Below are 1153433 nucleotides of genomic sequence, written 5' to 3'. Positions count from 1 at the left end.
CACACCAGGATTCATAATTTGTGCCTTAAAAATGATTGTAATCATACAAAAATTCCAATTTTCAAAAATTCATAAAAAATCGATGTCCCACAAAGTTTGTCAAAAAAAGTTTTACCATATCATATTTGTTGTTAAAATTTTCTACATGACTTTTGTTTTATATGAAAAAATTTCAAAAAAAAAAATTAAAAATACATATATAAATAAAAAAAAATTGAAATTGAAAAAGACAATAACTAAAAAATATTTTTTTTTTCCAAATATCTCGAGAATAACTGCATGATAAACAGCTTTTTTATTTCAAATCACATCAGGATTCATAAATTGTGACTAAAAATTATGGTTGACATACAAGTTTTGAAAATTCATAAAAAATCGATGTTCCACAAAGTTCGTCAAACATAGTTTTACCATCTTGTATTTTCTAGGTGACTTCTATATTATATGAAAAAATAAAAAAAAATTTAAAAAAAAGTATTTTAGATATTGCAAATTAAAGGTTTTTTAGTAAACAAAAAAGTACTGATTTTTTTTCTCAGTGTATATCTTTTCCAGGTTTGGAAATTTACAGCCTGTAACTCTTTCTAAGACACTATTTCGGTAGGACTCATAGTTTTTTGAAATATAAATTATCAAAGGTTTCTCTTACTAAAATCAATACGCCCTTTTCAAAAGTTACACTTGCGTAAAAAAATTCATGAATTCTGTGGAAAACTAATATTTCCTCCAACTCAAACGGAATACAAACATTCATTCGAATCAAAAATACTCATGTTTTATCATTTGTCGCTGTTGTTTCATTCGGAATTGGTATATTGGCAGTTTCCATATTTGGGTCATCTGATGCCTTCGTTATCATGGATTGATTCGATATAATTCGCTACATATTTCTGTAATTCACATTATTTTTCCAGGTGTCCGTGGTTGAGACAACTGCGGCATCTCGTTGCTCTCTAATAGTATGAGCGTGCTTTATTAATCGCGTTAATTTCACTACTGAGCCTAAAAATAACAGAAAATGTCATGACTCTCAAACACTGGTAAGCATTTGTTTAATATATATGGTATAGTAATATAAGATCAATATGAACGAGCGAAATAAGAGACAAATAAGTACGCAATAAAGAAACATACACGGTCCAAATCAAGATGGATATAGATCTCCTTTATGCACTCCTTTCGACGTGAGACTACGTCTAACCGGAGTATATGGGGTTGAAACGGAAACCTAAGCACAGAACATGCAGGAAAACTGAAAGATATCGAATGCTTATAACTCGAACATTTCTCAATAGATCGGAAAGATGTTTGCATGAATTGATAGGAAATATATCTACGCGTCTATCACAATTAATAAAATGTTATTTTTCATGAGATAAACAATTGAATAACTGTAAAATGTCAAGCGTTATAAACGCCCCAACTGCCAAGTTTTGATTGGCCCGATTTACAGTTTCCCCAACACAGACTTCAAAATCGATGTACCTGTGGGAATCCTCTTTGCAAATATACATGCAAGTCGGGGATATTTTTGTCCCCACCGAGCTGTGTTTTCCTAACACGGACTTCTAAATCAATGTGCTCGAGGAAATCCGCTTTGCAAATACATGGAGCATTTTTGTACTCGCTTGGCTTTGTGCAATCCGGAATGTGTTTCCCTAAAACCTTCTTTTAAACTGAGAAGCCTGGGAAAATCATCATTTCAGATACTAGAGGTGAACGAACTTTCGTGGTTCGAGAACTACTTAAACATGAGATGTGCAATAATTTCAGAGTAAAGTTAAAATACAATGATCGATTGACAATTCTTACGTTCACATATTTTGGTAGTCCTAGGCGTCATATCAAACGTAAAAGGACGGTCATCAAATTTACTTGTAACGTAGAACATAATCTATTACAATGCATGAATTGATCTTACATAGCAACTATTCAAACTTTTTACTTACAAAGCAAATAAAGGGTGTGTCACATCAAATTGCATCACGGAAAAAACGCTGTAGAAATTCGCCCAGTAGACCGATCCTTTTGAAAATTTTAGACAGTAAAATAAAAACTATTAAACAACTTTTGGCATTTTCTTTTTATTCATACTTCGAGCCCAAGCCCGTATGCTCGCACCTTCCTCTTTACCCCGTCCATAAGGTTCTGTACAACGTCAGGTTGTAGTTTTTTTGAACAGAAATCCATTTTCTCTTGAACTCCGCCTCCGATTTGACAACTTTTGGGTTCTTCCGGAGGGCCTGCTTCATAATCGCCCAATATTTCTCTATTGGTCGAAGCTCCGGCGCGTTGGGCGGGTTCATTTCCTCTGGCACGAAGGTGACCCCGTTGGCTTCGTACCACTCCAACACGTCCTTTGAATAATGGCACGAAGCGAGATCCGGCCAGAAGATGGTCGGGACCTCGTGCTGCTTCAATAGTGGTAGTAAGCGCTTCTGTAGGCACTCATTAAGGTAAACCTGCCCGTTTACCGTGCCGGACATCACGAAGGGGGCGCTCCGCTTTCCGCAAGAGCAGATCGCTTGCCACACCATGTACTTTTTGGCACACTTGGATAGTTTCTGCTTGCGAATCTCCTCCGGAACGCTGAATTTGTCCTCTGCGGAGAAGAACAACAGGCCCGGCAGCTGACGAAAGTCCGCTTTGACGTAGGTTTCGTCGTCCATTACCAGGCAATGCGGCTTCGTCAGCATTTCGGTGTACAGCTTCCGGGCTCGCGTCTTCCTCACCATGATTTGCCTTTCGTCGCGGTTAGGAGCCTTCTGAACCTTGTATGTACGCAGGCCCTCCCGCTGCTTGGTCCGCTGGACGAATGAACTTGACAAATTCAGCTTATTGGCGACATCCCGGACCGAACTTCTCGGATCACGTCTAAACTGCTTAACTACGCGCTTGTGATCTTTTTCACTGACGGAGCATCCATTTTTGCCGTTCTTCACCTTCCGGTCGATGGTTAGGTTCTCGAAGTATCGTTTTATTACTCTGCTGACCGTGGATTGGACGATTCCCAGCATATTACCGATGTCCCGATGTGACAACTCCGGATTCTCGAAATGAGTGCACAGGATTAATTCACGACGCTCTTTTTCGTTCGACGACATTTTTCCAAATTTACGAAAAATTGACAGTGAAGCATGGCCAACGTGATCTATACACTCTTATCTGATTATAAGCGAAAGCTGAAGATATAATTCCTAAAAATTAAATTTCTACAGCGTTTTTTCCGTGATGCAATTTGATGTGACACACCCTTTATGTTGAATTCTATTAAATTCGAATCTTGTTTAATCCAATCGATAATTTATTCAATACAATACAAATGCTTACTAAGACAACGGTAGTCCTACGTCAACCTTGCGGTTATATCATACATATAACCCACCAATTTTTACTTTTTGAAACACTTTCCAATCACGCATTTACCCAACAGTACAGTAGCTATGTGGATAGCGTGGTCATGCAAAACAGCCTTGCATTTCAGCCGGCCTTGGTTCGATCCCCGTTGACATTGTTTAATCTTTTTTTTTTGTACAATCTCAAGCTGACGTTCAGTCTGAGAGAAAGAGATGTCTGCATTCAAACATTTTGAAGCTTTTCAGACCGATGATTTCATTTGCTCATTTGACGCTTCAGAACACGAAATAGCATTGTTTCATCCGAGCAGGGCTCTGCATAGTCATAGTCAACTGAGGATAGTCAGCTGACTATCTGACTGACTATATTCGTATTCAGTTAGTAATGACTTTTGGCTTCTTCACGCAGTTTCTCCGCTAAAACGACTAAACAGTCAGCCGGGCGTTTAGTCGTTATCTCCCTCTACCGATTCGACTATATCATTTCATTCTTCCCAGTCTAATTGTCCTCGTTGCATTTTGAAATGACTTCCTCCAAAACGAATTCATTCCTCTCATTCTCTCTTCCATGTACGTGTGCATGCATCGATGTTCGAGTTCAACGTGGTTTGACATATGCTACAGGTGAGCTAGATTCTTTTATATCGTACACGAAAATTACTCACACGTATAAAGTAGCGCGCGATGTGTGTGCGCTATTTTGCTAGCTATTTACTAATACTAACAAGAGGACCTTTATAGCATACTTGATAAATGTCTAAGTTCGTTAGTTTGAGTTCACGATGGGTAGACAATAAACCGTCCATTTATGGGGTAACTTCTTTTTTGCATAAGAAATCATGTTTTCGTTCCTCTTTATATGGACGAAAAATAAGATTGCGTACGCGGGTTTAAAGTTAGTGTCAGGGGGAAATGGAAGTGTGGATTGAAGTCAGTTCAATGAAGAGGCAGATTTGTATTCATTAGTCGAGTCAGTTAAAATAACCACTGACTGGAATAGTTCACCAGTCATCCTCGCTAGTCAACGCTAGTCAATTCATTTTCTAGTCAAGTCACTTTTTGTTGGCGGCGACTGCCGAAGCAGTTCTAGTCGATGTGAAGCTACGGAGAGTAGAGTCGGTCATCATTTTTCACCTTCGAAGATTTCGGGCCCTGCTTCCGAAGATGAAATGTTCTCTAGCAACGCTATGTTTTCTAGCAACGTTAGTTTGGGTGTAATTATCATTAAAATTTTCGGTTTTAGTTCTCACTAAAAATCACCCAACTCGATTTACTTTCACATACAGCAAGTTCTAATTGGTTGTTTATCAGAATTGGTGAGGTTTCCTTCAACGTTTCTTCACTATCCTTGCGTTCGATGGCGAAGAGGCATTCGTCAATGCGTTGATAATCCCTGTTCCTAACGTAATGAAACTCGTTCCATCCTGCATCAAAAATTTAATAGCTTCGTCACCGTGGGGAGAGCTTTCAGATGTCCTTTTTATGTTTTTGATCACTGCTGTCACTTTGCGACACTACGATATGGTTTTCTTGTTTATATTTTTTCGAAAACTTCCAAATTTCGATTATCAGGGATCGATATGTCGTCTGTAGAATTCTTACTAAATACCTATATGTTCACAGTAAACACAGTTGACAGTAAACAGCACGAAAAAGAAATACAATCGGAAGATCAAATAACAAATTCACCGGAAGAGCAAATGACAAACAACAAGGGACAATATTTGACGAGAGTTTTCCACTGAGAGTAACACTAAGGTAAACCGTATATCCTAAACATAAACGACTAACATTTCGACATAATGAATTCCAGATCAGAAACGGAACAATTGAAACATTACCAACGCCACGGTCGATTGAGCCGAGATTGATTCAATTGTGCGAAGTAGTCACAGACTGCCAAAGTTAGAGCGGAACCACAAATCCGCAGAAGCCTCCGGGTCTAATCCGGACCATAAATTATTCAGCACGTAACTCTCCTCAAGCAGCAAAACAATCGATCCGAGAATCACTGTCTCTCTCTCTCCCTCTCTTTCTCTCGACCGAAAAGTGCTTCACTTCACGGAAAACGCAAGGCTCCTTTTACGTCGAGATTTACAGCTTCCTTTTCCAGTCGATATCGAACCGAAATCAGATTAGCAAACCTCACTCTGTTCCGCTGCTGGCGACTTGCAATCAGCGCGCCTTCCCACACATTTCCATTGCCCTCATACTATTTGGCCGATATCGAGATTGCGGTGATGAAAAGGTGAGCAGCAGCGGTGGAAATTTATCGGCATTTAACCTATTGGAAAATGGGATTGTTCAAGGGTTTTTCTTTACGATACTTCGAACGCAAAGCCACCAATCAGCTTGCAGATAATTTAACCCACTGCCAGCAAACCCCGATCTCGTCGGGAGGCCTTTGTTCCAAACTTTTCCGGCAGGTCATATTGCCGCCCCGGTTTTACGACTATTCCGCAAGGATTCGAACCAATTCAGGATAAATGAGGAGGAAAGAAAGCCCGTAAAAGTTGAGATAAAACACTGCGGCCCACCGTATGGGGTCTCTCTCTCTCTCTCTCTCTCTCTCGATCCTGTCCCGTTACTGTGCCACTTTCCACTTTGGGCGGTTGTGACGCATGATGTTTCAATCGATACCCTCCGGAGATAAATCATTGCACAATCCAGCAGCAAGAGCAGCAGGCCTAATCGAAGCTTGGAGGCTCCTTTTAAGTCCGCCCCATTAATCTCAATTTGGCTTTGCCGTGTCGGTGGTACAAAGCTCGCCGTTTTATCTTCACGGCGGATGAGCTTTTCCCTGTGTTAGGTAGTGGCAGCAGTGGCATTAGTCGGTGTTGGGTTTTTATGTGATTTTTCCTCCCGTTTTTCGAATCAACACTGTTTGGCATTGTGTCAGGCCAATGAGATGAAGAGGGGAAGAAGAAGAAAAAAAAACGACGAAGCAGCCCAACAGAGGAAAAGGCTCTTTTTAAATCAATCAATCAAAATAATGAATGTTCATTGCTCGATTGAGATTTACGGGGAAAAAATTGGAGCAAGCCAGAAGTGAAACGCTGGCAAAATTGGAGATAACAAATGTTGCGGAGCTGGTTTATGACCTTCTCGAATATAGGTTTTGTCGAGTGCACGTTTTTACACCTCATTCACCGATTATTAATGAAGCTGGCACATACCTTGATCTCGGGATGGAATTTGAAAATCCGAGAAAAAATATAGGTACCCAATCCATCAACCATCACAGATCATAGGCCGACATCCTTATTCGTGTTTTGCTTTTAAACTCCTAGCAGACGTCTGTTTGGAAGCGGGCGTTCGTTTTCCGGCTATCCTTGTGTCATTTCATTATGGAACATCATTTTGATTGATGATGTCGTGTATGTGATTCATTGTCCCTCATAACATGTCAATCCGTACCGGGGACGTAACGAATTATTTTTCTGCTTATCCAAACAAAAAAAAGAGAAGAATAAAAAAGACTACTTGGTAAGATGGGCAAATATTTGCTATTTACAATCCCCCGCCTCCTCCTGCGTGACAGACAGACACGGGCAGAAAGGGATTGCATCGCGCGGGTGGGAGGGGTCCTCGATGATTGGTTCCGAATCGTTCTAGAGTGCTGAGAATGATACTTTGTCACGGCAGATGGCACTGTGTGTGTGTTTGTGTGGTGATGGTGGAAACTCGAGTGGCTCCCTCCAGTGTCGTGACTGACTGGCGCTGCAACTGCTGTCAAATGCACACGTCCATCCGGTGCCGCTCGTCGTCATCGCCGTCAGCACAGTTAATGATACAGGCAATCAACAATGTGTACACATCCCTTCGATCCACGTCGAGGGTAACGGTGACGAATAATAAGGGTGTAACTTTGTAAAACTTTTCAGGTTCCTAAAATTTGGTCGCAACTACGCTACGCACAGACTAAAGGGTGTGTCACATCAAATTGCATCATGGAAAAAACGCTGTAGAAATTAAATTTTTAGGAATTATATCTTCAGCTTTCGCTTATAATCAGATGTGAGTGTATAGATCACGTTGGCCATGCTTCACTGTCAATTTTTCGTAAATTTGGAAAAATGTCGTCGAACGAAAAAGAGCGTCGTGGATTAATCCTGTGCACTCATTTCGAGAATCCGGAGTTGTCACATCGGGACATCGGTAAGATGCTGGGAATCGTCCAATCCACGGTCAGCAGAGTACTAAAACGATACTTCGAGAACCTAACCATCGACCGGAAGGTGAAGAACGGCAAAAATGGATGCTCCGTCAGTGAAAAAGATCACAAGCGCGTAGTTAAGCAGTTTAGACGTGATCCGAGAAGTCCGGTCCGGGATGTCGCCAATAAGCTGAATTTGTCAAGTTCATTCGTCCAGCGGACCAAGCAGCGGGAGGGCCTGCGTACATACAAGGTTCAGAAGGCTCCTAACCCCGACGGAAGGCAAAACATGGTGGGGAAGACGCGAGCCCGGAAGCTGTACACCGAAATGCTGACGAAGCCGCATTGCCTGGTAATGGACGACGAAACCTACGTCAAAGCGGACTTTCGTCAGCTGCCGGGCCTGTTGTTCTTCTCCGCAGAGGACAAATTCAGCGTTCCGGAGGAGATTCGCAAGCAGAAACTATCCAAGTTTGCCAAAAAGTACATGGTGTGGCAAGCGATCTGCTCTTTCGGAAAGCGGGCAGGTTTACCTTAAGGAGTGCCTACAGAAGCGCTTACTACCACTATTGAAGCAGCACGAGGTCCCGACCATCTTCTGGCCGGATCTCGCTTCGTGCCACTATTCAAAGGACGTGTTGGAGTGGTACGAAGCCAACGGGGTCACCTTCGTGCCAAAGGAAATGAACCCGCCCAAAGCGCCGGAGCTTCGCCCAATAGAGAAATATTGGGCGATTATGAAGCAGGCCCTCCGGAAGAACCCAAAAGTTGTCAAATCGGAGGCGGACTTCAAGAGAAAATGGATTTCTGTTCAAAAAAAAAAATACTACCTGACGTTGTACAGAACCTTATGGACGGGGTAAAGAGGAAGGTGCGAGCATACGGGCTTGGGCTCGAAGTATGAATAAAAAGAAAATGCCAAAAGTTGTTTAATAGTTTTTATTTTATTGTCTAAAATTTTCAAAAGGATCGGTCTACTGAGCGAATTTCTACAGCGTTTTTTCCGTGATGCAATTTGATGTGACACACCCTTTATTTTACCTTTCTCACAGATTTCAATGCGGTTTTCGTATTTTTTACTTACACCATTGCACAATGGTGCAGAAGGTGCCTTTAAGTGGAAATTAGCATTTCGAGCTCGACAGTTATTCTCTAGACAAAAACTGTCTTCGACAAAGTTGTTACGTGTGATACAGCGCTCATTTTTATGTTATCAAAAATAGGATGACCAAAATTGTCGATGAAATAAAAAATAAAACTTTCTTATCTTTATAGATAGAGATAAATATAGTTCGACAATGTTGTAGTCCCAGTTATTTGAGGCATCTTTGTAAATCTAAGTTTTTTTTCTATCTCTTGGAATAACCGATATAGCACCTTTTTTCTATGTTACGTTAGGGTCACCATGAAAATAAATGTTTTTTTGCTCCACCTTTCATATTTCAAATTCTACATACAAACTGTCTTCGGAAGACTTCTTGAGCTTACTAATACAAACATTGTGCGATGCAGAACTTGTCAATATATCAACTTCACTTAAAGTTATTGATATTTCTTCCCAAAAAATACACTCTCTTCAATTATTTGCCATTCTTTCTGGGACAAACATAAGCAATGTCTATTGGCGGCATTTGAAGGAGCATATTTCACTCTACATGATGTGTGCTTTTCAACACTATGTTATTTTTTGTGTTTGAGTAAATTAAAATTGAAATCATGAGTTTTGGGTGAAAAAACATCAATAAGTTTAAGTAGAATTAAGATATTGACAAGTTCTGTATCGCAAAATGTTGGAATTGATAAGATCTAAAAGTTGTACGAAGACAGTTTTGATGTAAAATTTAAAATATAAAAGTTAACACGTTCGTCGCCCAACGCGACGTTTTTGGGATTCTCGCAGAGCCCAACTTGCGATTAAATTATTAAATGAAAATCAAGCTTAGTTTGTAGATAACTATTACATTATCTAGCAATTGAAGACGAATTGATGACAATAACACATGCCAAAGTCATATTACAGGGGTTTTGCAAAAAACTGCAGTACAAACCATCCGTACTATAAATTAATAAAAAGTATAGTATAAGCAGTATAATATTATGGTTATGATTTTATTATTTTTCTTCAGATCCTATAGTTACATTTAGGTGCCTATTCTATCAAATACCTCTTAAAAATCCTACTCAATTCGAGCGAGGAAAGTGTCACCCATATCTGACGGGGCGTCGAAAGTGTTAAAGCAAAAAAAAACTCGTTTTTGCATGGCCACCCTAATGCAACTTAGAGAAAAAGCGCTATATCGATTATATAAAAAAATAGAAAAAATCTTCGTTCTACAAAGTTGTTTAAAAGAACATTGTCGAACTATATTTATCTCAATCTATAAAGATAAGAAAGTTAGATTTTTTTATTTCATCGACAATTTTGGTCACCCTATTTATGATAACATAAAAGTGAACGCTCTATTGTATGTAACAACTTTGTTGAAGACAGTTTTTGTCTGAAGAACAAATATCTCCCACAAAGTTGTTTTTGACGCTTTCTATCTAAGTTGCAATAGGGTCACCATGAAAAAACGGGTTTTTTTACTTTAACTTTTATATTTCAAATTCTATACCAAAACTGTCTTCGTACGACTTTTAAAGCTAATATTTTGCGATGCAGAACTTGTCAATATCTTAATCCTACTCGAAGTTGTTGATGTTTGTTTTACCCAAAAACTGATTTCAATTTTAATTTACTCAAACACAAAAAATAACATAGTTTTGAAAATCACACATTATATAAAGTGGAATTTGTTCATTCAAATTCCGTCAACAAACATTTTTTATATTTTCCCCAGAAAGAATGACAAACAAATGAAAAGTATTTTTGGGAATTTTTTAGGAAGAAATATCAATAAGTTTGAGCGAAGTTGAGATATTGACAAGTTCTGCATCGCAAAATGTGTGTATTAGTATGTTCTAAAAAGCTTTCGAAGACAGTTAGATGTAGAATTTGAAAGATGAAAGTTAGAGTATAAGAATCGTTTTTTTTCATGGTGACCCTAGCGCAACTTAGAAAAAAAGATGTTTTATCGGTTATTTCAAGAGATAGAAAAAAACTTTGTTCTACAAAGACATCTCAAATAACTGGGACTTCAACATTGTCGAACTATGTTTACCCCTATCTATAAAGATAAGAAAGTTTTATTTTTTATTTCATCGACAATTCTGGTCACCCTATTTTTGATAACATGATGCATGAGCACTCTATCATATGTAACAACTTTGTCGAAGACAGTTTTTGTCTAGAGAATAACCATCGAGCTCGAAATGCTAATTTCCACTTAAATGCCTCTCCTGGACCATTGTGCATTGGAATCTATCGACAATAAATTAACCATATCATTCGGACAGTTGATAACGGCTCCAAAACGAAAATTCTGTGTAGCAGGTTGCAAAAAAAAAAACGAAATTGCATTCAACCAGAGCGAACCATAGACCAACAACATGTCTTCGGAGGATAGTGATCGTTTTCTTCAAAAAAGGCAGTTTTCACCATTTATCCGAATCTTTATCAGTATTTTTATTTTCGGACTGCTCTTGGGAGCAGTTGTCGTCGGGATCTAATAAGTAAGATAGTCAGATGGCTGCCCTGAAGTGTGAAATCGTGTTAAGAGGGCTGATCTGCATTTTTCAAATTGCGTTCAACCATAACGAACCAAGTATAATATATTCTTAATTCAATTTATTTTCATTTATTAAGACATTATTTTGTTAATAACAGCAAAAGTGAGTCAATATATATGCTACTAATCAAATTACTGAAGTGCCGTTACAAAATACTAATGTGTTGTGTGATAATATTATATGAATAGTTAGCATGTACCTGGTTCGCTCTGGCTGCAAAGATAATGAAGTTTTGCGTATCCAGCAGCTACATAATTTTGTTTTTCACTTCATTAAAGATTCTGAATCCGAAATTAACAAAGCTGTGGGCTCAAAGCACGAAAGGGAGGATGATTGAGAAAGACTTTACCGAAATTTGAGAGGCAATAATACTCTAGGTGACATTTTTTGACTTGGTTCACTCTGGCTGAACTTTTTTTTTTAATTATCTTTGATCTTAACATTTTAGAACAAGAAAGAAATGAAACAAATGAACAATCTCGGATTTTTATCGGGAGAACGTAGATTCGTCGCCGTGTTTCAAAAAACGCAAGCATGCTGATTCTCAATTTTGGAAGAAAACACCACGTAAGCGTAACAGAAATGCAGGCAAACCATACATCAACATACGAGGGGCGGTAGTTGTGACCAAGAAGACTCGAGCCGATTACGTCTGTGGTTGTCCAAAACATTGTTATAACAAAAGCAACACAAAACAAATAAACACAAATAGCATTTATTGTCAAATCAACTGGTGTTTCAATAGTTCAACGGAGGAGGGTTTCCGATCCAGAACAGTAAAAGAAGTTGTCTCATATTGTAAGCAAAACAAGAAAAAGTTTGCTGTCACTAAAATAACAAGCGACGATTTTCACTCCACTGGAGCGTTGCAAAAGCTTGTTATCAATGGAAAAACGGATTAGAACAAATATAATGTGAACCAGAGATGGGCAAAACAGTTCGCTTTAATGAACGGTTCAGTCACTAACTGTTCATCTAAGTGAATCAGTTCTTTTGAACCGTTCTTTCGCTCTTTCGTTCAGCTATATTAAGAACAACATAGAATGTCAGCTGGAACCCAACATCAATAGACAGCTTTAATTGAAATCGTTGGAATCATATTTTTGAAATTTAGTGGGGAAAGATTAGTTGCTTCTTCTTTAAAAGTCGCAAACTGTATGTGAAAACATGTTTATCGACTGACAAAAGTATATGTAATAATTTGATGCGCACAAAATATGTGCAATTTTTCATATTTTCTGTTTGGACAACAAATAGGTTCAATGTAAGAACATTTTTCATAATGTTCATTCAGAGAAACAATTAGCAGCGATCTTCACTAACTATCAATCGTACAAACAATTATGATAACACGTACACGCAATAGGCCAAACAATGGATTGAAAGCAACGAAAATCCTTATTCCTCAATTTTCCCTCACTAGAAGATTTTATGTTTACCTAATTCATGCATCGCCCAGTTTCCCCAGATTTTTTTTCCTGATAATCAGGAAGTATATGAATGTTTCGCGGAATTGAAAAAAATACATGAAACTGAAAATATATAGCTTTTAAAACTACGAAAATCTAATTTAATGTTTAACCCAAAATTGAGTATTCATCAACAATATAAACCCTGCGCTACATGCATTTTGGTCGTAAATAACAATATAGTTTTATTTTTCTTACAAGCATTCTCGTTCTATCTATTTCGTCCAGCGCAAATCAGTTCAGCTGCACTCGTTCGTTCGCAAACAATTTGCCCGCAAACACATCGTTCTCAAACAGTTCACTCGCAAACAGTTCGTTCACAAACAGTTCACTCTCAATCAGTTCTTTCCCATACAGTTCACTCGCAAACAGTTCGTTCACAAACAGTTCACTCTCAATCAGTTCACTCTCAAACAGTTCACTCACAAACCGTTCTTTCGGAATCAGTTCGTTCACAAACCGTTCGCTCGCAATCAGTTCGTGGGGAGAACTACCGTTCTTTGAAAAAGAACAAACGTTCGTTCACTTTTTTCGGCGAACTAGTTCTTTCGTACCGTTCTAAACGGTTTGCCCATCTCTAATCTGAACTGGCTGAGTATGAAAGTCATTTTTGTGGTGAAATCGAAACTCGGAAAACTTTTGTTTAAGTATAGCCACGGCACAGATGATCCATTCTTTGAGTTATACTTGAAGAAGGAGGACCTTCACCTTTTGTAGTCAAACCAAAATGGAACTTTTACATCTAATTGGGTATAGCATTTTTTGTACAACGTGCATTTAACATCTGATGAAATATGTACCTACTGTAAACCATGAATTCTTCATGAAGCTAATTTTAGGGTGTGCCATACAAACGAAACACAAATTTCTGCATTAATCGAGAATTAATCAAATAAATTGAACCATATTGGACATGTGGAGGTTCTAGGGGGCACGAAACGTTTCTATAGTGGTTCGACACATCTACCCCCTCTCTTAGGGTATGGGGGCTGCCGTATAAATGAAACACAAACTTCTGTATGACTCCAGAACCTATGAAGCAAATGGAGTCAAATTTTGGATCTGAGGGTTTTTGGGTACGAGAAATGTTTTTATGATGGTATGACACACCTTTCTCCTCTGGAAAAGAGAGGGGGTCCCATAAAAATACTGCACATATTTTAACCAAACATATTCCAACCAAACATGACAATTAAAAATTTTCGGAAAACTCTGACGGAAAATTGGAAAATTCGAAAAAAATGAATTCGCATGTGTTCTACAATTACATATCCCATGAACGTGCGCTTAGTAAGAAAACTTCAATGTGATAACGAAAAATAAATTTTGGGCGGGACGAAGTTAGCCGGGTCAGCTAGTAGTCATATAAAAATCCAATTTCAAATAATTTTTTTCAAAACAATGTGGATTTGTTTTTGAATGTGTATTAAAGTCTGCTTCATTTAATATTGGAACACAAACAATTGCGTGTAGTTCAGTCATTTATTAACGAATTCATAATTTGTTTTTCATACAAATGTAGCATTTTCTTTACTCTTTCATAAAAATTAAAAAAATTATTCATTGTTGTTTCGAAGAAATTCTCGTCCTTTCCCGTAATACGGCACATTAGGCGGCGCACACCCTTTTCGTCCACCGTTTTGGCGATTTGATTCCACCAGTTCTTCATTTGAGTCATGTTCCTAACAAGTTTTCCCTTTGCCTTAGGCCGCTTCGTGATTGCCCAGTATTTCTCTATCGGCCGGAACTGGGGGCAGTTTGGGGGGTTGAGGTCCTTCGGTATTACGCTGACCCCGTTCGTTGCGTACCATTCCATAACCGTTTTGCTGTAATGGCAGCTTGCGAGGTCCGGCCAAAACATTACTGGACGGTCGTGGGCACGAATAAACGGCAGAATCCGTTTCTGTAGGCACTCTTTTTTTTGTAGACTTCTGATGTCATTGTCTTGTCAGTGAGAAAGACTTTGGTTTTCTGTCCACAACTGCATATCCCCTGCCAAATCATGTACTTGCGGGCGAATTTATCCGCAAACACGAACTTAAATTTTGCAGGTACATCCCCCCGAGCCGTCGCCAAATAAAATTTTTGACCTGGGATTTGCCCAAAGTCCGCCTTCACGTAGGTCTCATCGTCCATCAGAATCCGTCGAACTTGGTCAGCACTTGGTCGTACAGCTTTCGAGCACGGATTCTGGCCACATTGTTCTGCTTCAGCGTCCGATTTGGCTGTTTGCTGGCTCGGAATGACCTTATTCCTTCCCGGAGACGAATTCGTCGCACCGTACTGTGAGCGGCCTGGAACTTTTTGGCCAAATCGCGGTCTGAAAGATTGGGATTCCTCTTGACGGCCTTGATGACTTTCCCACGCAGTTTCCGGTCGACAGTTCCACTCCGACGCTTCGAATGCGGCTTCCGAGCCGTCGTCAATGTTTCCTTGTACTGCTTGATAACACGCCATACGGTATTTCTGGGCATTTTAAGCTGTTTAGCTAGCTTAGATGCCGACAACAATGGATTTTCAAGAAAACTGTGCATAATTTTATCTCTCCGTTCGGCTTCCATGGCGGTTGTTTACAAAATGCTATCGTTTGGTGTTATGACATAAATACATGGTGAAAGGTAATGAATTTCCCGACACGTGGGTGAAAAAAGTTTCCAAATCCGTCCACTAGGAGCGCCACAATGAGCAAAAGAATTTGTTCCAATATTAAATGAAGCAGACTTTATAAAGATAATAAATTTTCAAATTATTATAATCAAAATTTCAATAATTTTAAGGTGAAAAACTCAGCGTTATAGCTATTCAAATCATATACGTGAAAAATATGTTGCCAGATTTGTTCTCAGATCAGATATTGTTGAAGACAGAACGAGTATTCAAAACATCATTCTTTCCTAGTTCCCAACTTTTTGTTCCAAACACTCAATAATCCACTCTCCGATCCGAAATGGTGTCCCGTATCATTATTTGCCCCCGCTTGCGTGTCATCCAGCTGGTTGTTGTTTAATCAAAAAAGTTTATTAAATACAATCGAAACAACCATGACGGCGGCGCCGTCCCGTGGAACTAGGGTGGACGACACTCACATCACTCATATCTGGAGGATTTGAAGCAGCAGCAGCAGTGGCATATGTGTGTGCGGGTGGTGTCTGTATGGCTTTGTTGATTCAAATTTCAATGAAAATGGGAATCATCATCAATCATTTACTGCGCACCGATGGGGTTCAGTGATATCCCTTTTTTCCCGAGTGTCGCAACCGCATTCGATCCGAGGCGAGGTTCTGACGACCGCTTTTTGTTGACACCTGTCTGTCTGACGGGATGATATCAATCAAAATGTTGCTCTGGAAAGGGTTTGGGCTGGTTATTTGGAGATGGAATTGGTGTAAATACGTTGCTAAAAATCACGGATTATCACATTTTTGATGTGTGATTCGGTTGTTACCTAATTGAACAGGGCTGATCTGTGGTTCACAGAAGATTTATCACCCATTTTAAATGAAAATCATCTCTTTAAAACAATTAAACGCGACCTGCATAACTGAGGATGGGTTCATCCACCAGACACAACTGCAGAAGGCGCTGAAAGGCCCTATCGCTTACTTCTGATATGGAATTATGCAACATTTTCAAGTATTCAACACATACGGTAATTAATTATAGCTCTTGGGGTTCTGACTGGATTTCCAGTGGTCCGGTTCCGGTGGAGACGCATTTGCATAAGTGCTCTTCGGATGGTGTCCAGTTGCTGACATTCACAAAGCCAACGCTCTGAGCCGTTGGAATGCGTTGCGTAACTTCGTGATTGTGTATGCAACAAGGCACATTTTCACCCTGCAACACATGAACGAATATGACATTATCCCAGCCCGACAAACTTGACATTAAGCAAATTAGATCAAGTGCATCCCCTCTCGTTAGAACGGCATCAGATTGGAGAAGTGCAACAAGCGCTCGCAAACTCACGTGACTCCAACGGCCGGAACTGTCCGGGACTGCTTCCGCTTTAATGGCCAGGATGCCGGTCGAAACTGGGACAAGCAATGTGACTATTCTACACATTGTTGGCTCCGAGAGTAATGGGCCGCAAGGAAGAGTACAACATCAGCGGACAGGCCGAACCGGAAAGAATGTGTTATGTCATGATTATTACATTACAAATTAATTCGTATGCTGTCGCCATTGCAGGCAAATTGCAAATCAGTCGGCAGGATAAATGTGGACGCGGTAAACTGTGGGTTACTGATGGATCGATAGTGGTCAAATAGATTTTATAATCGTCATTGGAAATATTTAGCCTTTGTTCGTGGCGTGGCGGTACATTTTTTTCTGAACAATCAGAAAAACGGAATTTTAATTCTTATTTTATGTTAAAATTATGATAGCTTATCTCCATCGAACAAACCCTCTTTCGGGCTGAACTATAATTTCCGAAAACAAAAAAAAAACATTTCAAATGATTATAAGGTGAAATAATTATGAAAAATAATGACTACATTCTTATTCGCTTGAAAAATAATTAAAGCGGAGAATTTTGTGACCTTGGATACGATCTCATGTGCTTTTTAAAAAAGTCATAGAAAATATATCCCTGGATCTATTTTTTTTCCAATTTTTCTGGTGGCATTTCTCCCATGCTGGAAAAAATTACATTGTTGGTCCATAGGAGATTCGATTCGGTCTGAGTGATGAACGAAATGATAATATCTGGTAAATGAGTGAGAACCAGGGTTGCCATAATAAAATCTGTGCTTTTGGGCTAAAAAAATCTTTTCATCTTAGTTTTGACGTAGGATTACGTCTTTCGGGAACACATTGGGGTACGAATTGAAAATCGAAAATCGAGTACATCGTGAAAATTGTCCAATTTCAAACGCTTATTGCTCAGTTATTTCATGATGGATTGATGAGATTTTTGCGTCAATCGATTTCGGCACTCCATATCATTTTTTTATATTGAAGAAAATAATATATGTCATGAAACTAACTATCGTACAATTGAAAAATCAACCCCTATCCTAACGGAAATACCCACTTCTGATTGGTCGAAATTGACGACACATGCGGCGGGTCCCTAACAGAGACTTCAAAACCAAGCTGCCTGGGGGAAATCGGCATTACAAATACATAAAAGCAGGGGGAGCTTTTGTTCCCACCTAAATGTGTTCCCTAACAGAGGCATCAAAACCAAGCTGCCTGTGGGAAATCGGCATTGCAAATACAAGAAAATAGGGGGAACTTTTGTTCCTACCGATAGGTATTCCCTAACAGAGACATCAAAACAAAGCTGCATGGGGGAAATCGACATTGCAAATATATGCAAGTCGGGGGCATTTTGGTATTGCAAGTAAGGTATTGCAAGATCACGAACGCCACTTCACGGTGAAAACGAAATTAAGTGCATACAAATTGCATACAATCAATTCCGTTTTCACCGTGAAGTGACGTTCGTGATCAGGCCCAAAATTTAAATTTGGAATTTCAATGTTGGTTGCCTTCTGAAATTTCATGTCAATGACCGTTCGTGTATTGTGAAAAATTTAGCACAAGTGTAAGTGTAAAATTGTATATGGTAGCACATGTGTTAAAAATGACTTAATGTATGAAACGATTTGTTTCAATTTCCATAAATAAAAACCAAGGTGTGTTCCCGCTCGGAAATGGGTCGTTATGTTTAAGCTGTCTGTGTTGTTGTGTTCATTTTCATCCAGAGAAAGTTTATATGACGAGAAAAATTGGAAAAGTGAAAAAAAAAATATTAAAAAAAGGGATTTCTCATATGCTTTAAATATAGTATTAGGTGTTGTTAGTCCAATTAAAATTCGCATTGGGTTGAATAAACACTCAGAAAGTAAAAATTATAAAAGAAAATCACCTTTTCCATTTCAAATATGTTTTCTCTATATTAAAGTAACATGTTTTTACTGATGAGAAAAATCGATAACTGTGTTCGGTATTGGTAATTATCTTATATTACGTTGGTGAGTTTTTATTCTTCATTCATATACATAATACAGGAGGCATCTCGTCTAGGGTCACAGAGGATGGTTTTCATCATATCTCATTCCACTTCGACATCTTTTATCTGATACGCACCATCCAACGACTGTTTAGCATCCTTCTGTCATCATCACTAGGTAAACACTGATGAAGTGAACAAACAATTCCTAACAACCAAACAAAACGGCCCTTTTCAGGGTCATTAAATCATTATCATAGAGTTTGACGATATAATTCTTCAAACATATCCAAAATCAATAGATTGCCTAACGGAATCCTACGTCAACTATGCGGTCGTGTCTCGGACACAACCCTCCTGTGACGACTTTTTTTCTCGAATAATCTGTATTGAAATCTAGTCATAATAATAACTTTAGTATCATTGAATGGCAGAGTTATTATGAATTTGAAGATGTTGATGGATTCCGTACTGTTACCTTACAGCTTTTGAATCCGGACAGTTTATCATTACTTTCAATATCATACCGAAACCATAGCATCTCTTGCATGTTGAATTTATGTGACCAATAGTTACCATTGTATCAATTTTGTGTACTCTCAAGCATTGTACCAAACTGTTGAGCTGATGGCAAAAATCAAAACAAATATTTGGTTTCACGAAACCATGTCCGGAAGGAACATTTAGAAGATGATGTTTAATCCGGATGGATCAACGTAAGCGATGAAATTCCTGATTGAAGGAGTTGTATAAGAGTGTCGGGAATTAAAATCAAGAATAAAAAAGTGTCCGGATTTAAAATCACGGCACAATGACGATGTTTTTTTAAATAAATATAACATGATTCACATGAATGCCTTCGAGTTCTATAGGAACCGTAATTTTTCATGCTATGATATGTCAATATTTTTTAGTTGTTGAAGTTATTATCGTAAGCGCTTAAGTGTCCGGATTTCGATGCATTACGGTACCAGTGCCTGCTTGTTTACATTGCGCTACGTTAGCTTTGTTATAACAATTTTAATAACATAATACGGTAAAAATTCAAAACCGTACCCTCGGTCCCCTCAACGAATGAAAAATGGTCATAAAGTTGCTTTGAAGCCATAAGCTTAGAATTCGGGTAGGTTCTGATTTTATTTGGATTTACACTAAAGTCGCTTTTTACGCGGTTTTAATTTACGCGGCTTTTTTTACGCGGTTTTTGGAATTTACGCGGTTTATTTTTACGCGGATTTCGGAATTTACGCGGTTTTTTTTACGCGGATTTCGAAATTTACGCGGCACGCATTACCGCGTAAAAATTCAATATGCTAATTGATGTGACATTTCACGAAATAAGTTTGTATTGTATCACTGATTAGTAGCTGAGAAATAAAAGAAGACATAGATAGCATGATTGTAGCATGCAAAGAAATTGAGGTAATCAATTGTTAGAGTATGGGTTGCATTTTAAACTACTAATTCACTGTTTGTTAGATTTTTACACGGATTTTGAAAATTACCCAGTTTATTTTCACGCGGATTTTGGAATTTACTCGGTTTTCTTTTACGCGGTTTTTGTTTACGCGGCACGTATCCCCCACGTAAAAAGCGACTCCAGTGTATATTCCTTCTGCTTTCGCCCACTTCAATAGCTTCTTCCGATCATAGTTAAATCTCTCTAGGTTGTGTATAAAAACGGATTCCGGTAAGAGCCATCTTGAGTACCATTTTCGTAAGGCGATATCATTTTTTTTAAATTAGTACTCGCTATATGTCTGAAAACGTAATCCTTCGTCAAAACCTAACGATTATTATTTTAGTTATGATCAATCCTTGAAACAATAACTTTCAAAGCAAAATGGATTTTTACAACAGTATGAGCGCATTTTTGAAATTCACATTCACTGTCCTTCAGTAAAAAGAAGATAAACAGTGTTATTTATTTATTGTACAGCTAGCCGATTACACATACTTTTGCATTTTTTGCCTCAGATCAAACATAAGAAAGCAGGACTTCACGCTACTTATGAATGTCAAAATGACACTCTTATTACAATGAATCGGATGCTGTACGAATGAAATTGGTCAGATAGGAAAAAATATTGTTGACATTAGGCTACTAATATTGACTAATATTGAAATGTTATTTTTTTAAATCTGTAAATCTGCATGAAACCTCAAAAATCTGTAATCTGTAACTACAGATTCTTGGTTTCAAAAAATCTGAAAAATCTGTATAAATACAGATTATTCTGTAGATATGGTAACCCTGGTGAGAAACTCTCTCATAGGCATTCTCAAGAAGGTTCTTACCGGCTAACACGCATTCATAGCTCGAATATTATCGACTCGTAAAATAGCTTCTCATAACTTTTGAACTACTGGACCGATTCAGTTGATCGACATGTCAAATTAAGCTAGTCTTCCTTGAAAAACTATAACACTCACAAAAAAAATTGTTTTCGTAATTATTGATTGTATTGGTTTTTATAGTTAACATTCTGCATTCATTGTTATATTCATTTATATATTTCTTGAAAGCTCAGACCTTTTTACATGACATATTCAAAAATGGGAGATGCATGTTTTTTTCGTTTTGAGTTATAATTCACAATTTACAACAATTTTTTTTACAAATTTTCATTTCGACAGGTTCATTAGTTCTCAAATCCATACAGAACATACAGACAAACAGACAAACATTAGAAATGAAAACCACCTGAAGATACTGCAGACTACAAAAATTTTTAGAGGAAACTTTAAATATACAACGAAACATAGATAAATGGTGCTAATCACCGTGAATTTGCCGTTAATTCGAATGATAATTCTTTTCCATTATAGTTTATGTTTTTAATATCAAGCCGTAAAGGGTAAGAGACGGTATATCAGTGATAACGTGTCGACTGTTGTATTTCAAGGCGTCAATCGTCTGCGGCCTCTCGGTGTAGACCAGAGACTTCACATAGTCCCACAAAAAATAGCCCAACAGAGTTCAATCGCATGATTTTAGAGGTCAATGTACGAATCCATTACACGATCCGCACAGTGTTGCAAAGTTTTATTGAAACTACAGCCTCCACACATAAAGAGCATTCAATTATAATGCAAAAAACATCAGTGATCATTGCCCTCTAACGGTTAATATTAACAGTTAAGTACTGATCGGAATCATTTTTTTTAAGAAAAAGACGCCAATCGACGCCACCTGTTCATAGAACGCAATCAGCGTCGTCTCGTATTGTACTCTAACGATTCGTTTTATCCGACCAAACACACAGAAAAACCTACCTAACGCTGGCTTGACAGTGACTTGCGCAACTCTCCCAGTACGATGAAGACTATGCATTCCGGTCCCGTGAATGCTTCTCTCATACTCACCTTAAGATTCTCTAGGTAAGTATTGGTCATTTCGACTAGTCCGAAACTGAAGCTCAACATGGGAACCCCGAATATGTTGTTCGCGCGTACCTTGTTCCCGCGTTCAGGAAAGTCTCCAGGACACAGCGCATCTTAAGTGGCGAAGATATTCTTGAAATTCGACACGAACCTTGTCCCCTGTAAATTTGCCGTCGTAGACGAAGTCTCCGGATTCGGTAGGCTGTCCTTTCAGCGTTCAAGACGAACCCAAAGCGGGCTGAAAAAGTAAACTCTTTATTTGCAGTGTTCTAGATTACAACACAATTTTCTCACCAGTGAGGTACAGAGACATACCCAACTGCCTCATCGCATATTGTAGGAACCTCGCGATGGCGGATTCTATATTGTAGGTATCAATACGCGGACGAGAAACGAACGCGGTATAGATTTATAAGCGTCCCGTTTGATCGACTCATCGAAATTAAAGACCATATCGCGTAGTAGCTGTGGATCTTCTAGCCCGGAGGGTTCTTGTACAGTGCCCTTTACTGGTTCTAACGATTTGGAAAAAAAACAAAAAAAAAATCGGAAAAATGGATTTTCTTTCTGCATAGAGTAAAGTGGCTCTATGCAGAAAAAAAATCCATTTTTGTTATTAAATATACAGTAATCGGTATCCTAGCGGAATGTTACATACTTTACGACCTATTCTCATACCTACCATTTTTTCGTGTATAATTTCATTAAAATCGGTCGAGCCGCTTCGAAGGAGTTCGACTACAAACACCGTGCCACGAAATTTACATACACTCTGTCCAACTTCTACAGTGATAGACATTCGCCGCACTTGAAAAAAAAAACTTGAAACACTTACAAAACAACTAGGAATGTTCTTTTTATCGGGATACTTATTTGCTGTAGTGATAGTATATTTAAGTCACTTTTATTGAAAGGACGTGCGTCACAATCACACACACACAATGCGGCATCGGTGGATATAAACATTCAAACGTCGTAAAAGTTAATTCAACTTGTTGAAGAATCTTCCCGACTTGGCAAGACAGCGTTTGCTGAACTTGTTCAACAAGTTTCTGGAGCTGAATATTGTCCCGCATGACTGGAAACAAGTGAGAGTGATGGCCATACGAAAACCCAACAAGCCGGCTTGCGATCACAATTCGTATAGGCCGATTGCAATGTTATCCTGTATTCGTAAATTGTTAGAGAAAATGATTCTACTTCGTTTGGACAAGTGGGTCGAAACGAACAATCTGCTGTCAAATACGCAGTTTGGCTTCCGCCGAGGTAAAGGGACAAATGATTATCTCGCGCTGCCGTCTTCTGTTATCAAAATCGCATTTGCTCGCAAACAACAAATGGCTTCCGTTTTTTCTCGATATCAAAGGGGCATTTGATTCGGTTTCCATGGAAATTCTCTCAGAGAAGCTTCATAAAGGGTATGTCACATCAAATTGCATCACGGAAAAAACGCTGTAGAAATTTAATTGTTAGGAATTATATCTTCAGCTTTCGTTTATAATCAGATAAGAGTGTATAGATCACGTTGGCCATGCTTCACTGTCAATTTTTCGTAAATTTGGAAAAATGTCGTCGAACGAAAAAGAGCGTCGTGAATTAATCCTGTGCACTCATTTCGAGAATCCGGAGTTGTCACATCGGGACATCGGTAAGATGCTGGGAATCGTCCAATCCACGGTCAGCAGAGTACTAAAACGATTCTTCGAGAACCTAATCATCGACCGGAAGGTGAAGAACGGCAAAAATGGATGCTCCGTCAGTGAAAAAGATCACAAGCGCGTAGTTAAGCAGTTTAGACGTGATCCGAGAAGTTCGGTCCGGGATGTCGCCAATAAGCTGAATTTGTCAAGTTCATTCGTCCAGCGGACCAAGCAGCGGGAGGGCCTGCGTACATACAAGGTTCAGAAGGCTCCTAACCGCGAGGAAAGGCAAAACATGGTGGGGAAGACGCGAGCCCGGAAGCTGTACACCGAAATGCTGATGAAGCCGCATTGCCTGATAATAGACGACGAACACCTACGTCAAAGCGGACTTTCGTCAGCTGCCGGGCCTGTGGTTCTTCTCCGCAGAGGACAAATTCAGCGTTCCGGAGGAGATTCGCAATCAGAAACTACCCAAGTTTGCCAAAAAGTACATGGTGTGGCAAGCGATCTGTTCTTGCGGAAAGCTGAGCGCCCCCTTCGTCGTGACCGGCACGGTAAACTGGCATGTTTACCTTAAGGAGTGCCTACAGAAGCGCTTACTACCACTATTGAAGCAGCACGAGGGCCCGACCATCTTCTGGCCGGATCTCGCTTCGTGCCACTATTCAAAGGACGTGTTGGAGTGGTACGAAGCCAACGGGGTCACCTTCGTGCCAGAGGAAATGAACCCGCCCAACGCGCCGGAGCTTCGCCCAATAGAGAAATATTGGGCGATTATGAAGCAGGCCCTCCGGAAGAACCCAAAAGTTGTCAAATCGGAGGCGGACTTCAAGAGAAAATGGATTTCTGTTCAAAAAGAACTGCAACCTGACGTTGTACAGAACCTTATGGACGGGGTAAAGAGGAAGGTGCGAGCATACGGGCTTGGGCTCGAAGTATGAATAAAAAGAAAATGCCAAAAGTTGTTTAATAGTTTTTATTTTACTGTCTAAAATTTTCAAAAGGATCGGTCTACTGGGCGAATTTCTACAGCGTTTTTTCCGTGATGCAATTTGATGTGACACACCCTTTAATCGTGGACTTTCACCAATTCTCAATAATTTCCTGTACAATTTACTGTCAGAAAAGCACATGATTTTCTCTCATGGCAGCTCGAAATCTTCTCGTTACAGTTTTATGGGCCTACCGCAAGGCTCCTGCCTAAGCCCCCTCTTGTACAGTTTTTACGTCAATGATATGGATGATTGTCTAACTAGAGACTGCACGCTGAGACAACTTGCAGACGATGGAGTCATTTCCATCACGGGTACTAATCCCGTCGTTCTGCAAAAGTCGTTGCAAGATACCCTGAACAATCTGTTCACGTGGGCCCTTAAGCTGGGTATCGAATTCTCTACGGAGAAAACTGAAATGGTCGTTTTTTCTAGGAAGCACGAACCCGCCCAATTCAAGCTTCACCTATCCGGCAAAACGATCATGCACTCTAAGTTTTTCAAATATCTGGGTATATATTTCGATTCTAAATGTACCTGGGGAAGACACATTGCGTATCTGAAACAGAAATGCCAGCAATGAATCAATTTTCTCCAAACAATTACCGGAACATGGTGGGGCGCCCATCCATGAGACCTCATTCAGTTGTACAAAACAACGATATTATCAGTGTTGGAATATGGCAGTTTTTGCTTCCGATCAGCTGTCAGGATTCATATTCTCAAGCTGGAGAGGATTCAATATCGTTGCTTGCGTATAGCAATGGGGTGTTTGCATTCGACACATACGATGAGTCTCGAAGTCTTGGCAGGAGTACCCCCGCTTACTCTTCGGTTCACAGAATTATCCTACAAATTTCTCATCCGTTGCAAGATCATGAATCCAATGGTGATTGATAACTTCGAAAATCTACTCCAACTGACTCCTCAGTCAAGTTTTATGTCTTTATACCATAGTACCTTACCCACGACGTGCACCCTTCACCAGGCATCTCCAACCAAGTTTGCTACCCATACTTCTGCAATTCCTCTGTCACTTTTGATCTGTCCATGCGACAAAAAATCCATGGAATCCCAGATCACCTAGGCTCCGATTCTATTCCGCCGATATTTTCGGCAGAATATGGGAAAGTTAGATCTGATAAAATGTTCTTTACTGACGGTTCATTCATAAACGGGTCCACTGGCTTCGGCATCTTCAATGAAAATTCCAGTGCCTCTTTCAAACTCAAAGATCCTTGTTCCGTGTATGTCGCTGAACTGGGTGCGATATACTACGCACTGGGGATCATTGAAACATTGCCCATCGACCACTATTTTATTTTTTCAGACAGTCTCAGCTCAATAGAGGCAATCCGCTCAATGAAAGTTGATAAACGCTCATCTTATTTCCTAACAAGAATAAAACATCTATTGAGTGTTTTGGTCGAAAAATTATTCAAGATTACCTTAGCATGGGTTCCCTCTCATTGCTCGATTCCGGGGAATGAGAAAGCGGACTCGCTAGCTAAGGTGGGCGCTTTAGAAGGCACACTTTTTGAAAGGCAAATTACTTATAATGAATTTTTCCACATTCCTCGTCAGCACACGCTCGTAAGTTGGCAGCGCATGTGGAGTGAAGATGAGTTCGGTCGTTGGTTACACACTCATTTGTTCCATTTCACCCGTATGAGCTTGAGATTGGGTAGACTGTACAATTCGTAGTTGCTCTCCGTGATTGACCTGAACCAACCAAATTGCACAAAGAACACACAGAATGACGCTTGGGACTAGCAAATAATTCTCGTTGTGTAATTTTCGGTGGTTCGAGCTTTAAATGGTCAATAACGACGCCGGCCACGTCCTTACAATCACCAGGGGAAGGAAAGGAATATTAGTATGATATTCGCCGCCCGAAGGCCAGAAGGGTCGCCTCTATAGCGTGGTTCCCTAGCGTTTATCATGGAAGGGATAGTTGTTAGTGGGAATGGTTAAGAAAAATCCGGATTCACTGCGGTAAGTGATGTGATTATGTAAATTCGAACAATTGACCTCCGACAAAACAAAAATCGGAAAATCTCATGTGTTACAACACGCGGCAGAGATTATCATTAGGTATCCTGAGAAGGAAAACCTGTAAAATTAATACATTTTATATAATATATTATATTAATATATTCTAGTATTCATCGTATGTACTTTTCATCGCGTTGGCGGAGATTCAATAGTGGGAAACCTGAGAAGGTAACCGAGAAAACTCCTCCAAGGCCAACCGATCCGACGATATGTTCCGTTATTCATCACACCTACTCTGAGCCTGATCACGAGCATCACCTCACGGTGAAAACGAGATGAAGTGTACATAACCTTGCATACAAATCATCTCGCCCTCACAGCGAAGCGACGCTCGTAATGAGGCACTTTCCAATAAAAACGATAATATTCATATTAATCACTTACAAAAACATATACACACACGCACTACCAACATTCTATAAAAACGTCTATCTAAAAACAAATCAATCGCGCACCTCCCTCTCTAACTCACTACAATCCAGCCGGGTGACGTCTTTAGAGAACCCCCATTGAACTGACAGGAGCCAACATATCGGGTATCCCACTGACATTTTCCCTTTGTTTTCTTATGAATTGGGTATCCCACTGACAGTTCTGCTTGAGATTTTGCTAACGATCCTAGCAGAGAAGAGAAGTGGAACATGAGAGAAAAAAGTGGCAACGATTTGTGGCAAGAAAATGTAAACAGTGAAAAAATTGACAGATGGTTTACGCTCTAAAAATTGAACATAATGTTAAGATGTCTCTAAAACGGTGGGAGACGTCATATATAAGGTGGGAGGTTCGTATATAATGTTATTAATGTTGGCATCATCATGATAAACACGGCGAATGGGATAGAATTACGAACTGAAAATTGAATAAAAAAAATTGAATTGAATAAAAAAAGCACGCCGAAAGTGCTGTGGACAAATATTATAATGCATTTTTATCGGTTTATGTATAATGTCGTTAATATTTGCATTATCAAATAAAAAACCCATATGTATTGTAATCATAACTTGCTGTGCTATTCATAACAACATTTATGGTCTTATTCCACACTTTGATGACAAATGTGCAATTTACGAATGAAGCTTCGCCATAGAAACTGGACATTGAATAAAAAAAATTAAAATGTGGAAAGATCATCAGTTGAAATGTTTTAGAGCATTCTCATCGAAATAAATTGAATGATACAATAATTATACGACTAGGTAATGTAAGTACGCTTAAAAAACAACATAAAAATAGATTTCTGAATAAATTACATTTTTTTCAAACCCCGTAAAAAGCCATTTTAATTTTTTTAAATACCCTCTGTTGGTATTGTATCTAGAATTCACAAGGTAATGAAACGTTAACATCAATTAGTTTCTAATAATCAGCTTTTTAGCCGGGGAAATTAACACATATATTTATATAAAGAACACACCTCTGATTTTTTTTATGTGTTCCGAAACCATATAAACTATAAAAAAACGGTTACTATTGTTAATCATGAAAACAAAATTCATTTTTTTCGCAATGGAAAAATATTGCCAAAAAATTCTAGCTCATTGGCTTTAATTTGATATATCGATCATCTCGGTTAAAATTATAACTCAAAAAAGAAAAAAAGAACACATCTCATTTTGAGTAAAAAATGGAAATGTGTGAAAAATCCTCAGTTTTCAAAAATTTATAGAAAATTATAGCGCCGTTGGTCCCGAGACCATGTAAACTATGAAAAATAGATACAATTAATAATTACGAAAACAAAATTCAAATTTCAAGTTTGATATTTTCCCAAAAAAGACTAGCTAATTAACTTCAATTTGATGTGTCGATCATCTGAATCGGCTTAGTGGTTCAAAAGTGATGAGTTTTTGATGAAAGTCATTTTTGGGAAAAGTGCAAAAAAATCGAATCACCCAAAAAAAATTACAGGTTCAATGTTTTACCATATCGAAAACACGCTACCAATTTTCACGAAAATCTGAAAACCACTGTATCAGTTTGGCATGGAATGGCTGAAATAATACTGCAATAGTTCACAAATTTCAAAGTAAGCGTTTTTATTGTTGTTTTTCATGTCTTTTAGTGCGCCCATAATAATAATTAGGATTACTGCATTTGGATTGATGCTAGAAAATATAAGTATCATCAACTTCCTTTAATAGTGGATGTGATGTAATTCACTTTATATTTGTATATATATATTTCTATATATTTTTAAACGAACACATTTGTCAAACAAACTGCAAAACTAAAAACTTTTATACTGTGCCTTCATTTTTTGAGTTTAACATTCAAAGACTAGCAAAGACCAACTAGCGAACAACCAATTAAAAAACACTCCAACTAAAAAAGCGCCAATAAGCGAATGTGTACTGTAAAACTGTAAAAAAAATATGAAAAATACACAATCGAAGACTCTTTTTGTCGTTTATGAGTTTGGTTTTTTTAAGTTACTACTAGACATGTTTGCGGATCAATAGAAAGATACGATATGTTGATCCTTGAAATAAGTTTGAAAGTTGAGAATTGGAAAAAAAAATATAAAATTCATGTGAATGGAGACGACTTTTGTGTACAGCACATGCCACTGGGGCCTATTGCTGATAAAGTAAGTAAGATTCATTCCAAAACGTCATAACTTTTTAACCATTGAGTCGATTTCAAAAATCGACATATGAAATGAAATCTTATTCTTCTATGAATCAACTTCAGTCGGTCTTTCAAACAAACTCAGAAATTAAATACTACAGAAAAACTTTAATTATAAAGCTTAGAAAATTTGCCACTTAATTTTCCACAATTCGTTCTTTCAAACGTCACGTGAATTGTCAAAATGATAGGTCAAATCACGAAAAGCAGGAAAAATTAACAAATAATGGGGGGTAAATAATAATGCAAAGATAATCATGGATTTTTAATAACCATCTCAGAAAAATATTGAAAAAAAAAACATTTCATTTTAAATTTCTCTTTCAAATTTCGATAAAATTGCACTGAATAGTTGAAGAACGGCAACATTAATATTTGAATAAACTTATTGAATTATACACATGTTTATATAAACCTTCCCATCTTAGCATTCTTCATTAAAGACCTTGCGTCAAGACAGCTAGAAATCCATACACTCTCAAATCAAGTGTGCCTGAAAAAATTATATTCTTCACGTAAACAAGCGATGAAAATGTGGACACTTTTTAGTTAGTGAATTGTATGGAGTTCCACTGCTGTGGATCCTAGCATCAATCATAGCACCCGGCTGCTACAATCACCTAGCACAAGATTAACGGAGCGATCGAAACAAACGTCTATACGTGACGTGTGTTTTGCCCGAGTCGCACCCTCCTGGTGTAATCACTCGTAAGAACAGATGGAATGAAAAACAAAAACTACCTCGAGAGAGTATATGTGCATTTACGTCATCTGCAGCGAAAAATCTTAGTACATATATACAAACGCGTATTAAAGGAAAGATGACGTTCTTTATTCACACCTCGCTCTGGGGGATCACCATAAGCGTTGAATTTTTTCGCACCAACACTATCCTACCACGAACTCGAAAAATTTATACTTTCGCGAGAGCTGTTTCCTCTCCACACCACTATAGATATAGCCTTCTTTTTGGCACCAACAATACAACACAAAAAACATGTCCGTTCATTTTACACCTTTTGCACATTGGTAGGTACCATGAGAGCAAATCTCTCTCTCTCTCTCACCACTTTTCAGAATTGTCACTTTTTATTGATATAATTGCAATATGACAAATCAAGCTAAAATAGATAGATTAAGGATATATAATAAGATAAACTTAGCTTCGTTGATCCTTCCGTGAAATGGAGAAAATGCAGGGTCTCACTCTCCCGATTCCTGCTCAGAGAATTACTCTGTTATACACATACAGCCGCGCATCGATGGACAAAAAAAATAAACGCTTCTGAACATTCGGCACATCGAAACAAAAACCATAAACTCGTTTGAAAGTTAATTCCAAATTCACATAGCGTAACGAAATATGAATAATGACTAGATTCACGAATCTTTTCGACCGAATGTTTCGGACTGTTTTCGAAACAGTATTTTTCCATAACTTCACTGCACACGAGAGCCAACAAAGCAACGGAGCGACCGAAAAACACATCTGCACTCGCCAACTGCTCTCACCATCTTGTTCCATTTCACCCGAATGAACTTCGAAAAGTATCTTCAATTACTGGAGGACATTTTGATTGGCCATATTGAGAATAACGCTACCGAAGATGTCGTTTTTTCAGCAGGATTATACATAGATCAATGTTTCCAAGCAATCAAAGGCATGGTTTGCCGAGAAGGACATTCCGCTTCTTGAATGACCTGCTGGCAGTCGATTGCAATCCCATACAGAACCTATGGAGAATCTTGGCCCAGATGGTCTATGCAAACGGATGACAATTTGACAACATTCCCAGTCTCAAGGCAGTAATTCAGGAATGTTGGGCTATGAGCAATATGGCAACACTTGAAAAGCTGTCTGACCAAATCGAGTTTTCAAAGTGATCTGAAATGGAGGAGGACATACTAAATCTCCGATTGGACTCGAAATTTGCCGCACAAATTTTCTTTTATTGAAATTTGAGGATGCGGCTAAACGAATGTCCACCCTGATTCCACATATTTGAATTACTTAGAAAACAAAAAGTGAGTTTATACTTTTTTTTTTTAGAATGAATTCGATGAAAATAAACAATCATTGTCTATTATGAGCAAAACTGTACAAAGAATTGACTTATTTTTAAAAATATTGAGGAAACTAAACGCTATTGAGGCTAAACGAATGTCTACCACTGTATGAATATTTTTAAGCTGTATATAATTGACTCCGCATTGTGCTTCGCTGCTACTTCAGTTGTTCGTTTTTGGTCGATACAGTTTGAGGACCATGTATTTGACCAATGGTGGGATTTTCGTTTAGGTTTCCATATTTTTTCAATTGTTCGATAGTTTCAGTTCTTTTTTTCTAATCGATTATTGCAAATATTTTCGCGATCTATCGAGAATTGGTCGCGTTGAGGAGTTCGATATATTTCATTATTTTGTTGCATATTCACATTTCAAATTCCCATTTTACACCTTATACCATCCAGTTAAAATCTCAGAAACGCGGCCTTAGGACGACGCTCCCCTATCACCCTTTTTATCGAGTCAATATCTCAAACATGACTGTATGCAATCTATCAATGATAAACTATCAGAAATTTGAACATTTGACCACCCCATGTGCGAATAATCCCACTTTCCATGCTGAAAACCGAAACAGTACTCACCAAGTAGATGCACAAAGCTAGTCCAAAACAAAGTGTACCCTTCATGCGTCGTTCGTCACTGCAAAACACAGGGGACCATTCAGAATGTCCTGTAGGATGATTCCAGTGGCATTTGAAACTGGCTTATATGCGAATTAGTCAGGATATATCCCGTTTAATACCCTGGATACCCGTGAGTGTGTGTGTGGGATATCGGATGGTGGCTATTTGACTCTTAGAGTAGTTCTAAATGGTGCGATATGGTGCCATTCGCTGGTGCTGTTATTATCCTTACTGCTTGTGTCCACTCACTATCATTCACAGGGCTCACACGCACAGGAACTCACTTGAGACCACTTGAAAGCCGTTCGCTAGATTCCGGAACGGAATGTTTGAAGCGGTTGCTGCTGCTGTTGACCGTGGCTCGCACTCGATTAGTATGCACCATAAATTTACCCTACACATACACACACACGCATCCATTTGTCAAGAGGCGATCGGATTCCGTTTGTTCCATTAGAACACGCTGCCTCAAGTCCCGCCTGTTTTGGTCACTCTTCTGGTTGGCCACTTGAGCGCTGGGTTAATGGTACCAGCCCATGACGACCCGGCTCGATGTGATTCCAAGCACTCACAGCTTCTCGAGTGGGTTTCTTGGTCAGTCGGCTCATCGGGGCGTCGATCCGAATTAGATGAAATCAATTACTAAGTTGGGCAATCGAGTGCCGGTAAGCATTCTTGGGTAGCTCTCAATTGGCCCCGGTCGGTCTGGCGTGAGAGGAAGTATTGATTGAACTGCACGGGGAACAATTTTGCACGTAAAGCATTAATCTATCTTAATTGAATGCCCACCCCCTCCCGGTTTCAGGTGGCGTGCCGAACGACGAGGGGGTAATGTTCCATTCCAGTCTCATTTCAGCCTGCTGCCGGACTGCGGTGGAAATTATTTTCAATTCGAGGTCATTAAAATTGTGGGTTTCTACGTGAAAAAATTACGGCCAGATTAATGTTGCGATAAAAAGGGATTTGCGAAGTGCACGATTGAATTTAGCAATCAGTAAGCCGCAACCACTCGGGAATTAATTATGTCCACAATCCTCGATAGAGCCCCGAGCATTCGTTGGCGAACAAAAATTTTCATTTGCTTTCACCCCGAAGAAAACACGTCCCGCAGTTATGACAGATGACTTGATATATTTATATTTTTTTCTCCCCTCTGCGAGAATAAGATTTATCCTCATAGATACAATTGCTCATTTGATAATTCAAGCACGGCCAAGAGATGGTGTCACTCGAGCATAAATCTCGGAATGTAAGCTTTTCTTAACAAGATGTATTAATCTTCATTCCGTTCGTTCCGCGAACCACAACCGAATATATGACCCAGATTTAGCTGCTCTCTGTATGGCGAATTTATGTCAGATTACTGTTGAGGGTAAAAATTACGCATTCACTGGAATGCAGTCTTCCCACATTTACCCAAAAGTAACTTCGGAAGCCCCTAAGAGTTCAGTCACCGCAAGATCGAAATTGATTAAATCCCATCACTAATTCAATCTGCTTGTTTTCACGCCGAATTTGCTTAGACGGGTGAGAGAGCGAAACTTTCTCGTTTGCTGGTACCACCCACCCCTCCCCGCAACTATCGCTGTTTGAGGGCTTGGAATCGAATTAAAACTAGGCGAAAACTCAATAGAACTGTTTGGCCACAAGTAATTTCAACTTAGACTATATCTCGGCACTATCAACTCCAGTCGATGCAAATAAGCGAAAATACCCGTTACCCGGTGATGAGCTCCGGAGTTCTAAATGTGCTAAATCAGGTGTCGGATCTTGCCGCTTGCGACAAATAGTGGGAGGAGGAAACCAACCGAATTTGTGAGGTCGTATTCTCATTTCGCTGATAACTCCGTCTGTTGCGGAACACATCGTAATCTAATTCGTGGGTGACATGCTTTATCGACTTTGTTGGCGGGGTATTAAATCAGCCCTTTTGTGGAGCGGAAAGATCTTCCGGACCGGACAAAAAAGACATGCGTCCATTCACCACAGCCTGGCAGTAAAATAGATCCGCTTTTTGGGTTGTATGGTGGGGGGCCAAGGATCGGTCGGATCTTTTCCTCGCTGCCAAAAATGGCACTCCGCTCAAGGAAGCAATCACAAAATAATCCCGTGAAAAAATAAGATTGAGTCTCTTGTGTGTCGTGACGAAGCAGCGATTCGCTCGGTAAGACGAGGGGCGTCAATCGGATCATTGCCGGAATGGGGTGTTTAATGGCAAATTGAATGAGTAGGTTGATTACAATAGCATGGTGGTAGAGAGGGGAGGGTGGGGCAATGGTTTTGTGTATTTTTACCACAGAGAGCGGAAATTGAATGAAACTCTCAACCGGGAGTGGGATGGTAAGAGTCCTTTGGTCTCGGTACAATTTGAAAAGGACTTTATGACGAGGGTTTGATGTTGCAGAGATTAGATGAAAATAACACACGTTCGCATGAACTCATTGTCATGATTTGATAACAGACGTGACTTTTGATGCCGCTAGACGAGATTTAGGGTGTCTGGTGAGATTGAAAATATACATTATATACTTGATGCTACGGATTGCATGAACTTGAATGTGAGTAACTGTACATTTGGTAGTTGCGTTTCGTGACAGACACAACAGGATACAATTCAATCAAATAGTCGTCGTTGTATTTGTTATTGTATGTATTAAGTTATCCTCTTAGAGAGAGGGTCCTTTTTTGTTCACACCACATTCATTTGAAAACAGTCCAGATCTGAACAAAAATATGAACACAACATTACGAGGGTCGTTCAAAAAATAAGTTTCAGTGCCTCAGAAATCGCGGAAAAATAAAGTTGGGACAAAAAACAAGGTGATTTTCGTAATCTACGTAGAAAAAAAAAACAGAAAAAATAGAAAAAAAATAGAAATTTTCCTACATAATCGCCGTAACGTTCAAAGAATTTTTCATAGCGTGGCACGAATTTTTCTATTCCGAGCGCGAAGTGCGTAGCATCCAACTTCGCCTTCGTCTGGCACTGCTTCGGTAGGTCGCACTGTGCGTGCTTCATCAAACACCTCTTCTCGACCTTGTTGGGACTCTTTCCGCCATCGGTTCACCATTTGAAGACTCATACACCCTACACTGAGCACAATTCTCGATGAATTGCCGCACGACTATTGTTTTTCGCAGTCAGAAAACGAATGGTAGAACGTAACTCATATTTGGACGATTCTTTAAGCGGCACTTCCATGTTAAATTTAAATTAAACTTGTTCAATCATTCAATTTTCATTAAATTTCATTCATTCATCCTTCCGATACACTCCCAATGGAATCTTGTTGTTGGATTGATAGACTTTACTCCAGTTGGAAGCGGATCCCATCAACTAATTGTGCGTCCAAAGAAAGTATTGTTATGATATGATGCATGCGAGTATAGTGAGCAATTCTGGAGCTCCTAATGGATAGTACTCCATGGATTCATTGAAGTGATAGTAAAGATCGTGAAATGAAGTGTCACAGTGACACAGCGTCGTGTTTCTAAAGGTGGGACCAGAATGCCGCGCTATGCGTCGCGTTGCGACAATTGTGCTTTGACACTTCATTTTAAATATGTGTGTTTCCATTTAGTCGAACGCAATAATGCGTTGCGTCATTAGCATCGTTGTACTAAACGCTAACATTTGTTCTCAACTGCTTGCGCCGAATTCGCGATGACAGTGACATGTTGTCGACGTCTGGTGGCAACTTAAAATTAGGGCCATAATTTTTATCTCAAACTCGTTAGTGTAATCTCTATCAGATTAGAAGACCGGAAGCCGGTTTTTAAATTCTAAAATTTGAATGAAAGTTTTCACATCATGTTATTTGACAAGTGTTTCTGACTTTCATTCAACCATATGGCTAAACAATTCCAACATTGTTGCTGAATTTTTCCATCATAATATAGAGTTGTCTTCATAAACAATTTTCGTATGAGACTTTATCACCACTTGTAAACAAAAATGGTTTTCATTTAAATAGAATACTAGTTTGATATGGAAAAGCTAATTTTCATTCATAATTTTAATTTTGAAAACGTGTTCATTCCCACTGAAAATCAGCTATTCTTTCACGCTCCCTAAACTAGTAAACGAAGCTCAATGCAGCGCGGATACGTCAATGTGTCGTTCTTAAAAACATCCAACTGATCCGTGGACACAACAAGAACAAGATTTTCATACGAATTTTATTTTGTATTTATTTACATGAAAAGTGTTGACGCGAATGCTAGTGACTGCAAATCAACAGACTGCGTCGGATGAATTATTTATTACAAAACGCAAGCAATGACAGCTGATGAGAAGCAACGCACAACGCGGCATTCTGTTTCCACCTCAACAAACAATAAAACGAGCGTCCTAATTGTTGCCGCTATAAATGTGGTAGTCCAGCCATTCCATGCCAAACCGATATAGGGGAAGACGGGGTAAGACCGTCCCCCTAAGAAAACCAATTTTCATTTAAACGTCCTTCAGGATTTTCCCTAATTGTTGTACTACATATCATTGAGTATCTCATATTCTACTACTAAAAAATGTGTAATTGTTGATTGTATAACATTTTTTGCGTTTTTTCATTATTTTTTGAAATGAAAAAAATTGCTTTTTATTTCGCTGGCGGGGTAAGAAGGACCATGACGGAGTAAGACGGAGCGATGCTATTTTTAAACAGTTTTTTCTAGTAAAATAACAGGAACAGTGTTGTCTAAGGTACTTAATGTTTATGGTTGTTCATAAACTACACACAAACTTCTGAAAAAGCCATCAATAAGGATAATTCAAATAAAAAAGGAAAATTCGAAAATAAGAGGTACGCATAAGTATGTTTCGCTGTGAAAATAATCATTTAGATCAATTTTACAGATCTGAACGATAACATACAAACTCTCTTCAAGTATATTCGTTTTTTTCCCAACTAAAATAGTCTCTAGTCTAGGAGGAGGAGTGTCCATTCACCATAGAAACGTTTCATGACCCCTACAATCTTCACATGCCAAATTTGCCTCCATTTGCTTGATTAGTTTTCGAGTTATGCAGAAATTTGTTTTTCATTTGTATGACAGCCCACCCTAAGAGAAGGGGCAGGAGTGTCGAACCACCTTAGAAATGTTTCTTCCCCATAAAATCTCCACATGCCAAATTCAGTTCCGTTTGCTTGATTAGTTCTTGAATTATGCGGAAATGTATGCTTCATTTGTATGGCAGCCCCCCTCCCCCCTCAGAATGTCGTGAGGAGTGTCGCCATAGAAACGATTTGTGACCCCTAAAACCTTCGCATGCCAAATTTGGTATTTTCTTGATTAGTTTTCGAGTCATGCAGAAATTATATATACATATATGTATATATATATATATATATATATATATATATATATATATATATATATATATATATATATATATATATATATATATATATATATATATATATTCTTAAAAACCTCATCAATATGAGTATCAAATGAAAGTGCTATTAGAACGTAGTAGATCATCAAAAATCCAAATCCAAGATGGAAGCAGTCCCCAAATTACCAATTACTTTTTTAAATGGTTGTAGCGCTGCACTGATTTTAGTATTGTTGAGCCCCTCGTTTCTATGAGTATGAACGTCAGTTTCAACACAACTCCCGTGTGTAGAATCTGAGTGTCTTTTCATATGTGTATGTTTCGGATGAACTGCAAAGCGAATGCTTTTTTTTATATCATTTATCTTGCTTATTACCGGTGATGCTGGTGGACCAACCTTGTACTTTCTCATCAGATCTCCAGGAACGATAATTCCGCCCTGCTTTCGCATCTGCTTTGAATAAATTCCTCAAATACCGTTGCTTTCCAGAAAGACCCAAACCTACTGTCTCTTCATCGAGTTTACCCCGAATACTCAGTTCATAATCTACCTCGTCTAAACTGAGGTGCTCAGCAAATGGGAATTTTTCCATTTTAAATAAATGATTTAGACAATACCACCAATAACATGTATTTTATATTTTCAGGTTAGATGAGCCGTAACTGCCAATCAATACGAACATTTATAAGAATTTTGAAATATATAATTATAAAAAAAAATACAGAGATCAGAAAAAAAATTATAATAAAACAAGCTTTATCTGAACGTGAATAGCAAATTACAATACTTAAGAGAAAATTATGTACGAAGAAAACAATAATTGCCCAATTTCGTTTTATCAATTTTTTATTTTTTTGCGGGTGATTAATATACTTAGAAAATAGGTTATATAAAACATGCGAAATAATATTCAAATTTTATGATGAAAATATTGTATTAAGTACTAAAGAACTAAATTAAAAAAAAAACTACCCTATAATTTACTAAATAAATAACAAAATTCGAAACTACAAATTTATTCCACTTCAAGCATTGTATCTTTTTTGAAGAGACAAAAAAAATAACAAAAAATACCTACGGGGAAATTAACATTGAATCCCAACGATTGAGGAATCGTCAATTTTTTGGACGATTGCCTGAAATGCTAGGTTGAGAGCTCGCGATGACTTCAAATTAAGTAGCGGAGCTCATGAAGAAAATGAATGAATCGGAGCTATGACCTGTACAAAGTAGTGGTCAAGTCACCGCGAAGCCTAAAGCGAGCCCCGATGATGACTTCTTGAACATCAGTAGTGAGCACCGTGAAGAAAAGAGGAAGGGAGCGCCTTAGCACTTAGAGCAGTCTGAAGGAGAAGTGACTAGAGTCCCGTTCGGTTGGTTGATTCCAGAAAACAAGCTATGAAACCGAAGTGACGAAGAAATCCCAACGAGAAACGAGAAAAGAACGAGTCGAGTTTGACCTTCGGAACCGAGAATGGGAAAAATCAACTCGGATTGTAGATAAAATTGTAAATATTAGTATTAGATTAGTAGTTTAGTAAATCCTAGTTCCCTATCACTTAGTTTCTAGTATTCGTCTTAAATATAGTTAGGTTAGTTTGTTAATTAAATAATTTTAATCACTCACGATTTTTCCTTTGTTCGTCTTTTAATTTATACTCGATTCCGATCTTTATAATTGTTGTTTTTGTAGTGTTGTTTTCGAAGAAATTCGTAGTTTAATTATTGTTCAACTATTTTGGTAGTCGTCTTAGTTCCTAAAATAAGAGTAGAAATTAGTATTTAGTTATAAATTTTATACTTAATGTTTCATAGTTATCGTTGTGATTCCTCCGTCCGGTTTTGTCAGTAGTCCTCCAGCTCGTATCCTATCCAGTTCCTTCCCTTGTGATTATCCCGTTTTCTTACTTGTGTCCTTCCAGCCATCCTGTCCAATCCGCACAATTCTCGTATTTAGTCAAATATTGTATCCGCTTCCTGTATTTTTTTTCTTTCCTGTATTGTTTTTCCAGTGTGTCATCAGCAATCATCATGTCCGATTTATTTGTAGTTTCCTTGTTTTTGCTGCGATTACTGTTCCATCGGTTGTCCTTCATTCCTGATTCTAGTATTCGTGTTCGTCTAGTGGTTGTCCTCCCGATCCTGCTCCATCTTTGTCAGATTCGAATGAGTTTTATCCTTTCGTCTGCTTGTTAATTATCATTGTTGATCGCGTTCAGTCGGTGATGCTGCTTGTTGTCGAACCTAACCTGGGGAAGAAACAAAGAGAAAAACTTCACATCCAATAATTGGAACGATATGTAATTTATACTTTCCTTGTTTTGGTGATGCGTCCTGTCCTCGCCGCATTGAAAATATCCGTTTTACGGAATCATCCGTGGGTAAAATGAAAATAAAAACTCACTACACTGGAAAACAAACGTATCGGTTTGTTTACTTTTCAAATACTGATTAGTTGGCAATGGAGTGAGTGAATTGTGTGTGTGTATTGAATGAGAGAATGAATATTTGTCGCTTTTATGCAAGGGGTGAGTGAATGTTTGATTGATTGATTGATATATTAGGTGATTTTTTTTAAGGCAGACTTATCTCACTTCTTAACTAGGCGAACCTAGCCAGAATTTTCACCTGCCCCCGGGCTTCTGAATGCCAAAGGGGGACTAGGCTCTGCGGAATGCACGTATCTGCATGCTCGTGCTGTTTCAGTCCTGACCGAGAAATTGTCGGACAATCGCGCAGGTGCTAAGGATGACCGACTTTTGGATGCCGGCCAATTCCTTCTCCATGTTCAACACCTTTAGCGCTTCCAGAAGTGTCTTCGGGACAATTCCAGTTCCAGAGAGAACGACTGGAACAATTCTTGGGACCTCCCTTAGCCCCCACAGTTCCTTGAGCTCCACGGCCAATGGTCGGTACTTGCAGATTTTGCGACCGTGGGTCTCCTCCAGATTCTGGTTCAGTGGAATAGCGACATCGATGATGGTGACTTTGCGGTCGCTCTTGTCGTAAACCATTATATCTGGGCGGTTGTGGTGGATCGAGAGGTCGGTCAGAACAGTGCGATCCCAGTACAGCTTGAAACGGTCATTTTCCAGGACAGGTGCAGGCAGGTACCGGTAGTTTGGTACGTTGTCTTCCAGTAGAGCACATTGGAGCGCCAGTTGTCGATGAACAATACGGGCCACGTTATTGTGGCGCTCGGTGTAGGCTGCGTTGGCCAAAACGGGACAGCCTCCCATAATGTGCTCTATGTTTTCACCTGGTTGATGGCACATCCGGCAAATGTCATCAACGTCTTGATGCCAGACGTACCGCCTGCAGTTTCTCGTCGGCATTATCCTGTCCTGGATGGCTATCATGTCGGCTTCTACTACTGAAGAGAGTTCACCACGCGTTAGCCACAGATTAGATGCGGCCTTGTCGACGTGTGGCCGGTCCAGTTGATGGGGGTGGGCACCATGCACTGCCTTCTGCTTCCAAGCTGCAATCTTCTCCTCCACTGTCTGCAGATTGCAGTTGAGTTGGTACTCCGCTTGCGCCAAGTGCAGAGCGCTGTATCCTCTGTCGGCGGCGCAGACAGCCCGGTATAGCGCGTTTTGGTTGGCGCGTTCTGCGAAGTACTCGCGCAGTTGTCGTACCTGGGCAACACACAGTGCAGATATGTCGACTATTCCAAGTCCCCCTTCTTTGCGTGGCAGTGAAACTCTCTCCAGTGCCGATTGAGGATGGTGCATTCCGGCCTCTTTTAAATTTTTATTTATTTTTTAAATTTTTATTTATTTTTTTTGTGTCATTTTAGCGTTGGCATGAGCCATCGGTAGAAAATGACCTGGAAAATAATTTAAGATTTTCCTTCTACCTTGCCATATGCTTGCAATCTTTGGTTATGTCCGAGGTAGCGTCCGTGTGCGAAGAAAAATCGGGTTAATTTAAGGTGATTATTGTTTCATTCCTTATTTTCTCGGATATAGTTCTGGGGTCGGAATGACGATACTCACCAGGTTACTTTTTCGACGGAGGTCGATAGTCAAGTTATTTGTACATCTTCAGTGTAACTTCTACCAATGAGAAGTGGAAGATGTATAGTTTAGTTATAGTTTGGTTAAATCTAAGTATGTTTTTCTTCATTCAGATGTGAATAAGTTTGCCAACTAATAGTAGTTCTTGAAAGATTAAACGAATTGTATTATTCAGTTGTTCAGTTCAGTAAATCTCCATAATAACACTTTTTTTTCGGTGGGCGTTAGGAGTCTACTTTTGCTGAATATTCACACAACATTTCGCTGGAGACCGGAGCGGTGAAGCGTTGATGGTCAGTTACAGACAGATCCACAGATCTGATACTGGAAATAGAGGAAGAGTCAGATTCTGACGATGACAACATATGACCCCGATAATGTTCGTGAACAATTTAGTAGAAGGAAGACTTCAGTTTCGCCTTCGAAAATTTAGCAGGGAATGATGTAGCGCTGCACTGATTTTAGTATTGTTGAGCCCCTCGTTTCTATGAGTATGAACGTCAGTTTCAACACAACTCCCGTGTGTAGAATCTGAGTGTCTTTTCATATGTGTATGTTTCGGATGAACTGCAAAGCGAATGCTTTTCCCCTTTCCGATTTCACTGCTAGTTATAATTGAGTGCCAGATGTAACTCGACGACTCAATTTAGCCAAGACACGTCTCAGAAAAATGTCTTAGACACTCGTGTGAGTTTTTTCTAAGAAATTCACGTTTCCTTAACCGGGAGAGTTTTTGGCGGGTTTTCTTGGTATTTGAATTCGGAATCCGGCGAGCGACTCGATTTAAGCTGCGCTCGGGAGATTAAAGATAATCGCCCGAAAATGTTTGAAAAGTGGACAGATGTAGGCAAGGGGGTTGAGGGTAAGACTACGTATTATTAATATCGTTAATAATTGCGTAGTTCCGGTCCTTTTGATCATTGCGCTGATCTGAGAACTTCGAAGAAATATTCTTCGATTTCAACTTGGCCCGTGGAAGAGGCAGCAGTGTGTAGTTCCGTTTGTGAAATCGCGAGTAGTTCAAAAGTGAGCGCAGTTAGCTCAATTTTAAATTTAAAATTTACTCCTCCAGTGTGTAAAAGTTCAAATTCAATTGGAGGTGGCACCACTTCTGACCCCCCGGCTACGTTGGAATTGGCCCTCTCCGTCAACACGAGGGCCCCAGCAAAATTCTCGCGCTCCCGGCGGCTCGTCATCAGCGGAAGTTCATCGCTCTTCGCCGCCGTACCACGTAAATCCATGGTAGTGAGTACCCATTTTTATTTTCCTTTTAACATGCGCATGTAGGGAAAAAATACTCAACACGCTAATAATGAGAGGTGCGCTATAGAGCGCAAGAACAGAAGCAACACCACACAAAAGTACACACACAATAGCCATTGAATGTGAGTGAATGGAGAAGCCATAGCAGTATGACTAGAAAGTCAACCGCCATTACCAAATCTATTTAAATGTGTCTTTAGTGTAGCGAGCTAATTGCTATGTCTGCAAATCCAATGATTTGATGTTCGAGTCTGGAGTTAGATTAAATTTTTCTGTTATGTTATAAATGAGTTCAATTAGTTTTTTTGTCGTCACGCTTGTTAGTTCCTGTAATAAATGTTCAGTTGAATATTTTATAGTCTGAGTTATTTACTGGCTAGCGGTGTGGCCTAAGTACCGGCAACTGTTTTTTTTTTTCGTTGTAAAGGTTTTGAGTCTGCAAAGAGACTCCTTTTTGTTGCAGTTAGTTGAACATCCACTCCTACGCTCCGAAGCGAGCTTCGTTGTGGACAATATTTTCGCTAATTGGTCCAGTGAGGAAAATTTGCCGAAATTTGTGGTCTGGGGATCGGCCCACGCACTCTCGGGCTTTAATCTTGTCCTCTGGACAAGCGGTGTTCGGGTTCACTTTACAGCGCAGATCAAATTGAGAAACAAACCGGGTTTTGGGGGAAGAAAGAAAAACCCGCCCTGGGAATTCGATTGTCATTGACCGGGCAACCAAAAACACGGCGGTTGGCCTCCCTTACGGGAGTGGCGCTTAAGCCAACTGCTTGACTGCGCAGAGTCCCGGTTAGGAAGGACTCACACGCCTAGAAGGCGTGTCGGGTTACATGCTTCCATTCAGCTTGACCTGTTTGTATGTATATTTGAATGTCTGTGGGGTAGGTACCATGTATGCAACCCCCTCATTGTCGGTATTAAATGAAATGATTTGACTAATAGAATGCAGTACATCATGAAAATATTCCGAGGAATTTTGAGCAAGAATCAACAATTTAAAAAAAAAAATGTTTTTATTATAGAGAAATATCCTAATGATACAAATAATGAACTAAAAACTAGAACATAAAATAAGTAAAAAACTTTTTAAGGTAAACGGTTTCTTTGTGATTAAACATAATAATAATACAGATAATGTACTAAAAGCTAGAAAATAATTAGGCAAGTAGCAGTTAGCAGTTATCATACCCCTTCTTCCATTAATCAAGGACATTAATGAGACTAAAATAAAATCGTGGGGAACGTTGGATTTCCATTATCCGCATTTAATGGTTTCATCATATGCCCCGCGATTTTATTTTATTTTATTATACATTTCATTATTAACTTACAAATAATTGAATTTTGTTGTCAAAATCAATGCTCTGTTAAGAATGCTTCAGCGATGAATCACATTTTTGGTTGAAAGGATACTTTGATATTTGTTTGTCGTGTTTGGTCATATGAGCAGACACAAATAATACGAAAGCTGCCAATATATCCCGAAAAATGTATTGTTTGGTGCGGTTTGTGGTCCGGAGGAATCATTGGCCCGTACTTCTTTAAAGATGAAGAAGAGAACTATGCTGACAATGGTGATCGCTACTGTGCGGTAATTTTCAATTTCTGTTAATCAAAAACCAAACGCTTAAAATATCATCCGTTTTATTCATTGAAATTAACCTCAAATTCAGGTCTTTGGATCAGTGAATTTAATGAGAGAATCAAAACAAAGGGATGACACCCAAGATACCTACCCCGGGTGTCACCCGGTCTCGCTTACTTACAGTTACAGTCCTTCTGAAACAAATCTACACCGATCTTGATAAAACAACCAGTGTGAAGCTTGAAATTACGCATTATTTCCCCAGTGCAACGCGACGTACACGCGGCATTAGTTCCATTCCAATCATCAAACGCATATGCACTCGCTTTGAACATTATCGTTGTCGTCACCCGCGCGCTGTTCCCAACCAAAGGGTGTAAAAACCCGTTTACTTCTACTCGATTTCCGCCCAATGTTCCTTTCAAACTTCGAATCATGCTACGGGAAAGCTCTCGTACCCAGCTGATGTCAATGACAACGCTGTCAAAACCAGCAGCATGCATACACACACACACTCACATACACTCAAAAAACGAGAACAAATCGAAGGAGATCTGGGCGTGGATGCAGGTTCCCATGGAAATTGTTTTAAAAGCAGCTTGGATTTTACTGAGCTGGCAGATTTCATCCTCACTGCCCACACTTTGTTCCCAGCGTTTTAGTGCGATTGTGATTTTCCCTCCCCCGCGCTTCACGAAGTGAGAGCTTCAAAGCGTATAAATGGACATAAAAGAGTGTGATATTGCTGTAACAACAGGTAACACGTCCCTGAATGGCACCGACAAGGAATCGCAGAGCGAGGTGAAAAGGTATCCTTTATATCCATCCGCTCGATATTCTCGGAAAGCAAACTGTTTGAACATGGTTCATTTTTTACCCTCCCACTCCCACTCCCACTCCGCCCCGATTGAGTGTTTCTTTTTTCCAATCAGTTCGAGTGGGTCTCTGCGTGTTTCGAAATTGAAGTACCGTCGGTGGGCATCGGACGAATGACGACGAGGTTCCATTCTTTCCCCTGGTCCTAATACACCACCGAGGCCACGGGTTGTCAAGCAGGCAAAATAAGATTTCACTTTTGCTACTTCGAAGTGCCATTGTTTTGACCGTCCCATCATCCGTCAGCGGGGCTTTATTGATGTTTGGTAGTTTCAATATTTTCGAACGGGATGCAGCATCCCGCTGCGCGCGATACGAGTACGAGGGAAGCAGGTGAAAAAAATCTCCTGTCAAGGATGAAATCAGTTGAGAGTGATCGACAGAAGTGCGCTCAAATGCCCTTTGTTCGGTCCGTTCGCTTCCCACCGATGCATCACGGTGATGAAGTGTGTGCATTTTTCTCTCTCCATGTATTCGAGGCTGCTCTTGCTTTTGGGAGTTTTCCAATTTCACGAAGAAAAATTCAAGTTTTCCCTTTAATATGACCTGGAGAAAATTTCTTGACAGATGAAGTAATGCTCACTTGGGGACATCTCGCGGGAGCGAAATTTTGCCAAACCATTGACGACGCGGCGAAGAAAAGTTTAATTTCATCAAAAGTCAAAAGTAATTTTAGTTCACTTCTCACCCCCATCGCAATTTTGTCGCTTCCGCTGCTGCTGCTGCTGTACAAATGTTATAAAGAACACAACATTTCCCTGCACATTTACCGAATTTTTTCATTAAACTTTTTTCCCGCTTGAATTAACTTTTGCCCGGTTGCCTCAGCTCCGACATCCCTCGGCTGCTCACTGGTGGAAAGCATTTGGTAACGTTTCGATTTTGACTTGTAAACTATTCCTCCACCAACCATGCCACTCCAATGTTTTCGAGACCCCGTGACCATGGCGGATGGCAAACGAGAACGAGAACAAGAAGCTCTCTTACACTGACAAACACCGGGAAAAACGAGGAATTGCATGTGAAGCCAACATTCAAGTTCCATCCAATCATTTCTTTATTTGAGAGTTTCGGGGAAGAAAAGTTTTCCAGTATGACTTTTGCGAGCCGGAAGACCTTTTCCCACAGACTAACTTTTTACTCCGGCAGTACCGATATTGCCTACCACGTCATCGTTATTTATTGTGGAATTCGGGAATTTAATTTTTGACGTAGGATTAGGTCTTTCGGGAACATCTTGGGGTACAATTTTAAAATCGAAAATCGAGCACATCGTGAAAATTGTCCAATTTCAAACGCTTATTGCTCAGTCATTTCATGATGAATTGATGAAATTTTTGCGTCAATCGATTTCGGCATTCCATAACAATTTTTTATATTGAAGAAAATAATATATGTCATGACTAACTATCAAACAATTGAAAAATCTCAACCCCTATCCTAACGGACACATGCGGCGGGTCCCTAACAGAGACATCAAAACCGAGCTGCCTGGGGGAAATCGGCATTGCAAATACATGAAAGTAGGGGGGATTTTTGTTCCTACCGAAATGTGTTCCCTAACAGAGACATCAAAACCGAGCTGCCTGGGGGAAATCGGCATTGCAAATACATGAAAGTAGGGGGGACTTTTGCTCACACCGAAATATGTTCCCTAACAGAGACATCAAAACCAAGCTGCCTGGGGGAATCGGCACAACTAATATATGCAAGTCGGGGGCATTTTTATATTGCAAGTAATGTGATATGATTTCTTCTAGCAAATAAAATTTAAATTTGGAACTTTAATGTTGGTTGCCTCGTGAAACTTCATATTAATGACCGATCGTGTATTGTGAAAAATTTAGCACAAGTGTAAGTGTAAAATTGTATATGATAGCAGTTGTGTTAAAAATGACTTCATATATGAAACGATCTATTTCAATTTTCATAAATAAAAATCAAGGTGTGTTCCTGCTCGAGAACGGGTCGTTTGGTTTAAGCTGTCTGTTTTGTTGTGTTCATTTTCACCCAAAGAAAAATTTGTACGGCGAGAAAAATTGGAAAAGTGAAGAAACATTAGAAAAAGCGATTTCCCATATGCTCTACATATAGTATTAGTTGTTGTTAGTCCAATTAAAATTCGCATTGGGTTGAATAAACAGTCATATCTCGTTCCACTTCGGTATCTTTTATCTGATACGTCCCATCCAATGACTGTTTTCCATCCTTCTGTCATCATCACTCGATAAACACTGGTGGAGTGAACAAACAATACCCAACAACCAAACAAAACGGACCTTTTCAAAGCTACCAAATCATTATCAATGAGTTTAACGATGTAATTCTTCAAACATATCCAAAATCAACAGATAGCCTAACGGAATCCTACGTCAACTATGCGGTCATGTCTTGTACACAACCCTCCTGTGACTTTTTTTCGGAACACTTTAGTCGTGTGCGTTTACTTCGCGAAGGTTTTTTGAAACTTTTTCTGTTAATTTGTATTGTTAAGTATAGCATCATACAGATCATTCAGAGGGCATCTGGTTATGTACGATTCCTATTCTTTCCAAATATGCATGGTTGACGTAACAACCAACACCACTTATTAATGAGAAACGCTTTTGACGTAGGACTACGTCTTACATTAAGGGTGCCAAATCAGAAAATAGGTCAAGTTTTTATGAAATAAAGTTTATGTTAATAATTATTTTTGCTGCGAACGGACTTGAACGATTTGGATACCAATCGAATCGGAAATTTTCTAAGATTTGTTTGATATGCTATACATTACAACCCCATAGTCTGTACAGCGCGGACTCGATTATATACAGTTTTTGATTTCTTTTCACTGTATATAATCGAGTCAAAAAAAATTGTTTTTATTTGTTTATTTTTGCATGTATTTTTCGTTTTTTGAAAATAAAAGAGGAATTTGATTTTTGATTAAAAAAAAATAAATTTATTCATATTCTCTCAGGAGGTGATAGACGATCATATTTGATGAAAAAAATCCTCCTACGCATATGTTCGAATTTCAACAATGACAGATCTATATTTTTTTTGTCTCTGACTCTGTTGCCTCAAATTGGCTCTACATTAAAAAGTACGCTACGGAAGACGATTCTGATGCTTTCATTTGAAAGATGAGAAAATTTAATACAGGATATAGTAGTAGAACAACTAAATTAGTGGATTTAATCAACATTTTGGAAGTGAAAAACTTCAAAGTTAATAATTTTTAATGTGTTATTATTAATTATTAATTATTTCTGTCAATTGAATTGAAGTTCTTCAATCGCTCTACAATTTGTTCTTTGACACCCAACTTCTATCTTTCTTAATGTGGGTGCAATATCGATATAAACAATTCCTGGTTAAAATTCAAGCAAAATCTTCAAAAATCACGATTTTATCCCACTGTACATGTAATAGCCACTAAAACTTCACCTTAACGTTGAAAGGTTACATTTCTTCTTAAAATAAGCCATATTTGAAATAAAAAAAAAATCCAAACTGTATATAATCCAGTCCAAAATTGTATATAATCGAATCACATATAATCGAGTCTGTATATAATCCAGTCCGACCTGTATATGGTTTAAATTGATGAAAATTGGAAGCATTCCCATTTCCCCATGCATTTGTTCTGTCCAATTGTGTGCTTTCCCGAACAGAGCTGTCAATAACGGGCAACTTATGTAGCCGCTAGAATAGAAACAACGGAGGGGGATAGGGAAAAGAGAATATTTGCGAAGTAAACTCCACCCTTGCATAGTAAGTAAACTGTCGCTAGCGTATAAGTATAGCATCTTCTATGAGGAAAATTCTCAGAATCTTTCTGTGCCAAACCAACAAAGGTCGCTTATTCTGCTCTTTTTGTGTTTTATGTTTTTCCTCGAGCTGTGAGCTGTGCAACTGTGTGCATCTGTTAGACACGTGTTTGATGCTTGTTGAATGGCGATGCACGGAAGATGCCTCTCGTTAAATACTCAGTGCATTGATATAACGACGTATCCGCAAATAATAACCGAAATAACAAACTAACAAATTCAAAAAAAAAAAAAAAAGATTGCGTAGTCCTACGTCCTAAGCGGTCGTGTCTCGGATACAACCTCTCGGTATTTTCTCATTTTTGGGTCAATAATCATGATTGTGAGCAATTTATATCGAACAACCTGTATATATTTAATGAATATTAACGTATAAAAGTTAGCTGAAGGTATTTTATGATTTTTTAAAAATTTTGTATTTTGTTGTGTTTTGTAATTTTGTTCAGGAAAGCTCGAATTCGCTTTCCAGAACTTTCCAGAACTTGTGGACGTATTGTGGACGAAACTTATTTATAACTCGTTTGCTTTCCAACAGATATTGATTTCATGGGGTGAACTCGTAACTAATTCTAGTTTCTGAAAGCAAAAAGAACATGAACAGAATCTCACACTAGGGAAAAACAAGCGATGGGAAAAATGTAGCTTCTGTCATACCCCCTGAGAAACCCGGAGTCCGCTGGAATCCAAACCGATAAAGCTATGTAATTGCTTCTTTCAAATGCTGAGTATATTTTCCGAAGAGTTATGAATACTTGAACATTGACAGCATTTTGCTAGCCTCTTTTTCGCCTCCCGTACGAGGGATGTTTGTAAAGTCCGCGTAAAAATAGAAACTACCTAATTGTTTGGGGTAAAGGTTTGTTTTTGTTTTTCAAAATAGTCTCCTTTAAGGCTTATACACTTCGTTCCCCGCTGCTATGGTGTGTTTATCCCTTTCAAATAACAAAATTTGTTCGAGTCTGGAAAATAGCCATTCCTTCCTAATGAAAAAAAAACAACTCGACTTATTCGATTCAAATTTGGACGAATCGACTTATTCGATTCAAACGAAGAAACAAACAAAAAAGTCCGCCTGCGAATGACGGATTTCTGTAGTAGCATGTTCGAAAAGAATCTGAACCCATTGAAAAGCAGAGAAGATGGTCCAAATACCCTGAGGAGGATGGTTGTAATAGCTGATATCCACGGTTATTAAAGCCTGTCCACGTTAAATTTCGGACACCAAGATGATGCCAGTAAAACAAAAATTCACATAATACAACAAAACCGATTGTTTATTTCAGTAAAATAGACTTACACCCATACCTCGCTTTACAGCCTAGATACGTTCCACGAAATTCGGCCGCAAAGCGGAAGGCCAAATAAGGAATCAATTATTCTAATACAAACTCATACAAATTCAATCAGATCGGTTCGAAATTTGTTAAATATGTAACATGGTTTATCATTCAAAATGCATTTTATCTTTTTATTTTTATTTCATTTTAATCAAAAATTAAATTCATTCAAATCGAAAATACATACATAACATGAACAAAAAACATACAATACATACAACTCTACCTCCAAGCAAAAAAAAAAGTTCGTTTTTTCACCGTTTTTTTTTCTAATGATGAAAAGTGTACTATTTTGAATTTTTATAGTAAAAGCCGTTTGCTATTTTGAAGTACAATGAGTTGAACTATAATATTCTTCGAGAAACGGCAATTGAATCGGTATGTGGACGCAGAAAATGGGCATATTTCTTAGGGTAACCACTATGCCCTCACTTCCCCTACATAAAAACCAACAATAATCTTTAAACAAAAATGAAACAACTTCATGTTACATGGAATATGTGTATGTATACATACCTAATTTGTATATTACATAAGTTATTGTCTCGTAAATATTTTTTCACTTCTGTACGAAAGTGATGTTTGAACAAATCCTCGATTTTTTTTTTGCCGTTATAACGAAACATTTTAGGCCGTAAATGGAAAATGTGTCGAATTGAAGAGGGCCGTTATAGCGAAATGCCGTATAAAAAGCGGCCGTATAGCGAGGTATGGGTGTATATCTAAAACAAGGGAAGCTTACTTCGATGTTAATTACGTTGTCTGTAAAATTCACAAACTTTCTTGGGCACATCTGCTATTAGGTTCCGTACAGTAACCTCAGATATGCTGGCGGCGGCGCTTTTCCATCTCCTCTTGAAATCATTAATGCCATTCGCTTTCTCCTTAGTTGCGAATAGTTTTCGCTTATTCAGAGCTCAGTACTTTTCCACTGGGCGAAGTTCTGGACAGTTCGGGGGATTCGCTGTTTTTGGCACATATTGGGTTGGGGAAAAAGAAATGTCGTATATTGTCAATATATGGCAACACTTAAACATATCTTGTGTTGTACTTATCGCATCGGGCCATACTATACGGTTATTTAAAGACCACAATCTGTGCTACGAGTGTCTTTTTGACAGTGTTGTGTTTGTCCTTTTCAGTCTCAAGTTATAACGCGTCAAAGATGGAGTCCCCCAAGCAAGAAATTCGAAATTTTTCGTTTTTACTACCTGCGAGGTAAAACTGCAACGAAGGCGGCCGAACAAATTCGTCTATTTTATGACCCGATACTGTAATGGGCACCTTACACGATCAAAATGATTGACAATAAGTGTCTTCAATATCGTGACAGCTAGGCTTTCGACATCCGATCTAACCTTAATCAATATTTTGCCACCTTACATATCGCCCTAACCCGAGACAACGAAAGTATCCGCGATGGCTAGTGATGACATTCGAGTTTGGGATCCAAACTATTCTCCATCAGATTAGAAGGCTAAATGGCAATTTTCAGTTGGTGAAATTTGAATGAAAATATCTACTTGGTATTATTTAATTAGTTGAAGCGCGTAGTCCTAACCCTAACTTAACCTATTTCCTCTGAATTTTCAGATATTCCTACTAAAATTAATTATTATAATATAATGTCAATTTCAGACACAATTTTTGTATGGGATTTTCTCACCACTTGCAGAAAAAAATTGATTTACATTCACATAGAATACTAATTTCATTCGGAAAAGTTAATTTCATTCATAATTTATACTTTAAAACTCGTTTTCCCTTCTCAAAAACACATCATAATACTCCCTCCACAAATACAGACTGTTCCTTTCAGTTTCAGAGATGCCAGATTATTTTAGTTTGCGAAAATATATGCAAGTTATATTATCTGCAAGCAAATGTTTTTATTCCATAAATAAGACTATGACAGTAAACCCCGATTATCTGCGAGCGGGAGATCCGCCGTGCGCGAGTTTCATAGTAAATCAATAGGCCTTTCCGGAATTTTTTAGTGGGTGGTAGGCCCATGATTTTTTATTGTGGTCATGGCTTTTACATTATTAAGCCTGGTATACATGACCTTATAGATGGATAGTTTGATGACTTCTGTATTGATAAAACATAGGTTTTATGTTGAAACATCTTTTCTCGTGTTTGCTATTCTTTTTTGCTTCTTTAATGGGTCATCCACGATTTCCGTTGTGCGCGGTGAGTTTACCCGACTATTCCGCGGATAATCGGGATTATACTGTAACTTGAATTAACACGTGATGTTTTTTCACCTGTGATTTTCCCAGATCTTCTCATTCTCCAAATTTTATAGCGGAGTGTGAAGAAACACACAACTCAGACTAAAGAGGCTGCCCTGCTCGCTAGCGCAAGAGTGACCAAGTTCAACGTTAAAAAATTCCTAAGACGTTGTTAATTTTCATCCACTCTTTCACCATCACATTGTCAGTTTATTTGAGGTTTCGATTTGTATCGTGAAAAGTACCGTATTTTGCTGTTTAAAGTACCGTAATTTACATTTAATGCGACATTTATCTAATTGGACAGACCTGTAATACGACACATTTAATTGACGTCGACACTTTACCACTCTCATCGACAATGTCCAATTACAGGTCAAAATCGCATTAAATGTAAATTACTGTATCAGTTTTCCAAACAAAAGCTTTCATTTATGATTCCTACAATTTCAGAAGTTTATAAATTTTAATTGCAATCGCAAAAAAGACTAACAAAAATTAAATGTCCGCTTGCAAATCTGGCAACTCAGTCTGGAAGTCCGTGAGGTAAAACGTCAACATCATGCATCACGATATTGATGCTCGAAAATCAGAAAATCCGGATTTCTGCGTTGTCGGCCATGTTCAGCTGTCATTATGCTCTCAAATGTCATCATATTGTCAATAAAGTTGACCGTTTAAGGTCCGCACAGCACAGCGTTGGTTTGATCGATTTCGTTCTGGTGCAGTGGCTATCGAAGATACACCCCATACTAGTAGGCCAATCGTCGTGGAAACCGATAAAATCGTTGAAATCATCCAAGTAGACCGGCATGTGAGCACTCGCTCGATTGGCCAGGAACTGGGTATGGACCATAAAACCGTTTGGAACCATTTGCAGAAGATTGGATTCCAAAAAAAAAGCTGGATGTATGGGTGCCACACAAGTTGACGCAAAAAAATCTTTTATACCGAATCAACGCCTGCGATGCACTGCTGAAACGGAACGAACTCGATCCATTTTTGAGGAAGATGGTGACTGGTGATGAAAAGTGGATCACGTTCGACAACCTGAAGCGAAACAAGTCGTGGTCGAAGCGCGGTGAGCCGGCCCAAACCATCGCCAAGCCCGGATTGACGGCCAGGACGGTGTGTTTGGTGGGATTGAAAGGGAATCATCCACTATGAGCTGCTCAACTATAACCAGACCCTCAACTCGGTTCTCTACTGTGAGCTGCTTGACCGTTTGAAGCAGGCGATTGACCAGAAGCGGCCAGGAATGATCAATAGGAACGGTGTTGTTTTCCACCAGGACAACGCTCGGCCTTACACATTTTTGATGACCCGCCAGAAGCTACGGGAGCTCGGATGGAATGTCCATCTTTTTCGGTCCATGCAAAACGCTCTTGGTGATACTAAGCTGACCTCAAAAGAGGCTTGCGAAAGCTGGCTGTCTGTTTTTTTGCAAATAAAGAGGGTGGTTCCATAAGGGGGGGGGGGGGGTTGGGTCGGTTGGTTGTTTAATAAAGTTGCCTCCTAAATGGCAACAAGTTTGCGAACAAAAAAAAACGGTGCATATTTGACTTAAGTTGGATAATTTTAAGTATGTTAAATAAAGCGTCAAAATTCAATACGACATTTCTTTTTCCCTAACCCTATATTACTTTCGTTTTCTATAGTGAATTCAATTACATAAATGCTTTTTACAATCTTTTTTAATGTAGCTAGTAAAGGTATTGCTTTAATCGCACGTGGTAGGCTGTTTCATAACGTTATTGCTCGGTATTCGAAGCAAACTCTTAAAATATTTGTTTCGCATCTTTTTTTTTTTATTAAATCGTTTATTTGTACAGGCTCAGTTACATAAGTTTAAAGGAGCCAAACTCCTGACTGTATTGTTACAAGTAACATTTTTCCTTAATTCTAATGTTAATGGTGTAAAAAACCGATTACTCGCGGTCCACTCGAGTTTAGAAGGGTGACATATTTTCTTCAGGAAAAGGAAGGGATAAAAGGATATGTTAACAATGTTCACTCTCACATTCACACTCACATTCATTACACTCAATTCTTAAGCCTATCTTATATCTAATATGTATTTACATTCACCTTATTCTATTGTTAATGAGAAGGGATTTGATTTCTCGCGAAGGAAAAGGAAAAGGAGAATATAAGGATATAAGGACAATCAGATACGAAGATCGATAACTTTTAGGAAGACATATATTTGGGATATGTAATCAAGGTCTAAACCAGCCAACACATCTCTCACCGGCACATTGGGCTGCCTTCCTCTAGCCCGAAGAGAGTTTTCTAAATCCGATCTGACAACAAGATACTCCTCGCACGACCAAACAACGTGTTCGATGTCGTGGTAACCTTGGCCACAGGCACAGATATTGCTGTCGGCGAGATCAAAACGAAAGAGTAGCGCGTTTAACGAACAGTGATTGGACATGAGTCGGGAGAAGGTGCGAATAAAGTCCTGACTCAAGTCCAGACTTTTGAACCATGGTTTGAGGCTAACCTTAGGGATAATTGAGTGGAGCCACCGGCCCAATTCATCTTCGTTCCATTTGCGTTGCCAGTTAACAATGGTATTTTTACGAACTAAAGAATAAAATTCATTGAAGGCGATTTGACGCTGATAAATTTCGCCTTCAATTGCACCTACCTTTGCTAATGAGTCAGCCCTCTCATTACCCGGAATGGAGCAATGTGAAGGGACCCAGATAAAGGTAATGACATAACAGCGTCTGGTTAAAGCACTCAAAATTTCTCGTATTCTCTCAAGGAAGTACGGCGAGTGCTTTTCCGGCCTCACTGAAAGGATAGCTTCGACAGAGCTAAGACTATCCGTTACAATGTAATAGTGTTCAACAGGTCGTGGGGCGACGCTGTCCAGCGCCCAGTGTATTGCTGCCAATTCAGCAATATACACTGAGCAAGGATTCTGAAGACTGTGGGAGGTGCTAAAAAATTCGTTGAACACTCCAAATCCTGTGGACTCATTCATAGAGGACCCATCAGTAAAGTACATATTATCACAATTGATACGCCCATACTTTGCATTGCAGATCGTAGGAACGATCCCCGATCGATGATAATCTGGAATCCCATGGATTTTCTCCTTCATGAACAGATCAACATATACAGAGGAATTGATGTAGTCAGGAAAACAAACACGGTTGGGAATATACGAAGAAGGATCAACCTGCATGGAGATGAATTCATGATATGAACTCATGAATCCAGAATGAAAATTTAGCCCGATCAGCTGCTCAAAATTTCCGATCACCAATGGGTTCATAACCTTACACCGGATGAGGAACCGAAGAGATAATAAATTGAAGCGATCTTTTAGTGGGAGTAGGCCTGCCAAAACCTCGAGACTCATGGTATGCGTTGAGGGCATACATCCCAACGCAATACGGAGACAAAGATACTGAATTCGCTCGAGTTTAATGAGATGTGTTTTGGCAGCTGATTGAAAACAGAAACTGCCATACTCCATCACTGAGAGAATAGTTGTTCGATACAACATTATAAGATCTTCGGGATGGGCTCCCCACCAGGTGCCGGTAATTGTACGGAGAAAGTTTATTCTTTGTTGACATTTTTTACTATATATGGGCCCCCCAAGTACATTTGGAGTCGAACCAGACCCCGAGATACTTGAATGACATAGCATGAGTGATCGGTTTACCCAAAAGTTGAAGCTTTGGTTTTGCTGGTCTATGCTTCCTAGAAAAAACCACCATCTCTGTTTTCTCCGTGGAGAATTCGATCCCTAGCCCAATGGCCCAGGTTGAAAAATTGTTCAAAGTATCTTGTAAGGGTTCTTGCAGGTCGGATTCGTTTGATCCTACGACAGACACCACTCCGTCATCTGCAAGTTGTCTTAGGTTGCAATTTTGTGTTTCGCATCTTGAAAGTAACTAATTATGAGTTCGTGGGAGTGATGACGTAACGAAAAAGTTTTCCAAATATTTTGAGGCGTTTTTTAGAATTTTAAATGTCATAGTGCACGTTCGAAAATCCAAATATAACTAAAACTACAGTTGAATATTGATTGAGAAAATTCTGAGATATGGTCAAATCTATGAAGTCCATACACGCCAATTGTAATTTTCGTAAATGTTCATTCATTGATTTAGCGTAATCATAGATCGAACATGTTTTCATTTGATATCTTGAGGTGCCACTAATGTCTGCATTGCATAGTACACTTTCTGACAAACTGTATTAGTCTGAGCTTTCCAGTTTAACTGATCATGGTTTGTCCAAAAAATGATCAAAAAAATTCTCTTTGAGGAAAATCGTTAAAAAACATAAAAATTTTAATAATTTCAACGCCTTATGGTAGTATTAGCAACTAGAGACTTGGGGCTTTTCAACAAACCCAAACTCGCATCGATTATATGAGATTTTCATGAAGAAAAATCGGTTTGCATTTACTAGTTGCATAAAAACACCCCAAATCGGACAAACCAAGATCATTTACCCTAATTCTTTTTTTTTTGTTAATGCAATCATTGTAAAAAAAAATTGGATTCTCATACCGAGCATCTGTTATCAAAAGGTACTAAATAACCTTTGGTTCTCCAAAGTGACACATTGCCATATGCAAGCAAAGGGTAGTTAATTAAAGTGTAACCCTTAAATTTCTCATTGCGGCATCAGAGTGAAATTAGTATGCAACATGAAGCCCTCGCACTAACTATGCACCGGCGAAAGTGGCAAACCAGAAGCATCAGGTGCTCCAAACGACCCAAAATGATGATAGTATGGGTGTGAGAGAGTGATCTAAGTAGAAGGAAGAAGCACTTTTCCTTTTTTGGCGTAGGATTACGTCTTTCGGGAACATATTGGGGTACAAATTGAAAATCGAAAATCGAGCGCACCGTGAAAATTGTCCAATTTCAAATGCTTATTGCTCAGTCATTTTATGATGGATTGATGAGATTTTTGCGTCATTCAATTTCGGCACTCCATAACAATTTTTTACATTGACTAAAATAATATATGTCATGGAATTTACTATCGAACAATTGAAAAATCTCAACCCCTATCCTAACGGAAATAGCCACTTCTGATAGGTCCAAATTGATGACACATGCGGCGGGTCCCTAACAGAGACATCAAAACCAAGCTGCCTGGGGGAAATCGGCATCGCAGATACATGAAAGTAGGGGGAGAAATCAGCATGTATATACCCGCGTGGTCGGTAGTTTAACTAACGACGCGCACAAATGGGTAGTGCTCATTGTAACTAGCGTGGGCATTGCTGATTGCATACGTGCTGGCGGATAAGTTGGGAGCGATCTAAGACAAGACCAGACAACTGGCTTCTTACTCTTCTTCGTCGTCCAAAAACGAAGCCATGACATGAAGATGCCAGAGCTGCCAAATATTATAAAATATCGGATTTTTCAAATTTCTATTTTAATGAATCGTAACATTTGGTTGGTGCGAATTCAATGATTATTGCATATTTTCAAATAGACAATCTCAAAAATATGCTTTAAAAGGATAAAATAAGTCTTTTAAATACCCATATCTATAATATAATCGTTTCCAAAACAAATTTGGGATTTTTTTTTAGCAAATAAATCTAATCTGACAACCGTTACAGCGTTATGCAGATTCTCATTGTCTGAACCAAAACATTCTATCTTATAATATGAGCAGGAATACAACCAAAACAACGTTAGGAAGCCATTTTATTCATACAAAACGTAATTCAAAAATAAAAATGAAGTGTAAAGCCTTAAATTGTGAGCGAAGGACGGATACTCATCCTGAGTATAAATTTTATCGGTTCCCTCAAGACAAAAATATTCGGAAAGAATGGATTCGATTTTGCGTGAACAGTGAATTAGAAGTTCCATTCTTTGAAATCAAATCAAGCACAAGAATATGTAGCGTAAGTATTAAAAACTAATTCTAAAACATATCCTAATACTAGTATATATACAGGCTCATTTTGTTGATGGGAAATACAATGAAAATGGAGTTACGAAAATTCCGACCTTAGCTGCATCCGCGAATGAGGAATGGGAAGAGATACAAAGTATTGAGAACAATTATGATTTGGTTGACGTATATGAAGGAGATAAACAACTACAGGAAGAAATATTTCGTTTGAAACATCAAATTTCCAAGCTGAAAAGGTAGTGTGTCAAAAAATATGTTATTTTCTAATATTTTATATTGATGTAACCGTTAATAGAATTGTAAAACAATGGAAGAAAAAATGCGGATATCTGACCTTGAGAATTCGTGGAAAACAACCCTTGAAGAAGCTTTTCAGAGAAGATCAAATTAAGCTATTAACAGGAGAGGTTAAAAAAGTGAAACGTTGGTCCAATGAAACGATTACGGAAAATTTACAAATTCGGTTTGCATGTCAAGGTGGATACGACAAGCTTATTCAAAAAGGCTTCCCGTTCCCATCCACGAGGACTCTACTACGCCAAATTGAAGGAGTTCGTTTCAGTCCTGGTATGTAATTATAATCATATGTCTCATCGCATGTTAATATATGAAATGATATTTTGTAGGTATTCTTGAAGATATATTCGAGCTGCTACAACATAAAGTCTCCACAATGTCGGTTGAAGAAAAGGACTGCGGATTGGTTCTAGACGAAATGAGCATAGACGAGGCAAATGAGTTTTGCCAAAATACGAAGCAGTTTGTTGGAACAACAACGCTTCCTATGTCCCAAACTTTAGCCTGTAAAGATTTGGTATTCATGCTAGTTTGAATCGCAGCGCGCTGGAAACAGGTGGTTGCTTTCGAGTACACCGGCAACTCTATACAAAAAGAGTTTTTGAAGAATGCTGTATTGTCTGCAGTTTCAAGAGCAGAGGGAATCAGTTTACGTGTCCATTTTATAACAACAGATTCCGGGTCCGAAAACCAGCGCATGTGGAAGGATTTGGGGATCGATATTCGTCGCAAAAATGAGACATTAAATGCTGCGATACCTCATCCAAACGCTGAGAACAGAATGCTAGAGATCATACCCGATCCCGTACACGTATTTAAAAATACAGTACATGGCTGGTTGAACAATGTCTACCTGAAAGTTCCGGATTGGTATGTTCGTGAAAAAAAGCTAACATCCAATATTGTTCATCGAGACCATTTAACCACAATCGTGAACTCCAAAATAAACAACACGTTGCGGCTTTGTCACAGACTAACGGCCTCGGATGTGTGCTTTGACAACAGAACATCTTCAATAGATAAAATGAAAGTATGCAACGCAACAAAATATTGCAACAGTACGGTGGCTGCAGCATTGAAGTTTCATGCGGAAATACGAGAATTACCGGAGCTTCTTACTACCGCATGCTTCATAGAAGACTTTGCTCGATGGTTCGAGCTTATCAATAATAGGGCAGAAGAAAAAGTATTTTGTTTGAATGATCCTATGAAATATGACGAGGATATCGCTCATCTGAAGACCATGGTGCGGTTAATGTATGATCTCCAAGTAGGACACGGACATTGGAAACCATGGCAAACAAGTGTAATCGTTTGCACGAATGCAATTGTGAGGTTGACAGATCGGCTTTTGCATGAAGGACACCCACAAATATTTACATCGCGGTTCGTCCAAGATTGTCTGGAGAGTCTTTTCTCATTGATTCGTGCAAAGCAACGACGCCCAACTCCATTGCAATTCAGCAATAACTTGAAAATTGTGACTCTTTCGCAATACATGACCGTAGTACCGAATGCTTCGTATACAGCCGATACACAACAACATCTTATTGGATTGATAGATTTGCTATCAAAGCGGCGTGAAGAATGTTCAGCCCAGAAATTGATGGACAATGAAGCAGCATCGACATCATATCGAATTTCAGCTTCATCTAATTCTAGTGATAATGTGGATGATTTGAATATTGAATTCGACTATGAGTACACCGTCGATGAAGCGAAAACTTTTCTCGACAGAACAGAACAAAATTCGTTGTTCTATATAGCTGGTTTCATCATCAAAAAAATTATTCAGCGGGAAAGAACATGTCAGCAGTGTAACAAGAGATTGGTAGTCAGCAAAACACAACCTAGATTGTATCAACCGTCTCTTTTTTCATATTTGCGAGCTACAGCTTCTAACTCTCCCATCTGCATAGTGAATGATGAGACTTTTAATTTCTTCTTAGCAATGGAAATTCTATTCCGAAATATGAAATCGCATTTGGAACCTAACGAAGCTGATTTGCCGAAGAAAATGGCAGGAGAAATGTATGTTTTGCCATCCACTTTATTCCATTGTGAAAAAACAAGGAATGACATTATAAAAAAAATTATATCTTTTCGTTTAAAAAGCGGAGAAAACAAAAAAACAAGGAAACGAAAATTTGATAGCAAGAGCATGGCATGGTAGAAATAAAATATATTAGTATCAGAAACCAAATAGATTATTATTAAACTAAACTTATGTCCATTTCCATTTTAGTGTTGTCCGAAAACTCATTTTTTCCACTTTTTCCCAAAAATGACTTTTTCAAAAAATCATAACTTTTGAACCTCTGAACCGATTCAGATGATCAATAAATCTAATTGAAGCCAATGAGGTAGATTTTTAATAGAAAAAATATTGAAAAAAGTATTGAACTTGGAAAGAGGGTTCTAGAGAGGTGTTTTTTTCGTTTTAGAGTCATTATTTTGTAAATTTAACATGTTTTAAGTCTTCGTTCAATATTCTTATGTGACTAGACTAGACCTATGCGACTAGAATCCTATCTTTCCGGTAAGTGTGATATTTTTTCAAAAAAGATTGGCTTATTGGCTTCAATTTAATATGTCGATCATCTCAATCAGTTCAGTAGTTCAAATGTAATAAATTTTTGCAAAAAATTATTTTTGAATAAGAGTGGAAAAATGATTTTACGGACGACCGGTTAACTTTGAAAAGTCACTCAAAAACACAAAAAAGCCTATCTGATATCGAGATATGTTATGTAATAAATCCTCAGCTTTCAAGAAAAAACATAAAATATAAAAACATAAAAACAAAAAACATAAAAATAACAAAAAACAACTACAATCAATAGTTACGAAAACAAAATTCGATTTCTTGGCAAGCCTAATATTTTTCCAAAATATTTTTTTATTTTCGTTCCAATAAGAATCTTTCGATGAGTAGATTGAAGAATGATGTTTCAATGAGCTGAATAGAACTTATGCTAGATGGAATATAAATAAAATTAAAATTTGGAACTTTTATGTTGGTTGCTTCGTGAAATTTCATATCAATGACCGATCATGTATTTTGAAACTTTTAGCAGAACTGTAAGCGTAAAATTGTATATGATACTATTGTGTTAAAATGACTTGAAATATGAAACGATTTTCTTTTCTCCCAAGGAAAGTTCATGCGACGAGCAAAATTGGAAAAATGAAGGAGTATTCGAAAAAGTGATTTCACATATGCTCTATATATCTTATGGGGTGCTGTTAGCTCTATTGAAATTCGCCTTGAGGAATGTAGCATCGTGTTCCGTTGGGTTTATAGCGTAAAGGAAATGGGTTGAATAAACACTCAGAAAAAATTATATTATATATATAAAAATTATAAATGAAATTACCTTTTCCATTTCAAATATATTTTCTCTATACTAAAGTAATTTTTTTTTCTGGTGAGAAAACTTGTGTTCGATGATGATTGATGAGCTTTTTTTCTTTATTTCATCCATACATTACACAGGAGCCATCTCGTCCAGGAATACAGAGGGCGGCTTTGGTAGTGATACGCACTATCTAATGACTAATCACCATCCTTCTATCATTATCACTCGGTTATGGACACTGGTGGAGTGAACAAACAGTACCTAACAACCAGACAAAACGGACCCAAATCATTATCGAAGAGTTTTACAATTTATCCAAAATCAGCATGCACCAGATAGCCTAACGGAATCCTACGTCAACTATGCGGTCGTGTCTTGGATACAACCCTCCTGTGACTTTTTTCACCTCCTCGCGAACAGCATACCCCACACAGCTCTTTAGCACTCGAAATGAGGTGTGAGAACGGCACTAAATCATACTTGATTAACGGTGTCGTGAGTGAGCGAAGCATAGTCGAGCTGGCGTTTGATACATTAAGCGGAAAAGTTGTTGCATACGATGATAGTTTCATGGCGGTAGATGGCGAGTCTTATTATGCATACCGTTCGAAAAGGTGGAAGCGACTCGACTCGAGTGGATTGGATGGCGAATGGAACATATGTTGCACCGTGTTCAAGCTAATTGGCTGAGACCCTGAGAAAGATGGATGTAATAATTGAGTGTGTGTGTGTGTGTGTATTTTTGCGGACGGCTGCAAGTGGCGAAATAATATTGTTCCTCCAGCAAGGATGAACGCGGCCTGGAACCGTTCCCACGGAAAGAAAAACAAAAATCCCGAAACGATCCCAATTAATTGCCGCTACATCATCTTCATCAATCAGATTTTAATAAATAATGAAGTTGGTAACCAGAAACGGGTCATTTCCCGGCAGCACATCGGAACTTTTTTGCTCTCGTTTTCTCTCCGCCTCCGAGTAAGGAAACTTTCTTCGAAACAAAACTGCCATCGATCAAGGGCAATTTTAATTATTTCGCTAAGAAACGAAGTTGAGCCATCCAATTCCCGGAAAGTATTGAGAGAAACATGGTTTTGGAAAAAAGAAACAACTATTAATCAAACGAATTTTCGGCTCGCTGAAGGATAAGGATTCGAATGATCTTTTTGTTTTTCGTGCGAGGGCTAGAGTTGTGCTGTTCCGCATTTTGAAATTGTCTGACACACTCTGTTCCGGATGATTTGCGGCCTTCTACGTTGGCAACCGCAGAGCCACGTTTGCTTATTCGCTGAGCGATCGGATTGAAGTTTTTTTTTCAACTGTGAAATATTCATAACCAATCGGTCATTTGAGTTATCTAACCATGCCATCGGGTTCCGGAAATAATAATGCTTCGTTCTGTAATTACATAATGAAATAATGGGTCCATGTATCCAGTGTAGCCTAACGAGGACATATCGTGACTATGCCCACCCACTCCCGACTGACAGGAGCTATTGTTCCGTCCAAGCCGATATTATTGATCTGCTTCTCTAATGATATATTACGAACACGCACTCCGATGTAATAATATCTCGGCGTAAATAATTTTTGTTCAGACAAACGTGAGAGAATGCCTGACGCTGACATGCATTGTATTTGTATTCCACATCACCATGAGGGTTATTGTTTATTTCATTCTAAATTGAAGCATTTGATTTCTAAATTCTATAACCGGGAAACCTGAACAATATTCAATAGCCGTTTCTAAATACCAACAAACCAATCAAACCCAACGGAATGTTTAATTACATTCATTTTGTTCTGGAAGCCCCCTGATATCGCATCGCTCAAATGGAACTAGTAATAATTTCCAAAAACCTGTAATAAATTTTCCCATTCGGGCGAAAGAATGTCTATTGTCGGTCTCGTCCCCATTGTGGCCCATCCTGTGAGCCCTCCAATTAATGGACAGATAATAACCCAAATGCAGACAGTGAAAAAGTTCCAACCGGAATTGTTGATGAATTCCACTGCGCTGCGGTAGCGAGTGTATTTTTGTATCCCAGCGAAATACATGCATTGCCACCCCCTCGCGAGAAGGGTTCCCGTCTGATCCCGACAGCGCAGCGTCAGAAATTTCGTTCCAATAATCAACTCCATAAATTACGGATTAAATGACTGATATTAAATTCTCCATTACTGCTGTCCGCTGGTCTCGTGACCGCACTATCCGTAGCGGGGTCACCCACGTTTGGGTGCACTTTTGCATGCATATTGAAAAATGTGTGTATATGTGTGTGTATGTGTGTGTATTTTTTCCTCCTGCAAGCAAACACACGCTTGTTCTATTTTTTTTCTCAATTTTTGAAACATTCCTCAATGGACGAGGAAAACTAGACAACACCAACCCGCTTCACTGAGGGCTGTTGAAAATTGAATTTGCCTAGTTTCGCCATCCATTAGTGAGCGTAAACTATTCCGCGGCATTCTGCAGAGGGATTCCGTTGCAACACTCAAAACCTGCAGCCGAGATGAACGTCAGCGTGCGTTAGATTGCGTCACCACTCGAATGCATTTCGTACTTTTAGTTACAAAAAATAATAACAGAAAAAAAAATCTATTTCGAATCGCTTCGAGCTGGAAGCGTTTAGAGGAGGATGGTTTTGTGCGATAAGCAACAACGAAAAAAATCTAGATGGAAAAAAGTGTCCCTCTGACGAGCCAAGTCTGAAGCTGGCTGGAAAAAAAATCCTGGTATTTATTTTGTATTTACTTTCACCCCCATTGCGTGTTCCAGTGGAACGAATTTTTGGTGGTGCCCCCGAGGGGTGGTCATTTGTGGAGATTGTCCGTTGAACGGGCGCCGAGCTGGGGTTTTTATTTATGACGCTATCACTTTCAGCAAGGACACGACAGGACCTTCGAATGATTTAGTTTCATTTTTATTTGACGAGGGTCGAATTTGTTGAGCTGTTAGTTCCGAAGAGCGATTGCGATTCAACGAGTGGATGATTTGAAATAGTCAGGCGCATTGATGATAACTAATTTGACCTAGGCTGAGTTTTTTTGACGTGGGACTACGTCTAACCGGAATATATGGAGGGTAAAATGAAAACCTAAACACAGAACATGCAGGAAAAAATGAAAGATTTCGAATGCTTATAGCTCGAACATTTCGAACTGGATAGGAGAGATGTTTGCATCACTTGATAGGGAATATTTCTACGCATCTATCGCAACTAACAAAATGTTGTTTTTCATTAGATAAACAATTGAATAACTGTAAAATATTAGGCGTTATCTAAACGCCCTAACTGCATCGTTTTGATTGGCCCGATTTACGGTTTCCCTAACACAGCCATCAAAACCAAGCAGCCTTGGGGAAATCGGCATTGCAAATACATGAAAGTAGGGGGACTTTTGTTCTCATCGAAAAATGTTCCCTAACACAGACTTTAAAACCAAGCAGCGAAATCGGCATTGCAAACACACGAAACGCTTAGAGGCGAATGAACTGAAAAGTTTAAACCCTCTTAAAACCAAAAAGAAGAAGAAGAAACACACGAAACGGAGACGAATGAATTGTTAGATTTAAAGTCGCCGTAAACAAAGAAAAAGAAAAAAAACACACACGAAAGAGCCTAGAGGCGAATGAACTGAAAAGTTTAAACCCTCTTAAAGCCAAAAAGAAGAAGAAGAACACACGAAAGTATGGGAAGCTTTTGTTGCCACCGAAATGTGTTCCCTAATAGAGATTTCTAAACCAAGGTGCCTGGAGAAATCGGTATTTCAAATTCATGCAAGTCGGGGGTATTTTTGTTCCGACTGGAATGTGTTTCCCTAACACAGACTTCAAAACCGAGGTTTCTGGGGAAATCGGCTCTGCAAATAAATGCAAAGTGCGAGTACTTTTGTCCTCGCTTGCCTTTGTGCAGAGTGAAATATGTCTGTCCTAACATGATCTTCTAAACTTAGGAACCTGGGAAAATCGTGCAGACACTAGAAGCGAATGAACTTCCCAGTTTCAAGCAAATTCGAGATTCGAGAAGTATGTACACTTTTGGGATGTAAACTTCAGAGGGAAATGTAAAATAAAATAATCGTTTGATAATTTTTTTTTGTCTTTATTGAAAAGATTTTCAGCCTTAGGCTGGTTCATCAAACGTTTGATAATTCTTCCGTACATATACAGGGAAACTTCGATATAACGTACCCTCGTTATAACGTACCCTCGATATAACGTACATTTTACCATTTTACATTTTACGTACACATTTCCAAGGTGTAAAGGAAAAATTTTTGACGTAGGACTACGTCTTTCATTTCTATACCGGGGTGTAAAACCAAAGTTTCGAAAACGAAAGCGTTACGCCGGAGACCGAGATTTTGAGCGTTAATAGCTCCTAAACAACTGAACGAAATGGTATGATAAACACTTCATTCGAAAGATAAAATGTCTACGCGTTCTATACTTGTTACTTTTTGATCCAAAAACTTGTTTCAATAGTCTTAAAATTGCTTTCAAAACAGGTTATTGAAATCACCAATCGGTATATAAGCGAGCGCCGCTCGGAAATCCACTCAGTTCTAATTCAACAGCGATTGGAGCATGTTGTCGCTGTTGTGGTGAAGCTCTTCGTTTATCATGAAAGCGCGGATGAACGGTGTCACCAAGAGCCTGTTTGTGCACCCTAGGCCAGGAGGGAATCCATCAGGAGGAGAGTGATGCCACAAACGGTTCCCCGGGAACACATTGCTACACACACACACGCGCGGAATTCTTTACGTTTGGATGCCATTCAGTATCGAGAAAGTTCCGGAAAGATCTAATCATTGCTGGAAAATAATCTGCCAGTTCCTCTGGGAATTTAAAAATACATTCATGTGAAAGAGTTTATTTGAATGTTTTCTATCCATGTAACACTGTGACCAAATATGTTTCAATCAAGTGCTATTAACAGATGATTATCGAGTTAGCATAAACCACTGGTGGGCTTCCAGTATCGAGGAAAATGTGGAAATATCTAATCGTTACTGAAAATAATCTGCCAGTTCCTCTGGGAATTTAAGAATACATTCATGTGAAAGAGTTTAATTGAATGTTTTCTATCCATGTAACACTGTGACCAAATACATTTGGTTTTGTGATTTTTCAATCAATCGCAATTAACAGGATAGCCTCTGAAGATTATTCTTTCTCATCAATAGGATATTTTCGTATCCAATATTGTATGCGCCCGCAATCGATTATTGCTCAGTCGCCGAAAGTTCCGAGCTCAGAGAGTTCATTCCCCTCTAATTTGCCTTCCAAATTGCCATCGTAAACCACACCTTCTCTCGATTCAATCACACACAAAAAGCATACTTAAAAGATTTTCTGGTGGTGAGATGCATTCATTTTTCGTGAGGACATCGACAAGACAACATCGTTGCTGAGGGTGCTGGACGGCGAAGGATCGAGATCTGCCCTGAAACGCAAGCAGTTTGTTTGAAACTGTGAGGAAGCACAGAGAAGCCGTCCTTCAGGAGAAGAGAAGGTGACCATCGAAGCAGCCGCTACACACACACATACACGCACGGAATTCTTTCCGTTTGGATGCAATTCAGCATCGAGAAAGATCCGGAAAATAATCTGCCAGTTCCTCTGGGAATTTAAAAATACATTCATGTGAAAGAGTTTATTTGAATGTTTTCTATCCATAAAATATCCATATAATACATTTGGGTTTGTGATTTGTTAATCAAGTACAATTAGCAGGAAAGCTTCTGACGATTATTCTTCAGAACAAGGTTTTTCGTATCCTATATTGGATGCATAAAACCCTGTGCCTCCAACGTAACGCTTTCGTTTTCGAAGTCCCCCAAATATTCATTTATTCATTCATTCAGAATGGATTTAGATTCAACTTCAAACAAATGATCTCTAAATCAACGATAGTCCTACGTCACCCTTGCGGTCATACCATAGATATAACCCACTTCCTGTTTTTCAATATTTTTTTCTTATATAACAATGAATTATCTGTATTGTGATGCTAAAACAAGTTTTGTACCTTCAATCAATCCCGAAATACAGCTGGTTTTGTGATTCCGGATTCTAAATGAATCAAACTTTAATCAACAGTACGAAGGGAAACATCATGAGAAAGGCTGGCTTCGTCTTCTGATTGAAGTTATTCATTATCTTTACAAAAACAGCAACACAATAATGTATTATAAACTACGTTTGTGAGTACTCTATCATGCTTCGATATAACGTACAGTTCGATACAACGTACAATTTTGAAAGTGAAATGTACGTTATATCGAAGTTTACCTGTATTTTGTTCTAGTCATCATACCAAACGTAAAAGGTCCGTTTATTTAAATTTACATTAAATTTACTTGTAACGAAGAACAATCAATCGCAATAAATGAATTGACTTTACATGGCATTTGTTCATTTTTTTCACTCACAGAGCAAATATATTGAACTCAATTGAATTTGGAAACTGTTTCATTCAATCAAGAATTTAATCAAAACAAACGAATGATTGCTAAGCTAAGGTAGTTCCACGTCAACGTTGCGGTTATATCATAGATATAACCCACTCATTTTTTTTTCAACCGTTATTTCAAATGTCGAAACGTGTATTTAAAGAATACAATACTTAAACAGTTTTAATTATGGGCATAATAGATAATGATATATAAGACATTATACCTCAAAAAACCTTCTTGATTCCATAGTATGTCGTTGGGGTCTTTATTCTAATATAAAAAAAAAATAAAAAAAAAAAAATTGAATGATAGAATATACACTCGACAAAAAATAGAAAAACTGAGTGCGAAGGCAATTTTTTTAGGGTGATTTTTGAAATGCTATAACCTCGTGAAAATCAACGCATGATAATGGGATGGGCATAATTTTAAAACATAAGCTTTCAGGTTCTGGAATACTTTCCGAGCCAATTTTTATTTGTTTGTAGATGTGGTGCACAAAAATATCAGGAAGAAATAAAAAACCGATTTCTTTCTATTTTTTCAATAAAATATCCTATCAATCTCATCAACCAGCTTTCATTTGATTCCTATGACGTTCCTGCAGTATCTTTCAATACAGGTTGATAATGTTGAATGGATTTGCTATTGTCTTAGTTGGCAAAAAATTGTGCTGGTCCACAAATTGAAAAAAAAACAGAAAGAAATCAATTATTTTATTTCCTCCCGATATTTTTGTCCAAAAAATAGAAGGAATTGCAAATGAATTGTTGGATTTCCATGCATCAGATGATTCCTTTGTGCTTCAATGAACATGGAAAAGTAGCTCATATTGAAACACAATGCTTTTTATACAATTCATAGTTATCAAAAAGAGCGTGCTCCCGTGGCCGAGTGGTTAGCGTCAAACCTAACATGCCGGAGGTTCGGGCTCGATTCTCGTTCTGATCGGAGGAATTTTTCGTCTAAGTTATTACCTCCGTCTTGAGACGAGGACCATAGTAAACGCGGTGCGGTGCGATGCGATGCGATGCGGAGCGATGAATTGGAGCTCATCGCGTGCTATGACATACTGATCGCTTCAGATCGCGCGTTTTTAAACGGTTTTATTTAGCTTCACCCGTTCGTATGTTTGTATGTTTGTAACATGTTTGTCTGTAGCACTGTATCACATTAATAGAAATTTGTTCCCCTTCTTTGATCTTAAATTTGGAACAAACCTTTATCTCTGCAGTCATTATGAAACTGCGTTATTCATGATTTTAAAAATCCAAGATGACGGCCGCTACAAAATGACGAATAACATATTTTCTCAAAACCCCATCAATATGGGTTTTTCCAAAACCCTATCAATATGGGTATCAAATGAAAGGGCTTGACTAGTAGAACACAGCTATTTATGAAAAATGCAAATCCAAAATGGCCGCCACCACAAAATGGCCGGTTAAATATTTTATCAAAACCCCATCAATATAGGTAACAAATGAAAGGACTTGACTAGTAGAACACAGCTATTTCTGGAAAATTCAAATCCAAGATGGCCGCAGTAACAAAATAGCCAATTACTTTTTTTAAAGTGTTTCATTCAACTTGACGTGTTTGTATGTTTGTAGGGTTGTCGCACATTAATAAAAATTTGACTCCGTTCCTTTTGACTAATTGATCTCAAATTTGGAACACACATTTATCTCTGCTGTTATAATGATTTTCATCATCTTGAAAAATCCAATTTGGCCACCACTAGAAAATGACTGAATTCACATTAGTTTAAAAAATGTTAATTGCGATATTTGTATCAAATAGATGGACTTGACATGGAGAACAAACTGTATAAAATCAAACAAACAAAACAAAACAACATAAAATAAGTAAACAAAAAGTGGATGGGTCTGAACCCAGGGGCACGGACCTGATCTTGACATAGGACTGTGAATGTGTGTAATAATTGCGTTTGAATTGAGCTTTTTCATTGTTTTCATAAGTATTTCTTTCTCTATTGGTACATAAAACGAAAGCCCTGAAACAAACCGTTTCTTGTATGAACACGTATGCTTTAAACGGGTTAGATGAGATAACGTGGTAGAATCCAGAACCACATTTTGTTCAAAAATGCACACTAAAATACCATTGAATGCAGGAGAAGACAAGGCGTCAACATTTATCATTTTTAATCAAAAGTATAAATAGTTAAGATTTTCATAAATATAAGCCTAAGTCAAATAAATCCATGCCTACAGAAATATATTATAGATAAAAATAACATTCCCCCCCTTCGACGCCACGTTGTCCGCAACATTGTTTGTAGGTGTTTGTAATAACTCTATAGCCAGGTGATGTATATTAGGCATCCTATGACCATGAGTGCTCTCCTGGGAAGTTCGTGTAACTGCTGTAGTGAACTGATATCATTGGGTGCTATGTTTTGCTTGTGTATAGGAAAGCGATAGGAGAATGGGGAATATAATATTGATTTGCGTGAATGCACCCTTTCGATCTTCTAAATCAGTAGCCAGTTAAATTCATCAATTGCATTTGCAACATAACCAAACAACATGCTTATTATGACATCCTGGACCGTAAGTACATGAATGAATTTAATTAAATTGAGTTGAACCCGAATTGATTGAACTTTGGGTATAATAGAGTAAAACCATCTTCCAAGATCATCCATTGATCTTGCCAACACAGATTGAGATCGAAAATCGCAATCGAAAAAACACCCATTTCAATCGTCAAATTGTTTAACTTTTTATTACATTTAGAGCCCCCGCAGACTGCAGACTGATTTGTCGGGCCATAGTTTGGTCGGCTTCTTAATCAGTACGGAGAAGTATGCATGTGCGCACATTACGCCGATTCAGCTGGGTCGGTTCTTGCACCAGAAGGCCGACCCGACCAAACTGTTGGTTGACGGAATGTCTGTAGTATGCGGAGACTCTTACTGTTCGTGTGTTAAGCCAAGAAATGCTGGATGAATTTCCTGTCTAATGGTATATAACACAGCATATGTCGCAATAACGATTTTATGTAATATGCGCTTGAAAACTCTTAATGAATCGTTACATTCTGCATAGAGTGACCCCCCTATATAGAAATCAAACACATAGTCCTATGTCTAAATAAACTTTTGTACCTACTGAAAGCTAGAAAATAATTAGGCAAGTAGCAGTTAGCAGTGATCATACCCATTCCTTCATTATTCAAGGATATTGATGAGACTAAAATAAAATCGCGAGGCACATGATGAAACCATTAAATGCGGATAATGGAAATCCAACGTGCCCCACGATTTTCTCCATGATTGATGAAATTCGATTTCGGCACTCCATAACAATTTTTTCAATTGAATCTACCTATATATATAAAAATCTCGTGTCACGGTGTTTGTTACCGAACTCCTCCGAAACGGCTCGACCGATACTCAACTCAACTCAACTTATACTCAAAATACTTGGTAGGTATGAGGATAGGTTGTAAACTATATATGATACCGGTAGGATACCGATAACCATACATTTAATACCGAATAGGGTGGCTCTATGCAGAAAAAAAGATCTGAATATTTTTTTTTTTAAATTTGACTTCATACCATGCATATAACCTTAAATGTTGACCCCAATTCCCTATTTTTAATTGCGATTTTATTATTTTTGTGTCAAAAATATTCTAATAATTTAACCGTTGTTCGTTTTTTCAAACAGAACGAATTTATTTAAGTTCTTCAATGACTGATGGCGTAACGCCCGCTTCATTGAACATCAATCTACAAATACACAAGTAACATCAATTCATCTAAAGCAGGGAGCATCTCCGACGAGCTGGAAGCCTTTTTGAATGAGCACAATGAGTTATCGAAATTCTTCAAATCACATTTGCTCGGATTACAAAATGACAATCACGCTATTGCCATCAACCCTGATAAAACATCAGCTGGAGAGCACGTGTTTAGATCCAAAGCACAAGCGTTGCTGGAATCATGATAGCACGGTTACACGAGAAATTTAATGCGATGAAAAAACAATAATCTGGAATTCATCGTTGACACACACCGTTCATACGACCCTCGCTATGTTCTTCTTCAATGGCACTAACGTTCCCAAGGTTTGCCTTCTCAACGTAGTACTACTTGCGTCATTTTTATTAGTAAATAGTTGAGATTTCTATGACGAACAATACGCCTTGAATGTATTCTGGAGTGGCAAGCTCAAGAATACGCGTGACTACAGTGCAAGTCAGAAGGGTTTCTTTAACGAAAAATCTCTTGCATAAACATTACACCAACGAGACCCCGTCACAGATACTTAATACACGTCACAGGGCTCGCTCGCAGGAATTTTAAGTTTATCATATATTGATTTGACATGGTCAAGAAACGCCAAATCAAGATATCGTAAGCTATGTCAATAATTTATGGTCGACATATACGCGAAGGTAGAGAGTAAACGACTGCAATTCTTACTACACAATCAACAAAAGCGGTGCGAGGAATAATACATTCACTTGCGAGACACTATCATGAGCAACGCCGACACAGCTTTAGTTATAGCCAAGCCAAAGCGCAATGCATTGTCATGACATTGCGCGTGTGTTCAAACACAAAATGAAGTTCGATCGTATTCGTCCCTACATATTGTTGGTTGTATTCTGTTGAATACAACTTATTTTGACCATTGTTTGGCGACAAGGCGAACGAATTTAAGAGTGTAAAAGTCGATTTCGATCGAATTGTAAAATCCGATCACTCATATGCCTATATGAATATTGAGTTCTACAAATCGGTGAAGAGTAATAAAAACATCCATGAATAAAGGAAGCAATATGGCTGTGTTTCAAACTTAGATTACCGATGTGAATACTCCTCGATTGAATGACAACGATAAAATAACGCGATTCCAAACAGTCCGATTAATTTGAACGTTTTCCAATTTATGAACGAGACCAAGCTGTTATAAACTAAGCCATGTTGAAAATCACATGCACGTATTTTCTAACAAGGAGACAGCAATGAATATTGATTTTCTATATTTAATTTTTTCTACTTTACGACAAACTTTTATAACTTTTTTCAGTTGACGTTTAACTTTTAAGAGATCAAACATGTCAGTTACGTTAATGAAATACACCAAGAAACATCATATAACCTTTCGTTCAAATCATTTAATTCGTTTTTTTATCGCTCACATTCGATTTATTTTAAAGATCGTTAAAATATTCAAACACACTTACAAAAATTCACCCAAAATATTCACTAAAAATAATTTATTTGGCAGAACAACGTTTGCCTGGTCAGCTAGTAAATAATTACATATTTTATGAAAGTACAGACTTTAAAACCAAGGTGCCTGGAGAAATCGTCATTGCAAGTACATGAAAGTAGCCATGAGCCTTTGTTTCTACTGAAATGTGTTTCCTGAATGTGAGATTTCAAAATGGATACTGACTTGTGAATATCGTTTGCTTGGCGAGCTGGACGGCGGGGGATCGAATGACTTTCTCAAGGCATGAGAGTGGAGGAGTAGCGAAGAAGTAAAATTTTCCAAGGGCCTCTCTCAATTCTCTGTAATACATTACCTTACCTTACCTTTTATATTGCAAGTAAGGTGAGTAACATTTGGAACTTTCATGCAGGTTGCTTCTTGAAATTTCATATTAATGGCCGATCATGCATTGTAAAACAACCAGCACAAGTGTAAGTGTAAAATTCATTTCATTAAAAACCAATGCGTGTTCCCTTTCGAGAACGACTCGTCCGGTTTAAGGTGTTTTATTGTGTTCATTTTCACCCAAGGAAAGTTCATGCGACGAGAAAAACGGAAAATTGAAGGAATATTCGATTTCCCATATGCTCTATATCTCGCATTAGGTGATGTTAGTCCAAATTAAATTCACATTAAATTCAAGGCATATAGCATAGTGTTCTGTTGGGTTTGAAGCGAAAATGGAAATCGGATCAATAAACACTCAGAAAGTAGAAATAATAAAAGAAAATCGTCATCTTTTTGTCATCATTACTGGTGAAGTGAACAAACAATACCCAATAACCAAACAAAACGGCCCTTTTCAAGGCCACCAAATCGTTATCAAACAGTTTAACGATGTAATTCTTCAAACATATCCAAAAACATCATGCAACAGATAGCCTAACGGAATTGTATGTCAACTATGCGGTCGTATCTCGGACACAACTCTTCTGTGACTTTTTTGATATTTTGAAAAATAAAATTTTGGTGAATATTTTTGGTAAGGTATTGTTATTCGCGGTGACCTAGCCAGACTATTTCGCGGATACCCGGGGTTCTGCTGTACTTGTCAATGATGGTTTTTTTTGCAATATGCTATTGTTATATGTGATCTTCCGGAAAGTAAGGGGGCTTATGGTGAAAAAGTTTCCAAGAAAAACGCGTTTAAAGTTTACACTACGAAAACATCTGTTTCAGGGTATTGTGTTGGATGAAATCTAATCTGTGGTATGTTGTCACGGTTCCCGGAATAAATCGCCACAGAAAACGACTGCAACAGAAACCACCGCTTATAAAATGTGTAGTAGGCTATAAATATTGTGGCGCGGTATTGTATTTCAAAACAAGAATTAACCGGGCAAACGTATCGCCCCAGGCAAACGTAACGCCCCGGGCAGACGTATACCGTCCGACGCTCGCTAGAGCTCGGTCGGACATTGCTAAAGGATCGTATCCTATGTTTCAAACTAACCGGGCAATCAGTGGATCCCAGGTTTGCGTGCGAGACACCGCCGCTTCCGACGGCGGGTCGGCGGTGGACTCGGATTGCGTCATCTTGGCGGCATGGGCCGCCTCGATTCCTTATCCTCGCCAAATGGGGACTTCGTCCCCATTACATTGTCCTCAGAATAAATTTCGAAAAACGAGAACAAGAGAATAAATTTATAATAGAAATGTGAGGCACATGATGTTTTTCCCGCGCCAAATATTTCTAGCCTACTACACTTTTTCTAAGCGGTTGTTTCTGTTGCAGTTGTTTACTGTGGCGATTTATTCCGGTCACCGTTGTCACACTAGTGAACTAATTTAAGCGCAAAATACGTTCCAGTCTTGCTTGTTTTTTTTTACTTTGGGTGAATGTATAGACATTTCCATGGTGTATTAATCGGTTCGAAGACGAAACATTTCTTATCGCTTTGCGGTTTTCGTGTTACCCTTGTTTTTGATTGTGACATGGCAAAGACGTGTGTTCGCGACAAACTCAGCGATAAACCGCTGGTCTTAACTGGTTTAGGAATATTACGGAATTCCTATTGCACCTCACGAAACTAGGTTAAGATAGCGTGGCGGAAAACTTAGAGTCAACTTCGGATGTGTTTTAAAATAACTGTGATCGCTTGTATGGTTCGAGATCTACTGACTTTTATTCATGAGTGTAACAAATATATTGCCTTCATGGCGTATGTATGTGTGGTTTATGAAAGCGGATATACTAATCGTTAACCTCAGTGTGCTATAATATTGAGCGTAAAAATCACCTACTTTTTATGGTGTCCATAGTGTACTACGCCCTTGAAATAACTTAGCACAATGATCCAGGGAACAAGTTTAAAGTGGAATTGGCATCTAGAGCTCGACAGTTATTCACTAGACAAAAACATAACGTGTGAAATACAGATTATCTTACACATTACGAACCGCTCACGAGTTTTCTCGTATTTCGCGTTCCGTCTGTTAACGAAATAACCTATGTTTTGGTTAAATCTCTGGTATGCCAAGGATGCATGGAAGGCTGAATTAAGCGTTGGCACATGTATATTGCTTCAGATGGATCATATTTTGAAGAAGATACAATAAATTTGCTTGAAATTTAACTCTCTTTCGTTTTATTTAAAAAATCCCGGTACCTTCTGACTATAGGGTATTTTTTAGTGGGTGGCAATATAGTTGATAACTTCGTTAGTTTTTTACTGGGATTATTGCGGGGAGATTGTGGAGGAATATCAATAACTTTTGAGCAATTGTATTGTAGCCAAGTGCGAACTTTATTGTGTTCTGGGTCATTGTCTTGGTAAAACTTGAATCCTCGAGACGAGCCTATTCTACGAGAAATAGCTGTACATTAAAGTTAAGGTGCAGACCCACTACATACAACAAGCAAAACAACACCCTTCCCCAGATGAAAAGGTTCGAAAACACGCATCCACACTGTTGATTAAGGAGCGAAAGCAACGAGTTGATGGGCAATAAATTTTAATCGCGGTCTAAATCAAATGATCAGCGTGGCGTAAAATTTTAAGCGCGGATGTTTCGCAGCAGTGTCGGAGATGCGTCCCAGTTCCAAGGAAAAAGTGCCTGCAAGGATACAGATGGGATAGGAAATTGGAATCCAAAGAGTCTGCGAGAGGGAAGATTAATGTTTGCAACCGGGTGGAATGGCTGTCAATATTTTCCCCTCCCCGAGGATGGTGAGTATGAACTTCTACCCGCACCCTTGCATCCGCTCGGCGATCCCTGGTTGAATGTATGTATCCATATATCCGGGTTTGCCTTTACGACCAAACGACGGAAAAGCTTTCGAGGATGCGGAATATTGCTTGTTTCAAAGTTGATATCGAGAGCCACGCGAGCTCCGAGCGGCGGTCGACGTGTATTTATGAGGAAAGCAAATTTGTTTTCCGAAATGAAAGGTTTCTAATTTGAAAAGTTATGATTTGTTTGCGCTGAGGAAATTCGATTTGCCATCCGGTTCGTTTACCTTTAAGATTTGCTTCTCACATTCCTCACATCCTTTCTCGTTCATCATCATAATCGAGTGCTGGCGAAACTTTTTCCTCTGCCTCGTTTGAACAGAGTGAAATTTAATTTCAATAATCAAGACTCGCAAAACTTTCGTACTGTCAGTGGTAGAAAAAAAGTTCTGCGGAAAACAAGGATAACACCCCGCGAAGAAAGGGAAGAAAGTGTTAAATCAAAATTAAAAATTTATATACATTGCCCCAGTTACCACGGCGTCGAGACGCCCGAGATTAACGGTCCAGGAGAGATGCTCCACGCTCTATCCACGTGCAGTTGGAGCAATTTTTCCGGCGTTTCGTTGATTAAGAATTCATCCCGGAATTATATATCTCCGGCTGCCTTCGCTTGGTTGAGTGGGACTTTTTTTCTCTTCTCAACCCTCAATGCGTTCCACTCGACAACGAAACTCAAGCGGAGAGAAGGTTTATTCAGCGAAAAGAAATTTCTGTGGCGTTTGATGTGCAAAAGGGAAGCGCTAGAATGGCACCAATGCCGAGAAATGTTGAGGAGAAACTTTTTCTGTCCATCATCTTGGAACTGTGAAGTACAGTGAATGACCAATGTTCACCCAATTACAGTCGTCGTTGCCAAGAGTGGACTCTGTAGATGCAACTCCAAACAGCTTACGGGTTCTGTTTCTTTCTGAAGACTGTTCGTGGCGATTAAAATTTGAATGAAAGTTGCTGGAGTTGAATGAAAGAATATTAATATTAAAGCAGCGATGAACCTTGTCGACGCGCAACGGTAAACTTTTATCGTTTTTGGTGGAATAACAATTCAAAAGGGCGTAATTGTACACGTAACACTATACATTTCAAATGAAAATCACTTTGGAAGGTTCAAATCGTTCAAACAAGCATTGTTTTTCTGTGGTAGCAAACTGGTTCAATTAAGTTTTTTGGAAATTGTTTGTTTTCATAACTTTATCGTGTTCTTTCTTATAATTCTCACTGGTCAAAAAAAGAAAACTAAAGTTCTTCAGTAACACAATCTATCTTTTTGGAACTCAATTGATCGTATACACTACGCCAGGTTTTTGTTAAACTTCCTTTCGACTATTAGTTATACTGCCGTTCTACTCATAGTTGTCTCATGTTCCTAATTCAGCAACTGAGAAAACGCATTCAAAGTTTTCTAGCATATTTGTCTACCAGAAGCTTTAAGCATTTCTATTTAGCAATACACTTTTTATTTATTTATTTTTTTATTTAAATCGTTTATTTTTACAGGCTCAGTTACATAGGTTTAAAGGAGCCGAACTCCTTACTGTATTGTTACTAGTATATAAACATTTTTCCTTAATTCTAATGTTAATAATATAGGAAACCGATTACTCGCGGTCGACTCGAGTTTAGAAGGGTGACATATTTTCTTCAGGAAAAGGAGGGGATATGAGGATATATTGACAATGATCACACTCACACTCTCAATCACACTTTCAATCACACTCATCACACTCAATTCTTAAACCTATCTTATATCTAATATGTATTTACATTTCATCTTATTCTTAAGAAGGGATCCGATCTCTCACAAAGGAAAAGGAAAAGGAAAAACTAAGGGTGTAAGGACAATCACACACGAAGATCGATAGCTTTAAGGAATACATATGTAATCAAGGTCTAACCGAGCCAACACGTCTCTCACCGGCATCATGGGCTGCCTTCCTCGGGCCCGAAGGGTGACTACTAAATTCGATCTGGCGACAAGATACAGCTCGCACGACCAAACAACGTGCTCGATGTCGTGGTAACCTTGGCCACAAACACAAAGATTGTTGTCGGCAAGATTAATACGAAAGAGTAGCGCATCTAACGAACAGTGATTGGACATGAGTCGGGAGAAGGTGCGAATAAAGTCCCGACTCAAGTCCAGACTTTTGAACCATGGTTTGAGGCTAACCTTAGGGATAATCGAGTGGAGCCACCGGCCCAATTCATCTTCGCTCCACTTACGTTGCCAGTTAGCGATGGTATTTTTGCGGACTAAAGAATAAAATTCATTGAAGGCGATTTGACGCTGATAAATATCGCCTTCAATCGCACCTACCTTTGCTAATGAGTCAGCCCTCTCATTACCCGGAATGGAGCAATGTGAAGGGACCCAGATAAAGGTAATGACATAACAGCGTCTGGATAAAGCACTCAAAGTTTCTCGCATTCTCTCAAGGAAGTACGGCGAGTGCTTTTCCGGCCTCACTGAACGGATAGCTTCGACAGAGCTAAGACTATCCGTTACAATGTAATAGTGTTCAACAGGTCGTGAGGCGACGTTGTCCAGCGCCCAGTGTATCGCTGCCAATTCAGCAATATATACTGAGCAAGGATTCTGAAGACTGTGTGAGGTGCTAAAAAATTCGTTGAACACTCCAAATCCTGTGGACTCATTCATAGAGGACCCATCAGTAAAGTACATATTATCACAATTGATATCCCCATACTTTGCATCGAAGATCGTTGGAACGATCCTCGATCGAAGATAGTCTGATGTTCCATGGATATCCTGCTTCATGGACAGATCAAAATGCACAGAGGAATTGATGTAGTCAGGAAAACAAACACGGTTGGGAATATACGAAGAAGGATTAACCTGCATGGAGACGAATTCATGATATGAGCTCATGAATCCAGAATGAAAATTTAGCTCGATCAGCTGCTCAAAATTTCCGATCACCAATGGGTTCATAACCTTACACCGGATGAGGAACCGAAGAGATAATAAATTGAAGCGATCTTTTAGTGGGAGTAGGCCTACCAAAACCTCGAGACTCATGGTATGCGTTGAGGGCATACATCCCAACGCGATACGGAGACAAAGATACTGAATTCGCTCGAGTTTAATGAGGTGTGTTTTGGCAGCTGATTGACAACAGAAACTGCCATACTCCATCACTGAGAGAATAGTTGTTCGATACAACATTATAAGATCTTCGGGATGGGCTCCCCACCAGGTGCCGGTAATTGTACGGAGAAAGTTTATTCTTTGTTGGCATTTTTTACTCAGATACCTAATATGGGCCCCCCAAGTACATTTGGAGTCGAACCAGACCCCAAGATACTTGAATGACATAGCATGAGTGATCGGTTTACCCAAAAGTTGAAGCTTTGGTTTTGCTGGTTTATGCTTCCTAGAAAAAACCACCATCTCTGTTTTCTCCGTGGAGAATTCGATCCCTAGCCCAATGGCCCAGGTTGAAAAATTGTTCAAAGTATCTTGTAAGGATTCTTGCAGGTCGGATTCGTTTGATCCTACGACAGACACCACTCCATCATCTGCAAGTTGTCTTAGGCTGCAATTTTGTGTAAGGCAATTGTCAATGTCGCTTACGTAGAACTTGTACAAAAGGGGGCTTAAACATGAGCCCTGGGGGAGTCCCATGTAAGAGACCCGACTTACTGCCGAATCTCCGTGAGAAAAATTCAAATGTTTCTCACAAAGCAAGTTATATAACATATTATTCAATAGAGGCGGCAGACCCCGAGAGTGTAATTTGTCTGACAAAACCTCTATTGAAACTGAATCAAAGGCCCCCTTTATGTCCAAGAATACTGAAGCCATTTGTTTTTTTCCGGCGTAAGCCATTTGAATTTCTGAAGAAAGCAACGCAAGACAATCATTCGTTCCCTTGCCCCTGCGGAACCCATATTGTGTATCTGAGAGTAAGCCATTCGTTTCAACCCAACGATGAAGGCGAAACAAGATCATTTTCTCCAACAATTTCCGTATACAAGACAGCATTGCTATTGGGCGGTACGAATTGAAGTCGGACGCGGGTTTTCCGGGTTTTTGAATAGCTATAACTCGTACTTGTCTCCAATCATCTGGAACAATATTATGCTCCAGAAACCGATTGAATAAGTTCAACAAGCGATGTTTCGCCACATCAGGGAGGTTTTTCAGCAAGTTGAACTTAATTCTATCCGATCCCGGAGCAGAATTGTTACATGAAAGGAGAGCAAGAGAGAATTCTACCATCGAAAACTCGGAATCCAGATCGCACCTATCTTGTGGTATATCTCGAATAATTCTTTGCACTGGAGCGGAATCGGGACAAACCTTTCGTGCAAAATTAAAAATCCATCGATGTGAATATTCCTCGCTTTCATTGGATGAAGAGCGATTTCTCATGTTTCGAGCCACTTTCCATAATTTTTTCATTGACGTTTCTCGTGATAAACCTCCCACGAAATTTCGCCAATAAGCACGTTTTTTCCCTTTGATCAAGTTTTTAAATTGATTTTCAAGGTCCAAATACGTTTGAAAATTCTCAATGGTTCCACGTTTCCGAAAAGCTTTAAATGCATTCGATTTATCTTCATAAAGCTTGGAACACTGGCCATCCCACCATGGATTGGGAGGCCTTCGACGAATAGTGGAACCTGGGATGGGTTTCGTTTGAGCGCGAACAGCGCTGTCATAGATCAAACGAGAAATGAAGTTATACTCCTCCAATGGAGGCAAACCATCTCTGGAATTGATGGCTAGAGCAATCGCGTCCACATATTTTTTCCAGTCAATGTGTCTTGTGAGGTCGTATGCCATGTTTATTGATTCAGAAAAATTCAACCCATTGTTGATAGAAATTTTGATTGGCAAGTGATCACTACCGTTGGGATCCTGGATTACATTCCACTTGCAATCTAACGATAGTGAATTCGAGCAAAGCGAGAGGTCAAGAGCACTTGGTTTAGCAGGAGGTTTAGGTACACGTGTTGTTTCCCCAGTGTTCAAAACGGTCATATTGAAGCTGTTACAAAGGTCATATATCAACGATGAACGATTATCGTCGTACGGTTCCCCCCAGGCAGTTCCGTGAGAGTTGAAGTCTCCCAAGATCAATCGTGGCTCAGGAAGGAGTGAGCACATGTCAACAAGTTGTTTGCGGCTAACCGCAGCTCTCGGAGGCCAATACAAGCTGACAATACAGAGGTCTTTGCCTCTGATGTTTGCATGACAAGCAACAGCTTCGATCCCTCCAATAGGTGGAAGGTCAATTCGAAAAAATGAGTGGCACTTATTGATACCCAATAGTACCCCTCCGTATCTGTCATCACGGTCCAAGCGTATTATATTAAAATCGTGGAAAGAGAGATCATTTTGAGAAGAGAGCCAGGTTTCGGATAGAGCAAAAACATCACAATTGAGTTTATGAATTAGAAATTTGAATGTATCCAATTTAGGGATAAGACTACGACAATTCCACTGTAAAACAGTGATATCTCCGACCTCTCTATTTAAATTAGACATCAAGAGAGATAATCATTTCAAGGAGGGGCCATGTTTGCATCAATTGCTGCAAAATTGTCTTTAGTACTGGAAGCATTGCGGTGACAATGGTTCTGATGGAGTCGGAAACATTAAAACACGTGAAGATTTGATCCACAAGGTCAGACAACTTTATAAATCCCGATTGGGAAGTTGAACTGGACGGAAAAACAGGGACAGTTGGGGTTTTTGATGTCCCCTCGAGTGCTGGGTCGTTCTAAGATGAAATATTTCCACGGAAGCCAGGAGGAACCTGATTTTGCTTATCCGCTGCACTCGATTTTTTGGGCAAGCTAACAGGGGGTATCACCGGAGGGACTTGTCCTTGAACTTTGGGAGTGGTCACATTTTTGCGCCGGGGATTCCCTTGAGAAATAAACGGCGTGCCCCCTTTAGCTGTATCCGCTTCCATTTCGTCAACTGGCAACGTAGCGAAGACATTGTGTGTATTGATTGGTTGTTGTTCTTGAGCCAGTGGAGAAGCGCCCTTCAAAATTTCTGCGAAAGTGCGTTTAGAGCGTTCCCTCAAAGAACGCTTCTGTTTCTCCCAGCGAGTCTTGTATGTTTCACAAGCTGAGAGCACGTGTGGGGATCCCCCGCAATATGGACACTTATGCTCAGTCGCACTGCAGGATTTCCCCTCATGTTGTTCTCCGCAAGTGGCACATCGTTCTTTATTGGCACAATAAGCAGCCGTGTGACCAACTGACTTGCACTTTAGACAAGTCATTGGCTTTGGAATAAAAAGTCGCACGGCTAACCTCAATTTATCTACCATCACGTAGTCAGGGAGAGCTGAACCAGCGAAGGTGACTCGAAACGAGTTGGACGGCGTAAATTTCTTTTCTTCTCCTTCATGGGAGACTGTTCCGAGCTGGCGGCAACCCAAGATCTTAACAGTCGTCGAGGGCAGTTTTTTAAAACGGCCGGTACCTTCACTCGTAATGTATTCGCACGTCAAGCCCGTTTCGGTTATCACACCCTCAATTTCGACTATGTGAGAGGGAATGTAGACCCGATACTCAATTGTAAAATGCTGATCGACAACAATCTTGTTTGCGTCTTTTCGATCATTCACGACAACTCGCAATTTGTTTGGTCTAACCTTCGAAATTTCCGAAACGGAGGTATACCTTGCCAGATCTTTCGCGATCTGCATGACTCTCAACGCCTTTCCATTTGGCTTAGGCCTGAAGAAAACAACCCAGGGACCAGTTCCGGGCGCATCTTCTGGATAGACCTTTACACGGGGAGTGGGAATAACAGGGGGGGAAGGCGAGGACGGGGATTGAGAGTGGGAAGACGAAGGTTGAGAAGGAGCGGGAAGAACAGAGGGAGTAGACGAGGTTGAAGGTAGAGTGGGATCGTTAAGGGCAGATGGGAGATTTGCTAGTTTTTTGGAGGGAGGCTTGGTAGGGTTAGCTGACTCGTCCCCAGAAGAAGTATCTTCCGTATTTGGAACACGTTTGAGTGACTTTTTTTATCCGTTAGGAGGGAACTAGAGTCAGAGACCTCCATATCCGAAGGTCCCCCACTCTCTGCCATTTTAAATTTTCACTTATATTCTAAGTATTTTTTTAAACAATATTTCACAATAAAATAATTCATAAAAACAAAAAAAAAACTTATAATTATTAAATATTTTCTCTCAGTATATTTAATGTTATTCACCTATGAACGCACTCCAGTGCAGATGAACGGGAGCGTGTTGAAAGCTCGTTGGTGGTGGGAATGTGCCTACGACACCACTACACACAGACGTCGGTGAAAGCTTACCCGCACTGTCACTGTTGGCACGATGACTCGGCGAAATCTCCAATGTCGGCGAAGCAGCGACAAAACAAAAACCAATGCTTGGCTTTCCGAGGATGAAAGCCTCTATCCACTTGCAGGCAGGGCACTTCACTCACTATCCAGATAGCGAAATGAACTCTTCAGCGGCAAAAAAAACAACAATCACGCGGTAACCGATAACGGAACTTGGACGCGACTTTCCTTCGTCTGGTTACTTCGGGCAATCGGCGAAGAATGAAATACACTTTTTCATAAGCACAAAACTATTGTTTGATGAAATATGAAAAGATCCCCTCATTTGAATCAACCAATCTTAGTTGCGGGCTTAAAAATTCATGGTGAGACAGTTTTGCCTAGAATATCGACATGGGACAATTGAACTTGATGCTGGTTTTTTGAAACACTGATATTTTGCATATGGTAGTTTTTTCGTGGGAATCAACATTTTTAGGACAGTTCCGTCTTATAATTCGAGATGGCCATTATTATTGGCACTTTAATATAAACCTACCTAGAGTATAGGTAAACATTTTAGGCCGTAAATCGAAAATGTTCCCTTAATTGGAGAGGGCCGTTGTAGCGAAATGCCGTATAAAGAGCGGCCGTATAGCGAGGTATGGGTGTATACCGATTGTTCCGTGTTAAAGAAACACCTTGCAATCTGAACAAATGTTTGGAAAATTAGAAGTTTTCACTGCAACGCCATTTTAAAACATTTGGCAATTTTATAATTATCTATACATTATTAGATCATTAGGAAGTGTTCAATTCGATTGCAATATACATCGACATCTCGTGAATTCGTCAAGAAATGACGAAGAAATATGCTCTCGAAATGGCGAATTTTCGTGAAGTGATCGGAAAAAATTATTGAAATTCATTGAATAAAAATAATTGTTGTATAAAATTGGAACCTTATCGTTAAAAATCTAAAGGTAAATTCTGTATGAAATCCTGAAAATCTGTAATCTGTATCTACAGATTCTTGGTTTTAAAAAGTCTAAAAAATCTGTATAAATACAGATTATTCTGTAGATTTGGTAACCCTGGCAAGGAGCCGCAATCGGGAAATACACGTTCCGTAGCGAACGACCAGATTCTCTAATATTTTCACCTCGTTGAATTCGTCGATGAGGCCTTATAAGATCGAAGACGGAGCCCTTTTTCCTCGAGGAAGTGCAACAAGCGAAGCGAAATTATGCCTCCGTATAATCCGTGTTTCAAGCTGTACCCGTCTAAACATGACTTCAGAAAGGCCGCTCATGTGTCATACAAACATTTGTTTGTGTCAATCATCTTTTAGCGGTTTTGTCAGATGATGTGGTAACCAACGAGAACAAACCTTTTTCGCGGATGAATGGTTAAACATGAAATACACACTGAAAAAAGGTACTCTTTTTTTATTTACAAAAAAAAAGCTTTAATTTGCTCTATTTAAAATATGCATTTTTAATTTTTTTATGTTTTCATGTAAAAAAGAAGTCATGTAGGAAATTCAAAAAATGAGTCCAAGGTGGTAAAACTGTTTTCGACGAAACATCGAATTTTTATGAATTTTCTAATTTTTGTTTGTTAATTTTATTATCTTAAGGTGAAGGTGGAAGCTAGCCATTGTAGTAGTATAGGTAAACCCTCGTGTAAAAATGGGGTAATAGTGTTTGTGAGAGAAGAGCAAAGCACACGTAAATAGATCAATTCACTTAGCAGACTGTGTGGCGCTTCATTGACACGAGTCTTTGAATACATTTGAAAAAAACAAACAAATAACAATTCAATACTAAAGTAAAATGTATGTATGTTCCGATGAACAATTGCAAATATAAATATATATAGAAGGTGCATTTGCATATGATTCTGATTATACGCGAGCGTAACATGAGCAAATTTATAACACATGCGAATTGGGGCACTTTTGGTATTAAGAAGTTCTTCCGCATAGTAACTCGATGTTGATAATTCCTTAATATTTTCCTTCGTTGATCGTATTGTTTTCACATATTCACGTTGGAAAGCCTTAACCCTTCTCTTAGATTGAATTTAATACTTTTCCGTTTACTGTTTTTGAAAGCATAGGCAGCCGTGGCAGTGTTCCGAGCTCTGCAATACAATTTTCTTACCCAATGTTAAAGTTGCTAAAACTTACATTATAGACCCATTAAACGTAAAAATTATAATTGTATTGATATCAACACAATTTTATTCTATTGATTTTCATGACATGGGACGCTATGACTCCGGAATAACATTTTATTGAGTGGTTTTTATAGCTGTTTTGATGATGTTGTTTGGCATCAGTGTCGAAAAAATAACGATGCTTCCACCAATACAAACAAAACCATTGCAGAAGATTGAAAAACGAAAATTTAACTTTCAGAGCACTTGCTCGAGTTTTCCGACGTTCTTCACTATACGGTGCGAAAGCAGATGAAAATTTAATATCTTGTGAGTAATCGATTAGAGTTTGGTTGATATTACTTGATGGGAAGTGTGCGAAAACGATCATTTTCTTCACACTGTTTCGCAAAATTATTGATTTTCGGGCGAGAGGTGAGGGAGGGAGATGAAAGAAATGAGCGCCATTGTGGCAGCCATTTGTGGCTAGCTTCCACCTTCACCTTAACAATTATTTTTAGCCACAAATTGTGAATCCTAATTTAATTTAAAATAAAAAAGCTCTTTATCAATCCCCTCTAAAAGCAGCCATTCTCGAGATATTGGGGAAAAAAACATTTCTAATTCATATTTTTATTATTTTTTATTTTGGCAGACTTATCTCACTTCTTAACTAGGCGAACCTAGCCAGAATTTTCACCTGCCCCCGGGCTTCTGAATGCCAAAGGGGGACTAGGCTCTGCGGAATGCACGTATCTGCATGCTCGTGCTGTTTCAGTCCTGACCGAGAAATTGTCGGACAATCGCGCAGGTGCTAAGGATGACCGACTTTTGGATGCCGGCCAATTCCTTCTCGATGTTCAACACCTTTAGCGCTTCCAGAAGTGTCTTCGGGATAATTCCAGTTCCAGAGAGAACGACTGGAACAATTCTTGGGACCTCCCTTAGCCCCCACAGTTCCTTGAGCTCCACGGCCAATGGTCGGTACTTGCAGATTTTGCGACCGTGGGTCTCCTCCAGATTCTGGTTCAGTGGAATAGCGACATCGATGATGGTGACTTTGCGGTCGCTCTTGTCGTAAACCATTATATCTGGCCGGTTGTGGTGGATCGAGAGGTCGGTCAGAACAGTGCGATCCCAGTACAGCTTGAAACGGTAATTTTCCAGGACAGGTGCAGGCAGGTACCGGTAGTTTGGTACGTTGTCTTCCAGTAGAGCACATTGGAGCGCCAGTTGTCGATGAACAATACGGGCCACGTTGTTGTGGCGCTCGGTGTAGGCTGCGTTGGCCAAAACGGGACAGCCTCCCATAATGTGCTCTATGTTTTCACCTGGTTGATGGCACATCCGGCAAATGTCATCAACGTCTTGATGCCAGACGTACCGCCTGCAGTTTCTCGTCGGCATTATCCTGTCCTGGATGGCTATCATGTCGGCTTTTTATTTTTTAATTATGTATTTGTATTTTATATATTTTTTTAAATTTTTTCACATAAAATATAAGTCATGTAGAAAGTTTAAAAAATGAGTCCAAGATGGTAAAACTATTTGTTCCGGCCAGAGCCAAGGAGGAAATCTAAAAAGAAAAAAAGATGAGTGGGTTATATCTATGATATAACCGCAAGGTTGACGTGGAACTACCTTAGCTTAGCAATCATTCGTTTGTATTGATTAAATTCTTGATTGAATGAAACAGTTTCCAAATTCAATTGAGTTCAATATATTTGCTCTGTGAGTGAAAAAAATGAACAAATGCCATGTAAAGTCAATTCATTTATTGTGATTGATTGTTCTTCGTTACAAGTAAATTTAATGACGGACCTTTTACGTTTGGTATGATGACTAGAACAAAATACAGGTAAACTTCGATATAACGTACATTTCACTTTCAAAATTGTACGTTGTATCGAACTGTACGTTATATCGAAGCATGATAGAGTACTCACAAACGTAGTTTATAATACATTATTGTGTTGCTGTTTTTGTAAAGATAATGAATAACTTCAATCAGAAGACGAAGCCAGCCTTTCTCATGATGTTTCCCTTCGTACTGTTGATTAAAGTTTGATTCATTTAGAATCCGGAATCACAAAACCAGCTGTATTTCGGGATTGATTGAAGGTACAAAACTTGTTTTAGCATCACAATACAGGTAATTCATTGTTATATCAGAAAAAAAATATTGAAAAACATTTTCCTTTACACCTTGGAAATGTGTACGTAAAATGTAAAATGGTAAAATGTACGTTATATCGAGGGTACGTTATAACGAGGGTACGTTATATCGAAGTTTCCCTGTATATGTACGGAAGAATTATCAAACGTTTGATGAACCAGCCTAAGGCTGAAAATCTTTTCAATAAAGACAAAAAAAAATATCAAACGATTATTTTATTTTACATTTCCCTCTGAAGTTTACATCCCAAAAGTGTACATACTTCTCGAATCTCGAATTTGCTTGAAACTGGGAAGTTCATTCGCTTCTAGTGTCTGCACGATTTTCCCAGGTTCTTAAGTTTAGAAGATTATGTTAGGACAGACATATTTCACTCTGCACAAAGGCAAGCGAGGACAAAAGTACTCGCAGTTTGCATTTATTTGCAGAGCCGATTTCCCCAGAAACCTCGGTTTTGAAGTCTGTGTTAGGGAAACACATTTCAATCGGAACAAAAATACCCCCTATTTGTATGAATTCGCAATGCCGATTTCCCCACGCTCCATGGATTTGAAGTCTGTGTTAGGGAAACACATTCCAGTAGGAAACAAAAATACCCCCGACTTGCATGAATTTGAAATACCGATTTCTCCAGGCACCTTGGTTTAGAAATCTCTATTAGGGAACACATTTCGGTGGCAACAAAAGCTCCCCATACTTTCGTGTGTTCTTCTTCTTCCTTTTGGCTTTAAGGGGGTTTAAACTTTTCAGTTCATTCGCCTCTAGGCTCTTTCGTGTGTTTTTTTTTCTTTTTCTTTGTTTACGGAGACTTTAAATCTAACAATTCATTCGTCTCCGTTTCGTGTGTTTGCAATGCCGATTTCGCTGCTTGGTTTTAAAGTCTGTGTTAGGGAACATTTTTCGATGAGAACAAAAGTCCCCCTACTTTCATGTATTTGCAATGCCGATTTCCCCGTAAATCGGTTTCCCTAACACAGTCAAAACGATGCAGTTAGGGCGTTTAATCAACGATGCAGTTAGGGCGTTTAGACAACGCCTAATATTTTACAGTTATTCAATTGTTTATCTAATGAAAAACAACATTTTGTTAGTTGCGATAGATGCGTAGAAATATTCCCTATCAAGTGATGCAAACATCTCTCCTATCCAGTACGAAATGTTCGAGCTATAAGCATTCGAAATCTTTCATTTTTTCCTGCATGTTCTGTGTTTAGGTTTTCATTTTACCCTCCATATATTCCGGTTAGACGTAGTCCCACGTCAACACAATTTATTCATTCACCCTTTATACACTTTAGTTATTTAATGAAGGATTAGTTATTCAAATAAAGGCGGCCGAGCATTGTCGTGCTGCAAAACAACTTTACCGTGTCGTATTGTGGCCGTTTCAGTGCACGACTCAAACGCATCAATTGTCGTCGATAGAGGTCCCCCGTAATGGTTTCATTAGGTTTTAGCAGCTCATAGTACACCACACCCAGGTGGTCTCACCAAATAGACAGCATAACCTTCTGGCCGTGAATATTCCGCGCGGCCGTCGATGTTGATTCATGCCCACATATCTTCAAATGTTTTTCAACGTAAAAAAAAATATTTTTGCCATAATGATGTATATGGAAAAGTTGTTGAAAATTATAAGCAAATTCATAAAATTTCATGAACATGACGGTATAACACGACGAACATATTAAAAGAGCCTATTTACTATACAATAACAATAAATTAGAAATATAATATTTTTTTACATATCTCAAGAATGGCTGCATTTAGAAGAAGATTGATGAAGCGTTTTTTTTTTTAAATCATATCAGGTTTCATAATTTGTGGCTAAAAATGATTGTTAACATACAAAAATTCGATGTTTTGAAAATTCAAAAAATTCGATGTTCCACAAAGTTCGTCAAAAACAGTTTTACCATCTTGGACTTATTTTTTTTTAATTTTCTACATGACTTCTATTTTATATGAAAAAATAATAAAAAAATAAAAAGTACATATTTTAGATATTGCAAATTGAAGTTTTTTTGTAAATAATAAAAGAGTGCCATTTTTTTCTCAGTGTATATTTTTTCCACGTTTTATCATCAATATACTATAACTCTTTCTAAGACACTATTTCGATACGACTCATAGTTATTGAGATATAAATTATCAGAGATTTCTCTTACTAAAATCGATACGCCCTTTTCAAAAGTTACACTTGAGTCAAAAAATTCCCAATTGCTGTGGATAACTGATATTTCCTCCAACCCAAATGGAATACAAACTTTCATTCGAATCAAAAATACATGTTTTTAAAATCTGCATTTTTATGACGATTTCATTTGGAATTGTTCTATAGAGAAACTGATTGTTAAACAATCTGATGAATTTGACGAAATTTGATTTCTTTTTTTGTTTCGATCTGCATCGATATTACGCAAGATCGTGAACAAAATACATAATTTTGTTTTGAAAACACAACTCCTTCGCAATGGTTTAATCTCATCCGAATTCAGCAGTAATATTAGAATCCAATTGCACCGCTAAAATCATTGAACGTGGTGGTTTTGCATGTTCGATTGGATTTCCCCCGCGATGAAACAGCGATGAACGAAAATGTGCTCCGAGCAAGGGGGGGGGGGGGGGGGGTGGCAGCACCATTGAAACTGTGATCCACCTAAAAGATCCATCGTATCGCGTTTCGCTTGGGACGATGACGATGATCACGCGCGGTGATTTATTGATCCGGTAGTAATTCCAATCAAATCCGCATCCATTCCGCCGAGGGACGTTTGTGGTTATATTTGTGTGGTTTGCGTGGAAAACAAAATGCCAATTCTACACGGACGAGTAATTGAAATCGAAGTGTTAGTGCAGCGGTAATTCTAGATGACCCCTTGCTGTGATTTTCTGCTAGAATCAGTGACTAGATGGTGTTCATTTTGACGGCAACATAAGCAGAGTATCCCATAACAGGGGGCATCCTTTGAACGAAACGTAATTAATCGGGCGTTCGTACAGTACGATTGATGTCCTGCGGGGCGAATGTTATTCTCTGCACTCTGCAGTAGAGGTGTGCAAATCAGCTCATCATGATGAACAGCTCTGATCATATCAGCTCATCTAAATGAGCTGTTCTTTATGAACAGCTCTTCAGCTCAGTTGTCAGTGCCGACTTTCAATTTGGGTCCCAAACTCGATAGCCACGAAGCCAGTTCGAAAATGTTAAAATTCAAATGAAATTTTTCACACCATATTATTAATTACTTGAAACACGTATTCCAGACTATTATTTACAACAGACTCGGCGAGTACAACATTTCCGACATTTTTACTGAGGCTTTACATTACAATAGAAAGTTTTCTTCAAAAAAAAAAAAAATCTTATGAGATTTTTGCACCGCCTGCAAACAAAGTGTTTTTCATTGAAATAGAATACTCATTTGATACACAGAAATTAATTTTCATTAATAATTTGAAATTTAAAAACGTGTTCATTCTGCCTGAGAGCCAATTATTATTTTTGGCGCCCCCTAAACTGGTAAACAAAGCTCAATGCCGTCAACGCGAATATAACAGTTGAAAAGACGAGGGACAAATGAAACTAAACTGATGTCTTAACACGAAGAGCGAGAGACGGTCAGTTCATTTGAATCTTGCAGCTCACACACTCTCTTCAATTCTACAGCTCTTTTCTCTCCTTCATCATCAAAGTGAGCTGAAGAGCTGTTTGATTTTTTTGCGAGCTGTTCCGCGTCAACTCACTTCAAAGAGTCGATTCTTCGGAACAGCTCATGAGCGGATGGCACATCTCTACTCTGCAGTTGCTAACAACAGGAAATCGTTCTTGCAGCATGTAATGAATATCTCGGAAGAAATGGCAAATCATTTACCCGGATGTCTTCACCGGGACACGAATGGAATATATGTACTCTAGTTGGTTTCAATTTACACTGTCAGCAACTTAACGAACAGACGTTTCCGTCTGATCACAGCTCACTAAATATACGAGACACTTCTCAGGAAAACGGAGAGGAAAGCAACTTTCCAATCTGCAGTAAATGGCCCCAAGTCGTAAAAGATTAGTTCCTATGGGGACATGACTGTTCGGGGCACTGGCTGAAGTTTCGATTCTCGGAGATGCTCGAGTGCTGTCGAAAAGTTGGGAAAGGATTTCCTCTGCTTGCCTTCGGCTTCGCTTTGACGAAGGATGAACTTCGGTCCCGCCAGGGGTGTGGAATCTATCGTATCGATTGTCGTAACTTTCCTGGGAGAAGCATTCAAATGGTGCCGATTGATCACGTCGAAGGCTCCGTCGTTTACTCGGATATCCTTGCCATGTGTCCGTCAATCACGTTTCCATCAACAAATGGCACCGAAACAATCAGTTCCCGTGAGGCTTAACAATCTTGACATCCAATTGGACGCTCCATTTGGCATAGCAGACGTCCGGACGAATGTCACGCGCTCTGCTTCAGAACCAACAATACCCCACCAAGTGCGTAATTTTCGATTTGTGGTGCCAGGTCCAAGAAAAACACATTTCCTTCCCCAAAAGCAATGAACTTTCTCATTCTCCTCGCAAAGTCTTTCCCGGGAAGGACGTGTACAATTGGAAGTAACAGCTTTCGGCATTAGACAAACAGAGCGAACACACATCGAAATGAACCCATTCGTTTCGGTTGCGATTATGGTGTGGGGACGAGGGGGTGATTTGGCGAAGGCTGACGGCGTTGGGATCAAGTTTGCGGTAATCGAATGCTCCACGCAGCTTTGTGCGATCTAACAAGTGGGTGGTGTCATAGGTGCAGCAGTCGGAGAATGGGATGCGTCGGCAGCAGCAGCTCGGAATACGAATGCTAATCCCAAATACAGCGTTTCTTGCCATGTTCAGGGTAACGCAGAAGGTGATTGATTGCGTGTCTAACGAGGCGGAAGGGTTCGTAACATAGGAAAGTTTTAATTAGAACAAAACATGATACTTGTTTCGGGGGGAGATGTTGCGATGTGTGATATAACTGGGAATGGGAACGATATGTTGCGGTGGAAGGATACAAATTATATATCATGGTGTAATATATCAGGTGCAGAGTACTAACTTGGTGTATTAAACTTTCACTATTCGCACATCATTGGATTTCGCCTGGATATTAATTTGGGCTTGAGCAATAAAAAAGAAGATTACCTTTAATGTTTTGACGTAGGATTACGTTTTTCGGAAACACATCGTGAAAAATGTCCAGTTTCAAACGCTTATTGCTCAGTCATTTCATGATGGATTGATGGAATTTTAGCGTCAATCGATTTCGGCACTCCATAACAATTTTTCATATTGAAGAAAATAAAATTGGTCATGAAACTAACAATCAAACAATTGAAAAATCTCAACCCCTAACGGAAATACCCACTTCTGATTGGTCGAAATTGACGACACATGCGGCGGCTCCCGAACAGAGATATAAAAACCTGGCAGCCTGGGGGAAATCGGCATTGCAAATACATGAAAGAAGGGGGAGCTGGTGTTCCCACCGAAAAGTGTTCCCTAACAGAGGCATCAAAACCAAGGTGCCCGGAGGAAATCGGCTTCGTAAATACAGTAGAACCTCGATTATCCGCGCATGTGAGATCCCTAGTAATTCTATGAACCTTCTCGAAATTTGTGAGTGAGTGGTAGAGTCTTGCTGTTTTGACTTGGTCATGGCTTTCACATTATATGATCACTGATGTACTCGACCATACAGATGAATATTTCAACAATCTCTGTATTGATAAAACACAGTTTCCATGCTAAAATACATTTTTTTTCATGTTTTCACCTCATGTCAACCCCTTCATTGCGTTATCCGCGATTTTCGTTATACGCGGTGATCAAGCCCGATTATTTCGCGGATAATCGGGGTTCTACTGTATATGCAAGTCGGAGCCATTTCTATATTGCAAGTAAGGTGAGTGATACGATTAATTCTAGCAAATAAAATTTGAATTTGGAACTTTAATGTTGGTTGTTTCGTGAAATTTCATATCAATCATCGATCGTGTATTGTGAAAAATTTAGCACAAGTGTAAGTGTATAATTGTATATGGTAGCAGTTGTGTGTGAAACTATTTATTTCAATTTTCATAAAAATTGTCGTTCGGTTTAAGCTGTCTGTTTTGTTGTGTTCATTTTCATCCAAGGAGAGTTTATACGGCGAGAAAAATTGTAGAAGTGAAGGAATATTAGAAAAAGTGATTTCCCATATGCTCTACATATAGTATTAGGTGTTGTTAGTCCAACTAATATTCGCATTGGGTTGAATAAACACTCAGAAAGTAAAAAATATAAAAGAAAATCATTTTTTCCATTTCAAATATTGTTTCTCTATTTTAAAGTAACATGTTTTCACAGATGAGAAAAATTGATAATTGTGTTCGGTATTTGTAATTATCTTATATTACATTGGTGAGTTTTTCTTCTTCTTCATTTCATCCATACATAACACAGTAGGCATCTCGTCTAGGATAACAGAGGGCGGGTTTCATCATATCTCGTTCCACTTCGGTATCTTTTATCTGATACGCACCATCCAACATCTTAACGGAATCCTACGTCATCTATGCCCTCCTATGACTTTTTTTAGTATAGTTTAATACTTATTATAATTGTTGTTTTAGGTAATTCTTGTAGATGCGTGAATTTTATTTAGTTTTTCGCCATTTGTTCAAATAACTTTTTCAATATTTTTTAAATTTCGTATATGATTTTTTATATTTTGAACAATTACAAAACATATTTAGGGTGCCATCTCAGATTGCAGTGAAACGTTGTGGGGTGTAAATATACTGGTCACTAGCTAGCCCGGCGATCTTTGTCCCACCCAAAATTAATTTTTGATATATATTCTTTCGAACATTCACATTCACGCTAAACGCAATAACAATAGCAATAACACACCTGAGACTCCATTTCCCCCTGTATTAGTCCAACTGAATTTCCGCACACGCAAAATCCAGTTGGACTAACTGGTTTTGTGATTCCGTATTCTAAATGAATTAAGCTTAAATCAACAGTACGAAGGGAAACATCATGAGAAAGGCTGGTTTCGTCATCTTGTTGAATTTTATCATTAACCTTACCTAAACAGCAACACAATAAAGTAATATAAACAACGTTTATGAGTTCTTAATTATGCTTCGATACAACGCACAATTTTGAAAGTGAAATGTACGTTATATCGAAGTTAACCTGTAACGATTATTGTAGCACATAGGGGCTGTCCACATACCACGTGGACACAAAAAGCAAGATTTTAGAGTCCCCCTCCCCCTCCGTGGACAAGTGTGGACATTGACCAGACCCCATCGACTCCCCCTGTTGCCCAGGTGGACATACCTGAATATTTTTTTTATTACAAATTACCAAGTAAACACCTCGGTTGCACCCTTATTCCACTTCAAATTTATTTAATGTTAGATTTTATTTCTCAGACGGGACTGTTTTAAATGATTTTTCCACTCACGCATATAAGAAATTAGGAGTTCAAGGATTTAGAGGCGAATGAACTGAAAAGTTTAAAGCCTCTTTAAAACAAAGAATGTCAATAATAGTCGAAGGAAGTATTCTTGAATCATTTTTGCACCGAAACCACCCTGTTATTCCAACAGAATAAAGCATCATTTCATTAAAGCCGGAAATCCTTTACATGGGGCCTGATCACGAACATCACTGTCACAAATGCTTTCACGTCACTTACACTAGAATAACACACAAAGATGGTCAATTGAGGGCCCTGAGTTAAAAGCTCATGATTGTTCGCTTAGTAGCGGACACGCAACCAATTAGGCTACGAAGATCCCCTAACTTAGATCAAATATTGTGTAAGTTAGTTGCGCTAAGTGAATTATAGTGCTTTACAAAATCCTCTGTAATTCTGCAAATATCGTAGTGAATTCTAGTGTTTGCAGGCAATTTTTTAGCCTAGTGTATTTCCTAAACATCTGTCAACGTTTCATATTGATACGTTCAGCCGTTTTTTTCTAGCCTATTCTTCAAAATTTGGAGCAACTTAGAGGAGTATTTAATTGCAAATCGTATCTGAAGTACAAAACGCGATTTGGTTTAAAGCTTTAAAGGTAATTTGGTTTAAAGGTTTAAAGGTTTAAAGCTGAAGGTTTAATTACTGCTTGAAAAAGTCAGCTACCGTTGAGACTTTTTCATTTTTTTTTATTGTTCCACTAGCTGACCCGGCAAACTTCGTCCCGCCAAAAATTTGTTTTTTGTTTTTGTTCAAACATTCACGTTTTCTTACTATGAGCATGTCCATGGGTCCAATCGCAGAACTGTTCATTGATTGATCTTCTATTTGACCCCGCTGAATTGAGCTTTCACCCTAAAATTCCTAGTATTTCTAACAAAACTCATCATTATAATATCAGACTGTTTTCAGACTCAAGATTTTTCAACCAGAAAGAAAATTTTTCAACCAGAAAGAAAACAGAAAATATGATAGAATAAAGACAGCCCGAAATCGGACAATTCCTTCCTCCAGTTCTGCTCTTATCAACACATCCGGCGATCCTTTTTTTTATATATATAGAAGAAGATATAGGAGTGCGTTTCATCACATTAAAATCCATTCCCAGTTTCGAAAAAAGATCAACTTCGCTAGTGCAAACATCAAATGGACTAACAGCACTTGTCACTATGCAATTGTAGAAGGTATGGGAATTTCATTTTCCGAATTTTCCCTTTTTCCTTCAGAGTTTTCCGAAGATTTTCAATTGTCATGTTTGGTTGGAATATTTTTGGTTGAAATATGTGTAATATTTTTATGGGAGCACCTCTTCATTCCAGAGGAGGGAGGGGTACAGAAATTATAGAAACATTTCTTATACTCAAAAACCCTCACATCCCACATTGTGCTTGATTAGTTCTCGAGTTATGCAGGAGTTTGTGTTTCGTTTGTATGGCAACCCCCCTTAGAGAACATTACACCCTAAAACCTCCACATGCCAAATTTGGTTTCGTTTGCTTGTTTAACTCTCGAGTAATGAAGAAATTTGTGTTTCATTTGTATGACAGCCCCCTCCTTAGAGAGGGGGAGGGGTCTGGAATTATCATAAGAACCTTCCCCGACTCCAAAAACCCCTACATACCAATTTTCTTGTCGATCGGTTCAGTAGTTTCCGAGTCCATAAGAATCAGACAGACAGACAGACAGACATAAATCCATTTTTATATTTATAGATATGCTTCCGTATCGGTATAGTATCGGTATCTTATCCTCCTTATTCATTTCCATTATCTTGAGTTCACGGAACGTCTTAAAAAAGAACAAATAAATTGCATTATTTCTAACACTTTAGGATAAATGTCTTCTCACTTTAGCAGCGCTTTCAAGTTCACTTTGACAGCGGGATTTTTTTCTTTTGACAGCGGGAAAATAATAAGATAGTGGAGAATAGACCGAACAAGAATTTTGTTATGATTTTTTGAAAACGTCAAACGTCTGAAGTATCTGAGCAATGATTGAAATAGGACTATTTCCAGCTCGATTGAATCGTTGGCTTCTTGTCAAAAAACAGAAGAAAAACAATTTTATATTTCTATGGTACCCTATATGAGCACTAATGATGCTTATTGAAGGATACCATCATAACAGTTCGTCTGAAAAGTTTGTAAGGTAACACAGTAAAACTATGTTTTTGCAAAATTCGGTTCTATTATTCAACATAATTGCCTTCGAGGGCGATACAGCGATTATAGCGGTCTTGCAACTTGATATCATTTTTAATGTACTCTTTCGGTTTTTCCTCAAAATAGGCCTCAGTTTCGGTAATCACTTCATCGGTCTTAAATGTATTGCCAGCGAGCATTCTCTTCAGGTCTGCGATTTGTAATTTGTGATTTTTCCATTTTTTTCACAATAACAAAAGTTGCTCCACTCTCAATGCTGTAACTCACGAACGAATCGACAGATTGCTGTCAAATTTTGATACGCATCAATTGAAAGATGGTGCTTTGTGATAGTCAAGTAGATTTTTGCCAGAGGCGCCATCTAGACGTCAACCTTATGAACTTTTCAGCCGAACTGTTAAGTGACGTTTCCGGTTAGCCCTAAGTGAGCCTTAGTAATGCTTATTTAAAGCAGTAACTGAAGCTTTTGAACAGCCCTATGTTTCGCCTTTTTAGCATTGTATCCGCCCTATATATACATAGAGCATAGCAAGCATTTATTCAACGTTACTTACTTACTTACTTAATACTTACTGGTTAACTGAGTTTTGTATGCAGACTCCTTAAATAATGATGTTTCACTCGTAACATTACTCGAAAGACTTTTTCCCTGCAAAAGTGCCCATCTGCAGTGCCCGATGTATGGGTGACTTGTTGGAAATTATAAAAGCTATTCATATACTTTTCTGGGAATAAAAAAAAATTAAGAAAAATGAATGTTAATTTTAACAATAATTTTTTTTTTACAAAAAAAAATGTTTTTGGTTTTTTTTTATGATAATTCAAACAATTTCCATCATTTCATTCTGGGACCAATTTTTTTTAGGTATTATAGTTTATGAGTTAAAAATGGTTGTAAAAAATAAGATACATTTTTTAGCTCTTCCCAAAAAGTAATCTAATTCTTATTTGAATTATTCAAATATGCAAAGTTGCTTAAATGACCAGTTTCTTTACACCCACAACGTTTCACTACAATCTGAGATGTTGCGGCCAGTCGAGATGGCGTGAAATTCGTCTATCTATTTGTACCGTCTATGCTGTCTGACTCTGTACGAAAAATTGCTAAAAAATCTTAAGGTTAGCGTCGGATATGAAAGCACGTAAAAGTTTTTCGTATAGTTTGCCAAATACACGGCCCAGACAGAGAAAGATATATTCTCGTTCAGGTTCTTCTTTATCCTCTTAGAAAACACTTTCCAACTTCATGTTATGATGAGGTGTAATATTGTCACGCTCCTTTATAACAGCACTGGCAGCTATATGGATAGCGTGGTCGTGTGAAATAGCTCTGCATTCCAGCCGGCCTTGGTTCGATCCTCATTGCCGTCGTATGGACTTTTTTTGGCACAATCCCAAATGAAATGATAAAATGAAACAGAAAGAGATGTCTGCTCGCATACATACAAACCATGTTTAAGCTTTTAAAACAGTTCATTATTTGCGCATTTGACCCTCCAGCACACGAAATGGCACAATTTCTGCCAAAGATGAAATGTTTTCAGTCAACGCTAGTTTGGGTGTAAGGAAGCACAGTGAGTTCAAGAAAATGTGGTCATTTGCAAGCCGGAAAGATGACCCGGAAACTATGGAGAAACTTATGAAAGGAGTTCGAGGAAAAGTTCATCAGCTTTATCATTAGATGAACTTAGTCAGGTTTTCCAATTCTTTTTTTTAGCCTTCATTTTGCTAAAAAAAACATGTCCGAATTGATTGAAAAATAATGAAGATATCATCAAAACAAAGTGTCCGTTTGATAAAACGAACAGTCCTTATCAAATATCCGGGATATTTTCCATTGGTACCTTGTCCAGGCAAACCCTATTCGGGTTTTTGCTTTCAACGGATCTACAAAGAAGCATGCTTTCAAAATTGGATCGAAATCTCTTTTTATGTGTTATGTTATTTATTAAATAAGGTAAGGTAAAACAGGAGATGTTTTTACAACTAGACCACTATACACACACACTCTGGTATGCGATAACGATGACCGCCGCCAGCGCAACAAATTTCGAAAGAACGATTGACACACCAGAATTGGTCTCCAAAATCCATTTGGAAATGACGGGTAGATTCGTTTTAGTCCACTGAACATTTGTTCGCACTTCTTCGTGCACCTCATGCAGGATAGCGTTGATATCGCTGTCGGTGTTATTCTGCAAGAAGTTTTGGTACTGCTGCAGCTGCTCTTGTGTGCTGATTGCATTGCGCAAATTCGAAACGATTTCGTTCATTGATCCGTATCTGAAAGGAAAACAAATTTGAAGAAACAGTTCGAACAGTAAAAAGTCGTTTCAAGTTACTTCGCTCTAAGAGTTTGATAATCGTTACTGAGTCGATTCAGTGCCTCTTCTGTGCCGTTAACCCCACTGTTTGCTACATAATTAAACATTTTGATTCGATCCGACTGCTCCAGCGTCTCGCTGTCCGATAACGATAATGATAAGTAGTTATCCACGCGATCTCGACTGGCAACGCATCCAAATCCGTACAGAATATCTTCGAATTCTTCCACATTAATCCGTTTCTGCTCGAAATTTCGTGAAATGTGCGCCAATCTTCGGACCACCAAAAGCCAAACATTTGGGTGCTCACTCGCCTTAATAGAACCACAAATTACCGGCGCTCGTAGATCCGGCTCGATCAGCTCGAACTCCTCGAACAAACCGATCGCATCTCCCAGACATTTGGGAAGACTAAGCTCGCAGGCAACCCGTCTCACCTCCACTCGGTAGAGCTTCGACAGATGATCGTCCGCTTTGTTGAGCAACATTCGGTCGTAAATGGTCTCCAGCAACTTGTGTTGGAAATCAAGATAGCTGGGGTAGAGATCGTTTCCGCGAAACAATTGGTTCAGATGAGTCAATGCTTTGAAGCCGGATTTCAGCGGAATCAGATCTGATTCTTTGGAAATATAACTGAGAAGCCTCAGAAGAGTTTCAACACCCAGGTGGTTGTTCCGAGCTAGGAACAGCGCATCGTCGATCAACTGTGCGCGGCTGAGGACGGGAATCTTGGTGTAGTCTTTGTTCAGGGTGTTGATCAACCTTTGCCAATTTCTAGAGTCATAGTTCACGCGATAGTATCCATACTGGTGCGGGTTGACCAGAATCCACTCGTCGGAGCCAAGATTTTCCAGAAGAATTGTTTTGTGACTATCAGAGGTTAAGAGCCAATCTCTTCCCGATTTTCCACTCTCTGATATCCAATCCAAGGGGATGTGAAACATTTTAACGGGTACTGAGCTGATCGTGACCGAACCTGCCAGATTCCAATTGACTGTAACCAACGGATAGGAGGGGTTTTGCGTCCAGCTCTTCACGATTGCATCGAGGGGCGGAAGAGTCATGTTACGCCTATCGACAGTATCTTGCAACACACGGATCATGTCATCCTCCGTTGACGACTTAAAACTTCGGTCCTTCAGATAATCCACCAGAAACTCATCGAACACTGCCTTTCCGACCACGGAATGCAGCATACGAATAACGGAAGCCGCCTTCGGGTAAGCGACGAAATCATAAATCCCCGCAATCTCCTCGGGAGTGTTGATCGGTTTGGTCATGGCTCGGGTTCTCGGCAGACTGTCCTTCAGCATCACCGGATGCATTTCGTCCACCAGGAACTGATCCATCAGTCTCCACTCGGGACGCATTTCGTTGAGAATGTAGCTCTCCAAGAATACGGCGAAACCTTCGTTAAGCCACACGTAGGACCACCAAGCGCAGGTCACCTCATTACCGAACCATTGGTGTAAGAGTTCGTGGAACACAATTTTCGTGACCGACTGCAGCTTCTCGGTTTTGTCCTGCCCGGATCGGTACACGATCCGCGAGGTTCTAAAAAGAGGGAGATAATGTCAACAGTGCCAAGAGTGGGGACTCCTGAATCAGAACTCACTTGTACGTTATGAGTCCCCAATTTTCCATGGCCCCCATCAGAAAATCATCAACGGCTACAATATCAAGTTTGGGCAGCTGATAAGGTCGCCGGAAGAAAGTGCCCAGATAAGAGATAGCACTTTGGGTAAAATCTAGTGCATATTGGGTCGAATTGATGACGCTGGGCTGCGCGTGTGCTGCGTAAGTGTCACCCAAAGTAAGTGCACTAAAATCCGATACGACGAACGCAAACAAATAGCTTGACATTGGCTCAGATTCGGCGAAAGTTGTTAGACTCATGCCGTTGTTATCGGGAGTGGTACTGAAAGTACGAAAGCAAAATACCTGGAATTAGTTATCGTTTCGTCGCTGGTTTTGTCATACCCACGGTTCGGTTCGATTTTCCACTGGCATATTCGACAGCACGTGAAACTGGGGTTCGTGATAAACTCGCAGTTTGAACTTCGCCTTGAGATGTGGCTCGTCATAACAGGGGAAAATTTTTCTCGCATATGCCGCAGCATTGAACGTAGTTCCAATGAACCTCTCCTCGGTTTCACGATAGTAGGAACTCTTGTAGAGCCCTTTAAGATCATCACTGATATTCCCAGCGAATTCGATCATCATCTGGTATGAGTACTCCGTACTCAAATCGGAATCGAAAGTGAATTTCGCCATCTCAGAATCGTTTTGTAGAACCGATCCCACCATCGTCAAAATTTTTCCGGTCTGTTCGGTCAGTGTGACCTTGGAAATATCCAGTTCATTCACGTTCACCGTCACATTGTTGGATCTCGCAGTTGCAACCAGAGAAATGCGAACCGATCCAAAGAATTGGAACTTCTCCAAATCCACGGTCAGCGTAACATCGTACCCAGTGGGACGCGTATTGGTCGGTAATCGGAAATGTTGATCATCTTGGCTGAGCACACCAAAAATTAACAACACCGCACAGAGCCACAGCACCGTAAGTCGAACTCGCGTATTCATTTCAACTACTCATTAGTACACGATATGCCAAACACTTCTAACGCAGGTGGACATCAGACAGCGCTTATTTGTGCCATTCTCCAGCAATTATCTGCTCGATCCAGTCCGCGCTGATAAACACACAGTCTCGAGCGCGCGTTGTCACCGACTTAATATTGGTGACGATAAATACACAAACGTCGCAGAGAGTGGTTCCTCTCCTCGCAAAAGGGGAATCACAGGCCGCGTGGAAGCGTCGGGGTATCGCGAGATCTCGTATATTTCCACAATCCCGCGCTGCTCATCGCGAGTGGAATGCCAATGACTATCTTTGGAATGGAAGTGAGTGCGCGGGTACTTGACCGAGAGGTGGTTTATTTTCTTTTTTTTTTGCACAACTTGGCCTTACAATGGGTATAATACTCTGATGAAGAAAGTGGGTTTGGGACGCTTTTGCGAACGAGCGCAGTCAACGAACAGATACTTCAAACGGACTGCGTACGTTTGGTGTGCGCGCTGTCTAATTGAATCCATAAAGAAAGAAGCATAAATTTGTCTGATTTGTGGCGTGTGCCCATTTGTAATTTCCCGAATTCTTTGAATGTTCTTAAAAGAAACATACCTTCTTCCCAAAGAACATTCCCATTTTCGCTAAAACGCAATGGTGTTAAACCTCACTTGGTCAAAATAAGTGCAAACAAGTTCGTGATACAAATAGCGTTAAAAAGCATCTTTTGAATTGGCATTTTCATGTAAACAAAAGCCCATTGTCAATCAACTATCAAATGAAAAAAGATATTCTCACATCAAGAGACAAACCAGCCGACGACTACGACTGCATTTCTATATGATTGAGTAACCATCTACTCTAGGGTATTTTTTTTATCGTCAGACTAAGTTCAACACGAAGGTATATGATGTGAAATGGAAATCTGAAAATTGAACATTTAACAAAAAAAGAAAGATTTAGAATGCTTTTAATTTGACTATTTCCTGATAGGACGGAAAAAATAAAATAAGTAAAACAAACTTTTTAAGTTGAAGGTTTAATTGTGATTAAACATAATAATGTTCTAAAAGCTAGAAAATAATCAGGCAAGTAGCAGTTAGCAGTTATCACACTTTCCTTCATTAGTCTAGGGCATTGATAAGACTAAAATAAAATCGTGGGACATATGATGAAGTATACCCTCCTTTCCTTCCTTTGCGGGTAATTCGTCCCCTTGCTATAAATAGTAGAATAAGTTGAAATGTAAATACACTATAGATATACGAATATATTTAAGAAATGAGTGTTCATCAACATTGTTACAATTTCCTTATATCCCATCCTTCTCCTAAAAATATGTCACCCTTCTAAACTCGAGTACACCGCGAGTAATCGGTTTTCCACCTTACTAACCATAGATCTAAGAAAATTGTTTATATATATAGTTTTGAAATTATATTTAAGAATTCGGCTCCTTTAAACTTAAGTAACTGAGCCTGTAAAAATAAACGAATTAATAAAAAAAAAAAAGATGAAGTCGCTAATTGTGGATAATGGAAATCCAACGATTTTATTTTAGTCTTATCAATGCCCTAGCCTAATGAAGAAGAGGTGTGATAACTGCTAACTGCTACTTGCCTAATTATTTTCTAGCTTTTAGTACATTATTATGTTTAATCACAATTGAACCGTTCAACCACAGCAGTGGAACTCCATACAATTCACTAACTAAAAAGTGTCCACATTTTCATCGCTTGTTTACGTGAAGAATATAATTTTTTCAGGCACACTTGATTTGAGAGTGTATGGATTTCTAGCTGTCTTGACGCAAGGTCTTTAATGAAGAATGCTAAGATGGGAAGGTTTATATACACATGTGTATAATTAAATAAGTTTATTCAAATATTAATATTGCCGTTCTTTAACTATTCAGTGCAATTTTATCGAAATTTGAAAGAGAAATTAAAAAATAAATGTTTTTTTTCAATATTTTTCTGAGATGGTTATTAAAAATCCATGATTATCTTTGCATTATTATTTACCCCCCATTATTTGTTAATTTTTCTTGCTTTTCGTGCTTTGACCTATCATTTTGACAACTCACGTGACGTGTGAAAGAAGGAATTGTGAAAAATGAAGTGGCAAATTTTCTAAGCTTTATAATTAAAGTTTTTCTGTAGTATTTAATTTAATTGAAAGACCGACTGAAGTTGATTCATAGAAGAATAAGATTTCATTTTATATGTCGATTTTTGGAATCGACTCAATGGTTAAAAAGTTATGACGTTTTGGAATAAATTTTACTTACTTAATCAGCAATAGGCCCCAGTGGCATGTGCTGTACACAAAAGTCGTCTCCATTCACATGATTTTTTTTTTCCAATTCTCAACTTTCAAACTTATTTCAAGGATCAACATATCGTATCTTTCTATTGATCCGCAAACATGTCTAGTAGTAACTTAAAAAAAACCAAACTCATAAACGACAAAAAGAGTCTTCGATTGTGTATTTTTCATATTTTTTTTACAGTTTTACAGTACGCATTCGCTTATTGGCGCTTTTTTAGTTGGAGTGTTTTTTAATTGGTGGTTCGCTAGTTGGTCTTTGCTAGTCTTTGAATGTTAAACTCAAAAAAATGAAGGCACAGTATAAAAGTTTTTAGTTCTGCAGTTTGTTTGACAAATGTGTTCGTTTAAAAATATATAGAAATATATATATACAAATATAAAGTGAATTACATCACATCCACTATTAAAGGAAGTTGATGATACTTATATTTTCTAGCATCAATCCAAATGCAGTAATCCTAATTATTATTATGGGCGCACTAAAAGACATGAAAAACAACAACAAAAACGCTTACTTTGAAATTTGTGAACTATTGCAGTATTATTTCAGCCATTCCATGCCAAACTGATACAGTGGTTTTCAGATTTTCGTGAAAATTGGTAGCGTGTTTTCGATATGGTAAAAGATTGAACCTGTAATTTTTTTTGGGTGATTCGATTTTTTTGCACTTTTACCAAAAATGACTTTCATCAAAAACTCATCACTTTTGAACCATTAAGCCGATTCAGATGATCGACACATCAAATTGAAGTTAATTAGCTAGTCTTTTTTGGGAAAATATCAAACTTGCAAGAAATTTGAATTTTGTTTTCGTAATTATTAATTGTATCCATTTTTTATAGTTAACATGGTCTCGGGACCAACGGCGCTATAATTTTCTATATATATTTTTGAAAACTGAGGATGTTTTACACATTTACATTTTTTACTCAAAATGAGATGAGTTCTTTTTTTCTTTTTTGAGTTATAATTTTAACCGAGATGATCGATATATCTCAAATTAAAGCCAATGAGCTAGAATTTTTTGGCAATATTTTTCCATTGTGAAAAAAATGAATTTTGTTTTCATGATTAACAATAGTAACCGTTTTTTTATAGTTTATATGGTTTCGGAACACGTTAAAAAATCAGAGGTGTGTTCTTTATATAAATACATATATATATATATATATATATATATATATATATATATATATATATATATATATATATATATATATATATATATATATATATATATATATATATATATATATATATATATATATATATATATATATATATATATATATATATATATATAAGTTAAACCCGAAACATCAGGAAGCGTACGAGAATAAACTCATAAATTATCCCGTCGCCCGATCGTCCGATCGGTCCTGAACAAACAACCATTGTTCTCCATCTAGCAACGCAGTTTAAGTCAGCATAATTCTAAGTGAGGAATAGGTTTCCCTCGAACATAGGAATGAGAATAAAGTCAGTTCTAGTTTAGCTCTTCCAGCAATAAGTTGTATTTTTTAAAAAGATGAAAGAAATCCCGTAAAGTTTATCTTATATATATATATATATATATATATATATATATATATATATATATATATATATATATATATATATATATATATATATATATATATATATATATATATATATATATATATATATATATATATATATATATACATATATATATATACATATATATATATATAAATTAAGTTACATGAGGATATCGAAGAGTTTTTAAAAAGAAAGGAAAGACCGGTTTCACAGAGAGCACAAGTTAGACTGATTTTATTATTGTCAATTTTAAATCATGAAGCCTAGCCATTTACCTAAAGCCCTTACGCTGCACATTCTATCCAGTCCGTTGTCGCGTCAGGTACAGAGTCCGAATCGGTGTTTTACGTTGGTGTCCTAAATTGTTGTTTCGCTTGCGTTTGCGAATTGATGCTACCGATAAACTGTTCCACAGTGATCGGTTCTGTTGCTGTGGGGAAAATGATGTTGCTTGCGTTAACTACTCCCTCATCAAGTTTGGATCGTCCCGATACAATTGTGTTGGGATGATGGATGTCTGCTGAACTGATGTTTGGTTTTTCTTCATTGGGTGTCCTTTTCTTCTGGTACCAATGGTAAACTATGACGATCAAGCCTATAATGAAGCATATAGATGAGAGGCCCAAACTTGTTGATGTTTGGATGAAATATCGGGTTTTAATTATCTCCAGTTGTTCTCGGTTTTGGAAATGTAATTTCTTTAATGTGTGAAAGTCCAGGTTCTGCTCGAATTCGTTTTGTTCAATTTTCACGCCATCCAGAGGCACTATTGTTGGGATAATTCTCGATGGAAACGTAATGGAGCTAAAAGTTTTGTTGTTCAGTGAGATTGTACAGTTCTCGAAAAACAACAGCATCGTTCCTGTTAAAACTCTGTTGTTATGTAGACAGTCGCTTGATAGTGTGACTGTTGTGATTATGATGATGATATGGTTGTCTGTCAATCGTTTTATGTTGGTTGTATTCCGATAGTTCGTAAAGGTGCATTTTCCTGGGGAGCCTCGTATGATTTTGGAGAAGCATCTGTCGTCTGAGGTATCGTCTAATTTATCTTCTTCGCAAATGGAATTTTCGCCGATACTTTGGCAACTGCCTTTGATGAAATAGGTGGAGTTTCCGTAGATTGCTGCTTTATGCCAAGGGAGTTTGATGATTTGACCGTTGATTGGAAGTGGTTCTAGGAGAAGACTGGTGAATGGATGTGGTAAAATCTGCGGGACGCCGATGATGAAGTAGAGGATGGATTCCTTGAAGAGGGCTCTGATGTCTAGGTAATCGTATGCTTGGTCTGGATGTAGAATGGTAATATTTTGTTCTTCTAACTTATCTGAGATAAACTTTAGTTCTTCTGCTTCTAGAAAATTCTTAGAAATGATATTTATTTTTGCAAGTTGTATAACTTCGAAAATTGAGTCTAGGTGTTCTTGTATTAGGTCGACATGATAAGAAATTTTAAATGCCTGTCGGATTGCTGTGAAATTTTGATTGACAAGTTTGTTGGTGATTAGAGATTGTCTGGCTGATATAATTTGTTGCTTGATTATTCTTTGTTGTTCATTAACGGAATCTATTAATTTGTTTATACGTTTTCCTAGATGTTTGTTGATAGTTACTTGAATATTATTTTGTCTTATAAGTTCTTGGTTGCCTCGTTTTAAGTCATTTATATCGTTATCTATTTGGATTCGATCTTCTTCATCTAAATTGCCTGTAATCGCCTTTATGGCTGAGCCTAGAAAATTGAATGCTCCTCTCTTGTTTCTTCTATTTGGTAACAATTTCATATACGTGTTTTGGGCTTTCTTAAATTTGGACTGTAATGTGATATAAACGTCGCTGAAGTCTGTGAATATTTTAAGTCCGTCGATAGTGATAGCGATGTTGTTTAGTAATGGTCTATAGTCTTCCAAGTCTATTGTGTGATATATCCTGTGACGTCCAGTCTTAATTAGTACGTTTCCGGTCTGTAACGTCACTAGTCCTGGGTTTCTGGTCAGGTCATGTATTTGTATCGTTCTCGATGATGAGGTCGTGATGAACGTCAGCGTAATTAGTTTTAGAAGTTGGCTCCGCAACATCTATAATTTAGAAAAATAATTTGTATGGTTTCATTTTCGCCGAATATTTTCTTTGTGTATTTCTCTGCCAGAGTGGTCCAGAAACGTTCTACCTTTATCTTGGACAACTTTGACTGGGAAATACATTTCTTTTCCTTTGTTCCTTATTCCTTGTCTTCTATTATATACGGTTTCTTCCTCTCGAAGGACCGGTGGGTGTTCTCTCTTCTTATTATGGTAATCCAAATTTTTATTTTTAGTTTTATCTGATTGTACAATAATTTCATTGTAGAATTTGTTTCTGTTTTCTAAAATCTTTTCCATATCAAGAGGCCTTTCCTCTCCATCCCTTATTCCGTAGAATATTTCCCGGGGTTTGGTTTTTGTGGTAGAGTGGACTGTGTTGTTGTATATGGTGCAAGCTATTCTAAAAACTTCTTTTTCGTTTATGTCGGGATAATTAGGCTTAGTACAACGATAGATTTCGCCCAAAGTTGAGTGAAACCTCTCCACTGTACCATTACTTGAACTATGGTTTGGAGGAGTGAAATGGATGTCTATTTTTAAGTTTTCCAGAAGAGTTTTAATTTCGATGGATTTCATTGAAGGTTCGTTGTCAGTAACGATCAAATTTGGGGTACCATAAATGGAAAAGTATTTAGTTAATCCTTTACGTACATCTTGAATGTTCCTAGATTTGATGGGAATCAATGTAGCGTATCTCGAGAATTTATCTAAAAAGGAAAGGAATATATTAGGTTGTTTTAAGAATATATCTAGATGTATTAAATCTAAAGGCTTTTTTGGGTCCGGAGTGGGTCCGAGCATGATTTTGTATGGATGCCTCTCGTATTTATTTTTATTACAAATGCGACAGAGCCTTACAAACTGTCGTATTTTTCTTTTCATTGCTGGGAAATAGTACCTGTTTGCTATTTGTCCAAATTGACATGTTTCGGACTAATGTAGTTTTTGTTCGCTCCCGTATCGATCAAAAACTTCAGTGGTCCTTTAGTGGTATTGATTTGTATGTACGGTATAAAATTGTTTACGGAGGAGTTTCTTGGGCCGTAATTATCTGAAAATTCAGTTCATCAGTGGAAGTGGTATTTTCTTCGACACTCTCTTCCTGATTGTTTACCACAGGTTGAAAAGATGTACTAGCCATCGATTCATTGTGATAATTATCCTGCTCATAATTTTCTTCATCATAGGTTTCGTATTCACAATTTGGTCCTTTGTACGGGCCGTAAGGATCAGACATATTTGTGCCTTCGTGGTAATTGATTGCTCTCCGAGGTCTATTCATATAGTTTATTTTATTAGATCTTATTGAAGGGTCTACATCCATGGGAGTAGGCTTCGGCATCTGAACTGGTCTTGGGGCGAATACGTTTCGCGGAGGAACTTGCGGTTGGTTTAGAAAGCTTTGGTTCTGATGTTGTTGGTAAGGTGTGTGGAATTGATTCATTTGAGGTCTTTGAAAATTTTGCCGTTGATTAAAAGGATTCATTTGTAATCTCGAAAAATTTTGCTGTGGATTAAAATGATTCGTTTGAGGCTGATACTGGGCTCTTTGGTAATGATTAAAATTATTCCAGTTCTTTTGCCTTGGTGGGGGAGGTGGTGCTACAACAATCGGTTTTTGGAATCGATTTGTAGTTTCCATCTTATTAAGACCGCATTTATTTTGATAGTTTCTCTCTTCAATAGAAGCATCGAAAGCTTCTTTTAATTTTTTTGGTTGGCGGGCTCTTACGTTCCCGCCGATGGGCTCTTTTAGTCCTGCTAAAAACACTTGAAGAGCATTCTCCTGGTGTGTCGAGATTCTGTCCGTTCTCAAGTTGAGATCGAATGTTGAAATATTTGTATGGTTTATCAAAAGCGAAAGCAATTGATGAACCGAACTATAAAAATCTTCTATTGTTCCAGCTTGTTGCAGTTGGAACAATTCGCGGGTAAGCGTGACAGAATCACGCTTGTCGTTATAGTAAGCTATCAGGTTAGCTTTAATTTCTTCCCAGATTAGCGGTGTCCCGTATGTTTCTAAAACTCGGTCCGCATCTCCGGTTACTTTCGAGCGTATGGATTGAAGCCATACTTGCTCGAAGGGTGTCCCTTTAAGAGTTTCTAAAAAGGGCAACAGATTTTCCACTGCTCTAATGAAGCAGTGTAATTTGACGGGGTTACCGTCGAATTGCGGCAATTCGCGGATTGCCTGGGGCGTTTGCATCGCCTTTAGGATTTTCTCCGCCTTGTCGAACATTACCGCTGTTTGAGCAATTCTGGCGGCTTCTTCGTGTTCATTTAAATTTTCCTCCTGTGCTGAGGTATTGCTCCTCGGTAATTCAGGGGATATGTTAAAACTGTTTGGGTTCATTGTTTTCGCGATTATTCACAAAGCACTCCAAGGTAAAACTTAAATCACTCTTGTTAGATTAGCTAGTTATTTTTTCTGATTTAACGTTTGTTTTTGTTTTAGATTAGTAGTTCACTTTTGTGATATAAAAAGAGTCGCTTACGGTGTTACCCGGGCTCGTCTCTCTGAATTAGTAGTTTTTTGTTATATTTTATGGATGTGGATACAGCTTTTTTTGTTTCAGGTAAGCTTTGTACCACTCCGATTAAATGATTGTTAATTTGACTAAGATCTAATTACTTACTTGATAAAAAGGTATCACTCGTGCGTCCGTTGTAGTTCTCCAATCGTCAGCCACTCGATATTTGTTCGCGCGGGAAATCACTTTCGCGAATTGGATCTACGCGTGAACACTTGAACGAGCGATCCTACCGACTGCGCCAATTAAGTTACATGAGGATATCGAAGAGTTTTTAAAAAGAAAGGAAAGACCGGTTTCACAGAGAGCACAAGTTAGACTGATTTTATTATTGTCAATTTTACATCATGAAGCCTAGCCATTTACCTAAAGCCCTTACGCTGCACATTCTATCCAGTCCGTTGTCGCGTCAGGTACAGAGTCCGAATCGGTGTTTTACGTTGGTGTCCTAAATTGTTGTTTCGCTTGCGTTTGCGAATTGATGCTACCGATAAACTGTTCCACAGTGATCGGTTCTGTTGCTGTGGGGAAAATGATGTTGCTTGCGTTAACTTATATATATATATATATATATATATATATATATATATATATATATATATATAAATATATATATATTGATGTTAACGTTTCATTACCTTGTGAATTCTAGATACAATACCAACAGAGGGTATTTAAAAAAAATAAAATGGCTTTTTACGGGGTTTGATAAAAATGTTATTTATTCAGAAATCTATTTTTATGTTGTTACATTACATTACATTACCTAGTCGTATAATTATTGTATCATTCAATTTATTTCGATGAGAATGCTTGATGATCTTACCACATTTTTTTTTTAATTCTATGTCCAATTTCTATGGCGAAGCTTCATTCGTAAATTACACATTCGTCATCATTGGTGGAATAAGACCATAAATGATGTTATGAATAGCACAGCAAGTTATGATTACAATGCATATGGGTTTATTTTGATAATGCAAATATTTACGACTTTATACATAAACCGATAAAAATGCATTATAATATTTGTCCACAGCACTTTCGGCGTCTATATATATATATATATATATATATATATATATATATATATATATATATATATATATATATATATATATATATATATATATATATATATATAAGTTACCGTCAATTCCAAACGGCAACACCAGCCATGCACCAGCTCGAACAACCTAAACAGCGGCATCATCACTTTTGGCCAAACGTCCCATCTTCACTGAAATAACATATTCAACGTAGACACCACAACACGAATCAGCATAACAGGCAACGGTACGCAACTCGAGAATGTAGGTATCAAATTCCCTTCGGCTCATTGAGTAGGCATAAATCATAAGTCATGTAAACTGGAAGCGATAATAAAGTTAGTCTTAATCTTACAGTGAACAAGTGTAGTTCTTTTTTAAAAACGCTCTCCTTTAATTTAAAAACGTAAGTGGCGCAGTCGTGCGGATTGCGGTTTTAGTTAGAAGTTCGCGTGTGTGACCGAATCGACGGCTTATCGATTGTAGTGGCACCCCAAGGACAACTAACAAAACCAAGCGATCAGAACCAGCGAAGGAATATCGCAAAAATTAAGGTAAGCAAAAAGAGACTAGGTATAGTGATTTAATATTTAGTGATTTAATAACGAATAAAAAGGTGATTTTTTTATAACCGGTACCAAGTGAAAAACTTTATAAAAAGATATTTTAATTTCCTAGAGACTAGGTGTAGTGATTTAATATTTAGTGATTTAATAACGAATAAAAAGGTGATTTTTTTTATAACCGGTACCAAGTGAAAAACTTTATAAAAAGATATTTTAATTTCCTAGAGACTAGGTGTAGTGATTTAATATTTAGTGATTTAATAACGAATAAAAAGGTGAATTTTTATAACCGGTACCAAGCAAAATACTTTTTTAAACAAGGAAATTTTAATTTCCAAAATTAAGCGATTTAGGAATTTCAATCGAGGCCGAGACATGGCAGAGAACCAGCTCGAACTTCTCCAAGCGAGTTTGGAACAACTGGCCAGCCGTCTGGCCGAGAAGGATGAGCAGATCGCTCAATTACAAATCCAAGCAGCGCAAGGTGAGCGAAATGCTCAATCACTTGCCGCCCAACTGGCTGCCAACAGGCAAGCGAACCCAGTGCAGGATAAAACAAACCCTAATCACACATTACAGCGACAGGCGTGACGAGGTCTCCCTCACCAGAGACCTCTTCAAATTGAACCAAATCGGAAACGTGGAAGAATTTTACTCCAAGGTATCGCACATCGTTTCACTGCTCACAAATAATCTGAGCATAACAGAACAAAATGCAGCCGTGAAACAAGCAAAGAAAGAATTTTTCCAGGACATAGGGCTAAAAGTTTTCCTCGCTGGCTTAAGAGAGCCGCTAGGACCAATCATTAGAGCCCAATGCCCCACTACAATGAAAGACGCTCTCCGACTTTGTATGGAGGAGCAAAACTATAATTATGTAAAATCATATAAACCAATGCTACCACCGAAACCATTTAATCATCCAAGAGCTCCTATTCCTCCAAACATACCTACCCGGCCAGTGAATCCTTTTAAATTTTCAGCACCATACAATGGTCCTGTGAACGTACCCCGTTTTCCACCGAACCCCAAACCAATCAATTGGCAACCTAATTTCTCTCCAAACCCAATTCAGAGACCCCCAATTTTCAGAAATAATTTCACCCAGCAACCAAATCCTAATTTTCCCCGCAATCAGTTTGGACAAAACCATCAAAATAATTTTCCCAAACCAGTCCCTATGGAGGTGGATCACTCGATCCGAAGTAGGAACGTAAATTACATGAATAGAAACAATAATAACCATTTTAAACCACGCCAGAATTTAAATCCTTTTCACCCAAGTCCCAACTATCATTTCGAACATTGTGAAGAAACATATTTGCCCGATTATGGACATGCTGAAAATGACAATTATGCCTTAGCGAAGGTTGAGGGAAATTACCCAGACTATGACCCCCATAACAACATCTATTCAGAAAATGATCCAAACATTTTCGGAGGAAACATCGAAACCAATGAGACATCTGAGAACACAGAAGGAAATGTAGATGATTTAAATTTTCAACCGGATTCAGACAGTTCAAACGGGAGATAACAAATTTTATCCCATATGTAAAATTAAACACGAAAATAGGAGAGATGAAATTTTTGATAGACAGTGGCGCTAACAAAAATTACATCAATCCTGCGAAAATTGCAAATCTAAAAATTTCCAAACTAAATCATTCTTTCGTCAGAAATATCAACGGCACCCATTCCATTAGCGAATCCGTTGAATTTTCTCCCTTCGATGGAAAACCTCCCATCACATTCTTTTTGTTCAAATTTCATCCCTACTTTGACGGACTTATTGGCTATCAAACATTGACTGAACTTGAAGCCGACATAATCACTTCTTCTAACACACTTAAATTTCCAGACTATACCATCCAGATGAGTAGGAAATATCCTAATTCCTACGACATCAACTTGAATGCAAATGAAGAGGTTCCTATAAAACTTCCAATAGACATACAGAACGGTGACTTCTATATTCCAGAACTTTACTCCTTAACAAACGACGTGAATATCCTTCCAGGACTCTATCGATCAACCGATAATAAAGCTACTGTCATGATTAGAAATACTAGCCATTGTCCGGTGAAAGTTAATTCAAACAGACCTATTTTTTCCGAATTAAACAATTTTGACGAAGTCTCACCTCCTGATTCAATGAATAATAACCCTCAAGAACTGCTGAAACAAATCCGCTCAGACCACCTAAACTCAGAAGAACGCCAAAATCTGTTCAAAATAATAAAGAAATACAGCGATATATTTCATCAAGAAGGACTAAACTTGACCTTCACAAGTGCTATTAAACACGAAATTAACACCAAAGATGAAATACCGGTACACTCGAAATCCTATAGATACCCTTATTGCCATAAAGCTGAAGTGCAACAGCAAATAAGCAAAATGCTCGATCAGGGTATTATTCGTCACTCGAGCAGCCCTTGGTCTTCCCCGGTGTGGATTGTCCCCAAGAAAGAGGACGCATCAGGGAAGCGAAAATGGCGTCTAGTGATAGACTATAGAAAATTGAACCAAAAGACTATCGAAGACAAGTACCCTATACCCAATATAAATGAAATATTGGACAAACTGGGACGTTGTCACTATTTCTCTACATTGGACTTAGCTAGTGGGTTTCACCAAATTGAAATTCAAGATCGGGACATACCAAAAACCGCCTTCAGCGTGGAGCATGGGCACTATGAATTCCTTAGGATGCCATTTGGTCTTCGGAATGCTCCATCCACGTTTCAACGCGTGATGGATAATGTCCTTAGAGATTATATTGGCACCATATGCCTTGTGTATATGGATGACATTATAATTTTCTCCACCAGTCTTCAAGAACACATTGAAAGCCTTTGTAAAATTTTCGATAGACTTAAAAGATTTAACATGAAACTTCAGTTGGACAAAAGCGAATTCTTGAAAAAAGAAGTTGCTTTCCTGGGTCATATTGTGACTCCAGAGGGCGTTAAGCCTAATCCCAATAAAATACAAACAATAAAAGAGTGGCCTTTACCTAAGAATGAGAAACAACTCCGTGGGTTCCTCGGCGTGTTAGGATATTATAGGAAGTTCATTAGAGACTTTGCGAAAATCGCAAAGCCCCTAACAAACTGTTTGAGGAAAGGTGAGGAAGTCCATCATTCAGAGGAATTTATTGAAGCTTTTCACAAATGTAAAAATATATTAACAAGTAGCGACATACTGCAATACCCCGACTTTACACGAGACTTCATCTTAACCACAGACGCCTCTAACCACGCGATTGGAGCCGTATTATCCCAAGGCATAATAGGTCGAGACAAACCAGTAGCGTTCGCCTCGAGAACTCTAACCAAATCCGAAGAAAATCTCTCAACGATCGAAAAGGAATTACTAGCCATTTGGTGGGGCTGTAAATACTTTCGACCATATTTATTTGGCCGCAAATTCACACTATACACTGACCACCAGCCCTTGACTTACGGTTTAAATTTGAAAACCCCCAACAGTAAATTGATCCGCTGGAGATTAGATCTTGAAGAATACGACTATGACATTAAATACCGACCAGGCAAACAAAACACTGTTGCCGACTCCCTATCTCGGATTCCCCTAGAGATCAATCTCAACGAAGACACAGATAATAACGAAGACGAAAACGATACCGACGACGCAACCGTTCATTCGGCAGACACGGATGACTCGGAATTCATACCTATGACACTAAAACCACTGAATGCATTTTCAAATCAAATAGTTTTAAAAATTGGACAGACAGACAGTGAAGAAGTCGAAGAGATTTTTCCACGCGTGTTCAGAAAAACGATAACAAAATTACATTTCGGAGTTCCGACCCTTCTAAGAATACTACGTGATTACACAAATCCAAAAAAATTAAATTGCATCAATTGTCCAGAGACCGTCCTACCTTCTCTTCAAATAGTCTACAAAAACTATTTTAGCCGAAATAAAACTTTTAGAATGAGAATATCCCAAATCACCTTAGAAGACGTCACTACCGAAGAACGCCAGAACGAAATCATACGAGGACAACACGATTTCGCCCACAGAGGTATTCAGGAAAATCTTCAGCAAATCTCTCGAACATACTATTTCCCTAGCATGAAAAGAAAAATCAGAACGTACATAAGATTATGCGATCAATGCAATAAAGCCAAATATGATAGAGCACCTTACAAAATCAAACTAGGACAGACCCCCATCCCAAAACGGCCACTAGAGATTATCCATGTGGACATATTCATATCTCAACCGGATATGTTCTTATCCATTGTAGATAAATTCTCTAGGTTCGGAGTTTTAGTAAGTATCAAGTCCAGAACAATACAAGATATAAGAAGAGCCCTTCTGAAGTTCTTTAGCACTCATGGGAAACCTCAACTTATTGTATGCGATAACGAGCCATCCATGAGATCTATTGAGGTTCGAGGACTCCTCGATGACCTAGGCATACAAATATATTTTACACCGACAAATCATAGCGAGACCAACGGAATAGTGGAAAGATTCCACAGTACACTCGCCGAGATTTATCGTTGTAATAGGCATAAGTATGAATCACTATCCAACAAAGAATTATACAGAATTTCTTGCACTTTATATAATGAAACCATACATTCTGCAACTAACATGAAACCCCGAGAAATCTTTTTAGGTATCAAGGACCAAGATGAAAGACCTCTGGACGCCGAAGAAATATTGGCAAAAAGAGATAAATTATATGACGAAGTCGTATTAACACTGACCAAAACACAAAGGAACACACATAAACAACACAACCGGCATCTGGAAGACGAACCAAAATTGGTCCCAGATCAGCAAGTGTTACATAAAGTGCAGGGAATTCGGAATAAAACGAGAAAACGATATTCAACGGTTCAAGTTGTCGAAGACAGATTGAAAAGCTTTATTGACGACTCGAATCGTAGATTACACAAAAATAATATAAAAAGAATAAATAATAACTAATAATATTTTTTCTTTCAGATGGCACTTTGTCTGTTGATCCTTCTTGTTCTGCAAATGCAACTTTATTTTGGACAAATCATTCAAATTCAAGACATTTCAACAAACCCCGGACTATTGACCATACGAATGGAATCAACATTCATCAAAAACGGACATATTCACGTTTATCACGAAGTAGACCTCGACCTATACCAACCTATACTTAACCAACTCAACACCATAATCACCGGATTAGAAACCTTTCCTAACATCAGAGAAATCACAAGAATGTTGCGTAGTAAAATGCATGAAATTACAAACTTATACAGAATCCTTTCCCCTAAGGAGAGACACAGAAGAGGAGCCTTCAATTTTTTAGGGTCTACAATAAAATTAATTACAGGAAACCTAGACCAAGAAGATTTAGACAGAATTAACACGGAGATTGAACATCTCAAGGCAGGAAATCGACAGTTAATTAATGAAAACAATTTACAAGCAACAATCAATGAAAAACTACAAAATAGAATAAATAAAATAATCCAATCCATTAATGACCAACAAAGTAAGTTGGTAAAACAAATTATTTCAAATAGACAAGCTATATTAGATCCCAACAATGTAAACCAAAATTTCACGGCCCTCAGCAAAGTAATCAGAGTTTCATTTCACCTAGACCAAATACGAAACCACCTAGACACCGTATTCGAAACCATTCAATTAGCTCGCGTAAATGTGATTTCGAGGAACTTCCTAGAACCGGAGGAATTAAAAGTCATAGTGCATCAGTTAGAAAAACAGAACATTACATTGCTTAATTCAGAACAGGCTTATGAATTTATAAGTATAAAAATAGTCTTTAAGAACAGCAAATTATATTTTGTTATCTCAGTGCCATTTGTTAAAACGGAAATATTTAACGAGTTGCTGCTGGAACCATTACCAATCAACGGAACATCTCTAAAACTACCATCAAGGACAGCAATAGTAGGAAGCCAATCAACTTATCTTCTCAACGGGCGATGCCAACCTGTGGGACAAAATACCATGTGCGATCAGAACAATCTGATAGACGTTTCCAACGACGCATGTTATTCCAAAATCCTACGAGGATTTTCCGGAAAGTGCAGCTTCGTGGATCACGATGCCAATTCAGGCGTCAAGCGGCTAACTGATTTCCATATCGTGCTGAAGGACGTTCAAAAAGTATTCATACAAACGGATTGCAAACTGACAAACAGAACACTATCAGGTAGTTTTCTAATATACTTCTCAAACTGTGCAGTAATCATCAATGGCACAAAGTTTGACAATCGAGAAAGACACAACAAACAAACACCACTGGCAATATCGCTAGATGGTCTACAAATAGAAAAAGGCGCTCTCGAGGAGAATATAACTATAGAAAAACTACAAGAATTAAACATCCGCAACCGTGAACGAATGGATTCAATAGAAGAATCATTTGCAATCCATATCTCAACAAATATCGGAATATTTTCGATAATTATAATTTCTGGAATAGTAATAGCCATAACGAAAATCAACAAACGCACTAGTAACGTATTTAAAATTGGCCAGCATCCATTCCCAGAACCCCGCAGAACATTACCAGAGAAGAAGGAAAATTCAGAGAAACCAACATCCGCTAAAATCGAACCGGGACGGTTCGAACTTCATGAGGGAGCAGTTACCGTCAATTCCAAACGGCAACACCAGCCATGCACCAGCTCGAACAACCTAAACAGCGGCATCATCACTTTTGGCCAAACGTCCCATCTTCACTGAAATAACATATTCAACGTAGACACCACAACACGAATCAGCATAACAGGCAACGGTACGCAACTCGAGAATGTAGGTATCAAATTCCCTTCGGCTCATTGAGTAGGCATAAATCATAAGTCATGTAAACTGGAAGCGATAATAAAGTTAGTCTTAATCTTACAGTGAACAAGTGTAGTTCTTTTTTAAAAACGCTCTCCTTTAATTTAAAAACGTAAGTTATATATATATATATATATATATATATATATATATATATATATATATATATATATATATATATATATATATATATATATATTTAATTCAATTTTCAGTTCGTAATTTCTATCCCATTCGCCGTGTTTATCATGATGATGCTAACATTAATAACATTATATACGAACCTCCCACCGTTTTAGAGACATCTTAACATTATGTTCAATGTTTAGAGCGTAAACCATCTGTCAATTTTTTCACTGTTTACATTTTCTTGCCACAAATCGTTGCCACTTTTTTCTCTCATGTTCCACTTCTCTTCTCTGGTTTAACTTACAAGTTTTTTTTTACTTATTTTATTTTCTAGTTTTTAGTACATTATCTGTTTCATTAGAATATTTCTCTACAATAAAACCATTGTATTGTATTATATTAGTCAAAAAAATTTAATTTGATACCGATATTGAGAGGACTGCAGAAAATACATAGTGTGTTCTCCAAGTCAAGTTCGTTCGTTCGATACACATATTTCTTTTTTTTTTGTGATTACGGCCATCTTGGATTTGGATTTTTCATGATCTAATGTGATCTACTATTCAAGCCCTTTCATTTGATACCCATATTAACGGGGTTTTGACATAATATGTAGTCCGCCATTTGATAGTGTCAGCCATTTGGATTTGCTTTTTTCATAAATAACCGTGTTCTACTTGTCAAGCCCTTTCATTAGATACCCATATTAATCGGGTTTTGAGAAAATATGCAGCCCGCCATTTGATAGTGGCAGCCATCATAGATTTGCATTTTTCGTAAATAACTGTGTTCTACTAGTCAAGCCCTCTCATTTGATACCCATATTGATGGGGTTTTGGAAAACCGATATCGATGAGGTTATGAGAAAATATGTGATCCGCCATTTTGTAGCGGCCTCCATATTGGATTTTCAAGATCATGAAATACGCAGTTTTATAATGTCTACAGAGATGAAGGTGTATTCCAAAATTTCAGATCAATTGGTCAACAGGAAAGGGGCAAATTTCTATTCTAATTTCTAATTTTCAATTGGTAAAATTTGAATGAAAATATCTACTTGGTATCAATGTTGGTGATTGACGAGGGAATCGACGAAAGAATCCAACTTTTTTCAGCAAGTGAAAACAGCTTCTTCAATCAACGTGTTGGTCTCGCATCATACGATACCACTCAGTGAGTGAGCGAATCCAAACATGTGGTAGACAAGTTCATTCTGTCTCGTAAGTAGAAAGAACAGCAGCTCTGTCGACCAATGATTCACTCTCCATCGATCGAATTTGTGTGTGGATGAGACAGAGAAGGATCGCCAAGCGATAATTTTCCCGTGATTGCACTCATTTGAACAATTATCATTCCGACAGCAGGCGTTTTAGGGGTCAATGCAGCAAATGTCTGTATATTGTGATGCATACCGTACAAAAATCTATAAGCAGGGAACAAAGCGGCGATTTTTATTCGATCAGTTGTTTTTGAATGTCCCCTACTTATTCTTAAAATTTATCAGGTGTAATACATATTTTAGATTAATGTGGGCTAATTGTATATGCGATAAAATATGTTATGTTTTGTAAATGCTTGTGGTACAGTAGTTTGTTTTCGAAGAATAGCAGCATTAAAGGAAATTGGAAAACCGCCAGCAGGTAACTTTCAACGACAGAAAAAACAGGACCACACGGCTAACGTAAAGAAGAAAATATCGAATAAAAAAGTCTGATGCATGCGAATATACACACAGATGTGATATGAAATTAATAGCAAGAATTTTTCTGTTATCCGGATGGTCAATATTTACCAGTTTTCGCATGGAGTATAGCGTTTCACCAATCGATGGAAAATAAATACGATACAGTAATCTTCCGAATATACATATTTCAGTTTTTGCGGAATGTTTCTTCAGAAAAGAAATGATGTTCTAATGTAAATCCGAAATAACTTTTCACACAATCAAATAACGTTACGTGCTAGATTGTATTCATTACTTGTCCCAACAAAACGTTTTAAACCTGTTCTTAACCCTAATATACTGGCGCAAATGGTCTCCCAGACCGACAATCAATAATTTTGTTTTATAGAGGATAAATGACTTTAAAAACTGAGTGAAGACGAAGAACACATATTAATAGAGTATCACGTTTTCTGCAAGGAATATTGAACAGAAAAAATATTGAAAGGTTACAATTATGATTTTTTGGGAATATATTGAAATAATTTTAATATTAGTTAAGAAAGAGTAAGTACAGGACTCAATTATCCAGAGGCTCCATTATCCGTAATTTTAGACTCGATCATCCGGAGTATTTTGGTTTTGGTTTTTTTTTATCGAAAATTTTGAATAATTTGTTAATATACTTTATAAATATGATTATTTGAACAAATTTGTACGAAGCTAGATAGAGGAGAGGGTTGGAAAAGGGGTTGGTCAATACAACTAGTTTCGATTATCTGCAGTAGATTTATATACGTTGGAAATTCCAAATTTAAATGAATACATCGATTTAATATTTAAACATACCTAATATGATAATTCAATGAAACATGGATGTAGTCAGGATGAGCATGGTCTGTTTAGTATGTTTTAATCCAGTTATCCACAGTGCATCATATATAATATGATCTTTCGAACAATGACGGATGTAGTAAGGAAAAGGAAAAGTTGGGGTAGGAGTGTTGAGATTGTTGCAAAGAATACAAAATAAGTGATAAATCATTGAATCCGCTTGGATAGTCCTTCGATTTATTGGATTCTCGAAAGATGTCTATTGAGCATCTTCATATGTTACGATATTATCGCAGAATAGATTTAATCAAATTTTTTTTCTTGCAAATTATTATTTATTTCGGTTTAAAAATAAATTCATGAGTAACGATGTGCATTAGAGTGCCAGCGAGAATGGTCATCTCAAATTTACGAATGGGACTTCCTGAAAAATATTGATTACCTCGAAAAGATATACTATACAACATTTTAGCTCATTCAGACTTTACTTACTATTGTCGTAAAGACGCCAATGTTTGAGTCTTCCGAAAACCATAAAATCACCGTTCATGCGTTCTTTTACAGCCAACAACAGGATATCAACATTTTCCTTGACTTCACAATTGAATCAGTCGGTACCTCATCCCAAGCCTCGGCCACCCAAAACATAGCATCCCTAATGTTGATTCGCTTAACCATCTCATCGAACTCTCCTTGGCACCTGGATGCCAAGCTTTTGCTTGTATTTGGACTTGATCATTTGAATAATATTTTGGTTCATGAGCTGTAACAAGGCAATGATTTTTTTTCTCGAATTTCAAAACTTTACTCCTCCCCCATGGGGCGCTAGTCAATTTGTGGGTAAGATACTGCATTATACGAATAAGTCAGTGCAAATCATTGTTATTTTACGTTTACCGAGAGATTTCCTTTTATTTTTATTTTTGATTCGATTATCCGGAAAATTCGATCATCCGGAGTGAAAATAAAATCAACATTCCTTTTCATCTCTAGTCGAGAGTGAGCTGTCTGAGAAACTGATCATCCATTGCAGACCATTGGACAAAACGATTTCTTCAAAGATTTGGTGTTTTTGTGAAAGCCATTAAAGTCCAGCGTGGATACAAGCAGGTTACAAAACTAGAGGGACGAGATCTAGCTTAATGAGGATGCATCGTATGCCTTTTCGAAATTTACAACAAATCAGTCTAGCCAGCAAGTAATCAACTACCCATTTCCTTTTAGATGATGCCTACACGCGCTACTAATGATTTTTTCACTACTAATGATAAATCATTGATTTTTGATACAAGTTAACTCAAAAGTTTATTTCAATAATTGCGATCGTTTGTCTCATAGGCTGCAAACTTGTGCCTCCACAATTGGACAAAAGTCCGCATTTGAGAATTTCTATTGTAATAAATATTGGACAAGCAAAACCAATTTATAAATAGCGTATCGAAGGTTATATATTGTAACTATCTGGTAAGCAAACTTAACCCTATTGGCTTTCCTTTTAAAAGTTATTGGACGACAACTGTTAGGTGCGCACCTGCGACCATTAGCACATCGAAATATTATATTTTTATCGCATCGCATTTTTGCCTTGCGATTCGATTCTTTTCTGAGAGCGACACCACTCTATCACAAAGCGATTCGATCCAAAGCTCCGAGGCTAAGCACCCAATCGGATCAGGAAACGAAAGTAAAGCGCCGGCAGAAATTAACGAACGAATCATAAAATGATACAAGCGAGCATCGATGAACACGCGCTCAGATACCAAACGATGACTCTCACGCTGTGTTCATTCAGTGTTTTCGTTGACACGTCAGTTTTCTGTTTCATGAGTGATTTGAAACATTCTATTGTGTGCGTTGAATGAATCAAATAAGAAAATGTAACGAGCGCTCGTTGATACGATTGGAACCATCCTTGCTTGGTATTATTTAATTAGTTGAAGCGCGTAGTCCTAACCCTAACTTAAACTTTTTCCTCTGAATTTTCAGATATTCCTACTAAAATTTATTATTATAATATAACGTCAATTTCAGACACAATTTTTGCATGAGATTTTCTCACCACTTGCAGAAAAAAAGTGATTCGCATTCACATAGAATACTAATTCGATTCGGAAAAGTTAATTTTCATTCATAATTTACACTTTAAAACTTGTTTTTCCTTCTCAATAACACATCATAATACTCACTTCACAAATACAGACTGTTCCTTTCAGTTTCAGAGATGCTAGATTATTTTAGTTTGCGAAAATATATGCAAGTTATATTATCTGCAAGCAAATGTTTTTATTCCGTAAATAAGACTATGACAGTAGAACCCCGATTATCCGCGAGCGGGTGATCCGCCGTGCGGATTATTCGCGACTGCGAGTTCCATAGTAAATCAATAGGCCTTTCCGGAATTTGTTGATGAGTGGTAGGCTCATGATCTTTTGTTGTGGTCATGGCTTTTACATTATTTAACCACTTGTATACACGACTAATAGATGGATAGTTTAATGATTTCTGTATTGATAAAACATAGTTTTTATGTTGAAAAATTTTTTTTTTCATGTTTGCATTTCTTTTTTGGTCCTTTAATGGGTCATCCTCGATTTTCGTTATTCGCGATGAGTTTACTCGACTATTCCGCGGATAATCGGGATTTTGCTGTAACTTGAATTAACACGTCATTCTCCAAATTTTATAACGGAGTGTGAAGAAACACACAACTTAGACTAAAGTGGCTGCCCCGCTCGCTAGCGCAAAGAATGACCGAGTTCAACGTTAAAAAATTCCTAAGACGTTGTAAATTTTCATTCACTTTCTCACCATCACATTGTCAGTTTACTTTAAGGTTTTGATTTGTTTCGTGAAAAGTACCGTATTTTGCTATTTAAAGTACAGTAATTTACATTTAATGCGACATTTTTCTAATTGGACAGACATGTAATGCGACACGTTTAATTGGACATGTTTACCTCTACTTGGACATTTTTGTGAACATCGAGTTCGGGGCCTAAATTATGCCCCCACATTGAAATTCGCAACCAGACGTCGAATCTGTACCTATCTCATCGTTAATGTCCAATTACAGATCAAATTTGCCTCCAATACGACACTGAGTGGTTCCACGGCATGTCGCATTAAATGTAAATTACTGTATCAGTTTTCCAAACCAAAAGCTTTCATTTATGATTCCTACAATTTCAGAAGTTTATAAATTTTAGTTGCAATCGCAAAAAGACTAACCAAAATTGAATGTCCGCTTGCAAATCTAGCAACTCAGTCTGGAAGTCCGTGAGGTAAAACGTCAACATCATGCATCACGATATTGATGCCCGAAAATCAGAAAATCCGGATTTCTGAGTTGTCGGCCATTTTCAGCTGTCATTATGCTCTCAAATGTCATCATATTGGCAATAAAGTTGACCGTGTAAGGTCCGCTTATGATCTGTCAACAAAAGATGAACGTGAATTCCTGTATATTCAGTTTTTCAAAAAAACTCACAAGAACTTTGCAAAAATCGGCATGCATTTTGTGACGTGACAATGCGGTCTGTGCTAAAAAAAAACAGTCTATGTTATTTCTTACTCTGAATACTTCTCACCTATAGGATGGAACTCTCACATAAGTTCATCCTATAGGGGAAGGTGGTCATAACGCGGCCGGTGGTCCCCTTTGTATCTCACGATAGGTGCTTCCTACCGAATTTTCAGTAGTGTCAAATGAAAGGTGTCATATCGATAACAATTTGATAATATGGTAACTTTTGTCTGGTTCTCTTCATTGTAGCGTTTTAGCGGCAATTTGCGTTTTTTTTTGCTTCAAAAACAGAGAAGGAATATTTTTGACCTGAATGCAAAATATGTCGGGACCCCCAATTTTTTATATCGTGATTGTTAAACACGTTCACTCTGACGCTTGCCATCAATGGCTCGCACAAGTCTGGTTCATCGAGTGGCGCTCACTACCGGGAGGACGCATTTGATTTTGCTATCACAAACTTTTGATAAACTATTTGTATGCACCCGAGTGCATGTGCGCGTTCCTGTGCAAGGGTGTTTATGTTTGCGTGTTGAAGATGAATTTGACTTTGACGTTGACTTTGACATTGACTTTGATCATTGACCGCTGACTTCTGCGTGTGCATTTTTATGTGCCCTTTCTTTGTCTAACTCCACACGCGTCGCTCTAAGGCTAACTTCTTACCGCTCAAATAGTATCTCCTTCTCGCCTCAATCCTATCTGCTCACTCTTTTTTCATTCTTATTCGTGTACCCATCAATATATGCCAACACTACCATTCACTACCATTGGTCCAATCAACTAGTATTTATTGAAAATAATTAAACTCGCAAAGAATTGGTTTTTTTTTTGATGATTATTGATTGTATTTGTTTTTAACAGTTTACATGATTTCGGGACGCTATATTTTTTATATTGTTTCTAGAAAACTGGGTTTTGGTTTTCTTCTTCCCATTGAGTTATGATTTTTTAAAGCTGAGATGTTTTGGTTGCGGTAGCTTATTGGACAGAAAATAGGAACATAGGAAATCCAATTTTTTGCAAGTATCGGTCCAGTAGTTCAAAAGTTATGAATTATTGAAAAAAGGAATTTTTGTAAAAAAGTGGAAAAATCCTAATGAAAAAATAAAAAAGTTGTAGCATGGTACACAAATTCAGATATGCCGGCCCCTTGATTCTGCAAAGCTTTGGAACTGCTTCTTTTGGGCAACTATCCATTTTTAGGGTTCCAATGAGTGCTCAGACGTCGATAGAACTGGGATGACAAAAATCATTCCATTCTAGCGACGCGGCACTCAGTATTTTCTTCTTTGTTTTGGAACATGTCTTTTGTGGGAACGTTGAGCTGCATCCTCACCCAAAGGGGGAGTGAAAGAGCTGTTCCTGTTTCTGGTTTGAAACTCTGCAAAAGAGCAGGTGCTTTGTGCCCAAATATGGGTTGGACGGAAGGTCCGGCAAAATCAGGCACTTGGGATTAAAGGTGGATGGCCTTAATGATTGAGGCAATTGTTGCGCGCGATAATTGGCTTTAGAACGTTATGTACTTGAGCACTTTTGTGGCAATTACATAACTACGACAAAATTGATCTAGCGCCTGACTAATCTGAGGATTTTGAAACTCTAAGCGGTCACTTTATCCTGGATCGTGGAAGAGGCTGGACCCGGCGGACATCGCCAAGAGCCTCGGTGTGTTAGCGTAGGTCAGTGAGTCGTGGCTTATTCTGAACAAGCCAGTCCTAGTATTTTTTGTTAATTTAAAGTTTTTTTTCCCACGTAGAAACTTTGAAGTAGTGGCTAAGCTAGTGGCTCTATAAGGATAAATAGGGAGTGAAATCGTGCTCATCGTGGTGAAACTCTCAGGTAACATGTGCTTGCTTTTGTTCTGATATGATTTGTGTGCTGACTTTCCACGTGGGTGGAAACACATATCTATTCTGTCCAACAGCTGCAAATTCCCGACGCTGCGATAAGGTGCCAGGAAACCATAGCCTGAAGAGCGCGAAGCGCTGGCAGGGAACAGTAACAGCAACGACGACGACCGGCTTAAGCGGGAGGAAACCCCGCTGATCCAAGCATCAGCAACGTCCACGGCAGCGGAAGAAACTCCGCTAAGTAGAGCGACAGCGATATCGACGACAGCGGAAGAAGCTCCGCTAATCCAAACAGCAGAGAAAGTATATTGGACAGCGCACTCAAAAGGTCGTAAGTAACAAAACCAAAAACTATCCCATGCGCATGACGATATTGGTGCCGGTACGGTCGTGAAAACATAAGAGTAGCGATCGTAGCCGAGCGATTGATCGACCGGGATCATTGGCCCCATGATGATAAGGTTACCCGGTTCGAACCCCAAATTTGACGAAATTATATATGATCATATACAACGAGTGAATTTACCTACCACGTACGTGTTGAATTGAATTGAAGTGAGATACCGAAATCCTAGGTCGCAGCGATGTATGTTTCCGCTGCATGAATATTAAATGGTTTATGAGATACGCAAACACTATTACATTGTAACGGATAGTCTTAGCTCTGTCGAAGCTATCCGTTCAGTGAGGCCGGAAAAGCACTCGCCGTACTTCCTTGAGAGATTACGAGAAATTTTGAGTGCTTTATCCAGACGCTGTTATGTCATTACCTTTGTCTGGGTTCCTTCACATTGCTCAATTCCGGGTAATGAGAGGGCTGACTCATTAGCAAAGGTTGGTGCAATTGAAGGCGACATTTATCAGCGTCAAATCGCCTTCAATGAATTTTATTCTTTAGTCCGTAAAAATACCATCGCAAACTGGCAACGTAAATGGAACGAAGATGAATTGGGCCGGTGGTTTCACTCGATTATCCCTAAGGTTAGCCTCAAACCATGGTTCAAAAGTCTGGACTTGAGTCGGGACTTTATTCGCACCTTCTCCCGACTCATGTCCAATCACTTGTTCATTAGACGCGTTACTCTTTCGTTTCAATCTGGCCGGTAGCAATCTCTGCATTTGTGGCCGAGGTTACCACGACATCGAACACGTTGTTTGGTCGTGTGAGGTGTATCTTGTTGCCAGATCGAATTTAGAAAACTCCCTTCGAGCTAGAGGAAGGCAACCCAATGTGCCGGTGAGAGATGTGTTGGCTCGGTTAGACCTTGATTACATGTCCCATATATATGTTTTCCTTAAAGCTATAGATCTTCGTGTGTGATTGTCCCTACATCCTTATACCTTCCTTTCCTTCCTTTGCGGGTAATTCGTCCCCTTGCTTTAAATATTAGAATAAGTTGAAATGTAAATACACTATAGATATACGAATAGATTTAAGAAATGAGTGTTCATCAACATTGTTACAATTTCCTTATATCCCATCCTTCTCCTAAAAATATGTCACCCTCCTAAACTCGAGTACACCGCGAGTAATCGGTTTTCCACCTTACTAACCATAGATCTAAGAAAATTGTTTATATATATAGTTTTAAAATTATATTTAAGAATTCGGCTCCTTTAAACTTAAGTAACTGAGCCTGTAAAAATAAACGAATTAATAAAAAAAAAAAAAAGGGATACGCACACAGATAACAACCACCCACCCCAATAATACAAATGAATGAAGTGTGTGGAGTGAGACGACGAATACTGTTGGGTGAAAGGAGAAAATAGATGGAAATGAGCACGGGACAAAAGCACGATTGATTAGGTGAAATTACTTGAGAGATGATGAATTAATAGAGAAGTTTAGAAAGGATTAAGAGCCAATCGAAGGATAGTGTAGTTAAGTTTAGGGAAAGAGGGGATAAATGGAGAAAAAGGGAAATGAAGAAGTTGATTGATAAAATAGGAAATAAAGAATTGTAAATATGAAATGTTGAAAATTACTACGAAATATATGCATTTTTGTTTTAGAAGCTGGAAATTTAGTTAAAGCTCTTTGTTGTTTTGTGGGAAATTTATAGTTCCTGGAACTGGTTTGTGAAGGCATCACGATTTTCGAGCCTTGTTTTCCCCATTGGTCTTTTTTGGAGATTTTTGTTGGTTCTGGTTACCCAAGCGAGAAGGGAATACGGAGACCGTTGATATTATTACCTGTGATGATAACGCCGGCAAAAGTGGGATCTATTTTGTCGATCTGAGGTCGATTGTTGCTAGCAACAATTGCCACAGCAATCAGTTCGTTTCCCAAAGTGCTTGGGACGGTCGAACCTAAAACCTTTCTGTGTTTGGGGGTTCAAAGGAAAAAACCTGCCCTTTGGCAGAGTCTCAGCTGGGCACCGAAACAGTGGTGAACGGCTTCCTTCGGGAGTGGCGCTTAAGCCGTTCACTAGCAACTCCCCCATTCATTCATACCCGACCGTCTCGGGTTACAAAGTGCGAGTCTAATGTTTTGCGATAATAAACAAAACTATCACTTTCCACGAAAATCAGAGAACCCCTATATCGGTTTGGCATGGAATGGCTGTATTTCTGAAGTTCAGACATCCAGGAATATACATTAGTAAGGACTTTTCGAAAATTCCATTGTTTACCGAGTTATAGCCATTTTAGTGATACGGTATCTAATCTAGTTCATCCATAATAATTAACTTCAAACGCGTTTTTCTAGTTTTTTCTAGCTGGCGTACACGATATCTCAAGTTCCACTGAACCGATTTTGTTCAAATTTGACATGAAAAAATCTTTATACACTGCGTTTCATAGCTATGGAACCACTCCATTTTTCTGAGTTCCCAGAGATATATAGGAAGTCGGTTGAATTGAAGTATATAGTGTAGAATACAATAACTGCCTTCATTTATAAAACTGCCCATTTGAACTTTATTGTTGTGTTCAGATGCGAAACATTCAAAAAACTAAAATTCCAGTGTCTCATAACTACACTCTGTCCAACTTCTTTAAGAATATATTTCGTTGGAACACAAACAGAATTTCAACAAGGTATTTTCATACATTGTTGAATGCTTAGAATAAAGTATATTTAGCGTCAATTTCGTTCAAGAGAGTCGTTTGTTTATTTATTGGATTTAAAAAAAACATTATTCCAGCTGTCCAGTCTCTATAAGACCATTTCAAAATTCATGAGTATTATGAATGAAAAATTCAGAATAATCGGCAGATTTACATGACAATAATTGGTAACATTGCCCGCCCAAACCATGAACGAGCCTCCTCCAAGTTCCTGGTTGAAATATACTGTGCCTCATGCCTTAATAACGCCAGTACTCGTTGAAACCATCAGGACCACCCAAATAGAACTTTTTTCGTCACTAAAGGTAACCCAGCAAAGTTAATCCTCTGCGGTCGTATTTAATTTGGACACGGGTGTCTAACTGGTCGGGATTATTTTATTTTACAGGCAAGATTATGATTTTTTATAAATTTTTTTTGTGAGCTATATATATATATATATATATATATGTATTTAATTAACCCACCTGTACTCGCGTGCAAAATCATGACACGTATACTCGCGCACGGTGTCACAGACCGTAAAATTGAACTTATCTGTAATGTTGCCATTGTGTATTTTTCAGGCTTTTATTGGCATCTATTTGAAGAAGAGGGTACTATTAAATGAAAAAACTCCAAAAAATATATTTTCTTCGTCTTTATTATGTTTTAATAGTAATATAATTCAGTCTCCGCAAAACTGAGTAATTTTTTATGCTCCAACACAAATAACGATATTCGAATTTTTCACTGTTATTATTTAAAAGTAAGCAACTGAATATAATTCATGGAAGTATAAAGAGCTATCAAATAACATAAAAACGTATTAATCGATTGTGGTTTCATTGGAGTAAGAATCAGAACATAGTATAACTGCATGCTCGAAACACACATTTTTTTTTACATTTAATGCAGTTGTTGCGTGTTTTTCGGGTCTTTTATCGAAGAGAAGAATGTATAACGACCTTCTAGATAATAACCACATAATAAAGGTTCTAGAATATAAAGTTTGCATATTTCTAAGATTCGTTGTCTCTGTATTGTTGGTAAACTAAGAATCAATGCCTTTTTATAGATGGGGCATAAAAAGATGATATAAAAGGATTTCTAGGAACTTCCTTTTCTAATTCTTGTGTTCTGGTCGATATTGTTCATTATAAAAAAATATCCCTGAAACTGTAACTGTTAAAAATTACCATAAGCCACCGATTAGTTTATAGTTTTCTGTATACAATCCTTCACAAGTGAAATTCTTTCACAAGTGTGTATATATATATATATATATGTATGACCATTATGTTTAGCGAATAACTATACGAAGACAAACATTTATATTTTGCTTTTGAACGCATGAATCTAACGACGAATATATCGATGAATATATATATATATATATGGAAATATATGGATCCGTTCAATCCAGTGACAAAAGGGACTGAAATCAATTAATAATAGTCCGGTAATGATTTTATGAATTATATTCAATAAATATTCCACGCCACTAACATTAATTTATACATTTCATTCAACAATATACTAGAATATGAAAAAAGGCACTTGCCCAAAAAAGTTACTCCTATACTCGCGTCGGTGTGTCAGACCGAAAGTGTTCAAAAAGTGGCCCTTTGTACCAACACTTGCGGTACGCTAAACGATGACGAACGACGAATAACGAAGCTAGAGAGAATCGCAAAGTCGTAGTATTGATATTTTCTAAGAAATTAACGAACTATTGATTTCTCGGTCTGACAGACCAATGCGCGAGTATAGGAGTGTTAACAATGTATTTCAATGTGATTATTCAAATAACATGAGACATTTATGCAAACAGTAGTACTGATACTTATGAACAATCTTTTCCATCACACCAAAGTGTTACAATGGCCACATTCTGCTGTTATGATTTTTGTCCCATATTCCTATGCAATCAACGCACTGTGCGTTGTCTTGTGTGGGTGACTACTTTGTTTGATACTGAGTACGGTTATCTGTTACTAATAGAAGCACCGTATTGATTCGTGAACAGGTTTACTAGAAATCAAGCTTCGTTTAGGAAAAGCATAAAATGATAACATGATATTAGCATGGTTTCTTGCTGTGGTGGCTGAGAGCAGACAAACAACTACAACACAAAGAGTTTAAAGTAAAAAATACTGTCTTACAAAATTATTCTTTTGAAAACATTCTTTGTCATAACATACCATGTCCCACTGTCGGTTCATGAGAGATATGGCAAAAATCAGACATCTTCCAATGTGAGATGATGTTAGATTGAGAGCTTAAACCTTTTTAGCCCTCCTTATGTAAAGAATTTTTACCAAAATTTGACGAATTGTCTCCAGTGAACCATTTAAATTCAAAGATTGCTTGATTTGCATTAGCGATTTTGAAGTATTCGAAGCTGTTCTAACTATGTCCCGCCTATCCCGGTCAGAAGGCTTCGATCTAGGTCCTTGTTACCGTATGCTTCAGGATTCGCCAAATAATTGAGCGCTGTATGATGGGATCGTTCTATCCGACCCGCCCAGAAAGAATGACAAACAAATGAACAGAGCGTGTTTTTTGGGGGAAAAATATCAATAACTTTGAGTGAAGTTGAGATATTGACAAGTTCTGCATCGCAAAATGGTTGTATTAGTATGTTCTAAAAGTCTTCCGAAAACAGTTTGTATGTAGAATTTGAAATACAGAAGTTAGAGTAAAAAATAGCTTTTTTCATGGTGACCCTAACGTAACATAGAAAAAAAGCGCTATATCGGTTATTTCAAGAGATAGGAAAAAAAACTTTGTTCTACAAAGATGTCTCAAATAACTGGAACTTCAACATTGTTGAACTATGTTTACCTCTATCTATAAAGATAAGAAAGTTAGATTTTTTATTTCATCGACAATTTTGGTCACCCTATTTTTGATAACATGAAAATGAGCGCTCTATCATATGTAACAACTTTGTCGAAGACAGTTTTCATCTAGAGAATAACTGTCGAGCCATAAATGCTAATTTCCACTTAAATACATCTCCTGGACCATTGTGCAATGTTATGGGAAGAAAAATCTGGAAATTTTCGGAAAATTGATCCCATATGTTTGACATTTACATCATGATAAGCGTTGTCGGTTCATTCGATGTCTGCGCTATTGAAATTGATTTTTGTTTGAAAGTGGAAATGGATTTTCAGGAGAAAGAACGTACGTATATCTTCTATTTTCTATATCTATATAAATAAAAATGGAAGGCAAAATGTGTTGCTTAGCACAAAACCCAAAGAAGGAATGATCCGATTTGAGTCGTCTTTATTTTGTTATATTTGTTGTATTTTGTCCGTAGAACAATGTTATGATGAGAAAAAGTTTAGAAATTTGATCTAAAGAATTCATATTAAACCAATAATTTTGGGCGGGACGAAGTTCGACGGGTCAGCTAGTATATTATAAGATATATAGATGGCTTATGCCTCTGGGAGAAAAGATTAAAATAAAATTAGTAATTTTACTAAGCAATTTCTCCATCAGATACCATTTTAACTAAGTAATAGTAATAGTAATAGTAATAGTAATAATAAAGTAATATTTTCTAAGTACTACACCCAAAGTTAATTTTTAGCACAAGTTATGGCATCCCGATGTATTACATTAAATGAGCTGAAAAATAACAGAAAATGTTCTACTCCTCAATATATGTATATCATTAGTATAATATATATGCTAGAGCCAATATGAGCGAGCGAAACAGGAGACACATTTAAATGAAGGCATATTAAAGCTTTTCGTATAGTTTGCCAAATACACGGCCCAGACAGAGAAAGATATATTCTCGTTCATGTTCTTCTTTATCGTCTTAGAAAACACCTTCCAACTTCATTTTATCATGAGGTGTTATATTATCACGCTCCTTTATAATAGCTATATGGATAGCGTGGTCGTGTAAAGTAACTTTGCATTCCAGCCGGCCTTGATTCGATCCCCATTGACATCGTATGGACTTTTGACATAGGATTACGTCTTTCGGGAACATATTGGGGTACAAATTGAAAATAGAAAATCGAGCACATCATAAAAACTGTCCAATTTCAAACGCTTATTGCTCAGTCATTTCATAATGGATTGGTAAAATATTTGCGTCAATCGATTTCGACACTCCACAACAATATTTTATATTGAAGAAAATAATATATTTCATGAACTAACTACCGAACAATTGAACAATCTCAACCCCTATTCTAACGGTGATACCCACTTCTGATTGGTCGGAATTGACGACATATGCGGCGGGTCCCTAACAGAGACATCAAAACCAAGCTTCCTAGGGAAAATCGGCATTGAAAATACTTAAAATTAGGGGGAACTTTTGTTCCTAGCGAAATGTGTTCCCTTACAGAAACATCAAAACCTGGGGGAAATCGGCATTGGAAATACATAAAAGAAGGGGGAAATTTTTTTCCACCGAAAAGTGCTCCCTAACAGAGACATCAAAATCAAGCTTCCGGGGAGAAATCGGCATTGCAAATATATGCAAATCGGGGGCATTTTGTATTGCAAGTAAGGTGAGTGATACGATTAATTCTTGCAAATAAAATTTAAATTTGGAACTTTAATGTTGGCTGCTTCGTGAAATTTCATATCAATGACCGATCGTGTATTGTGGAAAATTTGGCACAAGTGTAAGTGTAAAAATGTATATGGTAGCAGTTGTGTTAAAACGGACTTGATATATGAAACGATTTATTTCAATTTTCATTAATGAAAACCAACGTGTTGTCCCGCTCGAGAACGGGTCGTTTGGTTTAAGCTGTCTGTTTTGTTGTGTTCATTTTACCCAAGGAAAGTTTATACGGCACGAAAAATTGGAAAAGTGAAGAAATATTAGAAAAAGTGATTTCTCATATGCTCTACATATAGTATTAGGTGTTGTTAGTCCAATTAGAATTTTCATCGGGTTGAATAAACACTCAAAAAGTAAAAAATATAAAAGAAAATCATCTGTTCCATTTCAAATATGTTTTCTCTATTTTAAAGTAACATGTTTTTACCGATGAGAAAAATTGATAAATGTGTTCGGTATTGGAAATTGTCTTATACTTCATTCGTGAGTTTTTTTTTCTTTATTTCATCCATACATAATACAGGAGGCATCTCGTCTAGGATCACAGAGGTTTTCATCATATCTCGTTCCATTTCGGTATGTTTTATCTGATACGCACCACCCAACGACTCTTTACCATCCTTCTGTCATCATCACTCGGTAAACACTGGTGGGGTGAACAAACAATACCCAACAACAAAACAAAACGGCCTTTTTTCAGGGCCACCAATATCATTATTAAAGAGTTTAACGATGTAATTCATCAAACATATCAAAATCAACAGATATCCTAACGGAATCCTACGTCAACTATGCGGTCGTGTCTCGGACACAACCCTCCTGTGTCTTTTTTCTTGCACAATCCAAAATGAAAAGAGAAAAGAAAACAAAAAGAGATGTCTGCTCGCATACATACAAACCATTTTTAAGCTTTTAAAACATTTCATTATTTGCGCATTTGACTCTCATGCACAGGAAATGGCATCTTTTCTGCCAAAGATGAAATGTTTTCTTCCAACGCTAGTTTGGGTGTACCAAGTTATTAGTAATAACAAACTACTAGGAGATATTACGTATGGTCAGTAACGGATGAAGGCGAGCTTTCGACGTAACAGTTCTGAATTAGTACCCTACGAGGTTGTGCAACTTGCTCGATGCTTTTTCTAATGATGCTAAAATAGTACTAATTTCAATGCCATTTCTGTCTCGTCGAAGGACTGATGCATATTTCATCCTAAAAAATATCATTGCAATGAATCTGTGAAGGCACATTACTATAAAAATTATACTGCGTTCTGTAATTTGTTGGAGCTTGAATGATAATACACTCACCTACCAATTTAATTCGAGCGATAATATCTTCATTATATTGAATAAGTCATCGTCATTGTATGAATAAGAAAATAAACTAGAGATTTTTTAAAGGAATTTGTCTAGGTGTCACTTCGTTCCGGAAAAGAGTCTCTTGCCTAAAAGAGCTTGAGCATTTCTGTATAAGACTGTGGTGAGGTATGCATTAAAAATGGACTAAGTTCGGTAGGCGATAAAAAAACAAAATTCAGTGGACCAAATTTTACTGAAATCCTATATTTATAGGGCCTTCTACAAAAAAAAATCATCGGCACTCTTATCATTTGATTTTCAGCGGACTTGGCAAAAACTGTAAAACCGCATCGGAGGTACTACTCCAATAATTTTGTGAGCAAACAGAGAAGCAGCTGATCGCCAAGGCCACGAAAGATTCGAAGAACATGCTGACATTTATTTTTTCATTCAAATTGAATCTCAAAAAAAAAATTGCTTGGATTTAGCTGAATCTATGATGGAACATAACACCGAATTATACAGAAAGTGTATAAATAGCACTTCTGGAATGCATCTGGTTCTCGATATTCCTCAAGATTGTAAAAGGTTGTATCTAGGACACGACCGCATATTTTAGACGTAGAATATTATTTTAGAATGCATCGACATTTTTGTAATAGATGATGTTCTTCGTTACACATAAATTAGATGAACGTCCTTTTACGTTTGATATGATGCCTCGGACTACCGAAATATGTGAACGGAAGAATTGTCAAACGATTATTGTATTTTACATTTCCCTCTGAAATTATTGCACATCTCATGTTTATGTAGTTCTCGAACCGCGAAAGCTCATTCACCTCTAGTATCTGAAATGACGACTTTAGGCAAATACAGCACAGTGGGAAAAACTACCCCCAAAATGCATGTTTTGACAAAGCGGATTCTCCCACGCACATTGATTTTAAAGTCCGTGTTAGGGAAACACAGATCGGTGGGAACGAAAATACCCCCGACTTGCATGTATATTTGCAGAGCGGATTTCCACAGGTACATCGATTTTGAAATCTGTGTTGGGGAAACCCGATTTACGGCCAATCCAAACTTAGGGCATTTAGACAACGCTTGACTTTTTATAGTTTTTTCAATTGTTCATCTCATGAAAAATAATATTTTATTAATTGTGATAGACACGTAGAAATATTTCCTATCAATTGATGCAAACATCTTTCCCATCTGTTAAGAAATGTTCGATTTATAAGCATTCGAAATACGGGTAGGATTAGCACACAAATCGGCAGAACAAATGTATGGGAAAGAAGGAAGTTCTCCCAGTTTTCATGAATCTTTAAACGCATTTAGAACAAATCTTAGAGAATTTCCGATTCGATTGGTATGCAAATCATGAGAATTCGTTCATAGTGAAAATAGTTTTCAACGTTAACTTTATTTCATAAAAAAGTGACCTGTTTTCTGATTTGGCACCCTTTCTGAAAGACGTAGTTCTACGTCAAAACTCAATTTTCTGTGCAGCATCATTATCGCAAAAAAAACTGTTCCATTTGAACATTGGGAAATCAAAACTCGGCCTGCGTAACGGTGTCATTCTTCCAATATGTTACACATTTCCGCTTAGTCGCATTTTAATGCCGGTATCGACTGCAAAAGTGTGAATAGCGCAGGAAATTAAAATTTCATCATTGTCAAATGCGATAACTTGCCACCCTTCGGCCGGTTATTTTTCTCCCCTACCTCCCAACACTTGTCGCGCAAGTTGAAGGTCGTTGAAAAAGCTTCACATTCCCCAGGGAAATGACTCGCCAAGATGCGAGATGCCGATATAAAAATTGAACAAAAAATGCTCCCCCGTCATAATTTCCGCTCCGATGGTTCCGTTGACTGGCTTTGTGGTGTGATGCGTCGGCGAGCTTAAATCTTCACTTCGTTGCCATTTCTTTCCATCGTTAATAGCCTCGGCGTTTCTCGGTGTCCTCGCGGGGAGGGGGGGAAGGTCGCTGCTCATCATCCGTCGTGTTTTTTTTCTTTCATTCGTGTCGCCTTGGCCCATCCTGTGGAACATCTTGTAGGAACACAATTTTTCCTTGCAATCCCGTCGTCTCCTTCTCCGCCGCATTTGAAGTAAGGAAGACAGAGGATGAGGGCGAAAAAGATTGCTGTTACTTCCTTGCAGAATTACAGCTTTTTTCCCTGCAGCGCCTCCTAACTTCCCACGTTCGAGCGCGCTCACTTTGAACAGGAAGCACTTGCAAGTCATTTTCTTCCATCTTGCTCACCTCGTTTCCCGGCAGTAACGAAAAAAAACGACCCGTAAAAACTCCCTCACGTTTATCGGTGAGAGAAGCTTTCGGTTGGTAAAATGCAACTGCAATCGTTTGCCGAGAGAGCGTGATGCAATTGGCACAGTGAGCTTTCGTCAGTTGATTTTTGACATACAAAATGGACCAAAATGGGTCTGCTGGGGTGCGATTCGCTCGCTGTGTGCTAATACCCCATTATGAGCCACGTCGAAAGATGCCTCTCGCCGCCAATGGATTCGGAATGTGGGGGGGGGACCAGCGGGACGGAAGCTTGATTGAGAACCCTCTATAGATCAAGGCTTCTCGTCCAGAGTACCGTGTACCGTGATTCCGCTCTGCCGTTTGCGCTAACTATGGCCCCAAATGAACGAACGAACGAACGAACGAAATGCTTTGGATGAAAATTGATGCTCAACCCCCAGTCGCTGCTACTGCTCACGGGAAGTGTCGGCGGGAAATACATCACGAGAAGGACATGATTATGCCGGTAGGGAAAAAAAGCGCAGCATCGGTGTTCCATTCGAACAAGAAGCAACATTTGATTGAAGAGGATGATGCAAGTTTTGCTCTGAACGAAAAAAAAAATATCACAAATCCCGGCATGAATCAGCCTGTTTTTTTTCAGCATATTTGAAGCGGGTCATTTTTTTCATCTATCGCTCTAAACAATATCGAATTCTGGAGTGGCAAGTGGCGGATGCTTTCAAGGTTCGAGCCTTCGCTCATTCGAACCGAGCGCAGAGAAGATTAATGCACACTGATTTATTTGCTTGATTACTTTGCGAGTTCCCACCTCCTTCTTTTGCCAGTTCGGTAGTTGTTTTGCCCTTACCCTCTTCTGACCCTAAACCCACAATACTTTGTTCGTGGGTTGGAAATGAAGTTGTTCGGCCGAAAGGATCGGAGCGCAACACCAAACTTGCTAGTCATTTCGTAGCTTTTTAATGGGATTTGTTTGCTTTTGAGTTGATTGAGCTGCTGGGGCTCTCCGGTGGAAACTTATGGATTTCACGGAAACCGATTGAGCTAAATGGGAAATGGGATTTCCGGGACGGTCTTAATTAGGCTAACTTTCTATTGACCGTTCGACGGGTGCCGAATGGTTGGTTATGAGTGCTGAGATCTTTATTATGACGCGGGAAATTGCTTTTCAAGAATTTTTAAGGGACTTACCTATAAGCTACTTTGTCAGCTTCCAAAAATAGTCAGAACTCTCGTACATCCGAATGACTTTCCATGCAGGTTCCGGCGAAACTAATTCCGCTAATGGAATCCGTTCATTGATTCCACGACAACCCGTTGCAACGGTCAAATATTAATGCATTCTCCAATCGCGGAAAACTCTTCGACCAGCGCCGGTTTGGCGGGAAAATACTTCGCATCCTCCAGACCAGTAGTGGCTATGATTCGGTGATTGCACACTTCGGACTCGCCGGATGCACATAGGAGAGAGAGGAAGGGTATGGAAAAATGATGCATATTCATTCACCGCCGCATCTCCCCGCCGTTTTCTAATTTATATTTATACGAAAACGTGGTGCAGCGGCGAAACGCCAATGGTGTAGCTGGATGTGCGACGTCTGGCGCCGAAAGCTGCATCAGAGCATTACCAAAAGGTCATTATCATAATCATCATTATTTGCATCTATGGGAAAATTTTGGCCAGCTTATGCCGTTGCTGCCATTCGAAATTGTAGATCGGAAGTAACCATAGGTTCGAACGGGTAATCCAATAGTGATGGACATGCAACACGGATCTGTTGGACTTGAATAGCTGGGAAGGACCATTGAAATGAAGTACAGAATCAATCTCGTTGACTATCCGTACTGCGTATTGCGGTACTGCTCTACTAACTATTCGTTATATAATGTGTTTGCTCGTCAAATCGATTCGTTCAATATATATTTGTAATCTTGAAAATAGGAAAACACAAAATTAAAAAAAATATATGCAATGCCGATGAATTAGCGTTTCAACTACGAAAGCAAGCAGACTGGTTAACCATCACTTAACTGTAGCTATTCTGAACGTTAGAGCTATCTATCTATATATAAAATGGATTTCTGTCTGTCTGTTTGTCTGATTCTTATAGACTCGGACACTACTGAACCGGTCGACATGAAAATTGGTATGTAGGGGTTTTTGGGGTCGGGGAAGGTTCTTATGATAGTTCGAGACCCCTCCCCTCTCTCTTAGGGGGAGCTGCCATACAAATGAAACATAAATTTCTGCATTACTCGAGAATTAATCAAGCAAACGGAACGAAAGACCTGGTAAGGGAGTAAAAAGTGCCCCCAAACCAAATCACCAGCTGTATGGCAAATATTGTATAGGATATTAAATAAGAAATTTTGATGGTTTATTTGAACCCCTATGTGGTTTAACATAGGATCTAAAGGGTGTGTCACATCAAATTGCATCACGGAAAAAACGCTGTAGAAATTTAATTTTTAGGAATTATATCTTCAACTTACGCTTTAAAATCAGATAAGAGTGTATAGATCACGTTGGCCATGCTTCACTGTCAATTTTTCGTAAATTTGGAAAAATGTCGTCGAACGAAAAAGAGCGTCGTGAATTAATCCTGTGCACTCATTTCGAGAATCCAGAGTTGTCACATCGGGACATCGGTAAGATGCTGGGAATCGTCCAATCCACGGTCAGCAGAGTACTAAAACGATACTTCGAGAACCTAACCATCGACCGGAAGGTGAAGAACGGCAAAAATGGATGCTCCGTCAGTGAAAAAGATCACAAGCGCAGTTTAGACGTGATCCGAGAAGTTCGGTCCGGGACGTCGCCAATAAGCTGAATTTGTCAAGTTCATTCGTCCAGCGGACCAAGCAGCGGGAGGGCCTGCGTACATACAAGGTTCAGAAGGCTCCTAACCGCGACGAAAGGCAAAACATGGTGGGGAAGACGCGAGCCCGGAAGCTGTACACCGAAATGTTGACGAAGCCGCATTGCCTGGTAATGGACGACGAAACCTACGTCAAAGCGGACTTTCGTCAGCTGCCGGGCCTGTGGTTCTTCTCCGCAGAGGACAAATTCAGCGTTCCGAAGGAGATTCGCAATCAGAAACTATCCAAGTTTGCCAAAAAGTACATGGTGTGGCAAGCGATCTGTTCTTGCGGAAAGCTGAGCGCCCCCTTCGTCGTGACCGGCACGGTAAACTGGCATGTTTACCTTAAGGAGTGCCTACAGAAGCGCTTACTACCACTATTGAAGCAGCACGAGGGCCCGACCATCTTCTGGCCGGATCTCGCTTCGTGCCACTATTCAAAGGACGTGTTGGAGTGGTACGAAGCCAACGGGGTCACCTTCGTGCCAAAGGAAATGAACCCGCCCAACGCGCCGGAGCTTCGCCCAATAGAGAAATATTGGGCGATTATGAAGCAGGCCCTCCGGAAGAACCCAAAAGTTGTCAAATCGGAGGCGGACTTCAAGAGAAAATGGATTTCTGTTCAAAAAGAACTGCAACCTGACGTTGTACAGAACCTTATGGACGGGGTAAAGAGGAAGGTGCGAGCATACGGGCTTGGGCTCGAAGTATGAATAAAAAGAAAATGCCAAAAGTTGTTTAATAGTTTTTATTTTACTGCCTAAAATTTTCAAAAGGATCGGTCTACTGGGCGAATTTCTACAGCGTTTTTTCCGTGATGCAATTTGATGTGACACACCCTTTATAGTGATAAACGTACTTTTTCGTTTATGTCACGCCATCCTCAAAAGCTTCGAGATAAAAATTTGAAAAAAATACTGTATGTGCATCTTACTACGTTGTACCAAGAAAAATTATCAAAAAAAAATTTCATCAAAAATTTTAGTACTAAAAAAAAATATTGAAATTTTGAAAAAAAGTCACAGGAGGGTTGTGTCCAAGACACGACCGCATAGTTGACGTAGGATTCCATTAGGCTATCTGCTGCACGCTGATTTTGGATATGTTTGAAGAATTACATTGTTAAACTCTTCGATAATGATTTGGCTCCGTTTTGTCTGGTTGTTAGGTATTGTTTGTTCACTCCACCAGTGTCCATAACCGAGTGATAATGATAGAAGGATGGTGATTAGTCATTAGATGGTGCGTATCACGTACCAAAGCCGCCCTCTGTGGTCCTGGACCAGATGGCGCCTGTGTTATGTATGGATGAAATAAAGAAAAAAAAACTCATCAAAGCAATATAAGATAATTATCATTATCGAACCCAATTTTTCTCACCAGGAAAAAGTGTTACTTTAGTATAGAGAAAATATATTTGAATTGGAAAAGTAATGTCATTCTTAACTTTTTATTTTCTGAGTATTTATTCAACCCATTTCCTTTTCACTTTAAACCCAACGGAACACGATGCTACATGCCTCAATGCGAATTTCAATTGGGCTAACAGCACCCAATACGTATGTAGAGCATATGTGAAATCACTTTTTCGAATATTCCTTCATTTTTCCAATTTTGCTCGTCGCATGAACATTCCATGGGAGAAAAAAAATCGTTTCATATTTCAAGTCATTTTAACACAATAGCTACCATACACAACTTTACACTTACAGTTGTGCTAAAAGTTTTACGAAGCAACCAACATAAAAGTTCCAAATTTAAATTTTATTTATATTCTATCAAGCATAAGTTCTATTCAGTTCATTGAAACATCATTCTTCAATCGAAAGATTCTTCATCGCTCCCAACTTATTCGCCAGCACGTATGCAATCAGCAATGCCCACGCTAGTTACAATGAGCACTATCCATTTGTGCGCGTCGTTAGTTAAACTATCGAGGGTATTTACATGCTGATTTCTCCCAGACACCATGGATTTGAAATCTCTGTTAGGGAATACATGTCAGTGGGAAAAAAATCTCTCCCTACTTTCATGTATCTGCAATGCCAATTTCCCCTAGGCAGCTTGGTTTTGATGTCTCTGTTTGGGACCCGCCGCATATGTAGTCAATTTCTACCTATCAGAAGTGGGTATTTCTGTTAGGATAGGGGTTGAGATTTATCAATTGTTCGATAGTTAGTTTCATGACATATATTATTTCATTCAATGTAAAAAATTGTTATGGAGTGCCGAAAATGATTGACGCAAAAATCTCATCAATCCATCATGAAATGACTGAGCAATAAGCATTTGAAATTGGAGAATTTTCACGGTGCGCTCGATTTTCGATTTTCAATTTGTACCCCTATATGTTCCCGAAAGACGTAATCCTACGTCAAAAAAAAATTGGGATTTAGAGATTCAGTACTACTTTAATTCATACTAGCTGACCCGGCAAACGTTGTTCTACCATATAATGTATTTCTAGAGAATATTTTGGTTGGTAAAAAACGAATATACTTCAAGAGAGTTTGTATGTTATCGTTCAGATCTGTCAAATTGATCTAAATGATGATTTTCCCAGTGAAACATACATATGCGTACCTCTTATTTTAGAATTTTCCCTTTTTATTTTAAATATCCTTCTTATATATAAAGATATGCATAGTTAATTTTTTTGAATTTTTCCAATCATCTCAAATATTTTCCAAAGTACTCTATCATTATAATTTGGGTCAAGACAAACTCACAAAACATATGGACGACGTACATCTGATCAGCCGTTCTCCCGTGATGGATTTTTCCCCGTACGTGGGAAAATCCTTATTTTATATACATATAAAGATTTAAATGTGTTTCTACGGCTTTTCTAGATATTTGTGATTTTTTTCAAATTTTTTTCAGTGTTGCGCGGTACAAAAAAAAATTACTTTTTTTAATATTTCCAAAGAGTTTGGCTGGGTAAGGGAGTAAAAAGTCCCCCAAACCAAATCACCAACTGTATGGAAAATATCGTATAGGGTACTAAATAAATCATTTTGACAGTAGTATCATATATTTGAGTCCTTATATGGTACACCATAGGATCTATGGTGAAAAATGCACCTTTTCGTTTTTTTCACGCTATTCTCAATAGCATTGAGACAAAAATAAGAAAAAAAAATACTGAAATTAAATCTTACTTAGGTGTATCGATCAATATTTTCAAACTGTTTTTTCGTCAGAAAATCAAACACTGAAAAAAAAATTATAATAATTTTTATTTTTCGATTGAATTTTAATATTTTTTATATTTTGAGATACAGTACTACTCCAGTTTGTATTCAAATTTCTTTCTACGTCTATTTTAGGTATATGTGATTTTTTTCAGAATTTTCAGAGTGTTTTTCGCGGTACAAAAAAAATATATATATATTTTCAGGCATTTCGAAATTTTGAAAAAAATATTACTCTGAGACCCAATTTTACTCTAATTTTTATTTTTATGCGTTCGTATGTGTTGTTTTTTTTCCACGTGTAGCGTAGTTTTTTCTTGCATTTTTAAGAGGATTGCGCGAAAAAATAAATTTTTTTTTTGGCCTTTAGGCATTTTTAATTTATTTTAAATTTTGAGACCCATTACTGCTCTAACATTTTCTTAATTTTGTTTTTCATGTGTCTAAATTTTGCCGGTGTATTTAGAACATTGTGTTGTTCAATTTTTTTTTCTCGTAACTCAAAATATATGAGTTTATCTTTACATTGGATTCAGATAGTTTACCAAATTCATAGGAGTCAGCAGTACGATGGAGTCCTTGTAGAAAGATCATTCGGATTAATGAGAAGAACACTTAAAAAATTCCGAATTGTTTTTATTTTTTGATTTTAATCTTACAATTGAAAACCACGAATACAATCAAATAATCAATTTCAAGAAAATAAAATAAAATAATGCAGACGATGAAGAAAATTATGTTTGTGTCTTGCAATGCTCTTAAAAATTCAGGAAAAATTGCACCACATGTAGAAAAAAGACACATACGAACGCATTTAAAAAAAATTTAGAGCAGAAGTGAGTTCCAAAGTTTTGTTTTTTTTTCAAAATTTCGAAATGCCAGAAAATATATCACTTTTTTTTGTACTGCGTCTTTAATTTTTTTTTATTATTAGATTTTTTGATGAAAAAATTGTTTGAAGATATTTATCGATACACCTTAGTAAGATGTACTTCCAGTATTTTTTCATATTTTTGGCTCAGAGCTATTCAGAATGGTGTGAAATAAACGAAAAAGTACGTTTTTCACTATAGATCCTATGTTAAACCACATAGGGGCTCAAATATACCCGCCAACATTTCTTATTTAATATCCTATACAATATTTGCCATACAGAAAAGAACAGAAATGAACACCATTATTTTGAATAATTGTTACATTTTCCGCTAGCATAAATGTTGCATTGAAAGAATATCTAGTCTTATGCAAGTGGTGAACTGGTTTCCGCATTCAAATTTTAATGTTCATTGTTTTCCAAATTTCAAGAGCAAGTTCAACAACGTACTATCTTAATGTTTAATGTTCAGGTTTTAAATTTTGTTGTTTGTTTCCTTTTCTGTTATTTAACCGATCGCACGCTGAATCACCATCGGGAAGCGCACGCTAACGTTTCCAGAATGACTCGACCGCGAGTTGTTTTGTTATAGTTCATGAGTTCTTAAATGAAAAAATTATAGGAGGTTGTGTCCAAGACACATCCGCATTGTTGACGTTGAACTACGCTGTTATTTTATTCAAGTCGTATTCAAATTTTAGAAATAACTGTTTAGAAGAATGGTTTGGTCGCTCTGAAATGGTTTTCATTTTTGTAGGATCAGTTGATTGATGAATCATTTTCGCCCTCGTAGAACAACACACTAGCTGATCAAATGTCGCAATTTGTGTCATGTCAATGCATTGAAAATTTACCTCGAACGCTATTCCGGTGGCCTCTTTAGCAATTGACATGCACTCGATTATATACTTGTTGTACCAGAACCATTATTCCACATCTCATAACTACATCAATCTATTTTTGGCACCGCATGGTGACACCAACAATGGCAATACATATTTGCAAGTATCATATTTCATGCTACATGTTATTTAGTATTGCCTCAGTGGAATCGCACCTCTAGACATCGTTCGTGCAACATAAACCAACCAGCATCAAACAAGCGTTCAACATAGCAATGCATACAGAGCCATAGATTGGAGACTCGAAGCGACTAGGAACATAAACACTTCTCATCATTTTGCGAAAATTCTCATAAGAAACGTTTCTGTTAATATTACTGGCCTCGAGAAAAGTTGCATTAGTTGCATTTACTTTCTCATTCTCGAGATAAGCGCAACTGTCATCCTTAGTGGAGAAAGTTTTGCGACTGGCACGCGAACCCAAATAACTCATAACATTCCAGCACAACATTCACGATGGCTTACAATCTAAACGTCTGATTCGCCATAGCGTCAGTTCAATGCATTGATGCAATGGTAAAGGCACCAACAAAGCCCTTTTGACCAGTGTTACCACACGTTCAGATTTGTCTAGAAAAGTACATATTTTTTCGTTATTTTTGGTACAGATTCTGTACGGTACAGTGTACCGATTTTCTTCAAAAGGTACAGATTAGTATAGATTTTTTTCCGCGGATGAATTTTTCACATTTGAACAAAGCTACATTAAGGTATATGGTTACTTTTACGCCGCAGTATCGCTTAGTGCGGCAGCTCGCAACATTTAATAAATGATAGTATGCAATCTAGACTCTAAAAACTATGTATAATCATATAATGTAGTATTTGTAGTAAATAAATGAGTATTTTTATGCTATAAAATGGTTTTTTCTCTACAACGAATATTTTTGATGGTACAGATTTTTGGAAGAAAAAGTACAGATGAGTAAGATTTTTAACCCCTCTGGTACAGATTAAAATATAGCAACACTGCTTCCGACGACGGAAAACAAGCAATGTTAACTGCTTGGAGTATTGAATAAGACAGAATATTTTCCTCAACGAGATCCAATATTTATGCTCTGGGCGAATATTTCCCTTCGTTCTTCTTCTTTTCTTTGTTCACGGAGACTTCAAATCAGGGGTTCTCAAACTGTTTTGGACAACAGACCCCTTTTCCAGAATTAAGTCATACCTTAGACCCCCATAGCCATTTTTTTTAAAAATCCTATATTTAGTTTTTTTTTCTTACTGAAAAATTATCAATTTGAAAACATTGAAGTTGGCTAAATGAATAAACTTGACATTGGGCCCTATTATAGAAATCGAATCGATACAATCACTATCACTATCACACCGAGTAAAATCTGGAATTATAGAAATCGAGGAAAACTGCTCGATTCGTTAGCAAGCTCGAATGTCAGCGGTTGTGATGAAATATTTTGAAACAAGCTTGAAATGTTTCACGAAGCACTATAGAAAGGATGCCAAATCGTTTTTTGAGGCATCTGCTATGAAAATGTATTTCCAAAAGTGTTAATATAGTTATGTTTTGGAGAAAACTGATATTCCCTCAACGAATGAAGCTTAATAGCTGTAATGCATGCATGGATGTGTAATAAAAACGATATCATGGAACAATTTGCTTTACAAAAATATAATTATTAGAAAATGAATCTTTTCATTTATTTTCACAACTGCAATCTATGGAATTCCGTAAGGAGTCACACATAAATTCCACTTTTTTAAGGAAAACATTTTTTTTTTTATGTAATTCTTTTTTAGTGTCGATTTCTTGTTGTAGCGGCGCCAATAGCATTATTGTATTGAGCCACCACCTTTGGCCCTGAATTCTCGCTGTGTGCTAGTGTTTATTTACTTTTCACCTCATGTCAATCCAAATCTGTAGTTTAAAAAAATCATTATTGTTTTGCAAGACATATCTGCTTTAGCATATGGTATAGAAAGTTCGGTATAGTATAACAATAAAAAAGAAAATTGCTGACAAAAGTAACACGTACTAACATACGCTAGCAGGAATAAGACATTTTTAGGTAGGAAATTCGTTTGATAGTAATTCAAATAATATGATAAAATTTACTTGTGAAGTTGTATGTATCGTAGTAGAAACACTTACTTTCTGTCATTCTGAACCAAAACGCATTGATGGTCTCAGCGCATTAAGCTCCTCACTGAATTCCTCCCACGTTTCCTTAACCGGGATTTTATTTGAACTTCACAAAATACCTCGAGCAATGTTTACATTCGCTTCCATTGGTTCAACGAGTCGTTTAAACAGGTGGTGATTTGTCTGTCCACTCGTTTTCAGCCACTGAAATATGTGCTGGAAGTAAGTTCTGCATTGTAAATTATAACATGATTAATATAAATAATGCTGGATTGTACACTTACCTTGTAAATACTATTCTGGCAGCACCGTAAAACAAATACTGATCAAAACAAACGAACATGTGTTGAAAATTGCATATATCTAAGGGTTTCTGAAATGTTTCCCAAAGGGATATCAAAGACGCAAACCAAAACAAAATAATTCTCCGAAGATATGCAACAAGTGAACCAACCAACTCGAAAATTTCTGGCACTTGCATCGATAGCTATCACTCGCTCGGTGCTATCGAATTGCTCGATTTCTATAATAGTAAAATAGAGCTAACGAGCAAAATTTCTATCGCCTCGATTTCTATAATAGGGCCCATTATTTTTTCACGGAGGCGATCTAACGTAGTGATAACATCCGCACCTCTCACGCAAAAGGTCACGAGTTCAATTCACACTCCCAACATTCTTCCAAAAAATGAAAGTAATGTGACAAACCAGCCAAAAGTGTTGATAGTCACTATAACGCAGAGAAAAATATTTTCTCATCATATTCAACTAAATCAATAGAGATCAAATTTAGTAAATATCAAGTGGAATAAATAATTATTAATAAAAATTACTCACAAACTATAAAAACATTGAAATCGCAAACCAATTTATCCACAACTACCAAAATATCGAAATACGGATCTATATTGGTTAGTTAAAACGTTAAATCACCGCGTTCGTTAATTTTCAAATGGTTCCCTCTAATTCGTGCTGTTTGTAACCATAAAGTTCAACTCCACCCAAACTTCTTTTGCACAGACTGTATTCCAATGAGTGGTGGGTGGACGAACACTCGTGTGATTGTTAGGTACGCGGGTATAACGCACAAATTGAAAGATGAACAATTTTCTATACTGCGGCTCAAGCTACTTTTATTTTCCAACAAATATTTACTTTTTTTTAATATAACAAAAACTCTACAATAACATGGATGACAGTTCAACTGGACTGACTGGGCAATCTTTTCCTTCTCATCTGCCTCTCTGTTGCTTCTTCCATTTTTCCACAACAAAACAAACAGAACAAAACAAAACTACTCACATACATACCGTTCTGAATCATATTTCGGACAGCATCATGTTTCAGACACTTTGATCCAATATCTTAAAATGCTTAATGCGCTGATGATATAACTATAAAATTACTATCACAATTGCTTCTTTAGAGTAATCCCTTGGTTTGACTATCATTTCACATGAGAACTACACTTGAATTATAACATAATATAACATAATTATAACACTACTCATTATCGTTTGTGTTTGACGTTTGTTTAGCGTGAGCACGTAAAATTTATCCGTTCATAAATATTTAAATTTCTCCCGTGTTTCATCAGTTCTCATCATCGTTAACAGTTTACTGTGATTGTGTGTCGCAGTTGACTATAAAATATAATCAAGTGTAATGTAATTTTCGTCCGAAAAATTACAAAATAAAGCGTCCGAAATTTGAATTCAATCTGTTCGAAATTTGATTTAATGTCCGAAGTTTGACTCTTATTCGCTTCATTTGAGAAGCATTTTATTCGATGTTTTTTTTTTATGTTTTCAATCAAACAAATACCAAAGTAGAAAGCTTAGAAACATATTAAACTAACTTATTAAAAATATCAACCAAATAATACCTGTGCATAAAGCATAGATCTGTTTTCTGCATCATATACCTTAAGCGTTCGAAATATGATTCAGAACGGTACAAGGTGCTCACAGTCGCTACCAATTGTGAAGACTCTTCGTTTTCGGGATACCTCAATTGCGTTGTGACTCTTTAGCATAGTACGACAGTTAAGTACTCAGACTGGTTATAATACCAGTGACGTAGTGCTGGGTGGATGATAGCTTTCCAACACATAATGAAGCCTTTTTCGTCAAAGTACCGTTCTGAATCATATTTCAGACACTTTGTTCTAATATCTTGAAATGTTTCATGCACTGATGATACAACTATAACATTAATATCACAAATGCTTCTTTAGAGTAATCCCTTGATTTCACTATCATTTCACATGAGAATTACATTTGAATTATTACATAGTAGGAATAAATCCAACAGCACTACTCATTATCATTTGTGTTAAACGTTTGTTTAGCGTGAGCACGTAGAATTTACACGTTCATCAATATTTAATTTTTTCTCGTGTTTCATCAGTTCTCATCATCGTTATCAGGGTAATGTGATTGCTTGGTAAGTGTTTCGCAGTTGACTATAAAATATAATCAAGTGTAATGTTATTTTCGTTCAAAAAATTACAAAATAAAGAGTCCGAAATTTGAATTCAATCTGTCCGAATTTGATTTTTTTTATAAATAGTGTCCGAAGTTTGATTCTTATTTGCTTCATGTGAAAATTATTTTATTCGATTTTTTTATGTCTTCAATCAAATAGGTACCAAAGTAGAAAGCTTAAAAGCATATTGAACTATTTTATTTGAAATATCAACCAAATAATACCTGTGCATAAAGTTTAGATCTGTTTTCTGCATCATATGCCTTAAGCGCCCAAATTTGATTCAGAACGGTATGATGATGGTAAAACGAGAGGATATGTTTCAGCAAAGTCGTACATTGCAGGATACTGTTTTTCAATCTTTCGTTATAACTAGAACATATGACAACCATGGTTCTACTCCAGCTTCATCTGTGCTGATGATAATTAACCTTTTCTTGCATTATCACCTTGTCTCATTCCATGGATGTGATAAGTACTGATTAATTATCCATTGAGGAATTTGAAAATTTTGAAGATCTTAAAACATTTTAGTAAAATCCTTGTGTGATGCGTCCAAGTGAGTGACATATGAGAATATAACATGGTCTTTTTTTTAATCTGTATTATAGTGACTTTCAACGTTTTCTAACGGCGAACATGGTGGTTTGTATATCTCCATAGTGCTGATTATAAGGTGTTTTTTTGTGGGAAATATACGGCTGAACTTTGAACAAACTTGTTCTGCCGACGGCCGATTGGAAATATTATCAGGATAAGTACCCATTGCGTGCATGCTGATATTCATTGTGTGTTTTTATTGAATAATTAGCACGGCTCTACGGCTCGCTATCGCTCAGGATAGTCACCGTAGTTGCTTGTGTTGTGCATTGTTCTGTTTTATTTTGTATCTGCTTTTGCCATTGCTGCCGCGCGGGGCACTCACGAAATGAGCGTGTGCAAGGCGTGCGACGCATTCAGCTCGCGCAGTCCGAAGACATCGGTCGCAAATTTGTTCGCGTCTATTGTAGAGTGGAGATTATACCGTTATCAGTTCGTGGCTGGTGAAGTTATTTCGCCCTAACGGGGTTCTCTTTATTGCGCGAGTGAGGAGAGCAGCAATCACTACCAGCGTGAGGAAGAAGTCCTCCACGGCGGACGCGGTGCGTGTGCCGTATCATCGCTGTGTGTGCTTTAGCATCGTCATCGATTCCATCATCGTGTTGTGGTGCGATATACCGTTGCATCTGTGCCGAGCGATTGCCACGCGGTTCGATTGGGACACCGTTTAATTTCATTCGCATTGGTGTGCGATTTAGGTATAATATATATTAGGTTTAGAAATACAGAAAAAAAATAAAAATTATATTATTTTATATCTGCCGTAATGGCAGAAGGTCATGTTGACATGGAGATTGAAACTACTGTTTCCTCCTCACTAGCTACAACGGGGGCTGGGAAGTCGCTTAAACGCGTTCCCCCCTCAGAAGATGTCTCTTCAGAGAAAGAGGTAATCTACCTTAACAAGCCCCCCTCAAGAAAATCCAACTTTTCCTCTTCGCCCCCTCAATCTCCCGCTCCAGCTTCCGCTCTACTACCGAACTTGCCTCCCAGCCCTACTGATCCCGCTCCCGTTCAACAATCGACCTCGTCCTCCCCCTCAGTTGTTTCCTCTCCTCGTGTCAAGGTCTATCCAGACGATGCACTTGGAGCTGGTCCATGGGTTGTTTTTTTTCCGGCCTAAACCAAAAGGAAAGTCAATTAATGTCATTCAGGTTTCAAAAGATCTGGCAAGATTATATTCCTCCGTGGTCGAAATCTCTAAGGTTAGACCGAACAACTGCGTGTTGTCGTGAGTGATCGGAAACACGCGAATGCAATTGTGATCGACGAGAGATTCTCCCTAGAGTATCGCGTCTACGTGCCCTTCCATGACGTAGAAATCTCGGGGGTGGTAACTGAAACTGGTCTGACGTGCGAAATGATAAAAGAAGGAGTTGGTAAATTTAAAAGACTCCCGTTGGTGGGTGTTGAAATTTTGGACAGCCGCCAACTAGGAAAAGTATCCCAAGAAGAGGGAAAAACTAAATTCACGCCGTCATTTCGTCGTTTCGTGTAACTTTTGCTGGTTCCGCTCTACCTGACTACGTCATGGTGGGCAAATTGAGATTGCCTGTGCGACTCTTCGTGCCATAGCCCATGACTTGCCAAAAATGCAAGTCAGTTGGTCACACTTCAGATTATTGTGCCAACAAGGAGCGCTGTGCCACTTGCGGAGAGCAACATGAGGGGAAATCCTGCAGTGCGACTGAGCATAAATGTCCATATTGCGGGGGATCCCCACACGAGCTCTCAGTTTGTGAAACTTACAAGAGTCGCTGTGAGAAACAGAAGCGCTCTTTGAAGGAACGCTCGAAACGCACTTTTGCGGATATTTTGAAGGGCGCTTCTCCAATGGCCCAACAACAACAACTAATCAACACACAAAATGTCTTCGCCACGTTGCCCGTTGAAGAAATAGAAGCGGACACAGCTAGCGGGGGCACACCGTTTATTTTCAAAGGGAATCCCCGGCGCAAAAATGTGACCACTCCCAAAGTTCAAGGACAAGCCCCTCCGGTGATACCCCCTGTTAGCATGCCTAAAAAATCGAGTGCAGCGGACAAGCAAAATCAGGTTCCTCCTGGTTTCCGTGGGAATAATTCACCTTCGAATGGCCCAGCACTCGAGGGGACATCAAAATCCCCAACTGTCCCTGTTTTTCCGTCCAGTTCAACTTCCCAATCGGGATTTATAAAGTTGTCTGACCTTTTGGACCAAATCTTCAAGTGTTTTAATGTTTCCGACTCCATCAGAACCATTGTCATTTCAATGCTTCCAGTATTAAAGACAATTTTGCAACAATTGATGCAAACATGGCCCCTCCTTGCAATGATTATCTCTCTTGATGTCTAATTTAGATAGAGAGGTCAGAGATATCACTGTTTTACAGTGGAATTGTCGTAGTCTTATCCCTAAATTGGATACATTCAAATTTTTAATTCATAAGTTCAATTGTGACGTTTTTGCTCTGTCCGAAACTTGGCTTTCTTCGCGAGATGATCTCTCTTTCCGCGATTTTAATAGCATACGCTTGGACCGTGATGACAGATACGGAGGGGTGCTATTGGGTATCAATAAGTGCCACTCATTTTTTCGAATTGACCTTCCACCTATTGGAGGGATCGAAGCTGTTGCTTGTCATGCAAACATCAGAGGCAAAGACCTCTGTATTGTCAGCTTGTATTGGCCTCCGAGAGCTGCGGTTAGCCGCAAACAACTTGATGACATGTGCTCACTCCTTCCTGAGCCACGATTGATCTTGGGAGACTTCAACTCTCACGGAACTGCCTGGGGGGAACAGTACAACGACAATCGTTCATTGTTGATATATGACCTTTGTAACAACTTCAATATGACCCTTTTGAACACTGGGGAAACAACACGTGTGCCTAAACCTCCTGCTAACCCAAGTGCTCTTGACCTCTCGCTTTGCTCGAATTCACTATCGTTAGATTGCAAGTGGAATGTAATCCAGGACCCCAACGGTAGTGATCACTTGCCAATCAAAATTTCCATCACCATTGGGTCGAATTCTTCTGAATCTATAAACATGGCATATGACCTCACAAGACATATTGACTGGAAAAAATATGCGGACGCGATTGCTCTAGCCATCAATTCCAGAGATGGTTTACCTCCATTGGAGGAGTATAACTTCCTTTCTCGTTTGATCTATGACAGCGCGGTTCGCGCTCAAACGAAACCCACCCCAGGTTCCACTATTCGTCGAAGGCCTCCCAATCTATGGTGGGATAGCCAGTGTTCCAAGCTTTATGTAGAAAAATCGAATGCATTTAAAGCTTTTCGGGAACGTGGAACCATTGAGAATTTTCAAACGTATTTGTAACGTAAACGTATTTAAAAACTTGATCAAAGGGAAAAAACGTGCTTATTGGTGAAATTTCGTGGGAGGTTTGTCACGAGAAACGTCAATGAGAAAATTATGGAAAGTGGCTCGAAACATGAGAAATCGCTCTTCAACGAATGAAAGCGAAGAATATTCACATCGATGGATTTTTAATTTTGCACGGAAGGTTTGTCCTGATTCCGCTCCTGTGCAAAAAATTGTTCGAGATATACCACAAGATAGGTGCGATCTTGATTCTGAGTTTTCGATGGTAGAATTCTCTCTTGCTCTCCTTTCTTGTAACAATTCTGCTCCGGGATCGGATAGAATTAAGTTCAACTTGCTGAAAAACCTCCCTGATGTGGCGAAACATCGCTTGTTGAATTTATTCAATCAGTTTCTGGAGCATAATATTGTTCCAGATGATTGGAGACAAGTGCGAGTTATAGCTATTCAAAAACCCGGAAAACCCGCGTCCGACTTCAATTCGTACCGCCCAATAGCAATGCTGTCTTGTATACGGAAATTGTTGGAGAAAATGATCTTGTTTCGCCTTGATCGTTGGGTTGAAACGAATGGCCTACTCTCAGATACACAATATGGGTTCCGCAGGGGCAAGGGGACGAATGATTGTCTTGCGTTGCTTTCTTCAGAAATTCAAATGGCTTACGCCGAAAAAAAACAAATGGCTTCAGTATTCTTGGACATAAAGGGGGCCTTTGATTCTGTTTCAATAGAGGTTTTGTCAGACAAATTACACTCTCGGGGTCTGCCGCCTCTATTGAATAATATGTTATATAACTTGCTTTGTGAGAAACATTTGAACTTTTCTCACGGAGATTCGGCAGTAAGTCGGTTCTCTTACATGGGCCTCCCCCAGGGCTCATGTTTAAGCCCCCTTTTGTACAACTTCTATGTAAGCGACATCGACAATTGCCTTACACAAAATTGCAGCCTAAGACAACTTGCAGATGATGGAGTGGTGTCTGTCGTAGGATCAAACGAATCCGACCTGCAAGGACCCTTACAAGATACTTTAAAGAATTTTTCAACCTGGGCCATTGGGCTAGGGATCGAATTCTCCACGGAGAAAACAGAGATGGTGGTTTTTTCTAGGAAGCATAGACCAGCAAAACCAAAGCTTCAACTTTTGGGTAAACCGATCACTCATGCTATGTCATTCAAGTATCTTGGGGTCTGGTTCGACTCCAAATGTACTTGGGGGGCCCATATTAGGTATCTGAGTAAAAAATGCCAACAAAGAATAAACTTTCTCCGTACAATTACCGGCACCTGGTGGGGAGCCCATCCCGAAGATCTTATAATGTTGTATCGAACAACTATTCTCTCAGTGATGGAGTATGGCAGTTTCTGTTTTCAATCAGCTGCCAAAACACACCTCATTAAACTCGAGCGAATTCAGTATCTTTGTCTCCGTATCGCGTTGGGATGTATGCCCTCAACGCATACCATGAGTCTCGAGGTTTTGGCAGGCCTACTCCCACTAAAAGATCGCTTCAAATTATTATCTCTTCGGTTCTTCATCCGGTGTAAGGTCATGAACCCATTGGTGATCGGAAATTTTGAGCAGCTGATCGAGCTAAATTTTCACTCCGGATTCATGAGTTCATATCATGAATTCATCTCCATGCAGGTTGATCCTTCTTCGTATATTCCCAACCGTGTTTGTTTCCCTGACTACATCAATTCCTCTGTGAATTTTGATCTGTCCATGAAGCAAGATATCCATGGATATTCAGATTACCAACGATCGAGGATCGCTCCAACGATCTTCGATGAAAAATATAGGGGTATCAATTGTGATAATATGTACTTTACTGATGGGTCCACTATAAATGAGTCCACAGGATTTGGAGTGTTCAACGAATTTTTTAGCACCTCACACAGTCTTCAGAATCCTTGCTCAGTGTATATTGCTGAATTGACAGCAATTCATTGGGCGCTGGACAGCGTCGCCTCACGACCTGTTGAACACTATTACATTGTAACGGATAGTCTTAGTTCTGTCGAAGGTATCCGTTCAGTGAGGCCGGAAAAGCACTCGCCGTACTTCCTTGAGAGAATACGAGAAAATTTGAGTGCTTTAACCAGACGCTGTTATGCCATTACCTTTGTCTGGGTCCCTTCACATTGCTCAATTCCGGGTAATGAGAGGGCTGACTCATTAGCAAAGGTAGGTGCAATTGAAGGCGATATTTATCAGCGTCAAATCGCTTTCAATGAATTTTATTCTTTAGTCCGTAAAAATACCATCGCTAACTGGCAACGTAAGTGGAACGAAGATGAATTGGGCCGGTGGTTTCACTCGATTATCCCTAAGGTTAGCCTCAAACCATGGTTCAAAAGTCTGGACTTGAGTCGGGACTTTATCGGACCGACTCATGTCCAATCACTGTTCGTTAGACGCGTTACTCTTTCGTTTCAATCTGGCCGGTTGCAATCTCTGCATTTGTGGCCGAGGTTACCACGACATCGAACACGTTGTTTGGTCGTGCGAGGAGTATCTTGTTGCCAGATCGAATTTAGAAAACTCTCTTCGGGCTAGAGGAAGGCAGCCCAATGTGCCGGTGAGAGATGTGTTGGCTCGGTTAGATCTTGATTACATGTCCCAAATATATGTCTTCCTAAAAGCTATCGATCTTCGTGTGTGATTGTCCTTATATCCTTATATTCTCCTTTTCCTTTTCCTTCGCGAGAAATCAAATCCCTTCTTACTAACAATAGAATAAGGTGAAATGTAAATACATGTTAGATATAAGATAGGCTTAAGAATTGAGTATGATGAATGTGAGTGCGAATGTGAGTGTGAACATTGTCAACATATCCTTATATCCCATCCTTTTCCTGAAACAAAATGTCACCCTTCTAAACTCGAGCAAGCCGCGAGTAATCGGTTCTCTACTTCATTATCATTAGAATTAATAAAAAAATGTTTATGTATACTTGTAACTATACAGATAGGAGTTTGGCTCCTTTAAACTTAAGTAACTGAGCCTGTAAAAATAAACGATTTAATAAAAAAAAAGGCGTGCGACGGAAAAGTAATGATCAGTGATGATTCTGTTGTTTGTGTAGGTAAGTGCGGTGTTCGACTTCATCGGCGCTGTACTTCGCTTACAAAAGCAACAGCAAAACTGATTACAGAGAATCCGAACATTCAGTTTATTTGTGACGAATGTTTATCGGACCAAAAAAGTGGTGTGCGAGGTGATGCTTTAGACGTTGGTGGTTTGCAAAGGGAGATGGAAAAGATCTCACTTTCACTCTCTGATGTCCGAGAAAGCTTCACCGAGCAAATAAACATCGCGTTTGAGAATGAGCGAGATAAGCTTATCAGATCTTTCGACGAGCTTTTCAAAGAGAAGTTGGCATGCTTCGAAAGCAGTGTTGCCAAAAAGTTGGAAAATATGAAAAACTTTTTCTCTGAAAAAGTAAATGTTGACAAAAACTTAGCTGTTATGAACAGAAAGCGACAGGTTAGTCCAAGCTCAATTAGTGCTAATTTGGACACTCCGAGCAAGAAAATAATGTTAACGAATAAAAATAATGATTTAAAAGAAAAAATGCTTCGAAATAATAATAGTAAAATTGAAACTTTCGCGAATGTCGTGGCTCGTAAGGCTCGTCCAGTCATTGTGGTAAAGCCAATAGAGTCTGGCAAGAAAAATGATGAAACAAGAAAAGTCTTGAAGACTAAATTAGATCCTAAAATACACAAAATAGAGAATTTCAGAAACGGGAAAGATGGCTCGATTATTGTTGAGTGTGCAGCAGGGGATAATATTGAACAAGTGAAAAATGGAATTGAGACCAATCTTGGAGAAGGGTTTAGTACTTTTATTCCAAAGCCAATAAAACCGAAATTGAAAATTATTGGGATGAGTGATCGATATTCCTCTGATGTTTTCATTGACAACTTGAAGAGTCAAAATGAAAACATTTCGGTTAATGATGTCAAGGTTGTTGCTGAATATCAAAATCCACGCTTGAAATATAACAAATACAACACGATAATAGAAGTTGACCATGATACTTACAGAAACCTGATGACTGCTAGTAAAGTAAGCATTGGGTGCGATAAATGTACCGTGGTTGAGGCCTTTAATGTGTTGCGCTGTTTCAAATGTGGAGAATTCGGGCATAAGAGTACAGATTGCGACAAAGAACAATGTTCAAGATGTAATGAAAAACATAAAACATCTGAGTGCTCATCAAATGAATTGAAATGCATAAATTGTATCAAGTTTAATAAGGAACGGAAGCTGAATTTGGACATAAATCATCCAGCTTATAGCACACAGTGTCCTGTCTATCGGAGACTGTTGGACAAGAAAAAAAGTAACTTTTTCCAAACCAAATAGCAATTTAGAAAAAATATATGTGAGAAGAAGTTAGCAATAATTTATCTGAATATTGCTGGGCTTCCTACAAACTACGCAGAAATGCGATATCTTGTAGAAAACATGCGTCCTCAGATGGTTTTTCTTTCTGAAACTCACATGATTGATGAAGAATCATATGATCAGTACAAAATTCCGGGCTATAAAGTTGCTTTTTGCTTGTCGCACTCCAAACACACTGGAGGTGTTGCAATTTATGCAAAAGAAATAACTGGTTCTTGACAATTTCAGTTGAAAGAGGCATGCAGATGGGGAATTATGGAATTATATATCAGTCCCCCAGTTCTAGTGACCAGCGTTTTCTAGATATTTTGGAAAACTTGTGGGAAAGCATTGTTGATTGCAGTAAGTTAAATATAATTGCTGGTGAGTTTAACATTGACTGGCTTAATGTCCGAAGTTCGAATCAATTGAAACAATTATCACATTACTTTACCTTAAAACAATCTGTTAACGAAGCTACGAGAATATCTAAATATAGTAGAACTCTAATAGATCACGTGTATTCAAATTTTGCTACTGTCCACTCTTTTTCAGAGGCCAAATTTAAAATAACTGATCATGAGACAATTTTTGTTTACATTGAGAATGGACAGGATGACCGTGATGGAAATAGAATAAAAATTAAAAACTGGAATAGATATTCCAAAGAAGCCATGTCTCAGCTTGTTTCGACAAGCCTGGATTTTGAAGCAATGGCGGGACATCTGAATAATAAGGCAGCTGTTCTGACCGATATTCTGAGAGAGTGTACCAATAAATTATTGGTTGAAAAATATATTGAATTAAACAATTCGAACAGCTGGTACTCTTTTGATCTGCTGCGTCTCAAACGCAAAAGAGATAAAAAGTACAGAAAGTTTATAAGGACTAATTTAGAAAATGATTGGAATAGGTACACCTTCGCGCGGAATATATATTCACAGGTCTTGAAAAGGACTAGAAGTGAATATATACAAAGGAAAATCGATGAACATCAAAATAATAGCAAAGAACTATGGAAGTTATTGAAAAAGTTATTAAATTCTAAAAATAGTGTACCGCGATCCATAGTTTTCGTAGGGTCAGAAGAGCAGTCAGACCAAACTATTGCCGATAATTTCAACAGTTATTTCGTCAATAGTGTTCTGCTGATCAACCAAAGTATTGGCTTGGTCAGTGAACCTGACTGTTACGGACAGCTGAGGCTTATCGCGGATCGAGTTACAGATCCATAAGATAAGCAATATTTGAGATTATATTTAGAAAAGACCTCCAAGCGAGGTATAGAAACGTTTAGAAAGGACCAATGTAAGGCAATTAAAAGATGTAAGAGCTCAAGTGTTTTGTTAGGCTAGAAAACGCTTGTAGTTCGAAATTATTGCCGGTCATAAATTCAGAATGGACGAATATTTAAATAGCGTCCGGTAAACAATTTAATGCATGCATCATTTAGGATGCATTTTTATTACCCTTTTCCATCCCTAGCTGCGCTCAGCCAGATACACCAGCAGGGTGTAATAAAATAAAAGGATGTTATTTAGAGCGAAGGATGGAAAGGGGAAATCCAAGAATAAGATAGGCGCACCGACGAGGTGCTATAAACTTAAGGTATTTTCTTAGGGTAGTGCAGCCGTCTCAGACTGCACGTTACCATACGCTAGAAGAAGGGACAAGGAAGGTAGATGATCTAAACGAAACCGATATGTTATCGGTTTTCAAGAGAGAGAGAGGAGATGTTCCTCGTCAATCTTAGTTTAAGGAACCATGTATATATTGTGAAACTTTTGAATAAATTTTTTAGTATTGTAACAGAACTCACGCGAAAGCGTTAAAATTTTTCTTTCAATAGAGAAATTTTTCATGGTGGCTCCAGAGAGGAGCAGTGAAGATTTCCAAAGTGGAAAAAAGTGAAACTCGCGAACTCTTCTCGACAGTGGATGCGAGAAGTGATAATTCGCGAAAATTTATCGGCAGTGGATGCCAACAGTGTTAATCGCGAATAAAAAGTCTTTTTCAAAGTTAATTCGCGAACTATTCATCGGCAGTGGATGCCAACAGTGTTAATCGCGAATAAAAAGTCTTTTTCAAAGATAATTTGCGAACTCTTCAATCGGCAGTGGATGCCAAAAGTGTTTCTTTCAACCGAAATAAACATTGTGAATTGATTAAGAAACCGGCAGTGGATGCCAAAAGTGTTCCTTTCAAACGGAGACAAATATAAGTGAATTAACCAGCAAAAACCTTAAGCAGCAGTAGACGCAGCAGCACCAGCAGTAGCACCACCAGAGGTGACAACAACATCCGAGCCAGAAGGCCTCCCAGGACAAGGAGAGAATCGCCCAAGCACCAACACGGAAAGACGGAGATAGGACCGGATCAACAAAAAAGGTGTGATTTTTCCATTTTAGTTTAGTCATGTCTTATCAATTCATTAGGAATAAGAATGGCAATTGCCGCTTGTGCAATGAGCCTGATTCTAGGGACGATTTAGTCGCGTGCGATGAATGTGACCGATGGTTCCATTTGACATGCGCAGGCCTAAATAAAAAACCTAAACAAACAGAAAGATGGATATGCCCCAAATGCAAGACCATAGAGAACGAATTGTTAAGACTTCAAAAAACACAACCAACACCAATAGAAGAGATGATGAATATCCATAGAGAATCTATGCGGGCTCTAGTAGAAACTCTTAAAATTAAGAACGAGGGTAGAGAAGAAACCCCTGATTCAAATAGACTGTTACACCGGCAATCTCTCTTAGACCTCCCCTATTTTGATGGGTCATATAAGATATGGCCTAGATTTAAAATAACGTTCGAAGAAACTACCCTTCAAGGAAACTTTTCCGATTTAGAAAATATAAATCGTTTACAGAAATATCTCAAAGGAGACGCGCTGAAATTAGTGAGCGCTCTTTTAATCGATAAAGCTAATGTTCCAAAAATAATGGAAAAACTAAATCTACGGTTCGGAAATCCCGAAACCATTTATTCGAATTTATTGAAGGAAATGCTAAATGCGAGGAATCCACATTTTGGATCACCCCAAACAATGATTGATTTTGTAACATCGCTTGATTGTTTCGTGACAAATATAAAAATACTAAAACACGATGAATATCTCAATGATCCTAGATTGATTCGTGATTTAGTTTTAAAACTTCCAAACGACTTGCATCATCAATGGATCAAGTTTGTAGCTGATACAAAGAAAACAAGAGATATAATTGATCCATTTATACCGACGCTAGAGGACCTTTATAATTGGTTAAAACCTCAAGAAGAGTTGGCCACGATGCTACAGTCGGAGAGGAAAGAAAAACCTCATAAGAGCGGATATTTGAATACACATGCTGTAAAGGAACAAAAATATAGGCCGAAGCGCCTACCAAAGTGTTTCGCATGCCGAAACGAGCATAAGACATCAGAATGTTCAATTTTTAAAAATATGAACGTTCAACAAAGGAGTGATTTTATTTTTAAACACAGGCTATGTTTAGCATGTTGTAATTATACAAACCACATGGCAAAAGATTGCAGGATCGCAAAGCCTTGTGGAATCGATGGATGCAAACTTAGACACCACGCATTACTGCATAGAGCAACTCAGAGAGATGCTAACCTTAATAATACAGAAAGCGTTAATTGTCATGTAAATAAAGAGAACAAAATACTGTATCAAATCCTTCCAGTTACATTGGGCTGCGGAAAAAAGGAAATTAAAACTTTCGCATTTTTAGACCCTGGGTCATCAGTAAGTTTGATTCACGCTGATATTAAAAATAAACTTGGAACACAAGGGCGTAACAACCCCTTAACGCTGGTTTGGACTAATGGCGAAACTCAGCAAGAACTAGATAGTGAAGAAATTTCCCTAAGTATACAAGGATGCAATAATCAACGTTATAACATACATAATTTGAGGACTGTGTCGGAATTATCTCTTCCCTCACAGTCAATGAATATTCATGAATTACGACGAGAATACAATCACTTAGAAGATATAACTCTCGAAGGATATGAAAATGCTATGCCAAAAATACTGTTAGGTTTACCGCATTCGTTTTTGATAAGCGGTAGGGAGACGCGATCAGGTAAATTTAATGAACCAGTCGCACAGAACACTAAACTCGGATGGGTTTTGTTCGGGCAAACTAACGAACATAAAAAATTGAAAGGACACGTGCTGATGAACGACGAAATTGATTCATCAGATTATTTCAATAAAATGATGGAAAATTATTTTAGCCTAGAAGATTTCGGGATAAAAGTACCTGTAAAAACCTTGATGTCTAACGATGAAAAAAGATCGATTGATATCATGAATTCCACTTTGAAATATGAAGAAGGAAGTTATGAAATTGGGCTGCTTTGGAAACAGGAGGATGTACAATTTCCGCATAGCTATCAATCAGCCATGAACAGACTACGTGGTCAAGAATCAAAAATGCGTAAAAATCAATGTCTACGTAAATGGTATGTTGAGAAAATAAAGGAATATGAAACCAAGGGATACGCTAGAAAACTCATTCCCACAGAACAGCAGCAACGTGATCCAAAAATATTTTACTTACCGCACTTTACAGTTGTGAACCTAAATAAACAGCCCATAAAGCCACGGCTTGTTTTTGATGCCGCTGCTAAGGTTAAGGGAGAGTCCCTAAACACGAATTTATTACAAGGCCCGGATGCAACGACGTCGCTATTTGGAGTGTTAATACGATTTAGAGAAGGAAAATTTGCGATAACTGGAGACATCAAAGAAATGTTTCATCAAGTTAAAATAAGAAAGGAAGATCAAAATGCCCAAAGGTTTTTATTTAGGGAAAACTTTGACGAAGATCCCGACGTGTATGTGATGCAAGTGATGACCTTTGGAGCTACCTGCTCGCCCGCATGCGCACAGTTTGTTAAAAACACAAATGCTGAGAAATTCAGAGAAAGTCATCTTCAGGCAGTAGAGGCCATTCAAAACAACCATTACGTGGATGACTACCTAGATAGTTTCGACGATTTAGAAAATGCCTCAAAAATTGTGAACGAAGTTATTACCATTCACAAATATGGGCACTTCAATATCAGAAATTTTATATCCAACAGTAATGAGCTATTGGGACAAATCCCGGAAGAAAATAGAACGGAAGTTAAAGAAGACTTATTAGGAAAATTAGAGGAATCATATGAAAAAGTACTCGGAGTGTATTGGGATACAAAAAAGGATTTTATTCGCTACAAGGTGGATATTCCTGTTACACAGGAGTTTACGAAACGAAAACTGCTTTCACAAAGCATGAGTGTTTACGATCCACTTGGTTTATTATCACATATAACAATTCAATCTCGAATTCTAATGCAGGAGCTCTGGAAAAGTGGAATAACATGGGATGAACAATTAAACCCAGCACTAAAGAAAAAATGGGAGAACTGGCACACAAAACTGGAAGAAGCAAGAGCAATAAGAATACCACGTTCATATGCCAATTCTTCTCACCCAAAAGAACGAGAACTACATGTCTTCGTTGATGCATCTGAGAATGCTTATGCAGCAGCAGTATACTTAAGGAGTGTATATGAGTCACACATTGATGTCAATATCGTGGCTGCCAAGGCAAGAGTCGCACCAACTAAAATGCTTTCCATACCACGACTCGAATTACAAGCCGCTGTATTAGGAAGCAGATTGGCTAAGACAGTAAAAAACGAGCTACGTCTATCAATAGATAGAGTAGTATTTTGGTCAGATTCCAAAACTGTATTAGCATGGATTCGTTCAGAACCACGCAAGTACAAACAGTTTGTTGCCTTACGGATAGGAGAAATATTAGAAACCACATACGTAAACCAGTGGAAATGGGTGAATAGTAGGAATAATCCAGCGGATGAAGCTACGAAATTATCAAATAGTAATTCAATCTGGTTTACAGGCCCACAGTTCTTATATGATAATGAAGAAAACTGGCCAAATGAAGTTCAGAGAAGCGACACTGACGAAGAATTAAGACCACTGCACACTATTCAATCGAAAGAGTTTAGTGGTCTGAAAAGCATTCACATAAATTGGTGTTCGGATTTTGTGAGATTGAAGCGTTCTGTTGCAATTGCATTCAAATATATCGATTGGCTGAAATCAAAATGCAGGAACCAAAGCTTCAATAAAAATATTGACAAGGAGGACCTGGATTATGCTGAGCTCGTTTTAATATATAAGGCTCAATGGGAGTCATATCCCAAAGAAATGGAACTCTTACAAAATAAAATGAAAATTCATAAGGGAAGTGAAATTCGAGCACTTAGCCCGGAAATTTGCACGGATGGAATAATGAGATCAAAGGGACGTATTGAGAACGCTAACTGTTTACCAACTTCAGCCAGAACACCTATCATTCTGTCCTACAAGCATTATGTGAGCACTTTGATATTACGTCATTATCACGAAAAATATCGACATAAAAACCTGGAGACTGCCATAGCGGCAGTGCGACAAAAATTCTGGATAACAAACATCAGAGTTGCTATTAAGACAGTTAGAAGGAAGTGCCAATTTTGTAAAAATATGTCTGCGGAGCCAATTCCTCCAATGATGGCAGCCCTACCACGTTCTAGAACTACACCATATTGTAAGCCATTCACGTATACAGGCACAGATTATTTCGGCCCTTATGGCGTGTCTATTGGAAGACGCACTGAAAAACGTTGGGGATGTTTGTTTACTTGTATGACAACAAGAGCAGTACATCTCGAATTAGCACAAGATATGAGCTCAGACTCTTTTATTATATGTTTCCGAAATTTACAATATCGTAGAGGTAAAGTGCAAGAGTTGTTCAGCGACAATGGAACTAATTTCATTGGAGCAAGAAACGAATTTGAGAAAATTCTTAGAAGGCTATCAGACGACGGAGTCAAATGGCATTTTAATCCTCCCGCTTCACCGCATTTCGGTGGAGTATGGGAAAGAATGGTGAGAGAAGTTAAAAGCCTTTTACCTCAAAAACAAGAAACCATACCAGAGTATGAACTTAGAACCATACTAACCGAAGTTGAATTCCTCATTAACAATCGCCCGTTAACGCATATTCCTTTAGATACAGAAGACGATGAGGTTTTAACTCCTAATCACTTTCTGTTAGGTTGCGCTGGTGAAGCTGTCATTACGATCGACGACGTTTCCAAAGCAGAAGCAACTCGTCAGCACTGGAAAAGAGCGCAATCAATTGTTAAGGGATATTGGAATCGGTGGATAAAAGAATACCTCCCAACCCTAACTAAAAGAAATAAATGGTTGGAGAAGACTAAACCTATAAAGGTAGGGGATATCGTGGTTTTTGCCGATGAAGAAAAGAAAGGTAAATGGCATAAGGGCAAGGTGATAAGAACAACAACTAATATGGATGGGCAAGTTAGATCCGCTACCGTGGAAACAATTAAAGGTGAAATTACTAGACCAGCTGTAAAATTAGCAGTATTAGATGTAAGTAAGAACAATGAAATCGAGGGCTCAAAAGATACCACTATTTCCTCACCACCTCTTAACTTTGTTGGAGTAATTAAAAGTGCTCCAGGGAGTAAAGAGGAAATTAAGGGACCGCGAAATCCTCAAGAATGGGGAGTAAGAAAAACGGTTAACATCGAGCATGTAAAAGAGCTGGCGTCAAAATTGAAACCGAAGCCACAAACAAAAAAGAAAGTCATAGGTAAAATAAGACCATATACCGGCACGATACAAAAGGCTATCGTAACCGCAATGGCAATTCTAGTACTGGTAAATTTGACAAATGCCGTCAACATCCAGCCTATTGAGGAAGGGGGTTTAATGTTTGATCATGTTGGGTCATGTATAGTAAAGCGAGGAATTTGGAGGACAAATATTGTATCCAACTTAATTCCTAACGACGATATTTCTATGCTAGACTCTATTCATTCGAACTTAGAAAGAACCTTGAAGTTCATGGGGAATGTAACTCAAGACAGCGCTTTGACAGAACTTGTAATGTCGATAGAACGACAATGTAACAATGCAAAACAAGAAATAAATTTTTTATCACGATCAAAAAGGAGTCGTGGAATACTTGGGTTTTTGAAAGACCTGTTATTTGGGAGTAATGATGTGGAAGACGAAGTACAGTCTTTGCGTATTCACGAAGAGCAAAAACTTCATGATATCTCACAAACCATGAGACTATTGAATCAAAGAAGCAAAAATATGGGAGATGAATTAAGCGTAAGAATTCGTAGACTAAATGAAGGAATGTTATCTTTGAAGGGAAAGTATTCCGAAGAAAGAACTAATATATTCGCAAGAAAATGTTTTGAGACCACAACGTTAGCTTTGCAATTGATTGATGGCATAACTCGAAAATACAGGATAATTAAGACTCACCCTTTAGCCGAAAATGAAATGCAAAAGGCAATTCAAAATATAAAGAAGCAATTACCAGAAGGATACTCAATCCTTAGAGACCCACTTGCAGTTAAATACAACATTAAAATTGAAAATGGAACAGTAAATATAATAATGGAAAATGTAATTATTAATAAGGAAAACTTCGAAGTATTCAATGTAATCCCTATTCCTGAAAATGGAAGTGTTATAAAAATAGATCACCATGTAATAGCAATTAATAATAAACATGAATTTTTTTACCCAGATGGAAATTTAATAAAGCTTAATGAAAGTCATTATGTGGTAAATCAGCCAGAATTAACCAGAGTTCCAGATTGCATAGCTGGAGCATTACTTCATGAAACGATAAAACAAAAATGCTCAACAAAGATGATGGAAGAACCATACACCATGTTAACAAAATTGAATAAGATCAACTCTATATTGTACACAACGAGCGACCCTAGCAAGATAATAATCCATTGTAATAATGTAGCCATGTCACCGCCTTATAAGAACGCGATCATAGAACTGTTCCCAGATTGTAAGATCCTAACAGAAAAAACTATTCGTTATGCCCAAATATCTGGACATAACGGGGAAGCTAGAATATTTTTTAAACCTATTCAGAAACTACCATATGTACTAGAAAAACCAAACATAAATGAAAATTTGAATACAACTATCTCGAGTAGAAATCCATATGAAAAGGTAGATATAAAGGATACAGTAATACCTGAAGACGATTTTATAAAAAAGAAACACGTATATACATTTGGAGGTACCATAACTGTTATTTCAATGATTATAATAGTAGGAATTTACGTATACATAAAATTAAAGAGAAGAAGTAATAGACAAAATAATAGAAGAAATGATGATCCGCCTTCGTTATTAGACATGATACGGCTAAATAGAGTTCAGGAAGAATCAAGAAATATTCCTATTATTTTAAACCGTGATAGTTGTCTATAATTGAGTAAATCTATGTAGTAGATTTACGGAGTCCGGAATGTTACGGACAGCTGAGGCTTATCGCGGATCGAGTTACAGATCCATAAGATAAGCAATATTTGAGATTATATTTAGAAAAGACCTCCAAGCGAGGTATAGAAACGTTTAGAAAGGACCAATGTAAGGCAATTAAAAGATGTAAGAGCTCAAGTGTTTTGTTAGGCTAGAAAACGCTTGTAGTTCGAAATTATTGCCGGTCATAAATTCAGAATGGACGAATATTTAAATAGCGTCCGGTAAACAATTTAATGCATGCATCATTTAGGATGCATTTTTATTACCCTTTTCCATCCCTAGCTGCGCTCAGCCAGATACACCAGCAGGGTGTAATAAAATAAAAGGATGTTATTTAGAGCGAAGGATGGAAAGGGGAAATCCAAGAATAAGATAGGCGCACCGACGAGGTGCTATAAACTTAAGGTATTTTCTTAGGGTAGTGCAGCCGTCTCAGACTGCACGTTACCATACGCTAGAAGAAGGGACAAGGAAGGTAGATGATCTAAACGAAACCGATATGTTATCGGTTTTCAAGAGAGAGAGAGGAGATGTTCCTCGTCAATCTTAGTTTAAGGAACCATGTATATATTGTGAAACTTTTGAATAAATTTTTTAGTATTGTAACAGAACTCACGCGAAAGCGTTAAAATTTTTCTTTCAATAGAGAAATTTTTCACTGACGAAATAATACAGCCGATTAATATCAATTGTAGACTAGATTGTTTTTCACCCATCACTTTTGCTTAGTTAAGAGATATTTGTTTTTCATTGCAAAAATCGGCTGGTATCGATAATGTCAACGCAAAAGTGATACAAGATTGCTTTCATGTCATTGGACACGATCTACTGGACCTAATAAATGAATCTCTACGAACTGGGCACGTGCCAACGGTTTGGAAGGAATCCCTTGTGATTCCGATCCCCAAAGTTAATGGGACGGATAAAGCCGAAGAGTACCGCCCTATTAACATGTTGCACATATTAGAAAAAATGTTAGAACTTGTTGTGAAAGTCCAGCTGATGCATTTTGTAAATAACAACAATTTGCTAATACCGGAACAGTCGGGATATCGAGAGGGACACTCTTGTGAAACCGCGCTGAATATGGTATTAGCAAAATGGAAAGAGAATATCGAGGCGAAAGAGACTATATTTGCGGTATTTCTGGATTTTAAACGCGCTTTTGAAACAATTTCTAGGCCCTTATTGTTACAAACATTAGAGCGCAATGGAATTGTAGGAATGTCGTACAAATGGTTCGAAAGCTATTCGTGCGACAGGACTCAAAAGACTCGTTTTAATGATTCTTTTTCCGATCCTCGGGGTGCCACAGGGAAGTGTCTTAGGGCCCATTTTGTTTATTTTATATATAAATGATCTACGACGGGTTTTACGATATTGTGACATTAATTTGTTCGCGGATGATACTGTCCTGTTCATCGCAGCTAAGAATATAAAAGAAACCGAGGAACACATAAACGAAGATTTGCATTCTCTGGCTCAGTGGCTTAAATTCAAACAATTGAAATTGAATGTTGGCAAAACAAAATACATGCTAATTTCTTCAGCAAACTCCAGTATTGACGTAAATTTTGAAATAGATGGTGAGACATTAGAACGCGTGAATGAAATCAAATACCTAGGAGTTATCATTGATGACAATTTAACATTCAAGTCTCACATTAATAATGTCATCAAGAAGATTGCCAAGAAGTACGGCGTTTTGTGTCGTTTGAAAAAAGAACTGATGGTGAACAGTAAAATTAAATTGTATAAATCATTGATCTCACCGCACATAGACTTTTGCTCGTCGATCCTATTCTTTGCAAACAATACACAATTAACGAGATTGCAGCGTTTACAAAATAAAATTATGCGTTTGATTTTAAGATGTAGTAGATACACTTCCTCTAATTTGATGTTGGACGCGCTACAGTGGCTATCTGTGAAGCAAAGAATTTACTATTTGACAATGGTGTTCATCTTTAAAATTTTAAACAGTATGCTGCCTCGATATTTGTGTGATCGAATTGAAAGAGGAAGTGATGTTCATAGATACAATACTAGAAACGTGGATGATGCAAGAACACCTAACTATATATTCAGTAGGTCACAGAACTCGTTGCTATACAAAGGAATACATTTTTTCAATTCGATGCCCAGGGAAATAAAACGAGCGGCAACAATGGCAGAGTTTAAGCGAACGTGTATTTCCCACGTTAAATCTGTTTTGTAAACAGGGTTTCGAAAAATTTTTGTAAATTAATTTATTTATGTTTACTAATTATTGAAATTTAAAAAAAAATTACAGGTATCTCAAACTGCCATGTTGGTACTGATGATTTTTTTTTATCCCTTTTGTTTATTTTAGGCTCATTAGCATTTTAGCTGTAACAGAGCCGAATTTGAATCGTGTACATGTCACATATTTATCATATCTATAATTAGCACATTACACAGATGCCATTTTTCGGCGTTAGAGTATTCCCTTCTATACCATTGAAAATGGGACACATTTACACAGTAGCCATTTAGGCGAAAGAGTTTTCTATCTGTTCTTCCATTATCCACAGTTAAGACTGGACAGCGGAGACAGTCGTTGATCCATTGTTGAGTTATTTATAGAACAGCAGCCCGATGTGTCTTGCAGAGCAGAGCAGTTGTATGGATGAATCGATCTTATTTCGACCGTGGATCGATCTTCATCGCTGATGATTGTTGCGTGGACGTAGTTATTCTGTAAAAACACAAAGATAGTCAATGAGGGCCCTGAGTTTTGAACTCACGATCGATCGCTTACTAAGCGAACGCGCAACCAATGTGGCTACGGAGACCCCCCTCGTACTGATGATGATGATGTTTTTTTATTGTATTGTAGATTATTAAAAAAAAAAGAAAAGAAAAGAAAAACGAGCGTTGTCTACGAAAGTTTGAGCCTCGCGCGCGTTTGGTGGGCCTGGACTAATGTTAATAATGAACACTGGCAGAAAACTGACACACAGTGAAATTTTATGTAGGATCTGAAGTGGAAACTGGAATTGGGATAGCTCATTCAGAATTGTTGTAAACTATCTTTCATCAGATGGTGGTATCGATTATTTCTGATTGTAGCAGATCTCTTTTATGTTCTAAGTTGAAACTTTTGGATATTGGGTTCAATTCCCAATCAGTCAAGGATCTTCCCGGGTTGGAAATTTTCTTGACATGCCTTGGAAAAAACATTGGGCCTGAAGTTGAGACTATGACTATGTCAATGTCAATATGGATAGGAACATTGTTTGTTTTTTCGCAGTTTATGCCTATTTTTTTAATGTTCTATTGATAGATATTTATCGCCTCCACATAACATGGTCTTGAAGCTTTTGTGATAATTTTGACAATTGCGGAAACTGTGAATATTCTCTTCTGCTTAAATTTTGTTATGAAAGTTTTGTCAGATGGGGCGGATATTATTGATATTGTTTCAATCAAGTTGAAATCGTCACCCTGCAGCTGAAATACAATTTCAAAAAAGCTGAAAATCTTGCTATGCAAGGGATTCTTGGTGGTCAGCGAGCTCCAGCGAAGTAGTCGAGTAAAGATTTCGTCGTTTTTCTCATATACCTGAGCAAATAATCGAGCTTCAAAGAATAGTTTATGACACAGAGAAATGTTAAACATGCCTGAAGGACTCATACACTCAAACACATTATCTTGCGCGAACCTTTTCACGTTTTTTTACTTGCCGAATTTTTCTCATCGTCTTGTTGAGCTTTTCAAATGTACCGCAATAATATTTTCTACTTTCTTTAGTATTTAGTCATTCTCAGGATTGCCACATATACAGAATATTCTGTATTCTACAGATATTACGCCAAATTTCAGATACAGAATCTGTATATACAGAATTACAGATTTTCAGCAAAGATACAGAATTTAAAGATATTTCTTCAAATTCAAATTTAACTAACGAGAACAATCGTCAGAAGGTTTAGATAGCACGGAAAAAAACGGAAAAGAAAACAGAAAATGATCAGCTTGGATACACACGATTAACAAGAATTACTCACAAAGTTATTCGATTGTATGGATAAATTTTCAAATATATTCTTAATTTCGCTCACATGATTTTTTTTTTCAAATCAGGCTGCGGGCCACATGAACAACGTCGGAGGGCCGCATGCGGTTCGCGGGCGGTGAATGGCCACCACTGATCTAAATAGACAATGATTCTGTGAGTGAAATATGTGCCCTCAGATCTCACAAAGCAATACTTTCCCTTATGGGGCCGGACTCACCCCCAATTCCCCTACTGCTTATTAGGCGTAAATCTGTCATGAGATTCGTTCACAAGTTCATACCTTAGCCTACCCTTAGCCTTAGCCTACAATGTCGGAGTCAAGTCAAGTCAAAAATTCATCTTTATTTACATAAATTTTCAGTTTGTGTGAACAAGTTTTTCTCGCAAGTCATACATTTATAATAAATTTTCATCTTTGCTTCTCTTGTTTTGAATAAAGTTGTGTGTGATTCCTAGGACTATGTGAATTTGAACCCTGTGAATAGGGATTTGGTGATTCTTGTTGTTTTTAATAAGACTAAAACTAAACTAATCTACCCTAACCTAACCTAACCTAAGAATATTTACATAATAATACATAAAGATCCCTTATAAGGGGGTAATCAGATGCAAAACATTTTTGAACGAATTTGTCTTTATTATTTATGATAGTTACATTGAATGATTGTTGATTCAGCATTTCGTGGATTTGGTTGTTTCTCGCGTAAAAAGGAGCATTAGTGATCATTCTAAGCACTTTATTCTGAACTACTCTAAGCTTGTTTTTATGCATCATTGCACATGATTCCCAAACTGGTGATGCATATGTAATTACCGGTTCAATTATTTGTTTAAACACTGCCAACTTATTTGGTCTGGACAGTTTTGATCTTCGATTGATTAATGGGTATAAGCATTTGATCAGAGTTCCACATTTTGATTTCATTTGATCAACATGTGAACGGAATAGAAGCTTCGAATCAAGTACAACTCCTAAGTACTTTACATCGCGATACCAACCAATTTGGGTGCCCAGAACCGTTAATGTACAGTCTTCAGGAGGAATCAGTTTGGCGGACTGTCTATGCAGAAACATCACCGCTTGAGTCTTTGCTGAGTTTATTTTCAACTTCCACTCCTCAATGTATTTTATAAGACTATCAAGACATCGCTGGAGTTTGTTTTTAAGTTCTCTTGGCATCCTTCCCTTCACAATGATTGCCGTATCATCTGCAAAAAGTGACAGATTACATCCTTCAGGTAAGGGAGGAATGTCAGATGTGTAGATATTGTACAATATTGGACCAAGCAGACTACCTTGCGGAACACCTGCAGGAATCCGAAAGATGTTTGATTTCACATACCCCAGGGACACCTTGAAGGTCCTGTTTTGTAAATAAGATTTAATTGTTTGGATATATTGTGCTGAAACAGATGAGTAACGAAGTATACTCGCTCCTGTCTGCCATATTTAATCGTTGTTTGGAGCTACATTACTTCCCTTCGATTTGGAAAACAGCGAAAATAATCCCAATTCTCAAACCCGGGAAAGATCCAAAAACAACATCAAGCTACAGACCTATTAGTCTATGAGTCTTCTTCCCTCCTTACAGGAGGGATGTTGAATTGGCAAAGTTTATATATCAGTCCATCATGCCACACGTTATCGAACGCTTTTTCGACATCAAGTATTGCCATTGCAGTTGACTCTGATACATATTTGTTCCTTTTTATGATGTTCAACACCCTCACCAGCTGATGTGTAGTAGAGTGTCCCTTTCCAAAGCCAAACTGCTCAGGCAATAAGGTATTGTTTCTGTCCAGACAGTCCGTCAATCTATCCAACAAAAGACGCTCGAAGGTTTTGCTCAAAGCTGGAAGAAGACTAATAGTGTTGTTTTTGGATCTTTCCCGGGTTTGAGAATTGGGATTATTTTCGCTGTTTTCCAAATCGAAGGGAAGTAATGTAGCTCCAAACAACGATTAAATATGGCAGACAGGAGCGAGTATACTTCGTTACTCATCTGTTTCAGCACAATATATATTTCATAATATTTCATGAAACCCGGGGGCCTTCATATTCCTAGTCGATTTCACAGCTGAAATAATTTGTTCAGAGGTTATTTTCTTATCTTGGGGTACTGTAAAGAATTTTCCCTCGAGATTTTGCACACAACTCGCAACCATTTGTAACTTTGAACTCTGTATATTATTTCCTAAGTTATGTGAGCAGACGAAATGCTCTCCAATGGCGTTTGCTTTTTCAAAATGTGTTATGACCAATTGATTATTATCAGCTTTGAGAGGTGATATTTGCTTTGGCTTGTATTTTAAAACTTTAGCCATTTTCCAAAAGGGTTTTGAATGGCTGCCAAGTCTTTCAACGGTTCTGGAAAAATGTTGGTTTTTCAAAGCTTCTATTCGTTTGGCAATTTTCCTGGGCAAATATTTGATTTGCTGTTTTTTCCCTAACTCTCCAGACCTTTGGAACTGGCGTCTAATCAAATTTTTTAATCGTATTAAATATTTAGTTTCGGAATCAATAGCAATGTGCTTACCTTTTATCAACGTTCTCCTAACACATGTTGCATCTGCCTCCATGATCGCAAATTGAAGGTGGTTTAGTTCCCGGTCGATATCTTCAGCAGATACTATTAACGGATTTTCTCCGATGGCAGCATCCACAAGTCTTCGAAAGCGATACCAATCAACATGAGGGTAATCCTTACGTGTTTCTTTCGGGGCAGGAACGATTTTGCAAACCATAGTGCAGATGACAGGATAGTGGTCCGAGCTTAAATCGCTGTACACCACCGGTTGGGAAAGAACAACATTTGCCAGAAAAACGTCAAGTGTAGAAGTAGTTCCTCTGGATGATAGGTATGTGGGTTAATCTGGATAGTTGACCGTGTAGTATCCCAGCAATGCATCATCCGCCAGAAGAACACCATTTTTGTTTCTGCGAGAGTTTCCCCATAATTCATGTCGAGCATTCAAATCTCCTCCGATGATGTATTTCTCATGGCCTCTGGTGAGTTTTGCCAAGTCATTTCTGAAAACTCTAGAAAACTCTGAAACTCCGCTGATGTCTGTGCACTGACGAGGCGTATACACGGCTACGATCCTAATGTTTCCACTGGTTAGATGTAATTCGATTGCTAGTGCTTCAATGATTTTCGTGTTTTGATGTTCGAGTGTGCTAAATTTCAATCCCTTTTTCACAATCAAAGCCACTTCTTCTCCATCAGAATGGGATTGATCTAAACGAATTGTGGTGTAGTCTCCAATAGAAAAAGATTTCTCTGCAGATAGGCACGTTTCTGTGATGATGCCTATGTCGATGTTGTGAGACCGAAGGAATTCAGCATTCCAAAGTAAAAATTTTAAATTGTTAAACGCCATACTGGATAATGAAGGTTCCGAGTACTTGCACTTGCTCAGCTTTGTTGCGGCATTGACGAAGCGCACCAGTCATATCCACAAAGACTTTCATCAACTCAGTTGCATTAAAAAGATCCGCGTTGTTGTTAGTTGGAGGACTTAATGTAGGTGTTGTTTGATGTCTCAGACCAGGAGAAGGGCTGCTCCACTAATTTTGAACGGGTGCACGGGCCATATTAGGTCGGGTTGAAACACGCTCATTCAGTGCCGGAAAGTCATTTGAATTAAAGACGGGCTCGACCGGTTTTATCCCTTTGGATGTGTTGTTGGAAGATGCTTGTTTTCGGATAAGTTTGAAATGTTCACGTTTGGGACACTCTTTGTCCGAACCCTGGTGTCCTCCACCACAGTTAGCACATTTCATGGCAACTACTTCTACAATCGGACACTCCTCCGAAAAGTGGTTTTGGGCGCAGCTGTTGCAACGAGGAGCCATGTTGCAATTTCGGGTTCCATGGCCAAAATTTAAACACCGCTGACACTGGGTGACATCCCTGTTTCCGCCACGATAGGGTTCCCATTTTACAATGATAGAAAACAGGGAACGGATTGCCTGCAAGCTGTTCATGGTCACTGTTCCTCGCTTAAAATGCAGAAGGTATAGACGATCTTTAAATCGTTTCACCTTTTCGTCACGTCTTATGATACGATGAATTGCTATTGGGGCCATTTTGTAGTGCTCACGAAGAATTTCATCAAGGTCATCGGTGTCAATTTCTGGCAGTCCTCTTAAAGCGGCTTTAAAGGGTTTTTCCCCGGGAATATCATGGGAATAAAACTCCGCTTTGATTTCCTTCAGGTATGCCAAAGTTTGATTATAATGGTCTTTGGTTTTGACCACCACCTTGATGCCGATTCTGCACAATTTGAGTTCAGCTTCAATTTTTTGTGCTGACAATTTTTCCATTAGTTCACTAAGAGGAATTGATTTTACCATGAATGGCGGAAGCTTAACAATTTTCGGAATGTTAGGTGGCTTCCCAGATTCACTTAATTTCACTGTTTCACTGATCATCGATGTGTTACTTGCGACATCAGGTGTTTTAGTGCTCTGCATCGAATGGACAGAATTCTTCCTAGGGCGCTTTTCATGAGCAGTGCTGCATCCATTTTTGTTGCTGGGGCTCTGCCCCTGCTTCTTGCGTCGTTCAGACATCACTTTTTTTAACGCACGTGAATTACTTTCGTTTTATAATATCAGATCTCCGACTGTTCGTTGCAACAGCACAACGCTTGCAAGAACGTGTTCATTTTCATTTTATTCATTGCTATACTTGTAGAGTAAGATTTTTTTATCTTGTAAATTTCTACAATCGGTGTCTATGTTGTTCTAACCACATTATTTCAAATAAAAAAAAAACCCTTAACTGATTACAATTAAATATAAACATATAAACAATAAAACAACTAAATATATCATATATGCCCGTTCCATTCTGCCTAATTCCTTCTGCCTATCCATTCCATACATTCACGATAGAATTTTGCAGCTGATTGTATAGTTTTAATGTAGGTTGAAAGCTGATTCCACAAAGTAATTGCACGAACGAAGGAGGTACTACTGTAGTGAGAGGAGTTATGTTGCGGTACGATGTAGTGTCTTACTCGAAAGCTTCTGAATGGTTGCAACTTTTCAGAGAGGTAGTTTGGACCTTGATGGATAATTTTGAATAAGGTAACACAACTTCTAACTTTAATGAAATCAAAAAATGAACAGCCCAGAAGCTGCTGTTGTAGGTGGCTTACACTGTCATATATTGATAAGTTAAAAACCCAACGCACGAAATGATTCAAGGCAACTCTTATACGATTTATAGCACTAGCAGAGGCATTCAAAATCAACTCTAATCCGTAAAAAAAGTGTGGCCGCAAAAGTGAACTGAAAAGCTTCACGTTTGTTGAAATGGATAACATACGAGCCGTAAGCCTAAAATGTCTCAATCCGGCATAGATTTTCGCGCATTGGGAGTTAACTTGGGAATCCCATTCTAAATCACGCTGAAAAATTATACCGAGATTAGAAACTTTATTAACATATTCAATAATATCATTATTAATTACTAGGCTTGGTAATTCAATACGTAGATGCCGTCTGGAAATGAACATGGCTTTCGTTTTGGATGAATTTATTGGAAGAAGATTCCTTAATGACCATAGCGAAACATTTCTCAAATCATTGTTGATTGAACAGATCATTTCGTCGACAGATGCATCAATTGAGCAATGATATAATTGAACATCATCTGCAAACATGTGAATCCTGCAGGTTTGTAGCACTGAGGGAAGGTCATTGATGAATAGAGAAAATAAAATTGGACCCAACACTGATCCTTGAGGAACACCTGATAGTATACTGATGGGTGCAGAGAGTTTACCATCTATATCAACCACCTGAGAACGAGCACTTAAATAAGATTTAACCAAATATACAGCCTTACGAGAGAATCCGAACTGGTGGGATAATTTTTCCAGTAGTTTGACGTGAGAAACCCTGTCAAATGCTTTGGCAAAGTCAATAATTATTAAGAAGGCAACTCCCCTTCTATCAATAAATTTGTGTATATCATCGTGAACTTTGAGCAATGAAGAAGTTGTACTGTGCCCTGATCGGAAACCTGATTGGTAGGGACTGAGCAGGTCAAATCGATGTATATACTCTTGAACCTGGTTTTTAAGGATCTTTTCGAAAGCCTTAGACAAAGAGCAAAGGATGCTAATGGGACGAAGATTATTCAAATTTGTGCCTGTTGCTTTTTTCTTAATTGGAATTACTTTCGCGATCTTCCACGCCCGAGGAAATTTACCACTTGATATAATCAAATTAAACAGATAGGAAATTGGAGCTATAACGAAGGGCAGGATTAGCTTAATAAATTTTAAGGGAATTCCATCTAAGCCAATTGCATTGGAAGTTATAGATGAGATAGCCGCCACAATTTCCGAGTTACTAAAAGGAGAAAAATTGAAACCATCAGCGTTCTCATATGGTATCGCTGGTAATTCGCAGTCTATAGTGAAGTTTTCCCCAAAAAAATGCATTTACTTCATCGGGAGAATTGTTAAACTTTATGCTGTAATTAGAGCTACTAACAACATTCAAATGCTTTACTTTTTTCCACATCTTTTTGCTAGAGTTAGCAGATTCCATGAAAGTACTTAATTAGTTACGTTTAGCCTTGTTTATCAAATGAGTTACACGATTACGTAACCTTCTAAACTGCATGTGATCTTGTTCATTTTTTGAAGTGACCCAAAGTCTGTACGCAACATCTCTCTCAATCATTGCGTTCAATATGTCATTATTAAACCACTTTGCTCTTGAGTTGATCCTCACTGGTCGTAGAGGGACAAAAAATTCAAAGAAACTTACCATATTCGTATTAAAAAAGTCAAGAGCTAAGTCGGAATCAGTAATACTATATAGTCGGGACCAATCAAAATTTACCAGCGTGGTTTGTAACAAAGAATAATCAATGCGATTATAATCTCTAAAAAACTTCTGATGACGCTCATCACTACGAATTATGTTGAGGGATGAGAAAATAATATCGTGTTGAGAAACCAGGAGCAGCAACTTGATTGAAATTTAGTACGAAATCAGTGTCATTTGTTATCAATAAATCAATTAATGAACTTCCACTCGAATAAAAGTGTGTTGGCTCATTGTTGACGACGGTAAATCCATAATTTTCTAAAACGCTACAAAAACTTGAAGTTCTACCGCCAGGATCTCGTAAATTAGTATTGAAATCTCCCGTCAAGATTACATTAGAGTAATTAAGAGACAATTCTGAAAGCTTTTGATCCAAGAAGATAGAACAGTCTATCCGAGGGGGAGAATAAATAACACCGAGAAGAAATGTGTTATTGTTCACCCGAACTTCAATGAACATATATTCAGTTCGATTACGGTCTTCCATCTCCGCTACCACCTCAGAAACATCGATTACCTTACAATTGAGATCTAGTTTATGGTAAATACAAACGCCTCCACCTCGACTGTACCGTCGATCATTTCTTAAAAGTTGATAACCATCCATAGCAATTATGCTATCGCAGATACTCTCATTTAACCAGGTTTCAGACAAGCAAATTATATCAATTTTACTGTCGGTAAAGCATTGCTTAAATTCATTGAACTTGGTTAATTGACGAGCACATAAGCTTTGTACGTTCATATGACACACATTTATACAATCGTCAAGTAATGCCACATTCATAACAGCTCGTGGAATATCAGCAACACCTTGTCCCGCTCGTACAACGTTCATCTGATTAACCGACATCGAAAAGCATAAACATGATCAATAGTATGGACTGAAGAGGCAAAATAGGCGGCAGGAACGGAATAAGCAGTGAAGTAAAGTTCAAAACAATATACATTTCAAAAGAATTCATCAATATTCTACTCATTCAATAATGTGGTTTTCAATCGCTAATATCATTGAAGTCGATACAATGCAACAAGAGGAACAACAAAAACAGCAAGAACAACAGCAATGGCAGCAACAGCAGCAACAGCAGCAACATATTCGATGTCTATTGATGTTTGACTTTCAGGAGGGAAGATAACAAGGATAACTAAAGGAGTGGAATGACGGGAAGAAAAAAGAAATGAAGGAATAAACAATAACTTGTAAGGAAGGGGTTTAATGTCAACAGTTGTTGGTGTTCTCCGGTTGAAACTTCGCTAACTGATCCACATTATATATCGGCAGCGCTGGTGTATCCTCAGTCTGCTTCACGAAAATAGTTCCATCCTTGGAGTAAACAAGTTGAATTATCCCACGTTCCTTCAGCTTAAGAGCAATCCCTTTGATACGACGAGCCGATTCGGTGAGATTTTCATTTATGTAAATGCGCCTGTTGACATCATATCCAAGCTGGGCCAAACTCAGATTCCTTTTGGCGAGGTAACGATGAAAGAATTCATCCCGGGATGCCCTGAAGGCAAATTGGATTAGAATGGGTGGAGTTGCGCCTGCAACGATAGGTGCTCTGGCCAAACGTTTGGTGTACATCAGTGGAACTTTTGTATCGCAATATCCAAGTGCAAGGGAAACTTTCTGCACCACAATATCAGTGTTTTCCGTAGAACTGTATGGAACACCGGTAAGGATAAGATCGTTCGATTTTGATAGCTTGTTAACAGCATTCCTATTCTTGTGAACATCCGATTCCAGTTGTGCGTGAGAATCATTCAACTTGTTTAGATCACGTGCATAATCGGTTTTTAACTGATTCACCTCGTCACGTAGAGTCGCAATCTCACAAACCACTGCATTATTACTAGATTCGATCTTCTGCTCGATCTTCGCGTTCCCCTCATCGATTTGTTTTATTTGCAGCAGTAAGCTGTCGAAGGTTTCAAATTGTTCCTCGGTCTTATCCAGGTCTTCCCTTGATCGTTTTTTGTTTTGGTTCTCACTGTTGGTAACAGTAGACAAAGCAATAGCAGTTTTACCCATCTTCGCAGCCACAGCACGAGTCAATGCTTTGTTGGTGTTCATCCAGTGAATGGTTAATACGGTGTTTGTGTATAACAATGCGGATGAACACTTTTTATTAGAGAGTCGCACTTTAAAATTGTTTTTATTTTTACTTGCGTCAATAATATTCGTAAACTCCACACTGCTCAGGTGAGTCCTAACGGAACGAGTCAAACAATCGAACGAAGGTGTTGCTTGAGTATGTAGAACAAGTCAAAAAACTTCATCGAATCGCGACTTTATCGAACAACTTACATCCTGCTGGTATCAGTGATGCCAGTGTTCCTTTTTTTTCTTCACCACACACGACGATTTAAGAAAACGAATAATAGCTGCTAACGCGACGGCGGTTAGAACGAGAATGGCAATGCCGGAGCATGTTTTGATTCGATTTATATGATCCGCATTATCTTCTCTGTCTAAAGTACCCCTGAAATTTTCATCCCAATCTGCAGCCAATGGTGGAGCCGGTGAATTAGACCAGTAAACCCAATAAAAGCATAAACCCAATAAAAATCAGAAACAATTTCGTTAAAAGTCGACATCTTTCCTCGGTAACAAAACTACTCAGCAGTCGCCACCATCTTCACAACCACAACCGGGGTTCCGTTTCTCAAGATGAACCCAGCAATCCCAACCTCCTCGAACCCGGTGCTGTGGGATATTACTTTGCAACCAGCCAAGTTGGACAGCAATAAAAAGAAAACGATCGCCGCCAACGGCAAACCTCCTTTTTCCTTTTTCCCGATGCCAAGTCCAACTTTACGCCCAAGTACTCTTCGTTTTTGCTATGTTTTGTTTTGTTTTGTTTTGTTTTGTTTTGCGAAAGGAAGCAGACAGAGTGCCAGGAGCCAGGAGCCAAGTGCAATTTGTGACTAATGAATTGGTCTTGCAACTTTTGCTCCGCCTCGGAGTTGTTTTGCGAGTGTTTTCAAGCTGTGCGACAAGTCGCTGCTTTTTATTATCGGAATGTAAATTAATTGTCCAATGGAGCATAATGCAGCTGTTTTACAGAGGAAGGGATTGCATGGTTTTTGCACTTTCCATCTTTTTTTTTTTTGTTTGTTTTGTTGCTGCGGTGGAATGGGGGCTCCTTGTTGTTGTTGTGCGCTTGTCTGCTCGTAAATACCGTAATCCTCTTTTCGAATCAATTACGCCCTATTGGGATTACATTCAAAATCTCGATTTCCGTCGGTCGGTTCATTGTTCCGCAATGCAGCGAACGAACCGGATCGCTTGGGTCTTGTCCATTAGCATCCACCGAAAATCCATCACGTTGCGCCATGGTCTCTCTCTCTCTCGTAGGCAGGAATATAATTCCTGCTGAACTTTCAAATCACTTTCCCAACTTCGGAGCGCTCTTTTCCCTGCCCCATCATGTAAAGTACTATTTTTGGCCTATCTTTGTCGGAGCGAGGATTATTTATGCTCTGTTAATTTTCACCCTCATTGGGCAGAGAACCATTCGCATAATGGCAAATCGTGGCATGCGAAAATGTGCGTATCAAAACCGCCCCCACTTTCTCTCTGTGGCCCATCGAAGCACATATGTTCGAATGTTATCGATTTAATTATATCGAAGGAAGGCAGCCACTTGTGTGCATCGCAAGTCATGGATCCAAACCGAATTTCATAATCGCATATACACACACACGTTTCGCCTTTTATCTTCACTTGGATGGGTTTTACGGTTCTCTGATGGACCCCTTGTGGAAACATTGCCGAATGCAAGCTTCCGACTTTGGGAAATGAACAGCCGCCCCATTCCTCTGCAGGCAATTGATGTTGTACCATAGGCTCATCGTAACTCGTGTAACTCGAGCTCCAGCTGAACAATGCGAGTCTTTTCTCCGGATGCAATCGTTCGTGTGTGTGTGTGTGTGTGTGTGTGTGTGTGTGTGTGCTGGATGCTGTGTTGATCATGAATCCTACTCCTACTGTACAGCTCAATCTCCATGGCATTGTAACGATTCATTACATACGCACAACTGCAGGGATGCACTCCGGGGAAAAGCAGGAAAAACGCCGCCATCGCAAACGAGACACAATCCGAGCCTAGCCACCATTCAACGGGTAATGGTCTGGTTTGCATTTCAGGGTTTTTCAGAGGTGTGATTATAATCCCGTTTTCTCGCCGAAGAATGAGCGTGTTTGCTATTAGGTTGATGATTGAACGGAACCTCCTATAGGGGAGAGCTTCCTCATCATCATTATTCTCGTCATCGGTTTCGAAGCGGTTATCGAATGGGATAGGGTCACTAATGAAGCGCAACCAGAGCCGAGCCTCTTTATTATCCGGTTCTGTGGGGAAACAGTGTTGTGCCCACACAATGAGGCTCAGAATGGATGTTCTTTGGGAGTTGCTTGAACCGTGTATTGATTAAATCAAATGTGATGCCCATAATGGAGTAATCCTCTCCAGCAATTTTGTTAGTGCCCGGTTGGGCAACCTTCTCGATTCCAAGCTCACAGTCTCATCCAACTTACCGAACAAAAAATTGTCAGCGACAAGTTTCCGCAATTACGCCGTCTAATAAAACGATTGGCCGCCATCAAGCCGAGACGACACATTTTATGCATATCCACAATTTTTATCGCACTTTATAAGCCTTTTTACTGCTTGTCTTATAACCCGATTGGCACGGATGGCAACGGATGGGGGGAAAGCGAAGACTCTGAATGGGAAAGAAATCGCGAAAAGTGCCATTAAATAAAATAAAGCGACGAACGCTTTTTGTACCTCCCTTCCCGTCTCCGCGAGAAGCGGAAGTCGTGACGCACCGCCCGCCGACAATTCTTGGGAATGGCTCACGCCGGGAATAAATCCTCTAACTCCTTCGCCATAAGGAATGCTATTAATTTCCTGTGCCTGCCCGTCTGCCTGCTTGCTTGCTGCAAGAGTTGCCAATGCCGTCGAGCGTGAATGGCTTGAATCAGGGACATGTGGAGGATGTCGCGATTTTTCTTTGTTCCAACCGGAGTGCATCCTGGGATGCGGGCCACTGCCTCCTGGGGTGAAAATACGCTGCGTTCATCATCATCCTCTTTGTCAATATAATTTGCACTCAAATCGATTGATTGAGACGGATTTGAGAGAACTGCGGGATGATTGGCTCGGCTTGATTGCGGTTTCTCAGTGCCTTTTAAGTGCTATAAGCACCGAACATGAGCGGAAGTTATATCTTATTCCTATGAGTTTGATAGTAACCAATTTTGGTGTAACTGAAATAATAAATCAGGGAGGGTAAAACCAACACCTTATAGATTTCCTCATATTTCCGAAACCACCATGTTTCTCCGACTTCATCGTTACAGAACCTCTCTTAAACACTACATACAGTGACTCAAATCCGTAATCGTACTTCACCATGCAGATCTCTGTTCCCTTCATTTAAAAGTCAAAAACAAGCTTTCGGAACATTCTATTTAGATAAAATTATAGTGTCATATGAGAGTTAAAAGGTTTGCTATCTGTTTTCAGAATAATGGTTTTTATTTCTCTAAAAATGGCGAATGTATGTGCTAATGTAAGAAAATTGACTCGAACTCATAATCGTACGCTGGTTGAAATATCTACTCGATTTCGAAGGCCAATTTCCGAGTTCCATCATTAGTATTGTATCCCTTGTTCATTGCAACTATCTTGTAACCCGCGACGCCGGGAAAGCGTGCGAGTTCGTCGCTACCGGGGGTTTTCCGCAGGTAAGCGGTTGGCTTAAGCGCCACTCCCGCGAGGGAGACCAACCGCCGTGTTCTTGCTTTGCCCGGCAATGAGACACCCAACACCTGAGGGCGGGTTTTTCCTTCGTTCCAAACCCCGGTTTGCTACGCGACTTGCACCTGCGCTAAGAAGGACCCACGACACCGTTTGACCGCGTTCCACAATTCAAGTAACAGAGGCACTACGGTTGTTTCCAATGAACACCGTTTATGCCAAACTTCTCATCATTGAACCTACGCAATGATGCCAAACCACCCACCTTGAAGTTTCAGAGGACGAGGTGCGGGGGTTGAAAAGTTGTCCACAACAGAAGAAGAGCCCCAACCCTGGCTCGTGACCTATCAGGAAACTTAATCGGGTTTTTAGGCTAAACCGCTAGCCAGTAAATTGCACAAAGTCTCGTCTACTTTACATTAACACTAAACTAATCACGGAAACATTTATTCACTTAATTTAACAACATCATCTATTCCCACAAATCTATGTTATAACATCTATCTCTTATATACGACATGATTACAACAAACTATATCCAACGAAAAATAATTTATGTTAAATTTATTTTTATTCATCACGGGTTTCGAACATCGGAACCCTCGATTCACGCCCAGCGATCTTCCTATCGAACCTAATTCCGCAACTTGTGTTACCCTGAACTGGTAGCGATCAGCATGTGCGGGCTGTCGATATTGTTCTACGCTTCGATTGCGATTGCATTGTTGTGTGGCGTTGTTAGTTGTGTGTGGTTTTATTCTTTGGTTCTTTTAACCCTACATGCGCATGTTATCTTAGGGTAAAAATAGGTTCGGTACTCACACTACCTAGGGTTTACGTGTAGCCTTTCACCAACGGTACCTTCTTGCCGTCCACTCGCGATGCAAAAAAAAACTGGTCCGCCCTGCCTCTTCCACGATCGAAGACGAAATGGAGGAGCATGTTTCAAAATTCTCAGATTAGCGAGACATTCATTGGAACCGGAATTATGTAATAGTTAACGATGTTAACTATTCAATAATTATACCGAAGTTCCTCTGTGTTTTTATTGGTCCGGCATTCAAGCATTCGCGGGCGACACCCTTTAACCTCCCGAGCACAGTTCAAGTCTAGGTGCTCGCCGGGTTTTGGAAGTTCGAGAATAAGAAAAACCCACCGAAAGACTCTGCTATTTGGAGGAAATATCCAAAAGAAAGAATACCAAAAAAGGAAAGCATTGAGTCTTCTAGATGTGTATTGGTCAGTGGGTGTATTGGCTAAATACAGCCGCCAAGTCACATTCAGCACCCATTATGGCTAAACGCTCGAGTCCAAAAGCAGAGGAGGCACTCGCGCTGCCAAACATCCCATACAGAGAAAGAAGAGAGGAGCTCAGATTAACACAACCGAGTTTGTGTTGACTCTGAGTTTCAAAGTTATGAAACGAGGGGCTTCCAAATACTCAAATCGGTACCATGCTACAATCTTTAGCTGTATTTAGCCTTATCTACGAGCTTTTGGTGTATCCAAAAGGTATATTTATCAATTTTTCCATTATGTGGTTTTTAAAATCATTATTTTTTGAAATTTAATGGTTTCTAAATTTCCTGCATAGATAAATTCCTTAGTTTTTTACTGGGATTGATGTCGGAAGATTGTGGAGGAATATTAATAACTTTTGAGTAATTGTAATGTAACCATGTGCGAACTTCATATGTCTTGAGTTCTAGATCATTGTCTTGGCAAAACTTGAATCCTCGATTCCATCTCATTTTGTTCACACTTTGCTACATACTACACCTTTAGGATGTTCAAGTAAACATTCGGATCCATTACACCATCGATAAAAACCAAATTTAACAAACAAAAAGTTTGTAATTTGCCTAGGAAGGGCAGCTTGAATGCCCGAGCACAGAGGGGCAAATCGTTTCTCAGCAAAAAAAGATCAGTAACTCCAATTTGACTATTCCAAACATCATGAAACACATCAATATCTTACTGGTAAGATGTTATTTCCACAGATAGGTCCTAATTTGATATTGACGTAGGACTACGTCTAACCGGAAGATATAGGGGGTGAAATGGAAATCTAGGCACTGAACAAGTAGGAAAAAATGCAAGATTTGGAACGCTTATAACTCGAGCATTTCTCAATAGATCGCAAAGGTTTTTGCATCAATTGATAGGAAATATATCTACGCATCTATCATAACGAATAACATTTCATTTTTCTTGAGATAAATAATTGAATAATTGTAAAATATCAAGCATTGTCCAAATCCAGTATGTGCCCATTTTTGATTGAAATGAACGTGGAAGAGACAGACTGATCACGAGCGAGCTTCGGCAATAGCGTATTGTGTTTTGTTTACAAACTAAACACAGTAGACTTCCAAGATGGCTGAAGAGCGGTTTTAGCAAGTTGGCCCACCTTAGGATATACTTCTAGGCGCCTTGATCAAGGCAACAGGCAGTTGCAGCGAGTGGCGAGTGGCAAACACAATCGCAAAACGGCAGCTGGTAGCAGAAGAAAAAAGTTTGTTCTTTATACAAACTGCTTTGGTGGCAAATCCAGAACAAGGCGGCATCGAGGGCGTTCGAAATGGTTTTTTTCAAAACCACGAGTACTAAGTTTTCTAAATTGGAACCATTCCATAAAACAAGGCGCTTTTCAGGGCCATTAAACCTTCCAAAAAGAAAAGGTTTTAGAAAGCATTAGGAAATACAGTTCAATGCTTTCTAAAACAAATGATCGTGATGGACGTACATGGGGATCAAAGACAATGTAAAGATGTATTCCATGTACGGGGCTAGGTGGTGAGCCTTCATAAAAAAAGAAGTTTTCAGAACCACCAACATGTTCATAAAGAGTAAACAGCAAACTAATCCATTTTTCAGGTAGATAGGTAGGTATTCACGTAGGAGAAGAAAATAAAACAATATATTTAAAATATATATTTAACAAAAGCTGTCCCCTTTGTATAGTCCTACGTCACTCTGGTTATGTCCCCGACATTACCCACCCGTCTTTTTTTTTATTCTTTATTTTTGAGACTTTCAGCCTCCTGGGCTGGTTCGTCTCAGTAAAAACGGCCGAAACCATGCCGCAAAGTGCGCTTACTATCCATTTTACATGCACATACGGACAAGCAATTAACAATAAAACAATAAAACAAAAACAGATTTCGTCACGAGAATTTCTACGCATTTGAGCTTTTTTTCCCCTGGTTTGACGAGGATGTCCGCTTGCCATGGCCCCAGGCCACAGATTGGGAATCCGCGCCACTCGAAGATGCCGACTGTTCTTGTTCCCCTTATCGCGAAGGGGAAGGAACAAGGATCTTCGATTTAATCACAAGTTTTTTGTTCAAATTTTAAAGTACAGATCGGCATCTTTCAAAAAACAGAGCAGTGCAGTAGTTTGTGAAGGGTCGTCGCCAAGCACATCTCATATGATGAGTATGAGAATTTGGCAGTTGTTGATGCTTGGGGACTTTCTCGATTATTCAATTTTCACCAATTCTTAAATTGCTTCTAGATTGAAAGTCCAGTAATTTATATTTAGCTCGACATTTAGCTAATTGGACGGACCTGTAATACGACATATTTAGTTGGACATTTTTGTAAACATAGAGTTCGGGGTCCAAATTATGACCCCACATTGAAAGTCGACACTGTACCACTGGCATCGCAAATGTTCAATTACAGGTTAAAATCGGCTCCAATGCGACACCGAGAACAGTGCTTCGGCACGTCGCATTGAATGTAACTTACTGTACAACATGTCACAAGCTGGATGGGAAGAAATTTTCCAACTGTGAAAGCTGTGGCGAGTGGCAAACGCAATAGCTAAACAGGAAGGTTTAACCGAACAAGATGGGGATATCGGGTGATAACAAAAACACAACACCAAATGTTCTTTTCAGAACCACCAACATGTTCATAAAGAGTAAACAGTAAACTAATCAATTTTTCAGGTGGATAGGTAGGTATTCACGTAGGAGAAGAAAATAAAACAATATATTTAAAATATATATTTAACAAAAGCTATCCCCTTTGTATAGTCCTACGTCACTCCGGTTATGTCCCTGACATTACCCATCCGTCTTTTTTTCGACTCTGATTGTTATCGTTTCGTATGAAAGATGCTAACGATGAATTAAACGTAAAAAAATCCAAAAGAAATGTTTAAACATGGTGGTGGTGGAGGGATGATATGAGGGTGCATGTATGAGGAATTTGGTTTTCATCGATGGTATATTGGGTCAGAATGTTTACTCGATCATCCTCAAGGAAAACATGAAGCAAAGTGTCAACAAAATGGGATAGAATTGAGGATTCAAATTTTGCCAAGACAATGACCCAGAGCTCAAGACATATGAAGTTCGCACATGGTTACATTACAATTGCTAAAAAGTTATTGATATTCCTCCACAATCTTCCGACATCAATCCCAGTAAAAAACTAAGGAAGAAATTTAGAAACCATTAAATTTCTAAAAATAACGATTTTAAAAACCACATAATGAAAAAAATTATAAATATACCTTCTGAATACACCAAAAAACTCGTAGATAAGGCTAAAGACAGCTAAAGATAGTTGCAATGAACAAGGGATACAATACTAATGATGGAATTCGGAAATTGGCCAACGCATTCGAAATCGAGTAGAGATTTCAACCGGCGTACGATTATGAGTTTGAGTCAATTTTCTTACATTAGCACATACATTCGCCATTTTTAGAGAAATAAAAACCATTATTCTGAAAACAGATAGCAAACCTTTTAACTCTCATATGACACTATAATTTTATCTAAATAGAATGTTCCGAAAGCTTGTTTTCGACTTCAAAAGAAGGGAAAAGAGATCTGCATGGTGAAGTACGATTACGGATTTGAGTCACTGTATGTACCATTCTACAGTATCTGTTAGTCATTTTTTGAGTAGGACTTGAATTTCGATAGAATACAAAAAAATATGTTTTTAGGTGAAACAAGCTTCCGCCCAAAATGGATTTTATTGCAATCAACACGTTCAAACATTCACGTTTTCTTGCCAAGTGAAAGTTCATGGGTTCAATCGCAGAACTATTCATTGATTGATCTTCCAATTGACCCTTTACAATTTTATTTTTACTATAAATATCCTACTACTTCTAAAGGGTGTGTCACATCAAATTGCATCACGGAAAAAACGCTGTAGAAATTTAATTTTTAGGAATTATATCTTCAGCTTTCGCTTATAATCAGATAAGTGTGTATAGATCACGTTGGCCATGCTTCACTGTCAATTTTTCGTAAATTTGGAAAAATGTCGTCGAACGAAAAAGAGCGTCGTGACTTAATCCTGTGCACTCATTTCGAGAATCCGGAGTTGTCACATCGGGACATCGGTAAGATGCTGGGAATCGTCCAATCCACGGTCAGCAGAGTACTAAAACGATACTTCGAGAACCTAACCATCGACCGGAAGGTGAAGAACGGCAAAAATGGATGCTCCGTCAGTGAAAAAGATCACAAGCGCGTAGTTAAGCAGTTTAGACGTGATCCGAGAAGTTCGGTCCGGGATGTCGCCAATAAGCTGAATTTGTCAAGTTCATTCGTCCAGCGGACCAAGCAGCGGGAGGGCCTGCGTATATACAAGGTTCAGAAGGCTCCTAACCGCGACGAAAGGCAAAACATGGTGGGGAAGACGCGAGCCCGGAAGTTGTACACCGAAATGCTGACGAAGCCGCATTGCCTGGTAATGGACGACGAAACCTACGTCAAAGCGGACTTTCGTCAGCTGCCGAGCCTGTTGTTCTTCTCCGCAGAGGACAAATTCAGCGTTCCAGAGGAGATTCGCAAGCAGAAACTATCCAAGTTTGCCAAAAAGTACATGGTGTGGCAAGCGATCTGCTCTTGCGGAAAGCAGAGCGCCCCCTTCGTGATGACCGGCACGGTAAACGGGCAGGTTTACCTTAAGGAGTGCCTACAGAAGCGCTTACTACCACTATTGAAGCAGCACGAGGGCCCGACCATCTTCTGGCCGGATCTCGCTTCGTGCCACTATTCAAAGGACGTGTTGGAGTGGTACGAAGCCAACGGGGTCTCCTTCGTGCCAAAGGAAATGAACCCGCCCAACGCGCCGGAGCTTCGCCCAATAGAGAAATATTGGGCGATTATGAAGCAGGCCCTCCGGAAGAACCCAAAAGTTGTCAAATCGGAGGCGGACTTCAAGAGAAAATGGATTTCTGTTCAAAAAAAACTACAACCTGACGTTGTACAGAACCTTATGGACGGGGTAAAGAGAAAGGTGCGAGCATACGGGCTTGGGCACGAAGTATGAATAAAAAGAAAATGCCAAAAGTTGTTTAATAGTTTTTATGTTACTGTCTAAAATTTTCAAAAGGATCGGTCTACTGGGCGAATTTCTACAGCGTTTTTTCCGTGATGCAATTTGATGTGACACACCCTTTACCAACACTCGTCATTATAATACAGCCATTTCATGCCAAACCAATATGGTTGTTCTCAGATTTTCGTGACTACCACTTTTGTTCTTTACCGCAAAATATTAGACCCGTATTTTTTATTTTGTCATTAGAGTGCCCATTTCCATTTTAGAGTGGTTCGAAAAATAAAATTTTTCCACTTATTTCCTAGAATATTTTTGTTCAAAGATTCATCATTTTTGAACCACTGAACCAATTTAAATGATCGACACATCAAAAAATTAAAAAAAAGTAGAAGGGTCTGAGCCTAGGGGCACGGACGGAAGTTTGACGTAGGACTGTGATCGTTCAGAACACATTATTTAAAATGAAATTCTTTTCATTGTTCCGAAATCTGTTAGTTTAACTCTTTTGAAACTCTAAATAGTAACCCTTAAAAGGGCCGTTTGTTGTATGTACTCATAACCTTCAAACGGTTTGTAACGAACAAAGAACGACAATAAGCCTCTGGCAGGAAGTTCAACTGTCTGTCTGAAAATTATTAATGTATTAATAAAATTATTAATGTATTAATGAAAATTATTAATGTATAAATTATTAATTAAAGTCTTCAAAATTTTTCACATCAAAGTCAGCATCACGTAGCCCTCCAAACATAAGTTACCCAACATGATCAACAATAACAGTCTTCTCTCATTACAAAGTTCGTCTAAATGAGTCAATATACGATTGGCGGATTGATTATGGTCATACATAACTTGGAACGAAAAAAATAGTTTAAGCTCTCTAAATCAATATGATTTCGCTTAATAACTGCCTCCAACCAAAGCCATCTCGTTGGCTTTGGAAATGTAATATTTAAAATTGAATTTAAAAAAAACTGTAAATTCTGTATTTTTGCTGAAAATCTGTAATTCTGTATATACAGATTCTGTATCTGAAATTTGTTGAAAAATCTGTAAAATACAGAATATTCTGTATATATGGCAACCCTGTCCATGATCTTGAAAAATTCAATTTGGCCGTCGTTAAAAATGGCTGAATGACTTGACTTGGAGAACACGAAACATAGTAAACAACATAAATTCAAAAAGGTCGCCGCCACAAAATGGTCGACTATGTATTTTTTGCAATCCCCTCAATATCGGTATCGAATGAAATGATTTAACTAATGGAAAAAAATATTCCAAAGAACATTAGGTAAGAAATAAACGTTGGATTTCCGTTATCCACAGTTATTTGTTTCATCATATACCCCACGATTTTATTTTACTCTCATCATTGCTCTAGATTAATGAAGGAACGGATCTGATAACTACTAACTGCTACTTGTCCAATTATTTTCTAGCTTTCAGTAAATTAAATCGTTCAACTTAAAAAGTTTTTTGACGTGGGACTACGTCTAACCGGAGTATATGGGGGGTAAAATGAAAACCTAAACACAGAACTTGCAGGAAAAAATGAAAGATTCCGAATGCTTATAACTCGAACATTTCTTACTGGATCGAAAAGATGTTTGCATCAATTGGTAGGGAATATTTCTACGCTTCTATCGCTATTGATAAAATGTTATTTTTCATTAGCTAAACAAATGAATAATTGTAAAATGTTAAGCGTTATCTAAACGCCCTAACTGCTTCATTTTGATTGGCCCGATCCACGGTTTCCCTAACACAGCCATCAAAACCAAGCAGCCTTGGGGAAATCGGCATTGCAAATACATGAAAGTATGGGGACTTTTTTTCTCACCGAAATGTGTTCCCTAACACAGACTTCAAACCCAAGCAGCGTTGGAGAGATCGGCATCTCAAATACATGAAAGTCGGGGGTATTTTTGTTCCGACTAAAATGTGTTTCCCTAACACAGACTTCAAATCCATGGAGCGTGGGGTAAATGGCATTCCAAATACATGTAAGTCGAGGGCATTTTTGTTCCGACTGAAATGTGTTTCCCTAACACAGACTTCAAACCAAGATATCTGGGGAAATGGGCTCAGCAAATAAATGCAAACTGCGAGTACTTTTGTACTCGCTTGCCTTTGTGCAAACTAGAATATGTTTCCTTAAAACGGTCTTCCGGGGGTACTTCTGCACTCGCATGTTTTTTTTGAACACCGAAAAGTGTTTTCCTAACACGGATTACAAAAGCAGGTACGAACACAACGCTTTGGCTCGGTTATTCAAGATTACATTGAAGGATACGCCTTCATAACCGTTTGCTACGATAACGCCTATTGATTAAACAATATGCGTTCAATGTACATGTCAAAATCGAAACTGAGTGCCTGAAGTTCATCAAATCAAGCAAATTCGCGGTTCAAGAAATACGTACACTTGAGAGATGCAAACTTCAGAAGGAAACGTAAAATAAAATAATCGTTTCATAATTCTTCCGTTCCCATAATTTGTCCTAGACATCATACCAAACGTAAAAGGACTGTCATTAAATTTACTTGTAACAAAGAACATAATCTATCACAATGCATGAATTGACCTTATATGGAATTATACAATATTTTTACTCACAAAGCAAATATATTGAATTCAATCAAATTCGGGAATTGTTTCATTCAATCAAAAATTTAATCAATACAAACGAATGATTGCTACGCTAAGGTAGTCCCACGTAAACATTGCGGTTATATCATAGATATAACCCACCCATTTTTTTATTTATTTTATTTTCTAGTTTTTAGTAAATTATGTGTTTCATTAGTATACTTCTCAACATTGAAACCATTCAAAAAAAATTTTTTTTCTTACCTAACTTTCTTCGGAATATTTTGATGATATACTGTAATTTATTAGTCAAATCATTTCATTTGATACCCATATTGATGGGGTTCTGAGAAAGTATGAAATCCGCCATTTTGTAGTGGCCGCCATCTTGGATTTGCATTTTTCATAAATAACAGTATTCTACTAGTCAAGCCCTTTCATTCGATACCCATATTAACTATTCAATATGGAATTATTATACAAATTATTCAAAATTTCCGAAAATCAAAAATAAAATACTCCGGATAATCGAGTCTAAAATTCCGGATAATCGAATCCGACCTGTAGTGATGAGTTTAGTTTATTCAATAAAAAAGTGTATGAGTAATTATCGCGTTTAAAAAATAATTGTTACCAGGCAAACCTTAGTATTGCTTAGCATTGACAGTGGGACAAGTTCTGGTATAATGAGAACACGACCTTTGAAGAAGGGACCACAATGATTATATGACTTACTTCGCAACTCGATACTTTCCAAATTCCGAACACTTAAGCAGCTTTGATGGCCATTGAACAGTGTCTCATTACTCCATTCTGAGTAACTGAGTAACATTCCGAGACTCTTCATACTTTTTCGCGAAAAAAAATATATTTTTGGATACAATAGAGCCTTTTCATTTTATTACAATAAATTTTATTTACAAACCAAAAACACCAAACCAAAAATATGTTTAATCATATTTGTCTCAAATTCCGAACAGTGATAATGCAATTAAAAAAAACTTAACCTTTGAACTACTGGACCGAATCAGATGATCAATATATAAAATTAAAGCTAGTCAGCTAGTTTTTTTGGGTAAAATATTATACTTTAAAAAAATTTGGATTTTGTTTTCGTTATTATTGATTGTATTTGTACTTTTTATAGTTTTCGTGGTTTCTGGTCCAAGGGCGCTATATTTTTTATATTTATTTCTTGAAAGCTGAGTTTTTTTACAAAAGATATTCAAAAATCAGGGATGTGTTTTTTTTTTCGTTTTTGAGTTATGATTTTCTAATTTTAAGATGTTTTGGTTGCGATGGCTCATTGGACAGGGAATAGCAACATGAAAAATTCAACATTTCTGCGAGTGTGATTAGAAAATTATTTTAATACTTCGATCAGCTAAATCGGTCTAGTTATGAACCAATGGCAAAAGTTATGAATTTAAAAAAAGTCCTTTCTGAAAAGTAGTGGAATTTGAATTCTCGAACCACCCTAAAATGAAAACATGAAAATTGGTATGTAGGGGTTTTTAGGGCCGGAAAAGAATTTCATGATAGTTTGAGTTCCCTCCCCGCTTCTAGGGGGGGGGGTCTTCTGCATAACTAGAAATCTAATCAAGCAAATGGAGCCAAATTTGGCATGTGAAGATTTTAGGGGGCACGAAACGTTTCTATGGTGAATAGACACTCCTCCCCCCTCTCTGATGGGTGAAGAGGGGAGGAGTCAGTCTGTTCTATCATATTTTCTGTATCAAACATTTATTCCATGTAACGGAGAAACATGTTATTTACAAGTGGTTGAAAAATCTTGAACGCAAAGTGTGTCTGAAAACAATCTGATATTATAATGATGAGTTTTGGTAGAAGTATTAGGCATTTTTCAGTAAACAGCAATTCCAAATGAAATCGTCCTAAAAATGCAGATTTTAAAAACTTGTATTTTTGATTCCAATGAAAGTGTGTATTCCGTTTGGGTTAGAGGAAATATGAGTGTTCCACAGCAATTGGTATTTATTTGACTCAAGCGTAACTTTTGAAAAGGGCGTATCGATTTGAGTAAGAGAAATCTTTGATAATTTATATCTCAAAAAATATTAGTCGTACCGAAATAGTGTGTTAGAAAGAGTTATAGAGATTGTTGGCTTAATTTTTTAAAAATATACACTGAGAAGAAAAATTAGTATTCTTTTTTTTATTTACAAAATAAAATTTTTGTTTGCGATATCAAAAATATGTATTTTTTTAATTTTTTTCATATAAAATAGAAGTCATGTAGAAAATTTAAAAAATGGGCCCAAGATGGTAAAACTATTTTTGACGAACTTTGTGGAACATCGAATTTTTAGGAATTTTCGAAACTTCGAATTTTTGTATGTTAGCAAACATTTTTAGCCACAAATTATGAATTCCGATGTGATTTAAAACAAAAAAGGTTATTATCAATCTCCTTCTAAATGTAGCCAATCTCGAGATTTTTAAAAAAATATTTGTAATTTATTGACTTTTTAATAGTAAATAGGCCCTTTTAATATGTTTGTCGTGTTACACCATCATGTTCATGAATTTTATGAATTCGCTTATAATTTCCAACAACTTTTCCAAATATATCGTTGTGGTAAAGACATATGTTTAGGAGTTACGTTACGAAACATTCGAAGACATGTGGGTTAATACAAAACGTAGCGAAACTAAAACTTTTTTATCTTAATACAAACTTCAATCAATCAAAAAAATTGTTGGAAATCATAATAAAATTCATATAATTTCATGAACATGATGGTATAACACGACAAACATATCAAAAGAGATTATTTACTATAAAAAAGATTATAAATTAGAAATATTTTTTTAAATATCTCGAGAATGGGCGCATTTAGAAGGAGATTGATAATAACCTTTTTTGTTTTAAATCACATCAGAATTCATAATTTGTGGCTAAGAATGATTGCTAACATACAAAAATTCGAAGTTTCGAAAATTCCTAAAAATTCGATGTTTAACAAATTTCATCAAAAATAGTTTACCATCTTGGGCCCATTTTTTAAATTTTCTTCATGACTTCTTTTTTATATTAAAAAAATTGAAAAAAATATAAAAAAATACATATTTTTTGATATAGCAAATTAAAATTTTATTTTGTAATTATTATTAAGAGCTTGAGCTTGAGCTTGGGTAGACTGTACAATTCGTAGTTGCTCTCCGTGATTGACCTGAACCAACCAAATTGCACAAAGAACACACAGAATGACGCTTGGGACTAGCAAATCATTCTCGTTATGCAATTCTCGGCGATTCGAGCTTTGAATGGTCAATAACGACGCCGGCCACGTCCTTACAGTCACCAGGGGAAGAGAAGGAATGTTAGTATGATATTCGCCGCCCGAAGGCCAGAAGGGTCGCCTCTATAGCGTGGTTCCCTAGCGTTTATCATGGGGCGGATAGTTGTTAGTGGGAATGGTTAAGAAAATCAGGATTTACTGCGGTAAGTGATGTGATTCAAAAATTTCAAATTTGATTTTTTTAATATTTAAATTTTTAACTTTTGATTTTTTAATTTTTTTAATTTTAAAGTTTTTAAATTTTTAAATTTTAGAATTTTTAAATATTTTTAATTTTGAAATTTTTAGATTTTCAGATTTTAATTTTTTGATTCTTAGATTTTAATTTTAATTTTAATTATTTTTATTTATTTTTTTTTAATTTTTATTTTTTAGATTTCAACACGTTAGGCCCCGACTTTTTCCCGCCGCGCCCTCCATTCACTGCGCACCAAGAGCGTCCGCACAACATAAGTGCCGGTCCCAGCCCCCAAAGATATTCATTGTATAAATAAGAAATACTGAGCAATTCGACTAGAAAGTAGTCACATTTCGCAAAACATCCGAAAACAAACCGTACATATTTTCATTTTATTTTATTATTCTACAACGGATGAAGAACCTCTAATCTGAATTTATAAACTCAATCTAGTGCCTGGAATTGAAAAACCAGGAATCAAAAAACTAATATAAATATATAACTAACTAATTCACTCCAAATGAAAACTGAAATTAGAGTCTTCTGACTCAAATTAATAAATTTTGAAAGGAAAGTGTTAAAAAGAATCCTTCACTTCTCCATACAATAAGAGCCCCTGCAGACTACAGACCTTTCTTCAGCCGACAGTTCGGTCGGATTGGCCTACTGGTGCAAAAACCGACCCATCTGAATCGGTGTAATGTGCGCACATGCATACCCCTCCGTACTGATTAAGAAGTCGACAAGTCAGTCTGCAGTCTGCGGGGACTCCAACAGTAGATGACGGAGTAGAAAAACGCACACAAATACCATATAATGGATGAGAAAAAAGCAAGACTCTACTTTCTAGCGCACGCATGCGCTCAACACAAAGAAAACACAAATACAAACACATAAACCACTTATCTTGCAGAACACTTTCTCTTAGAACACTTAGTTTATCACATGTACTTTTTCAAAATCCAATCGCGACAGCGGAGGGTTAACTGTAGGAAACCTGAGAAGGTAACCGAAAGAACCCCTCTGAAAACAATCGGACCGGCGATATATTCTGTTGTTCCTCGCGCATACGCTTTATAGAACTCTAATCTCGATGACGGAGAGTCTAAACCCTATTAAGGGTCTATTAAACGCCCTATTAAGCCTATCCTATTTTTGAACTCTCTAGGATTTTCTTCCTATAATGGTAAAGTTAAGTTGATTTGTTTTAATGCCTACAACAAAATCAACAAAATAATTTAAAAAAGGAATACTACTTGATCCCCTATTATTTTGATTTATACGCTATATACGAAGTATACGGAAACACTGAAAATAATTTTACTAAAAGTTCAGTTTCTCCTATTAGACGCATCCAAGGAGGCAAACTCTGGCAAAGCGACGAATGCGGCAATCAATCCCAATAGGACGTACCGTTCCGAATTACATCCCGGACAGCCCCATATACAGCACACCCTGCAACAACAACCTGAAATGCTTAAAGCCCTGATGATATAACTGAAGGGTTACTCTAAAGAATTGATTGTGATATTAATTTTATAGTTATATCATCAGGTCATCAAGCATCCCAAGCCACCATCACAGAGCGTCCGAAACATGAAACCGCTCGAGATATGATTCAAAACGGTATTTCACACGATGTGACAATGAAATTTTATATGCTATTTGCAAAAATTTTCGAACGAAAATACTATTCCACTTTCTATTATTGCGAATACCTAATTTAAAACTATCATTCATACATGAAAAAACAAGAAAACTATATGTTCTACGGCCGCTTCTTATTATTCTTATTGAGAGTAAAAAAAAACCTATTGGACGGAAACATTGATTATAGAGTGAAAAAAGAAAAAAAGAGAAAGCGAAACCACTTAGCGTTTTATCTCCATTCCGCTCGCGTAACACAAGCTCTCTCCCGATGCTCGCTCGAGAAACTGCACAGCAACACACACGCACACATATAGATGCGTCCCGTAACGTGTAATAACACGAAACGAACACTCTTCATTTTTTGCTAGCTTCACCTAATAAGTTTTTTTTAATTCACTACACTATTCTGGCGAAAATTCACTTTGCGTGAACAACTATTAAATCTATCCGAGAATATTTCGAACCGTTTCAGAAACATCACTTTTTCCACCACATCACCGTAACTTGAAGAAAAATACGAAAATATAAACACAGAGAGCAGACGAAAAACACGTCTGCACTCGCTGACTTCAAAGATGCAACCTCTTTATTTTGTAATTATTATTAAGAGTACTAATTTTTCTTCTCAGGGTATATTTTTTTCAAATTAAGCCAACAATACTCTATAATTCTTTCTAACACACTATTTCGGTACGACTTATATTTTTTTAGATATAAATTATCAAAGATTTCTCTTACTCGAATCGATACGCCCTTTTCAAAAGTTACGCTTGAGTCAAAAAATGAATCATGATGATGTATTTGGAAAAGTTGTTGGAAATTATAAACAAATTCATAAAATTTCATGAATATGACGGTATAACACGCAAACATATTAAAAAGGATTATTTACCACAAAAAAGGCAATAAATTAGAAATATTTTGTCAAATATTTCAAGAATGGCTACATTTAGAAGGAGATTGATACCTTTTTTGCTTTAAATCACATCAGGATTCATATTTTGTGGCTAAAAATGATTGTTAACATACAAAAATTCGCAGTTTCGAAAATTCCTAAAAATTCGATGTTCCACAAAGTTCGTCAAAAATAGTTTTACCATCTTGGATCCATTTTTTTAATTTTCTGCATGACTTCTATTTGGTATGAAAAAATTTAAAAAAAAATTAAAAAATATATATTTTGGATATTGCAAATTGAATTATTTTGTAAATAAAAAAAAGAGTACTAATTTTTTTCTCAGTGTACATTTTTTTCATATTCAACCATCAATACTCTATAACTCTTTCTAAGACACTATTTCGGTACGACTCATAATTTTTGAGATATAAATTATCAAAGATTTCTCTTACTCAAATCGATACGCCCTTTTCAAAAGTTTCCTAATTGCTGTGGAAAACTCATATTTCCTCTAACCCAAACGGAATACACACTTTCATTCAAATCAAAAATACTCATGTTTTGTCATTTGTCGATTTCATTTGGAATTACTCTTAAAGGTAATTTTAAAGGGTAGATTAGAAGATCAATCAATCAACAGTTCTGCGATTGGACTCATGAACTTGCGCTTAGTAAGAAAACGTGAATGTTTGAAGGTATTGATAACAAAAGAACAAATTTTGGGCGGTACGAAGTTTGCCGGGTCAGCTAGTAATATATAATTCGTCCTTTGACATCTATCTCGTATATTCTCCAATTCCACTGAAATATAATTTTAAACAGATCATGGTGAGCATTCAATTACAATCTTCGGAAAATTTCTAAATGTAGCTTCGGGGTGAAATTGATCAATCTATGTTTTTCTGGATTTTCTAGTGCCATATGCTCAAAAATGTACGGAAAATCAATTATTTCTTCACCTATGGTCATTTAAATGATAATTCAAGGGTTTGAGGATACAAAAACCTGATTTAATCCACCCGAAGGTGTGGTCATGCCTTTCCATAACTCGATTTAAACATTCGGAAAGGTCATCCGGAGACCATTCGAGTTATCCTAATGTGGCCAAAACCCTTGAAATGAGCTAGTTTTGACAAACCAACAAGTTCAATAAGTCGCATGATGCGATTCGGTTCTGATTATTCGTAGTGCTTTTTTGTAAAATAGTCTTTCCTCACTTTTTGGAATAGCAATTAGAAGTATCTGATTACTTATTCAACTCATCAAATATCGGCTAGAAGTGAATTAGTATGTGTTGAAAGTATGTTTCTTTACCATAGTAAAAAATGGAAACGAAAATGCAATTCAGAAAATATTAAATTTAATGCAATTCAATGTATGATTCGTTGAGAGTAATTGACAAAAAGAACCTTTAGATGATTATTGAACGCCTCAGATTAAGAAAGTTTAAAATTAAATTGCATAATACAACTGGAAATTTCTGTTTGTTTTCAGTGATACGTTTGATCAATTTGCCCCCGGATGACAGTATTAGTTTTAACAAAGCTTCCTGCATAAAAGATCTTTTTTTTATAGTAGATTCTTTACGGAACTTGCTCATGCAAATATTTTATTACTAATTTTGACAGTTTTTTTTTGCAAATTGTTTAGTATTGAAAATGATAGGCTGTATCGATACCTGTAAATGATGTTAAAATGCAGCCAAAGAATGTCAGAGTTTAAAAATGCAATGTTCGGAATTTGAGACAAAACTGTACTTTGGGACTACTCTGGATAAAATCAATTGATATTGTTATACAATTCTGAACACATATTGTAGAATGAACATTCAAATTGATATCTTCAGCTCAAATGCAATCATGGGTGTATCTGAGTTAACTGAGTAATATTTCGCAGATAAAATTGAAGACGTAGGATACGTTAGGTATATTTATTACTGATTCTTCTTCTTCTACTTCTTCATATAATAGAGGCTTTGCACTTTGAAGTTCAACCGCCTTTAGCATTGAAAAAGACCATTTAGAAAATTGAATGTAGAGCCATCCTTCCTGAAATTGCTGAAACTGACATGGTCGATGTTTGATGGTGGGTCGGTACGGTACGGTACGGTACGGTACTTTGCTCTGTACTGTACTTCTAGCTCCCTATCCGATCCTTGGATTATTAATAAATTGGCAACGGCGAGTTGTTTGTCATCAGATACTCAGCCAAATGTTTATAAATAGATTTAGAAGACAAAACTACACCAGAAAAACTGTCAGATGGGGAAATATGATAGTTTAAGTAAGTGTATAAAGAGATAAAAGATATAAAACGAGGAATTTTTTTCCAGGAAGCACTTTAGTACTAGCGAACAATTATTTTTGAATTGAGTATCATTTCACGCTAAACTATTCACCACTAAACTGCTGCTTTCTCTGGAGTAATATTATAAAAGCATTGCCACGGCAACATCCGGAATCAAAAATGGTGCTGGTCTCATTGATCTGATTGATCTGAAATTTGGAACACATCTTTATCTCTGGTGTCATTATAAAACTGCGTATTCCATGATCTTAACAATCCAAGATTGCGGCCGCTACAAAATGGTGGATTACATATTTTCTTTGAACCCCATCAATATGTATATCAAATTAATAGGGGCAATTAAAATGAATTTTAATTGCCCCTATTTAGTTTAAAACTTGCGTCGAGAGGAGCAAAGAAGAGAAGCATCCTCAGTGCTCAGCGCGCTCTGGTGGCATGGCGTGACATAAAGCAGAGACAGAAAATCGTCGAAGCGTTTGTTTGATATTGAAACTATCTATTATTCTTCAATTAGCAGAGCCGAACAAAGCGGGGGACTTCAATTTGCATAATCGCTAAATTAGAACCTCTCTCGTCGTTTACCACACTCACCACATCGACAGACCGACCGAAAGACAGCACTTGCTTCTTTTACTGGAGGAGCTGCAAATTTCCGCTCTATGCTATATGCTGCTCCCTTTGATCTCTCCGTCGACTTCTTCTGGCAACTACATTTTGCTAACAAGCAGTCGCCGGCGTTGGTTCCGGTTCGTGGACTTTCCCTCTGGTTCTTGTCCGTGTGCCAATAAACAGAAAATCCAGAGAATTACGGCCAGCTTACGAATGCAGACGCACTAAAACCATTATCCGCTTTAACATTATTACAGAAAACTAACCTTCGCATAATTTGTCTCGAAAGTTTTATTAAATTATCTAATTGCGTTTTCCTTTTTTTTTCCTTCGCTTTTCCCCCTCCCGAACACATACACAAGCGAGCGTTGTTAAGCGAGGAGACAGAGAGGGTGACTTTCCCCCCAGCAGGACTTGGCTTCTGGACGAAGACGATATACCAAAGATACTCTTACCGTTTGCTGGTGCGGGACACGATGAAGCGGATTTACTCGCTTTAATCTTCTTACGGCAGCCCGAAAGCGAACTATAACAAGTCCCGCTGTGTGGAACAACTTGAACAACTCGTCGTCGTCGTCGTAGTTTTGCTGTCTTCCTTTGCATGAGGCGGCCGATTTGGCCAAGTCCACCTCTCGCTCGGAAGTACCCTTTTCAGCCGTTCGTAGCCTTTAGATTTGTCGGTGTCCACCACTCTTATTTTGGGGCTTGCTTGCTGAGGACTCCGCGCCGTGCAAAAACATTTCCAACTTCTTCTCGTCTCCCGAGAGGATTTAGCATTCGTTCGTGCACGGCTTAATATGTTGGCTGCCCTAAAAGGAGCTTTCTCTTATGTGTGCTCAGGACCTTCGACAAGAGCGGGGGCGGAGGGAACTCTTCATTTGAGTTTGTGACTTTGTCGCCTTCGGTTGCGGTCGATGGAGTGTGCCCAGAATGGAAGGCATTTTAGGGGATGCCAGGGTGAAACCGACACCCTGAAGTTTTCCACATATTTTCAAGACCTTCCATGTTTCTGTGACTTCAAATCATAACAGAACTTGTAACCCGCGACGCCGGGAAAGCGAGCGAGTTCGTCGCTACCGGGGGTTTTGCGCAGATAAGCGGTCGGCCTAAGCGCCACTCCCGCGAGGGAGACCGACCGCCGTGTTGTTCCTGAATTGCCCGGCAATGAGACACCCACTGAGGGCGGGTTTGTCCTTTTTCCCTCACAAACACGGTTGAACCCGCGACTTTTTCTGCGCTCTCTGGAGGATCCGCGACACCGTTTGTCCACGAGACACAAATGCAGACACAAGGGAGTCTGGGTCGATCCCAATGACTACCGCTTATACTGAAGTCTCCTCACTGGACCTACTAAAAATGTTCTCCCTCTCAACTTCAGAGCTCGCTTCGGAGCGTAGGGGTGAGTGTGGAAGTGCAAAAAAAAGGAGTCTCCACTCAGACTCGTGACCTACTCATCCAAGAAAATCAATCGGGTCGACGGTACTTAGGCCACACCGCTAGCCAGTAAATAAACAAATTGTCTTACTACAGAAACATTAACTCAATTCAACGATTGTATTATTCTATACTACAACATGCTATGAACTCGTTACTACATCAAGCATCAACTAACCATCGAAAAAACATAAACATTGAATATTTATCCACACAAAATCCATTTATCTTTCTAAACTACTTAACCAGCCTGGAACTCATTACCCTAAGCTTGGTATAACGGCGCCTCTACTGACTACTCCATCAGTTCAGATAAGAATGGTTTTGCTCATATCGGTTGACCTTAAGTAAGTGAACGGAGTGAGCTTTCCAATGAATGCATTCGGTGTGTGACTTTTTGTTCGTGGCTATATATAGTGTTTCGCTCAAAATTCTCTTATCCTACATGCGCATGTTAATAAGGACAAAGGTACTCACTACCATGGTTTTATGTGAGGTGATGCGGCGGTGGCTCCTTCTCCAAGCTGGGGTGGGGGGACGATGCGCAGCTGTAACTTCCGGTTCGCGAGCCGCTGCTGCAATTTGTCTGAGAACAGCGCTGTTTCCCAAACATGCGAGTTCGATGAGCCCAGGCTTGATTTTTGGGTAAATTCCAACATTGACTCCGTGGGTCAGAAGCGGCACTTTCTAATGACGTCACACGAGAAGCACACACAAAAAGCCATTTAAATGCACGCTACATTTTACAATGTCACAATACCATTCTTACCTCTAATTACGTGTTGCTGGTGCACAAGAGGATACATTTATATTCGCCTACTACGATTTCTTAACAACTAACGGAAAAACAAAAAAAAGGAAAAACACAATTTGAACACTACTAACTAGCGATATGAAAAAGCACAGACTACCTTTCTGAATTTCCTCGCGGTTCAAAAAAACTAACACCACTCCGACCTCTTCCACGGTCCTCGTTGGAATGGACGAACATAATTTTTGGTCCTCAGATCAGCGCACTAATCAATAGGACCGGAACTGCGTAATTATTAACGAAGTCATGTCATGTCAAATTCCCTTGCCCCTACTTCGATCTCATATTAAAACATTCTCGGGCGATCACCTTTAACCTCCCGAGCGCAGTTCAAATCGAGTCGCTTGCCGGATTTTTGAGGTTCCAAGAACAAGAAAACCCCCGCCGAAAGACTCTGCTGTTTGGAGGAAATATCCAAACAACAAAAACTGAAAAAAAGGAAAGCATGAGTCTTTCGGGTGTATTGGTATGTGGGTGTCTTGGCTAAAACACAGCCGCCGAATCACATCCAGCACCCATTATGGCAAGTTGCTCAAATCTAAAAAAGGAGAGGCGCTCGCTCAGCCATTCATCCAAACAAATACAGAAGGAGGAGCTCAGATTAACACAACCGAGTTTGTGTTGAATCTGAACTTCAAAACTAAGGAACGAGGGGCTTCCAAATACTCAAATCTGTACCATGCTACAAACTTCTGTTAAACCTTACATCCACCATTCTACAGAATCTGTTGACCTTGTGGACACTTGAAAAGGGATGAAAAGAGAGGGTTTCAAATGATACGTAATTTGAATGATAAAAAGATCGAGGAATACCATGAAGCCTGGCAGCCTTTTTTTTTGACATGCTCTACTCAATGTTGGCTGTTTCTAGAGTGCCTATAAGAAGAGTGACGCCAATGTCAAAATTGGAACAGCGATGAGCTGTCAGTGTCATTACAAACGAACAAATGACCTGTCGAATTCAGCCTGAGAAGAAAAATAAATTGCGAGTATTGTGCTCATTGTGATTTCAAAACAGCAAAATGTTTGTAACTGTTTTTATCCCTTTGCTCGATTACAGTAAGTAGATTCATTATAATTTAAATGTTTTTATGATCGCCAATTATGGGACTCCTCATGATCTTACTCAATGCCCGGTGTACATACAACGAGGGGAAAAAATCAAGCGTTCCTTAAAAGAACGTTCCAAGCGGACTTATGCAGAAATGCTTAAGAGTCCCGTTCCAACGACTCAGGAAAATCCCTACTCCATTCTGCAGAACGACGAGCCTGTTGCTGACGCTCCCAATGCAGGAAGTTCCGGTACATCGCAGGGTGCCATCAGGAAAAGAAAAATTACTTCTTTTCCATCACTCTCCAGAGAGAAAACCGAAACTTCCCAAGTTGGAATGAAAACTCGAATCGAACGTGCTGAGAATAGACCGAAGTAAGTACCTCCTGGTTTAAGCGGTTCTTCTACGCACCAGGGGTCCTCAGCACTTCCCGGAGCAGCACCCAACACGTCTGCTCCTTTTTCGCGGTCGAGGCAACAGCCACAATCTGGCTTGCTTGCGCTTTCTGACCTGGTGGACAACATTTTAAATGCTTTAAATATAAATGACCCTCTTAAAAGCATAGTATTATGTTTGCTTCGGATTGTGAGAACATTTTTGAAAGAAAAATGTGGTTTTTTAGCAGCGTTCATTTCCCTCGATGCCTGATTCAGGGCAAGAGGTCAAGGATTTGACCACTGTAATACAGTGGAATTGCAGAAGCATCATTCCTAAACTAGATCAGTTTAAATTTTTAGTTCACAGCTCTAACTGTGATGTATTTTCTCTCTGTGAAACATGGCTTTCTTCAGCCGATGAGCTGAATTTCCACGATTTCAACATTATTCGCCTCGATCGAAATGACTCGTTTGGTGGCGTACTATTGGGGATTAAAAAATGTCACTCCTTCTATAGAGTCACTCTCCCATCGATGACAGGCATTGAAGTTGTTGCTTGCCAGACACAAATCAATGGCAAAGACCTCTGCATTGCTTCGATATATATCCCTCCCAGAACTACGGTAGGCCGCCATCAGTTCTTTGATACTATCGAGGCAATGCCGGAGCCGCGGTTAATCTTAGGTGATTTCAACTCCCATGGAACAGCATGGGGATCACTCTACGATGACAACCGTGCCACTTTGATTTATGATCTGTGCGACAACTTCAAATTGACAGTTTTGAATACTGGGGAAGCAACCAGAATAGCCAACCCTCCTGCACGGGCAAGCATGCTAGACATATCTCTATGCTCTTCTTCGTTATCCCTGGATTGCATGTGGAAGGTAATCCAAGATCCCCACGGTAGTGATCACCTACCAATAATTTTATCGATCGCCAATGAATCAAGCTTTCGTGAGTCAGTCAATATTTCGTATGACCTCACGAAGAATATTGACTGGAGAACATTTGCGGAAATAATATCTGAAGCAACTGTTTCAATGCATGAAGGTCTACCTTGAAAAATCATCCGCTTTCAAAAAATTCAGAAAAACTGGATTAGTGGAATGGTTTCTAAAGTACCAAACTCTAGAAGCCAAACTAAAAGGTTTGATTAAAGCAAAAAAGCGTGGATATTGGCGGAAGTTCGTTAATGGTTTGTCGAGGGAGACCGCTATGAGCACTCTTTGGAATACGGCTAGGAAAATGCGTGGCTGGAACCATACAAACGAAAGTGAGAAATACTCTGACCGTTGGATTTCTAACTTTGCAAGGAAGGTTTGCCCCGACACCGTTCCTGCACAAAACGTCGTACGCGACATTCCACTTCAAAGCGATTAGGAGGATTTTTCGATGGTGGAATTCTCAATTGCCCTCCTCTCATGTAACAATTCAGCTCCGGGGTCGGACAAGATTAAATTCAACTTGTTGAAGAATCTTCCCGACTTGGCAAAACAGCGTTTGCTGAACTTGTTCAACAAGTTTCTGGAGCTGAATATTGTCCCGCATGACTGGAGACAAGTGAGAGTGATAGCCATACGGAAACCCAACAAGCCGGCTTGCGATCACAACTCGTATAGGCCGATTGCAATGTTATCCTGTATTCGTAAATTGTTAGAGAAAATGATTCTACTTCGTTTGGACAAGTGGGTCGAAACGAACAATTTGCTGTCAAATACGCAGTTTGGCTTCCGCCGAGGTAGAGGGACAAATGATTGTCTCGCGCTGCTATCTTCTGAAATCCAAATCGCATTTGCTCGCAAAGAACAAATGGCTTCCGTTTTTTTCGATATCAAAGGGGCATTTGATTCAGTTTCCATGGAAATTCTCTCAGAGAAGCTTCATAATCGTGGACTTTCACCAATTCTGAATAATTTCCTGTACAATTTACTGTCAGAAAAGCACATGATTTTCTCTCATGGCAACTCAAAATCTTCTCGTTACAGTTTTATGGGCCTACCGCAAGGCTCCTGCCTAAGCCCCCTCTTGTACAATTTTTACGTCAATGATATGGATGATTGTCTAACTAGAGACTGCACGCTGAGACAACTTGCAGACGATGGAGTTATTTCCATCACGGGTACTAATCCCGTCGCTCTGCAAAAGTCGTTGCAAGATACCCTGAACAATCTGTTCACGTGGGCCCTCAAGCTGGGTATCGAATTCTCTACGGAGAAAACTGAAATGGTCGTTTTTTCTAGGAAGCACGAACCCGCCCAATTCCAGCTTCACCTATCCGGCAAAACGATCCAACACTCTATGTTTTTCAAATACCTGGGTGTATATTTTGATTCTAAGTGTACCTGGGGGAGACACATTGCGTATTTGAAACAGAAATGCCAGCAAAGAATCAATTTTCTCCAAACAATTACCGGAACATGGTGGGGCGCCCATCCAGGAGACCTCATTCAGTTGTACAAAACAACGATATTATCAGTGTTAGAATATGGCAGTTTTTGCTTCCGATCAGCTGCCAGGATTCATATTCTCAAGCTGGAGAGAATACAATATCGTTGCTTGCGTATAGCCATGGGGTGTTTGCATTCGACACATACGATGAGTCTCGAAGTCTTGGCAGGAGTACCCCCGCTTACTCTTCGGTTCACAGAATTATCCTCCAGATTTCTCATCCGTTGCCAGATCATGAATCTATTGGTGATTGATAACTTCGAAAATCTACTCCAACTGACTCCTCAGTCAAGTTTTATGTCTTTATACCATGAGTACCTTATCCACGAGGTGCACTCTTCACCAGGCATCTCCAACCAAGTTTGCTTCCCATACTTTTGCAATTCTTCTGTCATTTTTGATCTGTCCATGAGACAAAAAATCCATGGAATCCCAGATCACCTACGCTCCGATTCTATTCCGCCGATATTTTCGGCAGAATATGGGAAAGTTAGATCTGATAAAATGTTCTTTACTGACGGTTCATTCATAAACGGGTCCACTGGTTTCGGCATCTTCAATGAAAATTCCAGTGCCTCTTTCAAACTCAAAGATCCTTGTTCCGTGTATGTCGCTGAACTGGGTGCGATATATTACGCATTAGGGATCATTGAAACATTGCCCATCGACCACTATTTTATTTTTTCAGACAGTCTCAGCTCAATAGAGGCAATCCGCTCAATGAAAGTTGATAAACGCTCATCTTATTTCCTAACAAGAATAAGACAACTATTGAGTGTTTTGGTCGAAAAATTATTCAAGATTACTGTTCGCGACGAACGCGACCCGAGCCAGCTGCAGACGAACAGGGGGAGAACGATGATGCAATCGGAAGAAACGAAGATGTAATCGGCTGCACTCGTCGATTCAGTCGTATACACATACATAGCGAGAAGTGTAGTTTTAAGTTTTTCTTTTTCTTATTCTGTTAGTGCGTAAGGATGTGTAGATTTAAGTTTTTTCTCATTCTGTTTGTGACAATTAAAGGAGTAGGATCTTAAATTGAAATTGCCTTATTTTGAAGAAGTGTCCCAGTGAAGCAGCAGCAGTGAAATCCAATCTGGTCAACAGGGCGACCAACGTAATTTCCATCCTCCGTTGTCTTGTGAGTCACCGGGCGACAAACAAGCAACGAACGTGTTCGATCCTGTCGTCCTTTTGCCAGCATCGTGTTGTGCAGCGGTTAATGGCGTGTTTTAGCCGCTGAAATTTCTCTGCTGGTTCTGCTGTGTGCCGCTAAAAGTTAGGGTAAAAATTGACTTTATTTCGTGTTGTTTTACGGCGAATGTGCGCCGTGGTCCTTCGACGAGTCAGAGCAAGCTGCGATCTGAGTGTGCGATCGTCAGCGACTTTGTGTTGTGTTGAGACAAAACAATTACCTTAGCATGGGTTCCCTCTCATTGCTCGATTCCGGGGAATGAGAAAGCGGACTCGCTAGCTAAAGGCCCATTTATACGTTGCTAGTAGCTGACTTGACAATGAGCAGCTACTGACCCGGTGGACTCGCTTGACAATTGGTTGACTCGCCTTGTCCGTTCACATAGTGTGAGCTGCTGGCGAGAAACTAGATACTACGGCACGGGTTTACCTGGGATGCCAGGCGATTTTTCAAATGTCCATCAAATAGTCAGAAACAGCAATCAGGTCCGAATTTGTCAAATGATTGGTCCGAAATCGACTTCTTTATTGGTAGTTTTCATCTTAGGTTTTCAGTTGAATGTATCATTACACAATTTTATAGAGATTACAGAGCAGTGTTGAGAATAACACCTGAACAAGTGGAAAAACTGTTGAATTTAATTGCTCCACAAATACAACGCCAAGATACACTCATGAAGGATGCTGTACCTGCAAGAGTGATAATATAAATGACATTGATATGCCTTTCTTCTGGAATATTGTTCAGATTGTTGTCGATATTTTTTAGAATCTCGAAAGCATCCATAGCTAAGATAATTCCGGAAGTATGTGATGCTTTAAATGATAGTCTAGAAGACTTTTTAAAATTTTATTCACACGCGTCAAAAATTAAAATAATGAATGAAAATGTACTTTTTTAAATCGAATATGTATTCTGTTTCTTAGAACCTTACTTTTTTTCGCAAGTTGTGAGTGAATTTTGAATGAAAATTGTGCCTGATAATGATTCTATATTAGACATTCTCCAGAAAACTATCTCAAAAAGAAAGCGTGCCCCGCCAGCGTGCAAAACAGAATAACAATGATTTCGTTAAGAAACTATGAGGGTTTTATTTGTTTTTCCAATAATTTTCAAGTCTATAAATATCTTCGCATATTTTCAAATATCTTAAAAATAGAGACATTTCTTTACATTTGGCATCCCTGATTCGAACGCTAAATTCTGTTTTTGACGTTTTGAAGCATGCGAGTGCGAGTAAATTCAAAAAACTTTGAAGTAGCTCGCACGCCGGATCACACATGACAATAACTGGCATGATGTGTTCACACGGTGTGAGTAGCTGCACTGCAGTAACTGACTAGACCGACTCGTATGCTTGCTCGCACCGTCTGAACCCGGCTTAAGGTAGGCGCTTCAGAAGACACACTTTTTGAAAGGCAAATTGCCTATGATGAATTTTTTCACATTCCTCGTCAAGACACACTCGTTAGTTGGCAGCGCATGTGGAGTGAAGATGAGTCGTTGGTTACACACGATTATCCCTAAGGTCTCGACGAGTGCATGGTTCAAGGGATTGAATGTAGGTCGTGATTTCATTCGCGTGATATCTCGGCTTATGTCCAATCACTACAACCTAAACGCGCATCTCTATCGCATTGGGCTCGCAGCAAACAATCTTTGTGATTGTGGCGATGGCTACCACGACATCGAGCATGTTGTCTGGTCGTGTATCCGGTTCCACGCTGCCCGCTCTCAGCTTTCCATTGCATTGAGGGCACAAGGCAGACAATCGGATATCCCCGTCCGGGATATCTTAGGTAGCCGTGATCCTGATCTTCTGCTTCATTTATACCTGTTCCTCAGAAACGCCGATGTCAACGTTTAATGATGTTTCCTTCGTTGTGTCCCCGTTTCATATCCCTCCTATCCGATCGATAAACTTTTACATAGTCGCGGCAATACATACACACACTCTTTACAGATGCACGGGCCGAAGGTTGTGCAGTCCACTGATCATTCAACAAGAGCCAAAGGTTGTACCGCTCATGACAACTCTACACGAACTGATGATTGCGCCGGCTAGTGACCATTCTATCCTGGATTCCTCGAGTCGAGAAAGACGCACCACGCTAGATATGGGGTACAGACTAGGGGGGCGTTGCTGATTAACGGACAGTTGCATCCCAATAGGAAGTATCCCGTGTCGGGCACACGTACAGAGCATCGAAGACTGCAACATACCAATTATGAGAACACTTGTAATACTAACCTCGAGCCAACCGCGAGTAATCGGTTACATATTACTAACATAGTTGTAAGACAAAAATTGTCAAAATATTGAACTCCCGGCCCCGTCAGGTTGACGCCATATGAGCCTTAATAAAAATATATATTTTGGATAAAAAAAAAAATTATTTTATTGATAATTCCATGGAACAGCGCGAACTAGCGCTTGCCCGAGCAGCTGCGGAAAACTTCTCCAGAAGGGATGAAAGGATGTTTTGCAAACTACTGCCGAAAAGAGTTTGTCCTGCTGCTAGTCTATTTTGCTCGGAAGCCAGCGAATAATCTACTGCTACTGGGATATGCTGATGTCTGGTTCCGCTATCCGGGAGTGATTTCATCTGATGCTGGTTCCTTTCGAAGTAAAATCAATATCGAATTGTGAAGACAACTATGGAATAGTCGGAACAGTATCCCAGTGCGTGTGAGGCTGCCAAATCTAAGCAACAATAATGAAATCTGGAATCCCTACAAAATAGAGATGGACGGGACCGGGCACCGGAAAGCAAAAGCTTCAGGAAGTGTTTCGGCGTAGTGATGTTGCTGCTGCTCCCGGAACTGGGAATCTACATACTGAGTCAGGAAAAATACTTCATTGTGGATTATTCAAACACCAATCTCCAACATCGGTAAGTTCATTCTTCATACGTTTTTTTTTTTCCTCAAGAGTTAACAGTGTTTTCTTTGTTTCATTCATCCATATGCGTGATTCTTCTTCTTCTTTTTGGCTTTAAGAGGGTTTAAACTTTTCAGTTCATTCGCCTCTAAATGCGTGATTTAGTTTTCGCATAAAAAGGAATGATATCCTGCAGGCACCTGCCCATGTCGCAACATTTCTCTATCTTGGGAACTGGAAGATTTTTTTATGGAGTGAAACAGATGTAAATGTAGATTGTACTGCGAGAATACACATGCATTGTTGCATATTTTATACTACGAGACTATTGACCACAGTAGCTGCCCAAAAGACATTCTTTCCGTATGATATGTCCCTTGACCTGTGGAAAGCGATCTGCGGTTGATATTTGAGGAAAGGTGGATTGCGATATCCGGTTTGTCGTGTTGCCGAACAATTCCATTCTAGCTCTGATAGTTTTATTTAGGTGTCGTCTATGGGCATTCTGCAATATAGAATACAATTAGGTAAAATACAATATTATGACCAGAATCATGATAAGGGCTGTCCATATACCACGTAGACAGATATAGAGAGACATGAGGTAAGCAATGTGGCCCTGAAATCGGCGATCCTTGCTTTCCCCGACATGTTCAGGGTGGTGCTGCAGAAATGCCTGGATGACGGTCTCTTCCCTGCGGAATGGAAGATACAAAAGTTGGTGCTGCTCCCGAAACCAGGAAAGCCACCTGGAGATCCAGCGTCGTATAGGCCTATTTGTTTGTTGGATACTTTGGGAAAGCTCTTGGAAAGGGTTATTCTCAACAGACTGGTGAAATGCACGGAGGATGACCACGGATTGTCGAAAATGCAGTTCGGGTTCCGGAAAGGAAAGTCGACAGTGGACGCTATTCGGACAGTTATCGAGAAAGCTCAGGTCTCGCTTAAACAAAAACGAAGAGGCGACCGTTACTGCGCGGTGATTTTGATTGACGTGAAGAACGCCTTCAATAGTGCCAGCTGGGAGGCCATCGCCGAGGCGCTACACAGATTGAAGGTCCCTGGCTACCTGTACAGGATACTGAGGAGTTATTTCCAGAATCGGATCCTGGTATACCACACAGACAGGGGACAGATAGTGAAGAATATCTCGGCGGGAGTTCCACAAGGTTCCATCCTAGGTCCCACGCTTTGGAACACGATGTACGACGGTGTTCTAAGGCTGAAGCTACCCAGAGGTGTGGAGATCGTGGGCTTCGCGGACGACATCGTAACAACGGTAATCGGCGAGACGCTTCAGGAGGTGGAAATGTTGGCGACTGAGGCTGTAGACATGATCGGTAGTTGGATGGACAGCGTAAAGCTCCAGATGGCACATCACAAAACCGAGGTGCTGTTAGTGAGCAATCGTAAGGCAGTGCTGCGGGCAGAGGTATCGGTCGGAGGACATACCATCGTTTCGAAGCGGGCGGTGAAGTACCTCGGAGTCATGATCGACGACCGGCTGAACTTCAACCAGCACGTCGACTATGCATGTGGGAAGGCGTCAAAGGCCATCAACGTGGTGGCGAGGATCATGCCAAATAGCTTTGGCCCAAGCAGCAGCAAGAGGCGTCTCTTGGCAAGTGTATCTTCGTCGATACTGAGGTATGGTGGCCCTGCCTGGTTGGCGGCTCTGGAAACCCACCGAAATCGGAGGAAGCTGAACAGCACATTCCGACTCATGGCCATGCGAGTCGTAAGTGCTTATAGGACCATTTCGACAGAAGCTGTGTGTGTAATCGCCGGAATGATTCCCATCTGCATCACTCTGGCGGAAGATAGCGAGTGCTACAAGCGACGGGAAAGCAGAGGTATCCGGAAATTGATGAGAGCGGAGTCGTTGGACAAATGGCAGTATGAATGGGATACGGCAGAAAATGGTAGATGGACGTACAGGCTGATACCGGTACTTTCGACCTGGTTGAACAGGAAACACGGTGAAGTTAACTTTTACTTGACGCAGTTTCTGTCTGGGCATGGCTGTTTCAGGCAATATCTACACCGGTTCGGGCACGCAGTTTCACCCCTCTGTCCGGAGTGTGGAGATATGGAGGAAACACCGGAGCACGTCGTTTTTGTCTGTCCCAGGTTTACCGAAAGGCGCGAGGGGCTGCCTGCACTTCATGTCGGGAATATTGTGGAGGAGATGTGTCGCGACGAGATGATCTGGAATGCCGTGAGCAGTGCAATCACACAAATCATGTCGGAGCTGCAGCGAAGGTGGAGGGCTGACCAAAGTGCTGACAACGTCCGACGGTGAAAGGTGAACAACGGCGACGGCTGTTGCAAGAGATGGTACCTCACGAGAGTAGCTGTGACGGGGTGCGCGTTGTGTTGGAGGGCACCACCTAATCGGCTCTCCGCTGGGAAGAGAAATCCTGCGAGGGTGACTGTGACGGGGCGCGCGTCAAGTTGGAGGGCGCTTCCTAATCGGTGCACGTCTCGACAGGTGAGAAACCCCGCGAGGGTGGCTGTGACGGGTTGCGCTTCAAGTTGGAGGGCAATTCCTAATCGGTTCACGTCTCGACGGGTAAATTCAAAATGCCTGCGAAGAGGACATCAGCGCAGTGGAATTAATAACGAATGGAAAGAAAAAAATATTGAGAAAAAGGGAAGGACAACGCTAGTTAGCGTTGAAAACTCGAGAAGTGCATGAGCACAGCCGCCCCCTGAAGTAGTCGCCTAGATGTGGTCCCAGGGGGAATAAGGCAACGAGTAGAGGGCTTGGTTTTTGTGGGTGCGATCCCCACTCGACGTTTGGGTTAACCCTTCCCAGGTAAGGCTGGTAGAGCGTTCCTCACCTCTTTAAAAAAAAAAAAAAAAAAAAAAGGAGTAGTAGCCTGCCCGTTGGTCTCAAATGTTCCTATCTCACGCCTCCACGAAGATCATATGACGACATTTTTAGATCGGGCGTGAACTGGAAACACACACCTGGTCTTGGCTCCGAGAACGGGTGTCGAAAGTGGCTAAGTGAGGGGGTGCGAGCGAGTCAGAGCGCTATATCTCTCCCGGGGAAGGCCTCCCGGGTCATGGAGGCCTTGCCAACCCGCTGTCTCCCGGGCAAAGGAGATACACCCAGAAAATGGAGCTACGTTCACGAAGAATACTCAGAATGCGATCGCCCAAGGAGGGTCCCCGAACTGGAGCTGGTGCGGGAACGGGCGTAAGAGCGAGCGGCCAGCGGCTGGAGGGCGATGTGCAAGAGCGGGCCACCAGCCGGGTTCAACCCGAAGAGCTACCGCCACACGGAAACAGCAGCCATCGACATCACCAACGAAACGCTGCGCCTACGAGGCGTGTTGCGACTGTCAGACGACAGTCGTCCACACTTGTGGGTACTACTAGGCGACGGATCATGTGGACACACGAAATGAACGAATTCGTGATCCGCGCCTATTACATCTGCACTGCTTTGGAGACGGACATGAGCGGTCGCCCTCGAATACTCGCAATGTTCGAGGAAGCGTATCCAGAGTTCGTCGGGGGGCTTGACCAAAACGCGATGAACGCGAGGCGTAGAGCGATTGTACGCAACAATATGCTCTCCCAAACGCAAGTCGACGACATCAAGCAGCAGGTGCAGAGAGAACTAAGCTCCAGAACAAGCAGAGCAAGCGATGTGTCGAGACGAAGTTCGGCTGAGCAATTCATTCGCGAGTGGAGCACGCGAATCAGCACCAGTGGAGGCCACAGTACAACAACCCCCTGAGCCGGAAGATCCACAGCCAGATCAACAACTACTACGCGATCTGGTCTTCCATTACGACGAGGCGATCTCACAGTTCCGCGACACGGACCCTTTGTCGCGCCCCAGGATCCCGAAGTTGCAGCATTCCCGCAGGCTGACAAGTGCAGTAAAGCTCATGAACGAGCACGTTCTTCCGCTGCACTTGGTTGATGCTGAGAACATGGAGGAGCTGCAACTGAAAGTTTACTGTGCTGCTGTGGCGACCGCCAAAAGTTTAGGATACCGTATTAGGCCAAGAGGCGGACTGCTCCAACATCTCCAAGAAAGGCGTGAGCCTCCATGGCGAAGGAGATTGGAGCAACGGATCCTAAACAAGCGCGCCGCAATTGGAAGACTGATGGCGTACAAAAGAGGCAGCAGATCGGTGAAATTATGTCGCCAAGTTGCTGTGATCGTGCGGCCTACTGAACTTCGCCAGCTGGGAGCTCACCAGCTGACGGAAAAACTCGACACACTGGTACAGCAATTGAGCGTCCTTACAAAACGGCTGAAACGTTACTCTGACTCTGCAAAGCGCCAGGAACAAAATCGGATGTTCAGAGATAACGAGAAAGCGTTCTACGACCACATTAGCGACGAGAAGCCCGACTACCGCGAAGGTTGGCCAGATATTAGCGATGTGACGAACTTCTGGGCTGGTATTTGGGAGACCCCAGTAGAACATCGCGACGGGCAAATGTGGTTAAGACGGGAGGAGGAGAGTTGTGGTGAAATTGGAGAGATGCCAGCTATCATCGTCGGAGAGAACGATGTCCGCGAAGCCTCGCGGTACCTGAGGAACTGGGCAGCACCGGGCCCCGATGGTGTTCAGAACTTTTGGCACAAGAAGCTGACCGTCGCACATCCAAAGATAGCTGAGTGCTTCAACAAGGTGCTACGTGACCCACACAACCTTCCTGAATTCGCCACCCGTGGCGTCACCTTCCTCCTCCCGAAAGACAGCAACACATTGAACCCATCAAAGTACAGACCGATAACGTGCCTATCGAGTCTGTACAAAATACTGAGCAGCATAATTACCGCCAAAGTTTCTGCTCACTGCGAACAGCATCACATCATCGCAGAAGAGCAGAAAGGATGCAGGAAAAATACGCATGGCTGCAAAGACCAGGCCATCATCGACGCAGCCATAGTCGGCCAGGCGGTATATAACCAGCGGAACCTAAGTATGGCCTACATCGATTACAGGAAGGCTTATGACTCCATACCTCACTCGTTTCTCGTCCGGGTATTGGAGCTCTACAAAATTGATCCCGTCGTCGTTAGGTTCCTGCAGCATGCGATGAGGCAGTGGAGTACGTCTCTGCACCTCAGTGATGGGGAAAATGTGTTGCAGTCTAGAACGCTGCAGATAAAGAGGGGGATATTCCAAGGCGACTCTTTCAGCCCGCTTTGGTTTTGTCTGGCACTGAACCCCCTCAGTAGGACGCTCAATAGAAACGGTCATGGCTATAAAATAAGGTATGGCGACGGCGCCCACGAAGAAGTGACCCATACCTTCTACATGGATGATCTCAAGGTATACGCTGATTCACGTCAGCGTCTAGGTGTAGCTATCCGGGTTGTCGAAGACATAAGCAGGGACATCTGCATGGAGTTCGGCCTTGACAAGTGCCGATGTGTCCATCTGCTGAAAGGGCAGCTTACCGAATCCGGAGGTTACGAGGTCTATGACGGCGAGTTCATAAGAGACATGGTTCGTGGCGAATCCTATAAATATCTTGGATTCCGACAGCTCACCGGGATTCGCCACTCCGACATCAAGACGGAGCTGCGAGACAAGTTCTTGAGTCGAGTGAACTGTGTCCTGAGGACTTTCCTCAACGCGGGGAACAAGGTACGCGCGATCAACACATTCGCGGTTCCCCTGCTGACCTTCAGTTTTGGTGTAGTCAAATGGAGCAAAACTGACCTAGAGGACCTTCAGAGGAGGATGAGGAAAGCATTTAAAGAGGCCGGAATGCACCATCCTCAATCGGCACTGGAGAGAGTTTCACTGCCACGCAAAGAAGGGGGACTTGGAATAGTCGACATATCTGCACTGTGTGTTGCCCAGGTACGACAACTGCGCGAGTACTTCGCAGAACGCGCCAATCAAAACGCGCTATACCGGGCTGTCTGCGCCGCCGACAGAGGGTACAGCGCTCTGCACTTGGCGCAAGCGGAGTACCAACTCAACTGCAATCTGCAGACAGTGGAGGAGAAGATTGCAGCTTGGAAGCAGAAGGCAGTGCATGGTGCCCACCCCCATCAACTGGACCGGCCACACGTCGACAAGGCCGCATCTAATCTGTGGCTAACGCGTGGTGAACTCTCTTCAGTAGTAGAAGCCGACATGATAGCCATCCAGGACAGGATAATGCCGACGAGAAACTGCAGGCGGTACGTCTGGCATCAAGACGTTGATGACATTTGCCGGATGTGCCATCAACCAGCTGAAAACATAGAGCACATTATGGGAGGCTGTCCCGTTTTGGCCAACGCAGCCTACACCGAGCGCCACAACAACGTGGCCCGTATTGTTCATCGACAACTGGCGCTCCAATGTGCTCTACTGGAAGACAACGTACCAAACTACCGGTACCTGCCTGCACCTGTCCTGGAAAATGACCGTTTCAAGCTGTACTGGGATCGCACTGTTCTGACCGACCTCTCGATCCACCACAACCGCCCATATATGATGGTTTACGACAAGAGCGACCGCAAAGTCACCATCATCGATGTCGCTATTCCACTGAACCAGAATCTGGAGGAGACCCACGGTCGCAAAATCTGCAAGTACCGACCATTGGCCGTGGAGCTCAAGGAACTGTGGGGGCTAAGGGAGGTCCCAAGAATTGTTCCAGTCGTTCTCTCTGGAACTGGAATTATCCCGAAGACACTTCTGGAAGCGCTAAAGGTGTTGAACATGGAGAAGGAATTGGCCGGCATCCAAAAGTCGGTCATCCTTAGCACCTGCGCGATTGTCCGACAATTTCTCGGTCAGGACTGAAACAGCACGAGCATGCAGATACGTGCATTCCGCAGAACCTAGTCCCCCTTTGGCATTCAGAAGCCCGGGGGCAGGTGAAAATTCTGGCTAGGTTCGCCTAGTTAAGAAGTGAGATAAGTCTGCCAAAAAAAAAATGAGGTAAGCAAAATAATGTAAACGGTTCATATAAATTTTCCAAAATTTATATGGGTATTTTTTTCACGGAGGTGTAGGGAGGTTGTCGAAATCCTTCGAAAAGATACCAAGGTGTATGGACAGCCCCAAAAATGGAGATTAAGTGCATTAATTGATGACCAAGCTCTTGTATTCCTTTAAAAGTATTAAATACATCCTATTACATACTTTAATACATTTCATATTAGAGTAAATGATGTATTTTGACCAATCTGCATGTGTTTTAAAAAAAAATAAAAAAGAATCTGTTCGTTATCCATAAATTAAACTTTCGGTTTTACAGGAATGGCAAAAATGAAATGAATGAACAAGAGTTGGATTATACTGTACTATTTATTGTTTCCTGGAACATCTAACCTGTCGATCAATAGAGTTACATCGCCATCGATCTACTATCGTACTTATTGTTATGAATTTTCTTTGGCTGATGAATTTTCAACCGGAAATACAAGAACCGCCTTATTAGTTTCTTTTTTAAATCATGACATTCAATGGAATGTGTAGCTGGAATGTTTGCCAGTTGCGCTTCAATTACATCAAACGCGGTATCGTTTTCCATATTTTCCAACTCGCTTCTGAATACAATTTCCAGTTTCAAAAAAAAAAGATCAAGGTTGGTTCATTCACATATACCAATGCTTGACCTGTGAAATCTTTAGTAATGGTTAGTTTTGTGTAATCCGAGATAAATGGTTCAGTGGCTAAGCATTTTTCAACACTCTGTTGACAAACTGCGCCATGCTTTGTCACTTTATAAACGATCATTCCAGCAAGGTGATAGACCACATTCTTCTCATTGTCGTTAATTTCCTTCAATGCTGCCTGCGTGTCTATCTTAGCCAGTTCGTTTATAACAGGTACTTTCCGCTCCTCAATGGCTTTTTTCTCCTTCAATTGCTTCACGTTAGAGGGAAAGTTCAAAAGCCAATCTGTGTCGTCTGTCTCATAAGATGACCCGGAAACCACTGTCAAATACTGTGAAATGGTTAATGATTTTTGGAAGCATTTGAATTGCAAGGCGGTAGGTTTCTTCTGTCGTATTCGAATTTGAGAAAAGATATTCTCGACACAATCTTGAGTGAATCTCGCTGTAAATAGGAAGCTGTACCCTTTTACGTTCAAGAACATGTCTTGCAACCTGAGTATGGCATTCGTTGCTAGAATTATGGATGCCTGCCATGGTTTCCAATACCGTTTATGTCCTACCTCCACAGCGTAAATGAATTTCTTGAAAAAAATATAGAACTGCAGCGTCTCCTTATACTTTTGCGAATTTGCTAAAATATAAATAAAAAAAAATAGTTAATCTAAAACATACGAATTGGTCTAAGAAAAAGTAATTTCGTCCTCAAGACATAGTTTATAGATATAGGCTTGGAAACTAGTAAAAATTAGTATGCAGAGGTTTTTGGGACAGGGAAGATTCTTGTGATGGTTTGTGACCGGGGAGAACTAATCTAGCAAATTGAACCAAATGTGGTATGTGGGGGTTTTAGAAGGCAAGAAATTTTTCTATGCTGGTTTCAGACCCTCCCCCTCTCGAAGAGGGGGGGGGGACTCCCAAATGAAACAAATTTCTGCATAACTCTAGAACTAATCAAGCAAATTGAGCCAAATTTGGCATGTGGGTGTTTTAGGAGGCAAGAAATTCTTCTATGGTGGTTTCGTAACAAATTACGTATTTTGTGGATGACCCCTAGCCAAATTATTCTCTATATTAACTGAATCATTAAAAGTACTACAGAATCTTTGCTCACCTTTGCTCAAAGCCATTTTCATCGATCTATTTTTCGAGAGTTGAAACCATTGTGATAGTGTTTCTATGAAATATGCGGTTGGTAGAACTTCAGGTCGGTTTGCAGCATGGCTGTAGAATCGAAGTGCGGCCGAAACATTACGGTTTACAAATTTTTCAGAATTGATGACCTTCATCACATCAAAGTTGTTCCTTTTCTTTTCGAATTCTACATCCTCCGGTTTTAGATTATGGGCGACTTCAAGCATGTTTTGCTGTTCGTAGTGTACGAGATCGTGAAGGTGTTGAATATTGACTTCATTCGAACAGAACCCATTAGATGCCACTACATCCGGTGGTAGCCATAGCACTCCATTTTTAATCAATCCTTGAACAGCCGACTTGAAAACGTGGACTACGTCTGGAATGATTTCCAGTTTCCTCGACGAATCTGTTGGGTGCTCGATAGCCTCACTATTGAGCACTACATGTTTGTGGAATTTCAAACCCAGAGCGTTCCACTACTTTTTATTCTTTGGACCGCAGTCTGAGGTGAGAAAATGCACCTTACATCCAAATGACTCCACTTCCTGAATAATTTTGAAGATGATCTCTTTCAGATCATTATCCGGGATACTGTTGCCCGTGAAGTGATAACCGACGGTTTGCTTCCACCTGGCTCTCACTCCCACCAAAACAAACACAAGCGCATGAGTTGCCAGTCCAGATTGACCAGGGATGGTTATGTCACCATAGAACTGACTGGTAGACACACAAATGCTCATCGCTTCTTCAATGGACATCTCATCAAAAATGAGCCCACAGTCGAAATCTTCTGGAGGATGGAAGAGGATATTTACTCCGCTGGTGCTCGTAACCCTTCGTTCCGCACACGAATTTTGTCTTAAGGCTTTCTGTCACAGTCTCATTACTCCACTGCCCTGGTCGTTTTTTCTGGTACAAAAGCATGTCGACTTGATCGGAGTTAAATGTCCTTTTGAGAGCGTTTAGAGCCAGATCAGTAGTTTTCGCTTGTTGTGTAATCAAGTGCTCCTTTTGGTTGACAACTTTTTCAAGACCATGGCAGCGCTTCTTTAATTCGACTACTTCCCGGTTTACATTGTTCAAGTAACTGAAATGTTTTATTTACGAATCATAAGTCCAAATGAAACCCATTATGTACAAACTTTTACCTCTCATATTTCCTCTTTGTGCCAGCACAAACAGCTTGGTGTTCGTCATACGGGGAGCACTTTACTGGAGTCATATTTTCGAAGGACACCTCTGTGTTAACTGCCGAACCAGGTTCCTCAATGGTACTGCTCGCATTCGATACGTCCGCGCTCAGGTCATCTTCTCCGAGAGTAAAGTCGGCGATCTGTGGAACGCAATCGTACACTAGGACTGCCGTACGTCGCCGCATAATTCTTCCTTTGCCGGAAGCAAAATATACATCCTCCTGCAGAAAGTGAAACTGTTTTTCGCAAATATTTAGTTAGCTTCTTATGCTTCAACGATTTTTACTTACGCTGCACATGGGAATGGGAATCCACAGAACTTTTTCAATGCAACTTGCAGGTCTTCATCCGCTGGAAATCGAAAGAACCCGATGTTCTTGAATCCCGGTGTTGTTTTATTTGAGCAATATTTAGCAAAATATTGTTTCGAACAAATTCTTATGCTTTCGCACTAAAACTAAACGCAATAAACCACTAAACCGACGATCAAAGTACAACGAAAAGTAAACAAAAGCATCATTTCGCAAAAGCCACTTGAAGGCTTAAACTGAACCAGTGCTACCAGCTGTAAATTTCATTATTGCCAAAGACATTTATTTTGTTCGGGATAGAATGTCGTCACTCTCCTTATAGGCACTCTAGCTGTTTCCATCTGAATCGTCTCTGTCGTCTTGTTCTTAAAACATAAACACGAGGCATCTACAAAAAATAATAAAATAAGCAAAGAAAACTTTTTAAGTTAAACGGTTTCATTGTGATTAACCATAGCAATGCACTAAAAGCTAGAAAATAATTAGGCAAGTAGCAGTAGTAGGGGTTAAATTTCTATTAATACGGTACAGCGCTACAGACAAAGTTACAAAGTCACAAACATACTGTAGTGTTCACACCTTTAAATAACAGAAAATGTTACACCTATATTTAAATACCTTGATATTGTATAACGCCACAAGGGTATAAATGTCAAAGACAGAATAATAAACAGCGCTTAGATTTCTAAAATTCATTACGTAAAGACGTGTTTCAGTCGTTTCTCCCTCTCAACGCAACAATTGGCGACGAGGAATTTGAACCTTTTGTTTGCGAAGAAAAAAAAATTAGTGGGTTATATCTATGATATAACCGCAAGGTTCACGTGGAACTACCTGAGCTTAGCAATCATTCGTTTGTATTGATTAAATTCTTGATTGAATGAAACAGTTTCCAAATTCAATTGAGTTCAATACATTTGCTCTGTGAGTGAAAAAAATGAACAAATGCCATGTAAAGTCAATTCATTTATTGTGATTGATTGTTCTTCGTTACAAGTAAATTTAATGACGGACCTTTTACGTTTGGTATGATGACTAGAACAAAATATATGTACGGAAGAATTATCAAACGTTTGATGAACCAGCCTAAGGCTGAAAATCTTTCCAATAAAGACAACAACAAAATTATCAAGCGATTATTTTATTTTACATTTCCCTCTGGAGTTTACATCCCAAAAGTGTACATACTTCTCGAATCTCGAATTTGCTTGAAACTGGGAAGTTCATTCGCTTCTAGTGTCTGCACGATTTTCCCAGGTTCCTAAGTTTAGAAGATCATGTTAGGACAGACATATTTCACTCTGCACAAAGGCAAGCGAGGACAAAAGTACTCGGAGTTTGCATTTATTTGCAGAGCCGATTTCCCCAGAAACCTCGGTTTTGAAGTCTGTGTTAGGGAAACACATTCCAGTCGGAACAAAAATACCCCCGACTTGCATGAATTTGAAATACCGATTTCTCCAGGCACCTTGGTTTAGAAATCTCTATTAGGGAACACATTTCGGTGGGAACAAAAGCTCCCCCTACTTTCGTGTGTTCTTTTTCTTCGTTTTGGCTTTAAGAGGGTTTAAACTTTTCAGTTCACTCGCCTCTAGGCTCTTTCGTGTGCTTGCAATGCCGATTTCGCTGCTTGGTTTTAAAGTCTGTGTTAGGGAACATTTTTCGATGAGAACAAAAGTCCCCCTACTTTCATGTATTTGCAATGCCGATTTCCCCAAGGCTGCTTGGTTTTGATGGCTGTGTTAGGGAAACCGTAAATCGGGCCAATCAAAACGATGCACTAATATTTTACAGTTATTCAATTGTTTATCTAATGAAGAACAACATTTTGTTAGTTGCGATAGATGCGTAGAAATATTCCCTATCAAGTGATGCAAACATCTCTCCTATCCAGTACGAAATGTTCGAGCTATAAGCATTCGAAATCTTTCATTTTTTCCTGCATGTTCTGTGTTTAGGTTTTCATTTTACCCTCCATATATTCCGGTTAGACGTAGTCCCACGTCAAAAGTGACTTTTGTTCAAGTGCTTTTTTCCTATTTTTCGCTGATTTAGTTGAACTTAACCGAGTGTAACGAGTGAAAGGATTAGCCTGAAAAAGAAAAAAATAGTGGTTGCAGTGTTTTTTTTCCCCGAAAAGTGCTGCTGATAACTGGTGGTTGAAGCTTCCTTTTGTTCTCGTACAAAGCGATTGAAAAGAAAACCAGCACAAAGGAGCAGCCATTTTGTTCGGTGATTCCTGGATCTGGCACGCGGAGCACACGTATTTACGTATTTACTTTGGCCGACGGACCGTGATTTTATCGACGGGCAAAGGCTTGCAACAATCCAACTTCTCACGGACGGAGAGCTGAAGCAGATAGGAAACCAGGGTGATTCCAAAAACAGGTATTATTTTGTCGGTAAAAGCCGGATAGTGGTTGTGAATTTAATTTATTTTAATTAGAGATGAGTCAAGGAATGGCTTCTAGTATCGAACCGTATCGAAAGGGTACGTCGTTCGGGGACTGGGCAGACCGTTTGGCGTACACGTTTATTGCGAATGACGTGTCAGCAGTGAAACAAAAGTCCCATTTCATGAATCTTTGTGGCCCCTATGTGTACTCGCAGTTGAAATTACTTTATCAAAAAAATGCTTTAGATGCGGCAAGCTACGATGAAATCATCGTTAAACTTAAACAGAAAATAGATAGAACAGAACCGGATTTGGTTCAACGTTTTAGGTTTAGCCACCGAATTCAACAGCTCGATGAGTCGGCCGAGGATTTTGTCCAGGCAGTAAAACTGCAGGCGGAATTCTGCGGTTTCGGCGAATTCAAGAGTGTAGCTATTCAAGATAGGGTTCTCGCGGGACTCCGCGATGAAAATTTAAAGCAATTATTGCTAAAGGAGGAGAATTTGACAGTGGAAAAAATGGACAAGTTAATTACAACATGGAATATAGCCAAAAATAATGCACGTACACTTAACACCAATACAAATAGTAATTTTTCGGTTGGGTCACAATGGAACCAATATGGTCAGCAAGGTTATTACCCTCCAGCAGAACAAATAAATTATGTGAAGAGACCTATTCATCAGAGACTGGGGTTTCAGTCGTACAATGATTACAATAGAAATTCATATACACAAAGGAACAACAATAGACATAATGTGAATAATTTTCAACAAAATCGATATTCACAACGAATGAATGGGTACAACAATAATAGGAATTGTTACAGTAACACACAAAGAAACAATAATTTTGATAATGATAATTTTAAACGTAGTTATACTGATAAAATTTGTGATTATTGTGGGTTGAAAGGTCACATCAAGAAGAAATGTTTTTCCTTGAAAAATTTGAAGCGAGATGCAGCGAAATTTGTGGATACAGCTAAACCTGGGACGAGTGCGGAGAAACAGCTGGCTACATTAATGGACAAAATGACGACTACAGACAAAGACGATGACGATTACGAGGAATGGAACCCAGGTAAATTACAGTGCATGTCTGTGGAGTTTTTAAATAACATTAGTGAACCATGTTTAATAAATGTTTTGATAAATAATATTTTGATTCAAATGGAGGTGGATTGTGGATCAACAATAACACTTATGGGCAAAAGCCAATATTTTAACATTTTTAATAAATCCTTAAGCAAATGCAATAAGAAATTACAGGTGGTGAATGGCTCCAAGCTAAGAGTTGAAGGAGAAACAAATGTTTCAGTCCAACTGAATGGTATTAAACACAACTTGAAAATTCTTATTCTAGATTCTGACTTCAAATTTATCCCCTTATTTGGTAGAGACTGGTTGGATGTTTTTTTCCCTCAATGGAGGCAATACTTTTTCAATGATTTAAAGATAAATGACGAAATAAACAGCTTTAATACACTGAATAGTGGTAATTTTGTTGAGAAAATTAAAAAAGAATTCGCAGAAGTTTTTGTGAAAAATTTTTCGACGCCTATAAAGGGGTTTGAGGCGGAATTAGTATTGAAAACCAATGTTCCTATTTTCAAAAAGGCATACGATGTACCTTTCAGAATAAGGGATAAAGTTTTAGCGTATTTGGATAAACTGGAAAAAGTGAACGTTATAACTCCAGTAAAGATCAGTGAGTGGGCATCACCAGTGATTGTGGTTATGAAAAAGGATAACCAAATTAGACTTGTTATTGACTGTAAGGTTTCGATAAACAAGGTGTTGATACCAAATACATATCCTCTACCGTTGGCTAATGATTTATTTGCTAGATTGGCAAACTGCAAAATATTTTGTTCTTTAGATCTTGAGGGTGCTTATACTCAGCTTGCTTTAACTGAACGGTCTAGGAAATTTATGGTTATTAATACGATTAAAGGTTTGTTTATGTACAATCGGTTACCACAAGGTGCTTCTTCTAGTGCATCAATATTTCAGAATGTAATGGATCAGGTGTTGAGCGGAATTGATAATGTTTATTGTTATCTTGATGATGTTCTAATTGCAGGTAAAGACTTGAATGATTGTCGGAGTAAACTGGTTTTAGTTTTGGAAAGGCTTGCGAAGGCAAGCATTAAAGTAAATCTCGAAAAATGCAAATTTTTTGTTTCAGAATTAAAATATTTGGGACATATAATTGGGGAAAAAGGACTATTGCCTAGCCCAGATAAAATTTCGACTATTCAAAAAGCAAAAGTGCCTAAAAATGTGAATGAATTGAAATCATACTTAGGTTTGATTAACTATTATAACAGATTTGTGTCTAATATGTCATCCAAATTGTATTATTTATACAATTGGTTGAGGAAAAATACTAAATTTGTTTGGGACAATAATTGTGAAAATGCATTCCAAGATAGTAAACAATCTTTGATTTCTGCCAACATTCTAGAATTTTATGATCCTGGAAAAGAGATTGTGGTAGTGACAGATGCTTCTGGCTATGGTCTGGGTGGTGTGATTGCATTTACTTCTTTTACGTTAAATGACGCACAGAAAAGATATCCAATTCTTCATTTGGAAGCTTTAGCTTTGGTTTGTACAATCAAAAAGTTTCATAAATATTTATATGGACAAAGGTTCATCGTTTATACAGACCACAAGCCACTGATAGGAATTTTTGGGAAAGAAGGTAGAAACTCAATATTTGTGACTAGACTCCAAAGATACATACTTGAACTTTCCATTTATGATTTTGAAATCCAGTACAGACCTTCAGCAAAAATGGGAAATGCGGATTTTTGTTCGCGGTTTCCTTTGGAGGAGTTAGTTCCAATTGAATTAGACCAAAGAATGGTAAAAAGTATAAACTTCAGTAATAATTTCCCAATTAATTATGTAATGATTGCAAAAGAAACCAAGAACGATGTATATTTACAACAGATTATAACATATTTGCGTAATGGTTGGCCGAAAAAGTTGGACAAACGCTTTATGGACGTTTTTGCCAATCAGAATGATTTGGAGATAATTGATGGATGCGTATTGTATCAGGACAGGGTGGTTATTCCACGACGAATGCAAAGCGGGATATTAAGGCTTTTGCACGCCAATCATGCGGGAATAGTAAAAATGAAACAGCTAGCAAGAAAACAAGTATACTGGTTTGGGATAAACAAGGCTATAGAGAATTATGTTACAACGTGCGAAGTGTGCGGTAGTATGGTAGCAATACCAAAAGCTAAACTTTTGTCTAAATGGACACCTACTACAAGACCTTTCAGCCGAATTCATATTGATTTCTTCCATTTCTCCCACCAAACGTTTCTATTGATTGTTGATTCCTATTCAAAGTGGCTGGAGGTAGAGTGGATGAAAAAGGGCACGGATTGTGCAAAAGTAGTGAAGAAATTGGTAGCTTATTTTGCGAGATATGGATTACCAGATGTTCTGGTATCGGACGGGGGTCCTCCTTTTAATTCACATTCATTCATTTCATTTATTGAAAGGCAAGGAATCAAGGTGATGAAAAGTCCTCCTTACAATCCCTCAAGTAATGGACAAGCCGAAAGACTGGTTAGGACAACGAAAGAAGTATTGAAGAAGTTCTTATTGGAACCTGAAATGGCGAATGTAGATTTGGAGGACCAGATTAGTTTATTTTTAATGAATTATAGAAATAGTATTGTGACAAGCAGTGGCCAATTTCCCTCAGAAAAAGTTTTTATTTACAAACCAAAAACCATACTTGATCTTCTAAATCCCAAAAACAAATATAAAAATTATTTATTCGTACCAGATTCCCCAGAAGATGAAAATATGGAGAGAATTAATTGACAAGAAGTTAAATGACTTGAATGATCTGATGGCGGGAGATACGATTTGGTACAAAAATCACCATGATAATGTACCTAACAGATGGTTAAAGGCAATTTTTCTAAAACGATACTCCGAAAATGTATTCCAGGTGTCAATTGGAAACGTGGAAATAATGGCCCACCGGAATCAACTTAGACTCTTTCAGGGAAAATACCCGGAAGCACGACCGAACGTCACGATGCAACCGGACACTCATCAGAGAAATACTGGCGTTCTGGAAACAGTGGAAGAGGAGAACGGAGCTGGATGCGGCTCAGAGGAAGACATCCTGAGGGAACTCCCGCAGGATGAACTGGCGAAGGTCAGGAATAATAGAAAGAGAAAAGCTTCCACGGCGGAATTGCCGGGAAACTACCTACGGCGTTCGAAACGAACTAGACCTCGCATTGAAGACAAAAATTATGTGTATGAAAAATATCCACCACGAATATGCTGAGGAGAAGTTCACGGCGTTCGAAGCGAACAAGATGTCGTATCGAATATGGAGATTTAGTGAATTGTGAAAGTAGTTTCAATCAATCATTTTATTGGAATTCGATGTAAACATATTTTGAATTGTATAATTTTGTTAGGCTAAATTATAATTCTAATGAATGAATTTTGAATTATATAACTTCGTTAGGTTACATTAAATGTAACTTTTCAAAGGGGGACGGTTGTAGTGTTCACACCTTTAAATAACAGAAAATGTTACACCTATATTTAAATACCTTGATATTGTATAACGCCACAAGGGTATAAATGTCAAAGACAGAATAATAAACAGCGCTTAGATTTCTAAAAGTCATTACGTAAAGACGTGTTTCAGTCGTTTCTCCCTCTCAACGCAACACATACAAGCGGGTCAAGCAAGATAAAACCGTTTAATAAATAAATGCAAATCATAATTATTTTACGTTTACCGAGAGAAAATTGTTTTTTTATGATTCGATTATCCGGAGTGAAAAAAAGCAATTCTCCGGATAATCGAGTCTCACTCTAATGAATTGTTATGGAGTGCCAGAAATGATTAATGCAAAACTCTAGTAAATCTATCAGAAAATGACTGAGCAATAATTGTGTGAAGATAAAATTCGACTAATCTGAACGAGATAATTCCGTTTGGATAACGGTGGAGATTTTTTAATTGTTCGATAGTTAATTTCATGACATATATTATTTTGTTCAATTCTAACAATTGTTATGGAGTGCCGGAATCGATTGACGCAAAAATCTTATCAATCCATCATGAATTGACTGAACAATAAGCGTTTTGAATTGGACATTTTTCACTATGCGATCTATTTTCGTTTTTTCAATTTGTAATCCTACGTTAAAACGCTTTTTTCCTGTCAGTAAGACGAAAACAGGATGTCGACTTCCCCACGAATGGACTTGAATTTTCAAAACCATACTTTTGAGCAGCATCAGCAGGAACGTAAGAAATGGAAAGTGTGTACAAAGAGCATCGGAAAATTAGCAAAAAATAGCTTTTAACTAGAAAAATCAGAGGATGTCGGTTTCACCCTGATTTCCCCTATGACCACGACGCACAGTGTGTTGAATGCATAGGAATGTGGGACAAAAACCATAACCGCAGAATTTAGTCATTGTGACACTTTGGTGTGATGGGAAAACTTGTTCATAAATGTATCATGTCGTTTAAGTAATCGTATAAGTGTCTCAAGCGAGAAAATCTTTGTTTATTTAAAGTGAAAATTTCTGATCATTTCGGATACTCAGAAATCATTATTTGAGTACTGATTTAAATTACGTTGAAGTAGTAGTACGCAAGGACATTTTATTAATCATTGTTCATTAGAAACTTTTGGTGAACCTGAAAAGGGTAAGTCATTAACCCTTGGCTCTGAAGAGGCAGTTCTAGAAACAGCTTCTTACCCTTCTTACACTTGGTAGAAAAATACGCGAGCTGATCATATGTCGCAATATGTTTCTTTATTTCAATGCAAGGCATTGTATTGAGTATTAGCGCGATGATTCCGGTGGTCATTTTCGCAGCTGACACACACTCGACCACATGCGATTAAATATTTGTTCCACCAGAACCCACCCTTATTCTACATTCCTTTACTGCTTTACTATATCTTTGGCAACCCATAGAACAACAAAAATGCAATATTTGCAAGTATCAAGTGTCGTGCTTCATGGTGTTCGATAGTGCTTGGCACCTATAGCCATCTTCCGTACATCGTCATTCGACGGTCAGATAGGCACATCAATGGACAGAACAAATGTATGGGAATGCTGTTAGCTGTCAACAAATACTTTACACTCGTGTATAGCATATTAAACAAATCTTAGAGAATTTCCGAATCACAAATCGTCAAAACCGTTCGTAGCAAAAAATAATTATTAATGTTACCTTTATTTCATAAAAACGTGACCTGTTTTCTGATGATTCAAATCCTAATTAAAGACGTAGTCCTACGTAAAAAATTATGGAATTATTATATTTCATCTTTTTTAACTCATTTTATGCCAAGCGTTCGAAAAATCGAACAGCAACATTAATAAGTTTTCTTTGGAAGGTAACCATATGGTAAGGTTTTGACATCAAATGGTAGCTTAGTCTATTAGCTACCGCTTACTATCAATTTCATTCAATTTTGTAGAACTTTATTGTGCAATAAATTCGGTTTGAAGCAACTATGTGCGGAAAGTGCATAACCTCACATAACCTAAAAAACCAAAACCTTATAAAATTCAAAAGTATATAAATTTTTCCACCGTATTACTTTGATTATCACATTGTGATGTAGGAAAAAAAAATTAGATTGAACCTCCTACAGGAACAAAAATATAGGTTTTGGCCAATGTTTTAGTTTGGCGATTTTTCGATTTTTTCGTCATTTCCCGGAAAACGGAAGAACGCAGAAAAATGATTCTTGTAGATAGGGGATTCTGTAACGCCAATAATCAAAATTACAACAAATGGCTTTTGTTAAAAAAATATTTTTACAGCTTGGTCGTTGAGGGGTTAATATATATAATATACGAGGGCAGTCCGATAAGTACTTAGCCTACAAAAAAACAAAAAAATTGGAAAGTGGATTGGAAAGTTCCATCTGAAAAATACGTTTTTCGAGGTCTGCAAAGTCCAAACCTCCTCATTCGACTCAGCGAGTGACTTTTCCAGGTTGGGAAACAAAAAAAAGTCACACGGAACCAAATCTGGAGAATACGGTGGATGGTGCAGCAGTTCGTAGAACAATTCGATCAATTTGGCCGTGGCGACGGCGGAATTTCCATTTTTTTTCCATTTTTCTAAAATGCGCGGACACCCCCGCTTTCACACACGGTCAGAACAAAACTACGAGTCCGATTCAGCTGAAAATTTCACAGTAGCTGTTTACGAGAATGTACTACACGATAAGTAATCTCTCTTGCGATACTGACTCCATCGGGCGATGAGGCTAAGTGCTCAGCGGACCACCCTCGTATAATTCTACAGCTTGTTGGTTGATGGGTTAATACATAATCGAAATTCAAATCCAATCCAAACACATATTAGAAGCTTTTCTTTTGCATTCTACTATCTATTATTCCTTCAATGTCATCGTCACTAGAAATATCTACGATTTTCAAAATTTCGTTCTTGAAGCTTTCTTCTCCATGGTTAGTCAAAAAGTACTGAGATAACGCTTCGTCATCCTTTTGATGCTTAAAAGCTGACGATTTTCGCCCAAGAATATTGATGAATCGGAGTTTAAGAGCAATGATCTCAACAGATCTTCGTTTGAGTTGACTCGGGATGATTTCCAGTGCCAGCTATAAACAGCTAAGTAGAGTTGCCTTGTTTCCAGCAACATTGCGTGATATTTTGTAGTTTCAACTTGCTTACCGCAGGATATGATTCTCAAAATGGTAAAAAAAAAATTGTGATGAGATTTACATCTATTCCATTTTTTTCCGATTTTCCGACTACCGAATCGGAAAAAAATCTGCGCGCGGTGTTTCTGTCGTTGCCCGTACCATATCCAGATTGTCAAATATCAAGCCCATGTAAGCCTTAAATTGACTTTTAATACGTTTCTTGCGTTCCTCGTAACTTTTCTTGTTCTTTTCTTGCCCAAAAATAAAATATCTGTAAGCTATATGCAACATACATTCAAAAGATTTGATCCAGCAATGCAGAACCTGAACCTGAAGTTTTCCGGGATTCTCGGGCTTCTCGTTGACGTTCATCTCCTTAGGAGTAGTTCCCCAGATATAGCACTTAGCCGCTGCTTTCTCGTGGGATAGCTTGCTACATGCTTTTTCATCGAGCATGGTGAAGAGAAACTCGAGAATTACTGTGGACTGATGTACCGTAAGGCAGCAATTCACCGATGACAAACTCTACGGCAGATTGGTCATTCAAAACATTTGCGAACATAAGCTTGATAAATCTGCAGAAATGTGTAGATCCTGGACGGCGACGGCCACAAGGTTTCTCCTGTTTCAAGAACAAGAATTCATCTGTTGCTTCATTTGAAAACTTTTGTTTGTAAGTACTGTGTCGATAATTCCGCTTTTATTGGCTTAGTTACGTGAGTTAGCAAACGAGCTATCGCTGGAATTTGCTGACTTCCCAAACATCAAACATCATCGATTGGCATGATATCAAAGAAACTCTGTTACTCTATTACAGAGATAAAAGAGATATTAAAACTTTAGACTTTGAGCTTACTACAGTGAGAAAAAATCCGACCGAAAGTCTCAGCAGTTATTATAGTCGGGTGAATGAATTACTCTCTTCTATAATCATTCAAATTCAAACAGACGAGAAAATGAGCCGAAATGCCATCTCACATATTACATATTTTCGAGAAAAGGCATTGGATTCCTTTATTAGGGGTCTGGAAAAGCCTCTTAATGTATTGTTGAAAACTGCAACACCAACAAATTTGGCAAAAGCACTTCAATTCCGTATTGATTACTACAATATGGATGCGAGAAGCGCCCCATTCAGAAATGAGTTCTCTAATTATCAGGTTCCAAAACCCAGAGAACTAGATATGCCCAGGTTCCCACCCAAAATTCCACCTCGTAATCAAAACTTACCTCCTCCGCCACCGAGAAAATTCCAACAACCACTTTATCCTCAACAGAATTTGAATCCCTTTCTTCCTATCCACAAAAGTAATCCAAATTCATTTTTGCAGTACCAAAACAGATTCCAACAAAATCCAAATCCCTTCAATCATCCACCGAGACCTCTCCCGAGACCTGAGCCGATGGAAGTAGACCAAAGTATTCGGTCACGAATGCTAAATTACGGAAACCGATCATCATTCCCTATAAAACGACTGCACCCCCCCATCATTGCAAGTACAAAATTTCAAAAGGCAAGCACATCCTATGGAAGGAACAGCATCCGATAACGAAACAAATATCAATGATGTGACTAATGTTGAACAATATCCAGAATATCAGTTTGAAGAATACGAAACTAATCGGTATTCCTACATACCCGATGACAGTATCGAATTCTCTGAGAACATTGAACAACCCGATACAACCCAAGAAACGATTTTTTTAGCATGGAACCCAAGCTGCTAAAACTAGCTCGGAAATTTTCCCTTCCTTATTGACACTGGAGCGAATATAAATTTAATCAACCCTAAATTGGCTTGGAGTTACAACATTTCAAAACCATACGATTTTTCAGCAAATCAAATTTCGAGCGCTAATGGAAATTTCAATGCCACATCGGCAATTGACATAAACTTCTTTTATCCAAAAATAAATTTCAAATCGCAATTCCTACTTCACAAATTCCATCCGTTCTTCTATGGAATTATTGGTACGGGAATATTAAAAGCCCTCAATGCAAATATCGACATGAATAGGATGACTCTCACTTTAACTAGAAATTCTGAAAATTTAGTAATCCCTCTACAGGAATACATCCCCCAGAAGCAAACTACGAACAATTTAGAAAAATTTAGAATTTCTCATCTCACCTTCGGAGAAAAGGAAAAATTGGAAGAAGTTTTGAATGCCAACAAAACGGTGTTTCATGAGCCGAATTCAAAACTTACATATGCAACAAAAATTGAATGCACATTTAATACTACAGACGATATTCCAGTGCACCAAAGAGTTTACCCTTACCCAGCAGCATATACAGAAGAGGTAAACAAACAAATAAAAAAGCTTCTTGATGACGATATTATCCGTCCTTCCTGTTCAGCTTGGACAGCCCCCGTTTGGGTGGTTCCCAAAAAAACAGATGTATCCGGAGAGAAAAAATTCAGAATGGTCATTGATTACAGGAAAATTAATGAAAAAACAATATCAGATCGATACCCTATGCCGGCAATTGGCTACGTAATCGATCAACTTAAAGGCCAAAAATATTTTTCCACGCTTGATCTGGCCTCTGGCTTTCATCAGATCAGGATGAAAGAGGATGACATACAAAAGACAGCATTCTCTATAAACAATGGCAAGTACGAGTTCACTAGAATGCCATTTGGGCTTAAAAACCTGCCCCTGCAACTTTTCAAAGGGCAATTGACGACGCCTTGCGAGAGCACATAGGAAAGATCTGTTACGTTTACATTGATGACGTGATAGTTTTCGGAAAAACTCTCGAAGAACATTTGAAGAATTTGAATATTATTCTAAAAACATTAAATGAAGCGAACTTCAAAATTCAATTGGACAAATCCGAATTCTTACATTCTGATGTAGAATTCTTAGGATACATAATCAGTTCGGAAGGCATCAAACCAATTAATAAAAAAATTGAAGTGATTCAAAAATTTCCAGAACCCAAGACGATAAAAGACCTGAGATCATTCCTTGGAATGATGGGTTATTACCGTCGATTTGTAAAGGACTTTGCGAAAATCGCAAAACCCCTAACAAATCTTCTACGAGGGGAGAGAAACCCTATGTCGAGCAAAAAAATCTATCTTTACTATCTCAAGGCGAGATGGGTAAAGACAAACCGATACATTTTGCTTCAAGAACATTATCAGCGACAGAAGAAAGATTCTCTGTTCCTGAAAAGGAGATGTTAGCAATTCATTGGGCCTTACAGACGTTTAGAAATTATCTTTATGGAACCAAATTTAAAATTCTTACTGATCATCAGCCCCTCACATTCTCTCACCAAAGAATACGAAGGCCAAACTCAAAAGATGGAAATCGTACTTAGAAGAGCACGATTACAAAATAGTATATAAACCAGGAAAAACTAATGTTGTTGCTGATGCATTGAGTAGAATGGTATGCTCTATGACCGTTACTCAACATTCTGCTAATACCAGTGACGATTTCTACATTATATCAACAGAGGTACCAATTAACGCTTTCCGTCATCAAGTAATTATTAAAAAAGGTCCAAATTCAGTAAGAGTCGAACATCCTTTCGAATCATATACAAGAGTTTCTATTAGTATGAATGACATTAACGAAGCTTCTATCTTGCAGGTTCTAAAAAATCATTTTAACGTTAGCTTGGTAAATGGATTATTAACAGATGAAACCATAATGGTAAAAATTCAAGAAACATACAGAAAACACTTCGGCCAACAACGACTGTTAAAAATTCGATTTACTCAAAAGCAGCTCGAAGACATCCAGGATGAGGATAAGCAGTGGGACGTTGTAAGGAACGAACACATGAGAGCTCATAGATGTGTTCAAGAAAATAAACTACAAATTATGCGGAAATTCTACTTTCCAAAACTTCATCAAAAATTGAGAGATTTTATCGTCAACTGTCGTATCTGCAATGAAAATAAATACGACAGATATCCAATAAAATACCCCCTTCAGAAAACTCCAATACCTAACGCTCCTTTCCAGATTACTCATGTAGACATACTATTCCTCCAAAATCTACATTTTCTCACCTATATAGATAAATTCTCCAAATTCGTCCAAATTAGGTTCGTTGAATCACGAGCAGCAGTTGATATAATTCCAGCTCTTAAAGAACTCCTTTCAAAATATAAAACACCAGAAATTTTGGTCATGGACGGCGAGAAGTCATTTATGACCGGAGACCTGGTAAATTATTATAACAGTAATGGAATTAGCACCTATATTACAGCGACTGGTAGAAGTGAGATGAATGGAACAGTTGAACGGCTCCATTCAACACTTCTAGAATTGTATCGAATCCCCAAAGCAGAAAATCCTACTAAACCTGTCATTGAACTCCTTCACATGTCCGTCCATAAATACAATTCTACCATACACACAACAACCAAATTCACTCCATATGAAACAATCCTTCCATCCTCCCACACACCTGAAATTATTGAAAAAGTTTTTGAAAACCTGAAAAAGAAACAGACCTCGACTATCACAATAAATCAAATAAAATCAAAAATCCAAAAGAAAATAATGAAGCTTTTGAAAAAACGAGACAGAGGTTGAAACATAAAGCTAGATACAAAAAAATAAAAATATCAAAAATTAATAACAGCACAGTCACAACCGATGATGGAAGAAAAATTCATAAGAACCATATCAAGATAAGAGAAATCTAATTCATTGTATTTCCATTACAGATTAGGACTTTTGATACTTCAGTTAGGATGGGCTACCGAACAAACTATATCCCTCAGGAGCTTGAGAAACCAACCTATTCTGGCATTCGATTATGGAACCGGAAGAGTAAAAATTGATTCACATCTCTATATTCACCATTTCAATATCAGTTCATATCAGTACCACATAAAAAATTCGAGGAACATGTTTGATCAGATAGAAACCAATCAATTTTCCACATTAATCATAGAAGAATTTGAACAGATTGATCATGTGCTGAAAACACTTAGTTCAACTAAAAGAGCCAAACGATGGGATAGCTTAGGATCAGCATGGAAATTTGTAGCAGGCAGCCCAGATGCTGACGATTTAAGAATAATTAACTCCTCACTCAATAGTCTCATCCAGAATAACAACGCACAGGTAAAAATCAACAAAGAACTAAACCTACAGATGAAAGAATTTGTACTTAAAACCTCTCATGCCATATCATTGTCTAACTCGATATCTCTCAGAACTTTTGAATGGAAAACCAGCCAGTTGTAACTTTACTCTCGACCCCATACAAGAAGAAATCATTATTATAGACAACAAAAACCTCATCATTTTAAGAATTCAGTGTGATGTGTGAGTATGAATGTGAAAGTGAGTGTGAGTGTGAGTGTGAACATGGTTACAATCTCCTTACATCCCATCCTTTTCCTAAAGAAAATGTGTCACCCTTCTAAACTCGAGTCGACCGCGAGTAATCGGTTTCCTATTTCATTAACCGTAGAATTAAGAAAACATGTTAATAGTAAAAGTATAGTTGAGAGTTTGGCTTCTTTAAACCTATGTAACTGAGCCTGTACAAATAAACGAATTATAAAAAAAAAACCTCATCATAAACTACAACAGAAATTTCTCACTAACAACCAATTGTGGGATCATCAACAGAAACTTATCAGGTCCATTTTTCATTTCATTTGAAAATTGTGATGTTTCGATCGACAACAACACATACAGCAGCAGTATCCAAAATTTAGAAGAAACTCCTTTACAAATACCGCTAGAAGGCATTTCTGTGGAACAGAAACACCTCATCATCAATTTGAGCCTTGAACATTTACACGAATTGCATCTCGAAACGAGAAAGGATCTGGAAAATATCAAATTACAAACAAATAGTTTACACTGGCCAAAGATAACCATTTTCGGAGGAATCACTTTTCCCTTCACCATCATCAGTATAGCTATACTTTATATTCTGGTATCCAACAGATCGACAAAAATCGAAATTCAACATGAAGATTCATTGAAGGACGCCCCAACGATACTGGATGACAAATCCATCAGAAGATTGACGTTTGCAGATGTGATTTGCCTGGAGCCTCATCACTAAGCCGGGAGGAGTTAGCAAACGAGCTATCGCTGGAATTTGCTGACTTCCCAAACATCACCATCGTCGATAATATCAACAACGCATAGCAGCGAGCAGAGCTATCATCGCGCGATGCGGAGTCAGCGGAACGTTTTCACGATAACGGCAGTCGAATAGAGTGTGGGAGAAAATATTAGAATCAATAAAGTTAGTCTGATTCGATCAGCGTAGCTAATAAGATTTTTTTTAAAAACTCCGAACCATCCGTGGTTATTTAACTCGTGCAAGGTTTCAACAATATCGTTAACAGATTCAAGTCTATAAAAAGACCCAGGGCTTGAGCAGGCGTTAACGTTGATTTTTTTATTTAATAGAGCAGAATTCCCAGAAATGTTTGTAGTAAAGCTAGATCTTCTGATTCATTCTTAGAAACTAGTTCTGCTACTCGACGTATTTTTGTTTTCTTTTGGCAACTCTCAAAATGCAACTAATCACTTCGGACAACAGAACTGGTTACTGCAGTCACGTTTTATGTTTTTTCATGAATAGTTTCTTTCCTTTATGACATTCTTCCCACGTTTTGTTTAGAACAGTACGTGTGACATAAATTGTATGTTTTGTTAACATGCTCCAGATCTTCTGGCAGATAAGTGATCAGATAGCGGAATACGCATGAGGTTCTGTTATTCTCACCAATTTCTAAACTTTTCCTACTTTTCAAAAAATTGATGTTATGAAGCGATTGGCGCTATCCTACAAAAGATTGAATATCTTTTAGAACTGGGAACTTACGAACTTAAGGGAGAATTCTAGTGTAGAAGCACGAATTTCGGACGTTTTTTCGAGCTCCGAAAAAGTGAAACGAAGAATGTTTTTACTTTCCATTATATCATTATTTGTTTATCTTTCTTTTAACAATAAAACAAAAAATTAACGGGAAAAACATATTCATAACTAGAATAGTTACAAGATGATGAAGTGAGGGTGTTCAAAAAAAGTTGTGCCATGGTGTACACGATTCCAGCACTTCTGGTTATATGAAACAAAAAAAAAACGAAAAGATTGTGAATCAGAAAAGATGCCGCTATCGCATGAACCTCGGGCAAGACAAAAACATGGTTTTTGACAAAATGGCGGCCGTTTGAAGAAAAAAAAAAGCTGTTTTCAAAGGTTTTTTTAACGTCTCCTGAGAATAGTGGAAAAATTTTTTGATTTTTTTTTTGGTTCATGCGATAATGAGATACTTACAGATTGTATTCATATAAATTCAACATAAATAGGTTCAGTAGAATTTGAGATATCGTGAAGGCCAGTTTGAAAAAACTAACACCGAGGAAAACTTGTTTGAAGTTCATTGTTATGCCCGTACCAGATTAGATATCGGCATCACTAAAATGGCTATAACTCGAAAAATAATGGGATTTTCGAAAAGTCTTTCCGAGGGTATATCTTTGAATGTCTAAACTTTCGAAATATGAAGAATTTTTTTTCAAATTTCTAAACTAGAATACTGTCTGAAAACGATATCTAAAGTTTGAATTTTAATCTCACCACTTTTTATTACTTTCCAAATTCAACTCAAGAGTATTATTATATCCAAGCCACTTTTTCACTAACATATTCTATACTTACCTTGATAATTGCATTCCATTTCAGTTGATTTGATGGCACACCACTTTTGACTTTTAAAAACGAGTTAAAATCCAATTGAAATTTCACAAAAACCTTCGCATGCAACAATCTAGCCAGAAGTTGACAGTTCGGCTGCTTTCATGAGTAGTTGTGATGCTTTATCTAGCTTACCAATACTTGTGTTGCATAATCTTAGGCATACATAAACAAGTATGAGTACATGGGATACTCGAAAAAAAAATCGGTTTTTGTTCACGGTTCAACGGCGTGTTTAGGGATCGTTCGGAAATATATTCATCTTACTCCTGGTCTTCTTCATGGCTTCAAAATTTATTTTATCAAATTTCAAAGGAAACAGAACAAAATTGGACACGAATATTAGCTCCGATTAAAAGAAACGGACCCTAAGCTGCCTGATTTGTTTCCTTTCTTTTTTCTAAGTATCGTGAAAATCAACACTTTGTTCGCATCTTCCGATTTCAATCTTCACTAACATTATTACTACAGAACAGAAATAAGCCGAATCGTGATTCTTGTTTGCAAAAACACATCATATTTCTCTCTTGGACAGAAAAAAAGAACTATCAAACAATCATTACGACTCACTTCCTCTCCATAATTAACTTAAAGAACGTGTTCTTCGCCTTCACTTTCATCTTTGTATATAATATATATCAATATATAAGTACCTAGTGTATATAATATATAGTTAAGTTTTTTTCTGCTTTTCCTCCCTTTTTTCTGTTTCTTCCCTTTCCATCTTATAGACATTTGTTTTCTTATCCTTCCTAGGTTCACGTAGTTTCACTGATTTTAATTCCGACTTATCTAAACATAACATCCAGTTTCCAAGAAAGAAAAAAAACTTACTCTCATATTCTCGAACCACTTCTCCACTCTAACGCTTTCCGTTTTCTCACACTTTCTCGCGCTTTCTCTCTCTCTCTCTCACGTAATTTTATTTGGTTTCTTTAAACTGGCACATTTAGCGATTTTTTGTGTAGGTTTTGTTATTTTTTTTTCTCTCTCTTCTCACTCCACTCATTCATTCATTTACTATTTAATATTTAGTTTCGAGTGAGAAAAGAATCATCCTCTCGCGTTTCTCACATCGCGCTCCCCTTCCCCCGAAAAGGTCGAAAATGTACAAAATGATGGGTCGCGCCCTTCAAAGGTGCGACGCGTTTACCTTCTTTTTTTGTGTTTTCACTAGAATTTTACTCATTTTACTTTTCACTTTTTTACACTACATGATTCTCCACGCGCATGTTTTTTCTTCTTGTTCTCTCCTATCGACTATCGATCTACTTTTTCTTCTTGCTCACTTGCTCCCTGCTACAAAAAGAATGGTGGTGGTTGCGGTTTTTTTTCGGGTGTTTTCCCTATAGTGTTTTATTTTGTCTTATCGTGAATGTGAATGTGGTGTACCAAACAATTAACAACTGGGTCATTTGCTGCAGACAATCAACAGAAAGTGGAAACGGTGGAAATCAACCGCAGCGGGGAATATATATATACGCACACGCACGTTGTTTTTTTTACTTTAGCATTCTTGAGTTTCGTTTTGGTTTTATTTTACAGGTGTTTTTGTTTTTCAATGAATTGTACAAAAAAGGTGAACGTAATCCTAGTTTGTATCTCTGCCAGCCGAGCAAGCTTCGCTCGGGCTTACGCACATACTTGACATTGTTTTATCTACAATAATTATTTGACAATTTGTGTTTGCTCCTTTCTGTGTTATTTTATGTTTTTTTGCAAACTCTCTTTTGTTTGTTGTTGTGTGGATTTCTTTTAACATTATTCAGTCGTATGATTATGTCTGTACCGGAGTTGATGTTGGTTTCATTTCTCATAAGTTTGTCGGTTTCGGTTCGAGTGACAGAAATTATCATGAAGTGAGGTTTGGTTAGCTGCTGTTATTTGTGAGGATTGCTGGTTTGTTGGAACGATTGAAAAGGTTTGATAAAAGAAACGAAGATAAACGTAAGTTTACTTTTATTACAAAAACGGGAACTAGGGGCCATTTTATTTAACATTAAGGTACTCACAACGGGTGCCTAAATATTGGTGAACGGTTATAAAGAATGAAAAATAATAAAATTGCAAAAAAATATATGCTCGAACAACAATCAGATTTGTTGATAGAATTGCTGAAAAATGCGAAATTTGGTCTCGTTTTCAACGAGAATCAAATAAAGCTATTGAGAAGTAAGAATACCATCTGACTGGAGTTGAAAATCAGCACATTTGTCACAGGCACGATTGACCAAACCATTGTTTTTTTCTGAAATATAAACAAATAAAAAAACTTTGTATGTGAGTTACACTCCAAAAGACAAAAGTACTAGAATTTATTATGGCAGCGGACCTTCTTCACCGTGCAACTCGTGGGACTTTAATGAATGATCCAAATAATCAAAATTTTGCGGATTCCGACAGCCACTGTTTGTCGGGAAAAACCTTCATAAAGATTGACTCTATGAGTGTAGAAGAGGATGTCGTACTGAGCGATGCACCTGCTGATGATCAATCCTGCTCCTGTTCCATCCTCAACACTCCGACTCATTGTGAGTCGCCAGATGGGGTCCCAACAAGGGAAGCTCGGCAGCAAGCACTGAATAGTGACAAAAAATTAATGTTCAAAAACAGAAACACTGCCTCCGGAAACGAGAGGAAAGAAAGTTATTCGTCATGTTCTTAGAAATGATGTCAACACAAGGGAAACCTTGGAGCAGATCCGAGTTGCAATACTCTCGGAAGACAATCCAACACTGATCTATCAACGGCCCAGTTAAATTTCTTGCAAGTTGCTCTACTGATTGCAATAGAGCAACAAAGAAATGAACAGATAAAAACTTATTTTTTCAACTGCTGGTACATTTCAGATTACCTAGTCCTTTCGTTTAAAGACTATCAAACCTTGGAATAGTTGTAGAAAGGAGTTCCCAGTATTACCCTAGGAAATGACACGGAATTAGTTGCTCTAGATGCAAAAAATATACCGCATCTAGAAATTCTTCATGCATTTTATTTCACCAAACACAACATTCAACGACGAGAGACTCAAGAAATACATAGAGAGTCAAAACGAGAATCTCTCCACTGACAAATGGCGAATACTCAAGCGTTCTAATCCACATGGAATTCACGCGGAATGAACACGGAACAGTCGACTCGCAAGTATTCACTTTAGATTTGACGAAACTAGGCTGAGGAAAACTAATCCAAATTACAACTCAGAAAAACTCCAACGTATTCATGGAAGATCTGAGGCCCAGCAACGTGAAACCTCAAAACTCCAAAAATCCTGATAATCTGAAATCCAATTTTGTGGCGCCACAAGAAGCTCGAAGAGAGCCGTCAGCAGGGTTTCTGGTACGGCGAAGATTCTTCGTGAAGACCCTCCGAAAACCATAAAGTTTCACAATCTGGAAGTTCCTGGCCCAAGAGGTACAAACTCAGCGGCTACCACTAACAGGATAGAAATTTCGAATAAACTGAGTAAAATAGGTGAGTTTCACTCCAGATCCAACACGAATACGAATACTGGAAGAAGTAATAAATTCAATAACATTTCCGAGCAAACAGATGGGATTCCGACTCTCCCAAACAAACCTAATGTGCGGACAACCCAACCTAATGCGGAACACTAAGGTTCCGCAAATAAACCTCCATCACGCAAAAGCAGCGTCGAGTGTGCTGTCTAGGAGGTTTATCAAAGATACTATGAATTCAGCTCTAATTCAAGAGCATAGGGTCCACAAAGGAAGAATACTATGTATTTAAAAAGGTTCGTGTAAGTTGTTTCACGATGACAAGACAAGATAAAAGGTGTATGAGTGGTGCTTGTTTTTTTTATAAATATGCTATTAAATCCATCGAAGTCAAGATTGGTCCGCGGTTGATGCACGTTGGCAATAACGACACAAATCTCGTGAGAACAAGAATGAATCATGAAAACCACGCAAACTCATGGATCCTTTTAAAGGCCGCCAAAACTTTAAAAACTAAAAGTTATTTAAAATATGTCGAAATCTCTGCTGTTGCTGCCTGAATGGCAGATGAATCGTGAATGCTATGAAACCGCGAATAGCTTATTTATATTCATCGATCTATCAATAAATTTTCGTGAATTTGTACATACGGGTTAAAAGTGGCGTAAAAGTTCAGCACATTAAAATAAATACGTTCATTGTTCCAGTGTCGTTATAGACAGCAAGCAATCTACAGTACATGTTAATTTTGTGAGTTAATTCGGAAATCTGCTCAAATTGGCATTTTATTGCTTCGCAAAATTCATAGTCCTATGTTAACACTGTGGTCGTTTGTTGGACACTGACAGATTTTTGTGGCGCCTCTGAAAAAAAATGATACAGTTTGAAAAAATTTTTTTTTTAATATTTCAAATATCACTTGTTTCGAGAAAAAATGTATCCTTTGAACATTAAGGTGGAATTTGAGTGGCTATCATATGTTCAGTGGTTTAAAAAACGTGATTTTTGGAGATTTTGCTTGAATTTTCACCAGGAATTGTTTATATCAATATTGCAGCGAAATTAAGTAAAAAGATAAAAGTTGAGTGTCAAAGAACAAATTGTAGAGTGATTTGAGAACTTTAATTTGATTGATGGAAACAATCAAGTTCAATATGAATTTTTGGGATAAAATTAATAATCACACATTAAAAATCACTTACTTAGAAATTTTCACTTCCAAAACAGTTATTTAAATCCACTAACTTAGATGTTCCACTACTATATTCTGTACTAAATTTTCTCATCCTTCAAATGAAGGCAACAGAATTGGCGTACTTTTTAGTGTAGAGCCAGTTTGAGGCAACAGAGTCCGAAACAAACAAAAAAGTTCTATAACTCTGTCATTGTTGAAATTAGAACATATGCGTAGAAGGATTTTTTTTCATCAAATATCTATCACCTATCACCTTCTGAGAGATTCTGGAGAAAAATGTTTTCATTGAGAAAGGTGTTTTCTGACTGTATGGGGATGAACCAAAAATTAAATTTTTATTTTATTTCAATAAATGAAAAACATATGCATAAAAAAATTTTTTTTGACTCCATTATATACAGAATTCGATTATATACAGTGAAAAGAAATCGGAGACTGTATATAATCGAGTCCACGCTTAACAAGACTGCAGCAGTTGCTAAATATCTGAAGGGTATATTCAATGTTTTCTGATAGCTGAAGTTTGAAAGCTACGTCAATGAAGCTAAAAAAAATAATTTGAATAGAACAAATTCGAAACATGTCAAAAGTCTAGACTCAAATATCGTATAACATCATTCTTTCGGGACAGGTGTAAAAATGTTCTTTATGTTGAAGATAATTGAATTATACATCCCAAGAAACAAATTCGACCAAACTTAAATTTGAATCGAAAAAAAAGAGTCTATAATTGGAACGAAATCTTCAAAAATAGAAAATTGATTACTGAACACAAGTAAGAACTTCGCTTATCAATAACATTCAAACAATCAAAGAATCCTCACAAAGAAGAGCATCCGGTATAACCTCCTTTGCTCACCATAAATATTTTCTTTTGTCATTCGTATCCGGCTCAGTGTTTTTCGATGGACGCACAAGGTCCCGAGCGCAGGATGAAGTTCCACAGAGAACTAAAGCTACAGCACTTGTTATATGTGGACGTGTTGACAATGAACAGCTGTTGATAGTAGGATTGAACAGAACTTAAATGATAATATTTACAGTCATAAAAGTCAACGCATAATAATATAAAAGAGTGCTGCCTAACAATAAAAATAAAATCTATTACAATCGAATGACTAACATATAATTTGAAACAACGATGGTTCAATGGTTTTTAGTGGGTGATTGATTGTTCCTAGTTGCTGCTGCTGCGCGCGTTCAAGTCTTGGCAAACCGAATCAAACTTTCCGCGTCTGATATGTGTCTTGATTAGTCGGCTCGGACGAATGATTGGGGATTTTTCTCTGCTCTTCCGTTATGCTCCGGGAATGAACAAACCTGGTTGGACCACCCCAAACTGCAGGCATAATTAATTTGCAAAAACGGGCAATACTCTGGCACTGTGCCAAAAGCACACACACACAGCCGTAATGTTGTGGGATTTGTGTAATTAAATAATTTATCATAATCAGCCAGCTTGTGCCGAAACGCGGGCCCGCGCCTGTGAGTGAGTGTGTGCTTAAATTAAAGATGACTGCGGTGGCGGCGGTAATGCTGGTAACCGTGCACCTGTAGAGACAGGGTGCATTTATTTCGGTGTTCCGAATGCAATGTACAACAGCCACAGGACACGCTGCTGCTTATGGGGTATTTATAATTTCATACTGTTTCGAACTAAAAACTACCAACAACAGGCGCGGCGGTGGGCCATGTTTTTCCTCAGTGTAATTGCCTTATTTTGGAAACTGGGTTCCCAATTGAATCGCACACCCGGGGGGAGGGTCCATTTGTGTGATTCGACAATCCACCGTGCGTCTCCACCATTAAAATATAATAAAACGGAGACGCTGGGTCTCCCAATAACTATTAAATTTTGAATCAAAATCCAATTCAATTGGACGCGAGAGTAGGGGGGCATCCCTGATGACAAAATGAACATGTGCGAGAGATTTTTCCAACTGTCACACCTAATCATCAACAGCATATGCGCGCGCCCATTGTCACCGGCACTAATTAGGCAATAATTTGTAATCACGATAATTATTAAATAGCCACGCAGCACAGGTGAAACGATCACATTTCCACCCACCGTTACTTCGCGCACTCAGTCTATTTGAAACTAGCTTTAATTAGTTATGCAGCACTCCTCCCCCCCCCCTCCTTCGTTTCGCGATGAGAGCAGATTATTTTTTATTTTCATGTGGGGGTGGCAACGCAATTTTCCGCGTTTAATTTCAAATGCAAAATAAGCAATATCACGCCAAATCAGCAGAAAAAAACAGCAAATTTAGACCCCACCTTCTCCGATTTTGTTTTCTAAACACAGCACTTCTGATGGAAGCTCCCCGAAAATACAATTTTCATTATCATATGACCAAATAACGACTGATTTTTGAATAGGTCGTAACCGAAATCATTGGTCTTTTTTTCAAAAAATAGTATCTCGAAATCGTGAAGTCTGATTGAAATATGATGTCCGACAAAACTTTTTTAAGTGATTTTTGACATGCTGTAACTTCGTGAAAAATCAACGCATATTGATAGAATGTACATCATTTTGAAGCTAAGGTATTAGAATATCCTACGTACATTTTTATTTATATTTTTATCTTGGTGTGTGTAGGTGTAGTGGGCAACAATATCGGGAAGCAATGAAAAATCGATCTGTTTTTCAAAGATTTTCTGGACTAACACAATTCTTTGCTAACCAAATCAACAGCAAATCCAATTAACCTCATCAACCAGATCTCATCTGGTTCCTAGAACGTTCGTTTAGGACCTTCCCATACAGAGATATTTCAGTTTGAATGAAAAATGACCCCTTCGTCTTTGATGATGAATACACTCTGTCCAACTTCTATAAGACCAGATCTTGCTGCTTTGTGCTATTGTAAACAAACAATGCTGCAATTTATATTCTAGTGTGTAGGTATTGGTGACTACCATACACTGCATGATTTTCATATGTGTGTGTGCAAGCGCTGAGCGTAAACGAATATTTTTGTGTTTTTCAAGTGTCAAGTTTCTATAAGACCAGTTGCATTTTTCGTTGTTTTAGTTGTTTTGATCATTGAATCTGGGAAATTCCGAAGCGAAAAGTGCTCACGGAGAAAGACAAATCGATGCATTTTTCCAAGAATATGTTAGTATCAGAGAAATTGCTCGTCGGATTGGACAATCCCATCAATTATTTCAATTATTTTGCGAATCCTCAAGGATACGGTAGGAAGAAGAGAAATCCACGTAAATCAAAGCTCTCTGACCGGGACAAGCGGGAAATAGCTAGAACAGCTTCGTATACCTTAAAATCGCTTAGGCAAATGAATAAATATTTCAATTTAAATGTTACTCGGGTGACAATTCGTCAAGTTTTGGTAAAAAATCCTCACATAAGGGTTAAATCTCCTCATCTTACACCATCTCACATCGGAAGACGTCTGAGTGTTGCCAAAGCTCACATGGACCGACAGTGGGACATGGTATCTTGTGACAAAGAATGTTTTCAAAAGAATACATTTTGCTATATACCATAACGAGAAGTTCTTCAATGTATTGGTTATCTCCGCTGACGAAAAAAAGGACAATTTGGATGGTTCTGATGGTTTCAACGGGTACTGACATGATTTAAGGAAGAAGGAACAGTATTTTTCAACCAGGAATTTTGGTGAAGGCTCGTGTATGGTTTGGGCGGGATTCTACGCAACCGGAAGATCAAGATAGCTTTCACATCATTCAGGGATTAAATACATGTCCTGGAATCCTCTCTCCTACCGTTTTTGCGTGGATATCGTCACAAAAAACACAATCCAGCAAAACAATGCTACTATTCATACCAACAAGAAAACAAAGCAATTGATTAAGGACCAAAGACTTATTTTTTTTTTTGGACTGGCCGGCTCTCCAGACTTAAATCCTGTTGAAAATCTTAGGGTGATCCTTGTACGCAGAATTTACACTGAGGGAAAACGGTACACCACGATTGGAGAGCTCAAGGTCGTAAACTTCGGAATCATGGAAAAATATCGAGAAATCCGTTCAGCAGAATTTGGTAAATAGTATTCCAACACGAATTTTTCCGATTATTAGCCGAAATGGCAATATTGACAATTATTGACATGTAAATCAGCCGATCGTTTTGAATTTTTCATTGACAATACTAATGAATTTTGAATTGGTCTTATAGAAACTGGACAGCTGAAATTATCATATTTAAGCACAATAAATAAACAAACAACTCTTTTGAACGTAATTGACGTTAAATATACTTTCTTCTAAGCATTCAACAGTGCATGAATGTATCTTATATCAATTATAACTGTGTTGCAACGAAATAAAATCAGGGTGGTCTTATAGAAGTTGGACAGAGTGTAATTCAATAAACAACCATCGCACCGCAAATCGAAACAAAGGGATGCACAAGGATATAGTATTTGTGTGAATTGTAATGATGTATGATCATTCGAAAAAAAAAGTTCAATTTCAATTGAATAAAAAAATGTTATAGAGGTGGTTTTTGAGCAGTGGGTGTCAAGTGATAGATGTAAAATTGAATTCAATAAAATGTGAAGAAAATTGATAAATTGATACATCGCGATTTCATTAAAAATGAACGAGCAAGATTTTCAAAAACAAGAAAACAATGTTTGGAAGAAGGAGAAGTTATAGTAATATGTGATTTTTCCGATAATTATACTTTCGGTTCGGAGGTATCATTGGAATAATTCCCAGTGCATAAATACTCCCGTTTGTGATTTATTGCAATAATAATGGTACACTACAGAACTTAAGCTTTATTGTCATTTCGGAGGTTTTGAAACATGATACCGTTGCAGTACAGCTGTTTATATCGAAATTATTGGGGCATTTGAAATCGAATGTATCTATAAAAAGGTTATCTTTATGTCAGATGGTCCTGCTTCTCAGTACAAGAATAGAAAAAACTTTGCTAGTCTATGTAAATTTACGAGAAGTTATGCTTTAGAAGTTGAATTGCATTTTTTTGCAGCTTCACATGGCAAAAGTCCATGTGATGAAATAGGAGAAACTTTTAAACGAATGGCAAGAAGTGGTAGTTTCGCAAGGCAGCATGGGCATCCGCTGAAACATTCAAAACAACTTTATGATTGGGTTAATGATAGTAAGCAGAATTTTATAACTCAAAAATCCTTCTGTTAGGTTTCTAAAGATGATTATAGATTAGCTGAAGAAAAATTTGAACAGATTTCTAAGAAAACGAAATTAATACCTGGTACTCATATATATATCATTTCTACGCTCCCGTCATCGAATGAGCGTCCCCAACCCGAATGGGGTATGGGAAATCACCTGACCAAAACAACCTGCCATCAGCTTAGGACACAATAGAGCCTACAAAACAATTTCAGATATTCTAATTCCATAGAAGAACTTGAAATATTTCCTGTATATAAATAATCATAGTTGAAATAAATAAAAGTCGAAAAATATTATTCTTTAGCGTTGTACTTCACAAATATAAATGGCATGAGAAAAAAAATTTGGTGTTTACAATAAATAAAATAACAACAAATAGATGTTCCGACATCGTATAGAAATTTTACTGACATCGTTTTCACTATAAAAAAATGGTTATATTTCGATAACGGTTGGTTCCAGAACCAAACGCTATATGTAGGTTTTCATGTTGAATCGTATGTAGATTTCATTTTTTATATTACTTTTGTTAAATTGTTACGATTTTACAAGGTATTGAAATTCCATATATTTTCAACACTTCATATCTTCATTTTGATGAATTTACCACAGCACCACTGTACGTCAAACTCTATTAAATTGAAAGAGGTTTCCACTAAAAATATACAAAAAAAATATCGAATGGGGGGGTGTTTTGAGATATAACTTTTTAATATTAAATTCAATTTTTGAGCAAGATTTTCTAACAGTGAATTGGAACAACAAATTTGTCGAACAAAATATTTTAATCAGACATCTGGATTTTGAGTTACGATTTTTTGAAAGAATGATCGTTGAATTCGATTACGCCCTTTCAAAAATCAGTCGTAATTTAAATTGATCATATGATAATGAAAATTGTGTTTTTGGGAAGCTACCATCATAAGTATTAAAAAAATCGGAGAAGGTCAGGTCGGACGACCGGCTGATTAGGCGTGTCAAATTAATTTGCGCCGCCCAAACCTAAATTGGTCGGTAGCGACTCGACTCTAATAGAATTAATAATAACGCGCGTTGATACCGGTGAATCAATAATGAATGAATGACATTTAATCTGATTATACACAAATAGTTACATGTATACATAACTTTCTATTAACAAAGTATATTTCCCCTTTTTCTCGGTAGTGTGCCTTTATGTGTTGACTCCTGCTGCTGGTGCTGCTCTTCTCTACATAAACATATTTCCTACCTCTTTCTGCGTTTCAAACGCAAAAACCTATGTCCCTCTCTTTGCCTTTTTTTTATTTTCCACCGCTCGCAGTGTTTCGTTTGTCTTTCCATTGACTCAACCAATGTGTGTGAGTGTGTGTGTACATATTATTCAACTAATTGTTTTATGTGTGTTTTTTTTCTCTCTCTTCAGTGTGGATCGATATGAAAATAAATTAATAACCATAACTACAACGCGTTAAACTGGTAATTATAAAGAAAAACAAAGTAACAAAAAATCAAATTCAAGTAATTCATTCGTTTGTGTGTGTTTGCGATTGTTGTTGTTTAGGTTTCAACTTAAATAAAGTTCAGTTTCATCAATTCAGGATGACATATCGTAAAGAACGGCATAATAAAACAAATTCTAGTTCACTTGGGTCGTTAAAAAAAGAAAACATTAAATCAATAAACAAAATCAAATCTGACTACTAGGCCTTTGGTATTTCCTGGGAAAGCTTATTGTGTGTCCCAGTGTCTTCGTAAGCCAGAACTGGTTTGGTGGCTCGAAAGCGATCAATCCTTCGATTGAAACCTCATTCGTGCGTACAACTCTTCTGTAAAAAAAAGATTTCTGGGATATTTCTATCCTTCCCAGCCGTCAGGCGCTCTAAATTAGCTAGCTTTTCCCCTCTCCGGTGGAAAGTATAATCGATAATAATTGTAATAATGGGCGTAAAAGTATGAAGGGTGTCGTAAAACAAAAAAAAACTACTCCACAAACTTCGATTAATGATACATAGGATGAACATTAGCCTACACAGCGACGATCAGTTTAGTGTATCCCACGCACAACCACTCCTACCTTCTCTGTTTCTATTTTGTTGGTTTTTGTGCTGGTTTTTTGTGTTTGTGTTTTTGTATCACTCTGCTTTTTGGAATTTTCTCTTCTCTCTTATATCGTTCACCTCCGCCTTAACCATCGAACAAATAACGAAAAGGTTAATCAATAGCAAAAAAATAAAATCGAATAAAACAGGTAAACGAGAAACGGTTCCGTTCACCAATCCGGAAACAGCAAACAAACATCCTCTCCTCTTTGTGCACGACGTTGCGCATCCACCCACCCACTCAACTCACTCATTGGTAATATTTTCTTTGTGTCGCAAACTTAACGCGGTTGAATGTGTGCTTCGAATGTGAGAATGGTGTGACGGTGGTATGACGCGATAAATTAAGAACAACTGGACTTATCTCTCTCTCTCTGGAATTGAACGACAAGAACAAACAGAACATCGAACGATAATCCGCTCTCCCTCGCTTGCTTCCACTTTTCCTGATTCCTGTCAGTGTGTTTATCCGGGTGAGCGCGCTCTTTGTCTCGCGTCTTCTCCAGAGCCACGACAGGGACAAATACGGTGTCTAGTATGGCTTCGAAGCGTCCTTGGAGCGCTTCAGCTGCACCTTCAGCCGCTTGGTGCCAATCTGGAAACCGTGCATCGCCTGGATGGCGGCCTGCGCCGAGGCCACGTTGTCGAAGGACACGAAACCGAAACACTTGGACAGGTTGGTCTGCTTGTCGATGAACACCTTGGCGGAGACCACATTGCCAAAGGGGAGGAACGTTGACGCCAGGTCAGTATCGGTGAACTCCTGCGGCAGGTGGTAGATAAACAGATTGCAGCCCTCGGGACCTACGCGAACGGGGATATGAGATACACACATTAACTGATGAATCGGGTGTCACGGGAATCAATCTCTTCCCCTCTCTTACCTTCGATCTGCTTGCCAGCGGCCGCGGCCACTGCTTGCGCCATCGTGGGATTAGCTAAAGGCGTCGTGGTGAATGCTGCTGTTGCCGCCGAGCCGAACTGGGGCAGAGCGGCGTATTGCGACAGTGCGCTATCGGTTCCGGTGGCCCCTGGATCATCCAATCGAGAGAGAAAAAGAAACATGTGCGGTTAATAGGATTCTTCTCTGCACATACGAGTGAGTATGACATTCGATGAAAGAATACGAAAGCGAGAAAAAGGGTCCAACAAAATCCGTATCCACCAAATGAGTCTACTTTGAATGAAAATCATGCACAACAACCAGCGTTTCCATGCAAAGCGCTTTGCTGGGTAAGGAAGTGGAAAAATATTGGAAAATATTGTAGAGGGTACCAAATGAGGAACTTTCGCTATTTTTTGAAATCCTATGTGGTTCACCATAGGAACTATGATGAAAAACGTACTTTTTAGTTTATTTCACGCCACTCTCAAAAACTTCCAGATAAAAATTTGAAAAAAATACTGCAAGCGCATCTTACTTACATAAAAAAATCATCAAAAATTGAGGCACCGAAAACCAAATTGAAACTTAAAAAAAAATGAATTTGGAGAACAAGTAATGCTCTAATTCGTATTTAAATAAGTTTCTACACATTTTTTTATCGCATTTATTTTTATTTTATTAGGCTCATTTAGCAATTCAGCTGTAATAGAGCCGAATTTATTTGTATAAATTTTTTATCTGACGATAATTTTGCTACATATTACACAATAACCATTTTTTAAGGCGTGTGAGTATTCCTATCTTGTCGATACACATGTCATAAATTACAAAATGCCGCCTTTTTTCGGCGTAAGAATATTCCTATTGTTCGAATGTTTACAGTTGGACCATACACAGCGGGACTGTTGATATGAGGCTTCCAATATTGTGTTATTAATAGCACCAATTGCCGATGCAGCAAACTGTATGTGAAGTGAGAGAGTGGGATTACCATCACATGATGATTGTTGAATTATGAGCTCATGTAGCAGATACGCATTTTCTAGATATGTGAGATTTATTTTTAAATTTTAAAAGTTTTGTGCGACACAAAAATTTGTTTTTTTTATGAGGTTTTTTACGCGGTTTTTTTATGAGGTACGTATCCCCCGCGTAAAAAAAACGTGTGTGTAATGATTTTTTCGCGATATAGCATAATAGATGAACTTTGAATATTTTTGTTAAATTTTCATTTCCAAGCCTATTTATTGAAAATGGCGTAAATAAAAGAAGAACTACGTTATTCACCATTGCTCTTAAAGTAAAATTACCTAATTGAAAGATTGACGTAGAACTACCGTTGATTTAGTAATCATTTGTTTGTATTGATTAAATTATTGATTGAATGAGTGTTGTGTTCGCAACCGTTTCTGTAGTCCGTGTTAGGAAAACACATTCCGACCTGTACAAATGCAAGCGAGTACGAATGTATCCTGAATGTGCATGTATTTGCAATTCCGATTTCCCCGGACTCCTTGAAGTCCGCGTTAGGGAAACACTTACCGGTCTGCAAATATGCATGTGCGAACAGAAGTGCTTCCGGCTTGCAATTATTCGCAATGTCAATTTAAAAAAAATTAAAAAAAAGGAGAAATATTTCTTCCTATCAATTGGTGCAAACATGTGTGCGGTCTATTAAGAAATGTTCTGAAAAAAATGAAATCTTTCATTTTTTCCTATATTTTCAGTATTTAGATTTTCATTTTCCCCTCCCTCTCCCATTCCGTTTAGACGTAGTCCTACGTCAAAAAATGTTATAAAATAAAACAAATTAGGAATAAAAAAATATTAATTAAAAAATATTAGATTTATATGCATGCAATCTTCTGAAAAAAAATCATACCTCAAAAAAGCAAAAACGAACATTTGCGAACACATTTAAATAAAAATTAGACCAGTACTGAGTTCAAAATTCTAAAATTAAAATGCAAGATTCAAAAACATAAAAAAATTGTGTCGCGCAAAATTTTTAAAATTTTGACCATAATTGGACATACCTAGAGAAGACGTAGGAACACATTCGCTAAAACGCAAAAAAAAAATTGATAGTTGATAGTTGGTTTTTTTTGTATTTTTTTTTATTCCACATCAATTCTGCCAGGAAAACATCAAATATTCACTTGATCCTCTCTGTATTTAGAATCTTGGTACCGGGGGCAAATTGGTCACGGTTTTAGGAAAAATGTAAATATTTGCGAAATTTTTGTTCAATTTTATGAAATTGTTTGTTGAAATGTTTCCTTAAACGTTATTTTGAGAATTTTTGGCGGAAAAATTCAAAACGAAGCTTTGCGGTTAAATTGATTAATCTGTTTTCCATGAATTTCTAGTGTAACATGAACGAAAACGTATTAAAATTCACTGATTTCATTACATGAAAATGGATATTCATAAGTTTGAGGATACAAAACCTGATTTGATCCACTTAAAGGTATGGTCGTGCGCTTTACGATGAGAATCACTGAAAAAAATAATTTTTATCTCTAAGCTATTAAATATGGTGTGCAAAAAACTAAAAAGTACGTATTTCACCATAGATCCTATGGTAAACCAGATATGGGTTAAAAAATTGTCAAAATTTCTTTTTTGGTACCCTATACAATATTTTCCATATAGCTGATGATTTGATTTAGAGGAACTTCTTATATGTTTACCCAGCCGGGCCCCTTTGGCATACCTAAACTGAATCATCCATTCCTGGGGATTACTTCCCATACACAGCCCGCTTGTGTTCAATATGTATGTAAAGTGTTAACGTGATGTACAAATTTAATAATGAACCGTTGGGGGGCGCTAACCGCAGCGACATGACCGTAATCGGAATGCTATCGCGGGTCGCAGATGCTGTTGAGCGCGGCGTGGGTTTTTTCCCGCCTCTCGTTTCGACCGGATATTTTTCATCGAGATAATTATATGCGGTGATGATATTTTTTTCCCGCTCCTGTGTTGACTCTGCGTGGTTCGGTCCGGTTTCACGGAATTTTTGGACTGAAGGGCGCTGCTGAAAGTAACCGTGTGCCCGCATCGAAATAGAGCTATCCCGGATGAGCTATTTTTGAACCCTGAAAAACCACGACGGGGCCTCACCATTTGATGACAATAATAATGACAAGGATATATATGGGTTGAGGTTGAGGGGGGTCCCCGATGAAAATAAATTCAATTCGGTTTCATTATATTATTACATTCATTCGATCACGAATGCAATTATATTGATATACTGCGAGCAGCTGGGTTCGCCCTGGAATGGGAAATCGTGTTGTTTTCACCGAAAAGTGATAAACAAATATATTGGCTGTTGACGTTTGAAATTATCATTTCGAAAGATTGATGAGAAATCGGTTTGGCATTCGATTATCGAAACCCTACTATGTGTGCAACTAACTAAAGCATCCTGTAATTAACCTGACGCCTAATAACTAATTCATGGGCGCTTGTGTAAATTATTCATAACGCGCGGCGCGCCTCTATTGCTGCTGGACAGGAAGCTTTAGCACCGATTTATGGATATTCACTACCGAATGTGACACACATCCACTGCGTTCATTGTTGACGAAGTGGCCTAAAAACTGAACCTCTCTCTCGGGGGATCATTAGCGCACAGGACTCACACGCACTCATAAATATGCCCCGGATTCGTTTATATAAAAATTTAATTACTGCGTGGACGCAAACCTAGCAGTAGCAGTAGTGGGCTAACTGCCACCGGGGTGTCACGAACAGACATCACATGCTGATAATAACCACACATTATAGTGCTACCACGGAGGCGGAAAGGAAACCGCCTCTCACCCCCCAAAACGAGGAACGCGACACATCATGTCGCCGCGCAGTCAGCCGCCCCCTCCGTCCCACCGTTGTCGTAACATAATTATTTTTTTTTTGTTTCTCTCCCACAGGACGGAATTGTTTTAATAATTCCCTCGCTCGCTTGGCGCGATTCTGGAACGATGTGATGGGGGCGCATCCAAGGTGGCACCGCACCACCGTACATTCACTTAAACCACCTCTACCGGGCTTCCCACGATGGGGCGAAAAGGAAACCCGACGCTGGCGCTGCGACCACTGACCGGGAATAATATCTTCTATTTTCCACGGTCTAGGTAACAGCGGGAGGTAAGTTTGATGTAGACTAAAGCAATATGGTGTACAATAAATAACAACAAAAAATATTCTGTTAATGAGTTTACCACAATGTAACGGAAAAACTGATTGAATCGCCTTTCACCAATGGTTCCCTCTTAAAAACTTGAATGTCGTCGCACATCCCCGCGAAAGCTGCTGTTCATTAATTCTATGTTTTATCTCATAGCTCCCGTGCTGTGGTGGCATATCGTGGCTGCCGCCTTTTGTGTATCCTAATTACCATTCTTATTTATGATGAGGCCACTAGAACCTCTTTCACGGAGGTAGACACAGGTGTGTATTGTCATACACGACGTTGGGTGGAATTAGTTCAAAATGTGAAAATGTGCGGTGAAACAGACGCAGGTGAAATAATAAGGACAAAAAACGACCCTCTTTTTTGCATTGGTTATAACTTTGCATCAATTGAATCAATCTCGAATACAAACAACTTGCAGTTTTTGAGACAGAATGGAAATTAAATGTTCGTAGTAGAATTTAAAAATCTCGCTCCTTTCGCCAGATGCCTTCAATTGCTAATGAGTTGTTGTGTATCAACGATGACATATACGTCATTCGGAAGGGTACCTGCAGAGATGCCAGATTCACAGACACAGTTTTATCAAAATAGTATATATTTACACTGTTTATTTACCTATATTTACCTAGTCATAGAAATTCCAAAAATACGAATAAATGGTGTCAATGGTTGCTTTTCTTTATTATGCGTGTTCTCATTATTATTTTGCTTCTTTCTTTTCTGGAGACAGTTGCAGTAATGGAATGGAAATGTGAAAAACTTATAGAGTCATAAACTCAGGAATTCTTAGATCTACAGATTCATAAATCCATAAATTTTAAAATCCTGAATCTATGGAATCTATGGAAAATTCATATCATTTTTTATTATAAAGGGTGTGTCACATCAAATTGCATCACGGAAAAAACGCTGTAGAAATTCGCCCAGTAGACCGATCCTTTTGAAAATTTTAGACAGTAAAATAAAAACTATTAAACAACTTTTGGCATTTTCTTTTTATTCATACTTCGAGCCCAAGCCCGTATGCTCGCACCTTCCTCTTTACCCCGTCCATAAGGTTCTGTACAACGTCAGGTTGTAGTTTTTTTTGAACAGAAATCCATTTTCTCTTGAAGTCCGCCTCCGATTTGACAACTTTTGGGTTCTTCCGGAGGGCCTGCTTCATAATCGCCCAATATTTCTCTATTGGGCGAAGCTCCGGCGCGTTGGGCGGGTTCATTTCCTTTGGCACGAAGGTGTCCCCGTTGGCTTCGTACCACTCCAACACGTCCTTTGAATAGTGGCACGAAGCGAGATCCTGCCAGAAGATGGTCGGGCCCTCGTGCTGCTTCAATAGTGGTAGTAAGCGCTTCTGTAGGCACTCCTTAAGGTAAACCTGCCCGTTTACCGTGCCGGTCATCACGAAGGGGGCGCTCCGCTTTCCGCAAGAGCAGATCGCTTGCCACACCATGTACTTTTTGGCAAACTTGGATAGTTTCTGCTTGCGAATCTCCTCCGTAACGCTGAATTTGTCCTCTGCGGAGAAGAACAACAGGCCCGGCAGCTGACGAAAGTCCGCTTTGACGTAGGTTTCGTCGTCCATTACCAGGCAATGCGGCTTCGTCAGCATTTCGGTGTACAGCTTCCGGGCTCGCGTCTTCCCCACCATGTTTTGCCTTTCGTCGCGGTTAGGAGCCTTCTGAACCTTGTATGTACGCAGGCCCTCCCGCTGCTTGGTCCGCTGGACGAATGAACTTGACAAATTCAGCTTATTGGCGACATCCCGGACCGAACTTCTCGGATCACGTCTAAACTGCTTAACTACGCGCTTGTGATCTTTTTCACTGACGGAGCATCCATTTTTGCCGTTCTTCACCTTCCGGTCGATGGTTAGGTTCTCGAAGTATCGTTTTAGTACTCTGCTGACCGTGGATTGGACGATTCCCAGCATCTTACCGATGTCCCGATGTGACAATTCCAGATTCTCGAAATGAGTGCACAGGATTAATTCACGACACTCTTTTACGTTCGACGACATTTTTCCAAATTTACGAAAAATTGACAGTGAAGCATGGCCAACGTGATCTATACACTCTTATCTGATTATAAGCGAAAGCTGAAGATATAATTCCTAAAAATTAAATTTCTACAGCGTTTTTTCCGTGATGCAATTTGATGTGACACACCCTTTACTCATAAATTCTTTAATTCTTCAATTCTTTTTTTTTTTATTTTTTAAAATCATTAGTTTTTTAATCTTTCAATTCATTAATTCATAACTCTCTTCCAATCCATCCACCATCGCAATCGAAGTTCTATAAAGAATACACTCGATGGTTTACGGAATTATTCGCAGGTCCGATTGATTTCTGATTGCTCTCGGTGACCTTCTCAGGTTTCCTAAAGATCTCCGTTACTACGAATGGGGTTGAATGAAGACTATGCGTGTGGAATAACGGATTATAGTTATAGGTTGTTTTTAAACATGTTTTATGGTTAGCTTCTCAGATTTCCCCCAGTGAATTCTCCACCGTCGTAGTTGGATTGCGATAAAAAAAGTGCGATGGGTACGATGCGAAAAGAATCGTTAGAATACCATTTTGATCAAAAAATTCCCGGAGTTTATTCAGAAAATGAAACATACAAGACTATACAACCATTTCCCTTTGAAGGGGGGGGCAACCCCTTCAAAGTACTCCCCATCGACTGCAACACACTTATGCCAGCGCTCCGATCCTCGAGAGTTATATTCAATTTGCGGTATGGCCATCAGCGCCATCTTCGATTTTATCTCATCTCGGGTGCTGAAACCTAGTTTCTTGAGTCGTTCGAATAGGAAAACGTCGCAGGGAGCCAAATCAGGTGAATTCGGAGGTTGCGGATGTTTTTAGTCAAATATTCACGAATAATGATTGATTTCGCAAATTTTGCAAATTGTACAGGCATACACATTAGCAGGTGTACCCAATACAGCGTAACTTTTAGAAGTGTAAGTGTATTGAACTGTATCCCACTACAAATTTCATAGAATGTCAATGACAGATGAGCCAACCTACAAAATAGAAGAAAAATAAAACGGGTGACTAAAAGCGCCACACGGTATTTATTCCGTGAACTTTTTTTTTATCAAGATGGTATATAGGAGTTCAATCAATTTTATAGGTTTTCCTTCTCAGGATACCTAAAAACAATTTCTGCCGCGTGTAGTGACATATCAGAGTTTCACATTTTCGTTTCGTAGGGTGGTCGTTAGTTAGCGTTTATATAATCACATCACTTACCGCAGTGAATCCTGATTCTTACCTCGGCCCACTAACAACTATCCGCTCCATGATAAACGCTAGGGAACCATGCTATAGGCGACTCTTCTGGCCTTCGGGCGGCGAATATCATACTAACATTCCTTCCCTTCCCCTGGTGACTGTAAGGACGTGGCCGGCGTCGTTATTGACCATTTAAAGCCCGAATCACCGAAAATTGCACAACGAAAATGATTTGCTAGTCCCAAGCGTCATTCTGTGTGTTCTTTGTGCAATTTGGTTGGTTCAGGTCAATCACGGAGAGCAACTACGAATTGTATAGTCTACCCAAGCTCAAGCTCAAGCTCAATGGTTGCTTTTCTTTATTAGGGTAGCTCATTAGTGGTACAAAAAAGTTAGTGATCTTGACCCTGTAGCGAAATGATACGTACTGATCGGCATCTTTTTTTTTTTTTTTATTCTTTATTATAGAGACTTTCAGCCGTAGGCTGGTTCATCTCTTTACTGATCGGCATCATTTTTTGGAGAAAACTGGACCATTGATTCCACTGACCCTTGAAGTGCACCAAAACAGTGACTTTTTCAGGATGCCACGGTGTTTCTCTTCATGCCAAAGGCGACAGAGTAGTTTATATCCGCTTAACCTGAGCATTATCGCTGAACAAATTTTTTTTTTGAAAAGCGCTATGAGTTTATCTGAACTGAACAAGATTTTCGTTCAAAAATATGCGCAGTTTGCAGACGTCGCTCTGTGTAGTTTTTTCAGTCCATTAGTGATGAAATGGCATATCAAATTAAACACAAAACAACAGACAGCTGTCAAGATGACACACATATAAAAAGGTGTTGCCAATTTTATACCTCCATAAAACACTCATTACTTTGAATGAATCATCACAAAAAATACAATGTCAACTGTCTTCTACACAATATGTCTAAATATGAAAATCCACGACAAAATTCCATTTCCCTGAATGAAATCTTGATTTTTCTCTTTGGAAAGTTTTTTTATATTAATATTTTTCAACACATTTGGTATAAATGGTATGAACACCCAAAACAAAAACTCAGTACGTTCTATGCCATCTTCATACAATACATTAAATGAGCTTTAAAGTATAATTAGCAGCGTTCACTACTCATACTGGTACAGCATTCACTCAAGCAAAAGGCGATTTTGTGCATATAGTTTGAGACAGTAATATATAACAGCAAAATAAGAGACACTTTGCAAATAAGCATGCATCAAAGGGTTTACTTTAAAATATACTCTCTTTCACTCTCAGAAAGCACTTTTCGTGTATGCTTATACAGCCCATGCCAAAACGATTTAGTTGCGGATCTGGGAAAAAAGTAATCCATTATTGTTGGGTGAAATTTTTGTTTTTGTCCGATTTGAGTCAAATATACACCGTTTTGTTGGAAAATTTGTTGCCATTCTAAAAAGGTAGCTTCATAATATCTATATCATGAAGGTCCTGGTCCTTATTGGCGAAAAACTTTAGCAATAGATATTTACAATCTTCTCTTGATCCCAAATTTCTTATCACTCTGGAAATTTAGCAATGCGAGAAAAAGGTGCACATCGTTTGGTGGCAAGTCCGGACTTTATGGAGGATGCATTAAAACATCCCATTCAAGCTCTCGAAATTGTGTGGGAAAAATGATTTGAAAAAATATAGCGCCCTAAGACCATGTAAACTATGAAAAACAAAAGCAATCAATTATTACTAAAGCAGAATCCTTTTTTTCGCAAGTAACTAGAAAATACTAGCTAACTGTCTTCAATTTGATATGTTGTTCATCGAAATCGGTCCAGTAGCTCAAAAGTTATGAATTTACGAAAAAAGTGATCTTCGGAATAAAGGGGGAAAATGATTTTTCCACCCTAAAATGGAAACGGCCACCCTAATAAAAAAAATATAAAAATACGGGTCTAATATTTTGCGATAATGAACAAAAATACCGCTTTCATGGGAATCTGAGAACCCGTATATCGGTTTGGCATGGGATATATCGGTTTTTGGATACAATTTCTAGATGACATTTAGTCTGAGAGAATGAGAAGTCTGTTCCATACATTCAAACATTTTTACACTCTTAAAACAGGTGCTATGCAACACAATAAAAGCATTTTTTTTCTGCCAACGCTAGTTTGGGTACACTCACAACCTATCATTCGTTGAGAAAAGATCAGATTTCCTCAACTTTTTTTTTTCTTCAAACATATTTTGTTGTAAGAATACCTGGCATATCTGAGTAACTGTCAAAATCAGTCAAGAATGTTTGATTTGAATTTTTAAGTTACCGAAAAACCTTATTAAAAGGGAGGTGTCCAAGACATAACCACATTGTTAACGTAGGACTACGAAATGTTTGCCTAAGAGAATAAACATTCTAAAAATTTAAGAATAAATTGTCTAGTAAAACAAATTTTTACCTTCACTTTCCGACCGAAAAACGTAGCTCCCATCATTAGAAAACAATTTACATCCGGCTTGGAATGCGCAATTTACAAGGCAACGAAAATCGAGCTTTATCGCTCCTGATATTATTGAAGAAAGCATCAAAATTTTACCAATAACTCAATGTTTTGGTGACTCTGCAACGAACAGATTTCTTCGCGCAGTTCTGTGAAATCAGCTGAAGAAGCTTGATTTATGATTCGATCTTTCCCCACGATAATTATACGACATACATTTGGTCGCAGATGATCATATGTCTGTTCCACCACTATTATAATGGTGGTACACACATATTATCATTAAAGCACATTTCTAACTAAACATCAAAACCACTTAATGGCAACCATTTCAATCTAAATTTGGCAACGTATGAAAACCAACAACAATGTGTGCATGTAATTCAATATTAACAAACATTTGCTAACAAAATCGTATTATCTGGCATGGCTAGACTGTGCAATAAAAAGTGCTCCGTTTTTACAGTATGGCCATTTCCATATCTTACCAATAGTCGGAGCCTGAATTGAAATATTTCCTCCCTCCATTGTGTTTGTTCACATGTTGCAGTGTTCTCTGTATTTGCATCTCGTGCATCCGATTTACGTGCAATTGATTCGCAGTGGTATATTAAAATAGTCTCTAGCCGATTCATAAAGTTGCTCGTTATTGATGGTACAGGTAGGTAAGCACACGAATGGACAGGACTAATATGTGGAATTTTTTTTCAAACTTTTACGAACATATACATATACCATATCCAACAAATCTTACACAACTTGCGATTCGATTGTTATACAAATCACCAAAATCCGTTGCAGCAAAAACAGTTATTAACGTTAACATTATTTCATAAAAAAGCGACCTCTTTTCTCATTTGACTGACATAGTCCTACGTTAAAATACTGCAACATAACGTCATTGTTGCAGTATGTATATTTTATATATTTTTTGTTTCAAAAATTTTTATGATCATACAATTTTCACTTATTTTCCGCGAGTATCATGTTTTTCAATTTCTTACGATTTCAAATGTTTGAATGATTCAAAATTTTCATAATTTTATTTTTTTTATTTTATTTCAAGATTTCTTATTTTAAAATTTTACAGTCTGCAATTTTGACAAAATTTCATTAGTACTATTTTTTAAGTCTTTTAATTTCAATATTTTGATACTCAACGATTTTATTTTTTCAATATTTTCGATTGGATATTTTAAATGATTTTAATTTATATGTTCTTTTCATTTATTTTTTTTTTAATTTTTTTTTTAAACTGATAGCTAAAATGATAGCATTTTAACAAACTCTGTATGTTCTACGATTTCTTTTTTTTATATTTAAAATGTTCAATGTTATAAATGTTATAAATGTGATATAACTGATATTTGATATTTAATGATATTTAAAATGATACATTTTGGTGGTCTTAATTTATGCGATTTTCAATGTGTACTATTATCTTTTTTGTGGTTTGTTATGTGTTCCTCGATAATTCTCGCAGCTCACCAATTTTTACGATTTCAAATGTCTTAACCATTTAAATTTAATTTTATTTATTTTTAATTATCTAAAATTTGAAATATTCAAGTTTCAAAATGTAACGGTCTTCAATTTTGACAAAATTTCATTAGTACTATTTTTTTATAGCTTTTAATTTTTACTTTTTTAATATTTAACGATTTTCAATTTGATTTTTTCGATATTTTCGATTGAATTTTTTTAACGGTTTTCATTTATGACAAACCGATATAGTGGTTATCAGATTTTCAAATTGGTAGTTTTGTTCCTCAACGCAAAATATTTTTTATTTTTTCATTAGGGTGCCCACTTTCATTTTAGGGTCGTCCAAAAAATCAACTTTTTACCATTTTTTCTCCAAAAATGACCTTTTTGAAAAATTCATAACTTTTGAACTACTGAACCGATTCAGATGATCGACGTATCAAATTAAGGAGTCTTTCTCGAAAAAAATTGTACCATCAAAAAAATGGATTTCATCTTTGTAGTTATTAATTGTATTTGCCTTTTTTTGTTGTAGGCTTTGGACTAGGGAGCCCAATAACATAACAACACATATCCAAAAGTCAGAGATGTGATTTTTGTCGTTTTTAAGTTATGAATTTTCAAAGTTAACCGATCGATTTGAATTTTTTTACAATCGGTTCATTTTTTCTCTTTTTAATATTTTGTAATAAAGAACAAATCTACCACTTTTCACGAAAATCTGAGAACCATTATACCGGTTTGGCATGGAATGGCTGTATAAGTTCTATTCATTTATTTGTTTTTTCTTCATTTTTTAAACTGATCTGTGATTTTAACAAACTGTTTATGTTCTACGATTTTAGATTCACAGTTTCATTTTTTTTGTGATTTCCTATTTCTCCTTTTTTATGCATAAAATGTTCAATGTTTTATATTTGAAATAACACATTTTGGCGGTTATAATTCATTTTATTTTCAATGTGTATACTATCTTCTGTTTTTGTGGTTTGTTTTTTTTCAATTTTAGTCACGATTCATAATTTTTATGCTTTGCAAAACCCGAAGCTGTCGCTGCTGTTTACTAAATGCTGTCGTAGAGACGCGGGCTTTTGATCCGTCCGTTCAGTACGTTTAAAAAAAAAAGTTATGTCTGCAATTTTGTGCCTGCTGCTGGTGGTATCCAGATCTACCAAACAGCAGAGATCTTTATATGATGGCCGGGGTTCTTCTCTCCATCCAAGATTTATTAGCGCAAATTTTAACTTCTTTTGAACATTTTCAAGTCTTTGAATTTGTAGATCGTACTGTGGTCACCACACCACACTCGCAAAATCGAGTTTGGATCGTACAAGGCAGGTGTAAATTTTCAGGATTGCGTGCGGATCGGTAAAGTCCTGCCCGAATCGACGAGTGAGTGCAAATAGTTTCAGCGCTTCTTTGACGATTCGCTCTATGTGGCAATTGAACGAAAGAGATCGATCCATCGTCACGCCTAAGTCACGAACATTCTCTAATTGTTGTAGATTCGAACCTCCCAGCCTATAGTCGAAGCTTATTGGCTGAACTTTCCTTGTAAAGGTCATAACGAAGCATTTGTTGGGGTTTACGCTCAGTCCATTGTTCTCGACGGACCTCTCAAAATTGTCCAAATCCTGCTGAAGCAGATGACAGTCAGCAATGTGTTCCACTGGCTGGAAAATCTTTACATCATCCGCGTAAATAAGCACTAATGCGTTGGTCAAGAATGATGGAAGACTATTCATGACCATGACAAACAGGATAGGCCCCAAATGACTTCTTTGTGAGTGGACACCAAATGACCTAGATGAATTGTTGTGTACTTTCACATATTGCGTTCTGCTCTCCAGATACGTCCTAATCCTAATGTCGAAATCAGCCACTGCGCGCATTATGCTGTTTATCCCTACCACATCGAAAGCCTTGCTCATATCTGTATAAATGCAGTCCACCTGATACCCTTTGGATATACTGTCCGTGACGGTAAGGCAAAACTCGCGTGACAACTGACTTTCCTTTCAAGAAACCATGCTGTGTTGGTGAAACACGGCCGACAATACGTTCGCGTAAAGGTGGGAATAAACAAGCCGCTAGAATAATTTTGACATAGCAGACTGGATTGCAACGCCCGGTAGTTTTTAGCATCCGAGCGAGGGCCCTTCTTATGGATTGGATGTTGAAATCACTGTATCTCAGAAACGGTAGCATTAAGCAATATTTTGCCACACACCATTTTGACTGTAAATTATGTGTTCTTTCATAAAATCGGGTCCAAAAATAATTATAGGAATCATTTCAATCATTTTTAAAACTCTAACTATTCGAAAAAAAATTTTTTTGTCCATTTTTTCTACATTTTGGCGCACTGTGCAACAAACTTAAAAGTCGTCCACAGCAATATTTGACATATATAAAAAAGACCAAATTGAGTTGTAAATGTTGCTTTCGAAATAAAATAAAAGAAAAACATTTTTTAACAGTGTGTACATTCTCCTTATAACCGCAACAATAATCTAAAACATTGGGGAAGACACCAAATCAATTGAACCAATCGTTTCTGATTTTTTTTCTCGAAACTTTTCAAGCAATCTTTGCTTAGGCCCTTCTCAAAAGTAAGGCTAGAATCAAAATGTCAAATCGATGATGCAAATAATTCTTTTTGGCCATAAAGAATGCGTCTGCAAAGTTTGAGATAAATCAAAACATACGAAAATCAAATTTATGAAAAAAATCGTCATTTGCGGCGGAACAGCTCTGTAAAAGAAAAATATCCGTGGCATTTTTCGCAAAACACCTCCCGAAGCATCCGACCCTGGGACAATGCGATGTCGCGCAGCCATGAGCAGTTGCGACCACCCACCAAACCAAACCAACCGGCCACCGATGCCCACAGCGGCCAGCGCGAACGGGAAAAATATTATAAATTTATAATTATTAAAAATGTAATTATGATGATAATTATATTGCGGAATGAGTGTCATGCTGTTGGCATATGGTTTTGGCTTTTTTCTCTTCCATCTCATTCCTCCCATCCTTCCCATCGCCACTGGCTATGTAGAAAGTGCGCGTACATGCCGTCATATACTCTCACACCAAAGCGCTCACTTCACTTCGCGGACAGGATATAGAAAAAACAGGATTCTGTTTCTTTTAATGTTACTTGTGCCCTCTTTTTCTTTCCATGTAGTGTTGTGAATGAGGTAAAAGAGAGCTTTCGGAAAATTGTTGAAATTGAGAATATGGGTGCTTTAAATTTGTTTCATATCTGAGGATATGTAAATGAGTAATAATGAATGAATGAGCAATGATGGACGCGACCTCAGCGTTATAATTGGATTTTTAGAGCCCAAAAAATGTTGTCATTAAATATAGATAAAAATATTTCAGCATGCAAAAATGTCAATAAACAACAAAATATTAGTTCATGCGAGCAAAACAAAACGCTATTTTTAATCAAATCACTATTATCTACAATTCAAACGCCATCAACCGATGAAATGGTAATATTATTTAGGTAAGGCAAGTATTCAGAAAAAAAATAACCAGCGAAAACACAACCATCCGGGAATACTTTTAAACACAAACAAAATAATTAAGTTTCACAAACCAACCGGAAGCGAAGGGCAAAAAAGAAGGCTGCGCGCAGAGGGCAAACACAAGAAACAAGCATCATAATAACCAGGATATGAAACAGAGAGACACTTTCTACGAGGTAGTAGCGGAATAATGAGAGTTAGGATAATTTGCAAGCCTTCTTTCGTTTGTTGTTTGCGAGGGCAATAATACGGGCGAAGTTATTAACGCAAAAAAGAGAGAGATGAAAGCGTACACAGAAAGTTTGCGGGGTTTGTGTTTCGGCACACACGAAGAATGCGAAGAAGGTAAATCTGGGGGCTCACCTGAAGCAGATGTCGCTGCTGTTTTCCCTAACAGACCTTTTTGGGGTTAGGGTTCATATGTGTGTGTTGCCGCGTTTGAGTTTGGGTTGTTGTTGATATATGGGATCACAGAGTTTACATTTCGTAGCGGCGAAGAGGATGGGGACGGAAAAAGAAGGAGAATAAAGTCAAAATATGTGTTTAGGTGTGCTGTCGTATTACGATAAATTTCCATATTTTATAACACTGCGAAATATTGGGAGACAAAAACAACTTTGTTATCATCTGCTGGCAGTTCACAAAACACCATGCGCTCGCACCAAAAAGGTAAACGTGGAAACGCATTATGATGTGAGGAACTCTTCCATCAAAACCACCCAACCTTCACTCTAAAACGAAGGTAACAACTGGTAAGTGACTTACAAATTAGGATTATTCAAACAGACAAGAGCAACAGACAACAACAGAGGAGAGTCGGAAGGGATTTAATTCAATGGGAATATTATCCTCTAGGAGAGATAACACAAAATCAACGACATTTTTTCCAGCCTTAACTCTTATTTAAACGTCTCTTGATCCCTGCTATCTTTAGCGGAAAGTCCCTCGGAAAACGACCCACACAGAGAAACCAAAACGAAGCGCGTGCAAAGACGGAACAAACTTCACAGACTTGATATTTTTTTGCAGATCCGCTTTCCGCTCTTCGTTTCGAGACCACCATAAAACGTTTATTACTTCGTCACGTGGCGGCACAGTGTGCGCGCTTTGTGCCCCAGACGAAAAAATAGCCGGAACGCGAGCGGAAGAAGTATTATTTCTCACAAGTAGACAACGGCGCCCCGTTGCACGAGAGACGACGCGTCCCGCGGAAATCGGCGGACAAAGCAAGAGTGGAGGGGACAGGTAACAAAAAGTCATAAAACGGATAAAACATGAAATTGTTGTTCATCTTTTGTAACTTTTACGACTTGCTTTAATGGGCCACCCAGCCATCCCAGTGCGTGGTCGAGGACGAAGGATTCGTGTGACGAGAGCGCGCGTAGCTAGGGTTAAGAAATACTGCTGACGAACTGCGCTTTTTGTTTCCTATTCACCTTTTCCTTAGTAACCAACAAGGAGAGCGCGTTGAGAGTAGCAGCTACTGGAGTGATGATTTTAATTTCCTGTGCTCAGTGGACGAAATGATTTTATAATGCTACGCGCGTTTATGTCTATGCTGTTTGGGTGTTATCGTGAAGACGCGTCTTGTTGGAGCGTGATGGAATGGAGACAGAGTTTTTGGATAAGGTAGCTGAGCGCTAGCAGTTTAAAGTTGATAGTCTAGTTTCTGCATCGAAGATTAAGAACATTTATGAGATATGTAACGATTTCAGTTTGGTTTCCATGTTCCAAATGCTTTTTTTTGTATATTTTTAGTCACGAGAGTCACAATTTATGTTTGGGGCCAAATAATCTAGGATAAACGATAATTTGTCGTAAATTCAATTTTCAACATATTCTCTCAGCAAATCCATTAAACCTTCTTCTACTGAAATGCAATGCTCTGATTCTTCGAATATCGTTTATTTATTTCTCCTTTCAAATTCATGACACTAATTTTTTTTTTGAAATCCGAAAGTATTTTTTTAGATGAGTATATATGTCGAAAATATGTCTATCTGAACCTTGGACATGTAGTAAAGCTTTAGCTTTCCAAAAATCTTATAAACAGCTGTGAAATCTCTCCGGTCTACGAACCGCGAGAACGAAACAAAATCAGAGTTTTCGATTGAAAGTAAATATTTGAAGAACAAAGAGGAAATAGGTCATCCTCATTTCGAACTTTTCATCCTAATACTAAACGTTCTCTAGATATAACCAATGTGATATAATGTTTATATAATTTCAAAAAAACAGAAAGATGGATTTTGAGTTGAAAAAATAATATCAAATTCAATTTTCAGAAAGTGTTTCTAATGGTGTACGAAAATGTTATTTTTTCTAGAAAGTTCAAATCTGAGTAGCGACTGAACGAAATTGAAATGAGTTGTCCCAAAATTGTCGTGTCCCCTTAGACTTCAGTCATGCTAACGAAAAGAAACAACAACTAGCAAAAAAATATCGTACATTTTTATGCAGTTGAGTTGAATTCCGAGCTAGAACGAGATAAGATTATCTCAGTTACTATTCAGAATCATTATCGCAATCCATTTATATTAAGGCATACGGTAATTATAACAAAAAAATATCGTCTAAAAAACTTCAGAAAATTGTCTTAGAGTGGAATTCGCTTCCTGAAGGCGAAATAAAAAAAAGTGCATTTTAAGATCGACGCTACGATTTGAAAAAATATTCGAATATATCTTCATTCGATACTTTGGGCCGCTCTAGAAAGCGGAAGAAAATCCTTCGTCTCTGGATCACTTTTGTTAAGCTCCCATCAGTGACGACCGTGTTCTTAACATAGTGAAAAATTAACGCTGTGGTCTAGGGTCTATGACATTACGTACATTGCATTGTTTAGTTAGCGCTCAACTTCCGAGCTGATCAGAAGCATTCGTGTTTTACTATCGACTACGGAAGTCCTTCGCCGGCTATATTTTTCCAAAGTTCTTATTCGAGTTTCGTAGGCTATCGCGATGTCCGCGATAAAACGCCGCGAAAACACATTTCGTATTGACTATGCGAATGTGCCGGTAAAACCATCGTCGGAAGAGGTACACCGTTTCGTCGGTGTTACTTTAGGCATGACGCGAGACGAGATAAAGCGTATCCAATACAGTCGCAATCTCGGAGTCGCCTTTGTGAAAACCGCTTCTCTCGAGTTGGCACTTAAAATCGTCGAAGACAACGACAACACGCACGAGATAGTAGTGGACGGAAAATCGTACGCACTACGACTAATGATGGAGGATGGAGCAGTGGAGGTAAAGATCTTCAATCTCTCCGAAGATGTAACGAATCTCAAAATCGAAAAATTCCTCAATACATACGGGGAGGTTCTGTCAATTCGAGAGGAACTTTGGGACGAGAAACATTTCTTTCCTGGGCTACCGACCGGTGTCCGCATCGTACGGATGACAATAAAGAAAAACATAGCATCCTACGTTACGATTGACGGTGAAACGACACTGGTGTCGTATTACGGCCAGCAGCAAACTTGCCGACACTGTGGCGAATTTATCCACAATGGTGTTTCATGTGTGAAAAATAAAAAGCTGCTGGTTCAAAAACTGGCCACAAACAATTTCTCGTACGCAGATGTTACGAAAAACAACTCGAAGTCGCGTACAAAACCTTTAGCCGCGCGATTACAAGCTGCGAAGACCATGGTACCCTCAGCGGGAACCGAAAAATCATCACCAGAAACCATAGAAACATCTACAAGCAAAACAATGCCTCCTCCTGCTGATCTATCTCATCGTGGCGAGTCCGATGACTTCGCTTTAGCAGCAAGCATACAACAAGAAGAAAACGAATCATGGACCAAAGTTCAGAGAAGATCATTTCTACAAAGGAAAACAAACGGTAACGAGACGGACTCATCAAGTTGTAGCCGACGTTCTACACGCAGTAGCAAAAAAATGCGCTGTGACGAAAACGACGACCCGCAGGACAATGACCCCTGAAAATAGTAAACATGTTCACCAGTTATAACATTGCGACTATAAACGTGAACACAATCACGAACACTAACAAAATCAACGCGCTTCGAACATTTATCCGAACGATGGAGTTGGACATCGTGTTCATTCAAGAACTAGAAAACGAGCAGCTTATCCTTCCTGGTTACAACGTCATAGCAAATGTCGATCACTTGAGGAGAGGCACTGCTATCGCATTAAAAGATCACATCAAATTCTCGCACGTAGAGAGAAGTTTGGATGGTCGCCTGGTCGCTCTGCGTGTTCGAGATACTACGCTTTGTTGTGTTTACGCTCCATCCGGCACAGCTCTCCGCACTCAGAGGGAGCGATTTTTCAATAACACGATTGCCTATTACCTTCGACATCGTACGGAACATATGATTTTAGCTGGCGATTTCAATTGCGTACTGCGACAGTGTGATGCAACAGGCTACAACATGAGCCCTTCTCTCCAGGCCACAGTACAACAGCTGCAACTACATGATGTGTGGCTCAAACTTCGCATAAGAGACAGTGGTCATACCTTCGTCACGGCAAATTCTTCCTCTCGATAAGATCGAATTTACGTAAGCGGAGGACTATGCGAACAACTACGAAATATAAACACACACGTATGTTCATTTTCCGATCACATGGCTGTGACATCACGCATATGTCTACCAAATCTCGGTCAACCCCAAGGACGGGGATTTTGGTCGCTCCGTCCTCATCTTCTGACCGACGAAAACATAGGAGAACTTCAGATACGATGGCAATTCTGGACACGTCAAAAACGCAACTACCGTAGCTGGATGGAATGGTGGTTACACTATGGCAAGCCAAAAATAACCAGCTTCTTTCGATGGAAATCGAAACAAGTTTACGATGAATTTCATAACGCGCAACAAACACTGTATCAGCAGCTACGACGAGCATATGATAGCTACTATCAGAACCCGAGAATGTTAGCAACCATCAACCGCCTCAAGGGGGAAATGCTCGCTTTGCAACGTCGCTTCACACAAGCTTTTGTACGCATCCACGAGCAAATTGTAGCAGGAGAACCTCTTTCGGTGTTCCACCTCGGAGAGAGGAGAAGAAAGCGGACAACAATTACACGACTTGTTGGAGATCGGGGTGAGATAATCCATGATTCGGCAAATATACAAAACCACGTGCTTCAATATTTCTCCAATCTGTATTCGGAGGAAATTGAAGGAACGGAGCAACACAACTTCCAGTGCGCCCAAATCGTTCCCGAAAACGATGCGACGAATGAAGCTGTTATGAATGCGATCACAACAGCCGACATATGGACCGCAATTAAATTGAGTGCCTCCAAAAAATCACCTGGACCGGATGGTATTCCGAAAGAATTTTACCTCCGTGCTTTCGATGTTATCCACCGCGAAATGAACCTTGTTTTGAACGAAGCACTATCATCGAATTTTCCGTCAGAATTTGTGGACGGTGTTATCGTTCTGGTGAAGAAACGAGGAACTGGCGACACTGTTGGCTCGTATAGACCGATTTCGCTTTTGAATTTCGACTACAAACTCCTCTCCCGTATTTTGAAGACACGTCTGGAGAATGTAATGATAACACATCAAATTCTGAGCAAATCTCAAAAATGCTCGAACGCACACAACAACATATTTCAAGCCAATCTGGCTCTGAAGGATAGAATCGCACAGCTGACCACGAGCAAACAGGTCGGCAAGTTGGTGTCGTTCGATTTGGATCATGCCTTCGATCGAGTAAGACACTCATTTCTTTTTGATAACATGCGTTCTCTCGGTATTAACAGCACATTCGTGGAATTGCTCTGCCGAATTATGACTCTATCCTCTTCCCGCCTATTAATAAATGGACATCTGAGTACATCGTTTCCCATCCAGCGATCGGTGAGGCAAGGAGACCCCATGTCCATGCATTTGTTTGTTCTATATTTACACCCTTTGTTGACATCGCTCGAACGTGTATGCGGCACCGATTTGATTGTGGCATATGCGGACGATATTAGCGTTATCGTCACATCTCGTAGCAAAATAGAGGAAATGCGAAATATATTTCGTTGTTTTGGGAGAGTTTCGGGAGCGGTGCTCAACCTACATAAAACTACGTCCATTGATATCGGTTTCATCAATGGAAATCCGATTCAAGTAGATTGGTTAAAAACAGAAAACAACATCAAAATCCTGGGTGTGATTTTTGCTAAATCGGTACCATCGCGCATCATGTGCGGTTACACTCTATGCGCACCCTCACACTGCAACAGAAAGTGATTCTTCTCAACACCTTTATAACGGCGAAGATGTGGTATTTGTCATCAATTCTGCCACCTTACAATATACACATAGCAAAAATAACAGCTACTATGGGCATGCTCCTGTGGAGCAGACAGCCGGCTCGCGTTCCTATGCAGCAACTCGCGAGACCACGGGATCAAGGAGGATTAAATCTACAGCTACCGGTGCTGAAATCCAAAGCACTGTTGATCAATCGCCAACTTCAAGAGATCGATTCCACTCCCTATTATACTTCCTTCCTCAACCAAACATATACCCGCCCTCCTCCAGCTGACCTTCCTTGCCTGAAAACAATCCTGCAAACATTACCACGTTTGCCTCCCGGAATCAAACGAAATCCTTCCTCCGGTCAAATCCATCGGTTTTTCATCGATCAGACAGCGAAGCCGAGAGTAGAGCTGCGTCATCCTACAATTAATTGGAAGCGTGTGTGGCTCAACATTGGAAGCAGAGAATTGACTTCATCCCAGCGTAGTAGTTGGTACCTGCTGGTAAATCAAAAAATTGAGCATCGAGTGCTGTGGTGCACGATTGGTCGAGCGGACAACGAGCAATGCCTGCACTGCAACGCGGCGAGAGAAACAATTGTACACAAATTGAGTGAGTGTCAACGAGTGACGGCAGCTTGGCAAACTTTACAGAGAGTATTAGCGACAGTAGTAAACAGCCAAAGAATATTTTCAATCGATGATCTATTGTATCCCATTCTGAGCGGTATAGGCAGAGAACAAAAAACAAGAATCCTCAAACATTTTATCAATTATGTTACCTTCATTATGATTTGTGATAACGTAGTGGACATAGGGGAACTAGAGATCCATCTACAAGTTGAATTTTAATTTATTTTCGTGTAAATAGACTTAACAAATAACTGAAATACACTAAGTTTTTACAAAAAAAAAAAAAAAAAAAAAAAATTGAAAGTAAATATTTGAAGAACAAAGAGGAAATAGGTCATCCTCATTTCGAACTTTTCATCCTAATACTAAACGTTCTCTAGATATAACCAATGTGATATAATGTTTATATAATTTCAAAAAAACAGAAAGATGGATTTTGAGTTGAAAAAATAATATCAAATTCAATTTTCAGAAAGTGTTTCTAATGGTGTACGAAAATGTTATTTTTTCTTAGACTTCAGTCATGCTAACGAAAAGAAACAACAACTAGCAAAAAAATATCGTACATTTTTATGCAGTTGAGTTGAATTCCGAGCTAGAACGAGATAAGATTATCTCAGTTACTATTCAGAATCATTATCGCAATCCATTTATATTAAGGCATACGGTAATTATAACAAAAAAATATCGTCTAAAAAACTTCAGAAAATTGTCTTAGAGTGGAATTCGCTTCCTGAAGGCGAAATAAAAAAAAGTGCATTTTAAGATCGACGCTACGATTTGAAAAAATATTCGAATATATCTTCATTCGATACTTTGGGCCGCTCTAGAAAGCGGAAGAAAATCCTTCGTCTCTGGATCACTTTTGTTAAGCTCCCATCAGTGACGACCGTGTTCTTAACATAGTGAAAAATTAACGCTGTGGTCTAGGGTCTATGACATTACGTACATTGCATTGACATATACAATGTATTGTTTTTGACGAACTTTCATTCACTTCACTTCTCTCACGACTTACATTCCTTTCTTTCAGGGTTGCCACATTTAAATCTGTAAAATTTTCTGATAAAAACTGTATATCTATATTTTAGCAAAAAAAAACGGTAAAAATGAAAAGAAAGGTTTATTTTCATTTTGAATTATTTTTTTTTGTTTATGGGACGTTTAAGTTGTATCAATACAACAAAATAAATTATAAAAAGGTTTTCGTATAATCGTTATATTTGTATGATGTTTACACAAGGTTTTGACTTATAATTCAACATTTTTATAAATCCAGAAAACTTCATGATACTACGAAAAAAACAATGTTTATTAGTAAGATGGTAGATAAGAAAAAATGCACTGTAATAAATTTGATATTTAAAACGGATTTAAAAAAAAATATGTATATTCTGTATCTTTGCTGAAAATCTGAAATTCTGTATCTCAAATTTGGCGAAAAATCTGTAAAATACAGAATATTCTGTATATGTGGCAACTCTGCTTTCATTTCTTCTATTCGTTCCATTTCTTTCATTCTTTTCGTTCATTTCATTCATTCATTTCATTCATTCATTTCATTCATTCCATTCATTTCACTCATTTCATTCATTTTATTCATTTCATTCATTTCATTCATTTCATTCATTTCATTCATTTCATTCATTTCATTCATTTCATTCATTTCATTCATTTCATTCATTTCATTCATTTCATTCATTTCATTCATTTCATTCATTTCATTCATTTCATTCATTTCATTCATTTCATTCATTTCATTCATTTCATTCATTTCATTCATTTCATTCATTTCATTCATTTCATTCATTTCATTCATTTCATTCATTTCATTCATTTCATTCATTTCATTCATTTCATTCATTTCATTCATTTCATTCATTTCATTCATTTCATTCATTTCATTCATTTCATTCATTTCATTCATTTCATTCATTTCATTCATTTCATTCATTTCATTCATTTCATTCATTTCATTCATTTCATTCATTTCATTCATTTCATTCATTTCATTCATTTCATTCATTTCATTCATTTCATTCATTTCATTCATTTCATTCATTTCATTCATTTCATTCATTTCATTCATTTCATTCATTTCATTCATTTCATTCATTTCATTCATTTCATTCATTTCATTCATTTCATTCATTTCATTCATTTCATTCATTTCATTCATTTCATTCATTTCATTCATTTCATTCATTTCATTCATTTCATTCATTTCATTCATTTCATTCATTTCATTCATTTCATTCATTTCATTCATTTCATTCATTTCATTCATTTCATTCATTTCATTCATTTCATTCATTTCATTCATTTCATTCATTTCATTCATTTCATTCATTTCATTCATTTCATTCATTTCATTCATTTCATTCATTTCATTCATTTCATTCATTTCATTCATTTCATTCATTTCATTCATTTCAATCATTTCATTCATTTCATTCATTTCATTCATTTCATTCATTTCATTCATTTCATTCATTTCATTCATTTCATTCATTTCATTCATTTCATTCATTTCATTCATTTCATTCATTTCATTCATTTCATTCATTTCATTCATTTCATTCATTTCATTCATTTCATTCATTTCATTCATTTCATTCATTTCATTCATTTCATTCATTTCATTCATTTCATTCATTTCATTCATTTCATTCATTTCATTCATTTCATTCATTTCATTCATTTCATTCATTTCATTCATTTCATTCATTTCATTCATTTCATTCATTTCATTCATTTCATTCATTTCATTCATTTCATTCATTTCATTCATTTCATTCATTTCATTCATTTCATTCATTTCATTCATTTCATTCATTTCATTCATTTCATTCATTTCATTCATTTCATTCATTTCATTCATTTCATTCATTTCATTCATTTCATTCATTTCATTCATTTCATTCATTTCATTCATTTCATTCATTTCATTCATTTCATTCATTTCATTCATTTCATTCATTTCATTCATTTCATTCATTTCATTCATTTCATTCATTTCATTCATTTCATTCATTTCATTCATTTCATTCATTTCATTCATTTCATTCATTTCATTCATTTCATTCATTTCATTCATTTCATTCATTTCATTCATTTCATTCATTTCATTCATTTCATTCATTTCATTCATTTCATTCATTTCATTCATTTCATTCATTTCATTCATTTCATTCATTTCATTCATTTCATTCATTTCATTCATTTTTCATTTTTAGCTGTAACAGAGCCGAATTTTAATCGTGTACATGTCACATGGTTATCATATCTATAATTAGCACATTACACAGTTGCCATTCGCCAGTATTCCTTCTATACCATTACATATGGTACATTCACACAGTAGCCATTTAGGCGTAAGAGTTATTCTTTCTGTTCTTCCATTATCCAGTTGGACCACCGGACAGCGGAGACAGTTGATTGATCATTGTTGAGTTATTTATAGAACAGTAGCCCGATGTGTCTGCAGGGCAGAGCAGTTGTATGGATGAATCGATCTTATTTCGACCGTGGATCGATCTCCATCGCTGATGATTGTTGCATGGACGTAGCTATTCTGTAACAACACAAAGATGGTCAATGAGGGCCCTGAGTTTTGAACTCACGATCGATCGCTTACTAAGCGAACGCGTAACCAATGTGGCTACGCAGACCCCCTATTCATTTCATTCATTTCATTCATTTCATTCATTTCATTCATTTCATTCATTTCATTCATTTCATTCATTTCATTCATTTCATTCATTTCATTCATTTCATTCATTTCATTCATTTCATTCATTTCATTCATTTCATTCATTTCATTCATTTCATTCATTTCATTCATTTCATTCATTTCATTCATTTCATTCATTTCATTCATTTCATTCATTTCATTCATTTCATTCATTTCATTCATTTCATTCATTTCATTCATTTCATTCATTTCATTCATTTCATTCATTTCATTCATTTCATTCATTTCATTCATTTCATTCATTTCATTCATTTCATTCATTTCATTTTTTTCAATTCTGTTCATTCTTCATTTTTTTCATTCTTTTCATTACTTTCATTCTTTTCATTGCTTTCTTTTCTTTCATCCCACCATAACATTGATTCCTTTCATTCTTTTCATTCCTTTAATTTCTTTCATTCCTTCCATTTCTTTCATTCCCATCATTCTTTTCATTCTTTTCGTTCCTTTCATTCCACTCATTATATTCATTTCTTTTTTTCCTTCCATACCTTTCATTCCTATCATTCTATTCATTCTTTTCATTCCTTTCAGTCCTTACATGCCTTTCATTTCTTTCATATTTTCGGTAATTCCTTTTTCAGAACACTTCGTATATTTAGGAAATATATCGAACTTCATTCATAAATAAAAACATTACCCTTCTTGAGGTGGCTGTCCACGAAATTATTACACACACTCATAACATCACCAAAAATGATCACAAGTGCAGAATGGAAAAAAATATTGATCATTTAAAGGGGACCCCTGTCTGGAAGGTCGGAAAATAACGAACTTTCGTAGATTTTTCTCGGATGTTACGAATAAAGTGAAGTGGTTCGTGTATTTTGGTTATTGTTTAAGGTATATTTGAAGTTGTAGTTTCCATTTTTTGAGTGCACGAATAATGATTATGACGCTGTGGACAGCTGGATGCGTATATGCTGTTTGAAAATCGGTACCTTGCTGGTGATATCGATTCTAAAGCAACAGGGTGTCGTAGAACAAATTCCAATGAATATTTTGAAACTTTAGGACAATACCTAAAGCGTTACAGAGGGTTTTTTGGAAATCCGAAAAATTGCTAAAACAGCGACCATTTTAGTTAAAAATTAGATATTTTTCATGCAAAATCTCTAAATAACGATTTTTAAAAAATCGAAAAATGAGATATCAAAGAACCGCTATACAACGCCTTCGATAATTCATTTTTACATGCTGAAAAAAATTTCAGCCAAACCGGTCGAGTAGACCCTGAGATATCGATACCACCAGTTGAAAGAACATAGTTTCGAGAAAAACGCGTTTTAAAATTCGTACATCAATACTATATCCCTTGCGGTGACTTCATACTTTTGGCTGTAACTTTCCAGCGAAATCAAATATCGAAAAATCCTTTTAGGACAACATTTCTGAGGGCATTCTCAAAAATGCAAAAAAAAACAAAAAAAAATCATTTTTTTCGTTTTTCCAGACCGAGGTCCCCCCTTAACACGTTGAGGTCCATGACAGTCATCGGTGACTGACATCGATTTTTCTGTTCCGGTCGTGTCAGTCACCGGTGACTGACAGTATAAAATATGATAATAAAGGTAAAAAATGATTTTTTTTCCAGAAAACTTTAATGATTTTCACGCCAATAAACATTTAAATAAACATTTCCATCGAGTAAATTCTAATTTGACAATATTGCGCTTCGCATTTGCTGTAGACGATACAGGCGCGCGCGCCACCTGACGGGAAAGTCGCTATAAAACCGCGAGGCACTCAACGTATTAAACAATTTTGCATACGTGAAATCTCCAAAAAAAGGATAAGTCCACTTTTTGAAAAGTGCTAAAGTTTTTTTTCTCAATCTTTTATAAAAACTTATAGCTCAGAAACTTTAAGTTTGATCAAAGAACAACATTTAGGAAATTGTTGAAATTTTCATAAAAATAAAAAAGAATCATTAAGTCACGTCTAAAAAACGTATCCTTTTATAATTCTAAAAAAAAATATAGTCCAAAAATTTTAGCCCATACAATTATCAACAAGTCATCCATGTATCGGAAATATTTTTTTAACAACTTTTTCATGTTTTCCTTGGAAACATTCAAATCAATCTTAATTGTGTCGAATGTTAAGATAGCAATATAGTGTATTCGACAAAGGTGTAGATCTTTTTAAAATACGGACTTTTGTACCATTCTATTTTTATAGTTTCTGGCTCGAAAATCACAAAAAAGTGTAATGGAGTGATTGTAATTGGAGTGTAATTCAATATTTGTTGAAAGTTCACCTAAATACTGGTAATGCTTCAATGATGACAAAAGAAAGTAAATGGTACTTAAGTCGTTTGTCTGATCTCAGCCACCACAGCAAGGAATCATACTAAATACTTTATTCAACGATATTATAGTTTACATGATATCATATAATAATTTTTTCTAAAAAAAATTAATTTAAAGGTCTAGTGATTTGTTTACGAATGTATACGGAGTTTCTATGAATAATAGATAACGGTACTCGGCAAAACAAAATATTAATAGTGTGGAAAGATAAGAGAATCTCTTTCAAGGGCAATTAATTCCGACCGCAACAGGGTTAATATCAATTTTATTGTTCGCACGGGTTTTCAATTATCTTTTGCATTGTTGATTGCAGTGTTTTGTCATTTTTAGTGCTACAAAAATGTCGGGTTTTTGTGATTTGCAGTATTTGCGTATAAGCGCAATTTTCATTGTGAATAATTTTTTTCGTAATGAAATTTATTATGAGGTCAGTGTAATGGGAACGAAGCCCTAATTTATCGAGGATAAAGACTCGAGGCGGCCCCAAGTCGCCATATTCATTATCTATTAAGCTATATTCATTATCATCGTCAAAGTGTTCCAATTCGCATGCGACAGGACGCTCACAGCTACTAGAACGTGGTATTGAAAGAGGCATAGGGACACGCATTGCAGTCACGCTTACCACTACGTCACTGGTACACAGTGGAGACGTTCTGGGAAAATACGACAGTGGAGTGGAGACGTTCTGGGAAAAAAATAACTTTCACACTCTAAAGTAATATGTGTTTGCTTTGTAATCACTGTACATCGCAGTATTTGAATAAAAAAAATTTAATTTTTTATATTCACAATTTTGCTGTAGACAGAACTCAATTATCTCCTAAGTACAAAACGTTATTAAAATTTAAATAGAAATGTTCGATTAACCAGCGCAACACCCAACCTTTAAAATGTAAAATTGGTCGAAAAAAGAATTTTTGGCTGTTTTTCTTCAGAACGGCCCCAATGTGCAACGTTTATTACTCAAGCTGGCATATGGATATAGCACTCATCTCACCGTGATAAATGAATACATCGCTCCCGCGTGAATAAGGCGCTACATGAAATGCAGTAGATTCATTATTGAGTGACGATTTATCAATGAGCGTGGCGTTGTAAGGCCCAAAAAGGTAAATCAGAAATTCGCTCGATGTGGTAGTGATTGGAATAGAATTAAACGCTCGATGGAGATGATCATTAATAATCCAAAACCGGTAAAACATATTTTTCAACCTGGATTTGAAATAATCCAATATAACAGGAGGTAAACTTTTAACCCTCCTGCACTCGCTCGTAACATCGTAACTAATATACTCACAGACTATGCGTGTCTCTGTAATATTGCTATTGTGTTATTTTAGGCGTTATTGATATTTATTTTTAAAAAAACAATATAATTGAATGAAGAAACTAAAAAAAAAATTTTTTCTTCAACTTCGTTCAGTTTCAATAGCCATTTAATCGAGCCACCTCATTGATTTTGTCAGACCGTATGCGCGAGTATAGGAGGGTTAACTGTTTCTACAAACTTGGATTGTTTGAAGTCTTTCATGCGACGCTATGAGTAGCCACTATGAGCAATTGTATATAATGCAAAAAATCGTGGACAGTTTTCAGAAACAGCGCTGAAACTCCATTCCGTTCTTCGTATTTTGTATTCTTCTCTAGTCTCTGGACTGTTCAGTTTTTTCCGCAAATTCAAGGTGTATGTGTATGAGGGAGTACGAAAAAGACACTGAGATATTCCTGCAGCTGAAAACCGTAATCCAACGCAGACTCAACAAACTCGAGGTTCCCCTCAAAGATCTTGCCACAACTGGATCTATAAAACCACTGGACACTGATTGGAAACGACGAAACAGAAACAGAATTGACACAAGAGATGTGATGTCACAAGAAGAAAGCGACAGTTGGACACAAATCGACGCCATTCCAAAGAACCACGTTCGACAACGGACGACAACGGACGACAACAGGCAGACAGACAACGTGAAGGGGGTTCGATCACACAACGGAGATGAATGGGGGGGGAGAGTCACCAGAAAAGGTTAGTAAACTGAAAAAAGAACAACTTTTCAACCAATTTCCCAGCCGCATACTTACATAGTGAATTCGCTGCGTTCGTGATGGCCGCGGTGGGTGTCTGAGCGGCGGCAGCCTGTAGCGAGGGCTGCGTCATGGCCGCCAGCGTTACCAAATTCTGCATCGACAGCGGTGTCAGTAGTCCTGTGGCTGCCGTTGTATCAGGCTGGGCAGTAAGTCCTGCGAGAAGAAAAAAATAAATCATAAAACAAACGATACTTTGGGGTGCTGCGTACGTAACACGTAACTAAGATGAACGACCACAGGCTACACAGCCTATGGTGGTTCGGTGGTCTGAGGTTTTGCTATTATAGTAGTAATTGAGGACGATAACCACTGTCGCAGAAGAGCAGGCAACCGAAGGACACATGAACTGTGCCGTTCCGTTTTCTTGCCATTTCATCCATCTTCGTCAACCATAAGCTTCCTTGTCTCGAGAGAACGGGTCTTATGCACACACAGCCGTGGAAATGAAAAGTTGCTAGATGTTTTCCGAACTATCGAAGCAGATGAATATGGCCACCCGCACAAGGATCAAACACTTACGGACGGCAAGTTGGAGCACGGGCTTCGAGAATTTAAGGGGGCTGAAAAAGACGCTTATAATGGTGCGTGACATCGGCTTTGCTCCGCACCGCCCCCTTTTCGCAACGCAAACGAAGCGGTAAAAGCGAACGGTGAAAGTATTTACGACCCAGTCCGCAAACGATTGACCGATGTGTAATTTGTCACCACCAACAGTTGGCGGATGACATCCTGTGTGCCAACCTCTAGTTCGATCGTCCAACCCAACACAACACACCGCCGCATTACATAAAAAGCTGTTCGTGCGGTGGTTGCGTCCACCAAACTCTCTCGAGCAAGAAAAAAATCGACCCTGACGAACGGTTTGTGATGGTAGTAAATCATTCCCATTTCCCATTTTTCGGAGGGGGTGTTTCCATGTGGATTCCCGTCTAACTTGAGAGCCTAATAACAGGGCCAAGCGACACATCTTCTGAGGGTCTGCTGCCCGGTGGGAAAACTTTGTCCAAGAAGTAAGTTGCACAATTAATAGCGCTGTGAGTAATGGGCTTTTTGTTTCCAAAAAGGCTATTTGTTCCGGGGTTTGTGCTGCGGTGACGACCTAGGTTTCATTCTTGGCGGTGGCGCGGGGGGACGGATTACGTAACGGTTGGAGAGGGGGAGGACACGGATCAACGCGTTGATGCGTCATGAATGGGCAGAAACTTCTAAATCTTTTGTACAAATCTGAATAAATGAGACTGTCAGATTTGGCCGCCACTTCCTTTGTTTTGGTTTGCAACATTTCGCTACAAAATACTAATCCCCAGTTAACTTAAACTCAGGCATTTTTTCACATATTTCTCTCCCGAAATGAAACACTTATCAAAAGGGAGACCGCCGATAGCGAAAGGACATGCTTTAATAGACGAATCGTGTTCGAACGTTGAACCTGGAACGCTCAGTGAAGAAAAGGGGACCAGATCGACATCGGTTTGTGGCCTCCATTTCATTTCGTCTCTCTCCCCAACCTGAAACACCGTTGGTGGCAACTTTAATTGAATCACGAAAAGGTGATTACGAGTTTCAGATAAGGGTCGCTGCTACTACTAGTAGCTTGTAATGAATTTCGATAAGCTTTAAGAAAATCAATAAACAGCATGCTCGTTCCAACCGTTGCGTTGTTGGCAGACATCGGTACTCAATTGGATTGGAACAAGAATCTCTGCCGGTGAGGCCGTCATTCCCGGGGTTCCCTCCCCTCTCACACAGTTTTCGAGGGAACAAAAAGCGAGGACGAAAGCAAGAAGTCGAGAAAAAGTGCTTATCGCGAAGTAACATCGATCCGCTCGCCGAAAACCAAGATTAAAATTAATTAGTCTGAGTTAATTTCCATTGAAACCGTCCCCACGGAATTCACCTGGCACCGGATGTGGCGATGACGGCACCGACCGGTAGGATGGCGTGGATTGCTCCACTTCACATCTAGAAAGTTTTTCTGGGAAGGGGCGACCGCATTGCTGCATACACATGAGCAATTCCAAATGAAATCGAATAACAAAACATGAGTGTTTTTGTTTCGAATGAATGTTTGTATTCCGTTTGGGTTGGGGGAAATATGAGTTTTCCACAGCAATTGGGTATTTTTTTACTCAAGTGTAATTTTCGAAAAGGGCGTATCGATTTTAGTAAGATAAATCTTTGATAACTTATATCTCAAAAACTATGAGACGTACCAAAACAGTGTTTTGGAAAAAAAATATAGAGTAATAATGTTCACACGCGCAAAAAAATTTACACCAAAAAAAAATAGTACTATTTTGTTATTTACAAAAAAAAAACTTTAATTTGCAATATTTTTATATTTTTTTTTCATATAAAATAGAAGTCATGGAAAATTTTAATAATTAGTCCAAGATGGTAAAACTGTTTTTGACGAGCTTTGGGAAACATCGAATTTTTATGAATTTTCGAAACTTCAAATTTTTATATGTACTTTAATTTGCAATATTTTGATTTTTTTTTTCATATAAAATAGAAGTCATGAGTTTTAAAATTAGTCCAAGACGGTAAAACTATTTTTGACGAACTTTGGGGAACATCGAATTTTTATGAATTTTCGAAACTTCGGATTTTTGTATAACTTCTAGTCACAAATTATGAATCCTGATGCGATTTTAAATAAAAAAGCTTCTTTTGATATGTTTGTCGTGTTATACCTTTATGTTCATGAGTTTTATGAATTTGCTTATAATTTTCAACAACTTTTCCAAATACATCATTATGGTGAAAATATATGTTTAGGAGTTACGTAAAAAAAGCATTTGAAGACATGTGGGTTAATACAAAACGTAGCGATAATAAAAAAAAATCTATCCTAAAACAAAACATTTAAACTTTTAAACTTTTTTCCTAAATTCGGCACAAAAATACATGTAACCTCAAAGGTTCACCCGCATCACCTATTTTAAATCGCGATTCCAGTATTTCGGTATAAACCATATCCAAATAATCGACCCGTCGTTCGTTTTTCAAACAGAACACAGTTTATGTACGATATTGAATGACAGATTGCACTCCATCCGCTCCATTGAACTTTCGTCCACACATGCAACAATAACCTCAATTCGGCTAAAGCCATTCGCATTGCCGGCGAGCTAGAAACTAACTAATTGAAATTCTTCAAATCATTCATGCTCGAGTTGCAAGGTGACACTCACGCTATTGTCATCAATCATTATGAAACACCGGCTGGAGAACACGTGTGTATATTCAATGTACGTGATGTCGAAGACATTGCTGGAATCATGGTAGGCGACAGCACAGCGGCGCGAGGAATTGTGATTCGAAGAAGAAACAATAATCACAGACCGTTCATACGACGCTTTCCATTTTCTTCTTCAATGGTACTAACGTTCCTATCGGCGAACAGGAAGTTGTCATCGCTGCAGCTTATGGCACGTGATAGTTAGATAAACAACGAATTAGCGAGTAGGAATCGTAGCCATTAATGTAGCGATCAAAAAATAAACGTTTAATTCAGTTTTGTGCTCTCGAGCAAACCAATTGTCTCCTTACTTTTTTAAAAACATACCCAACGATCCTCTTACCATAACTTATGTACTTTCAATACATTAGTTATTTTTCATTTAACAACCAACATATTTACCAGAAATAATTTTTATTGCGGAACAAAGTTTGCCGGGTCAGCTAGTGTACTATGAAAAAGACAATAAATTAGAAATATGTTTTAAATATCTCGAGAATTGCTGCATTTAGAAGGAGATTGATAATGAGATTTTCTACTTTAAATCACATCAGGATTCATAATTTGTGGCTAAAAATGATTGTTGACATACAAAAATTCGAAGTTTCGAAAATTCATAAAATTTCGATGTTCCACAAAGTTTGTCAAAAATAATTTTACCAACTTGGACTAATTTTTTTATATTTTACACATGTGTACTTTTTCATATGAACAAATTTTGAAAAAATTTAAAAAATACATACATAAATTTCAAAAAATTAAAATAAAAAAAAAACAATAAATTAGAAATATATTTTTTTGAATATCTCGAGAATGGCTGCATTTAGAAGGAGATTGATAAGGAGCTTTTCTATTTTAAATCACATCAGGATTCCTTATTTGTGGCTGAAAATGATTGTTAACATATAAAAATTTGAAGTTTCGAAAATTCATAAAAAAATCGATATTCCAAAAAGTTTGTCAAAAATAGTTTTACCATCTTGGACTATTTTATTAAATTATCTGCATGACTTCTATTTTATACGAAAAATTAAAAAAATATGTTTTCGGTATTGCAAATTAAAGTTTTTTTGCAAATGAAAAAAAGAATACTGATTTTTTCATACTTTATAACTCTTTCTAAGACAATATTTTGGTACGACTCATAGCTTTAGAGATATGACTTATCAAAGATTTCTCCTAGTAAAACCGATACGCCCATTTCAAAAGTTAAAGTTGAATCAAAAAATCCTCAATTGCTGCGAAAAACTCATATTTCCTCCAACCCAAACGGAACACAAACTTTCATTCTAATCAAAAATACGCGTTTTAAAATTTGCATTTTTAAGACGATTTCATTTGGAATTGCTCACATCCTTTCCGAGTGCACCATTTTGGGTAATTATGGCCTGATTTGATTTCTATGTAATCGTCATTTTAAGCATTTTAATGGATTTTTCTTGTGCCATTTTAACTGAAACGGGGAAAATGCTGAAAATTTGGCAATCAAATTACGTCCGTACCTTGCAAAAACTGCTGCTGCTGGGCCACTGCCTGCAGCTGCTGCAGCAGCGTCAGGGAGGCTGGCGAAATGGCGTCCGCCGCTAGGAATGGCGTCTGCTGTTGCGGTGGGTTCGGATGGTGACCGGTGGCCGGTGCGGTCAGTGGCGTCACCGACTGCGTAATCGGCTGATTGATGCCGGTGATGTTCCACAGGTTCGACTGCATCTGCTGCATACGCTTGGCGTCCTTGTCCTTCTGCGTGTCGGCGAATTTCACCACCAGTGGTGCCGAGCAGCCTTCCATAGTTTTGCTTTGGTGCAGAGACTGTTGTGTGTTGCGGAAAATGAGAGGAAGAGAAAGAGGATAAGCTTTGATCTAGAGCATTTCTGACAGGTGTCCGGTCGTTATCTGATATCTGATAAGAGGATTTACTGCGCGCCTAGATTCAATTAAACTCTCCGCTACAATCATGCATCGAATGTTTACAGATGGTAAAATCCTGATTGATGGATATTCAATCAAGGGAACTTCCGCCGTCTCAAATTCAATTTAACGAATGACATTAATCGAAAAGACTAACCTCATTCTACCGTCATGTCGCTTAAAATTTTCCCACCATAATTGACGCTAATACGTCAGAAGAAAAACAAAATCCCAGGTGTGTCATTTTATATAGACGTAACTTTCTTACTGAGTTTCTGGGTAATCTTAGGTTCAGTCGAGCATGCTCAAGTGGAAGTTTACATATCACTCTACAATTGATTGATCGTTTGGGATTTGTGGCCTAGGTTTTATTCTACGAAATTTCCACTTTTTTTTTTCTTTTGGTAATAAAATGTCAATGCTCAGTTAATTTAAAAGAAATGAAAACTTTTCTAATGATTGGCACACATGTAGTTTGCAAAGTGTTACTCGCAACACCGATCCAGAGAGGAACCAAAACTTTTTCGTTTTAGTTCTTCCATCGAATGATGACGTTTGTAACAGTTTGACTGAAATGTTCATAAGGTTGACGTCTAGATGGCGCCTCTTGCAAAAATCTACTTGACTATCACAAAGCACCATCTTTCAATGGATACGTATAAAATTTTGACGGCAATCGGTCGATTAGTTTGTGAGTTAAGGCATTGAGAGTGAATCCGAATTTCGTGTATTGATAAAGCATTGCCTATTGATGGAAAAAAATACAGTGCAATCCAAAGCATGGCTTGACAAACGTTATCCGGACTCTGCTCCAGCTATTGCAACTGTGGAATATTGGTGATGATGGCGATGACGAAGTGATCACTGAAACTGAGGCCTATTTTGAGGAAAAACCGAAAGAGTACTATAAAAATGGTATCGAGAAGTTGCAAGATCGCTATAATCGATATATCGTCCTCGAAGGCAATTATGTTGAATAATAAAATTGAATTTTTCGAAAAAAAATTGTTTTACTGTGTTACTTTATAAATATTTCAGACGAACTGTTAATTCTCTATGTACCATTCATCGCTTTGTATTCGTCTGTTCAACGGTGATTCACGATTCACGAAAAAGATAATGCGGTGTTGTCCATTGTTAGATACAGATCGGATGTAGGATCAATAGGCCTAGTTCCTCGCTTCGTTTATTCATTGAACTTCTCGGATTTCTTTTCACTGTGTATAATCGAGTCTTGTATATAATCGAGTTCAAAAAATTATTTTTATTTTTTTGTTTACATTTTTTATGCATATATTTTTTCCTTTATTGAATATGAAAGAATAATTTATTTTTCGATTCATCCCCCTTAAAGTCAGGAAAAACCTTTCTCACATGAAAAAATGAGTTTATTCAGAATCTCTCAGGAGGTCGATAGACGATCATATTTTATGAAAAAAATAATCTTCTACGCATATGTTCAAATATCAACAATGTCAGAGTTACAGAACTTTTTCCTATGTTTCGTACTATGTTGCCTTGAACTGGCTCTACATTAAAAAGTACGCTACGTAAGATGATTCTGTGGCTTTCATTCGAAAGATGAGAAAATTTAGTACAGGATATAGTAGTGGAACATCTAAATTAGTGGAATTAAATAACATTTTGGGAGTCAAATACTTTAAAATTAGTTTTTTTTATGTGTTATTATTAATTTTATCCCAAAAATTCATATTGAACTTGACTGTTTCTATCAATCAGATTAACCCTTTCCCGGACAACATCGAGTCTCACTCGTGGTATACTTGTAAAACATAGGGCGCTAGAACTCTCAGCAGAGCTTAAAGCTCTCTAATCACTCGACAATTTGTTCTTTGACACCCAACTTCTATCTTTCTTTCGCTGCTAAATAGATATAAAACAATTCTTGGTGAAAATTCAAGCAAAATCTTCAAAATTGCTGCAAAATCGATATAAAACAATTCTTGGTGAGAATTCAAGCAAAATCTTCAAAATTCACGATTTTTACCACTGTACTTATAATAGCCACTCAAATTTCACCTCAACATTGAAAGGTTACGTTTTTTCTTGAAATGAGTCATATTTGAAACATAAAAAAAAATCTTTTTCAACTATATATAATCGAGTCCAAAAATTAGAGGAAGTGCGAGGTTCGAAATTTTAAGTGATTTTTTAAATGATGTAACTTCATGAAAAATCAACGCATATCGATGAGATGTGCATCATTTTGCAGCTACAACTTTCAGATATCAGAATATTTTCGTACATATTTTTATCTTGGTAGGTGTAGTGGGCAACAATATCGGGAAGAAATGAAAAATCGATTTTTCCTTGTTTTTTCAAGAATATTCTGGACTAACACAGTTTTTTTAGCTAGCCAACTCAGCAGCTAATCCGATTAACCCTATCAACCAGCTTTTATTTGGTTCCTAGAACGTTCCCGTAGGACCTCCCCACACAGAGATATGTCAGTTTGAATGAAAAATTACCCCTTCTTTTTTGATGATCAATAATTCAATGATCAACCATCGCACCGCAAATCGCAAGGCAGTTTTGAAAACTGCAATGAATTCTGCAAAAGGATAATTTGTTGCTTTGGCGAAAAAAAATTATTTAAATTTTTTGCATCGATTTCAAAAAAGTACCAAAAACAAGATTTTTATAGTGCTTTACAAAATCCACTGTAATTCTGCAAATATTGCCGTAAGTTCTAATGTTTGCAGGTAAATTTTTAACCTAGTGTATTCCCTAAACATCTGTGAAAGTTTCATATTAATACGTTCAGCCGTTATTTATAGCCGATTTTACAAAGTTTGGAGTAAGTTAGAGGAGCATATAATCGCAAATCGTACCAGAAGTACAAAGTCCTACGCGATTCTCAGAATGAACGATCCGTAACTTTCTTTTTCATGTGTTCTTAGGTACAAATATTGTAAGGAATGATAATACCAATAAAAGGAAGATATTTTTAAGTTCTGTATGAAGAAAAAAAAACAAATATTAAAGCTTTAAATTTCAAATAAAATACATTCAGAATATTGAACCGTTGTAGGGAAAGAACACTAAAAAAGAATAATATACCGAACTGTGATAAAACACTTGTTTTTTTTTTTAAATGAAGAAAAATAATATAAGATTGACATGAATATTATCGAGGTTTATAATTTTTTGTGGTAAAGATAAGCTTTAAACGTTGTGGGATCAGAAAATAGTAAATCTGCGAGATACTGACAGCGACTGATACTATCACAAACGACGTTTACTATTGAGGTTTAGGAAACCGTACCAGAATGGGCGATATTCTGCAGACTAGAAATTCAAAAACTACCTGGAGCAGTTGTTATCCGGAGTACGAAGTAAAGTCGCGACGGTAAACGTCCCAAGGAACGATTTCGGAGGCGATTCGATGGGATGTATGATAAACACATGCGATATGGTTCAAGAGTTCAATATAACTAGTTTTATTGTATTGCACATAAAGAGTTCAATGACAATTTTCAATGAAAAAAGATAGCTATTATTTTTATAGGATATGATCGATTGGTGATGGATCGTCCATAAATTTTTCACCACCAGAAGTTCTGGCCTAAATATTTCTGAATGAGCGAAATAATGCGAAAGTTTTTTGTCAAAGAATCAACCCTAAACATCAGACGAAAAGACTCACCCCACTGCCCAAAACAACAATCGGAATTCTTTACCCCATTTGAGTCTGCTGCAAGCAACTACCCACTATTAAAACGGCCATAATGATCGACCCAAATGGTCCGTTCACAAGGATGAAAACATCAACACAAGAGGTTCATTATTTCGTCACTTCCCGAGATTCTGTTTCAAGTGTCCACCACCAACGCCACCCAAAACCTTGATCCCTCAGAGAGATCGAATCTGCGATTCTCGCGAGCACGGGGGTGGAGACGGCTGGGGGCTCACCGAAATTGAATTTCGACTCACTTATTTTCTCCTAACGATATGCAAAACATCAATAACAATGAAAATCGTTTATGACTATGGGTTTGTGTCGTAGAAACACGTCGACCGTGGACGGGAGGAGGGGGAGAACAACGTCGACGCGACAATTTCCACAAAAAAAAATCAACGAGACACATTCATGAAGAGACAGAATAACAACAACAAAAAAACAGCAGCAGCAAGATGATTGTTATTATTTTTATTGCTGTTTGTTGCTTTTACCGTTGAGGTTTGGCTTGATTTCCCATTTCCACGGGGTGGGTTGGGGTGGTAAGAACAGTGGACCTGAAGTGTGCATCGTTTGTTATGATTATTTGATATTGCGCTGGTGTTTTTTTCGCTACTCCTTTTCGTTGGGATCGGGGGTATGAATCGACCTCCGCCGCGCTAACTGCAAATGTATTCATAGTAAATTCGTGAAAATGTATATTTTATTTTTCATGAGAATGTAGTCATTAACGAGGGTGGCGCGCACGAATGCTCGCGAGACAGAGTCGACGAGGTGCAGCACAAGTGGTTCTGTTTTATTACGATTTGGAACCGATTCGAAATTTGTGAGTTCTTCTCAAACCAGTAAATGAACGAATGATTATCGCTAAGCGCTTTCGTATTTCGCTTGAATCTCGACGGTTCCTGGAAATCAAATGAAAAAGTGAAGAATCGTGCTTTAATAACCATCACGCCAGCGCCTCTCGGTTCACCTGAAATAATTAAATATTGATGGGCGAATTAAAATTATGTTGAAATCAGCCTCAAGCTGGGGTAATCCGGGTAAAATCGGATTCAGCCCCAAAAGTAAACGGCCTCTGGCGGGGTTCACCATTTTAAGCACCCGATTATCATTTAATTACGCATCAGCGCAGTGAATGGTTATGTCCCTTTGCAGACATAAAAATACAAACTCAAAAAAATTAACATCGATAGCAGGCAGTTTGTTGCGCGGGACTGCGTCCCATGTTTACCTATCTCCACGTAAACACCCTCCCCCCCAACTTCTAGCGGAAAAAAATGTCACAATACCGTCAGCAGAAGCAGCAGTGTCCAATTTACTCTTAATTTTCCCCCCACGAAATTAAACGCTTCCTGTGGATGGTCACATTTTTCAATTAGCAAAATCAATTTCCAAATTGCTGCGCGCATAGCGACAGAGCTATTTGTGCTCCCTCTCTTTTCCACACAGACATGGTCGTTCGTGATGTTTTCCAGCATATTATGGCACACAGTTGGACTGCCGCTAAATAAAATTTATGAACTCAACAATGGCTGTCTAAATTGTCATGTTTCGTCTACACCACAGCACACAACAGCAGCGGCAGCAGCAGTTCGTTTTTTCACGCCGAAACAGGGCGTTCGCCAGATGGCGCGCACAACGCAGCATATCAGACAAAATCCATTAAATTAATATCAAAATAAATAATAGATACGACGTCTGGCGCTCGCGTATAATGACAGTTGAGTAGCAAGTGGATAGGAAAAGTCAGTGGAAAAAAACAGAGAGCCGAATCAGCGGCAAATGTGCAGAATACTGAAGAAGACCAAATAAATGAAAGGGGCCACCACCCCCACTACATGTGACCAATGATAGTGGTAGGGAGTTGGGGAAGCGATGTCCCCAGAGGGGAATGACAACTTTTTTCACTCGGAGAAAACTAAATCTATTACTGTCGAAGTGATACGAAAAGAATAAGGAGTTGGTAATAAATAAGGATTCATTAACGATCAAACGCATTTTTTCCCATTCGAAATGGCATTATTGGATTGTATTTTTGTATCCAGAATATAACTTAAAAGAATGTAATGGTTGTCTTTGCATATTCCTCTCAAGGTCGAATAGTCTGTGCACATGTGATCGAAATCAAGACATTGATTTGTTTGTACCAATCGATTGAGTCACAGCGATTTTCAAGGATAAAACACCTCACAGCGTGTTTATATTACATGTAAAAAATAGTAAGTATATAAGTGTAGCGGCAGATTGGAAATGTTGCAAAAGTGTAACGGTAATGGTAAGAAAAAATATTCGGTAAAAATAACAATAACAACATTAATATCAATCAACATCCCATCTTTGACGTATTTTAACGTAGTTCCGCCTTTTTCATTTCTATATTAGTGTGTAAGTTAAAGGTTTCAAAAACGAGAGCGTTACGACGGAACAACAAGGTTTTGAACGTTAATACTTCCTTTTCAACAACAACAACGAAATGGTATGATAACCACTTCATTCGAAATATAAATCGTCTGTCTACGCGTTATATGCTTGTTACTTTTTGATCCAAAAACTTGATTGCCAAAAAATTGCTAGAAAAATTGCTCCGGACTAGAGGCGAATGAACTGAGATGGTTAAAACTTCTTTAATACAAAGACGAAAGCGAAAACGAATCATGCATCAGTTTCTATTTTGCTTGCGAATGCATTTTAAGAATTTTGTACAAAGTAAGCTTAGTCCAGAACTCAATCAGAAGAGAAATAATCACCAAGCTTCTCAAGTATAAATGAAATTGATAAATTTCCTAATTTATATTTATTTTTTGCAAAAAGTTATAACCTACCCCTAGTTTTTTATTTTGAAAATTATTAAAGCACACTACCCAAAATACGAATACATTTCATCTAAATTGCTAAAGTATTTTGAACTAAACTGGGATACATCGAAGGGCCCGCGGATAGTTTTGAAAAATATTTTTTTTTTGAAACATAGTACTTTAAAGACATTTAAAAACAAACATGTATAAAACAAACAAACAGTTCCGCAGTTGGTTTATAAGTGGAAAGTGTCTAACTTTGAAAAATCATTCCGGAGGTCCAATAGTATGTTTTAAATGAAAATCGAAGTGCGATGCTGTTTGCAGCTTCGAATCCAAGATGAAACTCGATAAATTCTACATATCGTCGATTTTCATACCGGCTGGTGGAGAGTGCTTGTGTATTTTTTGCGTCATACGCAATTTTGTTGCCAAAAGTATATTGAAGCTGGCATAGTTCTGTGTACTAAAAATGTGGAACAATAATGGCGGCGGAACAAATACATTATCGTTTGTGATCCAGTGTGTGTCTAATCAGAAAAAAAATCGTCGCGATAGCGATAGCATTAGTTGTGCAAGTACACCACGACTGAGATTCGATGTTGTACGCGGATGGGTCAATACAAAGAAAAAAATGTTATGTTAATGATGCATGCATTGTGCAATGTTATTTGATATAACGTATAAAATGCGACAGAGCTGCCCCGTGTATTGTTCTCGAGAGGGCAAAAATTAATAAGAAACCACGCAAGTCATCGGCCTTTTTCAGAGCGACCAAGACCATCTACTGAAAGTCGATTCTAAAATTTTAATGTATTCTAAAACGATATTCGAATTGTTTTTTCCCCTGTTGGGTGTGAACCACTGCGTCCATTATTTTGAACTATTGTGGTATACCCCTTTTTTATACTACACTTCAAGCTTATGCTAATCAGGAATAATCTACGACTTATTGATGAAGAAGTAGACTGAAAGCTATAGCGAGATAGGTGCTAATCAGGAATAATCTGTTTGATAAAATTTATAATCCTGATCGGCGACGCAGAGTGTATGGTCCCAGAACAAAAATCTCTGTGGCTATGGGAAACTGGCCAACAGTTTTTCAGGCAGAAATAACTGCAATAATAGAATGTTTAAATGTCTGGCTCAAAAGAAAATATAGACATGCTAACATCTGCATATTCTCAGACAGTCAAGCGGCACCTATAGCTCTAAATGCTTTTGAATGCTCTTCAAAAATTGTCTGGGAATGCATTTCCCTTTTACGGCAATTAAGTCAGATATGTTCGGTACAATTGTACTGGATTCCTGGCCATTGCGGTATAGAGGACAACGAGCGAGCAGATGAACTTACCAGGAACGGCTCAAACCTACCATTAACTGGTCCAGAACTATTCTGTGGATTTTATGACTGTGTGTTGAAAAGTGAGCTGAATAAATGGGAAGAGCGGGAAGTGACAGCCAATTGGATGGCCGCAAAACTTAAACAGGCGAAAAAATGTATTACGCCGAGTATTAAAATTACTCAACAGCTGCTAAGCCTTAGTAAGAAATACTTCAGCACATTCACTGGTCTTGTAACAGGACACTGCCCGAGTAAATACCATCTGTAAAACACAGGTTTAGCACAAGATGATATTTGTCGCTTTTGTAATGCCGAAAGCGAAACCTAGGAACATTTGTTCTGTAGCTGCGGAGCTCTAACTAGAAGCAGACTTCAACACCTTGATAAAGATCGTATATACTTATCTCCAATGGAATTTAAAATATCGTAGTCTCTCTTCAATAAATACAATAGTGTCTTGGGCACAATCCCCTACCATTTTTATTTATTTCCTGATATCCAAGAGTCAATTGGGTGTCGGTTTTATGAAGAATGTATTTGCTTTTTATTAAATTTTGACCACATTCAGTAACCATACAAACATGTAGTTCATAGTTTATGGTTGAAGAAAAATCAGTGAAATCAGAGAAAAATGAATTCACGGTGGAGAAGTTCCACTTAAAAGGGAAGGGGAAAATAAAGGCATTCGGGAAAATATGAGAATTACCTTCAATAATTCCTCATCCATGCTACAAATGTGATATAATTTTAAAAAACTATTTTGAATTTTTCTTTCTTCTGAAATTGTCTACCTGTCCTATGCACAGTTTGAACAGGCGGACGAGACGCCACTGAAAAACAGTTCCCACCACTGCATGTGTTATGAAATAGCATTTTCAACATTCTCAAAAACATAATTCCCTCCCATTCAATATATTAGGCTGTCAAAAAAGTCCTGCGGTATTTTTTTTTTGAATTTTCATTTGTTCATAAAATTAGTTACAATCATCTGTTTTAAGTCAAATATGCGCCGTTTTGTTCGATGACTTGTTCCCAACGAGATGCCAACTTCATAATACCCCTGTTATAGAAGCTCGCTTCCTTATTGGCAAAAAACTCGGATAGCCAATTTTCACAGGCCTCTTTTGTGGCTATCTTCTGACTACCTAGCTCGTTCGCCATGGACAAAAACAGGTAGTAGTCATTTGGTGCAAGGTCCGGACTATACGGCGGATGCAAAAGAACCTCCCATCCAAGCTCCCGGAGCTTCTGGCGCGTCCCCAAAGAAGTGTGTGGCCTGGCGTTGTCCTGATGGAAGACAATGCGGCCTCTGTTTATCAAAGATGGCCTCTTCTTCATGGGTGCTACCTTCAAGCGGTCCAGTTGTTGGCAGTACAGGTCCGAGTTTGAGCGTTTGGCCATAGGGAAGCAGCTCATAATAGATTATTCCTTGACAATCCCACCAAACACACAGCAGAACCTTCCTGGCCGTTAATGAGGGCTTGGCCACCGTCTGAGCCGCTTCAGCGGGATTCGACCACGACCGTTTGCACTTCACGTTGTCGTAAGTGACCCACTTTTCATCGCCAGTCACCATCCGCTTCAGAAACGGGTCGATTTTGTTGCGATTCAGCAGCGATTCACATGCGTCGATACGGTCAAAGATGTTTTTTTGCGTCAACGTGTGTGGCACCCATACATCGAGCTTCTTTGTGAATCCAAGCTTCTTCAAATGGTTAATAACGGTTTGATGACTTTCAGCGATTTTGTCGCAATTTTCGACGACAGGCTTTCCGGAGCGTGGCGCATCTTCGACGACCTCTACACCAGAACGAAAACGTTGAAACCATCGTTGTGCGGTGGAAATGGAAACTGTATCGGGTCCATAAACTGCACAAATTTTATTGGCAGCTTGAGGTGCATTTTTGCCTTTGTCATAGTAGTACTGTAAAATATGTCGGATTTTCTCTTTATTTTGCTCCATATTTTCGACACTATAACTCACGAACGACTTAACCAAACAAAACGCTGTCAAGGACTATACTATAGCGCGCAAAAATACCTTTCCAACAAGCTATAGTATGACTCGATACAATGAATACAACTAGAACTACGCGCTTACAACGACACCTCGCGGAAATACCGCAGGACTTTTTTGACAGCCTAATATATACAGCATCTTTCGCAGAACGGAAATAGAAAATCCGAATATAGATGTTGTGGCGGTGAAAGCGATAGAAAACCGCAGTGGAACGAATTTTCATCTTCAATCCCAACCACAGAATAAAACTCTCACCGTTGGAAAATGCATTCTTCACATCCGGTTTTCAATGAACCATCACCAATAAGCTCAAAAACATTTCAAAGCTCAGGGATGGCAGAAAACTTGTAAAAATAATAAATAAAAAATTCGAAATTAAATCTCAGCTTTAACATATGGTGTTGGCTAAACTCCAGAGTGGAACTAACAACTGAAAAGAGAGAGAGAGGAGAGAGAGAGGCGAGAGAGAGAGGAGAGAGAGAGAGAGGGGAGAGAGAGAGAGGGGAGAGAGAGGGGAGAGAGAGGGGAGAGAGAGAGAGGGGAGAGAGAGAGAGAGGGGAGAGAGAGAGAGAGGGGAGAGAGAGAGAGAGGAGAGAGAGAGAGAGGGGAGAGAGAGAGAGGGGAGAGAGAGAGGGGAGAGAGAGAGGGGAGAGAGAGGGGAGAGACATGGGAGAGAGGGGAGTGAGAGAGACATGAGAGAGAGAGGGGAGAGAGAGAGGGGAGAGAGAGAGGGGAGAGAGAGAGACATGGGAGAGAGAGAGGGGAGAGAGAGAGACATGGGAGAGAGAGAGAGAGAGGGGAGGAAGAGAGAGGGGAGAGAGAGAGACATGGGAGAGAGAGAGGGGAGAGAGAGAGACATGGGAGAGAGAGAGGGGAGAGAGAGAGACATGGGAGAGAGAGAGGGGAGAGAGAGAGACATGGGAGAGAGAGAGGGGAGAGAGAGAGACATGGGAGAGAGAGAGGGGAGAGAGAGAGACATGGGAGAGAGAGAGGGGAGAGAGAGACATGGGAGAGAGAGAGGGGAGAGAGAGGGAGAGAGAGGGGAGAGAGAGGGAGAGAGAGGGGAGAGAGAGGGGAGAGAGAGGGAGAGAGAGAGGGGAGAGAGAGGAGAGAGAGGGGAGAGAGAGGGGAGAGCGAGGAGGATAGCGAGAGAGAGGGGAGAGCGAAGGGGAAAGTGAGAGTGAGAATGAGTGAGAGTGAGTAAGGGAATGAAAGTGAGTGAGTGAGAATGAGAGTGAGAGTGAGAATAATAATGAGAATGAAAGTGAGAGTGATAATGAGAGGATGTGAGATTGAGACAATGTGAGAAATAATAATTGAGACAGTGAGAGTAATAATAATAGAACAGTGCCGCAAATATTCACGTTCACAACATTCAAATACGACGAATTTCAGCCTGCCTTGTATTTATAACCTACTGCTCAAGCGAGAGTCGATAAATATGGAACAGTAATATCAAGGAACACCTGTGGAATGAACAGCAACATCAGCTTGCCATGAAGTTAGTTTTTCATTTACATCTTCATTTTTGGTTATGATATTCGTAACGTCGAAATTGAAGATCATTGCGTTTTAGTGAAAATCAAAGCATAAAATTCAACGTTAATCAATTGAGAGAGCAATCGATATCACAAAATTCTTGTTTTTGGCGACTTCGGCAATGGAATATATAGTATAACTCTTGCTATGTTTTATGAATCTACTCCCGATTGGCCGAGAATGTCATACACCCCCAATTAGATGGGCAATGGATGACAATAACAGACGAGCGGAAACGAACATAATCTTGTTTTGATTTCCGGATTTATGATTCTGGCTCTAAATGATCAGCAATGATATAAAACCCCTACGATATGGGTATTGGATGAAATGGCTTCAACAGCAGAAGTCGAATAGTTTATTCCGACGCCATTTTGGAAAAGAAGATGATGGCTTCCGGTTCATTGAAAAAAAAGCGAGTTGGCAGTTGTAAAAGAGCATAGAAAGCGGAAACGGAAACGGACCGTACCTCCCACGCTAAAGCTAACGAGTTCAATTCTCACTCTCGATATTCTTCCAAAAATGGAAGTAAAGTGATGAACCAGAAAAAAAGTGTTGAAAGTCACTATCATACAGTATGAAAAAGGAACGGAACGCTCAACGCCGTTCAACGCTAAACCTCACTCAGCCGCTCAACACCGCACAATGGTTAACGCTCAACGAAAACTAATGTTGCCGGATTCGCGGTTCTTTCTTTTTTTCTAAATTTGGAAATCAAACATGTTTTCAATAAAAATTCACTGCAAGCGATGAAGATCAACTCAACGTTCGTGATAATCACCTGAAATTATTGACAGTTATGAAAGTGTCTGAATGTAGGCTTTGTGAAATTCGTTCATGTTGTTTTCGTTCAATATACCAGACGAAATTAACGCGTCACGACTCTTGTGTTATACTCATTATAACATATATGGTGTTGAGCGTCAACAGAAGAGAATTCATCCGACATTGGGAAAAAGCTAATTCCTTCATTCATGAATAAATTTTGATAATTTGTGACACTGCAATAGAATGAGAATGAGAGAGTGAGAGAATGAGAGAATAAAAGAGTAAGAGAATGAGATAATCAGAGAATGAGAGGGTGAGAGAATGAGAAAGACAGATAATGAAAAAGAAAGGGAGATAGGGAGAAATGAATCAAGCTTCAATCAACAGTACAAAGGGAAACATCATGACATCGTCTTCTGGTTGAAATTATTCATTAACTATACTAAAGCAGCAACAAAATAATGTATTATAGGCTACGTTTGTGAGTTCTTCGATATAACGTACAATTCGATACAACGTACAAATTTGAAAATGAAACGTACGTTATATCGAAGTTACTCAGTAGTTTGATTTGTCTTTTTATCAAGAATAGACCGACACCTGACGTATGAATGGTAATGGCAATAAGAAAACCGCCGCATTTGGAGTGGAGAGAACCCTCGTACCGTTGTCGAAACATTGTTTCATTAAGAAAAAGTCACTGTTAGGTGCGCTTAATGGACTGGTGGAATAATCGACCCGTGTCCCTTGAATAACGATGTCGACCAGAATCTAACAGAACTTAACTGCTACAGAGCAATGACATCGGTTTTATTTTTTGTACAATAATACCATTAATGTGGTAGATCCGTGGTTTCAATTGAGTTTCAAAAACTTATTGAGAGAAACATTCGGCGATAGAATATTTTTGCATAATGGAAAATTGGCCTCCGGAATTCATGAATTTAAGCAGATCATGCAATTGATCTTTTTTTTTTGATGTTATGTGAAGTCTCTGGTCTATGTTAATAACTGGTATAACGTATAACGTAAACGATTGACGCTTTGGAAGACAACTTTTTCCACGTTATGACAGCGCAGGCACATCGCCATTATTGTTTTTTTGTTTGTTGGGTTGAAGACGTTTTTAATACAGTTTTGACTCAATAGCTTCTTATTAATGTTCATGACAGTGATTTGATATAATGAAATATAAAAAAACAAAAAAAAAACAAAATATTGTTGAATTTTCAAGTTCTGTGAGAGTTCAGGTTGATAACATCACAAACAATTAACACAACATCAAATATGCCCCCAACACCAAATGAGGCCCGGTCTGAGCGGATGAGTGGTAAACCGAGGAACGCAAAAAAGTGATAAATAAATATTATTTTTCAAGCCAACGTTGTGTAAGATGTGCGAACACTATATTTCTTGGTCATAAATCATGTCGGCAGCACTTTCGTGACTAGTGAGCAGAATTCTACCCTCACTATCACCACACAGCTCGTGTTCGGAACTATTCCACATTTCTCTAACGCTTTTGTTGCTACCAGTGGAAGGAGATGGGGAGGAAAATTATGGACCCCCGCCGCACAAACCTCTGCTGCGGGTGAAAAGCAGTCAATTAGCACAAACCCGTTAGTGCGCGTGCCACCCTTTGATTAATAGTAATCTCTTCGGATTCCATCAAACGATGAATTAGGTGGCGCACCAGTATTTAAACTGTCGACACAATCACAAATTACATACTGCATAGCTTAGTGTAACGCAATAGGCCAGCGATCGGAATATTTTTCGCGCCCGAGCGATAATTTATTAATCCAATAACGATTGAGCGCGCTAAAAATCGGCGGAAAATGAAGGATCCATAAAATAGGGAACCGAGCACCAAACTAATTTGAATCGCAAATGCGATGAGGTGCTAAAATGCTATTGGTATATCCCACGGCAGCGACTTGCCGGAGGATTATTTTTCCGCACGCACTTCACGCCGATTGTAGAAAATTTGGGTTCGATATTGGAGAGAATTGTAAATCGATGTGGGATTTGAGCCAATGGGGGGAATATCTCGTGTGTCTTACCTTGATTGCTCCGATCGCCGCCTGTTTGGTTGCGAACGTGACAAAGGCACAGCCTTTGCTCTGCCCGGACGGATCCCGCAGTACCGTGCATTCCTCGATCATTCCGTGACCGGAGAACAGTTGCCTCACATCGTTCTCATTGTACTTTTTACTCAGCATTCCAACGAACAGCTTTCGTTCTGAAATGAAATCGAAGGAAAGGAAAGAATTATTAACGATTCGAGTGACTATCATCGGTTGTGAATCCGGTCTCGATTATATTCGCGAGCTGCATCTGGCAGCGAGCTCGGGGATGGTCATTGCGGAGACTTACTCCCAGACCACAACATCGGTACACCGTGATAGTAAGAGACCATGTTACGTTCTTATTAACAATCGAAACCTGAGATTTTCCAACTCGCCATCTAATGTGAAACCAGGAAAACCGAGTGGCGCACAGATCGTAGTGCGGTGGGTGAAGAGAGTAGCCTTGAGTTTACAGTAAAAAGCTTCTAAAGCCCTCGAAATATCCTTCCATTTTCTCCTGCAGCTTCTGCAGGACAGCAGCCCAAAATTTACTCCCCACCACTCATTTGTGGGGGTTGGGGGGAATGGAGGAAAGACGACATGCGGTGATAACGAAGCGAAGCTATCCTGGTAATCCGACGATACATAGACAACCGACCAGAAATCCTTGTAAACACTTGTACCGCCCATCTTCCCGGCGTTATCATATTGCCGCCCCTGGAAGAGAGTCAATGGGATACCATACTCTTATATAGAGTCGCTGCTGCTGCTGCTACAGCCACTACTGGAATCGCTGCTAACGGGATGTGAGACAAACTTCCGCAACTGGGGAAAAATTGCAATTTCGCAAGTGCACTGGCAAAAGTTTGGCAAATTTGTAGATATCTATGGAGGACTATGGAGGTTTCAGATTTTGTTCTATTTTCTGCGCAAGCGATTGTTCAGACAATGTGATAAGGTAAAAAAAAATAAATTCTCGCTACAATCTTTTTGGATTACAGGACTCCAGACGATAACTACAAAGCAAGAAAATCTCTAAAATGTACGAAATGTTATGACTTGACTTTTTCGAATATTTCTCATGGGTAAAAAATCGACTAAATACTATTTTTTAATTTTTTTTTTATCACATTTATTGATTTAAGGCTCATTAGCAATCTAGCTGTAACAGAGCCGAATGTTAATCGTGTACATATCACATGGTTATCATATCTATAATTAGCACATTACACAGTTGTCATTCGCCAGTATTCCTTCTATACCATTACATATGGTACATTCACACAGTAGCCATTTAGGCGTAAGAGTATTCTTTCTGTTCTTCCGTTATCCAGTTGGACCACCGGACAGCGGAGACAGTTGATTGATCATTGTTGAGTTATTTATAGAACAGCAATCCGATGTGTCTTGCAGAGCAGAGCAGTTGTATGGATGAATCGATCTAATTTCGACCGTGGATCGATCTCCATCGCTGATGATTGTTGCGTGGACGTAGCTATTCTGTAACAACACAAAGATGGTCAATGAGGGGCCCTGAGTTTTGAACTCACGATCGTACTATTTTTTAATAGAAAGTATTCATTTTAGCATGAACTCAACTGAAAATATTATAGCTCGGAAATTATTGGGCCCTATTATAGAAATCGAGGCGATAAGAATTTTGCTCGTTAGCTCTATTTTACTATTATAGAAATCGAGCAATTCGATAGCAACGAGCGAGTGATAGCTATCGATGTAAGTGTCAGAATTTTTCGAATTGTTTGGTTCGCTTGTTGCATATCTTCAGGGAATTATTTTGTTTTGGTTTGCGTCCCTGATATTTTCCTTTGGGAAACATTTCAGAAACACTTAAATATATGCAATTTTCAACACATGTTTGTTTGTTTTGATCAGTATTTGTTTTACGGTGCTGCCAGAATAGTCTATACAAGGTAATTGTTCGATCCAGCATTATTTATATTAATCATGTTATTGCTAGCGTACATTATTACGTGTTACTTTTGTCAGAAATTTTCTTTTTTATTGCTAAACTATACCAAACTTTCTCTACCATATGCTAAAGCTGAAATGTTTTGCAAAATAATGATTTTTTTTTAAATTACAGATTTGGATTGACATAGGGCCACAGGTGGTGGCCCAATACAATAAAGCTATTGACACCGCTACAACAAGAAATCGACGCTAAAAGAGAATCACCAAATTGGTCGAATTGCACTACGAACTGCTGCCTCATCCACCGTATTCTCCAGGTTTAGCCCCGTTTGACTTTTTTTTGTTTTCAAACTTGAAAAAGTCACTCGCCGGGCAGAAATTTGAGTCGAATGAGGAGGTCATCGTCGCCACGTAGGCCAAGTAGGCCTAACTTTGCAGACCTCGAGAAAACTTATTTTTTAGAAGGATTAAAGAAGTTGGAGCATCGCTGGGTCGAGTGTATCAAACTAGAAGGAAACTATGTTGAGAAATAAATGCCACACTCCAAATTTTTTGTTATATTTTGGTAGGCTAAGTACTAGGGTGCCAATGAAAATGGTCATCTCGAGTTTCAAAAAGATACCCCATAAAAAATGTTCACCACTTCGAAAAAACCCTATGCAAAATATCAGCTCAATCGGACTTAAGGGAGAGTGGCGCAAAGCGGTTAAAGTTTGAGTTTTTTGAAAATCGAAAAATCACCCAAGGGGGGAGTAAAGGAAATCGGGGTTTTCGATAATTTTTTGTTGATGCCAAATGTCTTAAAATTGCATGAAACGTCGAGATCTAGTGTAATTTCGAAAAAAAAATGTTGTCAAAAATCGGCACTCTGGGACTTGGGTTTTTTTTCGGCATGCGAAACGAAAAGTGTGGTTTAGGGAAATAATAAAAATAGTCATCTCGATTTTTCATTCGGAACTTGCAATGAAATGTTGATTTGCACAATAATATACACATCCTCACTCACATCCTACGACTGATTACCATCCTTCTGTCATCATCACTCGGTAAACACTGGTGGAGCGGACTAACAATACCCAACAACCAAACAAAACGGCTCTTTTCAGGGCTACCAAATCATTATCAAATAATTTAATGATGTAATTCTTCAAACATATCCAAAATCAACGGAACGGAATCTAACGGAATCCTACTATGCGGTCGTGTCTCGGACACAACCCTTCTGTCACTTTTTTATTTTGACCGATTAATTCGAAAAACAATATGATTTAAATGCTAATTTGCATTGAGGCTTAGGAGAACATTTGTTTACAATGATGCAATCGAAGTTCTTCTTAACTTGTCCATTCTACCTCCAGTTCTATAAAGTGTAAATGAAACACAGCGTCTGTTTTTTTTGAGTAACCGAGTTTCAATGACTTTGTTATATGTATTTCATAAATGATTTGATATTGTTTAGTTTTATTTTGTTAGATTTACTTTCTTTTTTTTATATCATTTAGAATTACTTTTTTCATCTTCCGAAATATCCATCGCGTGGCACCTGATCTGAATTTCTATCCAAAAAGTTGCTGTTTTGTTGATGTTGACATCGGAAGAAATGGGTTTCCATAAAATCCATATAATTACTGGAAACGAGATGTGGGTTTATGAGTACAACACTCAATCCGCTCTCAATCGAGCAAAGAAGACGATACTCACGGTTTCAGGCAATGCAACAGTATTGTGCGTCATACAATAAGCTACAAAATCAGACTGTTAACAAGGGTTATTTGATCAGGTTACTCGTACATTCATTTGGTGTAAATTTATTGAATATATACAAATTTCCAGTAAATCATGTAATTTAGAGAAACCTAAAAAAGTTCGTTTTTTTTTCACAGTGCCGGGGCATTCAATTTGGGATTTCATTTGCGGCATTCCAGAACTTTTAGCGTTAGCGTGTTGGTCTGTGGCTTTGGATTCATGGTGCAGCCTTCAGTGGTGTGGAACTGCAGCAAATGGGGTTATAAGTGTGGAGGACTGCCAAAGGCAGGAAGGAATTCATTTCCCCGGTCTCCCCGGCACACCACCCCAACAGCAACGGTTTGCCACTCAGTGTGTGGCGACATTTACTCCTCTTCATATTTGCCAACACTCCGGGATCATCCTGGGGGAAGACTGTGACTGGCTACTAGCTGCAGCATACGAAACAGATGAAGAAGGGAGTCAAAGAGGAGAACTATACTACAGAATAGAATGCATTCATGCGAGATGCCTTTTAATCCCCTTCAACCATTAAAAGCTGTATGGTACTTCTCCTTCTCGGGCAGCAGGCTAAATGGAATCTCGAAAAAATAAATAAGTACGATGAGTCATACCGTCACATTCAGTTTCAACTCATGCCGAGTTTCAGTAGTTACTTTTTTGCTGCTGCTATTTTCTGCCTCAATGATAGCAGAAGGAGGGGGAAAGCCCATGTTCACCTCGGCCGTTTTTGACGTAGGACTACGTCTTTCATTTCTATACCGGGGTGTAAAACCAAAGTTTCGAGAACGAAAGCGTTACGCTGGAGACCGAGATTTTGAGCGTTAATAGCTCTTAAACAACTGAACGAAATGGTATGATAAACACTTCATTTGAAAGATAAAATGTCTACGCGTCATATACTTGTTACTTTTTCATCCAAAAACTTGTTTCAATAGTCTTAAAATTGCTTTCAAAACAGGCTATTGAAATCAAAAATCGGTATATAAGCGAGCGCCGCTCGTAAACCCACTCAGTTATGATTGAACAGCGATTGGAGCATGTTGTCGCTGTTGTTGTGAAGCTAATTTCGTTTATCATGAATGCGCTGATGAACGGTGTAACCAAGAGTCTGTTTGTGCACCTAAGGCCAAAAGGGAATCCATCAGGAGGAGAGTGATGCCACGGTTCCGCTTGAAACATCGGAGCAGCCGCCACACATACACACACACACATACACGCGCGGAATTCTCGTTGCTATCATCGTTGCTGAAAAATAATCTGCCAGTTCCCCTGGGAATTGTAAAATACATTCATGCGAAATAGTTTATTTTAATGTTTTCTATCCATATAACACTGCAACCAAATACATTTGGTTTTGTTATTTTTCAATCAATCGCAATTAACAGGAAAGCTTCTGAATATTTTTTTCCCCATCAGTGGAAATTTTCGTATCCAATATTGGATGCATAACATGAAAAACGGAAAATGTTTCACATCGCGAAAATCAAGTCATTTTCGAGCGATTATTTGCTTTCTACTCATATAATGCTTCGACCAAATACATTTCGTTTTGGATTTTTTCAATCAAGTGCGATCAACGTAAGACCACGTCTTTCGGCAATTTATTAGAGGTGCAATGAATCTTTAGGAATTCCCGCTCTACGCGCACTGGCAAACAATGTTTACTCAAGAATTTTTCAAACTAGAAATGGGTGTTGTGAGAGAGGATTAGCGAACGCGAAAACGACAAACGGGAGAAAGATACGTTTGGAGGTTGAAGGAAATTGGCAGAAAACTTCTTCATTCCACATTCAAATAATGTGATTCATAGCACATCGTTTTGCCAGAAAGAGATTATTAATGCTCAAAGGAGGAATCGAGTCATCCGAGGAAATTACCCAGCGCAAATTAGAGTCGACTATCGATTGCGGCATTCGTACACAAATAATTTTATAATGCAGTTTCACCAAAGTGATTTCTTCGGATATATTCACTACATCATGTCATGTATTTCATATTCTTCATAAGGAAATCCATATCCATGGCACCTATCGATAACGAATTATTATCGAAACCACGATTTTCGCTAAATGCTCCTTTCAGTTCGGCCTGTAAAAAACTTTTCTGTACTCTAATCCATCAAATTTGGAGCCCTGAAAAGGGTTGTTGATTATATGCTAAGCTAATATAGCACGCTCTCCTCGGATACGATGGGCCAGCTGGATGTCCTTGGGCATGATGTGACGCGTTTTGCATGGATAGCACACAAATTGGTATCTTCGAATAAGCCTCCTGCAGCGACATAACCGCGGAACTTTGGAAGCGCAAGTCGGTTTTGAAGTCCTGAGCAATTCCACGAATCAAATGCTGCAAAGGTAGCTTGCGGATCAGCAATTCGGTCGATATCTGATAGCGACGAATTTCATGCGAAGTTCCCGGTCGATAGCGATGTGGCTTCTCCACCTATCCTGCTACTGGTGCGCTTATCCGAGCTGACTTCGTGTGCCTTACCACCGAATGACTAACGAGCTGTCTGCGAAAGACTAACGAGCTCGAGTCCTCACGGTGCGAGAGTAGAGTAAGAAATGAACGAAAGCAAAGGAAGCGTCATTTTATAAACCATAAAAGTATAGAATCTAAATCCCACCCTTATTATATTCGTGAGTATACAGTAAGCTTATACAATAAAGAGGGTGGGGTTTACATTCGATTCTTTTATGTTTTATAAAATGACACTTCCCTTGCTTTCGTTCATTTCTTACTCTACTCTCGCACCGTGAGGACTCGTTTCATCGGGACTAAGCAGACAGCTCGTTAGTCTTTCGGTGGTAAGGCACCACGAAAGCAGCTCGGATAAGCGCATCAGCCGCAGGAAGCGTGAAGAAGCCACATCGCTATCGACCGGGAACTTTGCGTGAAATTCATCGCTATCGGAAGTCGACCGAATTGCTGATCCGCAAGCTACCTTTGCAGCTTTTGGATCGTGGAATTGCTCAGGACTTCAAAACCGACTTGCGCTTCCAAAGTTCCGCGGTTATGACGCTGCAGGAGTCCTATTCGAAGATACCAATTTGTGTGCTATCCACGCAAAACGCGTCACATCATGCCCAAGGACATTCAGCTGGCCCATCGAATCCAAGAAGAGGGTGCTATATTAGCTTAGCATATAATCATCGGCCCTTTTCAGGGCTCCAAATTTGATGGATTAGAGTTTAGAAAAGTTTTTTGCAGGCCAAACTGAAACGAGAATTTTCGTTTGGATGCCATACAGCATCGAGAAAATTCCGGAAAGATCTAATCGTTGCTGAAAAATAATCTGCCAGTTCCCTGTGAATTGAAGAATACATCCATGCGAAAGAGTTTATTTTAATGTTTTCTAATTATATGGCGAACACAGCGACCAAATACATTTGATTTCGTAATTTTTCAATCAAGTGTAATTAGCTGGAAAGCTTCTGAAGATTATTCTTTCCCATCAGTAGGATATTTTCGTATCCAATATTGGATGCATAACATGAAAAACGGAAAATGTTTCGTATCGCGAAAATTATATAATTTTCAATCGATTATTGCTCAGTCGCCGAAATTTTCATACTCAGAGAGTTCATTCTCCTCTAGTTTGCCTTCCAAATTGCCATCGTAAACCACACCTTCTCTCGATTCAATCACGCACGAAAAGCATACTGAAATGATATTCTGGTGGTGAAACCGATTCATTTTTCGTGAGGTGTCGTGCACAAATTACGTAACGCGATAAGGGGGGAGGGGGTAGATGTTGCGTTACTTTCTGTTTATTAGAGATAGGAAATTGCGTTACGAAAGGGGGGGGGGGAGAGGTGGTTCAAAATTCGAATTTTTAGCGTTACGTAATTTGTGCACGACGCCTGAGGACATCGACAAGACAACATCGTTACTGAACGAGCTGAACGGCGAGGGATCGAGGGATCGAGGGATTCATTACCTGGCCTGACCTGACCTGAAATGTAATCAGTTTGTTTTAACTGTGAGGGAGCGCAGAAAAGCCGATGCTGATACTCTCGTGACCAAGATAGTATCAGCATCGAAATACGGTTCCTCGGGAAGACATAGAAGCAGCCGCCGCACACACACATACACGCGCGCAACTTCGTTTGCTGGTTATCGAGAGGAAACCTGGAAAAAAATGATCGTTGCTGAAAAATAATCTGCCAGTTCCCCTTGGAATTGAAAATTACATTCTCTCATCTCTAAATCAACGATAGTCCTACGTCACCCTTGCGGTTATACCATAGATATAACCCACTTCCTGTTTTTTCTCTCTCTCTCTCTCCTCCTTGGATGATGATTAAGGTCGAATTGCTGAGAGCTAGAAATACATCACCACAAACTGTAATACGGCTTCGCCGGATGGGACCAATTTCGATTTTAACTTTCCTGAGCCTGTTGTTGAGGATTAGAAATGATCCCTGAATCGTATATTTCTATCATAAAATACAGGCCATCCAGAGGAGAGGAAAATATTTCGAGCCATTTTGGAAGTTGATGGAAGTTTCTGTAAGCTTAGAAGGAGCTTAGAAGTGTAGCAATTCAAAAATCAAAAATCGTTCCAGATGAATATTGAATCCTTGCATTTGCTACTCGTAAGCACTAATTGCCCAAAAGGGAGCCAGAGAAGCCATGCCAACTATCTGATACATAATATTATTCATAGTATAGTAGATTTTGTATTCGTTGTTCCGGAGGCTGGAGTCCTACATCTTTGAATAACACAAATGCTTACACATAGAAAAGCGCGAGCGTTACAGTCTACACAGACTATCGATCAGTATCAAGCAGCCATGGCGTGTTTTCGCAGATGTAACACACAATAGTTGCAGGAGTTTTGCATTAGAGACGAATCCGAAGAAACAGTAACACAATACAGCAATACACAATAATCGTGTTCGCTCCCACTAACCGGGATTCTCAATCATGCATCACAGCACAAGAGCACAACAAGGATACGTCGTTGAATTGAACTGGGAATCGCAGGCTGATAATGCTGTTCTATTCTTGCTCCTGCTTCTCTAATCCCGACTGCTGTTTTCCGATACTTTATTTAGCTCCTTATGAGGTTCAGGGTATCGGATTGGTTTGTCGGAGTCTCTGTTGGCAGTTGCTTGGGTAGGTGAGCCGAGACGGAAAGTTATCCTTTCTCCGTTCGGTTTCATGAGGCATTCCCTCTCACTGTATAGACTTCAGGCAAAAGGGTCTATGTATTTATTCGATCCTTGTGAGCGTTTGTGAACGCTGCTACTGTACTGCTGTACTGCTGCTGATTGTTGAATAAGCTCTGGTACTCTACCATCGCTATGGAAATGTATCGTTGTTGTCGAGAGCGCTGATTTGCTTCCTTCCATCACAGCCTACGGGAAGTGAAAAACGAAGCATTTCCCTGTCGCACTGCGCCGTAGCTGTCTGTGAGGAGAGTGTGGGTGGCGGGCGACGAGAGGACAAGGTACATATCATATTATTTTACAAATAATAATGGCGTATGTTTCCGAACATGCGATAATGAGCCCCCGGATTAAAACGATATCTGCTGCTGCTGCTATGCAGCGAAACGGGAAACTTGCAACGATCGCAATTATCACACAAACTAGGAACGAAATTAATCCGACTACGGTATTCCATTGTACAAAGCAGAGTAACGTGATGCACGAGGGCTAATTACTCACTCGCTCCCACGCGTGCAAAATACTCGAAAAGGCAATCTGTTTGTTTTGTGGGCAACAGCGCAAATTCTATCTTTTCGACTGATTCGTTATCATAATAATAATGATTTGTTTAAACACCACTTTGCAATGCAGCATACCTTTTCGCCTTTCCCAACATCAGTTGCAGTTCATATCAAGAGTGGCGGGTCGCGGAAAAAGGCGTCCTGTTTTCGAGGGGAACACATAACGCATAGTATGCGCATATCGCTGCACATGGGAAACTACTTGTGTTCTCATCGTACATCGATTCATTCCTAGAGTTCGTGCTCGTGCCTTTGTCCTCTCGTTCTGATGGGTTGCCGTTTCTCTTGGAGCGCCTTTTTTGACAATGGCGCAATAGACAGGCAAACATGCGGCTGATGCTGTGCTCCAGGGTGGCTTTGGTTTGTGAACAAGGGGGAAACCAACGACATCAGAGATATTTTTGACGTAGGCCTACATCTTTCATTAAGGGTGCCAAATCAGAAAACAGGTCACGTTTTTATGAAATAAAGTTTATGTTAACAACTATTTTTACTACGAACAGATTTTGATGATTTGCATACCATTCGATTTAGAAATTCTCTACGATTTGTTTGATATGCTATACATTACAATCCTATAGTCTGGAAATGATTGAATTTGATGAATATTGGAAGCATTCCCATTTTTCCATACATTTGTTCTGTCTATTTGTGCGCTTCCCTAACCGTGCTGTCAGTAACGAGCAACATATGCATCGGCAAGAATAGAAACAACGAAGAGCATATTTGCGACGTAAACTCCACCCATGAACAGTAAGTACGCTGTCGCTAGCGTGTAAATATTGCATATCCTCTGAGGAAGATTTTCAGAGTTTCGTTTGGTGATCTCGAAAGCAGACACTGCCAGATTTGCGTACAAGCGTCGAATGAAGTGTCTTTCTTAAGGCAGGCCGAGAAGGAGTTGAAGTAGTTTTCTTCACAAAGGCCCTTTTCTCAGGGCTAGAGACGAATGAACTTTCAAGTTTAAAGTCTCTAGAGTTCAAGAGAAGAAGAAGGAAAATGTTCACTTTCCGTTTGTTGGTCATTGAATGACCGGCGTTGCCGGCGAGCGTCCAGTGGAAATAAATTGTCTTTCTTTCGTGATGCACGGATGGCTATAGGGGCGATACCACTAAGCAACACTAAAAACATGAAGCATAACACTTGATACTTGCAAATATTATCAATTTATATTATTTTTGTTGTTTTTATGGGTTGTCATGTAGTTTATATGAGAATATATTGAGGGAGTTAAGGAATGTAGAATGATGGTGAGTGCTGGTTAGGGTGCCAATGAAAATGATCATCTCGAGTTTCGAAAAGTAACCCCATAAAAAATGTTCACCACCTCGAAAAAACATTATATGCAAAATATCAGCACAATCGGACTTAAGGGAGAGTGGCGCAAAGCGGTCAAGGTTTGAGTTTTTTGAAAATCGAAAAATCACCCAAGGGGGAAATGGGTTTTCGAAAAAAAAAAGTTTGATGCCAAATGTCTTAAAATTGTATGAAACTTCGAGATCTTATGTCATCTCGATTTTTTTTTGTCAAAAATCGGCACTCTGGGACTTTTTTTTTTGGAATATGAAACGAAAAGTATGGTTTTGGGTAAAAATAAAAATAGTTATCTCGATTTTAAAAAATATTAGCAAAATATTAGCTCTTTCGGACTTCATTTACTGGTGTCACAAACGTTAAAATTTGAGTGTCTTTGAAAAATCACTGAAAATCGAGGTTTTAAAAAGATTTTTTTTTATCTGTATTATAGCGATTTTCAACTCATTTGGCTGGTTCGACACTTTTACTTCAACTTTTGGAAGAATGTCGAGAAATCGTGACCTTCAGCGTGAGAGGCATGGATGTTACCACTACGCCAGATCGCCTCCCGCAAGGTAAAAAGAAAATTCGAAGGGTTATATCGGAGACACGTCCGCTTAGGACGTAGGACTGCGCAATCTTTTTTATTAATTTGTTGGTTTATCATTTCGGATAATATCGAATACGTCGAAATTTCATAAATAACTTTTTAGTATAAAGGTCCCGGGTCCTGAAAAGTTTTAATGGCTTGCGTGGTTTAGTAGAATCATTTCGAGAAGCAACGATTCTCTCTTGCCTTTGAGAGAACAATACACTAATTGGTCATATGTCGCAATTTGTTTCTTTATATCAATGCACGCATTGCACTGAGTATTTTACGAGAGGCATCTTCCGTGCGACGCCATTCAACAAGCATCAAACACGCGTATAACAGATACACAGAATAATGGAAATCGGGGTTTTCGAAAAAAAATTTTGATGCAAAATGTCTTTAAATTGCATTACTCGTCGAGATTTACAGTTATACCAAAACAAAATTTTTCGTCGACAAAAATGTTTTTTTGGCACTTGGTCGTTTCGATTTTTGAAGAAAAAAGATTTTTTTTTGAATCTCAAGGTGTCATGCAATTTTAAGACATTTTGCATCAAATTTTTTTTTTCGAAAACCCCGATTTCCATTACTCCCCCCTTGGGTGATTTTTCGATTTTCAAAAAACTCAAACTTTGACCACTTTGCGCCACTCTCCCTTAAGTCCGATTGAGCTGATATTTTGCATAGGGTGATGAACATTTTGTATAGGGTAACCTTTTGAAATTTTAGGGTCGATTTTTTTCCCATACATTCATTGGAAACCTAGTGCTGGTGGAACAAATATTTAATCACATATGGCCGAGTGTGTGTGTGTGTGTCAAATGCGAAAAAGACTGCTCGGAGTGCAATGAATACTCAGTGCAATGCGTGCATTCAAACAAGTTGCAACATATGATCACTTCGTATATTGTTCTCGCAAAGGCAAGAGTGAATCACTGATTCTAGAACTGCTTTTCAAAGCTAAGGGTTAATGATTTATCATTTTCAGACTCACCGGAACTAATCTAACGAAATTTGATTTATAAAATTCATTTGCATTTATGAGCAATATCCGAAATGATAAACAAGTAAATTAAATAGAACGAATGCGTAGTTCTACGTCCTAAGCGGTCGTGTCTTGGGTACAACCCTCTGTATTTTTTTAGGATAATTATTCTACAAAACATTTTTTGAAAAAAATGGGTCGCTTATAATTGAATTTTCTAAACTTCTTCCGATTAACCGACTTTCTTCAATTGCATTATTTTTTTTTTGAAACGCTTTTCGATAAAACTTACGCCTAAGTAAGTGTTTGTTGCATAGTTCAGAACAGTTTTATTTCAAGATTGAAGAAATGTTGCAACAACAAAAAATCGCGAAATTTTCTAGTTTGTAATTTCTTGTATTAGTTTGTTATTTTTGTACAAGTTTAGATTTTTTGTAACTAAAAAAGACAGCAAGTCTTATGTTACTGAAGTATAAATAAAATAAAATAAAAGATGAATAAATTATTTGTAGTTGGCAACGATTCAATCGAGCCGCAATCGAGACCTCAATTATCGGACCTTTAACCGGAATAAAATTCATGGTCAATATGGCGGATGATTCGTTGCACTTTCAAAAATTATCAACACTCAGACTTTGCGGATCATAGTGGTTTCTCAATTTGCTGAAACTAGCAGATAGAGTAAAAATGACCTGTTTCCGGTGTTACAAAATCTTAAAATATTTGCCTGCTTCTTCCTGGTGTAGAGAAAGAAACGAAAGATTCAAAAGATCCTGGTTTGATTTTATTTCTCCCACGTTATTTAATTTCAAAGTATTACGATTGACAATAAGATTGAGAAGCCTAGTTCAGAAAATTGTATTTAAAAATATATATACATATTTCAGCTCTTCTGTATATATTCGAGGCGATAGGCGATATGGCGATCAAATATATGCATTTATCGATTCTTAGTAATGTTGGTCGATTGAACGTTTCACTGAATAACTCGCTTCCTTCTTTTCCGCCGTGGCGAATCATGACACGAACGCGAACGAAAGAGCTCTGCTTCGATTAACACGAACCAAAACGTCATGATCACTTTCGGTGCTGGATGGATCCCTTCTTCTGTCACTCGCTTTCGAAACGCAACGAATACACGTAGTTTCTGTTTCTTAGTAATTTTGGTCGATTGAACGTTAGTGAAAAACGTCGGAAAACTCGAGCTAGTGCTCTGAAAGTTAAATGTTCATTTTTCAATTTTCGGAAATGGTTTTGTTTGTATTGGTGAAGGCATCGTTATTTTTTCGACACTGATGCCAACCAACATCATCGAAACAGATGAAACAGATATAAAAACCACTTAATAAAATGTTATTCCTGAGTCATAGCGTTTCGTGTCATGAAAATCAATAGAATAAAATTGTGTTGATATCAATACAATTATTATTTTTACGTTTAATGGGTCTATAATGAAAGTTTTAGCAACATGAACATTGGTTAGGCAAATTGTATAGCAGAGCTTGGAACACCACTGCCACAGCTGCGTATGCTTTCAAAAACAGTAACGGAAAAGTATTACATTCAAACAAAATGCCTCAGCCAACGGCTCTCCGACGTGAATATATGAAAACAATATGATCAACGAAGGAAAATAATAAGGAATTATCAACATCGAGTTACTATGCGGAAGAACTTGTTAATACCTAAAGAGCCCCAATTCGCACGTGTTATAAATTTGCTCATGTTACGCTCGCGTATAATCAGAATTTTACTTCATATGCATATTTATATTAGGCTATCAAGAAAGTCCTGCGGTTTTTTTTTAAATTTTCATTTGTTCATAGAATTAGTTACAATCATCTGTTTTAAGTCAAATATGCGCCGTTTTGTTCGATGACTTGTTCCCAACGAGATGCCAACTTCATAATACCCCTGTTATAGAAGCTCGCTTCCTTATTGGCAAAAAAACTCGGATAGCCAATTTTCACAGGCCTCTTTTGTGGCTAACTTCTGACTACCTAGCTCGTTCGCCATGGACAAAAACAGGTAGTAGTCACTTGGTGCAAGGTCCGGACTATACGGCGGATGCAAAAGAACCTCCCATCCAAGCTCCCGGAGCTTCTGGCGCGTCCCCAAAGAAGTGTGTGGCCTGGCGTTGTCCTGATGGAAGACAATGCGGCCTCTGTTTATCAAAGATGGCCTCTTCTTCATGGGTGCTACCTTCAAGCGGTCCAGTTGTTGGCAGTACAGGTCCGAGTTTGAGCGTTTGGCCATAGGGAAGCAGCTCATAATAGATTATTCCTTGACAATCCCACCAAACACACAGCAGAACCTTCCTGGCCGTTAATGAGGGCTTGGCCACCGTCTGAGCCGCTTCAGCGGGCTTCGACCATGACCGTTTGCACTTCACGTTGTCGTAAGTGACCCACTTTTCATCGCCAGTCACCATCCGCTTCAGAAACGGGTCGATTTTGTTGCGATTCAGCAGCGATTCACATGCGTCGATACGGTCAAAGATGTTTTTTTGCGTCAACGTGTGTGGCACCCATACATCGAGCTTCTTTGTGAATCCAAGCTTCTTCAAATGGTTAATAACGGTTTGATGACTTATCCCCAGCTCTTGGCCGATGCTACGGCTGCTACTATGCCGGTCTTTCTCGGTTAATTCAGCGATTTTGTCGCAATTTTCGACGACAGGCCTCCGGAGCGTGGCGTATCTTCGACGACCTCTACACCAGAACGAAAACGTTGAAACCATCGTTGTGCGGTGGAAATGGAAACTGTATCGGGTCCATAAACTGCACAAATTTTATTGGCAGCTTGAGGTGCATGTTTGCCTTTGTCATAGTAGTACTGTAAAATATGTCGGATTTTCTCTTTATTTTGCTCCATATTTCCGACACTATAACTCACGAACGACTTAACCAAACAAAACCCTGTCAAGGACTATATTATAGCGCGCAAAAATACTTTTCCAACAAGCTATAGTATGACTCGGTACAATGTATACAACTAGAACTACGCGCTTACAACGACAACTCGCGGAAAACCGCAGGACTTTTTTGACAGCCTAATATTTGCAATTGTTCATCGGTGCATATCGTACTTTAGTATTGAATTGTCATTTTTTTTTTCAAATGTATTCAAGACTCGCGTCGATGAAGCGCCACACAGTCTGATAAATGAATTGATATTTTTACGTGTGCTTTGCATTTCTCTCACGAACACTATTGCCCCATTTTTACACGTGATTTTACCTATACCACTACAATGGCTTCCTTTCACCTTAAATCATGCGACATCATGTGATTTATTCATTCATCTATTTATTTAATGCAACACCATCCGACTATAGGTCTTAATGGTAAAATATACAAATATTAGTGTTGATATTGTTGATAACAGAAGCAATTTTGAATTTGCCGCTTTGAAAGTATCAGAATTCCAGGGATATGCGACAAAATAATAAGATCAATCCATCAACTTAACTGATTCTGTTACGGACATTTGGTACAACATCTCGAGTAAAAAAAAAAGGGTGGGTTATATCTATGATATAACCGCAAGGTTGACGTGGAACTACCTTAGCCCCCGACTTGCATGAATTTGAAATACCGATTTCTCCAGGCACCTTGGTTTAGAAATCTCTATTAGGGAACACATTTCGGTGGGAACAAAAGCTCCCCCTACTTTCGTGTGTTCTTCTTCTTCTTTTTAGCTTTAAGAGGGTTTAAACTTTTCAGTTCATTCGCCTCTAGGCTCTTTCGTGTGTTTGCAATGCCGATTTCGCTGCTTGGTTTTAAAGTCTGTGTTAGGGAACATTTTTCGATGAGAACAAAAGTCCCCCTACTTTCATGTATTTGCAATGCCGATTTCCCCAAGGCTGCTTGGTTTTGATGGCTGTGTTAGGGAAACCGTAAATCGGGCCAATCAAAACGATGCAGTTAGGGCGTTTAGATAACGCCTAATATTTTACAGTTATTCAATTGTTTATCTAATGAAAAACAACATTTTGTTAGTTGCGATAGATGCGTAGAAATATTCCCTATCAAGTGATGCAAACATCTCTCCTATCCAGTACGAAATGTTCGAGTTATAAGCATTCGAAATCTTTCATTTTTTCCTGCATGTTCTGTGTTTAGGTTTGCATTTTACCCTCCATATATTCCGGTTAGACGTAGTCCCACGTCAAAAACAAATCTTTTGAATGGTTCAAATACTTACAAAAAAGCATCTTCAAGCCCGACTAAAATTAATAAAAGATCATCTTTGTTAGGTTGGTCCCGAGAATGGTAACAAATGGTGTAACATTGATGAAGACAAAACAAATTGTTCTTATCCGACAAGAAAAGCTGGCTTCTTTAGCTTATTGAAAAGCAATGGCATGGATTTTTCCAGGTTCTCGCGCAAAATGTCATAATACAGTTGATCTGCGCTAAGTTTCCCACCCCAGTCCACGAGAAATAACCCCACACTATGATGCTTCCACCACCGTACATCATAGTCGGTTGTAGATGCAGATCCTGGAGACCCTCGTCGCTCTTCCGCCACACTTTCCTTGTTAAAAAACTAGACTTTTTGTGCCAAAGTAGCTATTTAGGAACAACAGTAATTTTTTTTGTTTTTATAAAAAATAAATCAACGATATTGAAATGGCAAAATGTTCACCAATTACCTTTTTTTACTTTGTATTTAGTGGAATACCGAAATGTTTAAAAAAAAAAGCTTTCAACATTGGAACGTTTCAATTTTAAATGGGGGTGGATTTTTTTTTGTTCCCATCACTATACAGAGGTTTTGAATTACAAAATTTAGCTTTGCAAAAAAAAATTGGTGGCTTAAAAATACTTGTTTTGATGCTGAATGTTTTCAAATTGCATAAATGGTTTTTTTTGGAATACGAGACAAAACGTGTGGTGCCAATGAAAATAGTTATCTCAATTTTTCATCCTAATGACGCAGATGTCAAAATTTTATTTTTTTGAAAACCGAAAAATCACCCAAGCGGGGAGTAGATTTTTTTGGTCAATAATTGACTTTTTGACACTTGATGGTTTTTACGTCTGATAATTTATATGAATTATATTTAGATATCATTCAACATAGCAACAATGCATGTCATTCTTAAAAAATACAAAAAACCCTCCGTGCTTCTTTAAATATAAGAGTCTTCGATAAAAATATTGATCATCAGTTTAAATTTTATTCGATTCCACAGTTCAATTTATATATTTTTCTGTTCCTAAAAAATCAAATTCTCGACATCGTGTCGTGTTTTAATTTCTACTGTTAAAATTCGACCACCCCTCGACTAAACAAAACAAACTCGTGAACCCCCTATGAGAGCGGCTTGCTCCTCATAGACACACACAAGCGGCGGTGGTGGAGTCGCAAACACACAAGTATGCTCCTTCATCCCCAGCTTTGGCTCTGGCTCTAGCGCTGGCGTTGGTGGTGTTCGGGAACAAAGCGCGTAAACATATTTTTCACAGCATCAGCTCACGCTCTCTCCTAGCCTCTGCACTCCAACAGCAAGGAGTGCATGCAAACAGTTCGCCGTCCGCCGAACGAGAAGAGGGATGAACCCCCGCCACTATTGACATTAGCGAAGCGCGCAGGATGAAGTCAGAAGGGAAGCACACGCAAACAATGGCGGAATGATATGTGTACCGTTGGCTGGGTAATAATTTTGGATTCGTTAGAGGCAATGTGAGAGAGATAGAGAGAGAGTGCAGAATCCTGACAAATGCTAACAATGTTGGAAAATATTTATTTTTCGAGTTATGAAAGCGAGCCTGCATGTGTGTGGTGTTTGTAATTAAGGGAATTAAGACCTGGGATAGCGTCATGATATAATCCCATCAACAGTATTTAATAAACTTGAAGTTGATCAATCAATTATGCCTTTTCGGCAGAGTTTTAATTTTGTTAGCAAAAGTCAAACTTTCCCCTCTGACGCGGCAAAATTTTTGGCAAACTCAGCATGGCAATTAATTCTACTAATTAAATTCCATTTGCCATTCTAATCGTATGCAATTTCGCAACATCGCTAACGAATCCCTGACCCAGTCCTCCGAGTCTTTCCGCACAAGAAAAAGTATCACCTCATTGCAATAACATTTAAACAGCAATTGCAGGAAATTAGCGCACCGGGTGCCATATGTTTCGCGCTCGCTGCCACCGGAGGAAGGTGCTTTACCGCGCCATATGAGAGGGACGGCGACGGATTTCGAGCATAACGACGAAAAAGTACCAAAACAAATCATCATCATTAATGGAACGAGTTTGGTGCAGTTCCAATCTTTGTTCTTTCCCCGTCGAAGCCATGGGGCTGCTGCTTCGGGGCTCTAGTCACGCTCGGTACTTGACCGAAACATACAGATGGGGCGCACAGAGAACAAATGCTAATCACTGCCATCATCATCATCTGATGGTCTAAATGGTCCAGGACCTGGTTGGAGCCATTTTACTGGGGGATTTTTTTTTATTGTTTTGTGTTGGCCCCCTACCTCCCTATGGGTTGAATTCGTTGCGATGAGAATTGTGAACATGTGTGGATTTAATTGGACCTCTCGTTGGGACATTCGAGGATCTTCCCTGTTGCAATAAATGAGTCGCTTCTGTTTGGGGAATATATATATTTTGAACCGTGCAGTGTATGGATCGACCCTTGGGGAACACAACGCACACACTGCAGCGTGTAAATTCCGTTCAACGGCACAAATTGGTTGAATGATTAAATTAGAAACTGTTTTCTGGCAAAAACAGTGAATCCATTTTCAACAGAAAAACATTTCGTTTTCTGGAATGGCCGAAGAAATGGGAAAACCCTCTCTTCGAGTGCGCCGCCTCTTCCTCACATGAAGGATTACATCCAGAGGTGCCAGATCAAAGGAAATAAAATGACAAGTGACAATTGGTAGCCTTGACGGCGCCAGTGGTTGTGTGGTTAGCGTAACAGCCTCACAATCCGATCGGCCCGGGTTCAATCCCAGCTGGCGTCGTTGGGATTTTCTGAGGCGAAAAATCTCTGGTTACGTCTTCCTTCGGAGGGGAAGTAAAAGAAGTTGGCCCGGCTCATGAGTTGTTGAGTCTGATAGGTAGGAACAGGTGGAGTCGCCTCCCTGATGTCGGTGATTGGCACTGAAGTGGCGGAAATAGGCCGACGAAAAATAAGCGAAGATAAAAAAAAAAATTTGGTAGTCTATTTTTTCCTATATCTCTTTCTCTCTCTATCTCTCTATCTCTCTATCGCTCTATCTCTCTATCTCTCTATCGCTCTATCTCTTTGTCTCTTTATCTCTTTATCTCTTTATCTCTTTATCTCTTTATCTCTTTATCTCTTTATCTCTTTATCTTTTTATCTCTTTATCTCTTTATCTCTTTATCTCGTTATCTCTTTATCTCTTTATCTCCATATCTCCTTATTTCCTTATTTCCTTATCTCTTTATCTCTTTATCTCCTTATCTCCTTATCTCTTTATCTCCTTATCTCTTCATCTCCTTATCTCTTTTTTTCCTTATCTCTTTATCTCCTTATCTCTTTATCTCCTTATCTCTTTATCTCCTTATCTCTTTATCTCCTTATCTCTTTATCTCCTTATCTCTTTATCTCCTTATCTCCTTATCTTCTTATCTCTTTATCTCCTTATCACTTTATCTCCTTATCTCTTTATCTCCTTATCTCTTTATCTCCTTATCTCTTTATCTCCTTATCTCTTTATCTCCTTATCTCTTTATCTCCTTATCTCTTTATCTCCTTATCTCTTTATCTCCTTATCTCTTTATCTCCTTATCTCTTTATCTCCTTATCTCTTTATCTCCCTATCTCTTTGTCTCCTTATCTCTTTATCTCCTTATCTCTTTATCTCCTTATCTCTTTATCTCCTTATCTCTTTATCTCCTTATCTCTTTATCTCCTTATCTCTTTATCTCCTTATCTCTTTATCTCCTTATCTCTTTATCTCCTTATCTCTTTATCTCCTTATCTCTTTATCTCCTTATCTCTTTATCTCCTTATCTCTTTATCTCCTTATCTCTTTATCTCCTTATCTCTTTATCTCCTTATCTCTTTATCTCCTTATCTCTTTATCTCCTTATCTCTTTATCTCCTTATCTCTTTATCTCCTTATCTCTTTATCTCCTTACCTCTTTATCTCCTTATCTCTTTATCTCCTTATCTCTTTATCTCCTTATCTCTTTATCTCCTTATCTCTTTATCTCCTTATCTCTTTTTCTTAATCTCTTTATGTTTGTCATTTTCTTTTTTTTGTCGGGTTCGTAATTTTCTTTTTTTGTCGAGTTTGTCATTTTCTTTTTTTGTCGGGTTCGTAATTTTCTTTTTTTGTCGGGTTTGTCATTTTCTTTTTTTGTCGGGTTTGTCATTTTCTTTTTTTGTCAGGTTTGTCATTTTCTTTTTTTGTCGGGTTTGTCATTTTACTTTTTTTTGTCAGGTTTGTCATTTTGTTTTTTGATCGGGTTTATCATTTTGTTTTTTTTGTCAGATTTGTCATTTCGTTTTCTTTCGTCGGGTTTGCCATGTAGTTTTCATGTCAGGTTGGTACTCTTTTTGTCAGGTTTTTTTTTGCAGGTTTGTTGTTTTGTTTTTTTTTGTCAGGTTTGTCATTTTGTTTTTTTTTTGTAGACCGGAAAGATGTTTGCATCAATTGGTTGGAAATATTTCTACGTATCTATCACAACTAATAAAATGTTACTTTTCTGAGATGAGTAATTGAATAACTGTAAAATGTCAAACGCCATCTAAACGTTCCGACTGCCCCGTTTTGATTTACGGTTTCCCCAACACAGCCATCAAAACCAATGTGCCTTACATTACAAGGCGTATGTTGAATTCGAAAATTGTTTCATCAATCAATAATTTAATCAATACAAACAAACGATTACTAAGCCAACGGTATTAACCCTTTGCGGTCGGAATTAATTTATCCTGAAAGAGATCGTCTTATCTTTCCACGCTAATAATCTTTCGTTTATAACTAGTACCGTGATCTATTATTCATAGAATCGACGTATTAGCTCGCGAACAGGATCACTAGACATTAAAAGTCATTTAGAAAAAGTGTAAGCTGTTGAATGGTTGAATACAGTATTACTTATAATTCCTAACTGTGATGACTGAGATCAGACAAACGACCGCAAAGAGTTAATAGAGATTATATCGGAAAGTTGTTTTTTTTTCACATTTTGTAAGTTTCAAAAAATTAAAATAAATGCCATGGATTTTTTTCTTAACTAATTTCAAGCGATTAGTGACTATTTACTATTATTGAAAACTAATATTCGTATGTGTAGCTATTCCACAAAGGTGTCAAAAAAACAATGACGAAAAACACGACAATGTATTGCAAAGAATGAAAAATCCATAGAAACTCGTAGAAACTCACAAGTCTGAGGATCTTCACGAAAAACAATATCTGGCAGCCCTGATCACATCTCTGAACAAAGGCGAAACTGCGCTAGGGAAAAATCCATTCGAAAGCCCGTAAAAGCTAATGCATATGAATTATGGAGCCCACTTGCAAAAACATAGCGCGTCTCCACCATTGCCAGGTCCGAGAGAAGTGGTCTCATTTTTCTTTGTACACAAAATGCGCGGCGGCGGCGATAGAACGAGGATTTTTCGCTTTATTTTGGCATCGTCGCAGCGCACTTTGGCATAATTTCGCCATAAATTTCAATATCGGGAGAACGGCGGAACATACATCGCGACGGAATAACGTAGCAAAGCGACGACCAGGAGATCCTGCTGCTGGGGATACACGGATGACGACGGTACCCTGGGTGAACAAGATAAATACGAAAAGAATCCCAAACACTTATATGGGGTGATTGCGAGAGCGCCTTAGTCACGGGGGGACGAAATGCGTTCGTTTGTCAGCAAAATTTATTGTTGCCCTATGGTGAACGAAGATCAGAGTGCTCTTAGCACAACTGTCAAGCTGTCTCTCGGAGGGGTATAAAACGCAGCATCCGAAGAAACGCGGATCATACATCAAAGAACACGGTTCTAGGAAGTTGTTTCTGAAATTATCATTGGTTAGTCACGTGAAGTAGTACCATTGCTACCCCCACATTGTCATATAAAGAGCTCGCGAAAAAGTAATCATCGTTAAAGAAAATCACTCTATAGTTGGCGTAATTTGAAGGCGCGGGTGCGAGCCAAAACGTACATTGTGTTACGTTCCGTCACAGATCTGAGAACCATTGAGAGAATGGCTAAAACGAATCCTACACCTGGGAGACTCCCTTCTTATTTTCCGTGAGCAGAAATGTTACAGTAATTAAATCTAATCTTTTGGCATGTCACCGTCTTCAGAAACGGCCATTTTTCCCACGCCACCCCGCGTTGAATGTTAATTTTTATATTCACGGTAATTTGAGTGCTGAACAGAGTAAATTGAATTTGATGATGTCGATTTCGGTGGAATTTCATTTGCGGCGTTTGAAATGTTCCCTATTATCAAAGCGGAAATGTCACCGAAAAAACTTTGCTCTGGTTTTGTTGGCATTCGATTTCTATGAGTTTTTGATTCTTTCACACGCAATTGAATTTGGGTTGATTTTCTATACTCTAAGTAATGAGTGTCGTGAGTTTCGAGCAACGGTTCAAGTAATAAATATGATTAGTTGAGAATTTCATTATAACATTAGACCAATGTCTTTGGATGGTAGAAGACACTCGTTGTAATATTTGAGATGACTGAAAATCTGCCCTGGAAACTTGCCGAACATTCGGTATTTAGCATCCGGCTAAACCACTAACAGTTTCATCACTAGTTCAAAGCCATTAAATAACTTCAAAAATTTAAGTGTTATCTGATCGAACGCTATGGTACGGTTCATCGACACGAGCAGCCTGTGAATCCCTGTAATGTAGCGTCCAGGCAACATTCAGCGGGCGAGAGTATAAAAGATTTTATTCGCATTTTATTTCGCAGAAAACGCTCTAGCCAGTAAGCCATATCATGATGATGGTCCCACCGCTTTCTCCTTTTGAGCGGGACGAGTTATCTTATTGATAATAATTATATTACGGTATTTATTTTTTTTTCATCCACTAACCAGTAGGCAAACTAAATTGAAAAGAAAACGGACTGGTTATCTCGCATGCATAGATTACTAAATCGAAAGAACAATTTAAGCCATTATATGAACGTATTTATTCCATGGCATGTCGAGGGAATTTCTAACCGGGAAGACCAGACCGATTGGGAATTGAACCCAATACCTATGTCAGTATTAGCCAAGAATCTACAAGGGAATTCCCGCTTTACTAAATATCCGACAACGACCTGCTAATGACATCAATAGCATACGTTAAAACTTAGATTTATTTTGGAAAATATTCAAATTGGTATTTTGTTGCTATGCCTTTTTGCGAATCGTTCGAGCCTTTAAATGGAAAGCCACTCTATGAAAAGCAGAAGTAATTGTACCGACTGAGAGTGAGATTATTTTTTTCCAGTATTGCTCTAGCCAGCGAGCAAGTAGTCAATAATATTCGTTCATACTTTATTTTAATACTTTCAAATTGATCAAATTGATTAAGGGCTACGGGAAAGTTGTAGAAGAAATCACGCGAGTTATCGGACCTTATTGAGCCATCCATTTTTACTGAATATTTAAATAATCAAATTTCGATTCTATCTAAGATAATATCGAAAGTAGTAAACAGGTGATTCGAATAAAATAATTTCGTAGGCCTACGATAAGAATGTGATTGTGTTTTGGACATCCCCTGTCGCATCTGTTCAGTATCCAAAAGTAAACCCAATAAATTATTTGATAAGTAAAAGTTCACAGATACAGGCAAATCGCATAAAAAAAATCGTGCAAAACTTCACCAGTAGCTTGAAAAAATCGTGTTCGGTACACATTAGGAAAAAAAACTTTTTTTGTGCGGTAGATAAGGACCGCATGAAAAAAGTATCCCCCAAGAAAATAACTCAAATTCACGCCGTTCACCGTTCAATTTCATTTTGTTTCCCTGCATTGCGATGGGACAGTTTTCCTTTTCGGTTTCGCGTGGCTTTTAGTTGCATGTCGAAACGTGTTGCTGTTAGAAATCATGTTATCCAAAAACTTATAAAAGCATTTGATGGGAGGAGGGAAATGATTTCAGAAGTGGATAATTGAGACGCAAATATGCTTTTTTTCGCACTGAAATGCATATAAACCATCGAAAAAAAACTAAATGGACGATAACTTCGTCAAATATGCTTCTTTTCATATACCGCACAAAAGAAAACCGCACAAAAAAAATCGCACAAAAGAATTCGCACAAAAAAAAAACGTGACAAAAAAACCGCACAAAAACAGGTTTTACTGTACATAGAAAATAACATAAATGACAACTTGGTTTACATGTTATAATATGGTAGCAGCTGTCGCACTGCAGGTTTGATATTAAATATATGTATGTCATTTCAGCGAATATAAAAAAAAAAACTTAGGGGGTTAAGTAGACGACACAATCGCTTTGTTAACGTATAATTACAAAATATGATTTTTCGATTCACCCGCTCATCACGTAATGTTTTTTTTAATAATTCTATAGCAGAATGTTTGGGTAGTCCAGAAAAGAACTTCTGGTTTGCGTAATTTTGTAAGATCAGCTGGATATGGTTGATTCATGATTCATTCTTTAGCTCACAAGGAATAATTCGACGTCATTTCAATATACCTTTGGACACGCACAATATTAGCAATGTGTGCGCGTAATGCAAAAATACACAAGTGCTCTCCACCAGACAGCATGAAAATCGACGCTTCGTATAGTTTTATTAGTATCACAGTTGGATTTGAAATTGTGAACAAAAGCCCACCGAGATTCGATGATATCTGCTCAAAAAAATTGACGCTCAAGCTGTGTCAATGTCAAAAAATTGCTATCGGGTGTAGCTTAAATTGCATTTTTTCTCTCTCCACAGTGTCCGTTCAAATTTTGCTGTGTTTGTTCTCTGCATTTACGGTTTGAGCATCCGCGCGACTAGTTCGTAATGGTAGGTAAAGTAGTTCCACGCCGAAGCATTAGTTGCTCATTAATGATGGGACGGATAGGAAAATACACAAGTGTATGAGAAAATGAGTATGCTTCCAATTTTTATCATTTTTTTTTTCATTTACAGATTAGGGATTGTAATGTACAGTATTTGTTCGCTAACTCCACTGGAAAGGAAACCTAGTTATCGAATTTCTCTCGCTAAATCTACGGACATGTCAAAAGTCAAATAAAACTGAAGGGAACTTCAATGAATTGTTTAATTGACATTGAAAAAAAACTCGTGAGCAGTGTTTCCACACGCACAGATCTATCTGGAAAGGCACAGATTTTTTCGTTATTTTTGGTACAGATTCTGTACGGTACAGAGTACAGATTTTCATCGAAATGTACAGATTGGTACAGATTTAGCCGCGGGTGAAATTAAAAAAAACATTTGAACAATGCTGCATGGTACATGATGAATTTTACGCCACAGTATTGCTAGGTGCGACAGCTCGAAAATTTTAATTAATGATAGTATTCAGCCTGGATTCAGAAAAACTATGCATAAGCATCATCAAACACACGAATGACGAATGAAATGTGAATATGGTATTTGTAATAAATAAATGAGTATTTTTTATGCTAAGAAAATGGATTGTTCTCTACAACGAATATTTTCGATGGTACAGATTTTTGGTACAGATTTTTCAAAGAAAAAGTACATATGAGCATGATTTTTAACCCTTCTTTTACGGATTAAAATGTGGCAACACTGTTGGTGAGCTTGTGAACGTTCCAATTTGATCATAAGAGCAGTTGCTAGTGCAGTGTAACGTTTCTTTTTGCATTAAACATCGTGAAATTGGATGTACAAAAGGATTCCACTGAAATTTAATGCAATTTCATCCAGTGCTTTTACAATACAAGAATAATGTCAATTTTAAAACATCAGGTTGTATTCCAGTGCCCTTCACATCTTTCGACAGCACATAAATATGACGTTTATTATTGAGCCTTGCAGCCCAGTTAAAGATCAGATCGCACTGGGCTGCAAGGCTACAGTATTCATCGTGCACGTTTGCGGCATCGGGACGGTTTTTGACGTAGGATGACATAGGATATTCGGGAACATATAGAGGATTTCAAATAGAAGAACCAATATCAGTTGCGTCCCGAAAAATGTCTAATTTTGAGCACAATATTGCTCTGTAATTTTTTGGTGGATTCACGAGAATCGGGCGTCAATCTGTTTGACACATCCTGACAATCTATTGCAATATAGAAAAGTATGTATTTTCTCAATCATTCGTTAGTTAAAATAGCACTAACATGGAAGCTTCTGTTTCCCACACACTTGTGCAGGTCCTAAAGCGTTTTCCTTACACAGGATAGTGAATCAGGATTCGTAGCATATAGATGGGCAGACTGCAAGGATATTCCATAACACGGGCCACCGAATCGGACACCATGACCAATATAAATGAACTCGTTGGGGGTCTTCGTAGCCACAAAAATTGCGCGTCCGCTTGCTAAGCAAACGACCATGAGTTCAATTCCAGGACTTTCTGTTGATTGATATTCTAATAGCCCTTTTTCGAGGTTAAAAGCTAATGAACTTTGTAGTTTAAAGCCTCTATAGTATAAAAATAAAACAAGCTATCATCATGAGCTCAACACGGGTGAATTGAATTGCGTATCGATAAGCCCGTTGCTGTAGTGGTCAGCTGTGACTGTGATGTATTTTCTCGGAAAATATTAAAAATCAACATGGAATCGAGTATCGTAACGTAATCCAGGGTCAACTTTCCAATCGCGTCTCGCACACAACCCTTCAACTTTTTCGCAGATCAAACACGCTAGGTCACAGAAGATCCACGACCCTCGGAAGTGATTTTGTTCATCGATTTCATACATTCTGTCAAATATACAGCGGGAATTTTTAATTTTAAATCTTCCTGCTGAATATTTTTCTTAAATTAGAACTAATGTCAGTGAACTTAATGTCAATTTTGAGTGCGATCTGTCATTTAGTTTACTTACGGCGTCCTCAAGAACAAGTTATTTTTTTTCTGAGCTATTTTTTATATGGATAATTGTGTTGGTCAAAGGTATTGTGTGAAATTTTGTGTTACAAACCAAATTTCTTGTGCCGAAGCGTTGAAAATGTTTCAGAATACATTTGGTGACTCAACAAGTTGAAAACACGGTGTATGAATGGTGATATAAGGCATTCAAAGATGTCCGAGAAGAAAAGAACGATTTACCAACGACAAGGGCGATCATCTGAAGAGGTGGATGATGAAAACATCGACAAAATAGAAGTAACGGTGCTCGGAAATCGTCGTTTAAGTTTAAGGGAGCTAGCCCACGAATAAAATGTCTTTTACGAGACCGTTCGTCATATTTTGGTTGATGTTTTGGTCAGGAGAAATGTCGCGGCACAGCTAGTGCCAAAGAGGCTCAATTTTATTTAAAAAAATTATCGCAATCAAGTGGTTCCAGGAACCGGTGGGGACGATGACTGTGTTTCGAAAGGGCTTATTTTGAAGGCGATATGAATTTAGATGATAAAAAAAGCATTTTCTTTGAAAAAACACAAACTCCCGGTATATAATTTGACAGAATGTATATCGAACAAATATTAGAGATTTTAGATTCGATTCGGTGTGTCAATAAAAAAAAAACCGTTTGCAGAAAAAAATGTTATTAACGTTGAAACTAATTCATGAAAACGTGACATGCTTTCTGGTCAAAGTTTACAGGAAGAAAGACGCTTTGCTGCGTCAAAAATTGTACATGTTCACAAGAGAAATGCATCAGGCTTTTCGATGAAAATTTCGATATTATTAAATTTAAAATGTCGATGTATTAACATGTCGAGTTTCGTTCCGAATAAAGATTATTTACGGCCGAAAGACGATGCTCTGTGTGTGATGGTACCAGGAAGGTATGGTGTACCATGAGCTGCTGAAATCAAATGAAACGATGAATACAGATCGCTACGAACAACAAACGATAAGTTTAAATTTTGTATTGACAGGCAACAACAAGGAATGAAGCCGAAGACACGGTGAAGTTATATTACAGCATGACAACGCATAGGCGCACACCGCTTGAGTCGTGAAGGGCTGCATAAAATCCCTTAACTGGCCAAACGTTATCGAACAGACCGTATTCTCCAAACATGGCCCCGTTAGATTACCTTTTTGCCTCAATGGAACATGCGCGTGCAGAGAGTAGTACTTCGCGAAATGTAAAAATGACGAATGGGTTTCTTCGAAACAAAAAAAAATATTGGGAAGGAATCCACAATTTGCCTGAGATGATCGAGATGTGTAAACCTAAAAAGGGATTACTTCGAAAAATATTTTAAGCTCTACTCAAAATTATATCAACCAAAACAAACGGATATATTTCTACTCACAAATGAACCAGAAAAAAATGGACATTTCTCATGCACCACTTCAAGCGTTTCGTTTTAGCATCGGAAGCATCGGAAACACGAATCGAATTTGTATCAGTTGAGGTTTCTCTGCAAAATGTGTCATTAAACACAAATGAAATATGGCCAGTAAGAACATTCTGTTTCCCAAAATGAGACAAATCGTATGCAAAACAGAAGCTTTATGTCACAAACCAACCAGAAATAATACAATCACAAAACATTCCCCCTCCAATCGGTCATTGCCACTCGCCGTGAAAAGGAATAATAAGATTGACTTCAAAAGCCAAGCTCTGAACAAAACGCTACAAACTGTTCTCAAACAGGGGAGGAGAGGCACAATTCCCAGCCAAACGCAACAAGATCCTATTTTTATCGAATCACACTCCATTCATTCCGCCGTCGGGTCACGCTTGAATGACTTAAACACGTAGCATTTGACTTGGAAATTCAATTCGCTCGAATGAATTCATCTCCCTAACCACCACCATCAACTTTCTAGCCCCTTGAGCCTTGATTTCTTCGCTAACTAAAGTCCGCTTTCCGCACAATGAAAACGGACCCGATGGATCAACAGGAAATCGACGTTCTCTCTCGGAGCCGACCGACCGGCCACTCCCCATTCCACGTCACCGCTGACCGTCGTCATTGAAAATCCATAAATAATCTCAATGTCCCCTTTTTCTCCACCTTCACCTTAGTGCTCATTCTTGAGCACTAAGAGATCCGTTATCCTTCAGCAAGAAAAAAAATATGTTGATAAAAAGACACCTCTCATGGCACATATAAATATTCGAGTGCGATTTTTAGGATATATTCAAGACACTTCCCTGAAATCGCGGTGATGATTGCGCTCCCCCCAAAAAGAGAGACTCGGCTATTGACAATTTATGCGCCACCGTCGCATATTTTAGTGGTGACTTCAATTCCCCCGGTTGTGTGTGCCGATTTGGCGCTTTCATATGCAAATTGAACGAATCTTCCGAGAGCGCTTTCCGGGGAACTTCCGAAACTTACAGTGGGTGGGAGGTACTGTAGCGCGTTCTAGCGGGAGAAATCCAATAAATTTCATAATGGTTAAATTATGCAGCGCAAGCTGTTGTTTGTTGATGATACTCTCGTACTTCTCTCGAAGAATAGTATGGCACACGTCGATTTCAACTAAGTTTCGAGAGGAAAAAAAAGAAAATGGAGTCCCATCGGATAACAGAGAAAAGTATTTTCTAGAGACTATTCTCTCAGTGCCGTAATTCAGTTGTGTGGAGTATTGAAGTTGTTCCTTTATCCGCCAAGTGATTCATTCATTTTCATTTTCTCTTCCTCGCGATTTATACCAAACAGAAGAGAGAAGTGATTCTAGCAGATAGTAAAACACGGCACATCGTACGATGTGATCTACGAACGCTCAGTCCTGTAGAAAGAGAAACAGAAAAAGCAAGAGCTCCAGAATGTTTAAGTTATGTCAACTTCATTCAATTATTTCCTCCGGTGTGCGCTGGTGGCTGGGTGCTGCTGCTGCCGAGAAGTACATCCCCTAGGTTTGTCTAACTTGCAGAATCCGGACCACGATGACACACAGACACACAGAATACACAGAAGCAAGATGAAGAAGGCAGCAGAATAAACGCAGTGCAGCCTCGGGAAGCATCAGCTAACGGCGGAAGACCAGTGTCAAGCAGCTGTGACAACAATAATCTGATTATGATGATTGTTTAATAATGGAGGATTAACAGCTGCCGGGTTAATTGAAAGTTAGTCAGAGTGAACACACAGAGCACCGGGCGGTCGTTTGCCGCCGCGCGTTTGCCTCCCGGGTGTGTTGGGAGGAGCGTATTGCTGCTAAGGATTGAAATTATGGCGGCGAGTCGTAAATACGGATGATTGTTTCCTGGTTTTTTTTAGGACTGTGAGAATTTTAATAATGGCCTTTGTACAGAAGATAATCCCCACCGTGTGATGCAATCGTTATAAGTTAACAGATAATGCCTGAAAAGAATTCATAATTTGCTTGCAATTCTGGCGAATAACTCACTTTCATCAAGTTCGCTTGTATATGCCACGAATCATGATACAAACGAGAAAGAGAGAATTCTGTTTCAGTTAGCGCTTCATAATACATAATCATGCGAACTAAAACGTCATGATCGCTTTCGGTGCTGCATGTTTGCAAGTTATTGGAAAATATATCGTTGCATATCGAATACAGACAACGCGAGACGATTCATCTTCTGTTGCCCCCAAATGAACCCGACTATAGTGTGTCAGCAAGTGTTACCTAGGTGAACGAACAACATGAAAATTATATTTTGTTGGCGTTATGTTTAACTTAAATAAACGCAAACGAAAACAACGAATAACTTAGTATCATTGATGATGTGCTGATAGTTAGAAATTACCAGCAGAACTAATTTTTATTCGTGTTGATATGTCGCAAACAAAACTGACTTTCGCATGGCAGGTGATACAAGTATCCACCTGCGACATAATTGACAAAGTGTTATTATCAACACTGATCCAGATAGAACGTTTGTAATTCTTGATGTATCATTAATCGCTTCGAACTCGTCCGTGCAGCGATGATTCACGACAAGTAGAAAAAGTTGATATACAGGCCACAGGCAGAGATGCCAACCTTCCTGATTTTTCAGGATTTCCCAGACTTTTTGGCTCGTATCCTGATGTCCTGACAAACACTCGATTTTGCCTGATTTTTCTAAAGTGATCCTGTTTTTTCTTGATTTTTTAGTCTTTTATTTTCTAACAATAAAAAAGATTCTGGTTGGAAATGAGAACTGTCAGAATAGCCTATATAAAAAGCTCTTCGGTTCTCTCTTGTATAGTGATTTTTTTTTCTTTCGTTTATTATGTATTATTACGTATTAATATTCATTTGAATTAAAACACGTAGTGTGTATATTCCACCTGAAAATCCTTTATTAAACGGTTTTATGTTTTTCGCTCCACAATGACAGAAAATGAAACCGTCAACGCCATTTGAATGAATGAACATTGAAGATAATTTGGCGAGATCTTTATTTTTTTTCACTCCAGAATCTTATGTCAAGAGTAACAGAGTTATAACTATTTAGTAGATGTTTTTTTTTTTTGTGAAGTATATAATTATAAATTATTCTAAAATCGTAATCATAGTATCACGAACCACAATACTAATAATGCATAGTTGTGGCAATGCTTAAAAAAGGACAAGTAGAATTTTGCTCAAGTAAAGTTCCGGTCTCTACGAAATTCATTCAAGGGCAAGAACTTCGATTCTATGGACAGCACAAAAATACCTTGAACAGTTTTCGACGAGAAAGCGAACATGGTCTGGTAGGATACAATGTTAAGGCTGTATATACAATTGAATAAATGTATGTCTGCCTATAAAGATGATGCGTTTGTTTTCCTAAAAATCGGCACAAACTTTCCGGACATCCCGAAATGAGCTATCCTAGTTTACCCTGATTTATGCAAATTATAGTTGGCAACCCTGGCCACAGGTGTATGCAACCATCAAACGTGCTGTCCGTTGTTAGGTTCAGCTGGGATATGTAATCAACAAGCTTCGTTCCTCGTTTCGTTTATTCGTTATTGGTGCAACAAAAGTGAATACTCTCATTCTGTTCAAGTAACTGAATCCACTAATTTTCGGTTATACATTCGTGAATGGTAAGTAGCATGATACATTGTGTGTCATTGGGTATTGACAAATTTCCAAACACTAACAGGTTGTGAATCCGTCGACGAAGAAACACCGGAAACAAAAGAAAAAATGGATGAAGATCTGTGTGTTTTTTTCATATTTTTTTCGATATTATTATCAAATCGAAACTTGAAACGTACAAACAAAAAATCACACGAATCAATTAAATGATCAAGGAAAGTTTTTTTTTTCAAAGTTGAACATTTTTATGGTGGGGTAAATCTTCGCAATTCGCACAAAAGCACAAAAGTTCATTGCTCATGAGAACAATAATGCGATTGTTGGACCAGCAAATGATTTTTAACTGTTCGTCGACTAACGTCTATGTCTAGTGAATACGATGTGCAATGAAGCGAGCTACATCAGTGTTTTCTGGGCAGTATTTTCCCAATGTGTGCCCGAGAAGAATGTTTTCATTTGACGTTTAAATGAATCATTTTGAAACGGAACTTTAAGACTCAGACGCTTATGGTCCGTATTGGTTGTGGATGATTATCCTCATGTAGATAGATTCCTGGATGTTCTGGGCATATCCTAGAATTACTTGCAACTGGTATCCTTAGTAGATGCACTTTGATCCAAATGACCAGTGTGACAATGCGTTATAAAAAACTATTTTTTTTGTGTCTGACAAGATTCAAGAGATTTTACGTCCGTTTGAAACAAACTTTTGGAAACAAGTTTTTCCAATTTTTAAGAATTAAAATTTTACACATGATATTTTTAACATTAAAATTTTCCAATTTCGAATATTTCGCGATTTTATATTTTTAGGTTTTCACTTTTTAAGATTGTCAATTTTTATATTCGCGCACACGATTCTCACAGATCGAGAATTTTTGTTTTGAGAAGGCTAATGTTGTGAAGTTTTTTTTTATTCAATTATATCTTTTTCTTTGATTAAATACCAATAACGCCTTAAAATATGCAATTGTAATATTACAGAGACATGCACAGTCTGTGACACCGAGTATGTGTTATTTTCAGCGCGAGTGTAGGAGCGAAAATTACGAATTAAAATGTTTCGAAATACAGGGTAACTTCGATATAACGTACATTTTACTTTTAAAAATTGACGTTGTATCGAATTGTACGTTATATCGAAGCATAATAAAGAACTCAGAAACGTAACTTATACTACTTTATTGTGTTGCTGTTTGAGTAAGGTTAATGAATAAATTCAACTAGAAAACGAAGCCAACCTTTCTCATGATGTTTGCCTTCGTACTGTTGATTAGAGCTTGATTCATTTAGAATCCGGAATCACAAAACAGTTGCATTTCGTTATTGGTTAAAGGTATAAAACAAGCTTTAGTATCAAACAACAGATAATTTATTGTTCTTCCTGAAAAAAAATATTTTCTAAAACTTACTCCTTTGGACTTTGAAAATGTATACGTTATATCGAGGGTACGTTATATTGATGTTTTCCTGTACATATTTTTCGCGATTGTAAATTTTTTCAAGCATTGCTTTTTTTTTTTATTTTCAACTTTGTACGGTTTTCAATCTTCTATTATCTCTATTATCTTTATCGAAAGTTTTTTTTACAATTTCCAAACTGAAACTTCGTGTCTTTTTCTACACTTTTGGCTGATTCGTCACTTTTACTTCCATTTTTGGAAGAATGTCGGGAGTGAGAATGGAACTCGTGACTTTTAGTGTGAGAGGTATGGATGTTACCACTACGCCAGATCGCATCCTCACTCCCGAATTGTAAAATTTTAAAATTTTTACGGTTTTTGATTTATTGATTTTTTTCAGTTTTATTATGATTTTTAATTGTAATATAGCGCGGACACGATTATACAGTTTTTTTATTTGTTTTTTTTATGCATATATTTCTCGTTTATTGAATGAAAAAGAAGAATTTAATTTTTGATTCATCCCCTTTAAAGTCAGAAAACACCTTTCTCACATGAATTTTTTTTCCCAGAATCTCTTCAGGGGTGATGGAGAATCATATTTGATGGAGAAAAAATCCTTATGTGATATTAAATTTTCTTCGATATTTTTTTTCTCACGGTTTTTTTTATTTTTACGCCTTTTGTTTGTGAATTTCGGTTTTAACGATTTTTAAAACCGATTTCTCATTAATTCGTCGATTCCGTTTTAAAACACGAATTTAAAATTTTAGTATTTTTTTGATTTTAAAATTTGAAATGATTCACTGATTTCAATATCTATGAATTTCTTTAACCTGAATTTCAAATTGTTCTATATTTTTAAAAATAATGTTGATAAGTTTAATAATTAATATTTTTACGGTTTTTGTTTGTTGTAATTGTTAATTAAAAATGTAATAATGTAATGTAATGATAACTTCTTATGACGTTTGATAGTAACCATTCATATTTTTCGAGTTTTGAAATGTTTTGGAATATTAAATTTTCACGATTTTGTATTTAAAGTGAGTTTAAATTTCTAGGACTTGTTTTCTAAATTTTTTACTGTCTTTCATTTTCCATTATTTCGTTTATTAACCCTTTCGCTACGGCAGTGTGCTCCGTCGGAGTGATACCGCTGAACGGAGCACTGCACCTAAAAGTGTGCATATCGCGCTGGTGTAATCGATGTGCAGTGTCACCCTGCTGTCGTCTATATACGACGCTCTTGGCGAAAGGGTGTTAATGGTCACAATTTTAATTGTATGCATTTTTCAATTTTCACGACAATTATTTGCTACGGTTATCAAAAAGTATTTTCACAGTTTTAATTTTTCACGATTTTCAATCCTGACGGTTTTAATTTTTGAAAGATTTATACTACAAGTTGGACTCGATTATATACAGACTCGATTATATGTGATTCGATTATATACAATTTTGGACTCGATTATATACAGTTTGGAAAAAAATAGGTTTTTTATGTTTCAAATATGACTTATTTCAAGAAGAAATGTAATCTTTCAATGTTAAGGTGTAATTTAAGTGGCCATTACATGTACAGTGCCGTTCGACAGCTATGCGTTACTTTTTGACAATTTTCACTTTTCTTCATAAAACGATATTTTTATGCCTAATCTTCCAGAAAAACATAAAAAAAGTTATTGTTTGTTCCCAGCTTTCAAAAAACATCAAGCTCAATTGTCCCATGTTGGTATTCTAGGCATAACAGTCGCATCATGTATTTTTTCATAAATCCATAATTAACGTAATCGGTTCAAGAACAAGAATTTTATGTCTCGCTTTCAGGAAGGCTAATGCACTCATTTGTGGTTTGGAAGAACGAACTAATTCTCAAACAAATTAAAAATTTTAACAGAACACGTTTCATCTTGTTAGCGAATGCCTAATAATAATGAGATTTATGTTCTGCGAAAGTGCTGTAGATCAATCTTTGCGCTGATGTTTGATGTTTTCATGCATGATCTTTCAGAAAAACACAAAAAAAAACCAGTTGATTGATCCCAATATTAAAAAAAACAACATCAAGTTCAATTGTCCCATGTTGATATTCTAGGAATAACTGTCTCACCATGAATTTTTAATCAATCAAAATTGATCGATTAAAGCGAGGGGATCTTTTCACATTTCATTGAACAACAGTTTACTGCTACTAAAACACCCCGTGTATTAGTAAACTGAAACGTTTAAAGCTTCTGATAGACAAATATGCTAGAAAACTTTGATTGCGTTTTTCTAAGTTGCTGATTTTGAACATGGGACAACTATGCGTAGAACGGCAGTACAGTAGGGTAAGAATAGTGATTTATGAAGATTTTGCTTGAATTTTTACCAGGAAATGTTTATATCGATATTCCAGCCAAATTAAGAAAGATAGAAGTTGGGTGTCAAAGAACAAATTGTGGAGCACTTAGAGAGCTTCAATTCAATTGATAGAAACAATCTAGATTAATATAATTTTTTAGGATAAAATTAATGCAAACGCATCACTAATTCAAGTGAGATTTTCACTTTCAAAATGTTATTGAAATCCACTAATCTAGATGTTCCACTACCACATCCTGTACTGATATTTCTCATCTTTCAAATAAAAGCAACAGAATCGTGGCATGTAGAGCCATATTGCAACAACAGGGTCCGAAATAGAAAAAAAAGTTCTATAACTCTGTCATTGTTGAAATTCGAAAATATTCGTAGGAGGATTTTTTCATCAAATATGATCGTCTATCACCTCCTGAGAGAATCTGTATAAATTTATTTTTTTCATGTGCGAAAAGGATGGAGGATGGGGATCAAAAATCAAGAGGATTAAGGGGATGAACAAAGCGCGCGAGCTCAATTTTGTTGCATCTTTTTTCCTTTCTTTTGAATTTTTCTCATGAAGTGTAAATGTTTGAAAAAAACTGATTTAGTTACTCGTAGCTCATTCCCAAATTCTTACCATTACAGATTGACAGATTTATTGACATTGGAATCGTGAGTCGTCTACATATATATATAAATATATATATATATATATATATATATATATATATATATATATATATATATATATATATATATATATATATATATATATATATATATATATATATATATATATATATATATTATCATATATATTATATTATCAACATTATATATATATATATATATATATATATATATATATATATATATATATATATATATATATATATATATATATATATGTTCACATGTTGTATTCATTAGATCAATTTTTTAAACTTCCAAAATTTTATCAATTTTAAAATTACAATTACAATTTTATGAAATCATTAAATTAGGTTAGAGGGTCAGTAGGAAACATTGAAAAAAATTAGATTGATTTTTCAAGGATTTCATGATAGAGTTTAAGTAAAATGAAACTACACTTTTTTGATGAAAGGGTTCTTAGAATAAATATTCACATATTTTGAGTATGGGTAGCAAAGTTTCAGCTCGATCGGACATTACTGAGGGGTGCCTCAAAGCGCTCAAAGTTTTGATTTTTTTATCCTCGAAAATCTTCCAAGAATTTTTTTTTATGCCAAATGACTTGAAAATGCAGAAAAAGGCGAGCTCTGGTTTCATCTCGAAAAAAAATTCAATCTTCTAGAGCTTAGCTTGAATGGAAATGAAGGTATGGAAAAAAAATCATCGGACTTAACCTTTTGCGGTCGTATTAATTTTTTATATGGTTGTTGGTACTGGTCGGGATTAATTTCCCTTGAAAGAGCATGTTTCACTGTATGTATCATATAAGTTTATTAAGCTAAGTAAGATCTGTTTATTTCTTGTAAAATTTACTCCTAGGCTCCTAGAAGTCGTTTTTCGTCAAATTTTTTTGACGTAGAACTACGTCTTTCATTTCTATACCGGGGTGTAAAATCAAAGTTTCGAAAACGAAAGCGTTACGCCGGAGACCGAGATTTTGAGCGTTAATAGCTCCTAAACAACTGAACGAAATGGTATGATAAACACTTCTTTCGAAAGATAAAATGTGTACGCGTTCTATACTTGTTACTTTCTGATCCAAAAACTTGTTTCTATAGCCTTAAAATTGCTTTCAAAACAGGCTATTGAAATCACCAATCGGTATATAAGCGAGCGCCGCTCGGAAATCCACTCTGTTCTAATTGAACAGCGAATGGAACATGTTGTCGCTGTTGTGGTGAAGCTCTTCGTTTATCATGAAAGCGCGAATGAACGGTGTCACCAAGAGCCTGTTTGTGCACCTTAGGCCAGAAGGGAATCCATCAGGAGGAGAGTGATGCCACAAACGGTTCCCCGGGACGATCTCGAAGCAGCCGCTACACACACACATACACGCGCGGAATTCTTTCCGTTTGGATGCCTGGATTTCTTTCCTGGCGTTTGGATGTTTGGATGTTCAACATCGAGAAAGATCCGGAAAATAATCTGCCAGTTCCTCTGGGAATTTAAAAATACATTCATGTGAAAGAGTTTATTTGAATGTTTTCTATCCATGTAACACTGTGATCAAATACATTTGGTTTTGTGATTTTTCAATCAATCGCAATAACAGAATAGCTTCTGAAGATTATTCTTCCCCATCAGTAGGATATTTCCGTATCCAATATTGTATGCGCCCGCAATCGATTATTGCTCAGTTGCCGAAAGTTCCGAGCTCAGAGAGTTCATTCCCCTCTAGTTTGCCTTCCAAATTGCCATCGTAAACCACGCCTTCTCTCGATTCAATCACGCACAAAAAGCATACTTAAGCGATATTCTGGTGGTGATATGCATTCATTTTCCGTGAGGACATCGACAAGACAACATCGTTGCTGAGGGTGCTGGACGGCGAAGGATCGAGATCTGCCCTGAAACGCAAGCAGTTTGTTTGAAACTGTGAGGGAACACAGAGAAGCCGATCCTTCAGGAGGAGAGAAGGTGACCATCGAAGCAGTCGCTACACACACACATACACGCACGGAATTCTTTCCGTTTGGATGCCATTCAGCATCGAGAAAGATCCGGAAAATTATCTGCCAGTTCCTCTGGGAATTTACAAATACATTCATGTGAAAGAGTTATTTGAATGTTTTCTATCCATGTAACACTGTGACCAAATATGTTTCAATCAAGTGCTATTAACAGATGGTTATCGAGTTAGCATAAACCACTGGTGGGCTTCCAGTATCGAGGAAAATGTGGAAATATCTAATCGTTACTGAAAATAATCTGCCAGTTCCTCTGGGAATTTAAAAATACATTCATGTGAAAGAGTTTATTTGAATGTTTTCTATCCATGTAACACTGTGACCAAATACATTTGGTTTTATGATTTTTCAATCAATCGCAATTAACAGGATAGCTTCTGAAGATTATTCTTCCCCATCAGTAGAATATTTCCGTATCCAATATTGGATGCATAAAACCTTGTGCCTCCAACGTAACGCTCTCGTTTTCGAAGTCCCCCAAATATTCATTCATTCAGATTCAACTTCAAACAAATGATCTCTAAATCAACGATAGTCCTACGTCACCCTTGCGGTTATACCATAGATATAACCCACTTCCTGTTTTTTTCGAGATGACACTAGATCTTGACGTTTTGTGCATTTTTAAGTTATAAATCGATTTCCCAAACTTCCTTTACCCTTTCATCGGAAGATTTTCGAGGATCGAAAAATCAAAACTTCAACACGTTAAGCCCAGCTTTTTAGTAGGAAAATGCTGACTGACTGAGACTGATAGTTACAAAATAATAAAATACAAATATATACGGTTTGTTTTCGGATGTTTTTCAAAATGTGACTAGGTGACTGAAAAGTTGTTCGGTCACATCACTGAGATATGTATAATTCCTGAATCTATGATACCTCCCATAGCAAAACCACTAAAACCGACTGAAGTCATATCAATCCAAATATGCATGCACAATCCTCCCATATCATATCTCCGGTGATTACTTAGTAATGTTTATTCACGTTATCCCCATCCAATTATTCTTCGTTCTCCATCAGGAGCACCGCACACATGCACCGAATAGTGGCATTTTCCCTCCGCTAACCGTGGGGCTGTAAGCGGAATGTCGACATTTTAAAACCTATTTCCATAATGAAATGCTCATTTCCCGACACGTTAGCCTCGCGCGCTCCCGCCGACTTCATCATCAAAAACAATGCAAGCGAATCCAGAGAGTCGCCCGCCGTTTCCCCCCATCACCGCCGCAACCTCCACCAGGGCAGACGACGCATCTCACTTTTCCACCTGGATTAACCGCGATAACGAAGTGCATCATGCACATATAAAACGATGCATTACGCGATATACCTTCTTCCAGCGGAGCATAAACTTCTCGCAGGACTCTCTCGCCTTCTGTGTCTTGTGCTAATATATGCTAATGGGAAAAACAATAATGTGGGTAAAATTGAAAAAATCGTTCCTTTGCATAATATGCAGCGATGAAAGGGGACAACAGCGAAAGGATGACGGTGCGAGCGTGTACGACAAGGCTAATTGGAAAGTCAAAGCCGCTATGACGGAGTTTAAATTGCTCAACCAATTCGAGAGACTCTGTCCACAATTTACATACCTTTTCAAACGATAACTGTATAGAAACTATCCCTGCTCCCTTCTAACGTGGAATTATTACTGTTCGCTTGTATTCTGTGCGCCCCGACGAAGTAAAATATATGCTATAAACGAGGTCCGAGTTCGAACGTGACCTCCGCTCTCTACTGGAAGCTGCCCGGAAACCTCGGACAGAACAGCGGAGTGCGCATACTGTGGGGGGATCAAAAATTAAAATTAGACCACCGGAAATTATGTGACATTCGCGCGTGAAACATTTCCCCCATCTGGTAATTACAAACTTTCCGTGGAGAGGAATTGTATCCGAATTTGGGCTGCTCGGCTACTAGCACATAGCAGCATCCAGAGCGTGATTATGATTCCATTCGTCTCTCTTGCTTTTGTGCCTTGGAACGGGGAGAAAAACACGCTGGGGGAGGAATTGCTGAACGAAATCACGTAATTCTCGTATTTTGCTTGAACTTTTACACCGGAGAAGGAGGAAAAAAAAAGCCTGCAATTCCGATGAGATCCACGGGAATTATGGTCGGGAAAACTGTTCCTGCTGAACTCTTCGAGAGTGAACACTACACTACCGGCGCATGGGTGAAATTATTTTTATGTTCGATGTCAAAGTACATTCTTTTTTTCCTGCGAATGTTCACTATCAAAAATAAAAATCGGAAGCGAGTTCAAATATATCGCTCGCAACAGCAATTTTTCAATGCATACATTCGATACACTCAGTATCAACATATTTCATAAACTTTACAAATTAGAAAACTCTATTTCTAACCCACACACCTCCACCACATCATCATCACATGTAGAGGAGAAAGTGAAAAGCCAACTAAAAGTACATTTTCAATCAACCCAAGCGAAGCGACCCAGCATGCCACATGTGCTTTGACTCGTCTCTTTTTCTTTTTTCCCTCAGATAAAGGATGAAAGTTGCAAAATTATTTCACAACCTTTGCGGTACAGCCCCAGCTTAAAAATGTATCCCGCTAGTTGACAGATCCTGCTGGTAGGATTTTCTACATAGGCTTTTGAGAGGGAGAGCTCGACACTAAACAAAATGTTCCCAAACAGAGTTTGTTGAAGAGTTGAAGAGGCGGAAAGGTTGATGAGATGTAGCAGTAACAGGTGGGTCCGAAATTGAACAAACAACGAAATTGTTTGTTGTTGTTTTGCTGTTTAGAGTATAGAGAGCGTAATTGGTTTTCATGTCTCTTGTACAAGAACATTTAGATGTTAAAACATTCGGTTCTTTTATTTTAGTTTAGTACTAGAATGGAAACAAAGTTCAAACCAAAGGCAAATTTCAGCAGAATTCAATTAACTTGGTGATCATATTCAATGATCCTTAGAAAACATTTCAGAGTAGAATTAGTAAGCGCAGATAACAAAAACAACTCACTAACTAAAAATAAATAAAGGAAAGAGAAAATAAGGAACAGAGAAAGAAAAGAGTAGAAATAACAAAATAACGGAGAACATGAGAAAAAAGAGGAAATTATATCAAACAAATGAATCCATCATATTATAATTAGTTACTACTGTTAGTTACTATCGGGAATTTACGGAAAGTTCGAGCAAGAATATTTTGACTTTTTTGAAATCGATGTTCTTTCCAAAGAATCAAGAGTCACAAATGTAAACACATCCGAGTCACTTTCGATTCAACAGTTTTTTAATTATCAGAATAATATAAGTTATTATACTAGAAATACTTATTATTACCACTTTGCTGTTCACATTTTGTTGAAGTTTATCAAAGTAATTATTTGGTGATAGTAATCATCATAGTTTGTTACATAGTTTCCCACTTTTTAAACCTGAAAATGGAAAATTTTTCAATGGGATTCGTTATCCAATCAGAAACAAATGAGCATGCTGTTGACATAAAAAATCAATAAAATGAAATAGATAAAGAAATTTTATTTTGAAATTTAGTATTAGTAAACAAGCAATAGACTAAAAAATTGCTTGTAAGCATATCCTCGACAAATGACGGATCGAATTCGAGTGGCTCCGATTTATATGAAACGTAAGGTATGCATTGCAATAACCTGAAAACTCTCTAAGGCAATATTTGTAAAAATAGAAACAATAGTTGTCGGAATAAATTAAACTTGAAGACGAAGCCAACCTTTCTCATGATGTTTCCCTTCGTACTGTTGATTAAAATTTTATTCATTCAGAATCCGGAATCACAAAACAGTTGCACTTCGGGATTGGTTAAAAGTACAAGTCAAGCTTTAATGTCAAAATACAGATAATTTATTGTTCTTTCAGAAAAACAATATTCAACAGATTATTCCTTTGGATTTTGAAAATGTGTACATTATATCGAGTGGCATTATATCGAGGGTACGTCATATCGAAGTTTCCCTGTATAGCGTACGGACGAAGTTTAAGGTCTTATTAAAATATGAACTTTTGTCGAAGACATTAACTTTCAATCTTTTATAGTTTCTGGAACATATTTTTTTTTGCATGGAGACTCCTGAAAAAAAAGTTGTATTCATAACATATTTGTGCGTAAATTCTCGGAAAAAAAGCATATTTTTGACAAAAATGATTTTTAATTTTCAAAATATTTTTTTTTCAATGATTTTTTTGTAAACTTGTTTGATATTTTTTCAATGAAAACATAAATAATTTCCTACATTTAGTTAGATTTTTAGATCTTACAGTTTTTGAGTGAACAAAGTTCATGTTTTAATAATATCTAAAATTTTGTGCCATCGAATGAAACCTATTCCAGGCAGTGTTCGGCAATTGAACGTTTTTTCTGAATAATTCACTTTCGTTTGTTTCAATAAGATCTTGAAGAAGGCATTTCCCCCAGTGGCATTCGTTTGTTGTTACATGCTACACAATAACACAATAATGATGAGGCATTCTAGTGCGAGCCATCGGTAAAACGCGCCGGCGTGGATGTGTTAAACAAAATTAGGATTAGTTGTATATTTTGTTCAATGAAAACATGAAGAAGTTATTGTTAGAAAACTTTTTTCCTGTAAAAGTGACTTGTAGGAAATTGTAAAAGCTAGTCACATCATGTTTTTAAGAATTAAAAAAAAATACGTTTTTGAGAAAAATGAATTTCAAGTTTTTTTTCAGTGCATGTTTTTTTAAAAAAAAAAACTGGTATTTTTTATGAAAATTGAAACAACTTTTCACATGAAATCACATGAAAAAAAATCAAATGGTAGTCTAATTCTTTTTCGAAGATTTCAAGTATGCAAAGTTTGCAAAGTCTTTACACCCACAACGTTCCACTGCTATCTGAGATGGTGCTGCCAGCTTCTACGGCGGGTTGGCATGAAATCCGTCTTATTCTATTCAGCAAACTCATATATCATTGTATATAATGATTCCACTGAGCGGCGCGAGCAATCGACACAGCAATAACATTCAAAAATTAACTCTCAGCTATTACACATTGTGTTTGCTAACAGCTGTCTAGAGTGAAATTAGAAATCGAAACCACAGACCAAAACTTGTGGGAGTATATGAATGAGTGGAATCGAAAAAAAAATTATTCATTACTTTGTTTATTTGTTTCACTATTTCCGCTTTACATGTTTTGGGTAAAATAGGAAGATATTTTTCATTTATTTGTAGATATGAAACTAAAATGCATCAATTAATTGAAGAGATAGTAACGTTTAAAGTCAATACACATTTTACACCCGATGAGGACCTCATGTTGAACGTAGTCCTACGTCAATAAAATATATTTTCTTAAAATGACACATACCACAACGCTTCATCGATGTTAAAATTTTAACAGGTTGGAATGAGACGCAAATGTAATGTGAATGTAAATGTAGGATGAATATTTGATGAGACTCGAATCAGAGTGGTCTGCAACATATGTTTTAATCATGCTATCTGAGTTGAGTTCAAAATAGTGGCATTTCAATCATCGTTTGCAGTTGGATTTCCCATACCGAGTAGAATGAAAGTCATCGGAACACTTTTCACAGCTGTATTCAGGAATTGCCTTCAGTTCACCCAGTGGATTCATTTTTAGCAATACAGGTCGGACTCGATTATCCGGAGTATTGATTTTTTTTTCACTCCGGATAATCGAGTCAAAACAATTTTTTCTTTATTTGTTTTTTTAGCATTTATTTTTCGTTTTTTGAATAAAAGAGGAATTTGATTTTTGATTCATCCCCTTAAAGTATGAAAACACCTTTCTCACATGAAAAAAAAAATTATCCAGATTCTCTCAGGAGGTGATAGACGAACATATTTGATGAAAAAAATCCTCCTACGCATATTTTACAGAACTTTTTTTTTGTTTTGGACTCCGTTGCTTCATAGTGACTATACATTAAAAAGTACGCTACGGAAGACGATTCTGATGCTTTCATTTGAAAGATAAGTAAATTTAGTACAGGATATAGTAGTGGAACAACAATTAGTGAATTTTAATAACATTTTGGAAATGAAAAACACTTAAAAGTTAATAATTTTTAATGTGTTATTATTAATTTGATCCTAAAAATTTATATTAAACTAGATTGTTTCTATCAATTAAATTGAAATTCTTTAATCGCTCTACAATTTGTTCTTTGACGCCCAACTTCTATCTTTCTTAATTTGGCTGCAATATCGATATAAACAATTCCTGGTGAAAATTCAAGCAAAATCTTCAAAAATCACGATTTTTACCCCACTGTACATGTAATAGCCACTTAAACTTCACCTTAACGTTGAAAGGTTACCTTTCTTCATGAAATAAGCCATATTTGAAATATAAAAAAAATATTTTTTTCCAAACTGAATATAATCAAGACCAAAATTGTATATAATCGAATCACATATAATCGAGTCCGACCTGAAATCATTTCATTTGATACCAATATTGAAGGGATTGCAAAAAAATACATAGTCGACCATTTTGTGGCGGCGACTTTTTCGAATTTACGTTGTTCATAGTGTAGTGTATTCTCCAAATCAAGCCATTCAGCCACTTTTTTGCGGCGGCCAAATTGAATTTTATGTATGTTCCAAATTTCAGACCAATCATTCAACAGGAACGGGGTCAATTTTCTATTAATGTAGGACAACCCAACAAACATTCCAGCAAACATAGAAACAGGTCAAGCTAAATGAAACCATACAAAAAGTAATTAGTTGTTTGGGGACTGCGGCCATATTGAAATTGGATTTTTCATTATCTGCTATGTTCTACTAGTCGAGAACTTTCTTCTGATACATTTTTGGGCATTTTTTCATAAATAACTGTGTTCTACTAGTCAAGCCTTTTCATTTGATACCCATATTGATGGAGTTCTGAGAAAATAGGTAATCCGCCATTTTGTAGTAGCCACCATCTTAGATTTGCATTTTTCGTAATTAACTGTATTCTACTAGTCAAGCCCTTTCATTTGATACCCATATTGATGGGGTTGTGAAAAAATATATATGGCGCCATTTTGTGGTGGTGGTCATCTTAGATTTGCATTTTTCATAAATAACTGCATTCTACTAGTCAAGCCCTTTCTTTTGATACCCATATTAGTTATTCAATATAGAATTATCATACAAATTATTTAAAATTTCCGAAAATCTAAAATAAAATACTCCGGATAATAGAATCCCGGATAATCGAGTACGACCTGTACCGCCTCATGCCCAAAACATCCACCAAAATAGGGCAAACGGTCTCGTGAGAGACATTTAATTCACGGACTAGCTCTCTAAAACATAAACGACGATTCCCGAGTTCCATTCCTTTTATTTTATTCAACGGTAAGTTTGGAAATTACAAATTCCCGGTATATATTTGACAGAAAGTAATTTTCCCAACAAAAATAACACAAAAAAGGTGCAACATTTGAATTTCTGAGTGATTTTTGGAAAGGTGCAACTTAGTTCTAATTGAATACCTAGATATGAAATATAAATCACATTCAATCGTTGATTCGACGTACAATTTTGCTATCACGTAAAACGTATTTGAAGCAGACAACACTGGCTATAACCATTGGAAGAAAATAACTGATAACGATCATCATCATAACGTGTGACAGTCAAAGATGACCAAAGACTTATTTATAGCGCCAGTAATTTCCAATTATTCTCGTTCAGCAAACAACCGTCCATCACACTGCAATTCCTTCCGGTTGGCATTGTCACATATCTGCCTTCGTTCGAGTTTAATCCGGAATACCAGCCAGCCAGCTCACCGTCGTCTCTGACCGTTGGTGTTCCTGCTGCTGCTACCTCCCCCCCCCCCCCCCTCTACACTGCACTGAACCGCCGGCGGAATGATGCATTGTATTTCACTTACAACGAGACATTATTATTATTATCTCTCCTCTGTCATCATCGCTTTAGTCTAACACCACACAGCTGACATATGTCATGTGTGTGTGCATCCAGGAGAAGAGCGCTGGGCTGTAAGTGTGTAATTCCACTCTCTTTTGGCACATCCAGGCTCTTGGATGGTGGCAGAGATGAAGTGCTTCGAAGGAATTATACAAGGCGACACCACCAGCTATTGCTGCCACACCCATCTTCCTGTCTTCCTCCGATTCCGGGCACTTCACACTTATCGAAGGAAGAGAGCGTACGTGCAAATAACAGGGTATGACATTCTTTTCCATCTTCGAACCTCGCCTCGGATATAGCAGCAGGATTCCGGCCAAAGTGCACACACATACAGGGCACATGTCCTGTTCGCTCTCCCCAGTGAGGGAATAATAACGATTCACATTTTTATGCAGAAACACGTATCCGTCTTTGTACTCTCCGAAGGTATTTCAAGCAAGATAAAGATGAGGAAAAAATATGCTGAAATGAATAATAAATCGAAACAGGCAAATCTCCGGTGACATGCTTTACTTTTGTGCGAAAGAAAATCTGTTCGTTGATTGGGGGCTGTTTTCTTCCCAAGAGTAGCGATTTGCTGCGAGTTAACATTTGCGCACACCGGGAAAAGTGTGATCAAAATTCGGCCGAAAGAATTACGTTTCGTCATTTGATGTATGACCACATTTTGCTCACTATTCAAAAATGGTAAAGAGATGAAGATGGAACGATCGACAATTGGCACTCAGCACAAAAGCAAAACACTTCGCATCGGTTGAGGGGGGAGACATGTACACACCTTAAACTCGCCGCGGATGGAATAGCAAATTGCTCGAGATCCATCATCGAAAACACTTCCACTCAACGCCCTTCGGAAGCGGCCATAGCAAATACAAAAAAAAAAAACGAATTCAGAGAAACAATTTTTGACAGCAATAAAAAGTGACGAGGCGTTGTGGTGATTTCTGGTTGGTTTGTCAGCGATTTTCCTCCCTTTTTTTGCGGTGGTCTTGCGGCGGAGGGTCTTAAAATCGACGACACAGATTGTGTTATTTGTCTCCCCGCACATAAATGGTACTCCTCCGACATACGAAAGACGACGCTGCGCTGCCAGGTGAAACGTGATATGAATGAAGACACGTACGCCACAGCAACGCCTCGAAGGGGAACCTAAAGCATATCCATCAAAGGCCACAAAAATGCCGTACCGACGACGACCGTCAAATTGTCATAATGCACCATGCGTCCTCACCAACCACCCACCACCCCCAAGTGGGACAGCAAAACGCGCACGGGAAAAGCTGGAACCGACGAAGCACGCGTGCGTTGCAAAACAACAAGTACCGGAACGATCTTATCAGCACATTTTAACGTTATTATTTGCGAATGTGCATTTTCTTTCTCATTTTATGATTGCGCTGCGACAGTTCGGTTTTCGTGTTGCCGCGTGCAAATCCAGCCGAGATAGAGAGAGGAAAAAAAAATTAACTGTCCGTCAGAGTCAGCAACAGTAGCGCAGTAAAGGGTGTGTCACATCAAATTGCATCACGGAAAAAACGCTGTAGAAATTCGCCCAGTAGACCGATCGTTTTGAAAATTTTAAACAGTAAAATAAAAACTATTAAACAACTTTTGGCATTTTCTTTTTATTCATACTTCGAGCCCAAGCCCGTATGCTCGCACCTTCCTCTTTACCCCGTCCATAAGGTTCTGTACAACGTCAGGTTGTAGTTTTTTTGAACAGAAATCCATTTTCTCTTAAAGTCCGCCTCCGATTTGACAACTTTTGGGTTCTTCCGGAGGGCCTGCTTCATAATCGCCCAATATTTCTCTATTGGGCGAAGCTCCGGCGCGTTGGGCGGGTTCATTTCCGTTGGCACGAAGGTGTCCCCGTTGGCTTCGTACCACTCCAACACGTCCTTTGAATAGTGGCACGAAGCGAGATCCGGCCAGAAGATGGTCGGGCCCTCGTGCTGCTTCAATAGTGGTAGTAAGCGCTTCTGTAGGCACTCCTTAAGGTAAACCTGCCCGTTTACCGTGCCGGTCATCACGAAGGGGGCGCTCCGCTTTCCGCAAGAGCAGATCGCTTGCCACACCATGTACTTTTTGGCAAACTTGGATAGTTTCTGCTTGCGAATCTCCTCCGGAACGCTGAATTTGTCCTCTGCGGAGAAGAACAACAGGCCCGGCAGCTGACGAAAGTCCGCTTTGACGTAGGTTTCGTCGTCCATTACCAGGCAATGCGGCTTCGTCAGCATTTCGGTGTACAGCTTCCGGGCTCGCGTCTTCCCCACCATGTTTTGCCTTTCGTCGCGGTTAGGAGCCTTCTGAACCTTGTATGTACGCAGACCCTCCCGCTGCTTGGTCCGCTGGACGAATGAACTTGACAAATTCAGCTTATTGGCGACATCCCGGACCGAACTTCTCGGATCACGTCTAAACTGCTTAACTACGCGCTTGTTTTCTTTTTCACTGACGGAGCATCCATTTTTGCCGTTCTTCACCTTCCGGTCGATGGTTAGGTTCTCGAAGTATCGTTTTAGTACTCTGCTGACCGTGGATTGGACGATTCCCAGCATCTTACCGATGTCCCGATGTGACAACTCCGGATTCTCGAAATGAGTGCGCAGGATTAATTCACGACGCTCTTTTTCGTTCGACGACATTTTTCCAAATTTACGAAAAATTGACAGTGAAGCATGGCCAACGTGATCTATACACTCTTATCTGATTATAAGCGAAAGCTGAAGATATAATTCCTAAAAATAAAATTTCTACAGCGTTTTTTCTGTGATGCAATTTGATGTGACACACCCTTTAGTGTGTGCCATCGCGTATATGCAAATTAAGTTGTCGGGGTAGAGAGAGAAGACACATTCCAGCTAGCCAGCCAGCCACAAAAACAAACCCGAGAAAGGAATCGGTTGTAGAGTCGATAAAATATTCGATTGCCCGGGGGATTTTGTTCGCGCGGTTTTAATTGCCAACCTTCTGGCGGAACAGAAGAACCAAAAAAAAAACAAAATGAAGCGCAACGATTTCGCGTTAAATTTCGGTAATTTTAATTTTGGCGGTGACACTTTTTAATGGTTTCTCGAGTGGCGGGTACTTGATTTGGTTTTTATGGCACACTCGACCGGATACGCAGGGAAGTGAACAGCGCGAGAGCACAAAACGCCCGAAAATTGTATGGAAATATTTATAGAGCATTGAAGTGATGGGGATACTTATGTAGCCAATTTGAAGAGGCGGCAATTAAGCCGAGTAGTTATCAGCGGAGAAGCAATACTCATTCATGACAATTCCATGGAATCCTTTATTCCGGTTCTCGGAAAATGTCCGATCGGAATTTGGGAAAAATAATATATTCCTGATTCATTCCGGGATTCGAGCTAATGGGCAGCTAATTGACTCTACTCTGGTTGGTTCTATACTTATAACTTATTTGTCACTATTCCGCAATTTGGCTGGGCCAATGAAAATGTTCTTTGGGATGTCTACTTTACGCTAGTTCTGGCCCCAGGTTTGTCCAATTTTCGTATGAAAGTTACGAGCCAGTTAGTGAACCTAAATATTTGCGTAAGGAGCGCGAATCCAAAATTTAAAACGCGTTCTTCTCGTAACTAAGTTTTGCAAACTGGTTGGACTTATACCTCCGGAACGGTCCATCCGATTTTGATGAAATAGTTTTTCCAAGAATCTCCACTAAATTTCCTGTCACCGTACTTAAAATTTTTGTGATATTTTGAAAAATAATATTTTGGTGAATATTTTTGTCTCGATTGAGGCAAAAAAATCAATATTTTGAAAGAATCCTACGTACGATAACAGGAAATATATTCAAGACTAGCTGACCCGGCAAACTTCGTCCCGCCCACAATTGCATTTCTGATCAATATAATTTCGAACACTCCTGTTCCCGGAAAATATTTCTCTGTTCGCGATCTATATTCGCAGTATATAATTTCTTTTGTGACATATACACCTGACGCAGACTGAGACAGATCAATCCTAAATCCTAATACTGACTGTTCAAATCCGTTGCTCCGTTCTTGAATTAAATCGTGAGGAACGGACACCAAATCATTTTTATTTATATAGATAAACAAAAATTGCCAAAAAATGACTTTCCAATTTTTTCAACTCTCCGAATGGTTTTGATAATTTTCTTAAAATATAAACCTGACACAGACTGAGACACTTCAATTCTGATACTAACTGTTCAAATCCGTTGCTCCGTTCTTGAGTTAAATTGTGAGGGACGGACTATAAACCATTTTTATTTATATAGATAAACAAAACTTGCCAAAAAATGACTATCCAATTTTTTCAACTTTCCGAAAGGTTTTCATTATTTTCTTAGCATATAAACCTGACGCAAACTGAGACAGATCAATCATAATACTGGCTGTCCAAATCCGTTGCTCCGTTCTTGAGTTAAATCGTGAGAACGGACACCAAATCACTTTTATTTATAAAGATTACGCTAACAAAATTTAACAGCTCCCTGCGATACAAGTAAATAAAGTCCGATTGAGCCAATATTTTGCATTGGGTATCGTTCAAATCAACATTTCGCACAAAGTTCCATATGAAAAATCGAGATGATTATTTCCATTAGCACCCACAACCAAACGTTTTGCTCTGTATTCCGGAAAAAGACTAAGTTCCTGAGTGTTGATTTTTGACAAAAAAAATTATTTTCGAGGTGACAGTAGATCGACGTTTCATGCGATTTTAAGACATTTGGCCACAACATTTTTTTTAAACCTCGGTTTCCTTCTTTCTAAAAGGGGGAGGGTTTTTTTTCGATTTTCAAAAAAAAACTCAAACCTTGACCGCTTTGCGCCACCTTCCTTTAAGTACAATCGAGCTGATATTTTGAAAAGGATGTTTTTTTGAAGTGGTAAACATTTTTTATGGGGTAACTTTTTGAAATTCGAGATGACCATTTTCATTGCACAGATAAAAAAAACCAATTGTTGCCTATAAATTTTGTGAGATTTTTTTCATTTTCGTCTGTGTTCTCTCGCAAAAATGAACTCGGTGAAAAAACGATTCAAAAAAGATTATACGAATGACACAAAAAAAACTAGCGCATCGGAAGAACATGTCGAACCACTTTGCATATCGATTTTTTTTATTTCTAATTTTTTTTTCAATATTTTCCAATTTATTCTATGATTCTAATTTGAGTGGAAACGAACACACCCCAATAAAGAAAGCTTAAATCCCACCATCCGTTTTCTTATGATGACATGTTATACCTTCGAAAAGAGTTTTTGTTTCATAATGGGTGCGCAACTTGATTCGTTCCGCTCTTTTTGATGAAAAAATCTTTTATTTGAAGAATAAAATTAATTAATATTGGGTTGGGGAAAAAGAAATGTCGTATATTGTCAATATATGGCAACACTTAAACATATCTTGTGTTGTACTTATCGCATCGGGTCATACTATACGGCTATTTAAAGACGACATTCTGTGCTACAAGTGTTGTGATTGTCCTTTTCAGTCTGAAGTTATAGCGCGTCAAAGATGGAGTCCACCAAGCAAGAAATTCGCCATAGTTTACGTTTTTACTACCTGCGAGGTAAAACTGCAACGAAGGCGGCCGAAAAAAACCTGTAGTTTATGGACCCGATACTGTAACGATTCGCACAGCACAGCGTTGGTGGTATAATGAAGTTGCCTTCTAAACAAAACGGCGCATATTTGACTTAAATTGGATAATTTTAAGTATGTTGAATAAAGCGTCAAATTTCGATCAGAAATACGACATTTCTTTTTCCCCAACCCTATACATTATTCGTATTGGCTTGCTTTTTCCCACCTTCCTGACAATTTACGGAATCCGTCACGAAAGAAGCGTTCATTTTTTTAAGTCAGGAAGCGTTCTGCATCGATCGAACAAATGGTAGTCGGAAGGGGCAAGTTATGGACTCCAGAATCCAAAATTTCCCATCCGCTATTTGCCATACAGTTTTTAACTCGAACAGCCACATGAGGCCGTTGTCATGGTTGAATATTATCGACTCGAGCCTGGTTCGACAGAATCTGGACGTTTTTCGGCAACAGCGGGCATCAAACGGTTCAATTGTTGTCTGTAGAAGTCCCCATTGATAGTTTAATCAGCTCTTAGCAGCTGCCTTTGGATCCCACCAAGAACAGAGCATTGACATTGACTGATTTTGGAGGCGATCTGGCGTAGCGGTAACATCTATACCTCTTACGCAGAGATCACGAGTTCAATTCTCACTCCCGACATTCTTCCAAAAATGGAAGTAAAAGTGACGAACCAGCCGAATTGTGTTGAAAATCACTATAATAAAAAAAAAAAAAATTGACTGATTTTCTAAATAAAATCGCACTAACAAAAAGAAAAGGCAATATGCCTCAATGTACATAAGGAAAACAAAAGGAAATCTATCGTTAATCACGAAAAGAATCATTAGAACTTGGTTTATCCCTTATCCCTCGCACAAAACAGGTCAATTTTCTGTAACTGAGACATTCCAGAATATACTTTTGGAAAGATTGTTCGAAATTCCCATTATTTACTGAGGTATAGCAATTTTGAGCATTCCCAAATAAAATCGACAAATGACAAAGCATGAGTATTTTTTATTCCAATGAAAGTTTGTATTCCGTTTGGGTTGGAGGAAACATGAGTTTTCCACAGCATTTGGGATTTTTTAGACTAAAGCGTAACTTTTGAAAAGGGCGTATCGATTTTAGTAAAAGAAAACTTTGATAATTTATATCTATCTCAAAAACTATGAGTCCTGCCGAAATAATCTCTCAGAAAGAGTTATAGAGTATTGATGTGAAAAAATATACACTAAGAAAAAAAAATGTATTTTTTTTTATTTTAAAAAAAACTTTAATTTGTTTAAAATATATATATTTTTTTTATTTTTTCATATAAAATATAAGTCATGAAGAAAATTGAAAAATGGGTACAAAATGGTTAAACTATTTTAGACGAACTTTGTTTTTTTTGAATTTTCGTTTTTTTTTCATGGTAACAATAATTTTCAGCCACAAATTATAAATTATGATGTAATTCAGAACAAAAACACTCTTTATCAGTCTCCTTCTAAATGCAGCCATTCTTGAAATATTTAAAAAATATTTTTAATATGTTTTTCGTGTCATACCATGCCATGTTTGTGGAATTTTATTGATTTGCTTATAATTTTCAACAACTTTTCTAAATACATCATTATGGTAGTAACGTTGAAAAACAGTATCGCTAGGTTTTGTATTAACCAACTTGTCTTCAAATGTTTTTCAACTTAACTACTAAACATATATTTTATATTTTTATATGTATTTGGAAAAGTTGTTGAAAATTATAAGCAATTTCATAAAATTTCATGAACATGAGGCCGAGCGTTGTCATGGTTGAATATTATCGACTCGTGCCTGGTTCGACAGAATCTGGACGTTTTTCGGCAATAGCGGGCATCAAACGGTTCAATTGTTGTCTGTAGAAGTCCCCATTGATAGTTTAATCAGCTCTTAGCAGCTGCATTTTAAACGAGCCAATCTACTATAAAAAAGACAATGAGAAATATTTTTTTTAAATATCTCAAGATAGACTGCAATTTGAAGGAGATTGATAGAGAGCTTTTTTGTTTTAATCACATCAGAATTCATAATTTGGGCTAAAAATAATTGTTAACATACAAAAATGCGAAGTTTCGAAAAATCATGAAAATTCGATGTTTTTTTTCAAAAATAGTTTCACTATCTTGGAATCATTTTTTAAGTTTTCTACATGACTTCTATTTTAGATGAAATTTAAAAAACAAATTTTAGAGTATATATTTTAGATATTGGAATTTTTTTTTGTAAATAAACTAATTTTTTTTTTAATGTATATTTTTTCACGTTGAAACATTAATACTCTATAACTCTTTCTAAGACACTATTTCCGTGCGATTCATAGTTTTTGAGATATGATCAATTTGTTCTTACTAAATTCGATACGACCTTTTCAAAAGTTACGCTTGAGTCAAAAAAAATCCTAATTGCTGCAGAAAACTCATATTTTCTCCAACCCAAACGAAATACAAACTTTCATACGAATCAAAGATACATGTTTTGAAAATCTGCATTTTTAGGACGATTTCATTTGCACAATATTTTCAGTGCATCCGCCTCTAGCCTTGGAAAAGGCCAATTTGGAAAATAACCCAAACATTCGGCTTTGAAAAAATCCACGCCGACGCCATCTAGTTCCAATTTGAGCACTGCTTCCAAGTTAAAAGAGGCGTCCATGTGAAGGATTTTCAAGCCGGATGCGAAGAAAGTATATTCCAGCGATGAAGAGCAGCGTTTCGGTATGGAAAATTGAATGGTGAAATCTGTTCCGTATCGATTGTTGCCGCCGCCGCCATCGCCGATTTGGGTTTGATTCTCTATTGCCTTTCTGTGAAAGTTGCGAATTGTTTGTGGATTATATCTTTTGGAAATGATCATTTTTGGGCGTTGGAGATGTAATGTTGCTAAGAGATACTGAAAACTACTTGGATATTCAATAAGTTCAATGTTTCAATGTCGCTCTAGCCAACGAATAATCAACAGTATAGGTGTTAATGCAGAGAGTTGGTTTGATAATCTGCACAAGATTTTTTTTGTTGTACTAAAGAGTTCAATTTTTAATTTTCTATAATTTTCGTTCTAGCTGGCAATAATTTCGTAGTCGCACGTTAACAATGCGGTCATGTCATGTCATGATCCACAAGATCTCTTGAAAACTGAAGCTTTGATTTCGCTCAAACATTGTATATCTATTCTTTTTGGGAAAAAAATTGCCCTTATATTTCCAACTTTCGAACCGCCAAACCGATCTAAGAGATCCGAAATTGCGCAAAAAAATATTTCAGTCCTCTTGAGAAAAAAAATTTCAAATGGCGAAAGGTTCAAAAATGTTAGTTTTTTTCTCGAGATTTTCGAGGTGTCAAACCCTAAACCTCAGTTTTAGTAATTTTTAAAGCTATATTCCCACGTAAAACATAGAAGTCTCAGATTTTCGAGATATATCATTTTACCTCATGTTTTATGATTATTTCGGGAAATATACTCATAGTTATGAATTTTTAATTTTTAAATCGCCTGGCCGATATATTTACAGAACCAGAGCCGAGATCAATCGAGAAGAAAGCAAAGTTTGAATACTTATCCTGTGTGAGCTAAAGTCGGATGATCAATTTTCAAATGGGAAGCAAAAAGTTTGCTTCCAGTCGACATGTCACCTTTATCTTGATGGTGAATGGTGAATGTTTTGGATATATTGTTTAAATAAAATTAGCCTTGAGTACTCCATTCATTAAAGTAAACTGCTAATGATAAAAGCCGCAAATGAGGAACGCAAATACACACTTATCAAAAAGAGCTGTCAGTCAGTCTTCTTCGTCCATGCGATGTGATTTAATGGAAACAAAATACCAGAACAAACAACAGTCAACTCCAATTTTCATAAACACTGACACCGAGGGATGTGCATTGCATTGCATGGCAACAGCTCGACGTTGTTTCATACTAATAATCAAATTCATGTCACCTCCTCATGGTTTATTTCTCCGGGAACACGTCCTCACCCCTTCTCCACCGCTTAGATAGCATATTTCCTTCGGCAAATTTTATGCTCTTCGGGAGGACTACTGCAAACATTCTGTGCATACACAATTGCTTTGTAATGAATGAATGAGTGAGTGAATGAGTGGCGTGTGTCTTTACTGCCACCACCAGTTGGGGAATGGTTGCTTTTCGGACTAGCTGCTGAAGCCCAACATGTGTCTTTGTGGCGTCGTGTGTGCACTTTCCATTTGTCCTAAAGGAACAACAATCAAAGCTTGAAATGGATCCTCTGTGTGCCTTGCTGCTCTGCCTATGTACTACTGTTTCTGCGGTAAAAGATACACAACAAAGATCTTCTCCCCCGATTTCCACCTTTTTCCTCACCCCGAGGAAAAGTGCTTTATCTTCATTGTAAGGAAAACACAATCTCCCTGTCTATCTATGAGGCACACAGAAGCGAAAACACATGATGCATTTCATGCAAAGCACACTTTCTTCTCCGCTCCCGGGCTTTCTGCTCAGTGCTCAGTGATGTTGTTGTTAGTTTTACTGCTGTGGTCCATTGTGGTTGCCCTCTGGGGGTGATCTTGGAATCCGAGATGCACTTCGGATCCAATTGCAATCTTCACATCAACATACCCCCGGTCGCCCCCCAGTAGTAGTCGTGTGTGTTTCTCGGTAGCAAACCATGGATGCACAACACTTCCTCTCCCCACCCCTCCGCTCTCTCACTCCTTTGTGGTAGACGAAAATCTGTGAAATGCCCAAAGCCGTTATTCCCATTTGTGCTTAGAGTGTGTGCATTTACTCGGGGTTTGTTTTGATATCGATGCGGATCGATGTACGCTTGGGGCCGAGCATTCCTTGTAGACTGAATTCCTTGTTGAATTTGGAAATAAATGTTAAGCAGCGTAACATGTAGTAAATTTTACCGAAATTTAAATTAACGAATAAATATTTGAATATTAACCATCGGAGATATTGTTCTGTTTATGTTTTTTTTTTAATGAAATAAGGCTTTTCGTATAAATAATAAACTTTTGTTTATTATTACGATATTAGTTTTGAATAATAGAAAAAAGCTTTAACATACACAATTGCTTTGTATTTTGTATGCTAGTAATGCATTTCAATGATAAAATGAAATGATGAAACGAACTCAAAATTGAACTAATGTTCAATTTCATGAAAAAGTTTTGCATCCAGGTTTTTTTTACGCAGGGGATACGTACCTCGTAAAAAAACCGCGTAAAAAACCCGCGTTAATAGGAAAATCCACGTAAAAAAACGCGTTAATTAAAAAATCCACGTAAAAAAACCGCGTTAATTCGGAAATCCGTGTAAAACAACCGCGTTAATTGGAAAATCCGCGTAAAAAAACCAGGTCACCTAAAATCTACGTAAGCATCGTGATAGAGTGCGGCACTAATTTCCGTCATAAGCGCTAGGTTCCGTCGCAAGCACTGATTACCGTCATATGCTTTGACGGAGCATGAAGACGAAATGTGAGCGGAGTGAGAGATGTAATATTGCTCTGGACTTATTCTACGCGGTACCTATGTAAAAAAACCGCGTTAATTGGAAAATCCGTGTAAAAAAACCACGCTAATTGGAAAATCCGCGGAAAAAAAACCTCGCAAAACACCACGTAAAAAACCGTGGTGTGCTCTAGAAACCTTATTTGTTTATTCCTTTTTAAAAGAAATTAGACCCTTATAATTTTATTTCGGGCTTAGCGCATATCAGCCGGAAACAGGTGCAATCAAAAACATTCCTAGTTCGTGAACGAATTAAATTGACCAAAATTCCTCTCATTTTACCATAACCATATTTTACCATAACGAGCAACTAACGGCACTTTTATTAGGAAGCCTCTCATACCCCAGCGAAAGAAGCGTGTCAATAAAAAAAACGCAACGGTAAACCATCAGTAGTTTGTCCCTGTGTGAATCAGTCGCGCGTAAATCGCTCGCCGGAAATCCAAATGCAATGCTTGCACTATAAACACGGAGAAGGGAAATTTTGCAACTTGGAACTTAGCCTTTTTTCCCAAACTTTTTGCAACTTATCGTACCGGACGAGAGTATGAAAGATGTCAGTAGGAGTATGCACGATGCGATTTATAATACAGTCTCGCATCAATCAGTGAGTAGCCAACAGTCTTTCAAAAGGCTAAAAGTTAAATTTACACCCTTTTTGAGGTTATAAGATAGATGGTTTCAATGTACGGTACTTACATAATAGCGTCACCGGAGCCAAAAAAAGATAGCAATTTTATTGTTCGCACAGACACTCAGTTACCTTTTGTATTGTTGTTTGCAGTGTTTTATTATTTTCTAGTGCTAGGAAAATGCGTATTTTGAATTTGCGGTATCTACGTATGAACGAGCGCAATTTTCATTAACAATTTTTTTTCAAATGAAATTTATTCTAGGCTCAATGAAATGTTGACGAAGTCACAATCTAACAAATATAAGCAACCGAGGCGGCCTCAAGGTGACGCGATCCGAGTCGATCGTCGACCCGCCGTCGGAAGCGGTGGTCTCTCGCAAGCAAACCTGTGTTCCACCGATTGCCCGATTAGTTTGAAACATAGGAGACGATCCATCAGTTTGGCCCAACCGAGCGCTAGCGAGCGTCAGACGCTTCGGTGGCGTTCATACGTAAATACCGATAATCCGAAATACGCATTTCCGTAGCACTGTAAAATAACAAAACAGTGCAAATAACGAGATAACAACAATACAAAAGATAACTGAGTGCCAATGCGAAAAATAAAATTCCTATCTATTGACTTTCGGCTCCGGTGACGATAATACGTAAGTTCCCAATCTTCTAATTGTTTGTGTGAGTTTGCGTATGTTTGCTGGATTTGTACTCACGGATCAAGTGATTGAAACTAAACAAATCAATATCAATTTCGCAATCCTACGTCAACAATGCGGTCTTATCTTGGAAATCACTTTCTTTTTTTTTTCAATTCCGTCCTAGTGGTAAATTATCCTACATCAGGGTGGCCAGAAAAATCGATTTTTCATAAATTTTGCTGAATACACAATTTTTTTAGTAAATTTTAAATTTTTCGAATGCTTGACTCATTTTTGATTTATTTTTATCTGGAAAACAGAACGTAAATAGAAGAACTACATAGAAAAAAGTATTGAACTAGACCAAAAATGACTATTCAGGCGAAATTTAAGAACATTTTTTATGATTTTGTAGAAAACAAGATCAAAATCCATGGCGAATGAAATAAGAAATCGAGTTCTCAAGTGAAGGCAGTCATTAGAGGTGAAGCTTTCACATATCCATTTCCAATACTTTTTAGTAGTTGCAAAAGGAGCAAAAATTGGATAAGCGATTCAAAAGTTACAAATGTTTGAATTTTGGTTCCGACTAGTAAAAAAAAACAAGAAAAAAGGTTTCGCTCGGAAGTGTCAACCTAAATAGGCTTGACTTTCTAAAAAATCTACATTTCTACGCGAATTTAGCCAGTATAATAAAAAAAATTAAGAAGAAGTGAAGAAGAAGGACACGACCGCATTGTTGACGTAGGACTACATAATTATATTAATTATTTCATTTTTTATTATTTCGAATTTTTTACTACTTTTTTAATATCTCTACAGTAGAAAGTTTCCGTGGACCTGAATAGACCGTGTGTCGGTGTGCTCTTTATTCTGCACCGCAAATTACGTGAAATAACAAAAGCTGTAACTTCCAATTTTAAGCTCCTTTTTTATACTCGAGTTGATAACAGAAGAGGCCAAGATCTCAAATCTCTTCTAACGACAATTAAAGTCATATCATTCGCCTGCAGTAATATTGTGATTTGAACCTTCCCGTGTCATTCGCTGCGTAGAATAGAGGGTACCATCGACTCTTCAATGTGTTTCGCAAATACAATTTATTTTTTACTTGCGAAGCCTGGATAATATTATTAGCAACGATCTCTACTTCAATTGTTCGTTCGATCAGTTTCGATCAATCTATCAAAAAATAGTAGAGTTATAAGCGTTCGAAATCTTTCCTTAGAATATTTCATGACACTTTCCAATGTGAAGGATATTTTCAGTTGGATGAAGATTTTTTTTAAGTATGTGTTTTGAAAACGAGACCGTGACGCTTGGAGTGCAAGGTTTTGAACGTTAATACCTCTTTGCTGGCTGAGCGGAGTGGTATGATAATCACTTCATTCGAAGAACAAATTATTGACCCGAAAACTTGTTTCAATTTCTCTAAAACTGCTTTGAAGATAGGCTATTGAAATCACACAAATATGTATATAAACTGTATATACAGAAATAAACAAAGTATCATGCAATATGTCAGACTTGTAATGAAGAAGGTTATCTATCACAGTGCATGAATCGACCTAAATTGGGATTTGTTCGCAATTGAATTCGAAAATTGTATTATTCAATCACTGGTTAATTCAATAATTCGATCAATACACTTAAATGATTACCAAGTCAACGGTAATCCTAATAAAAGCTAATGTTCAGTTTGAAATTTAAAAATTGGGATTTTTTTGAAGGAAATCCGGCATGAGGAACAACAAACATTTCTTCTAAAGAGTTGATTATTGAATTTAGTTCCTAAGATAATATCCAAAGTGATAAACAGATGAAGAAGCTCTACGTTAACAATGCGGTCGAGAAAGGTTTGACGTTCTGCATTTTTTATTTTATTTTTTTTTTCCACGACTCGCAATTACTACCCAACAAGATCCTGTAATATTACGTCACGCATATTAATTATGTGTGCGTGTGATGCAAAAATACAGAAGCACTCTCCAGCACCGAACTACATGAAAATTGACGCGGTGCTTAAAATTGCACCGCTCTTTGCAATAATATTCATTCTTCCGAGCAATGTACCGAGCAAAACCTCTATGTGTGATATTAGCAGTAGCAAAGAATGTTATCTGCTCACTAGCTGGATTTAAACTGTGATTTAAAATCGTGAATGGCTTGTTTTGCACACAATAATTTGAAAACCGGCGGAACTCATAGCGCAATATATCCGTCAATTTTGTCCGAATAATGAACGCTTCATTTGCATCTCCAGTTAGCAATCTACTCGCGCCTGATTCACAGTTGTATACAAATATTGTACTTTTCAAGTTTTTTCAAATGTTTTTAACCGTTGTACGAATTTAACTTTATCTAAAATTTCTTCAGGAAAATTTAAATCAGAATGCGCGTAGCACACAACTTCGTAAATGATTCATGTAATTTATTAACAATTTCAGAATTATGTACGTTGGAAATGTGATGTTCGGTATTAAGAAAAAATGTGCTGTTTTTGTTTTTGGCCCATTCGATTCCAAATGAATAAAGTGAACAAAGAGAAAATAAGTGTACACCAATTTCATGCCAACTCGTCTTAGGAGTTGGCAGCATCATCTCAGATTGCAGTGAAACGTTGTGGGTTTAAAGACATTGGCCATTTGAGCCACTTTGCTTACTTGAAATCTATCTCAATCTCAAAGAAATTAAATATAGCATATAATTTATGGTATTAACATGGTATTTTTGCATGGAGACTTCTGGTGAAATAATGTTTTAATCTTCACATTTTTGTGTGTAAATTCTCGGGATTAACATGTTTCTAAATAGATAAAAGTAAGTAGAATAATCAATCCACACAAAAATGTTGCGAGTAAAACGTTAGTATCAATTTTAAAAAGGAAAAATGAAAAGGTTATTGCTAGAAAAACACTTTTTCCTGTAAAATGCCCTTCTTCCGATATGTGGATGATTTATTGGTTATCGTATGAGATATTCAAAATTTTTTTCAGAACATTCAATTTTCAAAACATTTTTTTCAGTGTATTTTTTAAATTTACGAATGATGGATCTCTATAGGAGGACGTTCGAAAAAGAACCTGAAACTATTGAGAACCAAGCAGAGGATCGAAAGCCCCTAAGGAGGATGGTTGTAATAGCTGTTATCCTTGGTTATTATGCAAAGAAAGAAATGGATAATCATACTAACATTCCTTCCCTTTCCCTGGTGACTGTACGGACTAGGTCGGCGTCGTTATTGACTATTTAAAGTTCAGTGATTTGGAACTTGCACAATGGGAATGATTTGCTACTCCCAAGCGTCGTTCGGTGTGTTCTTCGTGCAATTTCGCTGGTTCAGGTCAATCACGGAGAGCAAATACGAAGTGTACAATCTACCCAAGCGCAAACTCAAGATGAGGTCAGTTTAATTATGCTAAATGAAGTCTCGAAATTAGCCTAAAAATAATAGATAGATTTTTTTGCCCCAAACCAATATCATAATTTTAACGAAAGCGATACAACATATAAAAAGCAGTAGAGACTGAATTCCGTAGATTTTACCAACGAGTCCGTTTATCCAACATCTCTGCTCAACACACGAGTACAATCCACTCACCTGAAATGAGAAAAGAGAAAAAATCCGTAAGTTGTTTGTTGATTCTAATTTCAATATCAAAATATTAATGGAATTTCCCCTCGATTGAAATTATTGCAAATCCCATCCTTGAAGCCAAGGAAAATGCTTTCAAATGATTCATCTTCTTCATCCATACCAAAAGAACTTTTACCACTCTCAAATAATGAGTGAATTCATGCATACTTGGATACAGCAGCAGCAGAAGCCACCCTTTACCATTCAAAGGAAATCGTACAAATATTGTGTATGTGGAAAATGAAAGTTATTCTGGGGTTGAACAGGAAAAAACAAACTTTTCGACGACTGGTTCCCTATCTATAATCTGTGTTTTCCGTACTCTCCCCAACCACCCTTAAGTCATTTTATCCTCATCTTTATTTCCTACAAATTAAAAAAACGACATAAAAGAGAATTCACCCCGTTGAAATCTCTCGCACTCCCACTCCGCGCTCCCACGGTCACCATAAAATTTCCGTTCCGCCCACTGAGACACAACATGTTATACAACGACGACGCCAACGACGAGTGTGGAAACATATCAACATGAGTTGTTCGGATGAAAAGAGCATGACTTTTCCCATGATGAAGCCCCATATGTTTTCCAGCGATTCCATTATCGTGGCAGGCAAGCAGTCGACTCGAGATGAATCAAAGAAGTTTAGAAAAAATCCTGCTTCAGAAGAGGAACTAGAGAGATGTAGTGTAGTGTGTCTAGTAGTAGCAGTAGTAGATTGCAGTCGTCCCGTTAGCTCATTTTATGGTTTCCACCAAATGCCACAGTCGGCAACCAGAAGCAAGCGTGTTGAGGACAGAGTAGACAATGGCGCCAACCGAGAGGAGGCTCGAGTGAGGGTGAAAGAAGCCACACCGAGAGAAAGAAAAACTATTTTCCTATAACATTTGTGCTTCAATAAAGAGGAGCTCGAATTCGTCGTTTGAAAAAGGATTGTTTTGTCTTCCCCCCTTTCTCGCTTTTGCTTTTCTCATTGATTCTGCCGCATTTTATCAGTATGTCAGCAGCAAAGCAGCTTTTGACCTGCTGCTGTGAGCGCAATTTTTCAGATTCTTCTGGTTTGCTTCTCTGACGTCTTGTGGTGATGTTGTGCAGTTGTTTATTTGTTAATGCATTGCCGTTTTCTCGTTCATCTTTTCAAGCAAAACTATGAAAATATTGTCGGTAAACAAGAAAATTCAATGTTTTTTTTTTTTTGTTTCAATGATAACCATAAAATTAAGATTATAATTCTGCTGCTCATAAAAAAATAGATAGTCGAAAATAAAAATAATAAAATAATAATTTAAAATGTTGCTAAAACCGAGAGTAATAGTCTTGATCAAGCCTTTTTCAACATGAATTTTTTTAAAAACTTTTGCAATTCAAATTTAATCTTTAAACTCCAGCGCTGCAAAAAACAAATTGCATCACTCCAGTTGTCATTCTAGAAGCGCACTTCACCCCCCCCCCCACCCCATTTATTTACTTTTTTTCTTCTTCAGATACTCCGAAGCGCTTATTTAGAAATTGTCGCTATCCACAACCACAACCGTCGTCAACGATGGAAAGAAAAAAAAAACCCCCGAAGGACGGGCGTCCTGCGTTCACGTCAGATGTGTTACTCTGTAATTAAAAATGGTAGACGTGCTTGAATAATGAAACGCCATCCCACTACCACTTCTTCCTTGCGCGCCGCCCCCTCCGCCCGGTTGGCAACGAGCCACCAGCGGAAGGACGCGCGCGAATGACGACGCTCGGGCGTAGTAGACCAACAAACTCATTAGTGAGTGTTTGAAATTTTACCGACATTTGAATATTAACTCTCGAGCAAAATGGAATGAATGACGTGAGGTTAACTTCCCCGACTAACACAGACGTCAACTGGAGTTAATTGAATGGCGAGTTTACGGACTGCAGTCTGTAAAGTTTTGTTTACATTGTTTACCGTCAGTCAGTCAGTTGCGTGGTTTTTGGGACGATTATGGCGAAAAAATGATTGGAAAATATTACTTCCGGTGAGATAGAATTCAAAATTTTATAATTATTGCTTCGCGTTCGCGAGCATAACAATTTCTAGGAAACATTCCAAACAGCAAACATGACCGCCATTCCAGGAAAAATTGGGGGGGGTTGTTGAACCACTTGTTTGCCTCCCCATTTTCCACGAAACGGAATCCTAATGCAAAATCAGTGTTGTACATAATTAATACCTGTTACATACGGTTCGCTCCAAACTAGACACGAACATGGAAGCACGTTCGGTAATATATCACACAACTGCTGCTGCCGCTAGACTTCCACATTTTTCCACATCCTTGCTGTTGCTTGTTGTATACATGCTAGGTCATACAGAAACTTCATCAGCGCGCGGTGCGGCAGCAAAGGCAAGAGTTGGTTGTTCTCTATGTTTGCAAATATTTCCACCAACTGATAAATGGTCTCCGCTCTCAACTCTGCCTCTTCTTCACGCACGAACTACTACTACTGATGATGGTGCAGCTGCAGCTGTTAGTAGTTTGATAGAAAAGTGACATTTCGGAGAAAAATTGAAAAATTCAAACGAACGGCGCGCTCGGCGGCAACGGTTTGTATTGATAAATGTGCCCACACTGATCGAAGTTTATATATATTTGGAACAAGTTTCAGTGTACAGACGCGAACCGTTGTGGCATTGAAAAATGCACAATTTCTTATTATAATCACAGCACTTTATCACCATTCAAATGCTGTGACAAGGTAAAATAGGATTTGCAAACGAATTCAAAATCGAGCACGTTGTTTGGTCGTGCGAGGTGTCTCTTGTCGCCAGATCGAATTTACAAAAATCCCTACGGGCCCGAGGAAGACAGCCCAATGTGCCGGTGAGAGATGAGCTGGCTCGGTTAGACCTTGATTACATGTCCCAAATATATGTTCTCCTCAAAGCTATCGATCTTCGTGTGTGATTGTCCCCATATCCTTATACCCTCCTTTTCTTCCACTGCGAGTAATAGGTTCCCTTGGTATAAACAGTTGATTAAGTTGAAATGTAAATACACTATAGATAAACGAATAGATTTAAGAATTGAGTGTGATTATCAACATTGTTACTATCCTTATATCCCATCCTTTTACTGAAAAAAAAAATTATGTCACCTCTCTAATCTCGAGTAGACTGCGAGTAATCGGTTTGTACCTTACTAACCTTAGATTTAATAAAATATTTATATATAGTTATAAAAATATAATTAAGAATTCGGCTCCTTTAAACTTATGTAACTGAGCCTGCAATTCAACAAAAAAAAGTTTTAATATCCCTCAGAATTTCGTAATATTTGGATCGTTTCTTATCAAAAATATTTTTTTTCTTTCGTCATTAGAGTGGTCCTTCCCAGCATTTGTTCAAAAAATAGTTGAGAAGTTATAAATTTTCTCATTTATAAATTGTCAACCGCATGAGATACAATTTTTAAATAAACTGAGTAAGAAAAACATTTTAAGTTAAACGATTCCATTGTGATTGAACATAATAATAATACAGATAGTGTACTGAATGGGTGGGTAATATCTATAATATAACCCCAAGATTGACGTGGCACTACCGTTCGCTTAGTAATGATTTGTTTGTATTAATTAAATTATTGATCGAATGGAAAAAAAACCGAATTCAATCCAACAATCCAAAGAATCCAACATATTTGCTGTGTAAGTAAAGAACTTTAACAAACGCCATGTAATGTGAGGCATCTTAGTTTGTTGACTGTGCTAGGGAACACATTTCGGTGGAAACAAAAATTCTCCCTATTTGAATGTATCTACAATGTCAATTTAACCAGGCACCTTGGTTTTGATGGCTGTGTTAGGGAAACCGTGAATCGGGCCAATCAAAACGTGGCAGTTGGGGCATTTAGATAGGGCTTGACGTTTTATAGTTACTCAATTGCTTAGCTCATGAAAAATAATATATATTATTCATTGTGATTGCGTTGAGATGCGTAGAAATATTTCCTATCAATTGATGCAAACATCTCTCCGATCTATTAAGAAATGTTCGACTTATAAGCATTCGAAATCTTTCATTTTTTCCTGCACGTTCTGTGTTTAGCTTTTCAATTTACCCCACACCCACCAAAATATATCGCGCCAATTTGTGGTGGCGGCCATTTTAGGTTTGCATTTTTAATAAATAAATGTATTCTACTAGTCAAGACCTTTCATTTGTTACCCATATTGATGGGGTTGCTAAATAAAATATATTGCGTCATTTTGCGGTAGCGGTCATTTTGGATTTTTGCATTTTTCATGAATAAATGTATTCTACTACTAGTCAAGATCCTTCATTTGATACCCAGGTTTTGGGAAAATATGTAATCCGTTATCTTGGATTTTAATTTCTATGAATGTGGGACAGTACTACGAAGTTACAAAGTTATAAAGGTACATATTAAATTTTAATTATGTTAAAATTATTTTGGGGGTCTCCGTAGCCACATTGGTTGCGCGTTCGCTTAGTAAGCGATCGATCGTGAGTTCAAAACTCAGGGCCCTCATTGACCATCTTTGTGTTGTTATAGAATAGCTACGTCCACGTAACAATCATCAGCGATGGAGATCGATCCACGGTCGAAATAAGATCGATTCATCCATACAACTGCTCTGCTCTGCAAGACACATCGGATTGCTGTTCTAGAAATAACTCAACAATGATCAATCAACTGTCTCCGCTGGTCCAACTGGATAATGGAAGAACAGAAAGAATAACTCTTACGCCTAAATGGCTACTGTGTGAATGTACCATATGTAATGGTATAGAAGGAATACTGTCGCTGCTAATTATAGATATGATAACCATGTGACATTTTTTTTTTTTTTTTATTTAAATCGTTTATTTTTACAGGCTCAGTTACATAGGTTTAAAGGAGCCGAACTCCTTACTGTATTGTTACTAGTATATATACATTTTTCCTTAATTCGATAGTAATAATATAGGAAACCGATTACTCGCGGTCAACTCGAGTTTAGAAGGGTGACATATTTTCTTCAGGAAAAGGAGGGGATATGAGGATATGTTGACAATGATCACACTCACACTCTCAATCACACTCATCACACTCAATTCTTAAACCTATCTTATATCTAATATGTATTTACATTTCATCTTATTCTTAAGAAGGGATCCGATCTCTCACAAAGGAAAAGGAAAAGGAAAAACTAAGGGTATAAGGACAATCACACACGAAGATCGATAGCTTTAAGGAATACATATATTTGGGACATGTAATCAAGGTCTAACCGAGCCAACACGTCTCTCACCGGCACCATGGGCTGCCTTCCTCGGGCCCGAAGGGTGACTACTAAATTCGATCTGGCGACAAGATACAGCTCGCACGACCAAACAACGTGCTCGATGTCGTGGTAACCTTGGCCACAAACACAAAGATTGTTGTCGGCAAGATTAATACGAAAGAGTAGCGCATCTAACGAACAGTGAACCATGTGACATGTACACGATTAAAATTCGGCTCTGTTACAGCTAAAAATGCTAATGAGCCTTAAATAAATAAATGGGATAAAAAAAATTATTTTAATTATTTTTTTTATATGTTATGTTAAATTAAATTATCTTTCATGTAAAAATAATAAAACTTGCAGTTGTTGCAGACCATTGGTTTGGAAGTTTTGACTTTTTGAAAAATCACTTTGAACCAAGACAGGACCGTATTGTTGACGTAGGACCTAGAAATTGTTCCATCCAATTCACTTGTTCATCACTCGAGAACCGAGGGTTTGTATGGTTTTGTAGAATTGAATAAAGATGGTTGATTGATTATACATTATTGCCCTCGGGAGAATAATACTCGAGCTGACCAGTTTATATGTTTGTTCCAACACCACAATTTTCCCACAATTCATAACCACTTCGTTAATCTACTTAGGGCAACGAATGAAAAAACAACAACAATGTGTGCGTGTGATGCAAAAACACACAAGTATTTCCTACGAGACAACATGAAAAGTATCATTCCATCGAACCTTCATCTTAGGTTAGAATATGAGAACAAAATCGCGTGATCGAGTGTATCGAGCCAAACCGCTGTGTATGTGACATTAGCATGAAGGAAGGTTGTTGACTGTTCGTTGGCCGGAGCGAGAATGTGTGAATGGCTTTTTTATACCTAATAAGTAGCAAACGGACGATGCTTAAGTTGCAGGATTTTCTATTTCCACAAGTAGCCACGCTACACGTGCGACTGATTCGCGATGGTATAGATTAAATGTACCTCGTCGCACGAGAAGGTAAGTATAAAAATATAAAACAAATCTTAAAGAATTTCCAATTCGATTGGTATGCAACACATCAAAATCGTAAAAAATCCACAAATTATGCAATTCAATGTATTTGAGTAACCGATACACACATCAGCAGAAATATTAACTCTTCAGTAGAATTATTTTACACAATGGATTACTCTCGAACGAATATTAGCCCACTGCATATCGCAAGTCCATGATTGCACGTAAGAGTGCCGATGAAAATGGTCATCTAGATTTTTCAAACGGGACTTCCTGCAGAATGTTGCTGTGCACGATAGAATACCTTATGCAAAATTGCAGCTCAATCGAACCTCATTTACTAGTGCCCAAATAGGTCAAAATCTGAGTTTTTGAAAACCGTATATCACCCGGGGGGCTTATATTGGGGTGAAAACGGGATGCACGAAAAAAAAATTATGCCAAATGTCTTATAATTACATAAAACGTCGAGGTTTACTTTTCTCTTGAATTTTTTTGTTGTCACAAACTGACTTTTTGGGACAAGGTCCTATTTCCAACTTTTTTTGAGAACCCAGATCGCATGTAGGGGAGGTCCACCAGTACAATTACACTGAAGTCGCTTTTTACGCGGTTTTATTTTACGCGGATTTCGGAATTGACGCGTTTTTTTACGCGTATTTCGGAATTTACGGGGTTTTTTTTTACACGAATTTCGACATTTACGCGGTTTTTATTTACGCAGCACGTAACAACCGCGTACAAATTCAATGTGCTAATTGATGTGACTTTTCCCGAAATAAGTTTGTATTGTATCACTGATTAGTAGCTGAGAAATAAAAGGAGATACAGATATCATGATTGCAGCATACAAAAAAAAAATCAGTTAAACAATTGTGTTGCATTTGCATTTTTAATTAATAATTTACTGTTTGTTAGATTTTTATACGTATTTTTAAATGCGCCCGGTTTATTTTCAGGCGGATTTTGGAATTTACGCGGTTTTTGTTTACGCAGCACGTATCCCCCGCATAAAAAGCGACTCCAGTGTATTTCAATAATTTAAATTTTCCACTCAAAAATAAATTTACTTTTCCGTACATACCTAATATCACTTCTCTGTGAACTCACAAACCGAAATATAACCATTAGCAAATTGAATTATGATATTAAACCACTCAAAATGCTTAATATCAAAGCAGTTAAAATTACATCCACACGCGGAATCATGTATGATTTTCGGTTTTTGTTTCCCTTTTTCCACTTTTGATCAGTATTCATTACCATAGGGTGGCTTAAATATTAAAGTATAACATGTAGAATTAACAGAAATCTTAAATTCAAAATGTAACTATACACATCAACCACCTGTCCATATTACCACCACTGTCCGTATTACCCGCGGTTCCCCTTAGGGGAGCTTAGGTGATTTTTCAACTTAAAATTTCGACATCTTTGCAGGACAGCTGAATTATCATGGTGGACATAGTATTGTGTTTTGTGCTGTGATAGTTTATGAATATTTAGTGTGAAATATTGCCCTGTGCAGCGAAAGAAGTCTTCGTTCGCGTGCCCTTTTTGTTGAGAAATCAGGATAAGTAGGAGAACGGTTGCCTACAACAACCGATTCTTGTTTAATTTTGCCTTTTTCAGCCGGCCCCGGCGTGCTGTTTTTCTTGTATAGCAGCCGTGGCGGTTTATTCTTTCTTTATTTCTCTTCTCTGTATGGTTGTATAGCGTCCCGCTTTAATCTGTGTTGGCTATGGAATGTTCGGTGTGTAAACTGGGGATAGTGGTAAGCGATCTGCCGGTTTGCTGTATCGGTAAGTGTAGCGGAGTGTTCCACTACAAATGCACACTTCTGAGCAGGCCGACAGCAAAGCTTATCACGGAGAACGTAAATGTTTTTTTCAAATGTAATGACTGTCTATCAGACCAGGGTTGTGGTGAGCAAAGTGATCTTATCTCGGGTGTGCGAAAGGTAGAGAAGGAGGTGATGAAACTATCTTCACTCTCTGACTCGCTTACGGACATGCGAGATCACATTACGGCTCAGCTAGACAGCGCGCTAAAGTGCGGTATGAAAGATTTGAGACAAAATATATGTGAGTCTCTTGAAAAATTGATATGTGAGAGATTGGATTCTATGACAAGTTCATTTTTAACATTTACCGCGCAGAATAATTTAGCTGCAAGGAATGATTCGCTCGATGAACCTGGTGCAATCCCTTCTGAATCGCACCAAAACATTCCTAAACGGAAGAAACGTAAATATCAGAATAATGATAATGATGATGTCATTCTTAATAACATAAGTTTCGCGGATGTAGTCAAAAATTCAAACAATGCTATTGATAATAATATAAAGAGCAATAGTATCAAGCAAAATAGTCGTAAAACTCAGTCGGTTATTGTAATAAAACCCAAAGAGTCCAAACAAGCTTGCGAGGAAACTCGTAAGCATTTAAAAACAAAACTAGATCCAAAAACACACAAAATTGGGAATTTTAGGAATGGTAGAGATGGCTCCATCATTGTCGAGTGTTCAAATGGAGCCAACATAAATGATGTCAAAAATGATATTGAAAGCAATTTGGGTGAAAATTACCATGCTGTTGTTCCCATATCGGTGCCAAGATTAAAAATTGTGGGCATGAGCGATCAGCATTCCTCCGCCGTTTTCATTGACTATTTAAAGAGTCAAAATGAAAACATCGCAATAAAAGATGTAAAAGTTTTGAAAGTTTTCGAAAATCCACGCTTCACATACAATAAGTATAGCGCTATGATTGAAGTAGATGTTGACACATATAATAATTTACTGAGTGCGAAAAAAATAAATGTGGGGTTTGATCGGTGCTCCGTAGTTCCCGCGATTAGTGTGTTAAGATGCTTCAAATGCGGAGAATTTGGACATAAGAGCACGGATTGCAAACAAAATTGTGAAACGTGTTCTAGGTGTAGTCAGAAACACAAGACATCTGAGTGCACGTCAACTGTATTGAAATGTGTTAATTGTTTGAAAATGAATAGAGAACGTAAAATGAATTTGGACGTCAACCATGCCGCATTTAGTTCTGAGTGTTTAGTATACAAAAGACTTTATGAATTGAAAAAAGGCAGCTTGCATTTCAATAAATAGCAACCATGTTCCAGAAGAATTGTGAATCAATTTCATGTTCTGTATTTGAATATTGCGGGGTTGTCAACAAACTACGTAGCATTACGTCAGATTGTTGAGGAAAAGCGTCCACTTTTAGTTTTATTATCAGAAACACATATTATTGAAATTGAATCATTTGATCAATATAGTATTCCGGGATACAATGTAGCTGCTTGTTTATCGCATTCTAGACATACTGGCGGTGTTGCTATTTATGTCAAAGAATCAGTTCAATTCAATCTTCGCCTCAACGAAGTTATTGATGGAAACTGGTTTTTGGGCATTACAGTTGAACGTGGCATGAAGATGGGTAATTATGGTGTTTTGTATCATAGCCCCAGCTCAAGTGATCAGCGTTTTGTTGAAATTTTAGAAAACTGGCTCGAAATGTTCCTTGATTCTAGCAAATTAAATATATTAGCTGGTGATTTCAATATCAATTGGCGTGATGACTACAATTCGAACCATCTGAAGCGCTTATCTGATTTCTTCAATTTGAAACAAACAGTAAATGAGTTCACGCGTATTTCCAGGCACAGTAAAACTTTAATTGATCATGTTTATTCCAATTTTGAAACTATTAACACAGTCATTGATACCAATTTGAAAATAACCGATCATGAGACCTTAGTTATCAATATTGTAGATAATTTCGTGCCAAACGACGATTTTGTTAAATTAAAGTGCTGGAGGAAATATTCTAAACATGCTGTTTCGAATCTTGTGATGAGAAGCCTGGATTTTCCATTCGAGGTCGATAATTTAGATGAATCAGCAGCTGTTCTTACTATTACCTTGAAAACGTGTACAAATCAGCTAGTTACGCAAAAGTATGTATCTTTGAAAAACTCGAACAGCTGGTACAATTTGGATCTTTTGCGCCTTAAACGTGAGAGAGACAAATGGTACAACAAATTTCGTAGAACAAATGATGGAAATCACTGGAATATGTACACGATCGCGCGCAATAGATATTCACAATCGATTAAGAAAACTATATCTATATCTCCGAAATGGCCTTTTTAACGTTATGTAAAATTAAATAGTCTTTAAAACGAGTAGTCGTTGCAGACCATTATACTGCAAACCAGAAAAACCACAAATAACAATTTTAGAATCGGGTAATCTAAAGGGTTAGCTATCGGTCGAAGCATTATGAATAATATACCTAAACTAGCATCAGCAGAAAACATTTCATCTTCGCCAGCAAAAAAAAAATGCTTTTTCGTGTGCTGAAGAGTTTAATGAACAAATAAAAGTACATTTTTCAGAAGCTTTCAAATGTTTGTATGTTTGTATGCCTTACAGAACGTCAGCTTGGGATTGTACCCAATAAAAAGTCCAAACGATCTCAACGGGGATCGATCCAAGACCGACTGGGATTCAAGGCTACTCTACACGACCACACTATCCTCATAGCCATTGGTGCTGTTGGACAAACGCGTGATAATACTACACCTCATTATAAAATGAAGTTGGATAGTGTTTTCTAAGTGTTCCCGCTAGGCCGTGTAAATGTATACGAAAAGCTTAAATGCGTGTTTATTTGCAATGTGTCTCTTGTTTTGCTCGCTCATATTGCTCTCTTATATTGCTATAGCATATATATTGTACAGATGCTATACCAGTATTGGAGAGTAGCACATTTTCTGTTCTTTTTAGACTCATTTAATGTAATGAACCGGAATGCCAAAAAATGTGCAAAAATTAATTTTGGGTATTTTTATTCCCCTATTGGGTACATTTTCCACTACGACCAGTTATTTGATCTATTGATCTACTGTAGGCATGATCCTAATAAGGTATTATGGCACGAATTTTTTTGAACTTTTTTGCCTTATTGGGGGAAGCTATCCAAACATCTGAGGGTTGTATTAAACCTTTATCAAAGAAATTGCGCCTTCTATGAAAAAGTGCTTCGCAATTACATAATAAATGTTCCGAGCTTTCACTTTCTAGGTTACAGAAAAGACAGGTATCATCTTCCAATTTACCTAGTTTCTTTAGGTGGTATTTTCTTGGACAATGTCCTGTCACTAGGCCACTGAAAGTGCATAGGTTTTTTTTTGTTAGACTGCGAAGTCTTTCAGTTACTTTGTTACATGGTGATATAAATGATTTAGCCTGTCGAGCTACTGTACTATGTGTCCAGATGCCATCTATCTTTGGTTTTTCCCAGTTCTTTAATTCCATTTTGGGGGTAAATTCAGGGGCCCCACAAAATGGATCTGGTACTAGGAATGGTTTCGATGATCCACACCTAGCTAACAAATCTGCTTTTTCATTACCTTCAACTCCTCAGAAACTCAGAATAGGTTCACTGCACTTTTTAGCTACCTCTTGAAGAAGTTGAATACACCCCCAAACTAATTTAGAAGTACAGGTAACTGACTTCAATGCTTTCAATGCAGGCTGTAAGAAAAAATGCATATGTTTGCATGTCTATAATTGCGCCTTAGACAAATTGTTGTGAATGTGCAACAATAATTGCCTGTACTTCTGCCTGAAATACAGTTGGCCACTTGCATATTAAAATTGATACGTTCATTCCAGGACCGGTTATTCCAGCTCCGGCACTTTCGCTCAATCTAGAACCATCAGTGTAGAAAATTATAGACCCGGCGTAAATATCAGGTCCCCCTGACTCCCACATTCAGTGCGGCTTGGCTCAGTCACATTGAATAGTCGTTCAAAGTTGTATTGCCTGTTCATCTAGTCCTCCTGAGTTAGTATCAGATTAAGTTTGAAGTCCTTTAGAATACGTAAATGACCCCTAAGGTCTTCATCAAAGAACTGTTTTGTTCTTTTCAACCTTAGTGTTTTTTTGTCTCCAATTCAACAAATGGATATGGGAGAAGACGATTCAACAATTTTTGAAATACTCTTGAATCACACTTTTGTTCCTAAAAAAGCTTTTGCCATCTTCCCGTAAATATGTTAGCGTCAATATTACTAGCATAGGTTGATACGAAAAAATGGAAAACTTTTGCGTATAAAGTAATGGATAGATTCTGAATGTTCACCGTGTTCCAAGAATTACAATTCAACACGCAACTTGTGTCTTCTGAACATCTTTGTGATTCACCATAATTGAAAAAACAAATCCAATACGACGTGTATCATCAATTGTGTGCGGACAATGGTGATACTTGTTTCATGGCCGGCAGCAGCTCCTTTGCGATGCTCATGAATTCAGCATCAAGACGGCATTTCATCCAATTAATCATCGCTTGGCTCTCGAAACATCAAATTCATGACGAACCTGGTGTGTACCATCGTTCTGTCTGAAATCATCAAATGATGATGATGTAGTTGATGGTATCCTCTCTGTTGCCGTTTTACTCACAAGTGCACACGGAATGTATCGTTCGGGTGTGCGTATCATTATCTGCCCTAGTACTCCCTTTCCGAGCTATGTGGCTGGAACCACTTAGCTCTACTTTATGGAGCTCCAAGAGATCTCCGAACAGTGAGATGTGCATGCAGTCGGAACCACCAACCGCACACAAACAGACACATTCATCATGCGTGTGAGATGAAGAAGGAGCATTTACAGGACGGTAGGTGCAATGGGTGTATTTACACCATGCCGTATTTGCTGACGGAATGAATTAACTAAATGTATTTGTTTGTTTGTAAACACGGAAATAGCACAAACTGATAAGCGAAGGGATGGAAAAATGAGGTTTCAGACACAAGCAAAGAAGATTTACCTCTCACTTCCTGTTACTCATGTATGGCTGCTTTCTGTATGCGCCAAAGGGATGATAGTTAGAATCGACAAAAGAACGACTGTAATGTTAAATTATTGTTCGCAGTGGTACAAGTTTCTCAATTTACTTGCTGCTGTTTGCGAGGGATTTTCGTCACAAGTTTCTCACTTTTTATTCCGTTCGCCGCACAAACTTCTAGCATTACGCAAACTGATTGATTACGAAGGAATTTCATTGATGCGTGCCACCAAATCTCGCGCAAAATCGCAAAATCGTGGGAACAATCTCGGATTCAGACGGGGAGTGTGGGCGTGATTAACCTTGCACTAATCACGCTCATTCTACTTTACCGCCGATGCCGCCGCGACCAAGGAAGCTCCAATTTATCAAGCTCGCTTCGTGTCATGCCACGTCGCCATTAATTACTCGCCCTTGTCGTCGTCGTGGAGTGCACCCAACCCCCTCCACTTCGCACCGCGGTTGAATCCATGCTCGAAATCTATAATTGAATATTTAATTTCTCAATAGTTTTTCCCACAAGTGCAGCGCGTGCTGTGCACGACAACAACGAAACGGCGCTTGCCTGCTTGTGGTGGAAAGGGAGGATGCAATTATTTATTTACTATTCTATCTCTTCCGGTTGGTGGAGAAAAACACACGGAGGGTGGTGAGGGAGTGCTCTTAGTAATTTAAGCTTTTCCTTTTTCCCACTTGAATGGTTGTGTTGTGCTGTGCTAGCTAGAATTGATGCTCGCTCGAGTGGTTGTTTTGCAAGCAACGATGCACTTTTTTTCAATGATTGGATAGAGCAGCAAGAAACTAGCCTCAGGAGGTTCGTCGTACGAACGATCCCGCAGATGTTCTGCACGGGAATTTGGTGGTACCTCGCGACAAATGATTTATGGGTTCCATTTCCCCTACGTTCAGAATACACATTATGCGGTAGGGAACGGATGAAATAAACTATTTTTTTGCGTGTGTGTTTGTCATAAATTTGCATTCGATGATTTTGTTTACTCTGTGGTGTGGTTTCGGTATATCAATTCACGATGCCGATGTTTGAAGAGATTTTTTGGAAGGTCAGAAGTCCTAGGATAAATCGTTATAAAGTCAACTCTCCCTAACTCGATATCCAAAGGGACCATCGAGTTAGGGAGGTATCGAGATACAGAACATTTTTTCCTAATTTTTTTTTATGTCTCAAATTGTCATATATTAGGGTAAGTGTCCCAATTATGGTATGAATTTGAATTTTTCATTCATTCCCTTAAAGTGAAAAAAACACCTTTCTCATATAAAAAAAATATTTTTTCCAGAATCTTTCAGGAGGTGATAGACGGTTATATTTCACGAAAAAAATCCTTCTACGCATATGTTAGAATTTCAACGATGACAGACTTATAGAACTTTTTCTTTGTTTCGGATTCTGTTGGCTCAAACTGACTCTACATTGAAAAGTATGCTACGTAATCCGATTTTGTTGCTTTCATTTGGAAGATGAGAAAATTTAGTACAGGATATAGTAGTGGAACATCTAAATTAGTGGATTAAACATTTTTGAAGTGGAAAATTTAAAAGTTTTTTTAATTTGTAATTATTAATTTTATCCTAAAAGTTCATACTAAACTTGGTTGTTTCTATCAATTAAATTAAAGCTCTCTAACCTCTCTACAATTTGTTCTTTGACGCCCAACTTCTATCTCTCTTAACTTCGCTGCAATATCGATATAAACAATTCCTGATGAAGATTCAATCGAAATCTTCAGAAATCGCGATTTTTAACCCACTGTACTTATAAAAACCACTTAAATTTCACCTTAATGCTGAAAGGTTATTTTTTTTTCTTGAAATTATTCATATTTGAATTATAAAAAAAAACTTTTTTTTTTCAAACTGTATACAATCGAGTCCTAAATTTTACATAATCGAATCATATATAATCGAGTTTGTATATCATCGAGTTTGTATATAATCGAGTCCGACTTGCACGAGGCACTAGGTTAACAAAGAAAATATTGATTAAGTATGTTACTCAAACTGAATTGTAACGATCACGCAGGAACTGTTCAATCACAAAGAAATGTTCGAATAGTTTCACAGGAACATTTTCAGTTGATTTCAATATTCCGGACATATTCTTCAGGTTTGATTTGACGTTCGAATTAACATCTCAATAGAACTACTATCTTCAGCGTTTTTCTCAGGTTTTTCAACACTTTCTAGTATATCGGTATCTGGCATCAGATCACAGCAAATCAAATCACGTTTTGGTCCTTTTTGCACTAAGTATTAAAGAACATTGAGCAATCGAACGGTATTGTACCGTCGACATCGCTCACGACACATTGATTATGCCAGCGGAATATCACTCCCGTCCATGTTGGTTGTGCTTTGAAGTTAGGAATTCCCAGTTTCTGGACAAATTCTCAAGCCATATCCCGAAGAATAGAAGAGGGGTAATTTATTTTGTCTAGCTTGACAAGACAAAAATTCATTGACCGCTCCAGCTTCTCGATTCTGACCAACCTTATATGCTTTTGGTCTAGATACAATTTTCCATTCCGATTCCATTTTTACTTTAGTTTGAGTAGTGTTGATACCGCACTTTGTGCAATACTGAAATTATTTGCAGCTTCAGACCCCTTCCGTCCATATTCTTCGACCTGCTCGATGATGCTCAAACCTTGCGCAATGGTTAGCGTTTTGATTGTTCGCTTGAAAGGTTTCTCGTGGTTTTCCATACTTGAAAAGAAATTGTTTGATGACACGAACACTCCGTCTTCACTTTCAAGGGCAATTGAAATCTGAGGTAATAACGCACAAAAACATGTACGCGAAAATCAATCGAGTTAGGGAGGTGAAAATCCATGGAAAAATGAATCAAAACACATCGAGTAAGAGAGGCATCGAGTTAGGGAGGTATCGTGTTATGGAGAGAAGAATGCTTGTAAAATCGAAGGTGCCATGTGCCAATCCATCGAGTTAGGGAAAATATCGAGATACAGAACATCGAGTTAGGGAGAGTTGACTGTATATACAGGAAAACCTTTATTTGTGCGGTCTTTTTTGTGCGTTCATGTTCGTTTTTCTTGAGCGATTTTTTGTTGCGTTCATATAGAAGCATCTCTCTTTCCACGATTTTAATATAATACGCTTGGACCGCGATGACAGATACGGAGGGGTACTATTGGGGATTAATAAGTGCCACCCATTTTTTAGAATTGAACTTCCACCTATTGGAGGGATCGAAGCTGTTGCTTGTCATGCAAACATCAGAGGCAAAGACCTCTGTATTGTCAGTTTGTATTGGCCTCCGAGAGCTGCGGTTAGCCGCAAGCAACTTGTTGACATGTGCTCACTCCTTCCTGAGCCACGATTGATCTTGGGAGACTTCAACTCTCACGGAACTGCCTGGGGGGAACAGTACGACGACAATCGTTCATCGTTGATATATGACCTTTGTAACAGCTTCAATATGACCGTTTTGAATACTGGGGAAACAACACGTGTACCTAAACCTCCTGCTAACCCAAGTGCTCTTGACCTCTCGCTTTGCTCGAATTCACTATCGTTAGATTGCAAGTGGAATGTAATCCAGGACCCCAACGGTAGTGATCACTTGCCAATCAAAATTTCCATCACCATTGGGTCGAATTCTTCTGAATCTATAAACATGGCATATGACCTCACAAGACACATTGACTGGAAAAAATATGCGGACGCGATTGATCTAGCCATCAATTCCAGAGATAACTTCATTTCTCGTTTGATCTATGACAGCGCGGTTCGCGCTCAAACGAAACCCATCCCAGGCTCCACTATTCGTCGAAGGCCTCCCAATCCATGGTGGGATAGCCAATGTTCCAAGCTTTATCAGGATAAATCGAACGCATTTAAAGCTTTTCGAAAACGTGGAACCATTGAGAATTTTCAAACGTATTTGGACCTTGAAAATCAATTTAAAAACTTGATCAAAGGGAAAAAGCGTGCTTATTGGCGAACTTTCGTGGGAGGTTTGTCACGAGAAACGTCAATGAAAAAATTATGGAAAGTGGCTCGAAACATGAGAAATCGCTCTTCATCGAATGAAAGCGAAGAATATTCACATCGATGGATTTTTAAATTTGCACGGAAAGTTTGTCCCGATTCCGTTCCTGTGCAAAAAATTGTTCGAGATATACCACAAGATAGGTGCGATCTTGATTCCGAGTTTTCGATGGTAGAATTCTCTCTTGCTCTCCTTTCTTGTAACAATTCGGCTCCAGGAACAGATAGAATTAAGTTCAACTTGCTGAAAAACCTCCCTGATGTGGCGAAACATCGCTTGTTGAATTTATTCAATCGGTTTCTGGAGCATAATGTTGTTCCAGATGATTGGAGACAAGTGCGAATTATAGCTATTCAAAAACCCGGAAAACCCGCGTCCGACTTCAATTCGTACCGCCCAATAGCAATGCTGTCTTGTATACGGAAATTGTTGGAGAAAATGATCTTGTTTCGCCTTGATCGTTGGGTTGAAACGAATGGCTTACTCTCAGATACACAATATGGGTTCCGCAGGGGCAAGGGGACGAATGATTGTCTTGCGTTGCTTTCTTCAGAAATTCAAATGGCTTACGCCGAAAAAAAACAAATGGCTTCAGTATTCTTGGACATAAAGGGGGCCTTTGATTCTGTTTCAATAGAGGTTTTGTCAGACAAATTACACTCTCGGGGTCTACCGCCTCTATTGAATAATATGTTATATAACTTGCTTTGTGAGAAACATTTGAATTTTTCTCATGGAGATTCGGCAGTAAGTCGGGTCTCTTACATGGGCCTCCCTCAGGGCTCATGTTTAAGCCCCCTTTTGTACAACTTCTATGTAAGCGACATTGACAATTGCCTTACACAAAATTGCAGTTTAAGACAACTTGCAGATGATGGAGTAGTGTCTGTCGTAGGATCAAAAGAATCCGACCTGCAAGAACCCTTACAAGATACATTGAACAATTTTTCAACCTGGGCCATTGGGCTAGGGATCGAATTCTCCACGGAGAAAACAGAGATGGTGGTTTTTTCTAGGAAGCATAGACCAGCAAAACCAAAGCTTCAACTTTTGGGTAAACCAATCACTCATGCTATGTCATTCAAGTATCTTGGGGTCTGGTTCGACTCCAAATGTACTTGGGGGGCCCATATTAGGTATCTGAGTAAAAAATGCCAACAAAGAATAAACTTTCTCCGTACAATTACCGGCACCTGGTGGGGAGCCCATCCAGAAGATCTTATAATGTTGTATCGAACAACTATTCTCTCAGTGATGGAGTATGGCAGTTTCTGTTTTCAATCAACTGCCAAAACACACCTCATTTAACTCGAGCGAATTCAGTATCTTTGTCTCCGTATCGCGTTGGGATGTATGCCCTCAACGCATACCATGAGTCTCGAGGTTTTGGCAGGCCTACTCCCACTAAAAGATCGCTTCAATTTATTATCTCTTCGGTTCTTCATCCGGTGTAAGGTCATGAACCCATTGGTGATCGGAAATTTTGAGCAGCTGATCGGGCTAAATTTTCATTCTGGATTCATGACTTCATATCATGAATTCATCTCCATGCAGGTTGATCCTTCTTCGTATATTCCCAACCGTGTTTGTTTTCCTGACTACATCAATTCCTCTGTACATTTTGATCTGTTCATGAAGGAGAAAATCCATGGAATTCCAGATTATCATCGATCGGGGATCGTTCCTACGATCTTCAATGCAAAATATGGGCGTATCAATTGTGATAATATGTACTTTACTGATGGGTCCTCTATGAATGAGTCCACAGGATTTGGAGTGTTCAACGAATTTTTTAGCACCTCACACAGTCTTCAGAATCCTTGCTCAGTGTATATTGCTGAATTGGCAGCGATACACTGGGCGCTGGACAGCGTCGCCTCACGACCTGTTGAACACTATTACATTGTAACGGATAGTCTTAGCTCTGTCGAAGCTATCCGTTCAGTGAGGCCGGAAAAGCACTCGCCGTACTTCCTTGAGAGAATACGAGAAATTTTGAGTGCCTTAACCAGACGCTGTTATGTCATTACCTTTGTCTGGGTCCCCTCACATTGCTCAATTCCGGGTAATGAGAGGGCTGACTCATTGGCAAAGGTAGGTGCAATTGAAGGCGATATTTATCAGCGTCAAATCGCCTTCAATGAATTTTATTCTTTAGTCCGTAAAAATACCATCGTTAAATGGCAACGTAAGTGGAACGAAGATGAATTGGGTCGGTGGCTTCACTCGATTATCCCTAAGGTTAGCCTCAAACCATGGTTCAAAAGTCTGGACTTGAGTCGGGACTTTATTCGCACCTTCTCTCGACTCATGTCCAATCACTGTTCGTTAGACGCGCTACTCTTTCGTTTTAATCTTGCCGATGGCAATATCTGTGCTTGTGGCCAAGGTTACCACGACATCGAACACGTTGTTTGGTCGTGCGAGGTGTATCTTGTTGCCAGATCGAATTTAGAAAACTCTCTTCGGGCCAGAGGAAGACAGCCCAATGTGCCGGTGAGAGATGTGTTGGCTCGGTTAGACCTTGATTACATGTCCCAAATATACGTCTTCTTAAAAGTTATCGATCTTCGTGTGTGATTGTCCTTATATCCTTATATTTTCCTTTTCCTTTTCCTTCGCGAGAAATTAAATCCCTTCTTACTAACAATAGAATAAGGTGAAATGTAAATACATGTTAGATATAAGATAGGCTTAAGAATTGAGTATGATGAATGTGAGTGCGAATGTGAGTGTGAACATTGTCAACATATCCTTATATCCCTTCCTTTTCCTGAAAAAAATGTCACCCTTCTAAACTCGAGCAAACCGCGAGTAATCGGTTCTCTACTTCATTAACACTAGAATTAATGAAAAATGATTATATATACTTGTAACAATACAGATAGGAGTTCGGCTCCTTTAAACTTATGTAACTGAGCCTGTAAAAATAAACGATTTAATAAAAAAAAAAAAATATAGAAGCATATTTGACTAAGTAATCGTCCATTTAGTTTACGTCTCAATTGTCCACTTCTCAAATCATTCCAGTCGTTCCACCAAACGCACTAACTTGCGCATGACATGATTTCTAACAGCAACACGTTTCGACATGCAACTGAAAGCACAACACAGCCACGAGCAAACGAAAAGGCAAATTGTCCCATCGCAAAGCAGGGATCAAAATTGAATCGAACGGTGAACGGAATGGATTTGAGTTGATTTTTTGGGGGAAACTTTTTTTATGCGGTCCCTATCTACCGCACAAATTTTTTTTTTTTTCGAATTGTGTACCGAAAACGGTTTTTTAAAGCTACTGGTGAAGTTTTGTACGATTTTTTATGCGATTCCTATCCCCGCACAAAAACAGTTTTGCCTGTAGTTTTTAATGTAAAATCGCATGTAGATTCAATTTTCCATATTATTTTTTTTAATGATTACGATTTCGCAACGTATTTAAATTTCATATCTCCATTTTGGTGAATTTAAAAAATTGTGAATTTCGGTAGTTTCCATCATAAGTACTAAGTTTAAAAACTATCGGAGAAGGACGGGTCAGCGGCCGACTGATATGACGTGAAATTGCGTGGAAACATTAAAATGGGGGTTATAAAAGAAAGCATATTTTGATACCAAATTCTTAAAATTTAATGAAACGTCGAGATCTACTGTAATCTCGATTTTTTTTTGGTCAAAAATCGACTCTCTGGGACTTGGTCATTTTTTCGGAATACAGTTCGGACTCGATTATATAAAGACTCGTTTATATGTGATTCAATTATCAGTATAGTATTTTTTTATTTCAAGTATGGCTTATTTCAAGAAAAAAAGTAACCTTTCAACGTTAAGGTGAAGTTTAAGTGGCTATTACATGTACAGTGGGATAAAGTTCGTGATTTTTTGAAGATTTTGCTTGAATTTTCACCAGGAATTAAAAAAATCACCATTTTTACCAGAAAAAAAACAGCTAAATTAAGAAAGAAAGAAATTCGGTGTCAAGGAACACATTTTAGAGCGGTTAAAGAACTTCAATTTAATTGATAGCAACAATTTAGTTTGATATATTTTTTTACGATAAAATTAATAATAACGCATAAAAAAGTATTACTTCTAAGTTTTTCACTTCCAAAATGTTATTAAAATCCACTGATTTAGTTGTTCCACTACTAAATCCTGTACTAAATTTTCTCATATTTCAAATGAAAGCATCAGAATCGTCTTCCGTAGCGTACTTTTTTATGTAAAGCCAGTTTGAGACAACAGAGTCCGATACAAAAAAAAAGTTCTATAACTCTGTCATTGTTGAAATTCGAACATATGCGTAGACTAGAGTATAAAAAAATGTAACTTGTGATATTTATTTCAGTATTGATCTAACCAGCAAGCAGTGAGGATTGGAAGTTAATTTAGCAATTTTCAAATGTGTGTTTTCGTTGTTTTGCCGCTGTGCGAATCGTTCGCGCCGCTCATTGTGCAGAATAATGTTTTTCCATCTGTACTTTTCTTTAAAAAAAAGCGTTTTATTAAAAATAGTATTTGTTTCGAAAAAGCTATTTTACCAGCATGAATAAAATATTGCTCAAGTATCAAATGACACATTTGTTTTAATAATGCTTATACATGCTCTTGCTGAACTTGAGAATTAATCAAGCAAATCAAACGAAATTTGGCATGTGGAGGTTTTAGGGTGTAATAAATGTTTCTATGATGGTTAGATACTCCTCCCCCCTCTCTAAGGGCTGCCATGCAAATGAAACACACATTTCTGCATAACTCGAAAACTAATCAGGCAAAAGGAGCCTAACTTGAGATGGGAGAGTTTTTAGGTACGAGAAATGTTTCTATGATGGTATGACACCCCTTCCTCCTCTGGAAAGGAGAGGGGGTCCCATAAAAATAATGCACATATTCCAACCAAACAAAAATTGAAAATTCTCGGAAAACTCTGAAGGAAGATGGTAAAATTCCAAAAATTCAATTCGTCTGTGTTCTACAGCTACATATTGATGTTTGCGGTAACGAAATAGATCTTCGTTTCAAAGTCGATAAAACGCATTCCTATATCGTCTTCTATCTATATAAATAAAAATGGATCGTGTGTTGATAAGAGCAAAACTCGAGGAAGGAATTGTACGATATAGGGCTGTCTTTATTCTATCATATTTTCCGTATCGGAGAATCATGTTATTTGCAAGTCGATGAAAAATCTAGCACGAGAATTGTGTCTGAAAATAATCTGATATTATAATGTCGAGTTTTGGTGGAAGTACTGAAATTTTATAGTAAAACATAATTTTAAAGGGTAGATTTGAAGATCAACCAATGAACAGTTCTGCGATTGGACCCATGAACGTGCGCTTAGTAGATAAACGTGGATTTGATAACGAAAAATAAATCTTGGGCGGGACGAAGTTTGCCGGGTCAGCAAATATTCCATATATAACTCCAGCCAACATATGTTAATACTGATAATTAGTTTGAAAATTCAAAAACTGGCATTTATGAATGTTCTCTCAGGCCTGTATAGGAAAATATGCGTTTGCTATTTGTTTTTCCTCCGTTGTATCGATCGTTTGGGCTCAATGCTTATTGCACTGGGTGAGAGTATAAAAGACGTCAGTCTTTCTCAATGCTGATATCAGGCACATCTGTTTTGCTCGATACAAAGAATAAATGGAAGATAGGTATCGCACACAGTGATGTAATTTTGTTCGGTTGAGACACCGTGTCGATTTTCATACCGTCTGGTGGAGAGTGCTTCTGTTGTTTACACCGTATCATTTCTGCATCCATACTAGAGTGTGAAATTAAATTTTCAAAAACGAAAGCGTTACGTTTGGAGTTCAAGAGTTTGAGGGTTAATACCTCTTTGGTGGCTTGGAGAAGAGGTATGACAATCACTTTTGAAAGGTAAAAGGTGTATGTGTGATGTTTGCTACTTTTTGACTCCATAGCAAAAAAAAAGCGAACTTTCGAGATTACAAAAATCTATAAACATTGGTAAAATCAGAAAAATCCATAGAAGTCAAGATTGGTCAGCGGTTGATGCAGGACGTATATTGTGCCCGACCCGGCCAACATAATGTTTCGCAAAATGCATTCTCAGAATATGCGTTAAGTAAGCATAGTGTAGAGCTTGCACTGACAGGCAGATGCAAGTATTGAAAAGTATAAAAGACGTCATTTGCGATTTTTATTCCAATATCACTCTAGCCAGCGAGCTGTCAACAGCTTTTGTTAAGGCTGACGGTTATGAAAGTATTGAAAGTATCCAAACCAGCATTTTTAAAGCTAGGAGAATGTTGCGGATCGTCCATCACGTAAACGTGTCGTGTCTTGGACAGCGCGATTTTTTTTGGTCTTCTTTTGTGGCGAATAATTTTCAGTTTGACAGAATCGTAATTCATGTTAACGAGCAAATTATGTGTATTCGAATATTACGAACCTAACCGAAGATTCTGTTTCTCAATTTGTGCTGTATCAATAGCTCATTACTTCGCACTCGATATCTCGATACTACCAACATATCGATTCAAAATCGCATTAATTTGCACAACCATAACTCACAGATCACATTGAAAACGCTTCGTTTAAGCTTCGGGCCTAATATTTGAGCCGCAATTTACGTAATTCAGAGCACACTCCCCATCTCTCTCAATCAAGATATAGTTTGATAATTGTGTAACTCCATTATTCTGATTCACATGCTCATAACAGTAATATTATCTATCACTACAGATTTGAAATTTCATTTACAGAATAAATAAACAACTCGCAGGCGATTGCTCCACGCGACGGCGGGTAAGCTTTGCTGGATCAGTTGGCAAATTAACAACTGACTGCCGATGGTATCAGTGTTCTGCAACTTCCTCCCCTCCACTATGGCAACGGACCCGAGAGATGATAGTGTTGCAATCACACAAAATAACCATTGCTTTTATTGCGACTGATGATGATGATGATGGTTAAGATAAGGCCACAAATGGAAAATTACTTGTTTGTACAACCATTGAAAGCTGGAATGTTTTGGGATATAGCAAATTTACTCTAGGTGATGGATGGAGGGATCTCGACGGTTTGGGCGAATGTAACAACGAACTTAGAAGATCATTATTCTGTTCAGACGCTTAATGATTCTGCAGTCCAGTTGTTTTAATTCAAATATGTAATAGTTCTGTCAGAGGGGCGATTTTCCCCGGCAACGAAATGATTCTAAACACCTTCCATGTTCCCTCTTAATCGTTTCAACTCTCTGCAGCGCCACCTCTCTTACAGAAGCGAAATAATATAGCCAATACTGACGGGCAATATCTGGCAATGGGTGCTGCTACCGACAGCAATCACGCTTAACCGTATCGTTTCCCTTTCGGTTCGACGCTTTGAAATAAAATTAATTTCCAGCCTAATTCGCAATAACAATATGCCATCAATTTCGATGTATTACCGCCTTCGCCTCCCCCAGCATTGTGCTTGTATCTCCTCCCCTCACCCGTTGTCGATCTCCCTCACGTGCTTGCGAATGTGTACGAATGTGACGTAACACAAACCGATTCGCCGCCTATATTTGCTCGTTCGTTTATATTTATTTTATAACACCTAAGCCCGCCGTATTGCCAATATAGAGGCTACTTTAACTCCAACCAGTTGTCGTCATCGTAAGAGTCGGGAATGTGAGCGAGGGCGCGCGTTTTTGGAAGCGGCACAAATGCGCTTCTTCTTTCCGCCAAATCGAACGAATCTGGCATATGAATAAAGCAAACAACATTAAAGCAAAGCCTCAATTGGAGCAACTGCTAAAGGGCGGATTCCCTCCTCCTCCCCGTCCACAACCGAAACGAACTGCGAAACGACAATCGATTAGAAATTATGTTCACGCATTTCTGGACGATTGTTCGAAAGTACCGAACAAAAATAAAACGCACGAATATAATTCAACAAATTTGTCGGCAATGGGCGAGATAACACACCCTAGAAGCGACAAAAAATTTTTATTCGTTTCATTTTATTGCCCCGATCGACATATGCACATTTCAGTTTTATGGTTCCACCCACAGGAGGAGAGTGTTAGGGTGTACTCGATTTTCACGATTGGTTTGCACGTTTGCACCATCCGTTTTTATCTACAATATGTTGGGTGTATCGATTCTTGCTTGATTCACCAAATTTTTTGCTGCTACGCACAGAATGAGAACCGAAAACTATTCGGAATTCGGAAAAAAACAAGTCTAAACTATGCACACTAACAACAGTCGACATTGTAATCACATAGTCCCTACCGTGAAACATACACACACAGGCTCACTGCGTTTTTGCGACCTGGCCGTTTACAATATCCAGCCCTATCCAGGTCAGTTGACTGCTGCTGCTCCGAACGCGCAGCACAAAACGAAATAATTTAATAATTGCCAGTTCTAAATAGTTGCGAATCGGCGAATCGGCCAAAGTGCACCTATCTCCCAACAACCTTCGCTTCGTTCAGGTGTAAAATTCAATCACACGCACTTGGTTTTATTTTTCCATTCTGCAAGCTTAATTCAATATGTCTATCCGTCGGAGCGCCGCCGAGCAGCGATTTTAAATTTATTCAGCGAAAACATGAGTTGCATAGTGCTTCAGTTCGCTGGTCGTTGTATCGATTAGTGAACTTTCTGGAGACAGGGGCGAATATGGTTGTGGAGGGTAAGGTAATAAGAGAGCTGCATTTTTTGCAGATCTAATCCATTCTGACGGTCGAGGCAGTTGCTTGCAGCTTGCACTGACGGATGATGCGAATCGTTCACCCTGAAAGGAATTTATCCAATCTATTTTTCTAATTGACAATACAGTATTTATTGGGAATATTTGTAATAGAATTAAGTATATGACTTAAAAAATTAAATTATTTCTGAAAACTGTTATCACAACAATCCTCAAATTTTGGAACATTTGGAACATAAAAAATTGTGATGAAACCACTATCTGTGGATAATGGAAATCCGTGCCCCACAATTTTATTTTAGTCTCATTAATGAATGCCCTAGATTAATAGAGGAAGGGGTGTGATAACTGCAAACCAGTCTTCCGAAAAACACTTACACATGTCCACGCGATGTGAAAATTCCATGTTTTTGTTTGCATTCGAACATGATTTCCGCTAGTGTTGAATGTCTATCCCAAACACGAACAATGATACCCAAACCTAAACATGTGAAAACAAACACGATGTTTATAATTCAAGAACATCATGTACAAACATATCACCCGATGTCGCAGTATTCATTGCTTTCGTTTGTTTTCATGCACGGAAAGAAATTATTCATCCCAAAACATTTCTTCGTAGAATACTTTTTCACAGAAACGAACTTGAAATTTAGCCCGCATTTCAAAAATTGCACAAACTGAGAGGCTATGAGTTCATGCACATTTTGCAAGTCTGATAAAATAATCCTTGGTTTCGTGCAAAAAAAAATAAAATCTCTGAGTAGAAAGAATCTTTCTATGAGATTTTTTTTGCGTGCATGTTGGCAATTAAATTCTGGGGAGCCGACTGCACAGCGGGCGACGTCGTTCAAATGCTGACCAAGAAAATAAATACCCAAAAATTAGTTTTAGATGCAACCTTCAGTGGCACACAGCAGAACCAGCAGAGAAATTTCAGCGGCTAAAACACGCCATTAATTTCTCGATGTTATCACAAACTGAATGAAGGAAAAAACTCAAAGCTACACTTACACTGCACTACATATGCTATGTGTGCATGCGATTGCATCATCCTTTCTTCTCCTCTTCTTCGCTCGTTTTATAGCTCGGGTCGCGTTCGTCGCGAACAAGCAGTATTGGCCATTTGTATTCAAAGATCCAGCTAAAATTGTTGCTCCCGTGGTCGAGTGGTTAGCGTCACGCCTAACATGTCACTGCTGAATAATTCTGGTACTTTATATTCGATTAAAATTATAGGAATACTGTAATCAAAATTTGTTGTGGGTAACTAAACATCTCCGCCACGCTCTATCCAATTTTAGTATTTGTTCAGATAGCTAATAATAGCGAATGTTACATGAATTCAATTTATAAATTGATAATGATATCAAATGTGAAAAATTCTGAAATCAATCGATGTTTATTTTGTTCAGAACAGAAAAAGAGGTTTATTTTATTTGCCCAATATTTTAGACGAAGCACCCATTGTCATGATAGGAAAGTATTTTTTCCATGTCAACATACCAACACACCACGCGTTGAGTGGTGGTGGTGTGGTGTCCAATTCGCTTCTTCTACTCTACGCACTGCCGATGCTTGTAGTGAAAATGCAAGAGAAACTGTACACCATGTTCGAACATCATGTGAAACATTGGGATTAAACATCGTATGTCCAAACATATTATGAATACAAACATGTCACATTTTCAAACATAGGTACGAAAAAATCATGTTTGTACTCAAACACAAAAGTGTGAACAGTAGCGTGGACATGTTTATCCTGGACGCAGTGTTTTTTTGTGAAACATGGAAGACTGCCGCAAACTGTTACTTGCCTAATTATTTTTTTAGCTTTAAGTAAATTATCTGATCTGTATTATTCATATGTTTAATAACAATGAAACCGTTGTACTTTAAAAGTTTTTTACTTATTTTATGTTCTAGTTTTTAGTACACTACCTGTATCATTAGTATATTTTTCTACAATGAAACCATTCAACACACACTTTTCCAATTTTTTTTTGTTTTTTTTTTGGTCGAATTGGATTTTTGATATCATGAAATACGCGTACATATAAATAAATAAAGGTGTGTGCTCAATTAAGGAATACATAATCAAAAAGCAGGGGATCCTTCATTTGATATCCATATGCGGGAGTTGCATGAAAAAAGTAATTGGTCATTATGTGATTGTGGTCATCAAAAATTTGGATATTTCATGATCTAATGTGTTCTACTAGTCAAGTCTTTCCATTTGATACCCATATTTTTAGTCAGGACACAAAAAAAGGTATCAGAGAAAAAATCATTGTGATGTGAGGAGCCTTTCATGAAAAAAATCAGCCATTTCTGAAATAATCGGTTTGGGAAAATCGTTTTTTTTTTCAGAGTAGGATTTCAAATATGTTTTTTCCTTCATATTTTGAAAATTTGTACAATTTCATGAATGTCACTTTCAGAACATTTTTTGTAGGAGTTGCCTCTTTTGAGTTATATCAATTTGTAGCATAAAAAGCAAAATATAAGGGCTATTCAGAAAGTAGAAGACATTTTTGATTAGCGCGACATTGGGTGCAGCTAGAGCAGCCATCTTGGTGACAAAAGCTTCCTCCGCCTTCCTCCGGAAGTAGTGGGATTTTCAGCTCAATGCGATTTGAACGAAGCTTTTGACATCAAGATGGCGAGTCTAGCCCCGCCCACTGCCGCGTTAAAAACGTCTGATTCTTTCTGGGAGGTCTCGTAGATGAAAACTTATTCCCTCATGTCGGCCCATTTGGCGATGTGTGACCGATTTGTAGCCAGGTAAGTTGTCTTTCTTGAAATAAAAATCTGCCATTTCACCAATCAGCCGAACGACCATTTATTCTGAAATCGAATTTTAGTTTTTAGTTCTGGTCGGGGGATTTTTCGTCAGAGAAATTGTTACCGACTTGCACTGTGGTCATGCGTATTCTAGAGCCACTCAGAATAAATCCAAGACGAGTAGTTATTTAGCATAGATATCTCAACTATGTACTAGCGAAAATGATGCAAGCAAAACTACGTGGAGATGGCGATGTTCCTTTGGGAACGTTAGTGCGATTGAAGAAGGAGAAGAATAAGCCATTCGTGATTTTAAATGCATAGTCTCACTCTAGCTAGCGAGCAGAAAGGTCTTCCTTAATGCTGATATCATATACACATAGCGGTATTTGTCGATAAAAGGCCCAACAGGCCCAAATCACTCCGGAATGTCGATGGTGTATTTAATGGAAAATTTCGCACACCGCACAGTGGGGAATCGCTGACCATCAGGCAAAAAAACTAAATTGGCGTCAGATGTTTCGTAATATTTTTCCTTTATTGCTATAATATTTAAGTGCTTAAATCCTACATTTGAGCGCAATATCATGCGCATGACTTTTCAAAGCTTGGCATATTGACGTTTTTTGACATTTTTTGAAAGAATGTACATTACTTTGAAACGCTCTGCAGCTTCAATTATAGCTTGGATTATTTTTTGGTGTCAAAGGAACAGTTGTTCGAAAAACTATACAAAACAAATTTCTTTCGTCAGATATTGTAAAATTTCATCATAGTAGGCCTGACCAAAAAAATCATGGAAAACTGTAATTTTTTGTAGAAAACCAGCTTAAAAGTTTTGTTGCCGCAGTTTGCCGCGGTTGTGACTACATTCATAAATTAGGTAAACATAATAGTTTTCAACTGAACACTTTCCGAAACTGCGCGAATTGTCGTTCTAGTGAGAAAAGCGATAGCAATTTTTTTTCACTTTTTTATTTTTGTATTTAAATTTTATCTGGGATTCAATTAAATCCAAATCATAATAATCCATTGATGAAAATTTCCGTATCACAGTAATCTGTAGAGGATGAAATTTAAATTTGGGCTAAACATCATAAAATCTATAAAAAAAAGTGTGAATAAAAAAGGAATAAAAGTAGGGTAGAGTAAAAAAAATAAATCGAAGTCATATAAAAACAAATTAATGGCTCAGAGCATATTAGAAACAACATCTGTTGAAAACATTCAGTCCGTTTCAATTGTTGAACAAGACTTGCTATAACACAAACAGATAGAACAATAGTCCGTTTGAAGGTTGATTTTACTTCGTACTCCTTTGCAAACAGAAGTGATTCCAGTGCCAATGTTTCTACGATTCGTTCAAAATAGATATCAGCTAAATTTAGAAAATCAAATTCATAACAGACGTGGTGTACACGGTGGTAATTTTGGCTCGGAAGACGAAGAACGTTCCGGAACGCCAAAAAAGTTTGAAGATGAAGAATTGGAAACTTTACTCGATCAAAATCCGTCACAAACGCAACAAGAACTTGCAGATACACTTGAAGTAGCTCAGCAAACCATATCCGATCCACTAAAAGCTATGGGAGTGATCCGAAAGGTAGGACATTGGGTGCCGTTTCAATTGAAGCCACGAGACGTCGAACTGCTTCAACGGAATAAAATAAAGGGTTTTCGCATCGAATCGTTACTGGCGATGAAAAGTGGGTCCGTTACGACAATCCTAAACGTCGGGCAACGTATGGATACCGCGGCCATGCACCAACATCGACGGCCGCGCGGATTCACGGCCAGAAGATTATGCTGTCTATTTGGTAGAACCAGCTGGGTGTGGTGTACTATGAGCTGCTAAACCCGAATGAAATCATTACGGGGGACCTCTACTGACGACAATAGATACGTTTGAGCCGTGCACTGAAGGAAAAACGGCCACAATACGAGCAAAGACACGATACAGTTGTTTAGCAGCACGACAATGCTCGACCGCATGTCGCGAAACCGGTCACCGGTCAAGAAAATAGTTATCATGGTATAGTCAATCATATTCTCACCTCCTCACCTCCACTTCTAAATGAAGTAATATTTTTATTGAAGGACACAATTGTTGATTTAGGAAAAGATGATTAGGAATCTGATGGCAATTATGAAGAAGAAGAAGAAGATTGTTTTGATTTGTTATTTTGTTTTCATTAACTATATTGTATTAAGTTTTAATTTAAAAACAAATATTTATGTTTATAGCAGAACTTGTTTGATTTGAACTATGTGATCTTTTTCAACGTCCTGTGGCTTTGCTTGTGCTCAAATATCATAAAATGTTTGAGGGTGCCATAAAATCCCAAAAAAAATAATATCGCGTGCTTTATGGACGGACCCAAATAAAAAATGGATGCCAGATTCGTATTTAGCATCCCGAAATTATGTCAATACCATGCATTCAATGACACTTTTTTTTGCTTGGCCAGCCTTTGTATGGAGTCGCCCCACTATGTATCGGGATGCAATTTTGTTCGGTAGAAGCACTGCGTCGATTCTCACGTCTGAAGGAGAGAGTTTGTGTATTTTTGCATCACACGCATACATTTGGTCTCAACATGTGGCAATTAAGTAATTTAGATCTATTCCCAACCGTGTAAACACAACGAACACGCCCAAATATTTTCGATAACATTCGTCAGAAATGTAGCGTATAACATAAGTAGTAACCTCAATAAAACTCTTCACAAAGTGCGACGACATGATGGGTAACAATGATTAATTCGTATATAACATAACTTCATTCACTGTACTGTGGATCAAACCGATTTTTTAAAATGATGCAATTTACCTCAAGTTATCAATATACGATGGCTATTTCAAAATTGTCTTCCGAAATGGCGCTGGTTTTGAATAACAGACGACACAATCCTCTGGTTTCCCATCTTCCAGACAGTTTATCAGTTGAAACAACAACCTGTCAAGATAAGAGAAGGCAATGTCGTTCAAATAGAGCCTTTATCAAGCTGTAATGCTATCTCAGTTGAGTAGTGAACACAGTGTGACAAAGTCAGTAACAACGAAAAATGATGCTGCTATACCTATTGCTGTTGGTGGTCTCGTTGACCTTTTACTGGGTCGGAAAAAGATTCACCTATTGGAAGCAACGGGGCGTCCCGTTCGTCGAGCCAAGTTTTCCCTTCGGAAACCTCGGTGGGATGAGCAAACGGCACTTGGGTCCACTGGTGCAGGATTCGTACAACAAACTGATAGGCTCGGGCAAAAAGTTCGGCGGAATATTCTTCTTCGTGAGCCCTGTGGCGCTCATTTTGGATCTGGATTTCGCGAAGGATGTTTTGGTGAAAGATTTTCAGTACTTCCACGATCGTGGCGTGTATCACAACGAGAAGACCGATCCGCTCAGAGTGCACCTGGTGTCGATGGAGGGCGCCAAATGGAAGCGTCTGAGGTCGAAGTTAACGCCAACATTTTCTTCGGGGAAGATGAAGATGATGTTCCCGACTATCATTGCCGTGGCGGAGCAGTTCCAGAGATGTTTACAGGTGGAAGCCGAGAAGAGCGGAGAGTTGGATATTAAAGAATTTCTAGCGAGATACACGACCGATGTGATCGGAAACTGTGCATTCGGACTGGAATGTAATAGTTTGAAGGATCCGGACGCGGAGTTCCGTCGGATGGGAAAGAAGGCGCTGTCCATCACGTTCGGTGGATTTCTGCGACAGCTTCTGAGTGGTACGTTTAGCGACCTTGCAAGAACCATTGGCGTAAAACTTACTGACCCAGATGTTGAACGGTTTTTCATGGATGCCGTGAGAGACACAATCAGTTTTCGCGAGAAAAATAACGTTGAACGGAATGATTTCATGGATCTGTTGATAAAACTTCAAAGACCTCAACCGGACGACGATAATGGAACAACCACGGAGGGATTAACTTTCAACGAAATCGCTGCCCAGGCGTTTGTGTTCTTCCTAGCGGGATTCGAGACGTCTTCCACTGCGATGTCCTACTGTCTGTATGAGCTGGCGCTAAATCAGGAACTTCAAGATAAGGCGAGACAAAACGTAAACGAGGTCTTGGGGCGTCATGGATCGATGAGTTATGAAGCGGTTCATGAAATGAGATATGTTGAAAATTGTATCAACGGTAATTTTTGGTTACAGTATGTCTATGTTTGGAGGTTCTATATTACATTTCTCATTTATTTACAGAATCCCTACGCAAATATCCACCTATAGTCAACATCCCTCGTGAAATCAGCAAGGATTATCGGGTGCCGGACATGAACGTTACACTGGAGAAAGGCAACACCATTATTCTGCCTATCTATTCGATCCACCATGACCCACGCTATTATCCGGAACCGGAGAAATACAACCCCGATAGATTCGACCCAGAGGGAACTGCTAAGCGTCATCCGTTGGCGTTCGTCCCCTTCGGCGAGGGACCCCGTGTGTGCATCGGACTGCGCTTTGGAATGATGCAAGCCCGTATTGGGCTGGCATGTCTTCTCAAGCACTTCCGCTTCACGCTTTCCCCGAAAACACCGAACCCACTGAAGATCCGGGCTGCAAGTACGATTCTCTCGTCGGAGGGCGGACTTTGGATGCGCGTTGAGAAGATATGAATGGTTGTATTATTGAACTGATTTTATTATAACAACGATTCAAATAGTATTTTTATGTATTCCCATTAAACTCAGAAGCATTCTGGTTTGGGTGCTTTCTCAAAATACTCTTGATTTTCACTATATTGCGACATTTCGTACAATTGACCGACCAGATCATGGTGCATTACTCATTGATTGGTTTAGATTGGATTTTTAATTGCTCATGATTGCCATGACCAAGCAAACCATTTGTCATGACAATGTCATGCGAAAATGTGAAAACAGAATAGAAACTGAGAGAGGTTGGCGTCGACATCATGCCTCATACCGTATGAGTCATGACATTGTCATGACAAATGGTTTGCTTGATCAGGACCATAAACTCTATTCACATTTCCCGCCATCTGGCTTGCATGCTCGACTGTAAAAAATAAAAAATAAAAAATAAAAATCACGTATTTATTTTTGTTGTAGGATGGAGATTATTTTGTATTAGTAATCAATAAGAATCAGTAATAAATCTATAATTCTAATGAATTTGATAATTTTCTTTTTTCATAGAACTTGAAACTTGTGTTTATTTTCCTATAACAACATCATCAATTTCTGTTACCATTCCTTGATGATTCTGGTTCGTAAACGCACATTACAAAACTTTAGTAATCATAAACCCACAGAAAAGACACGAAAATGTTGAGGTTCATCACTCATCATTAACCTACAACCTCGTGTGCATCACTATCGCAACATCCTGCTCCCTGACGCGATCGGAACCAAGGCGCTTGTATAAATGTATAACAGGTGAAGCAACATCATCACTTCAATAAGAAGGGGATTACGGTTTGTGGAGCGGGGGTTGATTGTTTTGTTATTGCTAGGATACGCCATTTTTGCATTTTCACATGCGAGAGTAGTGGATGAACTGGATGAGAATAAAATTCTACAAAATCATCCCGTCTTTTTCACATAAATTCGCGAAAGCCGAACAAAGTAGGCATCGTTCGAATAAGCGTCGCAGCAGTTTGTAGAGAGCCGCCGGCAGCGTTCTAATGCTGTTTGTAAACAATACCGACAGCAATTCCAATATGGCTGAAAGTGCATTTCATATGATTGTTTCACCTGGTATATATAGAGGCGCCTTGATCGGAACTATGCAGGATGCATCAACACGACGAAAGAACGAGAGCAAGAGATGTGTGTATCGAAGAAGTTGGTTAATCTACAACAAACCACTTATTATAGTTCAGCGGGAAAAGCTGCTCTATCCAGAAGGGAAGGATGAGAAGGATGGTTCCAATGCGGAACTAAAGTTTCGCAAACATACCTCCCCAACTTCCATCGGTCCCTGCATATAATCAACATATCAGGGCTTGAAGGATGAAGCAGTGCGGAACAGTGAACACTGCTGCTTCGTGGTTTTGTGTTTACTTGAAACATGAAATAGTTATTCTTAAAAAAAAAGATAAAAAAAGCTTTAAATATTTGACTTTCACATCTTGGAACGTGAGAGGAAATTATTTCCTTTATTCCGACGGTTGGCTGGAGGATGGGCAAGCAAGTGGTTCCAGAGCTAGATTTCTGCTAATGTTTACAGCAAAATTATGACAAGCGACAAGAGCATTCGATACGGTTCATGCTGGTTTACACGCCCTTATCAGTGCAAATAATGACGTAAATGGAAAGCAAATATTTTCCTTCTAAAGATTTGAGATTGTAATATATTATTTACATTCGTATTATTGGTCAATCCAAATGGAGTGAACCGGCTGTCGCCTGAAAAATACTTGACGCGGAATATCAACAATTCTTCCGTGGGACAAAAGTTTCGAAAGATTGAATGTTTCGAGAAGATAAATTTGCATGGTTATTTTGACAAGTTGGGATTGACTTAGTTCATAAAAATGGAAGCTCAACTATTTTAGAAAGCACAAGTATCCGAGAAGTGTGTTCCCTTAATATTATTTAATTCAATTTTGGTCGACCCACATTAGTTATCCGGCTTTGGGTGTCCCCTAAATTCACAGTTTAAGCTTCCCTAAACTATAAACTAACCGGAAACACATGCTTCCATACATTATCCCACCACTTCCAACCGCTGTTGGGTGAAAAAAGTTTACCGTTGGCCGACTTCCTAAATCGGTGACGGCTTGGAACGAGAGTCCCAAAAATCATTAGCATTTTATAATTAAATTAAAAACTATCTCACGTAGCAGCTTAGCTTGGTTCGACACTTTCCGAGCGCAGCGAGTATCGGGATGAGAAAGTATTTGCGAAACAATTTTTAACACGTCGTGTTAGTGCCAAACAAAATCAAACGGATCTATTCATCGATCTTTTCGATCAATTATAAAATAAAAAAAAAACTAATATTAAAAGTTCTGTTGTTTAGGTAGTAGGCCCTTATATTCATATTCATATTCTCGAAAACGGAAAGTTGAGTGGCAACTTTAATTGATCATGATGACATTGAAGTGCGGTCTTTCGAAGACTGCATTGAGATATGCAATATTCGGAATAAAGTGTCCCAACGCACTGAAATAAATGTAAAAAAAAAACTTCTAAGTTATTGAGGAATGGATGTAAGAATAAGTTGAAGATTCCCTTAACAGACAATGAAAGCATATCAACGAGTTCATTTATTCAACAACCCGATAGATGCTAGATACATTGACAAATAGTTCGTGATAAAGAATATACGATGGTATAATCGCACACTGGCCAGCGGAAGGTTACGAAATGAATTTTATATGCAGTCTACAACCAAGGAACCGACACAGGTGAGCCTCATCTTGGGTAGACTGTACACATCGTAGTTGCTCTCCGTGATTGACCTGAACCAACGAAATTACACAAATAACACACCCAATGACGATTAGGAGTAGCGAACCATTATCATTGCACAAGTTTCGGTGATTCGAACTATGAATAGTCAATAACGACGCTGGCCACGTCCTTACAGTCACCGCAGAAAGGGGGAAGGGAAGGAATGTTAGTATGACATTCGCCACCCGAAGGCAAGAAGCGTCGTCTCCATAACGTGGTTCCCTAGCGATTATCAAGGAAGAAAGCAAGAAGCAGAATTCACTGTGTGGATTAGGAGTTTATCCATTTCTTTTTTTGCATAATAACAAAGGATAACAGCTATTACAACCATCCTCCTTTGGGGCTTTGTATCCTCTGCTCTGGTTCTCAATAGTTTCAGGTTCTTTTTCGGACAGGCTACTATAGAGATCCGTCATTCGCAGGCGGAGTTCAAGGAATCGACATAGACGAGGAACCACAAAAGCGAAATCGCATTGAAATCGTCGTTTTTTTCGATGAAGACAACACACAATTTTAACGAAAACCAAATATTTTTATGTGAAGTAATCTCCGTGTGAAATACACATTTCCCCCCATGTTTTAAGCAAATGATAAATTCCTTCCCAATAAAACTTTTTTCTGTTTCGACGAAAATCGTCGACCCATTTTTCGACATCATCTGGGAATACGGTGGGAACGACAGCATTTCCCAGCTAAGAGTCTTTATTAGATCCTTCGCGGTATGCGCCGATGTGTTGTCATGCTCTAATATCATTTTATCTAAGACACGGGCCCATACCGGTCTTGTTTTTCAAAGTTTGAATTTAACATTTGTTATCGGTAACGATCTGTATTCACTGTTTCGCCCGGTTCTCCTGGTCCCACTCCACACAGAGTATCGACTTTCGGCCACGATTTTTTGCACTTACGGTTTTCGGAATAAACCCATTTTTCGCCGCTAGTTAAAACTGATGAAAACCAGTTATAGTTCCAGATCAGAAAACAGGTCACGTTTCTATGAATTAGAAATAGCAAATATTGTGTTCGTTCTACGGACATTGTGAATAGAGAGAATATTGCAATTCAAGCTCCAACCTATTTTAATTTAGCTATTTACTATTTCACAGTATTCACGATTCATTAGTCATCGAGCGAGGATTTTTAAACGGTCTTTCTCAAGACCAAAATATTAGTCAAGTTATCCAAATCGGTATGAAGGGGTTTTTGGGGCCGGGAAGGTTTTCGTGATATTTTGAGACCCCTCCCCCCTCTCTAAGGGGGGGCTGCCATACAAATGAAACACAAATTTCTGCATTACTCGGAAATTAACCAAGCAAACGAAACCAAAGTTGGCATGTGAAAGTTTTAGGGTGCAATAAATGTTTCTATGATGGTTAGACAGTCCTTCCCCCACTCAAAGGGGGGGCTGCCATACAAATGAAACACAAATTTCTGCATTACTCGAGAATTAATCAAGCAAATGAAACCAAATTTGGCATGTGGAGGTTTTAGGATGCAATAAATGTTTCTATGGTAATAAGATACTCCTTCCCCCTCTTTTAGAGGGGGCTGCCATACAAATTAGTAAATAGCGTGCAATTTGGGAGGAATTCTAAAAAAATCACTTTTTCTTGGAGTTCATTTCTGTGAAAAAAAAACATACCGAAAAACTGGTTTATATCAACAGAATTCACAAATTTGTCAATTTTTCTTAACACAACACTGCACGCTATAACATATGTGTGAGTAATTTTCGTGTACGATACAAAAAAACACTACCTCGCCTGTAGTATATGTCAAACCACGTTGAACTCGAACATCGATACATGTATACGTGATACATGAGAGAGAGAAACGAATTCATTTTGGAGAGTTACTTTCAAAATGCAATGAAGTCCATTTGACGGGGAAGAATGAAATGCGATAGTCGAGTCGTTGTGAGATAGCAACTAAACGCCCGATTTACTTTTGAGTAATGTTGACGGAGAAACTGCTGGAAGAAGCCAAAACTCATTTCCAATTGAATACGAAGGCGACTTTCTTCATAGTCCGCTGACTATCCTCAGTTGAATATGACTTTGCCGAGCTTTGGGTTCAACCAATGGACTAGAGCATAATACAAAATATAAAAATGATCAATCAACAAAAAATTTTCGTTTTGCCGATAATTGTCGATTATTTTACATTCGAGAACACAGGACAAGGCACTGAAAAATACATCGAAATATGTAGATTTCAGGCTTTTTGAGTCTTGACAGCAAACCAAATCTTGGTAGCATAAATGTGGTGCAGTGTTTGGTGATTGAACGTTTCACTGAAGAACTCACTTTGGTTCGTTCAAATATTATCTCGCAGAAGTCACTTCCCAAATGGCATTCGTTTGTTGTTACATGCTACGAAACATGATGCAAACGAGAACGAGAGAACTCTGTTTCAGTTAGCACTACAACAAGCATGCGAACATAAACGTCATGTTCGCTTTCAGTGCTGCAAATTTCTATTCTTATTTCCCTCTTATTCACTACACTACAAACTCGCTATGCACCTTGAAGCAGAAGAATCATGAGGAATACGCAAAGCAAATGATTCATACTCTATTGCCACAACTGAACCCAATCCATAGAGTATCAGAAAGTGTAACGAAGTGAACGAACAGCTAGATACTCAGAGAAGTCTATATTTTTATTTTGACCGCCGCTATCCCTTGCATGGAGGCGATCTGACGTAGTGATTGACATCCGTACCTCTCACGCTAAAGGTCACGAGTTCAATTCTCACTCCCAACATTCTTATAATGGAATAAATCCGTTGATCCAAGTGATGAACCAGCTAAAGGCTGAAAGTCAATATAATACAGCAATAAAAATCCCATGCATGTTCTTACCCTACTTATTTTTTGGTTCGTCTCTTCTCCCCCCGATACTGTTCAGAGCGGAATCAACTATATCTAACTGGTGCTGACAATATGTTTAAGTTAAATAAACGCGAACGAAAACACTGAATAAATTCATTAGTGTCATTGACAGTATGCTGCTAGCTAGAAATCACTAGCAAAAATCAGTTCTATTCGCGTTTATATGACTCCACCAAAATTAACTTGTTCGTTTCAGGCAATTGAACCACCGACAACAATACCCCACTTGCGACACAATTTGCACTCATGTAGAATGTTGCAAAGTGTTACTAGCAACACCTATTCAGTAAGGAACAAAATCTTTCTCGTTCTAATCTCGTAATTCTTTAAATATTATTCATCGCTCTGCACTCGTTGGTGCAGCAGTGATTCACGATAGGTAAACAACAAATGTGTTCAAAGCAGTATACAATCCCTAGACGTGTTGCCGGTTGATAGGTTCAGCTCGAAATGCAACCAACACGCTTTGTTCAGAACCATCCACTAATTTTTGATTATATATTCATGAATAGTAAGTAGCATGCCGTATTGTGGCTCATTGACGGATGGTGCAAGACAATTGTGTTATGAAGAAAGACGAAAATCCTCTGATAACATTGCTTGTGAATCCTGAGTCTAAGATTCATTAATGGTATCAAAGCTTGAAAAAAATGCGTCATATATCTTCTCGATAGCCTGTATGATGATGGACAATCAGAAAAGAATGAAGATAAACTTTCTTGGGAAGATGAAGGAGAGAAAAAATGAAATATGTGATCTAATAACATTCCCAGAACGTAATCCATACAGAACTTCAGTAAATATTTTATACGAAATATTTAAATTCTTCATTGACAGTATCCTGCCGCTCCCACCGAAGTTACAATACAGCATATCACTGGTTTGAATAAATACATTTTACCGAAAAATTACCTCCTCCCACATCCCAAAGGTTCAACACTCTCGCAAACACTCACACAAATACGCAAGCTACAAAAACGCTTAGCTAAGCCTAATGAGACGGCAAAACGTCCGCGAAGTACTACGCTACACCTTCCGGCGGAAAATGAATTGTTCAGTTTCCATGATTCGGAAAACCATATACCCAGACCAGTCATCATCATCGTCACACTCTTCGGTCTCCGGTCTCCGGCGGCTGGCCAATGCCCGATTGGGTGCGGGTCGCTGCCCTCGGGTCAACCCCATCGCCACCGATGACGGACGACGCGCGCTATCGGAAACTGCGGATGGTTCCCCCGTCCGTGGCATGTTTCGGGGCAGTCGTCATTATTATTCATTACTCATAAAATCGCGCATACCTAGAAGGCAGCGGGCAGACACGAGAATCACATCGTCGAGAGAGCGGTAAGTGTGTGGGATGATGTGTGAACATATCAGGGAATATTATATGGAAGAACAACTGGGAGGAAGAGAAAGAGGTGATGCAGAAATGCCGAAATACAAATCGAGATTCATTGCGTGTTCAGCACAAATCGAGGTTAAATATGTGGATTATTTCCGGCAAAAACGGCATCAGCAGAAGTGCCGAAAATACATATTTGAGGAGGACTTTGCATTGGAAATCACTGAAGCGGAGACGTGATCACTTTTTGATTGTCGGGATTGCGTCGTGGCTGTTTTTGCCACTGCTGAGAGCGCGTTTCGTGTAATGGCGTTTTTCTGCATTATAATGATATGTCAATGGTTAAAAAGATATTCAGGCGATTTTTCCTCCAATTCAGACAAATAATAATAATTGTATGCATTGTTGTATGTCTCGTTTATTCCAGGGTATTTGTGTTCTCTACACCCAAACTAGCGTTAGCAGAAAACATTTAACCTTCGACAGGAAAATGCTTTTTCGTATGCTGAACAAATAAAAACACATTTTCAAAAGCTTTGAAATGTTGTGAGCCCACATATTTTTGTCTCAGACTGAACGTCAGCTTGGCATTGTACCCAAAAAAAAAGTCCAAACGGTTTCAACGGGGATCGACATAGCTTTGGTGCTGTTGCACAAATGCGTGATAATATCATTTTGAAAAGAAGTTCGAAAGTATTCTAAGAGTAAAAACGAGAACATAAACGTGAATATATATATATATATATATATATCTCGGTCTGGGCCGTGTATGTGGCAAAGTATACGAAAAACTTTAATGCGTGCTCATTTGCAATGAGTCTCTTGTTTCGCTCGCTCATATTGCTCTTATATTGTTATAGCATATATATTATACAAATGTTATACTAGTATGGGAGAGTAGCGCCTTTTCTGTTATTTTTAAGCTCATTTAAGTATTACATGCCAAAACATGTGCTAAAAATTAATTTTGGGTGGAAATCAATCGGTTCATGGAAATAATGCAACGCACTATTTAAAGCGTACAAGTGATTTCAAACTGTATGTTTTTACCATAAATTTCCTATTTTCTACATCTTCATGAACCTATCGAAAATTTCTCCCAACAAAGATGACGAGAGCCACAATCAGTTCAACCAGATTGAAGCGGATATTGCAAGTGCGCGTTCTCATGAAGATGATGATGTCGACGAATGAATAGATCTCTGAATGAGCGGATCCCATCGTAGCCAAGGGTGAGAAATTCCAGGTGGTTCGGCAATAAAAGCGTGCTATTTACAAAGTTTATACGTGCACGTGGCCAGGTGATGGTATTACATGGATACACTCCCTGAACAGCAACCAGAGAGAGCACACAACCCAATTACTACAACTCCTCTGCAGTGAATCTGTGTCCAGAGATCAACTGCTCAGTGTTGTGTTGAACTTGACACATTTTCCCACCTGCACATGCACCACAGCCCAGGCTTAACCGCCTAGCCTACACACCACAACCAGAACTGCATTCGTGTCATCTACTGGCGCGATGGTCAATGGTAGTGTTGCCATTGGAATTTGTTTGCAAAAGGAACACACGCGCGATTGACGTCGTCGTCGTCTACTGACGGCGGTCGTGAAATAAAACAAACGAGAAGCGTTGTACGCTACCCAACTATTGTAGCTAGAGCTAGCAAAGGCCGCCATCGAAAGCAAACACAACCGCGCGCAAAGATGAGCGTGATTTTTATTGCCAATTAGCCTAGGCTGACCCCCGGTTAACTGTTAAGGTTGACCGGGCTTTGCGTGCGAGTGGGGTAATAAAGTTGTTGTGAATGCTATGATTTGTTGCATTAGGACACTTTTGCGATCAGCGTTCAAGCCAGTTAGCACACCGGGTCTGGAAAGTTAAGGCATCAGCCAGATTCATAACACGGCAAAAACGATTACTCAACTTGCACACAAACGCATTCGCGGGTGGGTTCGTAGTTTTCGCGTAGGGGTGAGCAGGTGTGCGCACGACTAAAGCGTGTGGTATGATATAATAGAGCTTGTATCACAAAAGAATGTATACAGACTGAGAACGAATCAAAAAGTGCAATTTTGACAGCTTTCGATACATTCGAAGCAACACAACCAACAACACCATCCCACACAACCACGAGCCGTAATATCTCTCTCTTTCGCTCGCGAGCTACAGAACACAACCTTGGCAATGCTATGCGAGTGAGGTTCCAGCATTGGTGATCGCGTATCACGAATGCACTTGATTGAAGGCTTTGGGAAATTTGTGCACACTCAGCGCGGTTCCACACCTTGTGGATATAGCGGCAACTCGATGGATTTCAATTATCTGCGAAAAAGTGCACGCGCAAGGCTTTGCAGAAACCGACCGATTCGTCGTGATTGAATTGCAGTGATATGACTACTCACCCATTTAGTTTTATTTTTTGTGATTATAGTGCATCACAAACAAACCTAATAAGAGAGGTTTTGAAATAAGTCTCATATTCTTATTCAATGTCACTAGCGTTCCTGGAATGAGCTTGCTATCTGAACGTATTTTTCGTTAGTACAGGTCGGACTCGATTATCCGTAGTATGTTATTTTAGATTTTCGGAAATTTTGAATAATTTGTATAATAATTCCATATTGAATAGCTAATATGGGTATCAAATGAAAAGGCTTAACTAAAGGGTGTGTCACATCAAATTGCATCACGGAAAAAACGCTGTAGAAATTCGCCCAGTAGACCGATCCTTTTGAAAATTTTAGACAGTAAAATAAAAACTATTAAACAACTTTTGACATTTTCTTTTTATTCATACTTCGAGCCCAAGCCCGTATGCTCGCACCTTCCTCTTTACCCCGTCCATAAGGTTCTGTACAACGTCAGGTTGTAGTTTTTTTTGAACAGAAATCCATTTTCTCTTGAAGTCCACCTCCGATTTGACAACTTTTGGGTTCTTCTGGAGGGCCTGCTTCATAATCGCCCAATATTTCTCTATTGGGCGAAGCTCCGGCGCGTTGGGCGGGTTCATTTCCTAAGGCACGAAGGTGACCCCGTAGGCTTCGTACCACTCCAACACGTCCTTTGAATAGTGGCACGAAGCGAGATCCGGCCAGAAGATGGTCGGTCCCTCGTGCTGCTTCAATAGTGGTAGTAAGCGCTTCTGTAGGTACTCCTCAAGGTAAACCTGCCCGTTTACCGTGCCGGTCATCACGAAGGGGGCGCTTCGCTTTCCGCAAGAGCAGATCGCTTGCCACACCATGTACTTTTTGGCAAACTTGGATAGTTTCTGCTTGCGAATCTCCTCCGGAACGCTGAATTTGTCCTCTGCGGAGAAGAACAACAGGCCCGGCAGCTGACGAAAGTCCGCTTTGACGTAGGTTTCGTCGTCCATTACCAGGCAATGCGGCTTCGTCAGCATTTCGGTGTACAGCTTCCGGGCTCGCGTCTTCCCCACCATGTTTTGCTTTTCGTCGCGGTTAGGAGCCTTCTGAACCTTGTATGTACGCAGGCCCTCCCGCTGCTTGGTCCGCTGGACGAATGAACTTGACAAATTCAGCTTATTGGCGACATCCCGGACCGAACTTCTCGGATCACGTCTAAACTGCTTAACTACGCGCTTGTGATCTTTTTCACTGACGGAGCATCCATTTTTGCCGTTCTTCACCTTCCGGTCGATGGTTAGGTTCTCAAAGTATCGTTTTAGTACTCTGCTGAACGTGGATTGGATGATTCCCAGCATCTTACCGATGTCCCGATGTGACAACTCCGGGTTCTCGAAATGAGTGCACAGGATTAATTCACGACGCTCTTTTTCGTTCGACATTTTTCCAAATTTACGAAAAATTGACAGTGAAGCATGCCCAACGTGATCTATATTTTTTCACAATCCTATCAATATGGGTATTAAATGGAAAGGCTTGACTGGTAGAACACAGTAGATGATAAAAAATCTAAATCCAAGATGACCGCAGTTTTCAAATAAACAATTACTTTTTAATGGTTCCATTCAGCTTGGCCCGTTTGTATGTATGTTTGAATGTTTTGTAGGGTTGTCCCACATCAATAGAAAAATGACCCCGTTCCTGTTAAATGATTGATCTGAAATTTGGAACATACATTTAATTCTACTGTCATTATAAAACTGCGGGTTCCATGATCTTGAAAACTTCAATTTGGCCGCTGCTAAAAAATTGCTGAATGGATTGATTTGGAGAATACGCTACACTATGAACAACATAAATTCAAAAAAGGTCGCCGCCACAAAATGGTAGACTATGTATTTTTTGCAAATGTTGCATTAATTCCCAATGTTAACGAAGAGTGTTTTAGGCTGCCGTATACCCTAAACTCGTGTGAGCGTTTCATGTTGATACGCTCAACCGTTTTGTCAAGCCGACTCTTAAAAATTTGGAGTAAATTAGAGGAACAATTCATTGCTTCAATCGCTATGCGTTGATTTTGCACAAAGCGAAATTGTCAACCTTCCAGTGTTTCCTGTATACTGCCAGTGTTTTTTGAAGCATTCCAGCAAAACAGCCAAGGGCAGATAATCTCTAGCTTTTTTATTTTTTCGTCTTTTCAAGTGTGTTACTCCCCCAAATTATACTCTTTTGTGCCCAGACTTGTTTACACTAGAATGTGTTTGCCATAATATAGCCCTGTGTACATTATATGCATGTAAACACATGCTTCAGAGAATTGAGCAACTGTGTAAGGATATTCATTCCATTCTTCGATTATAGCAACGAACGAAGCAGTAGTTTGCTGAAATTCAAACTCTCTAAGAGTTGAAACATTTGAAGATGATACAATCGTGAATTTCATTGGAAAGTGTTGTCAAATGTATATTGGAGCGTTACGAACCGCACCGAATTGATTTTGGCTGATTAAGTAGCTAAGAACTACGTAAGATCTATGACGGATAATCATAACGATTATTTATTCAATATTCTTGTCTTTTGCTCTAAGCATGGTGAACAATATTAACAGATTAGGTGAAAGTTCGTAACTTTTTTTTCTTTTCATTTTTTCTCCATCTGATGGTGGCTACTCAAAAATTTTATTCATCGTTTTCATATTATTGAACTATTTTTATGTAGCCGTATTAAATTTTGGACACTTTTATCTCAAAAATCATGCATTGAAAATAATTTTTCTGATGTAACTGTAGTTTGTAGAAAATGTAGAAAAGTTCATGAGTTGCACATATATAACTAAACTAAACTATAAGCCATTCAAAAAAAAAAAAAAAAAAAGAATTTCCCGAAGAAAAAATTGCTCTGTTTTTGCTCAAATCACGTAATAATTTTTGTCTTGTAGAATTGTTGACGCATATTTTTTACCATTCCATCATGAACTAATGTCAAAAAATATTCCGATTTTTCTCAAACTTAATTAATTAAAATGTTTAGAGGTTTTAAAGGTGTCACACTAAAGAGAACCTATTTTTATCATTTTTGGAAAGCATAGACTATTTATACAGCATATCAAATGTTTCGCCAAAAAAGTAGGCAATTTGAGCGTTGTTCGTTTTTTGAAACAAAGTTCACTTGCATACCTTGCTTGTAATCGGAAATCGGAAATCGATTTAGCGGTTGAAATAGGATTTTTCAAAAATGGATATATTCGGTGTAATGAGAAACTTTGCAAAATGCGAATGTTCAGACTATTTTAATTCAGGATGCTTTTGATAAATAATGGAATTTGGGTCAGCGTATTTTCAAAACATACATAATATTCGGTAGAATTGACCACAGAGTCGAATTATTAGACCACCCTAATCCGGATGATGTACCTTAAGTGCAAATATAAAAATGTGTTTCTTTTCCTTCAAAAAGGAAAAATATATGAAATTTGTGCATTTTTTGTAGATCTTTCTCAAACAGTGTAACTTTTGAATCACCTGACCGGTCATCCCATAAAACGGGAAAAAACTAAAAATGAGTACAATGGAGGGTACAAAAAAATAGTTGACATAGAATTACGTTAGTCTATTTGATAAATACTGAATTTGGATATGGCGACTGAACTCTCCGAGTGAAGCCCCAATAATTCAACACAACAACTTAAACCAGACCTTCAATCTTCAGACACATAAGACATGTGTGACGCACATCAGCAGTAAATCAACCATGAAACGCATATTCTATTGCACAGTCCCGTATTCTTTTTTCTATAGAGTACAAATGCACTGAATGAGCAACTTGGAGAGCCAAGATTGTGCCAATTGTGCTTATGCCAATCAACTATTCCGAACGAAAGATTTTCGCTTAGATAATGCTTGACATTTTTCAATTGTTCGGTAGTTAGTTTCATGAAATATATAATTTTGTTCATTGAAATAGATTGTTGGGGAGTGTCAAAATCCATTGAAGCAAACATTTCGTAAATCCAGTAGCAACAAACGAAAATCACGAAAACAAAGTTTTGATCAATAATCGCGAATCCACTATAAGAGCATGCCAATTGATCAGATGTAGTAAATAATTTGGACCTCGCCGATATCGCTAATAGATTGATTTCCGAGATTGGGTTATAGCAAAAGTGATGATTTAGAAAACTGTATTCACACATTTCTGAAAAATTAGAGCGTGAGTTCATGAGCACGACACGAACATAGATGTCATTATATCAGTAATTGAGATAACAACATACTTTAATATTTATAAAAAAAAACATTTATCAGAAATTCAAGGGTTTTTTTCAACATGCACTGAATTCTTTTTTTTACGCGACAGATGCGCAGAAAAAGGCGTAAAAATCGCGTAATCGCGTAATTTCGAGCAAATCGTATAAAAAAATCGCTCAATTTCGGGAGATTCGCGTAAACAAAGAGTGCCCCATCACCGGTGCGCGCTCGTCACAACCACACTCACACACGCTCTCGCAGAATTTCTTGTCTTCTTTTTCTCTTCCCAACGAAGCAACGGTAGGTAGTGCCAAATCGTGTAATTTCGAGAGAATCGCTTATTTTCGAGAGAATCGCGTAAAAGAAAATCAAGGAAAAAAATCGCGTAAAAAAATATCCAGTGTATGTATTCTAGTTGTATTCTTTCTCGCAACTAGAATACGGTTTCTGCATTTTTCCGCTTCTATTCAGGACAATTTTATTATTTGAAAATTTAACAATATCAGGTCTTTCAAAAGCTGATCAAAAAATTGTTCTTATAATACAAACTACTGTTTCGATGATTTGGACACAAATTTCAGTCAACAGATGATAACGACGGCAGGTAACATAGAAGCACTCACCTGGAAGAGAAGGAGAAAAATAAATTTGTTAGTAAGATGTGACATTGGGTCTCCGGAAAAACTTCAAAATAGTAATCATTTATAATTGTAAATACGACTATTATTATTAGGTGAGCTACAACGTATAGAGAGCACAACGCTTACAAATCAGTCAAATTCGAATCAGACCATATAAACCCATTAAAGAGAGCATCTTGTTGTTGGACAATGCAAACGATTGTTTTCCATTAGTCATGTGGTAATCTCATACTTATGTCATTTCTGGGATGCGATGACTCCAAAGAGCTCACGTCAATAACATCCTCTCTCATCCATTATAATCCCATAATTAGCAACAGTGTCTAGAAATAATTGAACAATCATCACCGGCCAGTTTAATATGACAGCACACAGCACGACGTCACGCTGAAAAGCAACAAATCCGCGCAATCTTCTCCGCGCAATGACATATTAACTAACAACTAATAAACATGTCACGTAAGGCTTCTTCCGGATTATAAATGCACCGACAGCAATGCCAACGAAGCATGCATCAGGCAAATTTCAAATGTCAACGTTGATACTTTTCATCCTCTCATCCACATATACGCATCGGTTTGAACGCGTACAGTGAGCCACACAAATGTTGGTACACTTGAAGTTCTGTCAGTGTTGCTTCAAAAAATTGTAATAATCAGAGATGAGATGAAACTTTTGCGGAGAAAATGTGACCTTTTCCTGCTTCAGAAGACCCAAAGTATCAACACCCGAAAGAAATAAACTTCTTCATGTTATCGCGCGTGCCTTTGTAGGCCGAAGCCGAGTACACACACACCCACCCCGTCAGACACCATTAAGATCAACAAGGTAAAATAGCTTCATCGTTTTCATAAGTTTCCATCCACGAGTGAGTGAGTGGGGGAGGGGAGGGCACGTGTTTCGTCGCAATAATTTGCGCGCTTCTTCTCATTATTGTTTATTTTAGGCACTTAATTTGTGTGACTATTAGCTAGAAGTGCTTGTACGCACTCTTTTCTCCTCACTCTCTTTGTCTGGCCAAAGAACATGCAACGTTTGTCGAATTGTTCTATGACAGACCGGGTTCGGGCTTGGGCTTGGGGGCTTGGCAGCGGAAGCGTAAGCCAGCAGGGAAAAAGCAAAACGAAACGAACGCGGAACGGGGAATCAAGTCTTTTCTGCTATCGAGAGGCACAGCCCGGCTATAAAGTGTGTACCCGAACGCTTATGTCAATTTCGAACTTTACTTGAACCTCGCCACTTCCGACGGCAATTGGAGAAAAAGGAAACGAGCGACAGCTAGAGAGAGAGTGGATTAAAGACATGAAAATCGAGGGTAAACACGCATTTATTAGTTTTGTGCGTTACCGACGCCGCGCGGCAACCAAACGGCGTTCGCGATGAGGGAAAGTTTGTGTTCGCGGTTCACGCTCTTGATACCGGTTCATGACTTTGAGTTGTTTATATGTTTGAATAGCTACAATGATAATATGATAAATGATTATGTGCTGCTTGCTGGGAAGGTAAGCAAATGGAGGCTAGGATAAACAAAATATCAAACCAAGGGCCTCTTAAGACTTGAAAGCCACAAACTATTTTGAGCTGAATTGCAGTTGGATTATATACGAGGGTCGTTCCAAAAATAAGTTTCAGTTTCAGTGTACTATTGTGAAGTTTTGGACCGATTAAGAACCGCGATTAAGAACAAAAGGCCAGGTTTATTGACCGAAGGAGTGTTCCTCATCCACGATAATGCACGGCCCCATTCTGCTCGCGTAACTCAAGAGCAATTGAAAAAATTCAAAAAGACTGTGTTCGAGCATCATCCTTACTCCTCAGACCTCGCCCCTAGCGACTATCACTTATTCCCGTTGATGAAACAGGCGTTCGGCGATCAACGATTCGATAACACTGAAGAAATTCGTGACGCAGTTACATCGTACTTCAAAAAGTTAAACTTTACGCACTCCGCGCTCGGAATAAAAAAAACTCTTGCCACGCTATGAAAAAAGCCTCGAACGTTACGACGTTTTCGTTCCAACTTAATTATTCCAACAAAAATAAAGAAAAATTAAATTGAAAAGAAATCCGAGTCTATGGAAAATTACAACAAAGCACAGAATGATAATTTGAAATAGAAAGTAAATAGAAAACCTGAGAAAAACAATAGCAGATAGAGACAACGAGTAAAAACAAGACATGGCATTTCATTTTGATTTTCTTATGGAACATAAATTAATTAGGCTTTGCAAAATCTAATGTAAAGCTAATGTTCAGTAAATATTTATGTATACCAACATTTGGTTGGCATGACAATATGGCAAAAATTCAATTCACAATTCTTGCCTGAAAAGAAAAAACGAATGGATTAGACTCAAAGAAACAAAATTAAGATAGACAGTTGAAAGCAAAGAGAAATTTGACACAAGAGAAAAACATACAAAATGAAAGGAAGACATAAATGGATAAAGGAATGAACAGAATAGGAATAGGAACAGAATGAGGAAAGAGCGAAGATGAGAAAAAGAACGGAAATGAGAATAAGCATGAACATAAGTATAAGAATGGAAAAATCAGAAAAAAACGTTCGAAGTTGTTTTGGAGCATAACCATTCTTTTCAAATAATCTGATCCGAAGCAAATAAATGATCAATGACAGAATACATTTAACAGCAAACAATATCCAATATTAGTTAGTGGGAATATTAACGGAAAAGCTCGAATAAGTGAAGAAATGAAAATGGAAACGGAAGAAACATTGAAGCATTGAGATAAAAGGAGGGCGTTAGGGCTCCACTTTTTGACGTGGGATAACTTCTAACCAAAATATATGGGAGGTAAAATGAAAATTTAAATACATGCAGGAAAAAATGTAAAATTTAGAATGCTCATAACCTGAACATTTCTTAATAGATAGGAAAGATGTTAGTATCAATGGATAGGAAATCATTTCTTCACAATTCATAAAATATTATTTTTTATGAGATTAACAAATGAAAAACTGAGAAATATTAACGTTATCTAAAGGCCCTAATCCAAGAAGCCTGAGGAAATCGGTATTGTAAAGTACCCCATACTTTTGTTCCCATCGGAATGTTTCTCCACAACATGGACTTCAAAACCCGATTTGTTTCATTAATTCATTAATTTAATCGATTCAAACAAATGATTACTAAGCCAATGGTAGTCCCATGTCAACCTTGTCCTTATATCATAGATATAACACACCCATTTTTTTGAGTTTGCAAATTTTGGAAAAAAATAAGAAAAAAAACTTTGGCCCTTCTAAAAAACGCAGTCTGTTTAATTAGATTTTTAGTTGTTTAAATGATCAATCTAATTACACCCACAACGCTTCACTGCAATCTGAGATGGTGTTGCCAATGGCCAGCTGAGTTGGCATGAAATGCGTCTTGAACGTTTGAGTGAGAGAGAGAGAGTTTATAGTTTCATAAATAAAAACTAAATGGAAATCGGAAGTAGAAATCAGACATTGAAAAGATCGAATGTGTTAAAGTGTGGTAGAAAAGGAAGTTAGAAAGAGAGGAAGAGAGTGGGATGGCAAAATAGAGAATGCGTCGGAAAAAGTGTAACAGAGAGAATGAGTATGACAAACATAGAAAGTGGACGGAAAAAACAGAAAGGAAATGAAAATGAGAGTGAGAGAGTGAAAGAGTTAGAAATAGAAGGTGATAGTAAAAGACAAAGATAGTGGGAGTAAAAGAGAATGAGAGTGATAGTGAGAGAGAATAAGATAGAGTGGAATAGAGAAAGAAAACGAGTAAATGAGAGCAAGATAGAGAGAGAAAAATGGGAAGAACATAAACGAGTGAAGGTGAAATCGAATGAGGATGGGAGACAGAAAGAAAGAGTGAGACAGTCTGAGTGAAAAAGAGAAAAAAAGAAGGAAGAACGAAAGGAAGAAACAAGTAAAGAAAGAGAGAGAGAGGGAGAGAAGGAGAGAAAGTGACGTGGAGAGGGAAGAAGGAGAGAAGGAGAGAAGAAGAGAAGAAGAGAAGAAGAGAAGAAAAGAAGAAGAGAAGAAAAGAAAAGAGAAGAAGAGAAGAAAAGAAGAAGAGAAGAAGAGAAGAGAAGAAGAGAAGAAGAGAAGAGAAGAAGAGAAGAAGAGAAGAAGAGAAGAAGAGAAGAAGAGAAGAAGAGAAGAAAAGAAGAAGAGAAGAAGAAAAGAAGAGAAGAAGAGAAGAAGAGAAGAAGAGAAGAAGAGAAGAAAAGAAGAGAAGAAGAGAAGAAGAGAAGAAGAGAAGAAGAGAAGAAGAGAAGAAGAGAAGAAGAGAAGAAGAGAAGAAGAGAAGAAGAGAAGAAGAGAAGAAGAGAAGAAGAGAAGAAGAGAAGAAGAGAAGAAGAGAAGAGAAGAAGAGAAGAAGAGAAGAGAAGAAGAGAAGAAGAGAAGAAGAGATGAGAAGAAGAGAAGAAAAGAAGAAGAGAAGGAGAGAAAAAAAAAGAGAAAAAAAAGAGAAAAAAAAAGAGAAAGAAGGAGAGAAGAATAGAAGAAGAGATGGAGATAAGATGAGAAGGAGAGAAGGAATGAAGGAGAGAAGGAATGAAGGAAAGAAGAAGAGAAGAGAAGAGAAGAGAAGAGAAGAGACAAAGAGACAGGGAGAAGAGATAGAAAAAAGAGAGACAGAGAGAAGAAAAGATACAGAGAGAAGGATGAAAGGGAGAAAGACAGAGAGGATAGGATGGAGAGAAATAGAGAGAAAAATATAAGGGGTGAGACAGAGAATGAAAGATAGTAAGAGACAGAGAGAGAGAAAGAGTAACAGTGAAAGATAGTGAGAGGGAGTGAGAGTGAAAGATAGTGAGAGAGAGGGAGTGAGAGTGGAAGATAGCGAGAGAGAGGGAGTGAGAGTGAAATATAGAAAGAGGAGGTGAGAGTAAAAGATAGTGAGAGAGGGAGTGAAAGTAAGAGTGAAAGATAGTGAAATAATGAGAGAAAAAGTGGGTTGATTAAAGATAGTAACATAGTGAGAGAAAAAGACGAATGAAACACAAATTTCTGCATTACTCGAGAATTAATCAGGCAAGTGAAACCAAATTGAGCATATTGAGGTTTTAGGGTGCAATAAATGTTTCTATGATGGTTAGACACCCCACCCCCCTCTCTAAGGGGTGCTGCCATACAAATGAAACACACATTTCTGAATTACTCGAGAATTAATCAAGCAAACGAAACCAAATTTGGCATGTGGAGGTTTTAGGATGCAATAAATATTTATATGGTGATTAGACACTCCTCCCGCTCTCTAAGGGTGGGCTGTCATACAAACAAAACACAAATTTCTGCATAACTCGAAAACTAATCAAGCAAATTGAGCCAAATTTGGAATGTGAAGGTTTTACGGAGCACGAAACATTTCTATAGTGCATACACTCCTCCCACTCTCTAAGGGGGGCTGCCATACAAACGAAACACAAACTTCTGCATAACTCTAGAGCTAATCAAGCACAATTTGGGATGTGAGGGTTTTTGGGTATGAGAAATGTTTCTATAATGGTATGACACCCCTCCCTCCTCTGGAATGGAGAGGGGGTCCCATAAAAATATTAAACATATTTTAACCAAAAATATTCCAACCAAATATGACAATTGAAAATTTTCGGAAAACTCTGAAGGAAAAAGAGAAAATTCGGAAAATTAAATTCTCATATGTCCTACAATTACATATTGAAAAGTGCTGTTAGTCCATTTGATGTTTGCGCTAGCGAAATTGATCTTTATTTGAAAATGGAAATGGATTTTAATGTGATGAAACGCACTCCTATATCTTCTTCTATCTATACTAAAAAAAGGATCGCCGGATGTGTTGATGAGAGCAAAACTCGAGGAAGGAATTTTCCGATTTAGGGCTGTTTTTTTTTTTCTATCATATTTTCTGTATAAAACATTTATTCCATGTAACGGAGAAACATGTTATTTGCAAGTGATTGAAAAATGTTGAACGAGAATTGTGTCTGAAAATAATCTGATATTATGATTATAATGATGAGTTTTGTTAGAAATACTAGGAATTTTATAGTAAAGGGTAAATTCAACGGGGTCGAATAGAAGATCAATCAATTAACAGTTCTGCGATTGGGCCCATGAACTTGCTCATAGTAAGAAAAGTGAATGTTTGAAGGTATTGATAACAAAAAACAAATTTTGGGCGGGACGAAGTTTGCCGGGTCAGCTAGAAGATAATAAACGATGAAGAAGCAACGTGGCAAATATAAATAAGAGTAAAAACGAAATAAAAACAAAATAAAATATTTAAACATAAAGAAAGAAACTAGCGTGCGTGAAAGGAAGAAAAAGAAAGTAGAAAAGACATCAAGGTTAAACAAGAAATACGCGTGTAAGGTTGGGAATATCGGTTTTGGTGTTACCAGAAACAGGTAAAACCGTCGAAATTTCACTATCGATTTTTTTTTCACCGGAGAAAGTTTAAAGAAAACCTAGGTTCAATCCAAGCAAGCTGTGAAGCTGTTGCAGTTAAGAATCAAAAAAGATGAACCGGCGACACTCTAAATTAGACTACGTTAATGAAGCTACAGCAAAAGCCCCAATCAGCTCGGTGAGATGATGAGAGGAGGATAATCAATGCAGTTCGAAAAAAAAGTGATTTGGGAGATGATACAGAAGCATAGCAATAGGTGAAGATCTAGGTGAGAGAAAACAATTATAGAAAACAAGAAAAAGTAAATGAACTGTAAGAGACATGAACGAAAGAAGCTGTGAGAAAGAAAATGCAAGAGAAAAATTATAAAAGAATAAAAAACAAACAAAAAAAGAGAAGTGAAAACGGAATTGTGTTTAAAGGAAATTGAGAATTAAATGTGATTGAAAAATTCTGAAAATAAATTTCGAAAAAAAGTTCAAAATTTGAAAATAAGGAATTGAGATAAGAACCATTCAGTCAAATTGGTTCGATGTCGTGTTCTGTGTTTCGAAAGTTATGTACTTTCTTTCCCGAACAAATCTATATATATATAAAAATGGAGTGATGTCTGTCTGTCTGTCTGATTCTTATAGACTCGGAAACTACTGAACCGATCGACATGAAAATTGGTATGTAGGGGTTTTTGGGGCCGGGGAAGGTTTTCGTGATATTTTGAGACCCCTCCCCCCTCTCTAAGGGGGGGGGGGGGGGGCTGCCATACAAATGAAACACAAATTTCTGCATTACTCGGAAATTAACCAAGCAAACGAAACCAAAGTTGGCATGTGAAAGTTTTAGGGTGCAATAAATGTTTCTATGATGGTTAGACAGTCCTTCCCCCACTCAAAGGGGGGGCTGCCATACAAATGAAACACAAATTTCTGCATTACTCGAGAATTAATCAAGCAAATGAAACCAAATTTGGCATGTGGAGGTTTTAGGATGCAATAAATGTTTCTATGGTGATAAGATACTCCTTCCCTCTCTCTTAGAGGGGGCTGCCATACAAATGAAACACAATTTTTTGCATTACTCGGAAATTAATCAATCAAACGAAACCAAAGTTGGCATGTGAAAGTTTTAGGGTGCAATAAATGTTTCTATGATGGTTAGACAGTCCTTCCCCCACTCAAAGGGGGGGCTGCCATACAAATGAAACACAAATTTCTGCATTACTCGAGAATTAATCAAGCAAATGAAACCAAATTTGGCATGTGGAGGTTTTAGGATGCAATAAATGTTTCTATGGTGTTAAGATACTCCTTCCCCCTCTCTTAGAGGGGGCTGCCGTACAAATGAAACACAAATTTTTGCATTACCCGAGAATTAATCAAGCAAATTAAACCAAATTAGGCATATGGAAACTTTAGGGTGCAATGAATGTTTCTATGGTGGTTAGATACCCCTCCCCCCTCTCTTAGGGGTGGCTGCCATACAAATAAAACACAAATTTCTGCATTACTCGAGAATTAATCAAGTAAATGGGCGGGACGAAGTTTGCCGGGTTAGCTAGTACGTAATAAACACATATCAAAATACAATTAAATAAAATAAAGTCAATTTGAAAATACGCTTTTGTGTAGATTCATATGTTAAGATAGCCTGAAATTTAGAACAAAAAAAACATTAAATTAAAAAATAAAGCATTCGTTCCATTGATTACAAAACCATGAGAACCGATCACAGTTGAAGAGAACCCAAATCGCAAAGTCAACTGACAACACTACATGTCGTAATGAATGATCCGAAAGATGATGAAGACGATTCGCTCAACAATAATGTTATTACGTTGAAAGAAAAAAAAAGCATCGTGAAAAATTGATCAAATTGATAGTGAACAGAACTTTAAAACAGACTAGTTGGCAAGCGAGTGATGTGGAAACAAAACAGTTGTAACGCCAGGATGGTGACTTTTGGGCACATTATTGAATAAATTCGTCCAAATTGTTTTTCGTTGGTTTTCTCTAACGAAACAATATCCTCGGGGAACTTCTCTATCCAAAATCTAATTTCGTTCTAAGTATTATAAACGAATAAAATTAACTACATACTAAACAGCTTTACAATTTAACTTTTGACTATTAAAAAGTTCTCGTTCTCCGATAGGACTCTTTTTTTGCTCTGATCATTCCCTTAACTGATTCGAGAATTGGAGGGGAGGAAAAAAAGTGCAGCATTCTTCCGGAAGTATCTACTGCACCCAACCGCCCTCTGCCGGTTCAAATCTCCGACAAGATGCGGTGAACCTTGGCAGTGGAAATGTGGCGGAAAGTCATAAAAATCATCTTCTTCCTCTGAACTTGCACTGCTGCTGCTGCTCTGTCTTGGAGACTTACTCCTCTCGAGGGTAATGGTTGTGTCGTGCACAGTTCAAAAGATGCACACGCAAACTTTACTGAACTCTATCTTTTTTCCCTTTCCTCATTCAACCCGCCTTACCAAGCCAGAAGGAGCCTGCTGGAGTATGTTTTGTAAAGGATCTCTATATATTTTGTTAATTCTTTCTTTCCTTCCGGTTTTGCCAGTGCCAAACTCAGGAAAACTGCTGTTGACATTGCGCTTCTTCTCCGTGTCTGAAAGTTACAAGGTTTATCTTGGACACTACGCCCCTCTCGTGGGACCTCCCTCCGCTGCGCCTTTGCTGCACTTTTTGCATACTTCACCAGAGTAAAATTAAACTTACGGTTAAAGTTAATGCTTATAGTTATCACATGTGAAGTTGAAACAATTTCGAGCGCAGAACCCGGGGTGTGTCGTTGCTTCTCATATCAACTTGCTCCCAATTCAAAGCGCACTGAGAGTGCTTCTGGGAAGGAAACTAAATTAGGTGCCATCGTTCAAAGAGAATCGTGAGGTGGTGGGGCGGTGCATCTGTCACACACATATATGGTCAACTAGAAGGGACGAACGAGAGTAGCAGCAGCAGCATATTATTCGCATAAAGTTTGATCCTTTGAATATGGTGTGCGGTATCGCAAGTTACCACACACCGACACCGAGAAATTGAGAGCAGCGTTATTGGCTTACGAAAATGGGATTGTCTGCGATGTCTACGAGTCCTTCCGGAAATCTCTCGTGCAGGAAGGAAAAACGTTCATTGTTGTAGATGAAAGTTTCCTAAGGGTTTTTTTTGCGTGGAATCTGCTTCGCTAGGGGAAGAATGTGATACATTCTGTTTAGAGCATGAACTTTTGCCCAACACGCATTCTTGAAACTGACAGAGTAAATAGTAGCTGCATTCAATAGGGTCACGGAAATTATGGTTTCCGTGATGGGCGAGAGCTGATAAATTCTTATGATAGTTGAGCGTACATTGCTTTATTGATTTTACGTGCGTTGTGGGAAGCGTGTCATGAAATTTCTGATTGCGGAAGTTTGAAACTGTGGTATAACAAAATATACGAGGAGGAATCATGACACGGGAAAGTTAGTTTTAAACTTGGGCCAAACATGGGACGCGAAAGAAAAAGTTGTAAGTTCACTAGGAAACATAGTTTGATGAGTTGACATCTGTTGTCATTTTTTATTGTATCTTGCTTTCAATATCCAGGGTCAATGCTTCAGACATACATAACTAAAAGCGTGTTAGTTTGGAATAAATTAAAAATAGAACTAAGGTGATCAATAAACAATACAACACTATTATGGACTACTGAACTTTAATTGAAATAATTGCTGATCATGTCAAAATCCTGTTTCATGTTATATATTTCACAGTATTTCATTTTCAATCGGAAAATTCTATCCCAAATTCAATTGATTGGATGCAATTTCTCTCGTTTTCTTCAACAAATTGTTTCTATCCCTATCCCACTTTTCCGTATCTATCTGTTCCTTTATCTCGTTTCTTTCTTGTGCTTCTCGTTTCTCACTATTTAACACTTCCTTTTTTATATTCCCTTTTTTTCTCTTCCTGTTCGCTTTCCTTTTTGCTTTGAACTTTTTCAATGTTTTCTATCTGTTTCTTTTCCCAATTACACTTTTATCTTTTTTCTCTGCTTTGCTTTCTCTCTTTTCTATCTTTCTATTTCTTTTTCTCTTATCTCTCCTTCTCTGCTCCTTTTTTTCTTTTCTCTCTCTATCTGTGTCAGTTTCTTTTTTTTATTGCATTATCTCTTGTTCTGTTCCCACTCAATGAAATCTCAATTTCTGTCACATATATTCTTTCAACTTTTATATTTTTTTTCTGTTTTATCTATAGTTTCCGCTCTCCTACTCAAAAACTTTAGCTCTAGCGTTCTCACAAGTTCATAATTTCATCAACCATCTCCATGTTCAATTCATATTTTGAATGTCCAATCTTAAGGGGTATTCTTGCTTCAAGAAGTATCCAATCATCAACTTCATACGTTCTCGAGGAATACGTGAGCTAGAATTGTAAGAATAGAATGAATAGAGAAACAAAAATATGGAAAAAATATTGACAGTTATTGTGTTGTAGCGGATAGAAAAAAAAATATGGAGAGCTCTTGAACTGACAATTGACAACATTGTCATTGCATAGGAATTTAACAATTAATGAAAAACTGTGTGAACAAATACGCAAGTGCAAATTCAGTATTGCTAATGCCAAATAGCGGCATACACCCAGGTTTTTTTTACGCGGGGGATACGTACCTCGTAAAAAAAACGCGTTAATTGGAAAATCCGCGTAAAAAACCATGTCACCTAATGATAAATATCAAATGGGACTATCTTTACGTAGAACGGAAGTGAAAAGTTGAGCAGCAATTTCGTTGGTTACTGGTAGCTATGGTTCGGTTTTCCTCACGAATGAGGTCATCTGCTGTTGCTAGAAGATTCCCTAGTAATTTGTACACTCTTCTGCCGATGCACGTGCAGCACCACTGTTGGACCGTCCAGTGCTAAGTAGACAGGGAAAGACATTCACGAATACCGCCCGGCGATCTCCCCGCTACCCAACACCTACAATCCACGTAAGAATCGTGATAAGGTGCGGCACTAAGCGCTAAACTCCGTTACAAGCACTAATTACCATAATTTGCTCTGAGGGAACATGAGAGAAAAATGTGAGCTGAGATGGAGATGCGATATTGCACTGGTCTTTTTTTACGCGGGTACCACGTAAAAAAAACCGCGTTAATTGGAAAATCCGCGTAAAAAAACGCGTTAATTGGAAAATCCGCGAAAAAAACCGCGTTAATTGGAAAATCCGCTTAAAAAAAACATTGTTAATTGGAAAATCCGCGTAGAAAACTAGTAAAAAAAACCGCGCAAAAAAAAACGGCGTAAAAAAAAACCTGGGTGTATCAGCATAAGAAGTAGTAGAAGAGAGTCGGAGCCCATGTAAGAGAAATTCGTCCAAATTATGTTGCTTCTTGAAGCGAAGAATCTGAATAAAGGATATACATCTGGAACATGAAATCCGATTGTGACATATCAGAACATCATATTAGAACTTCATCAGGACATATCAGAATTTGTAGTATGGAATCAGACATCTGTAATTAAAATAAACCGTACATGAATTAACCATTCCATTGGTGACAACCGCAAACGTGTTCTCTCGAACAAAGGCTCCACGTGTTTATATTTTCTATATCACAAAACATGTCACATTTTCATGAAATAGTTCCAGCATAATAACCATTTTTACTCCAAGCGAATTTTGATGATTTGCGTACTAATCGAATCAGCTAATATTTGTTTGAATTTCCAGTTCGTAATTTCTGGAAGCATAAACAGCTACCGTGCGGGTCGGTCGCATCCAAATCATTCGCTTCGGGATGTTATGAGTGTTGAATGAATGAATGAATAATTTCTATTCTAGGCTGGTTCTATCCGTGCTCGCCACATCTTTTCTTAATGCTAAAAATTTTAAAAAATATCGAAACTGCCAGTGCATCTCTAGTATTGATGAACTGGGTTGTCTCAAGAAACTGAGAGATGAACCAGCCTGCAACTGAAAGTGTCTTAAATAAAGACAAAAAAAAGTTGTATATGCAACCAACGTCCGATTGATAATTGCTCGTTTTTCAATAGTTGACAATTTTTTTGTATACATTTGGTCACATTGATGTACTTAAACCGGAGAACGTCGAGTTTCTCGTGTTAATGTTGGTACATCTACGGTTGATTTTGACTTCCGATGGATGTGTCATGAGCGAGAGAACCATGCAACCATCGACCCATTTTTGAGTCATTAAGAATTTCTACTAAGAAAGTAAAATGTAAGAACACTAGCGAATCTAATGAAGTGAAAAATAACGTAATCCTACGTCAACAACGCGATTTGAAACTGAAATCTGCAATCTGCAATCTGAGTATGGAATTTGAATTTGAGATGGTTCTATAACCTAGATATAATATAGAGAACTAAATTTTAAATTTGAATAAGAAATCGATCTGGAATCTGAAACAGGATTTGAAAATCTGGAATCCGGACACTTAATCTGAAAACTATATATGGAACCTGAATTTGGGATGACACTGAACTCTGGATATAGAGATCTGAATTCTGAATTTAAAATATGAGTTTGGAATGAAACTGAAATCTGAATCTAAAATTTGGATCGAAAATTTAAATCTGGACTCTAAACTTGGAATGTGAAACATCAATATGAATCTCAATGTGGAATCAAATCTTGAATCTGAATCTGAAATCTGATACTGATATTTGAATCTTAGTCTGAATCGATGCCAAATGACTTGAAAATGCATGAAACGTCGAGATTTGGTGTCACCTCGAAAAAAAATTTTTGGCCGAAAATCGACCTTCTGGGACTTCTGGAAAAAAATTTTGTTTATTGACTCAAAAAAATTATCTGTGCAAAGTTTCAGCTCGATCGGACATGATTTAGGGGTGCCTCAAAGCACTCAAAGTTTTGATTTTTTGGCCACTCAGGCTAAGTCCCAAAAAGTCGATTTCGACAAAAAAAAATTTTCGTGATGACACCAGATCTCGACGTTTTATGCACTATAAAGTCATTTGGCATCGAAAAAAAATTCGATTTTCTAAATTTCCTTGGAAGATTTTCGAGGATGGAAAAATCAAAACTTTGAGTGCTTTGAGGCACCCCTAAATCATGTGCGATTGAGCTGAAACTTTGCACAGATCATTTTTTTGGACCAATAAACAAAATGTGCATGATCGGTTTTTGAAATATGACATGACCATGTAGGGCTCACTGAAATTAAGATATAGTCTCAAAAAATTTTCAAATTTCAATACTTTCAAAAAGTAACATAAAAATTGAATGTGATTATACATAAATAAACTACGTATAATGTTTAATCCTAAGACTAACCGTTCTCGCCAGAAGCAAAAAAAGATATTGAAAGACCAATGATTTTGAATCGATGGTGAACAGTGGAACAAACTAATGTTCAGAAATGTCTCAAAAAATAATTATTCATTTATAATTGAATAATTGGAATAGCTTTCATTTGGAACATTCTTCATTATTATTCATACTAGTGTGACATATAATTTTCTTCCTCTCTCCAAGAGAATGCGCCTTAGATGATATATATCACCTTGTAACTAATAGTCACAAGGTTCATAAATCATCACCACCTAAGATATATAGCAAAAAGCTATCTACTCCTTACCATCCCACCGCCCCAAGGTTTACTGGCTTACCGTTTACTCTAGAATAAAACCCAGGAGACACAATGCCAAGCATTCATTTCCCAACACTTTTACTTCTGTCTCCATTCATCTTTGCATCATATCAGCAGCTTCCTGAACCTCTTTCTCCTCCCGCCACCAAACTATGAACCGGAGCGGATCGCAAAATAAGCATAAAGATCAAGAAATACATCAACTGCAAGCGACTACTGACTGCAGGAACAAAGTGCCGCATTCTCTTCCGGTGTTGTTTTCTTCCATCTGTCCTTCTCATCTCTACCGCACTAACCGACCCCTCCCCATCCTATCCTGCCCCTCGTCTGTTGCTTATTGCTCATAGTTTCGCCTCACGCCTCACCACTTGTTGAAGATGACAAATTAATTTGGTATTCATATTACAAACTGGTTCCTTCAGAACACAGGGGGCTCCGTTTCTTTGACATCTCTTTTTGTTCCTGTCTTGCTATGCATAGACCTACCGACCCGACCGACCAGCGCGTCGTTTCGAAGCGCGACCAAGGAAGGCAAAAAAACATTTTCATTAAATTGTAGTTAAGGGTCACTATGGTGGAGAATTGTTCTAGGTCTGTTTTTTTGTCCTTACATTTTCTCGTCTGCCAAGATACTCAGCATCTACTTCTCGTGCTGCAGGTTTCACACTGCAGCGTCGCGGCGCTTGATTGAAGCAACGGAACACACAGCAGTTGAGTGAAAATGAGTGCTGCGGAGGGAATTCTGCAGTAAAATGTCACTCGAAGATTTGCCCCGGTAAGCATTGCCATACGCCCCTTCATGTGTAAGCATACTAATTAGCGGAAAATGAGGGAAATGAGCAAAACGATAGCCCCTTGTAAGGGTTATATCCTGCGGGTGCTATCATTGAGGGTGTTGGAGGTGACACTGTGCAGGGGGAAATTGAGTTTCCGATCAATGGCGACAAACTTCTTGGAAGGTGTGTATTCTAGGACCGAGAAAACCGAGAAGGCGTTTCTTCTCCACCGACCCGGGTAGGGAATGCCCCTTCTTGAGAAGTGCACGAAGCGAAAAGCCGCAAACCCTTGGGAAAATGAAGTTGTCAATTGGTTTTCCTTCACGTCTTTTTATTGTGGGGGATGTAGGAAGGGATCATAGTTTTCATTACGAAATCTTCGGGAGCTCACTTTACCTCCTGAGTACCATCAGCAAGAGAACTTTTCTTATTGTTATCGTAATCACAATACGCGGCGCAAAGGGTTCAACTGCATGCAGCAGCAATTGCGCTTGGGAGGTTTTCCTTGGTGAACGAAGACTTCCCATTTTTTTATGTTCATTTTTGTAAGAGGATAGACCATATCATTTATTGTGGTTTGCTCCGCATGGATGGGTGGGATGCTCTTTGTTCGGATTGTGCCATTCGGCTTCCAGTCTGGTGGAGAAAGTCATCATAACCAGCGGTGGATTGGATGGGAGACCTTCGCCGCTATACGTGTTTTGTGCTGCAAATTCTACTACTAGCTTCAATTGAGTCGGCTTTGTGTGTTGCCTCCTATTGATGCTGCTGCACCGTTGTGCTCATCTTTTTTTACAAGCAACAATGTGTTTTACAAAGCCTCCGACAAACCGAGAAATGGTGGTGTTTATTTTAACGAGAATAGTAAAATACATTCATCAATTATCTTCGCTAGTGTTTTATCTTGGAGTAGCGCTTTTGACTGCCGGTTGGGTTTCAAATTTAACGTCTATACGCCAATTGACGCAAGAGGACAATTTTGCAATTTGTTGCAAACGCTGATATTTAACACCTAACGATACTCTTCGTGACAACATGGTGGTGTGCTGAATCAATTTGTTTTACTGTTGCCATATGTTGTATAGGGAACAGTACAAAAAGCGCATTGTTTGCGACACAACAAGCGCTAACTGTTGGAGCTCAGAGAAAATACAGAGATTCACAGTTACTTTTTTGTCATTTACCTAAAACAACGATACATCACAGAAATGTTTTCAACATTGAAATAATATATTTACATCCCGACGCCTTCAAATGTTATCCAATGTCATGATTGCACTACAATAGATCAAACTAATGGTCGCGGTGGTACAATGCTCCTACAGAAGAAACTCATGATTCCATAAATGCTCGGGGACATAACCGAAGAGAGGTAAGAGGTAGTTCATTAAGGTGCCGATCTGACTTAGTGATTAATCTCCGTACCTCTCACGCTAAAGGTCGAGAGTTCAATTTTCACTCCTGACATTAAAGGGTGTGTCACATCAAATTGCATCACGGAAAAAACGCTGTAGAAATTTAATTTTTAGGAATTATATCTTCAGCTTTCGCTTATAATCAGATAAGAGTGTATAGATCACGTTGGCCATGCTTCACTGTCAATTTTTCGTAAATTTGGAAAAATGTCGTCGAACGAAAAAGAGCGTCGTGAATTAATCCTGTGCACTCATTTCGAGAATCCGGAGTTGTCACATCGGGACATCGGTAAGATGCTGGAAATCGTCCAATCCACGGTCAGCAGAGTACTAAAACGATACTTCGAGAACCTAACCATCGACCGGAAGGTGAAGAACGGCAAAAATGGATGCTCCGTCAGTGAAAAAGATCACAAGCGCGTAGTTAAGCAGTTTAAACGTGATCCGAGAAGTTCGGTCCGGGATGTCGCCAATAAGCTGAATTTGTCAAGTTCATTCGTCCAGCGGACCAAGCAGCGGGAGGGCCTGTGTACATGCAAGGTTCAGAAGGCTCCTAACCGCGACGAAAGGCAAAACATGGTGGGGAAGACGTGAGCCCGGAAGCTGTACACCGAAATGCTGACGAAGCCGCATTGCCTGGTAATGGACGACGAAACCTACGTCAAAGCGGACTTGCGTCAGCTGCAGGGCCTGTTGTTCTTCTCCGCAGAGGACAAATTCAGCGTTCCGGAAGAGATTGGCAAGCAGAAACTATCCAAGTTTGCCAAAAAGTACATGGTGTGGCAAGCGAACCCTTCGTGATGACCGGCACGGTAAACGGGCAGGTTTACCTTAAGGAGTGCCTACAGAAGCGCTTACTACCACTATTGAAGCAACACGAGGGCCCGACCATCTTCTGGCCGGATCTCGCTTTGTGCCACTATTCAAAGGACGTGTTGGAGTGGTACGAAGCCAACGGGGTCACCTTCGTGCCAAAGGAAATAAACCCGCCCAACGCGCCGGAGCTTCGCCCAATAGAGAAATATTGGGCGATTATGGAGCAGGCCCTCCGGAAGAACCCAAAAGTTGTCAAATCGGAGGCGGACTTCAAGAGAAAAAGGATTTCTGTTAAAAAAAAAACTACAACCTGACGTTGTACAGAACCTTATGGACGGGGTAAAGAGGAAGGTGCGAGCATACGGGCTTGGGCTCGAAGTATGAATAAAAAGAAAATGCCAAAAGTTGTTTAATAGTTTTTATTTCACTGTCTAAAATTTTCAAAAGGATCGGTCTACTGGGCGAATTTCTACAACGTTTTTTCCGTGATGCAATTTGATGTGACACACCCTTTATTCCTTCGGAATGGAAGTAAAGCCGTTGCCCGAGCAAAAAGTTGAAAGTCACTATAATACAGTAGAAAAAGTTCATTATATTGCTTCTTGTTCCAGTGAAGATGCAATGTGAATAAAGTAAATGCTTTCACTGAGCGGCGCAAACCATCCACAAAGAGCAAAGCAATAAAAATTGCAAATTTACTCTTAGGCGGCTCGCACACCGCAGCAATAAGCAACTAGCAAGCTGCAATACGCAATATGCAACAGGCAACATATTTTGTTTTGCTTCGTATACCAAAGCAATAAAAACGCCTGACATTATGCAAACAACCTGCTTAATGAACTAAATTTGCAAAATTATGGGCGATAAGTTGCTTTTCAACCGACACGTTGTGTTGCTAGCAATATGTGTTGCTCTACAAAGGCGATAGCGATATCGTATTGCGTCGGTGTGCGAGATCAACAAAAAGTAAATGGAAAAACCCATTGGCGATAATATTGCTTATTGCATGTTGATAGTTGTTAGTTGCTTATTGCTCCGGTATGCGAGCCGCCTTAGTCTCAACAATCATATGTACTGTTGATTGCACCCAAGCAATCAAAACCTACAGTGGCTACAATACAGTTTCAAAATTTTAATGTTATTTCTTAAGCCGGATCGATGGCTGGACCGAGACTAGAATTGTAATCAATGCTAAAGCGAAGTCTACGTTGATTGTTAACATATCTCTTCTGCTTTTCTTCCGCATGCCAATGCAAGCTCAGTAATGTACTGTTTTCTTTGTGCATATTCTGAGAACGCATTCTGGAGCTCTTCTCTCTTGAATGGCGTTAACGTTCCCTGTGGAACTTTTGCCGTCTCAACGTATTTACTAAATAGCGTCTTTTGCTAATACTAAGTTGAGATTTCTTAAGCCAAATAATACGCCTTGAATGTATTCCGAGGGGCAAGCTCTTGAATACGCGTGACCACAGTGCAAGTCGAAGGAAATTTCTCCAACGAAAAATCTCCCGGCCAGAACGGGAATCGAACCCGAACACCCGGCATCATAATGTGAGACGCTAACCACTCGGCCACGGGTGCACATTCTGGAGCTAACAACTTTGTATGTTCGTTGAACACGATAGCAAACCATTGATTGAAGAATTGTTGGAACGGAGAAACATACACGAGGCCGCTTCTTTGCCTATTCTCTTCTTAAATAGAATGATGTCTGATGGCAGCTACGGTTGTTTTCGCAAAGATATGAATATAAAATGAACGAGCCCGATTATCAAGAGTTTCCATTTTTTTACGACATATAATTGGATTCAGTATTTAATCGAATCGGACAAAATATTGTTTTATTGTTCTTTATACTTATACAGGTAAACTTCGATATAACGTACATTCCACTTTCAAAATTGTACGTTGTATCGAATTGTACGTTATATCGAAGCATAATAAAGTACTCACAAACGTAGTCTATAATACATTATTGTGTTGCTGTTTTAGTAAAGTTAATGAATAACTTCAATCAGAAGACGAAGCAAGCCTTTCTCATGATGTTTCCCTTCATATTGTTGTTGAAAACTTGATTCACTTAGAATCCGGAATCACAAAACCAGCTGTATTTCTGAATTGATTGAAGTTACAAAACTTGTTTTAGCATTACAATACAGAAAACTCATTGTTCTACCACCATAGAAACCTTTATTGTACCCTAAAACCACCACATGCAAAACTTGGTTTCGTTTTCTTGATTAATTCTTGAGTAACGCAGAAATTTATGTTTCATTTGTATGGCAGCCCCCTTTAGAGAGGGAGGAGGAGTCTCGAACTATCTTAAAAATCTTCCCAGGACCCGAAAACTCCTACATACCAATTTTAATGTCGATCAGTTTAGTAATTTTTTGAAAAACGAAAAATCACCCAAGGGAGAAGTAAAGGAAATCGGGATTTTAGAAGAAAAAATGATGCCAAATGTCTTAAAATATCATGAAACCTCGAGATCTAGTGTCATCTCGAAAAAACTTTTTTTTGTCAAGAATCGACTTTTTTTTGGAATACCGCATATGTTAAAATTTGAGTTTTTTGAAAAACGAAAGACCATCGAAAATCAGGGTTTAAAAAAAATAGATGCCAAATGTCCTAAAATTGCATTACTTGTCGAGATTGACTGTTATCTTGAAAAAAAACTTTTTTTTTGCGCTTGGTCGATTTTCCGTCTCAAAAGCCGATTGTTGACAAAAAAATTGTTTTTAGATAACTGTAAAGAAAGATAACGTGTCATATAATTTTAAGACATTGGGCATCAAACAAATTTTTGAAAACCCCGATTTCCGGTGATTTCCGGTTTACAAAAAACTCAAATTTTAACGTCTTGGACACGAGTAAATGAAGTCCGAATGGGCTAATATAATGCATAGGGTATATTATAGTGCAAACCAATATATCGTAGCAAGTTCCGAATGAAAAATCGAGATAACTATCTTTATTGGCACCCAAAACCATACGTTCCGTCTCATATTCTGAAAAAAACGTGTCAATTTTCGAACAAAAACAAAATTTCAAAATCTCGACGTTTCATACCTTGGGTTATTTTTCGATTTCCAAAAAACTCAAACTTTGACCGATTTGCGCCACTTTTCTTTAAAGCATTATTTTAGTCTAGAAATTTGAAAAAAATCAATTTTTTATCCTTCATATTTCTGTAGTTTATGCATTCAAGAATAAACCCTAGAAAGGACTTATCGAAAATCTTATTATTTATCGAGTTATAGCCATTCGAGTGATGCGGTATCCATGCCATAACAATGAACTTCAAACGCGTTTTTTTCGAAACTTATTTTTTTCCAAACTGGCGTACACGATATCGCAAGTTCTACTGAACCGATTCATGTCGAATTTATATGGATACAATCTGCAAGCATTTCTCTATCGCATGAACCTCTGAGAAATGATCCTTTTTGAATTTTACTATTTTAAAAAAATTGGGAAACGTGAGAAAAAACGTTTTCAAACGCATTTGATGTTTTTGACTTGACCCAGGTTCATGCGATAGCGACATCTTTACTGATTCAGAATCTGTTCGATATTTTTTGTTACCAGATAACCAGAAGGGCTACGCCATGGCACAACTTTTTTCAACCGTCTGACTTCATCAGCTTTTAACTATTCTCGTTATGAAGAACCGCGTTAATTCGAAAATCCGCGTAAAAAAACCGCGTTGAATGGAAAATCCGCGTAAAAAACCTGGGTGTATATAGATTTCAGATTTAGATTCTAGATTTAAGTTTCCAGATTAAAATTTCAGTGACTAATTCCAGATTTAGAGTCCACGATCTGATTTCATTTGCATATTAGATTCTTGATTCGTATTACAATTTCAGATTTCAGTTACATTTCAGATTTAGATTTCACCTTCAAACTCTCATTCTAGATTTAAATTTTCAGATTCAGATTCCAGTTTCAGATTCCGGTTCAGATTCCGAATTCCAGATTCAGATCCAGAATTCAAATTCCACATTCAGATACCCATGTCCATATTTTTAAAGTACAATTTCAAATTTAGATTTTTTATATTCGGTTCCAGAATTTTTTTGTTTAGATTCCAAATTCAAATTTCGGAATCAGATTCCATATTTAGATTGCAGATTAAGATTCCCGATTTTTATTACATTTTCAAATTATTAGATTTAAAAGTCAGTCCAGATTCCGGATTTAGATATCAGTTTTAGGTTCTTATATTTGAAAATAACAGTTCAATAACAGATTTCCGTTTCAGAGTTTAAATTTTGATTCTAGATTTCAATTCCAGTTTCAAATTTCAGTGTCAGATTCCAAATCCCAGATTCTAGATACAGAATTCAAATTACACATTCAAATACCTATATCCAAATTATGTTAGTATCAACCCAAATTCAGATTCCATATTCAGATTCAAAATCTAAATTTTAGATTCATATTCCTAGATCCATATATCAGTTCCATTCCAGGTTTAAATTTAAGTTTCAGATTTTTGTATTCAAAGATTTGATTTCAGATCTAGATCCTAGACTCAGATTCTAAATCTAGATTTCTAGAACCAAACATTCAGACTCAGATTCAAAAATCAGCACCAGCTTTCAGATTTCGATTCAAGATTTGATTCCACATTGAAATTTATATTGAGATATCAGATTCCAGGTTTAGAGTCCAGATTTTCGTTCCAAATTTTATATTCAAATTTCAGTTTGATTCCAGACTCATATTTCAATTCAGATTTAGTATTCAGATCCACAGAATTCTAGAGTTCAGCGTCACCCCAAATTCAGGTTCCATACTCAGATTGCAAATATAGATTCCAGTCTCCAACGACATTGTTGACGTAGGACTACGTTATTATTTCATTCGATTCGTTAGTGTTTTTATTTTTCACTTCCTTAGTAGAAATTTTTAATGGCTCAAAAATGGGCCGATGGTTTGCGTGGTTTTGTCGCTTATGACACACCCATCGGAAGCCAAAATCAACCGTAGATATACCAACATAAATACGAGAAACTCAGAATTCTCCGGTTTAAGTACATGAATGTGACCAAAGGCATACAACAAAAATTATCAACTATTGAAAAACGAGCAGCTATTAATCGGACATCGGCTGCATACACAATTTTTTGTCTTTATTAAGGATACTTTCAGCCGTAGGTTGGTTCGTCTCTCAATCTCTAAGTTTTTTGAGACAACCCAGCGCATTCGAATGGGCTGAATATTTTTTAAATGTTTCATTTCTGTTCAAGCCAAAAACTTTATAATCATAATCGTTTATTTTGCAAAAAAAATTGCAAAACTCATTGCTTGTCTATAGAATAAATGAGAATAATAATGCCGTTCGGTGTAGAAGGGGAGAGAACTTCGTGGAAAATTTTCCTCCTCCCCATCCGATTATCCCTCGACAAGGCATGAAAATGACAAAATTCTCGTTTGTATTTGACTGACCCGCTCGGTTCACTGAGCAGAATCGCAAATTTCACAGTCAATTAGACACAATTTTAAGTGCACTGAACAAATTTATGAGGGCCATGGATATAATATGATGGTGTTAATGATGAAAGGACACATTGTGTTAATTATACGAATGATACGATGCAATCTTTCATTTGCACAAAAAGCAAACATTGTTGTGGTTAGTACTGTTAGTGGAGCATCCGACTAAAGTAAGCCTCGTGTGTTTTGTTTAGTTCATATTCCTGGGGAAATATTCTTAGAGGGGTTCCTCTCCCTGACTAACCTGGCACTTGGTAGGGTGTTGGGGACGGCGCCGGCAGCCAATACGCCGCGCTGATCGATGGGTAGGCTTTGCTGCAACTTTCCTCCCCGCCGCCGCCGCCGCTGCCTCGCAACGGACAGATCGACAGCCCGGACGTCGGCGACAAGCCGGAACCATTCGAGCCGGGACTTCCAGGCGACTTGGTGCGGCTTTTCATCATTTATTTGGGTTTAATTCGAATCCGGCGGGGTAGCGACGAATTAATTAAAGTAATTTTTTTTTGGTATCGTATTTTGGTTAATTATTTGGTTTCCCGCCGTCGATGGGTGGTGCGCGCGTTTAATTGTTTTATTTTTTCACGTTTCAATGATGATCAAATGCGGTGCATATTTTTCCAGCCCGATTGCACAGCATTAAACGGTATTTTCGTGACGAACCCGGGAGAAGGTGCAAGAGGAATTGGCACACAATGAGAGAATTTAATTATGTAATATAAATATACATTTACAGCACAGATAGATCACTGTGGAAGCAACGCGCGGTGTACAATTGATTCGACAATTTTCTCTAATGAGGACAAAAAAGCGCACCAGAAAAAAAATACACACATAAAAGAGCTACAGTGGGGGCGGTGATGGTAAGAGCACTTATTTATCAGGCTTTTTGGTGCTGCCGCAGGACCTTCTTCTCCCACTGTCACACTTCTGTTGCGCCGTTGGCCAATCCTTCGGATGATTTGCGGTGGAAAATTTATGCTGCTATTAAAATTTGCCTTTTGACTCTCGGGAGCGCTTCTCGTGTTTCATGTGCACACACAAACACAAAAACAACACCACGGAACACATTGATTTATGCCATTATAATTATATGCACCATTGATAATTTTTGTTAATTAACAGCATATTATTGAAACTCTACCATTTTTTTTTTGTTTGATCTTCCTCTCTCCCCGCCCAACACAGCACAACACGGCGACGAACGAAAAAAAAAGTACACAAATACACAGTGATGGTAATTATTTCAATTCATACTATTTTCCCCTTAGTGTTCATAATTTATTGATATCGCAAATTTCTATCAAATCCTTGTTTTTTTTTTGTTTCGTTGCTATTTTAACTTCTCTGTAGCTCTTTTTGTTAATCGGTGATTTACAGTTGGCTGTAAAATGATCAGATTGTATTCCGCCCGCTTATATAATTATCGATAACGAAATATTTGCGAAACTATTAATTAAGGATACGTGATCAACAATGAAGCACAAACACACACATGAACACATGAACAAACACAGATAGGAGGAAGAATTATTATTGTTTCGCACTCTCTACATCCGCGAATATTTTGTGGTTTATTTGTGCAACACAAAGATAGAGAGTTTAGTTTTAGCACGATTCGCCTTTTTTTACACGCAAACACAAAAAAAAGTTGTGGAAAACCGCTAAATATTGACCATAAAACAGTTACACGACACGAACAGAACTACACAACACATAATGATATGGATGGACGGATAAATGAGCGGAGATGGATCGAAAATGTAGCCACAACACACTCATCGGCAGGAATGTCGGCTGCGGAGGCGATGACGATCTCGAAGGATCTAGCGCTCGGTATAGAGGCTGCTGCTGCTGTTTGGCTGTGCCATGCTGTCACGCGACCGCATGGAAGAGACTTCATCGGCCAATCCGAGCGTTGGATTTGCACTTAATTATAGCCTCTCAAATGTGAACGATCAACATTGATTGGTTGGCTATTTTGATACCATTGAGTTCGTCTGCGTTGACAATGCCTCAGCAGACAGAATGAAGCATGTTGGCAATGGGGAGGGGGAAGATATATCGGTCCGATCGGTTAGCACAGTTCAATTTACACAAGTTAGATAAAAAAAAATTAGCGCTAAGGCGCAATGCATACTTACTTACACCCGAGGAGGGGCACATACACATTACATGCATTCAAATGCACGCGTTACGCTAGCAGCAGCGAGAAAGGGTGAAGAAATAGGCAAACAAATAACACTACTGAACTACTGCTGAATTGGTTCGAAATTAGTTGTTGGTTGGTTGGGTGCATTCCAATGGTTGAAGGAAAAAACAATAACTTCGTCAATAGTCACAATTGAGGAGGGTGCTAATTTTAAATGTTTACATAAGATGGCAATTGTCGACGAGTCGATCGCCGAAGGAGATATATGTTGAGACAGAGTTTCTTCGAACTGCGATCGTGTCCTCTTCGAATCCATATTTAGACTCTAGACGCATTGATTTTGAATGCTAATAACATTTGAAGAATGCCCGAAAATGTCGACGGATTGTTTGTTTTATGGTTTGCTTTCTATGGAGTATAGAAAGATCTAAAGACTGTTTAGAAAGGAACGAAATTAATCAGAATATTTTAATTCGCGAAAATATGCGGTTTTCTCTCCATTTTGGCCCAATTCAATTAAGATAACAACTTGGTAGATGAAAATGCAATGCATAAATAAAAATCTAAATAAACAAACAGAACATACTGTGAACTACTAGAAAAGGATACAAATGCAACGAGTTACATTTCCCACTCAAATATTTAAAAACATTTATTGCAGAACAACGCGTAAAAATGAAACTGGTGCAGAAAAAAATTCTATTAGCTTTCACAATCAGAATGACATGAAAATACGTTAGATTTACATCGGCTATTTTTAATTTGAAAGAAATGTTTCATACACATTTGCCCCTAGGGAACTGAGTATTTTCCCAGGAGTAAAAATTTATTTTGACTCGACAGTAATTTCTCAAAGGGGTCTATGCAGTCTAGCATGAACTTCATTTTAAAAATTTGGAACCGCGGAGCAATTGATATACAACAAAGTGTCTAATCACAAATTGCAGGGAATCATGCTTTATGAAAAAAAATGCTCACCAAAAAATTTTTTTCGAAAGAAACATCAACGTATAACACCTAAAAACCATTCTTTCTCTTCATTATAGTTGGAGTTTGAAAACTTAAAGTAATAGCCGGAATTGATCACATTTGTAGGATGGAGAAATTTGGGATTTTTTTTTCTTCAAAGAATAACTTTTGGTACATTTTTCAAGTACAAACATAGTCCGATGATGTAATATCATTTTAGCCTCAATCTACAAATCATAAATTCAACAGCCTAAAAACACTCGAAGTATTTAAAATTTCAGTCCAACATTTTATAAAAAAGTCACGGAAATACGCTGCTTATATAAGTTGTTCGCATTTCTCAATTTTCTCACGTCTTATATTTCCTAGAAAGTTGATTGTTTTTTTCAATAACTCTCTCGAACACCACATTTAAATCAAAGAGCTGAATTTCGAGTTACGCTTTCTTGAAAAGTGTTGAATAGCTGATACACACTTACGATAAATGAGTCGCAATTCAAATTTGTCATATTATAATAAAAAATGTAAATTTGTGTAGTTAACATCTTATGTACAAAATTTTAACAAAATCGGAAAATGTCGGTTAAGAATCGGCTGTTTTTGGTTAATTATAGTTATCTATCTTCTATATATATAAAAATGGAGTGATGTCTGTCTGTCTGTCTGATTCTTATAGACTCGGAAACTACTGAACCGATCGACATGAAAATTGGTATGTAGGGGTTTTTGGGGCCGGGGAAGGTTTTCGTGATATTTTGAGACCCCTCCCCCCTCTCTAAGGGGGGGCTGCCATACAAATGAAACACAAATTTCTGCATTACTCGGAAATTAACCAAGCAAACGAAACCAAAGTTGGCATGTGAAAGTTTTAGGGTGCAATAAATGTTTCTATGATGGTTAGACAGTCCTTCCCCCACTCAAAGGGGGGGCTGCCATACAAATGAAACACAAATTTCTGCATTACTCGAGAATTAATCAAGCAAATGAAACCAAATTTGGCATGTGGAGGTTTTAGGATGCAATAAATGTTTCTATGGTGTTGAGATACTCCTTCCCCCTCTCTTAGAGGGGGCTGCCGTACAAATGAAACACAAATTTTTGCATTACCCGAGAATTAATCAAGCAAATTAAACCAAATTAGGCATATGGAAACTTTAGGGTGCAATGAATGTTTCTATGGTGGTTAGATACCCCTCCCCCTCTCTTAGGGGTGGCTGCCATACAAATAAAACACAAATTTCTGCATTACTCGAGAATTAATCAAGTAAATGGGCGGGACGAAGTTTGCCGGGTTAGCTAGTTAATAATAAAAAGTGAAATTGTATAATATAAAATAAGGCAGTCGAACGAAGTGAGGTTCCACTTGAATTTCTATTTGCTTTCGGTTAACAATCAATTGAAAAACATACTAATCATTTCGAAGCTGTTAGAATTGTTTGGAAAAAACAACAGATATGAAATTTCGAGTACAGTTGAATTCTGAATGTTTTATGTAATTATTAGTTTATTTTATCATCGATATTTTTATATTATGGGAAGTTGTTGGAATAATTTGAGGTAACCTAAACCACAGATAATTTGAATACAGTAGAACCCCGATTATCCGCGAAATAGTCTGTCACCGCGGATAACGAAAATCGCGGATAACGCGATATACGAGTAAAATGAGGTGTAAATATTAAATGAAGGTATTTCAGCATGAAAACTAAGTTTTATCAATACAGAAAACATTAAACTATCCATCTGCAAGGTCATATGCACCGGTGGTTAAATAATATGAAAGCTATAACCAAATCAAAAGAGCAAGCGCCTACGTCTTACTGATAAATTTTGGAATGCTTTATAGAATTACTATGAAACTTTCAACTAAGCAACTTTGCATGCTTGAAATATTCAAAAAAGAATTAGACTACTTTCTGAAAAGCATCTACCTACAAAGATCTTTCATTGGAAAAATAAGATTTAGAAATATTTCTCAAAAACATGTTTTTCTGACATTCTGAAACATTCTGTCATTAAAATACTTTTCTGCATCTTCAAGTGCGACAGAGCAAACGCTTCACCTATTTATGAAGTGATCACTACTACTAATGTGCATTTTTTTTGCATCAATTTCAACCAGTGGATTGTAATGTATATCACATTAAACAAATCATAGAAAATTTCCTGTTCGATTCGTATGCGAATCATCAACATCTGTTCGCAGCCAAAATAGTTATTAACGTTAACATCGTTACGAAGAAAAATGAATCGCTAAATTGCTAGGCGCGAAACTCGACAGCGGATAGTCCGATTTAAACTGTCTTCATGTTGCTGTGTTCGTCTCTGCCCGTAGAAAAATTTTTGTAGAAAAAATTTTTGAGGAACATTGAAAAAAAAAATTCCATATGTTCTACAGTGACATTGTAGTAGCCGTTCTAATTTGTTACCTATTTTTCAAACATTTGTAACATTTGGACAGCTTGACCGATGTTTAATCTTATACCACCAAATCTATATATATAAAAATGGAGTGATGTCTGTCTGTCTGTCTGATTCTTATAGACTCGGAAACTACTGAACCGATCGACATGAAAATTGGTATGTAGGGGTTTTTGGGGCCGGGGAAGGTTTTCGTGATATTTTGAGACCCCTCCCCCCTCTCTAAGGGGGGGCTGCCATACAAATGAAATACAAATTTCTGCATTACTCGGAAATTAACCAAGCAAACGAAACCAAAGTTGGCATGTGAAAGTTTTAGGGTGCAATAAATGTTTCTATGATGGTTAGACAGTCCTTCCCCCACTCAAAGGGGGGGGCTGCCATACAAATGAAACACAAATTTCTGCATTACTCGAGAATTAATCAAGCAAATGAAACCAAATTTGGCATGTGGAGGTTTTAGGATGCAATAAATGTTTCTATGGTGATAAGATACTCCTTCCCCCTCTCTTAGAGGGGGCTGCCATACAAATGAAACACAATTTTTTGCATTACTCGGAAATTAACCAAGCAAACGAAACCAAAGTTGGCATGTGAAAGTTTTAGGGTGCATAAAATGTTTCTATGGTAGTAGGACACTCCTCCCCCCACTCAAAGGGGGGGCTGCCATACAAATTAAACACAAATTTCTGCATTACTCGAGAATTAATCAAGCAAACGAAACCAAATTTGGCATGTGGAGGTTTTAGGATGCAATAAATGTTTCTATGGTGATAAGATATTCCTTCCCCCTGTCTTAGAGGGGGCTGCCATACAAATGAAACACAAATTTCTGCATTACTCGAGAATTAATCAAGCAAACGGAACCAAATTTAGCATGTTAAGGTCTTAGGGTACAATAAATATTCTGTGGTGGTGAGACACTCCTTCCCCTCTCTTAGGGTGGGCTGTCATACATATGAAAAACAAATTTCTGCATAATTCGAACAAATGGAGCAAATGGAGCCAAATTTGGCATGTGGGGGGCACGAAACGTTTCTATGGTGAATAGACACTCCTGTCTATGTCTGTCTTTATGCTATCATATTTTCTGTATCGAACATTTATTCCATGTAACGGAGAAACATGTTGGTTGAAAAATCTTGAACGAGAATTGTGTCTGGAAATAATCTGATATTATAATGATGAGTTTTGGTAGAAGTACTAGGAATTTTATAGATAAAAGGTAAATTCAACGGGTAAATTCAATGATACAATGATAATTCAATGAGTCGCAGAACTGCTCATGAACTTGCGCTTAGTAAGAGAACGTGAATTTTTGAAAGTATTGATTACCAAAAACTAATTTTGGGCGGAACGAAGTTCGCCGGATCAGCTAGTGGGATATATATCAACCAACCAAGAAAGTGATAAAATCAATTATCTACTTTGAGGCGAGGTTTCAAAATTTCAAAGTTTCATTGAATGTGCGATGTAGTTATTTCAATGGAAAGTTCACCTTAATTCCTTTCATTTGCTGGTAATACATTGGAAATCAGTCGAGTGGTTTAAAAATTACATATTTTCGAAAATAGTCGGAATAAAAAATATGAGTTCAGACATTTCTAGTGATAAACGTGATATGATGAGCTCGAAATGGATAAACGCGAAACTTGGGCTATTAACACTTTGGCGTCCGGCGACACCACAGTGGTTACGCACGCAAACTAGCGCCTGACTGCCGACGACACCACAGTGGTTACGTGCGCATAGTATCTCAGTGGCCGGCGATAGCACTTGAGTATCATTTGCATTCTGTTGGGGTTTGGTTTAAGTAACAATAACATACACAGACTATCAATTTTAATGTTTTTATAAGTAGGGAAGGTGGGGAAAAACGGACATATTAAGAAGAACTTTTATTATATCTTTCGAAACTCGTGTTTTATCAAACTTAAATGCAGTTTCTTGCATTTCAATGTACTGTTTTTCGAAATAATCGATCGAAGGTTTTTCAATGTTTTTAATAAAATTAAAACAGACCCAAAAATAGAACATTTATTCGATGATTATCCGCATTGACAAATAGTGGGGGGAATACGGACATGTTTGTAATATTTACGTATGTATATCTTCGAAATTTCGTGAAATTAGGGGTAAGATTAGATTTCTATTTCTAGATCTAGATCTAGATCTATTTCTATTTCAATTTCTAATTTCCCGATAATGTCAAGAACGGGCGGCGACAAGCCAAGTAATCGGAGTTAGCGCTGCCGGCGCCAAGCGCATATTTTTTACGAACCGTGCGGACGTCAAAGTGTTAAGGAGGATACGTGCCGCGTAAAAAAAAACGCGTAGAAGAAAACTGCATATATTCCAAAACCCGCGTAAATTCCAAAATCCGCATTAAAAATGCAACTCATATTTTAACAATTGATTAACCTCTTCCCGTACGATTTGATTCTCAAAAGAGCGGACCAAATGAAAACGCTTCGATAGGTCACGCACCACGAGCTATTGCACTACTCTGCTGAGTGTCTTAGCGCCTTGTGATATGCAACCGTACCACGAGAGAGACTCGATATTGTACGTTTTGGCACAATCATTTCATATCGAGTGAGACTCGATGTTGTACGTGAAAGGGTTAACTGATTTTTTTGTATGCTGCAATCATGATAGCTGTATCTCCTTTTATTTCTCAGCTACTAATCAGTGATACAATACAAACTTATTTCGGGAAAAGTCACATCAATTAGCACATTGAATTTGTACGCGGTTGATACGTGCTGCGTAAAAAAACCGCTTAAATGTCGAAATCCGCGTGAAAAAAAACCGCGTAAATTCCAAAATCCCTGTAAAAATAAACCGCGTAAAATAAAACCGCGTCTAAAATAATTTTGAGAAATTGAAAAAATGTTTTTGAAAAAAATTAATTTCAATGTTTTCAAAAACCCGACATTTAAAAAAAAATTTAAACAAATTCTTACATTTCGTCCTTCGACTACAATTATGTAGGTAGTGTAGTTATCGAACTATATTTTTTGCAAAAAATTAGAAAAACAAAATTGAACCCTTTTTAAAGAGTATTCTAATTCTTTTTTTTGGAAGTTTTGAGTACGCAATGGTACTTAAATGACCATTGTCTTTACACCCACAACGTTAGACTACAATCTGAGATGGTGCTGCCAATGGTCAGTCGGGTTGGCATAGAATTCGTGGATGTCAAAAAATCTATTTTGGGCGGATGCAATTCGCAATTCTAGTGTAGAGACAACGAATTTCGGACGTTTTTTTGAGCTCCGAAGAAATCAGACAAGCAACATTTCTACTACCTATTTTTTCATTATTTTTAATTTATGTTTTAACAATACAACAAAAACTAAATAGGAAAAAATGATGAAAAATGGCGGCCGTTTCAAAAAAGAATTCGCTTTTTGCACGTTTATTTGACAATTTCAATTTAAAAAAAAAAATAAACGTTAAAAATTATATTTTTTATTGGTTCACGAGAGAGATGTATGAAGTTTTTTTTCACGTCAAATTAAGAGTAAATCGATTCAGTAGAACTTAGGATATCGTGTACGCCACTATGAAAAAACTAGTTTCGAGAAAAACGCGTATGAAGTTTTGTGTCAAGGCCGTATCAGATTAGATACCGCATCACTTAAATTTTAATAACTCGGTGAATAACTGATTTATTAGAAAATCCTTTCTAGGATATATTATTGAATGTCAAACTTCAGGATTATGAAGAAAAAAATCCCTTCGATAAAACACCTATTTTAGAAAATTATTTTAATTACTTTGAGTTTATCACTTTCTAGGTTTGTGGAAATAATTTACATTTATTTGGTGGTAAAATATTCAAAATCGTTCAAGCTGTTCAAATGTTAAATTTTTTTGAAAAATTAGTGAAAAAGTTAATTTTTCAGTTTAGTCTTATCCAGAATCATTTTCTTTATAGTACTGGTACTTAAGGTGGCAGCGAAAATGGTCATGTCAAATTTCAAAAACTAACCATGTACATTTTGTTTATTGGCCCATAAAATGACCTGTGAAAAGTTTCAGCGCAATCGGACATGATTTAGGGGTGCCTCAAAGCGCTCAAAGTGTTGATTTTTTTATCCTCGAAAATCTTCCAAGCGGGGAGGAAAGGAAATTTGGAAAATCGAAATTTATTTTTCGATGCTAGATGACTCAAAAATGCAGGAAACGAGATCGAGATCTGGTGTCATCTCGAAAAAAAAAAAGTTTGGCCGAAAATCGACCTTTTGTGACTTAGACTGAGAGACAATGTAGGTATGGGAAAAAAATAATTATCCAATTTAAAGAACCGACCATGTGTATTTTGATTAATGGCCCAAAAAAATGATCTGTGCAAAATTTCAGCTCAATCGGACATTATTTAGGAGTGCCTCAAAGCGCACAGGTCATTTTTTGGGCCAATACACAAAATGTACATGATCGATTCTTTAAATTCGATATTTTTTTTCTATATCTTCATTGCCTCTTCCAAAAGGACGAACTTTGCACAGGTTTTGGGCCAATAAACAAAATGTACATGGTCGGTTTTTGAAATTCGATGATGAAATTTTTTCCATACATTCATTACCACCCTACTGTTACTGGATGAAATACAGTACCTACGGACGTATGGGAAAAAGTGACCTTCGAATTTTCTAACGAGACTTCCTGAAGAATCTTGACCCTTCTTGATTCACGCAAAAAATACCCCATGCAAAATTTCAGCTCGATCAAACATCATTTACTTGTATAGCATAGACGTCGTAGTTCGAGAAAAATCATACAAAAAGGGTGCATATGAAATAGGGGTTTAAAAAATTGATACCTAATGTCTTAAAGTTGTTTTGAGTGTTTTTTCGGTTTTTAAAAAACTCAAACTTCGACGTCTTTGCTGCCAAATGTTCCGTTTAAAAATTTTAAATGATACACGCAAATGATCACTCTTGCCAAATTCTAACTACAAGACACAGGCCGTTAATGAAAGTAAAGAACAGATCGATTTTACGACCAAACACATCATAGGGCGTTTCTCAAACTAAAATCAGACTAGTTAAATGTTGCACTTCTAGGGTGTCATTTGGATACATGATTTTGAAATAAACAAGGGATGTTTTCTGTGTCTGAAAATAAGAACAATAACAAAAATTGAATTTAAATAAAAATGGAGCACTTAGTTCTATTTCAAATCAGGAGAAACATTTCCGAAACGCCCGAATTGATAGGAGAAATCTATGTTGACTAATAGCAGCTTTTGGTGATCCGATATGATATGTAAGAATTATGCAAGGAAGGGAGGCACGGGTGACAAAGTGTCGAAACGAAGGTGTATTTTAACGGCCACACAAAAATCGCTCAACAGAAAAAGCATCGAATAAATGTAGAAGATTTTACTATTTTAACCATTCCGATATTGAGTAAACATAAAGTGAGTGGAAATCAAATTTTATGCATGAAGGATATAGTCGTCATGAAACAAAATTCTGTTTTTACTGGTTAACGCATAAAATATAGAAAAGGTGTCTCTCGCCAATTTTGGTAGAAATAGTGTTAACAAATAATGTAGAATGCTATCTAAATGTGGTATGTTACATAACAATTATGCAAAATTTTGGATTCAAGGTCTCGCGGTTCTGAGATACAGCTTCTAAATTTCCGGAAAGTAGCAAAGTATCCACATAAAAAAATGATTCACTCTAGAAACGGTTCCCAAGCGATTACACCCTAGAAATAATCCTCTTTTCTCAACTAACCACTCATACTTTTCAGTATAATCACAGGTCTCGTGAGGAGTCTAGCACAAAATGAAAACCCACAAAGTGACCCGATTTCTTAGTCACACTTGTATTTCCCAACATTCAACTGGTAACTAAGAGCATGTTGTGGGTTCTTGATTTCATCACTCTACACATGGTCGTCATCGGAGGCAACGCGACATCGACTCGACAACATCGCGCTACAATCTAACTCAGTGTGCCCACGATGTCGCACCGATTCGCGTACCGTCGCACGACATGTTTGGATCTGTACCAACTGCAGCAGCTGCTGCAGCATCTCCTCCGCCAGGTCGTCTATCCGGATAATATGTGTGTCAAATCCATCCATCTCGAGAGGCGACGGCGGAGAGGATGAAACTTGTTGCAATTTCACTCTCTTTTGCTAGTTAGCGCGCAGCAGTCAGCAGGTTTCCCACTAGATGATTTTTAGCCCTCTTCTCGTCATGCTTCTTCGCTGCTTATACAAATGCACCACACCGCAGCAGAAAACCGGTTTTGTGGTGATTTTTTTTCTTTTTATTTCTCCACTACTGCATCACATCGTATCGCATGTGCATCATCTTATGAGAAAAACGTTCCCATATGTAGGTCCTAAACGTGACTCTGTCGCCTTGCTTAGATTTTCCAGTCTTTGTCCAGAGCACAAACAATACACCGACACTGTAGTCCGAGCAGTTAGTTGGCTTTTCGAAATTCTGCGCCAGCGTTTCTTCGCTTCCAAGCTTCTGGGTTTGTTATTTATTATTCTTGACATAACCTTTATAATCGCTCGTATTTCTCTGTTTATGCTGATCTGTTTTTCCACCCAAGCCAAACCTCCACCCATCGGAAGGTTTCCTTTCACTTAGTAGCAGCATCATTTGCCGGAAGATGAAGGAGACACTATACCGAGACACAGAAGCAAACATCATAGCACAGAAGACGCGGCAAGAAGAATTCAATCAATTTTTGTATAATTTTTCTTTGTTTTGCTCCCCCCGACCCAACCCAATCCAACCATCGATCTCCTCTTCGGTTTCTAAGTCCCCGACCGCCGCGCCCCAGGAAAGTCGACATCATTGGAAAACAAACGAGCAGCATTGATTGCAATTTCATTTATTTTTATTTATCTGTACACATTTTTCTTGCTGCTATTCCCGCATCTGTGTATTCCCCACCCCAGAACAGCAGCAGTCTATAGTCTATTGCTCCGGGAAAAAGTTAAACGTTCAAGTAGTTCATCTTTTTTTGCCGTATCTTTCTCATTATGCTGCGCTATCGGTTGATCGAATGATGCTCGGGAAGATGGTGAAGCGTGGTGCCTCTCCCAGGAAGAGAAGAACGTCAGCCGAAGAGATGGTGCGGGGCAGGGTACTCCTCGAAAGATCATTCCGCTGCGGCAAGATTGTTTTGGGTTGTTTATCTTCTATCGCGTACAATACCGCTGCTGATGCTCGTCTGTTTTTGCCGCTTTTTAAATGTCATATTACTCTGTGCGATGATTGTTCCCCTCGGACTAAACCAGGGGAGATGATGATGAGTGGTTGTTGCTAATGGTTTGGTGCTTTTGAGCTTAAGTTTAAAGTCTTATCGATGTTTACTCGCGACAACGCTACTGGAAGTAGCTGATTGGGGCTAAGATGCGTGACGTTTGAATGCATATCGAAGATATCTCCACGGACACTAATTCAGTGTTCCAATTTGTACTTTAATTTAAAAGCTACAAAATGCTTTGTATATTATGCAAGGTTGAATTATAAAAAAAAAATCTAAAAATAAATACTAAAGACATTTTTTCTATATTTTCACAAATGACTATACTTGTAGAACAATTTCACACAGAATCCATATAAAAATTAGAAGGGTCGTGTCCAAGCCAGGACCGCATTGTTCGTCCTATGTGAAACAATGCGAAATAATTTCATTTGACAAACGAATGAAATAAAATGATTATAATGTATCACTTTGGATATTATTTCATAGTGAGCGGAAATTGAAGAACTAACTCTTCTTCTTCTTCTCATCCATTGTTCACGGATACTTGAGCTAACTAATGTTTGTATGGAAACAGTTTTTCTTACACCCAAAATTGATTTTTGGCTCAGGTTTTGTCATCCCGATTTATGACATTAAATGAGACAGTATAACAGAAAATGTCATGACTCACAAATACTGGTAAGCATTTGTCTAATATACATGGTGAAGCAATATAAGACTAATACGAGCGAGCGAAACAAAAGACAAATAAGCTTTCCGCATACTTTGCCACATACACGGCTTCATGCGCTTCTTTTTTACTCTTAGAAAAAACTTCCCAACTTCATTTTATAATCAGGTGCAATATTATCACGTATTTGTTAAACAACTGCTGAAGCAGCATTAGCCATGTGGACAGCGTGGTCGTGTTAAATAGCTTTGCATTCCAGGCGGCCTTGGTTCTCGATCCCCATTGGCGTCGTATGGGCTTTTTTTTGGCACAATCCCAAATGAAATGAAAATAGAAAACAGAAAAAGCCGTCTGCACGCATACATACAAACCATTTTTAAGCTTTTAAAACAGCTCAATAAATGCGCAATTGACTCTCCAGCACACTAAATGGCATCATTTCTGCCAAAGATGAAATGTTTTCTGCCAACGCTAGTTTGGGTGTAGTCTTTAGAAAGTTCAACTCTTAGATATTGAAACAACCTCTTTAGAAAGTGAAAGCGAAACTAGAGTAAAAACAACTTATTTAAATTAGCGTTTTTTTATCAACTTAGTTTTCATTACAATTCAAGTTACTGCATTTCAAGTGGATTTATCACAGCAATCGCAAATGACAGACTTTACATTACTTTATATTACATACTTCTCGATCGGAGCAATGTTTTTCAGGCAGAGCATAAATTGGAAATGCTTTTTTACTCTTTAGTGTTCTAGATATCAGAGCAACAACATTTCTTAACAATAATTTGCCTGAGAAAGCATGATGTTCCGATTCCTGGACAGAGGAACTTGGAAATATTTTGCTCATTTTCAGTACGTTTCGTAATCAACAGTTCAAATGGAAAAATATTCAATTAAAAGGGAGTTTTATTAAAAAACTCCCTAAAACCATTCGCTTCATAAGTAATTCGTTACACTTACAACCCCGCCAACCCCAATAACAAGGGCTTCGAATACAGGTCAGACTCGATTATATTATATAAGGACTCGATTATATACCATTTTGGACTCGATTATATACAGTTTGGAAAAACATATTTTTTTATATATCAAATATGGCTTATTTCAAGACGAAATGTAACCTTTCAACGTTAAGGTGAACTTTAAGTGGCTATTACATGTACAGTGGGGTAAAAATTGTGATTTTTGAAGATTTTGGTTGAATTTTCACCAGGAATTGTTTATATCGATATTGCAGCCAAATTAAGAAAGATAGAAGTTGGGCGTCAACGAACAAATTGTAGAGCGATTAAAGAATTTCAATTTAATTGATAGAAACAATCTAGTTTAATATAATTTTTTAGGATTAAATTTATAATAACATTAAAAAATATTAACTTTTAAGTTTTTCACTTCCAAAATGTTATTAAAATTCACTAATTTAGTTTTTCCACTACTATATCCTGTATTAAATATTCTCATCTCTCAAGTGAAAGCGTAAGAATCGTCTTCCGTAGTGTACTTATTAATGTAGAGCCAGTTTGAGGCAACAGAGTCCGAAACAAAAAAAAGTTCTATAACACTGTCATTGTTGAAAATCGAATGCGTAGGAAGATTTTTTCATCAAATATGATCGTCTATCACCTCCTGAGAGAATCTGGGTAAATTTATTTTTTTCATGCGAGAAAGGTGTTTTCAGACTTTAAGGGGATGAATCAAAAATCAAATTCCTCTTTAATTTTCAAAAAAAACCAAAATACATGCAAAAAAAAACAAATGAAAAAAAATTATTTTGACTCGATTATATACAGGATTCGATTATATACAGTGAAAAGAAATCAAAAACTGTATATAATGAAGTCCGCGCTGTAATGCAATTTTTTTCCACAATTCGCTTTTCAATAATTCAATTAGTTGTTTCATCGCAACTCTCTCGTACCGTGCAAGAAGTCAATTTGGATAACCCCCAACAAAGCCTGTTGTTCACTCGCTTATACTCTCGCCAGTTGTAAAAAGTTCTAAACGGGCGGAGCTTAAGTTACAATCGACGAATTTCTTGCCAGCTTTTCTTAGGAATTGCAGTGAAACTTTGTTAGATATTGTTATGTTTAAAAAAAAACTTAAAAACACCGTGAACTTTGCATAATTGAAATCTCAAAAAAAAAATAACGCTACTTTTTGAAAAGAGCCAAAGTTATTTTTCTGAAATTTCGATGAAAGTCGAAAAGTGCGAAATTTCCGTCGTATAATGAAACGTAGGAAATTGTTTGATTTTTTCGTTAGAAAAAGTTTACACTGAAAAAGCGATTCTTCAATAATAGAAATTTATTTTTCATAAAACCGTATTTTTTTAATTCTAAAAAAATATGCCAATAGCCCATACAATAACCAACAAGTCATCCATACATCGGAAGATGGGTACATCAAACATTTCATTCTTTGACCAAAAAATTTACGGCCTTATAATTTGTAAGTAACAATTTTTTATAAAAAAATCCGAAATAACTTATGATCACACCAATTTTAATTGGAGAACTATCAGATCTAAACAAATGAAATGAGGGAAAAGTGTTTAGAATTTCATTTACAAATATCAAAATTATGTTTTAAGAAAGGGCATGACCGGGTAAGGGAGTAAAAAGTGCCCCCAAACCAATTGTATAGATTGTATAGGATAATCAATAAGAAATTTTGACGGTTTATTTGAACCCCTATGTGGTTTTTCGTTTATTTCACGCCGTCCTCAAAAGCTTCGAGATAAAAATTTGTAAAAAAAATACTGAATGTGCATCTACGATGTATCAAAAAAAATGATCAAAAAAATTTCATCAAAAATTCAAGTACTACAAAAATATCGAAAGTTTTCATTTTTTGTTGGGATTTAGAGATTCAGTACTACTCTTATTCATATTTAAATGTGTTCCTACGGCTTTTATAGATGTGTGATTTTTTCAGATTTTTTTTTAGTGTTGCGCGGTACCAAAACAAATATTATTTGTATTTTCAAAGGGTCTGGATGGGTAAGGGAGTAAAAAGTCCCCCCAAATAAAATCACCAACTGTATGCAAATATTGTACAGGGTACTAAATAAAACATTTTGGCAGTAGTATCATACATTTATATGGTATATGGTACACCATAGGATCTATGGTGAAAAATGCACCTTTTCGTTTTGCTCATGCCATTCTCTAAAAAAAAAAATAAAAGTAATTCAGATTTTTTTAAGTGTTCTTCTCATTAACCGAATGATCTTTCCACAAGGACTTAATTTTTTCTCTCAGAGTTCTATCGTACTGCTGACACCTATGAATTTGGTAAACCATCTAAATCCAATGTAAAGATAATCTCATATATTTTAAGATACGAGAAAAAAATCTTTGTACAGCGCAATGCTCTAAATATACCGACAAAATTTAGACATATGAAAAACAAAATATAAATGAATATTAGAGCAGTAATGGGTCTTTAAATTCTAAATAAATTAAAAATGCCCAAAGGCCAAAACAATTTTTTTTCCGTGCAATGCTCTTAAAAATTCAAGAAAAAATTACGCTACATGTGAAAAAAACAATACATACGAACGCATTTAAATAGGAATTGGAGTAAAATTGGGTCACAAAGTAATTTTTTTTTTCAAAATTTCGAAATGTCTCAAAATATATGAGGGCCTTAGAATGCAAGGGGTGTAAGTGACTTGATCGATTTCTTTTCATCAACTTTTTCTTTAGTTCATAACTCAACTGCTGGTGATTTGGAAATATAAAAAAAATGTTTTTTTTTTGTAACGCGCAACACTGAAAAAAATCTAAAAAATATCTAGAAAAGCCGTAGGAACACATTTAAATATTAATTAGGGTAGTACTGAATCTCTAAATCCCAAAAAAAAATTTTTTTCAAAATTTCAATATCTTTTTTGGTACTTAAATTTTTGATGAATTTTTTTTTTGATAATTGTTTTTGATACACCCGTAATGAGATGCACATTCAGTATTTTTTTTTCAAATTTTTATCTCGAAGCTATTAGGGATGGCGTGAAATAAACGGAAAAGTACGTTTATCACTATAGATCCTATGTTAAGCCACATAGGGGTTCAAATAAACCGTCAAAATTTCTTATTGATTATCCTATACAACATTTGTCATACAACTGGTGATTTGGTTTGGGGGCACTTTTTACTCCCTTACCCGGCCATGCCCTTTGCAATTAAATTGAATAATTTAAAAAAAATATTCCAAAAACCCATTTTTTTAAATTACGAAAAATATGAATACGTAGCAAAAAATGCAATACAAAAATGTTAAATTAAAATTATTTCTCGCAAAAATATGTTTTTTAAATTTTGAAATAAATGTATGAATAGTCCATGCAATACAACAAAATATTTTTATAAAAACTTGAGAAAAAAAATGTAGGTCCTTTTCAAAAAGTGGCATGGTTTTTTTTTATATTTCAAGCATGCAAAGTGGCCTGAGTCACCAATGATTTTACATCCACAAAGTTTCATTGCAATCTGTAATGGACGGTCGAGTTGACATGAAATCCTCTAATACATCCTTTCTCCTCAGTGCCCATAGAGCAAGCATTAGATTTGCATTTCGAGCAAGCGATTTACGCGCGACTAAATTCGCAGTGGCAAATAAAAATTGATCTTCTCCGCTACATTAATTGCTCCTTATTAACAACACTGGGTGTAAAGCATAAAAATGCGTAGAAACCAAATATGGAAAAATTGAAAGCTTCTTGAAAAGCTTCTAACTTTCGTCAATTAAATCCATTCACGGAATAGAGAATTGTAATGTTTAACGTATGAAACAACAAATCAGGAAATTTCCGAATCGATTGGTATGCAAATCTTCAGAATCTGTTCCCAGTAAAAATGCTATTCACAATTCGAGGATCTCATGTAGAATAAACTTAATGAAGATTGAAATTAAATAATTTTTTTATTTCTGTCGTGACCGAAAATCGAAAATTGCTCCAGAAAATGACTGCAACAGGAACGACCGCTCAGAAAAAGTATAATGTCACAAGTGTCATTTTGCATCGAGCGAGAGGTATAAATTGTGACTTCAATTTCTAGGAGCAATTACTATTCGACAGTCATCCAGCTAACAACCAATTGGCGACGGCTACAAAGGCGTCCAAAATGACCTTTCTCGAGGCTGAGAGTTTAGGTTAAGTTTTCTAAATTGGACTTTTTACTGCTAAAATTTGAAACCTCCAAAAATCTAAATCTCTTCAATTTTTAGTTTCACTTTAAACCACTAAGCTTCAGATTAGCCAGTACAATGTGTTGAAGCTGAGGGTTAATTTACAATTTATTATGTATTGATTTTCATGTATTTTTGTCGGGAAAAAGTTTCTGTGAATTTGGGAATGTTTTCAGGCCCATTGGTGACATTTTCCGATAGATTATTCAACTCGAGCATTTTTTTCCGGGTTAAAGCTGATGTCAAAGTGCAGCGCGTCCTAACCCGGATGTGAAGATGGTATTTTCCTGCGGTGAGCTGTGTTCTTCGGTTAAAAATTGAAGATAAAAACTGAACTTGCAAGTTTGTCTTGCATCGCCGCCACAATCGATTCGGTTCTAATTTTCTTTTGTCTTTCTGCGAAAGATACTGCATAGTAAAAAAGGAAAAAAAACTAATACCTGAGGTTGGATATTCGATCAATAATTGAAAACAAAAAGTTTTTATCTTTCTAAATTCGACATTGCTCTAAGCCATAATTGAGTGAGCTATTTTTTTTTAACAACAAAACGAATCGAACAGTATTCGAGATTTTTTTTTTCGTTTTCAGACAAACTAATTTCTGTTCTCGGAAAGAAGTGTACAGTCTGCACAATCTGAAACTCCTCCTTTCCCTGAACGCGGACTCACACATGGTGCAAGAGTGAAAAATTGCACAATGCGTCACTTGCCATCCCTTCGGTTAATTATCGTTCGGTTTGGTTTATAGAGAAATTCTTCGAAGTACTGGTATTTTTCTTTCCTAACCTCATAACACAGTCACTGGGTCAAATACCCCCTCTTTCCCGGCTCCGTCAACACCACATACCATTTTCTACGATTACTGACGAATAGATAAAGTCGTTGAAACATTCGAGTCGTTGAAATATTTTTTTCGAAAGCGAAGAATTACCGCGTAACGTGATAAACGGAACTTTTGTTTCATGCTTGTCATAGATAACACTTTCGCAAGTGGTATTTGTACAAACACAACATTCGTTTCGAGAGCGTTATCTGAATCTGCGCTTTGGTCACAGGTTGTGGTTGGTTAAACGCGCTTATACAGGAAGCGGTTGACGTGGTGTCAAATTTATACCTCGCCTAACTTCACTTACCGTTAGGGAATTAAAAGTGTTAAGAGCTATGTGTTTATGATGCCTTTTTTAGTGTCACTTGACCATCGACATAATGTCGTGTCATGTCTTATTCCATGCTGATGTGCAGGAAAGCGATCTTGAAATGGTTTCAACCCGCAATTAACTCACAACTTGCGGAGACGAAGATTCCTGGGGGAATTCTCAAACGAAATGGGTTATCCAGAGGTCCGCGAGATGCCGATTAATCCTCTCTCTTGCGGTGTAAACCCGAGCACTTAAACGAGTCTATAATTTATATCTGTCAGCTAGACGTATCTATTTTCTAATGGGAACCCACTTCGCCGGAGGGCGGAATGACGAACGGAAGTGTCCACTAAATGCAAATCGACGTCATGACGCGATCGCGGCGGGGCAAAAACACAAGACGACAGACACTAATTCGCGTACATTTGTTCCTTGCCCATCATTCTCGCGTGTGTCCACACGGCAAGGCAAGTACTTCTCATAAATGTTAGAATCAGAACGCCACCATCACAACACGAACAGCAGCAGCAGCAGCTGCGGGACTATCCCGTCTGTCACCGCTGAGTCGTTACTTGTCAGTGTCGGTGCGCCAAAACGCCAGCCATCCCCCGCGCGTTTTCCCGCGTGAGATGGATGCGGTCGTGAGGAGGCGCGGTTGACCCAAGCAAAACTATGTGCAATGCGCATAACAAGCTAATCGTTCGTCACGAAATTATTTCGATGATTTATGTGAGCAACCAGCTTATGCTGCAGTGGGTGTGTGTGTGTGTTTGTGCGGATACTGCGGTAATGTTGACCATCGCGTCATTCCGCGATGACTATTATAATACCGATATGTGGGAGGGTTGGGCCGTGAATGGGAATTGCATCATCAGATAGACATACATAGCCTTGGGATTCCATTGTGTGATTATATCGACTAATTGAACTCCACGATCAATCGATTGTGGTGATCAATAATCTACTCTAGATGAGAACAGCATCTGAGTAACGGGTCATTGTTGGAACGAATTCCGGAATATGCTGATCTTAACAAGTATGAACTTAATTAAAAATTCCGCTGCAGTCAGCATCGTCATAGTGGTGACAGTAATACATAAAAAAAAAACAAGAATTGATCACCACTGGAATGATCTTCCTCCAACGGCCCGGAAGCGAATAATTTTAACACATATTTGTCATCAATGTTTGCTTCTAAAGAAGTCACAATGTTTTTTTTTTCATTTGTTTGTCCATCCTACCCCGACATTTATAATATTTTTCCTTTGAAGACGCAGACGTTGGAATTCCGTTAAAAACGGGTAAAAATGTAAATTAGGAACAGCTCATTTGCTTATAGCCGAGGGGTTCAACATCACAAGAAATCTTTGAATATTTTTTGTGGCGCCTTCGATTTTTTTTATATCTTCTATTTCCTATTATGTTCTATTCCAATTCATATTAGACAACACATGAACTATATATGTAGTTCATTCATCAAACAGATTTCAGAGAAATTGAATCCAAAATTTTGATATCTTACAATCACAGTGGTCTTGTTAAAACGAAATAAAACTGCAAAATGTCGATGACAAACCAAAATAAATATTGCTCGATCGAATTAGGGAATGCAGAGATTATTTCGAACCATGATATTATATAGGATTGAATACATCGAGCTCTCTGTATTAATATGAACCTCGAAATGCACCTGTCGATTATTGGCTGAAAACTTTAAATATTGTTGTTTTTATATTCATGGAATAAATTAGACTGTGACTACATCAAAGACCGTTTACACATTTCTTTTCCAACCAAACTAAACAAAATTTTAGTTCCAATCAGTGTTGCCACACGTACAGATTTAGCTGGAAAGGTACAGAATTTTTCCTTATTTTTGGTACAGATTACAGACTTTCGTCAAAAAGTACAGATTGGTACAGATTATTCCCGCGTGTGAAATTTCTCTCGAAAATTTTATTGAATGATAGTCTAAATTTAGAAAGACTATGTGTAAGCATCATCAAACACACGAGAGATTCGAGGCTAACAAATGTTAATGTACATTGAATCCGACTCGGATTGCGTCACCTCAGTGGCTTAGGGCCATCTCCTCGTTAGATGGTGACTTCGCCCCCCTTACATTGACCTCAGAATAAATTTCATTACGGAAAAATAAATTCATATTAAAAATTGCCGGCGGCGTTAATACACAAGTACTAGTATTTGTAGTGAGTAAATCAAGATATAATGTAAGCAAGTAAATATATTTTCTAGTAAACAAATGAATATTTTTTTCAGATTTCAAAAGTTTTCTCTACAATGAATGATTCCAATGGTACAGATTTTTTGAAGAGAAAGTACAGATGAGAACGAGTACCCTACTACCCTGACGATTCTCTTCACCATAATTATTAAATTAAATTATTATCAATTATTATGTTTCAGCCGAAAATAAAACCAATCTAACAGGAAATATTTTTAGAATTTGCTGGGCTATTGAATAAGTTTCTTGTCAATATATTTCAGATACATTTTTGTGTTGCCGACTCTGTATCCATCAACTTTGTCGAACATTCCTTAGACACATAATCGATCAATAAGCGATTGATTTTTCCCTCAATATGATCATATATTATGAGATAAGTTTAGTACAAAATAGATACTACACATTTTATAAATTTATTTTGACGTGGAAATATTGAATTTTTAAAATTGAAAATATTTTATTATTTCTAGACCAATCGTTTTGAAAATATAAATTCTTGTTTATGCATACATAATTTAGGGAAAAAATAGATATTTTATTTTCAGTTCAAAAAGAAATATAATAAATGTATTTTTTTTGTAAAGGAACTGGGACTGCGGAACTAGTCTTTAGGAGTGAGACGAACCGAATAGGTGAAATGGACTTGCAATTGATTTGAATAGTTAACCCTCTAAGAGCAAAATCTTTTATTCGTCTAAAAAACCGATTCCACTTTTATCTCGAATTTCCGACTTTCAACATAAAATACGCCTAGCAGAAAGCTGTTAGCATAAAACCAATGTGTATCTGTGAAAGATGAAAATATTCTAAATACGTTCTAGGAGGCGTGAACATTGAAAATAATGTCTGAATAATTTGAAAAGAAAATCTGTAGAGCCCTCTAAAGGCACGGTTGGACTGTGGAGGGTTAATTGTTGAATTTCATATTTTTGATGAACACCCTCTTTAATATAAAATACCTATCAAAAGTGGAAAACGTGGAAAAAAATTAGAAATCATAAATTATTCGACGACGGAGTGTAACTTTAATAATTTTGAGTGCTTAAATTTCAAAATGTAGAATGTTCAAAACAGGGAACCAAAATGAAAAATTGAGAATGATTCAAATAATCGTACTGTTTTTTTTATTTTTAAGTGTAAAATGCATCGTTTATTTCAATTTACATAAAAGATTAATTCACAACAAAATATTGAATTTCGCATAACACGGGCTACAAAACCGAGAAGCTTGGGGAAATCGTCTTTGCAGATATAAAATTACAAATCATCCTTCATGAAGAATATAACGTCACGATCACGATATAGAATTATAATCTCCATCATCGTGCATATCTAGTTTGCGCTTAATTGGGAATGAAAGAAAGAAGCATGAATCAATCATCCTCAGCTGATTCTACAAAATCACACAAACCATCGGCTCTTTTCAGGGCCACAAAAAACTCTACTAAAGAGTTATTTCAACATTTAGACACATTCTAAAATGATATCCTGAGTAACGAACCATCGAATTTATGAAAATAATTTCGCAGTACTACGACAACAACACAATTGGTCGTGTCCTGGATATAAACTACAACATTTTATTATCATTTATCTAGTCATTGTTATTTTTTTACTCTCTTAATAATATTTATTTTTATATTGTTTTATTTTTCCTCTTCTATCAGTTTTTGGTTTTCTCTCTTTTCCTTCCTTTTTTCTTTCATTTCTTCTTTTTCTCCGTTTGTGATAATTATGCTATGACGATATTTGAAAAACTCATTCTAAATTCTACATTCATTTCTCTTAAGTGAAGTATGTCATTTAATTGTGTCGGGAATTCGCAGATAGTAAAGAAACCCCGATTTAAATAGGAAAATCGTGTTTTTGAATGAATTGCTTTTTGAAAAAAAAAATACATGGTCTCCAACATAATATTTCTTGTCAATATGATGTGATCCAGGATGTAAAAAAAAGAAAACAACCATGGGTTTCAAAATCACTCAAAATAGAGGATGAACAGAATGAAACTAATTCTCTTGTGAATTATAATAGAATAGAAAAGAGGAAAATCGTAGAAGTTTTTGGAAAATACGTGAATTACATTGTCATAACAGCTCCAGGCGATAGATATGTAAACAATCTAGCTTTAGTACTAGAAAAAGTTCTGAAATATCGCAAAAAAAAAACAGAGTCAAGAGCAGAGTCTTACAGGATTTTATTCACAATCATTGACAAATCGTCATGGCGGATTACATATTTTCTCAAAACCTCATCAATATGAGTTTTTGCAAAACCCCATCAATATGGGTATCGAATGAAATGGCTTGATTAGTAGAATACAGTTATTTATGAAAAATGCAAATTCAAAATGGCCGCCACCACAAGATGGCGCCATATATATTATTCTCACTACCCCATCAATATGGGTATCAAATGAAAGGGCTTGATTAGTAGACCACAGTTATTCATGAGAAATACAAATCCTAAATTGCTGCCACCACAAAATGGCGCAAGATATATATTTTTCAAAAACTCATCAATCATCAAGCTTGGATAGTGGAACACAACTACAGTGCGGACTCGATTATGTACAGTTTCTGGTTTCTTTTCACTGTAAGATAATCGAATTCTGTATATAACTGAAAAAAACTGAAAGCTAGAAATCAATTAGGCAAGTAGCAGTTAGCAGTTATCATATCCCTACCTTCATTAATCAAGGAAATTGATGAGACTAAAATAAAATCGTGGGGCACGTTAAATTACCATTATCCGCATTTAATGGCTTCATCATATGCCCTGCGATTTTATTTTAGTCTCATCAATGTCCTTGATTAATAAAGGAAGGGGTATGATAACTGTTGTTTAATCGTTGTATTCGAAACATCCTCATTTAAACTAACCAAAAGGACAAGATAAAAAGCTGTGCGGTAGGCCAGCATGAGTGATCAATTGCAGGCTTAGATGACGTAGTGGTAAGCGTGACTGTTATGCCCCTCCCACGCCCTTTCCAATATAATTTCAACTCGATTTTTAAAAAACTCAAACTTTGACCGCTTTGCGTCACTCTCTCTCAAGTCCGATTGAGCTTAATTTTTGCATAGGGTGTTTTTGCGATGTGGTGAACATTTCGTAAGGGGTAGTAACTTCTAGAAATTTTTAGGTCGATTTTTCCCCATACATTCATTGGTCCCAGGGGGAGGGGACGGAATGTTAGTATGATATTCGCCGCCCGAAGGTCAGAAGGGTATATTTTCGGTGTCCGACTATCTTGTAGATATTGGTACCAGACCATAAAATTGGATTAATATTCCAGTTGATTGGTACAAGAAGAATTCAAATCGGATGATATTCAACGAAGTTATAGTACTTCAAAGTTTACCAAAGTTACTTATTTCTCTTATCTTGAGTACGGTTGTTTGAATGAAAACTGATGGACCCCTCTTCTGTCCCAGCAAATAATCGTTGCAGCGCCAGTAGTAGCTCAGAAGCTCCCAACCACCATTTATTTTGACTGGAGAGGACAATAACTCATTATCGACTAAACGAGGACTGCTACCGCGCGTTTGATGAAACACAGCGTTCGTGTATGAACCATGAAACAAGCAATCGACCCCACTTGTCGATACCATCATCATCATCCAAACTTGGTCTGCAACGGAAGCGAAGAATAATTCAAAACCACAAACCCCAGAGCAACACACATTCGAGGTATCGTCGTCGTTGTTCGTTCTATGCAGAGTTAAGACATTGCCACATCGGAGTACAAACATACGATACCCCACATAGGTGCAATTGTATCCCGTTAGATTTATGTACTATTATTGATTGGCAACTGATGATGATTGGTGCAACAAAGAGACATAAACCGACCGCAATCCCTCTTGCGCCATAACCCCGTTCTTTAGAACCCAGCCCGTCAGATCACGATAGTTTTAAAAACTCATTTTACAAGACACTTCATATTCACGCTAATTGCCAGTTTCTGTGTCACCTCGTCTCAGTACTTAGCATCACGCGGTTTATTTTTTTTCTTTCGTTTTTCCTTTGTTCTCAATGAAGCACAACATTAAAATTTAGCGCACGAACGGTGAGAGCGCGAGATGGTGTTGAGTGGACCGGCCAGTGTGAGCGATATGCGACGACGCGAAAAAAAACTTCATTTCCATATCATCCCCACCGCCCCCGACGACGCCGTCACGCTACCCTCGTCGCGAGAAATCGTTTGACGAACTACTAGCGATCCATTGTTTGCCATCCTTGCACAATCGATGGTAATCACTGTTTACGACTCTTTCCAGTTTCGTTTCGCCTCCGAGAGAGAGGAAAATGCAGCGATCGACTTGTAGTTAGATGGCACAAGTTTTGACGTCGTCATATTGACACACGTCGAGAGATGCTGCAAGCGAGAGTTCGTCAATTGATTTGTGACCCCCTGAAAGCGGGGTTTGATTTTTTAGTGCAATCTTGACGTGGCTAATTAGTCATGTTACACTTGTTCCATCGAGAGTTCGCTCTCTGTAATTGCAACAGATCGCAATGAACGATTACCACCACGTCACGAAGCGCTGTTTTGCATAATCAATTGCACTAATTAAAGAGATAAGAAAGCCTTCCGATGCTTAGCAAAGCTCTATAGCGCGCAAATGCACACTAAGGAACGCTGCCTTAACACATTAAGGACCGCAAATAAATCTGCAAGACATACTCCTGGGACCGCACGTATTGAGGCAATCTTGTACGCTTCATTTGTTCGGATTCCACGAATGAGATCGTTTCCTTCGATGTGGATGAGACGAGGAAGAGCCATTGGTAGGTCTTGTTAGTTTCTGGACCGACCAAGGAATTAACCATCAAGTGTCGAAAACACGGGTTATTTCGTGATCCATCAGTAACAGACGGTACGCGAAACACGAGAAAACTCGTGAGCGGTTCCTAATATGTTAACTCGCATTTTCTAATCAATGACGGGTTGAGCGCATCGTGTTTGCACGACCTTCAACACTACAAACTATCAAGCAAAATCCGAAAGTGCAACAGCGACAACATGCTGCGATTTGTCGTGAAGAATCACCGGATTTATCTTGGTCCTACGAGACACACACATAGTGGACACAAAACATAAATCGCCCGTTCTTCAGAGTCGGGCACACAAATGGCGTTCAACAAGCGATACAAACAACTGCAACAGAGCGCGCGATAAGGTGATACACACAGACCCATAACACCCAAGCTACCGGCGTTCGCCTTTAAGGTGCAATACACACATTCGGTTCCAGTTGCACTATTCACTCCGCGCCGCAACGGAAGAAGTAAACGAAAGCTAATTTTTATCGCAAGCCACCGACGAGAGTTTTGTGTTTCGCTTCTATTTTGCACTTGCAGCTCTTGCTGCACTTTCTTCTGTATTTTTCTCTCGTACCATTGGTCGCCGCCGCAATTTGGTCTTCTGCAGGGTTGGGGTTGCACTTTCATTTGTGGCTTCTGTTGGGAAGTAACGGAAATTGGTCACCACAGATCTATGACTTTCCGCGGATAGAGAATGGAAGGGAAAAAAGTGTGCAGTTGAGAGTCGCAAAGCTGACAGAAATATAATGTGAAACGATGAATGATTTAACCTTGGGGACACTTAAGGGACCGTCCATCTACCTCTTTTCAATGGAGGGAGGGCAAAACGTGCAGCGCTAATTAGATACTTATGATGAGCACGTATTTGTGAAGCCATCTAATACTTATATCTACACCGAAGTGATACATGACCGACGGCGGCGTAGAACTTGGAAGCTGTAGCTTGTTTGTTTCTCCGAACGAACAACTACACGCAAGCTCGCGGGACTGTGATAGCTGGAAAATTGCGCTCTAACGTCATCCCACCGCTGTCACCACCTTTACCCCTACCAGTTCGGCGCAAGCTAGGGGTTATGTGGTTTAAAATTCTACAGCTTATTACCCCGTGAATAATACTTGCGCTGACAACTAGATCCGCGCAAAGCATGCCTTCGCAATATGCCTCTGTTACCATCATTACCATTGGAGAAAAAGGAGAAACACGCGACATATGTGCTTCCGCAAGACTTCTTGGAAAATGTCTGGATTTGCAGAAATGAGAAATCAGTCAATCGTCAGAGATACTAAAGCAATGCTTCGTAGCTTCCTGCTTGTGAAATGCTTGCAGTGTCATAAAAAAGTAACATAAAAGTGTATTAACAAATATGAAGAGAGCTTTAGATACAATTCTTGTTTAAAACGGTTTAGGCACAACCTTATAGCCAATAGATGGAGAAATTTCAACAAAGAACTTGTTTTCGATGCAATTTCGAGCAATATCACACCAGATCAGCCGAATAACAGCCGCTTTCGAGCTTTTTTTCAACCTTGTACTATTTCTTTTGCGATGATTCAATCTCTTTCCTTATTTGATCTTCTACCACATATATTTGTGTTACTCATCGTCTCCTGTGTTTAATCTGATGTAACTTCTCTTCTTTCCGGCTATCTTTATTTTCATTTTGATACTTTTAGATATGAGGAGTAAAATGAAAATATAAACATATCAATTGATTAGAAACATTTCTACGCATCTACCACAATACATTTTTTTCCAGATAAACAATTGAAAAATTGTAACACGTCAAACATAAACGTACTCAATCCAACATTTTCATTGGTCATTTTTGTGCTCCTCGAATTGTACCGACCAAAAGAAGCAACTAGAGCAGCAACGTAGTACATCCATACATCAATACTACTGCGAAAACAATCGTAGCTATCCACCGCGTATATCGGTTCTTCCAATGGAAAGAAGAAAAAAAGCGAAACATTGCATTCTAAGCCTCACCACCCCTGTGTGATTCTACAGCTGCTCAAATCGGATTAATTTTACTGCTCCACTCCGAACCGATCATTCATTTTCTAACCGGGGAGTAATTCACAACAAAAGTAGCAGTAACATAGCAGCAGCATCTCAACTTTCCTGGCATCCAGAAAAGAACCGTCACCCATCACTTTCGTGCTATCGAGATCTGGATTCGCCTTGGTTGAATTCCGTGTGTTTAAACACGGAGATGCATTACAATAAGACAATAAGACTTACAAGGACACAAACTTCGACATAACAAATCCGTTTCATATAAATATCGTATTTTTGAGAACCACCGAACCTTTCACTAAACAGTTATTTCAGTAGAGTTTAATGCAAAAATTCGATGCATTCTAAAATAATATCCGAAACAATAAAAAATGGGAGGGTTATATCTATGATATAACCGCAAGGTTTACGCGGGAAATTAATGAAATGAAACAATTTTCGAATTTCATTGAATTCAACATATTTGCTGTGTGGGTAAAAAAATTTGAACAAACACCATGTAATGTATGGCTCCTTGGTTTTGATGGTTTTGTTGGGGATCACATTTCGGTGGGAACATAAATCCCCCTCCCACTTGCATGTATTTGGAAAGTGTACATCGATTTTGAAGTCTGTGTTAGGGAAACCGTAAATCGGACCAATCAAAACGTGGCAGGTAGGAGGGTTCCAATTGTTTATTCCATGAAAAATAACATTTTATTCATTGTGATAGATGCGTAGAAATTTTTCCTATCAATTGATGCAAACCTCTTTCTATTGAGAAATGTCCGAGTTATAAGCATTCGAAATATTTCTTTTTTTCCTGCATGTTCTGTTTTTGGGTTTTCATTTTACCACCCATATATTCCGGTTAGACGTAGTCCCACGTCGAAAAGCCAATTGATTGGTAAACTGAGAATTTTTTTTGGGTTTATTGGTAGTAGGTGACTTTCCGATCGATCATTCATTCTTCACAATACTGTGCATTGTTACCGAGTCAAAAAAGGCGTCGAAGTACAACACATTGCATGCCGGATAGAAAGAAGGAAATTTCCAGCAGTGGGAGCTGAGTCCTTCGATTGAAAACTGAAGGTGAAAATTCGTTTCACTGCAATTGCTATAGTTGTCGTCACCGTCCATCTACTTTGATGTTCCTGATGATTTTTTGATGTTCCTCTGCGAAAGGTGCTGCCTTGTATGATTTGTGAACTATTTCCTTGAGATTGGTGCTTTTGGGAGCGATCGGGATGCAATTTCGCTTAAATATATTGAAAAACAACTTGGATATACAAGTTCGGTGTTTCAATATCTCTCTAGACAGCGAGCAATCAACATTACATATTAGTGGTGAGACTGACGGTTTTTTTTTTTAATTCTATTGCTTCGCTGCTTTGAAAATGGTTTGCACCGCTCAGTGTGTGTTTGCTTACATCACATCTTCTGGGCGGATCGATACTGGACTTTCCAGAAAACCATTTTCTAACTTTTTGGTGTCGTTCTCAGTACCAATGTTCTCAGATAGAGAAGTCCCTTGTCGGTACTATGAGATCGGCACGAGAAAGATGGAAAATTCAGTGTCAGTCCCCAGGGACCGACGCGGGACTCAATATGTTTAGTGTGCCAAATCACAATAGTCATTGTGAACCGATTTCAATCATTTGCACGCCAACTAAATCAAAATGTTCTCAAATTTTTTTTTATTATTATATCATAATTTTCCGAATTCTCAAAGCGGCTAAGCACAATTTTAATATACGAAAAGTGTTACCGAGCCAATGGTAGCTAATTGCAGACAAATGAAAAAAGAATAAGAAAAGAGGCGAGATCATGCAGGTGGCTACTTCGTTTAAATTCTCTAGAGTACTCACAGTGTAACAGCAGAGCTTGCACTGTGCACAGAAGCAAAAGAGAAAGTTTCCGCTCGTTGTACCGGATGAGAGAATAAGAGATCATTTGCGACTTTTATTGTAGTTAGGAAAAGTCAACAACCTTTCGAGGAAAGACTTTAAAATTTTTAAACACTCTTTTGAAGGCTACGAAAAAGTGTTTCTCGACACATTTAGTTTTTTTTTTAATTTCCGCATATTTGTGATGTTTAAATATATGATATTTTAGTTATGCAGTGTCTAATCTGGTACAACCTCTACTCAAAACTTTAAACGCATTTGTCTCGATTTTTTTTCTAGCTGGAATAAGGCTCACGTAGACTGCGTAGATGGCTCATGCTTCAATGAGCCGATATATGTTATAATTGATACGTACATTCATTATACATCCTTCTATTGCATGAACCGTCAGATTTTTTTTTTGTATTCCACTTTTTTTTATTTGGAAACCTCACAAAAACGTGCGTTTTGAAACAGCCACCATTTTTTTTCAACATTTTTACAGTCCAAGGTTCATACCATAGCAACATCCTCATTAATTAAGAATCCATTTAACTTCTATTTTAGATAACGATGGGATCGCATTATGCAGTTGGTTAATATTCACCGTATCTGTGAGTAAATTACTGAAGAGTCAAATATCAAATTTCGTTTCGTTGTAAAATAATATCCGAAGTGATAAATAACCGAATTGAATGAAATGCTTTCGTAATTCTACGTCAACAATACGGTCGTGTATTGGACACCACCCATTAATATTTTTTTTTCTTATGTTAGCTGTTTTTATGTATATCATTTTTATTCGACTCTAGCTGTCATTCATGTTCTACTCTGAAAAATTCTGTTCTCGTTTTTAATTCTTCTTGCTTTTCCGCTATATTTATTTGTATTTTGTTTTAATCTTGTCTTTTCAGTTTAAACATCTTTTTATCTTTCTGTTCCACCATTTCTGCAAGGTTTGTTTTCTTCCATCCTCTCTATTTTTTTATTTGTTTGTTGTTATTTCGCGTATTTTTTAAAAATAAATCCCGTATATACTTTCTTTTCAACAACCGTTTAGTAACAACAGTTTACACCGGATCGATATAATAAATTTTCGATTATTCATGAAAAATCATTAAAACTGAAATAAAACATAGATCAGCATCATGTAATTGCCATGCACTTGCTTAAAATAATTTTTGTCATATTTTTTTTTAATATGAAAAAATTACTTCTGGATAGAGTCCAATCGAGAAGTCAATTGTTTCACCGCTTTTCGCAGGCCGTGTATCAGTGACAATCTGTATATATATATATATATATATATATATATATATATATATTCATATATATATATATATATATATATATATATATATATATTCATATATATATATATATATATATATATATATATATATATATTCATATATATATATATATATATATATATATATTCATATATATATATATATATATATATATATATATATATATATATATATATATATATATATATATATATATATATATATATATATATATATATATATATATATATATATATATTCATATATGATGTCTTATACTCAGATTTAGCGTTGTTCCATGAGCAAATTGCGAAACATAATTGAACATGATTTTCTGTCAAAATATCAGACATTACGGGATGTTTTTTTTTGTAAATAAAAAGCAAAATATTGAAATATTAAGTTGGGGAAAAAGTAATACATTATTTTTTCGGTAGCTGGCAATATCTCGCGTATTTGCTGTTTTCTGTTTGCTCCACTCAGTTTTGAGTTACAGGGTGTTAACAATAAAAATCAGCAAAGAGCAAAATCGATACATTTTACACTTTTTCTTTGCAAATGCAAGCAAATGCTGAATTTGTGAATGGTGTTTATGGCGCCAATACTGTAACAGTAAAATACGTGAAAAAAAATATTTTTTTAAAATTTTTTTCTGACTTATCTCACTTCTTAACTAGGCGAACCTAGCCAGAATTTTCACCTGCCCCCGGGCAATGCCAAAGGGGGACTAGGCTCTGCGGAATGCACGTATCTGCATGCTCGTGCTGTTTCAGTCCTGACCGAGAAATTGTCGGACAATCGCGCAGGTGCTAAGGATGACCGACTTTTGGATGCCGGCCAATTCCTTCTCCATATTCAACACCTTTAGCGCTTCCAGAAGTGTCTTCGGGACAATTCCAGTTCCAGAGAGAACGACTGGGACAATTCCAGTTCCAGAGAGAACGACTGGAACAATTCTTGGGACCTCCCTTAGCCCCCACAGTTCCTTGAGCTCCACGGCCAATGGTCGGTACTTGCAGATTTTGCGACCGTGGGTCTCCTCCAGATTCTGGTTCAGTGGAATAGCGACATCGATGATGGTGACTTTGCGGTCGCTCTTGTCGTAAACCATTATATCTGGGCGGTTGTGGTGGATCGAGAGGTCGGTCAGAACAGTGCGATCCCAGTACAGCTTGAAACGGTCATTTTCCAGGACAGGTGCAGGCAGGTACCGGTAGTTTGGTACGTTGTCTTCCAGTAGAGCACATTGGAGCGCCAGTTGTCGATGAACAATACGGGCCACGTTGTTGTGGCGCTCGGTGTAGGCTGCGTTGGCCAAAACGGGACAGCCTCCCATAATGTGCTCTATGTTTTCACCTGGTTGATGGCACATCCGGCAAATGTCATCAACGTCTTGATGCCAGACGTACCGCCTGCAGTTTCTCGTCGGCATTATCCTGTCCTGGATGGCTATCATGTCGGTTTCTACTACTGAAGAGAGTTCACCACGCGTTAGCCACAGATTAGATGCGGCCTTGTCGACGTGTGGCCGGTCCAGTTGATGGGGGTGGGCACCATGCACTGCCTTCTGCTTCCAAGCTGCAATCTTCTCCTCCACTGTCTGCAGATTGCAATTGAGTTGGTACTCCGCTTGCGCCAAGTGCAGAGCGCTGTATCCTCTGTCGGCGGCGCAGACAGCCCGGTATAGCGCGTTCTATTTGACTACACCAAAACTGAAGGTCAGCAGGGGAACCGCGAATGTGTTGATCGCGCGTACCTTGTTCCCCGCGTTGAGGAAAGTCCTCAGGACACTGTTCACTCGACTCAAGAACTTGTCTCGCAGCTCCGTCTTGATGTCGGAGTGGCGAATCCAGGTGAGCTGTCGGAATCCAAGATATTTATAGGATTCGCCACGAACCATGTCTCTTATGAACTCGCCGTCATAGACCTCGTAACCTCCGGATTCGGTAAGCTGCCCTTGCAGCAGATGGACACAGCGGCACTTGTCAAGGCCGAACTCCATGCAGATGTCCCTGCTTATGTCTTCGACAACCCGGATAGCTACACCTAGACGCTGACGTGAATCAGCGTAGACCTTGAGATCATCCATGTAGAAGGTGTATTTTTCTTTATTTTGATTTTTTTTTTAATTTGTTTTTTAATTTTTTTTTGTGCAATACATCAAATTCAGATCTCTACTGTCAAGAAAAAAAAACCGTTGTGTTGTGTTTCATCAGGACAACGCAAGGCCACACAATTCCGGGAGCTTGATTTGGAATGTTTAAAGGCATCCACCATACAGTCCGGACTTGGTACCAAGCGAACACCACCTTTTTTCTCGCATTGCAAAACTTCCTGAGTGAAAAGAAATCGGGATCAAAAGAAGATTGTAAAAATCTATTGCTAGAGTTTTTCGCCAATATGAACTGAGATTTCTATGGGAGAGACATTATGAAACTAACCTTCAAATGGTAACAAATTTTACAACAAAACGGTGCATATTTGACCCAAATCGGACAATCCGAAGCATATTCATGTTTTGAATACCCAAAAATAATGAATTTCTTTTTCCCCAACCTAATATTTGTAACTGGTAAATTGGTGCTTTCTAAGGCTGACTATGAATTTCTATGATTGGTGCTATGACTGAGAAAACTCAAATCCCTCTGTGTAGGGTTTGCGGTGCAATCGGAAATCATTTCATCAAACAAGCCAAACCGGGACTCAATTAAGGAGGAAACTAAAAGTATTCGAAAAAGATCAGAATGAAAATTGGATTAATTTCGAGAATCCCAAGCGCACCATTCACATCGACCGCAAGACCGTATCACTTTGGCAGGAAGACGCTCAACCTCTATAAGCCTTCACAATGCACCATCACAATCAAGAGGAACCGATTCTTGGAAACATTCGTTCGAAGCACTCAGCTGGGAAAAATATGAAAATGAGCATACTACGAATAAACTCATCACCATTCTCACAAATTGTATTTTTTTTTTGGTAAAAATTGCATTCCATATTCGTATATTAAATGACGGCAAACTAGACGCATCACAACCACCTTTGAGAACATTTCAATTCATTCGTTGAGTTGCAAACAAATTGAAACGATGCCCAGGAGCAAAATCTTTCTGCATTTCCGGTATATGGACATGTAAAATTTACAAATTGCATGTCAAAAACTCACACCAGATCGAACGTAATTAAACTTCCAGTACAACCCAGCCCAAACTGTTACACACAAGTCCCTCCCTCCTCGCTTCCACCTCCTGCTCGTGCTACAAGTACATGTGAGATCATTCTGAAACACTGAAACAAGCCGCCGATGCCGCGAACAGCAACAGTAAAGCGCATAAAAAAATCAAAACATTAGTTTTACGTCTGTTTTATCGCTCTTCCGTGTGTTGTATTGTGAACAGAACATATCAAAAAAACAAAAACACGCTCTTATGGTTAGTATATTTTGTATGCTCCCGACATTTTCATTTTCGATAAAATGAGTCGCCCTTCCCAATCAAGCGTTCACATTCGCATTTACCATATTTGTGATTTCATTTCGTTTAAGCAGCTTTATGCTGCCGCTCTTCAAGTTTTGGAAGGTCGGCGAAAGATATTATATCATCGCCCAGCAAAGCCAAGTAATCGCGCGCACAATGTTTGTTTGCATGTTGGCGCTCGCGCTGCGCACACATTATTCCAGCAACAAATTAGATTATCATTTTTAATATTCTGCCTGTGAAGGCAGCACGCTGCTTTTGAAGAAGAGCGGCCGAAGTGTGGTGGTGCATAGCTTCCAAAATATTATGCAGGCTCCCGGCCAAACTGTGGTGGTAGTAGCACAACAACAACAACACGGTTTTTGCTTGGCAAGCCCAGCATGTAATTTTAGTCGGTGTCTTATCTGGCGCCCCTTCCCACCCACAGGGAGGGTTGTGGTGCCGTCGTAATGCAAAAAAAATACGAGACGGTAAATGAGTACATGTTGCTACACAATGTGGAAAGTTAACATATGTTTCGTCCGATATAATGATGCAATGAATTATTTCATTCAAAACAACGAAACAACGCTTTGTTCGAGCACAGCCAATTGAAAACAAAAATAAAGTTTAGATAATTTTATTTTTATATTCATAAATTGAACTTAAAGATATCATCGAATCACACACATCATAGTTGTAGATTCGGATACTGAATCATATTCAAATGAACACACACAGAGCAATAACATATTCGAAATCAGGTTGAGAAAAATAAATACATAGTTAAAGGAAGAAGCTCTTATTTTTTTTATCAGAATCAGAATCCTATCTGTTTGATTTTTCCTTCTTCATCACGCTCCTTCCGTTCTTCTTTATTCTTTTGTTTCTCCCATCTACTTTCATAAACTTTCTTTCTTTCCTCATTTGTTTGTTGGGTTCATCCTGATTCTTTCTTTTATGTTGATCTATTTTTCCACTTTTCTCCTTTTTTATTTCGGTTCTAATTCATCTCTTCATTTTTTTTTTTCATTTTTTTGTCTATTTTATCTACATTCTTCCATCTTCGTATATCGTTTGGGTGTTTTTTTCATTCCCGTTTGTTCGTTTATTATTCTTCTAACGTCTGTTGTTTCCTATTTTTCTTCTTTCTTTCATTCAATGTTTTCTTTCATTCTCTCTACTCTCAGGATGTTTTTCTTCGTTTCATTCTTCTCTTGTATTATCAATTTATTATATTATTTTCTCAACTATTCTTTCTCACTATCCTCTTTTTATCCTATCTTATATTCATCATGTTTTCAACAAACTTTCCCAACCCCGATTTTTCAAATTTACCAATTCAGAAAAGAGCAATTCCACGCCAAATGAGCCAGCCGTTGACTCGACCCTCTTCGTTTTTTATTAAATCTTGTACAAATGATTGCAGTCACCCAAAATCTAAATTGCCATTATCATATGACCAATTACTACTGATTTTCCATAAACCGTATGTAGAAAAAACGATTTTTTTTCAAAAAACCGTAACTCGAAATCAAGATGCCTCATTAGAATATGACGTACGGCAAAAAGTTGCTGGAAAATCTATTTGAAAGAAATAATTGAATTACACTGTTAAAAAATATTACTAAAAAAATGATTTAATGTTGAAAACTTTTGTATCTCAAAAAATACCCACCCTTCGATATTCTTTTATATACTTTCATTAGAAAACTCTCTCAGTTCAACAAGTTCTGACAAATAGTGGTGCAGCGCCGGACTAAGATATGAATTATAAAAAATTGATGAAATTTCAATACTTCGAGAAATCGTAACAATTTAAGAAAAACAATGCGAATAATGGGATCTACATGTAATTCTATATGAATAACTATATATGGTGAGATATGACCAATTTCATATAGTAAAAATAATGTTAGTAAAACTCCTATACTGTGTCGAAACTTCGGTAGTAATGTCCAACGGCAGTATGCTTTTTCTATTATTTCATGAACATGATTTTCATTATATAAAATTGAACATATCTCGAGAACCGTTAGTCCTAGGGTAAAATGTTATATAAATTTTCATGTAGGTTGAAACGGATTCTATTTTTCGTATTACTTTTCTCAATTTTTTTACGATTTCTATTGAAATTTTTTTTTGAAAGTTTTTAAAGATTCATATCTCCGTTTTAGAGAGTCCGGCACTGCACCACAATAAGTCAAAATTTATTGAATTGAAAGAGTTTTAATGAAAATAAATATGAAAATATATTTAAAAATATTGAAGGGTGGATCTTTTAAGACAAAGACAAAAATGGTTTTAACATTAAATTAAATTTTTGTATAATATTTTTCAACAGTTTGTTCAAAATAATATATTTCCTAAATATTCCAATGATTTTCAAATAAATTTGCCGTACGTCACATTTTAATCAGACATCTTGATTTCAAGTTACGATTTTTCGAAAAAAAAGTTACATTTTTACATACGCCCTTATGAAAAAATCAGTCGTAATAAAAATTGGTAATATCATATTGAAAATTGTGATTTTGGGTAACTGACACCATATGTTCAAGGTTTAAAAAAATGGAGGGGGTCGCATCAAACGATTCGGTTGATCTGGCGAGGAATTGCAAAAAAAAAAATTCGCGATTATTTTTTTTTGCAAATTAAGCTAGGAGAATTGGTTTGATGAAATTTTACCGAATTTAGTATTTAGTATCGGATGCATACGGATAGAAGAGCAAGGGAAAATCTAGGTGAAAAACTCTGAATGTTTCATATTTTATATAAAAAAATCTAAACTTCAAAAAAAATGTTAACGGTTAAGAATCTTTTCGGTCTTGTTACCACAAAAAATAACAAAAAAAATATTTACATTTATATAAATTTTATTTCAAAGTTGGCGCTCGGAGCATAACTCAGTATTTTTCTGTAAAAATTCACTCATATACATTTCATTTCCTAGTAATAAATCGAAAATCGGTTCAACGTTCCAGAAGAAATTATTTTTTTAAATGGGTATATTCGACATAACCAACAAACAAAAATAAGACTCCCTAATTCTGAGTTACAAAAATAAAAGAAAGAGTGTAAAATTTTTGGAAAAGGAAGAAATATAAAAGGTTTGGGCAAAATCAGACCATTTTTTTCGGTCGTTCCTTTTCATGGAATTTTATGTCTATTTTTGAGATTTTATTCTTCCCTTTTACTGTTATTTATGTTATTTTCTAATCTCGCCCTTTTTTCTCTTTACCCTTTTTAAAACTTCTTTCGTTATGGTTTATACTTATTTTGTTTTTTGTCGTGTGATTGTGATTGTACCTTGTGCTGGCCTTTTTGTACATCTCCATTACCTCTCGTTTGTTCCATTTAGTTTATTAAAAATATTTTATTTTCTCGTTCTTCCCAGCTGAATAAAATTCACGGAAGAGATTTTAAACTGTATATGAGACAAAGAGACTCTGTGAATGTTTCATTGTATTTCTTTCTATCTTCTCAATTTTTTATTTATTCCCTTATGTAGTTCTATCATTATTTTTTATATCTTTGGGCTTTTGAGATAAGATTAGATTTAGTATTTCTTCTTAATTTTTTACAATTAACAAATCAAGGGAAACAAATATTAAAGTAAAGATCTATATATATAAAAATGGAGTGATGTCTGTCTGTTTTTCTGTCTTTCTGTCTGTCTGATTCTTATGGACTCGGAAACTGCTGAACCGATCGACATGAAAATTGGTATGTAGGGGTTTTTGGGGTCAGGGAAGTTTTTCGTGACAGTTTGAGACCCCTTCCCCCTCTCTAAGGGGGGCTGCCATACAAATGAAACACAAATTTCTGCATTACTCGGGATGTAAACAAATAATTATATAAATTTAAACAGCATAAAATAAGAACTGTATAACTGCAATTCGATGAAGAGATACGCGAAAAAAAATGATTTCATTTTGCTCAACACACGAAATTTTAAATTCTTTTTAAGAAAAATTAGAAAACTATTTTACACTTCGCGATTCCAGACAAAATTACGAATTTTTGTCAGCTCTGGTAACAAATAATAAGAGAAAAAATCTAAGGTGGAGGATTTACAGAATTGGAATCACAATAAACGAATGGGAATAGGAACGAGGAATCAAAAGTAATAGTGAAATTACAGCACATTTTAATTCTTTTCGATCTTACCATCATTCTGGGAGTGTTAAATCGAGGATATTTTTAGAATATGATTGAGGAATAAGAGTATATCACATAATAAGAAAAATTTAAGTGAAATATTAGTAGAACTGGATGAACAAATAACAGTTCTATGTTCTAAACGAGAAAGTTAAAAAAAGACCAGACCAGCGGTTCTACCTAAAACAAAACAAACTATGTTTTCGCATTGTTTGTTTTTGTTTATTGCAACGGGAGACACACATTTCGACATTTCGAATTTCCGAAAATATGAGTATCCATCTGTGCTGTATCGCTCATCCGGAGTATAAACATCATGCTGGCTGAGATATATCATGCGAGGACACACAGCAGCAGCCCCAGCAAAGCACGGATATAAACCAACATCGTCGAATATCTCGCACACGATCCGTGCGTGCGTAGAGGAAAAAAACATAACAAGACCAACATCGGACGCGACATACAACAAAACGCCAGAGCGAGCTCACGTTTTCACTTTCTTTATGTTTTTTTAATGTTTTTTTTTTGTTCGTAATTTTTTTATTTCTACGCCCCTTTCAGATATCTCATCTTTGTCGCCGAGATGTTTTATGACAATTTGAATTGTTTGTCATTTTCGAACCCTCTTCATTCCCTTTCCACAAGTCCTAGGGTTTGATGGCGAGAGGTTGGCAGCCGATAGGGCAGCGCAACCGTTTCGACAGGAGGCAACAAAACTAAAAAGTGGAACGCGACGACGTTAAGAGCGCGTGATCTATTGGGTGTGCGCGTTTGCGATTTTCAAATGTTCCTTTTTTATATTCGACAGAGAAAGAAATTCCGGCGCTATTTCCAAGTGAATTCGACGAGGACTTTTTCTTTTCCTAGAGCCATGTCGTCGCGTAGCGTTTCGAACGGGAATAAAATCACCGAAATGTATACGCGTTCCGAACGTGATTCGTGTTTGCAATATTCGGACTAATTTTGTGATCTTCGGGAGGAGGAGGGCGACCGGGGACGACATGCGAAAGGCAGGAATGCTAATGCTGTTGATTTTTCTAATTTCGACTCGTTGTTAAGTGACTGCTGCTTTGGAAAGCTGCTTGTCAATGCATTGTGAGTGCGCGCGTCAATATGTTGCGAGCTGGCCGATGACAACGGTGAAGTGAATGCTGTGGGAACATTTGTAGAATTCGGCTAATGTTTTATTATGATCACGAAGCGGGAACTGTGAGTAGAACACGGATAATGAAGTAGCGTACGAATCTGTGTCCAACAAATAAATTACGCAAATTTTGCCGAAAAAAAATCAGGTTGCCAATTTCAGAATATATAGAGTTTAGGGTGTAGCACAAACTTTTTTAAAATAATTGCTTTGACCATCCGTTATTCGAGAAATTCAAAGATCTTAGATAAACACAAAATGAAGAAATAGAAGTCGAGTTGCCTTAGAACATGTTAAACTTAGGAATGAAAATAATTATACCTCTGATTATTCTCAGATAAGATAGTTACCACACTTAAACTAGCGTTGGCAGAACAGATGCTTTTTGTTGTGTTAAGGGGTCAAATACACACATAAAAACATCTGTTTTTAAGGATATCAAAGTGTTCGTACGTATAGAGCAGAATTCTCATTCTCTCAGACTGAATGTCAGCTTGGAATTGTACTATACCAATGCACGAGAATATTACACGTCATTATAAAATTGAAATTAAATCTTATAAGTATACGCAGAAAATGTTTTCTGAGAATAAAACGGAGAGCATGAACAACTGTATTTTAAAGCGAAATCTTTGATGCGTGCTTAATTACAAATTGTCTCTTATTTTGTTCTCCTAAGGGAAGATATTGACACATATATTTTATACACAAACTCGCTTCTCGCTCGAGTAAATGCTGCACCAGTATGGGTGGATAGCACTTTTAATGATACTTTCAAGCTCATTTTAAGTAATATATAAGGATGTCAAAAAATGTGCTAAGTATTGAATTTGGGTGCACGGATAGCGAAAATTGCCGATAAGACGAGTAAAGATTAAGACTGAGGGGCAAATATAAAAATCGATGCTTCAGTATGAAATCCAGATTTCTTTAACATAAAATCATTGAGCTTTCAAAAATTCTTAAAATTCAAATTTAGACTTCCAAATTAAAATTGAAAATGCAGATGTTCATCCAGATTCCAAATTTTAGGGGAGAAATTCAGCTTCAGATTCCATATTCAAATTCCAAATTCCGGATAGCAAATTTAATGTTATTTTCATATCTCATTTCAGATTACTCCAGACTGCAATTTCAGATTTTTAGTTTAAACTCGAAGTGTGGATTTAGATTTTGTACTGACACGCAAATTTCAAACTAGGAATCGTTCACCGAATTAAGATTCGCTCAAATTCGCCAAAAAGATTCAAAATTTAAACTCTAAACTCTGATTCTGAGCTTAAATTCGAATTACCATTTGATTTTTTTTTCATCATTGTATTTACAAATACACTTATAAGTACAGTAGAATATTCGCGAATAACGCGGATAACGGATAAAAGATTCAAAATGAGATGCCATTAGGAAAAGAATATATTTCATCACGAAAATTGTTTATTAGTGGAAAAATAATTGTGCTTTCAAAATGTATATGAAAAGGCGGAAACTCTATCGTCAGTTTATAGAAACGGATATTAAGATTCTGTACTTTGACCAATTATGAACATTTTTCGAAATTGTGGTTTTAAAATAAGAAAGCAGTGTTCAATAATTGATTTTTGGCACAATTCAGAAGGAAGACTATATAAGAGTTTTAATTCGAAAAACCGAGAGAATAAACAAAACTACATTTATATGAATACACGATAACCTGCACATTAGCTGTGAAAGAAAAGCTTGTTTTCAATTATAAATTAACGTCTTAAGTTGTAACAGTGTCGACAGTTCAAATCGAAAATTATCCAACTCTTAGGCTTGCACGCGTATTCTCGAGCTTGCCATGCAGAATACAATTATGACGTGTTATTTATCATGGAAATCTCAACCAAGTACTATTGGAACGAAGTAACTCTTTCTTCCGTTGTTGCCATCGAAGAAAAGAATAAAAGTGAAAAAAGAAAAGAAAAAGAAGAATAAAATAGAAATATAAAAAGAGAAAAGAGAAAGAGGAAGAAAATAGAAAAAAGATGAAGAAGAAAAAAAATAAAAAGGAGAAAAAAGAAGAAAAATTGAAAAAAATTAGGAAATAAAGAACAAAATAAAATCCAGAAAAACAAGAAGAAAAGACGAAAATAAAAACGCTCGTAGTATAATCTGACTGATTGACAATGATAACCCGAGTGAGTGACAGAGCTGCTCTCGTAAAACCTCCTTGTTGCTCCTCTCAAATGGCAGCTAAGTTTCTAGATAAACTTCTCCGTCTCAAGGTTATATTATAATTCTTGCGTGATTTTTATCACAACTCAGTTGAAATTTCGAAATCAATTCGAATGAATTCAAAGATACACGTGTACTAATAAATTTTGCAAAAACATTAATTCAGGAACTCAATCAAAACTGGAATTGATTTTTTTTCTAACAAAGAAGCAATAACTATGACATAGGAGGTAAAGCATATGTCACGCAAATTTTCTAACGGGGATCGAAACCGCTTAATAATGCTTGTAAAACTGTTCTATAAAATCGTAAGCCTATCAAATATTAGTTTTTAAAGTTTCTTAGATTAATTTTTACAGTTCGGTACATCAATAAAAAAACATGAAGTGTGTTTATACAATTTTCTACCAAAAATTCGTTTTCGTTATTGAACATAACTGTTAAATATTTTTTTAAATTGAATTCCAGCTGATCCATGAAATCCAAAAAGATTGTGTACGCTTATAGGAATTCCTCACACTAACATACTGCATCCAGATTATTCACATTTGAAAAGTGTGGACAACCCTATTTGGTTTTTTTGTGAAGTCTTTCAGTAAGGGTACCAAATCAGTAAGCAGGTGACGTTTTCATGAAATAAAGTTAACGTTAATAACTATTTTCGTTACGAACGAATGCTGAGCATACCAGTCGATACATTACGATTCCCTAACCCGTAAATGGTTTAAATAAATGAAAATTGGAAGCAATCCCATTTCCCCATCCATTTTTTCTGCCCATTTGTGTGCTTGTCTACCCGTAATTATTTGGTGAAGAAGCCATCTACGAATTGAAACCATAGTCTCAATCTAGCGAGTGAGCGGACATCTTTTTTTTAAATTTTTTTTTCTGTATTATAGTGACATTCAACACTTTTGGCTGGTTCGTCACTTTAACCTTCCATTTAGGAAGAATTTCGGGAGTGAGAATTGAACTCGTGATCTTTAGCGTGAGAAGTATGGATGTTACCACTACGCAAGATCGCCTCCACGGGGCAACATCTAATTTCTAATGTTTTTTTTTTGTGTGCGTATAACTCGTCATCACAAGAGAACGATGGTCCAATTTAAGTCGTATTTACATCGCTGTGTTTGTCTCCATCATTAGAATGATGGAATACAAAAAGCATTTCGTTCGTTCAATAATTGGAATTCGAGAGGTCTGTTATATGTTGTCTGTCGTCTATTATCGATGATGAATGTACGAAAAACACCATTTCGAGAGCCACACCGCCAAAAGATGGGACAAGGTTTGTCAGCTAGTAGAATTTATTTTAAAATAGCAATTTTGTTCTGGGGAAGCAGCGCATCTCTCTTAATGTCGTTGCATGTCCGAATTACGGCGCTGAATGTCAAGCGTTATTCCATGTGAAAGATTTGAATGATCTTTGCTCAACCATTTAAATCTCAGTTCTCCTCCGCAAGATACTGATTTACGCGTAACACACGAAAGGAACGCAGCAACCGTTCTACGAGCATTGAGAGAGAAGAGAGAAAATATTGCGTTTAAAGCCCCACTATAAGCAATTTATGCTGTCTCAGTTGAGTTGTAAAAAGAGCATGTAATGAAGCGATAATAATGCTACATGTCACGTTGCATCGAACTTACGTGAAAACGGCATTTTCTGTTGGAGACACTCTAGACAGCGATCAGTCAACGTCATATACAGAAGTTAAGAACAAGATAAAAGTAGAATAAGGGTTTTCTATGCAGTATGCGTTTGAATGGTTTGTCAACATGGAAAACTGAAACTATCGTCCTTTAGAGGGGCCATTTTTGAGCTTCGCCGCCGTTGACATTACCCAACTGGGAACAATTCAATTTCGGTTGCGCGTCGCAGTTACACGACATCTGACCCGAAGTAAACAAGATAAATCATTATATGCCCAGTGAAATTAAATTGAAGAATGTTTTTTTTTTCAAGGTGAGTTCTCAACTGGGAGCATTTGCTATAACTTTGCGGAGCACAAATTTCCCGCGGAGTATCATTTGGAAACCCCTGCTCTAGAGTATAAACAAAGGCAAAATTATGTAACATTCGAGAGGTTAAAATCACGCATGAAGGCTTCCAAAAAGATCTACAGAGGGATTAACTATAAAATTTTCTTCTTTTCTAAGCTAATATCGAAAGTTGAATTGAATTGAATGCGAATTAGTCTACGTTTACAATGCAGTCGTGTCTTGAACATCACCCTCCACGGCACCACTAACCATCAAAGTTCATTAAATGGAGTCAGTTAATTCTGACAAAATTATGGGGATAGGGTAGGGGTGATATTGAGATAGAATGAGTTTTGTATGTAAACAATTTCAAAATTTGAGTAACAATGTAATATATTGTTTTCATTTTTATCTAGAAACTTCATTAACCTTCCAACAATTCCGTCGATCTTAAAACTTTAATCCGATTGCCTTCGAGCTGATTCTTTTTTGAAAATAAAAACAGCAATGATTATGAACACGATTAGTAGTAATTCAAATTGGTCACGTGATAATGAAAATTTTTATTTTCAGTAGTCGCCTATGTAAAATCAGAGTCAGCTGTTTTTAAGATAATTTGACGTAGAAATTCAAATTGAAGAATGAAAATTGAATCAAGTTGCCATTAGTTGATGATGGATCCATGGCAGATAGTTTGCAATAGTCAAAAAGCGTCAGTTCAATAACTTGTTTACTGAAGGCCGGATTTTTTTGACAAGCAACTTACTGTGCGCTTCCTATTAACAAAGTACAAATTTATATTCAAAAATATTTTTAGTTTTAATATATCTCTTGTATTTAGTTCTCAGAAAACCATGATCAAAGACATTTTTTTTCTGTGTAATTTTTTGAAATTGAGCCAAAAACATGTCTATTTGAGGTACTATAAGTTCCGGGTTTTATCAACAGATGGCGCCACTAAAACATGGACAAATTTCGTTTCGAGAGGTTCAACTATCACTAGCTTATATGTGAAGTTTCATGACATTTCGTTTATTTGTACACAAACTGCTTAAGTGTCACTACCTGAGTATTCGTATAGAAAATGGGAAAAGAGGAATATCATATTTTGGTCAAACATTGTTTTTTAATGGGAAAAATTCTAGAACAATCAATGCAGTGGTTGACGAAATGTTATTCCACTTCTGCTCTTTTGACAACAACAGTTCATCGGTGGTTCAGTGAATTGCCGTGCAAGCACCTCACTCTGGAAGGCCAAAAGAGGCTACAAATTAAAAATTGGTAAAACAAGTGCATCAACTTGTTCTGAACGATCGAAAAGTGAAGTTACGCGAGTTAGCTGAGGCCGTAGGCATTTTAAAAGTACGAGTGGGCTACATTATGCACGACATTTTTTTTGGACATGAAAAAGCTATCTGCGCGATGGGTACCGCGTTTGCTGACCATCGACCAAACCAGTGGCGCGTTGATGATTCAACAGCCGGTTTGGCGATGTTGAAGTCGTAATCGAGTGAACTTCTTTCGACGTTTTGTGACAACGGATGAAACGAGGATTCATAAACACATTCCTGAGTCCAATAGGCAGTCTGCAGAGCGGCAATGAGGCATATTTCGAAGATTTAGACGTTTCGTACTACAAAAAGGGAATCAACATGTAGGAAATTCATTATACGAAGTGTATTGCCCAAAAAACGATTCTTTTCATTCAAAATCCTGGGACGTTTTCAGCCCATGTAGTACCTTCATGAGCTTTTAATCACCACCTTTTTTCTTTGTTTGCCAGTGTCCCTTAACCAGTAAAGTCAAAGTTAACTTCGAACAACCAATATGACTTTGTAAGGACCTTGATTACATGTCATAGAAAAGCACTTCTCCCTGAGTCTGGGAATTTCAATTTCCACCACTTGTTGCATGGCACAAACAAAGCCAATTATTGAATGCTCTCCCCGGGAAACATCTGTTGGTGATGATGCTTTCCACGGATCACGGCTTTTTTTTCTCCATTTGCCGACATCAAAAGGGCTTCCTCACGTCAAAAGCAATCATGGATCGGAGAGACAGAGCGATGCTGCTCTGCAGCTGACGAAGAGTGATGAATTGCCATCATTCAGAAGTCAACTTAGTGGCGCGGAGATGAACACCATAAGCATAAAACAAAATCATTTCCCCCATCCTTTTTGTTGTTGTTTCGTCGAACCGAATTGATCGAAACGCAGGAGTTTTGTGTTTTACTGCTGCAAGCACTTTAACCCATCGCAACCTCTTTTGATGGGAAATTACGCCAGCCAACAACCACCGCAAGAAAAAAAACCTGCGGAATCTGACGCTCTAAGGTTACAAACAGATTAGTCTGCTGCTGCTGCTATATGAGAGCGTTTGACCTGTCTCCCCCCGAGTCACCCATAACCCCACCCCCACCGACAGCAGCGCCTTCCGCAGAGAGTCCATTCGAATGATGTGAAGCCGCAGCTGACATGTGTGTGATTTGCTTTGACGGCGAAGAAAGATGACACATTAGAGAGACAGAGGAGGGTTATACAACAACAACAAAAACGGATTGGCACTTGGGGATAGGCATTTAGGTGTGCTGCTGAGCGCGCGGGGCGATGTGGGAGAGAAAGTACCCTCCCATTTTGCTGGATTAGCCACAACGGTTCGGAAGCGTTTGCGTGTTTTGAATAGGAAACAAATTTCAACCGTACATTGATTCCACCCGCTCTGTGTTGTGTATAGGAAGGGGGAGGCGCACATTTCGGGTTCTAGGGGAAATCCATTAAGCTTCCGTTTAACCATCCATCCATTTCAGATTGTGTGCTGCGCGTGGGTAGTCTCTCTCTCTATCACTTTTTTTTTGTTCTCATTCTCAAGTGGGAAATCGATGGAAAACAACGGCCATAATCGAAGAAATGATGCGTAAAATTGTCAGCCGTTCGTTCCATCGGATATTCTTCGCCACACTCGCGACTCGTCGCGGATTTAACGACGACAACACTGGCTCCTGCTGCGGATGCTTCTGTGGAACCTCGACGTCTGCTGGCGGCGTTTTCCCCACCAAGAGACCATCAGCCTCGTAAATTTTCCTTTCGAGACAGTTGCTTATGCAGTTGCTACCGCCAGCAGACGGACACATTTTTTTAAGTGGCTTGATTTTCCGATTTTTTTTCACTTTTCGATCTGTGTGTTCTGGTATTACACGGGATATGGAAGATTTTCCCCTTGTACACGCGCGCAGCTATAATGTATTCCGACGTCCGCTACATTCATTGACGAACGGATGGCAGATGACGATCGCTTCGGCTAATTTTTTCATATTTCTCTGAATACGCGCGGCTTTAGATCACGAGCATTTCACAATATTGATCATTCCACTGAACTAACAAAACAACACATCGTTCGGAAATCGTGACCAATCACTTCGCACTGGTATATTTCTCTCGATTTTATTAATCAAAACCACCGCGTGTGACAGCCTCAGAAAGGGGTGCTAAACACTTTGTTATCGAGAAACCCTATTAGCACGCCACCATCGCGAGCGTTTTTCTTCACCCTGAATCGCATCTTTATAATAACACAGATCGCGACACTCTAATTGACGACCCCACATGATCACACGATCCCCGGTGGTCGTATCGATGGACGGCCTATGTAACCGACCGACTAACAATTCGCTGGAATGTCACCCTGCACCTATCGGGGATCACTCACTTTGGCTCAACAGGTGAAGCAGTCGGCGACGATGACAGAATACAACTGCCGACTCCGAACTCCAACTGGCTGCGCTGAAGTTCTTCGAAGTGCAACGCTTGATTCATAATTCTCCTTCGGGGAACGTAGGTACTTTGGTGAAACCAATAAAAAAAAACTACGGCCTGCCAAAACGTCGGTCGTCACAACGTTGATTGAACACACTGCAACAGAGAAACACTACAACACAACAGCGCGTCGTAGAAGGCACAACAAACAAGAATGTTTTGTGGTTTTTTTTTTGTTTGCTATCGAGAACCTAAAAAACACACACACGACGGAACACGCGCGCACCGGTCGGTCCTCGTTTGAAACAAAACGCAGCACAACTAATATTTCATAGACGTAATGAACAATGACGAACCCCCCAATCGCGCGCGCCCCGTTGAAGAACTGTTGCAACGCGCGCGCTCTTCGCACACACAGCCAACGCGACGTCAAGTAGTGATGGTGACACCACGAGGAGCGGCACGATCACTCACATGACGATCATTGGTCGTCGTTTTGTTGCGTCGTGGAGAAGAGAATGAGTGACCACTGCACCTACCCGTTGGCTAGCGGAGAACTTGGGGAGAAGCTGGGTGCTTTGTTTACATACTTGGACGCGGTGAACACAACTGGTTTGTGGCGATGACGGGCTAAGGTCAAAAGTGTGAATGTCGTTCCGGACCCTAAATAAGTCACTATTTGACGAATGTCAACGAAAAACTTGAGCATCTCAAATGCTCAAGGTGGTCATATGAAATAAATCAATCAAAAAATAGAAACATCGCCACGCTACCAGGTATAGAATACATTATTACGTATCGTAGCCAAATTTCAGCTAAATCGGCTGTATAGTTTGCGAGATAGATTTGCCGCCATGCGAAAAAAAGAGAAAAACACTTATACCGCAATGTGAATGCACAAACACCTTAAAGTCAGAAAACACCTTCCTCACATGAAAAAAAATGTATCCTGATTCTCTCAGGAGGTGGTAGACGATCATATTTGATGAAAAAAATCTACGCATATGTTCGAATTTCAACAATGACAGAGTTACAGAACTTTTTTTTTGTTTTGGACTCTGTTGCTTCATAGTGGCTCTACATTAAAAAGTACGCTACGGAAGGCGATTCTGGTGCTTTCATCTGAAAGATGAGAAAATTTAGTACAGGATATGGATATAGTGGAACAACTGAATTAGTGAATTTTAATAACATTTTGGAAGTGAAACACTTAAAAGTTGATAATTTTTAATGTGTTATTATTAATTTTATCATAAAACTTTATATTAAACTTGATTGTTTCCATCAATAAAAAAGAAGTTCTTTAATCGCTCCACAATTTGTTCTTTGACGCACAACTTCTATCTTTCTTAATTTGGCTGCAAAATCGATATAAACAAATTTGGTGAAAATTCAAGCAAAATCTTCAAAAATCACGATTTTTACCCCACTGTACATGTAATAGCCACTTAAACTTCACCTTAACGTTGAAAGGTTACATTTCTTCATGAAATAAGTCATATTTTAAATACAAAAAAATTTTTTTTTTCCAAACTGAATATAATCGAGTCCAAAATTGTATATAATCGAATCACATATAATCGAGTCTGTATATAATCGAGACCGACCTGTACTGTATTCTATGAGTCAAATCATAGCATTTGATACCAATATTGAGGGGATTGCAAAAAATACATAGTCGACCATTTTGTGGCGGCGACCTTTTCGAATTTATGTTGTTCATAGTGTAGTGTATTCTCCAAATCAAGCCATTCAGCCATTTTTTGCGGTGGCCAAATTGAATTTTACGCAGTTTTATAATGACAGTAGAATTGAATGTATGTTCCAAATTTCGAATCAATAAGTCAACAGGAACGGGGTCAATTTTCTATTAATGTGGGACAATCCTACAAGACACTCAAACATCAATACAAACAGGGCAAGCTGAATGGAACCATTAAAAAGGAATTGTTTAGTTGGGAACTGCGGTCATCTTCGATTTGTATTTTTCATGATCTACTGTATTCTACCAGTCAAGCCCTTTAATTTGATACCCATATTGATGGGGCTGTGAAAAAAATATATATGGCGCCATCTTGTGATGACGGCCATTTTGGGTTTACATTTTTCATAAATAACTAATAATTCAACTAGTCAAGCCCTTTCATTTGATACCCATATTGATGAGATTCTGAGAAAATATGTAATCCGCCATTTTGTAGTGGCCTTGGATTTGCATTTTTCATAAATAACTGCATTCAACTAGTCAAGCCATTTCTTTTGATACCCATATCAGCTATTAAATATAGAATTATTATACAAATTATTCAAAATTTCCGAAAATCAAAAATAAAATACTCCGGATAATCGAGTCTAAAATTCCGGATAATCGAATCCCGGATAATTGAGTCTCCGGATAATCGAGTCCGACCTGTATTTTGGAAAAAAAAGTTAACTCCAATAGAAGAAATTAACTCCAATGGGACAAACTCTTCATTTCAGAACAACTGCGCAATCGATTCTAAATTTCCTTTCCTCTGAAGCTGAAAAGGAACCATATAACCACTTGATAATAAAAAGCATCATTTACCAACAAAATTATATATTTATATCTTTTCGAAAAAACTCCAAAACATTTTTTTCGCGCCCATTGTTCGTAAATCACATGTTCGATTTCACATCTTTCCAAAATATAATTTAAGATATTTGAATGAATTTTTTAGGGGAAATTAGAAACCGCGTCTCAACTGTCTACTTTTAGGCGAAAACGTTGAGACAACATTGTTTTTATGGTTGTTGAGGTATCGAGACCAAAAAGATCCAGCGCTTTTTAACAATAAATCTATATAAATAATAATGGAAGACTAAATGTGTTGGTAAGCGAGAAACCCGAGGAAGGAATGGTCCAATAAGAGCCGTCTTTATGTTGTTGTATTCGTCTCTTCCCGTAGATCAATGTTGTGTTATGATTAAAATTTTGAAATTTTATCAAACATGTATTCCATGTAACGGAGAAACATGTTTTTTGCAAGTGAATCAAGAGTTTTGAGCGAATATGGTCTGAAAATAAATGTATATTACAGGCAAACCTTTTTTTTGTGCGGGGGATAGGGACCGCATAAAAAAGTTTCCGTCAAGAAAATAACACAAATCCACGCTGTTCACCGTTCGATTTCCTTTTTTTTTTTTCCTGTTTTGCGATCGGACAGTTTGCCTTTCCGGTTGCGTGTTGTGCTGTGTTGTGCTTTTAGCTGCATGCCGAAACTGGTTGCTGTTAGAAATCATGTCATGCGCAACTTAGAGCATTCGATGGAAGGACTGGACTGATTTGAAAAGTTAATAATTTAGACGCAAATATGCTTTATTCGCATTGGAATGCATAGAAACCAACAAAAAAAAAATAAATGGACGATAACTTCGTCAGATATGCTTCTTCTCATGGACGATAACTTCGTCAAATATGCTTCTTCTCATATACCGCACAAAAAAATCGCACAAAAAGCCGCACAAAAACAGATTTCCTGTATAATGACGAGTTTTGGTAGAAGTAATAGGAAAATTAAAGTAAAATGAAATTATAAAGGGCCAATGAGATCATTCAATGGTGAGTTCTGCAATTGAACCCACGAAGGTTCGACTAGTAAGGAAACGCTAATATTTAAATTTGTTCCCATTGCCACGGCATGCCGGGTCAACGAACATGTGACGTAGCGGTGAGACACAATTCACCATGCCCGGCAATACACAGTACACTAAATTAATTTTTAGCTTAAGAATAACAGAAAATTTCCAATTTGAGTTTGCTATAGAATTTGATGGATGAGGCTCTGACCTATCGTTCACATTGGCAAATACAGCTGGGAATGAGTTTGCTGTTAAGTTATGACTAAAAGAGAGTCGATGTAGAGAAATCGATGTTGTCACTTACACCCCTTTCATTTTGAGTCCCTCATATGCTATAGCAATATAAGAGAGCGAAACAAGAGACAAACTGCAAATAAGCACACATTAAAGCTTTTCGCAGAGTTTGCCAAATACACGACTCAGAAGGATATAGATTCACGTTTATGCTCTCCTTTTTACTCTCAGAATACACTTTCCAGCTTCATTTTATAATTAGGTGTAAAATTATCCCGCATTTTAAACAACAGCACCAGTGGATATGTGAATAGCGTGGTCGTGTAAAACAGCCTTGCATTCCGGCGGGCCTTGGATCGATCCCCGTTGACATCGTTTGGCCTTTTTTTCTCCAGTCTGGTTTTTTGGTTCAGTATGTGAGAAAGAGACTTCTGCTTCTATACGTACAAACATTTTAATGCTTTTGGAATGTATGCTTTTATTTGTTCATTTCACCCTTCAGCACACGGAAAACCGTTTTTTTTTGCAGAAGATGAAATGTTTACTGTGGACGCTAGTTTGGGTGTAAAAAATGTCATTTCCATGTCTTTTTCATTGCCTTGCTTTTCTTCTTAATCATGACACTCAAACATTTTCTGTTTAACTTGATGGTTTCATGTGGCATTCCACATTTTCAAAGAATGTCGCCCGAAACCGTTTCCAATTATAACAATACAGCGCTCCCAACCCCTAAACTCATGATATCCGCTCTTGATTACTTATGACTGGACTCACTAGAGCCAAATTTGAATACTCACTAGGAACGCTAAGATGTGGAACTGAGATGCAAAACTTACCTGGAAAGAAAAAAACAAAAAAAATGTTAATATAGTAAAAGCAGGTAGTGTATACTATTGATGTAAAAGCATTCAATGTGTTTTCTTCAGTCTTAGTGGACTTACTCAATATAAAACAATTTGTGATTTGTGATTTTTTCCTACAACGATTCCATCAGAATGAAAGGTAAATTTGATGGAAATTGGATTTGGAAAAAATTGAGAATGAAATAGTTTTTCGTGGATAAGCTAGTAAATAAATAAAACCTATATCAGATAATTTGCAGTGGATATGGTTCCATGTAGGTATTTTTGTCAAAATTCACGAATCACAAAAGAAGTGTGTTATCGTGATGCAGTTTCCAAATCGTATAAATTTTGTTCAGGGGGTACTCAATGGGGATTTCCCTCGGTTCGACTCACGAATATGCCACATAAATAACATATACTCTCAATCTCTTCCAATGACTTCACAATTATACAACAACTTTTAAACCACCGAAATAAAAAAAAAATATAATTACTATATATAACTTTTTCTATTGTTTGATCATTAGAAACTTTCTGTTATAAAAGTTAGAGTTCAGTATCAATGTTAGTATCAATATTCATTCAACCATGGCACAATTTGGAAGCTTTACAATTCTGGAGAGTATTTTAATAGTGCAATTTAAGATCAATTTGGTATCATCATTGTTCTAGAGACAATAAATACCGTTGCCACCTTAGAACGCTCAAAATCCATAAATCACGATCGTCACCGTAACCTCTCCGTGGGAAGCCAACATTGATTGCACCCACACTGCTGTGCGCGGTTGAACCTAAGAAGGAACTCACAAGCTCTCGCGCTCGGGTGAGAATCTTCTCTCCCACAATTTGACTCGCGCTCAGACCCGACACCAGCTGATCGTACGGCGGCAAAGCGCATGGTGTGCGCAGCGCTCTACTCACTTTAGCTTGAATGTAAACAAAAATTTGTTTTGGATCTCACGGGTGACTTTTCGTGGCGCAGTGCAACACACAGGCAGAAAGTAACAACGACCACCTTCGTAAAAAAGTTGTGTTATATTGAATATGCATCGTGAATATGAATTACTTATTTTGAGTGCGCGCAGCGTTGTTGGTTGATGGCAGACGCGACGACCTACTGCAATTCAATTCAAGCGAGACTCTGTACACACATAAGGTCTCACAAAGCACACGACTTACGGTTGGATAAAGGGAAACCTGTCGTACGGTCCGGCCCGCACTGCCATACGTGACGAATGGTACAGGTCGCGAAAATAGCGACTCAAACCTCGAACTACGCAATATTATTCAAAAATAAGTTGTAGCAATATTTCAATATCGATTTATCTACCTTCAAAAACAACTATCGAGGTGCGGCTCAAAGAGATTCAACGGTATTCATCATCGTTCGACGATTTCATAAGTCTCCTCATTGTGTTTCCCAAGAGTCATATGCAAATTAGATTCAAACGTACATTAATATATGTATTGCTAAACGCTCGCTTTTGCTCGTTCGTTAGTGCTGCTTTCCTTCACACACTTCTTCGCTTCGAATACTGCTGCTGCTTCACTGGCGCATTTGTTCAGTCGATATCCGTCATGATCGTCTCTGTCATCGGCGATGTCACCACCCGCATACCATTCAACAACACGCATTCAAAGCCCCAAATAAATAACCCAGAGACGCGGACGATCGCGTTTCGACGCTCCCCACACCGCCACTCACACGGTAGTACCTCTTTTCTCAGCACCCTCTGCCTTTCCACCCTATTTTCTGATTGAATAGTTCTGATTAACATAAACAAAGTTTATGCGCGGAACGGGGAAAAATAGAACCATGGAGGAATACCCATCACATCATATCGCTGCCAGTGAGCCATAACGCACCGCAACGCACGAGAGAACGAATTGGGGGAAACGACGGTGCACCATCACACAAAGGTATGCCATATATTTCAAGGAATGAATAAATGGCTTAATATTTTTGATCTCGAGAGGAAACCCCGTTCGGGCTAAGCTGCAGCAGCTATTTTTGAGGTAGATGGTGTGAATCACTCCTCTTTGCCGTAAATGTAGCCCCGCTAAAACCCTTTTGTTAGTCCAGATATTCAAGAGATCGGCTCCGTGCGATTGAATGTGACATGAATTTTAATTCACAGGAAAAGCGTTTCTGTGGAATTCTCTCTGAAATGGTTGTATGAGATTTGCCCGAATAAAGCAGTTCAATGTGAAATCTGGGACAAAAGTTCAAAACTTTTTTGTCATTCGAGACTCGTTTTTAAAAAGGCCGAATGTGTTTGCAAATGAATTCGCAAAATGATCGAAGAACACTTACGATCATTTTTTATTAGTTTAGGTATTTAATAAAAGATGGAAAAATGGACATCGAGAAATCTTTAATTTATAGTTTTATTATCGGTTTCCAGAGAAAAGAAACAAAAAAATGAAGGCTTGTGTCCGAGACACGACCGCATAGATGACGTAAGATAACTTCGAATCAAATCAATCTCGGTCGAGTACAATAGCCAGAGCTTGCTTGTATCGACACGTTAGTAAATTTTGAAGTCCATGTTAGAGAAACGCCGCCTTGCGATCTGCACAAATGTGTGGACAATTAGAAGCTCTCATTTCAAGGCTGTTTAGACCAAATTATTGAAAAATTTTACATTTATAATAAAACAAAACAAAAAATTCAATACATTGTTAGAAATTACCAAATCAATTGGTGCAAAAATCCCGTAAATCCATCAAAAATGATTATGCAAAAACGTTGAAAATAAGGTATTTTTCAGGTCATGACCGATATTAGAATTTCCAATCTGTTTCTGAAAGACGTAATCGCACGTCAACAATTAGCATATTTTTAATACTAAATCCAATTAGTTCTCTTTTTCTATTTTTCTAAGACCTAAAACTATAGTTAAAAAACGGGTGATAATAACATAATGTATACTAAACAAATTGTCTAGAATTGTAATGGTCAATTGAAGATTATAAAAACAGTTGAAAATTGATTTGTTTTTGAAAATGTCATTCAGAAAGTGTCGTGTTGAGTCGATCATTCATACGCATTCATTTGACAGAGAATTGTTCTATATCATCCACTAGAGAGACATTTTTTGGTATAAAGCTATGATGGCTCTGGAAAGAGCACATGGTTTTGTAAAATCAGCTGAAGATTGACTAAATATTAAAATCGCCTCATGGTAATCACTCGAATCTATATTCGGCAATGAATGAACACAACAACAATGTATGCGGGTGATGCGAAAATGCACAATCGTCCTCTACCAGACAGCATAAAAACCAATCATTTGTATCATTTTATGGAACCTTAGGTGAAGTTGTGAACAAAATCGTACCACGATTTGATGTTGACTTATCGCTAACAGAAGCAAGACTGCGTAAAAGAAAATGGCAAGTGCTCTACTTTCACGCTCTGGTCTGTGCCAATAAAATTGCATCGGTCGGAGACTAAATAGCAATATTTCCTCTCTCCACAGTGCTCTTTCGACATAACGAGTAAGTAAACACACAAGTAAGCGGGACAAATGTATGGGAAAATGGGAATGCTTTCAATTTTCGTTAATCCCAACTATTTACGTGCTACAGAATTGTAGTGTAGAGATTATCAAACAAACCTTGGAGATTTTACGATTCTATTAGTATGCAATCATCAAAGTCCGTTCGCAGCACAAATAATTATCAATTACCAATGCCAAACCGATATAGTGGTCCTCGGATTTTATGTGAAAAGTTATAGTTTTGTTTCTTTTCGCAAAATATTAGACCCGTATTTTTTTTTTCCTTAGGGTGATCATTTCGATTTAAGGGTGGTCCGAAAAAATTGTTTCTCACCATTTTTTCCAAAAATGACTTTTCAAAAATTCATAGCTTTTAAACTACTAAGCCGATTCAGATCATCGATATATAAAATTTAAGTCAATTACCTAGTCTTTTTTTGGAAAAGTATTATACCTGTGAATGATTTGAATTTTGTTTTTGTAATTGTTGATTGTATTTGTTTTTCACAGTTCACATGGTTTTTCAAAAATCAAATTTTTTCTTGAAATCTCGAAATAGTTGTTACATAAAATATCTTGAAATCAGAGATGTGTTCTTCTCCTTTTTTAAGTTATGATTGTTTAAAGTTAACTGATAGTTCGACATATAATTTTTTCCATATTTTCCAAAATATATAACTTTTGAACTACTGAACCGATTCGAATGACCGATATATCAAATTGAGGTCAATGAGCTAGAACAATATTACACTTGCGAAAAAATAGATTTTGTTTTCGTGATTGTTGATTGTATCTGTTTTTGTTATAGTTTACATGGTTTCGGACCCAAGAACTATAATTATATATTTTTTATGAAAGCTGCGGATCCAACTACAGGTAATTTTTTTTTTGTGCGGGGGACACCCTTCGATTTTCTTTTGTTTCCCAGTTTTGCGATGGGACAGTTTGCCTTTTCGATTGCGCGTGTCTGTGTTGTGCTTTTAGTTCATGTCGAAACTTGTTGCTGTTAGAAATTATGTCATGCACAGAGCAGGATGGGAATGATTTGAGAAGTGGATAATTTAGACGCAAATATGCTTTATTTGCACAGAAATGCATATAAACTATCGCAAAAAAAAACTAAATGGACGATAACTTCGTCAAATATGCTTCTTTTCATAAACCAAACAAAAAAAAATCGCACAAAAACGGGTTTTCCTGTACATGGAAAGCGTGATCATGCGGAACAGCTTTTCATTCCAGCCGGCCTTGGATACAATCCCAAATGAAATGAAGAAAGCAAAAAGAGATGCTTCCATACATACAAGCATTTTAAAGTTTTCAAAACAGATCATTATTTGCGCATTTGACCCTCCAGCACACGGAAAAGCATTATTTCTGCCGAAGATGACATATTTCCTGCCAACGCTAGTTTGGATATAGGAAACTACAGCAATATATGGTCTTGGTTTGGATTATACACTTCTATATAAATCATTGTTTTGACGTAGGACTACGTCTTTCATTTCTATACCGGGGTGTGAAATCAAAGTTTCGAAAACGAAAGCGTTACGCTGGAGACCGGGATTTTGAGCGTTAATACCTCCTAAACAACTGAATGAAATGGTATGATAAGCACTTCATTCGAAAGATAAAATGTCTACGCGTTATATACTTGTTACTTTTTGATCCAAAAACTTGTTTCAATAGTCTTAAAATTGCTTTCAAAACAGGCTATTGAAATCACCAATCGGTATATAAGCGAGCGCCGCTCGGAAATCCACTCAGTCATAATTGAACAGCGATTGAGGTACCATCGCAGGAATTAATGGATGTTTCCCTAACACAGACTTCAAAACCATGGAGCCTGGAGAAATCGGCAATTCAAAATGGATACAAGCAGCGGGTACCTTTGTACTCGTTTGCGTTTCTGCAAATCGGAATGTTTCCCTAACACAGACTTCAAAACCATGGAGCCTGGGGAAATCGGCATTGCAAAATAGATGCAAGCAACGGATACCTTCGTACTCGTTTGCGCTTTGACAAATCGGAATGTTTCCCTAACACAGACTTCAAAACCATGGAGCCAAGGGAAATCGGCATTTCAAAATAGATACAAGCAGTGGGTACTTTTATACTCGTTTTCGTTTTTGCAAGTCGGAATGTTTCCCTAACACAGACTTCAAAACCATGGAGTCAAGGGAAATCGGCATTTCAGAATAAGATACAAGCAGCGGGTATTTTTGTACTCGTTTGCGTTTCTGCAAATCGGAATGTTTCCCTAACACAGACTTCAAAACCATGGAGCCTGGGGAAATCGGCATTGCAAAATAGATGCAAGCAACGGATACCTTCGTACTCGTTTGCGTTTTGACAAATCGGAATGTTTCCCTAACACAGACTTCAAAACCATGGAGCCAAGGGAAATCGGCATTTCAAAATAGATACAAGCTGTGGGTACTTTTGTACTCGTTTGCGCTTTGGCAAATCGGAATGTTTCCCTAACACAGACTTCAAAACCATGGAGTCATGGGAAATCGGCATTTCAGAATTAGATACAAGCAGCGGGTACTTTTATACTCGTTTTCGTTTTTGCAAGTCGGAATGTTTCCCTAACACAGACTTCAAAAACCATGGAGCCAAGGAAAATCGGCATTTCAAAACAGATTCAAGCAGCAAAACATGTTTTATAACCCCATGCATTTTTACACTCCGGAATGCGTTTAGCTAACACGGTCTACAAAATCGGGTAGAAATACAACGCTTTGGCTCGGTTATTCAGGACTGCATGCCTCTTCATGTCGCCAGCTCACTGAACTTCTTCGCATACCGTTAGATGATTAGGCAAATTGATAACTATTTGCGGCGATAACCACTACTATAGGCGTCGTGCACAAATTACGTAACGTCAAAAATCCAGATTTTGGACTCCCTCCCTCCCCTACGTAACGCAATTTCCTATCTCTAATACACAGAAAGTAACGCAACCTCGACCCCCCTCCCCCCTTATCGCGATACGTAATTTGTGCACGACGCCATAATACATGAATTGACCTAAATAGGGATTTGTTTGCAATTGAATTCGTAAATTGTTTCATTCATTCACTAGTTCAATCAATAATTTACCCAATGAGGAACATTCGAAGTGCGATTACTGCTAATTGAAAAAACACAAATGATTACCAACGGCAGTCCTACGTCAATCTTGCGGTTATATCATAGGTATAACCCATCAACCGTTTTTTACTGGCTCAGTTACATGAGTTTAAAGGAGCTATATTCAAAATCTATTTTTAATTCTCTAGTAAATTTATTCACTAGCTAACCCGGCAAACTTCGTCCCGCCCATTTACTTGATTAATTCTCGAGTAATGCAGAAATTTGTGTTTCATTTGTATGGCAGCCCCCCCTTTGAGTGGGGGAAGGACTGTCTAACCATCATAGAAACATTTATTGCATCCTAAAACTTTCACATGCCAACTTTGGTTTCGTTTGCTTGGTTAATTTCCGAGTAATGCAGAAATTTGTGTTTCATTTGTATGGCAGCCCCCCCTTAGAGAGGGGGGAGGGGTCTCAAAATATCACGAAAACCTTCCCCGGCCCCAAAAACCCCTACATGCCAATTTTCATGTCGATCGGTTCAATAGTTTCCGAGTCTATAAGAATCAGACAGACAGACAGACATCACTCCATTTTTATATATATAGATAGATTTTCGCACAACCAAAGAATGATTTTAATAGTAGAGACTTCGAGAATTCATTCGTCACTACTTGTTGAATAGAAATAGCAAATGATATTTTTTATTCTCGTGCCCATTGCAACGTTAATAAACTAACGGAGATATAGTAGCAATACTTCTTTCTCCTCAGTGTCCGCAGAATAAGCACTGCATTTGTATTTCGAGCGAGCGATTTACGCGCGACTAATTCTCCGTTGTATATAAAAATTGTGCCTTGCCGAAACATTAGTTGATCATCATTGGCGGCACGGATAGGAACTGGACTACTCAATAAATTGAATACGGACAATTTTCGAAAACCAACTGTAATGGTGGCAGAAAAAATGGATCTGCTTAATGTAGAGCACAAGTTATGGGTAAAACTGACATAAAATTCTATGAAACCAGAATTTATCCTCGAGATCTATAAAAAAATGAATTATTTCAAAGTAGGACTAAGTTTTTCATTTCTGTTAAAGTAAGTGGCATAATAATCACTTCATTGGAAAGATAAAAGGTGTACGAGTGATGTTTGTCAGCGGTTGATGCAAGTCGACGGCTATCGACAAACGTTTCCTCAGTTTCTTAGCTATTTGGCTACCGTACCTCAGAATGCATTCTGCACGAAGCAAGCATTGTGCAAAGCCTGCACTGAAGAGGATAAACGAAGCAAGTAAACAATATTAACCAAACGCGTATGAGAGAAGTTTCATATCCAATTTAACTCTGGTCCTACTTCAGCCTGCGAGCATCCAACTTCCATGCACGGAGATTATGCCCGATGTGAAGTCTGAGAACAAAATCTCTTGTAAGCGTGTTGTGAATGAAAAACAGTGCAATTTTGATCTTTTAAGTTTATCTTTTTGCTTTCTCAAATTTTAAAATCAGCTTGATGAAAAGATATGACGCACCGAGTCGGTTTTCATACCGTTAGGTGGACAGTGTTTGTGTATGACTGAGTCACCCATTAAGCGACTCTTGTGTATTGTTCTCGTGAGAACGAGAATGAATCATGAATCAATCATTTTCAGTTGCCTCTGCGAAACACCGTAAACCATCGGTCCTTTTCAGGGCCATCTAAACTTTTTACTAAAGAGTTATTTAGAAAATAATATCCTAAGTAATAAAAAGCGAATTGACTTTTTTTTTTGTTGCCGGAAAGGAGCTAGTGTGAATGTATTCGGACTTATTAGCGTTGATGTTTTGGACTACAGGAACTTTGCACTTTCTCAGTTCGTTCGCCTCTAGTTTTGAAAAAGTTCAATTCCGAAAACTAAAATAAATGGTTGTTAGCAGGAAGACCGATGAATTATTAATCATTTGCTTTCTCTTTTCATTCAATTTTCCTGAATTCGAGCATTGTCTCCGGGTTGAAGTGCACCCAAAGTACAGCGCATTTCAAGCCGAATTGTGAAGAAAGTATTTATCTATGGTGAGAGCTATGCACTTCAATGAAAAACTTAAGGACATAATTTAAAGCAGGAAAGCAAATAAACAAAAAGGTAAGAAAATGTAGTCTGCTACAATACAACAAATATCGTATTTTATACAAGCTCCGGATTTTATTCCGTGACAACACCTTACGAAATTTGTTTTCAGCGCAAAGCGCTTTGTCACATAAAAAATGTGTAGTAAATTAATTGAAATTATTATATGCAAAAATGACAAAAATCATTTTTTGGGACTTTCCATTCTATTTAATTCGGGTAAATGGAATCTACCGAAACATTCCCCAAAACATTTCCTTGCCATTCCGGTCAGTGTTAATTAATGTACTCGTGGTGTCTCTTAAAAAATAGCCCTAAAAACGCCAACGAGAGTTCGTGAGCTCCTCGAGCTAATCGCAACGTCAAACATTGTCACACAAATTACTCCGTTCTTCCCTACATTTTCTAATCCCCAACCCCGGGGGGATGACATAACGACGGGCGGCGCCTGACTAACTGACTGCCTAACTAAAACCAGTGTCAAAATACTTCGCAATTCCCTGCAGTCGTTTAGCAGAGATAGATCGTAAAAGTTTGCGCAAATTAAACAAAAATTATTCTAAACAGGCTCTCTTCTATTTTACCACTTCCGCTGGTCGGTGTGTGCCCTTCTTTCTCTTCCCTCGAGCACGTGATGTCGCTTCACTCTAGGAGGAATACGACCGAAGGATGTGGTGCGCACATACAGCACATCGCGCGGGCATTCGGGGACAGATTTACATCATTTTATGTTAGAACTTCACTTATAAAGAAGATGAAGATAGTGGGGGGAAAAAAACAACTGACGCGACGGAGGTTTTGTGCTGACAGTGGCAAAAAAACAATAAATTGCACGGGTAAAAAAGGCTCCACATCGAGCTTTATGAGACTCTGTCTCATCACAGAGGAAGCACGTGTCGAAAGCACACGTTTCGCGCGGTTGAAGCGATCGTTTAGCGCCCACTTTGGCGATGAGTGTCACACTCTTTAAAACCACAACATTTGGTGGCATCGGGCCGCTGGCGAGTGTTTATATGTATGTGCGCTCGTAGAGTAAAATTATGCAAAACAAACTTAATCAAACGTGTGAGTGCGGAGGGCAGTGAAAAAACAACCACACTTTGCACTTGAAATCGTGCAAATAGTTTGTGACTTTCAGTTACAGCCAACGAAACGCGCGCTCTCTGCTATGGTGTTAAGCTGGAAACTAACACTGACTGAATGTTATTTAGTGGGGCACTCAGTCAGGAGTGTTGTCAAACGCAACACATACAATAGTGCGCGCAGTTACATTCGCAATTCACTCATATTCAGCCCGTGTTTGAAAATGTTTATTTTTCGCTGTTGTTGTTACGGCTACTGCAAATATGTATTATGGCTAGCGCTGCTTGGTGGTTTTCCACTTGACTGAGGTTGAAATGAAAAAGATTTAAAAGCTTAGCCGAGCACTATTGGAAGAACGATTGTGAACGAACGCCGTACCGACGTGGAAAGCTAGGGTGGTTCGTTATTTGGGAAAATGTGATGAAATTAAATGAATTTAACAAAAACTTATGCAGTTTCAATATTTTTCGAAATCGTAACTATTAGAAAAAAGAAATATAAAAAACATCCGAACTACGTGCAATTTACATGAACAATTGCAACGGTAACCGTTTTCGACACTTAAGGAGGCCTAATTAAAAATCAAGATGACTAAAATACATTTGAAAAAAAAAATCTTCAAATAAACTCAAGAAATAAGAAGAAGCACTTTATAACCTACGGAATAACATTTCCCATACCGTAAATTGACACAATACTTGTATCAATATGTGTACGATTCGGCCGCGTACCAAGTATCCGATGTTTTGTTTAATGACACACTTAGGTCGCACTTGCTCAAGCTAAGCGGAAATCTGAAGTCAAACATAATTTCTTTACTCCGTCTTCATTCAGTCTCTTTTGATTCCGCTCTCGTGCGATACTCCGCCCAAATAATAATGTAATAAAAGTGTGTGTAGAGTAAAATAATTGTAAAAACGAGTGAATCAGGACATTACATCAACTTGCTGAATATGTACGTGAGTCTGAATATTCGCGGGTTAACACACGGATGTCCATCGAGTTACAACTAAAATAAAAATCCCTCTCCCCTTGTTGAGCGATATTACATGGCGACCGTGACAAGACCATTTTATAGACTTTTAGCTATTGAGTTACCCTTTCTTTGGGAAAATTCAAAAAAGAAAACACAGACCTTTCTCGAAATGTCGTGTAGATTTTTTGACCTAGGATTACGTCCTTCATTTCTATATTGGGGTGTAAGTTCAATGTTTCGAAACGAAAGCGTTACGTCGGAGAACGAGATTTCGAGCGTTAATAGCTCCTAAACAACTGAACGAAATTGTATGATAAACACTTCATTCGAAAGATAAAGAGTCTACGCGTTCTATGCTTGTTACTTTTTGATCCAAAAACTTGTTTCAATAGCCTTAAAATTGCTTTCATACAGGCTATTGAAATTACATCAATCGGTATAAAAGCGAATGTCACTCGAAATCCACTCAGTTATGCAACGCAACGATTGAAGTAAGATCACTGGAATTAATGGATGTTTCCCTAACACAGACTTCTAAACCATGGAGCCAGGGGAAATCAGCATTGCAAATTAGATGCAAGGAACGAGTACTTTTGTACTCGTTTGCGTTTTTGCAAATCGAATAGTTTCCCTAACACAGACTTCAAAACCATGGAGCTTGACGAAACTGGCATTGCATGATAGGAGCAAGTTGTGGGTACTTTTGTACTCGCTTGCGTTTCTGCAAATCGGAATGTATCCCAAACACGAATTTCAAAACCATGGAGCGTGGGGAAATTGCGGAATGTGTTTTCCCAACACAGATTTCGAAACCAATATGTTGGGAAAATCAGCATTGCAGATCTCGGCAGTACTTTTATACCCCCATGCAGTTTTACACTCCGGAATTCGTTTTGCTAACACGGTCTACAAAAGCGGGTACAAATGCAACGCTTCGGCTCGGTTATTCAAGACTGCATATCCCTTCATGTTGCCAGCTTACTGAACTTCTGCGCATACCGTTTGATGATTAGGCAAAATGTTGATAACTATTTGCTGCGATAACTACTACCAGAATGCATGAATTGATCTGAATTGGGATTTGTTTGCAATTGAATTCGTAAATTGTTTCATTCATTCATTAGTTTAATCAATATATACAAAAGATAGCTCTGCGCAGCGGCGATATCGTACTCAATGAGAAACATCCGAGGCGTAATTATTGCTAATTGAAAAAATAAAAACACATGTGTACTAAGCCAACGGCAGTCCTACGTCAACCTTGCGGTTATATCATAGGTATAACCCACCCTTTTTTTTCCATGGAGTCTAGTTGCTGTGCAAGCACACTGAATGCTTACACTGAGCGCCGCGGCAGAACAGTAAGATAAGAATTAATTTGAAAACTTTCAACTTAGGGGTGCCCATCCAGGAGACCTCATTCAGTTATACAAAACAACGATATTATCAGTGTTAGAATATGGCAGTTTTTGCTTCCGATCAGCTGCCAGGATTCATATTCTCAAGCTGAAGAGGATACAATATCGTTGCTTGCGTATAGCCATGGGGTGTTTGCATTCGACACATACGATGAGTCTCGAAGTTTTGGCAGGAGTACCCCCGCTTACTCTTCGGTTCACAGAATTATCCTACAGATTTCTCATCCGTTGCAAGATCATGAATCCATTGGTGATTGATAACTTCGAAAATCTACTCCAACTGACTCCTCAGTCAAGTTTTATGTCTCTATACCATGAGTACCTTACCCATGAAGTGCACCCTTCACCGGGCATCTCCAACCAAGTTTGCTTCCCATACTTTTGCAATTCCTCTGTCAATTTTGATCTGTCCATGCGACAAAAGATCCATGGAATCCCAGATCATCTACGCTCCGATTACATTCCGGAGATATTTTCGGCAGAATATGGGAAAGTTAGATCTGATAAAATGTTCTTTACTGACGGTTCATGCATAAACGGGTCCACTGGCTTCGGCATCTTCAATGAAAATTCCAGTGCCTCTTTCAAACTCAAAGATCCTTGTTCCGTGTATGTCGCTGAACTGGGTGCGATATATTACGCATTAGGGATCATTGAAACATTGCCCATCGACCACTATTTTATTTTTTCAGACAGTCTCAGCTCAATAGAGGCAATCCGCTCAATGAAAGTTGATAAACGCTCATCTTATTTCCTAACAAGAATAAGACATCTATTGAGTGTTTTGGTCGAAAAATTATTCAAGATTACCTTAGCATGGGTTCCCTCTCATTGCTCGATTCCGGGGAATGAGAAAGCGGACTCGCTAGCTAAGGTGGGCGCTTCAGAAGGCACACTTTTTGAAAGGCAAATTACTTATAACGAATTTTTTCACATTCCTCGTCAGGACACACTCGTTAGTTGGCAGCGCATGTGGAGTGAAGATGAGTTCGGTCGTTGGTTACACACGATTATCCCTAAGGTTTCGACGAAAGCTTGGTTTAAGGGATTGAATGTCGGTCGTGATTTCATTCGCGTGATATCTCGGCTTATGTCCAATCACTACAACCTAAACGCGCATCTCTATCGAATTGGGCTCGCAGCAAACAATCTTTGTGATTGTGGCGATGGCTACCACGACATCGAGCATGTTGTCTGGTCGTGTATCCGGTTCCATGCTGCTCGCTCTCAGCTCTCTAAAGCACTGAGAGCAAAAGGCAGACAATCGGATATCCCCGTCCGGGATATCTTAGGTAGCCGTGATCCTGATCTTCTGCTTCATCTATACCTGTTCCTCAGAAACGCCGATGTCAACGTTTAATGATGTTTCCTTCTTTGTGTCCCTGTTTCGTATCCCTCCTATCCGATCTATAAACTTTTACTTAGTCGCGGCAATACATACACACACTCTTTACAGATACACGGGCCAAAGGTTGTGCAGTCCACTGATGATTCAACAAAAGCCAAAGGTTGTACCGCTCATGACAACTCTACACGAGCTGATGATTGCGCCGGCTAGTGACCATTCTATCCTGGATTCCTCGAGAAGACGCACCACGCTAGATATGGGGTACAGACTAGGGGGGCGTTGCTGATTAATGGTCAGCTGCATCCCAATAGGAAGTATCCCGTGTCGGGCACAGGTACAGATCATTGAAGACAGCAACATCACAATTACGAAAACACTTGTAATACTAACCTCGAGCCAACCGCGAGTAATCGGTTACATATTACTAACATAGTTATAAGGCAAACATTGTCGAAATATTGAACTCCCGGCCCCGTCAGGTTGACGCCATATGAGCCTTAATAAAAATATATATTTTGGATAAAAAAAAAAAAAAAAAATTTACGGTTTAGGCGGTACGGATTGTAATGTATCAAACAAGTCTCGAAAAAATTCCGAACCGATTGGTAAAAGAATTATTAAAATTCATTTGCAGCAAAATTAATTATAAAAAGTTAAACCATTTCATACAAAACGTGATATATTTCTTTGATTTGACACCCTGAATGATAGATGGAGATCAACATTCAGTACTACATCAAAAGTTTTAAGAAAATCGAGTTTTAGTTTGCGTAATGCATTTTTCTGTATAGGACTTCCATTCCCTTTACAACGTAGGACTAACAGAAAAGCGACTGGGAAAAAGTGTAATGACAAAATGAAAGATTACAAGCGTTCAGAATTCGACCATTTGTTGATAGATCGCTGTGATGTTCGCATCAAACAATGGGAATATTTTCACGCATTACAATAAAAAAAACCTTTTTTCGAATAATCCTTGTCGTGTTTAACATCGCAATACAAAAGTATTGCATCAGCCAGTCTCATGCTTTGTTTGGTTTGTTTTAATGTCAAAATAAGAGCTTATTGAAGTAAAAGCTTCATTTTTGAATTATTTACCAATCTGCGCAAGTAAGAAAATTGCTTGAATCTCCAATGTTTGACGTAGGATTACGTCTTCCGGGAACGTATTGGGGATACAAATTGGAAAACGAAAATCGATCGCATTGGGAAAAACGTCCAATTTTTAACGCTTATTACTCAATCATTTCATGATGGATTCATGAGATTTTTGCTTCAATCGATTTGGGCACTCCATAACAATTTATAACATTGACGAAAATAATATATATCATCTAAGTAACTATCGAACAATTGAAAAATCTCAACCCCTGTCCAAACGGGAATACCTCGTTCTGAGTGGCCGAATTCGAAGATACAAACCTCCTCTTATTATGACTCAGTTGTTTCCTGATGGATTTATGAGATTTTTTCGTAAACCGTTTAGTGCCCTAATTGATTTCGATTGCGAACGATTCATTACAGTGAATAAAATAATATATTTCATAAAACTAACTATGAATCATTTGGAAAATCTCAACCATTATCCAAACGGAAATTCCGGGTTCTGGTTGGTCGATTGGACACCAAATATCTTGTGCATCTGCATTCTGTAGAAATTGAAATATAGGACTGTATAATGAAATATAAGTTTGAGTTTCTGCTTCATGAAAGTCTTTCTCAAGGGTTCAACTGAGACTAGATTAAAAAATATATACAGTCAACTCTCCCTAACTCGATGTTCTGTATCTCGATATTTTCCCTAACTCGATGGATTTCATGGCACCTTCGATTTTACAAGCATTCTTCTCTCCATAACATGATACCTCCCTAACTCGATGCCTCTCTTACTCGATGTGTTTTGATTCATTTTTCCATGGATTTTCACCTCCCTAACTCGATTGATTTTCGCGTACATGTTTTTGTGCGTTATTACCTCAGATTTCAATTGCCCTTGAAAGTGAAGACGGAGTGTTCGTGTCATCAAACAATTTCTTTTCAAGTATGGAAAACTCCGAGAAACCTTTCAAGCAAACAATCAAAACGCTAATCATTGCGATAGGTTTGAGCATCATCGAGCAGGTCGAAAAATATGGACGGAAGGGGTCTGAAGCTGCAAATAATTTCAGTATTGCACAAAGTGCGGTATCAACACTACTCAAACTAAAGTAAAAATGGAATCGGAATGGAAAATTGTATCTAGACCAAAAGCATATAAGGTTGGTCAGAATCGAGAAGCTGGAGCGGTCAATGAATTTTTGTCTTGTCAAGCTAGACAAAATAATTTACCCCTCTTCTATTCTTCGGGATATGGCTTGAGAATTTGTCCAGAAACTGGGAATTCCTAACTTCAAAGCACAACCAACATGGACGGGAGTGATATTCCGCTGGCATAATTAATGCGTCGTGAGCTTGCTGATGTTGACGGTACAATACCGTTCGATTGCTCAATGTCTTTTAATAATTAGTGCAAAAAGGACCAAAACGTGATTTGCTGTGATCTGATGCCAGATACCGATATACTAGAAAGTGTTGAAAAACCTGAGAAAAACGCTGAAGATAGTAGTTCTATTGAGATGTTAATTCGAACGTTAAATCAAACCTGAAGAATATGTCCGGAATATTGAAATCAACTGAAAATGTTCCTGTGAAACTATTCGAACATTTCTTTGTGATTGAACAGTTCCTGCGTGATCGTTACAATTCAGTTTGAGTAACATACTTAATCAATATTTTCTTTGTTAACCTAGTGCCTCGTGCAAGTCGGACTCGATTATATACAAACTCGATTATATATGATTCGATTATGTAAAATTTAGGACTCGATTGTATACAGTTTGAAAAAAAATTTTTTTTTTCATAATTCAAATATGAATAATTTCAAGAAAAAAAATTAACCTATCAGCATTAAGATGAAATTTAAGTGGCTTTTATAAGTACAGTTGGTTAAAAATCGCGATTTTTAAAGAATTCGATTGAATCTTCATCAGGAATTGTTTATATCGATATTGCAGCGAAATTAAGAGAGATAGAAGTTGGGCGTCAAAGACCAAATTGTAGAGAGGTTAGAGAGCTTTAATTTTATTGATAGAAAAACTCAAGTTTAGTATGAATTTTTAGGATAAAATTAATAATTACAAATAAAAAAAAAACTTTTAAATCTTCCACTTCAAAAATGTTTAATCCACTAATTTAGATGTTCCACTACTATATCCTGTACTAAATTTTCTCATGTTTCAAATGAAAGCAACAAAATCGGATTACGTAGCATACTTTTCAATGTAGAGTCAATTTGAGCCAACAGAATCCGAAACAAAGAAAAAGTTCTATAAGTCTGTCATCGTTGAAATTCTAACATATGCGTAGAAGGATTTTTTTCGTGAAATATAACCGTCTATCACCTCCTGAAAGATTCTGGAAAAAATATTTTTTTTATATGAGAAAGGTGTTTTTTCACTTTAAGGGAATGAATCAAAAATTCAAATTCATACCATAATTGGGACACTTACCCTAATATATGACAATTTGAGACCTAAAAAAAATCAGGAAAAAATGTTCTGTATCTCGATACCTCCCTAACTCGATGGTCCCTTTAGATATCGAGTTAGGGAGAGTTGACTGTATTTCAGTATAACAGAGGGATAGACGAGTGCAGGAGTAGGCTATCTAGCCTATTCCTTGCTTCAACAGACATTACGACCGTTGATGGCTCGGTTTTGTGGTGTCTGATACCGGCGGTTTTCACTGCCCCTGGCGTCTTTCGCTATTTTTCCGGATCCCAATCACCTTCTCTGGCGTCGCTTGCTGATCCATCGCTTTTTGGCGGTGACTTTGACCTAACGCTGTCGGAGTTGTTTGTTGAAGGAGGACGCATTCCCTGGTTCCCTGCCGCCATTGGTGATACTTGCTGACGGTGTCTGCTGCTGACCACTATTGATGGTGTTTGCCATTGCTGCAAAAATAGCGCATTTTCTGGCGTCGTTTCGCCACTCTTTTACGAAGTGATTTTTTGACGTTGAACTACGTCTTTCATTAAGGGTGCCAAATCAGAAAACAGGGTCACGTTTTTATGACATAAAGTTAACTTTAATAACTATTTTTGCCGCAAACGGATTTTGACGATTTACATACCAAACGAATCGTAAATTCCCTAATATTTGTTTTTTATGCTATATATTACAATCCCATCGTAAACGGTTTAAATTGATGAAAACTAGAAGCATTTCCATTTTCCCTTACATTTGTTCCGCTCATTACTTACTCGCTGATGTATTTGGCATTGCAATCATTACATCAAACTGACGCCATTCCATTAAGGTTCTGAACTACACAATTGTGTGGGGAATCATCAAGCTAGGCTATCATCTAGGCTCACCAAGAAAATAATTGCTCAGAAATTTTGTGTGTGATTTGATTTCGCATGACAGTAGCAAAACTATCTCCACCAAGGATGACAGCTAAACTAACCGAGACCGGAAATATTAATAGAAAGGGCTTCTGTTGACAAGAAGGCAAAGTGGAGGACTTGAACAGAATAACAGCGTAGTTCCACGTCAACTATGTGGTCGTGTCTTGGACACAAGCTCCTATAATTATTCATTCTCCAAATTAAGGTGTGCGTTTAGTGAGCCTATTTATATTCTTTCAATTTTCAACTGAATTTCCAGAAAAAGTCAGACAAGACTCTTAGTGGTTTTCATGTTTTTATGCGCCTATTGATTTAATTTTCAATAAAATTTTTCAAGTTAGACAGTGACAGTGACTCTTAGTGTTTTCAACCCGCTTGGGTGGTTTTTGTTCGCTTCAAATAAACCTGGTCATTGTATTTTTACCTTTTTTTAAACTCTGCGAGTGTTTCTCTGCTAGTATTTTCTACCAATGTATTTCATGTATTTACATATTCAATAATGTTTTCCTAACCATTTATAAAATTCCGTGAAGCCTCCAAGTTCTAAAGTTATTAACATTTATAAAACATTTTAGATTTTTACGTAGAACTACGTCTTTCAGGAACGGTATCAAATCAGAAAACAGTTCATGTTTTTATGAAATAAAGTTATCGTTAATAACAATTTTCACTGTGAACGAATTCTCATGATTTGCATACCAATCGAATCGGAAATTCTCTAAGATTTGTCTGATATGTTATACATTACAATTCGCTAATCTCTACACGGTTTAAATTAATGAAAGCTGGAAGAACTTCCTTTTTTTCCCATACATTTGTTCTGCCGATTTGTGTGCTAACCCTACCCGTATTTCGATTGCTTATAACTCGAACATTTCTTAACTGATCGGAAAGATGTTTGCATCAATTGATAGAAATTATTCCTACGCGTCTATCACAATTAATAAAATATTATTTTTCATGAGATGAACAATTGAATAACTGTAAAATTTAAAAGCCCTAACTGCCGAGTTTTAATTGGCCCGATTTACATCGAAACTTCAGATTCGATGTGCCTGTGGAAATCCGCTCTGAAAATATGCATGCAAGTCGGGGTTTTTTCCCCCACTGAGCTGTTTCCCTAACACGGACTTCAAAATTAATGTGCCTGGGGGAATCCGCTTTGCAAATACATGCAAGTCGGGGTATTTTTTGGTGTTGAGTACTTTTGTACTCGCTTGTCGTTGTACAGACCGGAATAAGTGTCCCTAAAACGTACTTTTAAATTGAGAAGCCTGGAAAAATCGTCATTTCAAACATTAGAGGTGAATGAACTTTCGCGGTTCAAGAACTACGTAAACATGAGATGTGTAATAATTTCAGAGGGAAATGTAAAATACAATGATCGTTTGACAATTCTTTCGTTTACATATTTTGGTAGCCCTAGGCATCATATCAAACGTAAATGAACGTTCATCAAATTTATTTGTAACGAAGAACCTAATCTATTACAAAAATTTCGATGCGTTCTAAACTAATATTCAAAGTGGTAAACAAGTGGATTGCATAATATAATTGCGTAGTTCTACGTCGAAAATACGCGATCTTGTCCTAGGTACAACCCCTTACAATTTTGTAGTTGTAAATCAAATATTTGAAAACGCACACAAATGTATTTTTTTTTAAATATGAATCATCAAGTTTCAGGTTGTTTTCTATGAGGAACCTTTTTTATGCGATCCCTATTCACAGCATTTTTTGTTGCGAGCCCTTTTTTATAAAATATACAGGATTCAATTTGCGATTTTTGCTCTATTCTGCTCTAGCCAGCGAGCAGTTAAAACATTTGTGAGGGCCGCGGGGTCATTTAATAATTTTCGAATTGACTTTTTTCAATTGCATCGAAAGAGTCGCGACAAAGCCACACAAAACCTGTTCTGTAGCGATGACAATGCGGTCGTAAAAGTAAAAAGGTTGTAAAAACCTTTCTTTTAAAAGATGTTTAAACTTTTCACCGACCCTTTGACCCTTTGAAAACTCTACTCTTTCCTCATATTACTCCTCCGTCTCCATTGCCTTGAGAAAGGCACTCGATCCTTCGTCGCCCAGCTCGCCCAACAACGATGTTGTAGAGTCGGTGTCCTCACGAAGAATGAAAATTTTCCTCAGAGGAGATGCAATACTTATACGCTAACGATAGCTTACTTACTTCGCAAATTTTTTTTTCGCTATCCCCCTTTGTTGTTTCTATTCTTCTTCTTCTTCTTTTCCTTTGTTTACGGAGGCTTTGAATCCAGCGATTCATTCGTCTCCGACTGTTTCTATTCTAGCGGCTGCATATGTTGCTCGTTATTGACAGCTCTGTTCGGGAAAGCACAAAAATGGCAGAAAAAAATGTATGGGGAAATGGGAATGCTTCAAATTTTCATCAATTTAAACCATATACAGACTATGGGATTGTGATGTAAAGCATATCAAACAAATCTTTTCCGATTTCCGATTCGATTGGTATGCAAATCGTTAAAATCCGTTCGCAGTAAAAATAGTTATTAACGTTAACTTTATTTCATAAAAACGTGACCTGTATTCTGATTTGGCACCCTTAATGTGAGACGTAGTCTTACGTCAAAAAATCATTTGCTAACAAAATCGACTTTCACATAGAAAATATAGCGAATCGATGACCATCACGATCCTTGGTGTTTTGGTGTTTACTCTAAGTAGTATATACTCGCAACTGGCGAGGTTTACTAGAATTATATTTCAACTCCTTGCTGTAGTATTTACACCGAAAGACTGTTCTCTGAAGCTGGCTTGATGTGCGAAGAAAAGCGAAATCAACCGTTAGAAATTTATTATTTATTCATAACAATTTACCACTTGATAATTTTAAAAACATATTTGATATGGCACTAATCACACTTTCTTTCTTTTAACATCAATCCGGTATCCGGTGAGTCACTATGCGGTATCCTGCTGCTTAGCAAACATTGGCCGGATAGGCCGGATACCGAATAGTTACCGTATATCCGTTTCATCTCTAGTCGATACCCTCTATGAAAAACTAAGTTCTAGGCACACGATATTCGGATGTTTATGGTAACACAAATAGCTATTCTATCCCTCGAGAACTAAGCTTCATTGGCCATATTATTGACCGAAAGTATCATACTAACAATTCTTCTCATTTAAATAAGTGATTGTAGAAACCTAGACAGAATATTATTGAATATCCAAACTCTAGGAATACAAAATCTTGTACAATGAGAATGGATTGCTCTTCCTGAGTACTCTTCAGTGTGTACTAAGTGCAATATCACGGGTTCTGGTCAATCACGAAGAACAAACACGAATGATAATAATCTATCCAAGCCCAAGCGCATATACCAACTCTCTTTAACATTGCGCCAAGCGCGATTAAAATAGATACATTCGAGAAGCGCAACAAAAACTAGTAATTAGAGGATAAATACCTCCACTTATACTCCCTAGCAAGCATCCAATGAGCGCAAGAACGATCTTAACAAGCGAAAGCAGGACCTTGCCAAAGCTGAAAAAAAAATACTTGTTGCAAAATCCTTCTCGATTTCCCCACGGCACGACATCCCCCTGCTGCTGGAACACGCTTGGGTATAATGATTGAATTCCACTTTCCGTTTCTAATTAACCGCGCTCTCTCTAATGGTCGTTTGTTTTTATACTTCTAATTTTGCCCTCGTCATCATGATGTTCATGATGCTATTTTTATTTCGCATATGTTTTTCTTTTCCCATTTCCCCATCATAATAACATTGGCGACGATGTTTGGTCCGGTTGGGAAGCGCTCTCGGCACGCTTACTCGATGTGTTGTGGCGTTAGAATGTCCTATTCGCGGGTTTCACCCGCTATGAGTTTGGTCGCTTTTGCGAGGAACAAGAGTTCCAGATTGGAGCGAATCCTTGTAGGAGGGCGACGAAAAAAAGCGGCGGAATCTTCTGTAAAGTCATATATGAAGTCATTCATTGGAACGAACATAGCGAGCAATAATACAGTCGTTTCCGCAGCGGAGGAAGCACAAAGAGATTACAATACTATGTCAACATTGCGCGGAGAGAAGCAGGGTATGCTCGAATAAACAACATTTCCACGATATGACACATACACACCCCCAGCGAGCGAGCAAGTGAGCAATTGTTGAATGGAAGCTGGCAAAAGTCAATGTTTGCTCTTAATTTTTAATGGATAAACAATACCACCCACCCAACTCATTCTAGTAAAGGCGGCGAAAACAGTTACTTTTGTTTGGGATCAGAAGCACTCGTAGAATTTGCGCTAATTTAAACTAGTCGATGAAACAAAAACAATGGGCGTCTCTCTTGCGTGCACAAAAGAGGCGTGGTCTCGCGCAATTGGCAAGTCTCTAAATTTAAATCACGATCGCTATCGGCAATGCCATTAATTCCTCCTAACCAGAGCCAGAGTAAATCTGGTTGTTGGCGAGAGAATTCAGAGAATTAGTAAACAGTTTAAAAAAGACAAATTCCATCCAAAGTAAATTACGTCTAAAATGAACACTTTGTCACAACCGCCACCATAACGTCTCAATTCTTCGCTCACTTATTATCTCGATTCTTCGCTCGGCGCGCTTTTCCTTTCTGACAGTTGGGTGTTGGCCCCATTCATAAAATCAGCGTTATAAATTATCCCCTCGCCACCGCTACCCAATTTTCTATTCCTGCGTTTCGACTGACTTTTGACTCTCGAGCCCTAAAGCGGCTTCGGGCGGCCGTTGGGTGGGTGGTGACAATTATAAAGATTCTTTATTTCCAAACTGAGGCAAGGATGTAAAATGCCACTTTTAATTGTCATTTCGGATTGCCGCATCATCCAGCATAGGCATCCGGAGCAGGGCGCCAGCGGCAGGAAGGGTGTATGATAACGAGAATGGAAGAGGAAACGGCGATTCGAACATTCGCCTTCGCCGCATTGACAGATTTATCGAGTGTGAAATTTCCCATTTTCAGCAAACCGCATTTACGTCCTCCTCTCGTCTAGCCGAGGTTCCGAAATCCGCCCGAAAGTAGGGACCATTGTTAGTGCGCGCGCGACAGATGCACACTTCCTTGGATGATGTCTGCGGCCGGCAGAGAAATGGGCTGCCGCGAGCTTATGTCGTCTTGTAACCCGCCGTCGTCCTTCTTCACATCCTTGATTTCATCACAGAACGCAGCGCAAATAGGGAAATGTCGCTCGCATCTCTCCGTACTTCCACAACCAACCAACCAACTGTAATCGGCGTTTTCTGCGAAGATTTAATTTTGCATGACGCTTTAAATAGAAATGAGACTGCAATTGCAGCAACGATTGGAGAGGGAGCTCAGATTTGCGGTGGCAGAAGAAGAAATAGCATTTTGCATCTTCATTTGCAGCTGATCGCCAGAGGAATGCCGAGTGGAAAATGTTTTCTCGGAAAGAACAAAATTTGTTAGTAAAAGATATCGATTCTACTTAATGTTTTTGATTCAATCAGTAGCATTAAATTGATCCCTAAAAATAAAATTATATTGATATAAATATATTTTTCTCTTTCTTCTTTCTTCTTTTCTCTCTCTCCATTTCTCATTTTTGATCTCTGTTTCTCTCTCATTTTTTTCTCTCTCTTTCTATCTCTATTTCATTTTTTCTCTCGCTCTCTCTCTATCTCTATTTCATTTTTTCTCTCGCTCTCTCTATCTCTATTTCATCTTTTCTCTCGCTCTCTCTATCTCTATTTCATCTTTTCTCTCGCTCTCTTTATCTCTATTTCATCTTTTCTCTCGCTCTCTCTATCTCTATTTCATCTTTTCTCTCGCTCTCTCTATCTCTATTTCATCTTTTCTCTCGCTCTCTATCTCTATTTCATCTTTGCTCTCGCTCTCTCTATCTCTATTTCATCTTTTCTCTCGCTGTCGCTATCTATATTTCACCTTTTCTCTCGCCCTCTCTATCTCTATTTCATCTTTTCTCTCGCTCTCTCTATCTCTATTTCATCTGTTCTCTCAAACGCAATAGCTAAACAGGAAGGTTTAACCGAACAAGATGGGAATATCGAGTGATAAAAAAAACACAACACCAAAGGTTCTTTTCAGAACCAGTAACATATTCATAAAGAGTAAACAGTAAACTAATCCATTTTTCAGGTAGATAGGTAGGTATTCACGTAGTAGAAGAAAATTAAACAATATATTTAAAATATATATTTAACAAAAGCTTTGTATAGTCCTACGTCACTCCGGTTATGTCCCCGACATTACCCACCCGTCTTTTTTCTTCTATCGAAACTTTCTATCTTCTTTCTGTTTTTTCTCGAACTTTCTCCCCTGTATTCCTCGGGCTTTATTTCTATTCTAATTATCTTTTTTGGAGCCCTATTTCCCACTTTTCAGAAACACTCAATATTTCATTTTTTTAATGTCCGTTTCATGAATCCTTCCCTCATTCTCACATTTCTATTGTTTTCTTTTTTTTTATACTAAAACTTTCTTTCTCTCATTCGATTTTGACGTTGATCTACAGTATGGAATATGAAACTGAAAATTTGAAAATTAAACATGTAACGAAATAATGAAAGATTTGGAACTAACTAAAAGTATCTTGGACACCACCCACTCGCTTCTCTAACTCTTTCATTTTCTCAGAACTTTCTCTCTCACCCTGTCCTAGAATTCTCTTTTTCTCTAGAATCATTCTCACACTTTTCCTTGAATTCTCTCTTTTCTCATAAATATTCTCTTTTTCCAAGAATTCTTTCTCTTTCATTTTCTCAGAACATTCTCTTTCTCTCACACTCTGCCCTAGAATTCTCTTTTTTTTTCTAGAATCATTCTCACACTTTTCCTTGAGTTCTCTCTCTTTTCTCTTAAATATTCTCTTCTTCCAAGAATTCTTTCTCTTATTTCCTAAAATTCTTCTTTTCTGCCCAGATTTTGACTTAGAACTACATATTTCAGAAAGGGTGCCAAATCAGAAAACAGGCCACGTTTTTGTGAAATAAAGTTAACGTGCAGAATGGTCCAGGAGATGCATTTAAGTGGAAATTAGCATTTGGAGCTTCACAGTTATTCTCTAGACATAAATTGTCTTAGACAAAGTTGTTACTCATGATAGAGCGCTCAGTTTTTTTTTCATGGTGACCCTACTTATAACTTATAAAAAAGGCGCTATATCGGTTATTTCAAGAGATAGAGAAAAACTTTGTTCTACAAAGGTGTCTCAAATAATTGGAGCTACAACATTGTCGAACTATGTTTACCTCTATCTATAAAGATAAGGAAGTTAGATTTTTTATTTCATCGACAATTTTGGTCATCCTATTTTTGACAACATAAAAACGAGCGCTCTATCATGAGTAACAACTTTGTCTAAAACAATTTTTGTCTAGAGAATAACTGTCGAGCTCTAAATGATAATTTCCACTTAAATGCATCTCCTGGACCATTGTGCAATGGAAATTCTCTAAGATTCATTTGTTATACTCTACAGTACAATCCACTAATGCCTAAACAGTTTGAATTAATGAAAACTGGAGGCATTTTCATTTTCCCATACCTTTGTTCTGCCGATTTGTGTGCATTCCCGAACAGAGCTGTCAATAACGAGCAACTGATACAGTCGTTTCTACCCGTTTTCAACATACAGTCAACTCTCCCTAACTCGATATCCAAAGGGACCATCGAGTTAGGGAGGTATCGAGATACAGAACATTTTTTCCTAATTTTTTTTATGTCTCATATTGTCATATATTAGGGTAAATGTCCCAATTATGGTATGAATTTGAATTTTTGATTCATTCCCTTAAAGTGAAAAAACACCTTTCTCATATAAACAAAATATTTTTTCCAGAATATTTCAGGAGGTGATAGACGGTTATATTTCACGAAAAAAAATCCTTCTACGCATATGTTAGAATTTCAACGATGACAGACTTATAGAACTTTTTCTTTGTTTCGGATTCTGTTGGCTCAAACTGACTCTACATTGAAAAGTATGCTACTTAATCCGATTTTGTTGCTTTCATTTGAAATATGAGAAAATTTAGTACAGGATATAGTAGTGGAACATCTAAATTAGTGGATTAAACATTTTTGAAGTGGAAAATTTAAAAGTTTTTTTTTATTTGTAATTATTAATTTTATCCTAAAAATTCATACTAAACTTGATTGTTTCTATCAATTAAATTAAAGCTCTCTAACCTCTCTACAATTTGTTCTTTGACGCCCAACTTCTATCTCTCTTAATTTCGCTGCAATATCGATATAAAAAATTCCTGATGAAGATTCAATCAAAATCTTCAAAAATCGCGATTTTTAACCCACTGTACTTATAAAAGCCACTTAAATTTCACCTTAATGCTGAAAGGTTAATTTTTTCTTGAAATTATTCATATTTGAATTATAAAAAAAAACTTTTTTTTTTCAAACTGTATACAATCGAGTCCTAAATTTTACATAATCGAATCATATATAATCGAGTCCGACTTGCATGAGGCACTAGGTTAACAAAGAAAATATTGATTAAGTATGTTACTCAAACTGAATTGTAACGATCACGCAGGAACTGTTCAATCACAAAGAAATGTTCGAATAGTTTCACAGGAACATTTTCAGTTGATTTCAATATTCCGGACATATTCTTCAGGTTTGATTTAACGTTCGAATTAACATCTCAATAGAACTACTATCTTCAGCGTTTTTCTCAGGTTTTTCAACACTTTCTAGTATATCGGTATCTGGCATCAGATCACAGCAAATCACGTTTTGGTCCTTTTTGCACTAATTATTAAAAGACATTGAACAATCGAACGGTATTGTACCGTCGACATCAGCAAGCTCACGACGCGTTAATTATGCCAGCGGAATATCACTCCCGTCCATGTTGGTTGTGCTTTGAAGTTAGGAATTCCCAGTTTCTGGACAAATTCTCAAGCCATATCCCGAAGAATAGAAGAGGGGTAATTTATTTTGTCTAGCTTGACAAGACAAAAATTCATTGACCGCTCCAGCTTCTCGATTCTGACCAACCTTATATGCTTTTGGTCTAGATACAATTTTCCATTCCGATTCCATTTTTACTTTAGTGTTTGAGTAGTGTTGATACCGCACTTTGTGCAATACTGAAATTATTTGCAGCTTCAGACCTCTTCCGTCCATATTTTTCGACCTGCTCGATGATGCTCAAACCTTGCGCAATGGTTAGCGTTTTGATTGTTCGCTTGAAAGGTTTCTCGTGGTTTTCCATACTTGAAAAGAAATTGTTTGATGACACGAACACTCCGTCTTCACTTTCAAGGGCAATTGAAATCTGAGGTAATAACGCACAAAAACATGTACGCGAAAATCAATCGAGTTAGGGAGGTGAAAATCCATGGAAAAATTAATCAAAACACATCGAGTAAGAGAGGCATCGAGTTAAGGAGGTATCGTGTTATGGAGAGAAGAATGCTTGTAAAATCGAAGGTGCCATGTGCCAATCCATCGAGTTAGGGAAAATATCGAGATACAGAACATCGAGTTAGGGAGAGTTGACTGTATTTGGTTTAAGTAAGCCATCCGCGATTCAAAGCCATACCACTTCTCGTTTGGAGGCCATCGAAGCAACATGGTTACGGCAGAGCGTCAAGCGGGAGAGGATTGTTTTCTTGTCGGGTGAAGAAGGAGTATGGAATAGAGTTTCAGGGCTAGAGGCGGAAACCAAAAATACATACATTACATTCATACCTAATGCTTATTTCACACACATATACACAGCTCGATACAAGGAGAGGAAGCCCTCTGTATCGAGGTGCGCTAAGACAAAGACGAGAATTTTTTGTGCTAGTGCGGATATGGAAGAGTATTCAGAATTTTGGAATATAGATATACACTGCATTTATTTAGATAAACGTATATTTTATGAAAATATGCTTTCAAATTCCAGCAGGGTAACCTTACTGTTGCATGTTGTGGGGTTTGATCACATCTCAAGCGGAATATAGGAGTAAAAGGGTTCATAGTTTGTGATCGATATCTGAGTGGGAAGGAGAAAGTCTGATGCGAGTTGAACCAAATAAACGAGAAGTGCTGATAGCTTTCGACTCTTTCAAGCCTACTGAAGTAATTAAAAATTAAATAGCAAAAAAGAAATTATAAAAATTTCTATGCAAATAATATCCGAAGTGATAAACGAGTGGATTGAATAACATAATACCGTAGTTCTACGTCGAAAACTGCGGTCGTGTACTAGATACAACCCATTAAAATTTGTTTTATCTTTCGTTTCCCTCTCTCTGTTCTTTCTAGAATTTTCTCTCTGTTCTTCCTACAATTGTCTCCCTCCGTTCTCACTAGAATTATCTCTCTCTCTCTGTTCTCCCTAAAATTATCGCTCTCTGTTCTCCGTAAAATACTTTCTCTTTCTTCCTAGCATTATTTTGCTCTATCACAAGAATTCTCTCTTTTTCCCATAATTCACTTTTCCCTAATTTTTTTTCTTCATTTTTTCACTGCATTTTTTTCCTTTTATCCATGGAGTTTTCTCTTTTCTTTCCTTAAAATTATGTTTTCTGTTTCCTTTTTTTCCTCTTTTTTCCAAGAATTCTCTCCCCTCTCCCCTTAAATGTTGATTTGGGTGTCCTAATGATTATCTATTGTTCAAAGAAGCTCCTTATCAAATCGTGAACAGGTTCCCTAGACACTAAAATTCGTTTAGAAAGTGTCAACTATTACATGGTTGCATGAAGTATTCCGTATGATTCCTTACTGTGGTGGCTGAGAACAGACAAAGAGTTAATTGACGAACTCTGCGTGCTATAGAATAACCACGTCCACGCAACAATTATCAAGTGTTTGAGATCCAGACCTCCATCCACACATCCTCTGCTGCTTTCAACAAGAAACATCGGACTACTTGTGCTATTAGTGAATAACACAACAACGAAGGCCTCGTATCAACCGTCCCACGGTACGGTCTAATTGAACAGTGAAACAAAAGGGGTACTCTCACGCCGATAAGGTAATATTGTGTAATTCACAATATCTGTCGATAAGACAAATTAAATCCGGCACCGTTACAGATGAAAATACCACTAAAACAATATAAATTAGACCAAAACGATGCAAATAAATCGAAAATTTGGAAAATAAAAGAGAAAATTTGAAATGAAAAAAATTGTACACATTGCACACCAATTTTCTAACAAAAACTATGTTCGATCTCAAGAATCTTTTTTACTCGGGCACAAGAAATTTTCGTCCGTCACAAAAATAAAATTCGGCGAACCAACGAAATCGATCCCATTTCTCAGTCCCCCCGTTTAATCAATTTAAATTTTCCCCCGATTTTGGCGAAACTCTATCTTGCGCGCTCGCCACTTTGTGTTGAGAATCGAAAATAAATTTCAAAAGAAATGGCAATCGACACAGATTTACCCATCCGGCGCGGTCTCAGTGTGCCTGGTAGGTAGTGTATAAATTTAACAGCACTTGAGAGCGCACACACTACAATTTAACTGTTTCTTCTTTGGTTGTCGCCACCCCCATTTTCGGTCGTTCCTTCATTTAACAGAGTGTAAGGAAGTGGGATCGTTGCAACAACTATTATACAGCTATGAAGTTCCTTTTTCATTCGTCGAAATCCGAATAGTTGAACAATAAATTGTTCTTCCGGTCGGTTGGTTGGTATGACCGTCGTACGAACCGCGGAAGGAAATGTGTGTCGCCTTTGTTTACGCTCATGTACTTTCTATTTGAACGGACGCGCGGCCGCATACATTTCGCGTTTCGTTTATATTTGTCCATCCCGTTCGGACCACAGCAAACCCAGCAACAGCCGAAGTGGTTGGGTTGGGCAAACAACAAACGCAGTGATAATTTGTTCTCTGATCGCCGACGTTACTAAATAACCACACTCCAACATCATATATTCGTTTGAGAACTCGAACTAAACATTAAAACTACGACGCCGTCGCCACCACCGATGAGAGTGAGAATCTAAAATTTCAATTTTTTATTCTTTACGACCACTTGGCAAGCGAAAATAATGTGTCCCTTTCTTCGGGAGCTTTCCGCTGTCGTCTGCAGCATTGGGCGGCCTTTGAGTGTGGGCGCTGACAACTCGCAAAACCCGACCCTTGGCTACAGAAACAGCAGCAACGATTTTTTATGGCCCCGTCAACGCACACACACTGGTGGTGCTGGATGATTTTTGCGTTCCCTACAGCGCAGAGAGAGAGAGAGAGAGAGAGAGAGAGAGAGAGAGAGAGAGAGAGAGAGAGAGAGAGGGAGAGAGAGAGAGAGAGAGAGTAAGGACGCGTGACCATCGTCACTGATCCTGACACCAACCGAACCGGGAGGGTACTACAGTGTCCGTCCGAGGACACTGTTACGGGCGGGGGGAACGACAACAGCAGTCGGTGGTAAAAATTGTTTATATTCGGTACACGTTCATAAATTGTCGCAACGTGTTTCCCGGTGGAGCAGGCAGAGAGAGATAGACATTGCGGAAGCATCGAGTCCTTCCCCCGTCAACGATTGTTGAATTGTTAGCTGGAGCTACACTAACCATTGCAGGTGGTGGAAGAATCTAAAAATTGTAAAAAATTAGAATGGAGTATCGCAACCCAATGGAGAAGCCTGCTGCCAAAATGAATCGTGGTGGGAATCTTTTAGGGCATGTCGACTGTAATTCATTTGATCGTTTTGAATTTGTTTCATAGTACACTACTTCCGTATGTTCAATTATGGTACAGACTAGACTGCCCATGATTGCATAGGATACGTAATCACCAACATCATTAGTGTTGGGAAAACGCAATTTTGTTGTTTTTTTTTGCCTACAAGCGTAACCATGCAAATTTCCAATGAAATAATCTGTTCCGTTTAAGGATATTAACGGCAAAAAGAGGGCCTAGAAGATTTTGCGGATTAAAACATATTTTTTACGTAGGATTACGTCTTTCGGGAACATATTGGGGTATAAATTGAAAATCGAAAATCGAGCGCACCGTGAAAATTGTCCAATTTCAAATGCTTATTGCTCAGTCATTTTATGATGGATTGATGAGATTTTTGCGTCATTCAATTTCGGCACTCCATAACAATTTTTTACATTGACTAAAACAATATATGTCATGAAACTATCGAACAATTGAAAAATCTCAACCCCTATCCTAACGGAAATACCCACTTCTGATAGGTCGAAATTGACTACACATGCGGCGGGTCCCTAACAGAGACATCATAACCAAGCTGCCTGGGGGAAATCGGCATCGCAGATACATGAAAGTAGCGCTTTTATTCTCACCGACACGTATTCCCTAACAGAGATTTCAAATCCAAGGTGTCTGGGGGAAATCAGCATGTAAATACCCTCGTGGTCGATAGTTTAACTAACGACGCGCACAAATGGATAGTGCTCATTGTAACTAGCGTGGGCATTGCTGATTGCATACGTGCTGGCGGATAAGTTGGGAGCGATGAACGAGTGTTTTTTGACGTAGGACTACGTCTAACCGGAAGATATAGGGGGTGAAATGGAAATCTAGGCACTGAACAAGTAGGAAAAAAATGCAAGATTTGGAACGCTTATAACTCGAGCATTTCTCAATAGATCGCAAAGGTTTTTGCATCAATTGATAGGAAATATATCTACGCATCTATCATAACGAATAACATTTCATTTTTCCTGAGATAAATAATTGAATAATTGTGAAATATCAAGCATTGTCCAAATACACTATGTGCCCATTTTTGATTGGTCCATTTTGTGCTCCTCAAATCGTACCGACCAAAACGGGCAACCAGAGCAGCAGCGAAATAGAATGAAGCACGATTGGAAAGGAAGAAGAAAAAAATGAACGAAACATTGGTCGCAGTCTCACACATGCGTAATTCTCGAGCCAGCCAGTCAGCTTAAAAATCCCCGCTCCGCTGCCGTAACGATCATTCGCATTCAAACCGTACACCACATCAGTTCGCATCACAACACTTCAACAAACCAACCCAAGCAGCCATGTCTGGACATGGCAAAGGAGGAAAAGTGAAGGGAAAGGCAAAATCCCGCTCGAACCGTGTTGATCTGGAGTTCCCCGCAAGGGTAGCTAGGCCGAGCGCGTTAGTACCAGTGCACCAGTCTACCTAGCCGGCGTTATATAGTTTCGGCCGCCGAAGTGATCGAGTTGGCTGGCAAAGCTGCTCGCGACGATAAGAAAACCCGCATTCGGAACAGAACACATTCGGTTCGGTGGACATCAAGACAACAACAGGCAGTTGCAGCGAGTGGCAAACGCAATCGCAAAACGGCATCAGGTAGCAGAAGAAAAAAGTTTGTTCTTTATACAAACTGCTTTGGTGGCAAATCCAGAACAAGGCGGCATCGAGGGCGTTCGAAATGGTTTTTTTTCAAAACCACGAGTACTAAGTTTTCTAAAATGGAACCATTCCATAAAACAAGGCGCTTTTCAGGGCCATTAAACCATCCAAAAAAGAGTTTAAGAAATATAGTTCAATGCTTTCTAAAAAATTATACAAAATAATAATAAAACACAAATTGATGTTTTCATAATTTGTTTGCCAGGATCTGATGAGTATGTGAATTTGGCAGTTGTTCTGAGCTTATTGATAGTTGGGGACTTTCCTGATTATTCAATTTTTACCAATTCTTAAATAGTTTCCAGATTGAAAGTACATTAATTTACAATTAGTTCGACATTTAGCTAATTGGACGGACATGTAATGCGACTTATTTAGTTGGACATTTTTGTAAACATAGAGATTCAAATTATGACCCCACATTGAAAGTCGACACTGTACCACTGTCATCGCAAATGTTCAATTACAGGTTAAAATCGCCTCCAATGCGACACTGAGTGGCGCTTCGGCACGTCGCATTGAATGTAATTTACTGTACAACATGTCACAAAACTGGATGGGAATTTTCCAACTGTGAAAGCTGTGGCGAGTGGCAAACGCAATCGCTAAAAAGACAGATTTAGCCGAACAAGATGGGGATATCGAGAGATAACAAAACAATAAACTCTTTAGATTGAAGATAATTTTGTGATCCTGAAAAGGACCCTTTCTAGCCTGCATGTGAATCCAACGAGCGAACAAATCGTAATGAATGTATTTTTTTGCTACGTCTCCCATTTAACGCTCATTCGTTCGTCTCGTTGGACTCGCCCCTCTGGCTGAGTCTGCCGATTTGTCTCTATCCTGTGAGTGTGTACCGCTAGAGTATAAAACACGCGGACCCCAAAAAGATATCTTATTATCAATAACAATTGTATGAAATTTGAACAGAGTTGCGCTCTCTCAACACACGGAATAATACAAAATCTGTATGAGTATGCTACCTAACTTCATAGTCGTTATCTTTCAAGGTAACGGCTTTGGGTTTGGGTAGATATATTTATTTCCAGTTAGATAAGTATTGTAAGTTGGGATAATGTAAATAATTTGGGGAGGGTATCTTATAAGTTGGATTTAAGTAAAAAAAAGGTAACAAAAAACTAGAAAAGTTTAGGCATGATTTTACAATAGGAATATGAAACAATCGAATAATGTGTATGATACAAATCATTACAAAACTTGACATTGCAACTTAAAGATGTAGAACCCTAGGTTGATCACTTGATATGTAGTACTTTATTATAATGTAAACCAAATTAAGAAGTAAAAAGAATTTAAGTGAAAAAAAAAAGTGAAAGATATCTTATTTTCTTTCAAACCGTAAACCCGTGTGGTTGTACGGCATCGGCATCGTGGACGTAACAAAGGAGGACAAGTTAAGGGAAAGGCAAAGTCCCACTCGAACCGTGCAGGTGTGCAGTTCCTCGTAGGTGTATCCGCCAGTTGCTCAGCAAGGGTAGCTAGGCCGAGCGCGTTAGTACCAGTGCACCAGTTCACCTAGCCGGCGTTATATAGTTTCGGCCGCCGAAGTGATCGAGTTGGCTGGTAAAGCTGCTCGCGACGATAATAAAACTCGCATTCAGAACACAACACATCAAGACAACAACAGGCAGTTGCAGCGAGTGGCGAGTGGCAAACGCAATCGCAAAACAGCATCAGGTAGCAGAAGAAAAAAGTTTGTTCTTTATACAAACTGCTTTGGTGGCAAATCCAGAACAAGGCGGAATCGAGGGCGTTCGAAAATGGTTTTTTTTTCAAAACCACGAGTACTAAGTTTTCTAAATTGGAACCATTCCATAAAACAAGGTGCTTTTCAGGGCCATTAAACCTTCCAAAAAAGAGTTTAGGAAATACAGTTCAATGCTTTCTAAAACAAATGGTCGTGATGGACGTACATGGGGATCAAAGACAATGTAAAGATGTATTCCATGTACTGGGCTAGTTGGTGAGCCTTCATAAAAAAACGCAAAAACACAACGCCAAAGGTTCTTTTTAGAACCACCAACATGTTCATAAAGAGTAAACAGTAAACTAATCCGTTTTTCAGGTAGATAGGTAGGTATTCACGTAGAAGAAAATAAAACAATATATTTAACAAAAGCTGTCCCCTTTGTATAGTCCTACGTCACTCCGGTTATGTCCCCGACATTACCCACCCGTCTTTTTTTTTTTTTGCAGCAGTAACTGTAACTGTAATGATCTAACCTATGTACCGATGTATAATTGAGTGGATTTCCGAGCTGGCACCTGCTTATATACAGATTTTTGTGATTTCAATAGCTTGCTTTCAAAATTATTTTTGAGCTATTGAAACAAGTTTTTGGATCAATAAGTAACACACATATAACGCGTAGACATTTTATATTTCGAATGAAGCGGTTATCATACCATTTCTTTCAATCGGCGAAGCGGTTTTATTGCTCAAAATCCTGTTTCTCCAATGTAACACTCTCGTTTTCGAAGCTTTGAACTTATACCCCAGTATACAAATGAAAGATGTAGTCCGACGTCAACATTATTTTTACACAAAATGTCCTGCCAAAAACTTTCATGTTGAAATTTTCTACATATTTCAATATTTCAATACTGGTTCGCGTTGACATAAGGGTGATCACAACAAACGTGAGCTGGCTCCTCTCTCTCAGCTATTCACTATAAACATGCACACAAATACCCGACAACGAAGAGAGGAATGACAGGGACAGGACATGGCTTATATTAGAAAATAGAAAATCGTGACGCAGCCATAGCACTCGGGACGGAGGAAAAAAATGGGTATACGAGGAATTCGCTTTGAAAAATATGTCATATTTTGATAGAATTTCCTCCCTCCACTCCACCACCGCACACACACACACGGTTTGTTGTGGTCAACATGTACCGTTTCCGAAGGGAGCGAAACGCTACATATTTTCAATTTTATGGCACTGTGCGCACGACATCCTAGTTTTCCGCACACATTCTTCCAAACCGTTTGCAATGTCGAGCTTTTTTGCGTGCAGGTTACTTTATTTTTCCGCTACTCTTCTGATAGACCACTTTGAGGCTCACACGAGGTGCATAGAATGCTAGTCATCGAAACATGTTTTCGATTTCATCGCACGAATGACTGGCGAATGAGCTTCATGTAAGTGATAACATAAAGTCCCATATTTTCCAATTCCCACCTGCCTCTCAATCTAAATTATCGCCAATTGAATCGCACCTTTTCGTTCCCAACTGGTAGCAATAATAATAATAGCCCGACATTTATGTTAATCAAATAAACTCCAACTCAATTTGGCAGGTTGCAAGCAGGAAAAAAAAATATCGCACCGACGAATGAAATGTCGGAAACAATTCAAAACTTCCATTAAAAAGCAACCGAAAAGCGGCGGAAACGCTCTCCCCCGAGGAGGAACAGAAACAAGCCCCGACTAATCTCATTAAGAACATTTTGGAGTGTTCCAGCGGACTCCCGGCCTCACTGACACATAGGGGAAAAACATCTAAATTTATGTGAACTGACGGGCCTTATCAGCAAACACGCCTGCCTCTCCCCCCGAACCCATCGTTGGCCACCGGTCCGAGGAATAATCCCTAATAAGATAAATTACGCCGGATAAGCATCAGCTGCTTGGTTCGCTTTTCTGTGCGACAGTAGGTGAGATTTGCCGCTTCTAATTGCTTCTCGAAATGGGACCCTTGTGCAGAAGCGGCAGCAGCAATCCGGATGCGTAACGGTGGCGGTCCGAAGAACGAAAGACATGAGCCTCTTCCGCTAAAACAGATCAACACAACAAACAAACGCGACTGTAATGCGTGTCTCGGGGAACATCCCCCAAAACGCCTCTATCTTGCGCTGGCCAGGATTAGCTCTGGATTGTGGGCTTACCTGGAAGCGTGGGAGACGAAAAAGAAAAGCTCATTGGTGGGCGGAAAAAGTGAATACAATCTCGGAGCGGCAATAAATTAGAATTGTTCACGTTATTTAAGCTGGGTAGTTTTTCGCGATTCGGTCACGAATTGAAGCTTTTTTAATTAAACGGAAAAAAAATTTACCTGGAAACAGGTCATGGGCTCTTCGACCCATGAAAAGGGACAACGCGTCGTCGTAATCGAATCCGTATCGGAACATATCGTGAACACTTTATATTTCTTCTTTGTTGCTCTACAAACACGGAACAGTAAATTTTCTTTTTTCGCTCACAATTTCCACTTTCCACTTGAAATGTTAACACGCAAAAAAAACTTTACCCACGAAGAAACAACACAGCAAGAACAAACACGTGTCTGGTTGAGAATGAATAATCGATGGAAATTTTCACTGACAGCGCGATTGTGCGTTACGCGCAATGTGCTTCAAAGCAAGGTGGATCGTTGAGGATGGTTTACACGGTTTCGCGTTATTGATTGCACTAGAATCCGTCTCTTATAACAGATTGTGATAATTAAGTTTTCTATGGAAATGATTTTGTAATTGAACCATTTTGAGATTAAAAGTCTAGAAGTGGGTTATATCTGTGAATAATGTAAAACTACCATTGAAAAATTTCTCTATTGAAAGAAAAATTTTAACGCTTTCGCGTGAGTTCTGTTACAATACTAAAAAATTTATTCAAAAGTTTCACAATATATACATGGTTCCTTAAACTAAGATTGACGAGGAACATCTCCTCTCTCTCTCTTGAAAACCGATAACATATCGGTTTCGTTTAGATCATCTACCTTCCTTGTCCCTTCTTCTAGCGTATGGTAACGTGCAGTCTGAGACGGCTGCACTACCCTAAGAAAATACCTTAAGTTTATAGCACCTCGTCGGTGCGCCTATCTTATTCTTGGATTTCCCCTTTCCATCCTTCGCTCTAAATAACATCCTTTTATTTTATTACACCCTGCTGGTGTATCTGGCTGAGCGCAGCTAGGGATGGAAAAGGGTAATAAAAATGCATCCTAAATGATGCATGCATTAAATTGTTTACCGGACGCTATTTAAATATTCGTCCATTCTGAATTTATGACCGGCAATAATTTCGAACTACAAGCGTTTTCTAGCCTAACAAAACACTTGAGCTCTTACATCTTTTAATTGCCTTACATTGGTCCTTTCTAAACGTTTCTATACCTCGCTTGGAGGTCTTTTCTAAATATAATCTCAAATATTGCTTATCTTATGGATCTGTAACTCGATCCGCGATAAGCCTCAGCTGTCCGTAACATTCCGGACTCCGTAAATCTACTACATAGATTTACTCAATTATAGACAACTATCACGGTTTAAAATAATAGGAATATTTCTTGATTCTTCCTGAACTCTATTTAGCCGTATCATGTCTAATAACGAAGGCGGATCATCATTTCTTCTATTATTTTGTCTATTACTTCTTCTCTTTAATTTTATGTATACGTAAATTCCTACTATTATAATCATTGAAATAACAGTTATGGTACCTCCAAATGTATACACGTGTTTCTTTTTTATAAAATCGTCTTCAGGTATTACTGTATCCTTTATATCTACCTTTTCATATGGATTTCTACTCGAGATAGTTGTATTCAAATTTTCATTTATGTTTGGTTTTTCTAGTACATATGGTAGTTTCTGAATAGGTTTAAAAAATATTCTAGCTTCCCCGTTATGTCCAGATATTTGGGCATAACGAATAGTTTTTTCTGTTAGGATCTTACAATCTGGGAACAGTTCTATGATCGCGTTCTTATAAGGCGGTGACATGGCTACATTATTACAATGGATTATTATCTTGCTAGGGTCGCTCGTTGTGTACAATATAGAGTTGATCTTATTCAATTTTGTTAACATGGTGTATGGTTCTTCCATCATCTTTGTTGAGCATTTTTGTTTTATCGTTTCATGAAGTAATGCTCCAGCTATGCAATCTGGAACTCTGGTTAATTCTGGCTGATTTACCACATAATGACTTTCATTAAGCTTTATTAAATTTCCATCTGGGTAAAAAAATTCATGTTTATTATTAATTGCTATTACATGGTGATCTATTTTTATAACACTTCCATTTTCAGGAATAGGGATTACATTGAATACTTCGAAGTTTTCCTTATTAATAATTACATTTTCCATTATTATATTTATTGTTCCATTTTCAATTTTAATGTTGTATTTAACTGCAAGTGGGTCTCTAAGGATTGAGTATCCTTCTGGTAATTGCTTCTTTATATTTTGAATTGCCTTTTGCATTTCATTTTCGGCTAAAGGGTGAGTCTTAATTATCCTGTATTTTCGAGTTATGCCATCAATCAATTGCAAAGCTAACGTTGTGGTCTCAAAACATTTTCTTGCGAATATATTAGTTCTTTCTTCGGAATACTTTCCCTTCAAAGATAACATTCCTTCATTTAGTCTACGAATTCTTACGCTTAATTCATCTCCCATATTTTTGCTTCTTTGATTCAATAGTCTCATGGTTTGTGAGATATCATGAAGTTTTTGCTCTTCGTGAATACGCGAAGACTGTACTTCGTCTTCCACATCATTACTCCCAAATAACAGGTCTTTCAAAAACCCAAGTATTCCACGACTCCTTTTTGATCGTGATAAAAAATTTATTTCTTGTTTTGCATTGTTACATTGTCGTTCTATCGACATTACAAGTTCTGTCAAAGCGCTGTCTTGAGTTACATTCCCCATGAACTTCAAGGTTCTTTCTAAGTTCGAATGAATAGAGTCTAGCATAGAAATATCGTCGTTAGGAATTAAGTTGGATACAATATTTGTCCTCCAAATTCCTCGCTTTACTATACATGACCCAACATGATCAAACATTAAACCCCCTTCCTCAATAGGCTGGATGTTGACGGCATTTGTCAAATTTACCAGTACTAGAATTGCCATTGCGGTTACGATAGCCTTTTGTATCGTGCCGGTATATGGTCTTATTTTACCTATGACTTTCTTTTTTGTTTGTGGCTTCGGTTTCAATTTTGACGCCAGCTCTTTTACATGCTCGATGTTAACCGTTTTTCTTACTCCCCATTCTTGAGGATTTCGCGGTCCCTTAATTTCCTCTTTACTCCCTGGGGCACTTTTAATTACTCCAACAAAGTTAAGAGGTGGTGAGGAAATAGTGGTATCTTTTGAGCTCTCGATTTCATTGTTCTTACTTACATCTAATACTGCTAATTTTACAGCTGGTCTAGTAATTTCACCTTTAATTGTTTCCACGGTAGCGGATCTAACTTGCCCATCCATATTAGTTGTTGTTCTTATCACCTTGCCCTTATGCCATTTACCTTTCTTTTCTTCATCGGCAAAAACCACGATATCCCCTACCTTTATAGGTTTAGTCTTCTCCAACCATCTATTTCTTTTAGTTAGGGTTGGGAGGTATTCTTTTATCCACCGATTCCAATATCCCTTAACAATTGATTGCGCTCTTTTCCAGTGTTGACGAGTTGCTTCTGCTTTGGAAACGTCGTCGATCGTAATGACAGCTTCACCAGCGCAACCTAACAGAAAGTGATTAGGAGTTAAAACCTCATCGTCTTCTGTATCTAAAGGAATATGCGTTAACGGGCGATTGTTAATGAGGAATTCAACTTCGGTTAGTATGGTTCTAAGTTCATACTCTGGTATGGTTTCTTGTTTTTGAGGTAAAAGGCTTTTAACTTCTCTCACCATTCTTTCCCATACTCCACCGAAATGCGGTGAAGCGGGAGGATTAAAATGCCATTTGACTCCGTCGTCTGATAGCCTTCTAAGAATTTTCTCAAATTCGTTTCTTGCTCCAATGAAATTAGTTCCATTGTCGCTGAACAACTCTTGCACTTTACCTCTACGATATTGTAAATTTCGGAAACATATAATAAAAGAGTCTGAGCTCATATCTTGTGCTAATTCGAGATGTACTGCTCTTGTTGTCATACAAGTAAACAAACATCCCCAACGTTTTTCAGTGCGTCTTCCAATAGACACGCCATAAGGGCCGAAATAATCTGTGCCTGTATACGTGAATGGCTTACAATATGGTGTAGTTCTAGAACGTGGTAGGGTTGCCATCATTGGAGGAATTGGCTCCGCAGACATATTTTTACAAAATTGGCACTTCCTTCTAACTGTCTTAATAGCAACTCTGATGTTTGTTATCCAGAATTTTTGTCGCACTGCCGCTATGGCAGTCTCCAGGTTTTTATGTCGATATTTTTCGTGATAATGACGTAATATCAAAGTGCTCACATAATGCTTGTAGGACAGAATGATAGGTGTTCTGGCTGAAGTTGGTAAACAGTTAGCGTTCTCAATACGTCCCTTTGATCTCATTATTCCATCCGTGCAAATTTCCGGGCTAAGTGCTCGAATTTCACTTCCCTTATGAATTTTCATTTTATTTTGTAAGAGTTCCATTTCTTTGGGATATGACTCCCATTGAGCCTTATATATTAAAACGAGCTCAGCATAATCCAGGTCCTCCTTGTCAATATTTTTATTGAAGCTTTGGTTCCTGCATTTTGATTTCAGCCAATCGATATATTTGAATGCAATTGCAACAGAACGCTTCAATCTCACAAAATCCGAACACCAATTTATGTGAATGCTTTTCAGACCACTAAACTCTTTCGATTGAATAGTGTGCAGTGGTCTTAATTCTTCGTCAGTGTCGCTTCTCTGAACTTCATTTGGCCAGTTTTCTTCATTATCATATAAGAACTGTGGGCCTGTAAACCAGATTGAATTACTATTTGATAATTTCGTAGCTTCATCCGCTGGATTATTCCTACTATTCACCCATTTCCACTGGTTTACGTATGTGGTTTCTAATATTTCTCCTATCCGTAAGGCAACAAACTGTTTGTACTTGCGTGGTTCTGAACGAATCCATGCTAATACAGTTTTGGAATCTGACCAAAATACTACTCTATCTATTGATAGACGTAGCTCGTTTTTTACTGTCTTAGCCAATCTGCTTCCTAATACAGCGGCTTGTAATTCGAGTCGTGGTATGGAAAGCATTTTAGTTGGTGCGACTCTTGCCTTGGCAGCCACGATATTGACATCAATGTGTGACTCATATACACTCCTTAAGTATACTGCTGCTGCATAAGCATTCTCAGATGCATCAACGAAGACATGTAGTTCTCGTTCTTTTGGGTGAGAAGAATTGGCATATGAACGTGGTATTCTTATTGCTCTTGCTTCTTCCAGTTTTGTGTGCCAGTTCTCCCATTTTTTCTTTAGTGCTGGGTTTAATTGTTCATCCCATGTTATTCCACTTTTCCAGAGCTCCTGCATTAGAATTCGAGATTGAATTGTTATATGTGATAATAAACCAAGTGGATCGTAAACACTCATGCTTTGTGAAAGCAGTTTTCGTTTCGTAAACTCCTGTGTAACAGGAATATCCACCTTGTAGCGAATAAAATCCTTTTTTGTATCCCAATACACTCCGAGTACTTTTTCATATGATTCCTCAAATTTTCCTAATAAGTCTTCTTTAACTTCCGTTCTATTTTCTTCCGGGATTTGTCCCAATAGCTCATTACTGTTGGATATAAAATTTCTGATATTGAAGTGCCCATATTTGTGAATGGTAATAACTTCGTTCACAATTTTTGAGGCATTTTCTAAATCGTCGAAACTATCTAGGTAGTCATCCACGTAATGGTTGTTTTGAATGGCCTCTACTGCCTGAAGATGACTTTCTCTGAATTTCTCAGCATTTGTGTTTTTAACAAACTGTGCGCATGCGGGCGAGCAGGTAGCTCCAAAGGTCATCACTTGCATCACATACACGTCGGGATCTTCGTCAAAGTTTTCCCTAAATAAAAACCTTTGGGCATTTTGATCTTCCTTTCTTATTTTAACTTGATGAAACATTTCTTTGATGTCTCCAGTTATCGCAAATTTTCCTTCTCTAAATCGTATTAACACTCCAAATAGCGACGTCGTTGCATCCGGGCCTTGTAATAAATTCGTGTTTAGGGACTCTCCCTTAACCTTAGCAGCGGCATCAAAAACAAGCCGTGGCTTTATGGGCTGTTTATTTAGGTTCACAACTGTAAAGTGCGGTAAGTAAAATATTTTTGGATCACGTTGCTGCTGTTCTGTGGGAGTGAGTTTTCTAGCGTATCCCTTGGTTTCATATTCCTTTATTTTCTCAACATACCATTTACGTAGACATTGATTTTTACGCATTTTTGATTCTTGACCACGTAGTCTGTTCATGGCTGATTGATAGCTATGCGGAAATTGTACATCCTCCTGTTTCCAAAGCAGCCCAATTTCATAACTTCCTTCTTCATATTTCAAAGTGGAATTCATGATATCAATCGATCTTTTTTCATCGTTAGACATCAAGGTTTTTACAGGTACTTTTATCCCGAAATCTTCTAGGCTAAAATAATTTTCCATCATTTTATTGAAATAATCTGATGAATCAATTTCGTCGTTCATCAGCACGTGTCCTTTCAATTTTTTATGTTCGTTAGTTTGCCCGAACAAAACCCATCCGAGTTTAGTGTTCTGTGCGACTGGTTCATTAAATTTACCTGATCGCGTCTCCCTACCGCTTATCAAAAACGAATGCGGTAAACCTAACAGTATTTTTGGCATAGCATTTTCATATCCTTCGAGAGTTATATCTTCTAAGTGATTGTATTCTCGTCGTAATTCATGAATATTCATTGACTGTGAGGGAAGAGATAATTCCGACACAGTCCTCAAATTATGTATGTTATAACGTTGATTATTGCATCCTTGTATACTTAGGGAAATTTCTTCACTATCTAGTTCTTGCTGAGTTTCGCCATTAGTCCAAACCAGCGTTAAGGGGTTGTTACGCCCTTGTGTTCCAAGTTTATTTTTAATATCAGCGTGAATCAAACTTACTGATGACCCAGGGTCTAAAAATGCGAAAGTTTTAATTTCCTTTTTTCCGCAGCCCAATGTAACTGGAAGGATTTGATACAGTATTTTGTTCTCTTTATTTACATGACAATTAACGCTTTCTGTATTATTAAGGTTAGCATCTCTCTGAGTTGCTCTATGCAGTAATGCGTGGTGTCTAAGTTTGCATCCATCGATTCCACAAGGCTTTGCGATCCTGCAATCTTTTGCCATGTGGTTTGTATAATTACAACATGCTAAACATAGCCTGTGTTTAAAAATAAAATCACTCCTTTGTTGAACGTTCATATTTTTAAAAATTGAACATTCTGATGTCTTATGCTCGTTTCGGCATGCGAAACACTTTGGTAGGCGCTTCGGCCTATATTTTTGTTCCTTTACAGCATGTGTATTCAGATATCCGCTCTTATGAGGTTTTTCTTTCCTCTCCGACTGTAGCATCGTGGCCAACTCTTCTTGAGGTTTTAACCAATTATAAAGGTCCTCTAGCGTCGGTATAAATGGATCAATTATATCTCTTGTTTTCTTTGTATCGGCTACAAACTTGATCCATTGATGATGCAAGTCGTTTGGAAGTTTTAAAACTAAATCACGAATCAATCTAGGATCATTGAGATATTCATCGTGTTTTAGTATTTTTATATTTGTCACGAAACAATCAAGCGATGTTACAAAATCAATCATTGTTTGGGGTGATCCAAAATGTGGATTCCTCGCATTTAGCATTTCCTTCAATAAATTCGAATAAATGGTTTCGGGATTTCCGAACCGTAGATTTAGTTTTTCCATTATTTTTGGAACATTAGCTTTATCGATTAAAAGAGCGCTCACTAATTTCAGCGCGTCTCCTTTGAGATATTTCTGTAAACGATTTATATTTTCTAAATCGGAAAAGTTTCCTTGAAGGGTAGTTTCTTCGAACGTTATTTTAAATCTAGGCCATATCTTATATGACCCATCAAAATAGGGGAGGTCTAAGAGAGATTGCCGGTGTAACAGTCTATTTGAATCAGGGGTTTCTTCTCTACCCTCGTTCTTAATTTTAAGAGTTTCTACTAGAGCCCGCATAGATTCTCTATGGATATTCATCATCTCTTCTATTGGTGTTGGTTGTGTTTTTTGAAGTCTTAACAATTCGTTCTCTATGGTCTTGCATTTGGGGCATATCCATCTTTCTGTTTGTTTAGGTTTTTTATTTAGGCCTGCGCATGTCAAATGGAACCATCGGTCACATTCATCGCACGCGACTAAATCGTCCCTAGAATCAGGCTCATTGCACAAGCGGCAATTGCCATTCTTATTCCTAATGAATTGATAAGACATGACTAAACTAAAATGGAAAAATCACACCTTTTTTGTTGATCCGGTCCTATCTCCGTCTTTCCGTGTTGGTGCTTGGGCGATTCTCTCCTTGTCCTGGGAGGCCTTCTGGCTCGGATGTTGTTGTCACCTCTGGTGGTGCTACTGCTGGTGCTGCTGCGTCTACTGCTGCTTAAGGTTTTTGCTGGTTAATTCACTTATATTTGTCTCCGTTTGAAAGGAACACTTTTGGCATCCACTGCCGGTTTCTTAATCAATTCACAATGTTTATTTCGGTTGAAAGAAACACTTTTGGCATCCACTGCCGATTGAAGAGTTCGCAAATTATCTTTGAAAAAGACTTTTTATTCGCGATTAACACTGTTGGCATCCACTGCCGATAAATTTTCGCGAATTATCACTTCTCGCATCCACTGCTGAGAAGAGTTCGCGAGTTAACTTTGAAAAAGACTTTTTATTCGCGATTAACACTGTTGGCATCCACTGCCGATAAATTTTCGCGAATTATCACTTCTCGCATCCACTGCCGAGAAGAGTTTCACTTTTGGCATCCACTGCTATTTGAAGAGTTCGCGAATTAACTTTGAAAAGGACTTTTTATTCGCGATTAACACTGTTGGCATCCACTGCCGATAAATTTTCGCGAATTATCACTTCTCGCATCCACTGCCGAGAAGAGTTTCACTTTTGGCATCCACTGCTATTTGAAGAGTTCGCGAATTAACTTTGAAAAAGACTTTTTATTCGCGATTAACACTGTTGGCATCCACTGCCGATGAATAGTTCGCGAATTAACTTTGAAAAAGACTTTTTATTCGCGATTAACACTGTTGGCATCCACTGCCGATAAATTTTCGCGAATTATCACTTCTCGCATCCACTGCCGAGAAGAGTTCGCGAGTTTCACTTTTTTCCACTTTGGAAATCTTCACTGCTCCTCTCTGGAGCCACCATGAAAAATTTCTCTATTGAAAGAAAAATTTTAACGCTTTCGCGTGAGTTCTGTTACAATACTAAAAAATTTATTCAAAAGTTTCACAATATATACATGGTTCCTTAAACTAAGATTGACGAGGAACATCTCCTCTCTCTCTCTTGAAAACCGATAACATATCGGTTTCGTTTAGATCATCTACCTTCCTTGTCCCTTCTTCTAGCGTATGGTAACGTGCAGTCTGAGACGGCTGCACTACCCTAAGAAAATACCTTAAGTTTATAGCACCTCGTCGGTGCGCCTATCTTATTCTTGGATTTCCCCTTTCCATCCTTCGCTCTAAATAACATCCTTTTATTTTATTACACCCTGCTGGTGTATCTGGCTGAGCGCAGCTAGGGATGGAAAAGGGTAATAAAAATGCATCCTAAATGATGCATGCATTAAATTGTTTACCGGACGCTATTTAAATATTCGTCCATTCTGAATTTATGACCGGCAATAATTTCGAACTACAAGCGTTTTCTAGCCTAACAAAACACTTGAGCTCTTACATCTTTTAATTGCCTTACATTGGTCCTTTCTAAACGTTTCTATACCTCGCTTGGAGGTCTTTTCTAAATATAATCTCAAATATTGCTTATCTTATGGATCTGTAACTCGATCCGCGATAAGCCTCAGCTGTCCGTAACAACCATAGATTTAGTAATCATTTATTTTAAGTTGCATCTCCTAGCAATCCTCAAAGAATGAATACATGGATGTTTTAAAACAAAATATTGCGAAAAATTCTTGTAAGGACTGAGACAGAACAAAAGCATAACTTCAAACGGTTCTATCTCGAGAAACGTGACGATTTTCATCAATATATGAGCTATCAGTTGCAAAATGTTATTAGAAGTGAAAATCGCGAATTTCTAAATCGATTATTTCAACAAAATACGCGGTGGTCCCAACAAACAATCACCAATGAAGCTATAGTAAACCTATATACTAGCTATAGGTATAGCAAACCAAAATACTACGTCAAGAGTGATTAAAAAGTTAAAAAAACCTTAATTGTAACACGATAACTGGTTCGGGTTTCAAGAAAGGATTCAAATATCCAGAAACTGTGAGAAAAAAAGACGGGTGGGTAATGTCGGGGACATAACCGGAGTGACGTAGGACTATACAAAGGGGACAGCTTTTGCTAAATGTATATTTTAAATATATTGTTTTATTTTCTTCTGCTACGTGAATACCTACCTATCTACCTGAAAAATGGATTAGTTTACTGTTTACTCTTCATGAACATGTTGGGGGTTCTGAAAAGAACCTTTGGTGTTGTGTTTTTGCGTTTTTTTTTACAAACTTTCTCAATTTTTTCTCGCTGTATTATAGTTAATTCTTGATTTTTTTCCGAAGGCTTTGTACTTATTAAATGTTCAACGCCGGGCATCTTTCGGCGTATGCACATATCGTACAATCAAAATGATGGCTGTGATAGGGGATGCATAGGTGGTCATCAGCTCATTCACTATCATATATTTCACTATTGAGCACATTACCGTACCTTAAACTGTTTCCGTGTTTCGGAGACGAATGAATTGTAATATTTTAAGTTTCCGCAAACAAAGTAAATAAAAATGAAAAAGAACTGAGGTTTTGGAGACGAACTCTACGATCTGTCGAGAAATAAATGAGCTATAAGCGTTCTGAAAAACCAACAGTAAATACAGGGACGGATGACCTTCGGATTAAAATCCTTTAAAATAAGAATAGAGCAGCAGGAAATACATTGCTCCTGTTGCTCCTTAGTTATTTTTCTATACAATGCAGATGTAACGTCAGTCAATTTTCAACATCAGTTATCAACCAAAGAAAGCAGTTCTTGCTACCGAGAAAATTCGTTAATGCCATCCTGCATACAATGTGTTGTAATTTGAAGCCACTTTTAATTCGGAAACCATGCATAGGTTTGTGAAAACTGAATGATCAATCTAAAAGACCCCAACCACCAATAAGTTCAAGAACCAGCATAAACAAATTAAATCAGTTTATCTTATATGTCATATTATGTCACTTAAGAATGCATCGGTATTGCGAAAAACTTTTAATAACTCTTCTTTGAAAGGTTTAATGGCCCTCGAAAGCGCCGTGTTTTACGGTGGCTGGTTTTGCCACCAAAGCAGTCTGTATAAACAAACTTTTTCCTTCTTCTACCTGCTGCCGTTTTGCGATTGCGTTTGCCACTCGCTGAAACTAGTTGTTGCCACCGAACCGAATGTGCTCTGTTCTGTAGGCGGGTTTTCTTATTGTTGTGAGCAGCTTTGCAAAGCAACTCGAGCACTCCGGCGGCCGAAATTCTATAACCGCTATTAGGTATACTGGTGCTCCGGCACCAATCCGTTGATGCGATGTGATGTGAAACGATGCCACACAACCACACTGATTTACGGTTTGAAAGAGAATGATATATTTTTCAGCGGATCCGCGCCTTTTGTACTCTAGCGGTACACACTCACAGGATAGAGACAAATCAGCAGACTAAGCCAAAGGGGCGAGTCCAACGAGACGAACGAAAGAGCGTTAAAAGGCAGCGATGGCAAAAAAATACATTCATTACGATTTGTTCGCTCGTTGGATTCACATGCAGGCTAAAAAGGGTCCTTTTCAGGATCACAAAATTATCTTCAATCTAAAGAGTTTATTGTTTTGTTATCTCTCGATATCCCCATCTTGTTCGGCTAAACCTTCCTGTTTAGCGATTGCGTTTGCCACTCGCCACAGCTTACACAGTTGGAAAATTTCTTCCCATCCAGCTTGTGACATGTTGTACAGTAAATTACATTTAATGCGACGTGCCGAAACACCACTCAGTGTCGCATTGGAGGCGATTTTAACCTGTAATTGAACATTTGCGATGACAGTGGTACAGTGTCGACTTTCGATGTGGGGTCATAATTTGGACCTCGAACTTTATGTTTACAAAAATGTCCAACTAAATATGTCGCATTACAGGTCCGTCCAATTAGCTGAATGTCGAGCTAAATGTAAATTACTGTACTTTCAATCTAGAAGCAATTTAAAAATTAATGAATATTGAATAATCGGGAAAGTCCCCATCCATAAATAAGCTCAGAACAACTGCCAAATTCACATACTCATCATATACTGGCAAACAAATTATGAAAAAATCAATTTGTGTTTTATTATTATTTTGGATATTATTTTAGAAAGCATTGAACTGTATTTCGTAAACTCTTTTTTGAAAGGTTTAATGGCCCTGATAAGCGCCGTGTTTTTTTATGGAATTTTAGAAAACTTAGTACTCGTGGTTTTGAAAAAAACCATTTCGAACGCCCTCGATCCCGCCTAATTCTGGATTTGCCACCAAAGCAGATTGTATAAAGAACAAACTTTTTTCTTCTGCTACCAGCTGCCGTTTTGCGATTGCGTTTGCCACTCGCTGCAACTGCCTGTTGTTGTCTTGATGTCCACCGAACCGAATGTGTTCTGTTCTGAATGCGGGTTTTCTTATCGTCGCGGGCAGCTTTACCAGCCAACTCGATCACTTCGACGGACGAAACTATATAACGCCGGCTAGGTGGACTGGTGCACTGGTACTAACGCGCTCGGCCTAGCTACCCTTGCGGGGAACTCCAGATCAACACGGTTCGAGCGGGATTTTGCCTTTCCCTTCACTTTTCCTCCTTTGCCATGTCCAGACATGGCTGCTTGGGTTGGTTTGTTGAAGTGTTTTGATGCGAACCGATGTGGTGTACGGTTTGAATGAGAATGATCGTTACGGCAACGGAGCGGGGATTTTTAAGCTGACTGGCTGGCTCGAGAATTACGCATGTGTCAGACAGCGACCAATGTTTCGTTCATTTTTTTCTTTTTCCTTTCCAATCGTGCTTCATTCTATTTCGCTGCTGCTCTGGTTGCCCGTTTTGGTCGGTACCATTTGAGGAGGACAAAATGGATCAATAAAAAATGGGCACATAGTGCATTTGGACAATGCTTGATATTTCACAATTATTCAATTATTTATCTCAAGAAAAATGAAATGTTATTCTTTATGATAGATGCGTAGATATATTTCCTATCAATTGATGCCAAAACCATTGCGATCTATTGAGAAATGCTCTAGTTATAAGCGTTCCAAATCTTGCATTTTTTCTTACTTGTTCAGTGCCTAGATTTCCATTTCACCCCCTATATCTTCCGGTTAGACGTAGTCCTACGTCAAAAAAAGTTTGCTTACAGAGAAATCCTGACTCCCTAATCATAAAACAGCGGTAAAACAGAATTGTAGTGAGAGAACAGCTCGGTGAATGAAAGCCAGTGCAGGCCTGAAGATATTCATAATTCAGATAGTTACTGATCGAAACGCAACATAAAACATAGAAACAAAAAAAAAAGTTCAAATTAGGTTTTTTGAGAAAAAAGCTGTATTATGGAAGACGAAATTTTTGTATTGTGTAATTTCTCTCAACTCCCTGACCTGAAATTTTATTCAGCGTAACGGGGAGATATCAACGCAAAAAGTTCCTGGTTTTGTCGATTTTTCGTTGTGTTCTTCTTCTTCTTCAATGGCACTAACGTTCCTAGAGGAACTTCGCCGTCTCAACGTAGTATTACTTGCGTCATTTTTATTAGTACTTAGTTGAGATTTCTATGCCAAATAACACGCCTTGAATGCATTCTGAGTGGCAAGCTCTAGAATACGCGTGATCACAGTGCAAGTCGGAGGAAATTTCTTTGACGAAAAATTCCCCCGACCAGAACGGGAATCGAACCCGAACACTCGGCATGTTAGTTGTGACGCTAACCACTCGGCCAAGGGAGTAACACGTTGTGTTACCAAAAACAAATCATTTGTAACCACTGGAAGTATAAATTCTGGAATTTATTATAAAGAGTGCCTACAATTGCGTCTATTAAGGAAACAGAATGTGTCTACACTGGAGAAATAGTTTAGTAAAAGCAGCTACCAAATCTTTAGTAGCCAAAACATTGGTAAAATATACAAATGTTTTGTAAATATTACCAAAATTGCGTAAAAGCGATGTCAGACGCAATGAACGTTCCTACCAGAGATTCGTAGATTTTACTTCATACCATTAGTAACTTTGTTTTTTTGTCATACTTAACATCTGTGATGTGCGCACTTTGCAATCGCCATTTCTATTTTGGAGATGCAGCGATTCGGAGGTAAGCATTTTGTTGATGATACGTTTCATTACATATATACATATTTAATATTATTAACATATGTATTTCTTTTCTTCATAGAGACACGAGAGAACAAAATGCGGATGAAACGTGCTGGTGCTACCGACACTCCCTAAATAATGCAAACTAGAGCGATGCAGCAGGAAGAGGAACGGGAACTTTCCTCGTGTACGCTGCTCATAGAATAAGTTATATATTATTATTATAATGTATTCTAAGTATGTGGAGTTAAATGTAATCAAATAGAATTTTTTAAATTAAAAATAATTATTAAAAAACATTTTTATTATCCCTGATGATTATCTCTCACAAATGAGAAGCAAAATTTTCACTGATATTGCACCAATGTTGGACCAACAAATCGTAGTTTGTTTGACGTTTGTGCCTACCATTTTTCTTTGACTAGAGAATTGGTAACATGTGTCAAAAAATTCGTCGTATTTACTAACTATTCCTCTCAGTGTACATTCTTTTGGCCAGATATGGCTTCATGTCATTATGCCAAAGCAACTTTGAAATGGTATGAAGGCAATAATGAGATTTTGGATTTTGGATTTTGGATCCGCCTAACTTTTCTGAGCTTCATACGGTTGAAAAATAAGAAACTTTAAGTCAATAAAGAGACGAATCGAAAACATTGCAGAATTTCGTAGTTAATCGCAATCAGGGAGATATCCAAAACTACAGTAAAGTCCCTAATGGAAGGCATGCCTTTGAAGATAGAAGAGTTCTGCAAAAAATAAAATGTGTATATTGTATAAGTATCAGTTCAATCAGCAATTAAATTTCCTTCTCAATTTTGTTAAGCTTTTTTATAATTGCGCCATTGGTTTGGGAGTTGCAGCTGTTTAAAGTTATGCATTCTTTTCTACATCAGTCCTCAAGTATGCGAGAGGATAAGAATAACTATGAAATTATTATTTACTAGCAGACCGAGTGAGCTTTGTAAGGCCCAAAATTTATTGGATTATTGATTGAATGGAGTACTTCTCGAATTCAATTTTATTTACTGTGTAGGAGGAGAGTCTGAACGAATCCCATGTTAGGTCAACTCATTGCATCGTGATTGCACTCATTGCATTGCATTGCATGACGGAATAATCAGAATCACAAATTCAGATTCAAAAAAGAGCTTCGCCGCTAACATCTTTTCCATTATTTTAATTTTTGTTCATATCTTTTTCTGCAGCCACTGTCGGCTTTCATTTCAACCCTATTCCGACATATTACCTATTGAAAATTTAACGATGATTTACGCTGCTAGAGATTGCTAGAAAGCATTCAAATCGATTGCTTCGAACATTTTGTGAATCCATCAAGAAAAGATTGAGCAATAGGCGCTCCAAATTTAACAATTTTAAGAAAGTTTAAGTTTAAGGAAGGACTATACTATTCTAGAAGTCGGAAAAAATATGCTTATCAATAACATTGAATAGAAACACAATAAGCTTCTAAGCTAACATGCATTTGATGAACTCAAGAGCCTTGGAATTATCTAGTAGGCTACACATTGTATCCATGCGTCAAGTATTGTATCATATGTTGAACATATCGATCTCTATCAATTCCCCCCGGTAAATTAAACCCAAAGAAGTCACCGAACGCTTCAAGTGTGAACCCTCGGTTCCACCTCACCCTCCACAGCAGACAACACGTTCGCAGCGGAAATTTGAAATATTCAATTATCATCCAGTTCGTCGGAGCTTTCCATCTTTTCTTTCGTACAACTCTAAGTCGGCAGTATTTCCCCGACTCTACCGCGCCCAGAGGGAAACGTGTGGAAGGGGCTCAATATCATCCGCTACAAGCATGGAGCCAATCAGCTCGATACCGATTTCACCACGATGGCCACGATGGGAGAGAAGGGAGAGCGGTGCGAACGCAATACCGGAACCATTGTACGGAAATGAAGAAAACGATAAGGGGCGTAAGGCGTAATTGAGTGATTTCAATTAATTTGTGCGCTCCTCATGCACAATACCAATTACACGGGTTCAGCTATATGTGAGCGATCAATACTAAGGGGAAGCCTCTCTGATTTGAGGATGTATTAAAAGGAACCGATTGTTTTCCATAAATGGCACATTTTTGGTTCTCATTGCCTTTTCGGGTTATCGTCTGATCTGAATTCGTACCAACAATCACCACAAAAGGTGAGAAATTATTCTTAATTTTAATGGCTCGCACCAAATGGTAATTATTTCGCATTTTTATCGACCCGAGGGAAAACAAAGGATCAACGGTGAGGCTGTCGTGAAAATAATCATTCTGTAGCTCGACAATGAGCATCGATTTTTGGGGCCCATTATGAACGAACCGAATGTCCTGAGTTTCCAGTTGTCGGTTTCAAGAACGTGATAAAGCTAGATTGTTTCCAAAGACGTAGAAGCTAGGAGTGGGAAAACGTGATAGCTCCGGCGAAACGACAATTAAATTTTAATTCGAACGCAAGCTTGTGTTGATGATGGTCCAAGTTGGGGTATTCAGAGACTGGGTATGCCTAGAAGCGCTGGAAAGCGAATCAATTTTAATTGAAACGAGTTTGAATCGATTCGATGAGAGCTATGAATATAACTCCTTTAATTACGTAATTATTGCGAAGATTATTGAAGTCGGCACTTACCATTCCTGTTTTCACTGTCGGCAGGTTTCATCTGGATTGGATGATGCATCTGAAATGGAACGAATGGTAAATACATTGTTAGTCAAAACTGTCAATAGTAGCGAACCCGAAAGCAACGTTTTAAATTTTCGCAATCACTCGAGAGACGCACGCAATTTGATTCAAATGTGCAAAAACAAATAATTCTTTTAATTAAAAGTTTTTCTTTGGTCGTGTCTCGTCCCGCCAACCAGAGCACGCAGAACAGAGATTGTGGGATTTTCGCACGAAAACAATCATCTCGCCGGTTGTTATTGGATTTACTCATTTTGATTACCACCCTCCCCCGAACGATTGTTTCGTGTGGACCATCCCTACCCGTAGTAGCTGGAGCAAGTTAACAGAGCGAAGGGAGATTTCCCGGTCAATCGAATCGCTTTCTGTTGCGTACAAACATACACACCAACTGAGTGTGTGTGTGTGTATGTTATTATTGCCGATCAGCACCGATTGCGATTTTCCGGCTGAGTTGAGAACCATGTACGATGAACTGTACGTGTAACATCCGACTCTGGCTGACTGCCTCTCGAGATGAAGCTACCGCGATAAGGGAACGGTTGAACATAAGCGCAAAGACAGTTGACAGTTACATGTCGGTGCGGAGTACGTGACCGTTTTGCACTATTTGGGCACGTTTCGTGATTATTGAGCTTTAATCCAATCTCCTATTTTTCGGCGTTCCGCTCCGATGGAAATTTGGTGAGCTGTCACATTTTAAGAATTTGCGCAAACGTTTGGCGAAGCAATTTCTGCCCGTAAATGTTCTCTCATTGTATCCTGGGTATCTCGGTGAGACGCTGGGGTAGGCTCGTCACCACAACCCTAGAACTCTCGTGGTTCGCGGATCGTTGCTTTCCTAGATGCTAGAAGAATGTACTAATTGTGTGCTACTAACAGGCGGAATGTAAGCGTTTCCGCTCTGATATGAATATATGTTGTTTGGCAGCTCAACATCCAACGCTGAAAGCGACTTATTCCCACATTTCCCCGATGGAATTCTCAGATCCGCGAACAGAACAATGAAGCAACGCGCTATTGCTATTGAACATTTTCCGAGCTTGATGGAATACTGATGAGAACTCGGAATTCCACAATTATTCACCTAATTAAAATCGTGACTACCTATAAATCTATGGTGTGGAGCGACACGACCAGATCAAGTTGCTATTGACACCCACTTTTCCCTCTGATTTTGACCCCTTCAAAGATTAAGTTATCTGCCATCACTGGCAAGCGAGCGGGTGACAAAGGACACAAAATAGGTACCTCATCTGGATTGAAGACTTAACATCATGGCATCGTCGTCGTCATCACCATCATCATCATTATCATTGCTTCGCCAAGCAGACAGGATGCATCAGCCAACCATTATGTTCATAGAACACCACTTCATTACACCCAATGGTACGTTTAACAATTTTCAAGCTCACATCGTCAACGTCGTCCCCGTCATGCATCAGGTAGACACACATCCCCATAACTGTGCCAGAGTGAGGTAAAATTACCCTCCCCCTTTCAACGCTTCCCGACAGCTGTTGTTGTGTCGTGTAATAATGAACCTCGAGAGGGTGCCGGTTTTCAAATTGCAGTCATTTATATTTACTGGCGCTTCCATACCGCCTCCTGCGTCAACACATTGGAGCTTAATGTGTCAACTTTCTCATAAAATTTTCCGAACCTGCACCTGATACTACAGTCGAGCACCGTTTTCACTTGGCAACTCCCACCAGACTATAATTTGAAAAAGAAATAATCGATCGCAAACGTAAGTATCCACCATCTTGGCGTAGTTTCACGTTACCCGACGTTGTATGTTTAAAATTTTAATTAATAGTTTAAAGAGGTTATATGTGTGTACACGGCAGCGGTATGCGGGAAGGAAAAACAGTACAATAGTGCCAAGCAGATCCTCCGCTCTGACTAAGCGCCAACGATAAGGGCATGAGCAGTAGTAACTCGAACACGCGGTGACTGCTGCTGGTGCCGTAGTTGACGTGAAACAGACCGCTCCTGCACCGCGATAGTTAATGAGTGAGTCGCTCGAAGGAAGGAGAGGATGCATGTTTGGCGAACGAATGCAGTGCAAAGTAGGACTTCCGTTTCCGTCTGGAATTTCTGCCGACGCCATGGTCCTCGGCGAGGCTATATTGATGAAGGGTGGGTGGATGAGAAAAAAAACAGGAAGTGGGTTATATCTGTGTTATAACCGCAAAGTTGACGTAGGACTATCGTTGATTTAGTGATCATTTGATTGAAGTTGAATCTGAATCCATTCCGAATGAATAAATATGTTACGTTGGAGGCACAAGGTTTTGTGCACCCAATATTGGATACGAAAATATTCTACTGATAGGGAAGAATAATCTTCAGAAGCTTTCCTGTTAATTGCACTTGATTGAAAAAACACAACACGAAATGCATTTAATCGCAATATTATATGAATAGAAAACATTAAAATAAACTCTTTCGCTTGAATGTAATTTTTAATTCCAAGGGGAACTGGCAGAATATTTTTCAGCAACCAGATTCTTCTCGATGCTGTATAACAAACCAAACTAAAAGAGTTCCGCGCGTGTGTATGTGTATGTGGCGGCTGCTCCGATGCCTCAAACGGAACCGTTTTTCGATACTGGTACTTTCTTGGTCGCTTTTTCAGTGGCATCACTCTCCTCCTGATGGATTCCCTTCTCGCCTAACGTGCACAAACAGTGACACCGTTCATCAGCGCTTTCATGATGAACTTCACCGCCAGCTTCACCACAACAGCGACAACAAGCTCCAATCGCTGTTCAATTATACCTGAGTGTATTTCCGAGCGGCGCTTGTTTATATACCGATTGGTGATTTAAATAGCCTGTTTTGAAAGCAAATTGAAGACTATTGAAACAAGTTTTTGGATCAAAAAGTGACATGTATATAACGCGTAGACATTTTATCTTTCGAATGAAGTGTTTATCATACCATTTCGTTCGGTTGTTTGGGAGCTATTAACGCTCAAAATCTCGGTCTCCGGCGTAACGCTTTCGTTTTCGAAACTTTGATTTTACACCCCGGTATAGAAATGAAAGACGTAGTCCTACGTCAAAATGGTCACATGAGGCAAACCGTTTTGTACCTCTCACACCTTTACGACCAGGGCGACCAGGTTCGTGGCATACGTTGGGGAAATTCCGATAAGTATGAATTCTTACGTTAAGATAATGTAATAATAATGATGCGCTTAATGTGGTTCGTGTCAACGTGGCTGAACCGTTACTGCAAATGGCGAATGTTACCCGAATAGCAACGTGGTTTGACATATACTACAGGTGAACCAGATTTTTTGTATCATGCACAAAAATTACTCACACAGATACAATAGCATGCAGAATTGCGGTGTTTTGTTCGGAATCTCAAACAAATTTGTAAATTTTCCTTATTTAAACGCGTTTTCTCGTCTATATTTTCACGCGAAAGTGAACTCGGAGACAAAACAAAGTGAAAAGTGATCTATCATCATCGGGTTGTTTTCAGAAAGTGCATGAATTAAACCTCACAAAAATGTCGAAGTGCTATGTTCCGAAGTGTAACAGCAAGCATCCGAGAAAGAAAAAAACCGAGTCAAACTCATGGGAATCAATCTCATTCCATCGATTCCCAACAAATGGAAAAATAACAATTATATCAATTCAGTTTTGTTTCAGCTGTTCCCAGTATTAGAAAGGGGCTGTCCACATACCACGTGGACAACTTTAGGGGGGGTAGGGGTTACGAAAATGTCCACGCTTGTCCACGGTCAGGGGGGAGGGGGTTTTGATAATATCCACGTGGACACGCTAAGTATTTTTTAAAGTAAAACATTCAATTAGTAGTCGGAATTGAATGAGATCTGTTTTGTATTTACACGATTTTTTGAACTTCACGCCCGCCCTGAGTACTCAGTATTCATCAATAAAAATACTGAACTGCCTGAGAGTGCTGCTCGGTCAAACATCCATATTTTTTGTCATATGACTGAACCTCTTTCCTGGAAAGTATAGTCTGAAGGTAACGCACATGAACTAGGGTCCAATTTATTCCAATCGATAATAGAGACCCATTAAATCCACCAGGATAAAGACACCCAATAACACAAAGAATATTGGATTTTTTGTAGTACCAAACATCACGACTTAAGTGCGGGTTGAGTTCAGCTTTTGCTCTTGATGACAAAACTGTTTGGTTTTTTTTTCGAGAACTCCCAAGGATTTCTAAACATTGAAACGAACAACAAATTCTTCCATGAGTGTACGCGCCGTATCTCTGGAGATCTATTTCTTGCAATGATGTTGTTCTTTATTGATGTCTGGTAATTTTTGTAATAAGCTCCTCTTGAGTTGTCTGGAAAGTTCATGCTGCTACTGCTGATTAATTAAAAGAAAAGATTAATCTTTCATGCACATGGATTAGTAGATTCGCTTCTTCTTCTTGAATGGCGTTAACGTTCCCTGTGGAACTTTTGCCGTCTCAACGTATGCATTAACTAGCGTCAATTATTAATACTTAGTTGAGATTTTCTAAGCCAAATAACACGCCTTGAATGTATTCCGAGGGGCAAGCTCTAGAATACGCGTGATCACAGTGCAAGTCGAAGGAAATTTCTTTGACGAAAAAAGCCTCTGGCCAGAACGGGAATCGAACCCGAACACCCGGCATGATAATGTGAGACGCTAACCACTCGGCCACGGGTGCACCAATAGTAGATTCGCTACAGATGTCGAAAATCACCGAAATCGCAGAAACGAAACATCAAGAAAAACATGCATGCAACATGCAAACATGCAACAATGCTTGGACTACATATTAACCCATATTACGGAACCCGATCGGATTTGACATATCCGAACGAAATAAACTTTTGCATTCTGCATTTCAAGGTTGCAACATTTGTATTTGTGTTTGGCATAGAAATCTTAACTAAGTACTAATAAAAATGACGCAAGTTATACTACGTTGAGACGGCGAAGTTCCTCTAGGAACGTTAGTACCATTGAAGAAGAAGAAGAACATTTGTACAATCCGATAGGGATTGGCTCGATCAGATGAAGGTGGATAGAGACACGAATTTCGGACGTTTCTTCGTGCTACGAAAAAGTAAAACAGAATATTTTTACCATCCATTATATCACTATTTGTTGATCTATCTTTCAACAATAAAACAAAAATTGAACGGAAAAAAATATATCCATAATTAGAAGCTGATCAAGTGAGGGGGTTCAAAAAAAAGTTGTGCCATGGCGTACAAGATTCCAGCACTTCTGGTTCTCTGAAACAAACAAATCAAACAGATTCTGAATCAGTAAAGATGCCACCATCGCATGAACCTCGGACAAGTCAAAAACGTGTTTTTAATAAAATGGCGGAAATTTGAAGAAAGAAATGCTGTTTAAAACATTTTTTTAAGTTAATTGATTTCTTAAAAATAGTAATGTAACGAAATTATGATTGTTTTATAGAAAGGTACATACAGATTGTATTCATATAAACATAGATCGGATAAGTAGAACTTGAGATATCGTGTAAGCCAGTTTGAAAAAAACATGTATTCTTAAATGTCTGAATAAGAGAAATATGAAGAAAAAAAAATGTTTTTTTTTTTCATTTCTAGACTAGAATACCCTTTTAAAAAAGGCTACATTGTGCTAATTTCAAATCCGAAAAGATTCCGGAATAAGGGTTTATTTTACCGAAAAACACTTGAAGGGACTTATCTCAATCTGCGATTCGTTTCATAAACGCGACGAAAATACATATTTGTAGCGAATTGTAAAGGGCAAATCATTTACAAGAATGTTGAGTTAAAATAAATCTTAGCAAGTGAATGGAACCCCGAAGCAGGGTTTCGCTTGAAGAAAGTTATGGCTGGGTCTGGTAGGACTGGAAGAAAATCTGTATCATAAGCTTCTACCAAGCAACTAGTTTCGATGAATTCCAACAAGTACTGCTAGCAGCTGAACGTATGAAAATCAACAATCCAGAACACTTCTAGGGCACTTCTAAAACTCCACCCGCCTTACACACTAGATATTGCATCTTCAGATTATTAACTGTTAAGATTCTTGTAAGAACTTCAACTTACTGCATAGCATAAGGTCTGAGGGGATGGAATTCTCATGTTGCATAAAGGATGTTGAAATATTCAGGAAAAAACGGTGCATCTATGATCGAAAAGATGTATGTCTACAAAAATATGCTTTTGGTTTTTTCCTTAGAACCGGTACGAATTTTTCAGGACAATATTTAGCATGGTTTAACAATTAAGGGTTGTAGGTCAACGGAATCATTGATCACGATGATACTGCAGATGTTTTGTTTTTACTAGGTTCATTATAGCCATCAGGCACTACCGAACCTGTAAAAGCGAAAGTCATTGATGTTTACACGATAAAATTCTGTTTTCAAACAAAATACTTGATTTCATTGTCTGATTTTTTTAAAACTCAAACAGCCAGCCAGCTTTAATAAAAATACTCGAGAATAAGCTTACAATCGATAACCGGAGGAATGTTCACGTGGACAACAGGGGGAGGGGTATAAGGAATGTCCACGCTTGTCCACGGAGGGGGAAGGGGGTGTCTAAAATCATGCTTTTTCTGTCCACGTGGTATGTGGACAGCCCCAAATCCATCTGTTACAAGGCAACAACAACGAAACCGATCTTGCGAACAAATTGATGCTCTTAGCAAACAATTTACATCAAGTATGAATGATTCAAGTTCATCAACCGATACTAATGTTCCCCACTGTAATATGGAAGTACGGATCCAAGATTTAGAGGAGCAGCTTCGGAAGAAGGATGATACAATATCGATACTGCACCAACAGCTCATGGAAGAAAAGAGACGAGTGACCAACTTAGGAAAAATCTCTCGCGATCAGAGAGAAGTTAATGAAAAATATGTCATTGACAAAGCTCGCGAAAAATTATCCTCCAAGATCACCAGAAATCAGTCAGATTTGCTGCTAGGCGTAAACAGCGAGTTAATTGGAATACTGAGGAGTTATCAAAAGGATTTTCTTTGCGATCCTTCGGTTTGTCTGGATACGATTATCTCACTAAAAATCTTGGTATGCCACTTCCTGGATCAAGTTGCCTCCGACAGTACGCATCTAGAATAGATATTCGAAAAGGATTTTTGGAAGAAGTATTAATGATGCTCAAAGCCAGATCCCAAAACATGTCCGAATTTGAAAAAGTATGTGTGCTGCTTTACGATGAGATGTCGGTCAGTAAAGTGTACGAGTACGACAAGAAGCACGATGATGTGTTGGGTTGTCATACTAAAGTGCAGGTAATTTATTCCATTATTCAATTTCAAATAAACAGAACATTTTTGTCAGTGCTGAACTTAGAAGCATATCAATTATTTTTGTTCCTGCAGATCATGATGCTCAGGGGACTTTTCGGAAATAGGAAGCAACCGTTTTATGCGTCCTTTAACGTTTCGATGACAAAGTTATTGTTCATGGAGGCTGTCACTAAGGCTTACGAAGCTGGGTTCGAGGTAGTAGCTGCCGTATCAGACTGTGGTGGAGGCAACGTTGGTATTTGGTCAGACGTCGATTTGAAGAACAAAAAAACATTCCTTATTCATCCACAAACCAAGCGAAAGTTAAATCTGTTTGCGGACGCCCCCCATGTTCTAAAATTGATACGTAATCGCCTTAACGATACGGGATTTTTGCTGTCTGATGGAAACATCGTTAAACACCATCTTCTATGGAACCTAGTGGCCAGAAATGCTGTTGAAATATCCGACACTTTTTTGACGTAGGACTACGTCTTTCATTTCTATACCGGGGTGTAAAATCAAAGTTTCGAAAACGAAAGCGTTACGCCGGAGACCGAGATTTTGAGCGTTAATAGCTCCTCAACAACTGAACGAAATGGTATGATAATCACTTCATTCGAAAGATAAAATGTCTACGCGTTCTATACTTGTTACCTTCTGATCCAAAAACTTGTTTCAATAGTCTTAAAACTGCTTTCAAAACAGGCTATTGAAATCACCAATCGGTATATAAGCGAGCGCCGCTCGGAAATCCACTCAGTTCTAATTGAACAGCGATTGGAGCATGTTGTCGCTGTTGTGGTGAAGCTCTTCGTTTATCATGAAAGCGCGAATGACCGGTGTCACCAAGAGCCTGTTTGTGCACCTTAGGCCAGAAGGGAATCCATCAGGAGGAGAATGATGCCACAAACGGTTCCCCGGGAAGATCTCGAAGCAGCCGCTACACACACACATACACGCACGGAATTCTTTCCGTTTGGATGCCATTCAGCATCGAGAAAGATCCGGAAAATAATCACTGGTGGCACTGGTGGGCTTCCAGTATCGAGGAAAATGTGGTAATATCTAATCGTTACTGAAAATAATCTGCCAGTTCCTCTGGGAATTTAAAATTACATTCATGTGAACACTGTGTAACACTGTGACCAAATCCATTTGGTTTTGTGATTTTTCAATCAATCGCAATTAACAGGATAGCTTCTGAAGATTATTCTTCCCCATCAGTAGGATATTTCCGTATCCAATATTGGATGCATAAAACCTTGTGCCTCCAACGTAACGCTCTCGTTTTCGAAGTCCCCCAAATATTCATTCATTCAAAATGAATTCAGATTCAACTTCAAACAAATGATATCTAAATCAACGATAGTCCTACGTCAACCTTGCGGTTATACCATAGATATAACCCACTTCCTGTTTTTTATTAGGGAAGAATACTTGACGTGTCAGAAAAGTCAACGCCAGAATGTTGCCTGGGCTGCCAAGCTTCTATCTCGAAAGTGTGCCGTGGCGCTGCAGCGCAGGATTGGTACAACAGAAGCAAAACGACTAGCGAATTTCATTCGTATCGTGAATAATTGGTGGGGTGTTATGAATTCACATAGTCCAAATGAGAGTCAAGTATTGAAAAGACCATACGGATTGTGTCGTAGTGAGCATGATGAAGCTTTGGATTCAATTGTGGAGCTTATGAGTACCGTTCTCCCGATCGATAAATGGTGTATGCAGGTAAATATTAAATTTGGCGTTGTTTTCGTAGCTTTAATAATTTATCTGCATTACAGCTCTTTCAAAAGGCTATTTTGATGTCCACATTTTCGCTACACAAATTATTTGACGATATGAAGGAAAGGTTTAGAATAAACTACATTATCACCGCAAAGTTAAATCAAGATGCTCTCGAGAACCTTTTTTCGATGATAAGAACGAGAGGTGGAGGAAATGATCATCCGTCTTCATTGCAGTTTTTATATCGATTGAGATTGATTATACTTGGTAAAAGTTTACAGTCTATATCATCAGGTCAATCTACGAAAGACAAATACTCCGGAGAAGGATATCTAGTGTTGGATGTATTGAAAGAACATAAACCGACAGGCTCCGCTGGAAACACAGCTGTTTCTGAAGCACCTGATGAACAAGAAAACGATGTTCATAACATGATTTTTGTAGAAAATGACGAAGATGATTCAAACTTCACTACTGAAGATGATGGGTTCGAGTATGTAGTTGGTGCTGTCACAAGAAAGTTCCGTACAAAACATCCTTACGTTGGAGACCTCACATACAAAATTCGAGAGCGTTATTTTCACTTATCCACTCACCCTTCACGATTATGCTTATCCAAACAGTTATGTGTTTCACTTATCGTTGGGCGGATTGATGCAACCGTCAACGGAATGGATGGAACAAGCAAGATTATTCGAGAAATTTTTCAGAAGGTATCATAAGGACAATATTTCTAAAGAAAAAGGAATAGTTGCAAAAATAAGCGGTGCATGAATGCCCCGATATTCCGGCTGAACTGATCGAATATTTCATACCGCTGCGCACGTATATAGGAATCAACACTCTCAACAGACAAATTAAAGAGGAGAAGGCTAAGAAAATGTTCATCAAACGTCTGCAGAAACCCGCTAATAAACCAGCAGATCCAGCATCTAAAAAAATTAAAAAAATCTTATTGTGAATGCTGTGTACATTCTACCATATTACCATGAACCATATAGTTTATATCTATAAAATACATAAAATTATGTAAAACATATATGTTTACACCAAATGTGAGATTTTTTAGAAGAAAATATCCATCCGTTTTCCATTAATTTACGAATCATCACAAAAATCCATACAAATCTTAATAATTTTGCACACTATTTACTAACACTTACGCGAGTACCCTTCTGGCATACCTGGTCACTGTCTATTTACGTTGCCCGAATAGTGCCATATTTCGGTTCGATTAATTGTTGATATCGCAGTCTATTAACTTTCTTATTTTAATCCAACACTAAGAATTTATGTCAGTAATTTTGCTCGAAAAAATTCAAAGGAATCATTTATTGGATGATACCTAGGGCGCATTGAATTACCTCTACCGGTTTGTATCTTATTACAGTATTTTTAAGTGAAAATATATTCCGGAGATCATGTACAGCACATAAAAAGACGGTGTAATGAACCCAATGAATTTCGTGTAATGAAACGAATTCTACAATTGTTCAAAAGTATGCGTTTTAACACTATTGAACTGATTCTCATGAGGCTATGTAAAGTATCTTGATGTTGCCAATTGGCCGCATACGATTGACGCCTTGGAAGACAATATCCGCCTTGTTATAACTTATATTGCTGTTTTAGTGCATCTTTTGTAGCGATATTTAGTTCAAAAAGTTCATTGACTACATCACAGTTCTGCTATAGAAATTTGATCATATGGATAGACGAACTTATATAGTTATATGTTAATATGCATTGAAGGAGTTTTTTCAATGAAAAAATATAAGAGGTTGTGTCCAAGACACGACCACATTGTTGACGTAGAACTCCGCTGTTATTTTGTTCAAGTCGCTTGTTAACAACTTTGGAACAATACACAAGTTTATCGCATGTCACACTTTGTTTAATGTTAACGCATTGAAAATTTAGCTCGAACTCTATTACGGTCACTTTTTTCGCAATTGACATACACTCGGCTACAGACGATTATATACTTGTTGTACCAGCACCATTATCCCACATCTCATCGCTACATCAATCTTTCTTTGGCACCGAACGAAAACCACAACAATAGCAATATTTACAAGTATTGAGTACCTTTCTACATGTTATTTAGTATTGTATCAGTTGAATCGCACCTTTGCACAATGAAAACCAACCAGCATCAAACAAGCGTTCAACTTAGCATGCATACAGAGCCATACATTGAAGGCTTGAAGCGACTAAGAATATAAACACTTCTCATCATTTTGCGCTATTCTCATAAGGAACGTTAATATTACCGGCCTCGTAAAAAGTTGAAATACTTTCTCATGCTCGAGACAAGCGCATCTGTTACCCTCAGTAGAGAAATTTTTGCTACTAGCAAGTGAAACCCAATCACATACAAAACTCTAGAACGACATTTACTTTCTTGGTGACTAAATAAACGAAGTAATTTTGTTAGTTATTCCCAATAACCTCGAAAAACGTTGCATTACTTCATTATGATAAAGATTAGCGCAAATGCAATCCTTGTTGAAGTTTGTCGTCCTTGGTGGAGATAGTTTTGCTACTATCATGCGAAACCAAATCACACACAAATTTCCTGAACAATTATTTTCTAGGCGAGCCGAAGTTAACCTAGTTTGATGATTCCAACACAATTGTGTAGCTCAGAACGTTAATGAAATGGCGTCAGTTTGATGTATTGATTGTAATGCCAGGGACATCAGCGAGTAAGTAATTTGGTCGCGTGCACAGCTCGATCCGAAACGAAGACATGTAATGACGCAAAACATGGAAGAACAAGCGATGTTCATTGCAAGAACGATACTGAAAGTTTGCCTAGAACGATACTGAAAGTTTGCCTCAACGAGATCCAATATTTATGCTCTAGAAAAACATTCCCCTTCGTTCTTTTTTATCTTCTTTTCATTGTTTCTTTGTTTGTGACTTTCAATCATTCCCCTTCGTTGATCACCGATACGTTGCTCGACATGGATAGGGAAGCTTCCAAATGAGCAGAACAAATGTATGAGAAAATGGAAATGCTTCTAGTTTTCATAAATTTAAACCGTTTACACACCAAGGGATTATATTGTATAGCATAAAAACAAATCTTAGGGAATTTCCGATTCGTTTGGTATGTAAATTGTCAAAATTAGTTCACGGCAAAAATAGTTATTAACGTTAACTTTATTCCATAAAAACGTGACCTGTTTTCTGATTTGACACCTTTAATGAAAGACGTAGTTTTACGTCAAAAATTACCCTCTCTCACCTCCCGAAAGATTTCAGATATGCTTGTTTGCACTGTTTCTCATTTTGATTCGTATTTGTCTTGTCCACTTCTAAGGCGTTTTAAAAAAAACCACATTTCCATGGTACGTAAATATTCATATGACTTGATGTTTTCTCAATGCAAAAATCCGCAATCACAAACCACGTGTATCGTCTCACTTTGATACTAATGTATTTATCTATTGAATCGACAATGTATCATCGTTCAAGTTCTAGTTCATAAACAAATGCGAATGTGAAAGTGGTCGAGCCCTTACACTCGCGCTGGTAAATATTGCCAATATTGGCAAAGTTTATAGTCGACAGCAGCTGTTAGACAAAAGCTTCACAAAATGGCAAAGTATCGTGCTGTTTGTTAGCGACAGGTTTGACACGAAAATTTTGAATGTTTTGAAACCCAATAAAATTATCTGATTGATTTCACAGAAAAGTGGATTGGAATCTGTCTTTTTTCATTGTATAAACAAATGCATTGAATTTGTGGACATTAGTTTGTACACTGAGATAAATAATTCGTAAATATAACGAATTTTTCGGTAAATGCTACCAATGTATAGTAATTTTCTACCGTACTAATTAATGGTATATCCATGAATTGCATCTGACATTAATTTTACATACGGTTAGTAAATATATTTTTGCAGTTGATTGCCAGATATTGACGGTGAGAAACATTTGATAGTAGCTCAATTGTCACGTAAACTGAAAACAGTTCCCACTTTAGAGTCAGCAAAAATAATCCCACAAAAGTTCACCCATCTCATCCATCGATGGCTACAGCGAATTTCCAGATGTTCGCTTTGACATGCTCTGATGAGATGAAATCTGCAAACTTCAAATTTTTTTTTCTATTCCTACGGCTAACGTAGCTTGCGAACTGCTCTCAGATCAAAGACTTCTGCTGATATCGATAAATGGAACTCATTAGGGTTGTGATGAGGGTGGTGTTGAAGCGGGAGAAAACATTTTTTAATGCGAAGTTACGCACCCCCGTTCAGATCGGCAGACGGCGGGGGGCATGCCTGCGATGTTTAAGTTCCGTCCCGTCGTCGTTCGTTATTCCGGTTCGATTGATCTGCCTGAACAGGTTGGTGGGCTTGAGGGGGGTCTTATTTGCTGAACATGGATCAATACCTGAACGCGCCCGTCTCCGCCTGCCAGCCATCGGAAGCGTTGAGGCAAGGAGAATATCACAAGCAGTGCCAACGGGAGCAGAAAACGAGAGAGTAAATAGTCTCCTGCTTCCCAAGAGGAATGTCTTACATACTTTTATTTTCCCTTCGGTTACGTGTTTCTCTGCTTACACATTTATCTAACGAGCAGATTGAAGGAAAAATATCAAAAGCAAGAGGCAAAAAGCGAAGACCGGGGGTAAACTTTTCAATATTTGCTGTTTAATAATGACATGAAATATGTTTCTTTATGTTTCTCTAACCACACTCTCGGTAGTCCCACCTGCTCACCAACCACCGAAGCGTGGGTGGGTTCAAGCAAACGGCTTACGTCGCGTGACATTGTGGTGCTTTCTTTCGTCGCCATCGTCGTCACTGTTGTTGTTGTGCCAACTCTAGAATGCTTTGGAGTTTTTCACGTTTAATGCCTCCGATAAAGAGGTGCAGTAGGTGGCTTTCGTGAGGGACACCCGCGAGTGCCAGACTATAGGTCCCCTGAATCTCGACCGAGGTGTCCTTGGCTGAAGAAACAAGCCTAAACGGATACTATGGGAATATACCGGTGGCACGACTCAGCCGATGGAACAGCAATCGATAAGCATGAAATATTGAGTGTTTCCTTCCGTCTCGGCGCGGAGGAGTTGGCACTTGTACCAGAGGATACCTTGGCGTAATGGTTGGATAATTGAATCGTTGCATGCATTTCCGGAAAAAGGCTTTGCAGAAACAGTTTGCATTATCTTGAGTAGCTGGATCAGCATTCGAATTGATGTGGTAAACGATGCTTTCGTTTCAATTAGTGTGTAACCCTAATCACCGGGAACAAGATACATATAGTATATTGATAGGTGGCACATATTATGACAGTTCAGAGTGGTTTGTTTACATAAAGTCGATTTCAATCAGAAGGTTGAGAGTTATAAAACTTAGACGAGGAGGAAAACAAATAACGACCAAACTTACCCCCACAAGCGTTTTGATGTTGTGCAGCGCGTCCTGAGCCTTGAGGGCCGCTTTTCTCGTATAAAACGTCACAAAACAGCACCCTGGAAGAGAGACGAAAAAACAGAAAAGGCACGATAAAGCATTACACGATTCACAGAGGTCAATGTACAACATGTTTGCTAGACTGGAAACAAATAAAAATAAACAGAAATAGACGACAACTTCCACATTACATTACTAAATAGATTGCTTTCCAGACAAACGCTCGAACCACACTCGACACTCATTATTGTACAATATGTCGCTTCCGTTCATCGTAGCACAAAAAAAATGAACGTTGTCTTGCCCTACATCCGCCCCGAGTGCGGCGGCTAATCTCCCCTGGACGTGACCATTCCGGACAGATGATGGATTATGGCATCTTTACATAGTGACAGGACACTCACGCGCACGCACATAAACGAGACAGATAGGTACTCAGCGTTGGGAGCTGGGAACTCCGCCAGGTTCGCTCAGCGTTGGGAGCTGGGAAGGCCCAGGAGACAGAGAGACATAATGACGTAATGCCGGTGAGCGTAATCCGGACAAAGTGGCCCAGCATGCACCATATTCCGGGTAAACTGGGGAGGATCAGCTGCTCTGCGTGTGTTTACCGGACAGCTCATTTACCATCCCCGCCTCTGCGAATCGCCACCCTCCCTCTTCAGTGTTGACGGGGGACGGAGATCCATCCCATGAAAAGGGACGCCATTCGGTGTCCGTAAATACTCACCGGAACCGGAATTTACAAACGATGCTATCTCGACAGCGCAGGAAACTTTAGGGACATTTTACGAAGTAGGAAGGATAGGGCAAATCTTAGGGTTTGTATCCCATGCATAATGTGCTAGTGAAGAAGCGATGACAGCTGATCGCTAAATCATTTGAGAATACCGGGTGTTCTGATGTAAAATCTTGTTGATATCTTGAAATGGCGTCGCTTAATATGTTTGGATGATGGTTGGGTGATGAATGTGTTTCCATTGCGGCATCATTGATTCAAGGAACTTCATTTGACAGCAGCTTCACACACAATTGTGGTTCAAAGTTTATTGAATATAGTAGATCCCCGATTAACCGCGATTGCGAATTCCTTAGTAAATCTATAGGCCCTCCTGGAATTTGTAATAAGCTATGTTCATGAATATCACAAAATATCAAAATATGGAAGCATATGACTGACGCTCCATATTGATGGAGAAATTCGGATTTTCTGTTTTCAGTACCAACATTTAGTAACCGAAATGTTGGTACAATTTACACTTTTTTAGTATATATTACCAAAACTTTGTGAGATAAATGTCAAATGGAGGACTCAAAAGGCTTCAACAGTGGTTACTTTCTCATCTGAATTAGCAGGATCCAGTTCTTCACTCGAACTAGTCAGCCGTAGTGGCAGCAAGCATGTCTCTATTAGTTTATTGATATGTTTCGGCTAGAAAATCTTCTTCCAATTCACAGGACGCACATTGTAAGACAGGGCAAATTTATTTATTCAGTTTGTTATTGCTGGCGTTTACACATTTGACTAAATACGACATTTGTGCTATATTGGCGGGCAACATAGCCCGTTGGGAAGGCAGAAATTGTATTATTATTCGCATGTGTATAAACAATGAAAAAAATAATTTTTAGAAAGTGTCATTATCCCTTATTTTAATACTGTATTATACCGATGTTGTATCTACAAAACTGTTGATATCGAACCGTCGAATCTCTCTTTTTGGTTTTATTTGACCTGATATTGGATTGAGAAATTGTAGTTTGACTAGGGTTGAGCGTGTACCAATTTTTTCTCATAAATCCACCACGACAATAAGTACGGTAGAAAATGACATGCGAAATAGTGATTTTTAACAAGAAAAGGTCATATTTACTTTAGAAATTTTTAATCGTTCATCTCAGTGTTCATTTGCGAAGCGAGTCCTTTGATGGGAACATTTATGGGTTTTCGGGTAGAATAACACTTTTTATTAAACAAAAATTTACTTCCCTGTATCTAATGAATATTCTATGTTCCAAAATGACACGTTTTCTGCGAGTGCTGCGAGCACCGAGTGTCTAATTTTATATTATAAAGTTGAGGCTATGCTAGGGAAGAGATATAGGAAGTTATTTTCAAAATGGTCTAAGAAAGCATAAAAATATCCTTAAATATTTATTTTCATTAATTTTTTTTACAGAAAGTATGTACATTCTACTAATGTTTACATTACCAAAGATTTTATGGCTTTTTTTAGTAACCCATTTTCTGGGTGTGGGAATAATACCGTTTTGTTTCAAATTCCGAACACTTAAGCTTTGTTGACACTTGAATAGTTTCACTATACAGTGATTTGCCTCAAATTGGTCATCTAGCTTATTGGACAGACCTGTAATGCGACAAGATACTCTAATTGGACATTTTGTTGTTGTTTGTACTTTGTGCATGTTTCTACAACACGATACATTTTTAGGAGTGTTTTTAACCATTTTCCAACAATGTGTCGCCGAGTGGTTAGTGTCCAACATTATCACGCCGGGGGTTCGGGTTCGATTCCCGATCTGGCCGGGGGATTTTTTGTCGCGTATTTTAGAGCTTGCTATTCCAGAATCATTTCATGGCGTGTTATCTATGCAATCTCAACAAAGTACTACTAATAAAAATGCCGCAAGTAATACCCACGCTGAAAAGGCAAAATTTCCACTGGAAACGTTCCAACAAGTCGCGGATCACACTCAATCGATGCAGGATCAGATGTCGAGCGCTGCAATGGCCATGCCACAAGTTGGTATGCAATGTAATGTTGTTAATGCCGCATTTTAGACAGTTTAATAAATTACTAAAAATACCTACAATAGTTCAATAATTACTAAATAAATCAATAACTATACATACATAAAGGTTGGGTTAACTTATCATGTTTAGAGTATATGCTGAACCAACGCTGGACCGACGTCTTATACTGGGTTATACTGGCTTGTTTCACATTTGTTCACCAATGTTATCACGTAATATATATGAATAACTAGCTGACCCGGCAAACGTTGTTCTGCCATATAATGTATTTCTAGAGAATATTTTGGTTGGTAAAAATGAAGAATATACTTCAAGAGAGTTATCGTTCAGATCTGTCAAATTGATCTAAATGATGATTTTCACAGCGAAACATACATATGCGTACCTCTTATTTTCGAAATTTCCCTTTTTATTTTAAATATCCTTCTTAAATATAAAGATATGCATAGTGTAGTATGATTTCAAACCCCGTTCCAAAGTCCATCTTAAAACTCCCAATATACAAATTATCCTTCTCCTCATAAGCAGTTGATTGTTTCAAAATAAATGACTCATGCGTGGTCACTTCAATTTACGATTCCCACGAAACATTCCTCAAGCGCAACTGCATTATTTCGTTAATTGTTTTTCTCCCACATTCGTCCATGCCAACATGCGCGGGCGATATGAATGCACCCTTACATCATGTCGCGCGCAGCTAAAGGCAATAAACCAGAAACCAAAACAAACCCAGTTCTATTCTGATTAAATACGCGACCGTACACAAAGTCGTCGTGACACTTTACGATTTCCCATGAAATCGATATGCGCGCTTATGAGCGCAGTAAGCAATTTTATTTCTTGACACCATTCACATCGAACACTGCATTCGATTGATTGGCTATTCCCCTATGAAATCGACTTGGCTCCTCCCAATGAAACTCTCCACAAACTGTTGGCTAAGTTAGCTTAAGACACATGTAACTAGCATTAAGACAGTTCTTGTATGACACTCGACGCGGATGCACGCGTGGAGTGACGAGAAATGAATAAAACCCTTTTTGAATAAAAGTATAAAGCAAATATAAGACATGGCGACCGTGAAATTAAACCTGCAATCTTCGGAAGTGATTTATGTGAAGAATATTGAAAATAAGTACAAGGCCGCGTGTGATGAACAATATTGGTGATGTGAACAATATTATTGGCATTACAATATAAACTATATAATTACATGGCGAGTGGTAAACTTGAGTGCAATTACCGCCACAGCTCAATGGAAAAGCCAAAATAAAAGTATGAGAAGAAAAGTTAAGGAAAGGGAGAAAAATCCCCGAAGTTTGTGTAATCAACTTTAGCGCAGACTGAGAAAAAAAATATATATGAAATATATATTTATTATGGACAACTGGACAAGCTTAAATAGTGAATATTAAGTGTCGTGCCAACAGGCGAGTGATAATTCGAACAGCAAACATTGGAACAATAGCGAAATCTAAACAAATAGTGCTGGGAGAAATTCAAAAAGTGTTACAAACAATGTGATCGGAAAAGTGCCAGAAAAGCGGTGTAATATAAATACTGACACTGAATAGGAGGGAAACAAAATAAAAAAAAAACTCCTTACGAAAATAATTTCAATGAAGATCAAACCAAAAGTGCTGGGAGAAAATCAACAGAGACAACTTATTTTCCCATGTGAATAAAATGAAAAGTTAACCTTAATAAGGAGAAACAGCAAGAGCAGCAGCGGAAAGTGTAACGCGAAGATAAATGAACAGAAGCAGGAACATCGGAAGGCGAGACCATTGTCAGCAATAAGGAACTGACAGGCGGGACCAACAGAGAGCAGAAGGAGCTAAATCTGGAATGAAACCGACGATATGAAGTAAGCAATTGAAACTGATGTATATCAAAATAAAACGCACTTATCGAACTGAACGCATAGGCTAGAATGATTATATGTTTCTTTATGAAGTGTTCGAATTACATACCCTCGGTTACAAAGTATTTATAAAAATTATTTCCAAATAATGAGTTTTGATAATAATATATTCGGTATAGAAACAATAAATTTCGATACATTTACCAATGACTATAATGTATAATGCATAATGAAAAACAATGCATGTAATTAATTGAATATGCTTCGAGAAAGTAGAAATGGGCCTGTTTGACAAGAAAACTATTCAAAATACAGGAGACCCACAAGTAAATATCCTAAACCACGTGGAACAACACACTTTATTCCACGAAACGCAAGAGTTATTATTATGGCTTATACTTGCGATTTTATTAATATTTGCTTTCATTAAACTATACAAGAATTATAAGCAGTGTGTACGTAAAGAAGCACTGAAAGCTGCACAGTCGGCACAAACTATGGCATCAATTGCCTAAAGCTTTAGACTATATATGAATGGCCGCTAATAGAATAACTTAATATACAAAAATTACAGCAAAGAAATAATATCATAAGAAAATAATATAACGAAAATTATATATTATTTTTTTTTTACCTCTACTTCAAAAATCTTATAAAAATGATTAAAGACGATTTTGAAGATTTTCTGAAATTATTAGCCGATGTAAGCAAAGGAAAGGGCGAAGGAGCTTTCGCACCTGATATAGTAGTATTTGGAGAAAATACTAAACTCGAATCGTATGAAGAATTACTAGACAGAATAGATGAATTACCCGGATGTGATCCGATTACGTGGCTAAAACTTCCCGGCCAGAAAGAGAGAAGACGACAAAGATTGGCCGAAGCAAAAAGGAATAGAAGGCAAATGAAAAATAATCAATAAAATAATATATATATTTTTTCGCAAATTTGTTCTTATCATTAGTCCGAAAAGATAAAATTCTGAGAATTTATGAATAAAAATGAGTCTTCCTAAATGGAACAACTCAAAGAAATTGAATCATATCTGAAAAAGGGATATCAGAATTTGAACAAAAATAAAAACAGACCAAGAACTTTACATAATATTGAAGTCAAAAGGCAACAGTTACAAGAAAACTTAGCCAAATATCGAACAATACTAAAATCTTTCGAGTATAGACTTGGAGCTTCAGTCTGGAATGACGAAGTTGAAACTTATGGTGCACTGAAACAAATATATCAGAAGGCCATCAAAATTTTAGATGAATCAGAAGTAATACAAAGGGAATACGATAGTGAACCAGAGACACTTGGTAAATCAAGTGGTTTACTAAAACCCTATAAATTAAGCACTGACGATTCACTATTGAGAGTGAAAAGTGAAATTAATTTAAAACAAAGAAAAATTAAATTTAAAATATTGACAAAAATTTTAATTTGGTATATTAAAATACACAAAGTATCCAACATGGCTCTTAATATTAAAACAGCCGCTGAATTAGCAACGCTGATACCCACTTATGACGGAAACGCAAGTGGTGTTAAATCATTTATAGACGCGGTGAACTTGGCAAAGACCATAGTTCCAATCGAAAGCAAAGCAGCCGCAATTCAAATTATACTAACAAAATTAACTGGAAAAGCGAGAAATTTATTCTTAATATCTCCAACGGATTATGACGAAATAGTCGCAAAAATCCAAACAAATTGCGAAGAGAAATCAAATTCAGACATAGCCTTAGCTAATCTGATGAATTTGAGACTCAAATCGACAAATGAAATCGAGAAATTCACTAAACAACTCGATGAATTGACAGATAAGCTCAAAGATACCTATATAAGAGAACAAATTCCCGACACAGTCGCAAGGAAAATGTCTCAAAAGGTAGCGATCAAAACACTTATCAAAGAAACACCCAACAGAGAGACCAAAATGATGCTGAAAATTGGCAAATTCGACAATTTACAAGAGGCCATCAACGTAATGGTAGAAAATGAAAAGGACAATACTGATTCAAACGCAGTCGTACTGCAGTCGATTAAGGCTAGACAACCAAATCATTATAACACAAACCGAAATTTCAATTACAGAAACCCTATGGTTTATGAAAGAAATAATCAAAGAAATTATTTCCAGGGAAGATATCAAGCAAGATATCCAAATAACCTCAATAGAAACCTCAACCGACAATATCCCATTAACCATCAGTATCCTACTAATAGAAATTCAATCCAAAATTCCCGACAACAACCAAATTTCAATCAAAATTTACAACAATACCCTTTTCAACGAAATTTCAATCAAAATCAAAACAGAAACGTTAACAGAAATTTCAATAGAAATAATGTACCAGCGAGAATGTACGTAGTAAATCAGCAAGACATTCCTCGACTGAATAATCATGCAAACAATAATGGATTTCACCCACAAAACGAATCAGATAATACTTGCCAAGCTATGGTACCGTTCAACAACAATATTGCAAATAATGGGAACAATCAAGCAAATACCGATTATTTTTTAGCCAACCAGTAACAATTGCTAACAGATGTCGACTAACTGAACAATTGTTACGGACAGGCATACCGATTTTGACATTAAATTTAAATGCATCAAATTTTATCCAAGTCAAAGTGCACATGACTGGAAATAAAATATGCAACTTGATCATTGACACCGGTGCAGATATTTCGTTGTTCAAAGCACGAAATATTCTCCCAAATCAACATGTAAATACTAACAATAAGATTAAATTAAACGGCATTACGGAAAATAGTGTAGAAACATTAGGTTTAACAAATACATCTTTATGCTTTAATAATACATTAATTTTAAATCACGATTTTCACCTAGTTACCGCAGACTTACCAATTACGGCTGATGGTATTCTAGGTCGAGATTTTTTAATAAATTATAAATGTTTAATAGATTATGAACATTGGCTACTTACATTTAATATAGCCAATATACAAATTTCAGTACCAATAGAAGACAACTTAAATGAAGGCTTCATGCTACCAAGTCGTAGTGAAGTTATCAGAAGGATACCATATTTAAACATTAGAGAGGATATGGTAGTCCATTCAGAAGAAATTTACCCAGGAGTTTTCTGTGGTAACACTATAATTTCACCTTTAAAGCCTTATGTAAAATTTGTAAATACTACGAATAAACCTTTGTACATACATTATTCTAAATTTAAGCCTACATTAAGTATTTTAAACGATTATTCTATTCTTAATGTAAATACCAAAAATATTAATAATAAGAGATCCGAAGATATTTTTAAAAGCATAAACACGGACAAAATTCCTCCATATGCTAAAGATAAATTTAAAAAATTAATTAATGATTATCAAGACATATTTTGTCTTCCAGAGGAGGATGTTACTCAAAACAATTTCTATTCACAGAACATTGTTCTAAGTGATAAAGTTCCTGTATATATTCCTAATTACAAGACGATTCATGCGCAACAAACCGAAATTAATCAACAGGTAAACAAAATGTTAGAGAGTAATATAGTGGAACCTTCAGTTTCACCATACAACTCTCCTATACTTCTAGTACCGAAAAAATCCCAAAATAATGACAAAAAATGGCGTTTAGTCGTTGATTTTAGACAACTAAATAAAAAAATTTTAGCAGACAAATTTCCTCTACCAAGAATTGACGATATTTTAGATCAACTTGGCAGAGCAAAATATTTTTCAACATTAGATCTCATGTCAGGTTTTCATCAAATACCTTTGGACAATGAGTCTAGAAAATTTACGGCATTTTCAACACAAAACGGACATTATCAATATACAAGATTACCGTTTGGATTGAATATAAGTCCAAACAGTTTTCAACGTATGATGACAATTGCAATGGCTGGTTTAACCCCAGAATTAGCTTTCATTTACATCGACGATATTATAGTCGTAGGATGTTCTGTAAACCATCATATTTCAAATCTAAATCAAGTTTTTGAAAGATTAAGATATTACAATTTGAAGCTAAATGCGCAGAAATGCAAATTTTTTAGCACTGAAGTTACCTTTCTAGGTCATAAAATAACAGAATATGGCATGTTACCAGATGATTCCAAATTTTCAACTATTCAAAATTATCCAGTTCCTAAAAATGCAGACGAAGTTAGAAGATTCGTTGCATTTTGTAATTATTATCGTAAATTCGTACCAAATTTTGCATTAATAGCAAATCCCCTTAATCAACTATTGAAGAAAAATTCACAATTTATATGGACCAATAGTTGTCAAAATGCATTCAACACCCTAAGAAATTCATTAATGTCACCAAGATTATTACAATATCCAGATTTTACGAAGCAATTTATATTAACAACAGATGCTTCAGATATAGGTTGTGGAGCTGTATTGTCTCAACAAACACAACATGGAAATTTACCAATAGCTTTTGCAAGCAAAACTTTTACACCTGGTGAAAAGAATAAACCAGTGATTCTAAAAGAATTAACAGCCATACATTGGGCTATTAATTACTTCAAACCTTACCTGTACGGTAGAAAATTTTTAGTACAAACGGATCATAGACCGTTAGTTTTCTTATTCGGTATGAAAAATCCAACTTCAAAATTAACTAGAATGCGTCTTGATTTAGAAGAATATGACTTTACAATTGAATACATAGCAGGAAAATCAAATGTAGGAGCAGATGCTTTATCAAGAATAGTAACCTCCTCTGATGAATTAAAAAATTTAAATATATTAGGAGTAAGCACAAGAGCGATGACTCGTAATTCGAAAAATAATTCAAATATGAAAACATCTGATAATCAAATTTCTGTACCACGAGAAACTGATCACTTCTCTACGTACATGACAAATAATCCATCAGAAACGAAGAAATTAATTAAACTCGAAACACGCGTCGACAAATATGGAATGATATTTTATTTAAAGAAAAACAATAAAATTATTGCCCAAGTGCATCAACAAATTTTACATGGAAGTCAGACATTAGAATCTGCACTTCTGAAAATAGAAGGAACAATGATTAAAATGAACCAAAAGAAATTAGCGCTGTCGACAAAAGACGAAATATTTAAAATGATATCAATTGAAAACTTTAAAATATTAGCGAATACTCAAGTGTATTCGATAGAAATTATTATTTACAATCCACCAATGTTTTTAACAAAAATAAAAGACATCCAAAAAGTATTGAATGATTACCATAACACCCCTACAGGAGGTCACATTGGTCAACATAAGTTGTACCTTCAAATTAGAGAAGTGTATAATTGGAGCAATATGAAAAGATCGATTGCAGAATTCATCAAGGCCTGTGAATTATGCAAACGAAACAAAGTCATAAAGCATACAAAAGAAAAACAAGTAGTTACTACAACACCAAATCACCCATTCGAAAGTATTTCAATAGATACAGTTGGACCATTACCAAAAAGTAACAACAACAATAGATATGTAGTTAGTATTCAATGCGATTTAACGAAATATGTCGTATTAATTCCAGTACCTACTAAAGAAGCAAACGTAATTGCTAAAGCATTAGTAGACAATTTTATTTTAACTTACGGAACATTTTTAACTTTACGTTCTGATCAAGGAACTGAGTATAATAACGAAGTCTTTGAACAGATCTGTGAAATGCTTAAAATTGAACAAAAATTTAGTACAGCCTATCACCCTCAGACGATTGGTTCTTTGGAGAGAAATCACAGATGTTTAAATGAATACCTGAGATCTTTCGTTAACGAACATCAATCGGATTGGGATGAATGGTTAAAATTCTATGCTTTCAATTATAACACAACCCCACATTCACACCATGAATTTACCCCTCATGAATTAATTTTTGGAACTAAAGCTAAATTACCACAAGAATTATTTGAAAAAGGAACTGAACCAATATATAATTTTGAACAATATAGTAAAGAACTAAAATTTAAATTACAACGATCTAATGAAATAGCAAGAACCAAATTAATTGAGCAGAAAATTCAAAGAGCAAAAAACTCAGAAAATGTCATTAATCCAATTCATTTAACAGTAAACGACAAAGTTTATCTAAAAATAGAAAACAGAAGAAAACTTGATCCATTCTATGACGGACCATATATAGTTCAAGAAATACTAGATACAAACTGCAGGATTCAGAACCCCAAAACAGAACATACACAGACAGTACACAAAAACAGATTGATAAAAATATAAAATCAAACAACATTCATTTTTAGAGAAGTTACTTCATTCGCAAAAACCAATTATATTACAATTATTTATAGAAATCTTTAGAAATATATCAAATTACCAATATTATACAAAACCACATACCATTGTTTACAATATACCAACAGCTTTGGAAAATAAAAGTTTAGAAACCTATAAAAAGTCTATAAAATATTTGTAACATTGAGAGAAGCCAAGGAATAATTAATCCATAATCTGAATACTAAGAATGATTCCATTGCATTACATCATTCTCTTAAAGAGGGATGGTGTAGTATGATTTCAAACCCCGTTCCAAAGTCCATCTTAAAACTCCCAATATACAAATTATCCTTCTCCTCATAAGCAGTTGATTGTTTCAAAATAAATGACTCATGCGTGGTCACTTCAATTTACGATTCCCACGAAACATTCCTCAAGCGCAACTGCATTATTTCGTTAATTGTTTTTCTCCCACATTCGTCCATGCCAACATGCGCGGGCGATATGAATGCACCCTTACATCATGTCGCGCGCAGCTAAAGGCAATAAACCAGAAACCAAAACAAACCCAGTTCTATTCTGATTAAATACGCGACCGTACACAAAGTCGTCGTGACACTTTACGATTTCCCATGAAATCGATATGCGCGCTTATGAGCGCAGTAAGCAATTTTATTTCTTGACACCATTCACATCGAACACTGCATTCGATTGATTGGCTATTCCCCTTTGAAATCGACTTGGCTCCTCCCAATGAAACTCTCCACAAACTGTTGGCTAAGTTAGCTTAAGACACATGTAACTAGCATTAAGACAGTTCTTGTATGACACTCGACGCGGATGCACGCGTGGAGTGACGAGAAATGAATAAAACCCTTTTTGAATAAAAGTATAAAGCAAATATAAGACAATAGTAAATTTTTTCGATTTCTTCAAATCATCTCAAATATTTTCCAAAGTAGTCTATCATTCTTATTTGGGTGAAGACAAACTCACAAAATATATAGACGATGTAGATCAGCCGTTCTCCCGTGATGATGAGTTATACGTACGTGGGAAAAACTCTTTTTTATATATAAAGATTCGTATTACAAAAATCGACTACTCAATGGCAGTATTTACCAAAAAAATCGTCAAATGTACCAATTTTTCCTAAGAGTGCATACATTGAATTATTTTGGAATGTGTCATTTGATTATCCCTTATTTTTACACTGATCCACTATCGGATCAACAGTACTGTCAATATTGAGCCGGAAAATCTGTTTTGTTGGTTCGATTTTGGGCCGATTTTGATCCGAAAAGCCATAGCTCTGCTTGACATGAGTGTTTTTCAATTGAGGGGCTTAGAATGTTAGGGGTGTAAGTGACTTGATCGATTTCTCTTTATCGACTCTCAACAGTTTCAAAACCTTAAAAACCGCATACATCTCAACTGTTTTGTTCTGGAGATGTTGGCACCAAAAACATGTCTAGGACATGGTTCCGATGTGTGAAGCGGAAATGATCATGTAAGTTTAGGTGGAAGAAACACACATTAAAAAAAATGTGATTGAAAATGATTTTTTGGTATCAAATATGTATCCGTGTAATAGAGTAACGCGTTTTTATTCAAATATCGAAACAAATTTGAACAAAATTTGTGTCTCATAATGATTCTATATTTTAACACCTCTATACTCGCGCGAAAAATCGTAATTTGTGTACTCTCGACTGTGCGCGTCTCTGTGTTATTACTATTGTGTATTTTTAGGCGTTATTGGTATATAATTGAGAGGAAAAACTCTAGAAAATATTTTTTCTTTAACTTCATTTAGTTTTAATAGTCATTTTATTCAGCCATCTCATTGATGCTCGGTCTGTCAGACCTATACGCGAATATAGGAAGGTTAATGATAAGTTTTAGTGGAAATATCAAGAAACTTATAGAACAACGGTTAAGTAAATTTCACGACTACATGCTACAAGTAATCAAACAACATCAAGTAAATATTTTTATTAAGCAATTGAAAACTGCGTTGGGGTAATCTGACAGAGCGTAAACACAAACACTGATGTAACCAGCAGATTGTTTTCATGTCTGAAAGAAAATGCAAAATCCATGCAATGCACCCTTCAAAGAAGAAGTGTTTTGACGTAAAACTACGTCTTTCATTAAGGGTGCTAAAACAGAAAACAGGTCACATTTTTATAAAATAATGTTAACGTTAATAACTATTTTTGCAGCGAACGGATTTTGACAATTTACATACCAAACGAATCGGAAATACTCTAAGATTTGTTTTTATGCTTTATAATACCATCCCCTGGTGTGTAAACGGTTTAAATTGATGAAGACTAGAAGTGTTCCCATTTTCCCATACATTTGTTCTGCTCATTTGTGAGCTTCCCTATCCACGCCGCCAATAACGAGAAACTTATCGGCGATCATCGAAGGAAAATGATTTAAAGCCCCCGTGAACAAAGAAAAGAAGAAGAAGAAGAACGAAGAGGAATATTTGCCGAGAGCATAAATATTGGATCTCGTTGAGGCAAACTTTCAGTATCGTTCTAGATACGAAGCAATGAACATCGCTTATTCTTCCTTGTTTTGCGTCATCATATGTGTTCGTTACGGATTGAGCTGTGGACGGGACCAAATTATTTGCTAGTCGATGTTCCTGGCATCAAACTGACGCCATTCTATTGAGTCTCTGAACCACACAATTGTGTTGGGAATCATCAAACTAGGATATCTTCGGCTCACCAAAAAAATCATTAGTCCGGAAATTTTGTGTGTGATTTGGTTTCGCATGACAGTAGCAAAATTATCTCCGCCAAGGATGACAGCTGGGGGTCTCCGTAGCCACATTGGTTGCGCGTTCGCTTAGTAAGCGATCGATCGTGAGTTCAAAACTCAGGGCCCTCATTGACCATCTTTGTGTTGTTACAGAATAACTATGTCCACGCAACAATCATCAGCGATGGAGATCGATCCACGGTCGAAATAAGATCGATTCATCCATACAACTGCTCTGCTCTGCAAGAAACATCGGGCTGTTGTTCTATAAATAACTCAACAATGATCAACAAGTGTCTCCGCTGTCCGGGTCTAACTGGATAATGGAAGAACAGATAGAAAACTCTTACGCCTAAATGGCTACTGTGTGAATGTGTACCATATGCAATGGTATAGAAGGGAATACTCTAACGCCGAAAATGGCAACTGTGTAATGTGCTAATTATTATAGATATGATAAACATGTGACATGTACACAATTAAAAAATTCGGCTCTGTTACAGCTGAAATGCTAATGAGCCTAGAATAAACAAAAGGGATAAAAAAAAAGGATGACAGCTAAGCTAATCGAGACCAGAAATATTAATAGAAAGGGCTTCTGTTGAGAAGAGCGCAAAGCGGAGATGAGTTTGTGTGAAAAATAATATCCGAATTTATTAACAAGCAACTTGAACAAAATAACAGCGTAGTTCTACGTCAACAATGTGGTCGTGTCATGGACACAACTTCCTAAAATTTGTTTTATTCCTTTTTCCGAATTCTAGAAGGCTCGATGAAGAAAAGTACCACGTCGGTTTTTATACCGTCAGATGGATAGTGCTTGTGTATGATTTAATCACACGTACGCATTGTGGATTTTATGCGTTGTTAAAGTTGTCTGAGAACGAATAGATGATCGCCCGGGGGTGCAGGTTGTGTCAGCTGCGAAAAAGATCGGTAGATGTCGATTTTGATCTTGTAGAAGAATTAGAACCTTTGCGATTCAACCAAATTGTGTATTGTTCTAACGAGGTCAAGAATTAATTATGGATCAACCATTTTAGCTGCCTCTACAAAGCCACGCAAATTAATAGGGCTACCGAAACTCCCGTATTGAAACCGTAACCGTATTCTGAATGCCATTGTTAACAATTTTCCAGTTTATGTCCTACAATTACATTCACCTGTTATGTTCCCACATTCAATGAAGGACATTTTCTTCATCAATCATGAATCCCGATCCCCAGTCCCAGTGTCCCCATAAAATCAGCTGGAAAAAGCACAAAGTCACTTGTCCACTAACCAACTGACAAACTAAACAACCAAAGAATGCAGTTCCAATTTCTGAATAACTTATGAATCCCCCACAGTGAAATTGCTACCTTTCTGGCGGAAGTTTCAACCTTATCAACCCCTCCGTGCGCATCCGATGGCCTCGCTGCAAGAGTCCACACATCCACTCACTCACTCATACACCGGTAAAGTTCACGTCGATAGGTTTGAATTATTCAGCCACGGTGTCTTGGCAAGAGTCCATCCGAGAGTGGCACGTTGTTATAAAAGTGAACAGCAGCAAAAGTGCACATCCGTGACTGAGCGGAGGTTCTTCCTAAATTATTGATTTCGGTTCAAGCTTCCAGGAAGGTAATTATAAATGAGATAGTTCAAAAAGGTGGGCCGGTGGGAAGGGGTAAAGTTTGGTCATTCGCTTAGTTTTTCTTCCGCTCGGATAGCGTTGCAAGGTTGTGGTATCAATTATTGATTCAGCTCTCAACCGTAAGTTTGCAGACGACCCTCTCAAACGAGACCACGTTGAGCGATGTGAAACAACGCTAAGCTCCACCGGATGTGGGCAGCTATCTACCCTCCCCTGCAAATTCAAATGATGTGCTCAGATAGCATTAATCAAACCCACCCGATCCCCACAAAATAGTCTCGTTGATCCCTTCACTTCGACCTTTTGCCCTGCGTTGCTCCACAAATATGGTCACTCTTTGCCACACGATGAAGCCACAGATCAAAAGCTCATCATATTCCGTTCAGAAAAACGAACTGAAACTTTTAATGATATCGTTAGCAATCCATTTTCCGTCCAATTTATTCCATTTTGTGCGTTTCGGAAGCTTTGGCTTAGATTCTGGGTCGGCTGGCTTCGGACCGTCCAAACAATTATTATCATTCCAAAGTCATTTATTTCCCCAATCGGCATTGACATCATCATATTCGTTTTTCCTTCTTCTTTTTGTTGCAACAAATGCTAGTCCTCTTTCGCACACACATACTCAGAGCTTATCCAAGGGATTGTCCCCTGCCTGACATTCTCAACAAGATCCGTCCGAGCCAATCCCCACTGATACCGGGGTAAAGGATGAAAACAGAAATCCACTTCGGATTCGAAGGGACATTATCGGAAACTATTGTCATTTCGCCTGAAACCCCTGGAAGAGATGGGGGGAAAAAACCATCCCCAGAACTTCTCACCCGAACGGGCTGAGGCTAGCGGACAAGTGGAATCCCTCGGTCTTCCTTGAGCAAACCCAGGGCTCTTTCTTTGCAGCCAATCAAACTGGATACGAACCAACAGACCGACTGACCGTGTGTCGGACCAGAGGACACATTTCGAGTCCGTATATTGCACTATGTGTAATCAACCGATGGTGAAAACAAAAGCACATGAGCTTCCCGAGCATCTCCTCCCTCTCCTGCTGCTGCAGGCATAGTGTCTGTTATTGATTTTACCTTATTCGAGAGATTGTAGAAGCGCCCGGCTCGACCCCTTCTCATCCTTATCCCACAAAAACTGCCAATAAACATAACAAACGCCAAGCTCTGTCTATTACGATTTTCTGCTGTGCCCTGTTATCGGAGTGTGTGCCCCAGGATCCTCGGCTGTGGTACGAGGAGGATATATCCGGAAAGCAACATCAGTGGCAAACCCAGAGCCCAGAGGTTTTGTGTTTGTCTCGATGGTACCGCTCCGCCCAGGATAGCGGCCCTGTTCACTTGTAACGTCGTCGGCGTCGTCATCGTCGACCAAGAGGAGATACAGTTCGGTCGATACCTTGCGGCTAATTAAGCGACTAATCTTTCGACAACGGATTAATTCGGCTTATGCTTATGGGTTCTAGAAGGGGAGGAGGGCGGTCCGAAGGGGTGGTGTTGTTTTCGTGCTAGCAAAACCGGATCCGATAGTGAAGCGATGGGATTTGTAATGGTTATTTATTGGGGCTTTTTCATGTGAAAATATAAATCAATCAATCTGCCTAGGTGGATGTTTTTTCTCCCTTTTTCAACGGAAGTTCACCATTTGGTATGACCTTGTGGGAAATATCAAGACTGTTGTTTGAATCTTTCTAAAGCAAATTACTTTAATTACACTAGCTCAATAATCAAAACTTTTACTATATTTATTAGGATTAATGTCGCCAACTGAGAATACAACTTCTTTTTGAAGGGTGGAATGCATTAATATGCATTTCCGTTTGGTCATGGAAGCAAATTCAATTCATTTAAAAAAAACATAATTTCTCCACTTCAAATTGATTACTACATTTAGAAAAATCCTTGGTAGAAAACTATCAAACACCTTTCGTAATGTAAACATAAGTAGAATGTATATATTTGTTGTATATATTGCCAACTGCCCACATCCCTGAGAACTGGTGAGAAAAGCGCGCGTTCACCATTTTTATCGTTACTATAAGGTAAGAGTTTTGATATAATTCCAATACGTGCATTTTCGCCGGGAAAATATAGCCGATATTGGGATATTGAGTCATGGTTCTGCCTAACATATATGTTCATTAGTACGGTAGAAAATGACTATAGCATTTACCAAAAAATTCGTTATATTTACTAATTAGTTCTCTCAGTGTAGAATATCTGAGGTATAATTCAAGGCGCGTAGTAGTATATCCTAAGGTGGGCCAACTTGCTAAAACCACTCTTCAGCCATCTTGGAAGTCTACTGTGTTTTGTTTGTAAACAAAACACAATACGCTAGTGCCGAAGCTCGTTCCTGATCAGTCTGTCTCTTTCACGCTTCAAGCAAATAATTCCCCTTCTGCTTTCTTCTGTACTGTTTTCATATACCGCTCCCCTAACCAACTTAGTGACGAAACGGCCTCACCTAGTACCATAGACCCGTCTTGGTATAATTATGCAGACATAATCTCTCGACCAATTATGAACCAAACTTTGCCAATATTGGTTTCGTGTTGTTCAACTGGAGAACTGTTTGATCATTATGGTGAGTATTAGATTGCCAATGGATGTATGGGGAAAAAAGTGACCTTCGAAGGGAACTTAATTAAAAATGTTGATTCCCACGAAAAAAAAAACGGTGTGCAAAATATCAGCTCAATCGGACCTCATTAACTAGAGTCGCACAGCCGTCAAAGTTTGAGTTTTTTGAAAACCGAAAAATCCCCCAAGAGAAGGAGATCGGGGTTTTCGAAAAAAAAAATTGATGCTAAACGTCTTCAAATTGCATGAAACATCTAGATCTAGTCTAGATCATTTCGAAAAAAAATTGTCAAAAATCGACACTCTGAAACTTTTTTCAGTCGTTTTTTCGGAATAAGATTTTCGACGAAATTTTTTTTTACGGAATATCAGTAAATCTCGACGTTTTATGCAATTCTAAGATATTTGGCATCATTTTTTTTTGGAAACTCCGATCTCCTTTTCTCCCTTCTTGGGTGATTTTTTCGATTATCAGAAAACTTAAATTTTGAGATCCGCGACAATGGTAAATGAAGTCCGAATGAGCCAATATTTCGCATAGGGTATATCATCCTGCAGATCAACATTTCGCAGGGTATCGATATGACGATTTTCATTGGCACCCTCGTATTCCAAAAAAACGACTAAGTCTCAGAGTGTCATATAATGAACATATAAGAATAATGTAACATTTTGAACACTCTCGACGCGACCATTTCTTGACGGATCGCAAAGATGTTTGCATCAATCGATTGAAAATATTTCCGCGCATCTATCACAATGAATCAATATTATAGTTTCTAAGAGGAACAATTGAATAATTGTAAAATGTCAATAATTGTAAAATGTCTGAGGTTGATATTACCACAAAACCAATTCGGTTCGGATTTTCTGTTGTCGATCTGCGAAAGGTGCTGCATAGTATAATTTGTGGATTATTTGTTCGTGAATGGTGGTTCTGAGAGCACCAATGGGAACATCAAAGGGTTCTTTTCAGAATCAGCAAAATTAAAAAAAAAGAGTTTATCTTTCGGGTCAACTAATTATTCCGCGTATGAATAATTGAGATTTATCCTCGGTCTGAACACTATTCAACCTCTTCAACGATTTTGTTTTTGTTTTTGACGTAGGATTACGTTTTTTGGGAACATATTGGGGGTACAAATTGAAAAGCGAAAATCGATCGCGTCGTAACAAATGTCCAATTTCAAACGCTTATTGTTCAGTCATTTCATGATGGATTGGTGAAATTTTTGCCTCAATTGATTCTGGCACTCCATAACTTTTTTCTAATTGAATAAAATAATATATATCATGAAACTAACTATTGATGATTGGAGAGAAAATGAGATTGGAAGGGAAGTTGATGTTAGAATAGACTGACCAAACGTACCGTTTTTAACGGGACAGTACCATTATTTCGACCCATTTTGATTGTCCCGTCTTTTTATCAATCTGTACACTCGTCAAAAAAAATTAGAAGAACAGAGTGCGCAATCGGAAATTTTAAGTGATTTTTGACATGCTTGAACTTCGTTAAAAATCAACGCATATCGATGGGATGCGCACCATTTTGAAGCTACAACTTTCAGGTATTAGCATATTTTACGTACATATTTTTATATTGGTGTGTGTAGGTGTAGTGGGCATCAATATCGGGAAGAAATAAAAAATAGATTTTTCTTTGTTTTTTCAAGAATATTCTGGACTAGCAATAAATCCTACGCGTCTCTCAGAACGAACGATTTGTAACTTTCGTTTTCATTCGTTTCACAAATATTGTAAGGAGCGATGATACTCACACACATTCATACGCACTCTTAAGCCTCAAACTCATTAAAAACGAAAGTTACGAATCGTTCGTTCGCTAAAAATTTGCCTGTAAACATTAGACCTTATTGCGATTTTTGCAGAATTACAGTGGATTTTGTGAAGCACTAGAAAAATCCTGTTTTTGACAATTTTATAAATCGATGCAAAAAATTTAAATATGTTTTTTCGTCAAAGTAACAAATTATCCTTGTGTAGAATTTGTTGGAGTTTCCAAAACATTCTTTCGATTTTCGGTGCGATGGTTTTTTAATTGAATTATTCATCATCAAAGACGAAGGGGTAATTTCGACATGAAAATTAGGCATGTAGAGGTTTTTGGGACCGGGGAAGTCATGATAGTTTGGGATCCCTCTCCCCTTTCTAAGGGGAGGCTGCCGTACAAATGAAACACAAATTTCTGCATTACTCAATAATGAATCAAGCAAATGAGACGAAATTTGGCATGTGGAGATTTTAGGGTGCAATAAATGTTTTTACGGTGGTTAGACACTCCTTTCCCCTCTGTAAAGAGGGTGCTGAAACACCCGAGAACTAATCAAACAAATGGAATCAAACTTAGCATATAGATATTCTAGGGATCGATAAACGTTTCTACGGTAGTTCGACACTCCTCCCCCCTCTCTAAAGGGGGGCTCCCAAACAAATGAAATACAAATTTCTGCATAACTCGAGAACTAATCAAACAAATGGAGCCGAATTTGGCATGTGAAGGTTCTAGGGGGGCACGAAACGTTTATATGGTATATAGACACTTCTCCCCTCTCTCTGAGGGGGAGGGGGATTTTGGTAGAAGTACTATGAATTTTATGGTAAAAGGTAAATTCAACGGGATCGATTAGAAGATCAATCAATGAACAGTTCTGCGATTGGACCCATAAACTTGCGCTTAGTAAGAAAACGTGAATGTTTGAATGTATTGAGAACATAAAACAAATTTTGGGCTGGACGAAGTTTGCCTGGTCGGCTAGTTTTATGATGAAATTCCCAAAAATCATTATCTTCTTTGCAAAGTCGCTTCGTCATCGAAGGAATTTTCGTTAAAAAGAAAAAAAAAGTACATCTGAGAACGTTTGATTGTTTGGTTTTATTCTTGGTATCATTCACTCAATAAAATTCTTCAAAAAACATGATGATCAGTATACATGTAATGAATCGCCAAATGTGTAGCTTAGTGCAAAACTCGAGAACAGAGATGCAATATAAATGTTGCGACGAGAACAATGGAAACTATTTTGGAAAATTTTGAAAGAAATGGGAAAAATTTAAGCAATTATGCACCATTCCCAATTGAATTAATGAATTAGTTAACAATTCCCATATGTTCTACAGTTCAATAGAAATTTGCGTTGGAGGAATTTAAATTTGTGTTCCGTTGCTATGAATCGAAAATAGTAACGCATCCTCAAGAGGAATAACATATTTCTTTCCATTTATTATTATAGAGCTTGAGCTTGAGCTTGGGTAGACTGTACAATTCGTAGTTGCTCTCCGTTATTGACCTGAACCAACCAAATTGCACAAAGAACACACAGAATGACGCTTGGGACTAGCAAATCATTCTCGTTGTGCAATTTCCGGTGATTCGAACTTTAAATGGTCAATCGCGACGCCGGCCACGTCCTTACAGTCACCAGGGGAAGGGAAGGAATGTTAGTATGATATTCGCCGCCCGAAGGCCAGAAGGGTCGCCTCTATAGCGTGGTTCCCTAGCGTTTATCATGGAAGGGATAGTTGTTAGTGGGAATGGTTAAGAAAAAACAGGATTTATTGCGGTAAGTGATGTGATTCTAAAAACGTGAACTCTCAACTATTCGGTAAAATTAGATTTGAAGAAAATACACATTCTTATCAGACCAGTCATGCATTTCGTTATTCATCACGCGTAGTACATATATATCTTTCCTGACCTGAGAAGTTCATAAAAAACTCCCTTAAAAACTCTCCTATCTATATATTTTTAATCAATGCCTATTCCTACTGAACTGACAAACTAAAGAGCTAAAAAACCTAAAAACTGCTTGAGCTTGAGCTTTTAAACATATGACACAATAAATACAACTTTCACAAATTCTTAAAGCAAAAGACACTATAAAAAAATTTCACCACATCATTAGTATTCAAAGGACTAAATAGTTTAAGAATGAAAGAATCAAAGACACAAAGAAATAAATAATCAACTAATCAAGAAATAAACAATCAACTAAACAATTGAAGAAATAAAGATTTTAGTTCTTCAATTCTTCAATCCTCAACCTCCAATCCTCCAACAACACTTTACGAATTATAAAAAAATGAAGAATCAAAGAACCAAAGTAAAATTTAATTATAGACAAGATTTTTTCAGAACTTATATCTCACAATATCTTTCTTCAAAATCACATCTGTACAACAATATACAGATTGTATCCGACCGTATACAAACTCAACCAAATATAATTTTAAACGCGATTATATTCAGATCTTGTCTATCAAATACGATTCTTTATCACCTCCTGAAAGATTCCGGATATATGGAAAAATTGTTTGTCATTTTTTTGTTTGTTTTGTTTTCTGGCATTAAGGGAATGAGTCGAAAACCAAACACCCCTTAATACCTCAAACAAACGAACATATATGTATAGACAGCAAAAAAAATGCAGTAACAAAAAATAATTGGTGACTGTCCATGATCGGGTCCACCCTGTATTTAAAAAAAAAAAAAAGAAAACTTAGCTCAAGTACGATGCTCCAATGGTGATACCATCACTGCGATGCGCACAAATACCCACACACCACGAACTAGTTACGAAATAAAACACACAGCATCTCCCAGTACCAATTTTATATATGAAAAAAAAACACCACTTTTGTTTCGTTCTCACGTTTCACTATTCGCGAAATTTGCACAACCTTCTTTCCATTTATTATTATAGAGACTTTAAACTTCAAAGTTCATTCGCCCTTAGCCTTGAAGAGGCCAATTAGATGATACTTCATTGAATAGTTCCGGGATAGAACTCACCAACGATCGCTTAGTTAGAAACGTGAATGTTCAAATGTATTCATATAAAAAAACATGGTTGGGTGGGACGAAGTTCGCCGGGTCAATTAGTATATTTTTTTGCTTACGTGTCCCATTTACGTTTTTCCCATTTCATAAACTATTTGGTTGACCTATGTTAGAAGTTGGCGAGGATATAGCATTTATGCTTTGAAATAAAGAAAATGCAAAAAAAAAACTTTTGAAGTTATATGGTTTAATATACTAAAAGCTTGAAAATAATTAGGCAAGTAGCAGTTGGTAGTTATCAGATCCCTTCCTTAATTAATCTAGGATAATGATGAGACTATAATAAAATCGTGGGCATATGATGAAACAACTAACTGTGGATAATGCAAATCAGATGTGCCCCACGATTTTATTTTAGTGTCATCATTGCTCTAGATTAATGAAGGACGGGATGTGATAACTACCAACTGCTACTTGCCTAATTTTTTTCTAGCTTTTAGTACATTGAACCGTTTTACTCAAAAAGTTTATTTTTGATTTTTTCATTTTCTAGTTTTTAGTACATTATCTGTATACTACAATAAAACCATTCAACCTTTTTTTATTTCTTGCCTAATTTTCTTCGGAATATTTTGATGATGTACCGTATTCTATTAGTCAAATCATTTTATTCGATACTACGATACATTTCGATATCGAGGGGATTCCAAAAAAATACATACGCCTTTTTTGAATTGATGTTGTTCATAATGTATTGTGTTCCCCAAGTCAAGTCATTCAGCCATTTTTTACCGGTGGCCAAAATGGATTTTTCAACATAATGGAATACACAGTATTATAATGACAGCAGAGATAAAGGTTTGTTCCAAATTTCAGACCAATAAATCAAAACGAACGGGGTCAATTTTCTTTTAATGTGGGACAACCCTACAGACATACAAACAGGCCAAGTTGAATGAAACCGTTTAAAAAAGTAATTGGCTATTTTGTTACAGCAACCATCTTGGATTTAAAATTTCCTAAATAACTGTGATTTACTGGTCAAGTCCCTCCACTTGATACCCAATCCGCCATTTTGTGGCGGCGGCCATTTTGAATTTGCTTTGCTCGTGAATAGCTGTGTTCTACAAGTCAAGTCCTTTCTATTGATACCCATATTGATTGGGTTTTGGAAAAAAAATATATGTCGCCATTTTGTTGTGGTGGCCATTTTGGATTTGTATTTCTCATGTATAACTATGTTCTACTAATTAGGTTCTTTTATTTGATACCCAAATTGATGTGGTTTTGAGAAAATATGTAATCCGCCATTTTGTAGCGGCCGCCATCTTGGATTTTTGAAATAATGAAATACGCAGTTTTATAATGAATACAGAGATAAAGGTGTGTTCCAAATTTCAGATCAATCGGTCAACAGGAAGGGGTTCAAATTTCTGTTATTGTGGTAAAGTGCTACAGACAAACATGTTACAAACCTACAAACCTGCAAACATACAAAAATACAAATTACAGGGCAAGCTAAATAACACCGTTTAAAAACAAACACATGAGCTGCAAAAACAGGAAGTGGGTTATATCTGTGGTATAACCGCAAGGGTGACGTAGGACTATCTTTGATTTAGTGACCATTTGTTTTTAGTTGCTTCTGAATCAATTCTGAATGAATGAATAAATGAATATCTGGGGGACTTCGACAACGAGAGCGTTACGTTGAAGGCACAGCAAAAAAAGCAATTACACGAAAGTTGTATAATACATAATAGCATGCATATAAATTGCTTGTATTGTGATATGATTTGTATTCCATTTTCAATAGACAAAATAACCGCTGCATCAAATCAATCTACATATTTTTTGCGTTCGCTCATCCTTTCTCACAACACCCATTTCTCGTTTGAGAAATTGTTGAGTAGACATCGTTTACCAGTGCGCGTAGAACGGGAATTCCTTCTTAGGATTCATTGCACCTCTAATAAATTGCCGAAAGACGTGGTCTAACGTTGATCGCACTTGATTGAAAAATCACTAAACCAAATGTATTTGGTCGCAGTATTATATGGATAGAAAACATAATAAACTTTTTCGCTTGAATGTAATTTTCAATTCCAAGGGAATGAATGAATGCGTTTCAGGTCAAGTCAGGCCAGGTAATGAATCCCTCGATCCCTCGCCGTTCAGCTCGTCCAACTCGTTCAGCTCGTTCAGTAACGATGTTGTCTTGTCGATGTCCTCACGAAAAATGAATGCGTTTCACCACCAGAATATCGCTTAAGTATGCTTTTTGTACGTGATTGAATCGAGAGAAGGTGTGGTTTACGATGGCAATTTGGAAGGCAAACTAGAGGGGAATGAACTCTCTGAGTTTGAAACTTTCAGCGACTGAGCAATCGATTGAAAATTATATAATTTTCGCGACACGAAACATTTTCCGTTGCGCGCACATACAATATTGGATATGAAAATGTTCTACTGATGGGGAAGAATAATTTTCAGAGGCTTTCCTGTTAATTCCGATTCATTGAAAAATCACAAAACCAAATGTATTTGGTTGCAGTGTTATATGGATAGAAAACATCAGAATAAACTCTTTCGCATCAATGTATTTTTCAATTCCCAGGGGAACTGACAGAGTATTTTTCGCAAGGATTAGTTCTTTCCCGAATTTCCTCGAGACTCGAAGCCCACCAGTGGTTAATGCTAACTCGATAACCACCTGTTAATAGCACTTTATTGAAAAAAATTTGGTCACAGTGTTACATGGATAGAAAACTTTAAAATAAACTCTTTCGCATGAATGTATTTTTCAATTCCCAGGGAACTGGCAGATTATTTTTCAGCAACGATTAGATCTTTCCGGAATTTTCTCGATGCTGAATGGCATCCAAACGAATATACTCATTTCAGTTTGGCCTGTAAAAAACTTTTCTGAACTCTAATCCATCAAATTTGGAGCCCTGAAAAGGGCCGTTGATTATATGCTAAGTTAATATAGCACGCTCTCCTTGGATTCGACGGGCCAGCTGAATGTCCTTGGGCATGATGTGATGCGTTTTGCATGGATAGCACACAAATTAGCATCTTCTTATAGGCTTCCTGCAGCATCATAACCGCGGAACTTTTAAAGCGCAGGTCGGTTTTGAAGTCCTGAGCAATTCCACGAACCAAATGCTGCAAAGCTAGCTTGCGTATCAGCAATTCGGTCGACTTCTGATAGCGACAAATTTCACGCAAAGTTCCCGGTCGATAGCGATGTGGCTTTTTAACACACTTCCTGCGACTGGTGCGCTTATCCGAGCTGCTTTCGTGGTTCCTTACCACAGAAAGACTAACGAGCTGTCTGCTTGGTCCCTCAACAAACAAGTCCTCACGGTGCGAGAGTAGAGTAAGAAATGAACGAAAGCAAAGGAAGCGTGATATTATAAACCATAAAAGTATAAAATGTAAACCCCACTTACCGACTTGCGCTTCCAAAGTTCCGCGGTTATGACGCTGCAGGAGGCCTATTCGAAGATACTACTTTGTGTGCTATCCATGCAAAACGCATCACATCATGCCCAAGGACATCCAGCTGGCCCATCGTATCCGAGGAGTACGTGCTATATTAGCTTAGCATATAATCAACGACCCTTTTCAGGGCTCCAAATTTGATGGATTAGAGTTCAGAAAAGTTTTTTGCAGGCCGAACTGAAATGAGCATTCAGCGAAAATCGTGGTGTCGATGATAATTCGATACCGATAGGGGCCATGGATATGGATTTGATAGTGAAGAATATGAAATACATGACATGGTGTAGTGAATATTTCCCCATATCGAAGAAACCACTTTGATGAAACTGCATTATAAAATTATTTGTGTACGAATGCCGCAATCGATAGTCGACTCTAATTTGCGCTGGGTAATTTCCTCGGAGGACTCGATTCCTCCTTTGAGCATTAATAATCTCTTTCTGGCAAAACGAAGTGGTATGAATCACATTATTCGAAAGATAAAATGAAGATGTTTTCTGCCAATTTCCTTCAATCCCAAACATCTCTTTCTCTCGTTTGTCGTTTTTGCGTTCGCTAATCCTTTTTCACAACACCCATTTTTCGTTTGAGAAATTGTTGAGTAAACATCGTTTGCCAGTGCGCATAGAGCGGGAATTCCTTAAGATTCATTGCACCTCTAATAAATTGCCGAAAGACGTGGTCTTATTTTGATCGCACTTGATTGAAAAATCCAAAACGAAATGTATTTGGTCGCAGCATTATATGAGTAGGAAGCAAATAATCACTCGAAAATTACATGATTTTCGCGATGTGAAAAATTTTCCGTTTTTCATGTTATGCATCCAATATTGGATACGAAAATTATCTACTGATGGGGAAAAATAATATTCAGAAGCTTTCCTGTCAATTGCGATTGATTGAAAAATCACAAAACCAAATGTATTTGGTTGCAGTGTTATATGGATAGAAAACATTTAAATAAACTCTTTCGCATGAATGTATTTTTCAATTCCCAGAGGGTAGGGGTAGAACTGGTAGATTATTTTTCAGCAACGATTATAGCAACGAGGATTCTGCGCGTGTATGTGTGTGTGGCGGCTGCTCCGATGTTTCAAGCGGAACCGTGGCATCACTCTCCTCCTGATGGATTCCCTTCTGGTCTAAGGTGCACAAACAGGCTCTTGGTGACACCGTTCATCAGCGCTTTCATGATAAACGAAGTTAGTTTCATCACAACAGCGACAACATGCTCCAATCGCTGTTCAATTATAACTGAGTGGGTTTACGAGCGGCGCCCGCTTATATACTGATTGATGATTTCAATAGCCTGTTTTGAAAGCAATTTTAAGGCTATTGAAACAAGTATTTGGATGAAAAAGTAACAAGTATATAACGCGTAGACATTTTATCTTTTGAATGAAGTGTTTATCATACCATTTCGTTCAGTTGTTTAGGAGATATTAACGCTCAAAATCTCGGTCTCCGGCGTAACGCTTTCGTTTTCGAAACTTTGATTTTACACCCCGGTATAGAAATGAAAGACGTAGTCCTACGTCAAAAAGTAGTTTGGAATAGACCGGGACTCTTAAAATTAGTTCTAACACCAATATTCAACATGGGATAATACGTTTTTAATTTTTTGCGATCTATGGGACGAAGAAATAAGGACAACTCCGATACTACAATTTTTTAACACTTCTTCGCTTTGAAACTCATGCCATTTTCTCCGCGTCTCTCAATGACATCTTCCGGTTTCATTTGAAAAGAGTTAATATTTTCGAACGAGTTATTGAATCGGCTTTGCTTCTCTGCCACTTCCAGGTTTTCTGTCGATGGTCCGACTTTCTCCAAACCGTTCCATTTCACCTACTAATAGATTTGGGAAAGTTCAAATTTGAGATAAAACAAATAGTCCGGTATTTTCATTGCGAACTTGATTCGTGGCGATTCGTGTTTCCGATGATGTAAACAAATGAACTTATCCTCACAACAAATACCCACTGTGATTCTGTGCTCATTGAAGATTGCGATGATTTCCAGAACGTGTACACGCGAATTGCTAATTTCTAATTTCGAATTCTTATCACTCGGCTCGACAGCATTCAACAGATTTAACGGAACGCCGAGGAATGTATGAATTTTCTTCGGCACGCTTCATCAAGCGCCTCGCATCGCTTTGGAATTCTCATCGTGTTCATAAAATATTGATTCAACCAAAAAGTAATCAACAGCCGGAAACGAAATTAATCCTCCCCCAGAGCTAAATCTCCGCAGTTCGCTCCCCGTCCCAAACGCGAGTCAAACTAATTATGAGCCTAATTCCGGTGGGGCCCAAATTACCCAACCATCCTTTCTAGACTTTTCCCCCGAATCCTTCTAGGCTTTGATTAGATCTCCGCTGCTCTCCGTTGTTTGGGAAACGTTCAGTCTTCGCCAGCATAAGACATCAGAAGTGCTTCAAAGGATCACACGAAATTAACTCGCTCGAAACATGTATACCTTCGCCACTTCTCAGTAGGCAAAATATATATATATATATATATATATATATATATATATATATATATATCCCAGCCAGAAACTGGAATCAATCCGAGTCCAACATAAATCCTGCGGCATTTCAAATCTGGCAGCTTTGGAGATAGGGACCGAGGGGGGAGTGGAGAATTTCCAACAAACCAAAACCGGTTCGGAATCATACCGCTGGGGCAAAATCCCTCCCGCTTTATTTTGGATTCGCTGAAGCAGCATTTTGGGGATGCAAAATCAACGGCGGCGTAAAATGATTTGGCACTTTTCTTCTTCTATCTTTCGACTTGAAAAGAAACCCCATTTGAGAAAGTCTCCTTCCTTTCATGCAAAAACAAAAAAGAAACCAGAAGATCGTTGACATAGCGATTTAGACGTCGCACTTTTTTCTGTCTTCTGCATGTGAAACGCGTTGACATGAGCGGAGATGACTCCAAGATTTGGGAAGAAAAATTGTCTCCAAGTGGGTTAACATGATTAAAACCGGAAGCCGAACAAAAATGGCACGTGTCGTACGACTTTAGCAAAGTTACATCTGTGGCCGATGAAATATAGCCCCTGTGTGGCTCCGGGGTTGAACGTAATTAAAATTCGCTTTACGAAGCCGGCCCACTTGCACACGCCATCAACCGGCCAGAGCTCAAACGCCATTAGGGAGTGCCGTAACGCAGTTTATGCATCGCCGTGTGTCACATAGTTCCATAGAGTATTCTAAACTTTCTTCATTTCCTAAAATCCTTCCAGGAGCACATGGGTTCCCCTCCCAGTGGGCGCCAGAGTGGAGCGCCAAAATTTATGGTCCCTCCTCAGGTGTAAAGAATAAATTTTACTACCCGGACACAATCGTCGCCACCCTTCTGGGTCTACTCGAAGCAAGGATGCCAGATCTATAGATTTTTGCGAGAATTTAGTACGACTTTCACAGATTTATACGGATTTCATTTTCCATTGTATGTTACAACAGGATGTTGTACGTTACTTCAGAACCTGCTGCAGACGCTTCGACATGCTCTCCACAAGTTTCTTCAGGTGCTGTAGATCCAGCTCTTTCTATGCGCTACACTGATTTTGTCAACCCACAAATTCGGTCCGGGATTTGTGGAGGCTTTTCTGCGGTTTGATCCGACAAGACCGGAAAAAATACTTGATCTTCTTGGCAGTATGCGTCGGGTCATTGCTCTGCTTAAATACGAGCTTCTCTTCAAGGCCCGTCTGGATCAACGAAAACTCTCCACAGACCATCGCATTTCTTCCTTCATTCTTCACCATGCATAGGATATGGCGTTCTTGAAGTTCCTCACACGACTTCCGCAGCAATTGAAATGGCTCCAAAATAACTCAAGCGTATTGTAGATGCAAGAGTTCATTGTTGTTGTGCAATATGAAATAGTTGTGAGTAGTTGTGAAATATGAATTTCAAATCTCATTACTAGACATTGAATTTTGAGCCTGTACCAATTCTCGGTTGTTTCTCTATTTACCAATGCACGAGAACAATCTTATTTATTCGTTTTTTCTTCTTCTTTTTTCTTGCTTTTTTTTGTTTCGTTGAAATTTTAAATTCATTACCTCTAACCTTAAAAAACGTCAATTCGACTTATTCCACAACATTAAAATTAACTCAAAAACTATAAGATCTAGGGGAACCCGGGGCAAGAGTGCCATCTTAAGCTAATACGCGTTTTTGATACTCTTTTGTTATATTTTTTTCCATTTTTTTGCTGATTTGTTCATTTATACTCCTATTTAGGTGTAGCTTTGCATCAAATTGTTCAAAAGTTATCTTTACTATGAAAATGTTTCATTTACAAAAATGATGTTTTTGGCTTGTATTTTTCCAGTACGGGGCAAGAGTGCCAATCTTATAAAAATATAATTTTTGATGTAAAAGCACTGTGAAATTCACGGTGGTTCCAAAGAACGCAAACTCAAGTTCTGGTGGCGTTCACGAAAACCGGCAAGCCAATCTTCTCCGGCCAATTTGGATGCTTTGTCGAAAGAGTGATCTAAATTATTTCACTCTGCGATTTTATACCCTAGGTTCGGGATGTCGTGTGTTGTCAGCCCATGAAATATCTTCTACATATTAAGGATGTGACTCACGAGTTACTCCTCCTGTTGTTTAGAAAACACTGTTTTAAAACGGCCTAACTTCTGCACATATCTGGCCAATGTTCTTCTGGGCAAACTATATTCCTCCGCAGCTCGTTTGCATTATTTACAGAATGTACGGCAACAACCATAGTTTCCATCTGCCACTGGTTTCGGAACGAAATCCGTTCATATTTACAAACCATGACCACAACAAACACAACCACGATTACACTATTTGCGTTTGACAGATCAAATTCGAGGTTACGACTATGGCATTTTTACCCCGGTAATAATGGCTCCTTTTGCACCGGAAGTAGAGAGATAACAAATTTATTTTTTATTGAAATAAATGCGTACGATTTAAAATAGTTCATACAGTAAGTTGAAGAAAAATGATTATTCTATTTGCATTTATGGGTGGAGTCATGCAAACATATAGAAACGGAGGGTATTTCGTTAATTTGCGCCTGTGCGTTCTTATATAGATTGCAGTTGTAAGAAGCTCAGTTTGTATTTATCTGTTTTTCAATAAAAAATATTTAAGGTTCTGGCTGATAATATGTGAGATATATGCAGTATCTGTATAAAACAAAGTTCTGTAGTTAAATAATTGTAAACGATGGAAATAGGCAAAATAATCAGATGGGCACTCTTGCCCCGGGTTCCCCTACTAAATGTTGGTTAGAGAATAATTTGAAGGAAATTATTTAAGTTTTCATCAAAAAATAATGAACAAATTAAAAACAAAATCACTAAAAAAATATTTTGAAAATTAAAACTCATTACTCTCAACAATATGTTTTTTAAAAGTTCTGAAAAAATATATATGAATAGCCCTTTTAATTTCCAACAAGTCACGTATACATCGGGAGATGGCCATTTTTACAGGGAAAATTTTTTTCAAACACCAACTTTTAATGTTTCTTTTTTGAAAACTTACTATTAATGTTTAACTCGTAGCATTTTTATATATAAATTATCGTGGTTTACATGTTCTTCAAACTTTTATCTTCTTTTTAGAAACATGACAAGAACTTGTCAAACTCGAGAACATACACACAAAAATGTTACGAGTAAAACATTATTTTTTGACTTCTCGCACACCGAGTGGACAAACGTGGGCTCCCATTCCAATCATAAAATCTACGAAACTGAAATGAGAACAATGAAGTTTGACTTCTTAGTAAAACATTTTTTTTAAATTATTTTTTCAGGAGTCTTCATACAAAAATGAATTATATTCCAGAAACTATAAAAGATAAGATTTCATATTGTAATAAGATCTAAAACTTTGTCGAATACGCTATATCGCTATCTTTTTTTTTTATCCCTTTTGTTTATTTTAGGCTCATTAGCATTTTAGCTGTAACAGAGCCGAATTTTAATCGTGTACATGTCACATATTTATCATATCTATAATTAGCACATTACACAGTTGCCATTTTTCGACGTTAGAGTATTCCCTTCTATACCATTGCAAATGGTACATATTTACACAGTAGCCATTTAGGCGAAAGAGTTTTCTATCTGTTCTTCCATTATCCACAGTTAAGACTGGACAGCGGAGACAGTCGTTGATCCATTGTTGAGATATTTATAGAACAGCAGCCCGATATTTCTGCAGAGCAGAGCAGTTGTATGGATGAATCGATCTTATTTCGACAGTGGATCGATCTTCATCGCTGATGATTGTTGCGTGGACGTAGTTATTCTGTAACAATACAAAGATGGTCAATGGGGGCCCTGAGTTTTGAACTCACGATCGATCGCTTACTAAGCGAACGCGCAACCAATGTGGCTACGGAGACCCCCTGTATCGCTATCTTGACTTTAAACAAAATTAGGATTAGAAGTGATTTTGAAAAAACATGAAAAAGTTCTTGCTAGAAAAACTTGCTTACGATGTATGTGTAACTTGTTGAAAATTGTAAGGGCTATTCACACAATTTTTCGAGAATTTGAAAAAAAAAAATTTTTTTGAGAAAAATAAATTTCTATTTTTTTTCATTGTATTTTTCTTTAATTTTTTTTTTGGTATTTTTTATGAAAATTTCTACAATTTTCTTTCAATCTTTAACCACAATTTTGTAGATATAAAAGTTTTTGAGTTAAAAGTTTTTGTAAAAAAATAAGTAAAATTTACGTTCTTCTCTGAAATCCATTAACCTGTGTGGATATTTTTCATAGTTGAAAATATTACATTAATCGTTTTTAACCTTGTTGATAAGTTGAACTGAATCAACAACGATTGATATAATATCATATTATCCACACAAGCTCATGGAGTTCAGAACATAATTACAGAACAATTTCGAAATTCTACAACATCCCATATGCATTGTACATCGTGTCTTTGTGCCCTAAGGAATGATAGTGGCAGTGGCGTAGCTGTATCAACTATGATTAATTAAAAAAAATCTCTGGTGCAAATGCTGAAACACTCTCTAAATTCTAAAACATATACAGGGCGCATAAGTCACGCAACCGATTTGCACAAAAAAAAAGTCTCGCGATGCAAAATCTTTATTCTCGAATATAAAACGATACAAAGTTGACAACTGAACCGTTTAGGAACCAACTCGCTCGATAGTTGCAGCGCGATCGTTATTGACGTAGGACTACGTCTAACCGGAAGATATAGGGGGTGAAATGGAAATCTAGGCACTGAAGAAGTAGGAAAAAATGCAAGATTTGGAACGCTTATAACTCGAGCATTTCTCAATAGATCGCAAAGGTGTTTGCATCAATTGATAGGAAATATATCTACGCATCTATCATAACGAATAACATTTCATTTTTCTTGAGATAAATAATTGAATAATTGTGAAATATCAAGCATTGTCAAAATGCACTATGTGCCCATTTTTGATTGGTCCATTTTGTGCTCCTCAAATCGTACCGACCAAAACGGGTAACCAGAGCAGCAGCGAAATAGAATGAAGCACGATTGGAAAGGAAAAAGAAAAAAATTTACGAAACATTGGTCGCAGTCTCACACATGCGTAATTCTCGAGCCAGCCAGTCAGCTTAAAAATCCCCGCTCCGCTGCCGTAACGATCATTCTCATTCAAACCGTACACCACATCGGTTCGCATCACAACACATCAACAAACCAACACAAGCAGCCATATCTGGACATGGTAAAGGAGGAAAAGTGAAGGGAAAGGCAAAATCCCGTTCGAACCGTGTTGATCTGAAGTTCCCCGCAAGGGTAGCTAGGCCGAGCGCGTTAGTACCAGTGCACCAGTCCACCTAGCCGGCGTTATATAGTTTCGGCCGCCGAAGTGATCGAGTTAGCTGGCAAAGCTGCACGCGATGATAAGAAAACCCGCATTCGGAACAGAACACATTCGGTTCGGTGGACATCAAGACAACAGGCAGTTGCAGCGAGTGGCGAGTGGCAAACGCAATCGCAAAACGGCATCAGGTAGCAAAAGAAAAAAGTTTGTTCTTTATACAAACTGCTTTGGTGGCAAATCCAGAACAAGGCGACATCAAGGGCGTTCGAAATGGTTTTTTTCAAAACCACGAGTACTAAGTTTTCTAAATTGTAACCATTCCATAAAACAAGGCGCATTTCAGGGCCATTAAACCTTCCAAAAAAGAGTTTAGGAAATACAGTTCAATGCTTTCTAAAACATTATCCAAAATAATAATAAAACACAAATTGATTTTTTCATAATTTGTTTGCCAGGATCTGATGAGTATGTGAATTTGGCAGTTGTTCTGAGCTTATTGATAGTTGGGGACTTTCCTGATTATTCAATTTTCACCAATTCTTAAATTGTTTCCAGATTGAAAATACAGTAATTTACTATTAGTTCGACATTTAGCTAATTGGACGGACATGTAATGCGACTTATTTAGTTGGACATTTTTGTAAACATAGAGATCCAAATTATGACCCCACATTGAAAGTCGACACTGTACCACTGTAATCGCAAATGTTCAATTACAGGTTAAAATCGCCTCCAATGCGACACTGAGTGGCGCTTCGGCACGTCGCATTGAATGTAATTTACTGTACAACATGTCACAAAGCTGGATGGGAAGAAATTTTCTGTGAAAGCTGTGGCGAGTGGCAAACGCAATCGCTAAACAGAAAGGTTTAGCCGAACAAGATTGGGATATCGAGTGATAACAAAACAATAAACCCTTTAGATTGAAGATAATTGTGTGATCCTGAAAAGGACCCTTGTTAGCCTGCATGTGCATGTTGCCCTCGCTCCCTTTTAACGCTCATTCGTTCGTCTCGTTGGGCTCGCCCCTCTGGCTGAGTCTGCCGATTTGTCTCTATCCTGTGAGTGTGTACCGCTAGAGTATAAAACGCGCAGACCCCAAAAAATATCTTATTTTCTTTCAAACCGTAAACCCGTGTGGTTGTACGGCATCGGCATCGTGGACGTAACAAAGGAGGACAAGTTAAGGGAAAGGCAAAGTCTCACTCGAACCGTGCAGGTCTCCAGTTCCCTGTTGGTCGCATTCACTGATTGCTCCGCAAGGGTAACTAGGCCGAACGGATTGGTGCCGGAGCACCAGTATACCTAACAGCGATTATAGAGTTTCGGCCGTCGGAGTGCTCGAGTTGGCTTGCAAAGCTGCTCACGACAATCAGAAAACCCGCATCAAGAACAGAGCAGCTTCGGTTCGGCGCTCATCAAGGCAACAATTAGTTTCAGTGAGTGGCAAAGTGTTTCTCCGGCACGTCGCATTAAATGTAATTTACTGAACAACATGTCACAAGCTGGATGGGAAGAAATTTTTCAACTGTGAAAGCTATGGCGAGTGGCAAACGCAATAGCTAAACAGGAAGGTTTAACCGAACAAGATAGGAATATCGAGTGATAACAAAAACACAACACCAAAGGTTCTTTTCAGAACCATCAACGTGTTCATAAAGAGTAAACAGTAAACTAATCCATTTTTCAGGTAGATAGGTAGGTATTCACGTAGGAGAAGAAAATAAAACAAAATATTTAAAATATATATTTAGCAAAAGCTGTCCCCTTTGTATAGTCCTACGTCACTCCGGTTATGTCCCCGACATTACCCACCCGTCTTTTTTTTTCCTTCAGAGAGCGTTGCGTGACTTATGCACCACCCTGTAGTATAACATCGAATCGTTCATTATGTTGCACATCTCTTTGGATCTATTCGGATACATTCTGTAGCTGTCAACATTGAATCCAACGCTGTTGATTACGGACTTCAACTCAGCTACAAATACGCGAATTCTAGCTGAGTTGGAATTGAACTCCAATAAAATTTCACTCAGAAATACAAAAAGGAAAATTCGAAAAAACTATAGCAAAATTTCAGTATTATGATTCTGTAGAACACTCTAAGAAATCTGTAGAAAAAGAGAATACTTTTCAGCTATGGCAACCCTGATTGTCATTGACATAATAGCGGTACAATGTGTAATTATTTTATTAAATACGCCAATGATACATGTAAAACCGACACCATCTAATTTTTCCAGTGAAAAGCCATTGTTGGGAAATTTCCCAATGCCCTCTGTATAAACTTGCCATTCCTTCCGTTCCGAGTCACATTACAGCTGCTACCCAGCAAACATCAGATCGTATGAATAGCCGTAATTGGAGGCGATATACATACATCCAAGACACATTTGGATGATATATGGTGGATATAACTGGTATATACACGTAAAAGTGGAGGCGATATGCCATATCTTTTACGCATACAAAGCGGTATATTGCGATATACGATGCTTTTTACGCTGATATGCGATTTGATCTGACAATGTTATTTGAAAAGAATAGGATGTACGTATATAATACCGCACGTCGCGTTGTTAGGATAATTTTTTTGTCGATATACGACTTAATCTATCAATGATATAGGAAATTGTGTTTTTTGCATTTTATACCGTTTCGGATACACATGATACATCCTTTGATTGATATTTTATACGATTACAACTTGATACAAAATAATATGTGACCTAGCATGTGCAAAAGCTATGCGATTAAATGTTTGCTGGGGTCATACATTCATATCAGGCAGATGCAGTTCGTGAGTCGCGTAAACGTATGATAAAAATATTTGTTATTATATGGGTTTCGCACAAAACTGCAGTACAAACCATCCGTACTGTAAATTAATGAAAAGTATAGTATAAACATTATAATAATATGGTTTTGATCTCGAGAACGGGAACATATTGGGGTACAAATTGAAAATTGAAAATCGAGCACATCGTGAAAATTGTCCAATTTCAAATGCTTATTACTCAGTCATTTCATGATGGATTGATGAAATTGTTGCGTCAATGGATTTCGGCACTCGATAACAATTTTCTTATATTGAAGAAAATAACATATGTCATGAAACTAACTATCGAACAATTGAAAAATCTCAACCCCTATCCTAACGGAAATACCCACTTCTAATTGGTCGAAGTTGACGACACATGCGGCGGGTCCCTAACAGAGACATCAAAACCAGGCTGCCTGGGGGAATTCGGCCTTGCGAATACATAAAAGTAGGAGGAGCTTTTGCTCCCACCGAAATGTGTTCCCTAACAGAGACATCAAAACCAAGCTGCCTGGGGGAAATCGACATTGCAAATACATGAAAGTAGGGGGAACTTTTGTTTCTTCTGAAATGTATTCCCTAACAGAGACATCAAAACCAATCTGCCTGGGGGAAATCAACATTGCAAATACATGAATACATTTCGGTAGGAACTTTTGTTCCTATCGAAATGTATTCCGTAACAGAAACATCAAAACCAAGGTTCCCGGAGGAAATCGGCATTGCAAATATATGAAAGTTGGGGGCATTTTTATATTGCAAGTAAGGTGAATGATAACAATCAAGGTGTGTTCCGGCTCGAGAACGGGTCGTTTGGTTTAAGCTGTCTGTTTTGTTGTGTCCATTTTCACCAAAGGAAAGTTTATACGGTGAGAAAAATTGGAAAGGTGAAGAAATATTAGAAAAAGAGATTGCTCTACATATAGTAATAGGTGTTGTTAGTCCAATTAAAATTCGCATTGGGTAGAATAAACACTCAGAAAGTAAAAATTATAAAAGAAAATTACCTTTTCCATTTGAATATGTTTTCTCTATATTAAAGAAACATGTTTTTACTGATGAGAAAAATTGATAATTGTGTTTGGTATTGGTAATTATCTTATATTACATTGGTGAGTTTTTTTTTCTCTTTATTTCATCCATAAATAACAAAGGAGGCATCATGGTGGAGTGAACAAACAATACCCAACAACCAAACAAAACAGCCCTTCCCAGGAGGCCACCAAATCATTATCAAAGAGTTCAACGATGTAATTCTTCAAACATATCCAAAACCAACAGATAGCCTAACGGGATCCTACGTCAACTATGCGGTCGTGTCTCGGACACAACCCTCCTGTGACTTTTTTTTTGTTCACGGAGACTTTAAATCATTCCCCTTCGTTGATCGCCGATAAGTTGCTCGTTATTGACGGCATCGGAAGGGAAGCTCACAATTGAGCAGAAAAAATCTATGGCAAAATGGAAATGCTCCTAGTTTTCATCAATTTAAACCGTTTACACACCGGGGGATTGTAATATATAGCATAAAACAAATCTTAGGAAATTTACGATTCGTTTGGCATGTAAATCGTCAAAATCCGTTCGAGGCAAAAATAGTTATTAACGTTAACTTTATTTATAATAACGTGACCTGTTTTCTGATTTGGCACCCTTAATGAAAGTCGTAGTTCTACGTGGAAAACACGCTTTCAACACGAAAAACCTTAGTACTTCGAAATTTGCAACTTATTTTCGATAAAACATTCCAACTAGGTCTATGTCAAATCAATCCTATTTCAAATGAACTAAATTGTTTCCTAGACTTGTTGTTTACTAATTGCACAGAAGATTTCTATGTTTCGAAAGCTGAATGTCCTATTTGGAAAAATGAAAAATTCCACACCGCTATAGAATACTCTTTATTTATCGATAGCACAAGTACACGCCCCGTCGATTGCGATTTTGAGATAAATTTTGATTTCAAAAAGGCAGACTACGAGCAAGTTAATTGTAAGCTAAATGATATAAATTGGTCATTTCTACTTAAAGATGAAAGGAACATAGACAAAGCTGTTGAAATTTTTGATGATAATCTGTATAGAATCATAAGCGAACATGTTCAAACAAAAAAAAACTTAGTACAAATTCAAAAACACCAGTATGGTTCACTCGTGATATTAAAAATCTCAAAAACAAAAAACAAAAAGCTCATAAAAGATACAAAGCAAGCAAAACTTTGGATAATTTAACCATCTAGTACAAAGATGTTTGTAAAAACCTTGATACGAAAATATCACTACAATATGAAAGCTATATTACAAGGATAGAAAATAATATTAAATCCGATCCTAAGAAATTTTTCAATTTTGCTAGCGATGAGATGCAATCTAATAATTCATCAAGTATGAAATTTGGAAAATACGTTGGATCAAATGATGTTGATATTAGTAATCAAATCGCCCGTTTTTTCCCAAGGTATCTACACAACGAATAACGTGATTCGAGATTACGATTATTTTTCGTTTTTACCCGAATGTGCAAACTCGGTCTCAATTGATAATATTACCGCTAACGAACTTCTTATCGCGCTGGAGCATCTAGATTCATCTAAAGGTCCCGGGCCGGATGCATCGGCATCGGCTTTCGTTCATCCTTTGTCCCTGATTTTCAATTTATCGCTAAAATTCGCAATATTTCACTCTGTCTGGAAAAAATCATTCCTACTACCCATATTCAAATCTGGTAACCGTTCTTACATAAATAACTATCATGGCATCGCCATATTATCTTGTATTCCCAACTTAATTGAATCCATTGTCAATACTAAAATGTTCAATCAGTTAAAACATTATATTCCACCGAATCAACATGGTTTTTATAAAGGAAGATCCACTGCCACAAATCTGTTAGAATTTGTATCCTATTCTCTTGTGGTGATGGATAGAGGCAACGTTGTCGAGACTCTTTATACAGACTTCAGCAAGGCTTTCGACAGAGTAGATATTCCAATGCTTATTTTCAAGCTCCAACGTATGGGAGTAACTGGAACTTTATTGAAGTGGGTAGAATCTTATCTCACCAATAGAACACAGTTTGTTCTCTTTAGAAGAAAAATCTCTAGTCCAGTGAATGTCACATCCGGAGTTCCACAAGGTTCTCACTTAGGCCCTTTACTTTTCATCCTATTCGTAAATGATGTGCCACTAGTATTAGCTAACATCAACATTCTAATATATGCTGATGATATGAACATGGAATGGAAGTAACCAAATGTAGTGACATTGTGATTTTCCAACAAGAAATGCGTGAAAAGTCTCTTAGATATTGATGTGAAAAAATGTAATATTATATGGTATACTCGAAAACATGAATCTTATGGCTTCATATGTTCTTTACGATTTGAAACTGTAGAAAGATGCGTCAAAACTAGAGATTTTGGTATAATTCTTGATTCGAAACTCACTTTTGGCGAACATTACAATACAATGACCAATGAAGCAAATAGTATGCTCGGTTTCATAAAAAGATTTAGTAACAATTTCAGTGATCCATACACAATAAAAACATTATATGTAAGTTTTGTAAGATCTATTTTAGAATATTGCAGTGTTGTATGGGCACCCTATTAAGAACTGCACTCCAATCGAATAGAATCAGTACGAAAACAATTTTTATTATTTGCCCTGAGAAAGCTAGGCTGTACAACATATCCCCTTCCTCCATATGAAGCTCGTTGTATGTTAATAAATATTAAAACACTTGAGAAACGCAGAGAAAATGCTACAATTTCATGTTTAATTGACTTAGTTTCACACAGGATTAGTTGTGAAAATTTACTTGAAAATCTAAATTCTTATGCACCAACACGAGCCTTGCGAGCACGGAATTTGTTCAAACCAACATCATTTCGAACTTTATATGCTATGAATGTTCCACTTAATAGAATGATGAGAACATACAATAAGTACAGTAATGTAATTGATATGACAATGACGAAGAAATTATTGAAAAAGTCATTGACTGAAAGATAATTGTATTCGTGAATTACAGTTTTGTCATATATGTTTGCTGCGTTGCATTTCGTAATTCATTATTAATACAAAATACATGATATCTCTAACAATTGATTTTCATGAATATAGCTATAAATTATTCATTAAGTATATTGTAATTGTAATGTAATGTATGTAATTGTTGTCTACTATAATTTGACGGAATGTGCTCCCGTGGCCGAGTGGTTAGCGTCACACCTAACATACCGGGTGTTCGGGTTCGATTCCCGTTCTGGTCGGGGGAATTTTTCGTCAAAGAAACTTCCTCCGACTTGCACTGTGATCACGCGTATTCTAGAACTTGCCACTCAGAATGCATTCAAGGCGTGTTATTTGGCATAGAAATCTCAACTAAGTACTAATAAAAATGACGCAAGTAATACTACGTTGAGACAGCGAAGTTCCTCTAGGAACGTTAGTGCCATTGAAGAAGAAGAAGAATTTGACGGAAGAAATAAAGAAGGAATCAAATTATTGTAACAAGTTTTCTATAGTTTTCCTCAAGGGGTCGATTTTACCTCGACAGAATAGCGATTTTAACGGCTAATTTTTGTATTTGTATTTTTCTCAATAAATGATGAAGGTTTTGGCTGCAAGGGTTCAACAAACCGGTTGCGGCTATTCAGGGGACATTCTAATTGACATCAATATATTTTTTGTATGTTATGTAAAATATTCCTAAAAAAACTGTGATACCAGAGCAATCGTAGTAGTTTATTTTCTCATTGAAAAAAATCACGAAAATCACATACTTTTTATGGTGTTCATAGTGTACTACCCCCCTTAAGAGAGGTTCTATAGCGATTTGAAGTCAAAGAAACATGGTAGGTATACAAATTTGAAATTTAGAATATAAAGTCATCCGAAGCATTGCAAAAAGTGGAAAATTCATAGATATACGTAAATTTGAAAAGTGATAATCTGGCACCTCTGACTAAAGCTAACAGCAGTAGCAGACAGACTGCCGGGAGTAAGTCAGCTCCATTAACGTATGTATTTTCATCATATTTTAAACACTTTAACTAGAACGTATCCATTTCAAGCGCCACATACATACACTTTGGGCCAAAGCGTGGGGGTAGCGTTTGCTCGGCGAAGCCAAAGACATGACAAAGTGGGAAAGATTATCGTTGTCACACGGTCCTGGCTCTCCATCCTTTGCATATGCGGACGGCAAACTGGCGACGGGGAGCGGGAGGATTAAATTAAATGCTCAACTGTGTACTATCTTATCGTTCTCCGGTGCGGTTCGCCCAGGTGAGTTGATAGTCTTCTTTCGGTGCTTTATATCTCGTGGCTTTTGTGTGTTTTGTGTGTTATGAGATGTCCTGGTTCCGCATGATTGCCACCGCCAGACGCTATGGCTCTCGAGGGAACCTCCCGCCAGGACGACTTTCTCCGGAACTTTCGCGCGACGCTTCGGAAAAGAATCTCCTTTGTACATTGCTGCTAATTTCAAATGCTAAATATTCAACAAATCTCCCTATTCATCCCATCCCTAACCCAGACGGGGCGAAAGCGGCTAAATCGAGTTAATCCACTTTTGCGAACCTGTTACCAACCAACATTTTGCTAAGCTGTCGTAAACTAACCTCGAGGGAAATTTTGTTTTCACACCTTCTCGCCCATAATCTTGTTCCGTTACGCTTCCGCTCCCTCTGTCGATGTTTTCGGGGACACCCCCCACCCCGGTAAGCATAAATTTGCAGCGAATATGAATATTGAACAGCCCTCTCTCTGCGGACCTCTTCGCAAAACGGCTAATCGAACACAGCCACACTCCCCCAAATGGCCCGCCATCCCCCTCGCGGACGTCCGTGACATGCACGCACTTAACACACAATATCACTATTATTAATTATACAAATTGTATTGGCCATTGTGTAAATAATATAATTAATTTCCTACCCGGGAGTGAAGCGCATCTCGCGCCAATGCAAATGCAAATGGTCACCCAGAAGATCAAGCGCGCCCAAGCACACCCACATACAGATGAGTAATATGCAAATTATGTTTAAATTCCAATTGACAATGCCAAAATTTATGGTAATTGCTTTATTATGCTGGCTATCAGTCCGAAGCGATCGGTTTTTGCCTCGGGGCGCTCGCTGGTCAGTGGGGCGGAACGAATAGGCTTTACCCGGGTGGAAGGCTCGTCCTTGGCGGATAATTTTTTGCCCTCTGTTGCCCTAATGGATACCGAAGTAATTGGTTGAATTGGTGAATGTTACCCTATGAAAGACTATTGCATAGGGAGTAGATCTCGAGTACAAACGAGGTTTAGTGTTTGTTCTGAACGTGTTTCCTGTCAAATCCCGTCAATGTAAAGCTGAGTTTTGAAAACCATCACAGAATTGCCATTGAAACTAATATACTTTCACTTTATGTACTCACATTACATACTCTCGAAATAATCGAAACGAATGACAAAGAATACAATTTGTCGAAAAAGTTGTTATAAAGCTCATTATTTGTTTTTATTGTTTTAGAACTGAATCGAAAAAAATATTCAAAATTAGAATAGTTACACGCTAGCGAAGTGATGAAGCTAAAAAAAGGTTTCATGGAGTACACCGATTTCAGCCCTTCTGGTTATCTGAAACAAATACATTGAACAGATTCTGAAACAGTAATAAGTAAAGATGCTGTTATGGTATGAACCGGACAAATGAAAAACATTTTTTTGACAGCATGGCAGCCGTTTGAAAATTAAAATTGATCTTATGGATATTTTTATGACAATTTCAGTTTTGTAAATATAGTAAAATTAGAAAGTCATGGTTCATGCGATAGAGAGATGTACATATAAAGATTTATCCACATCAAATTTGGAATTAATTGGTTCAGTAGAACTTGAGATGTAAGCAAGTTTGGAAAAAAATAGTTTCGTGAAGAACGCGTTTGAAGTTTTGTGTCAAGACCGTACTAGATTGGATATCGCAACAATAAAATAACTCGGTAAATAATGGTATTTTCGAAAAGTTCGTTTTGGGATATATTCTTGATTTTTTTGTCTGGTTGGAAATAAGAACTGTCATAATAACCTTCCGGTCCGCATTTATATAATTTAACCAAATCAAAATTAAATTCTATGATCGTGGCGAATCGACTGAATAAGCTATTCCAGAATGAAAATCCCGAGTTATTTTCAACACGCACAAATGTTTCGAGGTTTTTAAAAAAGTGCTAGATAACTTCATGAAACCAGAATATCTGACGGATTTAAGGAATAATAACAAGATTAAGCTTGAGGAACATCCTTGCATGATGTGTACGTTCAAGAAACCGCAAAGTTATTGATGAAGAATTACGTTTCAGATTGTAATATTACTTAATTGAAACTTTTCGAATTCAAAGTCAATAAAATAAGATTTTATATGAGGGGCTCAGAATGAAAGGGGTGTAAGCAGTGTTGCCATATTTATATCTGTACCAGAGGGGTTAAACATTTTTCTTATTTGTACTTTTTCTTCCAAAACTCTGTACCATCGAAAATATTCGTTGTAGAGAAAAATATATTTTATTAGAATGAAAAAAATATTCTTTCATTCACTACAAATACTACATTTACATTTGCAAGTCATTCGTGTGATTGATTCTAGATTGTATATTATCCTTTATTAAAATTTTCGAGCGGACGCCACGATGTTTAATCAAATCTGTTGATCTCAAAATAGCGTTGATCGTATCATTGCTGAGTCGATTTCGAAGCTTATTTTTTGTTTTGATTATATTTAGAAAAAAAATCGCCCGACAGTTGCCGAGAAGTGTGATATAGTTAGAACATTACAAAGAAGGCATCGGAGTGTAGAAAATATGAGCTAACCGTCAATTCTTTTCAAACATGTAAATGCTCGTTTTCTGAAACTGTGATTTCTTTACGGAGTAATTTTACCTTTAGGGTACGGAATTTATTCTTCAAATCTTGTATATTCCCATCGTAGAATCCTGGAAACGCCTCTAATACAACGAATTTCGTCGTCCTTATGAAACTGATCTTTTAAAATGCTTTTATGATCAGCAGCACCAAGCTTTACTGCGGCGTAAAAGTCGTCATGTACTTTAATGTTGCTTCGTTGAAATGTAAAAAATTTCACATGCAAAAAAAATCTGTACCAATCTGTACTTTTTGACGAAAAACTGTACCCTGTACCGTACAGTATCTGTACCAAAAAAAAAAAACCAAAAAATCTGTACCTTTCCAGATAAAACTGTACGTGTGGCAACACTGGGTGTAAGTGATTTGATCGATTTCTCTTTTCGTCAACTTTTTCTTTAGTTAACAACTCAACTGCAAAAACTTTCCATTTTTAGTTTACTATAGAATCCGATAGATGACGTTCTGTCCTATCTCCCACATTGTCAAATACAGGTGAGAATGTGTTTGCAGGGATTCGATGTAGAGAAATCGATGATGTCACTTACATCCCTTTCATTATAAGCTCCTCATATAACATTTGCTCGATTTGCATTCAAATCAGAATCAATTTTAATGGTGAAACTTATAGATAATACATCTTTAATCAAACATCAACATTTATAAAAAAAACTCAACAATTCATCCACTGCTCATATGCTTTCTTCATTTGGTGCTTTGCAACAAAAAAAAAATCTATGGCAAAAACATCAACTCATAGGACCAGCATAAAAAATACGAGTGTTTGCATATTTAGCCATCGTGAACTTAAATGTAACAAATTAAAATCAAACACTAATTTCAAGACTGAACTGACACACAAAATGACCACCCTGTACAAACTGTTATACAAATAACACACTCACAATACACTCAGAAAATTATAGCAATAGACAGAACACGAACGAAAATCAATAGACCATGTAAAAAGAGAGATAGAATTGCTATAGTGATCAGTATTCGACCGATCACCAAGGAATAAATACTGTGAAATACAAAAATCATATTATTGTGGAAAAATAGAAAAGTGGTTCTAAAAAATTTGTATGTATTAAAAACTAATTGGTTGGTGTTGGAAGTCTATGGAGGAAAAGGGAAGCGGATAACAGGATTCGTGAAGGATTTGGAAAGGACGATATTCAATAGGAACGGAAGGAATTCAGTTTGGACAAATAACAAATTACACAACGTAGGATCAAAGGTACGTTCTTACTGATTTCTGATTTTTCTTACTGATTTTTGAAAATTATAGCTGGCAACCTTGCGCATAACGAGTATATTCGTCAATACACAATATTTTACCACTTCTCCATGCCGAGTATACTCGTCAATTACAGTTAACTGGTTAAGAAGAAAATTTATTCTTCTGCTTTTCTAATGAGTTTGGAACTTTCCGCTGGATATTTCCCATCATGTTCTGCACAGTGACATTATCAACCGTATCTGTCAATTTTTTCCACCATTTCTCCATATCCGATGGCGTTTCGATTGTTTCGTCAAACTTCTTCAATTTACGCTTGTCAATTGCTCAATATTTTTCGAAGGAACGAAAATTTGAATGGGGGGGATTTGGGGGATTAATTTTTTTTTATTTTTTCATAAAATCAATGTTAAAGTCTGCTTCATTTAATATTGGAACAAATTCTTTTGCTCATTGTGGCGCTCCTAGTGGACGGATTTGGAAACTTTTTTCACCCACGTGTCGGGAAATTCATTACCTTTCACCATGTATTTATGTCATAACACCAAACGATAGCATTTTGTAAACAACCACCATGGAAGCCGAACGGAGAGATAAAATTGTGCACAGTTTTCTTGAAAATCCATTGTTGTCGGCATCTAAGCTAGCTAAACAGCTTAAAATGCCCAGAAATACCGTATGGCGTGTTATCAAGCAGTACAAGGAAACATTGACGACGGCTCGGAAGCGTCGGAGTGGAACTGTCGACCGGAAACTGCGTGGGAAAGTCATCAAGGCCGTCAAGAGGAATCCCAATCTTTCAGACCGCGATTTGGCCAATAAGTTCCAGGCCGCTCACAGTACGGTGCGACGAATTCGTCTCCGGGAAGGAATAAGGTCATTCCGAGCCAGCAAACAGCCAAATCGGACGCTGAAGCAGAACAATGTGGCCAGAATCCGTGCTCGAAAGCTGTACGACCAAGTGCTGACCAAGTTCGACGGATGTATTCTGATGGACGATGAGACCTACGTGAAGGCGGACTTTGGGCAAATCCCAGGTCAAAAATTTTATTTGGTGACGGCTCGGGGGGATGTACCTGCAAAATTTAAGTTCGTGTTTGCGGATAAATTCGCCCGCAAGTACATGATTTGGCAGGGGATATGCAGTTGTGGACAGAAAACCAAAGTCTTTCTCACTGACAAGACAATGACATCAGAAGTCTACAAAAAAGAGTGCCTACAGAAACGGATTCTGCCGTTTATTCGTGCCCACGACCGTCCAGTAATGTTTTGGCCGGACCTCGCAAGCTGCCATTACAGCAAAACGGTTATGGAATGGTACGCAACGAACGTGGTCAGCGTAATACCAAAGGACCTCAACCCCCCAAACTGCCCCCAGTTCCGGCCGATAGAGAAATACTGGGCAATCACGAAGCGGAGGCTTAAGGCAGAGGGAAAACTTGTTAGGAACATGACTCAAATGAAGAACTGGTGGAATCAAATCGCCAAAACGGTGGACGAAAAGGGTGTGCGCCGCCTAATGTGCCGTATTACGGGAAAAGTACGAGAATTTCTTCGAAACAGCAATGAAATTTTTTTTTTTTATGAAAGAGTAAAGAAAATGCTACATTTGTATGAAAAACAAATTATGAATTCGTTAATAAATGACTGAACTACACGCAATTGTTTGTGTTCCAATATTAAATGAAGCAGACTTTATTCTGTTTGTACTGACTGTAATGGAAGCTGGCCAAGTCGGACCAGAACTTCACAGGACCTTCAAGTGAGTAAACGAAAGTTGTCCATTCACAGTTGCTCTAGTAATGAAAGCATTTGTTTTCTTTCCACAACTTCAGATGCCTTGCCAAATAATCAACTTGAAACAGGATTATTTCAGACTGCCCTGATGAGGTTCGCTCGTAGCTTCCGGTCCAATGATCTACTTCTACTTTTGGTTTCATTTGCGCGATCCAACTTCAATTTTCCCGGAAACAGGACGCCACGCTACAACGAAATGCCAAAAATAGATTTCTACAACAGGTGATGTTAGTGATAAGAACAGATGAATAAAATTGATGAATGATGCAGCAATGGCACTGGAACGAAAATATGAAACCTAAAATATGTTTGGCATGACACCATAACTAATAATGGATGACTTTCATTCCTACTCGACTGGCCGTTGGCATCACCATCTCAGATAGTATTGAAACGTTGTGGGTGTAAAAACATGGATCATTTAAGCAACTTTGCATACTTGAAATACAGGTCGGACTCGATTATCCGGAGTATTGATTTTTTTTCACTCCGGATAATCGAGTCAAAACATTTTTTTCTTTATTTGTTTTTTGCATGTATTTTTCGTTTTTTTTTAAAAAAGAGGAATTTGATTTTTGATTCATCCCCTTAAAGTCAGAAAACACCATTCTCACATCAAAATAAATAATTTATCCAGATTCTCTCAGGAGGTGATAGACGATCATATTTGATGAAAAAAATCCTCCTACGCATATGTTCGAATTTCAACAATGACAGAGTTACAGAACATTTTTTGTTTCGGACTCTGTTGCTTCAAACTGGCTCTACAATAAAAAAGTGCGCAACGGAAGACGATTCTGATGCTTTCATTTGAAAGATGAGAAAATTTAGTACAGGATATGGTAGTGGAACAACTGAATTAGTGAATTTTAATAACATTTTGGAAGTGAAACACTTAAAAGTTGATAATTTTTAATGTGTTACTATTAATTTTATCCTAAAAATTAAACTAAATTGTTTCTATCCATTAAAATGAAGTTCTTTAACCGCTCCACAATTTGTTCTTTGACGCACAACTTCTATTTGTCTTAATTTGGCTGCAATATCGATATCGATATCAAAATCACGATTTTTACCCCACTGTACATGTAATAGCCACTTAAATTTCAACTTAACGTTGAAAGGTTACATTTCTTCATGAAATAAGCCATATTAGAAATATAAAAAAAAAATTTTTTTCCAAACTGAATATAATCGAGTCCAAAATTGTATATAATCGAATCACATATAATCGAGTATGTATATAATCGAGTCCAACCTGTACTGTATTCTATTAGTCAAATCATTTCATTTGATACCAATATTGAGGGGATTGCAAAAAATACATAGTCGACCATTTTGTGGCGGCGACCTTTTCGAATTTATGTTGTTCATAGTGTATTCTCCAAATCAAGCCATTTAGCAATTTTTTTGCGGCGGTCAAATCGAATTTTTCAAGATCATGGAATACGCAGTTTTATAATGACAGTAGAATTGAATGTATGTTCCAAATTTCAGATCAATCATTCAACAAGAACGGGGTCAATTTTCTATTAATGTGGGACAATCCAACGAACATTCAAACATACATAGAAACAGGTCAAGCTGAATGAAACCATTCAAAAAGAAATTAGTTGTTTGGGGACTGCGGTCATCTTGAAATCGGATTTTTCATTATCTGCTATGTTCTACTAGTCAAGCCTTTTCATTTGATACCCATATTGATGGGTTTCTGAGAAAATATGTAATCCGCCATTTTGTAGTGGCCGAATTCGATTTGCATTTTTCATAAATAACTGTATTCTACTAGTCAAGCCCTTTCATTTGATAATATGGGTATCAATGGTGGTTGTGAAAAAAAATATATGGCGCCATCTTGCGGTGACGGCCATTTTGGATTTGCATTTTTCATAAATAACTGTGTTCTACTAGTCAAGCCCTTTCATTTAATACTCATATTGATGGGGCTCTGAGAAAATATGCAATCCGCCATTTTGTAGTGGCCGTTATCTTGGATTTGCACTTTTCATAAATAACTGCATTCTACTATTCAATCCCTTTCTTTTTATACCTATGTTAGGTTTTCAATATAGTTATATCATACAAATTATTCAATATTTCCGAAAATCAAAAATAATATACTCCGGATAAGTCTAAAATCTAAAATTCCGGATAATCGAACCCCGGGTAATCGAGTCTCCGAATAATCGAGTCTCCGGATAATCGAGTCCGACCTGTATTCGAAAAATTATTAAAAATTAGTAGACAATTATTTGAAAATTAAAATTCATTTTTCTCAAAAACGTATTTCTTTAAAATTCCCAAAAAAAATGTATATATATATATTTATATAGCTCTTAAAATTTCCAACATGTCGTCCATACATCGGAAGATGGGCACTTTTACAGGGAAAAAGTTTTTCTAACAACAACTTCCTTACTTCCTAATATTTTCTTTGAAAAAAATACAGCTAATCCTATTTTTGTTTAAAGTCAAGATAGCGATATTGTGTATTCCACAAAGTTTTAGATCTTATTAAAATAAACTGACCAGACGGGACAGTCCCGCATTTCAACAAAATGTCCCGCGTAAGATTACGTCCCGCGAAACGTCCCGCATTTGGCAAAAGAAACGAAAATATCCCGCGATATCAATATATTTCAATATTACAATTGTTGATTTTATTAAATGGATGAACTGTTCAAGAGATCTTCCAATGCATCCAAAGATTAATACGTTGAGCTGGTTTCGTCGCACCGACAGTGGACTTTTTGTTTAGAGAGTGTCAAATGGAAACGACAGCAAAAAAATTAGAAAATGTTTATTATAAAAGTTGCCTATTGATCCGCAGGGACCAACGTGAGTCAGACGAAAAGTTCATCTTTGGTCCCCTAGCTCGGTCAGGGCTTAACGTGTTAAATAAGCCGGAATAACTAGTGAATACAGGACAGGAAGAGACAGGGTTGTTTGATGAAGTATCGTAAATGAAACGCCTGGCGGCCTTGCGGAAGTTGGCCGGAACCTCAACTATGGCCGATGAGAAGGTGTATGTCAGCGCGTTCTTTTATCTTTTCGTGGCTTTGGTGGTCGGCTGTCTCTCCATTTTGGCCATTCGCCCAAAAGTATTTTATCTGTCGCAGCTGGGGGATGTTGGGAAGGTTGGCGGTTTACCTCCAGCCGATCCATCCTTCAGTGATTTTTTGGCATAATGGGCTGATTCCCGGTTAGACCACATCACCTTCGCAACTTCCGGCAAGCACTTCATACTGTATATCTCCCAGTTTACCATATGACTCGATAGAAGAGCGGCTTGGACATTCCCATCTCGTTTGTCAGAGAATGAGCTTCTCGGAGAACTTGATGTGGGTGATATATTCGTCGCCATCACTTATCTGGGGAACGTAAAGTATCCGGTCCCTTGCATTCGTTGAATTCTAGCATCAAGTACGTTTTGTCTTTCATTATAAGTACGAAAAGAAGTTTTCCATTTCTTTAACCGGAAAGAAGTTCTTCACCGGTACCTCAAGCTACTCCTTCTGGATGATTGCCTGCTGCTCAGATACGGTCGGTCTTGCCTGACGCTTCCGCATAAAAATGTCCATTTTGACCAGATTCTCCTTCATCAATTGATCGGTTGCTTCGATCTCCCGGCTTAAGGAGCTGCAGAGAGAGGATATTGTAAATACCAGATTGGCTATATCTGGCGGACACAAAGTGCCTCAGAATGTCCTCCTTCGCGGTGGGGTGGAGCTGGTAGTATGGAAAACTCATCAAGTTGCTTGACAGTGCTGATGTTGCGAATCAACAGCTATGAATCATTTTTGTTGTAGGCCTCATAAACCTAACATTTAAGGAAAATTTGTTCCATTAAATTATCTTTTGTAGTTTTTTTTCATCGCCATCCGAAATTAGTCCATTATTTTTCGAAAAAATATGCTTTCAAAATTCTGAAAGAAATATATATAAATAGCTCTTAGAATTTCCAACAAGTTTTCCATACAACGGACGATGGGCACATTTACATGGAAAAAGTTTTTCGAACAACAACTTTTTCATGTTCTTCTTTGAAAAAATGCTATTAATGTTCAATTCGTCGTTTTGTTGTATAAATTATCGCATTTTCAATGCTCTGTTAACTTTTCTCTATTTAGAAAAAAGTGTCAAACGTGAGAATTTATACACAAAAATGTTACGAGCAAAACATTATTTTTTTCAGGAGTCTTCATACAAAAATGACTTATATTCCAAAATCTATAAAAGATAGAAAGTTGCTGTCTTCGACAAGAGTTTATATTTTAACAAGATCTAAAACTTCGTCGAATACACTATATCGCTATTTTGACTTTTAATAAAATTAGGATATGTTTTATTTTTCAAAGAAAACATTAAAAAGTTGTTAGAAAAACTTTTTCCCTGTAAAAGTGCCCATCTTCCGATGTATGGACGACTTATTGGAAATTTTAAGGGCTATTCATATATATATTTTTGGGGATTTAAAAAAATACATTTTTGAGAAAAATGAATTTTAATTTAAAAAAAAATTTTTTTCAGCGAAATTTTTTACCAAATTTTTTTTGGAATTTTTTTGTGAAAATTTGAATAATTTCCTATATTTCATCCTTTGATAAGAATTTTGTAGGTATCATAGTTTTCAAGTTATAAATTTTTGTAAAAAATTAAGAAAAAATATTTGGATTTTTCCAAAAAGTAGTCTAATTGCTTTTCGAATATTTCAAGTATGCAAAGCTGCTCAAATGACCAATGTCTTTACACCCACAACGTTTCACTACTGTCTGAGATGGTGCTGCCAACTCCTAAGACAAGTTGGCATGAAATTCGTCAATGGAACGTAATGTCAAAAATATCTGTAAAATATAATCAATAAAAAGAATTTTTATACAGGATATATATTAATCTATAGGTACTATTGGCCACTATTGGTACGAGTACATGGATTTGTACGTGGAAACAAGAGGTTGTATATTCGACTGAGAAGGTTGTATGGAAAACAGCTGAAATGCTGAAAATAAGCCACTTCTTCGCTAGCCACTAATTCAACATTTTGCAAGAGTACCAATCAAAACAACCTTTCACTAGGACTACGTACAGGGTGGGCCATTTAAAGTGGAAGCATCTGGCAACCCCATAACTTTTGACAGAGATGTCAGATTAACAAATGTCATACCGCGTTGGAAGCGTCATTTCAGTACAATTTTAACCATGGAACAATACACACCTAAACAACGCGCTGAAATTGTTCAGCTGTACATTCAAAATAACTTCTCAATTGTGGCTTTTGGCAAAAAATCACAATGTCTGATGAGGCGCATTTCAACTTGAATGGAGGAGTGAATAAACAAAATTGTCGGTTTTATGCTACTGAAAACCCTCAATTCATCGAAACGCAACCTCTTTACGACCAAAAAGTTACTGTGTGGTGTGGCATTTATGCCGATAAAGTCATCGGCCCGTACTTCTTTGAAAACGAAAATGGAGCAACGGTAACCGTGAATGGGGAGCGTTATCGGACAATGATAACCGTTTTTTTATTGCCATTTGTTCGTGAAAATGAATTGGACAATTACTGGTTCCAACAGGACGGCGCTACATGCCATACAGCGGCTGCCACGACCAAATTATTGCGCGAAATGTTCCCCGGAAGATTAATATCGAAAAACGGCGATTATGACTGGCCACCGAGATCACCTGATTTGACGCCTCCTGACTTTTTTTTTATGGGGATATTTAAAATCCAAGGTATACACTGGTAAACCAAGGCTGCGCTGAAAGACAATATCCGACAAGAAATTGCTGCCATATCGGCCGAAACATTGGGCAGTGATGGAAAATGCCGAAAAAAGGGCACATTTTGCGGTCAAGGCCAGAGGCGGTCATTTACGAGATATCATAATCAAAAAGTAGTTAGAACAAATCTCCTTGGACCAAAATAAATGAATTTCAAAAAAAAAAAAATTTTAAAATTCCACTTCTTTACTTTACTATTGCAAAAACAAATCCTTCCACTTTAAATGGCCCACCCTGTACTTCATTAACACGTTGAGTCCCGCAACAACAGTCTTTCTAATGCTGATACTAGACACAGCAGTTTTCCTCGACACAAAATTCAATAGCAAAATCACTTCGGAGTGTCGATGATGTTGTGAATGGAAGATTTCGCACAAGTTGTTTGGTGGAGGCAATGCGCCGATTTTCCTGCCGTTTGGTGAAGACTGCTACTGTATTTTAGCATGGCAGCTGTATTTATGCGTTGCCAGGATAGATTGAGGTGGTTAAGAAATGTGAAATAAGTTTGTTGGTGGTATAACTATATAATCCCTTGTGACCGAGTGTGAGAAAACTGCGAAAGAGATTGACGCGATAGCGGTTGCGATGAACAGGGCTTGACAACCTCTGAACTAAAAGATTAAAATGACTTTTCCCATTATTCCGTTAACTTTTAATGGAGGATAATCGACATGCAATTTTTAATCGTGAGAAATGGCATTGAGTACAACTTTTTGACTATTCTAATCTATCTTATCGTTAATCCCAAATAAAAAGAAGTATTTTATCATATTTTCAGAAAATGGATCACTTGTGTGACATGTGCATCTCCGGGTCCACAACAAAGATGAGGTCGAATACACTCATCCGCTGGTCACGAACAAAACAGAACTGCTAAATGAACGGACGGACGTTGTTTGCTTTTTGTATTGAAATAATCTGTCTTATTGTCAAGTGATTCGAAAAAAAACATGTTTTTTTATTTTTTATTTTATTTTTAGTTTCGGTTAGTTTCACATTCGGTCAAACGTTACATTCGAGTAGATGTTTTGGTACTTTTTTTATCTGTATTATAGTGACTTTCAATACATTTGGCTGGAGTGTTTTGGTACTATTTTTGGTATTTTTAACATGTTTTTGATACTTATTAACACCTTTTTGGTACTTTTTAAAAATCGTTTGGAAAAAATATATGCAATAGCAATAGTTCCCAAAACATATCGATTTGCTGTGCGATCATTATTACATGAAATATTCATAATCAAAGAAGCAAATGACAATTTTTAGTTCAATCAAAACCATCGTTTCAATAAAAAATCTAATATATCATTGAATCAGTGAAAAATAAACTATTGAAGTATAGAATTTTTTCTTACTGCTATAATTTTGTTTTCAATTTGATAAAAAGGGTAAAATTTTATTCTGTTTCGAACATCAAATCTTTAATATAAAAATGGTTTTCTGTCTGTCTGTCTGTCTGATTCTTAAGGACTCGGAAACTACTGAACCGATCGACGTAAATTTGTATGTAGGGGTTTTTGGTCCGGGGATGGTTTTTAGGATAGTTCCAGACCCCTCCCCCCTCTCTAAGGGGGGCTACCATACAAATGAAACACAAATTTCAGCATAACTCGAGAATTAATTAAGCGAACGAAATCAAATTTGGCATGTGGAGGTCTTAGGATGCAATAAATGTTTCTATGTTGGGTAGACACTTCCCCTCCCTCTTTAAGGGAGGGCTGCCATACATATGAAACACAAATTTCTTTATAACTCTAGAATTAATCAAGCGAACGAACCCAAAATCGGCGTTTGGACATTTTAGGGTGCAATAAATGTTTGTATGGTGGATAGACACACCTCCCCCCCTCTCTAAGGAGGGGCTGCCATACAAATGAAACGCAAATTTCAGTATAACTCGAGAATTAATCAAGAGTAATTGTTTCTATGGTAGTTTGACAATGTTCCCCTCACTCTGAAGGGGAGGGGGGCTGAATAACTCGAGAACTAATCAAGCAAATGGAATCAAACTTGGCATAAAAAGTTTTTAGGGATCGATAAATGTTTCTATGGTGGTTCGACACGCTGCCTTGCAAATGGAACACAAACTTCTGTATAACTCGAGAACTAATCAAGCAAATGGAGACAAATTTGGGATGCGAGGGTTTTTGGGTACGAGAAATGTTCCTATGATGGTATGACACCCCTCCCTCGTCTGGAATAGAGAGGGGGTCGCATAAAAATATTACACATCTCTTCTTCTTCTTCTTCTTCTTCTTCTTCTTCTTCTTCTTAAATGGTCCTAACGTTCCTAGGGGAACCTCGCCGTCTCAACGGAAGTAGTATTACTTGCGTCATTTTTATAAGTATTTAGTTGAGATTTCTATGCCAAATAACACGCCTTGAATGTATTCTGAGTGGCAAGTTCTGGAATACGCGTGATCACAGTGCAAGACGGAGGAAATTTCTTTTTCCCCCGACCAGAACGGGAATCGAACCCGAACCCCCGGTATGTTAGGTGTGACGCTAACCACTCGGCAACGGGAGCACTATTACACATATTTCAACCAAACATGATAATTGAAAATTTTCGGAAAACTCTGAAGGGAAATGGGAAAATTCGGAAAATTCAATTCTCACATGTTCTATGATTACATAGTTACAAGCGTTGTTGATCCATTCGATGTTTGCGCCAACGAAATTGATTTTTGTTCTAAAGTGGAAATGGATTTTGCTGTGATAAAACGCACTCCTATATCTTCTTCTATTTATATAAATAAAAATGAATCGTCGAATGTGTTGATAAGAGCAAAACTCGAAGAAGGAATTATCTGATTCAAAGCTATCTTCATTCTATCAGATTTTCTGTATCAAACATTTATTCGATGTAACGGAGAAACATGTTATTTGTAAGTGATTGAAAAATCTTGAACGAGAATTGTGTCTGAAAATAATCTGATATTATAATGATGAGTAAGAAATTTGTATTAAAAGTGAATTGTAAAGGGTTAATTAGAAGATGAACCAATGAATAGTAAGTAAGAAAACGTGAAATCTAGTCTACCCAATAAATGTGGTCTAGTATGAACAATAATAAACAAATTATTCAAATTCGAGCAGTGGAATAACTATCTTGGAGTTTGATGGTAACAAAACAAATGGCTTTCTTTATTCCGTAGTGCAATATTTTCTGTGTTCCATTCAAACATGATTACATTTAAACATGATAACATTTATCACCGCTTGTTGTGCAACCCAACCCAAAACGGTGAGATCCACAATCTTTTATCCATTGATTCATCATAAGTAATAGGCACCGCAAAGGCATACACTGTTTTCCGAATCACGAACATCCATTAGCAGCCACACACCAAGCCCGGAACAATGGGATTTTAATTGAAATTTAATTTCACTTCAAAAGCATCCAAACTCCGCAAGCACATCCCCTTCCATCATCATCATCAGCCCTTGAAATGAGAGCTCTTTTGAATCACGCGAGAACAGAACATCATTCTAGGGATGCTGCTGATGCTAACGTTATCGATTTCAGCACGCAATTATTGAATCCATCCCGTTCCGCCGCCTTGAATGTGATGCCGAGGCATCGCCACAAAGCAGTTTCACGTAAATATAATTTAGCAATCCGTTCCTCCCACCCGAGATAGTGGGTGGGTGCACACACACACACACACACAGAAAGAGAGAAACAAAATAAGGAAAGAAAAGGGATCGATGAAAATTTTATTTCGCTGCACATGAGATAGTTATAATAAGATTAAGGATGTATTGTTCGGTGCAGGAGGGCCAGGACTCGGCTGGGAAGAAACAGGTGAAATACCTGTGCTTCCGGTTGGCCACATAACGACCGCAGCGTCGTGCTTCCCCCGGAAGCACTAGCGAAGGAGGTTGGCACAAAGTTCGATTAAGGTCGTCGAGTGCATAATTGATGCCCTTATTCCGCTTTTAATCAATATTTGATTGAAGATTGGATTGCAGTTGCGTGCTTCGGGCAGAACTAGTTGATTACTGTGATATGATCCACGTCCCGGGAAGCTCGCCAGAAGTTCGCCAGAAGTTCGCCAGAAGTTCGCCGGAACCGTCACTGTCAACCATATACCATTGACAAGAAAAAATACTGAATTTTTCAAGCAGATAATGTTCGCCGCATTTCCAGGTATCCTTTTGAGTGCTCGGCATCAATATTTCACCGAGTGGCCCATCCCCTCGATTGATATATTTAGGTTATCAGTATCGATTTTCCGGGCGAAATTCTCCTACATGTGCTTCGTTTTTCTTCAAATGGCAGTCAGTTTCACCTGTGTTCCAGGCTGCGGTCTGCCTGGTACATAGTTCCGCGAACCGATGCGTTTCTTCTAATGAGTGGGAGTGTATGGCTATACTTGTAGTGTCCGAACGAATGGAGTGCACTTTTGAATTTTTCATTCCGCTCTAGTTTACTTTCCATAGATCGTGTGTTGCAGATAGTAAATTTTTCCATCGACAATGGGTCGGAAGGACTGCCCAAGTGTGTGTCTGTGTGTGTGTGTGTGCATGTGTGCGTTCGTGGCCAGGAGCAGATAAACAAATACCGACGGTGGGATTATGTACGCGATCCAATAGCGGTCAGTCCTGCGGATGGAAGGAAAGATAATCCTTCTGCTCTACAGCGATTCTTTTTTTGTTTGTTTGGATTTCACATTCCGGTTTAGTTCATCCATCCGCTGGACGGAAAAGCTCCCAATGTTGATGGAAAATCGGTTGAAGCCTTTTTTTTTGCCCAGACTACACACCATGAAGCCCACTTTCGAAATGGCTCAATGAGTTTAGAGCGTGGAGTAAATACAGCGCGGAAAAAAACACCCACGCTGGCGCTAGCGATGAGAATCTCGGAAGTGGAACATATAGTGGCTTCGCTCTGCTGTGGCCGCGTTGGTTGTGTTAATCGAGTGAACTAATTTTGCTACATTTTTCAATTAGCCCTTTGTGGAATGGCTTTCTTTCCATTCATTCTCTACGGGCCAATCCACCAATTGAGTCGTGAAAGTGCTGATGAAGATATTGAACTTGTGTGTACGGAAGCAACACTGAAATGTAATTGAAGTTAGTGTGGTTCGCTATCCTGACCAATTCGATCTCTCGCTGCTCGCTGCTACCATCCACCGATGATTATTGATTAAACGGATGAATTCCAAGGAATTCCATCATCGCTGCCGGTAGCAAGAATCGAACTGCTGCTTCTCTTTATTGGAATTCTCGGAGGCTAATCAAAAAGTGAAATATGTTACCGGAAAGGAATGCTTTGTCTTGAGGCCTGCCGGGGCAGTGCTGAACAGCATTCCGGAATTGGCAATGATTTATGTGCGTGTGTGTGTGTTAAGTACCCATACAAACGTACGCACCCACATTCCGAAGGCTGTGCGTGCCTTTGTTAGCCGCCTGCGAAATCCTCCGGAAGTTATGCGAAGCACGTGCGCATTCTATTCCTAATTTGATTGCCCTGCAATCGTGATGTAATAATTTGAATGATGAAGTGTTGATTTTACGGCGAGGGTGCAGCAAATTAAGCACTCACAATTCTGAGGTGCCCGGAATTGATGCTGGGAAGGATGGGAAAGTACGGCGTGGGCTGATTTAGAATGCCTTAGTTGGATACTGCGGAAGCAAACAAATTGTCGGTGATTGCTCTAATCCCTCCTTCCCGTCATCTTATTAACGAAATCATATTCCAATCGTGTCGATTGACAAACAATATTGTTTATTGAATATGTGCATCTTCGAAGGGGAGTCGTTATTCATACTTGTGAAATACACTTGAATTGCCATTTGTTCCCCGTGCTTTCTTTCTGTTAACCGAATTATAACGTAAGAAATTATGTACAAAGCACAGAACGCATCACAACTGTTCATTCCAAACTGCTGGAGTTTCATCAGTCGACCGATTTTTTTCTCTGATTAAATCAAAATGCTTGGAAAATAATATTTGAATACACATGCCTTGGATAAGTTTTCACTATTTTTGCAACGAAATATTTTTGGTGATTTGCATACCTATCGAATAGTAATTTAAGAGGGTATTCTAGTGTAGAGACACGAATTTCGGACATAACTAGAATAGTTAAGAGCTGATGAAGTAAGAGGATTCAATAAAAGTTGTGTCATGTGTCATTATCTAAAACAAAAAATCGAACAGATTCTGAATCAGTAAAGATGCCACTATCGCATGAATCTCGGACAAGTCAAAAACATCTTTTTTGACAAAATGGCGGCCGTTTAAAAAACAAAATGATGTTCAAAACTTTTTTTTCTTACGTTTCCCGATTTTTGAAAAATAGTAAAAATTTTTTTTTATCCCATTCGTTCATTTCAGGCTCATTAGCATTTCAGCTGTAACAGAGCCGAATTTTAATAGTTTACATGTCACATGTTTACCATATCTATAAATAGCACATTACACAGTTGCCATTTTTTGGCGTTATAGTATTCCTTCTATACCATTGCATATGGTACATTACATTTCACGGTAGCCATTTAGGCGTAAGAGTATTCGTTCTGTTCTTCCATTGTTCAGTTAGACCGGACAGCGGAGACAGTTGATATGATCATTGTTGAGTTATTAATAGAATAGCAGCCCGATGTTTCTTGCAGAGCAGAGCAGTTGTATGGATGAATCGATCTTATTTCGACCGTGGATCGATCTCCATCGCTGATGATTGTTGCGTGGACGTAGTAATTCTGTAACAACACAAAGATAGTCAATGAGGGCCCTGAGTTTTGAACTCACGATCGATCGCTTACTAAGCGAACGCGCAACCAATGTGGCTACGGAGACCCCCTATAGTAAAATTTAAAAAGTGTTATTTTTTAGCAATTCATGCGATAGAGAAATGCCTGTAGATTGTATCCATAATATATCGACATGAATTAGTTCAGTAAAACTTGAGATATCGTGTACGCCTAGTTTGGAGAAAAACGCGCTTTAAGATCATTGATATGGCCGTACCAGGTTAGATACCGCATCACTAAAATGGCTCTACCTCGGTAAATAATGGAATTTTCAATCTGTCCTTTCTAGGGTATATTCTTGAACAGTTAAACTACAGAAATATGAAGGAAAAAAAATTGATTTTTTTCAAATTTCTAGACTAGAATTCTGCCTTAACTAATTTTTGTATAATATGCTATACAGCCCGTAAATATTCTAAAGTCTGTTAAATTTAGAATTTGCTCGCACAAAATTTCCCATTTTTCCAAGAGGAAATAAAGTACAAAATATATTTTTGTAGGTTTTTTTTATTAAAATTTAAGAAAAATCAAGAAAAAATTATAGGAGGTTGTGTCCACGATACGACCGCATTGTTGACGTAGAACTGCACTGTTATTTTATATAAGTCGCTTGTTAATAACTTAATTTTAGATTTAATTTAATTTTTTAATGTAGAATGTAGTTGACGATATTTGATTGATGACTATTTAGTAGAATGGTTTGATCGCCCTGAAATGGTATTTTTCTATTGTAGAAATATTAGAGAATGTAGTTGACGATAATTAATTGATGATTCATTCTTGCCCTCGCAGAACAATAAACTTACTGATCGTATGTCACAATTTCTTTCATGTCAATGCATTGAAAATTTACCTCAAACGCTATTCCTTTTTCGCAATTGACATAGACTCAGCTACAGACGATGATATACTTGTTGTACCAACACCATTATTCCATATCTCATAACTACATAAATATAACTTTGGCACCGTATGGAAACAACAATAATGATAGTACTTGCAAGTATCAAATATCATGCTGTATGTTATTTAGTATTGCCTCAGTGGAATCGCACCTCTAGACATCACTCGTACAACGTAAACCAAGCGCCAAACAAGCGTTCGTCATAGCATGCATACAGAGCCATACATCGGTGGCTTGAGACTACTAGGAATATAAAAACTTTTCATCATTTTGCGCTATTTTTAATAGAAACGCTTCTGTTAATATTACTGGCCTCGAAAAAAGTTACATTATTTTTCCAAGATAAGCGCAGCTGTCATCCTTAGGGAAGAAAGTTTTGCTACTGGCAAGCGAAACCAAATCACATACAAATTTCCACAACGACATTTACTTTCTTGATGACTAAATAAATGAAATAAACTTTTTCTGTCAATCTCAACAACCTCGAAAAAAGTAGCATTTCTTCATTATGATCAAGATTAGCGCAAATACAATCATGGAACCCAAGTAACTTATAACATTCCAGCACGACATTCAAGATGCTTGGTATTCCCCAAATATTTTTTGGTGCACAACATTAACGCTTGCTTCACCATACCGTCAGTTTAATGCATTGATGCAATATCAAAGGTACCAAAGAAGCCTTTATGATGACGGAAAACAAACAATGTAACCTGCTTGGAAAAAGACTGAATATTTGACTCAGCAGAGATTCATTACTAATACCTTAGCGCAAATATTTCCCTCACGCACTATTTTCACGTACGTTATGAAACACGCACGTATGCACATGAATATCCATATTTCGATGGCTTGAAGCAACCAAATATACACACAATTATCTCTGTTTTGCACTCTTTTTTAGCAGAAGCCCTTTCTGTTAATATTGCCGGTCTAGATCGGCTTAGTTGTCATCCTTGGTGGAGAGTGTTTTACTACTGCCATGCGAAACTAAATCACAGCCCAAATTCCAGAACATTTATTTTCTTGGTGAGTCAACGATAGCCCAGCTTGGTGATTCCCCACACAATTGTATAGCTCAGAACCTTAATGTAATGGCGTCAGTTTGATGCAATGATTGCAATTCCAGAGACATCAGCGAATGAATAACTTGGTCGCACCCACAGCACAACCCGAAACGAAGGCAACAAACGATGTTCATTGCTTTGAAAACAGAACGAGACTGAAAGTTTGCCTTAGCGAGATCCACTGTTTATACTCTAGGCAAATATTCCCCTCCGTTGTTCTTCCTTTCCTTTGTTCACGGAAACTTTATATTTGACGATTTCCTTTTCGTTGCTCGTTGATAAGTTGCTCGTTATTGACAGCTCTGTTCGGGAAAGCACAAAGATCAGCAGAACAAATGTATGGGAAAATGGAAACGCTTATAGTTTTCATGAATTTTAACCATTTACACACCAGTGGATTGTGATTTATAGAATATCAAACAAATCTTAGGGAATTTCCGATTCGTTTGGTATGTAAATCGCCAAAATCCGTTCGCGGTAAAAATAGTTATTAACGTTAACTTTATTTCATAAAAACGTGACCTGTTTTCTGATTTGGCACCCTTAATGAAAGACGTAGTTCCACGTCAAAATATTCTTCTAATTTTCTGATGAACTTTCCAACAACTCTGAATAACTCCCATCATTTTCTGCACAGTGACATTGTCAACCGTATCTGCCATCTTTTTCCATCACTTTTCAATATCGGATTGTGTTTTGATTGTTTTGACCAATATTTTACGATGGAACGAAAATTTGGACAAATTGGTGAAGTCATACTTCTCTCAATAAATTCAATGTTATTTTGATTATACCATTCTTCGATATGCAGGCACGCAATCCAACCTCAATGATTCCCGATAATGTTAAACATGATTGAAAAGGCTAGAATCGTCGGTGTTTTCATACCGTTTGGTGGAGAGTGCTTGGGTGTAATTGCTTCATGCACACATACTGTTGTTTTTATACGCTCTCTGAGGTAGATTGGAGTGGTTACTACTAGCGTTGACGGCATTGAGTTTTGTGTTCCGTGGGCGTGAGGTGAAAATGGTAGTGAAATTTTGAATTCTATAAACTGATTTTAGAACAAAAGTTATGAAAGGAAATTATATTCTCAGTATGAAGAATATCATATCTATCTCTGAAATCGTGTAAAACGTGTTCTGTAAGTGATACAAAAAATCTCGAGCGAAAATGATTTCGCATTATCAAGTTTTCGCAGTTTTGGTGGAAATACACTCGACAAAAAAATGGGTGGGTTATATCTATGATAGAACCGCAAGGTTGCCGTGGGACTACCTTAGCTTAGTAATCCTTTGTTTGTATTGATTCAATTTTAGATTGAATGAAATAATTTCCGAATCCAATTGAATTCAAAATATTTGCTTTGTGAGTAAAAAGATTGAACAAATGCCATGTAAGGTCCATTCGTGCATTGTGATAGATTATGTTCTTCGTTACAAGTAAATTTAATGACTGTCGTTTTACGTTTGGTATGATGCCTAGGACCTACAAAATATGTGAGCGGAAGAGTTATCAACGATAATTGTATTTTACATTTCCCTTTGAAGTTTGCATCTCTCAAGTGTATGTATTTCTCGAACCACATACGTGTTGAGGAAACATATTCCGGTTAGCAGAAAGACAAGCGAGTACAGAAGTACTCGCAGTTTGCATTTATTTGCCCACGCTCCTTTGATTTGAAGTCTGTGTTAGGGAAACACATTTCAGTCAGAACAAAACTGCCTCAGATTTGCATGTATTTGCAATACCGATTTCCCCCAGGCACCTTTGTTTTGAATTCTCTGTTAGGGAACACATTTCGGTGGGAACAAAAGGTACCCAACTTTCATGTATTTTCAATGCCGATTTCCCCAAGGCTGCTTGGTTTTGAAGTCGGTTATGGGGAAACCGTAAATCGGGCAAATCAAAACGAGGCAGTTAGGGCGTTTAGATAACGCTTAACATTTTACATTTATTCAACTCTCGCATAATTTTTGAAAAGGACCTATCTACATTGATCGGTTCTCTTCATCGACATTCTTTTTCGTTAATGACTCGGGGATAAAAGTATTTCTTATGTGTTCGAACATCAAGAATGTAGAAGGAAACTTCGTTCATCAAACTTTGTGGAAAAACTGGCGCCAAATCTGTCTGCAAAGCCGTGGTAACCGAAAGAGAAAGTTAATGAAGGGAATCGATCAATGTAGATAGGTCGTTTTCAAAAGTTACGCGAGAATTGTTTATTTAATGAAAAGTAACATTTTATAAATCGCGATAGATACCTAGAAATATCCCCTATCAATTGATACAAGCATCTTTCCGATCCAGTAAAAAATGTTCGAGTTATAAGCATTCGAAATCTTTCATTTTTCCCTACATGTTCTGTGTTCAGGTTTTCATTTTAATCCCCATATATTCCGGTTAGACGTAGTCCCACGTCAAAAAGTAAGAAGAACAAAGTGCGAAGTCGATAATTTCAAGTGATTTTGGACATACTGTAACTTCGTGAAAAATCAACGCATACAGATGGGAATTCAGTGGGAATAACAATACATTTTCATTGATAATGTGAGGAACAGTAAGGACAACCGTAGATAGTCAATAATCTTCACAATCAATTTGCATATCAATGTCGCCTCTATAACTTGCTTTTCCCGCGAAGTTTACGGAAACTTTATAATGGGGAAAGATAAATATCGGGATTCAATGCGGAAATTATTCGTTTATTTTAGATAGAGAGACTTCAACTCATGCAAAGTTATTCGTTTGCATTGCAGTAAGTGATAAAAGGTTCATTGATCATCCAACAAAACTAAATATATTATGTCTTCCAATACTTATTATCCAAATGAATTTATTGTTTTTTTCGATATCGAAAAAACGCTATCATTCGATTGTTTTTCAGAAATATTGCTCGTATGTTTCTCTCTAATGTATTGTTAATTTCGGTGTCAGATAATCGAAAAACCATAAGATAATCACGTGCATATAATGAAGCAGAAATCTCCGGGAAATACAAGGAGCAAACAAGAGAGCCTCCAGAATATAAACTTTTGAATTATGAGTTCAAAACCAGGGCTCTGCATAGTCATAGTAAACTGAGGATAGTTAGCTGACTATCTGACTGACTATATCCGTATTCAGTTAGTAATGACTTTTGGCTTCTTCGCGCAGTTTCTCCGCCAAAACGACCAAACAGCAGTCGGGCGTTTAGTCGCTATCTCCCTCTACCGACTCGACTATATCATTTCATTCTTCCCAGCCAAATTGTCCTCATTGCATTTTGAAGTGACTTCCCCCAAAACGAATTCGTTCCTCTCTTTCTCTCTTTCTCTCTCTCCCATGTAAGTGTGCATGCATCGATGTTTGAGTTCAACGTGGTTTGACATACGCTACAGGTGAGCTAGATTATTTTGTATCGTACACGAAAATTACTCACACGTATAAAATAGCGTGCAGTGTGGACCTTTATAGCATACTTGATAAATGTCTAAGTTCATTGGTTTGAGTTCACGATGGGTAGACAATAAACCGTCCATTGATGGGGTAACTTCTTTTTTGCATCAGAAATTATGTTTTCGTTTCTCTATATATGGACGTAAAATAAGATTGCGTACGCGGGTATAAATTTCGTTCCTAGGGGAGTAGAAATGTGGATTGAAGTCAGTTCAATGAAGAGGCAGATTTGTATTCATTAGTCGCGTCAGTTAAAATAACCACTGACTGGACTAGTTCACCAGTCATCCTCGCTAGTCAACGCTAGACAATTCATTTTCAGTTTTTGTTGTAGGCGACTGCCGAAGCAGTTCTAGTCGAAGCGAAGCTACTGAGAGTAGAGTCGGTCTTCATTTTTCACCTTCGAAGATTTCGGGCCCTGATATAGACAAAGAAATAATTGAAAATTTGAATTTTTAATCGAATACACTATTTATTTAATCGAAAAAACTGCATGATTTTACACAATCTGCAATAGTACGTTTACACTGAAAAATTTAACAGCTTGTTGCATTTTCAATGCATTAAAACAGAACTTTCGGCCGGCGTCTAAAATCGTGCTTTAATACACAAAAATGATTCCCAATTTCTAGCAGCCAAAAAAATGGAGTATTGCCAGAAGTTTCTGGTTAAGTAAAATATTGAAATAAGAGTGCAGCGAAAAAAATCCTTTCGTGAGTGGCAATATAGTTGCCAAGGCCTTATAAAGGGTTAACACATCCGTCCTCTATGTTGTTCTAGTATATCTCGAAACTTATAGATTCCAAAGATTACTGGTTTACAGGATTCGATACAGATTTCCTCCGTTCATATCATCAATATTGGAGAACATTGACATTGAGAACGACCGTAACAAAGTCGAAAAATGATTTTAAGGAATGTCCACGGCTTGACACGTGTCAGACGGAAAGCTCATTGTCGGTTAGAATATTTATACTTTAATAAAACTACTTCTGATCAAACGAAATGCAAACAACTTTACTTCCAATTTCCTTTCTCCATCCCTAGAGACCCGCCCCAACAATCGACCGATGCACTTTAAATTCCGCCGAGCTTCCGTGTGAGCACTAAATTGAATTTTATTGCAGCTAATAAATTGAACTTCCTTTCCGCCAAACGTGCAGAGAGTCAGGGCGCGGAGCGCACGCAATAAAATACAAAATTTCATTAGTCTCAAATGAAAATGGCACTGAAACATGTAACTTACGAGGTTTTTAACGCTTGCTGGCTGTCGCCCGGTATTATATCCTGTTTGTGCCAGAGAGAGGGGAGGGGGTGACCATTTCCGTTGTCGTGTCGTGTTGGTGTGTCTCACCGAAGTGTCGCTGCTTAAAACCGTGGGCACGAAGTCAGTGCTATCCAGACAGGGGAGATAGAGGACCGGAATAATCCCCCTCCCCGTTCGAATTGCTTTACGAAAGATCACAGACAAAAAAAAGTTAAGTTTGCGCTGCAGCAATCGAAAGGTAGTAATCAAAGTTTTACTCCTCCCCCAGGAATATTCCTCACTCAATTTTCAAGCTAACAAAGCATCGAAGAGATGAACGCGCGCGCTCTGGTTTGAAGTCCTGTTTTTATTTGTGCCCTCGGATGATGGGACTCCGTCGTGATGATGATGATGCAGTAACAGCAGCATTGTGACAACTTTTTCCTGATGGAGTCAGCACATATGAAAGGGGATGTTTGTATGCTAACAGTCCAGACTTGGGGGTTTGAGGGTTGATTGTGGCATGTAGCACACGGCTGAGATCAGACGGAAAAGTTTATCCATTGAGTGAGCTGAGAATGTGCTGCGAAGGAAGGAAGCAAGGTCCATTCATATTCGAACAGACAAAAATGACTTTACGATATGTTTTTGGGTTTTGTTTGGGTTCGTCTTGCTGTGTGTCATGTGTGTATGACTACCAGTTATATTCTAGGATGAACCATCTCAGGAAAGTTGTCATTTTCTCGTGATACATATATTATATTTGTAAATATGTACGCACATTTTTGGATGCCGATTTTGAGTAGCTTCCTGGGCAAAAGTAATATAAGACTAGTAGCCGATGAGATGTTCCCAGTAGTAACAAACTAGTTTTTGCTGATAAGTTTACTAAAATAGTCCTGGTCTAGGTCGAAGGAAATATAGCTGCAAGGTATTTGAAGAAATAAAAATGTGGCTTCCCCGGAATCAAATTGATTTTTTTAAATATTTTTTTCTTGTTTAGACTACATTTGTAGAAAAATGTTGTCACAAAAAAATTGAACTGAATAGTAACCACACGACAGTAACACAAAATAATTCGTTCGGTGGAAAACGGGAGTTTTTAGAGGTTTTAAGACCCCCGAAAATTCGCTAGGATGCAGAAAAGATGATAGTAGCCGCTTCAACATTCAGTGTCATCAGAAATTAACTAACGATTAAAGATGCACTAGTCTTATTTTACTTTTACCCAGGTGTTGACTTATGGTGGCGGCATTCGAGTTTGAGACCCAAAATATTATTCATCAGATTATTAGGTTCGGAGGTAGTTTAAAATTGGTAAAATTTGAATGAAATTTTCAAACCGGCGCGCGCGTTTTTTAATTGCATGAAGCACATTATGTTTACCTTATTTAGCCTTTTTTCTCTGAAAGTACTTTATTCTCACTGAAACTTATCATTATAATATGAAATCATATTGAGACACTATCCACGCATAAATTTTCTTCACCACATGTTGAAAAATGTGTTCTAAACTTACATTGAACACAAATTTGACCTGAAAAAGTTAATTTTTTATCCATAATTTTTATTTCAAAGTGTGTTCATTCCTCCTGCAAATCCATTGTCATTGTCGTTTCCCAAATTCAGAGTATGGCCAGGGATCAGCCGGGTGCTATGATTGATGCTAGGATCGTTAGCAAAATCTCAAGCAGAACTGTCAGTGAGGTACTCAATTCATGGGAAAATGTCGGTGGAATACTCGCTATGTTGGCTACTGTCAGTTCAATAGGGGTTCTCTAAAGACGTCATCCGGGTGCAGGGGATAGTTATTCAAAGACCTCTATGATAGCGACATTATGAAGCTATCTCTAAAATGGCAACAAATTTTACAACAGAACGGTGCATATTTGACCCAAATCGAAGCACATTGAAAATAGTTTTGAATTTCACCCAAAAATAATGGATTACTTTCCCTCAACCTAATATTTTTGTATTTGTTTTTAATATAAAAGAAGAATTTCGCTGGAATATCGCTATAAACCAATCCTGGTTAAAATTCAATCAAAATCCACAAAAATCACGATTGTTTACTCTAGTGTATTTACAATAACTGAATAAATATCACCTCAACGTTGAAATATTACATTTCTTCTTATAATTAATTATTTTTAAATTATTACATTTTTTCCAAATATATAATCGAGTCCGACCTGTATATGCCATATAACGATGCTCGTTATACTGATAGACGACTGAATTCATCAATTATATAGTTCAATTATAATTCGTGTTTTCACATTTTATACGATTTAGATACACATGATGCCCACTTTGATTGATATTTTATACGATTTCGATTTGATATGAATTTATATGTAATCTATATGTACAAAAGCTCTTCGATTTATTTTTTTCTGAGTACCCATCAAACATTAAATCGTATGACTAGCGAATATACATCATCATATACCACATATTTACGTCTTACTCTAGCAAATACATGCAAAAGTTGAGGCGATATACATACATGACACATGCTCGCGATTTGGTTTGTATAAATATACCATTTATATTCGCACCTTATAAGACTATTGCCGTACCAATATACGATTTATTTCACACATATGAAAAAAACAGATGTCCGAAAATATTTGTGAGGTTATAATTACATTTGTGACCTCACAAATAATCATTTCAATATATGAGAATATTTATGTTTATAGAACCATAAACTATTTAATTGGTTTTTAGTGGGAGTTGAATGTAAACGTTTAAAATGAGTGGTGGCAATGGCTATAGAGTTACTCCGATGGGATTCGAACTACGGTTCTTGGATTATTAAGTAGCAGCTATCTCGCACGGCTATCTAATATAATAGAATTCTGGAGCAGTTAAAACTCACATAGGATACGAAAGCGATGCAATCGGATACGTCATTCCTGGTTGCCGGTTTCGCTTATTCAACAAAGAAAAGAAAGTCATCCTAATCAAACAAATCATTCAATTCGTTTATTCGAAATCATAACCTTGGAAATTCATAGGAACAATTTCAATTCTGACGAATTTTTTCGATAACAATTTGTTCTTTCAATTATTTCAGAACGTAGTTTTACATAATTAGATACTATTTGTAAACCAATTTGACAACCTTGCAGAGACAAATAAATCAAAGCGCTTTGAAGTGCACTACCAAGTTGGGCAGTACAAAAAAAAACTTTCTACAACCATCTTGAAACTCTATTGTGTTTTGTTATTAAAAAAAGAACTAGTATCAGTAGCAGCTGAATGCAACTGAACTTATTGAGAGAGTGCAGAATTTGGAACGTTTGTGTTTAACCTATCTCTTTCAGGCTTTAGGTAAACGCTTTCTTTCGTACTGTTTTCATATACCGCTCCCCTATTCAACTTAATGAACAAACGACCACATCTCGTACCATAGATCCGTCTTGGAGTAAACATCAACAATCTTGATGTGTAAAATTCATAATATGATGCAATATGTCCTCAATTACGATTTAATGAGATTAACTGTTGAATGATATTTCACAGCATGTAACACGACTTTTCGTAGTACTACATTGATTCAAATTATACGAAAATATTACTATCTAACTGCATCTGCCTGATATACCGTTCTGAATCATATTTCGGACAACATCATATTTCGGACACATTGTTCTAATATCTTGAAATGCTTCATGCACTTCATGCCTTGGTTTCACTATCACTTCATTTGAGAATAACATCTGAATTATTACATAGTAGGAAAAAAATCAACAGCACCACTCATTATCGTTTGACGTTTGTTTAGCGTGAGCACGTAGAATTTACCCGTTCATAAATATTTAATCTTCTCCCGTGTTTCATCAGTTCTCATCATCGTTAACAGTTTACTGTGATTGCTTGGTAAGTGTTTCGCAGTTGACTATAAAATATAATCTAGTGTAATGTAATTTTCGTCCTTAAAATTACAAAATAAAGTGTCCGAAATTTGAATTCAATCTGTCCGAAATCAGTTTTTTTTATAAATAGTGTCCGAAGTTTGATTCTTATTCGCCCCATTTGAAAAGCATTTTTTTCGATGATTTTCTTATGTTTTCAATCAAATAGGTACCAAAGTAGAAAGCTTAAAAGTATATTGAACTAATTTATCAAAAATATCTACCAAATAATACCTGTGCATAAAGTTTAGATCTGTTTTCTGTATCACATGTCTCAAGCGTCCGAAATATGATTCGTAACGGTACATACATGATGTCTATTAATTCAATTTTACGATAGAGCATATCATAATATCGATGCTCGTTATACCGAAATATGGCTTAATCTGTCGTGATAAATAAAATCAGAATTTTCCCATTTTCATAAACGATAAACCTAGATCAACATGTCAAAAGGGTCTATCTTCATTGATCGATTCTCATCGTCTTTCTCTTTCGATAACCACGGTCTTTCAGACAGATTTGGCTCCACTTTTGCCATGTAGTTTGAGAAACGAGGTCCCTTTTCACACTCCTTGTCGTCGAACACATCAGGAAATCCTGTTACTGCTGAGTTATTAATGAAAGAGAATGTAGATGAAGAGAATCGATCAAAGAAGATAGACCCTTTTGACATGTTGGTCTAGAAACTATGTATGCTTTGATCGACATTATATGCAATTGTGATTCGATCCCACTTTATATACGACCAAGCCAAGATTTTACGATTTAATTTTTGTTGGGTTCCTATATCAGTCAGAAGTAGTTCGTGAGTTGAATAAACGTATAACTTAAATCGATCTATTATTGCGAAAAACACTGAAATGCGCTGCCTACCCTTTTATACATACCGTGTCTATGCGACACAGCCCTGTCACCCATATTTCGCCTGTTTTGAGGTTCGTGCTAGCCCTGTATCATTCAACCCAATCAAGCAGCACGAGTTCTCGGCCTCTTTCGGATTCGCACTGCGGTATAGATAAGTCGTGTTCTCTGCGGCTCTCTGAAACATTTCCAAAATGGCTGGTGTCTTGGTGGCTGGAACCGCACATTGGCGATCCTGCCAGGAGCTGATTTTTTGTCAGCTGGGAAGAACAATTTAGAAGTATAGTTTCTACCACTTAGATACCGGCCATTCTGGATTTACAGTTTTGGGGTATAATATGTGAGTGATGTAAGTGAAAAAATTACCAGTAGGCGGAAGACATGCGTTTTTTTTTCTTTCCTTGTGAGGTAATTTGGGACAAACGATGTGAAAATGTACCGGAGGTCAGAGTGTATAATATATGTGGTGTACCGAGAAGCGGAGATTATGCTTTTTTGTTCTTTCTTTTCACGCGTAGTGATGTTCGATAAACGTAGTAAAATGTACCGGGAGACGGAGAATATAAGTTCGTGGTGATGTAATCCAAACAGTAGAAAAAATTAACCGAGAAGCGAATAATATGTTTTTTCTTTCTTTCCTCGTGCGGTTATGTCAAACGGACTAAGCCTGGTTGAAAAGTAAATCCGGCGGTAAAGCGCTAGTGAAAAAAATGGTAATTTGGTAGCGGATCGAGACGACCGCGCTTTTAGTGTTGGCAGCGGATCGAGACGACCGTAAGCGAATGATAACGATTTACTGTGAATTTTTATTTTTCATGTATTTTCATGTATTCTACCCGCTAATCTGAGAGAGCGAGGATAAAAACTGAAACTAAAATGAGTGAGAAAAACATACGCGCGTTTCCTTGCCTTTCTGTATAATTCAGGAAAAATCCACGATATTTCGCGACTGGCGAGTCTGTGAAGAAACAGCAAAACCACATGAATGAATGTGAGAGCGACGGCGTAAATTCTAGTTGCAAGGAAGGGTTCAGTGACGGCGGGAACTCCACAACCGAAGAAGGTATCTCTACAGTACATTCAGCAGGTCGTAGAACCCAGAGCACTACTGTACAGCCATCCCAGGCAGAAACATCACAGCCTAGCGTTGTTGAACGTCCAATACGAGCGAAGAGAACTCCTGAATATTTGGAAAACTTCATAAGAGTGATTGAAAATGAATAATTTAAAATCTAGCATTTTAACAATATATATTTTCAAATGTATCTGACAATACAGTTAACAATTTACCCCTGAGTTTTTTTTTTGAGGAGGGGTGATGTGTGGATGGTGAATGTAATCCTCTCTTTTACATCTAACATATTTCGCCTGAAATGCGCTGCCTACCCTTTTATACATACCGTGTCTATGCGACACCGCCCTGTCACCCATATTTCGCCTGTTTTGAGGTTCGTGCTAGCCCTGTATCATTCAACCCAATCAAGCAGCACGAGTTCTCGGCCTCTTTCGGATTCGGACTGCGGTATAGATAAGTCTTGGTGGCTGGAACCGCACAGTGGTGATATCTGTTTAAGGAGGCATACTTATTTCTACAAGATCAGCTACCTGGCAGTAATTGTTAGAATTCAAATAGAAATTTTCACTTCATGTTATTTGATTATTTATATTTCCACTAAAACACAATCGGCAACCAGATTGGATACGTTTCCGGTTGCATCTCTTTCATATCATATGTAAGAGTTTCAAATACTCTAGAATTATATTTTCGATAGCCGTGCGAGATAGCTGCTGCATGATAATCCAAACAACCGGAGTTCGAATCCCATAGGAGCAATATTCTTAACAATCACCGCCACTCATATTGAATATTGATATCTCCCTTCCACTAAAAATCAATTGACTTATTTCTATTATTGTATTAAATCTTCGTTCCAAACAACTTTAACAATAACCAAGTCACCTAGTAAACATCAACAAATGCTGGAAATTTCCCATCAATATTTGTTTAATTCAAAGATGAGCTTAGTTCCAACTTTTATTCTTACAATTCAATGGTACGATAGTTTATCTATAAACATAAACATTCCCACCTTTCCATCGTTCATTAATCACCTCGTGCAGAAGTCTGTCAGTTTCGCACACACTCTTCGTCGAAACACAATGGAAAAAATTACATTCGTCGATGTAAACAAGTAGTGAAAAAGGAGATATTATTATAGCTTAAGTTAAAGAAAAAATATTTTCTGGAGTTTTTTTCACTCAATTATATCTTTTTCTTTGAATAAATACCAATAACGGCTAAAAATACACAACAGCAATAGCCCTGCTGCGAATGTTCGTACATGACAACTTCAAGCAATATTACGTAAATTTGAAAAACATACAATGCTTTTAATTATCAATGGAGCATGTTTTCCAGCGTCATAACAAGCTTCAACCGAGTGCCCGGTTCACTCGAGCATCATAAACACGACGAAATCGCCCGTGGCTCTCGGCAGAACAATACAAGAAAGAAAGTCAGCAGGAAGTGCTGAGAAACATTCAAATTTCTCACTCCCACGGCTCGTCAGGATTGCAATTTTCCTGCCCTGAAAATCCCTTCCCTCCCCTTCTTGGTTGGTCGGTTGGTTGGTGCTGTTCCTGTTCGCTTTTACGAGGTGCTGAGGTGATTTTTATTTAATTTATATTGCCCTCGGGATGTTGGAGAAAGTTGTGTCAAGTTGGCGGTGGTGAGGAGCCTGGAGCAGGTTTTTTTTCTGTATTGTTTCACGAAGCTCGGGCGCTAAGTTCCTGTCCGAAAAAGATTCTTTCGACTTGGTTTCCTTTTTCACACCGTCGTGCTTCCGGCCGGTCAAACTTTGGCACTTTGATGCAGCGATTGAAACATCTTGCAAACAAAGTATTTTGTTCGGGTTCACTTTAGTATGGAAGGCAGCTGCTGCTGCAACAGAAAACGTTCCCTGTGTAACGAACATCTATCGACACCACTGCAGGAGCCACGGAACGAAACCAAAACTGACGACTGCGGTCACACGGATCGGGGCCATCATCATGGTTCAGCGCGCTCCAAGTTCTCTATTCTCGCGTCGAGCGAAAAAAAGGGGTAATGGATTGGAAATCAACGGTCCTCCAAGCCGACGAGCGTGTTCGGTGTGCGTGCGTGTGTGTGTGTTGCACTTGACCAGGTCATGGCCACCAACGCGGATCGTCTGTGGCGTTGCCGTTGCTGCTGATGCCGCATCGGCACTCGCGTTAGCATCGCTTGCATAACTAAAGGCGTTTGGTGGAAATAGAAAATTCTGTCGCATCGACACTGAACAGCCGGGATCTGGTCGAACCAACGACGGGGTGAAGAGTTCCTGTAACTCCAACGAACGACGAAACAACTGTCATTTTTATTTGATTTTTTCCTTCAACCAGAAATCGATTGGGATTGTTTTCCCGTTTGCGTCGTGTAGCTTGGAAGCGGATTGAGAAGGGTTGCAATAAAAGGGTGGGAAGTGAATAAAACCCTTGAAAGTCATAAAAAGTGGAGTGGTTTCTGGTCTACAGCTTCGGTCGGAGAATGACGACTTGGACGGTATTGTTTCGGAGAGCATCGTCGTTGAGAATATGTTTTTTTTTGCCATACAGTCAGTACCCTGGACACTGCTGAACGACGACCAATCTCGCCCTTTCTAGTCCATTAAGTTCATTGAAAGTGTTGGCTCCCGAGAAGATCAAATCGGGTTCCCCATCTGTATTCAAACACTATTGACCGGCTGGTCATCGTTTGCGGTGAAAAGGGGTTTTACCCCGAAGGAGACACTATAACTGAAAGTGAATTTCGTCCTCCTCCCGCCAGCTCGGAAATGATGAGACTCAAAAGAGAAATTAATTAAAAATTCCGCCGCCGCCGGACCTACCTTTGCTCATCCCGGACGACTTGTCCCGCAGCACGTTGATCTGGTGCACCCTGCCAAACTCCTCGAACATCTCCCGCAGCTGCTGTTCGTCCATCGAGCGGGGCACCTGGCCGACGAACATCTTGATGTAATCCGGATCGGGCTGGTCCCTCACGATGCCCTCGTCCTCGTCGCAGCTGTTTTCCGATTTTCGCGGCGAGACCAGCTCTAAGCCGGTGGTTCCGGTGCAGTTGCTGTTCTGGTTTATCACATTGGGATTGTTGTTGTTTAGCGTGATGTGATTGTTGTTGTTGTTACTGGTGGGGCTGAGGTTATTGTTGGCGGTGCTGTTGTTGTTATTGTTCATATTAAGGATGGCACTGAAATGGGGATAGAAAAGATGAATGGAACATTAGATTTAATTCGAGAGCTTATGTAATTCAACAATCAAAATATTGTGAATGTGTGTTCTTCTGTTCGCAGATATTTCAAGGACAATGTTGTCAGATGTGATCATAAGGAACAGTTGAAAAACAACAATAGTGGATTTTACACAATCGCATTCGAGGCTAACAAGGCGAACTTGAGAAGTAGTCAATGATAAGCACTGCAGTGCACTCTGTACTGATATCGAGTGAATCTTTAGACTAGATTATTTTATCCAACCAATGGAAGTGGGAAGAAGTCTTACTACAATCATGTAAACCATGTGTATAAGTTTATATATGTTATAAGCTATATGAGTAATTCCAAATGAAATCGACAAATGACAAAACATGAGTATTTTTGATTCGAATGAAAGTGTGTATTCCGTTTGGGTTAGAGGAAATATGAGTTTTCCATAGCATTTGGGAATTTTTTGACTCAAGCGTAACTTTTGAAAAGGGCGTATCGATTTGAGTAAGAGAAATCTTTGATAATTTATATCTCAAAAACTATAAGTCGTACCGAAATAGTGTCTTAGAAAGAGTTATAGAGTATTGATGGTTGAATATGAAAAAAACGTACACTGAGGAAAAAAATTAGTACTCTTTTTTTTTATTTACAAAATAAAAATTCAATTTGCAATATCCAAAATACACATTTTTTAATTTTTTCATACAAAACAGAAGTCATGCAGAAAATTAAAAAAATGGGCTCAAAATGGTAAAACTATTTTTGACGAACTTTGTGGAACATCGAATTTTTAAGGAATTTTCGAAACTTCGAATTTTTGTATGCTAACAATCATTTTTAGCCACACGTTATGAATCCTGATGTGATTTAAAACAAAAAAGGTTATTATCAATCTCTGTCTAAATGTAGCCATTCTCGAAATATTTAAAAAAATATTTCTAATTTATTGTCTTTTTTATAGTAAATAATCCCTTTTAATATGTTTGTCGTGTTATACCGTCATGTTCATGAAATTTTATGAATTTGCTTATAATTTCCAACAACTTTTCCAAATACATCATCATGGTTAATTTTTTGACTCAAGTGTAACTTTTGAAAAGGGCGTATCGATTTGAGTAAGAGAAACCTTTGATAATTTATATCTCAAAAAATATTAGTCGTACCGAAATAGTGTATTAGAAAGAGTTAAAGAGTATTGTTGGCTTAATTTGTAAAAAATATACACTGAGAAGAAAAATTAGTACTCTTTTTTGTATTTACAAAATAAAATTTTAATTTGCGATATCAAAAAATATGTATTTTTTATATTTTTTTTTCAATTTTTGCATATAAAATAGAAGTCATGTAGAAAATTCAAAAAATGGGCCCAAGATGGTAAAACTATTTTTGACGAAATTTGTGGAACATCGAATTTTTAGGAATTTTCGAAACTTCGAATTTTTGTATGTTAGCAACCATTCTTAGCCACAAATTATGAATTCTGATGTGATTTAAAACAAAAAAAGGTTATTATCAATCTCCTTCTAAATGTAGTCTCGAGATATTTAAAAAAATATTTCTAATTTATAATCTTTTTTATAGTAATTCTACAATTTTCTACATTACTTCTATTTTGTATGAAAAAAAAAAAAAAAATTAAAAATATGTATTTTGGATATTGCAATTGCATTTTTATTTTGTAATTAAAAAAAAAGAGTACTATTTTTTTTTCTCAGTGTACCTTTTTTCATATTCAACCATCATAACTCTATAACTCTTTCTAAGACGCTATTTCGGTACGACTCATAGTTTTTGAGATATAAATTATCAAAGGTTTCTCTTACTCAAATCGATACGCCCTTTTCAAAAGTTATGCTTGAGTCAAAAAATTCCCAATTGCTGTTGAAAACTCATATTTCCTCCAACCCAAACGGAATACACACTTTCATTGGAATCAAAAATACAAGTTTTTAAAATCTGCATTTTTATGACGATTTCAATTGGAATTGCTGAATAGCTTTCAATTCGAGATATGGCCAGTATCTGAACTTTGGAAACAAGAACCTGTAATCCGTATCTCTAAACTGAAATCTTCACGTATCTTTATCAAAATACTATTCTTGAGTTCAGAGCCTATATTGCAATGTACTTCTGAAATTCTGGATGGATCCGAATGGCTATCTGAAATCAGAATCTCAATATGAATGCTATTCATGATACAGATTTTTAGTGCCAAACTCAGATTCCAGATATAGATCTAGACTAGGGATTTCAAATTCTCATGGTATTGGTTTCGAGGGAACAAAATTCATGATTCCGGATTTTTACAATTTTCAAGATTAGAAGTAAATTCCAATTCACATAATGAATATTACCAAACCACCAATTTCAGAATCTAGATCCCACATTATAGATTCTAGATCTAAAATTTCGGATCTCAGGGTGGATTCAAAATTATAATTTCCACACCACGATTTTTGTGATATAAAGTATAATTTAAAAGGAATCGGATTTCCTTATTTTAAAATTGCTATTAGATGGTCGGTGTTAAGTCAGACCGGACCATGGCACATTTTTATGATTTCGAGAAAAACGAACTTGAAGTTTGGTGCTATAATTGGTTTTCGTTCAGCACTCAAAACAATTTCGATACGTTTTTCCTGCTGATTTTTGCATGATTTTTCGAATGTGATCAATGTGTCACAATCAATAATTGAATTTAAATCAAATCTTAGAATCATAATCAGATTAAGATCCACAGGTTTAGAAAATAAATTCCAAATTATCGATATACTTACTGACTCCATATCCTGAATTTTTGCCTTAGATAGGATAGATCCTAGTATCAGTTTGTATATTCAGAATCAGTCTTCGAATTTAATTTTATTCAGATTTTGTAGATTCGATTCAGATTATGGGTTCCGGATTCTAAGTTCTAGACAGTACCTTCCGAATTCGTGATTCTAGATCAGACCTGGACTTCAGATTCAGATTTATATCAATGATTTCATCAGGTTTGATACTCAAACTTCTTTTTTTTTAAACTAAACATTTCAAATTGGAGTTTTTAGATGTGGATTTCATACTTAGCCTTATATTCTCACCGTGAAATAAATATTCATTTTTCTGGGTATTGTATGTAAATTGTTTTCAGCCAAGACAATAGATCTTATATTCAAATTATATTCTTATATTCAAAATTCAGAACATCAGTATCTATAATTAGATTTTAAATTACGAATTCAGACTCAGGTCCAGATTCTGAATCCCAATCACAAAATACTAAATTCCGAATACCAAAATTTAAATCAAAGATTGCGGATTCAGGAATTGATACTTAAATTTTAGAATCCGAATACCAGAATAGGAATCAGCGTTTGGATTCATATCCACATTATGGATTCTCGATTCGAATTCAAGAAATCAAACGTAGCCTCTGATTTTCAGACTCATATTTCCTATTCTAATAGAATACAGATTCCCAGTTTTGAATTTGGTATTTATATTTCTTCTATTCGAGACTCATCTACCAGTATCTAAAGTATTGATTCCGAAATTTACAGATATTGAAGTTCAAATTTATGATTCCTTTAGATTCAAATTATTGATTTTCGATTAGAGGTTTCAATTTCAAGATATCCTGATATGATATTCATCAAATTGTGATCCTGAAGAAAATTCTCGCAGTATTTTTTATCAAGATTCTTTTCCGTTTTTTCTGTCAGTAGGAATAGTGGGGGTTTCAGTTGGTGTGTTAACGGCGTGAGATGGACAGGCAAAGCATAAAAAAGAAGAACTTCTATTGTACATTTAGAAATTTGTGTTTTCCAAAACATAAATCCCATTTGAACTACAACATTCTGTTTTTTCCAATTACCGAATGTTTCACAAAAAAGTAATTTCTACTTTGTTTTTTTTTCTGAAATTTGTTAAAAAATAATGTTTATTTTATTATATTATTTTGTTTTTTCTCTCTCAGCATTTGTCTGATCATTAAATGAAATATAAATAAATAGAAAAAAAGGAAGAGAACATGAGTTGGATGCTCTTGCTATCACTTGCTTCGCAGCTATCTTACCCACACAATCAGCTGTCCTTCTTACCCCATCAGTATCATTGATTGAATGATTCACAATTCACATTTTAGAGATAAACCAGCCAAGGAGGCTGATGGTATCTAAAAAATTTAAATTAAATTTTAAACTTAACGCATTCCAGATTCTAAATTCCATCATTAAAATCATTAGAATTAGAATATGGCTTTCATATTTCAAAGAACGAACTTCAGAATTCCGATGCTAGTTCCACGATAGGAAATTTGATACAGATTCTTTGATCCGTTTTTTGGAACATGTAAAAATTGAAAAAAAAAACCAAAATACATGCAAGCAAAGCAGCTGTTAAAAAATAACTCAAAATCAAAAATGACCAAACTTGTCAGTATATGTGAAAGACATGAGCGTTAATATAGCGTTAAAAAACATCGGAAATCAAATATAAGTGGCCCACGAAAATGTAAAAGTTGCGATACATTTTGAACATACCGCGTATGTATGTCTTTAAAACTAGAATAGAATCTGATTCTTCATTTTAGTTCTGTACTATTAAGAGCAAGCAAACCATTTGTCATGACAATTGTCATGCGTAAATGCGAAAACAGAATAGAAACATACGGTATGAGGCATGATGTCGACGCCAACCTCTCTCAGTTTCTATTCTGTTTACGCATTTTCGCATGACAATTGTCATGACAAATGGTTTGCTTGATTAAGAGTTCTCAATTCCTGAAATGGAAACAGGCTATAGAAACGAAGAAAATAGTATTGGCTGTATTCATTGACTTGAAGAGGGCTTTTGAAACAATAGATCGAACGAAATTACTTAATTTGCTTTCCAATTATAATGTAACTGGACCTGCATTGAACTGGTTTGAAAGTTACCTGAACGGGCGAACACAAATCACTATTTACAGGGACAGTGAATCATCGGCGGGACCAGTGAATCTGGGTGTACCTCAAGGAAGTGTTCTGGGGCCGCTGCTTTTCTTGCTTTATATTAATGACATCAAACAGGTGTTAAATGACAGTGACGTAAACTTGTTTGCTGACGACACAGTAATATTCATTGTTGCTGAGACATTGCAAGATTGCTACGTCAAGATGAACCGTGAACTGCAAAACTTAGACGAATGGTTGAAATGGAAAAAACTTAAGTTAAACATTAGCAAAACAAAGTATATGGTAATATCGACACGCAATCTTGACAGTGATAGTCTTAGTATAACTATCGATACCAAATGAAGCAAAGACAGCAACAAGCCTTCGAATATTCCGTAGTATTTGTAAAGAGTTTTTGAAGCATGATTTAGATTTTTGACCCTGCATATAATTAATGTTAGTGTGTAAGATGACGAAGTTTAACGAATATTTGTATTTTCTTATCTTTAGACTATAATGATGATGGTTAACTTAAACAATATTTGTGAAATCTTCAATAGCTTGAGCCCGCGCGCGTTAGCACACATAGACAACTTGAGATAGAACATATGCAAAAACAATTCTTTTTAATGAAAGCATTCAAATGGGCTTAATGTGGAAACCTGAGGTAAGCTAGGGATAGCTCAATCGGAATACTTGTAAATTCATCTTCTCAATAGATAATTATAACAAGATTTTTCTGTGTTGTGGCAGATCTTATTGCAGATTCAGGTTGACACGTTTATACCCCAGATTGAATGTAGGGCCTGAAGTATCGGCTGGAATTAGGCTTAGGTTTGCTCAGCTGTCTGGTTTCGAAAACGATTAACAGACCGTTGTCGGGTATCCAGTGAAGCGGGAATTCCTTTGTAAATTCTAGGCTAATGCTGACATAGGTATTGGGTTCAATTCCTGATCGGTCAAGGATTTTTTCGGGTTGGAAATTTTCTTGACATGTCTTGGGATATGTAAATTAAGGGGCCTGAAGTATTGGCTAGAATTAGGCTTGGGTTTGCTCAGCTACTAGAACTCGGAAACGATCTCTATTGCAGGCCGTGACCGGGGATCTGATAAAGTGGGATTTCCCTTGTAAGTTCATGGCTAATATTGACATAGGCATGGGGTTCAATTCCCGATCGGTCCAGGGTCTTCCCGGGTTGGAAATTCTCTCGACATGCCATGGGTTAAATACGTTAAGTTGATAACATAAATTGTTCTTCAATTAGGAATCTATGTTTGTAATATAACCAATCCGTTTGTTTTGTTTTTTACTTCAATGTGCTTACTGGTTATTTTAATAATTGTTACATAAAGATCAACAAGAGAACTCGTACAGCTCAAACTTTTTGAGTTGATCATCGTCATTATTTCATTATTTCATAAAACGAGGAAATTATTTTTTTTTTTTTTTTTTTTTTTTTCTTTATTATAGTGACTTTCAACACATTTCGGCTGGTTCGTCACTTTTACTTCCATTTTTGGAAGAATGTCGGGAGTGAGAATTGAACTCGTGATCTCTGCGTGAGAGGTATGGATGTTACCACTACGCCAGATCGCCTCCACACGAGGAAATTATTGTCTTTTGTGTGTATGTGTGTCCGTGTATTTTTCATGTCAAGACTATGGTGATGATGGTATTTTTTTTGCTTTTATATATATCTTAGTTATTCAATTAAATTTAAAAAATAATTGTGAAGTCTGCAATAGTTTGAGCCCGCGCGCGTTGGCAAACATAGAGAAACGTGAGATTGAACAAAAGCAAAAGAATTTTTGATCGAATAAAACAAAGTCATTCCAAGGGGTTTAATGTGGGAACCTGAGGTAAGCTAGGGATAGCTCAATCGGAATACTTGTAAATTCATCTTCTCAACAGATAATTATATCATGATTTTTCTGTGTTGTGGCGGATCTCATTGCAGATTCAGGTTGACACGTTTATACCCCAGGTTGAATGTAGGGCCTGAAGTATCGGCTGGAATTAGGCTTAGGTTTGCTCAGCTGTCTGGTCTCGAAAACGATTAACAGACCGTTGTCGAGTATCCAGTGAAGCGGGAATTCCTTTGTAAATTCTAGGCTAATGCTGACATAGGTATTGGGTTCAAATCCTGATCGGTCAAGAATTTTTTCGGGTTGGAAATTTTCTTGACATGTCTTGGGATATGTAAAGTGATGGGCCTGAAGTGTCGGCTAGAATAAGGCTTGGGTTTGCTCAGCTACTAGAACACGGAAACGATCGCAATTGCAGGCCGTGGCCGGGGATCTGATGAAGCGGGATTTCCCTTGAAAATTCATGGCTAATACTGACATAGGCATTGGGTTCAATTCCCGATCGGTCTAGGGTCTTCCCGGGTTGGAAATTCTCTCGACATGGAATAAATACTTTAGACAAAGGCTTAAATTGTTCTATCGATTAGTAATCTATGCCTGCGGGATAACCAGTCCGTTTTCTTTTCAATTTAATGTGCTCACTGGTTAGTATGATGCAATAAACTCAGTAACTCAATTATTATCAATAAGATAACTCGTCCCGCTCAAGCCTTTGTAGGGGAAAGAGGTGGGACCATCATCATCATTTAATTTCATGATTTGAACTCATAACTAAATGAGGGATTCAGAACGAAAGGGGTGTAAGTGATTTGATAGAATTCTAAGTGATTTTTTGCTCGATCATCGTTGGAAACAGTTAACATACCAGCATGACAATGCCGCTATTCATACAACCAAATAAAACTAAAAAATTGAAACCAAAGTACACCAATAGCCTTAGAAAATTGATCAGCTCGTGCTGATCTCAAGCTTTTGGTTTTTGAAGCATGAGAAGTTATTGAGAAATATGTTTTAAAGAATTTGGTAAACCGATTATTGAAATCTAAAAATATGTAATTTTGATTCTTGTGCTTCATTACAATGAGTGTGAAATTTGAAACGGTCTTCAATAAATGGACAGCAAAAAAGTACCAATTGTTACTTGAATAATATTGAAACCGACACTGTACAATAATTCCGAACTGATTTGGTGTTAAATAAATGCTATTGAAAGTGGTCCCATAAAAGTTCGAAAGAGAGTACGTTTGATTTTGAAGGCGGCTAAAACTGTTCGAACGACGATTATATTTCATTGTGTTGTGCAAACATTTTCAGGGTTAGAATATCAACTTTGATTCCAATTCCGCAATTAAATAATGTACTTAATTCTTACGAAACCTGTTTGTGACCCATCAATCAAATTAATGATATTCAAACGCTAGCTAGCAAACGTCGGATATAAGCGGATAACAATTAAACATCCCTCTTCCATCCCAATCGACAGCGATGCTAACGGCATTCGGGATTACGACGATCCGTTGTGTAATTACCCGGGAACCCTCCTGTCTCATCCCTCGAAATTAAATTCCATTCCCATTCAATTAAATACCTTAAGACACGTACCCCATGGCAACACGGGAAACCCATCGACCGGGAGGAGACAGAAAGAAATTATTCAAATCACTTTCCCGAGAATTTTCTCCCCAATTAGTTCGAAACAGAGCGAAAATAAATTATTTGTCAACGCTACGACTAAACAACCTGGTCTAGGGAAGATAGGGACGAGAGAGCCACCTGACAAATCAGCATTCAGTCATTCATCGTCTTCGGGGTAGTTCCGGGCAACGCAAGAAGTGCCCACCCTCTCCACGAAAGGCGCTTCTGGGAAAGTGAGTCATCAGCATCTCTCGAAGAGCACAACATAATAGCACCAAGCAATCCAATTTACGACCATTCTTCTTCGGCTGCCGTTGATAATTGTAGACGCTCGATTATGCACCCACTTCTTCCTCGAGAGCACGAGAAAGCGGTCACGGATCATTGCATATTGTGCAGTGAAAAGTTTCCCCGGCACGGGAAGCCAGCAATTGATTTTAATAAAAATTCCACACATTTGCTCGTAATTTCCCTCATTAGAGTTGCTGGAACAATTCCACTTGCAGCGAACATAATAAATCTCGAGTTCCCATTGAGTACGAGTTCGAGTGTTGACTCGCTCTTCCTTTTTCCCTCTGATTTGTTGATACGCTGCTAGGGGGTAGGATTTGATTTAATTCCCCCCCCCCTCGGGACTTCTGGAAGACGACCGCTTCGAGCGAATTTATTTTTCTATATCATTATTTCGATAACATCCCGATCCGACACCGATGCCGAAGGATGTAAGATCGCGCACGGCACTGTGCAGTTGCGCCCGACCCGGGAACAAAGATCCCTTTTCAACGTCCCGGCGCTGTTGAACAACAACAACCGACAAGCCAGAAAGGAAACAAGAGGGAGAGGCGACAGCTTCGAGAGTTCATTAAATTCACCACGGATCGGTGCACTTAAATGCAATATCGGAAATAATTGAATCTAATTTTTTTCCCAACGTCCCAGACGCTCGTCGGGTTTAGAGAGAGAGGGCGGAGTGATTGTTGTTCTGGAAGAGAGGACCTCGTTAGTTTTGCAACGCTACGACTGTTAGGGGTTGTTGTCGAAGCGGAGAAGAAATCGGCCAATGTAAACAGGCGATGGCCTTGTTCGACCAAGATGAGTGACTGAAAGGTCTGTGGTAGGGCTATTCTTGAGATGCTCTCAGCATCTTGACTTTTAATGGAATGATATAGGTCAAAGAAAAGCTGCTCGACGATGAATATGTATTACATTTGCGCTAGATTTCCATTCAAGAGTTCAAATGAAGGTTGAACACGAAAAAAATTTGGCTACACGAAAAATGTTACCATTCATTCATTTTATTTGTAAACATTCAAAATTACGTTAAGAGTGCAGTGGTGGCCAATCTTTTGGGCGACTAATTGTTCAAATGTTAGGCTGCGGTCTACCAACGTTGACTTTATCAAAAAGTCATCTGAAAATGAATTTAGTACTAGACAATAAAACAAAGTTTGAACTAGGATTCGGCGATCTTGCATCGATATTCAGAAGATCGATCTTTTCCTCTCCGATTTCCGATTTTTTGGATTGATTCTTTGTACTCCAAAAAATCTCGCGAAAATTGATCTTTTCGATTGTAATTTTTTATTTCAGTGAACATTGACTTTGGCCGTTCGAGCGCGGAGGATAGCGCATTTGTTTTTTTTGGGTATCTTTGTTTTCTTTTCGGTTTTTTGTGTGTCCGGATTTTTTTGTAAGTCCGGAGTTTTTTTTCCCGTTTGATCAGATTGTTTCCGGATTTTTCAATGTGTTCGAATTTTTTCGTGTGTTTTTTGTTTGCAATATTTTTTTTCGTGCATCCGATTTTTTTTTTATCGAGTCTTTTGGTAAATTTTTGCGCGTGGTTGTTTTTGAGTGCTTGATTGTTTCATTTTCCATTTTCTTGGCTTATTTGTTTATGCGGTTAGAATGCTTCAATTCTGTTGATAGTAATAATCAACTTTATTATGAATTTTTGGGATAAAATTAATAATAACGCCTTACAAAATCACTACATTTTAAGTTTTTCACTTCCAAAATGCTATTTAAATTCACTAACTCAGGTGTTTTACAACTATATTCTGTACAAAACTTTTTCATCTTTCAAATGGAAGGAGCAGAAACGTCCTATGCAGCGTGCTTTTTGAAGCAGAAGCAACTTTGGATTAGTATTGTCCGGAACAGTAAACAAAATAGGAAAAGGGTTAATCATCATTTCGTAAAATGTTGTCAACATTCCCAAGCCATACATGGAGAATGGAATGCAAGTTATGGGCGCTATGTTTTTAACGTAGGTTAGAATATGTTCCAGAGTTAAAAAAATCGGAATCTCTAAAGTTCGAGAAAAATGTAGGAGAGTTCTAGGGAAGAGAAAACCATAAGGGAGAGGGGAGAGACAGGGAAGTGGTCTAGAGAAGAACAAAATGAGAGTTCTAGGGAAGAGAGAAGAAAAGAAATTTCTAGGAAAGAGAGAAGAGAGCAGTGAGAATTCTAGGGAAGAGAGAAGTATAGAGTCCTAGGGAAAAATATAAAGGTGATCTAGGAAAGAGAGACGAATACAAAATTTAAGGGAAGAGAGAAGAGAAAAATCTAGGAAAATGAGAAGAAGAGAATTCTAGGAAAGAGAGGAGAGGGCATTCTAGGGAATTGAGAAGGAGTGAGAATTTTACGGAAGAGAGAAGTGAAAATTCCAAGGGATTCCAATCGAGAAGAAGAGAGAATTCTAGTGAGGGAGCTACATAGTTCTAACGAGGAATAAAAGCAAGGATTCCGAACTAAGTGTGCAAGCGTTCGTGGAAAGTACCCTCTCACTTATAAAAGATGAGAAATTAAGAAGTAGATTCTGAAAAGTGAAGAGAAAGTTTCGAGAGAGATAGTATGAGAAAAGAGAAGCAAAATTCATTCGAGTTTGAAGGAGAAAAAAGGGTTGAGGGAAAAAAGAGAAGAGAAAGAAAAAGAGAGAGTTTGAGAGTAAAAGAGAATTTGAGCGAAAAAGAGCTGGAGAGAAAATATGGACTTAAGAGGAAAAAAGGACTTGATAGAAAAAAAAGCTCGATTGAATGGGAAGTGTTTGAGAAATGAGAAAATGTCCGAAAGAATAGAATGAGTTTGATAGAATAGAAAGAGTTCGACAAAATAGAAAAGTATGAGAGAATATAAAGAGTTCGAAAAAACAGCAACAGTTTGAGAGAATAGAAATAGTTTGAATAAATAAAAAGAGTTCGAGAGAATTCAAAGAATTTGAGAGAACAGAAAGAGTTCGAGAGAATAGAAAGAGTTTGAATGAACAGAAACAGTTATAGAGAGAATAGAAAGGGGTTGGACAAAAAAGAAAATGTTTGAGAGAAAAACCAAAGTTTAATAGGATATAAATAATTTGAGCGAATAGAAAAAGCTCTAAAGAAAAAAAAAGAGCTCAAGAGACGAGAGAAATGTGAGAGTGCTCTCCTCCTCCTTTTGTGTCCAAGATACGAGCCGTTGACGTAGGGCTACGAAATTATTTGATTCAGTTCGCTTATCTTTCACTTTAAATATTGTTTTAGAATGAAACAAAATTCAACAGTTAATGTTATGCATGCGTGTGTAATTCATTGTATTAACTGTTAAATTTATTTATATATACAGGTCGGACTCGATCACTTTAGACTCGATTATACACAGTTTGATTTTTTTTAATACTTCAAAATATTTTAAATGGCTTTTTTCAAGAAAAAAATAATGTTTCAACGTTAACATGAAAGTTAATTGACTGAAATAAGTACAGCTGAGTAAAAATCGTGATTTTTTAAGATTTTAAATGAAGACTCACCAGGGATTGTTTGCAGTGAAATTAAGAAATCTAGAATTGGAAGACTGTTTGTTTATCTGCTGATTATCCGCTCGTCAGTTGGCTGAATTGTTCTTTTGAAGTTCTTTAAAAGTGTTCTGTGTTCATCAAATTCCTCGACTCCAGTTTGTTAGTTGCAATAGTGTAGAACTATTTATGTCGGTATAACACAATTAATGGTTCTAATCGCTCTTAATTTACTCCTGAGTGTCCCATTACGGCTTCCCGAGCAGTGATAAAACCGCCGATAAAATGCGAAACACATCCGCATGGGGAAACATCTCACTTCCAACCCACCTCCAATTCTATGCCCTGCTCACTTTCAGCCTCATAACTAAGTTGTTCTCCGTGCTTTTTTTTTCGCTGCCAATCCTCTTACAGCTTTCCCATCGTATCCATTATCGTGGCCGCTGCTCTGTTGCACATTTCTTGACTTTTCGTGCAATTTCAAGAACGAAAAAAAGAGGATTTACACAGAACACAGAAACCGGAATGCAACTAGCTATCCGGTATTTTAATCTCATCCTCTTCGCAGCAACCGGCTGAGGAGAGCAACAAAACCCTTTCAACCACGTCCACCCGAGTGCAGCTGCATGGAAAACCTTGCTCCTCTATGTGTGTGTGTGCGGGGGTGGATGTGGCACGAAGAGTTTGTGCAGCGTTTTACCCCGTTTGCATTTTGTGCATGCAATGCAAGTGCCACGTCTTGTCGGCCCGATGTCTGTGGTGTCTTTCTTCTGGCTAACCAACTTCTTGACAGCTCGCTCTCGAGAAGAACGAAGTGTCCTCCCTTCCCGAGTCGGACCCTCAAGGTCTCGTCGCAACTTCGTGCGAAGCTTTAATCCTCTGCGCTTGTACACAGTAAAATTTCCCGCGGAGTATTACTTTCCACAGTGTCCACCCGTCATAATTTTCCCGGGACCTCTGTTTTTCCACATTGCCTATCCGGGAAATGTCGCCGTTTCCCAGCAGTTGAACTTAGCTTTTTTTTCTGTACCGTTTTTGGTTTGCTCCGGTTGTCCGCTTCTTCCGGTGTGCGGAAGATAAACACCCGGTAAGATGCGACCAGCAGTCGAGAGCACGAGTTTCACTTGAAATGTTATTAATTAGTTTTATTTCCACGTTATCCCCACCACTGCATTCCGCTCAATTGCGGGGTCAGATTATGGGAGTTGAATTCGACCGACAGAGTGTCGGAGTGTGGCAAACGGAGGCGAACTAATTAGATTTCAGCTCATGATATTGTTCTGTGATTAAAATGTGTTTAATGGGAAAATAAAAAGGAAATCTTCTTCCGAATGTGGAAATGGACGGCAAGGCACAGGAAAAGCGCACACGAAAAGTTGATGGAGAACTAAATCAACGCCGGAGCGGAACGTCAAGACTTTGGCGGAGATTAGGGCCCGAAACGACCCAATTAAGTAAGGTGAAGAAGACGTTTGTGGAGTATTTGACTTTTTTCCTTACTCAAAAAGAAAAAAAGCGGGTAAACAGACGAGGGAACGAAAGTTGTTGAAGTGTGTACTCACACAAACTACGGAGGAAAGTTGTTGTGTTTTTTTGTTGGACCCTACTTTTTCGTTTGTTTTTATTTCACTCTATCAGCGAACGATGAGAAAAGTTTATAATTAGCTGTGTACGGAAATTTGCACAACATGAATAGTAATTAATCAAAGAAACGAACCGAAGTTCCGTGCATTGGAAGTTTTCTGTTTTGCCCAGTTAACAGTAATTAGCAGTGTTTGAGTAAGGACTGGCGTTGTCCCTTCTGTCTCATTTCACTAGAGGGATGTGAATATCGGGATGTGCTGACAAATCGCTGCCAATGAAGTCGGAAAAACGAGTGGTAATTGGAGAAAGTTTTCTGCGTGTGGTCACTCAATTCAATATATGTAGCAGTTTTTTTTGCATAGCTTCAATTTATCACTGGCAAAGTCACGCAAAATCTAATAAAAGTCACTTAATTATACTAAAAACTGTCCCTGAGAGTATGAACGCAATCAGAAACCGCTGCTATTTCGTAATTCTTTTCGATTTTTTGTGGCCGCGTCTCTCGGCAGAGATATATTTTTTCCACAGTTGTTTTTTTTCCAAATGTGTGGGCCTTCAACAGTATAAAGTCGCCAAATTGTGCACTAATGGTGTAATGAACCCTGATTGTCGCAAAGAAAGTTAGCGTAAGTGAGAAAACCGTGCGAACATCGATCAGGAAGATCAGTGAAGAAAACTCGTCGGAGGGACCCTGTCAGCCCTCGTTTGGATAATCTTGTAATAAAGTAGTTCAAACAAACGAAGGAGGTTTCATTGGTCGGAAAGGTTCGCATGTAGGAATAAATCGTTCTCCGTGCAAAAGAACATTTGAATCTGCGAACCTATGAGAAGCAGAAGCATTTGAAACGAACCCCTCAAACAAGAAGCATCGATGAGAGAGCCCAGTCGTTAAATGTCGTAAGGGTCATGAAGTGTTCTGCAAAATATCAAGAACCGTGTTAATATCAAGGCCTACAATAAACAACGAGCACCTCAAAAGACTTATGCTCAACAGATTTATTCGAAAAAAGGGCACGGATCTTGGAAAACTTTCTTCTGGAAAAGACTGATGGATGCATTGAACAAAAGTACACTTCCGGAGCCGCAGTTCTTCAACGGAACAAGTATCTTCTGATAACGTATGGCACGGTACAGTACCGTTTCCAGTCATCGAGACAGCAACTCATCTCAGTTCTTTGTAAAAAGCCACCAATAAACGAACGAAAGGGAGCAGCTAGTTTTCCATCCAACAAAAACAACAGTCTTTTCCAAGACTCAAAAAAAGTTAACAGAGTTTCTTATCAGTCCGCTTCGCCTGTTCAGGCGTGGGAGCTCTTCGAGGAGACGTCCGTAGCACGGACACAGTCCTTTCGTGAAATTCGACCATAAATCTTTGCCGCGCCAAAGATTTTTACGGTGCGAGGAGATTAAGTATTAGCCTAGACTGAAAAACCCATTCAAACCGAGACATTTTCCAGCAAACACTATAGTTAGAAAAGGACAGGAAAAAAGTGTCATCACTTGTCGCTAAGAAGTTTGTGCTGAACCTCTTGAAGAACATTCGCTAGAACGTGTGTCAGCTTGCATACAATCCCAAACATTGAGTACACTGAACATCTTCTAATAATCGCATTTTGAAAAGAATATCTAATACAAAAGAAATATCTTATAACATTTGGAAACGTTAACATCTCGCTTGGTCAAGCATCCTTATTGTTCGCTGTTGATCCAAGAAAAATAAAAAATAAACTAGTAAAAAGCCAATCAGGTCTCGTCTCAGGTGATATTTGAGACCGATGACAGAGATCATGTGAGTGACCATTACTAGTGTCGATTACACTTTCATAATAGTCATGATACTAGAAATTCTCTGACGCTTCTAGAAGATTTATTTGGGCCCTGAACACTCGATCCAAGTCATAAAAGTATAGTGCATTCTGAAGAACAGGCATCCCGGATGGGCAACAAGCTGCTTTCAATTCCCCTTTTTTCTCGGAAAACCCATTTTGGTAAAATAACAAATGGAACTTTCTATTGAATAGCTGCGAGCATGCGAAATAAAAATGATTGGAAAGGAAGGAAACGATCAAATTGGAAGGAAACGATCGCAGAAATAATACGAAAACCTAAATTATGCAATCGAAAACAATCCAGCAAACAATAAATCGTATGAATAGCCATAATTGAAGGCGATAAACATACATCCGAGACACATTTGGATGATATATGATGCAAATGACTGGCATAAACACGTGGAGGCGATATACGTATATTAGGGTGCCAATGAAAATGGTCATCTCTAGTTTCAAAAGGTTACCCCATAAAAACATGATCACCACCTTGAAAAAACACCCTATGTAAAATATCAGCTTAATCGGACTTAAGGGAGAGTGGCGCAAAGCGGTCAAAGTTGAGTTTTTTGAAAATCGAAAAATAACACAAAATGGGAGGGGTAAAGGAAATCGAGGTTTTTTTAAAAAAATATGAATGCAAAATGTTTTAAAATTGCATGAAATGTCGAGATCTACTGTAATTTCGATTTTTTTTTTGGTCAAAAATCGACACTCTGGGACTTGATAATGATAATCTAGATTTCTCACACTGAACTTTGTGCGAAATGTTGATTTACACGATAAAATACCCAATGTAAAATATTGGCCGGTGAAATTTGAGTTTTTTTCGAAACCGAAAAATCACCGGTAAACCGGGTTTCCAAAAATTTTTTGATGTTCGATTTTTGATTTTTTGCCAAATGTCTCATAATTGCACAAAACGTCAATATCTACCGTATCTCGAAAGAAAATTTTGTGGAAAAAAATGTTTTTGGCGTTCGGTCGTTTTTCCATCTGAGAAGTAAATGAGAAGTAAATGATAAAAGAATTTTTTGAGAAAAGTGTAAATCTCAACGAGTCATGCAACTTTGAGACAATTGGCATCATAATTTTTTTTTAAAACCCCGATTTCCGGTGATTTTTCGATTTAAAAAAAACTCAAACTTTGACCGCTTTGCGCCACTCTACCTTAAGTCCGATTGAGCTGCAATTGTGCATAGGGTGTTTTTTCTCGAGGTGATGAATATTTTATATGGGGTAACTTTTTGAAATTCTAGGGTCTATTTTTTCCCATACATTCATTGGTACCTAAACGTCAATGCCATATGTTAAACGCATACAAAGCCGTATATAGCGATATACGATGCTATTTACACTGATATGCGATTTGACCCTGCAATGCCATATAAAATAAATTGATTGTGAGTATATAATACTGCATATTGCGATACCAGGATGATCGTTAAACCGATATACGACTCAATCCATCAAATATATACAAAATTAGCTGACCCGGCAAACTTCGTCCCGCCCAAAATTTGTCTTTTGTTATCAATGCCTTCAAACATTCACGTTTTTTTTACTATGAGCAAGTTCATGGGTCCAATCGCAGAACTGTTCATTGATTGATCTTCTAATCGACCCCGTTGAATTTACCTTTTACTATAAAATTCCTAGTTTTTCTAACAAAACTCATCATTATAATATCAGAATATTTTCAGACATAATTCTCGTTCAAGATTTTTCAACCACTTGTAAATAACATGTTTCTCCGTTACATGGAATAAATGTTTTATACAGAAAATATGATAGAATAAAGACAGCCCTAAATCGGACAATTCCTTCCTCGAGTTCTGCTCTTATCAACACATTCGGCGATACTTTTTTATTGGTATAGATAGAAGAAGATATAGGAGTGCGTTTCATCACATTAAAATCCATTTCCAGTTTCGAACAAAGATCAATTTCGCTAACGCAAACATCAAATGGACTTGCACTTGTCACTATGTAATTGTAGAACATATGGGAATTTAATTTTCCGAATTTTCCCTCTTTCCGTTAGAATTTTCCGAAAAGTTTATGTTGTCATGTTTGGTTGGAATATTTTTGATTGAAATATCCATTCCAGAGGAGGGAGGAGTGTCATACCATCACAGAAACGTTTCTCATACCATAAAACCCTCACATCCCAAATTGTGCTTGACTAGTTCTCGAGTTACGCAGAAGTTTGTGTTTGTGTGACCCCTGTAATTTGTGTTTCATTTGTATGGCAGCCTCAACTTAGAGAGAGGGTGGAGTGTCTAACCACCATATAAATATTTATTGCACCCTAAAACATCAATATGCCTAAATTGGTTTCATATGCCTAATTTGATTCCATTGGCTCGAGTAATGCAGAAAACTATGTTCCATTTGTATGGCAGCCTCCCCTTAGAGAGGGGGGTGGACAGTCTAACTACCATAGACTCATTTATTGCACCCTAAAACTTCCATATGCCAAATTTCGTTTCATTTGCTTGATTTATTCCCGAGTAATGTAGCAATTTGTGTTTAATTTGTATGGCAGCCCCACCTTAGAGAGGGGGAGGGGTCTCAAACTATCACGAAAACCTTCCCCGTCTCCAAAAACCCCTACATACCAATTTTCATGTCGATCGATTCAGTAGTTTCCGAGTCCATAAGAATCAGACAGACAGAAATCCATTATATATATATATATATATATATATATATATATATATATATATATATATATATATATAGATAGTGTTTTTGCATTTCATACGATTTCGGATACACTTGATGCATCCTTGCTTGATGACATCCTTTGATTGATATTTTACACGATTGTAATTTGATACGAATTTATATGCGACCTAGCATGCACAAAGCTGGATTCCCAGCAAATATCAAATCGTATAACTCAGACGGATAGGACTCGAATCATGCCGGTCAAAGCATACATCATGTACATCTAATATAGTATAACATTTGAAAAAATGATTTTATGCATCCCGTCAGTTTGAGTCGTATTTCGGTATAACAAGCGTCGGTTTTATGACGGTATATAGTCTCGTAATATCTAACTAAACGACAGCATATCAGATAGACGCAGTTCGCATCAAGATCCATGATGACGAATGTACATTGTCGACGTCTGGTAGAAGTATACATTTAGGGAGGCAGGCCCGAAAGCAACTATAAAATGTTTAAATTTGAATGAAAATTTTTACTTCATGTTATTTGAATCACGTAGTACTGAACCTTACCTAAACATTTTTGTATAAATTTCATGATATTTCCACAAGAATATGATCGGAAACAAGGCATGACGTATCCGATTGCTCTTTCGTATCATATGAATGAGTTTTAACTGCTGAAGGAATATATTTCAGATAACCGTGCGAGATAGCTACTGCTTGATAATCCAAACAACTGTAGTTCGAATCACATCGAAGCAATTCCTTTAACCAACATCGCCACTCATTTCAAACATGCCCCTGTCACCAACAGTCAATTGAATAATTCTTATTTGTACAAACAAAAATAATTTCATATATGCAAATGGCAAATCGTGAGGCTAAACATTTTACGTACATTTTTCCCCCATTTATTTTTTTTCTATGTTTAGAGAGATCGTATATAGTTTTACAATAGTCGTACTGTTTGCGTATATAAGTCTTATATTCATCCGAACTAATTCGTAAGTATTTGCCATGTGTGTATATTGCCTCCACTTTTGCATGTATATGCTAGTTAGACGCAATATATATCACTCAAAATATGGACTATATGATGCTGCATATACGATAGTTATACGATTTGAAGCTTTCATATTCGGCTTTGCAATCATACTCCTCCTAGTGACCTTAGTGATCATTCTCCAATCATATCAGAATTCAAGTTGAATGTTGGCTCCAACCGGATTCTTCTATCGAAAAACATAATTAATCATGATAAATTTATTTCATTATTATTTCAAGCTACAACACTATCTTGAAAGATTGTTGTAAAACTGTGACTAAAACTGTTAACACCAAAGACACACAGTGCCCTTGGATGAACTTGTACTTATGGTGACTTATGAAAATTAAAACTAATTATTTGAAGAAATGTCGCAGAAATCCAAATAATGTGCGAGCATCTGAACTTTTGAAACACGTCTCAAAAAAATTAGCTGCAGCCAAGAAACAAGCTAGGCGAAATTGTTTGAAAATCTACTGATCAATAAAACTCACTCAAAACTTTGGAAAAATATGAATGCTATTATGGGTAAATCCGTAAAAACTTCGAAGCTCTCATTAACTATTAATAGCGTTCCGATTACTGACAGTAAATCTATTTGTGAAGCATTCAATGATCATTTTGCAAATGTTGGACTTAACTTATCGGCGAAAACAGTTACTGGAAGGGATAATCCGTTACGTCATATAAACCCTGTATCCGATTCAATTTTCCTACAACCAACATCTTCGAATGAGGTTATACTGCTGATAAACGATCTCAAGTTAAAAAAAAGCCCAATATTCCGGCCAAAATTGTTGAAAATAATGTTGTTCCTTTTTCGCGAATTCTCAGTGAATCATTCAATTTGATGATTCAAACAGGTTCGTATCCAGAATGTCTCAAAACGGCTAAAGTTATACCAATATTTAAATCTGTCGACTCAGGCCAAACTGAAAATAATCGGCCCATATCGACATTGTCGGTTTTCAACAAAATGTTTGAGAAGTTACTTATGAAACGTATCGTAAATTTCTTGGATAGACATAGCATATTGTACACCTGCAATATGACAATATATAATATATTCCAGAAATTAGATAAATATGGCATAAGAGATATTGCTAACAGCATTATTCGTAGCTATTTGAAGGACAGAAGTCAATATGTTGCATATGATGGAGAAATTAGCCCTAGAAAGAAAAGAAGTATTGGAGTTCCACAGGGAAGCAACATTGGCCCTCTACTCTTTCTTCATTGTATAAATGATTCAAGCCAAATAAACTACACTGGTACCCCCAGGTGACATAGCTATATCTTATCCGCATTCAAACTTGAATACAATCATGTCAAACATGAATCAGGATTTACGATTGCTTCAGGATTATTTCTCTGTTAATCTTCTCTCGCTGAGCTTACAAAAAACTAAGTACATGATCTTCCGCTCACCGAGAAAAGTACTTCCTCAAGCACCAGTTTTAGCTATGAACGCCGACATCATTGAAAAAGTTGACTCTTTCAAATACCTGGGGGTCTATCTAGACTCTACCTTATCTTGGGATGTCCACATAAACAAGGTCGCAAGTAGAGTAGCTTCTATGTGTGGAGTTTCAAGACGTGTCAGTACTTTTCTCCCTCGTTATGTCATGCTATCTCAGTATTTTGCCAATATCCATTCATACTTGAGTTATTTGATCGTAACATGGGGTAGAGCTAGTAAATCAAAGCTAAAGAAACTCCAGAATTTACAAAACCGGTCCCTCAAAATTATTTTCAAATTTCCATTTTTATACCCATCGGTCGGACTATACCCGGACTCATCCCGCAAAATATTGCCAATCTTAGATTTGTGTGAGTGAACAAACCCTGATAATGGTTCACAACATTCTACACAACCCAGGAATGCTACACAATCTAAATATTGATACGTCTCCTCGGAGTCAGGCCACCAGACAAGCCTACCACCTTGCAATATCCCGTACGCATTCCAATTTCGGTCAAAAACGGCTATCCTTTATAGGTCCGACAAGATATAATAACCTACCACGCGACATTCAACAAGTTACGAACATTTTAACCTTCAAAACTAAGATCAACTGTTTTCTGAAAGAACAAATTGCGCAATAATTAATTTGATATATAATTATGTTTTATCATTAATATTATTGTCATTAAATTTGATGTTGTGTTTGTCTATATTGTTAAGTGTAAACCGTCATCAAACATTTAATTTTTTAAAATATATTTTACTGTGCTTCTTTCAAAGGGTCTTGATCCACTAGAAGCACATGTACTGTTGTTTACTCCCTTTATTGCTTTAAATTTCTTTAGTTTAGCTCAACCATTTAGTTTCTATTTTTGTTTGTTATTACGTTATTTAATTGGCAGAGTAGTGTGTCCACTACCAGGGGTCTCACTGTAGAGCCTTTTGGTGTGGGGGAGAGTGGAGAGTATAAATAAATAAATAAAAAAAACATTCGTACGACCAGATCAGTCGATCGAAAACTATGAGCAATATTAGTAATTATGTATCACTACTATGTATCACTACTATGTATCACTACTATGTATCACTCACTCAATAGGTTATGGGGCCAGTGGTTATCTGGAGCTTATTTGGCCTAAATATATATTTTTGGATGTAAAGCCTACTCCGAAATTCCTAAAGAGAAACGACAAAACATGTTTAGGAAAGTATGTGCCTGACATGTGTATAGAGTAAGCGAATAATGACTACAAGTTTTGGGATAACAATAACGAATGACGGAAGTTCAACTAATGCTTCTTTGGGAACTGTTTGTTTGGAAAAAAATGTTCCTAGGCTAATGAAACCCCGAAGGATCAGCCTGATCTGACGAGAACTGAAGCAGATGAAGAATCACAGACAAACTTTCAAAAAACCAACCACCAGAATGTTGCAGAGGCCTGTAGTGACGTTAACAGTCAAGAATCGGGATTTTGTTGATAGCGTGTGTGTAAACATGAAAATACGCAAGCCAATTTAAAATCCAAATGGGTATCCAATTGATGACGAATGCATTTAAGTAATTTCTGATTGGCGACAAACGAAGAAATGAATTCTTGATCATGAATGTGAAACATCAGGAGTTAGAAATTCATTACACCTTACAAAACATGTGTTGAACTTTTTTTTAATTTTATTTTGATCAATTTATTTGGTGAAGTAGATGTAAACGAAGACTTTCTGATAATATCACAAGGCGTTGCCTTAATTCGTTGAAAAACCCTACTGGGTGATAATTGGTAGTCGAAAGAAACACGGACTGATGAGAGTTATACTGGTACACGTCAAATGTTTCGATGTTGAACAGGCTAGAATGGAATCTATAAGACAAAAAACTGTTCAGAACTACCTGGTTTTCAAAAAGGATGAAAAATAAAAATTATAAGACAGTTTGTGTAATTATCAGGGAGATTCGAATGCTACATAACTATGAAAAAATCACTTCAATTATGTATTGCACTGAGATGGAATGGAGTTAAGAAAAAAAAATCAAACGAATCTCCGTCTATCGTTTCGGACACGCATGAATATTCTGCAAAATTCAGCAAATCAACCCCAATTCTAGCTTTAAACCCATTACGCCAAATTACCCCCAGACTTCACCCACATACACAAATACAAACCCAAGTGTAGTTGCTTCTCTAGAACATTCTCTCGAACTCCTTCCACAAAAAACACAAATTTCCAACACAATAGAAATGCGAGAAAAACGGGGCTAAACCAAAACTTTCGCCGCACACAAAATATCCTACATTATAGCCAAGTTCTAATTCCAACGCCGACAAACCACGCCACTGCTAGGTTCTGCTCGAAGGACGAAAAAAAATCTCGCCACCCGCTCGTCACGGACAACTGCTGCTGCTGTTGCTGCCTCGTGACCCCGAGAAGGAGCTGCTGCTGCGGGATGCTGTGCCCTCGTTCTCATTAGAAGGGGGAAGAGTGCGAAGGAATGCCTGTGAAAATTTCGCTTAATTTAATTTTGTGACTTTCATTCCCGTTTCTGGGAGGCGATCCAAAGAGGGCGCGCACACTAACACCCGAGAGAGAGAGAGAGATAGAGCGCGAAAAAAAGTGAATAATCTAATACAAAATGGCGCGCGCTAAATTAGTGGCTTGGCTTGGTCTGGCGGGAATGGTATAGTGTGCACACATTTATGTAAGTTGGGAGTACATTAATGTTTGTCCTACTCACTCGGAATCAAGGTCGAGCGTTGTTTCGTCGATGGAGGTAAACGGGTTGAAGAACCGATGGCGGGTTTCCTGGTACGCTAGCATTTTCATTTTCACGCACGATTTTCTTCACTCGCGAAAAACTCGCAGTTAGGGGTGCGAATACTAAATTGGGGCACACTTCTTCACGCGACGAAATGTAAAACCGGACTTTTTTCAGATATTTCCTCTCGTTGGAAGGAAAATTAAAATGGGAATCACTAAAAATCACTCGGAATTTGGGCACGACGAAGAATTTTCTTGCTAATTAACGACGAAAAAATGAACGCGAGTAACTACTACTAGCGGGGGGGTTTGAAATAAAACACACGAATGCGTGCCCGATTTTCCTGGATATTCTTCGATATTCCGCGTCACAATATTCGATGGAAGTAAATAAAAAAAAAAAGGTATTACTTCTAAGATGCAACGTGAAATAATTTCGCCGGGGGTGTGCAGCGGTAGAAAAAATAAGAACTCAAACAAGGAATACTAGTAAAACGAGAGCAACCGTTTCGGACAACCGATTAATACGAAATGTGAGGCTTTTGTTCTGGTGATAAGGTTTAAATCTGAGAGATGAGCAATTGATAACCGAATGGAGTCTATTGTTCATACTGTGAGGATGTGTTTGTTGGTGTATCTTTGGAAGAGGTGCCAGATCTTTTTTTTGTGTGAATTCAGAGCCGTTTACTAGAAGTGCGGCGTGATCATCCTCACAGCGCTTGTAGAAAACAATAGGAAATATGCCTCTCCAGCCAGTTCGAAAGTAGAATTTTTTTTGGAAAAAAAGTTGAATTACATTACAGAACAAAAAAACGCACCCACTATTTTTTTTTTTTTAATAAGATATCGGAACTCGATAAATTCGGGTAAAATGTAGTATTTTTAATATACTAACAATTGGTGTAAAAATTTTGTTAAAGAATTGCATGTGTTACTCACACTAAGGCATAATTGTAGTTAAACCCTATTTTCGCTTGGTCGAAACATAGTAAACGTTTTTAATAACATAATCAGATTACTATTATTCAGATGTTTAATTTTTATTTTATTTAAAAAATGACATTTACAACGCAATTTTCTCAAGAAAGGGGTTTTTTGATTTTTTCCTATATACAGTGAAACCTGTTTGTGTGCGGTTTTTTATTTTTTTTTTTTGTGTTATTTTATTCCCTATTCACCACATAAATAATGTAAATCTTCAAATTGTGTAGCGAACACTATTTTTTAAAGCTACTTAGTACGATTAGTAAGATTTTTTTATGCGATTTTTTATGCGGTCCATATCCCCCGCACAAAAACAGGGTTGCCTGTATATCAAATATTGTAGCCGACAACTAATGAAGTTTGCTGCACAGTGCACCAAAATGGAGAAATAAAGGACATAAGAGGTATTTGTTTTTGAAAAAAGTTTTTTAAAATTGTTGAATGTTTCTTCTAATTGGTTTTAGAAATGCTACCGTTTCTGAGATACGTGGATTTGACAATAAAATTTAGTGAAAATTTCAACTTTTGGTCGTGTTCGAATATTTCCTTTGAACCTAAAAGATAATTTTCCTAAAAGAGTAGATAACTTCGACTGCTATGCTTGAATTAATTAAGTAATATGGTTAATTTTTATGATAATGGGTTGTGTGAACAAATATACATTTTCATCAAATCTTATCACTTTTTTGTCGAGAAAAATTTTCTCTACAAATAATCTTTTGATGTTTGAATTGTTTTGGATTATGCGCTGCAATAAATATTACTAATTGCAAAGCGGATCAATCTGAATAAAAGGTGGACAAAATATTATAAGTCCTCTACTCATCATGTTATTATTTTCGGTCTGAACATATTCCATTATGCTGAATCGATTTAAATACATTTCATTAATTTATTGCGTTTTTATTCGTAATTTTATTATTTTATGAACTTATAACACTTTTGTTTACATTTTTCTCACATCGATCCACTTTGCAATAAGTAAAATTTGTTATATATGTTATCCAAAACAATTCATACCATACAAATGAACCATAAATTTCTGCATATCTCAAGAATTAATCAAGCAAATGGAACCAAATTTGGCATATGGAGGTTTTTGTGGGCAAGAAACGTTTCTAAGGTGGTTTAACGGTCCTCCCACTTCTCTAAGGGGAGGCTGCCATTCGAATGAAACACAAATTTCTGCATAACACTAGAACTAATCAAGCAAATGGAAACAAACTAGGTATTTGGAGGTTTTAAAGAGCCATGAATGTTTCTATGGTGGTTCGACACTCCTCCCTCTTCACTAAGGAAGGGCTGCCATACAAATGAAATACAAATTTATGCATAACTCGAGAACTAATCAAGCAAATTGAACCAAATTTGGCATGTGGGGGTTTTTGTGGCCAAGAAACGTTTCTAAGGTGGTTCAACACTTCTCCCACCTCTCTAAGGCTGCCATACAATGAAACACAAACAGTTTGTGACAAACTTTTTTCATAACTCGAGAAATAATCAAACAAATAGATCATATAGGGGATAGGGGGTGAAAAAATATTACACTTATTCCAACCAAACATGACAATTGAAAATTTTCGGAAAACTCCAGTTCCCACATGTTCTACAATTACATTGCGACAAGCGTTGTTAGACCACTTGATGTTTGCGCTAATGAAATTGATTGATTGTTCGAAAGTGGAAATGGATTTTAATGTGATAAAACGCACTCCTATATTTTCTTCTACCTATATAAATAAAAATGGATCGCTGAATGTGTTCATAAGAGTAAAATTCGAGGAAGCAATTATCCGATTTAGAGCTGTCTTTATTCTATCATATTTTCTGTATCAAACATTTATTTCATGTAACGGAGAGCCATGTTATTTGCAAGTGGTTGAAAAATTTTCAACTAGAATTGTGTCTGAAAATAAGGGTCGATTAGAAGATCAATCAATTAATAGTTCTGCGAGAGTTGAATTCTGCTTAGTAAGAAATCGTGAACGTTTGAAGGTATTGATAACAGAAAATAAATTTTGGGCTGGACAAAGTTTCCGAAATAAAATAAAAATAAAACATTTTTTCTAACAGTACATACTTAAAACAATGCGGAATACATCAAATCAATTGAAGCAACCGTTTCTGAGTTATACTTTTTTTAAATTTTCAAGCAATCTTTGCTTACACCTTTCTCAAAAGTAAGGCTATAGTTAAAATGGCAAATCGATTATGCAAATTCTCCTTTTTGATCATAAAGAATGCGTCTGCAAAATTTGAGCCAAATCAATGCAAAATACAATTACAAAAAGAATACAAATCATTATAGTTCGTGGTTCAATCTGATAAGATGGGGGAAAAAGCAAGTAGATATCCGTGATCTTATAGTGAAAAACATGAGGTCTTTTTCAAAGAAAAAATACTCAAAAATACGATTCAAGTGAAGCAGGAGCACGTAAGCTTGGAAAACGCAGATCGGATCGGTGGAGGAAGGTGGAGGATGGAAACGGAAAACTACAACCAGCGATGATCGCCGAATTTCTCGAGAAGTGGCTAAAAATCCTTTCGCTACCAGCCGAGTGATTCGTGAAAATGCTGATTTAACCCTTTCAGGACCATAAGATGTCCAAGAATAAATATGCCAATACAACACAATATTTTAGCTATTGTGAGAGAATATCACCAGAATATTACCAGAAAAACACAGCAGGGTGTATAGGATTCCTTTAATATCATGGGAAATTATTATTATGTGGTATTTGTTAAGTCAGACCGGACCATGTTCGACTGTTTTTTTTATTCGTTCATGAACACATTTGCTGCCTTGGACATACGTTTTATTTTGACATCCAGTAAAAAAAATATCGATTCAATAATAATTGAACGATCGATAACGATTTTTGTAGAAGGGAAATATTTATTTGTATATATTTGGGCGTGAAAAGGTCAAAATCTCCGAAAGAACTGTGTGCAGAAGACTGAAGGAATTGGGATATGCGAGTGGATTTGCTCAACACCGACCATTGATTTGAAATGTGAACAGGTTTGTCAGGAGGTGGCAGTATCATGATGTGAGGACGCTTTGCATCAGCATTTTGGAAAGGAATCCTGAAGAGTCGACGCGAAAAGTTGGCTTAGAAAAGAAGTTCATTTTTCAACAAGACAACGATCCTAAAACCGCCCACAAAACCATTGCGTACTTTCGTGTTTAACGTATTAAGCTATAGGAATGGCCACCACAAAGCCCGGGCATAAATTCAATAGAAATTTAGAGGTCCATTTTGGATCAAAATGTCGACAAGGCAGATGTCACCAACCGCGACAAACTGTTTGAAGCTTTGGAACAAGCCTGGATCAATATCAATTCCAACATATCAGAAACCTCGTTGATAGTAAAGGGTGTGTCACATCAAATTACATCACGGAAAAAACGCTGTAGAAATTCGCCCAGTAGACCGATCCTTTTGAAAATTTTAGACAGTAAAATAAAAACTATTAAACAACTTTTGGCATTTTCCTTTTATTCATACTTTGAGCCCAAGCCCGTTTGCTCGCACCTTCCTCTTTACCCCGTCCATAAGGTTCTGTACAACGTCAGGTTGTAGTTTTTTTTGAACAGAAATCCATTTTCTCTTGAAGTCCGCCTCCGATTTGACAACTTTTGGGTTCTTCCGGAGGGCCTGCTTCATAATCGCCCAATACTTCACTATTGGGCGAAGCTCCGGCGCGTTGGGTGGGTTCATTTCCTTTGGCACGAAGGTGACCCCGTTGGCTTCGTACCACTCCAACACGTCCTTTGAATAGTGGCACGAAGCGAGATCCGGCCAGAAGATGGTCGGGCCCTCGTGCTGATTCAATAGTAGTAGTAAGCGCTTCTGTAGGCACTCCTTAAGGTAAACCTGCCCGTTTACCGTGCCGGTCATCACGAAGGGGGCGCTTCGCTTTCCGCAAGAGCAGATCGCTTGCCACACCATGTACTTTTTGGCAAACTTTGATAGTTTCTGCTTGCGAATCTCCTCCGGAATGCTGAATTTGACCAGGCAATGCGGCTTCGTCAGCATTTCGGTGTACAGCTTTCGGGCTCGCGTCTTCCCCACCATGTTTTGCCTTTCGTCGCGGTTAGGAGCCTTCTGAACCTTGTATGTACGCAGGCCCTCCCGCTGCTTGGTCCGCTGGACGAATGAACTTGACAAATTCAGCTTATTGGCGACATCCCGGACCGAACTTCTCGGATCACGTCTAAACTGCTTAACTACCCGCTTGTGATCTTTTTCACTGACGGAGCATCCATTTTTGCCGTTCTTCACCTTCCGGTCGATGGTTAGGTTCTCGAAGTATCGTTTTAGTACTCTGCTGACCGTGGATTGGACGATTCCCAGCATCTTACCGATGTCCCGATGTGACAACTCCGGATTCTCGAAATGAGTGCACAGGATTAATTCACGACGCTCTTTTTCGTTCGACGACATTTTTCCAAATTTACGAAAAATTGACAGTGAAGCATGGCCAACGTGATCTATACACTCTTATCTGATTATAAGCGAAAGCTGAAGATATAATTCCTAAAAATTCAATTTCTACAGCGTTTTTTCCGTGATGCAATTTGATGTGACACACCCTTTATGTCTCGATACTTGCAATCCGTGATTGAAGCTAAAGGCCAAAAGGAACCAAAAAGAAAGGACTTAATACCTAGTACTAATATGAAGAAGAATTAGTTAGAATGTGGAATTACTGTAATGTGTATTTTATTTTGTCCAGCAGAAAAATAACAATTTCCCAACAATCATTCATCCAACATATTCCCAAAGTACACTCCAGTACTTTTTTTTTATTAATCCGTTTATTTTTACAGGCTCAGTTACATAAGTTTAATGGAGAAAACTCTTAACTATATTTGAACTAGCATATATCAACATGTTGTTTCCTTAATTCTATGGTTAATGACATAGGAAACCGATTACTCGCGGTCGACTCGAGTTGTGTTTATTCTTGGATATCTTGACATTCTTGGACATAATGACATAGGAAACCGATTACTCGCGGTCGACTCGAGTTTAGAAGGGTGACACATTTTCATTAGGAAAAGGATGGGATGTAAGGAGAAGTGTGTGTACACTCGCACTCACATTCACATTCACATTCTCATTCACACTGACACTTCACACTCAATTCTTAAAACTATCCTTACATCTAATATGTATTTACAATTTAACTTATTCTAATGTTAGTAGGAAGGGAACCGATAGCTCGCGAAGGACTAAAAGGAGGGGAAAAGGATGTATGAACAATCACACACGAATATCGATAGCTTTAAGGAAAACATATATTTGGGACATGTAATCAAGGTCTAACCGAGCCAACACATCTCTCACCGGCACATTGGACTGCTTTCCTCCAGCCCGAAGGGAGTTTTCTAAATTCGATCTGGCGACAAGATACAACTCGCACGACCAAACAACGTGTTCGATGTCGTGGTAACCATGGCCACAACCGCAGAGATTGCTGTCGGCAAGATTAAAACGAAAAAGCAGCGCGTCTAACGAACAGTGATTGGGGCTATACCTCCAGTACTGTCAGTACTGTTTTTTTGTTAGAACTCTTTGAATATCCATCTGCCTTAGATTCTACGAAAATCCAGAAAGTTTGAAAATATCACAGATGCGTACTTTATGTTGTCCAGTACTGTATCTGAACCCCTTGAACGGAAATGACGTGTCCAGCTCATCATAAACTTTCTTGAACAAACAATGACAATGACGAGCTGGAGGCGCCAGCAATTATTGAGGCTTGATGCTTTTTATGAGAGCAGTATCTGTAGGTCATATCGAGTCTATTGCTTTGATATACTCGTGTGTACGCTTCTAATTACCGACAGTATGTAATTTGCATAAATCTATGCAGCCATTATTGCGTAAACACAACGACACAACATGAAGTTTAATAGACGTTATTTTATTACCCGTCTATAGAAGTGATTATATTTTTTTTCTGAATGGAATATCATAAATATATAATATTGCCAGATATGGCTAAAAGAAAGAGGGAAATTATTTGAGCAACAAAACCGTAAGTTTCTATATGAACCCCCCTCTTAGAACTAAGAAAATTAAATTGGTTGCCACAGCAGTGCTGACTGAAAATAAATTGTCGTTCAAGGTTAATAATGAAATCATGAAACGTTGTTGAATTGTAACTTAACAAGGTTTAGATATGAACCTAAATAATGTTTTGATTGAAGATTTAGTCAAATTCGACTAAAAATTTCATGAATTCGAAAAAATTGAAATTAATGAAATCTTAATGAAATTCATTCTTGCTTGTGCGAATCTTGAAATCGTCTAAAATCTGGTAATACATTATTATTCCGAAAAAATCGGATCTATATTTTCAGAAATCCAAAATCCGCATGATTCCATAGAAATTTTACTGAATTTCTTAGATTCCAATAAATAAACAGATAAATTAATCCGTAGATCTACGGATATTTCCGTAGCACTGGCGGCTCTGATCGGCGGCTGTGATGAAATTTTTTCTTTACGAAGGGCTGTGCTTAGACCGATCAAACTTTCTGCCCGTGAATTTCTTTTCCTCCAGCAAGAAGTGAAGCCACAAATTAACCTGCACCTTCACTCGTTTGTCCTATTCAGAAAGTTTCCCCCAACCGTTTGGTGTGCACCCCTTCTTATCATCGTCAGTATCATCATGGGGCGAATGAGGAAACTATTCCAATTGCACTTCTCACCAACGACACAACTTGGCGTTATCTCAGTTGAGGTGTACTCTGTCTATTCTTCTGTGGCTGCCATTACCGTTAGGCTTCAAATGTGTGGTTCTTTTGGTTCACATTTTGCACCTCCCTCCCTCTTCCACTCCACCGCACCACAACCACCGCCAACCGCTTATCATTCGCAAAATGAAGCCACAAAACAGCCTTGATTGCGGCGGTTAAATTTTGAAAAGTTTTTCTTCGCTGGTTCTTTCGCCCGCTTCTAGTATCTCTCTCTCTTCACATTAGAAAACCGAAGTTAGCGTGTGCGATGGCGGCGGTGGTTATCTCAAATGTGTTCAACACGAAGCCGCCATGCCCCGCACATCATATTTGTCAGATGGAATGTGTTTTTTGCGCGCTCCTCCGGCTTTCGAGGGCGAAGATCAACTGTCGGATAATATCTGTACCAAATCTACAAGAAAAACATCCAACCAGCAAATGGATTTAGGACTTCGATTGACCTTCTTACAAGCACTATATGTGTGAAATCCGATCGTTTCCGCCCGGACTCGGGGAAGGGGGGAAACCGATAAAAGCGATAAAAATTTATAGTCTCGTATCCGCACTTCCAACAGATCTCATTCTGACTCCCATCCAATCGCCACCAGCAGCACCAGTAGCAGCAGCAGAATGGGTCAAAGGGCAAAGGAACTCTCCACGTTTTATACCACATATAATGTACACATGCAGCAGTGGCTTGTCTGTTCCATTTCCCGGGGCATCCGCATCCGCCGCGCGAGAGAAGCGGTCTTTCCTTTTCCCCGGTCTCTGTTCGCCATTACTGAGGTCAGAGGATTCTTTTTTTCTGCTTTCTATCGTGCGAAGATAAACCAAGCTTTTCAATGGTGTTACTATGGATAGCGGTTGCATTGGTTCGCAAAAACGTCTCCCGTCTGCCAGTTCTCCTGTGTGTGGGTGTGTGTGTTTTGCGCTGCGGTCGGAGAAAGAAATCCCGAAGCGTAACCTCGCGTCAAGTATTCATATCCTCTGAAATGATGCTTCAGCTAGCGCTCGTCATAGCAGGGCCGGCGGTGAAAACTACCGTAGCGTGGGGTGGATTCGATGCGATCGGATACTGAATTTACAAGCTTTAAGTACAAAAGTTCATTGGAAAATATTGTTGGAAGTGAGTTGGATCCAATTAATTATTTTGTTCATGAAAATATTCGGAATATAATAATATTGGAAACTGCAGCTGCGAGAAGAATGTACACCAGTAAAGTTGAATTCGGCATTCACTTCGGGGATTTTTAAACACACAAGCTCGATAACGCTGTTTTAAGCTCAAACAATTGATTTGAGCCTAATCAATTGATAACTTTGACCCTTTGCGGTCGGAATTATTTTTAATTGAAAAAAAAACGGTATGTATAACCAGGAAGTCAACCAGTGCTCGAGCATGGAACAAAGAACTGCAAAGAATGACCGAGAACTGCCTGAAACCTAATCGAAACAACCGACTCTATCTGCGCAAGTTGTGGAGTTGCACAAAAGATCAGCAGCATGTCCGAAGAGAGCGGCTGCCAGCAATACTCTCGGTTGAAGACGCAACACACATCCCTGGACTTTCAGAATTCAATTTCCTCCTACTTACACCTTTTTCAGTGGTTCCTAACCTGATTTTTTTTATTGAACTACTGGACATGTAGAATTGGTGCTATGTCTTCGGTAATCGATAAAGCCGAAACCAGCAGCAGAACACACCGGTCACCCGCGTAGGTATTCCTAGGCGCCCGCCAGCTGGTCTAGGATAGTGTCACCTCAAAACTCAATGGATTGAATATATAATCCCACCAGTCGTGAATATGCCAGTTCTCCTGTGTGTGGGTTCCCGTTCTAATATTTTCTTCCATGGTTCGTTGTTCGACCATAACTTGCAATAAAGCAAAAAATTGTCACTAGGAACAATTTCAACAAAGTTTTCTCTGGGAACATCCGGCATAATCTTCTTAAATGGCAGAAACGTTCCTAAAGGAATTTTGCCGTCTCAACGTAGTATTTATTGCGTCATTTTTATTAGTACTTTGTCGAGATTTCTATGCCAAATAACACGCTTTGAATGCATTCTGAGTGGCAAGCTCTATAATACGCGTAAAGGGTCCTTATATCTTTAGGTAATTGAGGGATACAATAATCATCTTGAGTGAATTTTTATGGAAAATAAATGCTTTGAATGTTCATAAATCACAATTTCCTTAAAAAAAATGAACGATATTGATTGATGAGACTTAACAGAAAATAAAGTATTACTTATCTATTCTTTAGTAACCGATAAATATTTTTATTTTATAGAATAATTTTATCATTGAATATTTTTTAATATGACCTATGTTCTTCCTCTAATTAACACGTTGAGCCCCGCGTCGGTCTCTAGGGGCCGACGTTGAACTTTTTGGTAGGAAAGTGCAAACTGACTGAGTCTGACAGTCATAGAATAAAAAAATAAATATACATACGGTTTGTTTTCGGATGTTTTACAAAATCTGACTACCTAGTAAACGAATTTATGATATTTTCTATTCATGCAATAAATATCTTTGGGAGCTGGGACCGACACTGATATTGTGCAAACGCTCTTGATGCGGGTTGAATGAAAGCGCAGAAAAAAAAAATCGGGGCTCAACTTGTTAACCCTCCTATACTCGAACATAAAGTCTCACAGACAGACCAAATTTTGTTTTGAGGAGACTGAATTAAAAGACTATTGAAACTGAATGAAAAAAAAAGTATTTTCTGGAGTTTTTCTTATTTAATTATAACTTTTACTATTTAGAAAAAATCAAATAACGTTTATCAACACACAACAGCAGAATTACAGAGACAAACACGGCCTGTGATACCGTGCGCGAGTATACGGGTTATGATTTTGCCCAAAAGTTTGGCCACCCCTGTTCTATATCATGCCTCTGGGTAAGTCAACAGATCTTCTATATCCGATCATAAATCAGAAGATGGATCTCCGGTATTGCAGGAATGGGCTCGAAAACATCGCGAGAAACTCCAAGTACTACTGAATAAGTTCATCGAAATGATCTTCAACCTGCAACCTCGCAACCCGATGCTCGAAATCCATCGGCTGAAAAATCAGGCCTAGACCGATGCTAGGCTTACTTCGCTTGCTGATCGGCATCAAACTAGGGTTCAAAATTCTGAGTACGATCAGAATGGAAACTAGTGATGTCCGATAATCTTTCGATTGATCGATTGATAACTGCAGAAACAATGTTTTTCAAAGAAAGTAGATTATTCTTCAAATTTGGTGAAAATCATGTTCGCGAAATTATAGAAATTTCGTACTGCTTCTGGACATTGCAATCAAGGTTCCGTTTTCATTATTTAAAACTTGTAATAACCCGAGAACGGTTAGTCCTAGGATAAAACGTTATGTACAGTTTTCATGTACAATCGCAGTTCTTTTTTTATATTACTTTTCTTCAATTGAAATATCATATTTAAAAAAAAGTCATACCATTATTTTAGAGAGTGCGCTACTATGCACCAAACAATGTTAGATTGAAAGAGCTTTCTAACGAAAATATTTCAAACAATACCGAACGGTCATGTTTATAGCTATACACATTTTTGATACTAGATTCAGTTTTTGAGCAAGATTCTTCAACGGTGTATTCAAGATGTTATTATCCCTAACAGTTCATTGATTTTACAACAGCAAAGTGTACACGATATCTCAATCAACTATCTGAATTTCAAGTTATGAGTTTTCGCGCAAAAAGGTCAATGATTCCGGATACACCCTTAGAAAAAATAACCGTAATTAAAATTGGTAATTTGATAATGAAAATTGTGATTTTGTGTTGTGTTGTTTTGTACTGAAATTGTGGGAGATAAAAAATCAAATTGGAAGACGCTATTAAAAAACGGTGGTCATAAACCGCCTCCCATGTTCTGGAACCGACCTTCTAATTGATGCAGCGAACCTACTTCAAAGTGGCTGAAATGACATACACCCCCAATCATATAGGTAATGGGTGAATATCACATACACACAGATGCAAATCCAAGCTTTAACACGTTCATGCCGCCGACTGCGGACGGGGGATATTCCAAAACATATAATAGCAGAGATGCCAACCTTCTTGATTTTTCCGGATTTCCCAGACTTTTTGGCACGCTCCCTGATATCCTGACAAACACTCAATTTTCCCTGATTTTTATAAAATGATCCTGATTTTTCCTGGTTTTTTACTTTTTGCTTAATCAGGAAAAAAATCCATATAAACATACTGGGAGCTTTGCTGGATGTGTATGAGAACTGTCATAATAGCCTACATTAAAAAGCTTTCCGGTCCGTGTTATATTATATAATGCTTACTATTCCTTTCGATTATACTTTATCTTTTCGCATTCTCGAAGGCATAGTGTCGACATTTTTTGAATTTTGAAGTTGACGTGAAAGAAATATAATCTATAAGAATCATATGCCCGAAGGTTCTCGCAATTCAATCTCAATAAAACGAAGATTAAAAACAGATTTCGAACGGAAACGATGAAAGAAATATTAGCGACCAAAAATTATGTACAGTTAAATATAAACGATACAGGTTTCATTACAATTTGGCTGCAAATAACATTATTACAAAAATAATTTATTGCTTGAAGAACATATATATTAAAGTGTTTGAAGCAATCCGTTGCAAGAATGATCCGTGAGACACGACAAATGAATTAGCAGGTTCACTACATATGTTTAAAATCTCCGTCCATGTGCATCAGTTGAAACATGGTTACGTAGATCGGTACGACTTGTGCGTTTCATCTATGCATCGATTTTTTTTAAAGCAAATCGTGGCGGGTGATGAAAACGGTTCATTTAAACAATCCGACTGACCCGGTCTTCACCTGGAAAAAAATATGATCTGGTTCAGGTGGTATTGGAGAGGAATTCTGTATTGTGAGCTTCTACCAAGCAACCAGTCGATACATTCTTACAAATACTGCTCGCAACTGGACAAATTAGCTTCCATAATTAGATAATGTTTAGAATTGTTAGGCTACCTGAAAGATTTCAGAACTTTCTGAATTGATTGCAGAACAACACTGTGCATATAAAATTCAAAAAATAATACTTTTGTTTTCTCAAAAGTGGGTACGAACTTTCCGGACAACCCAATATGAGATATCCTGATTTTCCCTGATTTTTTTTCATTCTCCCTGATTTTTCAAAAAAATAGTTGGCAACCCTGTCTAATAGTATAGTTGAATGCGTTTCCCCGGTAGCGGCCGCCACCCGATGAGTCATCGTGTTAAATAATGTGAACGTGTTAAACATATCAAACTAGAGATGGACGAACCGCTTTTTTATGTAGGCAGAGTCTATAAGAAACTCTTCTGTATTGTAGTGACTTTTTTTTTTTGACTAGTTCGTCACTTATACTTCCCGTTTTGGAAGAATGTCGGGAGTGAGAATTGAACTCGTGACCTTTAGCGTGAGAGGTAAGGATGTAACCACTACGCCAGATCGCCTGCCATACAAATGAAACACAAATTTCTGAATTACTCGAGAATTAATCAAGCAAATGAAACCAAATCAGGCATATGGAGGTTTAAGGATGCAATGTGTGTTACTATGGTGAATCGACACTTCTCCTCCCTCTCTAAGGGGAGCTGACATATATATATATATATATATATATATATATATATATATATATATATATATATATATATATATATATATATATATATATATATATATATATATATATATATATATATTCATATATATATATATATATATATATATATAACTTACGTTTTTAAATTAAAGGAGAGCGTTTTTAAAAAAGAACTACACTTGTTCACTGTAAGATTAAGACTAACTTTATTATCGCTTCCAGTTTACATGACTTATGATTTATGCCTACTCAATGAGCCGAAGGGAATTTGATACCTACATTCTCGAGTTGCGTACCGTTGCCTGTTATGCTGATTCGTGTTGTGGTGTCTACGTTGAATATGTTATTTCAGTGAAGATGGGACGTTTGGCCAAAAGTGATGATGCCGCTGTTTAGGTTGTTCGAGCTGGTGCATGGCTGGTGTTGCCGTTTGGAATTGACGGTAACTGCTCCCTCATGAAGTTCGAACCGTCCCGGTTCGATTTTAGCGGATGTTGGTTTCTCTGAATTTTCCTTCTTCTCTGGTAATGTTCTGCGGGGTTCTGGGAATGGATGCTGGCCAATTTTAAATACGTTACTAGTGCGTTTGTTGATTTTCGTTATGGCTATTACTATTCCAGAAATTATAATTATCGAAAATATTCCGATATTTGTTGAGATATGGATTGCAAATGATTCTTCTATTGAATCCATTCGTTCACGGTTGCGGATGTTTAATTCTTGTAGTTTTTCTATAGTTATATTCTCCTCGAGAGCGCCTTTTTCTATTTGTAGACCATCTAGCGATATTGCCAGTGGTGTTTGTTTGTTGTGTCTTTCTCGATTGTCAAACTTTGTGCCATTGATGATTACTGCACAGTTTGAGAAGTATATTAGAAAACTACCTGATAGTGTTCTGTTTGTCAGTTTGCAATCCGTTTGTATGAATACTTTTTGAACGTCCTTCAGCACGATATGGAAATCAGTTAGCCGCTTGACGCCTGAATTGGCATCGTGATCCACGAAGCTGCACTTTCCGGAAAATCCTCGTAGGATTTTGGAATAACATGCGTCGTTGGAAACGTCTATCAGATTGTTCTGATCGCACATGGTATTTTGTCCCACAGGTTGGCATCGCCCGTTGAGAAGATAAGTTGATTGGCTTCCTACTATTGCTGTCCTTGATGGTAGTTTTAGAGATGTTCCGTTGATTGGTAATGGTTCCAGCAGCAACTCGTTAAATATTTCCGTTTTAACAAATGGCACTGAGATAACAAAATATAATTTGCTGTTCTTAAAGACTATTTTTATACTTATAAATTCATAAGCCTGTTCTGAATTAAGCAATGTAATGTTCTGTTTTTCTAACTGATGCACTATGACTTTTAATTCCTCCGGTTCTAGGAAGTTCCTCGAAATCACATTTACGCGAGCTAATTGAATGGTTTCGAATACGGTGTCTAGGTGGTTTCGTATTTGGTCTAGGTGAAATGAAACTCTGATTACTTTGCTGAGGGCCGTGAAATTTTGGTTTACATTGTTGGGATCTAATATAGCTTGTCTATTTGAAATAATTTGTTTTACCAACTTACTTTGTTGGTCATTAATGGATTGGATTATTTTATTTATTCTATTTTGTAGTTTTTCATTGATTGTTGCTTGTAAATTGTTTTCATTAATTAACTGTCGATTTCCTGCCTTGAGATGTTCAATCTCCGTGTTAATTCTGTCTAAATCTTCTTGGTCTAGGTTTCCTGTAATTAATTTTATTGTAGACCCTAAAAAATTGAAGGCTCCTCTTCTGTGTCTCTCCTTAGGGGAAAGGATTCTGTATAAGTTTGCAATTTCGTGCATTTTACTACGCAACATTCTTGTGATTTCTCTGATGTTAGGAAAGGTTTCTAATCCGGTGATTATGGTGTTGAGTTGGTTAAGTATAGGTTGGTATAGGTCGAGGTCTACTTCGTGATAAACGTGAATATGTCCGTTTTTGATGAATGTTGATTCCATTCGTATGGTCAATAGTCCGGGGTTTGTTGAAATGTCTTGAATTTGAATGATTTGTCCAAAATAAAGTTGCATTTGCAGAACAAGAAGGATCAACAGACAAAGTGCCATCTGAAAGAAAAAATATTATTAGTTATTATTTATTCTTTTTATATTATTTTTGTGTAATCTACGATTCGAGTCGTCAATAAAGCTTTTCAATCTGTCTTCGACAACTTGAACCGTTGAATATCGTTTTCTCGTTTTATTCCGAATTCCCTGCACTTTATGTAACACTTGCTGATCTGGGACCAATTTTGGTTCGTCTTCCAGATGCCGGTTGTGTTGTTTATGTGTGTTCCTTTGTGTTTTGGTCAGTGTTAATACGACTTCGTCATATAATTTATCTCTTTTTGCCAATATTTCTTCGGCGTCCGGAGGTCTTTCATCTTGGTCCTTGATACCTAAAAAGATTTCTCGGGGTTTCATGTTAGTTGCAGAATGTATGGTTTCATTATATAAAGTGCAAGAAATTCTGTATAATTCTTTGTTGGATAGTGATTCATACTTATGCCTATTACAACGATAAATCTCGGCGAGTGTACTGTGGAATCTTTCCACTATTCCGTTGGTCTCGCTATGATTTGTCGGTGTAAAATATATTTGTATGCCTAGGTCATCGAGGAGTCCTCGAACCTCAATAGATCTCATGGATGGCTCGTTATCGCATACAATAAGTTGAGGTTTCCCATGAGTGCTAAAGAACTTCAGAAGGGCTCTTCTTATATCTTGTATTGTTCTGGACTTGATACTTACTAAAACTCCGAACCTAGAGAATTTATCTACAATGGATAAGAACATATCCGGTTGAGATATGAATATGTCCACATGGATAATCTCTAGTGGCCGTTTTGGGATGGGGGTCTGTCCTAGTTTGATTTTGTAAGGTGCTCTATCATATTTGGCTTTATTGCATTGATCGCATAATCTTATGTACGTTCTGATTTTTCTTTTCATGCTAGGGAAATAGTATGTTCGAGAGATTTGCTGAAGATTTTCCTGAATACCTCTGTGGGCGAAATCGTGTTGTCCTCGTATGATTTCGTTCTGGCGTTCTTCGGTAGTGACGTCTTCTAAGGTGATTTGGGATATTCTCATTCTAAAAGTTTTATTTCGGCTAAAATAGTTTTTGTAGACTATTTGAAGAGAAGGTAGGACGGTCTCTGGACAATTGATGCAATTTAATTTTTTTGGATTTGTGTAATCACGTAGTATTCTTAGAAGGGTCGGAACTCCGAAATGTAATTTTGTTATCGTTTTTCTGAACACGCGTGGAAAAATCTCTTCGACTTCTTCACTGTCTGTCTGTCCAATTTTTAAAACTATTTGATTTGAAAATGCATTCAGTGGTTTTAGTGTCATAGGTATGAATTCCGAGTCATCCGTGTCTGCCGAATGAACGGTTGCGTCGTCGGTATCGTTTTCGTCTTCGTTATTATCTGTGTCTTCGTTGAGATTGATCTCTAGGGGAATCCGAGATAGGGAGTCGGCAACAGTGTTTTGTTTGCCTGGTCGGTATTTAATGTCATAGTCGTATTCTTCAAGATCTAATCTCCAGCGGATCAATTTACTGTTGGGGGTTTTCAAATTTAAACCGTAAGTCAAGGGCTGGTGGTCAGTGTATAGTGTGAATTTGCGGCCAAATAAATATGGTCGAAAGTATTTACAGCCCCACCAAATGGCTAGTAATTCCTTTTCGATCGTTGAGAGATTTTCTTCGGATTTGGTTAGAGTTCTCGAGGCGAACGCTACTGGTTTGTCTCGACCTATTATGCCTTGGGATAATACGGCTCCAATCGCGTGGTTAGAGGCGTCTGTGGTTAAGATGAAGTCTCGTGTAAAGTCGGGGTATTGCAGTATGTCGCTACTTGTTAATATATTTTTACATTTGTGAAAAGCTTCAATAAATTCCTCTGAATGATGGACTTCCTCACCTTTCCTCAAACAGTTTGTTAGGGGCTTTGCGATTTTCGCAAAGTCTCTAATGAACTTCCTATAATATCCTAACACGCCGAGGAACCCACGGAGTTGTTTCTCATTCTTAGGTAAAGGCCACTCTTTTATTGTTTGTATTTTATTGGGATTAGGCTTAACGCCCTCTGGAGTCACAATATGACCCAGGAAAGCAACTTCTTTTTTCAAGAATTCGCTTTTGTCCAACTGAAGTTTCATGTTAAATCTTTTAAGTCTATCGAAAATTTTACAAAGGCTTTCAATGTGTTCTTGAAGACTGGTGGAGAAAATTATAATGTCATCCATATACACAAGGCATATGGTGCCAATATAATCTCTAAGGACATTATCCATCACGCGTTGAAACGTGGATGGAGAATTCCGAAGACCAAATGGCATCCTAAGGAATTCATAGTGCCCATGCTCCACGCTGAAGGCGGTTTTTGGTATGTCCCGATCTTGAATTTCAATTTGGTGAAACCCACTAGCTAAGTCCAATGTAGAGAAATAGTGACAACGTCCCAGTTTGTCCAATATTTCATTTATATTGGGTATAGGGTACTTGTCTTCGATAGTCTTTTGGTTCAATTTTCTATAGTCTATCACTAGACGCCATTTTCGCTTCCCTGATGCGTCCTCTTTCTTGGGGACAATCCACACCGGGGAAGACCAAGGGCTGCTCGAGTGACGAATAATACCCTGATCGAGCATTTTGCTTATTTGCTGTTGCACTTCAGCTTTATGGCAATAAGGGTATCTATAGGATTTCGAGTGTACCGGTATTTCATCTTTGGTGTTAATTTCGTGTTTAATAGCACTTGTGAAGGTCAAGTTTAGTCCTTCTTGATGAAATATATCGCTGTATTTCTTTATTATTTTGAACAGATTTTGGCGTTCTTCTGAGTTTAGGTGGTCTGAGCGGATTTGTTTCAGCAGTTCTTGAGGGTTATTATTCATTGAATCAGGAGGTGAGACTTCGTCAAAATTGTTTAATTCGGAAAAAATAGGTCTGTTTGAATTAACTTTCACCGGACAATGGCTAGTATTTCTAATCATGACAGTAGCTTTATTATCGGTTGATCGATAGAGTCCTGGAAGGATATTCACGTCGTTTGTTAAGGAGTAAAGTTCTGGAATATAGAAGTCACCGTTCTGTATGTCTATTGGAAGTTTTATAGGAACCTCTTCATTTGCATTCAAGTTGATGTCGTAGGAATTAGGATATTTCCTACTCATCTGGATGGTATAGTCTGGAAATTTAAGTGTGTTAGAAGAAGTGATTATGTCGGCTTCAAGTTCAGTCAATGTTTGATAGCCAATAAGTCCGTCAAAGTAGGGATGAAATTTGAACAAAAAGAATGTGATGGGAGGTTTTCCATCGAAGGGAGAAAATTCAACGGATTCGCTAATGGAATGGGTGCCGTTGATATTTCTGACGAAAGAATGATTTAGTTTGGAAATTTTTAGATTTGCAATTTTCGCAGGATTGATGTAATTTTTGTTAGCGCCACTGTCTATCAAAAATTTCATCTCTCCTATTTTCGTGTTTAATTTTACATATGGGATAAAATTTGTTATCTCCCGTTTGAACTGTCTGAATCCGGTTGAAAATTTAAATCATCTACATTTCCTTCTGTGTTCTCAGATGTCTCATTGGTTTCGATGTTTCCTCCGAAAATGTTTGGATCATTTTCTGAATAGATGTTGTTATGGGGGTCATAGTCTGGGTAATTTCCCTCAACCTTCGCTAAGGCATAATTGTCATTTTCAGCATGTCCATAATCGGGCAAATATGTTTCTTCACAATGTTCGAAATGATAGTTGGGACTTGGGTGAAAAGGATTTAAATTCTGGCGTGGTTTAAAATGGTTATTATTGTTTCTATTCATGTAATTTACGTTCCTACTTCGGATCGAGTGATCCACCTCCATAGGGACTGGTTTGGGAAAATTATTTTGATGGTTTTGTCCAAACTGATTGCGGGGAAAATTAGGATTTGGTTGCTGGGTGAAATTATTTCTGAAAATTGGGGGTCTCTGAATTGGGTTTGGAGAGAAATTAGGTTGCCAATTGATTGGTTTGGGGTTCGGTGGAAAACGGGGTACGTTCACAGGACCATTGTATGGTGCTGAAAATTTAAAAGGATTCACTGGCCGGGTAGGTATGTTTGGAGGAATAGGAGCTCTTGTATGATTAAATGGTTTCGGTGGTAGCATTGGTTTATATGATTTTACATAATTATAGTTTTGCTCCTCCATACAAAGTCGGAGAGCGTCTTTCATTGTAGTGGGGCATTGGGCTCTAATGATTGGTCCTAGCGGCTCTCTTAAGCCAGCGAGGAAAACTTTTAGCCCTATGTCCTGGAAAAATTCTTTCTTTGCTTGTTTCACGGCTGCATTTTGTTCTGTTATGCTCAGATTATTTGTGAGCAGTGAAACGATGTGCGATACCTTGGAGTAAAATTCTTCCACGTTTCCGATTTGGTTCAATTTGAAGAGGTCTCTGGTGAGGGAGACCTCGTCACGCCTGTCGCTGTAATGTGTGATTAGGGTTTGTTTTATCTCGGCCCACGTTAGGTTGGTGCCGTATAGTTCGAGTACGTTGTCAGCGTCCCCAATTACTTTTGTGCGGATCGCTTGAATCCACACTCTATAGACGTTAGTATTCTGTGCCTCATTCAGCAGAGGGATTATATTATCAATCCCCTTTAAAAATGAGTTTAATTTTAACGGGTTTCCGTCGAAACACGGAAGATCCCGAATAATTTGGGGCGTCTGTAACGATTTTAGTATCGATTCCGTTCTTTGCTCCGGCACTTGAATCACCTGCACGGGGTTCGCTTGCCTGTTGGCAGCCAGTTGGGCGGCAAGTGATTGAGCATTTCGCTCACCTTGCGCTGCTTGGATTTGTAATTGAGCGATCTGCTCATCCTTCTCGGCCAGACGGCTGGCCAGTTGTTCCAAACTCGCTTGGAGAAGTTCGAGCTGGTTCTCTGCCATGTCTCGGCCTCGATTGAAATTCCTAAATCGCTTAATTTTGGAAATTAAAATTTCCTTGTTTAAAAAAGTATTTTACTTGGTACCGGTTATAAAAATTCACCTTTTTATTCGTTATTAAATCACTAAATATTAAATCACTACACCTAGTCTCTAGGAAATTAAAATATCTTTTTATAAGGTTTTTCACTTGGTACCGGTTATAAAAAAAATCACCTTTTTATTCGTTATTAAATCACTAAATATTAAATCACTACACCTAGTCTCTAGGAAATTAAAATATCCTTTTATAAAGTATTTCACTTGGTACCAGTTATAAAAAAAATCACCTTTTTATTCGTTATTAAATCACTAAATATTAAATCACTATACCTAGTCTCTTTTTGCTTACCTTAATTTTTGCGATATTCCTTCGCTGGTTCTGATCGCTTGGTTTTGTTAGTTGTCCTTGGGGTGCCACTACAATCGATAAGCCGTCGATTCGGTCACACACGCGAACTTCTAACTAAAACCGCAATCCGCACGACTGCGCCACTTACGTTTTTAAATTAAAGGAGAGCGTTTTTAAAAAAGAACTACACTTGTTCACTGTAAGATTAAGACTAACTTTATTATCGCTTCCAGTTTACATGACTTATGATTTATGCCTACTCAATGAGCCGAAGGGAATTTGATACCTACATTCTCGAGTTGCGTACCGTTGCCTGTTATGCTGATTCGTGTTGTGGTGTCTACGTTGAATATGTTATTTCAGTGAAGATGGGACGTTTGGCCAAAAGTGATGATGCCGCTGTTTAGGTTGTTCGAGCTGGTGCATGGCTGGTGTTGCCGTTTGGAATTGACGGTAACTTATATATATATATATATATATATATATATATATATATATATATATGAAACATAAAATTCTGCATAACTTGAAAACTAATCAAGAAAACGGAACCAAATTTGGCATATGGAGGTTTTAGGGAGCTAGGGAGCAATAAATGTTTTTATAGTGGTTCGACATTCCTTCCGCCTCTCGAAGGGGGCCATACAAATGAAACACAAACTTCTGCATAACTCGAGAACTAATGAAGCACAATTTGGGATGCGAGGGTTTTTGGGTATGAGTAATGTTTCTATGATGGTATGGCACCCTTCCCTCCTCTGGAATGGAGAGGGTAAAAATATTACACATATTTCAACCAAAAATATTCCAATCAAACATGACAATTGAAAATTTTCGGAAAACTCTGAAGGGAAAATTCGAAAAATTAAATTCCCATATGTTCTACAATTACATAGTGACAAGCGTTGTTATTCCATTTGATGTTTGCGCTAACAAAATATCTTTATCTTCTTCTTTCTATACCAATAAAAATGTATTGCCAAATGTAGGAGCAAAACTCGAGGAAGGAATTGTCCGATTTAGAGCTATCTTTATTCTATCATATTTTCAGTATCAAACATTTATTCCATGTAACGGAGAAACATGTTATTTGCAAGTGGTTGAAAAGTCTTGAACGAGAATTGTGTCTGAAAATAATCTGACATTATAATGATGAGTTTTGGTAGAAGTACTAGAAATTTGAAAGTAGAAGGTAAATTCAACGGGGTCGATTAGAAGATCAATTAATGAACAGTTCTACGATTGGACCCATTAACTTGCGCTTAGTGATAAAACGTGAATGTTTGAAGGTATTGATAACGAAAATCAAATTTTGGGCGGGACGAAGTTTTCCGGGTCAGCTAGTCTATATATATAAAAATGGATAGATGTCTGTCTGTCTGTCTGATTCTTATAGACTCGGAAACTACTGAACCGATCGACATGAAAATTGGTATGTAGGGGTTTTTGGGGCCGGGGAAGGTTTTCGTGATATTTTGAGACCCCTCCCCCCTCTCTAAGGGGGGGCTGCCATACAAATGAAACAAAAATTTCTGCATTACTCGAGAATTAATCAAGCAAATAAAACCAAATTTGGCATGTGGAGGTTTTAGGATGCAATAAATGTTTCTATGGTGTTAAGATACTCCTTCCCCCTCTCTTAGAGGGGGCTGCCGTACAAATGAAACACAAATTTTTGCATTACCCGAGAATTAATTCTCATTCCCTGGCCCATTTTTCCAAAGTACCCACCCCGAACAGTACCGATAGGTGGAGAGAGCGATTCCAAGGATGCATATACGATTCGACGGGTTTGCTGCCGTCTGCCAAGAGTTGAGATGCGATATAGAAAGAGTTAAAATGTGATTTTTTTTGTCTGCTTCCCCCCTGAACCCAACTTTTGCTGGATGCCAAAGATTTGTTCCTTATACAAGCGTCGAGGTGCGATAAACATCTCGTTCCAAGGAAGCTAGCGAGAGCAGGTCTAGGGATTCCGCTGCTGTCTCCACGAGTTCACCCAACCCAACAGGACTCCTCTTTCGGAGAGTGGGTAAGCAATTTTCTGACAGTTATGAGCTGGAACACGTACCGTAAAAGGCAGGTTTTTCCTTATCATCCAACCGAAGGCATCGCACTCACATCTTCGAGAGCAAAATCGTCTGAACTATTGCCGGAATTCACCGCCCCTTTCACGGCTCCCGTGTGATCACCGACTCTCCCCCGCATCGACATCTGCCTGCGATGAGACCGAGAATTCAACTTGAGATCGCGCGCACGAGAGAATAAGAAGAAACGTATCATATGTCATTGTTTGCCCTCTTGGATTGTGTCTTTAACCTCTGTCACTCCCTCTCCCCCTTTCACTCTTCGATCGTCGTCGGAGCAGCCGGAAGTTTTTCTTCCCTTTGTATCGTTTTGGCTCCGCTGCCGGAAGGCGGCGCTACTGCCGGAAATGAGATATAGTTTTTCGTTTCAATTATTTTATTTCCCCCACCCGTCCCTTTACCCGACCCGGTACTCCATCACACAGCATTTTCACACATTGTGTGCAGGCGCTGGGAAGACGCTGGAAATGAGGTTTTTCCGGCTCCGGAACCGGTTCTGAAGAGCACTTTCTACAAATGGTTCAACGGGGTTTTTTTTCCTCTTGCTTTCCCTTTTTTTTCCTGTGCTCGTTTATTTGCTGAAAGGCTTCTTCGGAAAGCTGGTGGATTTGTAAGTGACCTGTTTTTGAGTTCCAGCGCCTCTCCGGAAGTAGTTAGCTGGAAGCGATTCCGGGGGGAAGTGCAAAAAAGGTGACAGGTGATCCGGTGCTTCATGGCGGTTTGAGTCGCTGTCGTGGGCTGAGAATTTTGTTCCGATGATTACAGCATCAAGGGTGATGCGCGTTTGTGTCCACTCCGGTGGAAAATTCGTACCCAACAGGACTTTCCGCTCGTCGCCATAAATCGAAAGGTAGTCCGGTAGGCTTCACTTTATTGCCGGCGTTTCTTTTTTCGGGCCACAAAACGGTTGGAATTTTTTCCCCGCCGAATGCAACAAATTTGTGTTTTATTATATTTTAAGCGATAGACATTGCTCTCTGTCTAAGCGCTTGGCTGCATTCGGTGGAAATTGTTGGCTGAAGATTTTTTGTTCGTTGCGAGGCCCAACGTGAACTTGTATTTATGGTGGGGATAGTGGGGATAGAAAAGTGCGCTGAAAAACATCGAAACGCTGATAAAGCCATGGCCGACATAACACGGGAAGGTTCGCTGCGAAACGTGGAAAAAAGTGGTTTGGTTTCATATTTCATGGATTTTTTTTTGTTTTTTGTTGCGTTGGTGTGGGCTTTGCACAGGGTTTGTGTTTGGGCATGAGTGCAATAAAAATAGTGGCCGCCGTTTGAATGGGCGTAAAAAACAGCGGAAAAAAACGGCGCGGTGGAGCGCGCGGTTAGAAGCTATAATTTTTCTGTAGAACGTTATTTGGTCGGTTTTATGTTTTATGGGGATCACTGGTGGGGCGCTTGTGAGCTTACGAGTAGCATTGGGGGATCAGTTAAATGATAGAATTGTGCTTTCCCTAGAATATGGATTAATGGAAATGTGTTTGTCAGTGAACGAAAGCCATCAGTGGCATATATTACTTACACGAAAAATTCTACAGTAATTTTTGCACAACGAAGACATGGCATTTGAAAATATTTTTTTACTTGCATATATATTTTTCGTGGTCACTTGAATTACAACTTCATTGACTGTACAAAAAGGAAAGCGTCTCATCTAGACGAATGAGATATCTAGCTATAGACGAATTCCATGCCAACCCGTCTGGATACTTCTGAAGAAAAAAAATGTTTCTTTCGTAACATTTTTGGGTGTACCTTTTTAAGTATCCATATAATTTCAAACAAGTAATCCATACTAGGAATGGGCGATTTTGGACCGATATTTAGAAGATCGATCGCTTGGGGTTGTTTGTGAGATTTACGACAATGTCTACAGTTATGGAAATATTGAATTAATATTTAAAAATAATGCATTACAATCAGGGTTGCCAACTATGATTTTCTAGAATCAGGAGGAAATCAGAAAAGCTCATATCGGGTTATCCGGAAAGTTCGTACTGATTTTGGGGAAAACAAAAGCATCATTCTCATAGACAAACATACGTTTGTACAATTCTTTAAGCACAGTTTAGACGTAGGATGACGTCTTTGGGGAACATATTAGGGTTCAAATTAAAAATCGAAAATCGAGCATATCGTAAAAATTGTCCAATTTCAAACGCTTATTGCTTAGTCATTTCATGATGGATTGATGAAATTTTTGCGATTTCGGTACTCCATAACAATTTTTTATATTGAAGAAATTATTATATGTCATGAAACTAACCATCGAACAATTGAAAAATTTCAACCCCTATCCTAAAGAAAATATCCACTTCTGATTGGTCGAAATTGACGACACATGCGGCGGATCCCTACCAGAGACATCAGAACTAAGCTACCTGGGGGAATCGGCATTGCAAATACATGAAAGTAGGTGGAAATTTTGTCCCCACCGAAATGTGTTCCCTAACAGAGACATAAAAACTAAGCTGCCTCGAGGAAATCGGCATTGCAAACACACGAAAGTAGGGGGAACTTTTGTTTTTACCGAAATGTGTTCCCTAACAGAGACATCAAAACCAAGGTTGGAAATATATGCAAGTCGGGGGCATTTTTATATTGCAAGTAAGGCGAGTGATACGATTAATTCTAGCAAATTAAATTTAAATTTGGAACTTTAATGTTGATGGCTTCGTGAAATTTCATATCAATGTCCGATCGTGTATTGTGAAAAATTTAGCACAAGTGTAAGTGTGAAATTAGTGGTCCCCATGGCCTAGTGGTAAGCGTTGCGCTTGCCGAGATGGGGGCTTCGGGTTCGATTCCCGTTCGGGTCAGAAGTTCTATCGTCATAGCTCATTTTTCTGGTTTGCACTGGTAAAGAGGAACTGTCTAGGGTGTGGTGGGATGAGCATTGGGCATTGCCAGTCCCCAAGAAAAGCCACAAAAACCAGGAAACAGCTCCTCTAAGCGAATTGACGCCGCTATAAGCGTCTTTGCCCAGTTCTGGTGGTACTCGGGACGTAAAGCAGCAGTATCACGATGGTCCTCCTGCGAGATAGTGGGGTCGGTCGCAGGTCTTGCAAGCCGCACCACTAAAACACCAAGCAACGAACGATACACAGGAAAAATTGTGAATCAGGCCATGTTGTAAAGACGTTAAGCCAAAAATAAATAAATAAATAAGTGTGAAATTGTATGTTGTAGCAGTTGTGTTAAAACTGACATGTTCTATGAAACGGTTTATTTCAATTTTCATAAACAAAAATCAAGGTGTGTTCCCGCTTGAAAACGGGTCGTTCGGTTTAAGCTGTCTGTTTTGTTGTGTTTATTTTCACCCAAGGAAAGTTCATACGGCGAGAAAAGTGAAGAAATATTCGAAAAAGTGATTTCACACATGCTCCACATATGGTATTAGGTGTTGTTAGACCAATTAAAATTCGCATTGGGTTGAATAAACAATCAGAATGTAAAAAAAAAATTACCTTTTCTATTTCAAATTTGTTTTCTCTATATTAAAGTAACATGTTTTTACTGTTGAGAAAAATTGATAATTGTGTTCGGTATTGATAAGTATCTTATATAACATAGATGAGTTTTTTTTTCTTTATTTTATCCATACATAACTCGTCTAGGGGTCACAGAGGGCGGTTTTCATCATATCTCATTCCACTTCCGTATCTTTTATCTGATACGCACCATCTAACGATTAATTACCATCATACTGTCATCATCACTCGGTTGTAAGCACTGGTGGAGTGAACAAACACTACGAAACAACCGAACAAAACGGCCCTTCAAACATATACAAAATCAACAGATAGCTAACGAAATCCTACGTCAACTATGCGGTCGTGTCTCAGACACAACCCTCCTGTAGTTAGTAGTTAGTAGTAATTTTTTCAAAGAAAATATGAAAAACTTGCAGGCTTTACAGTTATATAATTAAATCACGCCGTGACGCTCGTTCTGGAACCGGTCGTTCTGCATCATTTCCTTAGGCACAGATTGATGCTGAGATGCCTAGATATCTATCAGCGTGTGATCTCGCAATCTCGCAAACTGCTGCTGCCTTCGGTTCGATTCCTTTTATGGTGCATCATCATCGGCGGGATAATCACCGACCGGATGAAAGACGTTTCTCTTCCGTTGCGCGTCCGAGAGAAGATTGTTATTACCGCGTTCGTTAACCTTGATAAAAGTAACTCATATGTATTTAGAAAACTTTGCACACGAGTGAATTGCGTGTTTTATTTTCTTGCGAATTTTACGAACAGATGGGTTTCAACCGGCTGAACTTGACTTTTGTGCAAATATTGAGACGAAACTGCACAGAAGAATTCTTCCGTCGATTGGTTGAAGTAAGCCACCGAGAATATGCGAGAGTAGGAGTCGCTTAATCCAGTCATGATTTGTAGAACAACATCACTGACACAGTGAGCAATGGAATCGTTGGTTGACGAGAAGCTGAATGAAATTCGTTCGTGTAAGTGGAAAATTTTGTTCGATTGAAGAATGTGAAGGCTTTCCGGTTGTTTGCAGGCAGAATGAGTTGCATAAATCTGTGAATAATGAAGTTAAGATATGCGTCTGAAATTTAGCAACGGCAATATTTGTGAGAATGATTTTGTTTTCGCATTATGTTCTTTCCGTCTTTCCATTTTTTGTAGATGGAATTTCGAAATAGGTCTGCTGAAGAATAATTATGCGAAGGGTTTTATAGTCCAATTTGGAAAATTAAGAGCTAATGTATATAACAGGTTATAAATAGAGAGATTTTAAAAAAAATCTTGAATCGATGAAACCCTTCAACATATTGTCACGTCAAAAATGTTTCTTTTTGACGTAGAACTACGTCTTTCATTAATGCCAAATCAGAAAACAGGTCACGTTTTTATGAAATAAAGTTAACGTGAATAACAATTTTTGCCACGAACGGATTTTGGCGATTTACATACCAAACGAATCGAAAATTCCCTAAGATTTGTTTGATATGCTATACATTATGATTCCCTGGTGTGTAAATGGTTAAAATTGATGAAAACTATAAGCGTTTCAATTTCTCCATACATTTGTTCAGACCATTTGTGTACTTTCCCGAACAGAGCTGGCAATAACGCGCAACTTATCGCCGAGCAACGAAGGGGAAATAATAAGATTTAAAGTTCCCGTGAACAAAGGAAAAGAAGAAAAAGAATGAAGGGAAATACTTGCCTAGAGTGTAAACAGTGGATCTCGCTGAGGCAAGCTTTCAGTCACGTTCTGTATTCAAGGCAATGAACATCGCTTTTGCGTCATCACATGTCTTCATTTCGGATTGAGCTGTGCGACCAAATTACTAACTCGCTGATGTCTTTGGCAATCATTGCATCAAACTGACGCCATTGCATTAAGGTTCTGAGCTACACAATTGTATGGGGAATCATCAAGCTAGGCTATCGTCAGCTCACCAAGAAAATAAATGTTCTGGAATTTTGTCAGTGATTTGGTTTCGACGGTTGGAAAACTCTCCACAAAGGATGACAGCTAAGCTAATTTAGACTGGCAATATTAACAGAAAGGACTTCTGTTGAGAAGAGCGCAAAAAGGAGATAAGTGTGGGTATATTTAGTTGCTTCCAGCTATCGATATGTGGATATATGTGTGCGTACGGGCGTGCTTCATAACCCGTACGTAAAATAGTGCATCTTCGCTACGCTGAAACCCCATTTGTATATGACAGCTGCGCTTATCTTAAGCATGTGGAAGTAATGTAACTTTTTTCGAGACCAGTAATATTAACAGAAGCGTTTCTTTTGATAATAATGCAAAATGATGAGAGGTGTTGAAGCGCCCGAGCGGTCTAAGCCACTTTCTTTAGGAAATAACACAACTTTTTACTCCAAGCTGTGAGTTCCGAATCACGTTTATTTTATCCAATTTTCTTAACGAAACATTCTTAATCTAAATTCCTACCGACTGCACTCCACATGCAGAGTTTGTTTATTCTTACCTACTCTCTGTTTATCTCTCTACCGCTCTATCTCATGATTTATGGAATTTTCCATGTGTATGGAAAATTCCGATATTCTTATTCGAAAATCATGTATGAATCCACTCTGAGTTCTAGATGGAACAGATATCTTATTAATCTTATTAAGGGGCGCTACAGTGTTTATAGTCTTAGTAGCTTCAAGCCACCAATGTATGGCTCTGTGTGCATTCTATGGCGAACGCTTGTTTGGCGCTTGGTTTACGTTGTAAGAACGATGCCTAAAGGTGCGATTCCACTGAGGCGATACTAAATAACATGTAGCATGATGACATGACATTCTACCAAACAAATATTTCTAAAATTTCACAGCATTATAAAATAGTATCCGAAGTTATAAACATGCGACTTATACAAAATAACAGTAGTTCTACGTCAACAATGAGGTCGTATCTTGGACACAACCTCCAATATTTTTTTTAAATACTTGCGCTGGAAGCTACGAAAATATTCTGTTTCTCATTTTTTTTTATTGTAGAGGCTATAAAATACAAAATTCGTTCGTCTCGTACTTTGAAAAAGGTGTACATTGATTGATCTTCAAATTGAGATCAATCAATGTACACTCAAACTAACGTTGCCAGAAAAAATTGAATCTTCGGCAGAAAAAAAAAGCTTTTTCGTGTGCTGAAGGTGAAATCTTACTATAAATAAAATCGCTAAAAAATAAAGCGCGGCCGTCGTGGACAGTCGTAAACGGTCGTAAATGGTCGTATTCTCGACGTAAACACAAACAGAGTGAGAGAGTGAGCAGCTGCGATGTGTTTTTTTTGTGTGAGAGAGTGTGCGCGTTTGCATGTGTTATGTGTGTGAGACCGTGCGGGTCTGCGTGTGTGCGTGTGTTCGTTTGCGTATGTTCGGTTGCGTGTGCATGTGCGTGTTTGTGTGTTCGTGTGCGTGTGCGTGTATGGGAGTGTGTGTTTTGGTTGATTGATATATACAAAAACAGTGTGAGAGATGGAGCAGTCAGCAGATGCGATGTGTTTTTTGTGTGTGAGACTGTGCGCGTTCGCGTGTGTGCATGTGTTCGTTTGTGCGTGTATGTGATTGTGTGAACGTTTTTCTTTTTTTTTTAGAGTAGAGAATAGAGAGTAGAGAGTAGAAAGTTGAGAGTAGAGAGTAGAAAGCAGAGAGTGGAGGATAGAGAGAGTAGAGAGTAGAGAGAGTAGAGAGAGTATAGAGTAGACAGTAGAGATAGTAGAGAGTAAAGAGTAGAGAGAGTAGAGAGAGTACAGAGTAGAGAGTAGAGAATGTAGAGAGTAGAGAGAGTAGGGAGAATAGAGAGTGGAGAGAGTACAGAGTAGAGAGTAGAAAGTAGAGAGAGTATAGAGTTGAGAGTAGAGAGAGTATAGATTAGACAGTAGAGATAATAGAGAGTAGAGAGAGAGTAGAGAGAGTAGAGAGAGTAGAGAGAGTAGAGAGTAGAGAGAGTAGAGAGTAGAGAGAGTAGAGTGAGTAGAGAGTAGAGAGAGTAGAGAGAGTACAGAGTAGAGAAAGTAGAGAGTAGAGAGAGTAGGGAGAGTAGGTAGAGTAGAGAGAATAGAGAGAGTACAGAGTAGAGAGAATGGAGAGTAGAGAGAGTAGAGTTGAATGTTAAAGTCAAATTGAAAGAGCAACAATTGATCGCAGAGAAAGAGTAGAAGTTTTAGACATAGAGACATTTGGAATAAAAAAGAAACATTGAATAAAATAAAAGAAAAAAAGTTACGAGAGTCTGTTCGAGTGCAACAGCAAAGCTATTCTAATAACTTAACTTATTGGGCCGCTAGTAAACAAATAAAAGCATCTGTTTCAAATGCTTTGAAATGTATGTATGGGAGCAGACATCTCTTTCTCTCAGAGTGAACGTCAGCTTGGGATTGCACCCAAAAAAATCCAAACGATGTCAACGAGGATCGTACCAAGGCCAGCAGAGGAAAACTTTTCCCCCTTAAAAGTGCCTATCTTTCGATGTATGGATGACTTGTTGGAAATTGTAAGGGATATTCATATATTTGTTTTAAGAAATTCAAACAGATATGCACAAATTACGTAACGCTAAAAATCCGGATTTTGGACCCCCCCCCCTACGTAACGCAATTTTCTATCTCTAATACACACAAAGTAACGCAACCTCGTTTATTTTTTTTTATTTTTCACATTTATTTTTGGTATTTTTTATGAAACATTTTCCTACATTTCAATATTTGAACAGATGTTTGTAGGTATTATAGTTTCTGCGTTATAATATTTTGTAAAAAATTTAAAAAAACTTATCCCTTTCCAAAAAGTAGCCTTATCCTTTTTTGAAGGATTCAAGTATGCAAAATTGCCAAAAAACGTCTTTACTGCAATCTGAGATGTTGCTGCCAATGGCCAGTGGAGTTGGCATGAAATTCTTCTATAGCATCGCCATTCTTAACATCATCATTTACAATATTCCGATAATGCAACAATATATCATTTGGCATTTCGCAGGACTTCCAGATTGAACAGTAATTCTACTAATGACTGTAATAAAACGGCACAGCAATCCAATCCATCTTCAAAATCCCCATCGCTGAGCCTATCTCTGGCATTGGAAGGGTGCGAAAAACAAGTCCAACCAGGAAATTATTCATTGCCAGTGAGAAATAAAAAAATATCCATCTCCAAATCCCAACGGGATTTCTAGGCACTTTTTCCACACTCTCTTTCTCCTTCTCTTTCGAGCGGATCCCTGCCGGGCCAGAAATCGTTTTAGCCCCATTTGTAGAACATTAATCCCTCGGTTAGTTGGCCACCTCGTTCCTCTCAACATCTCACAAGTACAATGAACTGTTATTTTTCTCCGCTAGAGCAATGAAATGAAGGCTGCTGCTGCCTGCGGTTATCGCCATCAGTGGCAAAGAACTCCAACCGCAGCCACCAGGACCAGCAAGCAAGCATCCGTCGCAGACACGATTTCCGCACACTTTTCGGGGCCATTCGGGTACGAGCGGGGAATTTTTGGACCGGAACAAACGACGGCAAGGATTGTGTGCATATCTTCGAGAGGGGTGGCAGCACAGCGCAGTGGAACACCAGACCAGGGAGCAGACACCAGTAGCCTACATAAATCATAATCCGGCGACAGCTGGTGCTGAAGCTGCTGTCCCGTCGATCTGAGGAAACGCAAGACAGACGCCGGAGCGAGAGCTGTGGCCCTGGAGAGGGAATACATTGCCCGAGAAGACAATGAACAGTCGGTCGTCCGGATGTTTGATGTTCGTCGGGCGAATCGGACATAAAAACTAATAATCAGAAGAGGACAATCATTGTTATTCGCTGCCGTGTTGTGATGACGCGTTCCCAGAGGGCAACGGCCACATTAATTCACAAGAATTATATAAACTTGGCGCTAAACAGTTTTCGTGAAATCTTCGAGTGAATCAAACGCAAAAGAATGTAAACTTACTCCTCTTCGTTTCGAGCTGAAGGGTGTTTAAGATTTTCTTGGTTTTTTGCCCCACTCAAGCACCACTCGCCTGGAGAAGGCAACGTTCAAAGTGAAAACGGAAAAAAGGTTCACTAGAGCCAGATTTTTTTTTCTCGCTCCTGCTACATATCAAGTCTTGCGAAACATCCAAGTGGCGCACCATCGGAGAATGGAAATGGTCAAATTATGGGAACAAAACCGAACCGAGTCAAAGTATCAACCACGGGATTGAATCCTTCTCTCCAGTATCGTTCGGTCTGGGGACTGGGCGGCGAAACTACACTATACCTAGAGTGTAGAAAACGTTTTCCCAGACGATGCTGGATGCGCTGGCCACAACTTTCCGATCGTCCAAGTCTGCTGGCTCAATGTAAACGAACCCGAAAGAGTGGAAGACAGAAGCTCCTCTCATCGGTCGAAGATTGACTCAATGAAGATATACTACGGAGGGCGAAGAGGGATGGGAGAGATGTGTGTTCTGCCGCAGACCCATCACTCACAGTGAGGAGCAGGAGCGCATCCCAAGAAGGGCAAAGACGTCGTTCGTGGACCATCGTGGTATCCTGTGATGGACCTGTTGAGTTTCGCTAAAGTGGTACGGGTGGAGGAGAGAGAGTAAAATTAGAAGTTAGTTTTTTGCTGGCTCGAGCAATCTAATATGTATCACTAGTTTATTATTGATGGGTCTGTTGGGATTGGGGTTCAGAGAGAATCGTCGAGTTTAACAAACGGGTTTCGAAAAGAAGAAAAGAACTTCGGTAATATTTGTTGTTGAACTTATTGGCTGATTTAATAAAAATGGAAGTTACATTGAAACTATATTTTTCATTTTATATATAAAAATGATTTTTTTTTTGTATAGATGATGTTCAATGTTGCACATTGTGGAAGAGCATTTATCCATTGTTCGAAACATGAAACTGAATTGTATAATCTATATCTAAAAACGAGTTACAAGGAATCTAACCGATCATCTAAATCGGTTCAGTATTTCAAAAGTAAGGAATTTTTAAAAATGTGATTTTTGAAAAAAATAGAAAAAAAACCACCCTTAAATGGAATTGGTTACCCTAATGAAAAAATAAAAGAATCTAATGTTTTGCGATACCTAAAAAAATACTACGTTTGACGAAAATCTGAAAACCACTATATGCCATGCCACGGTTTGGCATGAAATGGCTGACTATACAAAATACTAAACGTTAGTAATCTGTAATTTCATTTATAGTATATGAATTCTACAGTTAGCAGTTAACGGTTATTCAGTAGGGCTACTATTACCGCTTCTCGAACCGTGATGTTGTGTGAAACAGATTGGGCTGATTAAGGGATTTACTGGGTTCAGTGCGGTAAAAATTTTAACTCAACCGAAAGAAATCGACGAAAATGACAAAGACTACAATTTGTCATAAAAACGCGTCATCAAACAACCCCGGCTATCGCAGTGAAGTACGATTTCGGTTTATTCACTGTCATATAGGCAAGGCGTGAGCGCGCTTCTAGCAAAACTGTCAACTCGAAAGTAGATCAGGCGTTACAAATGCACTTCTTCCTCGCCTCTATACACCTGAGAACACCTTCTACATGTTATTCAATAATATTTAAGCCACCCTATGACAATGAATACTGATCAAAAGTGGAAAAGGGAAACAAAAACCGAAAATAATACATGAATCCGCGTGAGGATGTAATTTTAGCTGCTTCGATATTAAGCATTTTGAGCGGTTTAATATCAACATTCAATTCGCTGATGGTTATATTTCGGTTTGTGAGTTAACAGAGAAGCGATATTAGGTATGTACGGAAAAGCAAATTAATTTTTGAGTGGAAAAAATTCAATTATTGAAATAATTGTACTGATGGGGTTAAACGGATAGTTGCCAGTGGGAGTGAGATAAACTGTGAAAAGTCTGTTTAATCTATTCCTAAGGAATGCCCTGCGTCTATAAATGGAAATCAAATCGAAAAATGTGGACTGTTTAGAAGCTGACTGGAAACAAAAGCAAAATAGTTGAGGGTCTGTCCGTTTATACTGCTGAAAAGCACGATATCACTTCTAGGTGGAATCATTCGATTTTTTCATCATTGAACGGACATTCGTGATGAGTTCCGACCTTGGTTGAATGAAATTATTCCTCTCGCGATCGATAAACCTCTACGCTTCATATATTACAAACCTGTCCATATTACCCCCACTATATGTCCATTATACCCGTATCGAAAAAAATGTTGTACTCTTCGGTCTGTTTTAATTTTAGTAAAAAACATTGGAAAACACTTTTTTGTACAATATTTGGTCAATATAGGTAGAAAACAGTATATTGAATTGCCAGAAATTGGGAAACATGAGTTTGTTTCGAAATATATAATTGAAGTTCTTCTTAACATGTCCGTTTTACTCCCACCTCCTCTATATGTTAACATCACACTCTCACTCTCAGCAATGCGAGAAGTGTAAAAATTTAAAAAAACAAATCCGCTGTTTCTCTGCCTTTTGAAAACAAAGAAGAAGAAGAAAATTCGTGGTTACTACTTCAATTGATAGGAACAAAAGTAGATTTCTAAGAACACCATGGAAAGCGGCTGGCAAGAAAGAGCGGTCATTCAATTGAATGGAAGCAGTAGGAAGATATCCGTATGAACGAAACATGCTCATTTATCAAATCCCACAATGTTCTTGATGATTAGAAGTGTTGTTAAGGTGATGGTGGAAGGAAGCCACGAATGGCGCTCATTTCTTTCTTCTCCCTCCCTCACCCACGCCCGATGTGCAAAACAAATCAATAATTTTGCGATACAGTGTGTAGAAAATGATCGTTTTCGCACACTTTCCATCAAGTAATATAAACCAAACTCTAAACGATTACTCACGAGATATTAAATTTTCATCTGCCGTCGCAATGTAAATTGTCGAAATGTCGAAAAATAAGCTCGAGATTGCTCTGAAAGTTAAATTTTCATTTTACAATTTTCCGCAATGGTTTTGTTTGTATTAGTGAAATCATCGTTATTTTTCCGACACTGATGCCAGACAACATCATCGAAACGGCTATGAAAACAACTCAATAAAATGTTATTCTTGAGTCATAGCGTTTCAATGCCATGAAAATCAATAAAATAAAATTGTGTTGATATCAATACAATTATTATTTTTATGTTTAATGGGTCTATAATGCAAGTTTTAGCAACTTTAACATTGGTTAAGAAAATTGTATTGCAGAGCTCGGAATACTGCCACGGTTGCCCCTGCTGCCAAAAATAGTATACGGAAAAGTATTACATTCAATCAAAATGCCTCGGCCAACGAATGTGTGAAAAAATAGAAAAAATACGATCAACGAAGGAGTATATTAATGAATTATCAACTATAATCAACTGTTAGATGGTCTCCTCAAACACGTTGCTACAAGGTAAGAACCCAATTCATTCCTTGCTATTTTATGCCCTGAAACATTCTATCAGTCTCAATGGCTGAAGTATAAGTGGGAATATGCATCCAAAAGAGCCCCAATTCGCATGTGTTATAAATATCGCGTATAATCAGAATTCTTACTTCATATGCGAGTACACCTTCTATATATATTTATATTTGCAAATGTTCATCGGAACACATCGTTCGTACATTTTACTTCAGTATTGAATTGTTATTTTTTTCAAATGTATTTTAAGACTCATGTCAGTGAAGCGCCCCCACACTCGGATAAGTGAATTGATCTATTTACGTACCAAAACCAAAACAAACGGTGCTCTTCTCTCACAAACACTACTATCCCATGAAAACATGTGATTTTACCTGAGGGTTGAGAATGAGTGTCTCTCTTTTCATTTTGTTTCCAGAGGTGCGTTTTTGTTTTGCATGAAAAACACATTTACTTGAAAAATAAAATATATTAATGCATTATTCAAAGTATTGGCCATCGCAAGCCACTACTTTCTTCCATCTTTCTGGAAATTCACGGATTCCGTCGCGACAAAAGTGTTCATCTTTTGAAAGAATCTATCCAATTTTCGATACCCGTGTTCTGAAGTAAAGTGAATTCCTCTCAAAACGTTCTGCATAGATCGAAACAAACGGTAGTTGGAAGCGGCTCAGAGGGTGATCCAGAATTTCACATCCGCTTTTTTTCAAATAGTATTTAACTTTAACAGCTTCATGAGGTTGAGCGTTGTCATGATGGAATACTATCGACTCGTGTCTGGTCGCATTATCTGGATAAACGGATTAATTTTTGCCTGTAGCAGGCTCCATTGAACGTTTGACCTGGTTTTGGCAGCTCATAAGGGATCACACCCTTTGATCTCACCAAATACAGAGCATATCTTTGGCACCATGGATATTCGGCTTCCGCGTTGATGTTCCTGGCCGGGTTTTACATACGAATACATAGTGAATCAATTTTTCGTCCTCGCTAATGATTCGATACAAAAAAAATACTTCCTTTTGTGCCGTTCAAACAACATTTCGGACATGCAAAACCGCCGCTTGACATCTCTCGCTTTCAATTCGTATGGAGCATTATTTTCTTGCTTTTGGATGTATTCTGAGCCTACGAGTCGTCTATAATTAGCTCTGTTTGCGTTTGACACGAATCTGGCTCGAGTAATCTCTCTAGTTCATCATATTGAAACATTTTCGATTGACCCGGACGCCTTTTGTCTATAACACTAAAATCACCACTTTCAATTCGTCCAATCTATTTTCTAAAAAACTGTCCGATGGTGCAGAGTAGCCATAAACTTCCACAAGCATGTGCTTCAGCTGCTTCCTTCCAACGCACAATGGTCCAGGAGATGCATTTAAGTGGAGCGCTTGTTTTTATGTTGTCAAAAATAGGGTGACCAAAATTGTCGATGAAATAAAAAATCTAACTTTCTTTTATATTCCAAATTTCACATGCAAACTCTCTTCGAATGAATTTTAGAGCTTACTAATACAAACATTCTTCGATGCAGAACTTGTCAATATCTCAACTTTACTCAAAGGATTTTATATTACTTCCCAAAAAAACACCCTTTTTTCAATTGTTTGTCATTCTTTCTGGGGCAAACATAGAAAATGTTTGTTGATGGAATTTGAAAGAACAGATTTCACTTTATATAATATGTGATTTTCAAAAGTAATTATTTGTGTTTGAGTAAATTAAAATTGAAATTGAAATTGAAAAATTGAAATGAGTTTTTGGATGAAAACCCACCAATAACTCTGAGCAGGATTAAGATAATTTCCAGTTAAATGCATCTCCTGGACCATTGTGCAATGGAAACAGTGAATCAAAACTTTCCGCAAATGGAGCTTAGTGGCAACGAAACCCCACATTTTAAACGCAGCAAAAATTGAACTTGTTGTGCAAAACTCAAAGACTTGTAAACAATATTCGGTTGACAGATGTCGACACTTCACGTTAATTTCAGGCTTAACCAGGTTAACCAGGTTATCCAGGTATAAGATTGTAGAAATTGTTGTGACACCGTTAAGAAGTAGTATTTGAAAATAAAATTGAAATAATTTACAGCACAATAGAATAAATCTTTTTTTTTTGCGATTTTCATGGAGCTCAGTGCCTATTTTCTAAAGCCGTGTTTAGCCTTTGAATTCATATTTGTTGTTCAATTTTCTTGAATATCTAAGTAATGTTAATAATCAGTGGGTGTTGGATAATCTGAAAAATTGGGCATATTTCCAACTAAGTTCTTTAAAATTTCCATAGCAAAATCTTCCCACGCTTCCGTAATTGTTCTTTCAGCTCGTCAATGACGCTATGTTGCTTGTTGTTGGCTTTGATCCGATTTTCCAGATGTTCTTCGCGGTATTTATTTAGATCCTGATTGTGAGCTCGTTCGTATATTTCAATTTTCCGTGTCTTGAACAAGGATGACAACTGAAATGTTGGTGAATAATATCGTTGTCTTTCTGGAACACGTTCTTTTTTACGTCGATATCTTGCTATGGAAGGAACTAAGCAGCTGTTAAGAACTTCAAAATAATCTGATGACTTCATCTTGATGAAGCTTCCCAGCCCCCTTAAAAAAAACACAATCCAAAGCAATAGCTCATCAATCCATTGGGCCATACAAAAATTTTTGTTTTCGTCAGGAAAAAAATAGTTTGCAGTGGACAAAAACATCAACATTATTTCAAAAATGAATAACGTAACGTGAACGTTTTCTTTCTTGCTTTGGAGTCAGATGTGGAGTTTTGTCCACTTTGGATCGAATATTATTGAGCCTGGTATGCAAAATTTTACGAACTGTTTCCTTACAAACAGCTTGGTTCAGTGTAGTGATCTTCGATAATGAGGTGGTGGAAAATGAAGTTTAGTTGATGCGACGATGTGAGATGAGGACAGTCACACTCAGACGCCTATGCATTATGCTCTTTTTTCCGATTTCATTTCTCTTCTGCAGTCGGACTGTACGGAGCATTTGGCGAAAACCGAGGTATCGATGATAATTCGATACAGATGGGTGCCATCGACTATGAATACTATGGAGCTATGACTATAGAAAGGGCATTATTTTTGCTGATTCCTTCTTCGAGCGTTAATAATTCTGCTTCGGATCAAGGAAATGGTATGATAATCATTCCATACAAAAGATAAAATGTCCAAGAGGAATATTATTTACTCGAAAACATGTTTCAATAGCTTAAAAACAACTTTGTCACAAATCGGTATATAAGCTAGCATCACTGCGGAAGGATAATCACTTTATTCGAAAGATGAAATGTCTAAGATTAATATGCCTGTTACTTTTTGATTGCTAAGCCAACGTTAGTCCAACGTCCACCTTGCGGTTATATTACAGATATAACCCACTTCTAGTTTTTTATTAATTTTCTATGATTCTAAAATAATATGCCAAGTAATAGAAAGCGAATTGATTTTTATAATTTTCTTCGAGATAATGTCGATTTTTGACAAAAAAAAATATTCCGGATGGCACTAGATCTCGACGTTTCATGCAATTTTAAGACATTTGGCATCAAAAAATAATTTTTGAAAACCTCGTTTTTCTTTACTTTCCCCTTGGCGGATTTTTCGATTTTAAAAAAACTCAAACTTTGATTGCTTTGCGCCACTTTCCCTTAAGTACGATTGAGCTGATATTTTGCATAGAGTGTTTTTTCAAGGTGGTGAATATTTTTTATGGGGTAACTTTTCGAAATTCGAGATGACAAATTTTCCTTGGCAACCCAGTATATATATTGATTTCGTCGAAAACATTGTTATGAGTTTGGAGAGGAGAATGTTACTGGCTAAGTATTCTTTCGGATTCGGTTTCCTTTCTGAATAGCTTCTTTTGTAAACGAACTTTGATTGAAGCCAAATGCCGATTTGATTCTTAGAAACGGATTCATGATTCTATTGGTATTAAATGGAAGAACAAAAGAAAAATTGAATCTTTAATTATTAATACTTTGAAAATGGATTTCACAATGTCTCGGAATGAGCTGAAATAGTATGGCAGATATGTAGTAAATCATATAAAGAATAACGTAGAATGGACCTTCTTCAAACCGTTTGGCCTTTTAACGCCACATTATCACAATTTAGCTGAATGCAGATAAAACCCGCTCTAGATATATATATATATATATATATATATATATATATATATCATCACAGCTTGATGTTTTCATATGGTGTATTGTTAGCTTAACCAGTTCCCCGAAATTATTTACTCTGATCCCTCAATCTCCATCAGCACAGAATGCTTCAATTTCGTTCCAACCCAAAAACCATACCGAACCCATCTGCCCTCGAATTCGGCTTATTCTGTGAGCAAACAATTTATCATTTACTTTCAATTAGTCCCGAAAGCTGGACTGTAAATCCCGTCACTTATTCTCCCTCTCTCGGGTGGCCTGGTGTTGGTTCTTAGCTTGGCCCCACCGAAGGACCAACAACTCAATAGTTTGTCGTTGTGATTGTTCATTCCGGTTCCAGCGCCACTCCCCCCCCCCACCAAACATTTTCTTCCGCTCCAAATGGCTTCGGGGAATCCTGGGCACCCAAGCACGGCAGACAAAAGAGCCCTGCCAAATTTATTGCTCCGGCCGGGGGCCGCCAGAGATTTGCTTTCGCAGCCTCCTTTCGTCTGGCTGCTCGGCCTGTCGGCCTGTGTGCCTGTGTGCGAAACCACTAGGAGGTATCTTTTGCAAACCCCTTTCCAGCGTGGTATTACTACAACCGAATGCACCGACCGGAAAGAGGGGACCGCTGTTCCGTTCCGTTTCGGATGTGCCATTTAGCATCAATTGTGCGTGTGTGTGTTTGTGACACTGTGAGTGGTTATTAAAATCGATCTATCCCTGGAAACAAGTGGCTCAATAGTGGCGGATTTGTGCGAAGAGTCTGAAGGCTCGAAGTAGTTGTGACAAAGACAACAACAACAACAGCCTGCTGGGAATCGACCTCGTAATTGATTTATATCGCTGCTGGACTCTGTGGTTCAGCTGGGTTTGCCCCAGATGGGATTGGCCCAGTAATGTGTCGTTCTGACGTTGGGCAAGCCGGGCGAGAGTGAGCCAATAAATAACAATGGTGGTCCAATTTTGCTCTGGCGAATATTGTCTTTGTTTTCATTAGGCCTATTGAAGAGAGCCAACGGACCCAATTGGTCAATCAAAGATCATTGTGGAAGAAGGAAATGAAAGTAGCGAAATGAAGCCTGGTGGAGCTTCACCGTCTTGACGTTGAATCAACTCGTGATTTCTGGACAGTATTAGCAATTTTCGACCATTCCCTTAAATCGTTTTGACGCATTTCTGTACCGGGGTGTAAGTTCAAAGTCTCGGAAGCGAAAGGGTGACGCTGGACTGCAAGGTTGAACGTTAATACCTCTTTACCGGCTGCATGGAGTGGTATAATAATCACTTCATCCGAAATATAAACTGTCAACGAATTATATGATTGTCACTTATTGGTCCAAAAAATCGTTTCAATAGCTTAAAAATTGCTTTCAAAACAGGCTATTGGAATCATAACAATCTAGCTCATTGATGATGATTGCTTTTGTGGTGATCGGAATGTGTTCCCGAACACTGACGCAAATCCAAGGTATCTGGAGAAATCGTCATCGCGAATATATGCAGGCTGTGATTTCTTTTACTCGCTTGCAAATGCGCTCGAGCAAAGGAAGATTTGCGCATTCGGTTCCCGTGATGCAATCGTATCCAAGAGCATCAATTTCTGTTTTTCCTTCGCATGGAATGGTCATGAAGGAATGTTTGTTTGTAATTGCGGTCGAGCGAAGGAAGATTTGCGCATTCGGTTGCAGTGATGCAATCGTATCCAAGAGCACCAGTTTCTATTCTGCTTCCGCATGGAGTGGTCATAAAAACTCTCTTATTCTCACGAGAACAAAAAAGAATTATGTATCAGCTTCATCAGTTGCTTTTGCAAAATCGGGCAAACCCAACGGTTTTTTACTGGATCACCAACAAGTTCGAAATAGTTGAATTTCATGTTAATAACAATTTCATACTTGTACTCATCCACTCACACACTAACAAGGAAAACATTCAGCAATCTTTAGGAATAATTATCCATCCAAACAAATGATTACAGAGCCAGTGGTAGTTCTACGTATACCTTGCGGTTATATCACAGATGTAACCCACTTCTAGTTTTTGGAAAAATGTTATACTCGCGAGAAAAATTGGATTTTGCTTTCATAATTACTGATTGTATTGTGTCAACGTAACATGATACTGGACCAACGCCAGCCAGTGCGGTATCCATTACACGCTCTAATTATTTTTAGTAATTTTTTACCACAACTTCAGTACAGAATGTTATTATGTAAAAATTATGTAAGCTAAATATGAGGGATAGTTTACAATATAAATGATTTTGTTGTTCTTATTTTAGTAGTGAGATATAAATTGGTTATAAGGTTTGTTCCTCTTACGATATAGTGTATAGCTTGGTTATTGTAACCTACGGCTAGTTGTAAAAACACATAATGAGAAATGTCCTACTTATCTTATGAGAGATGCCTCACTTATACCAAAATTACAACACTTATACCAAGCCATTCTTCACATGTTTTGAATGAAACAATGAAAAATGATTATTTCATAACCTTTTTAGGGTAGGAAGAATACTTGAAACCGGGGAATTGTTCCACCTTGTTATGTGCCACAATGATGTTCATTAATCATTTTCAGTTAGACAGTTGAACCTTCTGCCAGCCAAAAGCTAAGTTTTGTTTTTCGTTCGTTACAACCCGTTTGGCGGTTATGATATAACAAACGGCTCTTTTCATGCATTCCCCCAGGCACATTAATTTTGAAGTCCGTGTTAGGGAAACGCAGCTCAGTGGGAAAAAATACCCCCGACTTGCATGTTTTGATAAAGCGGGTTCCCCAAGGTACATTGATTTTGAAGTCTGTGTTGGGGAAACCGTAAATCGGGCCAATCAAATTTTGGCAGTTGTAGCGTTTAGATAACGCTTGACATTTTACAGTTATTCATTTGTTCATTTCATGAAAAATAACATTTTATTAATTGTGATAGACGCGTAGAAATATTTCCTATTAACTGATGCAAACATCTTTCGGATCTGTTAAGAAATGTTCGAGTTATAAGCATTCGAAATACAGGTAGGGTTAGCAGACAAATCGGCAAAAAGAAAGTTCTTCCAGTTTTCATGTATTTAATCCGTTGAGAGATTAGCGAATTGTAATATATAGCATATCAAACAAATCTTAGAGAATTTCCGATTCGATTGGTATGCAAATCATGAGAATTCGTTCACAGTGAAAATAGTTATTAACGTTAACTTTATTTCATAAAAACGTGACCTGTTTTCTGATTTGGCACCCTTCCTGAGAGACGTAGTTGTACGTCAAAAAAATGTAACAATCCATTTTAGCTAAGGAGCCTCAATAAAAAAATATCAATTAAATTCATATTTAAAGATTACATAATTGTTATGTAAATTTTTTTTTATTATTATTACCATTACCTGTAGTCTTATTAAGTATCGTGGTGTTTCGGATCATAAACTCAGGGTTGATCACTCTTTTTGTTCGGAAAATTCAAGACAGCATTTTATTCGATTGTTACTTTATTTTTTATTTACTGACGGATTTCATGCCACCTCGTCTAAGGAATTGGTAGCACCATCTCAGATAGCAGTGAAATGTTGTTGGTTTAAAGACATGGGTCAGTTAAGCAACTTTGCATACTTTTTTGAGAATTTAAAAAAGTACGTTTTAGAGAAGAATGAATTTTTATTTTAAAAATATTTTTTTCAGCGAATTTAAGTAACAAATTTGGTACTTTTTTATGAAAATTTAAACAATTTCTCACATATTATCCTATAACCATAATTTTATAGATATTGAAGTTTTAACGTTATAATTTTTTGTAAAAAAAAACAAGAACAAAATTTTGTAGTTTAATTATTTTTTTTAAGATTTCAAGTATGCAAAGTTGCTTAAATTACTGATGTCTTTACTCCCACAATGTTTCACTGGTATCTTTAAAATTTGTGAAATTTTTAATAAACAATTTTCTAACATTGTAGAGAATCTAGCTAGAAATATTTCAAGAAATAGCTTAAGCCTCCTGACCACTGCACCTTATCTGGAACGAATTATTTTACTTAACCCTACTGATGAATTAGATGTTGCTTCTTTGATAGAGGGTTCAAATGCCAAAAAAAGTTGTGAACCAAGTAATCTTTCAGCAACTATGATAAAAACTAACCTTAATGCATTTTCAAAAATATTCACAGAACTTTTCAACCGAACACTAAGGCCAGGGAAATATCCCGATTGTTTGGAAATAGCAAAAGTGGTTTCTGTTTTCGGAGCAGGGGATGCATCTGATCCGTCCACTTATCGACCCATTTCCACGCTGATTAATGACATTTAATTAAATTAACTAAAATATAATTATAAAATACTAGCTGATCCGGCAAACTTCGTCCCGCTCAATTTTTTTTTATGTTATCAACACCTTCAAACATTACGGTTTTTTACTAAGCGCTAGTTCATGGGTCCAATCGCAGAACTGTTCATTGATTAATCTTCTAATTGACCCCGTTGAATTTACCTTTTACTATAAATTTCCCAGTACTTCTACCTAAACTTATCATTATAATATTAGATTATTTTCAGACACAATTCTATTTCAAGATTTTTCAACCGCTTGCAAATAACATGTTTCTCCGTTACATGGAATAACTGTTTGATAAAGAAAATAGGATAGAATAAAGACAGCCCTAAATCGGACAATTCCTGCCTCGAGTTTTGCTCTTATCAACACATTCGGCAATCCATTTTTATTGGTATAGATAGAAGAAGACAAAGATATTTCGTTAGCGCAAACATCAAACGGACTAACAACGCTTGTCACTGTGTAATTGTAGAACATATGGGAATTAAATTTTCCAAATTTTCCCTTTTTCTTTCAGAGTTTACCAATAATTTTCAATTGTCATATTTGATTGGAATATTTTTGGTTGAAATATGTGTAATTTTTTTATGGGACCCCCTATCCATTCCAGAGGAGGGAGGGGTGTCATACCATCATAGAAACATTTCTCATACCCTAAAACCCGCCCATCCCAAATTGTGCTTGATTAGTTCTCGAGTTATGCAGAAGTTTGTATTTCATCCGTATGACAGCCCCCTTAGAGAGGGGGAGGAGTGCATTCATCATAGAAACGTTTCCTGCCTCCTAAAACCTTCACATGCCGAATTTGGCTCCATTTATTTGATTAGTTTTCGAGTTATGCAGAAATTTGTGTTTCATTTGTATGACAGGCCACCCTTAGAGAGAGGGGAGGAGTGTCTAACTGCCATAGAAACGCTTGTTGCACCCAAAAACCTCCACATGTCAAATTTGGTTCCATTTGCTTGATTAATTCTCGAGTAATGTAGAAATGTGTGTTTCATTTGTATGGCAGCCCCCCCTCAGAGAGGGAAGAGGGATCTCAAACTATCATGAACGTCTTCCCCGGTCCCAAAAACCCCTACATACCAATTTTCATGTCGATCGGTTCAGTATTTTTCGAGTCCATAAGAATCAGACAGGTAGACAGACAGATAGAAATCCGTTTTTATGTATATAGATTTGAAAAACTATTAGCAAACAGACTGGTTATTTTTTTTAATAAATTCAATGTGCTGTATAAGTTCCAGTATGGTTTCAGGAAAGGATGTAGGTAGTACTTTTACTGCAATAACATAGATGTATTTCTTAAATCAATTATCAATCACTTGCACTATCTTTCACACTGCGCTTTTATCTAAATTTATTTATTTCTTTTGTTCTGTCGTTTTGTTTCTTCTGATGCTGATTGAAACGTTTATTCCATTTGTTACAATTTTTTTAATAACAACTAGTATTTTTTGCCTAACATGCGACTTTTGTTTTTTTGTTTTGTTTCTTCAAAGCTGTTCATAACAACGCTATTTCCAGACAATTTCTACCAGGGCATATAATTTTTTAGGACTTAGATGAATTCGTCAGTAATTTTATTTCAAGAAATGTCCAAAGAAATACCGCATTTCGTATGTGTTCAGAAGCAACCTTGAAATGCGATGTTTTGCATTTGAGAAAATTATTGAGATTCATACACATTCGCAACAACTTGAACGACGAGAGCACCCGGAACGATCTGGCCAAACCCACATTGAGTTCGCCGCATAATAATATTCAAGCGTTCGCGTTCGAGACCCCTCGGCAGAGGCACTCAGGAGCCTGTCACAACCGCCGCAACAATCTGTTTAACAATTTCCGTGCCACATTTGCCATTCTTCCGAAGGGCTCTTATCAGCGTATCACCAGTTGCCTCGGATGGGGGAGTGGGAGGAAGCGCAGAGTGAAGAACTCTCAACCCGAATGCTTCCCGGAAGTCGTACTCGCGCTCTCGCATGGGTGTGTGTGTGTGTGTATACACATATATTCAATCAACACGGCCGTCAGTCAGAGCCTCAAGTAGGAGCTTTCCTGCCTGCCTCGCATCGTTATTCATGTCACGTGCAGACCACGTCTTCAGTGTGTACACATCTTCCGCGCCAAAACGTGGCGGAGGCCACGCCGCATCTCCTCGCATTCGGGGAGATAATCCAAAAACATGAAAGCAATCAGTATCTCATTTCCTCCCACATAAACCGACACAAAAGTGATTGACTTGCAACGGCGGTGGCAATGCGAGCCGAAGACGAGCCAAGCCGAGAGAGAGCGAAAGTTCAGCCGAGGCTCGAAACAATTTCTAGAGTGGCTTCGGGGGGTATACATCCAAGAGCTTTACATGAAGATTGAAACGCGTGGAATTACTACGGACTATAGCGGAAAAGGTAGCACCAGAGTCCTTGAGCACTTGGGGGCCTCTCAGTGTTGGAGGGCAGAGCGGGGATGGGGGAGGGGAAATTCAATTTGAAGCAAGTGGAAAATACGAAGCGGAAATTGTTTTAAAGCCACTCCAGTCGGAACCGTGGTGAATCGAGTAGATGGCGCTGCAAGGCAATTTGTCGAGCGGTCTTACCGGAGCTGATTTCGATAGAAGAAGCTCAGGTAAGTGGAAATGTAAGTGTCCTCGCGAGACTGGGACACGGGCAAGACTAAATAAAATGTGTAACACAATTTTGGAGAATGAAATTACGCGATAATCTTCCTACAAATTGTTCGGCCGCAAAGGGAATCCCTTTACATACGACACTAATTGCATCCTTCATCCTCTTAACAATAGGGCCAAAATCAACTCGTGGTCAATCAGTAGCGCCATTGTGCTCGTTTTGCAAACCACTTAACCAATTTTCTGTTCCCAAAGCCATCACTCTCATGATCTAAATCTCCTATCTGCCGAGGCATTGTTCTTTTTTCATCACACTCCTCATTGTTACAATTTTCGATCAGAAAAAAAGTACATTGTAATTACTGTGGTCATTCTTCCTCTCGGGCTGCCATTCCTCCGCCAAACGATGCCAAACCCTGGGAGAGAAAGCTCAACCTCTTTTGTTCGTGCTCATAGAATGCAGAACTTCTGCAAAAAAAATCAAGCAAAAATTGAGATGATCATTTGAATAAAACTGAATGGATTCCTGTCAACAAAACGAAGCCAGAGAGAGGGAGAGCTAGCAAAAAAAAGCATCACATGCTGAACCAAAAAATCCCAGAAAGCAATTGTCACCGTGGAGAGCAGTTGGGATCCGCCGAGGGGCCACCAGCGCCCAGCGGCAGACAACAGAACAAGCTCCATCAATTTTAAATGTGCTGCAGACGAAAGCTCGAAAGTTTCATCTGATTTCCCCGCCCCACCATTTTTTGACGTAGAACTACGTCTTTCAGGAAGGGTACCAAATCAGAAAATAGGTCACTTTTTTGTGAAATAGAGTTAACGTTAATAACTATTTTCACAGCGAACCAATTTTGATACTTTGAACATCAATGGAATCGGAAATTCTTTAAGACTCTTTTGATGTACTATACAGTATAATCCACTAATGCTTAAACAGTTTAAATTGATGAAAACTGGAAGCATTCTCATTTTCCCATACATTTGTTCTGCCGATTTTTGTGCATTCCCGAACAGAGCTGTCAATAACGAGCAACTGATACATTCGTTTCTGCCCGTTTTCAACACATTTGGTTTAAATAAGCCATCCGCGATTTGAAGCCACACTACTTCTCGTTTGGCAACATGGTTGACGCAGAGCGTCGAGCAGAAGAGGATTGTTTTTCTTGACAGGTGAAGGAGGAGTATGGAATAGAGTTTCTTTCCACAAGGGCCCTTCTCAGGGCTAGAGGCGGAAACCAAAAATAGAATAGAATGAAAACACAGATGCGAGTGAGCTAGCATAACACAACAAGCGGATGTCATCATTGCCTAATGCTGATTTCACATACATACACACACAGCTCGATACAAGGAGAGGAAGCCTTCTGTATCGAGGTGTGCTACGACAAAGAAGAGCAGCATACGAGAAATCTGTGCTAGTGTGGATATGGAAGAGTATCCATAATTTTGGAATATAGATATACACTACATTTATTTAGATAAACGTATATTTCATGAAAATATGCTTTCAAATTCCAGCAGGGTAACCTTACTGTTGCATGTTGTGGGGTTTGATCACATCTCAAGCGGAATATAGGAGTAAAAGGGTTCATAGTTTGTGATCGATATCTGAGTGGGAAGGAGAAAGTCTGATGCGAGTTGAACCAAATAAACGAGAAGTGCTGATAGCTTTCGACTCTACTCGGCTCTTTCGAGTCTACTGAAGCAATAACAAATTAAATAGCTAAAAAGATATTACAAAAATTTCGATGTATTCTAAAATAATATCCGAAGTGATGAACAAGTGGATTGAATAACATAATTCCGTAGTTCTACGTCGAACACTGCGGTCGTGTCCTAGATACAACCCATTACCATTTTTTTTTTGTTGTCGGGGGCGCGGAGGTGGGCGAAAACATGAATGAGTCGAAAATTGTTTCAAAATCATAAAATACGAGGAGTTCACCTTCGTCGTTGGATCGGTGGGGATGGGGGGAGGAGTGAGAGCAGGGCGGACTCGAAACTGGTTCTGCATTACGACGGAAATGAGAACCGAACGAGAGATAAAGGGGGAAATTTGGTCGCCGCCTTCGAGTGGCAAAAAATTGAGCCAAACCGGAGGACACATTCATTAGTGAAGACTAACGAACGAGGAGCGCGATAGTGGTATTTGCACTTTTAGTGAGAGGAAAAGGGGGGAGGGGCTCACCAGCATGGTTATGATGTCTTTGGTCCAGCTGTAGCCGTGGGATATAATTCTACAATGTCGGGGAGATTTCGATTTTTTTTCTGTTTCAATACGGACAAACAGTAGAATTGTGAACAAGCAGATGGACAAATAAAGGTTGATATAATTTTTATTAACGTTGTTTAAATTGCTTTTTTTTGAAGAATTTCGTAACACCATGTATCTGACAGAGTGAAACAGGTAGCACGAGATTGACATTTAGTTCCATAGCGTTTATTATTTTAAAATCGTTTTTCATTCTTTCAATTTGCGGTGCTTTGAACAGATACTTTGGAAATAACTCAGTGGCTCTAAATACAAAAAAGTGGTTTAAGAGAGCTACAGCAGGATCATGGACGAGATCCTTTACATTATACTCCGAAATACTAGGGGTTTCTCATTACAAGACCACAAAAGAAGGATGATCATGAATATTCTTTTATTCCTCATTCTACACGATGTCACGGCTGTCATAAAAGAGCGTTTCTATACATTATTGCATAGATTCGGTTGAAATTTATTCAAATTCAAATTGTGTTACAATATTACGAAACATTATTAGTTAGATTAGAAGATAATCCTAGAGTTATTCTAATAGTTCGTATCATCAAACAAAATCCAATATCAAAAGAATTCCAAAATCGGAAACTTCAAAAACAGCGTAAAATATCACTAAAAATTCTGGGACTTTTGGATACCTAGATGATGAAGATTTCTGAAGATTAACATCAAAGCAAGTTGGGAATAATCACAGGAAGATATGAATAAACTATCAGTTTCAAGAAAGAATGAATAATTCATCTTCATAATTGATTACGTGTTTGAGCTCAACCTACAGAATGCTTGTTTTGTTAAATGAATTATTGTTTCTTGAAAAAGGTGGTTAGTTTCCATCTTTTCATTCATTTCTGTGATAATTATCAACTTGATTTGATTTGACGTTGTATATACAGACATTGGAAAATAGCAGTTCAACATCAATTAGAAGTACTCTCTAATCCATACAGCTCACTAAAGTTGGAGTAGTCGTGAGGCCTGCTTTGCAGCTATCAGCATTGCCACCAGCATCAATCATCGATAGAAGAAAATCAAAAAGAGTCTGAAAAAAGTGAGTCATATTAGTTTGTAAAAATTAATGCGTTTGGGTAAAAATTAATGAAATTTTGAGAGAAACAAACTAAGAGTGTAATGTTTACGTTGGCAGAATTTCATCACAGTCTGTCAAATTATCATCGAGTTGACATTGTAGAAAAAAAACAGATTCGCCAATAATTTAGTACAAAATTAGACTGCGTCCTACAAATGGATCGGATAACATCTGGGAATACATCATTCGACGGTGTCCCGGGTGGTGTAGTCATTTAAGAAGAACCATAGGACCCAGCAGCGGCAGGTAGCCGTTGACAGCTGATCTGGTGAAGATCAGGAAGTTGATTCGTCTGCTCAAACGACGGCTGGCAAACAAAACTCGATGGCCAAAACCAGCGCTAGGAAGATGTACCGAGAGCGGCTAACTTCTATGTTTTTTTTTCATTCCTCATTAAACAAGTATGTTAATGTCATACAAAGTAACTTGGTTGTTCAGCGTATTAAAAGTGACGAGTTTCGTTCCGAATAAAATGTATTTGTGGCCAGGGTTGTCATATTTTATTCTGTAAAATTTTAGGAAAAAATCTGTACAACTGTATTTTTACCCAACAAATCTGTATAAAAAATCTGTATCGGAAAGTTAAGGTAAAAAATGAAAATAAACGTTTATTTTCACTTTGAACTTATTTTTCGTATTTATGCGTTGTTAAAGTCGTGTCAATACAACAAATAAATCATAGAAAAGTTTTTCGTCTGTGGATTGTATGATGTTTTTACATGGTTTTGTTGAACTTTGCCTTCAAATTTTCCTTCAACTTCATCCTTGACGCTCCTCCCTGAGCCAATACATAGTTCTTCGCTTTTAAAATAGAGTCCATAATTGTGGGAGCCAACCGATTTCCAGACTTTGTTTTGTTGGCACTGTAAAGCAAAAATATTCGCTCAACATATGCTTATAAATGTCATTAAAATGTCTTGCGAACGACCTTAGCAATGGATACAAAAATTCCCCATCACGTCTTTGACATCCAACAGCTCGGACCAAGTTATAACCGAGTCACTCAATTTTTGTCCCATAAGATTCGACTTGAGTACCCTGAATTCGTTATCCAAGCATTGTCTATTAACTGTTTCAACGAATAGAGGAAATTGGCGCATTAATTCATTAAGGTTAGGTAGATTCACGAAATTTTGAGCGTTTGTCAAGGCTGTAGTTATGGTTCACCAGTTCAATATAGAAGTCACGACAAATCGATCTGAAGATCAACTTCCTAGCTGCATCCAATCCCTTTTCAGCTTCTTCTGCTTCGATACAAACGTAAACACCCTCAGGCTTCTTCAGGGAGTCTTCAAAATCATTCACATTAAGGTCAGCATCAGTACTTAGCCTCATCGCCCGATGTCATTTCAGTATCGCAAAAAAGATTACTTATCGTGTAGTACATTCTCTTAAACGGCTACTATCAAAATTTTAGCCGAATCGGACTCGTAGTTTTATTTTGACCGCGTGTGGAACCGGGGCGTCTGTGGATTTTAGAAAAAATGGAAAAAATGGAAATTCCGCCGTCGCCACGGCCAAATTGGTCGAATTGCATTACGAACTGCTGCCCCATCCACCGTATTCTCCAGATTTGGTCCCGTGCGGCTGAAATTTGTGTCGATTGAGGAGGTCATCGCCACCACGGAGGCCTACTTTGCAGACCTTGAGCAAACGTATTTTTCAGATGAATTAGAGAAGTTTTGAGCATCGCTGGGTCAAGTGTATCGAGCTAAAAGGAGACTATGTTGAGAAATAAATCCCCACATTTTTTAGTGGGCTACGTACTTATCGGACTGCCCTCGTATATAATCGAATCCTGTATATAATCAAGTCGAAAAAAATTCTTTTATTCGTTTTTTCATACATGTATTTTTCGTTTTTTGAATTTGATTTGTTTTTATTCATCCCCTTAAAGTCAGAAAACAACTTTCTCACATGAAAAAAAAATTATCCAGATTCTCTCATAAGGTGATAGACGATCATATTTGATGGAAAAAACCGTCTACGCATTCGTTCGAATTTCAACAATGACAGAGATATGGAACTTTTTTTTTTGTTTCCGACTCTGTTGCCTCCAACTGGCTCTACATTGAAAGTACGCTAAGAAAGACGATTATGTTGCTCTCATTTGAAAGATGAGAAAATTTAGTACAGGATATAGTAGATCTAGATTAGCTGAATTTAATAACATTTTGGAAGTGAAAACCCTAGAGGTTAATGATTTTTAATGTGTTATTATCAATTTTATCCTGAAAATTTATAATAAACTTGACGGTTTCTATCAATTAAATTGAAGCTCTCTACTCGCTCTACAATTTGTTCTTTGATACCCAACTTCTATACTTTTTAATTTGGCTACAATATCGATATAAACAATTCCTGGTGAAAATTCAAGCAAAATCTTCAAAAATAACAATTTTACGCCTCTGTACATGCAATAGTCACTTACATTTCACTTTAACGTTGAAAAGTTACATTTTGATGTGGGAATACGTCTAACCGGAGTATGTGGGGTAAAATGAAAACCTAAACACAGAACATGCAGGAAAAAATGAAAGATTTCTCTAACATTTCTTACTGGATCGGAAAGATTTTTGCATCAATTGATAGGGATTATTTTTACGCTTCTATCGAATTAATAAAATTTTATTTTTCATTAGATGAACAATTGAATACAGTTGTAGGGTAAGGTGTTATCTAAACGCCCTAACTGCCTCGTTTTGATAGGCTTGATTTACGGTTTCCCCAACACAGACTTCAGAACCAAGCAGAGTTGGAGAAAGCGGCATTGCAAATACATGAAAGTAGGAGGTTTTTTGTTCCGACTGAAATGTGTTGCCCTAACACAGACTTCTAATCCTTCGAGCGTGGGGAAATTGGCATTGCAAATTCATGTAGGTCAGGAGTATTTTTGTTCCGACTGAAATGTATGTACCCAATACAGACTTCTAAACCAAGGCAATGTCGATTTACCCAGAAATCGACATTGCAAATACATGCAAATCGAAGGCATTTTTGTTCCGACTGAAATGTGTTTGCCTAACACAGACTTCAAAACCAATATGTCATCATACCAAACGTAAAGGACTGTCATTACATTTACTTGTAACAAAGTACATAATCTATTACAATGCATGAATTGACTTTACATGGCCTTATACAAATATATTGAATTCAATTGAATTCGGAAATTGTTTCATTCGATCAAAAATTTAACCAAGACAAACAAATGATTACTAAGCTAAGGTAGTCCCACTTCAACCTTGCGGTTAGATCATAGTTATAACCCACCCATTTTTTTCTTGAAATGAGTCATATTTGAAACATAATTTTTTTTTTCAAACTGTACATAATCGAGCCTGTATATAATCGAGTCCGAACTGTACATATTTTTAAACGGTTTTATTTAGCTTGCCCTGTAATTTGTATGTTTGTATGTTTGTAACATGTTTGTCTGTAGCGCTTTAGAACAGTAATAGAAATTTGAACCCTTTAGTTTTTTAGAAAACATTTTTATCTCTGCAGCCATTATAAAACTGCGTATTTCATGATTTTAAAAATCCAAGATGGCGGCCGCTACAAAATGGCGGTTATATATTCTTTCAATACCCTATCAATATGGGTATCAAATGAAAGGGATTGACTAGTAGAACACAGTTATTTATAAAAAAATCCAAATCCAAGATGGCTGCCACCACAAAACAGCGGATAACATATTTTCAAACACAGATATTTAAGATAATTCAAATCCAAGATGGCCATCGTAACAAAATAGCCAATTACTTTTTTAAACGATTTCATTCAACTTAGCCTGCTTGTGTGTATGTTTGTATGTCTGTAGTGTTGTCCCACATTAATAAAAATTTGACCCCTTCCTTTTGATTGATCTGAAATTTGGAACAAACCTTTATATCTTTATCATACTGTGTATCCCATTGTCTTGAAAAATCCAATTTGGCCGCCGGTAAAAAATGGCTGAATGGCTTGACTTGGAGAATACACTACATTATTGGTTTGTTTATTTGTTTAGATATAACACTCATCTGACAACATCGTCTTAATGAACAAAAACTTGTAAAATAGTCGAACAAAAACATGGAAACATAACATTAAATTATGAACAACATGAATTCAAAAAAAATGTATGTATTTTTTATGTAATCCCCTCAATATCGGTATCGAATGAAATGATTGACTAATAGAATACAGTACATCATCAAAATATTCCCAAGATAATTAGGTAAAAGATAAAAATAAAACAAAAGGTTGAATGGTTTCATTGTAGACAAGTATACTAATCATACAGATAATGTACTAAAAACTTGAAAATAAAAAAAAAGTAAAAAAAAAACTTTTTATGTTAAACGGTTCAATGTACTAAAAGCTAGAAAATAATAAGGAATGTAGCAGTTAATAGTTATCACATCCCTCTCTTCATTAATCTAGGACAATGATGAGACTAAAATAAAATCGTGGGTCACATCGGATTTCCATTATCCACAGTTAGTTTTTTTCATCAAATGCCCACGATTTTATTTTAGTCTCATCATTATCCTAGATTAATTAAGGAAGGGATGTGATAACTATTAACTGCTACTTGCCTAATTATTTTCTAGTTTTTAGTACATTAAATTGTTTAATTAAAAAAGTTTCTTTTTTTCCTTTTTTCTAGAATTTAAAAAAATGTTTTTGAGAAAAATGTATTTCAATTTTTTTTTTTTATTTCGGAGAATTTTTTTTGACGTAGAACTACGTCGTTCAGGAAGGGTGCCAAATCCGAAAACAGGTCACGATTTTATGAAATAATGGTAACGTTAATAACTATTTTCATTGTGAACGAATTCTGATGATTTGCTGCATACCAATCGAATGGGAACTTCTCTAATATTTGATATGTGTATGTATAACCATTCGCTAATCTCTAAACGGTTTAAATTTATGAAAACTGGAAGAACTTCCTTTTTGCCCAAACATTTGTTCTGCCAATTTGTGTGCTAACACTACCCTTATTTCGAATGCTTATAACTCGAACATTTTTTAACAGATCGGAAAGATGTTTGCATCAATTGATAGGAAATATTTCTACGCGTCTATATCAATTAATAAAACGATATTTTTCATGAGATGAACAATTGATGAACTGTAAAATTTCAAGCGTTATCTAAACGCACTAACTGCCCGATTTAAGGTTTCCCCAACACAGACTTCAGAATCGATGTACCTGTGGAAATCCGCTTTGAAAATATACATGCAATTCGGAGGTATTTTAGTTCCCACCGAGCTGTGTTTCCCTAACAAGGACTTCAAAATTCAAAATGTACCTGGGGGAATCCGCTTTGTCAAAACATGCAATTCGGGGGCATTTTTACCCACTTAGCTGTGTTTGCCTAACACAGACTTCAAAATTAATGTGCCTAGGGGAATGCGCTTTGCAAATACATGCTAGTCGGGAGTATTTTTTGGTGTTGAGTACTTTTGTACTCGTTTGTCGTCGTGCAGACCAGAATATGTTTCTCTGAAACGTACTTTTAAACTGAGAAGCCTGCGAAAATCGTCATTTCAGATACTAGAAGTGAATGAACTTTCGCGGTTCGAGAACTACGTAAACATGGGATGTGCAATAATTTCAGAGGGAAATGTAAAATCAAACGTAAAAGGACGTTCATCAAATTTATTTGTAGCGAAGAACATATTCTATTACAAAAATTTCGATGCATTCTAAAATAATATTCGAAGTGGTAAACAAGTGGATTGGATAATATAATTGCGTAGTTCTACGTCGAAAATATGCAGCCGTGTCCTAGATACAACCCCTTACAATTTTTCTAGTTGTGAGACTGTTAAAATTTTACACCGAGGCTACCTTAAATCGAGATTTCACTATACGATGTTTTGTGAGAGACATCAAAATGTGTGCCTACTTGAAACTTGTACCGTTCTCACATAAGCATCGCATCGTTAGGTGTCAAGTGTCAATGCGCCCTCTTTTCCAAATGTTTCACCGACCCATTTCCCGTTACAAATAAATCCACATCCGCCTCGAACCACGCATTCAACGGCTTGATTAAAATCTGAGAGCTTTCATTTTTCATTCGCGCTTCGCCTACTTTGTCCCACACACACACACAAACACACACACACAGACACACATACACACAGACACACAACCCTTGAGGTGGCATCTGTTGCGTGCATGTGGATATGTGTGCGGCAATGCCTCTTTTGTTCGCGCGCGCTATTTTTCGACGCGACATTCGTCAAGCTGGCTGTCGACACCGCCGAACTCAGAGCATGGTTAGTGATGTCCGATTTGTGAAATTAATCGTTCATCAACTTATCGAATATTTATCAGCTGTTTGTCATTCGACACGATTAATCGCCACACTGAGTAAAATAATTAAAATAACATTTATTATACATATTTGGTACTGAAAAGTAAATTTTCATTCATAATTTTTATTTTAAAAGTATGTTTTCTCTACCCTGAAAATCCAAAATTATTTTCGCGAAATGACGAATGGCATAGCAAAAGTCCACTCTAAAAAAAAATTAACACTGTGGTCTTTTTATCTCTGAATTTGGAGCGTTTCATCGACGTAAATTATTCGTTCGCTTAATCGAATCGGATGTACAGTAATCTTTCGATTAATTTTTGTAGAAAGTATTCGATTAATCAATTAATCGAACGATTACCAGGCATCACTAAGCATGGTGCGCTTCGCATCCAAACAGAAGGCCATGGCACGAAAGAAAGCTCTATTTGTGGGCGGTGCGACTCTATCTTTTCAATTTTGCTTCTTTTTCTTCCTGCAGAGCCTTTTTCCATGTCACCCTCGAAAAACCATCCGGTTGTGGGGTCGCTTATCGCGATTCAGTTCATTTCGACGCTGATGTATGTTTACCGCAATTATCGTCGCAAAAAAAAAAAAAAACACCGGAGAGGGATTGTAAAAAAGGACACATTTGGTTCGTTTTTTTGTTTTTCTAATAGCGTCACTTTCCGTTGGAAGGCTGTTTCCGCATTCGCGCACACACACCCCGTCACATGATTTTCATACACTTATGCGTGAATTCATGGAACGGGATAAAAGGGAATGGTTGGTTTCGTAACATAAATAAGAGCAAACAGTCGTTTTCAAAGATTTACGTTTGCTTCCTGGGGCCCACGTGGGAAGAGGTTAGTTGACGGAAAACGATTTGCATTTCACAGGAGAAACGTGAGATAGATAGCATCTCGTTAGGATCGCTTCAAAAGTAACGACAGGAACGATTTCCGCCTATGAATGAAGAATTTTCTTTCCTCGTTTTTTTTTTGCTTTTTTTTTGTGCTGAGCAAGATATTTTATTCCCGGAACGAAAACCGGCTGAATTTCTTTTTGTAAGCATTTTTCAGGAGGGGGAGAGACAGAGCATTACTTTGAATTTTTCCAACCAGACTATTCGCTCATCAAATCTCCCCGAGTTCTATGATTTGCGATTCCACCCGGCCCGGTTTGCGAAGGCTTGGAAAGCAACCAACAGGTCACGTCCGCTTCTGCTTCGGATCGGTTCTACAAAAGAAGCGGAAATCAATTTCGCCCCATGACTAGGCGTCGAACTTGACAGACGGAGCTCTCTCTGTCTGTCAGGTTTGGGTGGGAATCAATTACTTTTTCGTTTGTTCATCACAAATGGAGGAGGGGGCGGAGCAAATGTATAAATTTGCCGACACTTAATAAGCGCTTCGGAATTCCTTCATTTACACGCACTGTTCGGCAGGAAAAGATAAATAGCCACAGCAGGGTGAGTTAAGTTTGGAGAAAATAACAAAATTTACAAATTTACGCAGGGTTTGTTATTGGCAAATCTTGATGGGGAGAAAGTTTTGCCTTATCAGCAAACTTCGAGGCCGAGCATTATTTACTTCCTTTTAGCAGTACTTCTGTTTTGTTGTTTTGTCTCTGTTTGAAAATTCGAAATATGCAAAAGTCGCACGAAGCTTAATCGAGCAAATTTGGTAAATTGGTGGAGCAGCACGATACTTTTTCAACTAAGATGTCGCGTTCAAAAGTACCCCACGCAAACATTGTGGCCTGACGTGACGCGACACATGACGCGATATCACGATCTCTGTGCCACTTTTATAGGCCAATCGATATTTGTTGCTCTCGGGTTTCGAATCAATCTCGGCGAATCCTGGCGCATAAAGGATAAATGTGCAGTCTAGGATTGGACGATCTCGAATCGATTTTTCGAAGATCGATCTTTTCCATCCTGATTTTCAATCTTTTAGACTCGAAAAAATCTAGAAAATCGATTTTTTGACGTAGGACTACGTCTAACCGGAAGATATAGGGGGTGAAATGGAAATCTAGGCACTGAACAAGTAGGAAAAAATGCAAGATTTGGAACGCTTATAACTCGAGCATTTCTCAATAGATCGCAAAGGTTTTTGCATCAATTGATAGGAAATATATCTACGCATCTATCATAACGAATAACATTTCATTTTTCTTGAGATAAATAATTGAATAATTGTGAAATATCAAGCATTGTCAAAATGCACTATGTGCCCATTTTTGATTGGTCCATTTTGTGCTCCTCAAATCGTACCGACCAAAACGGGCAACCAGAGCAGCAGCGAAATAGAATGAAGCACGATTGGAAAGGAAAAAGAAAAAAAAATGAACGAAACATTGGTCGCAGTCTCACACATGCGTAATTCTCGAGCCAGCCAGTCAGCTTAAAAATCCCCGCTCCGCTGCCGTAACGATCATTCTCATTCAAACCGTACACTACATCGGTTCGCATCACAACACATCAACAAACCAACCCAAGCAGCTATGTCTGGACATGGTAAAGGAGGAAAAGTGAAGGGAAAGGCAAAATCCCGCTCGAACCGTGTTGATCTGGAGTTCCCCGCAAGGGTAGCTAAGCCGAGCGCGTTAGTACCAGTGCACCAGTCCACCTAGCCGCCGTTATGTAGTTTCGCTCGCCGAAGTGATCGAGTTGGCTGGCAAAGCTACTCGCGACGATAAGAAAACCCGCATTCGGAACAGAACACATTCGGTTCGGTGGACATCAAGACAACAGGCAGTTGCAGCGAGTGGCGAATGGCAAACGCAATCGCAAAACGGCATCAGGTAGCAGAAGAAAAAAGTTTGTTCTTTATACAATCTGCTTTGGTGGCAAATCCAGAAAAAGGCGGCATCGAGTGCGTTCGAAATGGTTTTTTTTCAAAACCACGAGTACTAAGTTTTCTAAATTGGAACCATTCCATAAAACAAGGCGCTTTTCAGGGCCATTAAACCTTCCAAAAAGGGTTTAGGAAATACAGTTCAATGCTTTCTAAAACAATATCCAAAATAACAATAAAACACAAATTAATTTTTTCATGTTTGCCAGGATATGATGAGTATGTGAATTTGGCAGTTGTTCTGAGCTTATTGATTTTCACCAATTCTTAAATTGCTTCTAGATTGAAAGTACAGTAATTTACACTTATCTCGACATTTAGCTAATTGGACGGACCTGTAATGTGACATATTTAGTTGGACATTTTTGTGAACATAGAGTTCGGGGTCCAAATTATGACCCCACATTGAAAGTCGACACTGTACCACTGTCATCGCAAATGTTCAATTACAGGTTAAAATTACCTCCAATCCGACACTGAGTGGTGGTAATGCGACGTGCCATTGAATGTAATTTACTGTAAAATATGTCACAAGCTGGATGGGAAGAAATTTTCCAACTGTGAAAGCTGTGGCGAGTGGCAAATGCAATCGCTAAACAGAAAGGTTTAGCCGAACAAGATGGGGATATCGAGTGATAACAAAACAATAAACTCTTTAGATTGAAGATAATTTTGTGATCCTGAAAAGGACCCTTTTTAGCCTGCATGTGAATTCAACGAGCGAACAAATCGTAATGAATGTATTTTTTTGCCATCGCTGCCTTTTAACGCTCATTCGTTCGTCTCGTTGGACTCGCCCCTCTGGCTGAGTCTGCCGATTTGTCTCTATCCTGTGAGTGTGTACCGCTAGAGTATAAAACAGGCGGACCCCAAAAAAATATCTTATTTTCTTTCAAACCGTAAACCCGTGTGGTTGTACGGCATCGGCATCGTGGACGTAACAAAGGAGGACAAGTTAAGGGAAAGGCAAAGTCTCACTCGAACCGTGCAGGTCTCCAGTTCCCTATTGGTCGCATTCACTGATTGGTCCGCAAGGGTAACTAGGCCGAACGGATTGGTGCCGGAGCACCAGTATACCTAACAGCGATTATAGAGTTTCGGCCGTCGGAGTGCTCGAGTTGGCTTGCAAAGCTGCTCACGACAATCAGAAAACCCGCATCAAGAACAGAGCAGCTTCGGTTCGGCGCTCATCAAGGCAACAATTAGTTTCAGTGAGTGGCAAAGTGTTTCTCCGGCACGTCGCATTAAATGTAATTTACTAAACAACATGTCACAAGCTGGATGGGAAGAAATTTTCCAACTGTGAAAGCTGTGGCGAGTGGCAAACGCAATAGCTAAACAGGAAGGTTTAACGCAACAAGATGGGAATATCGAGTGATAACAAAAACACAACACCAAAGGTTCTTTTCAGAACCATCAACATATTCATGAAGAGTAAACAGTAAACTAATCCATTTTTCTGGTAGATAGTTAGGTATTCACGTAGGAGAAGAAAATAAAACAATATATTTAAAATATATATTTAACAAAAGCTGTCCCCTTTGTATAGTCCTTCGTCACTCCGGTTATGTCCCCGACATTACCCACCCGTCTTTTTCGATTTAGTTTTTATTCGATCTTGGAAAAACTTTTTGTAGATCTGTTTTTCAGTATGCATCGATTTTAATCTCACCAACAGTCATCTAACAATTTTTTTTAAACAAAGTGTCAACATTTGAATCGCTTCTTCTACGATTTAATTCTGTACAAATGGTAACCGGTACAGAACAAGTGGCAGCAACTGAGGGGATTTATCGCCACCAGTGGTTATTCTTAAAGGGGTAGTACACTATGGAAAGTTGAAAAAAAATTACCTAAATGTTCTCTGGGATTTCTACTTCACTGTTGTTTTTGTCCCAGGTTTGTCCGATGCTCCGTTCCAAAGTTACAAGCCAATTAGTGGACCTAAGTCTTTGCGAAAGAAGCGCGGAACCAAAATTTAAAACGCGTTTTCTCGAAACTATGTTTTGCAAACTGGTGGGAGTTCTACCCCCGGAACGGTCCATCCGATTTTGATGAAATAGTTTTTCTCAGATTCTCCACTAAATTTCCTGTCATCGTGTACGTAGGATTTTTTTTTGATATTTTGAAAAAAATAAAATGTTGGTGAATGGTATTGTCTCGATTTTTGAGGCAAAAACGTAATGGTTTTACAAAAAATGTCGCCATTTCATCAAAAATCAATATTTTGGAAAAATCCTACGTACGACGACAGGAAATATATCCAAGATTACGTAAAAAAATCATCCGTTGAAATTGGCCCACTACAAAAACTTGTAGGACTCGCACCAGTTTACAAGGTTTTGGCTGCAAGGGTTCAACAAACCGGTTGCGGCTATCCAGTGCACAGTCCAATTGACACTTTTTTTTTGTTTGTTAAGTAATATATACCTAATGGCGCCAAAATCATGAAGCGCCTTCATCTGAATGACAAACGTGTGGCACGACTGGCTTTTATGGAATCTTTGTCAGCTGAGATATGGAAAGTTGTCAGTTGTTGAATTTATAGTAATACTTAATAAAACGACTCCATGACGTCACAAAATGAATGCCCTGGAAAATATTTTTTTCCGGACTTTATTTTTTTGTGGTACTGTGGAACAAAACAAAATGCTTTTGATGTTTGAATAGAAATATGAAATTTGTATTCCATGTCTAAAGAAAACACGACACTCCTATAGAATAAGCAGATAAAGTGGAAAAAAAAACAGGAAGTGGGTTATATCTGTGGTATAACCGCAAGGGGGACGTAGGAATATTGTTGATTTAGTGGTCATTTATTTTTAGTTGCATCTGAATCAATTTTGAATAAATAAATAAACGAATATTTGGGGGACTTTGGGGGTTTGAATATTTGGGGACACAAGGTTTTATTGCATATAATATTGGATACGAAAATATTCTACTGATGGGGAAGAATAATCTTCAGAAACTTTCCTGTTAATTGCACTTGATTGAAAAATCACAAAACGAAATACAATTGATTGCATTTTCATATGAATAAAAAACATGATAATAAACTCTTCCACTTGAATGTAATTTTTAATTCCAAGGGAAACTGGCAGATTACTTTTCAGCAATGATAACTTCTTTCCGGATTCTTCTCGATAATCAGCAAACGAAAAGAGTTGCGCGGGTGTATGTGTGTGAGTGCCGGCTGCTCCGATGTCTCAAGCGTAACCAATTTTCAATGCTGGTGCTCTCTTGGTCGCCTTCTTCACAAAATTAAATGTATTTGGTCACAGTATTATATGAATAGAAAACCTTAAAATAAACTCTTTCGCTTGAATGTAATTTTCAATACCGAGGGGAACTGGCAGATTATTTTACAAACAAAGATCACTTCTTTCCGGATTCTTCTCGATAACCAGCAAACGAAAAGAATTCCGCGCGTGTATGTGTGTGTATGTCGGTTGCTCCGATGCCTCAAGCGGAACCGTTTTTCGATGCTGATACTCTCTTGGTCGCCTTTTCAATGGCATCACTCTCTCCTCCTGATGGATTCCCTTCTGGCTTAAGATGCACAAACAGGCTCTTGGTGATACCGTTCATCTGCGCTTTCATGATGAACGAAGTTAGCTTCACCACAACAGCGGTATAGAAATGAAAGACGTAGTCCTACGCCAAAAAAACTTTCGATTTTTCAAAGATCGATCCGACAAAGATCGATTCGGCAAAGATCGGTTCTTTGGTACCGGTTTAATCAGTGGATCGATCCCTACGCCGTTTGGAGAATCGATTCGACAAGATCGATCTTTTTATAAAGATCGCCCAATCCTAGTGCAGTCTACAGTCATAGATTAATGTTGTGGAATACTTTCATTATTTTTTGCACAAGAAATAAGCCAAAACCTTTGAGAAAACTATTGATCCAGTTCATCATTATGGGTCTTTTATGAACACTCTGTCCAACTTCTATAAGACCAGGCGATGATCTTGTTGCTTTGTGGAATTGTAAACAAACATCGCTTCAATTTATATTCTAGTGTATTTGTATTGGTAACTATCATACAATGCATGATTTTCATATGTTTGTGTGCAAGCGTTGAGCGTAAACAAATGTTTTTGTATTTTTCAAGTGTCAAGTTACGTCTTCCGTTGTTTTTAGTAAGTTTGATTAATACATCTGGAAGATGCCGAAAGGAAAGGTGCTCACGGATAGAGAAATAGGACAAACCGATACATTTCACCAAGAAAATATTAGAATTAGACAAATTGCTCGTCGGATTGGACGATCCCATCAAGTAGTCAAGTAGTATTATTCGACGATTCCTCAAGAATACGGTAAAAAGAAGAGAGCTCCTAATCATACACCATCTCACATCGAAAGACGTCTGAGTTCTGCCAAAGCTCACATGAATCAACAGTGGGACATGGTATGTCACGACAAAGAACGTTTTCAAAACAATACTTTTTGCTATATATCATAACGAAAAGTTATCTAGAGCTTTGCTAGGTTATCTTCAGTGACGAAGTTCAATTCAGTTCAATTTGGATGATCCTGATGGTTTCAACGGATACTGGCGTGATTTACGGAAGGAGGGACAGTATTTTTCAACCAAGAATTTTGGTGGAGGCTCATGCATGGTTCGGGCGGGATTCTGTGCAACCGGAAAGCTCAAGATAGACTCTCTCCTACCGTTTTTGCGTGGATATCGTCACAAAAAATCACATTCCAGCAAAATAATGCTGCTATTCATACAAGCAACGAAACTAAGCAATGATTTGATGACCAAAAACTTAATTTTTGGACTGACCGGCTCGCTCTCCAGATTTGAATCCCGTTGAAAATCTTAGGGGGATCCTTGTACGCAGAATCTACACTGAAGGAAAGCGGTACACCACGACTGAAGAGCTCAAGGTCGCAATTTTGGAAAAATGGAAAAAATATCGAGAAATCCGTTCAGAAAAATTTGGTAAATAGTATGCCAAAACGAATTTTCCAGGTTATTAGCCAAAAATTGCAAGGTTGCCAATTATTGACATGTAAATCACGCAATAGTTTTGAATTTTTCATTGATAATACATATGAATTTTGAAATGGTCTTATAAAAATTTGACAGCTGAAATTATCATATTTAGGCACAATATATAAACAAAGAATTCTTTTGAACGAAATTGATGTTAAATATACTTTATTATAATCATTCTACAATATATGAATGTATTTTGTTGAAATTCTAACTGTTTGTGTTGCAACGAAATATAATCAGGGTGGTCTAATAGAAGTTGGACAGAGTGTAGGACATAGTCTGAAAATATAGTGGCTCTCTTTAATGTTTCTGGTGGAAAAAATATATTTATAGATTTTGTACATTAATTTAACCTTCAATTAATGGATGGATTTTGATTCCAAATACTCAAATTAATGGGAAATATTCCCAGATTTTTTTACCTCAAAACATATATAATGAAAACAGTAAAATGAGTAAACAACGTAACTAATAAAATAGGTAGGTTTTCTCAAGTCTATTTGTTTATTTGTTTATTTGCTTCAGATATCAACAGGCACATTACTGCCCTAATGATATTAGTGGAAATTGTTAAAAAGTACAATAAAATTTTGCCGAACTACACTTCGTGAATATGATAGTCGAAGCCCGAAGCTACTTTGTTAAACAGACGTTGTAGTCCTTGAATGGCTGAGTTTCATCCATAATTAGTACGACGGAAAGGTACTCGAAGGAAGGCATGGTTCCGTAGATTTCGAGGTTGAACTTGGAGATTGATGTTTTCTAGTATCACTGGGCATTCCGTTCTAGCCGTCAAGACGTCGTATATCAGTAAGGCACGGATGTGATCTCACTCCGTACGTGTTTCGATACATATTAGTTGGTATCGGCTCTCATAACTTGGTAGCTGATGAGGGTTGTTCCATGGCAAATGCCGTAAAGCGAATCGGATGAACCGCACGGCTTCGATTCTGTTGACTCCATTCTGATAAAACGGATTCCAAGTCGCTGAACAGTGTAGAGCGAACCAAAGCACAGAATAACGATTTTAAGCAATGGACATCTGTGAAATCTCTCGCAATTCGCATAATGAAACCGAGGTTACGGGAGGCTTTCCCAACGATGTAGTTGACATGAGCTTTGAAATTAAGCTTGCAGTCCAAATAAACGCCTAGATCCTTTATACAGTCGACTTCGGCTAGCTGAACACCATCAAGATGATAGCCGAAATTAACTGAGTCTTTCCTTCTTGAGAAAGTGATCGTGGAGCACTTGCTTGGATTCAGTGTCATACGATTGTCCACGCACCATTTCTGGAAAATTTCCAATTGCCGCTGGAGAAATAATGCGTCACTCTCAGACCTCACGTGGAAAAACAACTTCAAATCGTCGGCGAAGGAAAGCCGGGGTCCTTCCAGTACAAGATTTACATCGTTGAAGTATATCAAGAATGTCAAAGGGTCTAGATGACCTCCTTGAGGTATTCCTGATGTTGCTGAGAATTCATCAGAAAGACAATCGCCAATTTTCACCGTGAGAGAGCGTTCGATCAGATAAGATCTCAGCCAATGCAAAATATTTCCAGAGGTGCTGGTGCTGCCAATAATATTGGAGCTTCGTTAGATTTACTCACAAAGCAAAGATCAAGCATGCAACCGTTCTCATTGCTAACAGAATTAATTTGCCGAAGCAAGTTACAGCTGTAGCCGTCTAGTAAGGCGTTGGTATCCACATGAAACGTTGACTGGGCCGGATCAGAGAAACAGAAATCTTCCAGACCCTATTCGCCACTTGATATCTGGAAGATTAAAGTCACCAAACATAATAATTTCATCAGCTGGAAGCGCACGTGCAGCTATTGCTGACAGAAATTGTACATGCATATCGATTAGCGCGATATCTTCAATGCGATCAGGAGGAAAACATACAACGCAAATATACAGGACTCTATCTGCTAACTTCATCGAAATCCAAACTTGCTCTACACACGACCATGCGTTTTCAACAATCAGCTGGGCTTTCAAACGTCGATGGACAGCTATCAGAACACCACCTCCAGATGACTTGTTACTGTTGAACTGATTTCGGTCCGTACGGAAGACTTCGTAGTTTTGTCCACAAACTTGATTGGAAAGAGTACGGTTGTCGAGCCAAGTTCCCGTCAAAGCGATGATGTCGTAGTAATCGTCAGAACACGCGAGCAGATAATACAGGTGTTGATACCGCCCACGTTCTGATAATATGCATGTATGCTCTTGCACTGACGTATGCTGGAAGGCGAAGGTTCATCAGCAGGATGGAGATCCGTATTTTTGCGGTACTTGCCTTGAACAGGTGATTGGGAACCCCCTTTCCGAACATCGACAACAGGACCGGAACGACTCCGACGGCGGGATACATCAGGAAACACGACCGTGTCGAGCAGACTAGGGGTTCCCATGGCGCTTTCTACAATACGTTCCGATTCGATGAACATTCCAATTGAGTTTGTTAGCTAAGCAGAATTAGCTTGGTGAGAAACGGGATCGCTGGAAATGGGACAGAATTCAGGATGCGAAGAAGCGATATTACATTCGTACTTGCCTGAATTAGCACATTGGAAGACCCCCTCACCAACTCCGAACACAGGAACGGAACGGCTGCGATGGTTGTTGAAATCGGCACAAGTGATAAAGTTGAGATGCTCGACTCTGCCAGGTGGCTTGGGGGCTTCCATCAAGATGTTAGATGTGCGTTCCGTTATCATTGCGATGGAGTTGTAGCCGGCGTTCCTTCGCCAATCCGTGAATGTTTCGCCGGTATCCAAAAATCCTTATTATTTTCTTGGGATTCGAATTCTCTAAAATAGATTCCTTTGGGCTAGACTGAAGGGTCCAGAGCCGTGTCTTTCAGCTGCATGTCTACTCCGATTTTAAACGAAATAAATGCGTATTGACTTAGATCGGCATCTTTGCGTACGAGTTTTCGAACAACTACGGACTGTTCAGTTAGTAGGCAGGTTTTCACTAGCTCAGAGACATCATCCTCGGTAACATGGCCAGCAATCCTGGACGGGTAAGTCCCATACTTTTCAGGTGGTTTTGGCACGGTCTCAACTGCCCGTGTCTGATTCTCTGCAGGTTTGGTGCCGCTAATAAGCTTGGCACTCGGACGGGCTCTCGGTGTTTCTCTCTCTAATTTGTCACGAGTTCGCTTAATCCTCGGCCATACTGGTTTCTCACGATTAGATTCAAAATCATTCAGATTTACTTTTTCAGCGAGCGATTTCGTCAACAGTTTCGTTTCGTTAAGATCCTCCTTCAACTCCAAGAGCGAGCTGTGAAATACCTGAGAAACAGCCGATACTATTTCGTTCACTGTAGTCATGGGTTTATTTTTGGCAAATTGGAGTAAATCGACACATTTGTCGCAAAACCATGAAATATTGCAGTGCTCGCATTTGAGATGCGCCGCTTGATTACAAAAACCGCTACATTGCATAAACTCAAGCGATTTGATCGGCATAGAGCACTGGTAGCAATTTGAATCCATTGCGAAAGCTTGCCGCTAGATAAGTAAAGTGCGCAGGATAAGCTCTAGATGAATCTTCACAGAGATGGCACTGTCGGCGATAAAGATGAGGATGACGTCGGACAACAAACGATATCGCTCGTATCGGAGGTGTTATTTTCACACACAATTTGTCACAAAGCTCGATATTGACACCACGCGCGAATAGATGATAACGATAAAGGGGACAATTCTACGGCTACTGAACACACTTGTATTAACAACAACGTTAATGTACAAAAAAAAACGATCAAATAAAAACAACGAACAATAACACAACTCAAAACATTGAACAGAAGTGTCAGTCGAACTGTACAAGTTAATTTACCGTTACTATTTTCTATAGCCACATTCAATTTCAATCTTAACTTGTGGTATAAGGTTGGAGGACCAAAAACATGGGTTTATGACGATTTATTATGCTACTTTAGAATTAGATGAGTGTTCGAATATCTCAGCATGTTGAGAGAATGTCTGGAGGTGTATTTAAAATAAAATATTTGGGACTAAAACTGTTATTTATTACGACGCTGGGAATTGTGTGCATAAGTGCCCTCTAAAGCTAGCTGAACATTTATTGGGGTGCCCGAAAAGTAGTGGTCGTAATTTTTTTGTACATAGAATAAACGCATAAAGACGGGATGTACGGGAAGGGTGGTTAAGACGTCACACCCTAAGTAAAAGTTGATTTTTTTCGTGAATTTCACAGAAAAAATTATAACTATCTCATCAGAAATTGATAGTCTAGTCTAGTCTCTTTTTATAATAAAATTTGTTTTTGAGGCAGACATTTTGAAAAAAAGGGTCCGGCATCTTTGAATAAATAAGATTGAGTCGGGAAAGATGGACACTGACTGAAAATTCAAGTTTATGTATTCGATAAGTTTTGGAGGTCTTCAAATATGTCTTCAAAATGATCTTACAAAAAGGTTAGACTGAAATCACCTAGAAAGGCTTGTAATTTTTCTCCGGCATTCGGAATGACAAATTCGGATTACGTTTTAAAAATTTTCTGATTCGTCCATGATATGTGATTGAACTGGCAAACGTAATCAGTGGGCATCTGTTAATAATAGAAGAAGGAGATAATCAAATTGTTTTCAAAACAAAATGTTTGTATTTTGTCTTACCCGACTTGATTAGTATTTTATCTTCGTCAATATTTATGGAGTAAAAATGAGAACACATCACCTCTGATCCGATAAACTGGAAGAGAAGTGATGGTAAAACATTCACGTAACGAAAAACATCTTAAAAAATCGTCCGAAAAAATCGTATTTACAATTTTAACAGAAAGCCAGCTAGGTGTACATAGTAAGTGTCAAAGATATTGATACACTGTATTGCAAGTTTGTACATCATTAAAATTTGAAATAAAAATGTAATTTATCCATTATACAGGGGTGTCCATCTTTCCCGACTTTCCCCTACATCATTTCAATGCTTAAGCTATCAAGTTTTGGAGGTATTAATAAACGACACACTCATGCTAAGAATTTGTATAACCTCGCCAAAAGAATTCTATTAAATTCAACAGGGCATTTCTGTTGAGTGAAATACTTAACCTAATAACGTTCAGTGGAATCGATACACGCCGCCATTCATCACATTCGAAAATTCTATTCCCGGTATTCATTTTGGTACACAACACGGAAAGTGGCACTATGAATCGCACCCAATACGACCCAAGATGCATGGGTGGTTTTTCTGGAATGTCGTTTCGCAACACATTTTCTCGATTTGACGCATATCTATGATTGTTCAAGCCGAAAACAAATCAGAATTCGTCAGAAAACTTGCTTTTTTCCTAACACAAGCACTTTTTCAAGGGTCACTCAATGTCGCAACCTTCTGACGCAATTCACCCCTCACCCCTTTGCACCTTAATGGATCCGTTTGTCTCCGCACCGGAACAAACTTTTCTCTTCTCGCAAAACTTTCTCTAATCTGTCAAAAACTTTACACATTCGTCCACTTCGTAACATGGAGTTCTGTGTTCGTTTCTTTCCCCATTTATGTACGAATAACACCATCGGAGTCTACTTGTCCGGGTCAGAAACCCCAGAATCCAATTCCGTCTCCATCTTAGTGGATTTGCCGTCTCCGAAAGCCGGTTATTATCTGTCAGTCAACAGCAGCATACACAAACCCGGAGAGTTCACGTCAGACATCATTCCAGACATTCTTCCCGGCTCGGCTGAAACTTACTGACCAGTCACGGGAGTCCGGGTTGGCTGGCCGGCCCGAATGGAACAAGTTTTCCATTTAATGTAAGCTATAAACGAATAATTGCATTTTGCGGTGATCCTCTGCAGAGTGAGAGAGCTTGCCCCCGGATTTCGAGGAACCGATAGTGGTGCTGCAGTTCAACCGTCTGCTCCGCCCGGAGAGGGCAGGGAATAAATCCGGAAATCTTGGCCTGTTATTTAGCTGGGGTTTTTTTTCCAGTCTTTCGGAGTCGGAAGAAAATTGCACTGCTGATGGAGGGAATATGAAGTTCATGGTTTCTGTGCGGAGATGAACTGCTGCTGGTTGTGGCGTGGAAAAGTTACTTTCTCGACCCCGGAATGGGACTGGCAGTTATGATAAATGTCGAAATTTTAGGGGCGGAAATATTTTGCTAAATTGAGGAAACTACCGTTGGCTGGTCGACGACGGTTTCGAGGTTGCGAAATGGGGACCCCAGAGTTGGAGAATCGAATTTCCTGCCAAAATGTGTGTTCTGTGTGTATCATTCCAGCAATTGGTGTCGTCTGAAGGAAAGTGACCCCCGGGGGATAAACGGTACGTGATCGTAATCCCGAGAGCTGAGTGGAATTTTGATTAATTCGAGGGGGGAATTTGAAGAAATTAAAATGAAAAAATACCACGAACGGTACGCAGAAACGTTTCGAGACTTGGGGACGAAATCACAAAACAAAAAGTCATTTTCTCTCTTTCTGTTCATCCCGCCAGAATGGGAATGTCACGTATGGCAGTGATAGTCACATGGGATAATCGCTTCCGGAATTCGTTCAACTTCAGTGAAAGCATATGATGATAATGGCCAACGGAAGAATAGGGGCGGATAATTATATTCTTATCACGTAATAGACGCTATTTTTGTAGTTAGCCAAACGGTCGAAATGAGGCGTTCCGCTGCTGTCGGACAGATTTGATTTGGCTTGATAAAATCTAATTGCCTCAACGAGGAGAGTTTTCGCCTACTTTGATGGGCGTTAAATTCACCCATTGCGAACAATATACAATTGAGTCGCCTCGTTTCCCAAATTGAGCCCATTCAGTGACTAATGCGAGCCATCCATCTTTAATTTCTAATATTAATGCGCTTCGGTGAAAAATTCGAATATAATCCGCCCGAACCGATAAATCAAACTTTACGACACATTTCTCTCGCTGGATAGTCCATTTGCGTACATATTCAATTTCAACCCGAATCCCGCCCCCGCTGGGGACCTGACAAAGGCAGCAGAGCCCGGGAATCTCCGGAAACGGGCTTACAATAGCACAATTTTCCGTTCGCGACACCGCAGTCGTCATCGCTCAACATCATTATTGTCGGTGAAATGTCCTCGCAGCCGTAGCCGTGGCCGCGACCCATGTGTGCGGGTGAACAGCAATCGCGCGCCACACCCACAAACGACATCGGCTGATAATACATCACGTTCAACATATTTCAACCGAAGGCGATGCGCGCGTAATCTTTCCCCGGCTTCCGCGATCAAGAAATATGGGAAAATATTTTCCTCCGATTCCGTGCGCGGTGTTGCTTTGATCCGAGTAGGCGTGCAGGCGGTGCGTGCGTGAGAATGAGCACGCGAGAGAGAGAGAGAGAGAGAGAGAGAGAGAGAGAGAGGGATAGAGAGAGACACACACAGCACGCATAAGTTATGCTTTTTATTCAAATCGCCTCAATTTATGCAATATTTCAACGATGGGTTGTAATCACTTTTCGGTCGCATGTGGAGAGGCGCCTCGCGATGAAAACATATCACGCAGAGCAACAGCCAAGAAAAAAAAACACGCAGAAGACGTGAGAATTATGTTTATCTTTCGCTTTCGGGCAGAGCGGTGAATGAGGTGTGAAGATGCGTGACTGATTCCAGTTGTAGGTGGATTGATTATATCTGTTGCGGATTCGTTCCTGGCGTGAGAATTCCCCCCTCCAACGATTAGGGTGGAGAACAATAAGATGTGAATGGTAGCACAACATATTTACAGGATCCTTTTACGGATGGGGCAAAAACATGATCTTAGCGTTCAAGTTTACGGTAAACAGATTGTAGGGTTTTACACACAGCATTTTTATTTAATTATACTTTATTTTATTTTTACTGAAGGTCACTCTTTATCACTGCACACCGCGTCCATCCGTGTTGCTCCGTAGCTCTCTCTCGTACTCTCTCTCTCTCCTCTGTCATACAAGATCTGTGAAATATATATTTCTATATATATATATATATATATATATATATATATATATATATATATATATATATATATATATATATATATATATATATATATATATATATATATATATATATATATATATATATATATATATATATATATATATATATATATATATATATATATATATATATATATATATATATATATATATATATATATATATATATATATATATATATATATATATATATATAAATAATTCTTAAATAACAAAGATTCTCAAAGATTCTGAACTTAATAAATCGATTCAAAGCTTACATACGTTATTGATATGAAAAAAATTGTAAGGGGTTGTATCTAGGACACGACCGCATATTTTCGACGTAGAACTATGCAATTATATTATGCAATCCACTTGTTTACCACTTCGAATATTATTTAGAATGCATCGAATTTTGAAATAGGACTATGTCTTTGATTTCTATACAGGGGGGTCATTCTACGAAAAATGTAACGATTTATTAAGAGTTTTCAAACGCATTACTCAAAATCGTTATTGGGACATATTTTGTAATATATATCATTTGACAGGAAATTTATCCAGCATTTTTATGGCTTAAAACATGGACAGTAATTTTAGTAAAAAAAGTTTACAATTTGACGATTAAAATGGGTATGATTTCTTTCGATTACACTAACCTCCCGCTTTTCTCCCCGACGTAACGAGCAATCTTTTTGCCTGAATTCGGACGTTGGCTCACAATCTGAGTTAATGCGTATAAAAATTATTCTCCATTTACCGCTAATAGGCATATATCAGTTATCGTATTGTATGTTGCCCAAACAATTCGTGCTCAATTCACTTTTGACCGTGTAGGCCTTGCTACTAACAATTTATGTAATTGTGGTTCAGGATGTCATGTACACGAACTTCCCAAAAAAGGACTCATGGCCATAGAATACTCAATATACATCACCGGGCTATAAAGTTATTACAAACAGTTTTCCGGACAACGTGGTTGTTGTTCGTTAAAATTAAGATGTTAGTATTGGGCCATAGTGGCCCAACACGGCTTTCGGACTAAGTACTAACTCCTTCACGGTCGGTTTTAGACTGAACTGTATTTCCTTAAATTTTACATTGCTTAGGTCACTTGGGTGTTTCTTGTTTCTCCATGTCAGCACAAAATGTGCGTTTGATTATACAGCGGTCGCATTATTTTGATTATACAGCATTCACACTATCGAGTCGGATCCTCCGCTGCGCCCCTTCCAGTTCGCGCAGTCGTTTCGTGTTTCTCCTCCAATGGTAGTAAATGATGGCGATCACCATCGCCACGATGAATGCCCCGTCTATGGAATATGATGCGACGTCGTGCATCGATATGGTATTCTCGATCTTATCGCTGCCGAACATTATACTTGTTTTTAATTGTCGCGTTTTCTTGGAACTCGTAATGTTCCCTACATTGTGGCGCATTTTATTGCATCGAGGAGGGTCTTAATCGCTGACCCAAGCACTCGAGCGTGTGAAACCACTTCGTTTGGAATTTCGGGTCTCGCTATTATCAGCGGAAATTTGCATTGTCAATTTTTTCATAGGGTCGTCACCCAATCTGATTTCGTGTACTTCCATTTTCTCCCCCCTTTGGGACGGGGGCGTAGTCTACCGTCCCAAATCATTTGGGGTGCTTGGGGAGGGGGATCGTCTTCTAGTTCGATTGCTTCGGCTTGAGATTGCTGTTCGTTATCAGCTGTGTTGTCATACTCTTCTATAATGGGTTGAATGGTGTGCTCCTCGACTGGTAGAGGAGCAAGTGTTCGCACGTTGCGTTTGTAAATTCCGGTAGCGGTTCGCACTACTGCCACTCGGACTACTCCATCATCTCCAGGGTGTATTTGTGTGACAATTCCCATAGGCCACCTTGCTACGGGAAGGTGATCGTCTCCGATCAATACGATTTGGCCTACCTTAACGTTGGCTTGTTGCTTGGTCCATTTTGCATAATCACGTAACTGGTGGAGATACTCGTCTCTCCATCTTCTCCAAAATTGTTCGAGCTGCGATTGTACTCGTTTCCATCTGGTTGTGAGATTGCTTCCATCCTCACTCTGCGTAGGGATGGGCACGGCTAGCATTGGGCGTGCTATCAAAAAATGACCGGGTGTGATCGCGGTCGGTGAATCTGGCGTCGTGTAAACAGGTGTGAGTGGTCGCGAATTCATTATTGCGGCCACTTGGTAGAACAGTGTCTGCAATTCCATGATGTTTAGCTGTGCTCCTCTGGCCGCTGCACTAAAGAGCCGCTTGGCTACCTTTATGTTCGCTTCCCAAAGTCCTCCAAAGCTGGGGCTTCGGGGTGGAATGAATGAAAATCTTATTCTGTGAGTTGCCGCAATATCAACTAATTTGTTTTGAAAAACTTCATTGTTATATATTCTTCGTAAACGATTGAGTTCTCTGCTGGCCCCGACAAAGTTCCGCCCATTGTCGGAGTAAATAACCTCGGGTATTCCCCTCACTGATGTGAAACGGAGAAGTGCTGATATGAACGCTGCCGTCGACTGATCTTCGACGACTTCTAGGTGAACTGCTTTGGTCGCAAAACATATGAAGATGCAAGCATATGCTGTGGTCTTGCATTTCGATTTTTGATTGAGATATACTTCGAATGGCCCACATAAGTCCACTCCCGTGTGAGTGAACGCTACTGATTCATTTACCCTGGGCGAGGGCAGTTGTCCCATTCGTTGCTGTAAACGTCTGGGCCGCGCTTTGGCACATAAGATGCATCTTTGTCGAAATTCGTTTATTACCAGATCTGTTCCGGCGTGAAATCTATCCTCATGTATTTTTTGAATTATTACCCTCGAAAATGGGTGCGATTTGGGAATCAATATTGGATTCTTTTGTGAGATGGGCATTTCTGCATTGTGGAGTCTCCCTGTGACATGTATGACTCCATTTCTGACGATTGCGTTGAGATGCTGGAAAGGTCCTTTCGTAGGCACCTTCCCAGTTTTTCGTAATTCCGCTACTTCATTTGGATAAATAGTGGCTTGCATAATTCGGACTACGAGTGTTAGTCCTTCATTCAATTCAGTGGTGGTGAGTGGGCCCGATCTCTTTTCGTTTCTGATGCCTGTGTCTTTATTGACCTTCTTCATATTGTTTATGGCTCTACACAGCCATGCAAAGTGTCTTACTGTTTTGTCATGAGTGTGATGGTGCGGGTATTTTGCGATTAAGTCTTCGCATGCCTTTCCTGTTGCTGCTACCAATCGTGTTATTGGTTCTTTAATCTCTTCCTGTTCTGCAGCAGCAGTGTATTCGTAGCCGCTCTGCAGATAATATTGTCTTCTTCGTATACATTCCGGTCCGTGTAACCAAAATTCTAGTTTTGCTTCGCGTAATTTTCTGACTGGAATTCCTCTCGAAACCATATCAGCCGGATTTTCTTTCGTAGATATATATTTCCAATGCTCTGGATTCGTGGTGGAGTGTATCTTCTGCACTCTATTTCTAATGAAGGTTCCCCAACGTGTATTTGAAGATTTGATCCAACTTAGCGCTACTTGTGAATCACTGTAGTAATATTCCGACGAGATTCGACCGGCCAGAATGCTCTTTATTTTAGCAGTTAGTTCTGCTAGAAGTGCCGCCGCCAAGAGTTCCAGACGGGGCAGAGTGACCTTCTTCAAAGGCGCCACTCTCGATTTCGAACATAAGAGATTCGTACTCTCTTCTCCTTTTAAGTTGATTGCATGTAAGTAAATGACGCATCCATAAGCCTTTTCGGAGGCGTCACTGAATCCGTGTAAATCTAGTGCGATCGTATGACTCGGAGTCGACATCCGAGGTATTTCTATCTTGCTGAGCTCCACTAATGAAGCTTCGAACTTCTTCCATGAGCTTAGTGCTTGATCTGGAACATCATCGTCCCAGCTGACGTTATAAGTCCACAATTCTTGCATCAATATTTTAGCTGTAATGATTACAGGTTGTATCAATCCGATTGGGTCATACAGTCTCAAAATCTTCGAGACCATCTGTCGCTTTGTGAGCGCTTCGTATGTTTCACCTATGTTTTTCGTACTGATGAACTGGAACACGTCTGTTTTGGGGTTCCAGGCTATCCCCAATGTCTTTATGACCTCTTGGTCACCAACTTGGATCAATGGTTCCAAGTCTTTCTCTGGAATTCCTTCCAGTACGCTTGCGGTGTTTGATGCCCACTTTCGAAGTGGAAATCCATGAAGTGACAATGCATGCTCTATTTCTCGTTTCGTCTCCGTCAGTTCATCTGCGTTGGACGCTCCAATCATTAGATTGTCAACATAGAACGATCGTTGAATGGTGTCGGCAATTCTCGGATTTACCGACCGATAATCTTCAGCTGCTTCGTGTAGTGCCCTACAGGCCAAGAATGATGAAGACGCTTCACCATATGTGACAGTCGTCAGTCTATACGCTTTCAATTGATCATTGGGGCTGTCGCGCCACAAAATACATTGTAACCAAGTGTCTGTGTATGCGATGTGAATTTGTCTGTACATCTTTGCAATATCTGCTACTAGCACGTCGTTGTGCGTCTTGAAATCAATTAGCAGATCAAATAAGTCCTTTTGAATGGTTGGTCCCACGATTTGTATATCGTTCAGGGATACTCCGGTTGACGTCTTTGCACTTGCGTCGAACACCACCCTAACCTTGGTGGATGTTGAATCTGGTTTCACCACACACGAGTGAGGGATGAAATACTTTACTTTGTGAAAGTCTTCTGTGGTGACTGGTACCATATGTCCCAGTGTTTCATATTCATTCATGAATGCCCTGTACTCTTTGTACAGGTCTGCATTCCGCTTGAGCCTTTGCTCAAGCGATGTGAATCTTCTATATGCTTGTTGATAAGAGTCGCCTAACGATGACGGCTCCCCCCGTAGGGGCATTCGTGTAATGTATCTCCCGTCGGGAGCGATCTCTAACGTTGTGCGGAAGTGACTTTCCGCCTCGCATTCGTCATGTTGCTTTGGTTCCCAGTCTTGAAAGCACGCTTCTTCAAGACGCCAAAACTTCTCTATGAGTTTGGCCATTTCGTCCTGTGGGAATTCGAATTCATTTCTGCTACACCTTGTAGCAGACAATACAGTGGTTGATGGGCTGCTGTGACGTAGCGTCCCACATGCAATCCAGCCCAAGCTGGACTCTTGATACGTAAGACCGTTGGCTACGCTAAGCCGGCCTGGCATTAGAATTTTGAAAAATATTCTCGCTCCGAGGAGAATGTCGATTTCATTCGATCTGTAAAACTGGGGATCGGCAAGGTGCAATTGTTCTGGTATCCGTATACCCTTTTCATCAATAGCTGTGCTTGGTTGATCGTCCAATATCTTTGGCACTATGATCAATTCTAAACTTTCATTGTAGTTGCTTGCGTGAGAGGCTATCACAGTTTTGATACCCCTTTTAACATGTGCTTGTCCGCTAACTCCTTTAATGGTTACGTTTACCGAGTGTTGCGGAATTCCTAGGCTTCGAGCAGCCTTTTCTGTGATTGTTTCTACTTGACTCCCTGAATCAAGTAGACATCGAAGAGGGTGCCATTTCTGCTCACCCTTAACATGAATTATGGCTGTGCCCAGAAAGACGTATTCTTCCTGAGCTAGTCATTTCGTTGAACTTGCTTGTGCTTGATTGACATCCTTCTCGGGATGCAATTGTTGGATCTCGTCCCCCTTGGGAGAGTCTCCACGATGAAGTAGTGTATGATGCTTCGTGCTGCATATTTGGCATTTCCGTTGTGATTTGCACTCCTTCGTTGAGTGCCCAGGTATGAGGCAATTAAAGCAGTGCCTCCCTGCTTTGATAGTTTCCCATCGTTCTGGGATGCTCATTTTCGTGAATTTAGGACACGTAAATGCTGTGTGTCCTTCATTGTGACAAACGTAGCACCGCTGTGCTTCCCTTTTGTCTTTGGTGGTCGCAGCTTTGCCTTCGATTGCTGCTACGACTTTCGGCTGGGGTCGATGACTAGAGTGTGCCGTTTCGGCAGCCACTTTGCAAGTCATCTGGTTAGCCAGCCGCTCTAATTCTATTTTGAATTCGCTCCAAACATAAATGCGCTGGAGGTCCAACTTTTCTTCAATCTTAGAAAGTGTTGATTCATCCAATCGTTCTTTCACTAAGCATATTAGTAACCCATTGGCGATGCAATCTGGTTCGCCAGGTTGTTCATTTGCTATTTGTCGAGTGGCGGACAATAGTGTATCGACAGCGTCGATCAGTCCTAGTATCGCTCTTTGCGATGCCTTATGTATCCTTTTAATTTTCAGCAGAGTGTAAAAGTAACCTTCATATGCGATTCGTTTCTTGTAGAATCTTGCTTCCAGTTTGGCCCAGGCTTCAGTGAAAGGCACTCCTGAATTCTCGAGTGCTTCGCAGGAGTTACGAGCGGGCTCGTATTCTAAACATTTCGCCAGGAAAGCGTATTTGCTTGCATCCTCGTTTAGGGTCGCAATCCGCTTCTCAAAGCGGGCTTTAAACGATAGCCACTCGGTGGCTGACCCACGGAACTTCGGGAGCTCCAATCGGGGTAAATAATCGGCCTTGCTATTGCCGGTGATCATTGTTTGATCCAGTACTTGCCTTGAACCTTCATCCTGACTCGGTTCATTCGTCTGTGATTGCGCATGCCGTATTCTCTTTGCCAAACTGGCTCTGGACTTGATATATGCGGGGAGGAGAGCATCCCGTCTCTTGGAGGGCCCCGTTTGGCCCTCAATTTTCAGTATCACTGCACAAGCTTGATCGTACAAGCTTGTTAGTACTTCTTGTTGCACTAGTAATGTTTCGACTTCGTCGTCGTCTTCTGCTAATTTGCATGCGTCTTTGATAATCGGAGCAATGCTTTGCTCCAGTGCCGTTAGCTGCTTTTTCCAGCTTTCAACGGCATCGTCCTCGTTTGTCGTCATGTTTATTTGATTTGATAATTACTAACCGCTTTACTTGTTTGATTGACTCAAATACTTAGCTGGGTCATTGATTATGCTCCAGTCTAAATAGTCGGCTATGGCTTCGGCCGATCTATTTAGTTCAGTGGTAAATCTGCTTTCGTATCTGTTTATAACCGCGGCTCCTGCCGCCAAGTTGAACATGTGCGATATTATCAGTTTTATCGCTGCAGCTTCTTCCCGCGTACGACGCGGGTCCTGTTTCAAATTCTCCTCCGTATCCCTCATATACATGTAGCACATGGAATACAGTAGGTCGTTGGAATGTCGAGAATTCATCTTTACAAATTTTTCACATCAGTCACAATAATTCGTGTTTATCACACATCTTCCACGCAGTTGCACACCGTGCTTCGCTCACGGGCGAAGTTTACTTATTGATCACACAGTCACGCAGTGTCATGTTATGATTCTCGCGAATGGGAAATTCACGTTGTCAATTTTCAGCCACACAGTGGCGCATTGTAATAACTATGCAGTGGCGCAGCATACTTCCCGCGAGTAGGAAGTTCACTTTGTTAATTTTTAGCCACGCAGTGGCACACCATACTTCCCGCGAATGGGAGATTCATTTTCTTGGTTTCAGCCACTTAATGGCGCAACATCTTCCGTGCGCTGAGACAATGTCACTTCACTTTCCGATTATACAGCCATGCAATGGCATCACTTTTTCGCGCGCGGAGAGAATGTCACTTCACTTATCAGAATCGATTACTTTCGCGAGTCCGTGATCGCTCGAAGTGCGATCACGTCGGGGTCACCAAATGTTGTTCGTTAAAATTAAGATGTTAGTATTGGGCCATAGTGGCCCAACACGGCTTTCGGACTAAGTACTAACTCCTTCACGGTCGGTTTTAGACTGAACTGTATTTCCTTAAATTTTACATTGCTTAGGTCACTTGGGTGTTTCTTGTTTCTCCATGTCAGCACAAAATGTGCGTTTGATTATACAGCGGTCGCATTATTTTGATTATACAGCATTCACACTATCGAGTCGGATCCTCCGCTGCGCCCCTTCCAGTTCGCGCAGTCGTTTCGTGTTTCTCCTCCAATGGTAGTAAATGATGGCGATCACCATCGCCACGATGAATGCCCCGTCTATGGAATATGATGCGACGTCGTGCATCGATATGGTATTCTCGATCTTATCGCTGCCGAACATTATACTTGTTTTTAATTGTCGCGTTTTCTTGGAACTCGTAATGTTCCCTACATTGTGGCGCATTTTATTGCATCGAGGAGGGTCTTAATCGCTGACCCAAGCACTCGAGCGTGTGAAACCACTTCGTTTGGAATTTCGGGTCTCGCTATTATCAGCGGAAATTTGCATTGTCAATTTTTTCATAGGGTCGTCACCCAATCTGATTTCGTGTACTTCCAGTGGTGACGAATGAGAAAATGCTATTTTTTTCTATAATATATCTCTGTAGTCAAGGATTTATTTGACTTAGGCTTATATTTATGTAGATCTTAACTATTTAGACTTGTGTTTAAAAATTATACATGGTGACTCTTTGTCTTCTCCTGCATAAAGGGTGTGTCACATCAAATTGCATCACGGAAAAAACGCTGTAGAAATTTAATTTTTAGGAATTATATCTTCAGCTTTCGCTTATAATCAGATAAGAGTGTATAGATCACGTTGGCCATGCTTCACTGTCAATTTTTCGTAAATTTGGAAAAATGTCGTCGAACGAAAAAGAGCGTCGTGAATTAATCCTGCGCACTCATTTCGAGAATCCAGAGTTGTCACATCGGGACATCGGTAAGATGCTGGGAATCGTCCAATCCACGGTCAGCAGAGTACTAAAACGATACTTCGAGAACCTAACCATCGACCGGAAGGTGAAGAACGGCAAAAATGGATGCTCCGTCAGTGAAAAAGATCACAAGCGCGTAGTTAAGCAGTTTAGACGTGATCCGAGAAGTTCGGTCCGGGATGTCGCCAATAAGCTGAATTTGTCAAGTTCATTCGTCCAGCGGACCAAGCAGCTGGAGGGCCTGCGTACATACAAGGTTCAGAAGACCGCGACGAAAGGCAAAACATGGTGGGGAAGACGCGAGCCCGGAAGCTGTACACCGAAATGCTGACGAAGCCGCATTGCCTGGTAATGGACGACGAAACCTACGTCAAAGCGGACTTTCGTCAGCTGCCGGGCCTGTTATTCTTCTCCGCAGAGGACAAATTCAGCGTTCCGGAGGAGATTCGCAAGCAGAAACTATCCAAGTTTGCCAAAAAGAACATGGTGTGTATCAAAAGAGAAAAAAAATACAATTACATTTGAACAATGGAAAAACTCAATTCAAATACAATTACTACACACAATCACAGTCCAATGTAAAGATCCCGTCCGTGCCCCTAGGCCCAGACTCATAAACTTTTTTGTAATAGATTATGTTCTTCGTTACAAATAAATTTGATGAACGTTCTTTTACGTTCGATATGATGCCTAGGACTACCAAAATATGGGAACGGAAGAATTGTCAAACGATCGTTGTATTTTACATTTCCCTCTGAAATTATTGCACATCTCATGATTGCGTCGTTCTCGAACCGCGAAAGTTCATTCACCTCCAGTATCTGAAATGACGATTTTCCCAGGCTCCTCAGTTTTAAAGCTTGCTTTAGGGAAAAATATTCCGGTTTGCACAATGACAAGCGTAACCGTAATCGGGCCAAACAAAACTTGGAAGTTAGGGCGTTTAGATAACGCTTGACATTTTACAGTTATTCAATTGTTCATCTCATGAAAAACATATTTTATTAATTGTGATCCCATCAATTGACGTAGGACGACGTCTCACAGGTTGCCAAATCAGAAAATAGGTCACATTTTTGTGAAATAAAGTTAACGTTAATAACTATTTTCACAGTAAAAAAATTCTGATACTTTGCATACCAATGGAAACGGAAATTCTCTAAGATTCGTTTGATATACTATACAGTACCATCCACTAATGCCTAAACAGTTTAAATTAATGAAAACTGGAAGCATTCTCATTTTCCCATACATTTGTTCCGCCGATTTGTGTGCAATCCCGAACAGAGCTGTCAATAAAGGGCAACTGATACATTCGTTTCTGCCCGTTTTCAACACACGTAAACACACAGCTCGATACAAGAAGAGGAAGCCCTCTGTATCGAGGTGTGCTACGACAAAGAAGAGCAGCATACGAGATTTTTTTGTGCAAGTGCGGATATGGAAGAGTATCCAGAATACACTGAATTTATTCAGATAAACGTATATTCCATGAAAGCATGCTTTCAAATTTCAGCAGGGTAACCTTACTGTTGCATGTTGTAGGGTCACATTTCAAGCGGAATATAGGAGCGAAAGGGTTCATAGTTTGTAATCGATATCTGAGTGGGAAGGAGAAAGTCTGATGCGAGTTGAACCAAATAAACGAGAAGTGCTGATAGCTTAGACTCTTTCGAGTCTACTGAAGTGATAAAAAAATTAAATAGCTAAAAAGATATTACAAAAATTTCGATGCATTCCAAAATAATATCCGAAGTGATAAACAAGTGGATTGCATAATATAATTCCGTAGTTATACGTCGAAAGCTGCGGTCGTGTCCTCGATACAACCCATTACAATTTTTTATGAAAACGAACACAGGATGGTTGTGTTCGAAACACGACCGCATAGTTGACGTAGAATTCCGTTGGACTATCTGTTGATTCTGAATATGTTCGAATAATTACATCGTTAAACTCTTTGATTTTGATTTGGTGGCCCTGAAAAGGGCCGTTTTGTTTGGTTGGTGGGTATTGTATCTTAACTCCACCAGTGTTTACCGAGTGATGATGGATAATTACCAATACCGTATACAATTATCAACTTTTCTCATCAGAAAAAACATGTTACTTTAATATAGAGAAAACATATTTGAAATGGAAAAGGTAATTTTTTTTAAATTTTTAATTTCTGAGTGTTTATTCAACCCAATGCGATTTTTAATTGGACTAACAGCACCTAATACTATATGTAGAGTATATGGAAAATCACTTTTTCGAATATTTCTTCACTTTTCCAATTTTTTTTCGCCGAATAAACTTCCCTTAGGTGACAGACAGCTTAAGCCAAACGCCCCGTTCTCGAGCGGGAACACATCTTGGTTTTTAATTTTAGGAAATTAAAATAAATCATATATCAAGTCATTTTTAACACAACTACTACCATATACAATTTTACACTTACACTTGTGCTGAATTTTTCACAATAAACGATCGGTCATTGATATGAAATTTCACGAAGCAACCCCAGACTTGCATATATTTGCAATGCCGATTTCCCCCATGCAGCTTGATTTTGGTGTCTCTGTTAGGAAACACACTTCGGTAGGAGCAAAAGCTCCCCCTACTTTTATGTATTTGCAATGTTCTTCTTCTTCTTTTCCTCTGTTTACGGAGACTTTAAATCTTACGATTTATTCGTCTCCGGTATTCTATTTGTTCCTATTCTTATTATTTAGAGTGTAAATGTATTTATATCTATTAAATTATTTTCCTGTATTTCATCGTTACTTAAAATATCTCTTAAGTTCTAACCTATATTATTTTTAATTCTTGCGCCCTTAGTATGCCAACATACCAGTAGTAAGTGACTTACAGAAATGTGGGTCTCATTGCATGAGCATTGAGGTTTTTCTTTCCTTTGGAGTATATGAGTATGAGTGACTTTGGTGTGGCCGATTCGAAGACGGGTGAGAAGCCGTCTTTCCTTACTGTTATTTCTGTCATGCCATGGAAGAGTGGTGTTTTTAATTCCTTGAAGAAAAGTTGTTCTACTGTTTCTCCAGGCTATGTCCCAACTTTGGTTTGCAATGCCGATTTCGCCCAGGCAGCTTGGTTTTGAAGTCTCTGTTAGGGACCCGCCGCATGTGTCGTCAATTTCGACCAATCAAAAGTGGGTATTTCCATTAGGATATGGGTTGAGATTTTTCAATTGTTCGAGAGTTAGTTTCATGACATCTATTATTTTCTTCAATATAAAAAATTGTTATGGAGTGCCGGAATCGATAGACGCAAAAATTTCATCAATCCTTCATGAAATGACTGAGCAATAAGCGGTTGAAATCAGACAATTTTCACGATGTAATCAATTTTCGATTTTCAATTTGTACCCCAATATGTTCCCGAAAGACGTAATCCTACGTCAAAAATATTAGCATTAATAATTACGATGTTCGATGATTCACATACAGTAATGCTTTTAAATTCGGATACTTTTTCATTACATTCAATATCATTTCAATACCGGACCATATTTTGCATGATGAATTGATGTGACTGATAGTTACTATTTTATTAATTCAGTGTAGTGTCAAACATTGTACCTAGCTGTTGACAAAAATTTTCAAAATCTCTCTGTGTTTTTTGACCTGAAAATCAATTTCCACTTCCAAACAAAGATCGATTTCGCTAACGCAAACATCAAATGTACTAAAAACGCTTATTAGGTGTGATTGTAGAACATTTGGGATTTAAACTTCCCGAATTTTCCTATTTTCCTTCAGAGTTTTCTTTCAAGCATTCCGATACTCAGGATCTGGTTTTTAATGATGAGGCCATCATGGAATGTTTGATTTTGGAATATAGCGAAAATTAATTATTGAATTTGAAAGTACATTAGAATGGTTTTTGTTACCGACATGAAATCAGTCATCAGACGATTGAACCATTACTAATATACCAACGACGAAGCTCGACTACGACTTTCAGCAAGCAATAGCAAAAGTTATGAATTGCAATAGCATAATCGGCTTGGACCGCTTTAAATGCGCCACGGCGCGGTGCAGCTTTCATTTCCCATCATCGTATTGATGATCATTACCGCTGCTGCGCGAAAGCTTTGTGTAATTTTCTCTATTATTCCCCTTTTCATAACTATCCCCCTTTTCAGCGAGTACTCAACTTTCGAAAACTTCACCCGCCGAAGGGTGGGGAGGCAGGAAATTGATTCTCTGCAGCTGACGTTCCGACGAGTGAATCGATATGAATCCTCCTCCCATCGGTCCGGTCCTCGTGTAGTCCCCGTGGATCATAAGCCGAAACGAACGAGAAATCGATTTTTATTGAATATAAAATAGCAATCTTACACGAGGGACCAGTTTCCTCGCGATTGCTAACCCCTTGGCGAAGCAAAAAAAAAAACTACACACGAGCGAAGGGAAAAATCGCTTCTCTATCCTCTCGCATTCATTCCTTCCGTGGCGACCGTGGACCCAGCTTCCAGCGCTGTCGTCGTTGTGGAGTGCCTCGAGGACGACAACGAAGATGAGTCAATATTCTCTATCCTGGATGGGCTGACAAGGGCAGGATTTTCTCCCATGGATTTTTTTTTCTTCTGCTCTCAAGCTCAGCCTGTATCCGCCAGCGGAAGATTTTCATTAAAAAATAAGATAATTTAATAGGTTTATCATGCCTTTATCTCCGGTCGGGGTGGTAGATCTGGAATCCGGGTCGCATGGGGGAGCAAGCCTTGCGGACGGTGGCACAAATGGTTCGATTTCATTCAATTTGACGTTGCGCCTATTCGATAGGCGTCACAGGAAGCTCGGAATCAATTCCATGTCGTCGTCTTCGGGAGTTCGTTTTCGGCGACTCGAGCGGCAGAACCATTGATCCTGGCTTCTGTCGGTAGCTCTACACGGATGGGTTGTATGAAAGGGTTTTCGATACTTTCCAAGCTGCCGGTTGTTGGGTGGTGGATGGAAATCACTTGCTTCGGAAGGAGGATGACAGTGGGACTGTGAGTAGTGGAATGAAACGATCGTGAATAATGGTGTAATAAAAGTCAATTAAGGGAAGCAATTAATTGTAGCCGAGGGCTTCACAACAAATTAGAGGATTCAGATAAAAAATTGACACATTAGTGGCTGAAAAGAGACCAAGTTGACGGTATTGCTTCGCTGATTCTATAGGACTTTTATCATCAAACGAGGTGATTTATTGAAGAGTTAGTTAAAACACATAGAAAATTACAAAATCCTTTTTCTCAAATATACACTCGCAGCGTTTGTGTCACTAGCAAATGACTGATTTCCACAAATTTTCTAAAAGTTTTTACATCGTTTCACTCGTTGTTGCAAATACAATTTCATTTTTAAAACTATGAATTGATCGTACATGTATTCAAGACACATCGCATAAACAAATGTTGAGCTATGACACTGAAATTCGAATCACCGAAACATGCAACAACGTCTGTGTTTTATAAATGAAAATAAAAAACTGTACCTGTAAACCTGTAAACTAATACCGAAAAACTCCAATGCAACGAATTTGGCCACTACTAACATGTTATACGAATAAAAAGCTTTTATGATCACAACTAAATTTTTTATTATAATTTCAATTTTTAAGTGTATTCGTCCCTAGCTGCGCGGACTCCAGTTTTCAAACAAAAATTAGCCTTGTATGTCGATGATTTTTACTTCTCCTCACGGAACGATTTTCTCAGCGTCGCTCCCCCGATATCCTTGCTGCTCGTGCTCTTCGTTTCATCAGGGCTATCAACTTGGCTCTTATGAACCTCTGTCTTTTAACCATCCTCTCTAGTTCAACAACTTTGGCCCTCAGTATTTGAAGCACGGCCTCTCGGGCGGCATTGGCATCAGTTTCCTGGCGTTCGTTTCTTCGGAAGGGGACTGCCATCTTCATATCTTTGTGCTGTATCGAGGATATATCTATCAGATGATTTAGAATAAATGATTCAGATTGGATCGATGCGGTTAACTGAGTGTGTGAATATCACTAGATGAATTTATATATCCGTTCGGAGGTATATTTAGTGTGATATGTATACCCACATTTCTACCTGTATGCACACAACTGTTAACGCAGGTGCTTTTCTATACCTTCGATAAATTTTTTAACCTGTACAGTTTTCGTTTCAATTTTGAAAATTCAAATTTTACTCTTGTAAGAGATAGGTTCGAAGAGGTAACTTATTAACTGTCAACACAGCGTTCCCGTTTTCAATTAACTTATTAACACCGGTAACGTTATTTGCTTGGTACCTTTAATTATGGTTTATTTTGATTTGATTGGTAATCAACGATTCCGTAAGAGCTGGTAGTCATCTCGAATAAACCGCGGGGCAAAAGTGCGCACTTATTGAATTGTACTTCTGAGGTAACTTGTAACAAAAATAAATGCTTTATCATTACCAGCGGGAGAAGCATCATTACTAGAGTGTGTAGGCACCATCCAGTGGGGAGGAGGGGGTGTTGTGTGATGTTTTATGGGTGAAGATGGGTAGGTGTGTTGGTCGAACATACCACGTGGACATTTTTGGGAGGTTGGAGACTGATAATATAAAATAATTGAAAATGTCCAACATTTGAAACAGAATTCTTTTTATTAACAAACTAGCTGACCCGGCGAATTTCGTCCCACCCACAATTGATATATTGATATAAATCATTTCGAACACTCAAGTATGCACAGAAATTATTCTTATGTACATAATCTATACACGCAGTATATAATTTCTTTTTGAACATATAAACCTGATTCAGACTAAGACGCATCAATCCTGATACTGACTCTTTAAATCCGTTGCTCCGTTATTGAGTTAAAACGTGGGGAACGGACACCAAATCATTTTTATTTATATAGATCAAGTTTATAAATACATAGTTACCTTCACTTGACTTATTTGAAACTCTTTGTTGAAAAACCAGCAATATTTATTTGGAGTTCATTGTTAAAACATCTACATAAACGAAGCATAACCGTTATTGAAATGAATACATGGTGAAAATAAAAACACTTTTCATTTGAAATTCATTTCGAATTATTTTTAAGCAATTGCTTATTCTCCTCATCTTGAAAAATATATTATTTTTTAGAGGTTCATGCGATAGAGAGCTGCATGCAGATTGTATATAAATTAATGAATACAAACGTTTTAAACCGCATTTTCTTTTTCAGACGGCCGCCATTTTTTCAAAAAATATGTTTTTGACTTGTCCGAGATTCATGCGATATCGGCGTCTTCACTGATTCAGAATCTGTTCGATTTTTTTTTTATTTCAGACAACCAGAAAAACTGGAATCGTGTACGCCATGGCACAATTTTTCTTTGAACCCTCTCACTTCATCAGCTCTTAACTATTCCAGTTACGAATATTTTTTCTCCGGTCCATTTTTGTTTTATTTTCAAAAGATAGATAAACAAATAATGATATTTTGAAGTGTCAAAATATTCTTTGTTTTATTTTTACGGAACTTGAAAAAACCTCCGAAATTCATGTCTCTACACTAGAATACCCCCTTAAGGATTTTTGCTTAAATTCCGGAGCAGGATTTAGATACTTATGGGTGAGATTGTCCGGAACTGATCATGCAGTGCTGAATTCGCCGGAAAACTAATGTTTTAGATACTTTATGGCCTTTGGAAGCTGGTTTGGGATCTACCTTTTATTGTCAGCTTTTTCTTAGATTTCATAATTTCAGATTTCTGAATAGAATTTAAGATTCAGATCTCTGATTGAGATTCAATGTTCAAGATTTCGGATTTGAAGTTCATATTTAGACACCAGATCTCCAGAACTTCTTAAACTTACACAAAATAGGTTCAATGTTTCAAAGAACCCGAAGTTCGGGTCTCTTATTCCATATTCGGATTTAGAATAAGGATTCCAGAGTTATATTTCCGATCCTATCAGGTTTCCCTTTTCATGCCGATTTTTAGGGAAAAAAATATCAAAGCATTTTTTTCTAGGTAGACATACTTTTGTTCGATTTTATATGCCACGTTGTGTTCTAGTATCACTTACCACCATTCATGCAGTAAGAAGATTCCATCCATCCACAACTTGGTCAGTTTCTCATCGAAAATCTAGCCAAGGTACTTCTTCATGCTATCGAAAGGGTTGCTGTTTTTGCCCATGAAGAGTTCTAGATAAACATGTCAAAAGGTTCTATCTTCTTTGATCAATTCTCTTCACCGACTTTCTCTTTCGATAACCACGGCCTTTCAGACAGATTTTGCTCCAGTTTTGCCATGTAGTTTGACAAACGAGGTCCCCTTTCACACTCCCTACCGTCGAAAACATCAGGAAATCCTGTTACTGCTGAGTTGTTAATGAAAAAGAATGTAGATGAAGAGAATCGATCAAAGAAGATAAACCCTTTTGACATGTTGATCTAAAATTATGCAGGGACCTATATAACAATGGGTGGAGTAGCACTTCCCAGCAGTGTTGCCACACGTACAGATTTATCTGGAAAGGTATAGTTTTTTGTTTTTCGTTATTTTTGGTACAGATTCTGTACGGTACAGAGTACAGATTTTCGTCGAAAAGTACAGATTGGTACAGATTTTTTCCGCGTGTGAAATTTCTTACATTTGAACAAAGCAACATTGAGGAACAGGACGACTTTTACGCCGCAGTATCTCTTGGTGCTGCTGATCATAAAAGCATTTACAATTAATTATAATAGATCAGTTTCATAATTCGTTGTGTTAAAGGCGTTTCCAGGGTTCTACGATGGGAATATACAAGATCTGGGAAAGAAACCCGTATGATAAAGGTCAAATTACTCCGTAAGGAAATCACAGATTCAGAAAACGAGCATGTGCAGGATTGGTGGAGAAAAATTTGATGTCTAAAAAGAATTGACGGTTCGATCGCACTTTTGGCGCTTCGATGCCTTGTTTGTGACGTTCTCAATACGCCGCACTCCTTGGATTTTTTTTCTGAATGTAATCAGAACAAAAATAAGCTTCGAAAACGGCTCAGCAACGATACCGTGAACGGATCAAAAGATTTGATTAAACATAAAAGCTATGTATAACCATCATCAATCTGTGCTCCCGTGGCCGAGTGGTTAGCGTCATAACTAACATGCCGGGTGTTCGGGTTCGATTCCCGTTCTGGTCGGGGGAATTTTTCGTCAAAGAAATTTCCTCCGACTTGCACTGTGATCACGCGTATTCTAGAGGTTGCCACTCAGAATGCATTCAAGGCGTGTTATTTGGCATAGAAATCTCAACTAAGTACTAATAAAAAATGACGCAAGTAATACTACGTTGAGACGGCGAAGTTCCTCTAGGAACGTTAGTGCCATTGAAGAAGAAGAAGAACCATCATCAAACACACGAATGACTTGCAAGTGTACTAGAGTATTTATAGTAAATGAATGAGTATGTTTTTTGAGTAAAGGGTGTGTCACATCAAATTGCATCACGGAAAAAACGCTGTAGAAATTTAATTTTTAGGAATTATATCTTCAGTTTTCGCTTATAATCAGATAAGAGTGTATCGATCACGTTGGCCATGCTTCACTGTCATTTTTTCGTAAATTTGGAAAAATGTCGTCGAACGAAAAAGAGCGTCGTGAATTAATCCTGTGCACTCATTTCGAGAATCCGGAGTTGTCACATCGGGACATCGGTAAGATGCTGGGAATCGTCTAATCCACGGTCAGCAGAGTACTAAAACGATACTTCGAGAACCTATCCATCGACCGGAAGGTGAAGAACGGCAAAAATGGATGCTCCGTCAGTGAAAAAGATCACAAGCGCGTAGTTAAGCAGTTTAGACGTGATCCGAGAAGTTCGGTCCGGGATGTCGCCAATAAGCTGAATTTGTCAAGTTCATTCGTCCAGCGGACCAAGCAGCGGGAGGGCCTGCGTACATACACGGTTCAGAAGGCACCTAACCGCGACGAAAGGCAAAACATGGTGGGGAAGACGCGAGCCCGGAAGCTGTACACCGAAATGCTGACGAAGCCGCATTGCCTGGTAATGGACGACGAAACCTACGTCAAAGCGGACTTTCGTCAGCTGCCGGGCCTGTTGTTCTTCTCCGCAGAGGACAAATTCAGCGTTCCGGAGGAGATTCGCAAGCAGAAACTATCCAAGTTTGCCAAAAAGTACATGGTGTGGCAAGCGATCTGCTCTTGCGGAAAGCGGAGCGCCCCCTTCGTGATGACCGGCACGGTAAACGGGCAGGTTTACCTTAAGGAGTGCCTACAGAAGCGCTTACTACCACTATTGAAGCAGCACGAGGGCCCGACCATCTTCTGGCCGGATCTCGCTTCGTGCCACTATTCAAAGGACGTGGTATGGAGTGGTACGAAGCCAACGGGGTCACCTTCGTGCCAAAGGAAATGAACCCGCCCAACGCGCCGGAGCTTCGCCCAATAGAGAAATATTGGGCGATTATGAAGCAGGCCAAGAGAAAATGGATTTCTGTTCAAAAAAAAACTACAACCTGACGTTGTACAGAACCTTATGGACGGGGTAAAGAGGAAGGTGCGAGCATACGGGCTTTGGCTCGAAGTATGAATAAAAATAAAATGCCAAAAGTTGTTTAATAGTTTTTATTTTACTGTCTAAAATTTTCAAAAGGATCGGTCTACTGGGCGAATTTCTACAGCGTTTTTTCCGTGATGCAATTTGATGTGACACACCCTTTATATTTTCAATGGTACAGATTTTTGAAAGAAAAAGTACAGATGATTTTTAACCCCTCTGGTGCAGATTAAAATATGGCAACACAGCTTCCCAACAATATTCGGTTTTGGATCATTCATTGAGCTTACTCACAGCTCCAGATTGTAGCAATTTTGTAATGTTCGTCCCTTGAATTCGACTTCGTTTATTCATCTATGGTAATCGATGCGGAACCGTTTTGCTGGAATTTCGAATTAATCCTCTTCGATGCCGAAAGCTTAGTCGTAATGTCCGGCAGCAGTATACCTTTTTTACTATTTCACGAATATGATTTTCATTATACACTCGACAAAAAAAAAATTAGAGTGCGGCATCGATATTTTTGGGTTATTTTTAAAATGCTTTCACTTCGTGAAAAATGAACGCATCAAGATGGGATGTATATAATTGAAAAGCTCCAAGTTTCGAATATTCCAAAATTAGAAATTTGAAGCTTTTCAATTATGTATATCCAATCTTCATGCGTTGATTTTTCACGAAGTTAAAGCATTTTGGAAATAACCCAAAAATATCGATGTCGCACTCTGTTTCTCAAATTTTTTTGTCGGGTGTGTAGAATTGGTTGTATTTCGAGAACTGTTTTTTTGCTATGATAAAACGTTACATATAAATCCCATGTAGATTCATATTTTTCATGTGATGTTTTCACAAGATGTTGAAATTTCATATTTTCAGAAAAAATCATAGCATAATTTTGATGAGTCCGATACAGTACCACTTTACGTCATACTTTGTTAAATTGAGAGTGTTTTCTATCTTTAGACACGATTATAGATTAATTTTGGGTAGCTGCCAACATATATCGAGTTTAAAAAAACTAAGAGACAGTCAGAGCAGAAGCCGAATGATTTGACGTGGAATTAATCTACATATTCTACTTATCACATCAAGACCAAAATTCCAGATTGGAATTCAGAATCGGAATCGAATAATATATTCAGATTTTAGATACCAGTTCAAAATTCAGATTTCAGATTCAATTTCATATAGCAGACTAAGACTTCGGAAATAGAATTTTTGATTTTTAATTTTCGATTCAGATTCAGCTTCGGTTTTTCGATGTGAATTCTATATGCAAATTCTATACACTGGATTATATACTGATGATTCAATTTTACCGGTCTCAGACTCCAAATCACAGTTAGGGATTGCACGCTTAGATTTATTGGGATACTCGGAATTTATTTTAGTTCCATAAGAATGTTAATGTTTTCCAGGAGTCTGCATACTAAAATGTCGTATATTCCAGAGACTATAAAAGATAGAATGCTGACTTCTTCGATAAAAATTCATAGTTTATTGAGATCCAAAACTTTCTCGAATACACTATATCGCTATCATGACTTTGAACAAAATGAGAATTGGTTGTAATTTTCTCAAAGAAAACATGAAAAATGTTTCGTTAGAAAAAAATTTTCCCAGTAAATGTGTCCATCATATTTGTTTTCAGAATTTAAAACATTTTTTGAGAAAATCTAATTTAAATTTTAAAAATGATTTATTTTCAGTGTATTTTTTTTTGTATTTTTCTATGAAAATTTAAAAAAAACTCTACATTTCGTTCTCAGACCAAAATTTTTTAGGTATTATACTTTTTGAGTTAAAGCTTTTTGCAAAAAAATATTAAAGAAATTCCGGCTTTTTCAAAAAGAAGTTCTTTATTGAATATGTCACGTATGCAAAGTTGCTTAAATGACCAATGTTTTTATATCCATAACATTGCACTGCTATTCGAGATGACTCTGCCAACTCTCAAGACGAATTGGCATGAAATTTGTCAATATTTATTTTCTCCATATTCCAACAATAGCTTTGTATCGCATGCCATCAACACTCAGAATTCCATTCAATCTGTTTTGAGTTCATAACTTACTAATTCGTCTCCTGTTAAAACGTCAATAAATATAACCCTCCAAAGCACCAATAAGCAAAGATCACACCCAACCCGAAACGAGGCAGCACAGCCTCCTGGCAGAGTGAACAAGACCGGAAATGGATTTTACGTTCCATTCATAAAACGGCCCTTCGGTCGGTCGGTCGGTCGCCCGAGTCGCCTGCAGGAGAAAAATCATTTACAACTTAATTGCACTTGTAAATTATTCACATTTTATTACACAGGTACAACTCTGTACAGTCCTCTCAGCCGGATGCTGCTGCTGTTTGGGACCGCCGGCTGTCTAACCAGCTCGTGCCCAGAGTGGTAATGACTTGCTTGGTTCGGGTCCATTATTTATCCTGCCTGGCCGGTGGAAAACCGCTCGGCTCCAAAGATGGTAAATACAAAAGGAGAAAAAAACAAGTTCTCAAATTGTCTCGAGGGAGACAGGAAAAAGGGTGCTGGCCCTCACCATCCGAAATGCAACAGGACACAAATTGCGCTGAAAGAGGTCATAATTACCCCTGTCGGTTTGGTCCGATTCCAAATGAAATGTAACCGTCGTCTGAATGCAAATGAGCGGAGTCGTTTTTCAATAGCTTTTGCGATATTGCGATTGGCCCTGTGCCCTCCCAGTACTTCCATTGTACTATTTTCTTTGGGATATACATTTCAATAGGTGGACGAGCAGAAAATACGGATCGCGCTGAAATGGAGCACAATTTCCGGTTGTTAGCAATGGCAATTTTTTGACGTGGGACTACGTCTAACCGGAATACACGGGGGGTAAAATGAAAACCTAAACACAGAACATGCAGGGAAAAATGCAAGATTTCGAATGCTTATAACTCGAACATTTCTTACTGGATCGGAGAGATGTTTGCATCAATTGATAGGGATTATTTCTACGCAATTAATAACATGTTATTTTTCATTAGATAAACAATTGAATAACTGTGAAATGTTGAGCGTTATCTGAACGCCCTAACTGCCTCGTTTTGATTGGCCCGATTTACGGTTTCCCCAACACAGCCATCTAAACCAAGCAGCCTTGTGGAAATCGGCATTGCAAATACATGAAAGCATGGGGACTTTTGATCTCACTGAAATATGTTCCTTTAACACGGACTTCAAAACGAAGCAGCGTTGGAGAAATTGGCATTGAAAATACATGAAAGTAGGGGGGAGCTTTTGTTCCCACCGAGATGTGTTCCCTAACAGAGATTTCAAAACTAATGTGCCTGGGGAAATTGGCATTGCAAATTCATACAGGTCGGGATTTTTTTAGTTCTAAAGAAGTTGAAGTTGTTGATTCATGCAAGCCGGGGGTACTTCTGCACCCGCATTTTTGTTTTGCATAGCGGGTACGAACACAACGTTTTTGCGCGGTTATTCAAGATTGCATTGAAGATATACCTTCACATGTTCTGCTCACAGAATTTCTACGCACACCATTTGATGATTAGGCAAAATGTTGATAACCGTTTGCTGCGATAACGCCTATTGATTAAACAATATGCGTTTAAGGTACATGTCCGAAACTGAGTGCCTAAATCAAATTAAGCAAATTCGCAGTTCGAGAAGTACATACACAAACATACGCAAACTTCAGGGGTAAAAGTAAAATAAATAATCGTTTGATAATTCTTCCGTTGACCCGTTGACTTCGTTGGGTCCCCGTTTCATATCCCTCCTATCCGATCGATAAACTTTTACTTAGTCGCGGCAATACATACACACACACTCTTTACAGATGCACGGGCCGAAGGTTGTGCAGTCCACTGATCATTCAACAAGAGCCAAAGGTTGTACCGCTCATGACAACTCTACACGAGCTGATGATTGCGCCGGCTAGTGACCATTCTATCCTGGATTCCTCGAGTCGAGAAGACGCACCACGCTAGATATGGGGTACAGACTAGGGGGGCGTTGCTGATTAACGGTCAGTTGCATCCCAATAGGAAGTATCCCGTGTCGGGCACACGTACAGAGCATCGAAGACTGCGACATACCAATTATGAGAACACTTGTAATACTAACCTCGAGCCAACCGCGAGTAATCGGTTACATATTACTAACATAGATAATAAGAAAAATTGTCAAAGTATTGAGCTCCCGGCCCGTGAGGCTAACGCCATATGAGCCTTGATAAAAATATATATTTTGGAAAAAAAAAATTCTTCCGTTCACATATTTTGTCCTAGGCATCATACCAAATGTAAAAGGACTGTCATTAAATTTACTTGAAACGAAGAACATAATCTATCACAATGCATGAATCGACCTTACATAGCCTTTGTTCAATCGTTTCACTCACATTTAATTGAGTTGGGAATTGTTTCATTTAATCAAAAATTTAATAAATACAAACAAATGATTGCTAAGCTAACATAGTCCCACGTCAACCTTGCGGTTATATCATAGATATAACCCATCCATTTTTTCTTGTGTTCGATGTTGGCAACATGGTTGCCACTCGGTTCGGTCAATGCCGACTGGAAGCAATTCATTTGTCAGACGTCTTGAGCCACTTTTGCATAACTTTCAATTATCGTCGCAACAACGGGGAAAAATCTCCGCCCCCACTTCGGAGTGACGCGTGCGATGATGGATGGGGTGGTAATAGGTGATCCTATCGCGGAAACGTATTCCGCTTAAAAAGCCGATAAATTTGATGGGGTGGAAAGAATATTTATTTCCATTCTTGGGGAACAGTGATCGGGGGAAGGATTATATCAGTCCGAAAATTTGTCTTTATGACTTATGGCAGAATTTGTTATTGTAGGTATACTAATGTATTATTAATTGCGTCTCGAACTGCGCGTGATTGCGACTTTCTAAGATTGTTTATTCGAAAATGATTGTACCTGGTGATATCGCAGATTGTTCATATTGATACGTTTGAGATAGAACAATTGTGGTGAAAAGAATTTTTTTTTTCAAGATTTATGCATTTTGATCGGGTTTGGACTTGAGCCTGGATAGACTATTCACTTTGTAGTTGCTCTTCGTGATGGACCAGAACCCGAGAAAATACATAACTAAACCATTGAACACATTTCTAAATATCGATTCTAGTGATGTTCTCTCGGTTCCTTTTCAGGTTGCACAAAAATACCTTTCACCATCACGTGTTGAAATTAAGCATAATGTTTCACAGCCTTTTACGCTCTTGGAAATGTCAATCCATTCTGCTTGTTCATGTAATTAAATAATGACGCCGGCTACGGCATTACAGTCTCCAGAAAAAGGGAATGGAGTGTTAGTTATAATATTCGTTATAATATTAGTTATAATATTTCTTGAGCATCGTAAAAAATCAACCACACAATAACTAAGTTCTAGAAAGAACGTGTGTTGTTTATTTGGAATGCTCATTTTCTGACTAAAAAATCTTTTAATTGTGGTTCATGCAAAATTTAGGAACTAATTCAATAGCATAATGCATTGTGTAATTTGAATATAACACAAAACGAATGAATAAGTCCAATAATGCGTGGTAATATAACGGAAAGCAATGCAAAAGGCGTAAATAGATTCTATAGAATCAAACGATGTCAATAGAGTGTAGCATGACTCAAAATGCATCTCTTGTGATCAATAGACGTTATATGATTCATATGTAAACGAAAGAAGGGAAGAATGAAGGATGTATTGTATGGATATGTGACACAGAATAATGTAAAACTCATTCAGGTGAACCTTCACCACGCCAAGGGAGCAAGTAGTGTCCTATGCAGAAGGTTCATTCACGAGAATTTGGACGTGGCTCTTATTCAAGAGCCTTGGTTCAACAATCATAGAATCCGAGGAATTTCTACACCAAAAAGTAAGCTCATTTACGATAGCACACAAACTGCACCAAGGGCAGCAATTCTTCTACGGGATAACATTGAACATGTACCCTTTACAGAATTCATCAATAGAGACATCGTGGCAATACAATTGGAGGTACCAACGACCCGAGGGAAAACCGCCATCATCATCGCATCAGCTTATTTTCCAGGAGACAACGTTGAAATTCCCCCATTAGAAGTTGCTGCGTTGGTTCAACACTGTAAATTGAAGAACAAACAATTCATAATAGGATGTGACGCTAATGCCCATCATACGGTCTGGGGTAGTAGCGACGTCAATACTAGAGGTGAGTGTTTGCTTGAATATTTAATGTCGCATAATATTAACATTTGTAACCAGGGAAACGATCCAACATTCGTTAACTCAGTTAGACAAGAAGTTCTTGATCTAACACTCTGTAGCTCTAAATTATCAGATACGTTAAAGAATTGGCATGTGTCAAGTGAAGAATCGCTATCTGATCACAAACATATAATGTTTAATTATAATTCAGGAGATCTTCTGATAGAACAATTCAGAGACCCTAGAAAAACAAACTGGGATATTTATCATTCCAAACTTCTCGACAATAATTCGATGTCATTGAAAATTATTTCTTCCACTGAACAGCTTGAGCTAGTTTCGTCGGAATATGGAACCAATATTTCATCAACATTTGAAGAAAGCTGTCCACTAACGCGGAAAACATCAAGTAAGGATGCATCTTGGTGGAACAAAAAACTCGAAAAGCTTAGGAAATTATCTAGAAAACTTTTCAACAAGGCAAAAATTACTTCTAATTGGACAGAGTACAAAAACTGTCTAACGGAATATAATAAAGAAATTCGCAAATCCAAAAGAAGGACTTGGAAGCTCACTTGTGAGCAAGTTGAAAACATACCTGCTGTAGCAAGACTCCATAAAGCCCTCTCAAAGGATCATACCAATGATCTTGGTAGTCTAAGAAAAGAAAATGGACAGTTCACAACCGATTCTCAGGAGACACTTAGTATCATGATGGAAACACACTTCCCAGGATCAATCCAAATGACTTCGGGAAACGCACAGGTCCTCAATACAGCTCAATCTTGTCCAATCAGAGACGAGAATAGAGCTAATGAAATGGCTAGGGCGGTCTTTACGAAGTCAAGGGTTGAGTGGGCAGTGGATTCCTTGAAGCCCTTTAAATCTCCAGGACCAGACGGGATTTATCCGGTGCTGTTACAAAAATGCAAGGATATCACTGTCCCTCTTCTAACGGAGATGTTTAGAGCTAGTATGGTACTAAGCTACATTCCTAGTAAATGGCGAGAAGTCCGGGTTATATTTATTCCCAAAGCTGGCAATCGTGACAGGACAACTCCCAAAGCGTATAGACCAATTAGTCTAACATCTGTCATCTTAAAAATGATGGAAAAGATTATTGATCTCCATATCAAATCATCATATTTGAACAGGAGACCATTAAACAAATCTCAATTTGCCTATCAAGCGAATAAATCAACTGAAACAGCGCTTCACACGTTAATTTCAAAACTAGAGAAGTCTCTAGACGCAAGAGAAATCTCACTTACAGCTTTTCTTGATATTGAGGGAGCATTTGATAATGCTTCACACAATTCTATAAGTAGAGCTATGAAAAAATGTGGTTTTGACATGTGCATCTCCAAATGGATACATGCTATGTTAGCCAACCGAATGATAACAGCCAAATTAGGAGGATCAACTCTAACGACGAAACCAACAAGAGGCTGCCCTCAAGGAGGAGTTCTGTCTCCTTTGCTGTGGTCTCTTGTTGTTGATGAACTTCTCAACAATCTGACCAACCAGGGGTACGAAGTCATTGGATTTGCCGATGACATAACTATTTTAGTTAGGGGTATATGTGAGCATACTATTTCCAACAGAATGCAGACAGCCCTAAACTACACACTCAAATGGTGCAAACTGGAAGGACTCAGCGTCAATCCTTCTAAAACAGTTATAATTCCATTCACCAGGAAAAGAAAGTACAAGATTGCAAATCTTAGATTAGGAGGTGTACAATTGGAGCTTTCCAAACGAACAAAATATTTAGGTGTCATACTTGATCAAAAGCTAAACTGGAACGACCACCTAGAGTATGCTATTTCTAAAGCCCGAACTGCTCTTTGGGCATGTAGTAGTATATTCGGAAAAAAATGGGGTCTAAAACCGAGAATGATTCACTGGGTATACTCGGCAATTGTGAGACCCAGGTTAAGTTATGCTTCGTTAGTGTGGTGGCCTAAAACAACACAAATATCAGCTCAGAAAAAGCTTGATAAACTACAACGTCTGGCATGCCTATCAATAACTGGAGCAATGCCCAGTATTCCTTCCAAAGCCCTAGATGCTCTTTTATACCTTCTACCCCTGCACCAATATGTGCAACTTGAAGCGGAAAAAGGTGCTCTTAGGCTTAAACGTACGAAACAATTCCAACAAGGAGATCTTAAGGGGCACTTGCAAATCCTGAAAGATTTTCAACTGAATCCTATATTAATCATGAACGAAGACTGGATGGAAACAGAGACTAACTTCAGCGTTCCTTTCAAAGTGATTGAATTCAATCGCAGCGTATGGGAAGAAGGTGGTCCAATAACTCGTCCGGGATCACTCGTGTTTTACACAGATGGGTCAAAAATTGGAAAATCTACAGGAGCTGGGATTACTGGACCAGGGATAGATGTCTCAATTCCAATGGGACAGTGGCCTACAGTTTTTCAAGCAGAAATACATGCTATTCTAACATGTACAAACATTTGTTTGGCTAGGAAACACAGGTATGCCAGTATCTGTATTTTCTCAGATAGCCAAGCAGCTCTAAATGCATTGAAAGCATATACTTGTCAGTCAAAGCTAGTTTGGGAATGTATTCTTTCTTTAAAAAAACTAGCTGTAACTAATGACGTTAATCTATACTGGGTGCCTGGTCACTGCGGTATAGAAGGTAATGAAAAAGCTGATCTTCTAGCAAGATTAGGATCTTCAACTAAATTCGTCGGACCTGAGCCATTTTGCGGATTATCTACATCCTGTCTGAAATCCGAGCTCAAATCCTGGAAAATATCGATGATTGAAGCCAACTGGAGAGCTCTATCAACATCACGACAATCAAGATCATTCATTACACCTTGTAATAGAATAACACGCAGCCTACTCAGCTTGAATAAAGCCGATCTGAGTATGTTGACTGGGCTATTGACCGGACATTGTCCGAGCAGGTATCATCTCAAAAAAATTGGGAAAATAACGGATGATAAATGTCGTTTCTGCAATTTTGATGCTGAAACTTCGGAACATTTACTGTGTCAATGCAGTGTATTGATTCAGCAAAGACTGCGGATTCTTGGAAAGGGCATTCTTATGCCTAACGAGATATGGTCTGCTGAACCAAAAAAGGTAAGAAACTTCTTAAAAGAAGTCATACCTTCTTGGGGGGAGATGCAAAGTCCTAGTGCGACTATCACTTATTCCTTGAGTGATGGAACGAACTGACAGCGCATATATAGTAAACTGGAGTGCACCACAATAGATCAAACTAATGGTCGCAGTGGTTCAATGCTCCTACAGAAGAAGAAGATGGATATGTGACGTAACGCATACGTAAATACTTTAGGCAAATTATAACTTCGCTCGAATTATACTTACAGATTCATACATTTTTTTCCACAATTTCGATTAAAAGTACGTGGGATTTGTGGGATTGAGAACGCATATTTAAAGAAAATTGCGAAACATGATTTTAATGTTCCGTGTATTTCAACATAAAGGTGTACAACCATTTTTTTTTCTGATCATTATATATCACTATTTTTGTAATATTTTGTTTAAACTGTAACGACAAGAGTTATCTCTAGGTGTTCTAGGTAATCATCAGAACATTTCTAGTGTTGTTATTCTAAGTGTATTGGAATTGAAACGTCAATATTTTCCATCAAATGTCACTCGTAAAACTCTATCGACATTTTGACCAATTCAACACACAGCAGCTAAGTTGTTTTTTTTTAATGGAAACACAAATTTCTTGCAATAAAATGGTTACAAATCGCTAGCAATAACTTTTTTCTTTTTTTTTTGTAGTAGAGCTTAGATATCGGTGAGATGAAAATCTCCGGATTTATAAACTGTTGTCGAACCAAAATTCAATGATTTTTTGAAATATATGTTTTAAAATATAATAATATCTGAGAATGTGGCAATGGTAAGACATCCATATAGATTTCAACGGATTGGCATCGTTGTGCTCAGCGTTGTCATGCTGTAGAATCACTCTTCAGCGTCTCTATTCTTATTTTTGCAGAGCTCAACTCAATCGCTTCTATTAAATTTGATACCGTTTGATACCGTTCGTTTGTTTTCAACAGCTCATAATATACAACACCTGGTTTGGTATCACCAAATACACAGCATAACCTTCGAAACGTGAATATTTGCCCTAGTCAGCGTTGTACAAACATGGCAAACAATGCAACGATACGATGAAGAAAACTCTCTTTTTACCTTTTTTCGCTCCAAATAAAAAGGAACCACAGTTTACTTACTTATGAACCATTCTCAATGTACGCAATCGCTCGAGAAAGCCTGAAGTAAGAGCTATTTTTGCGTTTCGCTTGGATTGTCATCTAGAAAGCATCCAATTCTACTAAGGGAATCTTCATGAGGAGGGACATCGTAATATTCTTGGAGTTTTCTTCGAATGGAAAGGAGGTAATCTACACCTTAGCAAATGACGATTATTTAGCATGTAATCAGCCCACCCTTTATATTACATTGATTCCAGTTTTCAAAAATTTACTATTGTTGCCTAGTATCCCTTTTTTATTACAAAATAAAATTCAACTAACGTTTAAACATGTAATATATGGAGGAATTCCATAAGATTCTTCTCCTCTATTCGCGAAATGAATACACGATATCTGTTCTTTAAGATTTATTATCATGTTCCCGGTAGAACTTTTGTCCTCTCACCGTAGGTATTATTTGCGTCTTTGTTATTATTAATAGTACTCAAGAGCAGTGTTGTCACATTTTTTATCAGTACCAGTAGGGTAAAAAATCTTTCTCATCTGTACTTTTTCTTCAGAAAATCTGTACTATCGGCAATAGTCATCGTGGAGAAAAATCATGAAGAATGAAAAAATACCAATTACAGGTCGGACTCGATTATCCGGAGTATTGATTTTTTTTATCACTCCGGATAATCGAATCCTTCGGATAATCGAGTCATAAAAACAAAACGAATTTTCTCTCGGTAAACGTAATATAATCATGAATTGCATTTATTTATTAAACGGTTTTATCTAGGTTGACTCGTTTGTATGTTTGTGACTTTGTAACTTTGTCTGAAGCGCTGTACCACATTAATAGAAATTTAACCCCCTTCCTGTTGACCGTTTGATCTGAAATTTGGAACACATCTTTATCTCTGGTGTCATTATAAAACTGAGTATTACATGATCTTGGAAATCCAAGATGGCGGCTGCTATAAAATGGCGGATTATGTACATATTTTCTCAAAATCCCATCAATATGGGTTTTCCCAAAACCACATCAATATGGGTATCGTTTGAAAGGGATTGACTAGTAGAACATAGTTATTTATGAAAAATGCACATCCGAAATGGCCGCCACCATAAAATGGCACCATATATATATTTTTTTCAAAACCTCATCAATATGGCTATCAAAAGAAAGTTCTCGACTAGTAGAATATAGCAGATAATGAAAAATCCAATTCCAAGATGGCCGCAGTCCCCAAACAAATAATTACTTTTTTAATTGTTTCATTCAGCTTGACCTGTTTCTATGTATGTTTGAATGTTTGTAGGGTTGTCCCACATTAATAGAAAATTTACCCCGTTCCTGTTGACTGATTGATCTGAAATTTTGAACATACATTTAATTCTACTGTCATTATAAAACTGCGTATTCCATGATCTTGAAAAATTCAATTTGGCCGTCGTTAAAAATGGCTAAACAATTTGATTTGGAGAACACGAAACATAATAAACAACATAAATTCAAAAATGTCGCCGCCACTAAATGGTCGACTATGTATTTTTTGCAATCCCCTCAATATCGGTATCAAATGAAATTATTTGACTAATAGAATACAGTACATCATGAAAATATTCCGAATAACTGTGTTCTACTAGTCAAGCCTTTTCATTTGATACCCATATTGATGGAGTTCTGAGAAAATATGTAATCCGCCATTTTGTAGTGGCCGACATCTTCGATTTGCATTTTTCATAAATAACTGTATTTTACTAGTCAAACCCTTTCAATTGATACCCATATTAGCTAATCAATATGGAATTATTATACAAATTATTCAAATTTCCGAAAATCAAAAATAAAATTCTCCGGATAATCGAGTCTCCGGATAATCGAGTTCGAGTACTAGAAAATATTATATTTACTTACTAACTTTATATCTACATTTACTCTCTACAAATACATGCTAGAGGTACAAATCTGTTCTTCACATCAAGCTTCACAGATACCTTTTTGTTTTGTTTCCATCCATACCAAGAGATGCATCTCTAGTGATTTTAAGTAATTATACTGACGAAAAAAGAGAGAAATCTCATACGCGGGAAAAATCTGTACCAATCTGTACTTTTTGACGAAAATCTGTAATCTGTACCAAAAATAACGAAAAAAATGCGCCTTTCCAGACAAATCTATACGTGTGGCAACACTGCTCAAGAGTTAGTACTCAGTTTTCTATGCCGAAAAACACGCCTTTCATGTATTCTGGAGTGGCAAAGCTCTAGAATACGCGTGATCGCAGAGGAAGTCGGAAGAAATTTCTTTGACGAAAAATTTCCCCGACCAGAACGGGAATCGAACCTGAACCCCCGGCATGATAATGTCCGCTCGGTCATGGGAGCACTTTAAGGATTTATTATGTTATATATGAATCGTCCTGTTCTATAACCTTCTCCCATCTCTCAGGAAGTCTTTTTCTTAAATTGTTAAAAATTCTGGCCGTTTGGCTTTCAGTTGATCCAGTGGATTCCAGAGACCCACCTATTGCGCAAAAGAACCTTCTTCGAATGAAGTACAGACTTCGCAACGGTTGAAGGTCTATTTCCCTTCAACTAAGTGCGTTTTTGAATATTATTTCTTTTGGGAATATTGGTGACATCCACTATCTGATGCACAATATATAAAAGATAAAATATAGAAAGTTTAAAAGGGTCGGTATGTTACTGTCAATAGAATCCGCTATCGGTCGAAAGGTCGAGGGGGATTTTTTTGTCTCAAATTCAAGCATTGGATATAACCGATAGTTTCTTTATGGGGGACCCCGACCATGAGGTCTAAAAAATAGTGGGGTGTTGACGATTTATTACACCATTTGTGATTTAGTCAAGCCGCTACGATGAAATTGTAGCCAAATTGGTCGTTTAGATCATGGGATTGGCACGAGCCTCCTAGAAGTTAATGAAACTTACTGGGCGTGACGAGCTCACCTAATTAAGCATCTTGGCATACTTAGTTTTCCAAAACTTTGTCTAGACTAACATACGGAAAGGGCCAAATATTTTTGACCATCTTTTTATAAATTTTTTTTACTTGAAAATGGCAAGTCCTACAAAATAGTTATCTGTGGAAGAGTTTTAGGAAAATAATTGAATTTCAGAAAAAAAAGACTGAATTTTTTTTTTGGAAATTCTGCACTGAAAAAAATTTATTTCAAAAACTAAAAGTCGATTATCTCAAAGTGGTCATCTCAGATTTTGATAAAATGATTTTTTTTCCCTTGTTGGGTGTGAACCACTGCGTCCATTAGTTTGAACTATTGTGGTATGCCCCATTTTTTGTACTACGCTTCAAGCTTATGAGAAGATACAAATGTTAGCATGTCTATAATTTCTTTTAAGGCAGACATTTATACATTCTATTATTGCAGCTACTTCTGCCTGGAAAACTGTAGGCCAGTTCCCCATAACTACAGAAATTTTTATTCTGGGACCATACACTCCAGCACCTGTTCTATTACCCATTTTCGACCCATCGGTATAGAACAGGATTGAACCATTACGGACATCGGGACCCATACTGAACGAGAAAGTTCGATCACTGTGTATGGAATGTCATAATTGGTCCTTGGCTCCATCCAATCGCTGTTCATCTCTGAGGTTGGTCCAACGGGTAAGAGATTCAGGATGCTCAAATGACCAGTTTTGTCCCCGTCTAATATTTTTTTATATCTTTTTAGCTTTAGAGCGCTTCTATTAGCCTCCAGCTGAACATGTTGACCCAAAGGTAACAAGTGAAGGATAGCCTCCAATGCCTTTGAGGGTGTGCTTCACATTGCTCCTGTTACAGCAACGCATGCCAGTCGTTGGAGTTTGTTTAGCTTATTTGTAGCTACAGTCTCCTTAGTCTTTGGCCACCATACTAATGAGGCATAGGTTATCCTAGGCCGCACAATTGCTGTATAGACCCACATAACCATTTTTGGTTTCAGGCCCCATGTTCTACCTATCATTTTAGAACATGCCCATAGGGCAATGTTGGCCTTACTGATAATTGCATCTAAGTGTGCGTTCCAGTTTAGTTTAGCATCTAGGATTACGCCTAGATGTTTCACTGAAACGCTGAATTTTATTTCCTCTCCTCCAAGATTTAGAGTCTGCAGATGCAGTTTCTTCTTTTTGGTGAAAGGAACAATTGTTGTTTTTGAGGGATTTATGCTCAGACCTTCTTTGATACACCATGATTGTGTAAGGTTTAAGGCCATCTGCATCCTACTCGATATCACATCGTCGAATTTGCCACGTACCATTATGACTAAATCATCAGCAAAACCCACGGTTTCGAAACCATTCGCCTCCAAACTAATCAGAAGGTCGTCAACCACCAGTGACCAAAGTAGAGGTGATAGAACCCCTCCTTGTGGGAAACCTTTCGTTGCAATCACAGATGTCGACCACTCACCCAGCTCCGAGGTGATTTGTCTATTTGTGAGCATGCCTTTGATCCATTCGACTATGCAGTCATCGAAATGTCTTCTTCTCATAGCCTGTGCCATTGATACATAGGAAGCATTGTCGAAAGCCCCTTCGATATCAAGAAACGCACATAATGCAGTTTCTTTTGACGAAAGAGATTTTTCAATTTTAGTCACAAGCGTGTGTAACGCTGTGACTGTGGATTTGCCTGATTGATAGGCAAACTGGTATTTAGATAAAGGGCATTTGGACATGAATACAGACTTTATGTATTCATATAATACTTTTTCCATAGTTTTCAGCAGTATTGATAATAAACTAATTGGTCTGAATGATTTTGGGAGTGATTTATCACGTTTCCCAGCTTTTGGAATGAAGACCACTTTAATGAGTCGTCATGTGGAAGGAATGTGCTCTAGTATCAGACTTGCCTTAAAAATCTCGATTAGAGATGGAATCAGCTTAGATTCTCCTTTTTGAATCAGGGCTGGAAAAATTCCATCTGCACCTGCGGATTGATAGATAAATAGTTGATAAATATGAGCACTACAACTCTTCCATACATCGCAACTTGTGCATATTTAAGGTACAAAAGTTTTTCTAAAGACTTTTCAAGTTTTTTTCTCGAAAATTTTCTGGCCCTTGGGTGCTAAGGTACAGTTTTCAGCTTGTTTTTATAATCAAATACAATATGTTTCAATTCAGAGAGCAACAACAGCTCTCAAACAATAGCCATCTGCCATACAACTCTTGATCGGTCGGACGGGATCGAATAGTTGTTCAGGCATCTAGAGTCACTGTAGATATGATGATAAGAAATGGATTTTATAAATACCTAAAGGATGAATGAAAAGGCTCTGCAGTTTACCAGTCGTGACCGGCAGCAAATGTAGAGTGGCGAGAAAGAAATAGCATTATTTTGTTTCTGCGTAATCATCAGAATTCAACAAAGAAAAGTGTGACATTGTTTAGCGACATGAAACAAACCGTGATCTCCAGGATTTGCGTGGATTACAAATGTAGTGCTGGTATTAACAACCCCAAGTTAATTTCCACTAATTTGAATGTTCTACAACTGTATTCAATATCAAATTTTATCACCTTTCAAATGGATGCAACAGAACGTTCTAAGTAGCACATTTTTTTGAATCAATGCCTGTTTAAGGAAAACAGAGCCCAGAACCAGAAAAGTTCAATAAATATGTCGTAATTGAAATATTAAAGGATTTCTACATCAAATATGATTATCTATCACGTATGTAGTCAATTATGTTCCAATATTAGTTATGATTTAATGTTTATAATATTTTTCGTTTCCATTGTTTTCAGTGCAATTTCTGCACTGCAATCTGCAATTATCCTTTTTTGCATCGCGGGTCACGTGAGATAACAAAGTTACACGCATTTTCCTTAAGGCCACCTTAATGTTAAGATCCAATTTTATATCTGAGTCGATTACTGAACTAGACATAAGTCTAAATCACATTTAATTACATACAACAGTTACGTCATTTCGATGTGACGTTAGCCAACTTACGCCATTCACCGTACAGAATAAAGCCCAATGCGTTTTTTGACGTAGGAGTGCGTTTTTCGGGAACATATTGCGAGATAAATTGAAAAAGTCACAGGAGGGTTCGAGAAACGACCGCATAGTTGTAGTAGGATTCCGTTAGGCTATCTGTTGCTTGCTGATCTTGGATATGTTTGAAGAATTACATCGTTAAACTCAAACATCGAATTACATCGTTTGGTAATTATTTTGTGGTCCTTAAAAGGGCCGTTTTGTTTGGTCGTTGGCTATTGTTTGTTCACTCCACTAGTGCTTACAACCGAGAGATGATTGACAAAATGATGGTAATTAATCGTTGGACTGTGCGTATCACGGTAGCATGGTTTCAAAGCTGAAAACAAGTCTTCAAATATAAAAAATGGTCATCAGTCGAGAACGAATCGTCTGATTCGAGCTGTTTATTTTGCTGAATTATTAGTTTAATTCAAATTTGCGTTGCCGCATTTAGCTTCGTGTTCTGTTGGTTTGAAGCGAAAAAAAACTTTTTATTATTTTATCTACACAGATCGCCGGAGCCTTATCGTCCAGATAACAGTTTTAAGCATAACTCACTCCACTTCGGCATCTTTCATCGTGTTATGCACAAACAGCTGATCACCATATTTCTGTCATCAGCCCTTAATTGTAAAACTGGTGGAGTGAACAAACAATACCCAACAATCAAATTAAATGATCCCTTTCAGGGCCACCGAATCGCTATCGAAGAGATTAATAATGTAATTTTCAAAACATATCCAAAATCAATATGCAACAAACATATAAATGTAATTTTACGTCTACGTGGTCGTATTTTCTACACAGACTCTTGTAATTTTATACTTACACTCCTGTAATTTTTTTTAGAGGCACAGTGAATGTGAAGTGCAATGATCTGCTCAAGTTCTTGTTGTGAGGAATTAAAATATTCAAAAAAAAAAAATATATTGAAAAAAATAACCAGCCAGCAATTCAGTGTATATAATTCCGCCGAAGGGTAAACAATTTTATTCATGATATTCAGCACGTCGAATTTTGTACCAACAAAGAATAATATCGGAAATTTTTCTGACACAATTTTATTTTCTAAAATCTGCGATCAGCACACTAATAATTTGTGTGGAAACTTGCGATTAACATACACATACAAAAACTTTAGAGCCATTCCATGTCCAACCGACATAGTGGTTCTCAGATTTTCGTGAAAAGTGGTAGTTTTGTTCCTTATCGCAAAATATTAGACCCATATTTTTATTTTTTTCGTTAGGGTAATCATTTAGATTTTTCTAAAATGATTTTTTTTTCAAAAATTCATAACTTTTGAGCTACTGGACTGATGTAGATGATCGATATATCAAACTAAAGCCATTGAGCCATTTATTGAAAAATATTGAATTTGCCAAAAAATGGATACTTTTTTCTTATTATTGATTGTAGTCGTTTTTTATTGTTTTCTTGGCTTTAGACTAGAGGGGGCTATATTTTTTTATATTTTTTCCTGGAAGCTGAGATTTCATACATAACATATCCAAAATCTACAGATGCGATTTTTGTCGTCCTTGAGTTACCGTTTTGCCTCATGTCCCGAACAGTCTCAAATTCCGAACACTTCATTTTTGAATGTAAATTTACTAAACTTTTATGTTATAAATAATTGAATAATAATAACACAGACATTCTGTGAGGTATAGGCTTCATTTTGGCATCATTTACAGGCATCGATACATCCTATAATTTATAACATTAGACATTTGCAAAAAAGTGATAGTCAAAACCGATGATAAAATGTTTGCGTTAGCAAATTTCGTAAAAAACAAGCATCGTTCATTTGACAGTTTTAGTAGTTGCTTCAACTATTTTGTTCGTTGTTCTCATGTTAAGTGCTAGAGAATGATAGAACCTACAATAATTGGGAGAAAAAAAGAGATATTTTATGCAGAAATTTACATTAAAATTAATATTGAAATAGTGTTCGGAATACGAATCTAGTTTCTACGCATGATTCAAATTCCGAACACTTCATTTTTAAATGTAAATTTACTGAACTTTGATGTTATAAATAATTTAATAATCAAAACCTTGAAATTCTTTGGGCTATAGCCTTCATTTTAACATCATTTACAGGTATCGATACAGCCTATAATTTATAATACAGGTCGGACTCGATTATGTGTGATTCGATTATATACAATTTTGGACTCGATTATATACAGTTTGGAGAAAAACTTTTTTTTTTAATTTCAAATATGACTCAAGAAGAAATGTAACCTTTCAACGTTAAGGTGAAATTTAAGTGGCTATTACATTACAGCGAAATTGAAAAAGATGGGAAGTTGGGTGCAAAGGAACAAATTGTAGAGCTGTTAGAGATTTTTGATTTTAGACACATCTAGTTTGATATTAATTTTTAGGATAAAATTAATGATGACACATTAAAAATTATTTCCTTGATTTTTGATAAGTTTTTCACTTCCAAAATGTTATTAAAACCCACTAAGTTAGTAGTTCCACTACTATATCGTGTACTAAATTTTCTCATCTTTTAAATGAAAGCAACATAATCGTCTTTCGTAGCGTACTTTTTAATGTAGAGCCAGTTTGAGACAACAGAGTCCGAAACAAAAAAAAGTTCTAGAATTTTGTCATTGTTGAAATTCGAACATATGCGTAGAAGGATTATTTTTATCGAATATGAACATCTATCATTTCCTGAAAAAATGTGGATATTTCTTTTCGTGTGAGAAAGGTGTTTTCTGACTTTAAGGGGATGAATCAAAAATCAATTTCCTCTTTTATATTCAAAACATGAAAAGTTCATGAAAAAAAAACGAATCGAAAATTTTTTTTTACTCGATTATATACAGTGAAAAGAAATCAAAAACTGTATATAATCGAGTCCGCCCTGTATTAAGCATTTGTAATAAAGTGGCAGTTAAAACCAATGATAAAATGTTAGCGTTAGCAAATTCAGTTAAAAACAAGCATCTTAAATTTTTCAGTTTTTGTAGTATTTTCAACTATTTCGTTTGTTGTTTTCATGTCAAGTGCTACAAATGGTAAGAATCTACAATAAATGGATGAAAAAAAAAAATATTTTATGCAGAAATATTCATTAAAATTAGTGTTCGGAATATAAATCAAGTTTCAACCCATGATTCAAATTGCGAACACTTCATTTTTAAATGTGAATCTACCGACTTTTGATGTCATAAATAATTTAATAATCAAAACCCTGAAATTTCTTGGGTTATAGACTTCATTTTAACATCATTCATAGATATCGATAGCGCGCTCGGTCCCGAAACCATGTGAACTTTATAGTTCGGGATTGTATAGAAACAAATACAATCAATAATTACGAAAGCATAATCCATTTTTTTGCGAGTATAACATTTTTCCAAAAAAAAAGAATAGCTAATTGACTTTAATTTGATATATCGACCATATAAATTGGAACAGTAGTTCAAAAGTTATGATTTTTCAAACAAAATTGTATTGTTGCTGTTCGGAATTTGAGACAAAAGTGTTCGGTGACAGAAGTGGTGTTCGGAATTTGAAACAAAGGTGATTGATCATATTTTCAATTTTTCACCATGAATATGTAGTAAAACAATGTTATTGTAGTCAAATGAAAAAGAAGGCTCTATTATATCCAAAAATCAAATTAATTTCGCGAAAGAGTACCTTTTTGAGTAATGAGACACTGTTTAATGGCCATCAAGGCTTAAGTGTTCGGAATTTCATTTCATTTTTTAAATTTTTTCTCATTTTTTCCAAAAATGGTTTTTTTTAAATCATAACTGTTCAGGAATGTAGATAATTTTCCTAGCCTAGTCCTAGAAACACGGAGAAAGCTCGCTAACTTTCGAGCTCTCGCTCAATTTGTCTAAATGGTCAGCTTGACCTATCGTAAAGCTTTTTCTCGCGCTTTTAATCTGACCAAGACTATAAATATTAAAGCGCAACGCAGAATCACTCTCTTCATCAGTCGGAAATACATACTGAAGTACTCAACGTCTATCGTGTTATCGCTGGAATATCAGACAGAGTTAAGTTCAATAAAAATCTAACCAAACTGACCGCGTGTTTTAGCACCATCGATTTTCGATTTCTTAACAATAACTTTTGAACCACTATGCCGATTCAGATGATCAACATTTCAAATTTAAGCCAACGAGCTAGTCTTCTTCGACAAAATATCATATTTGCAAAAAATTGGGTTGGGTTGGGTTTTTATAGTTTACATGATTAAAGATAGAGAGCGCTATATTTTTTGATATTTTTTCATGAAAGCTGAGGATTTTTTGCATAACATATCCATAAATTAGAGATGTGTTTTTCATCTTTTTTGGATCATGATTTTTCAAAATTATTTTGTCTTCGTTCAATATTCCTATGCGAATAGACTAGATCTATGCACAATGTATTCCTATTTTTTCAAAAAGGATTAGTTCATTGAATTCAATTTGATATGTCAATTATCCTAATCGGTCTAGTATTTAAAAAGTTTTTGAAAAAGTTATTTTTGGAAAAAAAGGGGACAAAATAATTTTTGATTTAAGTGAGGGGAACTTTTCATTTGACAATAGTCATAAAAATCCAGTGTATTGCTAAACTGAAATGCTTAAAGCTTCTGGTAGACAAATATGCTAGAAAACTTTGATTGCGTTTTTCTCAGTTGCTGATTTTGGAACATGGGACAACTATGCGTAGAACGGCAGATCGGCTAACTTTGAAAAACCAATGGTCCATTTTTGGATATGTTATGTAAAAAACCTCTGCTCTCAGAAAAATAAAAAATATATAGCGCCCTCTAGTACAAAGCCATGAAAACAACAAAAAACCAATACAATAAAAAATTTGAAAGTTTTGAAAGTATGACATATTTTGTAAAAAGATTGGTTGTTTGGCTTTAATTTGATATGTTGATCATCTAAATCGGTCCACTAGTGCAAAAGCTATCAATTTTTGAGAAAGGTTATTTTTGGATAGATTGGAAAAAAAATATTTTTCGGACCACCCTAAAAGTGAAATGGGCACACTAATGAAAAAATAAAAAATACGAGTCTAATATTTTGCGGAACGGAACAAAACTACCACTTTTCACGAAAATCTATATCGGTTTGCCATGGAATGGTTGTTTTTTTTTAGTATCCACCGGAGATGTTGTCGATGAGCGTTTTTATTGTTGAAGTGACGACGTTGGTTCTGGATTTTTTCAGCATAATATCATTTCAGTTCTGTCTTCCATGTGTGTTCATACACAAGACATCTACAGAAAACAACGACGCGTTTTACCTGTCGGTTTTACCCCGAATGGACTCGAGATTTCTGAATAAAATTTTTGTGCATCAGTAAGCAACAAAGCCGTTTCACAAAAATCTCTGAACAATGATTTCAGATGAATTAGGCTCATCGAATTTTCCAAAATTTTCCGACTAAAACACTCAAATTCCATTAGCGAAACTTTACACGAACTGCCTCCTGTTTGGTGATCGATTTTATGTTATTGTTTGTTTTGACAGCACAGTGAGTTCCGCTACTGTAGGGTGACTCAATACCCAAAAAGAGACAAGTGTGTACAGGGAACATCGAAAAATTTGCAAAATATTGCTATTAACTGGAAGAATCTGGAAGGGTATCGGTTTTACCCTGATTTTCCATACATAATCATTCTCGAGAACAAACTAACAGAATAGTCACTGTTTGAGCGAGAATGTTTCTCAACTTTGTTCATGTGTAAATCGTTGGTTTCCACTCTATTTTTCATTTGTGTTCACTGGATATAGCATTGAAGGAAAATTTATTCAAAATGAGCAATAAGAAATCTTGGACATAGTTATCTGTACGGTTACTCTGATATAACATCATCTTCTAAAATGCTCGATCAACAAATTCAACGCCTCAAACCTTTTTCGCTGCTCGACAGCTTTGATGTGCGATAGCGATTTCGCCTTCTCTCTCAATCCTCTCGTGCTCGGATAAAAGAACGCGGCGTCCGCCGCGAAATCAGCTCGTAATCAAAACTTACCTGAAAAGAGAGAGAGAAAAAAAAAAGAAAATATAGATGAAAATTAGACTGCCAGAGCTTTGGGTGGTTGATAATGGCGGAGCGAACACAGCGCACGAAAGGAGGAAAAAAGATTATTTACGAGTGGCGGTCGGACGTAATTGAATAAAGAGTAATTTGTCGAAATAGGACGGCTTTTTTTCCTTTCTCGTGCCCTGCTGAGTAAGGCTCAGTCGGGCCCTCGTGTGAGGGGGAAGGAAGGAATGCTTTCATCCCCTGAGTCAAATGTGGCTTGAACGTGCTTTTTCTAGCTTTCACTCGAGTGTGTGTGAAAGGTGTTTTGTTCGAATCATTTGGAAAAGGAAAATTTGATGTGAAAAATTATTCTAAATTTATTGCAGCTCCATGCGGAAAGAAGCCGTTTCGGGGGATCAACTCGGAAATATGTGACACATTCTTTATGAGGCTCTGCCTTAAAGTAGCGGGGTAATTGTGTGGAAGGTATTAAAGATTGATCGATTTTTTTCTCGAAGATAGATTAAACCGTTGAATACAGATGACTTTGACGAAACGGTTCAGTTATTATGAGAAAACTCTTCATTAACACCCTCATCAATAAACCTCGCAGGCGAAACGGAGGGAATGAGGGGCGAGCCCAAACGCATGTGTGGTATTCTCGATAAGTCTTCACGCGTGCATTTTTTTTCCTGTGAACGAAGCTGATAAGGACGGAACCATGATCCGTCCGGGCAGTGCGTGTGTGCGTTTCGGCGGGGGTGAATAAGCGCATTAACCGTTATTTCATTTTTATTTCATACATAATTCATTCCCCCTTTTTTCGGCACAAATGGCTTCGTGCGGAATAACAACCACAGTTTCCTCTGGCTCTGTCTGGTGTGGTGGCGGCGGCCAGAGACGGAGATGAAGAGATGACGGAGGGATGTATTAATTTCTTCCGCCCCTCCCCTCCAGCCGTCGCGAGATGAGGAGCCGTTTTAATTCGCAATAAAGTGAATGGCGGCGGAAACGCGTGAGGGTTGCGAAAGGCAAGCGATGTGAAGGCGAGGGAGGGTTAGAAAATCAAATAATTGCCAATGAGATTAATAATTCCCTGCCCTCCAGAAGCGAGGGATACAGCGCTCGGAAAACATATTTATTAATACGGTCGAATTTTCGTTCCGTTTGTGTTCAACATCAGCAGTTGCCCGTTGGTGGGTTAACCTTGTTTTCACAGCGTGTTTTCATCGCACAACTTTGCTTTCACTTCCCAGCCTTTGGGAAAAGTGGTTTTCTTCTGAATTAACTTTTATCTATCGAGGAACAACAGACGGAAAAACCTGTTACAAACGCAAGCATTCGCAAGGTTGGTTCGTTATTTCTTGCGCTTTTTATGGTTACTGCTTTATATCTATATCATCGCGGTGATCACGGAGCGCCTTCGGATGGTTGTTTGGCGCCATTGGTGCTACATTGGATGGCCATTATATTTCAGGGGACATTCCTTGCCACCCTCGCCTAGACGGAACAATAAAAACTAACTGCTAATAAGATCCTAAATGATTTAAGCGTTGAAATTGAGGCCCAAACGGCTTACACCTAAACGTTACTCAAAGCCCTCACCCCTCCCAGAGAATGAGCGATCCAAATCTGTGAGCCTAAGTCGAAAAAGCCGACCGGCGATGTTTTTCCGAACGCAGAGAAATGCCCAAATCGAATTTTCGAGGTCATTTAGTTCAATCAACGGTGGAAAATCGACGACGACGACGACAAATGGCGCGCAGCCGACCTGAGAAGTTCTGGACGAAACAGACGGCGCGAAAGCACCCATTTTAATTGGATTACGAATTTCCGGACACCAATTTTCGGCCTCGGAGAAACGGCCTGCCAAAAACACAACCACCGCCGGTCGAAGCCCAAAAACACGCTTTCACTTTTCTGCCCGCTTCAAGAGTTCTCCTCTTTTTTTTTTTTCATTATTATTTTTTTGATCGTAAAACTTGTGACAAAAAGCAAACGGGACCGCCAGCCGTCCCCTCTTACTGCCGCCCCGGCTCCAAACCATAAAACTCCGAGGAAAGGTATTAAAAATGCTTTTTAGGCACTTTTCCGCATTATTATTGATGGTTCCTTTGGCTCATATCCGATGCCTTCCCCGCAGCCGGGATGGAATTGAATTTGGACGCAAACCGGGAGAAAACTTTTCCGGTTCTGGTTTTTCATTCACACCCGCGACGGCTTGGGATAAAACTGACACAAAAGTTTCGCCCCCGTTCGCTTTCGCTCCCCACAGGGTGGGGGACACTTTTCGGGCATCGAGTAAAAAACAGCAAACAAACCCATTTCTTGTAAGAGTGGTACTTCCGCATCCGGTGCCACCCTGCGGGTACATCGAACCCCAAACCCTTCCTGGGCTTCCGTTTGAACAAATTTCGACCACTTCGGGAAGTCGGGAGATTGGAAGTCCCCTGAAATTCCACGAAAATTGAATGAAAAACGCGCTGGATTTGTATCGGCCAGGGTTGCCAACTATAATTGCAATAATCAGGAATAAATAAGAATAGCCCATATTGGGAAAGTTCGTGCCGATTTATGGGAAAACAAGAGCATCATTGTTATAGGTAGATGTACATTTACAGTGATAGGCATAAAAAAGCCAATCTTGCACATTTGAAAACTTTTCTCAATTTCTTGACTATTCCACTAAAAACTTCTACCGTAATTTCATAGAATTGTACATCAACTATTACTCTTTCAAGTAATTAACAAGTTTTACAGGTTTTTATTTACATGACTTCTTTTAAATGTGGAAATATGCGATGACAAGAATAAAAGCCCACATGAGCAAAGTATTGTTCACGTTGAGTGTTGTCTACACAAAGAGGAGGCAATGTAATGGTGTGGGGATGCCTTTCCTGGGCTGGTGTTGGAAATCTGGTGCGAATTCACGGAATCATGACAGCAGATGTCTAGATTGACAACCCGAATGAATTGCCAACAGACCAAAGCCTGTTTCCGTTCACGTTTTTCACTTCCAAAATGTTATTGAAATCCACTAATTGAGTGGCTTTACTACTATATCCTGTACTAAATTTTGTCATCTTTCAAATGAAAGTATCAGAGTTGCTTCCGTAGCGTACTTTTTAATGTAGAGCCAGTTTGAGGCAACAGAGTTCGAAACAAAAAAAAAAATTCGATAACTCTGTCATTGTTCAAATTCGAACATATGCGTAGGAGGATTTTTTTTCATCAAATATGATCGTCTATCACCTCCTGAGATAATCTGGAGACATTTATTTTTTTATGTGAGAAAGGTGAATCAAAAATCAAATTTCTCTTTTATTCTCAAAAAACGAAAAGTACATGCAAGAAAACGCTGTATTAAAAAAAATTAAATTAATTTTTATTTTAATTTTAAATTAAATTTTGATTTTTGTTCTTCTTTCTTTCTTTCTTTGTTTTTAAGAGGCTTTAAACTTTGCAGTTCATTCGCCTCTAACGATTTTTGTTGATTTTGGGATTCAGTACTACCCCAGTTTGTACTCAAATTTCTTCCTACGTCTATTTTAGGTGTATGTGATTTTTTTTCAGATTTTTTAGAGTGTTTTTCGCGGTACAAAAGACATTACAGGGAAACTTCGATATAACGTACCCTCGTTAGAACGTACCCTCGATATAACGTCACTCGATATAACGTAAATTTTACCTCGATATAACGTACACATTTCCAAAGTGTAAAGGAAAAATTTTTTCAATATTTTTTTTTCTGATAGAACAATAAATTATCTGTATTGTGATGCTAAGACAAGTTTTGTACCTTCAATCAATCCCGAAATACAGCTGGTTTTATGATTCCGGATTCTAAATGAATCAAACTTTACTCAACAGTACGAAGGGTAACATCATGAGAAAGGCTGGGTTCGTCTTCTGATTGAAGCTATTCATTAACTGTACTAAAACAGCAACACAATAATGTATTATAGACTACGTTTGTGAGTACTTTATTGTGCTTCGATATAACGTACAATTCGATACAACGTACAATTTTGAAAATGAAATGTACGTTATATCGAAGTTTACCTGTATATATATTTTCATGCATTTCGAAATTTTGAAAAAAATAAATATTACTTTGAGACCCAGTTTTATTCTAATTTTTATTCAAATTCGTTCGTATGTGTTGTTTTTCCACATGTAGCGAAATTTTTTCTTAAATTTGAAGGATTGCGCAAAACAATTTTTTTTCCTTTGGCCATTTTTAATTTATTTTGAATTTTGAAGACCCACTACTGCTCTATGATATATTTAAATTTTGTTTCTAATATGTCTAAATTTTTTCGGTATAATTGGACCATTGCGCTGTACAAAGATTTTATTCTGTATCTTAAAATATATGAGATTATCTTTACATTGGATTCAGATGATTTACCATCGCTTAGTAAGCGATCGATCGTGAGTTCAAAACTCAGGGCCCTCATTGACCATCTTTGTGTTGTTACAGAATAGCTACGTCCACGCAACAATCATCAGCGATGGAGATCGATCCACGGTCGAAATAAGATCGATTCATCCATACAACTGCTCTGCTCTGCAAGACACATCGGGCTGCTGTTCTATAAATAACTCAACAATGATCAATCAACTGTCTCCGCTGTCCGGTGGTCCAACTGGATAATGGAAGAACAGAAAGAGTACTCTTACGCCTAAATGGCTACTGTGTGAATGTACCATATGTAATGGTATAGAAGAAATACTGGCGAATGGCAACTGTGTAATGTGTTAGAGATGAACCAGCCTTCCGGGCTCGCGTCCTCCCCACCATGTTTTGCCTTTCGTCGCGGTTATGAGCCTCCTGAACCTTGTATGTACGCAGGCCCTCCTGCTGCTTGGTCCGCTGGACGAATTAACTTGACAAATTCAGCTTATTGGCGACATCCCGGACCGAACTTCTCGGATCACGTCTAAACTGCTTAACTACGCGCTTGTGATCTTTTTCACTGACGGAGCATCCATTTTTGCCGTTCTTCACCTTCCGGTCGATGGTTAGGTTCTCGAAGTATCGTTTTAGTACTCTGCTGACCGTGGATTGGACGATTCCCAGCATCTTACCGATGTTCCGATGTGACAACTCCGGATTCTCGAAATGAGTGCACAGGATTAATTCACGACGCTCTTTTTCGTTCGACGACATTTTTCCAAATTTACGAAAAATTGACAGTGAAGCATGGCCAACGTGATCTATACACTCTTATCTGATTATAAGCGAAAGCTGAAGATATAATTCCTAAAAATTAAATTTCTACTTCGTTTTTATCCGTGATGCAATTCGATGTGACACACCTTTTAATTTCAAAACTCATTTTTCTTTTACGACAGTGTGAAAGAGAACTAAAAATGTATAGACCGCAATGCGTTTTCCTAACAACTATACCGATTCTATAATCAGTATAAGGGAAACAGATTGTGGTCTACACAATATGGGAAATATTTGGGAAATTAGAAGCTCTGAAGAAGCATTTGAATTGTTGGCAATGTTTTATTTATATTGCATTATATGGATAGATAGTGTCAAAATCAATTGGTACAAAAATAGCATGAATCTACCATGAAATGTCTGAGCAAAAAGCGCTTGAAATTGTACAATTTTCGTGATGCGTTTGATACCGTTCTGAATCATATTTCGGACGCTTAAGGCATATGACACAGAAAACAGGTCTAAATTTTATGCACAGGTATTATTTGGTTGATTTTTTTAATAAATAAGTTCAATATGCTTTTAAGCTTTCGACTTTGGTACCTATTTCATTGAAAACATAAAAAAATCATCGAATAAAATGCTTTTTAAATGAAGCGAATAGAAAAAGGTATCAAACTTCGGACACTAAATCAAATTTCGGACAAATTGAATTCAAATTTTGGACACTTTATTTTGTAATTTTTTGAAGGAAAATTACATTACACTTGATCATATTTTATAGTCAACTGTGAAACACTTACCAGTGTTATGTATTTATTCTATCGCTGCTGCGCATTCTATTGAGCCCACAACGAGAGCGAAAGCTCACTTAACAAGAAGTAATTCTACAATATCAGTGTTGGTTTCAGCTCCCAAAGATATTTATTTGATAAGATTCATTTGAGTCACATTTCGACATCCACAAATAACCAATATTTTATTTATTTTCTTATTTTGTAACGGTAAATTTTTTCATTCGAAAATGAAAATTAAGAAATATGGAGGGGTGACTCCATTGTAACCTGCCCCGGGTGTCACCCGCTCACGCTACGCTACTGTAAGGGAGTAAACAAAATCTAACAAAAATGGCAAAACGTGTTAATTACTAAAAAAGTAATAGTTAACAAACAATTCTTCAAAATTGCAATAGTAGTTCTTGATAATATAGTCCAGAAATTGAGAAAAATTTCTAAACATCCAAAGTGGGCTTTTTAATAATTTCAAATGTACAGTTTCTAGAGGGGAATGAACTGAAAAGTTTAAACCTTCTCAAAGCCAAAATAGAAGAAGAAGAAGAAGAAGAAGAAGATATGTACAGTTCTAACGCTACTTAAAAATATCAATCCTCTCAGAATTTGTTTGCATTCTCGTCGAGAACTATTCAAGGTATTTTTTAATGCTGTATATAGTCGAAGAGTCGAAGCCCTCAAGTGAATTATGCAGGGACCTGAACCTGAGATAATCAACAGGTGCAATTTCCGGTAAGTTTAGCTGATGGGATAGCGCATCCTAGCGAGACCATTCATTCAAGGTTTTTTGGCCAAATTGTGTGGTACTGTCACAAACACTGATGCCTGTCGCGTAATTTCTTGATCAGAATCAATTCTTCTTCTGAAAACGACTGACTTGAATGGTTTTCTGTGATTCGAAAAAAAGATGATAGACTCAGCTTCAAGATCAATTGTGAAAGATAATGCAGGGACATCAGTTTTTTTTTTCTAAATACCTTCAATTCTAATATTGAACCGTATAACAATATTACACATATCTATAAATAAAAATGGATCGCCATATGTGCCAAATGGATCGCATAGCGCGAAACCCGACGAAGGAATCATCTGACTTGAGCCGTTTTTATTTTGTTGTATTTGTTTCTACCCGTAAATCAATGTTTTGGTGCGAAAAAAATTAAAATTTTCAAAAACATTGAGGGAATGTTCGAAAAATGTTAATCCCCATATGTTCTACAATGATCGTTGTTAGTTAGACTGACCAAACCTGACCAGGCTTAGAAACGAGACACGCAAGCAAAAAAATAAAAGATGGTTATTTCATAAGTTACCTACCTTTTTTATGCGAGATTAGGAGTTTAAGGTGGATTCATTATGTTATATATAATCCGCTCTATAATTAGGCTCCCTGAGAGATTGAAGATGGTTATAGATCTTCAATCTCTTAGGGAGCCTCATAATGCCCTCTTTCCAAAATAGCTGAAGAATATTGGCAAGATATTCATCAAGGTGTGTTTCTATTTCGTATCACCTTGAGGAAGGAGTTTGTAGTACACTACACCTTTCCAGTTCCACCAAATGTACAAATGAGCCTTTATCGGATGAAATGCAGGCTTCGCCACAGTTGAAGGTCTTTTTTCCTTAGGTCAAGTGTGTTTTCGATGCACATTTTGGTATAATATTTTGTTAAATCCAAGTCTCGTCTTCAGAGGACAAGCTTCTTCCCTATCCCTTTCTTGTCACTGGAGAAGTAAAGCGCTCGTACAGACGCTGTTCATAAGACCGGTCTACATCAATAGATGTGCAACCCAAATATCATATCGATTCCCATCTTAATTGAATGCTTATGTACCGTTGTTTTGGAAATATTTGTGGTATCCACTATCTTACGCATACTATATCGCGGATGTTCATTGTGCACAGTTTTGATAATGTTCGTATCCGTCGTTGCTGGTCATCTTTCAACTCGAATTTGGTAACTTTAAATTTTTAAACAAATTCGGTCGGGGGAATTTTCCGTCAAAGAAATTTCCTCCGACCTGCACTGTGGTCACGCGTATTCTAGAGTTTGCCACTCAGAATGCATTCATGGCGTGCTATTTGGCAAAGAAATCTCAACTAAGTACTTATGAAAATGACGCAAGTAATACTACATTGAGACGGCAAAGTTCCTCTAGGAACGTTAGTGCCATTTAAGAAGAAGAAGAAGACAACATAATATAAACAAAAAGGCATATTGAGTGAAACATCATAAACAATTATAGATACTTAGATGTACCTGCTTTGTTCATTACATCTTAGGAATATTCAGGAGATACAAAAAAAGTTATAATTTAGAAAATTTTGTCATAAAATGTGTTATATTCCAGTTCAATGTTCTGTTTGAAAATTACCTTCCGGCCTTTCCGTTGACCGCATGTTATTCTTCTTAGAAAAAAATCCTTCCAATCTACGAGACAGACACAAAATATGTCCACTCCAGAAATTGGTTTCCCATTTCTGAAAGCATTCGCACCCAACGATTCGAAACTGGCACGGATTCTTTGTTTCACCTTTTTCTTATTATCATTGTCAACTCATCAACCAAAATGTATTCACCTATCTGAACAGGAAATTGTATACTTATTTTATTTTGAATCACTTCAAGAATGGACTTAAATACAATGCATTTACAATGTTACGCTTCTCCTAGATTAGCCTCTCAAGTTCCAATGTATCACAACGCAGTATCGTTCCATTTTCTATTGTTTTAAGAAATTTAGTCTCCGGTATTTCACCTGAATCAACTTAACCTTTAAAAATAGTGTGAAGCAAAAATGTCAATGGATTCTCAGATGGAATGACCCGCTTTGAAAATGAAAATATAGAATGAAATTTTACGTTTTCCGCATCGAATATGAATTTTGTGTAAACGAGAAACATTTTATTTGCAAGTGAATCAAGAATTTTGGGCCAAAATTGTATCTGGAAATAAATTTATATTATAATTACGAGTGCTGGTAGAAGTGCCATGAAATTTATAGTAAAAGGAAATTGTGAATGACCTAATAGAAGATCAATCGATTGAGAGTTTCGCGATTAAATCCACGAACGTTTGCTTAGTAAAAAACGTGAATGTTCGAAAGAATTTGTATCAACAAATCAATTTTGGGCGGGACAAAGTCAGCCAGGTCAGCTACATATACATATAAAATGAGCCAAATGTAAATCTTTCATCCTTGAAGTAAGATTGTGGAGTGAGAGAAAACAAAAAAATCAGTATTATACTAATTGTTCGTTTGTTCAATTCGCGAAATTTAAAATTTATTTCTAATATTGTTAGGCGAAAATATTATTGGATTTGCAGGTGGAATAAATGTACTTTCAGTTTTTTACTTTTTTACTTTTCCGTTTCGAATGTGTATTCTTATGAATAGAGGAACAAGTTTTTTTCCCAAACGGTGGCTAAAATTAAACAAAAACTGTATCGAATAATACTGTTATACAGTCAACTCTCCCTAACTCGATATCCAAGGGACCATCGAGTTAGGGAGGTATCGAGATACAGAACATTTTTTCATATTTTTTTTTATGCCACAAATTGCAAATATATGATGTTAGTGTCCCAATATTAGAGCTTAAAAATATGACCCAATTAGGAATAAACCAATTATGGTACATGGGGTTTACTATAATTGGTACCATTACGTATACAGGATATTACTATAATTGATTTGTTTTTGTGCATTAGTACATTTACCCTATATGTACTAATGCGCATGTACTATTATACATTCTTTTCTCAAATTTTAATATAAATTTAAAATACATAGGATGTTTGTTTAGTAGGCCAATTTTATTGTAAAATGGAATTGGAAATGGAAAAGGAACTAGGTTAACAAAGAAAATATTAATTATGTATGTAATTCAAACTAAATTGTAACGATCACGCAGGAATTGTTCAATCGCAAAGAAATGTTCAAATAGTTTCACGGGAACATTTTCAGTTGATTGCAATATTTCGGACATATTCTTTAGGTTCGATTTACCGTTCGAAGGTGTAATTTCAAAACAATCAGCTGAAACTTCCTGAACCTCCTCTAACTCCATAGGACTACTATTTTCAACGTTTTTTTCAGCTTCTTCAACACTTTCCAGTATATCGGTATCAGTCATTAGATCACAGCAAATCACGTTTTGATCCATTTCGCAATATTCATCAAATGACGATGAACAATCGAATGGTACTGCACTGTCGACAGCAGCAAGCTCACGACGCATTAATTCTGCCAGCGGAATATCATCATCATCATTTATGGAAAATCCGGCTTTCCTGAAGCAATTTTGAACAGTCTCAGATTTAACCTTGTTTATCCAAGAGCGTGAAAGTAATTCAATTGCATCCAATACCGATATATCTGAAGGGTCCTAGAGTATATTTGAATACAGTATGAGTGCTGAATAACATGAATGTAAAAAGGAAAAAAATTCCGTCGTATCCTCCATTTCTAGCAGTCTTCGTTTTACTAATTCATGGCGATAGTACTGTTTCAGGTTTTTGATTATGCCCAAGTCCAGCGGCTGAACTTCTGAAGTAGAGTTTGGTGGAAAAAACTGCAACTTTATCGATTTAAGCTTTGGTTGGAGAGATTTTGGGTGCGCTGTACAACGAACATGACCACCTTTGAGGAGAAAGAGATATAAGTATGATACATTCCCATTACACATAATTCCCGAATCAATACCTTTCTATTTTCTTTGGAAAATCTTTCGTCAAGTTGCATAATCCATTTCTCAAAAAGAATAGAGGTCATCCAGGCCTTGGTGTTACTCTCGTATATCACTGGTAATGATTTCTTCTTTTTGAAACACCGTGGGTTTTTACTCTTTCCAATGACCAGCAATGGTAGTTTATCGCTTCCGTCCATGTTGGTTGCACACATGACTGTCAGACGTTGTTTCGAATATTTTCCTCCGTGGCAAGTTTCTGATCGAAATGCAAATGTTTTGTCTGGAAAACATTTGTAGAAAAGTCCTGTTTCGTCTGCGTTGTAGATATCACGTGCATCATACTCGGCGATTATACTGGGTAGGGTTTGCGATATCCAGTTGTCCGTTACACTGAGATCTACACTGGCACTCTCGCCACATAGCTTCCGAAATGTCATCTTTTGCCGTTTTTAAAATTTACTTAGCCATCCAGAACTTCCTTTAAAATTGGGAATTCCCAGTTTCTGGGCAAATTCGCAAGCCTTCTCCCGAAGAATAGAACCTGAGAGAGGTAAGTTATTCTCTCTGGCTTGATTGACAAAAATTTCCATTGACCGTTCCAGCTTCTCGTTCCCAACCAACCTTATACGCTTTTTGTCCACATTCAATTTTCCCATCCGATGCCATTTTTCCTTTTGCTTGAATAGTGTTGACACCGTACTTTGTGCAATACTGAAATCTTTTGCAACTTCAGCCACCTTTCGCCCATACTTTTCGACCTGCTCGATGATGCTCAAACGTTGCGCTATGGTTAGCGTTTTAATCGTTCGCTTGAAAGGTTTTCCCTGGTTTTCCATACTTGAAAAAAAAAACCTTGATAATACGAACACTTCGTCTTCACTTTCAAGAGCAATTGAAATGACAGCTAGAAACGCACAAAAACAAGTACGCGAAAATCAATCGAGTTAGCGAGGTAAAAATCCATGGAAAAATGAAACAAAGCCCATCGAGTAAGAGAGATATCGAGTTAGGGAGAGAAGAATGCATGTAAAATCAAAGGTGCCATGAAATTCATCGAGCTAGGGAAAATATCGAGTTACAGAACATCGAGTAAGGGAGAGTTGACTGTACTAAAATAATGAATTTCCACGAAAATTGCAGACAATTTATAGACAAGTGGTTAAGTAAGAGTTAAGACTACGTGTTTGCAGCATTAAAAAAACATAAAGTAATTATTTTCATTCAAAATATAACGAAGGCGGTAGGGGGTCTCCGTAGCCACATTGGTTGCGCGTTCGCTTAGTAAGCGATCGATCGTGAGTTCAAAACTCAGGGCCCTCATTGACTATCTTTGTGTTTTTACAGAATAACTACGTCCACGCAACAATCATCAGCGATGGAGATCGATCCACGGTCGAAATAAGATCGATTCATCCATACAACTGCTCTGCTCTGCAAGACACATCGGGCTGCTATTCTATTAATAACTCAACAATGATCATATCAACTGTCTCCGCTGTCCGGTCTAACTGGACAATGGAAGAACAGAACGAATACTCTTACGCCTAAATGGCTACCGTGAAATGTAATGTACCATATGCAATGGTATAGAAGGAATACTATAACGCCAAAAAATGGCAACTGTGTAATGTGCTATTTATAGATATGATAAACATGTGACATGTACACTATTAAAATTCGGCTCTGTTACAGCTGAAATGCTAATGAGCCTGAAATAAACGAATGGGATAAAAAAAAAATAACGAAGGCAGTTGCTTCGGGCGTGCTAACCTGATGAAGTATCGTTTGCCCCCAAATTCATGCTTAACACGTTAAGCCCCGACCGAAATATGGGACCGATAATGAACTTTTCGTCTGGACCGTGTCGGTCCCAGCGAATCGATAGGGAACTTTTCTAAGCATCATTTGTTAACTTTGCTGTTGCCGTTCCTAAATAATGCCGACACTCTCCGAACGAAAAGTCTACTGTCGGTCCAGAGAGGTCGGCGCAAAAAAGATCGAAAATTTAGTGTCAGTCCCTAGGGACCGACGCGGTGCTTAACGTGTTAAATAAATGTCGACAATGTTTCTTCAAAAAAGCGAATTGCCTCGGAATAAATAGATAATAAGCAAAAGTAATATTAAATATTATTCAAGTACGAGCCGGAGAGTTTTTCGCGTGAAGGCTGTTATGACAATTATTATTTCCAACCAGGAAAACTTTGTATATTTTTACAGATAATATTCATTCAGATAAAAAGTAAAATGTACAAGATGTACGATAATCAGGGAAAATCAGGATAATTTCAGAAAAATCAGGTAAAAATGAGTGTTTGTCAGGATATCAGGGAATGAAACAAAAAAGGTTGGGACATCCCGAAAAATTAGGATGGTTGGCATCTCTGGCATCGGCCACTCCGACGAGATTCATCCACGAACAAACTTTCGTTCCTGAGCCGCGAAATGATTAAAGAAAATACCCCGGCCGTTCAACGCTCGCGTAAACTTCCAGCTTCAACTGCCAGCAGCAGTTCGAGAGCCGAAATGATAAACATGAATTTATTTAAATAACTTGCCAACCACAACCGCATAAACCCAACCCTTCTACCCCCGCTTATTATTATTCCCGCTGGGAGCCCAACAAATTTTCGACAGGTTAACGCGAACTTCCCTTCCCCTGCCCCCACCCCATCCTGCTAAAGTGTACCGCTTTCGACGCAAGCAAGCAATAACGCGCAATGGAATGAACTTCAACGCAACAATAATCAAGTAGATCGTTTGCCTGAACAACACGTGGAGGGTAGTTAGTATAGGTAAAAGTGGTACACACGATAAATGAGGCACATGGTGAAACTTGACGTGCCACGAGCGTTCTTTTTTTTTGGTGGGTTTCTTCCCGAGAAAGCCCGGGAAAGCCGGTAAGACGAATGGTTTTGAGTTATGACTTGTGTGGTGCGAGCCGCGTTGTGAGGAGTGGAGTTTTTCTTTTTCTGCCCGGATTGGGAATAATATTATTTCTTCGCTGTGTGCTGACGGTTTCCGCCCCAAGAGGGGCGAAACTTACTTGATTGTTGGGGAAAATTGAATTCTTGGTCGTAAGTTTTCCCGGGCAAGTGTTATGCGCTCGGATGAAGATGAAATGTGGGGCACATACACACAGCAAGGGTTCGTGTTTTTTTTTCTTCTCTCACATGTTTCAGTGCCGCAGAAGGGTTTCGTTTCCATTCCTCATAAAAAGACTATCAAAGGATGAATTGTTTGTCGTAAATGCTCAACGAGTTCGGGGTCTTGCAGAGACGGCAAACTGTTTTTGAGTTTCCGAATTTCAGAGCCATAAAGAGAAAGTGCTTCAGAACAGCTTGGTTTAAGAGGTTGAAAAAATCGAAAAATATCAATAAAGAGCTAATGGATTATACCACTCAAGGTAAACAGCAAATTGTTTTCTTTAAATTCTCGCTATTCTAAATTTTTACGATTTTAAATTTTTCAAGACACACGAATACATTCATTCTGAATGGCAAGCTGTAGAATTCTTTCTTTGACAAAAAATCCCCCGCCCAGAACGGGAATCGAACCCGAACTCCCGGTATGATAATGTGTGAAGTTAACCGCTCGACCGTGGGAGTGAACAAATTTCTACGATTTTTCACCTCAACGACTTTTGATTTTTACGAATATAAGTTTATCTCAATTGTCAATTTTAACGATTACAAATTCTTGCTATTCTTATTTACCTAGATTTTTATTTCATTTTTCACAACTATAAATTTGGAGAAATCGAACTCGGAATTTTTAATTTTTACAATTTGAAATTTTCAATAATTTATATAATATTTTTATAATTTTTTTTTAAATTTTAAATTTCTTACTTTTGCCGATTTCCAGTTTTTTTACAATATCATTTTTTTACATTTTATAGTATTTTCAATTTTTGTCACCTTCAATTTTTACGATTCTAATTTTCAAGACATTTCAAAACATTCCAATTCTAATTTTTAGAATTCAATTTTATTTTCTATTTTGAATTTTCACGATTTTAAATTTCTATGACTTTTAATTTTTATGAAACATATAATTTCTTCCATTTTCACGTTCTTGAATATATAATTTATAATTTTCCAATTTGAAATTATGACAATGACAATAGATATTAATATGCAACTTTCTTTTTTATGACAGTTTTTTTGTTTACAAACAAAATTTTACAAAAATTTAAAAAAATATTTTTTTTATAGTTTTAACGATTTTCAATTTTTACGAATCAGATATTTGATCATTTTTTTTTTTTTTTATCTTCGCTTATTTTTCGTCGGCCTATTTCCGCCACTTTAGTGCCAATCACCGACATCAGGGAGGCGACTCCACCTGTTCCTACCTATCAGACTCAACAACTCATGAGCCGGGCCAACTTCTTTTACTTCCGCTCCGAAGGAAGACGTAACCAGAGATTTTTCGCCTCAGAAAATCCCAACGACGCCAGCTGGGATTGAACCCAGGCCGATCGGATTGTGAGGCTGTTACGCTAACCATACAACCACTGGCGCCGTCAGATATTTGATCATGACAATTATCAATTTTTAAGATGTTCCATTTCTTATGATTTCTCATCGTAACAATTCAAAAGATTTGACTTCAAATGATACAAAAGCGAACGAGGCTCTCAACCCTGATGATCTGTTACTGTTTGGTGATTACAACCGCGCTGGTCTATCCTGGAGATTGAACGCAAACAACAGATATTTAGTGGTCGATACTCCGCATTCTCATGTTAATGCTGGCAGTTCCTGTCTTCTAGATGGCGTTGCTCAAAACGATCTTCACCAAATCAATTCAGTGCTTAATCACAATGGTCGGCTCTTGGATCTTATTTTCGTCAATCATAGTGCTCTACTAGCTTGCTCTGTGACAACGGCACTTGATGTGCTGTGCAATATTGACTCTCATAATCCCCCCGTCATGGTTAGATATGACAAGCCTATCGGTGCTTTATTTAACGACGAATTTGATCCCAATGCGTTCGCGCTTATCACTCAATCAGAAGTACTTACAATTGTCACCTTTTCAAATTGGCTAGTCGGGAATATAAAACCCTCAACAAAGTGCTATACTTTAACTATGTGCGTAACACAGAACGTAATATTCATGGCAACCCAAAGCATTTTTGGCGATTTGTTAATAATAAACGCAAGGAGAATGGCTTGCCCTCGACTATGTTCCTAAATGATGAAGTGGCGTCTTCCACCAGTAGTAAATGTGCTTTGTTTGCGAAATACTTTTTGAGTGTATTCAGCATGGAATCAATACCACCTGATAATGCTTTGCGTTACGTTGCTAGCGACGGATTTTCAGTCGGAACTCTTTCCGTTGTTGCAGAGGATGTTGCTTGTGCGGTTTCCAAATTGAAACAATCTTATTGTCCTGGGTCTGATGGTATTCCTGCTGCTTTATTGAAAAAATGTTGTGAAACACTAAAATCTCCGATCGCTACAATATTCAACATATCTTTACGAAAGAACAAGTTTCCTGGAAGTTGGAAATCATCATTTATGTTCCCTGTGTTTAAAAAAGGACATAAGCATAGTGTGGAGAACTATCGTGGAATCACTTCCCTGTGCGCTTGCTCTAAGGTGCTAGAGGCCATTATTTATGATCATTTACTGTTTCGGGTGAAAAGCTACATTTCTACTGCACAACATGGGTTTTACCCTGGTCGATCAGTTTCAACAAATTTATTGGAATTTACATCGCTATGCTTGCGTACTATGGAACAGGGTAATCAGATCGACACTATTTATACCGATCTGAAAGCGGCATTTGATCGTGTTGATCATGGAATTTTGCTTGCCAAACTGAACAAATTAGGAGCATCATCTAGTTTGCTTTCGTGGCTAAGCACATATCTGCCGTAATTTCGCAAAGTGACGCAAGCGCCAAGGTTGACGTTTTTCGTTTTTCGTTATAGATCGATAAAGAATACAAAATACTTTCAATGAACCGCGAAATTTTGCTGAAATGTGGAAAAATGACCCCGTAAAAGCTTGAAAACGAAGTGGCGCAAGCGCCATTTCCTTTGTGAGGCGGCGCAAGCGCCAATTTCCACTATGATTAGATCAAGCTGATTGTTATGCGATGTTATTTTTTATCTGATTTGATGGCATAGAATAAACGAGCTGGGACAGTAAATTCCACACAGCAACATATTCCATAATGGACGTTTAGCATAATGAGAGTCACATCTCTTCTCTCTTGTAAGAAACCACTTTTAATGTTTGAATGGAAAACAGTCCATCTCCACGCAGTGCTACATTTATAATAACCATCTTCTATCAGAACTGTAAACCACGCATTTAGAATCTTTATTTTAAAATCTCATTCAATATTCAAATTCATAAAATGAAAGTCAGCTTAAAGGAATATTTTATCCTAGATTGAGATGTATTTCTGTTATCATATTGCACATTACAATCTTTATTGTAACTAAATAATTAATCGTCATCAGTGTTATTGTTGATCGTGAGGTCTCCCCAGAAGTGTTGTTTTGACGTGGGACTACGTCTAACCGGAATATATGGAGGGTAAAATGAAAACCTAAACACAGAACATGCAGGAAAAAATGAAAGATTTCGAATGCTTATAGCTCGAACATTTCGTACTGGATAGGAGAGATGTTTGCATCACTTGATAGGGAATATTTCTACGCATCTATCGCAACTAACAAAATGTTGTTTTTCATTAGATAAACAATTGAATAACTGTAAAATATTAGGCGTTATCTAAACGCCCTAACTGCATCGTTTTGATTGGCCCGATTTACGGTTTCCCTAACACAGCCATCAAAACCAAGCAGCCTTGGGGAAATCGGCATTGCAAATACATGAAAGTAGGGGGACTTTTGTTCTCATCGAAAAATGTTCCCTAACACAGACTTTAAAACCAAGCAGCGAAATCGGCATTGCAAGCACACGAAAGAGCCTAGAGGCGAGTGAACTGAAAAGTTTAAACCCTCTTAAAGCCAAAATGAAGAAAAAGAACACACGAAAGTAGGGGGAGCTTTTGTTCCCACCGAAATGTGTTCCCTAATAGAGATTTCTAAACAAAGGTGCCTGGAGAAATCGGTATTTCAAATTCATGCAAGTCGGTGGTATTTTTGTTCCGACTGGAATGTGTTTCCCTAACACAGACTTCAAATCCATGAAGCGTGGGGAAATCGGCATTGTGAATTCATACAAATCGGGGGTATTTTTGTTCCGATTGAAATGTGTTTCCCTAACACAGACTTCAAAAGCGTGGTTTCTGGGGAAATCGGCTCTGCAAATAAATGCAAACTGCGAGTACTTTTGTCCTCGCTTGCCTTTGTGCAGAGTGGAATATGTCTGTTCTAACATAATCTTCTAAACTTAGGAACCTGGGAAAATCGTGCAGCCACTAGAAGCGAATGAACTTCCCTGTTTCAAGCAAATTCGAGATTCGAGAAGTATGTACACTTTTGGGATGTAAACTTCAGAGGGAAATGTAAAATAAAATAATCGTTTGATAATTTTGTTGTTGTCTTTATTGGAAAGATTTTCAGCCTTAGGCTGGTTCATCAAACGTTTGATAATTCTTCCGTACATATATTTTGTTCTAGTCATCATACCAAACGTAAAAGGTCCGTCATTAAATTTACTTGTAACGAAGAACAATTAATCACAATAAATGAATTGACTTTACACGGCATTTGTTCATTTTTTTCACTCACAGAGCAAATATATTGAACTCAATTGAATTTGGAAACTGTTTCATTCAATCAAGAATTTAATCAATACAAACGAATGATTGCTCAGCTAAGGTAGTTCCACGTGAACCTTGCGGTTATATCATAGATATAAGCCACTAATTTTTTCTCAGGCATCAAGGGACAAAGCTTCTTGACGATATTTTCTTTCCTCGACTGCGCAATTCCTCTTTCGGAAGAATTGAAGCTTATTGTTGATTGGAGGGTAAATGACGGTTTCTTCACTTCTTTCAGCTGAGTTTTGGTGAACAGTTGCACTCTCTTAAATTCTCCATCAAAACGCATCCTCGCGTGAACTGTATATGTTTTACATCAGATAATTTGGGACGCTGCTTCATGTGTTTTAATGCGGATGGCTTTAATTGTATTTTGTTTTGGAAAAAATCGGTGTAGTTCATTATTGTTACGATCGGCTTCTCAACTACATTAGCCTGCTCGACGCACGTAACAAAGACGGAAAATGTGTAGAGCTCTTCGTTCTGATGTTTCCTCATACTTCGCTCAACGGCGGCATGAAACGCGTCAGCAGACATGAAAGTGTGTCCTGATTCTAAGTATTTGAACGTTATTTCTTCAGTGTTCACGAGTGAAGAATTGACTAACAGAATCATGTGAATGAAAAGGTTCCAATTCTTGTTCTGGCTAGAACAATTGTCTAACCAGTATAGAACCCTTTTCGTGGAACCATTCAAAATCAGATGTTTTGAGAAAACACTCATCAAATCTGATGACTTTCGTCCGCTTATGGTTTCGTTCCATAACATAGCATGGACTGCTCCATTCTTTCCTCCTGCTAGTGGTGCAAATGTTTCATTCATGGCAACAATTCTCCTGGCAAAAATGACATCCTTAAATTGCTTCATTCTTGGCAACTGAATTACCTATTTTAGATCGAAGGAAAGATATAGGTATTAATTAACTTGAAAAATATAAAAAAATTCAAACCTTCTGCATATCCACGGAAACTTTAAGACCTTCAGCAAGTGTTTTATCTTTTTCATATTCATGTCGCGATGTGATAGCTGCATCACGGTGTTTTAACCAAGCAATGCATTCAGCACATTTCTCATCATTCACTTCTGGTGCAGCTGAGACGAATTCGAAACTACAGTTACTTTCAGCTCGCTCAAGATGATTTTCATTCTCATCACTTTTGACCTTGGCAATTGAAACTTCGTTGCGAAACTCAATCCCTTCGTGGTTCTGCTTTCGATGACCAGTCGTTTTCAAATGAATTTCTGCTACACGACACTTTTCACAGAGCTCATGACCAAGTTTGGTGAAGTGAATTTTCATATCCGATAGTATCTTATTGTAATATGAATAACTGTATCCTTTTAGAGACTTATCTTCACGCCGGACTATGGATAGTTCATGCATTTTCTTACATGTTAGATCCGACGGTAAGTAACGGACATTCGGCGCGTGCTCTCTTCTGTAGTGTGAAATGGTTGGATTGTAGGACAGTATATCTTCCTGTACAGCTTGTGCAAGAGGTTTCAATGGAACCTTTCTAAATTGTGATTATTCACAGGCAGCACCTTGTTGGTTGATTTATGTGTTCTATATATTAAATTGCTAGAATAAATTACACATTATGAAATATTGACAATTTTAGTTACAAATAATAAACGTATTCTGTAACTTACTTGCTGTTCGATTGATATCCTAATGTGTTTAGAAAGAATTTCAAGCATACCGGATAGACAGAATCCCTTTCATCGGTCAGCCTAAAAGCATACGTATACGTCCGCTTGAATCCAGAACCACGTTCAACACGTCTACGTTTTATATCCTGAGGAGAGCTGTGTTCCAGTATGAACGATCTTTTCTTATCCAAAGATATGTTCCAATAAATTTCATTGATTTCAAATCTTCTGCCTTTTGAAATGTGTGAAGAGCACTTCATATCACAGAAACAGTCAACAGCTATTACGGCCCGTGATAGTTTTCTACGCTCTACATACTGCTGATGAGCTTCCTGGCGCTTGCAAAGTGGCTTTCTTCGGATCTCAACAAGTGCTTCATGGACCGCCGCTTCTTCAAATTCACTATCACTAGTGCTATCGTACTCACGAATTAGCTCCATATCGTTTCACTCACTTATATTTAGGTAAAACTTGGAAAACGAGAAAGAAATTTGACTGGTTGTGTGCAAAAATAGTTGGAGACAGATTCTCGCATGCTTTGATGGATCAACGCCAATAGGTAGTGGAAACAGCGATTTTAAATTCGCTGTTTCCACCAAAAACTGGCGCTGGTAATTTTACTCAAATAAAACTGTTTTTTTTTTCAAAAATCAAGCCAACGGCAATGTTTTTTCATCTACTGTACACATTTTGTACAGATCAGATTTTTGTAGTGTACACGTATGCTGATTATACATGCAATTTTAAGAAAAGCCTCGTACTGAAAATTCTTTCTCGGGCGCTTGCGTCACTTTGCAAAATTACGGCAGATATCTACGCGGTCGCAAAATTTCCGTAAGAGTGGGTTCCTCCCAATCGAGGTGGTTCCAGAATGGTTCCGGAGTACCGCAAGGTAGCATTTTAGGACCTTTGCTATTCTCGCTGTTCGTTAACGACATTACCCGACTATTGCCTCATGGAACAAGGTTATGCTACGCTGACGACGTAAAAATTTATCTGCCAATTGAGACCACCAGAGACTGTTTGAGACTTCAGAGCTTGATTGATTTATTTGCGGAATGGTGCAGCTTTAATCATATGACAGTCAGCATTCAGAAATGCACTGTTATCAGTTTTACCCGAAAAAAACAACCAATAGTTTTCGATTACAGCATTAATGGCTCGTCACTCCAGCGAAGTGATAACGTGACGGACCTAGGTGTTGTTTTGGACAGCCCAATGTCGTTTAGACAACATTATACATTCATCATCAATAAAGCGTACCGTCAGCTCGGAACAATCTTTCGAATCGGTAGAGAATTTTGCGATCCTGGCACTTTACGAACACTCTATTGCTCATTAGTTCGTTCCATCCTTGAGACAAGCTGTGTTGTTTGGAATCCGCATTATGAGTACTGGATACTTCGAATTGAAAGGATACAAAAGTGCTTCATTCGTAGAATTTGCCGCATGCTGCCTTGGAGAAATTATGATAATTTGCCACCTTATGAGGATCTTTGTCAGCTAGTTGGCGCAGCTCCTCTCGAGCAGCGACGCAAAGATATTACCGTTAAGGCCGTCCATAAAATCCTATCGGGATGCTTTGATTGCCCTGCTGTTCTGTCGCGACTTCAGTTGTACTGCCCTCTTCGGCCTCGACGGAACCAACATCTGCTACGGGTTGATGCGCATCGCACTCATTATGGTCTTCAAGAACCTATTCGTCAGATGGCGTTAGAATATAATCGTCGTGGAAATTTATTGTCCTTTTAGAATATTCTGTGTGCAACTGTGAAATGTATGCGTAGTATAGTATTGTCATAATTGTTATCCATCTTTGTTATTAGCCTAGTTTTTATGTCATTTTATTTTGTATACCATTGTGAAAAGATATTGGGTTTTTATTTTTTTATTTTTGGTTATTTATGAATTAAACTTTTGCTCAAGGTGGCTTTTTTTTACCATCAAGACTTATTGTCGGATGGTGTCGAATAATAAATAAATAAATTAATCTGAAATATTCAATTGTAACGATTTTAAATTTTTGTGGTAATGAATTTCAAAAATATTCAATTTTGACGAAAATTTATACGGTGTCAGTTTTTCCCATCTTTACGTTATTTCAATTTTTCATATGTTTTGGTTTTAAATCTGAATTTCTCAAAGATGTTTCATTTCTACTGTTTGCTAAAATTTTGATCTAAATTTTCGACTTTTCTGATTTTTATTTTCCATGTTTACTATTCAAAATTGTCATTTTTAGATTTTCAGAATGTTCGATGTTTTCTATAATTCAAATGGTTTTCTATTCTTCCTTTCCTTCATTTTACGGTTTTCATTTCTTACGAATCAACGATTCATTATTCAATTGTGTGAACTGTAGTTTTTTTAAATTTTTAAGGTTTTCAACTTTTATAAATCTGATTTTTTTCATGATTCCGTATTTAAAAAGTTTCATATTTTCCAATTTTACATTTTCCACATATTTTTTTTTTATTAAAAAAAAATCAGTTTCCAGATTTTCCATTTACTACAACTTTAAATTGTTACAATTGAAATTTTTAACAAATTAATTTTTAACTTTCAATATCTATTATTTCAAATTCTGGCGATTGTGAATGTTAAATTTTGTTTGTTGATATTGAATTTATGTGAGTTTTAAACGGTTTTAATCGGAAGATTTTCTATTTTCATTATTTTCACTTTCCACGATTTTTTTCTTTTCATTATTTCAGTTTTTTTACGGTTCACAATTTTGTACGATTAGTATTTTTTAATCATTTTTGCGATTTACAATGCTATTTATTTTTACGATAATCAACTGTTACGAAAATTTCAACGATTTTAAATTCTTTCGGAATACCCCTTTTTTGGTTTTTTAAATCAGTGATATTCATATTGTTTACGATTTTCAATTATTAACAACTTTATTTTTTTCAATTTTCATTTTCCCCACATTTTTTATTTTAAAATATAATATTTCACAATTTGTGTTATTTAAATTTCCGATGATTCGACATTTTCCATTTTTTAGGTTTTATGATCTTTTTTTTATTTTTTTTTTGTTATGCTTTGTGATTTTTTTTTTCTCATGATTGAACTATTTTTTTATTTTTTACGATTTAAAATTTATACGAATTTTACTTTTTGCGGTTTTTATGTTCCAGAAGTTTTGATTTGAAACTTCATTTCTTCCATTTCTTAAACTGTTTTTTGATTTTCAGAACTATTGATTTTTAAACTATTTAATTTTTTAGATATTCCATTCAGTATAACTTTTTTTGAAACATTTTTTAAGAAAAATTCTATTTTCACGGTTGAAAAATTTCTTTTTTAATTTTTAGGTGAAATTTTTATGTAAAATTGGAAACCATGAATGCCACAATCCGATAAAAGATCAAATCCACGAAAATTGAAAAACTGAATAAAATTTTAAAAAATTGAAAATTAAAATTGAAAATTTAAAATTGTTAAAATAAAAAAAAAACCAAAATTTTGAAAACCATGAATACCATAAACCTCAAAAAAGGATTATAACCACGAAAATTAAAAAAAATCAAAATAAAGTCTCACAAATATAGAGAACTGCAAATTACAAATCTTAGAAAATGAAAATCAACAAAATTGAGCATCGGAAGAATGAAAAACTGAAAACAAAACTTAAATAGCAAGAAATAAAAAAAAAATTATGTAACAAAATTTGAAAAAAAAATAAACAAAATGACGGAAAATAAAAAGTCGTAAAAAACTGATTTTTGTAAAAATTACAAATAATTTTTTTTTTTTTATCCCATTTATTTATTTAAGGCTCATTAGCATTTTAGCTGTAACAGAGCCGAATTTGAATCGTGTACATGTCACATGGTTATCATATATCTATAATTAGCACATTACACAGTTGTCATTCGCCAGTATTCCTTCTATACCATTACATATGGTACATTCACACAGTAGCCATTTAGGCGTAAGAGTATTCTTTCTGTTCTTCCATTATCCAGTTGGACCACCGGACAGCGGAGACAGTTGATTGATCATTGTTGAGTTATTTATAGAACAGCAGCCCGATGTGTCTTGCAGAGCAGAGCAGTTGTATGGATGAATCGATCTTATTTCGACCGTGGATCGATCTCCATCGCTGATGATTGTTGCGTGGACATAGTTATTCTGTAACAACACAAAGATGGTCAAATGAGGGTCCTGAGTTTTGAACTCACGATCGATCGCTTACTAAGCGAACGCGCAACCAATGTGGCTACGGAGACCCCCAATTACAAATAATGAAAATGTAAAATTCATCAAGGTCACAAAACCGTGAAGAATGAAAGAAAAGTTTTACATTCAAAACCGCAGATTTCAAAATATTGGGAATTATCAAAGAATTGTGAAAAACTCAAAGTTGTAAATACTCACCAATAATAAAAAAATCGTAAATAGTGGAAATTTAAGAAAAATTAAAAATTAAAGCAATGAAAATTGTGAAAATTCAAAATAGTATGAAAAATTGAAAAATAGGAAAAATTGAATGTTAAATTTGGAATATAAAAAATCGAAAAAATGATAATACATCAGAAATTGAAATTCGTAAAAATAAAAAAAGCCTTACTATACAAATTGCAAAAAGTAAATAATTGTAAAAAAATAAAAATCATTAAATCATTAAATTTTGGAAATTTGTCAAAAAATTTAAATAGTGAATATCATAAAAGTTTGGAATAGGTTAAAAATAGTATTAATAGAAACTTGTCATCATGGAAACCGTGAAGGTGAAAAAATCATTTTTATGAAAGGAAGGGAAAATCCAAAATCGTGAAATAAAAAAAAATGTAAATCATATTTATAATATTTTTTTATATTCTCGTTAAAATAAAAAAAAAATAAAAAGACCGTAAATATTAAAAAAATAAGGGAAATTGAAAACAATAAAATTTTAAATTGTAAACTTACAATTTCATTCCAATTTATATAAAATCACACACAATGTATTGTTAAAATAGTCTTTATAAATAAAAATGGATCGCCAAAAGTGCTGCGTAATCGTGTTGCGGAATCGTTCATAAAAAAACAGGAAAAGTTTAAAATTAGAAATCGGAAAAAGTTGTTCGCAAAAAATCAAAATAAAAATCTAAATATTTTTCTCAGTGGTAAAACTAGAAAATCGTGAGAATTAATAGCAGCACAAATTTAAAATCGAAAAAATTAATCTTCCAAAACAACTTAATTACACATATTTTAAGTCACATTTTTTAAAATTCATGATTTCAAAATAGCACAGATAGAAAATCGAGAAAAAAAAATTATTTGTGAATCTTGCAAAAGTTGAAATTGAAAATCGTGAAAATTGAAAAACCGGGATTATTAATGATCACAATATTGTAAAAGTTTAAAATAGTACAAATTGATATCATGAGAATTGAAAAATGCCAAATTTCAAAACCTAAAAAAAAAGAAACCCGTAGATTTTTAAATAAAGAGACATTTTTTTAAAATGTGAGAATCTAAAATCCTAAACCATAAAAATAGGAAAAACTGAAAATTATGAGGTTTAAATTCCTCATAATTTTCAGTTTTTCAGAACAGAAAATGTTGAAATAATGTTTAAATTAGAATGAAATTGGGATAAAATATAAAGTAAAACTTATAAAAATTCAAAATAGTGAAAATTCAAAATCGTCAAAGTTGATGACCGTAAAAAATGAAATCGAAGATATTTCTGATTGATGAAAACAATTTCATTTTTGAACTACTCGTTGAATTGTTGAAATTTTGAAAATTTCAAACCAAAAATAAAATACTAAAAATTGGAAAACCTTGAAAGTAATCTAAAAATTAAAAAAAATCGTAAAAAAAGTTAAACGGTAAAAGATGTTCATCGGAAAGAAATAAAATTGGTCAATTAGAAATATAATTAAAAAAATAAAACATTCTCAATTTTCATTATGTTTTTCCGTGGAAAATTGAAAAACTACAAATTCAAAATCGTCATATTGAGGAAATGTGGAAAATCATAGAAATTAGAAATTGCTAAAAAAAATTATAAAAAGAAGATTATAAATCATTAGAAATTGGAAATCGTCAAAATTTTAAAATTTAGAACCGTGAACATCATGCAAGGTTCAATTTGTGACAATTTAAAATCGTAGATATTTGACCAAAAAATTCTCGTTTCCGTAAAAATTTCAAAACCGTAGAATAAAATTTGAAATCATAAATTAACAATCGTGAAAATAATATCATAAAAAGTCAAAAATATCGCAAACACTAATACTTTCATCACTTTCTTAAATTTTTGTGAAGACATAACATAATGAATATACACATTTTTGGAAGGGACCGACTTTGTTATCCTTCCCAAAAATGTGTAAATCCAAATTGAACCTTTTGAATATTTTGGTTTGGTACGAGTACGAGTATTTTGATTTGTTCCTTGCTATTTGGGCATTATTTTTTCTCTGATAATGTTTTAGAGAAAACTCAAACTTCGGAGCTATAGTAAAACGAAAGCCGTAAATTTCTTACATTTCTCACGAACAATTAGGTCGGTAGATAGTTAGATAATCGAAGGTTATTCCAAGAATCATTTGGTTGGAACTTCCGACGAAATAGTAGAATGTAGAAAGTTACCCAGCTTACGCTGCAACGTAATCGCTTCTCAAAACGGTTCCCGCTTAAACGAGCTTAAGTGATCAGCTCTCGTAAAACAATTTTGTCATCACCGCTGGGTTCTCTGCATTAACCGTGCTTATCTCGGAGACGATGATAAGCATTGCACGCTGCAGCAGTCATGAAATAGTGATTACCAGCAGTGTAATTTATAATGGCGGTTTGAGTTGACGACACTCATTCCTCTCCAGATGACATCTTTGCCCGATGCTCTGAAAAGGACGCATTCGGATGAAGGAGAGAAAGGTCCACACGAAGGAACGTTGTAATTAATGTTTCACTTCATAGATAGCAAGTGAAAATTTTCCATTTTCCCGGCCATCTCTCAAACTCCTCACGGGGCCTGCAGCCTGTCTGTATTCTAGACGGAGCAGCATTCACTGTCCGCTCGATCTCTTCAAATGTTTATTCAGTGCATTTGCTCCTCCCCGTCGCGTTCACCCACAATCCCCTCCACACAACTGTCATAGCGGCGGTAATAAAATAATCATTAAATTTTATTTTATAACCGTTTATTTAAATTCCGAGGCGGATGTGATGTGTAAATGCTCCCCATGTCGTTTCCCCTCTGTTCCCCCCCCCCACGAAACCGATGACGAGTATTTAATCCAGAAATAGCACAGGAAAACTCGTGCCAGGCTAGGAGTGCACAACACACGGCAAGGATAGTGTTTCTGTGTCGCCGAAGACGAAGCTAGGATGCAGCGATCATTTATCTCCCCCTCGTTTTGCAACACATTCCGGCCGAGAGATGGAATCGGGCACGGGCAAATAGTGCAATGCAGTGCCACCCTCTCCTCCTCCCACTCGGCATCTGGGCATCTGTTGCAAGGCACGTTCTCTGTTCCAATCAGTAGACTGGAAATTTGTCTCGCTCAACCGTGTGGGTCAATCTTCACGTGTTTGGTCGGGGAAAATTCCTGTGATAGTGTTGGTTAAGTATTCATGTCTCATTTCCGGTGCTCCGGTGGCAGTGATCTCAGACGGATGAGATTACTTTGAAGGTGCATTTTTTAACATTTTTCACTGGTACGACATCTGCACCTTCGGGCGGGTGATATCGTCGATAAAGCCGACATTCAATCAGCGGCAAGGTGAAATTTCACCTTGGCGCAGTTCCAGATGACACGAGTACGGCATTTCGCGCGACATATCCACCAAATTGGCTGCTTCCCATCAATCACTCGCTATCGCTGTCAGCTGTCAGGCTTGATTTCCATGTTTAATTTGATTGCTTTCTTGGGTGCCGGAATCGACCGCTCTCCGAACAACACCTTCAACACGACACGAGCAAAAAGCTGCAGAAAGCTCGACAAATCGGCTCCAGACAATATTCATTGTCTGCCAAAGTCGGGTGAAAATCAATCAAGAGGGATTTCCTCTGGGAAATTGTCCCCCGAAAACATTTGGATTGTATATTCGTATTTTGTTTCTTCGTGTGAGCTGTCGATGATTTATCTGTTTGTGTTTCCCGTGTGCGCAAATTGGCCCCATAACCATAATCATTCCCCATTTGGATGGAATTTTATTGCTTTCCCCGATTCTCGAAACCCATGCGATTCCCGGGAAATGGAATATCTCACAACCGGGATGGGGAACGACTAAAAAGCTTTTTATTTTGCGAAGAGACAAAACCCTTGCATCAAAATTCTTTAGACGCAATCCCGTTCCACAATCAGGCTCGTTGTGCGCTGGTGAGGGGGAAATATCATTTCCACCGCTTGAACTACTTTCTTCTCCTTTGTTTCGTTTGAATCTCATTTTCCGCCCGGAGGTCACAAGCAACAAATCAGCAGTCGTCGAGCATTCGTTCCAGCTTTCTATTTTCGCTTTCGCTCGCTCGGTTAAAGCATTCATAAATCCCAGGAAATAATGCAAAATTCATGTTCTCACAATTTATATCAATCTCATTCATAAGCTGGACCACTTCTTCCGACCCCTCGCCTTGTCCCTCTTTAACTGCAATCGTCCAAAGATCGTAAAAGGAAAACACATTCCGACGGAGTGGTAAAAAACGAATCTAAAGTGGAAACTGGAGAAATGAAACGACCTTGCTCTTTTCCAGACCATCCCTGCTCCTCGGAAATGCACGGAGGAGCAGCACGGACGGACAGAAGGTCTTACCAATTTTTTTACAGTCCTCGACCGGATTGTGTAGGTGGATTACTTCGGTGGGGGATGAAATATTCCGTATTCGAATCGCGGGTTGGGGCAGTATTTGGTGGAAATTGCTCCCGAGAACATCGGCATTCGGCAGTCGGATGCTGGTGAGATACTGAATGTGTCAACCAGAAAACTGCTTCCCAGCGCTATTTTTATGGTCATCGCGACAGCTTGAGTCAGAGCAAAAGCATACGGTTGGGTCGTAAAGTAGCGAATGTAATTTGGCATTCATATTTGCACTTATGCCTTCACATTATGAAAAAATTGCAATATTAATTTTTTTTGGCTCTCAAACAGTTGAATAATTATTTTGAAAAAGGACTTAGATTAGCAGTTATTCGATTGGATCCAGAACTTGCGTTGTTGCCTGACTATCATTATATAGCGAATAGCTATTATTGGACTATAAAATATTCGAATATTCAGAAAAAATATGTTCTGAAAATGTTGACTTCTGTGCATGTCAAACTCGTATACCTTTGTCTCGATTCGTGGTCGACCAGATCAGGGCAGTTTTTCCTCGAAATCGCGTTTGAATTCACTGTTCCACTGATTTGAACATATTTTGTGACATTGTAAAAATCGCAATAACAACACAACAAAATACTGGCAAAAGATCAAACTAAATTTCTGTATCAGCATAGACATCATGTGTATCGGCAATAGAGAGAACTTTGACAGTATGTACTTTTAAACGGACATCGTGAAAAATCAACTTTTTTTTGAAGCAAGTAACAAATTTTATAGTTATATAAAGCGATAAAACAAAAAAAAACTATCGAATATTCTTGATTTCCAAATTATTTTTCACGATGAATTGTATGTAAAGTCTTTTTTCCAACTAATGTTCTGTCAAGAATCTTTTTTTTTGTAATTTTTACAATTTTGAATTTTATCTGAGTTTCATTTCTTACGATTCAACACGTTTAGAATCCTAACATTTTCTATTTTCATGTTTTAAATTTTCACGATATTCTTTTTCATAGTTATCAGTTTCAACGATAATTTCTATAATTTTCATTTCCATTTTTACGATTTAAAATTTGTAATCCTAAATTAAAACCTAAACTAAAACAAAAATTCGTTCATTGCTACAAATTTCAAAATTCACGTAATTTATTTTTTTTTTCAATGTTTTATGTTAAAAAAATTAAAATTTTCCACGATTTTCCCTGTTTTTTTTACGATTTTGAATTTTTAAGGTTTTCATTTTTTAAGACTTTCAAATTCTGTTTTTTAATTTATTTGTGAACATTTTTTTGCTTTTTTGCTCTGAAATATTTTTAATATTTTGAATTTTTGTTAGTGCAATAAAAAATTAAAAATTGTATGAATTAAATACAATTTTTAATTTTTTATTGCATTCAATTGTTACTATTCTCAATTGTTCCTTTTTCCCATTTTCACAATGTATAATTTTCTACGGTTATCAATTATTACGATGATTTCTATAACTTCCAATACTCACGACTATAATTACGTTTTTAAAATTATTATTTTCATTTTCTTTGATTTGAAATTGTTCCACGATTTTTAATTTTGAAGTTAAAAATTAATCATGATTGTATCAATTTCTACCATTTGCTATACTTTGGATTTCAAATTATTTTACATGTTTTTTCAATTAAAAATATTGAAAAACGTGAGAAAGTTGAAACTTTAAAAATATTATATTTTGAAATAAAAAATCACGAAAAATTTAAAAAAAATATCGAAACAGGAATGTGAAAATACAAAAACGGCAAAATGGGAACTTGTGGTTAAGTTTTATTTTAAACGTTTCTAAATTTGTACGATATCCATTTTTTCATTATTTTCAATGGTCTCAATTTCAGATTTATACTATTCTTTAGGATACCAAATTGTTATGGCTTTGAATTTTTATGCTCTACGATTTTAAATTATTAGAATGGTAATTTTAACGATTTTTGATCCTCAAGTTTTTACTATTTTACGTTCATAAGTTTATGATTTGAAATTTGACGAGTTTCACTAGTTTTCATTTTATGAACTTCAATAAAATTTTTAATGATTTTTTGTTTTTAAATTTCCCTTATTTTGGCTATCTAAGATATTTATTACTCAAATTTCAAATTATTCTGTGTTTTTTCTCCTATTTCCACGATTTTAATTTATATGATTTTCCACTTTCTCTGAAAATTGGAATTATTTTTATTTCCATTCGGAAATTGTAATTGTTTTCCATTGCTCACGATTTTATATTTTTTTTAATATTAACCATTTATGATTTTCATAGTTTTATCTTATAAATGATAGTCGATTTTCATGCTATTCGAACTTTCCTTGTTTTTATGTTTGCAGTATTTAGAATTTTTACAATTTAAAACTTTCAAAGATTTTGAAATCTCCCGTACTTTGCGATTCTTAATTTTTTACGAATCCGAATGTTGAATTTCTCCCTATTTTAATTTTTTACATTTTCAATGAGTTCAGTTTTAATTAATTTCTATAAATTTTGTGATCCGGGATTTGTTTACTATGCATAATTTTAATGATTTTCAATCATTTCAATAATAGAAAATCATAGTAAATCCGATATACAGCATGAAATTTTGAAAATAAATCTTCCAATTCTCATATTTTATGGCGGATTTGCTATGGTTTTCTATTTTCTATTTTAATATTTTCATTCCTTACATTCAAATTTCAACGATTTTTAATTTCAACGTCTTTATTGTTTTCGAACGATTTTCATTGGTTTGTATTTAGCTTTTGTAAATGCACGATTTTATTTTTTACAATTTCGAATTTTCTTTTTTGTGTGCCTAGCGTTTGTTTCATTTTTAGAGATTTATAATTTTTATGATTTGAAATGCTCCGATTTTTATTTTTTACGATTTGAAATCCTTACGACTTGACCATTATAATTTTTTTTATTGAATTCGTTTATTTTTACAGGCTCAGTTATATAAGTTTAAAGGAGCCGAATTCTCAATTATATTTTTATTATAAACATTTTATTAAATCTAAGATAAGTAAGGTAGGAAACCGATTACTAGCGGTGTGCGCAACGGTACAAAACCCCTCGTCAACGTAAAACGCTTCTGGTTCTTTCCCATTTATATAAATTGTTTATGCGAAACTAACGCTTCACTGTCATTCGTTGTGAATACGTCAGATACAGAGTATATACCTCATTCACAACAGTAATAGCGCGGGAGCACAAAGTTGAACGAAATTTATAAACTAAATCGATTGGTGAATACGATTTTTCTATTTAGTTGTAAGTAATATATTATTCTAAAAATTGAACACAACTAACTAAAAGACAGCTTACAGAACTCAACATTTATACTAAGAAAACGGTTACAAGTAGACGAATAAGTAAGGAAAGGAACATAAATTGTAAGTGAACTATGAATACGAATACGAATAAAAATAAAAATAAAAATATTTCAGCTAAAAGCTTACTCAAAAAAAACGAGTTTGCCTTGAGGAATCCGAACCGTCTCTGTTACAAGCGGTCTACTCGAGATAAGAAGGGTGACATATTTTTTCAGGAGAAGGATGGGATATGAAGCAATTGTTACAATAAGGATAATCTCACGCATTTCAACTTATTCTACTGTTTATAGCAAGGGGACTAATTGCTCGCAAATGGACCATTATAAATTGCCAATCATGAATTTATGATTTTCAATTCTTACTATTTTGAATTTTTACAAGTTTCCACTTTACTTTTCCCAACTTTTCATGATTTTTTTGTTTTTGTTTTTTTTATTTTACCCTTCCGATTTCTATTATTTTCTATAACTAAAATTTCAAATTATTCGATATTTTTCAAAATTTTCACGATTTTTAATTCATGAGTTTTTTTTCAACTTTTTTACATTTCCAACTTTTACGATTTTCCATTTTAACGAATTTAGATAAATGGAAGTTGGATCTTAATTTTACATATTTTTTGGATTTTCAAACATGACTTTTTATTTGTACGATTTTCTATTTTTGAGATCCTTGTTTTTTGTTTACATTTTCGATGATTTTATGATTTAAATTTTAGTTTTACATCACAGTAAATACTTATTCCATATTATCATTTCATAGGATTTTAGAATTTTACGATTTTAAGTTCTCATGGTTTTCAATTCAAAATTTGTACAATTTTCTCTTTCATGTTTATAATTTTCTACGGTTTTCCATTGTTCACGATTCTATATTTTTATTATTATTAACCATTTGTGATTTTCCTAGCTTTTAATTTGAAATGATTGCCAATTTACATGGTCTTCGTACTATTAACGAATTTTAATTTTTGCATGATTTGATGTTTTTGCATTTCAACACTTTTAACGATTTAACATTTTCCTCTTTTTTTGTTTTAATTTTTTCGAATCCGGCGTTTTTAATTCTTACGTTTTTAACGGCTTAACTTTGAATTATTTTTGAAAAAAAATATTTTTCTGTAACATTTATGGTTATTGATAATTTTCCCGATTTTTTTTTTAATTTTCCACATTTCACTACGGAATTGCTTTTATTTTTTTTAGTTTTCTTTTCTTATTTTACAAATTTTCAGTTTTCATATTGTTCAACTTAGACGATTTTTAATTTTAACGTCATTAATTTTATTTATCGGTTTTAAATTTGTTTTCTTTTACGATTTTAATTATTTTACGCGTTTTCTCATTTTTAATTTTTAATTTTTAATGCGTTGTTCAACTTTTTGTTTTATTTTTCAATGATAATCTATTTTTATGGTTTTTAATTTTCAGATAAAATTTTAAATGCTTCCATTTTTACGTAGTTTTAATCTTCTATACGATTTTAATTTTGCATTATTTTTCAAACTTTTTCGATCAATTGTAATAATCGAAAATCGTGAAAATTTAAAAATTATGAAAATTGCGAAATTTTCAAACAGTACAGTTTAGAAATTGTAAAAACACTAAAAGCCGCAAAAGCAAAAAAAAAACTGAAGAATGTTGATTTTAAGAAATATGAAAATGTATATATTGAAAACCGCGAAATATAAAAAATGTAGAAACAAAAAAGTTACGATTTAAAAAAAGGTAAATTTGGAAACCACCAAAATGTAAAAACCCATAAATCACACACAAACCACAATGATTTGAAAAGAAGTTAAAAGTTTCACTATGATTGCAAATCTTAAAAAAAATTGTGATTATTTGGAACCAATAAAAATTTGTTAAAACTACAAACCGTCAGAAATTGACAATCATGTTTTGGAAAAATCAGATTTAAAAAAGGAAAGACAACAAATTGTAAAATTGAAAAATAATAAATAAATTAAATGTTTAAAAAATCATGATATTCGACAATTGCTTCAAATTTAAACAGTAAAATCGTTTAAAACATTGGAAGCAAAAAACAATCGTATAAGTTGAATACCTTGAAAATTGGAACGTATAAATTGAAATTGGGAAAAACGGAAAAGTTAAAAATATTATGAATAAAAAACCGTAAAAAACTATCAAACAAAAAAACTTTGTAGTTGCACGCCATACAAAATTTGCTGTTTAAAAAATATAAAGAACAAAATAAAATCGTGTAGCTCAAAATAGTGCAAATCGAAAACCGTTCAAATTTAAAACAATACAAATTCAAAATTATAAAAATTGAGAAAAAATCGTGAAAATCATTGTGTTTCAAAATTTAACGTTAACGATTTTCACCATTTCAATTTCATTTTCAGTTTTCATTTTGCGAGTTTAACGACTTTTAATTTTTAAGATTGTATATTTTTAGTGGTTTCAATTTTCGAAGTGTAAGTTTTAGTTAGTAAAATATTGCAAACTGTCGAAATTGGATCGTGAATATTAGAAGATGTGAACATGGAAAATCAAAAGATATAAATATGGTAATTGTTTTTAAACTCTGAAATTAAAAAAAGCTGTAAAAAGTTATAAACAGGTAGAATTGAAAATCATTAAAATTGTAATTAAAAAAATTAGATTGTCACCAATCACAAGAAAATATAAAACATGAAAAGTATTGAAATAGTAGAACAATAAATCGAGAAACTGAAAAAAACTCTAAAATGAAAAAAAACCGCAAACAAGAAACAGTGAACTGTTGATACACTGGTGGGCTGTTCTATTGGTTTATACAACATGGTTGTGATAAACCTTGGTCGTCATTGTTACCATAGATAAACTGTCAAAACACTGTTGTTGTTTACAATTGTTTAGATGAAGAATGTATTCAAAAAAGCAATAGATAATAACATACTGAAAGATTTGGATAGATATTGAAATAGTGGAATTAGAACATATTAATGATTAGAGAGAAGGTGAGATTGGAATGAGAGCAGTTGAAGTAAGTGAGGACGTAGAATTTATACTTTCATTTACAGAAACTGCTAGAACATAAGGGGCTGAAAAGAAAAGATAAATGATAAAAAGGAGTTTGAAGAGAAAAACTATTCATGTGAGTTTATGGAATAATTAATCAAACAGAATTGTTAATTGTACTAGTTTTGAAACATACGAGCTGCAAAAAAGTAGTTTCAAATTGACCGAAATTCTCAAAAACCGCGCCAACATGAACCATTAAAAAAATCAAATTGGTAACATCAATAAACACAAAAAATTTAGAAAGAAAAAAACATTGTGAAAACTACAAATCATCATAAAATAAGAATCGCAAAAATTAATAATAAACCAGAACATTCGTAATTGTTCAAAATGCCCTAAAAATTGACATTAAAAATAAAAAAAACCACATATAATCAAATCACATACATATATAAAGTCAATTGTATATTGAAAAAAAGGATAAATTTGGAAAAGCAAAAACCTTAGAAATCGTAAATCGTGATGATCGTAGAAATCAAATTTTATACTAGCAAAATAAAAAAAAATCATCAACAATAACATTGACATCATAATTTAAAATAACAAATCTTTAAGATCTTTAGATTTTAGGAATATTCAAAATGAAAAGTCGTGAAAATTTAAATTCAAAAGAACTAAAAATCTTTAGGATTGTAGATTATGGTACAGTTGAAATATAAATCATAGAAAAACGACCAAATCGTAGATTGTAAAAAATATGAAAGTTTAAATTAAAAAAAAAATCATGACAAATTTTAATTAGTGGAATTTTAAAATGATTTTCTGTTACAAGAAACATCAACGATGATTGCTTCATAAGCTTTAAGCTCAGTGCTTTTAGCATTCTTTCGCGTTACGGACAAAATTGTAGGATTTGTTTGTCGTCAAATTTAGCCGATTTTTTGGATCCATCTTTGCCTGTACCGTGTTAAAATATTACGGATTATTCCTAAATCCAAGAATTATTCTACTTCATTTCGAAAGTCGAGTTTCACTGGCGTAAAATGATCAATTCACGTTGGTGCCGTCCATCCTGAAGACATCTTAAGACAAAGAGGGCCTTCTTTGAACCCTTCAATAGTATCATTTTTCAGCATAAATTCATCGATGCACCCAAACTAGCGCTGGCAGAAAACATGTGATCTTTGGCAGAAACGATGCCATTTAGTGTGCTGTTGAGTCAAATGCGCAAATAATGAGCTTATTTGAAAGCTTAAAAATGGTTCGTATGTATGCGTGCAGACATCTCTCTCTGTTTTCTTTTCTCATTTCATTTGGGATTGTGCCTAAAAAAAAAGTTCATACGACGTCAATGGGGATTGAACCAAGGCCGGCTGCTGGAATGCAAAGCAGCTATTTTACACGACCACGTTATCTACATGGCTAATGATGCTTCGGCAGTTGATCAGCAAATACGTGATAATATTGCACCTGATTATAAAATGAAGCTGGGAAGTGTTTTCTAAGAGTAAAAAAGGAGCGCATGAAGGACAACAATATCTATCTCGGTCTGGTCCGTGTGTGTGGCAAAGCATGCGGAAAGCTTATTTGAGGGGATCAGAATGCAAGTGGTGTAAGTGACTTGATCGATTTCTTTTCATCAACTTTTTATTTAGTTAACCCTCCTGTACTCGCGTGCAAAATCATAACACGTATACTCGCGCACGGTGTCACAGACCGAAAATTGAACTTCTCTGTAATGTTTCCATTGTGCATTTTTCAGGCTTTATTGGCATTTAATTGAAGAAGAGGGTATGATTGAATGAAAAAACTCCAAAACATATGTTTTCTTCGTCTTTATTATGTTTTAATAGTCATCTAATTCAACCTCATCAAAATAGAGTAATTTTTGATACTCCAACACAAATAACGAAATTCGAATTTTTCACTGTTATTAATTAAAAGTAAGCAACTGAATATAATTCATGGAAGTATAAAGAGCTATAAAATAACATAAAAACGTATTAATCGATTGTGGTTTCATTGGAGAAAGAATCAGAACATAGCATAACTACATGCTCGAAACAAACATAATTTTTACATTTCATGCAGTTATTGCGTGTTTTTCTGGTCTTTTATTGAAGAGAAGAATGTATAACGACCATCTAGGTAATTACCAGATGAAAAAGGTTCTGGAATACAAAATTTGCATATTTTAAATATTCTTTGTCTCTGTTTTCTTGGTAAACTAAGAATTAATGCCTTTTTTTAGATTTATGCCTTATCTAAAAAAAAGATGATATGAAAGGATTTCTAGGAACTTCCTTGTATTTTTCTTGTTTTCTTGTTGATATTGTCTATTATGAAAAATATCCCCGAAACTGTAACTGTTAAAAATTTCAATAAGCTACCGATTAGTTTATAGTTTACTGTTTACAATTCTTCCACAAGTGAAATTCTTTCACAAGTGTGTATATGTATGACCATTATATTTAGCGAATAACTATACGAAAGTCAAACATTTATATTTTTCTTTTGAACGTGAATCTAGCGACGAACATATCGACGAATAGTTAATATATGTATCCGTTCAATCCAGTTACAAAAAGGACTGGAATCAAATAAGAATAGTCCGGTAATGATCTTATGCGTTATATTTAATAAATATTCCACGCAACTAACCATAATTTAAACATTTCATTCAACAATATTCTAGAATATGAAAAATGGCACTTGTCCAAAAAAGTTACTCCTATACTCGCGTCGGTGTGTCAGACCGAAAGTGTTAAAAAGGTGACACACGTCCCATTTGTACCAACACATGCGAGACGCTAAACGATGACGAACGACGAAAAACGAAGCTAGAGAGAATCGCAAAGTCGTAGTGTTGATATTTTTTGAGAAATGAACGAATTATTGATTTCTCGGTCTGACAGACCAATGCGCGAGTATAGGAGTGTTAATAACTCAACTGCACAAACTTTCCAATTTAAGTTTGCTATAGAATCCGATAGATGAGGTTTCGACCTATTTTCCACATTGGTAAATACAGCTGGGAATGTTTTTTTTTATCTGTATTATAGTGATTTTCAACTCATTTGGCTGGTTCGTCACTTAAAGGGTGTGTCACATCAAATTGCATCACGGAAAAAACGCTGTAGAAATTTAATTTTTAGGAATTATATCTTCAGCTTTCGCTTATAATCAGATGAGAGTGTATAGATCACGTTGGCCATGTTTCACTGTCAATTTTTCGTAAATTTGGAAAAATGTCGTCGAACGAAAAAGAGCGTCGTGAATTAATCCTGTGCACTCATTTCGAGAATCCGGAGTTGTCACATCGGGACATCGGTAAGATGCTGGGAATCGTCCAATCCACGGTCAGCAGAGTACTAAAACGATACTTCGAGAACCTAACCATCGACCGGAAGGTGAAGAACGGCAAAAATGGATGCTCCGTCAGTGAAAAAGATCACAAGCGCGTAGTTAAGCAGTTTAGACGTGATCCGAGAAGTTCGGTCCGGGATGTCGCCAATAAGCTGAATTTGTCAAGTTCATTCGTCCAGCGGACCAAGCAGCGGGAGGGCCCGCATACATACAAGGTTCAGGAGGCTCCTAACCGCGACAAAAGGCAAAACATGGTGGGGAAGACGCGAGCCCGGAAGCTGTACACCGAAATGCTGACGAAGCCGCATTGCCTGGTAATGGACGACGAAACCTACGTCAAAGCGGACTTTCGTCAGCTGCCGGGCCTGTTGTTCTTCTCCGCAGAGGACAAATTCAGCGTTCCGGAGGAGATTCGCAAGCAGAAACTATCCAAGTTTGCCAAAAAGTACATGGCGTGGCAAGCGATCTGCTCTTGCGGAAGCGGAGCGCCCCCTTCGTGATGACCGGCACGGTAAACGGGCAGGTTTACCTTGAGGAGTGCCTACAGAAGCGCTTACTACCACTATTGAAGCAGCACGAGGGCCCGACCATCTTCTGGCCGGATCTCGCTTCGTGCCACTATTCAAAGGACGTGTTGGAGTGGTACGAAGCCAACGGGGTCACCTTCGTGCCAAAGGAAATGAACCCGCCCAACGCGCCGGAGCTTCGCCCAAAAGAGAAATATTGGGCGATTATGAAGCAGGCCCTCCGGACGAACCCAAAAGTTGTCAAATCGGAGGCGGACTTCAAGAGAAAATGGATTTCTGTTCAAAAAAAACTACAACCTGACGTTGTACAGAACCTTATGGACGGGGTAAAGAGGAAGGTGCGAGCATACGGGCTTGGGCTCGAAGTATGAATAAAAAGAAAATGCCAAAAGTTGTTTAATAGTTTTTATTTTGCTGTCTAAAATTTTCACAAGGATCGGTCTACTGGGCGAATTTCTACAGCGTTTTTTCCGTGATGCAATTTGATGTGACACACCCTTTAGCTGGGAATGTATTTGCAGCTAAGTTATGACCCAAAGAGAGAGTCGATGTAGAGAAATCGATCAAATCACTTACACCCCTTTTATTCTAAGCCCCTCATTTGTCTTTTGTTTCGCTCGCTCGTATTAATCTTACATTGCTGTACCATGTATATTATAAAAATGCTTAAAAGTATTTGTGAGTCATGACATTTTCTGATATGTTATGTATCATTTAATGTCATAAATTGGGATGACAAAACATGAGCTAAAAATCAATTTTGGGTGTAGTTTTCGAAGAAGGAAGAATGCTCGACGATGGAATTGAGGGAAGTTGAACAGCAGATTCTGAGTGATTAAGTAATCAGTTGCAACACAGCTGGCATACAGAATTATTGTGGAACTTGATTTCGCAAATAATCGAGATTCTTCTGTATAGGGAAACCGAGGATAACACGCACAGGAATCGATTGAACATCGATTGAATCTCTGGAAATTTATGTTTTCGAAAACTCAAATGCAGATCAATAAACCTTTTTTCGAAACATTCGGTCAAGTGTTTCACAAAACGTGCTTTCCAGAGAATATTGGAAGCAAAACAGACCGACAAGTTGACCTTTTTTTGTGGTACGAAATTAAACCACATAACATGCATAATTTGGTAGAGCGCAGGCTTATTTGTGATTTTCAGTTTTTGTTCAAATTTTCCGTTTTTGGCAAATTTTTAATATTATGAGAAGATTCAAGCGTCATTCGAAAACTGAAGACCGTGATTCGAATACTAAGGAATGGAATGTAATGAATCTGTGTAGGATAATCTCTGAAGAACAATACCCTCTATATAGTAAAGCTGTCTGATGACGCCTCGGAATTGTGTCAAACTTACTATCCGCGGCTGATGACTTTTAGCATACATTTTTTTTCTCTCCTAAATAATTGGATTAACCACACCAAAATCAATCGCCGGAGCTAATCCTTAAATATAGCGAAGTAAAAAAAGAAAAAAAAAATACTCCCCTCTTTCGAAAGACAAACTTTATTTTCCGCTCGGCTTGGGCTGTGGCCGTAATTTAAAACCGCGCGCCTGGCCAAACCACCATCAGACCAGCCATCGGTGCTGCGCCAAGGGTGCCTCATTCGCCTAATAACATTAGCTAAGCACACACACCGGATAAACAGACCCGAACGGGTCGCCCGGATGGGCAAACTTTGCCTACTGTCCATGCAAGCTGGTCGGGAAACCTTCACCGTATCCAGGGGATCACCGGGTAGTGGGGTTGATAGTGGGAGGAAAAGGTCAATTTAACGAGAAATACGACACCTGAAAACCACGCGGACCACCCGGAAGCAGTAAAAGTTTGGGAACGTGTGTGCGGAAGGAGGTTTTTTTCTCGTCTTCGTCGGAGTGAAGTAAATAATTCACGGATCAAGAATGTGTTTTTAATGGATTTCCCCTGCTCGTTGTCACACGGTCGTTATTTGTGATCACAAATGCGGCATTCGACGTGTAATCCTGTGTAATTTCCATTAAAAATTTAGAGAGAAGTGTATGTTTTTGCTTTTATGGATCCGCGTTTCTTTTTCTTTGCGTTTCCTTCGTGTGATTATGATGATGGTGATGATCCTCTCATGAATGACAGCGAGTATGAGCGTGTACTCATTAAGACTTGTCTAAACTTGGATCGACTTCGGCATACAGCACTCCAATGGCAGTGATTCCAGCGGAGGCAGCAGGTGTTCACTAATGACATGTGTGATTGGGGGCTGCGCAAAAACCTCCCATCGGAGAGAAAGTCGACTGACTCGACGCGTGGGGGTATCAAACTTTTCCATGACTTGTGGCATTAAACGAGCAAAAAAATATAATATGATAATCATACCAACAAAAATTAGCCCGTGGAATCGAAACGAAACTGCGGCGAAAGTGCTAAGGAATGGAAAAGTTTTCCACGAAAAATGCTGTTTCCTCATCTTGGATCAAATCGATCGGGAGCGTCGTCTCTTTTGGGAACATGAGAGGCGGATAGGGGTGGTGCGAATGGGAGGGGGCGGGGGAAAACTTGGCTTACTGCAGAGTCACATCAATTTTTAACGAGATGACACAGCGGGAATCGGCACAGTTAACTAATGGATTAATGAAGGGAGAGTAAAAGTTGAAAGCTAAACGAGCGGATGAAAAAGTGCGGGCGGAATCTGCTGCACGCGCGTTCTCCGCTAATTGGGAGCTAATTTCTCGTGTTCGATGGCTGTTTACGCCGCGAAGTTTTCGCGAAGAGGTGGTGTATCACTGCTGACGTCGTTAAAGACGTTGCGTGGAATCGAGTTGGAAAAAAAGTTTAGCGGCATTTCGAAGCAAGTCGCTGCTTAACTTTGAAGTCTAATCATGAAATCGTGGGATGATACCTCGTAATGATGTAAGAAGTTTATCATGTGGATTACATCAAATTAACCAGAAGTAATGATCCCGTGATTCCAATTAGAATAAATTTAGTCTACAAAATGTACAATATGTTATAGGTAAAGAGAACGCTATGAAATCCGTGTCGAATTTTCAAATGTTCCAGGAAAATATAATATAAATATTTTATAGCCAATGCATTTTACAACGATTTTTTTTATAATAAACAAATTTATTTCGAATTTGTACTACATTATAGTTTTACATAGGTACATTGTAAACAAAATTCTAACACTTCTACAGAGAGTGTGTTACTTGTATCCTAAATAAAAATTACGTAATTCACAAATAATATAAGAGCTCTAAATTTCATTAATTAAAGCAACAAATTTGTCTAAAATCTCTCAGGGTGATAGACGATCATATTTGATGGAAAGAATCCTTCTACGCATATGTTCGAATTTGAACAATGATAGAGTTATTGAACCTCTTTAGTGTTCCGGGATCTGTTTGCATTAAACTGGCTCTACTTCAAAAAGTTCGCTACGTATGAACATTCTGTTGCTCCCATTAGAAAGATGGGAGAGTTTAGTACAAAATATAGTTGTATAACACTTAAATTAGTGGATTTGAATGACATCCTGGAAGTGAAAAACTTAAAAGATAGTGATTTTGAAGGTGTTATTATTAAATTTAACGCAAAAATTCATAATAAACTTAATTATTTCTATCAACCAAATTGAAGCTCGCAAACCGCTCTACATTTTGTTCGTTGGCACCAAAATTCTTTCTATCTTAATTTCGGTGCAATATCGTTTTACACAATTCCTCAAAAAAACACGATTTTTACTCGAATGTATTTGTAATAGCCAATTTCACCTTAACGTTGAAATATTAATTTTTTTTTCTTGAAATAAGTCATATTCGAAATATTAATTTGTTTTTTTAACTGTATATAATCGTATCATATATAATCGAAACATATATTATCGAATCATATATAATCGAATCTGTATATAATCGAGTCCGACCTGTACAGTGGCGTCGACTGGGGGTGCGGAGGGTGCGGACTGCCCCCGGGTACACGATTTTAGCGGTGCAGAATGAACCGAATGTATATGAAGAATTTGGATAAATATGGTTACTTGCGGGGGGTGGGGGTGCAAATCGACTCTTCCGCTCCGGGTGCACTTCACTGCTTCACTCGACGCCACTGGACATGTCTAGGAACAATCCATTTCCATTTGGTTTTTGTTTCATGTGTTCAAATTTATAAATTTTATGTTCTGTTCCATGTTTGATTAATTTCAGCTAAGAATTCACGATCATAAAATTGTGATCCTGATATTTGTACATTTTGTAACTGAATGAAAATCATCTGTGATAAATATACAAAGTTGTGCTGGTTTACTGTCATAATAGAAAGAACGCGTGGGGAAATAAAAAAAACTCTCCGGTCTGTACTTGAATAATATTTAATTTCCGACTCGCTTCATAAACGTACAGATTATCACAGGTTCAAGCCCCTGCAAAATTCACTTAAAGGCAAGAGCCTCGCCTCTATGGAAAGCATAAAAATTACCTTGAGCAGTTTTCGTCGAGAGAGCAAATATATTCTGGGAGGATAGAATTCTTAAGTTGCGTGAACGATAGCGAATGTTTGGGAAACAAAATTGTGCATGCAAAATTGAATAAATGTACGTCTGTCTACAAAAATAATCATTTCGTTTTCCCAAAAAACGGCACGAACTTTTCAGACAACCTAATATTAGCTACCCTGATTCGGTCTTGATTTTTATTTTCATGCTTCCTGATTTTTGAATATTATGGATGGCAACCCTGAATATGATACAGTTTCCTTGCATTTGTATATTTGTAATATACAAAAACGGAAAGACGTTGAAAACCTAAAATGAGTATTGCTATATTTGACAATCAAACAATTACCATTTAGTTGTAGATTGAAAAATAAATTCTGTTTTTCGTTGTTTTGGAGATGGGAAAAACGTTTTGTTCGTAAACACGACTCGATTTGCGCTTATAATTTCTCCGACATTCTTTGGGTTACAGGCTTCTTTTTTACATCTTTTACAGTTCTCGATACAGCCTATAATCTATAATACTAATCATTTGCAAAAAAATGTAACTGTCAAAACCAGTGATAAACAAGTAAAAAACAAGCATCGGGAATTTTTCAGTTTGGGAGGCGATCTGGCGTAGTGGTAACATCCATGCCTCTCACGCTGAAGGTTACGAGTTCAATTCTCACTCCCGACATTCTTCCAAAAATGGAAGTAAAAGTGACGAACCAGCCAAATGAGTTGAAAGTCACTATAATACAGATATAAAAAAAAAAAAATCAGTTTTTGTAGATTTTTTATCTATTTTGTTTGCTGTTTTCATGTTAAGTGCTATTAAAGGTGAGAATCTACTATAAATGAATGAAAAAATATCTTTTATGCAGAAATCTTCATTAAAATTAGCATTCAAAAAAAAAATTTTTAAAATTAAAATTAACAATCCCAAACACTAGGAACTTGAATCAAGTTCCGACGCATGCTTTAAATTTCGAACAGAAGTTGTTTGAACACACTATTTTCAGGCAAATACAGCAATAGTTCACAAATTGGGGTACAATCCAAAAATATAAAAAATAGAGATGTGATTTTTATGATTTTTCATTAACCCGAAAAATAAATGTTTCCCCTTTTTCTAAAAATGCCTTTTTTTTAATTCATATCTTTTGAACTACTGGACCGATTCAGATGATCGACATTACGGTGGCAGCGAAAATGGTCATTTCAAATTTCAAAAACCGACCATGTACACTTTGTTTATTGGCCAAAAAAAAATGATCTGTGCAAAGTTTCAACTCATTTGGAAAATTGAAAAAAATGTTTCGATGTCAACTGACTTAAAAATGCATAAAACGTCGAGATCTGGTGTTATCTCGAATAAAATTGTTGGCCAAAAATCGACTTTTTGAGACCAACTAAACTTTGAGTGCTTTGATGCACCCCTAAATCATGTCCGATTAAGCTGAAATTTTGAAGCTGATAATTTTTTTCCATATCTTTATTGGCACCCTAATCTACATACAAGGAAACTTCGATATAACGTCACTCGATATAACGTACATTTTACCTCGATATGACGTACACATTTTCAAAGTCAAAAGGAATATTTTTTTGAATATTGTTTTTCTGAGAAAAAACAATATATTATATGCATTTTGATACTAAAGCTTGATTTGTACATTCAACCAATCTCGAAGTACAACTGTTTAGTGATTCCGGATTCTAAATGAATCAAATCTTAATCAACAGTATGAAGGGAAACATCTCATGAGAAAGGTTGGATTCGTCTTCTAGTTGAATTTATTCATTAACCTTGCTCAAATAGCAACACAATAAGGTAATATAATTTATATAAGTTACAGTTCTTTATTATGCTTCGATATAACGTACAATTCGATACAACGTACAATTTCGAAAGTAAAATGTACGTTATATCGAAGTTACCCTGTATTAAATTGAAGCTAATTCTTTGAAAAGATATTAGAATTGCAAAGAAATTGGATTTCCCATGTTCCCATCTTCTGCCCAATAAGTTACCGCAACCAAACTCAAAAACTAAAAAAAATACAATCAGATCTCTGGTTTTGGATATGTTATGTAAAAAAAACTCTGCTTTCAAGAAAAAAATATAAAAAAATACAGCGCCCTCGGTCCCTAATCCACGTAAACTATAAAAAACAAATACAATCAATAATTACGAAAACAAAATCCAATGTTTTTCCTAGAATAATATTTTTCAAAAAAAAAAAAAAGACTAGCTTATTTAATTTGATATATCGATCATATGAATCGGTGCAGTAGTTCAAAAGTTATTATTTTGTTTTTAAATTGATTTTTCGCTGTAGGGAATTTGAGACAAATGTGATTGAACATTTTTGTAGTTTTTCACCATGAATATGTATTATGTAATATGTGTGTATCAATTTTATTGAAGTCAAATGAAAATGAAGGCTCAGTTGTATCCAAAAATCAAATTAATTTCCTGAATAAGTGCACCCAAAGATAATTTATTTACTAGATGAGCTGAAAAATAACAGGAAATATTCTATTCCCTAATACATGTATATCATTTGTATGATATTTATGCTAGAGCCAATATGAGCGAGAGAAACAGGAGAAAGCATATGAAAGCTTTTCGTATAGTTTGCCAAATACACGGCCCAGACAGAGAAAGATATATTCTCGTTCATGTTCTTCTTTATCCTCTTAGAAAACACTTTCCAACTTCATGTTATGATGAGGTGTAATATTATCACGCTTCAATATGACAGCTCTGGCATCTAGATCAGGGGTTCACAAAATGTTTTGGGCAAGATACCCCTTTTCCAGAATTAAGTCATATTTTAGATCACCATAGCCAAATTTCTTTGAAAATCCTATCTTTAGTGTTTTTTCTTGTTTTCAATTTGAAATCATTGCAGTTGGTTAAATGAATAAACTTGACATTATTTTCTGACGGAGGCGATCAGGCGTTGTGGTAACATCCGCACCCCTCATGCAATAGGTCACGAGTTCAATTCACACTTCACACAATTCACAAAAAATGGAAGTAATGTGACAAACCAGCCAAAAGTGTCAAAAAAGTCACTATAACACAGAAAAAAAAAATTATTTTCTCATCAAATTCAACAAAATAAATAGAGATAAAATTTAGTAGATATCAAGTGCAATAAATATTTATTAATACAAATTACTCACAAACTATAATAACATTCAACTCGCAAACCAATCTATCCACTACCAAAATATTAAAATACGGTTCAATATCGGTTAGTAAAACCTTTAATCTCTGCGGTCGTTGATTTTTTTTATCCTTCGGTTTCGCGTTGTTTGTAACTATAATGAAGCCTTTATCGACAAAGTATGATGATGGAGAAACGAAAAGATATTTTTCAGCAATGTCTCACATCGCAGGATACTGTTTTTCAATGTTTCGTTATAATTAGAACATATGACAATCTTGGTTGTACTCCTTCGTCATCTGTGCTGATGATAATCAACTTTTCTTGCATTATCCCCTTGGATCATTCCATGGACGTGATATAGTACTGATTTATTATCCGTTGAAGAATTTGGAAATTTTGAAGATTTAAAAACATTATAGTGACACATCATTTTAACAAATGCGGGAACTGTGAGTATTCTGTTCTGCTTAAATTTTGTTTTGAAAATTTTATCAGAAGGGCCGATATTATTGATATTGTTTCAATCAAGTTGAAATCGTCACCACCACGTAGCACTCATAATGGCCAGTACCTTACGCAGTTGTAACTTTGGGTGAGCTGTAAAACCACGATGACGACCAACCATTGATGGTGCACCATCAGTCTCAACGTTCTTCCATGGGATAGCTTTTTCGGTAAAAAAAACTGATCGATTCTCCTCTGGTATCAATCTTCATATATGAAGCAAAAATCTTTTCTTGGCACATATTTTCATCTTTAATATTAGGTTAGGGAAAAAGTTATCCATTATTTTCTCGATATGCGGCTTTAGTGATCAATATCTCGCGTAATATCCATCATACATCTCATTTACAAAACATTTCACACTAAAAAAATTCTTTTGCTGTTTTCGGTTTGTTTCACTCAGTTGTGAGTCACAGGGTGTTAACAATAGAGGTCAACAAAGAGAAAATTCGGTAGATTTCACACTTTTGCTTTTATAAATGCGAAAATGCAAACCAGGCAGCTGAAATTGCGATTGGTGTGTATGGTGTCGATACTGCAACAGTAAAATACGTGCAACTTAGTTTATTTTTCTTTTTTTTCGGACAATCCGAAGCATATTAAAAATAGTATTGAATTTCACCCAAAAATAATGGATTACTTTTTCCCCATCCAAATATATCGAACATACCCTAACAATAGACCTTCATTGATGGGTAATGTAGACTCGTCCAGTTGGAGAGAATATCTGTTGGTCTATAATAAATTGAATAACATTTTTCCTTGTTACGCCATGCACATAAATGACCAAGCATTTTGTAAATTCTTTTTTAATCACTTTATTCTAGTTTACTTCATTTACCTGTGTAAATACCTTGTAATGTCTTGAATTAAATTAGATGTTTAGTACACTGGATTCTTTTTTACGCGATTTTTTTGCGTGATTTTTTTTATTTGCTCAAAACTACGCGATTTGCTCGAAATTACGCGATTATCGACAAGATCCGAGAATTTTCTGCCTGCATACGCAGAAATGCTGTTCAGGTTTTTTTACTTGCCGAATTTTTCATCTTGTACTTTTTGTACTTTTTTTTCATCTTATGTACACACTCATCGTCTTGTTTAGTTTTTAAAATGCACAGCAATAATATTTTCTACTAAGATATCAGTCATTCTCTGGGTTGCCACATATACATAATATTCTGTATTTTACAGATTTTCCGCCATATTTGAGATACAGAATCTGTATGTACAGAATTACAGATTTTCTGCGAAGAAACATAATTTAAAGATATTTTTTTCAAATCCAAATTTAAATGTTAAATTAATTGCAGTTCATTTTTTCTGTCTACCTTCTTACTAATAAACTTTGTTATTTTATCGTTGAGTCATTAAGATATGAAAATAAACCTTTCTTTCCATTTTTCCGTTAGATTTTTGACACAGAATCGATATCGACCACTTTGAGAAATCTTGATCTAGCAAAAAGAGAAAAGATAACATAAAGAGATGTCCGCTCGCATACATACAAACCATTTTCAAGCTTTTAAAACAGCTCAATATTTGCGCATTTGACTCTCCAGCACACGAAATGGCATCATGTCTGCCAAAGATGAAATGTTTTCTGCCAACGCTAGTTTGTTTTACGTTGTTAATAATAATTTGTGTTATCAACTTGCCAACGAAGTCAAGAGCCGATAGGCAATTTGCTTCTCCCCTGTTTGGTTCAATTGTGTACACATTGAAGTGGCCACTTGCAGGCGGATCGATTTTAATCAATGATTTACGCCTTCTATAGTGAGCTAGCTGAAAAAAATGGTTACTCGCGATAACTAGCTTATGCGGAGCAAACAAGGCGCTTTCTCTCTCTCTTTCTCGCCTGTCTTCCAACTAAGCTAATTACTCAATTTCCACCGAACGCTGACTTTGTACCAACACAGCACAACCAGGCAGACCAGGCCTCCAATCCAACGCCCAGAGACTGTCTGCTGGCTGACGTTCACTATTTCCAGCCAGCCCCGAGCACATCCTGAACTCTGGGCTAAGTTCGACGTCGCAGGACGCAAGTGTGGCGTAAACAAATTTTGATAAATTTGTTTAGCCGAAAAATGTCCCGCCTCGGTTCCTCGGTAGGGACGTGAAGCGGTTGAGTCCCGTGAGGGGCGAAGGCGGCAAACTTAATGACGCGAAATAATTTGATAGTCTTGGCTTTTATTCCTCACTTTCGCTTCTCTGGCTGATGATGGCTGACTTTGGAGTTTTCCCTCCAGCACGCGCGTCTGTTGTTGGTTGATTTTCCGCTGCGAAGGATGTTCAAGTGGTTCATTTTCGCACTATAGAATGAGAGAGAGAGAGAGCGCGGAATAGGGGATGGAGAAAGTTGGGACCGCTTGACAGTAAACTTACCCGGGACTTTCGTGTTCGCTTGAGCGATGCCAAGGAGGAAGGAAACGCATCAATTATTCGCAAAACCACCAAGTAGCGACATTTCTCCGAAACACACTCCGCACCGCTGTGTAGGGGTGTCAAGGGACAACCATCCGAAAATCCAGCTGTCAGCAGCAGCAGCGGCAGCAGGTTTACCTGCCAACAGCGATATGAAAAGGTAGCGGGTGGCGGGAATTGCCATCGGAAGCAACCCGAATTGCTGTGGGAATTGGTCGCTTCCAAGGCTTCCGTTAAAAATGCTTACCCAAATTCTCAAATCAGTCTAATTGACTATTCTATTGTGAGAGTGCGTTAAAATATTGTCACTTCGGAGTCGTGCCGTGGCACCGAACGAGGAACTCGGAGGGGAAAGTTTCAAGTGGAATCAGCGAAGACGTCGTTTGTTGTTTTCCGCCGAGCGCTCATTAACATGTAAATTTGCTGAAACAGCAGCGAAGTCTCCTCAGGGTGGATCCAGAGACACAGAGATATGTACACACTCCCGAGCCCAATTCGAACCTTGGAACCTTAGACGCGAGCGATTGTGTTACCCTCGAAAAATGGCACCGCTGGCGAGGCGAGGGTTTCGAATTTATCATCAACATCTTTTCCATTCGTTTTACGCAGAATACGCACTCGCACTTTTCCGTTGAAATCCCTCGGATGAAGGGACGCGTCACGCGTCAGGGATGGAATGAGCTCCGACATTTGGTGGGATAGCTGTCTGGAGGGATATCAGAGGGAGAAGATATTCGAGATGAGTTTCCCGGAGGGCCACCGATGGAAGGGGATGGATGCGAATCTTTATTTGAGCAAGAATGTTTGCAATGTGGTGTTACACAAGAAATACATTATTGTATTAAATATTTTATGTCTGTCCACGTTCGTCAGGCTGTGCGAATGCTTGCTGAATGATATCTTTGTCTTCGAAATTATTCGACCGAAGCCTTAAGTGCAATATTTCGTATACCGTAAACCATCAGCGTATGAGAAGATTTACCACACACCCCATGAGTATCGAGGTTTTGGCAGGAATATTTCCATTTAACGGTCACTTCAATTTATTATCTCTTCGGTTCCTCATGCGGTGTAAGGTTATGAACCCATTGGTGATCGAAATGTTGAGCAGCTGATCGAGCTAAATTTTCACTCTGGATTCATGAGTTCACATCATGAATCCATTTCCATGCAGGTTGTTCTTTCTTCGTATATTCCACACCGTGTTTGTTTTTCTTCTATATTTGCATCAATTCCTCTGTGCATCTTGATCTGTCCATGAAGCAGGATATCCATGGATATCAATGAATTTTATTCTTTAGCCCGTAAAAAAACCAATCGATAACTGGCAACACAAGTGGAGCGAAGATGAATTGGGCAGGTGGTTTCACTCGATTATCCCTAAGGTTAGCCTCAAACATCGTGGTTCAAAAGTCTGGACTTTATTCGCACATTCTCCCAACTGATGTTCAATAACTATTCGTTACGCGCTGCTCTTTCGTTTCAATCTTGCCGACAACAATCTCTGCGTTTGTGGCGAGGTATATCTTGTCACCAGATCGAATTTAGAAAACTACCTTCGAGCCCAAGGAAGACAGCCCAATGTGCCAGTGAGAGATGTGTTAGACATTGATTACATATCCCAAACATATGTTTTTCTTAGAGCTTATACTATAAGCCAGGAAAATGAGTGGTAATATAAATCGAATATACAAGTTTCAATTTACTAGATAGGAAACAACAATTGAAAATCGGAAATGAAAAGTTTTTTTTTTTTTTTCCAAAATATATATTTTTATTAAGGCTCATATGGCGTTAGCCTCACGGGACCGGGAGTTCAATACTTTGACAATTTTTCTTATTATCTATGTTAGTAATATGTAACCGATTACTCGCGGTTGGCTCGAGGTTAGTATTACAAGTGTTTTCGTAATTCGGATGTTGCTGTCTCCAATGCTCTTAACGTGTGCCTGACACGGGATACTTCCTATTGGGATGCAGCTGACCCTCAATCAGCAACGCCCCCCTAGTCTGTACCTCATATCTAGCGTGGTGCGTCTTTCTCGACTCGAGGAATCCAGGATAGAATGGTCACTAACCGGCGCAATCATCAGTTCATGTAGAGTTGTCATGAGCGGTACAACCTTTGGCTCTTGGTGAATCATCAGTGGACTGCACAACCTTTGGCCCGTGTATCTATATGAAAAAATATCATGATTTTTTTCAATTTGAATTCGAAGATAATGAATATCGAAAACAATCAACATCGCAACGAAACGATACATTATGATAAAACAAATAAAATGATGCTTAAAAGATAAAAATTGAACTATGAAATGAAAAATGAGCTGAAAATTCTACAGCCATTCCATGCCAAATCAATATAGTGGCTCTCGGTTTTTGTCAAAAATTGAAAATTGAAAATTTTGTTCTTTATCGCATAACATTAGAGCCTTATTTTTTCATTAGGGTGCCCATTCCCATTTTAGAGTGGTCCGAAAAATATTTTTTTCCACTTTTTCCCAAAAATGTTTTTTTTCCTAAATTCATAACTTTTGAATCACTGAACCGATGATGATCGATGATCGATATATCAAATCAGAGCCAATGAGCTAGCCTTTTATTAAAAAATATTGAACTGTCATGAATGTGTCATGTGTCATGAATTTTATTTTCATAGTTATTGATTGTAGTCGATATTCATTGTTTTCATGGCTTTGGACTAGTGGGCGCTATATTTTTGTATATTTTTTCTCGAAACCTGAGGATTTTTTTACATAACATATCTCGATATCAGAGGTGCAATTTTTTCATTTTTGAGATATGATCTGAAATATAAAAAAATAGCGCCGTCTAGTCCAAAGCCATGAAAACAAAAAAAAAACGGTTACAATCAATAATTACGAAAATAAAATCCATCTTTTTGCAAGTTCAATATTTTTTTAATAAAATATATAGCTCTAATTTTGTATATCGATAATCAAAATCGATTCAACGGTTCAAAAATTATGAATTTTTAAAGAAAGTCATTTTTGGTAAAAAGTGGAAAAAGTTGATTTTTCGGACTACCCTAAAATGAAAATGGTCACCCTAACGAAAAAATAAAAAAATACGGGTCTAATATTCTGCAATAAAGAACAAAACTACCACTTTTCATAGAAATTTGAGAACTACTACAGGTCGGACTCGATTATCCGGAGTATTGATTTTTTTCACTCCGGTTAATTGAATCCTCCGGATAATCGAGTCAAAACATTTTTTTTCTTTATTTGTTTTTTTTGTATGTATTTTTCGTTTTTTGGAAATAAAAGAGGAATTTGATTTTTGATTCATCCCCTCAAAGTCAGAAAACACCTTTCTCACACGAAAAAAAAAATTATCCAGCTTCTCTCAGGAGGTGATAGACGATCATATTTGATGAAAAAAACCCTCTTACTCATATGTTCGAATTTCAACAATGACAGAGTTACAGAACTTTTTTTTTTGTTTCGGACTCTGTTGTATCAAACTGGCTCTACATTAAAAAAGTACGCTACAGAAGACGATTCTGATGCTTTCATTTGAAAGATGAGAAAATTTAGTACAGGATATAGTAGTGGAACAACTAAATTAGTGAATTTTTAATAACATTTTGGAAGTGAAACACTTAAAAGTTAATAATTTTTAATGTGTTATTGTTAACTTCATCTTAAAAATTTATATTAAACTAGATTGTTTCTATCAATTAAAATGAAGTTCTTTGTTCTTTGACGCACAACTTCTATCTTTCTTAATTTGGCTGCAATATCGATATAAACAATTCCTGGTGAAAATCCAAGCAAAATCTTCAAGAATCACGATTTTTACCCCACTGTACATGTAATAGCCACTTAAACTTCACCTTAACGTTGGGTTACATTTCTTCATGAAATAAGCCAAATTGAAATATAAAAAAAAAAATTTTTTCCAAACTGAATATAATCGAGTCCAAAATTGTATATAATCGAGTCACATATAATGGAGTCTGTATATAATCAAGTCCGACCTGTGCTGTATTCTATTAGTCAAATCATTTCATTTGATACCAATATTGAGGGGATTGCAAAAAATACATAGTCGACCATTTTGTGGCGGCGACCATTTCGAATTTATGTTGTTCATAGTCTAGTGTATTCTCCAAATCAATTTTTTTGTGGCGGCCAAATTGAATTTTTCAAGATCATTGAATACGTAGTTTTATAATGACAGTAGAATTAAATGTATGTTCCAAATTTCAGATCAATCATTCAACAGGAACGGGGTCAATCTTCTATTAATGTGGGACAACCCAACAAACATTCAAACATACATAGAAACAGGTCAAGCCGAATGAAACCATTCAGAAAGTAATTAGTTGTTGGGGGACTACGGCCATCTTGAAATTGGATTTTTCATTATCTGCTATGTTCTACTAATCGTGAACTTTCTTTTGACTCATTTTTGGACATTTTCAATAAATAACTGAGTTCTACTAGGCAAGCCTTTTCATTTGATACCCATATTGATGGGGTTCTGAGAAAATATGTAATCTGCCATTTTGTAGTGGACGCCATCTTGGATTTGCATTTTTCATAAATAACTGCATTCTACTAATCAAGCCCTTTCTTTTGATGCCCATATTAGCTATTCAATATAGAATAATTATACAAATTATTCAAAATTTCCGAAAATCGAAAATAAAATACTCCAGATAATCGAGTCTAAAATTCCGGATAATCGAATCCCGGATAATTGAGTCACCGGATAATCGAGTCCGACCTGTATATCGGTTATGTCGGCTAGATACAGATATAGATATAGATATAGATATAGATATAGATATAGATATAGATATAGATATAGATATAGATATAGATATAGATATAGATATAGATATAGATATAGATATAGATATAGATATAGATATAGATATAGATAAAGATATAGATGCAAAAAAGTATGAAGAAAATTTCAAATGTTAATCACGATGGGTTTTAGATATGAAAACTACCGTTATGAATTATATTTCGGACACTTTGTTCTAATATCTTGAAATGCTTTATGCACAGGTATTATTTGGTTGATATTTTTAATAAGTTAGTCCAATATGCTTTTAAGCTTTCTACTTTGGTATCTATTTGATTTAAAACATAAAAAAATCATCGAAATTTCGGACAATTTATTTTGTAATTTTTGGACGAACATTACCGTTCTGTATCATATTTCGTACAACATCATATTTCGGACACTTTGTTCTAATATGCTTAATGCGCTGATTATATAACTATCAAATTAATATCGCAATTGCTTCTTTAGAGTAATACCTTGGTTTCACTATAATTTCATATGAGAACTACATTTAAATCATAACATAATCGGCAAAAATCTTACAACACTACTCATTATCGTTTGTGTTTGACGTTTCCTTAGCGTGAGCACGTAGAATTTACCCGTTCATAAATATTTAAATTTCTCCCGTGTTTCATCAGTTCTCATTATCGTTAACAGTTTACTGTGATTTCTTGGTAATTGTTTCGCAGTTGACTATAAAATATAATCAAGTGTAATGTACCGTTCTGACTCATATTTCGGACGCTTAAGGCATATAATGCAGTAAACAGATCTAAACTTTATGCACAGGTATTATTTGGTTGATATTTTTTATAAATTAGTTCAATACACTTTTAAGCTTTCTTCTTTGGTATCTATTTGGTTGAAAACATAAAAAAATTATCGAATAAAATGCTTTTCAAACGAAGCGAATAAAAATCAAACTTTGGACACTAAATCAAATTTCGGACAGATTGAATTCAAATTTCGGACCCTATATTTTGTAATTTTTTGGACGAAAATTACATTACACTTGATTATACTTGATTATAACACTTACCAAGCAATCAAAGTAAACTGTTAACGACGATGAGAACTGATGAAACACGGGAGAAATTTAAATATTTATGAACGGGTAAATTCTACGTGCTCACGCTAAGGAAACGTCAAACCCAAACGATAATGAGTAGTGTTGTAAGATTTCTGCCGATTTTGTTATGATTTAAATGTAGTTCTCATGTGAAATGATAGTGAAACCAATGGATTACTCTAAAGAAGCAATTGTGATGTTAATTTGATAGTTATATCATCAGCGCATTAAGCATATTAGAACAAAGTGTCCAAAATATGATGTTGTCCGAAATAGGATACAGAACGGTAATGTTCGTCCAAAAATTACAAAATAAATTGTCCGAAATTTCGATGAATTTTTTATGTTTTCAACCAAATAGATACCAAAGTAGAAAGCTTAAAAGCATATTGGACTAACTTATTAGAAATATCAACCAAATAATACCTGTGCATAAAGTATAGATCTGTTTTCTGCATCATATGCCTTAAGCGTCCGAAATATGATTCAGAACGGTATAAATTAAAATTTATAAATCAGTAACTCAAATTGTCGCGGAAATTTTAAAGTAAAAATATGAAAAAAAAAAATCAAATTGAGATTGGATCTTTTTCTGCTACCAAAAAATTAAAAAAAAGGAACTTCGAATTTTAATGTTGAAATGAAAAATACTTATTGATTTTTGTCTGTTTAGAAATTATGATCTATATATAATAGAAGATAAAAAATAAGAATTGAATATTGTTAAAATCAGAGGAGGTAGAAATAAAACTAGAAAACAACGAGCGTTGAAATAAAAATAATGACCTTATTGAAGGTTACGTAGAACGATAAACAGGAACTTTGGATTTGAATGACAAATTTACAATTTCGACAACAAACAGAAAAAGTAACAAAAAAATTAGAACTCATATTCATTGACGAGAAACTGTGATACGAACCACGAATTAAAAATTTTACATTGAAAATCATGAAAATAAAAAAAAACAAAATTAGGAATTGAACATTTCGAATCCGAAACCAGAAATAGAACAGTACAGTCATTTATTACTAAGTGAAAATCACGATTTAAATTAGAAAACATCGATCTACATTTTTTTAAGTAAGAAACAGAAGCTTCAAATTCAAAATTTTACAAAACAGTAAAGTGAAGATTTTGAATTGAAAACTTTGAATATAAGTTCACAACTTAAAAGTAGCTTACTAAAAATAACTAAATTGAATAGTGCAATTTGAAAATATCCCTGTTACCTGGAATAATTTTTCATTTTGCCCCAGGGTTATCCTATACATTAAATTTTCCCGGCAAGTGCTCATGAAAGAGTCATTTTTGTTTGTTGATAAATCCTTACGGTCATTGAGTACCAAACAGTTCGTACAATCTCCACACTTCACAGAGGGGGTAATCCCTCCTGCTAAAACATATTCCTGGCAACGAAAAAGTTCATCTTATTCATCATCATGCTTGCAGCCGTCACGAGCAAAAAAAAAACATGGTGTGAAATCTGCATGGGCGTTCGTTGATGGAATTCAAAACAATCCGAGTCCACTCCGAGTCTGAGCAAGAACAAGAAAGCTTTCACCACATTGCCATAAATCTTCAGTAATCCAATTAGGACAAAACAGAATTCATCTAATTAAACGCATCGACGAGCAGAGTCCGTCCGTTTTTACCGTTCCCCCCGTAGCATCCGCATCCGACCGGGGTCCGGGGACCGGTACGAGGGCGGAAGGCATTCCAAAATACACACGAGACTCGACGTCTACATGGCTGGATGCTGGATGTCCTCATCCGCAAGACTGCAGCACCGACCGACCGACCGACTGTTCATATAACGAATGGTGCCAAAAATAGACCTCTCACGAAGGCGCCTCGAATCAAAACAAGGCCGCCTCCACTATGGGCTCCGGGAATGTTCATGATCGCATCATTATCGCCCGGAGGAGTTTCAGTTCGCACCAAATTCCGGCGGACCGAAATTCCGGGCACACATGTCCAGAGGGTGTAGAAAGAAGCCCTTCGGATAGGTAGAGCGGGAGAGTGAGGTCTGAGGATTCGAACATGGGAGTTTAAAATGTTTAGGCAATTTGAACCTTCCACGTCTACACGTTGGAAATGTTCATTCTGGAGGAAAACTGTGCCTCGGCTGGCAGCCAAGCCCAGCCCCCGCACCGGCCGGCCATTTCGGTAAGTCGTCAAAAGCGACGGCAGCTTTAAATACCGCTCCGAAGTTGGGTCTAGTGGGTCGAATAATTCCGGACAAAAGCCGGAAGTGGAATTCTCGCTTTTCGTTCTCTTCGCCCTTTTCTTTCGGTTGGAAAATGTTGCCACCGAACCGAACAACAAAATTCCCACTCGAGATATGGTTCTTTGTCGGATGCAAACAGTCAGAGAAGTGATATCGGGCATCGGGAATGTGCTTCGATCGGGAATGTGCTGGGCAACGGCTGCATCCTCGGGAGCCACACAAGCCGATGGCGAGAGGTCGAGAATCTGTGGTTTTTTGGGGGCTCTGGTTGGCGATGGATATGTTGCAGGAAATCTCCTCGGCCACAACCGAAGAAAGAGCAGAGAAGCAATTTTCTGAAAACGTTTTTACGAGCCATGACATGGTTAGTCGGTGTTGTTCTACAACCCTTCAGGGATTCGGTGGTATGGATGGTGGTGGCGGTGGTCGACAAAAATACTAGCCGAACGTGACTCACGTTTGGTGATTCATGAAGCGGTAAGCGGTAACAAAGAATTGAATCTTGATTCGATTCGATCGGTTTTGGGAGTAAACATTGCACATAAAAATTTAAACGAGAGTAAAGTATTTCGCTCGGGAATGCCGCCTTTCTGGATGGATGAACAGACAACTGGATGACAGAGCATATATATTCATATATATTTTCTCCACTCCCCGGTCGAAAGTTGACTTGGGAAATTTGTGCCCCAGATGGGAGGAAAAGTTGCTGACGAGCTGAACGAAAGCCATGAAAATGAAGCATACCCATCCCGAGGCGGTCCTCCGACGATGACAACGGACACAAAAGGAAAAAAAACTCTCCGATGCGAACCATTCCCAAAGTATGAAATGGAATATCTGCTCCACAAGGTGGAGCAAAAAGGTCAGCTTTAATTTTTCCATATTCTCGATACTTTATCACGAAAGTAGATTATCTCGGCGACCCGAAATTGCAACCGTAAACTACAGCATGTGGTGCATACTATTTGGAAGAAAATCCCTTCGCCTGCAAGTGAACTGTGCTGCCAAGAGTGGCCACATTGGCACACGGGAATCGTTCCAATTCCGATCATGATAAGTAGAATGCAAAGCGAGCAGTTCGTGTGCCCTACCGTACCAAATCCCTTTCATGTTCGAAGGAGTAGAAACAAAAAAAAAAAACACACACACATTGATAAAAAAAAGAGCGAGGTTTGAATAAATCGAACTGAATTATTTCACACGTCGACCCGTTTCGATCGGGCGGTTCCTTTCGTCGGTAGTCCACTCACTTTGAAGTTCTGCCTTTTTTCCTTTCCCAAGCGCCGGGTATGGGTCCACAACTTCCGGACTGTCCGTATCGACAGAATGACGCTGGACCTTCGTCGTGTTGCAGTCGCCACTGGGTGTGATGTCATTGTATGATGTCTAGTCTGGCAAACCGGATGCCTGTCCCTCTCTCTCTCTCACTCTCATGTCGCCAATCGACGGGGTTTCGGAACCAGGTAAGTGAGCTCATGAACTGTTGTTTGGCCCACTTCATGGCACCCGAACAACAAGACTCACGGGTGAATTGAAAAAAAAAAACTAGATTGAGGAGCTCACACAATCACGAAATCTAATCAAATAAATGTTGCATTGGATATTTTTGCTGTTCTTTCTCCTCATCCGGTGGCAGTCATTCAGGTGCAATGATCGTACGAACGAGCGAACGAACGAACAAAGCCAGGATAGTGTTATAACTGCGCTCATCCTCCGTACCGGAAGATACGATGTTGGTCAAAATTGCAGCATTTGGAGGAACCGAACGTGGACTATCATTTGCGCGCAGATTTGGTCTTCTTCGAGCGGTGGCGAAGGAGCGGGCGAAAATGACGGGTGGTGAGTTGTACTCGTCATTATCCTTGGAAAATTGTCGGCTGGGGGTGGGCAACGGCCACCAGCTGGAAGTGCAATGGCTTCCGGTTACGGTGATGGGGGTGTTCGAATTATTAAAAATTGAAATATTATTCCATGACTTCTCCTAAAATTACAGCGCTAGCTATGATTTTGAATTGATTATTTACACTACTGTTTCCGTGTTTTTCGTTGGGATACAGAAGAAAATACTTCGTTTGTTGGAAAATGACTCCTGCGATGAGAGACTGCGAAATTATGAAACAAAATATACTTCGAAATATGCTATTGATGAACAATTTCGTTATATTGTACATCCAATCACACGCGAGCTCATCGGCTCCATTGGTTTTATTTGTGCCACGTTGATAGCACTGTTAGTGTCATTGAAACAATATACATATCAAAAATAGCCCAGTGAAAAACTTGGCTGAGAAAACTACGATGTTGGAAATAAATTCTTTTTATCTGTTTGATGACTATCACTACCCAAATGTCAATGTTTTAATCATTTTGAGCGATGGAGCCGTTGTTATGAGATGTTGAAAAAAGGTGCTGGTGCAACAAGTGTATAATCGACTGTAGCCAAGTGTACGTCAATTGCGAAAAAGGCCACCGGAATAGCGTTCGAAGTAAATTTTCAATACATATTTACATGAAACAACATGCAACATACGATCAGAATGAGTCACCAATCAATTATCGTCGTCTGATTCTACAATAAAAAACCAGTTCAGGGTGACCAAACCTTTCTATTAAACAGTTATTTCTAAAATTTCGTAGCATTATTAAATAATACCCGAAGTTATAAACAAGCGACCTGAATTAAATTACAGCGTAGTTCTACGTCAACAATGCGGTCGTTTCTTGTACACAACCTCCTATAATTTTTTTGGAGCTCAAAAAAACGTCCAAAACTCGTGCCCCTATACTAGAATACCTCTTAAACTACATGGAGCTACCCACATGTGATCTAGTTGTACATATAGGGAGCAACAACAGATGAGAGAGGATTTAATATCATGCATAAAATTGTGCTAGCATCATTTTTGAACCATTCAGCGCAATAAAAACATATACAGCAATTCCATAAATTAAATTTCGTGTAACAATTCGACTCCGGGAATGAATAAAATGGAATTTAATTTATTGAAGGATCTGCCCGATTCTACTGAAAGACGTCTGCTCAACAGATTACGTCTGAAACCTGAAGCCAATTCTACAAATTGTTTAACTCACAAAAGCGATAGCGACGAGCTCATGAAAATGGTAAGCAGATAAACTATCAAAATGCAACGTGATGTCATTGAAACACTGAATCAGCACGACTAATTATTAGAATAACTGCGCCCACGCAACAAGCAACTAGCGATGGAAATCAATCCAAGGTCGAATGGAGATCGATTCATACAACTGCTCTGCTCTGCAAGAAACATCGGGCTGTTGGGCTATTAATAACACAACAATGATAATATGAACTGTCTCCGTTGTCAGGTATGCTGAACAATGGAGGAACAAAAAGAATACGTCTAAATGGCTACTACTGTGTAATTTACAATTAATAGAAACAATTAAAACATGCAATATGTACACGATTAAAACCCGGCTCTGTTACAGCTAAAATGGTCATGAGTCTGAATAAATTATAAAATGAGATAAATAAGCACGTGGAAAAACTGGTAAAGGTGTTTTCAAACTTTCGTTGTCTAGCTAATCACGTTCCGACTCCTTTAAATATCGTGGTCCGGATTACTAAGTATTGAAGCCAGTTTATGATCTCACAGTTCTGGGATTATTAGAATTACAAACAACCGTCAATATGTCCCATTCGAATACATGAAATATACATTAACCACAACAAGAAGGCTCCATATAATGTGGGCACGGAATGAAACCACTTTCTGCCTTGAGATATAAATAAATTTGTTATACGATGAAGAAGCCATAACTTTAACCATCGAATAAAAATATAATTGTTAGACAGGATCTACAAAACTGCTTATCAGGTGACGAAAACTTAGCCCTGTTTCATGAGACACTGAATACCATCTTCGAAGCAATAGTTCCCCGTCGACGTCGTCCAGTCAACATCCATCACAGGAAACCAATGGAAACCAGTGAACCAATGAGTTGCGTCAATCACGTAATAGACTTCGAAAAGCCCGCAACATACTTTTCAACGACAGGACTGACGAAAACAGGCGCATTCTGCGTCGTAACGAAAGCAGCTACAATGAACTCCTTGCTTCAACACACAAAGCATACGTTGATAGACTACAGACCAAACTGAAGGAAGATCCGATGTCATGTTGGAGTTTCATCAGAGCACAAAAAAACAAAAACCGAATACCATCCATCGTCGAGTATTGTGGATCTACAGCCAGCATGTCATGCGAAGCAGCAAACTTATTCGCCAAATTCTTTAAAAGTGTGTTTCGCACGTCTACACAACTACCACTCTTAGAAAATTTTCAACGCGTGCCTTCGTTCGATGTTCATCTCCCTGCCAGACAATTTTCGACTACAGAGGTCCTCCAAGCTCCATAAAAAACATGATGCTTCCAAAGGTGCTGGAGTGGACGGGTTAGCTCCATCTATCATTAAGGCCTGTAGGCGTGAGTTGGTGGTGCCAATAACACGTATTTTTAATTGTTCTATCTGTGATGGTGTCTTCCCAACCATGTGGAAAACTGCCAGAATGGTACCCATCCACAAAGCCGGCAGCCTGAATCGTGTAGTGAACTACCGAGGTATTTCCATACTCTGCTGCTTAGGCAAAGTGCTTGAAACACTTGTTCACCACTACCTATTCATTGCCGCTAAACCGATTGTGTCCGAAAATCAGCATGGTTCCGTTGAACGCCGGTCGACAACTCCAAATCTGATGTGCTACGTGAACAAATTATTCCATGCGATGGAGAATCGGCGCCAAGTAGATTCAGTCTATGTGGACTTCTCGAAGGCTTTTGACACGGTACCTCACACTTTTGCCATAGCTAAACTGAAGCACATAGGATTCCCGGATTGGATAACCAGTTGGGTGAAATCCTACTTATCGGACCGCAAAGGTTATGTCCAGATTGGCGCAGATTGCTATACTATTTTTGATATCCCTTCCGGAGTTCCACTAGGAAGCGTGCTTGGACCCCTAGTTTTCACTCTTTTTATCAACGACCTAGATCATCGATTGTCAACAGATAAATTATTCTTTGCTGATGACCTGAAAATCTTCAGGGTCATTGCATCAGATCTGGACTGTATTGCCATGCAAGATGATATCGACGAGCTACTCAAAGGGTGTGAAAAGAATGGAATGTGCTTGAACATCAGCAAATGTAAGGTGACCTCGTTTACTCGGAGTCACGCTAGACTGGGACACGCTTATAAGATCGGAACGACAACTCTTGAACGTGTAAATGCCATCTGCGATCTTTGAGTAATCCTCGATTCCAAATTGCGGTTCAGCGAACATGTTACAACTATAGTTTCCAAGGCATATTCTGTCCTAGGATTTATTCGTTGACACGTATCGTTCATCACTGACCTCTACGCATTGAAATCATTATTTTGTGCTCTTGTCCGTAGCATTTTTGAATATGCAACTCCAGTTTGGGCGCCGTATCACATGGCACAGATCATCAAAATTGAGCGGATCCAAGAACACTTTATTTATTCAGCTCGCGCAGTCCGAAGACATCGGTCGCAAATTTGTTCGCGTCTATTATAAAGTGGAGATTATTCCGTTATCAGTTCGTGGCTGGTGAAGTTATTTCGCCCTAACGGGGTTCTCTTTATTGCGCGAGTGAGGAGAGCAGCAATCACTACCAGCGTGAGGAAGAAGTCCTCCACGGCGGACGCGGTGCGTGTGCCGTATCATCGCTGTGTGTGCTTTAGCATCGTCATCGATTCCATCATCGTGTTGTGGTGCGATATACCGTTGCATCTGTGCCGAGCGATTGCCACGCGGTTCGATTGAGACACCGCTTCATTTCATTCGCATTGGTGTGCGATTTAGGTATAATATATATTAGGTTTAGAAATACAAAAAAAATAAGAATTATATTATTTTATATCTGCCTTAATGGCAGAAGGTCATGTTGACATGGAGATTGAAACTACTGTTTCCTCCTCACTAGCTACAACGGGGGCTGGGAAGTCGTTTAAACACGTTCCCCCCTCAGAAGATGTCTCTTCAGAGAAAGAGGTAATCTACCTTAACAAGCCCCCCTCAAGAAAATTGGCAAACTTTTCCTCTTCGCCCCCTCAATCTCCCGCTCCCGCTTCCGCTCTACTACCGAACTTGCCTCGCAGCCCTACTGATCCCGCTCCCGTTCAACAATCGACCTCGTCCTCCCCCTCAGTTGTTTCCTCTCCTCGTGTCAAGGTCTATCCAGACGATGCACTTGGAGCTGATCCATGGGTTGTTTTTTCCGGCCTAAACCAAAAGGAAAGGCAATTAATGTTATTCAGGTTTCGAAAGATCTGGCAAGATTATATTCCTCCGTGGTCGAAATCTCTAAGGTTAGACCGAACAAACTGCGTGGTGTCGTGAGTGATCGGAAACACGCGAATGCAATTGTGATCGACGAGAGATTCTCCCTAGAGTATCGCGTCTACGTGCCCTCCCATGACGTAGAAATCTCGGGGGTGGTAACTGAAACTGGTCTGACGTGCGAAATGATAAAAGAAGGAGTTGGTAAATTTAAAAGACTCCCGTTGGTGGGTGTTAAAATTTTGGACAGCCGCCAACTAGGAAAAGTATCCCAAGAAGAGGGAAAAACTAAATTCACGCCGTCAGACTCGTTTCGAGTAACTTTTGCTGGTTACGCTCTACCTGACTACGTCATGGTGGGCAAATTGAGATTGCCTGTGCGACTCTTCGTGCCAAAGCCCATGACTTGCCAAAAATGCAAGTCAGTTGGTCACACTTCAGATTATTGTGCCAACAAGGAGCGCTGTGCCACTTGCGGAGAGCAACATGAGGGGAAATCCTGCAGTGCGACTGAGCATAAATGTCCATACTGCGGGGGTTTCACAAACTGAGAGCTCCCCACACGAGCTCTCAGTTTGTGAAACTTACAAGAGTCGCTGGGAGAAACAGAAGCGCTCTTTGAAGGAACGCTCGAAACGCACTTTTGCGGATATTTTAAAGGGCGCTTCTCCACCAGCCGAACAACAACAACCAATCAACACACAAAATGTCTTCGCCACGTTGCCCGTTGACGAAATAGAAGCGGACACAGCTAACGGGGGCACACCGTTCATTTTCCAAGGGAATCCCCGGCGCAAAAATGTGACCACTCCCAAAGTTCAAGGACAAGCCCCTCCGGTGATACCCCCTGTTAGCATGCCTAAAAAATCGAGTGCAGCGGACAAGCAAAATCAGGTTCCTCCTGGTTTCCGTGGGAATAATTCACCTTCGAATGGCCCAGCACTCGAGGGGACATCAAAAACCCCAACTGTCCCTGTTTTTCCGTCCAGTTCAACTTCCCAATCGGGATTTATAAAGTTGTCTGACCTTTTGGACCAAATCTTCAAGTGTTTTAATGTTTCCGACTCCATCAGAACCATTGTCATTTCAATGCTTCCAGTATTAAAGACAATTTTGCAACAATTGATGCAAACATGGCCCCTCCTTGCAATGATTATCTCTCTTGATGTCTAATTTAAATAGAGAGGTCGGAGATATCACTGTTTTACAGTGGAATTGTCGTAGTCTTATCCCTAAATTGGATACATTCAAATTTTTAATTCATAAGTTCAATTGTGATGTTTTTGCTCTGTCCGAAACTTGGCTTTCTTCGCGAGATGATCTCTCTTTCCACAATTTTAATATCATACGCTTGGACCGTGATGACAGATACGGAGGGGTGCTATTGGGTATCAATAAGTGCCACTCATTTTTTCGAATTGACCTTCCACCTATTGGAGGGATCGAAGCTGTTGCTTGTCATGCAAACATCAGAGGCAAAGACCTCTGTATTGTCAGCTTGTATTGGCCTCCGAGAGCTGCGGTTAGCCGCAATCAACTTGTTGACATGTGCTCACTCCTTCCTGAGCCACGATTGATCTTGGGAGACTTCAACTCTCACGGAACTGCCTGGGGGGAACAGTACGACGACAATCGTTCATTGTTGATATATGACCTTTGTAACAGCTTCAATATGACCGTTTTGAACACTGGGGAAACAACACGTGTACCTAAACCTCCTGCTAACCCAAGTGCTCTTGACCTCTCGCTTTGCTCGAATTCACTATCGTTAGATTGCAAGTGGAATGTAATCCAGGACCCCAACGGCAGTGACCACTTGCCAATCAAAATTTCCATCACCATTGGTTCGAATTCTTCTGAATCTATAAACATGGCATATGACCTCACAAGACACATTGACTGGAAAAAATATACGGACGCGATTGCTCTAGCCATCAATTCCAGAGATGGTTTACCTCCATTGGAGGAGTATAACTTCCTTTCTCGTTTGATCTATGACAGCGCGGTTCGCGCTCAAACGAAACCCATCCCAGGCTCCACTATTCGTCGAAGGCCTCCCAATCCATGGTGGGATAGCCAATGTTCCAAGCTTTATCAGGATAAATCGAACGCATTTAAAGCTTTTCGGAAACGTGGAACCATTGAGAATTTTCAAACGTATTTGCACCTTGAAAATCAGTTCAAAAATTTGATCAAAGGGAAAAAACGTGCTTATTGGCGAAATTTCGTGGGAGGTTTGTCACGAGAAACGTCAATGAAAAAATTATGGAAAGTGGCTCGAAACATGAGAAATCGCTCTTCAACGAATGAAAGCGAAGAATATTCACATCGATGGATTTTTAATTTTGCACGGAAGGTTTGTCCCGATTCCGCTCCCGTGCAGAAAATTGTTCGAGATATACCACAAGATAGGTGCGATCTTGATTCTGAGTTTTCGATGGTAGAATTCTCTCTTGCTCTCCTTTCATGTAACAATTCTGCTCCAGGAACGGATAGAATTAAGTTCAACTTGTTAAAAAACCTCCCTGATGTGGCGAAACATCGCTTGTTGAATTTATTCAATCGGTTTGTGGAGCATAATATTGTTCCAGATGATTGGAGACAAGTGCGAATTATAGCTATTCAAAAACCCGGAAAACCCGCGTCCGATTTCAAATCGTACCGCCCAATAGCAATGCTGTCTTGTATACGGAAATTGTTGGAGAAAATGATCTTGTTTCGCCTTGATCGATGGGTTGAAACGAATGGCCTACTCTCAGATACACAATATGGGTTCCGCAGGGGCAAGGGGACGAATGATTGTCTTGCGTTGCTTTCTTCAGAAATTCAAATGGCTTACGCCGAAAAAAAAACAAATGGCTTCAGTATTCTTGGACATAAAGGGGGCCTTTGATTCTGTTTCAATAGAGGTTTTGTCAGACAAATTACACTCTCGGGGTCTGCCGCCTCTATTGAATAATATGTTATATAACTTGCTCTGTGAGAAACAGTTGAATTTTTCTCATGGGGATTCGACAGTAAATCGGGTCTCCTACATGGGCCTCCCCCAGGGCTCATGTTTAAGCCCCCTTTTGTACAACTAACTTCTCGGAAGCTCTCGTGTCGTCAGTTCACTGCTTGTTTTCGTCGCATTTTTTCTCGCTAAATACGAAGGTTTTTCCGTGTCGTATATTATCAGACGTGTTCGGACGCATGATAACAAGTCAACAATATCACATTCCTGTGTTTATTTATTGTGCTGTATTGTTGTGTATGAGTGTTTTTGTGCCTTGTGTTTTGCATATTCTTATAATTTGTCATCGCCATCGCTTATCTCTACCCGTTCGAAATCTCTGATCGTCTCGAAGTGCCACCTGGTAGCAAATCGTGGTAGCGCTGAAAGCTTGGAAGCTTGTCTCTCTGTGACAGCATAACTGTAGGCGCTTCGAACAACTGTTGTCACCGTCGTCCAGTGAGACATTGTAATTCAACTGACATTGTGATCTTCAAATTTGCTCTATAATATGGATACGTGCCAAGTTTGTTCACGACCATTGAGTTCCGGAAAGGTGATAACGTGCAGTGGTTCGTGTGGCCTTATTTTTCACCACACTTGTGTGGGATTAACTAAGCACCACTACTCAGCATGGTCAGCAAAAGTCGGACTACTCTGGTTTTGCGACTCCTGTCGACTGCATTTCAACCCTGCTACTTACAATCGAGAGAAAGTTATCATCAAAGCGTTACGTGAGCTGTTAATACGCACGGACTCCATGGACACACGTTTAGGCAACTACGGCGACAATCTCCGCACTATCAACAAAACACTCTTTGGATCACAACAGCAACACAGACAAACCAGCCAATCGTTCGAAAAGTCAACGTTTCTCAACAACATCGATCAGCTCAACCTAGATGACACCATTGATCCTATTAACCGCTCGCGATCATGTGACGAATCATCGTTTTTCGAAGTTCTGGACGAAGTCAACAGCTCAGTTGCACAACCTGACAAACTCGTTGTGGGAAATAGACGTGTGAAAATTTTGTCCAATCATCACTCCAGGTCCACTTCTCAGGCGACTGCATCCACACCGGCAGCACCAATCGAAAAGCCCTGTGAATTATCCGGCAACGAACTTCCACCTCACGCTCAGAACGGAGGAAATAGTAACCGGTCTATTTCAGTTATCTCCGGTCATACCCTACCCATCAACGACAATCAAAACACTGACAATGTTAATCGGCACAGAACTGGAACTCTAAGCGTTGCCAAAGTTAGGCAGACTACTGACGATATAATAGATTACTACGTGACACCATTCACCCCAGACCAGAAAGAAAGTGACATCAAACAACACATTCATGACATCACAAACGTGGACTCAACGTTGGTCAAGGTGGTCAAGCTGGTTCCTCGTGGAAAATGTTTGGATGATCTATCGTTTGTATCATTCAAAGTGACCGTTAATAAAGCTATATCCAACGTGGTCGGCGATGGTTGGTACTGGCCAGAAGGAGTTAACATTCGTGTTTTCGATCACGACCAAAAAAACGGTCATATTTCATCTCGTCAAAACTCGACTTAGAACCTGTAAAGAACGATCAACCAGCACGTAAATCTGTCAATGTGGTCAACCCGGGACGCGCACAAACAGGCTCTATGGACAGCCCTTATCCTTTCAGCACAGTCGAGCCATATTTCATCGGTTCCTGCCGCAGTCGTCCCGGCCCTGTGTTCGAACATGGTGATGGGGCTGTCCAGCCTGTCTCATCAGGCAAGTACGTTAATTCACCGATCAGTACAACCCCTGATTCGTTGTTTGGTTTCAGACGCAACAAACCTGCAGTTCCCGGCAACGTTATGTCCAACTGCCACGCCGGTGGGTTCGATTGTTCACGTACCATGACAACAATCAGCGTCAGCAACGGAGTGCCTCAACCTGATCACAGCTCTTTATCTATATACTATCAGAACGTCAGAGGCCTTCGCACTAAAACGACACAACTAAAGCTGAAACTATCGTGCTGTGACTACGATATAATCGTGTTTACCGAAACGTGGCTCAAATCCGATATCTGCAACACAGAGCTTACATCGGACTACACCGTATTCCGGTGCGATCGCAACGAGGCTACTAGTAACCACTCGAGAGGAGGTGGCGTCCTTGTTGCTGTGAAACCGACACTGCACTGCACGGCGGTGTCCATAGTTGATTGCAATCAGCTAGAACAGGTTGCTGTAAAAATATTACTTCCTCACCGATCGCTGTTTATCTCTGCTGTCTATATTCCTCCGGGCTCAGATGTTGGGCTATATTCAGCTCACGCCGTGACTGCTCAATATTTATTGGATCGTTCATCACCGAACGACGTTATCGTGCTTATTGGTGATTATAATCTTCCTCATCTACAATGGTGTTTCGAGGAGGACATCAACGGATACTTACCATCAAACGCGTCCAGTGAACAAGAGACAAATCTAGCTGATCCCATCTCGTCGTGTGGCTTGGTTCAAGTGAATTCGCATGTCAATTCGAACAACAGGCTTCTGGATTTAGCCTTCACGAGTACTCCGGATATCACTGAGGTATTTCAGCCACCACTACCACTGCTGCCCATTGACGCACATCACCCTCCATTCATCCTGCTCGTGGACTTACAAAGCTCGGTCACTTGCCACCAAATCTTCCCAGCTTCGAATGAGAACGACATGGACTTCAGGCGATGCAATTTTGATTCGCTGAACGTCGCGTTTTCGTCCATCGACTGGCAGCATTTTCTTAACAAACGGTCTGTTGACGCAAATGTTTTTCTGTTCTACGACAAACTTAACGAAATTATTCGCTCAAATGTCCCGCGCCGTCGTCGTAACTTAAGCAGCGTTAGCAGGAAACCTTGGTGGACAGCTGAGCTGCGCAACTTGCGTAACCGACTAAGGAAAGCGCGTAAACGATTCTTTGCTCTCAGATCAGATGTGAATAGAGACTGGTTGCGTCAAATTGAATCATCATACAACGAATTACACACTTCCAGTTATCAACAATATATATGCAGACTGGAATCTAACTTGAAACAAAACCCATCGATGTTCTGGAGGTACGTTAAAGGACAAAGGGCTACCAACCTCGTGCCAATCAATGTGGTCTACAATGACTCCACAGCCAGTACAGCTGACGAAGCCGCCAATCTTTTTTCTGACTTCTTCCAAAATGTGTTTTGTTCTACTTCACCTGTACCTCGGCCGGGATGTTTCAACAACGTACCAACTCATAATATCCACCTTCCGATCTTCAGCTTTTCCAACGAAGAAGTACTCGGTGCACTGGTTAAACTGGATGCTTCAAAAGGAGCCGGGGTGGATGCTCTGCCGCCGTTGTTAGTTAAAAAATGTGCGGCATCGTTGGCGGTTCCTTTGACGATGCTATTCAACAGCTCAATTGAACAGAGATGCTTCCCGAGTTTATGGAAAACCGCTTCTATGATTCCAGTTCACAAATCTGGCAGTTTGTACAATGTCGTCAACTATCGTGGAATTTCGATTCTCAGTTGCTTGGGAAAGGTTTTTGAATCTCTGATGCATAACGTCATACTAAACGCAACACTGCCGTTTATCTCAGATCATCAACACGGATTCATACCACATCGTTCCACTGTGTCCAACTTAATGTGCTACTCCAAGTTTCTGTTTCGTGAGATTGAACGGCGAAATCAAGTAGACTCTGTTTACATCGACTTTTCGAAAGCCTTCGACACGGTACCACACGCTTACGCAGTGCATAAATTGCAACACATAGGTTTTCCGACTTGGATTGCGGACTGGCTATTGTCGTATCTAACGGATCGAAAGGCATTTGTACAGCTCAACTCATCACGATCCAGCACATTCAACATACCGTCTGGCGTACCGCAAGGGAGTGTGCTGGGCCCTTTGATATTTGTCCACTTCATCAACGATGTCTGTCTTCGTATATCCTCCGAAAAGCTGCTTTTTGCCGATGACCTCAAGATTTTTCGTGTCATCGCATCTCCAATTGACTCTTTTTTATTGCAAACCGACATCAACATCGTCCTGAACTGGTGCAACGAGAATGGTATGAGTGTGAACATAAATAAATGCAAAGCGATCACTTTTAGCCGCAGTCGATCTTCATCCTCACACCAATATCGGATCGACAGTGCTTCTGTGGAACGCGTACAGTCTATTCGCGACTTGGGAGTGATAATGGATTGTAAACTTCGATCTCACGAGCACGTTTCCATTACTACGGCAAAAGCCTTCTCCGTGCTTGGTTTTATTCGCCGTAATGCTGCTCAGCTAACTGATGTGTATGCACTCAAATCGCTTTTTTGCGCATTAGTACGTAGCATCTTAGAATACGCTGTTCCGGTTTGGGCACCTTACCACGCGTACCAGATAATACGAATCGAGCGTATCCAAAAGCTGTTTTTACGATTCGCACTTCGGAACCTGCCATGGAATGATCCCTTAAACCTTCCTGATTACCAAGATCGTTGCCGTCTGATCAATCTTGAGCTCCTGTCGGTAAGAAGGTTGAGACTACAGCGGCTCTTCATATTTGACGTCCTGACGAATAACATTGACTGTCCTGATCTTCTACAAGAAATATCATTTACCGTACCCCCGCGACAGCTGCGACACTCTGCTTTGATCGCCATTCCTAGACACAGGACTAATTATGGATTCAACAGCTCTTTCTGTTCCTGTCTTAAGGCCTTTAGTGTTGTTTGTGATCAATTCGATTTTCATATCACCCGACAATGTTTTATATGTAGACTTAAATTATTAGCTTAAGTTATGATTAGTCTGTACGAGTCCATCGAAGACTGAACACAAAATAAATAAATAAATAAACTTCTATGTAAGCGACATCGACAATTGTCTTACACAAAATTGCAGCCTAAGGCAACTTGCAGATGACGGAGTGGTGTCTGTCGTAGGATCAAACGAATCCGACCTGCAAGGACCCTTACAAGATACTTTGAACAATTTTTCAACCTGGGCCATTGGGCTAGGGATCGAATTCTCCACGGAGAAAACAGAGATGGTGGTTTTTTCTAGGAAGCATAGACCAGCAAAACCAAAGCTTCAACTTTTGGGTAAACCGATCACTCATGCTATGTCATTCAAGTATCTTGGGGTCTGGTTCGACTCCAAATGTACTTGGGGGCCCATATTAGGTATCTGAGTAAAAAATGCCAACAAAGAATAAACTTTCTCCGTACAATTACCGGCACATGGTGGGGAGCCCATCCCGAAGATCTTATAATGTTTTGTCGAACAACTATTCTCTCAGTGATGGAGTATGGCAGTTTCTGTTTTCAATCAGCTGCCAAAACATATCTCATTAAACTCGAGCGAATTCAGTATCTTTGTCTCCGTATTGCGTTGGGATGTATGCCCTCAACGCATACCATGAGTCTCGAGGTTTTGGCAGGCGTACTCCCACTAAAAGATCGCTTCAATTTATTATCTCTTCGGTTCCTCATCCGGTGTAAGGTTATGAACCCATTGGTGATCGGAAATTTTGAGCAGCTGATCGAGCTAAATTTTCATTCTGGATTCATGAGCTCATATCATGAATACGTCTCCATGCAGGTTGATCCTTCTTCGTATATTCCCAACCGTGTTTGTTTTCCTGACTACATCAATTCCTCTGTACATTTTAATCTGTTCATGAAGGAGAAAATCCATGGAATTCCAGATTATCATCGATCGGGGATCGTTCCTACGATTTTCAATGCAAAGTATGGGCGTGTCAATTGTAATAATATGTACTTTACTGATGGGTCCTCTATGAATGAGTCCACAGGATTTGGAGTGTTCAACGAAATTTTTAGCACCTCCCACAGTCTTCAGAATCCTTGCTCTGTGTATATTGCTGAATTGGCAGCAATACATTGGGCGCTGGACAGCGTCGCCTCACGACCTGTTGAACACTATTATATTGTAACGGATAGTCTTAGCTCTGTCGGAAAAGCACTCGCCGTACTTCCTTGAGAGAATACGAGAAATTTTGAGTGCTTTATCCAGACGCTGTTATGTCATTACCTTTGTCTGGGTCCCTTCACATTGCTCAATTCCGGGTAACGAGAGGGCTGACTCATTGGCAAAGGTAGGTGCAATTGAAGGCGATATTTATCAGCGTCAAATCGCTTTCAATGAATTTTATTCTTTAGTTCGTAAAAATACCATCGCTAACTGGCAACGCAAGTGGAACGAAGATGAATTGGGCCGGTGGTTTCACTCGATTATCCCTAAGGTGAGCCTCAAACCATGGTTCAAAAGTCTGGACTTGAGTCGGGACTTTATTCGCACCTTCTCCCGACTCATGTCCAATCACTGTTCGTTAGACTCGCTACTCTTTCGTTTTAATCTTGCCGATGGCAATATCTGTGCTTGTGGCCAAGGTTACCACGACATCGAACACGTTGTTTGGTCGTGCGAGGAGTATCTTGTTGCCAGATCGAATTTAGAAAACTCTCTTCGGGTTAGAGGAAGGCAGCCCAATGTGCCGGTGAGAGATGTGTTAGCTGGTTTAGACCTTGATTACATGTCCCAAATATATGTCTTCCTAAAAGCTATCAATCTTCGTGTGTGATTGTCCTAATATCCTTATATTCTCCTTTTCCTTTCCCTTCGCGAGAAATCAAATCCCTTCTTACTAACAATAGAATAAGGTGAAATGTAAATACATGTTAGATATAAGATAGGCTTAAGAATTGAGTATGATGAATGTGAGTGCGAATGTGAGTGTGAACATTGTCAACATATCCTTATATCCCATCCTTTTCCTGAAACAAAATGTCACCCTTCTAAACTCGAGCAAGCCGCGAGTAATCGGTTCTCTACTTCATTAACATTAGAATTAATAAAAAATGTTTATATATACTTGTAACTATACAAATAGGAGTTTGGCTCCTTTAAACTTATGTAACTGAGCCTGTAAAAATAAACGATTTAATAAAAAAAAAAACAGAACACTTTATTCGCTTCGCCCTTCGACAGTTGCCATGGCTGAACCCAGCTAACCTACCTCCCTACAGATCACGGAGACTCCTGATTGTCCTTGAAAGTCTTTCGTCCAGACGTTTGAACTTACAACGGATGTACATATTCGACATAATGATAAACAGAACTGATTGTTCCGCTCTGCTCCAGCAAGTTAACTTGAACGCTCCATCTCGTTTGCTTCGCAATCATAACGCGATCAATATCCCCCTCCACAGGACGAACTACGGGCACAACAACCCACTCAGTGCGAGTTTACGAGCATTCAACGATGTTGCCGACTATTTTGACTATAACGGGTGTTAAATAAAAAATGAGAATTTTTTCAATCACATATAAATTTTTTTTTTCATCGATTTCAGTATTTTTTATTAATAACATAATGTATTTTCTTCAAAAAATGTCAGTGGATGTTTGAGTAAGGGCCGCGGTCTGCTGTTCGACGCAACTTTGTCGCGATGCTCTCACAAGAACGTTATACGGCTCTTACGTCCATTTTCCGGATACAATTCCGGATTCTGGTAGTCAATTGACCTTGGCCCTCCAATTGTTTTTATACACACTCGTGTGTATAAACTCACTAGGGCACTGAGTGAGCCAAAGAAATCCTCTATTGGGCGGCACTGGGGCAAGTTTGTTGGGTTACGATCTTTCGGCACGAACGGTATCTTTTTCTCCTCAAGATACGCCAGCGTCTTCTTGACGTAATGGGAAGACGCCTTGTCTGGTCAGAAGACGTACTTCCCATCCGCGTGATGCTCGTTCAGGAACGGTAGCAGGATTTTATCGAGGCACTCTTCTCGATAGATTTGTTGGTTGATTGCCAGACCGCTCGGCTTAAACCAAGGCTTTGAAATGCCCCGGTCGGAAATGGCGATGTACAACCTAACCTTTTTTTCAAACTTGTGCTTGAACTTGTATTTCACTTCAGGCGGCGTGGATGACTTGTCGCTGGAGTAGTAATCATCATTTCGTGGAATATGCGTTTTGGACAGCGGAAAATAGCTTTCGTCGTCCAGAACGAAAGACGTTCCGCGGTATTTTTTGGTCATCCACCGACACTGTGATTTAACCGTCTCAATCTGCTCCTCCGTGTACTCCGGCGACCTCGTCTTCTTCCTGCAGACGATTCCTTCCATCTTGAGGGTCCGATGGATCAATACGTGAGAGCAGCCATATTTCCGACCGGCGTCACGCAGGCTGGTTGCGTCCTTGTTGTCAAACAGCTTCTTTAACGATGTCTTCCTCTGCTTCGTCATTATCGTCACCGGACGACCACTTCCGACCTTCCACTCTACGTTCAGGGAACCCAGGATACGATATACCGTACTGACAGGTACATTTTCTTCCTTAAAATGTGCCACCGTGAACTTTTTTCCTTGCTGGAAATGCGTTTCGTAGAACCGTACAATGCGTTCGCGGAGCACGTGCTGTTTCGACGCCATCGTTGCTTTGACTAAATTCAAACTAGCAAAACCAAACCCAAAGAGCAATTTTCTTGGAGAAAGAAAATTTTACGCTCTTTATTTGAGTTACTGAAAGGTATTTAAAAAATTCTCATTTTTTATTTAACACCCGTTAATTTAAGCAAGCACGTTTTTAAAAATAGGATAAGGCATTTAAATTTATAACGGTCTGTACGATTTTTTTCGAAGACAAAGGAAATAAATAAATAAATAAACAAAACCCCAACAAAAAAGTATCATTTCTTCCAGTTCGAGCAGAGATCGAAATGCTCGCCTACTTGAGTAGAAAAACATCCATTTTCACCCACTACAAAAAATATCAGTATGAGAAGCGAGAACCTTTTATACGCTCACTTCGATTTTCGTAAGAATCGCAATGCCGATTTTTCTTTTCTGGTGAGTTATTATTTACCGAAAAATGATTCCGTTTTCAGATTCTCGTTTTTTTTTCTTTCTTGCATGTACACAACGAATTGGAGAGACTAGGCTAAACAGAATAACTTTGGTCAAGCTAGCTTCGATTTTTTGCTCCTTGTTTCATTCTCCCATATTTTCAGCACTAAATGAGAGATGAAAAAGCATTTTCGTTGGACTTCAGAGAGAGAGAGAGAGAGAGAGAGAGAGAGAGATTTCCCTCACACCTCTCTCTCTCAAAAAGAAAGAGACGAAGATTTGCATATTGCACATCTCATTGAAAACCAGGTTGATTGACTGAATTAGAGGAGAATGAACTGCAAAGTTTGAAGCCTCTTAAAGGGTGTGTCACATCAAATTGCATCACGGAAAAAACGCTGTAGAAATTCGCCCAGTAGACCGATCCTTTTGAAAATTTTAGACAGTAAAATAAAAACTATTAAACAACTTTTGGCATTTTCTTTTTATTCATACTTTGAGCCCAAGCCCGTATGCTCGCACCTTCCTCTTTACCCCGTCCATAAGGTTCTGTACAACGTCAGGTTGTAGTTTTTTTTTTGAACAGAAATCCATTTTCTCTTGGCCTGCTTCATAATCGCCCAATATTTCTCTATTGGGCGAAGCTCCGGCGCGTTGGGCGGGTTCATTTCCTTTGGCACGAAGGTGACCCCGTTGGCTTCGTACCACTCCATACCACGTCCTTTGAATAGTGGCACGAAGCGAGATCCGGCCAGAAGATGGTCGGGCCCTCGTGCTGCTTCAATAGTGGTAGTAAGCGCTTCTGTATGCACTCCTTAAGGTAAACCTGCCCGTTTACCGTGCCGGTCATCACGAAGGGGGCACTCCGCTTTCCGCAAGAGCAGATCGCTTGCCACACCATGTACTTTTTGGCAAACTTGGATAGTTTCTGCTTGCGAATCTCCTCCGGAACGCTAAATTTGTCCTCTGCGGAGAAGAACAACAGGCCCGGCAGCTGACGAAAGTCCGCTTTGACGTAGGTTTCGTCGTCCATTACCAGGCAATGCGGCTTCGTCAGCATTTCGGTGTACAGCTTCCGGGCTCGCGTCTTCCCCACCATGTTTTGCCTTTCGTCGCGGTTAGGAGCCTTCTGAACCTTGTATGTACGCAGGCCCTCCCGCTGCTTGGTCCGCTGGACGAATGAACTTGACAAATTCAGCTTATTGGCGACATCCCGGACCGAACTTCTCGGATCACGTCTAAACTGCTTAACTACACGCTTGTGATCTATTTCACTGACGGAGCATCCATTTTTGCCGTTCTTCACCTTCCGGTCGATGGTTAGGTTCTCGAAGTATCGTTTTAGTACTCTGCTGACCGTGGATTGGACGATTCCCATCTTACCGATGTCCCGATGTGACAACTCCGGATTCTCGAAATGAGTGCACAGGATTAATTCACGACGCTCTTTTTCGTTCGATGACATTTTTCCAAATTTACGAAAAATTGACAGTGAAGCATGGCCAACGTGATCTATACACTCTTATCTGATTATAAGCGAAAGCTGAAGATATAATTCCTAAAAATTAAATTTCTACAGCGTTTTTTTCGTGATGCAATTTGATGTGACACACACTTTAAAAACAAAGAATGAAAGGAATTGACTGAATAAAAATTTCGAGCAAAGAAAAAAACGGAAAGTCTTTGGGAGTCTGGAAGAATATTATATGTTCTTATCAATGTTCATCGCTGACCCAGGTACACTATGAAATGGAGATAATTCGGCTATCGAATATACTAATCCAGTCCAGTTTGATGAAAGGAATCCATCGAAAAAAGCTCGGCTAATTCAATTACCACTCATCGAATCAGTTTTATTTAGTAGAAAAAGGCATAACTGACCGGTATATAAAGAGCGTTTCTTACAAAACACGAACGTATAATTATATTATTGGTTAAATACTTTTTCCGCTGATGGTGAACAAACGAATTGAAGGAGTTTTACCGAATCAGTTTTTCGACGAATAAGGGGATCAAAGAACTGCTTCGCAATCATCTCAACCGTTTGAAAAAAAAAGTTATGGTTTCGTTGATATGCTCCGAAATGGAGAAGAAGTGTGTGTTCAGTCCGAGAAGCGCACTGAAGAAAAAAAAGTCACAGAAGGGTTGTTTCCGAGACACGACCGCATAGTTGACGTAGGATTCCGTTAGGCTATCTGTTGATTTTGGATATGTTTGAAGAATTACATCGTTAAACTCTTTGACCCTGTAAAGGGTCTTTTTGTTTGGTTGTTGGATATTGTTTGTTCACTCCACCAGTGTTTACCGAGTGATGATGACAGAAGTATGGTAAACAGTCGTTGGATGGTGCGTATCAGATAAAAGATACCGAAGTGGAACGAGATATGATGAAAACCGCCCTCTGTGATCCTAGACAAGACGTCTCCTACGTTATGTATGGATGAAATAAAGATACAAAAAGCTCACCAATGTAATACAAGATAATTACCAATACCGAACACAATTATCAATTTTTCTCGTCAGTAAAAACATGTTACTTTAATATAGAGAAAACATAATTGAAATGGAAAAGGTAATTTTCTTATATAATTTTTACTTTCTGAGTATTTATTCAACCCAAATGCGAATTTTTATTGGACTAACAGCACCTAATACTATATGTAGAATATATGGGAAATCACTTTTTCTAATATTTCTTCACTTTTCCAATTTTTCTCGTCTGAACTTTCCTTGGGTGGAACTAAACACAACAAAACAGAGAGCTTAAACCAAACGACCCGTTCTCGAGCGGGAACACACCTTGGCTTTTATTTATGAAAATTGAAATAAATCGTTTCATATATCAAGTCATTTTTAACACAACTGCTACCATATACAATTTTACACTTACACTTGTGCTAAATTTTTCACAATACACGATCGGTCATTGATATGAAATTTCCCGAAGCAACCAACATAAACGTTCCAAATTTAATTTTTATTTGCTAGAATTAATCGTATCACTAACCTTAATTGCAATATAAAAAATGCCCCCGAATTGCATATATTTGCAATGCCGATTTCCCATGGGCACCTTGGTTTTGATGTCTCTGTTAGGAAACACATCTCAGTAGGAACAAAAGTTCCCCCTACTTTCATGTATTTGCAATGTCGATTTCCCCCAGGTAGCTTGGTTTTGATTTCTCTGTTAGGGACCCTCCGCATGTGTCGTCAATTTCGACCAATCAGAAGTGGGTATTGCCGTTAAGATAGGGGTTGAGATTTTTCAATTGTTCGATAGTAAGTTTCATGACATATATTATTTTCTTCAATATAAAAAATTGTTATCGAGTGCCGAAATCTATTGACGCAAAAATTTCATCAATCCATCATGAAGTGACTGAGCAATAAGCGTTTGAAATTGGACAATTTTCACGATGTGCTCGATTTTCGATTTTCAATTTGTACCCCAATATGTTCCCGAAAGACGTAATCCTACGTCAAAAAGATATCACATCGTAAGTCCCACCCACTTTTTCTTTTCGTGACGCAACAGACGAGCATAAAAGCAGCCACCCGACCGCGCCGAAGGGAGTCTATTATCAACCGTGTCGCAAGCAACAACTACAAGCAGCGAATGCAGTGCAAAAGTGTACATAAAGACAGTAGCAAGAAGAACACCACACCATAAGCAGCCAACATTTCGTCGCAAAAGTGCGTCAATAGCAGTAGCAGCCATATCAACAAGAACACCAGCAAAAGTAATAGCATTTCAAGATTGCACCAGCAGCGGCAGCGGCATCGTAAGAAAATTCTACCAGCAGAAGAAAAAGTGGCGCATCCGCATGCGCATCAGCATACAATGTATATAAGTGTCAGTTAATGAAGTGAAAATGAATTTAGTATAGCTTGCAAATCCACCATGTTTTCACTCTGCGCTACTCCAATCCGCATCCGACGAAAAGTTTTCCTAAAGCCAATTCAAAAAAGTTTACATGCTCTTTTCAGAGCATGTAACGGACCCACAAGGGGCTCCCACCCGGAAGAGTAATGCGTGAGGAACACAAGGGTTCCTTCCACGCACCCGGTTGTCTCCATGAGTGGAGCAACCCACCCTATACAGTCCACCCACAGTTCCCAGCAGACGGAACAGTGTGCTTGCTGATGATTTGGCCTTAACGAGGAGTGCATGTTGGTTAGAGGCGATGTACGCTTCAGATTATACGAAACCTTTCGAAAGTAACGCTTGTTGTTATGCGTTGCTTTTTAACGAGAAAACAATTAGCTTATCGCCAACAGAACAGATGAACAGATGCAATAGGGAAAGGTGGAAAAAAATCAAAATGCTGCTTCGATGAAAATATTTCTAGAAATCAGTCAGTGAATTCAAAATACCCTTTTGTCTCATATTCCGAACACTTAAGCTTTGATGGTCATTGAACAGTGTCTCATTGCTCAAAATGGTACTTTTTCGCGAAATTAATTCAATTGTTGGGTACAATAGAGCCTTCTTTTTCACTTGACTGCAATAAAAATGATTTACAAATACATATTCATGGTAAAAAACTAAAAAAAAAGTTTAACCACATTTGTTTCAAATTCCGACCAGCGAAAATGCCTTTTTAAAAAAGTCATAACTTTTGATCTACTGGACGGATTCATTTGATCGATATATCAAATTCAAGCCAATTAGCTAGTATTTTTTTTAGAAAAATAGTATACTTACAAAAATTTGTATTTTGTTTTTATAATTATTGATTGTACTTGCTTTTTATTGAAAAGATAACGATGTTTGTTTTTTACGGAATCTACTAAATAGCGCAAACATTTTATCACTGTTTTTGACGATCAATTTTTTTTTGCAAATACTTAGTATCATGAATTATACACTGTATCGATACCTGTAATTGATGTTAAAATGAAGGCTATAACCCAAAGAATGCCAGGGTTTTGATTATTCAATAATTTATAACATTGAAGTTCAGTAAATTTACATTTGAAAATGAAGTGTTCGGAATTTGAATCATGCGTCGAAACTTGATTCAAATTCCGAACACTACTTCAATACTAATTTAAATGACGATTTCTGCACAAAATATCATTTTTTTCATCCATTTATTGTAGATTCTTACATTCTCTAGCACTTAACATGAAAACAGCAAACAAAATAGTTGAAACAACTACGAAAACTGAAAAATGAATTATGCTTGTTTTTTACCGAATTAGCGAACTTTGGTTTTGACTGTTGTGACTTTTTTGCAAATATTTAATATTATACATTATAGGCTGTATCGATACAGGGAAACTTCGATATAACGTACACATTTCCAAAGTGTAAAGGAATTTTTTTTTCAATATTTTTTTTCTGATAGAACAATGAATTATCTGTATTGTGATGCTAAAACAAGTTTTGTACCTTAAATCAATCCCGAAATACAGTTGGTTTTGTGATTCCGGATTCTAAAAAAATGAGTGGGTTATATCTATGATATAACCGCAAGGTTCACGTGGAACTACCTTAGCTTAGCAATCATTCGTTTGTATTGATTAAATTCTTGATTGAATGAAACAGTTTCCAAATTCAATTGAGCTCAATATATTTGCTCTGTGAGTGAAAAAAATGAACAAATGCCGTGTAAAGTCAATTCATTTATTGTGATTGATTGTTCTTCGTTACAAGTAAATTTAATGACGGACCATTTACGTTTGGTATGATGACTAGAACAAAATATATGTACGGAAGAATTATCAAACGTTTGATGAACCAGCCTAAGGCTGAAAATCTTTCCAATAAAGACAAAAAAAAATATCAAACGATTATTCTATTTTACATTTCCTTCTGAAGTTTACATCCCAAAGGTGTACATACTTCTCGAATCTCGAATTTGCTTGAAACTGGGAAGTTCATTCGCTTCTAGTGGCTGCACGATTTTCCCAGGTTCCTAAGTTTAGAAGATCATGTTAGGACAGACATATTCCACTCTGCACAAAGGCAAGCGAGGACAAAAGTACTCGCAGTTTGCATTTATTTGCAGAGCCGATTTCCCCAGAAACCTCGGTTTTGAAGTCTGTGTTAGGGAAACACATTTCAATCGGAACAAAAATACTCCCGATTTGTATGAATTCGCAATGCCGATTTCCCCACGCTTCATGGATTTGAAGTCTGTGTTAGGGAAACACATTCCAGTCGGAACAAAAATTACCCCCGACTTGCATGAATTTGAAATACCGATTTCTCCAGGCACCTTGGTTTAGAAATCTCTATTAGGGAACACATTTCGGTGGGAACAAAAGCTCCCCCTACTTTCGTGTGTTCTTTTTCTTCTTTTTGGCTTTAAGAGGGTTTAAACTTTTCAGTTCACTCGCCTCTAGGCTCTTTCGTGTGTTTGCAATGCCGATTTCGCTGCTTGGTTTTAAAGTCTGTGTTAGGGAACATTTTTCGATGAGAACAAAAGTCCCCCTACTTTCATGTATTTGCAATGCCGATTTCCCCAAGGCTGCTTGGTTTTGATGGCTGTGTTAGGGAAACCGTAAATCGTAAATCGGGCCAATCAAAACGATGCAGTTAGGGCGTTTAGATAACGCCTAATATTTTACAGTTATTCAATTGTGTATCTAATGAAAAACAACATTTTGTTAGTTGCGATAGATGCGTAGAAATATTCCCTATCAAGTGATGCAAACATCTCTCCTATCCAGTACGAAATGTTCGAGCTATAAGCATTCGAAATCCTTCATTTTTTCCTGCATGTTCTGTGTTTAGGTTTTCATTTTACCCTCCATATATTCCTGTTAGACGTAGTCCCACGTCAATAAATCAAGCTTTAATCAACAGAACGAAGGAAAACTTCATGAGAAAGGCTGGTTTTGTCTTTTGATTGAAGTTATTCATTAACATTACTAAAACAGCAAAACAAGAATGTATTATAGACTACGTTTGTGAGTACTTTATTATGCTTCGATATAACGTACAATTCGATACAACGTACAATTTTGAAAGTGAAATGTACGTTATATCGAAGTTTACCTGTACCTGTAAATGATGTCAAAATCAAGCCAAAGAATGTCTGTGTTTTCATTATTAAATTATTTATGAAATAAAAGTTTAGTGAATTTACATTTAAAAATGAAGTGTTCGGAATTTGAGACTGTTCGGAATATGAATACAAAACGGTACATAAAAACACGCTAAAATTTAGCTGACAGACTCATTTTTTAATCGTATTTTGAAATTGCCTTTTAGTCACTTCATTTCAATATGGCAATATGGCGTAATGTAATGTAGACAAGACGTTCCCAGGATCTCATCTAGAATCTTTCTCATTATATATGGATCACCATATCAATATTGTGTATTTAGTATTCTGTAATGCCATTCTATGGTTATTTGGAGCTAGACATCGCTCAGTACAAGTTCTGTTGGAAACGGTTTGTTAGAAAATATGACATACAGATTAGCGTGCACCCGTGGCCGAGTGGTTAGCGTCTCACATTATCATGCCGGGTGTTCGGGTTCGATTCCCGTTCTGGCCGGGGGATTTTTCGTCAAAGAAATTTCCTTCGACTTTGCACTGTGGTTCACGCGTATTCAAGAGCTTGCTCTTCGGAATACATTTAAGGCGTGTTATCTGGCTTAAGAAATCTCAAGTAGGTATTAATAAACGACGCTAGTTAATACATACGTTGAGACGGCAAAAGTTCCACAGAGAACGTTAACGCCATTCAAGAAGAGTTTTGATAATTTTTTGTGACATTCATTACCTACGCTCGTAATTTGGTTTGGCTTTACTATCACTTAATTTCACCGCAGGAAAGACTAAGATGGAACAATATTACGCCGTTCATGTTGTGCACAAGACGCAATAGTAGTATCAACACTGCGAATAAACTGAGCATCCCCACGTCGTCATTCGCCAAAACTAACGAGGTCAACTGAGAAACGATAGCCTGCTTTCAACAACTTCCAGCTATCACACAGTCCTTGGTTTTGGCAGCGCCAAGCATCATGGCCTGCTGCTGCTACTGTTGTGTAGTGCTCAGTACACGTTTGGCTCATCTGTAATGTGCCATGGCATGCCACGTTTGGTGCTTTGTTCCGAAGCGCTCGCTGTGGTGCACCCTATTGTTTTTGCTCAGCGTAAGGGAGGTCTTCCGGGAAATTCTCTTCTCGAAAATGTTATCATCCTTGAAAAGTGGATTTGCGCTCGCCAAAAGAATCACCACGCTGCTGCCGGTTGGCTTTCGACGATTCGGTGCCAAAGAAAGCGGAACCATCAGCAGCGCGGTGGGGGATGACGTGGGACGTAAGAAAGTGTCTGAAATATGCTTACATAAATGCTCATCTTTTAAGCACTTCCGTGCCAAATGAGCGGATTTCTGCTGTCGATGTTTGCTGTTGCTTGCGAAAGTGTGAAAGATGCTGCAGTTCGCCGCGTCTGAGCCCTTCGGGGGCTGATTAGGACCTTTGCGCTGGCGTATTTATGAGGGCTCGCTGTCAGAGTGCGGTTCTCGGGGAGTCATTTCACGCTCTACTGGATGCTTCGATCGTCACATCGTAAAATTCTAAATTTTACGACGACCCGAGTGAAGAAACTGCTCTCGGGCGATGTCGAAGAGCAGCAACAGCATTTCTGCTGCTGGGGAAAAACCACATTGAATTATTCAAATGATTCCGGGCATTAAAGCACATTCTCATGCAGAAATTTCCAGCTGCGCAAGTAAAGTGGCAGTGGAAATTTATGCAGCTCCAATGTCGATTGCCCTTCACCGCCCCAGGGCTGGCTGGCTGTTGGCGTCTGAGCACACTTGATTGCTGCCAGAGTTCATTTTTCCTCCCGCGGGCGAAAGATCATAAAACGACCCCAATCCCCCACACCAAGTCGCTCTGGCATTAGATAATAATCGTAAATCCCATCTTAATTTAATCACACAGTATAAAATAAATAGAACCACTCGCCGGAAATGGGGCGGTTTTCATTACAAGCATTGAAACAATGCTTGTAGGTTCGTTTTTTTTATTAACTAATCGCCGTTTATTGCGGTTTTCCTGGTGCAGCCGGACCGAACATATTCTTGTTCAGTCCATCTCGCCACATTGTCGGGGCATAAATGTTTTATGAGAGGGTGCGGTTTCTGATGTAATTTTAGAAAATTGTCGTTTTTTGATGCGTTTTAAGGCATATCGGGGATCACTAGATGGTCCATTTCAGAGATTCCATTCATTAGAAATACGTTTTGTGGAAAATGTGACCAAGAGTTCCAATCATCAATTGAAGAACAAAAGCAATGATTTTTACTTGAATGATGAAGTACATAGAAAGTCACATAAAAAGTTCAGACACACGATTGAAAACACGTACCGTTTGAAACTACCTCTGGTGAACGGTACCGAACTACAATTAATACGTTTAAATAGAGTTCCGAATAAAAAAAAACCACCGGAATGGAAGGATAGACACGACAGGATAATTTTACAGCACGACAACGCCAGACCACATGTGTCTATGTTATGGAAGGTTGTACCTCATCCAATACATTGCTTTCTCAGATTATTATTTGTTCCGGTTCATGGCGTCGGCATTTTCTGAACAGCGATCTTATGAAAATATCAGAAATTGGTTTTATTTCTGGATCGCTTCTAAACAACCAGACTTCTGCTAGCGTGAAATTCGTGTATTGTCTAAAAAATTGGCCAAGGTTGTGGCTTCCGATTTCTACCAAATCGTGAAAGACGAAAAAACGTAACAATTTCTACGTTTATCAAATTTCACGGTTTCCAATTTTTACAACATTCGATGTTGATATTTTTAACCCTCAGTTTTTTCTCAATTTCAATTTTTTTTAAACTTCATATTCAATTTTTTTATTGGTGGTATTATTTTTGAATTTTTTGTACGGTTTTCGATTTCTACTATTTTCATATTGCACGATTTATTTTTTTTAACAGTACTCAATTTTTATGATTTACGATTAATTTAATTTCACTGTTTCCCATTTTTATACTTTCTAATTTGTACTATTTTAAGGTTTAACTATTTTAATGTTTACAACTTAGACGATTTTAATCTTTTCATGGTTTGTTATTTTTACAATCTTGAATTTTTCGCGATTTTCCGTTATAACAATTTTAGTGTTCTCGAAAATCGAGCTAGTTTTGAATTGTGTGAATTGTAAATCTTTTAAAAATTAGGAACCGTAAAAATTGGAAAAACGTAAGAATTGAGAATCGTTTAAATTGAAATCCAGATTTTGAAAAATATGAATAAAAAAATATGAAATATCTTAGTAAATGGCAAAAAAGGGTAAAATAACAAATCATAAAAAAATTAAAATCGTAAAAAGTTGCAAATTCTAAAAATAAAAAAAAAATCATTAAAATCGTCAATATTGGAAAATCCATCGATTTAACTTGAAATCGTAAAAATCATGAAAAGCATGTAGAAATCATGAAATACTAGTAGAAATATGAAATCATAGAACATGAAGCACTGTAAAAAACATTGAAACAACCCCCAAAAAAATGGTAAAAAAAAACAACCTTAATAGAGGATCGTAAATTCAAAATCGTCAAAATCGATTGTTCCAATAAATTAAGAATTACATAAATGATAAGAAAGATTAAAAATGTTAAAATATTGAGAGATTTTAAAACACTGAAAATCATATTAACCAAAAATTGTAAAACAATCGAATTAAGTCATGGAATTATTGACTAAAAAATCATGTAACATGTAAATTGGAAAAATGGACATTGGCGAAAATTGAAAATCATGGAGATAGAAAAAAAAATATATGGAGCAAATAGAAATCTTCGATTTTCAATTGTATGGTCATAATTTCATTTACGGTTTTCCATATTTCACATTTTCAAATGTTAGTTCAATTATAAGTTTTATTATTTATATATTGAACAACGTTTATCGATTTTTACGATATTATTTTTTAACAATTTTTAATTCGTACTGTTAAATAAAAAAAAATCATGATTTTTCTCAGTTTATTTTCTGTCGATTTTTTTAATTATTACAATTTTTTATTTTCGATTTTCAGGCTATTAAATTCTGAACGGTTTCCATTTATCATATACTTTTTGATCCTTATACTTTTCACATTATCTCTATTTGTAGTTATTACAGTTGTCAACTTCTTATAATTTTTTCGTATTTTTCAATTTTTAGGATCCTCAATTTTAAAAGCATTAATTTTTTCCGTCTTCTAATTTGCGTTATTTTCAACTTTTAATTGATTAATTACTTATTTTGAAAAATTTGGTGGTTTTAATTTGTTTATGGTATCATTGTTTTCATTTTCGTTTTTTTTTCTATTTTAAATATATTCAGTTTTCACATATTCTAAATTCAACGATTTTTAGTTCCTTTTCAAATTTAAAGGTTTTCAGTTTCCTACAATTTTACAATTTACAATTTTTAATGTTCTTGATTGTTACGATTGCCATTTAATACTGTTTCATCATCTTTACGATCTTAGCTTTTTCAATAGTTATAATTATTAAGATTTTCAACGTACCAAAATTTTATATTTTCTTTTTTCCAATATATTATATTTTTAATTTTTAAACAACTTTTTATTTCCTATATTATATACTATTCCCTAACATTTTTACGGTTTATAACGATTCTTAATTTTTGATTTTTTTCTCAAAATTTTAATTTTTATCTTGCATCTTTAGAAATTTTATAATTATAATTATAATTTTCCTTCAAATTTCCACAATTTAATCGAATTTGATTTGCAATTTTTACAATTTTTATTTATCATTTTTACGGTTTTCAACTTTAACGAATCTCAATTTTGGATAATTTTTTTCAAAAATTCAGATATTTATTCAACTATTTTAACTATTTTAATTTATAATTTTCCTTTAAATTTCCACAATTTTGTTTTTTTTATGATTTGTCATTTTTACATTTTCATTAAACATTTTTCCAGTTTCCAATTTGAACGATTCTTAATTTTGGATTTTTTGTTTCGTATTTTCAAGAGTTGGAGTTAGGCAGTTAGAATTTTACAAGTTTCATTTTTTTAATTGTCTTTGATTTTTTTATAGTTTTCCATTTATTTGGACCAATCTCAATTTCGGTGACTTCAATTTTTCCACGATTTTTATCCGGGATTTCTTTCAACTTTTAGGATTTAATTTCTATTATTTTCAATTGTTTCGTTTCCGAGTTATTGCGTTTTTTTTACAATTTTAAAGCTCTTGTTTTTGTAATTTTCTTTTTAATTTAGATACTTTTTCATGACGTTCAATGTTTACAGTTTTCACTGTTTGAAATAGTGAAAACTGAAAATCGTTAGAAAACCGTGAACCTAGAAAAGGGAGGATGGATTAATAGAGAATTGATAAAAATGAAAACCGTAAAAAACATAAAACCTGGAAAAAAAAAGTTGTGAAATAAGAATATCGGAAAATTGTAACATGCAAAATAAAAAAATCTTCGGAACGAAGGATCGTGAAAAATAGAAAAAAAATCCTAATCTTAAATTTTAAAAATTGGAAACTGTAAAAAGAAAAAAATCAAAGAACTATTATTCAATGTTTACAAATTCAAATCTAAATAACGAAAAATCGTAGAAATTAAAAATCGGGAAAATGTAAGATACATTAATTCAAAAAAATGTATAAAATCTATAGAGAAAATAAAACCGTGGCAATTATTGTAATAATTCAAAACCGTTAATGTGATATTTGTATGTATATAAATGTAAAATTTGAAACTGCTACAATTAGAAATAATGTAAAATTGAAAATTGTAGAAATTCAGAATCGTTAGAATTGAAAATCTCAATCTCAGTATAGATATTAATTACTATTGTAGAACTTTTACTATTATGGCATTTTCTAGCATTAATAACACTTCACTTTACTTTTTCAAATACAAAAATATTCTCTTTATTTAAATAAAAAAGGGCTTCGCCTTATAATAATTAAAAAACTCCACGCGACCGTTCGCGCCGAGTGTGTCTCTAGAACTAACATAATATTAAACACGAAAGTCTTAAGCTAACCTTTTACAATAATCGTGAGTTCTTTCTTTCTTTAATTCGTTGGGAGTCATAGAGAAATAGCCAATCAATCGAATGCAGTGTTCGATGAGATTGGGGTCAAGAATAAAAAAATGCTTACTGCGCGTAAGCGCGCATATCGCATAGTGCATATCGATTACATGGGAAATCGTAAAGTGTTACGACTTTGTAAACTGTCGCGTATTTCATCGGAACAGAACTAGGTCTGTTTTGGTTTAGGTTTAATGCCATCAACTGCGCGCGGTATGATGTAAGAATGCATTCATACCGCTAGCGCATGTGGCTAGTTTTTATGGATGATGGATATTTGTGGGAGAAAAGTAATTAACGAAGTTATGCAGTTATGCTTGTGGGAATCGTAAACATTGAAGTGCTTGCGCATGAGTCATTCGTTAGAAAACAATTAACTGCTTATGGAAAAAATGGAATTTGGAATGAGTTTTGAAATGGATTAGGGATCGGGTTTGAAATGTGTTTGAAATCATGCTACAAACTGTTTTTAAAAATCAGGTGAGCTCACATAAATTTAAAATCGTAAAACTAAAATATTTCGCAAAAAATTAAGATTAAAAATGAAAATAAACATCTCAAAAATAGTAGAAAATCGGAAAGTTTTTCAAATTGTTACACTGGAAAGTCATAGTGGATAGGAAAAAAATTAAAATTAAAAAAATTATTTTTTGAATTTTTTTGAAAATGAAAATTTGTTAGCAATGAAAATGTTTGGTAAAAACAAAATCAAAAATACTAACAACTTAAACCATTTAAACTATAACAAAAAATTAAAAATTCGTTGGAAATAAAAACCGTTAAAATAAAATGAAAAGAATTGATATTCTACCAGAATACATGAAAGAAAATCGTAAAAATAAAAATTATAGAAATTTGGAAAAAATGGAACAAATTGAAATCTAAATCATGAAAAAATCTTACATCAAACATATTGAACAGATTGAAATATTTATTAAAGAAATTCGCGGGAATTTAATTTATAGATATGCTCTTCTCAAAGCTTGTCATCAATATGCTCAAAATTTAGGAAAAGCATGTTCTAGCTTGCATAATTTCAGATGGCGTTGAACCTTTTCTTCTTAAACTTGAATCGGGATCGTTTTGGTGTTGCATAACCTCATGAAACGGATCCGATGATTTTTCAGCATTAATTTCCTCCAGCTGAAAGAGTTTCCAATCATTTTGCTGGCGCTATTCAATCTACCTTCAGTTTGGAGAGATAGAAGAAAAAAAAACGACGATGAACTTTCAAGTTCGAGTGATCCCAGGTCTGGCCAGGTATGGTTGAGAGCAATAAGAAAGCCAAAGAAAAAGAGGGAAACACTGGAACAATATTGGAGATGATGAATTTTTCCACTCGGCAATAATTAATTTTGTTTTATGTGCAAACTTGGGTGATTCACTTTTCCTCCCCTCCCCTTTATCTCCTCCACCGTCTCGCAGGAAGTGAAAAGTCTTTGAAGAATAAAATCATAGCGAGCCAAAGTTTGAGTGGAAAGTGCAGAGGAGTGAAAGATGTTGAAAATTGAAATAGGTTACGATGAAAAATGGCACTTTTAATAGGTTATGGAAATTAAGGTGAGTGAACGCGCGCTGCGCTGTCTGCTGACACGGGGAAGAAATATTTCTATGTAACAGAACTCTCGGTAATTAAATTCCGGAAAACTGCCAGCGAAATATTTTCATTAATTGACAATCAACAGCTGCTTCCGATTTCACTCTCATTTCCACGGCCACGCCATCAAGCGATGGTTAGACGATTCCCGTTTCAATTTCCTCGTCTTTCACGAGCCACCCACCCCCGCACTCGGTGTCGTGTCTTCGATCGCGAGCGAATTATCGGACTATCAGATTCAATTTTCCCATCCTCCCCCCATCGACTGAGCCTTTCCTCCCTGTTCGCTGAACTTTTTCTTATCCCCTGCTTTCTCTGCGCTGGTCGCCACTGCTAACTTTTAGTGCTGAATAAATTTGCATACATTTTCCTGCTGCTTGATGAAGCACAGCCGTGTTCCAGTTTTCTCGGAAAAGTGGCCCCCACTCAACCATCTCGGGTGACACACACAAAAAAGGAGTCAGGGTTAAACCAATAATGAAACCTCATTGTCTTGAGCATAGAGGGAAAGCAGAGAGGGGGGTACTGCATGAATCATTAGGCTCCACAGCCTGGCAAAGCTTCGACATATGAACCTTTTTCCAAACCGATGCTTGCCGTAACAAAACCTGGGGATTTTGGTGCCCGTAATGAACATTCGTTTGAAGCTCGATTCTGCACTCGCCGGGTTTTGTCTTTTTCTCCCCTCCTCATCAAATTGAGCACTCTCCAGGTTTGATATGGCTTATCGGTGTTTTTGTGAACGCTCTCTTTGAAGCTCATCTTCATTTTCACTCAACCGGTCAGGTCCGAGTGGGATTCGAAATGCATGCTTTTCTTTGTCTGAAAATCAAGGGTCCTCCGGAGAATGATGTGTGCAGCAGGGTCGATGTGTGATCTGTACCTGAATGGGTTTATGGGTTTGTCACCGTAAGGATTGCACAAAGCCACAGAATAATGGTATTTTTATCCGATCAGTGTGTTTGCGTCACTTACGAGCTGGGGGGAAAGGGGAAAATGTTATGGGTTCAGATTGCCTCTTGGGATTGGGGCTCTATACTCGAAATGTTGGTCCTTGAATGTGGAAATATTTTTGTGTTCTCGTGCTGTGTGGTATTGAATAATTTCCATTCCAACTAGCTTTTTTTTTCGGAGAACGTATTTGGAAACATTCTAATAAAGGGTGTGTCACATCAAATTGCATCACGGAAAAAACGCTGAAGAAATTCGCCCGGTAGACCGATCCTTTTGAAAATTTTAGACAGTAAAATAAAAACTATTAAACAACTTTTGGCATTTTCTTTTTATTCATACTTCGAGCCCAAGCCCGTATGCTCGCACCTTCCTCTTTACCCCGTCCATAAGGCTCTGTACAACGTCAGGTTGTAGTTTTTTTTTAACAGAAATCCATTTTCTCTAGAAGTCCGCCTCCGATTTGACAACTTTTGGGTTCTTCCGGAGGGCCTGCTTGCTGCTTCAATAGTGGTAGTAAGCGCTTCTGTAGGCACTCCTTAAGGTAAACCTGCCCGTTTACCGTGTCGGTCATCACGAAGGGGGCGCTCCGCTTTCCGCAAGAGCAGTTCGCTTGCCACACCATGTACTTTTTGGCAAACTTGGATAGTTTCTGCTTGCGAATCTCCTCCGGAACGCTGAATTTGTCCTCTGCGGAGAAGAACAACAGGCCCGGCAGCTGACGAAAGTCCGCTTTGACGTAGGTTTCGTCGTCCATTACCAGGCAATGGGTCTTCGTCAGCATTTCGGTGTACAGCTTCCGGGCTCGCGTCTTCCCCACCATGTTTTGCCTTTCGTCGCGGTTAGGAGCCTTCTGAACCTTGTATGTACGCAGGCCCTCCCGCTGGTTGGTCCGCTGGATGAATGAACTTGACAAATTCAGCTTATTGGCGACATCCCGGACCGAACTTCTCGGATCACGTCTAAACTGCTTAACTACGCGCTTGTGATCTTTTTCACTGACGGAGCATCCATTTTTGCCGTTCTTCACCTTCCGGTCGATTGTTAGGTTCTCGAAGTATCGTTTTAGTACTCTGCTGACCGTGGATTGGACGATTCCCAGCATCCTACCGATGTCCCGATGTGACAACTCCGGATTCACGAAATGAGTGCACAGGTATCATTCACGACGCTCTTTTTCGTTCGACGACATTTTTCCAAATTTACGAAAAATTGACAGTGAAGCATGGCCAACGTGATCTATACACTCTTATCTGATTATAAGCGAAAGCTGAAGATATAATTCCTAAAAATTAAATTTCTACAGCGTTTTTTTCCGTGATGCAATTTGATGTGACACACCCTTTATCACTGATGTTAATTCGGAAAAGATGTGCATTCGAGGAATAATTATTAGACATGAGTCTGCACACTACTCGAATAAAATCACGGGAATAATTATATCCTTTGAACCATGGTTTGAGGGAAACTTTAGGAATTATAGAATACAGCCACCGACCTTTATCACTACCATTCCAACTTGTCTGCCAAGATTGAAGTGCACGTTCACGAGGAAAATGGAGAAATTCATCAAAAGTATGGGCCTATGTAATAAGAGTCCTTCCATAGCGCCCTTCTCAGCAAGAAGATGAGCTTTCTCATTTCCGGGCATCGAACAATGAGAGGGAATCCATACAAAAGTGATATTATTTATTGCTTATTATCAGCGCCAAATATTTTGTCCAACACTGTGCGATATAGAATGCGAGTCCCCGCAGTCCATACTTGGTTGCGTAAACATATTTTAAGAACTTTGCATGCCTCTGTAGACGTTCTGAAATCCAATTTCCTCTCTCTCCCTGAAAAGCCCAATCTATTGGCAAACCCGAAAGCTATCGATGTCAAGTGCCAATAAGTGCAAACCCTTTATGGCTTCACTCCACAGAAAATCAAAAATAACCCTCCTCCATTGTGTTGCCGTTCCGTTGGCAACAAGCGACGATACATAAAACTATGTTTGCTCCCGCGGGACCCAAAGAATGAAGGCATTGCATCTCAGTAACCTGCTTCCGTTGCTGCTGTTGCATTTGCACACTGATCGTGAAATATGAATGTGTCTCAAGCAAAGCTCCCATCGGTCGTTCGCCGCCTACTTTGGGGGGGCTTGGGTCGAGTATACGTGCAAACAACGGCGCGAATCCCTCTTCGATAAAGTATTTCCCGGGAACTACAATAAAGTGCGCCACCGATGCGGTGAGGTGAGGTGCGGTGCGGTGGTGCGGCTTGCGGCTCGTCCTTCGGAGGGATTTCCTTTCGAACGGCGAAAGAAAAATGTTTCCCGTCTGGTGGGTGGCTGGTTGTATCGACCGGGAACGGGAGAGCGGAATTGCACTTTGGGTGAAATAAACAACGATTTCGGTAAAGCGCGCGCGGAAGGACGTGACATCCCCGGACGCGCTTTCCTCCCACTCCTAGTAGCGTCGACATGGGGCGTGGGGTTCGTTTAGTGGGGCCTGACATGTGTCTGCTTGGGAAGAATGTTATTTTCTGATAGTCAGCATCAATTTCGTTCGTCTCGCACGGGAATTTAAAGCGAACGGAGGTAAATATTGGCACACATTTTTTAGAACCCTTTCCGCGCCGCCCTCGCGCCTTATTTGGCACGTTTCGCTCAATGGCTGGAATAAGTGCTCCAAACTACTGCGCACAAGGTGGAATAGAAACGGTGCAAAATATCGCCGCTGCCGATAATGGAAGAAAAATATTATTTTTCACTTTGAAAGTTTGTTTTCGGTTCTGCGGTGTATCCGATGTTCGGATGTGTGGTTTACCACCCCCACAAGGAAAGCAACTTCCGGTTCTAATGGGTACCGAGGCAAGTTTCCGCCCGCAGAAGAAATGATATCTTTACCGTCCGGTTTTGGACTCCATTAGCACTTACCTGAAAAGAGAAATGAAGAGAAAAAAAGGGGAACATTAGAGCGCTGAATACAATCCTTAAATGAAGGTCGGTGGAGCAAACTTTCTGAACTATCTCTCCAAACTTCGTCCTGATTTCCCCAATGATTCGCTCAGTTCGCATTCAGATTCCACGGAAAATTATGTCCCCTTCTGGTCGCAGGGAGCTCGAATTTTGTATGTCATTTTTTGTTCGTTCGCCTGTTCGCCACTGGGAACGGAAAAACCAGAGCAAGGGTAAGTTTTTTTTCTGTTTATGTTTATCAGACTTCCTGCAATAACAGAAGGAAACTTGATCGTTTTTCGTTTTGCTCCACCGGTGTCGGGATTTCTGTTGGCTGAGTTTCGTTAGTCTGATTGAAATTTACAGCTCTCCCTTTTTGGGGAGGAGGAAATTCCCTGGAAATTCACTGGCTTTGCGAGGAACGCGCAAAATAAAATGGTAAACACATATTTACAGTTTATTGGAATACATGTTTACTCGAAACAATAAATGAAAACTAATGCGCAGCAACTACTTTTAAATTTCTCGCATATTCACAGCGTGGTTGAGCGCTCGCTGGCCCGAGCGGGCGGAATGCGCTTTCGCAAACAGGATTGCGGAGAAATCCTTGCCAAAATCCAATCAATAACGTAAGACGAGTAATCCGGTCAGCTCTGATTGCCTTGTTCTCGTTCCGAGCGAGGACCACTGCTGACTGACTTTATCCAATTTTGCGCTTCCCCCTTTGGCAGCGCATATTGGCTTACTCATGCAAATATTTCTCTGACCTTTTTTTTTTTTTTGGTTCATCATCACACGGTTCCGTCATCTCATGTCAGACAGGCAGACCCACCCCCGAGATTCTCTCCCTCCGGTCGACATATCGAGTTGCTTCATTGTTTTGAACTGATTGCAGGGGGAAGCCAAGACGGCAAAAAAGCGTACGGTTTCTTCGTCTGTAATTGATTCCTCTGAACTCGTTCTGAGTGGTGGGGAAAACAAGCACAATACTGCGTGATAGGGTAAGAGGGAGGAAAATCGATGCCATTTGACGAACGGGGTAACAGGTCGATGTTATTCTTGGGAATGGAAATAGAAATAGAAAAACAGAAATGGTTCAATGTCACCCCGGAGGCTGTGTGTTGCGCCTATGGACTGATTTGTAAGCTTCTTGGTGACGAGAAACTGAGCAAAAGTCTACCGTGTATAACGATGACAGACAGGTTGAATTCATGTTCGAGCGAAGATTATCAGTATTTTATTCGGAAATTGACACATTTTACCATCCATACGCAGGAATAAGAAGTAATTAAGTAATCAAAAAACATGAAGTAAAAATTTTCATTAAAATTTTACGAATTTAAAGATGCTTTCAGGCCTGCTGATCTGGTAGAGATTAATTTGCTTCCCTAAATAGCCATATCACCACCAGAACTCGACACCGTACATACGACATCACAAATCTTGATATTTCAAATTCATAATACGGTGTAATATGACCTCAATTAAGATCTAATATGATTTCCTGTAGAACGATTTCCCACAGCAATAAATCGTATGAATAGTCATAATTAGAGGCGATACACATACATCAAAGACACATTTGGATGATATATGATGCATATAACGGGCATATACACGCAAAAATGGACGCGATATACGTATATGCCATATTTTATACGCAAACAAAGCCGTATACAACGATATACGATGCTTTTTACACTGATATGCGATTTGACTCTACAATCCTATATAAACTGAATAGAGTGTGCGTATATAACTGCATATCGCGATACTAGGATGATCGTTATGCCGATATACGAGTCCATCAATCATATAGGAAATCGTGTTTCGACATTTTATACGATTGTTATTTGATACTAATTTATATGTGACCTAGCAAATACAAAAGTTATACGATTTAATGTTTGTTGGGGTAATACAATTTTTACGCAATACTGCATTGATTTAAATAATATATTCATGCGAATTACAAACTGCATCAGCCTGATATGCATAAATGATTTCGTATAGCTCGATTTTACGATAGTGTATATCATAAAACCGACGTTTGTTACACCGAATTAAGACTTAATCTCTAGTGATAAATAAAATAGTGGTTTTCGCATTTTATACGATGGTAAATGTACAAAAAGTATCTTCATATCGACATTGTACATGATTTTGATTCAATCTCACTTTATATACGACTTCTAATACGCCAAGTTAAGCGATTTAATGTTTGCTGCGGTATGTAAAATGAATGTCAGATTCAATGGCCATCCTCACCAGAGGTTAGTCTATTTTACTCGATAGCATACGTAAACTTGAATGTGTGATATCTGAAGACTGTGGTGGGAAAAGCGCATTAAATATTTTGATTGTTGCCATAAGGCAATACGGAGGTAAGAGTTTTGATATAATTGTATATTAACACGTGCATTTTCACCGGGTAAATGTAGCCGATATTCGGCTTTCGAGTCATGGTGCTGCTTAACATATATGTTTAATAATTTCTCCTTGTAGACTAAATCAATAATTAGCACGGTAGAAAATGACTAGATTGGTTGCATTTTTCAAAAAGTTCGTTATATTTACTAACTATTTTTTTCAGTGTAGTTTTTATTTTGCACTTCCATATTTTTCGATTAATATTTTTTGAGTACATCATTGACGTTCCCCTCGGTGTTTTTGACGTTTCAAAGGTCAGCCCAGTTAACGAGCATAATTCGTAAACTGGGCTGTGCTTCCGCCCCGTTAGCGGACAACCGCTGTATATTATTGTTCGGAAGTGGATTTTGAGGTGAAACAACGCACTCCTATCTTTTCTAGCTATACAAACAAAAATGGATCGTCCAATATGTTGGTAAGCGCATAACCCAAGGCAGGCGTCGTCCTATTTGAGCCATCTTGATGTTGTATACATCTCTACCCGTAGATCAATGTTATGGTGAGAACAATTTTTTTTAAATTTTTGAAAAACTTTGAGAGAAAGTTCGAAAGAAATTAATACCCATATTCTCCAAATGACATCGTTGTTAGTCCAATTGGATTTCGGGTTTTGCAGAATTAAGGGGGTAGTATATTTATGTAGTATATTCCTGTGGTTCAGACATTCAAGAATATACCCTCTACGAAACAGTCTTTAGTAATTTATTGTTCTTCCAATATATATATATATATATATATATACATATATATATATATATATATATATATATATATATATATATATATATATATATATATATATATATATATATATATATATATATATATATGACGTTGAGGAACGTAAAACGAAACTTTTTCAAGTAGGTCCGGACAATCGATGTTGTTTTTCAAAAGGTCGAATATGAACAGCCGTTGTGTCTGGGTTCTTCGTGCTGATAGTAACTGAAGGTCTATAAGTTGGCAGCGAGCCGCATAATCAGGGAGATTAGCCGGGTCGTTCCAGGGAAGGTTACGGAGGGCGAGGCGCACGAATTGCCTCTGTACACGTTCAATGCTGATCACTTGAGCAACGTGATAGGGTGACCAGATCGGCGAGGCATATTCCAGAGTACTGCGCACTAACGTACGGAAAAGCGCTTTCAGGGCATAGATGTCGGTAAACTGCGATGCGTTTCGGCGGATGAATCCGAGAACAGAAAACGCTTTGGCTGTTATGATGGCGATATGTTCGTTGAACGTCAGCTTGGAGTAACTGACAACGCCCAGATCGCGGATGGACTGAACACGTTCTAGAGGAGTTGTGTTAATTGAGTAGACGTGATTGATCGGCGACATACCACGGGTGAACGTGATTACCTTGCATTTAGTGATGTTCAAATGCATACCATTATCGGAGCACCATTGCGAAGTGATGTTGATATCCGTCTGTAGCGCTGTACAATCCAGTGTTGACTTGATTACCCTGAATATTTTTAGGTCGTCTGCATATAATAGCTTCCGGATGACAATCGGGGGCATAGATCATTTATAAGTAGAACAAATATAAGAGGACCCAGTACGCTTCCCTGTGGAACACCGGACGCTATTTCAAATGATTCCGATCGTGCAGAGTTGAGTTGTACGAACGCCTTCCGGCCCGTCAGATAAGATAGTAACCAGTCCGTGATCCGGTTTGGAAAGCCCATGTGCTTCAGCTTCTCCACTGCCAAGGCATGCGGTACAGTGTCAAAGGCCTTCGAGAAGTCGACATAAATAGAATCGACTTGATTCCGACGTTCCATTTCCTGGAACAAGCTGCTTGTGTAGCAGATCAAGTTGGATGTTCTGGAGCGACGAGGAACAAATCCATGCTGGTATTCAGAAATCGACGGTGTTGCTGCAGCCAGTAAAACTTTATGAATAAGGGATTCTAGAACTTTTCCTAAGCAACAGAGTATTGAGATGCCGCGGTAGTTCTCGGCTCGTTGCAAGCTTCCAGCTTTATGAATGGGGAACATAGAAGCAGTTTTCCACATAGCCGGAAACGTTTTCTCTTGCACGGATCGATTAGACAGTAGTTTCAAAGGCTCCACTAGAGATGTAACACCGTTTTTGAATAAAAGTGTGGTAAACCATCGACTCCTGCTCCTTTTGACACGTCAAGATCTTCTAATACATTCCGCACTTCTGACCTAGAGAAATCGATGAGGGGCAGATGAACATTATAGAAAAGTACATCTTGGAAACTACTTTGATGAATTTGAAGCGAGGTAGAGCTGAACACACTTTGAAAGTAGTTTGAAAATAGATTTGCTGCTTCTTCGGCAGAGGTAGCCGTAGATGAGTTGTAGCTTACGTTGTTGGGCACACGATTATTGGTTCGTTGTAGTTTTATATATATATATATATATATATATATATATATATATATATATATATATATATATATATATATATATATATATATATATATATATATATATATATATATATTCAAAAAAATATTCCTTTGGACATTGAAAATGCAAATGACAAAAAATTAAAATGTTATGTACTGGACAGTAGACGTAATAAGACCCATTCCAAGAGGTTATGCACCAGAGAATCATATTTCAAATATAGTGGAGAAAATTGAAAAGGTTATTTGAATAAGCACTAGTTATATCATAAATTTTTTGTAACAAATTTAATTTTTATGCACCAACCTTTGAGAGAGGCGAGCTTAAAAAACTAAATAATTATATTTAAAATGTTTTAGGTTTCCACAATTTTTATGTTTCTTAAGATATCTCTGCACATGCTTAACCAAACTTCAATGACTACATACCCTTGAATGGGTGATTCTATGTTTGTTTGAAGAGCCGCGGGTAGACCTACGTTTCATTTTGTAACTTATGAGAAACAAGCATTTGAAAAACAGGTATATTAAAGCGTTGTCACGTCACAAAAATAGAGCATTTTTTTAGTTTATCAGATGAACATAGGTTCAAACATTTTTATACTTGGGTTTCTCTGAGCAAACAATGAAGGTCAACAACCCCCAAAATTTGGTTGAGATCGGTCCACAAATAGAGGAGTATCAACTGTCTCCAGAAGTTGTTGTCACGTCACGAAAAGTGTACTATCCATTCCAGTATGCCGTAACAATATTTTGACTCACTACAAACACTTTTTTTTGCGTTTTCATGAATCAAGCTCACAAAATTAAACGATGTTATAATACAATTAAGAAAATTTCCAACAAGAATCATCATTTGGAGAATATTTTATAGTTAGATTGGCTTGTTGTCAGTCAAATGCTTTCGTAACGTGGCAACACCTGACTTTTTTCTGTTTCGGACTGTTGAACATTAATGATTAATTTAATGAATTACAGTTTCGTTTCAAAACATACAAATCACTTTTCTCCTATGTTTTATCAATAATATATATGCACGTAGATTCCATAATATATAATATAATCTTATTTCAACTTCCGGTTTGCTGATGGTAGTATTGAATGCTAAAAATATGGAAACCCCATACGATATGGGCTTACCAGCGGAAGTCGAATATCGTATTCCGATGCCATTTTGGAATCGAGGATGGTGACTTCCGGTTCGTTAAAAACGTATATAAAAGACCGGGAATGGCATGAAATCCCACAATACGATCGTGAATGGTAATGTTGGCATATAACCATGGGTGCGCGATGAGGAATAAAAAAAAGTTTGATAGTGAGAGATAGGATTTAAGTGAGAGGGAGATAATGTTTGAGTGGAAAACCTTAGAGCGACGTGTGTGGAGTTATACAAAGAAAGTGCACATACAAATGCACACGCAAACATCAACGATCAACGGGGCGTTGCAATCCAGTCGGCGATGCCAAAATTATTCGAGCGGCTTTTTTATTCCCACCTTTACGAACGCATTGCCGACCGTGTTTCACCAACACAGCATGGTTTCTTGAAAGGAAAGTCAGTAGTCACGAACCTATGCGAGTTTTGCTCTACCGTCACGGACAGTATATCCAAAGGGTATCAGGTGGACTGTATTTATACAGATATGAGCAAGGCTTTCGATGTGGTAGGGATAAACAACATAATGCGCGCAATGGCTGATTTCGGCATTTACGGTAAAATGTTTGAATGGATTAGGACGTATCTGGAGAGCAGAACGCAATATGTGAAAGTACACAATAATTCATCTAGGTCATTTGATGTCCACTCAGGAGTTCCACAAGGAAGTCATTTGGGGCCTATCCTGTTTGTCATGGTCATGAATAATCTTCCATCATTCTTGACCAACGCAGTAGTGCTTATTTACGCGGATGATGTAAAGATTTTTCAGCCAGTGAAACACATCGCTAATTGTCAGCTGCTTCAGCAGGATTTGAACAATTTTGAGAGGTTCGTCGAGAACAATGGATTGAGCGTAAACCCCAACAAATGCTCCGTTATGACCTTTACGAGGAGAGTTCAGCCAATAAGCTTCGACTATAGACTGGGAGGTTCGAATCTACACAAGTAGAGAATGTTCGTGACTTAGGCGTGACGATGGATCGATCTCTTTCGTTCAATTGCCACATAGAGCGAATTGTCAAAGAAGCGCTGAAACTATTTACATTCACTCGTCGATTCGGGCAGGATTTTACCGATCCGCACGCAATCCTGGAAATTTACACCTGCCTTGTACGATCCAAACTCTATTTTGCGAGTGTGGTGTGGCGACCGCAGTACATATCTACATATTCAAAGACTTGAAAATGTTCAAAAGAAGTTCTTGAAATTTGCGCAAAGAAATCTGGGATGGAGAGAAGAACCCCGGCCACCATATAAAGATCTCTGCTGTTTGGTAGATCTGGATACCATTAGCAGCAGGCACAAAATTGCAGACGTAACTTTTTTCTGCAACGTACTGAACGGACGGATCAAAAGCCCGCGTCTCTACGACAGGATTCGTTTTAACACCAGCCCCGTTTCTCTTCGTCGACGGAGGATGTTTGATCCACCCCTGAGGAACAGAAATTACACCCAGCATGAACCGACAGCCAGATTTATGCGTGAGTTCAACGTGCTGCAAAATGTTGTTTCTGTAAATATGACATCAGAAGAAATTCGAAGAAGATTAAGATTATATTTTAGAGACCAACTGAATGTATAAGTTCTAAGTTTGTATGTTTTATGTTTTCTGTATTCACGTTTAATTTTAAGAAGGCTAACGGGCTTACAGCCTATAGTCCAAATGAACAAAAATTACAAAAATTACAAACGATCAAAGTCAACGTCAAAGTCAAAGTCACCTTCAACACGCAAACATAAACGCCTTTGCACAGGTATGTGCGCGGATGCATACAAAGAGTTTATCAAAAGTTTATGATAGCAAAATCAAATGCGGTTCCCCCTGTAGTGAGCGCCACTCGATGAACTAGGATTGTGCTAGCAATTGATGGCAAGCGCTAGAGTGAACGTGTTAAACAATCACGATAATGGAGGTCAGTTTAGGACCACCACGACTTTTCCCAAATAAAGGCATACCGTGTATCACAGGTAACAGGTAGATTCAATTTATATAGCTTATTTTGATGAACATACCATAAACAATTGAAATTGTCTTCCTTCGCAATGTTTCACAATCTAAAAGAACATAGAACTCATTTTGCATACAGGTCGACTATATTTCATCTCTGCTCTTGAAGGAATGAAAATGTAAAATGGCGCTAAAAAGCAAGAATGAAAAGAGCCAGAAAAAGTCACCATATTATCAAATTGTCAGCGTTATGACATATTTCATTTAACATTATTGAAAATTCAGTAGGAAGCGCCGTTCCTGAGATACAAAGGAGGCTAGGTTCAGGACCGCAGGTTGCGTTAGGACCACCTTCCCCTACAGGATGGACTTTTGGAAGGAGAGGGGAGTAAGAAGTATTCAGAGTAATAAAAAACATAAAAAATAGTATATCGCTTGCTACAATACGGCGAAATTCTTTTTTAATACAGCTTATTAGTTGTGTGACGTGACAACGCTTCGTGGAGACTGTTTATTCGCACAGAGCGCGTTGTCACGTCACAAAATGCATGCCGTTAAAATGCATGATCTTGCGAGTTTTTTTTTGAAAAACTGAGTATACAGGAATCAACGTTCTTCTTTCATTGACAAATCATAGAACAAAGTTTATTTGTATGTTTTGAAACGGAACTGAAAATACAGCATAAATGTTCAAAGGTCGGAACCCGCGAAAAGACAGGTGATGTCACGTCACAAAAGTATCGGGCTGGCAACAAGCGCATTCAGCTGCGAAATATTCTCCAACTGAAGATTCTTATAGGAAATTTCCTCAATTTCACTTTAAAATCGTCTACCATTTGGAAATCGTGTGCTTTATACATGAAAACAAGAAAAAACCTATTTTTAGTCAGTCAGAGAGTTGTCACGTCACGCTGGAATGAGTCATAAGCATGACTGTAATACACTGAAAGTTAAAACAAATCAACTCATTTATAATTTTTGAATTGATTCGGTGAGCTCAATTTGAACCCGAAAATCTAATTTTGGTTGCCTCAACGACGACTATACTCGATGTAAACAGAGTAAAAATTCTCTGCCTAAAATATAAAATAAAAATGTTACAAAAAATAGAGACATCATACGTAGAGGAACTGCTACAAATTCTGTACCCCGTGGGTAATTTGGTACCCACCCGGATCTCCGGCGGTAATGAACGCACTCTGGTGGTGAATAAAAAAAAAGGGTTCTGGTAACGTAGTAACAAACGTCAGAAGCCAAAAACCCAAAATATCTGTGTTTAAAAAAAAAATCAATTTTTGTTGTTTTTGAAATCTCGAAAATTTTTCGTGTGCGTCTTTTGAAAAATCATTAAAAATCGAATAGTGAGCCGATTTTAAATATTATAGCTGATTTGGATCAAGAAATTGTTGTTCTTCAACGAATTCGAGTAAGTGTATCGAGATTTTAATCACAAATTTCATAGATTTCATTCCAAAGTGAAAATTCGGGTAATTTGGCACCCCAATGTAAACATAGTGTTGATGATACACTCTACTAAGTATTGCATGCCCATGCAGCAAAATTTTACTTTACTGTACTTTTTAGTTAGAAATAAATCGAGATGAAATTTGTTCAATTTTTCTTGAAAAAATCTTTTTTTTTTGTTCCTCTTTGTTTTGTAAAATTTCATGCTTTTTCGTTAAAGTTGAGTTAATTTACCTAAGATACCTCACTTCTATTTTGTATGAAAATGTAAAAAAAAAATACATTTTTCAGTGATTTTAGGACGATTATTTTAATTTGGAAAAAAAATGGGGTGCCAAATTTATTCCCAGGCATCTCGGGTACTCGAATTTGAGTTGTTTCACTTCTATGCTCAAAGCTTGAAATTGGTTTGCGGGGAAATGTCCGCAACAGATCGCTTCATAAGCTGACGTAATATGAAGAAATTCCGAGCATTGGCCAAGAGCTAGGTTCAAAAAAACAAAATGGGGTACCGAATTTGTACCAGTTCCTCTAATGCTTTTTTATTTGCAACGACCGTATTGTTACGGTTTTTTTTGATAATCATTGTTCAACAAAAAATTGAAAAATCTAATTGAAATTCAACTGTCAGTCTACGTATGAAAACTGTCAAAACGGATACTGTGAGGATCCCCTCTAACCGAACCGTCCACAACGATTAACAATCAAAACTAACCCTCTCTACCCATGATATAAAATTCCGCCGTCTCCGCCGCCATAAATTACGGACGTCAAAAATCAATTTTCCTGCCAACCGGCGGGACCCCACAAAATTCCTATCCAAAACCCTCGGTGCAACGCTAATGAGTACGAGGAACTAGTTCCCTCGTAGTTCCCACTCACACCCCTTGATCCTGCTCGCTGACACGGCAACAGCCGTGAAAGTTTCCATTTTAAACACGCGATAAAATGTTCGCAACTATAACAATAAAAAAACGGAAGCCGGCGTCGGCCTGCCAAGCTGTCGTTTAGTCGATATTAATTTTTTATTTAAACTCTTTTCACGACGATATTATTACTCGAGCTCGACTGCAATCGGACGGGGAAATATTTCCCCCGAAAAAAACCGGTTGGATTCCAGATTTTCACGCTTTCGTGGTGGGTTAAATCCGAGCTCGAATACATTACACTTCTAATGCTCGCAATTAATACACCCTCTTCTTTGTGTCCACACATATCCATGAGCACGCTGTTATCAGAGCACAGATAGTACATTACACACAGTTTTGATTGCCATCAGCTTGTCACACAATATCGAGCATCGAGGGGTCCCCATGTTCCGTTTTTCCCATTATTACTTTTGTTTTTCTTGTTTTATCACTTTGCACTAATCAGTTGGCTCCGGGCATATATACGACAGCTAGGGATCGGAGGGGGAGTCGAGCGCGACGAAAACGAGTGATAATACCAGCGAAGGCACGTGTGCTTGTAGCAAGTTTTATGTTTCATAATCATAAAAATGACATCCTGCTCAGCTCGGATCTGCTTGTGTTCGCGCCCACGCCACCTCCGTCGGTGGGGGGAGAGGGGTGACAGGGAACAGAAGAGAACCGAATCACCGCCTGAAGGTAAATATGTCTATCGGAAAAGTGTCTCCGCAAGAGCCGCCGAGAGTCTCTCGGTCCTGGTGTGCTAATGGATGTCCATCTCCCGCTCGGAGCCGCATAAGCGGCAACGACAAGAAAGAAGTACTATATTAATTTTTGTTGGCTCGTTTCGTCCGGAATGAGCATTCTCGGAACATACGACGAGGGCATGGGCACGAGTGTGAGGGCTGGGGGTTGATGCAACTTTTACAAACAGGTCATTAAAAGGAAACTTTGGATGATTATCGATGGTTGCCATCATGCGGTCAAACCCACCCCACAACCCAGCCTCGGCTGCTCCGGCCGAATGGGGCCGGATGTTGGCTAGAAGGTGAAAGCTGAAAGTGGTGCTACATAGGATGTCGTTTAATATTCGATTTTCGTAAACGATGATAGCGCTAATCTCTGATCGGATCGAGTGGTTGTGACTTCGATGAGATGGATTCTAGAGTTCAGGGAGGTTTAAACGGTGGATGGCTTATTTTGTGCACATTTTAAGAGGAATCGAACTGTTTTTACAATTTCACTTGTTTTGACGATAATTCAATGGAAAAGAGATATAACAATTTACAGTTCTCAGAAGTTGTTTTTCTCTTTGAATCGAACCTATCGAATTTCGGGTTGTTTTGACGTACTTGAGATTAGGGTAACTATCATATTCGGATGATCCAACATTTTCTGTTTTTATACTACGCAGACTAAAATTGCGTTTCAGGAAGTCGACTGCCACCCGAGATTTCACAGAATTCACAATATATCAGTAATCCAGCTAGTGATTAGACGACAGGCCTTTCTCAAGACCGTTTAGTTTTAGTTTTTTTAGACTGGCCTTTTACAAGGCTAGGGGCGAATTTACTGATAAATTTCAAAGCCTCATAATTCAAACCATGATCATCATTATTAAAATCATAGTCTCGCCCCAGCAGCCTCGCCCCAATGCTGATGTACACAACTATTTTGCTCGATACAAAGGAAGAGCAATATCGCATGCAGTGGTGCAATTTCGTTCGGTGGCAGAACTGCGTCAATTTGCATACCGTCTGATGGGGAGTGATTCTGCATTTTTGCACCACATCATTTCTACATCTGTACTGGAGTGTAAGGTCAAAATTTCGATAACGAGATCATTGCGTTTGGGTTGCAAAGATTTGAACGTGAACTAAGTGATATGACAATCACTTTCGAAAGGTAAAAGATGTATGAGTGATGTTTGTTATTTATTGGCACAAAAAATTTGCTCCATATCTCACAAAATGCTTTGAAAGCAAGGTATTGATTAGCATTAGCATTAGCATTAGCATTGAGCTAGTTGCACAATATCGTAGGTGGTACGAATTAAGAACTGTAATGATAAAAAACTAGCCTCCATCCGTTGCTGATGATTAGTAATATCTCTTAGATGAAGGTATGTTTTCTCCAACAGTTAAGAATTGTCCTGGCCACGTCCTTGCAACTGCTAAGGAAAGGGAAGGAATGTTAGTTCGACATTTACTTAAGAGAGATGCAGAGAACTCTACGACCTCTCATAAATGTCTCGGGAATTTAGGATTGTGTAACTATAACTATAACTATAACTATAACTATAACTATAACTATAACTATAACTATAACTATAACTATAACTATAACTATAACTATAACTATAACTATAACTATAACTATAACTATAACTATAACTATAACTATAACTATAACTATAACTATAACTATAACTATAACTATAACTATAACTATAACTATAACTATAACTATAACTATAACTATAACTATAACTATAACTATAACTATAACTATAACTATAACTATAACTATAACTATAACTATAACTATAACTATAACTATAACTATAACTATAACTATAACTATAACTATAACTATAACTATAACTATAACTATAACTATTACTATTACTATTACTATTACTATTACTATTACTATTACTATTACTATTACTATTACTATTACTATTACTATTACTATTACTATTACTATTACTATTACTATTACTATTACTATTACTATTACTATTACTATTACTATTACTATTACTATTACTATTACTATTACTATTACTATTACTATTACTATTACTATTACTATTACTATTACTATTACTATTACTATTACTATTACTATTACTATTACTATTACTATTCTGTTACTATTCTGCTACTTAATGTATGTGGTATTTGCTGAAAAAAAATGGTTAGTGAAATTATATGATACTGAATTGTAGAATGTTAACAATCCGGCATTCCAATTGTTGTCTCATTAATAGCTGTGTTGGAGAAGTGTTTTGTTGAATCTTGATTTAATTTTTCCAGAAAAAACGTAATGCCCAGTCAATCTCCTTGTGAACTACAAATGATACCGAGGCACTCTCACCACAAAACGCGTCCTCAAGGGTCTCTAGAATATGGAATCTGAATCTGGAAGCTATGATATAATATCTGTAAAACTAAATCTAAACTCTATTTCTAATGAATAAGCTGAAGGGCACGAAATAACTATTTCTTTTCACACACTAAGTTACTTTACACACAAGTTTTGTCCGAGGGCCCTAGTCACGAGCTACCATGCGAAAATCGGCTTCTACATGATCAAAACGAACAATAAGTGCTTCTACTTCAAACGCCAACCGAAATTTATATTAAATAAAAAATTTAGGATATGTTAGTTGAGATGAGCCAGCCTACGGCTGGAAATCTATTTACTAGAAGGGAAAAGGGATATGTGTTATGAATTATTGTATTAAAAACTTGAAATCAAAATGTATATATGAAAATGAATGTCTGAAGTTTTTCTTCTAGAGAAGTCTCTAGAGTAGGTACCGCCATGCGAGAATCTACAGTAACAGGATGATGGTTATGAGAAAAACGAGAAAGTATATATTAAAAATACACCTATATTCCGGTCTCCGCTAATAATAAACCAACAAGCCGTGTGGCTCAGTTTATGCAAAAGAGGAAAAAAACATTACGTCTAGTAATAGAAAATAAGAAAAGAATTAATAACACCGAAACAGAAGTGTAAAAAGCAAATAGGTGATTCACTCCTGTGAAACCTTCTATTTTCATTTTTTATTGATTATATTATTGATTAACCACGTATAATGCTTCGCACTAGACAAAAAGAATAAAAATACACTGACAAGTCTAAACCGTTCCACTAAAGCCCAGATGAATGTTCCCACCAAATCTCTCAGTTCCCATATCAATATTTTAGCAACGGATCAGCAGCGTCTAGCCCATTGTGACAAGTAATCATAAAGACAATCCTGTCTGATGCGCACTATACATTCATGTGGTAGTGTTCGTGTACGGTTTTGTTTACACCGTGTGGAGCTAACAGCAAACGGAAAACTGTTATGATGGTTTCTTTCTGGTGCAAATTTTAGCTTGCACCATACAATTAGGGAACAGTAAGCTGAAATTTTCACGCGGTGTTAAGAACTCATTTAGTGGAAGTTGGTTATGTAATTTTAATCTCCGAATTTAAATAATAGTAAAAGCTAAACTTAGCTGCAGCGATTTTCAGCATAATTCTTGCAGCAAGGCCACGGAACTGCTATCCTCTGTGATAAAACCACTGCTGCATGTCAGATTTGTGTGAGTTCACTAATTTCATACACAAGCTCACACACAATAAATATGCGACAGAACGAGAAACGAGACGTAACACGAAACCTAGCGATCAACATACACAAACACACCATCGCACGAAACATGAAAGAAATTTTTTCCCCCTTCCACAAATTTATTTTCTGTTACAATTTCCAAAAACTAATCAAGGAATCTTAATAAGCTCCACTGGATTATTGTGTACCGTGGCATGTAATTCACTTATTCATATCTAATGTACTTGCAATCAAAACACCAAATGGAACACCGACAGCCCAAACGAAATGACAGAGCGCAAACGAACACGTCTGATCTACACCAACGCTCAAACCGAACTCCCCATTAGTCTAGGGCACCGACAAGACCAAAACAAAATCGTGAGGCACGTTGGATTTCCATTATCCACAATTAGCGACTTCATCATATGTCCCAAGATTCTATTCTACTTCTATCAATGCCCTAAACTAATGAAGGAGAGGTGTGATAACTGCTGACTGCTACTTGCCTAATTATTTTCTAGCTTTTAGTACATTATTATGTTTAATCACAATTAAACCGTTTAACTTAAAAAGTTTTTTTTTACTTATTTTTTCATCTGTAAAGTAAATTTTTGACAAAATTGGTTTTTAATCAAAATTTTTTTTTGAAAACTCCGATTTCCGGTGATTTTTCCAAAAACTCAAATTTTAACGTCTGCAACACTAATAAATAAAGTTCGAATGAGCTAATATTTTGCATAGGGAATATTATCGTGCAAATCAACCTTTCGCAACAAGTTCCGAATGAAAAATCGAGATAAATATTTGTATTGGCTCTTGAAACCATACGTTTCGTCTTGAATTCCGAAAAAAAGTGTCGATCTTTGACAAAAAATTGTTTCGATATAACACTAGATCTCGACGTTTTATGCTATTTTAAGACATTTGGCATCAAAAGTGTTTTTTTCTCAAAACCCCGATTTCCTTGGGTGATTTTTCGATTTTCAAAAAACTCAAACTATGACCGCTTTGCGCCACTCTCCCTTAAGTCCGATTGAGCTGATATTTTGTATAGAGTGTTTTTTCGAGGTAGTGAACATTTTATATAGGGTTACCTCTTTGAAATTTTAGGGTCGTTTTTTTCCCATACATTCATTTGCACCCTAATGTACATGGTATAAGATCAGATGAATTAAAAATGAATTTAATGGCAAAAAATGTCATAAGTTTTATTACATTTGATTCGAAATAATGACCTCCATTTTTTTTATTATAATTTTTTTATATTTTGGGTTGGCTTTCTGCACTGAAAAAAGAAACAAATTTAATTTCAATTGCTTTGAAAGCAAGGTATTGATATCACAAAAATCTATAAAAATGCATAAAAGCTCATCGAAGTCAAGATTCATTTTCATTTTATTCATTGCTATACCTGTAGAGTAAGACTTTTCTCATATACATTTTTACAATCAGTTTCTCAAACTAAATTGATAACAATTAAATATATCGTATCCATTCCATACACTCACGATAGAATTTTGTAGCTTATTGTATAGTTTGAATGTTAGTTGGAAGCTGATTCTACATTCCAGATGGGTCAGCGGTTGATGCATGTCATCGGAAGGCCGTGGAAGCATAATAAATATAGTGCTCGCCCTGGTCGACCTCAGATTCTATTTTGCAACAGTGTCGAACGAACGTACAAATTTTGTTTTGTCATACTGAGTGTCGACTGAGGTCTCGACGAGTGCATGGTTCAAGGGATTGAATGTAGGTCGTGATTTCATTCGCGTGATATCTCGACTTATGTCCAATCACTACAACCTAAACGCGCATCTCTATCGCATTGGGCTCGTAGCAAACAATCTTTGTGATTGTGGCGATGGCTACCACGACATCGAGCATGTTGTCTGGTCGTGTATCCGGTTCCATGCTGCTCGCTCTCAGCTCTCTAGAGCACTGAGAGCACAAGGCAGACAATCGGATATCCCCGTCCGGGATATCTTAGGTAGCCGTGATCCTGATCTTCTGCTCCATCTATACCTGTTCCTCAGAAACGCCGATGTCAACGTTTAATGATGTTTCCTTCGTTGTGTCCCCGTTTCATATCCCTCCTATCCAAACGATAAACTTTTACTTAGTCGCGGCAATACATACACACACTCTTTACAGATACACGGGCCAAAGGTTGTGCAGTCCACTGATCATTCAACAAGAGCCAAAGGTTGTACCGCTCATGACAACTCTACATGAACTGATGATTGCGCCGGTTAGTGACCATTCTATCCTGGATTCCTCGAGTCGAGAAAGACGCACCACGCTAGATATGAGGTACAGACTAGGAGGGCGTTGCTGATTAATGGTCAGCTGCATCCCAATAGCAGGTATCCCGTGTCGGGCACACGTACAGAGCATCGAAGACTGCAACATACCAATTATGAGAACACTTGTAATACTAACCTCGAGCCAACCGCAAGTAATCGGTTACATATTACTAACATAGTTGTAAGCAAACATTGTAGAAAAATTGAACTCCCGGCCCCGTTAGGCTGACGCCATATGAGCCTTAATAAAAATATATATTTTGGATAAAAAAAAAAAAATACTGAGTGCGCCACATGCATTGGCAATAGGGCCACACATCTCGTGTATTGTTCTCGCGAGAAAGGGAATGAGCCATGAATCACCCATCTTCAATTACTTCTACAGAATCACGCAAACTCAGCGATCCTTTTCAGGTCACCAAAACTTTCAACTAATAGTTATTTTTAAAAACTTCGGTGCATTCTAAAATAATGTAATATAAAAGGAGTAATCAAAAAAGAATAGATTTTTTTATAATTCTTTACTAGTAGAGAGCTTCTGGTGTAATTATGATTATCTATTGAATCATAGAAGCTTTCTCAGACTCTTAAATTTTCTTAGTTCATTTGTCTCTAGTTTCATAAAGGCCACCTCAGGAAACCAAATTGAACCCTCGGTCTTGAGAAAGGCTATCCGGAAGGCCTCTCTGCTGCTGCCATCTGGTCGCCAGTAGGATGACTGATAAATCGTGAATTTTTTATTGGTTACTTTTTACGAACGATCAATTGATTTTCCCTGTAAAAGTAAGCATTATCTGATGTATGGGCGATTTGTAAATTGTAAGGGCTCATATTTTTTTTTTAGAATATAAAAAAAACATATTTTTTAAATCAATGAATTTTAATTTCCAAAATATTTTTTTCAATTAATTTTAAAAAAGTTTTTTTTTAATAAAATCATAAAAAAATTCCTACATTTCATTCTCAAACCAACATTTTGTAGTCCTTGTTGTCTTTGTTTATTTTAACTTCTTTCGAAAAATCTTAACTCAAACACTAACACTATAAGACCTACAAAATGTTGATTATTAACACATTATGGACCGCACGTTTTGGGGCAAACTTGAACGCTTCATTTGTTCAGATTCCACGAATGAGATCGTTTCCTTCGGTGTGGATGAGACGAAGGCGAGCCATCGGTAGGTCTTGTTAGATTCTTGGCAAACCAAGGATTTAATCATCAAATGTAGAAAACACGGGTTATTTCCTGTTCCACCCGTAACAGACGGAATGCGAAACACGAGAAAACTCGTGTATAGAATAATGTATTCATTCAAAAAATATCAATCAATTTTTGAAACAAAATTTCTTTGAAAAAAATTAATATTTTGAAAGATAGAATTCATGTTTCTCAAAAATATATTTTTTTTAATTCTGAAAGACTTCTTTTTGAAAATGGTATTTTTTCCTTTATTTTTTACAAAAAAACAAAAATAACTCAAAAACTATAATATCTACAAAATTCTGATCAAAGTACGAAATGTAGGAAATTATTCTTACCAAAAATGGAAAAAAAGTTACACTGAAGAGAAATATTTTTAAAATTGAAATTCGTTTTTCTCAAAAACGTATTGTTTTAAATTCTTAAAAAAATATGTGAATAGCCCTCAAAATTTCCAACAAGTCACCCATACATCGGAAGAAGGGCACTTTTACAGAGAAAGAGTTTTTCCAACAACAACTTTTCCGTGTTTTCTTTGAAAAATTACTATTAATGTTTGGCTCATAACATTTTTATGTGCGATTTAAATGCTCTGCAATTTAAATGTTATCGCGATTTAAATGTTATCGCGATTTAAATGTTCGGCAAACTTTTTTTTCTATCTGCAAACATGTCAAGAAAATGTCAACGCGAGAGTTTCCACAAAAAAATGGTATGAGTAAAACATTATTTTTCCACGAGTCTCAATAAAAATCCCATGTATTTCAGAAACTATAAAGGATAGAAAGTAAATGTCTTCGACAAAAGTTCATATTTTAATGAGATCTAAGATTATGCCATATCGTCATCTTGACTTTAAACACAATTAGGATTATTTGTAATTTTGCCAAAGAAAACAAAAAGTTGTTGTTAGAAAAACATTTTCCCTGCCCATCATACAATGTATGGGTGATTTGTTGGAAATAGTGAGTGCTATTTGCATATATTTTTTAAGAGTTTGAAAACAATACGTTTTTGAGAAAAAACGAATTTCAATTCTATAATAACTTGTTTTCAATGTAATTTTTCTTGGAAATATGTTTGGTGTTTGTTTATGAAAATTTAAACTATTTCCTACATTTCATCTTTTGAACAGAATTTTGAGGATATAATAGTTTTTAAGCTACAATTTTTGCAAAAATAAGCACAATTTTTGTCCCTTTTCAAAAAGTAGTTCTTTTTTTTCGAAAATTTCAAGTATGCAAAGTTGCATAAATGCCCAATGTCTTTACACCCACAACGTTTCACTGCAATCTGAGATAGTTCTGCCAACTCCTAAGATGAGTTGGCATGAAATCCGTCATTTCAAGCCCGATGTGGAAAAGGATGCAGTTCGCAGTTCGGAACGTTATATTTGGGAGCCATGGAAATGTAATTTTGCTGAGAGATAATAAAAAACTATTTGGATATTCAATAAGTTTAGTGTTTTAGTGTCGCTCTAGACAGCGAGCAATCAACAGTATAAAGTAATTCTGAGTGTTAAATTGGAAATTTGCTCAAAGTGGTGTTTTACCGTTTCGCGAAACGTTCGGAAAGCCAAGCATTGGTTTTTGTTTTGTCGCTGCTTCGCCGACATTGGAGATTTCGCCGAGTCATCGTGCCAACAGTGACAGTGCGGGTAAGCTTTCACCGACGACTGTGTGTAGTGGTGTCGTAGGCACATTCCCACCACCAACGAGCTTTCAGCACGCTCCCGTTCATCTGCACTGGAGTGCGTTCATAGGTGAATAACATTAAATATACTGAGAGAAAATATTTAATAATTATAAGTTTTTTTTTTGTTTTTGTGAATTATTTTATTGTGAAATATAGTTTAAAAAAATACTTAGAATATAAGTGAAAATTTAAAATGGCAGAGAGTGGGGGACCTTCGGATATGGAGGTCTCTGACTCTAGTTCCCTCCTAACGGATAAAAAAAAGTCACTCAAACGTGTTCCAAATACGGAAGATACTTCTTCTGGGGACGAGTCAGCTAACCCTACCAAGCCTCCCTCCAAAAAACTAGCAAATCTCCCATCTGCCCTTAACGATCCCAGTCTACCTTCAACCTCGTCTTCTCCCTCTGTTCTTCCCGCTCCTTCTCAACCTTCGCCTTCCCACTCTCAATCCCCGGCCTCGCCTTCCCCCCTGTTATTCCCACTCCCCTTGTAAAGGTCTATCCAGAAGATGCGCCCGGAACTGGTCCCTGGGTTGTTTTCTTCAGGCCTAAGCCAAATGGAAAGGCGTTGAGAGTCATGCAGATCGCGAAAGATCTGGCAAGGTATACCTCCGTTTCGGAAATTTCGAAGGTAAGACCAAACAAATTGCGAGTTGTCGTGAATGATCGAAAAGACGCAAACAAGATTGTTGTCGATCAGCATTTTACAATTGAGTATCGGGTCTACATTCCCTCTCACATAGTCGAAATTGAGGGTGTGATAACCGAAACGGGCTTGACGTGCGAATACATTACGAGTGAAGGTACCGGCCGTTTTAAAAAACTGCCCTCGACGACTGTTAAGATCTTGGGTTGCCGCCATCTCGGAACAGTCTCCCATGAAGGAGAAGAAAAGAAATTTACGCCGTCCAACTCGTTTCGAGTCACCTTCGCTGGTTCAGCTCTCCCTGACTACGTGATGGTAGATAGATTGAGGTTAGCCGTGCGACTTTTTATTCCAAAGCCAATGACTTGTCTAAAGTGCAAGTCAGTTGGTCACACGGCTGCTTATTGTGCCAATAAAGAACGATGTGCCACTTGCTGAGAACAACATGAGGGGAAATCCTGCAGTGCGACTGAGCATAAGTGTCCATATTGCGGGGGATCCCCACACGTGCTCTCAGCTTGTGAAACATACAAGGCTCGCTGGGAGAAACAGAAGCGCTCTTTGAGGGAACGCTCTAAACGCACTTTCGCAGAAATTTTGAAGGGCGCTTCTCCACTGGCTCAAGAACAACAACCAATCAATACACACAATGTCTTCGCTACGTTGCCAGTTGACGAAATGGAAGCGGATACAGCTAACGGGGGCACGCCGTTTATTTCTCAAGGGAATCCCCGGCGCAAAAATGTGACCACTCCCAAAGTTCAAGGACAAGTCCCTCCGGTGATACCCCCTGTTAGCTTGCCCAAAAAATCGAGTGCAGCGGATAAGCAAAATCAGGTCCCTCCTGGCCTCCGTGGTAATAGTTCACCTTCGAATGACCCAGCACTCGAGGGGACATCAAAAACCCCAACTGTCCCTGTTTTTCCGTCCAGTTCAACTTCCCAATCGGGATTTATAAAGTTGTCTGACCTTGTGGATCAAATCTTCACGTGTTTTAATGTTTCCGACTCCATCAGAACCATTGTCACCGCAATGCTTCCAGTACTAAAGACAATTTTGCAGCAATTGATGCAAACATGGCCCCTCCTTGCAATGATTATCTCTCTTGATGTCTAATTTAAATAGAGAGGTCGGAGATATCACTGTTTTACAGTGGAAATGTCGTAGTCTTATGCCTAAATTGGATACATTCAAATTTTTAATTCATAAGTTCAATTGTGATGTTTTTGCTCTGCCCGAAACTTGGCTTTCTTCGCGAGATGATCTCTTTTTCCATGATTTCAATATTATACGCTTGGACCGTGATGACAGATACGGAGGGGTGCTATTGGGGATCAATAAGTGCCACTCATTTTTTCGAATTGACCTTCCACCTATTGGAGGGATTGAAGCTGTTGCTTGTCATGCAAACATCAGAGGCAAAGACCTCTGTATTGTCAGCTTGTATTGGCCTCCGAGAGCTGCGGTTAGCCGCAAGCAACTTGTTGACATGTGCTCACTCCTTCCTGAGCCACGATTAATCTTGGGAGACTTCAACTCTCACGGAACTGCCTGGGGGGAACCGTACGACGATAATCGTTCATCTTTGATATATGACCTTTGTAACAGCTTCAATATGACCGTTTTGAACACTGGGGAAACAACACGTGTACCTAAACCTCCTGTTAACCCAAGTGCTCTTGACCTCTCGCTTTGCTCGAATTCACTATCGTTAGATTGCGAGTGGAATGTAATCCAGGATCCCAACGGTAGTGACCACTTGCCAATCAAAATTTCTATCACCAATGGGTTGAATTCTTCTGAATCAATAAACATGGCATACGACCTCACAAGACACATTGACTGGAAAAAATATGCGGACGCGATTGCTCTAGCCATAAATTCCAGAGATGGTTTGCCTCCATTGGAGGAGTATAACTTCATTTCTCGTTTGATCTATGACAGCGCGGTTCGCGCTCAAACGAAACCCATCCCAGGTTCCACTATTCGTCGAAGGCCTCCCAATCCATGGTGGGATGGCCAGTGTTCCAAGCTTTATGGAGATAAATCGAATGCATTTAAAGCTTTTCGGAAACGTGGAACCATTGAGAATTTTCAAACGTATTTGGACCTTGAAAATCAATTTAAAAACTTGATCAAAGGGAAAAAACGTGCTTATTGGCGAAATTTCGTGGGAGGTTTATCACGAGAAACGTCAATGAAAAAATTATGTGGCTCGAAACATGAGAAATCGCTCTTCATCCAATGAAAGCGAGGAATATTCACATCGATGGATTTTTAATTTTGCACGAAAGGTTTGTCCCGATTCCGCTCCAGTGCAAAGAATTATTCGAGATATACCACAAGATAGGTGCGATCTGGATTCCGAGTTTTCGATGGTAGAATTCTCTCTTGCTCTCCTTTCATGTAACAATTCTGCTCCGGGATCGGATAGAATTAAGTTCAACTTGCTGAAAAATCTCCCTGATGTGGCGAAACATCGCTTTTTGAACTTATTCAATCGGTTTCTGGAGCATAATATTGTTCCAGATGATTGGAGACAAGTACGAGTTATAGCTATTCAAAAACCCGGAAAACCCGCGTCCGACTTCAATTCGTACCGCCCAATAGCAATGCTGTCTTGTATACGGAAATTGTTGGAGAAAATGATCTTGTTTCGCCTTGATCGATGGGTTGAAACGAATGGCCTACTCTCAGATACACAATATGGGTTCCGCAGGGGCAAGGGGACGAATGATTGCCTTGCGTTGCTTTCTTCAGAAATTCAAATGGCTTACGCCGAAAAAAAACAAATGGCTTCAGTATTCTTGTACATAAAGGGGGCCTTTGATTCTGTTTCAATAGAGGTTTTGTCGGACAAATTACACTCTCGGGGTCTGCCGCCTCTATTGAATAATATGTTATATAACTTGCTTTGTGAGAAACATTTGAACTTTTCTCACGGAGATTCGAAAATAAGTCGGGTCTCTTACATGGGCCTCCCCCAGGGCTCATGTTTAAGCCCCCTTTTGTACAACTTCTACGTAAGCGACATTGACAATTGCCTTACACAAAATTGCAGCCTAAGACAACTTGCAGATGATGGAGTGGTGTCTGTCGTAGGATCAAACGAATCCGACCTGCAAGGACCCTTACAAGATACTTTGAACAATTTTTCAACCTGGGCCATTGGGCTAGGGATCGAATTCTCCACGGAGAAAACAGAGATGGTGGTTTTTTCTAGGAAGCATAAACCAGCAAAACCAAAGCTTCAACTTTTGGGTAAACCGATCACTCATGCTATGTCATTCAAGTATCTTGGGGTCTGGTTCGACTCCAAATGTACTTGGGGAGCCCATATTAGGTATCTGAGTAAAAAATGCCAACAAAGAATAAACTTTCTCCGTACAATTACCGGCACCTGGTGGGGAGCCCATCCCGAAGATCTTATAATGTTGTATCGAACAACTATTCTCTCAGTGATGGAGTATGGCAGTTTCTGTTTTCAATCAGCTGCCAAAACACACCTCATTAAACTCGAGCGAATTCAGTATCTTTGTCTCCGTATCGCGTTGGGATGTATGCCCTCAACGCATACCATGAGTCTCGAGGTTTTGGTAGGCCTACTCCCACTAAAAGATCGCTTCAATTTATTATCTCTTCGGTTCCTCATCCGGTGTAAGGTCATGAACCCATTGGTGATCGGAAATTTTGAGCAGCTGATCGAGCTAAATTTTCATTCTGGATTCATGAGCTCATATCATGAATTCGTCTCCATGCAGGTTAATCCTTCTTCGTATATTCCCAACCGTGTTTGTTTTCCTGACTACATCAATTCCTCTGTGAATTTTGATCTGTCCATGAAGCAGGATATCCATGGAAAATCAGATTATCTTCGATCGGGGATCGTTCCAACGATCTTCGATGCAAAGTATGGGGATATCAATTGTGATAATATGTACTTTACTGATGGGTCCTCTATGAATGAGTCCACAGGATTTGGAGTGTTCAACGAATTCTTTAGCACCTCCCACAGTCTTCAGAATCCTTGCTCAGTGTATACTGCTGAATTGGCAGCGATACACTAGGCGCTGGACAGCGTCGCCTCACGACCTGTTACACTATTACATTGTAACGGATAGTCTTAGCTCTGTCGAAGCTATCCGTTCAGTGAGGACGGAGGAGCACTCGCCGTTCTTCCTTGAGAGAATACGAGAAATTTTGAGTGCTTTATCCAGACGCTGTTATGTCATTACCTTTGTCTGGGTCCCTTCACATTGCTCCATTCCGGGTAATGAGAGGGCTGACTCATTAGCAAAGGTAGGTGCAATTGAAGGCGATATTTATCAGCGTCAAATCGCCTTCAATGAATTCTATTCTTTAGTCCGCAAAAATACCATAGTTAACTGGCAACGCAAATGGAACGAAGATGAATTGGGCTGGTGGCTCCACTCGATTATCCCTAAGGTTAGCCTCAAACCATGGTTCAAAAGTCTGGACTTGAGTCGGGATTTTATTCGCACCATCTCCCGACTCATGTCCAATCACTGTTCCTTAGATGCGCTACTCTTTCGTATTAATCTTGCCGACAACAATCTTTGTGTTTGTGGCCAAGGTTACCACGACATCGAACACGTTGTTTGGTCGTGCGAGCTGTATCTTGTCGCCAGATCGAATTTAGTAGTCACCCTTCGGGCCCGAGGAAGGCAGCCCATGATGCCGGTGAGAGACGTGTTGGCTCGGTTAGACCTTGATTACATGTCCCAAATATATGTATTCCTTAAAGCTATCGATCTTCGTGTGTGATTGTCCTTATACCCTTAGTTTTTCCTTTTCCTTTTCCTTTGTGAGAGATCGGATCCCTTCTTAAGAACAAGATGAAATGTAAATACATATTAGATATAAGATAGGTTTAAGAATTGAGTGTGATGAATGTGATTGAGAGTGTGAGTGTGATCATTGTCAACATATCCTCATATCCCCTCCTTTTCCTTAAGAAAATATGTCACCCTTCTAAACTCGAGTTGACCGCGAGTAATCGGTTTCCTATATTATTAACATTAGAATTAAGGAAAAATGTATATATACTAGTAACAATACAGTAAGGAGTTCGGCTCCTTTAAACCTATGTAACTGAGCCTGTAAAAATAAACGATTTAAATAAAAAAAAATAGCCTTGTAAGATGGGGCGTAATTGTGGTGTCATTATAATATTACATGAATAGGCAAATAGAATTGTAACCAAACAAAAAGACACATCACCGCAGAAGAAAGGCAATCTTTTTGAAGTATCAAATCCCAAGCATACCATCGAAGTTTTTGACTGACTGAAGACATTGAAAAAAACTGTTCTTGTTACATTTCGAAATATTGTTCCGACACAATAACATTCATTGCGGCACTCCATTTGAACCTTTTTCGGTGACGGCCACTATTCCAGAATATTTATCGTTCGGATACAAGAAAGAACAACGATTTGTATTCGATGTTGTAGATCACTACACACACAGCTGGTCTCTCGGAAGACTCTTCTCCAAACATCGGACAACCGGATCCAACCGAAGGGCACACGACAACTTTTCAAACTCCCATAAGATCATCGATTTGCAGACACGATTTATTTCCAAAACCAGCCCCCCATTCTTCCCTCCTCCAAATCCGCACTCCTGGAGCGGAACTGAAAAGTGCCTTTCGGGACAGCCTCGAATCTCAGGATTATTATTTGCTTTCTCAACTGTGTTACTTTTCGCAATCCCATCCCGGTCAATGTATGTGCATATATGAGCATCAACAATTCGATCAATTTCTTCCGACCCATTCCCGGGGACCATCGTGTGGGGTCCACAGCCGAACGGAAAAAGGATTAATATTGATGGATTTTCATTCGGTTTTTTTCGTTCGAAACGGTAAAACGGTGCAAATTTCGCAGTTTCCAGGTATCAATATCTTTCCCTCTCCTCACGCTAATCGATTGCTGTGTCAGGAGAAAAATCTGGGACCGGCTGTGGGCGTAAGGTATCCGGAAACTTATTTCCAAGGGTATGATAAAAATTTCTGCTCCAATCGAAGGAAGAAACTAATCTTCTGAATGGACTGTCACGTATCCCGGATGCGTTCCTTTTTTTCTTCCTGGCGGGGCAGCTATCGGAACACTTTTCGGATTGATTCCGAGGAACGGAGCGGTGTCACAGGTTGGAAGAAATTTGTCATTATCGTTGGCCTTCGAGCGAAACGAATCGGATTGTGTTTCGGCAGGACGACGGCATCCGTCAGCATCGGGGCCGAAATCTCTAGTGGAGTGGAATGTTGTTTGTGTTGTTGCTACGGTGGACTCAATTTTGACTGCACGCATGGTTGAAGGCAGAGAAAAGCAATTATTGGCGGCAAGCGCAAATCGAAACTCGAGCGGAACCGTTGGTCCCTTTTTTTAGTGGAGAGGAAACATCACGCTCTTTCACTGGGATAATGGGTTGAGACGTCAGTGTCAAGAAAGCTAGTTCATGTTTAATGATTCTTTGCACAACTGTCAGAAATAGGACATAACTCCTTCGGAAACTAAAAGATGGGTTTCTGATTGCTCTTTCTTTCCGAGTGAATATGATAACGTATACGTATACATTGAAGCCACTGTGTCCACGCTGGCAATTTTCGATCTGATATGTCATGTTTGGTATGAAATAGCGGCAGAAGTAAAAGAGATAACAGTTTGGTATCATAGAATAAATTGTAGATCAGTTAACGAGTTTGAAAACAATCAAGTTGAAAACAATCAAGTTTATCATGATTTTTTCGAAACAAAAATTGACACTAACTAACTAACACTAATTTTCAAGGTTATTAGCTTTAAATTGTTAGTTAATTCCACCTATTCAAATGAATTATAGACGAATTTCATGCCAACTCGTCTCAGGAGTTGGCAGCACCATCTCAGATAGCAGTGAAACGTTGCGGGTTTAAAGACATAGGTTATTTAAGCAACTTTGCATACTTGAAATATTTGAAAAAGAATTAGACTACTTTATGGAAAAAGCAAAATTTTTTTCATAAATTTTCACACAAAAATATACCATAAAAATATGATAGCTACAAAATTCTTGTCAAAGAATGAAATGTAGGAAATTGTTTAAATTTTTATTAATTTTTTGGAAAAAAAATTTGCTGACAAAAAAGTTATTCAAAAAAATTAAAATCCTTTTTCTCAAAATCGTTTTTTTTAATTCTCAAATTATATATATATATATATATATATATATATATATATATATATATATATATATATATATATATATATATATATATATATATATATATATATATATATAGCAATAGCCCTTACAATTTCCAACAAGTCGTCCATACTTCGGAAGATCGGCACTTTTACAGGGAAAAAGTCTTTCGAACAACAACTTTTTCATATTTTCTTTGAAAAAAATACAACTTATCCTAATTTTGTTTAAAGTCAAGATAGCGATTTAGTGTATTCGACAAAGTGTTAGATCTTATTAAAATATGATTTTTTTTTGTCGAAGACGTCAATAGTTTTTGAAATATAAGTCATTTTTGTATGAACTTTGTATGACTCCTGAAAAAAAAAAATGATTTGCTCGTAGCATTTTTGTGTGTAAATTTTCACGTTTGACATGTTTCTAAATAGAGAAATGTTAGCAGATCATGCAAATTGCGATAATTTATACATAAAAATGTAACGAATAGAACATTAATAGTATTTTTTCAAGAAAAACATGAAAAAGTTGTTGCTCGAAAAACTTTTTCCATGTAAATGTGCCCATCGTCCGATGTATGAAAAACTTGTTGGAAATTTTAAGGGCTATTTATATCGAATTTTTTTTCAGAATTTTAAAAGCATACTTTTTCGAGAAAAATGAATTTTAATTTTCAATTTTTTTTTACAATGAAACATTTTTCCAAAAAATTCTTTGATAATTTTTAATGAAAACCTAAGTAATTTCCTGCATTTCATTCTGTGAACAACTTTTTGTAAATCTTCTAGTTTTTAAATTAAGATTTTTCGAAAAAAAAAATTAAAAAAAACTCAAATTTCGAAAAGAAACTTACAAAAAAAATCTATCAGACCTACAAAATATTAGTCAAAGAATGAAATGTAGGAAATAATTTCGGTTTTCATAAAAAATTACCAAAGTTTTTTTTTGAAAAAAAATTCATTGAAAAAAAATATTTTGAAAATTAAAATATAAGCTTTTAAAATTCTGAAAAAAATAAATATAAATAGCCCTCAGATTTTTTAACATGTTTTCCATACATCGGACGATGGGCACATTTACATGGAAAAAGTTTTTCGAACAACTTTTTCATGTTTTTCTTGAAAAAAATACTACTAATGTTCAATTTGTTACATTTTTTATGCATAAATTATCGCGTTTTGAATGTTCTGCTAACTTTTATTTATTTAGAAACATGTCAAGAACATGTCAAACGTGAAAATTTACACACAAAAATGTTACGAACAAAACATTAATTTTTTCAGGAGTTTTCATACAAAAAATGACTTATATTCCAAAAACTATAACAGATAGAATGTTGACGTCTTCGATAACAGTTCATATTTTAACAAGATCTAAAACTTTGTCGAATACATAATATCACTATCTTGACTTTAAACAAAATTAGGATAAGTTGTTTTTTTTTTCAAAGAAAACATTGCTCGAAAAACTTTTTCCCTGTAAAAGTGCCCATCTTCCGATGTATAAACGACTTGTTGGAAATTTTAAGGACTATTCATATAAATTTTTTTTTGGGTATTTTAAAAAAATACATTTTTGAGGAAAATGAATTTAAATTTTTTGAATAGCTTTTTTGTCAGCGGAATTTTTTTCCAAAAAATTTTTGGAATTTTTTTGTAAAAATTTAAATTATTTACTATATTTTTTAAATTATGAATTTTTGTAAAAAATTAAGAAAAAAAATTTCTTTTTCCAAAAATTTTTTTTCTTTTTCGAATATTTCAAGTATGCAAATTTGCTTAAATGACCCATGTCTTTACACTCACAACGTTTCACTGCTATCTGAGATGGTGCTGCCAGCTCCTAAGACGAGTTGGCATGAAAGTCGTCATATGCAGATTCTGTATCTGAAATTTGGGGAAAAATCTGTAAAATACAGAATATTATGTATATATGGCAACCCTGAGAATGACTAATATCTTAGTAGAAAATATTATTGCTGTACATTTCAAAAACTCAACAAGACGATTAGTGTGCACAAGATGAAAATAAAAAAGTACAAAAAGTACAAGTTGAAAATTTCGACAAGTAAAAACAAACAGGTTCGTGCAAGATAATGTGTTAAAGCGTACGTGTTCTTCAGGCATGTTTAACATTTCTCTGTATTTTAAACATATACGTGATTTAACACGAAGGAAGTCATCGTCAAATTCATTACTGTACAACAAGCTTGCCCTTAGATTGCAAGTTCATCTGCGTTCTGAAATACGTTGGAGCTTGAATGATAATGTACTCAACTTCTAATTTAATTCAAGAGATTACAAGGTATTTATATAGCTAAATGAAGTGAACTGGAATAAATTGATTGAAAAAGGATTTACAAAATGCTTGGTCATCTATGTGCATGGCGCAACAAATTTTTTAAAATTATTTCAGGAAACTTGAAATGGGTCGCGAAGAGGGAAAAATGTTATTCAATTTATTATAGACCAACAGATTTTCTCTTCAGCTGGACGAGTCTGCATTACCCAGCAATGAAGCTCTGTTGTTAGGGTATGTTTGATATTTTTTTTATCCAAAATATATATTTTTATTAAGGCTCATATGGCGTCAGCCTAACGGGGCCGGGAGTTCAATTTTTCTACAATGTTTGCTTACACCTATGTTAGTAATATGTAACCGATTACTCGCGATTGGCTCGAGGTTAGTATTACAAGTGTTCTCATAATTGGTATGTTGCAGTCTTCGATGCTCTGTACGTGTGCCCGACACGGGATACCTGCTATTGGGATGCAGCTGACCATTAATCAGCAACGCCCCCCTAGTCTGTACCCCATATCTAGCGTGGTGCGTCTTTCTCGACTCGAGGAATCCAGGATAGAATGGTCACTAGCCGGCGCAATCATCAGCTCGTGTAGAGTTGTCATAAGCGGTACAACCTTTGGCTCTTGTTGAATGATCAGTGGACTGCACAACCTTTGGCCCGTGTATCTGTAAAGAGTGTGTGTATGTATTGCCGCGACTAAGTAAAAGTTTATCGTTTGGATAGGAGGGATATGAAACGGGGACACAACGAAGGAAACATCATTAAACGTTGACATCGGCGTTTCTGAGGAACAGGTATAGATGAAGCAGAAGATCAGGATCACGGCTACCTAAGATATCCCGGACGGGGATATCCGATTGTCTGCCTTGTGCTCTCAGTACTCTAGAGAGCTGAGAGCGAGCAGCATGGAACCGGATACACGACCAGACAACATGCTCGATGTCGTGGTAGCCATCGCCACAATCACAAAGATTGTTTGCTGCGAGCCCAATGCGATAGAGATGCGCGTTTAGGTTGTAGTGATTGGACATAAGCCGAGATATCACGCGAATGAAATCACGACCTACATTCAATCCCTTGAACCATGCACTCGTCGAGACCTTAGGGATAATCGTGTGTAACCAACGACTCATCTTCACTCCACATGCGCTGCCAACTAACGAGTGTGTCTTGACGAGGAATGTGAAAAAATTCATCATAGGCAATTTGCCTTTCAAAAAGTGTGTCTTCTGAAGCGCCCACCTTAGCTAGCGAGTCCGCTTTCTCATTCCCCGGAATCGAGCAATGAGAGGGAACCCATGCTAAGGTAATCTTGAATAATTTTTCGACCAAAACACTCAATAGTTGTCTTATTCTTGTTAGGAAATAAGATGAGCATTTATCAACTTTCATTGAGCGGATTGCCTCTATTGAGCTGAGACTGTCTGAAAAAATAAAATAGTGGTCGATGGGCAATGTTTCAATGATCCCTAATGCGTAATATATCGCACCCAGTTCAGCGACATACACGGAACAAGGATCTTTGAGTTTGAAAGAGGCACTGGAATTTTCATTGAAGATGCCGAAGCCAGTGGACCCGTTGATGAATGAACCGTCAGTAAAGAACATTTTATCAGATCTAACTTTCCCATATTCTGCCGAAAATATCGGCGGAATAGAATCGGAGCGTAGGTGATCTGGGATTCCATGGATTTTTTGTCGCATGGACAGATCAAAAATGACAGAGGAATTGCAGAAGTATGGGAAGCAAACTTGGTTGGAGATGCCTGGTGAAGGGTGCACGACGTGGGTAAGGTACTCATGGTATAAAGACATAAAACTTGACTGAGGAGTCAGTTGGAGTAGATTTTCGAAGTTATCAATCACCAATGGATTCATGATCTTGCAACGGATGAGAAATCTGTAGGATAATTCTGTGAACCGAAGAGTAAGCGGGGGTACTCCTGCCAAAACTTCGAGACTCATCGTATGTGTCGAATGCAAACACCCCATGGCTATACGCAAGCAACGATATTGTATTCTCTCCAGCTTGAGAATATGAATCCTGGCAGCTGATCGGAAGCAAAAACTGCCATATTCTAACACTGATAATATCGTTGTTTTGTACAACTGAATGAGGTCTCCTGGATGGGCACCCCACCATGTTCCGGTAATTGTTTGGAGAAAATTGATTCTTTGCTGGCATTTCTGTTTCAAATACGCAATGTGTCTCCCCCAGGTACACTTAGAATCAAAATATACACCCAGGTAATTGAAAAACATAGAGTGTTGGATCGTTTTGCCGGATAGGTGAAGCTGGAATTGGGCGGGTTCGTGCTTCCTAGAAAAAACGACCATTTCAGTTTTCTCCGTAGAGAATTCGATACCCAGCTTGAGAGCCCACGTGAACAGGTTGTTCAGGCAAGGATTTTTGCAGAACGGCGGGATCAGTACCCGTGATGGAAATAACTCCATCGTCTGCAAGTTGTCTCAGCGTGCAGTCTCTAGTTAGACAATCATCCATATCATTGACGTAAAAACTGTACAAGAGGGGGCTTAGGCAGGAGCCTTGCGGTAGGCCCATAAAACTGTAACGAGAAGATTTCGAGCTGCCATGAGAGAAAATCATGTGCTTTTCTGACAGTAAATTGTACAGGAAATTATTCAGAATTGGTGAAAGTCCACGATTATGAAGCTTCTCTGAGAGAATTTCCATGGGAACTGAATCAAATGCCCCTTTGATATCGAGAAAAACGAAAGCCATTTGTTCTTTGCGAGCAAATGCGATTTGGATTTCAGAAGATAGCAGCGCGAGACAATCATTTGTCCCTCTACCTCGGCGGAAGCCAAACTGCGTATTTGACAGCAAATTGTTCGTTTCGACCCACTTGTCCAAACGAAGTAGAATCATTTTCTCTAACAATTTACGAATACAGGATAACATTGCAATCGGCCTATACGAGTTGTGATCGCTAGCCGGCTTGTTGGGTTTCCGTATGGCTATCACTCTCACTTGTCTCCAGTCATGCGGGACAATATTCAGCTCCAGAAACTTGTTGAACAAGTTCAGCAAACGCTGTTTTGCCAAGTCGGGAAGATTCTTCAACAAGCTGAATTTAATCTTGTCCGACCCCGGAGCTGAATTGTTACATGAAAGAAGGGCAATTGAGATTTCCACCATCGAAAAATTCTTATAATCGCTTTGAAGTGGAATGTCGCGTACGACGTTTTGTGCAGGAACGGAGTCTGGGTAAACCTTCCGTGCAAAGTTAAAAATCCAACGGTCAGAGTATTCCTCACTTTCGTTTGTATGGTTCCAGCCACGCATTTTCCTAGCCGTATTCCAAAGAGTGCTCATAGCGGTCTCCTTTGACGAACTTCCGCCAATATCCACGCTTTTTTGCTTTAATCAAACCTTTTAGTTTGGCTTCTAGAGCTTGGTACATTCGAAACCATTCCACTAATTCTATTTTACTGAATTTTTTGAAAGCGGATGATTTTTCAAGGTAGACCTTTGAACACTCCCTGTCCCACCAAAGTGATGGAGGACGACGTCGGAAAGTGGTAGCCGGTACACGTTTATTTTGAGCTTGAAGTGCGCTTTCGTAAATCAAACTCGATATAAAGTTATACTCTTCGAGTGGAGGAAGTTCATGCATTGAAACAATTGCTTCAGATATTATTTCCGCAAATGTTCTCCAGTCAATATTCTTCGTGAGGTCATACGAAATATTGACTGACTCACGAAAGCTTGATTCATTAGCGATCGATAAAATTATTGGTAGGTGATCACTACCGTGGGGATCTTGGATTACCTTCCACATGCAATCCAGGGATAACGAAGAAGAGCATAGAGATATGTCTAGCATGCTTGCCCGTGCAGGAGGGTTGGCTATTCTGGTTGCTTCCCCAGTATTCAAAACTGTCAATTTGAAGTTGTTGCACAGATCATAAATCAAAGTGGCACGGTTGTCATCGTAGAGTGATCCCCATGCTGTTCCATGGGAGTTGAAATCACCTAAGATTAACCGCGGCTCCGGCATTGCCTCGATAGTATCAAAGAACTGATGGCGACCTACCGTAGTTCTGGGAGGGATATATATCGAAGCAATGCAGAGGTCTTTGCCATTGATTTGTGTCTGGCAAGCAACAACTTCAATGCCGGTCATCGATGGGAGAGTGACTTTATAGAAGGAGTGACATTTTTTAATCCCCAATAGTACGCCACCAAACGAGTCATTTCGATCGAGGCGAATAATGTTGAAATCGTGGAAATTCAGCTCATCGGCTGAAGAAAGCCATGTTTCACAGAGAGAAAATACATCACAGTTAGAGCTGTGAACTAAAAATTTAAACTGATCTAGTTTAGGAATGATGCTTCTGCAATTCCACTGTATTACAGTGGTCAAATCCTTGACCTCTTCCCCTGAATCAGGCATCGAGGGAAATGAACGCTGCCAAAAAACCACATTTTTCTTTCAAAAATGTTCTCACAATCGGAAGCAAACATAATACTATGCTTTTAAGAGGGTCGTTTATATTTAAAGCATTTAAAATGTTGTCCACCAGGTCAGAAAGCGCAAGCAAGCCAGATTGTGGCTGTTGCCTCGACCGCGAAAAAGGAGCAGACGTGTTGGGTGCTGCTCCGGGAAGTGCTGAGGACCCCTGGTGCGTAGAAGAACCGCTTAAACCAGGAGGTACTTGCTTCGGTCTATTCTCAGCACGTTCGATTCGAGTTTTCATTCCAACTTGGGAAGTTTCGGTTTTCTTTCTGGGGAGTGATGGAAAAGAAGTAATTTTTCTTTTCCTGATGGCACCCTGCGATGTACCGGAACTTCCTGCATTGGGAGCGTCAGCAACAGGCTCGTCGTTCTGCAGAATGGAGTAGGGATTGTCCTGAGTCGTTGGAACGGGACTCTTAAGCATTTCTGCATAAGTCCGCTTGGAACGTTCTTTTAAGGAACGCTTGATTTTTTCCCCTCGTTGTATGTACACCGGGCATTGAGTAAGATCATGAGGAGTCCCGCCGCAATGAAGACACTTGCGCTCTTTCGGGCAAGGATTCTCATCATGGCTCTCTCCACAATCTGCGCAACGTTTTTTGTTGCAACAATAGGCGGCCGTGTGACCGAGTTGCATACATTTGTTGTATTTCATTACCCGGGGTACAAACAACCGAACAGGTAAACGAAGTGCACCTATTGCAACGTAGTTTGGAAGGGCGGAACCCTCAAATGTCACACGAAAAGAGTTTGTCCGATTGAGAACTCTTTTGTCATTTTTAAGTGACACAGATTTCAGTCGATCGCATGCAAGAATCTTCACACTTTTAAGTGATGTTTGATATATTAATGTTTGATATATTGAAGGAGAAAATATGTGCAAAGAAATGATTTTTGCTACATACAGGGTGGGCCATTTAAAGTGGAAGCATCTGGCAACCCCATAACTTTTGACAGAGATGTCAGATTAACAAATGTCATACCGCGTTGGAAGCGTCATTTCAGTACAATTTTAACCATGGAACAATACACACCTAAACGACGCGCTGAAATTGTTCAGCTGTACATTCAAAATAACTTCTCAATTGTGTTAACTAAACGTGCGTGGAAAAATAAAAATAAAGTTAAAACATCGCCTGGAGACAACACTATACGTCGATTATATGCCAAATTTATATCGTCTGGTAGTGTTGGTAATGCCAGTCATCTGTCCAGACAACGACCAAGACGTTTCGACGAGAATATTGATGCCGTTCGAGCCAGTGTTGCAGAGACTCCATCGACATCAGGTCGCCATTGTTCGCAAGAGTTAGGCATCGCTCGAACCACTCTCCGACGCATAAAGGTAATATTATATTATCAGGCACGTAGCGTAACCGGCACGGCACGTTTCATGCAAGACAAATATTATTGCGTGTGTTTCAAATGTGTATGCGTATATATAGCGGAACGGCTCCGGGCATACACAGCACGCTTCAGACAAATGCATGAAGGAATTCTCGAAAAGAATATTTTGCCGGTGCCGGGCACGAACTACATGGGCGAGTAGCACCATACATACAAACCCAACGTCGAAGTTCGTGGTGTGGGTGCGTTCGTCGCTCTTCGGTACGACATCGAATCAATCACCAGTAGCATTTCTCCGCTCCGTCTGCGCTGCCGGTCCGTACAGAGAAGTTGCTATGCCTGATGATATGAATACATCATGTATTTGTCTGCCGGTGTCGGTACGTGCCGTTTACGCTACGTGCCTGATAATATAAAACGGCCTTAATTCGTGTTGATTTGAAAATGTTTCCGTATAAAATTCAAATGGCTCAACAACTTAACCCATCTGACTTACCACGTCCACTTGATTTTGCGAAATGGACCATCGAAATGGCCAAAAATGAACGTGGCTTTTGGCAAAAAATCATAATGTCTGATGAGGCGCATTTCAACTTGAATGGAGGAGCAACGGTAACCGTGAATGGGGAGCGTTATCGGACAATGATAACCAATTTTTTATTGCCATTTGTTCGTGAAAATGAATTGGACAATTACTGGTTCCAACAGGACGGCGCTACATGTCATACAGCGGCTGCCACGACCAGATTATTGCGCGAAATGTTCCCCGGAAGATTAATATCGAAAAACGGCGATTATGACTGGCCGAGATCACCTGATTTGACGCCTCCTGAATTTTTTTTATGGGGATATTTAAAATCCAAGGTATACACTGGTAAACCAAGGACCCTGGCTGCGCTGAAAGACAATATCCGACAAGAAATTGCTGCCATATCGGCCGAAACATTGGGCAAAGTGATGGAAAATGCCGAAAAAAGGGCACATTTTGCGGTCAAGGCCAGAGGCGGTCATTTACGAGATATCATAATCAAAAAGTAGTTAGAACAAATCTCCTTGGACCAAAATAAATGAATTTCAAAAAACAAATTTAAAATTCCACTTCTTTACTTTGCTATTGCAAAAACAAATCCTTCCACTTTAAATGACCCACCCTGTATATGAAGACTGATACCAGAGGAGAATCGATCGGTTTTTTTTAACAGGAAAAGCTATTCTATGAAACAACATTGAGACGGATGGACGGACAACATTGAGACGGACAACATCAATTGTTGGTCGTCATCGTGGTTTCACAGCTCACTCAAGGTTACAAGTGCGTAAGGTACTGGCTATTCACTGCGTGATTCACAGACAGCATTTAGTAGCAAAAAATCTGAGCCCTAGATCGTATCAGTCTTTACTATATGTTATGAGTGCTATCAAAAACCTTCGAAGCAATTCTTTGAACACTCGATTATTTGCTTAGCTATATGAGAAAAACGACGAAATCATTACTCGGTTACTTCTACACGCTGGAGTTCGTTGACTACCAAGAGTCTCTTGCATAGCAAAATTTTCAGCTTTTTTGAATTTGTGTTTCAGCTGCAGGGTGACGATTTCAGGTATTATCACGATAATCGGATACATAATAGCTGTACAAGTAGTTAAATTGTCAAGCAAATATATCTCACAGCTAAGTTTTCTAATCAATTCTAATCAATTTCATCTTTTGTCATATCTTTTATCCAAAAGTTTTTATTATCTGGTTATAATTCGTGAAAATTCCTTGAGCATAAGTGTTAGATCATGGTTGAATATCGTATGGTAACGGTATATTCTGATGGGAATTGTATAGTTGTGTAGAAGAAAAACTCCAGCCCAATGCATACTAACGAATAATTCTCACTCATAATCCCACAGTCATCTAACCGTCGATTTGCTTTATTTGCTTTTGAGAACAAAGTTTTAAAAACACAACAATCGCCACGTAGGAAAATGTTTTATGCATGTCCATTATTTTCCGTCCTCGATAAAATTTTACTTAGTTTTGCTTAGTTTGAGTAGCACAAAATTCGAAAAATGTAAAAGTTTTCTTGGTAAATGGCTATCAATCGTAATAAAATATTCATCGCCATCATTTAAACAGAAATTCAACCATTGACTTGCTTTTCTTGCCAGTTTTTTATTGTTTTGTTTGAGATATTTGTGTAATTTTGGGGATGCAGTATTGTGTACGGCTTATAAAATATTATGTACTAATCATTTGGTGAAAATTAAGAAAAAAACAGAATAATTATAATTTGAATTAAATTACAGTAACTCATAGAAACGAATTCATCTCATTTAACCGAATCGTTGAGAGTTCACGTTTCTAGAATCACATCACTTACCGCAGTGAATCCTGATTTTTCGTAACCATTCCCACTAACAACTATCCTTTCCATGATAAACGCTAGGGAACCACGCTATAGAGGCGACCCTTTTGGCCTTCGGGCGGCGAATAACATACTAACATTCCTTCCCTTCCCCTGGTGACTGTAAGGACGTGGGCGGCGTCGTTATTGACAATTTAAAGCTCGAATCACCGAAAATTGCACAACGAGAATGATTTACTAGTCCCAAGCGTCATTCTGTGTGTTCTTTGTGCAATTTGGTTGGTTCAGGTCAATCACGAAGAGCAACTACGAATTGTACAGTCTACCCAAGCTCAAGCTCAAGCTCAAGCTGCAGGGTGACGATTTCAAGTTGATTGAAACAATATCAATAATAAGGGCCCTTCTGACAAAACTTTCAAAACAATATTTAAGCAGAAGAGAATATTTACATTTTCCCCATTTGTCAAAATTATCACAATAGCTTCAAGACCATGTTATATTATCATATGTCACTCACTTGGATGCATTAAACAACGATTTTACTAGAATGTTTTTAGATCTTCAAAATTTTATAATTCCTTAATGGATAATAAGTCAGCACTATATAACATCCATGGAATGAGCCAAGGTGATAATGCAAGAAAAATTGATTATCATCAGCACAAATGAGTCAGGAGTGCAACCAAGGTTGTCGTATGTTCTAGCTATAATGAAACATTGAAAAACAGTATCCTGCGATGTGAGACATTGCTGAAAAATATCTTCTCGTTTTTCCATCATCATACTTTTTCGGAATAGGCCTCATTATGGTTGAAAACAACGGGAATCCGAAGGAACCATTTGAAAATCAACGAACGCGTAGATTTAAGGCTTTAACTAACCAATATTGATTTATATTAATAATTATTTATTTAACTCAATATTTACTATTTTTTCTCTATTTGTTTTGTTGAATATGATGAGAAAATATTTTTTTTCTCTGTATTATGATGACTTGACTGGTTTGTCACATTACATCCATTTTTTGGAAGAATGTCGGGAGTATGAATTGAACTTGTGACCTTTTGCGTGAGAGGTACTGATGTTACCACTGCGCCAGACCGCCTCCGTGAGAAAATAATGCCAAAGCTTATTCATTTAACCAACTGCAATGTTTTCAAATTGATAATTATTCAGTAAGAAAAAAAACTAAAGATAGGATTTTCAAACAAATTTGGCTATGTGGGTCCAGAGCTGCAATCCATCACCGTCAATGTCACAAAAAAGCTGACCATAGTCACTCAATTCCTCTCACGGCACGTGGGATCCAAATATTTAGTACCCTTAGAAAAATCCTCGGTCGAAAACTACTAAATACATTTGGTAATGCAAAATTAGTAGAATGTACAAATTTTTTGTACATATTGTCAACAAACCCGCATCCCTACCAGAGATTAGTATATTTTACTCGATAACATTAGTAAGCTTGGATATTGTCATATCTGAAAATTGGTGAGAAAAGCGCGTATTAACCATTTTCATTGTTCCCATAAGGCAATACGGAGGTATAATAAGGATATAATTCTGATACGTGCATTTTCGGCGAGAAAATGTAGCCGATATTGGGCTTCCGAATCATGGTTTTGCTTGACATATGTGTTTATTAGTACGGTCGAAAATGACTATAGATTGGTAGTATTTACCAAAAAATTCGTTATATATACTAATTATTTCTCTCAGTGTAGTGATACTCACTCTCTTGTTTCTGACACCTAACCAAATGACGGTTGGTTTCAATGCCTCTCACTGCCGATCGCTCTGTTTACAACTTTACGTTACGAGAGCGGTGGTTGTGGCGTATGATGGTAGTAGAAATGTGAGTGATCAGACAGTTCCAATCATTTTTGACAATCGTGACGGTTGTTTAGATTAAGAAGGTGGAGTTAACAGGTGGCTCATAAATTACACTATTTAGAAAAGACGTATGAGGAATGGCAAGACGAAAGGTTTGGATTTGTTTATGTTATTACTTACGTTGGTATGGTTACATTTGATTTCGTCGAAGGTATTTGAAGCAGTATAATAAATAAACAGTTGTCGTTGAAAATAGTAACCTAGTAACCTTTATGCATATGCTTCCGCCAGCTGGCTCGGCTAATGTGATATGATTTATTCAGGGAATGCTTTGATCGTGGTACCGACATGGTGCATAATTTGCAGCTTTGTTTTTTGTGCTGGTTCATAACGGCAATCAACTGTGCCGACGAAACTGTAGCCAATGTTTAGTGTTGTTTAGATACCATCTATGTAAATAAATTCAAACTTACGGGATACGTCCGAACGGCAATTCTGACATTACGTTTTACCTTCCACTTCACTTTCCTTGGTTTAGATTTGTTTGTTGAAATAGAAGTTGTTGTTGTTGTTAGAGATGTCTAAATTTTTCGTTTATTCGATTATCGATTAATTGTGGGGCCATTTTTAAATATTCGAGTCATTCGAACAATTGTCTTTCAGTATTCGAGTATTTATTTCTTGCAGTTCAAATAAACAATCATTTATAACAAAAAAGATTACGGTGTCATAATTTTAAAAGTTATATTAAATATAATTTTCAAATAAACATGGTGCACCAAAACCATTATTTGAATGAAATGGTATTTAAGTATATTGATAAATTTACCATTTCATAATTATTTGCGGATCATGAAAATGATCCGATTGAAAACCGACAAGGGTTTTTTTTTATTTAGAGTTAAGCCTTACCAGATGTTAAGCCTATTGAAGTTTAGTTAATAAACGTGAGATGAACACAAAAATTTCATTTTTTTTATAAAATGAAAGAAAATTGCGATCTCAAAGAATCGCTCAAAAATCATCCACTTCCATTGAGGCTTTATTGAGAAACTTCTTATACAGTGTTACAAACCGCGCCACGAACACGTCCAGATGGAATATATGTTTGCTTCCTTGCTGCATCCAGTGTTCATAATGCCCGGCAAAATTCAATGTTTGCGTCTTCAGACTCATATCGCAATTTTTAACCAGATTCGGTACCAATCCACAGATTATAACATTCGACTGAACGCCTTGAAATAGCAGCTCGTATAGCCGTTCGCTCACCCCCTCCAGCTTCTGTGGACTTTGTTCGAGGACACTCTGATTGGCGGTTTCCCGATGGAATATTTTCCAGTCAATTTCCGGTACTTCTTAGTTGACCGTGAACGGTTACTGTTGTACCTTGCAAGCTTCCAGCTTGAGGATAGCGTAATTCTTTTCTCCGAAGGAATGTGCTGAAATGCAAATAGTGTTGTTACATTCAAGAAACAAACAAATGACAATATTACATTAAAAATTTTAAGAATATCCTCCTAAGATAGAGCCGGTCCCCTTATTCCCAAGCAACGACTTCTCACACCAGCGAAGTAGAATTGGCGCACAAAATCAATCTGCACCTAGACACATACTTTTCAATGGTTCTTCTCAGCGCATCCTGGGTATCTTTGGTCAGCTAATCCATCACGGACAAGACGAGTCTCATATTCACTCTACCCGCTGGGATCAATTTGATTGATCAAATCCGACACGACCACCCTGTCATATATCCCGGTAACCGATGAATTCAACTCGATGTGGTCATTACTGCTGATGGTACTGATTTCCACCTTCCGGTTCGAGGGCGTAGTGAATTTTATTATTTCATTGCGTAGCCGTTCCACGCCCGGTTGGTAAAGTTTCCACAGCAGATACATGATGCGAGTTTTCTTACTGGCCCGGAAGGACCGTATAACATGAGATGCGGGAAGTCTCCCTGGGACCGAAGATTAATCAGATGCGCAACTTACGTTTTGTGGTAGTCCAGTTTGGACAGCTGGCGCGGTCGGTAGCGGTCAACTCAGAGAGCCATTGTACACAAAAATATTTGATGTATAATACAAAAATACTTGGTGACTTGTTGTTTTCGTGTTGGTATTTGTCAGAGTAATAGCATCACCTCTAGATTTTTTTTGAAAATCATCGACAAAAATCTGAAATGTTGATGAAATCTGAGATGCAGATACTTTTGTAACCGCGAGAATAGCAAAGTAATGTTTGAAAAAAGGGGTTTTAAGCACAGAGAATCAAGTCATAAAGAGAAGAAATACCATATCCCTACAGTCTGCAACTGAAAATATAAGTTTGCAACAGGATAGACAGGACATTAAATATCAGTAAAATTGCGAACAAGTCTGCAAATTTAGTATCCTTGCAATGATGAGAAACAAATTTGGTAAGAAAATCAAGTCGAACGGGTTAAAAAATGCATCATTTTGCTAATTTCAAACCCGATCGGGAGCCGGAATAGAGGGGATACGCAAGGCGTGTTATTCCACAAACTAAGTACTAATACAAATGACACGTGTATTACTACGTAGAGTCGGCGAAGTGCCGCTAAAAACGTTAAGGCCGTCTGAAAAGTTGAAAAGAAAATATATGCCTGAAAACACAATATTCTTCAAATTGTATTTAAAATGAAACTGTATATTCACATCTGGCATCCCTAGTCACAAAGAACGAAAACAAAGAGGCGAATGTTGTGAATATCCGAGATGAAAAATAGAAGGTGGGAAGATTCACGGGTTTTGCTTGTGTTAAACTTTGATTGTATTAGTAGCCAGGAAGATAAGAAGTTCACATACCAGGCATAACAGTCAGTTACTCAAATGGTACAAAATTGAATGTGTCAACGAATAACGTTGAAAGAGGATATACAGAAAATAATTACATATTATTACAATTATTACAGAACATGTCACGAACCAAAATGTTTCATTTTTTTCATTTCTTCTTATATCAGAATTAGTATTCCAATTTTTACTATGTTTGGATTTTAGAGCATCTTCATGGTAGTTTATCTCTTGTTAGCAATTGTAATTCCTTTTCCCACAATCAGGGTGCTGAACACTTCATTCGTCTAAAACTAGGATGGAAGCAGAAAACTTTTCGTCTCAATTTAGGTCATATGGAGTCTATTCAATTTATTTTTCAAGTGCATTTTACGCGGAAAAAAACTTGCTACTTTTTTCTCATGCGCTGTAAAATGTTTTCCGCCAAAGGAAAAAACGATTTTGTAACTCTGACTTTGTTCATTTACGTTTTTGGTCGATGTAACGAGAAGTAAAATAAGATTGAAATAAAGTTTAGAACACCTCAACAATACTGAAATTTCAGTTTCTGCTAAAATTTCAGTTGGGCCCCTATGATTTTGAACGCTAGCATTGAGTTAAGAAAAAATACTAATTTGTTCATTTCATCTGCTTATTTTTACTTTTAATAACAACACTTTTCCTATGTAGTGGACTATTATAAGAAAAGTAACATACATAGACAAAATCTGTGACGTCACAGATTTAAAAATCTTCCCACCTTTCATTTTCCATCTCGGTGAATATCGCCAAACACCAAATCATCAGTTAGACTTTTGAGTGTCGCACTATTCTGACATTTCAGCGACAGGACACTCACCACACTCACTCGGATTTCTACTGTCAAGTAGAAGTTCACCATGCGTTAGTGTTGTGATAATACTCTTCTCACACTATTGGACTGACTTTGTGATGGTCACCAAAGATAATAGGGCGCTTGCAGCGTGCATATGTATTAGTGATCTGTTGGGCAGGCAAAAGTGATCGCTCCATAGGAATTATATGGAGCGACAAGATTGAGCTTTGTTTAAATAATTATTTTAGCGAAATAGTTATAAAGATTACGCGCTAATCTATATCAATAACATGCGAATATATGTTTCTTCACATAAAAATATTTACTTTTAGCGTCAAAGCCATACACACGGGGAAAAATAGAAATTTCTGTTTTGGCCATGATTCATATCAATGGAAGCAGATTGATTATTCAAAAATTTTCACAGAAATAGTGCAAACTGCACATTGCGATTGTATAGCCGGATTAGGTGAAGTGTGCTCCCATTTAGGTTTTAAGCTTTTTGCTGGTCTCGTGAAAGAATAAACTATAATGAATATTCGTGTGCAGATATCCTTAATCGGCGGCTAGTTCCGCCAAAAAAGCAGTTGATTATGTTGAAATTAAGGACATTTTCAGCCTGAAATATCAACCAACTCTCAGATATGATTTCCGAGTACCCGAATGCTCTGCGGAGAAGCTAAATACGTTTATAAGAAAATTTATCGGAAACGGAAAAAATCCATCGATTGACCAATTCATGGAAATACAAGGAAGCATTCAAACGTGAGCTCGAGACTCTGTGACTTTGATCTAGGTGCGAAAATGTTGATAATCCTTTTTCTGCCAATTTTTCGATTCCAATCTAATGGGAGAGTCGCTCAATGAACATCGCGAAATAGGTGCTAGTAAACTAAATAATATGCGTTACACAAAAACTCTTGTTCATAAAATAGCTTGCCTAACTGTTTCACAAAGTTCATGTTAGCTCTATGCACTATTAGAATGACCGTAACTCTATTTAAATCATCTACAAGAACGCCGATTGATAAAAATCCGCTTCTGCTGCATAGACACTACGAATGTAAACAAGCGAATGTGTGCCCAACACATGCTCTGCATGTATGTGTAGCAAGAGCCCTATCGTAGTACAAAATTTGTTGATTATCTTTGTGTGAGTACCATCACTTGATTCTCACGACAAATCGCAGCTCTGTGTGGGTCTTAGGTATGACTTAATTCTGGAAAAGAGGTCTCTTGCCCAAAACAGTTTGAGAACCCCTGCTTTAGAGTGTATAAAATGAGTGTAGAATACTAGTTGCGTTCGGGTCACAAAGCATAAATATTGTTATGGCCAAAACGCCTTCCGATGGAATTATTTCAAAATCTTACTCTAGTCAATTTCAAAGTTATAAACACTGTAGTGACTATTATTCATCCATTTTCGAGTATTTACCGGGAATATTTGCTTTGTTGTTGATAGATATCACCCGTCAGTACATGTCCCGGGTTGTCCCAAACAACTGTTTCTTGTACCGTTTCCCTGATTGTGCCATTAAAATAAATGCAAATATGAATAAATTCTTGAAAGCCAAAACGATAGCTGAAGTTTGATTTGTAAATAATGTTTGCAATTTTAGAAAAAAATACCTCGCAATAGATCTGGCATTCCATTTCATACCGCATGTAATAACACTGTAACAAATTGCAATCTCTCACTTTTCGTTCACCCAAGGTAAATTGACTTATTTGTTCGAGAAGAGTCATTCAGAACCGTTTGACCATCTCTATGCAATCGGAAATAAAGTTGTCGATTTGTTCCAATCTAAGGATGGGATTTACGGACAGTTTAGAGACTGTGCTGATGGATTTCCGGAGAGTAATCCACCGCTCTGTAACTACCCCATATCACTAACAGACTTGCTTTAGCTTAGCCATAAACGCCCTCCCCGTCCCCCGGGGGTGACGCTCCGAAAATCGTAAACCGTATGTTTATTTCCCTCGCAGAGCCCCCACATGAAGTAGTAAGAACTGCCATTTTGTGTCCGCAAACGATGCAAAGGCAAGTCCGATATATCGGCAGGAGATAATGAATTGGGTCGTTGAAAGTACTTATTTGTATCCACTGCTCGTAACCGAAAAATATGGCTTCGGACGTTGTGTCTTGCGTCTTCCTCCTCTGTCTCTTGGGCCAATTCCAGTTCCAAGCGAACGACGGTACAGAATTTTCACCGTTTGTTATTCGCTGAGATGGAGTCAAGAAAAATGGCTCCTCTTCCGAGAGGCATTCCGGGGAAATTCCTACCGGATCGAAATAAGAGCACCACACAACAAGTGCACTTGCAGTGGGGGTTCCGCATCTGACGATACATCCAATCGGGACGAGAGCAGCGGTTCTGATAGCTCCTCCGGTGATAACACACAAGCCGATTGCAGATCCAATTCCAGCAAATTTTCGATTATCGCAACCGAGCAATGGAATCGCCTGTATATGCCTGCGAATCGGGACGATTCATGTTCATATATTTGTCATTTTCACGGATTTCGCACCCATCCATTGCTCTCTGGATCCTCGTGTGAGCAGTGGTTCCTGGAAAGCTATAAATTTTGAACTTCCTCTGCTGAATGTGCGCGACTCCTAGAGAGCTCTTTATTCGACATTCATTGTGTTCATTTGAGATGGCTTATTGGGCTCCGGCAGTTGATCATTCCCAACCTTGTTGTCATCTGTCCTGTGTGCGCGAGTGTGTGTGTGTGTGTGTGTGTCCATGCAAAGCTCCAAGTGCGAATCGGATTTAGTCGATCCTTTGTTCAATTTTGTCGTCCCTTCCCCGCGTTCCGCGTTCTGCTTTTGGACGCTCGGCTGCCTTGTAGAAATAATAATCGTACAAAGGCAATATAATAATATTATGCTTTCAATCATGGCCCGCAGTGGTACAGGGAACAGGGCACAGGAATATGTCGTGCCACGGTTTGACGGTGCCCAATAGGAGAGACACCAGAGTGGCGTGTCTCCGTAGTCCGTATAGTTCGAGTTCCGGATGCAGCAAGCGTGCAGATAACACGAGTGAGAATCGTATTCAGTCACAACATATGAATATGTATGGGGACGCAACGCATGGGTGTACAAAATCAATAAATTTACGATATGTGAAAACATATGTAGATTTTATTACTACACCCATAACGGTTGCCATTTTCAATCGCTGCGACACAGTCGACATTGTCGTTTTCCTGCTCCGGCTGCGCCGAATGGTGGTGCCCTCTGGCTGGGAGATAGTAGGCTTAGGCAACTTGTGTTTTTTCCTCCTTCCTTCCGGAACTAGAATCCAATATGTACAGAGGAGTAGAGTCAAGCGGTGAGCCATGACCTGCTGCGACCGCAAGCCTGCTGCTGCTGCTGCATCAGGCTGTTTGTACGTGTCACTTGAACTTGAGCCAAACCGCTGAGGATGCGAATCTCAGTCGGCTTGGTGTGTGATGGATAGCAAACGCGACATGACGCATACTTTGTCTCCAGCCACGGCTGCCATGATTGACATTTCAGCTTGAAATATTGTTTGACGTGAGTGTTTGGAATGTTTCTCTACCAGAGGGAAGCACTATTATCTCGTTTATCATTATCAACCAGGCAAGAATTGAAGTTTGCAACATCGGGGAAAAGTTTTTAACGAGTTTCTAAGCACTTTCCGTTGCTTGTTGCATTGTTGTTGTGGAAACGTCTCACTGTCGGCGGAGGAACTATTTCACAGAAATTCACTTACAAGCTTTCAAGAATGAGAATTTGCAGTTGATTATAATGAAGTATAAACTGTAAATACTTCAAAGTGGAACCACAATGAAGCCAATGCATTTTCGTTTCTGTTCTTCAATTTCAGTAGGTTTCAACATTTTAAGATGACCTATCCTTAGGCTGACCAAAAAGTTCAGGGGAAAAACGGGGCACGCAAACCAAAAAATACATTTTTTTCACATTATATTGAGTGAATAAAACCGTGAGTAGAACCAATCTATCAAACATTCTATGATGTATCTGCTTTGCTCTCTACAATGAAGGTATATTTAGATGCTGAAAAAATTTTGCGAAGGAGATTATGGTTTTTGATAATTTTATCATCATTCCAGATCAAAGTTCTGTTTGACATTTATCATAGATTGTTTTGTTGTCCAAATATTGATGAAATTCTTTCAATTGATGTGATACTACTGTGTAGCTCCTAAAAACGAGTAGTCACCCACCGCGCATAACGCATAACGGGTGTTACCGACAAGGTTATCAATATATTCTAAAAGCGCCACACATCCTTCCCCTTCCGAAAGTGGTCATACGTAAAACAGGGTTACAATAATTATTCGTTCGAAGATCATTCACTGAATGTTCTGTTCTTCATAGGTCTTCCCGAGTCCGTACTTGTTCTGCGCGGTCGTCCCGATCCACAAATATTTTTACTTCCATTTTTAAACAACGTGGTCATCCCGATCCGCTAATGCCAACAAAAAGATGGTCAAGAAGTACGGCGTTTTGTGTCTTTTGAAGAAAGAGCTGACAGTAAGCAGTAAAATCAAATTGTACAAATCTTTGATTTCACCGCATATATATTTTTGCTCGTCGATCCTATTCCTTGCAAACAATACATTATTAACGAGATTGCAGCGTTTGCAAAATAAGGTAATGCGTTTGATTTTAAGATGTAGTAGATACACTTCCTCTAGTTTGATGTTGGACGCGCTACAGTGGTTATCTGTGAAGCAAACAATTTATTACTTGACAATGGTGGTCATCTTTAAAATTTTTTAACAATATGCTGCCTCGATATTTGTGTGATCGAATTGAAAGAGATATTGGAAGTGATATTGGAAGTGATATTCATAGATACAATACAAGAAACTGAAAGAATTGAAAGTGATATTCATAGATACAATACAAGAAACGCAAGAACATCCAACTTTATGTTTAGTAGGTCGCAGAACTCGTTGTTGTACAAAGGTATATTTTTTTTTCAATTCGATGCCCAGAGAAATAAAACGTGCGGCAACAATGGCAGAGTTTAAGAAAATATGTATTTCACACGTAAAATCTGTTTTGTAAATTGGTTTTATCAATTTTTTCAAAATAATTCATTTATGTTTCTAATTGATTAAAATTTATAAAATTTATTCACAGGTTTAACTACCATGTTCGTACTGATGATGATGTTTTTTTTTGTTTTGTTAATGTTGATGTTTTGTTATTGTAAAAAAAATGAGCGTTGTCTACGGAAGTTTGAGCCTCGCGCGCGTTCGATGGGCCTGGATTATGTTAAGTGAACACTGGCAGAACACTGATACTTAATGAAATTTTCATCTGGGGTCTGAAGTGGAAACTGGAATGGGGATAGCTCATACAGAATTGTCGTAAACTATCTTTTCATCGGATGGTTATATCGAGTATTTCTGAATTGTGGCAGATCTCTATCATGTTCTAAGTAGACACTTTTAGATATTGGGTTCAATTCCCAATCTGTCAAGGATCTTCCCGGGTTGGAAATTCTCTTGACATGCCTTGAAAAAACTTTGGGCCTGAAGTTGAGATTATTATTATGTTAATGTCGATACGGATAGGACCATTGTTTTTCTTTGACAGTTTTTGCCTATTTATAATGTTCGATTAATAAAAATTCATGCCTGCAACAGAGTCAGTTTGGTTTTATAATACTGTTCTCTTAATTTGGATAAACATTAATATTATCTATTAGATAAATCGGCCAGTTCAAACCTTTGTAGGGGTATGAGGTGGGTCATCATCATCATCATCATCATTTTCATTATAATTTTATTCATACGGTCGTCCCGATCCGCACTCTTATCATTATAATTTTTTTCATACGGTCGTCTCGATCCGCAAATACTTTTACTTCCATTTTACACAACACGGATCGGGACCCGCACTATATTCATTATAATATTTTCATACGGTCGTCCCGATCCGCACTTTTATCATTATCTTTTTTTATACAGTCATCCTGAGCCTGAGTTTTCTTAATAATAAGAACTTAATAAGAGCGTTCGTGGGTCTAGTCGCTCTCAATTGATTGATGACCCTTTGACCCTTTTCAATTCCCTTTCACTATAGATTTCCTAGTACTTCTACCAAAATTCATCATAATAATATAAAATTACTTTTCAAAAATAATTGACATTCAAGATTCTTCGATCACTTGGCAATAACATGTTTCTCCGTTCCATGGAATACATGGTCGATACAGAGAATATTATAAGTTGAAGACAGCTCAAATCGCACAATTCCCTCTTTGAGTATTGCGCTTACCAATACATCTGGCCTCCCATTCTCATTTACATAGATAGAATAATTTCTGAATGCTGTGGATGTTATTAAAAAATTACATGCCTCTTTTTTTTTGATGTTTTATATCCGTTTTGTTCACAATACTTCACATTTCAGCAATTCAGGAATTTATAATACTGTTATGTTTCTTCCAGACCCCCCCACTTTTTCATGTACTCTAAAGTAGTATTATAAAAAAAACTAGCTGACCCGGCAAACGTTGTTCTGCCATATAAATTATTTCTAGTGAATATTTTGGATGTTAAATGAAACATATACAGTAAGTCGCATTCAATACGAGGTTTAGCTAATTGGACAGACCTGTAATGCGACACGTTTGATTGGACATTTTTATCTCTAACTAGCTGACCCGACTAACTTCGTCCCACCCAAAATAGGTTTTTTGATTTGAATACTTTCAAACATCCACGTTTTCTTACTAAGTGAACGTTAGTGAGTCCAATCACTGAACTCTTCATTGATTGATTACCCTTTGACCCTTTACAATTTCCTTTTACTATAAATTGTCTAGTACTTTTACAAAACTTCGTCCTTATAATATAATATTATTTTCAGACACAATTCTCACAATACAGATTCTTCAAGCATTTGGAAATAACATGTTTCTCCGTTGTATGGAATATATGTTTGATACAGAGAATATTACAAAATAAAGACAGCTCAAATCGGACCATTCCTTCCTCGAGTTTAGGGCACACCAACACATTTGGCCTTCCATTTTTGTTTATATAGATAGAAGATATAGGAATGTGTTATTCCGTCTGAAAATCCGTTTTCCACTTTCGAACAAAAATCAATTTCGTTAGCGCCAACATAAAATGGACTAACAACGCTAAGCTAATTGTAGAACATATGGGAATTCAATTGTCCGAATTTTCCGATTTTTCTCTCCGCTATATTGATCTACGGGAAGAGACGAGTACAACTAAATATAGATGACTCAACTTGAACCATTCCTTCCTCGGGTTTTGCGCTTACCAACACATTTGGCCTTCCATTTTTATTTATAGATATAAGATATGGAAATGCGTTATTTCGCCTGAAAAACCATTTCCACCTACGAACAAAGATCAATTTCGATAGCGCAAACATCGAATGGACTAACAACGCTTATGATGATGTAATTTTCGAACATGTTGGAATTCAATTTTTCGAATTTTCCGACCTTCCTTCATAGTTTTTCGAAAATTTTCCGGTTTTTCTCTCCACTATATTGATCTACGGGAAGAGACGAATACAACAAAATACAGGAGGCTAAAATCGGACCATCCCTTCTTCGGGTTTTCCGCTTACCAACAGATTTTGCCTTACATTTTTATTTATGTAGATAATAAACGCTAACATTGAATATCAGAACTCACAAAAATGCATCGAGAAATAACCTGGAGGTTATTTCTATATACTTTGGGGCGAACGGTACAAATGTAATCAAAACAAATGCAAGCAAGAAACCGATTTTGCGCCGCAGGGATGCCAGGTGATTTTATTTTTTTTTTGACATGGTATGGGAAAATGTATTTAAATGTTTTCACCATAATATCGGAGGAAAGTTCTTAACACAAAAACGGAACTGTGATAACTCTATTTGTTTATTTCAGCTTTGAAGTTTTGGTTGTAAATTAAACCATATCCATGGGACCATTTGTAGAAAAGGTATGTAACCGGAAAACCTTCGATTTGAGAAGTGGTCGTTTGAAAGGTCTAGGTTAATCTATTGTATAGTAGGCCCAAAATAATAGAAGTTCAATGTCACAATCATTCGAATTTTCGAGCGCAAATGAACTAATGTCTTCTAGAGACAATATGTATTCATACCGCTTCGTTCGCTGACACTACATTTTTGACGATAGTTTAGTTAGACGATAGCCAATAGTTAGAATTTCATCGAAATAATATCTTTTAGTAATCCACGTACGCTATCATACTGAAATGTCTTCACATATTTTATAATGTCTTCAAAATGTCTTCACAAAATCAAATGTCTTCAAAATGAAGACTTGTCTTCAAACCTGGCATCTCTGTTTCACCACAAAGTGGAAGAGAGACTAATTTTCAAGAACGATGATAATTCGAAATTTTCATTAATTTGTTTTTTTACTTGCTACATAATAATATTAGTTAACTGTTTTTGTTTCGATTTAATAAATTAATTCATAATGAAGGAAACTTCTAATGTTGAAACGTTTATTATTTGCTCAAAAAACATGTCTTTTATTGACCAACTTACCCCGTGTGTGTTGTTAGTTGGTCAATTTATTCTGAAATATAAAGACGTTATAATAAAAGGAAAATGTAAAATAATTGATTCTCTGGTTATTTTTCATTGAAAGGGTAAAAGATAAGCTTCATTGTGGTACATAACATTCTAACGCAAAACTTCGTACTACAAAGTTATAGCCAAATTTATTCAAAAATGACCAACTAGCCCCACCCTACCCTACTCCACAGGTGCACCGTGCAACACATATTGATGTAGGCATACGTGTTCAAAGCTTTTCGCGTACTTTGCCACATACACGGCCCAGATTGAGAAGGATCTAGGTTCACGTTTATGCTCTCCTTTTTATGCTCAGAAACCACTTTCCAATATTTATGCAACAGCACCAGTGGCTATGTGGATAGCGTGGTCGTGTAAAACCGTGTTTCCGCATGCTCATATTGATCTTATATTTCTATATCATACAATATTATACAAATGCTATACCAGTATTTGAGAGTGGCACATTTTCTGTTATTCTTAGGCTCATTTAATGTAATAAATTGGGATGCTAAAACATGCGCTAAAAATTAATTTTGGGGGTACTGTTTTTATGTGGCGTCTATTGCGTAGCATTCCTAACTCCGATGTTGCTCTAAAAATCCTTAATCGAAGTTTTTTTTGAACTCCAAGACTATTTTGTTTCGCTGAAAGTGATTAAGCCCAAGAAAAATCCATGGTTTCATGATGAAGTTCGCATTGTCATGGCTGGGTAAAATATTGCTTATCGTTTATGGATCTCCACTAAAAGTTCTTTGAATTTCAATCAATATAAGAACTTAGAAATAAAGCAACCCAACCGATTCAAACCGCAAAAGGGAATTATATATGAACGGATCCAACTACAGTAATAATAAGTGGAAAAAACTAAAGTTATTTATACTGTGAAAACTGGCAATAATGCCTAGTTTGAGAGAGAAGAAATTAGTTATCTGATCATTTTTTCTCTGCTGTTCCCGGATATAACACCGGAATTGTAATCATCTTTGTTTCATTCTCACAAAGGTGAGGAGCTTGTAAATTTTATTTGTTCAAAAATATACGTTGCCATATTTAGTCATCTTCAAAGCTATTATTCAAAGCTATTATTCCACTGATCATTCAACAAGAGCCAAAGGTTGTACCGCTCATGACAACTCTACACGAACTGATGATTGCGCCGGATAGTGACCATTCTATCCTGGATTCCTCGAGTCGAGAAGACGCACCACGCTAGATATGGGGTACAGACTAGGGGGCGTTGCTGATTAATGGTCAGCTGCATCCCAATAGGAAGTATCCCGTGTCGGGCACACGTACAGAGCATTGGAGACAGCAACATCCCAATTACGAAAACACTTGTAATACTAACCTCGAGCCAACCGCGAGTAATCGGTTACATATTACTAACATAGATAATAAGAAAAATTGTCCAAGTATTGAACTCCCGGCCCCGTGAGGCTAACGCCATATGAGCCTTTATAAAAATATATATTTGGGGAAAAAAAAAGCTATTATTGGGATGTTTGTTCGAAGAGGCTTCGAAGTGGCGTGCCCGTTCAATTTTCTAGTCAAAATAATTACCTTTTACGCTCTTCAATATCTGAAACAAAAATCACAATGTTTTCGATGTTCTAAAATGAGAAATGTCATGCTTCCTCTGCTCCTCTGCGAATTTAAAATATTTGTATTTATTGAATTCGAATCATCTGTATTTGTACAATATTTAATTAATGAAGTAAAATAAGAGGGATATACAGACACATTGAATACAGTTTTACAACGTTGTGCACATATTCATGTGCTTACAAGCAACAAAGTGTAAGTTAAAAAAAAAAGAACTGGAAAGTGAGCCGGCCAGTACAAAAAAAAAAAAAAGTTTTGGTCCTTAGTCCATTGCTTAGTTTACTTGCTGGTATGAATAGTAGCATTGTTTTGATGGAATGTGATTTTTTTTGTGACGATATCCATGCAAAAACGGATTGAGAGAGGATTCCAGAACATATGTGTAATCTTTGAATGATGTGAAAGCTATCTTGAGCTTTCCGGTTGCACGGAATCCCGCCCAAACCATGCACGAGCCTCCACCAAAATTCCTAGTTGAAAAAAACTGTTCCTCCTTCCGTAAATCATGCCATTACCCGTTGAAACCATGAAGACCATTCAAATTAAACTTTTTTTTTCGTCAGTGAAGATGACCTATACTTTTCGTTATGGTATATAGCAAAATGTATTCTTTTGGAAACATTCTTTGTCACAACATACCATGTCCCACTGTCGGTTCATGTGAGCTTTGGCAAAACTCAGACGTCTTCCGATGTGAGATGGAGTAAGATGAGGAACTTCAACCTTTTAAACCCTCTTTATGTGAGGGTTTTTTACCAAAACTTGACGAATTGTCACCCGAGCAGTTGAGTAGTTGAAATATTGCTTCATTTGCACATGCGACTTTGAGGTATTCGAACCCATTCTAGCTATTTCCCGCTTATCCCGGTCAGAGAGCTTCGATTTACGTGGATCTCTCTCCTTCTTATCGCATCCTTGAGGATTCGCCAAACAATTGAGCACTACTTGATGGGATCGTCCAATCCGACGAGAAATTTCTCTGATACCAACATCTTCTTGGTGAAATGCATCGATTTGTCTTACTTCTCTCTCCGTGAAGACTTTTCCCTTACCAGATTTAATTGATCAAAACAACTAAAACAACGGAAAATGTAACTGGTCTTATAGAAACTTGACAGTTGAAAATACGAAAACATTCGTTTACGCTCAGCGTTTGCACACACACATATGAAAATCATGCAGTGTATGGTAGTCACCAATACATACACACTAGAATATAAATTGAAGCATTGTTTGTTTACAATGACACAAATCAGCAATATCATCACCTGGTCTTATCGATCGTGAGTTCAAACTCAGGGCCCTCAATTGACCATCTTTGTGTTGTTATAGAATAACTACGTCCACGCAACCATCATCAGCGATGGAAATCGATCCACGGTGGAACAAAAGATCGATTCATCCATACAACTGCTCTGCTCTGCAAGAAACATCGGGCTGCTGTTCTATAAATAACTCAACAATGATCAATATCAACTGTCTCCGCTGTCCGGTCTGCTGAACAATGGATGAACAGAAAGAATACCCTTACGCCTAAATGGCTACTACTGTGTAATTTACCATAATGTAATGGAACAGAAAACTTAACGCCTAAATGGCTACTACTAACTACTGTGTAATTCTCAATTCATAGAAACATAAACATATGTACATGTACACGATTAAACCCGGCTCTGTTACAGCTAAATGCTAATGAGCCTAATAAATAAATGGGATAAAAAAAAATCACCTGGTCTTATAGAAGTTGGACTGAGTGTAGTACCGAAGTACAAGCCACGGGTATGAAACGCAAGAGCTCTTTCTGCAACCCAAATATTCTGAGCGGCTGGATTTCTGCACCGCATAGTTCAGCATGAATTTGGAAGTGGATGTCAATCGAATATTCTGGCAATGTTTCAGGGTTTGTATATGCTTTTTGCTAATCAGATGTACCTGTAATGTTTCATTCTTCATTTGCAACTGATACTCGTTATACAGTGAAAAAAAAACTTGAAACACTTACAAAACAACTAGGAATGTTCTTTTAATCGGGATACTTATTTGCTGTAGTGGTAGTATATTTAAGACAATTTTATTGAAAGGACGTGCGTCACAATCACACAAACACAAGGCGGCATCGGTGGATATAAACATTCAAACGTCGTTTTTTCCCGAGACATACGTTTAGCCGCAGGGCATAAAAATCGAGTTTTCACATAATCACCAAGCCTTTATCTGTGTTTTTTGAAAAAAAATTCTTGGGAATGTTCAATTTACAAGATAAATATTAGATGTGCAACGTAAGAAGTTGGTCAGATTAGTGATTTGCATAGAATTTGAAAAGAAAGTGGTACGGAATTTCTTCAAATAGTGCCAGAAATATGGGATACAACGACCAACAAATGGGAACACCAAGTTGCGTCTTAAAGGTCGAATACGACACCAAGCAACCAGGAAACGATGTCATGCTCATACATTAAGGCAGAATCGGTTGTTCCTGTAACGAAGAGGCATATTGCGCGCATCTTGAATGAGTCACCAAACATCATGTGGAAGAAACTTCAAGGGAAGCCGAAACTGACCGCCACCCATAAGCAGAACCATCTCATTTTCGCCCGGCAATACATGGAATGGAAACTAGAATGGAGAAATGTTGTATTTTCCGGCGAAAAAAGTTCAATTTGGATAGTCCGGACTGTTACAGTTGCTATTGGTACAATTTAGGTCAACGGCATGTCGTGAGATCGATGCGAAACATTGGGGGCGGAAGTTTGACAGTGTGGGGAGCCGTTTCCTATCACAGTAAGCTTCTCATTTGTTTCATTTTCACCCGAATGAACTCCGAAAGGTATTTTCAATTACTGGAGGATGTTTTGATTGGTCACATTGAGAATAACGCTACCGAGGATGTCGTTTTTCAGCAGAATTATGCATAGATCCACGTTTCCAAGCAATCGAAGGCATGGTTTACCGCCGCGAACGACATTCCGCTTCTTGAATGACCTGCTGGCAGTCGATTGCAATCCCATAGAGAACCTATGGAGAATCTTGGCCGAGAAGGTCTATGCAATGTTGGGCTATAATCAATATGGCAACACTTTAAAAGCTGTCTGACTCGATGCCAAATCGAGTTTTCAAAGTGATCCGAAATGGAGGTGGACATACTAAATATTAGCTACCGATTGGACTCGTAATTTGCCGAACAAATTTTCTTTTAATAAAATTTTAGGATGCGGCTAAACGAATGTCCACCCTGATTCCACATATTTGAATTACTTAAAAAACAATAAATGAATTTATACTTTTTTTTTAGAATGAATGCGATGAAAATAAACTATAATAGTCTTTTATGAACAAAACTGTACAAAGAATTGACTTATTTTTAAAAATATTGAGGAAATATAAGGTGCGGCTAAACGAATGTCTACCACTGTATGTTCACAAAACTTCGGTCGTCAATTAGAAAGGTTTTACTCAATGAAACACCGAAAATAACTGTAATTCTGCAGCAAAATTGAATTTCTCATGAAAATCAGGACAAAGGCTTGATTGTAAAAAATAAATCAGGACGCCCTAAATAGATCTCAAAATCAGGACATGTACTGCTAAATCAGGACAGATGATAGGGTCCATCGGGAGTCTGCAAAATGGTCACCGTTTTTGTAGAATGTAATGTTTCGAGCACGATTATGGGATGCGAAGCGGGAGTCGTTAGCTACAAGTCTTCACGATAACGACAGGGCAGAACGTAAAATAAATATTGCTGAGGGCAGTCCATTATCAATTTATCCTTTTTCAGTGGATCAGTAAATACAAAATCAACCATTATTAAGCATTTGCAAACTTATAGAGGCAAAAGTTGGCGAATGGAGGTGGCTTTGATAAATCACAACAAATAAAGGAAAACGGATTAACACTTTAAAGTAAATTTTCCTTCTTCTGGATCGTGAAAAGCAACGCTTCCACCCCACTCGGACCGGTTTAATAATTCAATTTACGACTATTGTGAACGTTCGACCAGAACGAAGCACAAGCGTAATTCGATCCTGCCCCACCCTCTCCGGCTCTCCGCGAGGGGAGACAGCAAATAATCCCCAAAATGGGTCAACTACACCGCATCTTCTGACGAGTTGCTCGAATCAACGACTGGACCATTATTTCCCAAATATTCAAATTCGCCCCGGGTTCACCCAACCGAGAGCGGCAACACGCGCCAAAAGTAAGTTTTGTGAAGACTGCAATAAAGTTAAGATACTGTCTGCCTCCCCCTCGTTTTTAAGGGGTTCGCTTTCGTCGCTTCGTTTGAGATGGGTTGGAACGGGTCCACCAAATTGGAGTGTGTGTGAGAGAGGTGGACACCATAAAATATGATCCGAAAAAGGTCACACTCGTGGGATATGTGCTAATCCCGGCCAGCATTCACAACAATAAAGTCTGTCGCGAGTTTGAGTCTGTGTGCCGTGCCGGGCAAACACTCCATCCGGAAATCGAATTCCGAGAAGGACGCTTTTTGTACAATACATGCGCACACACACACATACGGACACACGAAAGTTGGTAACGAAAATCGATTCCCCTGATCGGTGGATGCCATTTGCATAAATTTCGATCCCATATTTACAGCCGAAATCCTATTTTCTTAGGCAAATTTGGAAAGATTCAATTCCGAGTGAACGCTCGATAAGTCCGCTCGTTTGGCGAGGGAAGTTTGGGTGATTCCGGAGTGAGTGAATTTCGTTCGCATTTTATTGAACTCCATCTTTAAACGGTGGTGATCCTTTGGTAAAGTTTTATCCGCGCCGACAGACGGGCATACGCGAGAAAGGGTTTGCCCTCTTCCCTGACGCGTGTAAGCCTTCCAATGGATTTACGCATCATTTTGCCGAACGATTGGGTAATCTATCAATCATACTACAAAGGAGCGACTTTTCTGCTGCGGTGGAGGGGTTAGCAAAATATGCTTTTGAAGATGATTGGCATATTCGCATTTCTCCGAAGCCGACGCCTAGGAGATACCGAAAATTTGCTCGATATGTTTTCAATTTTAAACAAGCGCGTTTGTTTCACCTTTCCGAAGTAATTGCTAAGCGACTTTTCATGTTTGGAGGAAAAGTGGGAGCTGTCAGGTCGCCCAATAGATAGCTTTCCTGATAAATATCTCTCCTGGAACCAATAACTTTACTTGCTCTCCGAAAATCAAATAAATATAGCTTCATTTCTGGGCCACTAGGGAGCGCTGGTTGCGTGCGAACGTACGAAGAGCTCGCTCCCCCCTCAAACAGCTTTTGCGTGTCAAGCCTACGTAAATTAACCCAATCAATTACATGCTCTCTTCCTGTTCGGAGCAGTTTTTCTTCCCTTTCGGAAGCCGAGGTTGGGGCTAAGTAACGACTCGCCAGCTTGACCATGCCGCGGCGATCATCTCTCAACGGGCAGGAAATTGAGCTTTTACCAACGCAGAGGATGGTCTTTTCAGTCATCGTTTCCCGAAGAGTGAAATTGCCTTTAAATTTATTGGGTTCCTTTACCACCCACCTCGACCCGAGCTCCGGCTCGTTTCTCGTTCCCGGGGGAAGAGATATGACCGCTGGGGCCGCTGTAGGAGTTAATTTCTAAATAACGAAAGGAGCAAGAGGGATGGTCGCCAGTCACGACAACTTTGCCAACGGTCAGGGTTTCCCAGTGGCTGTCAAAAAGTGAGAAAAAAAAACAGGGAGCGAGGCTTAAGGTGAAAATCTTGTTTCCAACTTAGCGACGATCAATCCAAGGAAATATTGCTGGTTTTTTCACCAACAGTTTTCTTATTAGAATGCCCAGTCCGTTGTCGAGGGGAGCTCATAATTCACTAGAGAGGGGAAAATTCAAACACTCGTTTAGACATAGAACACTAATTGGAAAAGTGGCAAAAGTTTTTTCCACCGTAATTTGGGAAAGTTTCGAAGCAACTCTCACAAATAAGCGGATGATTGTGTGTACATATTAAGCAGGGAAGTCGGGGGAAATTCTCGCTCGGAACGAATTGCTTCGCAATGATTTGTTGCTTCCCGACGTGGATGATGTGGAAGGAGAAAAGGAGTTGTTCCTTCTATGAAATAAAGTTCTACATAGCATAATACTCCGTCAACCGAATTTGTAGAACATGGTGCATTCGATGAGACTACGGGACAAACAACAGTTACAGTTATCTATAAAAATATTTTCATAATCGATCATAGTTAAAAAAAACTGTACAAATATTTTTCTCTAAAATAAAATACAGATTAATAATCTAGTTTGCGAATGTATCGATTGGGGAGATATTAGAGCTTCCGATTAATTAATGGACGGCTTAGAATCAATTACGGGAAAAGAGCTAATTCCTCTCTGCTAGCATGTCCATGAATGTCCAAACAGTAAGCTGTGTTGTGCTATAAATAACACAACAATGATCATATCAACTGTCTCCGCTGTCCGGTCTGCTGAACAATGGAAAAGTAAAAAAAAATATCCTTACGCCTAAATGACTACTACTGTGTAATGTACTATAATGTGATGGAATAGAAAAAGTACTCTTACGTCTGAATGGCTGTTACTACTGTATAATTTACAGTTTATAGAACCATAGACATGTAAATTAGGGTGGCAATGGATGTATGGCAAAAATTTCATCATCGAATTTCAAAAACCGACCATATACAATTTGTTTATTGGCCCAAAAAATGACCTTTGCAAAGTTTCAGCTCGATCGGATATGATGTAGGGGTGCCTCAAAGCACTCAAAATTTTGATTTTTTGGCCACTCAGTCTAAAGGTGGGACCAGAATGCCGCGCTATGCGTCGCGTTGCGACAATTGTGCTTTGACACTTCATTTTAAATATGTGTGTTTCCATTTAATCGAACACAATAATGCGTTGCGTCATTCAGGGGTTAGACATCAATTGAATATAGGCTACCCAAAATCAAAATCAATATGACGTCATTTGTTTATCAACATATCATTTACGAGGATTGAAATCGAAAAATGCGCTGCTTTATTCTAACTGCATGAGCGATTTTCATATTTCGGTTTCACATGGAGGTGTTCACATTTAACATGGAGTTTAAAGTTAGCCACTATTCGACTATATAACCGGACCGAGTTGTAAACAACAGCAATTGATTGAACCAAAATGTCAGTAAACCGCAGCAATATTGGGTACACTGGCAATATAAGGGATTTGACGTTTTAGTCGTACCCTTGGCGTCATTAGCATCGTTATACTAAACGCTAACATTTGTTCTGAACTGCTTGCGCTGAATTCGCGATGACAGTGGCATGGTGTTGACGTCTGGTGGCAACTTCAAATTAGGGCCAAATTTGGCTCCCAAACTCGTTAGTGTAATCTCTATCAGATTAGGAGACACGAAGCTCCGGTTTTGAAATTCTAAAATTTGAATGAAAATTTTTACATCATGTTATTTGATTACTTGAAACACGTGTTTCTGGCTTCTATTCAACCATATGGCTAAACAATTCCAACATTGTTGCTGAATTTCTTCATCATAACACAGATTTGTCTTCACAAACAATTTTCGTATGAGACTTTTTCACCACCTGCAAACAAAAATGTTTTTCATTTAAATAGAATACTAGTTTGATATAGAAAAGCTAATTTTCATTCATAATTTTAATTTTGAAAACGTGTTTATTCCGACTGAAAATCAGCTATTCTTTCACTCTTCCCTAAACTAGTAAACGAAGCCCAATGCCGCCAGCGCGAATATGTTAATGTGTTGTTTTTAAAAACATTCAACTGATCCGTGGACACAACAAGAACAAGATTTCCATACGAATTTTATTTTGTTTTTGTTTACATGAAAAGTGGAGACGCGAATGCTAGATTGTGACTGCAAATCAACAGAATGCGTCGGGCGAATGTTTTAGTGCAAAACGCAAGCAATGACAGCTGATGAGAAGCAACGCACAACGCGGCATTCTGTTTCCACCTTAACTCCCAAAAAGTCCAAAAAGTTCGACCAAAATTTTTTTTTTCGAGATGACACCAGATCTCGAAGTTTCATGTATTTTTAAGTCATTTGGCATCGAAAATAAAATTTCGATTTTCCAAACTTCCCTTGAAAGATTTACGAGGATCAAAAAATCAAAACTTTGAGCGCTCTGGTCGGTTTTTGAAATTTGACATGACCATTTTCGCTGCCACCTTAATAATAATCAAATGGGATGAAAAAAAATCTGGCTGCAAAGATATCAAAAGAAGGCCAAATTTTAAGATGAATGAAGACGCTGTTGTACTTTGTATCGAGATAAAACGAGGAATGATTTGTGCAAATACGATATTGTCTCATAGTAATTTTTGTAATGAATACAACAAAAGTCGCCAGATACTGATTTTAAAACTTTCAAACTTATTACAGAAAAACTATAACAAACCATCAACAAACAATGTTTCTAGCACTAAAAGTCAAAGATCGTAAGCAAAAATGAGTATCTGAAATTGATTTTTCTTGCATACCTTCTCGTGTTCAAAACCCATGAGATACGACGTTTCATAGCATTCATTAGTTATTACAGAAAGTTTTTTTTTTAAGTTTGGCCGTATATCGAATTCAGCAGGGATAATTCACATGGGAACTATTTCGAAAAGTTAAACAGAGCACTAATCCATTCAACAGTCCTACATTATTCTGACTCCACAATAGAACTTTTATTAATTCCTATATATGCTTCTGATGTATGTTGTACGGTCATTTTATCCAAATGAGCAATGACGAACGTAATAAATCACTCTTAGCCGATACCGTTGTACCTCTGGAAACAAATCATGGCAATAGATATACCACGATTATAGATATTAAATCGGAGTTTTGACGTAGAACAACGAACAATTTCTGTACTGGGGTGTAAGTTGTGAATTTCTAAACCGACAGCTTTACGTTAGGGGTACACTGTTTAGATCGTTAATACATCTTTGTCGGCTGAATGAAGTGCTATGAAAATTATTTCATACGAAAGTTAAAAAATCTACGAATTATGTTTCTTACTTATTAAGGGAGTGCCGTTCTGAATCATATTTCGGACGCTTAAGGCATATGATGCAGAAAACAGATCTCAACTTTATGCACAGGTGTTATTTGGTTGATATTTTTAATAAATTAGTTCAATATGCTTTTAAGCTTTCTACTTTGGTACCTATTTGATTGAAAACATAAAAAAATCATCGAATAATATGCTTTTCAAATGAAGCGAATAAGAATCAAACTTCGGACACTAAATCAAATTTCGGACAGATTGAAGTCAAATTTCGGACACTTTATTTCGTAATTTTTTGGAAGAAAATGACATTACACTTGATTATATTCTATAATCAACTGCGAAACACTTACCAAGCAATCACAGTAAACTGTTAACAATGATGAGAACTGATGAAACACGGGAGAAATTTAAATATTTATGAACGGGTAAATTCTACGTGCTCACGCTAAGGAAACGTCATACCCAAACGATAATGAGTAGTGTTGTAAGATTTCTGCCGATTATGTTATAATTCAAATGTAGTTATCATGTGAAATGATAGTGAAACCAAGGGATTACTCTAATGAAGCAATTGTGATATTAATTTGATAGTTATATCATCAGTGCATTAAGCATTTCAAGATATCAGAACAAAGTGTCCGAAATATGGTGTTGTCCAAAATATGATTCAGAACGGTATTCTAGTCTAGAAATTTGAAGAAAATCAATTTTTTTCTTTCATATTTCTGTAGTTTAGGCATTCAAGACTATATCCTAGAAAGCACTCATCGAAAATTCTATTATTTACCGAGTTAGAGCCATTTAAGTGATGCGGTATCTAACCTGATACGGCCATAACAATGAACTTCAAACACGTTTTTCTCGAAACTAGTTTTTTCAAACTGGCGTAAATACACGATATTTCAAGTTCTGCTGAACCGATTCATGTCGAATTTATATGGATACAATCTGCAGGCATCTCTCTATCGCATGAACCTCTGAAACATGATATTATTTTGACGTAGAACTACGTCTTTCATTAAGGGTGTCAAATCAGAAAACAGGTCACGTTTTTATGAAATAAAGTTAACGTTAATAACTATTTTTGCCGTGAACGGATTTCGGCGATTTACATACTAAACGAATCGGAAATTCCGTAAGATTTGTTTAATATGCCATACAATAGAATCCCCTGGCTAGTAAATGGTTAAAATTCATGAAAACTTTAAGTGTTTCTATTTTCCCATACATTTGTTCTGTCCATTTGTGTGCTTTCCCGAACAGAGATATCAATAACGAGCAACTTATCGACGACCAACGGAGGGGAAATCGTAGGATTCAAAGTATCCGTGAACAAAGGAAAAGAAGAAGAACGAAGGGGAATACTTGCCTAGAGTATAAACAGTGGATCTCGCTGAGGCAAACTTTTTAGAGGCGAATGAACTGCAAAGTTTAAAGCCTCTTAAAAACAAAGAAAGAAGAAGAAGGCAAACTTTCATTCGGAATCGGACTGTTGAGTAATCCAGTTCACTTTGCTTTCGCTGCGCTTCTATCTAAGATTGGACCCCGCCAGTGGTAATCCAACTTGGAAATCGTCGTTTGATTTTTCTGTTCGTTTTTCGCGTTATTCGTATCGTGTGTTCTTCTTTTCGCGTCATAAATTGGACGCTTCGCGTAGAGTGCGATAAGCAAGAAGAAGAGGAAGGCAGGCTCGAGCCCTGCAAAAAACGAACGCATTGCCAGGGGCAATAAAATTTCGAGGTAAGCGTCATCTAATGATGCACGCGGTGTTGGTGCAGTGAAAAGCGCTCGCACTGAACCGAGCCTTCGCAAATGTAACACCGCACCGAACAACAGCGAAGTAGGCGATTTCGGCGCGTCTGTCGAAAATGTAAACGCCCAGGCAGCAACCAAAATCAAGCTCCCCCCGCTGGTGGTGAAGGCGGTCGCTCTTGACAAACTCATCAGCGAATTCGCATCGATGGGTGTTAAAGCAGAGTACAAGCTGTGTGGCATAATTCAGTCTTTTTCCAAGCAGTTAACATTGTTTATTTTCCGTCTTCATAAGGGCTTCGTTGGTGCCTTTGAGAATGCATCAATGCATTAAACTGACGTTATGGCGAAGCAGACGTTAAGGTTGTGCACCAAAATATTATTTGGGAATACTAAGCATCTTGAATGTCTTACTGGAATGTTATAAGTTATTTGTGTACGCGTGCCAGTCGCAAATCTTAAACTAGGATTGCATTTGCGCTAATATTGATCATAATGAAGCTTTGCTACTGTTTTCGAGGTTGTTATCAACAAAAAGAGTTTATTTCTCTTGTTTAGTCATCAAGAATTTTGTATGTAATTAGGTTTTGCTTGCCAGTAGCAAAACTTCCTCCACTAAGGGTGACACCTGCGCTTCTCTCGAGCATGAGAAAGTAATGCAACTCTTTTCAAGGCCAGTCATAATAACAGAAGCGTTTCTTTTGACAATAGCGCAAAATGATGAGAAATGCTTAGTTTGTACGAACGATATCTACAGGTGCGATTTTTTTTTGAGACAATACTAAATAACATGTAGCATGATATTTGATACTTGCAAGTGTTGTCATTGTTGTTGTTTACATGCGGTGCCAAAGATATATTGATGTAGTTATGAGATATGGAATAATGGTGCTGGTGCAACATGTATATAATCGACTGTAGCCGAGTCTATCTCAATTTCGAAAAAGGCCACCGGAATAGCCTTCGAGATAAATTTTCAATGCATTGACATGAAATAAATTGCGACATACGATCAGCTAGTTTATTGTTTTGCGAGGGCAAGAATGAATCATCAATCAATTATCGTCAACTAATTCTACAATGCAAAAATCATTATTCTACTAAGCAGTTGTTTCTAAAATTTCACAGCATTATAGAATAATATCCGAAGGTATAAACAAGCGACTTATATAAAATAACAGCGTAGTTCTACGTCAACAATGCGGTCGGATCTTGGACACAACCTCCTATAATTTTTCAATTTAACTAAAACGTTAAAAACGTTTTTAACCGCATTTTGCCATTCAGTCAAAAAAGATGTTTTCGACTTATCCGAGGTTCATGCGATAGCGGCATCTTTACTGATTCAGAATCTGTCCGGTTTTTTTTTGTTTCAGATAACTAGAAGGGCTGGATTCGTGTACGTCATGGCACAACATTTTTTTGAACCCTCTCACTTCAACAGCTCTTAACTATTCTAGTTATGAGCTTGAGCTTGAGCTTGGGTAGACTGTACAATTCGTAGTTGCTCTCCGTGATTGACCTGAACCAACCAAATTGCACAAAGAACACACAGAATGACGCTTGGGACTAGCAAATCATTCTCGTTGTGCAATTTTCGGTGATTCGAGCTTTAAATGGTCAATAACGACGCCGGCCACGTCCTTACAGTCACCAGGGGAAGGGAAGGAATGTTAGTATGATATTCGCCGCCCGAAGGCCAGAAGGGTCGCCTCTATAGCGTGGTTCCCTAGCGTTTATCATGGAAAGGATAGTTGTTAACGGGGAGGGGCAAAAATCAGGATCCACTGAGGTAAGTGATGTGATTATGTATAGGCGAACTATCGACCACTCGACGAAACAGAATTTTAAATATTTTAAAGGATATAACATGCGGCATAAATTGTCTTTGGTATCCTACAAAGGAAAACCTGTTAATTCGATTGGACTGGATTTATGTTTTGTTATTTTATTGTACGTACGTATCTAAATCCAATCGGACGGTGAAGAGTTATCTTTGCGAAACCTGAAAAGGTAACCGAGTAAATTCCTGTGGAACCAACAAGACGGGTGATATATTTCGTTATTCATCCCGCGTACTCTGATCGAACTCTAATAATGATGTCAGGGAGTTATGTTTTGGAAACCTGAGAAGCTAATCGTGAGAACTACACGGATAAAGACCCTCTATTCTGAGTTTATAAACTCAATCTAGTGTCTGAAATTGAAAAACCAGGAACTAAAAACTAATATAAATGTATAAAGCCTTCCAACTAGCTAACTTACTTAAAATGAAAACTAAAATTAGAGTATTCTGACAATATTAAATTCTGAAATTAAAAAACCTCTAACATAATCAAACCCTGGTCCTGATCACGAATTTAATCTTACAATACAATACAATACAATACTTTAAAAATTTTAAAATGAAATAATTCTACCGAAAACAGTATTCATATATGTGTATGTACGCTCAGGAAACTGCCTCTCACTACATACACAGCCGCGCGTCGTTACACAATATAGGAGAAATAAACTCTTCTAAATAATTAGCACATCGAACGCGGAACATAGCTTTCATCCTCATATGCAACATGGGTTTGAGTACATTCACGAAATTTCTTCGACTATAAAGAACGATGTACTTATCTTTGGGGTATTCAAAATTTTTGTACAGGTGATGATGCCTCTAATGGTGATACTACCGCTGCTGAATTCAAAGTCCAATGCGATGACACCTCTCGCAACGTCTCAGCTGACAACCACCGAGATTGCTCAACGCCAATTCGTCTAAATTATATGATGGCTCACGAATACATTCACATTCCAAATTTGACCCGTTGAATAACAAAATAAACAAATAAACACAACTGAATATAACACACTCGAACCGATCAATAAGGGTACCACTTCATAGCAATTGGCAGCAAATATTACTATGAGAATGTTAACTGCAATGATATTCCAGAAAATATCTGCCGGATGTATTTTCAATACCACAGCACTATGAATTCTACACACACGCACACAGCTACACTTAACCGAAACAGCGGCTGGGGCGAAACATGTCTCCAAAATAGAAATGAACGCTTTCGAGAACATTAACTACATAATTGTAGCATTTCTCCTCACTTTTCAATTGAATGAATGTATTATGATTATAAAGTAAAGTATCTCTCCAGCTCTTAACTATTCTAGTTATGAATACTTTTTTTTCGTTCAATTTTTGTTTTATTGTTTAATGATAGATGAACAAATAATGATATAATGGATAGTAAAAATATTCTTTGTTTTATTTGTACGGAGCTCGAAAAAACGTCCGAAATTCGTGTCTCCACACTAGAACACCCCCTTAACTCAATAACTTGTTGCAATAAGTTGAAAACTGCTTCGAAACAAACTATTGAAATCGTAAAAATATATATACGTGTCTATCAGCTTGAAAATCCATCCCAGTTATGGTTGGTCAGCAGTTGATGCATGTCGCATTCACAGAATAGGCACAAAGCAAGCATAGAACAGAGCTTGCCCTGACCGGCAGAAGCATAACAGTTGAGAAATATTAAATAGGGCGCATGGTTTTCACATCTTTAGGTGGAGAGTGTTTGTGTATGATTAAATCGCTCGCGTATTGGATGTAGCTGCAGTGGCTATCTAGAAGAAGTCATATATAGCTTGTGCGCTATGTTCGTTAATGAGGATACAAGTCTCGTGTATTGTTTTCTCGTGAACAGGAACGAATCATGTACCTGCCATCTTCAGCTGCTTCTTCAAAACCACGCAAACACTTTCGTCCCTTTTCAGGGTCACCAAAATATACCTAAAAAAATATGCCTACCTAAGATTTATTTTGAAATTTTCAATGTATTTTGAAATATTATCTAAAAAAGATAAGCAAAGTGAAGATCCCCCTTGATCCTCTGATTTATGGCAAAAAAGTGCCTTGCTGATACTGTATCGTTTTGCACCACAAACTTTCCGATACACAAGGGGATTGCTTTCGAAATCACTACTTTCAATCACTACTCTGGTCGCTAGGTAGAGGACTGAAGAATCGTGAATCCCATACTGGTGTCTTTTTTCCGATAGATTTTCCGATTCGAACATTATTCCCGGGTTAAAAGTGGTGTCAAAGTGCATCGTGCCAGATTTGCATTTCTTATAAATTTGATGTGTCATGTTTTTATTTTTATTTTTTAAGATTCCTTATCTTTTGATTACTCCAAACCGGATACTTTGTGTTCGTGATTCATCTTTTTCGTCTTGTTTGTATCTATATAACTTCATTGATTGTTGAGTGAAAAGTCACCACTGCTACATCAATGTTTTTCACACTTCTCAATAAACCCTGCCAATTGATATAGTCAAGCTTACATCAAATTATATGGCAATTTGCTTCAGTGAAATCAGAGGCTTCCTCAAATTCATAATCAAATGGTTTTGGATGTTATCTCTAAACATAGAGTATTCGATAGCTGTATGGAAAGAAAGTTTAGTTAAGCCACACAGAACTCTTCAGTCATCTTTGTTCAGAAGAAGCATTTCTGTCGATTATAAACATTGTTTATTTGATTCAATGCAATACCAGCTATTCTAATCTATATATTTAAAAATGGAGTGATGTCTGTCTGTCTGTCTGATTCTTATAGACTCGGAAACTACTGAACCGATCGACATGAAAATTGGTATGTAGGGGTTTTTGGGGCCGGGGAAGGTTTTCGTGACATTTTGAGACCCCTCCCCCCTCTCTAAGGGGGGGCTGCCATACAAATGAAACACAAATTTCTGCATTACTCGAGAATTAATCAAGCAAATGAAACCAAATTTGGCATGTGGAGGTTTTAGGATGCACTAAATGTTTCTATGGTGATAAGATACTCCTTCCCCCTCTCTTAGAGGGGGCTGCCATACAAATGAAACACAATTTTTTGCATTACTCGGAAATTATTCAATCAAACGAAACCAAAGTTGGCATGTGAAAGTTTTAGGATGCAATAAATGTTTCTATGATGGTTAGACAGTCCTTCCTCCACTCAAAGGGGGGGCTGCCATACAAATGAAACACAATTTTTTGCATTACTCGGAAATTAATCAATCAAACGAAACCAAAGTTGGCATGTGAAAGTTTTAGGGTGCAATAAATGTTTCTATGATGGTTAGACAGTCCTTCCCCCACTCCAAGGGGGGGCTGCCATACAAATGAAACACAAATTTCTGCATTACTCGAGAATTAATCAAGCAAATGAAACCAAATTTGGCATGTGGAGGTTTTAGGATGCACTAAATGTTTCTATGGTGATAAGATACTCCTTCCCCCTCTCTTAGAGGGGGCTGCCATACAAATGAAACACAATTTTTTGCATTACTCGGAAATTAATCAATCAAACGAAACGGCATGTGGAGGTTTTAGGATGCAATAAATGTTTCTATGGTGTTAAGATACTCCTTCGCCCTCTCTTAGAGGGGGCTGCCGTACAAATGAAACACAAATTTTTGCATTACCCGAGAATTAATCAAGCAAATTAAACCAAATTAGGCATATGGAAACTTTAGGGTGCAATGAATGTTTCTATGGTGGTTAGATACCCCTCCCCCCTCTCTTAGGGGTGGCTGCCATACAAATAAAACACAAATTTCTGCATTACTCGAGAATTAATCAAGTAAATGGGCGGGACGAAGTTTGCCGGGTTAGCTAGTAGCTAATAAAATAATTTCAGCAACTTCAAACGATTTTTCATGACAACTGATTTGAGCATGGAACTATGTGGTCTATTTTTAGCTATTAAAATTTGGTGAAACGGTCGATATTACACTCTGTCGCCGACTGATCGATTTGAACCGGTCGCTGTTTGGAAAATTAAAAAAAAGAAACAGAAAGAGATTTTTTTTTTCCATTAGAATGCTTTAAATGCAATCACATGCGCAAAACCGATTCGTCATACATTGGAAGTGCCAGTCTGCAACAATCCAATACAAAAATCAAGTACATTAAGCATTAAGTATCGCATATAACATGTATAGCATAATAGTATAGCATAATCTTTCATCATATTTTACGTCAGTTGTGAGAAATATACAGGCCAGATCAGGTATATAATTTTTCGACATTTTATTGAAGGACGGTTCTCAACCGAAAGAGCTTATTCCATTGATTTACTACTGACAATGAGTAAGACAAAAACATAACTACAGTTTCCCATCGGAAAAATTTATTTTTATTTGTTTTTTCTTCTCTTCGCAACACTCCTAATCATTACCGCGCTTCAAAAATGCTTCTCTCTGAACAGTACAATAATTATATTGATTTATCGTGTTTAAACACTTGCTACTCTCAATTCTTAATTCTCGATTTGTTTTTTTCTTCTTTTTTTCATTACATTTAAAATGAAATATAAACCATTATTAATTAAAACCATTCCATTTTTTTCCAATTCGTAGGTGCAAATATATCAAGCGGTTGCATTACCCTACTCGATGAAGAGCGGATATTATTCTTCGGAGGGGCTGGAGCTATCAGCTGTATCCCTCTGTTTATCCCAATCGAATTTCTAATCTCGGTTAAATAATTATCGTTTTAATGTATAACTGTGTGGTTCTATGTTATGCTATATGTTGTGAAATTGAACATAATGTTTCATGTACATTTGTTGTTGATTGCGATATTGTGATAACAAATTAAATGTGTTAGGTCTCGAAAACTGTTAGTTTTGGAAGTATTCAGCCTTGGAAGCCTTCAAATAAGTTTTCGATAGAAATTTAATATGTTGCACCCTATCCAATTTGTGGTATAAATACCATGATTTCTATACATAAAATTTCAGCTGTGATTTGTGCATTCAAATTCTCTTTTTTAGATTTTTCAATCTTCATTCTAATATTCGATCGTGAACGTTAATTTTCCTGAAATCTTCCGTTTGTGGCTTCAAATTGCGAATTTCAATGCCGAGTTTTCATATCATGATTTTCGATTCGTTATTTCATTTCATTGATATTTTTAATTCTGATTTTGAAGTTGAGTTTTCAAAACCAAAATTTTGTTTAAAACCTTTCATTTTTGTTTATAGGAATTTTCCGTTCTTGATTATAGAATCATGTGTTTCAACTTACATCCCAGCTACATTTTTTAATGAGTGTTTTTCAATCAATTGTTTTGAGTTCAAGGATTTATTTTGTCAAGGATTTTGAGTTCAAGGATTGATTTTGCCGTGGTATCCTCCCTTCGCCGTCAATTCCCGATAGAACATTCGGGATATTGGAAAGCACGGTTTCAATAGCAATGATGTCATTGTCCTAATGTAGTCTGCCTGGAAGAGGCTGACAGCAAGAATGGAGCTGTTTCGCAAAATTTTCGAGAAGTTGTTTCTTAAAAGGGGCCTGAACAAGACGATTACCGCGAACGTATAGCACATAGCATGAGCTCATCAAATTAGTGCCAACAAAATCTGATTTGAATTCCTTCAAAAATTGGTGGGTATTATAGCTAGATTCACAAACAAGCACATCTTTTTGTGTAACAATTATAGAAGCGGATTATTTTGTCACCGAATTTTATCTTCCAACCATTTCCAATATTTTCATTGAGAATGAGTTGCTCTTATTTATTATTTTGTAAAGGAACTTAAAATCAACGTAATGATCGAGAGTTTGAACAATAATAACATATTTTTATCTACTTACAAATGTTCATCTATATCACAAGCGTTTTTGAAAGGAAAAAAAAAACCGTTTGATTTTAACATTTTCATTTTATTGAAGACATTTCTTAGAATAGAACATGTATTGCACGTAATACGTACTTCCAAAAATTTCGCTTCATTTCATCTTCATATTAAACAAATGGCGATAAAAAATTTTTTGGGGGATCCATTTTTTTTTGTTTTGAAAAATTATTATCCGTTCAAACAGTTGTAATCTACAATGAAAGCTACCCTTGTCCCAACATTAGCATTACACTCAACAAAACCCGCCCAAGCATTGCAAAAGTCGGAAAAAGGTCAGACTCGTCAGTAATCTTGATGGTAATGATGTGTCTCACCCCTCCTATTTGGGGCTACTGCCCACTCGATGATCACATCTTCTCACTTCTGGATAGACCAAAAACATATCCATCCGTTCGAGGAGCAGCAGCAGCAGCAGTAGCAGCTTCGACGTTGAACAATAATACATAATTAGGTTTTCTGGGTCGACAAATTCACCTCACCTCCACCCCACCCAGTCGTCATCACCTACCCGCTGCTGTGCTCCACCCCCGCAATCAAATTGACGCCACTAGAATTAAAACAATTTGTTAAACACGCCGCGCCCCAAAACCGGACGACGGAACGTAACAAAACCCGAGCCCCCTCGCATGGGTCGAAAGGCTTCCCAAAATTCGGTTTGTTTGTTCGCCCTGTTAAGGCCCTGTTTGCCATCGACACTCTTCTGGTCACCTGAATCCCATAGCAGCGAGGGCAGAGCGGAGGAGTGGTTTGGCCGCCGTTGTATCGAGTGGGTGCCAATGATAATCAAAATACGCTTATTCAGATCCGGCCGGCCGACAGCCAGGACACTTGTCAGTCATCATCATTTCGCTCGTTTTTCCTCGCTTACCCGAATTCAGAGCGACGAGGATGATGAGTGAAGGGGACGCGAGATGATGACGGTCGGTTGGGATAAGGACGGACGGAATCCTTCAGCGATCGAGAGAGGGAGAAATTGATGCTGGCCAATTAAATGAAACCGCAAAAGTGCCCTGCCAGCAGCCGGGGAACCGGTTTGCACTGGACGGAGAGTGACTGCAAGGTACTGAACAATTCGTACAGGCAAGAATCGAATGCACATCCATGATTGATGTGATGCCGTGTACAGGGGATGCTCGAACCATGCAAAAACTGATGATGGGGCATCAAATATTGGATTGCCAACCGGAATGTTATTCATGTGGGTGTGATTTGATTCTGTGTTCGCTGCGCACTGAGCGTTGGTCGAAATGTTGCGGAATTTAATTTCGGAAATTGAACGTGGGCGGAAAAAAAAGTGTTCGGTCTAATGATTTCGTAGGCCCCATCGTTTTTTCCCAAATATGTATCAGGTTATCACTGCACACAATTCATAATTATGCGAAACCACCCTCTCGGTAATTGAGATCCATCCAACATTAATGAAAAGGGTATTGTTTTACAATCTCACCTTTTATACCCCTCCCTCCCGAAACCCCAAATATGTACAGAGGCCCATTTGCTTTGTTGTTTTCCAACTTTATTTTCATTTTTACCTTACAATATACCAAGTAAACACAGCCCTTTTTCTTGACTCGTCCCATCTGCTAATTACGCGGGGAAGGTACGAAGAAACAAAACACGAAATTCGAGCAGGAGGGAAAAGCAACACCCTTTTGCATCTCGCCAAACAAGAAGACAAACGCAAAAAAAAAACATAAAATTGGATGGCAGAGGGCGAGCGAAATTCGAAACCGGCGCCGAAAGCAGGAAGGGATCGCCAGAATTAATATTTACATAAATTATCCCTTTTCTCCCTTTTCTGCAGTTTCGTGTGCGGAGTTCTTTCCCCCTTTCGCGCTGTTTCCGAATTCGGTTTGACTCCTGGTGGGAATCGGAGAAGGATGAGGAAGGATTCATTCCGCAGCGGGGGGTATATTAGAAAATGAAAATATTGCTCGAATCGTCTGCGCGCACACACACACACACACACAGAGAGGGTGGCAAAAGTGTTTCGCTATTAATTTCGTAAGTGAAAATCTTTACGGTTTAAATGAGGGTTGCATATTCAATGAGAGAGTGTGAACGCTATCGCGAATTAAGCGGCAATTGTAATAAATTTTTGGTTTATTTTTCGCCATTGTTGAGCAGGATGGCGGAGCTTTTGTTTTGTTTCTTAGCATCAGTTGTAATAACAGTATTTTTGAAATTAAGTACGTCGTCGATGAGAGACATGGTGTTTGGGCAAAAAAAAAAGCCTTGAGCTTTTTTTTTGCATCGACAGTTGTTGTGGAGGAAAAATACAGAATTTATAAGAGGGATTTGGATCAGACACTCTTTTAGTTTAGACACAACATGATTCATTTTTTCAGTGCTCATACATTATAATTTCTGACCTTTTTATCCTTGGAGTTTGATGGTTTTTGTTGGTGATCAAATACCTAGTGAAACATATGATTGCACTTTATTATTTCCCTGATACTGACAAAGTTATGAATAAAAGGAAACGTTTGTCATGAGGGTTCTAGACTGTATTCTGACAGCCATTTGAGATCGATTTATTATTATAGCATTAAAATTGTGGTATTTCAAATCCAGGAAAAATTGCATATTTAACTATTATCATAATAATTTTTTTTGTTACGGTTTATAGAAAAGTTTGAAATAATAACATTTTAATGAAGAATGACTTGAATTTATTGAAGTGTGCTGCTGGATATTCTAGTTTTAATTTTTCATAGAAAATGAAAAAAAAACCTTCATGAAAAAGTTGTTGTTAGAAAAACTTTTCCCTTGTAGAAGTACTGTAAGGACTATTCACATTTTTTTTTATTCAAAAAAAACGTTTTTGAGAAAAAATAATTTCAAATTTAGTAATTGTTTTATTAAATTCGTTTGACATTTTTATGTTTTGAAAAAAATAAATCATCAGAATAATTTTATTTAGTGACTTTTGTTCATATTGTTTAGATATTTCGTTGGTCAGTGTTTGAGCTATTCGTAAAACTTTTCTAAGAATCGTTTCGCAGTATGGGTGTCGATTTATATAAGCCTTGGATAAATATAGCGAAATCTGCGAATATAGCGAAATCCAAAAACTGTTGGAATCCGAATTGAAGATTGGAGATTTTGATTCTTCCTCTTGATCTTTTGAAAAGATGTCAACTTCAAGGACACACATCTTGTAAAATAAAAAAATGGCTGAATGAAATGCATGAGATGTGAACATTGGTTTTCAATCGGCGACGGTGGCAAACATATAGGTTACGGAGCCAATCTAGGAGCCGCGAGATTACCGTCAAAAACTTTAACCGCCAAAACCAATTTTCAGGAGTCACGATATGCTAATTCATTCGCATATTCGAATGTCTGAAAACGGTTTCTAAAGTTCTCTGAAAAATAGAAATACTCGATCAGTAATTTTTTAAAGAGAACATGAAAAAGTTGTTGTTAGAAAAACTCTTTCCCTGTAACAGTGTATGGGTGACTTGTTGGTAATTGTACGGCGTGTTTATATAATTTGCGTTCAGTAAGCATATTTATTATTTTTTAGCATTTTCTCATGAAAGATTCAACAATTTCCTATATTTTATTTTCTGATCAAAATGTTTTGGTGTTAAAGTTAATTTTTTTCTCGAAAAAATATTTGAAAAAAATTAAAACTTCAAAAAAAATTCTGTTTCAAAAACTATAAGACCTGCAAAATTTTAGTCAGAGAATGAAATATAGGAAGTTGTTTAGAGTTGCATAAAAAACACAAAAAAATAAAAAAATACGCTAAAAAAAATTTTAAAAATATTTACAAAATTGTTCCCGTCGTCGTTAGGTTCCTGCAGCATGCGATGAGGCAATGGAGTACGTCTCTGCACCTCAGTGATGGGGAAAATGTGTTGCAGTCTAGAACGCTGCAGATAATAAGGGGGATATTCCAAGGCGACTCTTTCAGCCCGCTTTGGTTTTGTCTGGCACTGAACCCCCTCAGTAGGACGCTCAATAGAAACGGTCATGGCTATAAAATAAGGTATGGCGACGGCGCCCACGAAGAAGTGACCCATACCTTCTACATGGATGATCTCAAGGTCTACGCTGATTCACGTCAGCGTCTAGGTGTAGCTATCCGGGTTGTCGAAGACATAAGCAGGGACATCTGCATGGAGTTCGGCCTTGACAAGTGCCGCTGTGTCCATCTGCTGAAAGGGCAGCTTACCGGAGGTTACGAGGTCTATGACGGCGAGTTCATAAGAGACATGGTTCGTGGCGAATCCTATAAATATCTTGGATTACGACAGCTCACCGGGATTCGCCACTCCGAAATCAAGACGGAGCTGCGAGACAAGTTCTTGAGTCGAGTGAACTGTGTCCTGAGGACTTTCCTCAACGCGGGGAACAAGGTACGCGCGATCAACACATTCGCGGTTCCCCTGCTGACCTTCAGTTTTGGTGTAGTCAAATGGAGCAAAACTGACCTAGAGGACCTTGAGAGGAGGATGAGGAAAGCATTTAAAGAGGCCGGAATGCACCATCCTCAATCGGCACTGGAGAGAGTTTCACTGCCACGCAAAGAAGGGGGACTTGGAATAGTCGACATATCTGCACTGTGTGTTGCCCAGGTACGACAACTGCGCGAGTACTTCGCAGAACGCGCCAACCAAAACGCGCTATACCGGGCTGTCTGCGCCGCTGACAGAGGATACAGCGCTCTGCACTTGGCGCAAGCGGAGTACCAACTCAACTGCAATCTGCAGACAGAGGAGGAGAAGATTGCAGCTTGGAAGCAGAAGGCAGTGCATGGGGCCCACCCCCATCAACTGGATCGGCCACACGTCGACAAGGCCGCATCTAATCTGTGGCTAACGCGTGGTGAACTCTCTTCAGTAGTAGAAGCCGACATGATAGCCATCCAGGACAGGATAATGCCGACGAGAAACTGCAGGCGGTACGTCTGGCATCAAGACGTTGATGACATTTGCCGGATGTGCCATCAACCAGGTGAAAACATAGAGCACATTATGGGAGGCTGTCCCGTTTTGGCCAACGCAGCCTACACCGAGCGCCACAACAACGTGGCCCGTATTGTTCATCGACAACTGGCGCTCCAATGTGCTCTACTGGAAGACAACGTACCAAACTACCGGTACCTGCCTGCACCTGTCCTGGAAAATGACCGTTTCAAGCTGTACTGGGATCGCACTGTTCTGACCGACCTCTCGATCCACCACAACCGCCCAGATATAATGGTTTACGACAAGAGCGACCGCAAAGTCACCATCATCGATGTCGCTATTCCACTGAACCATAATCTGGAGGAGACCCACGGTCGCAAAATCTGCAAGTACCGACCATTGGCCGTGGAGCTCAAGGAACTGTGGGGGCTAAGGGAGGTCCCAAGAATTGTTCCAGTCGTTCTCTCTGGAACTGGAATTATCCCGAAGACACTTCTGGAAGCGCTAAAGGTGTTGAACATGGAGAAGGAATTGGCCGGCATCCAAAAGTCGGTCATCCTTAGCACCTGCGCGATTGTCCGACAATTTCTCGGTCAGGACTGAAACAGCACGAGCATGCAGATACGTGCATTCCGCAGAGCCTAGTCCCCCTTTGGCATTCAGAAGCCCGGGGGCAGGTGAAAATTCTGGCTAGGTTCGCCTAGTTAAGAAGTGAGATAAGTCTGCCTAAAATTAATTTTATCTCAAAAATATATATATACATTTTTTAATTCTGAACGAAAATTAAATGAATATTCCACACAGATACCAACAAGTCACCTATACACTGATACAGGGAAAGAGTTTTTTTTAACAACAACTTTTTCATATTTTCTTTGAAAAATTACTATTAATGTTACTCGTAACATTTTTGTGTGAATATTATCGCGATTGACATGTTCTGCAAACTAGAAGCATGTCAAGGACGCGAAAATTTACACACAAAAGTGTTACGAATGAAAACTTATCTTATCTGGAACCACCACACAAATATTTCATATGTTCCAGAAACTAGAAAAGATAGAATGTTGACGTCTTCGAAACAAGTCAATATATTAATAAGAACTGAAACTTTGTCGAATACACTACATTGCTATATTGACTTTGAACAAAATTAGAATTAGTTCAATTTTTTCAAAGAAAACACGAAAAAGTTTGTTGTTAGAGAAAACCTTTTACCTGTAAAAGTTCTCATATTCCGATGTATGAATGACTTATTGGTATTGTATTTACACCCACAACGTTTCACTGCAATATGAAATGATGCTCCTAAAACGAGTTGGCATGAAATTCGTCAATTGGCCTTTTACAAGACTAGAGGCGAATGATATGAGAAAGTTGAAAGCCTCCTACAATTCAAAATCATCATCAGCTGCTTCGCTCCTGTCACAACGTGTCTGATTCTACAGTTTAGAAGGAATTAATTCAGTTCTTTTCAGAACTATCCTTTCCAAAAGAGTTTCCGCTATGAACTCTTGTCACTATTTGTATTTCACGTCAAAAAATGATGAATACATTTTCTGTCTGGTAGAAGATTGTGTAACATATATCTAAATAAGGATTTTGAGGAAGCCTGGTATGGATACCTTCTTCACTTTGCAGAAATTTTTGAACATTTTAAACAGATTCCTACGTTGAGCCCCGGATTTTTACTGCTGGCTGCGCTTTCTATTCAGTTCGCATCAAGTTCAGTGTCGGTTCCCGCTTTCAAACACATTGATTGTATGGAAAAAATAGTCATAAATTCGACTAGAAAATATCGTAAAACATTCTGAAACAAACCATTTATTTATTTCCTTGTCAGTCCCAGTGAACAATGTTGTTCTAATAAAAAGCTCAATGTCATTCCCTGGGGACAGACACCAGGTTCAACGTGTCAACAAACATGAGCCGTATTGCTAGTCACCTTAGTTTTTAAATAGTTTCAGAACTTCTGGGTCCCCCTGTACTCCATTAGAGCAGTCGCATATAAACAAAATATAAACACAAAAACTGGAATCGCTCTCTCAGTACCCATTCGGGTGTAGTTTTGTGCACATTGAATTTAAGAAATTTCCGGTGAAATTTAGTTTATTTGACCTGAAATCATCGACTGTTCAGATTTCCTAGGAGAGATTAAATATAGTCATATCAATCAATTCCAACAATTTTATTTTGTACAGAAATTACCTTGTTATATGGGGAAAAATAATCAATGGTGGAGACGACTTTTTTATTAAGCTGATAGACCCTTATCCTATACTGCTCTTGAAAGGGTCCTTTGACTCTGTCGAAAAATGCCACTCCAACCAAAACTGAGAAATATAATGTGAAATATACAGTTTCTAATTATCATAGTAAAACAGTGCCTAATTCTCTAGCACACGGATATACGAGCAAAATTGCAATGGCTAATACATGGGTAATGGGTATTTATTATTTATTCAGTATAATTTCCTCTTTTGATATGATTGAATTGACCGGCTTCGATCGATGCTAGCGCTAGTAATTGCTCCTATTGTGCACTCTTTTGGAACTTAGCCGCATAAAATGGCGTTGGTTTACACGCCCTATCTGTTTGTTTCTGTTTATTCGTAATGCAACTCCTTGAAGCAGCTGCTTTGGAGACTTTTGGAGTAAAATTTCCAGAGGTTTTTTCCTAGCACAACGCCTTAAGGAATTGATGGATCTTGGTTGGGTATGTCTTTCTAACCCGAAGCACATCATCGAATGGTGTCGACCCTTATACCTTCCGCACATTCGTTTCCTACAGTAGATTTCGGCGAGGTAACCACGAACTAAGTTATACCAACAGAGGGAGTTTCACCTAGTCTCATGCTCGCCACCTTTGCCCTTGTGGAAATTTGGCTTGGTTCTCACCAGTAAGGACTGGTAAGGAATCCAGAACATAGGTCCTTCGCTATAGGAAATAGGGGTAATTTTTCAAGAAGTTCGGTTCTTTGGTAGACGAAAACTCTTCCCAAGCTCTTCAGCTACGTTAGGCATGCTTCAACATGCATTGTAAAACGAGTCTGTCAAATTTACTTGGATACAGTGTTACAGAGAGTTATGCTATGGACGAATTTCATGCCAACACGACTGGCCGTTGGCAGCAATATCTCACATAGCAGTGAAACGTTGTGGGTGTAAAGACATGGGTCATTTAAGCAACGTTGTGTACTTGAAATATTCGAAAAATAATTAGACTGCTTTATGGAAAAAGCAAAATTTTTTTTATTAATTTTTTGCAAAAATGTATAACCTAAAAACTACTATACCTACAAAATTTTTGTCAAATGATGAAATGTAGGAAATTATTTAAATTTTCACAAAAAAAATACAAAAAAAATTCGCTGACAAAAAAGTTATTTTAAAAATGACTTTTCTCAAAATCGTATTCTTTTAAAATTCAAAAAAAAAAAAATATATATATATATATATATATATATATATATATATATATATATATATATATATATATATATATATATATCGATGGGCACATTTACATGGAAAGAGATGTTCGAACAACAACTTTTTCATTTTGTTTCTTTGAAAACAAAAATTAGTGGGTTATATCTATGATATAACCGCAAGGTTCACGTGGAACTACCTTAGCTTAGCAATCATTCGTTTGTATTGATTAAATTCTTGATTGAATGAAACAGTTTCCAAATTCAATTGAGTTCAATATATTTGCTCTGTGAGTGAAAAAAATGAACAAATGCCGTGTAAAGTCAATTCATTTATTGTGATTGATTGTTCTTCGTTACAAGTAAATTTAATGACGGACCTTTTACGTTTGGTATGATGACTAGAACAAAATATATGTACGGAAGAATTATCAAACGTTTGATGAACCAGCCTAAGGCTGAAAATCTTTCCAATAAAGACAAAAAAAAATTATCAAACGATTATTTTATTTTACATTTCCCTCTGAAGTTTACATCCCAAAAGTGTACACACTTCTCGAATCTCGAATTTGCTTGAAACTGGGAAGTTCATTCGCTTCTAGTGGCTGTACGATTTTCCCAGGTTCCTAAGTTTAGGAGATCATGTTAGGACAGACATATTCCACTCTGCACAAAGGCAAGCGAGGACAAAAGTATTCGCAGTTTGCATTTATTTGCAGAGCCGATTTCCCCAGAAACCTCGGTTTTGAAGTCTGTGTTAGGGAAACACATTTCAATCGGAACAAAAATACCCCCGATTTGTATGAATTCGCAATGCCGATTTCCCCACGCTTCATGGATTTGAAGTCTGTGTTAGGGAAACACATTCCAGTCGGAACAAAAATACCCCCGACTTGCATGAATTTGAAATACCGATTTCTCCAGGCACCTTGGTTTAGAAATCTCTATTAGGGAACACATTTCGGTGGGAACAAAAGCTCCCCCTACTTTCGTGTGTTCTTTTTCTTCTTTTTGGCTTTAAGAGGGTTTAAACTTTTCAGTTCACTCGCCTCTAGGCTCTTTCGTGTGCTTGCAATGCCGATTTCGCTGCTTGGTTTTAAAGTCTGTGTTAGGGAACATTTTTCGATGAGAACAAAAGTCCCCCTACTTTCATGTATTTGCAATGCCGATTTCCCCAAGGCTGCTTGGTTTTGATGGCTGTGTTAGGGAAACCGTAAATCGGGCCAATCAAAACGATGCAGTTAGGGCGTTTAGATAACGCCTAATATTTTACAGTTATTCAATTGTTTATCTAATGAAAAACAACATTTTGTTAGTTGCGATAGATGCGTAGAAATATTCCCTATCAAGTGATGCAAACATCTTTCCTATCCAGTACGAAATGTTCGAGCTATAAGCATTCGAAATCTTTCATTTTTTCCTGCATGTTCTGTGTTTAGGTTTTCATTTAACCCTCCATATATTCCGGTTAGACGTAGTCCCACGTCAATAGTATTACTGTTTAATTTGTATCATTTTTATGTATAAATTATCGCAATTTATATGCTCTGCTAACTTTTCTCTATTTAGAAACATGTCAAGAACATGTCAAACGTGAGAATTTACACACAAAAATGTTACGAGCAAAACATAATTTTTTTTCAGGGGTCATCATACAAAAATGATTTATATTCTAAAAACTATAAACGATAGAAAGTTGACGTCTTCGACAAAAGTTTATATTTTAATACGATCTAAAACTTTGTCGAATGCACTATATTTCGCTATCTTGACTTTAAAAAAAATTAGGATAAGTATAAGTATTTTTCTCAAAGAAAACATGAAAAAGTTGTTGTTCGAAAACCATTCTCCCTGTGAAAGTGTCCATCTTCCAATGTATGGACGACATGTTGGAAATTATAAGGGCTATTCATATAGATATATACTTTAGAGAATTTAAAGAAAAATACGTTTTTGAGAAAAATGAATTTAAATTTTTAAAATAACTTATTCGTCAGCGAAATTTTTCTAAAAAAATTTTGGATTTTTTTTGTGAAAATTTAAATAATTTCCTACATTTCATCCTTTGATAATAATTTTGTAGGCATCATGGTTTTAAGTTATAAATTTTTGCAAAAAATTAAGAAAAAAAATTTGGCTTTTTCCAAAAAGTAGTCTAATTATTTTTCGAATACTTCAAGTATGCAACGTTGCTTAAATGACCCATGTCTTTACACCCACAACGTTTCACTACTATATGAGATGCTGCTGCCAACGGCCAGTCGTGTTGGCATGAAATTCGTCTATGCTATGTCTCATCCGAACAAATTACCAGTTGAACTAAAGATTTTAATTGTACGCCTTATTTATTCCGACGTCGTTCGTTCCTGATGAGTTCGAATATAACTTTATTTATTTCCAAAATATTCGTATATCGCAACTCAAGTTTTTCGTTAAAGCAATTTTCTCGATGAAATCGTCGAATGTGAATTGCGTCAAATCAATCAGCATAAAAATGAACAACTCCATCAATCAAGAAATGATTTTTTTTACTTGTAGAAAATAACAGTAACCAACAGTGTATTGTTATTGATTTGATATGATTTCCAATTAACTGATATTGAACCCTGGTTGGTGAACACAAAACAAAAACATAAAGCTGCAATTTGGGCACTAAGATAAAACTATTCGGAGTCCCGAATAAATAAAAATTTCCGTTAATAACGAAGATTTTACGGCAAAGTGAAAGCGTTATGACATGCATATACTTGGCAAATGTAAAACTTCTTTTGTCGGCGCTATTCACCGGAGGTATGTAGAAAAGCAAAGACTCCTCATATCCCATGCGGATCCATAGACCCCAGAAAATTCGAGGAAATGTTTGCTCTGACCTAATATACTAACTTTATCGTCTCAGCATCATCATGCTCTAAATCTCTTATCTCGTATTTGTCTACCCTTCGCTCCTCTACCCCCAAGAGAAGCATCATCAACCAAGATAGTCTCAGACGCCCGAGTGTTCAAACAAGCGCAAAGCTGCGCAATCCCGAATGATAACATCATTAAACGAACGTTAGAGGTACAAAAAAAAATAACCCAGAAATAAGAGCCACTTACTTTTCCTTCGCGTTCATCTCGATCATCATCATCGGTTCGTCCGGAATCTCCGCCAGGGCCATCCGGTGACGGTCGCTCGGATCGGTACCATTGCTGCTGCCGATGCCGATCACCGGTTGGATCGCTCCGCCGCCGCCCCCGAGTGCCCCCACCGCCATCAGTGCCCCATTCGCCGGATTGTTCACCACATTGCTGTTGTTATTGTTGTTGCTGAGGCCCGGCTTCTGGTAGGGATGTTTCGCCGCGTGCAGATGATGGTGGTGGGCATACGCCCCGAGGAGCACCTTGTTGCCGTTGCTGTCGATCGCGGACGAGGGCGAACTCTTGCCGGAACCGGGCGAAATCTTGCCGGCCAACGCTTCCAATGAATTAAGCATTGTTGTGGATGATTATTGAAACGAACACACACACACGCTCTTTTTTTTGCTACTTATTTTTAATTTGGTTGACGGGTTGGGGGTGGACACTGCACACACAGAAAAATAGGACACAGAGAAAAGAAAACACTTGGACACGCACTGACACACGCAAAATATTCTTATTACGAGAGGATAGAAAAATGAACACCACCTTTTTTGTATGCGCTATAATGGCTTATTACTTTGCTCTTTTTTTTTCTTGCGTAGCTTTCTACTATCAGGACGAATTTTTTTTTCTTCGCTTCTTCTCTAGCTTCTCACACTTCTTGTATTATTATTACTCCGTAGAAACCTTCTTTAGCTAAACACTTGTTGCAAACGGTGAAGAGGCTCTCGCTCTGGAAGATGGAAGAAAGAAAAGAAAATTTAATCTTAGATAAGTTTGCGCACTTCGCTTCTCTTTCACTCCTCCGCACGCACGCACACTCCCATTCACGCTTATCTCCTCTCGGTGGTGTGTACGACAATCTTGCGATCTACCGCAACATTCTTTGCGCATTTAGCGTCAAAAAATTTCCCAACCTTATATATTGAACCCTGCACAGCCTGTGACAAACCGAGTTGGCTGACTGACACAGATGGTGATGACACTTGGTGACACACGCGGTTTGGACCACGTGACCAGGAAACCGACCGAAAGGAAACCACGACGTAATGAACGAAACGCTTGGAAGATACCCAAGGAAAAAAAAAGGATTGACCGGGGCGATAGATGTCTTCGAATTAGTGCTGTTAACGACTCGAAACTGCGATCAGTACTGCTGGCTGGCTGGCTGGTTCGAGCGCGTTATCAGCGCGTTCCAGCGACGCATCATCACCGCCATCAGGTCGAGCGCCCGTTATCTATATTTATTTTTGGCTGCTCTAGTGAGGTATGTTTTTTTATCTACACCAAACCACACATACGACCAGGCAAATGAATAGACGACGCAAGAACAAGTATCATGATTTCCACATGAGGGCACTTTTTCGGACCGAGTGTGTATTTTTTTTTATCTGGAACAGGACAAATAGACGCAAACAGAAGGATGATGTTGGCTAAATGTTGTGCAACCAGCGAAGCAACGAAGCCTGGGAACTGGGAATCAACAGACAGCGGTGGGTTCTTTATACCAGAGAGTTCTGTTTTTTCCTCGTACTCTGAATGGGTCATTATGTGTCTGTGAGGGACGATGGATTTCCGTGACTTTACGCCCCCTCTTGCGGCGCTGGTATCCGATTACAGCTGCTGCAGTTGGGTGAGTTGTTGTGGCTGCGAGAGTTCATCAATCTTGTACGATGTTTTTCTTCTGCGCTGGATTTATTTCCCGAGTTGGTTTAGAACTTTGGTTTCGAAGCCTTGATGTGTTTGCTACACGTTAAATTGTTACGATAGAGTAGCTTCTTTCTGTTGAGAATGGTTTGTTTGTTTCATTTGTTGCATGTAAAAATTTGGCAAATATTTTTTTCCTGAGAATGTTTTCTCGATATAGCTGTTGCGAAAGAATTGGGTTTGTTTTTGTGTTAAAGTTTTCTATCTTTGTTGTACTTTGCTGTCGAATATACATGAAAGGGCTTATGTACCACTGTTTCAATTAATTAAAATAAAATAATTCATACCACAGCCAATATTCGAACATTTTTCGCAATAGGCGCATCTTGCTTTGCTATTTTTCCACCCGTTTGTCTGCCTTTTGGTACATTCTCGCTTCAAGTCCTTCACGTCACTATCCATATCATTCAGTTTATCCTTCAGAATCGTCCAGCTTAACCTTAACACCCTTAAACCTTTAAATCTTGAAAACAATTTCTAATTTTGTTCAAAGTCTAGAAGTCATTTTTGTATCTCCTTTTGAAGGCTCCTGAAAAATATAGTGTTTACTCATAACTTTTTTGTGTAAATTCTCGCGTTAGAAATGATTTAGACATGTTTCTAAGTAGAAACAACTTTTCAGAACATGTAAATCGCGATAATTTTTTATGTACGAGATAAACATTAATAGTATTTTTTCAAAGAATACATGAAAAAGTTGTCAGAAAACTTTTTCCCTGTAAAGATGCCCATCTTCCGATGTATGGGTGATTTGTTGGAAATAGTAAATGCTATTTATATCTAGTTTTTCAGAATTTTAAAAACACACGTTTTGGTGACAAATGATTTTTTTTTCGAAATATTGTTTTTGTCAATTAATTTTTTTTTATATTTTTTAATGACCTTAATACTTTCCTGTATTTAATTCTTTAACCAATATTTTGTAGATCTCATAGTTTTTAAATTGAGATTTTTCGAAAAAAGTTTAAAAAAACTCAAAATTAAAAGAAAAACTATCATGCTTAATATTTCAGACCTACAAAATTTTATTCAAAGAATAAAATGTTAGAAATTATATTTTCATTTAAAAATATCAACAAGCTTTGAAAAAAAATATTTTGAAAATTAAAATTAATTTTGCTCGAAAAACAAAATGTAACATGGTGTTTTTTTCAAATTCTGGAAAAATAGATATGAATAGCCCATACAATTTCCAACAAGTCACCCATACATCGTTAGATGGGCACTTTCCAGGGAAAAAGTTTTTCTATAAACAACATTTTCATGTTTTTCTTTGAAAAAATACTACATGTAGTACAATTTTATGTAAAAATTATCACTATTTACATGCTCTGGTAACTTGTTTATATTTAGAAACATGTCAAGAATATGTCAAAGGTTAGAATTTACACACAAAAAAGTTACGAGCAAAACATTATATTTTTCATCTACACTCGACAAAAAATTTAGACGAACATAATGCGAAGTCGGAAATTTTAAGTGATTTTTAACATGCTGTATCTTCGTGAAAAATCAACGCAAATCGATGGGATGCGCATCATTTTGAAGCTACAAGGTATCATAACATTACATTTTTATCTTGGTGTGTGTAAGTGTAGTTGGCAACAGTATCGGGTTGAAATGAAAAATATATTTTTCCTTATTTTTTCAAGAATATTCTGGACTAACCCAATTTTTTTGCCAACCAACTCAACAGCAAATCCAATTAACCTTATCAATCAGCTTTTATTAGGTTCCAAGAACGTTCCTGCACCTGGACCTTCCCACACAGAGATATTTCAGTTTGAATGAAAAATTACCCCTTCGTCTTTGATGATGAATAATTCAATAAACAACCATCGCACCGTAAATCGAAAGGCAGTTTTGAAAACTCCAATAAATTCTGCACAAGGATAATTCATTACTTTGACGAAAAAAAATTATTTAAATTTTTTGCATCGATTTCAAAAAAGTGCCAAACACAGAATTTTTATAGTGTTTTACAAAATCTACTGTAGATCTGCAAATATCGCAGTTAGTTCCAATGTTTGCAGGCAAATTTTTAGCCTAATGTATTCCTTAAACATCCGTGAACGTTTCATACTGATACGTTCAGCCGTTTTTTCTAGCCGAATTTTCAAAGTTTGGGGTAAATTAGTGGAACATTTAATCGCAATCGTATCAGAAGTACAACCCGTGGCCGAGTGGTTAGCGTCATAACTAACATGCCGGGTGTTCGGATTCGATTCCCGTTCTGGTCGGGGGAATTTTTCGTCAAAGAAATTTCCTCCGACTTGCACTGTGATCACGCGTGTTCTAGAGCTTGCCACTCAGAATGCATTCAAGGCGTGTTATTTGGCATAGAAATCTCAACTAAGTACTAATAAAAATGACGCAAGTAATACTACGTTGAGACGGCGAAGTTCCTCTAGGAACGTTAGTGCCATTGAAGAAGAAGAAGATCAGAAGTACAAAATCCTACGCGACTCTCCGAACGAACGATTCAGTACTATAGTTCTCATGCGTTCGCATGTACAAATATTGTAAGGAGTGATGATACTCACACATATTCATACGCATTTCCACACATACACGCACTCCACACCCACAAACTCATAAAGACGAACGTTACGAATCGTTCATTCTGAGAGTCGCGTATGATTTTATACTTCTGGTACGATTTGCGATTAAATGCTCCTCTAATTTACTTCAAACTTTGAAAAATCGGCTAGAAAAAACCGCTGAACGTATCAATATGAAACGTTCACGGATGTTTAAGGAATACATTAGGCTAAAAATTTGCCTGCAAACATTAGAACTAACTGCGATATTTGCAAAGCTACAGTAGATTTTGTAAAACACTATAAAAATCCTGTTTTTGGCACTTTTTTGAAATCGATGCAAAAAATTTAAATATTTTTTTTCCGTCAAAGTAACAAATTATCCTTGTGCAGCATTTACTGGAGTTTCAAAAACTGCCTTTCGATTTGCGATGCGATGGTTGTTTATTGAATTATTCATCATCAAAGACGAAGGGGTAATTTTTCATTCAAACTAGAATATCTCTGTGTGGGAAGGTACTACAGGAACGTTCTTGGAACCAAATAAAAGCTGATTGATAAGGCAAAAAATTGGGTTTGTCCAGAATATTCTTGGAAAAACAAAGAAATATCGATTTTCCATTTCTTCCCGTTATTGTTGCCCACTACACCAACACTTACCAAGATAGAAATATGTTCGAAAAATATTCTAATACCTGAAAGTTGTAGCTTCAAAATGATGTGCCACCCATTGATATGCGTTGATTTTTCACGAAGATACAGCATGTTAAAAATCACAAAATCAAATATCCGACTTCGCGCTCTGTTCCTCTAATTTTTTTGTCGAGTGTATTTATAATTTATTTACAAAAATGTCTAATATTCCAGAAACTATGGAAGATACAAAGTTGACGTCTTGGACAAAAGTTCATTTTTTAATAAGATCTAAAACTTTGTAGAATACGCTATGTCACTATCTTGACTTTAAACACAATTAGGATTAGTTTTTTTTTTTACAATTTGTTGTTAGACAATTTTTTTCCATGTAAAAGTGCCCATCTTCCGATGTATGGACGAGATGTTGGAAATTAAACACAAGAACAAGAAATGGTTTGAAAAAAATATTTTTTTATGGTTCATAAGCTATTGAAATTAAGCCATTGGCACTTTGGACCTAGAAGTCAAACATAAAAATTGAACAAAATATAAATGTTTGTCCTATAAGACGACATATGAGGAGTGATTAGTAACTTTTCCTTACAAAGTTCTCTCAAATACATTTCATTTAGTAAAATAACCGAAAACAATTGTAGTGGTTCATCGGTTCTAAAATTGCGAATTTTCAAAAATCGGTGAAATCGGTAATTGGTGAAATCAGACTATCCTTATTCGATATTATGTACAGGTGAAATAAAAAAAAAACAATTCGATTTTTTTTTTCGTTAATGAATAAATATGAAAGGTTGTTTTGATATCTCGGAAATTTGAGCGTTGTGCGCGTGACCCAAATATATGGGATCTAAAATTTAAAGTCCCTAAGAGCTGGTCTAGAAATTTTTACAATAGAAAATTTTTTGACTTCTCTGTATGAGGTTATGACGTTGGACGTGTGGTTTGGTGGATCATTTGGCGGCAAGGGCTTTGCGGGACTATGTTGGCTCTGTGGCGGGCAAGACTGTATATTGGCTTGTCTTTTGATATAATTTTTTTTTTGAATTATATCTGTAAATAAAATTAGTTCGTTTTTTTTTTGCTAAACTGATTCCAATGTTGAGAAAGAATTATTATCTATTAGATAACTCGTCTTGCTCAACCCTCTGTAGGGGAAGAAGGCAGGACCGTCATCATCATCATCTTCATTTTATTACAATTCAAATTTCTATGTCTCTATAAAAACACACTACCCATTTTTTATGGAATTGATAAACAAATCCATCATCAAATATGTCTTTATGTCTAAGAATACACCCATACCTCGGTTTACGGCCTAGATCGGTTCCATGAAATTCGGCCGCAAAGCGAAAAGCCGTATAAAGAATCAATTATTCTAATACAATTTCATACAAATTCAATCAGATCGGTTCCAAATTTGTCAAATATGTAACATGGTTTATCATTTAAAATGCATTTTATCTTTTATTTTATTTTTATTTCATTTGAATCAAAAATTAAATTCATTTAAATTTATTTCATTTAAAACAAAAATACATCCATAACATAAACATAAAACATACAATACATACAACATACATACATAAAAACTAACAATAATCTATAAATAAAAATGAAACTACTTCACGTTAGATGGAATTTGTGTATGTATACATACCTATTTTTTTGTTGCTTAAACTATAGTCTCGCAAATATTTTTTCTCTTCTGTACAAGATTGATTTTTGCACCAATCCTCAAAATTTGTTTGCCGCTATAACGAAATATTTTAGACCGTAAATCGAAAACGTGTCTGAATTGAAGAGGACCGTTATAGCAAAATGCCGTAAAAAGAGCGGCCGTATAGCGAGGTATAGGTGTATGTTGGAAAAAACTCAATTTGGAACAAAATAAAACCCATGCGATTCATCGCATGGAAATATATTTACTCAAACCAAATTCTACCGTTAATGTTTCGTCAAATTCTGGTACATCAAACACACGGTACAGTAATGTATTTTTTGATTGTGTGTTAATTAAAATGAACGGATTAGTTCCGTGAATTCTACGAAACGACCATAATTTTATTGATTTTAGAATGATTTTATGTCATTCGTTTGGGACACGATTGTTCTATCTGTTTAATTACCTGTAAATGTAAATATTCAATTATAAACTCAAATCAATGATAGTCAAGCTAGATATGTCCTCCGGCAATTCTGAATATTATTCTGTTCGAATTCTTATTGCATCATTCGATGGAAAATAAGACAAGGATAACATTTGACAAATTTACAGTGACAATGAAATGATTTTGAATTTCAATGAAATTTGACAAGTAATCGCAGTATAATATCGAGATGTCGATTCTGTAGAGTTTTGGAAAAGTAAGGCTGCCCAACCAAACTCATTTTTTTCTGGCAGATTACCAGAAACATGCTTATTTTGTAGTTTTCAATTTTATCGATAATATTATATAAGTTACTGACAAGATATATCACATTGGAATTCTGGAATTAATTTTGAAATATAATTTTGATGTTTCTGTTTAGCAATTCGAATGAAATACAGTTTCATTAGTGCAGCTCTACTTTGAGGAGTTGATCCCTCATATTTGAGTAAAGAATATCGACAAAATGTAATTTCTGTGTCAGAATTGTAAAAGGCGTCGAGACTAATTCCAGTTATTGATTGAAGAACGGAGAACTGCGGACCGATATAAAAACATAAGAAGACATCACTGTTCAATTACTTTGTTATAACATCTGTCAGTTCTAGTAAGAAATAACAATTCTTTCTTCCTCTCTTGTAGTTTTGAAGAATCCTAAGAAAAAGAGGTACTGGAAAGAAAACACCACCTGGCAGCTTAATCCCTCATTTCTACTTCAATTAAAAATGAGCAGAATCCAAACGCCGACAAAGTGAAAATTAAAACCCCCAAGAGGTATGATACGAATTATATCATCTCCACTTGTCGCGAATATTCCCGCTAATGCCGCTGCCGCTGCCATCGCCTCCATACCCAATCCGCTCTCTTAATGCCACTCTTAATTAATATTTCATGAAGCACTAATGAAAAAGTACTTTCGCTGTTTTATTCTGTTTCCTTCTCCGAGTGGGCTCCTGTCGCGTTGTGTTTACTTTCGTACTTTCAGTTTTTTGGTCGCGGCCCAATTGAAACACCATTGCCACCGCCGCGCCACAATCGATTTCAAACTGCTGCAGCTGCTGAACTCATCTGCTAATTGATTTCCGTCCCAAACTCGGTCCACCCAAGTTGTGGGCTCCTTAATTAGCTCACTGCAGTGCAAGCAATTGAGTCACTGTAATCATTTGTCTTTGTTCGTGAGGATTAAAATTTTCCAGCGGACAGATTTTTCAGTTGTTTTTCTCTCAGAGAAAATGGAACGTAATGGGAAGATCAGTTATAATAACTACTATCGTTAATTAAAATTTATTGGTTTGTTATCCTCGGGGGGACTTTGGTGATCAATTTTGTTCCTCCGCCCTTGCGTCGAGAAGCAAACAATAAAATGGTACTTCAACAAATATCGTTATAGTACATATAAGGGAAGCATTTCCGCTGTCCGATTGTCCGAGAGTGGCCGGTGGCCACCGGAGTCCCACAATCGAAGACGATGAAAATGCGCTGTGTTTCATTGCCTGCAGGTCTGAAATGAAATAAAGGAGAAATAAAATGGAATTAAATAAAATATTGACTATACTTTTGGTTTATGGCTGCGAACATGGCTATTTTACGACAACGCATATTGTGTACTTGTGGGGTTGTTAGCTACTCCGAATGACCAGGATCGAGTGAATTGAGCAATGAATTAAAATTAATGACCGCGAAGAAAAAGCTTTCTAGTGGCGACCACTTGCCTAACGTTTTATAGTTGTTGTAAGATATAAACAAGCATCTGATATATCCTAAAAAGAATACCAAAATTGTCACCTTATAATCGTTAGAATAATGCTCCTCCCCAAACATTATCCTCGGCAAAATGCAAATTTTGTTCGCGGGATATTTGTCGAAACAAATTTTCATTCTATTTCGTTCGAGAGCGAGACGGGACAGACAATCGCGAATACATAATCGACAATAGCTATTCCCGTGAAGAAGGTACTTCGCCATTATTCTCGTCTAATGGAAAAATTCAATTTCCATTATTAAATTCAATGACAGATTTCCATTTCGCTTTCGGCTCGTCTCTGAACCATCCACCCACACACGTGTCCCAGATAGAGTGGAGGAAAAAAAAAGTGGAACCGACCCCCACCCCCCTACTCTGACTAGGCCTGGTTCACCTAATGACATCCGTAACGAAGTTGTGTCGCCCCAAAATGGCAACACAGTCAGTATAACCGAAGTTTATTTCCCTTGCTCTGAGACCATAAAGCTCGACGGACATGGCGCTACACGTGATTCGGCCTCCGCTTGGCTTCGGTCGTTATCCACAGCGGCTGAGTCACTGAGGCAAATAGAAAAATAGTCCCTTGTGTGTATGTCCTCAATAATGATGACGACAACGACGACGACAACAACGATGTAGATTAAAGGTAAAAGTTGAAGCTTATGTTTTTGGATTCCTGCGGCGCTCGCCGCTCCCCTCGATGCGATGATTATGTTTACAAGTGCCATCTGGCGGATGGGAACGAGAACGGAAAGAAACAAAAGAAAAACTAGTGGCTTAGTGGCGTACGCAATCTTGTTTGGGGGAGGCGCGGTTTCCCAGCGGGAAATCGAAGGCTCCTAACCGCACACACGCACACGCAACGCAGCGGCACAAATTGAATAACTTGATTACGCTATGCTCCTGGGAAACATCGTTCGAGCGAAGAAACAAAAAAAAAACATCCAACGTTTTCGTCGTGCTCCAATGTGGGGTTAATTTGTTTCCGAAATATTTTGCTGTCAGCTTGCGAAGTCTTATGAAAATATGTCTATCAATGGGTAAGAAATTCAAAATAAAATCACTATTTGTATTCACAGTGTACGCTTCCAGAGAAATGCCAACATAGTTTTGTTACTTATCGCTGCCCATTTTTGTTTTAGAGTGGTCAGAAAAATCAATAGGGTTTGTGCATAGTAAAAAACCATAAGATTGTCTTATCAAAATGTTGAATCTAATCAGAATGGATATCGATATCGAGTTTGTTATAGTTCGGGAACTAATTACCAAAATTCAATCTAAATAATTTTTGAGATACAAAAGCAACCATCGAAATTCATTCAAGTCTCTACTATGTTATAAGTCTAGGATTAGCAATTATAATCATTATTGATAATGTAAACATATTACAGTCACTCTAAATCAATGTTGGTGCATGATAGTTTGGTCGGCTAGGATATTACATGAAGACTGAAAACAAACATTCAAAAATCATAACTCCAAAACGAACAAAAACGCCTCTCCGATTTTGTTTTTTTTCTCGTGTTTTTTTTTTGAAAGCTAAGAATTTTTTGTTATAAAACAAAAAAAATCTCAGTTTCAATTAAAATCATAAAAATAAAATTCCTTCGTCTCTAAATAAAGTATAAAACCAAATACAATCAATAATTACGAAAACAAATTCCGATTTTCTTACAAATGCAATATTTTTTCAAAGAAGACAAACTGATTGGCTTTAATTTGATATGTCGATTGTCTGAATCAATTTAGTAGTTCGAAAGTTACGAATTTTTGAACCAAGGTCATTTTTATACAAAAGGGGAAAAATGATTTTTCAGACTACCCCAAAATGGAAATGAGCACCCTAATGAGAAAATTAAAAAAACGGGTCTAATAGTTAATAGTTAATTATTATGCATTGGAAGTAGTGAAAATATGTCTCCTATTGAACGGCTCACAGCTTTCAAAAATATTCGCAATATTTGTCAAATTATTACTAATGGTAACTTTCTCAGTTTTTGACCCAATATCACCCCCATCGACAGTATATAAATCTACTGTGGATAATCGAAACTAATTGTATGGAACAACCCTTATTCCAACCGCCTCCTCTACCTAGCTCCGTTGAATTTTATTCAATTGATCAAATTTATAAAGCATAATAACAAATTATTCAAAATTTCTGATCTAAAAATAGAAAAGGAACAACAAAAATCAAATGCTCCGGATAATCGAGTCCGACCTGTACTGCGTTTACATTTTCCAAGTCATTCGTGTGTTTGATTATGCTTATACATAGTTTTTCTGAATATAGATTGCATACTATCATTTATTAAAATTTTCGAGCTGCCGTCACGGATAATGTAGGTGGATTGACACTATTTTCGTATCTCAAATAATCACTCAAGACACTTACATGTTGTCAAATTATCTTGAAATTAAGAAAATTGATTTCTAAACATAATTCTTATTAGAAAGTAATATTCACTACTTTGACCCATTGTCACCCACTCTGAGGGGTGAGATTGGGTCAACTTTCATTTAATCGCAGCTCAGTGAAAAATTAATATCATTCAACAATTCCCTGAACACACGTAACTTTATCATTAGAGAACAACCTACGTAATCAGAATTAGAGTATTAATTTACGATAGTTATTCAACAAAAAGTACAAAAACTACATTTTTTGACCCATTCTCACCTCACCCCTATCGACGTAGTAAGGAAAGTTTTTTTTTTTTTGAGTTTGGAAGTAAAATGTACATTTCATCAGGGAGTACATGATTTCGGTGTTTTGGAAAACAATTGTTTGATGCCAATTGACTTCAAATTGCATGAAACGTCGAGATCTACTGTCATCTCGATTTTTTTTGTCATCTAGGTCCCAGAGAGTCGATTTTTGATAATATCCCTTGGAGGATTTTACGGCTTTCAAACCACTCAAACTTTGACGGTCCCCAGGTTGTAAATAAAGTTCGATTGACCTGAAATTTTGCACAGGGTATCTTACGCGGCAATCAACATTTTGTAGAAAGTCCCTTCCGAAAATTCGAAATCCACTTTTTCCATACATTCATTGACACTCTTATGTACAAAATATGCAACAAAGCAAAAATTAACGGCTAGCATTTTGTTATTTAGCTATAGTAAATTTTCTTTAAAATAGTTGCACGTAATTCTCGCAGCAGGAATTTTATTTTCCAATGGAAATTCGTTTTCCTCAGCCCAAGCAATAACTTTATCGATTCCACATAAGGCTGTTTCATTTGAAATACAATTTTCGGACTCTTCATCTTCACCAACCTGATGAAGCATTCGCTCCCTCGGAAGTCTAAATCGATTTTTTATCATCGTAGAAAGATGTATTTGGATGAAAAACAATGTTGACTATGTCATCATTGTTGCTCCCGTGCTCCCGTGGCCGAGTGGTTAGCGTCATAACTAACATGCCGGGTGTTCGGGTTCGATTCCCGTTCTGGCCGGGGGAATTTTTCGTCAAAGAAATTTCCTCCGACTTGCACTGTGATCACGCGTATTCTAGAGCTTGCCACTCAGAATGCATTCAAGGCGTGTTATTTGGCATAGAAATCTCAACTAAGTACTAATAAAAATGACGCAAGTAATACTACGTTGAGACGGCGAAGTTCCTCTAGGAACGTTAGTGCCATTGAAGAAGAAGAAGAAGAACTATGTCATCGTCGTTCAGAGCCTCAAACACCACTTCCTCGTCATACACGGTATTTTCTAGGTCAATCTAGGAACCCTAGGGACCGACGCTGGGCTCAACGTGTTAATGTTGATTCGATTAGCCATGTAATCTAACTCTCCTTGGTGTCCAAAAAGCTCGCGCCTAAGCTTATGCTTGTAGTTGAACTTGACCATTTGAATCATATTTTGATCCATGGGTTGTAACAAGGCGATGAATATTTTTTTCGATTGTCAAAACATAGCTCCTTTCCCTAGGACGCGTCAGGCAATTCATGACTACGACACTGCAATGTACAAATAAATCAGTGCAAATCATAGTTATCTCCTTTTTTTTATTTTTTTTTCATTTATTTTTTTTAGGATTCGATTATCCGGAGTGAAAAAAAATCAATACTCCGGATAATCGAGTCCGACCTGTATTTGTAGTAATTAAATCATTATTTTTTTCATGCCAAATACATATATTTTTCCCTATAACGAATATTCTTGATGGCACAGATTTTTGGTACAGATTTTTGGAAGAAAAAATACAGATGAAAACGATTTTTAACCCCTCTGATACAGAATAGGATGTGGCATCACTGCACAATGGTCCAGGAGATGCATTTAAGTGGAAATTAGCATTTAGAGCTTGACAGTTATTCTCTAGACAAAAAATGTCTTAGACAAAGTTGTTACTCTTGATAGAGTGCTCGTTTTTATGTTGTCATAAATAGAGAGACCAAAATTGTAGATGAAATAAAAAATCTAACTTTCTTATCTTTAGAGATAGAGGTAAACATAGTTCGACAATATTGTAGCTCCAATTATTTAAGACATTTTTGTACAACAATGTTTTTCTCTATCTCTTGAAATAACCGATATAGCGCTTTTTTTCTAAGTTACGTTAGAGTCAAACTTTACAGACTTTACACTTTAACATTTTAAATTTTACATGCAAACTGTCTTCGATAGACTTTTAGAGCTTACTAATGCAAACATTTTTCGATGCATAACTTGTCAATATCTCAACTTTACTCAAAGTTATTGATATTTCTTCCCGAAAAAACCCGCTCTTTTCATTTGTTTGTCATTCTTTGTGGGACGAACATAAAAAAAAATATGTTGACGGAATTTTAAAGAACAGATTTCACTCTATATAATATGTGATTTTCAAAAGTATGTTATTTTTTCTTTTTGAGTAAATTAAAATTGAAATCATGAGTTTTTGGATTAAAATCCATCAATAACTTTGAGCAGGATTTTCAAATCACACATCATGTAGAGTGAACTATGCTTTTTCAAATGCCGCCAATAAACTATGTTTACGTTTGCCCCAGAAAGAATGACACAAAATTGAAGAGATCGTATTTTTTGGGAATGAATATCAATAACTTTGAGTTTAGTTGAGATATCGACAAGTTCTACATCGAAAAATGTTTGTATTAGTAAGCTCTAAAAGTCTATCGAAGACAGTTTGCATGTAGAATTTGAAATATAAAAGTTAGAGCAAAAAATGGAAAAAAGTTCATTTTATTGCGCCTTTGGTTATGCGAAAATAAAAACAATATTTCTAGTGCAGAGTATTTTTTTTTATTAAGAATTTAATTAAGAAAAAAAATCAAAATTTGATTTTTTTGATCAAATTGAATAAACTGCATGATCTTAACAGTAGATCCTAAATAGTACGCTTACAGTTTGCATTTTCAATGAATTTAAAAACAGTTTTCTGCCAGCCCTCTAAAATCATTGTTTTGTTACGTCAAAATGATTCCCAAAATAATATCGCACATTTTTAGCAACTCAAAAAGAAAAAAAGTATTGCCAGATACCTTTGAAAGTTTTTGGTTAAGTAAAATATTGAAATCATAGTTCTTCAAGTGCAGCAAAGATATATTTTCGTGGGTGGCAATATACTTGTCACGGCCTTATAAAGGATTAAGGAGTAGGAATGCTTATAAGCATATTAACCTCATATTTTATTCTCAAAAATCGAAACAAGGAACTAATAAATTCAATATTTGGTTAGTTTTCCATTTAACAGATTCGTTTTATAAATTCGGTTTGGCTACTGATTGATTATCCAGCATTCTTTGTGAAATTTTATTCTACTCATCTCTGGCACATGTCTGCACCTCACGAACTATTCCAAATTTTCGTCCACCACTGTAAACTTACCTTGTCAAAATTGCCCGTAGGTTCTGATAGGGTTTAAGTCCTGACAACGAGCTGATCAGTCCAAATCGTGAATGTTTCTCTTAGAAAACCATGACGATGACTTCTTGCTGACGTGAATGGCCCCATTATCTTGCTGGAAGATGAAACTGTCGCCCATAACGTCTTCGGTAAACTGTGTCGAAATTGTTGCCATATGCGTCTTCCCTATTCTTGGAAAAGCGGCCCATACCATGAGACTGTCTCCTCCAAAGTCTATTTCACCTAAGGATTTCTTCGAACATCATACCAATAATCCAATCAACTTTCAGGACCATCAAGATTGAACTTCTTCTCATCGAAAAAAATCACTTCATCCCACTTCGCTTTCCAGTTCAAGTGTTGTTTCGCGAATTCCAATCTCGCCTGTACGTGCCTTGGGGTAAGGTTTTTTCATTTTAGTGTAAATCAAATATTCTGATCCTCATAAAATTTGAAATACACGTTTTTTCGATATGGGAAGGTCAAGTTCCTGCTTTATACCCGAGGCATAGAATTTTCCAGTCTCTCCAAACTGTATAAGGCGGTTCCGGACCGGGTTTGATATCTTGGAGTTGCCTTTGTTTCACTTCCGCGTGCCATATTTGGGACCTTTCTTGAGAAAATTTCTTACCACTGTTTCTTCTCTGTTAATCCTCTTCGCTATAGCTCGGATGTTTAAGCCGATATCCTCCAATTCACGAATTAATCTCCGCTCAGTTCCGTCTAAGCACTTTCCTTTCGGCATCGTGCTTAAAAATCGTCCGAAACGCTACACCGTCAAACTGATTATGGCAAGAGTGTATAAACATATAACCTCATTTTGATCTTGACCTCCTGTCAGGTCAAGATATTGTCAATCAGGTAGGGTAAATACCCTATATATATTGAAAACAAAGAAAATTAAAATAATTTTTTTCTGTTTATTGATGTGGGACAAAATATACTCCAAAAATGCAGAGGGCAATCAGCATTCTGCAAGCAGTCTGATATTTGTCACAGTTATGCTGAAATCATTTCCATCTGTACTCTTTCTTTCAAAAATCTCTGTATCAATATGTACTATTTAAAAAAAGATTTTGCACAGAAAAAAACTTTTGAGAAATAGTACTCAAGCCTCAAATTACTGTAAACTACATTTAATCTACCTGTATTACGAGTATTCGGAGAAAAGGAGATCCGTGACAATCGACCATTACGTAACTTCGGTAATGGTTTCCAAAAAAAACCATGGCGTGACGTAACCTAAACATCCAATCAGTACTTATTCAAGCGAAAGTGAAGCTTCACCCTTGGATTGAACACTGTCAACACCACAGCTGCGATCAAATACTATTCAGCTCATCTGACTGCTGTCCCAAATAGATACCATCCGTCACTAAACGCAGCCTCTTTCTATCCACCCCTAACACCAGGCCCCATCGTTTTCGGTTGTGCAATTTTCATCAAATTGGATTCACCATTCACTCAATGCACTGTTCATTTCTCCCCGCTGCGTCAAAACGGATAGCAGAAAGCAAATCGCAAAAACGACGCTTGCCTTAAATAAATTGTAAACATTGCATATTGCATTTTTATGCACACAAAAGTGGGACCCCGCCGTCTCCTATTTCCAAAAACCCGCAGCACTCCCACGCACTCCGACAAAGTTACTGCAGCGGTTCTATTTCGATTTTTTTTTGTTTGTGTGCCTCATGGAACTCATGAAAGCGTGTTTCGCGCTCACTTCTGTCACCCGTCGCGCCGGTCGAAGCGTTTTGCGAATTTTTAGATTTAATTAAAATCATGATATAGATGGCATCGGATCGTGCCATTTTGATGAATGACGTCTGACTGTAGCTGGTGATGGGGACCGACGATGAAGGCGAGACGGGTGGTCGCATTCCACCCACTGCGTTTGTGCCAAAATTGATGCTTCCACTGTTCCTCGTGCTCGTGGTGAATTGAAAAATGAACTTAATGAAAATAGTTGACATTTTTTTTTTGGAGGGAACGTTTTGTGATCGCGGTAGCTCAGGTAGGGTCGTGAATTCAATTTAGAGTTGTGGACAATGCTTTTCAGTGTTTTATTTCGGAGTGACCTTTTTTTCCCCATCAATGGCCAGGGAGTAATTTATTTAGGAACAGTGCCGAAAGATTACCTCCCGATGGTAAACTCTGCAATAATTGAAAAGTTATAGCCTCTCGAACCCAACAAAGAGACCCGAGAGTCGCAGGTTGGTATCCGCAGCCATCAAAACCCACCGATAGAGAGGACACAATAATCCCCAATTATCCCCGATGACCTGCTCGAAGCTCTGTCATAGTCACGGCGATGACAACCAAAACACTGGAAGATCCACTTTATTCCCATTTCATTATGGCCAATTTTGTTGCCAGCACTTCTGGGAATCTTTTATCCTCTCGAAGATTATGAAAAAACCGCCATCAAGAAGCGAAGATCTCTTCCTCCTCGTTAAGAACCTCCAAATTTGTGGAAGAAAAAAAAGAACCCTAAAAACGTGGCATTGTGTGGATAGGCTAACGATGACCTTCCCTCATCTACCGGTCCACACGATGGCCGGTATTCGAACAAGATGAAGAACAACAAACAATGTTAGGGAAATAAAATGCTTGATCCTTTTTTTTTTGCTGCCCGTTCCGCCACTCGACGACGAAGCCAATAACGTAGCGAACGAGAGGAGAGGAACGCGTAACCATATCACACAAATCATAAAAGGCATTCCACCCCCCATTCTATTGGGAGAGGGAGAGGTCGGTGGGAGTGTATCTAATGAAAAGAAGCATTATGAAACTGCTATTCGGATCCACGTTTTTATGATGAGGTTTTTCTTTTCCATCCCAACTTTCCGCTCTTCCCCGCGCCACGGTCGCACGGTTATGTGGAGCCGGATGCGATCGCTTCGATAAACTGTTTGGGGAATAAACAGAAAACTTGACAATAAGAGGGGTGAAAATATCGAAAACAAACACTACTTGTATAGGGTAAACAATCTTTGCTGCCCTTTTATTGACTCATTTTGCTCTTATTTCATCCCAATTGAATGATGGCCAGGAACGAGCGGAAAGCGAAACAATAAATTCAAATGGTCATTGTGTGTGTAATATACCGACGGGATTCACTGAGAGAAAATGATTCCGGAAAAGCACAACAATTCACTTCCAGATTGATTTCTTCTGTTGAAAAACTTCCCAAATACTTCTCTGTGCTTTGAAGGACAAACAGCGATCTACAATGCGTGCCTAATCAAACGTTTTAAACCAGTGGTGCTCAGGAGTAAGCATGGTGCGGGCCAAGTCAATGACCACAATGACTTTTTCCCACTATTAAACCTATTAAAATGTACAATATACAGTTTAAGAAGCACTTTGACTCACTACAACATTTAAATTAGAATGCCTTCCCTAGCAAACATTAAATCGTATAACGTGACATATTCTAAGTCCTATATTCAGTAGGATCGAATCACAATCGTATATAATGTCGATCAAAACATATATCGAGTAGATCTTGAATCGTATAAAATGCGAAAAATTTGATTTTATTTATCTCGCCAAATTGGGTACAAAAAACATCGATTTTGTGGTATACACAATCGTAAAATTGAAATAATCGACATCATATATGCCTTTCAGGCAGATGCAGTTTGAGAGTCACATAATCGTATAATTTGAATCAATCTACATTGCGAAAAATCGTGTTACATGCTGTGGAATATCTTTCGACGGCACATCATATTAGATCGTAATTGAGGACATATTACATCATATAATGAATTTGACACACCATGATTGTTGATGTTTATTTCAAGACGTTCCATGGTACAAGGTGCGGTTGTTTGGTCACTAAGTTGGATAGTGGAGCTGTATATGAAAACAGTACGAGAGGAAGTGCTTACCTGAAGCATGAAAGTGAGAATTTAACAAGCTTTTGAAACTCTGCATTCTCTTAATAAGATCAGTGATCTTCAGCTTCAACTAGTACTAGTGCTTTTGTTTAAAAACAAAACACAATAGTGTTTTGAGATTACTGTGGAGTGGTTTTGCTGTTTTGCCCAACCTGGTAGTATATTTAAAGTGCAACTGACTTTGCAAGGTTGCCAAGTTGGTTTCCAAATATTATCCAATTATGTAAAACTACGTTCTGAATTAATTGAGAGAACAAATTGTTCTCATACAAATGAACCATAATTTTTGACAATTGAGATCGTTCCTATGAAATTCCTGGGCTATCATTTCAAATAAACGAAACTAAGAATTTGTTTTCTTTGATTGGGATATCCTCCTTTCTCTTAAGATACAGTTAAAAACAGAAATCGGCAACCAAGAATGACGTATCTGATTGCATTTCTTTCGTATCATATGTACGAGTCCTAACTGCTTTAGCATAATATTGCAGATAGCCATGCGAGATAGCTGCTGCTCGATAATCCAAACGATTGGAATTCGAATCCCATCGGAGCAATTTTCTTAACCATCAACACCACTAATTTTAAACATTACAACCCTCTCTTTCTCAATCAACGCTCCAGATTGATCAACCAGACAATTTGTTTTCTTTCGGCAAGCAGCGCATCGTACTCTATGCGGACAAATAAGTCTTTGGATGTTTGTTTCCAACGGATTAATGAAGTGTATTATTTGTTCGAATTTTAAATGACCAGAAATGAGTTTAGCATAAGGATCATTAATAGGTTTTAGTCTGTTCGATTTTTTGGCGAAGACTGCATAGATAAATAAATAATCCATCTCTCTCTTAAAGTCAATTGAATATTTTTAATTTCTACAAACATAAATGTTCTCCCATGTACAAATGACGATGCTTGAGGTTGTAAAAATAACTATAACCTCACGAGTATTTTCCACAAATTGTTGTTTTCATTCTTCTGGAATATATCGTATATACGCATGACAACAGTCGTACTAGATGCATACATGAGTTGTATATTTACCTAAACTAACTCGCAGACATCTGCCATGTATGTACATCGCCTGCACTTTTGAAAGCATGTGCTAGTTAGTTACATCATATACCACCCAAAATATGGTATATATGATGCTGTATATAATATAGTCATACGATGTTTGCTGAATCAGATTCATATTATGATACCTAGATTGAATTGGGCGTTCCTCCAAACATTCATAAACTATTTTCTTAAGTTTTACGCCTCATTATAGTCATAAATGCTGTCAGTCGTTCGAAAGTTCATAGCTCGAAAACAAAATGAAATAAAAAGCTAAAAGTGTTGAATATGTAAAAGTATGTTAAGTTAACAATTTTATCAAAACTATGCGGAGTAGTAACAAACCGAATTTCATCGTTGCTAGGCATCCAAACAAATACTGATGGGTCCACGAAACTTGGTAAAAGTGATAGAGGGCCGCCTCTCACTACAAGACTAATCATCCATTATTTTATCACTTGACACTGATTACACTTGTTTCATTAAAGAAAACAACCACTCACAATTACTCAGATGACCTGTGATGTCTGTCAGGGAAACTCGATATGCCTCGTTTTTGAACCTATCAACCGGTTTTCTTATTTTCCAGAAATTCAGCAGTTTTGTTTCGATGTTTTTGTTCCTTGCAAAACATTACCTCTACCAAGCCATCGTATCGCAGTAAAACATGAAACGTTGTCATACCGTGCGTCCACATCTTCAAGAAAGGTTGAAACTTACGATGATTCAATGCGTGCGATCTGATGTAACTGACGATCTTGACGACATTGTTCATGACATTCTTGACATTCCTACATTTAGTCGCAGAGATTATGAAGCAAATATACTGCACGAATTGCTCCGAAACTTCTGGTTGTCTTCAAAGGGTAGCACTCAGCAAAAATTAAATCGTATAACTTGGTATATTCTAAGTCGTATTTAAAGTGAGAGACCCGATTTTATATATCAGGTCGCAATTCGGTATAACACGTATCGGTTTTATGATATACAATATTGCAAAATCTGTACATATGAAATCATATAAGTATATCAGGCAGATGCTATTCGTGCGTAGCATAAACTTATGTTTGAACTCGATGCCAACCTGTGAAAAATCGTATTAAATGCTGGATGAAATCATTTAACAGTAAATCATATCACATCCTAATTGAGGACATATCACATCATATTAGGAATTTGACACTTCCAGATTTCTCTTTTTCTTCTTTAATGACACTGACATTTCTAGATGAACTTCACCGTCTGGAGTAGTAGAGATTTCTATGCCAAATAACACGCCTTGAATCTATTCTGAGTGGTATGGTCTAGAATACGCGAGACCAAAGAACAAATGGGAACAAATTTCTTTATTTCAAATAAACGAAACAAAGTATTAAGTTTGTTCGGTTGGGGAGACTTTTCATTTCCCTAAGAAAGCATTTGAAAACGTGGAACTGGCAACCAGGAATGACGTATCCGATGGCATCTCTTTCGTTTCATATGTACGTGTTTTAATTGCTCTAGAATTATATTTCAGGTGACCGTGCGAGATAGCTGCTGCTTGATAATCCAAACAACCGGAGTTCGAATCCCATCGGAGCTGTTTTCTTAACCGTCCTCATCGCTCATTTTGCGCATTTATATCCCGCTCTCACTAAAAGCCAATTGAAAAAAAAATCTATTTCGTATAAGGTACTCATGCATCCAAACTGCTTCGTAAGCAATTGCCATGTATGTATATCGCCTCCACTTTTGCACGTATGAGCTAGTTAGATGCATCATATACCACCCAAAATATGCGATATATGATGATGTAAAATACGCTGATCTTACGATTTAACGATTGATGATTCAATTGCTGTGCTAACAAATTTGTCCATGTTTGACGAATATTTCGATTCATAATGACGTTTCAGCTTGATCTTCTTCATCATTGCAATAGATTCGTAACAAATGAAAGATGATTTGATTTATGCACGTAGAAATAACATGCAAAAGTCACAGGAGGGTTGTGTGCGAGAGACGACCGCATAGTTGACTTAGGATTTCGTTAGATATATATGCTTGATATATGATATATGAAGAATGACATCGTTAAACGCTTTGATGATGTGAAATTTGATGATGCATCCAACATTAAATGTTATTTTTTGTTCTCTAGAATTCTTTAGAATTAATCGTATCACTCACCTTACTTGCAATATAAAAATGCCCCCGACTTGCATACATTTGCAAATCTGATTTCCACCAGGCACCTAGGTTTTGAAATCTTTGTTAGGGAACACATTCCGGTGGGAACAAAAGCTCCCCCTACTTTTATGTATTTGCGATGCCGATTTCTCTAGCCACCTTGATTTTGAAGTTTGTAGTTTCATAAAACATATAATTTAATTAATTTTCACTGCAATGATTTGTTACGGAGAGCCCATATTAATGCGAAACCCTCGTAAATCTAACAGAAAATGATTGAGCAATAATTGTGAGTACAAGAGAAAGCTTGTATCTTCAATTTCGACCAATCGTAACGAGGTATTTCCGTTTGGAAAACGGTTGAGATTTTTCAATTGTTCGATCGTTCGAATAAAAAAAAAATGTTGTGAGTGCCGAAATCGATTGACGAATTCCATCATGAAAGACTTTATTGCTCAGTTATTTCATGACGGATTGATAGGATTTTGAAATTGGACATTCTTCATGATGCGATAGATTTTCGTTTTTCAATTTGTACCTACAATATGTTCCCGAAAGACGTAATCCTACATCAAAATGCGATCAAATAGAAGTGATTGTCAATAGATACTGAAATGGTGATTGAACTGAGCTGCCTTTCAATGACGAGAGCGCAGCAAAAATCGGATGAAATCTCTCCCAAACATCATTACTCTTATGGACTAACGCCCTCATGCATCCTGTTTTCTCTCACAAAAAAATGAGAACATTGTCAACAGTTATGGCCGTAACCCGCTCGAATTATTATTTGTATGATCCGAAAGGCACCAGAAAGAAAGTCTATTGATTAATAATACGAAAGTGTTGAATCAGTGTTGCCATATGCACATATTTATCTGGAAAGGTACTTTATTTTTTATTTTTTCGGTACAGATTCATTACGGATTACAGATTTTCGTCCTGAAGTACAGATAGGTACAGGTTTTCTTTATTATTATATATAATATAACACGTGTGACTGATCAAGCACATGAGAAAGAGATTCGGTTTCAATGATTTGACCTCAAAGTTTATGGGTCTCTACGATGAGGATTTACAAGACCTGGAGAACCAATACCGTATCCAAAAAGTGAAATAGCTCCGTCATGAAATCACTGTTATGAAAAAATATATTTGCATGATTAGTGGACAAAATTGGGAGCCTAATAAGAATTGAATTTCGGTCGCATTATTACCGCTTCGATGCTTCGTTTTGAATATTCTTACTATGTGTCATTCTTCGATAACCGTCGAGTGAACTTTTTCTAAATAGGACAACAACAAAACTAAACCTCTAAATAGCAAGGACACGATGAACGCAATGTAAGTATTCGTGGGGAAGCTCGAAACCTTTAAGTAATTTATTAGCATAAAGTTAGTAGAACAGATCTTTTTTTCAAAAACATTTATTAATCAATAACTCAATTACTTATTATCTAACGTTTACAGAGTCAAATTTCACCTCAAAATAAAATTTATTTTCTATATAATTAAGACTGACAATTCAATAATAACGAAATCTAACACTGGATTGATTGGACAGAATTACGATTCAGGACTAGGATGGAGCGAGTGGAAAACAGATCTTTATTTGTAACACATATCTCAATAAAGGGTGTGTCACATCAAATTGCATCACGGAAAAAACGCTGTAAAAATTCGTCCAGTAGACCGATCCTTTTGAAAATTTTAGACAGTAAAATAAAAACTATTAAGCAACTTTTGGCATTTTCTTTTTATTCATACTTCGAGCCCAAGCCCGTATGCTCCCACCTTCCTCTTTCCCCCGTCCATAAGGTTCTGTACAACGTCAGGTTGTAGTTTTTTTTTGAACAGAAATCCATTTTCTATTGAAGTACGCCTCCGATTTGACAACTTTTGGGTTCTTCCGGAGGGCCTGCATCATAATCGCCCAATATTTCTCTATTGGGCGAAGCTCCGGCGCGTTGGGCGGGTTCATTTCTTTTGGCACGAAGGTGAACCCGTTGGCTTCGTACCACTCCAACACGTCCTTTGAATAGTGGCACGAAGCCAGATCCGGCCAGAAGATGGTCGGGCCCTCGTGCTGCTTCAATAGTGGTAGTAAGCGCTTCTGTAGGCACTCCTTAAGGTAAACCTGCCCGTTTACCGTGCCGGTCATCACGAAGGGGGCGCTCCGGAACGCTGAATTTGTCCTCTGCGGAGAAGAACAACAGGCCCGGCAGCTGACGAAAGTCCGCTTTGACGTAGGTTTCGTCGTCCATTACCAGGCAATGCGGCTTCGTCAGCATTTCGGTGTACAGCTTCCGGGCTCGCGTCTTCCCCACCATGTTTTGCCTTTCGTCGCGGTTAGGAGCCTTCTGAACCTTGTATGTACGCAGGCCCTCCCGCTGCTTGGTCCGCTGGACGAATGAACTTGACAAATTCAGCTTATTGGCGACATCCCGGACCGAACTTCTCGGATCACGTCTAAACTGCTTAACTACGCGCTTGTGATCTTTTTCACTGATGGAGCATCCATTTTTGCCGTTCTTCACCTTCCGGTCAATAGTTAGGTTCTCGAAGTATCGTTTTAGTACTCTGCTGACCGTGGATTGGACGATTCCCAGCATCTTACCGATGTTCCGATGTGACAACTCCGGATTCTCGAAATGAGTGCACAGGATTAATTCACGACGCTCTTTTTCGTTCGACGACATTTTTCCAAATTTACGAAAAATTGACAGTGAAGCATGGCCAACGTGATCTATACACTCTTATCTGATTATAAGCGAAAGCTGAAGATATAATTCCTAAAAATTAAATTTCTACAGCGTTTTTTCCGTGATGCAATTTGATGTGACACACCCTTTAATACAGATTTTCTGATTTTTTACTGATTTTCGGAAGAAAAAGTACAGATGAGAGAGATTTTTTACCCTCCCAGGTACATATGATCACATAATGATCTGCTTGGATATACAAGCCTTACAAGAATTACTCATAAAGTTATTGTTACTCATTTGTAAGCAGGATTTTTTAACTATTCTCGTCATCATCCAGATGATTTTTTTTCAGTATCGTTCAAATCAGGTTGCAGACCGCAAAAACAACGTCGGAACGCTGCCTGCGGCCCGCAGGCCTCGAGATGATCACCACTGGTTTAAACAGAACACAAAAATGCACATTGTTGCATAGAATCAGTCAACCCTTAGATTCGAACGATACCAAGCTGAAATTGGCGTGTGTTGATCCTGTCACACAAACCAATATGAGAGGAGAGTGAGAGACGTGCCAGCAATTACAAATCCATCATCAAATTGAATGCGGAGGAATTTGGGTCACCTGCGATTGCCCGATTACGCACGTAATTTGACGCTTCACAACGGCAGAATAATACAGCTCTATTCCGATAGCCCAATTGCGGTGGCCACAAAAAAAACTACCAATTGTCCGCGTGCGATGTAAAAAGCCGGCATTAAAAGCGATTATAGTCATTTTCTCGTGTGGGAGTTGTTTTCTTTTTTTTTTTGCTTTATTTTGTTTTGTTTTGTTCTGATCCAACGCACAGTCAACGGAGTAGAGTAGGGGTCAATTTAATCCTTGTACTGTTTTTTTTTCTCCTTTTCTCTTCACCGCCCGGACACTGTCATTTCCGCGATTCGATCGAAACGACTCTATCAAGCGAGACCCATGATGAGGGGTATTTTCGGCAGGAGCGAAACGAAGCCAGTAAATAAATGATGAGCAAATAAATGAAAATTTAAATGAATAGCAACCGCTACTACAATCTTTTTGGAAAGCAAAAAAAAAAACAAAAACAGCGACACATCAAAGTGAAAAAAACAAAAAAAACAGAAGAGCCTTTTGTGGCGAGAATGAATGAGAGAAGGTAGCGAAAATTAAATGGAAAAATGCACCCGCCGAAAAAGGCCGCTTCGTTTGGCGGTTGGATTCGTCTGACGGTGGGTTCCCTGGCTCCCCCAACACCACTCTCTCAAGCCGTGAAAAACTAGATTGCCTATATGATGATAAATGGCGGTAATAATTGGGAAATAAATGGGCTTTCGATTATTTTCGGCGCAACAAATTGGAATTATCCAATTGGAAGTTAATTTCTGAATCTCTCTCCCACGCTGTTCAGCAGACGAGTTGAGCCGAGAGCTAGACGGCTGAGGGGTTGGGGTGCTGTTAGAGGATAATGATTGCAAACGGTTAGAAGTTGGAAAATCGATTTTATGTAGGTAGTTCGATGAACTCCTTAGACACGAGTTTTGTATATCTCATCCAAACATTGTATTAGGTAGATTATTTATACCGTAATTATTAACTGCCATCGATTTCGAATCAAAAATCTTATACACAGAAAAATATTCCATAGATACTCAATCGCTTTTTGTTTCTCAAAGTTTGCTCTCTCATTAGCTTCCCAAACATTCTATCATATTCCTTTCAGAAAATCAGTTTTTTTCATGCTTTTGAGGTAATTTTTGAACGCCTTCGTCTTTAATGATGGATAACTCGATAAACACTGATCGCACCGCAAAATGAAAGGTAGTTTTGAAAACTCCAATAAGTTCTGTATGCGCCTCATTTTTCACTTTGATGAAAAAAAAAAAATAATTGCTAGCTGACTCGGCGAACTTCGTCCAGCCAGAAACTATTTTTTGATATCATTCGCACAAGATTCTTAATTGCAAATAACATGTTTCTATGCTACATGGAATATATGTTTGAGTCAGAAAGGTAAATTTTCATTTATAATTTATTTTCAAAGCTAAAACTTATTCTATGTTTGTATCATACCAACGGAACACGAAGCTTAATTCCGACAACACGGTCCAATTGGACTAACAATGATATCATTGCAAAACATGTGGGCATTAAATTTTCCAAATTTCCCAGCCTTCCTTCAGAATTTTTTTAATTTTTCCCGATTCTTCTCTCCGTTATATTGAACTATGAGAAGATACGAGTACAACAAAATAAAGACGGCTCAAATCGGGCCATTCCTTCCTTGGGGTTTGCGCTTACCAACACATCTAGCCTTCCATTTTTATCCATATAGATTTTTGCATTGATTTTTGTAAGAGGCCATAAACAGGGTTTTTGTAGTGTTTTTTTTCTGCTAAAAGTCAAACGAGAGCGATGCTTTGCGATGTTCCTCTGTTTTGCAGATTTGACCAAATCCAAAAGTTTTCGGTAAATATACAGTATACCATCATCAAGTTGTGCCATTTTAAAACGAAGCCAGTGATGCCATTTGTAGTATTTGTTTTTGCATGATTTGCTGGAACAATTCAATATTTTCTTGATTCTTTAAACATTTCTCTATGAATAAAAAATAATTGCAATGAGTGAACAGACTCCCTAGTAATTTCTTAATTCGTTGGATGATTGCACATTGATCATTGATTACATTTCTGATCCCGAGCGTATCGCAGTTGTTATCAATGTAGCATTAATTTATTATTTTTACACCTTCAAGACGTTGTGTTCAGAAAAAGTTTATCCAGTTTTAGTTCGAAAGGCTACAAACCAGTGAGGTGAAATTTTATTGCTCTTGCTGATAAGGGAAAATCAATCAGCTGATAGCGAAGACTAGCTTAAGTATTCTTAGAGAAGTGGTTCGTATAAGATTTTGATCGGGTTGATTGTTGAAAGCGACTGAATCGGTTGATTTTCTGTAGAAAAAATTGTATCCTAACAACGTTTGCAGTGCTGGAGAAAATAATTAAAATACTATCGGCAAGAATACGGTTTTCTTATCAGGGATTTATTATTTTGAGATGAATAACCGCCAAATAAACACAGCACTAACATGAATTATACACTACAATTCGTTCATTTTAATTGAAATATTAATATATTAGATTGGGGAAAAATAAATCTATTATGTTTGCGTGAAATTCAAAACCTTATTTGAGATGTTTCGGATTGTCCGATTTGGGTCAAGTATGCACCGTGTTATTGTATAATTTGCTTCCATTTTAAAGGTAACTTCATAGTAGAAGCTTCATAGAAGTCATGGTCCTCATGAGCAACAAAAAATCTAGCAATCAATCTCACAATCTTCTCTTGAAGGTTGTAGAATCATCCTGGTCGTGGTTTGGCCACCGTTTGAATTGCTTCACAACGCTTTTACTGTGATTTCATAACCCTAAGTCACCATCCATTTAAGAAATGGGCTTTGACTTTGATTTCATAATTTGATTTTTTCATGCAAAAATAATGGTTGCCTAATATAACAAATACAATTCACCTAAATAAATAAATTTTAATTGGCATTTAGAATGTTCCCATAGAATATTTATTAAAATACAGATCGGAGACTCGATTATCCGGAGTATTTTATTTTTGATTTTCGGAAATCTTGAATAATTTGTATAATAATTCTATATTCGCCCACTACAAAATGGCGGATTACATATTTTCTCAGAACCCCATCAATATGAGTATCTAATGAAAGGGCTTGACTACGAGAATAGAGTTATTTATGAAAAATGCAAATCCAAAATGGCCACCACCACAAAATGGCGCCATATATATTTTCTTCACAACCCCATCAATATGGGTATCAAATGAAAGGGCTTGACTAGTAGAATACAGTTATATATGAAAAATGCAAATCTAAGATGGCGGCCACTACAAAATTGCGAATTACCTATTTTCTCAGAACCCCATCAATATGGGTATCAAATGGAGAGGCTTGACTAGTAGACCACAGTTATTTATGAAAAACGTCCAAAAACGTATCAAAAGAAAGTTCTCGACAAGTAGAAAATAGCAGATAATGAAAAATCCAATTTGAAGATGGCCGCAGTCCCCAAACAACTCATTACTTTTTGAATGGTTTCATTCAGCTTGACCTGTTTCTATGTATGTTTGAATGTTTGTTTAGTTGTCCCACATTAATAGAAAATTGACCCCGTTCCTGTTGAATGACTGATCTGAAATTTGGAACATTCATTCAATTATACTGTCATTATAAAACTACGTATTCCATGATATTGAAAAATTCAATTTGGCCGCCGCCAAAAAAAATGGCTGAATGGCTTGATTTGGAGAATACACTACACTATGAACAACATAAATTCGAAAAGGTCGCCGCCACAATATGGTTGACTATGTATTTTTTGCAATCCCCTCAATATTGGCATCAAATGAAATGATTTGACTAATAGAATACAGTACAGTTTGGACTCGATTATATACAGACTCGAGTATATGTGATTCGATTATATACAATTTTGGACTCGATTATATTCAGTTTGGGAAAAATTTTGTTTTTTATATTTAAGATATGGCTTATTTCATGAAGAAATGTAACTTTACAACGTTAAGGTGAATGAAACCAAAAAATATAATACACAACATCTTTTAGTTCTGTAATGAGACTGTTTATTTATATAAAGCGCAGGACCCCGGTCCAACACGAACCGTGGTCTGCCTTCCACTTCAAACTATGACTACTTCTGATGAGACTCTGTCTCTTACAAAATATGTTCTTATATACTAGTTTACAAAATAAACTTAAACTCTACACAAACATTTTCAGCTGGGCGGAGCATCGCATTTGGTGAATTACGTATAAGAGAAAAAGTGAGGATGAGGAAAAGTAGGTCTTCAGGTTTCCGCTTTGCCTAGCGCAAACGTAGCCTTAATGGAATGTAAATAATACAACCGGCACTTGCGTAACATGTTGATACAAGTGCGGTGTTTATTTACAGCATGGGAATGTTGCATCGCAGTCATAAATCGTATAGCGGATGACTAATACTTTATGGCCTGCGCTTAAAGAGGGTTTGGGAGATTGGGTTCATTTAGTGTGAAATGAGAAGGACTATTTATGGATAGGGATAATGGGATGAAGATGTGAGAAAGAATATGGAAAAGGGAAATACTGCCACAGTTAAGTTTAAGTGGCTATTACATGTACAGTGGGGTAAAAATCGTGATTTTTGAAAATTTTGCTTGAATTTTCACCAGGAATTGTTTATATCGATATTGCAGTCAAATTCAGATAGATAGAAATTGTGCGTCAAAGAACAAATTGTGGAGCGGATAAAGAACTTCATTTCAATTGATAGAAATAATATTGTTTAATATAAATTTCTAGGATAAAATTAATAATGACACATTAAAAATTATTAACTTTTAAGTGTTTCACTTCCGAAATGTTATTAAAACTCACTAATTTAGTTGTCCCGCTACTAGCCGTAGCGTTATTTTTAATGTAGAGCCAGTTTGTAGCAACAAGGTCCGAAACAAAAAAAAAAGGTTCTGTAACTCTGTCATTGTTGAAATTCGAACATATGCGTAGGAGGATTTTTTTCATCAAATATGATCGTCTATCACCTTCTGAGAGAATCAGGATAAATTTTTTTTTTCATGTGAGAAAGGTGTTTTCTGACTTCAAGGGGATGAATCAAAAATCAAATTCCTCTTTCATTTCCAAAAATCGAAAAATACATGCAAAAAAAAACAAATAAAGAAAAAAAAAATTTTTGACTCGATTATCCGGAGGATTCGATTATCCGGAGTGAAAAAAAACCAATACTCCGGATAATATTAGGATATTATCTAATATCCTAATACTCCGACCTGTATTAGGATATTTTCCATTATTCGAAGAACCAACGTTTTGTCTTTGATTAAGATTATTTAATGAAATAATGACGCAATAAATAAGAAGGCCATTCCCGAGACTTGAAAAAAATCTGTAGAAGGGTCGATTATTGCCTTGACGAAAAAAAATATCTAAAATGTCCACATTGCTTTTTAACTAGAAACAAGTTTTTTCTAGAGTTTTCTAAAATACAATACATCTTCTTTACAATTATTGCAACAAGTATTTGTGTTAAGAGATACATTTTCGCTAATAGGTTTTCGAAGCTCCCCATTGTTCCATAATGATACTTTCAGTCGTCTTTCCTTCATATTGATCAAAACTTTAAGAAAACTAGAGGAGCAATTATTTTCAAATTGTTTTGTTTCCGATCTGTGACTATCTGTGACTAGAAAATCTTTGGCTTTCTTTCCAGAAGCAACATGATAGTTCTGTGCTGTGTTGGCTTCCTGCAATCACGGAACAAATGCCTTAGAGTGGTATGCCACCAACAACGAGCATCATTAGAGTGCCAATGAAAATGGTCATCTCTAATTTCAAAAAGTTACCTCATAAAAAATGTTCGCTACCTCTAAAAAACACCCTATCCCAAATATTAGCTCAATCGGACTTAAGGGTAGGTGGCGCAAAGCGGGCAAAGTTTGAGTTTTTCGAAAATCGAAAAATGACCCAAAGGGGGAGTAAAGGAAATCGGAGTTTTCGAAAAAAAAATTATGCCAAATGTCTTAAAATTGAATGAAACGTCGAGATCTAGTGCCATCTCGAAAAAAATTTTTTGTCAAAAATCGACACTCTGGGACTTTTTTTCGGAACACTAAACGAAAAGTATGATTTAGAGTGCCAATAAAAATAGTTATCTCGATTTTTCAGAACTTGCTACGAACTTGCTACGAAATGTTGATTTGCACGATAATATATCCTATGCAAAATATTAGTTCATTCGAATTTCGTTTATTCGAATTTTTTTTTCGTAAACCCCGATTACCTTTACTCCGCCCTTGGGTGATTTTTCGATTTTCAAAAAACTCAAACTTTGACCGCTTTGCGCCACTCTCCCTTAAGTCCGATTGAGCTGATATTTGGTATAGGGTGTTTTTTCGAGGTGGTATACATTTTTATAGGGTAACTTTTTAAAATTTTAAGGTCGATTTTTTCCCATACATTCATTGGCACCCTAGGCATCATATTATAATAATTTAATTTCATCAATGAAAAAAAAGTACAATCTACACGCAAACTAGTTTGACCAAATTTTGATCTAAATACTCTTTGTTACTGATAACTGTCGCATTTTGATTTTTTTTACGATCGACTCCAATAATTATCTGTGAATAAATGTGCATGTCAATAACAGGTTACTGATATTAGTGACATGACATGTGACTCATGTTAACGATTCAATCGAAAGATGTTGTTGAAAATATAGAAGGAGCAAACAAAATAGTTAAAAATGAAGCATTACTTTCATTTTAACCAACCTTTTCTAAACTTAAACCACTTAAATTATCTTTCTCATAGCTAGAGGTGAATGAACTGAAAAGTTTTAAGTTTCTATGAAACGAAAAATGAGGTCAAGTCCATTGGCTAGTCTCGCACCATCCAGCAAGCAGTTTTCTTTCTCCTCCAATGGCACTAACGTTCTTAAGTGAATCACCCCGTCTCATCGTATTACTACTAGCACTCTAAAATTCTCAGCATTCTAGCATTCTAAAATTCTCATTAGGTTTTCCAAATGGTGTTTCTCGAAGTACCAAAGATACATGTTTAGTTTTCCTTGAATTGGTCTTTTTCAAATCAAAAAGCGAATGAAGTCTGAAGTGACTTTAATACAATAAGGACAATATACTGGCAAACCTTTTTTGTGCGGGGGATAGGGACCGCACAAAAAAAAGTCGCATTAAAAAAAACGTTCAAAACTTCACCAGCAGCTTTAAAAATTCGTGTTCGGCACAAATTTTGAAAAAAACTTTTTTTTGTGCGGTAGATAGGGACCGCATAAAAAAAGTTTCCCCAGGAAAATAACTCAAATCTTCGCCATTCACCGTTCAATATCCTTTTGTTTCCCTGCTTTGCGACGGGACAGTTTGCCTTTTCGGTTGCGCGTGGCTGTTTTGTGCTTTTAGTTGCATGTCGAAACGTGTTGCTGTTAGAAATCATGTCATGCAAAAACTTAGATAAACTTAGAGCATTTGATGAGAGGAAGGGAATGATTTCAGAAGTGGATAATTGAGACACGAATATGCTTTTTTCGCACTGAAAAGCATATAAACCATCGAAAAAAACAAAATGGACGATAACGTTGTCAAATAAAGGGTGTGTCACATCAAACTGCATCACGGAAAAAAACGCTGTAGAAATTTAATTTTTAGGAATTATATCTTCAGCTTTCGCTTATAATCAGATAAGAGTGTGTAGATCACGTTGGCCATGATTCACTGTCAATTTTTCGTAAATTTGGAAAAATGTCGTCGAATGAAAAAGAGCGTCGTGAATTAAACCTGTGCACTCATTTCGAGAATCCGGAGTTGTCACATCGGGACATCGGTAAGATGCTGGGAATCGTCCAATCCACGGTCAGCAGAGTACTAAAACGATACTTCGAGAACCTAACGCCAATAAGCTGCATTTGTCATGTTCATTCGTCCAGCGGACCAAGCAGCGGGAGGGCCTGCGTACATACAAGGTTCAGAAGGCTCCTAACCGCGACGAAAGGCAAAACATGGTGGGAAGACGCGAGCCCGGAAGCTGTACACCGAAATGCTGACGAAGCCGCATTGCCTGGTAATGGACGATGAAACCAAAGCGCTACGTCAAAGCGGACTTTCGTCAGCTGCCGGGCCTGTTGTTCTTCTCCGCAGAGGACAAATTCAGCGTTCCGGTGGAGATTCGCAAGCAGAAACTATCCAAGTTTGCCAAAAAGTACATGGTGTGGCAAGCGATCTGCTCTTGCGGAAAGCGGAGCGCCCCCTTCGTGATGACCGGCACGGTAAACGGGCAGGTTTACCTTAAGGAGTGCCTACAGAAGCGCTTACTACCACTATTGAAGCAGCACGAGAGCCCGACCATCTTCTGGCCGGATCTCGCTTCGTGCCACTATTCAAAGGACGTGTTGGAGTGGTACGAAGCCAACGGGGTCACCTTCGTGCCAGAGGAAATGAACCCGCCCAACGCGCCGGAGCTTCGTCCAATAGAGAAATATTGGGCGATTATGGAGCAGGCCCTCCGGAAGAACCCAAAAGTTGTCAAATCGGAGGCGGACTTCAAGAGAAAATGGATTTCTGATAAAAAAAAACTACAACCTGACGTTGTAAAGAACCTTATGGACGGGGTAAAGAGGAAGGTGCGAGCATACGGGCTTGGGCTCGAAGTATGAATAAAAAGAAAATGCCAAGTTGTTGTTTAATAGTTTTTATTTTACTGTCTAGAATTTTCAAAAGGATCGGTCTACTGGGCGAATTTCTACAGCGTTTTTTCCGTGATGCAATTTGATGTGACACACCCTTTATGCTTCTTTTCATACCGCACCAAAAAAAATCGCACAAAAAAACCGCACAAAAACAGGTTTTACTGTACTAGTAATATTGCAAAAAGTAATAAGAAACGCGCGCAACGTTTTGAATAGTGCCTTTACTGCGGCAAACCATCAGGTCCAGGCATCCACTACAATTTCTCATTATTGATTTGACAAATTTTCATGGGATATTCAAAGTTTGGAACTATGAGCCTGAAGCTCACAATCGAACGGGAAAGCCTCTTTTACTCATCGATTTTACTTCATGATTAACGGTGTGGTCATTACTACCAGAAGGAAAAAAACGATATTCACAATATAGTTTAGCAACCAAAAACCAACCACCGATTACAGGCTGTTGGAAACGGATTCCACGTCAAAATTTATTATTCCAAACATGATTAATGGTTCGATGTACCGAATTCCAAAAACTTTCCATCTCCCCCGGGCTCTCAAGGCTGGCAATAATGTCACAATACCCATGGATAATTCCGGAACCATTGTCGCCGCTTCTTCGCCGCTGCCGGAGGAACGAGAACAAAAGGATACATTTTCACTTCTCTTCTCGGCTTTCCGCGCTTCGAACCGCAACAAAGAACGGAGGAAAAAAAAAGTCGTCGTCAAACGTCGCCACCGCCGAAAGGAAACGATTTCCCACCCAATCGAGCCAAATCTGCTTACGTAAAACATAGAACTGATCTAAATTTAAAACCCCCCGCGCTGTCGACAGATAGCGCAAAGGACGCGCGGCCAAACCGAGCTTCGCCTCCGGAAGCGAACGATATGCAAACAAGCTGCTGCTGCTTCGCCTCGGGTAAGAGCGGAAAGGGCGGTCCGGAGGGGAAAAGCGGGTGGAAATGTAAGTACCTCAAGTGGTGTTTATGAGGAAAAGCTTTAAATTTCAAAGCAACGAGTGTTGTTTTTCTCCGTTCTTCGTGTCGTAACCGACGGTGAAATATTACCCGTAGAGTTTGACTGATATTTTCGTTCCGTTCCCCGGGAAAGAGAGAGAGTTCTCCTGGGCCGGGAAGAAATTTCTGCACAAGTTTTCTGACGTAACTCTTGAGAATGTGAATGGTTTTCCAGGAATGTATCTTCATCGGATGGTTATTATTGTTGAGAGGCGAGGCGCGGCATCAGGCGGCGAATGAAAACATTCCGGCGAAGCCGTGTACTTTGGGAATTTTTTGCCAAGAAAACTTTCCAATTGAATGAGCTGACTTTGTTTCGAAAGGAACAGACAGCTAGGCAAATTTAGGCTTCATTTGTGTAAAATGGTTTTCATTAGACTAAGCGATGTCCTTCATTCCTAATTGTGGCTTGAATCCGTTCTTGCTGAGGGTAATTTATATCGCTCACTCCTCTTAAAAAACAACAGTCAGCTGAACTTGAAAAAAAAATCGTTCCAGAGACCGACCCCGACGGAAATCGCATTTGATTCCTCCGCTGGCAATGGTAAAATATTCAACCCGCACACTTGCCATTCCGCGCAAGAACTTTCCCCGGCCGGAAGATGCACTTGCACTTGTGCGCTGCGAACAGCGAACAACGTTTCAAGCGTTTTTTATTTACTCGCTTAAACCGGAACCGGAAGGAATCAACAGGAATGCTTGTTATTTATTTATATCATTTGCTGGCGTTCCTTCCTTTTTTCCCCTCTTAATTCGCTGTCCGTGCGGCGCATTCGCTAGCCTCTTCTCGGTGGGGTTTTCTCGTCGACTGACGATATGCACAAACAACACAAATATAATACAAGATAAGGACTGAGCGGAATACTTCATCCATCTTGCGCTTCCTTCTGTGTTTAGGTTGCATCCTTCCGCTTTGCGCCATGGCGGCGAAACGGATGGGTTAACACACCGCCGCCAAAACAAGCCCACACGGTCGGTTGGCTGCGATTCGCCGCGATGGCCATTGTCAGCAGACAGCACTTCGGACGGAGAGTGGGGGGAAGCAAGGGAACGAACCACGTCCGGCGGCTGGATGGATGTGGACACGGAAAGTACTCCCGGAATCACGTGCACTCGTCGTCTGTCTTGGTCGTAATTCCCGCTGCCGGCGACGATGGAAGGAAGCGCAGAGGATATTTGTTTGTCTTATTGTTTGCACTTTCTACTAAATGTGGAAAGAGGAAGTGCTCAGTTTGTTTTTGTTTATTTGTTTGTCTTTTTGTCGTTTTATTGGAATAATTTTCACACATAATGCCAGGGTGATAAATTTTCGGACGAATTACGGACATAACTCGAAACATTACCTTTCGGAATTTCTGCTACGTGATGTGTCGGATGCTGGAATCTTTATGTGGAGTTGTAGGCGATCGTTGTGAGCTGAGAGAAGAAATAGAATTGCTTCTATTGTGAACCGCTTCTCTACGTGATCAATTTACTCCCGGAAATTATTCTGTTTATGACAGTGATCATCCAGTAAACATCCAGCTACCTTTTTTTTGAATTCATGGAATGATGATGGTCCCGCCTCCTTCCCCTACAGAGATTTGAGCAAGCAATTATCTAAAAGATAATTTAGTTATTTTTTTCAACATTGAAATCAGTTAGGCAAACAAAAAATAAACAGCGAACTGATTTTATTTACAGATATATTTTTTTTTTAAATTGCAATGTCAAATGACAAGCCAATACTCAGTCATGTCCGCCACAGAGCCGATACGGTCCCAACGAGGCCCTTGCAGCCAAGCATAAGCCCAACCGCCAGCCTTATATTGGATTGACTATGAATATCCACGTCCAGAGAAATCAAGAAAATTTCCTTAACGAGAAATTTCTAGACCGACACTTAGAAAACTTTCAATTTAATATCCTTCATATCTGTGTAACGCGCGCGACGCTCAAACTTATGTAGACTACTTTTGTTTTTTTTTAAACTCATATAATATAAAAACAACAAAATAAAAATAAAAATTGTCCATCATCACCAGGATGACGGACATAATAGAGAGGATAAAAATACAAATTAATAAAAAAAGATAATTTAAAAAAATTAATAGTTTACATAATATAATCCGTTCAAAAAAGACTTCGTCAGGTTAATTGAAAATATTGAAAACAAACTCGAACTCAAACAAAATCCACGTTAAATTATCCGTTCGTATAAAACTTCGTCAGTAACATCTTCGTTATAAAATTTAAAAATATATCGGTCGGCTGTTAATGAAACACAGCTTTCACGTGTGAAATACAGTGCCTTTTAAATTCTGTAAGTGTTTTTGCACGTTTAATATGTCTTGGCATCGTGTTAAACACATTTATACCTCCGAAATACAACGAATTTTGTGAAGCACATGTCAAGAAATTGGGTGTTCTCAATTCATTCGCGTTTCTTGTGTTTTAACTGTGAATGTTACTTCCTCTCTCAACTCGATCACACAAATATCGAGGCAGCAAACCTTTAACTACTTTAAAAATGAACACCATAGTCAAATAAACAATCCTTTGCTTCACGGATAACCATTGCAGAGCGTCCAACATCAACCGCATTATTTTATTTTGCAAACGCTGTAATCTCGATATTTGTGTTTCATTGGCCAGAAATAAAATGGAAGAGCAAAAGTCTAAATGAGGAGAGATGATTGATTTGTATAGCTGTATTTTGCTGAAAATTGTTAAAACGTTTTTCAATCGGCATAATGTACTGCTTGGCAATTTTCTTGATGACATTGTCAATGTGAGTGTTGAACTTGAGTTTGTCATCAATAATCACGCCAAGGTACCTATTTAATTTTCCGAACGCGATCAATAGTCTCATCATCGATAACAATAGAGACGTTTTCATTTGAACGATTTCGCGAGATTACCATATATTTAGTTTTACTTATGTTCAATTTTAATTGCTTATACTTCAACCATCTACTTAATGAATGCAAATCTCCATTTAAATGTGACGCGACCTGATTTAAATTATTAGCTGAAATGATTTAAATCAAGTCGCGTCACATTTAAATGGAGATTGGGCCCTAATACACTTCCCTGAGGTACTCCAAGATTATTCCCTACGGAGCTGGAAATGAAATCGTTAAAAATAGTCCTTTGAGTTCTGTCATACAAATAGCTTTCAAACCATTTATGCAATGATGGTCTCTTTACATTCTAAATTATCTTTCCATTTTGCTAACGCCAAGTTCAATGCGGTTTCACAGGAATGACCTTCCCGATATCCCGATTGTTCTGGTATTAGCAAAGTGCTATGATTTAAATATTCCAACAGCTGGCCTTTAACAACTAATTCCAATGTTTTCTCTAACGTGTGCAGCATGTTGATGGGACGAAACTCTTCGGCTTTAATCGTTCCAGCAATATTTTGAATAGGGACTCTCAGGGATTCCTTCCACACCCGAGGTACATGCCCAGTTAGTAAAGATTTATTAATAAGGTCCAGCAAGATGTAGTCAATAACATGAAAGCAATCTTGAATAACTCTAGCATTAACACTATCCACTCCAACCGTTTTTCCTAAAGAAAAGCAAATAGTTCTAAGTTCATTTAATGTAATTGGGTGAAAACTTTCAAAACTTCAATTACATACATTTGTTCTGTCCATTTGTGTGCTTTCCCGAACAGAGGTGTCAATAACGAGCAACTTATCCACGAGCAACGAAGGGGAAATCGTAAGATGTAAAGTGAACATAGGAGAAGAAGAAGAACGAAGGGGAATATTTGCCAAGAGTATAAACAGTGGATCTCGCTGAGGCAAACAGGGTTTCAACGAACCATTCTTTGGGTGGACATCGACTGGACAACATCGTTGCTGGACGAGCTGAACAACGAGGGATCGAGTGCCTTTCGCAAGGCAGCGAGGTTGGAGGTGTAATGCAGGAGTAGTTTAAAGTTTTCCAAATGCCTTTCCCAAGGCTAGAGACGAATGAACTGAAAAAGTTTAAAGTCTCTATAATTCAATATCATCATCATCATCATCGTTGAGGCAAACCTTCATTCTTCGGGAGGAAATTGACTGAACTACATCGTTATTGGGCGAGCTTGGACGGCGAGGGATCGAATGCCTTTCTCAAGGCAATGGGGGTAGAGGAGTAATATGATGGATAAAGTTAAGTTTTCCAAGGGCCTTTTTGGAGGTTCGAGACGAATGAACTGAAGACGTTCAAAGTCTCAAGCAAAGAAGGAAGGCAAACTTTCAGTATCGTTTTGTATTCAAAGTAATGACAATCACTTGTTCTTCCTTGTTTTGGGTCATCACATGTCTTCGTTTCGGACTGAGCTGTGGACGCAACTAAATCACTCACTCGCTGATGTCTCTGGCATTGTAATCATTGCATCAAATTGACGCCACTGCATTAAGGTTCTGAGCTACACAATTGTGTGGGCAATCATCAAGCTAGGCTATCGTCAGCTCACCAAGAAAATAAATGTTCTGGAATTTTGTCAGTGATTTGGTTTCGCATGACGGTAGGAAAACTCTCTCCACAAAGGATGACAGCGGAGATAAGTGTGTGTATATTTAGATGCTTCAAGCCATCGATATATGGATATTTGCGTGTGTACGTGCATGCTTCAGAACCCGTACGTAAAAATAGCGCCTCTTCGCTACGCTGAAAACCCATTTGTATCTGTTCCCGTGTGCATTGGCCATGTAACGATGCAACAATCGCCTATTTTTTTATGCTGTGATTGTCGATTGTTTTGTGTTGCAAATTATGCAGTCGCAATGATAAATATAAACAAGGAGGAAAGATAGCGGGAGGGAAATATTTACGCTAGGGTATTAGTGATGCATCTCTGCTGAGGCAAATATTCATCCTTTTTCCAAGCAGTTAACATTGTTTGTTTTCTGTCATCATAAAGGCATCGTTGGTGCCGTTGACATTGCATCAATGCATCGAACTGACGCTATGGCGAAGCAGCTGTTAAGGTTGTGCACCAAAAAAATATTTGGGGAATACCAAGTTATTCAATGAGTTATACTAAGTTATTAATTTATTTGGGCTCGCGTGCCAGTCGCAAAACTGCTTTCAACTAGGATTGCATTTGCGCTAATCTTGATCATAATGAAGCAGTGCTACTCTTTTCGAGGTTGTTGAGATTAACAGATCGAGTTTATTTCGTTTATTTAGTCACCAAGGAAGTAAATGTCGTTCTGTAATTTTGTATGTGATTAGGTTTCGCTTGCCAGTAGCAAAACTTCCTTCACTAAGGGTGACAGCTGCGCTTCTCTCGAGCATGAGAAATTAATGCAACTTTTTTCGAGACCAGTAATATTAACAGAAGCGTTTCTTTTGAGAATAGCGCAAAATGATGAGAAGTGTTTATATTCTTAGTAATTTCAAGCCACCAATGTCACAATGGCTCTGTATGCATGCTATGGCGAACGCTTGTTTGGCGCTTGATTTACGTTGTACGAACGATGCCTAGAGGTGCGATTCCTTTGAGGCAATACTAAATAACATGTGGCATGATATTTTATACTTGTAAGTGTTGTCATTGTTGTTGTTTCCATGCGGTGCCAAAGATGTATTGATGTACTTATGAGATGTGGAATAATGCTGCTGGTGCAACATGTACATAATCGACTGTAGCCGAGTCTATGTCAATTGCGAAAATGGCTACCGGAATAGCGTTCGAGGTAAATTTTCAATGCATTGACATGAAATAAATTGCGACATACGATCAGCTAGTGTATTGTTTTGCGAGGGCAAGAATGAATCATCAATCAATTATCGTCAACTGGTTCTACAATGAAAAAAACAACTCAGAGATTATTCTACTAAGCAGTTGTTTCTAAAATTTCACAGCATTATAGAATAATATCCGAAGGTATAAACAAGCGACTTATAAAAAATAACAGCGTGGTTCTACGTCAACAATGCGGTCGTATCTTGGACACAACCTCCTATAATTTTTTTTTTATTTAGAGTCACTCCAGTGAAAAAAAAGCCGGGTGGGTAATGTCGTGGACATAACCGGAGAGATGTGGGACCTTCTCACTTCCTTCCTTTACTTTTCATTCGGCGGAAATATCTCGATACTGATAATGGACACCATCGCCGCCGCCGGCAACTGGTTGCTAGCTGACTAACTGTCGAATTGTAATTGATACTAAAATTTAAACCATAGAACGAACAATATATACATCTATTACTGTCGATGCAACATATTCTGTTTCTATTTCCCAGGCACATTGATTCAGAAGTCCGTGTTAGGGGAACACACCTCAATGGGAACAAAAATACCCCCAACTTGATTGTATTTCCAAAGCGGATTCCCCCAGACCCATTGATTTAGAAGTCAGTGTTAGGGAAACACAGCTCGGTGGAAACAAAAATACCCCCGACTTGCATGTATATTTGCAAAGAGGATTCCTACAGGTACATTGATTTTGAAGTCTGTGTTGGGGAAATCGTAAATCGGGCCAATCAAAACTTGGCAGTTAGGGTGATTAGATAACGCTTGACATTTTACAGTTATTCAACTGTTTATCTCATTGAAAATAACATTCTATGAATTGTGATAGACGCGTAGAAATATTTCCTATCAATTGATGCAAACATCTTTCCGATCCATTAAGAAATGTTCGAGTTATAAGCATTCGGAATCTTTCATTTTGTCCTAAATGTTCTGTGTTTAGGTTTTCATTTCACCCCCATATACTCCGGTTAGACGTAGTCCCACGTCAAAATTGAACCACCCTTGTAAAGTATTGCGTATTGAATACTTATTGACGTAGGACTACGTCTAACCGGAAAATATAGGGGGTGAAATGGAAATCTAGGCACTGAACAAGTAGGAAAAAATGCAAGATTTGGAACGCTTATAACTCGAGCATTTCTCAATAGATCGCAAAGATTTTTGCATCAATTGATAGGAAATATATCTACGCATCTATCATAATGAATAACATTTCATTTTTCTTGAGATAAATAATTGAATAATTGTGAAATATCAAGCATTGTCAAATTGCACTTTGTGCCCATTTTTGATTGGTCCATTTTGTGCTCCTCAAATCGTACCGACCAAAACGGGCAACCAGAGCAGCAGCGAAATAGAATGAAGCACGATTGGAAAGGAAAAAGAAGAAAATGAACGAAACATTGGTCGCAGTCTCACACATGCGTAATTCTCGAGCCAGCCAGTCAGCTTAAAAATCCCCGCTCCGCTGCCGTAACGATCATTCTCATTCAAACCGTACACCACATCGCATCACAACACATCAACAAACCAACCCAAGCAGCCATGTCGGGACATGGTAAAGGAGGAAAAGTGATGGGAAAGGCAAAATCCCGCTCGAACCGTGTTGATCTGGAGTTCCCCGCAAGGGTAGCTAGACCGAGCGCGTTAGTACCAGTGCACCAGTCCACCTAGCCGGCGTTATATAGTTTCGGCCGCCGAAGTGATCGAGTTAGCTGGCAAAGCTGCTCGCGACGATAAGAAAACCCGCATTCGGAACAGAACACATTCGGTTCGGTGGACATCAAGACAACAGGCAGTTGCAGCGAGTGGCAAACGCAATCGCAAAACGGCATCAGGTAGCAGAAGAAAAAAGTTTGTTCTTTATACAAACTGCTTTGGTGGCAAATCCAGAACAAGGCGGCATCGAGGGCGTTCGAAATGGTTTTTTTTCAAAACCACGAGTACTAAGTTTTCTAAATTGGAACCATTCCATAAAACAAGGCGCTTTTCAGGGCCATTAAACCTTCCAAAAAAGAGTTTGGGAAATACAGTTCAATGCTTTCTAAAACATTATCCAAAATAATAATAAAACACAAATTGATTTTTTCATAATTTGTTTGCCAGGATCTGATGAGTATGTGAATTTGGCAGTTGTTCTGAGCTCATTGATAGTTGGGGACTTTCCTGATTATTCAATTTTCACCAATTCTTAAATTGTTTCCAGATTGAAAGTACAGTAATTTACAATTAGTTCAAAATTTAGCTAATTGGACGGACATGTAATGCGACTTATTTAGTTGCATTTTTGTAAACATAGAGATCCAAATTATGACCCCATATTGAAAGTCGACACTTTACCACTGTCATCGCAAATGTTCAATTACAGGTTAAAATCGCCTCCAATGCGACACTGAGTGGCGCTTCGGCACGTCGCATTGAATGTAATTTACTGTACAACATGTCACAAAGCTGGATGGGAAGAAATTTTACAACTGTGAAAGCTGTGGCGAGTGACAAATGCAATCGGTAAACAGAAAGGTTTAGCTGAACAAGATGGGGATATCGAGTGATAACAAAACAATAAACTCTTTAGACTTTTTGTGATCCTGAAAAGGACCCTTTTTAGTCTGTATGTGAATCCAACGAGCGAACAAATCGTAATGAATGTATTTTTTTGCCATCGCTCCCTTTTAACGCTCATTCGTTCGTCTCGTTGGACCCGCCCCTTTGGCTGAGTCTGCCGATTTGTCTCTATCCTGTGAGTGTGTACCGCTAGAGTATAAAACACGCGGACCCCAACATCGGCATCGTGGACGTAACAAAGGAGGACAAGTTGGGGGAAAGGCTAAGGGTAACTAGGCCGAACGCAAGGGTAACTAGGCCGAACGGATTGGTGCCGGAGCACCAGTATACCTAACAGCGATTATAGAGTTTCGGCCGTCGGAGTGCTCGAGTTGGCTTGCAAAGCTGCTCACGACAATCAGAAAACCCGCATCAAGAACAGAGCAGCTTCGGTTCGGCGCTCATCAAGGCAACAATTAGTTTCAGTGAGTGGCAAAGTGTTTCTCCGGCACGTCGCATTAAATGTAATTTACTGAACAACATGTCACAAGCTGGATGGGAAGAAATTTTCCAACTGTGAAAGCTATGGCGAGTGGCAAACGCAATAGCTAAACAGGAAGGTTTAACCGAACAAGATGGGAATATCGAATGCTAACAAAAACACAACACCAAAGGTTCTTTTCAGAACCATCAACATATTCATAAAGAATAAACAGTAAACTAATCCATTTTTCAGGTAGATAGGTAGGTATTCACGTAGGAGAAGAAAATAAAACAATATATTTAAAATATATATTTAACAAAAGCTGTCCCCTTTGTATAGTCCTACGTCACTCCGGTTATGTCCCCGACATTACCCACCCGTCTTTTATCATTTAAAATAGTGTTTAAATACTAAAAGTGGAGGACAGTTCCAGAAATCTTTTCGACGTAGTTCCCTATAGACCATATGGTTTGCCTCGTATTCCGAAAAAAGTCCCAGAATGTCGATTTTTGACAAAAACTTTTTTTCGAGATATTAAATATCTGCTAATGTTAAGTTAAGGTTTTCTTCTCTTCTCAGCAAACAAAAATGCTGAATCTGAGAACAAGTAGTGAAATGTAACTAATGAAAGTAAAATAAATAAAGATAAAAAAAGATAACAGTTTCATGAAATTTTAAGACATTAGGCTTTTTTTTTTGACAACCGATTTCTGATATCACGTCAATGCCGTTACAAGGGGAGGAGTGATTTTTCGGTTTTACAAAAACTCGGCTGTGCGACACTGGTAAATGATGTCCGAATGAGTTGAAATTCAGCATACGGATTTTTTTTCGTGAAATACAATATTTTGCCGGAAGTCTCGTTTATTTTTCATACAACCAAACTAGCGTTGGCTGAAAACATTTCATCTTTGGCGGAAATGATGCCATTTCGTGTGCTGGAGGGCCAAATGCGCAAATAATGAGCTGTTTTAAAAGCTTAAAATTGGTTTGAATGTATGCGTGCAGACATATCTTTCTGTTTTCTTTTCTCATTTCATTTGGGATTGTGCCAAAAAAAATGTCCATACTACGCCAATGGGGATCGAACCAAGGCCGGCTGAAGGGCGAAGGCATTTCTCACGACCACGCTATCCATATAGCTGCCAGCGCTGTTATATTGAGGCGTGATAATATTACACCTCATCATAACATGAAGTTGGAAAGTGTTTTTCAAGAGGATAAAGAAGAACATGAGCGAGAATATATCTCTTTCTCTCTGTCTGGGCCGTGTATTTGGCAATCTATACGAAAAGCTTTCATATGCTTTCATTTAAATGTGTCTCCTGTTTCGCTCCCTCATATTGGCACTAGCATATATATTATACAAATGATATACATGTATTCGGGAGTAGAACATTTTTTGTTATTTTTCAGTTCATTTAATGTTATAAATCGGGATGCCATAACTTGTGCTAAAAAAAAACTTTGGGTGTACGTACATTTTTTTCCCATTCCGCTACTTTATAGTATGGGTCAATGGGATCTTGCGGTGTAACAAAGGAGGAGAATCTACGGGCGGAAGAGGAAGACAACTTTTACAGGGATATTTCGTCGATGCACTACACAGCAGATCCCTTGGTCTGAACACAGACGAGCTGACAGGAGCATTAGTGAGGACATGTGACGCAACGATGCCGAGAAAATTTTAGAGGATTCCAACCAAAGTGGAAAGAAAGGAGCGCCATACTTTGTTCCGAACGACCAGTACTGCTTTTGTAACGGTAGATTCGTAGTAGAAAGCCAAACTAATGAAACCAACCCTCTTTTTTTCTGACAATTTGGCAATTTGAAAGACAATTTGGAAGTTAACTCTTAACATTAAAAAAAAGTTTGCTGGTGTTTCGTTTGCCCTGCATTAAGCATGTATTGTGCGTGTTCTTGCCTTCCGCAAGTGTAAAATTAGCAATGGACGGTTTTCCACAGCAGAAGTAGCATCTTTCGCTGATGAAATTACATGTCGAAAAAACGCTTTATTAATATCCATTTTTCGGAAAAAAAAAGTTGTTAACGCAAATAATTATGTATGCTGACTGAATAGTATTGAAACTTAGAGAAAGGTATCAGATTTGTTAGTAAGACATACTAGAACTGTTTACGTCACCATCCAATATTTACTGGCGGTGATATCTCTAATATTTGAGTTCCGTTCCGTATACAGCCATTCCATGCCAAACCAATATAGTGGTTCTCAGATTTTCGTGAAAAGTGGTAGATTTGTTCTTCATCGCAAACAATTAGATCCGTATTTTTTTTTTCGTTAGAGTGACCATTTCCGTTTCACTTTTTTTCCTACAATTCCTTTTTTTAATTCTAATGATCAAATAAAAGTCATCTCGTCTTTTTAGGAAAAAAATATTCAGTCATATAAAATTCAACTTATTTTTTCGTTACTATTGATTGCATTTGTTTTTTTTATAGTTTTCATGGTCTCGGTACCAAGGGCGCTGTATTTTGTTTTATTTTTTTTTTAGAAAGCTGGGGATTTTTTACATATAAACATATCTCATATCTCATATCTCAAAAACAGAGATATGTTCTTTTTATTTTTTAGGTTATGGTTTTTCTAATTTAACCGATAGTTCGGAATATCATTTTTTTTCCTCTATTTCCTATTCTCAAAAATTCATAACTTTTGGGCTACTAGACCGAATTAGATGACCGATATATCAAATTAAAGCCGATGAGCTAGACTTCTTTGGAAAAATATTACATTTGTGAAGAAAATGAATTTTGTTTTCGTGATTTTTGATTGTATTTGTTGACGTAGGACTACGTCTTTGATTTCTATATGGCCCCACTCTACGAAAAATGTAACGTTTATAAGGAGTTTTCAAATGCATATTACGCAGGATCGTTCTTACGATATATGTTATAATATATATCATCAGACGGCACATTTATCCAGCATTTTTTTTCCGCCTGAGATATCAACAGTGAAATAATAAAACAAGTGAGCAATTTAATAAATAAAAGAGGCATGTTTTGCGAGCGGATGCGAAGGTAAATCATGTATTATGCATTCCATCGTTCTATCAAACAAATTCAGTAATCAGATGCACGATTTCATGCATCTCTCAAATTTCATGCAAGATTTCATCAAAGCAACGAGGAAAGTGTCACCCATACAGTGATCGTTCGTCAATTGGGCCGGAAAATCAATACAATTATTGAGTTTTACTCACTAACTGTACTGCAAAACAGCAAAAGCAATACTTAAAATTGAAGATGACATCTGTAATTGATACATAATTCTTTTGCATTCCAGTTTACGTACGCACTGTTATAGATAAGTCCAGTTGATGATAGTCCGGTTAACGAAAGACTTCTGTATAAGACGAGGTGACGAATATATTAAGCGAGTGTCTTCCAGGCTGCGGCAACATGGGCAATTGTACAGTGAAAAATGATATGAGGATGGCAACGATTATCATGCGAGGACTTATTGAGATCGGCATTGAGATCACAAACATTAAACGAAATGAACTCATATTCATAATTCTCAATGACTCAATTCCTTCTATGATAGATTGAGCAGTAGAACCAATACGACTTGATTGTGATAGTCTGCAAACGAACATTATTTCACCGAGGAAACTACTGCTCCCGATGCCTTAGAATAAGACTAGTAATAATAATAAGACAATGGAAAGAAATCACAATACCATAGCTATTCATTAAAAATAAAGCAACTTCATGATTTCATGTGCATTTTACCTCAAAATATCACAAAATTGTAAGTATTTTCAACTTGTTTTTTGTTTCTTCCCCATAAACTTTATATTCAAATTAGATTCAATAACGACATGTATTTTTTTGTTTACCGATCCGCATATACTTCATCTACCATTCCACTCTGTTATGGGTCACACTGATGTTCATTAATCATTTTCAGTTAGACAGTTGAACTTTCTGCCAGAAGCTTATTTTCTTTTTTTGTTCGTTACAAACCGTTTGACGGTTATGAGTACATATAACAAATGGCCCTTTTCAGAGCTACTGTTTGGAGTATCAAAGGAGTTAACCTAACAGATTTTTGAACAATGAAGAGAATTACATTTAAAAAAGAACAACTGTTCTGAACAATCACAGTCCTACGTCAAACTTGCGTTCGTGCCCCTAGGCTACTACTTTTTTTCACATGTTTACATGGTTTTTATATGGGCGCTAAATTTTTTATATTTTTTCTTGACAGCTTTTTACATAACATATCCAAAAATCAGAGATGTGTTCTTTTTCGTTTTCAAGTTATGATTTTTCAAAGTTAACATGTTTTTAGTGTTCGTTCAATATTTCTATACCACTATACTGGATCTATGCAACTAGCATCCAGTTTGCACGCAAAAGCTAGCAAAAGCTTTTACTAAAAACTAGTAAAAACGCTTCAATTTGGCATGTAAGTCATCTAAATCGGTACAGTAGTTCAAAAGTTATGAATTTAAAAAAAAAATCTCTTAGGAAAAATGTGAAAAAAGTGGAACCAAAAAAAATCATCATTGAATTCTGGGTCCTGTGTCTCTGGCTGGACAATACTTAATGAGGAAAACTGCAAAGAAAATTTTCCATCTGATATACTTGCCCTGACACGCCAACCTACATAATCATCTCATTTAACTTCAATCCACCAAAATTGCGAAAATCAAATTTGCCCAGCACGGATATCGCTCTCCATCTACCGCTGCGATATGATCTACCCAAGACGACGTACAATAAACAATAGGTTTATTTTACCTTGATTGAACTTTCCGCTCAGGTGACGTTCGATTGTTTTTCTTCGTTCGGCAAGTCGATCAATATCACGTTTTTGCCGCGTGTCCTTCTTCTGCGACCCTCCAATCGCAGAAGGATGAGGGAAAATTCCCAATAACCGGACGCAAGAAATATGCTTATTTCGGTGGGGCGTCGATCCTCGTCCTCCCCCGAAAATGTAACGATAAAGTTGACGAACAACCAGAGCCCATAGAACGGATGGAACTCGATCTAATCAATAACCGAACAGGAAAAAGATAACATACCAAGCAGGCAACCATCGTCCGGACTGTGGGCAGCAATTTTCCCCCCATTTCCTGCTCTCACTCTCTCATGCACATCACATCCCTGCGGAGAAATCGCCATTTTTCCGAGGTCCCAGCATTGATGACTAGTTTGCGTTTATGATGTGGTCGTTTAAATATTTATCTTGACATTTTCCCCCGTTGCCCAGCCGTGTGTCCGCTTCGCAAGCAAACCAATGGTAAATATTTGATCGAATGACTCGTTTTGCGCTCGGAGTTTCTCCGCCGAGAGATCCGGCGTTGGCTCTAGACAGGTGCGACTGAAGCTTCCTCAATTGTTCAAACATATCTGTCGCGCACGCCAAGGCTGGAGAATATATGAAACGTCTCGCTTTAATAGAACAAGCTTCGTAACCAGGGGAGGGAACGATTGAAACCACAATTTAAATCGCACCATGAAACGACATCCTGTCCCCACTTTTCGCGTCCCCCATTCAGCTGAAGCATATGCAAATAGAGTGCAACGGCAACAAAGAACATTCCCAAAAGCGCCCCGACCCCGCAGAAGGCAAACCCGCAATTTTAGAGCAAGGAATAGTTTTCCTTGGAATTTCTAAAATATTAACATGCGCATAGTTGGCGGCGCGCAGTGAATCCATCATATTTAAATGAATTCCGGTTCCCCTATTGAAGCACAGCCACCCACACACACCCACATTGACAGAACGGGGCCGGATTTTTTTCAAATCCTGCTGAACGCGCGCCCCCATATATGATGCCTGAATGCAGGCGAGATTTGCCCGGGTGCAGGCGAATTTTGTCATTCCAGGACCTCCGACATTCCGGCCACGCAAACGACGGCGGAAACGACACTCGACGAAGGTATGGAAAGGAAACGAACGGGGAAGAAGGAGAAAAAATTCCGCTCTTTGAAGCAGCGCTTTTCAAGAGCAGCACCTAACCGCCGCAACTCGTTTTTCGCACACTTATGTGGAAATATATATACGTATGCTTATGTTGGAGTGGAGAAAAAAAAAAGCAATGAGGGGGTGGGAAATCACGCGAAAGGTTATGGTGTGGCGGGTGTGTGTATGTTTTTCTTTGTTCCTGTTCTTCAGCTGTTGTTGTTTTTGTTGTTACTGCTGCTGCTGGTGGCGAAGATTTTCAGTGCAAACAATGCTGTCGGGAAGTGGTGAGATTGGGATTGTTCACTGTTTTCATTTCCCGTTTGGGGGAGAAGGAAAATACTTGGGATGTGCCTTCCGCTGTTCCATTTTCTTTTTTTTTTTTGTTTGAATTAAATGTGACAGGAAAGGTAACAAAAGGGTTTTTTCCCTTCACTGTTTTGGGGGAAGCTGGCTCTTTGCTTTCACACGGTTTTGTCTATATGGGATGGCGTGCCCTTTGTTATTATACAACCAAGCCCCCTACGTGCCCTTTTGTTTCTTCCGGTGTGTTGAAGAAATGCATTCTTTGCATTATCGAACAAGTCATTTCATTTATTGCATTGAACACTTGTGCCACCCAAAAACAGTAATGTTTTGTTCATATGTTTTACAAATTCACGTTTTGAATCATTCATTATTATGCATTGCCATAATAATCTGAAACTACACGTTTCATTAAAGTCATAGATTCTGTACAGGGCTCCCAAAGACAATGAGATGCCAGTCAGATTTATTGGGTTCGGGAATAAGTTCATAGCGTTTTGGGTAAAAGGTAAGTACCGTTCTGAATCATATTTCGGACACTCTGTAATAATAACTTGAAATGCTTAATGCCCTGATGATATAACTATAAAATTAATATCACAATTGTTTCTTTAGAGTAACCCTAGTTATAATTACAGAGTGTCCGAAATATGATTCCGAACGGTATTCATTCGATAAAACTCTTTCTGCACTACCGACATTCCGGCCACGCAAATTTTTCTAACAACAACTTTTTCGTGTTTTCTATGAAAAATTTACAACTAATCCTAATATTTTTAAAGTAAAGATAACAATATAATGTATTCGTCAAGATCATATTTAAATATGAACATTTGTCGAAGACGTCAACTTTCTATCTTTTATATACTCGACAAAAAATTAGAGGAACAGAGTGCGAAGTCGGAAATTTAAAGTGATTTTTGACATGATGTAACTTCGTGAAAAATCAACGCATATTAATGGGATGCACATAATTTTGAAGTTACAACTTTCAGGTACTAGAATATTTTACGTACATATTTTTACCATGGTGTGTGTAGGTTAGGGTGGCAATGGATGTATGGGGAAAAAATCATCATCGAATTTCACCAACCGACCATGTACAATTTGTTTATTGGCCCAAAAAATGACCTGTGCAAAGTTTCAGCGCGATCGGACATGATTTAGGGGTTCCTCAAAGCACTCAAAATTCTGATTTTTTGTTTCAAATGGGCTAGAAAAAACGGTTGAACGTATCAATATGGAACGTTCACAGATGTTTAGTGGATACACTGGGCTAAAATTTTGCCTGCAAACATTAGAACTTACTGCGATATTTGCAGAATTACAGTGGATTTTGTAAAGCACTATAAAATCCTGATTTGGCACTTTTTTGAAATCGATGCAGAAAATTTAAATAATTTTGTTTTCGTCAACGTAACATTGGGTAGCGAGCTGTTGAATTGAGCAGCGAAAAATTGTGTGAGTCCAGAGTATTCTTGAAAAAACAAAGAAAATTGATTTTTCATTTCTTCCCGATATTGTTGCCCACTATACCTACACACACCAACATAAAAACATGTACGTAAACTATTCTAATTCCTGAAAGTTGTAGCTTCAAAATGATGAGCATCTCATCGGTATGCGTTGATTTTTCACGAAGATATAGCATGTCAAATATTAATTAAAAATTTCCAACTTCGCACTCCGTTCCTCTAACTTTTTTTTGTCGAATGTAGTTCCTGGAATATAAGGCATTTTTATGGATACTCCTAAAAAAAAAGTCCTACTCGAAACACTTTTGTGTGTTAATTCTCGCGTATGACATGTTTTCAAATAGAGAAAAAATTAAAATTCATTTTTCTCGAAAACATGTTATTTTCTAAATTCTGCAAAAAACAGATTTAAATAGTCCATACAATTTCCAGCAAGTCATCCATACATTGAAAGATGAGCACTTTTACATGGAAAAAGTTTTTCGCACAACAAGTTTTTCATGTTTTCTTTGAAAAATTACTATTAGTGTTTAATTCGTAACATTTGTATGTATAAGTCTTTTTTAGGAGCCTTCATTCTAAAATGCCTTATATCCCAGAAACTATAAAAGATAGAAAATTGACTTCTTCGACGATAGTTCATATTTTAATAAGATCTAAAACTTTGTCGAATACACTGTATCGGTATCTTGGCTTTGAACAACATTAAGATTAGTTGTTTCTTGTTAGTTGTGTTGTTTTTTCAAAGAAAACCAGAAAAAAATGTTGTTAGAACAACGTTTTCCCTGTGTAAGTGTCCATTTCTCGATGTATGGACGACTTGTTAGAAATTTGTAAAATAATACGTTTATATATATATATATATATATATATATATATATATATATATATATATATATATATATATATATATATACGTTATATGAATAATACGTAAAAAACGTTTTTGAAAAAATAATTTTTTTTCAACCAAATTTTGTTCTTCATTTTAGTATTTTTTTATTTTTTTTATAATTAAAACAATTTCCTACATTTTCCTACATATACTTTGATCAGAATTTAGTAGGTATTATAGTTTTTGAGTAACATGTTTATGGAAAAAATCTAGAAACATTTTTGTTCTTTTCTGAGGAATAGTCCAGTTCTTTTTTAAATATTTCAAGAATGCAAAGTTGCTTAAATGACCCATATCTTTAAACCCAGAACGTTTCACTGCTACCTCCTAAGACGAGTTGGCATGAAATTCGTCTATATTAAATTGATTATATCTCGAAAACCGTTAGTTCTAGGATAACACGTTGCACATAGTTTTTCATGTTGATTCGCATGTGGATCCTGTTGAGGTTGGAGTTGATCTCGTCCTTCTCCAACGGTAGTCCTACGTTGTGTATTTTTGCTTTCCCTTTACTACACACCGGTAGCAAGGGTTCTCTGGTTCATGTTAATGGTGAGGGCGATTTCTCGCCTGATGATTTTCCAGACAAACTGGAGTGCCATGCCAATTATAATTAATAGGCAGTAACCTGCGATTATCTGGGACGATGATATTCCTTCTGGTGCCGGCGGTGGCACCAGATTTGGTTGTGCTTGTTGCTGTTGCTGAGATATGATAATCTCCTCAGCAGGGGCTTTGAATTTTTTGTTGCCCATTGGAACGGATTAAACACGATGCATGATGTCCGAACTACACTCTAATACTAACTTTATTTTATTCATTTGAATTAACGCGACGACAGGCGGACCCCAATGCTGAGGCACGCAGTCCTACGGTTTACATTGCCTTATCGCAATCTGACACTCTGCTGACTCGGCTCACACGGCGCAAAACTGTGGAAACTGATCCAGCACAGTGGGAGAGTGAATATACTAATTGGACATAACAGATCCTATTTTTTATGTTACTTTTTTCAGATGGTTACGATTTCACAAAGTATTGGAATTTTATAAATTTTCAAATATTCATATCTCCATTTAGATGAATCCGACACGGCACCGCTATACGTCAAACTTTGCTAAAATAGAAGTGATTTGCAATAGAAATATACAAAGTTTTGAGATTCAAAAGTTTTCAATATAAAATTCAATTTTTGAGTAAGATTTTTTAACGATGCATTTAAAATGTTATTTTTCCTAAATAGGTGATTTTACTACAAGTTTGCCAAACATCATATTTTAATCTGACATCTGGATTTTTTGAAAGATAGATCAACGATTTTGAATACGCCCTTTCAAAAAATCCGTCATAATTACAATATTATTCATTCTAATTCTAATTCTAATGTTATCAAGGTTGGGGAAAAAGTTATCCATTATTTTCTCGATAGCTGGCTTTGGTGATCAATATCTCGTGTAATATCGATCATACAATTCCAAATTGAGGCTCGTTGTAAAGGTGACATTTCACACTAAAAAATGCTTTTGCTGTTCTAAGAAAAATCTTTGCTGTTTGTTTGTTCCATTCAGTTGTGAGTTACAGGGTGTTAACAATGATGGACTACAAAGAGAAAATTTGGTACATTTTACACTTTTCCTTTCATGAGGCGAAAATGCAAGCCAGATCGCTGAAATTGTGAATGGTGTTTATGGTGCCGATACTGCAGCAGTAAAATATTAATCAATATTATTTTATAAAAAAAATATTTTTTTTATTTTTTTTCAAATTTTCTTTTTTAATTTTTGTTTAACTTTTATTTAGTGCAATACACTAGATTTCGCTAAATTCGCGATTGACCAGAAACGTCTAACATTGAGCAAAAGAAGAGGCGCTGTGTTGCATCAGTTTAACGTTATTCCACACAATTCCGAGAGCTTGATTGGGATGCTTTAATGCATCCACCATATAGTCCGGACCTGACACCAAACGATTGCCATTTTTTTCTCGCATTGCAAAATTTGCAGAGTGATAAGAAATTGGGATCAAGGGAAGATTGTAAAAACCGATAGCTAGAGTTTTTCGCCAATAAGGACCAAGATTCCTATGATAGAGACATTATGAAGGTACTTTCAGAAAGGCAACAAATTTTCCAATAAAACGGCGCATTTTAGACCCAAATCGGACAATCTAAGGCATTTTAAAAATAGTTTAGAATTTAACCCAAAAATAATGGATTACTTTTTCGTCAACCTAATTTCACAATGAAAATTGTGATTTCAGGTAATTTCCATCGTAAGGACCAAGTTTAAAAAAAAATCGCATTGGAGTTCTCTCTCTCTTCTACCTCTCCTCTTCATTTTTCTTTCTTCTTCTTTCTTCTTCTCTCTCTCTATTTTTTTCTTCTTTTCTATTTTCTCTTTTCTCTTTGTGCCTAACAGAATTCCTCAAATGAAACGGAATGCTGCATATATGTATTCGATTTTTTTAGAATGTTTGCAATGTCGCGAGGAAGAAAACAGAATCTGATACCTGGGCTGCGGTTCATTACCATCACAATCACGCATAATGTGATCGGAGTCACTCCATTCCTATCATGGATAATGGGGTCCGAAAGCCCACTTGTGGAATCCACCTATCCGCTTCGTACATTCGATAGAACGATGGTTTTTTATCATGCCACTCGCAGCCGATTACTTTGCTTCCGATTTTATGGAGAGTGCCAAATGCTGATCTCTTTTGACCAAAGAATGATCAATTGTTTGTTTCCTAACTGGCCATTGCTTTACATTCTGAACACAATCGTTCATATGAACGGAATATCTCACCGTAGAACCAGGATTCAAACAACAATTCAAAATATAGAATTTTTCGAAAATTTTAAATAAAATTTCTTTCTTAAATAAAATTAATTCTTTTGGATTTTTTTTTACTATTTTATTCTCGGACAGTCCTCCCGTTTTAAATTGAAGTTGCATTATTTTTCATAGGGTAAGTGCAATCTGTAGATTTTCTATGATCGTTGCTCAGAAGCTTCCGCTCCTTATTTTGCCAATCTTTTTTGAATTTCAACACTGTTTACTGGTTCCCCATACTTCCGTAATGCCTTTATTGCGAACCTAATAGGTTTTTTTTTCTAATAGAAAGATCTCTCGCAATACCCCATTTCTATACCAATATCTCAAAATTGAGATTGGGGAATGAATCAGAAACTGAACACTGAATATGAAGTCTACAAATCGGATCTAAAACATGAAGTCTGAAATTAAACACAATGCGAAATCGTAATCATTATTTGAAATTTCGGTCTTAATTATAATACCGATATATCTATACTTTGGACTCTGAAATCCGTATGTTTTAATTAGGAATATAAAACTAGGAATTAAAATGGATCTAAGTTTACATTTTTTTTTATCTGTATTATAGTGATTTTCAACTCAATTTGGCTGGTTCGTCACTTTTACTTCCATTTTTGGAAGAATGTCGGGAGTGAGAATTGAACTCGTGACCTTTAGCGTGAGAGGCATGGATGTTACCACTACGCCAGATCGCCTCCACATCTAAGTTTAAAGGCTGGGTCTGGAATTTGGATCGGTACTCTGAACTCTGAATCAGGAAACTGAAACTTGAGTCTGTGCTATGAATTCTGAAGCTAGTCATTGATAATATCCAATAATCTGATATTCGTATATATGCTCTGAATAATATTTGAATAAACATACATTCAGAAAATGTTCCACTTGTGTAATTCCAAATGAAATCGAACTGAAAATGCCGATTTCAAAAACTTGTATTTTTTTTATCCCTTTTGTTTATTTTAGGCTCTTTAGCATTTTAGCTGTAACAGAGCCGAATTATAATCGTGTACATGTCACATGTTTATCATATCTATAATTAGCACATTACACAGTTGCCATTTTTCGGCGTTAGAGTATTCCCTTCTATACCATTGCATAAGGTACTCATTTACACAGTAGCCATTTAGGCGTAAGAGTATTCTTTCTGTTCTTCCATTATCCAGTTGGACCACCGGACAGCGGAGACAGTTGATTGATCAATGTTGAGTTATTTATAGAACAGCAGCTCGATGTGTCTTGCAGAGCAGAGCAGTTGTATGGATGAATCGATCTTATTTCGACCGTGGATCGATCTCCATCGCTGATGATTGTTGCGTGGAGGTGGTTATTCTGTAACAACACAAAGATGGTCAATGAGGGTCCTGAGTTTTGAGCTCACGATTGATCGCTTACTAAGCGAACGCGCAACCAATGTGGCTACGGAGACCCCCAAAAACTTGTATTTTGATTCGAACGAAAGTTTGTATTCCGTGTGGGTTGGAGGAAATATGAGTTTCCACAGTATTTGGAAATTTTTCGACTCTAGTGTAACTTTTGAAAAGGGAGTATTGATAATTTATATCTCAGAAACTATGAGTCCTACCGAAATAGCGTCTTAGAATGAGTTCTTCTTCTTCAATGGCACTAACGTTCCCAGAGGAACTTCGTCGTCTCAACGTAGTATTACTTGCGTCATTTTTATTTGTACTTAGTTGAGATTTCTATGCCAAATAACACGCCTTGAATGCATTCTGAGTGGCAAGCTCTAGAATACGCGTGATCACAGTGCAAGTCGGAGGAAGTTTCTTTGACGAAAAATTCCCCCGACCAGAACGGGAATCGAACCCGAACACCCGGCATGTTAGTTATGACGCTAACCACTCGGCCAAGGGAGCACATAACTTAGAATGAGTTATAGAGTATAATAGTCCAAACGTGAAAAAAATATACACTGAGAAAAAAAAAATTAGTACTATTTTATTTATTTAAAAAAATAAATTGCAATAAATTCAATATATATATATTATTATTTTTTTATTTTCTCATATGAAATAGAAGTCATGTAGATGAATTAAAAAATGGTAAAACTATTTTTGACGTACTTTGTGGAACATCGAATTTTTATGAATTTTCGGAACTTCGAAGTTTTGTATGTTAACAATCATTTTCAGCCACAAATTATGAATCCTGATGTGATTTAAACTAAAAAAGCTCATTATCAATATCCCTCTAAATGCAGTCACTCTCGAGATATCTGTAAAAAAAAACATTTCTAGTTTATTGCCTTTTTATAGAAAATAGGCTCTTTTAAGGGGGTATTCTAGTGTAGAGACACGAATTCCGGACGTTTTTTCGAGCTCCGTAAAAATAAAACAAAGATTTTTTTAGTATCTATTATATCATTATTTGTTCATCTGTCTTCTAGCAATAAAGCATAAATTGAACGGAGAAAAAATATTCAAAACTAGAATAATTAAGAGCTGATGAAGTGAGAGGGTTCAAAAAAAAGTTGTGCCTTCTGGTTATCTGAAACGAAATAATCGGACAGATTCTGAATCAGTGAAGATGCCGTTATCGCATGAAACTCGGACAAGTGAAAAACGTCTCTTCCGACAGAACGGCGGCTGTTTGAAAAACAAAATGCGGTTCAAAACGTTTTTTCTTACATTTTCCGATTTTTTAAAAATAGTAAAATCTAAAACTATCATATTTTAGAGGTTCATGCGATAGAGAGATGCGTGCATATTATATCCATATAAATTCGAGATGAATCGGTTCAGTAGAACTTGAGATATCGTGTACGCCAGTTTGAAAAAAATAGTTTTGAGAAAAACGCGTTTGAAGTTCATAGTTATGACCGTAGCAGGTTAGATACCGCATCACTAAAATGGCTCTAACTTAGTAAATAATAGGATTTTCGATAAGTCGTTTCTAGGGTATATTCTTGAATGCGTAAACTACAGAAATATGAAGATTTTTTTTTGTTTTTTTTCAAATTTCTAGACTAGAATACTGCCTTAATTTGTTTGTCGTGTTATACTTTCATGTCCATGAAATTTTCTGAATTTGCTTATAATTCTCAACAACTTTCCCAAATACATCATTATGGTTAAACTATATGTTTAGGAACTACGTTGAAAAAACATTATCGCTACGTTTTGTAAATTTAAAATTGGAAAAGACAATAAATTAGAAATGTTTTTTAAATATCTCGAAAATGGCTGCATTTATAAGAAGATTGATAAAGAGTTTTTTTTTATTTCAAATCACATCAAGATTCAGAATTTGTGACTAAAAACGATTGTTAACATACAAAAATTCGAAGTTTCGAAAATTCATAAAAAATCGATGATCCAATCGATGTTTGTCAAAAATAGTTTTACCATCTTGAACTCATTTTTTGAATATTCTGACATCTATTATAAAATAAAAAATAAAAAAAATAAAAAAATATATATATTTTAGACATTGCAGTTTATTTTGTTTTAATTAAATAAAAAAGTACTAATTTTTTTCTGTGTATATTTTTTCACGTTTGGACAATAATAATCTATAACTCTTTCTAAGCTACTATTTCGATAGGACTCATGTTTTTGAGATATAAATTATCAATGATTTCGATACGCCCTTTTCAAAATTTACACTTGAGTCAAAAAATTCCCAAATGCTGTGGAAAACTCAAACTTACTTCCTCCAATCAAAACGGAATACAAACTTTCGTTCGAACCAAAAATACTCATGTATTACCATTTGTCGATTTCATTTGGAATTACTCACTTAGGAAACAGAGAAACACTAAACTGTCGAAGACATCCCTGCGTCCAATGTATTATTTATCTCGGGCTCATTCAGGATCAATTTGGCTAGGCTGAAACTTCTTATCTCGAGCTTCTGCTCTGCTTCACTTTGAGAATCATTCTGTCCGCAGCTTTACAATTCTTTCGCAACGATTCTTCACCAATCCCTCTCTAGCCCCCAATTTGTTTATCTTCGCATTCATGCCGTCGGCAAGTTTGTTAGCGGATTAATCCGCTCGGTATGCCGCATCGCTTCTCAAAGCAAACACAGTTCTGCAGAAGTGCTGCGGAGTGCGTGTGAATAGATCGCACTCTGACTGACTGACTCATCCCGCTCCCCGCAGCTTCACGTTTGCTTCACAAACATATTCCGCCACCCACACAAACACTCAGTGAACGCACTCTCGTTTACGAGCCGCGGTGATGATTGCGGAAAGCGCGCGGCACGCGAGCGATTTTCCTCCGCTCGGGAACCAGAGGAACTAATAAATATTTAATCTGTTTTAATTCCGACTTTTTGGAGACATCGCGTCTCTCGCGGCTGCCGAAATTCGTTGAAGCAGCGGAAAATTCGCAAACTGATTAATTCAGTTGACAGAAGTTAGCGGAAGATTCCTCAAAGCTAATTCCACTGAACACAATGCGTCTCCATCGGTTCGAGGAAGTCTCGATTGGTCTCGCGCCATCAGGCTGTTTTACTTCCCACAACATATGCTGCCGTTAACAACATCTGTTCCATCAGCCATTACAAGTTTCATTTTGCGTAATTTTCTGCGGCTCGCGGTTCCATCCATTAACTTTTATTTTCCAGCCCGGAATGGTCCAATGGAGGAGGACTTTTTTCACGGAAACCACTCTCAGCTGACTGTCTAACATATGGTGGTTTTCGGCGGTGATTTATCTTCCCCGCGGTCAGAAGTTGGCGACATTAACGCTTGTTTGGAGCATGTCGCGACAGACGGAAACTGTCAACTGGATACTTTCGAGCTATAGTTCTACTGGCAATTGAAAATGTTCACCATGAAAGTGGTATTAATTTTGCACCTCTGATGATATTCCAAGCAAGTGTTGATTCCTACTTCTCCTCGGCACTTTCCCCAACGATGCACACTCGGAAATGCATATTGCTAATCGAAAGTACGAACACGTCGGAAGCGACCGGGTGTAAATCACAGCCACCTCTCGGTATCTCATCGTTTCATTTTTCCCGCCATTCACTGGCGAAGGATCCTCCCATCGGCATCCCACCCACGCCCACGCACACACGAGATCTTTACTACGTAATTTTTCCTCTCTCCCTCATAGATATTCTTGTTGCACATCTCTTTTACAAGCGGCATTATTTTACGACACAAGTCTGAGCCCCGAGAAAGAGTGTGCACATCTTCATTTTTCTGTCCCAGAAAATGCTCATGTACCATATTTTTTTTCTGCTCATTGCCCGATGTCTTCCCATAGTGGACTCTTGCATTTGCTGCTCTCGAGTAGTTTCTCGTTTCGTTCTTGTTTTTTTTTTTGCTTCTCCAAGCGGCTCACGTTTAAGTAACAGCATTTATCTCGTGTTCTGCAGCGTGGAAGTGATTCACTATCATGACCTCCGTCAACATCGTAACGGGAGCATGATGAGCAAGATTTATGAGCTGTTGGGTGAGATTGTGAGGGGACTCGACCCGTTGTGGGAAGGTTTTTTTTCCTCCTGTTTTACATTACCCACTGTTGTTGAGCGGTTGAGTAAGTCTGCGGCAAAGGTTCCAAACTGTGGTCAATTTTATTTTGTGTGTGAGATTGTGAATGGTTCTATTGAACCTTGATCTCTAAACATATTCTGATACAATTTGCTAGGAAAAAATCTTCACTCCACTGAAAATATAGTCCTACGGTGAATAATCGATATAAAAAAAAAAATGATTTGGTGTCCGTTCCTCACGATTGACCTCAAGAACGGAGCAACGGATTTGAACAGTCAGTATAAGAATTGAAGTGTATCAGCCCGCGTCAGGTGTATATGTCAAAGAGGAAATTATATACTGCGAATATAGATAGCGCACCGAAAAATTATTTTCGGGGAACGTGAGTGTTCGAAATTATTTAAATCAGAAAAGCAGTTGTGAGCGGGACGAAGTTTGCCGGGTCCGTTAGTTTTCATTAAAACAAATTAAAAAAGAGCGTTCAAGATGTGGTGGAAAATTTGCCTCCTCCTGGTTTGTCAAGGTATTCTTCTGAAGTTAACCTCTATTAAGTGCTTTGGCTTTTTTATATGCAAAACAAATCAATTCCTACAATCAAAGAAGAAAAAAAAACCCGTTGTAGGATGAGACATGCATTTTAATAATATTTGGTAGCTGCTGCATTATATACAAGGATTGAGAAAAAAGAAATCGGATGAATTACGTCAAGGTCGATTAAAAGTCGATGTAACGGTTCTTTGATTCTCGCGATTTTACGAAATTTACGAAAATGATCTGCTCTCTCCTTGAGTCATCCCAAGCTAGTGGAATGAAGAATCTAGGAATTTTTGAGCCACGAGAATACACTGTCTCAGTAGCCCATTCCTATGAACAAATTAGTCACCGAAACTTTAACAAATACCATAAAATATCCACCGTATTCACTTGGTATATCTCTGCCTGATTCTTCCACTTTTCAAGACTAAAATTATCACCATAATAAATTTGCCAAACGGCCAACACCGTTCGATCAAATGTTCAGTCGCCGAATTGAGTGTGATATTTCGGTGTGAACTAGGATTGGGCGATCTTTAGAAAAAGATCGGTCTTGTCGAATCGATTTTCCAAACGGTGTAGGGATCGATCCACTGATTAAATCGGTACCGATGAATATCGATCTTTCCCGAATCGATCTTTGAAGAATTAAAAGTTTTTTTTTATTTATCTGCTTATTTTAGATGAATGCCGTCTTTTCTCTAACAGAGAATACAAATTTCATATTTCAATTCAAACATCAAAATATTTTGGTTTGTTTCTCAGCATGAAGGCCACAGCCACCGGACATTCATCTTGTGCAGTCATTTGGTCGTTTTATTCAATAAATTAATTGAAAAAGCATTATTATAAATTCAACAACTACCCAAAACTCAGCTGACAATGATCCCATAAAAGCCAATCGTGCCATACATCTGTCATTTAGTCAATTCTTGATTGTAGCGCCAGTTCTAGAAAACAAATTTTCGCCTGTAATTGATTTAGTGATCCTATGCGCAACTAGTTACAGCTCACCCTCTCAGTAACTACCGCTAGTTCTGTCTCTGTCAACATTTGTACAGAAGTAAATCGTAGAAGAAGCGATCCAAATATTGACATTATGTTTAAAAAAAATGTTAGGTGGCTTTTGGTGAGATAAAAAATCGATGCAAACTGAAAAACAAAACTACAAAAAGATTGAAAGCAGAAAAATCGATTTTCTCGATTTTCTCGAATGAAAAAGATCGATCTTCTAAGAATCGATCCGAGATCGCCCAATCCTAGTGTGAACCGTCTGAAATATTTTCATCTACCAACACAGAATCTGGGTTTTCCAGAAACTTCACAAGCAGATGGAAATGCTTGTGCATCGAATCCTGCTTTGACTCCATTAACAGAGTCAGTATCGCTTCTTATTCAATCCAATATCTTGGTGGAACGCTTGAAGAACTCGGTGATGACGTGAATATGAGCTTCTGATGCATTTTTACATTTTAGTTTCATTTGGCATTTCTTCGCGCTCTTTGATTTCGTAGTTCTCGATAGGAAAACACTTTACAATAAACAAAATTCAAAGTTTAACTGATTTATTGATGCCCGACCAGTGTTCCCAATGGCTGAAGTTCTTCTACAAATACTACACCCGAAATTAATTTTTAGCACACCTCCTGACATCAAGATTTATAACATTAAATTAGCTTAAAAGTAACAAAAAATGTGCTACCATTCCATAGTGGGACAGCATTTGTATAATATATACGCAATAGCATTATGAGAGCAATATGAGAGAGAGAAACAAGAGACACATTGCAAATAAGCACGCATTGACTATTTTCGCTTACTTTGTCACATACACTGCTCCCGTTGCGAAAAGGATATAGTTGACACTTTCCATGTAGGGGAAGGTCCTTTGACCAGTGCGGAAAATATTCACGTACACGATATTCAAAGACGGCGAATTTCAGCCTGCCTTGTATTGACAACCTACTGCCAGGTATGGGCAAAATCGCATAGAAATTCGTTCAACACACTCATTCACAGATAAAACTCACCCCTCTATTCTCCGTTTATGCCTCACTTTATTTGAGTCAGAAAACATTCACCTATCCTCTTCGCATTCTCGATTAGAACGGAAAAATACTGTCTCGATTCCGCTCGTCTATTCTCAGAAATTTTTGCATTCCCTCATTTGCCTCATTTGCTTGAGCCAGAGAGTGTCTCTGTTAAATCATTCGTTTTTCACTCAAATAGCAATCACTGAGCCTCGATCGCGGCAGTAAAATATAGGTAGATAGTTGAAATCGATTTGTTTCCTGTGCACTATTGCAATGACATTTTTTTGTTTCTAGTATGAAACGATCTAAGCCAACGCAAGATACCATATTAACGCAAGTTATTGATGAGCGGGAAGGTGGATTTCATGTGCACTTGAATGCTGACAAGGAAAAGAGTACAAGGGAAAATAAAATCATACATACACGCAGATTCAATCTATTTTGACTCACTTGTTATTTTGTTTCGTGCGATCCTTCCAAAGGAATATTCATTCATTGAATGTTGTTTTCCACTCTGTGGTTTCTTATGTTTTCTATCAGTCCCGAATGAAGATGGTCGGGGAGTGTAAAATGATTCATCGTGCAATCTCACGATTGTGTGCTGCATTCTTTTCGCCATGTTTATTTCAAGCAGATACAAGAGTGATTTATAATCAGGTGTGGAGAAATGAGCGAATGAACTTTTCCATACTTGCCTACTGCTCAAGCGAGAGTCGATAAATATGAAACAACACTCTCAATGAACACCAGTGGAATGAACATCAACACAGCATGCCATGAAGTTCATTTTTCATTAGCATCTTAATTTTTGTCATAATATTCGTAACGTCGAAATTGAAGATCATTGGGTGTTAGCGAAAATCAAAGCATTAAATTCAACGTCGACCAATTGAGAGTAAAACCGTTTAATGGTGAAAAATGATGAATTCTTGTTTTTGGCGACTTCGGCAATGGAGTGTATAGTATAGCTCTTGCTATGTTTTATGAATTTACTCCCGATTGGCCGGAAATGGCATACACCTCCAATTATAAACGACAGACGAGCGGAAAACGAACATTATCTTGTTTTGATTTCCGGTTTGACCTCAACGCTGAACGTCGCTCAACCGCTCAGCATGGCAAAAAGGTCACCGCTCAACGGAAACTAATGTTGCCTTTCCGGATTTCTGGTCCGTGCTTTTTTTCCTAAATATGAAAATCAAACACGTTTTCAATGAAAATTCGCTGCAAGCGATGAAGATTAACGTTCTTAACTTAACGAGACTTAACGTTCGTCATAATCACCTGAAATTATTGATAGTAATTAAAGTGCCTGAATGCAGGCTTCACGAAGTTCGTTCATGCTGTTTTCGTTTAATATACCTGACAAAGTTCACGCGTCTCGACTCTTGTGTTATACTCATTATGACAGATATGGTATTGAGTTTCAACAGAAGAGAATTCATCCGACACTGGGAAAAAGCTAATTTCTTCATTCGTGAATAAATTTTGATAATTTGTGGCACTACCTTTGACATTCACTGTGTACACCTAGCTGTTCACAGTTGAAATTGTAAATAAAAACGAAAAAGTAATCTACAAAGAGCCACTCGATGTAAATTTTCGTCTGCAGAAAAAAAGGTTCTCATTGTTATCAATTAATTTTTGGGGTATTTTTCGTTTCGTACGTGTTTTACCATCACATTTATTCCAGTTTATCGAATCAGCGGTGGAGTTTTCTAATTTTTGCTCCAGAAATATTGATGATCGGTCAAACCCTACGTTGTGTCTTAATTTTTGTTTTTACAGGACATCCGACACTTTCCCGATCGAATCGTTGTGGATTTCGAATCAAAGCACGTTTTAACATTCAAATTACAGAGAAACTTTTTAGCGCATACTTAAACTTTATTTCACAATTAACGAACAATGGACATAATAGAGCTTTTATAACAAGACGAACTTAACAGAGTGCTTTATTCCTTACAACTAACTGACAAACTATAGGACGATGAGTACAATTATCTATTGGATCGTGCAGTGCTACCAGACGACAAGAAAAATCTCGTCTAATTTTGAGGAAACACAGTCCTGAAATATTTCACAATCCAACATACCCGCCGCCTTGAACGATCAGTTTCAATAAACAATAATAAAAAACATTTACAATGGATGTGCTTTTAGACTTCGCTACAAATTTACAATTTATCTATCTAAATTAGAGGCATTCCGGTTGACTGGTAAGCCTATGCGTCCGTCCTGATCCAGATCTACTGATGAATCTGGTAGAAAGCAGATCTTGGAAGTGGGTCGAGTGATAACTCCGCGAGCCGTGCGAAGAGAGACGACTCTGATGATATGGTCCTTCCCAGGATGAACGTCCACAATACGTGCCAAGGACCATCGTGTAGGCGGCTGCAATTCATCCACTATGATGACCATTCTGCCGATCGAAATTCCATCGTTCCGTACTGAGCCTTTAGTGTCCTTTTGGAGCTCCTGAAGATACTCTGAACGCCAGTGACGCCAAAACCTTTGCACATGCATCTGAAGTTCTTGGAAGTGATCAAGCCGGTTAGCTGGAAGATGACGGAGATCTGGGTCGGGCAGGGCGGTTATTGTAGTGCCTATGAGGAAGTGCGCCGGAGTTAAAGCTGCTAAATCGTTTGGGTCATCTGTCATCGGTAGTAGCGGTCGTGTATTCATAGATGCTTCGACTTGAGTCAAAATGGTACACATGTCCTCGAAAGACAGCTTGGAGCATCCTAACTGACGATAGAGATGTCTTTTCGCCACCTTGACCGCGGCCTCCCAGAGACCACCGAAGTGTGGTGCTTTAGGCGGTATTAAATGCCATGTGATGCCTTCTTCTGTGCAGGCAGATGATATTTCGCAGCTGTCATTTAGCATTTCGAATAGTTCGGATAATTCGTTTTTAGCTCCCTCGAAATTCTTCCCGTTGTCCGAGTGTATGTGTAGTGGACGACCACGACGAGATATGAAGCGACGGAGAGCGCATAGAAAGGCCTGGGTTGATAAATCGCTGGCGAGCTCGATGTGGACTGCCTTCGTAGCGAAACACACAAATATGCAAATATATGCTTTAGTCGGAGCTGCACGTTTATGTATCGGCTTCAAATATACGGGCCCTGCATAGTCGACGCCAGTTATGCTGAATGGACGACTCGGAGTGACTCTCGAAGTAGGCAGCTGTCCAATTTGCTGCTGGACATGTACGGGGTTGAGGCGAGTGCAACGAAAACAGTTTCGCACAATATTTCGAACTAATCTGCGACCCTGTAGTGGCCAGAATTCTTCACGTATGGTGGTCAGCAGTAAACGCCCGCCGCCATGAAGTAGTTTTTGGTGGAAGTACTCTGCAATTGCTCGTGTAAAAGGATGAGGATTTGGTAGTAAGGCAGGATGTTTGGTTTGGTAGGGAAGCTGGGACAGATTCAATCGACCTCCCACTCTGAGTATTTTCTCTGGGTCTAAGAATGGACTCATTTTGCGAATGTGTGAATGTTTTGATACTAATTTCTCTTTTTCCAGGTTTTTGATCTCTTCGCTGAATGCGTCTTTCTGAGCTAGGCGAATTAGAAATATTTTGGCTTTATTTAGCTGTTTAACAGTGAGTGTTTGGCAAACTGGAGGGCTATTAGTTAGCGACTGGGTTCTGGCTCTATCACGGACGTTATTGATGAAACGCATACAATATCCGATTACATGAATCATGCGTCTATACGATGACCAACGGAGAAACCACGGATTAACGGAAGGTGATGTTTGAACGGTAGCAACTACTGCTCGAATTTCCAACAGTTCTTCTGCGACGCCAGGCGGATTGGATATTGGCCAATTTCGTGATGAGAGCTGCAACCAACTTGGTCCACTTCTCCACATTTTGCTGTTGAGAAATTCTTCGACTGTCATACCACGGGACACTAGATCCGCTGGATTCTCGCAACCGGACACATGATTCCACTGAGAGCCGTGTGTGAAATGTTGAATCTCGGAAACTCTGTTTGCCACGAATGTTTTCCATACATTCGGTGGCGATCGTAACCATTGCAGTGTAACTGCAGAATCGGACCAGAAATATGATCCTGAAATGCTGATGTCAATTGCCTGTTTAATTCGTGAGTGGAGATGTGCTGCTAGAACCGCTGCGCAAAGCTCAAGACGCGCAATAGATAGCCGCTTCAATGGAGACACTTTCGACTTGGATGCTAAAAGCTGAATCCTCACGTTTCCTCGTGCATCTTCACAACGTGCGTACGTGCATGCTCCATAGGCCAATTCAGAGGCGTCAGCGAATGTATGGAGTTGTATTGACGAGTTTATCTGGAACGCAAATCGGTCAGCTCGATAAGCTGCTATCATGGGTAATTGTCGCTGATATTCTTTCCATTTTATCCTAGTCTTCTCTGGAACAGGATCGTCCCATTCGCAGGAAAGCAACCACAGTTCTTGCATTAGAATTTTTGCCTTGACGACAACAGGAGCAATGAGACCCAAAGGATCAAAAAGTCTAGCTATGGTGGAGAGTATGGAGCGTTTTGTTGGAACTTCGTGGTGATCTTGAACAACCGAATCGAATCGAAGGAAATCGCCTTCGGGCTCCCAGCATATGCCCAACGTCTTGATGGTTTCGCATGGACTGAATTGGAGTGTAGATTCAGTTCCTATCTGATCGACATTCAAACCATGGAGCACTTCTAGTCGATTTGATGTCCATTTCCGGAGCTCGAAGCCGCCTTTCTGGAGCAAATTAGTCAGTTCATTCCGCAACTGGACTGCTGTCTCTATGGATTGGGCGCCGCCAATAAAATCGTCCACATAAAAACATTTTCGTACTGCAGGTGCGCCTATTGGAAACGATTCTTTCTCGTCGTCTGCCAATTGTAGCAGAGTGCGTGTAGCAAGATACGATGAAGGTGCTAAACCGTAAGTCACGGTTAGGAGTTCGTAAACTTCGATTGGAGTTTCTTGGGAAAAACGCCAGAAAATTCGTTGCAGCGGTGTATCGTTCGGATCCACAAGTACTTGCCTGTACATTTTTGCAACGTCGCCAACTAGAGCAATTGGAAAGGTGCGAAATCGGAGAATTATGGTCAGAAGTTCATCCTGCACCACAGGACCCACGCAAAGAGCTTCGTTTAGAGAGAAGCCGGTAGAAGATTTCGCAGAGCCATCAAAGACAACTCTAACTTTTGTCGTGGTACTTCCTTCCTTAATTACGGGGTGGTGGGGTAAATAAAATGTTTGGGAGTTTTCATAATCGTCCACTCCGACCATTCGCATATGGCCGAGGGAGATGTACTCTTGTATGAATGAATGATATTCACTTTTCAGCTTTGGATTCCGTTCTAGCCTTTTCTCGAGTAATTGAAATCGCCGTAGGGCATTTGTCCTTGAGTCTCCGAGCATTATGTTGAAATCAGGCTTCCGTGGTAGGCGAACTATGTATCGCCCTTCAACGTTTCTTGTTGTAGTGGTTGCGTATGTTGTTTCACAATGTCTTTCCTCTATCGAAAAATTATCTTTCGTTTGTAACTCCTCGGTTTTCCAAAAACGCTCCAAAGAATCTTCCAATGATACCGTTGCTACTTCTACAACACTGCATGACAATGTTGCTTCATTTTTAGGGTGGACGGTGTGAGATGAGCCTGCTACAATCCACCCGAAAACACTATCGACCAGAATGGGTAAGTTACTTCGCAGTTGGATGCGATTAGCGGTTGGGAAGAATGAATAAAAATGTCTTGCACCTAGAACCATATCAATCGGCTGACTTTGATTGAACGTGGGATCGGCCAAAAATAAATCGCTCGGGATGGCCCAATCCGATATAGGAATGTTGTGGGCGGGAAGATTTGCAGTCACTTTATCCATCACCAAGAATGTGACACCGGTAGAGAAATCAATCTTTCTGGATTTGATATTAGCAAACACAGATCGGTTTACTACCTTAGCTAATTTTCCAGCTCCTTGAATTGTAACATTCACACTGTTTGAGCGTAGTCTTAGCCTTTGAGTTAATCGCTCAGATATCAAATTAGGCTGTGAAGCACTATCAAGGAGCGCGCGCGCTGGATGTTCATGTCCGTACGCATCTACGACATTTACTACTGCAGTGAGTAGGAACACATTTTCATATGGTTGTTGGACAGGTAAACTTATTTCTTGAGGTGAGTGGTTTTCGCTTTCGGCGATTGTCGATTGTTGCGTGGGTGGTGTGGACACGTTATTTCGTGCAGGAGTAACAGGTAAATTTTGAATAGCGTTACCGTTCATGCGATGTTTGGCATTGTCGTTTGACGTGACATGAAGTAGAGTGTGATGTCGGCGATTGCAGTGTCTGCAATTGAAGTTGGATGGACAATTACGAGCCATATGATCATCTTTTAAGCAGTTGAGACAGAGACGCTTTAAGTTTACTAGTTGCTGTCTTTCAGACAATGAAAGCTTATTGAACCTTTGACATTTGATCAGCGGATGGTGCTGATTGCAAGCGGGACATTTTCCCTCCAAATTGGTTATCGATGAACAGGACGAAAGACGAAAGTGAGGCGTCTTTTTGGTCGAATGAATAGATGTACAAGAGCGTGGTGTTTCCACGTGATGGTTGACGGAAATCGATTCCAGCACTCTAATCCTACGTTGCAGGAAATCTATTAGGCAATTATAATTCGGTTCGTTCACAGTTGAAGCGTGGTCCTCCCATGCCTTCAATGTGTCGTTGTGCAGGCGTGTGCACAGAAGGTGCTCGAGTATGGTACTCCAGCTGTCGGTTGGCTCTCCTAATTGGCGTAAAATTTTCGTATGACGATCGAATTCATCTACTAGCGCATGCAATGTCGCAGCGCATTCAGTCTTCATGGAAGGGATTTCGAAGAGCGCTTGCATGTGGCGTTTCTTCAAAAGGTAATCGTTCGCGTATCGCCCCTCGAGCGTTTGCCAAGCCAGAATATAGTTGGCAGAGCTGATAGCGATCGACTCTATTAATTGAGCCGCTTCTCCTTTAACTGCTGCTCGCAAGTAATGAAATTTTTGGATGTCTGGAACATCCGGGTTTGAATGAATGAGAGCCAGAAACGTATCATGAAATGTGAGCCACTGTTTGTAGTCACCGTCGAACTCAGGAAGAGAAATGGTAGGAAGTTTTATCCCAGAGAGAGTGGGATTAGCGTGGGAGGGTGGAGGAATTCGAGCGTTATCAGATAGCGGTGCAGGTAGCTTTGCAAGTAAATTTGCTTTTATTGCGAATAAACGAGATTCGAAATCAGCACGAATCTCAGCGTTGCGTGCCATACCTTCATAATTGATTTCGGTGTCCTCCAATTGAGCCTGGACTTCTTCAAGAGTATTCCACATACTATTCAGATACTCAAGCCTCAACGGTACCTGCAGTTGATCCCGATCGGAAATGTATCCAGCCAGAAAGGCCTCAGCCCGACCCAGTGCGGCGATCATCGTGTCACGACGGCAATTTAGTTGTCTCCTCTGCTGTTCGTCGGCCATTTTGTAGAAACGCGATTCAGTTGAATTTTCTACAAAAAAGACCCCAGTAGACCCGGCGGGAAGGAGTATTTAAGCTTGGAAAGATGCTCACCTTTTCCAAGGCTCAAAATGCCTTGTATTAAATTAATTGGTCCTTATCGATGTCGATGATCCAGGTGAATAATAGCCTCGTTGAAAGGATAGGTATTCTCAGGTAATAATTGTTCCGTTTGTATCCAATGCTGATAGTCCAGAAAACGTCGTTGGCCGCTCGATGACCCAGAAAACGTGCAGAAAAACGAGATCTTAAGCGTACCTATGTAAAAACGTGCTGGGAAATGGACTGGTAATCACCTGACGGTCGCTTAAAGCGAGCCTTGTATTTATCGCAACGATAGTCGTTTCGTGAAAATGGAATCCAATGGCGTTCGATTCGGAGTATCCTGGTCACGGCACCAATTTTATGATCGGTCAAACCCTACGTTGTGTCTTAATTTTTGTTTTTACAGGACATCCGACACTTTCCCGATCGAATCGTTGTGGATTTCGAATCAAAGCACGTTTTAACATTCAAATTACAGAGAAACTTTTTAGCGCATACTTAAACTTTATTTCACAATTAACGAACAATGGACATAATAGAGCTTTTATAACAAGACGAACTTAACAGAGTGCTTTATTCCTTACAACTAACTGACAAACTATAGGACGATGAGTACAATTATCTATTGGATCGTGCAGTGCTACCAGACGACAAGAAAAATCTCGTCTAATTTTGAGGAAACACAGTCCTGAAATATTTCACAATCCAACAATTGATGACAAAAAATACTAATCAAGTCGTGTAAGACGGACACTAGGGTGCCAATGAAAATGGTCATCTCGAGTTTCAAAAAGTTACCCCATAAAAAATGTTCACCACCTCAAAAAAACACCCTATGCAAAATATTAGCTCAATCGGACTTAAGGGAGAGTGGCGCAAAGCGGTCAAAATTTGAGTTTTTTGAAAATAGAAAAATCACCCACGGGGGGTATAATAAAGGAAATCGGGGTTTTCGAAATTTTTTTTGATGCCAAATGTCTTAAAGTGGCATGAAACGTCGAGATCTAGTATCATCTCAAAAAAAATATTTTTTGGCAAAAATCGGCGCTCTGGGACTTGATTTTTTTCGGCATCCGAAACGAAGAGTATGGTTTAGGGTGCCAATAGAAACCGTTATTTCGATTTTTCATTCGGAACTTGCTACGAAATGTTGATTTGCACAATAATATACCCTGTGCAAAATATTAGCTCATTCGAACTTCATTTACTGGTGTCACAAACGTTAAAATTTGATTTTTTTTTTGAAAAACGAAAAAACACCGAAAATCGAGGTTTAAAAAAAAATTTGGATGCCAAAAGTCTTCAAATTGCATTAATCGTCGAGATTTACAGTTATCTCTAAAAAAATGTTTGGTAAAAAAATATTTTTTTTGGCACTTGGTCGTTTTTCCGTCGGAAAAATAGATTTTTGAAAAAAAAAATTTGAGATAACTGTAACCAACGTTGAAACGTGTCATGCAATTTTAAGACATTTGGCATCATTTTTTTTTAAACTCTGATTTCCGCTGATTTTTAGATTTTCAAAACACTCAAATTTTAACGTCTGCGACACCACTAAATAAAGTCAGAATGAGCTAATATTTTGCATAGGGTATATAATTGTGCAAATCAACATTTCGTAGCAAGTTCCGAATGAAAAATCGAGATAACTATTTTTATTGGCACCCTAAACCATACTTTTCGTTTCGCATGCCGAAGTTCCAGAGTGTCGATTTTTGACAAAAAATTTTTTTTCGAGATGACACTAGATCTCGACGTTTCATGCCATTTTAAGACATTTGAGGGGCTCAGAATGCAAGGGGTGTAACTGACTTGATCGATTTCTCTTCATCAACTTTTTATTTAGTTAATAACTCAACTGCAAAAACGTTCCAATTTAAGTTTGCTATACAATCCGATAGATGAGGTTCTGACCTATCTTCCACATTTTCAAATACAGCTGGGAATGTATTTGCAGCTAAGTTATGACCAAAAGAGAGAGTCGATGTAGAGAAATCGATGAAATCACTTACACCCCTTTCATTCTAAGCCCCTCAAATGTCTTAAAATGGCATGAAACGTCGAGATCTAGTGTCATCTCGAAAATTTTGTTGTTGTCAAAAATCGACACTCTGGGACTTCGGCATGCGATTTTTCCCCTTGCCCTTGGGTGATTTTTCTATTTTCAAAAAACCCAAACTTTGACCGCTTTGCGCCACTCTTCATCCTTCGGCTTTGAAAACAATTTGATTATCATCTCCTTTTTCACCACATGCCACCTAATAACGTTTACAAGTGCAATCAGATATCATGGACGAATCGGCAGAGCGGTTTTTAAAACGTAATCCGAATTTGTTATTCCGAATGCCGAAAGCTATTTTAGACATAAAAAATGAGAAACATTACAAGCCCTTCACACACAACACGCGGAACGCGACAGGACACAACACTTATGATTCTTACAAAATTAAAAATGGTTGGTAAATTTACCTTGTAAATTTAGTGTCGGACATCGTCCCATAGATGGGCAGCATCAAGCCCGAAACCGGTCGACTAAAAAGGTAAATTTACCAACCTTTTTTAATTTTGCAAGAACCATAAGTGGTCGGTGTTAACTCAGAGGGGACCAAGTCGCAAAATTGAAAATTTCGAGTTATTGATTACATTTGGTTAAGTATTATGTAAGCTACATACCTACATATTATGTAAGCTACATAGCTTTTTTCGCAATAGGCGCATCTTCCTTTGCTATTTTTCCACCCGTTTGTCTGCCTTTTGGTACATTCTCGCTTCAAGTCCTTCACGTCACTATCCATATCATTCAGTTTATCCTTCAGAATCGTCCAGCTTAACCTTAAAACCCTTAAACCTTTAAATCTTGAAAACAATTTCTAATTTTGTTTAAAGTCTAGAAGTCATTTTTGTATGAAGGCTCCTGAAAAATATAATGTTTACTCATAACTTTTTTGTGTAAATTCTCGCGTTAGAAATGATTTTGACATGTTTCTAAGTAGAAACAACTTTTCAGAACATGTAAATCGCGATATTTTTTTATGTACGAGATAAACATTAATAGTATTTTTTCAAAGAATACATGAAAAAGTTGTCAGAAAACTTTTTCCCTGTAAAGATGCCCATCTTCCGATGTATGGGTGATTTGTTGGAAATAGTAAATGCTATTTATATCTAGTTTTTCAGAATTTTAAAAACACACGTTTTGGTGAAAAATAATTTTTTTTTCGAAATATTTTTTTTGTCAATTAATTTTTTTTCTAACATTTTTTTTATATTTTTTTATGACCTTAATACTTTCCTGTATTTAATTCTTTAACCAATATTTTGTAGATCTCATAGTTTTTAAATTGAGATTTTTCGAAAAAAGTTAAAAAAAAACCTCAAAATTATAAGAAAAACTATCATGCTTAATATTTCAGACCTACAAAATTTTATTCAAAGAATAAAATGTTAGAAATTATATTTTCATTAAAAAAATATCAACAAGCTTTGAAAAAATATATTTTGAAAATTAAAATTAATTTTGCTCGAAAAACAAAATGAAACATGGTGTTTTTTTCAAATTCTGGAAAAATAGATATGAATAGCCCATACAATTTCCAACAAGTCACCCAATTAGATGGGCACTTTTCAGGGAAAAAGTTTTTCTATAAACAACATTTTCATGTTTTTCTTTGAAAAAATACTACATGTAACTCGTTACATTTTTATGTATAAATTATCACTATTCACAAGCTCTGGTAATTTTTTTTTTATATTTAGAAACATGTCAAGAATATTTCAAAGGTGAGAATTTACACACAAAAAAGTTACGAGCGAAACATTATATTTTTCATCTACACTCGACAAAAAAATGGTGAAACAGACCAATAATGTAATACGTGAGGCGGGAGTAATAATTTTATTTACTCTCTCGTCGTCTGTCTATCCTCACTGTCCATCTCTCCCACAATTTCTACAAATAGTAATCAACAAAAAAAAAAGTTTCAATCGGTTTTTCAATTCTTTCGACGTTTGTGTTCTACGCAATGGTGTTTCTTTACTTTACTTTGACTGTCAGTGCATTGAAGGTCGTTAGTGTGCAATTCCAAATGAAATTGAGCTAAAAACGTAGATTTTAAAAACTTGTATTTTTGATTCGAATGAAAGTTTGTATTCCGTTTGGGTTGGAGAAAATATGAGTTTTTCACAGCATTTGGGAATTTTTTTGACTCAAGTGTAACTTTTGAAAAGAGCGTATCGATTTTAGAGAAATCTTTGATAATGTATATCTCAAAAACTATGAATCCTATTGAAATTATATAGTTAGATATTATATATTACATGAACAAATATACACTGAGAAACAAAGGTAGTACTTCTTTTTTATTTTTTTCTGTAAATAACTCTAATTCGCAATATCTAAAATATATATTTATTTTTTTTAATTTTTTTCATATAAAATAGAAGTAATGTAGAAAATTTAAAAAAAATTAGTATAAGATGGTTAAAACTATTTTTGACGAACTTTGTAGAACATCAAATTTTCATGAATTTTTGAAACTCCGAATTTTTGTATGTTAACAATTATTGTTGGCCACAAATTATGAATTCTGATGTGATTCTAAACAACAAAGCTCTTTATGAATTTCCTTCTAAGTGCAGCCATTCTCGAGATATCTCCTAAATATATAGTACCATAATTATGTATTCGGAAAAGTTGTTGTAAAATATGCTGCCGTTCTACGCATAGTTGTCCAATGTTACTTTTTGACAATTTTTACTTTTCTTCATAAAACGATATTCATATGCCTAGTTTTCCGGATAAACACAAAAAACTTATAGTTTATTCCCAGCTTTTAAAAAACAACATCAAACTCAATTGTCCCATGTTGATATTCTATTCATAACTATCCCACCATATATTTTTTGAAGATCCATATCAACTCAAGTACAAGAATTTTATGTCACAATTTCAGCAGGGCTAATGTACTCATTTCTGGTTTGGAAGAACAAACTAATTCTCAATCAAATAAAAAAAAAAAGTTTAACAGAACACGTGTACACCTTGTTAGCGACTGCCTAATAACAACGAAATTTATATTCTGCAAAGTATTACGGATCACTCCCTTCTTCATAAAACTATATTTTTATGCATAATATTTCGGGAAAACATAAAAAAAACTTATTGTTTGTTCCCAGTATCTCAAAGAACAACATCAAGTTCAATTGTTCCATGTTGATATTCTAGGCATAACTGTCCCACCATGAATTGTTAAGCCTGTAACCAAGATTGATTGATTCAAATGAGAGGATCTTTACATATTTCACTAAACAATAGTTTTCTGCTTACAAAAAACCCAGTGGATTGTTAAACCGAAATTCTTAAAGCTTCTGGAAGACAAATATACTAGAAAAGTTCGAATGCGTTTTTCTCAGTTGCTGATTTTGGAACATGGGACAACTATGCGTAGTAGGATTGGCCGATCTTGGATCGAATTTCAGAAGATCGATCTTTTCCATTTCGATTTCCGATTTTTTGGATCGATTCTTTGTACCCAAAAAAAATCGTATAGATCGATCTTTTTCTTCCGATTTTTTCGATCTTAGAGTTTTTTTTTTCAATGTACATCGATTCTAATCTCACCACCTGACAAATTTTATGAACATAATGTCAACATTTGGATAGCTTTCGAGGATGTCAAATTAGTGATAGTGAATAGAATTGAGCTATCCAAGATCGATATTTAGAAGATCGGTCTTTTTCTCTCCGATTTACGATTTTTCGGATTGATTCTTCCTACTCCAAATAAAATTGCGAGAATCGATCTTCTCTTTGCTATATTTCCAATCTTTTTGACCGTAACATTTTTTTTTGAGAATTTGTTTTTTTTGTGAACATCAATTCTCACCAAAATCCGCAAATTTCGTAAACATTGGACCCTTTGCAAGGTTGTCAAATTAGTGGTCGTAAATTAAGGAGAAGCAGTTTTGTAAGTTTGGTCATTACAAAACAAGTGGCCACAAGTTATATTTACAGCATCACATTCACAAGGCTGACAGTGGAATTTATGATGAGATGGGATGGTGACATCAGGTCCAGCTGAAGCGTTCTTTTCTAGAACATTTCGACTAAATGCCAGGCGTATGATACGATTGAATTCAACGGGAATATTGTCAGCGGAGTTCTGGATGAACATCAGTTGATGAATTTCTGATGATAATTTCAATTAGTTTATTTGAATAAATCCTTAACGGTTCAAGATGAATGCTGTAGAAAATACATTTTTTCTAGGCTTTCAGGTTTATTGTGACTTACATGCTGAGAATCAAACTGAAATGCCTTTGATGTTTGAATAGAAATGTGAAATATTCATTTCATGTTTTAGAAAAAGACAATACTTATATAGAACAAGTAAATAAAAAAGTAAATATTCACATTGGTATCCCATTTTTCAAAGATGGATTCTTTGGTACCGATTTATTCAGTAAATCGATCCCTGCGCCGTTTTGAAAATCGATCCATCGAGATCGATTTTTTTATAAAGATCGCCCAATCCTAATGCGTAGAACGGCAGTATAAGAAAATTCGTTAAATTTCCTGATCATGGCGGTATAACACGACAAACATATTAAAAGAACCTATTTACTATAAAAAAGACAGTAATTTAGAAATATTTTTTCTAATATTTCGAGAATGGCTGCTATTTTTTTCAGTGCATGTTTTTTTCGCGTTTGGACATCAATACTGTATAACTCTTTCTAAAACACTATTTCGGTAGGACTCATAGTTTGTGAGATATAAATTATCAAAGATTTCTCTTACTAAAACCGACACGCCCTTTTCGAAAGTTACATTTGAGCAAAAAATTCACAAATGCTGTGGAAAACTCATATTTCCTCCAACTCAAATGGAATACAAACTTTCATTCGAATCAAAAAATACTCATGTTTGGTCATTTGTCGATTACATTTGGAATTGCTCTAGTCATTAGTCGAAAGTGATAACCCAAAAAATGATTAACTAACTCCTAATAATTAACTCGGCAACCATGTTATAACACTAGACTGAAACTGCATGGCAGTTAAAATCAGTAGGACCAATAGAAAGTTACAATGATTTGGATGGAAATTATTTCTTAAACAAATTTACTCATGAAATCAAGTATAGCTTTTTCAATTAAATTTTTCGGCTAGTGAATATCATCACGAATTCTTAGTTCGACACAATTTCAGTTAGTTAGATAGACTGGTTAGGACCAGGATAAATTGTTTCAATTTGTTCCATATTATTGGGGATATCTGGACAATGTGTTCAAAAGTGATAGCTATTTCGAAAAATAATTCTTTTGAATATTGCTACAAACCTCACAAATCATCGTTAGAAACACGTGAGGAACTGTCCACATACCACATACCATAACATGATTTTAGATTCCCCCTCCCCCTTCGTGAACAAGCGTGACTATACACAGGCAGACCCCCCCCACCTAACTTTTTCCACATGGACGTCCTTCCCTTTTTTTTTTATTTAAAAAATCAAGAAATTATTCAATTTTAAATATCTTTCATTATAAAATTTTTTTTTTTGTAAATAAATGATTCATTCAAAAGATAAAGTAGGTAGCAAACACTGATATCTAGTATTCCAGTTCTTCTGTCAAAGGAGAGTTTGTTCACTAAGAATATGTTAAATCATGGGGAAGAGCGATTCATCGACACTCTCGATCTTCGATTCACCTTTTTCTTTACTAACTTATTTCGGTTAGTATTTTCAAAAAAAAAATTTTAAACTCATGGAAGAAAAATTATATCAGATAACTCAGTGGGGCTATTCTTTATCGAGGCAACGCCTCGTACCTATTGTTTTGTTTTCAGGACCTGCAACGTTATTCTAGTTTATAATTTCAATCGAATAATTTGTGAAAAAAAAAGAATAATTAATCAATGTAATCAATCTTTTGTGAAAAAAATTAAAGCAAATTGGCTCTATCAATAAAAGCGTGGTTTGTTTGTTTTTCATAAATTTTGAGAGTTCAGTCATTTTTTCATCCATAAAATTGAGTAGAAACGCCTTTTTGGCCCTTCCTCTAATGTTTATCGTACGATTCATCGATAAGTCGATGCCAGTAAAACCTGCCAGAACTGATGGCTAAAATATTTGGTGATCAATATTTATTAAATCACATCTGAAACTCCTAATGCTCGTATATATTCATGTTCATTCATTGAACTGTGCGAAGGAATGGGCTCAGATTCAAGGCTCTTCTTTTCTACACTGTCGAGCGCTGGTACTCATCTGCGTTCTAGAATTGGAGGACGAGATCTAAAAGTTTTGCAAAACTCGAAGAAGAAATATTTTCTGCAAATTTTAGTGATGCGTCTAGCAGAAAATTTTGAGCATCTGAACTCGCTAAACTTCATGCTTTAAGACACGCGAACCAATCCAAAACAATCTTCTAGCACTTGGTTCTGTGCCAAGACAACATATAAGCAAATGCCGAAAGATCAATTTTGAATATATTGCCATGAGATGCTCTGTTGTATAATTGATAGAGATACTCGATTCGAATATTGAGTCGGAAATTATTGTTGATCGGACTTCCTCGATAACCAATTTGTGCAGTATTCCTCGAATGGTAACTCGTTTTCTTCTCCATTGAATGTGACTAGTCTGCTTGATCAGTTAAAGTATTAATATTCGAACATGGTTTGTGGTCTGTTCGATAAAAAATGTTCGAAATAGTTTCCGTGAGCTAGTATGAGTTATTGCACAAAGACACATTGCAAGCACTGAAGATGCTTATTCTGTTCGCTTCTACGATCCGCTGTAAGAGCTGATTCTCAACTCTTATTCAGATGAAGACCAAATCAAGAAGCGTACTGGATTATAAATACGTTTTGGTTAATTTGCATTGCTGCAAACGCAACATTGAATTTCAGAATGCGGTCCCAGCTCCCAAAGATACTTATTGTATAAATACAAAATAGTCAGAAATTCGACTAGAAAGCTGTCACATTGTATAAAACATGGGATAGACTAAAGTTGTTTATCCAAATCACAATTAAAACTAATTGAACGATGCATACTATCAAAGTATATAATAAACGAAAAAAAAAGCTGTTGTGGTTTTATTCATGAACTGAAATTCTTGATTTGTGCACTCAAAAAGAGAGAGCCGACCTTTTCGAGCTTTCGAGTATCTAACTCAAGATTGAGGGCATCTTGGGATCAGCCCTTCTGGTGAATTTAATTGGTAGAGAATAACAATTCATAGAAAGTAAACCATTCTCTGTAGATATAGGCCACCTTCCTCAACGCGAATCAGTTGCTATCAACTTCTTTAGCTTATGTCATTAGCATGAAAGGAACATTTCGCGTTTTTTGTGATGTATTGTTAGCAGTGGCGTAGGTTGACCGGGTGACACCCGGGGCGGGTCACTGACCTCTCCTATCTTATTTAAACGTGCAACGTATGTATTATAATATTAAATAGGACGAACAATAAATCACAAAATCTTCACGAGTTGGTTACTGGAACTGACAGTTACAAAATAAGAGAATAAATAAAATATGGTTTATTTTTGGATGTCGAAATGTGACTCAAATAAATCTTACCAAATAGTTATCTTTGGGATCTGAAACCGACACTGATATTGTACAAGTGCTTTCCGTTAAGTGTGCTTCCACTCTCTTTTTCTGTTTCTCTTTTACTGCCGTGATGAACAGACATGCAAAATCGTTACTTGTGAATGCACCCAAAGGGTAGAATACAATTTCGCACATATTTGCGCAGTTAACTAGGTGTTCCCGTGATGATTTTTTATATCACGGAAAAGATATTTCGGATGTACGGAGGATTGAAAACAGAGATTTCAAACGGAATAATATTTGAACAAAACGCATGGCAATTTCAAGGGAAAACAATATATCCATTCATCCAATTATTGAACATTGATTTAGATGCAACTTCGATCAAATGATTACTATTCCAATGGTAGTCCTACATCAAGCTTGTGGTGGTTATATCACTGTTATATGACAGATGAATGAAAGATGTAGTATGACGAAATAATGAACTTTTAAAAAACCAAGAATGATTCTATAACATTGACTTTTCCATAGTAACTTGTTTTGTTCGTTGATACCAAAAGTAATAACCGGTTACGCACATTAAAAATCATGTTTTCTTTTTCAATATAATAAACTTGTTATGGTCATGTCTCTAAGGGTGACACGCGGGGCGGACCGCCCTCTCCGCCCGCCCCCCCCCCCCCCCAACACTACGCCACTGATTCTTAGAGTATTAATTTATAGCAACTTAAAAGAAACTCTGGGTCTGACTGACTGTCAATTAAGATTGCTGTTTATTTCCATGTCTCTGCTTAAATACTAGTTTACACTTATTTTCTTAACTCTACACAAAACGTAACGTAATTTACTGGGCGGAGCATCGCACAGGGAAATTACGTTACGTTTTGTGTAGAGTTAAGAAAATAAGTGTAAACTAGTATTTAAGCAGGGACATGGAAATAAACAGACAATCAATTGACAGTCAGTCAGACCCAGAGTTTCTTTTAGATGTTACATGGTTTGGAAGGCGTAGTGCCACAAATTTAACCAACCCATCAACACTATCCTTGAACAAAACACCATGGAATTGAAGGGGATATTCCCTATACATTAATTATGGTATCGAGCATAGAAACATGATTTACGGGAATATTTGTGGAATCATCACAAGCTTCAGACGGCGCCAGTGGTTGTGTGGTTAGCGTAACAGCCTCACAATCCGATCGGTCTGGGTTCAATCCCAGCTGGCGTCATTGGGATTTTCTGAGGCGAAAAATCTCTGGTTACGGAAGTAAAAGAAGTTGGCCCGGCTCATGAGTTGTTGAGTCTGATAGGTAGGAACAGGTGGAGTCGCCTCCCTGATGTCGGTGATTGGCACTAAAGTGGCGGAAATAGGCCGACGAAAAATAAGCGAAGATAAAAAAAAAATAATCACAAGCTTGTATCCTCATGTCAAATATTTGACTGGAATATTTGAAATGGTATCGTTCAAAATGAGGCTTTCACTTTTTTCCGATCATATTGGTAAACTTAGAGATGGATAGAGTGAACAATTCCATCGAACGATGGTACCAGCTGTAGAACGGTTCTATGGAAGAAGTCTTGTGTATGGTAAATCACTACTGGACGCACAAACTACAATTCTTCGCTTAGATTGATTTTGATAACATTTTAAAGCACATGGAAACAGCGGTCATACAATTGACTTGATGATGCAAAAATAATAATACAAGTGTAGAATTTAAATCAAAATGAATGCTTGCTCTTCTTCTAGTGCTACAGAATGTTTCAACCAATAAATTCAGTGGATAATTATTGATGCAGCTGTGGAAGTTTTCGTTATAAAAAGAATATGAGTACAAATATTTTGACCGAACTTCCCTTCAGATTGAATAATCAGAATATTTTTTTTTGTTTTTTTGACAGTGTAATAAAAATCCTATATAATGACATCCCAACATTTTCATGTCGCCAAAAATTATTGCGAAATTATTTCCCTGAGGAGGGGGTTTATGATAATGTCATGACACTTGGTACTATTTGGAACCTTTCATTGAAAATTTTCTAAAAAAAGACCTTTAAAGGCTAGATGTGAATGAACAGGATCGCATCTATAGTATGGAAAAAGAAAAAAAATAAGAAAAAATTCTCAACATTGCAAATGCACGTTTACGTCAACGATGATTTGTGTCCTATTCAAGTTTGTATAAATTTCTTGGTATAACATTCGCTCTGTAATACAATCGTCGAAAATCTATAGGTTAAACTTTCGTTATCCGGTAAATGTAATCTGTGTTTACAATCCTACATTATTTCCACATATTCATCGAGCCGAAACACAAAGCGAATGTGAAACTTCGGGAAAAACCAACAAAATTCAATTCCAGACAACGTGTGACCAAACTGCAACCGGTGAGGCCAGTGGAAGCTGCGCCAAATGTGGACATCAATAATTCATGAACATTCGAATCGAAAATTTAATAAATATTTTAATTTCCTCCTCGACGACAGGATTTATGATGTTTGTTGTTTCGGCAGCTGTAACATGTAAACAGATACACAGATTCGGAGCATCGTGTTCGAACGGTACATTACATCAATTTGTTTCTTCTTCACAGCGTTGTCAGTGATCAACGATCAAAACAATACACTTGAGTGCGCCCTCCAACTGATAGATTGGCAGCGGTCATGCGAGCCTCGTAAAGTCACTTGATACGGGACGCGGAGCGAGAAGCATGAAAAAAAAACTTCTGAAAATGAGAACACCAAGCAGACTGAATGGAATTTTAGTACTCGCTGCCACCCACACAAATTCGAGCGGTGAAAACAAAACAAATGCGGCAAATCGCGATGCTTCAAATACATATCGATAAAAATTGCTTTTTTTTTTGTTCTGTTTGGGGCGACCGAGGCGATGAGTAGCAGATAAAAAAAGGAAGTACCCCAAGAATATCCAGTTCTCGGCGTTTTTACCCCATCCAACCCCTCGGCGAAAACAACCGAAAATATGACATCACTTTTGTCACCCAAACCGGAACAGGCGAGACGAAGCCATTTCATTTGTCTCTAGGCGAGCGAGGCGATTGGTGGGGGCTTATTGCCAGAGCGATATTCGTATGAATACTATCCATGCGGTGGCATCCGGAAAAAGCATCCTCATTTCATCGAGGTGTTCTACCGGCTTTTGGGGCCGTTTGCCCGATGCCAATTTCCGATTCGCAGCCCAAACGCGACCCGCGAGGCGTTCGCCTTCAAAGCTTTCCGGTACGGGTGGGTGTTGTGATTGGTTTTTGGCGAGATAACACGCGGCGTTTTTCGACTGGCGATAGGTTCTGGGTTCAAGTGCGTTTTGAAGTTGGACTTTTTTTCGATATTAGCCTGGCGGATGCCAACAAAATTGCATACTACCTCGCCGAAGAGATTGAAACTACCGAGGAAATTCAGGGGCTCTACTTTGTTGAGGGAAAAATGGAAAGCCTGAAAGCTATCTTTGCAATCCAGTGTTTCATTCAGGGCTAATCGTGCACTTGGTTTCTATGTTGAGGGAGCGAAAGTGAACATCTGTTTTTATTTGTAATACAGGGGAACTTCGATATAACGTAGGCATTTCCATAGTGTAAAGGAAACATTTTTGATTATATTTTTTTCTGAAACAGCTATGAATTATCTGTATTGTGCTAAAACATGTTTTGTACCTTTAATAAATCCCGAAATACAGCTGGTTTTGTGATTCCGGATTCTCAATGAATCAAGCTTTAATCAACAGTACGAAGGGAATCATTATGAGAAAGGCTGACTTCGTCTTCTAATTGAATTTATTCATTAACTTTACTAAAACACCATCACGATAATGTATTATAGGCTCCGTTTTTGAGTTCTTTATTATACTTCGATATATCGTACAATTTTGAAAGAGAAATGTTCGTTATAACGAAGATACCCTGTAGTTACCTAGTCCCTTTGAATATATCTTTCGGCTCACAACAATCATTTTTTGAAACGCTACATACAAAGTATGTCAAATAATTCCTGGAACTCAAATTATATCTTGGCAATTATCTTGAAGAAGTTTGTTCCATCTGGTAAAACGGTCAGTGGAGAGTATTAACTCAGCTTCCGAAGCATTTGATGACCAGAAAGAGTCCACCAAATTAACACTCGTCTACGCGGTAATGCTGCAAGTCTTCTTCTTCTTCAATGGCACTAACGTTCCTAGAGGAACTTCGCCGTCTCAACGTAGTATTACTTGCGTCATTTTTATTAGTACTTAGTTGAGATTTCTATGCCAAATAACACGCCTTGAATGCATTCTGAGTGGCAAGCTCTAGAATACGCGTGATCACAGTGCAAGTCGGAGGAGATTTATTTGACGAAAAATTCCCCCGACCAGAACGGGAATCGAACCCGAACACCCGGCATGTTAGTTATGACGCTAACCACTCGGCCAATGCTGCAAGTCATAAACCACTAATCGTACGTTAATTTCTGGCTCGAAATCGGGTCTGTGCCCTCCATCATCCGACGTTTTTATCTAATTTGGCACTCTAAATTTCATCACTGTTATTTCTATATAAATAACTAGCTGAACCGGCAAACTTCGTCCCGCCCACAACTGCTATTTTGATTTAAATGATTTCTAACACTCACGTTCTACGTAAATTATTTTTCTTTACGCGATCAATATTCGCGGTATATTTTTTTTGACATATAAACCTGACGCTGATTGAGACACATCAATCTTGATATTGACTGTTAAATCCGTTGCTCTGTTCTTGAGTTAAATCGCGAGGAACGGACACCAAAACATTTTTATTCAAATAGATGATTTGAAATTCTCATCGAATCGCTTATTAAATTAAATAAAAAGTTATCTTTTTCTGAACAGTAATAATAAGATAGTTACAATTACTATTACACCAAGAGAAATGAATAAATTTTACAAAAAAGCACCATGAAAGACAATTTTTTTCCTCATCAGACTAGTGTTGGAGCTCAGTTTTCTTGGAAACGGCTGAAATAGAATTGGACGCGACAAATTCCATTTGAAAAAAAAAATCATTTGAAGTTTTACGGTCCACGTTTTCCGGAGGTATGGCCAGAACAAGTTCATGAACCATAGATTCCAGAGACCCACCATTTGGGGTATCAAACTTCACGATTTTCAAAAAGTAGCTTATTTGTGATGCATTCAAGTTTATATGACATCATTGACATAGCCCAGATATCTACCGGATCAGATATCCGAGGGAAGTGACCACCTTATGGCCAGAACAAATCCCATCATGTAACATATCGTACTTCATGGTTTGTCAAAACTGGCTCTTAGGTGACCTTTTCAAGGGTTTTTTGACCACATCAGAACCACCCGGATGGTCTCCGGATGACCTGCTGATCAAAACTTTAGATCGAGGTATGGGAAGGGCACGACATTACCTATACAGGTAAACTTCGATATAACGTACATTTCACTTTCAAAATTGTACGTTGTATCGAATTGTACGTTATATCGAAGCATAATAAAGTACTCACAAACGTAGTCTATAATACATTATTGTGTTGCTGTTTTAGTAAAGTCAATGAATAACTTCAATCAGAAGAAGAAGCCAGCCTTTCTCATGATGTTTCCCTTCGTACTGTTGATTAAAGCATGATTCATTTAGAATCCGGAATTACAAAACCAGCTGTATTTCGGGATTGATTGAAGGTACAAAGGTTGTTTTAGCATCACAATACAGATAATTATTTGTTTTATCAGAAAAAAATATTGGATTTTTTTTTCCTCCACACTTTGGAAATGTGTACGTTATATCGAGGGTACGTTATATCGAAGTTTCCCTATAGATGGATTAAATCAGATTTTTTATCCTCAAACTTCTAAACGACCTTTGTAAACAAATCATTACATTTTCGTGCTCAAAAATTCATTCTTAAAAAATCCAATTAGACCAAAATTGAACATTGACATTTAAAAATGCTATGAGTTTAACATTAGTAGTAATTTTACAAAGAAAGCATGAAAAAGTTTTTGTTAGATAATTTTTTTTTCCCGTTAAAAGGTCCATCTTTCGATGTATGGATGACGTGTTGGAAATTGTGAGGGCTATTCAAATTTTTTTTCACAATTTAAAAAAAAACATATTTTTGAGAACACTTATTTTTAGTTTTCAAATTTTTTTCAATTTGTTTGATATTTTTCAATAAAAAAATTATTGATTTCATTTCTAATTCTTAAACCAAAATTTTGTAGGTAGCTTATGTGGCATACAAGCTATCCTCAATTCTGCATTCTCACCTAGAGTTGAAGTTAGATCTTATCCAGAGTAAGAACGTTTTACTCTCGCTATCCGAAATCCGCGGTTATGGTGTATGCGTATTAAAATCATAGTTTGCGAGTTAAGATCTTTCGAGATTTTTTTTAAAAACTCACATTTCAAAAAAAAATTTCACTCAAAAACTATAAAACCCACAAAATTTTGGTTGAAAAATTAAATGTGTCAAATTATTTATGTTCTCTTGTAAAAAATCATTGAAAGAAAATATTTGGAAAGTTGAAATTTATTTTTCTCAAAAATATGATTCTTTTTAAATGCTAAAAAGAAATATATATGAAAAGCCCAACAAGTTATCCATTCTTTGGAAGAAGGGCATTGCTACAAAAAAATGTTTGCCAACAACCACCTTTTGACGTTTTCTTCGAAAAATGAATACTAAATTATAGCAATGGACATGTGGCATAGTTTTTTTTTCCTATTTAGAAACATGTCGAACGCGTGAATTCACACACAAAAATGTTACGAGTAAAACATTATTAGAACAGAAAAAAAATTAGTACTTTTTTATTTACAAGAAGAACTTTGATTTGCAATATCTAAAATATATATTTTTATTAATTTTTTTTAATTTTTTCATATAAAATAGAAGTCATGTAGAAAATTTAAAGAACGGGTACAAAATGGTATAACTATTTTTGACGATCTTTGTGAAACATCGAATTGTAATGAATTTTTGAAACTTCGAATTTTTGTATGTTAACAATCATTTTAGCCACAAATTATGAATTCTGATGTGATTTGAAACAAAAAAGATATTCATCAATCTCCTTCTAAATGCGGCCATTCTTGAGATATTCAAATATATTGATTTGTATAGTTTTTTTTATTTTTTATTTTTTTTCATATAAAATAGAAGCCATGTAGAAAATTGAAAAAATGAGTACAAAGAATACTGGGAAATCTATCACGAGAATGGTTTTAGAAGGACATTGATAAAGAGCTTTTTTGTTTTAAATCACATCAGAATTCATAATTTGTGACTCAAAATTAGAGATGAAACGGATATCCGGTAGCTATCCGGTACCCGGCCTATCCGGCCAATATTTGCTATCCAGCCGGATACCGGATATAATAAGATATAAATAATTTCTATTCACCACGAGACAAAATAACAAAATAGCTCATTAACATCATTCATACATAATTAAAAGTAATGTTTGATTACTGAAATGCCAGATTTTTTTTCCCAAAATTGATTTGACATTATTTCTAGCAAATCATTTCAATTGAATTTTCAAATCACATCAATATGTTGCACACGCTAGAGAAAATATTAGAAGTAGTCGTTAAAGGCCAGCTGCTGGAATATTTAAATTGCAATGCTTTGCTAATACCAGAACAATCGGGATATCGGGAAGGTCATTCCTGTGAAACCGCATTGAACTTGGTATTAGCAAAATGGAAAGAGAAACTAGAGTGCAAAGAGAATATCATTGCTGTTTTTTTGGATCTAAAACGCGCTTTCGAAACAATTTCTAGGCCCTTGTTGTTGAACACGATTAAGCGCTTTGGATTTACGAGTACTGCATATAAATGGTTCGAAAGCTATTTAAATGACAGAACTCAACGGACTATTTTTAATGATACAATTTCGAATCCCCTAGGGAATAATCTTGGAGTACCCCAGGGAAGTGTATTAGGGCCCCTTTTATTTATTATGTATATCAATGACATGCGAAGAGTTTTACGATTTTGTGATATCAATCTTTTTGCAGATGATACTGTGTTATTCATTGCAGCTAATGATTTAGATCAGGTCGTTTTACATTTGAATGGAGATTTACATGCTTTAAGTAGATGGTTGAAGTATAAGCAATTGAAATTGAACATAAGTAAAACTAAATATATGGTAATCTCGCGAAATCGTTTAAATGAAAACGTCTCCATCGTTATTGATAATGAGACTATTGATCGAGTTCGGGACATATCTTGGCGTGATTATTGATGACAAACTCAAGTTCAACACTCACATTGACAATGTCATCAAGAAAATTGCCAAGAAGTATGGAATCTTATGTCGATTGAAAAACGATTTAACTATTTGCAGCAAAATACAGCTATACAAATCAATCATCTCTCCTCATTTAGACTTTTGCTCTTCCATTTTATTTTTAGCCAATGACACACAAATATCGAGATTACAGCGCTTGCAAAACAAAATAATGCGGTTGATACTAAAATGTAACAGATTCACTTCCTCATCTTTAATGTTGGACGCTCTGCAATGGTTATCCGTGAAGCAAAGGATTGTTTATTTAACTATGGTGTTCATTTTTAAAGTAATTAACGGTTTGCTGCCTCGATATTTGTGTGATCGAGTTGAAAGAGGAAGTGACTTTCATAGTTATAACACAAGAAGCGCGAATGAAATAAGAACACCTAATTTCTTGTCATGTGCTTCACAAAATTCGTTGTACTTCAAAGGAATAAATGTGTTCAACTCGATGCCAAGACATATTAAATGCGCAACAACACTTACAGAATTTAAGAGGCACTGTATTTCACATGTAAAAGCTGTGTTCTCTTAACAGCTGAACGAGTTTTTGTTTATTTTTATGACAAAGATCTTTACTGACGAAGTTTTATACGAACGGATAATTTAATGTGGACAATTTTTTGCAGTTTCTTTTCAATATTTTCAATGAATCTGACGAAGTTTTTTTTTTGAACGGATTATATTATGTAGATTATTTAATTTTTTTTTAAATCATCTTTTTTTAAATTTGTATTGATCTCTATTATGTCTGTCATGATCTTGGTGATGATGGACTATTTTTATTTTTATTTTGTCGTTCTTATAGTTGTATTAGTTTAAAGAAAAATAAAAGTAGTCTACAAAAGTTTGAGCGTCGCGCGCGAGACACAGATATAAAGGATATTAAATTGAAAGTTTTTTTTACGTGCCGGTCTAGGAATTTTTCGTGAAGGAAATTTTCTCGATTTCTCTGAATGAGGGTATTCACAGTCAATCTAAAACAAGGCTGGCGGTTGGACTTGTGCTCTGGTGCACCACTTGGCTGCAAGGGCCTCGTCGGGACCGTATCGGCTCTGTGGCGGACATGACTGAGTATTGGCTTTTTTGGACATTGCAATTTTTTGAACTTATATCTGTAAATAAAATCAGTTCGTTTTTCATGTTTGCTAAACTGATTTCAATGTTGAAAAAAAAAAAATTATCTTTTTAATAAAAATAAATTATCTTTTAGATAACTCGTCTTGCTCAAACCTCTGTAGGGGAAGGAGGCGGGACCATCATCATCATATGCTCCTTAGAATTGCCATCAAATGTAAGAATCATGATTGCGATCGTTTCGAAATGTTTTCACATAACAGTCGATTTCGTTTGCAATGAAATATTTTCTCTGAACGCGATACTGACTATTATTTTTGTTTGTTCGGTATTCTATGTGCAGTTTCGCATCATTTCAAATGATTTTTTATGCAGCAAAATGTGATATTACCTCCTATATACAGGAGAGGCTAGAACTAATTCTTGTAATTTCTTCAAACGATATCAGAAGCCAAACGCATTGTTAAAGCGTTTAAAAAAGCCATGTAGCATGTTTTTTAGTGAATGTCTCAGATTATCATCCCTGAAGACACATTCCACAAAAATCTCATTATTGTGATTGTGAATCCTTATCAGAAAAAAAATCTGTTCAGCATTCCTTGTAGACAACTTGATACTCTATTGAAAGATATTGATCATAAACGAAAAAAATTTCATCATTGTTTATTATTTTTATGCAAAAATGTATCGATTTATCTCCCTAAAATTTAATTCTTTATTTGGTTCATGCACACATGCTGTGTCTTCCAGTTTCCTTTTTGCAAATAAAAAATCGAATATCCGACGGCCGGATATCCGGCTATCCGGCCTCGAAGCTTGCCGAATATCCCGTATCCGGTATCCGGCTAAACTACTATCCGTTTCATCACTACTAAAAATGATTGTTACCACACAAAGATTCGAAGTTTCAAAAATTCATAAAAATTCGTCAAAAATAGTTTTACTTTTTTTACTCATTTTTAAAATTTTCTACATCACTTCTATTTTATATGAAAAAAAATATATATATATATTTTAGATATTGCAAATTAAAGGGTTTTTTTGAAAATAAAGAAGTACAATTTTTTGTCTCAGTGTACATTTTTTTCACGTTTGGACATCAATACTCTATAACTCTTTCTAAGACAATATTTCGGTAGGACTCATAGTTTTTGAGATATAAATTATCAAAGATTTCTCTTACTAAAATCGATACGCCCTTTTTAAAAGTTACACTTGAATCAAAAAAATTCCCAAATGTTGTGGAAAACTTATATTTTTTTTCCAACCTAAACGGAATACAAATTTTCGTTCGAATCAAAAATACAAGTTTTTAAAATTTGCAACCAGCACAAAGACTTCTTGCTGACGTGAAAGGCCGCATTCTTCTCGAAATCGTTGCTATCTTTCATTTTTCTTGAAAAAGCCGCCCATTCTATCTGAGACTGCCTCCTCCAAAGTTCCTGCTCAATTTCAACTGGGGATTTTTTCAAAGATCATGCCAATAATACGCGCAGCAGTCAGGATTGATCTTGGTTTCATGGAATAAAATCACCTTATCCCACTTCACTTTCCAGTTGTTGTTTGACAAATTTCAATTTCGCCTTAGGCGGCTCGCACACCGCAGCAATAAGCAACTAGCAAACTGCAATACGCAATATACAACAGGCAACATATTTTGTTGTTCTTCGCATACCAGAGCAATAAAAACCCCTGACATTATGCAAACAATCGGCTAATGTACGAAACTTGTCAAAATATGGGCGAAAAGTTGCTCTTCAACCGACACGCTTTGTTGCTAGCGACATGTGTTGCTCTGTAAAGGCGACAGCAATATCGTATTGCGTCGGTGTGCGAGATCAACAAAAATTAAATGGAATAATCCATTGGCGATAATATTGCGTATTGCATGTTAACAGTTGCTAGTTGCTTATTGCTCCGGTGTGCGAGCCGCCTTAGGGTAAGGTTAGGTTTATTCGCCTTTTTAGTGCAAAAACCAAATGTCCAAAAATCCATATCCTCGTACAATTTGAGATACACGTCTTTTCGGTAGGGGAAGGTCAGGTTCCTGCTTTATTCTCGAGGTATTGAGCTTTCCAGTTTCTCCAAACTGTATAATGCAGTTTCGGTCCCGATTTGAGCTCTTAGAGTTGCCTTTGTTTTTCTTCTGTATACCATATTTGGGACCTTCTTGAGAAAATTTCTTACCACATTTTCTCCTCTGTTGATTCTCTTCGCTATCGCCCGGTTGCTCAAGCCGTCAATTCGCGGATTGATCTCCGCTCAGTTTCGTCTAAGAACTTCCTTTTCGGCATCATGCTTTAAAATCGTCTGAAACGCTACACCGCCAAGCAGATTATGGCATGAGTGTACACACATACAACCTCATCTTGATTTTTTGACAGGTGGTCAAGATATTGTCATGAAGGTTGGGTAAAAACTAAGATTTCAACTGTGAGTATAGGAATTTTGCTCCAAAATAATAACAATCTAATTCCAAAAAATATATATTATTATTATTATTCATTTGGGGGTCTCCGTAGCCACATTGGTTGCGCGTTCGCTTAGTAAGCGATCGATCGTGAGCTCAAAACTCAGGGCCCTCATTGACCATCTTTGTGTTGTTACAGAATAGCTACGTCCACGCAACAATCATCAGCGATGGAGATCGATCCACGGTCGAAACAAGATCGATTCATCCATACAACTGCTCTGCTCTGCAAGACACATCGGGCTGCTGTTCTATAAATAACTCAACATTGATCAATCAACTGTCTCCGCTGTCCGGTGGTCCAACTGGATAATGGAAGAACAGAAAGAATACTCTTACGCCTAAATAGCTACTGTGTGAATGTATCATATGTAATGGTGTAGAAGGAATACTGGCGAATGACAACTGTGTAATGTGCTAATTATAGATATGATAACCATGTGACATGTACACGATTAAAATTCGGCTCTGTTACATCTAAAAAAAATGCTAATGAGTCTTAAATAAATAAATGGGATAAAACAAAATATTATTCATTTATTAATAAGTAACATAAGACATTTGTCCTTAAAAACTGTTATAAATGGTTTTTGCTTAGAACTGGTTTCACGATTTCTAAATTAAAGGTAATTTTGTTTCATCATAAACATAATCATATCATATTTTTAAGTTAAAGTACTCAATACATTCCCTCCTAAATGCTATTAAAAAAATTTCCAGTGTTAATTCGTTGGGTAGTAAATTTTATTCAATCACGCCTCTAACGAAGATTTTGAATATCTAGAGGTGTTGAATCGGGGCAATTTGTACTTTCTCGATCGCCTGCTTCTGAAAGATTCCAATATATTGAACAAGTAACCAGGCTGCTTCTTGATAACTAGATTGAAGATAGATAAGCAGCTCCTCATTTGGCCAAACTGGGTGAAGGTACAGCCAATTAGTCGATGTTGCAGGTGTGAAACACTTGAGAATCTATTCAAGTTGAAAGCGTAGCGAACGCAACTGTTGAGCGCAACTCGTAGTCTAGACCGAGCAAACGACGAAACATCGAACAAGAGGAAGTCGCACGTAAAGAAATGAGGAAACAGTAAACTCTTGAACAACTTTATCTTAACCCCTTCCCGTACGATATAATTTTCAAAAGAGCGGACCAAATGCAAACGCTTCGATGGGTCAAGCATCGAGTAATTTCACTACTCTGCTGAGCGTCTTAGCGCCTTGTGATATCCAAGCGCGCCACGAGAGAGACTCGATATTGTACGTTTTGGCACCATCATTTCATATCGAGTGAGACTCGGTGTTGTACGTGAAAGGGTTAATATCCACGCTAAAAAAAGAACATGCAAGTTTAAGTATTTTCAAACCGGCAAATATTTTGCCACATTAGGCCGTATGAATAAAAACAAAATTCACCTTTACTTTACTTGATTCGAGCAGTCGAGCAGTGAGATTAAGTTTTTACTACGTTTGGTATGAATAAAAGAAACAACAAAGTATTTACTTTTCGAAAATGGATGTTTAGCTGATTTCGTATGAATAAAACAGCATTCATCAAGTATTTACTTCGTTATTATCAAGTATGCTCATGAGCATACTTTGGATCTGAAAACACTATCATTGGTTTTGATGTCATATCCGGTTTCTGTTTAATGCTGCTATCTTGCGCTTGAAGTTAAACAAGTTAACGATCCGCATTGATGGCATTGAGCTTCGTTCACTAGTTTAGGGGAGCGTAAAAAAATTGATTGATTTTCAGGCGGAATGAACACGTTTTTAAAATTTAAATAATGAATGAAAAATAACCTTTGCGTACCAATTTGGCATTCTGTTTAAATGAAAAACACTTTTGTTTGCAAGTGGTGAAAAAATCGTGTACGAATATTGTTTTTGAAGACAACTTTATATTATAATGAAAAGTTTCAGTAATGATGTTGGAAATGTATAGACAAAGGGTTAAATAAAAGTCGGAAAAAAGTGTTTTAAGTGATTGAATAACATGATGTGAACATTTTCATTCAAATTTTAACATTTGAAAACTGGCTTCGTGTCTTCTAATATGATAGGTTTTACACAAACGAGATAGGGACCCAAACTATGGTCCCTAATTGAAAGTCGCCACCAGACGTCGACGCTAAAGGGTGTGTCACATCAAATTGCATCACGGAAAAAACGCTGTAGAAATTTAATTTTTAGGAATTATATCTTCAGCTTTCGCTTATAACCAGATAAGAGTGTATAGATCACGTTGGCCATGCTTCACTGTCAATTTTTCGTAAATTTGGAAAAATGTCGTCGAACGAAAAAGAGCGTTGTGAATTAATCCTGTGCACTCATTTCGAGAATCCGGAGTTGTCACATCGGAACATCGGTAAGATGCTGGGAATCGTCCAATCCACGGTCAGCAGAGTATTAAAACGATACTTCGAGAACCTAACCATCGACCGGAAGGTGAAGAACGGCAAAAATGGATGCTCCGTCAGTGAAAAAGATCACAAGCGTGTAGTTAAGCAGTTTAGACGTGATCCGAGAAGTTCGGTCCGGGATGTCGCCAATAAGCTGAATTTGTCAAGTTCATTCGTCCAGCGGACCAAGCAGCGGGAGGGCCTGCGTACATACAAGGTTCAGAAGGCTCCTAACCGCGACGAGAGGCAAAACATGGTGGGGAAGACGCGAGCCCGGAAGCTGTACACCGAAATGCCGACGAAGCCGTATTGCCTGGTAATGGACGACGAAACCTACGTCAAAGCGGACTTTCGTCAGCTGCCGGGCCTGTTGTTCTTCTCCGCAGAGGACAAATTCAGCGTTCCGGTGGAGATTCGCAAGCAGAAACTATCCAAGTTTGCCAAAAAGTACATGGTGTGGCAAGCGATCTGCTCTTGCGGAAAGCGGAGCGCCCCCTTCGTGATGACCGGCACGGTTTACCTTAAGGAGTGCCTACAGAAGCGCTTACTACCACTATTGAAGCAGCACGAGGGCCCGACCATCTTCTGGCCGGATCTCGCTTCGTGCCACTATTCAAAGGACGTGTTGGAGTGGTACGAAGCCAACGGGGTCACCTTCGTGCCAGAGGAAATGAACCCGCCCAACGCGCCGGAGCTTCGTCCAATAGAGAAATATTGGGCGATTATGGAGCAGGCCCTCCGGAAGAACCCAAAAGTTGTCAAATCGGAGGCGGACTTCAAGAGAAAATGGATTTCTGATAAAAAAAAACTACAACCTGACGTTGTAAAGAACCTTATGGACGGGGTAAAGAGGAAGGTGCGAGCATACGGGCTTGGGCTCGAAGTATGAATAAAAAGAAAATGCCAAGTTGTTGTTTAATAGTTTTTATTTTACTGTCTAAAATTTTCAAAAGGATCGGTCTACTGGGCGAATTTCTACAGCGTTTTTTCCGTGCTGCAATTTGATGTGACACACCCTTTATTCCTTTTTCATCGCGAATTCACGCTTTGTCCAAAAAAAAAACGTTTTGAAACGGAACCTAAACAATCAGTTGATAGATGTTTGACAAAGTAAAAACTATGTTCGAATTCGAAAATCAAATTAGTAAAGTAAACTTTTATTCATACGGATTCAAGTAAATACTAGGAAAGTTTACTTTACTTGGAAACGGGCAGAATAAGTAAATACTTTTTTTTATTCATACGACCTATGGTCTTAAAATATAGTTATCGAAATTTTTTTTTATTGTCACTCCAAGACTTGTAGCTTGCTGTTTGAATTCAATAGTTGTGTTGTTGAAAACTAAGTTTGGTTTAATTCCATTATTAACTCTGTTGATATTGATAAAAACAGCATTTGTATTCGTCATGTTAATACAACTCAGGATCATTCATAATCTCTAGCTAAATCTGAATTCATTTTCTCCGGAATATCAGTAGCAGATGTTTCTGAACCATCAAAGTATAATTGCACATCATCAGCAAAATGATGGATTTTGCAATGCTTCAGTACATTAGGCAAATCACTTATGTACAGAGAAAAAAGAATTGAGCCAAGTATAGAACCCTGAGGTACTCCCGAAGAAATTGAAATGAAAGTTGACAATAATCCATTGTTGTAAACAGATTGCGTTCGACCTACTAAATATGATTGGATTAAGGTTGTGACGTGATTCGAGTAGTTAAAATTATGACGAAGTTTACTGCACATGATTGCATGAGAAATACTATCAATTGCTTTTGAATAGTCCAGGAGTATTAAAACTACCGGCTTGCCATTATCCAGAGCAACACCTCTATCATTGAAGACTTTCAGCATTGCGGTCTTCGCACTGTGTTTAGAAGAATGGTAACTAGAGGTAACGAAAACAATATATTTACTACTAGAATATTTTCCTATTTGAATATTTACATACGTAAACTTCATAATTGAAATGGTTTGGCTTAGTACTATTTAAAAAAAAAATGCTGTAAAGTGTAAAAAAATCTAGATGGGCTTATAGGAATTTCTCCCACCGTTTCGCAATATACAGTGAAACGATAGTTTCTCTTTTAGAACCCCGGATAACTAATAATGGAGTCTGTGTTGGATTGTTTTTTGCATTTCATGGTTTACAGTTAGCGCTAGTTAGCGGCGTCATTCTCTGACCGACCAGAATGTATTTATAAGCTCTCAAGATGACGTACAAAAATCCCCTACAACTAAATTCTATAAAAAGAAAGTGAAACGTAGGTAGCTAAATATATTGAAAACAGTTCCTTTTCTGGGAACGCGTTCGAAAAGTTCAGATTTATATGTTGGGTAATTGGAATGGAAGGTCCCCTCGCCCTTCATTCTCTGAGCTATCAGAATGATTACATCCTTTCAATAACAGCGCAGTAACACATTAAGGTAGGTTTAGAGTTCCCGTGAACGTGAACGCGGACAAACCCTTTTTTGTTAATAATTATTCAGTCTATATATAAAACGCGAGGAAAACATCTTGAAACGATAGGAAGAAACATTTTCTAGTTGGAAAACATGTTTAAACACAATTCATATTGATAAAAATGAGATAATTCAATATTTCACAACAATTCTGAATTTCCACCGTGGAATCGAGATGTTGGTGAACTCACCATAGTTCACCGACTTCGGTGAACGTGAACGTGAAAACAGTGGTGAATACAGACGTCAAAATATTTCCACGTTCATGTTCACGTTCGAATGTCCCAAGGCATTCTGAAAATTATTTCACCGTGAACTGTAAAAGGATATGTTTCAATGAAAATTTTGATATGGATGCAATTTCAATCAATCGGATCTCTGCGCGGGTTAAAAAACTTCGTTGGTTTGGGTTGATTCGTGAACAACTGTATATTTTATCCGAATAATTTTATTGAAGATCGATGTTTATTTACTTCACGTTCACTGTCGAACTTTTAATATGAACGTGAACGTGAACAAAATCATTTTATTCACCACGATTTTTTGAGCTGTTTGTTCGCAATGTAATTCACCGTGAAATGACCGTCCTATTCCACCATCTGTTCAAGTTCATGTTCACGGGAACTCTAAACCGGCCTTTAATCAGGACATTGAAAATCAAACGCCACCTCGATGCCAGCATCCCACCGTGTTCGACACGTCGTTCGGCACGTGCCAAATGGAACAATTATCTTTTGCACGACGCTCGCCCCCGCCGGCTGTGTGCAAAGCCAGGGAGCGATCGCGCGCACCAGCACTAGTAACAGAAAAGTCCGAACAAATCACCTTCCGGCGGTGAAGTCAAGAAATCCCTGTTGCTATTGATTTTCCCCCTCCTACTCCTGTCCCACTCCCACGCGTTACTATGGCGATGCAGAAGTAGCAGCAACAGAGGCAGAGACAGCATCACGCACGCACGATTTTTCCTTCTGTTCCGAGCCAACACAACAGGAACCAACTTCCGGAAGCGACAAGACAAGATTCGATATTAATTGAATACGTGCCCGGTGCAATTCCATCTCCGTTCCGTTTGTGCCCCGCACAGACAAACATCCCGAACTTATTCGCGACATGGTGGAAGAAGGTGTTTCCCACTTCATTAGGTATTGCGAACACAGCCGCCCACAATTTGTAGTCTGCAAGCGCGAAAAATTTAACCCTAACTTCTTCGCTAACCTCCCCCAGGCACGAAGGCACAAAAGCGGATTTTAATATGCATCTAATGGGGACATGATTGTGGTGCTGTTATGGTGTTTCGACTGTTTCGATATGCTACAGTCTGGTAAGGTCTCATATTGAGAGGGAGAGGCCACGGATCGGTGTGTGCCATTCGCGCGTGCGAATGCATCCTTATATCGAAAATCGGCGATAAGTGGAAAGAAAAACAGCCAGCGGCATCTTGGCTCTCTGTCTGAATATTCGCAGATTCTCCCCCTCGATTTTTCTCCCATCCGGTCTAACTGTTGGCCTGTCTGTCTGTCTGGTCTGATTTCACTTTTCGCTAGGATTCTGCGCTGAAAACGATAATGTGACTTTTTGTCGACGCAGAGCAAAAAAAAAGGGTTCTGAATGGATGCGAAAAAGGGCAATTGTGCAGTCTGTTTAGAGTTTTACGGGACCGTCCAAATTAAAAATGTGCCATTCTGCTTCATTTGTTTGGGAAAATTCAAGGAATTTTTAATTTGTTCCGGGGAAAATTTATGTCCAAGCTGTGATGTTACTTTATTGGGCCATTTGTGCCAACGATCGCTGCCCTCATTAACCCCATTAATATTTTCCGACACATATGTTTCGGGAATGAATGACATGACAGCGAGATGACAATGGTGGCAATAGACGGGGAAATATTAGAGAAGAGTGGAAAAAGATGTGAAAATGAAACAACATAACATTTTGTTGTTCTTGACTTTTACTTTAGCTTACTTCTATTCGTTCGGGTCAAGGTGTGAATAGAAGCTGTCGTCTCCTGATTTTGACGTGGTGATGAGTGGTATTTCTGTTTTACATACTCAACGATGTCTCAGCTGTAAAATATATTCGTAGCTTGATGGTTGGTATTTTGTTTTGTTTTATTATCAGATATTAGCATTCATACAGCGTAAATTTTGAACATACTTACGTGGTATTTACATTTCAAAAAACTTGTTGATATTAAAAAAAAATACGGTAACTCAGAACATAGGCCACCCAAATAATGAAATTCCTGGTAGACCATGTTCACTCAATATTACGGCTTTAGAAGTAATATGTATGGGCCATGTTTCGATCGAGTTGTTCGTTCGCTCTTGTATTTTGCAGAATGTCCGCACATAATCAGACTACGTTCAAATCGATGGTACCGGTGTTCCGCGACCGACATTTGGTCGAAATATTCTGCGATTTCATTACTTAGGAAATCAAGTGCGATTAAAGTGCGACAAATTTCGTTATCATACAATACACAGTTATTCAATATTCCAATCATCATTTTCATTTGTTTTTCCATAAGTTCCCGATTTAGTTTATCTTCCCGATATTCGGATCTATTTTTAGTAGGAAAAATTCACACACATTAATTTTTTTCGATATCACCACTCCAAATCAACTTATTGCTTAAGAAGTAATGCGTGTGATGACTGCTAGATTGGTCATGCGTAGCATTTTGTTACCATGTGTTCTCCACTAACTCTGTGGAGACATAATATTTGTTTCTGTTGAGCTGTTGTGAATATTAATAAAAACATTCAATTTATATAAAACGAGTTGTTTTTGGGCACAATTCCTTCCCTCAATTCCACCAATGAATGACAAATTTCATGCCAACTCGACTGGCCGTTGGCAGCACCATCTCAGATAGCAGTGAAACGTTGTGGGTGTAAATACATGGGTCCTTTAAGCAACAATGCATACTTGAAATATTCGAAAAAATAATTAGACTACTTTTTGGAAGAAGACAATGTTTTTGTTTTCTTAATTTTTTACAAAAATTTATAATTTAAATACTATGATACCTAAAAAATTCTTGTCAAAGGATGAAATATTGGAAATTGTTCAAAATTTCTCAAAAAAATACCAAACATTTTTTGGAAAAAAATTTCGCTGACAAGAAAGTTATTTTAAAAATTTAAATTCATTTTTCTCAAAAACGTATTCTTTTAAAACCTATATATAAATAGCCCTATATATATAAATAGCTCTTACAATTTCCAACAAGTCGTCCATACATCGGAAAATGGGCACTTTTACAGGGAAAAAGTTTTTCGAACAACAACTTTTTCATGTTTTTTTTTAAATAAATACAACTTATCCTAATTTTGTTTAAAGTCAAGACAGCGATATAGTGTATTCGACAAAGTTTTATACCTTGTTAAAATATAAACTTTTGTCGAAGACAACAACTTTCTATCTTTTATAGTTTTTGGAATATAAGTAATTTTTGTATGAGTCTTCATACAAAAATTACTTATTACTTAAAATTACTTATATATACTTAAATATATCCAGAAAAAAAAATAATGTTTTGCTCGCAACATTTTTGTGTGTAAATTCTCACGTTTGACATGTTCTTAACATGTTTCTAAATAGATAAACGTTAACAGAGCGTGTAAATTACGATAATTTATACACAAAAATGTTACAAATTAAACATTAATAGTATTTTTTCAAAGAAAAAGTTGTTGTTCGAAAAACTTTCTCCATGCAAATGTGTCCGATGTATGGAAAACTTGTTGGAAATTTCAAGGGCTATTCATATCATTTTTTTTTCAGAATTTTAAAAGCATATGTTTTCAAGAAAAAAAAAATATTTTCAAAATTTTTTTTTTCAATGAATTTTTTTTTCAAAAAAATTTTTTGATAATTTTCGAAGAAAACTTAAGTAATTTCCTACATTTCATTCTATAACCAACTTTTTGTAGATCTTATAGTTTTTAAATTAGGATTTTTCGAAAAAAAGTTGAAAAAACTCAAAATTAAAAAAAAAAACTTAAAAAAAATTTATCAGATCTTCAAAATTTTAGTCAAAGAATTGAATGTAGGAAATTAATGAGGTACTCTTTCAAAATTATCAAAGAATTTTTTGGAAAAAAAAATCATTAAAAAAAAATATTGAAAATTAAAATTTTTTTTTTCCAAAAAATATGCTTTTTAAATTCTGAAAAAAAAAAGATATTAATAGCCCTTAAAATTTCCAAAAAGTTTTCCATTTATCGGACGATGGGCACATTTACGTGAAAAAAGTTTTTCGAAGAACAACTTTTGACGTAGGATTACGTCATTCGGGAACATATTGGGGTATGTCGAAAATCGAGCACATCGTGAAAATTGTCGCTTATTGCTCAGTCATTTCATGATGAATTGATGATTTTTTGCGTTAATCGATTTCGGCATTCCATATAAATTTTTTATATTGAAGAAAATAAAATATGTCATGAAACTAACTATCGAACAATTGAAAAATCTCAACCCCAATTCTAACGGAAATACCCACTTCTGATTGGTCGAAATTGACGACACATGCAGCGGGTCCCTAACAGAGACATCAGAATCAAGCTGCCTGGGAGAAATCGACATTGCAAATACAGGAAAGCAGGGGAGACTTTTGTTGCTACCGAAATGTGTTCCCTAACAGAGACATCAAAACCAAGCTGCCTGTGGGAAATCGGCATTGCAAATACATGAAAGTAGGGGGCATTTTTATATTGCAAGTGAGGTGAGTGATATGATTAATTCTAGCAAATAAAATTTAAATTTGGAATCTTAATGTTGGTTGTTTCGTGAAATTTCATATCAATGACCGATCATGTATTGTGAAAAATTTAGCACAAGTGTAAGTGTAAGATTGTATATGGTAGAAGTTGTGTTAAAAATGACTTGATATATGCCACGATTTATTTCAACTTTTCAAAATAAAAACCAAGGTGTGTTCCCGCTCGAGAACGGGTCGTTTGGTTTATGCTGTCTGTTTTGTTGTGTTCAGTTTAACCCAAGAAAAGTTTATACAGCGAGAAAAATTGGAAAGGTGAAGAAATATTAGAAAAAGTGATTTCCCATATGTTCTACATATAGTATTAGGTAGTGTTAGTCCAACTAAAATTCGCATTGGGTTGAATAAACACTCAGAAAGTAAGAGTTATAAAACAAAAATTACCTTTTCCATTTCAAATATGTTTTCTCTATATTAAAGTAACATATTTTCACTGATGAGAAAAATTGATAATTGTGTTCGGTGTTGGTAATTATCGTACATTACATTGGTGAGTTTTTTTTTCTTCATTTCATCCATACATAACACAGGAGGCATCTCGTCTAGGATCACAGAGGGCGGTTTTCATCATATCTCGTTCCACTTCAGTATCTTTTATCTGATACGCACCATCCAACGACTGTTTACCATCTTTCTGTCATCATCACTCGGTAAACACTGGTGGAGTAAACAAACACTACCCAACCTTTTCAGGAGGCCACCAAATCATTATCAAAGAGTTTAATGATGTAATTCTTCAAACATATCCAAAATCAACGGATAGTCTAACGGAACGTCAACTATGCGGTCGTGTTTCGGATACGACCTTCCTGTGACTTTTTCTTTTTTTCTTTGGAAAAATACTATTAGTGTTTAACATTTTGATGTATAAATTATCGTAATTTACATCCTCTGCTAACTTTTCTCTATTTAGAAACATGTCAAACGTGAGAATTTACACAAAAAAATGTTACGAGCAAAACATATTTTTTTGAGTAATTCCAAATGAAATCGACACATGACAAAACATGAGTATTTTTGATTCGAATGAAAGTGTGTATTCCGTTTCGGTTAGAGGAAATATGAGTTTTCCACAGCAACTGGGAAGTTTTTGACTCAAGCGTAACTTTTGAAAAGGACGTATCGATTTGAGTAAGAGAAATCTTTGATAATTTATATCTCAAAAACTATGAGTCGTACCGAAATAGTGTCTTAGAAAGAGTTATTGAGTATTGATGGTTGAATATGAAAAAATGTACACTGAGAAAAAAAAATTAGTACTCTTTTTTTTATTTACAAAATAAAAACTCAATTTGCAATATCCAAAATACATATTTTTTAATATTTTTTTAAAATTTTTTCATACAATGCAAAAATTTAAAAAATGGGCCCAAGATGGTAAAACTATTTCTGACGAACTTTGTGGAACATCGACTTTTTAGGAATTTTCGAAACTTCGAATTTCTGTAAGTTAAGAATTATTTTTAGCCACAAATTATGAATTCTGATGTGATTTAAAACAAAAAAGATTATTATCAATCTCCTTCTAAATGTAGTCATTCTCGAAATATTTCTAATTTATTGTCTTTTTATAGCAAATTATCCCTTTTAAAATGTTTGTCGTGTCGTTTGTCGTATCATGTTCATGAAATTTTATGAATTTGCTTATAATTTCCAACAACTTTTCCAAATACATCATCATGATTAATTTTTTGACTCAAGCGTAACTTTTGAAAAGGGCGTATCGATTTGAGTAAGAGAAATCTTTGATAATTTATATCTCAAAAAATATGAATCGTACCGAAATAGTGTGTTAGAAAGAGTTATAGAGTATTGTTGTCTTAATTTGGAAGAAATATACACTGAGAAGAAAAATTAGTACTCTTTTTTTTATTTACAAAATAAAATTTTAATGAATAAATTTTTTTTTAACTCAAACGGAATACACACTTTCATTGAAATCAAAAATACAAATTTTTTAAATCTGCATTTTTAGGACGATTTCATTTGGAATTGCTGTTTCCAGGAGTCTGCATACAGAAGTGACTTATATTCCAAAAACTATAACAGATAGAAAGTAAACATCTTCGACAAAAGTTCATATTTTAATAAGGTCTAAAACTTTGTCAAATACACTGTATCGCTATCTTGACTTTAAACAAAATTAGAAGAAGTTGTATTTTTTACAACTATAAAAAATGGTTTAAATAGTTCGTCCCACAAGCGAATCTGCATGGATCTAGATATAAATTAGCTAACTTTTTCACGAGAAACATTTGTTGTTCCTACGAACCACTATACATAAATATATATAAACAGACAATGTTCACCCCTTTTATAAAATTTCTGTTGACAGACAAGCAAAACCGATCCGAGCGATTTCAGAGTAATGAAATTGTTATATTATTCGCTGCGGAGAAACCGGTAAATTGGTTTGCTGGAATTATAGTGCTACTAGAATGAAAAACCAGTATCGATGGTTTCACCGGGAACGAGAAAATAACCATCGCTAGCCTAAAAAGCTAGAGCTTCTAACGTAAAGATTGATAATCTCAAGAAAAAAAAACTGATAAAACTGCTATTCCCAGGAAAAGATGTATCTGCGATATCTAAGTAAAAGATTTTCCATTTCTTATCAGAGGAAATGGAACAGTTTCAGGTTTCAATACGACATATGAACGAAGAACCAATATTGGAATTAGTACACAACAGTACACCTTCAATACAGTTAAATGAAATTTAATGCAATATTTCCGAAACAAATCTTTAAACAAAACTTTACACAATATGCGTTGTTTATAGTAATTTTTTTACGAAACGTTTTGTTATTACTTACTTTGATTGCAATTTTTTTGACAGCAGCTATAATTCATTAGTCAACTCAACGGCATGAGCATGCACTGCACGCAAATTCTTTTATCCCCTCTTTTAGAAATCCACAACCATTCTGAGAGAAGAATACTTTCTTCGATCTTCCTCATTTACCTAATTCAAGGCATCAAACATGGCACAACACCTCTGCCACAATCCAATCAAATCACCGATAGGGCTTCAAAGGAAACATACGCACTTTGTTGCATAATTGAGTTGTCATCGGCGTGCGATTCTCATGCAAAATCACAACCACCGAGCACACCCTCCCGAAAACATCAAACACCGAACGTATGGATCGGCATACCTTTCGCTTCTTCGCTAATAATAATCACGGGTCATCACGTGAACTCATCAACAGCCTCCCCTTCGGACGACACTTGTCTTTAAAGCCACACTTTAAACGCTGCTGCACTCAATCCTTCAATCGATATTCGACTTTTGGTTGTCCCACATTTCTCACCCTCGCACACCTTCCGATGACTCCTTCCGCCTTTCGTCACCTTTTTCGACCGCTTTGGTTCCTTCTTTTTGGTTTCTTCGCGTCACTTCACCGTCCCGTCGTTCCGTGTTGAAGTGCGCGCGTGGGGGCATACACAATGTCAGTTCTGTTTATTTACCACTCGGTCGCACTTTTCACTTTTCCGGATTGAATTTTGTCGTTTTGAAGCGCGGCTCACACGCAGAAAAAAAGAAACACACTTTCGTACCGCCGCTCCACACCGCTAAAATGAAATCACGAACGGAAGGAGGAGACCCTACCACCTACACCAGGCCGGGGTAGCCGCGATCGTCATCATCACTCCAGGTGCCGATGGCATGACGTCGATCTTAATCATCAGATATTGCTTCCATTCCGCGTGTGTGTATTTTTTGTTTCTCTCTATTTGATGAATTTCCCTTTTATGTTTGTTGCTCGCTTGCTGGCGTGTTCCAAAAATACGGCCGAATCGTCCAGCAGAACGGGAAAACAACACTCTCACACAAGTCGTGTCACGAAAAACGCTCGGAAAAACACACCCGCCAGGGAGACACACGCGACGCGTTCCTCCGAATATCCGCCAAAGACTGAGTACGTGAAGAGGAAGATTGATAATTTTGATTTTTCATCGTAGCACTAATGCTCTGTGGGTTTCCGTTGAGAAAAACAGCGGCTCACCAACACAGGCTCCCGGGCGCGGCATCGGCTCACAGCACGGCACGGGAAATGCACTTCTCGTCCTGCCAAAAACACCACCACACGAACATGTAGCTTTTGGGTATTTCCTTCTGAGAGAGATAGAGAGGGAGAGCGCGAACGGAGAGAAAGCATAACCCATACACCTTCAACGCTGAACCTACTGGATATCCTTAATCAACATTCGTTGCGTTCCACTGGGAACTCTCTCCTGATCTCTCTCGTCAATCCGCCCGTCCGAGACCAGACGAACATTTCCGTGTTTGTCGGAGACAGGAAAATCCATCGCTTTGCATAACAAAACAACGAAGGATTGATGGTTGAGGCTCGACCCACTCACGGTTACTTTAATTTGACTCGAATCCTACGTACCGACACTCGTTGACACCGTAAACTCCGACCGGAAATATCCCACGGACAGCGGCGCCGACAGCCACGATGACAACGACGAGCGACATTCCGTCCGTACGCGAATAAAATTTCCTCACATCTGAACTGGAATCTGCTCGAATCGCACCTGGTTCGAGCTCTCCACATGATCTCCGAATGAAAAGGATTATCTCTCTCTCGTGCTCCGCGCACCAACACACCCACACACAGAGCACCAGAAGAGGAAAGAGGGTGGAAAACAATACCACCCATCGATGTGAAATCGTAGCACTGGTTGTAGCGTAGCGTAGCATCAGGGAGCGCATGCGCCAATGTTGCAAGGTGAAGTGACGCGACACCCGCGTGGGTGATGTTGCGTTCGGAGGGGAAATGCGTGCGTGTTGTGTTTTCAATTTCGTTCGAGCAGTTTTTTTTTTGGCGTGCGGTTGCCGGCAACCGGGTTTCCACCGGCACACTTGTTGATATTACGATGTTTTCGTGTTCACGCGTTCACGTGAACGCTTGGACGATTGTAAACAGTGCGGTGTTTGAGAAAATCATCTGTCTGTCGGATTTGCAGTTGTTCAAAATTACGACCTATCCTCGATGAATGAAATTTAAATTTTAAATAGGTAATAACGGTCTGAATTTTGTTTGCAGTCAACAATTCAAAAGAACGGTGGGGATATTTGTTCCAGTGGGGGTTTCGGTCCAGTTTATTTTCATGACGATGCGGCACGTTTTAATCAGCCCTCTCATAGGCAGCCATATTTTTGATGCCCACTTTCAAGCAGAGATGTAGGCATTTTTATAATTTATGAAGTCCATTGATAGCTGTGATGTTGGCATCATCCGAGCACACAGGAAGAGATATGCGGTAGAAAAGGTCTGGTTTAAATTTTGACAGTAGTGTTGCCACCAGTGTTGAAAAAAATCGTCTTCGCCAAGCTCAAATGCATAGATTTTCGGACTAGATTGCATCGAAATCCTGTATACTCCAAACGAAAATCAAAATGTCAGATCCAGACAACCAGTGAATATGAGCAAATGAACTTTTGTTTTTTTTTTTTTATTAATTCGTTTATTTTTACAGGCTCAGTTACTTAAGTTTAAAGGAGCCGAATTCTTAAATAAAATTTAAAACTATATATATAAATAATTTTTCTTACATCTATGGTTAGTAAGGTGGAAAACCGATTACTCGCGGTGTACTCGAGTTTAGGAGGGTGACATATTTTTAGGAGAAGGATGAGATATAAGGAAATTGTAACAATGTTGATGAACACTCATTTCTTAAATCTATTCGTATATCTATAGTGTATTTACATTTCAACTTATTCTAATATTTATAGCAAGGGGACGAATTACCCGCGAAGGAAGGAAAGGAGGGTTTAAGGATGTAGGGACAATCACACACGAAGATCTATAGCTTTAAGGAAAACATATATATGGGACATGTAATCAAGGTCTAACCGAGCCAACACATCTCTCACCGGCACATTGGGCTGTCTTCCTCGGGCCCGAAGGGAGTTTTTTAAATTCGATCTGGCGGCCAGATACACCTCGCACGACCAAACAATGTGCTGGATGTCGTGATTACCTTGGCCACAAACGCAGAGATTGCTGCTGGCAAGATTGAAACGGAAGAGTAGTGCATCTAACGAACAGTGATTGGACATGAGTCGGGAGAAGGTGCGAATAAAGTCCCGACTCAAGTCCAGACTTTTGAACCACAGTTTGAGGCTAACCTTAGGGATAATCGAGTGAAACCACCGGCCCAATTCACCTTCATTCCACTTGCGTTGCCAGTTAGCGATGGTATTTTTGCGGACTAAAGAATAAAATTCATTGAAGGCGATTTGACGCTGATAAATGTCGCCTTCAATTGCACCTACCTTTGCCAATGAGTCAGCCCTCTCATTACCCGGAATTGAGCAATGTGAAGGGACCCAGACAAAGGTAATGACATAACAGCGTCTGGATAAAGCACTCAAAATTTCTCGTATTCTCTCAAGGAAGTACGGCGAGTGCTTTTCCGGCCTCACTGAACGGATAGCTTCGACAGAGCTAAGACTATCCGTTACAATGTAATAGTGTTCAACAGGTCGTGAGGCGACGCTGTCCAGCGCCCAATGAATTGCTGCCAATTCAGCAATATACACTGAGCAAGGATTCTGAAGACTGTGTGAGGTGCTAAAAAATACGTTGAACACTCCAAATCCTGTGGACTCATTCATAGAGGACCCATCAGTAAAGTACATATTATCACAATTGATTTTCTCCTTCATGAACAGATCGAAATGTACAGAGGAATTGATGTAGTCAGGGAAACAAACACGGTTGGGAATATACGAAGAAGGAACAATCTGCATAGAGGTGATATGAACTCATGAATCCAGAATGAAAATTTAGCTCGATCAATTGCTCAAAATTTCCGATCACCAATGGATTCATAACCTTACACCGAATGAGGAACCGAAGAGATAATAAATTGAAGCGATCTTTTAGTGGGAGTACGCCTGCCAAAACCTCGAGACTCATGGTATGCGTTGAGGGCATACATCCCAACGCAATACGGAGACAAAGATACTGAATTCGCTCGAGTTTAATGAGGTGTGTTTTGGCAGCTGATTGAAAACAGAAACTGCCATACTCCATCACTGAGAGAATAGTTGTTCGATACAACATTATAAGATCTTCTGGATGGGCTCCCCACCAGGTGCCGGTAATTGTACGGAGAAAGTTTATTCTTTGTTGACATTTTTTACTCAGATACCTAATATGGGCCCCCCAAGTACATTTGGAGTCGAACCAGACCCCAAGATACTTGAATGACATAGCATGAGTGATCGGTTTACCCAAAAGTTGAAGCTTTGGTTTTGCTGGTCTATGCTTCCTAGAAAAAACCATCATCTCTGTTTTCTCCGTGGAGAATTCGATCCCTAGACCAATGGCCCAGGTTGAAAAATTGTTCAAAGTATCTTGTAAGGGTTCTTGCAGGTCGAATTCGTTTGATCCTACGACAGACACCACTCCATCATCTGCAAGTTGTCTTAGGCTGCAATTTTGTGTAAGGCAATTGTCGATGTCGCTTACATAGAAGTTGTACAAAAGGGGGCTTAAACATGAGCCCTGGGGGAGGCCCATGTAAGAGACCCGACTTACTGCCGAATCTCCGTGAGAAAAGTTCAAATGTTTCTCACAAAGCAAGTTATATAACATATTATTCAATAGAGGCGGCAGACCCGAGAGTGTAATTTGTCTGACAAAACCTCTATTGAAACAGAATCAAAGGCCCCCTTTATGTCCAAGAATACTGAAGCCATTTGTTTTTTTTCGGCGTAAGCCTTTTGAATTTCTGAAGAAAGTAACGCAAGACAATCATTCGTCCCCTAGCCCCTGCGGAACCCATATTGTGTATCTGAGAGTAGGCCATTCGTTTCAACCCATCGATCAAGGCGAAACAAGATCATTTTCTCCAACAATTTCCGTATACAAGACAACATTGCTATTGGGCGGTACGAATTGAAGTCGGACGCGGGTTTTCCGGGTTTTTGTATTGCTATAACTCACACTTGTCTCCTATCATCCGGAACAACATTAAGCTCCAGAACATCAGGGAGGTTTTTTAGCAAATTGAATTTTATTTTATCAGATCCTGGAGCAGAATTGTTACATGAGAGCAGAGCAAGAGAGAATTCTACCATCGAAAACTCGGAATCAAGATCGCACCTACCTTGTGGTATATCTCGAACAATTTTTTGCACAGGAGCGGAATCAGGACAAACCTTCCGTGCAAAATTAAAAATCCATCGATGTGAATATTCTTCGCTTTCATTCGTTGAAGAGCGATTTCTCATGTTTCGAGCCACTTTCCATAATTTTTTCATTGACGTTTCTCGTGACAAACCTCCCACGAAATTTCGCCAATAAGCACGTTTTTTCCCTTTGATTAAGTTTTTAAATTGATCTTCAAGGGCTAAATACTTTGGAAATTTTCAGGGGTTCCACGTTTCCGAAAAGCTTTAAATGCATTCGATTTATCTCCATAAAGCTTGGAACACTGGCTATCCTACCATGGATTGGGAGGCCTTCGACGAATAGTGGAACCTGGGATGGGTTTCGTTTGAGCGCGAACCGCGCTGTCATAGATCAAACGAGAAATGAAGTTATACTCCTCCAATGGAGGCAAACCATCTCTGGAATTGATGGCTAGAGCAATCGCGTCCGTATATTTTTTCCAGTCAATGTGTCTTGTGAGGTCATATGCCATGTTTATTGATTCAGAAGAATTCAACCCATTGGTGATAGAAATTTTGATTGGCAAGTGGTCACTACCGTTGGGATCCTGGATTACATTCCACTTGCAATCTAACGATAGTGAATTCGAGCAAAGCGAGAGGTCTAGAGCACTTGGCTTAGCAGGAGGTTTAGGTACACGTGTTGTTTCCCCACTATTCAAAACCGTCATATTGAAGCTGTTACAAAGATCATATATCAACAGTGAGCGATTGTCATCGTACTGTTCCCCCCAGGCAGTTCCGTGAGAGTTGAAGTCTCCCAAGATCAATCGTGGCTCAGGAAGGAGTGAGCACATGTCAACAAGTTGCTTGCGGCTAACCGCAGCTCTCGGAGGCCAATACAAGCTGACAATACAGAGGTCTTTGCCTCTGATGTTTGCATGACAAGCAACAGCTTCGATCCCTCCAATAGGTCGAAGGTCAATTCTAAAAAATGAGTGGCACTTATTGATCCCCAATAGCACCCCTCCGTATCTGTCAACACGGTCCAAGCGTATAATATTAAAATCGTGGAAAGAGATATCATCTCGCGAAGAAAGCCAAGTTTCGGACAGAGCAAAAACATCACAATTGAACTTATGAATTAAAAATTTGAATGTATCCAATTTAGGGATAAGACTACGACAATTCCACTGTAAAACAGTGATATCTCCGACCTCTCTATTTGAATTAGACATCAAGAGAGATAATCATTGCAGGGAGGGGCCATGTTTGCATCAATTGTTGCAAAATTGTCTTTAATACTGGAAGCATTGAGATGACAATGGTTCTGATGGAGTCGGAAACATTAAAACACTTGAAGATTTGATCCAAAAGGTCAGACAACTTTATAAATCCTGATTGGGAAGTTGAGCTGGACGGAAAAATAGGGACAGTTGGGGTTTTTGATGTCCCCTCGAGTGCTGGGTCGTTCGAAGGTGAACTATTCCCACGGAAGCCAGAACTTTTGTTCTTCAATATGTTTTGAAGGTTATTTTTTCACCCAGTGTCATTTTCATATTCGCGACTACGAAGCTGAATTTGACAGCTTGTGTGCGTGAAGCGAATGTCAACAAAGAATTGCAAAAAGAATGTGATTTTTAAACGCACCGTTTTTAACGTTTTTTGCAGAAATTTTCGTAATGGTGAATATGTATCGAAAGAACTATCCTCTAGGATGCTAATTTAGTTAAATCACATAAATTTACTGCAGGGGAAAACGGTTTCTTACCGCATCCAAAGGACACTGGGCCAGATTCTCGAATACACTTCACGGTGGAAACGAAATAAACGGCACGCCATTGAACTACGTTTTACGAGTTAGTGAAGCGAAGATAATGATGAGTTTTCAGGCAGAATGAGCACTTTTCAAATAAAAAATCATTAATGAAAATTAACTTCTTCGTATCAAACTGGTATTCAATGTGTGTGGAAAACTTTGTTTTCTTCATGTGGTATAATCATCCCATACAAAAATTTCATCTGAAGATAATTTGATATTATAATGATAAATTTAGTGGGAAACTAATCTCGCATCCAGATGTCGACACCGTACCGTTGTCATCGTGAATGCGTTTCATACCGTTTCCACCGTGAAGTGTATTCGTAGTGTATTCGAGAATCAGGCCCACTGTCTTTACTTGTGAAAAAGTAAACAAACTTTCAGGATACTAAATTTAAAAAAAAATTAATAATTGTGTGCAAAATTTATCTTCCAAACGGTTGGAAAATGAGTTTTCCTTATGCAGTGAAAAAAACTTTGCCGTAGCTTAAGCTGAATTTAACTTATAAGTGTTTTTCTGTGACCTTGTTTCATGCATTATCAGGAGCCATCAGTCGGAGAAAATGAAACCTGCTACGTGGCTTGCGGATGTGTTCGATTACGCTGCGGGTGGAAGCCGTTTAGTCGTCGAAGGCGAAAGAGTATTCAAAGCTGGACATCTTTTAATAGTTGGTGTTGAAGAAGTTCACGATGAAGGCTTCAGTATTTTCTCGTCCTGCCTCCAGTCATCATCTCCAAGCTCGGAACCCCATACAATAAAAATTCGTACGAAAATCTCCTTCTCCAAATGGTTGTTTTCGTGTTCCTGTAAAGCTGGCAAAGGGAAGTGCAAACACGTCATGGCTGTTTTGTATCATTTGCTTAAGTATGTTTTATTTTATTTCTTTATTATTGCACATTTTGCACCAAGTTGGACTGTTTCACACTTTTTCAAAAGTGTGAAAATGTGAATAAAAGTGCGACCTTGCATCAAATCGATTTGCTGTCTCCAGCGCACTTATTCGTTATCAATCGAAGAATAAGTGCGCTGAAGACACCAACATGATTCGCTGTTCGAGCGCACTTTTATTCGTATTTTTGCACTTATAAAAAAGGCTGAAACAGTCCAACTTGGTGCAAAATGCGCAATAACGTGTTTTGAATCATAAGTAATTAATTCGCCTCTGTGCTTAAGGAATTACTTTGAACTCATCAAGAGGCTACTAATAAACGACTTGTTTATAAAAGGTAGTTTCAGGGAAGAAACACTTTAGTAAAGGCCTATTTATTTAAAAAAATATATTCTTAATATGTCTATTGTGCAGGAATCCGGTGCTTCCTTTACTGACCGTGACTGACCTGAAGTAAAAGTGGGGAAAAATTGCTGCGAAAACCGCTTCGGACATGTATAAAGCCACCCGAATAAAAGATCTTTGCTTCTGCAAAAAATGGATGGGCGGTACCATCCCACTGGATGCCAGTGTCTTAAACGATTCTACCATTGAAGAAACACCAAAAAAGAAGGGAAGTTTTCAGTACATAGCGACTGACGAGGAGGAAAACTCACAGATTTTGCAACATTTTGTAGGTGGTAGGTAATCTTAAGAACTTTGTTTTTATGGCATCTACAGAAATCGCTCCATTTGTAGGGTGGATGATGTCCACACACAGCTAGTTTTTTGATTGTGACAAATTTATTATTATATTATTTTTGTTTTTCTGCAGTTTTTCCTGAAAGTTCTGTGGGATTTGAAATACTCGGCAGACCATGCATAAGAGCCACACAGGAACATAATAAAATCACAAAACCAGAAACGTGGATGTGTTTTTGAGGGTCCCTCGTGTCATACGATGAAGACGTTCACTCAGCGGACTTGAAATCCTTATTAGAGAGAGTATTTGATTCGGAAGTTGAACTCCATTATAAATATTTCACTGGGCCTTTGGAGCAAGATTTGAGTGCAATTTATGAACTCAAGGTATGTGTTTCCTCTCGTGAAAGTATTGAAATATGCCTACGTACACTCCATCATGATTCAGATGATTGGAAAGAAGAGCGAAGTTTGAGAATAACAACATCTAACGCGTATCAGTTGTTTACATACTATAAAACGGAATCGACCAAATCTAAAGATTGGAGACGGAAGGTTTCGCGACTAATTTTGCCTAATGAATTGCACACCCCTGCAGTGGAGCACGGCCGAAGCTGTGAATCTAAAGCTTTGTGTAAATACTCGTACAACACTAACAAAACAGTCACAAGATGTGGATTGGTAATACCACCATACGCGCCATGGATTGGTTGCTCTCCGGATGGGTTAATTCTAGATGATAGTAAAATCGTGGAGATGAAATGTCCTCTGGCAGGAAAATCATCAACCATTGGTGATGTAGTGAAGAACTTACCGTATTTGACTGCAATTACAATGCAACTTCGTAGGAATCATCAGTATTTTTGTCAAGTGCAATTTAATATGTTTATTCTTAAGTATAAGATGGCGGATTTGGTGATTTATTCGGAATTTGATGATCAGTGCCACATAATAACGGTTGAATACGATCATGATTTTATAACAACAGTGCTAAACACTCTGAAGGAGGTTAATTTTAATGCTTATCTAAAGTATTTGTACTCTTTGACAAATTAATTCAAAAACATGAATAAAGTTGTTTTACGAAAATGAAAACTATTTAAATCTCTTATCTGCTAGTATGGGATTAGACAAATTAACTACTCCGCATGCAATGACCATTAGATCATCGAGAACTGGCAAGAACCGGGTATCAACCTTGGAATTGAAAAACGAAAAAATCCTGATCCTTTGAATAACACGTTCAACGTGCTATCTGGCAGCGGCTATTGAAATGTTCTGAGTTGCATCGATCTTGCTTAGTTGCTTATGAGGTCCTGTAAGGAACGGAGGCCTAACCATCTTGTTATTTTTTTGCTTACATTCTTCTCCAATCATAAAACCTTTATCAGTCATCACCGCTTGACCAGGATTAACGCGATCAAGGATATTTTCTTCGATTACGATTTGCTTATCGGAGGTTTTACCCCCATAGCCGGAACCTATGTAAGAAATACTGCCTCCCGGTGTTACCGACACCAAATACTTCGCCGTCTCACGAGACTAGTAATGGGAGTATGTATTTATCCTGCAATGAAGGCATTTTGGTTTCATAATGGCAATTTCCGTGCAGTCCAACACTGCTACCACATCCTCGAAGTCAGGTTTAAAGTAAAATGGAGTATTTCTCTTAATCTGTTCTTCTGATTGGCAATAATTGAGCGACTTTAGAGCAGCACCCATGAAAGGCAAAATCCTCTGAAAGCATGTTGAAACGGTTTGACTGTGCAGGCGGAATAGCACCGATATGCATCGAAAGGATAAGTTGGTTTTCAGTTTTATGAGAACAATCAGTATTTCCTCTTCTAGCTTCACTGTAGATTTTGGCTTTTGACGATACTGCTTCACGAGAGTCCCTGCTTTGACAATATAAAGGGTGTGTCACATCAAATTGCATCACGGAAAAAACGCTGTAGAAATTCGCCCAGTAGACTGATCCTTTTAAAAATTTTAGACAGTAAAATAAAAACTATTAAACAACTTTTGGCATTTTCTTTTTATTCATACATCGAGCCCAAGCCCGTATGCTCGCACCTTCCTCTTTATCCCGTCCATAAGGTTCTGTACAACGTCAGGTTGTAGTTTTTTTAAACAGAAATCCATTTTCTCTTGAAGTACGCCTCCGATTTGACAACTTTTGGGTTCTTCCGGAGGGCCTGCTTCATAATCGCCCAATATTTCTCTATTGGGCGAAGCTCCGGCGCGTTGGGCGGGTTCATTTCCTTTGGCACGAACCACTCCAACACGCTTCGTACCACTCCAACACGTCCTTTGAATAGTGGCACGAAGCGAGATCCTGCCAGAAGATGGTCGGGCTCTCGTGCTGCTTCAATAGTGGTAGTAAGCGCTTCTGTAGGCACTCCTTAAGGTAAACCTGCCCGTTTACCGTGCCGGTCATCACGAAGGGGGCGCTCCGCTTTCCGCAAGAGCAGATCGCTTGCCACACCATGTACTTTTTGGCAAACTTGGATAGTTTCTGCTTGCGAATCTCCTCCGGAACGCTGAATTTTTCCTCTGCGGAGAAGAACAACAGGCCCGGCAGCTGACGAAAGTCCGCTTTGACGTAGTTTTCGTCGTCCATTACCAGACAATGCGGCTTCGTCAGCATTTCGGTGTACAGCTTCCGGGCTCGCGTCTTCCCCACCATGTTTTGCCTTTCGTCGCGGTTAGGAGCCTTCTGAACCTTGTATGTACGCAGGCCCTCCCGCTGCTTGGTCCGCTGGACGAATGAACTTGACAAATTCAGCTTATTGGCGACATCCCGGACCGAACTTCTCGGATCACGTCTAAACTGCTTAACTACGCGCTTGTGATCTTTTTCACTGACGGAGCATCCATTTTTTGCCGTTCTTCACCTTCCGGTCGATGGTTAGGTTCTCGAAGTATCGTTTTAGTACTCTGCTGACCGTGGATTGGACGATTCCCAGCATCTTACCGATGTTCCGATGTGACAACTCCGGATTCTCGAAATGAGTGCACAGGATTAATTCACAACGCTCTTTTTCGTTCGACGACATTTTTCCAAATTTACGAAAAATTGACAGTGAAGCATGGCCAACGTGATCTATACACTCTTATCTGGTTATAAGCGAAAGCTGAAGATATAATTCCTAAAAATTAAATTTCTACAGCGTTTTTTCCGTGATGCAATTTGATGTGACACACCCTTTATTCGAGCATTTCTCTTGATTTAAGTCCAGTCCATGATACAAGATCGTCATCGCTTCCAAAGGAGATCGCTGAGATACGTTTGACTTTAAGTTTATCCAAATCCGTAGTGTCTACCTGAACTGCTTTCTCCACTGTAGGAACACAGACTTCGGGATGATCTGCACATTCAGCATCGATGGCAAAATCTGAAAGGTTTGGTGTATCATGTCTCTGGTCCATCGCTGCCCCAACTTTGGCATGGTTTGCAGCACGTTCAGCACGGCCCTCAATAAGTCTTTTCCTGGTTTCGCTGATGGGAGGTTGTGGGAAATTCGAGTCGGGAACTGCTGATGGCCTAAGAATTAAGCGATCAGTGGCACGGCTTGTTGCTATAAAAAGTAAAATAATAATAAAAAAAAATATAATTATAAAAAAATTATAATATTATTGCTTCAAGGCGTGTATTACACTTCATACTTGGAGAGTAGAAGTTCGACACGGTGAAATGGAGGCTACAAATACGGGTGGTTTTTGTAGGTTCTATCTTTAGCCGTAGTCGTTGGATCCAGTCTAGATACCACGATTTGTCCGTTTTCGAAGGGAAGGCATGAAAAGAAATTCCGGGGCGATATCTCTGCTTACATCCGGGGACGACACAAACAATACGGCTTTTGAATTTTGCAGATTGTTCAGAATCAGCTTCAAGCAAATTTCGTCCGACTTGCATGTTCTCCGGGCAATTTGCGCAGCTTTTGACGTCCATATTTCACACGTTCTAAGGAAAATATTTTGAAAAATATTAGAGCACTGATTGAATAGAAGCCAGATCTTTGTATTTTAGGTATTTTATGAACACTAAGCGGATATTTTTATATCAAATTTCATTAATTCGGTTTACCTCTCTCGCAGGTAGATTGACAGAGGGTGTACTTCAACGGCTTTTTTTCACTACTAAATGACAATAAATTTTGGTTCGGAGCATCGAAACAGCTAAGAAAAACTATGTTTCAACAATTTCCACTAATTGTAAGATAAACACGGTACAAGTTTTCGAGAAATCAGTATATTAATTACAAAGATAATATGCAACGGTTTGTTTACATATTTTTCACTCACACGCGAAACTTTCATAGGTGGCGACACCGTACCTTCGATGACGCGAATTGGTAATTCGAGACGTCAGAATTGAATCTCATTTTAGCTAAATGAATATCAGCTGTTGTTCACTTTTAACCTGAGGCTGCTGTGTGCGGATGGTTTTTATTTAGTTCGAACTTTTATTGTATTGCAGCTTGAAATACAATAAATACAGCGGTTAGGGATCTCACGTGGTTTTTGCTTGTCTCTATCCAAAGGTTTCTGAGCCCGTGCTGCTTTGCAGCTGCCAGATGCCGTGTTTGGAAAAATTCACTGCCAGAACGAATATCATTTCGAATGTGATGAATATCAATTTGTTACTTTTGATATTTGAAGTATAAAAAACGTATAACGTATAGCGAAGTTATGAACCCCACTCAATGCCACATTCATTCATTATAGCAAATTAGTTCATGCATCAGCGATATGAACAAAATGAACTCGTTTGTTATTGTCAATGGAATTCAATGGACAGTCACTTCCATAATCACATCCAATGCATGATGGAAAGTGAAGGGAAGAATCTTGAACTCTTTTTTATATTGCTTTCTCTTTTTGCTCTATTTTAGTTACTGGACGCACAAACACTGAGAGAGAGAGCGAAATTATTCCTCTCGTGAGCGATAAACCTCTACGCTTCGAATATCATGAACCTGTCCATATCCCCTCCACTACATGTTTATTATACCCGCACCGATAAAAATGTTCTACTTTTCGGCTTGTTTTAATTTCAGTAAAAAACATGGAAAACACATTTCTATAAAACATTTGGCCAGTCATTTCGAAAACCAGTATATTGAACTGTAAGAAACTGCTTTTAAATTTTTGAAAACATGAGTTTCCAAAGATACAACTGAAGTTTTCCTTAACATGTCCGCCTTACCCCCATCTTTGTATGGCGACTGCCATACAAATGAAGCATAATCGAGCAAACCAAATTTGGCATGTTGAGGTTTTAGGGGGCAAGAAACATTTCTAAGGTGGTTCAACACTCTTCCCCCCCTCTTGGAGGGGTGGGGGGCTGCCATAGAAATGAAACACAAATTTCTGCATGATTCGAAAACTAATTAAGCAAATGGCATATGGAGGTGTTAGGGTGCCATAAATGTTTCTATGATGGTTAGCCTCTACACCCCCTCTCTAAGGGGGGTGGGGGGGTGTGTTGGTGTTGCTGCCATACAAATGAATCACAAATTTCTACATTACTCGAGAATTAATCAAGCAAATGAAACCAAATTTGGCATGTGGAGGTTTTACTTAAAAAAATAATTGCCGGATGTGTTGATAAGAGCAGAACTCGAGGAAGGAATTTAACGATTTAGGGCTGTCTTTATTCCATCATATTTTCTGTATAAAACATGTATTCCTTGTAACGGAGAAACATGTTATTTGCAAGTGGTTGAAATATCTTGAACGAGAATTTTATCTGAAAATAATCTGATTCTATAATGATGAGTTTTGTTAGTAAAATTCTATTATTTTACAGTAAAAGGTAAATTCAACGGAGTCGATTAGAAGATCAATCAAAGAACAGTTCTTTTTGGACCCATGAACTTGCTCATAGTAAGAAAACGTGGATGTTTGAAACTATTGACAACAAAACACAAATTTTGGGCGGTAAGAAGTTTGCCGGGTCAGCTAGTATACATATAAAAATGCAGATTTTCAAAACTTGTATTTTTGATTCGAACGAAAGTTTGTATTCCGCTTGGGTTGGAGGAAATGTGAGTTTTCCACAGCATTTGTGATTTTTTTTTTACAGAAGTGTGCCTTCTGAATAGGGCGTATCGATTTTAGTAAGAGAAATTTTTGATAATTTATATCTCAAAAACTATGAGTCGTACCGAAATAGTGTCTTAGAAAAAGATATAGAGGATTGATGTTAAAACGTGAAAAAAATATACAATGAGAAAAAAAATTAGTACAGATCGGACTCGATTATCCGGAGTATTGATTTATTTTTCACTCCGGATAATCGAATCCTCCGGATAATCGAGTCATAAAAAAAGCGAATTTTCGCTCGGTATACGTAATATAATTATGATTTGCACTTATTTATTAAACGGTTTTATCTAGCTTGGACCCGTTGGAATGTTTGTGACTTTGTAACTTTGTAACTTTATCTGTAGCGCTGTACCACATTAATAGAAATTTAACCTCCTTCCTGTTGACCGTTTGATCTGAAATTTGAAATACATCTTTATCTCTGGTGTCATTATAAAACTGCGTATTCCATGATCTTGAAAATTCAAGATGGCGGCCGCTACAAAATGGCGGATTACACGTTTTCTCAGAATCCCATCAATATGTACACTGTGTTTCACAGCTATAGAACCACTCATTTTTTCTGAGTTTCCAGAGATATGTAAGAAGTCGGATGAATTGAAGTATATAGTGTAGGATATAACAACTATCTTCATTTCAAAGACTGGCCATTTAAACTTTATTGTTGTGTTCAGGCGCGAAACATTCAAAAAACAAAAATTCCAATTTCCGCGTTGTCTAGTCTAGTTGACTGGAGTGAATCTCTAACGGCAACAGTAGCACATCGGAAATGTTGAGTAATTTATTGTCAGTAATTGAGTTGGCGGTACACTGCATGTTCGAGCTAGATGTATTGCTATAATTAGCATTACAATAGTAACTAACAATGCAGAACCAAGAAGCAAAGACGGTAGACTGAGAATATGGATGGGTGGATGTAGGGGAAGTGGGGGCATAGTGGTCACCCTAAGTAATATGCCCATTTACAGCGCCCACATTCTGATTTAATTCCCGTTTCCCGAAGAATATTATAGTTCAACTCATTGTTCTTCAAGATAACAAACGCCTTTAACTATAAAAATTCAAATTAGTACACTTTCCATCGTTAGAAAAAAAGATGAAAAATCGAACGTTTTTTTTTTGCTTGGAGGTAAAGTGGTCACCTAGTGGGGGCAAAGTGGCCACCCACCCATATCAAGCTAAATGTGATAGATTTATGCGTTTTTTTCGTCCAAATTTGTTCAAATCATATTTATTATAGTAGGTACATGCATGAAAAAAGGTTGGCCTATTCACCTAGAGTCTCAATTTAAATTTTCTCTTGCATACAAAAACGTAGTAAGAAACACATTACGTTCCGCATAATGAGACTTGATTCAGTTCGAGTGACATATTTACCCAGGGTCAAAGCCACAAAAGGATCTTCTTCAAGAGCAGAATGTGATGAGGTATATCAGTTTTAGTAAACAGAACATTGTAAGTCGTTATTCACCTATGATACCTTTGCCCCCAAACATTAAAGTGATTTCTATGCTAATTAACCGCTGAGATTAAACAAAATATCTGTTTACCTCTCCTAGAATATGTGAACAGTCGTCCAAACTGATGATTTGTCCAACGTATCAGATTGAATAAACTAAATTTCACGAGAAATTCCTTAAATAGCATGCGCACAGAACTACGGCCGAATGGCTATCGAGAGAGTAATTTCTGTTTTTATTTATGTTTTGACATACGACAGCTTTACTGAAGTACAGGTTGACTCAAAAGTCATTAAATTCTGCAAACATAAGGTGACTATCAATACGGTATCTATAGTCAATAGTTATACTACCAAACAAGCAGGTGACCATGACCAATTTGCCCCCACTACCCCTAATGTAATGACCATCATGGGGAAACGAACAGAAAAGTGCCTCTTATATAAACGTGGATTTGAATTGATTGATTAAAGTTATTTGTGTGTCATTGGACTTTTTTTCGGGTCTCTCTTTCAAACCACATTCAATACATCCGCCGAATTTATGCTTTCCCTGTGTTTCCCTATCTTCGGTTAGCCCATAGATTATATCACATGAGTAAATTAAATAGCTGGTGCCATCTGAGGGAAGGAAAAGTTCAGTGAAACAAAAACTGAAATTGAACCATGAAACGTCACGTCACGTCTTTGTCATTGTTTTATTTTTCTAACATTTAAAATTAGCCATTTGCTCAAACAGAAAAGTACACTTTATTTCAGTGCTACGACACAAACAAGAAAATTACACGACCAAATCGATTGGGAAGAGTGCAGCCGTAGTATCGTTTTCCCCGTTTACACCAACAGTCCTAATCAGCGCAATCTCTTAGAATACTCATCGGAATCATCGGTGGGTGATTGGAGGGGAGGTGTGACGGGTGAAAATTCATCAGATGTTTTCGGTTGAACTTTCCCCGATCTCAGAAGAGAGCGTTGCAACATTTTAAGTAAATTGTATTCCGACCTTAAGCGAGATCTAGTTATCGTTTTTGCTGCTCGCTCACACACACTCTCTCTCGCTCTCTTACTCTTTTTGGTTCAATTCAATCGACCGACATCGAACACAGAAATGCTCCGATGACGATGATTCGGTTGAAAGAAAGAGGAAGCAGAAGCAGAAGCGTTCGCAGTGGGAGTGACAGCGACGGTGATAATGGATGAAAGTGATTGGTCTGATGTGATTAACTCTTAATTGAGTTTTCACGAGAAGGGCTCACCGACTGATGAAAGGATGGTAATTGTTGATAGTGGTGAGTGGGATCTGCTGATACCGATAGCGTATCGCGTTGATGGTGGTGGGAGGGGAACCGTGATGAATGCATGCTGTGGAATGCTATATTTTTCCCAACATTTTTTCCAACGAACCACCCTATCATTCAATCGACACGTTTTAAAATCGAGTTCCAAATACATGTTCCTTTTCCATAACGTAATCATGACAGGCCCACCCATGAATGTGGAAGTATGTTTGCTTTTTTTTCGGAGTACCTCCTCACTTCCCACCAAAATCCACACTACGCTGTGTAAATTCTGGAGCACTCGGCTTGCGCGCGATGACGTGCATGACGGTATGGCATCGCATGCACGGAGACCCGAAACTCATCAGTTTTTCATACTTCCATCTTATTCATGAAGAACACCTGTTTCAATAAATTAATAATGCGACATTGCCACAGCTCGCCGTGTTGGTCTTACGGTCTACGCCATCCATGGCCAACCAGAGCCGACGTGTTGATGTTGATCCCGTAGCGGCGAACAGCAGCGGCCACAGTAATCAAGGAATTTTCAAGGGCCCTCTATCTCGTACTGATCCGAGTGCTTGCGCTTCGCGAGAGAACCAGTCGGCGGCTGGAATTAGCATCCAACATTTACCGCACGTGCGTACGCAACTATGTATTAATAGAGTTTCGCGCGACACTTCGCTTCACTCCCAAGCATAATTAACTCTCAACCAACTTTGGCTTTCGGAGTGGGGGTTAACTTTATGCACAATGTCAAAAAATGCACACGTGTGTTTGCATCTGATTCGGCGCGACATCGTCTCACCGTCTGACGGATTATCATTGCCACCGTTGTGGATCAATTTGATTGGCTAAACGAGGCGGCAGCGCGACCGATATGACTTATAAATCTATCCGGCGGCGATTTGTCAGTGCGCGCCACTTGGCAGCCTGCAGCTGTAATTCATCTGGCGTGGAAATGTTAATCCTCTGGTGGGAATATTTTGTGTCGACGCTTAGGTTTGTTGGATTTTCGGTAGCATTGAGCTGTTAATTTAGAGCTACTCGGGTTTTACAGTGGCCCGTAAGAAAAAAGATATCGGTACCATGATTGATATATTTTCTTATTGAAGTAATAAAGTAATTCAAAAAGCTCCCATGGTTGAGTGGTCGGCGTCAAACATATCTTTCTCTTGTTCGCTTCCGGTTGGGGACGCTTTTCGACAATACAAGGCCTGAAGTATACTGTTGATGTCCTCAAGCGTTCAAAATGATCGAATAGACACTGATAGTCTCAGAAGACATTGTACGATTTCTCGATCTAAATTAATCTATTTATCAATGTATAGTATGCAAACAAAAGTTGATGGGTCTGAGCCTAGGGGCACGGACGGGATCTTGACATAGGACTGTGTGTAGTAGTTGCATTTAGATTGAGTTTTCATTGTTCGAAATCTGTATTTTTTCTCCTTTGATATATCAAATGGATGCCCTGGAAAAACCGTTTCCTGTATGTACCTGTATCCTTTAAACGGGTTAGATGACATATCGTGGTAGAATTCGGTATCGCATTCTGTTCAAAAATGTACACAAAAATACCATTAAAGCCATTACTACCCCTTTCTTCTGTTCATTCAATCATGCAGAAGGAAACAAAGAGTCATCATGTATCATTTTTAAACACAAGTCTAACGGGTGTTAAATAAAAAATGAGAATTTTTTCAATACCTTTCAGTAACTCAAAAAAAGAGCGTAAAATTTTCTTTCTCCAAGAAAATTGCTCTTTGGGTTCCCTAGAAACAGTAGGCGTGTTTGGTTTTGCTAGTTTGAATTTAGTCAAAGCAAAGATGGCGTCGAAACAGCACGTGCTCCGCGAACGCATTGTACGGTTCTACAAAACGAATTTCCAGCAAGGAAAAAAGTTCACGGTGGCACATTTTAAGGAAGAAAATGTACCTGTCAGTACGGTATATCGTATCCTGGGTTCCCTGAACGTAGAGCGGAAGGTCGGAAGTGGTCGTCCGGTGATGATAATGACGAAGCAGAGGAAGACATCGTTAAAGAAGCTGTTTGACAACAAGGACGCAACCAGCCTGCGTGACGCCGGTCGGAAATATGGCTGCTCCCACGTATTGATCCATCGGACCCTCAAGATGGAAGGAATCGTCTGCAGGAAGAAGACGAGGTCGCCGGAGTACACGGAGGAGCAGATTGAGACGGTTAAATCACAGTGTCGGTGGATGACCAAAAAACACCGCGGGACGTCTTTCGTTCTGGACGACGAAAGCTATTTTCCGCTGTCCAAAACGCATATTCCACGAAATGATGATTACTACTCCAGCGACAAGTCATCCACACCGCCTGAAGTGAAATACAAGTTCAAGCACAAGTTTGAAAAAAAAGGTTATGTTGTACATCGCCATTTCTGACAGGGGCATTTCAAAGCCTTGGTTTAAGCCGAGCGGTCTGGCAATCAACCAACAAATCTATCGAGAAGAGTGCCTCGATAAAATCCTGCTGCCGTTCCTGAACGAGCATCACGCGGATGGGAAGTACGTCTTCTGGCCGGACAAGACGTCTTCCCATTACGCCAAGAAGACGCTGGCGTATCTTGAGGAGAAAAGGATACCGTTCGTGCCGAATGATCGTAACCCAACAAACTTGCCCCAGTGCCGCCCAATAGAGGATTTGTTTGGCTCACTCAGTGCCCTAGTGTATAAAAACAATTGGAGGGCCAAGGTCAATTGACTACCAGAATCCGGAATTGTATCCGGAAAATGGACGTGAGTGCCGTACAACGTTCTTGTGAGCGCATCGCGACAAAGTTGCGTCGAACAGCAGATCCACGGCCCTTACTCAAACATTCACTGACATTTTTTTGAAGAAAACTTCGATATAACGTACATTTCACTTTCAAAATTGTATGTTGTATCGAATTGTACGTTATATCGTAGCAGAATAAAGTACTCACAAACGTAGTCTATAATACATTATTGTGTTGCTGTTTTAGTAAAGAATAATGAATAACTTCAATCAGAAGACGAAGCCAGCCTTTCTCATGAAGTTTCCCTTCGTACTGTTGATTAAAGCTTGATTCATTTAGAATCCGGAATCACAAAACCAGCTGTATTTCGGGATTGATTGAAAGTACAAAACTTGTTTTAACATCACAATACAGATAATTCATTGTTCTATCAGGAAAAAAATATTGAAAAATCTTTTCCTTTACATTTTGAAAAGGTGTACGTTATATCGAGGGTACGTTATATCGAAGTTTCCCTGTAATAAAAAATACTGAAATCGATGAAAAAAAATTTTTTTTTGTATGTGATTGAAAAAGCTCTTATTTTTTATTTAACACACGTTAAATAGTTAAGACGTACATAAATATAAGCCTAAGTCAAATCAATCCATGACTACAAAAATATATTATAGATAAAAATAGCATTATCTCCTTCGTTACCACATTGTCCGGAACATTGCTTGTAATAACTTTATAGCTTTATAGTAAGATAGCGACTACTCAAGCTATCATAATCTGATTTACGTGGGTATATTCTTTCGATCTTCTAAATCAGCATCCGTTTAAATTCATTTATTGCATTTTCACATAACCAAACAACATACTCGATATTATGACATCCTAGACCACAATTACACAAATTGTGAGTAGTGAGACCTACACGAGAAAAATATTAATTGAGCGCAAATTGATTGGACAACACATACTATAATATAAAATTAATGCCTATTATCGTTAAATGGAGAATAATTCATGTTACGCATCAACTCACGTTATGAGCCAACGCCCGAGTTTAGGCAAAAAGATTGCTCGTTGCGTCGAGGAGGAAGCGAGTGGATAGTGCAATCGAAAGAAAACATACCCAATTAAACCGTCAAATTGTTAACTTTTATTTTACTATATTCACTGTTCATGTTTCGAGCAAAAAAAAAATCTGGATAAATTTCCTGTGTAATGATGTATAACACAACATATGTCGCAATAACCATTTTGAGTAATATGCGTTTGAAAACTCTTAATAAATCGTTACATTTTTCGTAGAGTGACCCCCCTATATAGAAATCAAAGACATAGTCCTGTGTCAAAAAATATTCACGCCCCCTATAAATTCACACTTTCTTTTGTTTTCCTGTTGAAAAATAGGTTAATTTGATGAGTGTTCTTCCATGATTAATCAATTTATGTTTATTTATCACATTGCTATTGAAAACACGGCATTTATATATTTTCTTGAGATTTTATGTGATGAATTATGAAAAAGGGTAAAAAATTTCGCAAAAAAAGGTTTACCCACCCCCAAACGGATACTATGATCTAAGTGTGTTTTACAGAGTTTGATGTTTTCGGGCTCATAATTTCAGTTTCGTGTTCAGAACTGGAAGTTATTTGTTGCAAAATGCTCAAAAAAGCACAAATTTCGATCAGAATCCGAAATTTGATTATTGAAGATCACAAAACTTTCGAAAGCTACCGTGATATTGCCGATATCACGAAGATACGGTCGCTATGATTGTGCAGATGTACAAAAAGTGTGGTTCTAACTCACCGGCTTAGCGATCGGGGCGACAACTGGTCGAATTGACAGATCCATCGTGAAGAAGGACCGGACTCCGAAACTTGACGAAACCATTCAACTGAAATTACAATCCGTACGAATCGTCTTCATAAAAAAGGTCTTAATGGGCAGAGTAGCACTTAAGAAGCCTTGGTTGTCCGCAAAGAAAATTGAAGTGGGCCCAGGACCACATTTCATGGACCAATGATGACTGGAATAAGGCGATTTGGTCAGACGAGACAAAATTGCTATGCTATTTGCTATTTGGGTCTGGTGGTACCACAAGTAAATTGGCGGCAAACCGGTGAAAGTTTGAAAAAGGAGTGTTTGCGGCCTACAGTCAAGCATGGCGGTGGTGAGTTACTTCACCTTTGTTGATTTTTCAACCAACTGAGCATGACTTTGATTTTTGTTCTGCAGGTAGAGTTATGGTGTGGGGTACTATGACTGCATTCGGCGTTGGAGAACCTGAGTTTATCGAAGAAATTATGACCAAGGAGGTTTATTTAGACATTTAGAAGCGTAAACTACCAGCGTCTGCATAAAAGCTAAAGTTAGGGCGCAGATATACCTTCCAACAAGACGGAGATCCGAAGCACACTTCAGGGCAGGTTTCGCAGTGGTTCAAGGAAAAGCGTATCAAGGTTATGGAGTGACCAACCGATCGAGCATCTCTGGTCAATTTTAAAAATTAAGCTCCAGGGGCAAAAACCATCAAGGATCCAACAATTGTGGCAGGTAATCTCAACTGAATGGGAAAAAATCAACCCAGAAACAGCTACTAAAGGGTGTGTCACATCAAATTGCATCACGGAAAAAAGGCTGTAGAAATTTAATTTTTGGGAATTATATCTTCAGCTTTCGCTTATAATCAGATAAGAGTGTATAGATCACGTTGGCTATGCTTCACTGTAAATTTTTCGTAAATTTGGAAAAATGTCGTCGAACGAAAAAAGAGCGTCGTGAATTAATCCTGTGCACTCATTTCGAGAATCGTCCCGAGTTGTCACATCGGGACATCGGTAAGATGCTGGGAATCGTCCAATCCACGGTCAGCAGAGTACTAAAATTCATTGAGGGTAAAAAAATAAGCAACTAAAAATAAATTAAAAAAACGTTGAAACCAAAATTCAACCTTTTTAATTTTTATGCACCAACTTTTGAGAAAGGTGTGTTTAAAAACCTACATGATTATATTTGAAATGTTTTAAATTTTCACCACTTTTTATGTTTCTTGCGATATCTCTACACTTACTTAACCAAACTTCAATATCAATGTCTTCTCTGGAGAACAAGATCGACATTAACCCTTTACAAGGCCGTGGCAACTATATTGCCACCAAACAGAAAATATTTTTTTTGCCGCACTACGTATATTTTTTTAAACCATCATTAACAACCAAAATATTCTGAACCAAAGACTTCTAAAGTCATCTGGCAATACCCCATTTTGTTAGAGCTGCTAAAAATGTACGATATTAATTTGGGAGTCATTTTTATGTAGAAACACCGCGATTCTAGAGCACTGGTGGAAAATTCTATTTAAGTTCTTTAAAAATGCAATAAGTTGATAAGTTTTTCACTGTAAATATACTATTGAGGATATTTTGTGTAAGATCATGCCTTTTTTTCAATAAAATAAGTTATGTGTTTGATGAAAAATTAAAAATTTAATTTTTTCTTTGTAAGTCTATATAAAAAACTTTTTTTCTCGCTGAACCAGAAATAAAAATGGAGCGCTTCTTATTCACTTTTGGAGTATTTGGAATGACTTTGAAGTACAAGTCGCTTTCGTCTGCGCTGAATATTTGACATGGTTGTCAATTCCAGTTCCACATTTCCGCAGATAACTCTTTCACATACTTGTCAATAACCCCAATTCGACTGGATAACTTATTTCTTGTTATCATAAGTGTGAGTATACCGTACCGTTTGATAAATTCCGTCAACGTACCCATGACCGAATTCACCTACTCCAACTATTTGAAAATGAATCTATTGAGACTTTACTTGCACTGCTCAAATTTGTATGGTTGACGTAACCACCATCACAACTCAGTGATGAAAAACGCTTTTTTCTTGTTTGTAGCTGAATAATCATGACTCTGAACAATTTATATATAATAAGCTTGCTCTATTTAATAAATATTAACGGTCAAAAGTGGGCCGGAGGGGTTTTATCAATTTTGTTATTTTAATTCAACTAAAAAACCCAGTTGGCGCTTACGTCAACCATACGTATTTTGGCAGTGCAATACCTTCGCGTTTTAGAGGTAACTAGATGTATAACGCTTTGTCTATTTCCGAATGCTAGCCCCTTTTGAAAGGTTTTCGGTAAGGTTCCAAAACAATTGACGAATAAAAACTTGTCTTTCCTTACGCGTTCAATGGTGCTTACTGCTGAACACGATCTAATGGTGTACTTCAGCATAATTGACTTAATGAACATTGATTCGCTTCTTGAATATATCTACATATTTGGTCCACAGAAAAACAGATCGATTACGTTTCCCTCTTAATTTTTTTTATAAACTTGTGAACCTGTAAGATCGGCAGGATATTTAATTAATTGTTCATGAAACTCTAAGTACCGATTCTAAAGAGAATTGCCACAAATTGAAAACATTCCAAAACATTTCACAAATTGAAAATGTGTACGTTATATCGAGGTAAAATGTACAGGTTCCCCTGTACAAGTGTTAAAAATGGTAAAGGGTGTGTCACATCAAATTACATCACGGAAAAAACGCTGTAGAAATTCGTCCAGTAGACCGATCCTTTTGAAAATTTTAGACAGTAAAATAAAAACTATTAAACAACTTTTGGCATTTTCTTTTTATTCATACTTCGAGCCCAAGCCCGTATGCTCACACCTTCCTCTTTACCCCATCCATAAGGTTCTGTACAACGTGAGGTTGTAGTTTTTTTTTAACAGAAATCCATTTTCTCTTGAAGTCCGCCTCCGATTTGACAACTTTTGGGTTCTTCCGGAGGGCCTGCTTCATAATCGCCCAATATTTCTCTATTGGGCGAAGCTCCGGCGCGTTGGGCGGGTTCATTTCCTCTGGCACGAAGGTGACCCCGTTGGCTTCGTACCACTCCAACATGTCTTTTGAATAGTGGCACGAAGCGAGATCCGGCCAGAAGATGGTCGGGCCCTCGTGCTGCTTCAATAGTGATAGTAAGTGCTTCTGTAGGCACTCCTTAAGGTAAACCTGCCCGTTTACCGTGCCGGTCATCACGAAGGGGGCGATCCGCTTTCCGCAAGAGCAGATCGCTTGCCACACCATGTACTTTTTGGCAAACTTGGATAGTTTCTGCTTGCGAATCTCCTCCGTAACGCTGAATTTGTCCTCTGCGGAGAAGAACAACAGGCCCGGCAGCTGACGAAAGTCCGCTTTGACGTAGGTTTCGTCGTCCATTACCAGGCAATGCGGCTTCGTCAGCATTTCGGTGTACAGCTTCCGGGCTCGCGTCTTCCCCACCATGTTTTGCCTTTCGTCGCGATTAGGAGCCTTCTGAACCTTGTATGTACGCAGGCCCTCCCGCTGCTTGGTCCGCTGGACGAATGAACTTGACAAATTCAGCTTATTGGCGACATCCCGGACCGAACTTCTCGGATCACGTCTAAACTGCTTAACTATGCGCTTGTGATCTTTTTCACTGACGGAGCATCCATTTTTGCCGTTCTTCACCTTCCGGTCGATGGTTAGGTACTCGAAGTGTCGTTTTAGTACTCTGCTGACCGTGGATTGGACGATTCCCAGCATCTTACCGATGTCCCGATGTGACAACTCCGGATTCTCGAAATGAGTGCACAGGATTTATTCACGACGCTCTTTTTCGTTCGACGACATTTTCCCAAATTTACGAAAAATTGACAGTGAAGCATGGCCAACGTGATCTATACACTCTTATCTGATTATAAGCGAAAGCTGAAGATATAATTCCTAAAAATTAAATTTCTACAGCGTTTTTTCCGTGATGCAATTTGATGTGACACACCCTTTAAAATTGACACTTATAGTCTCTGAAGACTTTGTACGATTTCTCGATCTGAATTGGTATTGAATAAATATTACTTGAAGGACTGGATAGAGTATCAACATAAATTGCATGAATTGGATATATAGCGAAGTTTATGCTTACTATTATACAAATCAACGAAATTGACGATGTTATCTTATCAGTAAATAAAGTTCGCACATATACCAACCAAGGTAACCTACATATTCGAGTCGAATCATATGATAAAATGAGAGTGGTCAAGAATCTTTCTCCCTCTCCCCGTCATTGGAGCACAAATACTTCGAGCACTTTTCATCCACAAAAAAGTTTTGAACGCCTTCCAAACGTTTGCGCCATCGTTCGTTCGATTTATCATTCAAATGCAACCCGTCATCGATTAACTAAAAAGTATCCCCTCTCACAGGAGAAAACGCCGACGGATTCCATCCATTCAACCCGTCCGAATGCCGCTTTCGCGCCGCGTTGTCGTCGTATTCATGTTTATCCAATCTGTATTTGAATTAGTGCTGACGTCAAGGTTACTAGCGACAGTGGCAACCATTGCAGAGCCCGGGAACCACGGAAGTCGGGGGATGGTGAAGTGGGGACAGCAATTCTCGCGTGTTTAGCCTGATTTCGGATGTTGGTTTTTCGTACTTTTTATTGCACTTCTTGGGGGAAAAGGGGAAGGTCCGAGAAGGAATAGGGAAACGCACCAGAAACATGAATTATTGAAACCATCAATGAATCAAAGTTTCGGGGAGATAAAATTAGATATATCTTTGTGATAGCTTTCGCTGGAAAAATAAGAAAATAGAGCGAAAGTAAAATAAACACACCTCTTTCGACTATCCGTAGAACACGAAATGAATTTATATTGGAGACACACACGCATGATGATCTAGTCTACGGCTGAAAATCCTCCTAATATGAGGAATATACGTATACCAATGAGGTGTTCCAGTTTAATGTTACGCGTGACACATCGAAACTCCATTGCTGTTAATCTTCGTTACTGTTCACGGATTCCCTGCTAAAAAAAAATTTCGACCTTCTCCGAATTGTTTTGAAAACTTGTACATATGCTGGCAGTTTCCCAAAATCACAATTTTCATTATCATATGACCAATTTCAATTACGTCTGATTGTTATAAACATTAAACTTCTTTTCATAAAGCCGGTACTCGAAACCAAGGTGTCGGATTAGAATATTATGTTATTGGAAACTATTGAACTTTTTAGGAAAACTAACATTCCAAATACATCGGTAGAAAATCTAACTCTAAAATTTAATTTAATTTGATTTTGAAATTTAATCTTAAAAGTTGGCGTGGAAGCGTGGAATTGCTCATTAGAGTCATGAAAAACATGATCGGTCCTAGTGACTGAAGATTCAAATGATTATTTACGCTCCGTGTTGTTGGGATGAATGCAATTCTGGTCTGTTCAATGTAAAAACGACTTTCCTTTTTTTTTTATTGAAGGTCAGGCCATCGCTTTTCGATACACTCAATTTCTTCCAATGATTAAATGCATTAAAATTGCTGCCTAGGTCACTCGCAATAGCTCTGCAAGCTCATCTTACACTAGTGTTTTGACCAAGTGATGCTTCCAGTCCTTCATCTTCAAACTTTTTCATCTAGGTGGCTGAATTTTCGAACACTCAAACCACATTATACTTTGTGTTGACTTTATTTATTTTATTCAATTTATTCAATCAAAATTGTAGACCGATACATTCTTAATACTACTTAAAACTACTTACTTAAAACTAAAAAAAACTAAAGAGAGCTGGCTGGATAATTTATCCGTTTAATTCAAAAGAAAGAAGTTTAGAAGAAAGAAAAATTATTTATTTATTTATTTCATCAAATCAGCTTAGACTAAATATGCTGCCCAAATATTACAGTGAAATTTAACTATATCGTATTCTATTCAAATAGTCTTTGAGCATTGACCTTGACATGATTACATCAATTATTTCACTGTGTTCGTTACAGAGGCTCATCATACGATTATTAGAACTATATTTGGCATAATTCGTTCTTCGGTAATCTATGTAGAAAATGTTAGGGTCTCTCAGGTGCCTAATCGGTGCGTAAAAAATTAGGTTTCTTGAGTCCACTCGTTGTGAGATGATGTCAATTATAAATAGAATCATGGCAGAGTACCGACGTTCTTTTAGGTTTTCAATATTGATTAGCATGCAACGTGCCTCATATGGGTGGAGATGGTGTGAAGACCAGTCTAGTTTACGAAGTGCAAATTATAAAAATTGTTTTTATACAGATTAAATTCTGTCTTCGCGTGAAGTTATGTAGGGGGACCATACAATACTACAGTATTCGAGAATTGATCTGACGTATGTAATATACAATGTTTTTATTGTGTACGGATCGTGGAAATGGTAACTAAAGCGTTTCATACAAATGTAGCATTTTCTTTACTCTTTCATAAAAAAAATTAAAAAAATTATTCATTGCTGTTTCGAAGAAATTCTCGTACTTTTCCCGTAATACGGCACATTAGGCGGCGCACACCCTTTTCGTCCACTGTTTTGGCGATTTGATTCCACCAGTTCTTCATTTGAGTCATGTTCCTAACAAGTTTTGCCTTTGCCTTAAGCCTCCGCTTCGTGATTGCCCAGTATTTCTCTATCGGCCGGAACTGGGGGCAGTATGGGGGGTTGAGGTCCTTCGGTATTACGCTGACCCCGTTCGTTGCGTACCATTCCATAACCGTTTTGCTGTAATGGCAGCTTGCGAGGTCCGGCCAAAACATTACTGGACCGTCGTGGGCACGAATAAACGGCAGAATCCGTTTCTGTAGGCACTCTTTTTTGTAGACTTCTGATGTCATTGTCTTGTCAGTGAGAAAGACTTTGGTTTTCTGTCCACAACTGCATATCCCCTGCCAAATCATGTACTTGCGGGCGAATTTATCCGCAAACACGAACTTAAATTTTGCAGGTACATCCCCCCGAGCCGTCGCCAAATAAAATTTTTGACCTGGGATTTGCCCAAAGTCCGCCTTCACGTAGGTCTCATCGTCCATCAGAATACATCCGTCGAACTTGGTCAGCACTTGGTCGTACAGCTTTCGAGCACGGATTCTGGCCACATTGTTCTGCTTCAGCGTCCGATTTGGCTGTTTGCTGGCTCGGAATGACCTTATTCCTTCCCGGAGACGAATTCGTCGCACCGTACTGTGAGCGGCCTGGAACTTATTGGCCAAATCGCGGTCTGAAAGATTGGGATTCCTCTTGACGGCCTTGATGACTTTCCCACGCAGTTTCCGGTCGACAGTTCCACTCCGACGCTTCGAATGCGGCTTCCGAGCCGTCGTCAATGTTTCCTTGTACTGCTTGATAACACGCCATACGGTATTTCTGGGCATTTTAAGCTGTTTAGCTAGCTTAGATGCCGACAACAAAGGATTTTCAAGAAAACTGTGCACAATTTTATCTCTCCGTTCGGCTTCCATGGCGGTTGTTTACAAAATGCTATCGTTTGGTGTTATGACATAAATACATGGTGAAAGGTAATGAATTTCCCGACACGTGGGTGAAAAAAGTTTCCAAATCCGTCGGTTGTTCCAATATTAAATGAAGCAGACTTTAAAGTCAGTGTATAGAGCTTCAACTTGATTACAATTATCCATAGCATTCAAAGTGAATGTGATAAATTCCAGCGAATTTATTGTTGTTGATCGTCCTTTGAAAAAAACCGTGTTGATTGTTCGTAATTCGTGTCTTTAGTTGTTGAAAAGTTTTTGGTTTATTATGGCTTCAAAGAGTTTTGGAATGCAATAAATAAATGCTATTCCACGATAATTCTTTACATCGGATCTATTACCGGATTTGAATATTGGTACAAGAAATGAGTTTTTCCATATTTTGGGAACCTTTCTGATTCCGATGACGTATTGAAAAGCCATAAAAGTGGATGAGTTAATTCAGATGCCATTTTTTTTATAAAAACCAGTGGAATTCCGTCAGGAAATGGCCCTTTCGAGACATCAAGCTTATTTAATGCGTCGAAAATTTCAATGTCAATTAGATTTCTGACTCCAACATCACATGGAAATTCTGGAAGAAATGCAAAGAAGTCACGATCTCGGTCCTCCTCAGCTGTTTCAATATAAACTTCTTGAAAAAATGTTGCAAAGAGGTTGAAATTTTTGTCTGGGTCATTCCCCACGGTATCGTATCGGGAAACCATTGCTTTTTAATTTTGTTTTTATGTAATAAAATAAGCTTTACGGGTTAAACTTTATGTCCGCCTCTGTTTTTAAGTTATAATCTTCAAAAGCGCTTTTAACAGTTGAGTTGAGCTGTTCGCAAATGTTCAAATATTTTCCGAGATTAGCGTCAGATTTGTATTTGTTATGAATTTTATGTTCCTTCTGTTTTTTATTTTTAGATTCTTTATGTTTTGGTTACACCAAATCGGATATTTTGTGTTTATATTTCTCCTTTTGTGTCTTGTTGGTATCTCCTCCTCTATAATTTTATTGATCATCGGGTAACAAGTCGTCATTGCTACTTCAATGTTTTTCACACTTGTAAATAAATCCTGCCAATTGATTACTTTACCACTCTTCTCCGAGCAATCGGAATGAAATTCGCAAATTTCGAACGCTCCAAATTTCGCACATAACTGGGCATTTCCTCAAATATTATGCTCCAAAAATTTTCATCAGCTCGAATCAGATTATCGACAAAGCAGAAAAAATTTGAACGATCATTTACTGTAAAAAAAATATGTTTTTTTTCTCCCACACTGTAGTCTAATATATTGAATTTAATTTTCAAATCCAAGAAGTGAGTTTCTTGTTGTAAATTTCTATGTTTATCTGTATTATACAATAAATTTCTTATAAACAGTGCCTTTATTTTTAGTTCAGGATCAATCAATTTCAACCCCCCTTTCATATAATCAAGATATAATTGGTTCTACTCTAAAAATGGATTTATATCAGTCTATACTTACTCAGCAGCCTTCAAACCTTTCGTTTCACAAGATCTTGTAAGTGTGCTTTTCATCTCATTTAAATTATCAACACAAGATTTTTTTTTATTTGCAAGCTTCAATTAACCTATCGAGAAATAGCATGATTCTTTCTGATAAAAGTTTTGTGACCAAGGACCTATTATCAATCACATTTTTCGAATTATCCTTATTATCCGAGAAGTCATTCGGTGACGAAAATGCACCCGAGAGTGAGGCATTGAAGATCATATTTTAAAAGGAAATTCAAAGGTCAAAATTTCGCAGATAAAATTCAAAGGTTAGGAGCATCAATATATGAAATATGAATATGAAATAAAGTTAACGTTAATAACCACTTCCACTACGAATTTTGATGATTTGCACGCCAAACGAATCGGAAATTCTTCAAGATTTTATTTTTTATTTTTTATTTTTTTTTACATTATGATTCTCCAATCCACAAATGGTTCAACACGTTCGTCGCTCAACGCGACGTTTCTGACTTTCTTGCGGGGCCCATCTTGCGGATAAATTATTAAATGAAGATCAAACTTAATTGTAGACAGCTAGCCCAACAATATTTTAGAAAATTTGAAGACGGATTGACAACAATAACCAATGCCAAAGTTATATTGTGTGAGTTTCGTAAAAAGATCTATATGATAGAGACATTATTCCTAGGCTACCTTTAGAATGGCAACAAATTTTACAACAAAATGGTGCATTTTTGACCCAAATCGGACAATCCGAAGCATATTAAAAATAGTTTTGAATTTCATCCAAAAATAATGGATTACTTTTTCCCCAACCTAATACTCTCACGCGTCTATGCAACCGCACCAGCAGCTATGTGGATAGCGTGGTCGTGTAAAACAGCCTTTGCATTCTTTTCGGCCTTGGATCGTTTGGACTTTTTTTTGTGTACAATCCCAAGCTGACGTTCAGTCTGAGAGAAAGAGATGTCTGCCCCCTCTACATACAAACATTTTGAAGCTTTTGAAAAAGTGCTTTTATTTGTTCATTTCACCCTTCAACACACGAATAGTAATGCATTTTAAGAGCGAAACTATTACCATCCGAGAGTCCTTGGTTTGCACAGCGGTTTGTAGTTATCCTCCGTGCTGTTGTAAGGTTTTGGAGGATAACTACAGAATCATGGAGGATGTGAATTTGGTATATCGCAGATGAGTGTTTGGCATGTCAAATTTAAGATTTTTTGCTCCTCTTTCCAACTATGTATAGAGAGTATCGTATTTTTCCATAGTTTCCCGGAAAAATTACAAAAACGCATCGGGCAAGGATGAGAGTTTGGTATATCGCAGATGAGTTTTTGGCATGTCAAATTGTAGATTTTTTGTTCCTTTTTCCAACAATGTATAGATAGTATCGTATTTTTCCATAGTTTCCCGGAAAAATTACAAAAACCCATCGGGCAAACGGAGGATAACTACAGAATCACGGAGGATGAGAGTTTGGTATATCGCAGATGAGTGTTTGGCATGTCAAATTGTAGATTTTTTGCACCTCTTTCCAACAATGTATAGAGAGTATCGTATGTTTCCATAGTTTCCCGGAAAAATTACAAAAACCCATCGGGCAAACGGAGGATAACTACAGAATCATGGAGGATGAAAGTTTGGTATATCGCAGATGAGTGTTTGGCATGTCAAATTGTAGATTTTTTGCTCCTCTTTCCAACAATGTATAGAAAATATCGTATTTTTCCATAGTTTCCCGGAAAAATTACAAAAACGCATCGGGCAAACGGAGGATAACTACAGAAACATGGAGGATGAGAGTTTGGTATATCGCAGATGAGTGTTTGGCATGTCAAATTGTAGATTTTTTGCTCCTCTTTCCAACAATGTATAGAGAGTATCGTATTTTTCCATAGTATCCCGGAAAAATTACAAAAATGCTTCGGGCAAACGGAGGATAACTACATAATCATGGAGGATGAGAGTTTGGTATATCTCAGATGAGTTTTTGGCATGTGAAATTGTAGATTTTTTGTTCCTCTTTCCAACAATGTATAGAGAGTATCGTATTTTTCGATAGTTTCCCGGAAAAATTACAAAAACGCATCGGGCAAACGGAGGATAACTACAGAATAATGGAGGATGAGAGTTTGGTATGTCGTAGATGAGTGTTTGGCATGTCAAATTGTAGATTTTTCGTTCCTCTTTCCAACAATGTATAGAGAGTATCGTATTTTTCCATAGTTTCCCGGAAAAATTACAAAAACGCTTCGGGCAAACGGAGGATAACTACATAATCATGGAGGATGAGAGTTTGGTATATCGCAGATGAGTTTTTGGCATGTCAAATTGTAGATTTTTTGTTCCTCTTTCCAACAATGTATAGAGAGTATCGTATTTTTCCATAGTTTCCCGGAAAAATTACAAAAACGCATCGGGCAAACGGAGGATAACTACAGAAACATGGAGGATGAGAGTTTGGTATATCGCAGATGAGTGTTTGGCATGTTAAATTGTAGATTTTTTGCTCCTCTTTCCAACAATGTATAGAGAGTATCGTATTTTTCCATAGTATCCCGGAAAAATTACAAAAATGCTTCGGGCAAACGGAGGATAACTACATAATCATGGAGGATGAGAGTTTGGTATATCTCAGATGAGTTTTTGGCATGTCAAATTGTAGATTTTTTGTTCCTCTTTCCAACAATGTATAGAGAGTATCGTATTTTTCGATAGTTTCCCGGAAAAATTACAAAAACGCATCGGGCAAACGGAGGATAACTACAGAATAATGGAGGATGAGAGTTTGGTATGTCGTAGATGAGTGTTTGGCATGTCAAATTGTAGATTTTTTGCTCCTCTTTCCAACAATGTATAGAGAGTATCGTATTTTTCCATAGTATCCCGGAAAAATTACAAAAACGCTTCGGGTAAACGGAGGATAACTACATAATCATGGAGGATGAGAGTTTGGTATATCGCAGATGAGTTTTTGGCATGCCAAATTGTAGATTTTTTGTTCCTATTTGCAACAATGTATAGAGAGTATCGTATTTTTCCATAGTTTCCCGGAAAAATTACAAAAACGCATCGGGCAAACGGAGGATAACTACAGAAACATGGAGGATGAGAGTTTGGTATGTCGTAGATGAGTGTTTGGCATGTCAAATTGTAGATTTTTTTTCCGCTTTCCAACAATGTATAGAGAGTATCGTATTTTTCCATAGTTTCCCGGAAAAATTACAAAAACGCTTCGGGCAAACGGAGGATAACTACAGAATAATGGAGGATGAGAGTTTGGTATGTCGTAGATGAGTGTTTGGCATGTCAAATTGTAGATTTTTTGCTCCTCTTTCCATTAATGTATAGAATGTATCGTATTTTGTCATAGTATCCCGGAAAACAATCAAAAACGCATCGGGCAAACGGAGGATAACTCACAACCATGGAGGATGAGAGTTTGGTATATCGCAGATGAGTGTTTGGCATGTCAAATTGTAGATTTTTTGCTCCTCTTTCCAACAATGTATAGAGAGTATCGTATTTTTCCATAGTTTCCCGGAAAAATTACAAAAACGCATCGGGCAAGGATGAGAGTTTGGTATATCGCAGATGAGTTTTTGGCATGTCAAATTGTAGATTTTTTGCTCCTCTTTCCAACAATGTATAGATAGTATCGTATTTTTCCATAGTTTCCCGGAAAAATTACAAAAACGCATCGGGCAAACGGAGGATAACTACAGAAACATGGAGGATGAGAGTTTGGTATATCGCAGATGAGTGTTTGGCATGTTAAATTGTAGATTTTTTGCTCCTCTTTCCAACAATGTATAGAGAGTATCGTATTTTTCCATAGTATCCCGGAAAAATTACAAAAATGCTTCGGGCAAACGGAGGATAACTACATAATCATGGAGGATGAGAGTTTGGTATATCTCAGATGAGTTTTTGGCATGTGAAATTGTAGATTTTTTGTTCCTCTTTCCAACAATGTATAGAGAGTATCGTATTTTTCGATAGTTTCCCGGAAAAATTACAAAAACGCATCGGGCAAACGGAGGATAACTACAGAAACATGGAGGATGAGAGTTTGGTATATCGCAGATGAGTGTTTGGCATGTTAAATTGTAGATTTTTTGCTCCTCTTTCCAACAATGTATAGAGAGTATCGTATTTTTCCATAGTATCCCGGAAAAATTACAAAAATGCTTCGGGCAAACGGAGGATAACTACATAATCATGGAGGATGAGAGTTTGGTATATCTCAGATGAGTTTTTGGCATGTCAAATTGTAGATTTTTTGTTCCTTTTTCCAACAATGTATAGAGAGTATCGTTTTTTTCCATAGTTTCCCGGAAAAATTACAAAAACGCATCGGGCAAACGGAGGATAACTACAGAATAATGGAGGATGAGAGTTTGGTATGTCGTAGATGAGTGTTTGGCATGTCAAATTGTAGATTTTTTGCTCCTCTTTCCAACAATGTATAGAGAGTATCGTATTTTTCCATAGTATCCCGGAAAAATTACAAAAACACTTCGGGCAAACGGAGGATAACTACATAATCATGGAGGATGAGAGTTTGGTATATCGCAGATGAGTTTTTGGCATGCCAAATTGTAGATTTTTTGTTCCTATTTGCAACAATGTATAGAGAGTATCGTATTTTTCCATAGTTTCCCGGAAAAATTACAAAAACGCATCGGGCAAACGGAGGATAACTACAGAATAATGGAGAATGAGAGTTTGGTATGTCGTAGATGAGTGTTTGGCATGTCAAATTGTAGATTTTTTGCTCCTCTTTCCAACAATGTATAGGGATTGTCGTATGTTTCCATAGTATCCCGGAAAAAAATCAAAAACGCATCGGGCAAACGGAGGATAACTACAGAATCATGGAGGATGAGAGTTTGGTATATCGCAGATGAGTTTTTGGCATGCCAAATTGTAGATTTTTTGTTCCTATTTGCAACAATGTATAGAGAGTATCGTATTTTTCCATAGTTTCCCGGAAAAATTACAAAAACGCATCGGGCAAACGGAGGATAACTACAGAATAATGGAGAATGAGAGTTTGGTATGTCGTAGATGAGTGTTTGGCATGTCAAATTGTAGATTTTTTGCTCCTCTTTCCAACAATGTATAGAGAGTATCGTATTTTTCCATAGTTTCCCGGAAAAATTACAAAAACGCATCGGGCAAACGGAGGATAACTACAGAATCACGGAGGATGAGAGTTTGGTATATCGCAGATGAGTGTTTGGCATGTCAAATTGTAGATTTTTTGCTCCTCTTTCCAACAATGTATAGAGAGTATCGTATTTTTCCATAGTATCCCGGAAAAATTACAAAAACACTTCGGGCAAACGGAGGATAACTACATAATCATGGAGGATGAGAGTTTGGTATATCGCAGATGAGTTTTTGGCATGCCAAATTGTAGATTTTTTGTTCCTATTTGCAACAATGTATAGAGAGTATCGTATTTTTCCATAGTTTCCCGGAAAAATTACAAAAACGCATCGGGCAAACGGAGGATAACTACAGAATAATGGAGAATGAGAGTTTGGTATGTCGTAGATGAGTGTTTGGCATGTCAAATTGTAGATTTTTTGCTCCTCTTTCCAACAATGTATAGGGATTGTCGTATGTTTCCATAGTATCCCGGAAAAAAATCAAAAACGCATCGGGCAAACGGAGGATAACTACAGAATCATGGAGGATGAGAGTTTGGTATATCGCAGATGAGTTTTTGGCATGCCAAATTGTAGATTTTTTGTTCCTATTTGCAACAATGTATAGAGAGTATCGTATTTTTCCATAGTTTCCCGGAAAAATTACAAAAACGCATCGGGCAAACGGAGGATAACTACAGAATAATGAAGAATGAGAGTTTGGTATGTCGTAGATGAGTGTTTGGCATGTCAAATTGTAGATTTTTTGCTCCTCTTTCCAACAATGTATAGAGAGTATCGTATTTTTCCATAGTTTCCCGGAAAAATTACAAAAACGCATCGGGCAAACGGAGGATAACTACAGAATCACGGAGGATGAGAGTTTGGTATATCGCAGATGAGTGTTTGGCATGTCAAATTGTAGATTTTTTGCTCCTCTTTCCAACAATGTATAGAGAGTATCGTATTTTTCCATAGTATCCCGGAAAAATTACAAAAACACTTCGGGCAAACGGAGGATAACTACATAATCATGGAGGATGAGAGTTTGGTATATCGCAGATGAGTTTTTGGCATGCCAAATTGTAGATTTTTTGTTCCTATTTGCAACAATGTATAGAGAGTATCGTATTTTTCCATAGTTTCCCGGAAAAATTACAAAAACGCATCGGGCAAACGGAGGATAACTACAGAATAATGAAGAATGAGAGTTTGGTATGTCGTAGATGAGTGTTTGGCATGTCAAATTGTAGATTTTTTGCTCCTCTTTCCAACAATGTATAGAGAGTATCGTATTTTTCCATAGTTTCCCGGAAAAATTACAAAAACGCATCGGGCAAACGGAGGATAACTACAGAATCACGGAGGATGAGAGTTTGGTATATCGCAGATGAGTGTTTGGCATGTCAAATTGTAGATTTTTTGCTCCTCTTTCCAACAATGTATAGAGAGTATCGTATTTTTCCATAGTATCCCGGAAAAATTACAAAAACACTTCGGGCAAACGGAGGATAACTACATAATCATGGAGGATGAGAGTTTGGTATATCGCAGATGAGTTTTTGGCATGCCAAATTGTAGATTTTTTGTTCCTCTTTCCAACAATGTATAGAGAGTATCGTATGTTTCCATAGTATCCCGGAAAAAAATCAAAAACGCATCGGGCAAACGGAGGATAACTACAGAATCATGGAGGATGAGAGTTTGGTATATCGCAGATGAGTTTTTGGCATGCCAAATTGTAGATTTTTTGTTCCTATTTGCAACAATGTATAGAGAGTATCGTATTTTTCCATAGTTTCCCGGAAAAATTACAAAAACGCATCGGGCAAACGGAGGATAACTACAGAATAATGAAGAATGAGAGTTTGGTATGTCGTAGATGAGTGTTTGGCATGTCAAATTGTAGATTTTTTGCTCCTCTTTCCAACAATGTATAGAGAGTATCGTATTTTTCCATAGTTTCCCGGAAAAATTACAAAAACGCATCGGGCAAACGGAGGATAACTACAGAATCACGGAGGATGAGAGTTTGGTATATCGCAGATGAGTGTTTGGCATGTCAAATTGTAGATTTTTTGCTCCTATTTCCAACAATGTATAGAGAGTATCGTATTTTTCCATAGTTTTCCGATTGCTACATCACAGATTGCTAAGCACTGTGATAAAAGCTTACAAAATGTGTTCATACCTCCAAATCTTTAGTAAATCTGAAGCAGGGCCGCACTAAGGGGAAAAGTTGTATCATTTCTTGAAAAAATTATAGGGTTTTTATGCCTTTTTGAGAAAGAACATTTGCATAGTTCTACTCACAAGGGCTTTTCCCTATTCACAAACACGGCTCATTGATGCTTAACGTTGCTGAGCCAATTGAAAATAATTGTTTAAAAAAAAATAAGGGGAAAAGTAAAATCAAAGTCATGATATGGATATGGAAACATGAACCAATGTTCGCTGCGTACGATTTAAAGCCAAATTTAATGTAAATTCAGACTACTAAACAGAAATATGAAACTGTGTAATACACAAAAATAGGGGAAATATGATTTTTATTTAGGAGTTACACTAAATTTTGAAGGATGAGAGTTACATAAGAGGTATGGTCCAGTTCTTAGATTCAAATGATAGAGGGGATCACGTACTTCAAATCTGCATCATCAAACTCAAGATTTTCGAGTGATATCAGAAATAATTCGAAAATATGTTTTTCACTCTTTCGATTACACTATTCCACTTTGTTTTGGTTTTGGAATACTTAATATCAATGATCTGTATACTGCATTGAATATCAACCTCTTAGTCTAACTTCGATGGGTCACGTATCGAGTAATTTCACCACTCTGATGATCGCCCTATGATTTGCAAATGCACCACGAGCGAGACTGGATGGTGTAGTGGAAGGGGTTAAGTCCCGTGCCTTTCCCTCATATGGCGTATGTCATCATTAATAATCGTGCTTCAGAAGCCCTCGTTTTAGACTTTATTTCTAATTAGTGATCCAAGCTTCGACTTGTTTAGATACCGCCTCATCGATTATAATTTAATTCCAAAATTAGAAGAACTATTTCATCCAGGGTGCAAATTCAACTTTTTTGTCATCTGAATCAGATCACTGAATAATGTTGTTGATATTTGGTCCTAATGAAATCGAATATCTGAAAAATAAATAACAGGAAAGGCAAGACATTTTTGTCCGGATTTCTCATGCCGGTACCCGCCTTGCTTTGCAAAAAAGAAAATCTCACAATCTCACAATAAACACGAAAAACAAGTCGCAAACAGCCTCGAACAGTGCAGTACAGAATACTCTCGATTCGGGGAACGTCACTTACCTCTACCTTTCACGACGACCACGATCGAGTAGGTGGTGGGATGCTTTCGACGAAGGTCCACACATGCACAAATAACACGAACGATCCAAAAGCAGCTATCAACACCGATGAGCGATGAGCAATACAGAACAAACAGGAACAGGAACAATCAACACTGTGTACTTCCTGCTGCCTCGTTTTATGGACAGGATCCACGTGGAACAACACGAAACACGAGCACACGAGCACACGCACGATCGTTATCACATAAAAACGCATAAAGGAAATGACGATTATCTATTTACAGAAAAAAAACACAGTTATGTGCAAATTTGGTTTGCCGAAAAAGGAGCACACATAGAATAAACAGAGGAGTGTTAGAGATCGAGAGGACAATTCACAAAATAAACCACAACACAACGTGTAAACAAAACAGATCTGTATTCGTTTCGGACTTTTGCGCGCACGTTTCGGACAGACAAACACAACACAGCGTACGGATTATTTCAAAAACAACATTCAACAGAATTGTAAAAGAAATTAAACGGGTAATTCACGAAAAACAATAAAATGAAACGAAACACGCAGCAATTGAGTCGGTATTCTAGATCGAGCCAACCAGTGTGAGAAGCGCCAAAGTCGAGACTGAGCCGTCGCGGCGATGACAAAATTCGTTGAGATTATCGGTTTTCGCCGCCGAGAATTGACTGCTGCCGCGAGGTCCTCCTATCGCCACCGCAATACTGCCTATCGTCAGCACATATTCCTTATTTTCAGCTCTTCCTCACCGCACAACACAACACAGCTCAGCGCGCACAGAGCCGGCGATCGATCTGATAATGAAAATACATATGCTGTGCTCTTCTCTTTCCCACTTTCCCGCCTGTGTGTCTCTCCCGCGTGATGTGTATTCTAATAGCGATAAGGTTGGGCGCAAAAGCCACATCGCCGCATTGTTGACGCGCAACTGATAAAGCCCGAAGCTCCGATTGATTTACGCCTGCCTGAAATGGAAGCATACGGAGAGATGATCCTCGAAGTGCAGCATGATCTAGTGTATTTTGCTAGCCGGAGTGCAGATTGGTAATCGGCGCGTATTCTCTCAGTTTGGTGCCTGCGTGGTTTACCGGTCCGCTCTCTGTATATGATTATGCCCTGGGAATTTTGTGTACTCTCCGTGTGCGATCCTCGCTGATGAAAGCAGTGTTGGTAGTTTTTATTAGTTTAATCTTTTAGCGTGCGCTTGTATCTTATTGAAATAAACTAATCACTTTATGTTGGTGTGCTTTATACTTTCATTTGGGTCCTTTTGACGCAGAACTACGTCTTTCAGGAAGGGTACCAGATCAGAAAACAGGTCACGTTTTTATGAAATAAAGTTAACGTTAATAACTATTTTTGCCGCGAACGGATTTTGGCGATTTATATACCAAACGAATTGGAAATTCCCTAACATTTGTTTGATAATCCCATAGTCTTTATATGGTTTAAATTGATGAAAATTGGAAGCATTCCCATTTCCTCATACATTTGTTCTGTCCATTTGTGTACTTTCCCTAACAGAGCTGTCAATAACGAGCAACTTATCGACGAGCAACGAAGGGGATATCGTAAGATGTAAAGTCTCCGTGAACAAAGGAAAAGAAGAAGAACGAAGGGGAATATTTGCCTGGAGTATAAACAGTGGATCTCGCTGAGGCAAACATTCATTCTTCGTGAGGAAATCGACTGAACAACATCGTTGCTGGGCGAGCTGGACGGCGAGGGATCGAATGCCTTTCTCAAGGCAATGGGGGTGGAGGAGTAATATGATGGATAAAGTAAAGTTTTCCAAGGGCCTTTTTGAAGGTTAGAGACGAATGAACTGAAGAAGTTTAAAGTCTCAGGCAAGGAGGGAAGGCAAACTTTCAGTATCGTTCTGTATTCAAAGCAATGACAATCGCTTGTTCTTCCTTGTTTTGCGTCATCACATGTCTTCGTTTCGGATTGAGCTGTGGACGCGACCAAATTACTCACTCGCTGATGTCTCTAGCATTGCAATCATTGCATCAAACTGACGCCATTGCATTAAGGTTTTAAACTACACAATTGTGTGGGGAATCATCAAGCTAGGCTATCGAGAAAATAAATTTTCTGGAATTTTGTCAGTGATTTGGTTTCGCATGACGGTAGGAAAACTCTCCACAAAGGATGACAGCTAAGTTAATCTAGACTGGCAATATTAACAGAAAGGGCTTCTGTAGAGAAGAGCGCAAAACGGAGATAAGTGTGTGTATATTTAGTTACTTCAAGCCATCGATATATGGATTTTTGTGTGCGTACGTGCGTGCTTCATAGTCCGTACGTAAAAAATAGTGCATTGGTCCTGTTACGATGCAAAAATCGCCTATTTTTATGCTATGATTGCCGATTGTTTTGTGTTGCAAATTACGCAGTCCTAATGATAAATATAAACAAGGCGGGAAGATAGCGGGAGGGAGATATTTACGCTAGGGTATTAGTTATGAATATCTGCTGAAGCAAATATTCATCCTTTTTCCAAGCAGTTAACATTGTTTGTTTTCTGTCATCAATGCATTGGACTAACGCTATGGTGAAGCAGGTGTTAAGGTTGTGCACAAAAAAATTATTTGGGGAATACCAAGTTCTTCAATAAGTTATATTAAGTTATTAATTTATTTGGGCTCGCGTGCCAGTCGCAAAACTGCTTTCAACTAGGATTGCATTTGCGCTTTATTTATTTAGTCACCAAGAAAGTAAGTGTTGTTCTGGAATTTTGAATGTGATTGGTTTCGCTTGCCAGTAGCAAAACTTTCTCCACTAAGGATGACAGCTGCGCTTATCTCGAGCAAAGTATTGTTCTGCGAGCACAAGAATAAGTCATCAAACAATTATCATCAAATGCTTCTACAATAAAAAAAAAACATTTCAGAGCGACCAAACTGGTAGAATGGTTATTTCCAAATTTTCGTAGTATTATAAAAAATATCCGCAGTTATAAACAAGCGACTTGAATTAAACCACAGCGTAGTTCTACGTCAACAATGCGGTCGTGTCTTGAACACAACCTACTATTATTTTTTTTCTTCTGAATTTTCCAAAAGTTTCGTAGCGTTTTACTAGGACATTTTTAATGAAATATCATTTTGTAGCTTCAGCCTACAGTTTGGGTAACTGAATCAATATCACAATTCAATCGAACAAAAATAGAAAAATAGGAATGAAATTCAATACTGTTTACTGATACTTTTTTCATAATCCGTTTATTCTTACAGCCTCAATTACACAAGTTTTCTTTATTTGTAACTATGTTTCCATACTACTAAATAAAAACATTTTTACTTAATTTATGGTTAATAAGGAAGGGAACCAATTGATTGACTTTTTCCGGATGATGATAAAAAAATGACTTTTTTGGGATGGTGATAAAAAACTAAGACAGATAATTGAGTTTGATAAATTTCCCATGGAAAGTTATTAGCTTACTTGCCAAAAAATTCTCCGCCCTTGCGAACGGCCTTCCGGCAGTTAACCGGAGCATTCGCCATGGAAAACATGCGTATAGGCATGTTTTTGAGATCTTTCTTCGTTTTATTTATTAATTCCTTCTCAGTTTTCGCGACAAAATTGTTGGAGTAGATTATATGCTTTTGGTTTGCCCAGAAATACTCGATGGGACGCATCTGGGGGACGTTGGGCGGGTTCGCTGGCTTGGGTACCACATCGATATTCAGCCGTTCCATTTCCTCTCACAGTGCTCCCGTGGCCGAGTGGTTAGCGTCCCACATTATCATTCCGGGGGTTCGGATTCGATTTCCGTTCTGGCCGCGGGATTTTTCGTCAAAGAAATTTCTTCCGACTTGCACTGTGATCACGCGTTTTCTAGAGCTTGCCACTCCTGAAAACATTCAAGGCGTGTTATCCGGCATAGAAATCTCAACTAAGTACTGCTAATAAAAAAATGACGCAAGTAATACCTACGTTTAGAAGGCAAAAGTTCCACTGGGAACGCCCTTATGGTATTTCTTGATGAACGACGCAACTTCCGGCAGGAATTTCGTACTATAAATTTTCCGTTCACGGCCAGTCCGGAATTAAAGAAGAGTGGCTGATTGTCAGCCACAGAAGCACCTTCAGAGCTCACTTCCTTCGTGGGGGAAGTATAATACGAAGTGCCCTCTAGAATGAGATAGGTCTCGCCGTGCATCACCACCGGCACGTCGCGATTCGCCGGAAAATCGACTTGACAATCTTATTCAGCCGCTGTCGCAGCGTCATTGCCTGCAGCTCCGAGACCAGTGGACAGGACTTCTGCTTCCTGACGTGTATGTCCATGTTCGCCGGGTAGTTTTTCACTGTTTGGCCGGTTGCATCGATCTCCCGGCTAAGCGCACGCAGCGATGTAGCCACTTTTCCCTCGATCTTCCTCTTTAGCATAATTTTTTCTCTCTATCATAGTGACTTTCAACACATTTTGGTTGGTTCGTCACTTTTACTTCCATTTTTGGAAGAATGTCGGGAGTGAGAATTGAACTCGTGACCCTTAATCTCTTCAGCATCCTTTGGAGCTTCTTCTCGCTCAGGGTCGTAGGCCGTCCGGAACCGGGCTTTCTTTCGATGTTCCGGCGTCCACAAAGTGCCTCATGATGTCCGTTTTCGACGCGGCGGGGTACCGTTCTTCGAACGCGCACACTTCTGAACGGGGTAGCTTCACTATTTTCGCCATCACGGTTAGAGTTCGACTGATAGTGCAGTAATTTTTTTTTCTGCTGACTCATGGGTTCCTATGATTGATACTGCATGGGCGAAACTATGTGTGAAGGTAAATCCATGAAGAATTGGCAATCTTTGTCCATTTTTTTTAATGCAAATGTTATTCGAATGATTCTTCGACAACACAATTTCTTCCGACTAGCACTGTGGTTAAGCGTAATCTAGAGCTTGTCACTCAGAATACATTTAAGGCATGTTTTCTGGCATAAAAATCTCGATTAAGTATTTATAAAAATAACGCAAATAATACCCGCGTTAAAACGGCGAAAGTTCCTCTGGGAATGTTCGTCCACTGAAGAAGTTGGATTGCCATGATTCGAAATGTTACGAATTTTTACTCTTTCCGGAATTGTAGATATTTTGTTTAATAATCATGCAATCTGGTAAATACAGCAGTGGGAGTTCCACAGTTCTACTCATTCTTAAGTTTTGAACTATTTCTTTTGCTGTGAGCCAATTCCAATCATTCGCATCGGAATTTGTCTAAGACTCTAGGCTCAGACTTTTCTACATTTTGCTGAAAATTTGGTTTTCCTGCGTATTTTTGCCAATTTTCTTTACTTGAGCAAAATATGTTTAATCGGCAATTGAAACAAACAGATCATACGTATGTTGGAGTGATGCTTCTTTTATATTTGAAAACGATAGACGACGACGTTTTCAACCAGACTGGGGAAACAAAAACACTTTTTGATAGAATAAATAAGTAACGGTGCTACCTGCCTCTCGAAGACTTTCGCTTTTATCTCTTGGAACGAAAATTGAGATTTGAGAGGCCACTCATTTTCTTCAACTTATAAAATCAATAGGTGTTGAATCTAGTACTTATTGTGTGCCCACGCCATAGCCCGTGCTAGCGGGCGCGGTTTAGACGAGATTTTTATCTCGCTTTTCTGGCAGCCTGATTTGAACGACTGATAACGATTGTGGTTAAAACCGAATCAACCGAACCGTATCAAGTCAGTTCCTCTTTGTAAGCAGATCAGAGCAGTGATAAAGCTCGATAGGGAATTTTGTATCCCGTGAAAAAGTTATATGTAGAGAAATAAAATACTTACCTGTTTGTACATACTCACCTGGAAGTTGCTGGAATTCGACATTCGTCACTGCTGTTTGTCTCCCTCGCTGTTCACCGTCCTGCTGCTGCTGAAGAACCTGGAAAGAAAAACGTTTTACTTACCTGCGTCGTCTGCTGCTTCTGCTGCTACGGAGTCAGGTGTAAAAAATAACACAAAGTAGGACTACATTGGTAAGCGCCAACATTAGGTCTGCTGCATTTAGAGCCGGATTATCAGCAACACATGGAAAGTCTTAACTAGAAAGACCCGCAACAGTTATGGTGTTATCTTGTGTACTGAATGGAGTCCATTTTATCCATTACATTTTGAAGGACAAAAGTTCATTTGCTCATATTCAAAGGTTGCCTGGATTTTAATTTAATTTTCGTTTGTAATATATAGGTTTTCGATGCAACCTAGCCCGAAAATCTAAGCATTTGATCTTAGCGAAGATGATTTTTTCCAACACTGGATTAAACACACAATTATCATTTACATTGTATTTAATTCTCTTTCTTTCTCAGCTCTAACCCCCTGTCTATCCTCGCTTACCGTTTTCTTTATTCTCCCCTCTCCATTCCTCTCAATCCCAACCAATCTATTTTTATTCACAGGTATGTCTCCTACAAACAGTGAGGGGTCAGACCCCACATCCCTCCCCTCTTTTAATTAATAAGGAACATAATCCAAAAGCCGTTTGGCCTCAGTACGCTTTCGTTTAGCCCGGATATCTTCAGTTTCATCACACATAAACTCTTCCGCTGTTCGGTCTAACTCATCATCGGCGCTCTGTTCCTCGTCAATTGATTGGTTCCTATGCTTTGAGCATTTCTCCATTACAGCCTTCTTGAGGTGACAAACATTACGCTTGAATTGTTTACCAGAAGTTAAAGATTTGACTGTTACTTCTGATTTAGTTCTTCCTACTACAAGTTATATGTAGAGAAATAAAATACTTACCTGTTTGTACATACTCACCTGGAAGTTGCTGGAATTCGACATTCGTCACTGCTGTTTGTCTCCCTCGCTGTTCACCGTCCTGCTGCTGCTGGAGAACCTGGAAAGAAAAACGTTTTACTTACCTGCGTCGTCTGCTGCTTCTGCTGCTACGGAGTCAGGTGTAAAAAATAACACAAAGTAGGACTACATTGGTAAGCGCCAACATTAGGTCTGCTGCATTTAGAGCCGGATTATCAGCAACACATGAAAAGTCTTAACTAGAAAGACCCGCAACAGTTATGGTGTTATCTTGTGTACTGAATGGAGTCCATTTTATTGTTCGCCATTTCATCATCTGTTGAGGGATTGCGTACTTTTTCCAATATTTCAGAATCGTTCAGGAATTAATTTACATGGGAATCCAGGATCAATCTTGGACTGCTTCATTTTGTCAGCGATCTCTCAAAATGATATACATCAATAACTTTCTTCGTATTATAGGATCTTCATGATCTTCATAATACTGTCTGTGGAATTTTGTCCTGCCCAATCAATTACCCCAATCCAGAGTATCGCATCCTTATCTTCGATTTTTTCGGTTGTCGGGAAATCAAGGACTTCCGATGATATCTATAATTCTTATATTATAAAAAACAATCTTTAATATTTGATATAACATGTTGTTGGAGCAACCCTGGGATGAATAATACTTTTCGCAACAAACTTTCATATATCAAAAACTCTACAACAGTTGTGAACTCACTTATGGTCATTTCAATATGAGCAGTTTAAATCTGTTATCATTAAGCTTCCGATAGGAGAAAAATTGATCTCGATAGAGAGAGAGAGAGAGAGAGAGAGAGAGTAACATATTGAGATGAATCTTTTTTTGAACTTAATTCCCGTATATAATAGCTAATACTAAAGCTAAAGAAGCTAATAGGTCAAAGAGGATCGCTTGAAATGAATCTGTATCAAAGTTATCTCAAAAGTCTAAATATATCGTGTGGTTAAAAAGTGTAGTGGTTAAAATCATTTTCGTAGTTCCTGTCCGACTTTTCAAGTGCGCAGCCGTTCAAAATCCCACCGCGGAAACACATGTTTTAAATATTATTATTTGTTAGTTACTAAAGACAGAGTGAGTCCAAAATCATTGCTTTGCTTTGTTTTTGTGAGTCTCTGAGTTTGTCGTTAGCATTTGATGAAACTGTGATTAACACATTCACAGTTTCATCAAATGCAAAATAAATAAATGAGATAAAATGTACTTTAAATCGAAGTACGTTACCTCGAGGGTAGGTAAGTTATATCTGGTCGGTCAGAGTTGACCAAGTCGCAAATTAGAAAATCTCGAGATAGTGATTGCATTAAGTTAAGCATTTCGTAAGCTACATTTATCGGATTTGTAAAATCACGCGGGTAACATGAATAACGTATCGAAATTGATTTGAATACTCAACGAAAACCCTTTCTAGCACCAAACTTCAAACTCGTTTTTCTCGAAATCATACAAATGTCAAATGGTTTGGTCTGACTTAACACCAACCATCTATAAAATGCTAACTCTAAGATATATTATATTTGATTATATGAATTAATAATTTAATAATTCCAATATGAACTTCATTGAACTTTGGAAGCTTTCATGTGTCTCCATAACTTTTATATAATATAAACACTTTTTATGTTGTAAGTTCTTAATATGTTTTTTGGTACTTTCGTATTAGCGTCACCGGAGCCGAAATGCAATAAATTATATATTTCAAAGCAAAACTTAACCGGGCAAACGTAAGCCGTCCGACGCTCGCTAACGCTCGGTTGGACCTAACTAAAGGATTGTCTCCTATGTTTCAAACTAACCGGGCAATCGATGGAACACAGGTTTGTTTGCGAAAGGCCGCCGCTTCCGATGGCGGGTCGGAGGCCGACTCGGATTGCGTCACCTCGGCGGCTTAGGGCCGCCTCTGTTTCTTATCCTCGATTGATGGAGACGACTGTACTATCCGGATTCAACGATTAAACCAGTGTCTTAGAATATCAACAAATATTTACGAGAAACGAATATGATTTTGTTCCAGCTTGAAACACACTGCCCTCATTATATTGATGACAAAACAAACGAGTTCATTTTGTTCATATCGCTGTTGCATGAGCAAATTTGCTATAATGAATGAATGCGACATTCAGTGGGGTTCATAACTTCGCTGTTATTTATACTTTGGATATCAAAAGCAACAAATTGATATTCATCACATCCGAAACGATATTCGTTCTGGCAGAGAATTTAAGTTCAAAATAAAATTTACTTGGCGAGACGGTAGCAACGGCATATGCAGAATGGATACAACGAGTGGTTTTAGCTACCGTCAAGTCATTTGCGACATCGGGAATTTCATAAGGTATTTCCGATTACGGCATCCGGCAACTGCAAAACCCAACCGCACACAGCAGCCTCAGGTTAGAAGTTAACAACAGCTGATATTCATTTGGATGAAATGAAATTCAGTTCTGACGTTTCCGATAATCAAGATGAAAATGACACTGGGTGGAAAAAATAAACATCAAAACATTTTGAAGGACAAAAGTTCATTTGCTCATATTCAAAGGTTGCCTGGATTTTAATTTAATTTTCGTTTGTAATATATAGGTTTTCGATGCAACCTAGCCCGAAAATCTAAGCATTTGATCTTAGCGAAGATGATTTTTTCCAACACTGGATTAAACACACAATTATCATTTACATTGTATTTAATTCTCTTTCTTTCTCAGCTCTAACCCCCTGTCTATCCTCGCTTACCGTTTTCTTTATTCTCCCCTCTCCATTCCTCTCAATCCCAACCAATCTATTTTTATTCACAGGTATGTCTCCTACAAACAGTGAGGGGTCAGACCCCACATCCCTCCCCTCTTTTAATTAATGAGGAACATAATCCAAAAGCCGTTTGGCCTCAGTACGCTTTCGTTTAGCCCGGATATCTTCAGTTTCATCACACATAAACTCTTCCGCTGTTCGGTCTAACTCATCATCGGCGCTCTGTTCCTCGTCAATTGATTGGTTCCTATGCTTTGAGCATTTCTCCATTACAGCCTTCTTGAGGTGACAAACATTACGCTTGAATTGTTTACCAGAAGTTAAAGATTTGACTGTTACTTCTGATTTAGTTCTTCCTACTACAACGAACAATTCGGGTGAATAATCTGCTGCCAACTTATGATCCTTCTTCGATCTCCTCATCAGCACCTTGTCCCCAACTGCAATATAATTCTAGTGAGCATTTCATGTTTTATATGCATGTTCCTTTCCTTTTTTCTTTTTTATTTTATCACGATCCCTCTCCTCACTTCCTTGAAACGTCAACCGTGGAACCTCAGGAAGTTTGCATCTAATTCGCCTCCCAAACATCAGTTCTGATGGAGATCGCCCCGTTACAGAATGATTTGTGGCGTAGTAAGCTATAAGAAATCTTCTTAGTTCCAACCGCCAGTCGCCTCTTAGCTCATGAGCAATTCGCAATCGTTTTAATATGGTTCGGTTCTGACGTTCGACCTCGCCGTTTGCTTGAGGCCAGTACGGAGTTGTATTGTCCTCAGTTCTCGACAATTATTTCTGAATTCTTCACACTCGAAACGCAACTGTGGTTTGCTGTCTGCCAAGTATGGTAGCTAACAAATCTTCGAGTTTGTTAAATACAGCGGTTTCCAAAGCTATCGGTAGACGTCGCACCGGTTGAAACCCAGGTTTTAGTTCTGGGTCCATATGAATATGTACTTGCATGTCATTAATTTCGAAAGTGGTTCGACCTTTGAAGCTACGTGGTCAACTCTGAGCACTCCAAGCCTTTTCGCTGTGAAGTAACCCAGACGACAGCGTTGACCACCTTGCACAACGAAAAACAACGCATCGTCTCGCTTTCCTCCAACCTCGATGTCCGCTTAAAATGTACCAAGTATGACAAGTGCCTGTTTGCTTGCGTATCCTTTCAATATTTTACTGCTTCCTTTCCAGAACTCCAAAGCTTCCCGATCACGTTCTTCAATTCTAAATCTTCCCAAGCAGCCTGCGAGATCAGATTGGCATCAGCACCAGAGTCCACCAACAGATCTAATGAAATACCCCCAACTTTGCAGGTTATTGCACAGTCACCACCAGCATAAAAGGCGTAATATGTCTTCTTCCCGGTCTCAACACCAATTGGTTCTGCTTCACTTTTGGACTCCACTCGGCCCACTTCCTTAAGCTGTTCCACCACTCAGACCTTCTTGGGAGCTGACGGTCTACTCTCATTTACGTTAGATTTAAGTAATCGGCACTGCGATTCAAAACGACACTGACAGATATTACAAAATTTTCCAAGAGCTGGACATTTGCGATCAGTAGAAATATGGCCCGGTAACTCATATTTGAAACAGCGGAGTTCTTCTCTGTTGAACCTATTGCTTCACGAATGCGCTGAAATCCCTAGTTATCGGCCCCGATTTCCGATTTCCAATGATTTTGTACACATTTCCTCTTGTTTTATCCTCATCTTTCGCACCAAAATTCTTGACTTGTTTTCCTTCCGAATTCTTCAATCTATTCCACGCTACGATCATTTTGTAAATTCTGCTTGCGCAACTCGTCAGAACAACATTCTACAATGGCATCCGTCAACATAATGTCTGAGATAATCTTACCACATTTCGCAGGATAACGTTCGATGCCACACTCACTAATCTGCTGGCGCACTCGTCACATCACAAACTCCGCAAAACGTTCCTCCTGGTTTTGCTTCATGTGCCGCAGTTTGTGACGCTATAGTACGTCCTGGTGACCTGGCTTGAAAAACTTATCGAAAGCCAAACAATATTATGAAGTAGCATAATATTGATTCTCTGGAGTGACATACGAAAACTTTTCGTTGTCTGGCAAACTTTGAAACAGAGATTGCAAATGAGGACCACCAAGATGTAATAATTTTGCTCTTTTCTTCTTCTGTTCAGTGATGTTCTCTGCCTCGAAGTAACATTCAAGAGATCTCTTCCGCACCTCCCATTCTTTATTCAGCTTCGCTTTATCTATGTCGTTGTGCCTAAACTGTGCGATGGGTCTCGAGTCACTCATTTGTATGAAACGAAACGAAGTATAAAAAAAATTAGCATGAATGGTTTTATCCAATGAACGCTCTTCGAGAACAGAATGCATTCCCAATTCGTGTAACGAAGTCATGAAATCTCGACATCTAGAACATTCCAATTACCCAATTCAAATCACATGCCCAAACCGAATGCGTTCTACTAGTCGATACACCGACATGTCCATCGAATTTTAAAACTATTATGTGTTCAGAACTTGTCAATTCCCGAATCTTATTGAGTTTAGCAACTCAATCTTAGTCTAGCCGAATCCAAAGATCGTTTATATTCAGATCGATTTGCTTTTCACTAGTCAATTCACAATGTTAAACCGAGTTTATTACGTAGCTACCAATCATATGTTTAAAACTAGTCAATTTCCAAATTGACAATTCAATCGATTCCCAAATCGTTTATCGTCTGATCGATTCCCAAATCGATTATTTTTTCACCAGTCGATTCCCAAATCGACAGTTTGAAGCTAGTAAATTCCCCAATTGACAACTCTATCGATTCCCAAATCGACAGTTTGAAGCTAGTCAATTCCCAAATTGACAACTCAATCGATTCCTAAATCGATTTTATTCATGCCGATTCCCAAATCGCTTATTGTCTGATCGATTCCCGAATCGATTTCCTTTTCACTAGCCGATTCCCAAACCGACAGTTTAAAGCGAGTCAATTACCAAATTTTTTATCGATTTTAATCTAATCGATTCCATATTCTTAAAACTACTGTTCTACTTCCAAGCTGAACGCTGTAGTGATTCTACGAATTATTTTAATTATCCGTGTCACCAAATCTAAAGGCAAAATATGAGCTGCTTAACACTCCCACGATCATCTAGTCAACTACTTTAAGTTCAGCTACACAACCCCTTCAAGGATACTGCGCAGATCTCTTCTTATTCGCATCCCGTATTATCATCCTTCATCCAAAAACATAATTCTTTTTTTTTTTTTTGCGAGAGTACAATCCAAGTCACAGTTTTTTTCTCTTGTTAAAATGTACATGCTGTAACAAACTTGAAGCGTCAGCAGTTCGCATAATGAAAAAAAAACAAAGTTGTCCAACTCACACACACCGATGACGACTCTGCGTTGTTTCAATTTTTCATCGCTATACTAACGGCAGCCATCTTTTACTTCGCCAAATTTTGAATGGTGATTCTAAAACGATAAAACTATAGATTATTATCTACTCTCCTTTGTTTTTATCACTCGTTGCCAATTTGTAGTATCCAGATTCAACGATTAAACACACAATTATCATTTACATTGTATTTAATTCTCTTTCTTTCTCAGCTCTAACCCCCTGTCTATCCTCGCTAACCGTTTTCTTTATTCTCCCCTCTCACTCTTCCTCAATCCCAACCAATCTATTTTTATTCACAGGTATGTCTCCTACAAACAGTGAGGGGTCAGACCCCACAACTACGTCCCCATTACGTTGACCTCAGAATAAATTTAATTAAGAAAAGACGGGTGGGTAATGTCGGGGACATAACCGGAGTGACGTAGGACTATACAAAGGGGACATCTTTTGCTAAATATATTTTTTAAATATATTGTTTTATTTTCTTCTCCTACGTGAATACCCACCTATCTACCTGAAAAATAGATTAGTTTACTGTTTACTCTTTTTGAACATGTTGGGGGTTCTGAAAAAAACCTTTTGTGTTGTGTTTTTGCTTTTTTTTTTACAAACTTTCTCAATTTTTTCTCACTATCTCATAGTTGATTCTTGATTTTTTTCTGAAGGCTTTGTACTTATTAAATGTTCAACGCCGGGCATCTTTTGGCGTATACACATATCGTACAATCAAAATGATGGTTGTGATAGTGAATGCATAGGTGGTCATCAGCTCATTCACTATCATATATTTCACTATTGAGCACATTACCGTACCTTAAACTGTGGTTTCGGAGACGAATGAATTGTAAGATTTGTATCTCCGCAAACAAAGTAAATAGAAATGAAAAAGAACTGAGGTTTTGGAGACGAACTCTACGATCTGTCGAGAATTAAACGAGCTATAAGCGTTCTGAAAAACCAACAGTAAATTAACACAGGATTCCTTTAAAATAAGAACAGAGCAGCAGGAAATACATAGCTCATCATGTTGCTCCTTAGTTATGTTTCTATACAATGCAGATGTAACGTCAGTCAATTTTCAACATAAGTTATCAACCAAAGAAAGCAGTTCTTGCTACCGAGAAAATTCGTTAATGCCATCCTGCATACAATGTGTTGTAATTTGAAGCCACTTTTAATTCGGAAACCATGCATGGGTTTGTGAAAACTGAATGATCAATTTAAAAGACCCCAAACCAATAAGTTCAAGAACAAGCATAAACAAAATAAATCAGTTTATATTATATGTCATATTATGTCACTTTAGAATGCATTGGTATTGTGAAAAACTTTTAATAACTCTTCTTTGGAAGGTTTAATGGCCCTGAAAAGCGCCGTGTTTTACGGTGGCTGGTTTTGCCACCAAAACAGTGTGTATAAACAAACTTTTTCCTTCTTCTACCTGCTGCCGTTTTGCGATTGCGTTTGCCACTCGCTGAAACTAGTTGTTGCCATCGAACCGAATGTGCTCTGTTCTGTAGGCTGGTTTTCTTATTGTCGTGAGCAGCTTTGCAAGCCAACTCGAGCCAACTCGAGCACAACCACACTAATTTACGGTTTGAAAGAGAATGAGATATTTTTCAGCGGATCCGCGCATTTTGTACTTTAGCGGTACACAGTCACAGGATAGAGACAAATCGGCAGACTCAGCCAAAGGGGCGAGTCCAACGAGACGAACGAAAGAGCGTTAAAAGGCAGCGATGGCAGAAAAATACATTCATTACGATTTGTTCGCTCGTTGGATTCACATGCAGGCTAAAAAGGGTCCTTTTCAGGATCACAAAATTATCTTTAATTTAAAGAGTTTATTGTTTTGTTATCACTCGATATCCCCATCTTGTTCGACTAAACCTTCCTGTTTAACGATTGCGTTTACCACTCGCCACAGCTTTCACAGTTGGAAAATTTCTTCTCTTCCAGCTCGTGACATGTTGTACAGTAAATTATATTTAATGCGACGTGCCGAAGCACACCTCAGTGTCGCATTGGAGGCGATTTTAACCTGTAATTGAACATTTGCGATGACAGTGGTACAGTGTCGACTTTCAATGTGGGGTCATAATTTGGATCTCTATGTTTACAAAAATGTCCAACTAAATAAGTCACATTACATGTCCGTCCAATTAGCTAAATTTCGAACTAATTGTAAATTACTGTACTTTCAATCTGGAAACAATTTAAGAATTGGTGAAAATTGAATAATCAGGAAAGTCCCCAACTATCAATAAGCTCAGAACAACTGCCAAATTACTCATACATACTCATCAGATCCTGGCAAACAAATTATGAAAAAATCAATTTGTTTTATTATTATTTTAGATATTATTTTAGAAAGCATTGAATTGTATTTCCTAAACTCTTTTTTGGAAGGTTTAATGGCTCTGAAAAGCGCCTTGTTTTATGGAATGGTTCCAATTTAGAAAACTTAGTATTCGTGGTTTTGAAAAAAAAACCATTTCGAACGCCCTCGATGCCGCCTTGTTCTGGATTTGCCACCAAAGCAGTTTGTATAAAGAACAAACTTTTTTCTTCTGCTACCTGATGCCGTTTTGCGATTGCGTTTGCCACTCGCCACTCGCTGCAACTGCCTGTTGTCTTGATGTCCACCGAACTGAATGTGCTCTGTTCCTAATGCGGGTTTTCTTATCGTTGCGAGCAGCTTTGCCAGCTAACTCGATCACTTCGGCGGCCGAAACTATATAACGCCGACTAGGTGGACTGGTGCACTGGTACTAACGCGCTCGGCCTAGCTACCCTTGCGGGGAACTCCAGATCAACACGGTTCGAGCGGGATTTTGCTTTTCCCTTCACTTTTCCTCCTTTACCATGTCCAGACATGGCTGCTTGGGTTGGTTTGTTGATATGTTGTGATGCGAACTGATGTGGTGTACGGTTTGAATGAGAATGATCGTTACGGCAGCGGAGCGGGGATTTTTAAGCTGACTGGCTGGCTCGAGAATTACGCATGAGTGAGACAGCGACCAATGTTTCCTTCATTTTTTTTTCTTTTTCCTTTCCAATCGTGCTTCATTCTATTTCGCTGCTGCTCTGGTTGCCCGTTTTGGTCGGTACGATTTGAGGAGCACAAAATGGACCAATCAAAAATGGGCACATAGTGCATTTTGACAATGCTTGATATTTCACAATTATTCAATTATTTATCTCAAGAAAAATGAAATGTTATTCGTTATGATAGACGCGTAGATATATTTCCTATCAATTGATGCCAAAACCTTTGCGATCTATTGAGAAATGCTACAGTTATAAGCGTTTCAAATCTTGCATTTTTTCCTACTTGTTCAGTGCCTAGATTTCCATTTCACCCCCTATATCTTCCGGTTAGACGTAGTCCTACGTCAAAAACCAATTCATAATAAAAATTGCGCTCCGGTGGCGTTTATACTTTTATTTATTTATTTATAATGATACTACATCCCATTGAGAGATTAGATCTTCTTCACAATTTTTCGCCAATAATCCCGATCCATGGCTGCAGTTCTCCAACTCCCGGCTGCACCGATTCTTGCCAAGTCCTGCTCCACCTGGTCCAACCACCTCGCTCGCTGGGCTCCTCTCCTTCTTGCTCCTACCGGATTCGATGCGAACACCATCTTTGCAGGGCTGCTGTCCGGCGATCTCGCAACATGCCCTGCCCATCGCACTCGTACAGCCTTGGCGACTTTCTGAATACTGGGTTCGCCGTAGAGTTGCGCCAGTTCGTGGTTCATTCTCCTTCCCCATACTCCGCTTTCCTGTACACCACCGTATATTGTTCTGAGCACTCGGCGTTCGAAAACTCCAAGCGCTTGTGAGTCCTCTTCAAGCAACGTCCATGCTTCGTGCCCATAGAGAACAACCGGTCGAATTAGGGATTTGTACATGGTACACTTCGTACGGGGTCGGAGTTTGTTGGACCTCAAGGATTTGCGGAGCCCATAGTAGGCTCGACTTCCATTGACAATGCGTCTTCGAATTTCACGGCTGTTGTTGTCAGTTGTTATCAACGAGCCAAGGTAGACAAATTCCTCTACCACCTCGAACTCGTCGCCGTCGATCACAACACTACTACCAAGAAGAACTCTGTTGCGATCAGTCCCTCCTGCTAGCATGTATTTAGTCTTAGACGCATTGATCCCAAGCCCAATCAGCCCTGCTTCGTGTTTCAGTCGGGTATACAAGTCGGCTACCGTCGCATGTGTTCTTCCGATTATGTCCACGTCGTCGGCGAAGCAGATAAACTGACTAGACTTGTTGAAAATCGTGCCCCGTATGTTGAAGCCCGCTCTCCGCATAACACCTTCCAACGCCACGTTGAAGAGCAGACAGGAGATTCCATCGCCTTGTCGAAGTCCCCTGTGAGTCTCAAATGATTCCGACAGCTCACCTGAGATTCGCACACTGCACCGCACACCGTTCATCGTTGCCTGAATCAGTCTTGTCAGCTTTCGGGGAAAGCCGTGTTCGTCCATGATCCTCCATAGCTGTCGTCGGTCGATTGTATCATATGCGGCCTTGAAGTCGACGAAGATGTGGTGTGTAGGGACCTGATACTCGCGGCACTTTTGGAGGATCTGCCGCAGTGTAAAAATCTGGTCCGTCGTCGAGCAACCGGGCATGAATCCGGCCTGATAACTCCCCACAAATCTACTTACTATTGGCGATAGGCGGCGAAAGAGGATCTGAGACAAAATTTTGTAGGCACCATTCAGGATTGTGATGGCACGATAGTTCCCACAATCCAACTTGTCGCCTTTTTTATAGATGGGGCAGATTACCCCGTCCTTTCACTCCTCCGGTAGCTGTTCTGTGTCCCAAATCCTGACTATCAACCGGTGCATACACTCTACAAGTTTTCTCGGACCTCCCTTGAAGAGCTCCGCTACGAGGTCATCCTTACCAGCTGCTTTGTGGTTCTTGAGCTGATTAATGGTCTCCTTAACTTCACCCATCGTTGGGGGTGGTACGTCGTCGTTGTTCATTGCACCGGTGTAGTCCTCCTCAACGCCGTCTAGGTCTCCTGTCTGCGCGCTGTTCAGGTGTTCATCGTAGTGCTGCCTCCACCTTTCGATCACCTCGCGTTCGTTCGTCAAGATGCCTCCTTTCTTGTTTCTGCACATTTCGGCCCGCGGCACAAAGCCTTTGTGCAAGGCGTTTAGTTTCTTGAAGAACTTCCGCGATTCTCGAGAACGATAAAGCAGCTCCATCTCCTCACACTCTTTCTCTTCCAGGCGGCGCTTTTTTTTCCCAATAGAGATGTGTTTGCTGCCTTCGTTTCAGTCTGTATCGTTCCACGTTTTATCGAGTCGCTCGTTGCAGCATGCCTGCGCGTGCTGCATCCTTCTCGTTCAGGAGCGCTCGGCACTCGTCGTCAAACCATTCGTTTCGTTGTCCTTGTTGTTCATACCCGATGACGGTCTCTGCTGTGCTGCTAATTGCTGATTTTAAGGAGTACCAGCATTCATAGAGGGGAACAGCATCCAGTTCGTCTACCCCCGGTAACGCAGCTTCAAGACGCTGCGAATATGTTGCAGCAACGTTCGGCTCCTGTAGTCGTCGTAAATGGTACCGTTTATACTTAAATACCCCAAATCCCATATACGCATTTTCGAAGCACTAAAAAATGACAAAACACTGCATACAACAAGGCAACAACAATACAAATAAAATTTGGATGCCAGTGTGAACAATAAAAATGCTATCTATTGTATTTCGGCTCCGGTGACGCAAATACGAAAGTACCGTTTTTTTTTTCTTATACGCAGCAACACAAATGGCAACCCTTCTCATTGCCGTAGAAGAGCATCGTCTAGCGAGATAATCCAAAAGCGGGAGAGCATCCGCCTCGACTCAGCGTATTTCAGCAGTCTAGAACAAAGGGAAGCGAGAGGATCCGCCGCTCCTCGCGGCGACCTCGGCTTATCGCTGCGCGTTGTTATTGCTGCTGCTGCTTTGATACTCATTTCTTCGCTCGCCCTGCACCGCGCACTGAATGCCACTGTCGCCATGCCAAACTGTGTACACAGCCCGTGTGTACTTGTGGAAATTTGACCGCCACACGAGACGACACCGCCGCCTCTGCCGCCGCCTCCACCGGTCTGCCAAGGAGGTAAAGGAGGGTGATAAGGAGGATGGGATGACAAGAAACGCGAAACGACAACGACGCGAAGTAATCAAAAAATAGACTGCTGCCCGATGGTTAACAACACGACGCGGCCACAACCGAGATTTGGACCAGGTTAGTGTTCTCATGAATCCGGCAGCAGTGAAGCAGTGGAGGGGCACACAAAACATGCACTCAGTCGTAAAATGTTCACCAAGCAAATCGGTAAACGTTTGTTTTCCTTTATTTCTTGAATAATTATACCATCAGTTGAGAAGGTTATAAAACAATGTTTAGAAGATGGAGCCGCGTATTTAATTCCTGGTATCCTATTTTTCGACAGACAAATGCTCACATGCCCTTTTCGTATGTTAATAAGATCAGTATAAATAGCTTTTCTTAAATTTTCTTTCAGTTTCATTTCTCCTCTCCTCGTTTGGGCGCATTTCACACCGGATTACTCTAATTGCTCGTTGATGGCACAAAGTGATGAAAGAGCACGTGGTTAGTACTTATTTTTACGCACAAGCACACGCTTCGGGAAATAGATTTATCACCCGAGAGGGAGATTCTTCCCCCGCGCTCCCGGCAAACCCATAACGACTCATCACAGATGATACATTTCCGTGCATAATTTCGCGTCTATCGGAACGCATTCCGGAAGTTTGCGTTCCTTCCTAATTCGTCTCGGAACAGCCAGCAGCCGGGAAACGATCTATAAATTGTGTTATGATGCACAACATGAATTATGTTCACGGGATTCGTAGGGGAAAACTTTTTAGTTGAGCATAAATTTTCCTCGCTGTCACACACAGCGTCAACTTTCTTCTCGAACCCTTTCTCGAAAAGGGCGCTAAAAAAGAGTCAGTCACTTGGTACGGGAGGAGAGGGACGACTTCGGGAAACATTCTTCAAATCCCACAAACTAAACCAACAAACAGTTACAGCTACCAGTTGCAGAAGTTGCCTCCGGGGAGAAAAAACGAAAGCGCTTTGCTTATGCTAAGTTTTTCCAAAGTTTGGTTCCCGTTCATCATTGCCGCAGTGTCATGACGAATCTTGGCTTGGCTCTCGGACGCATTAGTCAAGTGTGAAGGCAAACTGTCACTCGTGGTTCAGGGATGCAGCGAAAAATGGGCACAACTTGCGCACTATCGCGCTGTTTTGCGTCTCATTTCGTCCTCCGGCGGTTGGGGATGTTGATCACTGTGGTAAACTTAGGCACGACTAGGAGTGAACGGTGAGAGGTTTCTAAGGAAACAGTGGCAATCGTCTAGGGCAAAACACACAAATATCTCAGCTGGAATGTATGCTAAGAGAGGTTATATAATAGTGATTGGGATAATTCAAGATTGCTACAATTGCTTCGGTGAAACATAATGTACCATTTCTCACGTTATTCACGTTATTTGGAAGGCATTTGAAATTAGTGAAAAACACAAGTTTGCCCCTCGGAATACATCCAAGGCGTATTATCTGGCTTAAGAAATCTCAACTAAGCATTAATAAATGACATACGTTGAGACGGCAAAAGTTCCACAGGGAACGTTAACGCCATTCAAGAAAGAAGATGCATTATCAAACTCAAAATTTTCGAAGATTATCAATGTCTTTGGTTCAATCGCGTGTTGGAATCATCGTAAACATATAAAACCCCTTACTTTCTTACCATATACTGATGACATTTAATGGTTGAAATAAATCTAAAAAGAAATAAAATGAATAATCACGACCGAATCTCGCTTTTCGTAGAATAAACAAACATCATCACTTTTGTAATTCTGAACTTTAATGTAGGTGTCGCATGAACTGATTCAGCTTTGCGTAAATTCGTCAATTGGATTGCATCACGGGAACACCAAGTCGAATGCGTAAATGCGAATATTCCTTCGCTTGGAGTCATTCACACGCAAACAATTTATCATGACTGTTCCATGCGGAAGCAGAACAGAAACCGATGCGAGTAAAAGTACTCATGCCTTGCTTGTGTCCGCTGTCGTTTCCCAAACACTAATGCAAGCGAGCAAAAGAAGTCGCAGCTTGCATGTATTCGCTATGACGGTTTCTTCACGTGCCTAGATTTTGCGTCCGTGTTCGGGAACATATTGCGATCACCAATCATCATCAATGGGCAATGATGATTTCAATAGCTTGCTTTCAAAGCAATTTTGAGGCTATTGAAACGATTGTTTGGACCAATAAGTGACAATCATATAACACGTTGACATTTTATCTTTCGGATGAAGTGATTATTATACCGCTCCATTCAGCCGGTAAAGAGGTATTAACGTGCAAAACCTTGCACTCAAGCGTCACTCTCACGTTTTCGGAACATTGAACTTACACCCCGGTACAGACATGAAAGACGTAGTCCTACGTGAAGCGGCCCTAATCGCTTCAGACATCATTATAGATACGCTTGGAGAATGCTTCGCTCCATTTTTCCATATTTCATTTTAACACGCGCGTTGTTGTCAATTTACAAAAGTACATCCACCTTGGAGATGAACGGCCCTGTTGTTAATTTTTGTTTCCGCGTATGCTAAATTTGCCCTAAAGGGTGTGTCACATCAAATTGCATCACGGAAAAAACGCTGTAGAAATTTAATTTTTAGGAATTATATCTTCAGCTTTCGCTTATAATCAGATAAGAGTGTATAGATCACGTTGGCCATGCTTCACTGTCAATTTTTCGTAAATTTGGAAAAATGCCGTCGATCGAAAAAGAGCGTCGTGAATTAATCCTGTGCACTCATTTCGAGAATCCGGAGTTGTCACATCGGGACATCGGTAAGATGCTGGGAATCGTCCAATCCACGGTCAGCAGAGTACTAAAACGATACTTCGAGAACCTAACCATCGACCGGAAGGTGAAGAACGGCAAAAATGGATGCTCCGTCGGTGAAAAAGATCACAAGCGCGTAGTTAAGCAGTTTAGACGTGATCCGAGAAGTTCGGTCCGGGATGTTGCCAATAAGCTGAATTTGTCAAGTTCATTCGTCCAGCGGACCAAGCAGCGGGAGGGCCTGCGTACATATAAGGTTCAGAAGGCTCCTAACCGCGACGAAAGGCAAAACATGGTGGGGAAGACGCGAGCCCGGAAGCTGTACACCGAAATGCTGACGAAGCCGCATTGCCTGGTAATGGACGACGAAACCTACATCAAAGCGGACTTTCGTCAGCTGCCGGGCCTGTTGTTCTTCTCCGCAGAGGACAAATTCAGCGTTCCGGAGGAGATTCGCAAGCAGAAACTATCCAAGTTTGCCAAAAAGTACATGGTGTGGCAAGCGATCTGCTCTTGTGGAAAGCGGAGCGCTCCCTTCGTGATGACCGGCACGGTAAACGGGCAGGTTTACCTTAAGGAGTGCCTACAGAAGCGCTTACTACCACTATTAAAGCAGCACGAGGGCCCGACCATCTTCTGGCCGGATCTCGTTTCGTGCCACTATTCAAAGGACGTGTTGGAGTGGTACGAAGCCAACGGGGTCACCTTCGTGCCAAAGGAAATGAACCCGCCCAACGCGCCGGAGCTTCGCCCAATAGATAAATATTGGGCGATTATGAAGCAGGCCCTCCGGAAGAACCCAAAATTTGTCAAATCGGAGGCGGACTTCAAGAGAAAATGGATTTCTGTTAAAAAAAAACTACAACCTGACGTTGTACAGAACCTTATGGACGGGGTAAAGAGGAAGGTGCGAGCATACGGGCTTGGGCTCGAAGTATGAATAAAAAGAAAATGCCAAAAGTTGTTTAATAGTTTTATTTTACTGTCTAAAATTTTCAAAAGGATCGGTCTAATGGGCGAATTTCCACAGCGTTTTTTCCGTGATGCAATTTGATGTGACACACCCTTTAGTTTAATTGTGTTGCTCTTTACACAATCGCGTGCAGAGTCAGCACGAGGAAGCGCGCGCCAAATTTTGTATTAGTAAATAAGAAAACAAGAATTGTAAACATGACGAATAATAAAAGCATTCGAGGCAGTCAAGCTCGGGGATTAGTACTCAGAATTTCTACCGCGCCGGGCGCGTTCAATTTTTCCTCCGAAAGGTCCAGGATTTTGTATCAAGCCAGTGCCGAAGACGGACGGTTCAAAGTGGTGACAGCGGTGCTGTCCAATTGGGGACAGCAGCCCACCCATCGTGGTGTTTACAAAGTGTTGATTTTCTTGAAGGTAATCTGGGAATCGAACAGAATCCCTAGTTGAGAAAATGTGCGAGGACAGATATTGTAGTGAAAGAAGAAGAAAATCGAAAAAATATGAATCAGCATAATGCGGTACAAGAAGTGACGTTCGAAAATCAACATATCGTAGTGAAAAAAAAATCTGGGAAATTATTAGTACAGTTGAGCCAAGTAAAACCATCCCCCTGTAGTAGTGATCTCCAAAGAAGAAAATTCCGGTAATGAATCGCTTGTTTCGGATCGATCGAACAATAAGGATATGCTGTCGAGCATATACAGCAAAGTGGAAAACATGTTGAAGAAAAATGATTCCCGCACGGAGTGGTTGAGCCATCGTTGTCTGCTGAGAAGTTTGATTCACGATCGATGTTTTTGCTGGACTGTGGCTCCGAGAGGTTCATTTACGTGGAATAGAATGTGGCATCAGACATCTTGAGGGATGTTATAGAAGTGAACTCCGTTTCTGGAATTCCTTTTCGCATTTATGAAGCACATATTTTATAATGAAAGATTGATTAAGTGAGAGAGCGGAAAAAAATGTTAGAACTAACCATATGTGGAAACACGATAAACAAAACTTTGCAAATCGTTGGGTGAAATTGAGGAAAAAAAACATGGATACATAAAAAGAAATTTTATCATAAATGTTAGACTACTGTAAACCAAAAAAAAAATTCTTTTTTTTTTGACGACTGCAAAACCTAATTTCATTGTAACAATTTAGGACAACAGCGAGAAATTGAATAGGTCCAATTAATTTTTTTTCCAATCAAAACAACCAAATTTCAAAAAGTAGAACAGAAAAAAGCTTTTTCCAAATGAATTCACATCAACTGTTGGAAGGAGAATCAATTTTTAAATCAACTAGAATATTTTGAGAATAAGTACGATAAAATGTATGTGAAGGGAAACTATGTACCTAAAAGAAAGTTGTACAATCTAATTCTTGCGTTGAAACAGTATATCTTGATAAACCCCTAAGTAATCAATAATATTATGCATATTTGGATTAGTTTGTATCGTTATCATTTTGTAAGGATGAATGCTTCTATAAACTGTTGATTTTAGTCAACGGTTTTACTTCTGCTTAATTGAGTTATTCGACCCACCAGAGAAAAGTCTCGAGAAACATAAATAAAAATTATTAATTAATAATATTCCATCAGTTCTGTAAGCACTGATTATTCTGTTTGGGAAAACACAATCATGTCTCCCATACTTTAATTGTATGAACAGGGTAATATGGGGAAAGTACTTATCGAATTAAAAAAATGCGTGATTCTTTCTTTCACACACGCTCTGAAGTGGGATTTTTTTTTAGAAAAATGAAGATATTGAATCGTATATGTCTACAGCCAATTAATAACGAGAATGAGTCCATCAATCGCTAAAACAGCTTTTGAATGTACCGAAGGGCTGGAAGGCCCGGAATGAATTCCTGTAAGGACATGTATGAATCGATATTTACATAAAAGTTCACGAGAAACTAGAAATGTGGGATATACCGATGATAGCAATTAATTAAATAAAACAAAATGAAGATGATATTGACGAATGATAAAGAAAAATAAAACGAAGTAGCGCTACGAAAGCGAAGAAGAATCATGGGAGATGAATTTACCTCCAACAATAAAGATTAAAAGAATATGAAGATGATGATGATGTAGATGATGAGAGGGAGATATATTCAGCAAGAATGATGAAAATAAACATATTGCACCAAGAAAAATTTTAATGAAGCTGTGAAAGCTCATCAATAATGATCGATAAGACTTTTGGGGAAGCTCTAAGGAGATATGATCATTTTTTGTTCCCATTTAGAATTGGGGGATTACAGAGTTGAAGGAATTTAATTTTTAACTACAACCGGAAATAAAGAACAGTAACTGAAACCACATTTTTTACGATATTTTGTACAAAAGAAAATTAACCTAAATTTTCGGTTTTTTTTGTGACAAGTCGAGCTTATACAGAAGAAGATAAATGACAAATGAAAAATAACAAGAATTTATAAATGTGGGATTCTAACAACACTTAAATTCAATGGTTGCATACTAGTTCATAGCAACTAGAAATGTGTAATCCAAAATAAAAGAAAAAAAATGAAGTATCAAAATGTTTGATGATAAAACATTAAAAAACAAATGAAACTTTTTTTTTTGCAAGGGAACAAAAAAAATTATAATGAAAAGAAAATTAAGGATAGTATTGAAATACAAAGAGATGATCAAAAAATAAATAAATAATGAAACAATGTTTTCCTGCATTAAGATGGAAGACTCAAAGGTTAAAGAGAGAAAGAAAAAAGGAAGTATATAAATGTATCAAATATAACCCCCCCCCCATTCAAGAGTATATAACAATAAATGCAGTACAGAGAAAAACATTATAAAATTTATCAAAACAGTTAACAAATATCATGTTGTTAAGAAAAAACACAAATTACCGAAAATTTCAAATTCTCATTGTTGTTGGATCTTAGTCAGGCAATCTTTTACAGCCATTTCGTCTCTCTACCACATATAGTAGGGGTGGTGGAGGCAAATTGGTCATGGAGGGCAAAGCGGTCACCTGCTTGTTTGGTAGTACAACTATTGACTATAGATGCCGTATTGGTGACTATCATGACTTATGTTTGAAGAATTTAATGACTTTTGAGTCACCCTGTACTTCTGTCGCATGTCAAAATACAAATAAAAACAGAAATTACTCTCTCAATAGCCAATCGGCCGTACTTCTGTGCGCATGGTATCTAAGGAATTTCTCGTGAAATTTAGTTTATTCAATCTGATATATTGGACAAATCATCAGTTTGGACGACTATTCACATATTCTAGGAGAGGTGAACAGATAGTTTGTTTAATCTCAGCGATTTATGCTAATTAATTTATTTTGATGTTTGGGGGCAAAGTGGTCATAGGTGAATAACAACTTACAATGTTCTGTTTATTAAAGCTGATATACCTCATCACATTCTGCTCTCGAAGAAGATCTTTTTGTGGTTTTGACCCTGGGTAAATATGCCACTCCAAATAAACCAAGCCTCATCATGCGGAACGTTATGTGTTTCTTATTATGCGTGAGATTATTTGTATGCGTGAGAAAATTTAAATTGAGACTCTAGGTGAATAGGCCAAGTTTATTTCATACATGTACCTACTATATCAAATATGATTTGAACAATTTTGGAAGAAAAAAACGCATAAATCTATCCCATTTAGCTTGATATGTGCGGGTGACCACTTTACCTCCAAGCAAAAAAAAAAAAAGTTCGATTTATCATCTTTTTTTCTAATGATGAAAAGTGTACTTTTTTTAAATTTTTATAGTAAAAGCTGTTTGATATCTTGAAGAGCAATGAGTTGAACTATAATATTCATCGAGAAACGGGGATTGAATCGGTATGTGGTCGCAGGAAATAGGCATATTCCTTAGGGTGCCCCCACTTCCCCTACTAAGACAAAAAATTATAATGTTACCCTAAAGCTACAGTTATACACAATCAAAATAGCAAGAGAGAGAAAGAAAGAGAGAGAGAGAGAGAAAGAGATTAGGAGAAATGCCGTGATCACCCGAACGATCGATCTATACACTGCGTTTCACTACTATAGAACCACTCTTTTTTTTCTGAGTTTCCAGAGATATGTAAGAAGTCGGTTGAATTGAAGTACAGGTTGGATTCGATAACCCCATCAATATTGGTATGAAATGAAAAGGCTTGACTAGTACAATACAGATATTTATGAAAAATGCTAATCCAAAATGGCCGCCACCACAAGATGGCGCCATATATATATATATATATATATATATATATATATATATATATATATATATATATATATATATATATATATATATATATATTTTTACAACCCTATCAATATGAAAGGGCTTGACTAGCAGAATACAGATATTTATGAAAAATACAAATCCAAAATGGTCGCCACCACAAGATAGCGCCATATATATTTTTTTTCACATCCCCATCAATATGCGTATTAAATGAACGGGCTTGACTGGTAGAATAAAGTAGATAAGTAGTAGATCATTTCATTTGATACCAATATTGAATATATAAAAATACATAGTCGACCATTTTGTGGCGGCGACCTTTTCGAGTTTATGTTGTTCATAGTGTAGGGTATTTTCCAAATCAAGTCATTCAGCCATTTTTTAGCGGCTCAGTTGAATTTTTCATAATCATGGAATACGCAGTTTTGACGTGGGACTACGTCTAACCGGAGTACATGGGGGGTAAAATGAAAACCTAAACAGAACATGCAGGAGAAAATGAAAGATTTCGAATGCTTATAACTCGAACATTTTTTACTGGATCGGAAAGATGTTTGCATCAATTGATAGAGAATATTACTACGCTTCTATCACAATTAATAAAATGATATTTTTCATTAGAGAAACAATTGAATAATTGTAAAATGTTAAGCGTTATCTAAACGCCCTAACTGCCTTGTTTTGATTGGCTTGATTTACGGTTTTCCCAACACAGCCATCAAAACCAAGCAGCCTTGGGGAAGTCTGCATTGCAAATACATGAACGTTGGGGGTATTTTTGTTCTGACTGAAATGTGTTTCCCTAACACAGACTTCAAATCTATAGAGCGTGGGAAAATTGGCATTGCAAATACATGTAAGTCGGGGACATTTTTGTTCCGACTGAAATGTGTTTCCCCAACACAGACTTCAGAACCGAGGTGCCTGGGGAAATTGGTATTGCAAATTCATGAAAATCGGGGGCATTTTTGTTTCGACTGAAATTGTTTGCCTAACAAAGTCTTCAAAACCAAGATGCCATCATACCAAACGTAAAAGGATGACAGTCCTAAATTTACTTGTAATGAAGAACATAATCTATCACACTGCATGAATTGACCTTACATGGCATCATACAATTTTTTTTATTCATTTAGCAAATATATTGGATTCAATTAAATTCGGAAATTGTTTCATTCAATCAAAAATGTATTCAATACAAACATATGATTGCTAAGCTAAGGTAGTCCCACGTCAACCTTGCGGTTATATCTTAGATATAACGCAGCCATTTTTATAATGACAGTAGAAGTAAATGTATGTTCGAAATTTCAGATCAATCATTCAACACGAGCGGGGTCAATTTTCTATCAATGTGGGACAACCCAACAAACATTCAAACATACATGGAAACAGGTCGAGCTGATTGAAACCAACCAAAGTAATTAGTTGTTTGGGGACTGCGACCATCTTGGAATTGGATTTTCCATTATCTGCTATGTTCTACTAGTCGATAACTTTCTTTTGATACCCATATTGATGAGGTTTTTTAAAAAAAAGTATATATGGCGCCATTTTGTGGTGGCGGCCATTTTGGATTTACATTTTTCATAAATAACTGTGTTCTACTAATCAATCCCTTTCATTTGATATACATATTGAAGGGGTTCTGAGAAAATGTGTAATCCGCTATTTTGTTGTAGCCGCCATCTTGGATTTACATTTTTCATAAATAACTGTGTTCTACTGGTCAACCCCTTCAATTGATATACATATCGATAGGGCCCTGAGAAAATTTCTAATCCGCCATTTTGTAGCGGTCGCCATCTTTGATTTACATTTTCCATAAATAATTTTGTTCTACTGGTCAGGCACTTTCATTCGATATTCATATTGATGGGGTTTTGGGAAAACCCATATTGATGGGATTTTGAGAAAATATGTACATAATCCGCCATTTTGTAGCGGTCGCCATCTTGGATTTTCAAGATCATGGAATACGCAGTTTTATGATGCCACCAGAGATAAAAATTTGTTCTAAATTTCAGATCAAACGGTTACCAGGAAGGGGGTTAAATTTCTATTAATGTGGTACAGCACTACAGACAAAGTCTCAAAGTTACAAAGTCACAAACATACAAACGGGTCAACCTAGATAAAACCGTTTAATAAATAAGTGCAAATCATAATTATATTACGTTTACCGAGATAAAAGTCGTTTGTTTTTTAAGACTCGATTATCCGCAGTGAAAAAAAATCAATACTCCGGATAATCGAGTCCGACCTGTATATTGTCTAGAGTACAACAACTATCTTCATTTATGAGACTGGCCATTTCAACTTCATTGTTGTGTTTAGGCGCGAAACATCCAAAAAACTATAATTCCAGTGTTTAATAACTATAGAATCAGATGGAAAAAACTCTCACTCCTTTACAAAATTAACGCCAATTTAATATTAATTAAATAATTCGTAGGTTATCTTTAGTTCTCAATCAGTTCAAATAACCCATTTGGGGTGGTTTCAACCATTTGCGCCATCTCGTTCTACGCAGAGGATACTGCTCGTTTAAGCTCTTCAAATCACTCATACTGCTGGTAAGCTGCATCTACTATTCGTCCGATCACTCCTCATAAGTTCTTGATAGGGTTTTGATCTGGTAACAAGCTGGCCAGTCCAGAATCTAAAGCCCCTATTCATTAAACCATGCCATGACCTTCCGGATTTTATGAATAGATGCCAAATTACCCGATTATCACATTGTTTTTGATGCAAAAACAGCAGTAAATGATTCTGAAGTACTTCACTGCACTTCTGGCTGCTCATTCGTGTTGATGGTAAGCTATCTAAACCAGGCCTTTTTGAGAAATTTCTCCCCGAACCATAAAAATCCCATCCCCAAAGCTGCGGGTCAAAAAACTAATGTGGAAGCTAAACCCATGTGTTTCACTATTTCAGAACAACTTCTGTGATAAGAATAAATTTAACTTGAATAGACTTTCTTCATACTGGAAGGATTTACGGAACGTGTCATGTAATTTTTCAACTTGTAATTTTGCAGGCGGCAGTTTGATGGTTTGAGAAAAATATTTCCGAAAAGGTCTGGTTCGGATATCTTTTCATCATCACGAATGCACAGTCAGAACTGCAATGAAGTACTTCAGAATCATTTACTTCTGCTTTTGCATACAAACAATGTGATATTTGGGTAATTTTGTATCAATTCATAAAATCCGAAAAGTAATGGCATGGTTTAATGAATAGGAACTTTAGATTATGGACTGGTCAACTTGTTTACCAGATCAAAGCTCTATCAAAATCTTATGAGGAGTGATAGTACGAATAGTAGATGGGGCGTACAAGCAGTGACTTGAAGAACTTAAACGAGCAGAATCCTCTGCGCAGAACGAGATACACACTACAACAAGGCGCAGCTTTTTTTTCCCTCCGCCCACCCCCATCTCGAAGAAACTCTGTTTTGAGCTTCCTGGAGCTGGGCACCATTTATAAACGCTTTTGACGCCGCATCACCCAGATATGGGTGACACTTTCCTCGTTCAAATTTAATAGGAATTTTAAAAGGAATTTGATAGAATAGGCATCTGAGTGTAACTATAGGATATGTAGAAAAATAATAAAATTATAACCATATTATTATAATGTTTATACTGTACTTTTTATTGATTTGTAGTGCGGATGGTTTGTATGGCAGCTTTTTGCATGACTTTAGCATATGTTAATTAAATTAAATTTAAAAATTAATTAAATAAAATATTGCTAGATCATGTAAAAGTTGTCTACAAACTAAGTTTGATCTTCATTTAATAATTTATTCGCAAGTTGGGCTCTGCAAGAAAAGCCGCTTTGGGCTATGGTATAACCGCAAGGGTGACGTAGGACTATCGTTGATTTAGAGATCATTTGTTTGAAATTGAATCTAAATCCATTCTGAATGAATGAATAAATGAATATTTGGGAGACTTCGAAAACGAGAGCGTTACGTTGGAGGCACAAGGTTTTATGCATCCAATATAGGATACGAAAAACCTTGTTCTGAAGAATAATCTTCAGAAGCTAACCTGCTAACTGTACTCGATTGACAAATCACAAACCCAAATGTATTATATGGATATTTTATGGATAGAAAACATTAAAATAAACTCTTTCACATGAATGTAGTTTTAAATTCCCAGAGGAACTGGCAGATTATTTTCAGTAACGATTAGATATTTCCCCATTTTCCTCGATTCTGGAAGCCCACCAGTGGTTAATACTAACTCGATAACCACCTGTTAATAGTACTTGATTGAAAAATATTTGGTCACAGTGTTACATGAATAGAAAACATTCAAAAAAACTCTTTCACATGAATGTATTTTTAAATTCCCAGAGGAACTGGCTGATTATTTCCCAGCAATGATTAGATCTTTCCGGAACTTTCTCGATGCTGAATGGCACCCAAACGGAAAGAATTCTGCGCGTGTATGTGTCGATCCTTCGCCGTCCACCTCCTCCAGCACGTTAGGCAACGATGTTGTCTTGTCGATGTCCTCACGAAAAATGAATGTGTCTCACCACCAGAATATCGCTTAAGTATGCTTTTTGTGTGTGATTGAATCGAGAGAAGGCGTGGTTTACGATGGCAATTTGGAAGGCAAACTAGAGGGGAATGAACTCTCTGAGCTCGGAACTTTCGGCGACAGAGCAAGAATCGATTGCGGGCGCATACAATATTGGATACGGAAATATCCTACTGATAGGGAAGAATAATCTTCAGAAGCTATCCTGTTAATTGCGATTGATTGAAAAATCACAAAACCAAATGTATTTGGTCACAGTGTTACATGGATAGAAAACATTAAAATAAACTCTTTCACATGAATGTAATTTTAAATTCCCAGAGGAACTGGCAGATTATTTTCCGGATCTTTCTCGATGCTGAATGGCATCCAAACGGAAAGAATTCCGTGCATGTATGTGTGTGTGTAGCGGCTGCTTCGAGATCTTCCCGGGGAACCGTTTGTGACATCACTCTCCTCCTGATGGATTCATGTCTAGCCTAAGGTGCACAAACAGGCTCTTGGTGACACCGTTCATCAGCGCTTTCATGATAAACGAAGAGCTTCACCACAACAGCGACAACATGCTCCAATCGCTGTTCAATTCGAACTGAGTGGATTTCCGAGCGGCGCTCGCTTATATACCGATTGGTGATTTTAATAGCCTGTTTTGAAAGCAATTTTAAGACTATTGAAACAAGTTTTTGGATCAAAAAGTAACAAGTATAGAACGCGTAGACATTTTATCTTTCGAATGAAGTGTTTATCATACCATTTCGTTCAGTTGTTTAGGAGCTATTAACGCTCAAAATCTCGGTCTTCGGCGTAACGCTTTCGTTTTCGAAACTTTGATTTTACACCCCGGTATAGAAATGAAAGACGTAATCCTACGTCAAAACAAAACAAGACAAAAACACACACAAGGAAAAGGACGCTAAAGGGTGAACGGGAAAACATAAAAGGGACGATGTTTGGATCCCAGTGAAAAACAAATTTCTTTTAAGGGATCCAAATATAATACAACACAACATGATATCAATAACTAGGAAAACATTAACAATGAATAGAACTGGCACTCGTACTTAGAGAAAGAATTTTTGAACATGAAGAGTTATTACAGGAATTTTATTTTCAAAGCATCTATTCTGTAATGATTGAAGCTCCTTAAGTCTTGTCTTGCATGCATGACCCCACACTGTTATAAAATACTGCAGTTGAGAGTGAATGCATGCAAAATAAAAATTGATTAGAGCTCTCTGTGGTACAAAAGTGAATACTCTTTTTAAAATCCCGCAAAGGGAGGAGATTTTTTTTCGAGATAATTTATATGATACATCCACGATAGGTTTACGTCTAGCAGAACCCCAAGATATTTGAAGTGTGTCACTCTCCCAATTGAAACATCCATAATTGCGGGGTCAGAGTAAATGGGGATTTTTTTCCTTGTAGAATGGAAGACCATGTATTTGGTTTTCGATAAATTTAGTGACAATAAATTTGTTTGGAAATATTTACACAAAACAGTCATTCTTTTTCAATGTTTAAAACTACATTTTTGACATCCGAGCAAGGGTAAAACAATGCTGTGTCATCAGCGAATAACCTAGCAGTTTCTATAAGTGGCAGGTTCCCGATATCGTTGATGTACAATAAAAATAATAGAGGTCTGATATTACTGCCTTGGGGGAACACCAACGTTCATTGAACACATGTTGCTTTTGGCATTGTTCAAGGATACGTATTGCATTGTTCAAGGATACGTACAAGATTGTTGGCTTTTCCTCGAATACCATAAGTATTTAGTTTTTTTAAAAATATTTTATGATCAATTGTATCAAAAGCCTTCTTGAGATCTAGAAACAGTGCTCCAATAATCATTTTACGATCGATTCCTCCAATTATTTCATCCACAAGTTCAGTGATGGCATTTGTAGTGCTACACCCACGCCTGAATCCATATTGAAGCTTGTAGGAAACATGGTTTTTATTCAGAAATTCAATAAATCTCTTCACAAGCAATTTTTCAATTATTTTATTTACTACAGATAGTGTTGAAATGGGTCTGTAATTGCTCGGATTCGTAGAATCACCGGATTTAAAAATTGGCACAACTCTAGCTACTTTCAGGCACCTTGGATAAATCCCCGATGGCATTTTATTGAATATATCTAAACAAATAATTGAAAATGCAGCTGAATTCCCTTTTATGACAATTACTGGAATGTTATCAGGACCGCAACTCTTTTTGCTGTTCAACTCACTTATAGTCAATAGCACCTCATCTTGGGTTGAGGGAAACAAAAATATCGTATTTCGGACGGGTTGGGAATTCATAAGAGAAATATTGTCATTATTTTTAGGGATTGCGCTGGATAACTGAGTTCCAATGTTCGAAAAATAGCTGTTAAAAATGTTGCATACATTGTTGTCGTTTTTAAATTCCCTACCATTATGAATTAGGCTAATTTGGGGTTTTTCTTTGGAACGTCCTAGAATAGAATTTTTTTTTCCACATATTGAATTGACAATCAACATTTGTTCGAAGTATACTTTTTTACACTTCCATTTTTCAACCTGTGTCTTCTTCGATACGTGATTTACCAATTCTCGTAGATGAGTGTCGCTAGGCCGTCTTTTTAATTTCTTTAAATATCGAATTTTGATTTTTGTCAATTTCCATAGATCGTAGGTCATCCAAGGACAATAATTACCCTTAGTACTGACCTTTACCGAGATGGTTCTGGAACATTTCAATAGCATCGAGTTGTATGTCTACGAGATATTAGCAAGACACTCGTCGACATTTTCTCCGCAAGTCACTGTATTTAAGAAATTAGAGAAGCATGCGTTCAGTTTATTGTGATAAATTATTGTTTCATTCAATTTAGTTTTCGCTTTGGGACCATGCATTTTAAACGACGACTCTATCAGGTCACTGAGATCGGAAAACACAGTATCGTTGCGAATGTTCGGCGCGTCTATAATTTTACACACAACATGGTCTAAGATGTTATTACTTGCTGTACGTGTAGTGAATGTATTCGAGCACAAGAAACCTAATGATTGAAGGAGGTTGCTATAACGTAACACAGTATTGTTATTAGACAGATTCACAGGAACATTTATATCACCTACAATAAAAAATGGTCCTTGTTTTGTCGGATTAAGTCTGTTCTCTAAGAAGTCAAAAAAATTGTGGAATTTAAACGAAGGTGGACGATACACAATGAAAACATCGAAAAAATGAGTATTTATTGAAAGTTCTATTTGTATATAGTGAAATCCATCAATGTTTTCGTTGTCAGTAATTTAATGTTTGATGGAATTTTTTATGAAAACAGCTAGGTCTCCAGCGGATACATCCCTGCAAGAAAAGATTGCTCTGTATCCCACAATGTTATAAAGGCAACAAAATTCGGCTTTAATTCAGGTCTCACTGATCACTATTACATCTATGGACACTTCACACTGATTTAGAAACAAATTTATATTGTCAAATTTATTTAGGTCATTTATTCCACGAACATTCCATCGAAGTATTTTGAGATAGTCACCGTCAATATTTTTATAACTAATTCTGAAGTCATTTACGTCGAGGTGGGAAAAAATTGTAGCGTCTGTCTGAGTCATTAATGTAGTGGTTGTCCAAGGAAAATTTGATCAATCAATCGTCGAAGAAAATTAGAGAGCGTTGTTGTCTGTTCGTTTTCTTTTAGGCGACGGTGTCTTCGTCAAGTTCAAGTATCGTGTTATTAATTTGCTGAATTGAATTCCAATTTATGAACCATCTCTGATAATGCTCTGTTAATGTAAAATGTCTGAGATTTTTTAAAATTTAGTATTTCAAGCTTTAGATCTTCATTTTCTAATTTTAGTTTATGAAAATCTTCAGCAATAGTGTCGAATTTCGCAGAAAGGAACTCCTGGGAATTTTCAATAGCTGTTGTCATTTGTTTCAATTCAGACGGAACACCGGACATTTCTGCAGTTACGGCACCCGCTTAGTCGAAACCACCCCGAATGAGTTATTTGAACTGATTGAGAACTAAAGAGCACCAACGAATTAGAATCTTATTGTAATTCATATGAAATTGAGGTGAATTTTGTAAAGAAATGAGAGTTTTACCATCTTTCTATAGTTATGAAACACTGGAATTTTAGTTTTTTGAGTATTTCGCGCCGGGACACAACAATAATGTCCAAATGAGCTGGGTTATAAATGAAGATAACTATTTTATACTACACTATAAACTTCAATTCAACCGACTTCTTAAATTTTTCTAGAAATTCAGAAAAATAAAGTGGTTCTATAGTTCTTGAACGCAGTGTATAACAGACACAAGCTCCCACGGTTCAAGGATATGGGAAATATTTTAAATAACGACAAAGTTATAATTACATTGCACTCTCCGATCAGGACACGTGCATACTGTAGGTTACGACGGTTATGACGCCACATTCAATTGCACTTTGTCCATTTACCCTTTCATTACTGCCTATTATCGATGTCTCTTAAATTTATGTTTCGATGAGACGATATCGTTATTCATACTTACCAGGAAAACATGCAGTGGATCAAGACATGGTATTAGATTCACTGGACCAACCAGCTCGCACTCCGGACTTTAATCACGTTACATCATATATTATTCTGGGAATTCAAGTTCATAGGATTTATACCAAAGATAACGGTACAAGATTAGTCAATGGTAATCAGACAGTGATTGAAGCTAAATTGTTTGTATAAATTCATTCAAACGTCGTTATTCTCCAGACAAATCTAAGAACACCAATACCATATAATTGGTATAAGGCTAGTAATTGGTTCGGTAACGTATATAGTAACGAGTTGAGTTACCATTGATGATGACCAGTGACCACAAACAAGCAATGACTGTATGAATAATAGAATAGCTCTCATGAATGAATGACAATGTATGACAATGAATAACAATGAAAAATAGGATAGCTCTCTTGTGTTTCAAACAGTACAAAGATGCACTGATGGACATAAATATTCGGCATATGCATGAATCTACCACGAATGTTTTGACGTAGGACTACGTCTAACCGGAAGATATAGGGGGTGAAATGGAAATCTAGACACTGAACAAGTAGGAAAAAATGCAAGATTTGGAACGCTTATAACTCGAACATTTCTCAATAGATCGCAAAGGTTTTTGCATCAATTGATAGGAAATATATCTACGCATCTATCATAACGAATTGCATTTCATTTTTCTTGAGATAAATAATTGAATAATTGTGAAATATCAAGCATTGTCAAAATGCACTATGTGCACATTTTTGATTGGTCCATTTTGTGCTCCTCAAATCGTACCGACCAAAACGGGCAACCAGAGCAGCAGCGAAATAGAATGAAGCACGATTGGAAAGGAAAAAGAAAAAAATGAACGAAACATCGGTCGCAGTCTCACACATACGTAATTCTCGAGCCAGCCAGTCAGCTTAAAAATCCCCGCTCCGCTGCCGTAACGATCATTCTCATTCAAACCGTACACCACATCGGTTCGCATCACAACACATCAACAAACCAACCCAAGCAGCCATGTCTGGACATGGTAAAGGAGGAAAAGTGAAGGGAAAGGCAAAATCCCGCTCGAACTGTGTTGATCTGGAGTTCCCCGCAAGGGTAGCTAGGCCGAGCGCGTTAGTACCAGTGCACCAGTCCACCTAACCGGCGTTGTATAGTTTCGACCGCCGAAGTGATCGAGTTAGCTGGCAAAGCTGCTCGCGACGATAAGAAAACCCGCATTCGGAACAGAACACATTCGGTTCGGTGGACCTCAAGACAACAGGCAGTTGCAGCGAGTGGCGAGTGGCAAACGCAATCGCAAAACGGCATCAGGTAGCAGAAGAAAAAAGTTTGTTCTTTATACAAACTGCTTTGGTGGCAAATCCAGAACAAGGCGGCATCGAGGGCGTTCGAAATGGTTTTTTTTAAAAACCACGAGTACTAAGTTTTCTAAATTGGAATCATTCCACAGAACACGGCGCTTTTCAGGACCATTAAACCTTCCAAAAAAGAGTTTAGGAAATACAGTTCAATGCTTTCTAAAACATTATCCAAAATAATAATAAAACACAAATTGATTTTTTCATAATTTGTTTGCCAGGATCTGATGAATATGTGAATTTGGCAGTTGTTCTGAGCTTATTGATAGTTGGGGACTTTCCTGATTATTCAATTTTCACCAATTCTTAAATTGTTTCCAGATTGAAAGTACAGTAATTTACAATTAGTTCGACATTTAGCTAATTGGACGGACATGTAATGCGACTTATTTAGTTGGACATTTTCGTAAACATAGAGATCCAAATTATGACCCCACATTGAAAGTCGACACTGTACCACTGTCATCGCAAATGCTCAATTACAGGTTAAAATCGCCTCTAGCGACACTGAGTGGTGCTTCGGCACGTCGCATTAAATGTAATTTACTGTACAACATGTCACAAAGCTGGATGGGAAGAAATTTTCCAACTGTGAAAGCTGTGGCGAGTGGCAACAAATCGCTAAACAGGAAGGTTTAGCCGGTTTAGCTAAACAGGAAGGTTTAGAAGGTTTGTTTGCCAGGATATAATGAGTATGTGAATTCGGCAGTTGTTCTAAGCTTATTGATTTTCACCAATTCTTAAATTGCTTCTAGATTGAAAGTACAGTAATTTACACTTATCTCGACATTTAGCTAATTGGACGGACATGTAATGCGACATATTTAGTTGGACATTTTTGGGAAAGGCAAAGTCTCACTCGAACCGTGCAGGTCTCCAGTTTCCTGTTGGTCGCATTCACTGATTGCTCCGCAAGGGTAACTAGGCCGAACGGATTGGTGCCGGAGCACTAGTATACCTAACAGCGATTATAGAGTTTCGGCCGTCGGAGTGCTCGAGTTGGCTTGTAAAGCTGCTCACGACAATCAGAAAACCCGCATCAAGAACAGAGCAGCTTCGGTTCGGCAACAATTAGTTTCAGTGAGTGGCAAAGTGTTTCTCCGGCACGTCGCATTAAATGTAATTTACTAAGCAACATGTCACAAGCTGGATGGGAAGAAATTTTCCAACTGTGAAAGCTGTGGCGAGTGGCAAACGCAATAGCTAAACAGGAAGGTTTAACCGAACAAGATGGGAATATCGAGTGATAAAAAAAACACAACACCAAAGGTTCTTTTCAGAACCATCAACATATTCATAAAGAGTAAACAGTAAACTAATCCATTTTTCTGGTTGATAGGTAGGTATTCACGTAGGAGAAGAAAATAAAACAATATATTTAAAATATTTATTTAACAAAAGCAGTCCCCTTTGTATAGTCCTACGTCACTCCGGTTATGTCCCCGACATTACCCACCCGTCTTTTTTTACTAAGCGATATTATTCCAATCCACTTCCGAAGGTTATTCAAGTGAAACAATATAGTCTTATTATAAATTTACTTTATTGGGAAATCAAAACAATGAAAACAATTAGCTTATTTTACAAAAATAATAACTTTATCTTCAAATTCAGCTGGACAAAAGTATTCGGCACTTAGAACATTTCTCCAAAAAAACATTTCTGAACAAATTATCTAGACATTTAATATCTTGTGTTTAATCCTTTCTGTGCAATGACCTCTTTCAATCGATTTGTCATTGAGTGTACCAGCTTCTCGCATACTTTAGGCTCGATCTTATACCATTCTTCACGAAAAATATCTTTCAGCTGCTTTTGTGATGTTACATGATGTTCACGTACACGTCGATCTAGAACATCCCACTAATGCTCTATGGGATTCATATCCGGTGATTGGGGTTGCGTTTTGTGCTGATAGGGTGTATTATATAGCAGCCAGAGGCATACCGCTTCCGCAGTATGTTTAGGGTCGTTGTCTTGTTAGAAGTAGAAATTGCTCTCTATACCCAACTTTTCAGCACTTTTCTTCATATTTTCTTTCAAAATATTTGAATATTGCTCCTTTTTCATGATACCATCTACATATACCAATTCCCCGACAACGGATGCTGCCATACAGCCCCAGACCATGACTGATGCACCTCCTTTTTGACGGTAGCTTGAACATTTTTCTTCTGCAGCTCAGTATCCGGTTTTCGCCATACCAATACCCTTCCATCTGATTTGTAAACACTGAATTTGCCCTCATCGGAAAACAACACATTGTTCCAGAAACTAATCGGGTGATTATGGTAATCTTTCGCAAAGTTCAACCTTTTAGCCTGATTAACCTTGCTAATAAGAGGCTTCTTACGACAAACACGGGCTTTATATTGGGCATTATTCAACACTCTGCGCACCGTTCTGGAAAGAACATCTTGCCCACTGAACTCCAGCAGCTCTCCTCGCACTTTTGACGAAGATGTTTTCAGTTCTTTCTCAATAATTTGTATTATTTTTCGCTTTTCTCTATCCGTTAACTTGCAAGGACTTCCCGTCCTAGGTTTTTTGTCGAAGTTATCGCTGTTCTTATAACGATTGATAATATCCTGTACCGTTGTTCTTGGCCTACCAACACTCCTAGCTATTTCGGAAACTGTGTTATTCATTTTGAACAAATTCAAAACAATTTTCCTTTTCTCCATCGTAGTTTCCTTACCTTTCCAGCCCATTTTGTTACCACGCAATAAAAATTATACGAACGCAGCCGATTTTAATTAAAAATATACAAAAGTGATTAAATGTGTCAGTTTCATTCGTTTACAGTGTTTCCAGATCTTTAGGGATCGATGAATTAACATTTTTTTCAACGTGACGAATACTTCTGTCCAATCAAAAATGTGGAACTCGGCCTTTTTCTTTCCTGAAATTTATTAAAGCAGGGTAAATCATTGAAAACTTCTACTGAGTACACTTCACAGAATCTACTGCACCTGCACAGTTGAGTTTATATCACAGACTATTTGTGTATGTAATACAAATGCGATAAATTAATTCATGACGAATACTTATGTCCACCAGTGTAGGTCAGTAAGCAATCGCTCTCTATTGTCAAACAGCAATAAAAGATAGGTTGAGTCCATCATTAATTATTAATTGTTATCCAGACTGTGATGTGATAAGTTCAATTCGGTAAAATAAAAAAAAAGTAAAAAAGTAAAATTCAAACGAAGTGTTTTTAATTATATAATCTTAGATTTGAGAGGAAAGAATCATAACCGTAAACGATGCATTCAAGCAATTTCGAATATCGATATACATTTTCCGCCCAATTTGCTCCTTTGTAGTTCAACCCAACGCCACGCCGGATTGAGTCACCTCTCAAACATCAACGACAACCGAACTGTCGGTAACAGTTGACAACCTGGATTCAATTCCCTTCGTCAAACTCCCACAGATATACACAAGGCCAAGAAGAAATGATTTTCCCGCTGTCACTTTGCGTAGATTTCCTTCTCTGATTCCACTCCCAATTAGATACGTCCAGGGGCAATCCCTTCCGAAGATCGCTAAACCATTGAATCTCCTCTCCTCTCGTTAACCGTCCGATTGCCACCGGATCCAATTGAATTGACACCATTCCCCATCTCGAACACAGGACTTTTTCCTCTTCCAATTCAGTTCCGATTGAAATAGACAGTTGATGTTTCGTTTGTGTGGCTTCCAGAGGGGGTTAGAATGTCTTCCTGTCTCAAGGAAAGGGATTTACACTACTGTGGTGTGTGTGCGAGGGGGAAAGGGAAAGATAGTTCACGTCAAATAGGATCGCTTCCAACTCAATAACCCACGGTGGGATTGAGAGTGAATTGTTTTCGGACATCCTTCGAATCCTGCGAGCGAGCTTTGGTAACAGTTCAATTTCCTCTCGATTTCAATTTGTCTCTGGCGAATGACGATTACGACCAAAGAAACAACGTCATTCTTCCGGCCACTAATTAAGCAATAATTCATTGGCACTATTTATCGAACAATAGCAGCAGGAAGCCGGATAATTGTCTATCAGAGTCTGGCGTTTGCTTAGCGCTGCAGTTTATCAGTTGGTGGAGGAAATCATCATCCTTCCTCGAATCACGCAAACAGACACCAACACAAGACCCAACTTCCTCTGGCGATGGTAGTGATGATGGCCGTGACGAACGTGACTATTTCGGGACCAGGAGTGGGTAGCAGTCGGCATCCTTCGGTGCCGATAGTGTATCGAAGCAGCTAACGACGCCACAGGATGCCAATTATTGGAGCCAACACTTTCCACCGCTGGGAATTATTATTACCACAAATACGAAACACATACACTCTCGGCGCAAATCACTCAATAAACAAACTTGGCGATGATGATTGCGACCATTAGGAATTAATTCTATTATCTTCAAACAAGTCGATTAGTGCGGGGGTGAAACTCAAGCAATCGATTTCCGCAGCTGGGTATGAAATTAGTGCTCATTGTGTTCAAACATCCATACTTGAGGGTATCCCCGTTCCAGTGGGGGCATTCATCAAGCTCTAAACGGACCCACATCAGAAAGCCGTGAAATCGATTTTCAACAGCAATTCAACAACGGAGCGAGGGATGGGCAGTGGAATGAAAACCAATCCGGAAGTTGGAATACAACTAATTTCAGCCGCAACTATTTTTCGTCCCCATCTCCCTCTCTCCGGCTGAGGGAAGACACAGGTGAACAGGGGAGGAAAACTGAAAGCTCGTAAACAAGCAAACAAACAAACAACATTGCGGCGAGACATACACTTCACAGAGTACCAGACGCATCAATAAAATAGGGATTGAAGACGAAGAGTGCTGCTGCAGTGTCATTGCGGCGGGAACTCGCCTCCATCCTTGTGACGGCCGGGCCCTCTGGTAGGTGTGATGTGATGAATAAATGGGAAGCTTGGCGTTTGTTGTCTACCTATTTAGCTAGAGTTCGCTAGTTTGTTCCCACCTTCGTTTGCTTACTTTGGACGATTCTTCCCGGCGTAGGTCCTTCAGGTAGGCATTGATTCTGTTGCGAGCAGAATAAACATCGTCAGAACTTTCTCAATTAAAGTTTTGTGTCATCCGTTTTCGTTACGAAGGTGACAGTGGACGGCGTGTGAGATTTAGCCATGGAGCCGCTTAGCCGCGTTCGCGAGGCTTGGTTGAACTAGATTGGAAGTTATTTTCATTCACCGGCGAACGTCTCAAGTGTGCATTTGAGATACAAGTTTGGGAGGGGTACATGAAAGCGGAAAAAAGAGCGGGGAGAGGGTTCACAACGATGTTTACAAAACATGCTACAAATTCGTGCGACCCTCATGTGGAAGAAACCTTGAGAGATTTTAACAACATAACTTTTATTTTATTCTTTCATTTGACAGGTCATCCGATCTTGATGAATGGATTGCATTGTTTAGAATAATGAAAAACACAGATATGGTTAATAAGTTTTCTCAACAATGAATTCATTTACTCGAAATAATTTCCTTGAACTGTTCGACGCAAGTTCGACAAATAAATCAAACAGAGATGTCAGTGATGAAGACATCCATTTTGAGGACTATTGACTTCCTGTTAAGTTAAAACAAAAATATAGCAATTGCAAAATGGGGAAGGGTTCGGCTTCCACACGAGGTGTTAGGTTTGTAGAATCCATTCATCATTGGCACAAAAGTAACCTACAGAGTGCACCCATAAATTATGATCGTTTGTTCAGTTTCTTTCGAATGTTATATTCTTCTGATTAACTAATTTTTATTCAGATTTATGAGTTAGTAATGTTTTTTTTTGCTAATTCAAAGAATTTTATAGATATGAGCTCTATTTGTGTAGAGTTCAACGAAACGCTTCCTGAAACTGGAGCATACCTTGCGAACGTTATCAACCGACATTGACTGTCATGTCCGTTGTATAGCTAACTTCAGGATGTTTGACAGGGTGTCTACAGGGTGTTCCATAAGCTCGAGTACACTTCAAGAATATGTTAAAAAATCAAAATACAAGATATTATTTTCTGCCTCAAATTTCATTGAGGCAATGTTTACTGAGAACCTGAGTTACGACATATTAGCTGGGAGTACCCGGCACGCACTTGGTCCTTCGGCATCTCGTCCCAGATCTTAGACAAATTCTTCCGACACCACGCTTGGACTACAATCGCTGGGTGGGTCTGTGCGCCGTTCTGTTGAAAGACATAATGATCTTTCCCGTAGAGGTCCCGAAGTGCGGCTTTGATTTTCACGTTTTTCTCGATAAACACCAGTGGAAGTTTCCCATGCCTGGATACGGCGCTCTGTAACCGCGGGTTTGCGGGTTGCTGGCCAACTTCGGTACCCAGAGCCGATCATTTTGGACATTGTGTGGCTGTTGAAAGACAAAGAGTTTTGTGTGGCATGCTCAGTCCTGGCAACACGGACATCGTCAGTTTAGCGATCAAGTGGGCTGGGCACCCGGCACATCTTCTGCCATCTTATCAGCAGTCAGTCATCGTTCGGCTTCGGGCGGTCTCTGATTATCCCGCGGACGCTCATGAGAACAGATTTCGGCGATCCTGCCAGGAGCGAGTTTTAAACGGGATAAACCGCCTATGTTTTGAGAAGTGATCCTTCAAACGCTCTGCGTGAGAGTTGGGTATCTTTTGTACGATTCCCAGGGGCATTAAATGTGATTCCCACTGTGTGTTTTTGTTTTTCACCATTAAAGTTTGTGTGCAAAGGGACAGTGGAACCTTTTAGAGGAACAACACGAAGTCGAGAGTACTGGAATTCCCTCGCTGCGACGAAGTCATGAATGGTCTGCTCGGAACTCGCTAACAGAAGACTCCAAAAAGCAGAACTTTCTTACCATTTACCAGATTGTCAGTAAGTAAATAATACATTCGAAGAGGTGTAAATTAAACAGCAGGGTTGGCGGAAATACTACTGTTCCATGTTAACCATGCACACTGAGGGGAATACTAAGAAAATGTAACGATGCTTTGTTTTGTAAATACTAACAAATAATAATCGCCCGAAGTAACCAGACGAAGGAAAGTCGCGTCCAAGTTCCGTTATCGGTTACCGCGTGATTGTTGTTTTTTTTGCCGCTGAAGGGTTCATTTCGCTATCTGGATAGTGAGTGAAGTGCCCTGCCTGCAAGTGGATAGAGGCTTTCATCCTCGGAAAGCCAAGCATTGGTTTTTGTTTTGTCGCTGCTTCGCCGACATTGGAGATTTCGTCGAGTCATCGTGCCAACAGTGACAGTGCGGGTAAGCTTTCACCGACGACTGTGTGTAGTGGTGTCGTAGGCACATTCCCACCACCAATGAGCTTTCAGCACGCTCCCGTTCATCTGCACTGGAGTGCGTTCATAGGTGAATAACATTAAATATACTGAGAGAAAATATTTAATAATTATAAGTTTTTTTTTTGTTTTTGTGAATTATTTTACTGTGAAATATTGTTTAAAAAAATACTTAGAATATAAGTGAAAATTTAAAATGGCAGAGAGTGGGGGAACTTCGGATATGGAGGTCTCTGACTCTAGTTCCCTCCTAACGGATAAAAAAAGGCAGGCCTACTCCCACTAAAAGATCGCTTCAATTTATTATCTCTTCGGTTCTTCATCCGGTGTAAGGTCATGAACCCATTGGTGATCGGAAATTTTGAGCAGCTGATCGAGCTAAATTTTCATTCTGGATTCATGAGCTCATATCATGAATTCGTCTCCATGCAGGTTAATCCTTCTTCGTATATTCCCAACCGTGTTTGTTTTCCTGACTACATCAATTCCTCTGTGCATTTTGATCTGTCCATGAAGCAGGATATCCATGGAACATCAGACTATCTTCGATCGAGGATCGTTTCAACGATCTTCGATGCAAAGTATGGGGATATCAATTGTGATAATATGTACTTTACTGATTGGTCCTCTATGAATGAGTACACAGGATTTGGAGTGTTCAACGAATTTTTTAGCACCTCACACAGTCTTCAGAATCCTTGCTCAGTGTATATTGCTGAATTGGCAGCAATTCATTGGGCGCTGGACAGCGTCGCCTCACGACCTGTTGAACACTATTACATTGTAACGGATAGTCGAAGCTATCCGTTCAGTGAGGCCGGAAAAGCACTCGCCGTACTTCCTTGAGAGAATACGAGAAATTTTGAGTGCTTTATCCAGACGCTGTTATGTCATTACCTTTGTCTGGGTCCCTTCACATTGCTCAATTCTGGGTAATGAGAGGGCTGACTCATTAGCAAAGGTAGGTGCAATTGAAGGCGATATTTATCAGCGTCAAATCGCCTTCAATGAATTTTATTCTTTAGTCCGCAAAAATACCATAGTTAACTGGCAACGCAAATGGAACGAAGATGAATTGGGCCGGTGGCTCCACTCAATTATCCCTAAGGTTAGCCTCAAACCATGGTTCAAAAGTCTGGACTTGAGTCGGGACTTTATTCGCACCTTCTCCCGACTCATGTCCAATCACTGTTCGTTAGATGCGCTACTCTTTCGTATTAATCTTGCCGACAACAATCTTTGTGTTTGTGGCCAAGGTTACCACGACATCGTGCACGTTGTTTGGTCGTGCGAGCTGTATCTTGTCGCCAGATCGAATTTAGTAGTCACCCTTCGGGCCCGAGGAAGGCAGCCCATGATGCCGGTGAGAGACGTGTTGGCTCGGTTAGACCTTGATTACATGTTCCAAATATATGTATTCCTTAAAGCTATCGATCTTCGTGTGTGATTGTCCTTATACCCTTAGTTTTTCCTTTTCCTTTTCCTTTGTGAGAGATCGGATCCCTTCTTAAGAATAAGATGAAATGTAAATAAATATTAGATATAAGATAGGTTTAAGAATTGAGTGTGATGAGTGTAATTGAGAGTGTGATTGAGAGTGTGAGTGTGACCATTGTCAACATATCCTCATATCCCCTCCTTTTCCTGAAGAAAATATGTCACCCTTCTAAACTCGAGTTGACCGCGAGTAATCGGTTTCCTATATTATTAACATTAGAATTAAGGAAAAATGTATATATACTAGTAACAATACAGTAAGGAGTCGGCTCCTTTAAACCTATGTAACTGAGCCTGTAAAAATAAACGATTTAAATAAAAAAAATAATAAAAAAAAACAAATAATAATCATTTGCAACCAGAGATGGCAACCTTCCTGATTTTCAGGATTTCCCAGACTTTTTGGCTCGTATCCTGACATCCTGACAAATACTCAGTTTTACCTGATTTTTTAAAGTGATCCTGATTTTTCCTGATTTTTTAGTCTTTTATTTTATCACAATAAAAAGGATCCTGGTTGGAAATGTGAACTGTCAGAATAGAACACATAAAAAGCTCTTCGGTTTTCCCTTATATAATGAGAGTAATCATTCTTTCGTTTATTATTTATTATTACATATTAATATTTATTTGAATGCTTAAAACACGTAGTGCGTTTATTTCACCTGAAAATCCATTAAGTTTTACGCTTCACAACTGCAGAAATGAAACCATCAATGCCATTTGAATGAATGAACATTGAGGACAATTTTACGAGATCTCTCTCTATCTCTCTCTCCCTCTCTCTCTCTCTCTCTCTCTCTCTCTATCTCTCTCTGCAGAATCTTATGTCAAGGATTACAGAGTTATAGATATTCAGCAGTTTTTTTAAAAGTATATAATTATAAATTATTCAAAAACCGTAAAAAATGTATGACATTCATTAGCGTAGTCGTAGTATCACGAACCACAATACTAATAACGCATAGTTTTTTTTTTATCCACAATATATATTTTTATTAAGGCTCATATGGCGTCAACCTGACGGGGCCGGGAGTTCAATATTTCGACAATGTTTGCCTTATAACTATGTTAGTAATATGTAACCGATTACTCGCGGTTGGCTCGAGGTTAGTATTACAAGTGTTTTCGTAATTGTGATGTTGCTGTCTTCAATGCTCTGTACCTGTGCCCGACACGGGATACCTCCTATTGGGATGCAGCTGACCATTAATCAGCAACGCCCCCTAGTCTGTACCCCATATCTAGCGTGGTGCGTCTTCTCGACCCGAGGAATCCTTCATAACGCATAGTTGTGGAAACGCCTAAAAAAGGGCAAGTAGAAGTTTATTCAAGTAAGGTTCAGGTCTCTTCAAATTTCATTCAAGGACAAGAGCTTCGATTCTATGGACAGCATAAAAAATACCTTGAACAGTTTTCGACGAACATGCGAACATGATCTGGCAGGATAGAATTTTAAGGCTATATGAAACATGGCGAAATATTGTGGCACCAAACTGTGCACATATACTTGAATAAATGTATGTCTACCAATAAAACTGATGCCTTTGTTCCTATAAAAATCGGCACAAACTTTCCGGACATCCCAAAAAGAGCTATCCTGATATATCCTATTTTAATATTCATTTTCCCTGATTTTTGAAAATTAAAGTTGGCAACCCTGTTTGCAACCGTACATATAAATGTAAGTCCAATATCGGTTACATTTCTCCTGGCGAGAATGATATCTTTATTATATCTCCGTATTGCCTTATGTCAATAGTAAAAATGGTTAATACGCTCGCCAGTCTTCAGAGATGACAAGATTCTACCTTACTAATGTAATCGAGTAAATTATGCCAACTTCTGGTAGGGATGTGGGATAGTTGGCAATATGTACAAAAAGTTTGTACATTCTACTAATATTTGATATCAAAGGTATTTGGTAATTTTCTACCGAGGATTCTAAGTGCAGGAAGTTGAATAGAAAAATTGAAACTTGTTGCCAGAAACAACGATTCATTTTTTAATTAATGCAGGTCAATACTTTGATTGCTATAGAGTAATAACACAAAATTAATTATGTTTCTACGTTTGGTAGGCGATATTGAAAAAATAAGTAATAGGTAGCCTCGTAAATCCATCGCATTAATACCTTTACTCACGCAGTAACGCACTCAAGATTATGGATCATATATTAATAATGAGCGTTACTCTAAAGATGCACAATGAAAACGAACAAATTATTAACCCATTAACGACCAAGCTGTAAAAATCATTTTCTTTGACGAAAGTCATTGGTGTAATTTGGATTATTGATGTTAAAGAAACCCCAATGTTCAAGAATTATTTTTTTCCCATTTTCCATTTTCTGGAAAATGACTGTTCAAAAAATCGAACATTGGCCGAAACCCGCACTTTTTACCGCGAACTGAAAATCAGCTCAATTAGCAAATATACGGTATTCTCAAATGCATCAATTTTATATTCGCGAACGAACAAGCACAGGAGGATAGAGGTCTCTAAGTATAAACCTAAGTTAATCCACCTAAGATGAGATGTGACATTTATTATTTAATGTAATTTCAACTTATTACTGGCAGGCATGTGCTGTCGTTTTTATTGTTGGCCGTGGACAAATGTCTATGCTTAGGAATTATTTCGTTCTAAGTATCAATTTCCCAAAAAAAACATTTTCCAATACCTGCAAAGTCCCAAAATGATGCGAAAAAACAATGGAATCGAGGATTGGGTGGTTGTTATTCGGTCCGGCGAAAGAATATTCACACCAGCAATCTCATTAAAATCCTCGTTATACGTACTGATCATTTCCTCCAGCTCCTCTACACACGAAATTCTACGGGCCACCATTACCTAAGGTTATTACGGACAAAAAATCATACAGATTTTCAATAATATTTACTGAATTAATTGATATCTGCAAACATTCACAAATGAGAATGCAAAATAAATGAAAAAAACTTCCGTCTTCCAAAGTAAATGAACCAAAACGGGCTGCAGAGGTTAGATGTGTTGGTATTAATTCATTAGAAAAACAGGAAGTGGTATATATCTATGGTATAACCGCAAGGGTGACGTAGGACTATCGTTGATTAAGAGATCATTTGTTTGAAGTTGAATCAAAATCCACTCTGAATGAATGAATAAATTAATATTTGGGGGACTTCGAAAACGAGAGCGTTACGTTGGAGGCACAAGGTTTTATGCATCCAATATAGGATACGAAAAACCTTGTTCTGAAGAATAATCTTCAGAAGCTTTCCTGCTAACTGCACTTGATTGACAAATCACAAAACCAAGTGTATTATATGGATATTTTATGGATAGAATACATTAAAATAAACTCTTTCGCTTGAATGTAATTTTCAATTCCAAGGGGAACTGGCAGATTATTTTCCAGCAACGATTAGATATTCCCACATTTTCCTCGATACTGGAAGCCCACCAGTGGTTAATACTAACTCGATAACCACCTGTTAATAGCACTTGATTGAAAAATATTTGGTCACAGTGTTACATGGATAGAAAACATTAAAATAAACTCTTTCACATGAATGTATTTTTAAATTCCCAGAGGAACTGGCAGATTATTTTCCAGCAATGATTAGTTTTTTCCGGAACTTTCTCGATGCTGAATGGCATCCAAACGGAAAGAACGTGTCTGTAACGTGTATGTAACGATGTCTTCCCGGGGAACCGTTTGTGGCATCACTCTCCTCCTGATGGATTCCCTTCTGGCCTAAGGTGCACAAACAGGCTCTTGGTGACACCGTTCATCCCAGTTCATCAACGCAAGTGTGTTGTTTCATACCGGGATGTAGTTTAATGCCAGAAGAAAACCTTCTTACTGAACTATCTGAACAGAATGTGATCGGTGTCAAAAGAATTTTTAGATACGATCCAATTGAAAAAAATGCAAAAAACATAACGTCAAAGGTTCTTTTCAGAACCACCAATATGTTCATAAAGAGTAAACAGTAAACTGAAAGGTAAACGGATAGATATTGACGCAGCAGAAGAAAATAAAACAATATATTTAAAAATTAATTTAACAATGGCTGTCCTCTTTGTACAGTCCTACGTCACCCCGGTTATGTCCCAGACATTACCTTCCCGTCTTTTTTAAATATAGAATGGGAAAAATAGATGAATGTTTTATAAAAAGTACGGATCGTGACGACCGTAAGAAAAAATGAAAATTATAAGAGTGCGGATCGGGACGACCGTATGAAAAAATTAAAGTGATAAGAGTGCGGATCGGGACGACCGCGATGTGTAAGAATGGAAATAAACTTATCTGCAGATCGGGACGACCACGCAGAACAAGTACGGGCTCGGGACGACCCTATGGAGGACAGAACGTGACATATTTTGATAGTTAAACGTCATCAATATTAGCTCATACATTCCAAAGGTGTTTCAAATGTTTTATGTGAGGGAAAATGCACTGAAACGAATTCCACATGTATTTGCTTTTTCGTCATTTTTATTCGATTTTTCGGAGAAGAGAGAAGATGTGTGGCATGCTCAGTCCTGGCAACACGGACATCGTCAGTTTAGCGATCAAGTGGGCTGGGCACCCGGCACATCTTCCGCCATCTTATCAGCAGTCAGTCGTCGTTCGGCTTCGGGCGGTCTCTGATTATCCCGCGGACGCTCATGGGCACACAAGTTTCTCATGAGAAAACACGAACTCCTGACCTGCGTGTCGCGAAAGCATCAGTTTGTCTCTGTCCAGCCTCTTCTTCGTTGCAACCTTCGTTCGTGAACCTTGCGTTTCTTGTACGACTTGTATACCAGGTTCTTCGTCATGATGGTGTGGGCAGTCCCGATCGACACATCCAGGTCTTCCGAATCGAGCGGTTCATTTTACGACGAACTCACTCCCTCACCACCTTGATGGCTGCTCGCCGTCCTCGTCGAACGCGGCCGCCCGGATCTCGCACGATTTTTATTACGACCTCGCGGTACTCCTACATCGTGCGCGATAAACAAACAACAAACGACAGCAAGTCGACACCGTGCGCGTCGGTGCTATGTATGAGGCTAAAGATGACACCAATATCAATACACAGAATGCATCATGGTGCGCACCTACCTATTGAACCTGTAATAGACAGCTTGCCTCGGCGATTTTATCCTTGTCTGAAACATTGCTTGTGGAGACTCGTAATAATTATATTTACAGGTGATGCAGATTAGATATCTCATGACCGTGAGTGCTCCCTCGTGAAGTTAGTGAGGATTTTGTAGTGAATTGATCAGAAGGGTGCTGTTTATTTCTATGGAAGGGAAAGGGATTTGGGGAAGTGTAGGTGGCTAAATAAAACCATTATTACGATTTGATAAGATATTTGAAACTTTCCGAAAAAAAAAGTTGAGGGTAATAGAGTGTAGCCATCTTCCATATCATCTCCTCTCCTTTGTTTCTACTAAGTGCTTACCATCGGCAAATGTAGAACAATTCTTAATGTACATCGACTCACCTTGTCCGTCACGAAAATACATACGAAAACGAATGAGGAAACCAAACTAATTTGATGGCGTAGCAAGAACAATTCGGGACTCAACGTGTTAAAACCCGCAAATTGTAGGTAAAAATATATGTTTCTCATTCGACAAATTTTCTGATGGTTCTCAACCTAGATCCTATTGAATAGCATATTCAATAGTAGTTCAATCACACAAAAGGTCCCAGAATCAACCCCTCTGTTGATTGTCCAAGAAATCAACGTCGACGTCAATGTTATCGTACACATGATCCGACCCTGTTGACGATCATGGAATCTCTTAATAATAGAGTTCGTATTGAATGCGAAATCAAAAATTTGCCAAAAGAAATAGCCATTTACAAAACGATGGAAAAAAAAGACGGAAGGGTAATGTCGAGGACATAACCGGAGTGACGTAGGACTATACAAAGGGGACAGCTTTTGTTAAATATATATATTTTAAATATATTGTTTTATTTTCTTCTCCTACGTGAATACCTACCTATCTACCTGAAAAATGGATTAGTTTACTGTTTACTCTTTATGAATATGTTGATGGTTCTGAAAAGAACCTTTGGTGTTGTGTTTTTGTTATCACTCGATATTCCCATCTTGTTCGGTTAAACCTTCCTGTTTAGCTATTGCGTTTGCCACTCGCCACAGCTTTCACAGTTGGAAAATTTCTTCCCATCCAGCTTGTGACATATTGTTCAGTAAATTACATTTAATGCGACGTGCCGGAGAAATACTTTGCCACTCACTGAAACTAATTGTTGCCTTGATGAGCGCCGAACCGAAGCTGCTCTGTTCTTGATGCGGGTTTTCTGATTGTCGTGAGCAGCTTTGCAAGCCAACTCGAGCACTCCGACGGCCGAAACTCTATAATCGCTGTTAGGTATACTGGTGCTCCGGCACCAATCCGTTCGGCCTAGTTACCCTTGCGGAGCAATCAGTGAATGCGACCAACAGGGAACTGGAGACCAGCATGGTTCGAGTGAGACTTTGCCTTTCCCTTAACTTGTCCTCCTTTGTTACGTCCACGATGCCGATGCCGTACAACCACACGGGTTTACGGTTTGAAAGAAAATAAGATATTTTTTTGGGGTCCGCGTGTTTTATACTCTAGCGGTACACACTCACAGGATAGAGACAAATCGGCAGACTGAGCCAGAGGGGCGAGTCCAACGAGACGAACGAATGAGCGTTAAAAGGGAGCGATGGCAAAAAATACATTCATTACGATTTGTTCGGTCGTTGGATTCACATGCAGGCTAAAAAGGGTCCTTTTCAGGATCACAAAATTATCTTCAATCTAAAGAGTTTATTGTTTTGTTGTCACTAGATATCCCCATCTTGTTCGGCTAAACCTTCCTGTTTAGCTATTTGTTGCCACTCGCCACAGCTTTCACAATTGGAAAATTTCTTCCCATCCAGCTTTGTGACATGTTGTACAGTAAATTACATTTAATGCGACGTGCCGAAGCGCCACTCAGTGTCGCATTGGAGGCGATTTTAACCCGTAATTGAACATTTGTAATGACAGTGGTACAGTGTCGACTTTCAATGTGGGGTCATAATTTGGATCTCTATGTTTACAAAAATGTCCAACTAAATAAGTCGCATTACATGTCCGTCCAATTAGCTAAATGTCGAACTAATTGTAAATTACTGTACTTTCAATCTGGAAACAATTTAAGAATTGGTGAAAATTGAATAATCAGGAAAGTCCCCAACTATCAATAAGCTCAGAACAACTGCCAAATTCACATACTCATCAGATCCTGGCAAACAAATTATGAAAAAATCAATTTGTGTTTTATTATTATTTTGGATAATGTTTTAGAAAGCATTGAACTGTATTTCCTAAACTCTTTTTTGAAAGGTTTAATGGCCCTGAAAAGCGCCTTGTTTTATGGAATGGTTCCAATTTAGAAAACTTAGTACTCGTGGTTTTGAAAAAAACCATTTCGAACGCACTCGATGCCGCCTTGTTCTGGATTTGCCACCAAAGCAGTTTGTATAAAGAACAAACTTTTTTCTTCTGCTACCTGATGCCGTTTTGCGATTGCGTTTGCCACTCGCCACTCGCTGCAACTACCTGTTGTCTTGATGTCCTCCGAACCGAATGTGTTCTGTTCCGAATGCGGGTTTTCTTATCGTCGCGAGCAGCTTTGCCAGCTAACTCGATCACTTCGGCGGTCGAAACTATACAACGCCGGTTAGGTGGACTGGTGCACTGGTACTAACGCGCTCGGCCTAGCTACCCTTGCGGGGAACTCCAGATCAACACAGTTCGAGCGGGATTTTGCCTTTCCCTTCACTTTTCCTCCTTTACCATGTCCAGACATGGCTGCTTGGGTTGGTTTGTTGATGTGTTGTGATGCGAACCGATGTGGTGTACGGTTTGAATGAGAATGATCGTTACGGCAGCGGAGCGGGGATTTTTAAGCTGACTGGCTGGCTCGAGAATTACGTATGTGTGAGACTGCGACCGATGTTTCGTTCTTTTTTTTCTTTTTCCTTTCCAATCGTGCTTCATTCTATTTCGCTGCTGCTCTGGTTGCCCGTTTTGGTCGGTACGATTTGAGGAGCACAAAATGGACCAATCAAAAATGGGCACAAAGTGCATTTTGACAATGCTTGATATTTCACAATTATTTAATTATTTATCTCAAGAAAAATGAAATGTTATTCGTTATGATAGATGCGTAGATATATTTCCTATCAATTGATGCAAAAACCTTTGCGATCTATTGAGAAATGCTATAAGCGTTCCAAATCTTGCTTTTTTTCCTACTTGTTCAGTGCCTAGATTTCCATTTCACCCCCTACGTCAAAAGTTTGTCAAATCAGCAAAGCTTTGCGGAAGATCATCAAATATAACCCACCACTTCGACAAAGTAATACCCTCGTAACAGGTTCTTCGGAAAAATAAAATCCTTCCGCCAATAATTTTGCTGCTGCTCATTGTAACGCCTAACCCCGTGACCTGGTAGCGTCGAGTGTTGTAACGGAATCAGTGCGCTTAATCGCTAGAACCTTAGTTCCAGCCAATGAAATACCTATTATTCGACCCAATGAATTAAAACAAATAATCAAAAAGACGAAAGTAAGAAAGGCCCCTGCAAAAGATAACATTGGAAATACATTGTTGAAAAATCTTCCAGGGAAACTTCTGATAATGTTCACTAAAATTGTAAATGCTTGCTTACGTCTGTCATATTTTCCGTGATTTTTCTGAAAAATAACATTCCAAATGAACAGTTTGGTTTATTTCCCAACTTGTTAGGTTTACTCAAAACGTTAAGCAAATATTTGGTCAAAGACAATCGGCGGGGATGATCCTTTTGGATATCGAGAAAGCTTACGACTTCGGCTGGCACGATGCGATATTGCATAAATTGTTGTACAACATTTTCGTTTCCGATATTTCAATTACTATTTTTTCGCTGATGACATTGATTACAGTGCTTCTGATAAAAATCTATCAATAGACGATTCATATAAATTGGCTGCTATACAAATGAAGCATACATTTCTGCATAACTCGAAAACTAATCAATCAAATGGAGCCAAATTTGCCATGTCAAGGTTTTAGGGAGCACGAAACGTTTCTATGGTGAATAGACACTCCTCCCCCTCTTTAAGAGGGGGCTGCCATACAAATGAGGTATAAATTTCTCCATAACTCGAGAACTAATCAAGCAAAAAGAGCCACATTTGGCATCTGTAGATTTTAGGGGCAATAAATGTTTCTATGATGGTTACGGGAAAATGGTTCTTGAAGGAAAAAGAGAAAATTAGGAAAATTCAAATTCGCATATGTTCTACAATTATATAGTGACAAACGTTGTTAGTCCATTTGATGTTCGCGCTAACGAAATTGATTTTTTTTTCGAAAGGGGAAATGTATTTTAATGTGACAAAACGCACTCCTATATCTTCTTCTATCTATATAAAAAAATAGATCACCAAATGTGTTGATAATAGAAGAACTCGAGAAAGGAATTGTTCGATTTAGGGCTGTCTTTATTCTATCACATTTTCTGTATCAAACATTTATTCCATGTAACGGAGGAACATGTTATTTGCAAGTGGTTGAAAAATCTTGAACGAGAATTGTGTCTGAAAATAATCTGACATTATAATGATGAGTTTTGGTAGAAGTGCTAGGAGTTTTTCGGTAAAAGGTTAATTTAACGGGGTCGATTAGAAGATTAATCAATGAACAGTTCTGCTATTGGACTCATGAACTTGCGCTTATTAAGAAATCGTGAATGTTTGAAGGTATGTTAACAAAAAACAAATTTTGGGCGGGACGAAGTTTGCCGGGTCAACTAGTAAAATATATTTTGCCAAGGAATCGTACATCTAAGTATGAGAACCCATTTTTGGACGAGGTGTAGCTTACTGGAATTCTTTACCCAAGAGTTTATCTAATGTTGATTCGTTCGCAGCATTCAAGAGAGGGTGTATAAAGCATTTTAATTAAAAGTTATTTGTATTTATTTCATAGTTTTGTTCTAGTAGTTTAAATATCTTTTTGTTTTGTTTTGTCAAATTGATCAATGTGAGATTAAAAGACAGATCTTAGTTATGAAATTTAAATACATGAAATGAATAAAAATTGTTCCCTATGTTTAGGGTTGTTAATTTACCAAATCGTGATAAACTAGAAAATTCAGAACAGAACCAGAACTTAACCTCTAGAATCAATTGTAAATTCTACCGGTTATTTCGAGCGTAATTATGACCTTCTATGACATGCGTTTATGGCAGAAGCATTTCAAATAGGTTCATTGGGATAACGCTCATCTTTGTATAGGTATAGGTTTGTATAGGCCTGCTAACTGATTTTGCTCTGCCCTTCTTTAGATGCTCATCTAACGAAGTGTAGCAATTAATTTCCACTTATGGAACGAATGCTCAAATTCAACAAATGAGATTGATCATTTAGTCATGTTATCATTCGGTGCTAGCCGTCAGCTGCCCCTGCTAGGTCAGGAAAATCACTTTGCCTGTAGCGAAGCATCATATAATCGTCCACCCAACCCGTCAGCCTGACACTCTCTAGTCACGCAGTCAACTTTCCCGGACACCGAGGACAAATTGCGCAAAATGACTACAAAGGATTATAATTATTTTATAAATTGAAAGTAAATAGATCAATTAAAATTTAATTCAACGGCCTCCGTGAAGACCGACACTAAATACTGGGTTCCTCGGCAAGGATGGGGTTATACATACATGCGATATTTTTCCCGCCTTTTTCCACTAATCACTGCCGTTGGCGGCAATATGCAAAACTCCACAGCAGCAGGATATGGTCCCATAGTTGACCGGTCTGAACGAGTCGGCTCAATAAGCGGATTTATATTCAGCTTGCACGGATGATTAAACACTTCAATTAATCCTCTAATCGGCTTTTTAACGCTCGCTGTAAAACAATCTGTCACAGAGTGAAAATGGGGCCAAACCGTGTTGGTGGATTGTTGACGGTGATGCGGATTAAAATTGTTGCGCACTTGATGCGTGCTTAGTCGTGGGTCGAGTTGCCGTGTTGAACACTTTTAAGAAAATGGCCCTCTGGTTGAATTTGAGCCTTTGAAATTCTAAATTGAAGTCCGTCATAAGAAAGGACGTATTTGACGAAGCTACAACACTTCAAAGTGAGCTTGAGCTTAAGTCGACTGTACACTTCGCAATTGCTATTCGTGATTGACCACCGTGACAATGTTGCGTTTTACCACCGTCACTTACGGCATGTCCATGTCGTGATCAGTGAGTGCAAAGTAATTAAAACTTTGTGGTTCCGCAAGACCTTTTCAAATGATCCACAATGTAACAGTATCCTTGACCCGTGGGACATTGTGCCATCCATTCACATCCGCGATGATTGATCACCTCAAGACTCGATTCACACTCAGTTCCGTTCAAGATGCGATACGATTCAAGCGCGAAACTCGACAAGTCAGTGTCTGCTGTTCATCGGTTGGCCTCATTTCTGGGCGGTGATGTTCTGGATCCCAACTATCGGATGACTAGGCGTACAGTTTGTCTGTTTCTGAATATTGTCATGTGTTCTATGATGTTAACTTATTCGATCTGGAGGAAACGACACGATGCCCAAATTGGGCTGAAAATATTTCTCATTGTTTCGAAGGCTGTCCAGGCAGGGTCCAAGTACTACAACGTTTTCACCAGACGCCACAATTACCCGGTATTTTTTTTTTTTTTTTTTCCCAAAATATATTTTTTATTAAGGCACATGTGGCGTTAGCCTGACGGGGCCGGGAGTCCAATATTTTGACAAATTTTGTCTTACAACTATGTTAGTAATATGTAACCGATTACTCGCGGTTGGCTCGAGGTTAGTATTACAAGTGTTCTCATAATTGGTATGTTGCAGTCTTCGATGCTCTATACGTGTGCCCGACACGGGCTACTTCCTATTGGGATGCAGCTGACCATTAATCAGCAACGCTCCCTAGTCTGTACCCCATATCTAGCGTGGTGCGTCTTTCTCGACTCGAGGAATCCAGGATAGAATGGTCACTAGCCGGCGCAATCATCAGTTCGTGTAGAGTTGTCATGAGCGGTACAACCTTTGGCTCTTGTTGAATGATCAGTGGACTGCATAGACGTAGTTCTACGCCAAAAAAACGGAATGAAGTCGATTTTATATTTCTTCGAGATATTTCTGTCAACTTCATTCACATACATCCAGATAAAACTGTGTTCGTAACATATTCCAAAACATCAAAATCTCGAAAAAATCTTCGATCGGACGACACTGAGGTAGATTTGTCAGGTTGCGGTTTTTTAGGTACAAATGGGATAGAATGGGAATTTTTGACGTAGGATTACGTCTTTCGGGAACATATTGGGGTACCACTTGAAAATCGAAAATCGAGACATCGTGAAAATTGTCCAATTTCAAACGCTTATTGCTCATGATGAAATTGATGAAATTTTTGCTTCAATCGATTTCGGCACTCGATAACAATTTTTTTTATTGAAGAAAATAATATATGTCATGAAACTAATTATCGAACAATTGAAAAATATCAACCCCTATCCTAACGGAAATATCCACTTCTGATTGGTCGAAATCGACGACACATGCGGCGGTTCTCTAACAGACACATCAAAACCAAGCTGTCTGG

At 38.0% G+C, this 1153433-nt stretch overlaps 5 protein-coding genes and 1 pseudogene across 13 annotated transcripts; 1 reads left to right on the top strand and 5 right to left on the bottom strand.

Moving 5' to 3' along the window:
* Positions 1-100210: 100210 nt before the first annotated feature.
* On the bottom strand, positions 100211-103334 carry LOC129775965 (aminopeptidase N-like). Its single transcript, XM_055781263.1, has 4 exons — positions 102579-103334; positions 102210-102512; positions 100613-102148; positions 100211-100553 (listed from the first exon to the last, which is right to left on the bottom strand). Exons 1-4 carry the CDS (start codon positions 103178-103180, stop codon positions 100265-100267), a joined length of 2730 nt encoding a protein of 909 aa, XP_055637238.1. The 5' UTR covers positions 103181-103334; the 3' UTR covers positions 100211-100264.
* Positions 103335-221621: 118287 nt separating this feature from the next.
* Positions 221622-223021, bottom strand: LOC129778157 (uncharacterized; annotated as a pseudogene).
* A 19595-nt stretch (positions 223022-242616) lies between these two features.
* Positions 242617-1095016, bottom strand: LOC129776205 (CUGBP Elav-like family member 2). 6 transcript variants are annotated; one of them, XM_055781712.1, is made up of 12 exons: positions 1055197-1055977; positions 950867-951053; positions 950297-950654; positions 634149-634507; positions 558468-558550; positions 543983-544031; positions 304477-304655; positions 289841-290144; positions 285089-285247; positions 270425-270460; positions 255114-255260; positions 242617-255033 (listed from the first exon to the last, which is right to left on the bottom strand). In XM_055781712.1, exons 3-12 carry the CDS (start codon positions 950452-950454, stop codon positions 254762-254764), a joined length of 1746 nt encoding a protein of 581 aa, XP_055637687.1. In that variant the 5' UTR covers positions 950455-950654; positions 950867-951053; positions 1055197-1055977; the 3' UTR covers positions 242617-254761. The 6 variants fall into 6 exon arrangements, with proteins under 6 accessions (XP_055637687.1, XP_055637684.1, XP_055637683.1 ...); XM_055781709.1 differs by lacking the exon at positions 1055197-1055977 and adding an exon at positions 1094464-1095016 and having other exon boundaries at positions 950297-951053; XM_055781708.1 differs by having other exon boundaries at positions 950297-951053.
* On the bottom strand, positions 398669-439754 carry LOC129776208 (uncharacterized). 4 transcript variants are annotated; one of them, XM_055781718.1, is made up of 3 exons: positions 439046-439754; positions 437515-437702; positions 398669-398792 (listed from the first exon to the last, which is right to left on the bottom strand). In XM_055781718.1, exons 1-3 carry the CDS (start codon positions 439168-439170, stop codon positions 398776-398778), a joined length of 330 nt encoding a protein of 109 aa, XP_055637693.1. In that variant the 5' UTR covers positions 439171-439754; the 3' UTR covers positions 398669-398775. The 4 variants fall into 4 exon arrangements, with proteins under 4 accessions (XP_055637693.1, XP_055637691.1, XP_055637690.1 ...); XM_055781716.1 differs by lacking the exon at positions 439046-439754 and adding an exon at positions 438944-438986; XM_055781715.1 differs by lacking the exon at positions 398669-398792 and adding an exon at positions 424733-425546.
* LOC129776207 (probable cytochrome P450 6a20) lies at positions 398871-400570 on the top strand. Its single transcript, XM_055781714.1, has 2 exons — positions 398871-399982; positions 400048-400570. Exons 1-2 carry the CDS (start codon positions 398902-398904, stop codon positions 400461-400463), a joined length of 1497 nt encoding a protein of 498 aa, XP_055637689.1. The 5' UTR covers positions 398871-398901; the 3' UTR covers positions 400464-400570.
* Positions 1015568-1020886, bottom strand: LOC129772920 (uncharacterized). The gene has a single exon (XM_055776451.1). The coding sequence runs from the start codon at positions 1020884-1020886 to the stop codon at positions 1015568-1015570; it is 5319 nt and encodes a 1772-aa protein (XP_055632426.1).
* Positions 1095017-1153433: the final 58417 nt, after the last annotated feature.

The sequence above is a fragment of the Toxorhynchites rutilus genome, chromosome 3 (assembly GCF_029784135.1).
Source record: "Toxorhynchites rutilus septentrionalis strain SRP chromosome 3, ASM2978413v1, whole genome shotgun sequence".
NCBI lineage: Eukaryota > Metazoa > Arthropoda > Insecta > Diptera > Culicidae > Toxorhynchites > Toxorhynchites rutilus.
The sequence above is the reverse complement of the archived record's forward strand: the minus strand, read 5'-3'. Positions and strand labels throughout refer to the sequence as shown.

What these genes read in the sequence shown, in the direction of transcription:
- LOC129775965 (XM_055781263.1), bottom strand. Translation starts at nt 103,180, where the DNA reads ATGAATACGCGAGTTCGACTTACGGTGCTGTGGCTCTGTGCGGTGTTG. An exon ending in TGGGGACTCATAACGTACAA is followed by an intron (nt 102,149 to 102,209) that starts GTGAGTTCTGAT and finishes CCCTCTTTTTAG; the next exon opens with AACCTCGCGGATCGTGTACC. An exon ending in TATCAAACTCTTAGAGCGAA is followed by an intron (nt 100,554 to 100,612) that starts GTAACTTGAAAC and finishes TTTTCCTTTCAG; the next exon opens with ATACGGATCAATGAACGAAA.
- LOC129776207 (XM_055781714.1), top strand. Translation starts at nt 398,902, where the DNA reads ATGATGCTGCTATACCTATTGCTGTTGGTGGTCTCGTTGACCTTTTAC. An exon ending in TGTTGAAAATTGTATCAACG is followed by an intron (nt 399,983 to 400,047) that starts GTAATTTTTGGT and finishes ATTTATTTACAG; the next exon opens with AATCCCTACGCAAATATCCA.
- LOC129776208 (XM_055781715.1), bottom strand. Translation starts at nt 439,170, where the DNA reads ATGAAGTCTCTTCCATGCGGTCGCGTGACAGCATGGCACAGCCAAACA. An exon ending in GCCGACATTCCTGCCGATGA is followed by an intron (nt 437,703 to 439,045) that starts GTGTGTTGTGGC and finishes AATGATGAAAAG; the next exon opens with CCGCACCAAGTCGCCTGGAA. An exon ending in AACACCCTACCAAGTGCCAG is followed by an intron (nt 425,547 to 437,514) that starts GTTAGTCAGGGA and finishes TTACAATTCTAG; the next exon opens with CTCACGTATTCCTCGAGAAC.
- LOC129776205 (XM_055781709.1), bottom strand. Translation starts at nt 950,673, where the DNA reads ATGCTTAATTCATTGGAAGCGTTGGCCGGCAAGATTTCGCCCGGTTCC. An exon ending in GAACGCAGCGAATTCACTAT is followed by an intron (nt 270,461 to 285,088) that starts GTAAGTATGCGG and finishes AACCCCAAAAAG; the next exon opens with GTCTGTTAGGGAAAACAGCA. An exon ending in AGCAGCGACATCTGCTTCAG is followed by an intron (nt 255,261 to 270,424) that starts GTGAGCCCCCAG and finishes TGGATGATCCAG; the next exon opens with GGGCCACCGGAACCGATAGC.
- LOC129772920 (XM_055776451.1), bottom strand. Translation starts at nt 1,020,886, where the DNA reads ATGGCCGACGAACAGCAGAGGAGACAACTAAATTGCCGTCGTGACACG.